The sequence below is a fragment of the Ceratotherium simum genome, chromosome 28 (assembly GCF_057802395.1).
Source record: "Ceratotherium simum simum isolate JZ-2026a chromosome 28, ASM5780239v1, whole genome shotgun sequence".
Classification (NCBI taxonomy): Eukaryota; Metazoa; Chordata; class Mammalia; order Perissodactyla; family Rhinocerotidae; genus Ceratotherium; species Ceratotherium simum.
In genome coordinates, this window is record NC_141927.1 from 657,024 (window position 1) to 1,730,022 (window position 1,072,999).

General features: G+C 45.8%; 4 protein-coding genes and 1 long non-coding RNA gene across 21 annotated transcripts; all 5 read left to right on the plus strand.

The window, feature by feature from the left end:
- Positions 1-11,595: 11,595 nt before the first annotated feature.
- On the plus strand, positions 11,596-771,091 carry DLGAP2 (DLG associated protein 2). Its single transcript, XM_087418643.1, has 15 exons — positions 11,596-11,709; positions 102,435-102,489; positions 400,499-400,531; positions 612,269-612,334; positions 659,343-660,412; positions 670,848-671,059; positions 709,713-709,860; positions 718,086-718,305; positions 744,169-744,518; positions 745,656-745,697; positions 752,477-752,562; positions 754,144-754,559; positions 762,993-763,084; positions 768,025-768,177; positions 770,873-771,091. The coding sequence occupies exons 1-15, from the start codon at positions 11,596-11,598 to the stop codon at positions 771,089-771,091; spliced, it is 3,276 nt and encodes a 1,091-aa protein (XP_087274769.1).
- Positions 771,092-800,716: 29,625 nt separating this feature from the next.
- CLN8 (CLN8 transmembrane ER and ERGIC protein) lies at positions 800,717-821,406 on the plus strand. 5 transcript variants are annotated; one of them, XM_004440598.3, is made up of 3 exons: positions 800,717-800,786; positions 807,718-808,387; positions 819,699-821,406. In XM_004440598.3, exons 2-3 carry the CDS (start codon positions 807,845-807,847, stop codon positions 820,008-820,010), a joined length of 855 nt encoding a protein of 284 aa, XP_004440655.1. In that variant the 5' UTR covers positions 800,717-800,786; positions 807,718-807,844; the 3' UTR covers positions 820,011-821,406. The 5 variants fall into 5 exon arrangements, with proteins under 5 accessions (XP_004440655.1, XP_087274413.1, XP_087274410.1 ...); XM_087418287.1 differs by lacking the exon at positions 800,717-800,786 and adding an exon at positions 800,876-800,957; XM_087418284.1 differs by lacking the exon at positions 800,717-800,786 and adding an exon at positions 800,898-801,016.
- A 28,892-nt stretch (positions 821,407-850,298) lies between these two features.
- Positions 850,299-981,680, plus strand: ARHGEF10 (Rho guanine nucleotide exchange factor 10). Of its 13 annotated transcripts, none has more exons than XM_087418274.1 (30): positions 850,299-850,320; positions 865,048-865,116; positions 880,320-880,628; positions 881,359-881,646; positions 885,264-885,330; positions 890,671-890,747; positions 892,637-892,693; positions 897,051-897,214; positions 899,615-899,731; positions 902,662-902,776; positions 905,163-905,276; positions 906,155-906,261; positions 910,669-910,746; positions 911,007-911,186; positions 913,248-913,364; positions 915,203-915,292; positions 920,077-920,247; positions 922,174-922,319; positions 925,683-925,864; positions 943,304-943,419; positions 943,805-943,932; positions 944,107-944,207; positions 945,899-946,020; positions 946,932-947,018; positions 948,685-948,908; positions 949,526-949,683; positions 954,863-955,005; positions 967,519-967,693; positions 976,924-977,046; positions 979,838-981,680. In XM_087418274.1, exons 2-30 carry the CDS (start codon positions 865,080-865,082, stop codon positions 980,347-980,349), a joined length of 4,305 nt encoding a protein of 1,434 aa, XP_087274400.1. In that variant the 5' UTR covers positions 850,299-850,320; positions 865,048-865,079; the 3' UTR covers positions 980,350-981,680. The 13 variants fall into 13 exon arrangements, with proteins under 13 accessions (XP_087274400.1, XP_087274399.1, XP_087274398.1 ...); XM_087418273.1 differs by having other exon boundaries at positions 911,010-911,186; positions 915,200-915,292; XM_087418272.1 differs by having other exon boundaries at positions 885,267-885,330; positions 915,200-915,292.
- A 20,310-nt stretch (positions 981,681-1,001,990) lies between these two features.
- On the plus strand, positions 1,001,991-1,028,950 carry KBTBD11 (kelch repeat and BTB domain containing 11). The gene is made up of 2 exons (XM_087418288.1): positions 1,001,991-1,002,111; positions 1,022,012-1,028,950. Exon 2 carries the CDS (start codon positions 1,022,866-1,022,868, stop codon positions 1,024,906-1,024,908), a length of 2,043 nt encoding a protein of 680 aa, XP_087274414.1. The 5' UTR covers positions 1,001,991-1,002,111; positions 1,022,012-1,022,865; the 3' UTR covers positions 1,024,909-1,028,950.
- Positions 1,028,951-1,043,755: 14,805 nt separating this feature from the next.
- On the plus strand, positions 1,043,756-1,046,533 carry LOC147913286 (uncharacterized). The gene is made up of 3 exons (XR_015548781.1): positions 1,043,756-1,044,650; positions 1,045,553-1,045,654; positions 1,046,138-1,046,533. It is a non-coding gene; the product is annotated as an uncharacterized LOC147913286 (long non-coding RNA).
- The last annotated feature ends 26,466 nt before the right edge of the window (positions 1,046,534-1,072,999 follow it).

The window sequence follows — 1,072,999 nt, forward strand, 5'->3', positions numbered from 1 at the left end:
AGAGATGCTTGACTGCCATGCTGTGTGAGTTGGGCTGGTGTAAGCCCAGGGTCCCCTGGAATGGAGGTGTCTAAGTGTACTGCATGCACGTATTAACCCTGGATCTCCTGCCTCGGACAGAGACCCTCAAACAGCTCTCCAGAATTTCAGCAGCTTCTTCAGATGTCAGATTCTTCATGAGTTCTTGTTTTTGGAGTTTTACTTCATGTGTGAGAGTCTTTGGTTACCTTGGGTTTTTCCCAATGTGCTGGTAGCACAAAATATTCATGTGTCTCGCTAAAGCCTGGACTCTCCTCTGGTCTGGCATGAAGGAAGATATTCTTTCTCTCTCTCTTTTGTGTTTTGCTTGTCAAAAGCCCAAGGAATGAGATTACAGTGGTAATATGTATATAAGTTTTCTGGGCAATCTCTGATTGCCTTTTCCTCATAACAAAAAGGCAGTTTTGGGTAAATATCTTCACTGTACCTCTTTTCCCTTTGAACTTCAAGCTCCTTTTGAAATGAGGAGGACGGCGGCTAACAGGAAGTTGAGGGGAGGAGGACTGGGGAGATAAGGGCAGGTGGCGAAGCTCAGAGGGGAACCAGGACCTGGGTTCTGTTCTAACATGAAATAGAGAGCAGATGGGTAACTTCCAGGCAACTTAGTGTCTTAAGTGACTGCATCTTGAGGTCAGAAGATCTGAGATGAAGTCCTGGCCTTGTCTCCTGTTCGTTGTCTCATTTTCTGCTAATCCATCTCAACTTTACCTGTCTGGTGGCGGACAGAATCCTGTCTCGTGGTTGTTGTGAAGCTTACAGAAGATAATGTGCTTTCTGTGTCATACGTGGACTCCTGCTGGCTGAATGTTCTATGTTGATGATGTGCTTGTGTGTGCATGTGTTGAGTGGGAGAAGGTGTGAGATCAGTGTCTGCATATAGATCTTAAGGGGAGGCCTGTGTGTGATGGGCAGATAGGTGATGTGTATTTCACTGGAAAAGGAGGAACCCGAAGTCTGAGATGTGCAGGTCATATTCATCTCCTTTGGTGACGAGATTATGTCCTGGGTCTGCTGAGACATAGGAAGGCCCTTTCACTCCCGAGAGGGGGAGCGAGCCCCTGGGAGGGTGCTTCACCTAAGAAGGGGATTCTAACACCAGGGAGGACTGGGGATGGGTCCGCTCTCCTTCCCAGAAGAAAACCATAGGGAGCTGCCGATTAGGACCTGGGCCTTCAGGGGCTGCCCAGGGAGAGGGAACTTGTGAGCTGCCTTCTGGTGCCATCCCCGGGTGTGTCAGTGGTCGCCACGTGAGCCTTCTGCCCACCCAGGAGAGTGATGGGTAAGAGATGGTGTTTCTCAGAGTGGAGGTGTACAGGCTCTCCCTGGGCCAACCTGCTGGTGGATGGTCCACCATTACATTGTCAGTAGATATTTACCCAACCCTAGATCTTTAAACAGCGGACTCACAGTTTCTCTTTGAGAGAAATACCTAATTTACCCAATAATAGCATTTGTACTTAATGCTTAGTTACTTAGTACCTTTCAAAATGGTACCTTTCAGATTCAATTAGAATTTCTTCTTTGCATTTTATTTATTCTTTCTATATCATCATGTGGGCCCATGTCCACCGGTTTACTGTTGAAATACCCTTAATCAAAGTGTGCCGGGAAACGTTTATAAACAGCTCTTTTCATCTAGGGCTCTTTCTCACGATTTGAAATTTTGCCCGGTAGTTTTTTGATTTGTTTTTGACTCTTTATTTTGGTCTAAATTTTTACTGCTGAGGAAACATCTGCATCAGTAACTTGCAGAGAGTAAGTGTATGGTCTCTCTCTTACACAGTTTTTGTTGTTACTGCTGAGACATAGGACATGTGGCCTATTTCATGTAGCCCAGGTATTTTAGGCACTTCCGGTTTCTCCCTTCACAGCATGATCCTGTCTAATTTAAGTGGTTACTTGATGGTATAACATTGGAAAAGAACATAGGATTACGATAAAATTTCTTCTTTTGTTGTGAGTTGGAATGTCTACCAATGTGAGTTAACTTGGCTGAAATCAGTAAAAAATCAAGTTATTTTTCGTGTGAGTATATCTGCTTAATATGAAATAACTGGCTGCCTGAATATGTCTTCCTCAGCTGGTCTCAGAGAAAGGGCACCACTGGAGGACAGAAACACCGTAATTCTTCAGGCGTGTGGGAGTGGTTATCTGGATTTTCTTTGACTATCATGTTTTGGTCTCTGCAGTAGGCTTTGTCCCAGGAAGTACTGTTCCGTTGTGCATCTGACTCGAACGCTGAGCCCTTGCACCAACTGCCTTTGGTTTGTGTGGCCCTGGACTGTGGTCAGGAGGCCTCTGTTCTGGGCTTCCACCTGCAACTGACCTTGTGGTAGAACTCTTCCTGGTGGTGGAGGTCCGTCCTTCAGTGACATTGGGGTTTGGCTTGATCCACTCGCAGATGCTTTCAAACGCATATATTCATGATCTGTCAGACTTCTCTGAGGTCCGTCCCGCCTTCTCCTCTCTCTGTGGAATGCGAGCACTCCCCACCGAGGATCTAATGCCCCCACTGTCTCCATCTCTAACCTCTGTCTTTTAATTCCTCCAGTTCACTGATTCTTGTAGCATGTGATAATTCAATATTGTTCAAAATGCATTTTGTACCGAAATGTTGTTTATTATCTTTTTAGTCATTAATTAAAATATCAAGCAAAATATAGAGTAACTTATCTGGTTCACACCATTACACATCCTATGCTAATGGCAGTACAATGATTATAAAATAGTTGCAAATATGAAGCTGTAAATGCCTAAAGGTCTGATAATTGGATTTCACACATAGCTCTTTGCCACCTATTGTTTTTGCTGTACATTCTATAAGTGAAGCCTCACTACACTGTAGATTACTTTTCTATAATCCTTATTTATGAATATGCCACATTGCAACTTTCCATAACCTTTGTTTACTAAACATATTTATTACTATTTTCAACATGATAATCAACTCTGAAAAGGTATAATTGAGTTTTCTTGTCCAATTTGTTTATTAATGATTTTTTAAGCTGAGGACAGAGGAAGAAGAAAATAGTTCCTGGCGATTTGTGAATCAGTTTCTGAATATTCTCCTGCAGTCGGTTGTCTCTCTAGGCCAGCCTATGCCAGCAGTCAGTTCCTGTTCGAAATGTTTCTAGTGTTGAATGATGCCTTTACGTTCCTCAGGGACACATGTTTAAATGTAATAGAGCTCGATTAGATGATCTTTTGTTAAGATAGTCGTGCATTGCTTAACGATGGGGATATGTTCTGCGAAATGCAGCATTAGGCAATTTCGTCATTGTGTGAACAACACAGAGTGTCCTTAAACCTAGACGGTATAGCCCCTTACACACCTAGGCTCCATGGTGCTGATCTTATGGGAACACTGTCATATATGCCATCGTTGACTGAAATGTTGTTATTAAGTGCATGGCTGTAATGACATCTAGAGGTAGCTGCAGAATTGGGTCTCCTCCTATAATATCTGTGGAAAAAGTAGAGCTTTATGGAGGAGGTGAACTTGAAGCTGTAAGCTTGGACAGCAACAGGATGCAAGATGTTGGGGTTATCACCCAAAATTCCATCTCTGCTTTCTTGATGAGGATGCTGATTTCTGTTTGAATGTCCACAGCACCACCACCACCCATCCGCTGGTGTCTCCATGCAGCCTAGGAACTTTGGAGGAAGCTGGAGCTCCGTCACCATGGATTTGCGTTTGGGGTGCACATGTAACCTGATTCAAGCCTTTGAAATTGGAGAAGGGGTTCTGAGAAAGAGGTTTCCTAATTAGCTTTAGGATAAAGCTGTGACCCTGGGCTACAAGGTGAAGAGATGGAAATAAACCAAGTACTGGGCATCACTGAGCCGGGGAATCAAAGCAGCTCTCAGGCTCTGGACTTTGCATCCATGTGAGCCAATAAGTCGCTTTTACCGCGAAGTGAGTTTGAGTTGGTTTTTCCATTACCTGCCACCAAACCCAATGTGATTGCTATGGGGTGGAGTTCTGAGAGGACGTGGAGAATGGTGCCTCCAGACTCCTACCAAAATGTGTACCAGTCAAGGGTCTCCAGAGAAACAGAACCAGTAGGAGGATATCTATAGCTATATCTCCACTGAGAGAAAGGTTGATTGGTTTATTGTGAGGAGTTGGCTCACTCGATCGTGGGGGCTGCAGGTCTGAAATCTGCAGACAGGCTGGCAGGCTGGAGACCCAGGGAAGACTTGCTGTGGCAGCTCAAGTCCGAAGGCCGTCTGGAGACGAAGCTCAGCCCTTCTGCATGACTTTGTGCCACATGGTGGTGTGTCTGCTTCTCCGATAGTGCATCAAATGTTGATGACTGCCCATGGAGGATGCTGGGGGATAACAGTAATATCTGTGTTCTGCCTCCTCCTCGCTGACTTCTTCCTCCTGCCTCGCCCTCTCCCTGCCCCATGGGTCTCACAGCGTTCCACTCAGCCTTTTCCTGCAGAGGAATGAGATGTTGGAGAAAGAGTAACTGAGTTCATGGTAGAAGGAATCAGTGTGAGAAACGAGCAAGAATCAGCTTGTGGCAGAGAAGATGCATTGTCATTAGAGAAGGGGGTTAGGGATGGTTTCTTTTGCTGATAATGAGAAGCTTGTGACATTTCAATTAAATCTATAATTATAGAGTGATATGTTATAAACAAATAGATAAAAACAGATGGAATTAAATCAACTCCACATCCTTGCATTTGGTGCTAAGGAGACTTCATCAAAGCGTTGATAAAGATGGGGATAACAGGTTGTCAATCAGAAGACATATGTGAATATGTGAACTGAGTTCCTAAACTGGGTTGAGAAATCAGATTGAAATTATGACCTTCAGCTTCGGAGTACAGGAAAGACTGAATTTAAGGCACAATAGTGATTATGCTAACATACCTAGAGTAAAATTTCTACTGAAAACATGATAATTAAACTTACTGGTGCTTTTGAGTATGTTTATGTATTTACAAACTTTATCAGAGGATCTCTTATTCTCTGAACACAGGAGCGTGCTGTTAAGTGAGGACCACCAATGCCGTGCCTGGAGAAGAAATAATAATACTGATCTGGACTGATAACGTGTTGAGTCAGTTATTTCAAACTGTCCATTTTTCTGTGCATGCTTTCTGGCGGGGTTTTTGGCATAAGTGTGTGATATTTGGCAGAATTACATCAGGTCAAGGTTTGTACACACCTCTAGGGACAGGTTCTACCTCCTGTGTCTGCGAACTCGGCAAAGTGGTGAATTCAGGCTCGTTGGAAGATAGGGATGGTGATGGCTTTGGCTGCAGGGATTAAGTGAGAGATGATTGATGTCTGTGTGTCATGCAAGTGACAAAATGAGATAAGTAGAATGCATGTGGAATTTTCGTTTATGCTTTGTCACCTCTTCTTAGCTATAATAGATGTTTTGTTTTTATATTACTTTAATCAAGATTACCTTTCAACCAACTACATAGAACTTGACATTTCTACATTTTCTCATCTTATTAAAGGATCAGGACAGCAAACATATTGTTCCTGTTATCACATAGATATCATAATGGTATATATTCCTTTTTAAAAGGTAAAAACAAAAAAAGCTGAGCTGTTTTGGGATGGTCAGTTAAAATATCTATGGATATCATAGATTAGACAGGGAATATTTGGTGTTTCTGTTCGTGTGTATATGATGTAATTGGGAAAATAGTATTTTGTGGTTTGGAAACTGGATTCCTATAATGTTATCTCCTTTTTATTAGGGAAAATACCCTAAGTAGAATGTAAATGTGAACCCTGCTCTGCTTGGCATTCTTGAAGCGTGTGTGTGTGTGTGTGTGTGTGTGTGTGTGTATGTTAGATTTCTTAAAACCTATTATTTCCTTTTCAGCACTGAGGAATAAAAATGGAAGGTTAAATTTATATTAAAGTTACGCAGTGTAGTTTTAAAGGAGATTGAGGGCCTAAAATACTCCTGGATACTGCTGATTGGACCCTCCTCAGGGGCTGGCTCCACTGCTGAGCACTTTCCCTCTGGGACCAGTCGCGGGGCTTGGAGGGTGGAGCAAACGGCTTTCTCACTCCCCAGCTCTGCATACTTGGAAAAGCCTAAGAATCTGAGAGTCCGCCTTCCTTCACCGATTGAGGGGTCCACGTTTTTCCAGCTGATGAGGTCTGAGGTGCCTGTCATCCTACTTAGCAGCTACCTGCCTCTCAACTTCCCCCCAGAAGCGGGACCCATGGCTGCCTTGAGTGTGAGGGATGAGGATGAAGATGTGATAAAAAATAGGCCGTCTAAAGGCAGTCGTCACTTGGAAGAGAAAATACACTGAGGAATGAAAGGTGACCTCCTATTAAAATAAATTATATGAGACACCATAAGAGACCTTAGAAAAAGACCTAATATGTCTTTGAAGGGAGATTTCAAATTTCATCTATAAAATAAGAGTGGAATGCCATGAAAAAGGCAGAATTTTAGAGTGAATTTAGTTTTGTTTCCCCTTAAAATCAATAGAGGCAGTGAAAAGGAGAATGGACGTTGCCAACACCTGGGTTAGTATAATTGAATTAAATAACTGGCACAGGGTGCAGGGTGCATAGGATCTGAACACAAGCATTTGGCTCCAGAGACCGTGTTTGTAACATTTGTTGAGCTCTTATGCTGTTTCCATCAATGTTCTGAGGACTTTACCTGAATAATTCACTTAATCCTTCCAATTACCTAATGGGGTAGGTCCCCTTAACACATTAGGATACAGGCGTGGAGAGGTTATGTAACTTAAGTTCTGGGGATGTGTTACTAGTAAATACTGGATCCTGGCTTCAGACCTCTGCTTCAGAGCCCATGTTTTTAACCAATGCTATGTGGAACACCTATAAAGCAAAAATAGAAAATTATATAAAAGGACCAATTAGAAATATAACAATTACAGCCCTGGAAATTAAAACTCAGTAGATGTTCACAGATCAGACATCAAAAAAATCAGAAATCAAAAAAACTAGTGGACTAGAAGATCAAGCACAAAAGGATAAACAGAGAACATGAGAACGCACAGTTAATTATGCAGTAGGTAGGTCTGAAAGGCAAAAAATGCGTCTAATAGAAGCCAAAGAAGGAGATAATAGAGACGAAGGTGGTGAATCAATATGTATGATAAAATGGCTGATAATTCCTCAAAATTGAGGAAAGTTTTTTTGAGATTAAAAAACTGTACTACCTGCTGGACAGAATAAAGACAAACGAGACGCCCGTCCTGGCCCGTCCTTGCAAAACACCGCGGCCTCCAGGGTAAAGACAGAGCCTGAAAGACAGTCAAGAAAACAGAAATTGCTTATAGGTTGATAAGTGTCTCAACAGTAACAGCAGGTGCCTGAAGATATCTGTTGTGTGTCTTGAATTCTGTACCTAGTCTATCATTCACTATTGAGAACAAAATGAAGACATTTCCAGACATACGAGGACTTGGAAAGTTTACCACTCAGAGACCGTGGTGAAAGAAAAACAAGAAGACTTTTTTGAGCACGAGGAAAAATGAACCCAGAAGGATGTTAGCAAAAGGATCAAAGACACATTTATAAGTTACAAGTATTGATTGTAGAATAATACATTTTTCCTTTGTTTAATAAGCAACCGTACCTGGTATCCACATAACAATAATATCAGAGCAGATGTGGTGTGGGGGATGGGAGTGTGAACTTGGAGGAAAATGAAAGTATACTAAAGTTCCTCTTTTGTTCAAGAGGATGCTAAAGATACTGATTAATTAATGGCTTTGCTAGAAAAACATGTATAATTGCATATGTTAAAACTTTTAAGGGAGAAATAAAAATATAGGCACTGAAGAAGTGGAAAATTGAAAATCCTGTATAAGATAGTAGAGCAGAAAGAAGGTACAAAGGAAGACATGTTAAATTAAACATAAACTATTGGGACAAAATAAGTTCCAGGTTATTCATAATCACAATAAACGTGAATGGGCAAAACTCAGACATTGAAAACAGACTCTCAGATTGGATTAACTACAGCATCGAATCCTGTGATATTTAAAAGAACGTGCAAAAAATGTACTGAGAATAGACAAACTTGTGGCAAGATCAATAAAGAAAATAAAGAGAAAACTCAAGAACATAAAGAATTAGGGATGAAAAATGTGAATGAGTCACCGATATAGAGTTAAAAGAACCATATGATAATCTGTAGGAATTTTTGCTGAGACATTTGAGAATCAAGATGAAATGGTTTGTTGTCTTGGTGAATATAAGTGACATAAATTGATTCAACAAAAGTTAGAAAATGTGAATAGACCAGTCAGTGACCATGGGAAAATTAAAAATTTTCATAGATGTACTTTTATGAAAGGCACCAGCTCAGTTGTTTTATAGGTAAATTCTACACAGACTTTTAGGAACTGATAATTCTATATTATCTAAACTATTTCAAAGTAAGGAACGTCCCTCTCTTTTGATGAATAATTTAAAAACTTGATAATATAGCAGAAAAATGCTAATTTAACTTAAGAATATAAATATAAATTTTCTAAACAAAATATTAGCAAATTGAATTTAGCTATATCTTACATATGACAAAGCAAGCTTTGTTCCATAAATGGAAGATTATTTCAATAATAGGATCTCTATTGCAGTAATGCATAAGATGAAGATGTTAAAAGAGAAAAAACACATATGGTTACATCAGTAGATACTGAAAGACCTTGAAACAATTAAGCAGCCATTTATGATAAAATTCTAAATGAACAAGTAGTGGAGGAAACTTCCTTAACATAGATAAAAATATAATCAGAAACCTCACAGCAGGCACAGCAGGAATTGGGGAGATACTAAAATACGGAACAAAGCAGCAATGCCAAAATGATCACTGTTAGTCCATATTATTCTGGGGTCTCTAGTTAAGGTTACATGGGAAAGTAAAAGAGATAAAATATTAGAAATTGAGACTTATTTTCAGTGGAAAATGGAAGAGACTATACAAAATCTATTTGATAGTAGGAACATTGATTATGTAGAACAAATACAAGATCAGTAAATAAAAATCAATAACTGTACTGTATGTGATGAAGTAATGGCAAAATAGGTCCATTCTCAGAAACAACAAACCCTACAGAATACCTTGGGGTAAAACAGGAATGTATAAGATCTATAGGAAAAAACTATAAATAATAGGAAAGGATATGAAACATTGCTAAGTACTTGGTGTGGAGAGACACTCAAATGGCATACTCAGTAATAAAACATGTCATTTCCCTTCAGGGGTGTGTGTGTGTGTGTATGCTCGTGCAATGTAATTTTACTCGGAATCCTGTTTGGGGGGCGGTGAAGGTGAGGAGAGGGGAGTTGATTAGGGGCTAATAAGATTAACCTAGAAAAATAAATTCAGAAGATTGTCTAATAAAAAGTTTTGAAGAAAATCTGAATGGTGGGAGTTCTGATCTACTAGAGACCTAATGTCATGGGAGGTAAAGAGGTCTGTAGAACAGACTTTTTCGTATGAGTGGCATTTTCAAGTTGGTGGAGAAAACATGGATAATTTGGCAAGTTTGCTGGGATAATTGGTTAGCCATTGGACAGAAAATAAAATTAATTTCTACTTTACAACTCAAAAAAGTTTCAAACACATTAAAAATAGTTATAGAAGTCCTGAAAGAAAATTTAATGGAATATTTTTCTAAAATATTGGAATTAGGAAGATCTTTGTAATTACAGAAGCTATTAAGGAAAGAATTGATAGATTTGGAAACATAAATAATATGAAACCCATCTAAATTGTTGAAAGACACCGTTGACCAAATTAACACATGAATGTCAGAGAAAGAAAACATTTGCAACCTATAGAGCAGACAAATGGCCTGGAATGTATAGAGAGATACTAGATAGTAATTAAAAATTTATCCTCCGAAAGAAGGAGGGTAGTCTATGAACAGGCAGTTTACACAGAAGTACATTTGATCAATAATCATGTTAAAAGATCCTCAAACTCTGTGAAAACAATGAGAAACTTTTTTCACCAGAGGCACAAACAAAAAATTGATAATATGGGATGTGTAAATTGGTACAAATGTTTTGGCAGCGTGATGGATGAATAATGTGCATATCCTTGATCTAGTAATTCTACTTCTAGAAGTCTATTCTGCATAAAGTCACTGCGAAGCATACAAAAATATGCAGAATCATTAGCAATTGGGAAAAATTGGAAACAACCCAAATGCCCAACAGTAGGGGATTTGTAGGGTCAATTGTGAGTCTTCAAGGCAAGGAAAAGTAATGAAGTAGTTCCATCTCCATTTATATGGAGAAATCTCCGTATAGTAAGTGAATGACACAAGCAGAAGAGCAGGATGTCGGTCTGGAAAGGCAGAGCATTTCAGCAGTAAATGCCTTGACATAAATACACAGTTTAGACTGACAATCACCGTAGATGTGCGTTAACTGGTTACTGGAAACCAAGGGTTGGTTTTCAGTTTGCATATTATTTTATAATCAATATTTGCTGAGTGTGCTTGCTAAAATAAAAATCAGCCGACTTTCATACCTTATTAGGATGTACCTTATTAGGATGTACATTTACGTACATGGCATTTAGTAATGTGATCAGACTGACGCTTGGTCAGAGATTTTGGTGAGAAAGTTTTCAGAAGATGGTGTACAGTATGAGCACTTCTGGCCTTCATGGACATTAATGCAGCTTGACCACGGTTTCTAAGAGCCACGTAAAGTGTGGGTACATGAGCCTTTAGTGGTCACACCAGCTCAGGAAGAAAAAAAGCACAGTGTATTTTTCCAGTGTGATGTTATAAACAAGTGTCCTTAAACATCTCTTGTTCCTGTTTCATCTGATTCATTTTTGGGGAGCAGTAGTCATTTCATGTATTGGCAAGCAATGAAAAAACGAGCAGAGAATTTTATAATTTATCAAAATACACGTACTAGCACTCCTTTTCTTAAAAATCTGCCACGTTCAGCTTTATCTAGGTAGAGCACTTTTTTTTTTTCTGGAAAGATAATGATCAATTATTAATCCTCCCTGGTTTTGCTCTTTTGTTTCCTGGAATCTGCCTGGCTCTTTGCAGAACTAGTTGAAGTTCACAAATCCTGTTTCTATTCTCAAGTTATGTGAGGAATCATAAGTCCTGATCTACAGTATGGTTCTATTTCTCTTTGGTTGAATATTTTGAAGTTGTGAAACTTATCATAATTTCAAACCCTGCTTGAAAATGGAAATATTTTTCATAATGTATACATGCTGTATGTACTTACACAGTCTGCTTTTTCACGGTCTTAGTTAAAAATACCTGGTGTTATTTTTTATATATGGTTTATCTGCCTACTTAGTCCTTGCCATATTGCTGTTCTCAATTGATTTAATTATTGCCTAGTGTCATGTTTTTTTTTACGTACATTCCATATGTTTTTTTTTTCCACGGGGGGAGGTTGTTTACCCTTTTTATCATATTTTCCCCATTTCTGTCCATTCCTCATCTTAGGCTTTCCCATCACCTGAGGCACGGCCGTGAGCACTGCCCGGTTTCCCAGCAGCTGCCGGTGAAGGCCCTCAGCCAGCACCCAGCTCAGCCATAATGGGGACGGCTCAGGTACTGTGCGATCTCCCTCTTCCTTCCTTCATTCAGTCGCTCGTGGGTCACTGCTCGGGGGCGAGGAGCCGGGGAGCCAAGAGTGGTAATGGGAGATGGGTAAGTATTCTCTGGGTGCGAGCACAGAAGGCTGCGGGAGCCTCCCGCGGCTTCGGGGGGATGTGTTTCCTGTTCACATGGAGAGTTGTGTCTGTACACTTCTCAGAAATGCAGTGTTTGTGTTATGTTGAAATTGAGAAAGTGGTGCGGGGACGCTGAGAATTCAGGAAGGTGAGAGTAACAGGAGGTCTACGAGGTGCAGTTGCTGATTTCACATTGCATGTGTGGTTAAATCTGTGCTCAGAGAAGGAAGTCTGTGCACTGTGCATGCAGGTGGTGACCATGAATTAAACTGAAACACTCCCAGAATGGAGCTTTTCTGGTAGTGGTCTGATTATTTTATAGTGGTTTTTAAAGGGCCTTCACATGGAATTGGTGGTGGTGGTTCTGCTTTTGTGTGCGTGGGGTGGGGGCTATGTGGGGACACCAGGAACAGGAGCAGGTCCACAGAGCTATGACTAGTGAAGCAGGGACACAGGTGTCCAGACCACAGCATGCTGACCTGCACTTTCCTAAAACACCCAAATGCTTGGTGTGTTCCCAGGAAATCTCCAGACTGCCACACTCATCACTGCCCATCTCCAGACACGTTTGGAGTATATGTGAGAGCAGGACTGTAACCTTCTGCCCTCCCCAATGCCAACGAATAAATACAAAAGTCAGTTGAAGCCTTCATTAATGGAGGCTTTTCATCTGATTTTTCAAAGGGAAGAGAGAGTAATGTCTAACGTATCTTATTTCTGACTCTGGAAGAGATTCATGCCATGAACAAAGTTAACATTTCAGGAGGACCCTTGTCACGACACTCCTGATAGTCTTCTTCCTCTCTCGTCTTTCGTCCCCCGGCTATCTCTCTTGGCGGTGGTCTCACACGTTCAGGACTCAGGATTCCAGCACCTTCTCTCACTGACTTGATGTCTCAGAAAATGATGTTGACTTTGGGCGTCAGTCTCCATAGCCAGGAACACAGTCACTCTTTGGTGGAACTTTGGGAATTTTGTGCAAGAGCCTTCTGAGGAGACGTAAGGCAAGCTTTTTTTAAATCTGCTCCCCACTCTGATTCAGCGAAGAGAATCCATTATGCATCTCGGGGCTCTTATGAGCTCTTCAGTCCAGCTCCCTGCAGCTAGCAACAGGCAGGTGCATATTTGTTCATGAATTAGGTGGAGTTCTAAATTGTAGAGAATAAAATTCACTCTGACTTATTTAAGCATAAAAAGAATTTATTAAAATGAGTATCAGGCACATCATAGACCTGTTGATGGGGCTAGATAAAGAGGGTCTAGGCTAGGCTGTCAGCCCCACTGCCAGGGACCCAGCATGATGAGGAGACAGCCCCCTGCCATCTGTGCACAGAGCCTCCTTTCCAGGAGGCTCATCCCCCAAGCAGGGGAGTGTTGGGCTGGCAGAATGTAGGTGCCATGCCTGCATCTGGCTCCCAGGAAGGTTGAAAAAAATTCTTTTGTTGTTGTTGTTGTTGATGTTTGTTTTCGTATCATACCTTGGGAAGGGGTCATTCACAACATGGGAATTATCAAAAGTGTAGGGAAGCTATTCGAAAATGTTGGGCAGCCCCAAATGGAAGCCATCTGCTAGAGTCTACCACTTGGCTGCCCATCTATCGACACCCTTCTTTCATCCTCATATTGTCAAATAAATATAGCAGCTCCCTTATAAGATGCAACTGTCCCATATAAAATGAAAACATACATACAACAACATATCCCCAAAAGGGGATCCCCAGGTCTCATTAATCACAAATCTAACTCCTAGTCAAGAATCTTGGAACCAGTTCAGCACAACCCCATCCTGATTTCTGTAACCTAGGTACTAGCTGGTACATATAAATGCAGCCAACACAGCCTAAAGGAAATTAGGCTACAGATTGGTTATTTTTCACATATAAATATATACATGACACAGCAAAGAAAAATCGTGGGTAGCTAATAAAGTTCTAGCTTCTGCAGTGGCTCAGGCATTTGGTATATGTGACTTCCTTTCTCCCCTATGTATTCCACATTCCTTGGCCCCTGGCCAGTGGCTCTGCTCATCTGGGATCTTAAGATGAATGATGATGCTTCATTCCTCAGGTGTCTGAGTTCTAGGTGGTTCTGCCTGTGTGGGGTCACTGCGATCTTCCCTGAGATTTACCAGTGGGTGTGGGAGTACCAGGAGGCTATTCCGAGGATCCCCTGGTTCCAGCCATCTGCCCTCATCAGTCGCAGAAACTCCGCGGCACCCTGGTGATGGAGCGCCATCACTCTGTGAGCAACTCAACTTCCAGTTGCGACTCACTGGAGCATCCCGACTTCTCCCCTGATGACTCATCCCCTGCTGGACTCTTCCTCCTGTGGGTGCCAAGATAGCGAAGGCAGCAGAGCTTAAGAGATGTGGGGACAGGAAGCAGAAATCTTGAGCAATGCCACCACAGTCTCCTCCATGGTGCCTGGAGCCATGTATTCTGGCCACAGGAGGGACATTACCGTGTGTTGGCTCCTGGTCCAGAACGGACACCACATCCTGCAGGAACAGGCTTCTAGGAACAATCCCCAAGACGCTACTGCAAACCTGGCCTGATGAGGGCGCTGCCACAGCTCTTACTGCCCCCCCTGAATGACCTCACAGAATTGCCTGTAGTGGTCCCTCTGCTGGTACTGCTTCTGCCATCAGAATGGATGCCTACACTGGTAGAGCAGTTGGCATGCCTTCAGTGTAGACACATAGTTGCTGAAAGAGGTGGTTTTGTTAGATTCTGTCTTTGCAGGGTGGAACTTTCACTGTGGGAAACTAGAAAAATGTAGGGATAATGTTTAAAAGGTATTTGTTACAATTATAGACGTTTTGGACCAGATGACTCTTTGTGGTGGGGGCTGTCCTGGGCATGGTAGGATGTTCACCATCCCAGACCTCCACCCATAGATGCCAGTGATCCCCTCCCTCCAGCTGTGAAAACCAAAAATGTCTCCAGCCATAGCCAAGAGTCCCTTGGGGGCAAAATCATCCCCCTCATTGAGAAGCACCATGAGTTCTCACATTCATTGGCATAAAGTTGGTCACAATTTCCTCTTATTATGCTTTTACTATCCGTAGACTCTGAAATGATATCATCTCTCTCATTCTGGATATTAATTTCAATCTTCTCTCCTTTTTTCTTCATCAGTCAGTTTATCAATTTTATGGATCTTCTCAATGAACCAGGTTTGGTTTACTGATTTTAATTGTTGTTTTATTATTCTCTTTTTCACTGAGGCCCAGTCTTCCTTAAGGCCTCATCTTTATTATTTCCCTTCTTCTGCTTACTTTGGTTTTAATTTGGTCTTCTTCGTTTTTTTTAAAGGTCAAAGCTGCAGTCAGTGACTGGAGACTTCTCTGACGTAGGCATTTAGTGTTGTAAATTTCCTGGTGAATATTATCTTGTTGGGTGCTGGAGATTTTCTGTTTCTAGAAATATTCTTGAAGCTGGTTAAATTACGTGCAAACAGTATCATCCTTCAAGTTTTGCCAGGTAGAATTTGTCAGAAGCCCTTCCTCCCTGCCCGTCTGTGGGATGCGCCCCCTGGACGCTGGGTCCCCCAGCTGCCCGCCTGTCTCATAGCCTCTCCGTCCACACTTCCGTGCTGGGTGTCACTCTTCACTCTGAGTCCATCTATTTTCTTCTTTTAGAATTTCCTTAATAATTTTTTTTCTTTTATTTTTATTGAGATATAATTGACATTAACGTTATATTAGTTTCAATTATATAACATTGATTCTATATATGTATTGATTTTGTTTTATAGATGGTATCTTCTTGTTTTCCAGCTATGTTTGGGGTTTATTATTATTTTTTCACCACTGTCATTTGTGTGGGTTTGGGGCAGGAGGGAGGTTAGTGGAGTCCTCATGTCCCCACGTCGGTCCCATCTTTGTCATGGCCTCACCGTTCTCTCTCAGAGGGTGTGTGTCAGATCCACGGAGGGCTGCTCCAAATTCCGTGGCAAGCCCTTCTGGCCCCCCTTATATCAGTCATTCTCAAATGGGCAGTTTTGCCCCATGGGACATTGGCAGTGTCCAGAGAGATTTTGGTTTTCACAGATGTGGGGAGAGCGCTACTGGCATCTAGCGGGTCGAGGCCGCAATGCTGCTGAACATCCTACAGTGCACAGGACAGCCCCCACAAGGAATGATCTAGTCCAAATGCCAAAAGAGGCAAGGTTGAGAAACTTTGCTTCAATTTGATGATCTAACCTGTAATACTTAGGTACCTTCGAGAGCCTGAATAAGAAAGATAAGGAGATAATCTTGATATAGATCCATTTCTCTTCAGTGTGAGAGTTTTGCATGGGGTCTCTTACAACATCGTATGGTAGCCAGTTTGCATGCAAATTCATTTAGATGGATTATATTTAAAGTGCACATTTGGACTTTTTGCGATAACCATAAAATATCTTTGAAACATCCTGTTGGAATTATTCAAATGGTTATCATTTCATTGATATAATGGTTCAGTGTGAGAATTGCATGCGTAACCCTCACATGGGTAATTATTGCACCTCTCACGCAGAATTCAGAACAGTATTTACATTTCTGTTGTCCTCCGACAAGGATAAGAACAGGCTGTTTTGTGAAATTTTGTCTTATTTAAAGTAACAGAAATTATAGAAAGGGCTCTTAGTAGTGGTTCCGGGTCAAGCCACAATGATTCTGAGTGTAGAAATCTGATTTATTTTGCAAAAGAAAATTCATTTTCCTCAAGGTAACTATGAATAGATCTACGTTGCTCAGAGACAAAGATTATGTAGAAAGAGAAACAAAATAGCACCCATTTATGATCCTAAATGTCTATATATAATAGATTCATGCATCAAGATATGGCCATCTATGGAAACATTATTCATTTTCATTGGACAAAGAGTCATTGGCTTTTATTTAGGGTTTTGGAATGCCCTGATTTTTTAAAATGTGTTTAACTTTGACAAAGCTAAATTTTTTCTTTATTTAGAATGCATGAGTCCAACTTAGTTTCACTGTTTACTAGGCTAAACCTGGTAGTGCTTTCTTCTGATTCTCCCTTATTAGCAAGAAAACCACTGAGGGCACAACCCTTTGTGTTGGTGGAGAATCCAGTTTCTAATGTTACGAAATGAAGTGGTGCCAGAATGTGTACAAGTAACCAGCATTTGTGTGTGTTATCAGAGGTTCGGGGATTCGATCGGAGACGTAAAAGACACTTTCCACTCCAAACAAATGGACCGAAGGTATATTTTATTATATAGAGGATAGTAAAGGCAACAGTCTGCAAACAGATCAAATAGGTCAAATATTAAGAGGAAAAAACATCAGCCCGACTGGAAAGGGAAAACACCCACATCGGCTGAAGAGAAATGACACAAATCAACCGGAAAGAGAAACACCAGGTTGACCGAAAAGAGAACACATCAAATCAATTACTTCACATCAAATCAGTTACTCACAACATCCACGCCCCACTGCCGGGAGAGCCCTGTCAATCGACGCGGCTGGGCAAGGATCACACGTCCTGGGCAAGGTGTCCCTTCCACAGGTGGAACTCTCTCTAGGTGGAACTCTCACCGGGGCTCAGTTTCCAGCAGTTTTTATACCATCAGTAATTTTCAGAGTAAGCAACTACAGAGTTTGCAGAGCAAGCATTTAGTGTTTCCATGCACAAAATGGTTATCAGTGGCGTATGTGCACTGAGCCCCCTGGCTAACGTCCCAGCCCAGTAGTTGTGTACGTGCATTGTTCTCTTTGGTTATCGTCCTAGCCCGGCACAGATGGCCAGTCTATCCCGTGCTACGGTGCTCCAAGAGCCTTGAAATGTTACAACTTGCAACTCTCTCTGTGGGGGAAGGGCCAGTTCCCACCACACAGAAAGCAGCTTGGTATTTCTGTTTGTGCTGGTGGCTGTAGGTCACTGGAGCGGCCAAACATGGCTGTACTCATGTCAAGACAGTGTGGTAGTTGGAAGCCTGGGTTCTAATTCAGATTTGTCGGTAACTCTTCTCTGGCTGTGGCAAAGTTTATTCATCTGCCTGTCCCATTTCGTCATCATGAAAGTGAGGGGTTTGGTTACAAGCCCCAGTGTCTTCTCAGATCTCATGGTAAGACCACATTCATCTACAAGGACTTCTGGGCAGGGGGTGATGAATAGTATCACTTTTGTAAATAAATAATTATAACTTTTTTTAGTTCAGTGGGTAAAAATTACATTAAAAATAAATTATAAATTACTTCTAAAAATACCTTCTATCTAGCTAATTCAGAGATTTTCTTGTAGAAATTGTGAACACTATAATTGTAAATCATTTTAGGATTTTTGTCTCTTCTCTTTTTAAAAACCATATAAGCAGCATATCTTACCATGGAAATATTAATATAAGCAAAAACAAAGATTCAGAGATGGTCATTGTTGACATTTTGCTTTATTTTCCTATATCCTTATTTATATATATGTCCACAATTTATATTGATAAAATGCCAATTGTTTCAATAACATATGTTTTAACAACTTAGTATATTATGGCAACTCTCCTTGTCAATAAAAGTATTTTAATAGCTATGAAGGATACCATTATATGGGCATGCCTCAGTTTATGTAGCCAGTCTCTCGTGTTGACAGTGATGTCCAGTTCAGTCATGTGAATAATGCTTGGACGAATGATCTCTATTCAGTTACTTAACTATTTCCTTAGAATAAATTTTAGACTTAAAATGTTTCAAAAGATATGAATATTAAGATTTTCAGTGTATATTTCAATATGGTTTCTAGAAAAATGCACCTGTGTTCCCTCCCTTCAAGACTGCACACTTAATATTTGCTTTTAAATTTTCTTATAATTACTGGTTTGACAGATGATACATGATTGCCAATTTCATTTACTTAGGTTAGTGGTTCTGTTGAATGTGTTTTTTCATTCTTTTCCCTCTTTTTTGTGTGTGAATTGCATGATTGGGTCATTTACTCATTTCAGTGTTGTTAGGATGTTTATTTCCTGTTTTGAAATCAAAACCATAAGGTATTAACTCTTTTCATGTATTTACAGTCCAAATATTTTTTCCTTCTCAGATTGCCATTTGAGTTTCAACTTTATAATTTTTTTATATGTAAGAAGTAAATTTTCACACAGTCATATCTATTGACGAGGAGATTGCTATAATATACTATATTAATTTGTTAAAACATTTGTTATTAAAATAATGGCCCAATCATTTTATTAATATAAATTGTGGACATATATATATGGATAGATAAGGACATAAGAAAATATGAATTCCTTTATGATTTCTGACTTTAGTGTCATGCTTAAAAAGCCTTCCTTTGTCAAAATTTGCATATGCATTCAACATTTTTACTTCATTTTTTACATTCATATCTTTAATTCTTCAGGATGTATTTTGGTTGATGTATAAAGGCTGTACTTCTGCCACTAATTGGCTAAGCAGCTCTTGTAATATCATTTACTGAGAAATGATACTCTTACATTTTCTGATATTGGGTTATCTTTGTATCTTTGGGAACATGCTAATCAGGGTCATGGTGTACCCTTGTGTCACTCTTCCTTTCCATTGTCTTTTTTGGTAAGCATTTATGTTAAAGCTTTTTTCTCTTCTTTTCGATGTGCCTGTTGGGGTAACAACAGCTATCGTGTCTGTGTGAGAATGTAAGCTGTCATTGATACAAGGTCTCCGATGATCCCTCAGATGGGAAAGTGCATGGCTTTCAGGGAAAACATTGCGTGTGATCAGTTAGGACGAAAGAAACGGCACAGGATGGGTGTTATAGTGATGGGGCTGTCCCTGCCCTGAGTCAGTCTTTGTGATGAAGTGACACCTACAACGCACCTGTTCACTCGGATTTTGTGTGTTAGCACCTTACTCTGACTTTCAGGTTTATGTAGACAGTCACAACCCAATGAGCATCTTTGTAGCACCGTCAGTTCCAGCGAGCAGGACTGGGGCTTGGACAGGCCTGTTTGCCTGCGCTTCTCACTGTGTGGTAGTGTGTTCTATTTTTTCTAGTGGTGCAGAGGTAATTAATGCACATATTTGAGAGAGATACCAGGTAGCAATGATGTTGCTAAATTGTTCATAGAATTTTCTAGGCAGGCATAATGTAAAGTGAACACTTTAGTGCCCTTATCCTGAGAGAATTCAGGTTTGTTTTCCTGTAACAAATTGCTATGAACTTGTTGGTTTAAATGAGACAAATTCATTGTCGTAGGTTCTGTAGGTTGGAAAGCCGACACGGGTTCCACTGGGCTGAGATCAAGACGTCCTCGGGGCTGGCCCCTCTGGGGGCTCTGGGAAGATCCGTTTCCTCATCTTCTCTAGTTCCAGAGGCTGCCCGTGAGCATCCCCTGGTTCCTAACCCCTGGCTCCATCTTCAGAGCCGGCGACAGTGCGAAACTCTCTGGCGCTGCCCTCTGTCTGGTCCTCTCTCTGCTTTTGAGTCCTGAGATTGTCTCCCCATCCCAGGATCAGTAACTCAGTCCCATCTGCAAGTCCCTTCTCCACCTGAGGTAGCATATTCACAAGTTCTGGGGATGTGGGGTGGATGTCTTTGGGGCCATCATTCTGCTGCCGCAATATTTATTTTTAATTTCCATCCATAGTTAGCTTTCATCTCTAGAGATTTTATTTCTATCATGGATTTGAACAAAATTTCTACATTTCCTGGAAAAATAATTGCAAAGTAAGTTTTTCATCTTTTATCTCTATTTAAGAACATATCAGATAAGGTTAGCTCCTTTACCATTTTTAAATTAATGAAAAAAATTATTTATTGAGGCTGATGGCTCCTCAGCAGCACCTGAATTTGTAATTTCACATCAGTGCAATGGGCTTACCCTCTTCTATGACATATATAAACATAACTAAGATGTTGCCCTGATTAAAAGTGAAATAACCAAAGGATGGGATTCATTACGGTGACAAGGGAAACCCAGGTTGAATTACTCGCCTCCAATAAATCAAAGTGACTGAGAACACTAAGATCCATCTCAGGATGTAATTAATTATATTTAATTTTGTAACTCTCCCCTCGAAGGAAAAAGTCTTGATTTGCATACAGGCTGACAAGTCATGATGTAGGAGCACGATTAGTGAGTGGGCGTCAGGCACTACCAGGCTGGTGTCTTGTCCCTCTGGTTCACAGACAGAGCTGCCGCGGCCTGGAGGTACAGCCGTCTTAGCTGTGGGCTTTAGTGCAGAAGTGGGAGCAGTGGACGAAAGACAAGCTGGGACGTTACAACCCGTTGCTGTTTTAGGAAGTCTGTAGTGGATTCTGAGCAAATACAGGCCGAGTGGGCTTTTCTTGCCTTTTTCTTAGTGACCTGAACGTATGATTCCGTACATTTTTGTTGAATAGAATGAGCAGATTTTAGTTTAAAAAATAATTGTAAATTTCATTGCTGTGCACCGCTTACCTGCATTTTAACTTGTGTTTTTTTAGAGTGGTTGGATCTTTTTGCATTAAAAAAATCTGTCTTCCTCTACTGAATGGGTGTAAAAAAAGAAAAGCTTGTCAGAAATCGAGCTTTTGGGTCTTGTCCTTGTTGTCATCTGTTTTCTCCCCCCAGCATGGTTTATAACAGTTATACTGACCGTTTTATTGTAGTTTCTTCCCAAATGTACTGCTTTATTTCTCAAAACATTGTTTAATCTACATTAAAGACTTTCAAGACAGAGACTTGGAACTCAAGCTCGGCTATCACGTTCAGTGTTACGTGTGTGCGTGTGTGTGTGTGTGTGTGTGTGTGTCTGTGTGTGTGTCTGTGTGTGTCTGTGCGTGCGTGCGCGTGTGGTGAGGAGGGGCGGCTCCCGGCTCGGCTGGAGGGGCATTAGCGCTCCTCCTCGGTGATACCGCACCCTGAATTGAGTTCATGCAACAACTGAGTAGTTATGTGACATAAGGAAGAAAACTTTATTTGAAATATTACTAACTATTTAAAATACTTAAATTTAAATATTTACATTTCTCTTTAAATCCTTAAAATGTTACCTACTTGTATTTAAACATTACCTACTTCTCCAATCTAGTAAGCCAATGTCTGGGGTTTGAAATGTCATTCTTCAGAGACATTTGGGAGAAATGAATTGAAAAATCAAAACAGTGTTAAAATATCACTCACTGGCCTTGTTTTACAAGCTGCCTGTTCTTCCCTGCAGCTTCCCAGAGCCTGTTCTCCTCCCCTGCCCGGCTTCTCTCTCCCCTCTCTCCCCCTCTCCCCCTCCCCCTTTCTGTGTCTCTCTCTCTCTCTCTCTCTCTCTCCCTCTCTCTCTCTCCCCCATCTCCTCCCCATCTCCCCCTTCCTCTCTCTGTCTCTCTGTCTCTCTCCCTCTTCCTCTCTCTGTCTCTCTGTCTCTCTCCCTCTTCCTCTCTCTGTCTCTCTGTCTCTGTCTCTCTCTCTGTCTCTCTGTGTCTGTCTCTGTCTCTCTCTCTGTCAAACTAAGTGACTGTATCTTAAGATCTTCATGATTTTTGTAGCCGTGTTGCAGTCAAACTTGCCTGCCCTCAGCGCTCCCATATCCGGCGGGCATTTTCCGGCTGGCCAAGCTAAGAGAGCAGTGACTCTTGTTCTTAGGGGTCATTCTGCAAGATTTTGAGGTATGCATGGAACAGGTTCTTTTCAAGAACTTCAGGTTTGCTACATGTGAACTTGGAATTATGATTTTTCCTCAACGCTAGGTTGAGCGACCAATTCTTGAAACACTTTGAGAATGATCGGGTAATAAGTATATTTATGACTGGGCCGTTCTTTCATGATTAATTGGTACTGTCACACTTTTCTTCCTGTTGGCTGGTCCCTGTGGTTTGTTGACCGCGTGTGGTTATTTCAGATATATCCTCGTATGTGGTGGTAACTCGCTGATGTGTACACATTTACTGCTTGAGTGTGTTGAATACAGACCTTTGTTTTGGGTCTGAGACACAGTCTTTCCTTTGAAGACTTTTTCTCTGAAGGGTGAATAGCTCTGTACTTAAATAACAAAGTAAACACTCCGTTTAAAGAGCTGTCTGCAGCACAGAACATGACAGTCACATGGCCGCTGTGTTGTTTTGACAGCTATTTTCTCTGGTCTTAAATTTAGACGCCTCTCCCTACAGACGCTCCTGGAGGAGAGTCGGCGCATAGTGGAGCCCGAGGAGGCTGTGGTTGATACAGCTGAGTTTTACAGCTAAATGCTGTGATTTCCTCGTTCTGGTCATTCTCATGGTTCCCTGAGTCCACAGAGTGATCGGCTCCTTGTTGCTTTTCCTTCCTGTAAAACTGCTGATGTGTGAAGTACCTGTCCTCATCCTGTTGTTCGTAATAAAACTATCAGTGTTCCAAGAGACACGTCTTCTTAGCTCTCACATTATTGGAAATTATAATAATTGTGAAGTTTCTACCTATAAAAATGTCTAGGCTTCAGTCAGTCCCAGTGAGTTGGTGTTTAAATAAGTAAACACATATGCTGGGGTGAGGTGGTTGGTTAGACTTTTTAAGGAGAGTTTAGGAATTTGCACTGAACGAACATTAACAATGTCTTTTCTGAAGCCTAGAGCAGAAATGCAGATGTGCAGATGTACAGAAATGCAGAAGTGCAGATGTGCAAGTGTGCAGATGCGCAGAAGTGCAGACATGCAGACGTGTAGAAACGCAGACGTGCAGAAATGCAGATGTGCAGACGTGTAGATATGCAGATATGCAGAAGTGCAGATGTGCAGACATGCAGATGTGAAGAAGTGCAGACATGAAGACGTGTAGAAATGCAGACGTGCAGAAGTGCAGACGTGTAGATGTGCAGACGTGCAGAAGTGCAGATGTACAGACAGGCAGGCATGCAGATGTGTAGAAATGCAGACATGCAGAAGTGCAGACGTGCAGACATGCGGACGTGCAGAAATGCAGACGTGCAGAAGTGCAGGCCACGTTTCCAGCCTCTCTTGTAAAGGAGTTCGCTGTAGTTTGGGAAAAAGAGACCCTGCAGGAGCCCTTACCTGGCCCTTACCTGCCTCCCCAGCTTCCCACTTGGTGGGCACTGAGGCCCATGCAGCAAGAACCGCTCCTTGGTGATGGCCACAGGATTCCTTTAGATCAGGTGGGGAGGAGTGGACCTACATGCAGCTCAGTTAGCTGGGTGATCTCATACCTGTGAGCCCCAGCTATCGCTCCCAAACCTGTTCCCGTGTCTGCCACTCAGCTCGGGCTGCCATCGTGAGGTGCCGCAGACTGGGGGCTTGAACAACTGGAACGTCACCTCAGCCCTGGAGGCTGGGGGTCTGAGATTGAGGTGCTGGCAGGTTGGTTTCCCTGAGGCCTCTCTCCCTGGATTGGAGACAGCGTCTCTTCCTGTGTGCTCACAGGTCGTCGCTCTGTGTGTGCATCCCTAGTGCCTCTGCCTCTTCTTACACAGACACCAGTCCTATCGGATCAAGGCCCCCCCTTACGACTGCATTTAACCCGAATCACTCCCTAAAGGCCCTGTGTCCAAATACGGTCATGTTGGGGGTTAGGGCTTCAACATAAGGATTTTGGGGGACATGGTTCAGTCTGTAACAGCGCCTCAGTGAATCCCACCTGGCCTGCTGCTCGTGCCCTGGGGCGTTCTTGATTCATCTCTTCCTCTCACATCACACAGCTGGTTCAGCACAATCCTGGGATCTCCGCCTGCAGGATGTGGCTACAGTCCAACCTCTGCGTCACCTCGATGCTCCACCTTGTTCCAAGCATCATAGTTTCCTGGGATCGCAATATTGCCCTGGCTTCCCAGGCAGTATTAGTGCTTCTGCCCGCTCCCACATGCACACCCCACCCTCCAGGGGTGTATTCTCAAATAGTAGCCCACGTGATCCTAGAAGTCAGATCGTGTCTCTTCCCGGAGTATGAACCCTCAAAACAATTTCCCATCATTCTGACTCGGCCCCTGTTTTACCTCTGACTCCAAATATTGTATATATTTTTAATTATCACTATATTATGATGTTTGAGATCTTAAAAACCCTTCCTGGCTGGGAGAGCCTGCCCCTCCCAGCTGGCCAGTCCTCAGGGACAGTAGAGCAGAAGTACACCTTCGACATGCCCACCAACCACCCAGAGCCAGGCCTCCTCCATCTGCCCTGCACCGGGAGGCGAGATTCCTGTGCCTTCAACTAGGACCATGCCTATCGCCCAAAGCCCAACAAAATTATTCAAATCAGCCAGTCCTAAGTGTTTACTCCACCCTGCCTGCCTTTCCTGTGGAAACCCCAGGAAAGGCCGTGGCCTGATTCTTCCCCTTCCTCCCGTCTTCTGTCTTCCGACCCCCCAGTGCTTCCTAGTGTGGCCCAGCGTGGTCCTGTCTCTGGGACCGTGAGCACAATAACTTTGATTCTGGAGCCTCTTCTCTCCTCTTGTGGCTGCACCCAACAGACCGTCTTATAAAACAGCCCGCTCTGTCTCCCTTCACTCTCCCTCCTTCCTGCTCCACCCAACCAGCCTCCTTGCTGGTGGCACTACCCTCAGGGCCTTAGTGGCTCCTGTTTCTGGAATGATCTCCAGCTGCACCCATGCTGTGCCCTCGATTCTCTCAGGTGTGGTTCACGACACGTCCAGTGAGTCCTCTCGTGGCCACCTGGCCAGACACGAACTGCCTTTCCCCACCCCGCAGGACCCCTCTCCCCGCTTTGTCTGTCCCTAGAACTCGTTACTGTCTCGCTTCATGTTTTACTGATTTGTCTTTTTATTTTCTGTCTCTCCGTTAGCTCGTGAGCTCCAGGTTGTTCAGTAATGCGTTCCCAGCACCGAGAACAGGGCACGGCCCATATTAAGGGATCAATACATCTTTTTGAATGAATGAATGAAAAAATTATCGTTTCAGGCCAGCCTGATGTCATTCACCTGTCTCTCCTCACTGAGGACCTATGAGACCATTAACCACAAGTGCTGAGGACGGGGTGCTGTTGGGGTTTCCCCACCCCTGTAAGAGAGCACCTGTGTGTGTTAAGTGCCTATTAGAGAGTTGTCATCGGAGAAGAGCCGGCAAATCAGATGGACCCTTCTCTGCTGATGGCTTGGTGTGGAGAGTGGCTGGCACTGTGAGGAGGTGGCGCTCGACTTTCCAGAGGCCGCCGTGAAGTTAAATTAGTTAGTAGTCGACAAGGAGAGTGTTCTGGTTTGGTAGATTGGGGGTTAGTAATCGTATAATAGAAGTGTCAGCATGGTTCAAACAGGCAGTGTCAGAAGATTTAGAGGGAAGAGACTGGAGATGGAGACACCAGTGAGAAAGCAGAACCCTGTGGAGGCAAGTCCTCTGAGCTGTGTTCAGAGTTTGAACAAGGGAGGGTTACACGATGGTGAAGAGGTGGGAGAGGAAGACAGAAGTGGCTGACTTGGTTGATCTTTGGGGGGTGTTAGGCAGGTTAGAATGTTTGTTTGGTGTGGTTGATATGCATTAGAGCTGGAAATATAAGTTAGGTCGATGTTTTTAAAGACTATTTTTTTAGAGCAGTTTTAGGTTCAAAAAATTTAGAAGATACAGAGATTTGCCATATACCCCCTACCCCCGCACATGCACAGCCTCCCCCACTATCGACGTGTCCCTCCAGATGGTGCATTTGTCACAACTGAGGCACCGACATTGATGCATCATCATCACCCAGAGTCCATAGTTTACATTAGGGTTCACTCTGGGTGTTGTATGTTCTGTGGGTTTGGACAAATGTAGAATGACATGTGTCCACCATTATAGAATCATACAGAGTAGTTTCACTCTCCTAAAAATCCTCTGTGCTCCACCTGTTCATCCCTCCCTCCTCCAACCCTTGAAAACTACTGATCGTGTTACTGTCTCCATAGTTTTGCATTTTCTGGAATGTCATACAGTTGGAATCACACAGTGTGTGGCCTTTTCGGATTGGCTTCTTTCACTTAGTCATATGCATTTAAGTTCCCCCATATCTTTTCATGGCTGATAGCTAATTTATTTTAATGCTGAAAAAGTTTGTTTGCTAAGAATGGCGTGGAGTTGGAAAGGATGAGCCCCCTTCAGGGAGGCCCTAGTGAGGAAAGGCCAGAGGCAACACAGAGACACCCAAAGGAGAGGGCAGAGGACGCAGACCTGGTGGGGAGGGTGGGAAGGTGCCCGGCAGGCCTGGGGTGACGTGCTCTCAGCAAAGCTCCAGTGGCCAGAGCCTGTGGCTCCAGATGCACGGTATCGACCAGGGGGGAGCCGACAGTTGGTTTATTTTTGCAAAGATCGAGTTGCTTCTGACACTTTATGGTCAACTCTAGGTACTGAGTGTGTTCAGGGAAGAACGACCAGGATGGAGATTTGGGTTGTCTCCTGGAGACGGCTGCGTGTGTTTTGTCTAGAGAAAAAAGAGTTGTGCGGGGCCCATGAGAAGGGCCGAAAATAAGTGAGGGTTTGTCAGGGAGAAGATGTGTTGAATTTGTTCAGTGTGTTCCTAGAGCTGGTTGCCAGACACTGGCCTACGGACCGGATCCAGCCAGCTGCCTGTCTTGGAGGTAAAGTTTCCTGGCACAGAGTCTCGCTCGCTCGTCGACGGATGGTCTGTGGCTGTTCTTGCACGACAGCAGAGTTGAGTGGTTATGACACAGACTGTGGTCCGCAAAGCCTAAAATATTTACTGTTTGGCCATTTACAGAAAAAGTTCACTGACTGCTCCCTACAGGTGACCAGCACAGATGGATAAATGTCTCAGGGAGTCATAGTTCAGTTTACGTAAGGGAACACTTTCAGTGGAGACAGTGACTTTCTTCTGACTCGAGATAATGGAGTGGTTTCTCAGAGATGGTGTCATGCATACATGTGACGCGTCCAGGTTGATACGTTCCAACCCCAAAATTCTATGAGGTTTTTGCTACTACGGAGGGATTTAGGGCAAACATAGAAAAGAGCTTCCCATAAATAAGGATGTTATAAATCTTTCAAATTCCCTGGAAGAGTTTAAAATTTATCCATCTTGTTTGTGTCATGGTGGTGCTGATGAGTGGGATTTGGAATGAAGATAATGTTCTGTGATTCTTGTGAAGCCATTTGGTGATCAGTTGGGGTTGGGCCACAGGAATCTAGTTCCCTTTGGTGTCTGGGAAATTTTCTGTTAAAGCAAATAATTTTCTAAGAGTATTTTAGAGAAACAATGTGAGAAATAATGTGTTACGTGTAACACATAGCTTAAGACCTAAAATACTAAAGAATGAAATAGAGTAGAAACAGTGTAAGAATTATGAATGGCCAGTATCATTTAATTGTTGGTCCAGGTCTGGGAAGTGGGGATAGGCTCATCTCAGTCCCGAGGTCTCGGCAGGAGGGTTCTCCAGGAGTCTTGCAGGGCGTCAGAGGGGCAGCGAGTCCAGCAGGTGCCCCAGGCCTGTCCACTGACAAGCATTGGATCAGGATTATACTCGGTCTCGAAGGTACACTCTCCCAGGAATGCAGGTCTCCTTGGTGCGCTCCTACAGAGCCTCGGTCACGGAGGTCCCTGTTGGGGTTATCCAGGCTCAGAGCAGCAGGAAGGTAAGGAAAAAGCAGAGGCCCCGTAAAAATGACCTGCTGGTGGATTTGTATCTCCGTAGAGTAAATCGTGACGCTAACAGAGTGGCATCTGGGGGAGAGAGTTCCGAGTCCCTCATTTGGTGGTCGTAAGCATCCCAGTGCCTAAATGGCAGTGTAGTTGACCCTGGAGGGACCTTGGAGAGAGGACATGCCTGGTGCCAGTGCTGCGTTGCTAAGGAGATGATGGCTTTTCAGATGAGTGCATGTTAACAAACTCCTTGTGTGAAGATGGCACCAACAGGAGCTCTTTTGTTTCTCTTCTCGCTTCCCCTTAAATGACAGTATCAGACTCTGCTCCTTCTCCCTTCATCCTCTAGTCCTTTCTGTCTCCTTCTTGAACGTCCATCTCTCTTCTTTCCCCCCTGCACACACACACACACACACACACACACACACGCAGGGCTGTCTTTGTTAGAATGTCCCGTCCTCAATATCCCCAGTTCCATCAGAGTACGAGAGCAACGTCCCTCTCTTCCGTGGAGGGGACGGCAGTGTTTCGAAGCACAGGTTCTGGAGCCGGATATCCTGGCGTCAGACTGCGTCTATGTCACCTACCCTGTCTGTGCCTCAGTGTTCTCATCCGTGAAATGGAGATGAGATTACCTACCCGGTAGGCGAGAGTTAAATTAATGTGTGGAAGCTGTTTAGAAGACTGCCTGCCCTATGTTAGTGCTGTAGAGCAGGAGCTGGTATTTCCAGTTGTGGATGACGGCTCTGGAGGCTGTGCCAGCTTGTGCCGAGGAATGCTCCTGATGCTCCTCTGGAAGCTGTGGTTCCCACGGAGTAAGAGGGGGATCCTTGAGGATAAGGGTTGGATTTGATTCGTCTTTCTGTTCTTGGCACTCTCCATGGTGCCTGACATGTAGTAAGTCTTGTTCATTGAATTTATTAAACACCAGTTTCGACCAGGACTGTAAACTCAAACTCAACAAGAATGCCAGAGAATGTAATATTTAAAAAAATTTCATCTCTGAGGGTTCTCCTTTTTAAACTGTATACAGAGTGTTTATCATCACTCCTCCTTTAGTAAATCATAGAATGTGACTGAGTTTTATTTGGTTGCTTGACTTAAGGTTGCCATTGAGAGCGTGCAGGACCTGTGGGAGCAGGGTGTATCCTCCTGGTTTATCGCAGCTTTCCCAACCTGGGACCCTGCCCGATGCATTTTGGAAATTCAGTATGTGTTTGTTGAACGAATATTAAATGAGTTTCCCTAATGTGGATACTGTAGTGTGGATGATGATGGAAATTGAATTAAATATATACAGACTCCTGAATATGTCCTAAATATACAAATAAAAACTAGGTTATATTCGTGGTGTGACATCTCCTTGTTTCTCCTCCCTCCCCCTCCCTGCTTCTCACTTCCTTCCATCCCTTTGTCCCTCCCTAACTAAAGTTTAGACCCCCGAAAATTGTCCGACTAACTAAAGCTTGCTATTAATTATGGTTATTTTTTTAATCAGTTGTTGATTTTTTTAAAAATGAAAAGTGGTCAGAATTCTTTCCTCTTTCAGTGTTAATGATACTTAACCCTCACCATATAGAGGGATCTCGTAGTGAGAATGGAAGAAAAGGCAGACCCTCCCCTCCTGTGGATTCTGACTCACTTGTTCTGAGCAGGGTCCAAGCATCAGGATTTTTTTAATACTTCCTCGCAAATTCTAGAGTACAGCAAGTGTTGTGAATCGTTGCTATGCATTAATAGATGCGGGTCTTTAGGAATTTCATTTAACCTGTAATATACAGTCTTTGGTAAACTTAAAGTAAAGAGAAATCTTCACCCATCAGGTGTATTTATCTTTCAGACTTGGGCAAGCACGCTCTAAGACCAGAAAAAGGAAAAGCAGATCTTGCTGTTCCTTTGTATGTTTTTCTCCTACAAAATTGTCATGTTACTGCAGTTAAACTTCTTTTATTGCAAATGTTACCGAGCAAGGGCTCGATCTGCTCGCCACAAGATAAAAGGGCCCAAGCAGGCAGTGGTGGAGAAAGAACTTTAATAAGCAATAAGCTCGCATACCGGAAGATGGTGGACTGTCATCCTAAGAAAGCCATCTTAAAGGGGAACTGATTTGGAAGTGACTTATATAAGGCAAATGGGGTTGGGGAGGGGGCTCAGATGTCAGATGATTGATGACGGCCCCAGGTTTGGTGCCTCTCCGTAGCGGACCTGCTGAGGGCGACATTCCTGAGGAATCTAAGAAACCTCAGTTACTTCCTCATCTGGGACAGAAGGAGCAGTTTGGGGAGAGGACATAAATTTTCTGCTAACAAGTTTTTCTTCCTACTGATTACTGGTTAGCTTGCCTGCATGCGGTTCTAAGCGTTTTTCCAAAGCACATTGTGAGAGTGAGATGGGGAGGGGAGCACGTAGCCTTAGGGGTGATGTTCTGAGTCGTCTGAGCAGGGGACACTATCTTTCATATTTCTTCGTGGGGCACATGTGTAAATTCGGGGGGTTCTATGTGTTGCATGTGGTGGATTTTTAGTCCATGACATCAAAGTTCACAGTCGGTCATTTTAGCTTCTCACTGCGAAAATGCGTGGTGCTTAGTCAGGCGGGGGGCTGTCAGCAAGCTACTCTCTTATCAGCGGTCCTGCTGTTCTGCAAGGCAAGCTCAGAAACAGGCAGTGACTTTGTTTTCCACGTTAGCCTTGTGGGTACAAGGCTGGGTTTCATCCTGATCCAGGGAAACTTGAACTCCTTCGTCCTCGGTTTCACAAACAAGGATCACTTAAAACCTGACACGTGTTATTGTCTCTCTTTTTGATTCTACCCATCAGAGTGGTTGTACAATGTATCTCATTGTGGTTTGATCTTCATTCCTCTGATGGCTAATGATGTTGAGCATCTTTACATATGCTTGTTGGCCATTCATATATCTCTTTGGGGAAATATCTTTTCAGATCCTTTGCCCATTTTTAAACTAGGTTGTCTATTATTGAGTTGTAAGAGGTCTTTATATATTCTAGATACATATTCTTATCAGATATATGATTTACAAATATTTTTTTCCTATTCTGTGGGTTGTCTTTTCACTTTCTTGATGGTATCCTTTGAAGCATCAACGTTTTTCATTTTGATGATGTCCAGTTTATCTATTTTTTCTTTTTTTGATTGTGTTTTTGGTGTCATACTTAAGAAAACATTGCCTGGTCAAGGTCGTGAAGATTAATACAGTTATACACCACATAACCACATTTCAGTTAATGATGGATTACATATATGACAGTGGTCCCATAGGATTAGTATCATATAGCCTAGGTGTGTAGTAGGCTATACCATCTAGGTTTGTGTAAGTACACTCTATGATGTTCGCAGAACAATGAAATTACCTAATGATGCATTTCTCAGAATGTATCTTTGTAGTTAAGTGATGCATGACTATCTGTGTTTTCTTTTAAGAGTTTTATATTTTTTGCTCTTGTATTTAGGTCTTTGATCCATTTTGAGTTAGTTTTTGTATATGGTATGAAGTAGGTGTCCAACTTCATTCATTTGCATCTGTCTGTCCAGTTGTCTCAGCACCATTTGTTGAAAAGACTGTTCTTTTGTCTTGGTGCCTTTGTTGAACATCAGTTGGCCATAGATGTAAGGGTATATTTCTGGACTCTCAGTTTTATTCTATTGATTTATAAGTCTGTCTCTATGCCAGCTTCACACTGTTGTGGGTACTTTGTGGAACTTGTAGCAAGTTTTGAAATTGGATATGTGTCTTCCAACTTTGTTCTCTTTCAAGATTGTTTCAGCTATTCAGAGTCACTTGCAATTCCATATGAATGTTAAGATCAGCTTATCAACTTCTGCAAAGAAGTCATCTGAGATTTCGATGGAGATGTTATTTAAAATGTAGATCAATTGTCATCTTATAAATATTAAGTCTTCTGATCTGTGAACATGAGATGCTTTTCCATTTATTTAGACCTTTACCTTCCTTCAACAATGTTTTGTAGTTTTCAGAGTATAAGTTTTACACTTCTTTTGTTAATTTTATTCCTAAAATGTTTTATTCTTTTAGATGCTATTGTAAATAGAATTGTTTTCTTAATTTTATTTTCATTTGTTCATTACAAGTGTATAGAAATACAATTGATTTTTGTATATTTATCTTATATCCTGCAACCTTACTGAACTCATTTATTCTAATGTTTTTAAAAATGGATTCCTTAGGATTTTCTTTATACAAAATCATATCATGTACTCACAGAGATAGTTTTACTTCTTCCTTTCTAATTTGTATACCTTTTATTTCTTTTTCTTGCTTAATTTTTCTGGCTAGAACTTCCAAAATAATGTTGAATAAAAATGGTGAGAGCAGAGGTACGTGTCCTGTTCCTGATCTTTGGGGGAAAGCATTCAGTCTTTTACTGTTAAGTATGATGTTAGCTGTGGATTTTTCATAACTGCTCTTTATCAGGTTGAGGGAATTACCTTCAGTGCCTAGTTTCTTGAGTGTTTTTAACATGAAGGGTGTTGAATTTTGTCAAATGCTTTTTGTGTGTCTGCTGAGGTGATCATGTGGTTTTTTGGTCCTTTATTCTATTGATATGGGTACATTAATTTAATTCTGGATGTTAAACCAACCTTGCATTCTTAGGCTCAATCTAGTATATATTCTCTTTTATTTGTTTTTCTCTCCCCTCAACATTTGTTTGTAGATTTATCTATGTTGCAGTAATTGTAGACTATTCATTATCATTGCTGTATAGTATTCTATTGTGTGACTTTTGGTTAATTTACGGGTTTTGCCTATTATGAGTAGTGCTGCTTTGAACATTCTTTTGTTTGTCCTATGGTGAACATATGTTTGCATTTCTTTGGTTATATACCTGGAATTGGAATTTATAGTTCATAGGTTTGCCTGTATTCAGATTGAATAGATATTTCCAAACAGTTTTCCACAGTGGTTTTACCAATGTCCACTTTTGTTGGCAGTGTTTGACAATTCCTTTTGCTCTTTGTTTTAGCCAACTCTTGGTATCTTCTATGTTTTTCATTTCAGTCATCCTGGGAAGTTTGTAACGGTATCCTATTGTAGTTTTAATTTGCATTCTCTGATGACTAATGAAATTAAGCACCTATATATATGTTTTTGGCTGTTTGGCTTATTTTCAAGATGCTTATTTAAATTTTCTACCCATTTTTCTAATGAGTTGTCTTCCCTGTACATTTTTTTAAAAATTATGTAGTAATAGTTTACATATTCTGGATATCCATCTTTGACTTCAATTATCTTTTTTAACTCTGTGATTGAGTTTCACTTTCTAAATGGTATATTTTCATTAACAGATGTTCTCAATTTTAATATAATTAAAGTTTTTTCTGTATGCTAGGATTATTTTTTACGTTATTTAATAAATCTTTTCCTATTCCAAGATCATAAGGGGATCTAGGTTTTCATTTCAAGTTTGTGGGATTTTTTCTTTTTTCTTTTTTTTTTTACTTTTCTCATTTATATTTGCTCTCAATCCGAAATTGACTTTGGTATATGATGTGTCAATTTACTTTGAAAAGTCATACTTTCAAGTTAGAAGCATTATTTTAACTAGTAGTGGAACTCGATGGTAATTGTGCCTGTATATTCTGTGCCATGGCGCTGTAGTAGACACATTATATGTATGTATGATTTATGCAACATTTTGCCAATTTTACAGATCAAGAAATTGACAATGAAGGAGATTCAGCAGATTGCCTTGAATCTCAGTGTCAGATTGACATTTGCTTTTATTTTTTTACAAGCTGATAAAGTAGCCTGTTACTGTGTCTTGGATGCTGGCAGAAGACATGATACTCCAGGGTCAGAGACAAAGGACTTTATTACTCACAGAACATCAAACACCCTGATTATTAACATGTTTGCGTCAGTTCCCCTTGCCCTACAGATCCCGTGGGGGAGATGCAAAGGGACCCTGATGGATGCTGCATATGCAGTGGGTTTGGGGTTCACCTGAGGAACACTGAACTTTGGGAACCCTCACTTTTATCCTGAGCAGTAAGGAATCTGTTCCCTGTCCTGGAGGAGGATATTACCTTAACACTCAAGATTGCTCTGCTGCAACGCAGTGTTTGGAAATGGCCCTGGAAAAGCATAATGAGAGCCTTGCATTCTTGGGTCACTCAGTACCTGTGGTGGTTTACCTCTCTAAATACGGATCTCCCTGACTCTGTAATCTTCATTTCTACTATACCAGTGTGAATAATGAATATGTTTTTTGCACGTTCAACCTCCACATTTTGCTAAGAATATAATGAAAAATATGTTTGTAAACATGCCAGTGACACAGTTAACAGTGCAGGCTATCTCTTGGCAAGGCTGGCTGTTAGGAGAGAAACAGAGGTGGCCAGGACTGGATCGAGGACAGTCTCACACTGTTCTTGTGTCCGACACTTTCTTCTTTTTTGCTAAATAAATATTTTGTCACGTTCTTTTAGTATCCTGAAATGAAGTTTGTAGTTAATATAACTTGCCTATACACATAATTAAATACTGATAAAATGCCCACTTCTAATATAAAGGTGAAATAAAAGGAAACGACTTATAATAAAATAATCCTTATTTTAGTAGGTATATGCTTAGACATCGATGACAATGAAAGAAGCAGATGCTCGCATGTACTTAAAATGAATGTGTTTGTTTTATGTTCAAGTGTTAATGACACATTTTATTTATAGTTGACTTTAAAAGATGAGGGCTACGAGGGCATATGTCCTTATGTCTAGAGAATCACCATAAATGCAACTGTTTGGCAACTCCAATACCATGTTAACATTTTGTCCTCTATAGAATAATTTTCCAAAATAGTAAAAAAATAAAAAAAGCAAAACGCTTTGTAAAGCTTCAAACAAAAGAAAGTACAGCCCTTCTTATATGCATGTGAGCCTGCATCAGAACATAGTAAGCATTTTTTTTCTCCTTTAATGCCAGAGCTAAGTTCTAGGCTCAGGTAATTATACACCAGATTGGCTGGCTTACATGAATGTCCGGTGAAACATTCCAAGTCATATCTGAGGCGGGACCATTTTTTGTTGTGCAAGAGTGTCCTGGGCATTATAGGCAATCTTACATCTCTGGTCCTGCTCTTTAAATGCCAGTAATAACCCCAGTAATTATAAAAATTAACACTAAAATGCTCTCTCAGGTTTGCCAGACTCCCTAAGCATCAGTCTCCCTCTGAGGACCCTGGCCCAGGGGCACTGACCATGTATTAAATGACCACCTCACACGAGGGCCCATCTCCAGATCGGCCAGGATGCAACAGCCAGCCATGGGCATTTTTCAGAATCACCAACGTAAAATCGTGCAATGCTGCACACCTGCTTTTTACTTTTATTTATTCTACTTAGGTCGAGTTCAGTCTGCCTAGACACAGCCTTCTTTCAACGTGGTTTTTCATGAAACTAGTTTAGAATTATGCTCTGAATACAGGCAGATTTCACAGGATCAACCATTCAGATGTTAATAATGTTTCCTGCTAGTGATGAATGATAAAAGAAGTTGGAATGGTGGAAACCTATTTCTTTCCCTCTAATTGATGGCAAACTGTGATTTAGGGGCTGACACAAGGTTTTTGGGTTGTAAGACATTTTTTGTAGTGGCAGTAGCATTCTTTTTCATTTTAAAAAATTGTTTTATGAAATATTGTGCAGCTATAAAATATTTCTAAAATATGTATGAAAGATAATGATACAGTAAAAATCCAGTTTAAGAAAAAACTGAGGCTTCATGATTTCCTTTGAAGTTCCCTCTGGGCGCCTCTTTGATCCTTTGAGCCTCAGACAGGTCATCTTGCCTTTTTTAAAAACGTTAAAAAATAGTTCTACTAAAAGTATTTCTATTCCCTCGACAAAATATTGCTTAGTTTTACAAGTATTTGCACTTTATATTAACAGAACCATAGTGTGTATTTTCCTCTCTGACTTACTCTTGTAGTTCAGCGTTTTGAGATTCGTCTATATTTTGCTTGTAGTTGAGCTCGTTCGTTAGCAATTTCCGTTGTGTGCAGATGCCACAGTCTATTTCTCTGTTCTTCTCTACAGGGACTTTGCATTGTTCCCGGTTTTGTTGTCACACAGGGCTGCTGTGAATGTGCTTGTCTGTGTCTCCTGGTGTACCTGTGTGTGCATCTCTCTATGCCCTGCCTCGTGAAAGGCCTGTTTTCATGTTTGTTAGATGATGCTAAGTTGTTTTCCAAAGTCACTGTCTCATTTACACTATCACTGGCCCTGTGTAAGGGCCTCGGTTTCTCGAAATCCTTGACGGTACTTGACATGGTCAGACTAAAAAAGGTTTTGCCAATCTTTTGGAGTAATGTGATAAGTCATTTAATTTGTATTTTTCTGATGACTAATACAACTGGATTTTTTTGTGTTTGTTGGCCATACATAGTTCCTATTGTGGTAAGTGCTTATTGAAAAATTTTGTCTATTTTTCTACTTGATTATCTTTTTATTGCTGACTTTTAGCAGTCCATGATATTTTGGAGGTATCAATTTTATGTGTTACAGGTTTATTTTCCCCATTTGTGCTTGTGATTCCATGTTCTTTTTAGCTTCTTTTCACAAACAGAAATACTTAATTTTAGTGGAGCACATTCATTAGTGTTTTTCAGTATGGTTAGCGGTTGTATCAGTGAGTCCTGCCAGGGACACAGATGCGCCCGGAAAAGAGGTGAGGGAGGAAGATTTGGGGAAGGGACTGTGGGAACATTTTGTGGCAGGTTTCCAGGAATCCGTTGCTGTCTCTGGTGGGAAGGAGCAGGGTCCAGGCGTCAGAAGGGAGCTGTCGGTGGAAGCTGCGATTTGTGAGTAGTATTTTTGGACAGTTCAGAATTTGTTTGGAACCCAGACGTTGCTGACCCGCTGACCATCAGGGAGGGCCCTGGGGAGTGACTGCCGCAGCCTCACTGTCCGTCTGTGTTTGACCTTCGTCGACTGGACGGGTCCAGCTGGAAGTCACAGGGGAAAGGTGGTGCGTGGACAGTCCCTGAAGTTCCACTTCCGGGGGTGGGTGGAGTGGGTCTGAGGCACATACACAGAGTATCCACATGTTCCTCTGTGGTATATTCTAGAAGCTTAGTCTTTTTGCCTTTTATCTTAGCTCTTTAATCCCCCCTGGAGTCTGTCTAATCCTTCAGCTTTCTGTTCATTTTTCTGACTTCAATGAAAAGGAGTGGTGTTGGGGGGCACATTTGTGTGGTTTCTCATCACCGTAAAATATTGTTTCCTTTTGGTTTATCGGGTTTGAAAGGTTCCCTTCTGTTCCCAATTTGCTGAGTCCTTTTGAAAATCGTGAATGGATGTTATATTTTCACAAATGCCTTTTCTTCCTCTGTTGAGATTATAATATAGTGTTTCCCCTTTAATCTGTTAATGTGGGGAATATTAATTTTTTAATTAATAAATAATAAATAAATAAATAATTAATTTTCTAATCTCAGGTTTGCATTGTGAGATATGGCTCGACTTGTACCATTTTTTTTACATTTTCGTACTTGGCTTGCTTTTATTTTGTGTGGGATTTTTTCATCCATGTTCTTGCGTGATCCTAGCCTGTGCATTCTGCTTCTCTGATTTCTGTTGATATGATTAACTTCATGCCAGACTCACACACTGAGTTGTAACTTGACACTTTTTGTTTACTTGGAATAGTTTCTGTACGATTGGAATTCTTTTATCTTAGGTATTTAGTAGAACTTGACGTTAAAACCACGTGGGCTGGTGTTTTCTTTGAGGGAAGATTTCACACCACTGACTCAGTAGCTGTAATGATTATAGGAATAGTCTGGTTTTCTGTTTCTTCTTGAGACAGTTCAGGAAGATTTTATCTAAATTTTTCAATGTCATTTTAGATTTCAAATTTATTGGCAAAAGGGTACAGTGCCTCTTACGATCTGTTTGGTCTTTGTGTTGGTTTTAGTTATGTTCTCCTTTTCATTGATATTGGTTTCATTGCTTTTTTATTTTTAATTAAAATTAAAACAATTCTAGGGGCTGGCCTGGTGGTGTAGTGGTTAAGTTCTCGCGCTCTGCTTTGGTGGCCCGGGGTTTGCAGGCTTGGGTCCCGGGCATGGACGGATGCACCACTCATCAAGCCATGCTGTGGCGGCGTCCCATATAAAATAGAGGAAGATGGGCCCGGATGTTAGCCCAGGGCCAGTCTTCCTCAGCAAAAAGAGGAGGATTGGCAACAGATGTTAGTTCAGGGCTAACCTTCCTCACAAAAAAAAAAACGAAAACAAAAACAAACCCAAAATTTAATAGCAGCTTAATTGGGATATAATTTATATACTTTCTTTTTGTCTATAAACTCTGGCCAGAATTTCTCAATGGACTAGCCTTTTTTTGGTGGTTGTGGGATCATCTCTGTTGTGTTCTTTTTTCTCTTTAGTTTTTATTAATTTCTACTCTCCCTTTACTATTCCTTCTCTTTACTTTCTGTGTTATATCCTGTGGTTCTTTTCTAGCTTTTTAGGTTGGATGCTTGGCTTGTTTATTTATTTATGTGGCTCTTTCTACTTAGTATGAATCTTTAAGGGGTGAGAACTTCCTTTAAGATATTACTTTAGCTGTGTTCCACGGGTTCTGGTGCACTGTTGTTCAGTTCTCAACACTTTGTACCTGCCCCCTCCCCCAGCGTCAGGCACCTGCCCATCTGCCCTCCATCCCTGAGCGTTGCTTTCCCAGAATGCCCTGTAAAGGGGCCCCACAGTGTGTAGGCTTTTGAGCTGCTGCTCTGACTTAGCACAATGCATCTGAGATTCATCCACGCTGCTGTGTGTGTCGATAGTTCATATTTAAATAGCTGAGTACTATTCCATTGTAGGCATGTGCCAGTTTCTGTATTGATTCCATCGTGGAAAGACGTTTGAGCTGTTTCCAGCTTCTGGCAATTATGAATAAAGCTGCTATGAATGTTCACGTGCAGGATTTTCTGTGAACATAGATTTTCATTTCACGTGGGTATTTCACTTCAGCACCTAGATGGGGATGGCTGCTCAAATGGTGTGTGTTTAACCTTGTAAGAAAATGCTGAGCTGTTGTCCTGAGAGCCTGCACGATTGTGTCCCCACCAGCAGCGCATGTGGGTTCCCGCAGCTCTGGGTCCTGCGGGCGCCTCGTGGGGTTCCGTGTAATTCCTCCCAGCTTTTCCAGTAGCGGGAAGTGGTGTCTCTGTCAAGGCTTTCATCGAATTTCTCTAAATACTAATGACATTGAGCCTATATTTATGTGCTTACTTTCCATCTTTGTTCCTTGATGAAGTGTCTATTAATATTTTACCCATTTTTTAAAAAATGAGTTGTTTGTATGTTAATGTTTAATTTTGCGATTTCCTTATGTATCTGGGTGCAAGTCTTTTGTCTCAGATACCTGATTTGCAAATATAGTTTCCCAGTCTGTGAGTTGTCTTTTCTTTTTCTTAACACTGTCTTTTGAGTGACAGAATATTTTAATTTTAATAGTGTGCAATTTGTCACTTTTTTTCTTTTATGGATTGTGCTTTTGAAGTTGTGTCTAAGGACTCTTTCCTATCCTGAGGCCACAAAGATTTTCTTCTATGATTTCTTCAAAAAGTTTTATAGTTTAGGTTTTATGTTTAAGTCTATGATCTACTTTTGACTAATTTTTGTGTGAGATGTGAGGAAATAGGTCGAGGTTTGTTTGTTTATTTATTGTATATGATACACTTGCTTTTTAAACTTTTAAAAAATATTTTTTTTCAGCTCATTTGTATATTTAAAAAGATTTTCACAATGATTTTATCCTGAATGTTTGTTTCCAATGTAGGTGTAATTAGAGTATCTAGCCAACCACACTCTTGGGAAGAGACACTTTGTTAATTCTTCATGGATTCTTTTGTTTTGCAGGGATTTTTTGAGAAGGAACTATGTACTCACTTTTTATGTTGTTTAATGCTCAACTAATTTTATGCATTTGTTAAATAATTTTTATTTAGCATTAAACAATCAACCTTTCCCCACATATTTGCACATTATATATGTGGTTAATTAATGCATTGTGGGTTTAACAAAGAAAAGTTTTTTGAACATTTAAATTCCAATTTAACGAGTTTTCCACCATTTGTAAACATTTAATTTAATTCTTGGTTCTCACATAGCAGATTCTCTTACACACCGTGTTCTGAACTTCTTGACAAATGCAGACAAAAATACCACAATGGTTATAAAACTGGTAAAAACCCCTATAATGTACTGTAAAATTTTATACTTTTGACTAACCATTTTAAGAAAATTCTTTCTTCCTCTAAGTAGTCTGTTTTATAACTTGTTATAATTTTGGAATTTACACTCCTGCAACTTTTACAAGGTTCAGGTTTTCGGTTTCACCAGCTGCCTTTGCAGGTCTTGGGCTGCAGAGTTTTAGTTAGTGAGGGACTTCCCTAGATCTGGGAGGTTCAGGCACAAACCACTGTTATTCAGTGGTTTTATGTAATCCAGTTACTGTTTGCTATGTCATTAGACACTTATGCCCCTATTTTTATGTGGTTTTAGATTTTTGGAGATTTTATTTCCACAAATGTATTTTTTTAAAGGTTTGTACATCCTGTATTTCTTATGGCATCTCAACCTGGTCTGTTATTATTACTAAAAATGTATGTATTCCTTTAAAAGCTTGCATTATAAATAGGAGGACTGTTTAGAGGTTTTGTCTCCTAGGAGACGAGGGCTGGGTCTTTGTGGTTAGCTCTTCTCTTAGGAGATTTGGCTAACGTATCGTTTTGGAATAAACCTTCTTTTGTGACAACTGGTACCCATTAAATTGTTTGGGCACTTTCCTTCGGTTAATTGTGATCCACTGATGGTTGATCCTTTCTGTTCTTGTATTGTCCCTGCTTTTTCAGAATCTGTTTGTCTCAAACTTTTATTCAGTTTTCTGCTTTCAAAGACAGAATTAAGAACATAATTATACTTTAGGAACAGACTAATGCTTATCAGAGGAAACAAAATATCACATACCTATTTGTTTCTATGTATTAAAATCAGTAGCAAGTAGATATTTAGTTATATTTTTCTTGGTATTTCAATTGTATTCTTCTTAAAACACTTTATATTAATTCTTCTCACCTGAATTTCATAATGAATTCTGGCTTTTTTACAGACTTAACTTGTTCCACTTGCTATTATTATTAATTATTATTAATTTTTGATCCAGTGGTCACAGCCTGCCCACGGAAACCCCTCTCCCTGCTTCACGTTGACTCTGTCATTTTGGCACAGAACCTGGCATCTTTGAGGTTATTCTTGCTTTTTGGTGAAAACAAGATGTTTCATGTGTATCCTGATTTTTTTCTTGTCTGAAGACATGAAATTGCTCTCTTCAAGGAGTTGCAGTGGAGAATAAAGTCCGAGTGCCAGAGGGAGGTGGTGGCAGGAACCAGCCCCACAGCTGCTGAGACATCTTAATTAAGAGAGAGCTGAAAAGCAAATTGTCAGGGTGTTCTGTTCCCATAAACTCTTCCCATTTCCCAGACCCATCGTGAGCCTGTACCTGACTTCTTCTAGTGCATAGTTTCATCCACCATAGGCCCTCCTCTGTATTTACCAGAGCAACGCCAGTGGTCTCTGAAGACAGCCATGAGATTTCCCAGAGAACGCGTGTGATTCTGCAGCAGGAATGGGGGGCAGGAGCTGGTGTCTGTCGCTCTCTAAGTGGCTCATAGCTGTGTGTCCGTTTGATGTTCCCTTGTACACACTCTCTTAGTACTCCACTTTGGGTTGGTTTCATGGGAAGAGGTGATGAAGAGTTTGGGCGAGCAATTTTTTGAACTTTTCATCTGTTGCTAGTAGAAGTAAGACGTTACCTCTGCCGTGTTGAAGGAATCACTTCGCCTGTGAGGAAATTGTATTTTCCAAGTTACAGTATTTTTTAGGAAAAAAAATTGCCATATTTTACTTTTCAGCATTTTTACTCTTTCACAGAAAGCTTAAGATAAACATTTAATAAGAATATTTTAGAATAGGGCAGCTAATACTTTAACAATTTGACATGTTATATATGTATATGTATGTTTATGGGTGTGTGCGTATATAAAATATGTTTGTTTTTTGTATAACCCAGGTAAATGTTGGCATGTTTTATTACAACTAAGTAATAACAGTAGACTCTAACAGAAGCCAATGTGTGCATTGTTGGGCTTTGTATATTTTATAGTTATTTTACAGTAAGACGAAATTTTGTGAAACTGTCTGGCTGCTATTACACTAATACTGAAAATACGCCCCAGTGTAATAATTTGGTGTGATTTAATGATAAACAAGTCCTGTCTCAGTGATACCAAAATGGTAGTTAAAGTGATTTTTTTCACTTTAAAGAATTTAGAGATACCAACGAAATTTGGTAATAGTTTTTCCTCATGCACTGTCATCTTTTACCCTGTCTGTTTTCATCCTTGAAATAACCAAGATTCGTACCATTAAGACATTTTTTGTGGGGCCAGCCCCGTGGCCAAGTGGTTAAGGTTCCGCATGCTCCACTTTGGTGGCCCGGGTTCATGGGTTCGGATCCTGGGCCTGGACCTACACCACTCATCAGCCATGCTGTGAGGGCATCCCACATACAAAGTAGAGGAAGACTGGCACAGATGTTAGCTCAGGGCTAGTCTGCCTTAAGCAAAAAAAAACTAAAAAAGAGGAAGATTGCCAGTGGATGTTAGCTCAGGGTGAATCTTCCTCACAAAAACAAAAACAAAAACAAAAAAACCCACAATTTTTTGTGAAGAGACCATTACAGAACCACATTCTTAAATATTAGGAGGTAAGAGCAGATGATGAAAGATACACTTTCTAGATTCCGGAAGGGGTTTTCTGTATCAAAACGACATTTTTTTAGTATACTGATTTATTTGTATCTCTGGCAGCAGATGTTTGCCTGTGAAGAAACTTCTAAAACTTCTCTCCTAATGTGTTTAAGCCCAAAGCGTTTTTATTTTTCTTCACGGACGGGTTTATAACTTTCCCCTCACTTGGTTCTCAGGACACATTTCTGGGACGTATGCTTATTACTTTTACTAACCCTTATCCTTGTCTTAATAAAAAAAAATAACATCACGTGGGTAGAAATTATCACCAGACCGTGGCTTCCCACTGCAGCCAGGTGTAAATGCGTATGTTAAAAATCATGTTGGTGACTGAGCCACGGTCTTTAATTTCAGAGCTGGAGAGAGTCCGTTGCTGACAGTTTTCCAGTGACCTTTATTCTGCTCCCTTGAGTGACTGGTTGAGTTGGACTCGTTTACCTTTCATAATCTGCAGCAGCACGGCACATTCGATGCCGCCTCGGTGAGGAGAGAACCTTCCAGTGCTTGTTAGGCTGGTGATCGCTCTTACAGAAATTGGATCAGCAGTCCCCCTCGGTAAACATCACGTCTGAAGATGTGACTATTGTCCTGCATAGTCTTTATGTGTTGGTTTCTGCCAGTGCCTTCTAGCAAACTTGGAAGTACTTTAAGAAGTGCTTTGCAGACCAGGTGATGTGAGATTTGTTCCTAATGCGCTGGTTCCCGTTTTCTTTTTGTTTACAGTGACATTCAGAGGAGCTGTTGGTTTTGCTAAATGTAGTCCATCCATGAAAGTCATCAAGACCCTTGGCAGGATAGGCAGTAATTTTTTTCTAAGGGACGTATCTTCCTTATTTATTTATTTTTTTTAAGTGGTCATGAGTTTGCTTCTCAACTTTCAGCATCACGCCACTTTCTTTTTTTTTTTTCTTTTTGTGAGGAAGATCAGCCCTGAGCTAACATCCGTGCTAATCCTCCTCTTTTTGCTGAGGAAGACCAGCTCTGAGCTAACATCTATTGCCAATCCTCCTCCTTTTCTTTTCCCCCCAAAGCCCCAGTAGATAGTTGTATGTCATAGTTGCACATCCTTCTAGTTGCTGTACGTGGGACGCGGCCTCAGCATGGCTGGAGAAGCGGTGCGTCGGTGCGCACCCGGGATCCGAACCTGGGCCGCCAGTAGCAGAGCACGCACACTTAACCGCTAAGCCACGGGGCCGGCCCATGCACAGACCTTTCTGAGTGGTTCTTTATCAGACTCCCCTCAAATCATCTAGATGGTATCAGTGATTTTGCTGGGACCCTGGCGGATACATACCGATATCATAATAATGTTGATAAAAAACCCTGTGACATTTGTGACACAAAACTGAGTCTTTACGTCCTGTGAAATGTCTTTAGGAAACAAAGACACTGGGTTTTAATTTAGAGCAGGGTTCTTAACTTGGGGTGCAGGGACCCCTCAAGGGGTTAGCGGGTAAGAACATGTGGCCCTGTGAGCTTGGATGGGAAACAAACTGTCTTTGTTTTCAGCAGCTTCTGATTGGAATTTATCATTCTCTTTAGTTATCAATGTAGGCAGCAAACCTCAGCACAGTTAATAGCACTGTCACCTGTCACCGAGAAAGACGGCAGATATTTTCATGGCACATCACTGTTGTTGCATTATCTGTGGGTGGTAAGTCCATCAGTGCTTTGAAATTAGTGTCAATACCTACTGCTACGTTATTTAAACTAATATGCTAATAAACCTCCTATATTATTACATCATGATTAAAAATACTTGATTTAGTCAATTTCAATATAACTGTTTTGTGTGTATATTATCACGTACATTTACAAACATTGTTCTGAAAATGTGTCTGTAGGCTTTTGTAGTAGCTCATGGCATTTGCTCATTCACCCACCTAACTGTTTGGATGGACTACCAGGAAGTGTGTAGACAGTTACCTGTTATCAGTGGCAATGGGTAGGAGGGCGTGTGGATTTCCCGTTCATTTAACAAAGTTTACTGGGCACCTTCTGTAGGCCACATGCCCCAGCAGATATGCACACTGTGCTGGGGGCTGCGATCTGTCACTGTTACGGGGGCTGCTTGTTTGCTGGGTGACAGGCAGTGCTAGTGGCCCCACGCATCTCTCTCTAAACTTTCCTTGTACCGGAGGTGTCTCTATTACTGTCCTTCTTTTATTATGGAGGACACTGAGCCTTAGAAAGATCCAATGACCTTCTCAAGGTCACTCAGCGGGTGAGTGGAGGAGCTGGGATACGGAGCCGGTTGGCTTTGGCTCCAAACGTAAGCTCCTACTGCTGTGCTGTGCTGTTCATGAGGTCAGCACACAAACACACTCTCTCCCAACCAGCCACAGGATTTTGCTTTGGAGTAAAGCCTACACTCAGCTGTCAATGTGTGTGTGCTGAGATTCTGGGAATCTACACACTTGAAGCTAAAATTGACACATTGCAATTTAAGGATTTGACTTGATGGGATAATAAAATTGCCTTTCTCTCCCACCTTACTCTCTGTCCCATTGAACACATCTACCTGTGTCTCAGAGATTGAGCAGAAGGAACTATTGATGGGACCTGGGCTTTGTCATCAGCTTCCTTTGCCTCTGTGCTGCATGTAACAAAGTCATTATCACTGTATAGTGAGGACATCATCAACTGTAATAAGGTCACCATCACCGTATAGTGAAGACACCATCACGATATAGTGAGGACACCATCCCCATACAGTGAAGTCACCATCACCCTATAGTGAAGACACCATCCCCATATAATGAAGACACGATCACAATATAGTGAGGACACCATCACCCTACAGTGAAGTCACCATCCCCGTACAGTGATGACAACGTCCCCATTACAGTGAAGACAACATCCCCATACAGTGATGACAACATCCCCATACAGTGACGAGACCATCACGATATAGTGAGGACGCCATAACCCTACAGTTAAGACACCATCCCCATATAACGAAGACACCATCACCCTACAGTGAAGATACCATCGCGATATAGTGAGGACACCATCACCATACAGTGAAGACACCATCCCCATATAATGAAGATACCATCGCGATATAGTGAGGACACCATCACCATACAGTGAAGACACCATCCCCATATAACGAAGACACTGTCACCGTCAGTGAAGATACCATCACCATACAGTGAAGACACCATCCCCATATAACGAAGACACCGTCACCCTCAGTGAAGACACCATCCCCATATAGTGAAGACACCATCACCCTACAGTGAAGACAACATCAGCAAGTGTAAAGTTACCATCGCCTCATGCCAGGAGTCTTGGATCAGCTTTTCTTGCCTGTTCTTGAGCCTCTAGCAGGAAGAAGGAAGAGCAATGGCAACTCCAGTCAAACCATCATGATACTTCTCTCTGTCTTCTCTCTGTTCACTGGCTGTAGATTTTAATGAATTGTCAGCTTCATTCTACTTAAGATTCCTTGTGTCAGTTTCATCTTTCTCCTGCCAACTTAATTGACTGGCTGCCTGTGATGAATAAGCAAATCAAAATCCTCAACTTCTTAGGCTCTAATATAAATTACAGACAGAACATTATGTTCTTGGAAACAGTGTTTGTACTGATTATATTACTACCGTCACGTTAGCAACTTTGCTAGTTCCACAGTTTCATAAAGGGTAAAATATCCACCAAAACCCAGTGTTGCTGTGTGTGCTCATGGGTTAGTGTTCCCTTGGGGGTACCGAAGTGACACACTTATTAATGTAGATCCACTGTTGCATTATGAAAGGGTTTCACTTCACTCTGTGATGTTTCCACCTATGAATCCACTGAGTGGTTCAAGTGTTTCCACCACAGATATTTGTGAAACTTGTTGAGTGTGTGGACTGGGTGCTGGGCACTGGGTCTTCAGACTCAGATAAGATGCAGTTGAAAAGTCTTTGGGGAGATGGGATTAATGGTGACACATTAAATAATTATACATAAGTGCTATAAAGAAGAAATTCAGCGCTTAGAGGTTTTGTCATAGCTGAGTGCTGAAGCTTGAGTACAACGCTTCATTCAGCGGTGTCTCGGGGTCCCCAGGAACACCCCCAGGTTCGGTGGTCCACTGGGAGGACTTGTAGGACTCAGCACATAGTGATACTCATGGCTACAATTTATTACAGCAAAGGGACATTCTCCGGTGGCTTAAGTGTTTGCCATGCTGTCACATTTCATGCTGCTCCCTCCTCCATGCCTGAGCACAGGCAGGCTTTCTGTTGTGTTGTGTTGTGTTGAGAGCAACAAGCCTGTTCTGGCCTCAGGGCTTTTGTGCTTTCTCACTCCTCTGCCTAGAATGACGTTCACCGCGTGTTTTAGTTTGTTGGGGCTGCTATAACAACATATGACACCCTGAATGGCCTCAAACATCAGAAATCTATTGTCTCACTGTTCTGAAGGCGTGAAGTCCAAGATCAGGGTGCCATCCGGGGTGGTTCCTCTTGAGGGCTGTGCGGGAGGGACCTCTCCTTTGCTTGTAGACAGCTGTCTTCTCTCTGTATCTCTTTACATCTTGTTCCCTCCGCACATGTCTGTCTCTGTGTCCAAATTTCCCCTTTTTATAAGGACTCCAGTCATATTGGATTAGAGTTCACCCTAATGACCTCATTTTAACTTGATTATCTCTGTGAAGACCCTATGTCCGAATAAGGTCACATTCAAGTATTAGGGGTTAAGACTTCAACGTACTTTAGGTGGGAGGAACACATGTCAACCCATAACACCACGTTTTGAGCATTGTCTTTAGAGTGCCTCTGTTCTGCGCTGACTTAGGTGCTCCACTAGCAGGATGTGTATGTTTTGGGCTGTACTATATGCCTAACACCTAACGCTGGGGCTCAAATCTAGTATGAACTCCAGAAATGTTTGTTGAATGAATGAATGACTAAAAAGGAGTGACCCAAGAGGTAGCAGGAGAACCGGGAGGTTGGCATATGAGGAAGCCAAGAGAAGAGAGCTTCAAGAAGGTAGAGAAGCATATCACTGCCTCATATTATAGACACATCAGGAAGGAGGATAATAAAATGTCTGTCAGATGGGTGCCATAGAGGTCATGGGGACATTTCAGGTGCCTGAGCGTAAAGACAGGTTTCATTTGGTTGGGTATGGAATGGGACATAAGTTACTAATTTTTGACACCTACAGAACAAGTTGGGGACTTATCCCAAGTATTGGAGGCTGGTTCTACATTTGAAAATCAATTACTCTAATCCATCATGTTAGCAGACCAAAGAAGAAAAGTCATATTATCCTATCAATAGTTGTGGAAAAAGCATTTGACAGAATCCGATATCTAATTATGAGAAAAACTCTGAGGAAACTGGGAATACAGGGGAACTTCCTCACTAGATAAAGAAAATCTACAAGGACCCCGCAACTGACATCATACTCAATGGTGACAAACTAGGTCCTTTTCCTCTAAGATCAAGAACAAGGGAAGGATGTCTCCTCTCTCTGCTCCTTTTCAACTCCACAATGGAATTCCTGGCTAATGCAGTACAACAAGGAAAGGCAATGAAAGGTATACAGATTGGGAAGGAAGAAATAAAACTGTCTTTGTTTGAGATGACATGTTTGTTTATGTAGAAAATCACAAAGAACCAACCAGAAAACCTCTCAGAACTAGTAAGCGCTTACAGCAAGGTTGCAGAATACAAGATTAATATATAAAAGTGAATTGCTTTCTTATATCCCAGAAATGAACAATTGGAATTTGAAATTAAAAAAAAAATTTATCTTAGCACCAAAAAATGAAATGCTTAGGTAAAAATCTAACAAAATATATACAAGATCTATATGAGGATAACTACAAAACTCTGATGAAAGATATCAAAGAACCAAATAAATGGAGAAATGTTCCATGTTCATGGATAGGAAGACTCAGTATTGTTAAGATGTCAGTTTTTCACAACTTGATCTACAGAGTCATTGCAGTTCCAGTCAAAATACACGCAAGTTATTTTATGAATATCAACAAACTGATTCTAAAGTTTATATGGAGAGGCAGAAGATGCAAAATAACCAACACAGTAATGAAGGAGAAGAACAAAGTCAGAGGACTGACACTATAGACCTTCAGGACTTACTATAACTACAGCTTCAGTGATCTAGAGAGTGGAGTGTTGGTGAAAGAATAGACAGATTGATGCAACAGAATAGAGAGCCCGGAAATGGACCTAGGTAAATATACTTAACTGATCTTTGGCAGAGTAGCAAAAGCAATACAATGGAGCAAAGCAAATGGTGCTGGAACAACTGGACGTCCACGTGCAAAAAAAAATGAATCAGACACATACTTACATCCTTCACAAAAACTAACTCAAAATGGACCACAGACCTAAAAGTAAAATGCAAAACTATACAACTCCTGGACGATAACATAGAAAATCTAGATGACTTGGGTATGGTGATGACTTTTTAGATTCAACACCAAAGGTGTGATCCATGAAAGGAAGAATTGAAAAGCTGGACTTGATTAAAATAAAAAAACTTCTGCTCTGTGAAAGACAATGTTAAGAGAACAAAAAGACAAGCCATAGAATGGGAGAAAATATTTGCAAAAGACATATCTGATAAATTATTAGTATCTAAAATATACAAAGAATTCTGAAAACTCAACAATAAAACAACAACTCAATTTAAAAATGAGCGAGGTACTTGAATGGATACCTCACCAAAGAAGAAATACATAGATAAAAATCTAAAAAATATCTGTATACAGATGGCAAATAGGTGTATGAAAAGAAGTTCAACATCATGTGTCATTAGGGAATTGCAAATTAAAAAACAGTGAGATACTACCACACACCTATTAGAATGGCCAAATCCAGAACACTGACAACACCAAATGATGGCAAGGGTGTGGAGCAACACACTCTCTCATTGCTACTGGGAATGCAAAATGGAACACTCGTTTTGGCAGTTGAACAGTTTCTTTAAAAACTCACCATCTTATCATTTGATCCAAAAAGCATGCTTCTTGGTATTTACCCAAATGAGTTGAAAACTTACCTCCACACAAACTTGCACACAGATGTTTATGGCAGTTTTCATTCATCATTACCAAGACTTGGAAGCAACCAAGATGTCCTTTAATAGATAAATGGATAAACAAACAAAGTCCATAGTAGATCTATACTATGGACTATATTGCTCAGTGCAAAAAAAAAAAAAAAAAAAAAGGGCTGTCAAGCCATGAAAAGTCCTACATATGTATGATTCCAACTATATGACTTTCTGGAAAAGGCAAAACTATGGAGACGGTAAAAAGATCAGTGGGTGCCAGGGGCTGGGGGTGCTTTTAAGTCAGTGAAACTATTCTGTATGGTACAATAATAGTGGATACAGGACATTGTAAGTTTATCAAAACCCACGTAGAACTCTATAACAAAAAGGGTGAACGTTAATGTGAACTGTGGACTGCAGTTAATAATGATATATCAATATTGGCTCAGCAGTTGTAACAAATGTTCCACACTGACACAAGATATTAATAAAGGGAAACTGGGAGGGGGAGGAAGGGGTTATATGTTAACTCTTGTACTTTCTTTTCAGTTTTTTGTAAGCCTAAGACTACTCTAAAAAATAAAATCTATTTATTTGAAAAATGAGTTTACACACTTATTTTATTGTCACCAAAAAACTGAGAGGTGGACAGACCTGTGTTTGGATGATAGTCAGTACCTTGCCTGTAGAGCTAATTAGTGGCAGGACTTGGGGTTTGAACAAAGGTCACCTGACTTCAGGTCTCAGTACATTTTCTACAACACAGAAATTAATTAGCTAATTGCCTCATGGCATGAGTGTTCTGGCTGAAAATTGCTTTCTTGGAAATGTAAGTCTTGTGATGCGTCTGCCGTCTTGGCATCAGCACACAGGACTGCCCTTAGTGAAGAGCTGCGTTGACAAAGGACTGAAACATTCTTAGAATTCTGGAGTTTCTCTGTGTTCGCTCTGGCGTACAGTTCTCATCCGGGGTCCAGTTATCCAAGTAGCGAGAGTGGCTTCATTCACAGCCCTATGTAGAGTGAGACGGATGACGGATGACGGATGCCTGTGTGGGAAGGATGCTGCGCTGCAGCTGAGATGGAAGACTTGGTTATGTTACAAACAAAACCCTGGAAAGAGGGGCTTCAAACAGCTTCTCATAGTACTTCTAATATTGAGGTTGTACTTTTTTTGCAGCTTTTTAGTGTTAATGGTGATTAAAAAAATAGATTAAAATTATTGTTAGCCAAGAGGGTTTCTTTACGTACTAAATTTGGTTTTTGTTTTATGTCAGTTCCCAATTAAAGTAGTAATTGGGAAATAAAGAAATAAAACCAAGGAGGATAAGTGTTTCTGGATTGTTGGTCTTTTTGTCCTTTTGCTGTGGATTCTATAATGGCTTGGAGGAGTTTTTCATTGTTCTTGTAGGAGCACTAACCACAACATTTCAAGTGTGACCTTTGTTATGTAGATTTTCAAATCCACTGGTTAGAAATTAGAGTGGAGTTCTGGGATGACTTCCCAGGTTTTGCAGGAAAATCACTTTAATTACCAATAACTCGTTGCTGCTGCCAACTCTACTGATATTATCAAACGGCAAATCTACTTGCCTGTTTGCTGCGGCTTAAAAATAAAGACAGTGCTGTACTTCAGATGCATCTCAGGACTCTCCGTCTATTTATCACCTTGTCTTTTCCATCCTGATGGAGTAAATATTCCTCGTCATGGACTGAATAGCTTCATAAGGCTCGTAGTGGGCCTGTAAAGGGTCTGTGTTTCTCAGGAAACCATTGACTCCTTCTGCTGAGACTCAGTGATTGAATTAAGGTAAATGAGTATGCCTTCTTTTTTTTTTCAATTCTTAACCTATCACCCTGTGTTTAAACCATTTTTCTCTTTTATTTCTTTGCAAAAATATAAACATGACGGATGTTCATTCACTCTTTTGTTCATTTACTCCACAAATATTTCTTTGTCACGTGAGGTCACGGGCATGCGTCTGGATGATACCCAGCAGGTCAATCTCTGCTTAAAGTCTAGTTGGTGAGAGAGACAAAGAATGAGTAAACGAATAATGATAGAATATTATGCACAATAGTGATTTCTATGAAGAAAATATAAAATAGGAGAGGGGGGAGAGTGTTGGGGCATTATCCTAGACAAGACGGCCTCTCTTGGGAGGTGATGTTGACGGGGACCTGGGTGAGGTGAGGAGAGAGCCTGGGATCTTTCGTGGTGGCTGAATATTCCAGACAACGGGAACCACAGGGGCAAAGACCCTGAGGTGGGATCCTGTGTGACATGGCCAAAGAGCAGTTAGAGCAAAGGGAGCAAGGGGGAGGTGGCCTGGGGGCCAGATGGGCAGAGGGAAAGACGCTGAGTCTTGTTCTCGTTTTAATGGGCAGCTGCTGGCAGTCTGTGGGCCAGGGGTGCAGTCTCATTCGAATTTGGCAGCATCCCTTGGTCTTTCTGTGGAGATTAGGGACTGTAGCAGAATGAGCAGGGGGGCCAGACAGCAGCCGTGGCCATGATCCGGGGGAGAGGCCGTGGTTTAGAGCAGGTGAGGGTGGGGAGGTGGTGGAGACAGGGTTCCGTTCTGGGTGCCTCTTGAATTTAGTGGTGAGTTAATAGGATGTGGATGTGGGAGGAAGAGCATGGTCAAGGGTGACTTCGGGGTGTTGGCCTGAGAACTGGGTAAATGGTGCACCACCCACTGGATTACCTTCATTTATGAGTTTCCTGTGTCACCTTCCGAGGGCTCCCATGTGAGAACCTGGGTTCCAGGTGGACAGCCCACCCTCCCTTCACCCCGCTTTGCACGTGGTGTCTCCTCTGCAGGCAGTGGTTGCTCCCCATCTTTCACTTGACAAATCTCGCCTCTTTTTTAAGGTTCAACTGAAAACTCATCTTTATAAGAGTGCCCTGATTCTGTTTATCTCCATCTTCTCCCTAACGGAACATCTGTTAGAGCATTTGTTTTAACCACTTAAGTCCCCCTCTCTGCACAGACCTCTAAGTGCCTGGAGGGCCAGGTGCCCTCGGTGCCCAGCAGACAACAGACCCCTGGCTGTTGAGAAACTCTTCCTTAACTGCAAAGTCAGGGTGTTGATGTTCTGACATCAGGTTTTATCTGAATAAAATGCTTTTATAAAGCATTCTTCTATTTATGTGCAGTTAATTCTTAAGCCGTTAATATTGATGTACTATTTTCTTCATTTTATTATGAACTATTTCAAGTGCACACTTACACATAGAGAACCATATAATGCTCACCACTCTGTCACTCCTCATGTTTATTAAATCTTAACATCATGCCAAATAAGCTTCATACATTCTTTTTCTAAGACATAGAGCGTTACGGATGCTATTCCTCGAGGATCCTTTATACTGTCCTCAGTTCCATACTCCTTTCCCACCCTGGAACTAGTCTCCATCATGCATCTGGTATCATTCTAGGCATGTTTTTTATCACAGGTGACATATTTTAGCATCCATAAATAATATGTAGGGTTGTTTGCACGTGTGTGCAGGTGGGATTTTATTCGTATGGATGCGTTGAGCCTTAAGTGTTAAACTGCTGCATGGTTATTGCAGTGTTGAGAATGACTCCATTTATCCTTCCTCAGGTTGATGGGGATTGAATTGAGGTTGCTTCCAGAGTGTTCAGGGTTAGAGCTGTGCTGCTATGAATAGTCCTGCATGTCTCCTCGGGTCAAAGAACAGTGTTTCACTTAGGCTGTGGTTCTCAAAGTGGGGTCCCAGGTCCAGCAGCATCAGCATCACCTGGGAGCTTGTTAGAAATAAGTTGGGCCCTGCTCCAGAGCTCCCAAATCAGAAACTTGGGTATTGAGGCCAGAAATCTGGGTTTTAACAAGACCCCAAGTGATTCTGATCCGAGCTTGAATTTGAGAACCTGCTCTAGCATATGTGTTGAGTGAAATCTCTGTGTTGTAGGCCAAGAGAATCTTCAACTTCACTTTATTTTCAATTTGATGTAAAATGTGGTATACCCTCGTTATCATTGTATGACGATTCCTTCTACTTCACATTCTCACTCAACAATTGCTACTGTCAGACTTTAATTTTTGGCATTCCGAAGGCCGTGGGATAGCCTCATTGTATTTTTCTGTTTGTTTGTTCACAAGTCCTTGATTACTAATGAGATTGCATGTATTTTTCTAAGGTTTGTTGACTCTTCATGTTTCCTTTTCTGTTAATTGCCTCTTTGTATCCTTGCTCATTTTTCTATTGTGTTGTTTGTCTTTTCCTAAGTAATTTGTAGATATTCTTTATATATTCAAGATACTAATCCTTTATCAGCTATGACTTGTTTTGTAATCTGTTTTACAGTGTCTTCTGTCTTGCATATGTTTGAAAATGTTAATTTTAGTTAAATTTTAAAATCTACTTTCTGTTCTGTAGTTTATGATTTTGATTTCACTTTAGAATGCCTTCTATACCTTGATATGATAAAGGTTGCCAATTATTTTCTTCCAAAGGTTTTAGAGTTTACATTTCATTTTTACATAATTTTTCACCTAGAATTGTTTTTTTTGGGTATGGAGTGAGATAGAAATCTAATTTTACTTTTATTTCTTTTACTTTTTTTTTTTTTTTGGTGAGGAAGGTTCGTCCTGAGCTAACATCTGTGCCCATCTTCCTCTATTTTGTGTGTGGGTCACCGTCACAGCATGGCTGATGAGTGGTGTAGGTCTGCTCCTGGGATCTGAAGCTGCGAACCCCAGGAAGCGGAGCACGCCGAACTCAGCCACTGTGCCACTGGGCGGGCCCCTCTAATTTTAGTTTTTAATATGGATAGTCTGTTTTTCCAATCAGTCAACTTCTCCTTAACCTGAAATATATCACTGTTATATGTCAAGTTTCCACACGAGTATGGGTCTATTCCAGAGCTCTCTGTTTTGTCTCCTTGGTGTATTTATTAAAACATTTGGCAATAATTCTCTTTATTAATTATTATGCCTTTAACACAAAATACCTGGTAGAGTATGTCTCCCCATCTTGTTCTTTTAAAAATTATTTTAATTATTGGAGGCCTTTTACTTTTCCACATGAAAACTGCTTATCAAGTTTCCCAGAACACTCATGAGATTTTGATTCAAATCAGTTTGAATTTATAGATTAATTAATGGAGAACTGATAGTTGTACCATATTTAGTTTTCTCTATTGCAAGCACAGTATCTCTTTCCATGTATTCAGGATTTCTTTGATGCTCTTAATAATGTTTTTTATTTTCTCCACTTGGATTTTGGATATCCTCGGTCAGGTTTATACTTAGAAAAGTGTCTTATTGTTTTAGCTCCTGTTGTGAATGGGATTATTTTCAATCTGTTGCCTATTCTCGTTGGCTCCTCCTCTTGTGTGTGTGCACTCTGGAGTTTCTATTATTGATTTAGTGCCCAGCAATCCTGGCAACTATCACAGTTTGTCAGTAGATTCTCTTGGATCTTCCATATGGCTTGTCATATTATCTGCGAAATAAATTTTATCTCTTTGTGTCCATATCTTTCTATTAACTTTGTAGTCTATTAATTTTTTTTGTTATCTAGAAGATTTTCTTTCTCATTTTTAGTTAATATATAGACAACTGAGAGGAAGAAATTGGCCACTTGCACTTATTTGTGTGTATGTGGACCAGGATTTCCGTGGTACTAAAGTTGTCTTGCTCCCTGGAGGCAACATTTATAACCAAAGTAATCTTTATGCTCAAAGTTAATTTATAAAGGAGCTGAAAAGGAAAGGAAAAATGAAATGCTGGCACTTAATTCATGACTCTTACTCATACCGTAGTTATAGGTTTGAACATAAATACTTCTCTAGTCACACTTGCAATAGAATTTCTAAATACTTGTGTAAGAAGTTTGAAGTTTTAACACTAAATCTGATTTGGACGTGTTTTTTTAAGAACAAGTATTTCTTGTATCCATAGCTCCTAGCGTAGTTCTTGATGCATAGCAGGTATTGTTGAATGAGAGAATAAATGAAGAAGGAGATTCAAAGATGGTTGATCTGCTTTTATTCTAAACAGAAATTTTGCAAACCTGGTACCTTTTAATATGAAATCAAATGTAGAATTCTAAACAAGCTGGAAAATTATTCAGAACAGTACAAGAACTGTATTTGACAGTTTTAACCATAGCAGTCATTTATTGAAAGTATCGACACAGCAAGCCTGATAAGTATTCCATTGATATTGGCTCAGAGATAGAGCAGCATTTGCTCATTATTTGTGTCATTGGAACAGTTGGACGCATCTGCCCTCCAACTGGAAATGTGTTTGCTGGTGGATGCTTTTCTGTTTTTGCCAAGAGATTATTCTCTGCTGATAATTCACATGCCGTTTTATTCCTCAGATAATACTTTGTGGCTCAGTGTAAATAAATGCAAATTATCTTTTTTGAAATCATCAGGAAATTATTTCAGAAGGCAGTTATGTATAAATTCTCATCCCACCAACTGTTTAGATTGGCAGACTTTTGAAAGAAATTCCATCCTTCTGCATCAATGTTTTCAACACCGTTTTCTGTAATTCTCCTGAAATATATGCAGAAACAATAATTTCATAGTTTCATGAACTTATCATGATTGTGGCTCTTCTAGTAGATCTAAATATAATTGAATTTGAAATAAATTAAAACCTATATTTTGAGTATTGCTTGAACTGTGGAATCTCTGACACATGGATGCTGAGGGGCAGAGCTGTTGAGAATCAACTAGCTCATTTCCACCGACAACCCGAGTATCAGCTGAGGACAAAGCATTGTCTTATGGGCTAGAGAAGATTCTACACCTAAGCTAGAGAAGAAATAAGCCAAAGGCAAGGTGTCACCCCTGTGGACATTCTGACCAAGGCCAGAAGCACTGTGTCCTTTGGCTGACTGGTCCTCTCTTGGGTGTCTTGGAGAGAGCACTGGACATCAGAAGCATTGGGCTCAAGTTTTGTTCCTGGAAATAACTGTGTGGCCCTGGGAAATTCACTTAATTCTTCCTCCTCCTCAGTTTCTTCATCTGTAAACTAAGTGACTTAGAATAGACCACGTCCAGGGTTGCTTCAAAATCCATATTTTTTGAGTCAAACATGGAAGCGATTGACTCTGAAGCCTCAGCTTTTCAAATGGTGATTTTTCAGTCCCCAGAAGCTGGTGTCAACACGCCCATATAGGACTGTGAGTGGTGTCTGGTCTCAACATTATTTGATATTCCACTTATCAGCGTAAATAGCTGATCAGCAAAATGGGGAAATTAGTCAGAGCACTGTTCCAGTTACACAGAGAACATGGGTCGTTTGAGCATCGGAGTCGGTGTGTAGATCCCTTCAGATCTAGAGGCGTGACTGTGGCAGCAGAACTGCCTTCAGGTGTGCGCTTCTGGATCTCGCTGTGCCTCGTTATTTATAAGTTGTGTGCACGCCATTACATTAGAATGTGTGAGTCCGCTGAGGTTTATTTGGGGTGTTGGACTCGTGTTGCTCACAGAACGGTTACGGGACCAGTGGAATTCATGAGCAGAGTGGTCTTGGGACCTGAGTGGCCATCAGGGTGTGGACTTGCCCTCCCTCTTTGGCAGGGGCCAGGGTTATCCAAGGATATATTTTAATACCCATGTATTTTAATAGTTTTCTCTCTGGCCCAGTTCTAACTAATCCCCACGTCGCTGACTGAGTGGTTGACTGTCACACACTACAGATAATGATTAAATCCCTGAGAGTTCAGATTCGATGACCTTCAGCTCACCATGAAGAGTAATTTCTTAGTTCTCCTTTTGGTGTAGACAGAGACTATATCGCATTGTATTTCAGCATTCAGCTGGTGTCCACGTCTCTCAGAAATAAAATCTCGGAGTTCTGGAAAACACATGAGGTTGATCTGGTGGTTGCAGGAAACTCTTCAACCATTTCTCAAGATGCTTTGATGCAATATTTTAACTTACTTTTTATTAAATTTATATATTTCCACTGATTGAGAGTTAGGAGCTATAAAATGTAGGATTCAAGGATGGCAGTCAAAGAATATTCCTTTCAATAAGTGTTTCACAATCATAAGATGGTGAGTGTTATCTGTGTTTTGGAAGCTCATGGCACTCACTGACAGCTAGCCGGGTCCTGCATAACACTGATAGTTTATTTATTTATTTATTTATTTATTTATTTTTTGTGAGGAAGATTAGCCCTGACCTAATATCTGTTGCCAATCCTCCTCTTTTTTTGCTGAGGAAGACTGGCCCTGGGCTAACATCCATGACCATCTTCCTCTACTTTATATGATACGCCACCACAGCATGGCTGGATGAGTGGTGCGTTGGTGTGCGCCAGGGATCCGAACCCTGGACCACTGCAGCAGAGCGCGTGCACCCGACTGCCACGCCACCGGGCCGGCCTCATGATAGTTATTTTTTTAAAAGGCATCATTTAAAATAGTAAGACTATTTTAGGGGCTGGCCCCATGGCCTAGTGGTTAAGTTCGGTGTGCTCCGCTTTGGCGGCCCAGGTTCAGTTCCCTGGGCGTGGACCTACACCACTTGGCGGCCATGCTGTGGCAGCGACCCACACACAAAATAGAGGAAGATTGGCACAGATGTTAGCTCAGGGTGAATTCTTCCTCAGCAAAAAAAAAAAATAGTAAGACATTTTAAAATAAAAATTGATATCTATATTAGTCAATATTCTTGTCATTTATGATGATAGGACAAATTATACACCTGCTTCTTTTAACATCTCTTTTCTTCTTTGAAATTTTAAGTTGCATGTATTCCCAGATACAGGAAAATTGGAAAATGGATTTAGGAATCTCAGATATAAACTTGTTGAAAATCTGAATCTTTTCTAGATGGAGTAACCTTGTATCCATTCTCAAATCTGGAAATGGTAGGTCTTCAATATTCAGTTAACAGGTGAGATCCCTCTCCATATATAATCTTATATATAACTGAAGGAACCACTTAAGGCATTAATGGGCTGGACCTGGCATACTGTGTGACCTCTTGGCCTCAGTTAATGGGCTGTCTCTAATCTCTTTGCTTCAGCTAAATTGGGGAATGGAAATTTCCCTTGGCGACCTCCCAGCTGTCACTGTTGGAGTCCAGTTAATACAGAGTGACATAGAGGAAAGTTATGGCCACTTCTAAATGCTGAGCCCATGTCTTGTGCTTTTATGTTAGCTTATGGCTGTTAAGATTGATTTTAAGATTGTGCTTTAAAGTTAGACTTTCTTCATTTGCACTATCAGTTCTACTTTCAGACTCCTGTTAAGCCTCGCACTTTTCCCTGTAGATCTGATGCTATTAATAGGTCTCAGGCCAAGTTTAGTGTGGATGCCATGTGTGCGTCCACACTCGATCATTCTCCATCGGACTCTTCATCCTTTACTTTCCAAATTGCTCACCTCTCTCCAGCGTGGGTTTTTATATGCTATTTACTTGTGGGAAAAGAGAAAGTTTATAGCTAAATGTGGCTTTAAGATCGTGGTGACAGCTTGCTTCCCTGAACAGTGTTCTCTTCTTTCTACAAAGCCTGCTGCTAATCTGCTTAGATGTGCATCTTTGAGCCGTTTTCCCCACGGCAGGGACGGGCTTTCTGTGGTGTCTCCACGTCCTCGGCTGGTCTGCCTGCCCCTGCACCTGTTCTCTTGAGGAGAGATGTGCAGTCTGTGTGCATGTGGTAGGTACAGCTGTCTACTGCATTCCCTTAAAATAAGAACATTCTTTTTCTTTCTGATCCTCTCTGTTCAATCTATAGTAAAAATAGGTTAAGGAGAATATTTAGCAGGGCACAATCTTCTAATCCATTGCTTTCATGAGTTTCTTCTTAATTTTCATGTAGAAGAAAAAATGTGATCTCAGGACAGTATTTTGGGGTATCTCATGTTTATTTAATTGCTCTATTTTAGGTCAAGGACATTGGTAGGACAGAGTCCATCCGGCCTCCAGCATTCTTAGCCTATGGCAGTCAGTCCCCTTAAATACTTCCAGCGACTTGAAACCAAGAGCCTGATAAGGCTTCTCGTCCCACGTTGTACCCAGATCTCTCTCACTGTATCTGTTCTGCCCGGTGGTGCTAATGCTGCTCTCTAGCGTTCCACACTTACTCCATTTCCTTTTCTCGTCATATATATCCAGGAAACATCTGTGGAGTGCCGACTGTGTGCTGGTGCCATGGGTAGGTATCACTGACTGTGGGGAGCTCAGGCCTTAGGAAGGATCTGGAAGGAGTTTGAGGACACCGTCTCCATCAGTCCTCCTCCTCTGGTTGAATACCCCAGTTTTTAATTCCTAGCCACATAAGATTGCTGCCCATCCTCCCCCCTTCTGGTAAACCCACCTCTCAAAGACCCAGTTTGTCAGTGAGTTCTAACAGGGCGTGTCTGGACAGGACCACAGCGCTGGGGGTGTCTCCTTTACAGCACAGGGACAACTGACTTCCGCTAACAACAGCCTGTCCACACAGACGTGCAGTCAGCCAGCTGTGGCTTATCCTTAGCGAGCCTGTCGTGGGTTCTGATGATCATGACAGTGGCGTCTAAGTATTTTTCCCAGACATTGTTAACTATGAGTGTCAAACTAATAAGTCCCATTCATCTCTGAAATCTACTGTTTCTTCCTTTCTATGAATCCACCTAGGATTTACCATTCTTATGTCTTCTGAATCTTTTCCTGTCCCTCGCGACTCTTCGGGAGAACCTGCTCAGAGGTGATTTTTCCTGTTGCTTCAGTGCACCACAGTTGAATTTGTGGGTCTTGAGAGTTTTCACAATCTCAACGATCTGGCGCTGTGACTTCTCCTTTACACATCGCTTGCTTCCGTCTCCAGCGTGGAGGTCTTCTCCCTACAGATGGGACTGATGCAAAGGAGGAGTTGGGACTTTCTGCCCTCTGCCCTCTGGTCATCTGTGAGTTGTCTAACTGTAACTCCAACTTGTGTACTGTTTATCTGCCGTCAGTACAGGTAAAGCGACCTTGAATGCTGGGTTCAAAGGCAGAACCTGCAAGTTACATTGTATCTCTGTCTCTCAGGAACTGGTTTGTTCCATGCAAGAGAAACACTGCGTTTTCTTTATGTCTTTCCCAGGCGCAAGCAGCATTTATTTATTTATTTTATTTTATTTTATTTTTTTTTAGTTTTATGTTGGAATGTGTTGAATTCAAGTATGTTTAATTATCTAAACTTTATGTCACTGATAGTTTTAATTAGCAAACAGAAACTCTTTGAGCTGTGATTTTCCTAATTTGCTGGGGGGAGGAGGAAGGTGTGAGGTTGTGTATGAGCTTCTGACAGGGGCTGGATCAGTGTTACTGACTTTCGATATCCGAGCTATTTGAGAGCAAAAGAAGGACGACATCGCTATAGCTACGTTATGTCCTATGGGCTTGCCTGTTTGTGTTCAGGCTGGACCTGATGATGGCAATCTTTAGTGCTACACACAAATCTCTGCAGAGTTTTAGGTCTCGGCTTTCATGATTATGAATGAATCACCCTGATATGGCTGTAGTTTAGTATTACTATTTAATGTAAGACATCAACCTTGTCATCTATACTGTGTGTTGGGGTGGCTGTCTCAGATTTCTCAGTGTAATCCCTGTTCCTGCTGGTTTCTAGTCGGGGAAATGGAGCTTTGAGTAATTATGTCTTGAATAAAATTCTAGGGCGTGAACCCAGCATTATTTAAGTAAGCAGTATATTTTGCATTCCACTCAAGCATTTATTCTGAACATATTTACTCAACTTTCTTGTGGCAGTTGTACCAATTTTATACTCATTTTGAAAAAGTTGAACATCTGAGGAGATAGTTCAACATTTTAAATTTTATTTTAAAAATTTCTCATCAGCTCCCTCAATCATGCATTCATTGCTTCGAATGTAAATACTTATAAATTATTTAAAGGTGTCAGTTTTCAAAATGGTTATAGGCTTTATTTTTAGCTAATTAAAAATGTTTTCACATTTGAAAACATTATTATTTATATTTAAGGGTATAATTAACCTTAAGGATACAATGAAAAAGGGCCTATAAGGGAAAAAGAATTGTTTTTATTTGTTCTTGTGACTCTTGTTTTTGTTTGCCATAAGGAATCATAATGTTATTGCGTAACTGTGTGGTTCTCACCCCTTAGGTGCAGATGAGTTCTGTCTCATATTAGAGTCACCGTTGGTCCCCCTCATTATTGGGACTGAATCTTTCATACATTGGTTCATTGTCTACCTGTGTATCCTTGTACTTGGAAGATCGTATATTCCTGTTCTGATTTTTGGTTCAGAAAATCTAGTAACTGTGAGTCCGTTAAGAGACTTATCTACGGAAAAGTGAGCCATCTTTGTCATCCTAATGAGCCATCTTTGTCATCTTATGAAACACACATGGAAATATCTCACTGTGAAGAGGCCACACTGTGGGGGGAACACATGCCTATGTCACAGCTCTGGGACCCACGCCACCTGGAGTTAACCTCAAATCAGGTCAGCTGGAGAGAATGAAGACTTGTCACCACTGTGGATGATCCAAAAAACGTGCTCTAGTTCCTGAAGAGGATTTTAAAGAGGGGTTCCAGATATATTTTAACAAATATCAGCCTCTTCGGAGTATTTGCTGTTCTCCTGAGGGTGTGGTTCTTTGAAGGAAGTGTGTGTATAGGTGTTGGTAGGTCTGAGACACATTCAGTCCCACCTTTTCATGGCTGTACACCCTACGGACAGTTTGTCCCTCTTCTGTCTAACGCCACCACAAATCAAGAAGCCCAGAGAGTAAATTACTGCAGACTGGAAGTGTCAGGCGGTCTAGACATGATGCTGAAGTGCAGGGTGGCACAGTTTTCTGTTGTTATGTCTCCTGGTATTTTTGGTTCTCCATGGTGAAGGTGACATAGAAGAATTTGAAGTAGTGAAGTTGCTCTCTTAGGAAAGCTTTGATTACTATTGGGTCTAAATTTAATCAACAGAAACGGATGCCCGGTCTCTCCACGGACGACCCCGTCAGCCATCTGAATATAAACTCTGAAGGTGAGTTCCCCACCAGCAGCACGTGCCCTTCCCTTCCCTACCCTCCCCGGCCCCCAACTTGCTCCTAGCATCGCTCACCTCCCCCCTTTAATGCCTTAACTCTTACCTCTCTTTTTTTTCACTTTATTTACATATGCAAAGCTTTGCATAATTTTAAGCCAATTGATTATTTTTCCCTTTGTTACCCATCAGCCGTCCCTAAACAGTTCCTGTGTGGTTGGGAGTCACTGTTTGAACCTTTCTCTTACTGTTGACTGTTCTGCCTTCAATGCCCATAGAGGACCACAGACGATGCACTGAATCAGGGTTACCTGTCCCAGTATGCCCACGCTCCTTCCACCGGAGAAGTGGAGCCCCCCATCCTGCGTCCCAGCGGATTCCTTCAGCAGTTCCTCCTCTCTAGCTGAGGCAGTGTGGCGCATTTTCTCTTTTAGCAAAAGAAAATTCTGTTTGTATTTGTACTCTGAGAGCTTGAATGTACAGTAATTAAGTAGACGTTTCTTAATTTTACTCTGTGGAAAGTGATGGCCAGTCACTGTGAATCACTAAAAAGAAGACGCATCTCAAGCACAGGCTGTTTAATTACCCAAGACCTCGTGTCTGTTCTCAGGCTGGTGGCTGGATAAAGCTAAACTTAAAAATCATAATGAGAAAAATAACAAGCTCGTTTGTCTTCATAATGAATACGCACATGTCATCTTGAGTCGTAGCTGGAACATTTAGGGACCAGGCTTTGTCTTCATAATGAATACGCACATGTCATCTTGAGTCATAGCTGGAACATTTAGGGACCAGGAACTGGTCAGTTTGAAAGAATGCTGCCTGGAATCTGGGTCATGCTGGATACAGTGGGGCATAATAGCGCTCGAGTGGGCCCCTGACGGGTGCCCTAGTGGGGGCGACATGTTCCCAACAGTTTGACTGCTTTCCGAAAGGGAACTAATGAAGGACTGCAGAATGAGGTTACGAAGGTTTCTTCAGGAACGCAGAAGGGGTTGGGACGAGCTGAGAAAGCTGTCATGCCTAATTTATAAAACAATGATTTGATGTCAAAAGTCAAATTCTAGGTCTTTTTTTCATTCTTCGTTATACACTTGACCATTTTGTACCTACAAAACTATTGCTCTCTTAAAACGTTCTCCCTGGCTTCTTTAATACAACATTACCCTGATTTTCCTTCTTCTACGGCTGTTTCTTTGTCATTTTCCCCCAAACGCGGACACTTTTCAAGGTTTTATAACCTGTGTTCTCCCTTGACAGGCTCCTGGAGCTGTCATCCCCTTTTATAACTTCAGTTATTCCTTCCATGCAGGTGATGCCTATAAATTGATGTCTTCCACTCTGACCTCTCTTCCAGTACCCGGCGTTCTCACGGGGGTGCCCTGACAGCACCTCAGATTCGACACGTCACCATCCCTCCTGCTGCCCTGAAAACGCAGCTCGCTTAAGACAGCCCGCTCGTGTTAATGGACCTCTCTCCCCTCCCTGCTCACTTCCTAGTCTGTCAACACTTTCTGTGGTTCATTCTTCTCAACACGTCTTCATTCCTTTCTTTTTCTTTTCTTTGTCATTGCCCTAATTCAGGCCCTTATCTGACATTTTGGCCTACTGCTTCTTGGTGAAAGATTTCCAGAAACATCCACAATGTTCCAGCACATTCTCTGATCCACTGGCATGGGATGTGAGTCTCCATGTATGTTCTTGCCGTGGTGCCTTCAAATGTTAGTGATGAGAGGCGGGAAGAAAAGAGACATGGCTGTAGGGTGGGCCTGGGGTCTGGAGTTGTGTTTCCCATGTAGCCGTGTGGGCAGAGCTCTGTGGATCTGAGAACTGCCGCATGGTGGGCCCAGTGGGTCCCAGTGACCATCTGTGGCTATTTCCCCAGTTCAGAAACACGTAATTGCAGCAGACATCAGCTCCCAGGCTCACCGTTTTCTTTCCTCTAATTCTTCAGAATAAATAGGAACAACCAAAGGACCCCGTTTATTCCCTTAAAATGTTCTATGGCAGGAAATATGGAGTCACCTGAAGCCTTTTCTTCTATTGGCGCCACGTTATAGGTATCTGCTTGTGATAATTTAAGTGATTTTTGCCACCCATGCTGTGGATTACTGGTATTCCTTTATCACAGAAACAGGGTCACTCTTGTCTTCAAATCTAATCAGATCACAGGACAGTTCCAGGATCCACTGTATTTTTCTTCCAATGGCTGTCCAATGGTCCATACCTAAATTAGTTGATTAGTCCATCTATTGTCCAGTTCTTAATCCAGTTTTAGATGGAACCTTTCTCGTGCACTGAATTCTCATGGTACTTTGGTTTATTGCTGGACTTTTCTTTTCTTCCATTGCTGTAGCAGCATCATATTGTTTTAAGAATAAGTTTTGTAATATCTGACAGGGTAATCCCCTGTTCATTTTCCGACACGTTTATTCATCCAGATAAACTTTAAAATCATCTTTCCAGTTTCCCAAGAATCATTTTGGAATTTTGAGGGGAATATTTTGGGTTTCCACGTAAAGTTAAGAAGCACTGACACTCGAGACTCTCCATCACACAGCTGTGTGCACTTCTCCATTTGTTTGAATATCTGTTAAGTCATCTTATTAGTATCAGAGTCTTCACGCCCTCACTTATCTTTGCCTGCTTGGTGTTCCCTGAGATGGCAGGTAGATGTTGTTTCCTGCTGTGTTTTTGTTGGTTTTCTTCTTATAGATTCTACAACTTTAGCTTTAGCCATTTCAGTACATTTGGATACACAACAGATAATGACTTTTGCTATTTATCCATTATGATATCTTCCTCTGATTCTTGACAGTTTTGCCCTGAACCCAGCCATGTTCCATAATAACATCTCAATTCTTGTCTACATCTGTCTTTTTTGGAGACTTTAGAGTTGGATTTTATTTTGACACAATCTGAGTCTTTCTCCTTCTGGGCAATTTTATCCTATTTAATATAACATATTTTGTGCTATTCTTGTTTAAGTTTATATCATTGCTTTTATTGCTTAAAACCTTTAAAAAAATGTGTGTACTTTGCTCTATGCTGTGCATGTTTTGTGTACTTTCTTCTCATTCTTCCCCAGAAATTTAGAAGGAATTTACTGTAGTGCTTAAATTTTATTTTAAATAATATACTGAAGTGTCTGTTTCTTGATTATTCAATTTCAAAGCAAGAGCTATTAGGAAAGGTGAAGAAACATACACTCACACTTTTAACTACACCCGGACTGTCCTTCCACCCAAGGAAAGTTTTTGTCTCATTTAAAAAATAGTTTTGTTGAGGTATAATTCACACACCACACAATTTATCCATTTAAAGTATATAATCCAATGATTTTTAGTACATACAGCCGTCACTACAGTCAATTTTAGAACATTTTCATCACCCTAAAAAGAAACCCTGTCCTCTTTAGCTGTCATCCCCCGTCATCCTGTCCCCCACCTCAGTCCCAGGCACCCCTATTCTACTTTGCGACTCTGTAGAGTTCCCTGTTCTGAACATTTCATGTGAATGGAATCATGAGATACTGGTCTTTGCTGATTGGATTTTTTTCACTTAGCATAATGTTTTAAAGGTTGAGTTCATCCATATTGTAGCATGTATCAGAACTTCATTCCTTTTAAAGTTTTCTATTTATTTTTTAAACTTTTAAAAATTTAAAATATTTATTGTGGAAAAATATACATCACATAAAATTTACCGTTTTGACCATTTTTAAGAGTACAGCTCAGTGACATTAAGTACATTCATGTTTTTGTACAACCATCACCGTCACCCCTCTGTAGACCTTTGTCATCATCATCAATTCATTGCCAAATCCAAAGTCATGAAATGTTACTACTGTGTTTTCCTCTGAGAATTCTATAGTCTTGGCTCTTATATATGCCTTTTGTCCATTTTGAGTTAATTTTTGTACGTGGTATGAGGTTAGGGTCCCACTTCATTCTTTTGCATGTGGCTCTCCAGTTGTTCCAGCACCATTTGTTGAGAAGTCTCTTCTTTCCCCATCCAGGGGTCTAGGCATGCGTGTTGAAAATCAGTTGATCATAAAATATATGGATTTATTTGGATTCTCATTTCTGTTACACTGATTTATTCTTGGACCAGCACCACACTGCCTTGGTTACTACTGCTTTGTAGTAAGTTTTGAAAACCAGATACGAATCTTTTAACTTTGTTGTCCTTTTTCAAGATTGTTTTCACTATTCTGGGTCTCTTGCAATTCCGTATGAATTTTAGAAGCCCTTGTTAATTTTTATAAAGAAGTTGGTTGGGTTTCTGGTAGGGATTGTGTTGAGTCTCAGGTCAGTTTGAGGAGTACTGCTGCCTTGACAAGTTTAGGTCCCCTGATCCATGAACATGGGATGTCTTTCCATTTGTTTAGATCTTTGATTTCTTTCAGCAATGTTTTGTAGTTTTCAGAGTGTGAGTTTTTCACTTCTTCTGTTAAAATTATTCCAAAATATCTTATTCTTTTTGATGCAGTTGTAAATTGAATTGTTTCCTTAGTTTTATTTTCAAATTGTTCATTTCAAGTGTATAGAATTATAATTGATTTTTTTATATTGATCTTGTATCCTTCAACCTTGCTGAACTCATTTATTAGTTCTAATAGTTTTTAATGAATTTCTTAGAATTTTTCATGTACAAGATCATGTCATCAGTAAACAGAGATAATTTCACTTCTTCCTTTCCAATCTGGATGCCTCTTCTTTCTTTTCATTGCCTGATTGCCTGGCTAGGACCCCCAGTATGACGATGAATAGGAGTGGTGAGAGTCCACATCCTTGTCTTGTCGCTGATCTGAGGGAGACGATGTTCAGTCCTTCATCATTAAGTGTGATGTTAGCTGTGGATGTTTTTGTAGATGCCCCTTATCAGATTGAGGAAGTTCTCTTCTAATCCTAGTTTGTTGAGTGTCTTTATCAAGAGTTTATAATTATTTTTATATGTTGCTGGATTAGTTTTAGTCCCAGGGCTTGTTGTTGTTATTTGCTTACTTGTTTGGTGACTGGCTGGACTATTTTGGTGAAGTCTGTTACTCCCCCCACCCCACCCCCAGTATTAACTGTTGGATGCTGCTTCCCAGGGAGGCGCAGCTGTGGGCATGCCCACATCACCTGGGAGGCAGTGGGTATGGCAGGACTCCCTCCTTCTCTTTCCCATGCACCTCCATCTGGTAAACTCCATGACTTGTGAGAACATTGTCCTTTGTTTTCAACTGGGCTCTGGGGTGTCTGTTGCTCTACAAATGAATCCTGTCAGATTTTGGCTCCTTGGACAGAGCAGTTTCTGGGTCCCTGTTGGTTATTGATCTGACCCTGAGTGGGCTTCTCCCAGCTCTTCTTCCCATTTCTCCCTGTGTCTCGAATCTCCTCTGCATTGCCTTTCACCGCAACCTCCACTGGTTTTGAGAGCTCCCTTGGGTTGCAAGTTCTCCATGCTCTGTTGCAAATGAAACAGTTGAAACTGTTGGCTTCTCCCCCAGAGCCAGGGCTCTGGAGCTGGGAGTGGGGACCATGGCAAGCTTCTCTCTGAGTGGCACCCCCACTCTAGGAGCTGAGCACTTGGTGGGGGGTGGGCAGCAGCCTGGATTTCTCTCAGCTTCCTGTCGTGGAGTGGAGCCACCACCACATCACGTGCTGGGCAGGGTGATGGGGGTCCCAGTGTTCTCTGCACTGCACCAGAGGTAGGGCCTGTGTGCCATGTGGGGCCTGAGTGGGTGAAGGGGCCTCTGACTCTCTACCACATTCACCGGGGCTCAGCCTCGGCCACCGGCCCCTGGGGACAGGACGTGAATCACTGAAGCCCCGCTCCCTCCCGGGAGAACAGCCCTCTGTCTGGGAGCTGGGGGCTGGGGGAGGGAGCCCTTGGCTGCAGCCGTCCTGAGTGCTGGGAGGGGGAGGGAGGGTCAGTTTTGGTTCAAATACCGTAGACTCTGGCCTTTCTTACAGAATTTTCATCGGTTTTCTTGAATAGATATTTCTTCGTGTGCTGTTTGCCTTACGACCATTTCCAGAGGCTGTAAATCGGTTTTATTTTTTGTTATAATTTCCACCACTTTCACAGGGGAATGGGCAGCGGACGCCCTTGTGCTGTCATGCCAGAAGTTGGTCTCGTTTTTTAATGATGGGAGAAATTTGAGGAGAGAAAGTCAGTGGTGAGGAGCAGCTCGAAGATATGACAGAGATGGGGAAGTCAACAGAAGCAAGTCGTTTAAGGAGAACGTGGGGTTGAGAACACAGTTGGAGGGTTCGGTTTCAGATACACGGGACACATCTCCAAATGAACAGAAATTAGAGAGGGCCCCTGGTCGGTTTAGTGGCGTGAATTTCAGGGAGTTCTTGCTGACAGCTTTGCACTTCCTTGTGAGGCTGGAGATCAGAGAGCACGGGGAGACATCACAGGGCTCATGTAGCTGCCGGGAAGAGAAAGAAAGCATTTACAGGAAAGTGTGTTAGGATTTATAGTTAGGACATATAGGGGAAGATTCCCATACATTGTAATTCTAGACTTATCAGCAAACAGTTGTGAGTAACTGGGCTCAGGATTCACACTCTTAATCTCATTATACTGATGGTGAATGGAGTCTAGGATTGACGGTGTATTGGTCTACAGCTGGATGGAGGAGGCTTCCATTTCTCCACATCCTCCTCAATGCTTGTCTTTGTGATGATAGCCATTCTGACAGGTGTGAGGTGATATCTCATTGTGCTTTTGATTGACATTTCCCTGATGATTAGTGATGGCGAACATCTTTTCATGTACCTGTCGGCCATCTGGATGTCTTCTTTGGAAAAATGTCTATTCCGGTCCTTTGCTTTTTAATCAGATTATTTGTTGGAACAAAGGAAACTTTTGTACACTGTTGGTGGGAATGTAAATTGGTACAGCCAGTATGGAAGTTCCTCAGAAAATTAAAAATAGATCTACCATATGATCCAGCAATCCCACTTCTGGGTGTTTATCCAAAGGAAATGACGTCAGTATCTTCAAAGAGATGTCTGCACCCCCATGTTCACTGGAGCATTAGTCACAACAGCCGAGACATGGAAACAGCCTAAGTGTCCATTGACGGATGAGTAAGGAAAATGTGAGATATATGTGTACATATAAAAGAAGGAAGTCCTGCCATTTGTGACAAAATGGATGAACCTGGGAGACATTATGCTAAGTGAAAAAAGGAGACAGAGAAGACAAATACCGTATGTTGTTGCTTATATGTGGAAACGTGGCATCTAAAAAAAAAAAGGCTTATGTCATAAAAACAGAATGGTGGTTGTCAGGGCCTGGGGGTGGGGGAAATGGGGAGATGTTGGCCAGAGGGCACAAATTTTCAGTTATAAGATGAATAAGTTCTGGAGATCAATGTACAGCATGGTGACTGTAGTTAACAATACTGGGTTGTATATGTGGAAGTTGCCAAGTTGAGATCCCACGTGTTCTCAGCACACACACACACACACACACACACACACACACACACACGAGTTAACTATGTGAGGGGATGGATGTGTTCATTAGCTTGATTGTGGTGATCATTTCACAGTGTATACGTGTATCAAATCATCACCTTGTACACTTTAAATATGACAGTTTTATTTGTCAATTATTCCTCAATAAACCTAAAATAAATATATTGAGGGGGCTTCCAGGGTCCTTACTGACCAAAGCTGGCTAGGTTGTGTGTTAAAAAACTCGATTACGGGGCCGGCCCGGTGGCGCAAGCGGTTAGGTGCGTGCACTCTGCTGCGGCGGCCCGGGGTTTGCCGATTTGGATCCCGGGTGCGCACCGATGCACTGGTTGGCAAGCCATGCTGTGGCGGCGTCCCATGTAAAGTGGAGGAAGATGGGCATGGATGTTAGCCCAGGGCCAGTCTTCCTCAGCAAAAAAAAAAAAAAAAGAAAGGAGGATGGGTAGATGTTAGCACAGGGCTGATCTCCCACACACACACACACACGCACACACAAACTTGATTATGTCTATTATTTTAATTGTTTGGTTTTTATATTGACACAGATACTATCTGAATAAGTTTTATCGGATCCCAGAGGGAATTTGAGTGTATTCACTGAGGGATGAGAACAAGTCCAAAGGACCGTAACCGTTTCCCCTGGCCACTGGGTGAAGAGAGCTCTCTGCGCTCCCAGCAGTAATCCGCACAGACCAGCTACCGACGTTGTTGTCAGCCTGTGGGGGGCTATTGTTCTGCTGTTGGAGCCTTCACCAAAAGGACGGGCTCTGCTCCAGGAGCAGGGCGCACACAGGCTGAGATCTAAGAGGGCGGCGGTGCCACTCACAGGCCTCGTGGTTTTCTCCATCAGCACCCTCCTGCCTCGTGGGGCTGCACCCCCGGTTTAGTGGGTCCTGGGAAGGCGTCTTCCTGCCCCAAGAACAGCCCTGGTTTGGAGACACTTCCTCTGTGATCCGGGACTCTGTCCTTGGGCGCCTGTGACTTCTTATTCTGCGTCCCGTCTTGTCTTCGGTGCTGTTCCTAAGGGGCCAGGCCCCGTGAATCTGTCTAGTTCTTCTGCCACTGCCTCCCCCAACCCTCCCTCCTCCCTAATCTGTCATTTTCCTACTTAGCCACATTCCCAGCATAGACCCATTTCTTAACTGATCTTCTCCACTCAACACTCAAGAGAGAGGATTGCTGCTGGGGAAAACCATGTCCCCGTGCAGTTGACGCTGATTAAAAAACAAGATGAAAACCCCCCCAAAACAATCTGAGTCCTCAGCAACCAGCAAGCTCTCTTATTTCACTAAAAAACACAGAGGTTGTCAGGAAACACTGTCCCCGCCTTCTCCTCCGCTCCTCCCAAATTTGTGTGACTCTGATTTTCTTTTTCCCTCCTTTGCTCTTTTTTGGGCGAGTGAGGGGAGGCATCCTTCCCTCTGTGGTTCTGCTGTTCACCTGTGTTCTGGCACCTCCTCCGTCCACTCCCTCTGACCTCGTCCCCCCAGGCTTGCTCCTTCTTCTCACTCCTTTTGAGCAGATTATTGCCACGTCCTCTTCACCCATCTCCCTGCTTCCGGTATCCTTCCCACCCAGCTCCTCATAGCTTCTGCTGCCAGACTCATCCTCCTCAGGTGTGGGTCTGGGACCCCATCGGTGTTTTGTGTAAGACCCTATCAGTGGTTCCCCGGACAGTGTCCAGACTCACACAAAGGACTGTCCTCGGTGACTGTCACAGCTGCATCCACCCCGCAGTCTTGGTGACACAGGCAGTGTGCTGCTGAGACCCTGCCCCCGGGGGGCCTCTGCTGAGAACAGTGTCTCCTCCCCTCGTCTGTTGGGCTCATCCTGCTCACTCATGGACTCAGCGCCAGTGCAATTTCCTCTGAGAAATTCCTCCCTCCTGACTAGGGTGGGCGGCTCTGAGCTCCGCTTCATAACAGTGTGTGCTGTGTTAGTTGATAGCTGGTAGCACCATTTCCTAATTGGACAAAACTTTTATCACCAGGACCTGCACAGTGGCTCTCGCTCGGCATGTGGTTTGATGAATGAGTAAGATCCACTTCCATTTTGCAGAGCTAAAGAGAGATTTGCAAGAACCTGCAAAAATTACATGCCATGTGACTTACAGTAATAAATGTAATCTTACATATTTTAAAGTAGAATATTTCTTTTTAAAACAATTCAGCAAAGTTATACAAGCTAGAAGAGGGATTTTTGCTTTTCAGAAAAGTAACAGACAACCTTTGAGCTATAAATCTCTCTCTGAGTGGTACTAAATCTTTGTGGACTTAGCCTGGCCACGAATCTCATTTATCCCTCAGTTTTATGTAAGACATTTGCCCCCTAATTTGGCTGGTTGTAGGATATTTTAGCAGAGAATCTGGTTCCTCTTTTGTTCCATATTTCTCGGATTATTATATTTTGAAAACAAGATTGTAATTGGAACAGTTTAATACATCAGGAGAAGTAAATTTGAAAGAACACATCATTTCTCCTCATCTCCCCTTTTATTGGTAACATGCAATCTGTCACTTTCATTCCCAGTGAATAAACTACGAAATGTAGCTAAAGAGATATTAGTCCCTAGCCCTCCCCAGGCTGAGTTTGTTCATTCAGGAATGTCTGAGTCCTCCCAGGCGCAGACTCATAGCAGTACAGGGAACGTGTCGCGTTTACAGGGAGACAAGTACTGATCTGCTGTTTGCCCGTCCTGGGCACTGACATCTTGATGTCAGTAGTCAGGGAATAGCCCCGAGTCCAGACGTTTTTCTGTAATGCTTGAAATGATTCCTTAACACAGAAGTTAATAAAGGCAGTGAAAGGTATTTTGAATGAGAAATATCTGCCTACATACAGTCATGTATGTGTTTATATACACACACGTGCATGCATATGCACACGTACATATATACTCATATATTTTTATCATACAGTTAACCTAAGTGTTACTGTGTGTGAATGAGACCATGGGGTTCATCAGTTCACTTGGCTCCTTACCAGACAATGTGGTCATCCCTGTGAGTGAGTATCGTCCTGGTCTTGCTTCCTTCTCTCCTTGCACTCCGAGTTTTCCCGGTGCCTCCGGCAGTTGTTATTTCTGGGTTGCTCCTCTGGGGTGTTGTTTTGCTCCATCGGTGTCTGTACATCGGTTTCCATATGAATAATTACTCAGAATTAATGCTGTGAGTTGAGTTTTGTAGATGACACTGCTAAGGTTTGCTCCCTCCTTTATACTGTTGTCCCTGGAATCCGCGGGGAATTGATACCAAAATCCACGGATGCTCACGTCCCTTAGTTGGCCCTTCATATCCGCGGGTTCCGTATCCACGAGTTCCGCATCCATGGATTCAACTAACCACAGATTATAAGCATAGTACATACGTGATCTGCGGTCGGTTGAATCCGCGTTTGGGGAACCCGTGGACGCGGAGACCGACTGTACTCTGCAGATGCATCGATTGTGTACCACTGTCTTCTTTAATCTCCGTGTCGTGTGTTGTTGCTGTGTTGTCAGCTGATTTTGTGAGCAGTGCCTACTGTGTTGATAGGATGGGTTAAATTCTGTTCCTTTTTGTAGAAGAATGCTTTCTGTCTGTGGTCTGAGCAGAGACCCTGTTTCCACCGTCTGGCAGCATCTGACAGCCACGCCCCTCCATGGAATGTCTGCTCTCTCCTCGCAGGCGCTCAGGGCCATTGCGTTTAACTTCCGCAGAGTCACTGTGGGTGGGTCGTCCTGGGTACTGTATGGGCGAGAAGAAGACGCGTTGCCCAGTGAGCTAAAGCTGGGCAGAGCCTGGCCTGGGGGCGGTTGTGAAGGTCATCTGGATTCCATCTCTTGGCCGCAGGGAAATTTAGAATACTTTAGGCATTTAGTTTCCAATAGAAACATTAAGAAAAGCAGTCTAAGTTTAACCCATAACAAAACACACACCCTGTATCAGAGCAGAATTTTTTTCTGTGGGGCTTTGTAGAGTCTTTAATATGTTAATTGTGATTGTCAGTCACCAAGATGAGGGTGTAATATTTAGTGTTTCCTCAACTTCTTTGACCATGGAACCCTTTCCCCCATAGGGATATAATTTGGGAAACACAGTTCCAGCCTAAAGGAAAATTAGAAATATGAGTCGTCTTAGTTTCTCTCCTGTCCTGTTTTTCTACTTAGCCTGTTTGTGATCATTTTTCTTCTCCAGGCCTCTTGAATGCATCTCCTCTTTTCCTTCACTGCCCTAAGTCAGTCTTTCATCATTCTCCTGACACACCACAGAAGTCTTGTAACTGGTGAAGTTTAAGTCTTCCCTTCTAATCTGTCCTCTGCACTCCTTTCAAAGTTACTGTTCTCAGGTGTGAATTTGATGGCGTCATCTCCCTGTGGATTTCTTCAGAGGTTCCCATCACCACGGGACGGAATGCAGACTCTCCAGCACAGCGTGCGTGGCCCTCCTAACCTGCCCTCCACGTGTCTCCCGGTGCTGGGCCGTCTGCTTTTTGTGAAGGCTCCACATGGCGCCCATACAGAACCTGTCTCCACCCCGAGTGTTTCCTCTCTCTTGCCTTCCGGCCGAGACTAGAGCGTGCTGTTCTTTCTGCTTGGCTGGTTCCTCTCAGCTGTTCTTCCTGAGACTGTCACTCTTGCTGCTCAGGGTGACCTCTGGGCGGTGTCCTGACCCACTGGGCAGGCACACTGCCCTGGGGCCGTTTGCTCCCTCCTCTTCCGTCCCCTCTTCCTCCTGGTGGTGTAGGCAGTGTCTGGGGTCTGCCTGTCTGTATCCCCTCCCCGGCCTCCCCGCAGTCCCCTCCCCGCGTGCCCTCCTGCAGGACCGGCTCTGGGGGTTTGCATCGCTCCCTCCACCTCGAAGGTGCCCTTCAGACTCTCAGTGATGAAGGGAGGGAGCTCCTCCTCCTCACGGCTTTACGGTGCTTGCTGTGAGGAAGACCCGTGTAAAAAGAGAGACAGTCACAGTCTGCAGGGGGGCTGCGTTCCAGTTAGGGGACATGATCTGGGGCACTGTGGTAGGTGACAGCTTTTGAACGTTAAAGGTGACCAAGACCCATGTGGCGTGAAAGTCAAGGAGGGTGTTTTATTTAAGCTTAATTTGGAAAAATGCTCGTTTTCAATGGACAGAAAAGAGGAAGAAAAGTCACTGGTGGGTGAGGGTTGAGAAACAGCGAGTGTCCGAAAGGTCAGGCCGTGTAAAGAATGTAAATGGGGCCATTAATCAGGTGCGTGCGAGTCAGAGAAACCTGCAGAACCTCCCTTCCTGTCTGCACTCTGCTCCTGGGCTGTCAGGGCAGCAGGCAGTGCAGGAAGATGGAAGCTTGAGAACACACTCCTCTCTTTCACTCCAAAGGCCAGCAGCTGCTGGGGCCCCTTATCCATGGGAGTCCTAGGAGGGGCCTCAGGCTCTTCTGTCTCCTGGCAGGCGTGGAGGCCGGTGTTGGAGCCTGGGGGGGCCTTCAGAAGGTGGCCGATTCGGGGAGCACGTAGTGGGTTGTGGAAGGCTGGGAACACCTAATATAAATGATAAATAAGGGTGCTTGAGATGGAAGAATTGTATTGCAAAGGGAATTCTGAAATATATTCTGGAATGACAAGTATCACACTGTTGTAGTCAGCCTAGGAGTTGGGGAAGGACCGTGGAAGCATCCGGAAGGTTCCACGATGGGGCCAGGTATGGAGAGTGGGGAGGGGACGTTCTAAAGCTCCCAGTTGACTGTGGCGTGGACTTGGTGGCGGGAGACGTGCCGTGCTTCCATGTAACGGCGTAAATGTGCGTTTGAGTGAGGTGCTGACAAAGGCTGCCTCACGCCCACGAGGACGGCTGCTGTCGAGAAACAGGAGAGAGGAAGTGCTGGCGAAGGTAGAGAAGTTGGGTCCCTTGTGCCCTGTTGCTGGGCATGTGACATGGTGCAGCCGTCGTGGAAGACAGTGCGGAGATTCCTCAAGAAATTAAAAATAGAACCATCACATGATCCAGGATTCCACTGCTGGGTCTACACCCCAAAGAATTCAAGGCAGGGACTCAGATGCTTGTGCAACCGTGTTCACAGCAGCATTATTCACAATAACCACAAAGTGTATTTATTATGAGGGATTGGCCCACACGATTACGGCGGCTGAGGGGCCTCTCTCTCCATGGATATATATGTACCTACATATACGTATACGTGTATACACACAGATACACACACGCACACACTGTATATATCCTCTTCTCCAGTTGGTTCTGTTTCTCTGGAGAACCCTCACTAACACAACATTTTCTCCGTTTGGTAGAAAGGCAGACAAGCACCTTGGACAGCCCTGAGGAAGAGTGGGGTCATGCGTTCTGACCTGTTAAATGAACACGCACTTGTGATTTATCTCATTACCTATGTCTGTGCACTCAGATTTTCTTACACTGCGAATATGTTTAATTAAATTTAATTAAGTAGATGGAACCAATGAGCGCCCTCCTTAGAATAGAAAAGCAGGAACAATGTCTTGTGAAAGAAGAGGTCCCAGTCCGTGGTCTTGGGCGAAGGCGTCCAGCCGGGTGTTGGCTCAGGGCCGAGCCCCAGCCCCGGGAGCCGCAGGCAGGATGCTTTCTTGTGAGTTTGGATCTTGCAGTGGACACTGCAGTTTCATGGTAGAGTCCAGCTGCCCTCGTGTCTGTGTGTCTGTCTGTGACTCTATTAACCTCCCTTCTTCTGGGAAGCGTTTACAGAGCCTGGCTCCGTGCAGGTGCTGGTCCAGCTCCCGGACCAGGCCCTTCCCTCCCGGATCTCCTTCCGGGGCACGAGGCCGCTATTGCCCGGCGGTGCTGGGCCCGCAGCACCCTCCCCCCCCAACTGCTCACCTGTCACCTGGGAATGTGGGCGCCAGGGAAACGTCAGGGGAATCAGCACGGGCAGACGCTGAGGAGCCAGGACTGAGTGCTCGCCCTCCCTCCCACGGCCGGCAGATCCCCAGACCTGGGGCCCTGTCCCCCGGCCCAGATGACGCTGAGTGAGCAAGAGACACGTTTCCGTGGTTTTGACCCCTGAGGTTGGGGATGGTTTGTCACGTACAGAATTCCTAACCACATTTCTGCCAGGTTGGCTTGCGGTCTGGCGGAGGAGAGCGCGGTTCCTGAAATCCATTCCTGGCTTTGCTCGGTACTTGCTGTGCGACCTTTAGCAAGTCATTTAACTGCTGGATGCCTCCTTCTCTTCACCTTTCAAGTCAGGAGATAACAGCATGCGTCCTGAAGCTGTTGTAGAGAGTAGATCAGACGATGAAAGTCGCGTACTCGGCACAACCGTCCTAGTCTGAGGCCGGCAGCCGGGCCGTGACAACCGTAGGTCCTTTATCTGAGGTGTCCACAGCTGACGGTACAGATCAGGCCTTCAGAGTCTACCTGAGGTGGGTCGTGTAAGGGCCCAGCGAGGTCTCCCAGGGCTGCAGGGGGCAGAGGGACTCATCCTCTGCACGTGGGACCCTGCACCTCTGACACAGCAGGTGCCTCCCGTCTGCTTTGTCTAGTGGGTTCTTCCGTGGATTGTGTTTGTTAAAAGGCCTGTAGGATCTACAGAAACATTTGAGAATCTCTCACCTATGTTTCAGTCTATTCATTACTTCAACAGACGTTTATTCAGGGCCTGTGACGTGCCAAGAACAGCTCTGGGGACAGGGGCACGACAGTGCACCTGACAGAGAGAGTCTGGCTCCACAGGGCTTCTGTTCCAGCTGGGAGGAGGGAGGACAGACCAGCAGGGTGTGCCATCAGGCCGTGTAAGTACCATGAGGGAGTATGCAAACGCAGGAGAGGGATGGGTGATAAGTTTGTCATTAATTGAGGGAAGCCTCTCTGACGAGGCGACCTGAGGCAAGGATCTGAAGACAGCTGTCTGTGAGCGTGTCCTGGAGACGAGCTTTCCAGCATGTGCCAAGGCCCTGGGGTGTGCTCAGTGGGTGGAAGGAGCAGGAAGGGGCTGGTGTAGCTGGAGCTTTGGAGTAAGGCTGTGGCAGTCGCTCGTGCCACATCATTTTGGGTCTTTGAGGACTAAGTGCTCTGGGGACTCATCAGAGCGTTTGGGCAGAAGAGTGCTATACTGCGACTTGTGATTTAAAAGCATCGTTTTGGTTGCTGTATGAAGACTAGATTATAAGCAGAGTGAGGATGGAAGCAGCGCGACCAGCCCGGAGGAGGCTGAACTAATCAAGGTGAGAGGTGCTGACTCGGGCCAGGTGGTGATGGGGGCGGCCAGATGTGGTCAGATTCTGACTTTGTTTTGAGGGTTTGCTGAGTGGCTGTGATGGAGCAAATGCAGGTTTGGAAGAGGAGTCCAGGACGACGCTGAGGGTTTTGCCCCAGGTGAATGCAGTGGTGATACTGGGGCACCTGGGCGTGGGGAGATCATTGGCTTTGGGGGCATGTTAATTTTGAGATGCCCGTTAGACATCCAAGTGGTGACAAGTAGGCATTTGCGTATGAGATTCTGAAACCCAGGAAGGAGAGAGCCCAGGGCTCAGATAGAGAATCTGAGCCGTCAGCACACAGGTGGTTTCCTGCCAGGGCCCAGAGAGGTGATCTGGACAAAGAATGCAGGCCGAGAGGACCCAGAGGCTACGTCCTGGGCACCCGGAACTGAGAGACGGGAGGAAGACTGCGGAGGAGGCTGAGGAGGAGCAGGGGCTAAGAAAGCAGGAGGAGCGAGGGGCCGGGCAGGGAGGGCTAACACCTCAGTGTGGGGAGGTGGCAGGCTGCAGACGGAGAGTTGATCACGGGGTTTCTTCAAAGGGAAAGTGCGATGGTGAACCTGAAAAGAGTGGTTTTCATGGGGTCCTGGCAAAGAAAATCCACATGCGTTGCTCAGAAGCTTGTGGAGAGGGGCGGTAACTAGACAGGGAAGTGGGTGAGTTACTTTACAGCATTAAACGTTGAATCTTTTTGAATCTTCAGAGAAGACAATTACCATTATTTTTACAAGAATAAAGGAGCTATTTGAAGCCCCCCAGAACACTTTTGAAATGTCAGTGGCCTCCACTTCCCTTTGTTTATGTTTATGAATTCTCCAGGAGGCCTAAGCGACCCCGCAGTCTAGAGGGATCGCCCATTAATGGTGATGCCAAGTGACCCATAGGCTAAGTAATCTTGTTCCTTTTCAATGATCTGTTAAAAAAAGTTAGAAGTGATGATTCTTATAATGTAAATTTTTATGTGTTTTCTAGTCTATTTATAGGAATGTAAGCTCTTAATTAGTTCTTAACTGCATCAATCAATAATTCCTGAAATTTAGAAAAAACAAATGCGAGCACCAGTGTTGTGAAACAGCCACTCTAAACTCATCATGTGCCAATTTCTGCTATTTTTATGCTCTGATAAATGTTCTGTAAAATTAAGTTAAATGGTCTCTTTTATAAGAATAGAAATATCTGCAGCTTGGCTTGGTCCTTTTCCGTTTGAAATGGGGATAATAATTTTGGACGAAGTGTGTGCGTGTTTTGAAAATTCCTGTATGTGACCTTCCCCCCAGCTGGCCAGAGGACAGAATACAAGAGTGTCCAGTATTGGGCTCTCAAAAATGGAGTGTTTGACCTCCCTTGAAAGTCACGCTGTTCTAAGGGGTTTAGTTTTCTAAATCCTGAAGACCCTGTTATCACACCAGGAGCCTAGAGTCACCTCTTCAGATCAAAGAGGTTTGTTCTGAGCCAACGTTAGAGGGAGGACATCACAGATTCTCCAGATTCTTCAGTGTCTTCGGATTCTCGCCTCCAGGAAGGAAAGACTCAGAGTGATGTTATGACAAGAGGTGCCCACCTCAGGTTTGCCTCAGCCAAGACACAGGAGCTCTGACGGAAGGTTCCAGAAGCCCCTACCCGGCCGTGCTGCCCTTGGGGAGAGGGATGGTGGGCCAAGTGCAGCGGCAGCTGCAGACCCTGCCCCATCCCAGTGCAGGGAGATCTGTTCAGCTCCCTCCTCTCACTCTTCCTTTTCAGCATGGACACCACTTTCGTTGGTGTCTCTGGTTTTATAAATCCACCCTGGCGTCTTGTTTCCATGTTTTCTTCCCCGACACGGCTGTCCTGCCATTTGTTTCCTCTTCCAGCCCTGGGTCCTTCTGGCAATCTCTCATGGTAAATGTGACCCGGGGCCGGTATTGCTCCTACAGGCAGGCAATCGTCTTCCAATAAAAATTTGGGAACAATCCAGAAGCCACATGTGCACACGACATGCACACTGCTGTCATGGCGGGCTGACCCCTCCCCATCCCCAGGCATGCTCCTTTCTCCCTTGTATCCTTGTGTTCCTTCATAGGAGTGAGCCCGGGACGAGCCCTCAGAACAGTGATCAGCACACCAATTGTGTTTTCTCTTAACACCACTGTGTGGAGTGTGCTGTGGTTTAAGGTGTGTGGACAAAGATGGACAGGATGCTCACTCCCCTGTAGGGGATGAAGCCCAGGACGCATCAGGGGTTTAGAAAAGCTCTAGGTGGTTCTTAACCCCGATGCACATGAGAATCACACAGGCCCATTGAGCCCAGTGTCACGTGTGGGCCCGGGCAGCTGATCAGGTGATTCTTATGACTGCAAGGCTGAGGAGCACTGTTCTCGGCCTCTGGACGCAGTCGAGTTTGACCTTTGTCAGGGGGTAATCAGCAAAGCCTCTTGTGTTAGGGCTCTAGAGAAACAGAACCAGGAGAATATATCTATACATCTACGTCCACACCCATCTGTCTGTCCGTCTGTGAAAGAAGATTTATTAGTAATTGGTTCACTTGATTATGGAGGCTGAGGTGCCCCACAGTCTGATGTTTGCAAGCTGGAGACCCAGGAAAGCCAGTGGCATCATTCAGTCCAAGTCCACAGGCCTGAGAACCAGGGGAACCAATGGTGTAACTGTCTGAGGGCAGGAGAAGATGAGGTGAGGTGTCCCAGCTCATCAGTGAGACAGGAGAAAAAAGGGGCAAATTCCTCCTTCCTCTGCCTTTTGTCCTATTCAGGCCCTCAAGGGATAGGATGATGCCCGCCCACATTGGGGAGGGCCGTCTGCTTTCCTGAGTCCACTGGTTCAAATGCTCATCTCATCCAGAAGCACCCTCAGACACACCAAGAAATGCTGTTTATACTGAGCACCTCATCGCCAGTCAAGTTGACGCAAAATTAACCATCGAACCAATGTGAACAGGTACAGGGGGGTTTCTGAGGAGAGGAAAAAGCACACACATGGGCCATGGGTACAGTCTGTTGGTGCAGGAGCAGGGCTGTGAGCTGGGCCTCTGAGGCTGAGTTCAGGTCTTCACCCCGAGACAGAGTGGTTTGCGGATGTCAGGGAGAAAAGATGATGTTTCTGACCGAAAAGTCATTCTCTACGTCCATTGCTTTACTTACTCAAGTTTCAAACACTGGTATGTGCCAGGCAGCAAGGTCTTTGCTGAAGGTGCAGAGACGATTACCTGAGTCCTTGCCCTCATTTCACGAAAGAGTTCTCTTAGGCTGGTCAGTGACCCGGGTCGTGCCGTTTGAAGTGGGCTGTTATAATTGAACGTGTACCACGTCCACAATACAGAATTATCCGTTGAAAACCACTCCTCAGTTAGAGGTGAGCTGAGTGATGCGAGCTGCAGGCTCCCTGGGGATGTGCACCACGCTGCGTGCGGGGTTTCCCGAGTTGCCTGCATTGGGCGTGAGGTTCTGCTGGGAATTGTGACCTCTCCCGGCATGTTGGGAACGCCGTTGCTTTGACGACAGCTGGGTTCTTAGTAAGGACAGCCTCCGTGGAATTTGGCTTGTCGGTGGTTTCAGTTCTGTGGCCCCATGGAACTGGAGGGGCATCTAGACCTCTTGGGCCATTTCAGCAAGAGATCTCGGCAGCTGAGAGACTTCGGGGTTTCCTCCTTTCCCCACGAATCGAGACAGAGGCTTCTTTGGCCTCAGTGTGGTGTCTGCACTGTAGCCTCGAGCACAGGTTGTTCCGATGGCATGACTCTCCAAGGATGATGGAGCTGTGCCCATGTGCCTTCCTTCCCTTATTCACGTCAGAACCACGTCTTTGTGGGCCACCTTCTCCATGCAGCTTCCTGCAAGAGCCCAGCCCTGGAAGAGCTCGGAGGGCAAAGGGTTTGGGGTGACTGTGGGTATGAGGGAGATGGAGGAGCTTCCCATGTGGCAGAGGCGGACGCCTCATGTGTGTGTGATCCTGAGTGACACATAGTGAACTGTCATCCTGACTGGGAGGACGGAACTGCTGGCTTTGCTTTGCACGTCCTTCCTGAGTGGTGTGGTCTATGCTTCTGTAGTTTGAAAGGCACGTCCAACATGGGTTTGTCGTTGTTGAATGCTATGGTGATGAAAAGGAGCTATTGATTCTGTCTGGTGAGTTGAGTTTTAATTTGTGTGTTGATATTTGTCTTTTTATTATACAACATAATATTAAATCATAAACTCTTTCAGTAGTGTGTCTATGAGTTTCTGCTTGTTTCGCAGAGTACTTCACAGATAGCATTTCACCCCGAGGGAAATGCATAAACCTTGCAAGAGATTTGGACAGTGAAGTCGTCGCAAGTCCTAAATCTGTGATAGATTATAAACAGTGTTTGCTCCGTTCCTGCCAAAAGATCAGAGACTAAGGCAGTCGGAGGAGGGGGGCAGGTGTCCAAGAGGGGCCAGCGTGCTGGCCCGGGTCAGGAAGCCTTACCTCCCTGCACTTTGTGTGACGGAGAGGGAGAGGGTGGGGGTGCGGCATGCCGATATCAGCAGTGGTGTTTCTGCTCACTTTATGATGAAACCTCTACTACCCAACCAGAAATGCTTGAATTTCATGTAAAATATAAGCATTTTTTAAAACATTATTCTTTTCAGAGCAGTTTTAGGTTCACAGCAAAATTAAGAAGGTACAGAGATTTCCCATATACCCCCCGCACCCACACATACACAGCCTCCTCCATTATCAACATACCCACCAGATGGTGCATTTGCCGCAATTGATAAACCTACATTGACATGTCATCATCACCCAGAGTCCAGAGTTTCCATTAAGGTTCACTCTGGGTGTTGTACATTCTATGGGTTCAGACAAATGTATAACGACATGAATCCTTCATTATTGAATAACACAGAGTTAGACTGCCCTAAAAATCCTCTGTGCTCCATCTATTCATCCTTCTAACCCCTGACAAACACTGATCTTTTTACTGTCTCCATAGTTTTGCCTTTTCCAGAATGTCATATAATTGGAATCATACAGTATGCAGTGTTTTCAGACTGGCTTTTTTCACTTAGTCATATGCATTTAAGTTTCCTCCATGTCTTTTCATGACTTGATAGCTCATTTATTTTAGCACTGAATAATATTCCATTGTTGATGGACCACAGTTTATTTATCCATCACCTACTGAAGGACATCTTGGTTGTTTCTAAGTTTTGGCAGTTATGAATAAAGCTGCTGTAAATATCCGTGTGCAGGTTTTCGTGTGGACATAAGTTCTCAGCTGCTTTGGGTAAATACTAAGGAGCAAAATTGCTGGATCCTGTGGTTAAGAGGATGTTTAATTTTGTAAGAAACAACAAACTGTCTTCCCAAGTGGCTGCACCATTTTACACTCCCACTAGCAATGAATGAGAGTTCCTGTTGCTCCACATCCTCGCCAACACTTGTTGTTGTCAGTGTTCCAGATTTTGGCCATTCTGATAGGTGTGTAGTGGCATCTCGTTGTTTTAGTTTGCATTTCCGTTATGACATATGATGTGGAACATCTTTTCATGTGCTTATTTTCCATCTGTATATCTTCATTGGTGAGGTGTCTGTTATGGTCTTTGGACCATTTTTAATCAAGTTGTTTCTTTTCTTATTGTTGAGTTTTAAGAGTTCTTTGTATTTTTTGGATAACAGTCTTTTATCAGATGTGTCTTTTGCAAATATTTTCTCCCAGTGTGTGGCTTGTCTTCTCTTTCTCTTGACAGTCTCTTTTGCAGGGCAGATGTCCAGCTTATCAATTATTTCTTTCATGTATTATGTGTCTAGTGTTATATCTAAAAGGCCTTTGGTATACCCAAGGTCATCTAGGTTTTCTCCTATGTTATTTTCTAGGAGATTTATAATTTTACCTTTTACATTTAATCTATGATCTATTTTGAGTTACTTTTTGTGAAGGGTATAAGGTCTGTGTCTAAGTTCATTTCTTTGCACGTAGATGTCCAGTTGTTCCGGCACCATTTGTTGAAGAGACTGTCTTTGCTCCATTGTATTGCCTTTGCTCCTTTGTCAAGATCAGTGACTGTGTTTATGTGCGTCCATATCTTGGCTCTCTCTTCTGTTCCATTGATCTTTTTGTCTGTTCTCGCACAATACCACACTGTCTTGAATACTGTCACTTAAATATAAGCATTTGACTTACCTCCTTATTTCATAGCTCTTGGTAAACATTGTATCATAAAGTGACTCTGAATTGGGCCAGAATTTGCTCAGATTTGTTCTAGCTCTTAATCCAGAGTTTGCTTTTATTTTGGGTTTAATGGACACGTGTTTTGAATAAGGAGACAAAGACTATGAGTTCAGATGTAGCTACATTGTAATGAGAAAGCTATAAAAATGTCTAGAAGTACTTTAATGCCAAATGGGTATCTTGGTCATTTTAAATTTTCTTAAGGACATATTAGTACTGCTTCCTCATAGTTGTAAAAATCATTGTGAAGACTTGCCATACGTTATTTTATGTGAGTTAATTTTAATTTCATTTAATTTATACGTGTGCATACTACAAAAAGTGAGGTAGTTTTAAGAAGCGTATGATGAAGAGCAGAGTCAGCTGCCTCACCCCCCACCACCAATCCTGCTTCCTTGAGACCTCCGTCTTTCATTCTTTTACCATCCCCCCTCCTAACTTCCCACCTGGCGAGTGGTGGATGGGGCCAGCTCTCCTCCAACACCTCCTTCCCCCCTCCCCAGGTGCTCAACATGGTTACGTCCTGTTTTTGGATAAATCAATAGTTAGTGCTTGTATCACCTTAAATTCTTAGGATTATGCCTCTTTTTTGTAGTATCTTTCATTCGTTGTTAATTGCTGTTTAAAAAAAAATAAGCTTGGCTTATTCTTTAATGTCTTCATCACATTCCCCTCGCTCTCTTCCGTATGTTCAACATCAGTCTGCTTTGTGCTCTGGAAGCCGTCCCTCCTGGAGCGCTCCGTCCTCCTCCAGGTGGCCGATGGCCCAGGTGCCATGTTGGGACGCCCTCCACCACCCTCCTGAGAACTCCCTTCACCTTCCGCACTGTGAGGTCCCTTGCTTCTAGAATCCCTTGGCTTTCTTAGTGGCAGTGGAGGTCATTCTCCTGCAGCTCCCTGTTAACTCTTAGGTGGGTGATTTTAGAAAGTAACTGGTTTTACTCTTTGCTCCTCTGATAGTGACTTCTTTTATTGATCGCTCATGTTGGGGTCATTTTTCCCTCAGAATTTCCAAAGCACAGTTCTTTTATTTTCTGGCTTTTAGTATTTTGTATTTTGGTTGTGTTTGGAACCTTCCTTTTATGCTGAATTTTCGCTGTAGTGAGTGTTAGACTGGCCATTTTGTATCGATTGTGCTGGGTGCTCAGAGGGCCTGTTGAATCTGAGTTATGTCATTCAGACATGTGGTTTCTGTTGGTTTGGTGGCACAGCGTCCCATCTGTCTCACGGATCTTTTATCTGGACCACCCGTTGATCAGATAGTGTATCTGCTTCAGGGACAGCCAAATAATTTCATGTTCCCTTCTTTTTCCCCTCAAGTCTTTGTGTTTTTTTCCTACTTTCTGGGATATTTCCTTGAATTTGTTTTTCAACTCTTTTATTATTTTTTTTAACTTGGTTTTCCTGTTCTCCATTTCCAAAAGCTCTTTCTTATCCTATGAATTTTCCTTTTATGAGCATAGCGTCCTTTTCTTGAGTCATGGACACAACATCTTCTCTATTTCTCTGAAACATTGATTAGCATTATTTTAAAATGTTCTCTTGTTTCCTGTAATGTTTCCGTTTCCTCTAATTTCGTTTTTCTGTCTGTTTTAGTGTCTCGGAGTGGGGGCTTTCTCTAAATGTATGATCACCCTCAGCTGTAAGTCTTCATTAAGTGTGGGCATTAGACATGTATAGGGGGTCTTTCTGGTGAATGAATGGGGCCCGTTGGCTGGGGAATCGACCTCCCACATCTGTTGGTAAGCTGGAGCTGTATTGAGGGTCTATGCTAGGAGGAGGTATTTTATTTTTCAGAGAAGAACATTCCAGTCTCTGGCTTTGGGTGGGTGAGGGATGGGATAGTGAAAGCCCAGCTGTTCTCATTCTGCAGGGAGGTGGGAGCAGGTCGGAGGGCAGCACTGTTAAGCACTGAAGTTGGTATTTAATTTTACTGTTTTTATCCCCAAAGCCTGTGTTGCTCTGGTTCCTCTGGCTCATTTCTCTGGCTGGGCGGGGCGGGCGGGGCTGCCTGTAGTGGGGGATCTGGAGACGCTCACTCTGGGAGGTCAGTCCCCTACCTTCTGAGACCCTGGTGCTTCCGGCCCTGAGGCGCTCCAGCCCCGTGCTCGGGGTCCTCGTTCAGATGCTGCTTTGGAGAAATCGGGCCCCCGATTTCCAGCTCTTCTAGGGGAGCCCCCGTCTGCTTCTTTGTCTTCAAAACCACGTTGAGCTCTGTCTCTCAGAAGCTTGCACGTCCTGTTCTCGTGCGTGAGTTTTTACCTCCGCTGCTCTGCCAGCTTAAAATCACGTCTGCCTGGGTGCCTTGAAGGGACGGTTTAGTTGGATATACTGCTGTGTGGACTCTAGCCACAACCTGTGTGCGGGGGGTTCTCAAAGTGTGTTCCCTGGCCCGGCAGCATCAGCATCACCCGGGTGCTTGTAGAAATGCAGATTCCGTGTGTGTGTGTGTGTGTGTGTGTGTGTGTGTGCGTGCTTAGAGTTGCCAGCAGAGGTTTATTGAAAATTTGCAGCAGAAATTTTCATTAACAGCTTTATTGAGGTATAATTTATATGCAAAAACCTGCGCATAACGTATACGATTCGATGAGTTTGGATATATGCCTACACCCAAGACACCATCACCTCAATCAAGGTAGTAAACACATCCGTCACCTCCAGAAGTGTCTCTGTGTCCCTCTTTCTGGTTGTGGTAAGAACACTTGACACGAGATCTGCCCTCAGCGAATCTCTGAGTGCACGATTCGGTGTTGACTGCAGGCTCGTGCTGTGCAGTGGATCTCTGGAGCTCTGTTGTCTAGTGCAACTGACAGCGTGGATGAACCTGGAGGTCACGCAGCTAGGAGGGTGCACATTTCTGGACCCCAGACCTCCTGAGTCAGACACCCCGGGGCTGCCCCAGCTTCTGTGTTTCACAAGCCGTCCCGTGATTCTGGGCAGGCAGAGCTCACACACGTTTGCTGTGCGTGAGTGCACTGGTTCACTCATTATAACACATGGAGCCTTTTTTGATCCTTGTGTTATTTCCTTTCTACAAGGAGGATACTGATGGCTGGAGGGTTTAAATGCCTCGCCCCAGAGCACAGGTCCTGACCCCTGGGTCCAGGCTCCGTGCCCTGGCTCCACCAAGATTCCTTGCATGAGCTTGTGTGCTGAAGGTTCTATGTAATAACAGCCTAAAATGTTAATAACAGTGACATCTCCAGCCCTTGAACACCCCTCTATCCAGTCCCCCCCTCCAAGTGTCTAACGTGTGTGAACTCATTTAATCCTCACACCTAACCTGGAGGTGTGTTCTCATCTGAGGGTGAGCTGAGGCACAGCGTGTAAGCAGCTGGCCGAGGATCGCAAGTGTGTAACACCCACCTTCCCCACCAGCTGCTGTTAGGGGCCTCAATGAACACATGACTCGACTCTTCAAAGCTAGCAATGCCGGGAATCCTTGCCCTATGTGAAGTGAGATGCAAGAGGTGCATTGAAACGCACGAGATAAATAGCTGGGCTGGGAGTCAGCAGACGAGAGTGCCAGTCCCAGCCCTTATCTGGCTGTGTACACTCCAGCAGGCACCTAATCTCCTAATTACTTTTAATACCACATGAGAGAGGGCAGGAGAGAAAGCATTATCCAGCAAATATGAAAGTCATTAAGTCCCGGCATTACAGAAGTGGAAGTGCCATTAAGTGTCATTTCATAAGAGGCCTGTGAGGCAGCCTCTTCTAGGAACAAACCTAAGGCGGTCTCTTCAAAGTTAAATTAGCCAGGAAGAATTAATTGAATGCTTATTAATGTTCTTGACACTCTAAAGAATGCATCTGGGTCTCAGAGGCTCGTGTGCTTTGAGGAGCACATTGAACTGTGTGGCGTTATTTCACATCCTTAAACAGCACAACTGTGTACTTGTGTGAATGACAGGAAGTGAGACTCGTGAAGCCAACTGAAATGATGACGCAGGAGGAAAAGGCGTCAGCCCAGAGAGACAGGGGATGGATGAAGACAAAAGAGCAACACTTTTAAAAACTTTATATTTGGAAGTAATTTCAGTTATAAAAGTTGCAAAAACAAAAACAGGACGCAGGGTGCCTTGTAGGTGGCAGGTGATGCTCTGTGTCGTGAGGTGTCTCTCCTGGAGGCCCGGCCCACTTCCTCTCAGTGAGGTGCTCATTTTGGTCACACAGCTCTCAGGTATAATGACTGTTCTTTCTCATCCATTGTGGCTCATAAGCAGTCTGGTGGAATTCTTGGAAACCACACAGATACCCTGCCCCTCATCAAAATACCCCGGGGGTGGGAATGCCTCAGCACCCGCTGATGTTCTTGCCTGATCCTACGTTTATGATGATGAGTGTGAAGTCATATTTAGGCCTTGGTCTTAAATATGGATGGATAAGCCAAGGAACATCAAATTTTTGCAAAATCCACCACCATGAAAAACAAATAGATAAGCAAATAAACAGAAAGATATCATTGGAATCAGAGACAATACAAGGAACAGAAGAAACCATAAACTATCATCTCGTCAGAGAGAGGAGTTGATCTTGTGTGTATAATCCAAGAATGGGCTGACATACAAAAGAAATGTTCATGGAAAGGAGATGCTCAGAGAAGGTAACAGTAGGACAGCAGAGGGTAAAAAATTCATTAGCAGGTTGGAATATAAAGTCAAGAGAATTTTCCAGAAAGTAGAATAAAAAGACAAATAGAAAACAAAAGTGAGAGAAGTCAAGATGGCGGCATAGGCAGACTCTGAACTCACCTCCTCCCCGGGACACAGCCAATTTACAACTACTCTTGGAACAGTTACCCCTGAGAGAAAACTGAAAACTGGATAAGAGGAACCCCGGCAACAAACAACAATCCTAATTGAGGTGGAAGAGGCAGAAACTCCCTCTGGAGAGAAAAAACACCACCTGCACAAGCCACAGTGCTTCATGGCTGCCTGGGAGCAGCCCAAAGGTATGCAGCCCTCCCTGGAGGAGTGGGGCCCTGAGCTGGGGAGTGCTCCTGCTATAGGCATTTTTTGGACCCAGCACAATCGAGATGAGTAGCATAATATCTGACTTTGCTCTCTACTAACAACCTTGGGAAGCACCCCCAGAAAAGCTGGTTCACAAAGAAATTAAAGCCGGCTCTTAAAGAGCCCACACACAAACTCACCCATTTCAGAAAGCAACCTAAAATCACCAGAAAGAAAGGTGCACAGTGCTTTGGTGAAAAGAGACTCACCTGATAGGCTCTGAGTGCATCTTGGTGAGAGGTGAGACCTCTCCAGGGACTGGGACATTGGTGGTGGCCATTGTTGTGTCCTGGTGTGGGTGTGCTGACACAGAGGCTGGCAGATGCCATTGGAGTTCTCCCTGCAGCCTGCTAGCCCAGCGTCTGCCCCACCCACTAGAGCACCGATTTAATCCAGCTCAGCCAGGGCAAGTAGCCTGCCTAGGGACTGGCCCCACCCAACAACAAGCCCTCAGGCAACTTGTGGGCCTGCTAAGTGAGCTGCCTGGATTCTCCACAGCCTGGCTAGTGGGTCCACCTCTGTGTGGCAGGGCGTGCACAAGGAGAGGGTGAAGAGTATGGGGCGGTGGTGGGGTGTGTGGGGCTCCTGCCTTGGAGAGACTGGGTCCACTTCAGGAGGTCGGGGCATGCACACAGGGCAGGATTGTGTTGACTGTGTGTGGACCTGTGGGTGGTGGGGCTTGCAGCTGCAGAAGACTTGTGTTTCTCAAAGACCCACATAGGGGGTTTGCCCCACCTTCCAAAGCCTGAAACCATTGGGTGCTCCTGTGCCTGAGGCCAGCCCCACCCAGCTGCAATCCTCAGAGAACTGACAAGAGACTTAAAGGCTGGAGGCTTATAGCAGTTGTAAGCCCCTGAGCCTAACAACCTGCCATGCTGGGGGCCTACTCACTTAATAGAAAAACTACAACAGGAGTGTGCTATTAGACCTTGCAGCCAACTGTGATGGGGTTCCCCACGCCTGATAAAGAGACTGAAGGGCCCACAACAACTACTTGCAGCTGAGCATTACAACCAGCTGCACAGGGGGACAGCTCAGCCTCCCTAGGCAGTTATGGGAAGAGCAACCCCGCCACAACAGAAGAACACACGTAGCCCACATAGGGGTCACTCCTGGAACATTGGGAACTGAGGGAAGCACATTGCAAGGCCTCATAAGGCATCACTTATATAAGGTCACCTATCCAAGAGCAGGAGACGTAGCTGACCTACCTAATACGTAGACACAAGCACAGGGAAAGAGGCAAAATGAGGAGGCAAAGGAATACGTTCCAAGTAAGGGAACAGGACAAAACCCCAGAAAAGGAACTAAATGAAACAGAAATGAGCAACCTACCTGACAGGGAGTTCAAACGAAGAGTGTTAAGGATGCTCACTGATCTTGGGAGAATAATGGATGAACTCAGTGAGAACGTCAACAAACAAATGGAAGATATAAAAAAGAACCAATCAGAAATGAAGAATACAATACTGGAAATGAAAAATTTACTAGAGGGACTCAAAAGCAGAGTAGAGGATAGAGAAGAATGGATCAGTGAGCTGGAGGAAAGACTAGAAGAAATCACCCAAGCTGAACAGATAAAAGAAAAAGAAATTAAAAAGACTGAAGACAGTCTAAAGGACCTCTGGGACAACATCAAGCACACTAACATCCATGTTATAGGGGTCCTAGAAGGGGAAGAGCAAGACAAAGGGGCAGAGAATCTATTTGAAGGAATAATAGCAGAAAACTTCCCTAACCTAAGGAAGGAAACAGACATCCAGGTACGGGAGGCACAGAGACCACCAAACAAGATAAACCCAGAGCCCCACAGCAACATACATCATAATTAAAATGTCTAAAATTAAAGATAAAGAGAGAATCCTAAAAGCCGCAAGAGAAAGACAAGTTACATACAAAGGAAACCCCATAGGCTATCAGCTGACTTCTCAGCAGAAACCTTACCGGCTAGAAGAGAGTGGCATGATATATTTAAAGTGCTAAAAAGAAAAAACCTACAGCCAAGAATACTCTACCCGGCAAGATTATCATTCAGAATGGAAGGAGAGATAAAAAGTTTCCCAGACAAGCAAAAATTAAAGGAGTTTGTCACCAAGAAACAAGTACTACAAGAAATGCTAAGGGGACTTATGTAAGGGGGAAAGAGAAGACCACAAATACGAAAAATTATCTATTTCCATGATAGGAGGGTAATAGATACAAATACACAAAAAAGAGGTTAGATATGATATCAAAAACATAAAATGTGGGAGTTAAAGAGTAGAGCTTTCAGATAGTGGTCAAACTAAAGAGACAGTCAACTTAATATAGATTGCAATATACGTAGGTTACTATATATGAACCCCATGGTAATCACAAACCAGAAACCTATAATAAATACACAAAAAACTAAGGGAAAGGAACCCAAACGTAATACTAAAGAAAGCCATCAAACTGCAAAGCAAGAGAGCAAGAAAAGAAGAAAGGAACAGAGAAGAACTACTAAAACACCGAGAAAAAAATAAGTTAAAAAATGGCAGTAAGTACATACTTATCAATTGCTACTTTAAACATCAGTGGACTAAATGTCCCAATTAAAAGGCATAGGGTGGCTGATTGGATAAAAAAACAAGGCCCATATATATGCTGCATACAAGAGACACACTTCAGACCTAAAGACACTCACAAACTGAAAATGAAGGGATGGAAAAAGATACTCCATGCTAATGGCAATGAAAGGAAAGCTGGGGTAGCAATACTCATATCAGACAAAATAGACTTTAAAACAAAAACTGTAACAAGAGACAAAGAAGGGTACTATGTAATGATCAAGGGAACAATCCAACAAGAGGATATAACATTTGTAAATATCTATGCACCCAACGTAGGAGCACCTAAATATATAAAGCAATTATTAACAGACATAAAAGGAGAAATAGACAGCAACACAATAATAGTAGGAGACTTTAACACTCCACTTACACCAACGGATAGATCATCCAAACAGAAGATCAATAAGGAAACATTGGCCTTAAATGACACACTAGAACAGATGGACCTAGTAGATATATACAGAACATTCCATCCAAAACCCGAAGAATACACATTCTTTTCAAATGCACATGGAACATTCTCCAGGATTGATCACATATTAGGCCACAAAACAAGTCTCCATAAATTTAAGAAGATTGAAATATTACCAAGCGTCTTTTCTGACCACAACGGTATGAAACTAGAAATCAACTATAGGAAGAAAATCAGAAAAGCCACAAATATGTGGAGATTAAACAAAATACTACTGAACAACGATTGGGTCAACGAAGAAATCAAAAGAGAAATCAAAAAATACCTGGAGACAAATGAAAATGAAAATACGACATGCCAGAATTTATGGGATACAGCAAAAGCGGTTCTAAGAGGGAAGTTTATAGCAATACAGGACTATCTCAACAAACAAGAAAAATCTCAAATAAACAATCTAACAATGCACCAAAAGGAACTGGAAAAAGAACAAACAAAGCCCCAAATCAGTAGAAGAAGAGAAATAATTAAGAGCAGAAATAAATGAAATAGAGACTAAAAAACAATAGAAAAAATTAATAAAACCAAGATCTGCTTCTTTGAAAAGATAAACAAAATTGACAAACCTTTAGCTAGACTCACCAAGAAAAAAAGAGAGAAGGCTCAAATAAGCAAAATCAGAAATGAAAGAGGAGAAATTACAACAGACACCTCAGAAATACAAAAGATTGTAAGAGAATATTATGAAAAGCTATATGCCAACAAATTGGACAATCTGGAAGAAATGGATAAATTCTTAGAATCATACAACCTTCCAAAACTGGATCAAGAAGAAGTAGAGAATTTGAATAGACCAATCACCACTAAGGAGATCTAAACAGTAATCAAAAACCTCCCCAAAAATAAAAGTCCAGGACCAGACAGCTTCCCTGGTGAATTCTACCAAACATTCAAAGAAGACTTAATACCTATCCTTCTCAAACTCTTTCAAAAAATTGAAGAGGAGGGGAAGCTCCCTAACTCATTTTACTAAGTCAACATTACCCTGATACCAAAACCAGACAAGGACAACACAAACAAAGAAAATTATAGGCCAATATCACTGATGAACATCGATGCAAAAATCCTCAACAAAATACTAGCAAATCACATACAACAATACATTAAAAACATTATACGCCATGATCAGGTGGGATTTATTCCAGGGATGCAGGGATGGTTCAGCATTCACAAATCAATCAATGTGATACACCACATTAATAAAATGAAGAATAAAAATCACATGATCATCTCAATAGATGCAGAGAAAGCATTTGACAAGATACAGCATCCATTTATGATAAAAACTGAATAAAATGGGTATAGAAGGAAAGTACTTCAACATAACAAAGACCGTATATGACAAACCCACAGCTAATATCATCCTCAATGGTGAAAAACTGAAAGCTATCCTTCTAAGAACAGGAACCAGACAAGGATGCCCACTCTCACCACTCCTATTTAACATAGTACTGGAAGTCCTAGCCAGAGCAATCAAGCAAGAAAAAGAAATAAAAGGGATCCAAATTGGAAAGGAAGAAGTGAAACCGTCACTATTTGCAGATGACATGATTTTATATGTAGAAAACCCTAAAGAATTCACCAAAAGACTTTAGAAGTAATAAACGAATACAGTAAAGTTGCAGGATACAAAATCAAGATACAAAAATCAGTTGCATTGCTATACACTAACAATGAAGTAGCAGAAAGAGAAATTAAGAATACAATTCCATTTACAATTGCAACAAAAAGAATAAAATACCTAGGAATCAACTTAACCAAAGAGATGAAATATCTGTACAGTGAAAACTATAAAACATTGCTGAAAGAAATTGAATAAGCCACAAAGAAATGGAAAGATATTCTGTGCTCTTGAATTGGAAGAATTAACATAGTTAAGATGTCCATGCTTCCTAAAGCAATCTATAGATTCAAGGCAATCCCTATCAAAGTTCCAACAACATTTTTCACAGAAATAGAACAAAGAATCCTAAAATTTATATGGAACAAGAAAAGACCCCGAATAGCCAAAGGAATCCTGAGAAAAAAGAACAAAGCTGGAGGTATCACACTCCCTGATTTCAAAATATACTACAAACCTACAGTAACCAAAACAGCATGGTACTGGCACAAAAACAGACACACAGATCAATGGAATAGAATCAAAAGCCCAGAAATAAATCCACACATCTATGGGCAGCTAATCTTCAACAAAGGAGCCAAGAATATACAATGGAGAAAAGAAAGTCTCTTCAACAAATGGTGTTGGGAAAACTGGACAGCCACATGCAAAAAAATGAAAGTAGACCATTGCCTTACACCATACACAAAAATTAACTCAAACTGGATTAGAGACTTGAATGTAAGACCTGAAACCATGAAACTTCTAGAAGAAAACATAGGCAGTACGCTCTTCGACATCAGTTTTAGCAACATATTTTCAAGCACCATGTCTGACTGGGCAAGAGAAAGAATAGAAAAAATACACAAATGGGACTACATCAAACTAAAAAGCTTCTGCACAGCAAAGGAAACCATCAACAAAATGAAAAGACAACCTAACAATTGGGAGAAGATATTTGCAAACCGTACATCTGATAAGGGGTTAATCTCCAAAGCATGTAAAGAACTCATACATCTCAACACCAAAAAGCCAACAACCCAATTAAAAATGGGCAAAAGATCTGAACAGACATTTCTCCAAAGAAGATATACAGATGGCCAACAGGCACCTGAAAAGATATTCAACATCATTACCTATCAGGGAAATGAAAATCAAAACTACAATGAGATATCACCTCATGCCCGTCAGAATGGCTATAATTAACAAGACAGGAAACAACATGTGTTGGAGAGGATGTGGAGAGAAGGGAACTCTCATACACTGCTGGTGGGAGTGCAAACTGGTGCAGCCACTATGGAAAACAGTATGGAGATTCCTCAAAAAATCAAGGATAGAACTACCATATGATCCAGCTATTCCACTGTTGGGTATTTATCCAAAGAACTTGAAAACACCAATTTGCAAAGGTACATGCACCCCTGTGTTCATTGCAGCCTTATTCACAATAGCCAAGACTTGGAAGCAACCTAAGTGCCCATCAAGGGACGAATGGATAAAGAAGCTGTGGTATATATACACAATGGAATACTACTCAGCCATAAGAAATGACGAAATCCAGCCATTTGTGACAACATGGATGGACATTGAGGGTATAATGCAAAGTGAAATAAGTCAGAGGGAGAAGGCCAAATACCGTATGATTTCCTTCATTAAGTAGTAGATAATAACAACAATAAAGAAACACATAGGGACAGAGATTGGATTGGTGGTTACCAGAGGGGAAGGGGAGGGGGAGGGTGAAAGGGATAATTCGGTACATGTGTGTGGTGATGGGTTGTAATTAGTATTTTGGTGGTGAACATGATGTAGTCCATGCAGAAATAGAAGTACAATGATGTACACCTGAAATTTTTGCAATGTTATAAACCAATGTTACTGCAATAAAAAAAAAAAATAAATAAATAAATAAATAAAAAAAAAAAAGAAGGAGTAAATAATGTTACTACTAATAACGCTACTTAGTGACTTGCTAGGCAACGGCATGGTTAAGAAGGACGCCAAGATATCCTGACTCGAATTCCCTAACTGCTGAGTTTTACTCTATGTTGTGGGTTGACTTGTGGACCCCCAAAAAGATATGTTGGAGTCCTCACCCACAGTACCTCAGAATGTGACCTTATTTGGAAATACGGTCTTTGCAGACTTAACCAAGATGAGGTCACTAGGGTGGGATTTAATGCAGTGAGACTAGCGTCCTTATAAAAAGGGGAAACTTGGATCTGGACACATATAGAAGGAAGCCCATGTGAAGATAGAGCAGACTGGAGTGACGCTGCCACAATCTGAGGAACGTCTGGGGCCACCAGAAGCTGGGAGAGACAAGGAAGGATCTTCCCAGCTCCTTCAGGGGGAGCATGGTACTGCTGACACCTTGATCCTGGACTTTGGCCTCCAGAACTGTGAGAAAACACATTTCTGTTGTTCTAAACCCCGCAGTCTGTGGTACTTGGTTACAGCAGCCACAGGAAACTCGTATACCATAGAATAGAATTTTTCCCAATTCAAAGTGGACTTCATACAGTAAACTTCCCATATTATCTAGTCAGTCCAGAGATGTGGAAGAGGCCAGCGGGCAAGGGAACTGAGCTGTTACTGAAGACATCAGTGAGGGTGAGGAGGCGAGCACACACAGTTGGTCCTTGTGTTTGTGTGCAGGCAGTTGGGACACAGTCCTCTGGGACATGAGAGAATAGGTAGGATTGTGCAGAGACAGGGCACTGTCTGGATGACCAGAGCCCTGAATTTGCCTCTGGGACCTTATTTTCTTCATGGGAAAAATAGTGCAAGTATTTGATGTCTGCACTGTCCAGTATGGTGGCCAACAGCCACACATGCGCCTGAATGTGGCCAGTGCAACCAGGGACCTGAATTTTAAATTTGAATGGATTTTCATTTGTTTAAATTTACGTTCCCCTGTGGCTGGTGACTGCCGTGTTGGGTGAGCAGGAGTTGATCTGAGGGTACTACACCTCCAGCACCATTGACCCGACGTATCAGATAAGGGAAACCCTGCTTAGGTTGGCACCACCAGAGAGGAATTAGGATTTAAGGTGGAGTGAAACCTTGAAATTGATATTTTGGGAGCAGGTCATCAGTTGGAAGAATCTGGATATCTGACACAGAGGACGTACAGAGGAATGGTTTTGTAAAGCACGTGATGTTGGTGTCACGTTGTGATTGCTTGGGCAGGCGTTGATGGAACACTCTGGCATCAGTTGAATATATTCTGCTCAACCCCAGCTGCTTGGGGCATGCAGAATGCCGTGTCTCCCAATTATTCTTAGCAGTTAAACGCTCTCATAGAACAGGCAGGTTGAGTGAAGTTGAACTTTTAAAAGTGCCTTTGGGCAAGAAGGATAATCTCATTCTCCTTTGCTGTCTTCTGTAAATCCTTCAGAGAGGAGGAAATAAACCTATTAGAGCCCTGCCTTCCTGTTCCCTGCAGCCCCGTCTGGGTGCGTGGCAGTGATGTGTGCTTAGCATTTTCAGAGGCTGCGGCTCCCTCTAAGATTTAACACAGGTGTCTCACCTGTGGCCATAGCTGGGAGGAACTTGTCAAGATTAGATATGAGTGCCATTTTTGAACACAAATTGTTTGCCCTTAGGAAAGTCAAAGTGAATTCTACCACGGACTGTTTGTGGTTTCTCCTGGATCCTTATATTTTCCTGTTTGGGGTCAAATGAAGAGCTACTTCGCATGTTCAGAAAAGACTGGTGGGGTGGTGGGTGGGAGTGTTGCTTCCATGGGACCTTGGATGGAGCAAGTGGCTGGTTGGTCAGTAGCAGCATGGGGCAGCTTCTAGGATGGTAGAGAGAATCTGAAAGCTGGAATTGGAAGAATCACCAGGGTCAGGCATATAGGGTCCGATGAAAATTACATCAGGTCATTTTATTTTTTTTTTTATATAAATTTTTTGTTTATTGCAGTAACATTGGTTTATAACATTGTAAAAATTTCAGGTGTACATCATTGTACTTCAATTTCTGCATGGACTACATCATGTTCACCACCAAAATACCAATTACAACCCATCACCACACATGTACTGAATTATCCCTTTCACCCTCCTCCCTCCCCCCTTCCCCTCTGGTAACCACCAATCCAATCTCTGTCCCTATGTGTTTCTTTATTGTTGTTATTATCTACTACTTAATGAAGGAAATCATACGGTATTTGACCTTCTCCCTCTGACTTATTTCACTTTGCATTATACCCTCAATGTCCATCCATGTTGTCACAAATGCCTGGATTTCGTCGTTTCTTATGGCTGAGTAGTATTCCATTGTGTATATATACCACAGCTTCTTTATCCATTCGTCCCTTGATGGGCACTTAGGTTGCTTCCAAGTCTTGGCTATTGTGAATAAGGCTGCAATGAACACAGGGGTGCATGTACCTTTGCAAATTGGTGTTTTCAAGTTCTTTGGATAAATACCCAACAGTGGAATAGCTGGATCATATGGTAGTTCTATCCTTGATTTTTTGAGGAATCTCCATACTGTTTTCCATAGTGGCTGCACCAGTTTGCACTCCCACCAGCAGTGTATGAGAGTTCCCTTCTCTCCACATCCTCTCCAACACATGTTGTTTCCTGTCTTGTTAATTATAGCCATTCTGACGGGCGTGAGGTGATATCTCATTGTAGTTTTGATTTGCATTTCCCTGGTAGTTAGTGATTTTGAACATCTTTTCATGTGTCTGTTGGCCATCTGTATATCTTCTTTGGAGAAATGTCTGTTCAGGTCTTTTGCCCATTTTTTAATTGGGTTGGTAGTTTTTTTGTTGTTGAGATGCATGAGTTCTTTATATATTTTGGAGATTAAGTCCTTATCAGATGTATGGTTTGCAAATATCTTCTCCCAATTGTTAGGTTGTCTTTTCGTTTTGTTGATGGTTTCCTTTGCTGTGCAGAAGCTTTTTAGTTTGATGTAGTCCCATTTGTTTATTTTTTCTATTGTTTCTCTTGCCCGGTCAGACGTGGTGTTTGAAAAGATGTTGCTAAGACCGATGTCGAAGAGCGTACTGCCTATGTTTTCTTCTAGAAGTTTCATAGTTTCAGGTCTTACATTCAAGTCTTTAATCCATTTGGAGTTAATTTTTGTGCATGGTGTAAGGTAAGGGTCTACTTTCATTTTTTTGCATGTGGCTGTCCAGTTTTCCCAACACCATTTGTTGAAGAGACTTTCTTTTCCCCATTGTATGTTCTTGGCTCCTTTCTCAAAGATTAGCTGTCCATAGATGAATCTAAGGGCAGCTGTGCCTGCGAGCAATTATGATTTCTTCTTAGAATCATCTGTCAAATAAGCTGACGTATTTGTTAGTTTAAATCAGCTCTTTCTTCCCTAACACAGCTTAGCTGTGTGACACAGACTCCACAGGAAGGACTCCCACTTCACCAGTGAAGTGTGATTGCCAGAGGCCTCAGAACCTCAGGGAAGAGGTGTCTGTAGTTCTGTGAACAGGCCCCCCGCCCCCCACAAGTGAGAATCACCAATGCTGAAGGAGCCCCATAGTATTACTTAGGTCTCTGCCAAGCGGTTCTGTGAATTGTCCAGAATCCTGGATCTAGAGGGTTTAATTGCTAGGGCTGCCACATTTGAGAAGGGAGTTATTGGGGAGGGAAGGTGCCTATGATGAGCTATTTAGGGCTAACCAGACACCAGCTTAGCATCCACATGCCACTTTCTCCCCCAGTGTGAATGCAGCATCCTGCCTCATCTCATACACACCTCCTGGTTACCATTTATGACCCTCTCCAAAGCTTTCATTGTCATTCTCGGTTCATTTTCACCTAGATAAAAATACTGCCAATGTTACGGTGGAGTAGCATTGGGGATGGTAGGTCTCATGCTGTGATCTGATAGATCCAACGTCTTCAAGGTGTATTTGTGGAATACAGTCAGCTGCATTAGTTTGGAGCTAAGGATTGGCACTAGAGAAGCACCTAGGATTCCATTCTGAACATTTTTGTGGTATATCTGTTGGCAGTAATTCCTTAGAAAAATTAACCTAGCAGCAGCATTTTCGATGATTTCGTTGGGGAGGAGTCTGCAGGTAGAGAGACCAATTAAGTGGCTTTTGCAATGGACTGGGTCAGCGTTTTCCCCTCTAGGGGTTAATGGATGGTGGGAACACAAAAGTAGTCTATGGTCAAATAGATTTAACTGCAGGACTTGTGAGAACTTTATTATGGTAACTTGTATTGTCATCCTCTAACTGGATCATATAGTACACAGCATTTTTCCGACTTACAGGATCATTTGTTTCTTTTGAGGGAGACTGTTTCTTAGGCCTGGTATTAACCTGTAAGGCCCTTCAGAAAGTGCTGGAAAAGATCAGTGAACATATGTGTTGGCTGTGGAATGAGAAGGAATGCAGATTCTCAAGGAGCTCAGGACTTGGGGTGTGTGTGCGTGTGTGTGTGTGTGTGTGTGTGTGTGTGTGTGTGTGTCTGACTGCGTAACTGGACATCGAGGGCTCCAGGTGGTTGAGGGAGAGAAGAGTGTCAGAAATGATCCTGCAGTTTCAGAGCTGGCTGTCTGGATGCCGTGTACACAAGGTAGAGTTGGGAGTTGACACTGTTCTTATCACAAAGTTTAGTGCTTAATTGGTCCCTGATTGTCCCACACTGTTGCTCTGTGTCCCAGCTAGTCAACTTCATAGAGTCAGAAACATGTTTTTGAACTTTTAATTCCACATTTTGTAGCATTTACTAGGTACTGATTTGATTATTGCTTTATTTTCTCTTAGATTTTTTCAGAGTCAGAAATTGGTAATACTGTCTTGTTTGCGATTGATTATGCTTGGGAGAGAATTATTCTTATCTCAACACATAGGGACAGTGGAGGGTGTGGAAGAGAAGGGAGTCGTTATTCCAGAGAACACCTTCTGTGTCTGTTGATCCTATTTGTTAGAACCCACTGTTTACTCAGCTGCACTATAAGTTGATCAAGGGCCAGCGTTAGGAGTGGTGTCCCTCTGCGACACCACATCTTCTCCCTCTCCACTGAGTGCATTGCTCCAGGATGAGTAATGCCGGCTTCTGGGCTGAGAACTTTGGGTGGTGGTAACCACGAGGGCTGAGGGATGGCTGCAGCTTCCTCGCTGGGGTATTTAAGATGAAGTTCAGCCTTTACTCTAATTGAGTTTAGAAAGCATAATCATCAGTTTCCCACAGAGATCTCTTCAGTTGCAAATTCTTTCATTCTGTGCATTGCAATTGCCTTCCATTGCTGAATTTTCTTGGGAAAGCCATTTTCTGTTATTTTCACCTTCCCTTCACTTATCAAATAAGATTTTTCCTTCACCACCAAACTGTGAAAATGTAAACACAGCCTTTTCTTTCACATTTCCCTTTGTGACTCATCCTTGATAAAAGCATCTCTGCTGAGATCCTAGAAGACGGACCCAGTCTACAGCCCCACAATCCTCCATTTTCAGGCTCTAATTGCATCTAATATTTTAAAAGCCATCACAGAAGTTGGTGGGCCATTTGCCTTATTGTAGGAGTCCCTTGAGTATAGCTTTCCAGAGAGTCTCAGGACCCATTAGGGGCATGCATTAGACAGAACTGTATTACCATCCCAGGAACAGCATGTATCATCAGCACACTCACCTGATTCACCTTTCTGATGAAAAATGTATGTCATCAGAATTTGCCTGTGCTGTTTAATTTGTTAGATTGTTCTGGGCGTGATGACTTGGTGCAACACTGAACGACCTTATTAGAAAAACACTTGCAACGGTTAATGAGATGTCTTTCTCTACCTGAGTGATGACCACATGTGTTTTATTTATTTGTTTTGAAACAGGTTTTGCCCGGCATTCTGCAGAAGCATTGCTGTATCTTACCGGACAGGAATACAGGTAAATACATTTTGTTCTTCTGAGTTGAGATTGTAGGTTTTATATCAGTGAAAAAATTGAGAAATGTGATTGCATAATTTAGGAATTTCAGGTTTTTTGGTGGTTGTTTCCGTGCAGGATTATATTGTTTGCTTTGAAATGAGCAAAAAAATGGCTTATTCAGTCCTACAGTGAGTTATAATCTGAGCTCAGAGATCTGTTTTTATTTGACAAAGGAAATGGATTTGGATGGTTGTCGTCTTGGATTTTTAAGGGAAACTGGTTGTCTTATAAAGTTGAATATATTATTTTCAAAGTTGTTTCTTTTGTTGATTATACTTATTTATTAAGGAAAATCACCATCATTGGCTAGCATGGAATGTATTTGGAGTCTGCAATCAAGGCTTTAGTTGCAAGCAGGGTAGGAACTGGCCAGACGTTATAATCTTGAAACCTTCAGGATTTAAGTGAATAAAACCCTAGAATGGATGTCTTGAAGTGGGAGATTGTGTAACCATGTCATTTCTCACAGACACATGTTGCTGCAGGTTGTAAGTGAGGTGGTTTGCATTACTTTTAAGGAAACATGATGGAGGGAAAGAAAGGTCTTAAAAAAAAACTTTGGAGTTTTTGTTTTGTAAAATTAAGAAATGAACAGAGAACCAATATGGAGTGTGTTATCCTATGCGTCTATGTGTGAAGTTACTCTCCTGTGCAGGGTTTCTAATTTAATGTATTTTCGTGAAAGAAATATCAAGTCCTGAGGAAAAGATAGAGAATGCTGCATCTTTTCTGCAGAAAGTTCTGCTAGAATTCAGTCACTCCTAGAGTCAGTTATGTCCTGTCAAATGGGCCTGTTTGCATCCCAGGATACTTTCGTTGGGTATGAAACAGAGGCCTGCTGACATTGCCGTGTGTTCTTTAGCTAAAACAAAACGAGTCATAATGGGCTCTCTGTGACAGTTAGACAAATTTAATCTGTTGGGATTCACTCTGCTTTTATTATAAATAGCGGATTAGCCAGCTAGTATGGTTACTGGGGTACCATTCTTAAGTGATCAATAAGTTATTGGTTTATATTATATATTCCAATGTAAAGCACCAAGTATTTCTGGAAAAATAGGATCTTCATTGTTTTTTACTTATGAACACAGAGAGATTACATCACTGGCCCTATTATTTTTCAAAAAAGTTAGTAGAACCATTGTTGTTTTGTTTGTTACCACCCATTCAAATATATCTTGGTTGTGAATTTGAGCGTATTTACTGCTTATGGGGAAGTTTGCTTAGAACATGGTTAGATATTTTTGGGGCCTCTTTCTATTTTCTGAAAGTCTTAGTTAGTAATGAAAATATATAAACAAGTCATATGTGAAGAAACAAATATTTTTTCAAACTGTGTCTATCAACAACAGTGAGTATAACACAATTTAAAGGAGGAATGAATTTTCCAGATTAGTTTATATCTTCCAGGTGAGTCATTACTCTGATCCTGAGAAGTATCAGAGATAATGATAAAATTAATTAAAAGTTAAGTACTGTTCTATAGGAATATAAGTGGATTTTTAGTATTGAAATGAGTTTTCTATGTTTTTAGACAGTTTATTATATAAGAAGTTTCAAGTTAATATGGGAAATATTAAAAAATAAAAAAAGAATTTGCATGTTTTATTTGCTTTTCATAAGAATCCAAGTTAATAACCTCTAGAACCAAAAAGCTGCCTTCCATTAAGACTAGAATGTTGAGGACATTTGCCAGGCAATTTCCTTAAAAATATCTCATATTGTAGAGCGTTTCACTTTGAAGTCGGTTCTAGAAGACCCGAGGCTGTGGCATTAGGTGTGGAGAAGGGAAGGAATTGTATCAAAAGGGAAGAAAGAGGAGTTGGCTGAAATTATAGCTCTTAAAACATGTAAGTTCATTCAGAATTGAAAGATTGGAGAATTCTAGTTACCTTAGAATTTGATCTGATGTGTCTGAAGCTGCTTAGTTATTTAGGTTGTTAGGAAATTTCTTCAGACTCAGACATGGTGGTTATTGCTTTTGCATTTTAGTGGCATATGCGGTCCTTATGGACTCGAGTGTAGTCTGTTCTTTCCTTGGTGGTTTTATAGAAGACTTGTTGGATTTTTGACTGAGAAGATCAACTGTGGAACGGGTAGAGAGTTTGTTTGGGAAGATGACAAACATTCCGGAGGTGAATGGTGGTGATGGTTGCACAACAATATGAATGTGCTTCATGCTACTGAACTGTGCACTGAAAAATGGTTACAGTGGAAAATTTTATATTATGTGTATTTTACTACAATTCAAAAAAAGATCAACTTTGGGGTGAATCATGGCTTTTGTTTTGTTTGCTTTTTTGATTTTTGCTTATTTTAGAAATGCTGTACACGCCATTAACTTATGTATATTGTACCTGAATATCTGGAAAAAGACACACCTGTTTTCAGGTGTTTTTCATTGTTGTAGAACTGATACCCTTAATAGAACTGGCGATGGAGTATGATGGGTAACATCAGACCATGGGTGTTTTTTGTGTGGGTATGTGAGGAAGTCCAGCCCTGAGCTAACATCCAATGCCAATCCTCCTCTTTTTGCTGAGGAAGATTGGTCCTGGGCTAACATTCGTGCCCATCTTCTTCTACTTTATATGGGACACCGCCACAGCATGGCTTGACAAGAGATGCATCAGTGCGCGCCTGGGATCCGAACCTGCGAACCCAGGGCCGCTGAAGTGGAGTGCACACACCTGACCGCTATACCACCAGGCCGGCCCAGATGATCCATTTTAAGTAGATATTCTCTGAGTTAAACATGGCTACTTTTGAGAGACAAATATGTCATTTTCTCTTGCTATTTTGAATACTAGTGATAATTCTGGTTAATGATATGAAAAGCTAGAGTGAATTCTGTCGATTACCTCTGTGTACTGCTTTATTTTTCATGTTTTTCTCAGGAAAACTGAGAGTTGGTCGGGTAAAACATGTTTATGTGGTGAAGGAGAAAGGCGGCCAAGGAACTCGTTTCCCACAAGCACGGGCACAGCACACACGTGGGCTTTTCAGCTTTTTACACATTTGTATTCATCTTTACCTCCAAGCTCTTCCCTTTTCTCCTTTGGGTGACTCTCGCCCTGTGCTTTGGGTTGGCCTCTCCCTGGACGGCCTGCTGTGGCCGTATGTGTGGACAAGTGCCCACATCAGAGGTGCACCCAGGGACAACCAGTGAGAAGGGGCCTTGCGTGGATGTCTGGGACTGTGGTGGCAGGCTCTGGCTTGAGTCCAGCCCCGACCTTGGTTAGAACGGCTGCTGAGATGATGTCCTTGGTCCTTCCTGCCTTCGCACCTGTTCTGGGTGAGCGGCCTCTGAAAGGCCTCAGGAACCCAGGGCAGGTCTCCTGGGCCATCTGCTCCTTCAGTGGACGGCTGGCTCCTTTGCCTCTGAATCCCAGCTGGCTGGTCTTCGCCGGGACTCAAGGACCCCATGCAGTTAAAAGAGTCCAAAATGGTGCTCATTCCTGTGTGGTTTAGAAACACTTTTTGAGCAATGACTTCTTCACAAACATCATTTTATGACTGGCTATTTTCTGGATGGAAGTTGACCTCTTTTTAAGTTTTTATGGGCAGTTTTTTCCCTCTAAGCAACAGAGACCCCCTGTAGTTGCTTTAATGCGTTTCGCTATTGAGTTGGTGGGAGGAGGAGCTTTGATTCCTTTGTGTGAAATCCAACACAGCATAAGTAATTAATCTTTCTGCTGCTATTCTGTGTTTCATAAGATCTGTACATAATTTATATATCACCAATATTACGTAACACATCAGTGGCAACCTTCCATGAAAGAAAATGTTGATTATGAAAACATATTTCCCTAACAATGAGAATTTGAGCAGTGAAGAGGCTGGGAGCTGTTTAGTTCTTGGATGGTCTGGCTTCCCTATCTTGATTATCAGTGGAGTTCCTTCAGAATGCATGTCATTTGGGAAAATCCAGCTTAGGCAGTGGTGAGCTTAATGAATTCTCTCTTATGTAGGCTGCGTGTGGGCTGGGATTCTGACTCTGAGCCTGGCTGCCTCCCAGCACTTATCCCTTGTCTATGAGGAGCAGCCTATTCAACTGCTACGAATAAGTAGAAGTTTCAAGAATGGATTGATTTTGTGTAAAGCAGCAGTACTTGCCTATGCGAACTTTGATAATAACAACTACATAATGAAACCTCAAACAGATGAAACATGGGGCAGTATTCGATTTTTGAGATACATTATATCTCTGCTTGACAGTGAATGCAAGATGATTGTGAAATAATTTGTATATAAAAATTGAGGTGGAAAGACTAAGTATTTTCCATATATTTTGTGGGACTGATTTTTGTGTTCTTGCAAATATGTAATGTGATGTTCACTGAAGACGTAGGTATTACGGACTCGGATATTGGGTTCCTGCCAGTGACATGCTAGTCGGGGTTTGACAGCCAACTCTTCTGTGCCTGGAGAGAGAGAGAGGTGGAAAGGCCTGTGTGTAGCGTTTGCCGATTCCTGAGGTGAAACTGCTCCCGCCGTGGATTTACTGGACGTGGATTCGGGAAGCGTTCTCACCAGTCATGTTTCTCCTGAGCTGGTGAGAGCGGGCCCCAGGACACCACTGGTTCTCACCTCTCCTTCTGGTGCATCCTCTGTGGTGTTTAATTCAAGAACTGTGGTCAGTGTGTGCTCTCTCCGTGGTGGCAGGTCGTTCACTTGTGTATTGGCCAAATAAAATCTTGGATTAAAATTTAATGTTTGTGGGGCCAGCCCTGTAGTGTAGGGGTTAAGTTCAGCACGCTCCACTTCGGTGGCCCAGATTTGCAGCCTGGATCCCGGGCACGGAGCTACACCACTTGTCAGCCATGATGTGGTGGCAACCCGTGTACAAAATAGAGGAAGATTGGCACAGATGTTAGCTCAGGGCAAATCTTCCTCAACAACAACAAAAAATTTAATGTTTGTAACAGGGTGTTAGTTTAAAAAAACCTACATGGGTTGAGCAAATATTTTTGTTATTCATATGTGGATGTTGCATTTATATGAACTATCACATAAGATTTGAGAAGCCCACAGGATTGTAGACCTAACTATACGTTATTGAGCTGTTCAAAGAGCAGGGATTGAAACACGGACAGCCGATGGGGCCATTTGCACTGGAGCTCAGAAAGGCAGAGGGGGCGTCCTTATTGAAATAGTGGGAAAGATGGTGTCTGCTCATCTAAATCCCTAAGTTTCTTTCGAGCTGAAGGTTTTAAAAAGCTTTTAATTTCATGATGGGCAAATAAGGGAAAATCAGTGTATAAGTTTGCTCTCTGTGCTCCAGACCCATCTAAAGAAGAAATGGTTTCAATAACTGGTGACAGTAAGATGTTGGCATTGAGTGTATGTGTGGAAGTAAAACTGTTTCCTTAATTTCACACCTAACTTGCCTGGATTCCTAAAGATATGTAGACAATGATGAACCTAGTGTCAAATTTAAGTTCTGACATGAATAGCGGACATTTGCACGTTGTATTTTTATAGTCTTTCTAGTTTATAAGGCTCTTTTATGTTAATTTTGGCTGGTCCTACAACTGTCTTGTGAGCTAGGCAATATTGCCCCGTTTTGCAGATGAAGAAGTATATCCAGGGGTACCGATGACTTGCCATCATCACATGGCTGCTAGGTATTTTGCCGTGACTCAAATACAGGCTTTCACTCTAAGTCAGTACGTGATACTGTAAGGACCCATAATAAGTCCTTAATTATCCCAGTGCAACTCTCCTGTGAAATACAGCGCAGAACCAAACGGTACCGACTGGGGACCCCAGTGCTGGAGCCAAAGGGAGAAGAGCCACCGGAACAGTCTCGGGAGGTCAGGACGTGAGATGGGCAAGCGTTTCAGATGGGGTTGTTGCTAAAAAGAGGTTCAGTGGAAAATTTACACACGAGGGATGCTTAACTTTTTTCAGAATGTGAGGTAATGGCGTTTTAACATGCTAGGTTAAAGATAAGATGCCACTTCTTTGAAGACCAAATACTTCAAGTAAGTTTCTTTTACCCAGTTACTGAAATTATTTATAATACCCTTTTCCTTTCCAAAAAGGATCGAGGTTGTGCAAACAGGACGCCATATGATATGATTCATAAACTAAGAATAACAAAGGCCTCGCCAGAGCTGGGCCAGATGAAGAAAGCAAACACATTAGCCGTGAAGGTGCTTCTTCTTCTCAACCCACATCTCAGTGACCCAGCACCACCCCGGAGTGAGCAGAGCGCGTGTGTTCTCGCCTGCCCTCTCCCTGTCTACTAGCGGAAGACAGAAAAAAATCCTCATACGCTTAAAAGGGCTTTATTTCATAAACTGAAAATGACCTTATTAGAAAACTAGTCGTGCTAATTACTGCCAGAATGGAAGGTTATGGGTCAATAGTTTTAAGGTCAAAACTGTTTTATTCCATGTGGCTTATTAACCCTGAGGGCTTACTTCTAGCCTAGACGGCATCTTTGTGCCAAGTGGAAAAATGTCACCCCTTTGGGAAAGTGAGACCCCTAATCAAAAGCTGGGTGTCAGCCCCCACTCACCCCCGGCAGGTGCCTTGGTGCAGAGCACAAATTGTATCGTCTCCACCCTGGGGCAGGGGAACATATTTATTTACTTAGGTTATGGTTTACTGCTCATTTAATGTGGAGACATAAGGAAATTCTGTGGCTCAAGACTGAACGTTCTGTGGATGCTTCTCTGATGAAGGTTTCATGGCTAAAGCTGACATTTGACTGCACCTGATTTAATCATACAGAAGCAGAAATTACTGGGCCCATCTTGTGTGGTGCGGGTCTCTGGGGCCGTGAGCTCTTTGTTCCCTGAATGCTGGGTGGACCTAATATTACTTGTTCAGCTTTGGGGAAGTCGGGAAGGTGGATTTCTATCATGTCTCCTCGTCTTTGCATCCCAAAGTCAGCTGGATGCCCATCCTCTGACTTGGCGTTTAACCAGCAACACAGAACCAACTCCGGGCACCTGGGAGGCTGCGTCCCACCAAGTTCACGTTGCTCGGGGTGTTTCAAAAGCCCGTGGAGAGACACAGGATCTATGAAGGAGAATCCTCTGAGGTGAGGGCAAGTCCCTCCACTTGGATGCTCTGAAGTCTGTTCCTAAATTGAGAGGGGGCTCTGTGGGTGGACTGTGCCATCTTGAATGCCTCCCCTCCGCCTCATCCCCCGTGGTCATTCACTGGCCTTAGTGGAGTGTCATCAGCCTCTTACGAAACTTGTTGCTGGGATGAGACTGTTGCTGAGGACCCAGTGGTCCTCCCCTACCTGCTGCGCCCCTGGAATTCCTGAACTATGTGACTGATCATGCGTTTGCAGTAGCTGCTGGAAAAATAAAGCCACGTGTGTGGCCAACTTGTGGTGTCTCCATGTCTGTCTATCGCTGTACTGGCCGTCTGTCCACCCCCCACCCCCAGCGTGTCCTTGGTCTGCAGTAACCTTAGTTCTGCTTCCTCTGTATTCTCTATCCTCATTTTCCTATCTGCCCCAGTTCTCTCACTCACTTATTTTGCGTTGTTGTAGTGTAATGAAAACTAGTTGAAGGGTATATATTTTTGTAAGGCACCTTAAATCCTTTCTAGTATAAGACAAGATCCACATGCATTCATACATCCATAAAATCCACAAAAATAAGGGTTGTAACCAATGCTGTGGTTGATCCTGAAACCCAATTTATACTTTTAGTCACCAAAACGGAAGAACGAAAGGCCTTAAATTACCTACCCCTTATTATTTCAGCATAAAATGCAGATTTCTTGGGGGAGTGGAAGGGAAAATGATAATCTAGCAACGAGGCTCTTTGCTTCTTGGTTTAGGATTTGGTTCTGGAAGTCAGGAATTAAGCTCCTAAATAATTGTATAAAGATGAAGGCTATACTTGGGTGACTCATGGGTCAGCACCCACCCCCCGGGCTCATATCTCCTGTAAGAACAGGTCCAGGCCACTGGCCTTCCCCTGGACCAGAGGGCACCGTTCTCTCTGGGTCTTGTCTGTTGTTGGGAAGAGATCAGTTACTGAGAGGGAGGTGTGAGATGCACGAAGCTGTGGAGTCACCAGCTTTTCTGTAGCTTGTCCTGCTTCTACGTAAAAAAGTATGAAACACATATCCATACATTTTCAGGAGTGAAGGGCTGAAAGTAGTAAAGCCATGTTTGTCATCCATTTTGTCTGTTTTCCCCACTGAGGATACTTAGGTTTGGACGTGGGCATTCTGTCCAAAGCTGCTGCTGCAGAAGGGTGGTCCAGGTGAGTCGAGGGGCAGGCAGAGGGAATGGGACGGGGATGGGGAGGGCCGAGGAATGTCTCTGGTTTTCCTGATACGTGCACAGCACTGCTTCTCCGAAGGAGCTTCAGCAACATTGTTTAAGCCCCTTCTGGCTGCCCTACAAAATATCACAGATTGAGGGGCTTAAATGACAGACATTTACTTCTCACAGTTCTGGAGGCTGGATGTCCAAGATCAAGGTGCCAGCAGGTTGGGTTCCTGGTGAGAGCCTGTTCCTGGCTTGTAGATGCTGTCTTCTTAGTATGTGCTCATATGGAGGGGAGACAGAGAACATCTCTCTAGTGTCTCTTCTTACAAGGGCACTAATCCCATCACTAAGGCCCCACCCCCATGACCCAATCCCCTCCCAAAAGCCCCGCCTCCTAGCACCATCACGTCCAGGCGTTAGGGCTTCCACCTCTGAATTTCAGAGGGACACAGACATTTAGTCCATAGCAACCCTGCTCTAATCTGCTGCACACCTAAACCTGACCAAATATGCTGTTCTTCTTTGAAACAGTTAATTCTGCCATTTAAACTGCCAGAAGGTTGGGTGGAGTCATTGGTTTCAGATGTCTTTCCAAGTGGGAGGAATCCAGTTACAGGTGAGAGGCGCTTTCTTGTGGGGTGAGGTGGGATGAAAACGTTCAGAATTCTTTGCAGCTCCTCGTGATGAGGCCAAGTCTATCTCCCGGCCCTTGAATCTGGGCTGGCCTGTGATTTGCTTTAACCTGTAGAATGATGCAGAAATAATACCATCCTCATACTGAACAAGGTTTCCCAATGTGGCCATTTAAAGGAGCCTGGGGTAGCCTTCTAGGGTATGAGTGACCACGGGGAGGGAGAGGCCATCGACCACCGCGTGTGTAAGTGAAGCCACCTCGCCTTCCCACCTGGGCCACTGGCCGTCCTACACAAGGGCACCCGAGCAGGACCAGCAGATGGACCACCCAACCGACCCCAGCCCAGACTTCTGATCTGCAGAAGTATGAGCAAATAAATGGTTGTTATTTTAAGCTACTGAATTTTGTGCTGTTACACATCAATGGATAAGTTTTACGTGAGGAATTAGTAGTAGCCACTGCAATCCACAGTGAGGCTACCTGGATGAGTGAAGAGGCAAATCACCACTTGCTGGGTGTCCCCTGTGTACCAAACACTTGTGCTAGTGGTTCTGACATCCTTCCGAGCACCGGAACCACCCAGCCAATTCCATGTTAAGAAAAGGTATTTCCCCAGGAAACATCCCTCCTCACCTTTATTCTTTGTCCTTATTATCATCATGTGACGGCATCTACAAGGTACATGTGTTCTCTTGTGAAGGAAAGTTCATCAAAATGAAAAAATAAAGTTAAATGACAGTGTGACTGTATCCTGTGACATCCCTCCATGGACATGTAGATGCAGAGACAAATCCTTGGGTGCATTTTATATCTAAAGCTATGGATGAGATGGATAGCTGAAGATGAGATATTTGATGCTGCCTCTTTGGAGTCAAGGATTTAAATCTAAATGAATTTTCTCAAGTTTCTTACTTTTCCAGATCTTGAATCTCAATCTCCTCTGAATTTTGCAAATGTTGTGTGTGCACGCACGTGTGTGTGTGTGTGCACGTGCTTTACTGGAAGGTCAAAAATTTTAGATTTAAGGCTCCTACTTAAAAATGTGCTCTGTCACTTGGCTGCAGCCAGTTAAGTTCCCTTCCACTGTTGCGTGTTAGAAGTGCTTTGTGAGCTCTAGTAGAAATCAGGGTTTACAGAGTTATCAGACGACACACGCCGACGGACAGGCTTTTGTGACACCTTGTGTTCAGTTCTCGACCATTTTCTGATGGTGCCTGTTGCTGATATATGAGTCCTTGTGGAAGAGGTGAGATCCGCTTTATCACGTCTCCAAGTCCAGTTGTGTCCGTGTGGGTCTTGGATGGAGGTTTATGCGGGATTCACTGCAGCCTTTGCATTGCTGTTCTTGGAACAAAGGACTGGATGATACTGTGCTGCTAATGTCTCAATTGCTGTAGATTTGTTTTCAGGAAGACAATTACATTAACCCACACAGTTGTCTGGTTTAACTTCTTAACTAAAGAAATATTGTTACATCCTTCTATTTTCTTTTCCTTTGTAGCTTTTTAGACATATAGGGATTTGAGTTAAGACAAACAAGTTTGAATTGAAGATAAACTGACATAATGTTTTTTATGAGTTATTGAAAATATCAAAGCATATTTAAAAAATACCTTTAAATCCATCTGTAGACTAAGCTTTAAAAGCAGTATTTTGAGAGTAAAAAGTGTTGATATCTAAAAACGCACTATTCTTTGATATTAAGATGTCAGGATTTGATATAGTCATTGAAATTGGCTTACTGTACATTCAGGGAATTGTCCAACGATCCTACGTGAACTGCCCTAGTGAGGGCTACAGGAATCTTGGACATGGCTACTGACCACGGTTCCAAAATGAGGCCTGCATGTGAGGACACTTAGGCTTTTCAGTGTATTTCAGAGTCTTGGTTCTTCCCCTGAATGACTAGGTGCTGGCTGGAGGCGGGGAGCAGAGAAGGGGAGCTTGCCAACTCCACCCCGACGAGCAGCCAGGGAAACGCAGGCACCGGCCCATCGCAGTTGTCCATTTCCTGTCACCACGCTCCAGAACTGGACTCATCCCGAGAAAGGAGTCATTGAGAGGCTTGAGAACCAGAGGAGACAGCCAGACAGGGCAAGAACGTGGTGGCATGTGGCTGCTGCCGTTGCTCCAGTAGGTCCTTCGTAGTTGGTTAGCTGTGCCCACTTGTCGTGCTGTCTCTTCTCTGCCCTACGCATGAGGCCCAGGATTTGGCTACGGTGTCTGTGGTTTGCCCAGAAACCCTCCTTCCCATTCTGCTTGTCACTGACCTCTTTCCCTTTACTGAGACGTGGTCTCAAATCAAAGTGTCTGTGACCTTGGGTGGCAGTTTTAGTAAACCCTCCATCCCCCAGTCTGTAAGTAGCCTCTGGGGTCCCCAAGACCCCTAGTTCAGTGACTCACGGGGAGGGCTCCCAGGACTCAGATGGCTAAGATGTGTTACAGCGAGGGGACACCCAGAAAAACCAGCAGAGGACAAGGCGGAGGAAGTGGTGTCTGGAGGAGACAGGCGCATCTTCTGGGAGTCTGTCCCCTGGAGTCTCACGGGACGCGCTGATTCCCCAGCAGTGAGTTGTGAGGCGCATGTGGAGTGTCGTCCACCAGGGAAGCTCATTAGAGGCCAGCGCCCGGGTTTTTCTGGGGGGCTGGTCACCTCGGCTCCCCCTGCCTGGCCGAACCAAAATCCCAGGCTCCAGGGGGAAAGCAGGCACTTAACACAAACTAGATGTTTGCACCAACATTTAGGCACAAGGAGCCCCCTTATCAGTTAGGGGGTGGTCCCCAAATCCAGTGTCCGCCTGGCCCCGAGCAGGGAGCCAGCAGGCCCCTGTAAGGTCACCGTCTGGCACCTGCTGTGTCACTCCTTCCTGCACATTAACTGTGAGTAAATCTAGATATCTGACGGCGCCTGTCTGTTCGTAAACGCTTTCCCAAGTGACATGCGGACGGTGGACCCTGTGTCTGATGGCCACGTTCACAGCGTGCTTTACGCTGAGCACATTGATAATTACCGTACTCACCGTCTTGTTCTGACACCATCTCGGGGTTTTTACTGCAGGTCCAGGCGTCCCCGTATCTTCTGGGAGACACTGCAGCTTCCTCTTCCTCAGCACGGGTTTTCTTCTCTCCTGTGACTTCCGGCCTGGTGCAGATTTAGTTAAGCTTTCTCTTTTTGGGGGGGTCCAGCATGCCCCTTCTTTAACTCCCCCGCCGTTTTCGTCTCATTCTATCGCGTTTCATCCCAGGCTAATCTTTCTGTTCCTGTCCCTAAGGAAGCAGTCATCCTTTCGTGCATTTTCTCAATAAGCAATTCTCAGTGTTTCTTGCCCCATTTCTGTAGCGCACACTTTCCCACGCTCAGAACTTGAACCTCGCTCAGAGCCACCCTTCACGTCACAGTGTTGTGTGTGGCGTGTGGGTCTGCAGGTGTCATCCGTGGTGTAGGCGTGTGAGTGTGTGTGCTGTCAGGCATGTTTTCACAGGAGCCACCTTGTTTTGTTTCTTCTCCTCACATATCCTGGAATAAGGAGAGATCTGCTTTCTCTGGTGTCTCCCAAAAGACAGAGCGTGTGGGATGGTCCTGTCCCACTGTCTGTCCACCTGGGAGAGGACCAGCCCATTACAGGTTGGTGTCCTGTGCCCCCACTCACTTCCTGTCTGCCGTCCTCCTCGCAGGGCTCTGCCCTTCAGGGGGCAGGTCTCCTCCTGCCTGTCCTGTGAGGTTGCCCGAGTCCGAGCCCGAGGGGCTGCCACCAGGCCTCTCCCTGCCCCAGCTGTGCTTGCGGAAGCTGCGCCTTCCGACATAAGGTGCACGCTTACTGCCACCAGCTCTGCTCTCCCTGTGAGTCTGTCATCCCCAAGAGGACGGGGGAAGTTTAGGGAGGAGAACGGACAGCTGCTCTGCCGTGACGCAGGTCCAGTTTTCAGGGTGGAAGTTGACTGTAGGCTGCGTTTCTGAGCAGAGTGAACACTTGCACAGGTGCACAGGATTTCATCAAGTTCCCTTTCAAGTCCAGCGAGGGCCGTGGGCGTCAGGGTCCGTGGACGTTGCCTCCCGGCTCTTGCGGGAAGGACCCCACCTGCCCTGTCTTCAGAGGTCGTGTGCGCGTCTCCTGTTTTCCTGTGTACTTGAGCGGAAGTTGGGCGAGGCTGTGTCAGAGCTGCTGAGCAGATACCTCCTGCTCTTCTCGGGCTAGTGACAGTGCTGCATCGTTGCCTGTGTTCTCAGGGCAGCCGCTGCGCCAGCAGAGGGATGCAGGCCTGACCTCCCGGGGTCAGAGGGAACCCTGAAGTTATGCAGGTCACGCCGAATTTCTTGTTTTGAGATTGAAGACAGTTTTAATTCTCCCAAAAATAATGTTTTAAAATAGTGCCAGGAAGTCATTTTATTATAAAAATACTCTGCATGCAAGGTAAAAGATTTTAAGAAATATAAATTTATTTCATCCTTGATGAAAACAATTATTTATCAGGTTTTAAAAACAAAGAATATTTCTAAGCACTGCTGAAATATATGGTCTGGGATGATTTTTGTGTGCCTTGTGCCTGAGAAGCTGTTATCATCTGCAACCATCAACACCAGAAGTAGTTTTGGTGTGTATTTAATACCCTCGCTCTGAAGTCCAGTGAAACATCAGATAAAGACATGATGGGTTTTTCTGACAACGGCTTATTTAGCTGTGCAATTTTGTTGCTAAACAGGTGCCCAGGTGGCACATGAATCGTGCTGAAAACACTGATTTACAGCAGCCGTTCTCTCAGCTGTGGGTTGGGGTTAATATGCAGGATGTTGAAGAGTGATGCGCAAATAAGGAAAGACAAGAAGATGCTTCTTGTGGGAAGACGAAGCTGGGATTTGGGCTGTGGGAGAGACAGCCGTGTGTGGTGAGTTGGAGCCCAGCTCTGCCACAGGCCAGGAACATGTCCCTTTGTGTCACGATGACGTGGTCTGTTAAGGGAGAAATCTCGTCTTCGTCAGTGGTGGCAAATAGGTTCTCTCCTTGTGTGCCAGGCCCGACGGTAGCATCTTTCTGGAGCCTCTGATGGCAGAATTGCTGTGATGGGTTCGTGACGTCCACCAGGGGTGTGATGTGGGCACTGACACTCAAGTAGGACCCCCCAGGGTCAGGATTGCAGCTTCCCGGCTGGGTGGCCCCTCTGCATGCGGCACACAGGGGCCACCATCAGAAGAACCGTTTTTACTTGAACCGAATTGAACATGTGCTTTCATCAGAGGACTGGTGCCCTGTTCCTCGAGACAGAACATGGGAGGAAGCATAGCTTGTTAGGGGAACGTGGCTTTACTGTAATTAAATAATCAGAGACGGCCAAAGCTCTCAACTTTATTAGACGTGTGCCCAGGTAATTCAGCAGCTGTGCAGCAGGGGAGAATGGCCTGCAGGTGATTTCATGGTCCGTTCAACAAATGTTATCTTCTAAAGAGACCGACCAGTTAAGTGTTCCTGTAATAAGTGAACGATGCTGTTAATACTGCTGTGAGTTTAATAGATACCAGTATATCTAAAACTATAGCATAAATCATGGATTGATGACTATATGAGAGAATATAAACATGAGAATGTGCACGTTTGGAAGGAGGGATTCGTAAAAACGTTCCCTAGTTTTCAGGTTATAGTAATACGTGAGAGTGTTTCCTTCGGGACTGGTGTTAGTGGATTTACTTGTGGCTGTCCGAGGAGTTTTATGTTCTGAAGGAGCAGTAACATTGATTCAGTCCTCCCATCACTGCTGGGCGCTTCACGGGGCTGTGAGCGGAGAAGACGATGAGATGCTCTCCATCCTCAAGGGGCTCCTTGTTACAGGCATGATATCAGTGCCGACCACAGGAGCAGCAGCTGATGGGCGCTCCAGGGAGATAGATGCCTGTGAGAGCCTGAGTCTGAGCACTGTGAGGGGATGGTCCGCGTGGCTTCCTGGAGGAGCAGGCTTGTGGCCGGTGTTAAAGAGGGGCTGTTGCTGGCCTGGGCACCGGTGCTGACCGTGCACCTGCAGGGGCATTGCAGAGACTCAAGAAGTGGACGCTACCTGCTTGTTCCTGGTCGTTCTTAGTTACTATTTAACTCCAGGCACTCTGAAGACCTCAGCTAGCTGGTGAAGTTCTTTTTTTTTTTTTTTATTTTTCCCCCAAAGCCCCAGTAGATAGCTGTATGTCATAGCTGCACATCCTTCCAGTCGCTGTATGTGGGACGCGGCCTCAGCATGGCTGGAGAAGCAGCGCGTCGGTGCGCGCCCGGGATCCGAACCCGGGCCGCTAGCAGCGGAGCGCGCGCACCCAACCGCTAAGCCACGGGGCCGGCCCTGGTGAAGTTCTAATTATGTTGATAATGATGATTCCATAGGAGGACGACGGGCATAGCCACTTGGAGGGCTGTGGGTGTATTTGGGGTTTTATATATCTCCTTTCTCTAGACTGAGGCGTGTTAGACAGGGCGAGGGAAGGGTGCTGCCCTGTGTGGGTGCTGGGAGAGGTGGCTCTGCAGGGGGCCCAGGACTCAGTAACCCCGGCCGCTTCATGGATGGATATGGGGAGAGCGCTGTTGGCACTCCTAGGTCATCCATGCGGTGGACAGGGTAACTCTGTGACCTTTGTCTCTAGATGTGGTTGTCAGGGTTCTCCAGAGAAACAGAACAATAGGATGTGTGCATGTATACGTATGTCTGTGTGTGTGTATATATATATATATATATATAGAGAGAGAGAGAGAGAGAGAGAGAGAGAAAGGGATCGAGATTTGTTATAAGGAATTTGGCTCATGCGATTGTGGAGGCTGACAAGTCTCAAGATCTACAGTTGGTAAGTTGGAGGTCCAGGAGAACCAATGGTGTAGTTCAGCTGAAGGCTGACAGCTTCAAGACCCAGGAAGAGCTGATGTTTCTATTCAAGTCCAAAGGCAAGAAAAAAGCCAGTGACCCAGTTTGAAGGCAGTCAGGCAGAGAAGTTCCCTGTTACTCAGCTTTTTGTTATATTCAGGCCTTCAACTGATTGGATGAGGCCCACCCACATCTGGGGAGGGCAATCTGCCTGACTCAGTCCCCTGATACTAATGTTAATCTCACCCAGAATCACGCTCACAGACACACCCAGAATAATGTTTGACCAGATATCTGGGCCCCCAGTGGCCCAGTCACATAGACACAGAAAATTCATGAGCCCCGACCTCAGGGCCGAGGTGGTCCTGAGGCAGGAACCTGGGAGGCAGCCTTTGAACGAGAGCAACCCCAGCTTCAGCAAGAAAGGCAGAGGCTCCTGGGCAGGGCGCCAGCCAGCCCTTCCTACACACCAGCTGGTGACCACTCGTGGTCAGCTGAGGCCAAGCTTCCCGCCCTTTCCTACGCTGACAGGGTTGTGTAAACCCCACCTATGCCCAGACGCCATCTAGAGAGCGATGAGAAGAGAGGAAATCAGGAGGCCGTGCCGTCCCAAGGCACTGCTACCTACAGGGTCTGTCCAAGCGCTTGGGTCTGACCGAGCTCACTATCTTGGGCTAAATTCAGGGTTTTTCCTCCTCCACCCAACGGGGCGGGCTCACAGGTGAGTGGATAAGTTAGGGACGATAAACATGTTCCCTTTATTCACCGAGCGCCGTGTGTGTCTGCAACCCCACGACACGTGGATCATCCTGTCGTCTCTCTATAGAATCTCTGAGAGCAGAGGTTTACTCGTCATACACGTACAGGAGAAACTGAGGTTCTGAGAGCTTCCCTGACCTGCCCCGGACTCCTGCTTCTTCCAACAGCGACCTAGGGAGAGCCCAGGGCTCCCGGGAGGAGGGGGGCACATCTGAAACACGTGTGGTCTCGCTGTAAGCCCACCTTAGCAGGAAAGAACCCGCGAGTCAAAGAAACGGGATGCTCCAGAGGAAGGAGCTGTCCTGCCCGCGTAGAATCAGGCCCACCTTGCAGAGGCCCTGGGCTCGGCTGCTCAGGGTGCGAAGGCCCGTGTATTAACCACGACTTCTGTTTTCTGTCTCTGATGCTGTGACATCCGGGGCCTTGTGGAGGCTGGAGGGACTGTGCCCCCAGGGCTAGCCAGCTCCTAGGGATGGCAAGTGACTGCTCTGAGAGGCACCTTTCAGATGCAAACCAGAAGATCCAGAGCCCACACCCCGACCCCCTCATCTGTTAGCTCTCACACTCGGGGACCCCCCCCCCCGCATCACCCAGGTCCCAGACAACCAGGGGCAGCCCCTGTGCCCTGGGGCTGCTGGAATCATTCACACTGGCCAGGCCTAAGCCTGCTCGCCCTGCCTCGCCTGTTCCTTCCAAGGAAACCACGCTAAAGGCTCCTGCCCACATTTCTCCTCTCCCTCAGCCTCCTGACTGACCCCAGTGCTTCCTCCTGTGGACCCCCGTGGCGTGCCAGGCCTCTTGTTTCTAGGAATCCGTGGGCATAAACTTCTTCCTTCACGGCAGTCACTTCTGTGTGCACGTGTCTTGGACCTGGTTAAAGAAACCCCAGCACCCTTACAACAAGCAGAGTCTGCCCCCACGGGCTCCCAGCCCCAGGTGGGCTCTGCTCCTGCTCGAAGAGCGGGCGCTGCTGGAGGGAGCGGGCAGGTGGGTGCGGCAGCTGTGGGAGGCGAGAGCGGCCGGGCGGCAGGAGGGGTGGCGGCCCTGCCTCACCGTCACATTAAGTCAGTTGTGGAGGAAGGATGAGAACGCTGTGCGTGGACCAGGCTGGAAGCAAGACAACGTCGGAGAAGGCGCACCCTCCTCCAGCCAGGACTCGGGCTGCGGGTCGTGTGCTAATCCCTCGCGAGGCTCCCAGACGCGGCCGAGGGAGCCCTGGACACACTGTCTGCTGTGAAGAAGTAAATGCCATTGAATTGTGGGGGTGGGATGATGTGGGGAAAGCTGTTCTATTTAAACCGAGTGAAAAAGAACCGAGGCCTAGAGGAGGCTCTGCCAAGTGAGGGAGAGAGGCTCAGACGGGATGCCGGAGAGGAGGTCGGCACAGGAGCGATTCCCGGCCGAGAAGCTGCTTCCCAGTGGCAGTATGGCCAATACTTCGAAACCAATGGATTGATCAGTTGATTAATCGTGTTAAAGGTAAAGCCAGTGAAGATGTGTCGAGATGCCAGGTATTCAGGAGAATCCTCAAAAGGGAAAATGCATTATTTACAGAAGAGCATCAATTAGGGGAAATTTGTACTGTCAGAAGTTAATAATGAAGGTGAGAGTTTTGTTGAAGCTTCTGCAGCGAATATTTTACTTGAATGTGTTGATCGAATGACGAAAAGTTACCGTGGCCCCAGCACTTGGTGGGGGGTGGGGTCGAGAACCATCCTGGTCCCCAAAGTTCTTCAAGTCTCCTTGATGCATGAAGTGTGCACTTAGGGGATGATGTGGACAGGGCAGAGGTGGCCACATCAGGACTGTACTTGAATCGAGTGGCCGGTTTTGAGGAACTTTACGTGCCAAGTCCTCCAGGCCCAGAGAACATGCTTCACCTCGCTGAGCCTCGGCCTCCTCCTTATGACTGAAACATAACAATAACCGTCCTCTTAGGAGGAATCGTGGGACCCACATACTGAGAGGAAGGCTTGGAAAGACCACGGGCTGTCGCACAGACGTGTTGTGATGAACACTCTGGGGAGGGTGCTGACTCCCCAAATGTGGGGGAAGCAGAGGTATTGGGAGCACGAGGCTTAGGTTTGGAGGTGCTATGACTTGTGGCACTTCTTAGAAGTCCCCAGGAAATAGACAACGAGGAAAGCAAGGCAGAGTTTGGAGAGTCTGACTTCAAGAAAACACGGGAAGGACCCGAGCACAGGTACGCAAAGCCGCTGGAAGGAGGCAGGGGGCAGTCAGGCTTGTAAGACGTCTCTGTGATGTATTGGAATATATCAGCGTAACTCAGGAGAGAGTGAGTCCGCTAGGAAGGGCCGTGGTCAGCCACGGAATCTGGGACACAAGCCGCAGAGGCCGACAGTGGCAGCACCCGAGGCTGAGGGTCCCACGGTCCCTCAGGGGGACAAGTGTGCTTGATGCCAACCACCCAGAGCGTTCCCAGTCCTGCTGTTGGATTATCCATAACACTGCCTTATGCCGGTGCTCCTGAGTTCTCTCTCTCTCTCTCTATGTCTCATATTCATAACATTCACCAAGTAACCTTCTAACTGTGGTCTAGCTGCAGGATGTTGGGTGCTGGTGATTAGGGCTGTGGATATTCGAGTCTTTGTGAGAGTCATTTGTTGTGGTAAAGTGAGGAATGAGTGTTGGATCTGGGATCCATTGGGGAATTCTGGACATTTCCTGAGACTACACCGTGGTCTCTGGCCGGCCCGGGGGCCCATGAACAGAGGTCAGATCTACTTGACCGTATTACTCCTCCGGATTTGTCTCTTACTCTCTCCCAAGGTTGGGGCCATTCGGAGGTTGGGTGTACATCTACTAGGGGTTGTGGACGCATCTACTAGGTCCTTGGCATGGCTCCGTTCAAGATAGGCTTCATGGGAGAGAAGTGAGGAGCAGTCCTGAGTCGGGTGTGTGGACGCTTATCTGCTCTGATGGTAATAAGGCAGGGTGACCTTGGGAGTAACTGGGTCCTATTCACCTGTGACATGGGCGTCTGGAAAGTGTGGGATACATCCAGAAAACAGCATGAGATTTGCAACTTGGAGGCATTAAAAAAAACCCAAAACCAAGAGAAGTTATTGGTGATAAGACTCGAAAAGTATTTCTTTTGTCTCTTTCTCAGCCAGCGTCTGGCTGAGTGTCTCCATGTGTATTGTGGAATAGAATGAGCTCTCCCTTTGATGGAGGTAAGATCTGAAAACCACAGAACACTAGAGTGGAAGGGGCCTTGAGTGATCTGTCTCCGAGCCTGGTTTCGTGGATGAGGAACCAGAAGCCCCGAGCCCACAGGCAGGTTTCCGGCTCACACACGGCAGTGGCTGGGGTGGGGCCAAGGCTCCAATCACGCTCTCTTTGCCTTCAACTCACCCCCTTCAGACGTGTCTGGAAGAAGGAAGACCCCTTTTCTTCTCATAAAAACCCACAGGTATCCTTCACACGTTCACTTTGCTTTACTGGGACCATGGGACGGTGGCGAGGGCTGTAGTCTAATTATAGGTGAAGGAGAATATTGATCTGGGCCTCCAGGATTTATGCTACCAGTCATTTCCACTCTCATTTGAGTTACCGGGAAAGCACATGTCAGTGTAAGCCTAATTGAAATGCACTGAGCGCTACAGAAATTACTTTTGTCTCTGTGGCTTTGTTTTCTCGTCTCAGAAACTTGTTATTGTTTTCCTTCTATCGCCATCCTGATTTTCCGTGTTATGTTCCAAGAAGGAATGCATTGGCCTGCCTTTGTGTCATGATTTTACTGTGTCTCTCTATCTGAGACAGGCCACACTGATGTATCGCGTGGGGTTGAAGGCTGAGAATTCTGAATCACACATGAAAATCCTGGTACCTTCTTTTTACAGCATTTATAGAAGTAACTAATTGCACAAATCAAAGCCACACCGCCCCTTACCTTCCTGAAAGGAATAAAGGAGCAGAGTCCAGTCCATTCCATTGACTGTCACATATTTACTGAATTTCTGCAGTGCTCCGCGGGCTCTGCTGGTTGCCATATATATAAAGGTGAATGAGGTGTTGTTTCTGCTCTGGGGGAAATTATAACGTTAGAGAGAGGGCTACATGAGTAACTAGTTACTATACTAGCATGTGCACCAAGAACTCTGGGCACATGGAGGAAAATGTGCCGACGCTGCACCAGGAGCCGGCGAGCCAGAGGGCGCTCTGTAGACAAGGTTTGCACAGGACACTTTGAAGCCGAGTCTTATACGAGAAGGAGATGGCCAGGCAAACATGGATATTCTAGGTCCTGGAGGAGCATGTGCAAAGGCATGGAGATATAAAAACAGAGCAGTGCATTTAGGGCTTACTGTCTGGTAGGGTGTACGGGGGAGACAGAAGCCCATGGATGTGAAGGAGGAGACGCCCAGAGCAGGCGCCACTGTGTTTGTGTAGGAGCAGAAGCCTGATGAGGATCTGGAGCTGTCAAGAGACTCGCACACTTGACGCTGTCTCTGAGAGCCATTCGGTGAAATAGAAATGAATCTGAGCATAGATTAAACCCATAGGGTATGGCAGAGAGACTGTCCTATTCATTGTAAAAACAAGAAAACTCAGATGTAGATCCAGTGGGTTATGTAACGGAAGGGAGAGGATCTTACTCATGGGAATTGCATATTAACTGGGAGGATTTTGCGGGTTGTTCTTGAGAGGGAGATGAGAGGGGAATGGAAGGGAGCGTGGGCTGAATTGGTGGGAGGGCGGAAGCCTTCCCAGTCTCCTTAAATCCCAGCACAGACTCCAACATCACAGAATTCTCTTGTGAAGGGATTTCAGGGGGAGGCGCAGTAATGGAGGGGAATTTTTGCAGCAGAACAAAAACGTGTGTGTGTGTGAGATACATGCGAGAAGTAAGCCCCTGCAGTGCATGGGATTGGGGGTGTGGCCGTGGACTTCCTGGACTGGATCGTCGGGACAAGCTGGACCGATCTCTGAGGGTGGAGGGCTGTGTGTGCAGCTGACACTTCCGCAAGGTGGTACCTGGTTATGTCAACAGCCTGGGGTCCGTGGGGACTCAGCCGTGACAAGGGACCGAAGAAAGCAGGGGGCTCCACACGAGCTTGAGAGGGGTCCCCCACTGCTCTCTGGCTGCTGGGAAAAGAATCAAGAACATCTTGTGATTTCTTGTCCAATCCCCAGGCTTCCCCAAGGTGCTGGGGTTCCTGAAGCTTCTGGTAAGGGCCCAGATGTTTCTGCTGCTCCTGAAGATGCTCTCCCTGCAGTTAGAACTCAGACCTTTGCTCCCCTGTCACCCAGGGTCCTTGCTTCCATTTGCTTTCGTTCCTTCTCTGGCACCTCTTACCTGCCCCTTTATTGAATTTCTGATTGAATGCCGTACCTGTTGTCACCACGATCTGGCCCCTCTGCTGACACACTATGGCCTGTGGCTACAGGAGAAATGACCACACTTGGCGTTTTTTTCTTTAATAATCTTTGTAATCCTGCTATACTTTCATTTCCATTTTTTAGGGATCTTGATTAAATTAGATAATGTATACAAAAACCTAGAATGTTGCTTCTCTACTCCAACTACCCAGAGTTTTAAGGCAGTGAGTCCATTCACTAGAATCCTTTTGGACTGTCTTCTCAAAGAGAAAAATTGAGGACTTCTGTTCGGTCCCTATGGGTGGAAATCGGGGGATTATGTACCTGGCACATATTTTATCTTGTAATCTTTCTTTTATTCTCTTATCAGAAGTGCCTTCCAGGAAATATTTTAGCAAAAACATACATTCCAAGACCTCCATGTCCTCAGTCACATGGACATGTGACACGGGAAGGGGAGCAAGTCTTCCTGATTTTTCTTTGTTGACAGACCCGCCCCACCTGTAGCTTCTCAGACACTTTATTGACCAAATTAGATAAACACAGCCTCTAATCCAGACCACCATATGCATTCTGGAATGGACAGGCTGAGGGAAATTCTCCTAAGTTCATAATCTTGGATTTTCATACACTTTGCAGGAGGGTCTTTCACACATGATTCCTTCTTATGTTTTTTTTTTTTTTTTTTTGCTTGAAGAAGATTGGCCCTGAGCTAACATCTGTGCCCATCTTCCTCTATTTTGTTTATGGGATGCTACCACAGCGTGGCTCGATGAGCGGTGTGTAGGTCCGCGCCTGGGATCTGAGCCTGTGAACCCCAGGCCACTGAAGTGGAGCATGCAAATTTAACCACTACAACACTGGGCCGGCCTCTCTTCTTATGATTTTTAAAGGGATAATTCCTCTGTGTAGAGAAAGAAAAACTGAGAAACAGTTCCAGGTTAAAGAAAACCTGAGATATGACAAATAAAGGCACCTTGTGATCTTGTACTAGAAATTTATTTTATTATAAAACACAGGAGTGGAACAATGGACAAAATTTGAATAAGGTGTGTGAATGAAACAATAGTATTGCATTGGTTTTATTTACTGATTTTGACAATTGTCCTGTGATTATAACAAAAATGCCCTTGTTTAGGAAACACACAGTGAATTACAAAGGGCTGTTACGTCTGCAACATAGTCAAGTGGGTCAGAAACAAAGGTTATGTGAAAGGGAAAGAAGGGTCAGCATGGTAAAACGCCCGTGTTCGGGAGATCCGGGTGAAGGGATGTGGGAATTCCAATCTGTGCTGTTTTTGCAACTTTTCTGTATGTCTGAAATTATTTAAAAATTAAAAGTTAAAAAACATTTCTTAAGATGAAGAAAATGTTGGTAACCAGTAAAGTGAAAGAAAATCAAGCAACATTTTGAGTTCTTTGTTCAAAGCAGCCTTTTTCCTGATGTTTTTGCAGGATCTTAGTTCATTTTGGGGAAGAGTAGAGAATATTGGAAATAGTATGGCTGGGTTTTATTCCCTCCCTGCAAAGATGTCGAGGAGGGACTGATATTTTCATTGAGTTCCTGTTTTCTAGACTCTCAGGGTATCTACCAAGATTGTCCACTTTAATTCTTGCCAAAGCCCGATGCAGTGGGGACGCTATCCCCTTTCTTCAGAGGAGGGAGCTGTGGCTCACGGGACTAGTTCACACGTGATCATAAACTGAGTGGTCAATTGTGATCCAAATTCAGGTCTGTCTGATGTCGGAGCCTTTTCACCATATCCTGTTGCTTCCTTGGCCTCCGGACTACACATCCTTATAATCCTGTGGGTTAGCGAGTCCTCAGTCCTGCCTGGGTATCATCGCTGGCCAGAGCTTGGAGGTGTAGGGAAAGAGAAGCCATACATGGCTTGTGTCCTGGTTGTTCCTTCTCCTCATCGCCTTGGCTGGAATGGTGGCCTGTTTGAATAGATCTGGTTAGAGCTCCATTGAGTGGGGCCTGCTTGAAATCAGCCACCTCATTGTGTTTCCCTTGGATTTCTGTCCATCTGCTGCTTGGAGTTGCTTCTGCTCAACTGTGCGGGCAACAAGGGGTGGAGAGGAAGCCAGTGCTTGGATGGGTTTGAGGGGTGCGGGGCGCCCTGGCTATTTCTGGCTTAGGGCAACCGAGAATAGAGACGGCAAGCGAGCGAGTGCCGGGAACAGATGTTCTGAATCAGGGGAGTCATCGTTACTTCACACTTATTCAGAATTACTCGTGGGAGCTTGGTGGTGGATAGAGCAACGATGTCAGCTCTCAGGAGACGCTGAGTGTCTGGGGAGCAAGAGCTCCCACCTTTTCCTCAGTTTGAGGCTATTTATGGATAAATAAGGGCAACCAGTCCGACACACAGGTATCTCCCTGGTACAGACGTCAAGAGTAATCTTCCGTCTCATGATGGTCCTTCCCTAGGGCCAGCTTGCCTCTTTGAAATCTAGAGTTTTCAACATTTTTAGTCACCTTTTCAAGCTTTCTCTCTCTTTAACGTTTCCAAGTTGCTTTTAGTGTAAGAATTTATAAGAATGTCTATTTACTATTGTCTTCTATGGAAACTGAGGAAGGGTTTTCTCACACGTGCTCTCGTGCTGCTCAGGTGTGACCTTCACCCCGACGCTTGTGGGAGGCGGACTCTGCAGCTCCCGCAGGCGAGTGAGGAGGACACTCCAGTTCCTCCGGGGCATTTGGAAACACTTCTGTCTCTAAGCCACCCCTGCCTGGAGGTCCGGGGTCTCCCCTCTCTCTGGGTCTGGGAATCAGAGGTCTCACGTGAGGGTTGGTTTGCATGGAGATCTTGATGACAGAATCACCTTGTGACTGAGGCTTCGTCGAGACGTGCACTTTGCTTTGTAAAGTCTCATTTCTCGGGACGCTGGCCATGCCGTCCAGCGTGGTGGCCACCAGCCACATGTGGCTGCTGAGCCCTCAACACGGCATTAGTCCACATTGAGATGTGCTCTCAGTGTAAAACACACACCACGTTCTGAAGACTTAGTATGAAAAAATGTAGAGTATCTCAGTATTTTTTATGTTGATTGTTGAAATGACGATATTTTAGATGTATTAGATTAAGTGAATGTATTAAAATTAGTCTCACCTATTTTTTTCTTTTTAAGTGTGGCTAATAAAACATTAAAATTCTACACGCGGCTCACACTGTAATTCTGTTGGACAGAGTGGCTCTTTAGTGGCTTATAGACTGTTTCACCCAATTATACGTTTTAGTACTTGCTGTGATTCTGCTGTGCTGTTCTATAGCTGATCATTTGTGTGTGTCTTCAAAAGAATTTTATATTCCGTGAGTCCAGGAACCGTGTTTTCTATTCCACTTTTGTTCCTTCTCCCAAAGCAGAGTGTCCTCACTTGCTGGACACCATTCTGGCTTAGCTTTTTTTTTAAGCGAGGATCGGCTTTTGTGTGCTTTTCTATGGTAATGTGAACATGTCTATAAATCATTGTTCATTTTAGCCTAATGAAAATAGGAGAGCTACACAAGAGTGGAGAGCATTTTAAAAAATTATTTCTAGTAAATTAGGAAGACTTTAAGGATCAGAGCTGGAAGTTTATTACAAGGACCTAGGACTCTGCCGGGTAGCACCGGTCTACAGCCCGGGGGAAACCAGCTAATGGACTCTGTTGAGGCTGGAGCAGGTGCCTCAGGAGCAGCCATTTTATTCTGAGAGGAGTGGGGGCGCCTGTCCGTGTGCGGCCGGGGTTTATGGCGGGTTACAGGAGAGGGCGCGGGGGAGAGTGAGCCCTCTCGTGCAGGACTCTATGCTCAGTGGGCAGAGAACGCAGGGTCAGATACAGCCAGAGTGACCGGCTTCTATCAGGAGACACCTCTGAGAACATTCCTGATCCTGGGAACATGTGCTTCTGTCCTAAGAACTTATTGGCTAAGAAGGGAGATGTGCCCGCCTACCTCTGTTGTTCACAAACCCAGACCTGGCTGGGGGCTGTGTGCAATGTCGTTACAGAAATATTTCTGGAGTGTTAAACACTCAGGGAACAGCGTGGTGGTGGGAGGGGAGCTGATCTTTAAATGAATATTTTGCTGATTCCTGGGGAAGAAAGTGAGAGAGAACATGGAATCAACTTTTCCACAGATTTTTCCACAAAACAGAGCCCTGACCACGAGACTGTTTCTAGCGGTGTCTGCGAGGGTTCTGATCCGTCATTCTCACTGTCTCGGGCCATTTTAACAAAGCGTTTAACATTTTCACATGATGCACTGTGCAGTCGATGCTGCTCTTTCTAAAGGCCTAGACTTATTTTTAAATTTTCTATTGGCCGTAGAGCTGGTGGTCACGCTTCTGTGACCGGGTAGTGAAGTCATTCTCTGTGGATGTCCCCAGGTATCCGTGCACACTTGCAGACATCTGTGGCACTTCCACCGTTGTGTTCTTGTTATGGCCTTCTCTTAAGGATGTTCTTCAAGCCTTTCACAGCTAGCCTGAGGTTGGTACTGTGGTTGTTTTCTTGTAAAACGTGTTATTCCTCAACAAGGTCTGGTTTATTGGAGCAGCTGTTCAAATGTAGATATGTTATACTTTTCCTATCATCACTTTGAGGAACACTTCTGCTGTGTGTCCTGAACACAGGTACGTTCATTGTTGGCCAATAGACAGTTTTATAAGTGATCTCTATCACGATATGTGCATGTTCTTTATTATTGACTCAAAAAAAATACACCTATTTAACCACAGCTGTATTGAGATGAAAGCAAGAATGAGGTTTAAGTCTTTCATCACCTTTATTATTTAAAAATCTTGTCTAATTATCATTCATTTTCTCCAAAAGTACCTTTCTCCATGACTACATAAGAGATGCCAGTTAATACAATTTGTTGGAATGTCACGTGCGTCACGAAACCCCAAGGGCTGTGCGGGAAGGGCGACCGGCTCCTTTGATAACAGAGATATGTATGGTGCAGAGTCGCCCTGTGGGGTTGCTGGGGTGGGGAGCCTGGGGGAGGCAGGACTCTCATCCCTGTCCACGCACCTTGGTCCTGATGGAGGCTTGGGGCACCTGGGTGGGGCGGACTTGTCTCCTCCATCCCCACGACGAAGGGAGCAGTGTTCTGTCTGGCTTTTACACTGTGTGACTTAGGGGCGTCTTTTCCTTTTCAGGGTCTCAATTTTCTCTTGTAGAAGGAGAGGGAGTTAGACCAGCCGACCTCTCAGGGCTCTTTCAGGTCTAACCCTCTGTATTTCAGTGATTCTGTGATTAGGCTGCAGGGGATTGGGGGTGTGAGGGACCGTCGTGCTAATCCTCGCTTTTCTGCAGTACTTATTCAGGGTAATAGTGAGGGCATCTTAGTATTTTCTACTCTCAAATTTTGACCCCCTCTATCCTTTGCATTCCAGACAACCATTCCTTCAACAGCATCGACTGGAGGCCTACTTTGTGCCGTGAATTGGGAGGGCTCACCCCTCTCTCTCTGTGCATCAGGTGTTCGCCATGTAGCTGTTTCCAGTGTGAGCCTGGGCACGCCAAGAAGCTCAGTGACGTGGCCCAGTTGTATTTTAAGTTGACCAGCTTAATCTGAGTGAGAGTAGCACTCTACTTTCAGTTTGGTAGACCCAGTTATTCTCAAAGAATATCGTAAAACTGGGTGATTACCTTTGGTTGATTCTACTTTATAGGAAAGTGCAAAGTAGATCATAGTTAGGACCACCGTGAGGTACAGATAATAGAAACAGCCTTCACTTGGTTTTGGGAGCAACCAGGATGTGATGAAGGAGAAGGAAGTGTGTGCTTGTGTGTGAAGCTCGATTCGTGTTAATACATCTATGTTGAGTTTTAATCATGTGTCTTGTGCTGTTCCAGCAGCTGGGAATGCAGATGACAGGGCAGCTTCTACTCTCAGAGAACTTAAAGCCCATCGGGGAGACAGAACATACGCAGCTCATAAAGTGAGATGAGCTCGTGTGGTGGGAGGATGTGGAGGTGCAAGGATGGTGTGATCATTTCTGCTTGGAACAGGCAAGGAGGCTTTCCCCAAAAGGGTCCAGCAGGTTTGAGGATGAGCACACGTTCTCTGGGGGGACAAGGTGGGAGGGGAGAAAATGAGTGTGGACAGAGGAAACTGTCCATGCAGAGGCCTGAAATCTAAAGCAAGATGTAGCCGAAAGGAAATCAGTTAGTGTGGGTCACGTGCTGGGGCCGGTTCCATCAGCTGGAACGGGCTCCGTCCCAGAGGGCCTCGGATGCCACATGCAGCAGCTCCTGCTTATTCAGCGGACTGCAAGAAAGAAGCTTGGGCAGCTAGTGCACCCAGTCTAGCTCAGAAGCTGCACGCCTGGCTTTGGGGTACCCCCCAGGGCTGAGGCCGTGGGTCTGTCCTGCTTTTATCCCATTCGGCCTCAGGCCCTTGGGGCTCTGAGAGGAGAAGAGTCCTACGTGGCCTCTATGTGTGTGAGCACGAGATGCAGCAGAGGCCAGAGGAAGAGCCAGGCCCTGCTCTCCTCCCATCTCGGGAGGCCAAGGAGAGGATTTGGAAGTTGGGAAGGAAACGCAGTGGAAACTCACAGGCCTTTACCTCAGACACTAAGGAAAAGTGTGAAACGGGACAGAGGCAAAGGACGTTTGTCCTGAGAAAATAAAATACTTATAGTCAGAAATCTCCAGAGTTAACCTGTGAAGAAGCAACAAAACAGCCAGTGTCAGGCCTGCAGAAAGGAAGATCCTGACCCTGCTGATAAGCACAGTGCCAGCGACAGACGGGGGCAGCTTTGCTATTGGGGTTCCAGTGTAAGGATGTCCCACCTTCACGGGCTGCTAATATGTGCACTGATTTATGAGCACACTCGCCAAGCCCCTTAACGACCAATAAAAGAAACCCAGGAATGTAAGGGAATCGTGATCTTCATCTTTAAAATTAAAAGTGCCTTTGGCTGGTAGTAAAGCAATAAGAATGCTTGGAATTTAAATGAAGGCACAAGAGCCGTGGAAAGACCACGGGACTTGGAGCCTGAAGACTGGGCTTAATGTTTGAGTTTTGCTACTTACTTTATGACTCTTTTGACATTTACTTAAATTCTCTGAGTTTCCATTTCACCTTTAAAGTTGGGATAATAATAATGGCCGCATCGAAAGATGGTTGAGTGACATGAATGGGAAACGCACGTAAAACACTTTGTGCTGTATGGTGCTATTTGGGGCTCCTGTGTGGTCCAGGAGCCAGGAACAGAAACAGAGCATGATGGAACCCAGTGTTTCAGACCCAGGTGGCCTGTGCTGTTTCACTCTGGGTAAGAAGTACCCTCACTGAGGGTAGATTCCTGATGGACAACGTGGAAGGCTTGGCCAGTTGGTCTCTGAGATGCCCTGCAGGCTCTAATGTTCCATCATCTATGCAGTATATGCTGTATACATGCAGCACACATATGCACCATGAGCATGTATGCACTGTGCAGTATAGAGCACATACATGGACCATGCACATATATGCACTGTGCAGTTCACAGCACACATATGCACCATGCACATGTATGCACTATTCACATATATGTACTATGCAGTATATAGCACAGATATGCACATATATACAATATGAAGTATATAGTAATATATGCATTATGCAGTATATAGCACAAATATGCATTGTGCAGTATATAGTGCATATATGCACTGTGCATCTATATACACTATGTAGTAATGGCATGGACATGCACTATGCACATATATACCCTGTGTAGTATGTAGCACATATATGCACTGTGCAGTATATAGTGCATATATGCACTGTGTCTATATACACTATGTAGTAATAGCACAGATATGCACTATGCACATATATACCCTATGCAGTATATAGCACATATATGCACTGTGCAGTATATAGTGCATGTGCACTGTGCATCTATATACACTGTGTAGTAATAGCACAGACATGCACTATGCACATGTATACCCTGTGCAGTATGTAGCACATATATGTACATGCATGCACTATGCAGTGTATAGCACGTACAGCATATGGCACACAAAGTTGGTGGTGGTGTCAGTAGACGCCTAATAATGATGGAAACAAATGCTTTCATACCATCAGATAATATCAGCTTCAAATCTCCAATCAGATGGATATGCTCACAGCCTTGGGTATTTCACTGTTTAGGAACAGTATTGTGAGGCGTTGATGAAATAGGGCACACGTGACTGTTTTAAAATAATTTTCAGAAGATCATTATTGAATGTGAAATGCTAAGAGGTTGCAGTCTACATGAGCCCTGTTTTCAACCAGGGTTAGTTATGCTGTAATGGAGAGAAAATGCTAATAAAAATAATAAAGATATTAAATCTCTGTTTTGTGCTTTTCTTTTTTTTTTGAGGACGATTGGCCCTAGCTAACATTGGTTGCCAATCTTCCTCCTTTTTTTTTTCCCTTTTTTCTCCTCAAAGCCCCAGTAGATAGTTGTATGCCATAGTTGTACATACTTCTAGTTCTTCTATGTGGGATGCCACCTCAGCATGGTTTGATGAGTGGTTCATAGGTCCATGCCCAGGATCCAAAACGGGGAACCCCGGGCCGCCAAAGCAGAGCACGTGAACTTAACTGCTACACCACTGGGCTGGCCCCTGTTTTGTGCTTTTAAAGGAACATAACTTTGGAATAAAACCTGGATTAAGATCTAACTTTTAGCCATGAGGGGTGGTTAGCTCTCTGACTCTGATTTTTTCAATTAAATAAATGGAATAATAACAACTACCACATTATGTAGCCCTTGTCACACATTAGGTGCTGTTCAGACAGCTCTCTGTGTGTGAGCTCTCCAACCTTACAACACACTGGGGAGAGAGCTGCCCATTTTCCCCTGTCTTATAGGTGAGGAAGTCTGTGGGGCTCGGAGATGAGGAGAGGTTAGTGACTTTCTGCACATGGCCTGCAGCCAGGAGGAGGGAGGGCTAGGCCTGCGCCGCAGAGCCTAGGTGCAGGGCAGAAGCAAGTGCAGATCTGGGGTGAGCTGCCTGTCATTTTAAAGTAGCTAGTGGTCATATCAAAGGCAAAAAAAGGTGAAAATTAATTTTAATAATGCAAGTTATTTATCAGAATGTATCCAGAATATCATTTCAAATGTGTGTCGGGGTCCCCAAGACTACCCCTGGGTTTGACGATGTGCCAGGAGGACTGCCTGGACTCAGCATCCGGTCCTGCTCAGGGAGATGATTTGTCACTGCGGAAGGACAGGAAGTGCTTTCAGCAAAGGGAAAGCATGCAGGGCGGAGTCTGAGGAAACCAGAGCCCCTCCCTGTGGAGTCGTTAATTAACTGTGATGGTTAATTCCTCCCGCAGCAAGTTGTGACTACATGTGGGGACGTCATCCACCAGGAACTCACCAAGCCTGGAGTCACCATTGTTTTTTTTTGCTGAGGAAGACTGGCTCTGAGCTAATGTCTGTGCCAGTCTTCTTCTACTTAATATATGGGTTGCGACCTCACCGTGGCTGATGAGTGGTGTAGGTCTGCACCGGGGATCCAAACCCGTGAACCTGGGCCGCCAAAGTGGAACATGCTGAACTTAACCACTACGCCATGGGGCCAGCCCCCTGGAGTCAGCATTTTTACACCCCCGGCCCCCGACGCCCCAGGACTGCAGACTCCCGGAAGGAAAGCTTGTGTTTATCATGCACCACGGTGTTGTCACAGGGTTTCGGCACAGTGAGCCGCCTTATCATTCAGAGGACATTTTATATCAGGGAAGGGAACTGTCTGCCTGTCACATTCCCAAACGCCAGCCCGGGGCAGCCGGGCAGGTAGGCCGCAGTGTTAACTCTCTTCTGCGCAGCTTGGAGTTAGCCAGTTGAGGGAAATCTCATTAACCGTAAAGGTCTGTCTTAGAAATCCAAGTGGCTGTATCCTTAGGTTTTTGCAGGAACCTCATTTGTTTGTTTGTTTTAACTGGCCTGAGGCACAGTGCAGGTGCAGCACAGCTCTGGCCGGTATGTTGTGTTAACCAGTGACACACACCAGCCGTCCAATCCCAGAGGGCACGCGTGGTGCCCTGGAAACCAAGTCTACAAGGTTAGGGCACCCTAAGCTGGGCGTGCATCAGCCTGACAGTCAGGCTGATGGGCCCCACGTGGCCTCCCTCCATGGGGCGTCCACCCCATCCAATCTGAATCGTCCAGTTCAGTCCTTGGCTGCAGAGGATGGCCTGAGGCATTGGTTCCACTTTTCCTTGTCCGTGATGCCAGTCCATCCGCTGCCTGAGAGTGGACCTCTGGAGGAGTCTTCATGGGAGGGGCAGGAGCTGGGCCAGCTCCACAGTCTGCGGTCACCTGGGGTGAGGCACACTCAGCAGTCACCTTGAATTTAGGGCTCTGCGAGCAGCTGGGACTGGCAGCACGGCATTTATTTATCTACTTTTGGGGCGGGGAGGGAACTCCTTCAGGAGCAGTTTTGAAAAACAAAGTTCATTAACAGCCCCCCTCCTCCCGCAGTTGTCTCTGGGTGCCAGGGTTTTTTATTTTTTTTCCGTTATTAAAAAATCAGGGTGCCCCATTCGGTAATCAGACCTGTGCATTTTTGCCCAGTTGTTTCCTATTCTCATGCAGATCTTCCGTCAGAAAGGATTGGGTGCAAGAGGAGGGACAGAAGAATTTTGATAAAATATGTTTTTAAATCATGTAGCCAGAAAGATACATCATGTTGGTCAGTCTGGGTGAAATCCTGAATTACTACAAAGATTTAAAATAGCTTTACACAGCCCCCTACTCCTCTTGTTGTGCTGTTTATCCCGTGAGCAGCCGGAAAAGCTCCGTCCCTTCTGAGAAGAGCCGTATTTAATCGTCACCCTGCCTGAATGAGGTGTGTGCCAGGAGGAGGTGCAGGAAGGGGGGTCGGGCTCTCGGAATGACCAGCACAGGTCAGCAGTGGTGAGGCATCCCCCGGGGGCTCTGCAGGCCCATCTGTCAGGAACAGGAGTGGGCAGAAGGACAACAGTGCCAGCCCCCAACTTTGGGGTTTGCAGGAATCACACATTAGGGATGCAGTCCCTGTCTGTGTCAGAGATGTGGGGCTGACCAGCAGTGTGATTTCCGATGGCCCCGTCAGGGAGCAAACCCTTTCTTGTGGGCATCTGTACGTGACCTAGGCCATCCAGCCAGCATCCAGGATGTTTTCATAGCTTATGGCCCACAGAACGGCATCCTGAATCTTCTAGTCCCTGAGTCTAAGTCATGTTTACTGAGCAGAGCGATTTCACCTGATTTTGGTTCAGTGTAGTGACAGTTCGGACTGAAACAGCTCACAGCACACGCTATCGGGTTTTAGCTTAGAGTGAGGTCTGGACAGCTAGTATCTGCAAATCCAGGATTAAAAAAAAGCCAGTGGCTTTTCTCAGGAGGCAGCACAGCTGAGATGTGGCTGGGGAGCCATGTTAGTCCAAGAGACAAGCCAGGCTTTCCTGAGCACTTTTGTTTTATTAGTCTTAGGGTCTCAATGACCCACTCAAAAATACGCACATCTGGCTGGAAAATCATCTGTCTCTAGGGGCAGGTATCTGATTTCACGAGCTCTCATTAACAAACTCAAAACTGCTTTTGAGAACTCCAGAAAATCTCCAAAAGTGTGTCCCCAACTGGAGATTGTCTCTTTTCCTGTTGTCTCCCCTTCCCACAAGCTCTGATAGGAAAAAAGTGATAGCAACTATCATCTGTTATGAGATTTGGTCTATTTCTAATAAAGTGTTTAAATTCCAACCTGCCGCCAGTGGCAAAAAGCAAGAAGTTGTTACCACTAACAGTTTCTTGCAGCTTTCCTTTATCGGGATGATCCCTCTAGTGAGCGTACAACATTTTACATCAGTTTTTATCGTATATTCTGATGCAATAATCACAAAATACGTTTTTCACCCCCCCACGCCCTGGGCCTTTCTTATTGAAAATTTGCCCAAATCCCCAGCATTAAATTCGGCATTTACAGGGTCAACATTACAGCTGCCTGGAGATCCTGGCTGGAGAGCCAGTGGGACTGCGGCAGCATCAGCTTGTGTGTTTTCTCTCCCTCTTTTTGTTCTGGTTTTTCTAAAGCCTTGCTCCAGCTCTGACCTGATTTAACCTTCATTCCTCCCACACGAAGGAGAGTGACACAAACTTTTAATAATTTTTGGCACATCCAAAGCTCACCTTATGGATGTTTGGGGACTTTGTCCTCCCACCTGGAAGAGAGAACAAAAAAAAAACAAAAGCATCACCTGGGCCGTGCTTTTCCACTAACATTAGCCAGAACAGCCAGATGCAGTCTGAGGATCCAGGGGACCAGCTCTCCTGGGGTTGGACCTATCTTTTTTAAATTTCATAGGTGATTTTTGCCTCTCCCAGACACTGATCTGCTTTCGTACCACGGATGACTCAGAAGTGAACCAGGCATGAAAGGTTTGTCATCTCCCACCCCTTCATCCTTCTTTTTCTAGACAACATTACACCATATTTCAGTGAGTCAGCGTCTGGCTAGCAAATCCCACTTCTGACACCAACTGTGTCAGGGGTCCCCAAGACCAACCCCAGGTTGGTGGTTTTCTAGAAGGACTCACAGGGCTCGGTGTGTAGTCTTACTCACAGATAAGATTTATTACAGCAAAAGGATACAAAGTAAAATCAGCAAAGAGAAAACATTCATGGGGTGAAGTCCGGAAGAAACTGGCTGCAGTTTTCTAAGAGTCTTCTTCCAGTGAAATCACACAGGACACATTTAATTCCTCCAGCAATGAGTTGTGACAACAGATGAAATGTTGTCTATCAGAGATGCTCACCTGAGCATAGGAGTCCAGGGTTTTATGGGGGTTGGCCACATAGTGCCTGCATGACTGACCACAGTCACTAAAATTCCAGACCCCCAGAAGGAAAGCAGGTGTCCAAAACACCACACTGTTTATGCAAAGAGTTCAGACACAGTGAGCCATTCTTATCCCTTAGGGGACGTTTTACATCAGTGTAGAGAGTAGGAAACTGTTGACTAGTCAAGTTCCCAGACACCAGCAAGGGTCAACTTTGCAAGCAGGCCTTTCTCAAGATAGCAGCCTCAGGCCTGCTATGTTAACTCTTTTCTGCACGGCACGTAATCACTACAAAAGTGTTTAAGGAGATGTTTTACCTCTTTTTGTGCTAAGTCTTTGAAATCTAGTGTGCATTTTCACTTGTGGGGTGTCTCAGGTGGCACTGGCCACGTTTCGAGTATGCAGTAGGTACATGCGGCTGGTGGCTCCTCTGTCGGACACGGCAGCTGTAGAGTGTGTGCTTCACGGCCAGGCTGTCCTACCTCATGAACAATGAGAGCCACTTTGTATAAGATTATGTGGAAGAACTAACAACACATTTGGAATTAAGATATTACTTAGTGAAAAATTATTTCTTGATTAGATTTAAAAAGTCAAAAGTTAGTGGAAATATTTGAACTCTCGAAGCTTGCTTCAATTTCTTGTCTTGAACTTCAGGATGTCAACCTTTGTCTCTATTTTCCTGTATTGAATACCAACGGTGAAATCATTGAAATCTCCCTGCAAATGATTAACCTTGAGATTTCAAATATAAATACAATACTGTTTTTACAAATCTGTGATTTGCTTGGACATAGATACCATTTGGCATTTAACTCTATTACATAATTTGCCCTAATTAGGAAGATAATATGTGTGACTGATCAGAAAATCAGAAAATATTTTGTTCTGATCTGCTGGGTGGTAACTAATCCTTCCTGGGTATTCGTCTGACACATTCTATGTTCTTGGATTTGACAAAATCAAGGACAAAGTCTTTTCTTTATCGCCCCCCGCCCCTTTTTCATTTTGTACAGTTTCTTTAGGGGGGTTTCCTTGACAGAAATCTATACTAGGGAGAAGTAGGATTTAGTGCACAAAATGCCCCCTCACAACCATGACTCCTGCTTGCTACTTTTCCGTTATCTGACTAATTTATAAAAAGTATGAACAATACTTCAAAGCCAAGCCGTCAACCACTGAGGCTCCTGCCCTTTACACCCTGTCTTTCCTCCTCCACACGTCGCTCATTTCTGTTCCCCCTTCTCTTGTGTTTGTGTCCACTGCCTCTCTCTTCATGCCTGGAAAATGTCTGTTTATTTTTCTCCGTATCCCTCACCGGGAAACATTCCTCAATTCTTGGTCATTGGCCTACAGAGAAAGAGTGAGTTCCTAGACCCTCCTTGAGAGTGAGTTCCTAGACCCTCCTTGAAACTGACGGCGTTTGCCCTAGAATAACACATGTAGCATTTTAGTGTTTATTGTTAGACTTTAAATTTTCCTAGTTTTCTGGTAGTGTGAAATATCCAACTCAGGAAAAAATGAGGTTTCGATTGCGCAGGGCTGTGGCTCCTCATTTTTTCTCTGTCGCCTCCCTTCATCTTCCTTTCTTCTTACTCAGCCCTCTGGAGGAGCTACAAATGCTAACATTTAAAGCACATTCATATCCGTGTAAGAATTTTTTTTTCCGAAAAACCTACTGGGCAGCACCTTGTGGGTTACAAATTTAAAGAAGGGAGATTGGAAGACATTTTTCTAGCAACATCTTTGTTGGGAAATTTTCGATTTTCTCCTTGTTCTCTCTCTCAAGTTTCATTGCACGAGAGTCCACACTCATGATGTTTTTTTCTGTAATATATGTAAGTTGAAATGCCCATGTTTCAGTTGAGGACATGGAAAGTGACTAGGAAGTAATGACACTAATTTGATCTTATGCCCTTTTTGGAAATCAGTTACTACGCTTTAATCTCTGGATGGTCTCGTCTCTTTCATCCTTCACTTGGCATAACTCAGCTCTCTTGTAAGGCCCATCACTGTCTCTTTCCCTCAGCATTCCCCTTCTGCACATGATGGGTGTAGTTGCCTTGAAAGCCTCCTGGGAAGCCAGCACAGCCACAGTAAGCGTGGAAACATGAGATGTTCCCGCCCGTGCACCTGCGCCCGCAGCTCACCCTGGCTGCAGCTTCTAGTGGGTGGAGGTACTCTGTTAGCATGACTGTTACTCACTTCCTTGGGGTCAGTGCCTGGCCGTGTCCTTCAGGAAAGGCCAGCAGGATGCCCTCCTCTGGCTGAACCTGTGACAAATTTATAATGTGCATGATCTCTTGAAACTTTTATGGGGCTTTGCCTGAATAATTTAATGGTTCTCTGAGAAGAATCCTATTTTTTTTTTTTTTTATCTCTCACACAGCATGTAAGACAATGAATGACTAGATAGGGTTTCTTTCTGTTTTTATTTTGAGGTCAGATGAAATTTTAAAATAGTAAGAGTAGAAAGACAAGTGGTTGAAAGGGTTGCAACTTCATAAGCTGTGTTATGATCAATAGAACTAAGCTTTGCAATAGTCTTTGAGAATTCTGTATTAACTCTGTGGGCTCCAGAGCCACTTTCTACTGCAGAAGAACATGCAGTCTCAGTGAGACACAGAAGTACAATCAGAACTTTAGATATTATATAGCCAATAATAACCATGATGTATTGAAAATTTGTGATGTCACATGCAATTTCCTAAATGGTCTACTCATGTTATTTGATGTAACTGTGAAAAAAATAAGAATGACTGGAGATTGGTGATTCTGAAGCAGGGTTTGTGAGCCTCAGCACTGTGGATCTGTCGCGTTTGGGGCTGGCTCAGTCTCTGTCGTGGGCCGTCCGTGTCCTGGGGGGTCTGGCAGCACTCCTGGCCTCCCCCGCTGGATGCCAGTACCACACGCCCTCCCGGTCACGGCCATCAGCGCTGTCTCCAGACACCGCCCCGCGTCCCCGTGTGGGGCAGGAGGGCTCGCCCCGACGGAGAGCCACCCCCGAGAAGAAGAAAAGGGCGGGGAAAGGAGAGGAAGACGGAGGTGGGGCCGCCGGCGGAAGCAGGAGCTTCTGTGGCCGAGGGTAAGCACGTGGTGACTTCCTGAAGCTGTGACGTGGGATTTGTAAAGACTGATGACTTTCTGCGAGTGTTCCCCAGATGGGACTGGCCCATTTCCAGTCATCAGTCGGCTTTGCTCTTTCAGTAACATTTGGGAGCCTAGTAAACCGAAAACAAATGAAAGCCAGGGCGCAGCGAGCAGGTGTCTCCTCCCCTTGCGTGGTGAGCATCTCCCCAGACTTGACCCGAGTCCCTGCGCCCGAGGGAAGAAGCGCGAGTCCAGGTGCAGCAGCTCCGCAGCCGAGCGCGTCTTCCGGACGACCGTCCTTCCGAGACGGCGATGCACTGGAGCCCTAAAGGCTCCATCCATGAGATGAAGAGGAGGCGGCAGCCCCGCTCGCCCAGGGCACGGAGTCTCAGCAGCGCGGGGTCCCCTCCGGAGACGGGAGCAGCAGCGCCACCTGGTGGGCGCGGGCGGCAGGCTGTGCGGCAGGTGCCTGGACTTGAGGGAGCCTCCACCTCCAGTGCCCTCCTGGCCTGAAGGAGACTCGGTCTCTAGAATGTCATCCTCGCCCCGAGATGAGCTCCTGCATCTGCCTAGAAGACATCTGTGTTTGCAGTGTGGCAATATTGAGGACCCGTGGCGGCGGGCAGCCCCACCTTATAATAAGAGAACCTCACCAGCCCTGGGGGAGAGCGCCCCTGAGACATTCTGCTGGGAGATGCTGTGGCTCTACCCATTGTATCAGGGACCTGCATGCCTTTTCTGTAAAGGGCCGGACACTAGTATGTTAGGCTTTGTCACAGAGGATGCAGGACCCCATGCTCAGAAGCCCCATGCAGGGCTTGAGGCTCTGCTGTCGCCATATTCAAATTCTTAATCTTTGGGGAAGGAGCCCTGCATTCTCATCTAGTCCCAGGCCCTGCCAGTGGTGAGCTGGGCCTGTCTGTCTCCACTGCCTGTTCTGCTCTTGTAGCACTAGAGGAGCCATAGGTAGCGTGCAAACAGGTGAGCATGGCTGCGTTCCAATAAAACTTTATTTATAAAAGCAGATGGTGGCTGCAGTTAGCCAACCTCTGATCCTGGAGACACTGGTGTCCATGCTGATGGAGTCAACACTTGCTGACAGGTCAGCACCAGGTCTTCAGAGTCCTAGAGGTGCTGGAGTCCATGCTGATGGGGTCAACACTCACTGACAGGTCAGCACCAGGTCTTCAGGGTCCTGGAGGTGCTGGAGTCCATGCTGATGGGGTCAATACTCACTGAGTGGCCAGCACCTGGTCATCAGGGACCTGGAGATGCTGGTGTCCATGCTGATGGGGTCAACACTCACTGAAGGGTCAGCACCTGGTCATCAGGTCCTGGAGATGCTGATGTCTATGCTGATGGGATCAACACTCACTGAGTGGCCAGCACCTGGTCATCATGGTCCTGGAGATGCTGGAGTCATGCTGATGAGGTTAACACTCACTGAAGGGCCAGCACCTGGTTGTCGGGTCCTGGAGACGCTGGTGTCCATGCTGATGGGGTCAACACTCACTGAAGGGCCAGCACCTGGTCGTCGGGTCCTGGAGACGCTGGTGTCCATGCTGATGGGGTCAACACTCACTGAAGGGCCAGCACCTGGTCATCAGGGTCCTGGAGATGCTGGAGTCCATGCTGATGGGGTCAACATTCACTGAAGGGCCAGCACCTGGTTGTCGGGTCCTGGAGACGCTGGTGTCCATGCTGATGGGCTCAACACTCACTGAAGGGCCAGCACCTGGTCATCGTGGTCCTGGAGATACCAGTGTGCAGCTTTATTGCAGTGTTCACACTCCTGGTTTTAATTATGTAGAGTATCGCCCTTGGGCAGGCTGGTCTTCTAGGAGATGACATTTAAACTGAGACTTGACCCAGGAACAAGGTGACAGCCATATGAAGAGCTGGACAGAGTATTCTAGGCTGAGGGGCTAGCAAATGTGGAGGGTAGAGCTTGCCAGTGGCCTCAGAGTCAGGTACAGGTGAGCCTGTAAAGAGCCCATGGGCCTTGGGGGTGTTTGGCTTTATATTGTGACCAGTGGTGACCACTGAAGGGCCTGTTAGGCACATGTGACTGTGTCTACACACTTCTGTGGAGAATGGAGCAGCCCAAATTCCCATTGGCAGCTCTGTGGGCGAAAGTAGCAGTGGAGGTCCATGGGGAACCTGTGGGGGGCACAGATGAGAGGGACCTCGACAAGGACACAGCAGTGGGAGCAAGGAGTATACCGGAGTGGCCTTGTTTTGGAGGAAGTACTTGTTGAGTGTGTGTGAGTCGGTGTGTTTGTATGAGCCAGGGTTGTATGTGTGTTAGGGGTGAATATGTGTGTTGAGGGTGAGTGTGTGAGCCAGGGTGTGTGCGTGACCTGAGGTGAGTGTGTGTGTGTTGGAATTGTGTGTGAGCTGGGGTGTGTGTGTGTGTGTTGGGGGTGAGTGTGCGTGTGCCAGGGTGAGTGTGTGTGAGCCGAGGTGAGACTGTGTGAGCGGGGATGAGTGTGTCTTAGTCAGGAGTGGGAAAGGGAGGAATCCTGTTTTCTGGGATTACCAGCAGGGACTAAAGAGTTTTACTTTGGACCTGCTAGCGTGAGATGCCCCGAGGCTCCCACGGTGCTGTGCCCTGCGGGATCTGGAGGGGAGGTGGGGGTGGGGGAGGAATGTCGTTGTCATCAGCCTGAGGTCCCAGGAGGGAGAGTGGAGAGAAGAGACGAGGACTCAACTCCCTGAGGACTGGTGACCTTAAGAGGCAAGGGCAGACATGGGTGTTGGAGCAAAGCCCCATTCCTTATCTTGTGTGATGGGCTGGCTCACCTGAGAAACCAAGGAGAGGCCGGGAGTCCCAGGGCTTACTCTACAGCACCGCCCAGCTCCTTAGACCGATGGTAAAGCCCCAGTGGTCCTCCACCCCAGCTGTCAGGCTGGGGAGCGGCCGGGAGAGAGGCTGTGGCTGGGGCTCGCTGGAGCCCACGCTCGCCAGGCAGCACTGACCAGCGGCTGGTGAGAGCAGGTGGGTCAGGGGAGGAAGTGGACCGCCACAATGCCTCAGCCTGCCCTCAGCCTGGCAGTGGGGTGACGGTCAGAAGTCCCAGCATCCTGACGTGGGGACCTGTCAGGACGGCCTTGCGTGCATGCTGGGGGAATAGTTGTTGAGTGTAGACAGGCACAGAGCTGGACGTGGGGCCCGCGTCTCATTCGGCTTTGCAGCCCCCTAGGTACTGACCACCTGGCGTGATCTCACTTCTTCGCGTTGAGTTTTCTCATTGGGTAAAAGCCTAGGGCTTCTAGTATCATTTAGTATGTGTGAAAGCATGGTGTAGACTGTAAAGGGGTGTACGTGTCGGTTATAATGATGAAAACCAGAAGAAAGAAATTGCTATTGAGACAGAGAATGCTCACCCAGGGTCATTGCAGGACAGGACAGAATCCACTCCAGCTCTGCTCGGGCGTGTGAGGGTGAAGAAGGCTGAGAGACGCTGAGAGTGTAACCTGGGAATTCTGCAGGGGTGTGGAGGCCTCGGGGTCCCCAGCGGGCCAGGAGAGCTGGGGCTGGAGGAGGGAGTCTCACGGAGCCTCCGTTCGTGGCAGATGGAGAGGTTCCTTGATTTCCCATGACCCTCACCATGAACAGGGGGATGCGGGGCGGGGTCTGAGCATCAGGGTGTGCTAGTCTTTGGGCGTGGGGTGCCTGTGGCTGGATGCTTGTGTAACCTTCTTCTTCTCATTTTATAATTGAAGTAAGACATACACACAGAAGAGGGTGAATTTTTAGAGATAAACGTATGTGAGTCACCAGCACCAGATAAAGACTCAGGAGTCGCAAGATGAGGGGCACTGGCTGGGAACCCGGCCTGCGGACTTTGCCCTCCGCCAGTAGAGGTGGTCCTGTGGGTAGGTGTGTGTGCGAGAGTGCTGTCTTCTCTGGGCCCTTGTGTAAATGAGGAAGTTGAGACATCTCAGCTCTGGGACTGCAGGAGGTGGGTGGACAAGCCCTAAGCGCACAGGACATGGTAAAGCCGAGGGGTGGCATGGGAGCCCAGGATGCCTGAGACACTGTCACCTCCACAGCTGTGTGCAGCTGGACTGCTCGCTCGAGGCGTCTATGCTCAGTGTGTGGCCAGAATACTGGTGAAGTGGGTGGCGTTACACTCCCATGAGCTGCTGCCCACCCTCCCCTGGAGAGGAGCTCAGATGATGCTCTGGATAAAATTGAGGTTATTTGGACCCAGAATGCAGATTTGGAGGGGGAAGGCTAGCAGACCCAGGATCTTGAAGATCTCTCCCAAGTGGCTGTCATGGTAGAAATTGGGAAATGTACGGCCAAGGAATCCAGTGCCTGTGGTGGCAGGAGGGCTCTGTTCACTGGGTCCTGGCTTGGGCTTGGCCATGCAGTAGCCATGAATCAGCCACGTTTCCTTCTGGACCTCAGTCTCCTCAACTGTCGAATGAAGGAATTGTACTGTTAGCACATGAGATGTCACATTTTCCTATTTGTATTTAAAATCAGATTTATCAGAAGCCCATCCTTTGTCTTTTTCTGCCTTCTCAGGTCCTGAGCAAACTAACATAACCTGAAATAGCCCATATAGTGCCATCTTATCCCACAGTGGCCCGTGTAGCCCTGTCTTGTCCACATGTGGCCCGTGTGGCCCTGTCTTGTCCACGTGTGGCCCGTGTAGCCCTGTCTTGTCCACGTGTGGCCCGTGTAGCCCTGTCTTGTCCCACTTGCGGCCTGTGTAGCCCTGTCTTGTCCACGTGCGGCCCGTGTAGCCCTGTCTTGTCCACGTGTGGCCCGTGTAGCCCTGTCTTGTCCACATGTGGCCCGTGTGGCCCTGTCTTGTCCACGTGTGGCCCGTGTAGCCCTGTCTTGTCCACGTGTGGCCTGTGTAGCCCTGTCTTGTCCACGTGTGGCCCGTGTACCCCTGTCTTGTCCACGTGTGGCCAGTGTAGCCCTGTCTTGTCCCACTTGCGGCCTGTGTAGCCCTGTCTTGTCCACGTGCGGCCTGTGTAGCCCTGTCTTGTCCCACATGCGGCCCGTGCAGCCCTGTCTTGTCCACGTGTGGCCCGTGTAGCCATGTCTTGTCCCACACTTAGCCCACTCATGTTTCCACACTCCTCTCCCTGCTTTGTCTCTGCCTCAGGGGAATTTGGGTCCCCAGTTCAATTATGCATCTGAGGGAGCACAGCCCAGCCTGTCCCCCACTTTGGCCTTCCCAGGGGGAGGTATAGTCTCTTGATAAATGAAACCATCAGTCATTTTCTCTCACACCTTATTGCTTGAAAAACTGAAAAGAAAAAAGAAGAAAAGAGAGGGATAATGACAGGGAGCTGCTAACTGCACCTTCACGGCTGGAAGGTTGAAGTTCTGTGCTTTCCGACCTCACCCTGCTGAGTGAGCTGTCGGAGGAGCCACTGTCCCTGCTTCGTAAGCATTTGCTTTATGATGAGCAGGGGCAGGGGCAGCAACAGGCCAGCGGTGCTGGGCCCGGCTCAGAGGCAGGAGCAGCCACAGTGGCGGATCATGCTGGCAGCAATCAGAGACCCAGTGTCTCCTCTTGAGCAAAGTGATGAAATCCCCAGAGGCCGTGAGCTGGAAAAGAGACAGCGCGTTCTGGAGGCAGGAGCCTGGGACACAGCAATAGAACTGCAGCCTCTTTGAATTGAAGGCTACAGATGCATCACTCAAACGTGCTGGCTCTGTGGTTCAGGGAACCGAGAGACAGAGAAGCTTGATGATTTGCCCAACGTCCTGTAACTCCTGGGTGCGGATTCTGCACTAAATCCAAGTCTACCCACTATGACATTTACTGTAGCACACTGAAGTTGTTTTCTGGTATGCTGTGTGTTCTGCCTGGTACCCCGTCCTTATCTTATGGAAGTTTGTATCTCCTGGAACTACTTACCCAGTGAATAGTTAGGGAGCACCTATGTGCCAGGGCTTGTCTGAGGTGCTGGGGAAAGAGCCTCAGCCCTGACAAGCCCCCTGGTCTTGTGGGGCTTACCTTCTGGTGGAGACCACACAAAACAAGCCACAGATGCATACATGATACATCAGAGAGTAATCAGTGCTAAGAAGGGAATATATCAGGGTATGGAGAGGAGAATTCAAGGACAGAGGGGGTGACAGGAGAGGGGGCTCTGGGAAGGCTCCTCTGAAGAGATGATGTTTAACAGAGATTCACATGAAGTGAGGGGCAGGATCTGCCGACCCCAGGTTCTCCAGGAAGGTGTAAGGGCAGTGAGTGAGCTGGGAGGGGTTGGAGAACGGGATCCCATGGAACAACGCAGGTCATGTTGAGGACTTTGACTTTATGATGAGTGATGTGGGGAGCACCTGAGGGTTCTGAACAAAGAAGTGTCTTGACCTGAATTGCACTTGAAAACCCCTCAGGAGACAGGTGGTGGGGGGGCAGGGGAGCAGGGAGGCCTGTAGGTAGCTACTGCAGTCATTGGGGTGAGAGGATGGTGAGTCGTTTGGGGTCATGGCCCTGGAGACGGTGGTAAGTGCCAGGTTGGTGACACATTGGAGATAGAGCTGCTGGTGGGATCTGCTGAGGGAAAGGATGTGTGGTCCAAGGAAAAGAAAGGTGTTAGGAATGAGTCAAGTTTCAGGCCCAAGCAGCTGAAAGCAGAGAGTTGCCATTTATCAAGAAAGTAAAGAAGAACACATCTGGGGTAGGAATCAAGAATTCAATTTTGGGCAATGCTACGTTCGAGTGACCTGTTAGATGTTCAAGCACGTATGTTGGACAGGCCATTGGATATAGATCTGGAATTCAGCACAGAGGCCATGCTGGAAAGGGACATGGGAGAGTTATGGGCATATAGATGGTATTTAGAGCCAGGGGTTGGATGAGACCCCCAGGGGGTGAATGTGGATAGAGAAGAGAAGGGAGGAGAAGAGAGAGGTCTGAAAAAATTAGCCCTGGGGATAAAATTCAGGATGATGGACAGAATGCAGCAAGAGAGACTGAGAGGGAGCCAACACCAAACGCGGTGCCTGCTCCAGGCAGGAGAAAATACATATGTGTGTGCAAGTGTGTATGTGTGCATGCATGCATGTGTGTGCGTGCATGTCTGTGTTTCCATGTGTGTGCAGGCATACATGTGTGTGTTTGTGTGTGTGCTTGCACAGATACACCGTCGGCACACACATACACATGTGTACGCATGTGCATGCACACAAGATGTTTTCTGATTCTGCATTCTCTGTCATCTGAGCTCACCCTTCTCTTAGTTTAATTCTTTCTGGCAAGTTCTCTCTCTTCTCCAATGGCCTTCCTCTCGGACTCCTCGCCCCCATCCCCAAGGAAAATACTTCAATGTCCGGAACTGTCTTCAGGTCACTTCGGGGACATGGACAGAGAGTCTACTGTAAATCTTGGGGCACAGGATTGAACTAAAGGGGGGGAGCTGGAAGCCCTGTTCTCTGAGGCACTAGGCTTTCCAGAGAGCACAGGTCACTCTAAGTAAGTGGTGTTGTCTCCTTGGAATCCGGAGCCCGCAGACCACCTGGCTTTCCACATGGGTGCAGATGAGTAAAAACAGTGCTGATTTTCTGCTAACAGGAAAATAGAAGCCACGGAAGAGATTTATCTGGGCATAGCAGCGTTTAATAATATTTTTTAACAAGGCACCAAAAATAAGACAGATGGAGCAGTCTCTGCAGCATATTCCCTCCTGACCTCTCCGCAGGACCACTTCATGATGTATCGTGTGCCCTCCGGCATCTGCTCTGAGCGCCTCGGACCTGACATTCAGTGACTCGGGCGAGGAAAATCATTCGGCAAGAGAGGTGGTCCAAAATGGTGATTCGGCACTGGGTTTCCAATCTCATGCCTGGCTGAAGTTAATTTTGTGATCTGAAGATGCGGCTTCTTGATACCGTGTTACCAAAATGAAGAAATACAATATGACCAATTTTGTTGTGTTTGTCTAATGTGATAGAATTTGATAGGGACACAGATTTACAAAGGAGCACTTTCCAGAGGAAAATAGTCAAAGCATTTTTTCCTCAACCTTTTAATTATACGAGTAATACATAAAAATACTACTATTTATTGAGCATTTCATTTGGATTATCTCGTGTAATTTTCACAACACCCTTTTAAGATAGGAGCATTTTCTCTGGTATAGAGGTGAGAAAACATGTTTAAAGGGAAATATAACACAGTTGGTAAATTGCAGACTGAGAGTAAATCTAACCTTGCTCTGTGCATTTGAGCATTACTGTATACATTCCTGGTAGAAAAATTAAGAGGTTAAATTAAGCCAAAGGAAAAACTTATCTACATCTTTTACCCAGAGAGAATCACTGTTATTATTTGGATTCTTATTTTATTCATGTTTTCTATACCTAGATTATGTAAATAGGAGAAGACTATGCATAGTGTTTTGTAATTTTTTTACTTAACATTGTATTGTAAATACCTTTCCATGTTTCTTTTTTCTAATGCATTATTTATAATATTCCATTGTGCGCCTATACCATAATTCAACTAATTTGTAGGATTTCTACCTCGTTTCTGATAATTTGCTGCTTAAAAAAGATACTGCAAGGAACATCTTTGTACATGTCTTTTCATACACTATCTGTGTCCTTAGGATAAATTGGTAGCAGTGTATTTTCTGTCCCAAAGGATAAGCACACTTTTATTACTTTTGATATTAATTGCATTCATGAACTTTGTCCCAAGTTATATTCATTATTTTCAATAATCCGACAGATGTTTACTGAGTGACAAGGCTGTGCCGGGAGCTGTCCAGGGTGCTACCTGCTGTCATGCGCACCGGTGTTCGGTGTTCAGACTCTCCTCACCTTGGGCATTGTACACTTCTTAGTAAGATGAGTCTTTTTTTTTTTTCTTTTTGTGAGGAAGATCAGCCCTGAGCTAACATCCATGCCAAACCTCCTCTTTTTGCTGAGGAAGACTGGCCCTGAGCTAACATCCATGCCAATCTTCCTCCACTTTATATGGGGCACCGCCATAGCATGGCCTGACAAGTGGTGCATTGGTGCGTGCCTGGGATCTGAGCCCGGGCCGCCAGCAGCGGAGCGCAAGCACTTAACCGCTGCACCACGGGGCCGGCCCCGGTAAGATGAGTCTTAAAGGAAGAGAGTGACTAATGACTTTAATGGCTAGAAATCATCTCAAATAAATGTTTTTCTCAGCCCCTCTTTCCACAACTTCTGTCTTTTTCTCACGAGGAAACAGTCCTTCAAGGTCCTAGTAAAATCACTGAAATGACTTGGAAGCAAGGTAACTTTCAGGAGTCAAGGAATTATTCTCAGGTGTCTAGTTCTACACTGGTTACTAGCTCTGGTGTGGTCATCTGCCCTTGTCTCTGCTCTCGCAGCTCTCTTCTGACCCATTGTCTTTTGTCTATCTTGCTCATCCTTCTTTCTCCCCAAGTGTGGAGGAATGCAAACACCCATGTGCTGCTCATGGAGTGTACAGTGATGCAACCATCGACGTAAAACCATTCAACACCATTCAATACAGCTGAAGATGCACCTGCCCTGTAACCCAACATTTCCACTCCAGAGCCTAGCTCTTGAACTTTTTGAGCTCAACACCTCTTTACATTATTACCAATGATTGAGAGTTTCCCAGAGCTTTTGTTTATTTTACTGACTGGAAATTAAAACTGAGAACACTTAAAATTATTTAGTACTTCATTTAAAAAATAATAAGCACATTTCATGTCAGCAAGAGCAGCATATATTATACAAAAGAACTATTTTTAAAGAGTGGCATTATTTTATGTTTCTTTCTCAAATCTCTAATTTTTTGACTTAATAGAAGCATCCCGTGTCACGTGTCTGCTTCCTCTTTGATCTGTTGTGATGTGTTGTTTTGGTTCAAGTATATGAAGAAAATGAGGTTTCAGCCATATTAATAAATATTTTGTCCTTTCTTACATAGTAGACCAAATCTGTTGGTCTGCTTTGCACTTTGAAGGATCTTTTACATAAATAACTTGGCAGCATCATGCATTGGTCATTTGGAAATTATTGGCTCACTGAGTTATGCAGTCTTCAAAATGTTGACACATCTTATTACACAATATCTAAAAATCTCATTTCTTAATATCACCACCAGTGTCACTAGAAAAGTCTTTACATTTTGGAAAGCTGTCAAGCTCACAATGGTAGATACACATTTTTCCAAGTTCTCATTTTTGCTTGAAAGCTCAAATCTGACCATTGGCAGCAAATACTGTAAATTATTTTCCTGAAAGTTGTAGGGTTTATTTTTATTCATTGTTTTGAGAAAATCTCTTCCATATAATCAAATCTGAATAACTGTAGTTTGTCTGTCAGTCCTCTTTTCAAGCAGAAATGGAGCTCCGTGAACACCAGGGGCTCAGTCATGTAGAAGTCAAGTGCATTTGTTTGATATGCAATGCAAGTGCTCCATGGGTGCTCTCTGTTAGGTCAGTCACCCAGAATATTAGAGACGTGTACTCAAGAGTTAAAATTTCATAAAATTAACAATTGTTAATGCTTTATCAAGGAAATTCTTGGTGAAATGAACTTTTTTTAACTGCCAGTGTTTGCTGGGGAGGGCACGTGAGCACTTGAACATGTCGGTGCTGCTGTAACTCAGGTTGAGACTCCAACACCTCACCCGCCAGTGCTCCTGCTCTCTCAGCAGGTGCCAGTGGAGCGAACAAGGCAAGTCTCATCTTACCGTGATTATGACAAGACTTTTAACCTCCTGCACCCCTCATGGCGTCAGCGGTTCCCCAGGGTCAGTGGCCTGCATGTTGAGAATCGCTGCCCTAGAGAAATTCTTGTCCAAGTGAATGACCAAGAAATATGTTCAGAAACGCTCATGGAAACAATATCTATAATAACAAGAACCACAATAAAATTTGAAAACAAACACAAATGTTTGTTGATAGGAGAATGGATACATTGTGGTATATTTGTATAATTGAATATTGTACAATGGTAAAAAATGAACTATAGTCACACACATCAACAAAGATGAATCTCAGAAACATCCATCGAGAATGAAAAGCAAATCACAAGAGAAGACATTCAATAGCATTAATTTAGAGAAAGTTTAAAAACTTGGAAAATAAGCAATGCACCGATCATGGTTCCACTGTGATAACAATGTAATGGAAAGCAAGGACAATTATGCAGAATGCAGTTGCGGGTGCTGGGGTGGGAGGCAGGGGCTGGGGGTCATGGACTTCAGGGTAGTGTCCTGTCCAGCCTCCATCTTATTACTCACACTTTGAACGTAAAGGTATTACTTTGTCAGGTCTAATATTTAACTAAAGAAATCAGAAAAATGTCATTGTTCTTCTGCCCAGTAAGGTGTCATTAGTTGTTCTCTTGCTTCCTTTAGAAGGATGAGGATTGTTTAGAAGATGAGCAAACAGGAGCAAGCGTTACACAGAACAGTTTCATTTTCGACAGAAAAACTTCCAGTGTGGGTGGTACTCATCAGCTTGTGTTTGGTCCATACTGATTTCTGTGCAAGGTCATAAGAATCCGAGAGGTTCGACGTTGACACTGAATCACCTCCTGGAAGGTCTTCACGCCCATGAGGGCTCCCCACATCTGTCATCTGAGAAGTTTCATCTTCATGTAGTTAAATCTGTGAGGACTTCTCTATTCTCTCTTTCAGGGCCACCCCAGTGCTCAGAGAGCCCTCCCTGTGTCAAGAGTAGGGAGTTACCTTTCAACCCACTTAGAACTCATTTTGGTCAATTTACCCCGTCTCTCCCCCATAGCCACTCATTGTCCCAGCAAAATGTTTTTAAAATAAATCTTTCTTTCTTCCTTTGTTGTTTCGTTTTAGGGTCTGTAACATACCAGGTCTGTCTTGGAGAGCTCCTAATTAGTTGGACTTTTTTGTTTGTCTGTTAGGGGCTGGTATACACTGATTATTATACATTAATTACGTGGGTTACTGTCTGGAATGGCAAGTGTCTCTTTATTTCTTTTCCCTCAAAACCTATACAGCTTTTTTCCACCTATTTATTCTTCCAGATAAACTTTTGAATTATTTTCCAACTAACTTAAACATCTCGTTTGGATGTTAAATGGGGTGGCATTGCAGTTATGCACTGATTTGGAGAGAATGGACACATTACAACATCTCATCTTGTCATCAACATCATGGCTTTGCCATTTCCGTCTCTCTGTTCTCATTTGTGCTTTTCCTGGAAAATCACGGTCCAAAGATGTTGAGTGGTGTTTGTTGTTCAGGGGTCAGAACTCAGTCCCTGGGCCCAGACCACCCAGATCTGAATCTTGGCCTTTTGCAGCTGTGTGACCTTGGGCAGCTCACTTAACCATTCTGTTCCTTCTCTCCCTCACCAGTAGAATCAGACCCCCCATCAGGCTATTTCGAGGCCAGCTGTTTCCATCACTTAGAGCACATTGTGTGAAGTAGGTTGTGGACTCTGATTAATTTGAATGTAGGTCCAGCACGTTTCTCGTTGGGTTTATTTATTCCTAGCCGGCTCCACTACCTGCGCTGTGACAAACGTGATGTTTGACTCTTCTCTGGTCTCAGCACACAGGCTGTGCTCCCCAGGAGCTCAGAGCTGCTTGAGGAACTCAGGCCGCCGTTCTGGAAAGCACATCTGGTGTGCCCCGAGACAATCACGATTAATTGGTAGATGAGTGGTATTGACGGCGATCACAATGACGGCTTCTAGGAGGGACGCAGATGCTCGCAGGCTGGCGTGGTCAGGGGCACTACGTGACACTGTCTTCTCTCCCTGAGAGGCAGTTTGTCCTCTGCGCATTCCCGACGCTGTGGGGCTGCAGCGCTCACTTCACTGGGGGCGGGAGGGGCCACGGGGAAGGCGGGAGCCTCAGAGCCGTGGTCATAGCATCAAAAGCAGACACTTTTCCTTAAAGCTGATATTTTAGACTCTTGTGTAGTTTATTTTTACACACACACACACACACGCCACTTATAAACCTAACAAATGTGCTTACAGAAATGCAAACATTGCAGAACTTACAATGATGTAAAGAAGGCGAGTCCTTCCTAGTCTCTCCTCTGAGGTATGACCATCAATAATAGTTTACTTTCTTTTTCTGATGCTTTAGTGTGCATCCATCACTATTTCAGTGTTACTTAATTAGGATGGGACTGTCTTCTGCGTGTGGTTCTGCAGCTTGCTTCTGTCACTTCTGTGGTTTTCAGTGTCTCTTTTAGGGGACGGGAGCTTGCAGCTGCTTACTCTGCCATTTTTCTGGAATTTTTTAAAAAATGGATCATATTATATAGACATTCCAGTGATTACATGTCATTAATTGTTGGAAATTAACATAGAGATTAAGAAAACTTCTTCAGAGATGTTAATGATGGGGAAGATCTAAAAAAATTAAGCCATGTACATGGAAGCATTTCCTACTTCTGTGTAATATTTAGGATATTTCTGTGTCTAACTTACCAAATCCTAACAAAGTTTTAGCAGTTTAGTTGAACCAAGCGTTAAGCTATTGAGCCAGGTTGTCAGAACTGAAGGAGGGTGTTGCTGGACATGGATAGGACCGTATTAGTAGGAGAGGCAGATATGACACTGGACAGGAGCAGTCGGATGCAGGGTTGCAGATGTGCAGGGCTTGGGGCCTGACAGAATCAGCACCGTCCTGTGAGAGATGCTACCCTAGAGGCAGTATTTCTCTATGGTATTAGACTTGGGAATGCCTTGGGGGACGTGTGCTGACTTATAAAATGACTCTGAGAAACTTGAAGATCATACTGTGCTTCTGTGCAAAGGAGCAGATGGGGGGCCAGAGGGAGCTGCACCTGCTGGCGTGAGGTGGGCTTCCCAATGGGGACTTAAATCCATCGGGCAGATCTCTCATTTCATTGAACTTGAGTGTCATCTCCTGGGAAACTGTCATGTGGTGGAGATTATGAGTTACATGAGAGTGTGAGGGGTCTTTGTAAGGTCTGGCTGGCTTAGAGCAAGTAACTTGTCCGTGTATAGTTCACTTTTATTTTGAACTCAAGAAGTGATATGTGAATATATTCTCATTTGTAAAAGTATAATCCTCAAATTGTGAAAACAATAGTTTCCATATTCATATATATATATACATATATAGACATGTGTCAGGGTTTCATTTTAATGAGGCAAACAGCAGAGTGAAGAGCTGGCTCCAAACGAGTTTAACTAGTTAGTGGGGAACAGAATACTGGAATAGGATTGCTCTGTTAAGTGTAAAGCTGGTTAAAGTCCTATAGAGCAGTGCAGTTAACATGTGAGATTGTCCTCTCTACTGGACAGAAAAATATCATCAACCTGTAGGAGTTTTCTACAGTTGGTCTCTAAAAAGTTGTAAATGTCTGGGCCCTAATAGTTCATTAGTCAAACAAAGTTACATTTCCAGAGGTGGTCCAGTGCCCCTCATACAGGCTCACCAGGAAATGTTCTCTCTGGCATTAAAATCCGACATCTTCTTGACTGATTTTAAGTTTTGGATAATTATTCCTGAGAAGTCTCTCCTGTGATCATAAATCTCTCTAATAGCTGTTCTTGATCATAAAGGGCTATCTCATTGTGTTTTCATAACAAGATCATTTACTGACTTTTGTTGTTTAGTCAGCTATTTACATATCTGATGGGTATTAGAAATTGGATGTAGGCTTAATTTATAGCATTTGCACATCATGATTTCCAAAAGCAATTGTACAGCCATCAATCTTATTCCACTTACCCAGTTTTCTATGTTGGGGAAGAGATTCTGAACAAAATCCCATGATGGCACTGATTCAGTGGTGGCTATTTTGTGTCAGGTATGAACCTGTGCCTTAATTTTGGATGTTCTATTAGGTTTCACCTGATCTGTTTACAAAGTGCACCAAAAAGTGTCGATTAGTGTACATCTGCCTCCTTATGTGGTCAGCAGAGCCACCGCCATACAAGATTAGGGCTAAAGACTTCCATGCTGTGGCTTCCTAAAGTTCCCAAAGTCATATTTGACCATCTGAGTCATACCAGAAATATGTGGTCAGAAAAATGAGTTCTGTGAGCTCGTTTATTCCCAGACTTGGAACCAAGAACCATCGTATCTGACTCCACCAAAGGTGCCTGCCTTTTGCAGAGGGTTTTACCTCCTCCCTGTTCACCAGTGTTCTGGTCTGAGGAAGTGACGTGCTCACCAATCTGAAAGTGTTTAACTTAAACCAAAATATAGGTACCAGTTCAGTTTCTTAGAGGGAGTTCTAGGTGTCATTTCTGTGTATGAAAGGCAGGCCTTGAGTGTACAATTGGGGCCTGCCATTTTATTAAATGGGATTCACCTTTACTTGTTTATATACAAGTATTTCTGTTTATATACAAGTATTTCTGTTTATTAATTAAGATATTAGAATTAATATACTTTTAAAGTAACATGATAATCATATTCTTAGGTTCTTTTAAAACTATCTTTTAAGACTTTTGTTTTAAACTCTCAAAACTATGGAACATTTGAAAGAGTAAATTAATTTTGATATTCTGGCATTAAGGGCAGATTCTTATTGAAATTATAAAAATAACTAAACTGTCATGAAAACTGATGGGACTTGGTAAAGACGCTTTGTATACTATTTGATCACTGTGATGAATGGTTGTGCTGATGAGGGCAATGTGTGTGATATTTTCTCCGCCATCATCATTTATGCCACAAGGGCTGCCATCTCCCTAGAGATTTGACTGTTTAGAGTTATATGGTAGTTAGAAGGACTAAAATTTAAATGTGAACATTAATGAGATTTGAAAAGTTAATATTTGTGAAAGCATTCCTTTAAGTTCTAATTATTATCTTCATCATCATCCCTATGTTTCCCCAATGGCTCATTATTTTAAAATTTGTTTTAAGATTTTTCACAGGATATTTTTACTGAATTGTGAGGGACTAGATGGAACAACTAGATACCAGTGGAGGAGTATTTCATTCCAGCTTGCAGAATTGTGATAAATAGAAGGTGAGGAATGGATGGAGAAGTGAGGAGAAGGGCTTCCTCATACGACCGTCAGAAAGGAGGAGGTTATGCTGAGTGAAATAAGGCAGACACGGAGAGACAAGGGCTGCATGATTCCACGTAGGTGAGGAATCTCAAATATTCTGACTCCTAGAAGCAGAGAGTGGAATGGTGGTGCCAGGGGGTGGAGGCGGGTGGGAGGGGACAGTCACAGGGTACAGTTTCAGTTGTACAAGATGAGTAAGTTCTGGGGACTCCTGTAGAGAGCGCGTAGTGCCTCTGGCTAACAGCGCTGTCCTGTGTACTTAAAATCTTCTCAGAAGGAGATCTTATGTTAAGTATTCCTAGCACACACATAATAGTAATAATAATAATAATAACAATAATAATAATAATAGTAATAATAATAATAATAATAATAATACGGGGGCAGGAGAACACTCTGGGAGGAGATGGATGTCTAGGCCTCAGTGGTAGGGATGGTTTCACGGTGTGTACTCTCCTCCAGCTCATCAAGCTGTAGACATTGAATATGTGCAGCTTCCCACATCTCAGGGGCTTTGGTCCTGCTCTTCCCTCACAGCGGAGCCTGACCCTTCCACAGGAGAGACCGTGCTTCCCTCCTGGAGGAAGTCTTCTCAGCTCAGCGGAGACAAGGTGCAATAGAAAGGCGTGGAGGCCTGAGAGCTCTCTCGTCCGCTGACTCCTTTTGTGGCTGTGTCTCCATCTCAGCTGAGTCCTGAGGGCAGAGCCCTGACGTGGCGTCTTCCCGATCTCGTCCCCAGCCTGCTATCCCCGTGCTTCATCAAGGACATGGGGGAGAGAACCCCTCAAACGCGTCGTGAGAGACAAGAGGACAGTCAACATTAATTTATAACAATCACAAAGGTGATTCCCTTTCTTGGGAAAGGATGTGAGCTGTGGGATTGGACAAGACTATACACCATCCCTCTGTGATATACATTGTCCCTCTGTGATATACATTGTCCCTCTGTGATATACATTGTCCCTCTGTGATATACACTGTCCCTCTGTGATATACACTGTCCCTCGGTGATATACATTGTCCCTCTGTGATATATACCGTCCCTCTGTGATATACACTGTCCTTCTGTGATGTACATCTTCCTTCTGTGATATACACTGTCCCTCTGTGATATACATGGTCCCTCTGTGATATATGCCATCCCTCTGTGATATACACCATCCCTCTGTGATATACATCTTCCTTCTGTGATATACGCTGTCCCTCGGTGAGATATGCCATCCCTCTGTGAGATACACCATCCCTCTGTGAGATACACTGTCCCTCTGTGACATACGCTGTCCCTCTGTGAGATACACCGTCCTTCTGTGAGATATGCCCTCCCTCTGTGAGATGCGCCACCCCTCTGTGATATACATCTTCCTTCTGTGATATACGCTGTCCCTCAGTGAGATACGCCGTCCCTCTGTGAGATACGCCATCCCTCTGTGAGATACACCATCCCTCTGTGAGATACACTGTCCCTCTGTGAGATACACCGTCCCTCTGTGATATACATCTTCCTTCTGTGTTATACACTGTTCCTCTGTGATATACAGGGTCCCTCTGTGACATACACTGTCCCTCTGTGATATACGCTGTCCCTCTGTGAGATACACTGTCCTTCTGTGAGATATGCCCTCCCTCAGTGAGATACGCCATCCCTCTGTGAGACACACTGTCTCCCTGTGAGGTACATTGTCCCCATGTGATTTACATCATCCCTCTGTGATACATGTTGTAGGCAAATTTCCCAATTATGCATCTATTTCATGCGTTTCAGGGGCTGCATGATATTGCAAGAATGTTGCCCCCAGTATTTTATTAGACATTGAGATTATTCCCCTTTTCAATGTGTGCTGGAATCCACTCCTTTGTATACGTATTCAGCTTTCTCAGACACACAGGTGCTTTAATGGGACAGGCTCCTAGGAGAGGTTCCTGGGTCAGTTTTCATTGCTGTTCTTATGGCCGTCCTGAGTTCTCAGAACCACCCCCATATTGGTGGGCAGCTGCGTTCTTTGCACCGTTAGTTTTTCTCAAAGTGCATTCTACCCTTAAGCAAACAGGAATGCTCCTGGCTCAAGGCCTATTCCGTTTTTAAAGTGAAGGTTCAGTTAATGCATAGGCTTGAGAAATTTGTGCCAATTGTTTGAGTCTTTGCGATTTTGAGAATAAGCAGATTTTTCTTACTCGTTTGAATCCAAGAAGGAGTAACTGTTGCTAAAGCTTATACATCTTCCTTCTGTGTCTTTAATTGGATACCTTCATGAATTTCAGGCTTATGCGTATTAAATAGCTGTATGTACAGATGCGGATAGGACTGCCGATAATTCAGTTTGAAATAGGAGGAGAGATTCAAAATTTGGCCGTGCAAAGCTACTTTAACATTTAAACGCACAATTGTTCCAGGTAAATTGTGGATTTTTTTCTTGGATGGGTTATGGCTGTGGATTTACTTCACCGGTATCACTGAGACAACTTTGTTGTGCTGCTTTATAAAATCTTGAGGATCTAAAAATGTATATTCAACATAGAGGTGGCTTTTCATGATGATTCTGATGGTATATTTCCTTTGCCTGGGCTTCCTTCGTCTGAGTTAGTCTGATCTCTCTGCAGACACACCTGTGTTTGCACACACACACACACACTTACACACCCATACACTTACACTCACACACCTACACATGGCTGCATACCTAGACACACATACACACCGACACACACACATCCACACACAAACACTCTCTCTGATATTCATTTGTTCTACTTTCTTTTTCTTTTGATATTCCCCGAGTGTCTAATTTTAATTTGGTCACTTCAGGCAGAGTCCGAATTGTGACTTTCATCTGTGTTGTAACTTAGGAAAATCTGGCATTTTCTTGAATGCGGTCCCTATATAAGCTGTAAAAACAAGAAGGGTGGTGTCAGCTGCAGTTCCTGAGTGCTCACCGCCTGCCAGGCACGGTTCTGATGGCTGTACTGTGTGGACTGACTTAATTCCATGGGAAGCTCCTGCGGTCGGTAGAATCCTTATTCCTCTGTGACGGCACAGGAGGGGGCACAGGGAGGGGGGCGTCCTGAGTCACTCAGTTAGAGACTGGGGACCTTGCAGTCCACCCAGGCGGAGGAGCTCCAGAGCCGAGTCTGCCCCATTGCACCTCTGCTTGTTCCTTTTAGGGTCTCTGGTGCTCGCTAGTGCACTTGACAAGGTGACGGGGCTCCGCTGGCTCTTGCTGTACCCGAGAGCTTCTCTGATTGACACCTGAGGCCGGACCCCGTGCCGGAGAGCGTGTCAGGACGGCCAGGCGGCGGGCTCGAGCAGCAGAACACTTTCCACCTTTCTTTTCTACCCTGTTTTACGTTTCCGTAGAACACGGGGCAGAGGAAAGAACATCCTTTTTAAGTACACCAGAGAATATTCACATAAACTAGCAACAGAGTTACGGTAGTGCACCCAGGCAGGGTCGTAGAGGGCCAGGCCCACTGGTGTGCTGGGTGGGCTCCGCCTGGCCTGTGGGAGCCCATCGTTCAATCTTCGGGAATTCTCTGTGCCAGGTTAAAATAGTACAGGGGTTAGAGCAGGTGGAGGGTGAATAGGTGAAGCACAGAGGATTTTTAGGGCAGTGGAACTACTCTGTATGATTCTATAATGGTGGATGCATGTCATTATCCATTTGTCCAAACCCATAGAATGTACAACACACAGAGTGAACCCTAATGTAAACTGTGGACTCTGGGTGATGATGACGTGTCAGTGTAGGTTCATCAGTTGTGACAAATGCACCATCTCGTGGGGATGTTGATAATGGGGGAGGCTGTGCATGAGCGGGGGCAGGGGACATACAGAAAAGCTCTGTACTTTCTGCTCAATTTTGCTGTGAACCTAAAATTGCTCTAAAAAATGAAGACTAAATGAGAAAACTTAGAATTAAGTGAATTATATTACAAACAATGATAATAAATATTCAAAACACATCACATCCTGATTATGTCACTGTATTTTACTATTATCTGTGCTCATGGGGGTCTCTGCTCCTGTTGTCTCTGTGGGGACACTGTGTAATGGTGTGTTTCTGCACGTCTCTCCTCGGTTCCCTGTTCAGTGACGTCACCCTGGAAGTTTGAGATCAACTGCGATAGGGGCTTCACGCCACAGAAGTGGGCACATTTCATATCGGGGCCTGATCTCCTGTTTCGTTGATTTGTGTAGACTTAAAATGCTGAAGGCTGTGCTATTAGTGCAGATTAAGGTCAAAAGCGTGTTGAGTCTACAGCTGTCATATTGTGAACAGGACAAAAATTGAGGAAATGTTCTTTGAATTCTCAAAGACCGTTTTCTGGCTCAGCAAAGAAATGGCTCACGTCGTTGACAGACGAGTGAGATGCTGACATATGTCTTCATTTTCTTCACTTTCATCTCGCTCATTAACCTAAACGTAAATGTCTGCCAGCATTCATGTTGGACCCACATCCATTTGTCAGTGACACCAGAGGCTTCTCTGCTGCATCAGATTGTAATCGAGCATTTCTTCACAGTCTCGTTTGGTGACACTATTGTTGATGATAGATGTGTGAACATTGATAGCGGTGGGTTTGCAGGGAATAGCAAGTCGCACTGAAGTTTTAGGGGTATTGAATTTACAATGAAAAGTATTGTATATTTTATTTTTTAAAAATTGTGTGCTATGCATTCTTTACATAGTAAATCTACAAAGATGCACACACGTTTTTTTCTCTCTAAGGACAGTTGCTAAACGTTTACCAGCTCACCACTGCTTAAGGACATGTGACATAATTCCTATTGTGAGTGTCACTGTCTCTTTGACCTAGGGTGAACTTCTTCTGTGATAGAAGGAGAACATGACTATTTTATGGATTGAAGTAAACATGTGTGATTGGATTAGATTTTGTAAGGATATTTGTTAGGAAAGCTACGCAAGGAAAAGTACATTGGTTTTCCAAACAAAGAAGAGCTTTCTCCTTGTAACTACCTAAGAAATGGAAGTGCGTGAATTTTATGTCCTTAGAAATGTGGATTACTTTAATAAAATGCTCCGAAAATTTAGTGTATGGCAAATGCTTTAATTATTCAATTAAATTGGTGATATTAAAAACTTGAGCTGTGCAAAGTTTCTCATATGTTATAGGGCCTTGATTTCAGGCTTAATAACACAGCCGAGAATTTCAGTGCACTTTCCATGCACATATCAGACCCCAGAGCCTCTTGACTTTGTTAATGTAATTAGAATCTTATAAGCAAGTATAAAATTTTAATGCTTAAACAATTTGCAACATTCTTTTAAGCTAGAATGCAAGTTAAATTTTTTAACCTTCTTTAAGTATGTTTAACGGTAAACTTGAGAGCAGACCCATCAGTAGTGTGGTCTTTCCTTGTACATCATGGTCTTGTTGTGGTCTTAAATGATGATTTGAGAACCTGGGAATGTGAATCGAGACTCAGGACTTATATAGATCATTGGACATTATCAAAGTTAAAAAACGTTTGTGCTTCCAAGATGGTGCACCATTGTGGACGGAAGAGACAACCCAGAGAGTGAAAGAAAACATTTGCAGACCAAATATTTGATAAGAGACATGTCTCCAGAACTGAGTTCAGTGGTGTTAAGTACATGCACAGTGTGGTACAGCCATCACCTCTGTCGTTTCCAGAACTTGCTCATCAGCCCAAATGGAAACTGCCCACTCAAGAGTGACACCTCATCCTCCTCCCTCAGCCTCTGGTAACCTCTATTCTATTTCCTGTCTCTATAAATTTGCCTATTCTAGGTATTTCATGGAAGTGAATCATACAATATTCGTCCTTTTGTGACTGGCTTGTTTCATCAAGCATAATGTCATCAAGGTTCTTCCACAGTGTGGCATGTGTCAGAACTTCATTCCTTTTTATGGCTGAATAATAGTTCGTTGTCTGTGTGCACTGTATTTTGTTTATCCATTCATCTATTGGTGGACACTTGAATTATTTCCACCTTTTGGCTTCTCCAAATGGTGGTGCAGTGCGCATGGGCAATATCTGAATCAATATCTGAATCCCTGCTTTCAGTTCCTTTGGCTATATACCTAAGAGTGGAAATGCTGGATCATGTGGTCATTCTCTGTTTAGCTTTCTAAGGAACAGCCAGATTGTTTTTCCACAGCAGCCGGAGCATTTTATATTCCTGCCAGCAGTGTATGAGGGTTCCAGTTTCTCCATGTCACTTGTTACTTTGTGTTTTTGGTAATAGCCATCCTAACGGATGTGAAGTGATATCATGGTGACTTTGATTTGCATTTCCCTGATGGCTGGTGATGCTGGGCATCTTTTCACATACTGACTGGCCATTTATGTATCTTCTCTGGAGAAATGTCTATTCAAGTCCATGGTCAATTTTTGAATTGCTTTGTTTGTTTTGGTTGACTTGTAGGAGTTCTTTGTATATTACAGATATTAATCTCTCCTCAGATGTATAATTTGAGAATATTTTCTCCCATTCTGGGGGTTGTCTTTTTATAAGGAGTTTGAATTTTAATGTTGAATAGAACTCTAGTAAGTCTTGGGGCCGGCCCGGTGGCGCAAGCAGTTAAGTCGCGCACTCCGCTGCGGCGGCCTGGGGTTCGCCGGTTTGGATCCCGGGTGCACACCGACGCACCGCTTGTCAAGCTGTGCTGTGGCGGCCTCTCATATACAATGGAGGAATATGGGCACGGATGTTAGCCCAGGGCCAGTCTTCCTCAGCAAAAAAAGAGGAGGATTTGCAGATGTTAGCACAGGGCCGATCTTCCTCACAAAAAAAAAAAAAAAGAACTATAGTAAGTCTTGATAGCTGAAGTTTCTTCTCTATTTCCTGCTGTATGCAGATAGATTAGACACGTGTTCCTACTTCAGAAAGTTGTCTCGAGGCAACGCTTGTCATTCTGTGCTTGGAAGTTAGCCGCCCCCCTCTCCAACGTCCCCTGTCTTATCTGACCACTTGTGTTCAGCAGGGTGTGAGGAATGAGTGGTCAAGAATGGACTCCACTGCCTGAGCCAGGTCCCCGTGCTGGTGCCCTCTAGTCATTTAACCCCACCACGCCTCAGTTTTCTGTCTACAGAGTAGGCGTGATAATGGTACTTCCCTCACAGGGCGAGTGCTCAGATTAAATTAATGGTTGAATGCGTGCAGAACCCTTGGAGCCCTGCTCGGCATGCAGGGAGCACTCCACATGTGTCGCTCTTTTTACTGTATTTTTTATATCCAACTGGCCTGAGGGAGGACTGATGTTCTTACTACCTTGCTCTTCTCTAGTTCTCTTTCCTTGGGTAGGAGAGAGAGTCACAGTCAGCCAGGGGTTTGAATGACTGCTCTGTGCCTGGTTCCATGGGAGCTTTTTTCAGGAAAGAGTTTATAAAGAATTTTTATGAAGTGATAGAAACTGTTTCTTTGTGGGAAGAGATATATAGCCCTATAAAGAAAACCAGCTGTACTGTTGTGGAAGGAAGGTGAGGAGGTTTAAGAAAAGGAGGATTCTTTGCTGTAAAGAGAAATTCTCTCAAGAGAAGTAAATGCCATAGGAGTATTTGCAAATCTGAGGATTTCTGAGTCTCAAGACCTATGTCGTGTGAATGCAGTGACCCACTGGCTATTTCTAACTGACTCAGCCATGCACACAGGACCCTGGGGTCATCCACAGCTTTATTCTATCTGTGATCTTCCAGCTCACAGTGGGTCCCGTTTACATACTGTCTGGTGGTTGAGATTTGCATCTACTTGTGATCTGCCCTAGCACGCTGTAGGAGGAGGGAACTGTCTTCCCCATCTCTGATTTCCTCATGGGCTTTGCACAGGGTACCTCCTTAAGAAAGATTTATTGAGTGAATATATGTGCTTTAATTTCATATTTCTATCTATGCCCTCTCTTTAAGATAGTAAGTTCTTCGGAAAACAAGAGCCGTTTTTCACTTTTAACATGGCCCAGGGCTGGGGCACGGTAGACCTAAGTGTTTGACTGACTAGTCTGGGCACACACAGCACAAGAGGGCGTTTAGATGTGGTCGCCTCAAAAACCAGAGCTTGGTGGACCGTAAATGTGCCCTTAGACCTGGAGCACAGGTGGGAAAGCACAGGTGTTGGGGCCAGACGGTCTTGGGTTCCAGTTCCCCCTCATCACCCGTGCCCTGGACCTGTCTCTTCACTTCTCTGAGACTCAGTTTCCTCCTTGTTAATCGGGTGACTATGAGGTGAGAAAAGGTAACTTTTAAAACGCGCAGCCCGACGCCTGGCACATGGGGGTGTTTTGGTTTTGGTGTCTCGCTGTCCCAGAGTTCCCACAGATGATGGTGCTAAATGTGAGGCCGTCAGAGCAACGGTCCATTTGGTGCTTTGAGCAGTTGCTTTGCACAGTGTCCAAAATATAGCTTTTGAGCATCTGTTCCTACGTTTAGTAGGAAATAACTTATAGGCATTCTCAAAAGTGTGTGCTTTAACAATCCCAGTGGAGAGAGCCCTGGACTGAGACTTACTCGTCTTGGGTTCTAGTCCATTTACCACCGTGGGGCCTCAGGCGAATCGCAGCCTGGTCTAACTACATCTCCTCAGACGTAAAGACAGGTGGATGGACGAGAGGCTCGACGCCTGCCACATGCTAACATCCACTGTCTCTGTGAAATCGGAAGGTGCCCCTGATTTCGTTTTCACTGTCAACAACGAAGAATGCCCTATCTTGTAAATGCTTTCTTTCCTGCAGCCCGAGAGCACTTGAAGCCCCTGCCCTGGATTCAGGGCTGGTTTGTTGTCAGAAGTCTTTTTTCTGGGGGCTCGGGCGTAGGTTAATCTGAACATGGCTCTAGTCCGTGGCCACAGACCAAGCTGCTGACCTTGGCCTGGCAGCTTGCCTACAGAGACTGGTCATAAGAAGGACCCAGAAGACTCGTGAGAACAGCACTTCACAATCTGTCACTGCGGCGGGAACAGGAGCGTGAAGTGCACGTCACCCCAGTCACTGTGCTGGCTTCACTCAGGAAGGAGAGATGGGATTAGGTACACGTGTTTAGATACAAGGCTACCGTTATTGCATCAGATTCTATGTCTTTAATTATTTAGCGTTTGGCTTACCAAGTATCATGTAAGTGATTGATAAAAAAAGTAAATGAAAGCAGCATAAACAAGTGTTCCCTGGTCATTAAATGACCTCTGCCTCTGTCAGCGTTGACCATCTTAGTAGGAAAGATCACCAAGATGCTGGGCCTTACCTCAAAATAATTGCTGCCTGTGTGTATTCATCATGTTAAGCTTAAACAGGACAGATGCTAAATGTCTCAGACATACTTCCAAATAAATCTTACAGGGAAAGTAAAAGCAAGTATTTATAAAGTGCCGTATAGTCTACATAATGTTTTCACATATTTCTGCCATGATGGTGACTACTGAAGCTGGTTCACTGTTCATCCATCTTTGGCTGAAGGTGGCATTGTGAGGTCTCCTTCTGATCAGCAGGAGGAGACGTCTCTGGAAATGGTTCAAGAGATAAGGTCAGAGGCCTGGGTTGACTGTCCACTCCTGTCTTAGTAACTGTGTGCCCTTAATAGTGTAGAGTGCTCATTATTGGTGTGGTCGGTACATGAGCTTCAGCATCAGACAGGGTTCTTGTCTCACATTGAACACTGTGGAGTCAAGTTACAAAATTCCTCAGAACCTTAATTTTTATACTTCACAAACAGAGGCAATAGCAACCACCTCACAGCGTTGTCAGGATTAAATAAAATAATGCACATGGTTAGCACATGGTGGTCTCAGAAACGTTAACTTTGCTGTCTGTTCACCAGTTGTTGAGCGCGTCAGGGTGATTAATGCAGAGAGAAGTCATGTTTTGAAGGAGAGCAGACCAATCAAATTTATATAGGATTTTTAAATGATGGTTCATAAAATGAAATTCTAATAAAGTTCAATATATATCAGAGAACCAAACATCCTGCAATGACAGAATTTGGTTAATTTCCCAGAAAATTGGCGATTTGTCAAGGGAAAGTATTTTAAGATAAGTCTATTTGGCTTTTTGATTTGTGCCTCCCAACGTGTGAACAAGGGGAGCGTGGTCATTGTTGGCAGGAGTCACATGGGTCAGTCACTGTGTTTACCCCACTGACCCCCTGACCAAGTGCCGGAGGGTTTGAGCAAACCCTCTTCACATCCTTTCCTCTCGGACTGTGGGAGATCAAGATTTGGCCACCCTGAAATCTATCTCTTTACCTTGGTTGTTTTCTCTAGGGACATTTGACCTCCCCCACTAACTGCCTAAAGAATTTGACATGGTAGCTCCTTCCTGGAACAGATCTATCATGATGGCTGTAAAGATAACGTAGGGTAAATGTTACAATAGGAAAGGCACCAACAAGCCCCTCTTATCAGAAGTTCTGTCTCTCTGGCCACATTCTCTGGATGACCCTGCGAAGAGTTGCCAGACAATCATTTACATTTATAAGGAAAATCTCCATTTGTAAAGGTATCTCCCTCTCTGTTTGGAGAAGAGAGGGGGATGAGCTCATTTCTAGTGACTTATCAGTGTGGAAGGTGAGGAGGCCTTGAGCTACATAATAAACCTTACTCTTGTTTACTGTGCTTTAGTGGTAATCTCCTGTAACTGACTCCCCCCACCCCCAAAATCCTCCTTTGTCGTTGGCTGAAAATGATATTTAAGATGAGAATTTCTGCTATTGTGTTGAGAAACGCAGTGTTCCTGCTTTCTCCCATGTATACATGTTATTAAACTTGGTATTATTTTCTCCTGCTAACCTGTCTTGTTGATTATTTGGCCAGCCAGAAGAACCTTAAGGGAAAGGGCAGAGGGAGAGTCTCTCTCTTCCCCCTACACGGATGATGCTCCTGGTGGAATAAAAAATATGCCAAGAAAATGCTTGCTGGAGGCCGTGTGGCTGGCTGGGAGGGGTCTGCTGGAAGGTCTTGTTGTCCAGAAGAGGGTCGGTGTCGAGCACAGGGAGCCAGATGAGACCTGTCGGCCCCTTAAATGGAAAGTCTTCTGTGGTGCATTTCCTTTAGGCTGACGGTTACGTGAAAACATTTAGATATTTTAGTACCTTAGTTTATGTGGCTTCCCAATTGTCCTCTAGTGTAAAATGCTGCATCAATTATAATTTCTTACTTAAAGGGAAAACTACAAGTCAGACTCTCTCCCAGATGCCGAGGACAGAGAAAGGGGCTCTATTCCTGCAGGATCGTGTATCCACCGGGCACCCACGTCTGTCAAACACTGTGTCAGGTGGTTTGCAAATGTGGCTCAATTTAATCCATGCCCCAAAGGAGGAAGTTTAAAATTGTGAGCAAATACCTGGTGGAATCAGGTTCAAATTCCGACTTTTTTTTCTGCCTCAACCAACCCTGTCTTTTTTACTGCGCGCCCTTGGGCATTCCCTGCTGTTCGAGATCCTCTCTGCGTCCCCCTGCTGGTGCGCAGGAGGTTGCTTGGTGGGCAGCATGCTCCGCTGGCAGTTGACTTCCATGGCATTGTGGGTCCTCGGGCAGAGGAAGGCGTGTGCACTCCCAATGCATTTTCTGAAGGACTGGGGGGCGAGGAGACATGCCCTCGGGGTCTAGCTCTGCAGGGCAACAGGGATCTTGTTGGAGGAGCGTCTCCACCTCCCTCCCCCTTATGCCTGTAAGGTTCCAATCATCAGTGACCACACAAGGAAGACGCACAGCTGCTGCCTGAAACCCGCCGAAGCCCTGACAGCCTCTCCGTCCTGCGCTTTCCAGCCTCTCTTGTGGAACTATCAGCTTTTGTGGTTGCCCTGGAAACTCAGCCAGCAAACAACCAGCACAAGCCCTCTATTTGTCAGGACATTTAGCTCCGTGGTCTTATTGTGGCTCGTGGGAATCTTGCTCTCTTCCCCTTAATGCTACCCCAGCTTTCCTGCTAGGAGTTGGAAATTAGTCCAACTGGACCATGAACCCATTTCCCTTGGCAAACATAGTTGCTCTTTAAATGGATCTCAGTTTTACTTCAAAGTGACTGCTGTTGGCTGGCTTCTAATATACGATAAGGAAATGATAAGCAGATCCACTTAATGTTTTAGCTGCTAATTTCCAACTCACCTGTGATTCTATGTTTCATGTATATAGTCAACAGTATGCTTAGTATTGAAGGACTTTTTGCTGGTCTGTGGCTTCGGCGATCCATTGGAAGATCTTCTGGTCCAGATACAGCTTCTAGAGCCGTGGAATTTTCACACGTAAGCTGGTGCAGAGCTATTGTATTGGAAAGGAGACCTTTCCAATACAGAAGCTTCTGGAACTGTTTGGCTCTCACAGACTCTGACATGAGCTGCACTTTCTCCTGTGGTCTTCACAATGCCATATATCGGAACTTAATCGTGTGGTTTTTTATTTTATTTTTTTTTGGGAGGAAGAGTAGCCCTGAGCTAACATCCGATGCCAATCCTCCTCTTTTTGCTGAGGAAGATTGGCCCTGGGCTAACATCCGTGCCCATCTTCCTCTACTTTATGTGGGACGCCGCCACAGCATGGCTTGATGAGTGATGTGTCAGTGCGCGCCCGGGATCCAAACCTGCGAACCCTGGGCCGCTGAAGCAGAGTGCGCGAACTTAACCACTGCACCACCGGGCCAGCCCCTAAATCATGTGGTTTTTACATGGAATATATTTTCTCTCTCTAAATATTCTTATCTACTTAGTGCCCTTTAGTACTCAGACCAAAGAAGGTACTGAATCACCCTCCACTGGAATTTTATAAATACGTGTATTTAAAAAGAAGATAGATTTTAGCTCCATGGTCACTGCAAAACGTAGAAGTACGATATCTCCCAACTGCGGCCCTGTAAGTCTCTTGGCGAAGTGCATTGTTCATTCTTTTCTCCGAGGCTTCGGCTGACGCTCAGCCTGAAATTCTTTTATTACTCGCCTAACTTAGTTTCCTCAGCTATTCATTTCACATGAAGGGCAAGAAATGTGATTTCTTCTTCTTAATTTAAAATTTCTTTGGCAATACAATAGATCGTCAAGAAATTTCTCACAAATCTCTCTTTTTTCAGCCCTGGTCTGGCTTGACCCTCTGTAGCATTTGACACCACAGCTGCCTCTGTCCCCTGGGCACCTCCCGCCTCCCCTCCTCCTGACCTTCAGATATGGAAGTGCCCAGGGCTCTGACCTTGACCCTTTGTGCTTTGCTGTGTGTGTCCACCCCTGAGGCCTCGAGGGTCATGGTCAGCCTCTCCCTCCTGGGTCCTGGCTAGACAGCCGGGCTTGTTTCTCAGGGCTAGATGGGTGTCTGCCTCCTTCTCCCCCATCCAGCTTCCCCGCTTCCTTTCCTGCCCAGGTTGATGGCATCCCTGTCTCCCAGTCTCCCAGCTCCAGCCTGGGGGTGTCCCTGATGCTTTTCTGTCTTCTGCCGTCCCCGTGCCTCCCCAGCACTGTGGGTGTGTGCCTCTGAGATGATGACTGTTGCTGTCCTGTCCATGCTGCTCTCCTGCTCAGCTCAGGTCTCGGTGGACCTGGTCTCTTGTTGGAAAGGCTGTCTGTGTTGGCCACGGGGCCTCCTTCTACCCCCACCCCCCACCAATTCACTGCGATGGCTGCCACCAGAATAGACTTATCTTAAAACACAGATCCTGTCTTGTCATTCTTCAGTTTAAAACCTTTTGGTGCCTCCACGTTGACAGAGCCCCACAGCCTGGCAGGTTGGCATCCCCAACCCTGCTTCCTCTCCCCCGACACATACACAGCCTGGACCGGGTCCTCAGAGACTGCCCAGCCTTGTCCTTGCTCACACCGGCTCACACCGCATCAGGGACAGCCAAGCAGACCAGGACTTCCCGTGAGTCCTCTCCGGGCTCTCGAGAAGGGAAGGGTTAATCTCTCCCTCCCCTCTCCTCCCTCCCAGTCCATCCCCCTTGCTTCCTCCCCATCCCTTCCCTCTTTGCCTTCCTCCCCATCCCCTCTCTCCCTCCCTGCGCATCCCTCCACCCCCTCCCTTCCCATTTTCCCCCTCCCTCCCCCAGCCCTTTCTCTTTCCCTCCCTCTCTGTTTCCCTCACCTCTATTCCACCTGCCTGTGGTTTGCTCTCCCAGAGCCTCAGAGTGGGGACTGTGTTGCTCACCTTTTTATCCAGACAGCTCGTCCAACGTAGACGTCCGAGTAATGTTTGTGCAGCTGACCTGGCTGCACCTGTTTTTCCTGCTCCCTCCTAGGTCCCTTGATGGCTTCCTTTGTCCTCGACTCCTGATTCCACCTGCAGTTGATGGGAGTATCAGAATTTTATGTGTCTGATGCCAACTTTCTTGAATTATCTGATGTGACATGATACAGCGAGACCCTCCTGCTTCAGAACCAGGCTCACAGCTGCGTCAAAATGCACACAATCCTAGGAAGCCTAACAGCGGACACGGTCTCCTCTGCCTAGAACATCGCAGAAGTGAATGAGTTAAACAATTGCTAATATTTTAAACTGCTCTTAGTTTAAAATTTCAAAATTAATCATATGAAATAGATTTCAGATTTAGTTTAATCATGTGAAATAGATAATATTGTTACTGTATTTTAGGATTCAGAAATTGAGGCCCGCCCACGGTGCCCCTGCCAATCCTCGGCAGAGTGGCTTTCCAGGAAATCTTTTACTGGCACCAAGAGGCTCTTTTCATTTTAAAAACTGATTTTTTTACCAATTGTTCTTCTAATGCTTTTAAAAATAACTGAATTATAATTTACGTGTAATAAAACATAGCTTTAACGGTACAGTTTGGTGAATTTTGAGGAGTGTGTTTACCATTTCTTCAGGAAGTTCCTTGTGTCCCCTTCCAGTGACTCTCCCCCCACCCCCCATCGCAGGCAAAGCGTTGTTCTAATTCGATTGTCATCGATTAGTTGTTCTTGTTGTGAATTTAATGTAAGTGGATCATCCACATGTAGAATTGAGTGTTTGCCTTCTCTCAGTCATCTTAGTGATTTGAGACTCATCCTTATTGTTCCTGGTACCAGTGGTCCATTCCTTGTTTGTGTTGAGGGGTATTCTTGGGTTTCGCCTGTTGTGTTTGCATCTCGATGTTGGCTCTCTGAGTGCCCAGGTCCTCCAGCCGTGGGAACTGATCTGAAGTGTTCATGAGGAGTTGTCTTGAAGCCACCCCATCCCACGTCCTGGGAGTCCCTGTTCATCACCTCGTGTTTCTCCTGGTCGTCTCTTGCTCAGATTTTTTTCTCCCATTGCTAATACGTGATATATATCCTTTCGTCTTATAGTTTCTTTTATTTTAATTTTTTCCAGCTTTATTGAAATATAATTGACCTATAACATTGTGTCAATTTAGGGTGTATAATGTGATAATTTGATACATGTATTTATTGCAAAGTGACTATCACAGTAAGGTTAGTTAACACATCCTTCACCTCACAGAATTACCTTTTGTGTGTATGTGGTGAGAACATGTAGGATCTACTCTCTCGGCAACTTTCAAGTATATAATGCAGTATTGTTGACTCTAGTCACCATGCTGTACATTCCATCCCAGAACTCACTCGTCTGACAGCTGGAGGTTTGTGCCCTCTGACCAATATCTCTCTGTCTCCCCTCCCCCAGCCCATGGCAGCCTTTTTCCTTTATTAAGGGCCTTCATGGAAGTTTCTGAAACTTGCCCATAGAGGCTATAAGTACACACTCGAAAGCCACTCGGGAGTGTTTGTATTTTAACGTAGCCAAAGGAACAATTCTCTACATGTGGAATTTCCAACACCAGCCCACTTTGATTGGCCATTTTCTCTCTTTGCTTTTGGCGCGAGGGCCTTTCTCGTGCCTTAGATGGCAGGGCACAACGTTTAGTCCTGTCATTCCAACTCCCTAGAGGCCAGCTCTGAACAGCGGATGCTGGCTGGTGATTTTCCCCTTGGGTATGTAATTTTGGAGTGTACTTGGTGTTGGGAATGAAAGCGTTGTTTCTTAGTACCTTTACTTCATACTGTGTCACACACTGGAACTCGGGAGGTGTTTTGTAGGTGGTTTTAGGATGAAACTGGTACCACTGAGCCACAGTGTCATTAACAATTATTACTGGAGACTTCTGGGAAGTCAACAGAAATTATTGTGAACTCACCTCCCTATAGTGATTTTTAATAATAGTGTGTGTCGGGAAGTTTTCTAAAAGACTCTGAGTTCTCAATGACACGACCTTATCTAACTTGTCCAATTCTGGCCCCTGTGTGACTTCCCAGTACAGAGCAGCTATATACAAATTTCAGGTGGATATACCTCACCTTTTAAGATCAATTCACACACCTGGGCTGACACTGTCTGTAAGAGACCACATACCCCGTCATCAGTGGTGGCTGGGGTGTTGGAGAGAGCCAGACTCGTCACAGCTGGGACGAGTTCACTCTGTGGTGGTGCAGCGAGTCCCCAAAGTGTAACCAAGTTACAGGTAACCACAGATGAAAGAAGCCATCCTATTCCAGTTTATAGACGCCAGTCTGTTCTGCATCTGAGTACATTTTGCTTTAGTGACAGGGAATAGAATGTCTAAAGCAAATCAGATGATGGTCTAGTGGGTTTCACACAGATTGTGTCATATATCTAGTACCTGAAATAAATACGTGTTAACTTGTCTATCAACATACTGAAATAGATTCTAATGCTGTTTTGTTCAATGCAATAATCTCAAAGTCCACAAACATGTCTGCAAATTATTGAATAAATGAAGAGGAATACATAAAATTAAAATAAAGTATTTTATTGCCTTAGACTCACTTTTATTTGGTTAATATGAAAAACCAGCTTTAACTGTATGAGACGACTGTTACGTGGGAGTAAGTAGATGGTACTGGAGGGTGAATTGCACTCGTGTGAAGAACTGTTGTTTTTCTGACACGTTAGTTTTTTGATTTTAAGAAGTTAAGATGCAGTTGTTTGATGGAAATATTTCTTGTTGAGTATCAAATACATTTTATAGTAATTCTGTAATTAAATATTTTTATCTCTTAAAAGACTTTTCAACTAATAATGATTTATGTTCTACAATGGGAAACCAGGTCTTCTTACAGTGTAATTAATAGTTTCTCTTTTATAGTTTGCATTGGTAGATTTTAGTATTTCTACTATGTTTACCTATAGTTCTTGCAAATAGAACTTATAATACAAATGCGAGCTAGCCATGCTCTGCTTAAATGATAGACATAATCCCCATTTTTTCCCCAAAGGAAATGGCTCACACTTGTTTCTATTTAAGGTCTAAGATTGCTGATATAACAAGAACCAATACTGGAAATGACTCAGCAGTAGCTATTTATAAACAGTAACTGTTTCCGTTAGAAAAATACTAAAATAACTTGAATTACTTTTATAGAAAGTCTGAGTAATTTATTGTAAACCAGGCTCACCCTGGTCTGATGAGGTAATGAGAAATCTTCAAGCCCTTGATTTTTCAGGGTAGTAACAACACAGATAGAAATGCTTTGGGAAGCGGTAAACAATACGTGTGTCTCCCTGGAGAGTCAAAGTTATTCCTCTAAGTGTGGGCTGAGGATACAGAAGGCATCGGGAAGATGGAGTTTTGTTCTCTCCTGCTGTCGTCCAGACAGGCACCAGCTAGGTTCTTAGCACCAACCGTCTCCTCCCTTTTCTAGGTCGTTATAAGTAGGCAGAGACAAGCCTATTGGTGGTTAAATCTCTGAAACCAGACTCAGAGAACAGGAGCTACATAGGCGGCCATCTGAGAAAGTCCCCCGCACCTGTCCCCAAGCTCTCAGGACTCCGTGAACCACTCGTCCTGCTCCTCTGCTCCCATGCTGACGGGGCACTGGTGGGAAGGAGGTGGATCTCAGGGTGACTGGTCTTCTTTGTGAGAGTAACTTCGTTCCCTTTGGCTTTGAGATGGAGGGCCGTAGGAAGTGACGCCTGTCAGTTCCTCCCCCAGAGCACCCCAAGCTGCCTCTAGGGGATCATCCATGCTGTTTGGAGAGGACAGAGCTCTTCTCAGGTGGCCCTGTCATCACCACGGTAACAGAGAAGAAATAGACTCTGACTGAGGTTTGAAATGCTGCTTCCTCAGTGTGAGTTTGTGAACAACAGCGTGCAGGGATTTGGATCATCTGCAATGTGCTGGCTCTGGTGCTGATGGAACATTCTGCAGGGATCTGAGTGTCAGGAACTACAGCTCTGTCCCTGAGAATTGGCTGTGTCCACGTTGATGAAATGCCTTCTGCCAGTGAATCCGTTTGTTCTCAGAAATTTCCCTAATGATAGAAAGACAAGTTTTGTTATCAACCTTTAAGTAGAGATGGATCTTTGCGGAAGGTTTAGTGCAGTCAATAGTGTTCTGAGAACACTTCCCGTGCATGACAAAATGACACCGTTTTACGTCATTTCCAGAATTTCTCTTTGGAGCTCTTCCTAGACCAGGTATCTATCCAAAGGTGATGATATTTGAAGTGGACAAGAATTTGTGCTCAGAGTTATTAATTGCTGTGTTCTTCAGCAGTGGAGAATGCTTACATCAGCTGTAACATACATGTGATGGACTGTTTTATTCATTGTATGAAAGTTCAGTGAAAAAAAACAGGACTCAGAATAGGATCCCAATTTTGTAAAAATATCTCACAACTTTTCTACTGGTTCAGCTCAGTTTCTGAGTAAAGTTGACTTAGAAGCATCATGCTTTGAGGGCTTTATTTTTCAAATTGAAAGATCAGTCCCCATCGGTTCATGTGAAAAATGAATCCAAATATGGAAATTAGTTCACGAAAATTACAAAACAAATTTAAAAATATTGTTTAAGTATCTGGATATTTTCACTTGGTATTTTTTCCTTTTTAGTTTATTTTTTTTAATGAACAGTAATAATGTTATAAGACATTGAGCCAATATAGAAAACTAAAAAAAGATAGCGGATGTTCATCAGAACTCCTGACACTCAGGAATAACTGTCATTAAACACCAAATCCATCAGTGCAAATTTTAGAAATACTTTTAATAAATTGGATCATATCTATGTGGTATTTTTTCATAAAAATATAAAATGTAACTATTTGATTTTAATAGAAGTAGTAAATCGATGTGAAACTGAAGTCATGGCTGTGCTTCACATAAATGTTTTTCATCCCAATAGACATAATTCCTTAAAAGGCCTTCTAAGTATACAAAAAGAAAAAATTGAAAAAAATTAAGAAGCTTTAAAAAATGAGAGTAGTGTTTTTACATTTTCTCTTGCATTCTCTCCTCTACCACAAGAATTTCAAAATATATGTGTGTGTGTGTGTATAGGTACACACACACATCCGTGTAGGCAGGTCTGCCGGTCTCGGTCTACATCACCTGCACCAGGTGACCCGTCCTCCGCAGAGACTTCCTTTCAGCCGGTTGACATGGCTTCCCCTCTCACCACCACTCCTTTGGTTGTGGCTTATCCTAGAGCTCTTTTACTTGTCACTGCATTTGAAAAAAGACAGTGCTGCACAAATGTGATTTTCTAGCTAGTTTTCAAAGCACATTTCCAATCCTTCCTCATGATCCTATGACCTCATGCTCTAATTAAGGGGAAAGAGATCTTATTGAGATAGTCACAGTTAACATGTTTAACTAAACCCTTGCTGAGAAAATTATGTACAAGAAATGAATGATTTGCTATTAACTACAGAGTCAAGCTTTAAAAGACCAGATTTTGTAGGGCACATGTTCAGTAAAAGATTATTCAACGATTGCTCTGGAATGGCTACTGTACACGTAGCATTGAGGTAGGTGCCTGGAGTGTCAGCAAGATTGGATTGATGGCAGCTGAGCATGTCTGATTTCCCTTCCTGGACACAGAAGTGTGGAAGGCTGTGGTCAGCTGTGTTGTCTGGGCTGTGAGCCCCATGGATGTGGCTGTGACTTGGGATGTGAAGCCTGAGTCCAATTACTAGTGGCAGCGTCCTCTTGATTCCTAAGTCAATTACCATTTCTAAAGGGACAAGAAAGAAGGACAAATCAAAATAAAGATGAGAAGTCGTGAGTGATGCAGGGAGGTTCAGTGTGGTTGACAGGAGGGAACAGCCTAGAGAGGCTCACCACACGTGAAGAGGGTGAAGTTTGCTATGGCTCCTGGTGGGAGAGGTCCCACCCCCACACATGCCCGGGACAAAGGCATACACGTACTGTACGTCTGCATGGCTGGAATGACAAATCAAGTTAACACGCCGTCGGATGAAGTGTGTTCTGTGCTCCCACAGTGGCACATGTACTCTTGTGGTAACCTGGAATACCAGCCTGAAATTAATGTTCTCTTACTCTCCAGAGGGAGGTACTAGCTCAGAACGTGGCAACATGGGTGAGCAGACCCAGTGCCTGAGCCCGCCCTCTGAGACCCACTGCTTCATCCCATATTGCAAGGGGCCTCATGAATACTCATGTGGACACCTGAAACCACACTCCCAAGCTGGACCCGTCCCTCCCAAACAGCCGCACGCACCTTCCAGGCAGAGGTGGTGTGGGATCAGGCCACAGCTGTGGGGAAGCACTTTCCAAAGGGTGGGTCTCAGGGCATCTTTGTTCACCCTAAATGTGATAATGGCTGTGGGTTCGTCATTAGAGCAAACAGTAGTTGTATACATGTATGAGCCAGGTGCATAAGATACGCACTGCCCTCACTTAATCTGCTCCTCCATCTTAGTCGCCACTGGACCTCACTTTTGGTGGGCATTTGTGGCTGCTAGTTTTGATAGCTGCCTGGAAAAGTCTGCAAAAAATTCATTTGTCACATCACTGATCAGCCCTAGGCTCAGTAAATCCTGTTACAGATGTCATAGTTTATAGGCTGCTAGACGGAGGACTCTAATATATCTGTAACCACTGGATGGAATGTTTCTTTGGCCAAATAATTTTCTAACAAATCCATCCCTTCTGGTTATCTATTGCTGCATAACAAACCACCTCAAAACTTAGTCACTGGAAACAACAACTGCCATTTATTATTCCTAGTGATTGAAGGTGAACTGGCTCAGCTGGTTCTTCTGCTCTTTGTGGTGTGACAGGGGTTGTCGCCTTCTGGAGCTTTGAGGATGGAAGGATCCAGACGCTCACTCACATGACTGGCAGTGGAGCTGGCCGTCAGCCAGCAGCTCATCGAGGGCTGTTGACTGGAGCACTCGGTTCCCTTCCGTGTGACCGCCAGCACCGCTTGGCTTTGCCAGCATGGTGGTTGGGTTCTAAGTGGGAATCGTTGAGTAATGATGACATGACATTCTGCCAAGAGATGATACCACAGACCATTGAAACTTTCCTCAGTTGTGCTTTTATAGCATGTTTTCATGGTACCACATGCCATGAAAACTTTTGTCATCATGTTTTATTGAAATTATCATTTTATTTTGGTGTGCTCCCCCCAGTATTATAAATTTTTCCAGTACCAGCAATATATTTATTTCAAATCTTTTATACCCATTTTTTGTTCCTGCGGTGGTGGTCCCTCGCGTGAAGTAAGTGCCTGATACACGTTAGAACAAAATTGACATTTACGTTGTTTCCAATATTTTGGCTTTTATAATATTAAAACAAAAACATAATTTCTAATTTTCCTGTATCCTAATAAAAATTTCCGTAGAATTGTTCCTGGAAATGGAAATACTGGCTCAAAGTGTATGCGTGTTCTAGACTCTTGAATCATATCCAAACTGCTTTCCCTAAGGGTCATACAAATTTATGTCACCACTGGCACAACAAGAGAACCCTTCATAGCAGCTTAACCAGCATTTGGTCATTTTAGTTTTCTCTTTTGTCTTCATAAATTGGATAAGCAAAAGCAACATTTCATTATTGGCTTAATTTGCATTTGGGATTATTGTTACTTGCAACATAAAGTAGGTTATCAAACAGAGGTGCCATTTTGGTTTTTACTTGGAGAGTTATGTTCAATATAGAGGTAACTAAATTGAGAACTAGAAGAGATCTAAGCAGATTCTAGAATCTAGAAGGGTACTTTTCAGCCTGCCTCATGGCACTTTTGAATTTTAGCCTGTCTGATAGCACCTATGGAGGGATCAGATTGTATCCACAGCTGTCCCACTAAACTTCTGGGTCTCTCATGGAGTAGAACTAATTACCAACCTGATTTCACCTTCTCATGGATGTATGAGCATGTGCCAGTAAATGCAGAATCTTTGGTGCCAGGTTGCCATTATACTAGCAAGTTGAACCCCATTCTACAATTGTACTGTACCTGACTTTGTAAGATCCCCTGGGTACAATATTGTATCTGAATCGTCATACTGTCAAAACATTGTTGTAATATTTTATATCCTCCAGTTGGATCAAAACATAAATATTACATAGTGATCAACATTCACTGGCACAGTGCAGAGGGGTGAGGGGTGACTGTAAAGGGACACACCAGGAAATGGGTCTGCATCTTGATTGGGGTGGTGGTTGCATAAATCTATGTGTGGTAAATTAAATAGAACTATCTACACACAAGGTGCCAAAGTCAGTTTCTGGGGTCTGGTGTTGCACCAAGGTTAAATAAGGTGTAAGTACTGGGGTCCCGTGTAAGCATACACGGGTCTGTTCTGTATTTCCTTGTATCTTCCTATGCATGTGTAACTGTTGCGGTTTAAAACAGTGTTGTTGGCACATGTGTGCAGAGTTCACAGGACACTGGTTGGAAAGGGCTGATGTCATGCCCAGGTAGGAATCCTTTCTGCTGGTTCCCTGATGGGCTGTTTGCTTGAACTCATGAGGGGACAGTTGTTGACTTGCATTGTGTGGGGTGAATCTGCCTTCCTATGACTTCCACTCAGGACTGATGTCTTCACAGAATGTCATAGAAAAGTCAGCCACCTCCTGTGTATGGCAACCCTTCAAATATTTGACACCTGTGTTGTCTCCTGTCTGGGCAAAGCATCCCTAAGTTTTAAACTCTGCCCTGTGGGGTAGGGATTGCAGACCCCACAGTTTTCATAATCGCTCTCGTCATACTTCTATCAAGTTTCTCTCTGGAAATTCAGTGTCCCAAATGATATTTTCTGGGAATGTGCTCCACGTGTCCTGCAACTGGCATCATTAGAACTTAGGTTTTGATGGAGAGTAGAGATCAAAGAAAAGCTGAGCCAAAAATTGATACTTGTTGTGCTGTGTTTCTAAAGAGACTCGTGCCTTCGTAATATCTGTTTTCCATCAGCCTCACGAGTCTGTGAGTCTCAGGACTTGTCAGTCACGTTTCCTGTTTTATTGTCTCCGTTGCTGTTGTAATGTTGGTGCTTTTGTAGGAGGACCCTGTAGTTAGCTGTCCTGAGCACCCCTGTCTCACTCACTACCTTTTGCTATGTGGTAACTGAGATGGGGTGAAGAGAAAGTACTGGCATTTTCCTGCTGCATTTTAATGTTGATAGATCATGATCAATTCTACTAGACACTTTACTCATGGGCAGGGTCAGGTGACCTATTTACATCTCAGAAGGGAAAATGTTTCCTTAATTAAATCCTGTGTCTAAGGACAAAAAGCCAGCTGATCTACTTGGAAGCCATGTGGTCAGCGTGGCTGTCACTTGTCTTGGGTGTTCCCATTAAGGTGAAGATGCTAGTGGTGTTCTTCCTCCGTGGGTATTTTGGGGTGGGGGAAGAAAACATTCTATGAGCTGCTGGCTCTGTCATCCATCTGTTTGGGTATCAGCAGTAGAAACGTCTGGCGGTGGTTACAGAGACCCTCCATATGGTAAGGCAGCTGATCTGGTCATGGAGTGAAATGTATTTTGTGTCTCAACTAAAATTGTGATTTTAGGAGCGGGGTTTTTGGTTAATTTTGAGCCCAGAAACACAAGAATTTATATTTCCCAGATTTTATAGAAGGGCATTTTAAAAGAGAAAATGTGCCATAATCAGGGAGGGGACGTACCCCTCCTTCGGTGCTCGGTTTTTGAAGAAGCGTCTCTCTGGTGAGGAAACGCCCTCCATCTGGGAGCTGACGTGATCTTTCACTGGGACGGATTGGAGAGGTGGGAGGACATGCTTTCAGGTTGTTAGTTGAAAATAACGTGTATTCTCCAGGCTAGAATGCGTTTTTAAGTATTTCCTACTCTTCATCCAAGTTGATTAGTGAAGCAGGATCCTGATCTGCCTTGCTATTGCATATATTTATTTTTGAAATTAGGAAATGATTTAAAAAATTCAGGGCCAAGATTTTGATAAAGAAGTAAATGTCAACAGTTATCACTTAGAACAAAAACCGTCACTTAAAACTAAAAAAAGATCATTTGACAATTTGGTTGCAATTAATTTTTATGAAGAATTTAAACTATTTCAGCTTTCTTTGACATTCATTTCTGTTACGAGTAGTATCTATTAATGATACAAGCCATGAAATGGTGATAAGTATACTGATTGCATTGTATGATTTTAATATAATGATAATCTTATTCTAGTAATATGTAATTCAACTTTTAAAGGAATTAATTGTTCTTGAAAAGTGAATATTTGTGTGTAAAATCATATTTTCTTATTGATTCATTATAATTTCACATGGCTGTTCCCACATGAGAAAAACTTTAGCACAGAAAAACATGATTTTAAGTCCTACCAAATGCTTAAAGCAGCATGCCCGTTGGTGGAAATGGCTTTCCTTGTGTCGTCCTCGTGGCGCCTTGAGTTAGTCTGTGAAGAGTCGTCCATGCTGACAAGAGGACTGTTTATTCATCATGAGCCGCCTGCCCGGCCCCCCTCAGTGAGCTGAGGGGAGAAACCCGCCCATCCATCAGCGCACAGTTGTTCTGCTACCAGGCTCCTTAGTGGGAGCCCAGTGAGGGGACTTGGCCTCCGCCATCCACTGCATTCCTCCCATGCAAGGATGCTGGTGACTAAGATGGGCGACACACTAGCCACGCACCAGCCCATTCCCACTCCAGGGCCCGAGAGGAGCAGGAGGTGGGTGGAGACAGAGGCCCCTAGAGTGCCCGAGGTCAGGGTCCCACAGCTCACATTCTGTCCCTGCCGCCTCCTCACAGCCCTCTTCCGACCAACCACCAGAGGCTCAGAGGTGCCGACTGCAACACAGACGGGTCTGCCTGTAACCACACGCTCATTCCTTATGGGAGATTTTGCTGTTACATGTCGTCGGCACGGTTGGGGCCTGGTGCAGGGCAGCCAGGAGTGACCTGCCTGGCCCGGCGTCCGTGGACCCTCTTCTGTCCTCTGTGCCTCCCTGTTTGGCGGTCTCCTCATAAGGACTTGGTCCTCCAAATTCACCAACTGCGCGGTTCTCTTTCTCCCTTCTTCCTCCCCTCCTTCAATAGGATAGACACACTCTCTGTTAATTAAGCCCACTCAAAATGTGTATCCAGAATATACCCAGGTCCCATTTTACTAGAAAACTTCATAGACTGTGTGAGGGAACTGTTCAATCAACAGCACTGGTTTTTTTTACAGTGGTTTATTTGACCTCAAGAACAAACAGTAGACCTTTTGAAGGAAGTTCCAATGACCGCGCATTCGATCGTCGTTCAGGGTTCATATCTAGAACAGACCTCTCTTGACATTCGCACTGACATTTTTTATGAGGGTGAATGATGAAGCAGAATTTCTAAATTCAAGTGAGGATATTAGCTGTACGCGTTGGCTTTTTCTCCAGCTTAAGTAGCCTGTAGAGGAGGTGGTTGGAGGGGGTAATTGTCCCCATGTCAGCAGAGAGCAGAGTCCGTCATCAAGGCTTAGCCTAGATGTTCCTTTGATTCTGTGAAGAATGTGTGTGACAGAGAACCAGAGCTTTAACCCTTCATTTCAACCCTCCCGGTGTGCAAAGTGGGCCATGTTCATTTGTGCTGAAGCGTCTGTCCTTGCTTACATAACCCTGGCTCTTTGCAAACGAAAGAGGTAGTCATTTTGGTGATTATTATCTAAACTAGAGAAATAATCAATAGCGAAGGTCCATTTGTCTTTTCAAAATAGCTTCATAGGAGACTGTACTTGACTGCGGCTTTTCACTGACAAGCCGCTAAGGTACTTGCAGTCTTGCATACCTGACTACGTGCAATTGAAGGATGATAGCATATTTCATCTTTCAAGAACAGTTTCTGAGAACTGCCTTAAGTTAAAAAGAATGCTATTTATTTATTTTTTTACCAATTCCCTAGCACATTTATTGTGGTTATTATTTACTTTGTTCTGTGCTCTAACACATACCCAGCATTGTACGAAGTAGGCAAAGACATAATCCTGGCTCTAAGTTACATAGCCCCATCCACAGAGATTTAGGAAAAAGAGTGGTATTCATTGCGCTTGCTATTATGGTCAGTATCAGTGAGCTAATTATTCATGTTCAACAAACTATTATTTTAAAAATATCTTTTAATTGGTTAGTCACCAGCTATTTGAGTATATAAACAAGCACACACACACACACACACACGTACACACACACGCTATCTGAAAAGTCGACAGTGGAGCTGTTTTACTGGTTGACAGCTCCTGCTCCGCTGAGGACGTCAGATGGAGCTCAATGAGATAAAATCTCTGAGTGAGGGCGTGTGGCTTTGCTAGCAGGTGGCCACCTCAGGGGTATGATTTGAGGGACCTCAGAAAAATTTCTCCCAAATTTCCTGCCATATGCTTGTTTTTTCTCCTTTAGACATTAATTCCAGAGGGAAGAGTCCCCAGTGAAACTTGAACCTCAGAAGTCTAAAATCTAGAGCATTGTGGGTTGTTTTCCCTTGGGGTTTAAGTACAGGCAGGACCCTCTAGAATGAGCCCCAGACAAGTGACCCCCAGGGTCTGAGGCACTGACAGAGGGATCAGGAGATGGGACCAGACGATTTTGCTCAGGCCTTTGTGTCCTTTGTCAGGGGAGTTCTTGTTCTCTCCTTTCACTCTGTGTGTGTAGATGGACAGTAAACACAGTCTCAATTCAAGACTGGTTCCTGGAGTGGCTCAAATCGAGAAGGACGGCTTGAAGAGAAGAAACGAGCTTTGGGCTATTTCATAGGCTCTGCCAACAGCTGCCAGGTCCTTAGCAAGTCACTTCGCCCCCTCTACCAGATTTCTCCAGACCCAGGGCCAGGCAGCTCCCCTGGGTGTGTGGTTGCCCCTCGAGGCTGTGCCCCAATCTCCGTCCTCACAGCCTGCACCCTGGACGGCTCCCACTCGCTTCCGTCTCACAGGCCTGCATCTCCTTCCCCACTTTCTTCTACAGTTCCCTCTCTTTCAGGAATTAAGAAAGAAATGCAGAGAGCGCTCTTGGAAACCTGTTTGAAAAACTGATGCTATCTTTTGCCAGAAAGTGCCGAAAACAGATGCTTCCTGGCTTAGAAGGCTGGTGCTTCCAGGAGGCTCTGTCTCGGTCTCCGTGGTTCTAGCTGTGCAGGGGCTTCCATTGCAGTGAATGAGCACTCTCAAACCAGCTGCCTCCCCTCATCACAGCAGGCTTGTCAGGGTCTACAGTAAGAACCATATCACACTCAGGGCTTATTATGTGCCTGACGATTTAAAATGCGTGTTTTTTTTTTTTTTTGTGAGGAAGATCAGCTCTGTGCTAACATCTGCCAATCCTCCTCTTTTTTTGCTGAAGAAGACTGGCCCTGGGCTAACATCCGTGCCCATCTTCCTCCACTTTATATGGGACGCTGCCACAGCATGGCTTGCCAAGCAGTGCATCGGTGCGCGCCCAGGATCCGAACCGGCAAACCCCAGCCGCCGCAATGGAGCGCACGCACTTAACCGCTTGCGCCACCAGGCCAGCCCCTAAAACACGTGTTCTTATTTAACCTCTCTACAACATGGGAGGTCCCTGCCAGTGTTATTCCAATTTCACATATGAATAAGTGGAGACTCTGGGCTAGTAAGGTATTTTCCCATCTTCCTGCAGCTAATAAATGCTGCAGTCACAATGACCCCCAGGTCCTTCTGGCTCCCAGACGCCTGTGTTCTCTCTGGTGCAACAGAATGATTACTCCCTGTCCCAGTTTTTTGTCATATTATTGAAAGACCCATGCTACTAATTCTTTTCATGAATATGAATAGTCGGGAGCTATCTGTATATATTTTGAACTTTTGAGCTAAATCATTGGTGTGAGAAGGTTGAGAAGCATGTGTTAAACTCTTCCTGTGTACTGGCCCCCATGTAGAATACAATAGAGCCTTTAGCCTCTCGTAAACTGATCAGAAAAAACATATGAACAGGTTAATGAACAGGAAAAGACAGTAGAGACTCATGGGCTGGTTAGTGTAGCTGAGAACATGATTCTGCAGGGTTCACGCTCAGCGAACTCACTGGAGGTGCTGCTGGCCCTGGGTCTTGAAGGAAATTTGGAATTAACTCAAGAGAGGAGGAACAGGGCTTTCCAAGAAGACAAAGCGTCTGAAGGGGTCTCATCGGGTGGGTGTGTGGTGTCACTGCACTGGAGGTCTCTGGCAGGGCTCCAGCCCACCCATCACAGAGCATGGGTGTCAGAGTGGCTGTGAGATGGACAGTGCTAGCATCTTCTTGCCTAGAAAATGGACAGATTCTGCTGTCACTTTGTGTGGTGACCAGGGGCCAGCAGGGACATGTCTCACTGTGTTCTGTAGGGTTTCCATACACCAGGCCTGCTAAGGAACTTTCCCAGAGACCCTGGAAGCAAGCAGCAGGACCTGACCTGACTCTGCGAGGGGTCTGCTGTGTGCTGGTGGACATTTCTCCTCAGTCTTCTCCCTGCCACCAGCTTCATCCCTGTCACAGGCCTCAGATAGCTTTTCAGGGCCAGGGAGCCACTGCCTCCCACTGGCTTTTTTCCTAAAGCAAGTTTTATTGGAACACAGCCACACCCACTGTTCTGTGTTGCCTATGGCTGCTTCCCTGCCGCAATGATAGTTGTGATAGAGAACGTGTTATCCTCGAAGCCTAAACTGTTTACTGCCTGGCCCTTTATGGAAAATGTTCACTGACCTCTGCCCAATGGTCCCTCTGTCCTTGTCATACTTTGCTCTGATCGGGTGGAGACATTCGCTCAAACTTTCACACAATTAGGACTTTGTTCTTTCAACATTGATTTAGATTGATGTTTGGTACATAAGTCAACTGGTCTATAGAGGAAGAATCCTGAGTAATTAATTTGACCACAGGGTATCTTCCTGTGAGTCTATTCTGCATTAAGTCAGGAAGTCTTCCTGCAAGCAAATCGCATTTAATATCTTATTAGTTGGCTCAGCAGCTCTAGGATGCCCTGTAAGCTGCATCCGCTGCCAGGTTCAGCCAGGCTCACCCTGCTGAGGTTGACCAACAGTCCCAACAGCAAAGAGCCTGGAGATGGCAGTGACGCACATCTTTTCTTGCTCTGCGCATACTGGGCTGTAAGCATACATTCCTCCTGGCAGAAATTAAAGTTAATTCCTCCTCGTAAAATCAAGTTGAACACTCCTAAATTAAGTAACTTGTGATATTTAAGCAACGTTCATAATTTTTACATTAATTTGCTATTTTATTGTACATCTTGTTCTTCCTCAACGGGAAATATTTTGTTAATTCAAAGGAAACACATTTCAACTGTTACGTCAACTGAAAAGTCATCGCTATGTGAGATTTCATCTTCCTGTCTGTTAAAGAACTGTTTGGCGCCTTATTTGTGTGGTTTACTTTTCAAACCCTCCAATCCGATACGTACAATGACAAGCTGATGCAGCCGAGATAGCTGTTAATGAAGAACAGTTAGAAGAGCAGTCACGGGCTTCTGGAGCTGAGATGGACACGTTTCCAGAGAGTGATGGCCACTTGTCCACTCGTCTGATATCCTCAAGTCATGGGAGGAAGCAACTGAGAAGGTCAGTCCCATAAAAATGTTCTTCAGCTCTTCTCTTGGGAAGAATCATTTAAGTGCATGCAACATGCCATCATTATTGTCATAACTGCTTGTTATCATATAAGCATTATCCTTTCATAGTGAATATGAACAGCTTTTTCCTTCCTGGGAAATACGCCCTATCACATGTTGCCTTTTTATGTGTATGTACAGGTGGCTTGTACACAGCTGTAATACATCTCACTGTTCGGAGCTCATGAACCTCTCTCCATCATGGTTTTTCGTCTTGAGGTCGTTCTACCAAGCTGAGAAGTATCAGGACCAGAGTATCACCAGCCCGTGATAACTCCACAAAGTAAGATTTTCACCAAGAATCTTATGTAAAAGAGACTTCTCTCTCTCTGTGTCTTGAGTATAACATTTTCCCCTCTATGGATAGGGGTCTCGAAGAGCTTGCTGTCCTCATCTGGTGCTGGAGACCATTTCTGGGTTTGAAGGTGAGTTATTCATGCCAGAATTTAGTAATCCCTGTGTCTGTGGGACTGTGGCTTATTTTGCTTTGGATTTTATGAATATTTTACAGAGTTTGCTTTGGTGTGATTATATTTATAGATGTGAGTTGCATTTTTGTTTTTGTCATCTTCTTTCACTTTCACTGCTGCTTCTGCCCAGCTGGGGGCAGGCGTAGGGTTGGTGATTCAGCCTTTGGCTCAGGGTAAAACAAACGCGGACACTGTGGGCTTGAGGCACAGCCACGGATCTCTTACAGGAGACAAAGTCAGGGAGAAAGCCACTGAAGCATCCGCCTTTCAGGACAGCCCATATGCATGAGCGTAGGGAGGGAGGGGAGGCAAAAGTCATTTCCCAGCAGTGCAATATAATTATTTGGTGACCTTCGTTTCAATATTTTAATTGTTAACAAATAAGAGACACGCCAGGAAGCAGACACAAATATTAATATTTGAGGGCTATAAAACTATTTCTGTAGAGCAAAGCATCATTTTCAAGTAAAAGATAAATTATACAATTATTCAAGTATTTGTATAGTGGAGCAACTTCTGGTGATTGTCTTGCAAGTAAAGTTAACTTATTTATTTGTTTGCTGTCCTGTTACTATGAAATTTTCGAGCTCCAGAGTAACCAATTTTGACATGAGACAGAGAGGTTTATTAGAAAGTGACCATTAATTGTTAGCAACCTGAAAGTACGTGTGTGCTCTAGTCCCTGTGTTTCTCAGTCTATGCTAAAGCCCATGCTGGCTTGAAGACAGACTACATTCATTCAACAAATGTTTGTTGATTTCTTCCTCTGAGTGAAGCCCTCTGTACTTACTCTAAATAGTAAGAGCTTGCACGTTACAGTCTGATGGTTTTCAGAAAGCTTTCACACATGTTATCTCACTTGATTTTATGCTGGATCAAAGAAGGGATGAGGTCCTAGGAATCATGACCATCTAATTTATTAACTGAATCAGGGCATGTTTGAGAGTTATTGACAATGTTATCAGGTCAGTAGGCATTAACTGGGATTGTACTGACCACACCAAGACATCTGATCACGCTGATTTTAGGAATCATTGAGTTTAAAGGAACCAAAACCCACTCCAATAATTAGGGAACAAAAATGAGAGGTGGATTATCTGGCTGTTGTGAGAGAACTTGCAGAACCCACTGGCGTTCCAGCTCTGGATCTGTGTGACCTAAGGGTCCACACTCCAAGACTGAACAGGATCTGTTTGCAGATTCAAGATTCCTAAGAGTGAATCTGTTTGGCTCAGCATCGGCCATGGTCCACCCTCTTTCCTCCCTCATTCACATGGCTGCTCATCAAGGTTCTTGGGAGCAGGCACAGTGATTCATTAATATCCCACTGCCGTGGGGCAAAGGATTATTATACACATTTCATAGATGAAGAAACGGGAGGGAAGAGATGGAAAATGATTTACCACAAGTCACCTTATAAGTAAGTAAGTGTCAGATCTAGAATGGAAAACCATATTGGTTTATCTTAGAATTTTGCTCCTGTGATTGTCATATGTGTTTACAGAATAATCAATATTAATTTCAGTATATTCCTGGGAATAAATAGTGCCAGTGAAGATGAAAAATCTTAAATATTAAGAAGATGTGGTTGCCCTTGACATTAGAAGCATAAGAGGGATACTGAGGCATGCATTTGCTGATTTTTCCCAGATGTAAAGATCATAAGCTGCCAGCCATAAAATACAATATATTTTGTATCTTCTGCATGTTCATGGAAGAATAATTGATATGACCCATTTCATTTCCTGGTGACGAGAAGGCTCTAGGAGATACACACAGAAGATTAGGGTGGTGTGTGGCATTTTTATTGTTTCATTTTCAGCAGACATTCATTATCTGCAGGGGTAGATGGCCACGGTGAGCTCAGCTAACGTCTCTGGCCCAGTGGTTAGAGTGGTTTCGCCTAATTATAGATCAACAAATTGTGGGCAGGCAGAGACATGTCTTTGCTGTCTTGATCTCAAGCAGTCAGAGGCCTGGAAAAACTATCTATTGCTATGATATTGAGTTAAGAAGCCAAAATAATTTGCTAAATTAATAAGAACTCAGCTAAAGACTCCCTAAGACTTAAGTTCAAATAATCTTACTGGGCCTTTATTTCCCTGGCGAGAAGGTCGGGGGTCCAGTGTCTGCTTACCCATGCTTCTCTTGTCCATCTGTCTGTAGTATGTCCAGCCACCGCGAGGTCAGGGTTATGAGCAGCTTTTCTCTTTGTGATGAGGTCAGTATGGACGTGTCGCTCTCTCTGTGCTTCTCGTCTCATCACCACTGTCTCCTCCACACTCAGCCTCTTGGGAACATCTCCTTCCTTGACATCAGTGCCATTTAGGGAGGGGCCCTGAGACCACTGTAGCCAAGTTGGACACGTGGAGGGATGAGTGGTACAAAGTCCTAGTGAGAGTGAATTGGTTGCCACTGACCAAGAGGTACAGGGAAGACTCCAAAACAATGCACAAAGGCTGCCTGAGCACCGTCCCCCCAACTGTCCCCCTCCACCCTCCACGGGAGTGGAGAATCGATTCAAAGTAGACGCTCCTTCCCTGTTGGTGTTAAAGGTGGCCAAGAAATGTCGCCTGTTCCCGCTGAAATTGGCAAACTTGAGACAGTGGCAGATTTAAACAACCTTGATCAGGATTTTAGAGGCTGTCGTTGTCAACATGCTTGCACCAACGACGTGGAGAATGTTCAGAGTGCACACATTTCTACATAGAGAGAGAACATGGCAGCTCCGCAGAGTCCCAGCCAGATGCAGGATGTTGATGCTGACACCGTGGCTGAGACAGTGGACTTCCTTCCCAGGCATCGGCATGACACTGATTTTCAAATTTTCAAAGGACACAGTCTTGCTAATAGAAATGTTCTGTTTTGTCTGGATGCCCAGGGACAAAGGGATGGAGGGTCTCTGATCAGAGTATCTGAGATGGGACAGTTCAGAAGTGGAACTGTCACATCCAGATGTTAACTTTTATAAGATATTGGATAAAGAGTTCTTTTAAATTCTGGTTGATTTTTTCCAAAAAAATTTCTTCTGATTCACTTCCAGACAGATCAGTATATTTTAAGATACAAAGTGGAATCTCGTTTGTTAAGAAGGTTTGGTAAAAGATGTTACTCCCTCACCTGCCCTGGGCTCTGTGGTTGCAACTGTCATGGGGTCGCTTCAGGCTGAGTACACTTTCTTCTCTGTAGTAATGTAGAGAAGAGGTCTTATTTAGACCCAACAAAATGATTTATTGAAAATGACTGAACCCACTCTAAAATGAGCAGTATTTTCTTGTGTGTCACTGTAAGTGTGCACGTCTGTTAGTGCAATGGTATTGGCGGGTTCAACTTCTCCCTACTTCAGGACCTGGTGAGGAGCATTGGAAGTGTGGCTGAAATATTGTTCACAGCCCTGGCTCCAAATCTGCAACTTTTCTCCTCCTCTTAACCCAGCTCTGCTGTCTTTAGGTGTGTTCCCCGTAAGGCCTGTCTCGCATGATTTTGCAGTAGGATAGAACAGTCCCACTTCAGTTGTCTGTCTTTACTGCTATTTTTGGATAGTCCTAGTCTTTCCGTGTGCAAGTGCTCAAGCTTTAAATATAGTTTTTGTGACGAGTTTGCTGTCCAAATGCTCTGCAAATTCCTGGCTGCCTGCTTTTTAGTCAATGGGAGTGGCTGCAGGCTGTCACCTCTCTTTCTCGTCTGACACCTCTTGTGACTGTGGGCCACCTGTGTTCTTTATGCCTCCACAAGTGCCACACGGAATGGCAGTGATGGTTCCTTCTGACCTGAGTTCTAAGTTGAAAATGAGCCCCCCACGGGAGATACTCGAACTCCTCCTGCTTCACCGAGTCCCCCTGGGTGACGGAAGCTTTGAGGCACAGCCGGTCCTCTGAGCACTCATGTGGTGTGGGCGCCTCACAGAATCCTCGTTCCCTCTGAATCGCATCGCTTTCTCTTGTGGAGTGGTGGGGGCCGAGGCAGAACTCGTTAGAGGAAATGACCTGTCCTTTTCTACCTTGATGGGAGAGGAGCGGTGGGATGGGTTTGTTCTATTTGCTTATAAAATTTGTGGAAGCTTTGTTCAGGATGGGTAAAGATACTGTGCAGTTTTTCAGAAGCAGAACTTGCCTGTGCAAGAAGATGAGTCTTATAAAGAGTTCCACATTTCAAGGGATTCAACTGGATAATCCCTCAAGTTCCCCGTTGTTGAGATTAAAGACCGACCCTGTTTCCTGCCTGAGGCCTTGGTCCTGGTGGGAAGGGGGAAGCTGGGGGCAGAATCCTGGAATGATAGTCTGAGACGACTGGACAGGTTATTTGAATTAACTGCGTGTGTGATGTAGGTCTTTACATTTCACGAAGTTTGCTGCTTTCCAGGTACATGGTGATTGCTTCTCTCTCTCTCTGTCTCTCTCTCTATCTATATACGCACCTCACACACACACACACACACACATCTACAGATAGAAGGAATCACTATATATGTATATGTATGTGTACTTATGCATATGTGTAGGTGTGTGTATACATATCTATCTACATATGTGTGTGTGGGGGGTGCATACCTGCATACATACAATCACCTAAAACTGTAAGAAGACCTGGGGTGATATCTTGATTTATGTGGGTTCTGTGTTCCTGGGAGAATCTCACCTCTGTCGAAATGTTTGCCCTAACCAACTGCAGTGCTTAGGTTCTCCTAGAACATTCTCAAATTACAGCCTGAGCCACTTGTAAACCAGTAACCCTTGTGCTCTCCCTCCGTGTCAGTTTCCGTGGCTCTCATTTCCATATCTAAACTTTACGTTAACGGTACAATTATAATGGCCTAGGACCCCGTGTCTGCGTGTTGTTTTTGATGCTCTCATCTCAGTTTCGTGTCTGTTTAGCAGATCTTCAGTCTACACTTCCTGTGAGCCCGGCAGCGGAATGGCAGAGATTCATAGCATATGGTCCTTTCCAGAGGAGCTCATTTTCTAGTTGGAAAAGGAACATCTAGAAAATAATCCTAATGTGATATAAACAAGGATATGAATAGAGACAGAGGCTGTCACAGTAGTTAGGAAATCTTTTTTGATTTAAGTGATTGGTAAGTCAGGAGATGTCAGAGAGCAAATGTGTGGGGTTCAGCCCTCGGGGCAATCTGCGGTGGATGAGAACCTCACCTCCCTTTGAGGCCTTGCTGCCTGTTTTGTGTTGTTAGGGAGGAGAAAGGGAAACACAGGGGAAGCGGGGGGCCAGGCTGGGGTGTGTGGCTGTCCTGAGAACGAGGGCCTTCTGAATTGGCAGTGGGAACACCACTTGGCCTTGAGGTTCTCTCAGCGTCTGTCAACCCCAGTAGCCTCTCTAGCTTTGAGCATCATGGCCCTGGCTGAGCGTCCATAGAGAAAAGATGATAAAAGAGGAAGAAACTGAATAGAACGGTTCTGTAGAGTTGGGACATAGCAGTAAGTGCCCAAGGGCACAGCCAGCTCTCCTTCTGGACTAGAAATCAAGTCCTGGGGGCGTGGAGACTCATCAGTTGGGGTGCTGTGCCGTCGAGGGGTCCCAGGTCCCCTGGGCCTCAGCCTCCCGCTTCATACCTGCCAGACGAGGAGAAGCATGTTGGCTGCCAGCGCTAGGACGTACTGTCAACGGAGCTGGTCCTGATTGCTCCAGAAACCGTGGTCAGCGTTTTGTCGTCAGAGGAAGAGCACAAAGATCGCAGCTGTCTTGTTTGTGGAAACATTTGGTGGCTGTCAGTTCTTAGCACCAGCACTTCTGAAATGACGAGCACACTGTCTTATTATCTGGCAGCTGTGTCATTCACATTTCTCCTCTGACAGCCCGTGGTGACTTCAGATGCTGTTAACATCAAAGCATTGATTGACGGTTAATATTTCACTGTTTGGTTTTGCAGATAACAGTGCCTGTTTCTGCGGATGCGTCCACGGGATGTGTTACAGCGGACTCTGCCCGTAAGTGCGTGCTCGCATCAGCTCATCTTAGAATCTAAACCACTGGCCACGCTGGGATCTCTTCTAATGCTTTTTTTCCTTTTCTTTGCAGGTCACTTATATTAGGACAATTTTCTTAATTTGTCACTGCATTCATCTCCACATCTGGAAACTGAAAAAATTCACAACGATAGCAGAAGAACACAAGAAGTTCTATTACTATTGAGATGTGTATTTTGTCAGTTTGAATAAAAAATATTGAAAACTGAAAGTAAACATATATAAAATATTTGGTATGACTCAGATTTCTTTTTTTTTAGCATTAGGTTTATTAAGGTATAATTGACATACATATAAAATTGTAAGATATGTAAGTATACATCATGATTATTTAATATGCACATACGTTGAGAAAGGATCCCTACCATCTAGTTAATGAACCTCACATATTTATCTTTTTTTGTTGTTGTTGGTGAGAACACTGAAGTTCTTACTCTCTTAGAAATTTCAATTATACAAAACAATGTTATCAACTGTAATCACCGTGGTATACATTAGATCCTCAGACCTTATTCATCTTCTGGCTGAAAGTCTGTACTCTTTTACCAACATTTCATATTTCCCCCACCCCCAGCCCCTGGCAACCACTTTTATACTCTCAGTTTTTATGAGTTTGACTTTTTTTTTTTTTAGATTCCACATATAAGTGAGATCATGCAGTATTTGTCTTTCTCTGTCTGACTTACCTCACTGAGCATAATGCCCTCAAGGTCCATCCATGTTGTTGCAAATGGCGGAATTTCCTTCTCTCTCATGGCTGACTAGTATTCCATTGTGTATATATACCACATCTTCTTTATCCATTCATCCATCGATGGACACTTAAGTTGTTCCTGTAATGACTCAGATTTCTTATTTAAGGAAAACATAACATTTATATATAAATCTTTGTTTATATATTTTTATATGAATTAACGATGTTAATCTAATCACTTTTATTTGTTCTAGTTATTTTATTTAGGTAGTATATTTATGAAAATACCCACAAGATCAATGACAAGTTTCAAAATGATATTGTAACTGCAATGAATGATATTCTCATTTCTCCCTATTTTTGGAATTCTAAAGATTATCACTGAACATTGGGAATGACTTCTCTCTTTTAGGTAGGTCCATTGTATAAATTATTAAAAATAATTCACATTATGTGCTTAAAAGTTAACCAAATAAGGATCATATTTGAGAGGTTGGACATGATTATCCACACTGTTTGGTGGCAGGTGAAATACACATCTACGATGGCCATGCCTCTTTATTTTCAGAATTTAGTTACGATTTCTTAAGTGAACTACTTCACAGGAAAGATACAAACACGGAGTAGGAACTGGAAGAATTCCCCATATTTCACAGTTACCTAATAACTTGTTATAAAACAGGATTATAACAAACTGCATATTTGTGAGTTATGCATTAATTAATTCAGCACGTATTCATCGAGGCCTGTTAGGTTCCAGGCAGGGCACGAGGCGTAGCTGTTTTAGGCAGCAAATGCAGCATGGACAGCAGAATGTGTTTCAGAAACCGTAGAAGTTCTCGTGGCTGGGGAGAAAAGAATTGGGGCGCCCGAGGTTAAGGTGGGTCGGGTCACAACACGCCTTGTCGACTGCAGTAGGGAATCTGAGGATTTGAAAGGCCAGGAGAAGTCCCTGATGGGTTTTTAAGCTGGGAGACTTTTGCTGAGATTTGCGTTTTGGGAAGCTCCCTAAGTCTGCAATACGGAGTATGGATCAGGGGTGTGGATGGGGGACAAAGAACGAGAGAGACCCCCTGACAACTCTCCCGGTGATCCTAGGGGAACGTGGTGGCTTGGAGTGAGTAGGGAGCAGAGAGTAGGAGAGCAGCAGACAGTCGTGTGAGGGTGGGTGTTGCCAGTGGAATCAATAGTGTTGACAATTAACTGGACTTGGATGTGAAAGAAGGAGGGATCCAGGATGACTCCCTGGGTCTTGCTGGGCAGGCGGGAGGGTTGATGACCTTCAAGAGCAGATCAGCACACGGGGCCGTGGGGTGGGCCCAGGTGTGATCTCCCAGTTCTTGTCCTGAGGTTGTGCTGACAGACCAGGAGGCACTTGCGTCCTGGAGGCGGCTAGATGGAGTCAACAGTCTGGGCTGCAGCTGCTTGGGAAGACCCATCAGCATCTGGGTGCCAGCTGGAGCTGGGAGAGCGGCTGAGTTGTCCGTGGAAAGGACTTAGGGTAAGGAAAGAGGAAGGCCTAGAACAAGACTCCAAGGAATGCCAGCACTTAAGGGTGGGCGGAGAGGAAGTGGGGGAAGTTGAGGAAGCATGGCGGAGGACGTAGAGGAAGCCAGGAGAGGGTGCCACGTCAAGGAAGTCCGTGGAAGGAATTGGGGTGTGGGGTCGACGGTGTCCCCCTGCTGAGAGGTACATGCATGCTTGGTTGCTGGTAGTGGGGTGGGGGCGAGGATGTGGGTTGAGAGTGAGTCAGAGTGAGTAGGAGGGGAGGGTGGAGCTGGTGAGTGTGGACACTGTCTTCACTGCAGGCCATTGTCTTTGACGATGAGGATGCTCTTAGAGCCATAGGTGGGAAGGATGGGGCCGGGGGAGAGGGCCACATTTGCTCCTGAGCTGGAAATGCAAGAACGTGCTTGAGTCCTTATAGAGAGCCACCGGCATAAAGGAGGAGACTGATGGACAGAAAAGAGGAGGATTGACGGAGGGAGATCCAGGGGGCAGGGTGAAGACTCATCGTCCTTTGTAACCGAGGGGAATGAGCACATTCGATGCTCTGATTACAGATTTCATTTTTACTTCAACTTCAGAATTTTAAAAAATCCATTAAGATTTTCTTCTTTTTTTTTTTTTTTTTTTTAAAGATTTTATTTATTTTATTTTTCCCCCCAAAGCCCCAGTGGATAGTTGTGTGTCGTAGCTGCACATCCTTCTAGTTGCTGTATGTGGGACTCGGCCTCAGGATGAACGGAGAAGTGGTGCCTCGATGCGCACCCGGGATCCGAACCCGGGCCACCAGCATCGCAGTGCGCGCACTTAACCACCAAGCCACAGGGCCGGCCCAAGATTTTCTTCTTAAAAGGGGTACTTTGACCGGGTGAAATCATCGTTTGTGTTATAGTTGCTCCTCCTCCTTCATGTGGTCAGTCCGTTAAATCCCCCATTGCTGACGGACTCACAGCCATAAGGACCCGAGAGCCAGCTGCCACTCCACCCTACCCTCCAAGTCCACGCCCCTGCGCTGCGGTCTGTTCACGCACAGTTTCCCAGCTGGTTTCAGCCCCTTTAAAAATAAAGAGTGACCAGCTATGTTTTGCCACAGTTTCTTCTCCAAAACTCTTCGTTTCTGCTGTGTTTTCTTCTTAAGGTGTCATGAAATGATTTATAGATGTATTTTCAAATGTGAGTCTGTTCAAAAGTACATTTGTTGATCAAAACATGCCAAGCCTTTTGAAACTTCAGTGCTGGCTGCAGGAAATAGGGTTCTAAGGTGAGGGTGGCTGGAATATGAGTTCACTTGTTGGGTTCCAAGATTTTCGTAGTCTTGCTTATAACATATTATGTGTTTTATTATTCCTTAAAATATTGAAAGAAGAGCTATTTTTCAAGCATTCAACATAAATACTCTCCCCAGCACATTTTTAATCTTCAGCACTCTGCACTTCTAGTGAATTAACTTATTGAGTCTGTCTGTAGAATAATGCAGAATGCATATTCTGAGTTTTGTTTTGGTTGCTTTGCAGTTTTAGTTTATATAAGCAACTGTACTGTTGACATCATCCAAGTGATAGAGAGTAAGATGCTATCTAGAGAGGTTACGTTATTGAGGCTTAGTTCAATGACCTAAGTTAACCCAGAGGCACCAAAACAGCCAGTGCGCCTGAATGCATCTTCCGTCTCCTGGAGGAGAAAAAAGTCCAAGAGAACGGAGTCAGACCTCAGTGGTCCAGGGCCTGAAGACAGATCCCAGAGAGGGCCCGAGGTCTGAGCATCACCCCTCCTCAGCTCCACATGACCTCCCAGAAAATGGTAAGTTGCTTTTGTTGTTTAAAAATAATGATAATAATTCTTAGAAAAAGTGATTTTCCCACACACTGCTCTTCTGCCTACTCGGTTTTTTCAGAGTCCTCTCGGCACCTGCCGGAGAGTCGTGCGTTGTTTTCTTAGAGATGCTGTTGTCACATTGAACAAGTTCTGTTTTCCAAGTTTTATTTATGTGTTGTGGTGCAGTCTCTGCCTCGATTAATGAATAGTATATTCAGTTTCCTTCGCAGAAGTCTGAGGAAATCAAGACAGCAAGGGCTTTTGTTTTCTGAAGCCGGGATCAGGAGGCCTGGTGACAGCTGGTGGGGACCGGGGAGGTGGATGTGCCAGGCTCTGGGGTCGCCCCTCGCTAAGGGCGTGTTAGTCACAGTCGTGGCCTCTGTCTGGTGAGCCCCACTGACCCACTGAGCATCCTCAAGTCGGGCATTCGGACCTCCTGCACTCTATAAGTGGTGGAACTAAATTAGATGTCCCTCTGAGATCATTTTCAGTGCAAAAATTCTACAGTCCCTTTCAAAAAGAGCATTATCACAGAAAGAGGGAAATGTTTTAATTAGCGTGTTTTTTATTAAGAATAATTTTACCAAAGAAAAAATCGTTATGATTCTTAGAAGATTTCTCCACTATGTTTAAAAACAATTGTTTTAAAATAGTCCGTTACAGTTAGAAATGAATTCACTGATGGCCATGATGCCTCAGACTGTGAGGGTGTTTTCCAAATCTGAGTCTTTAACCCAAAACAAGCAAGTTGGCCTGTCAACTTGGAGTCTGTGCTTACTCTGTGAGCCCCTAGGGATTTTCGGGGCTTCTTGCACATGAGCAGCACGGTCCGCTTGTGCTGATAAGTGATGATTTAAAGTCTCTCGGTCCAGCGTGTGATTCGAGTGACGTTTGTAAAAACGCCTGCATTTCTGAAAAGACCTCTTGGGGTATTTGGCTGCTTCAAAGGTCTGCGCCCTGAGTCGGCACAGACCAGGCATTTTATTTAGCTCGTTATTGAAAATGATGACAGGTGTGGCTTCCGTGAGCCTGTGGTGGGAGGGAAAACACCCGTGCATGTCTCCTCCTGCTCTGCAGTGGAAAGGCAGGTCCCCGGTCACAGAGGCCCCTGTCCCTTGGGACGCAGGCTGTTTGCCTGTTAGTGAATCCACTGGACTCATGTGCTCCGCATTTTCCTAACAGGGAGACATGTCTCCATCTTGAGCAAAGGCACAATGAAGACACATTTGGGCACCTGTGAATGATTCCAGCCCGGCAGGTAAAAATGACCTTGGCATACTGACATGTTGGAAGACGAGGAGTGTGAACTCGAGTGCTGTTTCCTTTTGTTGATTTAACCGTCTTCTGATCTGTACTTCCTTTCAGGTCCGCTGTGTGCTGAAGGATTTGCCGTGCCCTAAAAGTGAGACTTTGGAAGTGGCCAAGAACGAATGATTTCTGAGTATATGAGGCGGTTCCTCTTCATGTCAAACTGTTCTGGCTTCTCTTGTGCCCACAAATCACCACTGAAAGTGGAAGGAGCCTGTCTTTGTAGAATTGAGACACTTCTGTGTGCTTGTCACCAAAGTGTTGTAGTTCCGAGGAGCAGTGCAGAGTCATGGCGTGGGCATCCAAAGTAGAGGAAAGTGTTGTTTATGATGCTGTATTTCAAGATGGCGATTTCTGAGACAATTAAAATCCTCCTCTGCCTTCCTCTGCCGTCGTGTGTTCTTCCCGGCAGCTGTGTGCTGGTGTCCTTGTGACTCTGGAATGAGTTTGGGGGCATGACGTTGGGTGACAAGCACTTGGTGGATTTAGAAGGTGAGACGATGATGCTGTGGGTGGTGGCAGTCCTGTGGCCTTTGCACAGTGGGAATTCAGAGACCTGGCTGCTAGAAGATGCAGAGACCCTGTCTCAGAGAAGGGCCCCGGCTGTGTGCCCCCTCCTTGCACTCACACGGTGTGGCCGATCACGGCCTGCCAGCTCCGGTCTCCGCTCCCAGCGGAGCAGCTGTAACAGGAGTGACCTCTGGGCCCATGGCCATGGTCTAGAAAGTCTCTCGGACAGTTTGCTTCTCAGAGCAAACACGTGATTGGGGCTGCGGAGCCACGTGAGGGAAGGAGGAGGACGAGGTGGATGAAGACTAAAGACTTAGCTGAGGCCACACAACTGTCGACCCTGAAGTGGGGAATCAGAACTGAGCCTGTGCTCCTTCAGTACCAACCCACACTCACGTGTTTGTTAAGTAGGTTCCTAGACACTGTGCCGGACATGAGGAGAGTGGAGACGCCAGGACACATCCCCCTCCACCTGAGGCTGACCAGCAGACGGAGAGTGCGGTGCAGTGTGGAGCCGCCGTGCCCCGTGCTCCAGAACTCCACACCTGCTGGGGCCTCCAGGCTGGATAGGCTTGTGCAGGGGTGACCTTAGACGTGGTGTTGAGGGGTGACCATAAGTGAATCAGGTGGGAGTGGTGTGCGGGTTGGGAACTTTTCCTTGTTTTGTGGGGGGAAGATGACATCAGGGAATGCAAATGAGAGTGAGCGTCCTCTGTTTGGGGACCAACAGGTGGTTCTGGAAGGCTCTTTGTGGGGTGCCTGAGGAAGGGCCTGGCAGGTTAGTGGAGACCTGGGCGGTTGGTGTCATGGGAACCGTTCGCATGCTTGTTTTATTCAGGGTGGGAAGAGGTCAGGCTTGTGTTTTAGAAACATCACTCCGCCTGAGAGGGAGAGAGCAGACTGAAGGGGGACGTTCTGGAAGCTGGGACATTAGCCAGCAGGTCATTAAGGAAGATGGAAATAGGATGACATAAATAAAATATGCAATAAAGTAAAATAAGGCAATAATTTGTTCAAAACTTTAAGCACCATCAAAAATAATAGAAGGTGATTATTTACTCTTAATTACCTCTTGAAAAATAGGTAATTCCTTTTATTGGACGTCAGAATGTGTGCTTACCTTCTCCTGGGGCCACTTATGTGAGCATTCGTATCCTCATTTTCCTGATGAAGAAAGGGAGTCACAGGAGTTTCCTGAAAATGGAATGGAGGGGTCTAAAGATTTTTATTATGTGCTAGCTAGCCAGACATTAAAATGATGGAGAATTCTCTCATTGGAGTGTTCTTTTGGCTCCAGATAGCTGGACAGTGTAGACTCACTGTGTCTACCCTGGATTGTGACAGTAGAGAGCAGAGCCCACTGCCCACTCAGAGTCCCTGCCTCCTGTAGGTGAGGGACCTGGAGCTGCCTATGCTGTGCACTGAGCAGACTATCTTCCTCTGTGTCCTCTCCACCCATCATGCTGTTCCACTTGCCCTCATGCTGTTTCCTGTTTTTTATTGCCCTTTCACAACCCTACCTTCAAGCTTTCATCCAACCCAAACTACACCTTGTATTTCAAACCCTTTAGTAGAATGAACGTCCCATCGTTGGGGTCCAGCGTTTCCCCCACTCCTATCTGATTGTCAGGCTGTAGGGGAGCTCTCCCTCTGTGACCCCTGCACCCCCAGCACCAAGCAGAGGCCTGGCTCGTGTGGACTGAAGAAGAGGCGATATTCTCCTCAATGTCTTGGAGAGAGAATGCCGGTGGCTCCACTGTCTGCTGTTGGTCCTGGGGATCAAGTGCACATTATTCTCAAAGGGTTCACTGTTTGGAGCACTTCTGCACACCACAAAAAAGCCGTGTTTTTAAATGCCTGCAGTTATGGGAAGCTGCATGTGTTCCTTAGTGAGGAGCGGCTCTTCCCTGGGAGAGCTGTTATCCTGGAAGTGTAACCAAAGAGGAACATGCAAACCTGGCTCCTTTGTAGCCATCGAGGCCGTTAGAACACCAAGGAGGCTGATGCCCTCCTGCCGGGCTGACCAACACTGATGTTGTCAGCATCACGACAGCTTCTCATAACCCAGATCCCAGTGCTTCTGACTCAGTAGGTCTGGGGTGGGCCCAGGAGACTGCATTTCTGACGAGTTCCCAGGCGATGCGACGTTGCTGGTCCAGTGACCGCGGGCGAGAACCACTCGTCTAAACTGAGGGTTCACAGAGAGAAAGTGGTCGGATTCCAAAGTGCATAAGCAAGTGGGTTGATTCAGAGGCGAGAAAACCCGGTGTGGAGGCTGAACAGGCAACGTGACTCTGTGTTATTCATGTACTTACAAGTTGTAAGTATATCGTGTGAAGTATGCCATCTGTATGCGTTCATATGCACAGATTAGATACCCCCAGAGCAGCTACTCCCATGTTCTTTTTGAAGATGCAAAGGCAGAAAGCCTGTGTGCCTGGGGGCCTTCACCAGACACTTGAGTCTCTTCTCTTGTTGAAGGTCTTATAGCTCTTTGGATGACTATGCCAGGTAATTTTGTCCTCTGAGTACCGTTGGGGCTCAATTCTGGGCCGTTCTATTCAAGAATGACCATGGGTCCCTGGGTGCGATTTTCCATGCCAGGGAGCATCAAGTACCACTCGTGACCGCTCCCTAAGGCTGAGGAAGAGAAACGAGAAAAAGCCTGCAGCCTCCGATGAAATTGTGATGTTTGCATCCCCCAGAGCCTCTGTTAGACACCAAATTGGAAATCAAGTGGCAGAACGTGATAATTCTTAAATAACATTTTATGGGCAATAAATAAACATTAAAAGTTAGCAGTAATTCTCAAGAACTAACCCTGTTATATGTCTGCTAATTTGGATGAATTAAAAGCCCTCTCTGGTTAGTGGTTCAGTTTTACCACTTAATTCCCTGTGGTTTCTATTTCTGTAAGAGTATGAAATTTGGGCCTTGGAAGGAATAATAGAATTTCAACAAAGTCTGAAAATGGGTGAGGGTCAGAATTAACGTGTAGGTGGGAAGGACTGTGCAAGGAAATGTCATCTTACATTTGTTCATTGAAACCTCAGTGTTTCTCAGTCAGAAAATCAATCTGTTTGCAAGAACTTGGCCAGATCCCGTATCGTATAGTGTCAAAGATTTGCAGGTCTCCTGGGGCATCAGTCCATTTGAATGGGGCATGTTTGTTTCTCTCCAAGTTCTATCCAGTTCTTATGCCTTTAAGAGACTCAGCCTGGCAGAAAGATCTCAGGAGGCGGTCATCTTCCGTGACTTTTCAGAAATTCTGTTTCGGCCCCAGTGTCCTCATTTGTAAGTGGAAGCAGTAACACCGCGTTAGCGGACTCAACGGCAGTGCTTGCGTTGGGTGAGACCGTGTGAGGTAATCCACGTGGATGCACTTGATCAGCTCAGCTTGGAAGCCTCATGTATCAGGGACGTGACCCTCGGACCGTGAGATGGAAATCCAGCAGGACACGCTGAGTCGCGGGCCCTTCCTGACCAGAGGAAAGTCTTCAGCGCTGACTCCAAGACAAGCCTTTTCTTCCCAGGGTGTATTCTCCTTCCCGTAACGGCCCCTCATGATCCAGGCTGTGATTCAGGATCAGTGCACTTCTGACCTGCGAGGTGCAGGGTGTTTCCATAACTAAAATATGTGGACATGCCATCACCTCTCCTTCAGGTACTTTACATCAGTGACCTGGGAGGTGTCTTGGATGTTCGCGGAGTCTGGGGACGTGCAGAACGACTCTCCTCTCCTCTTTAGGGCAGATCCCGATCCCTGTTCCTGATATGGTTAATTTTAAATAAAATCTAAATGCAAAATATAACTGTAGGATCAATGTTAGCACCTCATTTACCTGATCATTCTAAAGAATGAAAGCCGCCTTTCATCAAATCATCAAACTCATCATATCAAAACCCATCTTGTTATTTTTTGTTCTGGAATTCAGGAGGGCCGGGGTCATCGTCTCGATAATCTCTGGGTCCACAGCGTGTGGCTCAGTGCCAGGCATTTGGGCTCTCAGCAACGCTGTGTGTGGGAATTTGTGAGAACCTTCCTCATGTGCCCCTGCCCCTCCCACCCACCAGGCTCTCCCAGACCGCTCAGCAGAGCTGGCGGCCAGCCTCAGACATAGAACTTGGAGTCGACGTCTGGCCTATCCTGCAAGTATCTTTTCCTTTAATACGGTGAAGCCATTCTTTCTTCCTCATTTGAAGAAGGACGCTGAGTCTCAGCGAGTTGAAACAACACCCCTCTGGCTGCAGAAGTGGTGGGGTGGCTGGCGTGGGGCTCCGCGGCCCTCTCTGGCTGCTACTCTTGGTGGCTTTCTGTCCGTTTTAGCTTCTGGCTGCCCCTCTCGCATTTCCATGTCGTATCTTGTTGCTGTCAGGATGCTGAGAGGTTCTCCCCTTTTAAAAAATTTGCTGCATTTTGTCTGCAGTGAACTAGGAAACCAGAGAGTGATGGTGATTTTAATGTTAACATAGGAATAAGTCATAACTAAACTAGTTCAACTGTGGATACGTGGAGATCGATCTTTCCACCCACTTTCTGTTGTTTCTTTTGGGTTGGGAGCTATGGCATCTGCATGTCCAAAGGCTGACTGGTCCTATTGTTGGGCCGTGTCCGGCGAGGAGAAGAGCCTGCTCAGAGAAGGCTGCAAGCTCGTGGGGAGAGGTGGCTCTGCCTCCCTCCCTGGAGGACTGTGGTATTTTCTGATGTCATTTGGGTCCTCCAATGCGAAGGGTCCTCCCAGGTCTTGCTGTAGGGGCAGCAGATGAGGAAGAATCTCAGATGACATCAACGCCTGATCCCGGAGTGACCACTCTCCCTCCTTGTCTAGTTAGGAACCTAAAGGTCTCCTCTGAGAGTTGACTGTTCAAGTATCAGTGTGGCCCCTAGATGGAGCCGTCCACCTGCCTGCCAGAGCACGTGGACCCAGCTGTGTCAGGCAGGTCCCTGTGGCCCCGTGTCCTCAGATGGCAGACTCTGGAGATCATGAGAAGGAAGACTGACCGCCACACGTCTGCACTAACTTGCTGTGGGGAGTCCAGTGTTCCCTGAGTGTGCATCACCCCACTCAGATGAAGTCTGTCCCTGTCCACTTTCCTCGAGGAACTTGCTCACCACTCGGGTCTGAGGGCCTCGTCTGACCACTCATCTGACCAGGGGGATGGTTATCAGCTGCCGTGTCCCTGAAGCAGGGGCGTCATGGAATGCAGTGCCAGTGTGGATCGCAACGTTCACCAGGGCCGTGACTCGTCTGATAGGAGACCAACAACTGACTCTTACAGGAGGCAGATCTCTGCTGGGGTCCTTAGAGGTTTTAGGAAAGTCTCTTATGACGCAGAGACTGCACAGGATCTAATTTCTGACCTTGACTCCCCGTCACATCGCTTATCTTGTAAAAGTGGACTCTCAGAGGAAAGCACTGGGCCTGGAGTCCTGTTTTGCACAAGGTGTGCATGGAAAATGGCAGAGAGGAAAGCCATGGAGTGCCATTCAGTAACGACCAGCTGGCATCTGTGGAGCACGTTTCCAGTGAAAACCCCCAGGTTACGCCTGAGGAGACAGGCAGTGGGGTCTCCTCCCCTAGGAAGTGCACGGTAGGTGGAGGATGGACATGCAGACGAGAATTCTACATCCTGATCACAGCTGCTGACAGGGTGCATCAGAAAATGCTGCTGGGAGACAGAAAAGAGACAGAGAATTCTGCTGGCGGGGTCAGAGGAAAGCACAAGGATGGACCATTTTCCTGGCATCTTGAAAGATGCCTCCAAGTTTCCTGGACTGAGGGAGGGAACCTGGCGTCAGGAGCCCCATCTTGAGACCTGAACGTGCTGCCTGTTGGGGAAGCTGAGTTCCGACGGGAACCTGGGACTGCCGGAGGGACAGGCTGAGATGCGTGAGCAGGCCGTCAGCAGTGGAGGGGTTTGGAGATGCTCGCATGGTGCTGGAGCTCCAGCGGGGACTTGTGTTGGGAAGGGAACTCCAGCTGTGGCGTGGACAGAGGATTCCCGGGGAGTGGCAGTCAGCTGAGGTGGTTTTGGTGAGAGATGACGAAGAGCAGAGGGAAAGCAGTGCCATAGGGCATGAAAAGGTGACACAGGGCATAAGGTATCTTCTCCAAGAGGTTGGTCCAAGTGGATTTGGACCAGGTGCGAGGGGAGGAGAGAATTTAAACACGCCACGTTATCAGGTGCTGATGCGCCGCATTTCTGTGCACTGGGTAATCACTCACAGGGGTTTCAGCTGCTGAGCGGGCGAGCGGTGCCTCATCTGCCCCACTCCTTTAGAAAGACAGATGGAGCCATGAAATATCGGAGAACAAGGCCACAGCTCACTAGGCGTGCTCTGTGACCCAGGATCTAAGAAGATGCGTCCAGAGAAGAGAAAACAGGGTCTTAGCTGGAGTAGATCAGTCTGTAATGACCTTGCCGAGCTGTTTGCTTCCCGTTTTCCTAGAAGCCCAGAGGGTAGAAAACGGACCTGTGGACATCCTGAGGAGCATGGTCCTCTTCTTATGCTGAATTACAGTTTATAGGTCGTAGGTCTCTCTCCGTCTAGGTTTTTAGCTTGAGAAGGTAGACTCTGCCCATCTCTCTGTTTCTCTTTCCCACTGGCACTTTGCTCAGAGTAGAGACACCATAAAGTTTTGTTGAGATGAATTGGTGATCATAAAACCTGAAATAGGGCAAACCGTTAAGTAATTGTCATTTAGTGTCATCTCAGATAAAGAGAGTATCTAAGATTGTGAAAGGACAGAAATGCCCGTGATTGCAGACTCTCCCTGGGCTGAACTGCCCATCTTTGGACTTGTCATATTCTCTTGGCAAAACCCCAGTCCTGTGAATTCGGCCTCATCTCCTCTGCACCTGCACCCATGCAGCCGTCAGGGCTGGAGGAAAACACAGCTGCGCTAATTGGTCCCACTTCATAGCGTGACCTCCAGCCTTAAATCCTTCCTGAGGGCCTGGCAGGAACTGCGTTTCTCTCGACCTTGCAACTGTTCACTCTCCACTCCAGATTCCCAAACACCAGAGTCCCAACAGTTCCTCCCTCCCGCTTATGAATCTTCAGTCTTTCCTCTTTACCACGTCCTCCCTATCAACGTGTGGTGATGTTGGCATTTTCTCCATCTTTGGGAATCTCCCTTGACCATACATCCTCATCTGCCTCCATCCCATTCTTTTGCCCCTTCAGGGAGTTCCCACCCTCCCCCTCCCCACCTCCTCCCTTTGTTTCTTACTCCTGTCCCTCCGCCCTGCCCCACCACTCCACCGACACTGCCCTGCCAGGTCCCTGGCACGTTGTTAAATCTCAGTTCTCAGGGTCCACTCCTCTCAGTGCCATCTGACACCGGCAGTGACTCCTGCTTCCCCTAAGGTCTCCCTCTCTGACTTCTGAAACATTCTGCTGCTCCTGGTCCTTCACCGGCCACTCCTTGCTGACCACTCTCCATCTCTCTGGGCTCTGACTGCCTCAGGCTCAGCACATGGATCTCTTTTCTACCCACTTTCTCACTTGGTGAGACTGTCCAGCTGTGTGGCTGTAAGTCTGGTCATAAAACGACCATTCCACCATGTTTTTCTCAGCCTGGCTGTCCTCCCTGACTCCTGTGCTCTCCCACATCCACATCCTCTCAACATGATGGAGAGGCCTCAATCTGCTGCTCCTGCTGTCTCACCACTAACTCTGGTGACTAACTAAGGTTCGCCTGGGAGTCTGACTCCTCCATCCCGTCCATCCAAACCCTGTTGGTCTGACTTCAGAATATGCCCAGCGTCCAAGTGCCACTCGCCTCCTCCTGCCATCCAGCTCCAAGCTGCCGTCACCACTCACGTGTCCCTGTGGTGGCCTCCTCCCTGGCTTCCCTGCCTTCCTTGGTTCACCATTCCAAGAGTTCCCAACCCAGCAGCCCAGGGATCCTCAAAGACGTGACAAGTTAAATGCTCCTTCGAATAAAACTGCAGTGGCTTCCAGTCTCGCTCACTGGAGACACCTGAGTCCATACCAGGCCCGCGGGGCTTGTGGGGTCTGCACCGCCAGCGTCTGACCTCTTTGCCTGCTCCCTTCTCCCGCTCACTCCGCCGCGCACCGTGGTCTCCATGCTGCTTCTCAGACACTTGTGCTGTGCCGGCCCCTCGCCCTGGGGGATGCTCCCGCAGGTGTTTGCCTGGCTCACCCTCAGCCCTGGCAGGTTCTCATGACCTACGTGAGGCGAGTCCAGGCCAGCCCACCTGCCCCTGTTGTCTCCTTCCTGCTTCACTTTTCTGTTGTTTTTGTCGCCATTTGACACATTATATCTAATGTGTCAAAGGCCCAACACTTATATCTCTTTTCTCCCCACAGTAAAGTAAATGATTTGTTTTGTTTGTTCTCCCCACTAGACCATCAGCTCTGAGGACAGGCTTTTTGTTTGTTTTGTCCACTCTTCTCTCCAGCACCTGGAGGAATGCCTGCCACATAGCAAGCACTCAGTAAATATTTGCTGATGGAGACTGCAGTGCTCGGAGACTCTCAGGGGAAGAGAGTCTGCCCTGGTCTACTAGACGGTGAATCCTCACCCCCCAGCTGCAGCTGTGGTCCAGGGTCCCAGCTCACGGCCCGGGGTCCAGGCATTCCACGTGGAGGGCTGCAAGAGGCAACCCTTCTTGACTTTGGGTGGTGAAGGAGGGAGTCGATGAGAGAATGCAAGAAATGTGCTCTTCAATTTTACTGAAGATTTTTCTATTAAAAATAATGAAAAGCAACCTAGCAGTGTAAAAGCTGTCCAGTTTCTAGTAAATTCATGGTAAACAGAATCAAGCCAGGCAGTTATTCACAGAAACGCTATTTTGAAGCATAATGCGAGTTTAATCACCTTTATTTCCCCGCTGTTTTCACTTTTGTTCTGCCTTTGAAGCACTCCCTAACTTGGCAGAATGGAATCTGTGCATTGTGAACACGTTTGCTCTGCTATTTTCCATCAAGGGTGTCAGAATGTGTATCTCACCAAGGTGCACATTCTCTTTTACCTCTAGGCTGGAGGTCCTTTCTTCTTTCAATTTGAATTTATGGCCTAATCTCCCACCCGGTTCCCTGGCTGCTCTGCATGTGTGACTTTGCAGGTGTGGATGTAGACATAAGTGGAGTTGGCCAATTGAAACATCTTCTGCTAAAAAAAAATAAACTAAGAGGGCCCGAGTAATAATACACTTACATGTGGGCATTTTGATGCTTTTCTTCAAGATGAGGGTGTGTTTTCTCCATCTCAATAGCCTAGAATCCCACATGAGATGTGTTTGCCCATGCTGCGTGGATGAATGAGTCGGCTCTCCACCTAACATCAGGATGTTGCCTGTGTAGCCTAAAGCACGTTTACAAATGTAGATGCAGTATAATCTTCATTCAGCTCTTGATGAACAGAAATGCTGGTAGAAGGTGGAATGTGTGGTTTGTTACATTTTCTGCTGACTTTGGAGTTCACCTGAAACTCCATGAGTTTCCGCCCCACCTTCCGTGTCAGTGTCTTGTCCACAGTTAGCGTTCAGTGATGGACTCGAGGTTGGGAAGCCCAAGATGCATCTGCTTTTCTGCTTGATTAAAGCAATATGTAAGTTTTCTTAAAACAGCTATACTAAGATGTAATTCACCTACCATAAGATTCACTCATTTCAGATACAATTCAGAGGATTTTAGCATACCCACAGAGTTGGCAACCATCACTGCTCTCTAATTCCAGAACATTTTTGATCACCCTCGAAAGAAACCTTGTACTCGTTAGCAGTCACTGCCCATTCTCTCTTCCCCCAGACTCTGGAAACCACTTCCCTACCTTCTGTCTCTGTGAATTAGCCTATTTGGGGCATTTCGTTTAGAAGGAATCATACACTATGTGGTCTTTGCTATGGCTTCTTTCACTTAGCAAGGCTTCAGGTTCATCTACATTTTAGGATGTATTAGTCGTTTTTATTGCCAAATAATATTTCACCATATGGATATACCATGTTTTACTTATCATTCATCAATTGATGGACATTTTATTGTTTCCAGTTTTTTGCTATTTTGGATAATTCTTCTATGAACAGTATCTATTTGGACATATGATTTCAGTTCTCTTGGGTATAAAACTAGGAGTGGGATTTGTGGGTCATATAGTAACTCTAACTTATTTAAAAACCCCAAACTGTTTTCCACAGTGGCTGCTCCATGTTACATTCCCACCAGCAGTGTGTGAGGTTCTGATTTCCTCACCAACACTTGTTATTATCTTTTTTATTATAGACATTCCATGAGTGTGAAGAGGTATCTTATTGTAGTTTGTAGTTTTAATTTGCATTTCCCTGATAACTGTCACGTTGAGTATCTTTTCATGTGCTCATTGGACATTTGTATGTCCTCTTTGCAGAAATATCTCTTCAGATCCTTTGCCTGTTTTAAAAATTGGGTTGTCTTTTTGTTATTGATTTGTAAGAATGATTGGTATAGTCTGGATATAAGTTTCTTATCAGTTCCTGATTTGCAAATATTTTTTCCCATTTTGTGGCTTATCTTTTGACTTTCTTGATGCTGTATTTGCAGGACAAGAGTTCTAAGTTTTGATGAAGTCCAATTCACCTATTTTTGTCTTTTGTTACATGTACCTTTTGTGTCACATCTAAGAAAACATTGCCAAATCTGTGCTCACAAAGAGTTACTCCTGTGTTTTATTCCAAGAGTTTTATAGTCGTGGTTCTTACATCTAGGTCTACAATCCTTTTTGAATTAGTTTTTACATATGGTGTGAGGTAGGGATCCAACTTCATTTTTTTGCATATGGAAATCTGGTTGTCCCAGCACCATTTGTTGAAAAGGCTGTTCTTTCCCCATTGAATGGTCTTGGTGTCCTTGTTGAAATTCACTTTTAATGGTTTATTTTTGGGCTCTCAGTTTTATTCTGTGGATTTCTGTGGCCCACTTGCCTGGGTTAGAGTTTCAGGTAGAAACTGTTTGGCCTTGGGAAGTTGTTCAACTACCTAAGCCTCAGGTTTTTAATCTACAAAGTACAACCTGCTTGATAGAATTGGCGTGACACGTAAATGAGAAAGTATGCATAACATACGCAAATTGCTCAGAAAATGTGCCTGGTGTGTGTTCTCATTTAATCCTCATTGTGTGAGGTTAGCATCTCCATTTTACAAAGGAGGACACGAAGGCTCACAGAAATTAAATAATTGTCCTGGATCATGCAGGAAGTAGAGAAGATGGGATTTGAACCCACTTCCATCTCCACAAAGCCATGTTCTCTCTGTTCTGCACTGGGCCTCTCCTGGTTATTGTAACTGCTGAATCTGAAACTCGCCACCTCGAGTTAACAAGGCTTGTCTGCTCAGTTACTCTCTGAAAGTGAAGAAGGACCCATGATTCTCCCTATGCAGCACCTGGTCACATGCACCAACATCCTACCTTTTCTACTTGAAATGACTTTTACCCAGCAGAGTACAATGATGCTTTGTTCATTTACTTGGGCCCCATACTTCAGATAAGTTGAGTACCAGCAGAATGCTTTGACTTGGGTGCTGGGATGCCGTCACAGCAGGAGGAGGAGATTTTGTATGGGATCCGAGATGGGACTGAGCGTCGGGCACTCTGGTTCTGTCCACAGTTCTGCTGCTGAAGCCGATAGTCCTGAGATGAACTCCTTCCCCTCATGAGTCTCACCTTTTTTTCTCTATAAAATGAGTAGCTTGAATAGACATCCTTCTAGTTACTCTCTGACTTTAAAATTCAATGTGCCTATAAATATGAATAAGTGATTTTCACAACTGTATTAAAACGACATGAACAGACTAAAAGGCAGAAAAATAGCAGTGATTTTGCTGTTTGAGTCACAATTGGAACTCAGTGTTTCAGGAAATACAATAAATTATAGAATTTTCACAATGAGATTGATAAGAAACTGACAAAGTTATTTGTCTGTCAGTGATAAGTTCTTCAGGAGGATAAAATATTTTGAAAGAGGAAAGATTTTGAGAAGGATGTCATCAATAATTTGTTAAAAGAGTGTCTCTCTCAGTTTTTATACCATAAGGATTTTATATTAGTTATGTCTGAAATTACTGGGAAAAAATTTGTAGTGACATTGTGAGTAGTATTAAAAATTCAAATGTTGAGTATGAAAGCCTTTTCTATCTCTATAATTTCAGTGTCTTCAAAGACATAGGCATATTCTTCCCCGTAGCTTGCTCCAAAGGGCTCCCCCGAATAATGCCGTCCCAATTAGGAGTACTCAGTCAGCAAGAAATGTTTGAATATCTCTTTCTAAACACCTTGTTTAATACCATGTGAGGGTAGAACGTACCCTTTTCTCCTTTACTTGTTAAAGTGAAATTTGTTATGTTTTTCTCTCTGGTTATATAAACAGTGTTTACTTTGGGAAACGTAGGACATATAGAAAAAGAAAATATTATGTTATTCCATATTCAACCACTCTGAAATAACCACTGTGGATACTTTGCTGCATTTATTTCCACGGCACACACACAAACATAGACGTACATCCATGGACACGGATATGTGAGTGTGCTAATGCAGGCACATGCACACACTGTACAGACCTTCAGAGAACAAACTTGAGTTTGTGGTAGCCAACTTTTAAACATTAATCATAAATTGTAAACATATAAATGTAAATATTTTGTGTTCTTCTGCTATATGAATTTAATAGCTAGATAGTATTCCATGTAAACGTAGTGATTTTCTTCAACCCAGTCCCCTATTCTTGATATTTAAATTGCTTCCAATTTTTCGCTGTTATACAGAACAACATCTAAGAACATGAATGCGTGGAAATGCCTCACTGTTTTCCCAGGACTAGTTTAAAGTGCAGGTTCTCAGAGACCTTGAATCAGTAGGTCCACAGGGGCATGAAAAGAGCCTGCATTTCTCACATGCTTCCCGACAGATTCTAATGCAGCAGCCTGTGAGGAACATGTGAGATCTGCTGCTTTAGAGAAAAAAGAACTGATGGGATCTGCCTCGGACGGGGGTGGGCAGAATGGGGGCAGTTTCCTCCCAAGTGATGTCTAAGACTGCCTCACAGCATACCTGGGCGGGCTGCCTGGATTACAGACTCCCTCTTTTTTCCAGTGCTCTCATCCCGGGAGAGTCCAGGCTTCTCTGGGTAACGTTGAGACAGCATTTTCAAGTGACACTTATCCAAAAGGAGCACTTGACCATGCTATTGTGGGTGCAGTTGCATTTTCTCTCAGCACAAGATTCTTTCAGACTCAGCTATAAAGGGATCAAATGCCATAGGCGTATGCAGAGGTATTGGTATAATTTTTGAAGTGTAGGCACAGATTTTATTAATTTTAATACCCTTCAGTATAAGGTGGCATACTAAGGATATTTTATTTAAGAGACACAGCAGAGAATTTATGTACGCTGTTTTCACAAGTAAAAATAGATTTGCTAGTGTACAGTTTATCCTAATACAACGTTTCCCGGAGTTAAGTGGACTGATATTTTGTGTAGACAATAACATCACGTCCAACCCGCCTCATAGCTTGGACTTGCCAGACTTAATCCTCTCGTGCAAATCCTGCCACACTCAACGCTATGGGCTGGGCAGAGGCTCTGGGAAACCTGGGTTCTGGCCCCACCTCTGCTCAGTCACTGGCAGCACCCATCTGAGCAAGCACGGAGCCTTGCTAAGCTGTGACTTACTCATCTCTGAACGGAAAAGAGTTGACTGGAAGGACTATTACAGTTTTGTTTTTTTTTAAAATTCTACAAACTCGTTTGTAGGATAGCATGATTATTCAGTCCAGTGTGTCTAACGGGCTCCTTTACTGTCAAGGACTCTCTCTCTTTTCCTTTTTCTTCCCTTTCCCTTCTTTCTTTCATTTCTTCGTTTCTTCCTTCTTTCCACAAATATTAAGGACTTATTGTACATAAGGTGCCATGTCAAGTGCTGAGGGATAAAGTTAAATAACCTGTAGTCCCTGACCTCAAAGGTAATAGGAGAGAAGTCATTTTTACAGGTAATTTTAATGCAGGGCAATGCAATATATACTGTTAATGGGAAAAGGTTGCACTAAGATTTAGAGGAGGGAATGGAGAGAGATGGGAGAATAATATTATGGGTGATTACTGTATCCCAGTTGTCATGTGGAGGGAGTAATTCTGGCTGGGATTCCCAGGGCAGAAGCTTTGCAGGAGATGGCATTTAGATTTGGCCTTGCAGGAGGGTTGGGGGGTCATTAGGCAGAGCTAAGGGCAATGGAGCGTTAGTAAATATTCATGTAAGAACAACCACTTGGATATTTAATTGGCCTAATTCGGGAGGTTTGCCTTTTCTGGTTGACCTGTTAACTTGTGTAACTCACCTGGTTAGTCACAGGGGGGGATTCTTTAGGGGCTTGGTTATATATAAGGACTTATTTATAATATTTTATAATAACAGTTACAGAAAGGCTGTTAGCATTTCTGAGAGATGTCCTGTAAAAACACTGAGTGATGACAGATTCCACGGGGAGACTAGAAATGCTTAATAATTTCAATATTAAAACTCATTATATTTCCTCAAATGTCTGTCTATACAGCAAACCAAGGCATGCCCAGGTTAAGCAAATATATGAACCTATTAAGAGAAATGTAAATGTGACATAATACATTTATTGATATTTCTTCTCATTGTAGAGTTAGTATGTAGTCAGGCTTAGCTTTAATTTATGTGTGTACATATTTACAGACACAAGGAAATATACATTATATGCATTGCTTTTTGCATTTTTGCAATGGTAAAGTGATGCTTTATGTTTTATTTTTGATTTTGGGTTATTCAAGAGGATCAAAACAGAACATGGATGATGTGAAATCACATTACATCTGATGTGGAATTCTTTCTCCTGTTGACAGCTGATCCCTTTGAGCAAGTTACTTAGTAATTTCTGACCTCAGGTTGTGACCTCAGGTTCCTATCTATAAAATGCCTTCCTGATACGACGCTTGTGAGGTTTGAGGTGACATATATAAATGCGTCGCACATACTTAATACCAGCGAGTTCATAAATCTGGAAAGGCGGAAGCTTGTGCAAGTCTGACCTCCCCAGGGGAAGAATCCAGGAGGGCAGGTGTGAGCCCTGAACGTTGTCCTGGTCCTAGCCACCCAGTGGTCCTTAGAGCCAGTCATGAGAAAATATAGGAAGTGAAATATTTTGATGTAACTCATGTGAATGATGAGGATTGTCTCAGAAAAACAGGAAGCAAAGAGACCCAATGACCATAAGAAATTTGGTTGATATATACTGCATCAGGAAACAGGACAATTCCTGCATTGAATTGTAAAGGGCCCACAATCTTTCTGCCTAACATATTGGGAACTAGCAGGATGTCGCCATAGCAACCAAATGAGTAACCGTAGCAGGTTGGCAAGCAGCAAAAAATCATTATAATACTTGAGAACCAAAACTTTAATATTTTACTTTCCATTGTCATCACTGTAGTTTCCCTTCTTAACAGAATGGATTTCTATTCTATTTATAGAAACTTGTTCTGCAATGGTTTTAGAGCAAGTGCTATTGGGTTTAAAACATTTTCCAAAAGATGACAAGGGTCCTTTTGAGAAATTTAACTTTTATTTGGGTCTTTCTGTGTAAAGAAATCTGTGGTTAGTGCTACAACAAATTTGCTGTTGCACTTGCTTCCTTTTCCTGGTTTCTGACTTAACATTTGACTACTGGGAGCTGTCCGTCATCAAAAGTGCTGAAATAGGAGGCTAATGGTTGGCTGCAAAGTGTTTCTTGGAAGGTTCCTTTATGTATGTGTTTATTTATTTTCTTTTCCCTGTGTGTGCACACACACATACAAACAGAGAGACATACAAAATCCATGCATAAAGATCCCCAGTAGTCGTGTATGTATTCAAGTGCAGTATGTAAAAATTATGTGGTGCTATTTTAGTGTCTGTATTAAATGACCGAGCTTTGTTCTCATACAAAAATCTTAGCTTTGTAGTTAGCTATTACTGTTAGGCTTTTTGGGCTTGTTTTACCAGCATATAAACATAAGTTTTTGGATCAAAGGTATCATTAAGGTAGTCTTACTCACTATATATTAGAATACATTATATTTCTGCAAATATTTACATTTTTCCATGGAATTCTGTAACAGTATAAAAATTAAATAAAACATACACAATAATTTTTTATCCTTCTCTTGGATTGCATGCCTAGAAATTATCAGATAATGAATCACTGTTTAATTTAAATAAAACAAAACAGCAGAAATGAATTTCTCAGCAGAAACTAAAATTATTTAGAACATTTGGGTTTATGGTTTTGCATTGTGTTTTGTTTTATTATACTGGTGAAGATTTTAAAACTCTTTTGAAGACTGAGAACAAACTCTTCCCAAATAATCAAATTTTGTAAAGAAAAACCATAACTTACCTAGAAAGATTTTTCATTATCAAGTGTTTTCATTAATGCCTTTTGTTTGTTTTATAAAAAGCACTAGAACAAAATAATAACAGCCTTCTTAGCCCATGACACACAAAAATAGTTTTTTCTTCACTAAGCGTTAAATTGCATATACAAAATTAGTCTGCTCCTACAGCAGCAAATGTTGAGATATCATGTGCTCAGAAAAACAGTTACATGTGTATTTCATACACATGTATTTCAGATGTTTATAAGGATCAACTTTCCAAAACATTTTACCAAGAATCAAATCTGTGGAACAGACATTTTTCTAAAGGAGGCTATTAATAGAATTTGTCATGAGACCACTTTCTTAAGTGTCTAATTATGTGATGAAACTATGACAATCTCAAAACATAAGGTGTTTTTTGCTAGTGGTTTAGGACTGATAAGATCTATTTTAGAGGAGGCAAAAGAAGACGAGTTAATTAAGGACTTTAGCTTCAACTTATTAAACTGACAAATTGATTTCTTTTTCATTTTAAACCATAAGAACAGTGATTTAGAATCATCTAAAATTCTTAAATCTATTATTCCTGCTCTAAGTATTATGTGATAAATGATCTAAGTTGTCTATCCATGGCTATGTTAGGGCTTTGTCTGGTTTAATGTTTGAGTCAGATAATATATTTTTCCACTTAAACTGTGTACTTGTTACTTAGATTCCATAATGCATTATTTAATAGTCCTGTTGGCAAACATTTCCCATCAAAAATCTAAAGCCAAATGCCTTTCCTTTCTCAATGCCAAATATTCCTCTACGACACTAGAAACAGCCCTGGTGGTTGTTCACCCTGTGGTTGGCTGTCATCCAGCTGCAGTATGAATCTGTGCTTCGCGTGGCTCCTACGTGGGAAATACATAACAGCTTGTTCCCCTGAGGAGGTTACCAGGGAGAGGAGGGCGCCAGAGTCTGACAGAACTGGGGTTGAACCCTAATTCTTACTTCATGGATTTGGGCCAAATATTTAATCTCTGGGGACCTCAGCTTCTTCATAGTTAAATGTAAGGGACAATAATACAAAAGAGTCATTGGGAAGACTGAACATGGTATAATCTTGGTGAACTATGAGAAGGTGTTGAAATGCAAGAAGTGGCATATCGTGGAGGGGAGGGCAGGGCGCTGAAGGCAAGTGAGTTCAGTACTTACCAGACAGAATTGTTTCATGACCAGGTAAGCCTCTGAAGGCTAGCTCTCTATTCCATTGCTCCCTAAGGCAACTCCTAATAACATTAGAGGGTTTTAAAAAATTATAATTCATGTTTTAGGAACACCTACCCATATGTTTCTCACTCTAACTTTTGACTAAGTGGCCTCAGTGAAATGTATTATGTGGAATCACTTTACAAGAGACCTGGCCATGTGGGTCACTCCACTCATGACAGCAGAGCGTGTTTCTCTCAAGTACGTATGGCTTCTTTAAGTCTACACGCTTCAGAGTTTTGTTTCACTGCACTGTTCTGTGCATATGGTGAAGGACTGGATTCTTGTAGCTCTACATATTTCTTTGTTCTAGTTCACTTCAGCTTTCTCCCATCATTCTCTCCTCTTTTTCCTGGTGTATTTATTTTTTGGTTTTAAATTTAGGGATTTTCCATGTTTAGAATATGTAGTTCAGGGAGTTATTCTTTGTTCTCTTGCTTGCTGTAGAGACAGTAAAGAAGAATTGCATTTTCCCCCTAAACCAGCAGACCCCAATTCATGAATTCCAATGTGTGTATAATGAAATGCGACTCCAGGTGAAAGTGTTCAGGAACACTAATTGACTTGTGCCAAAACGTGGATTTACTGATAGGAATCCTGTTAGCATTGTGCTGGGATCCACATTGACTTTGATGCCAGATAGTAGCCCCAGAAGGGACTTAATGTTGACGTATGTCAGACCAGCTGCTGTGAATATAAGCAATTATGCCCATGAAACTTCTAAAGTGCCTGATAGGAGCTCAATAAATAGTAATCCCCACTTAATCCTTTCTGCCTTCATTTTGTAGTAAATACAACCAAACTATGGAGGTAAAACGTCGTAAGGAGAAATCTCCTTGAAGAAACTAAAAACAGTGTTTCTTAAACCTGAGAACTCATGCACCAACAATGATAGTCCAGATCCTCAGTTTGATAAGCACTGTCATAAGGTATTACTTGTTGCCCTATAAAAATGACTTGAGTTGTGAAATTATTACTGCAAAGTTTCATCTTTAAAGCCTGTGCAAGTGTTCAACCAGATAATAATTTTAACGCTGGAACACACAGAGTCCCCGTTAGATATACATACGGTATATGATAAATTGTGATAAATTGAAATTAGCAGTTTGTATCAATATAGGTTATTAGGCAACATGAGTAAATTAAAATACATTCTAATTCAGGTAAATTTGGATGGCATACAGTTCATGTTAATCCAAAGATTTGAATGCTGCATGTATTTTCAATTTTGCTAAATTATTATCCATTGTGATAGTTGTGTAAACAAGGGCATAAATCATTAACTGACTAATCATTCTTCCCTTCTATAGATATAAATGGCATCACCCTAAGAATTCTACAGTCCATTTATTGTCTCTCTAGCATACTAGCTGGCCTGGCTCTGGATGTCTTATGTCTACCTCTGAAAGAAGATTAGGAATCTCTATTCTCAACACCAGCAGAATCCTTCTGGAGGTTATTAACAGGGGCCAAGCAAACAAGAGCCTCTGGTGTAATTTTCTCTGAATGAGATTTATTTGAGAACAGCTTGTAGCCTTTTATCATTAAGAATTGTGCCTGTGTTCATTGACACCAACACTAGAGGTTAAAAACGTGCTACCAAGAAAACAAAAATAAAGATAATCTTCCACTTAATGGTGCAAAACAAAGTACTTATTGAAGCTTTGATGCTTAAGACTGGAGAAATGAGAAAGGTGTTGAGATGCCAGCTCACTTATTCACCAATCCTTAAATCCTTCGTTCTGTATTAGGACTCAGACATAAAGCTGCATAAAACATGAAAACTTGTTTTCTTTTATTTATGGCTCTGCGTGAATCTATGATTATGAAAAAAATCTAGCGATCATGTGCTTCAGGTAAATGTAGCAGTTTTGAGAGGATAGATGTTACGTAGGTTTAATGTGTCCTTCAGATGAGGGCTGTGTGGAGTCACTGGATTTGGCGGTGGACTTCCTTTGGACATTTGCTCTAATTTACCAACAATGGGTCTCATTTTTGCCATTTTGCTGAAATCCCTCCTTTTGGAACTGAGGTGTTGCTTCACAAGATCGTTGCTTACTTTGTGCTGTAAGAATAAGCCTGAATTCCCATATGGACCCGTGGTGGTTAATTTTTTGTGTGTTTTAGACGGGGCTGCCCAGAGAGCTGGTAACATGTTATTTCTGGCTGTGTCTGTGAGGGTGTTTCCAGAAGAGATTAGTATTTGAATCTATAGACTGAGTAAAGCAAATGGCCCTCCCCAATGTGGGCAGCATCACCCAATCCATTGAGGCCTGAACAGAACAAAAAGGTGGAGAAGGGGAAGATTCACTCTTCCTGCTTGAGCTGGGCTCCGTCTTCTCCTGCCCTCGGACATCAGCGCTCCTGGTTCCTGGGGCCTTTGGACTCAGATTGAATTACACCACCAGCTTTCCTGGGTCTGTAGCTTGCTGATGCAGATTGTGGGACTTCTTGGCCTCCATAATCTGTGAGCCAGTTCCTCATAGTAAGTCTCATCTATCTATATCTATATCTATATCTATATCTATATCTATATCTATATCTACTGATTCTGTTTCTCTGGAGAACCCTGACTAATATAGGACCGACACCTAACCACATGTCAGAGAAGGACAGCCTGGTTGCAGTTGCCCAAATTAAGTTAGGAAGCACTATCAGACATCGAGTTCTAGAATCTGCACTGACCAGTAAAGCCCATAGATAGAATTCTGAGAGTGGCTTTCAAGTCTACTCGTGCAGCAGTTCTCAGATCTTGGGTGGTATTGTGAAAACCCAGACAGTTGTATGTGGTTCAACGAAGATGAGTCACGTGTTGCTGAAGAGGAGATCAGATTGGGAGATAGACTGGCTTATTAGGGTTAGTTAAAATCCAGTTTTATAGTCATCATTGGGGGGATATTTAATGTCTCATTGATGTGGTTCCTAATTTAGAGTTCCGTTAGTCACTTCTCACAAAGATTGGTGTTAGTATAGACAGGTTAGAAGTCGTATGTAAGGACCACTCCTCATAGCACAGGGTTGGGTGCAAGAGGCGGACTCCGACACGACTTTATGTAGGTGACCTGACACCTGTGAACATCCCTTGATGAGAATACCTGCCTGTGTCTACCTCAAAAAAAGCTAATAAAACTGGTGTTCAGAAGCTTGGAAAGTATAAATCCAATTCAGTGAACCCTTATTTAGCATCTGAGGATCACATACAAAGCAGCTTCTTCTGAGAAGACGCACACAGAACTCTTGTTCCGGACAAGAGTCAAGAAAACACCCCAGGGCTCCCACCATGGTCCATTAGTAAGAACTGAGAGAGGCCCCAGCTCCCAGCACCCCAGGAGGACCTTGAACCTGACTGAACCATTATCTGCCCTCTGATTCCCAGGACTGTCCCATCCCATCCTCCATGCCTGGGTATATCCATTGCTGGAGAAGATCCGTCACCGGCCATGCCCCATTCCCTATGCACTCACCCCATTGGTCCCAGCATCACCCAGTCCCAAGAGCTTCCCTGACCACCGCACCTGCTGCTGACTGCTCCCTGGCTCTCCTTGTGTTCTGCCCATGGAGGCACGATGGTGCATCAGTGAGGAGCATGGAGTCCATTCTTGGGCCAGACCGTGAGGGCTCCTCGCTCACCTCTGGCACTTACTGTGCCTTAGTCTTCACCTGTGAGTGGGGACATGCAGAGCACCAGCCTCTCAGGTTGAGGGGGGATTGAGTGAGTGAGGTGTATAGGATGGGCAGCACCACGTGAGCTCTTATTACTTGTCTGCTTGTTGTCATCTCTCCTCTGCCAGCTTCAGGGAGGCAGGATGTGTGTAGGTGTGTTTGGTCCCATTGTTCTCCCCTCAGCCCCCCAACTTCCCCAGCACATGATGTGTCCTTGTGACTGCCTGTCCGGTGGCTAGACTGCAATTCTGCGTCCTTGCACTGAGCGCCACGTGCTCTCCTGTGGGAAGGCCGACATGGGGGCATGAATCCTACCTCTGGGTCCAAACACCAGAGTGAGGTGACACTCCTGCATGGAAGGCACTCCAGGCCATGGAACAGCATGAGAAGGCTCAGAGGACTGAGCGTGTAGCAACAACATGGATTATTATTCCTCTGCTTGGCCCTAATAGCATAAATCACATTTATTAATAGGTGGAGATTTCGAGGTGCTTGTAGGCTCCGGGGTGCCAGATAAATGCTGGAGATGTCCAGACGGCAGACACACACTGTTAGGAGAACTTGGTGAGCTGGGAAGTTGAGTCCCAGGGCCCTGGGTCCATGCTTGAGGAGTTCTCATGATCGACATAAAATCATCATAAAACGTTGCAGGTATGGGAATCAAGCCACTGAATAGATACTTGGAAATGTTTCAAGACATACGTGGTTGTTATAGTTTCCTGTGGCTGCCATAACGAAGTACCACAGACTGGGGGGCTTACAACAACAAACATTTATTGTCTCACGGTTCTGGAGGCTGGAAGTCCACCATTAAGGCCTTGGCAGGGTCGGTTCCTTCTGGAGAACCAACTGCGGGGGAGTCTGTTCCGGGCCTCTTTCCCCACTTCTGGCTTGGCCGGCATCCTTGGTGTTCCTTGGCTTGTGGGCACATCACTCTGGTCTCTCCCTGTGGCTGCGTGGCCTTCTTCTCTGTGTGTCTCTGTGGCCTTCCCTCTCTTGTAAGGATGCCTGTCTTTGAATTTAGGGCCCACCCTAAATCCATGATGATCGCATCTCAAGATCTTTAAAGATTTTATTTATTTATTTATTTTCCCCCCAAAGCCCCGGTAGATAGTTGTATGTCACAGCTGCACATCCTTCTAGTTGCTGTATGTGGGACGTGGCCTCAGCATGGCGGGAGAAGCGGTGCGTCGGTGCACGCCCGGGATCCGAACCCGGGCCGCCAGCAGCGGAGCGCGCGCACTTAACCGCTAAGCCACGGGGCCGGCCCATCAAGATCTTTAATTAACTATGTCTGCAAAGACCCTATTTCCAAATAAGGTCACACTCTGAGGTTCCACGTAGATCCTGTTCAACCAACTGGTGGTAATGGTGACACCCCACAGGCAGCCTTCCCTCCTCCGAGAGGGGCTGTGAGCTCCCTGTCTAGGCCCCATAAGCCCCCTGAGATCGGGCCTAGGCAGCCAGACACAGTGGGGAAGCAGAGGAGACGGGGTTCGCTCACTGTGATGTCACTCTCTCAGGACAGGGGATGTGGCTTTCCCATCTCCCTGGACACGCCTACGTTGTGTCATAAATGCAGACATCGTGGGCTGTGTGTGGACTTCAGCTCGCAGGTGCTTCTCTGTGCTGGTCCTCAGCGGTTCCTCCCAGGGGGCACGGGCAGATCCACAGCAAGGCAGCCTCCTCTCCATCGGTGGAAACGTCAGCTGGGAATCGGTCAGATGAAAACTCGAGCCAGTAGAAACAGGTGACACTCAGAGTGTGCACAACTGATCCACAAGATGTGCTGTCCATAATATGCTAGTATCACCTAGGAAGCCTCCTGTCTCCACTCACTAACCAGTCTTAGGAATCGCGGGCACTTCCATGGAGACCCTGCCTTTTCCAAGTGAACTGTTGAGGTCACTGGAGTGGAGAGGACGTTTCAGATTTAGTTATGAAGATCTGCCTGAACACCTCCCTATTCTCTCCACGTGGCGACCCAACATCGGGCATCTTTCTTTTATACTGGATTCTCACCCTCTGCTTTCTTTGTGGGCACAGATGATGACGAAACTAAAGTGTATATAAATAATTTCAGCTCATTGGCTGTTCCAAACGTCCACTTAAAGAAACCTGCTCGGCTGGAAGTAAAACCCAGGTTTGATGACCACGTATCCATCTGTGAATCCTGGGGGGATCCCAGCCTCCCTTGGACATCACCTTTTCTGGTTTTGATCCCGCCCTCCAACCATGAGTTTTAGGGAGTGATTGTGTGCAGGCTCGGGTGAAGCAGGAGTGGGATCTCCGGGCTTTAAAGAGCAGCATCAACAAGGGCCCGAACCTCCGCTGTCAGGGGAAAGTATCCCCACTACTCTGTTGGGCCGTCCGAGGGAGTCGAGTGGAGGGTCAGGTGAGGGATGCCAGTGTGCTGGCTCCAAGCCCACCTCCCTCCCTCCCCTGTCTGGAGTTGGCACCCTCCCCTGGGAGGGGTTGTTTGGAGCTGAGTGGGTGGAGGGCTTTCCTCCCCGTCTGTAACTTTTCAGGCATGAGGGAGCAGTCTGCTTCATGAACAGAAGCTGCCCTGGGCGCACGGACCTCTGAGCGCCCTGCCCACTCCCTTTATACAGCCCCGTGGCGTCAGGGCCGTGACGCTCCCTAGGAAGTTGCCCATTTATGGCTACTAGAGCAAATGATATCATCACAATAGGTGGCTCCTGTCTAAATAGGGATCATTTGTGAAATAAGATTATAGACATTTATCTGAAAAAACAGGAGATAGAGCACCTGCTTTCTGTAATTGATATCCTGGGGGATCACACTGCATGATGATTAAGGCTTCCGTCTCCACGGCTAATTCTATTAGAAGAAAAGAGCCTCCCTTTTCTGCTCTGTACCCAGCATCCCCCACATCCACATGGAATCCACTCCAGATCCATGTTTTCTATTATGCTTGAATATATGGGACATGCATCGCAATCCTATGCCTGCCACCGTGCTGCAGTGCACTTGCCTGGCAGAGCCCTGTGGCCGGCTGGTCCACGCTGTGCCTACCCAGGTCCTTGGATACACACTTTGTCGTCTCTGGCCTTCTTCTGTTGCACTGATCTCAGACCTGCTCTGAGTGCACGTCTCCCCGTTTGCTGAGAAGACTGCTCCGTGCATTTGGATGCTGCAGGCTGTGCAGCAGGAGTCGTACCTCGGTAAGTCCAGGGTGACTCATTTCTTACTTTTCCTACCTTGGCTGTAGACTTCCACTAGTGTGGTGGCATCAGGCGGACAACAAGGAGCGGGTGGCACTGACTAGTCCACCTCCAGTGGCAGCTGTCCCTCTGTACTTTGCATCATGTTTTTCATCGTCCTCCCTCTAAGCCGTAGGTTGCACTGTCTTTATAAGTAAAATACTCATCTCTCGATAGACATTGTAAGAGCAGCCGGGGGACAGCGTTACTGCAATCGAGAGAGCATCTTAATTGCTATGGAGGATTTGGGGGGAGGGTCTTACACAGCAGTCTAGAAGCACACCGTTGTAAACCTAAGAAGACAAGTTCAGTCTCCAATTAACTGTTATTCCAATAATCCCTGAATACCGGAGCAATCTGTAATGCAAGAACTGTCGTGGCTCGCTCTGCATTTTCCACAGCAGAGATGCAGCAGCCGGCTGCTGGCTTCAGCATTCCTTTGGGAATGAGTGAATCCAGGGACCTGCAGTTATTAAAACCTGTGTTTTTCTATGCAAGCAGTGGAGAGACAGGCTGTGAAGACAGCTGTCTTTGTAATGCCGAGTGCAGTGAAAGAGCCAGAGCTTCTTGTCGGTGCAGGCAATAGGATCAAAGAAAAGGGGAAAGCCGGTCGAGATCCTGGGAAGTGTATTTATGCCGTGAAAACCAAAAACCTCTTCAGAAGCAGGAGGTTCCAGTATTTAGTGCCGACACGTAGCTGTCCTCTCTTTTGTCAGAGGCGACAGTGTTGGAAGTGTAGTGGGAATTGCTGAGGTTTTAGGTGAGCAGGCTTCAGAGCGCACACATTTTGTCAAGGGTCCCCGAGAACCCTGGGTCACTAGCTCAGACGTTCACGGAGGGCGTTATCAGCAGGAACTTTGTAGCAGCGACTGGCGGGTGCTGAACCGTGAAGAGGAGCTGTTTTGTGAGGGTGTTTCTTCTCATGCTTCTTGCCTTGCTATGCTGACGTGTTTTTTTTTTTTTTTTTTTTTGCTTTATCTTGTGCAAAAATATGCACTCCTCTAAATAGTGGTGGCCAGCCCGTTTCTAATGAAAGAGAATGTCAATAAAGGGGTTTATTATTAACTCAGGCATCTAGGTAATTGCTGGTTGTAAAAGTGACCACAATACCTTGTATGTAGACGCTATGCTCTCTACAGAACTGAGTATGTCCAAGAAAAAGATGTCATTGGTTTGTCCACATGTAGGTGAATATCGACTGTTCATTCATAATTTTATCCCTAATGCTCAGGTGCGTCTCCATAAAGAGGCTTTGTGGCAGAGTGGAATATTCTGTGGCCTTTGATTTATTCAGGAAATAGAACAGGCCAGTGGGACTCTCCCGGGCTTTGTGAATCACACATTTTACTCAGCAACAAGTGCTCACCAGGATCACTAATCACCACTGTCACTCATCTAAACGAGACTGTACGCAGACGGCACAGTTCCCCAAAAGAACAATTAGGGACTGGGCGCCTTTGATGCATTTGGAGCCCACGGCGGAGTTCCATTTAGAGGCACTGCATGTGAGGAGGGCTTGGGTCCCGGGTGTCAGCAGACTCCTCCCCGAGTAGCAGGTGTTTGTCTAAGTTTAATTCTCGTCCTCAATTTGCAGCACTTATGCAATAAGTATTTGCAAGTAAGGAATAGCACATATATATTTTTTTACCAACTGACTTCAATTTATTTATGGCTGAAACAAAAGTGGATAACCTGAAGATTAGAGACGTAGAGGGAGAGTGTGCAGACTGGAAGAGCATGACTGCGAGATGGACACACAGTTCTCTAAACGTGACAGGAGCAGGTCTCTTCCCCTCAGCCTGGAATGCCGTTGGAGGATGTTGAGCATTTGGAGGATGAACTTTGGCCCTCCACTCTGATTTTATTCACCCAGCATTAGCAACTTCAGAGCACTTTTTGTTGTCTAAAGCAGTACCACTTTTATTTAAATACTATGTAATTGGATAGCATTCTTTCTCTTAAATGAGCGAGTCTGCATTTGCCGATTAGACTGACATTCTTTAAAAAATGCAGGGTCAGGGCTAAAAAGGAACTCTCAACATGCTCACCGTGTAAAATTGAGCTCTGCCATTTATATGTGCAATTTTAAGAGGGTATCTCCTCTGTCCTTGTAGTCTACTGTTTGCTGCAATGGCACAAATGCTTATTAGGAAGAATAAAATGACCACACACACGCCCGCCCCATCGCACACCTCATGTAGGAATCTGTGTAGGGAGCAGCAAGGATGAATGTGGAGGAGCATTGCACGTATCCAGGGAGGTTTTACGGGAGCTGTGCATTTACAGTTTTCTTGGTGTGTGGGTCTTGAGATAGAACCAGACACCTCCACACAGCGTGTGTTTCCAGCCCAGTGTACAACATGTGCAGGGTATTTCTGAGTAAACACACCTCCACACTCTAATTGTGACTTCCCTTATTCACTGTCTCTCCATTTAAAATACAAAGTTATTCATCTTCCAGCGTCTGTGCACATAAGCCAGCATTCACAGAGGCTTGTGTCTACAACTCTGACTCAGTAAGTTATTTTCAAAGATGGAGCAGTTGCCAGAGATTTGATCATTGGGTCATCATTTTATTCATGATTATTTCAAGATGAGAACTGGTAGTAAAATTAGCCTTCTTTGTAGGACTAGCACCAGGAAAAAAAAGTCGTAACATTTTTATTTACAGAGTAGTTATTGTGAAATAGCTTTCCTGTGCACATATATTTGTTGAAAGCGCACTGCGTTGAGTAGGGATGGAAAGCGCCACGTGTAGGCAGGAATCTTCCGTTTCTGACATTTATCACACAGCACAAAGTGTTTTGCTTCTAGAGTTTGTGGATGGGGAGAAGAGCTTCCAAAGAGGCAGTTCCATCCCGTGAGAGCGCTCTTCTTACTAATGGTGAAATAGTTCACATGCACACATGTCCTCCCTTCCCTGAGGGAGCACGGGAAGCGCTTCGTGTCTGTCCTCTCTTCCCCGACACTCTCAGATGCCTCTTAGGTTGATTACATCTCCATTCTCCGTTTCCGGTTCTCCCTTTAAGTTCATGGCTGTTCATGGTGGGGCCATTCAGAGACAGAGTCTTAATTACTGAAGTCCCCAGACAATCCCACAGGATAGTCCATCTGAAGGGCTTAGGCTCCAAGTTCCAGGAGGGTCTTTGTGAGTGGCTTGTTACTCACACTCTTGGTCGGCGAGAGGAAGGAGCGGCCCTTCCTGCGTTCATTCTTGAGAGCGCTCAGAGGCAGAGGCGTCCACTGGGGTCTCAGGTCCACCTCCAGGGCTCTGTCCCGCGTGGCTCTCAGCGTGGTTGTGCTCACAGGTGGCGTTCATGGAGCGACTGTCGCTCAGGGACTGGGTCTGCTCGTCTGCTCCGTGTGCAGGGTCGGGGTAAAGAAGGGCACGCACCCCACCTGCATCCCTCCTTGTCCTCCGGCTATGCACGTGGCGTGTTGGGTCCCCGCTGCCAGGAGGGCTGGAGCTCAGCTGGTTTAGGGCAGCTTCTCCCACCGCAGGAGGAAGGTGACTGTCCCCTGATGGGTCCCGACTGGACCTTGGTGAGCTCTGCCCCGTCGGATGGGACATCCGCTTTGTTCTCAGATAACCCACAAAGGCTGTCGTCTTCCTTTATCTTGGAGCGCACTAGCTTCTCGGCAGTGAGCACTGTGGTGCCATCACTTCTGTGTCAGACCCCGGGCCACCCCACTCCCAGCCCTGTGCTGGCGTTGTGTTTGGTTTGGTCGCTAGGATGGGCTGGTCATGTCTCCCTCCTTGTCGTTTTTACACATCTAAGGTGGGGTGGACAGCTCTGAACAGGGCGTCTCCAGGGTGAGATTCTAGGAGGCGTCACCACCGTCCTCCACGTGTCCTCTGTCTGCAGGTCCAACCTTGAGCCCTGCCTGACGCTTCCTTCTAGGTCCTATAATGATAGGAATAGAGAGGGCGGAAGCCTCGATGCCCAATTGGGCTTTAAATTACAGAATCCGTCCTAGCCCTGTCAGGTTGGGACTTTCTGGTAGATTCTTTTCCAGAGTTGTCACAGGTGGGAGGTATTGGTGGAGGAAGGTGCCTGCCCAAGCTCCCTGGTGCAGAGAAGGGCAGTGGGGCCTTGAGCAGAGGCGGGAGGCAGGAGGCCCGTAGGAGGAGGGACCCGACTGGCATTGCCACGGTGGGCGAGAGCGTTGCAGTCACCATTGCTCTCGCACGGGTGCGAATACCTGAGCCCATGCACACGCATGCCCACTCGGTGGATGAGAAGACCGAGACTCGTGGGTTGAGTGACCGCAGGTGTCATCAGTGGATGGTGATGGTTCTCTCCTGGGTCCCGTGCTGGTTTTCCCTGCTGCTCGGGGAGGAAGTACACTAGAAGGAAGGGAAGAAAGAAAGCACAGGCGACACAGGTGAGGGAGGGCACAGGAAGCCAAGCAGTGCACGTGGGGACCATGGAGCCCTAGGGGCCCTGCGCAGGCTGGGCTGCCGCAGACCCCCCCCCCCCACCGCCCCAAGTGTGCTTGCCTCTGAGTGTCCCCAGTGGACCTCAGACACTTTCTGTATCACCTTCCCGCCCCCTGAGCTTGTCTTTCAGGATAATGCTCCCAGAAGGAGGGTTTAAAAGACGAAATGAAGGAACGAGACAGAGCAGCCCCAGTGCTTGGGGAGTGTGGAGACAGTCATGCCCCCGGCTGCCCCACGCCTTCCTGGTGATCCAGACCTTGCCAGAAACCCAAGGATGTGCCTGATGGAGATAAAGTTCTGGTAACAAAAACAAACACTACAAGTGCCCTGCCTCGATGACGGATAGCACTGCTCCCCGCTGGGGACACACACATTTGTCGCCGCTGAAGTGGTGACAGCGCTCTTCGCTGCTGGAGGGAATGATGTTGGCTAGACAAATATTTGTGGAGGAGTGATTGGTCCCCAAATCGTCTTTGCTAAGGCAGCTTCTTTAAGCTAAGAGCCTGGAACTGGAGGAGGGGAAGAGCAGGATTGTGGCCACGGGGCCCAGAGCTGGGGCCCGAGGGCGACATCGCGGGAGGGTGGGCTGCGACTTCCCCACAGCCAGAGTCTTCCTCTGTCCTCTCGGCCTTCAAGGCCACTACAACAGTCTAGAGTGATGTGGAAACACAAGGCAGAGCAAACCACAGCCTTGAATTTTCCTTATCTCGACTCTCGGTTTCCAGGGAGGAGGATCTAAGTATTTGAGACACGCTGGTCTCTACTCTGCTTTCAGTGTGGGGGCTGTCCCTCCCACCACGTCACTCTGTCTTTTGTTTAAAAGCAGCTCTATTCATGGACAATGATCCATCACATTATGAATATTATGTTCAACATGCTATTATAATACCATAAATATAATAAATATAGGAATGACCAGTTAGCCAGTCGTTGGTGCTTGCTCAGTGCCAGTGCTGGCCTAAAGTAAGCCGTCATCACTGCTGGTTTTTACAGCGAGATGAGGAACCGTGATGTGCATTGATGGAGGAGAAGCCTGGAGGGTGGGGCCGGCTCCCCAGGCCCGCAGGAGAGCTGGCGGCAGAGGGGTCCCGGCTGGCCTCTCCCGTGGGCGCCCTCTCGCCAGGCTGCACTCCTGCCCACGTGGTTATAGCAGTGGGAGGGAACTAAGGGCTTTCAAATCAAAGTACCATAAACACACAGTTAGCTGGGGAAAATGTTTTCTTCTTGTGCTTGAAAATATGTCTTTCTGAAGCTGTGCATGTTCCGGTATTCTTCCCAAATTATGAAGCTACTTCCCGAAAACCTGCACTTCAGGGAAATCTGAGCAGCTTGTGGGCTTCTGGCTCCATTCTTTGCTCTCTGCTGTTTGTGTTGAAACTGATTTGTCAACGAGACAGAGCCCTTCCCTTGGCCCTCCTCTCCTGCTTGGTTGTTTCCTTGCTTTGGGGGGAGGAGGTTATTCAACAGAGGGGGTTTCAGGGCTCCTGGGGAAAGAGACTGCATTTTTTTTCCTCCTTAACTGGCTGTAGATTCTTGGGAAAAGAGACAACACCACAAAAAAGGGGCTTAAAACAGAGAAGACCCACAAATGGAGTTACTGCCCAAGGAGAAGCTAACACCACGACTGGCTCACCAGGCCGGGCCCCGTTGTCCTGTGGTGAATGGGGAGGGTGTGGGTTTCACATACAGTCTCAGGAAGGACCTGGCCTCTGCCACCCATCCATCACCATGCACCCAGAAATCCCTGTGAAGAGACAGGACCAGCAGACTGTGACATGTGTCACAAAGGGCAGTCTGGGTTTTTGGTCTGTCCGGTGGTTACTCATATTCTGAACAGAAAGCCAATTTAAAAGGTGCAGGTTTCTTATATATTTTTTAAATTTCCCTCCATTCACAGAAAAGAAAATGGGAGCAAGTCAGCCTTTAAAACTTTTTCCCTCTCAGCTCATATTTGGGATGAAGGGAGGCATCTGTACCTCCAAAGAGGGACTGCACTGACCTCTCCAGGCAGGGAGAGCATCCCGCAGATTCCAGGCTGGGCCGTGATTGGTCTGACATCACTCCCGAAGACTGGAACCCACCGGTAATTGTTGAACTGCCCTGACCCTGGAATCCGGAGGCAGAGTAGAAGGCCCCTTTCAAGGTGCAGCTGATGCTCAGATGGATGCCTTTTAAAATCAGAAGAGACGTTTTAGCGAACAGCATATGGCAGATGAAAGTCAGGTCAGAACGTCACTGTATAGGATGGGGGTGGCCGTGGTCTGGACGCGAGGCACCGTTCCTTCTCGTGGGCTCCTCTGGCCGGGTGCACATTGCCTTCGTCCCCCACAGCCTGCAGTCTTGCTGCAGATCAGCGGGTAGAGGGGCTGTTATCAGTGGTGTTCTCCAGTTTTAGCTTTTGTGTGGCCATAAACTGTCCTTTTTTAGAGTAACCCAGCAGTAAGCTGGATCCACCCATCACCTTTTCCTTGTGGGTGATAGGCATAACCACCACTTTACTCGATGCCTGAAGAAACCCGGCACAAATAACCACTTCTGCTCGCTCCATGGCTCTTGAGTTTCCAGGGTGGCTTCTCTGGTGACACCCCCTTCCTCCTGCAGCAGGGAGCCTCCTTTATTACCGCTCTGAGTGATACACAGCTGCTCTTGGAGGCTGCAGGTATCGGCTGAGCACAGCTTTCCTAGGGTCCGATTCAGCAAAACCTTTGCTCCTGGACATCCGGGTGGCAGAAGCTATCCAGATTCCCTTTCATATTATTTGCCTTTCGCAAAATAGAGCCATAGTGCTCTCTTTCTCTTCTCTTTACTGTATCTAATCTTTCCCATTTCTCTTGTCCCACCTAGTTTTTCACCTATTTCAATTTTTAAAATTTATCTTTCTTGAAAGCATTTGTGAACATTATCAAACTTACAAAGACGGTCTATGGCATACAGGCTCCAGGTGTGTGTGTGTGTGTGTGTGTGCGTGTGTGTATGGCTTAGACTTATTTTCCTAACTCATTACTTATTTTCTTTATGTATTTTCCATATACATATATATACACACATATGTCCGTGAAATGAGCATCCTTAATCACCCACTTATTTAATAAGGAAGGAATTCTTTGAAGTGGTGTGCTTTTCTGATATGCTTCTAGAAGCCGAGTGAGACGACACACATGTGACTAAGAGGAACCTGCATCGACCTGGCTTGCAGGTGCGTTGCTGCTGTGCCGTTCCTCGCCGGTGTGCGGGCCATTGACCCATCCGTGCTACGTGGGCGTTGAAGGCAGAAATGGCTGCCAGAAGCCGCACAGATCAGAGATTGACTCTTCTTGTACTCTCTCTTTCACCATTTAAGTCTCAACCGTAGAGTTATTCCGACATCCGGCACCATTGCCACCACACAGGGAGGGCGTGCGGTATGTCCCCACCACGGAGAAGGTAGTGCGGACGGGGCGACAGCATCACGTGTTGGCCTCTCCTTGCTCCCTCTTCCTTCCGTTTCCTTGATGACTGTGGGAGGTCGTGTATCATTTTTGAAAGAGAACCCCCGCCCATTAATTCTTTGTCTATATAATCTGTAAATCTTCGTCTGTCGCCGTGAGCATCCCACCCAAGCCCCACGAGTGCTCGCTGGATTTATTGAAATCTTCATTTGTGTCCTTCAATGTAAGAATGCCCTGGAAGACTTGAGCTTCAGAGTCCTCGTAAGTGTTATTCTTGGGAACATGACGTTTGCTTAATTTGCTTCCAGAGTTTCTCCCACTAGACTCAAGCTCCTGGAGAGGAGGCCAGGCTCACGCTCGTCTCCGAGAGCCCTGTGCTCCATGTGTGTTGTCAACATGCTGGTGTGATCTGACCTGCTTCCCTTTCAGGAACACGTCAGATTGGGCAGATACACTCACCCTCACGCTCTCCTGGAGAAGCTGTGATTCTTATTAAAAGTAAATCAGAATGCACACACCATCCGCACAGGTTCTATTCAGAATGGAGAATTACGGTTTCTGACTTCACACATTTAAGGTCATGGACATTTGTCAGACATGTGCCGAAAGTGAAGGAAAATTGCCTGTATGTGGAAAACAGCCTGTACGCTACCCATTGGCTGAGAAAGTGCAGAGCTGTGTACACGCCGGTAAACAGAGAGCTGTCTTGGGAGTTTTCTCTGCTAACTAAAATTGTGATGATTTCCAGAGGAATGTGTATTTCTCTAGTAATTTAATTAGGGAGTTTCTATGTGACACATTATGATTTTTAATTTTGTCCCACTAATTATCACTCCCCCTCTGATCTTGTACCGTCAGGATCATTATAGAAAGGTGCTGACTTTACCTATGGAGAAAAATGTCCACAGTTGAAGCCAATCACATAGCCATTATTTTATTATTTTGAATTGAGGCAATATCCAATTTCAAGGGGTTTTCTATCTTCCAAAACAATTCTTGAATAGAAACTCTAGAAAAATATCTGAGATCATTTTTCTCTCCTGCCTTTGGAGTGTATCAATTTACATTCTCTTTTTTTATTTACCATAAATACTAAAATTTTAAAAAGTCATAATGGATATAAAAAAATAGCCAAATTATTTGCTTCATTCAATCGCATGGAACTATGAAGTTTTGTAGCAAGCATGATTAAGAAACAGTTGCTTTAAAGTGTCTTTCTCTTTAATGACCCTGGAGGCTGTGAGACCTTTGTCTATAGAAATTTCTGTAATAAAAATACTTTTATATCAGTGTTAAAAATATAGACAGCAATATGTAACTCAGAAAATTCTGAATACTAGCTCATATGCTTAGAATTTAAAGCAATGACACAACTGATCCAAAATAAATAGGATATATTCTTTCTCTCACTTTTCAAAAGATCTTTTTGTTTGTTTGCTCCAGAAAAACTGCTTTAGTATCTTAATTCCTTGAAAGAAATGGTAGAATATGGAACAGATGTGCGTGGAGGACGTGGGCCAGCACAGGGACTGGCCAGATGAGTCTAATCATCTAGGAATTTTGGGCTAGTTGGAACTTTCATTTGGCTGAATATACAAACATCTTGCATGCATGGGCTCCGGTGCAAGAAGTTAGTGATCCTGAGAGTGAACACTCTTTCCCTCAACTCTTTATCTTTTCTCACATGGAAGTTTTCCTCTTCTGCCATACCACGACAGAGCCCAATGGATTGAGTTCTAAGTTTTTTCACACGTTTACCCTTCAGAATGGAACTGAGCACACCTGGAGGCATGCTTAGGATGCACTATAAAAGGTGTACAGCACATCGTTTCTCTGCACTGAGCTGCTCGGTTCCAGGTTTGCCTGCAGTATGTCTAGGGAGCCTTAGACGGAGGAGAGAAACCCTTTCATGTGGGAACAGGAGTGAGGTGAGCTAATGTCGGGGTGGAGAGAACGCCTACCTTCCCTCGCTCCACGTCTTTCTTCCTTTTCCCTCGCACCTCAGGAAGCCTGGGTGGGTAGCAGCTCCTGAGATGTCCTTTGTTCAAAAGATTACTCTGCAGGCTGCCGTATTTTATCTGCTGGTGAACTGAAGTGGAAAATGGACTGTAGGTGTTAAACTTCTGGGAAAGGAGAAGGGAAGTTCCCACCACTTGTCTTTCCAGGAGCCAGAGGATCAGGGCATGGGGTGAGTTTTGAGATGTCATCTGGTTTATTCTTTGGAATTGTATACACTCGATGCAGTTCTACCTGAGAAAATTCAACGCTGTTTAGCAAAGGGCCCACCAGCCTGCAGGGGACTGTTGGGTTGTCACAGCAGGATCCTGTGTGGACTCAGATGGTGACACCATGATCTGCTCCATTGCGCCGGACAAGCCTGTGATGCGTCTCGCAGACCCACACTCCAGCTGGGTGAGCGGTGACCACAGAGGCCAACTGCATCCCCACTGGCTGTCCAGTAAACACTCTTCATGCCTCTGGCTCTCTGATGATGCCCTCAGACCTGAAAGAGGTCATCCCTTTAGGATGAGACCTAGGGTTCAACAGGCTGGTTCCTGCAAAGGCCGTGCATCCTAGCTGGGCACCGGGAAGAGAGAAGGGCCTTGAAATATTCTGGGGATCAATTTGATGACTTGTTCTCTCTGTCTTCCTCCCTCCATTCCTTCTTCTGTCTCTCTCCCTTCCCCCCCCCCACGACCTTTTTCATAACCAGAGAATGTTCCATTTGGGCCAAATGGAAAGCTCTTCCTTTTCAAATGAGTGGGGGCATGCAAAGCTTTGGGGGAATTTTCTGCCTAGCTTACCAGTCAGGTTGCCTTTAAAGTGTGGACCATCTTGCTTAAGTATTGGTGACAGAGAAGACGCGAGCAGGATGGTTCAGCAGGCGAGCACCGACGTTGACTGAGCTGGTGCACATGCCGTGTGCAGGTGGCCATGGGAGAACCGCCCTTGACATCCAGGCACTCTGGAGCAGTTTCCAGAGGGGCTTCCTTTCCAGCAGTGTGCCCCATCCTGAGGATTTCGTGGGGCCTGCAGTCCAGCCACACTTTCTCCTCCCCGTCCTTCTCCTCTGTAATTACCTTTACTTCTCTCAGAGGGGGGAGGGCAGAAGTTTGTTTAAATATCAGAAGCTCTGCACACAAGTGGAATTAGAGGGCAGCGTTCAATATAAAAGCACACTGGAGCTTGTGTTGATGGTCTTTATACGCGAAGACTGAACCCTTCAACCTGTCTGGGTCTTCACGTGCTTTATGGAGGCCGAGCCCAGGTGACCGTAGAAAACAGGCTGTTTCCTGGCCCCACAGCACTCTGCGTCTGACATTTACGTGGGGAATGTGTATGTGGTTCTTTGTTAAAGGAGCGGGATGAGGGTCTCCGCCAGAGGCCTTCATCTTGATGTGGGGTTATCCAAAGAGAGGGTGGTTTGAGGACACAGCTGAAGTGTGACTTTCCAAGAGAAAAAGTGATTCCTACAAGTAGCAAGAAATAGAAGGAATGTTTAACAGAAGTGTTCTCTTGAAAATCCACAAGTCGGGTGAAAAGCCTTGCCTGCCAGTCGCTGTGTAGACAGCACAAGCTGGGTCCCCCAAGAACGTGAGTTTGGGGTTCCAGGTCCCCAACAGCCACCTTCATGTGAGGGAGTGAATGACCACATCCGTGCATTCCTCACCGTCGTGTGAGGGAGTGAATGACCGTGTGCACGTGGTCCTGTCCTCGTGTGAAGGAGTGAATGACCGTGTGCACGTGGTCTTGTCCTCGTGTGAAGGAGTGAATGATTGTGTGCACCGGATCTTGTCCTTGTGTGAGGGAGTGAATGACCGTGTGCACGTGGTCCTGTCCTCGTGTGAAGGAGTGAATGACCGTGTGCACGTGGTCCTGTCCTCGTGTGAGGGAGTGAATGACCGTGTGCACGTGGTCCTGTCCTCGTGTGAGGGAGTGAATGACCGTGTGCACGTGGTCCTGTCCTCGTGTGAGGGAGTGAATGACCGTGTGCACGTGGTCCTGTCCTCGTGTGAGGGAGTGAATGACCGTGTGCACGTGGTCCTGTCCTCGTGTGAGGGAGTGAATGACCGTGTGCACGTGGTCCTGTCCTCGTGTGAGGGAGTGAATGACCGTGTGCACGTGGTCCTGTCCTCGTGTGAGGGAGTGAATGACCGTGTGCACGTGGTCCTGTCCTCGTGTGAGGGAGTGAATGACCAAGTGCACGTGGTCCTGTCCTCGTGTGAAGGAGTGAATGACCGTGTGCACGTGGTCCTGTCCTCGTGTGAGGGAGTGAATGACCGTGTGCACGTGGTCCTGTCCTCGTGTGAAGGAGTGAATGACCGTGTGCAGGTGGTCCTGTCCTCGTGTGAAGGAGTGAATGACCGTGTGCACGTGGTCTTGTCCTCGTGTGAAGGAGTGAATGACCATGTGCACGTGGTCTTGTCCTCGTGTGAAGGAGTGAATGACTATGTGTGTGGTCTTGTCCTCGTGTGAAGGAGTGAATGACCATGTGCACGTGGTCTTGTCCTCGTGTGAAGGAGTGAATGACTATGTGTGTGGTCTTGTCCTCGTGTGAAGGAGTGAATGACCGTGTGCACGTGGTCCTGTCCTCGTGTGAGGGAGTGAATGACCGTGTGCACATGGTCTTGTCCTCGTGTGAAGGAGTGAATGACTATGTGTGTGGTCTTGTCCTCGTGTGAAGGAGTGAATGACTGTGTACACCGGATCTTGTCCTCGTGTGAAGGAGTGAATGATTGTGTGCACGTGGTCTTGTCCTCGTGTGAAGGAGTGAATGACCGTGTGCACGTGGTCTTGTCCTCGTGTGAAGGAGTGAATGACCGTGTGCACCTGTCTTGTCCTCGTGTGAAGGAGTGAATGACCGTGTGCACCTGTCTTGTCCTCGTGTAAAGGACTGAATGACTGTGTGCACCTGTCTTGTCCTCATGTGAAGGAGTGAATGACCATGTGCACCTGTCTTGTCCTCGTGTGAAGGAGTGAATGACCACATCTGTGCCTTCCTTGTCCTTTTGTGAAGGAGTGAGTGACTGCGTGGTCCTTGTCCTCAACAGTCTCTGGTGCCCGCTGGTGAAGGGGTGTTGGAATCCTTGGTATCTGCACTCCTCCTTCCTAGCCACATGGAGATTTGGGAAATACAAAGGAGCGCCTCTTCACATTAAATACCATTAACGCTTACTGTGCTGACTTCCCAGGGCTGCCGTAACCAAGTACCACAGACCGGGGGCTTTGAAACAGAAATCTGTTGTCTCACAGTCTGGAGGCTGGAAGTCCGAGATCAAGGTGTCCGTGGGGTGGGCTCCTTCTGTGGCTCAGCGAGTCTGTTCCAGGCCTCTCTCCCAGCTCCTGTTGGTCTGCTGGCAGTCCTTGGCTTTCCTTGGTGTATCGATGTATCACCCTGATCTCTGCCTTCATCTTCTCAAGTCGCCCTCCCTGTGTGGGTCTGTGTCAAAATTTCCCTCTTTTTAAGGACGTGGTCATGTTAGATTAGGGGCCCCCTCTAGTGCAGTGTGACCTCATCTTAATTAATTGCATATACGATGACCTGTTTCCAAAGAAAGTCACATTCTGAGGTTGTGGGGGTTAGGACTCCAACATAGGAATTTGGGGGGCACTTGGTAAGAACTGGTCTGAGGAGACAGCCGTGCTGTTGCCTCCATGATTTTGGGGATCAGGATGAGAGTGGTGATGTTGGTGCCTCTGCTCTTAAAGTACATCGCTGTCTTGATTCTGATTGTCACTGAGAAATTGCACTTTTAGCAGAACATCTTTGGACCCAAATTCAGTTGTTGTCTCCACTGTTTACCAGGATTGCAGCAGTGGGTAAACACTTACTCCCTCACAGCCCTCCATGTGTTCCTCCAGAGAATAGTTGTAACTGTAACATGGACTCATGCTCACATGAGGTTGTGAGGGTGTGCACTCAGGATTTCTTAAACTGACGATTGCCATGCAACATTTATTGGGAAATCTGCCAGAATTCCACATCTAAGTTTTGTACTGAAATTGTCTCATGCAACCTTTACGATTTTTATTTTTTGCCCAACTGTCCCTGTGGGGAGGTTGGCCTCCCCACCACATCGTCTTGCTATGGTTTAATGTATCAAAGCAGCCCCCTTCCACAAGAGGTTGAACGCTTCAGGCATCCTTTCAGGTGGCTCTTCCCAGGTAGTGTAACTGGGCTCAGGGCTGTTTCCAGCACTCATCCTTGAGTTCGTACAGCCTCCCCACGCAACAGACTCATTTCTGAGCCTTGAGGGTGTCATCATGGTGCACTCTTTTTGATTGTTACCAACTCTGGAGGGTGAATATGCACTTGAAGTTTGGGGCCTAGATGGGCTTGAATCCCACTGGATCCTTGGGCAGATTATCCTCTGTCCGTCATTTTCCTGAACTTTGAAATGGGAATGATGCTGGATTCCCACCTTTCCCAGCTCCCTCCACAAGCTAGCTCACCAGAGGATTTTCTCCTGGTTCAGAACACCTATTCTTCTAGAGTAATATTAACAATAATAGTAAGAACAGTGGCTAGCACTATTTTTTTTAATTGATAGACTTTATTTTAAAGGGCAGTTTTAGGTTTATACAAAGATTGAGCAGAAAGTAGAGAATATCCACCTACCCCTCTCTCCCATATGCAATTTCCCCTATTTAACATCTTGCATTGGTGTGGTACATTTGTTACAATTGATGACCCAATATTGATACATTGTTATTGACAAAAGTCCCTAGTTTACATTAGGTTTCACTCTTTGTGTTGTACATTCTTTGGGGTTGAACAAATGCATAATGTCATGTATCCACCATTACAGTATCATACGGAATAAAATCTTCTGTGCTCCTCCTATTCATCCCTCCTCCCCCCAGCCCCTGGCCACCACTCCTCTTTTTACCGTCTCCATAGTTTTGCGTTTTCCAGAATGTCATATAGTTGGAATCATACAGCATGTAGCCCTTTCACATTGGCTTCCTTCATTAAGTAATAGGAATTTAAAGTTCCTCCATGTCTCTTCATGGCTTGATAGCTCATTTATTTTTAGTACTGAATAATATTCCATTGTCTGGATGGACCACAATTTATTTATTCATCCACCTACTGAAGGGCATCTTGGTTGCTTCCAAGTTTTGGCAATTATGAATAAAGCTGCTATAAACATTTGTGTGCAGGTTTTTGTGTGGATGTAAGTTTTTAGCTCCTTTGGGTAAATACCAAGGAGTGTGATTGCTGGATCCTATGGTAGAGGATGTTTATGTTTGTAAGAAACTGCCAGGCTGTCTTCCAAAGTGGCTGTATGTATGATGTTGGCATCTTTTCATGTGCTTATTTGCCATCTGTATACATTCTTTGGTGAGGTGTCTGTTCAGGTCTTCGGCACATTTTTAAATTGGTTTGTTTGTTTCTTGTTGAGTTTTAAGAATTCTTTGGATACCAGTCCTTTATCAGATATGTATTTGGCAAATATTTTTTCCTCAGTCTGTGATTCGTCTTTTCATTCTCTTAAGCACTATTTTAATGTAAATATAAATACACACACACACACACACACACACATATATCCTTAAGAAGTGTACTGCCTTAATTTGTTCTGGATTATTTTTTTGAAACTGTTACAAAAAAAATTTACAATCAGGTTAGCAGAGTTACTGATTGCCTGCTGAACAGATGGTATGTTAGGCACTCATGTGGCCTTTATATGCTACCTTATTCTGTTATTTGTGGTTTTTATTCATATAGCTAGGTTCCCCACAAGGGTGCAAGTTCTAATAGTGAAGCATTTTTTTTATGAACATTTTTTGACTATGAACCATGAATAGGAACTCTCCGTGCTGGAGATACAGAGACAATTAGAATACAATTCAGGTATTGAATGAGGTTATAATCCAGTTGGGAAGATGGTCATGCACATAAATAGCAGCAACACACAGCACGTGAGAAAGCTTTCACGAGAATGCCGTGAACACGGTGGATGGGACACAGGCCATGAAGTCAGCTTCATTTGGGTTCTGAAGGCTCAGTGATGGTTTCACAGAGGGAGGAGCTTTTGATTGGACTTTGAAGTGCAAGTGGCATTTTTATACCAGAATTGAGAGAAGTCATTTCAAGCTGAAGACAATGGGGAAGGCGTCCGGGAGCTGCCAGGGGTTGTGAGGGGCCAGGAGGCGGTTAAGTGACAGTTTAACAAATGCTTGAATGCGTGTCATCTCTAAGCTCATTTAGTGTGGGTCAGTATTACTGTTATTATTATATTGTAATGTTATTATTTCTGATTCTATAGATGGATAAACGGGGGCCTATGGGAGAGAGAGGCTGGCTAAGAACTTGCATTTTGGACTGGAGGGCATGGTTAATGGTGAGCGTGAACATGCTTCTGCACCTCACAGCAGTGTAGCCTTGACCAGGTCCTCATGGTGGGGCCGGCACTGGCATGGAGTATGTGTGGACTCCCACACTAGAACTTTTTGCGGCTTTATTTTCCACAAGATGCCTAGCTTGTGTCAGGTGCACAGTGGGCACTACATAAAGTCTCTTGACTGTGTGAGGCAAAGGCTCCTCTGAGTGCTGAGAGTTCTCCTTTTTCCTGGGGCTCATCTCCTTCCTCAAGTGCCCTGTACAGCTTGTATGGCCACTTTCCACGCAGGGCTCTCATGAAAGATGTCTTTTATGCAGGTGTAACTAGTCATGCTTAGAAAATAGCCATCTGCTCGTGGAGCTTTGTGCTCCTGAGTCTCAAGCAGAGTGAGGTAAATATTCAGGAAGTAGAATTCCTTGTTCTGTCTTATAAAGTGAATCCCAGGAGAAGGACCAGGCCCATCGAGCTCTGTCCTTGGTGCTGAACACATAATAGTCGCTCAATAAAGGCTCCTTGGAGTGGTGCCTGTTCACTTCACTTGGCATCTGATCCACAGTTCCCTCAGTTCTGGTTAGGAATCATGGATGCTAATACTACCAATTTTAAAGACTGACTCTTAAGTGGTAAATTTATACTGGGTCAAATCCACTTATATAGCACTCTGCACGATTGTCCAGTTTATTTTATTGTACTGGAAATTCATTGTCTTACATATTGCTATAAGGGAGTAATACATTGCCTGTAATTCTAAATACCTAGATCTAGAATGTTCTTGAAAAAGGAGAAGCCATGGATATCCTGATAGTTTAACAATATAAAATTATGTGTGTATTACTTCATTTGCAGACACAGGTATTATGTTTGGTATATTAAAATTTAAACTAAGGCTTTATTCAGGTGATGATTACAAAATCTAATTAAATTTGCATTAACATGTTGTTCTTGTTTTTTTTACAATTGGAATAATAAGGTTTGAATCTGCTGCATTTCTCAACACTTACTAGTTCCAGAAATAATAATAATGATATTAATAATAATAACAATCACATCTACCTTGCAGAGTTATAGATAATATTAAAAATGTTAATCCATGTGAACTACTTACAGGCTCCCTCACATAGTAAAATCTCAGTGATCGTTCTTAGTCATCGCTATTTTTGTTACTAAATTTCTGATTAATAATAGAGTAAATGAGAACTATTTTAAGAGAATATTATCAATAGTATGTTTCTTTTCTTACTAGTTCCATTCTATTCACTCACGGTTTATTGAGTCTTTCCTATGAGCAGGTTGCTCACCGTACTAGGAACTTGGTAAAACTGAAAACACCGTCACATATGAACTTACTGTCATCCACAGTGTCAAAGAGAGAATAGCAAGCAAAAATGTTCTGGTCTCTGCAGCAGTGAATGAATTCCTAGGCTGCTGTTGGTCTTTCCCTGGTCTTTTAAGCCCTAATCAGGATGACAGGAAAATGCCCACTCACTCTAGATTGAATCCAAAGAGAAGGCCCCAGAGAAAGGAAGACAGTGGGACCTTCTTTCTCCTCCTGTGAGAAGGGCAGGCACCCTACAGGCAGAAACATATCTTGCATTGGCAAGTCCCCTTCCTCTACGCTGGATGGTGTGTGCAATTTACGTAAACATCTTCCTGGTACTCTTTATTTTAATCCTTTGGAGATAGCACTGAAGTAGTGGGTTAAAAACCGTTCTTGAAGTGTGTGTTCTTAATTTGAAAACAATTTCATGGACTTTTTGCAAAACCAAGAAAAACATTTTTTCAAACTTATTTTTTTCTTTCCCTTCTTTGACTCTTTTTGTGTCTTCACATTTCTACATTCTCTTTATTTTTAAAAAGTGTCCTTTTTGGGGGTACTAGTATTGTCTGGATCTGTTAAGGGTGGAGCAGCAAATCAGTGCTACCAGTGGACAAAATATGATATGCACATCGAGAGATGCTGTGGCTCAGAGGCAGACTAATGACATGCTCATGGACAATTAAACTCAAAGGGGAAGCACATGCCTCTGCAACACGCTTGCCAAATAATCGACATTTGGCACACGTGAGGCTTGGCCAATGGCAGCTCCAAGCTGTGTCAATCTGTCTGCGTCCATGGGTCGTCTCCTAGAGAGAGAGCAACGTGGCTTCTCGGAGGACTGCACGGTAACCAGAGGTATTTGTCGTGCAAGAGGGGTGTGTACACTCTCTCTCCTTTTTGTGAGATTTTACCTAGATTAAAAAACCTGGTAGGAACAAAATGCCACTTTGTGGAAATAATCAGTGGTAGCTAATTTGATTTGTGAAAAGTAGAATTCGAGATGGGCTGTTCCTGAAACCATTTAAAATGGGGGTAGGGTAAAATTTAGGTCTTGTTTCCTAGTCTTTTTCATTTAAAATTTTTTATAAAACTTCTTTTTAAAAGAGTTGTTATGGGCTTATAATAAATTATATTGAAACGCTAAAATATACGTGAAAATTCATAAGAAAGGAAGAAGATCAATGTCGACCACAATTAATTACACAGTTATGAGATTTGACTCCAGGTTTCTATTAGTCAAGGCATAAGAGACATGGTCAATTATTTAATTCTCTCTTCCTCCACTTTTGGAGAAGACTCTGCTAAATTTTCAAAGGAATTTTCTACATAGGGTCTTATGGACACACAGGGGACACTGGGTGACACAAACATCAATTCCCCATCAAGGGCAGAAACCGTCTTCTCACAGCCTCTGGGGAGGGCTAGGGTGGGTGTGGCTCCTCCCTCCAATGATGATTCTTCAGAGGACTGGAACCCCAGCCCCTCTGACGGGTGGGGAGAGCAGTCATCCCTCGTTACTTGTGATTCCTCCTGGCTTGATTTTAGGAAATACCAGGTATTATGGGGGGTTTTGAAGTCATTTTAGCTCTTTCATGAAGTTGAAGTTTGTATTGACTTCATTACCCAAATTTATACCCTGAATATTTTGAATTGAGCCTAGTCATTTCATAAAGTATATATGTATTTTCATGTTTTATGAATATTTTCAGTATGAATTTAGAAATGGTCATTTCCCTCATAATTATGTTAACTGACATCATGAATTGTTGAGAGTCAGATTTTAATGGTTGACTGAGCTGGGAAAATTTATATGATATTTATTAGTCTTTTGTTAGGGCACCCATTTCTGAAGTAGATCATTAAAAAAGAGAATTTAAGAGCATTAATTTCCTGTGCAAGCACCTGTACACGACTCAGCAATTACATCGAGTTCCAAAAGTTAGAAGTCAGAACTATAAATGTACCTTAATGAAAAAGAGAAAGTCTTATTTTGCACCACAATGAATTTTTTCCTAATATAGAAAGTGACTCATGTATCTAAGTGGCTAATATAGGTGTGTGCTCTTGGCAAAATGCAAAATCATAACACTCTGAGATCTCTCAATCTTGCTGGGCATGATTTTAGTATATGGTGAAAGTATCTTATTTAGTTGTAAAATAAAGCCACATTTCTATTTCATGAAAGTCTCTCTGGAATCGGTAAGAACTTCCATATCTATTAAAAATCTATGGTTTCCAGCATGTTATATGTAGACCTTACTGATCATATCATTGATATAAAATTGTTTGAAAGGATGAACGCATTCTTCCCAGAGAGTGTACCGAGTGCCATGTTTTCTTCTGGAAAGCCATTCCCGCCTGCGTTGTCTGGGATCTCCGTCATCGATTACTCCGTCCTGGATTTTCACTCATGACTGCTCCACTCACTTCTCTCAATGTACCAACGTGCTCAAGAGCCACTGCTCTCAAATAGACGAGATTCTTGATTCTTCCCTCTCATCTGCTGTGCTCTCCATCCAACCCTCAGTCTTTCCTTCTTTTCCTTCCCCACATGAGGAGTGCAGCCTGGACCTGCCACCCTTCTCCTCCAGAGAGAGACTTATGTGTCCCACCACAGCTGCTTCTCAGAGGCCACGTGCACCTTCTGACTTTCTGAGACTCCTGCAGCGTTTGGCTGGATTACTGGTAATCTGAGGCATTCCCTTCAGTTATTACTCAGTCAACTGTGTGTACAGCTTTTCTTTCTCTTTTTACGCAGAGTGTAGGTATTTGTCAACATTCTCCCTGGTCCTCTTCATCTGTCATCTTCTCCCCTTTGGCTGTTCCATCTGATCTCGTTTCTCCAGCTGTCACCACCACAAGTTTGATCCCCAAAGGTGAGCGTTGGCCTTGACCTGTCTCCAGATCCTCAGAACCTTGTTCCAACCTCTACTGAATGTTGTCACCTTGAGGACCTATTATCACTCAAACACAGTCCATCCAGAACTGAATCTGCCTTATTTCGCCTCCTTCTGCCTTCTGTTCTGTTTCTCTTCGTGGCCCCACCATCTTCAAACACTCACTCAAAACCCTGGCATCGTTCCCATCTCTCCTCTGTCACTGCTTCCATGCTCTCACTGAGTCCCCTGGCCCTGACTCTGTGGTTTGTCATATGTGCTCTTCGGTCAGCTTCCTCTGTGCTACCCATGACCTTGTCATCTGGCCTGGACACAGCCATATGTTTGCTGACTGGTCTCGTGGCTGCTGGGCCTTCCGACTCCAGTTCTCCCTCAGCTGCTCCAGAATTGAGGAGTTACCTCTCAGGGCTGTGAGACCTTCCCTAGTTCCCTGTCACCAATGGGGACCACAGTGAGCAGCCATGGTCCAAGCAGCCTACCTTCCAACATTTCTTCCCACCGTTCTAAACTGGCCCTATAATGTTCTGTATCCATCCTTGTAGCTAATGCTCATCGTTTGCTTCTCTGAACTCTCGTGGCATTTAATTAATATACTTTGGATCTAGAGTAAAGACTTGCTCTGCATCCATCTGCCTTTCTGTCTGTCTGGTGGGGGAGGTTTGGGATGGCACTTTGGGCCAGTCGGGGCCATGTCACTCAAAACCTTCTAAACCAGATTCCCCCTCATCTGGGTGCCATTGGCATATTTCCACCTTCGACGGTGGTCGACCAGTGAGACTGCCGGAAACTCAGACAGCAGGTGGATGGCGAGTTGTTACGTGTCTCAGTCTTCTATGCCTGAGAAATGGGATGAAGTGGTGGAATGTCTGACCTGGGCACATCAATGCAGATTGTAAGAATTTAGTCCCAGCCTTTTCCTGGGTCTCTGGGGGGCAAAGAAGCAACGTTACTTGTTCCTCCACCCAACCCTCCTCCATCCCACAGGCTGTGCAATGGTCCTGGCCATCCTAGCTGGCAATAAAATAGAACCAAAGATCCTGAGACAGTCACCGGCCTTCTCTGGCTGCAGGTCTGTTGCTCTGCATGGGTTTGTCAGCCTGTGTAGCATCTCGTTATGAAAACAAATACCCCCTTTTCCCTTGCTCACGCCAGCTAGCACGCTGTCCCCCTGCAGAATGTTGCCCTCAGTAATAATCGTGGCCCCAGCTAGAGCTTGGTCACTTTTCCTCCACGTCAGGGGCTTATTGGCCCTGAGGTTGCTTCCCCTGCCTTCCTGGCATCCCTCCTGCTCCCCCCGGCCTCCGAGCAGCATGTTTCTGCAGTGTCCACGCACCCGCCCTCCTGGCAGTGCAACGAGAGTGCCCAGGGCCTTTTGCTCACTGTTTGGGTTGGAAGTAGGTGTTTTGCAAATGTGCTGAAAAATTATAGATTTGTACCGATTTCCAGGCCAAGTAGTGCTGCTCTTATTAACACTGAATTAGTTAATCTAACGAGGAAGAGGAGAGAGGACCCAGGAGAAAAAGAACTGTGCTGTGTTTAGGATTTTATCATTTATTTATCATTTACCATGGCCAATTGAAGAATATTTTCCAGAAAAAAAAGGAGGGCCCTTTCTGTCCGGAGCACACGGGAGAACATCCTACAGCATGCTGTCCATGCATTCATCCTGCAGGATTTACCGCGTTGTCATGAGCTCTGATTGCCTGCCAGACACCAGGGTTGGAGATGAACATGAGAGAGCCCACGGCCACTCCTCTGCCAACCCCACAGCGAGGCTGAGCCTGTCCCTGGGGAAGATCTCAGTGGTCAAGGAGGTGACCGAGGGAGAGAAAGGAGGTGACCAAGGGGGAGAAAGGAGGTGACTGAGGGGGAGAAAGCAGGGACGGTAGAGGAGGGGGAGAGAGACTTGTTCCAGCCCTGAGCCCAGGCTGCCTTTTTGCCCTCCCAAGCCGCGAGGCTGCCCGGCAGGTCTTCAGCCTATGGGACCAGCTTCCTCTGTACCCGCTGCCCAGGGCAGGCATAGGGCCTTAATGGATGCCTAGTGGCAGTTTGGAAATTTAGGACTAGAGAGGAAGGTTTGAGAATCTGCAGCCAGTTGTCCACCTGGAGGAAGGTTGGCCTCCTGGGGGCTCAGGCAGGGGCGGGTGGGCTGGGCCCTCTGGCTGCTCAGCATTGGCAGGGCGCAGGGAGGCGGCAGTGCAGATGGGAGTGAGGAGCTTCAGTTAAATGTCCCTTGACTCCAGGGCACCTGTGAGATGGATTTTTTGGTTCGTTGTTTCTAGTTTTTTGCCCTGAGGTAAGTTTATTTATTTTTTGTACCACAGCCAAACGTAGAGAAAATAATTTTCTCTTCATCCAGGGCTCTCGTTCCTGGAGATCTTGCGTGAAAGTCTGTTCACGCTCTTGTTGAAATCCTTTCCTGTCACTTCTGGATTTCCGTTTACAATCAGTCAGTGCGTGGCCCGGGTCCTTATCTAAACCTGCTGCTCGGAAGAATATTTCCCTCCTTTGGAGTTCCAAGGTCCATTTACCAAAACGTTGATTTCAGCCTCAGAACGAGATATTTATGAGGCTCCCCCTGTGAGGTGCAGAGCAGGGTCGGGGAGCGTTGAGAGTCTGAGTCATCCCGAGGAATGCAGATGGAGGAGACAGGCCCACAGACTCCGTGAGCCGGCTGGTTTGTTCCTGTCTTGTAAACACCACCTCTGGAAACACCGAGAGGACCAGAGGAGCTCTGGGGCATCCTGGGGATTCCAGAGTCAATTCCAGGGAGGCAGGGCTGTGAGGACAAGATCCAGGGACAGGTCGGCTGTAATGAGCTCAGGAACATCTTCAGAAGTGTCTGCTGGACCTGGAGTGGTTGGAGGCAATGGGAAGGCCTATTTTTAATGGAAGTAGCCTTGTTCCTTTGCTTGATTGTAATCAAAGCTAATTATTAAAAGATGTAACTAATGAGGAAAACCATAAGGAAAAATCATCTGTAATTCCCCCACCCAGAAGCCAACACTTGGATGCACAGTCTTCTTGTTTGCACACATACGTACACACGCTTATTTTTTAAGAAAAAATTGGAAAATTTGCCATCTCATTTTATAAGGTTTCTCTTTCCCTCCCTCCATCCTCGTCGTCTTCCGTGTTAAATGGAGATCTGCATCATAACATTTCACACCCTGGGAGATCCTGGCGTGTTGATCCGTTCTCGTCCATGGGCACCAGGTTGTGTCTCCTGGTCTTCCTTAGACAGTCGGGGTCTTGGCTCTGAGTCTTTCCCCCTTCTCCAGCCCCTCCCCTTCCTTCCACCCCTCCTCTTCCAGCCCCTCCTCCTTCTCCAGCACCTTCTCCTCCTCCTCCAGCCCCTCCCCCTCCTTCAGCCCCTCCCTCCTTGCTGGGGTCATCTGTTCGGGGCAGGCGCCCAGGCCCTGTGCTTGTCTTGGGCTCTGCTGTCACCATATTGAAATTCTTAGCAATTTTCCATCCAGGAGCCAGCATTTTCCTTTTGCCCAGGCCCCTGAAACCCTGTAGCCCAGTGCTGCAGACGTGTCTTCTGGTGTCCACGTGGAGGGGCGTCTGCTGTCCCTGCCGCGGGGCCTGTCAGTGACTGGAATTGGCTTGTCTGGCGGATGATTGGGTTTCACCCTTCTCTTGCTCGGGTGTGTTCTTGCAAAGGTCAGGGGTGAAAGTGCAGAAGTCTGAGGGCCGTGGCTCTGGTGAGGGAGGGTCCCTGCAGAAGGGAGGGATCTGTGGCCAGCCGCAGGTCCACGCTGCCCGGTCCATGGTGGACACGTCTTCAGAGACCAGAACCTCTGACCTGCCCCAGAGGCCAGGCTGCCTGAGCTGCTGCCAGAACCCTACCAGTGTCACACCGGCTCATGCTGAGCATTCAGGTCTCGATGCTGCAGAGGCCTGAAGACAGAGTGCTGGAGAAGGGGGATCTAAGGCCGCAGGGTGGCCTGGGAGCCTCGGTGTCACTCCCATGGCAATCCCGAAGCTGCTGAGGGTCCCTCCTGTTGCAGACAGACTCAAGGAGGGCTCCAGTCAGAATGAGATGGATTTTGTAGAGAAAAGAAGCATGGATCCAGGCGTCGCTTAATACAGAGTTTAGCCCAGATCAGCCCTCATTGTGTGACGTGGGGCACAGAACCGATAGGATGTGCCTGTGTGTACAGAGAGAGAGAGAGAAGGACAGAGAGAGACGGAGAGAGAGGGAAAGGGGGAGCTTTATTAAGGAATTTATTTTAAGGAATTGTGGGGCTGGCAATTCCAAATTCTGCAGGGCAGCCTGGCAGCTGGAAACCCAGGGAAGAGCTTATGCTGCAGCTCAAGTCCAAAGACAGTCTGGAGGCAGAATTCCCTCTTCCTCAAGGACCTCCGTCTTTTTCTATCAAGGCCTTCAACTGATTGGATGTGGCCCACCCACACTGTGGAGGGCAATCTGCTTTACTCAAAGTCTACCGATTTAAATGTCAATCCCATCTAAAAAATACTTTTACAGCAACATGGAGACTGGTTGTGACCAAACCTCTGGGTACCAAGGCCCAGCCAAGTTAACACATAAAACTAACCATCCCAGGCGGGCAGTTGCTCTGGTTCTTGGAGGATTCATGCCTGAAATGAGGCTCCGGGCCCATGGTACCTAAGGTAGATGTCTGCATTCACCGTTCAAAGTGCATTAGCCAAAGGGCCCTGAAATCGAGGAAGGAAGGGCCTGCAGTCCTTCCCTCCTTACCCACACCTGTCCGTGGGCAGATCTCGGCCTTATGGTGAGTTGAGGGCTGCTTGGCCTCCCAACCCAGTGGCTTCTCTGGGTGACGGTCCTGACTGGGGCAGGTCGACAGCGGCCCACGGTCCCAGGAGGTAGAAACTCAGTGCAAGCCGGGAGGGTGAGCACTTTCAACATGACTAAAGCTTTCTGCAACAGAAAGTTGAATAATTTCAGGTTTTCTAACTTTAATTATGCTCTAAAAGTGATTTCTTCCCCGTCCACCAGCAGAGTCTGAAAGTTGTAAGGTGGGTCCACAATGCATTGCAGGGACGGAGAGCCAAATATTTATGGTGAAACTGAACACTTCCAGTACAGAGAATGAATAATTAATTTTGGTTTTCAGGTTAAAAAAAAAATCCTTTAAGTACCTTTCTCTGTTTTCTGCTGAGCCTTAAATTTTTCGGTCCTTTGACGATATTGCGTCTTCCAATATGTCTTGTTTCTATGGAGACTCCAGTGAACAGCAGCTGGAATGCTTTGGCTCATCACAGTGTAAGGTTCCTCCAGGGTTTATCCAAAGCTATCAGAAATACTCTGTCTTTCGTGTGTTTGTTGAGTGTGGGGTGGGAACTCGGGGGGTCTGACGTGGTCCACGTCTGTACACGCTTCCTCTGCATGGAGTGGCTGTACCTCTTGTAGCGTGGGTGTGGCACAAGCGAGCTTATTTTAGCTTGGTGGAACTCGATAAATAGTACACAGAGGGTCATCCAGCCAAATTTTCTGACCCTTCAAATGAGCGTTTCTTTTGGGTGTTGCTTTGTGTGGGTTTTTGTTTTGAGCAGGAAAAGCTGAACCAAGAAGGAATTGAAGAATAGAATCACGCTTCAGATGTGACGCTCCAGTGGGGTTCTAGGGCCAGTCAGATCCCATTTCGACCCGTCTTCTGGTAGTGTATCTGTGCATTACTCCGCTAGTCCCTTCAGGTGCTCTAACAAAACACCGTAGGCTGGGAGGCTTACGAACAACAGACGCGTATTTCTCACAGTTCTGGAGGCTGGAGTCCAAGATCAAGGTTCCTGCAGATTCAGTGTCTGCTGAGGCCCTCCTCCTGGTTCGGGGACGGCTGACTTCTCGCTGTGTCCTCACATGGGGAAGGGCTGGGAGCTCTCTGGAGTCTCTTTTATAAGGGCACTCATCCCATCATGAGGTCTCCATCCTCATGACCTAATCTCCTCCCAAAGGCCCCACCTCCTAACACCATCTTGGGCGTTAGGTTACAGCATCTGGAGTTGGGTGACACAAACATTCAGTCCATGGTAATAACCTTGGCATTCATTCAGGAGAGAGATGAGATCCTCCCGTCCTCCTTTTCTTGGTGCTGTAAAAATGACGGGCACAAGAGCACAGGCATGGGGGCTGTGATGATTTTGGACCAAATTTAAGAAGGAACAGAGTCTTGCCAGCGAGTCCCCGTCTGGAGGGGAGGACCGATGTTTTCTTCTGTCCAGTCCCTCTGTGTGGACTCATTGACACACAGCCTGTCTCTAACTACTGGACTCCTGCCCTCCCTCATCCACCCAGACCCCGCACTCCCCACTCGCACACTTCTCACACTGCTGGGGCGTCTGCCAGGATCCCCCATCAGGGCTGCTAGTTTTGGTGTGGAGACTGTTCCTGGTTTTTGTTGTCCACACAGGGGTTATTGAATAAAATACGATTTGGAACTTATTTCTTGGTGACTTCTAAGAGTCTCATGTGCTTTAATTTTAATAATGGGATATGAATGCCCACCTTTCAAGATGGTTGTGATGGTCAGATATTCAAAGTAAAACCATTTAACCTAGTCCTAGGCACTTTGGTGCACAGCAAAACATAATGACTAGTGTTGTCATTGCCTTCATCAGGTCTCAGGTCTTCCCTGTGCCAAGGAGGAAACCCTGTGAGGCTGCACTCTTAACGTGTTCTTTTCCTCTTTCAGTATTAAAAAAAAAACTTTTATAATTCTAGAATCCAAAGTAAAAGGGTAATAAAGCAATTTCACACATTAATAAAAGTTAATTCACTTTTCAATGTGGATCTGAAGCTTGAGATATGTAAGAAATGCCTTTGAATGAACATTTGCTTGCCGTTCCCCAGAGAGATGCTCCAGCTGAATTCGACACCAAGAATACCTAATGATTTTAGAAAACTTTGCATATTTTGAAAAAAAAAATTAATGTTTATTTTTTAGCAATCAAGTTCTAGGTGTTAAATGAAGAAAATACTTAAGGTAAACATTTTTTAAAATGTAGGTTTGTTTAGAAATGATGTCGTCCTAGATCTTTTTCCTAATTATAGGAACACAAATATGCAGAAAGGGCTGTAGGCACGTCTGGATCATGATTGGGCCTGCTTTTGCACTCTGCATCGTGGCTGCTGGCAGACCGTAGATTGATTATTTTCCAAACTCATATCATAAGAAACACCTGGGATGCTTATTAAAAGATTAAAAGGTTTCCAAGCTCTGACTCAAACTCCTTCCATGGAAACTTGGACTTCACAGGTTTGGGCTGGGCTCAGAAATGCCAGTGTTTAAAGAGCATTCTGGGTCATGCACATCCTGAGGAGCTTTGGGGAACTGTGTAGATAGTAAAAAGGTGACAAAGAAACACTCACCAGCCATGTTTTGGAAAACGTCCTTCCAGCCTAGTGAAGCCCTCGTTATACAGAGTGGAAGCCAGCGCTGGCTGCCATATTGTTCTGTTGTTGACTGATGTGCTCGGCTCTTGGTGGGAATCCAACCACTTGGCCTTCCTTGTTTCTGCCTCTTCTGTCACCGTTTCACTAGTGTTGATCTGAGGAGAACCCCTGAGTGAGTTTCATTCCCTTTAGAATGTCTGACTTTCTCTTATTTTTTTTTTATTGATGTTTTAATGGTTTCTAACATTGTGAAATTTTGGGTTGTACATTTTTGTTTGTCCATCACCATATATATGTCTCCCTTCACCCCTTGTGCCCACCCACCACCCCCACTGCCCCTGGTAACCACAGTCCAGTTTTCTCTGTCGATGTGTTGGTTTATATTCCACATATGAGTGAGATCATACAGTGTTTGTCTTTCTCTTTCTGGCTTATTTCACTTAACATAATACGCTCCAGGCCCATTCATGTTGTTGCAAATGGGACGATTTTGTCTTTTTTTATGGCTGAGTAGTATTCCATTGTATATATATACCACATTTTCTTAATCCAATCGTCAGTCGAGGGACACTTAGGTTGCTTCCACTTCTTGGCTATGGTGAATAATGCTGCAATGAACATAGGGGTGCATAAGCCTCTTTGGATTGTTGATTTCAGGTGCGTTGGATAGATTCCCAGTAGTGGGATGGCTGGATCATAGGGCATCTCTATTTTTAATTCTTTGAGGAATCTCCATCCTGTTTTCCATAGAGGCTGCACCAGTTTGCATTCCCACCAGCTGTGTATGAGGGTTCCTGTTTCTCCACATCCTCTCCAACATTTGTTGTTTTTTGTCTTGGTGATTATAGCCATTCTAACAGGCGTGAGGTGGTATCTTAGTGTTGTTTTGATTTGCATTTCCCTGATGATTAGTGATGTTGAGCATCTTTTCATGTGCCTATTGGCCATCTGTATATCTTCCTTGGAGAAGTGTCTGTTCATTTCCTCTGCCCATTTTTTGATCGGGTTGTTTGTTTTTTTGTTCTTCAATTGTGTGAGTTCTTTATATATTATGGAGATCAACCCCTTGTCAGATGTATGCTTTGCAAATATTCTCTCCCAGCTGGTTGGTTGTCTGTTCATCTGATTCTGGTTTCATTTGTCTTATAAAAGCTCTTTAATCTGATAAAGTCCCACTTGTTTATTTTTTCTTTAGTTTCCCTAGTCTGGGTAGGCATGTCATCCGAAAAGATTCCTTTAAAATCAATGTCAAATAGTGTGTTGCCTATATTTTCTTCTATGAGTTTTATAGTTTCAGGTCTCACCTTCAGGTCTTTGATCCATTTTGAGTTAATTTTTGTGTATGGCGATAGCACGTGGTCCACTTTCATTCTTTTGCATGTGGCTGTCCAGTTTTCCCAACACCATTTATTGAAGAGACTTTCCTTCCTGCATTGTGTGTTCTTAGCTCCTTTGTCGAAAATTAGCTGTCCGTATATGTGTGGTTTTATTTCTGGGCTTTCAATTCTGTTCCATTGATCTGTGTGTCTGTTTTTGTACCAGTACCATGCTGTTTTGATTACTATTGCTTTGTAGTATGTTTTGAAGTCAGGGATTGTGATGCCTCCTGCTTTGTTCTTTTTCTTTAGGATTTCTTTAGCTATTCGGGGTCTTTTGTTGCCCCATATAAATTTTAGTATTCTTTTTTCTATTTCTGTAAAGAATGTCATTGGGATTCTGATTGGGATTGCATTGAATCTGTAGATTGCTTTAGGTAATATAGACATTTTAGCTATGTTTATTCTTCCAATCCACGTGCATGGGATATCTTTCCATTTCTTTATGTCATCATGGATTTCTTTCAATAATGTCTTGTAGTTCTCATTGTATAGGTCCTTCACCTCCTTGGTAAGATTTATTCCTAGGTATTTTATTCTTTTTGATGCAATTGTAAATGGTATTATCTTTTTGAGCTCTCTTTCTGTTAGTTCATTATTAGCATATAGAAATGCAATTGATTTTTGTAGATTGATTTTGTACCCTGCAACTTTGCTGTAGTTGTTGATTGTTTCTAATAGTTTTCCAACAGATTCTTTAGGGTTTTCTATATATACAATCATGTCATCTGCAAATAGTGAGAGTTTCACTTCTTCGTTACCTATTTGGATTCCTTTTATTCCTTTTTCTTGCCTAATTGCTCTGGCCAAAACCTCCAGTACTATGTTGAACAGGAGTGGTGAGAGTGGGCAGCCCTGCCTCGTTCCTGTTCTCTGAGGAATGGCTTTCAGTCTTTCCCCGTTGAGTATGATTGTGGCTGTGGGTTTGTCATATATGGCCTTTATTATGTTGAGGTACTTTCCTTCTATTCCCATTTTATTGAGAGTTTTTATCATAAATGGATGTTGTATCTTGTCAAATGCCTTCTGTGCGTCTATTGAGATGATCATGTGGTTTTTATTCTTTGTTTTGTTGATGTGATGTATCACGTTGATTGATTTGCGGATGTTGAACCATCCCTGCGTCCCTGGTATAAATCCCACTTGATCATGGTGTATGATCTTTTTAATGTATTGTTGTATTCGGTTTGCCAATATTTTGTTGAGGATTTTTGCATCGATGTTCATCAGCGATATTGTCCTGTAATTTTCTTTCTTTGTATTGTCTTTGTCTGGTTTTGGTATCAGGGTGATGTTGGCCTTGTAGAATGATTTAGGAAGTGTTCCATCTTCCTCTATTTTTTGGAATAGTTTGAGAAGGATGGGTATTAAATCTTCTTTGAATGTTTGGTAAAATTCACTGGAGAAGCCATCTGGTCCTGGACTTTTATTTTTTGGGAGGTTTTTGATTACTATTTCAATCTCTTTACCTGTTATTGGTCTATTCAGATTCTCCATTTCTTCTTGGTTCAATTTTGGGAGGTTGTATAAGTCTAAGAATTTATCCATTTCTTCTAGATTGTCCAATTTGTTGGCATATAATTTCTCATAGTATTCTCTTATAATCCTCTGTATTTCCATGGTATCCATTGTAATTTCTCCTCTTTCATTTCTAATTTTATTTACTTGAGCCTTTTCTCTTTTTTTCTTAGTAAGCCTGGCTAAGGGTTTGTTGATTTTGTTTATCTTCTCGAAGAACCAACTCTTTGTTTCATTAATCCTTTCTACTGTTTTTTTGGTCTCAATTTCATTTATTTCTGGTCTGATTTTTATTATTTCTCTCCTTCTGCTGGCTTTGGGCTTTGTTTGTTCTTCTTTTTCTAGTTCTGTTAGGTGTAATTTAAGGTTGCCTATTAGGGCTTTTTCTTGTTTGTTAAGGTGGGCTTGTATCACTATGAGTTTCCCTCTCAGGACTGCTTTTGCTGCATCCCATATGGTTTGATATGGCATGTTATCATTTTCGTTTGTTTCCAGATAGTTTTTGATTTCTCCTTTAATTTTGTCAATGATCCATTGGTTGTTCAGTAGCATGTTGTTTAATCTCCACATTTTTGTCACTTTCCCAGTTTGTTTTTTCATGGTTCATTTCCAGTTTCATAGCCTTATGGTCTGAAAAGATGCTTGTTATGACTTCAATCTTCTTAAACTTATTGAGGCTTGCTTTGTTTCCCAACATATGGTCTATCCTAGAGAATGTTCCATGTGCGCTTGAGAAGAATGTGTAGTCAGCTGTTTTTGGATGGAGTGCTCTGTATATGTCTACTAGGTCCATCTCGTCCAGTTTTTCATTTAAGTCTACTATTTCTTTATTAACTTTTTGTCTGGATGATCTATCCATTGCTGTAAGTGGGGTGTTAAGATCCCCTACTATTATTGTGTTGTTGTTGATTTCTCCTTTTAGGTTTGTTAATAGTTGCTTTATGTACATTGGTGCTCCTATGTTGGGTGCATATATATTTATAAGTGATATGTCTTCTTGATGGAGTGTCCCTTTTATCATTATATATTTCCCTTCTTTGTCTTTCTTAACCTGTTTTATCTTGAAGTCTACTTTGTCTGATATGAGTATGGCAACCCCTGCTTTCTTTTGTTTGCCATTAGCTTGGAGTATTGTCTTCCATCCTTTCACTCTGAGCCTGTGCTTGTCTTTAGTGCTAAGATGTGTTTCCTGAAGGCAGCATATTGTTGGGTCTTGCTTTTTAATCCATCCTGCCACTCTGTATCTTTTGATTGGAGAGGTCAATCCATTTACATTTAGGGTAATTATTGAAATATGAGGGCTGAATGTTGCTGTTTTGTCACTTATTTTCTGGTTCTTTTGCATTTCCTTTGTTTCTTGTCCCATTTGTTTTGGACTGCCAATTCAGTTTGGTTGTTCTGTCTTATGACTCTTCTAGTTTTCTCTTTGTTTATCATATGTGGTTTTGCTTTGATTATTTGTTTAGTGGTTACCTTGAGGTTTGGGCAAAAAATCTTGTGTATGAGATAGTCCATTATCTGATGGCCTCCTATTTCCTTATACTAAGTCAATTCAGTCACTTTCCTCTTCCCCTTCTAAGTTGCTCTTGTTATACCTTATTCTGTCTTGTGTTGTGGCTGTGTGTTTACAGTGATGAGGTTAAATTTATTTTTGGTGAATTTCTTCCTTTGATCTTTGCATTTAGTATTTAAGTGGTTGCTAACCTATTCTGGTAAAGATCTACTATTTTTCTGAGTTTGTCTACCTACTTTTCTCCTTCCTCCAAGCTTTGTGTTCCCTTTCTCTTCTTTTTTTCAGGCCTGAGGGCCTTCTTGAGTATTTCTTGTAGTGGGGGTCTCGTGGCCATGAACTCCCTTAGCTTTTGTTTATCTGGGAGAGTTACTATTTCTCCATCATATTTGAAGGATATTTTTGCTGGATAGAGTATTCTTGGCTGAAAGTTTTTGTCTTTCAGTATTTTGAATATATCATTCCAGTCTCTTCTAGCCTGTTGAGAAATTCGCTGAGAGCCTGATGGGAGCTCCTTTGTACGTTATTTTTTGTTTTTGTCTAGCTGCCCTTAATATTGTTTCTTTGTCGTTGACCCTGGCTAGCCTTACCACTAGGTGTCGTGGTGAAGGCCTTTGTCTGTTAATATATATAGGTGTCCTGTTGGCTTCGCTTACTCGTATTTCCTGCTCCTTCCCCAGATTTGGGAAATTCTCAGCTATTATTTCCTTGAGTAGGCTCTCTGTTCCTCTTTCCCTCTCCTCTCCCTCAGGAATACCTATAATTCTTATGTTACATTTTCTAATAGAGTCAGATATTTCTCGGAGTCTTTCTTCATTTCTTTTTAGTCTTAGTTCTCTCTCCCCTTCCATCTGGAGTATATCTGTATTCCTATTCTCTAAGGTGCTAATTCTTTCCTCCATATTGTCAGCTCTGTTCTTTAAAGATTCCAGATTCTCCTTTATCTCCTCCATTGTGTTCTTCATCTCCATCAGCACTGATTGGTTTTTCTTTATGATTTCAATCTCTTTTGTGAAGAAACTCCTAATCTCATTGAATTGTTTGTCTGTGTTTTCTCGTATTTCGTTGAGTGTTTTTATGATAGCTGTTTTGAAATCTCTGTCATTTAGTTTATGGATTTCTGTGTCTTCGGGGTTGATTTCTGGGTGCTTGTCATTTTGTTTCTGGTCTGGTGATTTCATATATTTTTGCATTGTGGTTCCTGTGTTGGTTTTGTTTTTCCTCATCCTGGAAATCTCTGGTTGCAATTTCCACCTGCCGCCACTGTCTGGTGGTAAAGGGCTGTGTAGTCTAAGCCCCCTGCGCTCTGCCCCGGTTTTTCTGATGCGATCCACAGTTTTGTTTTCTTTTTCCCACTGCGATCCACGGGTCCAGTCGTTTGATCAGGTCTGCCGCAGATCGCTTGGTCTGGTCTGTCGCGGATCACTTGGTCTGGTCTGCGGCGGATCGCTAGGTCTGGTCTGGTCAGTGGAGCTGCAGAGTCCGGTTTGCGGGGAGGGGGGAGCTCTCTCTTTTGCCCTCTGGGTCCCTGACATGGGAGGCTTCTCGTTTGCCCCTCTTTATCCGCTCTCTTGGGTGCTCAGATGTTGATGGTAGCCCTGTGGCTCCTCTGAGTCCTCTGTGCGGGAGTTTCCCACTGGCTGAGAGAGTCCGAAGAGGCACGGTTTCCCCCGCTGAGGGCCGCCCCTCCCCCCTCTCTGGGAGCCGCGCGGACCGGGATCGCTGATCTTATGGGGAGGGAGAGGAGTTCTCCTTACCTCTCCCCACTTCCTCCGGGGGCCCAGCACGTTCTGCTCTCAGATGTGCGGCAGTGTGGATCCCTCCGCTCTAGCTTTTCACTGTCTGGGATTCCGTTGTTGGTCTGTGACTGTTGCTTTTGTTGTATCTTGTCGGGGGAAGAGTTGACGGGAAAGCTCACTCCGCCATGATGCTGACGTCACTCCTAGAATGTCTGACTCTCTTTTAAGCCAGCAAACATCTGTGGAACATTCTAGATCCGCCTCCTTCCCTGGGAACACACAGGCCCTGGGTATGGTGGATGCCAGAGCTCTCTGCACTTACATCACGGAAACTCTTCCTCACACCAGTTTGTTTCCAAACTTATTTTTAAAATTTGGAAACTAAGTTGGAAATGAATCACATCAGATGTGAAGTAGTAAATAAGAAGCCAGCACAACGTACGTGTGCCTCCGACTCTAGGATGAACTGTTGGAGCATTAAGGTGTCTCTGAAGCGTGGCTGTGCTTAACCTTCCTTCTCAAAGGGTGTCTCGCACAGGCATGCTCCTTCACAGCCTTGTGGGCAAATCTGAGAATATTTGCCAAGCACAGAAACAGTCTGGAATACTGGCCTTTGTGGGGAACTGGAACCACCTGGCCCCACGTGCTGAGGCGGTCACCTGCAGATGCTGTTATCTGTCACCCATCTCTGGATATGGGTCCTTTTCCTTTTTCTCTTACTTTGGGCGTTACAGAAATCATAAACATGGCTTTAACGTGTTACTGTTTACCACATGCACCGCTAAGTGGTGCCTTCTAGGTGGGGTAGGGGTGCGTTTCAACTGCTTGTCCACTTGGGGTAGGGGAACGTTTCATGGCTTTCTCCTCTGGGGCTGATGTGCATTTTAGAAAACACTATTATTATGACATTTTTAAGAGATTCTTTGACGGCAAAAAGTAAAAAAGAAAGAACTAAGTTCTCAGCACGGCTGCCATTCCTGGCGTCTAGCTTTCTGAAGCTCTTACATGCCTTGACATTTTCGTTGGGTTTGCTCTTTCTTTTTAGCACCTGTAGTAACTGCTGTCAGTTCTTCCAGAGTCCTTCTGGGAATTAGTATTTTCTGTTAGCAGCTTGAAACACTTCACAACAATAAAAAGAACAGGGGGTAATTTGTGTGTTATGCAAAGACCCCCACGTGCAGAGTGGAGAGTTTGATCGTTTCTGAAACCACCTGTTGGCCTGACGTTTGCCGAGAGAGACACTGGAGGTGATGTTGGTAAGCGATTCAGAGCTGACCTCGGCCCTCATGGAACTTACAGTCGGCACTGCCACAGACACACGGTGACATCTCTTCCTTACAAGACAGACTTTGTCCCTTTAACAGAGGACACCAGAAGCGTAAGAAAGGAGAGATGGTTGAAATGCTTCCCTGTGAGATATTGAAGCCAGCTCCAGGGTGCAGAGCGTTTTCTCCTCCTGGGATTTCGACAGTGAAGCAGATAGCTTGTTTGAAATCAATTGGCTCACTTGCCAGAAGTAGCCTGACATTTAGACATTGATAATTCGTGTGCACAGTATTTAGAAATAGCTCAGGTCTTTTCTATTTACCTGTTCTTTGGCATTCTGAAGATAATTCACTTAAACTTAAAAAAGTCCTTCTTCATATGCATAGACATGCATTTAAGATCTTTATTTCAACAAAAATCTATGGATTATACTGTCATGAGGCTTATACAAGAAAATAAAGGTGCAGCAGAAGTCGAGAGGGTGTATTTCAGAGGATAATTCTCAGTTATCATGACTGACGAGGATGGTAAACCACCGTCAAGGTGGACTCAGCATTTCAGCTCCTTTTGGCTTCCTCCCCTCCAGGTGTGATAAGGTGAGCAGGGTAGAGCTGGGCAAGGAAGAGGTTCAGTTGAGGAATTATATGCTCTGCAGCGAGAGACTGAATTTGAAAAATGGGTTTAAAGTTCTTGTAGGTGATGGCATTTAGAAATCAATTTCTTGAAGAGACCCATTTTAACCAAAGCATTTCAACTGCTTTACAGCTGTCCATGTGAAATTTGCTTTAAAATTAAACAACACAAGTTATGTTTTATTTTACCCGAGTCATTTCCCGGGACGTGGCCAATGGGGTGAGGGTTTTCTGCGCTGGCTCTGCACTCAAGTGCAGCGAGCACGTGTGGCTCTTGAGGGCTGGAGGCACCAGAATGGTGCTCTCATTCTATATTCGCCATTTGAACCTGCCCCGATTTGGCGTGGCACAACGCAGACGTTACGTGAACTAAAGTCTGTGTGTGAGTGCGCCAACCTGGGAGTTATGGACAGCACCTCTTCCTGGGCCTGGGTAAAACAGCTCCTTCAAATGCAGCAGACTTGCCCACAAGCACAGGGCAGGAGTGTCTTAGGCCAGAACCAAGGGAGTCACACTGTCTGGGGCACATTATGCGCCTGCACTTGCTGAATGAATAGTGGGCAAGCTCTTCAGTTATCAAGAAATCCCTGATGATGAATACTTAAGACTTTCCTCCTCTTAAAGCTTCTTTAAAGTATTTTTACTGAACATTTAATGTTAATGACTTTCAAAAGTGGTTTCTGTTGTATTGGGGAAGAAAACGACATAGCCATGTCAATCAGACGGTATGAAAAGCCAGTCTTGACACACAGTGAAATAGTATGCAGCCTTGAAAAGGAAGGATCTTCTGACACATGCTTCAACATGCATGAACTTTGAGGAAATCATGCTCAGTGAAATAAGCCAGGCACAAAAGGACAAATACTGTAGGATTCCACTTATATGAGGGATCTAAGGTAGTCAAATCCATAGAGACAGGAAATGATGGTAGGTGCCAGGGCTGGGGGAGGGGATGGGGAGTTAGTGTTTAATGGAGACAGAGTTTCAGTTTGGAAAGATAAAAATGTTCCAAATATGGATGGTGATGATGACTACAACAATATGAATGCACTTAATGCCACTGAACTGTACACTTAAAAATGGTTTAAAATGGTGAATTTTATGTTATGTATATTGTACCACAAAAAAAGAAAAAATTATCATGAGCGAAAAATAAAAAAGGAGCCAGCATATATCATATCATAGGGGAAGATTTAATTCCATGGGAAATGTCCAAATAAAGAGAAAAAATTATATTATAAAATAATATATATAAAAATCATATTATAAAATTATATATTATAACCCTATATATTATAAAATGATGTGTATCATAAATCCCTCTCTCTACATATATATCAGTCTTAAATCACTCAGTGTGACTGGTGTGTGATCTATAAGATCAGGGAGAGGTAACTAAGTCAGCCCTTGAATGAGAGATGCAAGCCCTAAGTATAATTTCAGAGAGGGTGAATCATTTCTTTTAATATTATATTATTATTTGAAGCTTTTGTAGATATAGATGGTTTGTAGACATATGTTCTCCTGAAGAGTGAGCACAAGTTTTCTGTGAAATTCTGATGGAATCGTCAGGAAGTCAGTGCCAGGAGCTGTGTCGTATCATATCGTGTTATCATGCGTCTGTAGATTCTCCAGTGAAGACTCACGGCTGTGACCGGGCGTCTGAAATCTTGAGTCCTGGGGCCTCTGGTCTCAGTGCTTGTCTGTCCTCTTCCTCCCCTGTTCACGGGGAGGATTATTAGGGGTGTAAACTGGTGGACAGAGCTCGCCTGTATGGACAGGAGCTCAAAAGGAATCACAGGAACAAAACCACGCCAGCAAGAAAACAAGACTTCGGTCTTGGGTCTGTTATGCAGTCAGCCCTCTCTGATGGCCAGAAAGGGAAGCTCTGACCAGGCTCTCCCGTGACTCTTGGTGGGATTAAGAGAACTGGGGATGCGGAGGGTTCACACCCTCTGCAGCTCATCTGGGCACAAGGAACCTGTGGCGAACGCTGAGTTTAGGTTTGGAAGATGATTTCCTCACAGAATTCCCACGACATATCTAAGGCTGGTGACTTGGGGAGGAGAAAAGAGAGAGTGAAAACACAATTCTGGGGCAGTTCCCGGTGAGGACACGGTGCCAGGTCTCTGCCATTTCCTCGGGCCTGACTGTGATGGAGATGCGGAACGAACAGAGCCAGCGCATGGAGCCCTGGAGTCTATGTCGGCATTTCGTGCGTCCCTGTCTAACTGAGCCCACCTTGGCGGTGTCTGGGGACTTACAGGAGGAGGGGTCCTCTGGGTTTTGACCTGTGACTCTGATGGTGCAGGGTTTCTTGCACCTGTTCCCGAGCCCCGACCCTCGGCTGACGGTCCTTCCCAGGAATTGTGTGCCGTGACTCAGGAGGTGCAGGTGGCTGAATATTTATGAGGAGCACTCTCTGGGGTGGGGGTCCCAGCACCTATGCCAGGGAGGCCACGAAACGTGGTTTAGCGTGATCATGAGTGAGGATGAGACTGGATTGACTCCGCAGAGTGAGTCCTCCATAAACCGATCACGTTCTCTGGTCCCCTTAGTCGGGTGGCCGTCACCAGCACGAGGGTGTTTGGTTCGAGAGCACATGAGCTGGTCTGCTCACCACCGTGAACGATCCGCCACCACACAGTGTGCTGGGCGTTTCCTCAGTGCCACGTGCTTGCTTGGTGCGGGGAGACCAAGCCTGTGACAAGGGGCGGCCTGTGACAAGGACAGGCCTGGGAGATTCCAGAGCACGGACGGGGCACCCCTCTCCTGGTCCACCAGGGGGTTTCGAGGGGCTTCTGGAGAGTGAGGGGCATGACTGAATATGGAAAGAAGGGTGGATGTAGCCACGTACGGAGAGCCTGGAAGGGCTTCCAGTCAGTGAACCAGTGTGGGCTGAGTCATGGAAACCTTTCAGTCACGGAAGTCACGGTGAGTGTAGGAGGAGCGGATACTTCAGGGGTTTGTGCATTTTCAGAGAGACTCAAACTCGTTATTCGGTTGATCCTGAGCAAGACTGACAACGTGGACACACGCTCTAGACAAGCAAAGCATTGGACTCGGTCCAGTTCATCATGGAGACCACTCGGGACACAGTCCTCTGCAGCCCCACCTTACAGACGAAGAAACTCTCGCTTGAAGACGTCAGGGGGATCTCAAAGGTCCCAGTGCTGATGGGCCACACTGAGGGGTCCAGGGGACACTGGTCCCAAGCCCGTGGACGCTGTCCCTTCCACATCTCGCTACTGTGCGGCCCCGGGCTTGTCAGTGAGCGGCCTCAGGGACCACGCGCACCTGCTGCTAGGCTAATTACCCTTAATTAGGTTGCGTCCCTTTCCAGGGAGAGTGAGAGAGAGAAGTCAAGAGTGGCTCCTCCTCTGCGAAGTCTCCGAGGAGCGGTCAGCCCTCCCCCTCAGTGCAGAGAGCTCCTGCTGTCAACTCACCTGGGAGAAGCTGGAGGAGGAGGTGACAGGTGTGGCAGGGCAGCGGATCGGGTGGCGTCACAGCTGGAGGACTGCGTGGAGGGGCTGCGGCTGTGCGGGGGCTGGAGGGCATCACACTCCGTGCTCTAAGCAGTGTTTGATGCCGAGATTCGTGGGAGCCGATCCGCTCACCAGCTTAACCCCAGCTTTTCCCAGGGAGCCGTCCTACATGGGAATCATGCCTTAAAAATGATGACAGGGAGCCTGGGAATGAGGCGAGTCCTGAGCACGAGGAGTGCACCGCTGTCGGCATGATCTCAATGCCCTCAAACCATGGGTTTAGTGTTGCAGGGACCCTGCTCCCAATGGAGGGGACGACAGTTCCAGGCACCTGGTGGGGAACAAGAGAGAGAGGACATCGTCCTGCTCTCCTGAAGATGCTGAGTTCAGTTATGACGGAGAGGAGCTGATCGTGGGTGCACCAGACTGTGGGGGCCCCCGACGGTCCCCCACCTGGCGTGGGGCCTGCACGGGGGCTGCTTGTGCTCACAGAGTGAAACAAGTAAATTGTTTATTTGGTAAATGCCTTTAATGATATTTTTACAGTAAGTTAACCTTCTATATTTTATGAAGCAAGGGAAAATTTTCCCAATGTTTAAGACACAGCACAGACTTCAGTATATTGATGTTCCTGCAAGGCGCGAGGGTGACACCCCAGGGCCCCTGGGGCTGCACACTTCCTCCCCCTGCCAGACGGGCACTGGGAGCTGCTTTGGAAGCGCTGGAATCAGGAGACCCTGGTCCTGAGCCATCACCTGCCAAGACCGGTGGGCGGAGCTGGGGTGCACTCAGGGGCCACACCTCCAGGCCGCTGTGGCATCTCTGGAACCCAGCTCAGTGCCCCCCATGTGCAGATCTGCAGTAAAGATAGATGGGCAACCACGGGCACGTTGTGCAGTCCTGGGGGCCCAGGATTATCGTGTGACAAACTAGGGTAGTGACTCAGATAATTTCCAAGCCCCTTTCCAGGGACGGGGAACTGCATTGTAGCAACATAAGTAGCCGCAGCATCCCTGCCTAGTTCTAGGAGAAAATGATTCCCTAACTCTTGACAGGACTAAGAGAATTTTTTTTCTCTAGACGGAGAATAAGATTTAATTGAAAATAACCTAGTAAATCAAATCATTCCCCAGGGGTCAAAGTAGCTACTCTAATAATGCTCAGGGCATTTCTAATTCATCAGTGGTCTGGAAGTTTTATAGATCGCTCCAGTGGCCGCCCAGCAGGCATCCTTGGCGTCAGAACAGAGGAGCAGAGGCAGTGGGGCACACACCTGTGGTGCGTTCCCTCTCAGCTCCGGAGTTTTCAAAGTATTTTGATTTCAGAAAATTATCTTGTCCGTTGGCAAATGAATGGTCTGCTGTTGTTTGTTTTTTTGCAAACAGTGAGGAAGGTGCAGAGAGGTAGTTTCCACTCTTCAGCTGGGTTTGGAGAAGGAGGCCTGTGTGAGTGATCAGACAGAACGTTTCCTGCAGGCAAGCTGTGTTCTGTTGAAGGGAATCCTATAGGGTGAGGGTTCCTACCCTCTGTGAGGGATAGCTTGTGATGAACTGCCTTCACAGGGACACTTTAAAATGAGAATACAGCCATTTGGACTCCGTGGTGAATAAGATGCTGAGGGTCCTAGAAGCAGGTTTTCTTGAACCTCAGACGAATTTTCTTCTGGAAGAGTCTTGGCGAATGAGCAGAACGAGGGCAGCGGTCTACTAAACTAAGCCTGTTCGTGGCACGGAGAAGGCAGAGTTACATGCACCCAGAATGGATTTCCTCTCCTGATAACGTAACTCTGTGGGTTGTTCAGCTTGGGAATTATCACCCATCTGCAGAAACAAAATCCAGTGGGTGTGTTTGCAGCGCGGTGACTTCGAAGGACCAGAGGCCGTGTGGCTCATTCACTCTGTGGCTTTGGTTCTAGACTCAGTTTTTTCATCTGTGAAGTGGGGACAACACTGATGGGAGAGTTAGTGGTGAGGGGCCCTGAGAGGATTTTAGGTGCTGGTCACTGTGTGGGGCACAGGCTGGCCCTGAGCTGATAGCCCCCTGCATTGGAGAAGGGCTGACCAAGAGGAGGATCAGAGCTTCCGAATGGGGCCACCTGCCCTTGGGGACATGTGCCCTGGGCATCCAGGAGGCTGGGCCTGGGCAGTGTGTCTTCACTGCTGCTGAGACCCCTGGTGCTCAGATAGGCCCCCACTCGGAGGTCAGCCGAGGCCCTGGGGTGTCCGTGGCCAGTCGTCCCGGGCTGGTCACGTCTGAACTGGGGTTTGGAGAAGGCCGCAGCTCTGCACAGGGAAGGCTTCCTTGTTGCAGGAGCAGACCTTGTGTCTCCTTCGTGGAAAGTGGACTTCCAGGTGGGAACGCCAAGGCGGCTGATCGTGGCGCATCTGTCAACCAGCGAGCTTCCTGCGTAACGTGGTCACCTGTGCGGGTTTCCTGAGGTTCTAGTTTCCTCTTCTCTCCCTTGCTCTCTACCTAGTAGAGTCGATTTTATAAATCACACATATTATTTGCAACTTTTCACTCTAATTGTGTTTCAAGACCCCCTCTCCCTCCACCTCTCTAAGTGACAGCTCCTCCAGTCCCCACGCTGGGTTTGGGAGCAGCCTTCCGACCTGTCCTAGCCTTTGCTGAGGACAACCAGCCCTGAGGGGAGACCAGGGCCACGTGTCTGCCTGCAGGAAGACTTGCTGCTGCCTGTGTAAAGCTCTGCCTGTGGTTTACGGTCCACGAACTCAGAGCAGTCGACTCAGTCTCCTTCCCTGAACACGGATGTGCCACGGTTTGAACACTGAGTGAGTCCTGGCTTATCCTTCGAGTTTTCTGAAGAAGGTCGTAAAACCCAACTTGGCTTTCGTTTTGTTTTCACTGCTGTGTTTCGAAGAAACAGTCCTAATTTCAGGGCTTTCTTTCAACTTGTGTTAAAGGATGTAAGTTATACTCGTGTTTATAGCAGCGTTTTCCAGAGTAGCTAAAATATGGAGGCAACCCAGGTGTCCATGGACAGATGGACAGATCAGCACAATGTGGCCCATCCATACAATGGGCTGTAATTCAGCCTTAACAAGAGAGGAAATTCTGACACATGCTACAACGTGGATGAACCCTGAGGACATTATGGTAAGTGAAATAAGCCAGACACAAAAGGGCAAACACTGTAGATTCCACTTACATGAGGTCCCTAGAGGAGTCAAATCCAGAGACAGGAAGTAGGTGGTGGTGCCAGGGGCCGGGGGAGGGGACAGGGAGGGAGTGTTTAACGGGGACAGAGTTTCAGTTTGGGAAGATGGGAAAGTTCTGGAGATGGACGGTGGGGATGGTTGTACAAGTGTGAATGTATTTAATGCCACTGAACTGTACACTTAAAAATGGTTAAAATGGTAAATTTTGTGTGTATTTTACTACAATAAGAGAAATGGAAAAAAAAGGATGTAAGTGACAACTCTGACATTGTGTGCTAAGTGTTGAGATCTTGGGTAGGGAGAAGGATTGAAGAGTTTAAGGGAAAGCGAATTTGCTGTAATACTCAGTCTAATCCTTGCCTGTGTTTGGAGACTTTCCAGGGGGTGGTTCCCAAATTCCAGTACGTGGTGAGGGTTTTTCTAGTCTGTGGGGAATCGAGAATATGAAAGACAGTATAGTGAGTTTTTCCAAAAGTTAAACGTCTTCAATGTTTTAAAAAAAAATCCTGAGAGTAGTCTTTCACACTTGTTTGGCATTCCAGGGTTTTTTGTAATTGATGGCGAAATGTGAGGTAATTTTGTGAGAAAAAGGGTGTGTGCATGTCTGTAAAATGTCTTCATTTGACACACGAGAGACTGATGACACAGTGGTGTCCCTCAAATTAGGGGACAAAAATGACAATCCAAGCCCCCCTCACCACTCATTCCACAGCCCCTTAGTGATGGCTTTCTTGTGGACTGACTTCTTGGGTGGTGGCTAGCAACATTCATTTCTCAACTGCCTGATCCGTGCCTTTTACGTAAAGCCGACAGGTGCAACCACCCACAGGGGTCACACCACGCCGTCTGTGCTCGGGACTGGCCCAGGCGCACCCTTCCTCTCCAGCATTCCACCCTCACGGGTGCAGCTCCGGGGCGGTGAGGGTGAGAGGTGCACTGGCTTGTAATGTTGTACCAAGTAGGCCAGCAGAGAGGACTTCCACTGGAGCAGACTCTTCTCCTTGCTTGTTTGAGACATGTTCTGGAACACGGGCCTAGCATGTGCGTTTGAACACCACAGGCCAGCCCCTTCTGGAAGGGGAGCCCCTTGAACCAGGTGAGGTCTCTGCCCACATCTTCCTATGCCTCACGGGGCCCAGCTCCTTATCCATAGCAGGTGTTCAGGATGTAGAGATGACTGAATTATGGAAAATAATTTAAACATAGAGAAAACATGGACGGATTTGGCTCAGTTATGGTCCGATTTCCCATTAACTTCCTCAGAATAATAATGGAAACCATTTCCTTCAGCTCTCTGGAGAAACAGCACCATGTAGAACGAAGGGCATGGATTCTGGGGCCATACCACTGGGGTTCAAAGTCCAGTCACCATTTCCTTGCTGTGTGACTGCAGGCAATTTAACCTCTTGTGACTCCAATTTTTCATCTGAAAATTGGGGTAATAATTGTAACTGCCTGCTATAGACTGAATGTCTGTGTCCCCCAAAATCCATGTTGAAACCTAACCCCCAATGTGATGGTGTCAGGAGGTGGGGCCTCTGGGACGTGATTAGGTCATTTATGGACACTGATGGACGAGATTAGTGCTCTTGTAAAAGAGACCCCGCAGAGCTCCCTCACCCCATCAGCCATGTGAGGACACAGGAGCCTGTGACCTGGAAGAGGGCCCTCACCTGACCCTGTCAGCACCCTGATCTTGGACTTGCAACCGCCAGAACTGTGAGAAATAAATGTCTGTTGGTTATAAGCCACCCAGTCTGTGATATTTATAGCAGCCAGAACAGACTAAGACACTACCTTATAAGGTTTTCATGGGCATTAAATGAGTTTCTATCTGTAGAGTGCTTAAAACGGCACCTACCATATTGTAGATTCTATGTAAATTTTTGTAAAATGGTATAAACACAATGGAATTCTTAGGAATCCTTCTTCTGGACAGTGATAAAATCCAGCTAATTAAGAAACTGAAGTTGCAACTATGAAATATACGTGCTGCCAAGAATCCCCCCACAGTGAGACCACTGGCTGTACAAAATCGGGAACTCAAGTCAGTGATCAAGCTCAGCAACTGTAAGATATAAAAGTGACAAATTAAACAAATATGCCCTTATCGTTTTGTTTGGAAGAATCCAACCCATGCTCTTCTTCCAGTCAGTCATTTGGCCCCATCACCCGTGCGGGACTGTATGAGGTGCCTTGACATTTCTGTTTGCTCAGTGATACGATGTGATGAGTCTGAATTCCTCAGAAGACACGAGAGCTTCACTCACGGGCATCGATGCCCAGGATCCAGCACCATTGACAGCACCGTGACAGTCCCTCTGCTCGGTGTAGACACATCCCAACACAGTCAGTAGGGAGGATATACGGTGGTGCTTGGTGGTGCTGGAGATGCAGGTCCCGGTAGGGCTTCTTGGTGTCTGAGAGCGTGGCCTTGAGTTGGGGAGTCTGTTACTCATTGGATGTGACCAGCATCACCTAGTGGACACCAGCCTTGGCCTTAACTAGTGAGAAATGAGGAAAACAGTCCTGTTTATGAGTCCAGTAGATGCTATTTGTTGGGTTTGTAGAGTTGTTGAATGACTCAATGACAAGCTACATTCCATTTCCCTGACCTCAGGCTCCTCACTGTGGCCTCGCAGGCAGAGTGGAATGCCATGAAAGGACGTTGCTTTCTGAGGCACCGACCCATCGTGGTTGGCGGCAGTCTGGAGGAAGAGTGAAGGGTTTGCTCTGGGACGTATATGATGTGTATGTGTTCTTTAGTGCGCCCCGATGTCGGCAATCATTTGTGGATGAATTGCTCCTCACACAGCTTCTTCCCCTGTGCACCCCCACAATTCTCTTATTTCTGTGGAAGAGTCTAAGGTGTCATCTTAATAGTATTCAACTGTAGTTTGGGAGCGAGGAAGACTTGGAGTCAGGAAACCTGGGTTTGACTTTAAATTCTACGATTTGGGGGCTATGCAACCTTGCAGAAGGCACTGCCCATTTCCTTATTTCTTTATTTGTAAACCAGGGCAATAATACATACTCACCTCACAGTGAGAATGGGACAGAGAATGTATTTGAAAATACCCAGTACAATATCTGGGTCGTGGTAGGAAGTGAATAAAAATTAGTTGAATTTGAATCTGAACACAGTTGATGGGAAGACACAGAAACCAAAGCAAAAACTCATCAGCAGCCAACAGCTACTGGCTTAATCTGCAAAAGGGAAATCCCAGGGTTTCTTTTGCCAAAAGAAAGCTGAAAGATAAACCTGCTGTGCAGTCCTCAGATAAACCCAGAGCTTCTCCACAGAATCGCAAAGTTTTTATGGGGTTTTAAAAATTCACCACAACCATCTTACCTCCTTGATGCCTGTCATCAAGAAGAGATTTTGGAAAACCCAACGTCATCCCTCTGACCTGTTTTCTTGAAGTCGGCCTGTGAGCAAAGTACGGTACCAAAATGGTACTGCATGAATGTTCCCATTTCTGAAGCTACTGACATTACTCTTGAGCAGATAAGTGAAAATATCCTGAGATTTGGATATCTTGTTATAAGGCATGTTCTTCTCTGTGCCAAGAGATTGAAGTCGAAGGTGGGAAACATGTAAAACATTATAGATTATCAAGTGTCAGATTCAGAGAGAAGAAACATAGACACCTACATAGAAATACGGGTGAGAATTGGGAATACAGGCATGGACTGAGTGAGTAAGGAGTGAAGGAGGAATTGGTTTTCTGGATGGAGGCCATGTGGGAGGAGCTTGAACTCAGATGACTTGTTAATTCCTCCCTGGTGTGGTTGCCAGACTGAAGATGGGCATCAATGAGAACGAGTGAGGCCGGGTGTTCTTCAGGCTTGGAGCCTTTATAAGACGCTCCCCACGGATCGCCTGCAAGAGGGCAGGTGCACACGATCGTTACTGTGCACTCTTGGCACCAAGGTGGGCTCGTGGCCTCCCCGCTTCCCTAGTGGGCAGCATTTGTTCACAGTTAGATTTTTCAGATTATTTTTTAGAAAAGCAGATACAAATATCAATAATGCAAACATGGAAAAAACATTTTAAAATAAAGCCTAATGAGTACATACCTTTTTCCAGACGGAATAGACCCAATGAAATGATAAAGCAAATTCCCTAATCTTGATATACTTTGAGAAGTCTTATGGATTAATTTGATCTTGAGGGGTTTTGACCTGAGTGCTGAATCTCGGCTCCTCAAAGCGTTAAGGTTCAGCTGACCAAGGAGGGGGTTGGAGGGATTTAACCACAATTCAAAAGGGCTTTGCACCTTTTTCTGAAATTCGTTCATGACCCTTTGAGTTTGTGATGACTGTGGTTCTGGAGGAGAGAGTCCTTATGTCAGTATCTACTGACATAGCAGTAGATATGAAGCGGCCCCTGCGTCAGAGGTTGAGAGAACTTCATGTGTCTGTCTGGTGTGGTTCCAGCACCCACAGGTCTTGGCCCCTTGGGGTGAGGGTACTAGGCTGACTAGGGTCGAGATTCTCAGAACTGCATTAATTTTGTCTTCCATTTGGGTTTCTTCTGACTGTCGAATACAGTGAAAGGAACCCTACTGGCTCAAAGTGTTCATTCAGCTGCCAAAAGAAGCCCGATGCCTGCCTGGGACAAATGGCTTCATTATGATCCAACAGCAGCGTCAGGAAAAGAGACTAAATATGCAAATGGAAACAAATGGTGCAGTGCCTCTTCTTGCTTTTTCTTCAGTGGAAACGGAATTCTGAGGCTCCAACAGAAGTCTTCAAGGAACTGCAGAAGGGCGGCCTTACAAGATGCAGTTTGTCAGCCCTTAGAGCATCCTTCCAGGTGGTCACCCTCCGCTCCAGGAGCTTAAAGAGTTTTCTGAGGTGAACACGTGGGACTGTGTGACGAGACCCTTTTGAACCTAAACTAAATTAAGTGGTAGAAAAGCAGTCCTTGAGTGAGCTCATCGTGGCGTTGCTTCCTAAAATAATCAGATCTTTCAAAATAATTCGTTTCCTTGAAATACGCTGACATCTCCAGTAAGTTCGAGTTTACAGACGTGGTTCAGTTTTATTTAGCGAGGGGTAGAGTTACATTTACATAGAATAATTGTTTGAGTGGCGTTAAATAATCAGTTTACATGAGCATGAATACGGAGAACCATGTAAGTGACTGTGTGAGTGCTTAATAAACTCTTCGATGAGCTGTTTTCCTAACATTTTAAAACTGACTCCATTTTTAAAAATGATGTGTGATTGTTTTCATTTAAGTACTGATTGGCAAATTAAAAATGTTTGGCCTATATTATTTTGCACTAAGATGGCATAAATGCCATGTCCTTGCTGTGTTGAGGCATTTGATTTGCAGAATAGGACATACCCTTTAAGTAGGTAGGTCTCTAATCTTTTGTAGAAATAGTTCTATCTCAAGCCACAGTTGTTGAAATTATGTAAGGTTATTAATTCATCTGCAAAAATATTTTAATACCAGGAGTGCTTAACCAGAAAGAATCTTCACTCATCTGTCCGTGCACCTGGCGGCTGGTGCCTGGGCGTGCCTGTGCCCAGGTGTGCTGAACATGCGCTGGTTTTATTCCATGAAGTCAAGAACATTTCTTAGCCTTTGTACTCATCAGTTCTTAAGTCAACGGTAAACTGGCTGCTTATCATAATTCCACCCTCCTCTTCGTCTTCTAGCTGGTCGGGTGGGAAGGAGAGGTGGCAGGAGTCATGCAGGTAGGCTAACCTTCCCGGGCTGGAATGATGGACTCTGTTGGCAGACGTCATTGCTGCCATCACAGCACAGGCCAATCTGCTTTCTCTGTGACCAGCTGAGGCTTGAGTGACATTGAGAGGCGTATTGGCTCTACTTTGAATTCATGTCCCCCAGAAACTGTCAAATTTCCTGCCTCCTAAGGGAGACTCTGCCTTGAGGTTGAAGGGTCAGCACAATCTGTAGGAGTCACTGTTGGACCTTCTTTTACTGAAGACTATGGTGGCCCCAAGATTTTAACAAAATACAATGAAAATTGTAACTCCATGCCAGGAGAGCCTTGGTTGATCCAGGAGAGGTTATCACTGTTCCTGGTCCAGCCCCAACCTCTTCAGCATCAGGCTCCAGTGTCCTGTCCTTGGAGTTGGGAAGATCCTTTTCAGAAGGGCTCTGTGTGAAGGGGTGCAGGTGAGAAGGTGAGGGGCGTTGTTCTTAGAACAGCTGTGAAACGAGTCTGCTGCAGAGCACCACGTCAGGTGCCTGATTCTCAGCAGTAACAGGAACATGCCTGCGAAATCTCAGCCAGTTGGAGATTCAAAACGCCTTGGCAAGTCAGAGATGTCATGGCGGCTGTGACTAGCTGGCTCTGTGCATATGTGAGTCCCTCGTGAGAGTTAGATGAGGGTCTAACACCTGCCTTGCTGAGAGGCCGCACTTAGCCACCCTCCACTAGTCGAGGAGCTGTCCTTGGTAGCATTCTCATGTCGCTCCAGCAGACCTGTCGTGTCCGGCTGGACCCTGGGAAGCACAGACCACACTCACTGGTCATTTTCCCTTCATGGCAGCCACCGTGCTTCTGGCTAAACAGAACACGATGGGGCGTCCTTCAGAATCTGTTAACACCCATCCTTTAAGAAACATCTTTTTCCCTCTTATCCTAATCAGTTTAACCATAGTGCACGTTTCCCACTGGTGAATATATTCATGCACGTTTCTCCTGTTTTATACCCATATACTTCACAAAAATATATGTGGTTAGTTTTCACCTCAGGCCAAATTTGATACTCCTGTTGAAGAGTTTTTTAGTAGATAAAATATGGTGGAATCTCTCCTCCCTTCCTCTTTTTTTTTTTTTTTTTTGAGGAACTTTTAAGTATAATTCGGTTTTGAACATGGCACTTCCCTTGTGTCCGCTGACCAGCAGTTTCCCTCACGTTTGATAGCAAAGATTTGTCGGGCTCTCAATTGAATTGGACGAGCCCAGGGATGAGAGTAATACCTTCTATTGAGAACACGGTGCGCCTGGGGGTTTTCACGTAGGTCAGCGAGAAAGAGCGATCAGGAGGGACCAGTGAACTCAAGATCATTGTGAGCTGTAGAATCTTTTACACAGACTGGGTTGGAACCAGTTAATGTTCAGGTGTGTTTGATTAACTATGCAAAGTTCGCTGTATAAACTGTCTTACAGTGGGGAAAAAAGGTGTCAGCTCGGAAGCTTTGAATGAGCACTTTTGGCTGTTTTGTTAATTATGAACCAGAAGGCATCCCCGTTAATCTACTTTCACAGCAATTTCAATTAAAATTGTCTTTTGTATCCCAAAGTGTAAAGAAAAAAGTAACGAACAATGCTTTCCATTACTATAGATCTTACACAGTGGTTCTTTTATGTTTCATTTATCAGTTTCCATGGGGTGGATGACAGTATTTAAATTGACTAAAATAACACCTGAGATTTGATAGTGAAGCATCCTGCAGTCAGAGCCAGAAACCAGGGCCTGGTGAATAAAGCCCAGAACATTTTCTGGTTCACAGTGCAAGCTCCTCGTACAGTTCTCCGAGAGCACAGACCACAGGAGGTGCCTGTTGTTTTTGGCAATTTTAAAAGAAAACTATTAAATCCATATATATTTAGTCCATATATTTGGACTAAAATCTGGAAAATGATGCATCAGAAACCTGAGTGGGCCTTTCAGATAATTTATAAATTATCTTGTTTGTTCCCTAAAGAAAAAAAATAATAGAAATAGTACTATATTCATTCTCTTTCTCATGCCCCATCCCTCAATCCATCTCTCTCCCTCTCTCTGTTTCTCTCACTGTCTCTCTGTCTCTGTCCCTCTCTCTTTCTTTCTCTCTCCCCAACCCTTTTGGAATACAACCTAAGATGAGTCTCTCGTCAATACTTTGTCAATTTCTTGACATTCACTAGTAACAATGTTAAGGATCATCATCACCTTCTCTGTACACTGGTTCTATTCTCTCCCATTTGTGTAAAATTAATTTTATTCATAAGAAACTTCCTTCCGCTGAAACAAAGAATATGTGATGAGTAACCGTATGTTCTCAAGTGGCTCCCTAGAGCAGGGGAAGATGTTTTTCTTGCCTTTTTTTTTTGGAGTGAGAGACCATGACATTTGAAAAAAAAAGGTGTGCTTAACTTCCTGTGGCTGCTTAATAATCAGTCAGCACTGCCCAGTCACAGTGAACATTCCTAATCGTCCCCGTCACTGTTGCCTGAGTGTCTGGTACCCTGGACGTGCGTGTCTGCGACTGTTCTCAGTGGTGTCCGGGTGTTAACTTATTCAGTCCTCACGACAGGCAGAGGGAACGGGTGCTACTGTTATTTTCTTTCCGCGGCCAAAACAAATGAAAGGAGGCACCGTGCCTGCCGTGGCTTGTGGGACCTGCTGAGACTTGGGGCGAGGGGTGGCCGAGTGGGAGAAGCCGCAGGTGTCTGTCTGTCCTCACTGGACTCACCCCTCACGGACCACAGAGGCTCGTCCAGGCCCCGACACTTATTACCCAGGGATTCTCCCCAGAGTTCTTGGGGGACAGGCGTCTTCTACACTTTTTAAAAAGTTAGTCCTGTAAAGTTAGCTCCATGTACTCATCAATTATTAGTACATTTTTCTGTTTTTCATCATTCATCGTGTATAATTGTGAATTGGATCATCTCTCCATGTTACCACGAAGTTGATGAAACACCACAGAACCTTCCCTGACCGAACATCTTAGCTGGTCTGTCCTGTTACATACTGAGTGTGTGGTTTCGCCGTGTTCTGAAATATGGTAACATCCCATGGATTTCGTTGATATCCTCTGCAACGTCCACATACCGCTCCCACCTGATGTTTTCTTTCTTCTGGTCGAATTTTCTCAGTTTATGAGGTGGAGTTGGCCCTGTAGGGACGCTGAGCTGGGCTGAACCCCGAGGTGTGATTTCTATATCTCATTCCCAGGTACAGCAGCCATTCCTCCGTCTCTGAGGGTCTTGCTAGGGGTCATTTCTGGTCACTGTTTCCTTTCAGCACCCCCTCCTCTCTGACCTACATTCCAGCGCTCAAGTTGGTGTCTGGGTTCCTTGTTGTCTGCCCTGCTGGCACGCTGTGTCCGTTTTCCCAAGGCTGACTCTAAGTATTTTTCTGCTATGACATATAGTCAATGAGCCCAGAGCGAGCTCCCTTCCAGCCTCCCACCTCTTACTCCCATTGTGTTTACCAAGTCCCCCGACAGATACATAGATGTGCTTCTCTGCCTGGGACCGCGAGGCTCCAGAATATTACGGAAAGAGCTTTGGAACGGAAGTTGTACCACTTCCCTGATGAATTCTCAGCTCTCGATCACATGTCATCTCATGGGAATGAGTTTCTTCCATCACTGAAATGGAATTTCCTGCGATAGCATCGCACTTGCTCTCAGACCACTTGTAGGTACTACATTTGTAAGTCTTCATGTACTATGAACTGAATGACAACAAATAGCCCTAGATTCTGTCTGAATTAAGTGAAACCACTTATTTCCAATTATATCGTGCAAATAAAACCACCTTGACTCTTAAAAATATGGGCTGTTTCCTCTTGGGATCTTGTCTGATTCAAATCCAATATGAAGAAAGATCATTTATGTGTTTGTGTTTCATTAGGTAAAGATCATGGAAGAATGCCTATTTTATTACAAATGCACTTTGATTTGTGCATTTTAAACTCACAAGGTGTCACCTGTTTTACCTCATATGTAAGTTACTGAAATAGAGACTATTTGGAAATTTGAGAGCAGAACATTGCAGAGGAGTGGAAACTGCCCTCAGTTAGGCTGTGCAGCCCGGGTTCATGGGGCTGAGGCTGGGCAGGCGGGGGCGGGAGGTAAAACAGGAGGGGCAGCCCCACGTGGGCGCTGAGCGTGCTTCCTCCCACCACACACTTCTTTAAATGCCGCGCCCACTCCGTGGACTCCCCCAGCTCTAAAAGTGCATGGTTTTATTTTACACGTCTTAGGATAGGTAGGGAACAATGACTTGGATACACCGAGTTGGTGAGTTCTTGAACTGCGCGGTGCCGTGGGAGCTGCGTGTAGACGGATGAACCATCCACTCAGACATGCAGGCTATGGTGGGCTATGGATTTTCACTGGCATGTACCCTTCATTCTCAAAAATATATTTATTGTTAAAATATGAAAGTCTTTGGAAGTTTGCCCCATATATAAACACGTATTTATATTTAGCCTCCTAAACAGCAGGCACACGTAGAAAGAAAGGGTGGCAAGTCTCATATGCACCTCTGTGTATCTGTCGGTGGGCTTTGTAAACATGATGGGGGTTCATTGATGTCACATCTGCCTTGTTGTTTTATTTACTGACCCCGCCTCCTACTATGTCCTGACCTTATAATACATTGTTGTAATTTAGATCATTAGGACACTGTTCTAACACCTGCTACTGGATTAAGAAAACAAAACCAGAACCAAAGCATGTTGCAGCTGCATTCAGTACTACATCTGTGTGTTCATGGGCACCTTGAGGATTCAGAACCAGTGTTTTCAACTCAGGTCCACTGTGGACACCCCCTTATTCATTCATTCATTCATTCATTCTCTTAGCACATAAGTGAGGAGGCTCTGTTTTGTGTTGCTGAAACGTGTTTTTGTCCCTGGATGAGTGGAAGTCCGCAGGTGCCCAGCAGCTCTGTCTGTGCTATGGCATTCATCCCCAGTTCGGCCATAAACTCCGTTAAGCACCTCTGTGTTGTAGGCACTTGATCGGGCTACAGTCTCGTGCACAGAGCTTATGGTGTGGTGGGAGAGCTGGTCACTGGGCAGTGATCCTACTGAGGGGCATCTGCTTACAAACCAGGACAAGTGTTCTCAGGGGAGGCGTGCGACTCCATGTGTCACTGAGAAACGGGGTCTCACCTACACGGGGAGGACTGCAGAGCCCTCCCTGCACGGAGACACTGGGGCTGGGGCCTGGCAGGAGCCCAGGGAAGGGAGGAGGACACACATTCCCGGGGAGCCTGACCTGCAGAGGTCCTGGGACGGGGAGAGTGGTGCCTGTATGGAGGAATGAGAAGCCAGCAGGCGTGGAGCAAGACGCCCCAAGAAGTCAGGCTGGGGGTGACATGGGACCAGACGACGCTGGAGTCTGTAACGATGGGGGTTCCCAGTGAAGAAATGGAGAATGGCCTTGGGTCAGAGCGGAGAGCAGGAGTGAGCCAGGGAGGCAAGTCACTGGGATATGTGTGATGGAGGAATAGGGATGGAGAGACGGAGGGATGGAGAGAGAGAGAGACCAACTCAGAGAGAGAGAGAGACATAGACGGACAGAGAAGGAGGAAGAGAGTGACAGGGACAAAGAGAGGAGGGGAGAGACAGATAGAGAGGGAGGAGAGAGAGACAGACAGACAGACACAGGGGGAGGGGTCCCATCACTGGGGGTCCAGGTGAAAGGCAGCCGTGGGAGGACAGGTGAGGGTGCTCACGTACTGGGCTTAGAGCACTGGACTTCAGCCCGTAGATAGTGAGGTGCCCTTGAAGGGCTTCAAGTGAGAGCGTCTCTGGGTCGGGTTTTGTCACAATCTCTTAGGAAGAGGACTCTGTTGTCTCCGGGGAGGGGCTATGAGGGGACTCCGAGAGGTCAAGGAGGGAAGAGCGTTTTGGAAAGCAGAGCTCTCAGCCTTGGGACATCCCAGCTACCCCACCTGGAGCCCTGGCGGCTCTCGACCCCGACAGCTGGGTGGGTGGCAGGGCCCACATGGCCCGAGTCGGGAGGCCTCGCCTGGGTGGGTGACGGGGCCGGAGCCCCAGTCAGGCCCTCCTGGCCGTGAATGGCTCTGGACCACCTGCTTGACTTGGATTCTCTGCTGTGGTTGTGGCCTCGGACGCACCCCAGGGGCCTGGGGAGATGCCGGGTGTCTGCGCACAGCCAGTGTCCAGGGGGAGGTGGTGACTCCAGCTCTCTGCCCCACCTCTCCAGCCTCAGCGGATGATGGGAAGCCCTGGAGGAAAGTCCCGGTGGGTGTCAAAGGCAGAGAAGAGACTGCTGTCTCAGTGGTCCTCGAGTGCAGACGGTCCCTCTCATGCCACCCTAGAGCATCTGCGTGTTGTCTCCTGAGGACGCAGCTCCTCTCACAGGAGCCAGTCTGGGGCCTTATCACCCCTCTCCGCAGTGGGCTGCCCCGCTGGGCTGTCCAGCTGCAGGTGACAGAAATGGCTTCTTCCTTTGACTTGGCCCATGGTGAGGGGACACAGGACAAGGGGGAAGGTGTCCTCCAGGGTCCATTCATTTCCTTTTTCTGTGCAGGAACCCCAATAGTTATGGGGTTCTGAGGAGATAACGGTGAGCTTGTGCTGGCTTGCTATCAAACCTTGAAAACGGCAGCTTTCAGAAAAACACAGAAACCTGCCAGAGACCGCTTCCAGTGTCCTCGCCATCCTGTGACTGTGTGTGGTGGAGATGCTGCGGGTTACCTTGGGTCTCAGTTTCAATACTGGAAAAGTGGATTAATAGTTCAAGGAGGCTTCGCCTTGAGCCTGAGCTGAGTCAAAAGATGTGGATTCTTCTTTATGGATCATTCAATAATGAATAAACAATACAAAATATTTTATAATATCATCATTCTCCCATTTAAAAAACCAGTTTCTTTATTTTGATGTTTTTGCCTCTTTAAAAAGGAGTGCCCAAAAATCTTACTATTTAGCTACTTGCCATTGTATACACTTAGGAGCATGTGTCACAAGTCTTGGAACACTAGAATTTAGTAACTATTTCCTAGGGCTCCAAAATACTCAACATGCCCGAGTCATCCTCTGATGAGAGAGCATGAAGAGCTAATTATTTTTGGAGTCTGGAATCTCGTCTTTACGAGTTTTTGGTCAATCAGTATTGGAAATAAACCCTGAAAGCATAATGCAAGTTATACTTGGACAGAAGTGTCGGAACTGCAGTGAGGCCGGCTGGCCTGTGTGCAGCCGCGGTGAGGCCGACGCCCCCGTGCGACCCTCAGGCTCTGTGGTCACTGGTCGTGATGTGCTTTCAGTATCAGCAAATCCGAGCAAACTCAGAATTCCGTCTCACGGGCCTGTCTTGTCTTTGTGTATGGACGTGTTTTTAAGATCCAGAGTCATGTTTTTAAGATAGTCTTAAAAAAGTAAAATTGATTAAAAATTAAAGGCAATTTTATACTTTTTTAGAGCTCAGGAAAGTCCCATCACTGACATTTACAGCTATAATGTTCCTGACATTTCATAGCATATAGAGGGGAAATATCTCGTTAATATTACCACCGCGGAGGTCGCTTTCCTCGAGCCGGCCTTGCCTCATAGGTGCCGCGCCCTCGGTGCTCCGGGTGGACGGACACCTGTTCTGTGGATTACGCTTTTGCTTCATGTTCTCCAATCCACTAAACTGCTGTGTTTGTCACTGGGAACACAGTGAGACTTCGTTTCCGGTATTTGTTGTGTTTTCCGTGTGTGTGGGTGTGGGTGTGGGTCTACACACTTTCTCACATGATGACACTAATCCTGCCGTTTACATTAGGGAGGCAGCACTCTTTGTGGCAGACTGACATGCTTCGTTGGCGCAGTCTCGATTTATGGTAAAAGTGCTAATCCTGAAGTCAGCGGACCATAACCCTCTGACCCCAGACCCACGTCTGTAAAATCTCCCATGGTTGCTAATCGTAATCACAGCTAACATGTCTGCTTACCATGTGTAGAGTGCATCACAAGAGTTCAGTGAGACAGGACGGGGAGCAGTGTCTGGCACGGAGTAAACCTTCAGTTAATTAGCTGTAATTCATATTTATAATCAACAAATGCACCATCTCTCCCTTGATTTAAAAAGTTATTTGGACAAGCAGGTTGAGATGATGAGAATTTTAATGTTTTGTTTTGTTTCTATGTATATATGGCTCTAGGTATTTACTTATTTCTTAATCATTCCTTATTCAAAAAAATAGTAAGAGGCAACTCAGAGATATGACACCACACGTTCAAAGGGAAACAAAATTAAAAGATACAAGAGAATAGGAGTGACCTAACCATGTGACATACTGTGCTGGCTTGAGATGGGCCAAGCATGTAGATCTCAGTGTGAGCCACCGAATAAAACGGGGAGAGGGGATCAATGTCATGCTTTCTGTGTCCATTAAATGATAACAGACATTGGTGTTTGCTGAAGAACCACCGTACCTGGCCCTGAGGCCGGAGGGAATGTCTCCACTGGGTTTTCACTGGGAGCCATAAAGGGCTGCAGGGGCCAGACTGCACGTCAGCATCGCCATAACCATGGCAACCAACTGCCCAGAATCTCCTCCCAGTCGGTGTCCCATAGGCTGAGGGCGTCACATCAAGGCGCTGATGTCCAGTGCAGCCATCCCTGGGGAAGGCAGGGAGAGCACAATAGGCCAGATCCAGCCTGGAGACCAGAGATGGACTTTCCCTGGAGGAGAGTCAGCCGGGCATCCCTCAGGGGCCTCCCTGAGTGGTGGAGCCCTCGGCTCATGTGATGGCTGTAAGTCTGTGATGCGCCCTGCTCTGCACCAGAATGCAGCTTATTCAGAGCTCAAGGACCCTCACTCCACACATGTTTCCTTGGGCACTTGGTTTCTTGAAAAGGATGTGCCGTTATGTTCCTTAATTTTGAGAAAAAGTACATATTTATTGCTAATTACGTAAGAAATATAAAATGCATTCATATTACAAAAGAATAAAAGCAGTAATCCAATCTTTGTGGGGAAAATTAGAATATTTCATCTCCTTGCCCTGGATCTCAGAGGCCCCATCGGTAGCCGGGCCGCGAGTCAGGGGTAGTGTATATGTCTGTGTGTGTGTGTGTGTGTGTGTGTGTGTGTGTGTGTGTGTTTGTAGGGAAGTGAGTGACTTTCATGAGATGTTGCTGTCAGTGTTTCACGTTAAATATGAGCTTGCTGGGGGTTATGGTAAGATATCTTTATGTTAAAGACATTTCCTCTGATTTTTAGCTTGGAAAGGGTTTGTGTTAAGAATATATTTTGAATTTTCTGCTTCTTGGGGAACATCTGTGATAATAACCACGTTTTTTTGCCCCTTGATTTGTCAATTATGCTGTTACATTTTATAATGCTGAGTCATTCATCTACTTCTGGGATATACCCTACTGGAGGTGATTGATGAATATTTTATTTAGAATTTTTGCATATTTGTTCAGAAGTGAGATGTTATGAATTTGAGAGTTATCAGTTGTATCTTAAGCTTGGCCAGCTATTAAAGAATATCAGTTGCATTTAACTGTCAACATGGACTAAAACAAAAATAGTGAGGATGTTCTCAGATAGCGTTGAAAGGGTGGTACAGTGATCTCTTAAAATGAATAAGAGCTTTTTCATTACATGTGTTTATTGCAAAATCAACAAGTAGACACTGTTTGCCTTAGAATAGAAAGCTAAAGAGGTAAATTGTAGAAATAGAACGTGATGCTTTTGAAAATTCACTTTTAAATTCCATGGAGTCTTAATTTTCTTGGTGGTTTTTATCACAAAATTTCTTACATCATCAGCTTAATTTGTTGCTCATGAGAGAAACAAGACCTCCCGGACCAGAGTGTGGAACCCTGATGGGTGGACGAGGGACCAGCCAAACCCTCTGTTGAGTACTAGATTCCTGCACTGTTACAGTAAGTTAGCTGACTTTCCTGGTGGTTAAAGGAGTACAGGATTAATTATCAACCAAACAATTAAATGACCCTGGGCTTCGGCAATCAATACTGACTTGGTGGTTTTTCTTGGCAACACATTCATTTGCCATGACACGTATGTGTATACTGCTCTGTAGAATACCATGCTTAGAAGATTATAAACAAAGTCATCTTTCTGGAAAGCCAGGAATCTGAACTAGGTGATCGTAACATTCTCTATCTTATTGATAGAAGTCGTCATGAGAAACCTATGTTCATATGTAAACCAAAAGAAAAATCATGTGTTTATTTATTTATTTATTTATTTTACTTATTAGAGGGATTTAGTATGACACCTAATAGGTAATGATTTTCTGGGAAAAAAATTAAGTCCAACTCTATCAGAAATAGATATCTGGGACTTTGACTGTCTTGCCCAAATTATAAAGCTAATTTAGAATTAGGAAGGGCCTGCACCCAGTCCTTCCGACTGCCAAGTCGAGTGGTTTGTGTACACTTGGTATGTTATTCAGATTTTATTCCAGCATCAAACTCCAGTTCAGCCAGCTTGGCAAATGCTGGAAATTTACATTAATATTAACCACATGAGAGTTAGCAAGGTAAATGATAGCAATCTAAAGTGGGATCTTAAATCAAATGAAAGGAAAAGACTCTGATTAAACTTCGATTATGATTTTTAGGACCAAAGATCCTTCTGGTAAAATGACCCTGTTACTCTTCATTTTAATTTGATGCAAACCATCCGTTTTCTCCAGTGATGTTAGCGCCTTCACATATACAGCTTTCTTGGATGTCTCTTACGGTTTTATTCCTGCTATTGGTCACGTAAAATTAAAAGCCTAGGTGTGTAGTATAGACATAAAATGGAATACTATTCAGCCATAAAAAGAAGGAACTCCTGTCATCTGTGACAACATGGATGGACCTTGAGGGCATTATGCTCAGTGAGAAAAGTCAGACAGAGAAGGACAAATACTGCATGGTCTCACTTACATGTGGAATCTAAAAAAGCCAAATTTATAGAAACAGAGCAGAACAGTGGTTGCCAGAGATGGGGGAGGGGAGACGGGGAGATGTTGGTCAAAGGGCACAAACTTCCAGCTATAAGATGAATAAGTTGTGGGGGTCTTATGTACAGGATGGTGACTGTAGTTAACAATACTGGATTGTACAGTGGAAACTTGCTCAGAGAGTACATCTTAAGTGTTCTTACCACATACACAAAAAAGGTGATTGTGTGAGGTGATGGATGTGTTAATGAACTCGATTGTGGTGATCATTTCACAATGTGTATACATATTAAATCATCACATTTTACACTTTAAATACGTACAATTTTCATTTTCAAATATACCTCAATAAAACTGGGGAAAAAATTGAGCATAGGCACTTCCCCTAGGTAAAAGAGTGGGGTTTTTTTGTTTTGTTTTGTTTTTGTTTTTCAATGAAAAGACGTAAATTTTCTGGGGTACTAAGCGTAACCTTTAGCCCCAAAGCCAATTGCAAGAATTAAAAAGCTGCTACAGAACTCGGTTATGTGAAGAAAGAGTGAGCCTTGAACGACCTTAACATCTGTCAAAGGCGTGTTGTCTCAGGGCGACGAGCCTTTTAGGGCGAGTTGATGAGAAGTTTGAAGTGGCTTTTATGAGCCATGTAGAGATAATTACTTGCAAATTTCTCACTTTGGATTATGGAAGGGATTTTTTTTTTTTTTTGGCCCATTTCTTAAGAAGTGCAAGACTGTAAAAAAGAGCATGGAAGATGCTTCAAAAATGCGACACCACAGATGTAACGTGAGCCACATTCTGATATTGTTATTTCTTTCTGGCCACACTGGGACGTGCCAGGAAGCACAAGGCAACTTGGGGAGCGTCATTTTCATGAACTGCTTGTTAGATATTGAACCTTTAGAAGAGCCAAATTTCACCACGAGCATATGAGGTTCAGACACAAGAGATGGCCGCCACTTTCATTCACAATTTCAGTTGGTCGTATTTCTCGTAGAAAAACCCAGAAGGAGATGTTCGTGGAGAGGAAGCAGTTAACGAGGCTGGCCGCATCGGGTGCTGGGGATTGGTGAGCCTCAGAGCAGGAACGGTCAGTCCTTTAATCAGAAGCGATCAGTTTTCAATGTTAAGAATGGGATTAAAACTGTTTTACTGTTTGCCTGTTGCCACATACACGTCAAATCCATGAGCTACACCCTCCAAGAATCAAACCTTATTCAAGTCAAGAGTCTCATCCCCTTTCTGGACTCAAAACCAACCCTTTTCCGAAGCTGCTAATAAAACACCCACTGGAGTAATCTGAGGATCCCTCTGCCTTCCTCTTGTGTCCAGGGGAGGTTTCATTTATGAGCAATACGATCTCACACAGCAGACGAGGGACCCTGCCATCAAAGACCCTCTGGGTATCTCCCCTCAGAAACGGCGCTGGACTCTGGCAGGTCTGGCCTCAGCTTCTGGCCCCCACACTTCCCAGCTATTAGACCTCAGGCTCTTAAAAATCGTCACTGTCTTCAGTTACGCAGGGAAATTCATAAATCAGATGTCACATGATTCATTTTCTAGAACAGGGACTTGGGCAAGTGAAGGGGCATTACTGACAACCTCCCTGGGACTGAGCGTAGAGTAAGCCCTCCAGGACAGTCCAGGATGGACGTCCTCCACGTGGTCAGGGTGGCCTTGCAGAATCCAAGCATCCTTTGTGAGGATTGTGGGAGGGAAGGTGTGTAGCACCCAAGGCAGTCCCTGGCACGGAGTAGGCCCACAACTCTGAACAAAACATGGAGTTATCATCAATGAAGGCAATTTTCTCAATGTTCTGCAAATAGCCTATGGATTTCTCCAGCTCTCTGCCAGAAGGGCCTTGAGAAATCATCTGAAGCCAGCACTTGACACACGAAAACCGAGACCAGAGGGGAAAGTAAAGTTCTTGCCCAGAATGATGCAAAATGTGCAGATGACAATGGTGTCCCTAGAATGCACAAGGCCCAGCCTGCTCTATAGTAATGATATTTTTTCAGAATTTAGTTATCATAAACTTAAATAGCTTAATGATCAAAACAAACAATGCAAATATTTGATGGCACCGTCATGTTCTGGAGGGTTCCTCTTTTCTGCTCCTCTTCTCCTCCTCCTCCTTCTTCTTCATCTTTGTGTATATTTGAGTGACTGTAATTCTGCATTTGAAATGGAAGTTACTCACTTGTTAGTAACAACACACCACAGATGGGGGAGTTAGACAACAGACATTTATTTCTCACAGTTCTGGCAGCTAGAAATCCAAGATCAGGGTGTCCCAGGGCTGGCTCCTCCTGAAGCCTCTCTTTCTGGCTTGGAGAGGGCCACCTTCTCATTGTGTCCTCACATGGCCTTCCCTCTGTGTCTCCCTGGTGTCTCTCCCTCTTCTTTTAAGGACACCAGTCCTATAAGACTAGGGCCTACCCTATGACCTCATTTAACCTTAATCACCTCCCTCAAGACCCTGTCTGCAAATGCAGTCACGTTGGGGCGTAGAGCTTCAACATATGAATTTTGGGGGACATAATTCCGTCCATGGCACCATCAAACCATAGAGCTGACCAGGAACCAGGGCATCTTGTTACTGGTGAGGCCACAGGGCCTTCATCTAGCGAGGACCCCTCATTATCCCATCATTGTGTGGATCCTGTGATCTCAGGGCTGTCGCTGAGACCAGCCAGCCACACCTCTACCTTGTCCCATGCTAGAGCAAAAACCTCAAAATTATTGGTGGTTTTTAAAGTTCCATCTGATTAAATAAAAATGCTTTAGTAATACCCCAGTGTTTGAATGCTTCTGGTGCCAGAGTCCTGGATCACCTATCTTTCTATGATGCCTGAAGTCTGACGTAAAATCTCTGGCCTCAGCTGTCCACCAAGTGCTCATTCTCCTCTATGAACTTCCCTAATGAAAGGCATTTCCATAAAATGACAAAAACTGTCCATGTGTTTTTGGAGTGAGATTTATGACCTGGCCCCCGTGAGTGCAATGCCTCATTGTGTCAGTACAGTCCCATTGATGTTAGAATGGACAGTTCCCAATCTCAGATGTCATGAAATCAACACAAGGATTCATGGAATGGAGTTCAGATGAGACGTGATGTGCATAATTCCCAATGGCATCTCCCAACTCACGGATATCTAACTTTGGACAGTGCAGCTCCTTGGAGACTTTCTCTGAATTTCTGTGTGTCACCTATGAGAGTTTTGTGGACGTAGTAGGAGCCTGATGAACACCCGGTGTCTGCTAAGGGAATTCCATGGATCATGTATGGACCATGATGAACGCCCAGATCAGATCTGGGAGCTCTGCAAGTCCCATCCTCTGCCTGCCCCGTGCGTTCCTTCCCTCCTTATGGGATAGATTTCTTGCTGAAGTCTGATCCAAGGATCAATCTCGACTTCCAGCCTCACCGATCCCACTTTACACTGTGTTCAGTGGGGGGAGATGCAACAGGGCTTGTCCTGCCTCCCCTGAGCTCTCAGGTCCCATGGAGCCCCCAGAGGAGAGTCTGTGACTGGAGAAGTGGGTGGGCAGGGCCTGGCAGGAAGTGAAGAGATATTTGCAGCTGGGGTGGGCCACACTGGGTACACCTTTTGTGTATGATTGGAGATGCGATGATTTTCCCACTGCAGCCGGGCAGAAATGCCTCGCAGCCACGGAACAGCCAACCAGCCCATGTTATGAACGCACCATCATCAGGGCTGGACAGGTGTGTTTTGTCCTCCACCCAGCCCAGCTTATCTCCAAGGCTTAGGAGGCTGATCTGGGGCTCCTGTAAAGTAAAGAGGCAAGAAGGAAGGAATACTGATAATTTTAAAAGCACGTTAGAAACATAAAAGGAGACACCGGAAGTTTAACTCTATAGAGAACTGAGTAAGCTTTCTGAAGAATCCTGTCTTTAAATGGAAAGTCGCTGGTCCATTTTTCATGGTCTGGGAAGAAATCTTTCTTTTCTGAAACTAAGCTTAGCTCTTCAGTGAGGCTTTCTTTGCCTCTTTATTTTATTTGTCCGTTCTTTCCCAATTTGTTGATGAGGAATGTCGCTCTACCTCAGCCACCTGGTTAACTATTATTGTTTTATTTTAATGAACTGTTACAATTTCACTCTAGAGTCACCAGGTCGTAGCCTGTTGTCGTTGCTGCAGCATTTCCCAGGCTGACGACAGCCTTTCTGCTCCTTGCGAAGCCTTCGTCCGTCCATCCCTTAGCCCAAACCCCAGTCCCCGCCCTTGTCGGGGACTTCCCTCTGGGAGCCGCCTCCTGTGCGGTTTTGTGGGTCCTGGATGCTAAGGTGGGTCTGGAGGCAGAAGTTTGTGAAGATTGCTACATGGGCACATGAATCAGAACTCACAGATTCAAAGCACGCCAGTGTTGAGAAGAAAGTCTGTGTTATTAGAAAAAGAAAGGAAAGTCAATACAAATGATTGATGATATGGTCAGATGGGATCTTTCTTACATGATTAATGGGAATCCAATTAGCTATAATCTTTGTGAGAGATTGTACCAACTCTAGCGTATGTTTTCTGTGGATATAATCAAAGACATGACAGATATTTATCTATATTAGCAAATATTTGGAAACAACCTTAAAATTCTGAAATAGAGGAATGAGAAAATGAATTATGTACCAGAGCCTGGAGACTAAGCTCATATTTTTGAAGAATATTTCATAACATGAGTGAAATGCTCAAGGTATAAAGATAACTGAAAAATACGTGACTCAAGGCTGAATATAAATAATAAGAAAAGACTGATATCTGTGTTCAGATTTTAGATCATTTCTTTGTTTCTTTGTACTTTTTGAAATAGTACCTCAAATTTCCAAAATGTACTCATATTAAGTTTATAATTAGTAAACATCATATAAAAATTTTATATAGAAGAATTGATAAATAATTCACTTATTTTCATGTATTTAAAAAAATATTTGAAAAAAACATATCTTACAGTATTTTGTTATTTCATAGGGGATGTAGAAATTTCCAGTTTCTGCCTACATATAGAATTCTTTTGCCTTAGTATCACAATTAGACAATAGTCTTTCACAAGGAATCTTTTCAAAAATTTGGAATAATAGCTTTGGCTTTTTTATTTAAGGATCTGAAGATCTTTGAAGTTCTGGGAGGTTGCTATAGAGATTTTTTGTGTGTATTAACTGGATAATAAAATTAAGAATTATAAGGTGGTTCACCAGTAAATTGAAAGGTTATACAAAGGTTTCTTTCTTTTCTGAAGAAAAATGTGCAATAAATAAGCCATGGGCTCTGAGCAGTATATGCCTCATAATTTAAAATGTAATAAAAGATGAGTCAGTAGGCTTACTCAGCAATCCCTCGAACCTAGAGATTGATAAGAAAGCGACCAGACCAAGTATGCAAATATGAAGACAGATCAGAAGGAAAGCTGGTATTCTCCTACGACTTTGACAGATGGGTATTTATGAATTATTTTGGGCTAGCATAGAAGAACATTTTTTGCGAAAGTTCCCTAAGAAGATAAAGCCTGACATTTCTACCTCTAAGAACTGGAAAGGGCAAATATTTTAACATGCCTTTTTCTGAAAGCTCTGTAGTCAAATGGTTTTTGGATGGAATGCAGCCATTTAGGCATGAAATACATAACGCCCGTCCTGTCATCCATTGGAATTGCTTTAACCAGAGCAGTAAAGGGTCTTAAAAATCTTCACGTCAGGAAATGTCCAGGTGTGGGGAAACGTGTGTCGAGAGATTAGGAAACAGGAAGTTGAAAAGTTTGGAAGGCCAGACCTATTACCAGAGAAATGTGCCTACAAGTGAAGGTGCACGAGAAGAACGCAGGGGACGCTGTAGGCAGAAAGCCACTCCTCGATGGCAGTCATGTCTCCTCCTTTCCAAACTATTCGTCTCTTTCTTTTTTTTTTTTTTTTTTTCTCTGTCCCTATGTGTTTGTTTATTGTTGTTATTATCTACTACTTAATGAAGGAAATCATACGGTATTTGGCCTTCTCCCTCTGACTTATTTCACTTTGCATTATACCCTCAATGTCCATCCATGTTGTCACAAATGGCTGGATTTCGTCGTTTCTTATGGCTGAGTAGTATTCCATTGTGTATATATACCACAGCTTCTTTATCCATTCGTCCCTTGATGGGCACTTAGGTTGCTTCCAAGTCTTGGCTATTGTGAATAAGGCTGCAATGAACACAGGGGTGCATGTACCTTTGCAAATTGGTGTTTTCAAGTTCTTTGGATAAATACCCAACAGTGGAATAGCTGGATCATATGGTAGTTCTATCGTTGATTTTTTGAGGAATCTCCATACTGTTTTCCACAGTGGCTGCACCAGTTTGCACTCCCACCAGCAGTGTATGAGAGTTCCCTTCTCTCCACATCCTCTCCATCGTCTCTTTCTAATAGAGATTTTCTCAGAGAAAAGTGGAAAAACCTAAGAACGAAGGTTTTCCTGAGATTTGAATTGCAGCTCACTCGCGGACCTCACTGTCTGCAGGGACCTCTGCCCGTTGTGCCTGGGAACTGGGGGGGTGAGACTGCCGACCACATCTGTCACCACTCAGCCATTTGCTTTTAGTCAAATCACCACTTTCTGGGCCAATGTTTTCTCATTTGTAAATCAGGGGAAATAATCTCTCCTGTTTTCTGTTCCTGTACAAAGTTATTATCAGAATAACGTGGAAACGCTTGTGGAGGTGCCCGAAAGATAGGAGTTCTGTAAGACCGATGTGAGTTGTGCATTAAAACACAGCACCCGCAGCAGGAATTCCCTACGGGATGCGCTGTGATGAGAATGTGCTCCAGAATCTCTGCATTAACACTTTTAATTGACCATCTCACCACTGTGGTTCTTTCTGCTTAGTATCATTATCCCACTCTCATTTTTTTGTTTCACAATTTCTTTCCTACAAGCTATAAAAGGGACACTTACTGAGTTGCCACAGCACTATTGTCGTAGTCCGTTCAGCTGCTGTAACAAAATACCACAGGCTGGGGGCCTTGTAAACAACAGACATGTATTCCTTGCAGTTCCAGAGGCTGGAGGTCCAAGATCATGGCTCTGGCAGATTCCATGTCTGATGAGGCCCTCTTCCTGGTTCATAGACATGGGGAAGGGCAGGGAGCTCTCTGGGGTCTCTTTTATAAGGGCACTAATCCCATTCCTGGGGGCTCCACCCTCATGAGCTAATCACCTCCCAAAGGCCCCCCTCCTAACACCATCACATTGTGGAGTTAGGTTACAGCATATGGATTTTGGGGGGACACAGTCTACAGCAACTATGATTAAAGAATTGGAAAAAGAACCTAAGTATGCAGTTGATCTCAGCATGACCTCCCAAATTAAATGTCATTAGTCTTCTGAGTCCCTGGGTTCTCCATTCTGCCTGGAGTACAGTAGTAATTCCTCAGCATGGCATCCAAAGTGCTTCAGAACGTGGCCTGTTCCACCTCTTCATCCCCTCTCCCACCATTTCGTTGCGCGTACCCTACACTCCCTACAGTCACATTGAATTTCTCTGTGTCTTCCTCTCACCCTCTGTTCTTTCCAGCCCACCTGCCACCCAGTGAGCAGCCCCCTCCATGCCCTAGCATGGCTGGTTCACACCCTGTACAATGCTCGTGCCTCCTGAACCATCACTGAGCACACCTTGGTGGAGCTGTTGTGCAGATTCGGCTCTGTATTTCCAGGTCCTGGCTCAGTGACTAGCATAAAGTAGGACTAGATGCGTGTGTAGGGGAGGAGAAAATTCTTTTTCCTTCTACCCTCCAGCTGGGGCCCACAAATTAGACTGACAGAAGACAGATTGACAAGAGGAAAACAAACACATGCAAACTCAGGCTTATATAGCATCTTAATAAAGAAGAGTACATTTGTAGAGAAGTGACAAGACAAAGGAAAAGGACTTGGAGTTTCTAGGGTGGCAGATTGTGGGACGGCAAATATATGAAGAACCAATGATGCATAAGGGCTGGTTTAGCAAGGTTTGTTGTGTAGATTCCTCTGGTGCTGTCTCTGGCTGATAAGGGTCCAGAGTTGTCTCCGGTGATTAACTTCCGTCCTCTCTGTTAGAGAGGGGAGGAAACCTTCGTAAATTTACGTCCAGCTTTTAGGCAAATAGCGGGAGGGCAGAGAGCTATTCTTGTATCTGCTTCTTCTCAATGGCCTTCAGCTGAAAATGACACTTATGACAAAATGGCATATCTTGGAGTGGCATGTTCTGGTCCCATACACACGTTTTTTGTATGAACATCCTAACAGATAAGAGAAGGCAAGATAATCAGGTGGAATTTTAGAATACCTAGACTCAGGACAGTATTTCACACAAAGCATTTCTTAGAGCTGTCATTACTGTCAGCAGTGTTCATGCTTCTTCCTGGACATCCAGAGGGAGAGCAATTATATCAAGTAAATTAATGAGGGACGTCATGGAACAGTAAAGATGAGGCAAAAAGAGAAGAGGGGAAATGATTTCCAGTGGGGCCATTTTTAGGGCCATATGCTGGAGAGGCATTTATGAAGATAATGAATATAAACTTATACTCTCTGAAAACAGATAGAAAATGCAGTGGAGCATTAGAGTGGATGATTAAAGAGAAAAACAAATCAGGAGGTAAAATTACTGTTCATAGGGCCAGGGAGGCTGTCTAGTTGAGTTTAGTGGAATTGTGTGTGAGAGAGAATGCTGTAAGGAAATCGAGAAGGGATCGAGGGTAAAGATCAATAAACATTACGGGGAGCCCTCATGAGTTATTTTTTTCTTGGCTTCTAAGTGTTTCTCCTCAATCTGTGTATTACTTTGACTAGATGTTGCATGTCTTTTATCCATCAAAATAAAGGATTCTTGCCTCATCTGTCTTCATCCTCTTGGCCAACTCCAGATGTTATAGAAAATAGACCCCCTTCCTATTTTGTGTCCTTTTCCCCCCACAAATACAGAAAAATTAAGTCAAAAAGCTTTAATCTCCTCCACTTCTATTTTTCTTTCATTTCTGCTGTAAATACAGACGAGTCTGAAGGGCTTTTTCAAAGTATGATTTGAACCTCGGCAGTGTCTCTCCTGGAGGCTCCGTTCACCTGATTTCCCAGCCATGCCGTAGTTGCCAGAGGAGCGGAGAGTTCCAGTTCAGACGTCTGCAGCGTGTGTCAGGAGAGGATTCACGCTGACAGCTCACGGCTAGTCTGCTTTGAAGAGATGCAGCTTTTTCTATAGTACATTTTATTTGTCTCTAGTCTCAAACTGTCCAATAAAATGCACCTACAGAAGAATACACACATCCAGATTATGAGAGTAGGAGTTTTGGCAAAGTGAACACAGCCATGTGTACCACCCAAATCAAGAAACAGAACTTTATCAGCACTCCCCCATCCCTGTCCCCAAGGGTCACCACTATTTTCATTTCTCTCCCATCAGTTCGTCGCATCTGGCATAGTGGAACCCAGAGCATGGACTTGTGGGCTGCAGCTCCTTTCACTCCGTGTTTGGTGTGTGAGCCTTGTCTGTGTTGTGATGTTATGTAGCATGTTCACTGTCTGGTGTGGTGTGGCTAGACCACAATTCATTTATCCGTTGTAACGTCAATGGACACCTCTTCTTCTCCCCTCCTCCCATTCCTCCTTCTCCTCCTCCTTTTATTTCTAGTTTGGAACTCTTACAAATAGCACTGCTGCATATTTTTGGTGAGTCTGTGAATGCATCCGTGTGTGTATAGGTAGGACCAGAACGCTGGGTCATGGAGCATCCATGTGTCCAGCTCTAATGCATACTGCCGAGCAGTCTTCCAAAGTCACCGGGTGGTCCACACTCCTGCCAACAGATTAGGAGCATCCCTGCCCTCCACCCTCGCCAGCACTTGGTGATGTTAATCTTTTATTATGAACCACTCTAGATGGCATTCAATGGCATCTCACTGCGGTTTGATGTAAATTTCCCTGGTGACCAGTCACATTGAGCTTCTTTTCCTGTTGTCAGGGCCATTGGATGGCCTCTTTTAAGAAGTGCCTATGCACATCTCATGCCTACTTTTATAATATATTGTCTGTCTTTTTCTTATAGTCTGGATACGAGACCTTTGAAAGTACAGGTTTTACAAATGTCTTCTCCCACTCTATGGGTTGTCTTTCTATTCTCTTAACAGCATTTTTGATGGCCAGAGGTTCTTAAATGTAATGTAGCCCAGTATATCAATGTTGACCTCTGCAATGAGAACTACTGTTGTTTTCTGGAAACTTTATGGTTTAAATTTATGTGTAGATCTATAATATATCTGAAACTAAATTCTAACTAATAGTGTGTGTGTGTATATGGAGTGAGGTAGGGGTCTAGATTTATTCCTTTTCCAAATGGATATCCAACTGATCCACGTAGGAGAGGAAAACAATATTTTTCTTCTACCCATCTTAGGGTGGCATGTTCTGCCACTCTTCATCCAGCAGCTTTTACTGAAAGAACCGTGCATTCGCCCTGCACTGCAGTGCAACCTCTGCTCTGATCCAGGTCCCGTGGGTGCATGGGTCCGTTTCTGGGCTGCCTGTTGATGTCCTTGCTCTCTTTGTCAAACCTCGTGCCAATACCATGCTGCTGTGATTACCGTGGTTATTGTTTGCTAAGTCCTGCAGCTGAACTGTCACTCTTCAGGGCTGGCTTTGTGTTCCTGCTGCTCTGCATTTCCTTGTGAAATCTAAATCAGCACCTCAGCTTTTACAAAGAAGAATTCACTGGGACTTGATTGCCAACTTATCCGAGATATAGATTACACACAATTTTCTAATTGTTGCTGTTCTATAGAAGTAAAAGTGTTATTTACTTTTTTTCTAGTCATCTTGCTATGTTCAGATAAATTTATTTGAATTTATGTTTTCTTTAGATATTTTAGACTTTCTACATTCATGATAAGTTGGCTACAAATGTCAGGTTTTCTTCCCAGTTGTTTTACCCCTTTTTCTAGCTTTATCGCTCTGGTGGGACCACCAGGACCATGTTGAATAGAAGTGTGATCTTGGGCATCCAGCTTGTACTCGTAAATCCAATGAAGGGTCTGAAACCGCATATATTTCCGTATTACATCTGATGTTTACTATAGGATGTGTATATACGCTTCATCAGGGTAAGAAAATTTCTTTCCAGTTCTTATCTGCTTAAAATTTGTATCATAAACTGTATTTTATCTAAAACCTTTTCCTATCAAGACGATTATATAACTTTTATTCTTTATTCTTTTATAGGGTATTATAGTGATTGATTTTTGAATGATAAGCCAAATCTGCATTCCTGAAATAAACACCATATTTTTGTGTTGTTTTAATCCTTTTGAAATATTGCATAATATTTGCTAATATTTTGTTTAGTACTTTTGCGTGTATATTTACAACAGATTGCCTAATTTCTTTTTTTAATCCCTTTGATTTGGAATTCAGGTTAATCTGGCCTCAAAGCAAATATGGGAAGTGTTCTTTTTCTCTACTCTGAGGAGTTTGTGTCATTAGTGTTATTTATTCTCTAAAACGTTGGAAATATTCCTGGGGAAGCATCTGCTTCTGTTGCTTCTTTTATGCGAAGGTTTGTAATTCTAGATTTGATTTCTTTACTAGACGTAGGATTGTTCAGATTTTTTGTTTCTTCTTGTGGCAGTTATAAGTTGTGTTTTTCAGGGAATTTTTCCGTTTCAATTCATTTACAAAATTGTGATATGAAGTTGTTCACACTATCCTCTTAACATCTTGTAAAGTCTATTAGATCTGTAATGATTTTTTTCCATTTCTGATATTATTGCTGTAAGCCTTCTTTTGTTTCATCTGCTTAATTAAAGTTGATGAGGGTTTATGAATTTTAAAGAACAACAATTTTTTGGCTTTATTGATTTTTCTCAGCACTATTTTTTTGCTTAATTAATTTCTGCTTTTATCTTTATTATTTTTCATTTGGTTTTTGTTTTCTATTCCTATTCTAACTTCTGTGATGTAGAGTTAAATCATCGATGGTTAGCCTGTTATCTTTTCTAAAACATGCATTTAAGGCTGCAAATCTTTCTTATGTTCGGTCTTAGTTGCATCCTGCGAGTTTTGATATGTAATACTTTCAGGAGCTTCAGTTCAAAATATTTTCTAATTTCCATTTGGTTTCTCCTTTGACAAGGAATTTTTAGGAGTATATTACTTAATTTTGATATAACTGGCCATTTACTAATTATCTATTTTGTTATTCAGTTTAAATTCAATTCCACTGGAGTCAGAGAATAGACTCCAAAAGTCCAATAGACTCTTCAATCATTTGAGATTTGCTGAGATTTGCTTTAAGTTTTGGCATATGGCCAATTTTGGCAAATGTTCCGTGTGCACTTAATAGAATGGCATTATTTTATTCTTGGATTCATGGTCTGTACGTATCAATAGCTCAAGATGATTAATCCTCTTGTTCAGATCTTCCTAATCCTTACTGGTATTTTCTGATTAATCTATCAAATTTATCTAGGTTTATTTATTTTTTCTTTTAAATTTGTCAATTTTTGCTTCTTATATTATGAAGTCATAGTTAGACATATAAATTCAGGTAGTAATATCTTTCTAGAAAATTCACTTTTTATCATGAAATACCCTGTTTATCTTTCCAGTGCTTTTGGCTTTAAAATCTACTTTGTCTGATATTATTATGTATCAGCTTTCTTTGGGTTAATATTTACATAGCGTATCTTTTTCCATCATTTTACTTCCACACTTTCTCTGTTGCTATATTTAAGTTGTACTCCTTACACACACGGTTGTTTTTACTTTATCTAGTCAGACCATTTATAGTAAATGTAATTCCTGATATACTCGGATTTAAATCTATCATCTTACTAGTCATATTCTATTTGTAACACCCATTTTATGTTTTGTTGGTTCTCCTTTTTTGCCCTTCTGCTCTGTTAATCAATATTTATTTTTATTATTCCACCTTTTCCTCTCCTGACTTATTTACACATTCGACTACTGTTCTTCTAGTGGTTTCCCTGAGGATTAATTACCATGGTTGTCCTTAAGTTATTGGAAGCTAACATAAATGGAGTGTTCTCACCACTTTCCAGACCACGCTAAGACCTTAAAACATTTAACTCGTTTGGTCTCCTCCTGCTTTGTGTTATTTTAGTCACGAATTTAAATTTCACGCATATTTTGAAACTCAGCAAGACATTACTCTTATGGTTTTGTACAGTTGATATTAATTTATTTTTATTTGCCCATGTCTTTACCTGCATTCATTCATGTATTTCCTTGTTTTTGTCTAGGATCATTGACCTCCTCCCCAAATTTTGGCTTTGGTATGCATCTGTTGACAACAAATGCCCTCACGGTTTGCCTAGAAATGTCTTCATTTCGCTTTTCCTTTTAGAGAACATTTTCCCACGCTGTAGAATTGCAGATTGGCAGTGAGTTTCCTTCAGCTTTTTAAAGATTTCATCCCACCATCTTTATTCTGTGAGGGCTATACTGCAGAATCTTCTCTTGTACAATGCAGGGCTGTGTGGGGCTTGTCATTTATAGTTAAAATTCCCTTTGGGCCAGAGATAAGGATTGGTGGTCTTTCACTATTCCAGTTAACCTCCTGTGGCTTTCTGAAAATCTGAGGAGAGAGGGTATCCCTCAGTCTGTCTGCGCACGCGCAGGACTGGATGCTGCTCAATTTGCATGTTACTCCAATGTCAAGGAGAGAACAACACAATTAATGAATGTTATGCTTCATAAGAAATAGCAGTGAAACCATAGAAGTCAGAGTCTAATAGGGTAGGTGAGTATTTGCAACTATGACAAAAATCCATGAGAATCTGACAAACTAAATACCATGACTCTAAATGTATTATTTGAACATCACGTCAGATAAGTTTTTCTGACTTTAAAAATAATACAAACATGAAAAACATGTAATATTACGTTCTGAGATAATTTTTATCCATTTGATATAATTCCTTCTGTTTTCTTTGGTATATTTGCACTCGTGTGTGTAAAACACACACACACATGCACACATATGCAGCTGGCATTATGTCATGTATTTGACTTGGTAGTCTGCTTCCTTCATCCAACATCCTGTAGTTAACACTTTTATTTCATTAAATTATTTTCAATTCATCATAGGTAAAGACTGGCTTATATCCCATTAGGAATGGATTTTTATTTATCAAACACTAAAGTTGTTCCAGTTTTTAAAAACTACTATTAGTGCTGTTGCTATAAGCCTGTTTTTACACAAATCTTTGACTTCATTTCTGGTTATTTCATTAGAATAAACCATTAGAAGTAAAATTATAGGATAAATATTAGGAACGTTTTCAAGGTTCATAATATATAAAGGCAAGTTCTTTTCTGATTGTTTGAACAAATTTATCTTCTCATGAGAAGTTGATGAGTACTTTTCTCACCGCAGTCTCACCAGCATTAAATTATAGTTCATTTTTAATCTTTCCCAAATTAAAAGGCAACAACTGTATCTTATTTTAATTTGCACTCTTTGTTTCCTAGAAAGGCACGATACAGGTTCAAATATTTACTAGCTGGCTATGTTTCTTTTGTACATTTTTTTGGAGTGTTAGTGTTTTTTTTAGAATTCTTCTATAATGTCGATACTAACATTTTCTGTCATTTTTTGAAATATGTTTCCAGTTGGACTTTTGTCTTTTTATTATGTAAATACTATTTTTAACATATAGAAATTGTCACATCTTCCTGACTTTTCCCCTAGAACATACCATTCGTTTGCTGATTTCTTAGAATGCAGAGTTGAATGGATTGTCTTACCTCGAAGAAATGACATTAAATATTCAAATGGGATAAGATCAAGCCTCACAAGCTGTGAATAACTGATGATTTTTATGGCATTCTATTTTCTGGTTCTAGTGAAATAGAAGGGAAAATATGTATTCATTTTTTTCCCTTCTAGGGGAGGAAATATAATTTTCCTTCTCCCTTTCTGAGTTCTTGGCTGAGACCCCTGTGATAAAAAACAGATTGACAAGAGAAAAACAAACAGAAGTTTATTAACACGTGTACCTTGTGTGTAGGAGGGAGATAGTCGGGGAAAATGAGTACCTCCCAAGGTGGCTTAGAATCCGAGTTTAAATACCCTTTCAACAGGGATGGGTGGGGGATGAGGCCTCGCAGGGGAGAGGAAATAACTTTAGGGGAGATGAAAGGGCCCTTAGAACGGAGGGAGGTGTGACAGGTTGTGACAAAGTCTGTCTGGGCGTGGGGTCAGCTTCCAGTCTCCTCTCCTGTGACAAGAGTCGGTCCTGCTGATCAATGAAACTCCCCAGAAGGGATTGATACCAACTGGGTTTCCTATGTAGGATCTGACTTTAGGCAGATAAGGGGGTTCAGAGAAAGCCTCTCAAGGCCTTTGCTGTTTTTCAAGTGCCTTCAGCTCAGAATAGTCAACAGCCCACGTGGCACTATTTAGGCTGGCGTGTCTTGAACTTCTGCAGTCATGTTTTGGGTCAGCATCTTCTGCTACCCGTTGCCCTGGACACTATTCTATGAATGACACATAAAATACGAAGCAGTGAGGAAGGTAGCGGTTGATCAAATGAGGCTCGGAGGAGAGTGGATCTCCACCAGGAGGCGTTTTATGGTGGGGGACGAAGCTGAATGAGGTGGCCGGGGAGGACTGTCAGATCTGACCTTGTGGGCAGAGAGATCTGTCCTCCATCTCTTTGTGTCTTTGCAATCTTGAAGGGCTTACATGCAACCAGCTTCCTCCTAGATATACAAGTGAGTGGACACATCCAAGACCAGACAGGCCGAACCTACACCACGCTTCACCTCTCAGTGGCTCTGCCCCAAAGACCTTGCTGTGTTCTTCCACAAAACAGCCATTTATCTTACTCTTCGTTTGCTTTTGAAAGGACACTTAAGGGAATTAGTGTGTTTAAAAGTATGGAACCTTGCCCACTCAAACATTTTTCCTTGGTAATGTATTTGGCACTCATTAAAAATTCAAGCCATTCTAAACAAAGTTTAAAATGAAATTTACCTCCTTTACTCATTCTTAAACTTATTCTAAAAGAAGGAAAAGTTTAATTTCACGAGTGTTGCATTTGAGAAAATCCTTCCTTTCTCTGCTTTGAAGTTTTCTTCACATGGTTCCCCCTGTTTCCCCGGAGACAGGATCCCTCATTGTGTAGAGCCACTGATGTGCCAGGTTCCTCTTGGTCTAAGCAGGTGGTCGTCCTCTTAATTCAGTACATGTCCAGATGATTGTCATGTTTTTCAGAAGGACAAGTCGAGCTTTTGCCATTGACTATGTCTAAGTCAAAGCTTGTCTACCTGAAGAGCTATAAAAACAGTTGAGCCAGGCTTCAAAATAATGCGGTCATTCACTTAATTAGCATAGAACATTTCACAGCCTACCCTCTCAGTAGTGTGTACTGTAGTGCAATAGCAAAAAGCCTACCGGTTGTGTGGATTATTACACAAATCCTCTTCTGCCACCAATGAAATCCGCAGTTCTTGTTGAATTAAGTAACCTGTTTTTATTTTCTTTTCCTTTTTTGCTTTGGAATACAGTTTTTAAACAACATTCTGTGAAGGCCATAAACTGGTACCTTTGATTTAGCTTTTCGAAGGCATATTGAAATGTGAGCCTAATGAGAACCACTCCATCAAAATTAGGCTTTTCTTGTTTTGCAGACCATTAGTGTTGTTTTAACGTCATTAGCTCTGCTCGGTGGCCCACATTGGCAATCGCAATTATTAAGAAACATAGTGTAATGATTTTCAGACCCATTTCAATCATAAAATTCCACCTAGTCAGGTCTTGATAAGCACATTGAGGACTTTCCTTGGAAAAATATTAATGACACGAAAATATGTTCGGGGGTGGTAGACTGTATATAAGTTGCTCTGTCTTCTCCCTGCACATGGCTGGTTCCACGTTAGCAGCAATCCTGTTTCCTAGTAGTTTTCTTCCATGTTTTCCTTTTAAAAGTACATTTTGAAAAAGAAAGAAAGCAGAAAAGAAGGGAAAGAAACAAGCAAGCAGAAAAAAAGAGAAATTAGGAGAAAATAGAGTATTTTAGTCAGTTTTCTTCAGATAATTTTCTTTGTCTTGTCTTAGAATAAGGGCAATTCTTTTTTTTTTTTTTTTTTTTTTGCTGAGGAAGTTTCTCCCTGAGCTAACATCTGTGTCCATCGTCCTCTATTTTGTATGTGGGTCGCTGCCATGGCATGGCTGCTGACGAGTGGTGTGGGTCCGTGCCTGGGCAACCGAACCCAGGCCACTGAAGTGGAGCGCTCCAAACTTAACCACTAGCCCACAGGGCCAGCCCTAAGAATAAGGGCAGTTCTATATATTCAAGTATTCCACGTTAGAAGTGAGTCACACCTGCTACTCTGATCAGTTAGGACAGAGCGACGTGCAGAAAAAGACTGTTTTGGTAGATTTGTTTTGGGCAGATCCCCCACATCTCTTGGGCAGGTCTTGGTCACTCTGTTGTCTTGGGAAGTTGATAAACTCGGTCCCCAGTGCGCAGTAGTACCCATGAACCTAATATCACTGTCATTTGCTTTGTTGTGCATTTTATGTTTCACTTGAAGGACTTTGGAATCAGTTAAAATTACCCCTTATGTTACTTTGATGCATTCAGTCCTTAAAATCTCTGAGTGCAGCCTTCTGGTTAGATGTGGGTGTAGATTTGCAGTGTGTTTCTCATTCCAAGTTACCCTGAACTTGTATAAATGCACACGGCTGTTGTGGTTTTCATAAGTTTTTGTCTCCCTTTGTGATTGTGATTTTCTTCTTTTTAATGTGTAATAGCACATTGTCTTTCAAGTTGGGGGATCAAGAGTAATGGAATCTTAGCCATTGTTGGTATCCTTTAGAAGCTTCCAGTTTAAAGTGAAGCCTTACCATAAATCCTATTGCTGCGTCTTTGTTGTTCAGTTTTGAGTACATGCTGTTTTGTGTAAGAAAATCAATAGCTAGGTATCAGACTGACTGGGATCAGTGGAAAGTGGGTGTCGATCTGGGAAAGTGTGACAGAGTCGACTCCAGCTGCGTCAGACGACCAACCCAGATTTCTGGTTCCTCCGCTTCTCCAACAGCCCTCAGCCGAGGTGACCTCATGGCCTCCAGGGGCTGGGGGGTGATTTCCACCTCCCAATGCAGCTGGGGTAACGTCGCTGTGGGTCTTCGATCCTGGCTCTGCAGAGATGTTCACAGTAAAGCCACGGGCGCTTAGCTGTTGGGTACACCCTGGAGTTTGAATTTCTGCTGCCATTCTGCACGCTATTGGTATTGACTGTGATATGGCCTTGAGGGGTCCTCAGTAAATGAGCATGGTGATGTTGCTGTTTCTAACTAATCTCCATCTCTATGAAGTTTACATTTAATTCCTCTCCATGCCGTAGTCTTTTCCTTCTCTATATTAGTTTTCTTTCAATTTGCCTATTTCATGATGCTTCTTAAGGGCGAACGCCCCAAACTGCCAGGTGTTTCTCCTTCAGGAAGGTGGGAAATGTCCACATGTGAAGTTCTGTCCACCTACCTTTCCCCTCGATGGTTCTAGGAGGAAATGTCAGTGGGAGCTCAGGTGTGAACTGGAGAAAGATGTGTACAGGGCGCAGGAGGAAGATAAGGGTACACAGGTGTGTTCTGGATGTTTGGGTAGGAAGTGAAGAAGAGGTGAATGTATTGGGAAAAATAGATGGGTGAAGGAAGCAGGGTGAAATCAGAATTTTACCCTCTTGGTATGTAATGCTCAACACACTCAGGTGTTGGGGCCAATAAGTACAATTAAAATTTGTCCTAAGTTGAGGAAATATTTAGGACCCCAAATCTTGAGGATACGTGGCTCTTGCTGAACATAAGCTAAGTAAACAGACTCCTGTACAAAGAGAAGCTGCTTCTGTTCCTTGTCTGCCACTCCACCGTGTGAACAGGGATGACCACAGCTGGACTGGAACATGCTGGACCTCTTAGTAGACTTAGTTACTCTGATTTTGTGGCAATTAAGAGTGTAAGTGACTTTTTCTACTGCCAGTGGACTCCTTCAAAGGGTCTGCTATTTCAGCTGGTTCTCCATAGCTCTTGCTGTCAATGCTCTCACTTTGGGGCAGGATTAATCCGCCCGTATAGAGAGTTGAATCATTTTTATAAGTGGGGTGATGTTTAAGTCTTCAGATACACAATGTTTTTCTATCCATGGTGTTTAAGATGTGGAATACCATTCTCTGCGTAAAAGAACAGTTCTGTGACTGTTTCTGTTTTGTTACTGGGGATTTGGAAATTTAAGACCATGTGAAAGGAGGACTGAAGACTTGAATATATCTTGCCACAGAAAATCATGATCTTTCTTCTTTTCCCTGAAGGATTAGATGGGCATTTGTGGCCACATGCTTGTGAAAAGCTGTTGTGCAGGCGGGTGATGGTACCCTCCCAAAAGTCCGGGCGGTTGCCTGTGGTGTTAATCTTAAGCCGGTTTCCAAGTGTGTGTTGAGTGACATCCAGAGTCTTCAAGTCTCTCCTGGCTTTTTGACTTCAGTGAGTTGCCCTTTTATAAATTGAGCGTTTTTTACAATTGAATTTGATTTACTGTTTTGAAGGAATGACTCTCACCTCACCAAGATTCTGAGGTGAGCTCTTAGGGTGATTTCCATCCCTCCTCAGACCTGACTCTCCAAGCTCGGTGATGTAGCTCCCGTGTGGGTTAACAAGGAACGGGGAATTCATTACTCGCCATTCTGGGTAGAATGCATGCTGGCTGAGATCAAGACCACCCTGAGTCAGTGATGGTCTGGATGACAGTGGAGTGGACTAGAGGGTTTAGGTTAAAACAGCGGGAAGCCAGACCCCTACTGTCTCTGTTTTTTACAGCTGACTTATGTCACTGCAGACACGTGCACACACACACACTCACGCTCATACACTGTGGGCTGCTTTAATTTGTATGATTACACTACACAGATCTGCCAGGGAGGTGTTTACTGAGGGTCAGATCCTGGATCCCCTCATGTCTGCCTGGGACCCTGGTGTTCATTCCCCAACTGGAAGGCATTTTCAGAGAGTGTCTGACAGTATTCAGCAGATTGGATGTCAGTTCTGTGTATTCCTCAGCGTAGGAATAGGCATCATTTCTGTAACTCATGCTTGTTTGTTGTTGGGTTGTCATGAAGTCAAAGCTACTAAGCTAATATGCTTTTATTTGTGCCCTTGGGATCTTGGTGCACAGACATCAAATCAGGTGCAATTACCAGCTGAGTGTGATGGAAAGCTCATTTTAACTGTAGCTTCAGAAGTAAGGTTTTATACACACATGTGCACACACACAAATACACTCACACCCCAAGTCTGGGCCCCTGGCTGAGCATGTGAATTCTTTAAGTTGACACTGACCAGGTTGCCGCCCAGAGGGAACGGCCCTCGTCCACGTGGATTCAAACGGCTAGGATGTGGCCGAGCTGAGGTCACCACATCCATATTCCAGAAGGCACACCCCTTCCTCTGACACTTCCAGAACGTCTCACAGGCCACATGCTGCTTCTGTTTACACCCCAGTGGCTGGAACTTAGTCACATGGCCACACCTGCTGCCAGGGCACCTGGAAATGTCCTTTATTTTCTGGCACGTGAAGAGCTCATCTCCAGATCAGGGCTCTGTAGCTGAGGAGGAAGAGAGACAGGACACCGGGACAGTAAGGCATCTGTCGTTCACTGCCGCGTCTGGCCTCTGCCTCGCAGAGTCTCGCCGGCTTGGCCTCTATTGCTCTGAGTAGAGAGTCGGTCCTGTGGGGTCTGCTCTGGGTTCCTCTGCACTGTGCCAAGTGCGTTGTCTGAGGGCCGTGGTCGTGATCAGTCTCTCTGGAGGTAACCCCACGCTCGCATATTTACCTATGAGTCTCCCCTGGGCGCCACACGCTTACATAGTATCCTGATATTTCCTTGGCATTCTTGCCTGCTCACTGGCACCCCAAATGTACCGTGTTCCACGTCAAGCCCCTGATTCTTTCTACCTCCTCCACTCTCCCACCGCTGGCCCTCTCCCAGCATTTCCTGTCTTGTGGGATGGCAGCCTCCATCCAGCTTCAAGGTCACGAACCCAGAAGTCATCCTCAACACCTTCCCGTCTTTTGACCTGTAATCAGTGAATTGCTAAGTCTGTCAGCTTTAGCTTTACATTATCTCAACTGCGCTGCCAACACCTTAATCCAAGGTGTCTCCACCTCTGACCTGAGAACTTCTGTAGTCTCTCACCCAAGATGGCCTGCTCCCCCGCTAAGGAATTCCACTGGGCATCTCCCCCTCACCTGGGGCCCTGCAGAGAGCCACCGTAGGAGGTGGACAAACAGTGGCAGAGGGGAGCCTGTGTCAGGGCCGGTGTCCCTGGCCCTCACAGGCTGGCTGGGTCCAGGCGGGTGGAATGACATTCTCATGAGAGCCGAGGGGAAAGCGTGAGCGATGGGGCCCACGACTGGTCAGATCCTGGGGGCGCATCATGTGGAATTCCTCCTCAGGACAAGACTGGCTGATGGCAAGTGATGGTTCTGACCCTCCAGGGCCCTGGGGCGCTCAGACTGTCCTCCCTGTGGTCCTCCTCGTGATCCGGCATCTCCCGACATCAGGCCCCTCTCGGAGTGTCTCCACCCCTGGGGGCACTGGGGTTTGGGCAACACTGTTCTTTGATCCATTTCCTCCAGTCTCCCAGGGATTTCCTCCCCACACACCAGAAACGTCATGATGATAATAATAATAATAATAATAATAATAATTCTTCATCTTCCTCTTCTTTGTCTTCAGATGTCCCTGTAAGAGAAATCAGGAAAAATTTCCATCACCCATTAAAATAGAGCCCACATTATTAGCCTCAGAAAACTGGTTTCCCTTTTCTTACGGCTCAGAATGCTTCTTCTTCTTCAAGGTCTCTACACAGATGGGAGGGGAGAGCAGAGAAGGTGTTTTCATTACATTTAGGGGAAATTAGCTAACCTACCCAAAATGATCCATTTTTTAAATGGTGTTTTTTAAACAGTAAAGAGAGAGGCCAAAGCAGCTGGGCCCACGGCGGCCTTGGTGAGGGAAGGTCTCACGCAGCCATGAGAGCGCCATGCTCCTCGGTTTTCGACTCCTCAGTTGCCTCTTAGGCTCCTTGGGAGAATCTGGATCTTGGCGTGGCTGGGTGACCCCCGAAGCTCTCAGCTGTTGGGGGCCGCCTCCTTCCATCACCCTGTCCCTTTCTCACCCACTCTCGCTCTGCCGCAGTTTAGATCCAGCTTCTCCAGCGTGGCCTTCCCAAGCCCTGCGCCCACGTGCACCCCATTGGTGCGCACACTCACATAATCCTGTTCACTTCCCGTCAGCGGACGCATCAGCTCATGTGCGACAGTCTGATGTGGCTTCCTGTGAGGGCAGGGCAGCCCCGCTGTGGCGTGCAGTGTCTCCTCTGCCCAGCGCAGCGTCCGCGTACCAAACTTTCCACAAACATTTGTTGAATGAGTGGATGAGTACGTGCATGAATGAATCCTCCTCGCTTCTTTCCATTTCTTCATCTTGGCCCTGCTCCATCTTCCCGGAGGGCGTTGTTTCCACCTGCTCCCTTTGCCTCTCTTGAAGGTCGCAGGGCTCCTGCCCAGGTGAGGTCGGGTAAGGAAGAGTGACAGGTGGCCTCCCAGAGCTGTTCTTAGGGTGGGAACGGGGGGGGGGCACTGCTCCCTGCACTTCCTACAGTGCATCAGCACCCCATGTTGTCATTCAGCAACCTCAGGAAATTCATTCTAAAAATGTTCAGTGGAACTTTCAAAAAAAGCTTCTATTGCAGGAGGATATTTAAGGTAGCAGATTTGTGATGCAGTGTAGGCAGGTTGCTAGGCAACCCCCAGTCCTCCCGAATCTGGCTGTGATCTCCTTGAGCATCTGCAGTCAGCTAAGAAGGAAGGCAAGGGTGTGCACCTCGCGTGGGACTCGGCAGGGCACGGAGGCCCTTTTTCTGGCGTCCCTAGAACCTGGGGGGCTCTCGTACCGCTGACAGTAGAAAATCCTGTTGGGACTTGGTTCTCCAGGTCGTAAAATCTGTTACAAGCTAAATTTAAATTCAGGAATCCCTCCTAGTGTCCTCTGAGTTCCCAGCTTTTCAAAGAGCTGTACAAAGACTTCTGATCTGCGTGAAAGCCTCTGGGGTGCAGTCAACCATGGGCTCCGGGAAGGAGAGGCCCTGACTTTGCCAGTTTCCCCGGAGTAAATGCTCCACCATTGCTAGTTGCAGCCTGACCTCACAACGTCACTGAACACAGGCCGGGACAGAGATGAGCAGACACACTGTTGTGTAGTGGTTCCATCACATGGATGAAGTAGGAGTGAATAACCTCACGGTGTAGGTAGCAGTGAGATAAAGTAGAATAATTAGAGAGACATGAATTCTAGTGTTTATTACCTTTGTTTTCAATAGATGGAATTTATTTGATTGTAAGTTTATAAAATTTAGCTAGTAAGAATGGCTTTGTTTAACACCCAGCTTGTAAAGCTCTTGAGAATTCGACAATCGGCTCTCTCGAGCAAGGTGAGCTACTAACACGTGTCCCCTTGTTGTTGAGACCTTGTCACGTGAAAGAGATTTTCCCGGCCATGTGGAGTTGACATCTGCCCCAGGGAGCATCTTGCCACACCCAGGAGCACAGCTGGCTCTGTGGCAGGGCTGGGGGACCCTCACCCTTCACAGTGAAGGGCAGGAGACCCAATGGCTGGGAGACAAGGGCTGGGAGATGGGCTGTGGGACTCGGTGCAGGTGCCGCCTGCATGAAGGAAGAGGTGTGGAGGGGGATGAGGAGCAGGGAACAGCAGGGAGGGTCCCCGAGCTCCCCTACGTCACCTCTCTCCCGCCACCCCTCCTGTCCAACTCAGTTTCTCAGAGTTATCGTCTGACTACCACCTGGCCGCCTCTGTCGCTCATCAGAGCTGCTTCCTCTTGGCCGTCTGGGATATTCCAGCCATCCAAGACCTGTTCCTCTGCGTTCATCCCCTTAAATCGCTGTTTTTCTCTGACATTTCTGTTTCCTCTCTCCTCCTCCATCTGCTACCTGGACTTGTTCCCAGGGATATTTGTCCTGCCCCCTACTTCTTGTTCCCTTTTCTCCGTTGCCATCTCACCTGCTCTCGTGGTCCTCGTTCAGACGTGTCTCCAGCCTCAGTGCCTGGACTTCTATCCACCGCCTGCCCATGGCGCCAGATCACGGCCCAAGGACAGAGCCGACGCCCCGACTTGAGATTCAGGACACCCCCCTTCAGGCCACAGACTTCCCCCTGTGCTTTCTGAGTCACTTGCTTCTCCTTCTTTCTCTCGGCACTCCATGTTATCCACCATCTCAGGATAGCCCCCGCTCCTTTAATGGGGATGCTTTCTCTTGCGTTTCCACATGCTAAAATACTACCTACCCTTCAACACTCGTGCCGATTAGCTTCTTCATTGCACCGTCCTCAATCCCTGGCTTAGTCCGTTCAGGCTGCCGTAACAGACTTATGAATAACAGAAGTTTAATGCTCAGAGTTCTGGAAGCTGAAGTCCAAGATCAAGGCACCAGCAGGTTCAGTGTCTGGTGAGGCCATCCTCCCAGTTCATAGACGGCGTCTTCTCTCTGTGTCCTCACATGGGGGAAGGGGTGACGAAGCTCTCTGGGGTCCTTTTATAAGGGCACTAATCCCATCCTGGGGGCTCCACCCTCATGACCTAATCACCGCCCAAAGCCCCCGCCAAGCACCGTCACCTTTGGGGTCAGAATTTAACATATGAATTTTGGGGGACATGCACATTCAGTCCACAGTAACTGCCCTCACACTATAAGGCCCTGTTGGGAGGACAGGATCCTTTAGTTTTGCGTGTGGGGAGAGTGGACTGCGTAGAACGCCCCTTTGTGTGACGGCAGGGGGAGTGCTATGGGTCTTCTTGCCTTCATGTTCTTACTGAGCACACAGCCATGCTGCGTTTGAAGTCAGTCTTTGATGTTTCTACGTCCCAACTGGCTTTGCACCCAGGGAATCCAAGTGAATCGTGTGGGTCTTCCGTGTCTTGTATCTGCATCTCCGCATCTTCTCCATCCGCTCCTTCCCCACCATCACCTCTTCGGCAGGAACAAACTATTGTTTGCAGCTTTTGGACATTCCTTGCCTTTTCCTCTGTCTGTATCAGCACACTTGCTGTTCTTCGTTTTCTGGAAGACCTTCTTCCGCCCGAGAGCTTCCCGTTCCTGAAAGGCTGCCGAAGCATTGCCTCCCCAGGGTCCCCCAGCGTCCATCACCCTCAGGTGCACGTACGTCGCTTCCTCACGCCATTTCACCCTGGACCCAAATTGGCTCTTTAGTTCCCTGAATCCTGCTCGAGGCCGTGAGCGCTTTGAGAACTAGACCTTGTGTGCTATCTTTGTGCCTTGGCACCTCGAGCACATCTGGTTCACAGCAGAGGCTCAGTGAGTGTTTGTTGAGCGAATGAGTGATCAGATGAACGTATGAGGAGGACCAGTGTGGAGGAGCTCCATACCCGGAACAGGAGGAGGGGAAGCAGATGCTGAAAAGCTCGTGGGGGCTTGGGGTGGCCTACGGGAGACGTGTTGTAGAGGTCAACCTAGGTGTCCAATTCCTCACGCCTGCGCTGGCCTTCTGGCCACATCTCCATGGGAGAGTGACTTGGGAAAGCTCTTCTAAATGGACTTCCTAGTCCTGGTTTTGGAAGCTCATGCGGGCCCGGGGCTCTCTGCAGCTCCTGTTCCTTCTCTCCCGTCTGTGTCCCTGACGACTCTTTCCCTCCACTCAGTGAGTAATGCTCCTGAAATAGCAGAGCGCCATTTAAGGGAAGGCGGCTGTGCATGTGCGGGGCTGTCCTGTGGGGCTCGGCCTGGTGGACGGCATCCAGGAGGACTTCAGGGCTCAGCTGGCTCTTTGTCACAGTCATCAAAGGGCTGACTGTTCCCCTGATCTCACTCCCCTGGCACAAGCCCTGGGAGCTGGTTTTACCACATTCCTGCAAGAGACTGTTAATTAGCCTGAAATCCAGACCCGGGTGTGTGCTCTCCTTCCCCATTTGGCACAGTTTAAAAGAGGAGAGAAGGAAAGCTGCTCTGTGGGAGGTGATCCTGGGGTGCGGGGGCTGGGAGAGGTCTCAGGGAGGGGAGCTAGGGGAGGAAAGAGCTGGCCTCTGGAGGGGGCGTTGCCCTGGGTCAGGCAGTCTGCTGTGCATTTTGCAAACATTCCATTTCAGTCCTCACACTGTGCCAAGGACTGAGCTACAGGTTTACACCCTCACCTCCTCTGATCCTGAGATTGGCTCAGGGGTGCAGATGGTCTTTATTTCATAATTGGTGTAACAGAGGCTCAAAGCCGTGACTTTCCCAGAATTACAAGGCTGGTAAATGGCAGAGCCGGGGTCAAAGGCCGGTTTTCCAAATTCCTAAATGCTTTTCTTTTTTGCGTACTGCACAGTGGTAGAGATCCTCCAGTCCAAAGTCTTCATTAGAAAACATTGGCCCAAGTTCCCCGAAACCGGAGTCCTTGTGTTCAAGCTTCATGCTCTTGATCAATGATGGTAACACCCCTTCATCTGTCCCGCCTGCACGTCTCATTTCATTACCTTCCAGGAACCAGGGGGTGTTGGTAGAAGAGGTCTCCTTTCCGTTGTTCAGTTGGAGAGACGGACCCTCAGGAAGGTGACACCATTGGGTCAAAGTCCTAAGGTGGTTAGCTGTTCAGTGCATCCTCACTGCCCAACTTGATACTTCTCTCTCCCATTTTTCTCCCCCTGTCCCGACCCTGTCCAAGTCTGAATGTGGCCAGCACCCTAGTGCCACCATGGTATGTTCAGTAAGGATTCTCTGAGGAAGTGGTGGTGTCAGTTAATCGAGTAGTTTCTGACATGCATCGGTATATCCCCTGTCTTTCACGGCCTTTGGATTTACTGAAAACAGCAAGAATAAGGTCTTCTTGTGTTTTTTTGTGAATGGCCCGGACCATGAGGAGACAGGAGAAGCAGACGCATGGTTGACTGTCCACTGTGTGTTTACGTTGGTGCGTTCACGTAATTAACCAGATGAGTTAGACCGCATGGTCCTCATTTTAAGGTGAGGAAGTGAAGTTCAGAGCCTCATTCATCGGTGATTTGATAGACGCTCTGCTGGTTACTAGAGTGATCTCTTTCTGAGACGGTCAAGGAGTTCACGTTTACCTGGAGAAGGTAAATGTCATTTATAAGGACATGTGCTAGGAATGGTAGAATCGTGATTAGAAACCAAATTTCCCACTTTTTTGCTCATTCCTCTTAGATCTGAGGTTTCCGTTTCCACCTACTCCCAACCCCGTTGACCAATCTTAGTTTTAGACTACATCTTGTGGAAGTTGTGAAGAGCTTTCCTCAACCAGTGGAGCGAGACCGACATGCAATTACCGTGTTTGTCTTGGGCTCCTCTGGGTTATGGTTCCTCTTGGCAAATGTGCAAAGTAACACGGTTACAATACACGATAACATGATAGAGAATATCAGCTGCCAACATGTGCATGGCATTTCGTAATTAAATGGTTCTCTTAAAGCAGTTTCATATTTGGGTCAAAGAGAAGAGAAGATGGGGACCTCACATTCATTAGCAGACGGTGGGTCCCGGCCCTGTGTTGGGTGCTTCCTACGTTGCATCTCATTTAGTTTTCTGGGCACCCTGGTAAGTTAAACATTATTCTCCACACTTCTTTGCTTTCAATAATATCTGAACAACACAGGAGATAGATTCCAATTTTACAGATGAGGACACTGGGTACCAGAGAAATTAAATTACCCTGCGAGGTGACACAGCTGTGAAGTGGCAGAGCCATGATTCAGACAGATTCAGTCTGTGTGTTTTCTCTTTCTCATAGGTCATGCTGCTGTGTATTTATAGCTATTTATATAAAGCTCATGGAAATTAAACCATATTTGCTCAGTCTAATGTTGCCAGTTAAAATAAACTATAATTATTTTCTGGCCAACAAAACTTCTTGAAATTTAAAAAATGAGGCAGTGTAAAAACATGGACACTATTATGCGGCATTTCACTGAGAAATAAACAGACATCTTCTTATTAGATATATGTACATTTAAACATATGTATCCATTTACGTGTGTCTGTATACATATACATGTGATCTGTTATTTCCCTTAAAATACATGTGCTGAAATGTTTTATTTATTTATGTTTGAGAATGCCAATTTTACTTTATACTGGATTTACAGTTAATATCATTATACCCTGAATAATTCGGGTTATTAATCCATTTAGTATATAATTATACGTTTCAGGAATGTATATGGGTGACTTTATAAATATATTTTCATGTGCAGAAATCGCTCTTTTAATGACTTTGGGCAATAACGATGGAATGATGGGCTTTATGTAGAAGTTCTCCACTTTTACCAAGTTGTTTAAATGCACAGACCATCATTAGTGTTTTATATTTACCTATGTAATGGGCACATTGCCCGTTGTAGGCTGTACAGTGACCCCTGTAAAGGGCCGTGTTGATGCCAGTGGCTCAGTCATACAAGCCGTAGTGTCTGTTCGTGATTCTGTCCTCATCAACAACTGTCAAGTTTATTTTCTTGTGTATTAATCACTTTAGGGATCACTTTAGTGGAATCCTTACTTTCCATTTTCCAAAGGACATGAGTAGAAGGTCGGGCCTGACCCATGGAACTGAGACTGACTAAAATCAAAGGAAGCTTGCACGGACTGACGCTGTTCAAAGGTACGAACTTTCTATGAATTCTGCTCTCCTTTTCTCATGTTTCTGTGGAGATGAGAACACATATGTGTTGACATTGATGTGAATGGCTTATTTCTAAAGAGACGATGCTCGTCTATTACCCTTTATGAGGGAAGAAAGCAGACCTCGTCACTTTTTCTCTTTAAGGGATTTGTTTGACTTTTAAAAAGATATCTGGTATAAAAATACAGAAAATTTTGAGGTCCCTAAATTTCCTTCTGAAGCTATCGTAAATTTGAGGATTTTTTTTGTGTGTGGGTTCTTGTTCCATCTGTGAAATCAAATGACCTCTTTATATTTCTCAAGTGTTTCCTGTGCGTTCATCCTTTAAAGAAACTGTTGTAGTTAAACGTTGTGAGGAAAAGGTGTCAGGAATAATGAGTGTGATTTTGTAGAAAATCGTTTGCTTGCAGAATTGGTTTGTTCTGTGAGATTGACAGCATGTCAGAGCCCCGGTTCCTGAGCTGTGTCGCTTATGAACAAATCGGTCATCATGCAGTCACCTGAGGGTTAATTACACGCAGAGTGTTGCTCTTGGCTCATGCGAGACCCAGCATTTTTAGCTATTTTAGTTTTGGTAAACCACTCATAGACCAGCACCCTCTTTTGTGTATTTAATTTTCTCTCTAGATTTGCATGAGACAAATGAACTTCCTACGTTTATCTAAAGGACCTCAACGTGGGAATAGGAAGATACTTTGGCTGTTTTAAATATGTTTTCCTTCTACTCTTGGTCAGTACAGTTATATCAAACTTGTGGGTACATAATTTCAATCATAAATTGAAGAATTCTAGTGAAATGTTCGAGGAACAAGTGAAGACTTCCTCTGTGTTTACTGATTATCTTGGACGGGAGTTCGCGAAGCCCCAGCTCTGGTATTTATCTGCAGCAGTATCATTGTGCACGACAGGACCTCCAGTGCCACCCCCCTCCCTTCTGAAACATCACATGAAATTAGCACTGGGCGTCACCTTACGTACTCGGAACCTCGTGAAGCACGTCAGCGTATATAAAAGTGTGCAGTGTGAGGAGATGGTGTTGCCCTCGCATTATTTTTGTTAATGATAATAAAGCTGGGTCTGCTGTTGTGCTTGCCCATGAGAAAGCTTTCATATTCTGTGGCCTGGAGCTAACACAGCCGTGAGCTCTGTGTCATTGTCCCTCCACTGTGCACTACGTGGCAACAGAGAGTTTAGGCTGTGAGTTAGAAGTAGGCAGTTTATCGTAGAAAACACGCATATAAATATAGCGGTTTTTCAACTTGGAGGAAACCCTTCTGAACTTACCGCGATGGGTTCAGTCTGTGCTCCAGGCAGTTCGGTGACTTGCAGGTCCCCTGTCACCGGGTACCCTGAGCCCTTACTCTCTGCACAAATCAGACGACAGCCACCCCCCGGGGTCCAGGGCAAGGAGGAGCTGGTCCTTCAGGTTTTCTGGTGTGTGTGTGTGTGTATGTGAGTGATTTTCTCTGGCCTTGGAGATTTTTTTTCCAAGTTAAGGGAATCTTTTGTGATTATTTTTTTTAAATTGTAAAGCAAGAAGGATATAGTTCATATGTTTTTTGCTGTGATTTGTTATTTTCATTATCTTACCAGTTAGGGAGAAACCACTTGGTTCTTACACAGAGAGGTTCTGGAAGCAATGGTGGCTCTCCATCTGGCATTACCAGTTTTTCTTTGAATTTGTATGCTTAAGAAGGCTCACTCTAGGACCGTGAGGAGCATGAAGTCAGCATGGTACAAATGAAAAAGCACAAAGTTACAGGGAGCCTGGATCTTTTCGTGACAAACCCATCCAGGGAGCATTGCAGGCATCATTTTTTCCACCATCTTGAAGACCAGCGCTTAATTTTGTTTTCAATTTGATCGTGTTTGTTTTGAAACCTAATTCTAGCAACCAGGTAAGTAAGTGAAGAGTGCTAACACTCCAGGTTTTTCACTTTCTGAATTTTTATTTTTTTCCACAGAGTTATAGCAAAAATAGAAAATACACAACTGCATCAAGATCCTTGCTGAAAGTATTCTATAATTTTGTAGCATCTTAATGGATTTATTTATATCCCGTGTGTTCCTAATGGTATTTAAGAAGTGGTAGGACGTTGCACTTGGCCTAGGAGAGTAGCTTTAGTTTTATGGTGGTTATTATAAATGACCAGTAATAACAAATAAAATAAGGTCTTACATTTACAAACAGTTTGCATTCTGGCTATTTGTAAACACATCTGTCTCTCCCACCATACAGAGATGTGCTCATGGAGAGGACCATTAACTGACTTATAAATATATAAATTGACCATCACCAGCCCCTTGAAATGTCACAGGTGTTCACTAAATATTGTTGGAGAGTAGATGGTAGTTGGAGAGATGGGTTTAAATTTTTACAGGCAGAGTGAGAGATTTTACTGAGCTTCTCAACCTAATGATTAAAGATTCTCTCTGTAACAGAGATCAAAAAGCCAAATACCACCCAAGTCTAAGGAGACGGTGCACAGGGCCTTGGTGTGAGGGCAGAATACCATAGGGAGGGGCGGGGTCTGGGCAAGGGAGCATGACTCCCTCTGGGAATGCATTCACATTCCATGTTAAAAAGCCCACCGCCAACCCCGGGCTGACATAGGGCTGCTCGCTGGCAAACTCCACTCTGCAGAATGAGCCAAGTATTGATTCCTCATGGGCCTTGCGAGCACGCAGGGGTTCTAATGACTGTAAAGAAGTGAAGCCAGCTCTGCAGGTCATACTCAAGAATCCGGTGTCCCCGTTTTATGGCACTTACAATCTGATGGAGACAATTTTGTACAAACAAAACCCCTTACCGCAATGACTCACTCACAGGGTCCTGAGAGTGGCCCCGTGGGAATTTAGTGAGGCCACATCAGAGTTCCTCAGAATGACTTCCTCTGAATACCGGAGTGTGTGAATGTAAGAGGGACACACGTGTGAATGAGACACGTTTCCTGCCCTCCAGGGGCTTATGATTTAGGAAGGGAATAAACATGCAGAGTCACGTCGGCATCAGTCTCACCTTAGGGCCTCCTCTTTAAGATGCAGGTTCCTGGGTCCTTCCCAAGATGAACTAAGTCAGCAACCCAGGGGGAGGCCCAAGAATCTGCATTTGAAGCCAGTAACCTGGTTAATTCTTGTACATTAACGATTGTAAACTGGTGGGATAGAGTTTGGACAGGAGAAGATAGAGGCTAGAAAGCATTCGGAGTAGAAGGGACGGCACATGTGACAAGATCCAGCCTGGAGACGGGGGGAGACTGTAGTTCATCCATGTGGTAAAGGGTGTCGTCATCCACTCGTTCATTTACCCAGTGTTCGTATGGGCTTCACTGTGTGCCAGTGTCTGTGTAGGAAAGTGGTTTCTTTCAGCCGCTGTAAATGGAGCAACGGCTGGGATACAGCACATACTGATGATGGAGACCTTCAATGCAAGGAGAGGAACTTTGTTTTCAATAACGGAAAACAAATCAATTAGAGCAATCTACTTCCTGTTATTGAAGAAGAACATGCAACTCCCTGCCTTGTGTTATTAGGAATGGAGACCGTCAGTACAGGAAAAATTAAATGGGTTTTAAAATTGTCAGACTATGAACTACACAACAATCTAGTCATCGTACATGATATTTAGGAGAAAGAATCTGAAATGCGAACGTAACACATTGCAACTCCATATTAGGGCTTAGAAAGCTTACAGGACTTTTCCGCACGTCCCTCTTCTGCATTTCATGGTGTTGGAGCCGTGATGTGGGTTAGTCATCAGTGTCTGTATAGATTCGTCCAGGACAGGATTCAGGGATGAAGATCTGCGTTTGGTTATAAGAATTGCACTCTGGACACTGAATTATTGATAGTATTTATCAAAGTGAGGTCCACTGACTCTGTGTTCTGGTCACATGGGTGCTGTCACAGGCAGATGCTAGCCCCTGGCCCTGGAGTGTGGAAGGGAGGTGTGTGAAACAGTAATGATGACAGACTTGACTTAGATCAATGGTCTCATCTCCTCGGGTTCTAAGTGTGAGACATTCGACTTCTCCAATGGGATCATCGCAAGTACGTTGCTGCCTGTGTAAATGCTGCCAGCCTCACCCTCTGCGGAACTGCAGCCAAAGTGCCTGTCAGAACCGGGCCCCGGAGCTGTGGGCAAATGAGGGCCCATGTCCAGTGCCTGGGACCCTTCCCAGTGGAAAGGGAACTATAAGTGCAAGCGAGAATCATTTATTCCCTTAGACTACGAAGACTCGGGGAGCTGCAAGTTTCGGGATTACTTAACGTGTGGAAAGTGCTTTAGGTGCAGAGCGCTGTGTAAACAGAGTGTTGTTGCATAACCAACCCTGGCTCGGAGAGTGAACCCAGGAGAATGAGCAGCGTGGCCTGGGGAGCAGAGAAAGTGCCTTAGGGGCTGCCTACATTAACAGTGATTTGTGGAGGTGACTGGCTTCCTTAGAGGCAGAGCTGGTCAGCTGTTTCCTAAATGATGGTGGTGAGTAGAGGAAGGCCTTCCTTGGAATGAGCCCTGGACTGAAGGCTGGGAACTCCCGCATCCCTTGTGCCGTGTTTGTGGCTGTGCCCCTCCAGTACCCGCCGCTCCAGGACCTCAGCTCCCTCCCTGCGGGAGGTCGCGCTGGCTCCCCCAGGGCTTCCTCAGCTGTGATTAGTTCTGGTCCTCACAAGATGGATCCTTCATTTCTCCCAATGAGACTGACCCCGGGGACCACGTTCTCTGTGTGAGTGATAGGTTTTCTCTGAGCCGCCCACAGCTGCTCATTCGGTTTGTGTGGATCTGAATTCAGCCCGTGCAAAAGGCTGGAGGCTGGGCCTGGCTGTCCCTAAGGAATGTCTCTTCAGAGGAGCTGACCGGGGGGATGGAGGAGAGAGGTTTCCTCTCCCCATTGGATACCAGAGGTGTTGCCGAAGTGTTTGACGGACATCTTCTAGAGCCTAAATGTCAGAGACACCTAGAAGTTAGGATAAAGGGAGTGGAAACGACCAGGGCCTGCTTTGTCATGCCAAAGCCAAGACAGTTGTCTGGGTCTCCTTCATGCATTTTGCAAAGCTCATCATTCCGACCGGTTGAGGCCAGAAAAGAGTGAACTCCTGATGATGGGTTGGAGAATCAGCCTGCCCTCTGCTCTACATGCGTCTGTGACTCTCGTAGGATAAAGCTGCAAATCCTTAGCCTGGCAAACCTTTGGAATTACAGGTTTCATGGTAAAGAATACAGAGTTACCAAAAATAAGTTGGGCTGGGCTGATTCTGCTTGTGAGGGCATTTACGTTTCTCCCACAAGCTCACACTTCCTGAAGTCCTCCCTCTGCCTCTGCTGTCGGATGCGGGAAGGAGGCCTCGGCCATCAGGGACCCCAGAACCTTCCGGCCCCCTGGTGCCATAGAAGCCACACCTGGCTCAGGATTTAGAGCAGGCCCTTGTGGTCAGAGCCTGAATGTTCACAAGGTGTGCGTCTGTTCCCTTGTGTTTGGTGTGCACTGCATTGTGCTAATTAAATTAATCTACTGATTCGTTTGTCAGATATTTTTTGTCCCAGATGTTAGACTGTATCAGCAGAGGAAACAGAAGGTGACCCCTGCCCTCATGGAGTTAATCAGCTGCTGTACATTGCTTTTAAACATGACTTTCATTTTTAAAAGTTTTCATTTTTATTTGTTGAAATTGTGTCTCGAGCTCAATTATTTCCTTTGCAAATTTTACAAACAACATTATGAAGACGTGATTTTTCATTTTTTTTTTAAAAAAGCTAAATTTTCACAACTTGTAGCTCCTGTTACTTTGATTTTTCTTGTGTGAATTTCACTTCTAAAAAGCTTAATTTCCCCACGTTAAATTTTAGAAAGTTAACTTTTTTCAGGAAGATTTAACACTTCTGCTACTTTTTAGATAGTAACATACTTTACCGGGTGAGATTTTAACCATCGTCAAGTTTTCTGTGTTTTTTTCCTTGCAGTACCGCTTGGAGGAAATTTGACTAATTCTGAGAACATTCTGGAGAGCTTCCCTTAGGTAACCCATGAGTTTCCTCTTATCTGGGATTACTCTAATGAGCAGTTCCCCAGCTTTCTCTGTCAGGGGTCCCAGCTACGTAACTGCCAGGATGTGCGGCCCATCCTTCCTTGGACCTCTCTGGGATCTGTCGGTTTTGGGCATTTTTTGTTTTTTAAACAAAAGCCTGCACCACATCCTTCTTCCCCACACTCTGCCTGAGTTACTGCAGAGGGCCCGGCCAGAGGCTCAGGCAGCCCAGGTTTCTCCTCTACCATGCGCTTCCTGCAGCCACGCTCTTCCGCTGGGTCCCACGGGTCACAGAGTGGTGATGGAATTTGCCCTTGATTTGACCTCTGGTTGTTGGGGGTTTCTACCCTCTGTGAAGCTACAGTGAGAGGGGGAAAGCCTTTAGGGGAGAATGTCTGCATGATGGGGAGGGGCGGGCCATCGCCACTGCCCCTCGCTTCCTGGAGCATGACCCGGTTACGCTGATGTTCTATAGACGGGCAGGGCACTCGTGAGAAATGTCTCTGTGATTTGCTGGTGCTTGTTTTTCAATTCTTTATCCTTTCTGATGACATTAAGTCGCCTTAATGTCAACGCACACCAGTACACAGTCATTCTGCTGCTGTTCGTCTCCGGTTCCTCGCGTGTCCTGTGCCTGCAGTTTTCACTGTGGACCGGAGGAGTGCGCGTGCCCTGTTAGCGTGTCGCAGGGAGCTGCTCGGCAGGAGGAAGTTGGCCGGGAGAGGCGTCGGCCGGGCAGTAGATGCTGCTCGTCCGGCCGTCGGGCAGCAGGATTTTATGAATGTCAGACCGTGTGTTTCTATGTGAATGGACAGAATTACCGGATATTACAGCCCCGAGGCCTTCTCACCATGAAGTGCAAGCTCCTTTCCTGAGAATCCCATAATAAAGGACCCAGATTGAGTCAATACCTAAAACTATATTGAACATAATTTAAGCTTATTTTGGTAATTATGATAGTGAAATTCTTTAGGGCGGTGGGTGTGAAGTCAGTTATTATTGGTCTAGGGAGATCTGGAGCTGATGATCATAGAATGATGTTTGGCAGCAGCGACCATTCAGTTGACAGACTTCTGCTGAATATTTACTGTGCTGACCCTGAGGTAGCAGGTCAGGTATAAAGGACTCGTTCCTAGTCCTGGCAAGTGCTCAGCAGAGTGATGGAGACGAACAAGCTAGCGAGGGCTTAAACTGAGCATGGTGTTCGTGTTGGAGACGCACCTAGGCTGCTGCAGGGTCCATGTTGGGGCAATAAACGCTGACGGAGGGCTCGGGGTCAGGGGGACTCCGGAGGGGCCCTGAGCTGAATACTGAAGACTGGGTTAGGAATTAGATTTTCCTGAAATCTAGGAAGAAGGAAAAACAGGAGGGAAGGTGCTGTTCCTTAGGGGCTGTGACGAGTCCGAACACACACATCGCCGATGCCATGGCAGCCCCGTTTGTTTACCTCTGTTTGCACATCTGCAGGGAGGTGCTACTGGGCGAGGGGCGGGAGGCCAGCCACAAACGCAGGCGGGGGGGCTTCCAGAGGCCTTGCTGCTCATCCACCCTTCTTGTTACGGTCGTAACTACATTAATTTCTCTCTCTCTTCTCCCTTGGGAATGAAAATTAGATTCCTTTTCTCCACAAAAGGAGTCAGATAATAGTAGAGAAAGAGTTGGATTGAAGCACAAAAGTAAATTCAATTTTCTGATAAAATTAATCTAGGCTTCCCCCTCCCATACCCCAGTCGCCTCCTCATGTCTCCAGATCAGGGAGAGTTTATTTTGTTAAATGTGAAAATTTTTCTAATGACACTTACGCCATGGGCCATAAAATGACTTACTAGTAGCCCGCGGTGAGCACAGACATGTGGTCACATGCCTGGTGTTTCTAACCTGCAGAAGTAGTGTGGGACTCAGCCTGAGAGCAGGTGTCCTGAAGGAGAGCCATGCGTGTCTGGGGAGAGCTTGGTTTTCTGAGTCTCTGCGGCGCATCCACCCAAGATACCCTACATGAATATAGTAAGCTGTGGAAATCACATTAACATTATATTTGTGAGCTAAAAGAGCCTTCGTTTATGAAAAGGAAACTCCATTATCAAACCTTAATTTGATCACCTGATATGCTAATAAAAGTTGTTTATCATGCGTCATTTCCGGTCTCATTGAAAGTGAGAATGTAGTGTCCAGTTCTGTATGTGAGTCCATCGGTGCCGTGGGAACGTGAAGAAACACCACTATCTTTGAGAATCTAGAGAGTGTCGCAGTAAATGCATCTTTTGGGTTTTAAGGTGACTCGATTTTGTCAAAGTCTTGGAGACAATGTGTGTGGTCAATTATCAGCACCTTTAAGAACTCGACTCCAGATCCACTTTGAGTTAATGATGAGCTGGACGCATGCGTTCCTTCTGCACCTCGTCCTTAGTTACATCGTTAGGAACCTTAGTTACAGTTACTCGGCCACGGGGTGTAGCGGGAAGCACCTGGAGTGTGGACTTAAACAATCTGAGCCTCCGCCCTTGTTTCCCTCCTCTGTCTCCACCTAGATCACGTCCACATTAGTGATATGTAGCTTGGGTCTATCATGTGCCCTCGCCCAGTGTCTTGGCCGCTGTCTGTGAGTGAGGACCAGTGAATGCGCTCAGGTGGGAGCAACCCACATGGGCCCAGCACATGTTAGTGTCCCCCTAGAGGCTGATTTTGGCCCATCTTCCCAGAGCTTCTGTGAGCTTCTTAAGGTCTACACTCTGGACATTGACTCTGGTGTTTAAACAATATACAGAGGACGAATGGAGCAATGGAACACTGTAGCTGGAAGGGACAGTTCTGGAGATCCTGCCCCCTCAATTCTCCGTGATCGTAGCTGGTTCAGGGACAGAGTTAGAGCTCAGGCCCTGTATCTCAGGGCAGTGCCCCTCCTCTGTTCCTGCACTGTGTCTTCATGGGGATGGAAGGAAAGGAAGAAAGAGTGTGCAGGAAGCCAAGGGCGAGGAGGACAGCACAGCTGGAGGCTCTGACAGTGACACACCTGCAGAGCAGAGCAGGACAGACAGCAGGGGGTGCGTGACAGTCACCCCGGTCCTGTCAGGAGGGCCTCGAGGGCGGGCGGGCATGGCAGCCAGGCTCCTTTCGCATGCTTGTGAGATACAGAGGGAGGCAGAAACCAGACACGGTGCTGGATCTCACAGGACCAAGCATCCCCACGGCACGGAGTCAGAGCAGTCGCCAGAGAGTTCTTGGGACACAGTTACATCTTCATACGTGTGGTGTGACGGCTTTAGAAACTGGGGAAATCTCTAAGCCCCGGAGATCACGTCAGTATTGTATTAACGTTTTTAAAAATTATTCTTTTCTTGGTATATAACAATAGAGTCAACATAGTCTGATTATCTGTTTATATATAAATATATACACATATAGTTATATATAATATTTTACATATAAACTATATTTATATATAAAATACACAATTTTTACATATAATATATAATAGTTCTATATATAATTATATATGTATATATATTTTTTTCCTAAAAGCTCTAGTTCCCGTGAATGATCAGCCCTCAGTGAGTTAAGAACTTGAATGGGTGCATTTAGATCCTTTCCCAGGCTCAGCCACTTGGATGCCTTATGTCCCACAATTGCGCTTTATTTTGGATTCTTCGCCAAAGCCACATATTTATTTATCTTTCTCCGTATGTTCCTGGAGCATGTTTTGCTCAGGGGAGGAATGGTATCAGTGAGCCTCAGTGTTTTACCAAGTTCTCCAGATAGAATAACGTGTGGTCTCCTGGCCCGAGCGCCACCATCTGTCGTCACGAAGCGTCCTTGCTTCTCCGGTGGTGTTTGTGCAAACTGAAGTCGGCGCACACGTTGACCTGCTTCCGGACACATGGCATCGACGTCAAATATTAGCTGTTTTGGTGTCTTACTGTGTTGCTCTGTTTGTTTGTGTCTTTAATCTTAGCTGATGCTTATTTCCATTACATTTCAATCTCAGAGAAAACAGACAGAGCCCTGAGCAGCATAAATTGATGCTTCAGAGATTCATGTCCCAAAGGAAAGGTATAAAGTGAAGGGCTGTGACTGTGGCCAGTGTGGCGGCTCCCGCTCACCGCAGCCCATGGTGGCTGAGCCTGAGCTGAGGGACCAGTGAAGAGGGGAGTCTGGGTGGGGTCATTAAAGTAGGGGTCTCCTCGGGGAGAAACATTAGCCCCAGAGGACTGTCTGAAGGCAGTGAAAGGTGAATTCGAGGAAGACGCTAGTTTGCTGAAGTGTGTGTATGCAGGTCATTTCTGAGAGATGATTCACAAAGTTACACTTTGGCATTGGCTCTGAAGGTTTGCATGCCAGGGATTGCTCTTTTCTCATTTGGACAAAACCTGCATTTCCAAAAAGTAGCTGGTGGCCGGTGGTGGGTTTTCCTGAGGTTGTGAAATGAACTAAGTCAGAGATCAGACCCCCATCCACTGTCTGTCTATCATGCTTTTCCTATAATAATAGAAATCCTTATTAAAACAGCTAAACCCAGACATCAACTAATGTTAATGAGCATAGCGTGTGGTCTTATGCAGGGTTTAAAGAAAATAGCAAATATTTAGGTAAGGTTAAGTATTTCTCTTGCTATTTCTCAAGTGAACTTTTAACTACTGCTTGATTTCACCCTGATTCTAAAGCCTGAATGCAGGACAACTTTCAAACCGTCCTGGAATCGTTTTTTGGGAAAGGCACAAAATGCAGACGTTCTAGCCACCTCAGGAGTGTGGTTTTCTTTCACTTTGGGGAAGAATATCTGCAACTCTGCTCTGTTAATTGTGGGGAAGACCCGAGGTCACCTTGCCCTCCATCAGCATTCTGACCACTGTACCTTCTGTTTCTGTGGCCGCAAGAATGAGCAGAAGCCTTGTCTGCCCTGCGTTGGCCCGAGTGGTCCGTAGTCCCCCTCTGACCACTCTTAATTAGGAGGAGTGGTCTGCCCCTCCCTGCCTCCCTTACCGTCAGCGCTCAGAGCCTGTGCCCTCACAGGTGTGTCTGCACCTGCAGCACGTACCTGTGTGGTCCTAGGTCTCCATGTTACCTGCTTGAAGGCCCCACACGTTTATTTTGTGCCTCTGCTGTAAAACTCCCGGCTTATGTCAGCAGTTAAGTTTAAAGACACACACATGCACACACACTTAGGTTGGTTTAAAACAGAAACATGAAGTGACTTTTCTACACCTTTGTATGATACTAAAGAGCCTAGAGTGTTTTATGGACTTAATTTCTTTAATCCCTTCAGTGCCCTAAGAAAGTAAATGGCGATACGTATTGTTGTTCGCATTTTGTAATTTGGGAGAAATGATCACTTAATATTTCAGAGAAGCTAGATGCAGAGTCAGAAAGGGAGCTCAGCTTTCCAAAGAGCTCACCTCCCACCAGGCTTCGTCCCTGCACCATGGCCGGGCACCGGCCTGGAGGCCGGCGTGGTGAGGACACACACCCATAGCTTTCAGAGGGAGAAGTGGACTGCTGCTGAAATCGATGAGACGCTGTGTGCCCAGCTTTCCAGGGAGACTCAGCACCTTGTTCTCACACCTTCAGTTGAATCCAAATCGAGACTCTGCACGTCTTTGCTGCTGAATAACTGCACTGTGGCCTGACGGAATGAGTTCTAAAATTTATTATTTTGTTTATATTTATTTAATATTATTAATGCTGAAAATTAATATATTAAGTTTCTTTTTAGTTCAGGAAGGTAAAATAAATATGTACAGAGTAATTAAATTAACTCTCAAAGTTGCCTATGCATTGTCATTTTAAATAAATGTTTTACTCTGTGTGCTGCAATCATGATTTTTAAAAAAATATATTAAATGATACCAGAATATAAACTAGCACATTAATATACACTTACATAGAGTTGTAGTGTTTTTATAAAATGTAAGTGTGAGTACAGTTGTGTGTCGCTTAACAATAGGGATACGTTCTAAGAAATGCGTTGTTAGGTGATTCAACATTATGTGAAAATCACAGAGTGTACTTACACAAACCCAGCTGGTACAGCCCACTGCACACCTAGGCTCTATGGTACTGATCTTATTGGGACCACCGTCGTCCCTGTGGTCCATCAGTGGCCAAAACACTGTTATGCGGCACATGACTCTATAAAATTCTTGAACTAAACAGTGAAAATACTTGAGCCTAGTGTACTCTTGAATGTATACCCAATGATTGCCAAGAATAGATTGAAAAATATTCAGTATATAACACTAGCTGCAGTGCACAAATAATTATGTGAAAACAAAATGACTAGTAGATGGAAAATTAAAGTGTTCCCTTTAGAAATAAATATTGGACTCTTGTTTGAGTAAATGCAATTAAAACATTTGGTGTTTGATATTAGCAATTAAAGTGAAACGTAATCTCATTTGTTTTTATTTGTATGGAGAGACACTTGCAAACGGTTATAGACTGTTCATATTACGTTTCTGTCAATTCCGTGAAGTTGAATAAATAGATCAAAACAGATACACCTTCCCAGTGACATAAACTCCCTTTTTCCCCCCAAACTAATGGGGATACAAATTATAAATTATTTCTCTCATAAAGCCAGAGGTGTTCTTTTTTTATTGTTGTATAATTTACATACAGTGAAACGCCCAGATATTGGGTGTGCATATGCCCACGCAGCCTACACATCGGTCAAGACGTGGAACTCGTCCACACTCCAGAAAATTCCTCATGGTCCTTCCAGATAAGCCTCGGCCACCAGAAGTGGTCTTCTGATTGCTATCACTGTAGATTAACCAGTTGTAATTTAGCACAAGAACTTGTACTTATTGTATATATGGTGTGAAAGTCATTATATATTCTATGTCTCTTATGGTCTGTAGAGAAATCAAGGTTAAATTTGATCACATTATTCAATCCGTAAGAATGGAACGTAGTGTAATCATGCTGTATTGAGGGAAAGGAAGCCCACTGCCCCACGAGGAGGGGCCAAGGTTGGGATAGGAACGCCTCGGGAGGAAGCCAGCTGGTAGATGTTCCGATAACGGGGAGAGGGAGCCAGCCATGAGGGAAGTCCTGAGTTACACTGCATTCTCTTCTGCTTCCCACAACTCTCCACGGCAAATGACTTCAATATCTTCCGTGCAAATCCGTGACATATTTTTCCTGTTCCTTGCACGTAATTAGTTGATAGAAGTTCACATTTTAGGTGAACATAAATGCCGTGGGATAATCAAGGTTGAAGGTGAAGAGGGGGCTTTATGGGTGTAGTTTCATGAAACCCATCCTGGCAGCCTTCAGACTGCGGGAGGGGGAGTCGTCCTCTAGCAGGTTGTTCTGGCTGAGGAGCTGATCTTCAGCTCAGAAGCGTTTCCATTTAATACTCTCTGTGGGAGATGCTACGTTATGTGTTGGTGCCACCATGTTCACATGAATAGTCTCTCTGGTGTGTTCTGAGCACCGTGTAGACCTTTGCAAGTTCCCAGCTGGGTGGCTCACGGGCGACGACCACCTCCCTATTCTGGACACAGACGTGGGGGGAGGACAGGACATTATCACCCGAGTGCCCCTGACTGTTCAGGGCTGAATGAAACTGAGTCTTCTTCCCATAGGTGTGACATCTGTGTAGACTGCTGGTTACGAGATTCGGAATTGGTGCTTATGGCCCAACAGAATTGTATCAATAGGAAACAAGTTCTATTCGGCAGTCATCATTCCCCATTATTCTAACCATCACATGGCCAGTGGGGATTTCCTCCCCATAGGCCATTGCATCTGCCCTGCCCTTGGGGTCTTGCTGCCCTGGAAGGCAGAGCTCACAGGGAGGAGCAGAGCTGTCGAGTGCGCATCACAACCTCACAGCAGCCTCCACACCAGGCTGGCCTCCTCCTGGTGGGAAACGGAGATGAAGGGTCCTGACTGTCTTCCACCTGTCGAGATAAGGGCCCAGGACCGGAGACTGGCATTTCGAACTTTCAGCACTAACTCCCAGCTCACTTCCTGGTCTTCCTGAACTGTCCAACCAAATTGACACTGGGGGGAAAAGCAGAGGGGATGGGGGCAGAATGTTTTACCAACTGCAGCACGTATTTATTAAATGCCCGTAAGAATAAAGCAGGAGGACTCATTGTCTGTAGGACACAGTCCTTCCCCTTGAAGCTCACAGCAACTCTTCACTGCACAACTCTGTGTAGTGGCCCAGCTGGGCATGGGTAGGAGAGAGATGAAAGTGTGGTTTTGACCCTAGATCTCAGAACTGGTATGCAGGAGGGGGCCACTGAACAAATAATTATGGTAGAGTGGAATGCTTATGAGAATGGAAATACCTGCTAAGTCTTCTGGGTCTCACAGGAGGCATATTAGCCAGAGTTCTCCAGAGAAACAGAATCATAGGATGGGTGAGTGTACGTATATAAAGAGATGTATTATAAGGAATTGGCTTACATGATTGTGGAGGCAGGCAAGTCCCAAATCTGCAGAGTGAGTCAGTGAGCTGGAGACCCAGGAGAGCCAGTAGTGTAGTTTATTTGAAGGCTGGGAGGCCAGACACCCAGGAAGAGCTGATGTTTCATTTCAAGTCTGAAGGCAAGAAAAAACTGATGTCCCAGTTCAAAGGCTGTCAGGCAAGAAAAATTCTCTCTTACTATAGACAAGGTCAGCCTTTTTGTTCTATTCAGGCCTTCAACTGATTGGACAAGACCCACCCACATTAGGGAGATCAATCTGCTTTACTCTATCTACCTATTCAAATGTTAATCTCGTCTAAAAACACCCTCAGAGACACACCCACTATAATGTTTGATCAAATGTCTGGGTGCCCCATGGCCCAGCCAAGTTGACACATTCAGTTAACCATCACAGGAGGGAAAACTGAAAAGCTGGAAGCACTGTGTCATGTAGACGAAGTGGACTCTAAAGATAAACAGTAACACAGGGCTTACATGCACATAATTGCCAAATGCTCTGGCCGGATGATAAACGCTGAGGGCGTTTATTGGGAGAAGAGCTCAACCGTTGATGAAATGAATTCAGGTTTCCATTTTTGCTCTAGAAATGATTAACAGAATTATTAATACAAGAATGCTCATTGGAATGGGCCCAAATTAAAGTGTGTTGAATTAGAATACAGAAAAGGGTACCTGTGAAGCCGAGGTGCTGTGGGGGTTTAGCCACATACATGTCCCCACGTGTAAACAGGCAATGTCATGTGACATAACCACAGTGCGGCTAACTTCAGTCCAATAATACACATCCCATAATAATCTTTAAAATGGATTATTTTAAAGATAATTAAAATAATAGCTCATCGTTTTCCAGTATCCATGCAAGCTACCAGGTTGGGCTAATGACCCAACTTGTTCCCAGGTAGCCTATGATACCTCTTGTAGAATTTCCCAGGTAAATTGTCTTAATAAATTATTTGGGGGAAACAAATATTTTTGGGGCACTTTATATATATGACACTATTTTGTCCTTAAAGAAATTTTAAGGGACAAGTTCCTATCTTCCTGGATCTTATAATCTAGTTGGGAAAAATAATGTGTATAATCTTGAAAGCCAAATACGATAGAAATCAGTGGTAACAAGCCAAGGAGCGAGGAGCACATGATGAGCTTCCGGTGTGTGTCAGAGGCAGGAGAGGCTCCTACCTCCAAAGAGAGGCGACCTGAGCAGGGGTGGAAGTGAGGATGGCTTTGCAGACCGTGGGAACAGCATCTGCAAAGTAGGAGAGATCAGAGCTCCTAAATGTTCAGGATGTGGTGAATAGACAGACCTGCTCAGCAGGAGGGAAGCACTTGTCAAGGCGAGCTGTTGGAAGTCAGACTTCAGAGTAAATCGGGGACAGTTCGTGGACGTATGTAGATGTCAGTGTAAGGAAAGTGAGCTTTACTTAAGAATGGTGAGCAGGATCAGAGCATTTTTGATGAGGGCAGTGATGTCACAAAGAGCATTCTAGTTTGATTCCCTTGAAGTGACCTGTGGATATGGGTACAGACACGTTCAGAGTGTTGATGATGGAAAGCAAGGAGGTGCATTAGGATGGGGTAACTGAAATCTGGGAGGAAGTGAGAAGGGCCGTCTTAGGGCAGTGGCCGTGGGGCTGGAGGCGGGAGCACTCACCTGCAGGAAGAGGGGCAAGAGAGGAAGATTAGGGAAGGAAGGACTCCAAAATCATCTTAATTCACAGATTCAGCAACTGCCCTGAAAAAGACGCCCATGTGTGCTTAGCCCAGCGGTCACTCATTGTAGAGAATAGGTTTGGCAGTGCTCGGTGCGTGTGCAAGTGTGTTTCCTGATGTTCATATTTGGACTAATGAGTTGACATTACTGATCGGTAGCCTCACTACTACAAATATCTTATTTGCCCAGAGGGTTCCAAGCACTTGAGAATGTATTTACTGGTTTAACAATCATGGCAGCCTGTGAGATAGATACCGCTGACATCTGCATCTTGCAGATGGCAGACTGAGACGCAGGGAGGCTGAGTGGGTGGTGAGGCCCGTGCAGTTCCAAGTTGAGGGAAGTTCACGATGGGGGCGCTCGACTGCACGTGACACAGCGGGAAAAGCAAACTCCACTCCAGTACTTGTTCACGTTATCACGACCTACCCTCCCATGGTGTCTTCATTAACGGATTTACTCTCTGAATTATAATTCTAAATCAAGCAGCACAGAACAGGAGAAATTTTACAAGCCTTCAGGCATAGATTAAAATCCCACTTCTGCCATTTATTAACCTCGAGTACATTATTTAACATCTCTGAGCCTCCATTTATTTATTCGTAAAATAAGAATAAGAACATCGAATTCCTATCAATTTGTGAAAATTAAATGAAATACTGTATGTAAGGGATGATGACTGGCAGAAAGATTTCTATAGATTTTTACTGTTATTCATATCAATATTATGTGATGTGCGTAGAACCTAGATGGGTGAAAACCTTTGGAAAATCAATTATGTCTGCATTTTTTTAATCCATTTGATCTCTCCAAGTTGTTCGGGAGTCTTTATCGGGTGTCTATCACCCAGCATTCTAAAACTTTACTAGAATATACTATTTGAAATTTTAAAATTCAAGATGAACTAAAGATAACATCGCATGTTAAGATATGAAGCATTTGTGGTTTGTTATTTCAAGATGTGAAACATGATGAAAATGTGCACAGCTGCAGAATGGCGGGGAAGACGGGATAAATACAGAGCATGAAGGCTAGCTGGAAGCGTCATTATCCTTGAGCTCATTTCTTCCTTTACTCTTGAGGTGGTAATGTAGTGAGGGTATTTTATGTGTTAGATGCATAGGCATGTGAGGGATGAGGAAGACACGTCAGTGCAGTGAGACCATTCGTCCGTAGGAACCAGCGGGACACGCGGGAAGAAGTGTCTGTTCACTGGGTAGCTGGAGGGACATCATGAGTGAGCATTTCATAGAACAGGGCTTTGACCTGAGTCTTGAAAAATAAGTGGGTACTTGCCCGCGGGCCCTGAGCTAGGGTGGGACACACAGGCCATCTTCGCAGCAGATGCAGTTTGCGTGCAGTGAAATGCGGGGTGTGGTTAGGAGGCAGGAAGTCGTTCAGTAAGGGTGTGACATAGACGGCGTGAGGGACATCTGGGAGGTAGGTAGGGCCACACGGCTTTAAAAAGGTCCAGTGTTTAATGAGTGCTAGACAAGCTTCACGCCCCGTTCTAAGGGGATCTAAGAATCTGCATTTTAGAGAGGTGCGCACGGAGCTGGAAAGGTTACCTAACTTACCCCAAACTACAGAACCTAGTGTGGAAGAGGCAGACTTCAAGCCCAGGTTGTTCCCTCCGAATCCGAAACCACTGAACTTCTCCCTGCACCCCAGAGTCTCCCGTAGGAGTCACCCCCTCCCTGCAGATTACCAAGAACCACACACGCCCTGGAAAGGAGGTGAACTGCTGCTGCAGAGCCAGAGGCTGGGGCCCCGAAGCGCTTGACCCAGAGAGCTGTGGAATGGCTTATTTCCCAGGAGAAGATCAGGGACGGGCCATGCCTCACAGCGGCTCGTCTCCAGGTGCCTGTAGCAGAGGCCGTGGTGCTGATGATGATGGTAATGGCTGTGATTTGTTGGATATCTTCTTGAGCCATGTTATCTAGAGTTCTGCTCTATTATTTCATCGGTGGTTCTGCATAACTCTGTAAGAGAGTGGGTTTTCCCACATGGTGAGCCCCATACACTGGGGCCTCTGAGAGTCTATCTGCCATAGCTCAGGTTTGTTGTGCTGAAGTTCTTTTGGTGCCATTATCCTGAATCAGAGGATGATTCCAGGGTATTTCCAGCAGCACTCGGCCTCCGGCAGGCACAAGGTCACTCCTAAAGGACCGTTACATTCTCCACTAAGAGAAGATTAAGTGGTTCCATTAAGTGGAAGTAGGTCGGATACTTAAGTTAGCTCTGAGAAAGGATCTTTTGATATGGAGGGTTGTTTGATCAAGATTCTAGGAACTCTCATCCCAGGAAACATCCCAGGGTCTAATCGGTCACTCACTGGTCCCCTATTTCAAGAGCACAAAATGATAGAAGAAAAAGACCAAACCAAACCAAAAAGCAGTAGAACCCAAGATTGGTGGAAGAAAATCATAAACGAGCTTTTGAAGAAACATCGGGAGAACCAATGGATAGTTGTAAATATTCACAGTCAGACCTCCAGTGGTTCCAGGCGGGTAACTTATGCTCCAGCACTGTAAAGCAAGTTTTCTTGCTAATAAAGCCCGAATCCACCACCTGATGTCTCTAATCCACCCTCAGTCGTCTCCCTCCGGAAAGTTCGCATTAAGCACGGCACTTTCTTTTCCCGTTTCTCTATCTTCTGAATGATCTCAAGGTCGACCAGAGCGTGGTGGTCCAGATTTGGGACCCTGGAGGCCACGTGCCAGGTATGAGCTCTGCCTTGGCCAGTTCTCAGCTGGGCGACCTCGCCAGGTCACCACCGTCAGTGCCTCAGTTTCCTCATCTGTCAATGGAATGTTGTGTAAGGGCAATTTCATAGAGTTGGTGTCGAGATTAAAATGGATCAACGTGTCCAAGGCGTCGAGGGCAGTGCCTGGCTGTGGAGTAAGTGCCATGGCAAAGTAAACACGAGTTTCCATAATGATTGAGTCTCTGGAAAATGTGGGAGCTTTTGGGGTAGCAAGGGAGCCTTTGCACACCCTGTAAATAGGTAGGCTCACAAATTTATCTCCTCCTTCTAACTACGGTTGTCATAGAATCTGCCAGGTTGAGACTATGGAGCATAGAGAAATAGGTGGGGGTGTGATTCTCCGCTCTGCACGACCATGCAGATAACAGTGCGCCTGGCTACACGGACAGCCATCACTAATACTACATGTCAGGGCCCCATAGCAGCTTCCATATACCTCACCTTATTTGATCCTCATGATGACCCTGATAGGGAAGTACTATTACATCTTCCTTTTGAGGGGAGGAGGAACATCTGATCCTATAGAGACAATAAGTAGGGAGTTGTTTCATGAATACCTGTGGGGCATTTTGAAGGCTGCACTAGCCCTAACGGGGTCGATCTTGTCTGGGATCCTCTGGAGCAGCCTGTAAGGGCATCTAGATTGTGTTTGCCTTGTGTCTTCTTGTTACCAGGGCTTTCCTCATCCTCACGAGCCCCGGACCTGCCCTGCAACACCCACCCCGTAGCCCGTAGACAGGCATTTTTAAAGTTTGTCCCAAATGCTACATGGTATTTGGGAGACAGTGTGGGTCTTTCCTTCATTCGCATGATGTTCCTCCATCAAACAATAGAGGCTCAGGCTTCACTGAAAGGAACAGAAGTGGGTTCTCCTGGGCCCTGGACTCGGGGGGAGGAGAGTTATTCTGAGCAGCTGATCCAGATGCATCTGCAGGGGCAGCTCCTTAATACCTCTGGAGACGACATCATGTCACCAAAATAACACAGGCCACATGTTAACTATGGGGTAAAAATAGGGACCATAATAACACGGGGACCTCTGTGATGTTTTCCTCCTGAAATTTCAAGACACCTCCCAGCAGCACAGTGACTCACCCTACAAACAATCCCGAGGGAATTAAGTATATGTTGCTGCCCTTTTTGGCAAGCAGTGGGACCGTGATTCGTCGGTACAGTGTCTGAGCTGTCAGCATCTGGAAAGACGTTTCCCCCGTGCACACTGAAGAAAGGAAGTCCCCCTGCAACACCATCAGGAAGTGGCTTTCTTAGGAACCACTTACTTGTCACTCCAAACTGTTACACAAAACAAAAAGACTCCAAATATAGACGACACCTAATATTCTCTTACTCATCCAGATAGCCTTGCTTGTGTCACATTTCACGACATTTCAACTCTTTGAATTAATTTTACGTGGAATTCAAACCTGGGCAAGAGTTTCATCCAGTGTTGAAAGCAAGGGAAACACGTAATAAATGTTTGGAACCCAAGAGCCTACCGTGGAGGTTCAGACTTCCAGTGTGAAGATGGTAAAACTGGTTCTCAGCTAAAATTCAAGACATTGGGCTATTTAATGGGATGGTTAGCATATCAGAAATTTTTAGAAGATGAATGTTCATCACAAAACACAATAGATGGTGTTTTACATTCTGTGGGTCTGGACAAATATGTGATGGCTTGTACCCACCATTATGGTATCATGCAGAGTAGTTTCACTGCTTCCTCGATTTAAGAACGAGTTTGATAGAATAGTCTTTAATGCTGGGGTGTTTACGATGCTCGTTCTGTGCTCGGATAAGCAGACAGTCAAGAGGGACTTGCTCTCTGCAGGTCTCTCTTCCTCGAATTCCCATTTCTGCTCACCGTCCACCACACTCGTGGTCATTCCTTGCCTGCGTATATTTGCTGGACCGTGACTGTGACGCTTATTCTCTCTCACTCACATGCAGGGCCAAGAATCCTGGTTACTTTGTGTGGCTGGAGATCCATGGCCACTGCTGGTCCCCAGGGGCTCTCAGAGATGGATGGGAGACACATTGGCTCCCCTGCACCCTCAGGATGGCTTTTTCTTCTTCCCAGTGAAATTCATGACATCGTGGGCTGGGCCAGTGCTACGGTGGGTGGCTGTTGAAATGCTCCTGTTACTAACGATAAATCACGGCTACTGTCGTTAATAGAACAGACACTGGGGGAGCCAGGCTTAGCCCTGTACGAGGATCATCTCCTGGACTCTTCACGCCTCTCTGTAAGCTGGGCATTTCCAGCCTCATTCTGCCTGTGAGCCCTCGGAAAGCAGCGGGTACGTGACCTGCTGGAGGCGCAGATCCGAGAGCAGCTGCCTCCAGCGCCTCAGGCAGTAAGCGCCGTGCCACCCACCTTGCCAACAAAACGCCTCCATAATGGACTACTGTCGGTCTCCGTAATTCAAGTAGATTAGTGTTAGCCTGGTGAAAAGGACATTGTTATAGTTAAACCTCTGGTGACACTTCTCCTTGGCGTCATGAGGACAGAATCCACAGATTGTTTGACATCCCACTTAATGTAACGAATGTCCGCCAAGATACTACTATGTGTGAAGTGCGGAATTTGAAGCTATGGGAGACTAAAACAAATGAATAAAACACAACCCTGGCCCTTGAGGGGCAAAGGATTTCAAGGAAGAAAGCAGAGAGACTGAGGAGGTCACCCAGTTCCCAGCCAAACACGAGATGAGGACATCTGCTGGGGAGTATGAGGCAAGGCTCTGCGATTTTGGTAGCGAGTGGACCTTGGCAGCACCGAGCCCCCTGTGTGGAGAGAATATAAGTGCCCAGTGGGCCGTCAGCGGGGTCCCTTTTGTTCAGGGTGACCCACAGCTGGGGAAGTGGAGGGAGGAACCCCAAGGTGGGCGTCGCACGTTGGAAGGATGTGTCAGAGGAGCTGTGTTTCCAGGCCGCCTTCCAGGAGTGTTGTCGGAACCGTCTGACCATAGGGTCTGAGCTGGATCCGGAGCCCGAGGAAATCAGAGTGTCGCTCCACATTCTGGAGGGAGTCTGGGCCTGACAAAGGGCAGGTTTAACAGAAACAGGACAGGAAGAGAGATAGAAGGACAGGGGGTCTGTCAGGAAGGACCACTGATTGGTGAAGGCCGTGCAGTTCTGCACAATTGCCCCGTCTAGAGTAAGGCCAGGCCAGGTGGGGCTGGGGCTATGATGAGAGAAGAGCGGAGGTCATTGCAGCTGAAGGTGAGTGTCGAGAGCGTCAGAGTGTGGGGAAGAGAAGCAGCCCTCCCTCTGGCCTCGCAGGTCCTGCACTCGGGCCTGCATGTTACATGAGGAAAGATGAGCAGGAGGAGACAGATGAGTCTGCTCACACTTGCGTCACACACACACACAGGAGAGACTGTGATGAGTAGCTCAGGGTGGTCAGAACTCGGGCTCGTGTGGCATCTGAACAAGGAACAGCGAGTTTGTGGGGACGGGACAGGACAGGGGACGGGGTGCAGGCTCCAGGGCGGCTGGCTGTGGGGGGAGGCATATGGGAAACGAGTGGAGATGGGGGTGGTTCAGCAGGTGTGTCGTGTGCTCCTGTGCCTGGTCTGGGCTGAGGCGAGTCTGGAGCCGTCCTCCTCTTCCCGGCACAGGAGAAGGAGATGCTGGTACAGACGGGAGTTCACGTCCTGCTTTAGGGCAGATGAGGGGCAGACCTGCTGTTCCTCGGGTGTCTTCAGCTGAGAACAGTCCTCATGGCAGAGGGGCGCACGTGGGGGTGGTGTGTTGTGAGCCCACAGGCGTCATCCACAGAGAGGTAGTGACAATAGGGGTGTAGGGAGGACTTGGCAGAGGAGCCCGCAGTCGCCCAGGAGCCCAAGCCCGGAGGAGGCGGCCGGGCAGAAGGCTGGAAAGGGAGGAGAGGAGGTGTGCCGTGTGCTGAGGAGGAGGGGAGTGGACACAGCGGTGGGGCGTGGTCTGGTGGCCGCCAAGGAGAAGGCCTGTGAAACCTGAAGGCGCTAAGGCAGCGAGGGCGTCTGCCCAGGGCGGGGCCTGTGGCAGGCTGGCAGGTGTGTCCATGTGTGTCCACGGCTCTGGAGTCAGCCCCGGGCGGATCCGTCTGTGCCTCGCTGTGTGCGTGTCTGTGGAAGGGCATGGCCTCCTTACCTTATTGGATTATGAAGTAAGTGGATTAAGTGAAGTGATAACCTCAGGTGCTGTGACTGTGTGTTCCACACGGTTAGAATCTCCATCCGTGATGACCAGAAGGATACTGATGCGCGTTGTCGACAGAGGGGTCATTCGATCCACTGTCCCCTGGACTCAGACCCGTGTTTGAGGCTCGGCTGTGGCGTTTCCTCCTCGTGAGCCTGAGCCAGTCACTTCGTCTCTCCTGATCATAGCATTTCATCTGGAAAACAGAACAAGATGACTCACATCTAATTCGTTGTTAGACACCACGGCCATCCCTAAACCGTGGCTGTCTGTGAACTGTGAAACCTGAGTGACGGCAGGATCGTGCTGCCCTGTGAGTAGACACCACAGGAGCTCCGTCTGCCTTGGAGAGCCGGAGGCCCTGCGCCTGTGGGAACTGCTCTCACCAGACCCGAGAGCGGCTCCTTCAGGGCCCGGGTCCCCAGCGCTGCAGGCTGCGGGGTGCTGAGTTGACCACCAGTAAGTCCTCAGATTTTGTTTCTTTTTATTCAGAAATCCTGAGCTTCAGTTTGGAACAAATCAGTGATGAGCCCTGTGAGGATGCCTGACCCATTATCTCTTGGGGCAGAACTGAGAGGGATTTCTTCCAGATGCACCTCTGGATCCGAAGGTGCTGTGTTCCCCCTCAGCTACACTCTTAGGGTCCCCAGGGGTTCTACTCCCCTTGTGATGTGGAAACATTCTCTCTGTCATCTCGCCGGCTTCCAGAGATGAGTCAGAAATCCCGTGGGCGGGCACCACTTGTATTGCAGGGAAGGTTCTAGAAACCGAATCCCTTGCTGCCAGAAGTGTGTTTGTGCCGGCTTTTCGAGAAACTGCACCTGTCGCAGGGTTGGCTCTAGATCTGCTGGGTTCTCTGGGTAGCCCTGGATGGTCGCTGGCCTCGACGGGCCCACAACCTCCACCTTTGTAACAGTGGATGGGCTGAAGGGTCTTTGCGTCCCCTGCCCCCTTAGCTCAGAGGAGCAGCAGCTGGAGGAGAAGACGGAGGCCGTTGGGTTGTGAGGATCAAGTTGGGGCAGAGCGAGCTCGTCCCCTGGGTCAGGTGTGGGGCCTGCTCTCACGCAGGAGCCCCAAGACCAGCAATGCTACAGGTGGAGAGGGCCACCGCCTCTTCCCCAGCACCGATGCCAGTCCCCACTGGTGGGTTCTGGGAGCCCCCTGAGGGCATCGTCGTGTGCCTGTCGTCAGGAGCTGGGCTGGGCGGGCTACCTACTGGGGCAGAGCCAGCATCTGCTCAGCTCTGTGGCTCTGGGAGTTGCTTGGTTTTCCTGTGCCTGAGCGTCTGCATCTGTAACATGGGGTGATGGTGATGCTGAGGGTATTACTAGGCAGGAGGCTGTAAGGACTTGAAGTGGGAAATGAGTTAGTTGTGCGCTGGGCTTAGCACAGTGCCTTGGCCAGTGGTTGGTAAACATCTCCTCTTACAATTGGGATGGGGCGTCAGGACGCTTCCCAAATACTTCCTCTCACTCTGACCAGAGTCGGTCACAGAGCAGGTGACAAGTGAGGAATCAGACCCCAAATGTGAGCGGGCCTTAGAAATAAATGGAGGGGAAGGATTTATTGTTCTATCCTATTCTGTTAGTTGTTTTTTCAATACATAAAGATTGAGCTCATGAAACGGAGCCTAAAATCTATGCAGTCCTTTTCAGATGACTTAAGAAATGTAATTTCTTTGTCCTTTTAATAGAACTAAAATTCTAGAGTTCACAGAAATTAAATTTTTAAAAAACTAGAGTCAACCTAAAACCCCTACAAGCTCTTTTCCTGACTTGATGAGGCAGGGGCATCACTGTGACCAAGACACAAACCCCGCTTCCTGGAAACCGTGGTCGAGCAGGGACGACAGACACTTAAGGAAATTGGTCACAGCATCACACGGCGGGAGGGAGGGGGGACAGACACAGAGACTGAGAGAGGAGACTTTGTATGCAAGGTACCCGGGAGGATACAGTGGAGGCTGGAAAGGTCAAGGCAGTTTCCTGAAGGAGACACCATCTGCCTTGGCTTTGAATGGTGAGCGGTTACCCAGGAGGGCAGGGGAAGGGCGTGCCAGGCAGAGGACACAGCCTGTGCAGGGCAGGGAGAGGAGAAATGACACGGTGTCTGGGAACTGTGAGCTATGCCACTGGAACATTCTGTTGGAGGGAAAGTGGACGCTGTGAGCACAGAGCTGGAGCGTGAACTGGAGCTTCCTCATGGAGGGCCTCAGATGTTAAGAAGCAGGGACTTTATCCAATAAGAGGAAAATTACAAATTATATTTTTTTGATTCTTTGTGAAGCATTTTCAAACCAATTTTCTCTGTTGCATCACTGAGGAATAACCCTGTGATGAATGTTTGTCCCTCTTTTGCAAATATGGAGCTAAGAGAGGCTAATAACTTGATCGCAGCTGTACAGCCAGGGGGCCTGGGACTAGAATTTTCTGGTAGGTCCTCTGAATCACAACTGGGGACTCTTCCCTCTCTACTAGGAAGAAGAATATGTTCAAATTACATGCTAATTACAATAATGTATTGGTGCTGGCTGCCTGCTTTTCTGTGTTGAGAAGGATGCAGAGCCAGTGTTGTGACTTAGAGAGAAAGTGCAGGGAAGAACTCCAACTGGTCTGGGCAGCGGGCCTGGCAGCCCGTGACCCGGGGAGCTCACGGCAGGCCTTGTTGCCTCGATGTCCCCTTGTTGCCTCATCTACCCCACGAGATGCAAAACCCTGGAGGACAAGTTCAGGTCTTGCCCATAACTGGCGCCTGTGTATTTTGATTGAAAAAAACAAAACTTCTTGGGCCTAAGATTTAGATCCCCTTCTTCCTAAAGAATTCTCTTGTTGTAACTATTTTTCCCTTTCGGGTTTTAGTCCCCCTGAGACGTGTGTACGCCCCAGAGGTCCATTCCTCACGTGCACACGTTTAGAGGCCATGACACACCTTGTGTTTATTTACTCTTAGTGTTGACGTGAGGCTGTCAGCTGCCCAGATGTGAGGCTGACAGCTGCCCGTGCTGTCAGTCAAGGGCTGTCCCACGTGGGTGCTCAAAGCTGCCCCCTCCACTTTCAGGGCCTTCCTGTGTCCTCATTCTTGTGGAAAGTTGGAGAGGTCTTTGTCTGTGGAATTCCAGACACCTCTCTCTCCTTCCCACCTGTTACAGAGGAGCTCCATTGCGTTTGTGAGCCACCAAACTGTATCCAGAAACCTTAGCATCACTCACTACTTCGGCAGGCGGCCACTGACGTGCCCGTTGTAGCAAATGCATCAGAATAGTGAAGCCTGAAATGAAGAGTTCACTAGGAAGATTTCCCTCCTTTGCCCTGTGCTACGGAAATGTGTCTACTAACACGTGAAATGGGGCGGCCATGGCTCTCCTTTTAGCTGCCTGTAATGCACCAGATCAAATGAGCCTTCACTAAACCTTCAAGAGTGCGTTTGAGATAAAGTGTCTCTGTTGCGTATGAAGGCGTAGCGAAAATGTGTGCAATCACTTACAATTTAAGTGCAGAATCAGAGAATACAGATTTATATATTATTAATAAAAAGCATTGTGAAGTGTATTTTTAAAGGGAAGCCTTAATAAATACAGAGGCTGCACAGTATATATGGACAGAAAGACCATTTTAAAAAGTATCTTAGCAAGAAAGTAATTTTTTTTCTATTAGAAAAAATGCTTTCTACATATCTGTAGTCATCTGGTACCTTCTTAAGAAATAATTCTTTTTTATTAAGATATAATTGACATATAACATTATATTAGTTTCAGGTGTACAAAATGGTTCACTATTTGTATGTATTGTGAAATGATCACCACAAGAAGTCTAGGTAACATCTGTCACCATACAGAGTTACAAATTTCTTTTTCTTGTGATGAGAACTTTTAAGATCTGCTCTTAGCAGCTTTCAAATATATGATACAATATTATTAACTATACTCATCGTGCTGTATATTACATCTCCAGGACTTACTCATTTTATAACTAGAAGTTATTTCAAAAGAAGTAATTCTTATTGAGACATTTCTAGAAAACTATTTTTAAAATATCTTCCAAAGAATTGTGTTCTTTCTTTTTATGGACGTCTTCTCAGATGTTAGAGACAAGTATCTTTATTGCATTTCAGAACATTTGTGTACATTTTAATTCTATGGAACATTTACATCTGCATCTCCCAGCCAGTCCCTCGAGGACTGAACATGTGGGCTGTCCCTAGATTGTGAGGAGCTCCAGGGACCACTTCAGGGTTGAAGGGATGCATTTTTCAGTGAAAATGCTTCCAAATGAGGCACCTTGTCTGAACTGAAGCTTTCAGCATTTCTGATTCTCCCGTAAAGTACAAGAATATTTCATTCCAGGTTAATTAACATTTGCCTCCATTTCTGGATTTTTCCACTGTGCATTTAATAGGAATGTTAACAAACCTGATATAAAGAAGCATTAAGTAGAGAGTTCCATCTCTTTTCAAATATCTCTCAGAATAGACGGAAACTTGAAGGTGAGGCCACACCCTCAAAACACATTTTGTAAATTAGACGTCAGGACTGACTGGGGTAGGTCTTATCTCTTCTTCCTGCACAGGTTTCTGTGCTATTGACGGTACCTTTTAAATAGTGCGCTTCAATGTTACGTGTTTTGTGTTTTTGTAAATTATCTCAACTTCTTCTGTAAATAGATTATATTGTATTGTGAGTATATGTGTAAATACATCGGCACTGGGGAAAGTCTGTGCACGTGCACGCACACATGCATACACACATGCAGTCTGCAGTGATAACTGTTTCTAGAACACCATGAAATTCTCCTCTTAGGAGTCTCTAAATACAGGTTTTTCTCCCCACTTGTTTGCTCTGGAATGAATTTCGTGTCCGTCTTCTGATACCTGAATTGGTTGACCTCTGGGCACGTCCTCCATGCAGACTTCAATTTAAATAGCAAAGGTGGGCTTCTGAGAAGAGCATGCCCCCTGACATTCTGGAGGTCGCTGTGGTCTGCCACGGGGAGTCCCACTGCTGAAATCTCCGTGTCCCGGCCGTGGGCTGAGGGGCACTGCAGCCCGAGGGCAAAGGAGCGGCTTTTCCCTCACGGGTTTACAGGTACAGAGGTGGTTCCAGACGCAGCGGCAGGCGAGGACGTGGCTTTGTAGTTTGACTCTGAGTGTTGTGGTGGTGAAAACACTTTTCTGACAGGAAAGTGTCGTCCTCATCTCCTCGTTGACGGGATGTTTTCGCTCTTACCAGTGGGTCTCGACCCAGGCGCTGGAGCTCCCCCACCTCCTGAGACTGTGGTTCCCGTTCATTAAAGCAGTGGTTTTCATGAAGTCGTCATTCTAACAAAGGAAATAAATGTTAGAAGAATATAAAATATGAAGCCTAGAGATGCCAATGGTGCGACTAGAGAACAAGGGAAGGAAATGAAGGGAGGAGCAGGAGGGAGAAAGGGAGGGTCTTCCTTCTCTGCAATGCCCCCGTCTGGTCAGCTCAGCGGCCGTGGTGAGCCCACAGACGGGGCTTAAGTGACAGACATTTATCTCAGGTCCTGGAGGCTGGACGTCCAGGATCAAGGTATGGGCAGGGCTGGTTCTCCTGAGGCCTCTGTCCTCGGTGTATAGACGCCGTCCTCTCCTTGGTCCTCACACATGGTCCCTATATGTGTGTCTGTGTCCTTATTTCCTCTTGTAAGGACACCAGTCATATCGGATTACGGCCCGCCCTAGTGACCTCCTGTAACCTTAACCACCTCTGTAAAGGCCCTGCTTCCAAATACAATCGCATTCCTAGGTATTGGGGGTTAGGGCTTCAATGTATGAATCTGGGGGAACACACTGCAGCCTCCTGACTTCCACAGAGCTGGCCCTGTCTTCCGTGGTTCCTTGGCACCCAGCGCAACTAGGATCTGACGTGCGCCGCACTGTATTGTAATGATCCTCTTATTATTTATCATAATGATTCTCTCCGTCTGGAGGGGCCTCGGCTGTGTCTTCTTCACCCCTGAGTTTTGAGCACATAACGCAGTGTCTGTGTGTCCATAATGTGTGTGGAGTCAATGAGCAGATTTTATGAGCCTTTAAGAATCGCCGAGGAGATCGTCTGACTTTCCTGGTGGAGGTAGACTAGTACATCTCCTTGTGTGACATGGCAAGAAACAGGATGTGCCTCTTCATCTTTTGGTGCCTAAGTTTCCCTGTTGGACTGATTCATTCAGTAAAGGTTTATGGTGGATGTTCTATGGACAATAATACTTTGAGGATGATAGCAACGAGGATACTTAGAGACCCCACATCTGTAAACTGGGGGAGGAAATCTCTGTCCACGACCGGTAAATTCCACACATCAGGATGTGCTGGAGAATCAGGATGAGGGAGCGTTTATGAGAATGTGTTCTAAACTGGTGCAATTCTGTCAGATTTGGGGGAACTATGAGCCAACTGAAAACAAGGTGGGACTGCTCTCAGGGCAGTGCTGCAGCTGGATATATTTTGGGAGACAGGAGAGGCAAGAGGGGCGGGCAGCCTCATGCCAACGCCTTTCCCTGGGGACCTTCCTGTGATGACCCCAGAGGTAGAAAGTCTTCCGTGTGCTCATGGGGTGGGCTGTGCACAAGGGGTCTCTGCCTTTTCCTTCCTTACCTGCTGTATTTGACCCCTTTGCACGTGAAAGGCTCCTTCCACGCAGCCACTCTCTCCCCTCTTTGCCGGGAGGAGGTTTTCTGAGGAAGGAGCTGGGGTGACCTCTAAAAGATGTGGCTCTCCCGCAGCCTCGTCATCCATATCTTCCCTGCTCCCATCACAGAAGACTTCTAGTTGGCTGTGCGGTGTGCGCAGGTAGAAAACCTCACGTCCTTTGGGGCTTTCAGTGGTTGGCGCTTGCTCTGGGGGAGTGGCGCGTCTGGGCACAGCCCCTCGTCCTGTGGCTGACCCCTGGGCACGGGTGGGGTCCCCTTTGGGGTGATGGACAGCTTCCGTCAGAGAGCAGAGTCTCCGCTCCAGGGCTGGCTCTGGATGCAAAATGCTGACCTGGAGACGGAGTGAGAGCTGGAGCTTGTCTTCACGTCCTCTGAGAAGGTGGTGTCTGTTTTACACGGCTCAGTAGTCTGGCCTGAGTCACAGAGAAGCTAAACAGAAAGGCTCTTTTGGTTTCTTTTGTGAGCTCGTCAGTTTCAGAATCATCACAAGGCTCTTGGGTGAGGCCTAATTGTGCCTCAGATCTCTGTGGTGCATGGTTTAACTTCAGGGCTGACTTTCAAGCCATTAAAAGTCATGCTGCAAGACAAGTTTGGCTGAGTTGATTTGCTCCTCATTATGGAGCACATCCCTTGATGAGCTCTGATCTCTTAGAAGGCCCAGCAGGGGACGGCAGCTGCACTGGGGCCAACAGGACCTTCTAGAACCCCATACCAGGCGGGTCCCCTGCCCACGCATGGGATGACATGGAAACAAGGCAGCCTCCGTGAGAGCTCCAAAAGCATTCAGTGCATTTTGTCTCTGGAATTCACTGGAGTTTGAAGAAAAGTGTGGCAATGCTGGGCACTTCCAAACTCGCTCTCCCCATTTGCCTTCCCATGGCTTTCTCAATGCTGGTCAGTAAAAGACAGGGAAGGCGGGTGGGAGACACCACCGAGAGTCTGGACTGATTTTGCTCTTCTGCTGAATTTGACAATTCCTCTAACCCCAGAGGGAGAGGCCCCTCTTCTGTGTATATCTTGACTCATTGTTTATGGCTCATAAGGAGTTTATTCTAAAATACCTGATAGTGTGCAATGCGACCTTGGAAATCAAGATGCTTGGTCTCCAAGGGAGTCCTCAGACCGGCAGCGTCAGCATCTCCTGGGAGTTTGTTCCAAGGAGAGATTCAGAGTTCTACCCCAGACCTTCTGAACCTCCAGGAACCTGTGCCCAACAGTCTCCAGGTGATTCTGCCATAAAGTTTGAGATGCACTCATCAAGGCAACTGTAATTTGGAATTTCCAGACTTCTAGAACAGCTGAAGATGTGGAAATAGAGTAAACCAGACAACCAAAAACTAAAAAACAACAACAACCAGACTTTAAAACTTCCCAACCATTAAAGAAGCAGGGAGAGTTACGTCTGAAGCCTTGTGTCGATCATTGAGGTTAGCCTCGATTATATGTCAATAATATCTCAATAAATCTGGACAAAAAAAGAAGTTTAAATTATGTTCCATGGTCTCTGCTTACAGAGGAAGTTTGGTGAGAGGATCATTCAGGAAGATTTCCCCCACCTCGTGTTCTGGCACTCTCTATGTTAGCCCTCTGCTATCCAAAAAGTGAGTGCCATTTATTCTGGAGAATTCTGGGCAGCTGAGTTTCAGTGTGAGGTCTTGCATACTTGTCATTTCCACCACACACTTCTTTTCTTTTTTCCGCTTTGTTGAGGTATAGGATAGAAATATGTATATTTAAGGTGTATAATGTGATGATTTAACACATGTATACATTGTGAAATTATCACCACAATTGAGTTAATTAACACTTCCATCACCTCACATAGTTACCTTTTTATTTTTTGTGGTAAGAACCCTTAAGCTCTCCTCTCTCAGCAACTTTCAACCATACAGGACAGTGTTGCTAACTCCAGTCACCGTGCTGTGCACTCCATCCCAGAGCTTAGACCCCACGGTGTGGGGGTGAAGGTTGGCCCCTCATTCTCTCGTAGAGGTCGTTTTGGGCTGGGATGGTGCCACCTGCCCCTGATGCCTGTTTGAGCAGGTGGAGGGAGACAGAGAGGGAAGCCCAACGAGAAGGGCAGAGATGGCCTGTGTCCCAATACAGAGGCGATGATGCACCCGTCTCCCACCCAGTGGCTGCCCGTTGGAGGAGAGGATTCCAACAACAGGAAGCCAGGGTGTGTTGGGACACCGAGAGTGCATCCCCGCAGTGACCCACCAACGTGCAGACAGTTCCCATGGGCCTGAGGAGGGGACAGCACCAGATGCCACCTGCCACACGGAGGACGTGAGCACCCAGGAGGGGAGGCCTGCAGCAGGTGTCTCCTCCGCTCTTCTCCTGGAGGAGACAGGGAGCCTGTCTTTGCTCGTGCTGCTATAACAAAATACCACAAACTGGCCGGCTTATAAACACCAGAAATTTAATGCTCCGAGTTCTGGAAGCTGAAGTCCAAGATCGAGGCATCAGCAGATTCAGTGTCTGGTGAGGCCCACTTCCTGGTTCATAGATGGCTGACTTCTCTCTGTGTCCTCACTTGGTGGAAAGACAGCAAGAAAGCTCTCTGGGGTCTCTTTTATGAGGGGCACTAATTCCATCATGGGGGCTCCACCTAAGCCTCTCCCAAAGGCCCCACCTCCTAACACACTCACCGTGGGGTTAGGTTCATAACATGTCAATTTTGGGAGACACAGACGTTTGGGCCATAGCAGAGAAGCACGGAAGGGCGGGGGGGGGAGTTGCAGTGGGAAGAAATGCCCCGTCCCTCTCCAGACCACGAGGCTGAGACCTACCAGGGCTAGGGTGGAGAGGGCGTGACGTGAGATTCAACGTCATCACATGAAACTGGGGCTTCTTTATACCTGCAAGTGCCCAGAAAGTTATCTTCTACAGAATGGAACAAAGGGGTCAGACAGAGCATGTGTGAAGGTGTGGTGGGAGAAAAATCATGTCGTGTTTGCGCCACACCAGGAACCTGGCTGCTCCTGGCTGTCGTCTGCCCCACTTTCTGTGAAACCTGGTAGCTCCCTCGACATCCCCCTGTAGCTCTCAAACTGTCACCGTGTGTGTAAGCAGTATCTTGTTAGGCCAGGCCTCCTAGAAGTGTGTTCACTCAGGAAAAGCACAGCCGGTTTACTGTTGATTTTTGCAAAATAATTCTGATTAGAGGTCTGCCTTTTCCATCTGATAAAGCCAATCAATTAATCGACAAATAGATAAAATTTCTTATGAAAATCACTCTGGTGGACACTGTGGGGCTCTCCAAGGACTTTCTGTAGTTATTTATTTACAGGCGCCATCAGCCTGTTTAAAGAAATGACAGGAGCTCAAGGCAATTGAACTTAGAACACCGAAGCAGCATCTGTCTAGGCTCAAGGTTATCACTCTGCTCATCGGTGCTTGCCAAAGACTGTGGAACAGGTGCAGAGAATTACGTCTGTGGTTAAAGGATACGGTCCAGGTTTCAGATGGGTTTTGCCGTTGTTTTATTTTTATTCTGTTGTTTTTTAATTAAAAAATCCTTGCTAACAGCCTTAATTTTCCTCTTGGAGTGTTTGTTCCTGCTGCCATGGATGTGTTCTGGGCTTGGACACGGTGCCAAGTCCTTTGTATTGTTTCTCCTTTAACCCTCCCTCGTACCTCGTCTGGTAGATACTGTGATCTCTGCTTTCTGCTGAGGAAGGTGAGGCTCAGAGGATGGAATTAGCTTATTTAAGGCGCGTGGCAGTCAATGGCAAATATGGCTTTGGATCCATGGTTTAAACGCGGAGCAAAACAGACCTGCATTCCGCTATGCGACCGTGGGCAGTGTACTCCACATCTCCAAGCTTGTTGCTCTTACATCACACACAGATGGTGGGATCATGCCTGTGTCCTGCAGTGGTCTGAGGAGTTAGATGAGTAACCGGCCCCCAGTTAATATGACGTCCATCTCCTTCTTTCTCTGGACGTTGAACTGCAGAAAGAGAGGCTGGCATACTGGTGGTTCTCAGCGCTTCAGCTGCTTTGAATATCGAAGTCGATATTTGGACCCAGAAGCTTTTTATATGCGTAGTATCACTGTAAAGAGCCTGTGCCTAATCTGGACTCATCGTCAGAGCTGAGTTTCAGATTTGCTCCCTAAACTTTTACCAGCAGATTAGAGGATAGAATAAAGATGATGTTCTAGTTTTTCAGATTGTTCAGTTTAGAAAAATTTTGTCATCTGAAATAGTAAGACTCTCATCTGAAATAATTACAGAAAATTTAAAGATGTACATGCACACACACAAACACACACACACAAACGATAGTCTGAATTACTGAAAAGAATTCTGGACTATTGAGTAATTTTATAGAAATGAAATTTTAATGTCTTCACTCTAAGTGGGAATAATTAAAAGCATGGCTGAATTGATATCTTTTAGGAACCTGCTTTAATAAATAAATAAGCATATTGCAGTATTTGAGCGAGTTAAGCTTTTCCCTTGTAATATATTTTGGCTATTTGTGTAGTAATTTCGTTTTTTCCTAGTTAGTAGAAAAATAGATTTCAGGACTGTGAAAGAGAGCACACATTACAAATTAGTAGACATTATATTAAAATTTTGGATAAACATAGATTATGAGAATGCAATAAAGATATACGCACAGGGAGTCAAGGTAAAGAAAGATCTGGAAAGTCTTCGGATCAACAGCTACTTCTCAGTCCTCTAGGTCAGCAGACTCAAATGTTGGCTTCAGAAAAGTAATGAGATCTTGGGAAAACAATCTTAATGACCCAAACTCACTTCGATCAGATTAGTGCCAGAAAGTGGGTTCCGTCCTTTGTGGTGAAGAATAATGCTTTCGGGTGGAGAGTCGTTCCCACGTACGTGCTCAATGGCCCCACCCCAGGTAAGTGTTTGGATCTAGGACACTTTGGCACCAAACACTCCGCATGATAAAAGTATGTGTAAACGTTAAGGTGGAGTAAGTGTTGTTGGGCTCAGATTGGTGACAACAGTGAGTCTTGGAAAATTCAAGTGATCTGCCCCAAGTCCGACAGCTCGACGGCCAGCAGACCCCAGACTCCTTTATCCTTTGTGATGTGTGATCTCTATGGACCGAAAGACCCCAGGGGAGGCTCTTTTCATCTGGTTAGTGTTAGTTCATATACTCACTTTATAGAAGCAATGTGGGAAGTTAGGGATAATCAGAGAACAGGAATCTCATGGATAGATGTAGCACAATTGGCCCCATTACGGAGGGCTGAGGAGTTGGGGTCTGGGGTGCAGTGGGACCCACACTGCTGAGCAGGCTGTCTGGCATGCTGGTGGAAACCCCGTTTTAATGGTCGTCGCTCTGTTCCCTGTGACAGCTCCTGGTTTTACTTTCCTTTTCATATTTCCTGGTGTCTCTCCTCTGTACGCTGTGGTTTCCAGCAAGGATTTTTTTTGCCCATTCCTGGCCTCTGGCTCCAGACTGGTGTTTGTCCTTTTATCGTTGAGCACAGCCCCGCAGCCTCTGGCTTTCCCTCCTGATTTATCTCCGCTCCTTGTTAAAGCGATGCTGTCTTTCTGTTTCCTCAAGGACGATCACTAGCAGTTGTTCAGAATGATTCATAGTGTTTCCATTCATACCGGGATGCTTGTTCATCATAAAACTCTCCTTCTGGATTCTTGTTCCTCGGGGGCCCATATGGCTGGAACGACGCAATGGTTCTCTAGTCTGGCTTGCTGAGTTCTTCAAGCCACTGACCCTCTCGGGACCCTGAAGGAGTTGCCCACCGTGAGCTCCCCACCACCCACATCTGTAGAGCCACCAAAGCTTCCACCTTCAGTGAGACCGTGGACGGCAAGGGTAGGGTTGGAGAGTGCCTCAGGGAAGTGCACCATCCTGACCTTCAAAAACTGGATTCTGTTTAAAGACACACTGAAATCCGGGAGGCTGGACTTGGATTTACAGTGCTTTTATTTGTAGAACACGTTTCCTGACTTTGCTGGACTGAGGCTCAGGGAGGACTCAGAGACAGCTATGCCTTTAGCTTTCTTTTCTGTTCACACGTGTTTGTTGCCGTTGAAGGACATATGGACTGTTGGCTCTCCAGCAACAGTGATATTACCTTCTGCTCTAATCCATGCCATCCGCAGTCCGGCTCAGTAGAGTGTTTGAGCTCTAGGCACTGTGCTGACCGTCGGGGAGAGCAGGTGAGTGTACCTGCTGGGTCCTCTCCAGAGATGGACTTCAGGGCAGGAGAACGGAGGAGGGGTGCTGACATCCAGAGATGAGCAGCCGGGAGAGGCACGGGGAGGAGAGATGGTGTCACGGGAGCTCAGTGGATGCTGGAGCCGGCGAGGAGAGGCCACTTGGATTGGTCGGGGCTCTCCAGAGAAACAGAACCAATGGGAGATTTTATAGGTTCATAAAATAAGGAATTGGCTCGAGTGATTAGGGAGGCTGGCAAGTCCAAAATCTGCAGAGCCAGCATCCCAGTCTGGGTCCAAAGGCCAGCAGGCTGAGGGAGAACCAGGATGTCCCAGTTCAGAGCCCATCAGGCAGAATTCTCTCTGACTCGGGGGAGGTTCATTATTCATTCTGTTCAGGCCTTCACTTGATTGGACGAGGCCCACCCACATTAAGGAGAGGAATCTGCTTTACTCAAAGCCCACTGACTTAAATGCTAATGTCATCCAGAATCACCCTCACAGACACTCCCAGAGTAATGCTTGACCAAATGTCTGGGCACCCCATGGCCCAGTCTTGTTGACAGATAAAATTAACCCTCTCACCCCCAACAAAGCTCTCATCATGGAGAGACCCAGGCTGGGCCAGGAGCCCCATCCTTGGGCACTGGGAGGGTGGGGACTGCACCTTCAGCTCTCTCTCCTCCCAGCCCCCCACCTCCATCCTCCTGTTGGCCCAGCCCAGTTGAAAATCAGCTGGAAGAAGACTCTGAGGGATTGTGTCAGGGCCGAGAAGGACAGAGGGTGGGGGCAGCTGGGGCAGAGGAATGAAAGGCCACAGGCTGGAGAAGAGAATGTTTGCAGCACACATCTGTGCTGACAGAGTACAGGCGACTCTCGTCATTTGAGGCAGTTATGTTGTATGGAGTTGCCAAGAACACTGAATTAGCGGATGCTGAACCACCACTCCCAGGAAAACAGGGTCGGGTTCCCGCGAGCCTCTGGTAATGTTTTTGTCAACCAATCAACACACCACCTGGTTTTATGTGTGTTCTGTTTAAAGACCCCTTATTTAATGTATACTATAATATATGTACTCATTCATATTGAACTCATGGCCACCAGCACTTAACTCCCTCCCAGATGAAGCTCATCTAACGTGTATTTTCTCCGTACGGCGCACAGCAGCCTTCTTGTGCTCAGAAATACTAGGCAGCCCCTCGGCATGTGCTTCTGGCCATTTTAAGTAGCAAAACCACCAATGGGAAGCACAGAATTGCAGAGAATGAGGCACTAAATGGACCACCAAAAGGACACTTGTTACAGTGAGAGCTGGAACAGAAGGCAGAGCGTTGCCTGTTCCGCCTCCGCTGGGGACGTGTGCATCGGAAAGCACATATCTTTCACACTCTGTGCACATCCACAAATGACCATGAGAGCACCCTGGGTATTGATTGGGGCTATAAATAAATTTTAGTGAGCAGGCAAATTCGCAAACGTGGAATCCACGAGTGATGAGGATCAACGGCAGGATGCAGTGAGAGGGTTGAGGGCGATCCATGTCGGCACCCAGACAGGATGCGGGATCTGGGCCCGGGAGGATGCGCAGGCAGAAGGGGGTGAGCATTAGGACCAAGTGCCCTGAGACATAAATGCAACAACAGCAGGGGGTAAAGCCCTTCCCTGGGATCCAGGAAGGAGACGTGGTTTCGGGGTCGTCCTCAGCCGGGCTGTGGAGGTACAGCCTGCTCTGCTGAGGTGTCGGTTACTTTGTGGGCTCTGCGGTGGACCTCTGATTCTGGAAGGGGTAGGCTCTGTAAGGACTGTGGGCTTGGTTCCAGCGTGCACACATATTGGACGCTCAGCATCACCATCTACGGTGGCTGTGGACAATAAGTGATTCCTGGAATAAAAACGCCACCGTCCACGCACCAGGCACGTAGAGCTATCACATTTCTCTGTATTATGCAGTCAGTTGGCTCTGGAACTGGCCTGGCAGACTCTTGGAGACCCCTGTGCTCTCTGGTCCTGCCTCCCAGCAGTGGCCTGGGTCTCAGTGCTGGATGAGGCAGGGGGGACATGCTGGCTCATCTGTGGCCAGCATGCCCCGCTCACCGGTGGCATGGCCATTGTCTTAACCACCATCCATCCCTTTGGCTACATGCTGTGCCTCCTCCAGGAAAGCTTGGAGCTCCTCTCTGGGGAGGGAGAAACCTGAGCTTCTGCATATGCGTACTTCTCCTCCAGAGTCTTACGCCTCCGTGGAGTGGCCAATTGGAGGAGACCCTGTCCCGGAAGACTGTAGGACGGCAGACCCCGCCTCTGAGCCCTAGGCTCCCCCTCCACCCTGCTGTGTGGTGCCCAGCACAGGCAAGCACTCAGCATCATCCCTCAGTAGAAGCATGAGCTCCTCCGGGGCAGCCTGCACAGCAGCCAGAGACGCCTGCTGATCTTCGGTTTCTTCTGTGTGTGGCCTCAGTGGAATCCTGGAGACCAGATGACAAGGGCCTGCCCCCTGCTTCAAATGGAGCAGAGTCGGGTGGGAGGAAGGGAAATTACAGGGAGAGTGGGGCAAGGTAGTATTTTGACAACCTCCTTCTAGGGGTGGCTGTGAGCATCTCTTACACTGTAGGTCACGTCTGGTGTAGGGTAGGGTGACGGCCCCAAAGACGTCTGCACTCTAAGACCCCCAAACCTGTGGATCTGTTATGTTATAGGGCAAAAGAGAATTAGGGTTCCAGGTGGAATTGAGGTTGGTAATCAGCTGACTTTAGGAAAGGGAGAGCGTCCGGGTGGCCCAGTGCAATCACAAGGGTCCTTATAAGTAGAGGAGGGAATCAGGAGAGAAGGCGGAGAGTGGAGGGCAGGCAGGTGAGAAAGAATCGGCCAAGCAGCTGGCTTTGAGGAGGAAGAGGGTTCAGGAGCCAGGGGTGCAGCAGCCTCTGGAGGAAGGAAACTCAGGGGACGATTCTCGCCTGGAGCCCCCAGAGAGAAACAGCCCGGTGACAGCCTATTTCAGCCCAGCGAGACCCACTGTGGACTTCTAACCTCCGGAACTGAAAGATAATGAATTTGTGTTGTTTTAAGCCACCAAGTGTGTGGTAGTTTGTTGTGGCAGTGACGGAAAACTGGTACACATCCTACAAGAATTTACATGAGTTCAGTGATTGATTCAGCGACTCTGAAATATCCATGATATGACTCAGCCCCCACAACCCACTATGCCTCACTCCCAAGTGAGTTTAGGGAGTGGTTTATATGATTGTCTCAAGTCTCCCTCAGCACTAGATGGTGATTATGGACACAGTATGTGCATGTGTGTGTGCATGCGTGTGTCAGTGTGTGTGCATATGTGTGCCTGCCTCTGTGTCCCTGTGCCCACGTGTGCATGTGTGCGTGCACTTGGGGTGGAGTCTGAGCCGGAGCACACAGGTGCTCTTATTGCCTAGTTTCCCGCTAGTTTATCAGCCGAACGTCCTGGGTGGTAGCACCGGCCCCGCTGTCCACACTCGTGAGGCCGCCGGGCGTCGCTAGGGGCCTTGGGGTCCTGGCCGGGCACAGCATGGTTATGGGGGATGTACTCCTCCTTCCTCGCCCTATACACGCCCGCCCCTCACTCACCGCCACATCCCCAGGGCCTGCCCTCCAAATGTCACCTGGCAGAACTCTGGCACAAAGTGGCCAACTCTTAATCCACGGAGTCACAGTTCACTGGAAGAGCGAGCTTCCTGACGGAACTCCGGGCAGAGCCACATCCTTCACGTCCCGTCCTGCCTGCTGGGGGATCCTGAGGAGATACCGAAGAACAGGCAGATGCAGGGACACGACTTTGTTGGCAGTGAAGTTGAGAGCTCCTGCTGGAAATTAGTGGAAGGCATTTGTAAGCGCGTGGAAGGCCCCGCATGGGGAGACCAGCCTGTATCTGTCCTCGCTGACTTGTGCCCTCGATGCCTCAGAATGGAATTCTGGTGGGAGTGGGTGTGAAGCCGTGTGAGAAATAGCCAAAAACCTGCTCCCTGGATCATTTTTGGAGCACGTGTTGCCGTAGCTGTAGAATGTAAAGAAGTTGATAGAAGGGTCTTCGCTTTACGGGGGGAGATGGTTCAAAGCAAACCATCCTCTGGGGTCTCTTCTCCTCAATTAGCAACAACTGTAAGTGAGAGCCAGTTGAAGCCAAATGCCAGAACAGCCTCTGTGAGGGGACCTGGGAAAGGCGTCGAGACAGGGCGGGTGGGGGCTTCTTTTAAGAGCCCACTGCCCACAGGGGGTGCAGCTGTCCCTGCCCTCACGTCCTGGCTCTGCTGTGGCTTCCTCTTCTCCTGCTGAGACACTGGCTCAGCCCCCTGATGGCGTCAGGGTTTCTGGTTTCTTCCTCATCCTCTAGCCCCACACCCTGAATTCCACCTCCAGGGCTAAGTCCAGACCTGGGGCAGAGCCCTGCAGGTCCTGCCCTCGGCCCTGCCAGCCCACCCCTGTACCCCTTGGTCTGCACTCCCCACTGCCCTGCTCAGCTTCTCTTCACCCTCCTTCCTCTGGATAAAGATCCCGGAGACCGCAGGCCTTCTGGGTCCGTTCAGGTGCCAAGTCCAGTACAAGGTCTTCAGATCCTCCGCTGTGAGGGCTCCTCCCTCTGTCTCCTCGTTGCGTCCTCACCCTCGGTCGATTCCTGGATCGTTGCGCTCTGCACCTCTGACTTACCATTGGGTGTCCTGCCCCCATCTCTCCTGCTGCCTGAGGTGGGAGCTGTGCCCAGGACAGTGAGCGACAATTTTAATTGAATGCTGCTGACCCAGAAATGTGCCTATTGCTATGTAGACATTGACTTTTTCATCCGTAAGTGTATAATTTAATCTCCAATCCTAAATTATGATTTAATTTTAAGACACATGGCATTGGGGGTGTTCTGTGATAGGTGATAGCTGATTATAGTGTTGTGACCATTAACTCTCCCGCCTCCTGCAGCTCATGAGCTTTATATATCGTGTCCTCACTGATCACGGCCAGGGCACATCAGCTAATTGTCTGAAGGGGAAACCGAGGCTGCTTCGCTGGGGCGGCACATGGGTCCTACTCAAGGTTTCGGAGCAGGAGGCGCTCTGTTCTGAAGGAGAGACAGCGAGGACCCCGGGACACTGAGACAAAGGCAGGATCAGCTGAGTACATGATATTAGGGCCTGAATTTATTCTGACAGTTAAAATGATAAAGAAGAGTATTTCCATCATTTTATGATAATCTAAGACACCGCACATGCGCCATGGTAACCCTAAGAAGCATTTCATCCTGGTAAAACACCAAGAAAAGAGAAGACAACTGGCTACCTTGATCCTGGGATCCGGCGAGGGTGTCGTGGGCCATAGGGAACAGCGTTATTATTTCCCTGAGAACCATCATTATCGAGGTGCAGGGAACCCCGACTGCGTCTGGCCCTGCCCATTGGTGACCTTCAAGGATGTGCATTTATTCTCTCTCACCTCGGTGAAGCCGGGCCCCTTCTCGTCCAGGCTGTTCCAGCGTGTCCAGGCCATTTGTGATGTCGTCGTTGAACACTCAGGGCACGAGGCTTCTGGCTCCTCGGTCTCCAGCCGCTGGAGGAAGAAAGGAATAAGAGCTGTGTTCCCTGGCCTCCTCCATTTCCACCAAGAACTCGTGGCAATAACACGCATGGCCGAGATGACAGTGGGTGGGTTACGTTCCCCTGGGAGCATCCCGCCCAGCATGGAAGGCAGCAGGCTTGTCACGGCCGTCTGGGAAGTCGTTTCCTGGACCCTGACAACGGCTTTCTTTTTTGGCTGAGCACCTTCCTAGCTCTGGGTAGTGAGGAGTCTGTGACTTTTGCTCCTAACTTAGCAAAAACAGACCAAAATATAACCATCACCACTGCCCTCTCAGCTCTGACTGCAGATCGATGGGAGGGGAGGCCCAGGGGCTGCTGTGGGGGGCAGGGAGGCTGCCAAGGTCCCGTGGTCAAAGGGAAGAGGCGTTTGTTCAAACCCAGTATGACCGTTTCACCCTTGTGCTGAAACCCACAGTAAGTGGTTCCCATTCTCTACTAAGTTCGCCTTCCTTGTCCTTCCAGCGTGATGTGGGATTTAGAAAGTTTCATCAGCTGAGCTTCCTAAATACCCGGACTTCACACTTGCCTGGTCCCTGCTCCTTCTCTGGCCTGGAACCTTTGCTTCTCTGGGATCTGTCTCTCCCCGTCCCCCTAGGGGAGGTCAGCTCTCTCCGTGCCCACTGCACTCTCTGGCACCGGGACGTTTTCCCTCCTCTGTAGTAGACGCTGTTGTGCACTAGTCTCGCTCACGGCTGCGGGGCCAGTGCTTGTGACACTCAGATACTTGTTTAACAAAGAACCAGGAGGTCTTAATGGTGCAAGTAAAGACATGAATCCTGGAGCCCCATAACTGTTAGGCACGCTTTGGATGTAATAAACCTTTTTTATTTTCAAATAATTGAAATAAAGCCTCGCTTTCTGCTGTGGGGAGTAAATGGGAGCGAGAAGCCCAAGGCTTCGGCTGACCTGGCTGCAGCATGAGGACCTGCGGATGGTCTTCAAAATGTTGTACAGGCAGTGGAAGGATTCTCTTTCCAGAAAAGCAGGTGGTTCCAGGCGTTACTGCACCCAGTCCCTCACAAGTTCACTCCAGAGGAGACTTGAGGCAGGTGCCACCGTGGAGCTGGCAGCAGAGTGGAGACCCTGGGCTGTGTTCCCAGCTCCACCAGTCCCCGGGGCTGAGGGAAAGTGACTCCCCTCCTGCTTGGCTCAGTGTCCTCGTCAGAACAAGAGAAGGGTTTGATGAGATGATTTCTGATGTTTCTTCCAGTCTTAAAAAAATTGTTGCATTTCTTAAAGACTTCATTTTTTAGAGCAGTTTTAGGTTCAAAAAATTAAGAAGAAGGTACAGAGAGGTCCCATATACCCTCTGTCCCCATAGAGGCACAGCCTCCCCCATTATCAACACTCTCCACCAGATGGTCCATTTGTCACAACTGATGAACCTACATTGACAAGTCATCACCACCCAGAGTCCATAGTTTACATTAGGGTTCCCTCTTGGTGTTGTACATTCTATGGGTTTGGGCAAATGTACAATGATACGTGTCCACCATTATAATATCATACAGAGTAGTTTCACTGTCCTAAAAATCCTCTGTGCTCCATCTATCCCTCCGTCCCCCAACACCTGGCAACCACTGATCTTTTTACTGTCTCCATAGTTTTGTCTCTTCCAGAATGTCATATAGTTGGAATCATACAGTGTGTGGCCTTTTGAGATTGGCTTCTTTCACTTAGTCATATGCATTTAAGGTTCCTCCATGTCTTCATGACTTGATAGCTCCTTTATTTTTAGCGCTGAATAATCTTCCATTGTCTGGATGGACCGCAGTTTATTTATCCATCCACCTACTGAAGGGCATCTTGGTTGCTTCCAAGTTTTGGCAATTATGAATAAAGCTGCTATAAACATCCATGTGCAGGTTTTCGTGTGGACGTAAGTTTTCAGCTCCTTTGAGTAAATACCAAGGAGCATAATTGCTGGATCATATGGTAAAAGGATGTTTAGTTTTGTAAGAAACCAGCAAAGTGTCTTCCAGAGTGGCTGCACCATTCTGCATTCCCACCAGCAGTGGTGAGAGTTCCTGTTGCTCTGCATCCTTACCAGCGTTTGCTGTCATATGCATTTTTCATCCTGGGAATTGCATCCCCGAAGGCCAGGAAAAAACCAGGATTCCCCGGTGGCTTGACCTGTGGGAATTTGGCCCTCTGTGAGCGTGTCCTTGAGGTGCTGTCTGACCCGTAGGAGGGGGCACGTTTCTACCCTGTGGTGGACGCACTCACAGACCTCCATGAGCAGGAGGAAAGGCAGCTCCCTACGTCCCTATCACCACGGCCCTCACTCACTTCTCAGCTAAGGTCACCGAAGGGGCCCTCCCTTTATTCTCTGCAGCCTGTCCTGTGTACACTCACAGGCTCGTGGCTGTGAAAGCTCCAGAGAGGTGTTTAACCTTCAGGAATTAGGACCCCAGTGGGGAGACAGATGTACCCACAGAGAGTGATTGACAGCCCGAGGAAGGAAGCAGTGGTGGGTGCCAGGCCGGGCAGGCGAGGGATCACGGGGAGAGGACACCTGAACCCGAGGTCGGGGAAGAGTGGGCTTTGAGCAGATGGAAGGCAGGGAGAACTAGACTAGTGAAGTCTGGGGGTGGGGCATGTGTGGCAAAATGTAAGCCAAAATGCTTGGATTTGGGTTTACTGGTAATAGGGAGTCATTAAGTTTTTTCAAAGGGAGAAGGAGATGCAGACATACAAAATGTTTTTTTTAGGAAATTTATTCCAATTCTTCTACTGATTTAACATATAGGAATTCCTGGGAGATGGGAAACGTGGAGGTGCTGAGGAAGCCGCCAGATGGAGGTTATTCTTTTTTTTTTTTTTATTGCAGTAACATTGGTTTATAACATTGCAAAAATTTCAGGTGTACATCATTGTACTTCTATTTCTGCATGGACTACATCATGTTCACCACCAAAATACTAATTACAACCCATCACCACACACATGTACCGAATTATCCCTTTCACCCTCCACCCTCCCCCCTTCCCCTCTGGTAACCACCAATCCAATCTCTGTCCCTATGTGTTTGTTTATTGTTGTTATTATCTACTACTTAATGAAGGAAATCATACGGTATTTGACCTTCTCCCTCTGACTTATTTCACTTTGCATTATATATACACAATGGAATACTACTCAGCCATAAGAAACGACGAAATCCAGCCATTTGTGACAACATGGATGGACATTGAGGGTATAATGCAAAGTGAAATAAGTCAGATGGAGGTTATTCTGAGCCATGGCTGTGGGAGGAGGTGAGGGTCCCGGGCGAGGCCCCTCTGGCTTTCACGGTGGAGTGACCGGCACTGATGCCCCAGGATAGTAACGGCATTGATGGTCCCTCTCGCATCAGTTCGCCCCCACTCCTTGTCCCCTGTGAGTGCTGAGTCCCGAAGATCCACCCAAACGCTAGTAGGCCAGGTCACTGGACATGTGTCGTCAGCTACAGTTCTAGGTGAAAACACTGGGCCCTGTGTGAAACTTTTAATGAGCTGGCCTCTGCTGATGGCTGCTTCTTCAGATGTGTCCATTATTCTCTAACACACGCCGGTGCGCACTCCTGACAAGCTTACACAGCACCGTAGCTTCCGTTGACTCCGGCAATTCCAGCCGCCGCCCTTCCAGAGCCCCTGCCCCTCCATCTGCCCACCACCTGTGTCCTCACAGCTCTCTGACTCTTGCTCGGGCTCTCCCGGGTGGGCTTCCTTGCCCTTCCTCTTAGGGCTTTACGTCTGCTGTCCTTTCACCAAACATGAGTCATCTGCCCAGAACCAGATGCTCTTCCTCCCGTCTCGGTGGCCCCTCAGCAGAGTCCCGCAGGCCGGGCGTGATGCCTTTTCAGGTGGACACAGTCCCCTTGGTCCTGGAACAGGTAGATGGCCCATCTTTCTTCCTGGTGCCTCAAGTCAGGGGAAGGCTGGGGGCCAACCCCGGAACTCCCAGATCCTGTTACCAAGGGGCCTCCTTCTGGACGGATGGCCTTCCCATCCTGTCAGTGCAGCACATCGTGGATTTAGCCATCCTTTGAGTGGATTTCAGGCAAAGGGGAAATTCGGTTCCCATTAGTGCAAAAGCCACAGGGCTGAGCCTACAGAGGCCATTTCCCACCGAGATTGGATAGGAAGGCTGAGAATAATAGAGAAAAGCGTTGCAGGAGTTTGGAAGCCAGGGACTTGTCATCAAAGCAGCGTGTGCACTTCACAGAGCCCACGTTGGAAGACCCGGCGCCCGGGCCGGCTTTGATGGTGGCGGCAGGAGGGGAGGGGAGGGCAGGGTCCCCTTCAGCACGGCTGCCCTGATGCCCTGCACTTTGTTGCTCCTGTGCTATCCCCACCACACATTGTGTCTGGAGAGAAACAGAAGCAGCAGGTGCCATCACATCTCAGTCGTTTTCCTGTTGTGTGTGGACACACACACCTTCCTGGAGCCCTCTGCAGCTACTGTTGTCCTGCTGTTTAGGTCAGCAATAAAGGACACGCTCGGGCATCCACACTGTGCGGTGTGGGGTACACGGTGTGGAGAGACTCCGTGAGTTTCCTAGAGACTTTGTTGAACCCATCAGGCTGACGAGATATCAGGGAATGTGGCCGGGAGGAACCCAGATCAATAGGGGATGATCACTGATCCCTTAGGACCATAGGTTTAGCTTAAACTTTGAAATTACTTCCCTGTGTGTGTGTCATTTAGTGGTACAGCTGTCCGAAACTTAGTTTTATGATCCACGAGATTTATCGTCCCCAGAGCTTAAGCTTCCAAGGAAAAAGACCTTTCCAAGGCACCTCTTCTGTTGGTGTTCACGTGTCCTGAGTGGGGACACTTCCTAGTGATGTGACCTTCCAAGAAGCATCTAGAGGTTGTCTGTTATCAAGGATGTTCTCTGCTCTCCTGTAGCTTTCATTATCTCATTGGAACGAACTTCCTGCCTTTACAAAGAGTTGTCATTATGTCAAACAAGGAATGGGGAACAGAGCCGAGAGCTAAGATAAAGCCCTTCATCCTCATCCCGTTCCCAACGACATCTACAAACTATTCCTATTGTTCCCCCTTCACTGTGATGAAATATCATTGTTATTTTTGCCTAGCCAGCATCACCCAGAAGTTATCTTCTCTGTTCTGATGTCCTACCTGCTCAGTGGGTGAGTTAACCACAGGCAGGCCCTTTATGCGTCACTCATCTGTGTAAGGAGTGATCTGTGTGTAATAGGGGTGTGCGTGCCTGCCAGGGAGTATGTGTGTTGCAAGTGTCAAAAAAATTGGTCAGCTCTAAAAAGGCTTTATTTTAACTGAGAATATAGGCTAAATGAGTGCTTCTCAAACATCTATTCACTTATGAATCACCTCGGGGTCTCATTCAAGTGCAGATCTGATTCAGTAGGTCTGAGGTGGGACCCACCGCATTTCTCAAGCGATGATGCAAATTCTGCATTTCTGAAATGTCTTCCAGTTGATGGGGATGCTGCTGGTGCAGGGGCCAGAGTTTGAGCAGTGAGGGGCTGGATAACACTTATTACAGAAGATACCAGCATGTTTTGATCAGTTTTTCCTGTGTGCCCTGCACGTGTCAGGTACAGTGAGCGATTAAAACTAAGTCATATAGTGCAGAGTCTAATCATCTTCCTGAGCTCAGAGCTACACGGAGAGAACAGTTACAGAGCTGTTGTGTGGAGGGATTGGGGTGTTTGGGGAATTAAAGAGCGGATAGCAATGTTGGTAGCCATTGAAACAAGGTTGAAGCTCATGGGTTGTAGAATGAGGTAGACCCTGGCTCGGATCCAGGTGGAACCACTCAATGGTCACAAGCAACGTTGAGCAAGTGAATTCACCTCTGGTGAAACAGGACAAAGAATACATACATATGTATGTCTGCATGTGTATATATACTATGAATGTATATGTATGTATATATACTATAGATATACTACATGTATGCATGTATACTATGTATTTGCATACATTCATAACATATCACATGTAGTATATCTCTCTGTATGCATAGTTTTGAGTCCTGAGGTCATGAGGGACATGCCCAGCACACAGTGTATGCCTAATGATATGAGCCCCTTAGAAGGCACTTAATTTCCCCCATCTTTGGAGGAGAACCTTGACACTCACTTGGAAATATGGGAGGGACATGCATGGATGAGGAGAGGGGAGGGGAGAAGACAGCCCAGGAGGGAGGACAAGTGAGAACAGAGACTCATGTGGACAGTAGAGTGGAAAGAGAGGTAAGTTTAGATTTATGAGGCTGCACTGAGTTATAAATGGCCTTGAACACCAGCCGTCTCCCAGTTTGGACCTGGTCCCGGAGCTGCTCAGGGCTGTGTTTGCCCAGAACAGGGAGCAACAGATGAAAGTGGTCCTCCAGCAGGATTAATTCAGTACGTTGACAGTTCCATTGTGACGTCTGGTCATTTGTTTGTGAAACAAAACCGTAATTGCAGCCATTAGAGTCCGTCAGTGCATCGTCCGTGTCACCATGTAGCTGGAGCTCATGTATTTTCCTGTCCATCAAGGACAGGCCAAATCAGTACTTTCACTTGCTGATACCCCTAGTCCTGGGAAAAGGCCTTCTTAATCCATCACAGTATTAGTGCCCCTAAGAGGAATACTTTCTCTTCTTTCTTTTAACTGGTGAGTGAGAAGCCTTGTCAGAGTACTTCCATCAACAAGGGGTCCCTTCACAGCTGGTGTCAGGGTTCATCCACACCAGAGCAGAGAGGGGCTACCTCTGCGATTGACGGCGTGGTTATTACTGTCTCCACTGTCTGAGGAAAGGATGGATCCCAGAGCGCAGAATCTGCCTGAAGAGGCTCTAAAACACGTCAGGTCGTGGACCTGAAGGGCTGGGGAGGAGGATCCAGGGAGGTGACAGGAAGACCCTCTGCAGCCACCGGTCTCCTCCTGGATGCCCGGCAGGGTCTGTTCTTAGGAAAAGCCCCGAGAACTGCCCACGGGGAGCAGAGGAGCCTCTTCTCACCATTTCCTCGGAAAGGCCGGGTGAGAGGTCTGTGTGGCTGGTAGCCTTTGATTTTGAACAGGTTTTCAATGTTCCCACTTTCAAACTGAGTCCTTTTGACTGAAATTTATGGACTTCCCAGGAGAGCTTTACTCAACCTAAGAAGGATAGATGAAATCTTAGGGAGACTCTTTTCCACTAAAAGGTGAAGGGTAACCTTGAGGATTTTGTTAGCAAATTAGACAAGAAGTTCATCAGCCGTCTCAATTAGGGTAGTAGGAGAGCCTTAAAAATCCTGTAAACTGCCATAGACGCAAAGTGGTGCTCACTTGAGAACTGTGATGACCAGGAGAGTTTGAATGGAGGGTACCGTGGGAAGGTTGGATGTACAGTGTTGGAGGACCACGGTTTACGGGTGAACATCACTGGCCAGTGAGGGATATGTCACTGTGTGATGCGGGGGTTCCCACCCCGAGTAATGGTCCTGGTTTCCCTCCAGGGCATCTCTAGCCAGCCTGCCGGCCCCTCCCTGCCTGCCCACTGCCCCTGCTCCTGTGGTCGCTCCTCCAGGCTCTGCCCCCGTGGTCTCCTTTGCCCCTTAAGCACTGTGAGCTCTTTCCCACGGCGGCTTCTCACATGCCTCTGTCCCTCCCCGACAGCCTGCCCCTATCTACACACCTCCTCCCTCTTGTCCACTTGGGTGCCTCAGCCACCACATCAGTGAGGGCTGACCACCCTCCCTAAGTGGACACCCGTCCCCAGTTCACCCCAACGTCACTGTCACTGCTTCCAGTGTTTTCTTCATAGCGTTACTGGAACCTGTAATCCTTGTTCCTTGTGCATTGGCCGCTTCCATCCCTAAACTTAAACTTCGGAAAGACGGGGAGCAGGTCTGTTATTCATCAGGGCTGTCTAATACCTGGTTCGTGCTTGGCACACAGTGTACATTAGGTGTCTGGTTAGTTAATATTCTTGAGTGAGTTTTTTTTAGTAAATTCAATTAATTAATCAATTTCTGTACTACCAAATATTATAGATATTTTTAAGTTTATTTTATTGAGGTAACATTGATTTATAATGTTATATAAATTCCAGGTGTACGTCACTATATTTCAGTTTCTGTGTAGACTACATCATGTTCACCACCCAAAGACTAATTACCATCCGTCATTGTACCCATGTGCCCAGTTACCCCTTTTGCCCTCCCCCTTCCCCCTTCCCCTCTGGTAACCACCAATCTAAAATATTACATTTTTTAAGTTTTGAAAGTTAAACCTTCCCCTTGCCTATTGCTGTTGTCTGTACCATATTGGTTTAAAGCCCTTTATAAACTCTAAATTGCTACATAAATGTTTGGTTTAGAGTATTTACGACAGTAATATTAGTATCTAGTGTTATTACAAACATTCTAGCTTTGTGAAAATGTGCCTTCCAGTTCTGGAGGTAATGCTGATGCTATGAAAGTGTCACAGTTTAGCTACAGGGAGCTGCGTCTGGTCCTGGGGAGGCCAGCTGTCCTCCAGGAGAGCTCCAGACCGAGCCCCCTGCCCGTTTCTGAGGGAGGAGGGCAGGGGCCATGCTGTCACGCCCCAGGTAAAAGCAAGGAACGGTGATCTTGTCCTGAGTCGCAGGGAAGCTTCGGTTAATGCATGGAATTTTCTCCATTACATCTTTTTCCTGTTGTCAGTGTGCCTCTACCCCTTGGCTCTGCGCTCATTGAAATTAGTAGATGGAAAGAAATGGTTGAGTCGCCAACCGTTACTACAGAATAAGTAGAAATCACCAGAGATGCTTAGTCTAAAAGTTTGCTTTTTAATTATAGGAGTCACTCTGGCTATAATTTCATAAATATGACAAAGCAGGATTTCCTTCTAATGAGAGCGTCCCCGGTTCCTTGTGAACTGGAGTGAGTGCTGTTTTTCTGGACACTCAAAGGTCCCTGTCAGCCCAGGACTCCACGTCCTGGTCTGTGGGCGAGGAGGGGACTGGTGTTCAGAGACGGGTGGGCATTGTCCTGTCGGCATGACCTTTCCTAATCCTTGAGGGAGCTGTGATGGTTTCACAGATGAGACCCCCGAGTCCAGAGAGGTAAGCAGCCTACCCTGCATTGCAGGGTTGGGGCCCAAACCCCAGATGTTTGCACCAAACTCATGTCCTTTCCACTCTGCTCTGACTGCAGCCCTGCTAAGGGCCACCAATGCAGAGAGAAGTAAGTGGATCTGGAAAGTGAGGCTTAGTCTTCCATGCTGAATAAAAAGATGAAAGAATAAACAGTGACCTTTCAAAACGGTGAGCAGACAGGGGCTGGCCCTGTGTCGTGGTGGTTGAGTCTGGTGCCCACCGCTTCAGTGACCCAGGTTCACAGGTTCAGATCCCGGGCGCAGACCTACAGCACTCATCAGCCAGGCTGTGGCAGCGTCCCACATACAAAATAGAGGAAGATTGGCACAGATGTAACTCAGGGACAGTCTTCCTCACAGAAACAAACAAAACAAAAGGTGAGCAGACAAATGGCCCAAGCCCTGGCGACTGTGCCATCTCCCGGGGCCTCACTGACCTGAGCTGTTGGATCTGAAAGGTCAGAGATGATCCCCGTGTCCCGTCCTGTTCTCCTTTATATTTCTCACTAAAAGAGGACAAGGTCTTATTTCCCCGTCCGTGAGTGTGAACCCTGAAAGGAAGGCCAGCCCGTGGTTGTAGTTCCTTTCCCGATGAGAACAGCTAGGAGGAGGCAGGGCTGCAGATGGCAGCTCACACCAACCGCCCCCTCCGGGTGGATGATCAAGTACTTCCCCACTTGGCAGGGGGACCCCAGCAAACACTTCCGTGTGATCACGACATTCTCTTCACTTTATCAACCCGAGCGATGCAAACGTACGTCAAAACTGCCCAGTAGTTGGGGCGTATTTTCTATAACAGGCAGGGACCAAAATTCACTTGGGAATTGTGAGAGGCCAAATCGGGGAAGCTGAAATTCCTAAAAGCTTATATCCTCTCCGCACACTTGCCAACCCAAATTTTGTTTTCAAGGAAAGGCTTTGTAGATAATTTGGATGGATGACATAGTGTCTCCAATTTCTATGCTATTATTTCTACTATTAAGCAGATAACCCTTAAAACAGTGGCATTTATTTTTATCTGAGTCAGCCGGAAGCAATGTAGAAATCTGAAAAGTAGCTAATATGTATATTCCATTTAAAAAATTACATGAACAGCATTATAGCAATAATCCACAATTCTAAATCAAGAAGAAAAATAATCAGCATCAATCCCTCTGACCCCAGCCATCCAACTCTTCATTTGTATTGTTTATCTGGACGCATCGTCATTGTCACTGTTCTAATCATCGCTGTCCTCATAGCTGTGTGTGTATTAGTCGTCATGGTTGCATGCTGTGCATTCGGGCCGCATCTCTCCATGTCGCCTCGTCATCTCCGCGTCTCCTCCCCTCAGTGAGGCATCCATAGCTTTCGGTTTTGTCGTAGCTAATCCCTCATCATTGGACATGTAGGTTATCATCAGACACGTTACAGTTCCTGATCCTCAACATTTTAAGTAATACTCCAGGGAACATTTTTATTTATAGATCACTTTGGCATGAGGAAGGGGGCGTTCCCGAGAGCACCTGCAGAAGCCCCATCCTTGGGTCGGCGCACGCGCACAGCCGTGCGGGCGCGGATGCGCGTGTGAATGCGCCTGCGCACACCCCTGCAGGTACGGGCGCAGGTGTGGATGCGCGTGCGCACAGCTGTGCGGAGGTGAGCGCGGGCCGGCGTGCTGGTTCGTGTCTTGAATGCTTCAGGTACTGCCTGCTGAAGGGACAGGGCCAGCTCCCGTGTGTCATCTCCTCTTGTACACTCGCACCCTGGAATGTAGAGTATTACCGTGTTAGTTAAGAGAGACATTCATAGAAGGAGTTAGAGTGTTTTGTTTGCAGAGTTGGGGACCCTGTGTTGAGAAAACAGCGGTGACTTCTAACTCAGACGTGGTCGGGCTCCGGGTCCCTTCTCTGCGTCTCACGCCTGTGTGATCGTGGGCACGTCACTGATGCTCCTCCAGCTTTCTCCTCTCCTGGAGGAGTGGAGTTACTAAAACCCACCCCCATGGCGGTGTGAAGGTTAGTGCCTGTGAAAGCCCTTCACACACCCGTGATATGGGGTGGACCTGTTGTAAATGCTAGTTTTGTTATATCCTACATGGAAGCTTTATATTTTATTTATTTTTTTGTGAGAAAGACTAGCCCTGAGCTAACATCCATGCTAATCCTCCTCTTTTTGCTGAGGAAGACCGGCCCTGAGCTAACATCTATTGCCAGTCCTCCTCCTTTTTTTTCTTCCTCCCCAAAGCCCCGGCAGATAGTTGTATGTGGTAGTTGCACGTCTTGCTGGTTGCTGTATGTGGGACGCTGCCTCAGCACGGCCAGACAAGCGGTGCGTCGGTGCTGCCCAGGCCGCCAGTAGCGGAGCGCACGCACTTAACCGCTAATCCACAGGGCCGGCCCCGAAAGCATTTAAAAAATATTAAAGTACATGAAACAATGAGGGACAATAATTCAAAATATTTAACTGTGAGGGTGCTACAGGCACCAGCGGGTCTTAGGCATGCAACCACAGCTCTGGGGCAGGACTCCCCTTTGGTTTCTCGGTCACGGAGCCATCGAGGGGCAGCTGGGGCCTAGATGGGCCTGAGTGGTACAGGTGGGGCATTTGGGGGTTCAAGGAAGCAGCTTTCTACAAACAACAGGTGTTAAAATGTTCCTATTTTACCTATTGAGAGTTGGTCCTGTTAGTAATTATGAGAACGTGGGAGACATGGCCGGTGATTGTGGTTGGGATGTTCTGTCAGGGATCAGCACCCTCTCCAAAGTGGGGTGCCAAGCTGTCACGTGTTCACTTGGAGGACAGAGTGTCGGGCAGTGGACCCTGCAGAGAGAGGGCAAGCTCACCTTTTAGGTCGCCAGGTTGAATGCAGGATGGTGGTTAAATTTGAATTTCAGATAGACAAATCATATTTTAGTATAAGTATGTTCCAAATATTGCGTGGGAAGTATTTATACTACAGTTATTTGTTGTTTATCAGAAATTCAGATTTAACTAGGCATCCTGAATTTTATTTGCTAAATCTGCCTTCTTTATAGTGAGGGAAATGCTTCCCAAATTTCCAGTCAGTAGCCTTGTGGGGCTACACTTTGCGTCTCTAAGACTGTTTCATTCCTCGTCTGCCTCTTGAGCCTGTATAACAGCCCCAGGAGTGACTTTGGACCCATCCATTAATTTCCCCATTTTGACCCAACTGGGTGCACTGCAGTTCAGTTCTGGCACTAACCTCCTGGAGTTACTGCAGACCCTACAGGTTAAAGGGCAGGGTCCCCAGCAAGACTGCCACACTCGGGGGTCCCCAGGCCATCCACACATCTGACCAACTGTCTACAAATGTGGAGGTTCCCACGACACCCTCAGATTTGATAATTCGCTAGAACAGCTAACTCATGGAATTCAGGAAAGAGCTCATATTCATGATTACAGTTTTATTATGAAGGATTCACATAGGGTGAGGTTGGGGAGGGTCCTGAATGCAGAGTTCTATGCCCTGTCCCCACGGAGTCACTGAGCTCAGTGATGAGAGATTTTATTGGGGTTTCATTAAGTAGGCATGATCAATGGTTGATTAAATCGTTGGGTATGTGACTGAAATCAGTCTCCAGCCCCCTCCCCCCTGTAGTTTGGCTCAGAGCCCCCACCCTCTAATCACGGGGTTGGTCTTTTTGGTGACCAGCCCCGTCCTGAAGCTATCAAGGGGCCCACCCTGAGTCGCCTCGTTATCATAAGGAGACACTCAAATGACTCAAGAAATCCCCTGAGTCAGCTCAGGCTTCCATGACAAAATGCCACAGGTAGGGCGGCTTAAACAACAACATTTATTTCCCACAGTTCTGGAGGCTGAAGTCCTAGGTCAAGGTGTCAGCAGGGCTGGTACCTCCTGAGGCCTCTCTTCCTGGATTGGAGACGGCCACCTTCTCGCTGTGTCCTCACGTGCCTTTCCTCTGTGCGCTTGCATCCCTGGTGTCTCTTCCTCTTATAAGGACACCAGTCCTATTGGAGAAGGGCCCACCTATGGCCTCATGTAACCTTAATCACCTCCTTAAAGGCCCTATTTCCAAATAGTCACATTGGGAGTTGGGGCTTCAGCCTATGACCTTTGGGGGCCACAAATCAGTCCACGACACCAGGACTTTTAGAACCTCTATGCCAGGAACCCAGGTCAAAAACCAGACAAATGATTATACAACAAATAATATCCATCTTCCAGGTTAGCGCACCCACATTCTCTGTCTCTTTCCCCCTCAATCACTCTTCCTCTTGCTTCTTTCTCATCCTGCCCCTTTTCACACGCACTGCTCTCTCCTCCCCTGAATTCTTGACTCTTCAGGGAAACGTCGGGACCTTCTGGCTCCTTTCCCCCATAGTCCACTCTGGCTTCCCTTCCTCATCTTCTCACATCTCCACTGTCTGGGGGACCCCCTCTCTCCTGCCCCTCAGTGAGGAGCTGATGAAGATCTTGTCATGTAGGAGCTCCATGGGCACCAGCAGAGGTGGCGTCTGTCACATGCTGAGCTTAGGTGACGTTAGGAAGGGGACAGGTAGTTAGGCCCACAGAGTGGAGGCCAGGAGAACAGAGAGGACGCTGACAGGAGACCTGGTGGCCTCTCAAGCCAGTGGCCAAATTTGTCTTGGCAGACACACACATGTCCACCCCCAGCTGCCAGGCCACAGCAGGTCGCCTCATGTGTCCCTCTGGCTCCCTTTAGGTTGCCAACCCCAGAGAGAAGCTTCACTCTGCATCATTCACATTAACGTCTAGCAGAGCCTCTCAATACTTATTTTCTATTCTCGCCCACACTTAATGTAATTTAATATCTTTGTTTCTTGAACGACAGCTGTGCACTGTAGGGAGATATCTGTTAGGATACCCTTGGGACAAGAATTAGATCCAGTGTAACATAGGGTCTTCATTAAGGATTTGGAAACTGTAGGGGGACATACGTTAATTGAATTTGTAGATGATACAGACCTAGGAGGTGATGCTAACACTGGCGTGCACTGATAAATAATAGGATGTTCAGGGAGCTCCGCGTGACAGCATCAGGAGCTGTGTGTGCCACCCCAGTGCCAGTCATAAAGAACAGAAACAATGAATTAGGATAATAACAGATTAAATACTAAGACAGAACTAAGACCAAGGCGTTCTACATTAAGGGACATTTTCTAATTAACCCTCAGTGGGGGAGGGAGTGGATATAATCTCACATGGAGCTTATTCAAGGGGGGTGTAAAAAGCTTTGAAGGCAACATTGCAGGGAAAGCTCTCAGGTTTGCATGGAGACCAAGTTGAAATCGAGTGTACACGTTAAGATGAAGCAGGATTCTGTGCCTTCGCCCTGACTGCTGCAGATCCGGGGGTGGTGATTTCTGGAGGTTGCCTGCACTGCCCCGCCACCCTCCTCCTGACGAGGTAGACCTGCGTTGCATATGCACGCGGTGCCTCCTATGGTGCTGAACTCACTAGCTCCCCGTGCATGTTCACACCCTGGATCGGTTAGACCCGTCTGCAATTGCCCTGCAGCTAGGCAAAAGCTGCCATTACTAATGGTGCAAAATGGTTGGCCGCCTTGAGTGTTGCCTCAGCAATAACCCAGCTCCTCTCTGCATCTGTGGTCCTGAACCCCTCAACGCCCCATGAGGATGCAGAAGCATGCTGTGAAACTCCCTAAAGGAAAAGTAGAGATCCTGCCCCCTCCAGTGGACCAGAGAAGGCCATCTTAAATATTTAGGGTGAAGACCAGGCTTTGAGCATGATGTAAAAACTTCTGGTGCTATTTCTCTGGATTTACTTTCCCTGCTGCCCATTTGGCAATCCGTATGCAGCTGCCTGTCGTGCCCAGTATGCACCAAATTATTTTCACACCTCTGTGCTTTGGCCTCATTTATTTTTCAGGCCTGGAAAACTTCTTGTATTCTTTGGGAAGCTAATTGCCTCTCATCCTTTGACATTTAGCTGAGGCATAATCTGGAGAGATTAAATGGGGACCCACAATATCGTATGTGCCACATGTCCACAGCTGTTACTGGATTGTGTTGGAATGATCTCACTATGTGGCTGGCTCCTTTACTACCACACAAGACCCTCAGAGGGTGGGGGCAAGTCTTACTCTCAGTGCCCAGCACCGTGCCTGAAATCCCGTGTGGCCCCCAGTGCATGTCCACTGATGTGAATGGAGTCCACTTCCCACCTGCTCTCCCTTTCCTGAGCAGACACATGGCTGAAGACCTACTCTTCCATCTCATGTCACAGGGAGCTGGATGTGGTATTGCATTTTGATCGGAAAAAATGGAAAAAAAGAAGAGTCGCCTTCTCTCCAGACTGTTGGTCACCTGAGCAATTGAGAAATAGAATCTATCCTTTAAGGGCTGAGTCGGGACTGTGTGAAATGGGAATGGCCCTGTGGAGTTATGTCTGCTCTGCTCACCCCTCTCAACACCATGACCCCATAAAGAGTGGGGGGTCTTCTTGTCCCCCAGCCAGGTGTGTGTGCACTGCTGTGCTATGCAGTGGGAACGGGCTGAGGGGCCAATTTCTACAGCACTGTATTGTCTGCATTTGTTACAGTTAATATGAATTGCTTTTGTAATTAAGGAGAAAGTTGAAAAATATTTATCCAGGAATTAGTTATTTGGTGAGTTTATTTTGCACAACTTTATAGTCTGTTTCTTTCTTGTGTCCATCCTGACTTTTTACATTTCACTGAGGTAAATTAGGACTCTTCATAGAGGAAGTAGATTTATTTTTCATGTAGCCACTCGGAAACCCTCCTATGCAAGACCCAACCCTCTCCTAATTACACTTCCCTCCCCAACAAATGGGGAAGTCATCATTGCATTTGACCATTTTCTACTGGAGAAATTTCTATCTTCCCAACTACTCAAATATTATGTCACTTTCATAATCGCGACTATTTCAGTGTCTTCAATGATACAAGATAATCCATTGGCCTAATATCATCCTCTTCCTGTTTTAGGAGCCTGCCACGGGTCTTAATTCTAAGAAAGGTAGGCGCTGGGTCATGCTGTGGTTTTTAGGTCTGACAGCTCATGGGTGGCAGGGCTCCGTTTAGCCTCTTCTGGTTCCTGGGCTGGCTGAATGGGGCCAGCAGCAGTGCAGGGTCCTGCTGTGGCAGCGTGACAAGGACCTAATCCAGCCCCGGGGCTCGGGGTGGCCTTCCCGAGGAAGGAGGATTAACTGCGTGGAATCTCAAGTATGCCTAGGAGTTAGCTGATGAGGCTGGAGGAGGAGTTCTCAGCTCAGATGGAGAGTGTGTGTGACACCCGGTGTAAGTGGACTTGGTCTTTAAGATGCTCACAGCAGCCTGCAGCCTGGGGGAGAAGGGTTTGAGAGGCAGAATGGAGGGAACAATGGAGGTAGATCACGGTGAAGAATTTTCATGTTACCCAGTGGACAAGAGGAGTGCGTGGAGGGGCGGGGTGTTCGAGCGGTGAATTAGGACAGGAAGCTTTGCTGAAACATAAGCGCTCTTCACCTGTGAGCTTGGAACGGTGGCGTCTGTCTGTGGACTGTGCCCGTGGAGGAGTTTCCTGGGGGCCAAGGTGTGGCACTCAGTCATGTTCCCTCTGTGCCAGGTTCTGTGTATAACCTGCCATCTGGCAATGACTACCGCTTTTTAGAACACCATAAGGAGGTGAGCATGGAGTCACCTGTGGGCAAGGAGGGAAACTGGCAAATGAACCAACTCAATAGCTCCTTACCCTGTTGCGCAAGGTGTGTCCCCTCCCCTGCATGACTAGACCCACTCCCATAGACTCACCTGTGCCCCAGCCTGGATGGCTTTGCCATTTGGGAGACTTGGTTTTCATAAGATTGTTCCCCGTAGGCTGCCATCCTGCCCAAATCCTCTGCTACATGGACAGCTCCCGGGGTCGCCCTCAGCAATGTCACTCTCAGTGTCGCCTTTCTCTATCAAACAGCACCATTTCCCACTGGATTCAGGGACTCATTTCTCCTGTGAACATGCCAGTGCTCATGGGCCTGCCCTGGGGCGTTGCCAGTGAGCCCTGGCGTCAGCTCAGCTGCTGCCCTGAGAGGAGGTGCAGCCCCCGGGAGGACCTCAGAGCAAGTGAGCATGAGCTGTGGATTGAGTGTTCCCAACCTTCTTTAGAAGACTTTCCCATGGTTTGTGATCCTGTATGAACAGATCTCAATGCGACAGCAGCCAATGGGCAGGTCTTCTCTCATCCTCAGTGGCCTTTCCCCTTTAGGGCACACATAGGGTGTGAGTTGGGACAACAGTGTCAAAAGTGAAAAAATCTAATCAGTGGAACATGCCAAGGGGCTTTCCAGCAGTGATAGATACCATACAGTGAACTATTTTGTTTTTTTATAAAATACGTGGATAGAAAAACAACCACTTTAAGTGTACCTCAATAGAGCTGAAGAAAAAAAAAAAAAAGAAACAACAGTAACACAAAAAGCTCTTTGGTATTACAAAAAAGAATTTTACTTTATAACCTGGAGCTGTTAGGTTCTGAATCAAACATAAAATTCATTAAAATTTCTGTAACCTCAATATAAATTACTTTAATTATATCCAAAATTGCTGTTTTAAGATTACATACACAAGTTATATGATGTGGTTATTATAAAGTTACCCTATCAGTTCATCAATATGCATTTATTTCAATAAGTTGGCACTAATCATAGCTCTACTTGATTCTGTGGTTGTTCAGATGCTAGCCTAGTTTGCTCTGTGAGAATATAGTGCTCTGGATCCCAGGTTCCACACCTGATTCAGAGCCCTGAAGCAGATACCAGAGTTGGCACACAATTATTTTTTGTAGAAATAAAAATGTTTGGGCCGGGGATGTGTAATGAGTAACAGTCTGTATGCAAGAATGAAGGGAATGAAATGAACAGGAAAGTGACAAGCTCGAAATTCAGAACAGCATTGCTTTAATGACAAGTCTTCTAGACACTTAGAAATCATTCCACCACTGGGTGTCCATCACACCGTCAGAAAAGAAGGGGTTCAACTTACAGCTGCCTTCAGCTCCAATGGAAGATAACGTTGGGAAATGTTGCTCGGTCTCCAAAGCAATACCCCTTCCTTTCTGGTTGAGACTCATGGAGCATTAAAAAATATATTTCAGATTATGGTGCAGATAATACCATCCTTCAAGTTTTTTAAATCATTCATTCATTCATTTAACAAAGATTTATTTAGTGTCTAGTTAGTCTGTATCACACATTTTTGGGACCGAGTACTGGCCATAAAGAGATGAAATCTCTGCACCCCAGTGCTTCACAGTGTAGTTTAGAGACAGACGTATAAGCAAACTACAATCTGGAATGAGGAGGCAGAAGTTGGCTATCGTGGAAGGCTGCCTGGAGGAAGTCACTTCCGTCTGGGTTTTGAAGGATTAATGCTAGCAAATAATGTCACACTTGATTGCATTTGTTTTAAGAAACTTTCTTACATATTTATTTTTCCAGTATAATTCCATCAAGATCTAACTTTCTCTTGTAATTGGAATTTTGATTGAATTAGGGTTCTTAAATTGAGGATATTTGATAAGAATGACCACATATGTAATATTTACTCTTCTTCTTGCAAAATGTCTCATATTCTTACTCAACTCTTCATTTGAAACCATTGAAAAATGTTAGCATTCCTCATGGAGATCATAAACATTGCTTATTAGGTTTACTCCTATTATATATTATTGTTGCTCTTATGATAGAAATATTTTTCATGAAATCCTCTCATTTGGTTTATGATGAGAGTTAGGGAAACTACTGAATAGTGTGTATCCACCACCTAATAAACTAATCATTTTTTCTAAGATCTCTTAGTTTTTCTAGAAAGAAAAATCATATCATCTGTGAGTAATGATATTGCTCCCATTTTTTATTGAAAGGTATTAACTATTTTACTGACGGAACACTTAACTGTCTTGTCTGTTATTTAAATGGGGTCACATCTACGTGTCAACATCAGGCTTAATGGTGACCATTGACATGGGATTATATCTACAAGTCAACATCAGGCTTCATGATAACTATTGAAACAGAGTCATATCTACATGTCAGCATCAAGCTTAGTGATGACCAGTGAAATAGAGTCATATCCACATCAGGCTTAATGGTGACCACTGACATGGGGCCTGTCAACATCAGGCCTAATGGTGACCATTGAAATAAAGTGTACATGTGTACATGTGTACATATCAACATCAGGCCTAATGGTGACCATTGAAATAAAGTCATGTTTACATATCAGCATCAGGCTTAACGATGACCATTGAAATGAAATCGTACCTACATGTCCACATCAGGCTTAAAGATGACCATTGAAATGGGGTTATATGTATATATCAACGTCAGATTTAATGGTCACCATTATTTTATATAGATCTTTAAAGTAGCTTAAGGAAGTCCACATCTGTTTGCTTTTTCTAAAATTTTTGATCTAATTTTGCAAGTTAAATTTTGTCAAATGTTTTTTTCACTATATAGAACAATGATACTCTGCTATATATCTATTAGCTTAGGGAAATAACTGATTATATTAATCATTTTCCTAATATTATAGCTTCCTTAATTTTCCAGAGTAAATCTTCATTGTATTTGTTGCATTATTAATTTTATTATTGCTGAATTTCTATTACTCATATTTTAGTTAGGAATTTCCATCTGTATCTGTAAGTAAGATGTTTATGTAGGTTTTTTGTGATGTCTTTCTCAGGTTTTGATAGCAGTGGTAAGCTAGCTTCATAAATTAGAGAGCTTTTCTTTTTTCGCTGTGTTCTCATCCAGTTTAAATGGTATAGGAATTATGTCTTCCCTGATATTTGAGAGCACTATACCGTAAAAATGTCTGTGGCCATCAGCGTTTGATGAGGTGATTTTGGACAGCAATGTCAGTCATTTCCATGGCGCTCGGTTGGCTAAGCTGTCTGTCTCTTCCTGAGTCCATCTGGAGATCCTCGCTTGCCTGGAGGAGGAGCTTGGTCCGTTACTGCCGCCACACTTCTCCTCCTGCCCTGCCCAGTGCATTTCCCACAGGGTGCCCAGAGGAATCGCAGCATCCCTCTTTAGCATCCTGCAGAGACCTACCGTGGCTCTTAGGATACAATTAGAGACCAACTGTGGCCTCTTTCCCTTGTTACCTTCAGGACCACCTGCCCCTTGTCCCCCTCGCTGTAGCCACACTGGCTCCCCCAGTTCTGGAGCATGTGCACTCGTTCCCTCAGGGGCCCTCCATCTTTATGTAGTTTCTTCCACACTCTCCCTCCTCCTACTTCCTTCCTCACCACTGCTTCCCTCAAACCCTGCTCCACCCAGATGCCTCCGTTTTATTCCTCAAGGCTTGTTGCAGATATCCTGGAAAGGCCTTTCCTGACCAACCCAAATTAAAGTGGCGGTAGTAATAATAGTAGCAGTAACCACCACAAAGGCTCAAGCTGACCAAGTGGGTGACATGTGCCAGCCCCGTAGGCAGGGTGGTCACGTGTCCTATCTCCCAGACCGGGATGCTCTCAGGAGGGAACAGGTGCTCTTAGTAATCACACTGCGGCAACGCGTACCTGGGACTATCGATGGCACACTGGGTGGTATGGTCATCTCAAATATAAGATGGATTCTGTCATTACCACTGCGTTACAAAGAGGAAACTGAGGCAAAGGGGAGTGGTGAAGGTGCGACTCCAACCCGGGGTCTGATTCCAGGAGCGTGAGCTATTCTCCTACGCGGCTGCCTCGTCACTCGGTTTGTGGCTTTTCCTTGACTTTCTGTTAATTGTAGGACCGTCAGTTTCCTTCTCATTGTCGGCACCTGCAGTCAGCCCTGAACTCCGTGTTAACAAGGACCATGCATCTTTTCATTCAACATCTGAACCTAGTTTTTACCACGTGCACAGTAGGCATTCAATAAATCTATGTAGGTAGAGTGAATGAACACATAAATATTTGCTATTCTTGCTACCATCAAGATTTTCTAATTAACCCTGAGTTATACATAATATTCCTAATGAATTGAAAACCATCTGCCTCTGTTGTTTCCGTGAGCGTGGCCGTCACCTGCACTTAACTGGGGCATATGCGACCTCCTCTGACTCAAGCTCACCAGGAGCTACATTTGAAAATGCAGTACAATCCCATTTCTAGATACAATCTGTGCTCTTATATTCTGCTGCCCACTTCTCTCTGAAAGTTTCATGGAAATAGTCAAAAAATCAAAAGGGAAATAACCTATATCCACATAGGAAAGAGTGGACACCATCATCAAGGGAAGAACTTTGGGACGTTAATGAAACTGTGATGTAAAGGGGAGAGAGTGGAAGGAGTCATTAATTGAGTATCGCATTTGGAGAAAGGAAAACAAAACCACAACATCTAACTGGGAGTTAAGATAAAGCACTTGTGAGTAGGAGAGGAGAAGTTCAAATTAAAGGAATGTGTTTATTAACTGTCCTCTTGGCAGGTCGATGCTCCAGGACAGGACTATAGAGGATTAACATTTGTACATTAGTAGGTTAATTTGTGTGGAGCACCATGGAAACGCATGCTTCTGATGCCAGTGCCCTGGAAGGAGGCTGTATTGTATGTCTGCGGTGTTGCTTAGTTCAAAGGCTGATTTCCTTCTAATTTATGAAAGGAGTTTCTTCTGTTTTTAAGGAGCGTGTATAGACCAGGAGCGTATGTCTGCAGAGTTCACGTCCCTCTACGGGGGACTGACGGTGTGTGCTTAGCCGTGGCAGATTTGGGTTTTCAGGTGTTACATGAAAAAGACTCAGTTACCCTAAATGACAAGTAATAATTATAAGCAGCCATGTCTCTGCTTCAGACTGGAAGCGTTGGCATTCCAGAAAGATACATCACTACTTAAGTGGATTAGGCTTCTGTCTTAATTGTTTTGGAACCACCGATACATTTTTTAATTTAATTTTCTCCTTAAACGGCACTATATAATCCCACACTACTCAGCTATCACATTCTCTCTCATAAATGTCCGTGTATCATCCTCTCTTCCCTCACCAAAAAGCTCATATTTTCCCAGAATTGGATATAAAGTAAACAGTATGAAATAAACAGTAGTAACATAATTAGGGGATGAATTCTGTTCTGTCTTAGTTGATGGAAAGTAGTGAAAACTCAAGGTAAAGAGGAGACATTTATTCAACATAACAGTGCTGTTTGTCATTTTATGGTGAGACAGAACAAGGCGATCGCTCTGCATTTTGTAACCAGCGACACTGTACAGGATGAGAAGAAGAAGAATGACTTTGAACCAATTAGTGGGTGGACGACATTTCTCTTTCCTCTACAAAATGTTAAAGAAAAAATATGGTTGCATAAGAGGCGCTGCCTGAAAGCCATTGTTTGGCCAGAATTACTGATCTTTGCTCCTCTTTCTTCTCTGCAAGTGAGAGAAGAGAAATCCGAGTTCAAACAGTGTGTTTATTAGCCCTCTTATTGATAGGCTGATATTGTAAAATACAATTTACTAAATATTATATGCGGCTCAAACACCAAAGACGTGTGCGTAGAGACAGGGCACTGACTTACTGGAGTTCCCACAATAAGATTTTTTAAAAAGAGGAACAAGCATTGTGTTGCCCAGAGAGCCCGAATGGTTACATTATCCCCTACGGTCATTATGGAGGGTTTGTGATGACTGTTCAGTTCTCCCCAAGTGGGGTAGGACAATGACTGTTGGAATTCTCAGAATAAAATCGATTGAACAATAGGCAGAGATTTATCGAGCACCAACTATATGCTCTATTCTCCAGCAAGCCAGGTATGAGATGGAAAAGCAGCAGGTATGGTCCTTGTCATTAAAACCACTCAGGAGATTTTCTTGACCTCAACTGTATTATTTTATCAGCTTTGATTTCTTCTATTTTGTGTGTTGCCTTCATATGAATTAATATGAAGGCAGATTCAAGTTAATCAATTGATCAAAATGGTAGTTTTAGGGCAACCAGTGTGTTTGAGGCATCATGGTAGGCAGAATTTAAACTACAAGGGGGATTAAGATAGGGCTTCTACTCTCAAAGAGCTTACCATCTAAGAGGAGTTCAGGAAAATGACAGATAATAAAAATATCCTACTCTCCTTTAGCATTTATGAGACATTCATGGAGGATTTACTATCAACCAGGAAGAAGGAATAGGAAGATGAGTAAGGCACAGTTCTTCTACAGAAGGAATACAAGTCAGTATGCATATTTGCACGTGCCGCCATCTGCAATAAATTTTCACTGCCATATCCTGGCACCCAGAACCGAATCTGCCTGGTAGATAGAAAGTATCCAATAAATAGTTATTGAATTAATAGATATTTATATACAAGTTTATTTTTAAAGGTCCTTTCAAATTCAGGGTTTTATTTCACCCTTGCTACTACCCTGTGTAAGAATAGAGCAAAAGTTAATGGAATATAGAATAGAAAACAATAGATAAAAATCAATTAAACCAAGACTTGGTTCTTTGAAAAGACCAACAAAATTCTCAAGCCTTTAGCTAACCAATGAAGAAAAAAAGACAGATGACTCAAATTACTAAAATCCAGAATGAAAGAAGAGACATTATTACCAACTTTACAGAAATAAAAAGAATTATATGTTCCAGAATATATGAAGAACTCGTACAATTCAAAAACAAAAATTATAACCTATTTAAAAATGGGAAAAGGACTTAAATAGACAATTCTCCAAAGAATATACACAAATAGCCAATAAGCACATAAGACATTAAATATCATTAGTCATTAGGGAATTGCAAGTCAAAACCACAATGAGATAACACTTCATACCCTCTTAAGATAATTATAATAAAAAAATTAAAAATCCAGATAATAACTATTGTTGGTGAGGATATGGAGAAATTAAAACTTTGTAATTAGTATTTTGGTGGTGAACATGATGTAGTCCATGCAGAAATTGAAGTACAATGATGTACACCTGAAATTTTTACAATGTTATAAACCAATGTTACTGCAATAAACAAAAAATATATTAAAAAAAAAAAAAACTTTTGTACATTGCTGGTGGGAATGTAAAATGGCTTAGTTGTTGTGGAAAACACTTTGGTTGTCCACAAAAAGTTGAACATAGAACTACCATATGACCCAGCAATTCCATTTCCAAGTATACACCCAAAAGAATTGAAAACAGGTACTCAAAAAAGTACATGTACACACTTGTTCATAGCAGCCCTATACACAAGAGCCGAAAGGTGGAAACAGCTCAAATGTCTATGAACTGGTGAATCGATAAATAAACTGTCGTATATACATACAATGGAAGATTATTCAGCCATAAAAAGGAATGAAGTATTGATACATGCTACAGTGGAGAACCTTGAAAGTGTTGTAAGTGAAAGAAGCCAGACACAAAAGGTCACCTACTGTATGATTTCACTTACATTAAATATCTAGAATTGGTAAATTTGTAGAGACAGAACACAGATAGGTGGTTACCAGTGCCAAAGGGGAGACAGAAGTGGGGAGTAACTCCCTAACGAGTACATAGTTTCATTTTGGTGTGACAAAAATGTTCTGGAACTAGATATAGGCAGTGGTCGTACAACATTGTGAATCTACTAAATGCCAATGGATTATTGACTTTAAAATAGTTAATTTTATGTTATGTGAATTTCACTTCAATAAGAAAAGTTAAAAAAAAAAAAAAAGAGTTATAAGGGAGTACTATGAACAATTGTAAGCCAATAAATTAAGTGCCTTAGATGAAATGGACAAGTTCCTGGAAGACACAAACTGTCAAAACTAACTCAAGAAAAAATAGAAAATCTGAATAGACCTATAAGAAAGAAAAAGATTGAATTAGTAATTAAAAAAAAAAAATTACCTGCAAAGTAAAGCCCAGGTCCAGATGGCTTCACTGGTAAATTCTACTAAACATTTAAAGAATTAATGCTAATCCTTCACAAATGGAAGAGGAGGGAACCCTCACTTGTTTTATGAGGCCAGTATTCCTCCAATACCAAAACCATACAATGACATCAGAAGAAAAAAACTACAGACCAATATATCTTATGAATATAGACACAAAAATCCTTTATAAAATACTGGCAAACTGAATCCGGCAACATATATATAAAATATTATACACCATATTCAGTTGGGGTCTCCCCAGGAATGTAAGGTTGGTTTGATATGTAATGCACTGTATTAATAGAATAAAAGGAAAAAAATAACATGATCAACTCAATAGTTGCAGAAAAAGTATTTGACAAAATCCAGCACCCCTTCATGATAAAAATACTCAACAAACTCGGAATAGAAGGGAAATCCTCAACCTGATAAAGGGCATCTATGAAAAACCCATAGGTAACCTCAAACTTAATGGTGAAAGACTTTAAATCTGCCTTAAAGATCAGGAGCAAGACAAGGATATCTGTCCTCACATCTATTCGACATTGCCCTGGGGGTTCTAGCCAGGGCAGTCAGACAAGAAAAAGAACAAAAGGCATTCGGATTGGAAAGTAAGAAGTAAAACAACGTCTGTTTTCAGACAACGTGAAATTGTTTAGAAAATACAAAGGAATCCACTAAAGAAATTATTAGAAGTAATGACTGAATTCAGCAAGGTTATAAGATACAAAATCAACATACAAAAATTAATTGCATTTATGTACATATCCAATGAACTATCAAAAATGAACAAAATGTAACAGAAATATAGAATTTATACTCTGAAAACCATAAAATATTGTTGAAAGAAATTAAAGATTAAATAATGGAAAGACATCTCTACCCAGATCAGAAGACTTAATATTATTAAGCTGGCAATAGTCCCCAAATTGATATAGACATCTAACAAATGCCCATCAGGATCCCAGCTGATTTTTTCCCCAGAAATTGACATGCTGATCCTAAAATTCGTATGGAAATTCAAGGGACTCCAAACAGCCAAAATAGTCTTAAGAAAGAAGAACTTGTAAGTTCTCAGACTTCCTGATTTCAAAACTTATTACAAAGCTACAGTAATCAAGCCAGTATAGTACTGGCATAAGTATTGACACATATATCAATGGAATAGAACTGACAGCCCAGAAAAACCATCAGAATTATGATCAGTTGGTTTTCAACAAGGGTGCCACGACAATTCAATGGAGAAAGAATAGTGTTTTCAACAAATAGTGCTTGGACAACTGGATATCCCCATGCAAAATAATGAAGCTGGATATCTACTTCACACCATATATAAAAATTAATAACTCAAAATGGATCAAAGCTTTAAATTTAATAACTAACACTGTTAGAATTAAACAGAGGTAAATCTTAACCTTGGACTAGGCAATGTTTTCTTCAATATGACACCAAAGGCACAATCAACAACAAAAAAAGTAGATAAATTGGCATTCATCAAAAATTTTTAAAACGTATGCTTCAAAGGATACCATTAAGAAAATGAAAAGACAACCCACAGCATGAGGGGAAATATTTGCACATCATATATCTAATAAGGGACTTACATCTAGAATATATAAAGATCTTCTCCAATTCAATTTAAAAAATATGAATAAGGCAGTAAAAAAAGGCGGGGAGGCAAAGGATTTAAGTAGCCGTTTCTCCAAAGGAGATATACAAATGGCCAATAAGCACATGAAAAGATGCTCAACATCATTAGTCACCAGGAAAATGCAAATCAAAACCACAATGAAATACCACTTCACACCCACTAAGATGTCTACAATAAAAAATAGAAATAACAAGTGTTGGCAAGGATGTGGAGAAACAGAACCCTCATAAAGTGTTGGTGGGAATGTAAAATGGTGCAGCCATGTGGAAAACACTGTAGCAGTTCCTCAAATGACTAACCATAGAGTTATCGTATGGCCCAGCAATTCCACTCATAGGTATATACCCAAGAGAAATGAAAACTTATGCCCATATGAGAACCTTATACCCAAATGTTCATTGCAGCGTGACTCATAATAGCCAAAAAGGAGAAACAACCCAAATTTCCGTCAACTGAGGAGTGGATTAATAAATTGTGGTATGTTAGACAATGGAATATCATTCACCAAGATAAAGAATGAAATACTGAAACATGCTGCAACATGCATGAATCTTGAAAACATGCTCAGTGAAAGAAGCTACACACAGAAACCACATATTTTAGGATTCCGTTTATATGAAACGTCCAGAATAGGCAAATCTTCACAGAAAGTAGATTGGTGGTTGTCTAGAGTTGAGAGGATGAGGAAGTGGTGGAGGTGTGTCTGCTCGAGGGTGTGGGTGTGATGAAAATGTCGTAAAGTTGATTGTAGTGATGGTTCCACAGTTCTGTAAATATACCAGGAACCACTGAATTGTACACTTTCAGTGGGTAAATTGTATGGTACGTGATTATATCTCAGTAAAACTATTTTAGAAACAAACCCCTGCTTTGTGAGATGTAATTACCACTGCCTTTATTTGAAAGATAAGGGTTCTGTGACTCAGTGTGTTGCAGACTCGGTCATAATCATAGAGCTGCTGGGGTAGCTAAAGGGGGACATGAGGTCCAGTCTTTGATCCCAAGCCTAATTCTGTTTCTATTCTGCATTTTATATAAAAGAATTGCTGTCAGAATTTGTAAGTATCTGTACAAGCAGTGAATCAAAATTTTGAATTCCTTTTTTTACTTCAATTAGAAGAAGAGTCTGAGATGTTTACTCAGGGAGTTTATAATTCAGCATTGTCACTTTTATGTTTGGATGGAGGCTGACCAATTCAGCCAACTAAACAATGAGGCAGCCTATTTAAACATCTGCCGGGGGCGCTATCAGCCTTCAGGTGGCTGTCCACTAAAGTGAGGAGCTGGTGTTGAGGAATGGCTGTTCCAGTTGGAGCTTGGCAGTGTGGACACTAAGCTGGGATGTCTTTTGTCTGCCTTACAGGCTTCAAGGAGCCAAACTTGAAGGGCCAGGTGTGTGCTCTCCTTTGTCCCTCTGTCTCAGTCTCCATTCCTGTGCCTTTGTCCAGCCCCCTCGTCGTGGTGACCACCAGACTGAGTGGTGGTGAAGAGGAAAGTGTTGTCTTTCAGCTTGCCTCCCCCAGGCCTACCAACCTCGCACCAACTCGTCTCGTCTCTTGAATAACATCTGGTGGGCTGGATTGTTAATGGGCCAGCACGAGGCTCAGTGAGGCAGGGCTGCCCATGTATAGGGATAATTTAATCCTTCAAAATTGATTATAGATGTTGGTATTTGTTGAGTGTTTAATTTACAAGGTGTTGTCATATACAACATTTCCTTTATCCTCACAAAATCTTTGTGAAGTAGATATTATCGCTCTCAGAGAAAAAAGTTATGCATATGCTCAGTAACTTGCCTGAGGCCTCTCACTCATTCACTCATTCATATTTTCCAGAAACTTTTTAAAAATATCTTTATCGAGATAAAATTTAAAAATCCTATAATTTACCCTTTTAAAGTGTACAATTCAATGGACTTGAGTGTATTTACAGGGTTGTAAAACCATCACCAGATCTAATTTTAGAACATGTTTGCCCTCCACAGAGAAACCCTATGCCCATTAACAGTCACTCCCAATTCCAAGTCCACCCCCCCACCCCCAGCCCTGGACAACCACTCCTGTACTTTCTGTCTCTATAGATTTTTCCATTCTGGACATTTCATATAAATGGAATTGAACAATATTGGTGGTCTTTTATGACTGGCTCACTTCACTTAGCATGATGTTTTCAAGGTCCATCTATGTTGTAGCATGTATCAGAACTTCGTTCCTTTTATGGCTGAATAATATTCCATTGTATGGATATAGTCTATTTTACTTATCCATTTGTCAATTGATGGACATTTGATTTGTTTCTACCTTTTGGCTATGACGAGTAATGCTGTTATGAAATTCGTGTGCATGTTTTGTGTGTTCCACTAACTTTTATTGAAGGTTTGCCTGATCCTGTGCCATGTGGTATATGTACAGAGGTGAATCTGGTCTTGGCTCTGCTCTAAAGAGCCCTTAATTTAATAGCAGAAGATTAAGCATACCCCTATGAGAACAGGAACTGTGACTGTCTCATTAACTGTTGCGAATGTCATGCCTAACATAATGCCTGATGTATGGTAAATCCTGCATGGTGGGTCCGTGGGCTGAGCACAGAGGGTATGAAAGGGCAGGATGGAGAGTGGCTGGATCATGAAGAATTTGGATAGCATTTAAAAGAACCTGAAGCTAGTAAGTGTCAAGGTGGGTCACTGCTCCCTAAGTTTTGCTCACGTTTATAGTTATTGGTAGATCATCTTGGTCAATAAGAATTTGGTGGGTACCTGTCAGTTGACTTTCTAAGCAACACAACGAAATATAAATATGTAAAATACAAAGCTTCCTCAAGGAGCTCAATCTTTACTTGAAAACACAAAACTTACCTAAGTATAAAAGCCTTGAAAAGGGCTAGTTAACCCATAGGACTGTAGCATAGGCTACACGCACCATGTTCTGTACATGACAGCATCCTATAGATGTATGTGGATTGTAATAATTACAATAATGTCAGCGATACAAAGGACTTCATATATAATAGGAGGGGTTTGACTAGATCATCAAGAGGGTCTCCCTGGGGAAGATTCCATGAAAGTCCTAAATGAATATTTAAATATTTTTAAAGATAAAATGTCAAAGAGAAGTTCTTTGTTCCTATAGTCTATTACTATAGAGAAAAGTTAAGTCAGAAGAGGCTCTTCTTGTACTCCTTCCTAAGGGGAAGTCCTGTAGGACTATGGTCGTAAGGTGGTGTATTTGCTTCCTGGGGCCGCCCTAACAAAGTACCACAAACTGAGGGGCTTAACTAACAGAAACTTACTGTCTCGGTTCTGGAGGCTGGATGTCTGAGATCAAGGTGTCGGCAGGATGGATCCTTCTGAGGCTGAGAGGGAAGGGTCTGATCCAGGCTTCTTTCCTAATTTCTGATGGTTCCTGGCCTGTGGCAGCAAAACTCCTGTCTTCACATGGTGTTCTCCCTGTGTGTCTCTGTGTCTAAATTTCTCCTTTTTATAAGGACACAAGACATATTGGATTAGGGGCCCATGCTACTTAGATGAGTTGACCTCATCTTAACTAATTACATCAGCAATAACCCTATTTCCAAATAAGGTCATATTCTGAGGTCCTGGGGGTTAGGACTTTAACGTGTGAATTTGGGGGCTCACAATTCAACCCGTAACAGTTTGTTTCAGTCCTAAAATGATCCTGTGTCAGAGAACAGTTGAAAACAAGGCTTAAAATTATATTAAGCGGTCTGAGTTCGACTTTGGGACTGCTAAGGAATTGGGTTTTAGGACATATCTTAGATGGTGAGAATTAATTTATAACTTGGGATTAACAGATCATTTGGTTGGGGCTCTGTATGTGCTCTGAGATGAGTTAGTAAACGATGTTTATAGCAAGTGTGGTACAGACGTTTTTTAATGCTGGATTATGATAGTACTGGGTTCAGGAATTCTCTCATATCTCAACACAGTATTTGGTTCTTCCTTGGAGTTACTGCAGTTTGTCCCTGCAGATGCTTAGCTATGTGAATACTAGAGGAAGAGGAATGTGGTTCATTTGGGGTCCTCTGATGTGGTTCTCTCCTGGGCAGGAACCAGTCTGTTTTTGAGTTCTTTCTCTCTGCATTGGGCTTACTCACTTGTGATGTGCTCCATTTTCACTAAGAGAAATGATTTCGGTTAACTGTATAATTGTAATTTTTCAGAGCGAGAGTGCAGTTTAGATTTCAACTAGCAAAAAATATGTAAGCAGTGAAAGAGTAATCAATTCTGGAAACATTAGATTCGCCTTGTTTAGTTTTAAAGTTTCTTACATTCTTAAATCTGATGATTTAATTTTCACGACATAGAAATACAGAGAAAAATAGAGCTGTCACACTCTTCAAATGACTTTTCTAATAAATCTTTTTGAAGTTTTAATGTGATAATGTACATCAATTATGAGCATTACCTCTATTTTACATATTTCTTTATGGTATGAGATTATGTCTGAGGGTTCTGCAGGGAAAGGCATGCATTTAAGACTTGTTTTGATGATTGGCATTCCAGTATAATTTGGTATAATGGGATTTAATTTGTTTGTAGATAAACTTACCTAAAGGGACCATCACGAGAACAGAAATCTCGTAGCTTACATAAACAACGGAAAATTAATTAACATGGAAGCACTAATTAGTTTATCCAATTTGCTGGCAGAGCTCTGGGTACTGAGGGACTGAGCAAGGGGCTGGTACACTTGCGTGAGGAGGATGGGGGGAAGGAGGGAGAAAGGAGTTAGTTTCAGGGACCTAGAGAGTAGAGGTGGTGGGGGCGGGAGGAGGGAAGGTGCAGGGGGCCCGTAAAGTCAGCACTGCCTCCTCCGACCTAGAGAGGAGCTGGAGCAGAAGAGAAAACGCCTGGACCTGGGGGTCACCTGCTAGTGTCGTGGCCCCGTCTGTCGTTAGCCATAGGATCCTGGTTACCTACATAATTTCTCTGAGACTCTCCCATCTGTAAAATGGGGAAACACCTACATGGCTGACTTCATTTGCTTCTTATAAAATGTTCCGTCTTTCTGGAATGCCTCCCCATCCTGTTTCCTCTTAACTGTCTCTCAAGCTCATTTCTCGGGGAAAGCTCCCTGGCTTACAGAGTCGGATCATCTTCTTATATGGGCCCTGTGCACCTTGCCTAGGGACCACTGGTCACAGCTGATGTGTTATATTTATTCCTGCGATTCCTTGATTAATACATGCCTCTCTCACTTGACAGTAAGCCACGAGAGGGAGGAGCCCACAATGAAAGAATGAAAACTTCCCCTGATGCTGCAAATATTCTCTCAGGCATTCTCTCCTCTGAGGACCATTCCTGACCCCCAGGAAACTCAGTGTTCCTTCCCCATTTTTCACTTCCGTTTATTGTCATATTGTTTTGCTTGCGTGTCTGTCTCTCTGTGGGATGATGCTCCCAGGCATGGGGCCTGCAGCCTCGCGAATGCTCAGAACGTTTGTGTTAAATGCGTACAGGAGAGGAATAATGAGAGAGAGCAGGCCGTAACCTCTGAAGCTGCTGCCAACACCTGCTTCTCGCATGTTGGGTTTCCCAAGGTGTGGAACCTGGTCCCCAGCAGAGCTTACGTGGGGAGGAAATGCAATTCCATCAGGTCGTGGCATCCGCATATTTACTAAAACTGTGATGTATCCCTTTGTTTGTACACACACCTGTAAACCCAAACACTTGTGAACTGTGGTCATTTCTTAGGCTGAGTAGCCCAGGATTCTGCATTAAGTCGTGAGGTGTGAGGGGCTGTAATTGTGTAAGGCAGGGGATCCAAGCAGGGTCCACTGTTAGGAGCACCGGCTTTGGGGAAAAGCAGACTGGGGGTCAAGCCCCAATTTGGACACTTGCTAGCCATGTGATTTTTGAGAAAGTTCTTAAATGTTTTGTCCCTTAAAGGAGGTCAGTGTGGTGGGAGGGCTGGCTGGGCTGCGTGGACTTGGCTGGCACAGGACTCAGCCGACCCATCCTATGGGTCTCCAGAGGGGATGGCACTGTGCCCGTGAGGCGCGTACGTTCTGATTTGCTTGTTCATTTGCTTGAAGAGATATGTTGACTTGGTTGTCTTGTTATTCATTGATTTTTTACCTGAAGCCTTGATCTCCTCCAGAATGGTGGTTCTATTGTTATTATTTAGTGTTATTCATTCTCATTTCCTTTGCTTTTTCTTCTCATGACAAACTGTGAAATCATGTATTTTGTATTTTCCTCCTGTTATTTAGAGAAGCAGAGTAACTGAATAGCTCTTCAGATTTTCCCTTATGGCCCCCACTGTTTTCCTAATGGGATTTCAAAAAACAAATTCAGGCATTATTTTGCCCGTATCTCACAGTCCGCCTGCCGTGGAGCCTCTCCCTCCCATGGCCTTGGCCTCGATCACGCCCTGATCTTCTGTGAATCTCCTAAACAATCAGTCACCTTACCTCTGGTCCCCTTTCCGTCAGGGACATCATCCACGCTGCCGCCAGAGAAATCTTTCTGAAACTTCAATTTATTTATGTAACTCCTTTGCTTAAAGCCCCTAAATAGCTTCACTGTCCTACATGATTAAGTCCAACTCTTCAACGTTTATTCTTTTATGAAACAAATTGATCAAGGCCTTAGAATGTGACCTGGCCTACCTTCCTCACCTCAAGCCCCCTCACTCCACCACAAATATTTTGAGCTTCAGGTGTGCCCAGATGTTTGGACTCCTCTGTATGGGGGAGGTTCTTTCATGCCTCTGAGAGTGTGATGCGGTTATAGATGTATTTATATGTGCACATGATTGTCTTTCTTCCAGACAACTGGACTTTGTACTCCAATTCCTAGCCTGGCGTTGGACACACTAGATAGGTGCTCAAATAACTGCTGAATAAATGATGCATTTAAACCATTTTTACTCAAAATCACACGGTATTGACTGAGCATGTTCACTAAAGGCTGTAGGGATATAGAAACATAATCTCCTGAGGGAGAAAGACAAATAATTATAATTATTAAAGTATTATAAAAGAGATGCTACAGAAACATAGAGGAGGGGCCAATTAATTCATTATTGAGAAGTTACAACTGACTTCCTAAAAGGATTGATATTTAAAATAAATCTTAAAGAATGAAGAGGGTTTCAACAGATGGTGCTGGAACAACTGAATATCCACATGCAAAAAAATGAAGTTGGGCCCCTACCTCACAGCATATATAAAAATTAACTCAAAATGTATCAAAGACCTAAATGTAAAGGCTAAAGTTATCAAACAACATAAGCATAAATATTTGTGATCTTAGATTAATTAATGGTTTCTTAGAAATGACACCAAAAGCACAGGCAATAAAGGAAAACAAAGACTAATTGAATTTCCTTGAAATTAAAAATGTTTGTGTTTCAGAGGTCACCATCAAGAAACTGAAAAGAAAACCCATAGAATGGGGAAAATTTTTGCAAATCATATATACACTAAAGGCTTGTATCTATAAATTACAAAGAACCCCTACAACTCAATAATAAAAAATCAAATAAAGCAATAAAAGAATGAGCAAAGCACTTGAATAGACATTTCTCCAAATAAGACATACAAATAACCAATCAGCACAGGAAAAGATGCTCACCATCATTAGACATCAGAGAAATGCAAATCAAAACCACAATGGGACGCCAGTTCACACCCATTAGGGAGGCTATAAACAAAAAGAAAGACAACAAATGTTGGCAAGATTGTGGAGAAATCGGAACCCTCATACACTACTGTTGGGAATGAAAAAGGGTGCAGCCACTTTGTAAAACAGCTTGGTATTTCCTGAAAATGTTAAACCGAGAGTCACCATATGACCAGAAATTCCATGCCTTGGTGTATGTCCATTCAAAGACACGTACACGAATGTTTATAGAGGCATCATTCATAGTAGCCACAAATGCAAACAACCCAAGTATCTGACAACCTAGGAATGGATAAATGAATTGTGATCTATCCATAAAGTGGAATATTATTTGACAATCAAAAGGAAGGGAGTACTGACACAAGCTACAGCGGGGGTGAACCTTAAAAACATTTTGCTGAGTGAAGCAAGTCACATATTACAACCACATATTATGGGATTCCATTTACATGAAATGTGCAGAATAGGCAAATCTATACAGAAATTAGGTTAGTGGTTGCCAGGGGTTTGGGAGTTGACGGATGGGAGGTTGACTGCTAAAGAGTACAGGATAAAAATATTTTAAAATTGATTGTGATGATGGTTGCACAATTCTGAATATACTAAACACCATGGTATTGTACACTTTAAATGGGTGGATTGCATGATATGTAAATGACATCTGAATAGAGCTGTTAGTTAAAAGAAAAGAATGAGTAGTTTGCCATACAAAGAAGAGCAGAAGGACATACTTCGTGCATAATAGCATGTGCAAAGACCCAGGGGTACTAAAGAGCCTGGCTTGGTGTGAGATCACTGAGTGGTCAGTTGTGGTTCTAGTGTAACCTAGGGGAGGTAAGAAGAGGTGCCTCTATTCCTTGCTAAGAAGTCAAGGCTCTGTCATTTAGGAAATGGACACGTTGCAAGATCAGGGCAGGGGTGTAATGACACTTTTAACTTCCACATTGAAACTTTATGTTGAAATTTGTTCCTGTTATTTATATATTATCAATGACTAACCTTTCAATTCAAATGAACACATTTGGCTTCCTAAATATCTTAAATGTGTTATGAATAGGAATCCTATATGTGTCTTCTAAACACTTCATAATCACCCTATAATGTTTGGTCACTTTAATGTTCAGGATGTGGATAATTGGCCCAAATATTAAGGAGAGAAACTAACCTAAAAATGAAGAGTTCTAGAAACTTTCAGTCAAATATGGAAATATATTAATGATTTACCTACTAATCACAGTTATATTCAGGGAAACTAAAAGTTGACATGATGGTGCTTTCAGATACATTAAAAGCTTTTCAAATTTTCATCCCTCATCCTTTCCTCTGATATTTCTTGTCCGTGGCTGCTGGAACCTCAGTCAACTTCTTAGCCGTGTTTCTCCTCAGCCCCTTTCACTGAGGGAACCTTGCATGTCTTCTGAATTTGGGGATCACTCAGGCTCATCTTCATCAGGCTGCAAAATTAAATATGGTTTTGGGAGCTCATATTTTAAACAATTTTTGGGTTCTCAGAATTGGAAACAAGACTTCCACTGTAGCTATGTTTGGCTCCAATTTAGAGGAATATTTTGTATAGTTTAAACTATCATGAGATTTATTGTCTTTGAAAAATAAATTCAGATAAATTTTAAAACATTTCTTAAGACCATGTATACTTTTTCAGGTAGGTTTAACTGCCTTTCAAATTCATGCACTGCCTACAAGTGACAGAGATGGAAAAAAATTGGTTATGATGGGTCAAAAAATAGAAAATACAAAGTAAAATTAAAGTGTGACAGCCACCACCTAGTGAATATTGCCCTAAGTTGCACGGTGGAGTTCTTTCTGTACAGCAGCGTGAGTCATGAGCCCAGACTTGACAAAGAAATAACAACCTCTGTCCGTGGTGCTGAACAGCGCCTGGCTTATCAACTCTTGTGAATCCTGCTTTAATAAATGAATACCTTGCCAGGAACAAAGAGAGAGGCTTAAAAATAAGTGATATTTTGCTGACACTTTTGGAACAAACTAAGGACACACTGGTGTCAGGAAAGGATATTTGATACAAAAGGTTCTAGTGGAAATATTTATGGCTTAGGGAACTGAAAATAATCCTGGAGCAATCTTGGGCCTGTCATTCTCCATGGGGCTCACGATAAGGCAGGTGTCCTAGGTCTGACTGTATCATCGCATATTGTAGACTGTTTCATACCTTTTGTGTTTCATACAAACGTCCTTTATTTTGACTATGGTAAATTAGGTCGAGTCACCCGAGGCTAATATTTATTTTCTGTGTGCAGTTATCAGAAATAGGTGTGGAATATGACTGAGCATCTATTTTTAAAAACATTAATAAACATTTATGAGCACCTATAAACATGCCATTCTACACTGGAAGGATACTCGCTGCATACCATACATACTATGTGTCTGTGTGTCCATCTCTATCTTTGTGCTGATGTGTGTATGTAAGGCATATAGATAGTAGAAGCATGTCCATAATTATATATATGTATTTATATATTATGTATTTATACATAATATACATATTCATACATGTACTTATGTATGTATATATATGAATGTGTGTGTGTATATATATATTTCTACAATTAGATCCCTATGGAACTATTAGTCAGGTGAATGAATAAATATTCATGTGAATGCTGTTGGTATGGCACAAAATACATAAAGAATGTCAACACTGCAACATTAGCTTGGTACATAGGAATTAATCATAGTACAATGTAAATCTTGGCGAGATTTCCTCTTCAGAGGGAAATGGAATCTTCATTTTCAAAGACTACTCTAATGCTGAAAGCTACCTGGGCACAAGTGCCAGGGAAGGCCCAGCATTGGCCTCAGGACACCCCCAATCCAGAGGGGAGAAGCCCATCTGCACCACTGGCTGAAATATAAAGAACCTCATGCCCCAAAGGGAGAAGTAGTAACTGGCTCTGCCTGGGCGCTGTGGGAGCTGGTCAGTCAGGGGTGCATCACTGGTCCTCAAGAGGGACTTCAGTACAAGGCGTTAGGGAGGGCAGAGGTGACAGCGTGAACAGCGTGGCATATTTGGGTTCCTAAGCTTTCAGATGTAGGCCAGGTTGCATGCTCTCTCAAATGACCCAGCCCATTCCTATCTGTACCCGGCACTGGTCCGTTGCCAAGTCTGTTTTCCAACATTTCCCTGTTCTCTCACTTCACCTGGTGCCAGTGTCCAATGTATTCCTCTAATATGGGACATAGCAGGTACCTGTGTCCTGCCTGGCTGAGGTACTGCAAAATGCACCACCTTTACTGTCAGCTGATGGATCCTGGTATTTATAATTATGTACGTTTTGTGCATTTGGGTGGTGAAAATCCTTATGGTGATAAGAATCTTGAGCATTCTGGATTTGTTTAACACACGTTCATTGAGTGTCTCTCGCGTGCCAGGAACTGTTTCAAATCTAGTGATAGAGAAGGGAACGTGATCAACAAGATCTAGGCTCTCATTATGTTTGTGTTCTATTTGATGGGGAAGAGATGAAGGGCAAGCCTTTAACCAAATGCACACATAAGTCAGTCATGAGTTTTAGGCTGGACGTGAAAGAGGGTGACAGGAGAGACCAGCAAGGAGGGGTTTGTTCAGGATGAATTTCTCATTGCAGATAAAGCCGCCTCCGTGTTAAGATTTGGAGGAAGAATGTTCTGGAGAGAGAAGAGCAGATCCAAGTCCTGTCCCCTTAGAGCATGTAGGGAGTGAGCCTGGTGACAGGTACTGAGATAAGTCAGGAGGAGCTTGGGTCTAAGGGTGTGGAGCCCTGTAGGCGTCATTGAGGACTTTGGCTTTTTCTCCTAAATGTGAAGGGAAGCCCCCAGAGGGGCATGGTATGGTCTGATTTATGCATTAAAATTCCCACATAGGATGCTGGAGTGGAAACTAGGAGAAGCCAGGGGGCTCTGACCACAGTGGGGGTGATGTTTGGTAGCTCTCGTGCAAGGGGTTGGCAGTGGAGATGGAGAGTGGTGAGTGGATTCGTGGTAGATTTTAGAGCTACACTTTGAGAGGACCAGCTGATTAACTGAGTGCAGGAGGTGTGGGAAAGAAAATAATCAGAAATTCCTCCTGTATTTTAGCCTTGATCAACTTGTGGATCAAGATGAGATGGTGGAGGCTTAAGATATTGACTACTAGAGCCCCTAAACATAGCATCCAAATTGAGTGAAAACCAATGCATCCAGATTTTTAGGGCAGTGAAACTACTCCATGTGATACTATAATGGTGGATACATGTCATTACACATTTGTCCAAACCCACAGAATGCACAACACAGAGTGTACTCTAATGTAAATTAGGGACTTTGGGTGATTATGATGTGTCAATGTAGGTTCATCAGTTGTAACTAATGGACCATCTAGTGGAAGATGTTGATAATGGGGGAGGTTGTGCATGTGTAGGGGCAGGAGGTATATAGGAAATCTCTGTACCTTCCTCTCAATTTGGCTGTGAACCTAAAAATGCTCTAAAAAATAAAGTCTGTACAAAACAAAACAAAATGAAAAACCAGTCCATCTGTCTTCACACTTTAAAGATTTAATTGATATGATTTGGATGACTCTTAGAGATTGGGCTTGAGCCACTGAGTGGGTCAGTATGGCATTGTCAGGCAAGGGAAGTCACTAACGTGTTATCATATCTGTGACATAATCGTACGTGCACTTTTGATGGCTCACTTTAGTGGCAATATAGAGGACCGTCTTAGTCAGCTTGGGCTGCTGTAACAAACTACCAGAAGCCGGGTGGCTTATAAACAACAGACACTTATTTTTCTCAGTTCTGGAGGCTGGAAGTCTGAGCTCAGGGTGCCCCCATGGTTGGTTCCTGGGGAGGGCCCTCTTCCAGGTTGCAGATGGCCACCTTCTCCTTGTGTCCTCACGTGGCAGAAAGAAGGAAGTAGGCTCTCTCAGAGTCTCTTTTATAAGGCATGAATTCCATGATGAGGGCTCCATCCTCATGACCTAATCACCCCCCAAAGGCCCCACGGCCTAACACCATCACATTGGAGGTTAAGATTTCAACATATGAATTTGGAGGGGGGGATATGGACATTCAGTCCATAGCACATATGATCTAGTAATCCCACTTCTGAGAATATACCCAAAGAAATGAAAGCAGGGACTCTAACAGATACTTGTACACCCATGTTCATTACAGCATTACTCACAATAGCCAAAGGGTGGAGGCAACTCAAGTATCCATGGATGAATGGATAGAGAAAATGCAGTATATACATATGATGGAATATTATGCAGCCTTAAAAAGGAAGGAAATTCTGAAACATGCTACAACATGGGTGGACGTTAAAGACATTATGCTAAGTGAAATAACCTTGGGGATTAGGATTTCAACATATGAATTTTGGGGCATACAAACGTTCAGTGCATTCCAAGGACGGCTTTGAAGACCTTCGGGAATGGTACATCAGGAGGCCGCACTGTCCTGGGCAAGAACGAGAACTCAAAGAACAAGGGAAGTGGTTCTGTGCATGGAAAAGAGGGACTGCAAATGCTCTGGGGTGAAAGTAGAGGGTGTGGTTGAAAACAGGGAGAAAGGCAAAGACAGGAGACTGTGCGAAATGGTGTCTTTGCTGGGATGATGGCTGTCAGGTGTCAGTGGCCCTTAAGGCGTCAACAGCCCTATGGATCTGAGCTTGGGGATTGTCATCAGCATAAAAGAGTGGTAGTTAAAGCTGTGAGGTTGAATGAACTCACCCGAGGAGACCATGAAAAGTGCGATCATCAATGGGCCGAGAACAGGACCCCGGGGATATCATGTTTTTAGAAGAGAGGTCCGTTATGTCGGCTTGTGATATTGAAGAGACTGAACTGGGGCAGAGCCTTGGAAAACCAGAAATTAAGTTTAGCACAAGCTTCTTTCATGCCATTTCTGTGAGAATGGCTGACTTAATGGGAAAGGACCACTGTGCCCTTGCTCATTTTGTTGATGGTGGGGAAGGACACAGCAAGAACGCCAGAATTTCAGAATTCCTGAGTCTCTTGAAGGCATCTGGGGAGCAGCTTGGCATGCCCAGAAATCAGTTGCTGGTCCTGACCGCTGACTTCCTATATGGCTGACCACAGGCAAAGACTTCATGTTCTTGGGCATCTCTTTTCCTGACTGAATGAAAGAAATGATGCTGGTTATTTACATAGAGTTGTCATGGGAGTTAATAAGATTGGAGTCACGAGCAACATTGAATTTCATAGATAGAAATGTCATAAAATAGAGTAACCTATCAATTATTCAATGGTAAGCCATTTACTTTTTGGCTAACTTTTAATCCCAGGCGCATTTCTGCCTGGCAGAGAACATGTATTTGGTTTGAATAATAACGGGACCCTGTTTTCCCTCACAGATTCCAATAAATTATTTAACTTCCTTAGTCAAGCTTACTCTGAAGGTAGATCAGCTCCCCGGAAACATTCCAAAGTCAAATATGACATTTTTGGATTTGACAGCTGGGAAGGGGAGGAGCTGAGATGTGAACTCACAGGTAACATGGCTCCGGAGCAGCTCAAGCGCTTCGTCTACACTGTGTGCCTGCTCCAACCATAGACACGGAAGGGTCTCCAGAGCACAGAGATGTTTTTCTGTTTTGATCACAACTGTGTCCCCAGCACACAGATGACACTGGGGACACGGCAGATTTCAGCCAGTACTTATTGAAGGAAGGGAGGAAAGAAAGGGTTCTCTGAGATGCTTGAGCATCCGTGTGTTAGCATCGATCACGAAAATCCCATTGTGTGTGTTATTATGGATCCTGAGGACATGTCCATGACCAGCAAACTGTGACTCCCAGGCAAGAGAAGACAACATCCTCTCGTCTATTCGTCCATGGATTTTATATTTTCTTCCCTATGCCTCATTGCTTTATTAAAGCTATTGATTTCTGGGTTTGTCTTTGCATTTTTAAATTTTATTAAAAGAAACTCATTAGAATTCTGTTTGCATGCAATTATTTGATTGAATGAACTGTCCTACGCTCTCTGCGTCAATTAACAGTGGAGCACACTTACCATCAGCATGTTTCCTAACTGCTTAGTTTCTGATGTGGTTTCTCCATGTGCTTCTTAAGTATTGAAGAACCTAAAGACAACACTCTACTCTTTTGCTGCTATTGTGTATTTCTGACGTGTACATTGAAACGTAGGAAAGAGATTGCACATAATGACCTGCTGGATGAAATATTTTGAAAATGACTAGAAACAAAACTTGCATAATTTCTTCCCCAGACCTTTAAGCTAATTCCTTTCCCAAAGGGCCATTCCCCATCTAGACAACTCCTACCCCTCCTTCAAAGCCCAGGTCACTCCCACTGACCCTGTAGGTACCCAGCTTCATCAGGGCCACATGGGCTTCTAGAACACACTTCGTCTCTCTCAGACACAGCTCTTACTGTTTTGTAATTGGTTCTTCTCATAAGTGTCTGCCCATATGAGGTGACTCTTACCTTTATAGTTTAATAATCAGTGAAAATTCTTTTTAAATGGCTAACATTTGGTGATTGATCAGTGTGCTAGGTTTGGGGATAAGGCATTTACATGATTGTCTCATTTACTTTTGAAACAATCCTACGTGTAGAATCTGTTAGTCTCCCCCAGATAGTAAAATTGTGTCCTGTTTATTTTGAAATTCGAACAAAGACAAACTCAGATGATGGTAATATTAAAAGCTAATATTTAAGGACTTACTTTGTACCAGAAATATTTTTTTCCTTTATACTTAATCTATTTGCATTTTTAAAATGCTTTTCATATTGGAAATGAGCATTTGTCGACTGAGAGTTGCACTCATATTCTTCTCTCCCTACCTAACCATACAACCACTACTCCTGTAATCACACTTCCTTCCTTACAAGTAACTTCTGATACAAATCTTCTGTCTATCATTCCAGGCTTTCCTATGCATTTATAAATATGCAGCACAAGTATATCATAAAATAATATTATCAGTGCATATCACCGAGCATCATGCCTGGCACACAATAGACTTTCTATAAATATTTATTGAATAAATATTAAAGAGTACACTTTCAAAAGTGGAAATGAGATACAATATTCTACCCTTTGCTCTCTCTCTATTTTTGAATGTTTGATATTTTTCCATTTTAGCACATAAGATTTCATAGTATCAACAAATTTCATAATCAACAAATTATGATTTATTTAAGCATTCCTTGGTTGATGAACAGTCACGTTACTTGAGCTGTTATATCAAGTGATATTCTCATACAGTCGTGTTGTTGTATAGTCGTGTCTGCATATAGCCGTGCTGTGATATGTCATGTATTCTCATATAGTCAAGTGGTCCTATAGTCATGTTATCGTAAAGTGTGTTACCATATAGTCATGTTGTCATATAGTCATATTTGTACACAGTAACTTTCATATAATCATGCTGTCCTATAGTTGTGTTGTCTTATAGTTATGTTGTCATATGTCATATAGTTGTCCTATGGTTGTGTTGTCATGTCATATATTGTCATATGTCATATTGTCCTATAGCCATGTTGTCCTATAGTGATGTTGACATATGTCATATTGTCATATAGTCCTGTTGTCTTATAGTTCTGTTGTCATGTCATGTATTGTCATATAGTCATATTGTCTTACAGTTGTTTTGTCACATTGTCATATAGTCATGGTCTATAGTAGTGTTATCCCATGGTCATGTTGTCAAATGTCATATATAATCACATAGTCATGTTATCATATAGTCATGTTGTCATGTAGTCATGCTATCATGTGTCATGTATTGTCATGTGTCATGTATTGTCATGCTGTCATGTGTCATGTATTGTCATGCAGTCATGTTGTCACATCATGTCTTGTCATGCAGTTATGTTGTCATATGTCATATATTGTCATATATTCGTGTTGTCATATGTCATGTCTTGTCATAAAGTCAACTTGTCATCCAGTCCTGTTGTATTGCATCCAGTGCTTGGGTGAGAGAATGCCTGCTCACGTGATCTTTGCAGAGGGTTGTATTTTCATGCTCTTTGCTTGGTTGAGATGTGCTAACAGTTGCAGTGGTGCCTTGGTCCCATGGTGTCCAGCAAGTCTGAGCAGCTCTCCACCTCCCATTCAAAGGGTGGCTTGATGTGTCGCCTCCAGTGGCTCTTAAAATGGAGCATTTCTAGGTGATGAGCACAAGGAAGCATCCTGTGGCTTGCTTTGAGAGTCAGGAGAGGAAGGACGTAAGTGGTATTCTCCGGCCCCCGATTAGTCACTGCCCCAGCTGGAGGGAGGCAGAGGAGGACATGGGAAGTGGCAAATTAGTGCACTTGGCACAGCAGCCCAACACCGGGCCTTCCAAACCCAGTCACCCCGGCCAGCCTCCCAGCTCCCAGCCTCCCCTGCTGCCCCTTTCTCTGTCCGCACTGCCCAGCCCACAGCAAATGCCTCTCACACTCAGTGCCCGTCCCAGCCAGCAGCCTGCTCAGAGCCAAGCGAGCCTGTCTCTGCTTCCTGCAGAATGAGCGCTGATGCTTTTCGCCTTCAGGAAAGTGGTGTCCTGTTCTCAGTGATCTTGAAATTGGCCTTGCCAGGAGTTTTGGCAGCATTAGCACGGTCTGTGTCTGTGTCAGCCGAGCTGCCAGAGCTTCTGTGTGCAAGTCGGCTGTTTCCTCCCAGGGGCTTCCTGGAGGGCTGCCACAGTGGCTTCTGCATCTCCTGCAGCTGCATCAACTTCACCCCACCCTCCGTGGGTCGCACAGGCTGGAGGGAGGGGGCGTCACCATGCTCAAACAGGAGAGGGGATGAGAGAGAGACACTGTGTGTGTGTTGCTTCACATACAGGCTGAAAGCCGCCTCTCTAAAAATATGTGCATAAATTTAGAGGAACCTCCGTAGACAGAATGCTTCATGGATTCACACCGGTGATGCCGCAGTTCCCTCTTGCTGGAAGATTAAAATAGGCTGCACACCTCAGGCCAGAGAGAGTGCGGGTGGCTCTCACCGTTCGTGTTTTGGAGCTTGGGGAACAAGCTGGTTCTCGTGAGGCTGCATCTGGTGCAGGTATAGACTATATGTACACAAAATCATCAGGCAGATTTCTCTATCTCGTGTCAATTAGCATAAATGAGTGTAGTCTTCTCCTAATTTAAATGAGACTCCGCACTAATGATGATGAATCCACGGTGTATCAAGTTTAATTCCCTTCTACCTTGTGAACATTTCTATAATGAGTGTTCCTGGGGGAAGAAAGCGATAGCGTAGATCAGATGTTGTCACGCCGGGTTCCGCAAGAAGCGCACCTTTCCTTGTAATGCAATTCCACAGACATGAGTAAGGCTGGCGCCGAGGCTGGAGAGGCCATTGGGGGCCATGAAGGCAGGAGTGGGTTTCTCCTGACTTAGAAACACAGGGCTGGTAGGGACCAGAACTATCGTTGACTGAACCCAGCTCAGTGCCAGGCACCATGAGTGCTAAATATGCTTAATTTCACTTATTACCAGCAACAACTCAACTTCCCGTTTGAGATGAGGGTTTGATGGGAAGCCAAGGCTCAGAGGGTTAAGTGCCTTCCAATGGCTAGGCCTCCGCAAGGCCACCACAAGCCAGGACGGAACCCCTTATGTGAAGGGCAGCGTCTTCCCTCCTCAGGGCGATAAGCTTTCCACGCCGTGTGAACTAGTCACTTCTATAGTAAGTCATGAGTGAAGCACCACCAGCTGCCCAGTTTCTCCCACCAGGGTCTTCGCCTCACATAAGCGAGTTAAGACCTGGAAAGAGCCCAGAACAGGGCTCAAGGAAAGGGCTTCCCTCAGTAGACTCCACCCAGTCTTGCTGATTTCGTGGCGTCATCATCATCGTCGTCCTCAGCATCTTCCCTCTCACTGAGGCCCTGCCTTCATCGTCACAAGACCACGCTGTTGTCCTCTCGCTGTCCACTCCCCTCCTCCATCTCCATGGCCACCATCTGACTGAGATGCTTTGTCATCAGGGACCAGTGACTCTGTGTCTCTTTGCCTGGTCCCTCCCTGCTGTGAGCCAAGCTCTATGGAGGGAAATGACTATCACAGCATCCCCTGGATTACCCGCATGCACTGACGGCCACTTACCTTTCAGGAGAAGTGACCCCCAAAAGGCCTTCCACGACCCGCGCCTTGTCACCTGCAGCCCATCCCTCGCCACCATGCAAACCCCGTGTTCTGTTCCCTCCAGCTCCTGGCCACTCCTGGTGGTCCCCACATCAGTGCCTCCTGACTCCTGACTTTGTGCCTGTGTCGCCCTCCCAGGGAGGCACCGGCCCCTCCCCTATGGAGAAAACCCCGATGATACTCCTCCATCCCGCTCATATCACACTCCTGTGAAGCTCTCGCAGTTGCCCGGCTGTTCCTTTTTTCTGAGTCTGTGCTGCTTCTTAATTTAATATACCTTCATTCCAGCCGTTGTCATATGTAACTACGGGCTCCTCTTTCAGAAGCCGCCTTCTGCTTTACCAGTTTTCTAAACCCAAGAATGGTGTCTTTCACATATGTCTATTCACACGACCTAGCACAGTACTGGGAATATAACTGAGGTTCAAAACATTCTTATTGAATGAAAGGGAATTTTAAGTGACATGTTAACTCAATGGCATGTTTGAGCATCAATATTTGTGCACAGCATTGCGCGTAGTCTTTGACACAATGCAAAGATTCAGGGAAGATACTTTCCTGGGCTTAGCATTCTTCTTCAAAGCAATTTGTGTTTTCATGACTGTGGCTTCTTTCCTGGGAGCCTCTGGCCGGTAGCCCTTCTTAGGAAGAGGAAGAATCTCTTTCAAATTTCTGGTGGAAAAGTCTGGTGGCCGAGTGGGCGCATAGTGCTATCTGTTTGGGGTCTCAGCTCCACCATCCTGCACCCCGCAAAGCCCACCTCCTGTGTTTCCCCTGTGGGTCCTCGGGGCTCTTTCCTCCCTGGGAATCAGTTCCTGTCGGTCGTGTATCACGCTCTGTTCTTCCCCGTCACAGGCTCTGCTCCCACGGGGGTGTGTTTTGGGGGCACAGAGACCATGCTGTGCCTTCTGCCCCAGATTAGGGCAAGGAGCCTGGCCTTTGAAGCTCACGGGAGGCTGCCTCGCACATCACTCTGTACCTGGCGAGAGGCCTGTCTTTCTCATTTCCTACAGATTCTCAGGAGGGAGTGGTGTGTGTGTTCCTAGTCAACTCTGCACCTGGGAGCCAGCTGCGGCTAAGACAGTTGCCAGGGTGGATAGCCTCCTGCCTATGCAGCCACCCAGGACCCCGACTCCCCGGACCTCACTCCCACGAGGCATGACTGTGTGTTTGCAGACTTTGCTCATGGGCGGTGTCAGAAAAGAGTGAAACCCCTATGTGCCTGGCCATTGTCTCTCCTCTTTAAGACTCTGGGCTCTCTCGCTTCTGGATCCCCCGTCTTGTTGTGCAGAGTCATTTAGCTCTGGGCTCAGAGCTGTGCACATCAGAAGGTACAGACAGTGCGGGTCCACCCTTCAACAGCACAAGAGGCAGAGCCTTGGAGACGTGACCTTGTCTTGGGTCCCTCCCCCTTCCAGCTACTTCCATGAAGGGCAGGAAGCAGTCCAGAGACTCATTACCCCTGGTAGGAATCGTTCCATCTCCCAGAAGTCAGAGTTCAGAGTCAGTTTCAGTTTGAAGAACAATGTTTCTTTCTCTGGCTCTTCTATCAGAACCCCGCCCACCCATCCACCTCTGCCCCTCCTACCCACACACTTTCCCAGTCCAGGGAGTTGTGTGGACTGCACTGGCTTCCTCTCTGCCCTCTGCCTTTGGCCTGTCCCCACCCCATCCATCCCATCCTAGGCCACCACGTGATCCTCCTGAAGAAGGATCAACACACTGCCACTTTCCATCTCAAAAGCCATTGTTGCCTCCTAATTTTTATCGATAAAAACCCTCAACCCCTTTTATGATGTGCAGTTCCCTTCTCAAATTGTCCTCAGTGTATCTTCCTGGCCTTCTCTGATATCAGTCCCCTTCTCCAGCCCTGTCCTCCAGCCAGACTCTTCCTTGGTCACCCTGCCCCTCTGCCTCTACTCAAGCCTGTCCATTGACTTGGTTGTCCCATACTTCTGTCTGTTGAAATCCTGCTGACTTATCCTTCATTCAGCCCAGGTAACATCTCCTCTATGAACCCTGTGCTGCCCCCACAGACAGAAGTGTGTGCGTGCCTCTTTGAAGCCGGCGTAGAAGGAAGCCAGTGTTTTTCCGAGTGGTCTGTACATGCTTGCCCTGTGCCAGCTACTGTAACGCATTGGCCCCCCCATCCCCACATGGGGGGGATGTCGTTGTCCCCATATTAGACCTGAAAGGGAAAGTCAGTTGTCCAAAGTTACTCAGGAAAGTGGACAATGGCTGACTTTGGTCTACCTGACCCCAAAGTCTGAATTCTTTCCCACGAGGAACACGGATCTTAGAGTAATTTGCACTTGTATTCATTGTGTGTGTGTTGTGATTTTCTGATGTGATTACAAATGCCATGATCCCTAAGCATCTTGGTCTATTCTGTTCAGGGCCTATTACAAAGTCCTGGGCCTGCTTACTGGGGACTCGGTCAGTACTTGCAGGTTTTAATGTTTTTACTGAAATATAATATTAGACTTTTGCTCATAATTGTTTGTGTCTGAAAGAAGATATAACAGAGTTGTAATTAAAGTAAAGATTTGGATGTTAAAATTAAGTGATAAAATATATCATTCTTATCTCAGCTAAGTAATTTGTCCATGTTGAGTCATAGACAGTTATGAAAATATATGTAATGTGTTCATATGCATATGACAAAGAGAGATTGTTATCTTAATAAAAGGTAATATGTGAAATATTTGACAATGGTGGTTTTTTAAAAATAAATTTGCTTAGGTGCAAGGTCAGAACTGGCTTTGTTTATTGAGATGCTGTCACTCTGGTGCAGCTGAATCTTGTCATCAATCCTTCAAGCCACAGTTCTGTTGTTGATGAATCTCTAACTGTATAACCGGGTACCTGGGAGTAACGCTTCTCTCTGTCTCTTCTCTGTTGCAGAGTCGCAGTGCACCCTCTGCGGGGAGCCAGAAGGTGAGTGTGTTCTCACTTACTCGCACTTGCCCCAGGTGGGCACGGGGGGGTACCATGATGGCACATGTGTCATATTTGATGGTGACAGACTGCTGTGCAGCACATCAGAGAGTGCATTAAAAATTGAAATCATATTCTTTGTGGTGTTTGATGGAAAAAGTGAATAAAGTGGTCAGAACGGTGCCCAGGATGAGCATTAGGCTGAGGAGTTACTCTCTAAAGGAAAATTGGCATCACAACCAAATTGCGATCTTTCTCTTTTTTTGTTTTGGATTTAGAAATTTTAGTTTTCTCCCGATAATAAATGCCAGTATTAGAAATACGTATTTATTGGCTTTAAATATTTTAGCCAAAAATGCTGATGAGCCTCAGGTGAAATAAAATCTCACAAAACTATTCCTTATTATTAACGATAAAGCTGAGAGGGACAGGTGTGAAACTTTGTTAAACAGTACATTATCATTTGCATTTCAGCTGAAGTTTCATATCTCTAAAATACTTGAAAAGTGAAGCCCCTGAGCAAATTATTTGTTAACTATGTTCCAAAATAGAGAAAGCCAGAATGTGTGTCATACTTTTCGTTGTTGTAATGAGAAAGATCAAAGAAATGTGGTAAACAGCTAACCCCTATTAGTGGGGACTCTAAATTAACCAGAGTTTTGATTTTGCAATCTGCTTTTAGCAGAAAGAGGCAAGCTGGCTAGAAAACCAGTCAGCCTCAGGGAACTGGGGAGACAGGCCGACCCCGGAATGTGCTCAAGTCAGAGCAGCCCGCCTAGTTCTCGTCTCAGCACCGTGAGGGACGATGGACCTCAAGACTCCCAGAGCACGTGAATATAAAAGACTCTAATGTACGCACAGCGCGAGCTTAATCACATCCCAGGAAAGATTTTTACCCACAAGTTAAAAAAAAAGAAGTGAGTATAGGGTTAGCTTGGAAATTCCATCAAACACTGCTACCTCAATTTTGTGGTTAATGGAGATATGATGACCAAGTTCGGAGTTGTTCCCATATTGTCTAAGGAATACACAATGCATAGATGTGGCTATGATAAGGTCATTAACTTGTATTTAAAGTCTTAAGCTTCACCATGATGTAAGACGTCAGAAAAATGTGTTTTATAGTCATTGGGGACGGCTGTTCCAGGGGACCACTGAGCGAGATCTCGTGGCGCTGCCTCGCCGGGCGGACACCCACAGGTCCTCGTGGTCTGGGGATGGTGCGGTGGCTGGTCAGGTTCTCCAGCGTGTCTTGTGTCTGTCAGGCATTTGGAAATTTTATGATTTCTTCTCATACCTTTTTGTTGTCGTGCCACACTGGGAACATGCATATGGTGCTTGGCCTCCTGTTTAGTTCTCTTTGTCCCCCCTACACACACACTTTTTGTGGGAAGTTTTCAGTGTGCTACGTATACAGAGAATCGTGAAGTGTAAACGTCTCGTACGTTGTGGCTTGTGCAAATTGCATCACGTTTTCCTCGTCTACTCGTTCTATTGAAATGTCTGTTTTCTGCGAAGGCCGTGTGGACCGTGTGGAGGGTGGTCTTCAGCTGTTTGCTGCTCCGTGCTCATAAAAGGGCAGGTTTTGTTCCAACAAATCAACACCACTCGTGCTGTGAGGTGAGGTGGGGCTGAATCAAGGCTGGGAGTCCCCTCAGGAGCGATCACTCAGGGGTGCTGTGTCTGTTTCTGTGATGTCCACGGTGGTGGGGTGGACTCGGGAGTGGACCCGATATCTCCCAGGCTGACCTCGATGGCCTTGGCAGCCTTCGACACAGCGAGCAAGAGGACAGGTCATCCCACCCCCGAGGGCCCAAGCCCCATGTTGGAGCCTTTTGGCCCCACCACCCTCAGATGGCAGACCAGAGTCTGCCCGTTCTGGCCAGTCTCAGGGGTGTTCTCCCTCCAGTGGCCTGTCTTGTTCAACTTCCACATCACAGATATGGTCAACCCACCCCAAAGGTGCAAGGAAGTGTCCAGGAGAACCTCACGCTGAGGCCGGTGATCGTCGTGGAGTGTGGCGATGGGGCAGTGCTGGGACTAACCGCTGTCCCCTTTCCCCACTCCATTGCGATCTATGCTCTGCAGCCATTTCAGGTTTCAGATCTGCACGTGGACATGATCCAAATCAGGGAAGGGAGGAAAGAGTTGATGGCATGGTCTCAGCTGTGCTTTATTTTTGAAAAGCACTATCCCATGAATATTCATACATTTTTAAATCATTTAAGTAATTAGTCTAAGTGAGCGCTGGCTGGGTGCAGTGAGCGGAATCTGAAATCAGCCTTTTTGTTCAGTAATTTCTTCAGCAGCTTCTATCAGTTAACTTGTCAACGCCGTTGCACAGAAGGGATCAGAGCCAGAGGCTGGCGACAGAGTGTGCACCTCAGATCCGGGTGCCTTGTGCTCAAGACATCCAGCAGGTTACGGCATCAACTCATCCAGCTCCTCTCTTTCTTGTCAGAAAGCTGTTAGCAGTCTTTCACTAAACCAGTGAAGTGGGAAACACCTATTTGCATGTTAATGATTAGTTCTCTGGGAGCGAGCTGGTTCTTTAGATACAGAGTGAATAATTAGCATTATCTCAGATGATAATATCTGTCAAGCCAAAGAGACTAGGAACCGAATTTACAGGATGCTAAAGATCTCAGAATTCAGCCATTGCGGACCCCTATAATGGTGTGGCCTGTTTTTCGGAGAACTTAAATTTTTAATTGTATATAAAACGTAGGTCACAATTTCAATATGCAAATTGCTTACACTTTCTACAGCACAGGGTTTCTGAAATTTGGATGGCTATGTTTTTATGAGATGAAAACGTTTAATGGAGTTTATTGTTATTTATCAGTGTCTTTCTTCTTACCAAAATATACAAACAGTTCAACTCTGCATGCTTGAAAGAGAGGGCTGCCTGGAGGTGGAGGAGCCTTTAAATTAATCAGATTCATCATGCCGTTGGCCATAGTGTCTTGCCATTCTAGAGACATATTCTAAAAAATAAAAAGGAGTTTAAAATTTACTAAGAACAATGCCATTTGTTAAAATAATTTGCAGTAATAATTTAATAGTAAGACTGTCTCAATTTGTACCATTTTCCTAGTGGTTCCTGTTTAGACACTGGGAGTAACTGGATATTATATAGCAAGAAGATAACTTTGTTAGTTTATCTTGACAGGGCAAGTATCCCTGAAGGTTTTGTATGATATAACCCATCAATTTAATATAGGAAAATAAGAGTATATGATCCCTTCCAAACTGTATTGACAGATACATGATACCACTTGCTTTTTAACAAGACCACAGGGAAAATTATGGACATTGGGTGGGACCACAGATGTTAATTCATGGATTTGTCTGTTGGTTTACATTTTTGTGGTTCGATTTGCTCTCCTGACAAATAGATTTTCTGATGTGGGAAGATGGATATTGATGCCTGGCAGAGTTTAGGAGAACTTATTTGAAATCCACTACAATGTAATAGCAATGTCTTAGATCTATGTTATTTAACCCAATTAAAGTTAAGAAATAAAATAAGCTATTATGATATAACTTTGGTATGAAGGAATATGCTTCAAAAATGTTAGGATAGATTTTAGCATGAAAGATTTTTTAGTAACAGAGGCCTTAAGATTATGACTTCAAAAACAGTGGACCATTTGTGGTGACATAAATATACATTAGATTATTTGGAAGATGTTATTTGTAGAAATTCCAGTCCAAAAGCAAAATTTCTAAATCTGTTTTTTTTTTTTTTCACTTTGATCATTTAAAGACACAAATTGCATACTGCTCTTGGAATTTTGGATAGACATTCAGACTCATATTTTACTACAAATAGAAGGAACTGAGACTACCTCTTCTTCATAACTCAGGAGTAAAAAAGTGGAGAATTTTTTCCTCTATTTAGTAGCCTTATGTTATTGATTTTTTAATACAAATATTCAAGATTTTCCCTACAAATGACTCTAAACAATGGAAAATTTCCACACTATTTTTGTACCTTAATTGGATATGTGTCATCCTGAGATTTTAAGATCTCTCCACAACTGGGAGGAAATACTAAGGTTGTTTTTGGAAATTGGGCTTTGAAGGGTTTAGAAAGAAGCATCTCTATCCCACCTCCCAGCTCTCATCACTATCCCTGTTCATGGAAGTGGAGGGTGCCACCTTTTCAGATACAACTGCTGCCCCTCTCGTTTTGAGATCATGCCTCTTTAATTGTATACTTTCAATAAAAAAAGGTCTTTTCTGATTGCTATTCTTGGATGGTTAGTGGAAGATAACCAGCATTTATTAAGTTCTCAACATGTGCCAGGCTCTCTAGAAAAAATTAGTGTTGCTTAGGAATTAAAGAACTCGGCTAATTTTTGAGAGAAAACAGAACTCTGCTCCAGCCAATCTGTCTTCTTGGACCTTAAAACGGTTAGCGTTTTAGTGGAAATCAGAAAATATGGTCTAGGGTAAGAGAGAGGGTACTGTTTCATGTAGAAGTCTGTGATGGGGGATATCAGAAAGCATGGAGGACCAAGGTGATACAGACACTGCCCCATCCCCATGACAAACACATAACTTGCCGTCTTAGATATATCAAATTTTGTTTTTAGTGTACAGTTGAGCTTGAATGAAAGAAAGAAAGGGCATCTCCTGGGTCCCCAGAATTTTAACCAGAGGATAAGCATGAGTCGAGGCTGCAATAGCCCCTAAGAAATACAGCCCAGAGGGGAGGGGAGGATGTGGTGGGGCTCTAACATGGGCAGATGAGAGATGTGGCTGGACCTGAACCCCGGAATGAAACCTAAATCTCAACCACTTACCCTATTTGTGAGGAAAGGGTGAGAAAAACACTGGCACCCAAAAAAATAAAGCAAGCTTACCATATTTCCAGGGTCATGGGTGGAATATACAGTTACCAACAAGAAATACACACTCCAGGCTTGGATGTGAGATCTGAATTTCTATCACCTGTGTGTTGCAGAAGGACCACGTGGTGAAATTAATGTCAAAATTGTTCCAGAATCAGTTATGATTTTGTCAGAACCTGAGGGCTGTGGCAGAATCAAAATCACAAATTATCTACAGAATCTTGGACAACACAGGACTCATGGTACTCCTCCACTAAAATAACCAATCCCCACTTTAGAAAAACATACAATAAAAGATTATAACCCATATAGAGAAACTTCAGGGGGGTGAGAAGATATGCTAGAAGGATGAGCATCTGAAGTGAAGAAATTACAGACTGGTATAGATATTGGGTGTGTTTAAATTTAAAATTATTACATGGATTTTCAAAAGGAAAAGGACCTGTAATAAAAGAACTATCTAGTATGAAAAAAGACAGATTGAAAAACAAACAGAATGTCTAGGAACAAGAAATGTCATTTAAATTCACTACTGTCTCCATATGGTATAAAGTGGATTAGACAGAGCTGGAAAGAGAATGAGCAAACTAGAAAATAGATACGAGGATATCACGTAGAATGTTGAGTAAAAATATAAAGGGAAACATGAAGCAAGAGATAGGATGCAGGGGAGATGGCCTGAGAAACACAAACACATGTCTGGAATTAAATGAGAAATTAGAGAGAATGAAGAGAGTGGAGGAGAGGCTTTACTGAAAGAAATAAAGGCTGGGATTTTCCCAGAACTGAAGAAATTTGTTGTGCCTCTTTGATCTAAGGATTCCCAGTACTGAAACTAAATACATAAAAACATATCCACATCTTATAAAGCGAAACTTCAGAATATAAGAGACAAATAAATAATCTTAAATATAGTCAAAGAGAATGTACAGATTACTTACAGTGCAGTGACTTCCAGGAGGCTGTCATCATCAACATTGATGCTGGGTGGCTTTGGAATAATATCAAAAAATTACCAAGAAAATAAAGGGAGTAAGCAAAATACCACACGTTTAATGTAAAGTGGAATAGAAGGGAAGGAGAGAGAGAGAAGAGGAGGAGGAGGAAAAAGGTTCAGATAACACAAAATACATGCTAGAAATGACTTAAGTATTTCTATAGACAAATAAAATCATTATTTAATGATAAAGGAATACTGCTCCAAGCTAAAGAATCATCTACTTTAGATTAGACTCAAAATACGCAAAGGAAAGACAAAGATTACAAGGAGAAACTGACAAATCCAAAATTCTGATGGGAGACTCCCTTATCTCAGCACACAGAATCTTGCTGGAGGGAGCTGTTCACACTGATGAGAACAGATGAGCTCACAAAGGAGTTTCCTTCCCCCCACCCACCTCGTGTCCCTTAAAGGAGCACTGCCTACTGTCTGCTGAGGGAAGTTCTTGCCAAGTTCACAAAGTTTAATTTTTTGGTTGACTCAGTCCTGTTATACTTGTGGCTTAAGTGGCATTTCAGCAAGTGCTTGCCCAGATGACCCATGCTTTCATTGGAAATATTTGCAGACATCCAGGACCCTCCTGGTTTCAAGATGAACACAGGTTCACCTGAACCACATTTTCTTGGGGGGCAGGGTGTGAAGCACGAAGCAGCGTCTCTGCTTTCCCTTCCTGGGGTCTTCAGAAGCTTCCCCGCTTCCAGTTGCTCCCGTCTTAACAGCAGCTGTAAATATCTATTCCTGAAGTATAGGTCAGATCATTTTCTTCCTCAAATGAGGTCAACGTTCTTCCTTGTCTATAGGATGAATTCCACATTCAAGGTCTTCCATAAACTTGCCTTTCCAACCCCATTTAGCCACACATAACACATCCACCATCTGTACTCTGGTCACCACATACTAACTTATGGTCCCTGAGTGCACTCTGGACTTCGAAGGATTTACTGCGATGGGCAGAGAAAGGAGGAGTGAGCACTGCCTGGGGACAGTGTGTGGGTGTGTGTGTGTGTGTGTGTTGTGAGCAAAGAGAAGGGCATCTGGGGATGCACAAGGAGTGGTTTGCGTTCGTTATCTCAGCAGAGGTTAGGGTTTCCATGGACGGGGGAGAGGAGACTTGTCATATTTTTGTGTTAAGAATGGAAGAGTCTAGGAGAAGCCTTCAAGGGTCTCCTCAAACACCCTCTCCCTGAGGAAACCTTCCGCACCATCTCCATCAGAAGTTTGCACTCGTCCCTCTCATGCATTCCTTGTTGTCCTTTGTTTTGGCATTCCTCCCATTTTTCTTCCTCCCCAGATATCTGCTGGAGCACAATGTGTGTCAGACATGGAGCTGAGCCTGGTTTTGTAAGCACTTTGAGCAGAGGAACTATGTCATTGCATCTTTATACACCCACAGTGCCCTTTGCACTTCATGGTTCTGTTTTTTTGAATCAAATGCATAGAGCTGACCTTGAGGCTATCTGGTCTTATTACCTACCAAGGCAGTTTTGTGAACTACACTTAGAATCTGAGGTGAAGCCACAGCTATTAAATATGATAAAATAGAGTGAAGATGGGCATGAATTTCATATACCATCTGGTGTCTGAGACTGTCACAATTATGCATGTACACAGAATCATATAAAATGCACAAATGAACCCTAATTTGCAAATTTCTATTTTTTTTTTTTAGATTATGCAATATCTGAGATTGAGGCATTCAGCTGGCATTGAAACAATTTTACCTCATTAATTTGCTCAAGGAATAAATAAATATTTTATTTTTCTGGTCACTGAGTAATTTAAATATCAGGTTTCAGGTTTAGAATGTTTAGATAAAGTATTGTCTGTTTCTTCTTGCTAAACTTTGCCTATTTGTTGTATTTTGAAACATTTGAGAGATGAAAATACATAGAGAATGTATGCAATTGAATGCTGAGGAAAAGTCAAATTAGAGTTATTCTTAGTAATCCATAGTAAACTTTTTTACAATATTGAAAAAAATGGCTAAAGAGAGAAATTTAACATAAGGATGGAGTCTGACATTTGTCTTCCATGTTAGAAGGTAACCACTTTGAAAACAAGAACTTTGTTTTAAAATTTGAATATCATCCATGCCATCTCACAATATATGCATAAAATACCCCAAATTTAGTGGCTTTCAGTTGATCTGCTGAGAGTTAAGTATCCTTCAGAGAATGCTTATGATCTTCTTAAGCTCCAGGAATACAAAGAAGTTGAGTGCTTCTGTTTCCTGAGAACGAAGTGTCTACGCAGAAGTTACATTATCTCAACTTACTACTTGCTTCCCTGTAACTTTCTTTAGTTCCCTGTAACTTTATGCTAACACTGACAAATATGGTGAGAATTCTTTTGGGAGTCTCATGCTGACACGACAGGTACCAGACGTTTTCAGAGACAAAGAAGCACTTCTCGGCCCTGGACCTTCCTGATGAGTTAGCTTCGTGGCACAATTCTGTACCCAGGATTGGCTAGCAGGCTGTGTAAACCCTGTCTTTTCCAGTCAGTTCTGTAGAGCAGCAGCATGGCGCTGCCCATCAGTCTGAGACAGATCTTGGAGGTAGATCAGAGATGGAAAGAAAGCCCTGATTAAACAATGGGGCTCATTGATTTGAATATAATCAGGCTAAGTATATGGGGCTTCTGAGCAACTGCAGGCTCTCTCTGCCCTTCTCCTGTCCTGATGACATTTGCTACAGCTTCCTTCCTGCCTTTCTCCACGATCTCCTCCTTTTCCTGCCTGCATTTCACCAGCATTCAGGGAGTCCCAGGACACTGTACTGGGTGGTGGGAAGAAGAGCCAGAGGGGGTTCCAACCTGGAAGGAGCTCACAGCCCAGACGGAGTTCCAACCTGGAAGGAGCTCACAGCCCAGGCGGTGCTCGAGAACATGCTGGAAAGACCATCCATCGTGGGGCGGATCATCTGTCATAAGCGGTTCACAGAGGAGGTGACGTGAACCCAAGGTCAAACTGTCGACCTTTCTCTAATCCTTGCTCCAGTGTTTTGTTTATAAGTGTGGGCGAAGTTTTAGATATTATTCGTCTTTTTAAGTGACTGTGAGAAATGAGAAACGCTCCTTGCTGATCCCTTGTTACTATTAATGACATGTATTCATAATTTTGCTTTTCTCTCTGATTGTTACATCTCATTAGCAATGTTATGAATAACAAATGATTGAGATTTTTACAACATCTATCTTTATAGAGTGACCTTGGGAGGAAAATATTCCAGAAGAGAATTACTGTGTGTCCTCCCCTCAACCAATCTTGTGATCAAATGACCTGGTACTCGAGCTGTGCACCTAGAAGTAAGCAAAAACGATTTGCAAGTATTTGCAGATACAGATGTCGTGTTGTTAAAAGAGGAGAATTGCTTTGGAATAATGGAAGACCAGTGGTCTTAGAACCAAAAAGAGTGAACTGGTTGTAGGACTCACTTTTCTAACAAAATTGCACTAAAATTGTTCTCTCTTCGTGGGATTGTTGCAAGGCTCCTGTGAGATAATATGTATGCAAGGAATTGTGAGTCTTAAAGTCCATGTTTTCCTGGTCTGGGGAGAGTTTTCAGGAAAGGGCTTACCTGCAAACATACTATCGAAAATGGACTTTTTCCCACTTCTCTTTATTTTTCTTACAGTTTTCTCATTAGAAATGCCCCTTACCTGCTCGCTATAGACATACCGTTTTACCTTCAGAGCTCAGCTCACAGTTGACCATAACACAAAGCTTCCCCTGTGGACCGTGGGTTGTTTTGGCTTTTGAAGATTGCGTGGGCCCGAGATGGGAAACCATGCACAGGCTGGGGTCTGTGTTAGTACAGGATTAGGAGGGTAATTTATCCTGTTGACTATATATCCTGAAGGGGCTTGAGTCAGGGGAGCAGCCAAGTCTGGAAGCTTGTTGGTACCTATTTCTCTGAGACTGGAAATGGAAAGCAAAGTAGAAAATACGATGTGGGTGAGGAAGAGCCGTTCAACAGATGTGATTATTGATCGTCACTTTGTTGACTAATAGAAACCAAACCATTGGCTTTGCTTTAAAAAACAGTTTTTGAAGTACATGTCTTCTGTTTTGACTCCTACCTTATATCCAAGATTATCGACTTTCCTGGGGAGAAATACAGGCTCTGAGTCTAGTGGAAAGAGAGTCAGGCCAGGAATCAGAAGCCAGTGTCCCAGCTTCTTGGCCAGTAATTAGAAGTGTGGGCTTCCATGAGAATCTAACCTCTCTGAACCTGATGTTCTCATTCTAAAATTTCCATGCCTTGAAACTGTGTGTCTACACATATGCATGTCTCCAGAATGAAGTATTTGCTTTAAGTGTCTGGGTTTCATTTTCCAGATATTCTGTGCAGGCATAAATTTGGTTTCCATGACTTTCTGCATCATTGATCTGCTATTTAGTGAAACTCTGTGTCTTAGCATTAGACATGGGGCAAAGAAAGCAGATGGGAACCAACTTTTCAAAGTTGTGGTGAGAGGCGACCCATTTCCTGTCATTCAGATCTATTCTCCCCGCACCCTCGTGAAATCCCTGGTAGTTAATTTGGGCAGGTTAACCAATAATAAAAATAATAGACTAAATAATAATTTTTTAATTAAATTCATGGTAAGTGCACAGAGAATAAAATGTGTGAAAAAAAGAAAAGAAATTAGAAATATAAGATCGGAAGTAAACAGGTTTTGGTGCAAATCCAGCTTTCTCCCCTTAGAACCTGTATAAATTTCTCCCCTTAGACCTTGACCAAATTGTGTAACTTCACTGCATCTGCAGTCTTCATCCACAAAATGGGTAAAGTAATACCTAAATTTTGAGGCAATTTTGAAAATTAAGGTGGTTAGCATCATGCCTGGTACCCATTAGGGACTCTGTGACTTATGTGTTTATCTCGTTATTTACTTCTTTGTTCAGTTGTGATGATTCCATTTCTGTGTTTTTATTCAATGTCTCTTTGTCAGGCGTTATTCCAGGTTTTGGGGAATAGCAGTTGTGCATCTGAAGGAAATCTAAGAATTAGAGCAATAGTTATAATAAATAGCTATAAACCACTAGTTGTGTTGTAAGGATGATTATTTTTAATCTGTTGTTTTATAAAAAGTGGTTCCCAAGTGGAGGAAACTTGGGCATACGAGTGATTTCTAGAGGGGGCTGGCTTGTAGGTGACAAGGCACAAGGGGTAAGGTAGAGAGGCAGGTGGGAGGTGGAGAGAGAGACTTTTTTTTTTTCTTGGACCTGTGAGAAGTAGCTATAAAAACCTGTCACTCTGTCTGCAGAACATTTCTCTTCCTGGACAGACAATAGAAGAGACCACATCCGGGGGATGCGTCACTGTGCCTCCAGCACCTGTGTTAGTGTCTGGCGCCCAGTAGGAGTGCAATAGATATTTGTTGACTCACTGTTGACCCACCAACAGACGCAATAGGGAATTGCACCAAGCAGAAGTTTTCCATATTTGTTACCTGACTGTGAAAGGCTGGAGAGAACAGCAGAGCATCTTCACATACAAATGGGCCTTCGTCATTCCTTCCACACCTTGCCTTCGCAGCATTCCAGCAGGGAGAGGTACAAGGTGTGCGGTGGGAGAGGTATGGAAGAAGGAGACGCAGGGCTATGGTTTGCTTAAAAAAATGCTCAGTGACTCCCGAGTCAAATGTAGTTTTCATTTGGGTCTTTCTGGGAATGATCAGTTGGGAATTCTTTGGACTCTAACTTACGAGCAATCCTTAGAGGAAGAAGCTGAATCAACATGGAGGGAGGAAGCACAGCTTTGATATCGATTCCACATCACCACTGAGCAGTTAGACTGGATTATGTACAGAAAGCTGACCTGATGTCACTCTCTTAACGGGCATGCTCGTTATTGTTTTTGAATAATAAAATTAGAATTTCAGTATGCTCCATTTTCTCAAATTCTAAAATAATTACTTAGGTATTGAGAAGCAAAAATGAGAAGGTTAATGTAGTCACATTTCAGAAGCAATTGGAATATCCTCATTTTAGGTAAAACATAAGATAAATGGAATTTGAATTCATATCTCCTCAATTTGCATTTGTTTTTAGTTTTTGGTTAGTGCCATTGAAACACTAAGTTCACCTGAGTCTCTGTGAATGTAGAGACAGAGTCTGCGATGTGTAATAAGGGAATAGAGCTGGGTGACAAGGATTTTCAGACAAATAACATCTAGTGGGGAGAAAGGCATATTCATCATATAAATTCCATAACGTTTTTAACTTTGTGTTATGGTAGTGCCAAAGAAGAAGCAAAGAAGGTCGACTGTGGGAAGGAATAATCCAGTGTTGAGCGTTGGATGCAGGAGAGGCATCTGAAATAAATGATGAGCTGGACCCTAAAGTAAGACAAAGGCTTAGGAACCATGGTGTTGGGGTTTGAGGGGTCTATCGGACTCAATCGTGGGCAGCTTTTCATATCAAGTATAGCGCTTTCAGGGAGTCCACGAGCCACAGGTCTGTGAATACCCTAAGATGTATGCAAAACTTCTGGAAGTGTCTACATATGCTTTGGGGACAAAGGGCACATAGTTTTCATCAGATTCTCATAGAGATTTATGACCACAAAATGGTGAACAACAATGCCTATGCCATGGGTCGTGGGGAACCTGGAAGGGGACACTCAGTTTATAATATTTCAGGCTGTGAGGGTCCATCTCTGCCTTGGCTATCTCTGACAAATTCCACTGGACCACTGGGAATTGATCTTGGTCCAGCTCCTGAATTCCTGCTTCGTTTGGGCCAATCTTTATGATAACAATGAGTAAATAACTCCAAATTGCTGCTGAGAGCTCTCCCTGGAAGGCATTTTTTGTGAGTCTGGACGGATATGGTTGGGTCAGTTTAGAGACAGGCCTTCCCCCAACCACAATCCTTATTCACCCCGGTTCCAGGTAACTGGGCATGGGATCGCACAGGAGCAGTGGGAAGCTCCTCCACTTGTGCCAGTCGGGAGACTTCAGTTGTCACCAACCTGCCAAGGATTTGCTTGGGGAGCGTAAGGCACAGCTTCGGTGGTTCTGTGTTACCTACGGTCCCAAGGCTTGCAACAAAGCGCAAGATCCAGGATGCTAACGCACACTGCTCCTCTGATAGCTTTTAATGATTGGTATCACTTGACTGAATTTACACTCAAGAGGGATGATCAGGAAGACTAAGCTGCCGTGGGTGTGAGTGTGCACGGGGGCAGGGGTGTGGGTGTAAGTGCACACAGGGGCAGAGACGTGGGCTATTGTTGGTTTAGATGCTGCGGTGCAGCTCAATGATGCGCAAACACAGCTCTGTCTTTTCTAGACGGCTTCCCGGCTCTCCACAGATCCTTGGAGTTTACTGCATAAAAGCACTAGTTTGAATTTGAATTTAATCCAAATTCTCCAGCCAGTATCAATGCTTCAACTCAGAAGCTGTTTTTAATGAACTAGGATATATACTGCATGTTAAATTAAGATAAACTTGTTGTAGAATTCCCAGTGAGGTAAATGGGATTCTGTTCAGAGTGAGGCTAGAATGACATTGATGTATAATTCCAAATGGGAAACTTTAAATGAATTTTCTCCAGTTTAATATCTTTGTATGTAGCCAGGAATCTGCTGTGATACTGGGCAACTGGCTGTATACTTATTAACACTCCTTCTGATTTTGAAATTAGTTCAAAACCTGAGTCATTCAATAACCATTTTTCATATATGAAAGTCTTGTCAATTTAAACAATAGCTTTGCAATAAAATCATTATAATGCTATGCTGTCTCAGCATAATAGCGCTATCACTTCTTGATTTGCATTATCACATTTTTTTACATTTATGGAGAATGCATTTTTCAACTATATTTTAATGTATTTAAGAGATAAAATTATTTAAAATAGTGAACTCTTCTTTCCCCAATGTAAGTGTACTGGAATGAATACATACACACACACACACGTGAACGTAAGAATAGGTTAACATATATAAGAATATAAAACATAAAATGAGTGTTTTTGGATTCATTTTCTGGGGTAGTTGGTTTTATTTCTCTCTTTGTTTTCGTAGTGGTCGAGCTCAATTAAAACTAAGAATGATATACCCAGGCTTCAGGCTGGTGACAAGAGGAGAGAAGACCTCCTCTGCTCTTAATTTACTGATTTAACAATGCTCTGCATTTCTTTAATTCCTTCATTAGGAAACTTGTATTAAATGTTGCTCATAGATCCTTCCTGATGCAGCAGTAATACCTGTAGCGAAAATGACTGCATGTTCACTGTGTGCCGCACTGTGTTCAGTATTTTACATCTGTCTGATCTGCTTCTCTCTGTTTACTTCTTAAACTGTGATAAATAGAGCAGTAAATTTGCCTGCCCAGTCTTGTACAATACATGAGAACCTGGATCTGAACTTAGAGTCATCTGACTACAAGGCTAGGTTCTAAGGTCTTCCCGAATTACACAGAAGCAGCTTTGGTGTTACATATATATAATTTGGTCATAATATTAAGGATGGGGGGTAAAACTTTAAAGATCACACAGTCCAAATCCCTCGGTTTGCGGGTCAGTAGATGGAGGCTCAGAAAGGCAAAGCACTGACCAAATTCCACAGCCTTCGTTCCTGGAGCAGATGGAACCAAACATACTTCCCAGTTTGTGCGGAGAATTTGGAGTAAGAACAGTGAAGCACAGTGAAGGATTTGTGCCCCGCACGCCAAGGGGAAGTTACGTATAGCACATTGACTGAGATGCCTTGGACGGTGAGCGAAGCTCACTGGTGATGGGTTCATTCTCTCAGACGTCAGCCTTAAGTTCCATGTGCAGCTGAGACTCATACGAGCATCATTTCATGTGGAGGGAATTACTTTCCCTTCTCAGATCTTTATGTAGACACCAAGACAAAAGGGGAATACAAAACCTCCACTTCTAATAAGTTTATAGGAAAAGGGCCGAAGTAAGTAATTGTTATAAGGGGCTTCTGGAGCTTTGCCCCCATCCAAAAAGAGAAAAATACCTGAAACTTCGTGTAAAATCAGGATTTTAGAAGAACTCTAAAAGGACTAAAATAAAATATGCTTTTTGTAAAAAATCAATATTACTCTTTTTAGAAACATTCATTCATTTAGATTTGCCATATGTAATACTGTTCTTTATTTTCCTAATCATTTTATTTTGACCTTATTACAAAGAGAACAGTCATAAAATGTAACTAAGGAGAATGAAAACAGAAATCATCCATCATCCTGCTGCCCCAGGAGATCTGATGTCGTGTAGCCTTCTGCTCTGTGTGTTTGCCGACTTCTTGCTTTAAAACTCTGATTAACAACCACTCACCATAGCGGCTCTTGAAATATTGTATCTCTTTTTAACAACTTTTTAAAAAATCATTAAAACTACTTTTTTACCCCAAAACCCTTATGAGAAGTGATATTTCAAAATTAGAGTTTGAGTTGACACATCCATTCACCGGGAACTGATTCTGATCAGACAGTCTCATCTGGAGGAAATGTGGATCGCAGCCATGCTTCATAAGCCCACAGTGCTGCACTTTAGGGGTGTCCCAAGAAGGAGGGATGCTGAGGCCGCGTCTCCCGTGACTCGTCACTTTGCTGTGTGTGTGTTTGTTATTGAGACGTGTATCCTTTATTGTGCCCTGAACATGTTTTTCTTGCTGTAATTTTAAGTGCAGTTTGAGTGCTGGTAACTAGGCATCCCAACGATTGTGTGTTTGATAGTCCATTCTGTGACTTTCCATCACCTTCCAAAGAGGCACTCGGCACACCCTCCCCATCCCTCTCTGCAAATCTACTTTGTTGATTATAACAAACCATTATTACTTACATTTTATGGCCCAATTTTGCTGGTGTACAAAGATAAGCTTGCTTGCATTGTTTAAGTATATTTTTCTATTGGTGAAAATGATTTGTGTATCTTGGATTGGAAGGAGATGTTACCATTTTCTCATTAAAATGAATAAGATTAAAGTTTTCATTTTATGGCTTTTCACTTCATAGCAGATTTTTCAGGAAAGTCGTAAGGAATAGATATATTTGTTTATTGAATCATACCACTTGTCTTCCCTCATTATCTACATTTTCATTTGCCTGTGAATTGTGAACTCTATTCCATAGTATTAAATATGCTTCTGAATATCATTTTTAGTGGTTACATATTATTCCGTTGTGTTGGTCCACTGTGGTTTATTGAATGAATCCCCTTTTAATGGAAATTTAAGCTGTTTCTAATCTTTTTACTAATATAAATTATCTGTATATTCATTCATGATTATTTCCTTAGGGTAAATTCTAGAAATCCTAGAAACACAATTGTTATTTCAAAGTGTGGTTACTTTATTAATGAATTTTTGGAACACAGTAGTGATCTAGAACATACGCTTCCTTCCCATCCTGAAGGGGAGAACGTATCCGTGCAAATATGGCCACTCCACCAAATATTTGGAAGCTCTATTTTTATCATTATTATTATTTCACAGGTACCTGGGCAACCTGTTTTTACTGGGCTCCATACTAAGCACTAGAGATGCAGAAAGTAATAGAGCAGGGAGCTGTTGTCGGGCGAAACACATCAAGAAGTAGAGAAAACAAGAAGTATGTGCTGTGATGGAGGCAGCGTCCAAAGGCAATGGCCAGTTTAACCAGGAGGCAGGTGGATTACGAAAAATGATTATAGAAGAGATGGTTCTTGAACTTAGTGGTGAAGAGTGTCCGAGTGTTAGCCAGGCAGATAGACAGTGTGGGGACCTTCCAGCAGGGCGCGGCTGCACAAAGCTCAGACCCAGGAACCAGCAGTGCTCACTCAATGGGTTACGTCAGATCAGTGCTGGAGTCAGCTTCTCCCAGCCTTGATCCTTCTCTGAAATCCATTTAAGGTGCCCACCTTCCCAAGCTGCTGGGGCAAATAATGTACAGGGAACATTAAGTAGATGTGTCCTATGAATGGTAAAACTTGGGATGGAAAAATTCTCTTGAATCTAGTTAATTTAACGTAGTTCTGGACTGAGTTTTGGGAGGAAGTTTGTAGGGATGGGAGCTCGTCAAACTGCTTAAAGATCAAACTGGCTGTTGTCCTTAATTGGCATTAGTCAACAGTAATTTTTTGGTGGTCTCTTCCAATTCCAACATTCAGGAGACATGGTCTTTCTGTTTCCCATTTATTCAGATGAATACCAACACCAGATCAGATCCAGGAGCCGGGCTCAGGCAGGGCAGACACTTGGCAGTGAGAAGAGCTGATTCTAGCTCTTTCTCTGCTACCAAAGAGCTGGAAGACTTTGGACAAGCAGCTTAATCCCTGGATTCTCCATTTATTTACATAAAACAGTAAAAAAGAAAATCTATTTACTTTCTAAGATCCCTTCCAGTTCTAAAACCCAGTGATTAAGAGAATAGAATCTGAGGCCTGATCCTTGACTCTAAGGAGCCTCAACTCTTGAGACTTTAGTCTCCACGTCATTTGCATAATCTCGAGCATGGTCAATACTCAATTACTTTTCTTGTTGGCCAAAGGAATAGATGCCAGGAAGAATAAATGAATTCCAATGCAATTAAATCCTTATACTAACTTTAAAAAAAGACTTTATACAATTTTATTTGCTTACTGTCAGTAGCTTGATGAATCTTTAAAATTCAGGTTTTAAGAAAAGTCAGGTTTTAATAAAAATGGTATATTTCTTTAGTCAAACTCCAGGTTTATTGAAGAGAAGAGATCCCTATGAGGCTGATTGTATTCAGGGAAAAAATGCTTCGTCTTTACTCTCTACCAAATCAGTGGTGTCACCATCCTCTTTATGTTTTATGCATATGTGGTTATAACTTTTGGTAAATGAATCATGTGGTGAAGATCCCTTTGACAATGAGGGGCTTAAAGCCATAAAAATACCCAGTCTTTCATTTGATTAAAACGTGAGCACTCCTCAGTCTCCAAGAAGAGGAGACTATAGGAGATATTTATGCAGAAATGTCCTGCACATGGATAAACCCATGACCGTTGTACAGAAGGGGTTTCTTCCAGTGCAGACTGGGAGAAAGAACACACAGAAAATTAACAATAATGGGGGGAAATGAACCTTGGTTCACCCCAGGGAATCAATTTTAACTGCATAAATTTGCAAAACAAGCAACAAAAGCAAACATAAACAAGTGGGACAACATCCAACTGAAGAACTTCTGCACAGCAAGGAACCATCAACACAAGGAAAAGGCAGCCTCCCGAGTGGGAGAAGATACCTGCAAATCATAGATATGACAAGGAGTTAGCATGCAAAATGTGTAAGGAACTCCTACAACTCAGTAGCAAATGATCGAACAACTTGATTAGAAAATAGGTAAAAAAAAATTACAATGTCACATGTTGTACTTCACAAAAACTTTTCTAATATAAGCATAGTACATTCTCAATGTAAAAAAATAAATAAATGATCAAATTTAAAAAATGGGTGAAGGACCAGAATAGACATTTTTCCAAAAAAGACATCCAGACTGCCGACAGGTACAGGAAAAGGTACTCAACATCACTAATCATCAGGGAAATGCCAATCAAAACCACAGTGAGATATCACCTCACACCTGCTAGAATGGCTATCATCAAAAAGACAAGAAATAACAAGTGTTGGTGAGGATGTGGAGTAAAGGGAACCCTTGTGCACTGTTGGTGGGAATGTAAATTGGTGGAGCCACTATGGAAACCAGTATGGAGGTTCCTCAAAAAATTAAAAATAGAACTGCCATATGATCCAGCAATCCCACTATTGGATATATATCCGAAGGAAATGAAATTAGGATGTCAAATAGATATCTACATCCTCATGTTCACTGCAGCATTATTCACAAAAGCCAAGACATAGAAGCACCATTAAGTGTCCGTCAGTGGATTAATGGATAAAGAAAATGTGGTATATATATACGTGTATATATATATATATATATATATATATATATATATATATATATATATATATATAAACTATACAATGGAATATTCAGCCATGAGAAAGAAGGAAATCTTGGCATTTGTGACAACATGGGTGGACCTTGAGGGCATTACGCTCAGTGAGGTAAGTAAGACAGAGAAAGACAAATACTACATGATCTTGCTTGTAGGTAGAATCTAAAAAAAACTGAACTCACAATAAAGAGTAGAATGGGTGAATGTGGTCAAAGGGTATGAACTTCCAGTTATAAGATGAACAAGTTCTGATGATTATACCTAATAATAAATTACTGTATTATACACTTGAAAGTTGCTAACAGAATAGATCTTAAATGTTCTCACCACAAAATAAACAAATGAATCATGGTAATTATGTGAAGGATGGAGGTGTTAACTAACCTTATTGTGGTGATCATTTCACAATATTTTTGTATGTCAAATCCTTACACTGTACACCTTAATATTACACAGTATTATATGTCAATCATCTTAATAAAGCTGAAAAAAAAGAGCAAACCAGTAGTTTTCTGAATGAGGCTCGTGTGAAATTGCAGACGAGAGGTGTCCCTAGTGTGGTTTGATAGTCGTGCAATAGTGATTTTAATTTAGAAGGTCTCAATCTCAAAAGCCCATTGTAAAAACAACTCTAAAGTTAGTAAGAATCCTTTGATTATTTTGATATTAGTGTTAGTAGTCCATTCATTTTATGCTCTAAAATGTCAATTTCAATTCTATCAAATTTTATAATACGTGGTGCAGATGAGGCTGTTTTGCGCTTTAGTTTCTGTGAACACGTGGACGAATAAACATGAGGCCTTTCCTAACTGAATTTATCAAGAAGCAGGAAAGACATGTTCAAAACTATGACTGAGGACAGAAGAAGGTGTCCTACTCCATATGCAAAGGACATGCCGTGGAGGGAAATTGGAATTCTAGCCATATTAGATTTTTATTGCTGCAGAACAAATTACCACAAAGTTAGCAGCTTAAAATGACACACAGTGATTATGTCACGGTTTCTGGGGGTCAGGAGTCAGGGCCTGGCTTAGCTGGATCTTTGGACCACAACTCAGGTGTTAGCCAGGGCTGCATTCTCACCTGTCAGCCTGGCTGAGTTGGTGCCTGCTCCAAGTTCACTCGGTGTGCTGGTTGGGTTCATTCCCTTGTGGTGTAGGATTCATGGCAGCTCGCTTCCTCAGAGCCGGCAACGGAGCCAGAGAACCTAGGGCATCCGCCGGCAGGATGGAGTCTTCCACCGCCATGTTACTCACATGGGTAACCCATTGTGTAACCCATGTGACATCCATGATCTTGGCCATCCCCTGTTGACCACAGGCCCTGCCCACACTCAAGGGGAGGGGACCCCACAGAGGCATGAACACCAAGAGGTGGGGATCCCCACGGCCACCTAGCATCTGCACCAGGGTTAAGAAACCCCCCATGTCAGGAGGCTGAGAAACCCCCCACGTCAGGAGGCTGAGAATCTAGTAGCACATTGACGGGCAACCACTTAGGGTTTGGCGTTCCTGGTTCTCCCCCACGTGACTCTTCTCTTTGACTCTGCTTTGATACTCATTCGTGGCCTCGCTGGCTGCGTAGTTGCTCTTGCTCAGCCATGATAGTTGCTTACTAGCTGGTTTAGACATCTCTGAGGTTTCCCCTCTGTTGGCAAGTTTTGTTGATCAAATCCCAGTGAGTCCTGTGGCTAACGATTTAAACCACTGGTGGACTTAGGTTACTATCTGGTTACACTCCCATCACTTCCCATCTATTTCCTTGAGATTGAGTGACCCATGAATATTTAACTGAGGAAAATCAAAACACCCACTTGGTTCGCAATATTTATTTATTTATATCCATTTAATTAATACACATCTATTGATTTTCCCTGTATCAGGAAGACAGACCCCACTCTAGGTGTTTAGACAGGAAAGAATTTAATAGGAGGAATTAAGAGCAGGTGATGTTTGGGGATTATATAAAGGAAGGATTAATTCTGGCTTAAGATGAAAAGAAACTTCACGGGAGAAGTGGTATTGGATGTGTGTGTTGAGGAGGAGGAGGATTTTGTTTGGCAGAGAAGGGGAAGGGAACCACGCGAGTTAATTCATGCATCGTGGACATGGAGGAGACATGAGATGAGAGAACTGGGCGCAGCCCTTCACCTGGACGGAGGGGCTTATGGGCGACGAGGCTGGAAAGGGAGCTTGGGGTCAAGTTGCTGTGCCGTCCTCACGTTTGCAAGAGTTACGTGCAATGCAGATCCTCAAGTGGGACCCGTGAGGGCATGCCTGGGGCTCAGGGTGTCTTAAAGTCTACCCCTGAAATTACATTCAGAATTTGTGTGCAGTGTTCTGGGGAACAAGCCTATTGCTTTTATGTCAGAAGCTGTCAGGGGAGCTTGGGTTTGGAGCCAGCTGGACATGGCAGGGAGTGTTAGAGATAGCTCTGTGACCTTGGGCAAGAAATGGCCGTGCTAAGCTTTCTCTGCAGAAATGGGATCATGACAGTGCCCAGCTCAGAGTGGGTTGACAAGTTTAAGTGAGATTATGTGTGTAAAGTTCTTATCATGATGCCTGACACTCAGTAATAGTTCAACTGATATACGTGTACATATAGAAAGATACATAGATATAGAGACATATATCGTGGGTTTTTTAATTAGTCTTTATCCTTTAAGTGGCGAAGCAGTGCCGACCCAGCAACCCCAAAAAGCACACACTTGCCAGGTTTTCGATTTGGGTTTTGAGCCAAGTGTCTCTGTCCCCTAGTGTCGGGTGAAGGCAGTTTGAACATTGGCTTTTCCTTGATAGGGTTCCTTGTCCTTTAGACTCCCCAAATGGCTTAAGGCTCAGTGCTCAGTAACTGGGAGGCCCAATTCCTGCCTCCCAGCCCTCCTGTGCCCTGGGCACAGGCCGTCACGTGTCAGCCCCCCAGGCAGCCCGTAGGACTAAGCCATCAAAGAACAGAAGCGCCTTCTAGGGTTGACCAGTTCTGAGCACTTCATTGTTTTCACACACAGGCAAGACTACAGCACCACGTGTTTATCATTTGATCCAACTCCCCAGACCCATAAGGATGGGCTGACCTGAGAGAGGCAGAAGCTCCTCCCTCCTCCTAAAGCTTCCCCAGGATTCTGGTCGTGTCAAATGATGGTGGAGGTATAGGAGGGACTCTGTTTCCGTCATACTTTTCTTTGATCTGCTCTGGGAGAACGTTTGGATGGACAGCAGAGTGTCGTCGTACGAGGGTGTAGATGACAGTTAGTGAGTGCACTCTCCAGGATGGGCAGCAGTGGAGCGTGCATCTGATCTGAACAGGCTCCTGGATTTGTCACTGCTCCATTTCCCGCCAGTGTCCCAGACCTTCCATTTTATCAAAGAAAAAGCATGATTCTTTGGATATAACGTGTGTTTTAATTTATTGAATACAGGTTATTTTAAAATAAAATATAAACGTATCTTCGTCTGCGCCACTGAAAAGATGAATTACTTCAGTGGCTGCAAAGGGCAGTTTATTTCAGCCGTGATGCTCAGTTTTGCTTTGTTCTAATTTCTAGTTTTCTGTTTGGCATTTTTTTTAACTCCAGAAAATAATAGTGGTGATACTGATGAAGATTTTATTGAATATTCAACTTGCGTTTACTAAAAATTCTCTTTGCCACCTAACAAGCATCTTGGAAATGTCCATGTACTGTGGCCTTATAATTCTAGTTCTGGTAACTCTATCCATGAACATAAGTCAATATGCAGAAAAAGCTTTAATACCAGCATGTTTATTGCAATTTTGTTCATAAAGCAAACAACTGGAAACCACCTTTGATCTGGTAGTAAGAGGATGCTGCTAAACTATGTATCTTCCGTGCAATAAAATCACATGTAGCCCTGCAGTGTGGTGCTTTGTAGCACGTGTAAAAATGTGGGAAATGCTATGGTGTACATCTGTTTTAAATAGCATCACAAAATTATCCACAGATAAACTATAATGATTTAAAGAGTGATTGTCTATAAAATAGAACCCTAGCTTCCTGTGTTTTCTTCCTCCTTTTCCATATATTCTAGATTTTCTATAACCATTTTGTGGCTTTTTTTGATCATGGGAAATATTGTTTAAAAGTTGCTGTTCCTTCATCCTGAGACCAGCAGGAAAGAGACACAACACGCATTCTGAATTGTACGACTTTTCCATGCAAGTAGCTAAGTGCACCGATTTCTAGGACAAGTGGTTTGTGGTTGCTAGTGGTCGTTTATGCAGTCCATTGTGGGCTTGTGTTTCCAGTACAGATTTTCTAAATTGCTTCAAAGAAACCCATGAAAATGATCCTAGCAGTATAATTGAAGCTCAACATGGAAGAAGACAGCAAGAGAATGCAGGCTTAGCCATCTCGGTACTGTTTCCAACATCAATACAAGGAATGAGGATTTGCTCCAAAACAAAATGACGATCCTAATGTGAGAAGAATTGTCACTCCCCCCTTCTTAGTGTCTGCCCATTTCTCTGTTCTTTTGATTGTTCTCTGTGGATCCAGAAAACTCCTTTCCTCTTCGTGCTTGACCTTCCACGCTTCTGTTAGTCTCTTCTTGCCTGCCCATCTCTGCACCAAATTCGCAGGGCTCAACGACCTGCAAATTGCCTCATTTACCTTGCATTTGCTGTTTCACCAGAATTTAACACAATTATGCCTGCACTATTTAACAGGTTATATGCTATATAAATTTTACCAGATAAGGTAGTTTCCACATGAAATTTAGTGACGAGAACTTACACTTCATCATAGATTTCTGTATTCTGCTTCGTTGATCACATTCTCAATGGTTTCCATAGTGGAATAAGAATATAAATAGATGGAAAAACTATTTTTAGTTAAAACATCTTGATATCTACCATATGAATGGCTAGTCTCAGTATCCATTGTTTGAAAAACAGTTTATACTTTTCTTTCTAAAAGATGTCTTGTGATTCATTTTTCTCAGTCAGCTCAGTCATATTTCAAAAAAGACGCTAACAAATGAATGAAACGTTGTGCATTTAGATTAGCTTTAGAAGATATTTGAAAAGAAGGTGCTTGTAAATAGAAATTGTCCTAGAGATGATATAAGACATGCTTTGGCTTCGCTACATAAATATCTGGTATCTCAGTATTGTAGGCTAATCATAGCCTACCGTCCAGTTACACAGACAATGAGACATCTTTCTGAGGAAACAAATCTGCTGATTCATACAAAAAGTATGGCTTTTTTAAGCAGAGAAAAATAGCTTGTAAACAAGGGATTTTATGAAGTGAGACACCATAAATGTACCTGAAATTTGCTTTTTCACTTGTCGCTCGCATTTGTCTTTTATAATATACCAACAAATACAATATGTGGAAATCAAAGTGAAAAAGGTTTTAGGAAGGAGCTCTGGGTTCAAAAGCAGATCCTCCAGTTATCGGCTGAGAGCGGGACTCATCCTTAGTTCCCTCGTTTATAAAATGGCGACAATGACATATCCGAAGGGCCTGGGAGTGTGATTGGAAGAATGCAGGAGCCCAGCAATCACCACCAGCCTTCCTATTCCCGTATCCATACCCCCGTGCCTTTCTACTGATGAAGTTCTACATGCCCTTCAGCCTGTGTTCATGTTCATAATGGGCCATACACGCCCTCGTTCAGTCCTATGGGGACCTGATCCTGTTTCAGAGGCATGAAGTGGAGAGACTGGAATTTTAATCCACATCCGTCTTCAAGGTGTGTCCTCTGTGCGCTGTTCTATATGGTACCTCCCCCAGTGTCTCTGAATTCAAGTCACCTTCATGGAGGAAATAGGGTGCTTTAGACAATATGAGAAAAGTGCCTTGATTTACACAAACATATTCTAGAAGAACACCAGCCTTGAGTATGATGAGAATGTTCAATACTCTAGAGTGAGGCTGATGTATAAATTAACTCACAGTAAGTTATTTTAGACAATTATTAGCCTCTGTAAATTATTTTTAGAAAGAGTCAGTTATATAATGTGACCTAACCGCCTGACACAGTGTTTGTTTGGCTATGTTTGGGTTCAGTTTGTGTGTGCGTGTCTGTGCATATGTGTGCGTATGTGTGTGTGCACGTGTGTGTGTACATATGACTCTGTTCATTTAGGAAGGAGAAATATTGCAAGCTATTCACTGCTCCTTAACTTCCAAATGATTTTGATTGCTTGTTGGTTTCCTTTGTAGAAAATCATGTAAGATTTCCAACATGAGGCTTAGGACTTTAAAAATTCTAGTCATCTATGGATTAGAGTTGCTGAGTTTAAAACAAGCTCTAAGGAAAACAAAATCCCTTTGGATCTATTCTCTCTCTGACATTGACATACAGAACAGTCCTTGCTTCTCCCTGGTACAATGACATAAATGCCCTTGGTGAGGGGCCCTGAAGTGAGACCCTGGACTGTTCCTGGCCTAGAGAAAGTTCATTTCTGGATTTAAGTGTTTATGTCTTAGCAATCAGTATTAGGAGTGAAGGATTGTTGGAAAGCATGTGAAGACTGGATGAGTCAACCAAGCAGCAAGTTTGTTATAGAATTGCTAAGAAATGGAAGCATCGACTTTTTCTAATGGAGGAAATAAAAATCATTAGTATATTATAACATGTGGGAGGCACATTTTAACAAATGCTGATTTTTAGTTTGAGACTCAGTTGCCATTTTAATTCTGCTATTAGGTCTCGAGGGTTGATACTGTCTATTTTGCAAAGTTGCCCTCTCTATACCTTTTAAGCTCCTCTGCATACTAGACAGTATTAAATATATATATCTGTATATATACATATATATATAGTAGAGCTGTATGTGTTCATACCTTGCTGTTTTTATTCCTGTGGACTTGAAGTCACAGGGTGTGTCCAATGTCAACCTTTGTTGTGTCACCCAGTTCCTGGTGCACCCCTGGGAATAACTGCTCATGGGATTTGCCTAGACTGGTGTTTATATAGTTTCTCCTGCGGCCTTTGAGATAGACTTCCAAGTCTCCATCCTGCAGCATTCATACAAAAGTACCCACCTGAGCTAAAATTTCACAAGATCATGCAACCCCAGCAGAGCGCGGCCTCCCTGGTGAATTCGGTACATCATGGCAGTCTTGCAGGATTTCCTCTGCTGTGTGCTAACAAAGGATGATGAGGGAGAACATTCTCAAGATCTCCGAGTCAGTATTCAGATTTCAGTGTCAAATATAACTTGAGAGGATCTCTCCTAAGATCACTTAAGAAAGTTCTAAAGTGGTTTTATTCAATTCAGTATTTCTTGACCGCCTATGATACTCAAGAAAGATAAAATGGTAGCTTCTAGGGGAGAGAAGATATGACGTAATAAAAGAAATTGAGCCCAAATGGGGTGTGGGGGGTGGCCATTGGAAAGGGCTCTGTGACCCAAGTGTAAAACTAACCAGTTTTAGGGTCCAAACCGTAATATTTCAGTGACATGGTTAGTGGTAGGAATTTATTCCTACTGGGCTACAGGTGTTGGGGGTAGACTCAGAGCCCATTATATAACTTGGATAGTTACATATCTTCCTGGAGCAGATTTGTTAGCTAAAGTCAAGTGAAATGGAGACATGAAGATAACAAAGCTGGAGAAAGTATGAGAAAAGAAGAATGTTTACTGGGCATCTGTGTGCCAAGCAGTGTGTTCAGTTTCATTTAAGTCTCATTGAGCCTAAGTGGTGTCCTATGGCCAAGAATGTGGTCTGTCCTGGTCAGTGTTCCCTATGACCTTGAGAAGAAGGTGTCTTCTGCTGCTGTTGGATGAAGTGGTCTGTAGATGTCCATTAGATCCAGCTGATTGATGGTGTTGTTGAGTTCACCTAGGTCCTTACCGATGTTCTGCCTGCTGGATCTACCCATTTCAGATAGAAGAGTGTTGATGTCTCCAATGACGATCGTGGATTCTTCTAGTTCTCTTTATGGTTCTACTAGTTTTTGCCTCACAATGTATGATGCTCTGTTGTTAGTCACATACATGTTAAGAACCGTTATGTCTTCTTGGAGAATTGACCCCTTTACCATTGGGTAATGCCCCTCTTTGTCCCTGATGACCTCCCTTGCTTCGAAGGCTGCTCTGCCTGAAATTAATAGAGCTTCCTCTGCTTTCTTTAGATTAGTGATCATGTTTTGCTCCATCCATTTACTTTTTTTTTGCTGAGGAAGATTCGCCCTGAGCTACCATCTGTGCCAGTCTTCCTCTCTTTTGTATGTGGGTTGCCGCCACAGCATGGCTGATGAGTGGTGTAGGTTTTGTGCGCAGGAACCAAACCCAGGCTGCCGAAGTGGAGCGCACCAAACTTGACCACTAGGACACGGGCTGGCCCCCTCCATCCATTTACTTTTGATCTATACATGTCTTTATATTTACAGTGGGTTTCTTGCAGACACATATAGTTGCATCTTGTTTTCTGATCTACTTTGACAACCTCTGTCTTGTCATTGGTGCGTTTGGACCACTGACATCCAGAGCGATTACTGATGTGGTTGGACCAACATCCACCATGTTCATTACTGTTTTCTATTTGTTGCCCTTGCTCTCTGTTCCAATTTTTCTCGTCCTTAGTTCTCACTTGAAAACACGCCACTAGATAAATAGTATTATCCCCAATTTATGGATGAGGGGAGTGAGGCCCAGGGGCACTTAGCGTCTCCCTGACCATACACGTTCAGTCACTAGTGATGATGGGGTTGAGACTCAGGGCCATCCGACTAGCAATCTGTGCTCCTTCCGTCAAATAGAACTGCTTCTAGGCCTTCCTTCTATTTTAGTCTTCAATTCCTGTTAGTGGATAATGAACATGTAAGGCTCTAAACCCTTTGTAATGGTTCCACATTTGGTTGTTATGGGTGGAGGAAAGTCACCCTGCAGCCAGCTCTACACACAGGTGCTTCTGTGGGAGAGGGACCCAGGCTCCGAGCCAGGAGGAGAGACCCCAGGCAGGCTGGGCCGCCCATGGATTTCTCCTTTGTGCTTTCCTGTGTCTTCTGGGACTTTTTCAGGCTACGTAAGCATTTTACCTTCAATAGAACATGTGGTTTAAACACTAAATGGCTGCAAAGACACAAAATTCCAGCCCTCCTGAGCTCAGGCTCAGGCCTGGATGGCTTGGAGCTATCCACATGTACAAAATTGAGGTGAGGTTTCAAAGAAATGGCACTGCTTTTCTTATTGTAGCAAAATATACAAAACATAAAATTTACCATTTTAACTATTTTTCAGTGTGCAATTCAGTGTCATTAGAAACATTTACAATGTTGTGCAACCATCACCACCACCATCTCCAGAACTTTTTCATTGGCATTGATCTTTGAAACAATATTTTCTACGTCTGGGAGTGAATTGTTGGTCAGAGGGAAGGTGTCACATGGTGGGCTAAGAATGAAATCCATGTGGTGGCTTCCTTCCTGTCACATTCCCCCTGGGGACAGGGAAATGCATCTTCATGAGGAGCTGGCTTCTGTAATGTATTCTAGGCCCGCCATTTCTGATCAGGGCTGTGATCCTGGGTAAGCATCCATTTCCTTATCTTTAAAATTAGGGGTTCAGACTAAGTGATGCCTAACTCTCTTCCAGATTAAAAATCTACAATTCTGTGAATAGATGTTCAAAGAGACCTCATCCTCCTCAAACTAGTCTCTTCAGTGTGCTCAGAACCTCATGTCACTCCAAAAACCCAAGGCTCCTCATGACCAGTTTGGGTTGTCCAAGAAAACCAGTCTCACCACTGTCCAGACACACCTTATTTTGCACCCCAAATCATATTGCTCGGTGTAATCACCCAATTTATTCACCAGGCTTGACCTTGACTTCCTTTTGGCTGTTACAAAATATCTACTCTCAAAAGACTCTGAAAAACAAAATCCACAGGGCCAAGAGCGTCAGCCACATGAGAAGCTGTCAGGGAGGATGTGGAGACAGATGTTTGTAGCTGGAATGTTTAAAGATGTAACGTCATTAAGGAAAATTCAGAACATCAGGCTCTGAAAGCAGAAGAGTCATGCGGTGTCATGCTGAACCTGCATCGCTTAGAAGAAACTCAAAAACCTCGACAAACTCTGCTATGGTCTGAATGTTTGTGTCTCCACAAAATCCATATGTTGAAACCCTAATTCCCAAGGTGATGGTGTTAGGAGGGGGGCCTTTGGGAGGTGATCAGGTCAGGAGGGTGGAGACCCCATCATGGGATTAATGCCCCTATAAGAAGAGACCACAGAGAACTCCCTGACCTTCCCGCATGTGAGGACACAGAAAGCAGGGCCAGCGGAACTTTAACCACCCAGCCACAGGGCTGGCCTCCTTCAACTCAACTTTTGCTCCAGTTGGTTTGGTAGACCCCAAAACGTACACTGAGCACCCACCTACTCATCATGCATCCATGCTGCCGAAGGAAAAGTGGCAACATGCATATTGCCCGACGAGAGGGAGCTCTTCCCTTGCTGGGTGAGATGGGCCATTTTCAGTGGTTTACACACTCTGAAGTGGTCTGTAGAATGTTAGAGGACTCGCTACGGTCCCCTCCTCATGCTGCCCCTCCTCATTACCTCTGTCAGAAGGATCCAAGGCAGAGGGAATTCAAATGCGTTCACTGTTCATGAGCATAAAGTTACACAGCTGACTTTCTAAACTAACAGAGCAGAATGGACACATGTAAATCATGTATTCCCCATCCAAGCGATACTTTTGGAGGCTGTCTTAATCCATTCAGACTGCTATAACAAAACTATCAGACATTAGGTGGCTTAAACAAAAGACATTTATTTCTCACCATTCTGGAGGCTGGAAGTCCAAGATCAAGGCACTGGCAGATTTGGTGTCTACTAAGGACTCTCTTCCTGGTCCATGGATGGCCATCTTCATGGGCGGCCCAGGCTGGCAGGTTCATCAACCGTGCTGTGGCAGGCGTCCCACATACAAAGTAGAGGAAGATTGGCACAGATGTTAGCTCAGGGACCATCTTCCTAAAGCAAAAAAAAAAAGAGGAAGATTGCAGATGGATGTTAGCTCAGGGTGAATCTTCCTCACACATACACAAAAAAGTTGAATTGAGCAAGTCAGCCTTATCCAAACTGTGGGAAAAAAGAGACCCCCGTGAGCAGAATCCCCATTTTCAGTTCCTCTCTGTCAATCTCTCTCTCTGCCTCTCTCTTTGATTCTCTGTCTCTCTGTGTCTCTGTCTGTCTGTCTCACACACGCACACGCACACACACGCACGCCCCTTCCCCTCTTCCTAGTACAATGAAGGGGATGGCGCCCTCGGCCCTGGCGGGTGACACAGGCAGCTCTCTCTCCGGCCGGTTTCCCTTCCTTGCCCCTCTTCCTTCTGCATCTTGTGCAGTTTATCTTGGCAGGATTAATGCTACAGGAAATTTTCCCATTATCTTCCTTTGGTTCTGGAATTTTTCCTGAAATAATCTGTGTATTTCTCCAGTTCATCCTGTGCTGAAATTTATTTGTTGCATGCTCTACTGCTAACTCCTAATTTGAACAGAAACACATGTCTCATGTCTGCTCTCTGTAGGATTTCTCTGGAGCCAGAGAACCAGGGACCAACCCCTGCCCCTACCCTTATATTAATACAAAAAAACAAATAAGCATTAACATTTTGGAACAGATATGATGTAGATCCCAGGGTCTCTTTCTCCAATTCTTGACAATTTTCTTTTTATTAGATATTGCTGCTATTTCCGTCTGGCTTTGGTATTGATCAACATATTTTTGTTTTTAATAATTTTATTTATTTATTTTTCCCCCAAAGCCCCGGTAGATAGTTGTATGTCATAGTTGCACATCCTTCTAGTTGCTGTATGTGGGACGCGGCCTCAGCATGGCCAGAGAAGCGGTGCGTCAGTGTGCGCCCGGGATCCAAACCCAGGCCGCCAGCAGCGGAGCGCGCACTTAACTGCTAAGCCACGGGGCTGGCCCCAACATATTTTTTAATAGTTTATTTTCTTCAGAAGCAGGGACTCTGAGGCCCTATGTTGGGTTGATTTTGATGCAAAACAAATATCAGGCTGAGGGGATGTTGCACCACATTGGAAAGAAAGGTCACGGCCTTTCTGGAGGGCTCTGAATCCCCGCAGGAGGGCAGCTCAGATAATCCCGGAGCTGCCCTGCCTGGAAAAGAGGGGAATTGACTGATTCATCATTGCTCCAAGGAATCCAGACAGAATAATGGGGAGACGTCAGTCAGCCCATAGGTCAATGCTTTCACCTCCCATGTTCCACGCCCCCCAACCAATCCACATTGTGGATGGAGTGGCTTATGGGTCGTTCACCAGAACTGAGTTTTCTTGATCACGTCACACTGGAGTTAGTGAACATTGTCTTGGCAGAAAATATCATTTTTACATCAGTGTATCATAGAGACCAGATTGTGATTCATGTTCTCCTTTGTTGTCTAAAAGTGGCTGGTGATGTTGTTATAGGGTCTCCTTTTTCAGAACTATTTTCCCCATTTTTCTGATGAATCACTGAGGCCACGTGGAAACTCTCACTTGTCGCATGCTAACTGTAAATGCGATCAGCGAGGAGCGTACATCTCCCCCTCTGCGTGTGCGGCTCTTACAGCAAGGGCTGCGTTATCCCGTCCACTGTGCCCGGGGCCAAGCATGACCCCTGGAACGTGGAAGCCACCGGATCAATGTTGAGTTGATTTTTAAAATTAAGAGAGTAAACAAGCTGTTTGCTATTCATTACCAAATTTTCAAAGTACGAAGCCACCTCCTGAAGCAATTTTGTGTGTATGTGTGTGTGTGATAATAAAAGTTTATTTTTGTTTTGTCACCAAGTTTTGGGGTAATTTGTTATGCAGTATTTTGTAATTTATACATTGAACATGATATAAGTTGAGATTTTGCCATGAGATGGTTAACTTAATTCACTTAAGAAAAAAGGAGCCAAATACTCACAGTCAATTAGAAGGAGATGTTGGTAAGCAGAATGAAGAAAATAATTGGAAAAGGAAACATCAACAGGAAATTAACTGTAACCAGGTCCCATGTTGTGGCAAAGACTGGCTATCTGGTCACCAAACAATTTCTTCTTCTGCCTGGATAGACCAGCCGCCCCTGCGGTTCAATGTGGCAATGAGATTGAGCACCAAGCCGACTGAAGGTGTAGACTTCCCGTGAGCCCTCCATTCTGTCTCGTTTCTATCTGCCAGCTAGATATTGGCACGCAGGGTGATCTTGGAAACCACGTGATGAAGATGACAGAGCCTCCATCAGTCTTAGTTCCTGACTAGCCATGGAGCAGACAGCCCCCAACCCAGGCCCCTGGAGCATCTGCCATCCTCAGTGTGACCTCGAAGCCATTCTCAGGCAGCTTCCTCAGCCACCACATTGGAGAGAAGGAGTAAAGGCGAGCTGGTTCCTAGCCACTTCAGCAAGGACGCGACACACGTCATTGCCCCGTCCATTGGTGCACATTAGTGGTTTGGCCCCAGTGGAATGGAAAGGAGCTGGGAGATGTAGTCTCTGGGTGAGCCGCTACTCTCCAGCATGTCTCTACACAGAGGTAATGGGGAGTGGATTTCTGGGGCCTGTGCCACTGTCTACCCTTCTCCTTACACACAAACACACTAGACCCAGGGAGACAGCCGACACACCCACCCAGATGTCACCTCCAACTCCACATCCAGAACTCCAGGCTGTGTGGGCATCTTCATAAGGTCTGCATGTCTATGAGGCACCCTCTCTGTACCAGGGGATTTTGCAGAAGATATTTTAGTGTGCAGAATCGCTTGCAATCTTTTGTATTGGTGAGCTGTAGAAAACCTATTTTCTTTCCAGTTATTAAAAATGGTGGAAGAAGTTGTCATTGCATTTAATTAAATACCTGAGTTAAAGAGTTTGTTACCCCTGGGTATGTTCTAATATACACCCAGAATAAGGCTCTGGCGTTTTCTTGAGGATTATAGTGCAGACCGTATATATTTTGTTTTGCCTGTTTTACCATCTTTAAAAGTGACCTTTCTATAGATATATTTATGTGTGTGTGTACCCTAGATAGATAGATAGATACAGATACATATATATACACATATACATACATATGTATAATACACACAAGCACACATATATATATTTGTTTATATCTATATCTATCCTAAAGGAGTGAAATGTTTTTGTAAAAGGCAATTAGGATCCTTTGACAAAATCAGAGAAGAAACCCTTCTCACGGCTCTACACCTTCACGTTGGCGCAGGCATCCATCCAATGGCGGGTGACTCTGCAAAGGAGCTGTCCTGGGACATCTGGGTGGGAATCTGTTTATTCCAAGGAAAGGAAGAGAGATGTGCTGTTTCGCTTAAAGCAGAATTCATCATTTACACAACCTCTCCACACACCCACGTGGGACTTTGAAATCATTTTAGGAACCTTAATTAATGAAGCATCACCACATGCCTATGGGCTAGATGAGAAATATTATCCCACTTTTGCTGGGAGGCAGGCTGGCGCAGGAGTGTGAGCAAGCTTTTGAAGGTCACCTGGTGAGTTAATGAAACCCCTGCAAATACATCTGTCAGCAGCCCTTTTTTCTGTCTGCTGTTAGCCCACTGGTTTTAAACCTTTCCCCTGAGTATTGGTTTTCCAAAGGATTCTTCTGGGACGTGGGTTATGGTGGATAAAATGCTGGCCACTGGACTCTGGCTTCCATCCTTCCTGCAGGTGGGCTGGGATCCTCAACGACTGAGAGTTTCAGGATAAATGTACATAAGATCTGACACTTCTCTTGAATATATATTATCCTTGTAGTCTTGAGCTACCTTGAGTTCTGTCTCAGAACCTCAGTTATAACTTTATAAATAAATTCCAACGTGGGCTTTAAAGAGATTTTCAAGGTGCCTTTCATCTCACATGGAATTCTGGTTGCATATGCTTCATAACTTCCAAAAAAACATTTTCATAATAATAGTCAAGATCAAATGAAGGTGTTATCATTGGATATTTCTCAGCCCTCCATTTACGTGTGTGTCTTTAGGAAGGAGAGTGGCAGCACCCATGCTGATCTTTGTTGTGTCCTGTCTCGCAGAGCATTTTATTAAATTCTTTTTGAGATTCTGCATGAATAAACATACGCCTGGAGCAGCATAAAGGCTGGGTTCGTAGTCTGTGTGAAGTCTTACTGAATTTTGAATTTTGACGAATCCTGTGAACAATGCACACAGCCTTTGTACTCTACTTTAAAAAGAAGACACTGAAAGGATCCAAAACCTCTTGGATTCATTCAGAGGAACTGTGTCCCTTTAGTCCAATGAACCTCACAGTGTTAGGTGGATGGTGTGGGGGTGCAAAGGGCGAAGGGGGAGTGCCCCCCGTGCCACCCACAGGCAGTGCAGTGTGTAGGATGCTCAGGAGCATGGGGCCCAGAGGGGCTTTGCTTCAGGTCTTGGCTCTCCTATCAGCACATGACATTGGGAGCGCCATTTAATGCCTGAGCCAGAGGTTAGTTCTCTGCATAGTTAGAGAGCACTACGACCTTGAGTGGTTGTGGTGAGGACAAAATGAAAGGAAGTGTACAAGAAACCTAGGATTATGCCTGGCACAGAGTATGTACTCTGCAAACCTTGTTCCTTTTCTCTCTCTGATGCGTGGTTTCCATGAAATCGAGGAGAATAAAAATGGCTTTCTAGAGTGCATGACAGTTATAATGACACAGAAATTCAAATAATGAGGAGCTCATTATAGGTATTCAGAGAAAGATACATATTTACCTCTATAAATAAATGTTAATATTCGTGTATATAAACATATGTTAGAAAAACACACATCTCCCCTTGCATTTAGGATGAAGATGTTCTAGAGGTTGTCAGCTCTCTCTCTCTGAGAACTGGAGCTTCAGTTAGGAGCTTTAAGTTGTACATTTCACTGATGAGAGATTTGGTATGCATAAATGGATGCCAGAGACAAATAGAACATAATTGGCAATGAGGATCGTTGGGGATAATTTTATTTCAAAATCTGTATAAATGATTGGTAGAAGTAATAGAATCTAAATCCTCTAAATCTGTATACCAAGCTCATTCATTTCCTCATTCATTCATCCATCCATCCATCCGTCCATCCATCCATCCGTCCTACAGTGGTTGAGCACTGCTGTGTGCTATACACTATACTGGACACTGTCACAATGCAGCCGTGGGGACATGCAGGAGGCCCTAATTCAGACTGTGGTAAATTCTGTAAGTGAGGCATAAATAAAGCTTTATGGGGTCGCAGCGGAGGGAACTGAGTGCCATGTGATCCTGTGGCCCCAGAGAACAGCAGGAGGCAGCACACCTTCCGGCGTGTAGTTGCAGGTGAACATAAGGAAGACTCTCAGAACACCTTAGGCAGAAACCAGGCTGCAAGTCCTTTCATAATTACAGCAGACGTGCAACCTATCAGGACAAGGGACCTCTCACTTCGGAGAGCAGTACCTGAAATTATTAAAAGGGCAAAAGGGCTTCTTTATAGGGATCTTAACAATAAAACCTTTATTTGCAAAGATAATCTTGAGAGGCACTACAATTCTAACTGTGGCTGGCTCATGAAAAAGTGGTGGTAGTTTAAGTGTACCAGCTAGATCCCATGGGCATGAGCACACTTCCTGGAAGCCTGAAGCAGGAGTGAGGAGGACCACTTCCCCGGGGCTGGTGGCCGAGCTGAGGAACTCAGGTCCCTCTCTGTGCCGTGGGCCGGAGACCCCAAAGGGGTCCAAGAAGAGAGAGGTTCTTAAGAATGTCAGAGATGTCTGTCTAGACCAGCACAGTCAGTAGACAGAGAACGTGAGCCCTGTGTTTGTTTGTTTATTTATTTATTTATTTATTTATTTATTTATTTATTTTTATTTTTTTGTGAGGAAGATCAGCCCTGAGCTAACATCCATGCTAATCCTCCTCTTTTTGCTGAGGAAGACCGGCTCTGAGCTAACGTCTATTGCCAACCCTCCTCCTTTTTTTCCCCCCAAAGCCCCACTAGATAGTTGTATGTCATAGTTGCGCATCCTAGTTGCTGTATGTGGGGCGCGGCCTCAGCACGGCCGGAGAAGCGGTGCGTCGGTGCACGCCCGGGATCCGAACCCAGTCGGCCAGTAGTGGAGCGCGTGCACTTAACTGCTAAGCCACTGGGCCGGCCCGAACCCTGTGTTTAATTTCAATTTTCTAGTAGCCGCAGTTAAAAAGAGTCCAAAGGAACAGGCAGATTAAGTCCAGTTTGGACCAGTCACATTTAAGCACTGGGAGTGGCCAGTGGCACCGTATCGGATGGCACAGCTCTAGGCTTCGAAGCGGCTGCTGTGGGAAGCAGACCACCGTGTGCCCCCAGACCGCTCGGAGACCACTGTTCCAGGCAGCTGCCAGGACTTGGTGGGTCATGTGTCCACCTGGCTGGGTTTTCCCATTGTGCTACCTGATAAACGGAGACACGCGTATGAAATCTGGAAACGGCTTCTCATTATCCTTTTGCACACAGGGATTTCATCTAATGTTTTACTGTTAAATTACAATGATGTTTAATAATAATTTCCCTGTAATAATCTTAGGGACACAAAGTTGCACACATTTAACATGAAAGCATGTGAAGAAAGTGTTCTGTAGAACACAAACACTGTTTTAAGAATTAGATGTTACCTTTGGCTCAATAACTAACAGATGAGTTCATACGAGAATATTCACTGTAAAAACCTGTCTTCCGATGTTGGTTGCAGATTAGGAGTAATAATGCTATTCCTTACCTGACATTTTTAAATTATTTTTTTTAAGTGCTGTGAGCTCTTCAGAAGAAAAGTGTATAAAACCAAATTGGTATCATAATTATCATCACCTACAATTCCCTCTGGACAGCACTGTTACAGTAGGTCAGGAATTGGTCTGGAGAGACTTTCTCGTGTAAGTAAAAATGTGAAGACAACTCAAGTAATGACTTCTATCTTAGTCAGCTCTGGCTGCCATAACAGGATACCACTGACTGGGGGCTTAAACAGCAGACATGCATTTCTCAGAGTTGTGGAAGCCAGACATCTAAGATCCAGGAGGCTGGATTCAGCTCCTGGTGGGGACCCTCTTCCTGGTTTGCAGAGGGCTGTCGTGTTCTGTCCTCACCCGGTGGAGAGAGAGAGACCCCTTGTGCTTCTTCCTGTAAGGGCACTAATCCTATCTGACTAGGACCCCACCCTCATGACCTCATTTAACCCTAATCACCTCCCAAAGGCCCCATCTCCAAGTACAGTCACCTTGGGGGTTAGGCTTCAATATATGAATTGGGAAGGATGGGGCAGACACAATTCAGTCCATAGCAGCTTTCAAAACCAATTCCACCATAATATATATATGAGCTGGCCCCTGGTGTGGGCAATATCAGACCCTTGAGGGAAGGTCGAGCAGAAGTTGTGAAAAGGGACCATGCATTGACTTTTGTCACTAAGAGTCTCCCTCTCTCCACTGGCGTTTGCTAAAACACGGCTCTGCGTTGATCAGATATGAACACAATTTTGACTACATCTTGCCTCTACTGAATGTCTGGAAAACATAGAGCCATATTTCAACTACATCACATACTGACTGTACAGGTGGAGGGACATCTATCTTGTTCAGCCTGGCACGTTGTCAGCACGCAACAAATATTTGTTTAATAAATCAAAGAGTTGGAGATCAGCTGCAATATTTTGTAAGAAAACAGAGTTGGACTCTGCAGCAGCTCTGCCTGGCACCCAGACTGCAGCTTCCTGGGCACTGACCCAGGGATGCAAGAAAGGTGACTGTCCCTTATTTATGAAACAAGTATTTACTCAATGCTGACTGGGTGCCAGGCTGCACCACAGACAAGACAGGCCCTCGAATTTAGGGAAACAGAAAATAAACAACTGGAGTGCCCCCACAACTAGTGGGTCAAATATGTGTGCTTTTCTTCGTTTCCCACATATGATTTCATCTTTGTCGTGAGCTAATATTTCCCCCCTCGAGATGCCTCCTGGCTGTGCCCCTCTGGGTGCTGGAGGAGACCTACCACCCTCACGGCGTGGGGGTGGCCCTGGCTGGCCCTGCCTGGCTCCTGGCTCCAGGCCATGCACCTCGTGGATGTGCAGCCTTCCGGCTCCTTCCATGAAGATTCCTGCCCCGTCCCCGCTCTCAACTGGATGGCCTCTGCATTTCTTCCCTAAGCAGACGGTTCCTACCTGTGTTTCCTGCCATGAGTCCTCGGTACCCGTGACTTATAGGAAAACGTGTTCCCTTCTCCATGCTCTGCCCGCCAGACATACAGACAAGGAAGCTCTGGAATTCAGAAACTCCTCCCCATTTTTTCTCAACAAAGCTTTCTCTGCAGGTGACTAGCTCAGACGGGTCTCTAGAGCCACTGTGGAAGTCCCGTGCTTGACACACGGCTTGCTTTCTCTTTGCACTCCTGTGACAATGATCCCAGATCTGCCCATGCTCCGGGCACCTCCGCCTGATGCCAGGGAGCATGTGAAGTGTCAGCGAGGACCCAAATAATTTTCTCGTATCGCAAATAAACAAAGGAAAAGAAAATTGCAGGCAGTGCTGAGTGCTGCAGAGGAGGTCACAGGTCGTCTGGTTGAGGTGTGGGCTGTACTGGTTTTGGTTTTGCTCATCTCCTCCCCATCTCAGGCGGAGAGCCAGGACTCAGGCTCCTCTTTCTCACCCAGGGGCCTGCCTGGGGGAGGCGGTGGCAGGAAGCCGCTCTTCTAAAGCACCTGCTTACCTAAATGGGCGGGGTCAGCGGGGAAGGAGGGGAAAGGGTGTTTCAGAGAAGCCTCACACGTATTAGTTAAAACGATTTTTGGTGATTATTAAATCCACAGTTTGGGATGAATTAATAACAACTAAAAGTGGCTGCAGGGGCTGGGGGAGGGGGGAGGGGAGTTGTTGCTCAGCGGGTTCGAAGTTCTGTTATGCGGGGTGAGTGTGCTCTAGAGCTCTGCCCGCGGTCAACACTGCCGTACTGTGCACATCAAAATGTTCTGATAGGGTAGATCGCACGTTAGGTGTTCTTCACACACACCCACAAAACAACAGAAGGAAGATTTTTTTGAGGCGACGGATATGTTTAGTACCCTGATTGAGGCGCTGGTGTCACAGGTGTTTGCGTATGTCCAAATCCATCAGGATGTATGCATTGCACTTGTGCAGTGTTTGTGTATCAGTTATACCCCAATAAAGCTAAAAAAAAGAAAGTAAAGAAATAACAGCTAAGTATTCTTTTCTTAAAAAGTGTTTTCCAGGACTTACATGTATGTGTATTAGGGGGAAGTGGGTGAGTATGGAGGGGGGAAGATAGGGAAGGAAAACCACCATAATTTGTGGAGCAGTCGCCGCAAACTGCGTGAAACACGTTACGTAAGCAAGCTCCCCTGTTTGGTCCTCAGACAGCCCTACAAAAATATCCAACAGTGTTACCCCATTTTGCTGATGATGGAGAGGAAGGCACTTGCCCCAGCCTGCAGCTGTGGGTCTGGGGACCCCGCACAGGTCTCTCTGCAAGGTCTGCCCTCTCTTTGTCCACACCCCGGGGCTGCCCACCGGAAACTCCACGGGAATAAATTCTGCTGCAGTCGGTAGATCTTTATTATTTGCTTTCTAAAACCTCCTGACTGTAGTTCTTCTGCTTCTTCCATGTTTTTAGTAAACTCAAAGTGAAGCATCCATTTGCTTCGAGTTCAGTCATTTTGGGGACAGTTTCTTAGGTGTCTGTATTCTCTGCTGTGAGAATGTAGCTCTCATAGCTGTGTGGCTGGCTGGCTGCTCTTGGACTCCACCTCCCGTGGGGAGAGAACTTTCTGGAAGAGGAAAAAGCCAAAGGAATAAACAGGAGGAAGGTCCATGGGGGCATTTTTGCTCCGAGATTTCACATGTAATGGGAGGGACCTGGGATCCTGAAGCACAAACTGTGTCTGTAAGACGGATCCTCTGGGTACTGAGCTACAGTGCTCAGCCCCTGATGTCACCCACTAGCTTTAGTGATTCATTTTTCCTTTCCAAAGGCCAACTTTTTGTTAATGGAGAATCAGTGAAGTTCCTGTGTCCGTGCTTTTAGACATCAACACCCAGGCAGCCGCTCTCCTTCAGCACCACCACTCCTACCACACGGACGGACGCTCCAGAATCAGCAGAAGGCCTAACGGAGGAGAGACTCCGGGGACGGGAAGGGTCGGGTGTCTGGCGGTGTCTCCCCGCCAGGCCCCTCTTCTCCCTCCTCTGATCTGAGGTTGGGGATTATGTTTCTCACACGGACTAATTAAGTCCTGCGTCTGGTTCCTCCCCAGAGCTTCCTCACGGTCTGCGCTGTCCTGCTAGGCACACTCTGTTGATGCATCCCAGCATCCTCTCTCTCTCCCTGGAATCACGTATGAAGTACAGAGAGAGGGGATCCTAAAGTGTGTTTATCTCCCTAGTAAATGGAGCAGCTAATGCACTCTGAAAGTAAAGAGAAATGGTCATTACCCCCTCTGTGAGGAGAGGGAGGAGGCCCAGAAGAAGGCTTAACCACCCAGACTTCCAGCCAACTTATTTCTCCAATTGCAAAGGTCAGTTGGTGGAATCGGGGGAGAGTTTTATTGCATTTTCCAATGCAGAGGCCATTTTAATATTCATGAAATTGCAACCTAAGCCGAAAGAAAGGTTACATCAATAGCCAATCAGTGTGTCCTTGAAAGGGAACTAAAGTATATCTAGGAATTTCTGTGTTAGCAACTGGATTCCACCTAAAGGAGCAGTAGGGCTGGAGAGTGGCGGAGTGCCCAGCGTGGGTCACCTTGAGCCCCAGGTGCAACATGGCAGGCGGGCGTGGGAACTGAGTGCGGCGGGTGAGGCTGCTGGTCAATAATGGCAGACAAGACACAGGCTCGCTTATGTAGGGAAGCCTCTGTACATGCTTGAACAGGGGAGAAGTTTGAGGTTCCCAGGCTTCTACTTATGAACAAAGTAGTAAACGAGATTTTTAAAATAGTGATAACACACTTGCACCACAACAAGCAATAAAAAGCTTATAACGAAAGTAGAATATCTAAGGAAAATGGCAACAACGATAGTCGATTAACAACTGAGAATATTAATGCATTTTTTTTAAAGAAGAAAACAGAGCAAGAAAAGAGACAAGTGGCAATTGTTCTTAATCCAATAAAGTAAATTAAATTTATATGACTGTACTTTAAAAATAAGTAAAATTTTAAAATACTTCTAATAGAGCTTCAGGAAAGATAATGAAGCAAGATGTTACATAAATGCAAGGAAAATAATTTATCAAGTACACTTGCTGCGTGAACATTCTGGGGCACTGTCCCTGCAGATCAGTATTATGTGGATCACCGTTATTATTAGTTAACGTACTCTAACACCCTCTGGCACTACGAGAATAAGTTGAAAAGGCATGTATCTGAAGTCACATTTGATATAATCAAGTGTCATTCATGCAGAGATGGATCACAACGTAATAATCGTAGGCACACCCAGCTGAAATAAGACCGGTGCGAGCTGGACAATTATGACTAAGAATAATTACGTATGAGGTGTCCTAAGTGGTTTCATCCATGTCAGTGGTGAAACTGAGGGTAACACGTGGCAGGTGCCCTTCTTTAGAGGTGAGCCGGAGGGTGGACAGTGTCCTTCCAGGTCCCGTCCAGGCCGACACCATGGGCTACACAGCAAGGTCGGCTTGCCTGGACTTTGGAGCCACAGGGGGCTGGGCTTAAAGCTTGCTCCAGCTCTTCCCATTCTGTGACCGTGGCTGGTGACTTAATGACTCTGAGTTTGGTTTCTTTCATTAAATATGAGCATAGAATCGCTCTATCTTAGAGAGTTGTGGCAATGAGAAAGAGCACATGTGAAGTGCCTGGTCCTCGGGGGGTCTGCATTTCTCTGTAGCTGCCATTTCTCTGGCTTCATGGGGCTTCTGAAGCTATAGATCTTCAGTGTGGCCCCATTTGATGTGGATAAATCACATGTTTATTTTACATTTTGCTTAAAATAATGAGCCCTCACAACTTTCATGAGATGTAAACCTATCACTCGATTGTATAACTTTGTTTGAAACAGTGGCCTGGGCCTTCAGGAGAACTAGTTAAAATGCTGGCTCTGCCCTTGACAAGTTCTGTTGTACTTATGCTCCGTAGGCCTCAGTTTCCCCTTCAGAAAATGAGCAACCCTACAAGGTTTGCGTGAGAGAATGCCGTGTAGTGTCTGGTGCATAACAGAACCATGATAACTGGCAGTACACACTGTCATCGTCACGGTTGCTCTCTACACGCATGTCTCTGATAATATGTGTATTCCTTTGAGGAAAGTGTGTTCTTTTTCTTCAGTATTCCTCACAGATCCTGACAAAGCAATACACGATTATTTGGTGTTCAAACTATTTTATTAATATATTTCTTAATTCTACAGTCAGTTTCCTGGATTATAATCAACAAGCCAGCAGTTGATTTTAGTGAATTTAGTGCTCTTTCCTGACTCAGTGATTACTTTACGTGTCTTTTTGTTTATATAGCCAATCGCTGCTGTTTCACTGGGGACGGTCATTAGCTCAGCTGTTTGTTTGGACCTTACACAGTGAGTCATTTCACCAGGGTTGACTATTTAACTCCCGAGGATAACTGCAGTTTTAAAGCACTCGTTTAACTGGCTTCAAGCCCTTAGTGACAGGAGCAATGTGCAAACACGACCAGGACACTTTGCTGCAGCCTACGAGTCTAGAGAAATGAGCTGACATTGACAGTCAAAGGCCAGAAGCTCAGTCTGCCACAGAACTAGCAGCCTGTGCTCTGAGTGCCGGTCCCCCTGCTGTCTGTGTCGCATACGGAGACCTTCCTTTCTTTCCCTGGCCTCTGGAAGAAGGACACTCTCCTTGCCTCGTTTTAGTGAAGGACGTCTGCTATCCTTCACCGTGATTCTTTTTTTTTTTTTTTAATTTTTAGAGTAATTTATTATGCAACACCTAACTGATACACCATCCAGGGATAAATTTAGGAAGACTCGAAGTGGAAGGGATACAGAAATCTCTTCTGCTGAGTCTCTCAGGGCTGCCAGAGGCTTACCAAAAAAGTTTAAGGGGAAGGTCACTATATTAAAACTGTCCTAATAAATGATCTATGAATATCAAGAATTCAATTATAGCATTCAGGCAAAACTCCAGGTAAATGTTGATTGCACTTTGAAAACATCCATCGAAATGCTTGTATTGTTAAGGACACAGTGGTATGCATGGCGTCTATAAAGGGACCTATCTGAAGCCAAGGAAATGGAATGTTCTCTGTCCTTGGAAGGATGAGATGGGGAATGTGTTTCTGCATCTCTTGAGTGGTAGGTGTGTGCCTGTAGCAGAGTGGGCTTCGTCTGGCTGTGAACTTGATTGTGTGATCGAGGTCACCCCCTTTCTCTCCTTGCTCTGTTTCCCTTCCATCAAACAACCCTTGGATTATAATTGGCTTTCTGTCTATACTTGTTCACAGGAGAGAACACGCTTATCCATAAACACTGACATTTCATCTACTTAATAGTTACATTTCTCATTGTAAATTAATGAATTGGGCTTGTCTGTTTTATAGATCATCTCTGTAAGCTTGATTAATGCATTTGTTGTGCTACCAGTGTGATTTCAAACCTATAAGTCTAGGGTGCAGAGAATGGTGAATTCACCAAACACAGGCTCTTTTTCCTTGAGTTCCAGCTGGGCACCTCGACTGGCAGTACTTGACCTCATTTGTACCTTTGCTTCAAACAGGTCCCCTGATGCCCAGACAGATGCTCTTTTCACTTATCCATGAGGTTAATTGTAATACTAGCTAATGTTCTTGAGGGCTCAGTAGGTGCCAGGCATTGATTTTCTTCACCATAATCCTTGACTAGAGTGGTAGGATGGTCGCAACATTGGCCACAGTGAGTTGTATCTGCTTCTAAATATCTTTTTGAATTTCTGGTGAAAGAAGTCAGTAAAAGTCAGATGAAATAGAGCGGAAAGAACTTGTGGTAAACAGTAAGTCTGAATCACACTCAATGTTCATAGGCCCAGGTTGTGCCCATTTTGATGTCCCCACATCTGTGAAGCTTCCCCAGTTCTGTGTGATGTGCTCTCTACACTTACAATGCCCCTCATCCTCCTGCGTCCGTCCTGTACTGCCCGTCTACATCCTATTTTGAGTTAGAGTCACATGTGATCATGTCTTAAATCGCTTACTGAACTAGGCACCGTTATTCATCTTTGTATATTTACTACATTTAACTAGATTGCTGAATAGTGCATATTTCATTGTATAAATATGTAATAATGATTTCTAGACATATGAAAGATGCTCAGGCTTTTTAATGATGAAATGAAAATTTTTTGATGAAGTGTTTTATTTTTTCTCATCATATTGGCAAAGATCAAAACATTTCTTAATGCACTACACTGGTGAAGGCCTTGGATGCTCCTTCCTATGACTGATGCAACTTCTTTCAGGGGAATTTAAGATGCATAGGAGTGACATCGGCAAAGGGTGGAGTAGGCAGCTCCAAGTGCCAGTCCACCCACAGAAACATCAAGAAACAAGCAGAAACAGTCAGAAACGACCTTGTCGGGACACTGGAAAATAGTCAGAAGTTTACAGCAATCAAGCAAATGGTAATCAAGAAAAAGGCAACTTGTAAAAGATAAGAAAGCTCTGTGGAATTTTTATTTGCCCCAGCCCTACTCACTCACCAAATTTTATGCTATGTATATTTTACCACAATAAAAAAAAAAAAAACAAGAAACCCTTTTTGCATGGGAGAATTTAGAAAGCCACACACATACACAGTATACATGTTCAGGAAAGACCTGAGAAGCCTCTAGGCTTTCACTTCAGGCTGATCCTAGGTGCGTTGCAAACCTGCCTAAGTGTTGCAGGGATGCCTCGGCACAGAGAAAATCTACAAAGACTGGGGAAAAGTGTTTTTGTATGTTTGTTCTTCTTTTTGTTTGCTTTTAGCTCCTGGCATTTAAGGAAATCTCTGTCAAAACACAAGCTGGACACAAGCTCAGAAACAGAGACTTTGGTGACCACATACTACAAAGAATATAGTCTTTGTAAAAATAAAGTTTGGATTACTGTCGCCTTTAACAGTCAAAAAACAGCCAACCCTGGTGAATGTTTCCAGAGTCACCACATTATAATCTTTAATGTCCAATTTTCAATAAAAAAATCAAAAGGCATACAAAGAAACAGGAAAGTCTAGCCCTTTCAAAGCAACAAAGTAAATTTAAAGAAGCCATCCCTGAGGAAGTCCAGACATGGAACTTAATAGACAAAGATTTTTAACACAATTGTCTTAAATATGCTAAAAGCACTAAAGGAAATTGGGAAAACAATGTATGAACAAAATGAGAATAGAATTAGATAGAAATTTTAAAAACCAAACAGAAATTCTGGAGAAGAAAAGTACAATAACTGAAATGAAAAATTTACTACAGAGATTCAACAGCAGATCTGAGCATACCAAAGAAAGAATCCACGAAATTTAATGCAGGACAACTAAAATTATAGTCTGAGGAACAGAAAGAAAAAATCATGAAGAAAAATGAAGAGAGCATACAGGATCTGTGGGAGGGACATCAACAAGCAGACAATATACATATTATGGGAGTCCCAGAAGGAGAAGAGGGAAAGAAAGGAGCAGAAATAAGATTTGAAGAAATTATAGCCAAAAACTTCCAAAAATTTTAGGAAGGACATGAATTTACAAACCTAAGAAGCTTAATGAACTTCAGGTAGGCTAAACACAAATATAATTTTACAAGGACACATATAATTAAACCGTTGAGTGAAAAAAAAAAAATAGAAATCTTGAAAGCGGCAAGAGAGAAGCGACTCATCACTTGCAAGGGACTCTTAAAATGTTGTCACTTGATTTCTCATCAGAAACCATGGTGGCTAGAAGACAGTAGGATGGTATTTAAAGTGCTGGAAGAAAACTGTCCCAAAGGAAGTCTCTATCCACTCAACCTGTCTTTCAAAATGAAGGTGAAATGAAGACATTACCATACAAACAAAAAGTGAGGGAGTTCGACACGACTAGACCTGCTGTACAGGAAGTGATAAAAGGCGTCGTTCAGGTTGAAATAAAAGGACGGTAGATGGTAACTCAAAGTTGTATGAAGAAAAACATGTTCATTAAATGTAAATATATGAGCAGATATGAAAGCTAACATAAGTGTACTTACGGTTTATAACTCCACTTTTTATTTTCTACAGTAATTAAAAGACAAGTGCATAAAATGGAATTATAAATCTGTGTTATTGAGCACACCATGTATAAAGGTGTAACTTGTGAAAAGTGATAGGAGGAATGGAGCTGTGTAGGAGCAGATTTTTTGTATGCCATTGAAGTTAATTTTGTATCATCAATTTAAACCAGACTGTTATAAATTTAGGATAATAAGTGTAAACCTAACATCCTAAATTTATCCACAAAGAAAATGTCTAAAAATATATATACAAAAGGAAATTAAAGGGAAATCAAAATTTTTATCTACAAAAAAAATCAACTAAACAGAAAAGGCGGTAATGGAAGAAATGAGGGACAAATGGACATTTATATGTTGATAAAAGTATCAATTCATTGAGAAAATATAACAATTTTAAATATATATGCACCAAGCAGAGTCCTACCATAGATGAAGCAAACATTGACAGAATTGAAGAAAGGAATAGATGACAACAATAATAGTTGGAGACTTGAATGCACTTTCAATAATGGATGGGATGTCTAAAAAAAGATCAATAAAAAAATACAGGACTTGAACAACGCTATAAACCAACTAGGTTTAGTAGCTATATATAGAACATGCCACCCAACAAGGGCAAAATACACATTCTTCTCAAGTGTACATGGAGCATTCTCCATGATAGACAATATGTCAGGCTACAAAACAAGTCTCAATACATTTAAAAAGATTGAAATCATACAAAGTATCTTTTTGACTACAGTGGAATAAAGCTAGAAATCAATAACAGAGGAAAACTACAAAATTTACAAGTATGTGGAAATTAAACAAGACACTATTAAATAACCAGTGAGCCAAAGAAGAAATCAGAAGGTAAATTAGAAGATACTTAGAGATGAATGAAATGAAAATAGAACATACTAAAACTTATGGAATGTTGCAAAGGCTGTGCTCAGAGGGAAATGAATAGCTGCAAATGCCTACATTAAAAAAGAAGAAAGGTCTCAAATCAATAACCTAACTTTACACTTTGAGAAACTAGAGAAAGTCAAAGCTAGCAGAAGCAAGGAAATAACCAATAGTAAAGTAGAGATAATTAAAATAAAGAATAGAAAAACAGTAGAGAGTATCAACTTAAATGAACATTGATTCTTTGAAAAGATCAAAAATTCACAAACCTTTAATTAGACTGACAAAGAAAAAAGAGAGAAGACATAAACAACTGAAATAAGAAAGTGGAGAATTACTACAGACTATATAGAAATAAAAAGGATTATAAGAGAATCCTATGAACAATTGTACACCAACAAATTAGATAACCTAGATGAAATGAACAAATTCCTACAAAAATGCAGTTACCTAAACTGACTGGAAGAAATGGAAAATCTCAACAGACCTATAACAACTTAAGGGGTCAAATCAGTAATAAAAAAACCTCCCAGGAAAGAAACGTCCAGGATCAGATGGCTTCACTGTGAATTCTGTGAAACGCATACAGAAGAATTAACACAGGTCCTTCTCAAACTCTTCCAAAACATAGAAGAAGGAGCACTTCCTAACATACTTCTTGAGGCCAGCATTACCTTGATACCAAAGCTGGATAAAGAGATCACAAGTAAAGAAAATTGCAGACCAATATCCCTTATCAATATACATGCAAAAATGCTCAACAAAATAACAGCAAACCTAATCCAACAGCATATTAAAAGGATTAGACAGGTGACCAAGTGGGATTTATTCAAAGAATGCAAATCAATTACATCTCAATAATGGTGGGAGGGAAGAAAACTCTGAAAACAAACCCGAGGCGTGCAAAGGTGGTTCAACAGAAGAAGAGCAATCAATTAACACTATATTGAAAGAAGGAAAAAACCACCTGAACATCTCAATTGACTCCGAAAAGGCATTTGACATAATCTTGTAAGTTTTCATGATTAAAAACTCTCATAAAATTAGGAATAGAAGGGAACTTCCTCAACATGATAAAGGGCACTTCTGAGAAACCCACAGCTGAGACTTCCGGTTTCTGGTCCAGCATTTCCTAATGATAAAGGGGTCAATTCTCCAAAAAGACATAACAATTCTTAACATGTATGCACCTAGCCAGGGAGTGTCAAAATACATGAGACAAATACTGATAGAACTGCAAGGAGAAATACAAGAATCCACTATTGTAGTTGGAGACTTCAACACCCCACTGTCAGCAACTGACGGACCCAGCAGGCAGAAAATCAGTCAGGACATCATTGAACTGAACAACTATGGATCTAATCGACATCTGTAAACTACTTCATCCAACAACAGCAGATGTACCTTCTTCTCAAGGTCATGCAGAACATCCACCAAGGTAGACCATATTCTGGGCCAAAAATCTAGACTTGGATCTCACACCTTTCACAAAAATTAACTCAAAATAGATCGTAGACATAAATGTAAAATGCAAATACACAGAAGTTAACATAGGAGAAAATCCAGGTTGTCTTGGGTCTGGCAATGACTTTTCAGATACAACACTAGAGAACAGTCCATGGAAGAAAAAAATGATCAATCGGGCTTCATTAAAAAAGACACTGTTAGGAGGAAGAAATGACAAATCACAGATTTGACAAAATCTCTGCAACACACATATCCAATAAAGGACTGGTATTCAAAACATACAAAGAACTATTAAAGCTCAATAATAAGAAAACCAAGAGAGAGACAGAAAGTATATTAGAAGATACTAGGGGTTGCAGGAAGGGAGAATGGGGAATTATGGCTAAATGGTTACAGAGTTTCTATTTGGGGTGATGAAAAGTTTTCGGAATATATAGTGATGACAATTGCACAACATTGTGAATGTATTTAATGCCATTGATAGTTCACTTAAAAATGGTTTAAAACGGTAATTTTTCTGTTATATATATTTTACCACAATAAAAAATAGTCACAAAAAGCAAAATGTAACACCTTTTGACTCAATTATTAAATTGGAGTTCATTGCATAGAAATATGCACACAATCACATGAATAGAGGTAGGGCTGTTTATTGCAGCAGGGTTTACAGGATGAAAGACTGGAAATGAATGTAATTGTCCATCAATAAGAAAATGGTCACGGGGCTGGCCCCGTGGCTTAGCAGTTAAGTGCACGCGCTCTGCTACTGGTGGCCCAGGTTCAGATCCCAGGCGCTCACCAATGCACCGCTTCTCCGGCCATGCTGAGGCCACGTCCCACATACAGCAACTAGAGGGATGTGCAGCTATGACATACAACTATCTACTGGGGCTTTGGGGGATTAAAAAAAAGGAGGAGGATTGGCAATAGATGTTAGCTAAGAGCCGGTCTTCCTCAGCAAAAAGAGGAGGATTAGCACGGATGTTAGCTCAGGGCTGATCTTCCTCACAAAAAAAGAAAATGGTCACTTGACTGTGCATCTCTGTAATGGAATTCTGTGGAGCCAGTCAAATGAGGGAAGTCGAGCCCTGTGTACAATATAAGCTGATTTCAAAGATATTGTTTCATAAAGAAAACAAGTAAGATTCGGAACGACGTGGGTCTTGTGCTTCATTAAGTAGAAACAGGCTGAGGTCAGAACTGAAGCCAGCGCACACCAGTGTCTATGCTGGTTGGTGGTGCTGAGCCATACCAGGTGCTAAATATTTGGATGTTATCCCTCAGGGGGATAGTTACATATGCATGCTTGTATACACATAGCATATGTCTGAAAAAAATACCCGTAAACCTGGTGGCAAAAGTTGCCTGTAAAACGAACAACGAGTTCCCACTTGATAATAGTTGGAATGTTTATCTTTACCATGTGCATGCGCCATATATGTATTATGTATATTAGTGTTGATTTAACAATATATATAAAATATATTTAATATTATATAATATATGATACATTCATGTTATACCTGATTTAATAATATATATATTAGTGTTGATTTAATAGGTAAATGAAGAAATCATCACTTTAGAATAAAAGTAATTGATCTTCTTCACTCCTTGCATTTTTCAGGGCTCCATGAATATTTAAAAATACAATTGCCCTGGTTCTCTGCAGACGGCAGCACTGTTCACCTGTACTCTAGGCCATGATTATGGTGAATCATAAATTCCAAAGTTTTGATAAAATCTTCTTAAAAGACTCAGGAATGAACAAGCAGTAGTGAGGACAGAGTCCCCATGAAAGCTTTTCTTCTTCTCTCCCAGTAAGCGTGATGCTGAGTAGACAATCTGGGTTCAGTTGAGAAAATTTGGTGGTAAATACAAATATCCTGTTGTGAAGGTTGCTGGGGGCTCGTCTACACCGGCGTCTGTCCTGCTCTCCAGTGATTCGGTCCCAGCTGGCCAGTCAGGTAAAAGGCAAAATATTTTCCCATCAGAGGATGAGAAAAGGTTCAAATTAAAATATACATACCAAAGAAAAAAGACTGAACCATGTGTGTGGGGGAAGCACAGAGGGAGCAAGGCCCTGGGTCAGTGGGGGCTGAAGTTGACCCTGAGTAATTACTTCTTCCCTCAGATCCGTTAGTTTCTTCAAAGACTAAGGCGCCTAATTCACATCATTTCCAGAAACTGCCCAAAAGTAGCTTTCCTACATAAGATGATAAAACTGGACTATTTGTGTATAGATTTTAAAGATTAAATATCCCATGAAAATGTATTATAAGAAACATACACGTTCATTTGCTTTAGATTTTATAGCAATACAACCTTTTCAGTTATCTACTGTACATTCATTACTATTAAGTTAAACATGTGAGATATTTTTGGTAAATTACCCTTAGAAAATGGAGATTTTCTTCTCACTCTGAAGGCCCAGTTCATTTCATAGCTAATTGAAGTGACTTCGTCCAGGCACTGTGCCTTAAAAGCGCATTACATTTCATAGTGGTGAGAGAATTAGGGGTCACACAATATATTGCTTAATCCGCTTAAATCATTGTACTGTAGATCTGTCTGTTGTTTGGTAAGATATTTTGGGAATTCTCCATCAAAAGACAACATTGTAACATGTTAGGAAGACCCTGGTCGAGTTCCTCTTGGGTCATAACTGTACCTCTCTGACTTCGGTCTTCTCTGATCCCCTCCAGGTTTGTTCTGTGTTGAGGGAGATGGTGGGATTATTTAAAGCACTTGGCATAGGTCATGGGCACAGCAGACACTCAGTGGTCAGTGTCCTTCCTGCCTTTGCCCAGGGTCTCCCCACTACCTGCCCCTGCTCTTTGTCCCCTGGAGTCACCCCTCCTCTGCCCTGAGGTCAGGATCTCTCCTTGGCCTCACCCACCATTGCTCTCTCTTCCCTGATTGCCTGCAGAAGTTTCCGTTTGTTCCATGTGGAATATCCAGGGAACTGGACCTGTCACCAGCTCCTAGCTGTTTTCCCTCAACTTCTCCAGGTAAATTCCAGACCTTCTGTAGAAAAAGACAGTGTGTTTCCTTCTAGATCTCCCATGCACCGTACCGAGTACAACACAAGACGTTGACTGAAAGGTGAAATTAACTTGGAAGCTATAAGCAGCAATTAATTTTTCTGAATTATTATTATGACTTCTAGAATATCACTTCATTGCAATATTTTCCTAATACTTTCACTAGAGAGTTGTTTTCAGAAAATGACCCATTTAATGGGTAACATTTTGAGAAGAGTAAAACTTCCTGAAGGAGGTCAATAAATAATGGGGGCAATTCCCAGTTATTGTTGTTGAGTGGAGAAAGTCAACAACTTAATAGAACTTGTGTAGGTCCAGAATCTCTTCTACAGTCATCTAGAAATGGCATTCCGTCCTTCCTTTCAGTTTCACTTCCTTGGGCTTGTTTTCAATAACACTTCAGTATTTTATTTCTACAATGCTGTTATCCACTGCACATATCTAGTACACTAAAATTATAGTGACCTTTGTTTCTTTGTGGCCAGCGGATGCCATTCAGCAAAATGGCAGCCTTTAGCGCCTTTGATTTTGTGAAAGGCCATTTCTGACTGAAGTTTAGGCCTCCACATGAGGCCCATTCTCCCTGCACGACTGACTCGTCACCTAATGTGGGTGACGGGTTACCTCAGTGGATGAGGAAAGCAGCTCTCTCAGATCACCAAAGTCGAGTCTGAAGCTATAAATTAAATACTATCAAGCCATATATTTATTTTAGATGAAGATCAATTGGCTCGTATTAAAATTTAATATAATTTTACTCCATTTTAATTGTCTGTGCAAACACACAGACTGGAAGCCCAGGCAACTGGAAAGCTAATAACATATCATTTACTTTTGTATGCTTAGAAGTATTCCAGGTTAAATTTTCTAATTATATTTATCTCCAGCTAAATATAGTTTTGGGTCTCCGTTGACACATATTGACAGCCACAGAGTCATGGTGGAGGAAGCTCACACAGGATTAAAAACCTGTTGTGTCTAAACCAAAAATATACACCTTCCACTTCACTAGAAGCTGTGACCCTCAGAGGGCAGGGCGCCTCCACCTCGCAGTCGTGCCGGACTTTCCTCAGTAATGGAAGGAGTTTCATCTACGGGAGGGGGTGTTATATACTGTCCTGTGGCCATGCCTGTCCTGGCGGGTGGGCAGGTCGAATCATTCATTCATTCTGTCACTCATACAGCCAACTTGTATTAAATGCTTTCCCTGTGCCCAAACCTAGGTTAGGATTTCGGGGACATTGCAGGAATAAAAAGATTTTTTTTAAAGTGTGTAATCTGAAGAAGTCTGTGGTTTAGAAAAAGAGAAGGAGGAGAGGAAGTTAGGAAGGAATGTGGTAGACCCGTACAATGGAGTATTATTCAGTCATAAAAAGGAGTGAAATGCTGATACATGCTACAATGTGGATGAACCTTGAAAACATTATGCTGAGTGAAAGAAGGCACAAAAGTTTACATATTGTATGATTCCACTTATGTGAAATATCCATAGTAGGCAAATCCATAGAGATAGAAAGCAGACTGGTGGTTGCCAGGAGCTGGGTGGAGGTGGGAATGGGGAGTGACTGCTAATGGGTATCGGGTTTCCTTTTAGGTGATGAAATGTTCTGGAACTAGATAGTGGGGCTCTTTGCACAACATTGTAACTGTACTAAAAACCACTGAATTGTACAGTTTAGAGTGGTGAATGTTGTGGTGTGTGAATTATATCTCAATTTTAAAAATGGCCTTAGGAACTGGTGAGGGCCACCAGAGAATTTGCTAGGCTTCCACAATCCACAACTGATAACTGGAAAAATGCAACTTTCTCTATTTAAAAAACAAAGAGCCAAAGAGGAAGAGCCGTCCTCTCCTTGGGCTGGGCTCTGTGGGTGCCCTGTGAGCCCTGGGGCTCTGCTCGAAGACACCAGTGTGGGGGGTGGTAGGAAGACTGAAAGAGCCTGATGTTGGCTTCAAGTTTAAGTGGAGTAGCCCTACATTTGGGCTTCTTGGAATGTGGGATAATATGTTGCTCTATTCTTTAAGCAAAAAAAAAAAGAAAAGAAGGAAGGAAGGAAGGGAGGGATGGGGGCAGGGAGGAAGGGAGGAAAAAGGGAAGGAAGATAGGAAAGAAGGAAGGAAGGAGGGAGGGAATCATGTTACGTGGCATTCAGCCTGAGTGGCTACCAGGATCATTATGAATCCAAATGTTTTAAGATGTTTAGATTTATTCTGGTCAAAAGGTAACCTGAGATTATATTTTATCTGTGATGAGTACTGTTACAGGGTGAACTGTGTCTCTCCAACATTCATATGTTGGAGTCCTAACGCCCAGGACCTCAGAATCTTACCTTATTTGGAAGTAGTGTCCTTGCAGATGTGACTGGTTAGGATGAGGTCTTACTGGCGGAGGGTGGGCCCCTAATCATGCACATCTTGGTGTCCTTACAAGAAGGGTAAATGTGGACACACCCGCGCACAGGCAGATGCCTCGTGAAGATGGAGGCAGAGATTGGGGTGATGCTTCTACACGCCAAGGAACCCCAAGGACTGCCAGCGCCTGCCTGAGCTGGGAGAGAGACTGGAACAGACTCTCCCTACAGCCTCAGAATGGGGCTCGGACCTCTTAATCTCAGCCTTCTGGCCTCCAGAACTGTAGAGAGTAAACTTCTCTGTTTACCCAGTGGGTAGTATTTTGTTTTGGCAACTTCTAGCAAACTAACATGAGTACTTTAACACAAGTACTTTTTAAAATCATTTGTTACAGTTACTTTAAGCTTCTTCAATTTGCAATCAGTTTTATTGTTTTAGCTGATAGATTATTCTGGTCTGTGTACAAGGACAAGATTTTCCTAATCGTTTGCTTCAACTTTACTAAAGCTGGGGCAGTTAGCTTTACTTTTGCATGAGTTAGTGAGTGAGTAAATGGATTAATCCTGCAGGCAAGCAGCTAACCCACCAGCCAGAAAAGCAGCCAGGAGAGCATCTGAAGGTACCGCAGTCAGTCAGTTTGATCACCTGACTGAATATTGGTCGCTGGCAAAGGTTATTTTTCTCGCAATCTATGACTCATGATTAAGTCATACACTGTGCAGGTACAAAAATGTTTTGGAGTCTCTGGTTTTAATAATCTACATAGGGATGTCATTTTCTCAATCAGAGTTGCTAACAAATATATTCACCTTGATTCAACGACACTAACCATGTAAGCCCAACACCCCCATTTTTCTTCCAGTATCACAAACCTGAGTTGTTACAATATGCATGAAATCGTTAGGGAGCTATTACAGAGCAATGAATAAACAGTAATGGAAGATTATGGTGGGAAGCCATCTATAGGAGCGAGGTTAATATTAGCTTTAGCTTTGCAAGCTCCCACATATAAGACTATATTTTTTTTCAAAGGTCTGTGAAGATGTTTTCATCAGACGAGTATTGGTCCCTGGTTTTGGCAATAGCTTCCCATTCGTATAATGTGACTGAATATCGAGAAATGAACACACGCATGGATTTAATTATGGTTTTCTTTCATTGTGAAATAGCTCATTATCAGGTTAGCAAAAAATAATCGTCATTCATTTTGTGTATGAGGATAAAAGTGTGTAGGTCAAGACTTGAGTCCACTTGGATGTCTCTCTAACTAATGTCCATTGTTAGCAATCAGCCCCCTTACTCTCCTAGCCCCCGGTGTCTCCAATTTGTGCTGCAACAGCTGCTAGAGAAATCTTTCTAAAATGCAAAATTAATTATGTCCTTTTACCACTTGTAAGTGTTCAGTGGGTGTCCATAGATTTTAGGATGAAGTCAAAACTCGGCATAGATTTTTCTCACCCATAAGGTTGGAATCAATGTATCTCCTTTGTGGTTTTTCAGGAGATTTAGATGGTGTATCAGTGAGGGCTCCTTTGTAAACAATAAGCTCCCCATTTGCTAGTTTAAGTGGAAAGGGGATGTGGAGGGATTGGAGGCATGTGATGAGGGTGTTTCTGGGACTGGAGGGGCAGGCTCAGGCTAGCTCCCTGGGCTCTCTCTACCTCTGCAGTGACTGGGAAACCTCGCGGCCTCTGTCTTCTGAGGATCCCTGGTCAGGGGCTCCAGTGAACTGCTCAGTCATGAACTCATCTCCCTGGAATCACTACTACCATCTCTGCCACAATTTGTGCTAGTAAAATGGATTCCCTGAAACCTGAAACTGACCTCCTCTGACTTAAATTCAAATCAGAGACCCATGCAACAGCAGCTAATTGGTGGAACAGAAATCATGTTTGGAACCTTCCTTACAAGGACTCTAGGAAATGCATCTATCTATCTATCTATCTGTCTATCTATCTATCATATCTATCTATCTATTTATCCATCATCTATCACCTATCTATCTATCATATCTATCTATCATATCTATCTATCTATCCATCATCTATCACCTATCATATCTATTTATCTATCTATTATCTACCCATCATCTATCACCTATCTATCTATCATATCTATCTATCTATCATATCTATCTATCTATCCATCATCTATCACCTATCATATCTATCTATTTATCTATCTATCTATTATCTATCCATCATCTATCACCTATCTATCTATCATATCTATCTATCTATCTATCTATCTATCTATCTGTCTGTCTGTCTATCTATCCTTCCAGCCTCTGCACTCTAGACAGGTTGGAATGGATATAGAGTAAGCCAATACAGATATCCAACAATATATTCATTCATTATAGGAATATAGCAGTAAAAAAAGTCTAAATCACTGATTTCATGGAGCTTGCATTCTGCCGGGGAAGGTGGGCATTTAATAAGTTATCATATCAACAAACAATATCAGTTGTGATGAGATAAGAAAACAGGTGATTGGAGAAGGGAGATTATTTTAGATAGGGCATTAGACCTATCTGAGGAATGGCCTGTGAGTAGACATCAGAAGGATGGGAAGAAGCAAGACTTTGGGAGCTTTGAAGGAGGAACATTCCGGGCAGTGAAATATCAAGTGTAAGGGGCCAGAAACAGGAAGGAGATCTGGATCATAAGAAACACCCAGAAGGCCAGTGTTGCTGGAATGGCGAGATCAAGGTGGAAACCCACAGTGGATGAAGTCAGAGGGAGGGGAGAGACAGACATCCGGGGTCTTTAAAGCATACTGTGGAGTTAGCTCTTACTCTGAGTGAGGGATAAAGCCACTGGAGGTGCTGACTGCTGCTTGGAGTAACCGAGGGGCTCCAAGAATGGACAAACTGGGAGACTATTGCACATCAATAATGTTCCACTCAGCTGGAACATGGAGTTAAGAAGTGCAGAAGTGGTTGGATTCTGGAGTATTTGAAGGGAAAGCCTATAAGGTTTTGTGTTGGATTTACTGTGAGGTGAGAGAGAAAAAGAAGAATCAAAGATGACTGCTTCATTTTGACCCGAGCATCTGAATGGTTTAGTAATGGTGGTGTCATTGACTGAAGAGAGAACACTAAGGGAGGAACAGATTTACAGGGGAAATCACAGGTTCTCTTGGAGCCACTGAGTATAGTGAAGACCCAAGCAGAGACATTGAGTATGTAGTTAACTGTAGAGGTCTGGAACCCAGAAAAGCGGTCAGGACCCGAGATAACCATTTGAGCATCAACACGCAGATGGAGTTTCTCTGGGAAACCTCGTGGAGTTTCTCTGGGACTCAGTTTCCTTGTCTATAAAATCTAAAATTTAGTTGTTCTCTGACTTTAGAATTCTGGAAGAAATAAAGCAGAATTAGTTCTGCTTGGGATTATTTGGATTCTGGATAAATAGGAGTTCTTTTACTTTTAATTTGTAGAATCAATTTTCTTAGACCCATTGTTTAGCTTCCAAAATAACTAAGCAAACCGACACAATAAATATGAGCGTTTTAATCTCATCTCGTGATATAAAATCTAGTGTAAACCCTGAACCACATTCTAATTCTATAAATTAACATGTATAACAGCTCTAATCTCTGATGGATTTCATCTTGTGAATCAATCTTCAGGTTAGCAGACACCCTGGATAATACTGAACTAACGATAAAAAGACATTAGGTGAACATTTAATTTTGAATTAGTAAAAGAGCCCTTAACTATTTCAGATGTACACAATTTAACAGAGGTTTAGCATGTTTCATGTTTTATAAAATAAATTTCAGTTAAAAGCAAGCATATTGAAAGTGTTGAAATGCCACACCTAAAATCTTCATTCTTTACTACGTTAAATACAAGTGAGGCAGATCAGAAGATTTAATAATGAAGAAATGTCCCGTGGAAATGCATTCAGCAGTGTGGCCTGCTGTTTTGTGCCCCTGTGACTTGACACATGCTATTTCTTCAGCCTGAAATGATTTCCCCACATTTTCTATCCTGGAAAACTCCTTTTCTTCACTAAAAGCATAGATCAGATATTACCTCCTATAGTAGGATCTTCTCTGATAAGCTGAGAGCTAATCATCCCTCTTTAGCTTCCTCTATTTCTAGATTTATATGTTTTATTTATCACAATGTATAATAATTATTATTTGTTATTATTTTACATGTCTGTCTCACTTTCTAGACTATGAACTCCTTGAAGGTAGGGTTCTTTCTTAAAAAAAAATCACGTTGTGTATATATACCACAGCTTCTTTATCCATTCGTCCCTTGATGGGCACTTAGGTTGCTTCCAAGTCTTGGCTATTGTGAATAACGCTGCAATGAACACAGGGGTGCATGTACCTTTGCAAATTGGTGTTTTCAAGTTCTTTGGATAAATACCCAACAGTGGAATAGCTGAATCATATGGTAGTTCTATCCTTGATTTTTTGAGGAATCTCCATACTGTTTTCCATAGTGGCTGGACCAGTTTGCACTCCCACCAGCAGTGTATGAGAGTTCCCTTCTCTCCACATCCTCTCCAACACATGTTGTTTCCTGTCTTGTTAATTATAGCCATTCTGACGGGCGTGAGGTGATATCTCATTGTAGTTTTGATTTGCATTTCCCTGATAGTTAGTGATTTTGAACATCTTTTCATGTGTCTGTTGGTCATCTGTATATCTTCTTTGGAGAAATGTCTGTTCAGGTCTTTTGCCCATTTTTTAATAAGAAACGATGAAATCCAGCCATTTGTGACAACATGGATGGACATTGAGGGTATAATGCAAAGTGAAATAAGTCAGAGGGAGAAGGTCAAATACCGTATGATTTGCCTCATTAAGTAGTAGATAACAACAACAATAAACAAACACATAGGGACAGAGATTGGATTGGTGGTTACCAGAGGGGAAGGGGGGAGGGAGGAGGGTGAAAGGGATAATTCGGCACATGTGTGTGGTGATGGGTTGTAATTAGTATTTGGGTGGTGAACATGATGTAATCTATGCAGAAATAGAAGTACAATGATGTACACCTGAAACTTTTACAATGTTATAAACCAATGTTACTGCAATAAACAAAAAATTAAAAAAAAAAAAATCACGTTGTCCCCTCCAGGCCTGACAAAGCAGGTACTTTATAAATGTTGGTTGTGTTACATTAAACTGAAAACCTTTTAGACTCCTTATAAGCGACCATGACACAGCTTCATCCCCGCGGGAGAGACAGTTAGACCTGTGCTGGCCGTGGGGTCTGGGTGGTCACGGCACAGTTACAAGGAGAAGGGGAGGCTTCATCGCCTCCTCACTCACACACAGGCGGGCGATTCCTGTGGGGCAGAGGTGCAGTGTGGGATGGAGGCAGTGATCCTGTCCTGCCACTCTGATGTCACTAGCCAAAATTGTCTCTACAGTGCCGTATTCTAGAACAATCACAAACTTGTCCCTGAAACCCAGCATACTGCCTCTGCTCAGATGATCAAGTTGCTGCCTGTGGAACCTAGCACAGCTTTTTATTAACATTTGGGAGAAAAAAGCTTCATGTGATGTTTCAATTTCTCATCATGCCTGTCTTTAGGAGACAGCTTTTCATGGTTCTTAGTTATTTGTTTATTATCTACACCCTGCCTCTTTCCAAAATGCCCAGTTGTTGTTTCGTAGGATTAGTGTGTGTGTGTGTGGATAGTTTGAAGACTGAAGAACTTGCCGTGTCTTTACACTGTGTGAATTCAATTTTATTTGTCAGCTAAAGCATGTGTCTGCCATAACATCCCTTAGGAGAGGTCAGAAGTGATGTCCAGTCTTCAGGATCCTTGGGCTTAGTCAATAAGAAGGTTAATTGAGGGAGACAGAACACCACTCCTGTCTCTGTATTTTGGATATAGACTGTTTGCTGTTCTACTGCTTATGAGCATTATTTAACCTTTTCTAAATGGGGACAAACCACTGTCTGGGCCCAATAACAACAGATCAATGCCTGTAAGTCAATAACAATGGGGTTTCAGTTGGGCGACAGCCCGCTGGTACCAAGACCACATTCACACTTGCATCGACTGCAAACCTAGCCCTGCTTTGACTTCACAGAAGTGTAAGAGAATTGGGTTGATGGTCCGGTTGCCCTTTTAAAACTGAATAGGATTTTATGTCTGCCTCATTGTCTGTTCTTCTGATATCATCTTAAGGCATTAACATATTGCTCCAAATGTAAAATTACCCAAGGCCCAATATTATATCCACTTTCTATAAAAGATTTTTCCAAATTTTATGGTATGGGAAACAAAAAGTATTATCCTAGCAAAAATGCCTTTTGACCAAGATTAATTCGTGCTTCCTTAAGCTGCGTCCTTTTTAGCCATTTATTAACCCTTTAATTATTGAGAACTAATATATACAAGACCCTTGGGCAGGTAGATTTCTCTTTTCCTGTCCTTCTTCCTAAAATACCAGTGAAGAGAAAGTAGGAATTATAACACCTACAACAAAACTTTTCTTGACAGCCCAATGAAGTAAGGCGCTGAGTGACTTCCTTTCTCCAAAGAGCAGGGACATGGAGGGGCCTCTGATCCCTTAACCGAGGCTGTGCCCAAACAGCTTCCAGAGAGAGCCCATTCTGTATCCGGCCTTCCTGAAGTGGACAAGCTCCAACCTCTAGCAAGACTGGTCCTTGGAGCCGGCCCTGCCACACAGACCACAGCCAAGCTGCCGTAGGAAATGTCGGAGCTCTCTCTTATTTAAGGGAGCTTTTATTATCTTCCGTGGTTTCAAGATTTGAGATGCTCGATGAGTTTATTTTTTTACAGACTTCATATGCATAAATTGCTAGCTCAGCCCAAATTAAACCTTATTAACATTCTCTTCTCTTTATTTGGGATACGGTAGGGATCTCTCCCTCAATGGATTAAGAAGACGTGTATTATAAAGAGCCGAAACAGAGGAGCCCCAAGCCTGGTTTGCACATGTTGGTCATTGTCCCCGTGGGCAGGTGTCGTCTAGAAAGTCTAGCAACTCTGGTTGGTACTTTGTGGGTAAGGAAAACTGGCCCAACTCAGATCTGTGTTCTTGAGAAAGATAAATGTTAAATGACTGTGTCAGGGGTTATCCCAATCTCCTTCTGGAGTTTTTCTGGAGGATCCTCCTAGACTCAGCTTCCCAGACATATTCCATCATAGAAGCCCAGTCCTACCATTTTATAATACTTACCGCAGTTTAAATTACAGATGTTACCACGTCTCCCCCACTGAGCTGTAAGCCCATGGGAAAGTGAACTTCTGTATCTGGACCAGCTCCCTAACTTGCAGGGCCCATTGCAAAATGAAAATATGGGGACACTTGTTCAATAAGCAGGAAAAAGTGCCATTAAAAGTACTAAAATATCAAGCTTTTCATTTCTTCTGCAGTCTCTCGTCAAGGGATTTTTTTATTTGCTCTTTAATGCTTTCTAAGTAAAGAAAAATTTAAAATTTTAATTATTAGCATGAATTTTACCATTCATCTTATACTATGCAATCCCAATTTTAAATAAAAATAAGACAGTATTTAACTTGTATGCAGAATCACAGAAATTATACAATTTGTAGTTCACCACTGGTACGCACAGGTGTATGGTGTTCTTGACGGAACAGTGGAAATGCTGCACAAAACTGACTCAACTCCTTTAATTTCACAGAGTGACATGTCACATCCAACAAGAATCCTCTATTTGTGCCCAAGTCGTTGTTTCCTCTCTTCCCTTGTCTTGTCAGTTAACGTTAGTAACACCTGATTCCTTTGATTATTATTAGCTTATTGTTTGTGAAAAATCGATCTAGAGAAGTTGAACTTGACGTTCTTGAAAAATTTAAATCTTTTGGGGGCGTAAATAAATGTAGTGGAAGACAACGCAAGGAGAGCATTTGCCAGAGCTGACTGTTCCTAAGGCCCACTAGAAAGGCCATTTATGTACATATGACACAAACTAGTCTGTCTGAGGCAGGTTGGTGAGCAGGTGTGTGACCCTGATGCCGACACTCAGTTGGCCGATGGCCTGTGTGCCACATCAGACACTCCCCTCTGGGAGATGTTTCCATCCTACATATCGAAAGTGGTTCTGGAGAGATTTTGTGGGTAGACACACACCATCATTGAAGTGTTGTGTAAGGTATTTGGAAGTTGGTGGGACAACGTAGACTTTAGATCAGCAGTATTTGTCTGTTGACTCAGAGGAAAAAAAAAATCTTGAAGCACTGGTATCAGTCCATTCTGGCTGCTATAACAAACTACCACAGGCTGGGCGGCTTATAAACAGCAGACATTTATTCCTCACAGTTCTGGAGGCTGGAAGTCCAAGATCAAGGCGCCTGCAGATTCGGTGTCTGGTGAGGACCCGCTTCCTGGCTCGTGGATGGCTGTCTTCACGCCATGTCCTCACATGGGGGAAGGGGTGAGGGAGTTCTCTTGGGTCCTTTCTATAAGGGCACAAATCTCATTCATGGGGGCCCCACCCTCATGCCCTCATCACCTCCCAAAGGCCCCACCTCCTAACACCGTCATATTGGGGTTAGGTTACAACATGTGAATTTCAGGAACACAAACACTCCGTCCATAGCACCTGGAAATAATTGGCCACAAATACAAGAAAAATAATGGTAAATGATGTCCCATAACTTACAAGCAATGCTGGAGAAGCAGACTTTGAACGTGTGTTTCAGAAAATTCTGGGAAATAAAAAGCAAACCAAACATATGATCAAGTTGAATGATTGCTACACAATAGCTTTAGGCAAAGCTAATTGATCAGTGAAAAACATAGAAAATAAAAAGACAAAACACAATGAACTAGAATGACCGTGTTTGTGAGGTAGCTATATTACATACTTGTAGGAGATGAAATATTTCAGTATAAACTGCTTACATCATGCACGCAGAAAAATAGTAATTTGGCTCCTGAAGGGACTGTTCTGCTCTTGCTTGAAATAAAAGCCGATATTTCCCTCACTATGGGAACATGATGAGCTATAGACAAGTCCCTGAATTCCAGGAGAAACTAGCTTGAACCTTATTTGAAAGCCGTATGTTGAGCATAGATTAGAACTAGTAATAAATTTATATCATTTTAGTCGGTAGAATAGCATAAAGTTTACCTCTGACCAGCCTAACGGCTCTGGCTTGATAATTCTGAGTGAAGACTGCCCTCGGAGGCGGAGTTCACGGCTCTGCTGTGGAGTCTGGGCTGCTGTGCCCTGGGGTAGCATGCCCCCCCACCCCCCAGGACACAGTCCTCGATCCCCCAGGACACTGGCCCAAGGTGCTTAGCCTGCCGTCAGTGTGGTGGGCCCCACACTCAGAAGGGACTCTCGCTTGGTTTAATGCTCTGCTGTTGCTGCTTGAAATTCTTAATAATTTTTGAACAAGAGGAGCTGCATTTTCATTTTGCACTTAGCCCTGCAAATTATAGTCCTGGTGGCGGAGGTGCATGCTGTGCAGGGTAATTTTTTATAGTTATTTTTTCTTTCTGAGGGGAAACATTTTCTATTCATGCCTATTTGCATGAGTATAAGATTTTTAAGAACTCTATTTAGTTCTTAAAATTGCAAACTTGTATTGTAAACAGATCTACCCTCCAGATTTTCATTTATTCTGGCTGATCTTTCTTAGATTGTACGGAAGGATAGGATTCCCGGCCCGGGAAATGTGTAGCTGTGAGTCGGGGTAGTCTACAGCGGAGCCTTTCAGGTTTCGTGGGTGAATGTGAGACTGTCTCTTTTAGGATGATCTTTGTACAATTAATATAGTTCCTTCCTAAATTCAATGATCACTATTATTCAGTCTTCTTAAAAACTGTTAGTAAAGACAGTACAACAACAAAATAAACAGAACGCCCCGTAATAATGGAAGGCAGGTGGAAATGTCAGGATGCTACTTAAATATTTGGATTTTCCTGTTCTGGAGCTGTGTTTCTGAGAAGCGTAGAAAATAGATGTTTGCCATGAACACTTCAGTGATTTGCACTTTGGCTGAGAAACATGCTGGAGGCTTTCGGAAATTGGATGTAATAAAGAATGCAGTGCCTGATTATCTACAGCATTAACACTTGGAGTAGGTTATGGTGTGGATTTGCATGAAAGACGCCTCTCAACCTTAAAGAGAGCTGGAGTCAGACAGAGCCGTCGATTCCAAAGGGAGAATCATGTGCACTATATTCATGGTGACATGGCTGAATAGACAAGCAAGAAGGCAGGAAGAAAAATCCTGGGAAGGTTGACAAAATAAGACACGTGGCGCTACAGTGAAGCTGGATTACAATCTGTAGTCCAAACTGGGTCCAGATCAGCCATTGAGTAGTTGACAGACTTGAAGAAAACTTTGTAGATTAAAAAAAAAAAAGACGTTTCTTCTAGTCAATCTTTAATGGTACTTTTAATTTCTTGAATTCTCTTATGACAGAACATTAACTCGCAACTAATCAGAGTATGCCAGAATGCTCTAGTCTCCAAAAATTCTTGCCAATTGAGATTAAATGGTATTTCACTTTAGAATCAATGCCCCCTTTTCAATGTTTTATTAATTGGTTAAATTAGGCCAGATCTATTTTTGTAAGGTCATTTTAGACCAAAATATAATGATTTTTGAAATTTTACTTTTCTATCTTTTCTTCCTAAAGGTGTTTCATTTCATGTGTATGCATGTGCTTGTGTTTAAAGTTAGTAGATTCTATTTTGAAGTTTTGAGGAAATTCAATTCAGTAAGTATTTATTGAACGTCTACTATATTCCAGCTCTGTGCTGGGTCCTGGGGACTCCACGATGAATAAGGAGATGATGCTGTACCTGACGTCACATTCTAACTACAGAGAGCATCTCTGGGGGACACGGGCAGTAGCAGAGCGGTCGCTGGCACCTCCTGAAACCCGAGTTTGCGCTCGTGTGAGCCGTTCAATTGTGGGTGTTTTTTCTCCCGTGTCTCTCGTACCACATAGGCCTGGAAGATGCCAGAATCTTCCAGAATATTGCACCTCTTCTTAAAAACACACAAACACCACCAACACAAACCCCCCGCTCTTCTGAGCCAGGACCTCTCTCAGTCTGGCTGAGTCCCTTGCTGGGTTCCCAGGCCCTCTCCCTCCTCCTTGAAGATTTTAGCACGAGGCATGCTGTTTTTTTCTCTCCAGCATTACTTCTGTTCCTTCTGACACCTTAGTCTCTCAATTCTTTATCTCTTCTCTGCTGATAACCTTGTCTTTCACCTCATCTCAGTCCTCTAGTCCCAGGGTCAAAATCTAGTCCTTAAGATCACCAGTAACTGCACACCCACCATCATCTCAATTTCAAGAGCCCCCCAACGTGCGACTATTTCCTTTCTTTCCACCTCACTCCCCCTTATCCTACAATCCTGACAGTTCTCTCACCCACTGAAACCACCAACCCACTGACCCTAATGCATTCCACCACCCCTCATGCTCATCCTTCCCTCGCCTACATTCTACATGTCATAAATCCCATTAGTATAACAGCTCTGTGTCATACACCCTCACTCCTGTGAGCAAAGGCCCCATTGTGGATGAACCCAGTCCTCCGCCCTCACCACGTCTGCACCGAGTAGCTGGACAAAGGCACCCACCTTGCTGACTGTCTGTACTCCACACCACGCCACTCACTTCTGTGGACATTACCTGTCTCCGGACAATGGCCGTGCATTTCTCTAAGCAGTTTGCTTTGGAGCCCTACCAGCTGATCTTCTCACACCTTCTGTTGTGCAAACCTCCACCACTTCTCCTTCCTCTCAGCTGACGATCTTCCTTCTCCTGGTGCTGAGAAAATTCATGCCATCAGAGAACTTCCACACATCCAACCACAGACTCCCCCCACGCCTGCATCTGCACCCACATCCTTGCCCTCCTGTGAACAGGTGGACTGCCGTGCTCCTCTCTGAGGCCACCCCCAGGTGTAGGGAGCCCTGTTTCCTGTGCCTCCTAGCCCTGGCTCTGCACCGTCGGTGGTCATCTTCTCCGCTGAAGTATTTCCTTCAGCTCACAGTGTGTAGCATGGCCCCTCTTCAGAGAAAAACGTCTTCTCTTGATCTTGTGTCTGCTTCCAATCACATCACATTTCTCTGCTTTCCTTCAGAGAAAACTCAGGAGGACTTTTACACACTCTCCACTCCTCTCTCCCTGCTTTCTCTCACATGCCCTCCACTCGAGCTGTCATCCTCCCAACCAACAAGAACTCCTCTGTCATTGTCACCAGGGCCCGAAAACGCCACTGACTGGGCGTGTTGGCATTGTTGATCATCTGCTTTCTTAAAACAATTCCTTCAGCTGGCCTCTGAGACACGTCTCTCTTCCCTTCCCTTCCTTCCTTTTTCTCTCCATCTCCCTTTCCCTCACACTCCTTCTCCGTCTCTCTCTCTCTTCCCTTTCTCCCTCGCTCACACGCTCTTGCTCTCCATTCTCCTCTCTCATCACTGGCTGCTTACTCTTAGTGGCCTTTTCTGGTTCCTCTTTGTCCAGCTTCTAAATGCTTTGGTGCCCTGGGGCTCAACCCTTGGACCTTTTCTCTTTTCAGTTTATATTTATCGTCCAAGTCATCTCATCCTTCTCATGGCCTTAAATGCCATCTGTTTATTGATGATTCTCTAATTGATACATCCAACTTGAATATCTCCTCAGAACCCCACACTTGTGTATCCTGCAGTTCACCCCAAGTCTTGACTCAGTGTCTGATAGACATCCCAAATCTTACATGTTTAAAAGCAAACCATATCCAAAAACCCAACAACACCAAATGCTGGCGAGGATGTGGAGCAACAGGAACTCTCACTCGTTGCTGTCGGAATGCAGAATGGTGCAACCACTTTGGACGACAGTTTGGCAGTTTCTTACAAAGCTAAACATAGGCTTATCATCCACACAATTCAGCAGTCATGCTCCTTGGTATTTACCCAAATGAGTTGAAAATTTATGTCCACACAAAAACTAGCACATGGATGTTTATACTAGCTTTATTCATAATCACCAAAACTTGGAAGCAACCAAGATGTCCTTCCGTAGGTAGATGGATAAATAAATTGTGTTCCATCCGGAGAATGGAATATTAGTCAGTGCTAAAGGGAAATGAGCTAATAAGCCATGAAGACGTGGAGGAACGTTAAATGTATATGACTAAGTACAAGAAGCCAACCTGAAAAGTCTACAAACTGTATGCTCCCAACTATAAAACATTCTGGAAAAGACAAAACTATACACACAGTAAAAAGATCAGTGGTTTTCAGGGATTGGGGGTGGGAGAGATGAATAGATGGAGCACAGAGAATTTTTAGGGCAGTGAAACTACTCTGTGTGGATACTATAGTAGTGGATACATGTCATTATACATTTGTCAAAAGCCATAGAATGTAAAGCTCAAGAGTTGTACATATGAACTGTGGACTCAGTTAATAATAATGTATTAATATTGGTACATCAGCTACAATAAATATACCACTCTAATGCAAAATGTTACCAATAGAGGAAACTGACAGCATGAAAGAGGGGTACATGGGAACTCCGTACTGTCTGATCAATTTTTCCATAACCTAAAACTGATCTAAAAATAAAGTCTATTAATTAAAAGAAAACAACAACACCGGGGCTGGCCCCATGGTGTAGTGGTTAAGTTCAGTGTGCCCCACTTCAGCGACCTGGGTTCGCAGGTTCAGATCCCAGGCACGAACCTACACCACTCGTCAGCCATGCTATAGTGGCATCCCACATACAAAATAGAGGAGGACTGGTGCAGATATTTGCTTGAGGCTAATCTTCCTCAGGCAAAAAAAAAGAGGAAGTTTGGCAATAGATGTTAGCTTAGGGCCAATGTTCCTCAGCAAAAATAAAAATTAAAAAACATCAACACTGCTTCTCCATCCATTCCCACCATGCTGCTTCTCCTACAGCCCCCTATTTCAGTGGTGATTCCATTCTGCTTGTTGCTGAGCCCAAAGCAGTGGGGTCTTCCTGGGATCCTCTTACATGCCCCTACATCCAATCCAATGGCAGTTCCTTCGTGCCCCCCTTCAGAACACGTCCGGGATCTCACCAGCTCCATAGCTACCACCTGGTCCCAGCCGGCATCATTTTGGTCAAGATTACTTCAATAGCTTCCTAACTGACCCCTCTGCACTAGCTGTGTCCACTGTCTGTGACCCCTCTGTTCTCCTTCGAAGGCTTCTCCTTCGAGGTCTTATATAATTATTCCACTGACCAGAACCCTCCAAGGCTGCTGACCTCCAAGAAAGGGAAATCCCACCTCCTTGAGTGTTTCACAGGAGCTGCTATCACAGGATGTGCCTCAAAATCCCAATACCTTAGAAAAACAGAAAATCATTTCTAGCTCACCAGTCCACTTGTTGGGGAGCCCAGGGCAGGGAAGGAGTGTGGTGCCACTCAGCACCCATTCACGTTCCCAGGCTGAAAGAGGCTTTGCCATCTTCAGTATGTGGCTTCTGTGGCCACTTGGCGTGTTGACAGCAAACTGGCAGATGAGGGGATGGAGAGTGTGCAGGACGGGAGCCAGGCTGTGGATTCCGTTCACATCTCAGTGGCCAGAGCGCATTACATGGCCTGACTTAGGTAAAGAGGGAGTTGTAAATGTAATCCATAGCTGGGCAGCGGCTCTCCGCGACAGCTCTACACCATGGGAAGGAACCTGAGTCTCTGATGGAGAACTTGTGGTCTCCACCAAATGTGGCCAATCCCTGCAGCCTCTGTAATCCCATTTCCTACTGGAGCCCTCCCAGCTCACTTCTCCATGGCCGTACAGACCTCCTGGCTATTCCTTTCTGTAAGGCTGTAACGGGGCCAGCGTGTGCATGGGATCTGCACCTACCGTCCCTGCCTCTATCCATATAGACACCTGTGTAGCTCACACTCTGACTTCCTTCAGATCTCTGCTCAAAGTCACCTCATCAGAGAAGACCTCCCTGACCACCGCATAAGCATCCTGCCCACTCTCTCTCCCCTTCCCCTGCTTTATTCACCTTTGTAGAATGATTTGGTTTTGCAAATACACACATGCACGTGCATACACACACACACACACAAATATAAGCGGATGAATTAGCTAATTTTCTGTATTTCCCATTGGAATGTTGGTTCCGGGGGAAGAACAGATGTTGCTTTATTCACTGCTCTTCTCAGTACCCAGAACAATGCCTAGAACTTAGTAGACGCCCCAAAAATATGCGCCTAAAGAATGCAGACTTGTTGACTCATTCATCATTGTTTTCTTCTGGCTTATAATACTCTATGAGTAAAATGTCTTTGTCCTTCAGGAATGTTTTCTAACGCAACATGAGAGAAGAGCCAATCTTGCTCTAGAATGTCACCACCTCCTTCTTGGTCTAATCCATTTGGTTGTCTGATTGGGGCTGCGATTAAGTGAACCATGGTGCCCGTCCATGGACAGAACAGGTTCCATTACAGCAACTTTATTCCGCACCACGTGGTCATGTCAGTCATTTGTGGCTGAGGTCTATTTGTGAAGTGATTTGTCTCCGGCGGGAGATGTTGTCTGATGAGTTAGGGGGCTGGTCATCAGCAGCGGCCAGCAGGTACAGGTGCGTGCTGGCCACGATGCCGACATCTGGGACTAGAAATCAAGACGTGAGCCCTGTTGTCAAGGAGTGCACGGTGGAGTGGCTGGTCCTACTCATGTGTGGCTACCACTTGGAGGTAATCACAAACACCCCTTTGTTTGTTGATAATCCAGTGACCATCATAGAACACAAGGGAAAATGGATGCTGAATTCATAATCAACAGGTAAAAATGCAACAGCTTGGCAATTGATGCGCCAAAGTTATGTTCACGCGCCATAAAGAGGAGCATGAATGCCCACAACAGTGTCTCAAGGGTGAAATAATCGTAGAATTCATGATTTTCCAAGGTATTCACTGGCTTCAGGTGGCTGACCCACGTTATCTCTTCACGTACCCAGCTCCACCCGCCCCCAGGCTGTGCTTTTGTTCTGCTTACAACCTGGAATGCGTTTACTCCTCCCTCCCCACATATAAACCTGCCCTCCTTCCTGAAAACTGTGTCTGGACGTTATCAGGACTTGCGACCCCTCTTTCCCCAGGAAGCCTTTCTGATGACTTGGAATGTGGGTGATCGCGACATTTTTCATGAACTCTTTGCATTTAACGTCTTTGCTCTCATGCCACCTTAGTACTTGATAATATAATCTGTCTTGTATTGTGTTCTGAATATTTCTTTTGTGTTCATGTTGTTTCTTTGACACCATCTTGGGCATATGACAAATATGGTGAAATTTCCTCAACCATGTGAAGGATGATTCCACTTACTAAAGGGTCCTTTTGACATTTAAGATTTTTTTGTGGCACCTTGCATTCACGACCTCGTTTGTTTCTCAGATATTCTTAAACACATTTATCAAGGAGGGAATTAAGACGAGGCAGCGGGTAGAGGGAGAGTCCACAGGGTCCTCTGTTCTCAGGCCTGCTCCCCTCCAGCTAGACCACGTGCCTTCCAGCTCCACCTGGTTGGTGGACTCCACCTGTTAGCACACAGGCCCCTTAAAGAAGCCACTTCCATGGTCCCCTGGAGGGTAGGGAACCGGCCACCTCCTGCCAGCTCACTGAAAGCTCCAGGCCAATGAGGGCGGAGAATGAATGAAGGCACTTGGTTGCTTTTGCTGGAGAACCAGCTGGGAGAGCACGGCTGCTATGAGGGAGCATCCTAAAGTAAGACCCAATCCCTCCCCTCCACTCCACACAGAACTGCCTTCCCTCGCCCCAGCCAGACAGTGTCCCGGTATAAAAAAGGTGTGTGTGTGTGTGTTTGTGTGATTGTATGCGTGTGAGTGTGTATGTGTGTGAGAACGTAACATATCTGTATATGAGAGTGTCTGTGTGTCAGTGTGTGTGCGTACACCCTGCAGACACATATACACACGCACACTCGTACACGCGCTTCTCTTTCCTTGTGGCCATCCCACATTCTCCAAGCGGCACCATCATCCCTGCTACTGGACAGTGGAGTCCGCCCCAAGTGCCTTTGGCCTCCAGGCTCAGCGCCAGCCTGAGCCACAGGGAATGATCAGAATTCACCTCCCGAGTCAGTAGTGACCTCGTGCTCACCTCTCACGCCCTGAACGGTTTAGAGCCATTCATGGCTCCAGGTATCTTCCTACAATCCCTGACTATTAACAGACAAGCATAAAACCCGAGCCTGCTAGAATGAGGCTGGCAGTAACACACGGCTGACATGATTCAGCTGCACAGCAAATAGCTGGTGTTGGAGAGACCACTGGACGCATGAGAGACCAGAGCCGCCTTGTGGGTGTTTTCCCGAGAGAACCCCAGCAGCGCACTGCCTTCCAAACGCATCTGATCACCCGGGAGCAACACCCACTGCCTCTCGAAAGGTGTCAAGTACAATTACAGGACTTCAAAGGCGGTTATGTAACATCTCGCAAGTTGTTTCAAAGAGGCAGCCTCTCAGCTCCCTCTACGTCATGCTCTGATGCAGACAAGACCTCTGGAAGGAGTGGGGTGATGCTCCTCCTAACCAGACTGCGTCCCCGTCTGCAGGAGTGAGCATGAGAAAATAAGTCAAGGAATGTTCAGGAATCCCCCCGGATCACCTCCTGGCATGTTTCAGAGACATGGAGGGCTAGAGGCGAGGAGACGGTCACTGTCCTGCGGCCGCATTCACGGTGTCCAGTTCAGCACTCGAGCTGGAAAAGGTCCCCCCTGCTTGGCCCCAAGGTGCTGCTGTGTTTTCTTGGAGCCTTTTACTTCGCTGTATATTTTGGAGGCAGCTTCTTCGGTGCAGCCCTGAGCTCATCCTGGGCAGCTCTTGCCCACATTCCTGATTCTCCCGAGCTAGAGAAGCAGGGTGCAGCCCGGCCCAGGTTCTAGACGCCCGTCTCCTCTCACGCAGCTTTTCCAGGGCTCACTGTCAACGGCCCCGCTCTGAGCTGGCGTGTGACCTGATCTGGATGCCATAAACCAGGTCTGGACATTATCAGGGAACACGAAGACCCTAGGAAGCTGGAGTGTCCCTCACGCAGCACGAATCTGCCCTGGAGCCCTGCGGTGCAGCCCGCGCCTGCAGCCGACACTCCGTGTTGTGCGCTTGAAACTTGCCAGCAGGGCAGATCTCGTGTTAGTGCCCTTACCACAGCCAAACGAAGAAGCCAAGGGGCACAAAAACTCCTAGGGATGACAGACATGTTTATTACCTGGATTATGGTGGTGGTTTCACAGCATATGCAGGTGTCCAAATTCGTCACATTGTGTACATTAAACATGCACAGTGTTTTGTCCATCAGGTATCCCTCAATAAGTGATTTTTTAAAAAAAACTCTAGTAGGTTGGGTTAGGACATATGAAGATGAAGAGTTAAAATCAACTTTGTGAATACATTGAGATTTCTTTTTTTGGATTAAATTGATTGAACTCAGTGAAATTGCTTGGAAATAAGAAACAAAGGAGCATAGAGTCAAAAATCATTCCGGCCCTCGTGTCTGAGAAGAGGAAGGTTGTGCTCTGACAGGTGGGAGGAGGGGGCCTGGCTCCTGCTGAGTCCCGACGATTGGTAGGCACCTGCAAATGCTCAGCGATGTGGGGCCACATTTCACTGGGTGAGCAAGGCTTCTGAAAATGCTTGTATAGAGTCTGAGGAGCACTTGACTTAAGCTGAGAGTTGAAGCCTGAATAATTCCTGACTTTTCCAAATAAAGAAAAGACAAGACCGACTACGGGTTGACTCTTGGGAACAACACCCACTTTGGCCTGGGGAGAAAGATACAGATCACTGAAGGAGATGGGAGAGAGAGATGGGAGACTCTCATTAAACCTATTAAGGGAAGATTCTGATGTTAGAACTCTTGCCCGCAGGCCGAGACCAGCCTGTGCGTACCTCTACCAGCAGGTCAGATGTTCCTGTTGGTGTCCGTGATGAGGGCTGAAGCGGGATGAGCAGACATCCTTCCAGCTCACCCTGTTGCTTTCCTGGACTTGCCTGGGGTCCCGCAGGCTGCTTGCCCCAGTTCACGGCTGACAGCAAGGATGTTCTATCTTTCCTAAGACCTTACAGTATGCCAGACATTCAGCTCTTATAATGCGTTTAGTTCTTTGAATAGTCCTAAGTTTCCCTCAGCTCAAGAAACCGGGGCTCAGAGAAGTTAGAACCCACTCAGCTCACACAGTCGGCCACCTTAGGGCAGGATGCAGACCCTGGTTCATCTCTTGCCCCCAGGGCCTCCACTGGGCTGGTGCCCTGCGGGAACTCTCAGTCCCTTCCTGGAACCAGCTCCTCACATTCCACGGAACAGGACAACAGCTCCAGGTGCTCATCCTTCAAAGGCGAGCATCAGAGAAGTCAGTAGTGCGAGAGCCACGTGGCCGATCGTGCACAGTGGTGGGTAGTGTCAGTGCAGCCACGGGAAGAGTGGGATTGAGGTAGTGGGTCTTCCCTTCCCCCTGGGTGAGCTGTGGGAAGAAGAAGCAGAGGCTGTAAGAAGCCGTCAGTGCCTGCACTCACGTCTTCATCTGTCCAAATTCTGCCCTTCAAGGCCCCGCTCGAGTCACCTTGAAGCATAAACGGTGACCCCAGCTCCCCAGGCCTCTCCTGTCTACCGTCCAATTGTCCCCATGCCTATGTCTTATGAGCCCTTCCACAGACGGAGTAATGATGATGAAGAGCCTGCACTGGGGGCCCACAGGCCTGAGCTCGGCGGTTCCTAGGCCCACCCTCATCCTCCGCGGGGTCTGTGAGTGACTGGACTCACGTCCACGTGTCTCACCCAAGTGTGCAGACAGCAGCGCCTTCCTCACTGCTGTGTTTTGGAGACTGAAGAACCAGAGGGCTTTTTAAAGCATTTAGCACTATTCATGGGAGATGAATAATTCATTCATCCAACAAATATCTGAGTACTTATGTGTGCCACGCAGTGGTCTATGCACACAGTGGGGCCTCTGTGGTGAGAAAAGCAGCGGAATCTCTGAACTGAAGCTTGTGTTCTAGTGGGGAACAAACATATCTATATATACACACACACGTACATATATGTGTGCATGCATGGACGCATATATGTATATACATAGGTATATGAAACGCAGTGAGTTAGATGAAAAATAAGTGGAGGGACAATTTAAGCAGGGTGGGCAGGGAAGGTCCTGCTGGGAGGGGATTTGCAGGAAGTCCTGAAGGAGGTGGGGAAGAGCCACGGGCGTGTCTGGAGTGAGTGTTCTAGGCAGAGGGCCGGCGAGTGTGAAGCCCCTCAGACGGGAGCGGGTCCAGCGTCTTCACTCACTGAAATTGCACGCTCCCCACCGCTGCTAGAGGAAGCAGGCTGCGTGTATTGGGGTCAGGGCAGAAGGAAGAGCTGGGGTTGGGAGGTGAGACTGTGAACCCCTTGTGAAGATGGGGCTTTGCTCCAGGTGAGATGGGAAGCGTGGATGGTTTGGAGAAGAGGAAGGACACGGTTGATTTTAAAAGACTTGTCTGGGAGGGCCGGGGCCCCAGGGTGGAGGCAGGAAGACTGTACAGGAGGCTGTGAGGGGATCCAGGAGAAGATGGGGGCCTGGACCAGGTGTTCACAGGGAAGGTCGTCAGCATCTCCCATTCTAAGAGACGGGTCATCTGCACCACTCTCCTTAGCATCTCATTAGTCACAGTCTTCCCCAGCAGTTGCACCCTGGGTACACGTGACCTCCCCCAGGAATGGGAGCTCCTCCTGGCCGTGCATCACCTTCTGCTTCAGGTCTTCACACCACTCAGGGCTCTGGTGCCGGGGAAGCCGTGGTGACTGAGTGACTGCTGTGGGATTCCAGGTGCTCTCCTCGGCCTTCCGGGTTTTGTATTTCTCTGGGGAGGTGAGTCCCGCCTGCTCCGTGTCTCCTGACAGCTAATAGCCTTCCCAGATCAAAGACGTGTGGGAGAGAAAGGTGAGGGACAGGTGGGACGCCCAGGGCAGCTCTGATCTGTGCAGAGACCCCTGTGTGCAGTCAACGCCGAGCCTCGGAGCCTCGCGGAGTTCTCAGTCGGTGGGCAGGGCCTCAGCAGTCGCCTCCGCCACTACACAGGGGGAGCCTGATTACTCTCTGACTCACACAAACGCATCACCTCGGTGTTCCTGAGATAAAAGCGTCAGAAGAGCAGGGGTCTCCAGCGGGCCCTGTGCTCGTTAGCAGTCTGGTGACATTAAAGGAGCGAATTACTAGACAGAGAGCTGAAATGATTTCCATTCCCCGCGTGGGTTTATTCGGGTCAGTGGGAAGTTAGGCAGCTGATGAGCCTTTCATGACCCTTGGCTGGACTGGGAAAGGTCCTGAGCCTTCAGCAGGTGGTAGCAGTAAGCAAAAGCGGATCCATCCCCCAGTTCTCAGTCTGGGCTCCTTCATCTCCAACCTACGACTGACTGCGAATGTGGGCACTCCTTCTTTCCAGCCGTCTCCTGATCTTGGTGTGTCTCTCATGCTGGGAGCTGACTTCCTGACGTCCAGTTGTTTAAGCACCATGGACAATCGCTCTTGGGAAAGCAGATGTACCTTTCATGTTATATTTGGGGGAGCACTGGAGCACTCCCCAGCTGCACGGTGGCACCTGTCACTCACCAGCGTCCTGCCTGCGTCAAGTCTGTCAAAGCTCTTTGTTGAAGGCGTGGAAGAGAGGACAGACCATGCCTGACAGCACATCACAGGAAAGCACTGGGGTGGAGGGAGCTCCATTTTTTATGTAAAAAGTTGTGACCTTGAGTGTCGCTGACATTACTGAATGAGCTGTAGGAGGTTCTGTCTGAGACACCAAGGAAGTGAGACGGTGAGGAATCCTGGAGCTGGAGACGAACCTCAGGCTCATCCGCTCTCTCATCCGTGGCCCCTGAGGGTCCACACGTGATGTGGCAGAAGCAGACGCAGCGCTCAAGGCACGCGGGACCACTCGCCTCCCGGGTCGCATGCAGAGGGGGACACCCAGCTCTGGGCTGACAGGCGTTGTGAGTGGGTGCCGACCACGGCACTTGGAGAAGCTGTGTCATCACTGTATTTCCATACAGTTGGTGAGTGTATTTTTAAAGATAACAAGGTCGTGTGACGGCAACCTCTGTATTTTCCGTGGTGACTCCCGAGGCCTGCGGTCCGCGGTGGTGTGGGGAGGAGCAGGGGTTCGTGCCCCGGTGCCGCGGTCTCTGTACAGCGCTAACGAGCAGGTAGCAGTAACTGGGCTCCTCCTGCGCCGGGTGCTGGAATGAGCATTTTCACCCCACCACAGAGCAAACGCATCCTGTGAGTCCTGAGGACTCAGCGGGAAGGGGACCAGCCCTGGCCTGTCCCCAGGGGGGCTTCCACCTGTGGGGTACAGCGGGCCTTCATCCAGATTCCCACCAGGGAGCATGTCCAGGTAAGGAAAGTCTCAGAGGAAAGCAGCGACTTTGTGAGAGGGACAAAAGCCTGATCTGATGGGGGCCGTCAGGAAGGCGCCCTCAGAACACGCCCCACGGCCCATGTGAGAGGGACAGATGGGACTGACTGTGCTGCGGGGCAGGGACAAGGGACATTCCAGGTGGAGGGCAGGGGGCGGAGGCTGGGGTGGGAGGGGACGTGTGGGAGACTGGGGGCTCTGACCACAGTGCAGGGCCTGGAGGCTGCAGGAGGGCACTGTGGTCCCACTGAAGAGGCAACACATCCACGGGGTCTGAAAACCAGACTCTACACAGACCAGGCCAGGCACGTCTGCTCCTGCCTCCTGCCTCCCCCTGAAACTAGGACCCCCTAAGAGCTGCTTAGAGGTGCTTGGAGGTGGACCAGCAGGAGCTGGAATGGGTCACATGATTGGATTTGTGTTTGGAACAAACATTTGTCTAATCTCATAGGGCAAAGGTGTCTTTAAACTAAGAAATGCGCAGATGCATGTTGATGGATCTCTGGAATAGGGGTGCGCCTGGCCTTGGGATCTCTACAGGCCTGGGGTCCTGGTATGCAATCCACTTCAGAGCCGGGTATGGTCTCTGAAGAGGTTCCTGGCTCATCTGCAGGCCACAGTGCACCTCTCTCACCCTCTAGAACTGCCTGGCTCAGGCAAAAAAACCTTCCAGGCAAGTGGACTCATGTTGTTATTACTAGAGGACTTTCATGAGGCAGGAACGTGCCGGAAGCTCCCTCTCCCTGCTGAGGTCTCTGGGCCACATTCTCAGCTTATGGACTGGAGCACCCAACAAAAAGAGGTGCTGGGTTAGGGAGCACAGTCCTCAGCTAGAAAATACAAATAAAAGACAGATTTGGGGTCAGGAGAAAGGATGTTGGTGCTTTTGAGTGAGGACAAAGAAAAGGCCGTGAGCCCGGAGCTGTCCCGACGTCGTAGGAAAGAACTGCTGTGGAAGCAACAGTAGAGCCCCCAGCGGATGAGAGGACTGTGACATCAGCGATTATTCCGTCTCAGAAGAGAGCAAGTCTTCCCTGGGGGGTGCGCGGTCAGCAGAGTTTCCCACGGGTGGATAGATATGAAGCTACGGAGACACGTGTGTGAACAAGTTCACGTATGAATGCGTGAGCGTGTCCATCCGTACCCTCACGTAAACACACACACGGTCAGGTTTTTCGGTTTCTCTGGAAAAACAAAGCCTGATTAACATTTCGTAATCAGGGCCATGAGCTGCACCTTTGCTGCCTGGCCCCGTTCTCTGTAGGAGCCAGACTCACGGATTCCTGTTACTCTCAAGGTTGAGTGGGATCATGGGGTCTCTGAAAGTGCAGGCCTGAGGCCAGGGCGTCTTCAGAGTCACCCGGAGTGCTTCCCTCCTACCTTGTCCTCCGCCCCGCTCTGGCCCCACCCTGAGCACCACCGTTCCTCCCTGAATGTGCGATGTCTCACCTCCATTGAGATCTATCTGTGGGCGGGATTTATTTCATGAGCCTCATCATGTGAACTTCCATGGGGCCAGTGTCCTGATATCCTGTAACAGGCAGGAGGCAGGACTGTGGATCAGACAGGTGTGGGCCCATTGACTTCAGTTTCCATCTCCAATGGTACTCCACGCAGGTCTGAACCTGCTTGGGTGGGACATGGCTTAAAGTCAATTCCGGGTGATCCCCACCTATAAGACTCAGTGTTGAGCTGGGGGCTTCCTTTCAGCGTAGGTGAGACCAGAGTGATGGGTTATCCCAACGTTAACCCAGACTCTGATAGCAACTGAGGCAGCACAGAAGTTCAAGTTCTGGGTGTCTTTGCCTCCCAGTCTCTGAATTTGACCCACTCGGGCTGTTGAGGTTGCAGATGAGATGGTGGGTGGGGATGGACGTCACAAAGGCTGACATGCTCTCCAGTGGGAGGGGTGTTACAACAAATGGAGGTGGTTCCTTGCATGAAGACCATAGATTCAAGACACACCTGGGAGACACTCATGCCTCCAGGACTGTTGTGCACAGAGCCCCCCTCAGAGGCACCTTGAGACCTGTGCCAGGTGGGGAGGGTGACATGTGGGTGACGGATTGGGTGGGTGATGTCAGAGAAGCCGGGGTCAGGGGCAGAGTGCCCCTTGGTGCTATTCTGGAAACTCTGACAGGCTGCCTTGCTAGCAACCAAGTTGAGAGCAAAGGAAAAGTTTGAGTGTAATGAAAATTGACAGCTTTCCAGCTGCAAACCTGAGCTATTTAAGCAAAGAAAGCCATGGGGGCCGGGAGCAGGCTGCTGGGGCAGCGGACACCCACATGGGACTCAACGTTCTGGGCTGGCTTTCCGGGCATTGATCCTTCATCTCCCTGTCCCTAGACGACATCTCCAGAACCCTCTGCCTCTGAGCGGTGGAGACTTCCAAGGGGTTGAATCGAATTTTCTCTGAGCGCGTGGTGCGGAAGCAAGCTGTGAATTTCTCGTTTTTACTTTATTGTTCCACTCAATCTTCTTGAACAGCCACCGGTACAGCTCAGACAGCAGCTTCCAATTAAGAAACCGGGCAGACATGATGTATGTGGGGCAGGTGGGTCCCCCTCCTGCCTCTGCTCCCAGTACAGAGGGGAGCATGCTGTCTGCTGTGTGTTGGGTCCAAAGAATAATCCACGTAGCCTGCAACCTGGCATTTCTGGCTCTCCACAACAGAGGTTTCCACAGCAACCTCGCCTCCTGCCTTTTATAGTTCTCACCACGGTTCTCTCCTTACCTCTCCGGGACCAGGTGTAAAGGGAGGAATGTCTGGACAGGTGGTAGTCAAAAAGGGGCACCAAGTCGCCCCATGAACACCCACCCCTTCTTGCTTCTCTCACCTCTTCTCTGATCTTCCCTTCTCTTCTGTCCCCTCCTGTCCCCTCCTGTCCCCTCTCGTCCCCTCCTGTCCCTTCTTATCCCCTCCTGTCCTCTTCTATCTCCTTGTGCCCCTCCTGTCCTTCCCATCCCGCATCTCCTTTTTCTCCTACTGTCCCCCTCTGTCTCCTGTCCCCCCGTCTCCCCTCTGTCTCCTCCTGTCCCCTCCTATCCCCCATCCTCTCCTGTCCCCACCTGTCCCCTCCATCCCCACCTGCGCCTCAGCTTTCCTCCTTCCCATTTTCTGCTAGGGTATTGCTTTGCCATCCCCCCATCAGATAATCAGATGGAGTCCCAGGACTCAGACCTCGCAGGGGCTTCAATAAATCTTGGAAAATGCAAAAATCCTGTAAGCATCCAGGTAAATTGGCTAGTGCTGAGCTGTCTGCAAATGTGAAGGAACATTCACGCCTAGGGACCTTGGGATGACTTATCTGTGGATAGAAACCCCTCACCTAGACAGCTTCTGGGTTTCTCAGGCAGGAAGAGACTGTCGTAGAACAGAGCATAGCCCTGCTGATCCATCTTAACTGGAAACCTCAGGAGGTTTTGAAGCTACTGTGCTGGGCTGGTGTTTGGAAACCTGGACTGTCTGGGATGGCTGCCTACATGGGACGGTGCTGAAGAAACAACCTTCAGCTGGCCACTTTTGGATAATGAGTGTGGAAAATTGAGTGAAGTTTGGATTACGTTTGCACCCTAAGGCTCTGCTACTGTAACTCTCAACAGTACATATGAGCATCTTCCAGGATCCGGGTGTCATGCTCCGTCCTGGAGACCCAGAGCCGAGAGGGGCAGTGTGCCTCATCTGGAGGGACAGATGGCACGTCAGTCATCCTGATGCAACGTGAAACCTGATGTCCCAGGGAATCGAACCAGGTGCTGTAAGAATCCGGAGTGGGGAGGACTGATCTGTGGGGGACAGAAGGTTTCACGGAGCGAGGAACTTCTGAACTGGTCTCCATGGGGAAGCAGGAGTTTGACAGGTGAAGAAAGAGCTGAGAGCAACCGGGAAGAAGACGGAGTGTTGTAAGGGACATGCGAACCCTGGGTGTCTTTTATATATTTTGTTGCTGTGTTTATTTGTGTCCTGCCTTGTTCCAAAAAGGATTTATCAGGGAACAATAAAACAGGTTTCAAATAAATCAGAAAAATCAAGCAAAAGAAAGTGCCGGAAGGAAATGAGTGAGAGCCCCGGATGTGAGCGCGGAACACAGGGCATCCGTGCCCCTCTAGAGCAAGGGCTCCCTCTCTCCCTCCAGTCTTATCTTGGACACCCAAGGGAAGCCTGGAACATGATAAATACATGTAGAATGACGTAAATCCTGTGCACTTGCTACGGATGGGGCTAAGTGTCCTGGAGAAGAGAGCACAGTTTATTATAGGATTTAGAATACTTAAGTGGTAGAAACAAAGAATTGCTCAGGAAAAAAAAAGAAAACTATGTATTCCTGATAATCGAACATGACACACAGAAGAACAGTTTCTCACGTGGGGCCTCCCACAAAGGAAGGGAATTGCGAGTAATCTGATGCATCTGGAGTGGGGTCGAGGACAGAAAGGTGGCTGACCAAGAACCCCGCATATCTGCAGCACTGTCACCAAAGCATATGAGAGTCTGATGTGCACAACTGTGTGCACAGCTGTATGGTGCACATCCCTGGTGAACTGTCTTTAGCTCTAGATTAATAACCGTAGAGAGAAACCTCCCTTGACACCAGCAGAGGCTGATCGTGGCTGGAGGGTGCAGCCTGTCTCCTCTGGTATCTGGGCACTGGTCCGAGAGCAGCCTAACCCTCCCTGCCTCCGTGCCCTGTGGGTAAGTGGGCCAATCTCACTCCTCCTTGGGTTGTTCTGAGCACTAGATGATGTGTTCAGCCAATGTTTGCTGTCATTGCTATTTTTATTACCCAGATTGATTTTGAAGACGCCGACTTAGCGCTAGCAGGGAGTCAGTGAAACAGCTCTGAGATCTGAGGGGCATTGAGGTTCTGGGAGAAAGTGTGGAAGCAAAGGAGAGGGAGGAGAGTTGGGAGCAAGGAAGGAAGGGTCAGGGAGGAGAGGGCAAGGTACCAGGAGCACAGGGTCTTCCGCTGACAGGGGGCAGAGGCCTGGTTCTTCCTACCCTTCATCAGTACAGACCTCTGTTCTGTAGACCATTCCCTATTTGCACTTCAATACCAGGCAACTTTGTTCTGGAATCTTTCCCCAGGGCAAGAATGGGCAAGAAGGGGAGGTTGGGCTTGGTTCAGCGTGTTCTGTCACCAGCCGACTATTCCCATGGGGGCCTCGTGCATCCAGAAGCCCCAGCAGCGCCAATGGCTTCTCCACCTCCAACAAGTCTGGAGCAGGCCCAGGGCCCTATGGGTAGAAGACCGAAACATCGGGGTCTGACCCCTTAAATGAGGTGAATGGACTCGATGACCCCTCAGCTAACCATGGAAAGCAATGGGCTCTCCTCCATAGTTATAAACTACTCAGGAGGTGGTGTTCACTTCTAAACATAGACTTTTTTTTCCTTATCTTTCCAGCAAGATAAAAATTTGTACTACCATTAAAAAGTATAGATTCTGCAGTCAGAAAAACATGCTTTTAACTAGAAAAATGACCTTGAGCAACCTGCTCAAACTTTCTAAACTCGAATTATGTCATCCTAAAATGGAGATATTACAGACCTTCAGGACTGATGAGAGGGGGCAATGAGGTACAGTATGAGAACGTTTCTAGAGTAGTCATTGGTGGTCAGTGTATAGTAACTAGTGACAACTGTGGATAATATGATGAAGAAGAAGGAGGAGAGAAGAAGAATGAGAAGAGGAGGAAGAAGGGAGATGGAAGAAGAAGACATGATGATGATGATGGAGGAGGAGGAATAGGAAGAAAGAGAGGATGATGAAGATGATTATGATGATGATGACGATGATAGAAGAAGGAGGAGGAGGAAGAAGAGAGCGATGATGATGATGATGATGATGGTGGTGGTGATGATGGTGGTGGTGATGATGATGGTGATGATGACGATGATGGTGATGATGATGGTGATGATGATGGTGATGATGACGATGATGGTGATGATGATGGTGATGTTGATGGAGGAGAAGGAGGACCAGGAGGAGGAAGAAAGAAATGATGACAACAGTGATGATAACAATGATCATAGAGGAGGAGGAGGAGGAAGAAAGAGATGATGATGATGGTGATGATGATGGAGGAGAAGTACAGGGAGGAGGAGAAAGAAAGAGATGATGATTGATGATGATGATGGAGAAAAAGGAGGAGGACGCAGAGGAGGAGGAAAGGGGAGAGGGAAGAAGAAAGAGATGATGATAACAAAGAAAGAGGAGGAGGAGGAAGAAAGAAATGATGACGGTGGTGGTGGGGGCGCATTTCCTGAGTCTTTGGGTTATGGTTTATAGGACTGGTATAAAGTGCTCTGAGACCCCTGAGCACTAAGTACTTCTTCTACTCCCTGAACCCTCTGGGATAGATGAATGTGGTGGCGTAGGAAATGCAATGTAACTAGATATTCAAAGCTTTTCTCTCAAATCTGTAAAATACGATTTTTGCCACAAGAGTCTCCTGGACAAAAATAAAAGTGAATGTCTAAACAGCTACCCCCTGCCTAGAAAATAGAGGGGCGTGCATGAGATGAAAAGGCCTAGTGGGGCCTGGGGGCGATGCACTGGGCTGTGTGACGACTGTGTGCAAGGCTTTCTGACACGTGTCTGCGCTGAGCCAGAAGCACACTGCGCCCTCCAGTCCGGGGAACGAGGAAAACACGAGCGTATGACCACTAGTGTTCCTCATTGCTTCCTTTCCTCTTTTTTTCTTTTTGGTTTGTTTTCCATTCTGCACTAACCTCCTTGCTTAGTTAGTTCGATAATCTCAGAGGAAAGTGGGGAAAACAGCACAGCCTTTTCTGGCTGGCATTGTGAACAAAATTTGCTCTTTCATTTAATAAATTATTTGCACTTAAACCTCTCCTGGAGAACAGTGTTTTTCAGAAACTACCATATTGTCATTTTATGCCTAATGTTATTTAGGGGGCCTGTGTGACAAAGGGCAGTGACCTGAGACAGAGAGCTGCTCGTCACAACCCTGGGGTAGGAAGTGGGAGACCACTGTCTACTTCTGATGTAGACACCAGACACTGGAAGAATTGATCCAGAGGCAAAGAGGCATGTTGAGTTCCTCATCTATTCACTCATTCATCCGTCCAAATAAAAACAATGAATTGAGGATGTTTTTGGTGTAAGGCTCTGGGCTGCAGTCAGGACAGATCCCCGGGGATGCTGGAGTGGAGGGTGGCTGTGTCAGTGGAGCCCAGGGCGCACGCAGCGAGGGCAAGGAGAGGTGTCATGTCAGTGGGATGGATGCCAAGAATCCCTGTGGCTTTCTGAGGGTCACATCCCACGAATGCAGACTCGAAAGGGGCACACTGCTGCTTACCGTCATTTCACGTCCATCGTTCATCACATTTGCCGCTTTAGGAAGCTTGTTTGTGCTGCACCCTCTGACCATCCTACTTGGAGGAAGTCTCCCTGGGTTGCAGTTTCAAGTGCATTTTCTGTTTCACAGACAAACTGAAAAAGCGCCTTTTGCTTGTTCCTTGGAAGAGAATAAACAATTAAACCGAAATAGTGCTGACATAAAACAGCGGAGATGCCAATCCAGAGGTATAAATATGCATTAACAGTAGTTCTTTCAGGATCCTCAAAGGGAATCCCTTCCAGGACGAGATGCCTCCTGACCCTTGTCCTCAAGGTCTCCACCTCTAACTACACTGAGTACCTGTGCTTTCTCCTGTGAGGCCCCTTCCCAATACTCATTAGCATTCAGGGGTGTTCAGTGTGTTTGTGGAGTACCTTCCATGCTCCTGCACTGGGCCCCCACGTGTGAGCATGCTGATGCCCATCGCACACCTCCAGGGCTGTGCACAAGGACTGTGATGTGACTGGTACCCACTGCAGGGCTGAGTTGCCCGCCGAGCACACAGCACCATCCTGTGCATCCCTGGCATTTGAACTAGTGGGTCTTACATTTCTTTTTTCTGCTAAGTCTGCTCACTGGGAGAAGTCTCGATGCCTTTGAATCCCATCACTGTAATGAATGAGATTTTCCCCAGCTCCTGGAGTGAGGTTGCCAGCAGTCATCCTCAGCTTTAAGACTTCGGGATTTGACAAGGAGATGGTGAGGACTGAGCGAAAGGTCAGCCTTTTGTTCCTGTCATTGTTTCTAGAGATGCTGGGGTATATTCCATTATGGTATAGGGAAAATAATTCTGCTTCTCAAAACTTCACTTTCGTTTGGAAAATGGAAATGATATCACCTCCTTTGAGGGTGTTAGTGAGGGCTGAATTAAAAGAGAAAACCTCTTCTGTCAAGAACTATTGAATGTGTAGTTACTGGTGGCTCACTTATGGGTGGGCTTACAGGGAGGGATGCAATGATGCAGCAATGATAAATCTGAATACACATAGTTTCTGTTCTAAATTCTCCAAAACCTAAATTACTTAAGATATTTAAAACATATCACAGATTTAATAAATGTGGACCCTGTACTTCTTTATGCTTTTGTGCATGTAAACATTTATTCAACAAATAAGAACAAGAAACCCCAATCTGCCAGCCCCGTATGAAGTATTGTTAGGCATATAGAAGGAAAGGGGCCCTATCACACTGTATCCAAAAATGAACTTAAAATGGATCAAAGACCTACATGGAAGAGATAAAACTGTAAAACTCTTAGGAGAAAACGTAAGTGTAAATGTTTGTGACCTTGGATTAGCCAATAGTTTATTCGATATGACACACAAAAAGCACGGGAAACACAAGAAAAAATTAGATAAATTGGACTTTATCAAAATTAAAATTTTTTGTGCTTCAAAGGACACAATCAAGAAAGTGAAAAGACAACCCACAGAATGGTAGAAATATTTGCAAAACATATATCTGATGAGAGCCTAGTATCCAGCCTATATAAAGTACTCTTACAACTCAACAACAAAAAAGACAACCTAATTTAACAATGGGCAAAGGATTTGAGTAGAGATTTCTCCAAAGAAGATACACGAATGACCAACAAGCACATGAAAACATGTTCAACATCATTAGTTATTAGAGAAATGCAAACTAAAACCCCAATTAGATACAATTGCATATCCAACTAGGCTGGCTGTAATCAAAAAGACAGATAATGACAAGTGTTGATGAGGATGCAGGGAAATTGGAACCTTCATTCTCTGCTAGTGGGAAAGTAAAATGAGGCAGCTACTTTGAAAAACATTTTGGCAATTCCTCAAAAAGTCAAGTATAGAGTTATCATATGACCCAGCAACTCCACTTCTAGATGTATACTCAGGAGAACTGAAAACATATGTCCACACAAAAGCTTGAACACAAATGTTCATAGAAGTATTATTTATAATAGTCCCAATGTGGAAACCATCCAAATGGGCATCAGCTGATCAATGGATAAACAAAATGAGGTCTGTCCATGCAATGGAATATTATTTAGCCATCAAAAGAATAAAGTACTGATTTATGCATGGATGAACCTTGAAAATATTACCCTAAGTGAAAGAAGCCAGACTCAAAAGTCCACATATTGTTTGACTCCATTGAGAGGAAACAGGCACATCCATGGAGACAGGAAGTACACTAGTGGTTGTCAGGGTCTGGGGAGGTGGGGGTGAGGAGTAACTCGTGATGAGGACAGTTTCTTTATAGGATGGTTACATAGTGGTGATGTTAGCACAGCTTGTGAATGTACTAAAACCACTGAATTGCACTCCTTGAAAGAGTGAATCTGATGACGTTTTAATTATATCTTGATTTAAGAAATCTCAACAAACAAACCAATCAAAGGCAAAGCAAGTGGGGTAAAATCCGTGCAGCATCCAGAGCGTCCAGTCCAGGATGGGGGGGGAGGGTAAGGTCATGGAACACCCCAGAATAGGACCATTCTATGAAAACATTATGAGGGAAGAACTATGGAGTCAAGAGAGGAGGCATTACATCCACTCTGGAGACGCAGGGAGGTTTCACTGAGAAGGCGTTACCTGAGATGGGCCTCCAGGAATGGGAAGATTTGATACAGTAGATGGCGGCCATGCAAGGGCTCTCCCAGGGGGACCAGTTCTAGAATGGCAGCACTGTCTACTGAAGCTCCCAATCTTTAGATGGGGTAATCTTTAGATGAGCTCAATATGTGTAATTTTGTCTGTTTTACTGATGTTGAAACTGTAACAGGAGCTTCACACATGTTGTCTCATGTAATGCTTGGCGTGATCGTCGGAGGCAGACAGTATTACCTTCGTATAGTGGGTGATAACCCGAGTCTCGGAGAGACCTAGTGATGGAGAAGGTTTGAACACGGCAGATCTGAGCTCAGAGCTGTCTTCCCTGCTACTCTGTTCCTCTTTGGTATGAAACTTAAAAAAATATGGAAGTTAATCTCTCAGCTGGAGGGAATTCTGTAGAAGAACTCCAGATAATAGATAAAAAGTAGAACTTACTCTTTTATCTCTGCGATCCCACGATTCACTGACAAAATATATATCTACAGGAAGCTGTGCAAACAGTGTCGTGTTACCTTGTTTAACAGGTAGACAGGAAGGCATCCAGACCCCTTCTGTGTAGACACTGTAACATCCAGGGGCATATACAAAATCAGTTTTCAAACATTCTCCTTTTTGTTTAAAAAAATTAAATGTATTTTACCCACCAGCATTTTCCAGTGGAGCTATGTTTAATTCTTTTGGCACATTCTTTTTACCATACATTTAATTTTGTTAGAGAGTTCTTATGCAGAAATACTTGATAGCCAAACTGTTATTGAAGATGATCTTCATAAATCACTCCTCTCTGAAGCACACACAGGTGTAGTTAACAGAGTACTTCTGTCAGCAGTTCTGCTGTGTGGGCCTGATGTGTTGGTTCGAGTGGGGTCTCGGCAAAGTCCAAGTCAGAAGGAAATGAGCAGGGCTGACCTCGTACATAAATGAGTGCTGTGGGTTTCTTTCCAGAAGTCTCACAGGTAAATATGAACTTGCAGGCCATCTGCTAGCCCAGGCTTGACCAGAGGGTTCCTAGAGAAGCAAAGATGAGGTACAGTGGCCCTCGGTGGCTCATCTTATCACCCACTGCGTGGGGTCATGGACGAGGTGTGCTAACCAGGAGCCATTTAGGAGCCACACTATGAATGTGGGCTTGTTCACCATGGTGGTCCCGGGTATTTCAGATGTCATGGGCTCAGAACATAGGCGTCTGATAGACTCCAAATCATTGGTGGTGGAGCGAAGATCAGTAGGCTCCCCATAGGATCCTAGCCTGCAGACAAGGCAGCCGAGGCCAGGAGGTAATGAGTGACTTGCACCAGGTAAATCCAAGACTGGCTGGCCATGTTAGAGTGTGCTTTTCACCAACTCTGTGAATGGCTGGGTACCACAAATGGTGGATTTAATTTGTGATATTATGGAGGATCTCCTGATTTTGTTTAGTTTGAGTTAAACAATTACATATTATGTATAATATTTGAACCACTCTGCAGTGATAAAATGATGTGGAATGCAGGTCAGCAAACTTTTTCTGCAAATGGCTGGATAGTTAACATTTTAGTATTGTGGGCCACGTGGGCTCTTCACAACTGCTCAACTCTTCTGATGGAGTGTGAAAAGAGTCAGAGACAATACATAAATGAATACCATGTTCCAATAAAGCTTTATTTTTAAAAACAGACCATGGGCCCGATTTGGTGCACCAGTCTCCTCTGGTATAGGAGACTTAATGGTATATAGTGTATTTATATTCTTTATATATTCTTTGTGTATTCTTAGTTTTTTCTTTATTGTTAAATTATAAATATATTTGTTGTGATGTGTTATACAGTAAGGGCTAAAAATGTAACACTTCTTTAACTATTTCCTGCCCGTTAAAATCATCTATAGAAAGGAAACAGTCCTTCGGTAGGCAGCTTTGGGTTTCACTTTTGATACAGTTAGTAGGAGAAACCACAAGGAGAATTTCTAGTTTAAGCTCAAATGTGTATTTTATGGATGAACTAGTATAATCTAGTTATTAGTAATAATCACATCAATGAAACCTTCACACTTTCTTATCTTCCACCTCAATCTGTTAAAAATGCCTTTTAAACTCTTATCATGATTAAGTGCCCACTTGCCCATCAGGTGCTTTCTGAAAACCACGTTACCCACCCACCAACATGTTATGGGTTTAGCATACATTGGCTGAGAGCCCAGCCTGAGCACGCTGTCCTCAGCACAGGAAACAGAGAAAAGATGTGTCCTCAGCCCCCAGGAAGGACGGGAAGAGAGAAATGCAAACGCCCGCACCCAGCGGGATGAGGAATGCGGGGGAGGATGCACGGGTCACGGGATAGCTAATGAGCAGCTTGTGCACATCCAGCCAGGGTTCCAGCCAAGCATCCGATGGTGACTGGTCAGGCGAGGGTCCTGGCCTCGTGGAACTCATGTTTTAGGAAGAGAGACACATAACAGATGCAAAGTCAAACAAGTAGCTACAACAGCTGTAGATTTGGAAATCATGACAAAGGCAACAAGCCGGGGGCCGGGAGTGGGATGATTGCTCGGGGCAGTGCTGTAGATGGGGTCTCGGGTAAGGCCTCGCTGAGGATGGAGATTGACAGGGTGAAGATCCTCCTGCAGAAGTGCACACTGTGCCAGGAAATCAGAGACGCAAAAGGAGAAAGGCGTGGGTCACCTGGGAGTTGGGGATGAGCAAGGGTTGCCCCTGTCTACTTGAGGGAGCCGTGGGAAATTGCAGGCTGGAGGGTCCGCTTGTGAGAGGGTGTGTTTGTGGTCTTTATCCTGTAAGTGGTGGGAGGCAGGGAAGGCTTTTAAGCAGAGCAGATATTTTTCGGCTGGCATCTCTGGTAAGAGGCCACTTCATTGTATGAACAAGAGATACCCCGAGTCTGGACTAAGGAAAAGATGATACAGGATGACCTCAGACACCTTCAGGCCATTTGGGAGGTGGGGGCTCATGATGACAATGTTGAAATAATAGTATGCTATGCAGTTTTACGAGCACTTACTCAAAACCAGATCGATGCTTAAACTGTATTTTGCAAGTTAATTAATATTCATTTCAAAGCTCTGTGTAGTCCTACTCAGTCACTTCATTGACTATGAAAGGGTCATGAAGTTACAAAGGAGAGGCCTCAGCAGAAAATTCAGCCTTCGTAAGTGATGAAGAACTTGCCTCAATTCTAGCACAGCCTGCAAATACCTTTTGTTTTCCTTCCTGGTTTGAATGTATCAGATCATGTTGAGTGAGGCAGGAACACGAGAGGACCACACACACATTTAATAACCTCGCCTTGAAGGAGCCCCGGGAATAATTAGTCAGAGAGGAGTGAGGGGGAACTTAGCCATTCTTTCACAACATCCCGAGACCCCTTTGCAGGAAAGAAGCCTGCTCTTTGCACGGTGGCTCATTCACAAGGAGAGAGGCCCGCACGCCCATCACACCTGGCTGCCGGCATCTAATTAGCCATCAGAGCAGAGGAGATGCCATCATTAGGAAGATCCTTTTTACAATTAGTATTTAGACAAGGCATCTGCAAAATCATCCTTTTATCATTAAGTATCTTTACCCCAAAGGTTCAAAGTATTGGAAGTAACAACTTCTTGCCTATTTAGCCAAAAAGCAAACTGGGTGCTCTGAGAGAAAGAGCCCGATGGGATTTTGTTAACAGAGACAATTGAAATGGAGGCGGGATCTAGGGTCAAGAAGAACAAACAGAATCACCAGGCACAGGGAGAGACAGGGGTCACATCCCTCAAGGGCAGAGGAAACACAGGGACCAGGATTTGGGAAAAGCAGGCACAGTCCCATGACAGAGGCCTGACGGGAGGAGGGCAGAGGAGTGAGGGCGAGAGGCCAGACCTCACGCTCAGGGGTTGATTTAGGGCAGCTGGGGAAAGCCAGTGGGGACAAGGGCAGAGACAGCTCCACTCTACCTACTGGGATTTCCTCCTTTCCCACTACAAACTTCAAAAATTAGGTGCGCACCCACCTAGTTATATGGCTTTCCATCAGGGTCCTGATCTCTCTCAGACGTTGACAGGATGAGCTTGAGGCCGTGGGAGAAGGATTTTCCCTGTGTCCCCAAAGCGCAGAATAGCACCTGGCAGGTGGAAGATCCCGAGTGACTATTCATTGGACAAGTGTGTGACTCTGCTGTGCAGCCACTCGGCTCCTCAGAAAACTCCACACATCAACACGTGGTTGGGCTAATGGATCCAACAACCGTTCGGTGCTCGCCACAGCAGCCCTTCATCTGTAGACTGGGAATTGACCAATGATGAGAGGACACAGATACTTCCCTGGAGCATCCTAGCATCACTTACCTTTTCCGAAGTAATTCCATATGCACACTAAGTGGATTTCTTTCTAAAGGTGAACAAACCTTAGCCCTCTCTACTCTTTTGAAGAAGTCTCTAATCATGAAAGTGCTGTTAGATAATGTCTTATCTGTATTTTATGGTTATCACATTCCCCAAAGTTCAGCATCAGTAACCCCTGCCCCACCCCCACAAGCTCCCTGCATTTCCTGAGACTCTCTAAAATCCAGAATATATTTCTTCCCCTTAAGTATTTCTTCAAACTCCTTTTGAGCCAATTAGTGTGATCTTTCTCAAATGCAAATGTGCTCCTTCATGAGCTTCCTGTTGAGTTCGGGAGAAAACCCAAGCCTTTGAGCATAATCTTCATTATCAGGCACTTTTCTCTTTCCAGCAGCATTTCTCATCACCGAGGATGTTTTCTAAACTCAGGAAGGTTGATCACATAGCTGTGCTCTGGCTCCACTCCTCTCCTCACACATCCAACAAGCTCTTATTAAACACCTGCTGTGTGTCAGGCTTTATGTTCAACAGAAAGAAGACAAGACATTTCCTCTGCTCAGGTAGCTGATGGCCCAGGGGGGCCGTGCAGACATGGTGGGGGCTGTGCCACGTGCAGGGGGGCAGAGGTCTCACCCGAGCACCCCTGAGCACCAGGGAGCCCTTGACAAATGAGATACAGGTGAGCCAAGGTGCCAGCGAGCGCATAAGAGGGAAACAAGAATCACGTGGCTCTGGGTGTGCTAGGAGCTGTGCAGGCTAGAGAGGACAGGCATTGGAGGAAGGCATGTGCCTCTCCCCCCTCCTGCAGGATCTGTCATGAGTGTCCGCTCTCCAGGTGGCTGCCGCTTCTCGGTCGTCTCCTGGTGGGGACTGAGAATAGCTTCAGGTAGAGACTCTCTATCCCTCTGTGTACCCAAGCTGCCTGATACGGATGCAGCACAATAACAACACAGTGCACTCAGTGGGTGCTCAATAAGTATTGGGATGAGGGACCAAGAAGAGGAAAAGTGTCTGTCTAATGACTTAAGAATAGTCCTGCTTGAGCATTATTCACAATAGTCAAGATAAGGAAACAACCTAAGTGTCCATGGATGGATGAATGGATAAAGACAATGTGGGATATGTATATACAATGGAATATTATTCAGTCTTAAAAAACAAGGCGGTCCTGCCGTTTTCGATAACATGGATGAACCTGGAGGGCATTATGCTCAGTAATAAACCAGACACAGAAAGAAAGAAACTACAAGCTGTCACTTATATCTGGAACCTAAAAACGTTGACTACATAGAAGCAGAGAGCACATGGTGGTGCCCAGGGGTGGGGAGGTGGGGAAACGTGAAGACGCTGGTGAACAGGCACGGAGGTGCGGTTGTGGAGGATGAGTCACTCCAGAGATCTCAGGAGCACAGGTTAATAATCCTGTGCTGAGGATAGGAACTGGCCGAGATGGTGGATCTCAGGGGCTCTTACCCCACACAACGGTAACTACGTGCCAGGGTTGAAATGGTAATTAGCTTGGCTGTAGTAATCATTTCACTGTGTATATGGATATCAAAACATCATGTTCTGCACTTTACGTATAAACAATTCTTATTTAAGAATAAAATTTTTAAAAAAAGAATAGTCTTGCCTGAAAGTTTGGACTATAACTGGGGATCACATACCTGCCATATGATTTTCTGGGCATTAATGGGTGAAACTCGTGGGTTCCTAAGAAATTGAATTTACAGGGTCTTTATGGTTTGTTTGTGTTGTTGTTGCTTTTGTTTTGTTTTTTCAGATAGGCTTGGCGTGTTTCAGGTCTTCAGCATTAAGCTTCGGTTCCTGACACATACAAGTGCAAAGAGATGCATTTACAAGCTGGGCTGGAGTTTCAGCAAGCGCTTTATCATTTATGAATGCTGAATTTTCTGATGAGTTTCTTCACCTCCAACTTTATATCCCCCTCTTAACATTAATTGGAAGTGACTAAACAGATCTTTAAAATGAAAATTACCAAGCTTGTAAAATATGGCATCTTTGTCGAAATGCCAGGTAGTGTCATCTGCTCTGTATTTGGCATTTCTTCCCCATCGATTAAGTTAAAGCGATATTTTAAAATGCCACTCCCAGTTCTTGCCCTTCCCTTCTGCATTTATCCTACACTGCTTTCTCAGCGTCGCCTTAGCTGCGAAACTGAAATAGTAAAACAGGTGCCGAGGGTCCAGCTGTTTCTTCATTTTCTTTAAATGTTAGGTTTTGCCATAAGCTCACCCATGGGGGTGGGGGGCTAGGGAGCCACAGATTGTTGAGAAATCTGTTCCTGCCACGTTCATTTTTCTACTTGTTTCTTGTATTTCCTTGACCTGAGACACACACATTGACCAGTTCTTAGTAAATGATGATGTATTGTTCACCACTTGTGTCCCCAAGACCACCCTCAGGCTCAACGTTGCGACGGGAGGGGGAGGGGTGCTCAGAAAGCTGTTAAGCTTGTGGTTCTGGTTTATCACAGCCTAAGGATAACAGTAAGAATCAGAGGCCCGTAGGGCAGAGTCCGGGAGACACCAGGCACGGGATCCCAGTGGAGGCACAGACAGGCTTCATTCTCTAACAGCACCGTGTGGTGAGACATATGAGCACTGCCCAGGGGGAAGCTCCCCCAGCCTGGTGTACAGAGTTCTACTGGGGTCGGTCGCTTAGGCCTGGAGCACCCACATGACTGAGCTGAGATACTCAGTCTCCAGCACCCCCAGAGGTCAAACAGATACCACATGGCCAGGGCCCCAGGCAAACAAAAACAGGCTGTTCACTGTAAATCACATCCTCAGCATGAGTTATCTGGCGTGGCCCAACCCCCTGGTAGACAAAGATGCTCTTACCAGGCAGGACATCCTCAGGGCTCAGAGTCATCTCCCTGGACTTCAAGAGCTGGTCCTTTCTATGGAGGGTGCAGGGTGTGAAAGTCCAGACCTGCTGAGTTAACCCTTTATTGTGCACCAACCACATCAAGGCTTGTTTATCCTTGATAAGAATAAGGAAATGGCTTCTGCACAGTCTATTTTTCATGAGTGATTGGTACATGAAGAGGGATATTGGATGCTCTGGTAGGCAAGAGGAAGTGTTAGTGATGGGGCATTAGAAACACTCAGGTTGAATGTCGGGTGCTGTTAACAGCTACAGAAAGAAAAGAAAAAGGGAATTAATTGAGATTAATTAATCTCTGCACATTTATTTATTTTACGTAACTACATCAGTTTTATAGGGCTGCCAATAACAAAATACTACAGTACTATGGACTGAATGTCTGTGTCCTTCCCAAAATTCATATGGTGAATCCTAACCCCCAGTATGATGGTATTTGGAGGCGCAGTCTTTGGGAGTTGATTAGATCATAAGGGTGGAGCCCCCATGAGTGGTGGGATTAGTGCCCATATAAGGGAGACCCCACAGAGTTCCCTTGACCCTTCCCCCATGTGAGGACACAGCAAGAAGGTGCCGTCTGTGAACCAGGAAGAGGGCCTCACCAGACGCCATATCTGCCAGCACCCTGATCTTGGACTTCCAGCTTTCAGAACTGTGAGAAACAAATGTCTGTTGTTTATAAGCCACCCAGCCTATGGTATTTTGTTGTAGCAGCCTGAACTGACTAAGACACAGGGACTGGGGTTTAAACAACAATATGTATTTTCTCATAGTTCTGGAGGTGGAAGTCCGAGGTCCAGATGTGGGCAGGACTGATTCTCCTGAGGCCTCTCTCCTTGGCTTGTAGACGCCGTCTTCTCACTGTGTCCTCACGTGGTCCTCCCTTTGTCCACAGGTACCCTTGGTGTCTCCTAGTGTGTCTGAAATTTCTCTTCTTATAAGGACACCAGTCAGACTGGATGAGGGCCACCCTAACAGCCTCCTTTTATCTTAAACGTCGCTTTAAAGGACCCATCTCCAAATAGGGTCGTGTTCTGAGGTCCTGAGGTTTAGAGCTTCAACACATGAATTTGGGGAGACGTAATTCAGCCCGTAACAATAATCTGTTTTTGCTAAACCCGTTAGTACCTTGTAAAACCCACTTACAGCAGCGGGTTCCAAGCTCCAGCTCAAGAAGTAAGGCCAGCCTGTGAAAACATTTCCACTGGGCTGCAGCAAATGAAAACACATAGGGACATTGTGGTGAGATTTTTTTTAAAAACTACATGTATTTAAGTTAAAGGACTCTTTTTTATTCTGAGATTACGTGCTTCCTATATTTTCGTATTCTTTTATATTATCATCGTGAAAATGAATGTTTTTATTTTCTTATTTATGAAATAAGATGTCGGCGGTCATACATTGGCTGCCATTCTTTAGGGGATTTGCGTGGGCTCATGAAACATCCAGATCTGCCTTGTCTCCCCCCCAGCTTCCTCTCGCTCTCTCTGGGGGCCCTGATGTTCTGAATAACCCGCCCGTCCCTGCGTTCAGCGGGTCTCAGACCCCAGGGCTCAGTTTGGGATATCCACTCTCCTGTTGCCAGCCCGCATTCCCTCACATCGTGTGAATGTCTGGCGCACAGCCGTATGTCCTTCAGAGAGCTCCAGCATCCCCTTCTGGGGGACGATCTTCCTGTCACTGCTGAGCTGAGCCCATGCTCTGTGCTGGGTGCCAGTGTGGCTGCAAGTCTGCAGGCTGGACTCAGACTTCCAGGATCCACCAACTGCTCGACCTTGGGCAAGTTACTGAGACTCTGTGTGCCTCAGTTTCTTCATCTGTAGGGTGGGAATATCCACGTTTCTTCATTGGGTGGTCATGAGGATGCAGGGGTTCGATACATGTTGTAGACTGAGAGAGTCTCTGTCCACGTCATGCTCAGTGTAGTTTGGGGCCTCTTCTGCCCTCTGCACTTGTCACTGTTGCTGGACTCTGTTACACGTGTTCCTCCCGAGGGGGAGAGGCATCTCGTGCCTCTGTGCTCGATTCGAATGTGCTTGGTTCAAAGCACGTGCAGCACAAACACTTGCTGAGGGAATGAAGGAGACCAAAGTGTGAAGACAGGCCCTCTATTGGGATAAATGTTGCCACTTACAATCGGGGATGTGCTCTTGCTTCAGATAGCTCAGCACGGCAGACATCCTAAGAGGGCTCGCCCTCCAATTCATCACTTTCAGCTGCTTCCAAATTTGATATTGAGACAATTGATAATTCAGAGGAACAATTTAGAGACACATGTTATCTGGCTCTTTACAAAGATCGTCACTATGGAGCAATTAGCTGCCCATGCAAATGGCATGACTGAGTTCTGATGCGGTGTTGAGATCAAGGGAACTTACTGGGGTTCAGTGTATTTTATACAGAATAGAGTTTTGCAGAATGCTCTGGTGTCTTGACTTGAAGATGCAGGCTCAGTTCCTCTCAGGGCAGACTGTCAGTGTGTTCTGGTTTTCTTCTCCACATAAACTAATAAGTTTGTCTAACAAGATTTCTTTAATCAGTTCTTGAGAACTACATGGTTGCCCCCATTTTGTCTTGGCTGCTAAAATCTACAGACTTCAAATTTAGTTCAAAATTATAAAAACTATTTCACCCCAGGTCCCAGATAAAAGCCTCTCTCCCTTCCTTGAAAATCATTTCTAATATTACTTCCATTTTTTTTACATGAACTCTCATGTTTTACACATTTCAATATGATAAGTCATCTCGATTATTTTAAGAAAATAGACAGGTTATAAACTGCAAAATAATTGGGTTAAAAATGCATGCCTTCCGGGACCGGCCCGGTGGCACAAGCGGTTAAGTGCGCATGCTCCACTGTGGTGGCCCTGGGTTCGCCGATTCAGATCCTGGGCGTGCAACGACGCACCGCTTGTCAGGCCATGCTGTGACGGCGTCCCATATAAAGTGGAGGAAGATGGGCATGGATGTTAGCCCAGGGCCAATCTTCCTCACAAAAAAAAAAAAATGCAGGCCTTCCTTTAGCAATAGAATTATACATAAAATATAACACTCTGCCTTTATGTAATTCTGTGGTTTTCCCAGCTCTTTGTGTGTATTAACTCATCTGATCTGTGCACCATAATCCTGGGATGTAGAATGGACAGGTAATAATTTCCATTTCATAAAGAGGCAAGTAGTATTGTGGTTAGGGGCATAGGCTTCGGAAGCAGACAGAGGCTTCAAAGGCAAATTATTTAACTTTTCTGAGCTTTTTTGTGTGTGTGTCTGTGTAATGATGTTTGTGACACCTTTGTCGAGTCGTTGTAGAATTAAACGGGCGTGTTTATGGAGTGGTCATGGTCACTATTGCTGGTGGCAGCCCTCTGGGATGAAAGCACAGTACAGAGAGGTGCTGTGACTCAGCGAGGCTGGAAAGAACGGGACCAGCTCCTGCCCTCCACGCCCGTGTGCACGCTGCCTCTGTGTCGTTCCTGGTGAGCAGTGTCCTGCAGATGGGCCAGGCTTCAGCCGTCCGCAGTGCATCCACAATGGCTGTGTGGGGACCTGAGCCCTTCACATGTGGCTGGAGCATTTGGCTGGATTCCACCTCACGTGCACCTGCCTGTACCTCCTCCACCATGTATCTGCTGGCTTCCCCCGGCCCTGATCCTTCTTGTGCTTTTAGGATCCGTGGAGTCAGCGCAGGGTGGGTTTTGGATGTGTCTTGAATTATCCCGGAAAATGACCACCAAGGTCTGCCACTTGCTTAGAGATATTAAATATAAAATACTATGGGTATTCATTTACTCTTTCTGGAATTCATAGTGAGGTATTAACTGGAGGGTAATGATTTGGTAATTTGCTCTTCGAGTTCCACTCAAGGAGGCCCTACATAGAGAGAGCTGCCATTTTTAAGAGCCGATGGACCCGGTAGCACTCTTCTTTCCCAGTAACTTACACAGAATAGTGTTATAAAATGCAATGATGTTGTACATGTAACATTAAATATTAAAATTTAATAGGAAAATAGTTGAGATGCATAAACTAGATATTAGAGAACAGAGCTGCTCTGAGAACCAGGCAGTCAGCTCTTGCCCACATTCACAGTCACAAAAGAAGGACGGTGGTACCTCACACTGTCCTACAGGTGGCTTTAAAGAGAAACGTAAGCTCACGACACACCCTGAATTACTTTAAAACTTTGTATTGCTGTATCATAAATTCTGTAGACCAGTTAAATTGCACATTCTATACATATTTGTTTAATCTTCGAGACAAACACATTTGCCTGTATCTCCATGCAAATTCTTAGTAATATGCTGTATTTATAGATGTCCCATTTTTTTCCCAGCAACCGAAACCAACAAATATAACCTTAAAACTAATATTAACAGAAGAAAAATATGGCTTTCATATTGAACATGTTCCTTTAAAAGGTGGCAATAATTTCTTTGTATTTGTACAATTAGCTGATTATTGAAATACCCAGGAAGAAATGAATGGCCTCACTGTGTGCTTCGTGCTCTTGTGACGCAGAAATGCCGTCCAGACCAGGATTGCAGAGGAAGGCGCTGAGGGGCAGATCCCCACCTCAGCTCCTGACGGGTTATGCTTGTGCTGTAAGCACTTATCTCAAGGAGGGCATCTTCTGTCAGTCCCTCTCTGTTTGGGTTCCACAGTTCCCGGCTCTCCTGGTGCAGCCCCTTCCTGCCCACGTGCCTTGATTCTCACCCAAAACTGTAAGCTCTTCGATGAGCCATTTGTTGAGGGTTTATGAGGGTTGAATGGAGAGGGTGATCATCCCTGTCCGTCGCCATCCCACCTCTTCCTTGCCCGCCTTCAGCCCTGGGACCAGGGTTGGCTGGACACTCATCTCCCATCAGAGCTGTTGGGGTGACATCCCAGGAACATGGCTTTCTTTGTGACACGTACTTTCACAATAGAGAAATGAGTAAGAAAACAAACGGAAAATTCTCAGAAGAAGTGCAAAGGCCAGTAAGCCCCAAGCACCCACGATTCTCACGCTACCTGGAGCGGTCTTCTCTACCTCGTTAGACCCCAGGGGGGATGACTCTCCCTGGGGCCTCCCCAGGGTCTTTCTTCCCCATGGCCACCCCTAGTCTCAGCTCTTATCACTTCCTAATTCTTCTCCCCACCCCCAATGGGTCCCTGTAACTCCACCATTATATTAATGTTCTTAAATGTTCATTGTAATATCTTTACCTTCATGCACATTTGTGATCATTAATTAGTGATTATGTCACTCCCTGGAACATCAGAGCTTCCGTTGTTCCCTGGTCTCCACTGAACCTTGAACCTGGCCCCCTGGTCTTTGCACATTCCCTCTTCCTGCTGGACATCTCTGGGGAGTCTGTTGTCCACTTGCTGGGCCCTGGAAATGCATTTCCCTGCACCCTCATACTTGGTGTATTTCCAGCATAAAATGCCACCACCCGTCTACCTATTCAAAGTCTACCCACCCCTTAAGAACCAATTCCAGGAGAGGTGAAGAGGATCTCAGGGGAGGAGGAGAGATGGGGGGCTGTCATGTTCCAAGGATGGGGTCTCAGTATGGCAGCAGGAATGGTGTTCTGTCTCCCAGTCCAGCCTTCCATCAGGGTTTAAAGATCCTGATTGTTCAGGAGCTCCGACCCTGCACCAACATGTGGAAATCATCAGGAAGCAGATTACGACTCCCTTGAAGGGACAGCTTCCTGAGGTTTGCTGCTGTCCCATTCTGTGTGCGCTGCCCTGGAAGGTGTGGTGCTGCGGAATGACCACCTGTCATAGATGACAGAGGGGGATTTTATAGTCCCCTGGTTGTGTCTCAGCTTCACGCATCTGCCTGGATTGTCAGTTCTGGGGGGCAGATGAGGATACGGTTATCTCTTATCTTTGACACACATAGGAGGTTTTCATTAGGTACATGGACAGAAGTACTATGATAAACTGAGATGACTCTTAGGGTGGGAAGCCTTTATAAGCATGCCATCAAATGCAGGAGTATTAATAAAAAATAATTGACTCATTAAGAATCAAATTTCTATAGGTCAAAAAACATCGTAAAAAAATTAAAAGGCAGAAACACATCAGGAAAAATATTTGCAACAACTTGACACAGAAATTTTAATATAGGAAAGAACATCTCAAATCAATGTAGGAAACATAAGTTAACATTCCTAGAGGGAAAAAAATCAACAAAAGAAATGACAGGTATTTCACAAAGTACAAACTCAATAAGCACGTGAAAAGAATCCCAATATTACCAGCAATGAAATAAGTGGAAATTGGGGGGAAAAAAATCTAAGTCCTCTTTCTACTTAATATTGTTATTTTCTTTTTTAATGACAATGGCTGTTGCCATTTATGAGAGGGCAAATAAATGCAGCCTTCTGGGGGATAATTATTTATCAGAAGTCTTAAAAAGTTCACTTGCTTTGACCTAAAAATTCTAGTTCTAGAAATTTACTGTAAAGGATGTTTTATCAGCATGAAAAGTTGAAAACTACCTAATGTTCAACAGTGGTAGATTATTTAAGTAAAAGAAAATATTTGTGTAATGAAATACTATGCAGCCACCAGGATGACATTGCAGATGAATGTGGAATGGATGGAAATGTGCACAGAATGTCTTAAGTGGATGAGGCAACATGACAGTGTGATCACATTTGTGTAAAAAGGCATATGGTACAGGCAGAGAGAGCCCATGTTAAGGCATCGAGTGTCTAAATCATGACCGTTTATTCACACTCAAATCACGCAACGCGTCAGATACATAACCTTCCAAGGATGTGTGGGACGGTACTTCAGCCAGCCAACCTTATTCAGGTGTTCCTATTATTTTCCTCTTTTTCCCACCTTCCCAAAAACCCACTTGTACAACCTTGATGGCAGGGCCAGTGTCACCGGTCACTGTAGCCTGACGCTGTGCTCCTTGATCAGGGCGGCCCCACTGGAGGTGGTGTTGTGTCCACCAGGCACGGCTTGCTCACCACGCGTCTGCACCTCTGCAGCCCTCTCTCTCTCGAGGGACATGCTTCTCCACAGAGGAACAAGCCCTGGGGAGTCACTGCTCAGAAATTCACCTGCTGTCACTCGTTTGACTTTGTAGCTGATGCAGGCATGTTATCCGCTCGCCTCACAGAGACAGCGTGGGTGTTCACATCCAGAAACAAACTGTGCAGGGTTGGCAGAGCACAGGGAAAAAGAGAAAACAGCGAGGTGTCAGGAACTGTGGACATCAGTGAACTATGATAATATAAGGAGACGATATATAATATAATATAATATAATATAGTATAGTATAATATAATATAATATAGTATAACATAGTATAATATAGTATAGTATAATATAATATAATATAATATAATATAATATAATATAATATAATATAGTATAGTATAATATAATATAATATAGTATAGTATCATCCAAAGGCCATACCAATGAAAACACACCTGAATGTTTTAGAGCCTACCCACCTCACCTCAGTGGGGATTGGGTTGCAGTTCCCCGGGTGGTTCTGCCCATTGGCTATTAAAGCTCACCGCCCACCCAGTCAGCAGGGGAGCGAGCGCCTCTGCGGTCTCTTTACGTGTCACCTGGGGCAGATGCTCCAGGAGACGGAGAACAGATGGATGCAGTCACCAGAATCCTAACCCTTTCCGGGAGGAAGTTCACAAAGAAATAGCAGAGACCACAAAATAAGGGAGGAAAGAAAGCACGCGTGCACACGCGCACGCTCAGACGGGAGTTCAGCGAGCATGCATGAGTGCCTCCTCTGAGCCAGGCCCCTCGTCACGTGCTGCGGTCCATCAGTGAACAGTCTGGACAGCCCTGGCCCGTGGAGCTGATATTCTGGTGGTGGGAGGACCACAGAAAAGCAAATGAGAGATTATGAGTCTGTCAAAGGTAACGGATACTGAGGAGTTGCACTGGAGAGTCAGGGCAGGTTCCATCAAAACAGACCACTTGACCAGGAGGAGGATGTGGAGGAGCCGGGAGATCCAGCGGGTGGATGGGGGGCGGGTATCGGTGTGTCCGGGCCAGTGTGGCTGGGGGGGGGGGGGTGAGCAGAGTGAGGAGAAACCAGGGATGTGGTGGGGGCGGGGAGGGCCAGACGATGCTGCTCCCTGTAAGACTTTGACTTTGGTTGCTGATGACACAGAGGACGGAGAAACATCACGATCCGCTCGTGTTATAAAAGGACGGCTCCAGCTGGCTGCTTGCCGAGGGCCGACTGCGGGCAGCGAGGCTGGGAGCGACAAGACCAGAGGGGCCTGGGAGCCAACCCAAGGGGAGGCCTGGAAAAGGTTCACTTTCCAGATACGTTTTGAGGTGGACCCAGCAGGGGAGGAGAGAGAAAAGAGTCAAGGTGAATCCTAGGAGTTAGGTGTAAGCCAGGGAGGGATGGAGCCATTCTCGGCCATTCCTGGAGGGAAATCAGGGTTCAAGTTCTGATCCATCAAGTGTGGAAGTTTACAGACCTCCACGTGGAGATATCCAGGCAGCAGTGGAACATATATGTCTGAGCCCCTGCAGAGGGCTCTGCCTGGAGATCGCCAGCATCTAGGTCACACAAGCTGGCAGATGGAAAAAGATCATGGGGGCTGAGTGGACCCATGGCAGAGCGTGGGGCCACCCAACATTAGGAGGTCAGGAAGGAGAGGCTGAGTAGTTGCACATGGTGAAGAGGAGAGCAAGGGTCAGATGAGGGTCGGAGAGGGGGTGCTGGAGGTTCCCGGGCGAAGGGAAGTCGTGACATTGGACAGCGAGGCAGCATGAGTCTGTGGGTAGCTTTCCGGGAGCCTTGCAGCCCGGCAGGGAATTTAAAGGGAAGCCAGAGAGCCAGGCCTGGCTCCAGGCTGTCCTCACCCACAGCTGGTGCTGCTCCTAGTGGTAGATACTACCGTCTCCAGGCGTCTCCATCAGGAGGGTGACCTCGGTGATCTCCTCCTGTTTATGATTCCCCTGGAGAGTCGTTTACAGACGCTGGGTCTGCTGGTTTCTTCCTCCGGAGGGAGTGGGGCAGAGAGCCGCTGTCTGTCTCGAATGCCCTGGACCACAGAGCCAGGTCCCGCCACACGTGCTTCCACCCTTCTCGATGGCAATGCACACGTTCTCGCGGGCCATGAGGTGTGCACACGGCTGCCCCCGTTCCTACTCCGTGTGGAGATGAGGCTGGTTCTCCTCGCAGCTTCAGAGTTAATTTCTGTCATGACTTCCTGTTACCTTGCAAGCCTGGCACGCTTGCTGTCTGGACCCACCAGACACAGAAACGTCTTCTCGTGCTCCTCATTGGTCACGTGTGTTTGAGATACACCTGCCGTGTCTACAAGGGAGGTGGGCGATCGCAATAACAAAGTCACCAGATTAGAAATGTCACCCTGAGACCGGGAAGGAGACTCTGATCCTCTCCCTTCAGGCACTGTGTGACTGCCTGAGCTCGGGGCCAGAACCCAGTTAATACTATTAATGGAACAGACAGGTTAAAATGACTGTTGCTGGAACCACCCTCGGGGACTCGCTAAGCAAGATGCATGACCGTGATTCAGCGGCTATGCGGCCACTTTCTTCCCTGAGTCACCGTCCTGAAGGACAGCGGGCCCGGGTCTCTGGGTCAGCATTTCATGGGTCAAATTCTCCCCCAGAAAAGGCTTCGGAGGATTGAGCCTTGACCTAATTCATAGTTTTTACTTCAGATTACATTTAGAGGACAAGGATTTATCTTTCTTAATAATTTATAAAAATGAAAACAAATGGAAATGTATGTGTTGCCTTCAGAAATTATTTTTATCTCCATCGGTTTTTTCCTCTTGTTGTCCTCGGGATTAACTTGAGTGCACTGCGGATGCTTCGAGACGTATGAACGTTTCTCCAGCTTCTTTGGGGTCATCACTGTTTTTGGTAGATGGTATTCAATGAGTTGCTGCTTGGCTGACATTCTTGACTCTAGTTTAGATGGACCCAGAACTCAGTCCAGAGGCCCACCTGTATCTGATTATTAGATTTCTCTATTTAACCAATAGGCGTTCAGCATCTTCTCTGTGCACATTTCTGTGCCGTCCTCTCTCCTTTGAGGAGGAACCGAGCTATACGAAAGAAAACAACAAGTTGGTTGGCTATGCAGTTTGTACAAAAATATCTAATGCATGACAGAAGATTCTTCCAGAATTTGCCCCCTTTAACAAAATTCTTAAATGAAAAGTGCATGTATTATTTCAAGGAGAAATTTCTTTCTGAAAACCTGAGTGTGGAGGTCGATCTGGAGGCAGGTAACCATTACTTTTACTTTTCGGAGATTTCTTATTTCTCCTGCCGACCTAAAGCTCACTCTGTTCTCTTCCTTGTTGGGACAGAGAAGCAAGAGCGGGTGGAAGGAAGATGGGCCAGTTCCTCCCTGCGTAAGTGGACGAGTTGAGTTTCCCAGAGCTGACGTTGGGGAGAGTTCGGGAGAAGACCCAGAGGAAGGCGCAGTTGGGATCTGGGAGTTAAAACCCACTTGCAACCAAATTGCGCATTTTGACCTTTCTCAGTTATCCAAAGAGCAGCCTGAGGACCGGCCAGGAAGCTGCGTGTGGGAAAGCCCCATGCAGGACCTGCATGCGTCTCCTCCATGGGGGATCTGCAGCGTCCTCGGTGCCTCCGCTCTGAGCCGGGAGACATAAAATGGTCAAGTCCTGGATTTTAAGGAAGTGACCTGCGTTTGGCCCCCGACCTTGCCGTTTATACCGTGTGACCTCAAGGGAGCCACAGCGCCTCTCTGAGCTTCCGTTTTCTCACAGCGCAAATGCAGACGGTACTTCTGCCCTCATGGGATTCTGTAGGAAGGAGCGTCTGCACACGGGACCTGCTCAGTCATATTCCCTCATTGCCCCCCAATTACGGTCTGATTCCCTTAAGCCGTGGTTTCCACACTAATAATAGTCAATCATGAAGCTCTTTCATATGGTCACCATGTGGTGGGGGTCTCTCCGTAACGTCAACCTTGACATGAGCGCTGCCATCAGCTTTCTGGGAAATATAACGGCGCTGCCCATCATTGAAATCATTCAGATCTATTTTCTTCTTATTTATTTTTTAATTCATGAAGCCAAAACCTTAGTTTTGAATGACACACTGACTTCTAATAACACTCATTTTAGGTTAAGAAACGTGACCTCATGACTCTCGGAACTTCTCTTAGGTCATTTAGTAGGAAATTTCAAAGCGTATAACTGGTTTCCCTTGTCTTTTTCCCTTTTCTTCTAATCTTTTCAATCTTTCTTTGTCACACTGCTTTTTTGCCTTTAGGGGTGGCAACCCGAAGACTGCAGGGGCCTGGCAGGCAGCATAGGGGACACGGGGCAGGTGAGACCTGCGGGCTGGTGCACACCATCTAGGAGGGACCGGCTTACCCCACCGACTGCTGCCCCACCGGACACGGGCCCAGCGCTGCTGGATCCTCTGAGCTTTAAAGAGAAGCACAAATCTGTTTTCTATCTGAAATCTCATTTTTAAGTGTTGACAAGTAATTCACTTAAAAAAAGTACCTTGTGTGCCAAACGGAATCCATCTGCAGGTAGAGTTGGCTGCCAGCCCGAAAGTTTTCACCTTCTTTTACAGGAAGGGAAAGAAAATCCAAATGAAAGGGCAGGTGCACGTGGGCCCAACTAGAAACACCGTCCACCCTCCCCAGGACATTGAGTCTCTTGTCCCCCATGGCCACATTCTCTGAACCCATGAAGAGGCTGGGGCCACGCGGGATGAGCGAGCACCCCCCCGCCCAGATATTTCCCCCTCTGCCACTCAGGGACGCCTCTTTTCACAGAAAATGTCATAACAGGAGATCTGAGTGGGATTTACTCCAGGGGGTTGTGGGCTTAAGAGCGTTTCCTGAGGAACTCTGTACTCACCGTCCTCTGCCCACCCCTGGGGAAGCAGCCCTGGGCATCCAGATGGGACCAGCTCCTGGGCCCCAGCTGCCAGAGCGCGGGCTATGGTTGAACGTCTCTGAGCTGGACTTCCTTGTGTGCGTAACAGTTGTAATACTGTCCCCTGGAGTTGTTCAGTCAGCTACACACATGCATCACATCCAAGCAAACATTGCACAGGCCACAACTAGACAGAGCAGGAAGCATTCGTGCAGCATCGGGGTGGGAACTGAACTCGACTCTGCTGAGACAGCAGGGTCGTTTTTAAGAGCTGGAGGGAAACCACAGGCCACCAGTGTTTGCTAATTGGCTTTACCTAAAGGACCTTTACCCTCTCTTGTCTTTGTGACGGGGGTAGTTTTACATTTCTGGGCCAGCGCCACTGAAGTCAGGCTCCTCACCTCCCACAGAGACTGGGGGTGGGGCTCCATCTCCCTGTTGGTGACATTTCAGAGTGGGGGCTCCTGGGTCCTTGACAAAAACGGTCCTGGGGGGCAACACAGGCCGGAGTCTTTTCAAAAGACTTACATCCATCTCAGTGAGGCAGAGGAAGGATGGACAATGACAAGTTTTCTAAAGGAAATGCCGTAAGAGAGGGAGGGCAGAGAGAAGCGTCAGGGGGAGGCTGTTGAGGTTTAGGCTGAGAGGAGGAGCATCGAGGCCGTCCTGGTCAGTCCCATCTGGTCCACAACCTGAAGCCTTGAAGATGAGACCCTCTCTGTCCCAGCACGGAGCTCCGTGGACACAGCGAAGTTCCTGCTCCTTCCTTCGGGCACTGAGCCCTGGAGGGGACAATGAGGTGAGAGAGAGCATGTGTCTGTGCCAGGGGTCCCCAGTGTGGGGAGACAGAGCACACAGAGAATTCACACACGAGTGCATCGATCCCCTGCGTGTCCGAGGGCTTGTTGCTCTGTCCGGTGGATCAGGAGGGAGTCCACGTGCTTCTCTCATTGTAAAGGAGAAAGTGCACCTCACTGAGCCGAGGCTCCCTGAGAGTCTGGGGGGCTCCTTCAGGAAGCTTGCTCACCCCAATAAAATAATTCCTGCTAAACTAAGAGCTACTGCCAGAACATCCTCGAGCTACAAATGGCGTTGACCTGTCTCGAAAGCCAAGTCTGCCAGCACACCGAGACGAGCATAATCAATCTGGGGTCCCGGCAGACGGAGCCTCTGCAGCACGTCTCCCCAGGACGGGGGCCACAACGAGGGGGAAGCGCCATGGAAGGGCGGACAGGACAGGAGCATGCTCTGCATCAGTGCCCGGGAAGCGGACGCCAGACATAGGGGACCTCAGATATAGATGTCCTGTCCCTTCCTCTCACAGCCCAGAATAAATGTTTGCCCAGGAGGAAAAACAGTTGGCGGCAGGGGCCACGCGTGCCTGTGGCTGAAGGATGAGTGCTGTGTGTCTGGTGCATTAGAGAAACTGTTCAACAGCATTTGTCCTTGTAGAAACCGTCCCCTTGCCGTGCTGTCAGAGCTGGTTGCTGCCACAGAGGCACCAGCCCCATAAATTTAAACCTGCCTCAGGGCTGGTCTGACTTATAGCTGTGCGTCCAGACTGTCAGGTCCTATGTTGGGAATTCAGGAAGTTTCAGTGTTTAAAGGTGTCCTGTTTTCTTTCTTCTTTCCCTTTTTGCCTCTCTTTTTAAAATGAATTCTAATGAGTCATTTTCTGAATTGTCAATACTCTTGTGTTTATTTCTTCATAAAATAAATATTTATCACCTAACTTGTACCAGACTCAGTGCCAAGGGCTAGAGATGTAGATAGATAAGATATGTGTCCCGTCCTCAAGGAATTCAGTCTGGGGTGGGGGGCTGCCCGCCCAGTGGCTGGTTATTACACCTCTTCAAGGGCATATTGTGATAGAACTACACCCACTGTGTTCCCAAAGGAGAGAGAACAGACATCCGACCCAGCCCAGAGGAGGGGCAGTCAGGGAGGACTTTCTGGAGGAGGTGGTGCCTAAGCTGAGGCTTCAGGGATGAAGGGGGAGGGCCAGTGAAAAGGGCAGAGGTGTGTGGGGAGGGGACAGAGATGCTCCAGGGAGAGGACAATGCAGGAGTTGTGACTCTGAGCAAGAAGCCTGATGGTGTGGGTAGGGGGTCAGGACCCTCTTGACAGGGCCGAAGCATGATGGAAGAGGAGGGTGGTGTGAAGCCCTAGAGCCCTGAGATGCTGCAGAGCAGACGGTCACCTCAAGGTCCACATTTTCTAAAGCGTTCCTGCAGCACCTTTTCTCAGAATAACGAGGTCTGTGTTCAGTGAGTTTTTGAGAGATATGAGGCATTCTGCAGTATGCAGCTGTGATGGAATTTGCACAATTTCATCCCCCGTGCCCCCCACACACACTTGCTTGACCACAGAACCCAATTACCAGTGGGATTTATTAACTGCGAATCACGTTTTGAGAAACGATTTCTCTAAGGAATGAGGGGGGTGTTGCTGAACCAGAATGTAAGGATTCTGGCTGCTGCTAGGTTATCATCTCTGAGACTCACCAGGTAATGTGACTCAGAAGATATCAACCCAAAAATTCTCCTCTACCAATTGAAGTCTAAAGACTACTTTTTTGATTTCTCTTTTGGATCCCAAACCTCTTTAAGAATCGGGTGAAAATGTGTTCCTGTCTCTGGCAGAATTCGCAGATCAGCACGCACACAAAAATTAGTGTGCATGCTGTGGGCTCCGTGAGCCCAGCCCAGCGGAAGCCCTGAGAGTTCAGGCCTGCCCTGCTGGGGGTGCAGAGGAAAGTGGAAGCCTCTTCCCTCCCCTCCAGAGCTGTTGTGCTCTTCTACAAAGTCAAGAAAGGCGTAACACACATCACTGATAAAAAGCATTCAGAAGGTGATGTTGGTTGCTGTGCTTGGAAACTGTGCTATATTTTAGTCTTGTAGCCAAGAGCATTTAATGCACGTCTCATTGAGCACTGCTTTTTAAAAAAATATGTGCTATTTACGTGTGCACTTTACTGCGATTCAGAAAATTGCTCTGTTGTGCAAGTATTTACAATGTATTTGTATTAAATGTCAGGTTTTGATCAGAAATATCAGCTTGTTTGGCCTATGTCCAGACGTAAATTATATATAAACTGTTAAGAGAGGGAAGAGGGAGCAGAGAAGCCAGATGCACAAAAAATATTCGGCTGTCCTGATGCACTCCAGTATCTTCTGTGAAGAGTATGAATGGGCTGCCACTGTGCAGAATCCCCTCTCCCTGCTCTGCCCCAGGGTTGGTGCAGAGGTGGTGGTGGTGGGGGAGTGTTTTATTATATTGTAGTGCATCGTATTGATATTGACTTTCCCTCACTCTCTAATGTGCAGACAGATCTCCACAGGCTCCGGTTAAATTGCAGATTCTAATTCCGCAGGTTTGGGGTGGGGGTGGAGTTTCTAGCAAGCTTCAGGTGCTCCCAGGGCTGCAGGTCTGTCAACCACACAGGCCTTGTGAGCGCTGAGACGCATGCTCCTTCTCCCGTGCTCTCTCGTGGTGTTCTCTGTGAACAACCAAGAAATATGGAGACAATTGTCACAGTAAATGTTTATGAAAGATATTGACCTCCATATATTAAGCATGGGCCTACTTTTGGAGGATTAATGATTGAAAATAGATAAATGCAAATCTTTTGAGATGACTGAGATGTTTATTAGTGTGTTCATCTCTCTTGTAAGTTTACATATATATATATATTTAATGTTGGGTAAACCATGTGATAAGCTATGGAGTTAACTTATTTGATGATTCCAAAAATATAGTCATGGCAGCCTGTGCAGCTCCGTCAAACTCTGGGGCCCGAGGCACCTTTACCGCGTTTGGATACACTGTTCCTGAGGACTCCCCTCTTCCTGTGTACATTCCTCCAGTACAAAGGCTGCTTGCCTTTCGTGGCTCCAAGCCTTTTGTGGCTCCATGACACTCTCCCTTTAACATGGTCTGTACAGATGTTTTATCCACTGGTTTCCCAGATCCTGGCCATTTTCCACATGCCAGGGGCTGTACCGAACACTAGGCCACATGTGCACAGTACCCAGCATTGCAGGGACCAAGTGGGCTCCTGGACACGCAGCCCCCCTGCCTGCATGGAGCTTACAATCCCGTGGAGAGTGCGGGAGGCTCGTAGGTGATGTTAGAATTCCACCTTTCAACAGCAATAAATGTAGCTTTTCATCAGAGTGTTCGAGTTTGGCGTGTTAGTTTGCTCGAGCTGCTGTAACAAAATGCCACAGACCAGGTGGCTTGACAAACAGACATTTATTTCTTAGTCCTGGAGGCGGGATGTCCAGATCAAGGTATGGGCAGGGCTGGTTCTCCTGAGGCCTCTCTCCTTGACGCCGCCTGTTCCCTGTGTCCTCACATGGTTGTCCTCTATGTGCGTCTGTGTCCTGATCGCCTCTTCTTATAAGGAACCAGTCTGATTGGATCAGGGCCACCCTGGTGACCTCATCATACCTTAAACACCTCTTGAAAGGCCCCATCTCCAAACACAGTCGTCCTCAGGTGCTGCAGGTTAGGGCTTCCACGTATGAATTTGGAGGACACAATTCAGCCCAGAACAGTTGGTTTTGCACCACAAAAATGCCCCCGTGCCTTTTCTTTCCCTTACTCTATGTTGTCTCTATTTACTTCATTTGGCATCAAATTTAAATTCCAGAAGCACCTGCATTCCACAGGGGCTTATCCTACTGGCACATCTTCTTAAGTGGAATGTGTGGAGTGCCCTGTACTCTTGTCTAAATCCTACCCTCCCTCAGCCCAGTTCCCCTCTGCACGCCATTATAAAGCCTTTCCCAGTCTATCCTGGGCCACACTAAGAAGTTCAGTGCATGCTCTGAACTTAACACTTGATATCTATAGGAATCACGTGGCAGTGATATAGGAACATACCTTGGTTGTCCAGACGTCTTCAAGTATCCACAATGGATAACTGGAGGTGGTTTCAGACTCGACCTGGCCAGGGACTCAGTCCCTAAGGCCACAGACCTGCTGCACATGGGTCTGAGGAGTGTGCTGGATGCACCGTGTCCATTTAACCCTGTTTACTGAGTGTCCAGCACGCATAGGGCACCACGCCACATGCCCAGAGGATTCTGTGCCGAAGAGAAGGTGAGAGATCTGACTGCCTGGTGGCATCTATGAAGGATCAGTCTGTTCTGCCCAAAGTGAGGAAGCAAGAGAGAAACAGACAAGATGGAGTTGAAATAGTAAAGCAAAACGAAAAAGAGAAAAGTCCACGTACACATCGGAGACCAAAAATGATAAAAATAGGTGTGAAAGAATGGACAGGACATGGAGACTTTGGGGATCCTGAATGCTCAGAATGGAAGGGCATCTTAAAGTGTTCTCTGTCCAATTTCCCTCAGGTTTGTCAGTGTGGCGACATGCTTTCCAGACGTGGTCCAGCCCTTGGCCATCTCCAGGGTGACAGACACAGTCCTGGAGTGGCTGCTCTACCACTATCTTTGGACTCTTCTGGTGGGTGAGATGTTCTCCCCGCAGTGGAGACCTAACCTTCCCCTAATAATTTCCACCCGGGTTCTTAGTACCACCCTGCTGAGCCGTGAACGGCAAGTTCAGTCCCCCTTCCATAAAACGGACAAGGCATTTAGCCATGCCTGGCCCTGAATGGTCCTCGGTGAGTCCCCAAAGGTAACAGGGTCACATGGTCACTCCAGCCAAACACTACTCTCTTGGGCTAGGTGGGATCTCCCACCCGGTCACCGTCCTCTCCACCCATCTGGCCTCGACGAGCCCTCCTCTCTGTAGATGTCACTCTTCATATGCTCTCAAAACAAACCTAGAGTGGGGCGAGGAATTCTGCCTGTCCTTTACCTTCTGTTCACGTCAGACTATCTTTACTCCAGTAATAAACATATTTATTCCTGTTTCCTTTACTTAAAATGAAAAGGGTAAAGAGTAAATTTAAAACGAGGAGCAGCTTTCTTCCATCGCCTCCAGGTGCCCTGAGTGCAGGGAGCAGGCACGTGGGGCGAGGAAAGCAGCCGGCTAATGTGCATCCCTCCCTGGGGTTGTTCGCACAAACGCCTCCGTCTGCTGTGTCTCTTTGTCTCCTTCATCGGCATAAGATCGGCGCAGACCTCGCTCCCCACGCTCTGCCAGCACCCGCTGTTTGGCCTTGGGCCAGTACTGAAATCCTCTCTTCTTCAGTTTCCCCATCTTTAAAATGGGGATAAGATGGGCAACCTAGGACATAGGACTGTTCTGAGCATTAAGTAAATTAATCTATATATTTAAGTGCTTAGAACATTTTTAAACTGTTAATAGCAAGCATTTTATGTTAGCTACTTCTATTACGATTATTCTTGCAATAATTGTCATCTGAAGTAAAATTGGTTTATATTCTGTTTTATTTTATTCCTCTATTTGTTTCCTGTGCATTTCTTATCTCCCTAATACACGTGTCAGCTCCTTGAGGGAGAGGAAAGCTTATTTCTCGTTTGCTGTCTGCCCCACAGCCGGCGGCCGTGCCTGCACCTAAGAGGCAATCTTTAGCTAGGCACGGAAAGGAGCTAACATAATATTCTCTTTTGCAATGACCCTTTAATGCAGCTGATATTTGTGGTTACTCGTCACCTTCCTGTCGTGCACCTCAAATGCTGGTTGGGTCCCGTGTCCAGTTTGCACGGCAGAGATGAGCCTTGGTGCCTTTGTCAGCCTGACCAAAGTCAGGTGCATTTCCTGACTCCCGACAGGAAGAACGGACAGCACAGATGAAGTGGTTCAGGCTGATGTTCTCCCAAAATGTTCGCTGCCTGGCCTCTGAAGGATTAGTATTCAGCGTAGCTTGTGGCTTCCGTGATTGGAAGTCTCTTCAGCTGAACTCTATTATTCTCTTGCTTCCCGCGGCTTGATTGGAAAAGGAGGGATTTAAAGAGCTTTTGTGTTTTCTTAAATTTGATGGTAATGAAACTGGATGTTGAAATTTGAGGTGAATAAATCATCACTAACAGGATATCTCTGGGCTCGAAGCAGAATGAATAGAATTGTGGTCGGAGTGTTTAGCTGGTGTGTCGCTGCCAGTTTAGGAAGGGGAGGGCCTATTCATGTATTTTTCCTATATTCGCAGTGTTTTCTTTGGGGTCCTGGAATCATCACACTAACCCTGTGAGATGGGCTTTATACTGTTCTACATTTCCAGATGGGAAACTGAGCCCCACAGAAGCACACGGCTTAGGGAGAGAGTGGAATGCTCTTTTGAATATGCCACTTAGCTCTGACAAAGGAAGCAAGGAGAATAGGCAAGAATTTCTTACAAAGACTTGGCATTTTAATGCTATGAGTAAGCTAAATGGAGCAGCCTCTTGACTCTGCAGAAGAGGCACTGAGACCCCCGCTGGGGAAGGGACCTGCCCAGGTGACTGGCCCGCAGGTGCTAAGACCTCCAGGACCCGGCCCTCACACACAGCCCCGGCTTTTCCTTCTTCCCACACTGCCTCTAGCAAATTATATTCTGTAATCCATCATTTCTGCAATTGAAAAATATTATCATAACCATCTGATAGGGCTCATTTGCTGTGGGTTTCCTAAATACTTCAGGTGAGTGGCATTTTTAAATAATTTTTGTTCAAACTAGATCATGAATAAATATAAGCTGCTGAATAGGAAACACCACTTGACTGAATTTGACATTTATTAAAACTTCTTTCCTCCTTCCTTCCCTCCATCCTTTCCTTCCTTCTTTCCTTCCATCCCCGAGATCAAGACTCAGGAAGAGCATCATGTCCATGTCTATGTCTGTATCTGTATCTGTATCTATGTATCTGTGTCTAAATCTCTACTTACTATGTGTGTGTGTCTATGTGTGTATCTAAATTATAAGGATACTATGTGTCGAATACCAGAATAGAGGACTTAGAAAAGTAATTTTGACTCCAGGCAATTTTTCTTTATGCCTTCACTTAAGAATATAAAACCAGGGCAAAATAGAAGAATTTAGAAGAAAGAGCAATAGTTTTGGGGGATGTCTCTTTAAAGAAGGGTAAGGGTTCCCTAAGGAGAAGAAACAAGGTGATTTCAGACAGAGAGAACAGCAAAGGCGTAGTTAGAGGAGGGAAGATCGTGGTGCCTTTGGGAAACCTCAGGTGGCAGAGCCCCAGATGGCAGAGCAAATGTCAGGAATCAAGGAGTGACGGGCGAGGAGACTGAAGACATCAAGTAGGCCAATCGTGAAGTCTAGAACTTACCTCTAGGCCAGAGGTCCTCAGACTTCCGTGAGCATCAGAATCACCAGATGGGCTTTTACAACACACACTCTGGGTCCCAGCGCGGGTGTGATCTGGAGTTCCAGGGTGCGAGCCGAGAAACGGCGCATCCTGGAGGTGTCCGGCTGGTGCTGATGTGGCTGGTCCAGGGACCATGCTTTGCTAACCGGCGCTCTAAGCAAGAAGCAACCCTCGAGGCGTGTTCAGTAGCAGAGTGATGGGAACAGTTACGCACTTGAAGAAAGAAACCTATTTTCAGTGTTGAAGACAAATTTCTCAGAGAGAAACTCTGGGCAGAGGGACTGGTTGGGAAGCTCTTGATCATTATGTAAATATTTATTGGGTGCCAACTCTGCAGGTGAACAAAGCAGGCAGGCCCCTGCCCTCGCGTGCTTCCCGCTCAGATAGTGAGGAAGACTGACGTGGGCAGTTCCAATCTAGAACAGGGCTTCGCAGTGTGGTGCGTTGGCATAAGTCACTGCATAATGCTTGTTGTGGGGCCGCCTGGGCATTGTGCATGTCTAGGAGCCTCCTCGGCCTCTGCCCATTACACACCAACAGCACTTTGTAATAAAATTACAGAGAAGTTACGCAGCTTTCCACAGTTACAGAGCTGCTAATGGAGAGCTGGTATTCAGACCCAGATCTCTTTAACTTCAAAGTTGATGATGTGAACTCTTTTGGAGTAAGATGGATGGGGTGGCTTGGTGGAAGATTGAGGAGGAGAGATGTGGAATTACATTCTATTTCTTATGTTTATGATTAAGTTCTTATTTATTGTATTGCTATGAAGACGGTACATTGTGCCAAGTGAACATAGAGTTAGAATCAACCAAATCAGAATTTATCCCAATGCAAGAATTCCCTAATGTGTGTTTTGTTCTTTGGCTTGGAACCGTAGGAGTTTAAATATTCATCCCAGATATTCTGAGTGTGCTATTAAATGTTTCCGTGAAAGGAGCATGGGGTTACACGTGGACTTAAGTGGTAATGTTTACAAGATAATAGTGTGGTTCATATTTTAGTTGTACTTTAGGACCAAGCTTGTGTTTGTCCTCATCATTTGTCCTAGAGGTCTGGGACTCTGAGCCACGGGGCGGGACCCCCATGAAGGCGTTCACGTCGTGGGAGGTGGTCTGCACACAGGACCTGGGGTACATCTCTGAGAATAAAATTCAGTTTGGTCATTTGAATGTTTGCAGTTACTTCAGTTGGCTGAACAATTGCGCAGTCTGAGTGTATCCCCCGGGGCGAGCGTGGGGTAGTGAAGGCAGCATGTGGGGGAAGCTGGGTTGGCTTAAGTGCTTCTAGGGAGGTCCGTGCATCTACAGGTCTGCGGGTTGTATGGTGCTGGATTTGGACCACCCGCAGCTCGTGTCTCCCGGGCTTCCCGCCTGGCAGGGAAGAGCATCCGCTGTCTCGGGGCCAGGCGGGGACTTGTCTGTGGAGACCCAAGTAGGGGACCAGGTGCAACCTGTGTGTCAGTGGCAGGTTTGTGCTTCCTGCAGAGACACATCTTCCCACCAAAGGCAGCAGAGGGAGACTGTTCCAATTATCAAGATGCAATTTTTGTCAATATTTAGTGACATTATTTATTATAGACTGAATGTTGTGTCCCCCCAGATTGTTAAGTTGAAGCCCTAACCGCCTCCCCCCATGTGTTGGTGTTAGGAGGTAGGACCTTTGGGGTGATTAGGCCATGAGGGTGGGACCCCCGTGATGGAATTAGCACCCTTATAAGAGTCACAAGAGGGCTCACTTCCTGCCTCTGCTCTGAGACGTGTGAGGACAGGGAGCAGTCTGCAGTCTGCGACCCAGAAGATGCCATCACCAGAACCCGGCCTCACGGGCTCCCGGACCTCGGGCTTCCAGCCTCTAGAACTGTTGACATACATTTTTGCTGGTTATAGGCTGCCCGGCCTGTGGTGTTCTGTCAGAGCCGCGGGAGTGGACTGAGACATAATTTCACAGGCCACAGGGCCTCCGCCCTGCTGTCTTCATCCAGACCGCACCTCTTCTGCTGCATGGCACTTGCAGTGATACATCCACGGGTGTTCACTGATGAGGAGTTCATCAGCTCCAGCCCCCCGACAGCTGCCCCCCGCCTCGCCTTCCAGTCGCCTCTGCACAGACCAGAGCTCCTTCCAGGTCAGCTCAGTGTGCCGGCTCCGTGGTGCTCACGGGGAGGGTCGTGTGTGTGTGACAGAGGCACAAAGACTGTTTTAAACAACGGATAAATCACTGTGTAAAAGGAGTGAGGGTAACGGGCGTTCTCCGTTAGGAAACAATCATTCCAGTCGGAAGGTCAGTTGTTTCTCCTCATCACAACCCAGGAGCTCACAGAATGGGGCCTGAGACTGAAGATGAGGGCTGGGAACCTGTACGGGGGACGACAGTGAGCCACTTCCCAGCATTGTCACCTCACCGGTGACCAGCTTTACCTCCCGACCCAGGCCCCGTCCCATCTACCTCCCTGAAGCACACGTTGGTCCAGGCAGGGGGACAAGCAGGGCCGTGGCTCTCCTGCGGAGGGTCAACTGGTGTTCTTGGGCCAATTCCTGTTTTGTCCCCTGTTTAGGATGACCGAGCAAAAGGTTACAAGAGTCACTTTGAAAACCGTGGGAATTTTGAAGGCTTCTATTTACTCCAATTTACTTATCAAAGAACATCTGGGAGGGATTTGTTCTTGCTGCGCTTAATGGTATCTCTGAAAATGAAGAGTTCTTTCCATCGTGTAACTGTGTGGCAGGGGGAATATTTGCATCCGTTTGGGCGTAGAGATTTGAACTCTAAGTTCATCTCTGAGCTGTTATGGTTCGGTAATTATTCATCTTGTTTAACTTCATTAGCTTTACTTTGTGTTATCAAAACATTGTGGTATGAAAGTGATGATTAGTTTGTGAACTCACCGCAGAATACTTCGCTCTCTAATTTCACAGCCCGGCAGTCGGGATGGTATGAGGACATTAGCCGTGTGGTATAGGCACAATCTGCCGGGTGCCTCTTGTGTGCCCAGCACTAAGTCGGTCTGCTGTATTCCCTGATGTGTTTATTTATGAATGGGGATCTGAAGGCTGATGTGGCCTCTGGGGCTGTCTCCTCACCCCTGTGAACCTCATTATGATGCTCCAGAAAATGTTTCTTAAAGTCACTTCGCCCTGATAGCAGAATTATGCCCAGACCTCCTATATTCGGGGTCAGCATTTTTCAAACAAGATGACATCACCATAAAGGGAACTTGAATAAGGTCGTAACCCCTGAGTCAGTCGGTGACACGCAAGCTTTGGTGACAGATCGCTGCAGGACTGTTTCTGTTGTGCAGACATGGTGGCGGGCAGGCTCCTGCATAGACTAACGGGCTCTCCGTGCCCTGTCCTCTCCCTCTATCAGCCAGCTCTTTGGAGCTGCAGTTCCTCCAAACAGAACGTCAGGCCCTGGGGAAAGAGGTGCCTCCTTTGACAAGCCTTCCAGGTGTGGCCGCCCCGACTGTCCACAGGTAAATCACCCTGGAAGTGGGGCTGACCCGGACGCTTCAGAACTCAGCTCTGACTGCGCATGAAGCGTGACTGGTGACATCGAGGTGCCTTCATCAGAAGAGACGCCCCTTAGAACCTGCTCTCCCGCTGCTGCCCGGTGGGAGGAGCGACATGTACAGTGAGGGGATGGGCGGAGCCAGTGGGCAGGACGGTCCGCGCTGCCGAGACCTCGGCTCAGAACAATCTCAGTGGGACGTGCAGGCGGCTGATGGGCCTCCTTTGTGCTGCTGGAGTTGCATCTGCAGGAGAGCAAACTCCATAGCAAGGAAGGGTCCTCAGTAAGACCAAGGCAGAGAAGGGACGTGGGCATCTCACGGCCCCTTTTGGAGACACGGTTTTAGAAGGGTGGGACTTGATTTGGTTTCTGATCATAGCATGGAATTAAACTTCTTCAGACTGCCAGTGTCAGCCTCCGTGAAAGTGGTTCCCTGCTACAAAAGGAGGGGTGATCAGGCTGTGACCACTTCCGCCCCCAGCTCCCCAGCGGACTCTGTGGACATCGCCAGTGTGTACACCCCGGAAGGTGCAGTGCTCAGGGGCGAGGCCCAGCCCCGTCGGTCAGCACTGTGCAGCCTTAGCGTACCAGAGGAGGTGCAGCTCAGCAGGGGTGGGGGGGCAGCAGGGAGTGTCTGGGCCCCCAGGAGGAGGGCTTGCTAATGCACCAGTCTTCATGTCACAGGTAGGGTTAGCCTGCCAGGTGGAAAGTTCATCCCAGCCTGTCGAGTCCTCAATGAGACCATCCCTGGGATCAAGGGCGAGGGCACCGAGCTTCTGTTGGGATTCCTTGTCCCAGAGAAACTAGCTGGGAATCCTCTCCTCACCCGACTCTACAGCATCAGTTCTTCTAGTGATTCTTCACAAATACAGTTTCTTAATCGTCTTGACTTCTGTGATATTGTAAGACTAAAATTTCATGAAAAGCCCAAGTTCCTAAAGATGAGACCTGGATCCTGCGTCTTCTCAGCTGAACTTTGTCTTGTTTCACTTCACCCCAAAGGGCCCAGAAACGTTCCAGTAGAGTGCGTCCATCTCTGTGCCAACACACACACACACCCGTGCTGTGTCTCTGCACACCTCTGGCTCTCATCTCCAGGCCCTCTGCAGCCCCACTTGGGGCCCCGTCCATCTCAGCCTTGCCTCAGTCACTCACCTGGGCCCTGAGACTCACCCTTGCTCTCCCGTTGCTCTGGGTGGAATCATTCCTGACACCTGTACTCAGCGTCCAGCCAGGCCCCTACCCGTGCTCAGCGTCCAGCCAGGCCCCACCCGTGCTCAGCGCCCAGTTCTGGCCCCACCCGTGCTCAGCGCCCAGCTTGGCCCCTACCCGTGCTCAGCGCCCAGCCCGGGCCCCACCCGTGCTCAGCACCCAGTTCTGGCCCCACCCGTGCTCAGCGCCCAGCTCGGCCCCTACCCGTGCTCAGCGCCCAGCCCGGGCCCCACCCGTGCTCAGCGCCCAGCCCAGCCCCCACCCGTGCTCAGCTCCCAGCCAGGGCCCCACCCGTGCTCAGCGCCCAGCTCTGGTCCTACCCGTGCTCAGCGCCCAGTTCTGGCCCCACCTGTGCTCAGCACCCAGCTCGGCCCCTACCTGTGCTCAGCTCTCCAGGCAACTACCCTGGGACTTCTGGGCCCTGCTCCTGAGCGTGGAGACCCGACAGGCTGGTGTCCCCTGCCAATCCTGGCTCCTGCACAGACCGCGGCAGCTCCAGGCTTTGTACCCTCTGTGCTTACGCCACATACCCTCCTGACACTCCTATTTCCATTCGCACTTTTTAATCCTTTCTTTGCATAGCTTCTCCCATTTCCTCGATTTCCCAGTCACTTTGAGTTTTGACTCTTTTCTCCGAGGAGTCGGCTCTCCCATTCTGTGGGGTGCTGCCAGCCCGTCTAACAACCGTGCTCTGTCCTTCAGCATCCAAGTCATTAGAAAAATTCACTAACATCCAGCTCAGGCTATCCCTCTGGGACTCACCAGAGCATTTGTTCTTTTGGGCTGGCATTGAGCTATGGATAACTCTTCTTTTTGGATTAAAAAATGAAAAAAAGATCAATTTCTTTCCCAAAAAAGTTTAGTTGGTTTCCACGGCTACAAGACCGTGCAGTGTGATGTGTAAGTCATGAGACGAGGCTCCTTATTATCTGACCCCGCCTGGATTACCGGGGTCACCACGCTGGGTTCCCTACGTGCCACCTGCCTGGACCACATGGTTTATGTCTGGTGCCTGTGCTCTGTTTCTGCTCACAGTTACGGGGTGCTAACGTGTGCCGGGCGCGAGGCTAAGGCTTTGTCCTCGTTAACTTGTCTCATTGGCACAGCCACCCTATGCGGCAGTTTCATTTCTTATTCCTGATTAGAAAGATGGGGAAACAGGCAGAGAAGTTAAATATATCACCGGATTCAAACCAGGCGGTCTGTCTCCCGAGTCTTCTCTCTCACCGTTTTCCTCTTACCATTTCATTCATTCATTCATTCAGCCAACCACTTTTTTTTTTTTAAAGATTTTATTTATTTTTATTTTTTCCCCCCAAAGCCCCAGTAGATAGTTGTATGCCATAGCTGCACATCCCTCTAGTTGCTGTATGTGGGACTCGGCCTCAGGATGGACGGAGAAGTGGTGCCTCGATGCGCACCCGGGATCCGAACCCGGGCCACCAGCATTGCAGCGCGCGCACTTAACCACCAAGCCACAGGGCCGGCCCCAGCCAACCACTTTTAAGGCACAAATGTGTGGCTTTTTCTTGATCTTCTCTTCCTATGATAATAGTAACCACTATTATTATTATTAACCAAGTCTTTGCAATATAGAGATGGAGAAAAGAGGTTATTTTCTAATTAGGGAGGTAGAGGCACAGCACTTAAAAGAAGGTGAGAGAGGTGTTCGAGGTGGGTGTGATGGGAGCCACCTAACCCGGTCTCACCAGCTTGGCAGAGGACAAGGCAGGACATGATACGGAGCAACCCTAAGATGCTCTGTCCTCAGCGCCTCGAAGCTTGGTGAAGACCTCCTCACTTTGGAGACGAGCTCCCCTCTCAGAGCCTCTTCTGAGCACAGCTCCATCCGGCACTTACACCCCACCGTGTGTGAGCTCCTGGGGGCAGGTACACAGTCTCCTTCCGTTCATTCTTCCTGCTATTCCTGGCCTTGCCAAGCAGCTGGGTTCACAGTAGTTCAGTAGATACTTTTAAATGAATATGCATAAAAATCTGTCAAAAGAGTTCTGCAATGCACGAAGGTATCTCCCGGCATTTCCAACTGCAGAGCGTCTGCAAGGACCGTGAACAGAAGTGTTAGCAATGCAAACGATGAGCTCTGGGTGTAGCCTGGGATTTCAGCCCTGTTGCTTTCTGCACTGCAAATCAGCCACACCTGGGCGATGGTCGCAGCCAGCTCTCCAGAAATTATGAAATGAAATTGTAGGTTACCTCAGAAGACTTTCAAACACCATTACTGAGCTGAACGAAGCAGTCGTCTGGAAAAACACAACTCAGTGCACAAAACTCATCCATAGGGTTGAAAAAGATAGTCTGCTGCACAGAAGACGTGAACAGGCTTTCCTCTGAGACAGCGTCCTGACCTTCTCCATTTCACCTGATTGCACGGTGACATGAAGTGACATGCAGTGTGAAACAGTGACATAAACTTGCAGGTGCAGGTCACTGACTCACGTCTCAAACTCAGAGGTCACGAGGTGTCTGGATTCAAGCGGGGACTCGGCATAGAGCTTGCAGCCTTTTGTGTCCTGGAGCAACTTTAAAAATTCTTTGGTTACCCATTCCACTCAAGTGGTAACTATAGGCTATTAAATGGGACAAAGGGATGGCTATTTGGGAAAAATGGACTTTGGATTCCTACCTAACATCTTAACTTAAATCCCAGGGGACTGAAAGTTCAAACAGCATAAAGAAGCTATAAAAAGACAGCGTAAAGAAAAAAGGCTATTGTATCTGATTTCATGAACCGTACTAAGGAAATCCTTTTTAAATCAAAATTAGACTTAAAAGGCAGATTAAAAATAGAGGAATCACTAGCAGATATTGAGAAGGTGGTAATATTCTTAACACATTAGGAAGCTTTATAAGATATTGTATAAGGATGGACCAGGGATAAGAACAGGCCGTTCAGGAAGACACTCAGAAAATAAGCACATATGGTCAAAAGGCACTCACTTCACACTAGTGACAAGGTCAGGTTAAATGAGAGGCCATCGTTTGCCTATCAAATTGGCAAAGATTAATAATAGCCGATCTTAGCAAATTAGCCAAGATGTGGGCAAACAGGCTCTCATTTATGTGTACTATACATCTACGTCTAAAACATTTCCAGTGGTAAGTTGGGCGATTTAAAGTGAGCGTACCCCTTGAGACAGGACTTCTCCTTCTGCAAATTTATGTTAAGGAAATGTAAAATGTAAATTTCTTGTTCACCTATAAGCCACAGCACCTAGAATAGCAAAATACACAGAAAACTTTAAATATATATTTGTGGAATCTTGAAAAATAACACAAATACACATAGATGTGTGTGCATGAATATGTATAGTTTATATTTATAATAGCGTGTAATTAGAAGCCACAGTGAATGTTCCGTCAAAGAGGACTGGGTAAATAAACTTTAGTACATCCACATAAGTGGAGCTCTGTGAGCAATTAAAATTATGGAGGGGATGTGTGTGTATGATGAATGTGTGTATGTGTCTGTGTATGTGTGTATGTAGAGACAGAGACTGCAATCAATAAGAAATTATACCTATGATATTGTGTTAAGTAAGCTGATAAAAATAGCATATGTGGTGTCATCTTATTTTGTAAAACATGAACCTAAGCATCTATGTACACATAGAAAATACTCAGAAGAAGGATGTCAATCAAAACATGAACATTGCCATATTTGTATTGTAGGATTGGGGTGGTAATCTCCTTTATATATTTTAGCAAATATTTTTTATCATGTATATTCATTAATTTTACAACCAGAATAGTAGGCTATTTTCATTTTTTAAAAAATGAGTCCTTTCTGAGTAGTTTAGGGTATAAAGTATTTAAAATTCTCAGATATGGAAAAGGTGTCTAAAAAATAGTGCTGCTACGACCCACTTTGTGCTATGTGCTGTAAAACATAAAAAGATGGGCAACACTACAAGATAAAAAGATAGAGACAGTCTCCAAGTGTACAGGAGGATCCTGTAGGGTGGTGTCTACCATGTACGCCTGCACTTTGCAGACGGGAAACTGGGGTCTGCAGAGTTGACTGACCAACTCAAGGAGGGAAACAATAGTGACACAAGGACGTTGGTGAGGCTCCCTGTCTGAGAAGACTTCTGCTTTCCGGCTGTTGTCTTATTTTGGGGAAGCACAACAGCTCTTTAAGGAGTCGCTGAATCTCTATGCTGTTTATCCTCGACTGCATATCCTCCCTTCGAATATGGGATGACGGCGGGGCTCTGCCTTCCCCAGAACCCTGAGATTCACAGCTTCTCTCTCTTTAAGGACAGTGAACACATCTCAGTGTTAGAATGGCCACATCACAGCCTGCATTAGCTTTATGGTGACAGGAAGTATGAATTAAATTCCCGGTCAGATGACCACTGGCAGTTCCCAGCAAGCATTTTCCGGCTGAGTAAACTAATAAATCTATTTATTCTTCATGGATGACAGAGCCCATTAGCTGCAGATGCCTTTGGCAATAGATTCTGATGGACAGAAGGTCATTCTGCTTTCAGTCTCTTCCCTTCAGATGTAATATGTTCGTAAAGGAAGACTCACACAGCCTGTCTCAAGAATCAGTGTCTGTAGTTAGTGATGAAATATGTGAACCTAAGTATAAAGGGGTTTTCATTATTCAGTAGCTCTTTCAGGTCTTAGAAAAGAATATGCTCTGATTTAAGTATCAGTTAATGAAAGTACTGGATCAGATTTCATTAAGTTAGCATTCCAAGTCTATATTTGTGAAAATGGACACATTATGTTGGTTACCACGACCTTGAATAAATTCGATTCTGAGCTTTCCGGCCATCAGGGCACAAAAAAGGAACCATGCTTAATTGCAAAATGTTTATAGTCCCTTATCATAAAGAGCATGCCAGTTCTTCAGAAGAAATAAAGATTTTCTTAACTCTTATGTATAAAGAAATTTGCATCGTAGAATTCATATAAGAGATATAGCAACATGTTTTAAGAAATGTCCTTCACCTGGTTTTAAAATAAACACGGTAGCTGGTTTATGGGCAGTTTCTGCAGCCTGCCCCTCAATCTGGCCCAGAGCTGAATGTCCAAATGCAACTCATCAAAAGCATTTTTTGCAGGAGGCCATGTCAGTGGGGTTAAACAGGGAACAAAGTCAACAATAACTAAAAAATCATCTGTTCATTCAGAAAAACATCTGTTGAGGCTCACTCTGCATTCGACACAATGTTAGAAATTGGAAACGCCAAACACTAAGTGCTCTCCCCCTCTGCCCAGTCTCCACCCTCCTGCTTGTCCAGGAGCCGTGAGTCTCCTGAAGGACTTCTTAGAGAAATAAGAGGAAAATGCCCACTTTAGCTCAGGATAGAAGTGTCCCTACGGCACTGTGGGACATCAACAGGGAGTTCCAAACTGGACAGAGGTTCAGGGAAAGTTTCCCAGGAGGAGACATTTGAGCTGGGTTTAAGGGGCAAGTAGGAGAGAGTGGCTCACAAAAGGATGGAGAGAAGAGAGCAAAGAATTCCATGGAGGACAAGGGCAGGGGCTGAGCCTCAGAGGAGTAGAACGATGCCCATGCTGGTTGTTGCACACAGCAGGAAACAGGGGGATGCAGGAGAGGGCTTGGTGGGAATCCTGGGGAAGTGGGCAGGGAGCAGATTGTGGAGGGAGTTTCAGTTGTATCCTGAAAACTATGGGCAGTTTTTAGACAGTTCTGAAACAGAAAATGAGAAGATCTTTGATTTGTACTTTAAGTAGACCAATGAGAAAAATGACTTGGGAAGGGGAGTTGAACTGTCCAGAACAATGAACAAAATACAGACCCATGCCCCTGGGAGATTTCCATGCACTGGGTGTAAACAGAGGAGCCCACAAGCTTTCAGAGAGAAGACAGGTCAAGAAACAAAATGGTAATGTGCTTCTCAATAGCAACACTGGCAGCTAGAAGAATATGCAGAATTACCTTCAAAATTCTGAGGAAAAGGAGGTCCAGAGTCCTATACCCAAACCAGCTTCCTGTCTAGTGTAAGAACAGAATAAAAGGGTCAGTCACGCAAAGCTTTCCAGAATTTATCTTCCCATATACAGTTGCTCAGGAAGATTTGGAGGATGTGGTCGTCCAAAACTGAGAGAGGAAAGCAATAAAGAGACAGATCTGGGGATCCAGGACAGAATTCAGCACAGGTGAGAGCAAAGGTGATGCTCGGGATGACGAAGGAAAGTCCACACAACAGCTGATGCAGAATGGGGCAGGAGGGTGGGATCTAAAGGAAAAGTCTAGTAGATTTTTGGATGGGTTTGACCATATTCATAGAAGACAATGTTATGATTATGTTGATAATTTTGGACTATTTTAATAATAGGAACCTACAAATTATGCACATTAAAAAGTAATTAAGGCGCCAGCCCAGAGGCATAGTGGTTAAGTTTGTGCACTCAGCTTCAGCGGCCCAGGGTTTGCAGGTTCAGATCCCGGGCACAGACCTACACACTGCTCATCAAGCCATGTCATGGCAGGCGTCCCACGTATAAAGTAGAGGAAGATGGGCACGGATGTTAGCTCAAGGCCAATCTTCCTCAGCAAAAAGAGGAAGATGGGCAGAGATGTTAGCTCAAGGCCAATCTTCCTCAGCAAAAAATAAAAAATAATAGCCTTCCTTTTAAAAAAAGTAATTAATAACTCCAGGGAAAACAAAAAGTTGCACAAGAAAGGAAATATAATATTAAATTATTACATGGATTTTCAGTGAATAATATTTACCTAGAAAGAATTTTAATGCTAAATATTGGTTTTAACAAATGCTATGATATTGGAAAGATGGACAAGAGAGGAAGTAGGGATAAGCTTGTATTGCAGATGTAGCTTAAAGGCTAAAATTTCAATATACCAAAATAGCAGTCTAATCATGATCATTATAAATAAGGAGGATAATGCTAAAGAAAACACCTGGGAGAGTTGAAAGTGGCTGCCTTTGAGGAGGGGTATTCAAGATGAAGAAAGGGGCCGAGACCCAGGGTTGCTGATTTTCTTAACAAGCTTTGTGGTATTCGATTTTTGTAAAAGTTTGCACATGCAAAATGTTATAGAGCTGAAATTTTTAACTAAAAAAAAAGAATGAAGTTTGAAGAGAGTGGAAACACCTGAACTTAGGCAGTGGTGATGGGCCTAGAATGAGGGGTGGATTTCAGATATCTGGAAGATATGCATTAGAAGATTGATATCGGATGTCTGATTTAATAGGTTTGATGTTTCAATCAGGGAAGATGAAAAAGTTCTGGAGATGGATGGTGGTGATGGTTGCACAACATTGTGAATGTAATCAACGCCACTGAACTGCACACATAAAAATGATAAAATGGTAAATTTTACCAGAATTAAAAAAAAAAAAAGATTAGGTGTCTGGTTGAAAGTTGGAAGTAACAAAGAAAGGGAGCTAAGCTTGGTGCTGGGTCTTCCCTTGGCTTAGTTGGTGAGTGGCTGGTGGAGGAGTGGGGGGGAGGGTGGAGTGAGGAATGGTGTCCGGGTTTTACCTGGCAAACTGGGTGGAGGGTCTTACCTTTCACTGCGATAAGAACCAAGCAAAGGAGCAAGCTTGTTGGGGAAGCAACTGATGTCAGTTTAAGACATATTGAATGTCAGGGGTACGTCCATGCCGATTCAGGCACATCCAAGCAGAGATGTGCTGTGAGCTGTTTTGATGTGGAGTCTGGAGCTCAGCAAAGTTAGGCACGTAGATGATGAGGAATATGGAGTGGAGCCTGCCAGCCTACAAACAATGTTGGAGGTTATAGGGCTAGGTGAAGATGCTTACCTTCTTGACATGTGAGCACGCTCCAGGGGAGCAGGGGGAGATGGAGGCCAGATGGCAGTGGTTTCCGGAGTGCTGGGTTGCGGAGAAGTTGAGGCGAGGTGCTGCATGAGATCTCTTGTTGTAATACGGAGTAAGGGTATATGAAAGGAGATGATTTCTTCATGGTGGGAGACACTTGAACATTTTTATTAGGAAAAAGCCATTAGAAAGGAAAAGAAATGGCAGGAGATGGGACTTGGGGGAAGGACGATGGTAAGGAGATGTGGCTTCCTCCCAGACAGGAGGCAGGCAAAAGAGGGGCATCTGTAGGATGCAAGTGGGGAGGATGGTGCTGCAAAATCTCAGCGAAGTCAGAAGGATCTACAGAGAGAAGATGGTAAAAGGAAAAGGTAAACGTTTCGAATACGGAGTAAGAGAGGAGAGGTGACTGAGTAGGAGACGCAGATGGATGGGAGACAGCGTTGAAGGCACAGCCTTGCTGTGCAGAGACCACAGGTTTTCAGTGACCTGAATCTGCATGGTTCATGATCTTTATTCAAGCCGTGCTCAGCAGCCTGGATGGGAAAAGTTGAACGATTACATTTTTCCAGGCCTAAGATTTTGCAGAAGAGGTGCAACAGAAAGACAAGAACTGCTTGTCCATCAAAATATTCTTCATGGACACCAGTTTTCTAACCCTTCCTTTAGATAAAGTTGAGTAGCAAGGAAATCTATGGTTACAACGCAGGCAGAGATCTGGGATGAGTATTCCCTTAGGAGATGAAAAGCAGATCCACTCACAGAGTGACACCATGTTATGAAAATCTGGAAGCCTAGCCATAATCGTCCAAACAGCTAACCCACTCTCCACACAGAGAGAGACTAAGGGAGCCCACACACAATATGGACAAGTCTTTCTAATACATTAACAAAAAGTCCACAAAATTCTAGTCTGTAAGGATGGATCCAGACTAATTTGCCTGAAAATGCTTCAAATCAGGAACGAGTAGGCAGACATTTTCATCTGTTGACGGGGCTCCTGGTGCCCTTTGGGGAGTATCTAGCTTAAAGGAAAAGCTATCCCAAAATCAATAATTGGGCTATTGAGATGCAAGGCGATTGAATCTGGAACGATCTCTGCTGTAAGTAATAATGTTGGTGGCCACCAGATGCCTTTTATCTGGGTTTCTCAGTAGATGTAGAAAACTCTTCTGTCGCCTACACGGTGTTACACAGGCTCGTTTCCTTTATCGAACTCTTAAGCGTAATTTATTTTTATCTATTTATATAATAATTCTGTTTTTCTTCCTCCTTATCCTTTTTGCTGGAGAAAATGAATCTATTTTTGTGGAGGCTTAAAAGGAAACAGCTGGCTGTGAACGTTGAGTGTCAGGGTTGTTTCTGGGGTGCACCTCCAAACGCTTCTGCTCATTCTGAGACCTCTGCGACCTGCACTGCAATTAGAAAATTATTATTTGTCTGAACTGTGTGCTCCTTCCGTGCGGGCATCTGGACTCATGATGTCTCTTGCTCACCGTGAGGACTGGATTTCTGCCCTTTAATTGCAGTCCTGCCCACCTTCTCACCGCCTTTCAATCACCAGGCTCCGCATCCGAGCCTCTTGTTTGAATGTGGTGAGCAGGGATGTTTTCGCTTGGCTGAGGGGTCTGCCTTAGAACACTAAAGGTAGATTTAAGCCCTAATCTTTTTGATAAACCTGTTATTCAAATCTATCAGCCGACAGATTGAACCCACAATAAGTGTAAACGTACCATGCTATGTGGGATATACAGAATCATAAGGCAACCTCGCTGCCTTCATAAATGACTAGGGTGAGGAGGGACCTAGGGAATAGATGTCAACAAAACTAACAAAGCAGGTTGCAAATAGTAAGACCGAGGGAGGTGGACTGGCAGGAAATGTTTTGAGAGAGTACAGAAGGCACCAGTTACTCCAAACTGGGGTTATTTGGAGTAATGCCCATGGATCAATTAAACTAGACTTTGTAAAATGAGTTGGACTAAGCATTTTGAGGAGAAAGGAGAAGACATTGCGAGAGTAGGAAGCAACTTTAGGGTAGGAACGTCTGGGGACAATGAGAAACTCCATTGACTAGACTGGAGGGTTCGTGTTGGGGAACTGGGAGAGATGAACTCAGAACTGTCCATGAGATCCAACTGTCCAGGACTGTGAACCCAAGGCTATACACTCTGAGCTTCAAAGTTAGGCAATGGGATCCTATTAAAGGTTTTCAAGCGAGAGAGTGAACGGCCTGAGAAAAGCGTTTTTTGGCATGGCACTGACCACAGAAGGTGTTGGAGGTGGTGTGAGTCTAGAGGTAGGAGGCCAGTTTCTATGTGAGCAGAGATAAGTGTTTCATCTAGAATTCCAAGGGTGGGAATATAAATGAAGACATCATGAGGGGATAACTAGGGATAACTAGGAAGATGAAGGGCAACAAAGACAACAAAGGTGGTTGGCGTTTGACCCTGGTCATCAGAGAAGCAGTAGTGTTTTGGGTGGTCAGAGCTTGCCCAGCACAGTCCACGTGGAGTCCATTGCAGAGCTAGTCCTGTCCAGAGGTCTAGAAAGAGTGCGGGATGAGAAGCTACATGGGGGAAAGATAAAAAGTTCATGAAAGGTGTCTGGGGTGGATTCTGCTGTACATTTTCTGTTCTTCCTTTTACCCCATTATTGAAGGAGCTGACATCAGTTGAGGAATTCCTTTGTCCAGATTTAAATGAAGACCTTTCCTCAAGCCAGCTGACCTTCTTTGGAAGTAAATTTTCATTCAGCTGATGCAGTAGCTCGATTGCTGCATTGTCAAGTCTTCAGTGTCTGCTCATCCCTCCTCATGATCGCACATCCGCCTTGAAGGAGCTGTGAGGGATCACAGTGTAGCCTGGGTATTTGTGAGAAAAATGGCTAACAGATTGTTCCAATACTGTGAAATCTTTCAGAAAAATCTGGATCATAGGATTGAGAGCATGAACAGCTAGGCAAATAATTTTACCTCACCCTCTGATTTTTCAGAGGAGAAACACTGAATGCCAGAGGCTTAGAAGGGACTAGAAAGCAAGACTCCTGACTCCCGAGCCAGGATGCTCCCCGCCCACTGTTGAAATACCTGGCTTACTGTTGGGGTGACCTAAAAAGTGGGCAAATTGAATCATGCACTCCTCAATCAGATCGAGATCGGGTCTGTATAGATACAAGGCTGTGGAGGTTGCCTGTTACCTGTATTCTCAGGAGGAAAATTTCACTGCCTCCCCACGAGCCCACAGTACTCACAAAACCTTTTGGGTCCAGTCTACCTGGTTTTGTAACAGGAGTCCAGACTCAATCTGCTGACTCTAACTCTGCACGGCAGTTCTTTTAGTGTCACTATCCTGCTGTGCTTTACTGCCCCGTGTAAGGATTCAGTGGAGTGAAAGCAAATAACCCTTGTCTGAAAGGGCCTAAAATAGACTGGTTATTTTCATATTAACTTTGAATTTTAATTGTGACCTTACATGGTGTGGAAGCCAGCTGAGAGTCACACAGGCCTGCTAATGGACTGTTAAGTTTTCTCTGCGGCTCTGGAGGCTCAGCAAGTCCCTCAGTCAGCATTTCCCCATTTTAGCAAACCTGCTGGGTTTGGGCTCGGTAATCATACAGCCGCCGAGCCTCGTGCTCTGTATTGTGGATAACTGTGATATGACTTTGCCAAAGCAGACACATGTGTGTGTCTGAATGAGGTTTGCATCTCCATTAAATGTGACTCTTTTTTCCCACAACCATTCCCCCAAAATGCAGAGAGACCAGTTTGCTTATAAATATGTAACAAAGGCTTCAGGAACACATTTGTGTTGATCAGCATTTCATAGTACCATTGTCATCCCCAATTATTGATCAAGTGCTTACTGGGTACTGAACAGTCTACTTCAGGGTTTCTCAACAGCGGTGCCATTAACGTTTTGAACCATATAATTCTTTGTCAGGGGAAGGGCTGTCCTGCCCATTGTAGGATATTTGACAGCGTCCCTGGACTCTACCCTCTAGATACCAGTCATGGCAATAAAAATGTCTCCAGATATTGCCAAATACCCCTGGGGGATAAAGCCATCCCCAGTGGACTGGCTGGTCTTTATTGTCGTCTGACCACTTCTTCTCCAATTCTCCCTTTCTTTCCAGAGCTGACAGGTAAAGCTTTTGTGCAGGAATCTTTGTGTTCTTATAGACTCTGCCTCACTCATCCAACACATTTTCAATTTTCCTTAATGTGCTTTGCAGAGGTATCTCTTCCTCCTGATAATCAGGATGTGTTCCTTCCTTCTTAAGAACTTCTGATGGTTTCCATTTGCTCTCCAGAACATATCCATGTTTTTTTCTGGTAATAAACCTATCCTAGACTCTCAGCTTACCTCTGTTCTCCAAGAGTGTCATTTTCCCATCTAACCTTTCAGCTAGTCTGGGGGACCTGGTATAATAAAGAAGGGTCTCAGTGGGTACTGTCATCTAGTCATGGAGTCCTGGTGGGACTTCTCTCATGGTGATCCTGAAGAATGACCTTGTTCTTGCTTCCAGATGATTAAGATGCTGCTTTCCACTGTAATACCAATGTTGTCAGGCACAGATATCTACAGTTTTGACTGTTCAGCAATTCAAATTCTTAAACCTGTTGTCTGGAGGAGCCAACATTTTATCATTTATAACTTGGAAAATGCACCTCAGACCCTTGATGACTTCCCAGGATGTTTATGTTATAAGCTTCCACATGAAAGGGCTGAGAGTTTGCTGCTGAAATCAAAACCAGGGAATGCTGGTGAATTCTTCATACATCTACACTGAAAGACCATTCATCTGTACTTTCATTGTGTTATTTAGAAGATTTGATTACCATTTTAATATTAAGATTTTAAGGGCACAGAGAGTAGAATGCCAAGCAGAATGTAGAGTTCACAGTGCTGATTCTGAGGACCTGTTGGGCTCATGGAATCCACAGATGTATTGAAGAAGATGGATATTTTGTCTATGTCTTTTGGTGAAGCATCTGCTAATTCCATGAACGATGAATCCACATATGAAAAAGGGGGCCACGGGACGGGCCCCGTGGCTTAGTGGTTAAGTGCACGTGCTCCGCTGCTGGCAGCCCAGGTTCCGATCCTGGGCGCACACCGACACACCACTTGTCCGGCTGTGCTGAGGCAGCATCCCACATGCAATAACTAGAAGGAAGTGCAACTATGACATACAACTATCTACTGGGGCTTTGGGGAGAAAAAGGGAAAAAATGGAGGAAGATTGGCAATAGATGTTAGCTCAGGGCCAGTGTTCCTCAGCAGAAAGAGGAGGATTGGCATGGATGTTAGCGCAGGGCTGAGCTTCCTCACACACACAAAAAAAAAAGTAAAAGGGGGCCACAAAGTCTTGGTTCCAGAATTCAGTCTACCTCTAGAATACTACTCAGGAGCTCAGAATCCTTCCCTGTCCCATGCCGATCACTGCAAGTGTGTGGACCCTTGGCTAACTAAGAAATCTGTCTCATCTGTAAGCCAAACAGCGCTACTTCCGGGGCGATTCAGACTCTGACACACACGGTGGACAAGAGAACACAGCCTTCTATCTAGACCTTAAGCTTCTCCCAGTGCCCAGTCATGCGGGGTTGTCAGAGTCTCGCTTGCATCAGCATGGGACAGAATCCTTGGACTTTGAGGAAAATGGCAATGAAGACACGAATAGCAGTGACACAGAAAACAAAGTTTGTGAGCATGGCATTGTGGTCCCACCAGCCTCCTGGTGAAAGAGGTTATAACAAAGCCAATACAGTGTGAGCTATAAATGTTGACCAACTTTTATCCCTTAAAAATACTCATTTAGGTGAATCATTTTTATTTTAATGTCCTACAGTTTAACAGGGTGACTTCCTTCAGGTGCTTATCTGCAGGGGATACTTCATTTCACGAACAGCTTGGGTTAGAAGGGGCTACAAGTCAGGCATCAAATCAGCTCTCTTCTTGTAATGAAGGGGGCCACGTCATGTTTGTAAATCTCCGGTATAGCTTGTAAATAAGAAGAGGTCACAGTACACACATGTCACACACATCAGTGTCACCACCACCATAGGTGTCTGTGCAAACCCCCTGTAACTTTAGCCAAGTCACTTTCACCTCTCCAAGCCCAGGTACACTGGGCTGTAAAATAGAGTAATAAACCTATATGCCAGTAGACTGTTGGGAGGATGAAACAAGGTGACCGGAATGCCAACACCCGGCCTGTGGGAGACCTGGGAGGTCCTCCTTCATCCTCCTGGTCTTGTCCACTCCTCTCCCTTTCTCTCCTGCTTTGAACTGTCTGTTAAACTTCAAACAATGCCTACAACATACATCTCACAAGCTCACAAAGCTGTTTCTACCATCATTTCAGTAGCTTCCAAAATTATTTTCATGAACTTTCCAAAACTCAAATTTACAGAAAGCTAAGCATTAAGTCCCTATGCCTAAAGATCATTTTCTCCTAATCGACTTTGCCCTCAAAGCCTGTTAGATGCGCTTCTCTAACGTGTTACCAGTTCCAATTTGTCCCCATCATTGGGGCACCAGCGTGTGGAGTGTGTGCAGCCACGTCAGTATTATCTACTTTCAGTCAAATACACAACGAGGGCTCTGGAAGAGATGCAGAAACTGTGGGTCAATGGGCCGTGCCTTCCTGTTGCAGCAAGCTGATGGGAAGCATTCCGGCACAATCTTGTCTCTTCTGAGAAATGGCTCTTCCTCTGTCCCTGCCACCAAGCGTCTCTCAAGGGTGGCCTGTGCTCCCTGCCTCTTCTCTCTCACCTGCATTCACTCTTAAACCCCTGCCTTCTATGGAACCTGCACCTCCATCAAGGGACCTTGTAATTGGCAGGAACGTCCTTCAGCTACCTCCTGCTCTGCTGCCTGGACCTTGTTTCTCCCTCCAGCCGCATCTTCCCTTGCTACCTACACCATTTTCTCTCTCTTAGTCTTCCCTCTTTCATTGGCTCTTCTTCCTCCATCTTTCTTATAGATGTGCAGGTTCTGGAGGATTCTGGAAATCTCTCCCACTTCTATGGCTCTCAGTCTGCTTTCTACCAACTGATTTGTTACGTTGCCCTTGCATTTATGTAATCACACAACTTCAGTGCTCAGAAATCTCCAATGCTCCTCCTTGACCTAGAGAATAAAGGAAACATTTCTTGTGTTGGCCCTGTGCATCCTCAACAATCTTAGACGAGCTCTGAGTAAGCTCCTTACCCTCTCTCTGCCTCAGAGTCCTAATCAGAAATGGTAACAATAATTGCATCTTCCTCATGGGGCTCTTTGTGAAGATCAGGTGAGTTCACATGTGTAATTATTGAGTCCTTGGTGCCGTTCTTGGGCACATGGCAAGAACTCGATAGGTTTAAGGCAACTGTTAGCTGTTATTGCCACCCTGGTCCTAATAGATCCTTCCCACTTCACAACGCTCTCTATCCCCTAGCCTACGTTCAAACGCACAGGACTGCGTGCCACTTCCTGAACGTGCAATGCCTTTGCACATGCTGCTCCCTTTCCACCAATTCCCTCTCCCCAGCAGGAAGAAACCCTCCAACACCCAACTCAAACGCTGCCCTTCTGTGGAGGCTCTTGCCTTCCTGTGCGGTTGGCTGCTGTCTCCTTGGCTTTCACTGTACTTGCAAATCTCTGCTGGAGCGTTGATGACGTTGTATCTACTTGCCCATCTGTCTTCCTCGCTGGACTGTGGCTCCTTCAGGGTAATGTCACGTCTTCTTTCTCTTGTACCCTTTTGCCTGGTTCAATATCTCTATTATTAGCTACTCACTAATAGTATCTTTTATAGTATAAAAAGAGAAAGATGTGTAGAAGAATGGATAAATGGGTGGATATAAATGAGAACAGATGAAGCAATGAATGACTGACTATTGTAATATAAATGAGCTTAACCTATTAGAGGAAGGGAAATATAGTTTCCATGCTGAAACTGCACAAAAATAAAAGCATTTTTTAAGATGAGTCAAATAAATTTAAGGAGAAGCAAAAATAACTTGCATATTTTATTTAGATTCTCAAAAAGCTGTTGACTATTTTGCACTAAATCTGTCAAATACAGTTATAATGGAAATGAAAAAATGGTTATCACAGAAAAACATTGTCTTAAAGTCGGGAAATATGAGCTGTTTGAAGCCCTTCTCTGGATGGAGAAATAATATAAAAGGGAATCAACTCCTCAGTGATCAGTGATTGGATTTGTTATTTATCTTTTCTAAATCATCTTGAATTAGGAGGGCACCAGAAGGTCTTCAACTCTGTAGTTGTTTTGAATAGTGCAGTGATAGATGATGGAGATGGATTGTGTGAGATTCTCACATGGCTACGCAAGTGGGCAGACGTGTGTCAGATGGGCCTCCGTAAGGAAATGCACTCACAGATACATAATATCAACAATATACTTACTAAGCAATGAGTTCTTGTTTATCATTTTTTTCCAAAAAGAACCTTGAAGTCATAGTAAACCATTCCCTGAAGGCACCAACCAATAGGATGCTGTGACTTAAAGCAAATATTCAAAAAGCCCAACTAAATACGGACATCCTCAAGTGAAAACTTCATGACGTATCTGGAAACATCGCCTTATCTTCTTGTTGGGAAGAGATGTTGTGTTGGGAGGAGATGTTTTTTCAAGGTTCTGTAAAGTCAGAGTTAGAGCTGGTCAAGAGAAAGATAACTGAAATATTCAGGGTTGGAGAGAGTTGTCTGTTGAGAGACGACTAGGAGAAATGGAGTTGTGTTAGTAAAGATGGATTCTGAGAAAAAAGAGGGAAAATGGTGTGGATGGGGTGTTATGTAACCTTTCGGTGGGATTGAAGTGGTGTGGTTTGTGCCCAGGGACAGTATCCTTGAGCATGCAATGGAGGCTGGTCTTTCTTCAGTGGTAAACATTATGGATGGTCAGGGGGACCAGTGCAGTTGAAGCCTGCAGCCAAGAAGAGGCACCGAGGACCACTTCAGGGCAAGCCAGAAGTTGCAGCTCCAAGGTGAGAGTCAGGTCAAGAACCCACGGAGCCTGCCAAGTTTGGGAGACAAGAAGCACATCGAATGCTAGGTGCAAGTCGGGCCAGGAGACAGAGGGTGGTCAGGAGTTCAGAGTAGAAGTCCAGTGGGCTGGGGCTTGGACGCCCCAATGAACTGTGTTGTGTGGTTAGCTGCCTTCTCAGGATTTTCGTTGTCCATTCAAGACCAGGTGGCGTTTGCCCTCAACACATCTTGACTTAAAGGCAGCATACGCATTGTGAAATAAGTGTATAAGAGCCTTGGTCACTGCATTCCATGCATTCAGTCTTTGGCCGTGGTTGCCTGTGCGTGTGTGTGTGCACGCACACTTACACACAGGCAACTGTACTAGGACTCTCTGCATCTCATCTATATCTTATCTTCAGTCTGTGAACTTATTCCAGGAAAACATGAAAAGGTTTTATGATACTAAACTTTCATTTCTAATTCTCTCCTTATGGCTTTCTACTATTCCTTTAGATTCTAAGAGGATAATTTCATGACTGAAGTATAGTTTTTAAAATAAGGATTGGGGAAGAGTGATGGGTGGTAGAACTGACTACCCCTGCAAAGGTGATAAAGGTCAAAACTAAAACTAACTTCCAGAGTTTGATATGTTTTTAGATGATAGAAATAGCAATGGACATTTCATAATGTAAGCTAGAGGGACTATTAATCCTTTTCAAAATATTTTTTGTGTGTGTGAGGAAGATGAGCCCTGAGCTAACATCCATGCCAATCCTCCTCTTTTTTGCTGAGGAAAACTGGCCCTGGACTAACATCTGTGCACATCTTCCTCTATTTTATGTGGGACACCGCCACAGCATGGCCTGACAAGCGGTGCATCAGTGCGCACCCAGGTGCGCGCCGGGATCCAAACCCGGGCCACCAGCAGTGGAGCGTGTGCACTTAACTGCTACACCACAGGGCTGGCCCCTAAAAATATTTTAAATGCTCACTTTGAAAGTCAACCATGCTGTGCTCAAATTATTCTTCTATGCCAATGTTAAATACACAGTGTTTATTAACTTGACCTAGCGTGACACTTCCTGGGTTCTTATCATGATCTTCACGGATTACTCTTCAATGATTAGTGGAGCATCTGAAATTTTAACATACTACATGCTTTTTTATGTCAGTGGGGTTTCAGAAATCTTCAATGCAGTGATCTTATGATTTATGGTTTGTATGGTGTATTACATGTTTTCATGAACGTGTCTGGTCCTCATGGGAGGTAGTAGAATTAGGTTATGTTACTTCTAGTCTATGGATGAGGAGATGGAGCCCCAACAACACTGAATGACCTACCCAAGGTCAAAGAGCTGGTGGAGGGAAGCCGTGGGAGGCCCTGGTCTCCTTCTCAGCCCTTTCTGTGCAATGTCACCAGAGAGAACAACAGCACGGCAATTGAGCCAAGGCATCGATCAGGCAGCTTAGCAAGTGAAAAAGGAATTAAAAACTTGGTAGCCTCGCAGTTGGGCGTTTGTGTAAAAGCAATATTTCTGGCAGCTGAATTTTTTCCGTGAACGTCCTGCACTAGCCTTTCTTTCTGCACGTCCTATTTCTCTCTAGGTGTTTGTTCCAAAGTATGAACAGAAATCCATTCTCTGCATAAAACCTATTAGTGTAAACGCTTATTGAAGTTATAAAGAATGTGCTTTTGTTCCAAGTAATAGGTTTACTTGGTTAGAAAGCGCTGAGTCACTGAGGCTGTGGGACTCCGGGGACTGCGATCCTAAGTGCTGCTGTCGGAGTAGAGAGTCATGATCAACGCCGTTTATGCAGCAGAAAACGTTCTTCTCCAGGGTGCTCAGTGGAAGAAAAAGGAGGAGCAGGGAAAGACTGGCATCCCCCTTCAGCACCCGTCTTCTGCTGAGTGCAGGCACTGGAGACCTTCTCACTCAGTGTTTACAGAACCCTTGAGGCAAACATCACCATCACTGCGTTTATGCAGATACAGAGCACTGAGGCTCAGGTAGTTTAAGCAAAATGTGTTTCTCTCTGACTTCGTGTCTTTTTGTCCTTCTGCCCTGAAGGTTCAGTATCATAGATGTGGTTTTAGCCAGGCTCTTGTGTGGTCCCTTCACCACGGTCAGTGTGATAGATAAATTACAGATGAAAACACCCAGAGGAAATGAGAAGCCTGAAGGAAGGAGGGGAGGAAGGAAGAGAGGGAGACAGGAGGAAAGGAGGAAAGAAATGCAGAGTGGATGAAACAGCAGGGATGTTGGCTCGGTGGTTCACTTCCATGCGCTCGGTGGGGCAGCCCTGCCTCCCGCGTTCACTTGGCAATGTCTGTGTAGAGAAGCCCAGGAGGTCTTTGAACAGAGCACTGAGGGTCCTGGAATGATTTCAGGGAAACTGATCAATGTCTACGCAAATGCAGCTAATGTATTTGGGGAATTCAGTGACTGCCTCGTCCTCCCTGGCAGGAATTCAGAGATTCACCACATGTAAGCTGTAGCACCAGGAGTCTTTCGTTGTCCTGAAATATTACATTTTCAGAATGTAGCTACCACTCACATTCATGAAGAAAAGAAAGAAATATCTGAGCACGTGTTTGAGGAATGGAGCCTGTGTCTTCAGTCATGTTCTCAACATGAGAAGTGGAGACTCAGATGCCCTCAAGAATGTTGTGACTTCATTAGCAGGAAAAATCTAAATCCTGTTCCATCATTGAATGAAGTATCTCCAGGCATGCAGTGTTGTCACATGTACTGCATTCTTCTTGAAATCCATTTTCAAAGATCTTGATCTTGGTTGGCCAAAAAGAATTACTGTGTCATAGTGTCCACCATTGAACATTGAAGAGATGGATTTCAGTATCTTATAACTAAGTCATTCATTAAACTATATGGTCTAAAAAAAATTATATGACCTCACTTTAAATGGTCTGAAGCCTAAAAACTATTAAATTTTGGAAAATATCCTCAAGTCACTAAAAAATTTCTAGACTTAATTCTGGCACGTTTTAGAAAAGTAATTATTTTTCCAGTCAGCCTGAATCACAATCTTGTTGACTTCCTTTTGTCTCTTAAGCCCCAAATCCAATGAGTTAAGTCTACTTATAATGTTTTAAGTAAATGAACTTCAAAATAAATCTATTACTATCAACATTTTTGAAATCATTCCTCTCCTTCATTGCTATGTTAGCATCCCAATCCATCTCACCATTTTGAATTTCTTCCCATTCCAGTTCATCCTATATAAAATTTCCTGAACTACAACTTATGCACCTCACTAGCCTACTCAAAAATGTTTAAGACATCCATAGTGTATCCCAAATATGTAAAAAGTATTATATTCTGTGTTTAGCATATGTGTCTTAGCCTGGACATCAAGGCCCACACTATCTGGGCCCAATCTCTCATTCCAACTGCCTTCCTTCCCTCCAAAATGCCCTCTATTCCAACCAAATGCAATCCTTGCTGTTCCCCACTATCACGTACTCACCTGCTTCGGTTCTTTGTTAACCTTGCTAACAGTGTCCTCCCCACATTGACCTTGATTGAAATCCTGTAATCCTCTAGGTTTAGACCTGTTGGTACCATTTCCACAGCGCACACCAGTCTGCTCAGTCCTGTTTGGTCCCTTTGCTGCCCGGACCCCCTCAGCACTGGCAGAGAACTTTCCCATCTTGGATTTTAGCAGCTCCAGTGGCGTGCAAGCTTCCCAAGGGAAAGAGCCTTTTCTTACGGGTTATGGTTCTACCAAGGAGGTTATGAGTTGTCTTGTGATCTTTTCAACTCGGAATAATACTCTAGAGAAAATTTAAGCCGCTCCAAAGAGTGACAAGTAGAACATGGTAAGATAACTTATCCAAAGCATGCCTTTCAGACATTCGGATTTTGTGGTTTATAAACAGGAAGCCTAGTTCATTTTCCCTGGAAGAGAGCTTCCACATCGAGCTCCTTTATGTCACGTGATGAGAGCTGTGATAATCTGTGAACACAGCCTGCACTGGCTCCTCTTTGCAAATGCTTTATTCCAGTGCTTTTTAAAGGGAAAAACACGCGTATATGTTGTGCATATATTAGAATCTGCCAGCTGTGTTTTGAATAAAGTTTTGACTACAATTCATCAATCAACATCAAATTGAGGCTCCCAGAATAATAACACTTGAACAATCCACACAGCATTAATATATAGGCCAACAAAGCTTGAAAAGACGGAATCAGATTTCTGTTATATGCTCAGTCTTATTATAATACTGTCATATTCCACTGGGGGAGAGTAAAACTTCAGTTATTTTATTAAAGTTGGGAATATTATGAAAGTTATATTTCCATATCTTGAAGAGATCAAAGGTAGCAAGACACCAGAATAGAGATTAATGCTGATCAAGAAGCAAACATATATATTTAGTATTGATAATGAAAGTGGCATGTAAATATATTAGCAACCATAGTAGCTGATATTCACTGAGCACCTAATCCGTGCCAGGCTTTGAGGGTAAGGCATTATTCCATTTCATCCTCAGAACACCCCTACAAGGTGAGGAGGATTCCACCCCCATTGTAGAGGTGGCATAGCTGAGGCTTGATGGAATTGATGGCATGTCCTAATGTCACAGAGCCACTAGGTAGGAGAGACACCCCAGCTGAAGGTAGCCGCATCCTATAGTTCCAACAGCCTATCTCAGTCACTCCACAGCCAGTGGCACCAACGTCTGCTGAGGCTGCCAGGCCCGATGCTGCTGCTCTGTCCTCAGCGGGCACAGGGGCCCCTGCTGTGAGTGGAGGCCTGCATGAGCCCATCTCGGGCTCTGCTCTCTGAAGCCCGTGGGCCAGAGCCACTCCCTGCTCACTGACCAGGTGAAAGAGAGCTCTCTCTGCGTTCTGTGTTACACCTTCAGCCAAAGTGTGCTTGCGCGTGGCTCTCTCTGCTTTCCTTGTGTCCTTCTTTCCCAGGGTTCATGGGTGGAATTCCCGGGTGCTACATCCAAGGTGCAGTCATACAGACACACAGAGCCCTGTGGTCACAGCCCTCACTCAGCCTCCGCCCCACCCCACCCCAGGCTCTATGGGCCCCAATGCTTGACATTGGTGCCCATGACTTGTTTCCCTGACGGCTTCTGGGTCTTTCCTGGAAACGAACTTTCAGCAGAACCACCCCATGTACCTAAGACAGACCGGAGAGACTTGAATCACAGTGGTAACAAAGACGAGGTTTCAGCGAGGACCTCTGCTGACGCAGTGCGATCAGACCCAAGAAGACAAGAGTCTGAGCTGCTGCTCTTGCTAATGGCCGCCAGAGAGAAAGCTGATCAACTCATAGCCTCTTTTGAATCCGTTTCCTCTGTCAAGAAGAGTCATCCTCTGATAGAAAGGGTAGAACACATATTTGTGGTGAGAACTGAAGCTTGAGATAGGTGAGGGGATTATATGAGAACATAATTGTGCTAAAATAATTTAAATTTGCAGCTGAATTCATCCCAGATGAATTCCATCCAGGAAACTGAAGGAGCCTGTAGATATGATCACTAACATGCTGACAGTAATTTTTGAGGAGTTACAAAAAACGGAAAAGATGCCAGAAGGCCTGGGGCAGAAAAATACCGTTCTGGTTTTCAGATGTGGGTTCCAACAATCAGTTATGTACTGGCGAAATTTGCATTTACTGCAGGCAGAGTTATACAACCAGACTTTTAAAGACCCAGTTTGTGAATATTTAGAAAGAAAAGCAGGGATGTCTGTGATGGAGCCTGGATTCACTGAGATCAAATAATGCCAGAGAAACCTCATTTCTGTTTTTATGGACTCACCACACATGTGTATCTTGATTCCATGAAGGCAGAAGAGTGTTGGGAAAAGACTTTCTTTGGGAAAAAAGGGGATGTTGGTGGACTGGACAACAGAGAGTTAGGTAAACTGGAGGACTTGACTTACTGTCCATCAGCTGGAAGCAGGCAGGCACCGGCTGGCGTGTGGTCAGTGCACACATGCGGGGTATACAGCAAGTGTTCATTACGTTTTCAGGGACACAGGAAGCTGCGAATTGCTAGAATCGTGGGAGGATGTATTTCATTGTCAATTGAGGAAAGTCTAAAGAAACAGGGCGTGTTTGAGCCCAGAAATTGTCTTCAATATTAGGAATGCTGGGGGATTAAATGTGTGTTGCGTTGTCTTAGAAATCGAGTGATTGAGAGGTTTGAGTAATCGGATGTTGGACAATATGGCACGAGCTCCTTGAAAACAGAGTGAGCTGCTCAGGATGTAGAGGAATCCTTGTTGCTGGAGCTGTTCAGCGGAGGAGAGGCATGGCTTCTCGGGAAGCTGAAGAGAAGCGTCATGCTCTGGGGGCAGGTGGGCCGGCTTCTCTTGTCCACTGAACATTCACTCATTGATGTCCCTCTGGGTACCAGACAAGGGCCGGTCCTGGATGGAGTCTCTGCCCTGGGAGTTCATCATCTAGTGCGCTTCTGGGAAGGAAATGGGCAGTTGGATCGCAGTGGATAAACGTTCCTGGGGGAAGCACCTATCACTAGGGATTCACCAGAGAGGGCTGGCCACCCAACGCTTGTGAAGTCAGGGGAGGCTCCCTGGAGGAAGCAATTTGTAAATTAATTCTGTGAGTTCACCTGCCAAGAATTAGGGGAAAGGAGTCCAAAGTTGAGGAGAATGAAGAAGGTTTGTGATAACTGCTGTAGGAAAGGAGAGAGAGAGCAACGAAAGGAGACAGGAAGGATCTTCAAGGAGAGGATAGACCTGCAGAGGTTGCCTGGGGACCCATGAGGAAGGCCAGGGGGCAGGGGGAGGGACCTTCCACATGACACTCAATGTTTATCTGAGTGGAGACTCTGCCAACAGGAGCAACAGCAGCGAGCAAGGCCATGACGTTTGAGGGTGTTTGTATGAAAACGGTTAAGATTATCATCCTCAGAATTGAAGCCAGATGGGAAGGAAATGAAACCAGGAGAGGCCCCTGAATAGAGATAATATGGTGTCCCCAACCAGGATGTCAAGGAGGCTGTGAACAGATAGAGGAGGGAGGTGAGTGTTTCTAAGGAATCTTCCCTTGCTGAGAATTTTGCCCCAAGTTTTTCTTACGAAAATATACTAACATTCAGCAAAGTTGAAGGAATGAACATCTGTATGCTCATCACTTAGATTCAGTATTTTGCTATATTTTTTGTTATTTTTCTTTACATATTTTGCTGTATTGCTTCCTCTCTCTGTCTCACATATACAGTCACACACACACACACACACCCCTGAACATTTGAAAGAAGGTCGTATATGTCAACTAAATTCTAAATTCTTCATCATGAATCTTCTACAGATAAGGACATCTTCCTACATAAATACACATTTACACTGAGGATAATTAGCAATAATTCTCTAGTATTATATAATATTCTGTCAGTAGTACAATTTCCCCCAATTCTTCCAAAAATGTCTTTTATAGATTTTTCAGTTTTTATAGCTTTTACTTCGTTTTTCAAACCAGGAATTACTCAAGGTTTCTGTGTTTGCATTTGGTTACTTTATCACATTCATCTTTAAATGTTAGACTTTTTGTCATAAGGTTGTCTTTTTAAAGAGCCCAAGCCCGTTTGTAATTTGTTTCTTCTTCCTCTGTATTTCCTCCATACAGAAAAATATGCCTGGATTAGATTCAGGTTAAACGATTTTGCAGGCACATCTCCTCAGGGATTCCATGTCCTTCACCTCACATCACATTGTGTGCCCGTAATGGCACGTGGTTCCAGCATCAGTGTGATACGTTGTGTCCCTCAGTTAGGGTGGGGAGTGACAGCTCTCTCCATTGTAAAGTGTGTTTCCCCATCTTCAAGTAGTAAATAATTTATGAGGTGATAGTTCAACTCTACACAAATATCCTGTTGCCCAACAACCATCACACAAGTCCTTGCCTGATTCAGTTATTACATTGGTTTTAGAAAATGGTAATTTCCTAACTGAACCATTCCTTCTAGATTTATTAGCTAGCCTCCAACTGGCAAGAAGAATTTTCCTTTATTTTCTTCTTTCTCTTTTTTTTGAGTATTATTATAGACTCAAAGATTTTGAATCCTGAATTTTTTGATTCCTTGACTTAAAGTATTTGCTTCATTCATATGGTAAAGTCCCGTGTAAGAAATATCTCTTTTCCTGATAATGTAGCTAAAAGTACTGCTAAGATAAGAAATGTGGAGATCTCATTCTACTATAAAGTAGTGGAGTTAATAAGAAGCTAAGAGGATACATGGGCATGTAGACTCTCCCACCGGGGGTGAACAAGACATTCCAAGCTCTCGGAAGAGAAGTGAATGGAGGAAATTGGATGAAACATCTGGGCACAAGCAGTGCAGGTCGAGAAAATGGAACTCAGCCGCCCGTGTCCTCCCCTCATTCCATCTCAGCTGCCCCTGCCACCCTGGACCTGCCACGTCTGGAGTCTGGGGGTGGTCCCTGCACACTGCATTGTGTGTGTAACTATGGTTACGTTGTAGCACATCGAAACAAATGATGCTCATATAATGGCTTAGACACCAAAATGAGGTGAAATGTTTAGACTACCCTAACAATGTAGACTCATGTATATCTTTTAGAGGGAAAATCTACTTTTAAAATACGAATGAATAAATAAATCTCAGCAGCCAATGCAGAGGTGGCAGGTGGTGGTTTCACGCATATTTTTAAATTCCATTAGGGGAGAGTTGACATTTTAACGTAAAGAGGCATGTGGAGCTTGTAAACCCCGGTTGGTCCTGATTCTGTCGCCCCCGTTTCCAGCGTTTCTCAGTAACCAGAGACAGATCTGCATGGGAATGGTGTGGGGAGCTTACGTGGGTGCAGATTCCCAGGACCACCGTGGGGACCACCCCCAGAGGTACTGACTCAGCAGGGGTGGGGTGTGGAGTAGAATCTGCATTTTCTGCCGCACCGTGCAGCCAGTCCTGTACCCACTGAAGTCTGATGACCGTGCCCTGCTGTCCGACAGCTGACCGCTCAGACCTTCCTTGACCAGCTCGTCAATCCTCAAGGCATTTGTTTCCCAGCACTGGCTCCAGAATAGTCTTGAAGTGTTAGCCGTCAGCTGTTTCTAAACACCACCGTTAGAGCTGACTGAACGGGACTTCAGGCAGCTGAGGTTGGCGGCACCTGGTTCTTTCTGCCTTGTTGAACTCTCACAGAGATGGCTCGAGAGGCGTAAGAGGCTGGCAGCGCGCCGACATGTGATACACAGTGCCTATTAATATTATCAGCAAAGTGTGCAGGAAGCTGGAGGCGGGAGGGTGGGGGCGGGCAAGGTTGCATGTGATTGGCGGCAGGAGCAAGTAGCCACGTTGCTTGAGCCACTCCTGGTTACTGAATAAATTCACGCAGGTTAATCTTTCCTTAAAAATTACAGTGCATATACGCGATCATTCCCCGGACGGGAACGTTAGGAGAGCAGAAATATAACGTATTCAAAGTAGCCTGAAAGGACCAAGCAGTGTTGAAAAATAGACATACTCTTACTGTAAGCAACACGATTTGAATGAGTTCAGCAAAAATAACAGCCAAATAATTCAAAGCTCACATTAGGTGGCTAGTTGGACTGAGATTTTCCTTTCTGATTATGTGCTCTAAGGTAGCAACAGATGATGTTCTCATGAGTGTCCTTCTTAACTGGAACGGAGTCCACATGGGTGGTGGGTGACCTGAAGCACCTCGAGAGGAAACACAGGGCAGCGTCCACCCAAATTTAGAGACGTGTGGACATTTCCCTAGTCTTAGGCTGATCATTTAGTGTAGGTAAGACGTATGTTACAGCTGAAGGAGGCCCGTTCTTTAGTCTGCATTCCAATTCTTAAATTTAAAGGAGACTTAAGTAAATTTTTATTAAAACATAGATATTGAGTACCTACTAGTGTTTTGGGCCTCATTAGACACTTAACTCATTTTCCTTCAGCCAGAGCGTATTGATACTTCAGGATATGGGGTGGTTGTGATTTTCTAATGAAATAATGAAAATAAAAATGTTCGGTTCTTTATATCCATACAATGGAATATTATTCAGCCTCAAAAAGGTAGGAAATTCTGACACAGGCTACAACAGGGGTGGACACTGAGGATGTTATGCCGAGTGAAATAGGCTGATCACAGAAGGACAAACATTATAAGATTCCATTTATGTGAGGCACCTGGAATGATCAAACTCATAGAGAAAGAAAGTAGGGCCAGCCCAGTGGCTTAGCAGTTAAGTGCGCGCACTCTGCTACTGGCGGCCCGGGTTCGGATCCCGGGCATGCACCAACGCACCGCTTCTCCGGCCATGCTGAGGTCGTGTTCCACGTACAGCAACTAGAAGGATGTGCAACTATATATATATATATATGACATTCAGCTATCTACTGGGGCTTTGGGGAAGAAAAAAAGGAGGAGGAGTGGCAATAGATGTTAGCTCAGGGCCGTTCTTCCTCAGCAAAAAGAGGAAGATTAGCACGGATGTTTGCTCAGGGCTGATCTCCCTCACAAAAAAAAAAAGCAAGTAGATGGTGGTGTCAGGGGCTGGGGGAGGGGGAGGGGGAGTTAGTGTTTAACAACGACAGAGTTTCAGTTTTGCAAGATTAAGAGTTCTGGAGATGGACTGTGGTGATGGTTGTGTAACAAAGGGAATACTTAACACTACTGAACTGCATGCGTAAAAATGGATAAGATGGTAAATGTTTTATGTAGTTTACCACAATTAAAACAATTTAAATGTTCATTTCTTAGTAAATTGTATAGCACGTTGAAAACTGAGGCATTTATTTTTTTAATTATGTTTCAGCACTGAGCAATATAACGGTTTTTAAATTTATAAATTATACCTAATTACATAGCTTCAGACATGAAAACATTGTAAATTCAGCCTTTGAACTGACTTCGATGAAAGCTCATATATATATATATATATTAAAGAATGTGAATGACTTAACCAGGCCCACTAGCAGTGGAAGATGAGTAGATCCTGTCCCCTGAGAGGTGAGAGTGTGACCTTGTGTTAACTATCCAGCTCTCGTCTCCTGTAAATGTGATAGGAGTAATAACGTTAGCTGTGTTCCTAGGCAGCATTGCCAACGGTAACAGTGACCCTGGCTGGTGAATTGAGTTGGGACCGAGGGAAGGCTAAGCATCTGATGGGGACGCCACACATCATCCCTGAGTGGGATGACTGAGAGCTGGGCATGTCCCTCTAGAGACCCAGGACGTTGTGGCTGTGCAGTTGTATTGGGGAGTATTTGCCTCTCCTGATCCAAGCAGCCCCTGCACATGCCTAGTGGGATGTGTCCTTACGTGGGAACCCAGCACCTGAACACCTGGGGCTGCCCAGACGGCAAGCTGGGGTTCCTGTCCTGTATCAGGGTGTGGCTGTGTGGGCTAGTGAGTCAGGATAGGTATCTCCACGTACCATTAAAAGGGTAAACCCACAATGCAATAACTGTGGCTGCTGAGGCTATGGGGCTTCAGGGCTCTAGACCCAAAAGCAATCAGAGACAGCCAGAAGGTCAGTGCCTGAGAGGGAGCATGGATGTGAGCTACGGGGCCAACGCAGACTCAGTGCCTGAAACCAGGAGAGAACGGAGACTAGGGAAACAAGACAAGACAAAGCAGCCACTACCTGAGGCGGGTACCTGCAGGAGAGTGGGCAGGAAACACCTGGCCTCCAACCTGGATGCCTGGGTGTCAATGGCCTTACCATGACAGCAAGACAGAGCTCTGAGTCACACTGAGGGAAGACCTGCCTGGACCGAGTGTCCCAGGAGGAAGCATGTGGAGGCACAGGATGAGGAGAGGGAAAGACAGATGTGCCGACTGGAAGACAAATTCACTGCCAATGCAGTGCAAGTAGCAGAACAATCATAAGATGGTTTTAAAATCAGTCTGGTTAAGATCTACACTGAAATAAAGGAGAGAAGAGTAACATCCATCCTAAACAAATTCAAAATTATGAGAGAAAAAGAAGGTAGGAATCAAGAACAGATACAAAAAATGTGGAGACCAAATAATTTAAAAATATAATCACTAAATTTAAAAATAATGCACTAGACAGGATAAAGTCTACACTGGATGTACTCAAAGTCTTTCTGGGAAGAAAAGTCTGACTTATTCACCAGAATATAGCTGAGAAACACAAAGAAATGCAAAGTATGAAACAGAAGAGAGAGAGAGGAAAACATTAGAGATGCCAACATGTGTCTAGTAAGAATTTCAGAAGAAAAGATTCCAGGGAATGACAAGGAAGCAGTAGCCAGAGAATAGTAGCTGCGAATTAACCAGAAGGACATCATCCATCACTAGACTGAAAATGTTCAGCTACAGCCTGCAAGGAACAAACTGCAAACCTGAACAGATTGTAGGTAAACTGAGACCATCCATGATCAAGAGAAACTCTTACTACTGTCAGCTAGAAATACAGACAATCACGAAGGGAACAAGGATTAGACCCACAATAGATTCCTCATTAGCAACAATCATGCAAGAGGATGGTCAAATTATAGCTTCTAAGTACCAGAGAAATATAACTTCCCATCTAAACTTTTATGTCTAGGTAAAAAATTAGTTATTGTAGCATAATGTACAGTCATGCATTGCTTAATGATGGGAATATGTTCTCAAAAGTGTATCATTAGGCAATTTCATTATTATGTGATCATAGAGTTTACTTACACGAACCTAGATGGTACAGTCTACTACACACCTATGTACTAATCTTATGGGACCACCGTCATATATGCGGTCCATCATTGACTGAAACATTGTTATGCAGCATGTGACTGTAGTGTCAGATGTACAAAAATTCAACCTTTCATTATACTTGAAATATTGCTAAAATGCATATTTAAGAAAGAAAAAATAACACAGATGAAAGGTTTGGGATACAAGCAATAACAGTGAGCAGAAAAACCAATAAAAATATTTTGTAGGTTTAATTAAATATTGAGGATTAAAAATAACCTTTTAATTCTTATTTGAATAATTTAAAGAAATGACTTCATCAGGTAAAAGGGTGTTAAGATTCTTCTCTCTCTTAGGAAATAACTTTAGTGAAGGCAGAATGCATAAAAAGGATGATAAGAAAAACTGCACAGGGTTACAGATACATCCAACCAAGACATATAATAAGCATGAGCCAACATGCTCCTCACAACATAGCATTAAATTCTATAAAATAAAAAGGAGAAATTGACAAATCTATAATTGTAGTAGATTTTAATATATTTTCTAGAAACAAGCAGCTCAAGCCAATAAAAAAATGTAATGAGGATATAGATGGTTTGAACAACACAGTGACAAACGTAATATAATTATATATCAACAAATATAGAATAAAACATGATTTTCAAGCACACATGAAACATTTACAAAAATCAACTGCAAAAACTTCAAAGAATACGTATGATGAAGCTACTTCCTCTAAACATAATGCAATTAAATTAGAAACCATAATATGAACAAACATATCTCTACATTTGGAAACAATCATATGCTAAAAGGAAATAGTCTTCTCTGTAGTTCATGACTTAATGATACCACAATGAATATCAGAAAATATTTGGAATTAAACAACATCAAATAAACTAATATCAATACTTGTGGGAATACAGCTAAAATGTTACTTAGATTGTCATTTTAAAAATCCATAGATGCATTTATTGAAAAATGAAAAGGATCATGGAAAATAAATGAGTTAAATAAATAGCAAAATGAGCTAGAAGAAAGAGCAGAGTGCACCAAATAAAGAGAAAGAAGATGATCAAGATAAAGGAAAAATGAACCAGAATGGAAAGGAGAAAAGGCTAGTTCCTTGAAAGCAGAAAATCCTCTATCAAAACTGATCAAGAAAAATCAGAAAGTTTTTTAAAGTCACAGTAGAATTGTTACAAATCAGAATATAACACAATGAGCAATTTCATGGTAAATTTTAAAATTTAGATAAAAAGGACAAATTAAAAAAAAAATAAAATTGGCTGAAGAATAAATGGAGAACCCAAATAAACCAATTACTAGTAAATAAAACCATAATAAAAAATCTGAATCTCCACTCTTCTTAGAGAGAGAGAGGGAGGCAAAGAAGGAAGGAAGAGAAGGGATGTTATAAATAGAAAAGGGTACCCAGAGAATATCAGTCAATACTGTGAATAGTATCTTCTTGGTACCAAAACAGGCCAGGACGGTACAAGGAAAGAAAATTACAAGTCAGTTTTACTTGTGACTGCAGGTGGAAAACACCAAATAAGATGTTAGAAAATGACAGGTATATAATAAATATAAATATGTATATACAATAAATATGCACAGACTCTTAATGTTAATACAGTGATTTCTCTTGACCGAGTAAGCTTTATCTCGGGAATGAGAAGATGGTTGACTCTCAGAAGATGCATCAGACCAAAGGTTTATAAAGAACAGGAGGCAAATAGGTGCTCGTGTCAGGTGCATCTTCACCCCAATGGGCAGACACACGGTTGTCTCCTTCAGAAGCTGCCCAACAAGACCCTAACTCTTCCCACTTACAGGGCTTCCTCCTCAGTGCCTGGCTCATCTCCCTAGCGTGGCGCCTCCCTTGTTTTACTGAGATCTGGGCATTTCTGTGATGGTCTCTGTCACCATTGTGAGTTCATGGGGTCCAAGACTGTGTCTGGTCCATTTTTGTGATTTCGGTGCTGCATGAAGTACTGCAGATATAGGAGGTGCTCAATGAACGTCTAGAGAATGACAGACCGGATTAATTCATTGCTAATGCGCAAGCCGAAAATTACTCAGCAACGCTAAAGGCTGCCCTTCTGTGAAACGTTCTTACAGTGAGAACTTACTAAAAAATAATTCCTAAAGATGATGGTCTGCAACCACAGAAATGATTGGAGGAAAACGCACTAACACACAGTATATCAGCATGATTAAATGCATAGTTAGTATGCAACAGGCAGGTAGCGTGATATTCAAAGTGGAGGCAGAGTTCTCTTCCTGAGCTGGTTTCTCCTGAGCAGTTTAAATCTCTTGGCATGTTCCATCCATATATAGAGGATGCACCTTTTCCTCTAAGGCGGAAAAGCAGTATTTTTGTGTTCGTTAAAAAGAAAAAAGATTCAGGTAATAATCATCTGCCTCACCCAACATGATTGGGCCATAGATTGTGGGGTCCGAAGTATATGCTCAGAATACATTTTAGATTCATTATATATGTCCTTCTAGATAATTTTTAGATGCATGCCAGATAGTATTGTGCGTAAGCACAATTAGAAGGTGGAGTGACAATGTATATATGAAAATATGGTTCATTTGTAATGAGAATGGTTGTGTTACAGTGTGGTAGAATAAACCACTGCAATAGAATTTGCCTTTTATGATAATTTTTTGGCTCATTAGTAGGTTTCAGTACACATTTGAGAGATGACATTCTCTGCAAAAAGATTTTAATTCCTCTGTCATCAGTGATCTGTGATTCCTTTGGCTAGATATCTATTTAATTTGGATTTTAAATAAGCATTAGAAATTGTCCTTGCTAAAAATAGGAAGAAATAACAAAATGGTTTAAATATTAAGAGGCTTCATTACTTTTAATAGAAGAACTACTTGGCGTGTTTATGTTGTGTGTGCGCTTTCTCGAATACAAAGAAGTCGTGCTGATGGTTCTTGCAAGGCCAGCTGTATGGAGCCACAGAAGGCAGACAGCTCTTTTAACCTGGTGGGAGGCCTTCTGGTGGAAGGAGCCTGGGATTAGTGATGTTCAGAAAATCTGAATCTCATGCTCTGGGGCTGTGGTGCCTCCAGCAAACCCAGAACACCTCCAGGCCTCGGGGTCTGGGTATTTAAAATGAGGATTGGACTATAGATCTCAGTACGTGCTCGCTCTTCTGTAGGATCAAGTAGTTTATGACCTGCCGCCCGTACTTTGTTGAAGAAAAATCAAAGTTAATCACCTGAAGTATTTTTCCCTATCACAGTTTGCATCCATTCAGAAATAGCTTTAAACTGCAGGAGCCAAAAAAGCAAAAAAATGAAATTGTGTTAAAAGGCAATTGATTAGTCTTTAAAATGAAAGACAGGGCCGGCCCGGTGGGTGGCGCAAGCAGTAAAGTGCACGCACTCCGCTGCAGCGGCCTGGGGTTCACCGGTTCGGATCCGGGTGCGCACCGACGTAGCGCTTGTCGAGCCATGCCGTGGCAGCATCCCAGATAAGGTAGAGGAAGATGGGCATGGATGTTAGCCCAGGGCCAGTCTTCCTCAGGAAAAAAAGGAGGATTGGCAGATGTTGGCTCAGGGCCGATCTTCCTCACAAAAATAAAAATAAAATAAAATAAAAATAAAATGAAAGACAATATTGACACATCCAACCAAGAATGGAACGGCAACTTCTTAAATATTAGGCATCAGAAATCATGAACGAATAGTGGAAAGAGCTGACTTCTAATCCTGGCTCCACTGCCTCTACCTTTGGGGCATCGGGCTCGCCCTCACTGTCTCTGTACCTCGGGTCATTCATTCGCAAAATGAGGCGAACGCAGCTGCCCTTCTCACTGTGCGGAGGAAAGGAAATATTTGTACGTAAAGATAAACATGAACCTGTAAACTGTAAAAGGCTAAGTGAAGGTGGCTATTATCACCACTAGTAAAGTTCAGTTTACAGAACTGGGGAAGGAAAATACTTGCTATTCAAGTGTAAATCACTAAACTGACATGTCTTTTGTACACGTTACAGGCCATGCATAAAAATTACATCCTGTGTCAATCTGACACATGATTAGAATCATCATGCTTAAGCCCTGATTCAAATTTTTTGGATTTTTTTAAAGGCTGAAAATCAGTAAATTTAACTTTTTAGCAATTAGTAGGGTAAGAGTTTTGTTTATTTATTCATTGATTGTGTGCCTAATGGGTGTGAACCACCAACTGGGCGTCAAACGCTATGCTAATCTCAGTCCCATCTGCTCCCAGGCAGGTTCTGCCCATGAGAGAATAGTGACACATAGAGTCAGAAGCAGCGTTAACAAGAAAAAAAGGAAGAGTCCGCACCCTCTCCAGGGGATAGACACCTTCACAGACAGAGGGAGGGCTGGTAATGTTCCTCCACCTGAATGCAAAGTCAAGTGAGCTCTCCAGGATCACGCTGCTCGCTGGCAGACGTGGAGGAGACGGAGCTGGGGACTTGGAGTGTAGATTGCAGTCTAGGGGCCTAAGTGACTTTCGTCTCCCTGCTTACTCTCTTTGGGAAACTGGGCAACTCGCTCACCCGCTTTTCTTCGCTTGGGAGTTTCCATCTCTAAAATGGAGTCACTAACATACCTCTTTCATGGACCGTTTTGATGCATGGTGAAGCCCCGAGACTCTGGCTGGCACCAAGCCCCCCGTGCTGGCCGGTCACCATTACAACCGTCACCTGGAGCTTGAACACGGGCATCTGTTCATCTGTGCCATTTCCACCACACACACTCATTGTGGGAACAGGTGTTTCTCTTTCTTTTTTCTCCGTATTCCACGGGCGTAGACAATTTGTAAAGGCCAGTTGCCAAGATCAAGATTATAGCACTTAAAAATTCTTCATTGATTTGCTTTGCCTTCTCTACAAAAGCAGCTGCCAAATTTAATCTGAGAAACTGCTTTTACTTTCAAGAAATACTCCGTGCCTTAAAAAAAGAGGTGAAGGAAGAAACCTCAACTTAATTTAAAGGGATTGGAGCCAAGGGATGAGTCCCACCAAAGAAACCACAGTTTTGCCTGAATGTTTATTTTTAATTGTCCCATAAAGATTCGTGGGACATATTCTCCTGATATTGCCACTGAAATTGGTGACAAGAGGGAGGGAGGGCAAAGTAAGATGAGATAGAGAAGAAAGAGTACTGGGTGTTGAATTTATGAAACTTTATCTCTTTTTATTTTTGTTTCTAGAAAGTCTTGGCCATTTTTCATTAATAATAAGAACACATTTGCAATTCCACATGGAAAGCACTTACGCCAAGCTGTTCTTTTCTACATCCGTTATATTTGGCATGCTATGAGTTTTCGGAAATAAGATGACAGGGCAGCAATAGCTTGTCCATGGCCTGTTGGCCTGGCAAGCATGTTTAATACCCCTCAAAGTGTGCTTGGGTTAAGCTGGGTTGTCTGGTCCAAGTCAATGTTGGGGCCCTGGGGCATCAGGGTCCTGAAGCACGCGTTCCCCAGGCTGAGGCGGGGGAGCATAGGGGAAGACAATGTGAAGGGAGAGACATTTTAGACATGGGAACAAGAGCTCACTTGCAAAAATTCATGGAAGATTCCAGAATGCAATGGGTCCTAGTCCCAGCCATTCCATTGACCACTCATGGCTTACAGGAGACTGTACTCCCTGGACCTCTGGACCTGCTGAGTAGATGATCCCACAGCCCTCTCTCTTCTTGATTCAGGCGAGTTTTAGTCCGAAAACTTTTAATAGCATACTTTGGGGCTGCCTTGGCTGGACCATGTGTTCCGTATGTGATGCTTTCGAGTCCAGCAGATAAAGGGCAGTTGGAACACCAGGTTCACATCTCCTCTGGAAAATTTGCTGAGCTTGCATTCCACAAACTCTCAAAGGAGTTTGCCTTGAACATAAATCACTGAAGACACTTCCTGTATCTTTGGCGACAGAACCCACCTAGGAGTCTTCTCTTAGTGTTCGGAAACTACTCTTGTGCTAGCCACCTATCACTGTGGGTGAAGCAGAATTGGTCATAGAATGCATGTAATCCATGATGGAGCATAAACACTGGATAACCTGGTGCTGCCAGCCTTCTAGAGGCACAGACGGCCAAGGCTGAGCCTTGAGTAACATGTTATAGAAATAAATCTTTGCAAAAGGACATGTTACTGAACTTTTAAGATTGCTTTGGATAACACTGGTTTGGTTGTTGGAGTGGACAAATTGCACCTACTGTTTGATGAGCCAACCCAGGAAAGCCTTTCAGATGGATGGCATGTTGGAGGCACACTCGTATCAATATGGCGGCAAAAGCAGCAGACTGACTGATTTGGGAATGTTTTGTGTGTCCACAAACGTATATTCTGCAAACCACTGAGCTCCCATTAGGTGCCTAGAACTGTGTCAGATACTGAAGATAAACGAATAGATGAATGAATCTTAGGGGGATTCAGATATTGGGATGATAGTGAGCAGAGCAGGTCGTATTTGCAGAAATCCAGATTTTATCAAACTCTGCAAACATCTGTTTACTTGTTGTAACTCTTTCTCTGCTGTGCATATGTAATCTAGAATAATAAATGTTCTCTTCAGTCCCTGGGGGGCTTTAAACTCTCAAAAACAGAGAGAATAATACCTCTCTGAAAACCACAAGCCAAGATTCTGTATGTAAATATTATTAGAAATAAAGAAATGAGGAAATCACTAAGCCCATCCATTCCCCCCAAATAAACATTTTGCAGACAATCAAGAACCGGCACCTAATTAAGACTCTACCCTGTCGGGATGGGCGGATCTGCAGGCCAAGCATGGAGAGGGCCCCATATCAGGTTACATCTTCGCCATTAGAGATTAACCATCACTGTCAGCAGCTCAGTTATACTCTCTCTTCACGTAGGTTTTCTCTTGGTAAACATGGAACGTTCTCGGAGTGACCCCAAGGAAATCGCGTTTAGCTTCCGCAGCAAATTATCAGATTCTGCGGAGATGGGGTCGTGGAATTGCCGGGATGGGTGATAGGAGAAACCAGACGAGATGCCAGAAGAGCTACAGTGAAAGGAGCTTCGCGGTCAGCAGCCAGCTCTTCAGTCTACCCAAGTGTCTGTCTCTGTCCATGAGAGAGTTCAGAACACTTTCCCCACATCAATCACAGGGCTGTTGAAAATACAGCACGGTAAATTAAAGTGGAGACATTGTGAAAAATAGAAAATGCTATATAAACATGAGTTGTATCGTTGATGGTGGTCATCCAGCGGATTCTAACCTGCGAATGAGTTTGACCCATCAACACTTTGTGTGCCACTGGGAACACGGTCTTGATGTTGTCTATCTAGACGCACACACGTCACGTATCCTCTCTTTTTTCTTTCTAAACCTTCGGTTTTGCCAGCGTGTTACCAGCCATGTCAACACCATCTTCCTGACTGTTGTGCTATGTTCGGCTATTTCTGATATAGAGACCCAGTGCCGTTTAAACCTAATCTCTTATTTAGTAGACAGGCATCATTTAGGGTCAGGATATTTGAGCTTAAGCCCCAGATTTTCCACGTTAGCTGTGTGACTTGATCAAGTTACATCTGGGGGCTGGGCATCTATTTCTACGCCATGGTGGAACAAGGCATGATGCCTACCTCCTAGGGATGTCTGTGTAGTTAATGAGGTGATAAGGATGCAAGTGTTTTGTAATCTCCAAATGGCATTGATACGAATTACTTCTAGTGATAGGAGGTGGGACCCCCATTGGCTTATGGCATGAGAACATGGTTCCAGGGAAGCACTGTTGTACCAAATTTCTGAGTGGGTTCTGAGATGGCCCTACCTGACTGGAGTTCCCTGGATCAGGGGAGTGGTTGCGCATGCTTCCTCCACCCCTGATGGCTGTGTGGAGCACAGGGAACTCCTCCTCAGGTAGTGGCTGAATTCCCGTTGCTGGTTCCTGACTGCGAGCAAAGATTCCTTCACCTCCATCAACTTTTTCAGTAAATACTCACCCAGCTTACACATTAAAAATGAATCTTTTTTTTCAGAGCTGGCCCGGTGGTGTAGTGGTTAAGTTCACGCGCTCCATTTCGGCGGCTGGGGGTTCACGGGTTCTGATCCTTGGTGTGGACCTACACACCACTCATCAAGCCATGCTATGGTGGCATCCCACATACAAAATAGAGGAAGATGGGCACAGATGTTAGCTCAGCAAGAATCTTCCTCAAGCAAAAAGAGGAATATTGGCAACAGATGTTAGCTCAGGGCCAATCTTCCTCAGCAAAAAAAAAAAAAAAAAGAATATTTTTGCCAAAAGTAGAGAAAGAAGCTTAAGTTAAAATACTTATTTTGTGCAAAGGATTTGCCAAATTATGGGCTAAGTGTTTCCACTTTAAAAAAACTTGTTTTATCCTCAAAGGTCACTCTTTCCTTCCTCCTGGCGCTTTGCAGAGCTGCCGCCTTTTTTTCTATATTTTAGACTTTATCGTCTTTCCCTCTCTTCCACTGTCTGGGGATGGGGGACAGGGTAGTGCTCCGTACTTGCAAACATGCACGCTTTGGAATCAGAGGGGCCTCAGTCTGAATCCCACTCAGCAACGTAATGACTGTGCAACTTTGATAAAGGGCCTGAAACACCCGAGTCCCTTTCCTGGGTTCAAGGAAGAGTGCAGGCCTTTCCATTACTGAGAATTAAAGCCATGAGACTAATGACAAGTGGCTTAATGTGTCATCTCACCGATCCTCTGCTTAAATTAGGAGGCTGTCTTCATGGATTGTTAAGGGGGCTTTTCTGAAGAATAAAATTGGTAATCTAACTTAATATCAAGACCCAAAGAGCTGTGGTTTGTTAAGAAACCCCACTGCACACATGTAAGTGGTGGCTCACCACTCGCTTTCAACTAAGCAGGTTTTCTTTTTAAAATGAATTATGTTGAAGATATTTTAGTGAAACTAGCAATGAAGGAGGAAATGAGAAATATTTTGTATGGGGAGCAGAAACAGGGCAATACTACACAAAGACTTTTCTCGAGGGTGGTATTTGATCTCTCACAATACGAGCTCCTTCAGAAAATCACTTCTGCATGTGTAGACGGAAGACAATGAGGGTCCTAGGATGGGAAGCAGCAGCGTTCGCTAAAAATACGTTGCTCGTTGCTATGGAAACTAGTTCACAAACGTGTCGTGAGCAGAATCTAGCTGGAATTTGAATGAGTCGAATACGGATATCCTAATGTTAATCAATATTCTTTATTAGAAGTAACATCATTTTCACAATTGGTCGATATAAACCTGAAAATAGGAACGTTACGTTAAAATACGGTTGGCCATTTATTTACTTCATAACCAAAGTAGTTCTTGGTTATAAAGAGATAACAGCCTAGGTTTAGATCTAGATCGTACAGAAGGGAGAAATGGGAAATACTGATCTGTGCTAGTCAGAGACTCAGCAGCTTTGTCCTAAATAATAATTTGTTGAGTCCAGGTAGAGCATGTTTGGGTACCAAGAGTAAAAAAATAAAGCATGAGCCGCATAGACTCTGCCGTGAGAGTTGAGTTCAGCTGGAGAGCCGGCCATGTGCTCCACACTGCAGAGCAGTCGGGGTACCTGTGCCCCGAGGTGGAGGGACCAGCAGGGCGTGTGCAGAGGATTCAGGGAGGGAGCGAGCACTGAGAGGTCACCAGGGGCTCTGAGGATGAACACCACTGGCTGGCCCTCACTATGTACCTAGTACAGACACAAGCCAGGCGCTTTCCGTATTCTGGGTCTACTCTTCACGACAACCCAGGCAGCTGGGTGTCGATGTCCCCCTTTGGCTGACGGGGAAACTGAGGCTCAGAGGGTGTCATGCACTTTTTCAACGTCGCACAGTCATTATGCTGCCGAGCTCGGATTCAAATTGAGGCCCATCGAGTCCAAACCTGCGTGTTTTCGGGTCCGCTGGCCTCCTTGCTTTTCTAGACAAATGGCGAGGACATTGCAGGCAGAGGAAGGAGTGAGCAGAGGGGCAGAAGAAGGGAAATAAAACTGCAGTATAAGCGGCGGTTTCCCAATGTCAAACTCTGTTTATTCTCTGGGTTCAATGGCGGCGACCCCATGTGTGCACACACGCTGTTTGTTCGCACACAGACACTCCAGGCAGCATGAGGTGGGCTCCGGAAGACACGCTGTGCTCAGGGGAGGTTTGAGGAGACTTCTGAGGCTGGGGGCCTGTGACACTTGTCCGTCGTTGGACAGGGAACTGGAATCCCGCTTTTATTGAGGTGACAGAACATTTTGGAATTTGAGCATCTGCTGTGTTCACGCCAGTGCTTGGAGTGCTTCCTGGACTTGAACCCGTTTAGTACCTGTAATCCCTCCCGAAGCTGTTCCCATTTCAGGTGGGGAAACTGAGGCAGCCCTGTTGCGAAAGGCAGGCGCACCACTTGAGAGTGATGGACCTGGGACCAAGACAGGTGGTCTGTCCTCAGCCCTGCAGCTAAACCGCCTCTTGCATCCCGCTGTCTTAGGAAGTAGAAATGTTGGACTTCACTCCTCTTACAGAAGAAAAAAGAAGTTGCTTAAAGTAAGAGGAAAAAAGATCCAGGTACAACTCCCACCAAACATAAAATGTAGAGATAGCCCCAAATTGCGATATAAATTGGGTACCTCTTCTGAGTTAAATTCCTAAAAAATTCTATGCTTTATGGTCTGTTGAATCTAAATTTAAAATGGACTGACTGGAGAAAATATTTTATGCACTGAACTTTGCATTAAAGCTAACTTTTCAAAAATATGTATAAAAACCAGCTACAGGGCACGTGGGTACACTCGCCTACACCTGGGCCTGCCCGCCTGGCCCACATGCAAAGTCCCAGAGGCTCTTCATCCAGCAGAAAGGAGAAGGGAAGTTGGAAGAGACTCGTTAGCTGTACAAATGTAACATGGTGTGCATTTGCTATGAGCGTAATTTAAAGCTAAAGGGGGAAAAGGCAGAAATTAAGGGAGACTGTGGGCCATTCTGAATAAAGTCATGGCTGAGCTAGGGTGAACTTGACATAGGGACTGTCTATTCTGCTCCTACGGTGAATCGACGGTTCTCATAGCCTGAGTGGCTCTCACTGTCTCTTCACACCTGCTCACACGGGAAATAATCCGTCCGTTCACAAGAGGAGGGCAATATTGGCGATGAACTGGTTTCTATAGATTAAGTATCTCTTGATTTATCGTGATGACTAGCTCTTTTTACATTTATAACTTTGGAATTCACTGGAGTGCTCAGTTCTATTTTATAGCACAGATTTTAATAACCATTCACTTAATTACACATTTTAAGCTGCTACTTTTGTGCCCAGGTTGGAGGACCACCTTCAGAAATGTCTTTTATAAAAGAACCTGGTATAAAAGCACCTGCGTCTGCATGATGACCTTTACCCTGAGAGTTCTCGCCAAGCGGTCGGGGCTGATGTAGAAAAATGAAATACAAAGTGGTTACAGTTTGAGCATATAAAAGCCATTGAAGGGAAAATTCTATGTTAGAAATGTAATCTGAGAATAAAAATCAAGCCCTGAAAAAAGCAATTCCGAGGAAGTAATGTTTGAAGGAAGACGTGTGTTAGTATAATTGATGTGCAGTATTTATTTAGTGCTAATCTCTTCATTAAAATGCATTCTGAGTTTTTGTAAATGCTGGAGGTTTAATTATGGATATACTATTTATCATTGTATTGTAAAATTGCATAAAATTACTACCTTTCTGATGTCTGTGCTTGTTAAATGATATAGATGTCTTCAAGCCTCTGGTTTTGTCAAGTGTCTGCTATTTCAGAGATTTGTTAGCTTAAAGTCCCACATAAAGTAAAACTCAAGGGAATTTGGAATCATGTTCTAACTGAAATTTGTTTCCCAAGTTTATAACAAACAGCCAAAGTGGGCTTTCACGAATTTGACCAGTTTCTGTGGGGAACTGTTCACATGCCACAGAGGACTTTCGTAAACCCTTGGGCTGACGAGTGGACGTATGGCTTTTCCTCAACCTGATGTAGAGGTGATTTATCAATACCTAGACCCTGGGTGCTGTTAAGCGACCAGTACCCCAGATTATCCTGCATCTAGTTGTTTTTATTTATTTATATAGACAAATGAGAGTTTTGAAAACAAGCACATACGTTGGTGGAAGTTATTCTTCTAATTGTGATTTCAATTAACTTAATTGATCATTCATTTAATATTGAGTGCATTTCTCTTTCTAGACAACCATTAATTATATTATCATTTTGATACTGCAAATCATACTGAATTGATACTGAGTACCTCTAATGTATACTTAAAAAATAAAGCTTTTTTCGTGTTGCAAAAGTAATTCATAATGATTATAGAAAATTTAGAAAATGAAGATGAGCGTGAAAAGACAATAAACCATAATCCCACCACCCAAAGATGATCATGGCTAACATCTGGATATTTATATTTCCAATCCTCCCTCCTGCACATATGTTTAATTATAGTATCCAACATCATTCTTTATTTCTGCTATCACCTAATGTTTTAGGAATGTCTTTTCATATCATTGAATCTTTTTCTGTAACACAGAAATAACATGGCTAAAATGTTCAGAGTCATATTACTTGGAAGTAGAACTGATGAAAAATAAAGACCTATCTTGATTTTTAAAAATTGCAATCAGCCCTGTAACAAAACGAATAGAGCTGTGGCTTAAGCTTCATAATTGACATACTTCTGCCAACGCTATGATCTTTTCAATGTTTGTGATCGTTCTGCCCGCAGTGACTTAGCCCACACTGCCCTCCCTCTACGATAAGCCCAATGTCTTCTTGGAGTTTCAGCATCACCTCCAACAAGATGACTGAGACACAGTTCATTTAACCAAGCCCATATTAATGGACGCTTACACCATATTAAAGTTTTTAACTATTAACTACCACACTATCAAATCTTCAAATTGTTACTTAAAAGGAAAATTGTGTGGGGGGGTTCCTATTTCTGAAGATCAAGGTCTCAAATATTTCCATATTTAATGCCTTCCCTTGTGTTGTTTTGTTGACATCTTTCGTCTGCCATCATTTCTATGCTGGAACTCTGCAATCATTACTGATTTAAACAAGGAAGACCCCTCATGGAACATGTTGGGAATGTTCTCACATCATCAGTGGAACCCTCCCTCCAACCCTTCCTCCATCGTCACTCTTTTAGGGTCTTTTCATTGCCAAGCTTATAATCCCATAATTTTAGTTACAGTTTCTCTATCAACAATCTCTTCTTTTCTCGCATGCTTACTCCTGATGAGCCTTTGGAGTCATTGCATAATCACATCTCCAGCCAGTTGGTGCTCATGTACTCACATAAATGCTTCAGCTCAAAGAGAATATGACTAAATAAACTTAACACTTCTGAGCAACTGTCTTGAAAACTTTGATATTTCTTTGCTGTTCTTTGTACATCTGTTTTTCACATGGAGACTCAACTTTCTCGTTTAGCATTACTGTTCTCGTCACTACCTTTAAAATCAGTGCATTGCATTGATAACCCTGATACTGGAGTGGGAAGATGGTGGAGGAAAGAGGCAAGCCTGGCTTCCTCTCTTGACCCCGACTCTTAATAGTGTGTCACCTTCTGTGCACTGTCAAATGTCTTTTGAGTGTCCACTGAACATCTGGCATTACAGTGGATGCTGGGCATTCAAAGATCATTACAGCAGGCTCTGTGCCCTTGCTCTGTGCCCTTCTGAAGCTCACAGTCTGGCTCAGGAGCTGATCCGTATCCTGAACACAGTACAATAATCTCATGAGGCTTAGCATAGATGGGGTTGCCCAGCACCCCAGGACAGTCTATCTCTGCCTGTTGTCCTGGCACAGTCTTTGTTACTGCTCCCTTTCCCTCCCGAGCTTGCCCTGAATGGGAAAGTAAATTACATGTCACCCTAACCCTACAGCATAGCTCTCAGCCCAGGCTGAGCCTTAGCATCCCCTGGGGAGATTTCACACGTTCCAAGGTTCAGTCCTAACCCCAGTGATTCCAGTATACTTGGTCTCAGATGAGTCAGGCCAGAGATAGTGTTCAAAGCTCCCCAGGTAATTCTCATGGCAGCCAGTGCTGGGAACCAATGTAATGAGCAAGTGTACATGAAGCAATGTAATGAGCAAAGTGTGACAGGGGGCGTAGGCAGGCAGGATTAGCTCAGCCTGAGCGGATCCAAGAATTCTTCACAAAGCTGATGTAGAAGCTGACCTTCCAGAGCAACTCGAAATTGACAAAGCCACTGCAGAGCTCAGCATTTCAGGAAGAAAAGCCTGGAAGGGCAGCCACGGAAAGCACATCATGTGCGTGGATCTGGAGTGAGTCCATGTGTTTAGAGCAGAGCTTCTCAGACTTCCCTGCATACACAAGTGCCCCAGGCTCTTGTCAACATGCAGAGTCTGGTTCTCAAGCTCTGGGATGGGCTTAGGAGTCTGGATTTCTAACAAGCTCCCTGGTAATGCTGAGGCTGCTGGTCCTGGAACCACACTTTGAAAGGCAAAGGTTTTTGGCATAAGTGGAAACAGGGAACACTCAGATCTGTAATCAGAAACCAGGCTCAGGTTTTACTGTGAAAGACCCAGGATCTTAAGGTAAGGAGTCCTCAGCCCGGCTCTCATGTTAAAACTGCAAGAAAAGATCGGTTTCTTGAAGCGATTGTCATGAAGATCTAAAAGCACAATTGAAAGTGTGCTGGTGCTGGACAGATCCAGCATAAGTAGAGAACTGTTAGGGCTGTTATTACTCTCCTTTATGTTAACTGAAGCCACCTGGGGGCACTTGGGGGCACTTCCTCATGTCCATCCTCATCAGGACCATCCAGGAGCACTCCTTCATGCCTATCCTCATCAAGGCCATCTGGAAGCACTTCCTCATGTCCATCTTCATCAGGACCATCCAGGACCACTTCTTCATCTCCATCCCCATCAAGTCCATTGGGAAGGCTTCTCCACGTCCATCCTCATCAAGGCCATCCAGAAGCCCTTCCTCATATCTGTCTTCACTGAGGCCATTCAGGAGCACTTTCTCATGTCCATCCCCATCAGGACCATTCAGGAGCACTTCTCCACGTCCATCCTCAGCAAGGCCGTTGAGATGGCTTCCTCATGTCCATCCTCACTGAGGCCATTTTGGAGAACTTCCCCATGTCCATCCTCATCGGGACCATCCAGGAGCACTTCCTCATGCCCATGCTCGTTGGGGCCATCCGAGAGCACTTCCTCATGCCCATCCTCATTGCAGTGCCTATTTTCCTTTCCAAACTTCATCTTTTTCCTGCTGGTTCTCTCTCACTGTAATTATTTGACATTGCAGTTCTAAATAATAGATGTGCCAAGTGTTCTGGGATGAGAAGAATGCTACAAAATGAAGTTGTGTGAGGATGCCAGCTGTCACTGCAGCTGAATGATGAAGAAAAATTTCTCCTCATCTGATGTTTGTGTCTCTTTTTGCTCACATGTTCAAAAGCCTGAGAGACAGAAAAAATGCTATTTGGACAAATATTTAGGAGAGAGAAAGAGAGTTAGAACTAATAAGGTACAAAAATTTTTTTATTTTAAAAGAAGCACTGTAATGAGCAGTGCTTTAAAAATTGCTTACTAAAACATTTTCTTGTGATTTTTAAGTTAAAGCACTGATTTATATTTGTATAATTACTTTCTTTATTTGAAAACTCATCATACCTTCAAACTGTAAAGTTTTCAAAGTCCAGTTGTCATGAATTCCAGACTGTTTACTTCTCGATGGTCTCCATGGCAGTTTTTAAAATTACATGAGTAACACAGGTCCTATTTACTATAAAAAAAGAAAAATACTCACCAGAGTCCCATCACCCAGAGATAATCAATGTTAATATTTTGCTAAATCTCCACCTTTGTCTATACATATGTGTAAACATTCTGTACTATTTGTCATTTAGTCAGTAAATATATGTTGGTTTGCAAAAGATAACCTTTCTATGTCACTAACGATCTTAATACCCAACACTCATTGAACATTTCGTACATGGCACTTATGTGCATTATTTCATTTAATGTTTTCAGTCACCCAGCAGGGTAAGTATAATGATGATTACCATTTTATATGTGAAGAAACTGAAGCTCAGAGAGGTAACTGTTCGAGATTAGAGGGTTAGTGAATGGATGAGCTGTCAGTTCAATTCATGTCTGACTCAAAGGTCATGCTCTTAATCACTGCACTATCCAAGCCTTTCGACTCTACCAGCTGTTGTCTGAGGACATTGTGCCAAGTGGTGTGTGCTGGGAAAGTTGGCTGACGTGTGAAAACTCAGTCAGTCTAGTTGTTCAGACATCTGAAGAGCAGCAAGTGGAAGCTGATGTTTCTGAGTTCCTGTTTGAAGAGCTGAGTCCGTTAGCCATTCTTTCTGCTGTACGTAGAGCTAGCCTCATGTTGCCTTCTTTCCTTCTCGCACGTCTGAGGTCATTCAGGTGAGAATGGCCCATGGACAGTGGCTCCCCTTGCATTTTACATTTTCCTCAGTGCTTGGCAGGCTTTACACTTAAGGGCATGCCTTGTACACAAGTACAAATGCCAAATAGAAATGGGCATCCTCACCTCCCCTCACCACCACCTTCCAGCTCCCACGAAGTATTTCAAAGTATGAGAATAAGCATATTGTTAAAAAGAGTTCTCCAGAAAATGAAGTGCTCTTTTACTTTTCTTTCTTCGATGGCCAGAGATGACTGGAGAGAATGGAATTGGCATTAGGAATCCGGTAAACTCTGCATTATTTCTGAAATCCAGAGTCTGTGCTAAGTTGGAGGTGGTCACAGTGAGTCTGGCTTCAGGTCTTGCTTTCACGTGGGTTGTGTCTTCGTTTGAGCTGCTATAACCAAGTACCACAGATTGGGTGGCTTATAAACAACAGACATTTCTAACATCTCTGGAGGCTGAAGTCCTAGGTCAGGGTGCCAGCATGGTCAGGTTCTAGGGAGAACGCTCTTCTGGGTTGCAGATGGCCATCTTCTCACTGTGTCCTCACATGGTGGAAGGGACTGGGAGCTCTCTGGGGTCTCTTTTATAAGGGCAGTAATCCCATCATGGGATTCCACCTTCATGAGCTAATCACCTCCCAAAGGCTCCATCTCCTAACACCATCACCTTGGGGATCAGGATATAACGTATGAATTTTGGGGGGACACAGACATTCAGTCTATAGCAGGTTGGCTCTCTCCAGAGTTTCTGTGAACACCTTGGAGCACTCAGCCAGCTAAAGCTGAGTACATCAGCACAAGATCCATACTATTGAGTTCCATGAGTGGGCTCAAGAAGATCTACAATGCCATTAGTATTTGAGGGTGCATGCATTTTTCTGGTGGGTCAAGAACCACTCTGCCAAGTCAACAATTTGATTTCAGCTGTCTTTCTATTTTCGGAAGTACCTATATCACTGTGAACTCTTGCTAAGTTTTCAGGGAGGAAAGAAAGAAGATAGAAACTATGCATTGAAAGATTATAGTCTGTGGGTCTTGAGAGCAAAACTCAAGAGAAGAAATGAAAGAGAAGGGCAAATGCAGAGATCGAAATGGGCAGAAATGGTGCATCAATAGCAAAGGCTTCTTCTTTTATGCCAATACCTGACCCTTCCCTCCCCATGCCCTAGCACAACCAAGCTAAGCCTGCAGGAAGGGAGAAGCCCACATGAGTGGGCGCAGAGTGCCTGGGGTCTAATATCAGCAGCTACATCTTTTATGTGGCTCCCGATGTTCTATCCCACTAAGCTGGACTGGTCCAAGTGAAGTGGACAGTCTCCTCTCCCTCACCTGCTGCCCTGGTCTTCAGTGTGGGCACCAGTCCTGCATGCCATTCCCCAGAGATGGGCTCTTCTTTCTCCGTGAAGACAAGGGACAGGATGTACAAACTAAACATCTCCAGGTGGCTCTCAACTTCACCACCTCCCTCAGCCTCACACCCCCCCACACACACGTTACATTAATAAAAAGAGAGGACCTAGGGCATTTTCTTGCCTAGTTTGAAATGTTGAATCATTTCAGAGGATGGAGAATGTGTTGTTTACACAGAGGAATGATAAGTTGGGGATGCACTGCACTGCTCATTATTTTAACAGTGTTGTTTATTCAAATTCAGGTAAACAAAGCCGGTAGATGTCCTCTTATTCTTAGATTAAGTGCTGTTAAACTCTTTATTTAATCCATCACACACAAATAAGAAGGACTTCAACAGAATCGGAATTATTCATTTGAAGGACTCAAGAACAAGTAGATCATCTTTTTTTTTAAATCTCACATGAGAAATAACTGAGGAAAGTTGGGAATTCATTGGCTTCACAGCCAGAGGATGACTGTGCCTCCACAAAGCACTGGCGGACGTCTGCGTTTCCACACCCCAAACTCTACCTGTGAGAGTTTGTCCTGACGCCGCCCCCGCAGTCCTGCTTTCTGCCTGTTGTCCTTGCCTTTTAGGGCAGAGCTGAGTTTGATCTGGTTCCATCACTTACCACCTGGGTGAATTGATGAACATTGCATAATCTTTCAGTCCTAAATTCAGTGAAACAGGAATAAGAATTGGAGCAACTGCTGTGATTACTCTGAGGATTAAATGGAATAAAATATGTGTACTCAGTACAGTGTCTGGGAAATAAAAGTTCAGGGTATACCAGTTGTTATTCTGAGGCCTGGATCCTTATTGTCTGAAGTGAAAATATTAAAACATGATTTTGTATAAATTTTGAGCCCTTTCTGGGTTATATTTTTCTGGATTAGTAATACTGAGACTTCCTTAATCCCAGTCAAGGAGAAAACCAAGATTTTGGCATTAACTCTGGAACTGTCCCTCCCTTCTGGGTGAATATGACAGACCCCCAGAGACACCTGGCCAGAGTGAGTGGCCATCTATCTCTGGGCCCCTCCATGACAGCAGCCAGGCCTCTTGAAGTAATCATTCCAGCCTCCTGGTCTGGTGCACCCTCTGCCTTTAGATCCCTGGTGTTGGAACACATTTACCTGATTTAGAAGGAATCAGCCCACACTGTCTATAATCCAGTCTCGTTTATTTCTCACCGTGGTGTAAGCCGAGATGACAGATATCTGAAACCCTGCAGCATTGACATTCATAGTGATGGAAAGATCTGAGTTTCACACTTGCTGTGTTCTGGTTATGTATGAAGGCTCATCCTCTCAACATTGGAGAGCCTCAGCACGTCCACGCCCTTATTGGGAGACCTCCTTGGAGGTCTCGAAGGTCTTATCAGGCAAGCTCAACTCAACTCAAACCTGAGTCAGCCTCCGCCAGGGCCAGGAAGCATGAGCACCTCAAGGCTGCACAGACAGGAAGTACATCAACTTTGCAATCAGACTCGGCTTAACCCAAGTCCCGCCTTTACACAGCATGTTAGTTGCTTACACACCCTGAGCCTCAGTTTCCTTATTTGTCACCCAGGACTGCAATAAAGGCTCAGCCAGAGAAGGGAGGCTGGTACCAGCTTGATGTGGGTCTCAGATAAGCCCTCCACAGATGGAGGCTTTATTTAAACCACCTCCATTAGGACTCAGCCTGGCAACGTGCAGAATCTGGAGTTAGTTTTGCTGCTATAGACCCTGCATCTGGCGTGTGGAGAGAGAATGAGGGGCACTTGTGTGCTCACAGATTCATAGCCAGTAACTATTTGCTAGATAATTGGGTCTGTGCATCTGGCCCCGGCTCAGAGCCTCTCAACCTTTATTGTGCATATGAGTCACCTGGGAAACTATAAAACACACATCCTTCTGTGTAATGTAAAACATACATTGCAGGCTTCTGACACGCTCCAGCCGATGCCAGCGTGGATGCCACAGACCAGATTTTGAGTGTAGTTCCTTCCCCTGTAGCCGACCAGCTACCCAACTAAACCCGCCTAGCCCCTCCCGGCTCAGCCCTGGGAGAGAAGGCCACAGTTCTTCAAACGTTGTTGGTGGCCGCTCTGAGTGAGTCCTCGTACACAAGCTCAGGGTTTGTCTGACACCTTTCACCACCTCCACCATCCCCAACAGGCTGAAACCACTTCACAGTCGTTGCTCTTCAACCGGTCACCAGCACAGTGTCCCTGTCTGTTTTCTGTCATCTTCCTCCGTGACGTCTGTACCGCATTTACCTCCTCAAACCTAAATGTTCTATTCCACTGCTAGGACCCTCGTCTCCTGGCTTCCCTCCATCTCTGACTCTTCATTACCCTCTGTGACCTCCTCTTCTCCTTCTCCCACCCCTCGAAGTCGGAGTCCCCACAGCTGTCTTCTCCAGCCTCGTCTAGTCTCAGCTGCTCTCTCCTTTTGGGAGCTTCCTCCACTCCTCCGACTTCCGTCAACACTTACAATTTCAACCTCTTCTTAACCCCAAGATAATTCTCTGGGCTTCCTATAGAAAGCTGGACCTGAATGCCCTGCCGTCACTATAAACGCAGTTAGACATGTCCTCTTCCCTCCACCGGCGTGTGCAGGACCCACATCACACTGCCCATGCTTTCGCTGTGTGCCACGCCCTCAGCTGATCCATCTAGTTTAGAGAAACTGAATTATAGTTTGTTTGGTTTTTCTCTCTTTATTTCAGCGCTGAACCCAAACCTTAGAGTAACACTTGGCAGACCCTCAACGTTAGTTGAAAGATGAGTTGAGCTTCCACTGCCCTGGGGGAGGCATTCGCCGCCCCTGGCGTGGACAACCATGGCGACCTTGCAGCTGATAGCTGCCCTCTCTCCGTGCTCTCCATGTGGCTTCCAGAGTCATATTTTTAAAGACCGGGAGCCTGTCATTTCCTGCTTTCCATTGGCAGAGGAGCGAAATGGTGATGCCTGTGGGACCTGGAGCTTGAACACCTGGGGTCCGGTCTCCACTCTACTGCTCACTCGTCACGTGCTCCCTGATCTCAGTTTCTTATTTGTCAAATGGGGTAAAATGACCTACCTCTCAGGGCTTTGTGAGGGTTAAGTGGCTAAATGAGTCATAGAGCACTTAGGGTGGTGCCTGATGTTAGCTGCCATCACTTAGGGACCTCTGGATCTCTCCATGTCCTGAAGTATCCAGACCCCATGCTGGCTGATCACAACTCTCTAAATCTGATCTCTGACCACCCTCCACCACGCATCTCAACTCTCAGCCACACTGCCATCTCAGTCACTGAACACCGGTCTTTTCTTGCCTCTTTCGACTATCGCTTTACCCATGGAGTTTGCTCTTCCTGATATACCCTTCTTCCACAGGCATCGCTGCTGCCAGCCGCACACTGCTCCTTCTCCCAGGCCCTGCCGCACTGGCCCTTCTCTCTGAAGCCCTCCCTCCAGACCCCGGTCAGCCCCCAGGAGAACCCACACCTGCCCCTGTGCCCCTGCCTCTGCCCCTTGGCCACAGAGCACTTCCCACATCTTGTCACGGTCACATCGCGGTTGGCCTGTGTCCTCTCCCACAGTCTTCTTAGAGGGAGATAAGACATGAGGAGCTCTGAAGAGATGTGAGTGCGAGGTTTCCTGTAGCCTTAAACAGGCCATTCTTACTCTTTCCATTGCAATGAAAACTCACGGAAATCAAGAACAGCAGCAGTTGAGTATATAGGCTTCTGTAAGTGACAAACAGAGGAAATTGCCAGGATAAACACAGACAGGAAGGGGAGCCAAAGAGGAAGGAAGGAAGGACCATGAGACGTGGAGCAGAGCGAGGGAGAGACGTTCTTGCTTGCACCGTCCGGGTGACTGTCTATGCTCCACTCACTGGGGGTGCTGGGGTCAGGGCGCTGGGAGAGGTGCCAGCCACCTGACTCGCCCAGAGTTGAGTTATGAATCAGGAAGAGGATTATTTGCTCCCTGGTTTGTTCTCATTTCTCTCCGCAGACATAGAAGCAGACTTGTCTTGGCAGGAGGCATTGTTGAGATGATGGTGAATTCGGGATAGCTCTCCGCAGAGTTCTCATGAGCATTATCTTTAATTTAAATCTCACAGTAAGTCTTTGAATCAGGTATTCTCATCATCATTTTCCAGAGAAGGAAACCGAAGCTTAGCTGGGCTAAAGAATGTATTCAGTTCAGATGCCCAAGAAATGACAAAACCATGCTGAGTAAAAATCCCAGCGCCCCTCCCCTCTGCCCTGCTTCCCGCCAGCACTCTGTGCCCAGGCCACACCACGGAATGTCACCAGAGCTCCTCCGATTATTGAATTTGCCACAGGCACCATTGTGGCAAACATACGCTCACCGAGACCGTATTTCCAAGCCATCTTGTCAAGAAGCCCTGCCTCATTTTGCAGTATATCCCTGTCACGGTGGATGGTCCATGAAAGGACTCGGGCCCCATGTCCTCCACGCAACGGACGGCGTCCACCAGACAAAGGTGTCTGTGAGAAACAGGACGAGACATGGACACTGAGTGGAGGCTACTGAGTGTATGAGAGATTCATCAGCCCCAAACGAGAAAAGAAAGTCAGGACAAGTCGTCTGTCCTTTAGGTGCCAGGAGACATGAAACAGGCTCCAAACCCCAGTTCCACACACTCACATGTGAGTGTGACATGTGACATTTGCAGGGGGGATGGAGGCCAGGCTGTACGTCTCGAATCCCTGATGACAGGGGCCGAGGCAGGACACAGGGAAGAGGACGATGGAGAATTCTGGAGGCAAACAGACCAGTCTGGAAGGCAGGAGAAGGGGGAAACTCTTAGCAAAGGCACTTTCTGCAGACTCAGGCTAGGAAGCAAAGCTGCTGTCACCACAATGGCTGGTCCAGGTCCCAGTTTAGATCAGGAGTTCTCAAAGTGTGGCCCTTGGATCAGCAACTCTGTGTCACCCATGAGCTTCTGAGAAGTGCAAATTCATGGGCCCTCCCCCATGCTACTGAATCAGATTCTCTAAGGATGGGGACCATTCAGGCTTGAGACCCACTCTTTGGGTCCGAGAGGATGGCTGGATGTGTTATCAATGGACGCATGCCATGGGCTGTAGAGATTCAAAGTCAGCCAGGCAGCGTGCTTGGGCACAGGTTACAAAGGTGAATGAGGCACAGGAAACCCACAGCTTGGAAAGAAGGAACAGCTTGCAGTGACGTATTTGGAGTGTTAGGAGTGCACATGGGGCCCAAGGGACAGAAATGAGAGGAGGAGGAAAGTCCTTACCTGGGAGGTTAATCCTTGAGTTGCCGCAGGGGGTGGATAGATGTTCTCAGGTATTTGAAGTGAGGACTTTAGGGAATGAATTGGATGCCCAGCTAAGCTCAGGGAACTGAGGGCACTCATTAGTCACATTGGGCTGGAGCTCAGACATGTGAGAGCTCCGTTGGCCTCAGATCAGCACAACTGGAGAGATGGAGATGGGGCCATGGGGAGATTACATGAGCATCAGCCACGTGTGGGAACATGTTTTTCCTCCATCATAGTTATCTCTGAGCCTGACAGTCTTTCTCGTGTGTTTCCTACAGATATCTCCAAAAGCAACACAGACCATAATGAAATTTACTTTTCTAACTGGGTTATGGTTGGGGTCAATCTAATTCCTCTACAACTTGAGTGACGAAATTGAGTGTATGCCAGAGTGTATGTGTGATTGCTTTGAAAATCATTATGTATTCTGAACGAAAGACCCAGAAATTAAGTGGATTATTCTGGAGTGGAGTCATTTGCAAACTGCGTTTGGTGACATCTTACACAACCTCTCTTGGGGTCCCTTGAAAGAAGCAGGTATAATTTAATCCATGCCTGTGGCACCATGTCGACCAAGCCTAACACTTTGTCCAGGCCCGAGAAGGAATAGAGAAAGCTTCCTCCAAGCCCCAAAAGTTTTGAAACCACCACCTTCCTGTGTAATCAGAGCATTTGTGAGGGTGAGTGAGGGGCACAGTGATGAAAATTAGCTGTCATCCACTATTCTCATTAGAATACACGATTGCATATTAGCAAAATGTGTTTGGAATAATAACAGGCTCACAGGCATTTCGACATACTCCAAAGCTGTAAAGCATCAGGCTGGAATTTATTTAAAAAAAAAAAAATCTCTCATTAGACGGTTCACTTTGATTTCAGTCTCCATAGAAACTGCATATTCAGATGCGTTAAGATATTTTTGTCTTTGGAGGTTTTGTGTGTGTTGGAATTTGGACGTGTGCATAGACAAAAAGCCAGATGTAACGGACGGTATGAGAGGCGTAGACTAGAGAAGTCTCGTGCCGGTCAGTGAAATTCATCCGGAAATCAGAACCAGAAATGGCCACTGTTGAATGGCAGAGTCAGAAGTTCAGTCCCAGGAATGACAAAACCGTGGAAACTTCATAAGAATAGAGCGCTCTGACATTTCCTGGCCTGGAGGAGATAGGGTCTTCTTCACGAACCAACTGTCAACACGTGTGTAGGTGGGTGTGTGTGTGAAAAGCGTGTCATCAAAGGGCTTTCCTCAGGAGATCAGGTCTCATCAACAGTGTCCCTGCCATGGAGAACTGGAAATCTGTGGCCTGGCTTCCCGCCTCCTGAACGGCATCATCTATGACAAATTGGGCTTGAGTGAGGTTTTGCTTCCAGTGTAAAATTTTGATTTTCTTTAGATTATAATGAAGCCTCCTCTTCTTAAATGTATTTGAAGGCAAGGGAAACCGTTGCCTTCAAAATACAAATTCCTCAATTGAGGATGGTGGCCGGCTAATTCACACACAGGAGGGATGGTCTTGCAAGTACAGCAACATCAGTTGGGAGGTGAACCAAAAATACCACCTTGGGCAGGAGCAACAGCCTCGGAGCATTGCTTGCTTGGTGTGGGCACAGATTTGCTGAGGTGAGTGTTCATTTCAAGGAAAACAGATTCTTCTCAAATAAAATGCCTGCACATTTTTGAGCTCCATTGCGTGGAACGTTTCCACATGTGTGATATGCTACTGTTACATCACTTTTTCTCTAAGTGTGCTCCTGTTGGGGTTGACGAGTTTCTTCTCTTCTGTGATCCAAAGTCAGGAATCGCCCGCAGTCGTGGCGAAGGCAGGGCAGAAACAGTGAGAAGACCCGAGGGGAGCACAGTCGGAATGCGACTCCCGCTTTGTTCTAGCACTGGCTCATGGTGTTGCCCTGTCTGCACAGCGGGCTCAGGACCCCTGAGACCCTTCCCAGCCCTGAACACCGAAACCACGTGTTCGCCTCCTTACCCCAAAGCTGCAGCCAGGTCAACCAGGAGCATTGCTGCCTCCAAGCTTCCATGCTGCAGAGCTCTCAACTTCTCCCACATCTGCCAGTTGGGTAAAGCGCAGCCATCAATGAGTATTTTCAGCTAAATCTTGCGAATCTGGGGAGCGGTATCGTGCGGGGAAGGTTCTGAACAGGGCAGTCAGAGAGTCATGCCTTGAGATGCAGCCTGAAGGTGTGTAATGTGCGCATCGCACCAGGGAACCTGGTGACTTTGATTTTCTGGTTGAGGAGAGATGCTGCCCTGGGAGCATCTGTCTGGCCCGGCAGTGAGCTCTGGGGTGACTCTGGTGAGAGCTCCATGTCGCTGTGCTCCACTCTCTTCCTGGCACTGGGCCTGGTCAGAAGCAGATGGATCGATTTGCATCCTGGGGGGACTAATTTTAGTGATCTGGAGGCGGAGGGGCCGATGCTCGCAGAGCTGCCTGGCATCAGGCCCGGCGTGCAGAGGGCTGGTTTTCAACAGCCTGGGCTGAGTCCAACCCCACAGGGGACAGAGGTGCTGCAGACCAAGAACCGAGCTTATTGCGATGTCCCACGGGGCCCCCAAACCCGTAGCTATCAAGGCTCCAGATTTCGGGCAAAGAGCTGATAAAAAGATGTGAGTATGTGGACAGAATGAACCAAAATGCATTTTTTCCTAGTCCTGCCTGTGCCTGATTCACAAGAGGCCAAAGAACTGAGTGCTGAATTCTACCCTCAAGTCCTTCTCCAAGAGAGGGACACCCGCTACAACCTCTCCATCTTCCCCTGGGCTCTACCAGGGCAGAAGGAACTACCTAGTTCTTTGACTATCCCCTGCTCTCCTTCTCAGGGCCTTCAGTGGGCCATCCCACCCCGAGGGGCACAGAAGCCCATTCCTTCTTGGATTAAATGTCTCTTGCTCGGGGAAGCACTTCTCCACACCGAGCCTAAGCTAAATCACATGACTAAGTAAGTGTGCAAGATAGGCTGCATTCTCCTTTCAGTAAAACTCATCTTACTCGTGATCTCCTGTCCAGTGTAGGTGATCCAGGTAGACCATAACATCATGAGGGCAGGTAGTGGTCTGTCCTATTCACCATTCCAGCCTTAGTACGGCCTGAGATCAGTATGTACGGTAGACAGGTTTAGAGACCTCCAGATCCTGTTCAGATCTGTTACAGGTCATCTCACTGCGAAAAAGAACCAACTCACTGTGCTGGATATGAACCCAATATTAACTCATTGATTTTATTCTGAGAAACTGGTTGTTGACTGACTTGTAGATTCTTTCTAGCAATTTTCCATGGATAAAGTTCTACCATTTTCCATCTCATTCGAAAGCGACCTTCTCAACGGCTTTTGGGACAACCTCTTTCCTAAGAAGCTATAGATTCTGCAATATTTTGCAAATAGGAAGCTTTCTCATCTTTTTGCAGAAACACCATGTGTGAGGCACTCCCCTTACCCCGAAGGATGTGTCTTTTAATCATAGACAGTGTTGCAGCTTATAAAGAAACATTTCCATATGCGGCTCCCGCCAAGCTGCCAATGCTGCTAATGTTCATTTTGCCCTTTTAAATATGATTGAAATTCTGTCAGTCTTACTAAATGAATAACATCATGTGGGTGTTACAGCAGAGTGTTTTCAAGGCAATCACATAACTGTTCAAAATTGACTTTGGTGTCTATTTTGTTGCTTGCAAATAAGGGACTTTTGGGATTGTTATAAAGTAGTCTCAGAAATGACCAATTTAATAGTAAAAACTGGTTTTTAAACATTACTATCAGAAGTGTCACCTCTTTGCAGCAAACTAAGCTTTTAAATAAAAAAAAACAAAGGCCCGCCAGAGAAACTCAAACCACATTCATTAAAAAATAAAAATGAGACACATTGTTGATGAATTATCTCAAAGGCTTGGTGCTTTCTAATTGCCAAATATTGAGTGTCTCTGTAATTGAACTTCAGCGGTCTGTGCGTTAGTGGGATGGTTTCTGAAAAGGATCCCTGAATACAGCTGATGAGCACAGTGTTCTGCAGTCAGATCTGAGAAGCCCAGGTGGCACAGAGCACAGTGGATTGATGAGGTCCGCGCCCAGGCCTGCAATTAGCCTCTTTGAGCTCAGAGTTCTGTTCTCTCCGAGGCCTGCAGATCACAGCTTTAGGTAAACTGTTGTCTCTGTTCTCTCTGAGCCTCAGGTGACTTGGTAAATGACTCCTATGTCAGTGGAGTTGCAAGATTAAGGGTATCCTATACTCAAGCAGATTAAATATGCTAGATTGGACATTTCTGTGTATTCTTTTCATCCCATTTTATTCATGTTGCTTATTTACAATTTTTTTAAAAGATCTAAATCCAAAGGGTTGTTCTCAAGTTATAGTCATAATCCATAAAAATGGTCATTGGTTGTCGTCCATAAAAATCATTGCAGAGAGAAAACCAGGGAGTTGATCTGTTCATTGTTCTTCTGGAGGGTGATCCGAGTCCTCGCAGAGGCTGTGTAAACCATAAGAAAAACTGTGATGAGAAATGCATGCCAGCCTCTTCATCTATACTGTCTCCTAGAAACATAGGCTTGTAGCCTTAATTAGTAGCTTAAAGATCCATTTTGAATGCTAATAGGACAAGCTGATGGCACCATATCAAAGCCTCAACTCTGATAAGACAGATGGCTCCTTGAAAATATAGTTTCGACCAGCTTCATTTTGAAATAAACTGATATCTGATATTTACTAAAAATGGCATCTTTCCTACAGGTGCTTTCTCTTCATTTTAGGTTACTTGCCATATTTCTCTTCTGTAATGCAAAGTTTAGCTTTCTTCGTGAAGAGCCAAATATCCCAGCCCCCGTCCTCAGCACCCCATCCCTTCGTCTTCTTCCAAGGATGTCTTTGTGACAGCAATACGTAGCTGATGTCTGCAAAGTCGGCAGGTTCCACTAATTGTGATTTTCCTCATTAATCCTATTTCCGAGAGCACGCTCATTTCTATAACTCATACAATTTCTTTCAACTGTGATGCAGAGAAATGATCAATGTGCCACTCTTGTAATCGTATCTGTTCTCTGGTCTTAATGAGACCCACGTGTTCTTCCTGCACTGTGTTCGGATGTATATACAATTTTTAATTTTTAGTACTTAGTCATTTAGGTTAGGTTAGTGTTCTGAATAACTGAACATTTTCCCACAGTAAGGATAAAACTTTTACTATATTCTATAACTTCAGGTAGAAGTTATTCTAATATGTATTATACCTTTCCTTTTATTATGTTAAGCCAGATGGGATGACTAACGTTTTACTGTTTTTGACCTTCCCAAATGGCGTTTCCTATGGTTCAATCTAGTATATTTAGAGGAATATTGTTGGCTGGCATCATGAATAATGGTCAGGCTTCCGGGAGTTAATGAAACCCTAAAAATTTCTGCAAAATGGTGTGCACATGTGTCTGTGACCATGGGTCAGTCTGCAAGCAATCTCTGCCTCTCCAACAGCACGCACGTGAACGCAGCTTTAGGTTGTTGCAAGGGCTCCAGAACACAGTGCATCTCCACGGGGAAGCAGAGATTTCACTCAGCGTTAAGGATGTGGCGATGATGTGCGGGCTTAGCAAGAGGACATGGAGGGTATATTCAGCACCCCAGGGTGCAGAGAGGAACGGGAAGGGGAGCTGGGAAGGGAATTCCAGGACAAAGAGGAGGGCAGGGGCTGCTCAAGTAGTGAAGTGCTCCTGGGCTCTATGTATCCATGTGACTTCCCAACCGTCTCTCCTGCCTCCTTCCCAGACCAAAGTATGGACTGGAAAAACCCCCAACCAGTACAGACACGTGCACATGAGGGGTCACTATATTCTGGGCATTTTGATGTTTTAAGTACTGTGTTGAGAGATTGTCACTTGTCACATATATCTCATTTCTCTTTTGAAATCATGGTATTCATTATCCACAATTAATATTGCAACTGAGGGATCCTTGAAAGATGTTCCGTTCTGAGCATGCTTGTTTATCACTGTCAGGAAAACTTGAAATGGGCTTGGGCTCAATTTCTTCCTCAAATTAGCTGCAATACCAAGCATGTGTAATTTGTAAAATTGATTAATTGGGTGTACACGTGAAATATGAGCCGGCCCAGCACGCTGACAGGATCTGTCGGTTTCATTTAGTGCCTCTCTTTCCACATTTTCAATTCTATTGTTTTCTTAATGGGGAACAAAAAGTGCTGAGAAAGGTTTAGTACCTTGAGACTTGTTTGCTTTTAATGGGATGAAGTTAATGAAGGTTCATTTCCTGGTTGTGACAGAACGAGTCTGATAGTAACTAGACAAGAGTTACTAGGCAAAAATGTGTGCAAGACCACCTAGAACAATTTAACACGACTTAAAGTGGCTCCTAAATTCTAGGTGTCTGCCCCAGTCATTTTCCCTCTGAAACAGCAGTTACATAGGCTTAAGAACTGAGTCTGCCAATTTAAAATTATTTTATGTTCAAGACCACTTTCCCAAACACACCATAACAATTAGCCCCATGTCCAAGTGGCTTGTTATTGAACTTGCATCTTGTGACTAACTGTTCGGTTTAGCTGTGAAGAGACCAAACCATTAACTCTGATTTTCTTTTTCTTTTTTTTTAAAGGGCAAGGTTTATTTTATTTATTTTTTCCCCCAAAGCCCCAGTAGATAGTTGTATGTCATAGCTGCGCATCCTTCTAGCTGCTGCATGTGGGACGCGGCCTCAGCATGGCCGGAGAAGCAGTGTGTCGGTGCGCGCCCGGGATCTGAACCCCGGGCCACCAGCAGCGGAGCGCACGCACTTAACCACTAAGCCACGGGGCCGGCCCCTGATTTTCTAAACAAATATTAATGGACTTTTTAATTTTTTAAAAAAGTTTTTAAACAAATATTTATTCAGACACTTGCTAGGGCTTTTTTCATTTTATTTCACGTCATCCTCACAACAACCCCTTGAGGGTTAAGATGATATCATTTGACGGATGAAGCAAATAAGTCCCCAAAAGTTAATTGACTCCCCAGGTTATACAACTGAGTTTCAGGACGGGAGAGAAACGCATTCTCCCCCACTCTCTCACGGCTGCCTCACCTTCAGATAGCTGGGGATCACGTCCACACCATTGTGACCTGAGAGTCATTCTGTTCGTGGTTTTTGTGATGTGTTTTTAATTCATAGGACTGGCAAATTTGATTCTTTTATATATAGAGAGAGACTCTGTAGATACTTTTTGTGCATTTTATTATACATTGGATCAGAGCAACATTTTATCAACTTTAAAGAGATGAAATCTCTTGGGCCGGCCCTGTGGTTTAGCGGTTAAGTGCTCGCGCTCAGCTACTGGTGGCCCAGGTTTGGATCCTGGGCGCACACTGACGTACCACTTCTCCGGCCATGCTGAGGCTGCGTCCCACATACAGCAACTAGAAAGATGTGCAGCTATGACATACAACTATCTACTGGGGCTTTGGGGAAAAAAAGGAGGAGCATTGGCAATGGATGTTAGCTCAGAGCCAGTCTTCCTCAGCAAATAGAGGAGGATTAGCATGGATGTTAGCTCAGGGCTGATCTTCCTCACAAAAAAAAAAAAGAGAGAGGTGAAATCTCATAACCTATTTTGTGGTGCAGTCTCTTTGGAGAATTTGAGGTAGAATCAAGAGTAAAAAACATTTTTTTTTAGATCAGAGAATATACTCTATGGGTGAAGACTGCAATATCATACATAGAAACTGTAGGCATCTGTATAACCAGTGTGTTTTCTTATTCAATATAATTTCCACACAAGTCTTTGGTTTTGTAGGAACAGAGAAAACACTCTCTAGAGAACATAAACAACAAGGGAAAATTTGGGAAGAATTGAAATTGGAAAATCTAGTCTAGGTTTCCTGTATCCATAAACCAAAATAAGTGAGCCCCTCGGTAAGCTTGGTGTAAGAACTGATTCTGGGGAAGGAAGAAGAAGGAGAGGGACTGGCTGAGCTCATGTTGAAAAGAACACACTGTTCTCTCCGGATTGTTGTTGCATCAGGCAGATACAAATTAATTTAATTCCTCTTCTGTTCTGTCAGTCCGCTGTAATTCAGCCTTCAGGACTCGGGCTACACGGTCTGGGTTGCCTGGCAACAGGTGCCCGTGGGAGGGTGAGGGAGCCAGGACTGAGCAAGTCCCAGGGCAGGCGAGGAGACTGGGGCCACTTTCTGAAGAAGGATTATCTCTGTGAAACACACCAGTCCCCCAGCCCCCGCAGGCATTGCAGAATATGATTTATAGGGTCCATTTTATTTTGAAAGGACTGGTTCAAGAAGAAAATGCTACCTTCTGGCAAATGACTCAAACAAATGTTGCTCTCATCCCATCACACGAGAAATTTTGAGCAACAATAGAAATCAAGGAAGGCACTGACTAACTGAGTGGCCCCCAACTTGTTGATGTCTTCATTAATGATAACACATGGTACAGAACTACTATGTTGTGTATATTGTAAAACATACAATAAGCAACTGAAAGAGATAAAAACAATATGTAAAGAGAAACACCAAAATAGTTCTTCGGCATTCCAGTGGATCACCTGTGGCCCCAGGAATCCTTTTGGAGTCAATGTGCTGGTTCACCATCCAAATGTGATGTTGGCCGGTCTGTCCTGTGACTTTTACTTAAGTTCTGGCTAGCTCTAATGATGCTTCTGCCCCCAGTGACCAACTGGTCTAGGCGGCCCCTTGAGGGGATCCCAGTTAGCTCCAGTCCTAGAACTGGGCCAATGGGGCATGACATCAGGGATACCCAAATGTTGCTTGCACTTCCAGCAAACATTCATGTGAGTAGATTCACCAACCAGGTTCTGGCCAAGTTTATCATGGTGTGAGCACCCAGGCCATCAAGCCGAAGTTCAAGAGAGGCCTCCGTGAAGGGTGGACCTGGACTACGGGGACGGGAAAACAGGCAGAAACAAGAGGGGTATCTTGAATAATGGATCTAACAGCAAAACTTGAGCTGTTTCACTAAGTTCTTGTGTTTTTTTTCTTTCCGTTTTGTGACCTGGGAATTCCAGGGGAACTGCTGTGACTCCTGGGGCGGGGGGTCCTTTCAGTAGTTATTGTGAGGGAATAAAAAAAATTGTTCAGGCTGCATAATAATTGAAAAGAGACAAAACCCAGAGGAAAAAGACCCAAGGTGTCATATAGGAAAAAAATGAGTCAGTATATATGCCACTGAGTATCTCTGAAAGCCGCCCTTCTCAGAGCAATCACTGAGTCCCCACTGTATGTGGAACTGTCCCCAAAGACTGAGGAGGGGACATGGGAGTGGTAGGTTCCAGGCAGGGCTGATGGCAGTGGTTTCCCAAAAGAGCACTTTCCACCAACTCTTCTGCTTTCAGTCTGAATATGTTCACACCACGACTTAAACTTCGGATCCTGAAAACAGAGCTTGCTACGTAAGCCGCCTTTCTTGGCCTTTAGTGGAGGCAGTAACGCATAGTGAAAGAAATAGCAAGTAGCAGGAAAATGGTAATTATAGTATCAAAAGTTGATCTGTTTTAAACAGGAATTTCAAGGGAGGATATTGGAGCACTCAAAAAAAATTACAGTATCCTTACGCTCTGTGGCTTAAGTTGCATTTCCAGTAATAACCCACATGTGTTTTAGGGTGTTTAGGTTTAAGCTAGAGCACGTTCTCTGAGTTATATGGAAAACCAGTCATAGAAGTCAAACCGGATAGTAAAAAAATAAATTGGAATTTTTACTAATTCAAAGAATGGCCTTTACTTCCCAGAAAGTTTTATCATTTTGACTTAAATAGTTTAAAATAATAATCTGGCACCACACAATGCAAGCAGAACCAAAGTAGAGAAAAGAAGTGTGCCTGATCTTCATCTACCGCATCCCAATGCTGTGACCACTGAGGAAACATTGTTTCTCTTCCTTTCCTCTTTTGGATTCTGCCCGCTGGAAACAAGTGTGCAGTGACGGTTCAAAGATGCAGTGGTTCAAAAGGGAACTGTTTTCCTGGCACAATTTATCATAGACCAGGGAATGACTCTGTCAAACATCTCAAAAGTTGGGGGTTTTGTGTACCTAATATGTGATAAAAATTTAATTCCAACACTTTCAAGGACCTTTGGGTTCATGGTATTTATCAAAATTCAGAATGATAACATTTTGAATTATTGAGCCACTATTATTTCTACTCACTTGTGTTTCTTTGTTAAATATAGAAGTTATGTGGCATAAACATACCAGTGAAAGGAAGGAAATCTTCAATATCTCACAGAAGATCGTACATTTTGATTAAGTTGGACATTTGTGGTGATTACTATTTTCTATGAAGTGACCAGAATCTAGAACACAGAGCTAATACACTGCTAATATCAGTAGAAATTATTGTTTTTAAACTACAGTCTAACAATACTTTTAGAAATTAGTTTAAAATAGAGCTAATTATGGAACTGAGTTTTAGAGCTTTTCCCCTTTCATTGAGATATAATTGACAAATTAAAATTGTATATATTCACGGTGTATAACGTGATATTTTGATATATGTATACATTGTGAAATGATGACCACAGTCAAGCCAATTAACATATCATCACCTCACATAGTTATTATTTTTGTGTGTGTGATAGAGCACTGAAGATATACTCTCTTGGCAAATTTTAAGTAAACAACACAGTGTTATTAACTATAGTCACCATGCTGTACACTGATCTCCAGAACTTATTTATCTTATAACTGGAAGTTTGTGCCCTTTGACCAACATCTCCCCATTTCCTCCACCCCTCATCTCCTGGAAACCACCATTCTACTCTCTGATTCTACGAGTTTGACTATTTTAGATTTCATATATTCGTCAAGTCATGTAATATCTGTTATTCGTGTCTGACTTATTTCACTTAGCATAATGCCCTCAAGGTCCATCCATGTTGTTCCAAATGGCAGGATTTCCTTCTTTTTTAAAGCTGAATAATATTCCATTGTATATGCATACCACATCTTCTTTATTCATTTGTCCATTGATGGACAATTATGTTGTTTCCGTGTCCTGGCTATTGTGAATAATGCTGATATGAACATGGGGAGCAGACATCTTTTTGATATCCTGATTCCAGTTTCATTGGATATATACCCATAAGTGGGATTTCTGGATGATATGGTAGTTCTATTTCTTTTTTTTATTTTTGAGGAACCTCCATACTGTTTTCCATAGTGGCTGCACCAATAAACATTCCCACTAATTTTTTTTTTAAGATAACTAAAAGTCTAAACATTTTGAAGCTTAAATAAACTGGGGGAAAGTTGGGCTAATCTAATCTCTGCAGGATGAAGAAATGAATGACTAATGGGCCCTGGATTTGGAGGGGAAGAGAATCAGGAGATGCAGCCAAATGGAGGAGAAAGGGAATCTAGAGGCCAAGGATGGGCACTGACTGGCAGTGTGGAGGGGGCTGCTGAGAGGTCTCCAACCTCTTGCTTTGGGCGAAGGAGACCTTATAGTGTGTGTCTGGAATTTCTCCTTTCATTGTTGAACTTGCCTCCACACTCAGTTGTGATCTTAGCATCCACCAGGTCCCCATCTGCAGCCTCTTCTCCATAGCCACACGCTGTTGGCTCATCACTCAGAACTGTCCCCTCCTTGCAGGCTCCTGCTCCTGAGATCCCAAATCTCTGGATGCTTTCCTGTACCTTCCGCCCACAGTCCTCCACTGTCTCTACCCCAAGAATGCAGTCTCTACCCCAAGAACCCAATCTCCACCCCAAGAACCCACTCTCCACCCCAAGAAACCAGTCTCTAACCCAAGAACCCAGTCTCTACCCCAAGAACCCAGTTCCACTGGCCCCTCCTCTGGGATGCCTCACAGGAGCTCCAGACAGATGTGGGGGCCTCCTCCTTTTATTCCATTCGTTCAGGGTCGCCTTGGTTCACAAACATGCCCCCTCCCCAGACAACCTCGAGTGCAGGGATTCTGTCCACTGGTCCTGGGTGCCCAGCACTCAGCATAGAATGCCACACATGCAAACGCTCCCTGACGTTTGCTGAATTCGAGAAAGAATGGGAGCGTGTGAAGAAAACACTGAGGAAGTATCAAGGAGCATTTGTATCAACTGGAAAGTGCTCCTCCCTGTCCACGTTCTAAAATCCCTCTACAATTCAACCCTCAAGCACCGAAGTCAGCACACCCGCAGGGATTAAAGGGAGCATGGCGTGGCTGCTCGGTGTAGCTCACCCCTGCCAATAAGAGAGGCAGAAGGGAGGAAATCCATAGTGGTTCTCAAACTGTGTTCCACAGGGCCCTAGGGTTCTGTACTGTCAGAAGCAGACTGGGCTCAGAGACCGCAGGTCCACTTCAGTCAGAAGAGCACCATGCTTACATATTTCATCGTACGAGTTTATCTGACCAAAATAAATTTAGCTTCTAAAAATTTGTGAAACTCATTATCCAGCTAGAGCAATGCTAATTTTCCAGTTCTCCCATTCTGAGAGAGAATTTATTACCCGCGTGCTTCTTTGCACTGCTAAATGGTGGGAACTTTGGCTTGCCTCTTGACTCCTCGATGGAGCCACCTTCAGAAATACTTTGCCGGAGACGTAGACCGGGGTCAGAACGGCAGATACATCAGGGCTGGTCCCATGTTTCTCTGGGAGTCTGGCTTGGTTCTGAGAATCACCATATCTGTTCAAATGGTGTAGATTTTAGGCCTCAGGCATCTAGTCCCTCCAGGTCAGGACCCTAGGGTGGTCTCCATCCTGAGAAGGAACCCCAAAAGACCTGTGTTTTGGGGAAGATGCCTTCCTGGCTGGATTTGTTTCCTAGGGCTGCCATAACAAGTGGTCTCTAACTGGGTGGCTTAAAGCAACAGAAATTTATTCTCTCCTAATATGGAAGCTAGAAGTCCAAAATCAAGGTGTTGGCAGGGCCATGCTTCCTCTAAAGGTTCTAAGGAAGAAACCTTCCCTTCCTCTTCCAGCTTTTTGTGGTTGCTGGCCATCCTTGGCGTTCCTTGGCTTATAGATGCATCACTCCCATCTCTGCCTCTGTGGTCACTTGGCCATCTTCCCTGTGTCTCTATACAAATCTCTCTCTCCTTAGAAGGACACTGGTCGTTGGATTTAGGGCCAGCCCTCATCCAGTATGACCTCATCTGAACGTGATTACATCTGCAAAGAGCAAGGTCATATTCACAGGTACTGGAGGTTGGGATTTCAACATATCTTTTTGGGCGGACACCTAAAGTAGTTGCCACATTCGTTCTGTGAAAGAAATACCCACTGCACATGTTCTGCACATCAGGCTCTGGGATATGATGACTAAGCATGAGTCGTACCCTCACGGAGCTTTGGAGGAAGATCCGGTGGGTTTAGATCTTTATCCCTCAATCTGGCTCCTGCATAGGAAAGAGAACTGTGGCCAGCAGGCAGCTGCCCATTGACAGCCAACAGCTTCCCCAGCTCCAGTGAAACAGTCTGCCAGCGTCGGCCCTCTGCTGCATCCTGCCAAGAGAGAAGACTGGCCAAGAGTGAAGGATGTTTTACTTTGGTTCCTACCAGCCAGACTGTGGTACCGGCCACCATCCCCTCAGGAGACACGTGAGCACTGGCCACCCCCATGCAGCAGACTTGTGGATTTTGCTCTACCATTTCTGTTCAGGAGATGTTTTTTCAGAACCTCATGGAGAGTAGCCTAGAGAGAAATGCCTACGATTGAGGTTCTCACCTGCCCTCTTGTTGTCAAGATTTACCTTCCTCAGAAGATCGCTGACTATTTTTCCTAGACGTTCTCCAGGAACATGGACTTGCTAAAGCATAACCTTCATGCTCTGCTGTTACCCCCAGATTATTTTCAAGGTCAGAAGCACCTCTTCTGCATTTACCCAGGAATTCATTATTGTACTAAATTTACTATTTCTTGCTCTAGATAAAACTACCCCCAACAACAGCCCTCATTGGAGTGTTTCCATTGCCTAAGAGGAGTTAACTAAAAGAAATCCCTCTGTGACGCCCTCAGTGAGAGACGGCGCATGATGACGTCCCCAGGAGTTGCAGACAGTAGGGAATCCTGTAAAATTCAATCACGGCTAGTTACTCAAAGGCAGAAATCATGCCTGCGTGAGGGCTGTGTGGCCTCTGCTGTGTGCTGGGTCTTCCTGCTGTGATTGTTGTGCTAGGTCCTTGGGGTTGGGTGGTCAATCAACGCTTCCCTCAAATCCTGGGGGCTGTCATTCAGCCAGTCTGCCCCGAGATGGCCTCCTGGGTTCCTACGACCAGCGTCACCCCAGTGGGGGCTGGAATTCATTCTCAACGGTCGGTGCTGTGACATAACAGTTGATAAATATCTTTAATATCACCTCTGCTGAGATATAGTATTTTGTCAAGATGCCCTTCTTTATACCCTCACAGAATAGTTCAGATATGACCAAACCAGTGGAGTGGGAACAAGCAGACGCACACATTGGTAACTTATTCTGTTTTCTCTTCAATATTTGATGCTTGACTAAATCCTCGAGCGATCGAATAAATAGTTTAACAGAATAAAAGTGAGAGTGAGTAATCTTCCAGCACCATCCCACTGTTCTGTGAGCTTTTCCTTCCACGCTGGCATTCTGACATAAAAGGCGTCGCCAACCATCTCTCCCCTCCTGTGACGCCCCCACCACTCCCATCTGACTGCTGGCCTCAGCACCCCGTCACCCAAGGGCTCTCCATCAAGTTGCTCAGCCATTGCCTCTGACTCCCGGGGACCTTTCTCAGGCCACGTCCTCTCTTTCAGCAGCATTGATACCCTGTCACTCTCACCTCCGTGAAGTACTCCCCTCCCAGCCACCCCTGCCTCCTCTCCCCTCGGCATCCTCGGCCAGCCTGTTATGTATTAGGGGCCCTAATACACCCCCACACACCCCCGTCACAGTCTCACTTAGCCTTCCAGGGTCCAGGGCCTATTCACAAGAAGTGTCTCTTCTGGACCACGAAGGGCTTCACACGGAGCAGCAGGATGTGACAAGTGACACACTGTAGGGAAAGCCAGCGGCTTCAGGTTACTTTCATGGGCTTCTCATCAACATCATTTGGATTCAAATTCCACGTTTGTGGTTGAAAGCCAGGTAACTGCAGGCAGACCCATCTCCCCAAGCCTCAGTTTCTTCCTCCTCCTCCTAAGCTGGGGTGACAGTTAGGTGAGATTCTGAATGTGGGTCACCGTTTTAACCACTCTTTGTGTCCAGAGTAGCATCATCAATACATTAATTAACCCTGCATTTAATAAACATGAAATTAGCAACCAACTCTGTGCCAGAAACTGTTTTAAGGGCAAGTAAGTGAACAAAAGATGGAAAACATTCCCTGCTTTCATAGAGTGACAGTTTAGGACAGGAGTCAGACAGACAAGGTGAGTAAATATATGCAGGATCTGTGACCTTGGGAAGTGAAAGGAGAAACCAAAAGGCTAAGAGGGACTGCAGGTTAGGTGGTGACCAGGCGCCCAGGCGCCCAAGGGAAGGTGACGTTTGGGTAAAGATGTGACAAGCAGCCTCATGGAGATCGAGATCATGGGGAGGAGATCCAGGGAGAGGGCACCAACCCTATGGTGAGGGGGCAGTGGGGAGAGCTCAGGGATGAGACATGAGAGGTAACAGATGCAGAAGGCACACGTCCCTCTAGGCCCTTGTGACTCTGAGTGAGGTGTGTCGTCCTTAGGAGCCATTTTGGATTTTTGGTGGTTTATTGGTTTTGTTTTTTCTTAGCAAGGAATGATATTTTATCAGAATCCCTCCAACTTTATTGTGTTTTTTTAGAGTAAACTCAACAAGGGTAAGGATAGAGGCAAGGAGGCCTGTCACTGCCATCCCCTCGGCAGAAATGGTGGAGTCTTGGACCCATGGGGCTGGTGGCAGTGGGGCTGAGAAGTGATCAGATGAGGGATGGTGAGAGAATGCATAATTTAAACAGTTACTTACTTGCATAAGATTTCAGAATTTTTAGGCTCAACAAGTATTTTCTCTGAACGAGGCAGAGACACAGTCGAGAGCCAGCCCAGTGCTCTCTGCAGAAATTCGTGCACAGGCTCCGAGCATCCCCAGGACAGGGGCCAGGTTACCATTGGCTTCTCCAGCAGCCACTCCAGGAGCAGAAGGTGGGGATCGGTGCCTGCGTGGAGATCAGCGACTAATTAACCGGCCTATCCTCTGTCCACACCACAACCACCAGTCATGGTTGAATTCATCAGGACAGCAGAGACGTGTCTGTTTTCATTGCTCTGTGATCCTCAAGGCCTACAGCCTGACATGCGGTAAACCCTCAGTGCATAATTGACAAAGAAGGAACAGAAGTTCTGCACTTGGCTGTTACTATTGAGCAGCTTCCCCCAGAGGAGGTCTAGGGTCCTGCAATCACGTGATTGATGTCGGGGCCGATCTGATTATTGTCATCTTGATGTATGCATGTACAGTTCTGTGTCTGTAAGAAAGTTCCAGAAACGAGAGCTGAGAGCTGAGCACTCACCTTATGCACGGATAACATCAGGAAAACGTGGGACACCAGTGACTCTGTCTTTCAAATCCATCTGAAACGTGTTTGACATTTTTAGATTTTCCTTTAAAATGCAATTATTCTACAGACCTGTTGGGATGACTAAATTAAGAAAACAGACACTACCAAGTGCTGGCAGGGATGTGGAGCGGGTTGCACTCTCACAACGCAAAATGGAACGGCTGCTTTAGAAAACGGTTTGGCAATTTCTTAAAAGCTAAGCGCATCCTTTTCAGACAGCCCAGCAGTCCCATTCCTAGGTACTTACCTAAAATAAATGGGAACTTGCACCCACACAACATCCTTTACGCAAATGTTCATAACAGCTTTATTCATAATCCCCAAAGGCTAGAGACCACCCAAATGACCTCCAGTGGGTGAATGGATAACAAAATATGGTCTGTCCAAACAACGTAATATTATTCAGCCATAAAAGGAACGGACCACTGATACATGGGACAGTGTGGATGAATCTCAAATGCATCAACGTGGCTGCCATTGAACAAGTTTAAAAGCGGCTGGTGTGGTGAAAGAAGCCAGACTAGAGGGTTATGTACCGCACGATCCTATTTGTGTGACGTTCTTGAAAATTCGAAACTAAAGGAAGAGCCCCAGGTCTGTGGTTTCCACAGGCTCAGACGGGCGGGGCCAGGGGACTTCTTGGGGTGACAGAACGTGCTCCATCTTAACTGTGGTGTGGGTTACACAACTGTGTGCAATTGTCGAAATTCAAACACACTGCACCTAATAAAGATGAGCTGTACTGTGTGGAAATTAGGCCTAGACAAATCCGACTTACAGGAAATTGCATTATTCCTCTGATAATTTCCTCACAGATCCGGGGAACGTATAACTAACTTTACTCCTGGACAGGAAAACAGAGGAGCTATTCATGTCGGAGTAGGGACACATTAAAGCAGAGATAGGACTGGGGGCAGGCAAGAGGAAAGGACACAGTTTGGGGTCAGTTTGCCTTCAGGCTCTCCGCTTATAGTGTGTGACCATGTCTTAGTTACTTACTCCTGTCTCTAGACTTCAAGTCTCTTCCTTGGTCAAGCGGGGTCATAGCTACATCTAAGAGTTATAATGGACTTGATTTGTACAAGTCGTTCGAATGGTAAGTGTTTTTGTTCCAGGAACTGGGCTTAGCGATGTCTGCTCCCTCGTGGTCTCCACGTACTGGCCACAGGGCCTCTGACCCGTGCTGGGAGGCAGCACTACCAATGGCCCTCATTCTCTGGGCGCACTGCCTGGGCACCTGGCCTGTGCCCTCGGAGCCCCAGCTTCCTCGCCTGTGACCTGGGGCTAAGAGAACACGTGTGTTAGAGGGTGACTGTATGGGTTAAATGAGAAAGTGCACATGAAACTCGTCTCACTACCAAGGGCTTTATACGTGCTCCCCAGATGTTTGTATCACGCTCATGACTGCAGAGGAGGGTCTGTCAGGAGCTGAGTGTGGAAGGAAAGAGTGGGTATTAGAGGAGTGAAGGACCACAGAGCAGCATCTTAGGACTTCTCTTGGGGCCATCCTGATGGCTCTGTCTTACGGCTTCGCTACTTCTGGTTCCCTGCGTGGGGACGTGGACATGATTCTGAAAACCACGGCAGAACTGGTGCTGAGTTCCGCGAAATCGTTTGTGGCCTTCTTCTCATCAACTGTCAGGGATCGTTTCCTTCCTCTCAGGCTTAAGAGTTCAGACCTTAAGCAGTAATCTGCCAAGTTGTGTGCGTTCTTCTTAGAGGAGAGTCCTTAGACTTTATAAGATCCTTAAAGGAATCTGTGATCCCCAAAAATCTAAGAACCATTTTACTAGACCAACTTTAAATGTTTACTATATCCTAAAGACATGAATGTTGCCCTTAAAGATAGGGAAGTTGCTTCCCCCCATATTGGCATTTCTTTAAGGATAAGCATCTCTTCCTGGAAACTAAGGATTAATTACCAACCTGCTGTGCTCACCCTGTGACCACTGACCTGCTGACCACTGATCTGCTGTGCCAGCAAAGCAATCTCATGACTATTGTAAAAGGGACATTCCTGTCATATGTGATGTATGCTCTTTGTTCCAAAATGGTATATAACCACTCTGTACACCCCACTTCTTTGGTGCCCTTCCTTCCTTGGGGAAGGAAGCCCCAGGGCTATAGTCCTCAGACTTGGCTCATATGATAAACTCACCCAATTTTGATTTATACATTGATTATGAATTATTTGCATCAAGAGAGCTTAGTCACAAATTCTGTCAGTTGCATGGAGCCAGTCAAACCTGTTTACTTGGTGACATGCCCTGTTGTCCTGCAGTTTTTTCCTTCTTTGTAACATTTCTCTCAAAGCAGTTATGACAGACCACCTTAGATCAGAGTTGTTACCATCCTGCTCTGGTCTCCTCCACTGCACTGTAATCTCTCTGAGTACAAGATTGGTCTGTTCATCTACCAGGGCCCATCTTCCCTGTGTTCACTTTGTTTTTAATAAATGGTAGCGTCATGGCGGGTGAGAACATTTAACTGAGGAAGTAGGTTTCCGCTATAATTCTAGTGGCATCTACTGAGAAATCAAACAGAGCAGCCTCAAGTCTTTTCATCCTCCGTCAGTATCCTGTGTGTGCAAAGTAAAGCCTTGGGTCAAATGAGAAGACTTGTTACTCCAGCGTTTTGTTTTGGAGGAACCCCACTGATTCATTGCTGGGTATTTTAGGAGGATGGATGAAGGTCGTGGATTAATTACCTCCTGCGTTGCGGCTGCCTCAAGCCACCACCCCCAGCCGTACAAGTCATGACCTCACAGGCCTCCTGAGCACCACCTGCTGTCTCTGGACGCCACTGCAGGCCCAGGGCGGAGATGCGTCTAGTGAGCTCCCATTGTCTGCTGCCATTGGGAGTCAAGGAAATGTTTGCCAAGTAGAATTATTTTTCACCAACTAGAAAAAGTGTGATTTATGAATCTTTTACTCTTGCTAACCAAATGGAAAGCTTCAATTTTCGGGTTCCTTTTTTTTATCTCTGAAAAATCTCAGAAGCGCCTTTTCTTCATTAAAAAGAAAAACATTTTCTGTAGTTACTCTTCCAAAGTTTGATCTTGCAGTAGACAGAGCTGGCCCATATTCCTTTAGAATAATGAAACACTGGGGCCCAAAGCCTGTTCAAAGGGGGTGTCACTGCTCTGTCGGGATTGTAGGGGGGGCTACAGTGAATGGTATTTGAAGAACAAAAACCACACAACAAGATCACCCATTATGTGGGATTCAAGACACATAGTGACTGTCTCTAACTTCATGATTAAAAATCCTCTTGCCTTTGTGTGTCTCTTAGCATAAAATGCTTTTGTTGTGTTTTAATAAGTTTTTGAAGAGGCGTTCAAATGCTTTTTAAAAATCCTTCTGAAGCCTTATTTACATATACATCTATGTGAGAAAAACAATGCAATCCTAATAATGTTCCTATAGTGCACCATATTAAAAAATAAATCTAGTTTTATGATGCTAATAATTTTCCTTCTTTCCTCTGTGCTCCTGAGGATGTCACTCGATCCCCTGTCCTATGGTCTCTCTAATTTTTCTTGGTTTAGCTGAGCGCAGCATGTGTATTTCTAGCTGAGTCAAGCTAATTTCCGCTGAGACCAGCTTGGGTATTTTGATCACACACTTCCTCTTGATTCCTCCCTCAATGCACATTTTAGTGGTGTTATCATCTGAGTGACCTTCCTAAGGGGTCAGTCTTCGTCTCAATGACTTGCCTTGAGTAAGACCCCCTCATGATGTTGTATGTTCTCATCCAACTTATTGGTCCATTTCTGCTAAGTAAAACTATGCATTGAAATCTCTGTGCTTCATCTGACACTCGGAAATATCAATAAACGCAAAGACAGGCTTATTCTTAGGTGATTCATGCAGAACAGAGCATCTTCTGTATGCAGGATTTATCATTTTACTCCTGCATGCACTAGACAGACAGCCATTCCTTCCAGAGGATTTGGTTCATTCCATTGGGAATAATCCATGACGCTGTGTAGCAGAGCTGTGGATGGACTGAAGAAAGCAGTGTTCCTAGATCTTCCTGCCCTCGGGGCAGGAAGGATGCATGTTTTCCCCACAGGAGCCAAGATCTGAGACCCCACCCTGTTTGCCTGTTCAGGTCTTTGGATAAGGGCTGAAAGATACAAATCATAACATAAAATATGGAGACAGATGTAGTAGAAATGTCATTCCCATGAACTGAGTTTGTGGTGAACACTGCATAAGGGGGATATCCTGGCAGGAGCCATCCCACATGAATGCCTGCTCTATGTCCTACATACGTTCTTGCCTCTTGGAATATTCTCCCTCCTCATCTCCAGAAATCTCTGTTTTACCATCTCCTATGGCCCAATTCAAGTGAACACCCTCCACTCAGTCTTCATTGTGAGGAATCGCGCTCTTTTATTGAAATTCTGGCTCAGAAATGAGCCAGGCTTTAAAGCTTAAGGGCCTTTGGCCACGTCAGTCATCGTCGGAGCGTCTGTCTGATCTGGTATCTAATTGCTCACAATTCACCTGTGTATGGCAAGGATAAACAGCATTCTTCTACCCATCTGCTCAGAGGAATGTGGATCCAAAATAGCTAGCTTATTTACTTCCCTGACATTTATTTTCTCATGTTTAAACATATGGATTATTATGGGTTCACAGACTCAGAGCTGACAAAAAATCAGATTATGTGGCCCAGAATAATTTGAAAGATAGGAAAGAAAAAAATGATACCTGATGAAATTATAACTCACACCAATACAGACCTGGTTCAAGACACAGTCATGGGAATGAAAGAGTGAGTCCTCGCTCACTTTGCACTGGTGGCAGAGTCGATGGGTCTGGCCAGTCAAAAATGCATTTTTGGTGGTGGGAGGTGTGGGGTTTTTGTATAGCACTCTCTGTAAGTTTGGTTTAATTCTTTTCATTCTTTGTGTGTAAGGGGTTAATGTGACCTTCAGAAATCATCCACCTTCCCTTTTCCCCAATCATCACTTTTTACTATAATCACTGCATCTTAACCCATCAATTAAAACGGCCGTGGCATTTGCATTTGACCCTAGTCACCAGTGACAGGACCATCGCCATCTGACAGCTGTCAGGAGGCTGTACCAACTGGGCTCGTGGTTCCAGCCCAGTTTCCACCTGAAATCTGTTTGGGTTATTATGCAGATTTGACCGAACAGGCAGTTGTGCCTAAGTAATTCAGCATTAAATTTCCAAGAAGCCATCTTTGCTGACAATATCTGAGCTATTGCTCATATGCCCTTAAATGCCATTAATTAAATATCCTCTCTTGTTTCAGCCTTAGCAGTCTGTTCATTTTCTTGCATTTCTCCTACAAAAGAGCCTGTTTGCTGTCATTGTTTGTTTCTTCTTCTGCTGAGACATCAGGTGACCTCCTGTGACCTGTTTCCAGGCTTCAGGCTGCCCTCCTTCACACTGCCAATTTGTCCCCTGGAGGACACAAATGGGTGTTAGGGAGTTATGAGAACCTCCTCAACTCATGTGAAAAATGTAGTGTGTAGACATAGCATATTTTCTCAGGGAGTCCGTCTGTGGTTTCCATAAGATTTTCATAAGGTTCCCCAAAATATTAAGACCACAGCTTTAAATCCTAGCTTTCATCAGTGAGCCCATAGCTATCCATAATTCCTGGCCACTCTTCCTTCTCAAGAGCACACTCATCATATTTCTCTCTCCATTAATACTGTGTCCTGTTCAATTAGGTAGCGCCTCAGTGTCAGAGCTGGGCGTTATTTTGTCTGGTAGTCCAGGAAGCCTTGTAATGGAGGAATTATCATTCCATCTTATTCCTTAGTGAAGACTAATCATTAGCCAGGTGCAAGCGAAGGAGGGAATGGCTTCAGACAAGGTGTGAAATTGAGGGAGAAACTGAAGGTCAGCGTGCATCATTAGCCAAATACGATTCATGGAATATAATCTCCAGAAAAATGTTAAATTATTAACATCCCGTAAATGATGCTGACACAGTTAAATTTAGCAACCTCTTCAGGTCCCATAACACCACGCGATGTCATCAAGAATTCCAAGGGACAGCCAGACTAGCGGTATTCACAACGATAAGGCACAGGTGAGCAGTAGAATTTTTTCCAGTGACCTGGGTGACTGTGGGTGGGTCTCCAAGTCAATCGAGTCTAAAGTGATGTTCCATTTCAAAAATTGAGGAGACTTCCTAAACTTTGCTCAGCTACCAAACAATGCAAACAGGAATTGTAAGGGGCACATATAATAAGCTGATCAGAGTGATAATTAGCATCTGCTCAGAGCACTCATCCTCGGTTGCTTTTAGGACAAAAATGACCTCTGTTTATTTTTGCATGAGGAAGTTTGCCCTGAGAGGTGGGTAGGACTTACTGCCCACATGCTAAAACACTGTGGTGTGTTTATCCATTAATGAATTGTACATGGGTATCTGGAAATTGGACCCATTGGTAAAGGGGGTGGAGATGGAGGCATTTACTCAGCAGAAGACCTGATTCAAGAAGCCAAAGAAAGGATTGTCCATTTCACTTCCACTCGCGTATTGATTCTTGAACTCGATGAATGGTACTGTTCTCTGTTTCATTTTGGTAAGTCATTGATTTCTGTTTCCTTTCTACAACCCCTTTATACATTCCTATTATACAAAGGGGTTGGCCAACCCTAAGATGGAGAAAATAGTTGATTTTTCAGTAGTCTCTTCCTTGTTCCTCATCAAAAGCCCCCGAGGTCCAGGCTGGCTGTTAATTTTTGGTATCTGTGCTCCACGGTGCTTTGCAATAAAGTAAAATGAACAGCAAACAAAACTTTAGTGTGGAAACCTTGGTTAGGATGGAAGATTTGCATGCTGCAATCGTTTACCTGGTAGGATTTATTGTGAAAGAATCTCAGTTGCATATCTAAATTGGGTTGTGCTGGTGTGTTTCCTTTTTTTTTTTTTTTCAATAGAAGCCGAGTCCGTGTTCTAAAAGTTTTCCATACATTGATCCATTTAATCCTCACAAGAAGCCATATGACAGGACAATTATTGTCTCTACTTAAAAAGGGAGAACTGGTGCCCAGAGAGACAAGAATTTCCCAAGAGCACCCTGGGGTGGGGCAGACACAACAACCACACAAAACTGCCCCTCTCCTCCTGCCTGACTTCTGATAATGCAAGAAACACCAGGTGGCTGGGTAAGGGTTTAGGAGTCTCCAAAAGTAGGGTTTCACTTTTGTGGCTCTTTAGAGCCCACGGGTGAATGAGGCTGCCTCTGCATTTTCTTGAAAGATGGAAAGAATGGGAGATAGGGAACAATTTCAGGGCTGATTCAAAGTCTTTCTTCCGTTCTGTTCAGCATCACATTATTATTAAGCAGCAACCATGTGCAAAGAAGGGCAGGGCGGGCGCACACACACATTTTGCTTTAAAACAACTTAAACCAAGAAAGAAGATAGTTATTTGAGCAAATACACAGGACAGCTGATCCTTCACTGGCCCATTACACCGTTTATAAATGATTTGCCAAATAAAGAGGGTTTATGTTAACAAAATCAAATAAGAGAAGAACAAAAATAAAAGAAAGCTGAACAGTGTGTTTAACACTCTCCTGGGGTCCAGTTTTCATGTGCTTCCCACATGGTCAGTGTGAACAACATAAGCACAGAAAAAGTGTGATGACCGATCAGGGAGACATTCCCAGATCCGCCCTGAGGCATTACAGGAAATACCCTTTTCTTTCCAAAGGCAAAAGCTTTTTTCCAAAAAAAGTTAGGAAGAAAAGTCAAAGTTAGATGACATTTTATTGGATTTTATTTTCTAAGGCACTAAACTCTTGGAAATGAATAAAAAAAATCTCCGACTCCTCAGCTAACCCAGAAAGTTAAACTCACCTTAGGGCACCCCCGTGCGCTGAGCATTATCTGGACTCAAGCTTCCAATCCTCCCTAGCTGATCTGGCCATGGTCACCTTGCCGCATCACCAGCTGGTCACGAATGACCAGCTGGAAGGAGATTCTAGGGACTGGCCCCTGAACCCCACGCCCCACTCCCAACCCTCCGCACTGCCGTTGGGGCCAAGTCTATGTCCCTCGAGAGAAAGCTGGCAACATCTCCATGGCAGGGCGGGAGGTAGCCATGCTTGCAGAAAAAAAGAGACGTCCCAACGGTTGTGTGACATCTGTCACCCTAGTGTCATGCTTCCGTGACAGTATGGGGAAATCTGCATATTGTCATATCACATTTCGTGTGCTTCAGAATATGTGGGTTTTAAAGATATTTTTAAATTCAGAACAATTGCTTTTCCAAGTCATTGTTTTTCTTTTAAAAGAAATGCGAAAAGCCATTTGATCTACTTTTTGATACCTAGACAGGACAGAAACTGAGATCTATTATTAAGATCTATTATTAATCCACCACTGGGCTTGCTTTACAGGGTATTTGTGGTTCTCTACCCTCTGTTTTTCATGCTTAGTTTATGTAAGTTTTTATGTCTGAAATATAGTTTAGCATTTGATGACATTCATTGCATTATTCTTAAAGAATTTACAGAAATCATAGTAGTTAGAGTTTATTGAATATCTGCTCTGTTAAGCAATTTATGTACAGTTTTTTTTATGATGCTCACAATAGCCCTGTCAAATATCTTGCAGTTAATCAGAAAGACTCCATGAGATTAATCACTTACCCATGTTTACTCTGACAGACTAGTTGTTTGGTGATCTGCTTGCCCTGCCCCACGATTCCTTCCAGCTCCCCACTGGTCCTGGAAGACACAGCCCCACGTTCTCCCAGCCGCACTCCCTCTGGCCTAAAGGATGAAACTGGGGACGGACATCTGACCTGGAAGCCCTCACCCCTAAGCAGCTGAGCCATCCAAGTCTCTGTCATGAATATTGAACTGAAAAAGGAGAACGTAGTCACTGAGAGTGGCCCTTGGTCTGGGTGTGGCGACTGGGCTGGGACGGTCATTGGGGCATTGGCTGGAGGAGTCAGCGGGAGGGCAGGAGCCTGCAAAACAGCAGACACAGAGGGAAGCAAAGACATCAGCGATGCAAAACCACCAAGCAAAGGAGCGAGGGCAGCCTGGGAGCTTCTCTGCCCCTCAGCCCACGAGTGGCCAGCTGTCCGCAGGTTATTCCCACCACAGAGGCCTCCCTCCTCTGGAGCTAGGTGGAGTGGGTCTCCAGGACTTGCAAGCAGAGGGCTTGACGGAACTGTTGCATGGCCAGCAGACAGAGGCCAGGCTCAGTAACCAGCAGGTTTCTCTATGGGGAATCTCAGAAGGTTTTCACGAGGAAGTGGTCCAGGTGGAGCTTTATAAAGTGTCACTATCAGTCCGCTCCACCGCGTGGGGAAGGGACCACAGTGGGCAGAGACCCAATTAGGCGGGCGTGTTGCCACTTGTACATTTTCAGAATTTAGAACTGCTACACAGAGATGATGTGCACCTGGTGTCCGCTTTATTGCTCCTGGAGGCTTAACCGCTGTGAAAAATGGCTGAGGGAGACAGGTCTGCAGGAGGAGAGAGAGGAGGAGGAGAGGCAGGGATCAGGACGTGGTGAGCCGCCCCTCAAAGTCAGTAGAGAAGGCAAGTACTGAGTTTCCAGGAGCCATCACAGAGCGGGAGTTGTTTTTGTGAGAGTCTGGAAACTGTCATGTGCTCAAGATTGTTAATTGATTAGGGCCTGTTAGATTCAGAAATAGCAATAGTAATAGTGATCAGAATTGAAATCCTTTTTTTAAAAAAAGGTAAGTGTCTCATGTGGTTGTCTACAGGGTTGGCATGACTTGGGGAACAGGATGTTGTGTCCATTTCTAAAGCTGCCGTGGCCTGGAGGGGGCAGCTGGAATGGAGAAAAGACAAAGGTGGCTGGGCTCCTTGGAGCAGCTGGAGTGAAGGACTGATGACATGGGAGAGAGACCAAACGTAGAAAGACCCTGATTCACTCCGTGAATTTGTAATCAACTATTAACTAGCTTATTATCATATTGACTGTTATAATTTTTGGAGTGCTCTTCCTCAGCAGTCAGACTGGTATCGTTGCCCTGGTCCAGCAGAATAAATGGTCATGAATTCCAGAATTCAACATTTCTGACTTGAAAAAGAAACTCCAATGGTGGTTATTTTAAGACGCTAGGATGAGTTCTGTAGATCCTCATTGCCCAGAGACACTGGAAAGAGAAAAATTCTAAACCTGGTGGCTTAGACCTACACGTGGAAGGTTCTGTCCCAGAGAAATGCTAGATGACCCACGTGTACTTCACGGCGCACTCATTTTTCATCATGAGCGATGTTGTTTGGTGATAGTGCAAAAGGATCCAGAAACTCCAAGGAGATTCAGATTGATTTGGAACCATCAGGGTCCTTCCTGCTCCAGCTGGTAAAACTAATGGAGACTCGAGTTACGAGCTGTATGGGAATTTCTGTTCAAAATGGCTGTGGCATTTGATGCAAAAATATTCCTGTTTTTAGTTCATAAACTTTTATGGGAGATCTATGGAAAGTTAGAGCAACCCTAACTGACCATGAGATTCGAGGAATGGGGCAGTAATAGGTCATTCTATGGTTTCTGAGATTCCTCCACTTATTCTCAAACTGAGTCATCAGACTGTATTGAAATATTTCCCAGCAGCAGAAAACTTGATTTATCCCTTTAGCAATTCATCGTATTTTCCTCCCTGATGTCTCTGCTCTTTTCCTCGCTAACATCTGCCCTGTTGGAATTTTATTTTGCCACTGTGGCTGCCGTGTCAATAAGGAGCTGTTATCTTAAATTTTGATGAGAATGAATAAATTGAGGGTGAAAATCATACATTAACATCAGGCATTTCCACGGTCTCTTTTACAGAGCTGTAGAGAATTATGTGCACACTGAAGAATATGCCTTGACAGGAAGTTTCAGAAATGAGTTTGGAAATTGGGAGGATTTTAAAGCAGCTTCCCTGTCATTTTTCTGTAAAAGATGTATTTTTGTTTTCCTTTTCTCTCTTCTTGCCAGATAATTATGATAAGCTTTTATAGTATAATTTAGATTAGGTCGATTAGCTAGATCTGCTCTACACTATAAACGCAGCTAATGAATTGCAGATTTTTTCTATGGTTTTTCCACCTTAAAGCAGAGGCTTTAAGGGACTTAAGGACTTATCTATTATGCAAATACAGAAAATGTTTTTAAAACCATCCATGCATATTCAAAATTCATGGAAAACCAGTTTAGGGATATGACGGCCATGAAGCTTTATGTGAGAAAGAGGGGGAAAAGCACATATTTAAGTAATACATTCAATGCCTGGATATCTTTATTGTAGAGACAGTTGTTGAAATCTGGAAGAGGCTGTGTCCAAGTTCAGTGTTAGGATATTCAGTGGAGCTGGTCCTCCTTGAGAGTGCCCAGACTCAACTGCTGACGGATGGGTGGTCTGAAGTCTTGAGCCCATTGATGGACAAAGTGAGCAGGTAAAGGACTCAGGTGGATCATCAATAACTAATATCAGTCAATCAATCAACATGCTTATCTTCAGGATCTCCATTCCACGACTGTGTCCTTCTTCCAGATTTCACCCTTCTCCTGGCCCTCATTACCTTCCTAAGTTGCTCACCTTCCACGTTGGAAGGGAAGCGATGAGGGAGAAGCAACTTCCAAGAGCTGTGTGGATTTTCACGGAGAACTCAGGAAGGGAGAAAGGAGACTCACGCTGAGGGTGTGTTTGTGCCAGATGCTCTGCTGAGGGACGTCATGTAGGTTTTTCTTGCTTCATCTTTAAACCACCCTTGGACATTCATGCATGTTGTTGTCCCATTTTCAGATGAGAAAGTCAGGCTAAAGTTCCCTGCCCGGATCATACATGCTAGAAGGCGGGTCTGCCTGGATTTGAGCAGAGGAGGGTGATGGGAGGCTGTGTGGTCCGTGTGCTCACAGGGGGTTGTGAGACAGCCAAGCTAAGGCAGGTGGAGCCAGGAAGTCTGCTGGAGGAGATGGGAAATCTGGGCTCCTGGAGGCTCTCGGAGCTGCGCAGTCTCTCTGAGACTTAGGAAGGGCTGCCCGCATGGTTATGTGTATGAGTCCGTCGTGTTCCAGATAGTTTTGAGAGTGGTTTGCTTTAGAGGGGGAAAGATCCTCCAGGGAAGGCCGTCTGCTCTGCTGGTTCCAAGACAAGGCGGAGAGGGAGGGGTGCGTTACCCTAGGAACAGGGGCTCGGAAGCCACGCAGGCAGCAGCACCGCTGATCCAGTGGTAGTCATCTCTCCATGCTCTTCCAATTCTGAATGATATCAAAGAGCCTCATGCCAAACAGGATGACATTGCCAGGGCTCTTCATTATAAAAAACATAAATTGCTGGAGGCAAGCATACTGCCTGCGACCCGGATGTGAGAATCGTGCGTCCGTGTCACGAACATAGCGTTAAAATGCATGCGTTTGTGCGGCTGCTGACGGCGCGAAGCACCGCCAGATGGGAAAACTGGAGCCGTCTCTGTTTTGAATGTGTCTCCACTTGCCTCGTGTCGCCCGGTCGCCCGCGAGGCCAGCCGTTTCGGTGGATTGAAACAATATTGAGGCAACCAGGCTGCACAGCCTGGCGCCGTCGTTTTTTGCTTGGCTTTCAGGGCAAGGACTACATAATTCGTTAAACCAAAATCGATCCAGAATCCGAGGGCTTTCAAAATGAGTTGCAATCCAGGTGCTGCCACAAAACCTTGTACTTATTCTGTCTCCTGTGAGTGAGCTTGATGTGTGATATACTTTTGAAAAGAACGATGCCTTAGGCGTGATTTGGCGATGAATAATAGGTAACCAGTTTCACCTGTCATTTTTTTAACAAATGTTATTCACTTTTGTTAATATCCAAAGTGGAATAAATGAGTAATGACTAGGCTTGGGGCTATTGATCAAAATTCAGTTTTATGGCTAAGTGTACTAAAAGTGGGTGTTTACAAAGACTCGGGATCTGAAACAACCAACCACAAATCAAACTCTTGAAGTGGCTTTCTTTTAGGAAATAAGACTGAGCATAGTATTTTGGCTATGAAATATTTTAATATATAGATTTATATAATGAGTTTTATATATAATTGAGTTTATTCAAGTCTGTGTAACAACTGAATGTAAAACATTTTAAATAGAGTTACTGGAATTAAAAATGTACTTTTTAATTAGCTTGCCCTATTATGGAGTCCTTGATGGAATCTTTGCAACAACATGAAAGGCTCTCGTTGGTACGTCGTCCATTAATGAACTTACGTCATTGTACAGTAATTATTTGTTTATGGGTAATTTTCCTTCCAGACTGTGGGCCCCTAGCATGTAACACAGCGCCCAAAACTTAGTGTCAATCAACAAGTGTTTGTTGAAAGAGCAGTTAATGGAATTTCAGGTACTGAGTGTCAGCAGGCATTGACGGTAGCATTTGTGCATAACTAAAAGAACCATGGCGCTGAGAGAGCCAGGAGCTGCTCTGCCGCTCTCTTCAAATAGTCTCTCTCAACTTCCATTTCCAGGAAATGCCAGATTCAGTGAAATAGTAAATGTAGAAATATTATCTTTTCAATGATACTTGTAGGAAGGAATTTTAATAATTTAAGACTAGTCCATGTTGCAGTCACAGTTATTTAGTTCCTCGGGCAGGTCCACGCTCTAGAAGATCCTTCAGGATTTCCCGACAAGCCCACTCCTGGCACAGCTGCAGGGAGTTCCGGTGGAAGACTCGAGGCCCCTCCTTTCACACTCTCCTCCCCCAAAATTGCAGACTCCTTCACAGTGTACACGTGAAGCCTCGTCTCTCTGAGCATGGACACGGTTCCTGGAACTGGCCACAGCAGAAGGACGGAATTTGACACAGAGCTGGGACTCAGTGAAGGCTTATCAGTATCCATTTGCACTTTAGTATGAATGAGTTTGGCATATCTCTTTTCTAAGCCCAGATTTTGATGCTGGAAGAGGAGTGTTTTAAAGAGGAAATTGGAAAAGAGAGTGGGCATGTGAACCTAAGCAAGACACTGAACGCCAACTTAAAGTAGTGCCGGATACACATGTTATCTCCTCACTATTTTTCCAAAAACCAATCCTAATCAGCTACACCAGAGTAAGCTAAGATTGGTTGCAGTAGATCAGGCAAACAGATGAGCAGTTAATGCCAATGTGCAGCACAGGAAAAGATGTGGACTTTGGAGCCAGAGAGAAATTTAGGACCCAGGTTCTAATCTCAGTTCTTCCACTGAGTAGTCACAGGATTTTTTTTTTTTTGAGGTATAATTGACACAGCATGGTGACAATAGTCAATAACACTGTATTGCATATTTGAAAGTTGCTAAGAGAATCAATCTTAAAAGCTCTCATCACAAGAAAAAGAAATGTAACTATATGTGGTGACGATGGTAACAAGACTTATGGGGGGATCATTTCGCAGACTATACAAACATTGAATCATTATGTTATACACCCGAACTAATATGATATTAAATGTCAATTATACCTCATGGGATTTTAGGTTAATTACTTAACGTCTCTGAAGCTCACTTTCCTCATTTGCAAAATGGGTGTAATAATGTTTTATCTTAGGTATTCAGATAGCGAGTCCCCTCTCCGAGGTAAGGTAATTGCAGTCAGTGAATGAATGCCCAGAGAGAACAATAGGCTGACTCTTTTGGACCCAGAAGAGAGGGACGTAGAGGGGGCCTGAGGGCCTGAATGCGCGGGGAGTCGGTGCACGGGGGCGTATCATTTCCATAGCTACTACTTCACATCTTTCTTCTGGAGGAGTTCACGGGGAGATGCTTGACAGAACTCGTAGACTGAATTGACACACAGTGTCACTCGTCTCTGCTTTTAACTTTTTCACCATCCTCAATTTCTGTAAGAAACTAAAGTGTTGCGGTGCTCAGAATTATCCTCAAAAGTTGCCTTTTCGATGCCCAAGAAGCCCTTCGTGTGTTACAGATAGAGGGTAAGAGAACCCAAAAAAATTCTTCCCTCTTCATATTCTTGTAGACTGTACAAGTCTAGAAACCAATGGTCCATGCTGAAATTTGAGCTGCTTGCATAGGCTACTCGTGTGCTTCTGGTATAACCAAGGTGGATTTCAAAGAAAAACAGGACTACAAGCCGTGTGAGGGCAGGAACCATCCCCCATCCCTGTCCTTTCCCTCAGTGTTTACTGAGTTCCCGACGTACCGTCCCACAGAAGGTTCTCAGAGACCCACTGGCTGAATGAATGAATGAATGGCTTGCTCTTTATGAGTTTCTTTCTACATCTCAATTCTACCATTATATGCGTGAAGGAAAACGGCGATAAATACTGGTCTGTAACAGAGGGGGATTGAAGCTATACATTTGTACCACTATCCATTTCATTCCAGGCTAATTCCAATAAGAAAATTCAGATTTTGGCTTTACTGAAGACTATTGAACACCAAGTATTTTTATAATTTCTGCTTATAAAACACAGACAGGCTGGTTGGAGAAAATCTGGAAAGCGCGAAAAGTTTAAAGAGGAAAATAAAATGGAGCTGTAATTCCTCCCATCAGCCCCAATCACTGTGCATCTTGGTAAATTGCCTGCAGTCTTTTTTTCAGAGCAAAACGAGCACATGAAGGGCAGAGTTTGCATATTGCTTTTCTCGGGTAGCGTTACACTGGGAATCTCTAAGACTGTTAAAAGCTCTGTCAGTCTGGGCTGCGACTATCTGTAATTTATTTAACCAGTCTGCTTTAACTGGATGTTTGAAAACCAAGACTTGCCAGTTTTTTTAAAGGGAAGATAAGTGGAGCTCCTGACCCTCAAGTCGTTTACACAAAACCCAGGAAAAGGCACAATAATAACGGAGCTCTTGTGGCTCCTGCGTGTGGAAGCACCTTGCACGGGGGCGGAAGTCGTCCCTGCAGAGAAGGAAGAGGCAAAGCCGGATGCTGGAAATTCCTCAAAATTAACGCAGTTTCAAACAAGGAATTTAAGAGTGTGTAAAAGTTAACATTGTGGCTTTCCTTACGTTAAAATGCCTAAAAACTCCTCTCCAGAGAGCAGGTGGTGTGACAGACCTTGAGAGGGACAGCAGGCAGGGAATTCCACTCCTTGTCTTCACAGAAAGTCAGGAACTCGGAGAGACCGCACAGAGTCCGCTACTGGGCGTCCCGCGGCCCGAGGATCACTGGCCACAGCTGGCTCCAGGGGCCGGTAGATGGTCAGGGCTCCTGGTTTTAGTTGCCGGGGGAGAGGGGGGCCTTTAATAAATTACTTTTCTTCGGTCCACTAAGTTGGTGGTTCTCAACCCTGGCTGCCCAATAGATTCAACTCTGGAGCTGTGAAATGATACTGACCCTGGGCCACCCCCGAGAGCTGAGCCAAGATCTCTGGGAGTGCAGAGACATGAGCATCTCATCCTTCTAAAAGCTCCCCAGGGGCACCGAGGCAAGATGAGCAAATAGAAATTGGATGCCTGGTAAATTTGAATTTCAAGGAAACAACAGATATTGGATGGGATGCACTAAAATATTATTCTTTGTTTATCTGAAATTCAAATCGAAGTGGATGTGCTGTGTGTTATCTGGCTACCCTACCCAGGGCCATCAAACACAGGAGGGCTTAGAACCACCCTCAGAGACAAACAGCCTGTTTAGTTTCAGATTGTTCCTTCTGATCTTGGAGATGTTTACATAAGGATGGTAAGGGCAGCAGTAACCTAAGAGACGAAGGCCGGGTTTTTCTAAGCTTTGTAAAATGCCCTTTACTCTGTTGTGAAAATAGCATTTCTAGTTTAAACACGCTGGACATCTCTTCAAGCAAACTTTGATATAAAAACCTTATTAAATACAGAAGGTAGCGCAAAGGATTTAACACTGCATTCATTTGGAATTTAAATTTAAAACATATTATATAAAATATAATTAATGTCACTTTTGAAGTGAATGATGTTCAAGTTTAACAGCAGACAGATACAATGTCATCTTGAAGCTTTCAGATATTTAAATAAGAAACAGTCTGCTTTTTACTTCAGCATTTTTTAATCCTTTTACTGAGTCCAGAGAAATGCAAAATTAAGTGTATGTTGCTCTTAGTCATAACTGAATTCCTCCAGGAGATGATTTTGTAATTTATTTGAATGCATGGTGGTGGTTAACTTAACTTGATAAGGCCCTCAAAGCTTGGAAACAAGAGATGGGGAGGTGATTCACACTCGTCTTCTGTGAGATGAATGCTAAGACCTCGCTGTCCTGAGTTTTAGCTGCCACCTGTTCTGAGAGCCATTTAATTGTCATCCCTAGTTGAGTGGGGTTGCTTCATCAGTGACTTTGAGTTTTCCTTTTAGCCTGGTTTAAGTGACATCTAACTATTAGTGAAAATTCTGCAGCCTTTCGGGGCAGCTTCTGGTGAGACTTGATCTTTGGTCCAAAATAAAATTATGAGCATTTCTGTGGCTTTCAAAGAAAAGCCATTAGTCGTCATTACAGCAGCAACTGAAAGCAGTCTGGTGGCACAGCTGTGAATGAAATGAAGGGGAAGCAAACATTAAAACCAATCAATGCCTTTGTCCTAACAGAGCAGAAATGAATCCTTAATTTAAGCAGCCTTCAAATCCTGTCATCAGGGAAACGGCTGAAATGTAGACTTGCGTATGCTTTCTTCAAAAGTAAACTTTTAAAGATTGAAAAGAATCCAGAAACTTGGCAAACTGTCAGATCACCGAACTTGGTGAGTTACTCTTTCAGCAGTGAATTCACTGAGTGTCTCTTGTGCGAGTCCCAGAAGCAGCTTCCGTCGGTCGTGCCTGGAGCCTGGGACTGTGCTCCACGGTGCTTTGGACATGTCGTCATCCTACCCACACTAATAACACGAATAACCGCGAGCTCCTGTGCCCTCTCTATCCATGAGGAGCAGTTTCCTGTCGTGGTCGCACAGTTGGGAAACATTTTCACAGGGAACAGTTTTAACCTGCCCACCTCCCTCCTCCTCCATCTCCACCCTCTAAGTAGATGATGGGTGGAGTTCACGGGAGGAGACTGAACACAAGTGCTCACCCAGACAAGAGGCAGTCCCAGGTCTGAAGGGGCAGCTGCGGCCTAGCAGAGAGTCAGCCGTGAGGTTGAGAGGGACCTAAGCAGGGCCAGAGGGAGAGTGAATGTGAAGCATGCAGGCAGACAGATGGATTAGCTGTCACAGGAACTGGAGGGGAAGAGGCGAAGTAGACAGAGCCCCGGTGACTTGAGGAATGCCTTTGTGAGCTGGAACGGATCCCCTGAAGGAAAAGGAACAGACACACCGTTAGAGGGACCAATCCCAAGGGAAGATCCAGAGATACAGCTGGGCACAGGGTGGGAATGACGAATGGCCTTTGGTATGTCGGTCAGACTTCGAAACCTTGATTTCATAGCAAAAGCTTCCCATCCAATGAAAACATATTGTCCCAGCAATAGAAGGAGTGAATGTCCTCTTCAGAAAAGAAGAGGAAGTGACTCCTGGAGGCTCCCTGGGCAGGCACGTGTTCCTTGCAGCTCTGGGGTTCTGCAGAGAACCTTCGAGGAGTGCTAGGGAAGGATGGAGGTGGACACCACCACCTCATTCACTTCCTCTCCCGATTCTCCAGAGCTGTGCCAATAGCATCCTTTGTAGTTTGTGGCTCTGTGTAGATTTTATTTGCAAAAAAAGGATTGTGCTACTAAAAACACAGTGTGGAAATCACAGTTCTGGTGAGAACTTGGGCAAATCACTTACCCACTGTGGGCCTTGGCAGCTGTCAAGAAGGACAAATGGTCTCTGCCCTGCCATTACCCACGGGGATAAACAGATTAAGCACATAAATAAAAACGCTGTGCGGAGCAGGCAATGCTGCGGAGTCCCAAGCACAGTGGATAAAAGCCTCTCATTCCATTTTCTTGGGGTTTGTGTGTTAATAAGACTATTGTATTCCTTTACACCAAGAAATCAAATATTTTCTGAGCAGTTTCCCTTTTCGTGTGTAAAGATTGTTTTTCCTTCTACCTGCTGTTTTGAAGTCTTAACTGTTTCTTATTATTCCTTCCAAGTTAGCATGATTTGGAGACTTTTCCTCCTCAGAAGATGTAATTTGTACTTATACTTAAGAGGGCTTAACAATCCAGAGAGTGAAGTCTGCATTTCCTCTGCTTCTCTGAGCCTTGTGGTAGGCATGCGGAGGTCAGAAATGGAAGCGTCTGAGAAATGAAGGGTCCTTGTGTCTGATGCCCCCACACTGTGGAGTGATAGGGTCCTGAACTTCAGAGACCAGGCTTGGCGTCACAGGACTCTGTCCCTTATGTGACTTCAGAGAAGATCCTTAACCTCCCGAGGTCTTGACTTCTGCATCCATCATCCTAGAGATGGCCATTCCTGCCCTAAATGCGTGGTGGTTGGGGCAATGAAATGAAGTAATGGAGCCATGAGTATTTGCAAATGCACATAAATTATTATGCACGTTACTTTTCTTCACTGCTTCTCCAAAATAAGGCATTAGGAAGAACCACACAGCAAGTGGATCCATCAGAGCTGTCTGCTGGTCTTGGTGCCAATCCCTACTTTCCAGGACTGAAAAAGGAGCCAACTTCAATACCAGTCGCGTCCTGCAGATTGTATCCAGCGGGAGAAAGAAGAAAGTAAGACAGGTGGGACAACATGCTGGACGCAGTGATGTGCAGGGGCTGCCTTAGATGCTGGCTTGCTGGGAAGGAAGGCGTGGTCTCCACTGCTAGATGGGGAAACAGAGCTGAGAAGTTAACTCTCTCCTGTTACACGGCTGACGTGGGAGCCCCAGCTCCTCCCTTTCCATTCAACTGTGCTGCCTCAAAATCACGGACTTGATGATTCCCCATCACCTTGGCTCACAGGAACTAGCTGGGTAGTTGAAATGACCAATGACCCCAATGACAGTTCCCGAAGGACTCTTCTTGATGAGGCACTGAGACATTCCCATGAGTGGGTAGTAACTGGCCACATGAGTTCGGCATGATAAAGCCAAATCTTGTTCAATAGCTGTGCTGACATCACATATTTGGATCTGACCCCTCTTGGGGTTGACCCCTCCTTGACGGAGGTCCCTGGCTCTGGTCTGCAGCCGTATTGAAGTGGGTGCCTTTGCGTCTCCAGACAGCAGATCACGGCCTCTTCTGCTTTTCTAGGCCCAGCTGTTTGCTCTTGTATCCATGGTGCTCATTTCTGTGCCCGCAGGGCCACCTCCCGGCATGCTGAGTGTCTCTAGTGATGACCACAAATGGATGTTGCAATTCACTAATTATTTGAATTCAGCTCAGTTAATTGAGCTAGTCTTGGGTGTTAAATAGCTCATAGGTGTGTCAGCAAAGCACATGACAGGCCCCATGGCCGCTGAGCACCCTGTGCTCAGCGCACCCTGCACGTCCGTTCCGAGAGGCCTCTGAGAGCAAAGTGTAGGTCTGGTGTGCTGCCTGGCAGGAAAGAGAATGTGAGTCACCACACTCAGGACTGTTTACAGAAGGTGATCGATCAGAGCCCCGGCACCATCCTCCTTAGATGGATCCTGGAACTTGAGCCGGCCTTATAAATAGAGGTAAAATGTCCACCGATTTCCGTGATAGTGGATTTCTTCTTGGAAGTCAGTCTACCTGGGGAGTCATCTGGCCCATCTGTCGCTCAGCTGCCTAAGTCATTTCTCTCATCTCTTCTGTCTCTTTATTTGGGGGATTTTTAACTTATTCCATTATCAGTCCCAAAACACCCTATTGAGGAAGGTCAGTGCAGAATCTCATATAAATCAGATACTGTGGTTGCAGGGAAGCGTCGTACAGACTCGGAGCAACAACAGAGAAGATGGAGCCAGCCAGGTCTGCCTGTGACTGTGTGTCCTCAGATGACGGACTCAACCTCCCTGGTCCTCGTTTTCCTCAGTGGAAAATGTCGATGCTGCAGTCGCCTGGAACTCTCTCGTGAGGACTGACTGTGAGGAAACACTGCCCCAGTCTCCCTTTGCGGGAACTCAAGTGGCTTCCAGCAACTCCTCCTGTGACAAGTGAAGGCAGAAACGGTGTACTCCTATGGAATGGCAGTGATGCCCTGTATTTAGTCATGTGTTGTCACAACTTGTCTGAGATATCTTCATGAACTCCTGGGGTACAGGGAGCAGGCTGGCCCTCTCTTTGGCCCTCTCACCTGCAGTTTGCAGGTGATTGCAGAGACGCTAGAGAAGGTGCCCCATGTTACGTTTGTTAATGGCCGATCTGTACTCTTTGGGCCACACCAACTGCACTCAGACGTGTTTTGTGGCTGCGGCCATACCTGCAGAAGCACTTTGCACACCTAGGATTAGGTGTTGACTCTGAAGAAGTGTGATGATGACACAGAACCACATAAAGGCCTAATTGCGATCCACCCCGAGGTGGTTACAGCAGCACTGTCGTGTGTCAGGGAGCAATGCTGTCATCAAGTTTCGGTACATAAGAAAAACATAGCTCTCAAAGTGACTTCAGCTGGAGAGTATGGTAAGTGTGCAGTGTGGCGTGAGGAGGGTCCCATTAAGAGTTATAACAGCGAAGGACTGGGTTTCTCTGGTGAAGACCAACACTCCTTAGGTGCACTCAAATGTGTCAGAGGGTGATTTCCAAGATTGTTCATTCTATGGCACATTTCTATTTTTGCTAAGGAAACACGATAGAAATTTGAGCATGATGTCAGATGAAGGTGCTCTTAATCTTACAACCCTGAGTAATCTCACACGTATCATCTGTATGTTGCTACCCCTCCTGGCTGTGATGAGTTTAGTGTGGACAGTGGAAAATAAAGGCACAAAGAAAGGTGCTTACAGTCACCTGATTTCAGAAGGTCTGGGCACAGAGCTAACAGAGCAGTTGCTCCACCACACCAGCCAAGTTTTGCTTCTTAGGTCAGACTGCTTGTCCTGACAATACTGGTGGAGCAAGTGGTTCCTTTCCTTAATAGGAGTCGGGGCAGGAGAGAGAAGTCTGGAAGAAAGGGTTTTCATGTATCTCTGTAAGCCTAGATGGGGGCAGACGTGGGGGCCCTGTGTCATTGAGATGGTCATGTAATGTGAGAGCTGTCACAGGAAGAAGCCGAGCCTTGGGCATCCTCCGCGTTTCATTCATTCCGCTCGTCCCTCAAACATTCATTGGCACCCACTGTAGACGCTGTGACATCAGGGTGACTAGCACGCAGACCCCGCCTGCGCAGTTCCCTGGGTGAGTCCTCTGGGCTGTGAGCAGGTGTATGGTGGAGACACAACATTGAAGCTGCAGAGACAAAGCGTGGTTGGATACGGCAGGACTACAGCCGCTCGTTATACCAACACACACTTTCAGTGAAGCTTTATCAGCTAAGAGGTAACCCAGAACAGAAACTCTGAATGCATTTGCCCTCAACCCATGTCGTGCTTTTTCACTGTGACAGGTTTTGCCTGAGTTAAGTTGTTCCAGGCCTCACTGTATCTTGATCTAATAAAGGACAGGCGCAGAGGTAAAATTTGCGGGAATCATTTTTACCCTTACAATTCAGGGCTGACCTTCAGAGAGACTCACGATCATCCTTGGAGTATTGTTCTCAGATTAATGAGCTGCAGTCCCTGTGTAAAGCTGTGGGTGGGTGACACTGCATTTGTGCTCTATGTGAAATGCACAGCTTTGTACATTCAGTGTGGGCATGCTGTCTCTTGTCCTCGTGTGCTGGGCATTTCTGTTAGCTGAGTGCTCATTCTTGTAATTTCAACAATGTAATGTGAACTCGTCCTTCAAACTCACTCCCTTAAAGCTTGTCTTTTTTTTTCCGTGTAAATGTGTGTTTACACCAAGGAGAACCAGTGAGATCTGAAATTGGAGATTTGTTGTTTGGTTTATTCTCCTAACTCCATTGTAACCCAACTGATGAGCACTGTTTTCAAGTTAACAACACTGAGCACGTGACTGTAGTCTCCATGGCAACCGTATTTAATTAGAACAGTGCACTTTATTGCATTATATTTCTAAACACATGAAAACATAGCCATCTTTGGTTTCATATGATATTTAATGTGCTCAGCTGACTGATGAGCTTTGTAGTAGACAGCTCATTAGCAGGAAACACCACTTAAAGTGTGCAAAAAGTGCTGTTGGCAGTGAAAAAATGGGCACAGTTGAATTATGTTAAATGGTTTGAATAACTGTCTTATAAAATACTTAACCCAATTCGGACAGTTATTATACCTATATAAAAGTATAATATATATATCTATTAAAAAGCAGTGACTGGGAGATCCTGTAAAATGAAATGCTACTACAAATTTACATGAGAAGCGGCCCTAGCTTCCTCAGCCTCTGCCACTGCCAAACCTCCCATCCTCCTTTCTTTCGTTCTGTGAACTCACTGAAAATGGCAGATGCCCAGTTGCTACATTGAAGATGGTGATGACGTAACTGGGTTTGATCACAATGTACTAAAATGAATCCTTTTGCAGACTATACCATGGCTCACTGTATTTAATATGACTAACAGGATATAGATGTAGAATATTTGCCTCAAAGCCTATTCATGAATGTTGGAAGCCTACATATCCACGTGTAGAGTCTGAATATATAATCATATTCATAATTATATTTATGAAATATGTTTCAAAATGATGACACATATGTTACGTATATAATGTATCATGGAAAGAGCCCTGATCTGGAACTCCTGTCTCCATATGGAGATGGCTGTCTACACCCCTCACTTCTGATTCCGTGTCGGTTAGAGAATCCCTGGGCACCGAGGTACATCTGAACCTCCCTCCAGTGCCTGCAGAATCCACAGCAGCCTCAGAGGAAGGCACCTGGCTTGCTGGGCAGAGCACAGGACGGAAGGCCGGGGGCAGCTGGAGGAAGAACCAGTCCCTTCCTCTCCTGGCCTCTCTTGCCCCTCTAGGAAGAGGGAACAGTGCTGCAGATGACCCCCTGAGACCTTTTACACCCACGCGATGATGTCACTCTGAGAAAGTGATGTCTGCTTTCTTTGCAATATACAGAGCGAACAGTTGAGAATCAATGCCAGTGACCTGAAGCGTTCTCCCAACAGAGGGAAACATGATTCGAGTTTTGGACAAAACTGACCTAAGATGAACTAATATTAAACATTAAAGCAGTAACTGCAGGCTTTGAACATTGCTGAATGAGGCCTCAGATAGTATAAAGTTTCCAGATAGTAGAGGAGGTCTTCACGGGCGGCGCAGGGCTCATATGGGGTTCAGCCAGCTGGAAGTAGCCAGAGAAAGTAACAGTGGGCTGATGGTACAGAATTCCGTTCTAATGCAGACAAGGTCCGATAAATCTGAAGGTAAATCAGAAATGAACCCGAGAATCACTGGACGTACCATAAGTCGGTACCTACACGAGGCAATTTTCACAGCACTGTTTTCACAGAAAAGTTGGTGGTTCTGAGGTTTCAGCATAAAACGCCTGCTCTGAGCAGGGACATTGGAACGAGTATGAAAGTGTCTTTCGTCTGTGAACATCTGTGGTGACGGGTGTTGGAGATGCACTGTGGATGACTACAGTCCACCGAGACCACTATTAAATGGTGACTCTGTTTCTCTCTTTGCAGAGGAAGAGGGCGGGGACCTCGCCCAGCCGGGCATCAGCTTTCCAGGGCCGGCAGAGGAGGACCTAGGTAGAGTACGATTATCAGCCTGGGTACTGCAGAGAGTGGTCATAACCAGACACGCTCGGGCGGGGTGACCGTCTGCACATCAGGAGCTGGGGAACCTTTCCACAAAAACATTTCCAGCAAATGTCTGACTTTTAGAGTGTCCGAATAAGAACTAAATAAGATGTGGTAAAAATTTTTTTAAAAATTGTACTTTATAAGCATTATGGGAGCTATAGGTAAGAACACGCTTGCTCCAGAACATCACAGATTAATTAAGGCAGTTAATTATTTTTATTAATTAAGGCAGTTATTAACATAATTGCCCCACATCTACGAACGTAAAAGGACCCCTCTCCCCTTTTCTCCTTCATGACGACAACCTTCTCTAAGTAAGTGTGAGGGACAGAAAGCTCTTTTATTTGCATTTTTTCAAGTAACTCTATTACTTGAAATGAAACAGCTGATTTCCCTAGGCGAGCGCAGAAAACCCTGTGGTGTGGACGCTGAGGACAGTGATGTGCTTTCTTTCAAGGGAGCTCTGATTACTGTCAAATTATATTTTCCCCAGTGCTAGTTAAAATCATGTGGAAGTTTTATTTTTATGCTGCCACAGACACAATCAAGCTGGTGCTGTATTTGGCCATCCTCGTTTGACATGGAGTCATGCTTACATAAAACAGAGCAAACACTTCTGTTAGAAATGTGAGTGTTGAATAAATTCAACGTCAGACAGTCAGTGAAAAAATAAACCCTCCCACTGGCTCTGGGTCCTTGGCCCTCCCCCTGACACGGTTATTCTCAAGCCTGGACGATCGCCAGCTCCCCGTCTCAGGTCACTCCTGGCCACGTGCTATCACAACACTCAGGGCTGTGTTCTCGATCCTAAGTTCGATTTATATTTAAATTTGAATTTTTCTTAATTTGTTTCAGATCTTCAGCCAATGAATCTGTTGCCCATTTGTTTGGCTTAAAGAATCATATTGAAAATGGAGGGACTCCATTTGTATAAAGCTCTGATTTCTTTTAAAGAAAATTAAGAGCCAAAAAAAGTTCGCTTTTCAATTTCTAAAAGAATGACGGTATATTATCCACTGTGGTCGAGTTCAAAATGTATTTGTAACTTGCCATTCTAAGCAAGGCCTTCTTCACTTGGAATTATGCCAGTGGAATTTTTTTACTTATTAGAAAAGAGCACTGGCTATCTCATTTTGAATAAGTTTTTTTTAAAAAAGGTTAATTATTTTTGTTTCACTCTGTAAAGCTCTCTATCACTACAAATTTTCCCCTGTAAACAGGTCTAAAGAGGCTTCCAAAGAATGTGTGACTCATTTCACTTTTGTTTCATTGAGACTTGGAAAGTGGCTCACCTGCGTTTTGTACCGTGTCTGAATTTTACTATCGCTATTGTGTCTGTAGTGCCCGTTCTCTTCTGTGACAGTCTGAGAGTGAGGGGGACATGCCAAAGTAAATGAGGAATGTGCGTCTTTAAGCCACGTTTTTGTGGCAGGCAGGAGTTTGAGGCTGACACCTTCACCCTGTAGAAGGATCGGGAGAGAGCGGAGGCCAGCTGGGGCCGTCCACCTCGGGGAGAGGCCTTTCTCATTGGAGGTTGCCTGTCTCAGCAACGCTGGGGTTGACTCACTTAGGGCGACACGAACGGAAGAGTGCAGGGCACAAAGCTGAGATGAGGTCATGGGGTCACGGGAAGCTCAGGTTTTGCCGTGTTCGTACCCCAGAGTCCCAGATTAGGAGTTTAAATTTGTTCCATAGCCACATGGGCTGAGCACCAACGGGGTGAAGACAGGGGCTTGAGGGGTCAGAGGTCTCATGGCTGGCCTTGTGCTGGCTGGGTTGTATTCTTTCTTATTGTGGTAAAACATGCATAACATAAAATATACTGTTTTGGCTATTTTTAAGTGCACATGCAGCGGCATGAAATACGTTCACATTCTTGTGCAACCACTGCCACCAGCCATCTCCAGAACTCTTTCTCCCCAGCTGAAGCCCCGTTCCCAGTGAACACATCTCCCCGTTCCCCACCCCCACCCCGGCAACCACCAAGCGTCCTCTCTCGGCCCCTGTGAGTTTGACTATTTCAGATATCTGAGATGAGTGGGGTCGTGCTACCTCGCCCTTCTGTGGCTGGCTTATTTCACTTAGGACGACGTCCTCAAGGTTCATCCGTGTAGTAGCATGTGTCTGAATTTCCTCCTTTTCAAGGCTGAGTAATATCCTGTTGTGTGGATGGACCACATTTTGTTTATCTGTTCCTCTGTTGATGGACACTTGGGTTGCTTCCACCTCTTGGCTACCGTAAATTTTGCTGCTGGGAATATGAGTGTGCAAATATCTCTTCAGGACCTTACTTTTAATTCTTTGGGGTATATACCCAGAAGTAGAATTTCTGGACCATATGGTAATTCTATTTTTAACTTTTTTTTGAGGAACCACATACTGTTTAAGGATAGAAGGTATTTAGTGAGCTGTTTTTACAGTCTGGCCATGCAGTGATAGTGGGTGATTATAAGAATGAGAAGGAACAGTCAGATTTTAGAGATTTGGAAGGAAAGAAACAAGAGGATTTGGTAACTGTTGGCTGTGAGGAGCTCTCGACCGTGTTGCCCAGCTTTCCTACTTGGAGTAGAGGGAGCGGGCCGGGATGCATCGTGGTGGAGGGACTCGACATTAGCCCTCCAGTGATGCAGGACAGGCTGACACAGACAACTGCAGATACCCAGTGACCACCCCTGGTTCTCACTTGTCAGTGCCACTTGGGGAGCGTTTAGAAATACTGACCCTGGACCCCATGCCCACACATCTGTGCAGTTCCTCTGGAGTGGGCATGGGCGTTATCATCCTTAAAAGTCCCCTATGTGATTCTAACGTGCACCCAGGGTAGAGGGCACTGCTGTAAAGTGTAGGAAAGGATCATTAATGGAAAGGGAAAAAAAGAAAGAAAGGAGGGAGAGAGGGAGGAGAAAAGGTCTGAGTTCTATTCCCAAGTTATTATAATAAGCAATCGGGATCAAATATCATAATTTTAGACATTTATTTTTCCAAATTGAGTTTTCCCGTATTCTCATCTCCAAATTGAAGGGGTTAAACTAGATGGATTTTCATAGGCTCTTCCAAGTCCCGGATTTATGGATCTATAATTCTACTGCACAACTTAAAAATAAAAACTCTTTATAATGATGTTAATGCTATTATAGTGGAGTGAGTAGGTACCATTTCCAAAACACTGCAGGACATTTCATAGCATGGTGTAGGTTAAAGTCATAAAACAATGAAGAAATATTTGCTTCTGGTCCCATTCAAAATACCAATCATTTTTTTTTTTCAACTGGCCTCAGTTTCTAAAAGGTCCAGGGAAAAGTGAATGAGGTTGACTGAAAAACCTAAAATTTTCTTTAGTGACAGATAAATGAGTAAAGTCATCTTTTTACAAATACGAGTATCACACCTCATGTCCACACTATTTACCCATCACATTTTAAGGGCACCTGCATCCTCCGAGCTCATATAAGGTAATGTATGACAAGTAATTTTATGATGAGGAAATGGCCATGGGATATAGGAAGATAAAGGAGGTTTCTATAAAATTAACCTAAAGTCAGTGATAAAAGTAGATTAATGTAACACATTCAAAACAACCACAATGGAAGAGTAAAATGTACTTTTTCCAGAAGAAATGTTTTGAGGGAAGACCTTCAGACACACTAAAATTAAATTGCTCTACCAGTAATTTTGTGACATTGGCTCATTATAGAAGGTGTTATTTCTAAGGATGGCTTCTCTTCATTCTCTTGAATATTATATTTAAAGCACTTGAAAAGAGCTGGTGATTTATGAGCATTTATGAGGACTGTCATATTGAACCAAATTTTGGAATGGTAAATCAATTGCAAAATGAAATGAAAAAAATGCAGATTAAATGACCAATCAAAGAATATTAGGCACATATCATATGGGGCACAGTACTGAGAAAAGGGATGCACATGCAAATTTAAAAGTGCTTGACTATTAAAATAGTACCTGCCAATCCTTAGAGCCTTCGGTGGGGAGGCACATATGTTGTGAACATATATTTATGTAGTAGGACATTACCTGGCATCATTTTAAGGTCTGCACGCCATTTAACTGCATGCATGTCTCCTAGTAATTATGATACATAACTTACTTAAAACAAACCCCCCTTTTAGGAATTTCTTTTTTGTGTCCTTTTACAAACACCCCTGGCCATCTTGTAGACGTGGAACTTTATAGGCATCCTCACTTATTTCCTTCAGGGAAATTTCTGGAAGTTTCCAGAAATAGTGGAAACAGTGCTGTGCTGTTTCTGTCTAGACATAACAATGTATCCATTTACTACATCCTCAGCAGCCCGGAGCCCCTCCCTCCATTCCTCCCCACCCTGCCTCTCTCCAGCGCTCTCCCCTGGTCCTGCAGCACCTCAAAGTCGCCTCAAGATGTTTGCGCTCTCTTTCCCCACTGCGGTGGGAATTCAGACACCACAGGGGAGGGCGTGTACCATTAACAAAGTTACTATCCCTATCCCGCGCTGCAGAAAAGGGGGAGAGTCTGGAGCCCAGGGAAGGTTAGATGTCAATCAAGGGAGCATGCCAAAAGAAGTATTTTATTTGACACTTTCATGTTAAAACTTTACCTCTGTACAAGCAAATTAAATTCAGTTTTAAAGTTACTAATGTTTATATTTCTGGAAATGAGGATATTGGGATGTTCCATCTAAATTTCTGGAATGCACTCCCAAGCTTTCCTCCTAAATATCAGTTTTTAGCTTGCACAGTTTCCAAGCCTGGTCGCTGCCAAACGAATTATAGAACCTTTTCCCTGGGTTGATTCCCTTCCTCAAACAGTAAGTCCTTGTAGATTCACTCATGCCTGCATGTGTGCGTGGCTGCTATAATGCAATACCATAGATGGGGTGGTTTATAAACTACAGACATTTGTTTCTCATAGTGCTGGAGGTTGAAAGTCCAAGACCAAGGCCCGGCAGATTCCGTGTCTGGTGAGGCCCTCATAGCCGGCGTGTTCTCACTGTGTCCTCATGGTGGAAGGGGCTGGGAGCTCTCTGTGGTCTCTTTTATAAGGGCACTGATTCCTCATGACCTGATCACCTCCCAAAGGCCTCCCCTCCTAATGGCATCACCTTGGGGGTTAGGTCTCAACACGTGAATTCTGGGGGGGCACAGACTTTCATCCTCAGCGGACTTCTTTCATTCCAACAACACTTCCTGAGTGTTTCTCTTCTGGGGGATGCACCAGCATGAGTGACCAGCGAGCTCCCTGATGTAGCAGCTCCGCGTAGTGGAGGAGTCAGGAAGAAAAAACCAAACACAAAACTGCTGTGTATACAAGAGAAAGTGAATTCAGTGCAGTTAGAGGGGCATTGACAATATTCTCTAAAGATGCAGCCCAAAATCAAATTAGTACAGACTAGGGAACCAGAGAACGTGGCGAAGAAGGCGGCACGGGCTCGGGTTCAGAGGGTGAGCAGGCTTTCCAGAGACAAGAGGAGCGGTGAGGCCATTCCCACTGCCAAACACCTGAGCACCGAGAGGCACACGTGTGGGGACGGGTCCCTTTCCCACCAGACGGGGCTGGGTGGGACGGGGCTGGGAGGAGACCAGCTGCATTGTGGGGAGAGCCCACCTAATTTGGGGAGGGCTGTGTGAGCATCGTGTCGCTCTTGAACCCCACTGAGAAATCCCAACAGCAGCTCTCAGTGCGTCAGTCGTGTCAGTGTGTGAACCCGGACATTAATGCACTCAGAAAAAATATGACTGATTATGGAACCAAGTGCTGGCTGTGCAGTATTGCCTCTGGAAGGTGAGAGTTGGTGCAATGGCTGGATAAGGTTGTGGGTCCCTCAGGGAGCTCTGGGCTGAAAGGCAGTATGTGTGTGACTGCGGGCTGGAGCAGGCTCGCTGGTGTTTTCATCCTGCCCTGATGGAGACAGTCTGGGCTAGAGGAGGTGCATGATGTGTAAATACTGCCTGACCATGAGAAAGACACTGTCCCCATCCCTCGGGTCCTACAGACTAGGAGAGAAAAACCAGCTCCACTTAAGGGAGACTTTGAGAAGATGCGTGCGTGTGGCTCTCCACAGGGCACAAGCTGAGTGCTTCCTGAGTACAGAGGAAGGGATCAACATGTTCAGTTAGCAGAATGCACAAGCTTCACAGAGGAGGAGACAAATGAGTTAGACCTTGAAGGGAAATAAGAATCAAGGAGAAAGATGTTTCAAGGTGAGGCTCATTTGGTGCTTTCCATTCCGTTAGCTCCGGACCAGGGTTTCTCGGCCTCGGACTCTTGACGCTGGGGCGGGATGATTGACAGAGCCCGCTCTGTCCCACAGCATCTCTGGCCTCTGCGCAGAAGACCCGGGGAGCACCCCCAAACCCCACAGGGTGACAATCAAAGATGTCTGCAAACATCACCACGTGTCCCCTCGGGGCAAAGCCACCCTCCCTCACTGAGAACCACTGTTCTAGATCCTCCCCCTGAACGGCACTAAAATTGAGGTGTTTCTGTAAAAAAATAATAAGTACGGAAAGCAAAAAAACCTTAACTCGCAAGATTCTATTTTAGCTTTGAAATCATTAGAAAAGCCTCAAAGTACTAATCAAAAAGTAGCTAGATGGGGGTCGGCCCGGTGGCGCAAGCGGTTGGGTGCACGCGCTCCGCTGCGGCGGCCCGGGGTTCGCTGGTTCGGATCCCGGGCGCGCACCGACGCACTGCTTGGCAAGCCATGCTGTGGCCGCGTCCCATATAAAGTGGAGGAAGATGGGCACAGATGTTAGCCCAGGGCCGTCTTCCTCAGCAAAAAAAGAGGAGGATTGGTGGATGTTAGCACAGGGCTGATCTCCTCACAAAAAAAAAAAAAAAAGTAGCTAGATGAACCCCTCCTGAATAAAATAAGCGTTTACACGTGGGACGAGTGGCAACGTAAAACCACGCTGGGTTTGGAGCTTGTTTGAGAACTCAGTCGAAGCTGGACCTGGGATCTGGGGGAAGACGTGTAGATGTCACAAGGGAACCCTGATATGCGGGGGGAGCAGACGCCACGGACGCGGTGAGAGGAGGCTGAGTCTGTCTATCGGCAGAAGATACGGAGACTGTTCCTTCAGTGAAGGAAGCCCCTCTCAGACGGTGTGCAGCCCCCAGCCCCACGTTCCTCTTGCTGCTGGAGCCCCAAGCAGACACGTGAGGGTCTTCCCAGCCACCACGTGTGGGGGCCAGCTCCCACCTTCCACCTCCCACCCAGATGTGTTTGCGTCTCTGCAACGCACCGGCTCACTGGGTCCATTCCTACCCAAAATCCGTTGATCTTAAAGGAAGCAAGATATTTCCACTCGTGTGTCTGGATACACACGCACACACGTATGCAAATTTGAATAACAGCACATAAAAGCCTTTATTTCACCTTTCAAAGCTGTTCCTTTGAAATGACACTTTTATTGCAATAGTGACTCAAGCCAGCAACTTCTAAAGTAAGTAAATGATGGTTTTTGCACAAGGTAAAGTGGTCTTGAGTGGAAAGAGATAGAGGAGGGAAGGAAATAAGGTTGATAGACATGTTGTTTAATAATAGAAGATACAGTTCATTTAACCAACCCCTTCCTGAGTCAGTAAGTGATTTTCATTTCATTTTTCTAGTCGTTTATATTTACATGACACTGATTTTTAAACTATGGGTTGTAGCTCACTAATGAGCCATGAATTCAAGTTAATGGTTCTCTTACCAGCAATTTTTTAAAAGAAAAAAAAGAACAGGAATGTATAGAATGTGTAGATTAGAAAATGTCAAAGTACATCACACATAATAAGGGCAAGTATTGTTGAAGGAAACTGTGCATGTGTGTATGTATGTGTGAGTGTGTATATATGTGTGTATACACATGTGTATGCCTGTGTGTGCATGTGTGTATGTGCATGTGTGTGTGTATTAGGTTCCAATGTAAAACATATTGCATATTGTGTAACATAATCAGAAAAGTCCAGAAGCCACTGGCAGGGCAGTGCCTTGTGGAAACAGGGGTGATAGAATGGGAGGAAGTTACCTCTGTGCTGCCTGCAGTGTTGGGTCGGGAGCAGTGTGTGTTGGGGACCCCAGTGTGTGCTGACCCCAGCAACTGCTTGGGAACCTGGGCAATTCACATAATCTCCCTGTGCCTCTGATTTCTTGTTTATTAAAAGGAAGGGGAGGATACTAAGACTCCTTCCTCCCTCATAGGATTATTAAGATGATTAAATCTAATAATATAAGAACTTGGCGGTTTTATCACAACGTGTTGGATATATGTTAGCTTTCATCGTGATTCCCATTATTGTGATGATCATGACTATTGTGCTGTCACCAGACGACTTTCACTCATCCGGGTATGAGAGAGTGAATGCCAGAGGTTGTAGGATGTGAGCGTAGACAACGTGTATGGGAAGATGGGCATGATGCTCCCTGACAGACACCTGGCTCTCCTTAGTGCCATTCTAGAACATGATTTCCATGACTGCTAAATTCATGTGCAAATTGCAATAACTGAAAACATAGACTTCCAAGATTATTTTTAGATTCTGAAGATGTTTTTGTGTGTAAGGGTCTGCCTCTTCAACTGCATTTGACTCAGAGGCAAATGTGCCTTAAAAAATGAATCAGAAGCAATTCATAGGAGGTGTTTGTCGTACAGATGGAGAATTAAGTAGACACCGGAGGCTTGCTCTCGAGGAGAGTGGAACACTTGCTGATTCATTTGGATGTTAGCCTGTGGTTGTGGAGTACGGCTTCTGGGACACAGTAAACGAAAGGTCAGCTGTCAGGGGATGAAACCAGGATTATCTGACCAAATGTTAGGCTTCTAGAGCAACTTTGTAGTTTGTGAAAAATGAAGAGTAGCAGATGCGCTGAGGTTTTGAGGAATTTTACCAATTCTCAATGGTAGTACCACTCCACCTTTATTTTTGGCATCAAGAATGAGAGGTTCCGGTTGCTTGGCAATACAAGGGACCGAGCAGAATGACAGAGGGACAGGAAAAGGAACTGACCGTCTCTGAGGACCCATTACATGTGCTCCCTACATTCTCCTGGGCACCTTCATCCAATAAGTGTAATCCCACAACAAGCGTACGCGGCAAATGTGATTATCATTCTCACTGTGCAGGTGAGGGACCGGAAAGAGATTCAGTGATTTGTCCAAGGTTACTCGTGAATTAGCAGCCACTCCAAGCCCAGCGGGATCTTTCAACCACTCAGATCTTCCTTCCGTAGGGAAACCAACATATCGTGTGTCTGGTCCAGTATAGCTAATCTATAAACAAAAGGCAAACATTGTGTTTAACACCTGAAATTGAATTGTGTTATGTAATGAATAATAAATTGCTTCTAGGCTACACATAGAACGAACATGCATATGTACACTAACTATGTTTACTTGCTTCATTGATGGGGCACACCTTCCTGATCTCAGGAACGGGACCTCTCCCTATAAACCCATCAGGAGGCATCTCTGTACTTGTTTTGTCTTCTCAATCAGCAATTGTTCTCCCCAGGCCTGAGTTAATTCAGCTTAAAGCCTTTTTTACCTACAAGCATCCCCATCTTCACCACAATATGGAGCTGAAAAATACGTTTCCATTATGGATGACAGTCTTCTGTGGGAATGATGGCCATATAGTCTATTGCAGTCAATGTGTCCCATGAGCAAGGTTGAACCCCAAAATCTGTTTAGTAATTGAAAAGAGAAATGTTATGCTCCAAGTCTTATCAGAGTAGGATAAAAAGTATGCATATTTTATCTCAATTTTAGCTCTACCAAATCATAAATTTGATATAAAATGAAGGCTAGCTGTAATTAGCATAAACATTTAACTCAGACTCTTGTAGAAGGCTCCGTGGATCAGTGCCCCTCAAACCTGCACAGTGCCAGCCCACGTGGGCAGGGCAAAGGCTCCAATGGGAAAGCCCGGAGTAGAGACCGAAGTGGAATTCATTGTGCATGTTGCAGAAAGCCTGATGCTAGCAGACAGACGCCAGACACTTAGTGACATTATAGGAGAAGAATATGCACTTACACACACAAACTGTAAATAAAATAACACCCTGTAAACTTAAAAATAACCCAGGAATTGTATTGTACTTACCCTGACAATACAATCAGTTATTTATTTCACATAATTTCCTAAGCAGAACAGCACCAATTAAATATCACTGTTCCTGCAAATTGTGGATAAATTACCAGAGGTATTAGGCATGGGGGTTAAAGCATATTTGCTTCAGCTGCGAGTGTATGGTGAATGGTGATTCCCTCTTGAACCTTAATGCGTTTCTGCTTTCAAATCTAGGATTGGAACATTACAGCCCAAAAACCCTCGGGTTCCACACGTGCCTTACTACGTGCCCGTAAGTGAAGCCAACAGCTCGTGACAACCAAGCATGACAACAGAACCCCCATGCTGAAGGTTATTAATGATTATAAGCAAATGACAGAGGAATTGGCTAATCAAGCAGTTCTTCTTGCTGAAAATTCTGGAACCTCCAGCTGATTGCAGATGCCCATATACACTAACTCACTGCCATGTCCATGAAGTAGAGAACTCAGCAAGCTCTAACGTCTTTTACTTATTAATCTGAAGATTAATTAGACAAATTGTGTGACTATCACTGACGTTTTCTAAGAAAAGTCTCAATCCAGGCTTTAAGCTGGCTTCCCAGTGACCTGATTCTGGCCTGGGACGTGAACACGCAACCCTGCTTTCTCTCTAAGTGCATATGTTGGCACCTCAGGGGCATGGCGGAGGGGTGCAGGGTGGTCCTCATGGCCCCAGGCCCAGCCCATGAGGAGGCATTACGCAGAGCAAGTCTCTGCAGTTTCCAGCCCCACTGCAATAGTCGGAGGGAGGGAGGTATAAACACGTTGGGTTGTTGTGGGGGCCGGTTGCCATCACCAACACCAGCAATCTGTACACACTAGCCTCTCGTCAGTTGGCATATGTCAGCCTCCAAGAGGCATGTAGAGGCTGAAAACTCATGAGACTGAATTTCTGACCCAAAAATGGAGGCGAGATTTTGCTAAGCTCATCAGGCCATGTAAGCCCTCTTGGAGCTACAGGCTTCCTCAGTTAAAGCTCCCTAATTACACTCCATTCCTCAAGACTAGAAGGAACAATTTTTAATAAATAGAGTCATCGGAAGTTACAAAAATGATACCAAGAGGTCCTGTTTCCTTCACCCAGTTTCTCCTGATGATGACACAGTAGTAAATATAACACAGTGCCTAGCACTGCAGACGGTCACTACAGAGCTCAAGACCCATCTGCTCATTTCACTCGTTCATCCATCCATTCACTCATTCCAGTGTTTATTGAAACCTTGCTATGTACAAAACGCTCTTTAGATGTTGAACCGACGATACAAATAACTGTAGGTATTCTCTCAAAATCCTCTGTTCTTTTAGGCCACGCAGGACACTTAGATTTGCTTTAACAAATGCATTCTAGCGTCCCCATGCAGAGGAGAGCTAGGCAGGCATTCGCTGGCATGTGGACACTGCTGAGGCCTGGCGCCTAATTAGACAGTGAAGACGGAGGAGGACGGTGGAACTGGGGGTGGCAGAGGTGTCCGTAATTCGTCAGAAGTAAGATTCTCTATCCCGGACAGATGTCTTCCCCCTGCCCGATTCTACGTTAAACTCGCACTGTTTGCCCTGCACCGTCTTCCCAGAAGGCCGTCTACCTCCTACTAAGTGAGGTTAATTCCAGGCAGCCCAGGTTTTTAAATATCTTGTGTGTGTTTTCTGCCGTCTATTACTCGTAGTACAGATTCTGTGAGTACATTTTAAACTCCGTTTTTAAACCTCAATGAAATTGTATAAACTTTAGTTTGGGTGCAACTGTATCAAGAGAACAGTGTGAAAACAATTTACACTGGATAGGAGAAGGTAACAGGATATCATAGTATTTGCATTAATATTTAAGTAAATAGTAAAATTGTGGGTCAGGTGGCAACGTGAGGAACTTCCGTCTACCATCTCATGGGCAGGTCTGATGTTCCTCTTTAAAGCACTGTCCTTGTACTGACTGATTTAATTTGTCCTCTCCAAGGCCCTGTGGTAAGTAGTGTTGTTATCATCCCATTTTAAAAGTGGCAATACGGTGTTAAGACCGAGGTCGCACAGCCAGTGGGTGTAGGAACAGGGTTCTGTATGTAGCCGGCCCATCTCCAGGGCCCAAGCTCCTTAGCCACAGATGCCACAGGATTCCCCTACAGGGTAGCCAGGGATGGACGGACCCGAGACACGTGCACTGGTAACACAGCCTGGGTGTGTCTGATCAGGAGGGACATCAAGGAATGTGGATCACCTGCGGAGGTCACATATAGTCTGGAATCACGGAGGAAGGAGACACAGAGAATGCAAACGAGGTCTGAAACACGGTGAGGGAATCTAGCAAAAGAGAGAGTGAGGAAGCATTAGAGGTCGTAGGGGTCATTATTGTGTGGATGAGGACTGAACCCACCTTAGAACCTTACGTCTTTGTGGTTCAAGGTGTCTTCCTTTCGTTTAATATGAAAAAGATCTTGGCATGAGTGACCGGAGAGGATGGCTTCCCTGGAGAGTCACACACATGCACACACACCCATACATGCACAGTCACACACATGTGCACACGCATGCACACTTGCACAGGCATACACGCAAGCGCACACACACACATGCGCAGTCACACGCGTATGCACAACCACACTTGCACAGGCACAGATGCAAGCACGCGCACACACATGCGCAGTCACACGCGTATGCACAACCACACTTGCACAGGCACAGATGCAAGCACGCGCACACACATGCGCAGTCACACGCGTATGCACAACCACACTTGCACAGGCACAGATGCAAGCACGCGCACACACATGCGCGCACACACACCTACAACAGTCACACCTGGGGCCCAGAAGGAGCAGCTGCAGACACGGGCAAGCAGTGACGCTGTCCGTGACAGCACGAGGACGCAGAGTCAGGCAGAGCAGAGTGCACCGGCCGACCGCAGCCTGGGGCAGGGTGAGAAGGGAGGCCCCGTCTGTGGTCCCGGGAGACCACACGTGTTAGCAGTGGGTCTAAAGAACAAGTGCCGGAGGAGGGGGAGCCCTGACGGAGGGCGTCTCCACCCTGAGAACAGGAAAGGTGAGCATCTGGAAGTGACAGCAGCACCTGTGGCCCCTTCTGAGGTCCTGTCCTACTGAAAGGGGGAGAGAAGACTCAGGGAGGTCCACATGCAGTCACTCCAGCAAAGGGAGCAGTGCACGTTCCTTCGTTTTCCAATTCCTGGCGATTAGAGTGAGCCTGCAGATTGGACGGGCGCCACCCAGAGACAGGCCACCAGGCTCGTCTGGTTATTACAGGAAAAGTCTTCTTAGGAGTGCGAATCCCCTGCAGCTACGAGTTGATGAGTGGATCTGTTCTGTTTGCTTTCAAAAAAATGTCTTACACGTGGTCTCACAAAGGGAGAGCCTGACAGTGGCTTCCAGCCCCCGCCACTGAGGTGGTGAGAAAGACTGTGACACCAGAGCAGTAGGGACCAGAGCAGCCCCGTAGAATCGTCACATTGTAAGTGGAGGAAGTCTAAAAGCTAATTCCCTCCAACTCTCATTTGTAGAATGAAGAAAGTGGGTCTGAGGCTTCGCAAGGCTGTGGGTGGCTGGAGCGGTCACACTCAGGTGTCCTGACTCCAAGACCAGCCCCCACACGTATTCAACAGAGAGGAGCGTCTTATTCCTGTCTTGTGCGAATGGGAATCATGGGCACTCGCTGTGAGCCAGGTACCATGCTGGCCCAGGGAGAAAGATGGAGAAAGGTCCAGGACATGCTTCTGCCCACCAGGCGCTCAGCTGCCCAGAGCAGCCATCCTGTAGAACCTTCCAAGATGACGGACAGGTTCTTGATCTGCAATGCCCAGTACGGTCACCATCAGCCATGTGTGGCTTGGGGCACTTGAACTGTGGCTGGTGTGACTAAGGAACTCTATCGATTCAAATTTCAGTTTAATCTCCCCATGTGGCATGTGGTGGCCGTATTGGCCCACAAAGGTCTACTAGAGGGAACATGGAACTAAGACAAGTGAGGGATGAGAGGGTGCTGTGGGTAAGATGGACAACAGGAGAGCTGATGTGGCAGTGGCCAAGCCCACACTGAAACATGAAGAGTACAAGGCCACCAGAGAATGAAAATGCCTGGATAAGTGGAACTGGGCTGAGAGAGAGCACGGCCCTCCCAGGGTGAGTGTCCATCAGATTCTTGGGAGGAGAGTGAGGGAAGGGTGAGCTAAGAGGTAGGCAGACTCCACACACACAGCGCTGGGTCCCATCTGAGGGGCATTCATAGGAGAGGGATGCTGGGAGCAAGACGCCATCTCCAGAGGGTTCATCATGCAGAGAGGGTGAGAGACGGGTAGTAAAGCCCTAACGGCAGGAAGTGACGTGATTAGTGGAAGAACTAAGAAGAGAGCTCCTTTCTGTGTTCCTTAGTGTTGCCCCCATGGAGGGACTAATTGTGGGCCTGATGTTCTAGAGGCCTTCAAAGCTGTGTTGGCACCATTGGTCCCAGGGCTGTAGTCAGGAATCATGACCCAGGGCTCGCAGGAAGGGAGGGATGCAGAGCATTTGAGGTCCTTCCCTGTGAATAGAGCGGGGCTTCCATCTGCGTCGGAGAGTGAGACTCCGGACATATGAGCAGTTGACCTTTGAGAAAAAGGATTCGTAGCCAGCCATGTTTGAGAATTGCTGGTCTTGACAGAGTTTAGGGATTGGCAATTTGATGGCTCCATGTGGCCTCTGATGTATTCTGTGTGACGCACATGATGTTCTTTAACCCAACTGAGCAAACAAAAAAGTGGGAGAATTTCCTTTATAGACCAGATTTCGGGTTTCATTAGAATGACGAGAAGAGTTGGCACCACCAGAAAGCATTTCCACAAGACAGCCACTCCCACACTCCACTCTTGGGGTTAACATACCAGCCCTCTTCACTCAAGAACATTCCCAGTGCCACCCATGGGCGAGGGAAGGCGTGAGCTGGGTGGGTTGCCTGGGAGGGCTGTGAAGGAAGCCACAGGAGGTTGGATGGACAACCAGCTTGTGTAGGTCTTCTACGCATGGAAGATGATGGAACCATGAAAGTTGTGTTGCCTTTGTCTTTTAGGAGAGGCATGAGGTTAGAGAATTCTGGCAGCCATGTGGAGGAAATCAGGACCCCAGGTGTCTTAGTCTGCTCGGGCTGATATCAGAATACCGTAGACTGGGGGTCTTAAACAACAGACATTTATTGCTTACAGTTCTGGAGGTGAGAAGTCCAGGATCAGGGCACTGGCAGATTCAATGTCTGGTGAGGCCCTCTTCCTAGTTCATAGACGGTATCTTCTCACTCTGTCTTCACGTGGTGGAAGGAGAGGGAGCTCTCTGGGGTCCTTTTATAAGAGCACTCATCCCACCATGGGGGCTCCACCCTCAGGACCTCATCCTTTCCAAAGGCCCCCCTCCTAACACCATCACCTTGGGAGTTAGGTTTCAACATATGAATTTGGGGGAGACACAAACATTCAGTCTAGAGCAGTAGGCAAGGGAGAAGTTGAAGCATCTGTGGAGTCTGAAAATGAGAAAAGAACAGGAGGGGCATATCTGGAGTGGTCAGACCATGGCAGTGATGGAAGAAAGACAGTGAGGATACCCTGGGTGAGCCCAGAGGCCGCAGTGATGGGGAGGGGTGCAAAGTGGAGCCTGCACCCCCTCCCCACCCCCAATGCACACGCCCCCTTACCCACCTGATGTTCCGAAATACTCGCACACCCCCTTGTCTCCGCCACATGCGACACTGACAGCACCGCCTCCCTTCTCTGCCAAGCCTGTGTGATCTCAAGGAAACAGAAAGTGCAAGAGTTGCTCCTCTTTGCAAAAATATTAAGGGGCTCTTCTCTGAGTAAATGTCCTCTTTAGGCCACTATCAAGAGACCCTCCTCAGACCGAAGGCAGGTGCACACCTGCGAAAATAAACCGTGCACTCAGACGGGTGGTTATGTGTCTCTGGACATCACTGTCCTCATTGTGGAGGGAGGTAGCATTCACAAGACTTGCTTTGCGGCTACACTTGGATTTTTGGTGTCATGCGAATCTGCGAGAAGGCAGTACCCATCTACTTGTTGCATTAGGAGCCACAAATCTGTGTTTATTTTTCAAAAATAAGACCTCAGCATTGTAATGTGGCCCTGCGCTAGTAATGGGATATAGATGGAGAATCAGGAAGCAGTGCATAAAGTGACCATTCCATGGTGTGGCTTTTGCCCCTGGGAAATTGCCGAAATGAACGCTCATCGCTGATAACGACACACTAACTGAATTTCACTCGAGGCAGATTTATAGACTGTGTTGTTGAAATGGCATCTGTAGAAAAATTTAGACGTGATTAAAACTTATAGCCACTGCGAGCTTAGGGGACTGCTGTATCTCAGACAGCACTTACTGGGAGCAGTCCCGTGGGTATGTCCAGAATGTTGAGGGTTACATCCTCGTGTTGTGTGACTTAACGAACCACTTAGTCTTGCAGTTTGGCACAAAATCAGGTTTGCTAGTGCTCAGTCTGAACCAGAATGGCTGCTGTTCCCAAATTACGTTCTGCTCATAACGAGATTTATCTGCTTCATCCTCATTTACCAGGACAGAGTGCATTAGCTCTTGTGTTTTTTGTTTGTTTTTGTCTTCAAATTGTCCATTCTCTGGCTGTGGCAGACTGACTTTAAGTTAAAAGTGGACTTCTAAGTACACATTATAAACAGAAAAAGCAAATTATAGAACACACGTTTTGGTGGTATATACATAGGGCACATGGAGTAGAGCAAACCGACTTACATAACATTGGAGCTTCACGACAGAACGGTTCTGGTTAGGACCCTGCTTTCCGATAAAGAAATTGAGTCTCTAAGGGTCCAGTTACCTGTCACACCGCTGATCAGCTGACAAATAGTGGAGCCTTGTGTGGACCCAGGACTTCCAGCAGCTTCTGTGTCTCTAGTGGTTGTGGAGTCAGAAAACAGAAATTTGATTTCTCTCTGCCAGTTACTATGGATTTAAGTAAGTTATTTAATATCCGAGCCTTATTTTTCTTAGTTTCCAAATATTGTCATAGTAATATGTAAATTGTATAGTGTAGTGGTTCTGAGAATCCAGCTGGGCCAATGGGAGGCATTTCTGTTCTAGTCACCTTTTTTGACTACTGGGAAGTAATTTTTATTCATTATCTGTATTAATCATATGTATGGACATACATAAATCTGTGTGTGTGCGTACACACATACACACACACATGCACACACGTTATGTAAGTATACGGTTAGACATATATGCGTAAAAGTGCTGGGTGGTCACTAAATATTGAGCAGAATGAATTGTCGCTCCAGTGCCCTGGCCTTCCCACTGCATCCCTCAGATAAGACTAGCTGTGGCTTGGAAGGTCGCCTCTCAAGGCCATCCAATCCTGTGTTCTCTAGTTAATTGTGAAAATCTCAGAACCTGTTACATACCAGACACTCGGGCCATGAGCATCTGAGACGTTTCTGCTTTGACGGGGCCCAAGTCCAGGGAAGGGATACGGACGTTTAAGTTGTGAGACCGAACGCAGCACGTGTCAGAAGTAGGCTATATCAACTGTTACACGTTGAAAACGGAGAGTGTCACCCATAAATTAAGGAGCACAGAAATCAGCTCAGCCTTACGCTGTGGCGGGTTCCATCCTACGCCTGAAAACAAAAATGGATGAACAGCATCCTTGTCTGTATGGAAATCTTTTGTTAAAAAAATCAAAGCACATACTTTGTAAGCCAAACAACAACGCCAGGTTTACGTGCTGTCTAAAGGTCGGTGTTTTCCATAACGAGGTTTATTAACCCGATTTCTGGAGCAGGCAAGGTGGGCTTGAGATTTGGGGATGCTGAGAGAGTCTTTGGAGAAAATTCGTTGAAGGCTTTCTTTTCGCCTTGATATATTATTTCGTCCTCAACAAGAGCCTGTGTTTGGAAAGGCACAGCCTGAACCCTCCTGTGTCGGAGAACAGACCTGACTCCCCTGGTTTCCCCTCTTCTGTGTCCTGAGCCTCGCCTCTCTCCTCAGTTACCCTTCTGCGTTCCCTGTCTCTTCACGCTCCACTTCTTCCCGGCATAGAGTCACTGTTTCAGACCCAAAAGAAAAGTCAAAAGGTTCAGTGTGGGTTTGGGTTGCTAAATGCGCTTGCCGGCCCCTAAAAAGCCAGGCGCACAAGGTTCTGGTTCCTGGCCACCCCGGCCACGGCTCTCCTTGCCAGGCCTGTTAGAGGTCGTTCCTCTGAAAGCTGGGAGGGATGAGCAGGGGCGGGCTGGGCTGGAGACCCCAGACTCCAGAGTTGGGTGCTCGTGTCTGGACCTATCCCACCATGCCCTGCCTGTGTGATGTCTCTGTTCTAAGCCTTGGTTTCCAGTCCATGGAGGGAGGATAAAACCAGCCGCCCGGTAGGGTAGCCTGAGGCGTCACTGCCCGCTGTTGGCTCTTTCTGAAGGAACGGGGCTTCTCCGTGGTGAGCCCTGTCCTGTGCCTGTGCTCTGTGCAGACCCTCTCTGCCTGCTCTGCTCTTCATCTGTGCGTCCATCAGGACACAGGGAAAGGGTCTGGTTCTCCTGTCCCTGATTTTCTCAGACGCGCAGTGAGCCTGGCCGTGACGTCTTATGAACGTGGATAGTAATTACGTGAGGAACTCCTTTGGCCGACTCTGTGCACAGCAATAATTCACCACCTACTAATTAGTCATCTACTGTGGCCAAGCGAGATGAAGCAGGGCCAGACCCCGACTCAGAACTCGAGGTAGAGGGAGGGAATGAACATGCAAGAGACAGAATTGTAGCACACGGAGGTGAGTGCTGTGGTCAAGGAGTGCAGGAAGTGGGGACAAGAAGACTGCGTTGGTAGTGTGAAGGGTGGGTGGTCGGCGGTGTAACAGGCCCCCAAGATGTCACTGTCCTGATCCTGGCACCTTGAAGGTGTTAGGACACATGGAAGGGGAATGAAGGGTGCCAGTCAGCTGACCTTAAAATAAGGGGATCATCCTGGACTCTCGGGTCAGACCAGTGCAGTCACAGGGGTCCTTCAGGGGCACAGAGGAGAGTGAGGTCACGTGAGAAGGACTCAACGGTGCTATGGGCTCTGAAGATGGAGGAGGGGCTGTGAGTCAGGAATGTGGGGCTGAAGAAGCTGGAAAAGGCAGGGACAGGTTCTCCCCAGAGTCGCTGGAAAGAAATGCAGCCCTGCTGAGATCTTCGTCCAGTGAAATCTATTTCAGGCTTCTGAGCGCCACAACATGAAGATAACCACGTGCAGAGTTGCATATTTTGGTTCTTTATTTTGTTTTGCTTTTTATTAACAGACTTTATCATTTTGAGCAGTTTTAAGAGTACAGAAAAATTGAGCAGAAAATATAAAATTCCCATATATTCCCTCACACCCCCCTCCCAGTTTTCCCTGTTATTAAATCTGGCATTGCGGGGATAAACTTATTATAGTTAATGAGCTAATGTGGATCCACTATTATTAGCTCGAGTCCACGGTTTACATTAGTGCTCACTCTTGGTGGTGTACATTTTGTGTGTTTTGACAAATGTGTAATGTCATGTATCCACCATTACAGTATCATACAGAGTAGTTTCACTGCCCTAAAAACCTTTTGTGCTCCACCTGTTCAACCCCCCACCCCAAACCCTAACAACCACTGATCTTTTTGCTGTCTCTATAAGTTTTGCCTTTTCCAAAATGTCATATAATTGGAATCATATAGCATGTAGCCTTCTTTTGCTTAGTAATATGCATTTATGTTCCTCCATTGTTTTGTGACTTGATAGCTCGTTTCTTTTTATCACTGAATAATATTCCATTGTCTGGACATACCATATTTTGTTTACCCATTCAGCTGCTGAAGGTTATCCAAGTTTGGAGAATTATGAAATTTTTTTTTTTGTAGGAAGATTGGCCCTGAGCTAACATCTGTTGCCAATCTTCCTCTTTTTTTTCTTTTTTCTCGCCAAAGCCCCGGTACATAGTTATATATCCTAGTTGTAGGTCCCTCCAGTTCCTCTATGTGGGCACTGCCTCACCATGGCTTGATGATCAGTGAGTAGCTCCGCACTCAGAATCCGAACTGGTGAACCCCGGGCCGCCAAAGCAGAACATGGGAACTTAACCACTACGCCACTGGGCCAGCCCCTGAATGTTTTTAATTTTAATTAAATCTACCTGATCAATTTTCTCTTTCATGGATTTTGGTATTGTATTTAAAAACTCATTGTCAAATACAAGGACAACTAGTTAATTGCTACGTTATCTTCTAAGTGCTATGTGTTACACTTTACATTTAGGCCTGTAGTCCAGTTTTAGTTAATTTTTGTGAAAAGTGCAAGGTCTGTCTCCAGATTCACCTTTTTTTATTATATGTGCATGTCTAGTTACTCCAGCACCACTTAAAAAAACAAAAGACTATCCTTGCTCCATTGAATTGCCTGTTCTCTATTGTCAAAGATTAATTGACTATATTTTTGTAAATCTACTTTTGGGCTCTCTATTCTGTTCCATTGATCTCTTCATCTATTCTTTCACCCGTACCACACTGTCTTGATTACCGTAGCTTCATAGTAAGACCTGAAGTCAGTGTCAGTCTTCCAACTGTGTTCTTCTCCTCCAGTGTTGTGTCGGCTGTTCTGGGTCTGTTGCCTTGCCACATAAACTTTAAAATCGGTTTGTCAATATCCATGAAACAGCTTGCTGGAATTTTCATTAGGAGTTCACTGAATCTATAGATCAAGTAGGGAAGAACTGACATATTGACAATATTGAGTGTCCCAACCCATGAACATGAAATATCTCTTCATTTTTAGATCTTCTTTGCTTTCTTTCATCGGAGTTTTATAATTTTCCTCATATAGATCTTGTACATATTGTATTAGATTTATACCTAACTATTTCAGTTTTTTTGGTGCCAGTGTAAATGGCTTTGTGTTTTTAATTTCAAAATCCAATTGCTATTGCTGGTTTATAAGAAAGCAGTTAGCTTTTATATGTTGACCTTGCATCGCGCAACCTTGCTATAATCACATATTATTTACAGGAATTTTTTCATTGATTCTTTGTGATTTTCTGTGTAAAAAATCATGTCATCTGTGAACAACAAGAGCTTTACTTCTCCCTAATATCTATGCAAATAATCCATAATCAATCTATAAATCAAAATTGGGGTGAATTTATTATGAGCCAGATATGAGGACTAGCCTAGGGCCTTCCTTCCCCAAGGAAGGAAGGGCACCAAAGAAGTGAGGTGTAGAGAATGCTTATATACTGTCTTGGAACAAAGAGCATACTTCAGGGCCAGCCCCGATGCTTAGCGGTTAATTGCGCTCACTCCGCTACTGGCGGCCCGGGTTCGGATCCCAGGCGCACACCGATGCACCACTTGTCAGGCCATGCTGAGGTGGCATCCCACATACAGCAACTAGCAGGATGTGCAGGTACCACGTACAACTGTCTACTGAGGCTCTGGGGAGAGATAAAAGGAGAAAAAAAGGAGGAGGATTGGCAATAGGTTGGCTCAGGGCCGGTCTTCCTCAGCAAAAGGAGGAGGATTGGCAAGGATGTTAGCTCAGGGCTAATCTTCCTCACAAAAGAAAAAAAAAAAGAGCATACTTCACATATGGTAGGAATGTCCCTTTTACAACTGTCACAAGATGCCTAGCTGGCACAGTGATTCACACAGCAATTGATGAACACAGCAGGTAGCAGGTCTGTGGTCTCGAGCTGTGTGGTAACAGCAAGTCAGCAATAAATCCCTAGCCTAGGGAGAGATGCTTATCCTTAAGGAAATGCTGATGTGGAGGAAGTTACATATTTCTTTATCTTAAAGGGCATTGTTCTTGTCTTTGGGACATAGTAAGTACTTAAAGCAGATATACAATGCATGCTCAATGGCCACATCAGGCCCTTTTGGAAAAACAAGGTCAGGCCAAATTAGTTTTACACCAAATGGCTTCATCATATACCCCAATATATCCTATTGCTTGCCATTTATTTATCACTTCCCAATCTGTATACCTGTTACTTCCTTTTCTTGTCTTATTGCATTAGCTAGGACTTACAGCAAGATGTTGAGTAGGAGTGATAAGAGGGGACATCCTTGCCTTGTTCCTAATCTTAACTGGAAAACATCTAGTTCATCACCATTAAGTACAATGTTAACTGTAGGGTTTTGGTCAATTTTTTAATCAAATTGTGGAAGTTCGCTTCTATTCCTAGTTTGCTTCAAGTTTTTGTCATAAATTGTTGTTGGATTTTGTCAAGTGCTTTTTCTGCATCTATTGATATGATCATATGACTTTTCTTCTTTAGCCTGTTGAATTGATGAATTATATTAATTGATTTTCAAATTTTGAATCTATCCTGCATACCTAGAATCAGTGCCACTTGGTCATGGTGTATAAATCTTTTTATACATTGTTGGGTTCAATTTGGTGATATTTTGTTGATCTATGTTCATGAGAGATAGCGGTCTGTAGTTTTCCTTTCTTGTAATGTATTTGTCTGGTTTTGGTATTAGACTAATGCAGGCCTCACAGAAAGCATATGGGAGTATACCCTCTGATTCTGTATTTTTGGAGGTGATTGTAGAGAATTGGTATAATTTCTTCCTTAAACGTTTGGTAGAATTCACCAGTGAACCCATCTGACTTGGTGCTTTCTGTTTTGGCAGGTTATTAATTATTGATTTAATTTTTTTAGTAGATATAGATCCAGCCTTTTTCTTTTTGTGTAAGTTTTGGTAGATTATGGCTTTGAAGGAATTGGCCCATTTTATCTAGGTTATCAAATTTGTGGGTTTAAAGTTGTTCGTAATATTCCTTTTCTATTCTTTTAATGTCCATGGGATCAGTAGTGATGACCCCACTTTTATTTCTGATGTTATCAATTTGTGTATTCTCTCTTTTTCTCTTAACCAGGCTAGAATTTTATCAATTTTATTGATCTTTCAAAGAATCAGCTTTTGGTTTCATGGATTTTCTCTTTTGATTTCCTGTTTTTGTTTTCATTTATCTATGCTCTAACTTTTTTTCTTCAGCTCACATTAGATTTAATTTGCTCTTCTTTTTTTAGTTTCCTAAAGTAGAAGCTTAGATTATTGACTTTAGGTCTTACTTTTTTTCTAATACACACACTCAATGCTATGAATTTTCCTCTAAAGACTGCTTTCACTGCAGCCCATAAATTTTGATAAGTTACATTTTTATTTATTTCAAAATATTTGTAAAATTCTTTTGAGATTTCTTTTTTGACTCGTGTTATTTAGAAGTGTACTGTATAATATCTGAGTATTTCCCAGTTATCTTTCTGTTATTGATTTCTAGTTTAATTCCCTTGTTGTCTGAGGTTATACTTTGTATGATATCTATCCTTTTAAATTTGTTAAGATGGGTTTTATGGCTCCGAATATGGTCTATCTTGGTGAATGTTCTGTTTGAGCTTGAGAAGGATATGTATTCTGCTGTTGTTAGGTGAATTAATCTACAGATGTCAATTAGATCCAGTTGATTGATAGTTCTGTTAAGTTCAACTATGTCCTTATGATTTTTTGCCTTCTGGATCTCCCCATTTCTGATAGACGGGTGTCTCTAACTGTAGTAGTAGACTCATCTATTTCTCCTTGCAGTTCTATCAGTTTTTGTCTTGTGTATTTTGAATCCTCTCTTGTTAGGCACGTACACATTAAGGATTGTTACATCTTCTTGGAGAATTGCCTCCTTTTTCATTAGGTAATGCCCCTCATTATCTCTGACAATTTACTGTGCTCTGAAGTCTGCTTTGTCTGAAATTAATACAGCTACTCCTGCTTTGTTTTGACTCATGTCAGCATAACATATCTTTCTCTGTCCTTTTACTTTTAATCTATCTGTCTTTATATTTACAGGGGGGTTCTTGTAGACAATATACTGTTGGGTCTTGTTTTTTATCCACTCTGACAATCTGAGTCTTTTATTTAGTCTATTTATACCATTGATATTTAAAGTGATTATTGGTATAGTTAGATTAATATCTACCATATTTGTTACTGTTATCTATTATTCACCCTTGTTCTTTGTTTCCTTTTTTATCTTCCACTCTTTTTCTGCCTTCTCTGGTTTTAACTAAGCATTTTATATGATTCCATTTTCTCTTCTTTCTTAATATATAAATTTTACTTCTTTTCTTACTGTTTTAAGAGTTTGCAATGTACATTTACAACTAATCAAGTTCTCTTTCAAATAACACTATACTACTCACAGGTTGTGCAAATACCTTTTAATAGAGGATTCCCAATTCCCCTGTCTTATCCCTTATAACAATGCTGTCATTCATTTCACTTATCTATAAGCTGTAATCACTGAATACTTTGTTGCTGTTATTATTTTGAACAAATGTTGTCTGATAGATCAATCAAGAATTTAAAAAATGATTTTATTTTACCTTTATTTACTCATTTTCTAATGATTTTCCATTGTTAGATAGAATGAGTTTCTGACCTAGGTCATTTTCCTTCATTTTGAAAGATTTCTTTTAAAAATTCTTGCAAGGCAGGTCTACTGGCAGTAGACACAATTTTTGTTTGTCTGAGAAATTGATTTCCACAATTTTTGTTTGTCTGAGAAAGCCCTTATTTCTCCTTTACTTTAGAAGGATATTTTTACTGATTATAGAATTATAGATTGGTGAGGTTCTCTTTTTTTTTTTTTCCTTTCAACATTTTAAATATCTTGCTCCACTCCCCTCTTGCTTGCATGGTTTCTGAAGAAGAGTCCAGTGTAATTCTCACCCTTGCTCCTCTATAGGTAAGGTGTTTTCTACTGTGACTTCTTTCAAATGTTCTCTTTGTCTTTGATTTTCAGTGTTTGAATATGATATGGCTATGTGTAGATTTTTAGTATTTATCCTGCTTGTTGTTCTCTGAGCTTCCTGGATCTGAGGTTGGGTATATATCGTTAATTTCAGGAAATTCTCAGTCATTATCGCTTCAAATATTTCTTCAGTTCTTTTCTCTCTTTCTTCTCCTCTGCTGTTACCATTATGAGTATGTTATATCTTTATAATTGTCCCACAGTTCTTGGATATTCTGTTCTGCCTTCTAAATTATTCTTTTCTCCTTGCATTTTAATTCTGGAAGAAGTTTCTATTCACATTCCTTGAAGCTTGCTTTTTCTTTCTTCCATTCTGTTCAGTTTTTTGATCAGCCCGTCAAAGCATTCCTAATTTCTGTTACAGTGTTTTTGATTTCTGGCATTTCCTTTTGAATCTTTCTTAGAGCTTCCATCTCTCTGCTTACATCACCCATCTGTTCTTCCATGTTGCCCACTTTTCCCACTGGAGACCTTAACATAATAATCATAGTTGTTTAAATTCCTGGTGTGATAATTCCAACGTTCCTGCCGTATCCCACTCTGGTTCTGATGCTCGTTCTGTCTCCACAAACTGTTTTTTTCTCTTAGCATGCCTTGTGATTCTTTGGTGAAAGCTGGACATGGTGTACTTGGTACAAGGAACTGAGGTCTTTAGTTTCATGTTTTTCTTTCTAGGAGTTGGGCTCTGTTCTCTGCTGGAGCTGTGGGTATCATAGGCTCAGACTTCCTGCAGGGTGTTGGTTTTGTCTCCCCTGATATACAGGAGCCCTGTTGATGTGGAGGAGGGGAGGCATGCTACAGTCCATGATTTGGTCTTGGTCTTTCAGTGAGCCTGTGCCCTGGGCTGTGACCTTCACAAGTGCTTGTTTTGTTATTTTGGTTTTTTCCCCAGTTAGGTGACACAGGAAGGCTAGAAGGAGGCTGGAGTTGGTATTTCCCTTCCTCAGGGTTGGTTAGGCTCTGGTAAAACTCCAGCAGGTCAGGCTCTAGTAAAATAGTTTCCCTTGAGGGCAGGCCTTGTTGGGAAGAGCAGAGTGCTCTGGCTACTCTTCCCCTCCCCCTGCCAGAACTACAAAGAGATTTTTCTCAGAGCTTCACTGTGAGAACCTGGTCGAGCTCTGGAGGTAAATCTCACAAAAGTGTGGGGGACCCTGAGACTGGGTCCCCTGGAGTTCTTAACTCTCAGACTTGTCCCACTGAACCTCCAGCGATTTCTCAATTACAGTTTACGTTTTTCTACCCCAGCACCATTTCTGCTCTGGGTGTTGTGATTCTCTGTATCCATCTCTCTGTGTCTCCAGTTTGGGAGCAGTGGTTTGCCCTGGGACCTTAGTTCTCTGGGGCATCTAAGGAGAGTCGTTGATTTTCAGTTTGTTCAGCTTGTTACTCATTATGAGGATGGGAATGGTGACTTCCCAGCTCCTTACCTGCCGTACCAGAAACTAGAAGTCTGATGAGTGTTGTTTTAAGCCCCTGAGTTTGTGGTGATTTGTTACAGCATCCATAGGAAACTAATACAGGGGAAGGACTCGGACATACAGAAATGGTGGGAGGTGGGGATAGGGAATAAGAAGATACTGTAGACAGAAGGAAGAGTGTGAGTGTCACCAGCAGTTTAGGACACCATGGGCCCAGCCTGCAGAGGAGCTGATGTTTAGGCTGAACTGAAGGAGATCATAGCTCATGAAGGAGAAACCTGGGAAATAAGGTGGAAAGTCCTTTTAGGACAGACTACAAAGGACCTTGCCTGTCTGGAGAGTTTGGATTTAATACTGAAGCAATTCAGAGACCTTGGGGTTTGTTTAAAGAGGAGCAGCAATATTGGAGCTATGCTTTTGGAAGAGAAAACTGGTAGTGATGCCCACCATGGACCAGAGGGGTAGGGCGGCTGCTGGCAGTGGGCATACAAGAAGGAGCTATTGGAGGGTCCACGTGAGAGGAGCAAGGACCTGCATTTGGACAGAGGCAGGGTGTTGGGGAAAAATGCAGACACAATACAGAGAACACAAGACTTCTGGAGCCATGGATCTGCTTTAAATTTCACAATGATAGCTCAGGTAGAATTTAATGAACGTAGAGCACTTCGTCATGGAGCACCACTAACAGTTCGTGGAGCAGTTTCTTGCTGGCCAGAACTGCAAGCCATCTGTAGTGCACTCCCCGTGTTTCTTCTTGACTCCTCCTACGGTAAAGAATTTTGCTAGCATGGTATCTCTGGTGACAGGTAGGTTTCCTCTTCTCCATGAGACGCTGTTCTAAAATTACAATCCTTCAGTATGTCCACGTTCCCCCCAGGGTGACTTGGATCAGCTGAGCACATGAGAAAGCTGGCCACCGTCTGTCGGTGGGCACAGAAGCAGGTCAGAACTCATGGCAGTTGTGGCTTGAAGACCTTCCATTGGTTCTGTTAGTAAATATTTATGGAGCTCGTGCTGGACGTCAAGAACACATATCAAAGCCCCACCCCACAGATCCTGGGTTCAGATTTGGTGCCCATGATTTGAGGGCCATGTGGCCATCAGCAAATCTCTTATCCCCTTTATGCCTTAGTTTTCTCGTCATGAGGATGGGGATGTGAAAGACTTCCTAGAATAGCTATCCTAAGGACCGAAGGTCACATTCGTAATGTAGCCAGCGAAACATGGGAGCTTAATGCAGGAGCTTCTGTTTTGGCAGAAAGAAGAAAAATGAGCAAGCAGAAATTAGGAGATGGAAATTACTTATTTTGGACGATAATTCAAAAATACTTTTAAATTATATGGCACCAAATGTCTCCTAAACAAATAAATCAGGTTAACTAGCAAACAACGGCCATTTATTCTTTTTAGTACTCTCATGTGAAAAAATGTGATGTCACAAATTTTGGAACAAAAATTAGGGAATAGCTCTGCATACTAAAAAGGACACGGCTTTACATTCTCTCATTTGTTCTTCACAATAACCATATCAAGACAGGCGAGGATGCTAAGAAGACCATTGATGGAGGAACGATCAGCACTGGTGTCCAGTCTGGCTAGGCCAGAAACCAGCAGGATGACCTTGAGGGTGTGACCTCACCTTATGGCCCCTAGGTCTTTTTTACAGAAAATAAGTCGGGGAGGGGCAGTGAGTAAAAGGGCACCAGTTCCTCCCTCCTAGTGCTCAGATTCTGTGGTCCTGCCTGGGAGCACCATGGGGCATTAAGACATAATCCTACAGTAAAACACTTAAAGTGGAATTCGCTTCTCCTCTGGTTTTCCATCCATGGAGAGAGCCGCGAACCAGTGCAGGAACGGACTGTAGGTGCCCCGGTTGTAAACAGCGTCACTGGCCTGCAGTCTAAGTTTCCAGCCTCCGTCTAAGTCCTTTCCTTGCCTCACAACATCAAGATGGGGATTTGCTGACCGCCCCCCATGCTGAACCACACCCTAGACACAGGGGGTCCTGGGGTCTTTGGGCCATCCTGGAAATTCCACAACAGATCTGCAATGGGGCTGTGGAGCTGTCGTTCAGAAAATGGAAAGGACTCCTCGGTACTGCCCAGCTCTATACTCTCCCAGGGCAGAATCCGAATTTTATTCAGACTATGACTGCTCCAAATTCTGGAGGCATCCAGATCTTCGAGGGCAGGACTTGGGCAGTCTATGAATACTCACTAAACCTCTTTATTTCGTATTTTTCTGTTACGGCACTAATAGCACCCTTATATCAGAGCACTCATGTACATCTCTTCTCATTGACATGGTGTGGCCTAAAAGACAAGCCCCCTGAGGGCTCATCCATCTTGGCATCTCTCGCCAGTTCTTGTACATAATAGGGATTTAAGAGAAATCTATTGAATGAATTGACTGGATAAAACAATTCAGTGTAACAAATTCAATAACTGGATTGAATTTCACTTGTGAATCGAGAAGAATCACAACTTAAATCAGGGCCCCTGAAAGTCATACGCCATTACATTGTTGAGAAAATGAATTCATGCATGAACATAAGAATTGGCCTCCCATAGGACTCTGTGGTTTGAGAGACTGCCAAACGTTCGGGGTCTGAAATATCAGAAGTCAAGCTGTGTGTGCTTCAGAAAATTATTTCTCATCTTTAGAAACATTCATTTGATTTAATAGTTTGGTAGTGTCTCTATTCTGGATTGCAGAACTGATCCAAAAACTGTGCTGACCCTGTCTTTCCAGCAGAAGTCAGAGTGAGCTTTTAAAGGACAGGGTCATATTCATATCCCAAAGCCCGTCACAGAGTCTGAGATGCAGTGAGTGATCCATAATTGTTCCATGTTGACTGGAGTCTTTGTAAGGCAGTGGGGACAAGCAAGAACGCATTGCTTGGTTCATGCTGTTGGGTACAAGGAGAAGGAGCTGGTTCTGAGCATTCTGGGACACGTTTGATGGTTTGCAGAACTGGATTGCTCTTGTCTTAGTCTGCTCAGGCCACCATAGCAAAGTACCACAAACTGGGTGCCCTAAATTTATTTTCTCACTATTCTGGAGAATAGAAGTCTAATATTGAGGTGTCTGCAGGGTTGGTCTCTCCTGGGGCCTCTCTCCTTGGACTGTCGATGGCTGTCTCCTCCCTGTCTTCACATGGTTGTCCCTCTACACGTGTCTATGTCCTAATCTTCTCTTCTTATAAAGACCCCAGTCTTGTTGGATCAGGGCCCACCCTAATGACCTCATTTTGCCTCCATCACCTCTTTAAAGACCCCACCTCCAAGTATAGCCACACTGGGAGCTACTGGGGGTTAGGACTCCAACATCGGAATTTTGGGCGACACACTTCAGCCCATAATGTGGAGGAAGATGGAATGAGAGAACAGTGCATTCTTTTGAACATCTCCCGCATCCTCCCTCATGAGGATGTGTTCTTTTCTCCTACATTGTAGCCTGGGTCATTGCCCCATCAGGACTGCTCATGGCTGTGGCCTCAGAGCATCCCTCCCTCAATCCCCCTACCATTCTTTCTCCCTTTCCCAGTCCCTCCCCAAGAGGAAGAGGAAATCAGGCAATGACTGAGCCCTAGTCTGGGGACTTGGTGCCACTTCTCATCACCCTAATCCTGGCCACGTCCTCTCCTGCGACTGGAGGGGGTGCCGGAGTTGGCATTCAGTTCCCTGTCATCTTTTCCTAACTCCATCTTCTGTATAAATCTATAATAATATCTTCTTTCTCATGCCTCGTTTTTAAAACATTTTACTTCTCAACCCAACAGTCCAATCTTTTCAATGAGAACTCATTTTGTCACCAAAGAGCCTGTTCAGAGATGACAGGGCATCGTCACCATCCTCAAATCAATCCAGGAGGTGGCAGGGTGGGGGACACAGAAGTGGGCAGAGAGCAGGGGTGGGAACTTCGTGCAAACAGGAGAGGGCCGCTGTGCCGGGAGACGCTCGTGCAGCAGGATACCGCACCTCACATGGCTCTGCCCATGGCACACGGCACCTGAGGGTGCATTGGCCCTGTATCGAAGATAAACAAGGCCAGACGCTAGGTAAGCAGTGGATGGACTGAATCAGTAATAACTATGGCAAGAGGGAAGAGTATAGCGAGAACTGGACTCAACTCTGATTTGTGCAGAGGAGACTGGGGGCTTTCAAGGGAGAATGAGGGAGGAGGATGGGGGCTCAGGAGAGTCAGGGAATGAAAATTATAAAAATCGCAGAGAGGTTGGTCCCTGTGACACCATCTGGGTTTGCAGACTGGCGTTCTTGGAAGTCGGGCTCCTACCCACACAGAGGCTGGGACACAGGGGCCCGTCTCCAGGCGTTGCTGGAACACACAGAGAATTCTTCTGGCAGCCATGAGTTTTCTCAGGAAAACACTTTAAGGAGGGCTGGGGTCTCCCAGGAATGCAGCCTTGAGCTTGTAGAAACTCCGTTAGTGTTTGTTCAAGTCTTTGCAGGCCAGGGTTGAGGCCACATGGGGCAGAGGGTGCAGAGGAGCCTGGCTGGGGTCTGGTCAAGGAGAGTCTTTGTCACGGGCGCTCCCGTCCTGATGAAGAGTACAGTCTAGCAGGGCGGTGGGTATTAATCAAACAATCACCTAAACCGACACAGAATTACAGTAGCAGGCTGGTACGGGTCATGGTAGACAAGGCACCTACATCCTTCAGGTTTTGTTTCTTTCAAAAAGTCTACACTGAAATAAATACTGCAAACCGATGAAAACCATCAGAATACTTGTTACAAGTCTAGGAAGAAGAGACGTGTGGAGATTGCCCAGCTTTCTCAGAGGCCTGGTCAGAGAGGTCAGCAAGGCTGCCCTGGGGAAGAGCCACCATTTCTTACCAGAGGTGGGAGGACGGTGGGAGGTGACTGAGCCAGGAGGGCAGGGAAGAATCTTCCGGATGATGGGAGGAGCTTGTGTTGAGTCCTTGTGGAAGGCAGGAGGCCTAGGGAGAGGCCCAAGAGGCGGTGAGGGAGGCTGAGGCAGCGGGACAGGGAGAGGAAGGGAGGGGACCACCAGACCTGCCTCCAGGCTCGCTCCATCCTCGGAGCAGCAGGGAGCCCCACAGGGTCCAGGGTCCGAGCAGGTGAGTGGGGTGATGAGGGAGCCTCCTGGAGGCGGGAGCATCTCTGACTTCCTGTTTAGATGTAGGAGAAGGAGCCAAGAAGAGACAGAGAAACAGAAAAGCAAGAAGGGGAGTGTCCTGCAGTCTACAGGAAGAAGGCAGGATTTAGTCGCCATTAAGAAATCAGACAGACGTCTAGAAATTACCGAGCACCCTTAGCAATAAATAAATACTGTCTGACCACTTTCTGGTGCATAGCATGGATTTTAAATTAAAATATTTATACCAGAGATTGTAATATGAGTTTTCATCATCTAAAAACTTAAAATTAATTTGTCATTAAAAACATTCAAGTTTATAAAATGAGAAAGTCATCAAAACTACCTTAAAAATTACTATGAATTCCTATTTCAGTTATATTTGCTTATGAAATAACTCTCAAAAATAAAATATTTTAAAGCCAGCCTTCTTTTGCTGGAATCTGATACATACATTTAGGAATCAGCAATGAACATTTCTGACAGGTTATAAGTTTTTGTCAAAGCAAAAATATAAAATAATCATCAAAAACCATGTAAAAGGTAAGAGAGAAAGGTTCATTGATTTAAATTAAGGAGCTTCTCTGATTTATCCTGGTATCAAAGGAAATTCAGGAGAAAGAGGTTTTGAAAACAATTATAATTGCCCCCTGTAAAGCTAAACTTGTATTTCACAAGGCAAATTTTGTAATACAGAAAGTATTAGAAATGACTTTTTGGCCTTATGAGTAATGAGATGAGGGTTACAACTGATAGCAATTTTCTTTCGTGCTTTGGAAACCATTGTTTTTGAGTGATAGACTAAAGATCTGTTTAAAAGCTATTTATTTAGCCCATAAATAAGAAGTCATTTGGTAGTTAAGTGCAATTAAGTTGCAAATGTGCTCACCATAAATGCCTAATCGAAAATAGAATGAAATTCTGAAAAGGAGCTGAAGAGTTGTAGACCGGAGTTTAGAATCACAAAACTCCTCGTGTTAGCCTTACACTATCAAAAGACATTTATGTGCAATTTTTCTTTTAAATTAGCACTTTGATATATGCAGAATCGGAGTAAGAAAGAAAAAAGCTACTTGTATATCTTACAAATTATTGATCGTGCTATTGAAACTGCCAATCAAAGAACCATGTTAAATCACTAGGGTCTTTTTTGTTTTGTGTGTGAAATTGGCGGTAGGGATAGTCCACCTTGGAACGCATTCTAAGAGATAATAAATCCTAAGTATCAGTTGAGGTTATGGTTGAGTGGATGAAATTTTCCTTCTGGTCAATTCCATTTCCACGCCGTCCGTTTGACTCCGTTTCCCTAAGCATGCAGTTTTTGTTCCCCAAGTGTTCGTTTATTAAGCTCCTCTGGTTGCAAGCAGCTGAGGCCTGAGTCACCTTCAGGAGGACGGTTTGCTGGAGAGGTCCAGGAGGAGTTTAGGGAGGCGGGAGCCTGTCAGCATTTCCCCAGCTGCTGCTCACGGAGGACCAGAGCACCCTTCCAGGGAGAGCGGTCTCCTCGTAATGACCTGCAGGTGGGGTGACTGCAGCTTTGGTCATCATGTCATCTGTCCTGGGCACCCCTTTGGCAGCTGAGATGTCCCTGCTTTGCTGCTACTGCACTAATAAACTCTGTCTCTGAATGGCTGGGTTTCATATCCCCTGGGAAAGAGGATGTGATTTATTCTCTCCATCACCAGTGCACGTGGAATGCACTTGCTTGGCCTCGCCCCATGATGGGTCAGGACCCGTCCCTCAATCCCCCATCCCCTGGATGGCCAGAGTAGCAGGGTTGATGGTGCAGGTTAGATGACATGTGCGAAGGTCCCTAGGGATCAGGTGGGTGTGTCTGCCGGGCACCCACGTTGTCTTGAACTCTTGTCCAAATGTGCATAGCTAGACGAATATGTGATGGGTTTGGCTTTACTAAAAAGAGTGAACTTGGGGTTATTTTTAAGGCGTGCTTCATACACCATTCCTTAGCGTGATTTTACGAGACACGGTTGTTTTATCACCTCGAGAAGACAGTCACAGTGTTGCGGGAGGAGCTGAGTTCTGAGGATCTTGTGCCGTTCCACCCAGTTGACTGTGTTTGAGCACCGATGAGTGCCAGACGCTTGCACAGTCTGGAGGTAGCAAATGGCTGACCCAGTCCCTGTCTGCAGGGGGCTCCAAGTTTAGACGATTGTTGAATAGATGGAGGTTGGCTGGGAGGTGAGGGGTTCGTCCCTGAGGTGGAGAAGCGTGAAGAGAACCGAGGCGGGCTGGGGACAAGAGCGGCTGTGGTCCTTGCTCCCCTGCGTTCTGGACACGTGCCATCCTCCACGTGTGTACACTGAGAAGGCTGCTGTCCCTGCTAGAATGCGTCGAATTCGTGACACCTGGGTAGCTTCACCCCGGTTCATTCATTTAAGGAATTCAACCTTTAGTGAGAGTCAATTCAGTGGAGCAGGAAAAAGCTCTGCAGGATCCCCAACACCTAGAGCGGGTGGGGGGGGTTCAGTAAGTACTCAATAAAATTGCTGATGGACTGAATGAAATAGATTGAAGTCAGGGGACTGGGGTTCCAGCCGAAACTTGGGCTCTTATGAGCTGTTTTAACTTGGGAAAGTCACCGGCGTAGAGCAATGGTTTTGTCGTCTGTAAGTCGTGGGTAATAAATCGGATCGCCTCCCCATTCCTCCTTGCCTGCCCCGTCCCTCTCACCCTGACTCACACCTGCACCGCACAGACCTCTCTGTCCACAGAAGGCGCACCACTGCGCGATGCCTTACGTGCTCAGTTCTCCTACTCGACTATGTGTTTCAGACCTTGCTTCTTTAGAACGGGGCCTGTCTCGTTCACCTTTCTATCCCCAACACCTGACATGAGCATGGTGCAGTGTAGATGCTGAGCATACGGCTTTTTGGGTGCAAGGATGAATGAATGCATGTATGAATGAATGAATGAATATGATAAACGTCAGAGGAAAGGTACAGCTAAAACATTCTATTAATGTTCAGAGAAGGGGGAGATTGAATTTAGGTGGGAGAGTTTAGGACAACACTCGTGGGAGGAGAAAGCACTTGCGGGGGTCTTCCAGACTCGGCGGGGTTTCAGCAAATGAGGACACTAATACATGGAAAGCGCTCAGTGGGAACGGGGACGTTCGAGGGAAGAGAGCCCTGTTTGCTTGGGTTGGGACTTGGAATCATGAATCCAGGCAGCTGTAGCTTACCGTGGAGTGCCTCAGGGTCAAGGCTGAGAACTGGAACTCCAGGAGTGGGCAAATGCGGTCCATAAAGGCTCCTCGCAAAGAGGTACCATCATTATTGCCTGCAGACGCACTTCATTGCTTCCAATGGCCTCACGTGCACCCGTCGCCTCTCTCCCTCTCCTCTTCTCTCTTCCTTGCCCCTTTCTTCCTTTTCTCTGCCATTTTCATGCTCAATTCTCTCTTCTTTTTATCCCCATCTAAATCCACCCAAAATATAATTCTTAACTAAAATCCCTACAGAGCATTCATGACTCTCTTATATTGGTGGTATTCTGACCTCCGGTCTCTTCTTCCCCGTTCCATTTGCCTCAGAAAGGCTGTGCCCTCATTTTCACCACCAAATTTCCTCTCTCCACAAATACAGAATTACCTGAAAACCGACCAGAATTGAACAGGGAGGAAATGAAAAGCATATTAAACTCCTTTTAGATCCCTTGGCTGATTTCTCTAAGGGTCAACGCACCAGCTAGATGATAAGATGAAACGTTTTGTAAAAAGATGAGATCTTCTCCTTGGCGACCCTGGCATCGTGCAGGTGCGCTGTAAGATAGAACGGTGACGTGATATTCCTCCTCCCGGACGGTGAAAGGTGGGTCACGGCTCATCTTCTGCCGAGATTGTTCCAGATGCTGCGGCTCCTTTTCTGGGAATTGGATTTTATTGTCAGAACTCTGTCATCTGAGATGGAGGCCCATGGTATATTCCCCTTGAGAACGTGAGTGACAACCACCCAGAACTTTCAAAAGAACCAAGTTCAGGACGTCTCTGTGGCCCGGTAGGACAGTGATCCCAGGTTTCCCAACTCTGGCACGTTCCCTCCAGTATGGACGAGTCACTCATCGTTTCTTTCAACATACCCTAGGATGTGATCTGACATGTATTGTTTGTTTGTGTGGGTATCAAACAGCATGTGTGTCGGAAGGGACCTAAGAGAGCTGAAACAATGCATGACGTAGTTTCCACCTGCTCCCTTCTCCTCCCCAAGTGGCCCTCTCGCTCCTGCTCTTGGAGCCTGGAGACAGCGAGCCCCTCCTCAGGGTCTCTTCACCAGGCCTCTGCCCACAGGAGACCTTCCCCGACAAGCCTTGGAGCGGGAACTCTCGCGTTTGTTAGCCCCTCACCCTGGGTGATTCCCACCCGTAGCGTTCCTCACCATCTGACCAGCCTGCTTGCCTATTCATTCATTTACTGTGGGTCTCGCGGGAAGGACGGCCAGGGAGCAGCAGTTTGGTCTCATTTGCTGCAGTTCTCTCACTGCCCGGTCAGGTCGCTGTGTCTGCTTCATAGCGGGGGCTTCTACGTTCTCTCTAAACGGCTGAACTGTGCAGTTCATGGGAGAGAGGAGGAGAGAGTAGAGAGAGGAAGAAAGACACTTTCACAGCTGTTGGGGCACACTGGCAGGGAGCTCTCTCTGCAGCCTCCCTGCATCTGTGGCCCTGTGACCTACGAGAGAGAAAACAATGGCCCCTGGTGGTGGGACCCACATGGAGCTCCTCCAGGCGCCCTCCAGTCAGAAGAGCAGCCTGACTGCTTCGGTTGCCGTCACGGACAGCGTGGGGGGCACCAAGGGAGCTGACACGTTAGTGCGTACAGCCGCAGGGAGGAGAGTCGGGGTGGGGGGGCAGGTGCCTGCCGCCACGCCTCCCCCCGGGCCGCCCTCTGCAGCTCTCAGAAAAGCGAGATGCAGCAACCCTGGAACCACTGGAGGATGACAGCTGTTCCTTTGAAAATGGTTTGAAACCACACAAACTGGGCCGGTTTCGTCCATTGGGGGCCATGATTTTCTAACAGTAGAATGTTTTTTAAAAGCATTTAAAGAAAAAAGTGCAGGGAAGAGCTGAATGCTTAGCAGCAGAATCGTTTCAGCTGAACTCAACTCAGGGCGTCACAGTTTGGAAACTGGCAGGGGTCTCATACAGAGCCTGTGCTTCAAAAGGGCTGAATGCGCTGGAAAATATTAGCTGTTTATTATTCTGAGCAATTCCGGCCTTAGGACTCGGTGGAGGACATAGATGTTGCCTAAGAACGTGGCGAGACCGTCAAGCAGATCCTGCCCCAGGTAAACCCCTGGTGCACACGTCCATCTTATGAAGTTTGACTCGTTCATGTATTCATTTGGTTACCGGACGTTAACTGGGACTCACGATGGTGGGTCAAGGAACTCTACCAAGTAGAGAGAGTGACTCAGAGATTAAAGAGGTAGTTGGGAGACACGATGCCACATACAAAAATCAACACAAGACGGCAATTCGGAACATGAAACCGAGGGCAGCTCGTGGTATTCACAGGTGGATGGGCCACGTCCCCAGAGATAAAGTCCCACTGTGTCTGCGTTAAGGCCCAGGAATTTGCCCTTGAAATGCTTCCCAGGTGATTCTGCTGTATAGCCTGGGTTTGAAGACCTTTGAACTATTGGGAAATAAAGGCAAAACCTCAAATAGATAAAGAAATACAAGATATTAGAGAGCCAGATCTTGGATAACATTGGTGAGAAATGTTCACCAAGGCACCGGGTTCCAGACCTCCGTCCCGCTCAGCCAGACTGCTGTGCACTTTCCTCAACGGTGACCCAGGGGGTGATTAAACAGCTACCAACCATTAACTGTGTGACTTGAACTAATGTCATCGGATCCAATTGGTGCAAGTTTATTTATTTACTAATTTATACTTCATCTCGTTTTATAAGAATATGAAGCAGTGAATAACAGAAACGTGTAAAATACGCTGATGAAATAGAAATCTGAATGCAAAATCCTGATGCAGGGACTTTAGATCAGAATGAAGGGACAAAGGAAGACGCGTGTCAGTGACGTAAGGACCTTTAAGTGTAACCCAAATTTGCCTCTGAGCCATGTGACAATCAGAGCAAAACTGCAGACGGCTCCAACCATGTATGTCGTGCCAAGAGACGGAGAGAGGAAGTTTAGAAGCAAACAAGCCTGCTGCTTTCAGAAATCTTGCTAAAACACAGGAAATATTTTTTTTTAATTTTTTGTTTATTGCAGTAACAGTGGTCTATAACATTGTATAAATTTCAGGTGTACATCATTGTACTTCTATTTCTGCATAGATTATATCATGTTCACCACCCAAATACTAATTACAACCCATCACCACACACATGTGCCGAATTATCCCTTTCGCCCTCGTCCCTCCCCCCTTCCCCTCTGGTAACCAGCAATCCAATCTCTGTCTCTATGTGATTGTTTATTGCCGTTGTTATCTACTACTTAATGAAGGACATCATACGGTATTTGACCTTCTCCCTCTGACTTATTTCGCTTTGCATAATACCCGAAATGTCCATCCATGTTGTCACAAATGGCTGGATTTCATCGTTTCTTATGGCTGAGTAGTATTAAAGTTTGTACATATTCAATTTTGTGTTTTTGTTTATGTCTTCTCTCATCACATATATTTATTCATTTATAAGAGCTTTATGAGGATATAATTCACATACTATACAATTTACCTATTAAAATGTACAATTCAGTGGTGTTTAGCATATTTACAGGTATAACCGTCACTACAATCAATTTTAGAACATTTTTATCATCCCATTAGCAGTCACTCCCCATTACCCCTCCCCCAGCCCCTGGCAGTCGACAATCTACTTTCTGTCTCCATGAATTTGCCCGTTCTAGATGCTTCATATAAATGGAATCATATAATATGTGGTCCTTTGTGACTGGCTTCTGTTTCACAGCATATTTGGAAGGTCCATCCATGCTGTAGCATATTTCCGTACTTAGTTGGTTTTCATTGCCAAACAACATTCCACTGAATGGATATAATCACTTCTGTTGATCCACTCATCAGTTGATGGACATTTGGGTTGCTTCCACCCTTTGGCTATTACGAATAATACTGCTATGAACGTTCATGTACATGTTTTTGTGTGGACATTCCCTTTAATTTCTCTTGGGCATATACCTAGGAGTTATTTAACCTTTTGAAGAACTTCCGTACTATTTTCCAAAGCGACTACACCATTTTACATTTCCCCCCACCCTCCAGCAGTGTATGAGGTTCCACTTTCTCTGTGTCCTCATCAACTCTTGTTACTTTCTGTCTCTTTTATTGTAGACATCATAGTAGGTGTGAAGTGGTATCTCTATTGTGGTTTCAATTGCATTTCCCTGATGGTTAATAATGTTGAGCATTTTTTCATGTGCTTATTGGCCATTTGTATATCTTCTTTGGAAAAATGTCTGTTCAGCTCCTTTGCTCATTTTTATTTGAATTATTTGCCTTTTTATAATTGAGTTCTAGGAGTTCTTTGTATACTCTAGATACAATTTCCTCATCAGATACATCATTTGCAGAAATTTTTCCCATTCTGTGAGTTGTCTTTTCACTTTCTTAGTGGTGTCCTTAAAAGTACAAAAGTTTTTAATTTTAGGGAGTCCATTTTATCTTTTTTTTCTTTTTTTTCTGTGCTTTTGATGACATGTCTAAGAAACCATTACCTAATCCACAATCACAGAGAAACACACGTATGTTTTCTTCTAAGAGTTTTATACTTTTATCTCTTACTTTTAGGTCTTTGATCTATTTTGAGTTGATTTTTGCATATAGTGTGAGGTAGGAGGTACAACTTCAATCTTTTGCATGTGGAAATCTGGTTGTCCTAGTACATTTGTAGAAGAGACTGTTCTTTCCCCATTTAATGGTCTTGGCACCCTTATGAAAAATGAATTGGCCATAGATGTATGCATTTATTTCTGGACACTCAATTCCATTCCATTGATCTATGTGTGTGCTTGTCCTAGTTCCACACTGTTTTGATGACTATAGCTTTGTAATAAGTTTTGGAATCAAGAAGTGTGAGTCTCCCAACTTCTTTCTTCTTTTTCAAGATTGTTTTGGCTATTTGGGATCCATTGCATTTCCATATAAATTTGAGGATTGGTTTTTCCACTTCTGCAAAAAAGCCAGCTGGAATTTTGATAAAGATTGTGTTGACTCTGTAGGTCACTTTAGGTAGTATTGAAATCTTCAAAATATTGAGTCTTCCATTCCATGAACACAAGCCGTCTTTCCATTTAAAGTCTTTAATTTCTTTCCACACTGTTTCCTAGTTCTCAAAATACAAATCTTTCGCCCCCTTGGTGAAATGTAGTCCTCAGTATTTTATTCTCTTAGATGTTATTGTAAATGCAATTGCTTCCCTAATTTCATTTTTGGATTGTTCATTCCTAGTATATATAGAGACCCAACTAATTTTTGTGTTTTGATCTTGTAACTTGTAACTTTGCTGAATTTGTTTATTAGCTGAAATTGCTTTCTGTGGATTCTTTGGTATTTTCTTTATATAGGAATATGTCATCTGCAAATAGAGATAGACATTTCTCCCTTTCCAATTTAGATACCTTTTATTTCTTTTCCTTGTCTGATTGCTCTGGCTAGACCCTCCAGTTCAGTGTTGAATAGCAGCAGCAAAAGCAGGCAACCCTGGGGCCGGCCCGGTGATGCTACCGGTTGGGTGCATGCGCTCCGCTGTGGCAGCCCGGGGTTCACCAGTTCGGATCCCGGATGTGCACCGATGCACTGCTTGTTAAGCCATGCTGTGGCAGGTGTCCCATATAAAGTAGAGGAAGATGGGCATGGATGTTAGCCCAGGGCCAATCTTCCTTAGCAAAAAAAGAGGAGGATTGGCATTGGATGTTAGCTCAGGGCTGGTCCTCCTCACCAAAAAAAAAAAGCGGGCAACCTTGTCTTATGCTATTCTTAGGGCAAAAGCTTTCCATGTTTCACCATTGAGTAGGATGTTAGCTGTGGGTTTTTCACAAGTGCCTTTATCATGTTGAGGAAGGTTTCTTTTATTCCTAGTTTTCTGAGTGTTTTTATCATGAAATGGTGTTGAATTTTGTCAGATGCTATTTCTGCATCAATTGAGATCATCAAGTGTTTTTTCCCCTTCATTCTAGTAATACGTTGTAATACATTGATTGATTGATTTTTGTCCTTTTGAACCACCCTTGCATTCCTGGGGTAAATTCCACCGGGTCGTGGTGTATAATTCTTTTAGTATGCTTCTGGATTAGGTTTGCTAGTATTTTGTTGAGGATTTTTGCATTTGTATTCATAATGGATAATGGTGTGTGACTTTCTTTTCTTGTGATGTCTGTATCTGGCTTCCATATCAGGATAATGCTGGCCTCATAGAGTGAGCTAGGAAGTGTTCCCTCCTCTTCTATGTTTTGTTGGAGTTTGAGAAGAATTGGTGCTAATTCTTCTTTAAATATTTGGAAGAATTCACCAGAAAGCCAGATAGTTCTGGACATTTCTTTGTTGGAAGGTTTTTGATTACTGATTCAACCTCCCTGTTTGTTACAGTTCTGTTGAGAAATTTTCTATTTCTTCTCAAAGTAATTTGGATGTTTCTATGAATTTGTCCATTTCATCTAGGTTATCTAATTTGCTGACATACAATTGTTCATATTATTCTCTTATAATCATTTTTATTTATATAAGATAAGTAGTAATCCTCCACTTTTATTTCTAATTTTAGTAATTTTAGCATTCTCTCATTTTTTCTTTTCAGTCTGACTAAAGGTTTGTCAATTTTATTGATCTTTTCAAAGAACCAACTTTTGATTTCATTGATTCTCTCTATTATTTCTTTTCTCTATTTCATTTATCTCTGCTCTAAGCTGTATTATTTCCTTCCTTCCGCTAGCTTTAGATTTAATTTTCTTTTTCTAGCCATGTGAATTTTAAGATCGGCTTTTGAATTTCTACAAAGAAGCCAGCTGCAATTTTGATAGGGATTGTGATGAGTCTGTAGATAAATTTGGGGAGTATTTCCATCCTAACTATATTAAGTCTTCCAATCCATGAATGTGGGATATCTTTCCATTTATTTAGAGCATCACTAATTTCTTTCAACAATGTTTTGTAGTTGTCAGCATACAAGTCTTGTACTTTTTTCTTAAATTTTTGAGGAAACATTTTTTTTAATGGAACTTCAGACAGGTTCCTTTTGACCTATGGTGGGCCACATCTTTCATACCCTCACATGGTAAATACAGGAATAGATTCACACGGCTGTTTCTTATCCTGTTCCCTGACCTGCACTTGTGTGGCAGGGTCCTGACAAGACGGTGAGGTGGACCACAGGGCTTGTAAGAGAAGGCAGCTGAGCAGGTGCTGCACTGGGGGGTGGCCGGAAGGATGAAGAAGTGGGTACAAGGACGTGGGTAGCAGACAAAGGGAGCCAGGGTGATTCCAGGGACGAACCAGGGCTATCTCAGTTTTGCACAAGGCCCAACTGAAACTTCTGAGGAAATATTGGTAAGTTTAACTAGCTTGGGAAAAAATGCTTTATAGGAGAATATATCATTTTTTATTTAGCAAGCAACTCCACGGTCCACTTTATAAGGTTTCTGTTGTTCCTTTTTGTCTTGTTGGGTTTGTTCTTTACCTTTAGTTCAGTTGGCTTCCACCTCTAGTGGGGGACTTTCCATTTAAGGTGGATGGCAAGACCAGATGACACAAGTGGAGGGTCTGTCCCTCCCCCTTGGTGGGCAGATGAAATCAGATGATTGCAGGCAGGCAGGTAACTTGGGTTAAGGGAGCTTCAGGCAGAGGGAGACAACACTGGCTTCCTCACTGGGAGGGACCTCCAAATGCCTACGGCAGAGAGGGCTGGCCGGTTGCTATCCCTGCACTGTCCCTCTCCCCAGGGGTGGAGTGGAGGTGCATGCTCTATGCTGTCCCAAAAATCCTGAGGCCTGCGCCTGTCACCACAGTGTGCACGCAGCCTGGTTGGCTCAGGCTAATGCTTTGTGTGGAACTACTAGCCTGGTTTAACCAGAAAGGGCGCATGGGGCCCTCCACCACCCTCCCCCACCCTCAGCAGCCTGTTGTTGGCATCTGACCACCTGGGGCTGGATACCTTGGTTGCAGAGCAGCTCTGATGCTGCGTGTGTATGTTCACATGTGTGTCTGTGTGTCTGTGTGCATGCTTGACCTCAGGAACCTCGCCCCACCTGCCCTGCTAGCCTTGGTTTCCTTAGCTGGTGGTGGGGATGGGTACCACCTCCCTGCAGGGTGGTGAGGAGGGTAAAGCCTGTGACACAGTGCCCACACATAACGAGCACTCCACACACACCAGCGTGTCAGAAACGTTTTATTACACTCAGAATACACTCATTAGAATGGGTAGGCCAACAGTCTCGTGAAATCCAACAGTAAAACATGCCTTAACATTCGAGTTTGGATTTGAGGAGACAGTTAATAGATAATGACGGTAATTGCTGTTTTCTCTTTCTTAATAACAAAAAATGGTGTCCTGAATAGCTGGAAATTAGGAAGCTAAGACGCCCTCCACATTTTTGTTTGTTACCTCACTGTCACAAAAAGAAACTGCCAGCCCCTTAGTATCTATTAAATGTTATGTGACTTATAAAAATAACTATCGTCTAAAAGTATTGCCGTTATTTACAGTACATTGCTATCTCGTTTGTTGTCACTTTCGTATTGTTTTCGAGGGGTGATGTGTAAGTTTCCAGGCCTACGTCAGGGAATTCAGTCCTGTACAGTGGAAATGAGAATGTGTTATCAACGTGTCACATAATCAAATTTAATTCAGTTCAGTTAAACTTTTATCTTTTATGCTTTTCTTTTATGTAGCCGCATTCATAACACAGCTTCCAGGCTAAACATTAGGCAGAAATAGGATATGCGAGTGGAGCGATAATGGGCTCACTTTTTAATATGGAGGAAGATTAGAATTGTATTAAATTACGTGTTAATGGAAAAATAAAGCAAAAGATAATAGGATGACAACTTTATGCTGCTGTAAAGTCTAGATCACAGCACATGGTTTTGCTATTTATGAGTTGAATATTGAATTTCCTTTGAAAACTTGCCTTTAATTATATTAAAATATAATATGATCTAAAATATCCCCTCCTAATATATTAAAGTGTTCTAGTGATAATTTGGCTTTTGAGAAAGGAAGGACTGAGTAGGTATTATGGGATAGCCACTGCGATGAGCCAGTGAATTACCTTGAATTGTGATAAAGTGAGGCTACCTTTGGAGATAAAGGATTCATTGATCCTTGACTTGGAGAACATGCAGAAGAGACCCTGTGCTGCCCTTGGTATGAGAGGCAGCCCCACTCCTGCTCCGAGTCCATTGGGATTCCTCAAAGAATGTTCACTTCCTCTGCTGCTGTCAATCACTCCGGGTGTGACAGGTCTGGCCTCTAACTTCTTACAGATCCGTGACATGATGTCCCTTCCTTATGAGATATCTCCATGTCTGAGCTGGTGTGGACAGGGGCAGTCTCAGAGCCCGAAAATGGGCATTTGAACCCATACCTTGCTCTGGTCGTCTGGCAAATATTCTCACAGGTGATGGTGGTTCCTTACGTGGACGACCAAGAGAGTTGGGTAGAAATAATCGGAGGGAGCCTGGAGTCTCAGCTTTCTCTCCCGTTTCCCACGGTCACCCTAGGTATTCATATAGAGTCTGCTGTGGGGGGTCAGGGTGGGTGGCTCTATGAGTTCTAGGTGTCACTAACACAGGATTGCTGGTGCTATCTCTCAGGCAAGGGGACATTAGTGAGGAGTAGGTGGGAGAGACGCCCTCTGTGGTGGAGGACAGGTGGGGCAGGCTTAGTTACAGGACTTGGACTGAGGGGTGCATTGGCCCTGGGGAGGAGTGTTGGACCAGTGCGGGTGAGGGGGGCAGGACTCGGATAGCTTCCTGCCAGATGCACTAGCATCTTGAGGATGTCCACTTCTCATTCCTGTCTGGACCTTCACCTTGAGGACAGCGCGCAGTAGGCACTCTCTAGGCATTGTCTGAAGGGAGGTTGAATTGCACTGGAGCTGGGTCTTGGAAATGAACACAGGAGAAGACGGATGTGTGCAATGAGGGGCTGAACGAGGGGCTCCGGCCAGCTCACCCGGTCATGACATAGATTCGAGCAGGTGCTCTGCACCTGGCACATGCTGGGGCTGGCCTAGAGCCATCACAAAGCAAAGCCCAGCCCTCATGGAGCCTGCCATCCTAGAGGTAGCCCTTGGTCACAGTGGAGAAGCTGGGACTTGTGGGTAAGCTGGTGAGCTCTTGGGCAGGGAACCAACTGGTGGGGGTGTGCTTGGGGAAGCACAGGCCTGCAGCAATGTTTGGGTGGCTGTGGACAAAGGAAGAGCAGTCGGGAGGCTATTGCTGTGGCCCTGTGACAAGCACTAAGAGTCTGAGCCAGGGCAGGGCCTTGGAATGAAGGAGGTGGGCGCAGGGAGTGAAGGGTGAGCTGAGAGCTAGGGTGGGGCAGAGGAGGAAGGCGAGGGTGAGTAGAGGGGCGAGTTGGGAGGCAGAGAAAGGGAGAAAGCCAACAGGTCCTCCTTCTCCCGAGGGTTGTCGGGGCACCTGGCAGCCATTCCGGAGACAGACAGAGAGAGGAAGCTGTATCAAGTGTCGTGAAGCAGGCTCTGCTGAGTCATAACGGCGTCCTCAGGGCTCCCCACAATTCAGAGCAAGCTTGTCAGTGGGCTCACAGCAGGGCACATGCGGGGCGGGGGGAGGCGGGACATAAGTGCACAGCCTTCTCCTTGTGCGGGAAGGTGGGAGGGGCTGTGGAGAGGGAGACGGGGCCCTGGTCAGGAGAGCCAGCTGTCTCCACTGTCCCAAGAACAGAAGGCTGGCTGTGCAGTGCCAGTGGGATGACGCTGCTGGGGCCATCAGACCCTCGCTGGGCTCAACCCACAGGCCATTCCTGGGCACTCAGCCTCATGGGTTCTTCCCACCAGTTTTCCTGCTGGAATCAGCTTCTCAAGTCTGTATTTCCTGCATATATCATATTACATGCATGTTATAGATGGATATATGCATTATATACACATACTATATATACATAATATATGTGCATATTATATATGGATATATGAATTATATATACATACTATATATGCATATTATGTACTAGAATAGAATCTGTATTTTCTGCATATATTATATTATGTGCATATTATATACTATATACGCATATTATACATGGATATATGCATTATATATACACACTATATATGCATATTATATACTATAATAAAGTCTGTATTTCCTGCATATGTCATTATACGCGTATTATATACCATAAATGCATATATGTATTGCATATGTATGTATATTATATACTAGAACAGAGTCTGTATTTCCTGCATCTGTTTGGCCACCAGTTGGAAGCAAGCCCTGACTTGGGACTGAAACAGAAACACTGGGACAGCAAGAAGCAGAGGTGAAGGAAGGGGCTTTTCTAGCGAATCCTGGAATCCAATCACTTAGGTTTAATTAACCCTGAACTTTAAAAATGCCAACCCAAAAGGACTTCAAATGATAACAATGACAATAATAATAGCATAGGTAATAAATGTTGAGGGTGTCTTCCTCCCGGAACTCTGCCTGTCGCATTGCCAGTGTCTTGTGTCCCTTGCCCACAACTAAGAAACAGAAGCCTAGAAAGCTCAGGTCACCCGCCTGGAGCCACACACCTGGTGGTGGCAGGACCAGGGCCCTCACCTGACCAGTCCATCTCCAGACGCCAGCATTTCAACCACTGCACCCAACCACCTCCATAACAAGAAGTCCAGGGGACGGTCCACAGCCAGCGGCTGCAAACCCAGCATCCTCTGAGAGGTCGACTCCTGAGGGTTTGATTACCCGTGTATAATATTGCAGGTCACATAATCAAACCATTGTTTTCTTTACAGCAGCTTACAGTTCAAAACCGAATATCTGAAATGGAATGTCAGAACGTCCTGGTTTAGTCCTCGTTTTGCCACATTGACAGCCCTGAGAAACCCTCCTCCGCTCCTTACCTGCATGGCAAGGATGTGGCCTTAAACAATCTCATGATTAATACATTAGAGTGCAGCACATTAGTTTACCAGGCAATATCACTGATTAAATAGCAGATGTTGTTTTTAAACTTGTTAAACTGAACCACAATAAACAAATCTAATTGAAATGTAACTCATTTTTCCCTCAAGTTGTTTATTTGTTTAATACATTTGGGAATATTTGGAAATATCAAAGTTTACTCTCCTTGATGTTCTCATACTTTTGAGCAATTGATGTGGTATAAAAAAGCAGTTGCCCACTTGAATGCCCAGACCAAAAGTGACCACTGACCACTGGATAAAAATAGTTCCTGCGTGGGGCGTCAAATATTTTACTTCTCCAACACGTAAGGTTTTTTGTTGATATTCCCACAAAGTCTTAAATGGCATTTCTGTTGCTTCCTCCACAGATCAGCAGTATTCATGGTCGCCAACTCAGCACTTCGATGAAGAAAGATACTCGCCTGCTCCAAGGAATATGAAAGGATTATCTGGGAGTCGAAATCAACCACAGTTGTGTTCTGGTCATACGTGTGGCTTAACCCCGCCTGACGATTGTGAGCATGCCCACGACCACATCCACCATGGGCAGGACTCTCGGCAGCCCTACCTGCTCAGCCCGGCGGAGAGCTGCCCCATGGACCACCACCGCTGCTCCCCGAGGAGCTCCATCCACTCCGAGTGCGTGATGATGCCCGTGATGCTGGGCGACCACATGTCCAGTAGCACTTTCCCCAGGATGCACTACAGCTCCCACTACGACACGAGAGACGACTGTGCCATGTCTCACGCCAGCGCCAAAATCAACCGGATTCCGGCCAATCTTTTGGACCAGTTTGAGAAGCAGCTCCCCCTGCACAGGGATGGGTTCCACACGCTGCAATACCAGAGGACTTCCACCGCCGCAGAGCAGCGCAGCGAGAGCCCGGGGAGGATACGACACCTCGTCCACTCCGTCCAAAAACTCTTCACCAAGTCCCATTCCTTGGAAGGCTCTTCCAAGAGCAACGCCAACGGGACCAAGGGTGACGGCCGGGTGGATGACCACCACCACGGCCACCACATTAAACACAGTAAACGGAATAAAAGCAAGGAGCGGAAGCCCGAGAGCAAGCATAAGTCGGGCCTGAGCAGCTGGTGGAGCTCCGACGACAACCTGGACAGCGACAGCACGTACCGAACATCCAGCGTGGTCAACAGGCACCACCTGGATCACGTCTCCCACTGCTACCCCGAGGCGCTGCAGGGCCCCTTCGGGGACCTCTCCCTGAAAACCTCCAAGAGCCACAACGACGTCAAGTGCTCGGCCTGCGAGGGCCTGGCCATGACACCCGAGGCCAAGTACATGAAGCGGAGCTCCTGGTCCACGCTCACCGTGAGCCAGGCCAAGGAGGCCTATCGTAAGAGCTCCCTGAATTTGGACAAGCCCCTGGTCCACCCGGAGATCAAGCCCACCTTGAGGCCGTGCCACTACCTTCAGGTAAGGAGTCTGGAGGCCTGACTGGGGCTGCCCGTCACCGTCTTTACGGCAAACCATCGCAGGTGGCGTGGGCTCTGGGAAAGCCGTGGGGCATCCTAATTCTGCCTTTAAACCACAGCCCTGAGTAGGAAGGGCTGTTCCTTGAACGCCTCTAAGGCTGGAGGATTTAGCATCAGCAACAAAATGTACTAGCCCATGGTCATGTTTTCTCACTTGAAAGTGGCTGGTTTGGCCCACTGGAAATTGGCTTGAATGAGTTCACTGACCGTACCTGAGAATAGCATCTTTAAGCTTCAAAATACCAATGAGCATGATTATGGGAAATGCAGCTGCTCCTCTGGGGTGTGGATTAAATGAGTTTACCAAAGGCGAGAACAAATTAAAGACAGTGGATGGCTAGAGGGGGCATATTGTAGAATTCTCTTTTCTGTAATTTCCCTCTCATCTCTGCCTCCTAATCATGCCATCACTGAGTCTGTGGGTACCCCAGGGGAAGCGTCAGCCCCTGAGAGGCACCCCCTCTTTTAAGGATGCCTCTGCCGTTACTTGTATCGGCTAACAGTGCTATTAGCAAAACTTGAAAGTCTGAAGTTTCCTTTAATATACACATAATTTGCATTCCGGTTCACCATCACTTCTACTTGCCTGACAGCAGTTGCTGCAGGCTATGCATTGGCTTAGAGAAATCTTCCCACAATGAATAATAGAGCTGAATGCTGGCTGAGTCACCCGGCAGTCAATTAATGGCACAAACAACCATGAATCTTTTTAGGAGTCAGGTGGTTGCAGATCATTTCAGCAACTCCAATTGCCATCCTGGTGCCTGATCCAAAACCCACTGGTTCTGTTTTAAAGGGAAATGCTAACCCAATTGCTTTTACAGGCAGATTTATTCAGAGACAAATAGGTAGTTGGATAAAATACCATTTGTATGGCAATGAGAGAGACTGAAATTCTGCTTGTAGTTAGCAAACCACAAAAATATACAAATATAAAATTTTTACCTGTACATATCTAAAGGAATATGATGAATAGACTCAGGGTTCACTCTAGTTATTATTCAAGAAGCAAAACTCTCTTGTCTTTCTCTGCGTTCGTACCTGGGAAATCTCTGATGCAAAGTCCCCTGAACACTAGGACGATGCCACAACTGTGGTTTTTGGCCACTTGGGCCTGACTCCAGACCCACCTTCTTCCAGGACACTTCCCCTGGCCACCCCTTCTCTGCAGTCCCCATACCCTAGAATCTGCCCTCCCCTGAAGCTATCCACTGTCCCCTTTACTAACCATCCTTTTCTCTGGCCTCCAACAGCTCCTTTTAGTTTGTTTTAATTATGGAAAATATTAAACCTATACAAAGATAAGAGCATAACATAATGAACACCTGTACACTCATCACCCAGCTTCAAAAACAATCCATTCGTGGCCAATTTTGTCCCATCAGTACCTCACCCACCTGCCCATTCAGGTTGTGTTGAAACAAATCCCATACATCCTAGGTAACTATTTCTGTATTTATCTCTGAAAGTCCACCTGGGAATTTTCGGACTCTTTCTTTTGAAACATAACTGCAATACTGTTATCAGACGTTAAGAAATAATAATAATTCTGTACTATTTTCAAATATCCAGTCAATATTCAACTTTCCATGATTTCTCACAATCTCTTTTTAACAAGAAAAAAGAATTCTTTGTTCGTATCCGGATCCAGATAAGGGGCCACATGGAAGTGGGTTGATCTGTCTCTTAAAAATCCACAGGTTTCTCCTCTGTCTCCTTTCTCTCTCCTTCCCTCGCATTCCTCCCATTTCTACAATAAGCGTTTGGAAGGACTCTCAGAATTTATGAGCACTGGCCATTTGCTTCCACACGATTCAGAAGCAAGAGTTAAGTTTTAACCAGGAGCTGAGAGGTGTCATCTCTGAAGACCACAGCATCTCCGACATCCTGTCTCTAGTGGCCACCCGGCTTGTTTTGGTCCTGTCTTCCCCTCCTCCCCACAGTATCTACTTGGGTCTTTATTGATCTGTTCAGCCATCTGTGATCTGTCTCCCCCATTGAGATTCAGGCCTGGAGAGCATTACACCCTCATCACTGCGTTAGCTCTGCATCTGGCTGGGGGTCGGACACGTTATAAAGCTCTAAATGAAGGAATGAGGAGGCACCTCCAAGTGTCCTCCTGTTTGGAGGACACTTGGAAGCAATGAAAGAAGCCGCTCAAGTGTCACTTCAACAAAGAAGAGTCTCTCCAGGCCCTGGAGGCGTGTGGGTGGTTCTAGAACCAGGGTGATGAGGAGGGTGGATGAGCGCCTGGCCCCTTCTGCTCTCACAGGCTTCCTACATCTTCAGGAGGCCGAGTCAGGGCTTGTAGGGACTGTCCAGCTCCAGAAAACCAATAGTTCTGACAAGCTTCTCAGGAAACTTTTCAGTATTAGTCCTTTAGAGGCAAAAGATGAGAAACATGATTGTTGTAATCAGGTTCACATCCGTAGTGACAGCAATGCTTTACAGCATGAAAAAACTCCAGCCGACCTCATTCTCCTCCACTCTAAATGCATGCCTGCAATCCGAAAGAAAGATGTTTGCGTTGAAATCGCTCCTGGTCTTAGATCTTGGCCAGGGACTGACAGAGCACGTGGTTACAGTGGCTTTCAGGCGTCTGTCTCCCTTCCAGACCCACAATGAGACATCCAGCCCAGGAAGCATTTCTGAGGTCCCTTTGAAACCACCGTGGACGTGAACTTACAGCCGTGCCCTCCTCTCTTCAGCTCTTTGTGGTTCTTGGTCTATATCCAGCTGTCCCAACTGTCGGCTCTCTGTCCTAAAAGTGCCTCCTGTAAGATGGAAATGGTGATCTCCCCGTTGAGGGTTAGAGGAGGTGTGTCCATCTCCCAATCTCCAAATTTCCCCATCACCTTTCTCAGGGACTTGAGTTTCCTGATGGCCCATCCTGTCTCCCCCCAGGCCTCTTAGTGTGAGAAGCAATCACTGAGAGCTCCTGGATCTTGTTGACACCCATGGAGCTCCTTTATCTCCCCAGGACCAGTCTACAGAAACTTCAGGATCTGTGTCTGTGGACTTGGAGTCTGGGATCACATGACCCACTCATCTACCCAGTTACAGGCCTCCCCAGCCCGCGTGGCTGTCCTCAGTGACTTATCACCACTGGGAATGGCTTGGCATCGAGGCCACTTAGAGAGTTCACTGGTCTGTCTGTCAGCTGGGTTACTTCCCAGACTCGCTCAGACTGGGATCCCTGTTGACGTTACTCTATGATTGTGTCTCTTGTCCCTTGAGTCCCATGGAAAGCACTGGTTCCTCTTTCAGGCACTTCTCATAATCTGCCTTATACGGTGTTTCTCTGTGTATTCTTGGCCCATTTCATCAAAATGTAAGATATCCTCATATTGTGTAGCATTTTGTGATCTCTGTGGCACGGTCACATTTATTGTTCTATTGTTCAGTGTCTTTCGTGACCGTAGAGTGGGGAGTCCTGGAGAGCAATGGTATCCCCTACAAAGGGTTTACCTGAAAGAGTTTATAAAGGAACTAGTGACAGAGCAGTGGGAGGGATGTTAACCACACAGGTACCAGGAACACTGGAAAACCATTGCTGGCCTAGGCCTGTGGGCAGGATCTGGTGAGAGGGAGGAGCATGGGAGTGAGGCTCCCAGGATGGGGAGTGCTGGTTGGATGCAGGTCCTTCCAGACGATGGACCCAAAGCAGGAGAGAGCTATGGAAGATGTGCCACAACCTTTCTCTCTTCCCTACCTCATGTCAGCCATTGGCCGAACCCACCAGAACCAGAGAATAAGGGACGCAGTTGATGCAGAGTCTCCCTCGGGGTGAGGGCAGGAGCAGGGCAGGGATGAGAGGAGAATGGATAGGGGAGGAGATAACAGAGGGAGAGTGACCAGCACACGAGAAAGTGACCAGCACATGAGACAGTGACCAACACATGGGGACAGTGACCGGCACACAGGACAGTGACCGGCACATGGGGACAGTCACCAGCACACGGGACAGCGACCAGCACATGGGACAGTCACTGGCATACTGCGTCCCATTCCAGTGCCTCATCTGGGGGACCTGGCATAGTCTCGCACCTGTGATGTGCATTCAAGAAACACTTGTTGAAATAAATTCTCTGTGGAAAGATGTGGGGGCTTCATGAGTCTGGTCAACCTTGTACCTCACTGATCTGTATACATCGGAGTTTGTGGTTAGATTCAGACAGTGTAATAGCACTTTGAACATCATAAATTGTTATATAAACCTGCAGTATTGTGTGGGTAAGTATTTTGTTTTACCCAAGTTTACAGTTAAGAATGAGATGAGTGACTGAAACGGTCATTAGGAAGGTTTAGGATCAGAAGTCACAGATCGGTTGTGGTGACTGGGAAGCCCTGGGATCTGTTGGGTTCCTTTCATTCGGAGATCTCAAGATTCTGAGAGATCATCCTCATCCATACAGTAAGTGTTGACTGAGTGTCCACTGTGTCCTAGGCACACGTCCTCATTTGTGTAGCCCAGTTGGGGGCCTCACTTATCAGGGCAGCCCCCCGATTTTTGTGCAGGGCAGTAGCGATCTCTCTGTTCTGCTTCTCCCACTCCGCATAACGAACTCCCCTGGCCTGGGGCAGTCTCTTCCCCATAACTGTGTGTCTTCAGCCCGGTGGATCTGTTGGTGGTCTGCACACGAAGCTAGGTCATTGAGTGGCCGTGGGGGGCCTGACCCCAGCCCCCAGGGCAGCGTGATTACAGGCTGGGCTGGACATGCTGTGTGTGGAGCCCCGGACCGCTGGCCTACAGTTCCAGGTCGTCCTGTGTGTCTGCTCCAGGGTCTGTCATGGTTTAAGGAGTGGCATGGAAGCAGATGTGGCCTTGAGAAAATGAAGTCAGCAACTGACCAGTGGCTCTAAGGAAAAACCAAACCAGAAATTAATAAACAAAAAAGAACTTCCCCAACCATGCTAATTAGACTTGGGATTCAGGAGTTGACTTGAGCAGCATTATCATGAAATCATCTGCTAAGACACAGACAAACCAGCAGGAACCACCGAGGAATCCAGCGTTTCCCCACTCGGCACTGTTGACATTTGGGTGGACGGGTCTCTCTCGTGGGGGATGTCGAGCTGCATCCCTGGCCTCTACCTGCTAGCTGCCGATAGCACCCGCATTTTGGAGACGACCAAACCTGTGTCCAGATATTGCCAGATGTCCCCAGGGCGCAGAATTCCCCACAGCTGAGAACCACTGGTGTCATCCAAGGAGCATGTGGTTTAGCACCAGGAATCGGGCTCATCAGAAGCCCGCGCGCTCCCTGGGCTGATGAGCAAGCACGGCATCCGCCAGCACCACCTCCGTGCCCTGCGTCCGCCGGCACCACCTCCCTGCCCTGCGTCCCCATCCCCATCACCGCCCACCTTCCAGGTGCACCAAGGTCAGCTTCTCATGGGAAGTCTCCTCAGGTCCTGTGAGATTTGCATGGTCACCCTACCATGCGCTCTCCAAACTCCTTGCATTTATGACATATCCATGTAATTGTTTAAAGAACTTTCCTGTCCATAACTGTGGCTCGTAAACTTGTCAAACCAAGTGTCCCACTTGTAACAAAAACTTCACAATGTCTCCCGGACTATTCTAAAATGAAATTTATGTATGACTGACTTACACACACTGTTTTGGTTGTATATGTATATATATATTGATTATAAATAAATGTTATTTATTTATATAACGTGCCCAAACTCTAACATAACAGAGAAATAAAAGAAAGGTAACTATTAACTAGAAACATGAATTTTAATATAACTATGTCTGGGCACAATGACAGATGTGTACAGAATGAAGTATCCGGAAGCTCATTTCTGGATGAAGACTCACCGTAATTTGGAGCTACCAATTACACGGATAGAGGAGCGTTGTAATGATTCATTTGCCACCAGTGGATTCGCCGACCTGATGGGATTTTGGAAGTGGTAAACAATTCTTGGTAAAGCAGCAAACCAAACAAAGCTCTCTCTTCCCTCGATTTACATGGTTAGTTGCATTCCTGAAAAATTTATTGTTCATGAAAACTGCACAAAAAAACAAAAAACCTTTGGCTTACACACAAAGCAGAGTTAGATTCAAGGCTCACGCAATTATAGACAGGAAAACAGACATTCAAATTCATACGAGACATGAGCCAGTTCTTCACTGGGTGGGCTTGCTTCATGCTTCCCCAAAACTAGCATCTCTGGACCCCCAGATTCTCCTAATGCTCCACAAGTATGTGACAGCCACAACTGCCCCAGATAGAGTTCTGTGATGTCCCCAAGAGGCTGCCCTCATTTAGAACCATTGTCCTTTGCTGTAAAATCTGGAATTCAGAAGCCCAGCTGTCTTGCTCTCCGTTATCTCCCCAGTGGCTGGAGTACCTGGCATTCATTTAAAACAAAAAAACTTGTTGAATGAATGAAGAAGACAGTTCCCTAGGGGAGACACAGCGTTCGATGTTATTTTCCTCCTTGGTTTCAACTCCTGAAAGAGAATATTATGACGAAACCCTGGTTCTTTACCCCTGTTCCTGCTGCTTGAAAAATGGGAAAGATCTTTTAACATACAGTATCTTTAAAGCAAGAAACCAGAGATACCAAATGTCCACTAAGGTCACCCTTAGGAAAACGCCTGTTTAGAAATTATAGATACCACTCACCACTGTGTGCACACAGGTATTTAGGGTAATTAATTGTCCTTAAGCACAGCAAAGACTGCAAATGGGATTTGCACAGGTTGGTGGCTCTTGTGGAGGGAAATTCATCATCATTCATTCATGGGAAACTGTAAAGCCACTTAGTGTTCTGGGACGGACATTGGGCCACTCATGCACTGGGCCGCAGGGCTCTGACACGGTAGGAGCCCCCAGGAAGATTTATGCACTGAGGCGCGGGGGCGTATGGTACCGCTCTTTTGTACTTTCGAGAGTCTGGAGACACATGCTCTGGATGGGATTCATACCCTGCACTCGACTCTAGTTTACACTCCCTCTGTATTGAAATTTCTTCTGTCACAGACTGCAAAAGTGGCTTTCTAAATCAGAAACGGAAAAATACAAGCTGGTCTCGTTTGTTAGTTAATTCACAGGCTGCTGGGGAAAAAAAACAAAAACCTTTCTTTTTTATGGAAACATGCTTTTAATTCACAAAAACTCCTTAAAGCTGCCAACGGGGGTGTACCATTCATGGCATGTGGCTCTCCTCCATCTGCCCCCGGCCAGCATCCCAGCCTCCCTCCCTGGAGCTCCCGTGCAGCTGGCCGCGCCTCTTTCCTCAGCGCGGGGAATGGGAGCCTGTGCCTTTGTCTGTTTCTTCTGCCTGTGCCTTTCTGCTGGTCAAATGCAAATTAGTTAGGACCCCAGGCCTCACCTCCAGGAAGCCTTCCCAGATCACCTCCTCTGTCCACAGCTTCATTGACCCCTTCTCCATTTCCCCTCTGCACTTGCATCTTGTGCCCTAGTTAAACCATAATTCATGTCTTTTTATTTCTGTCTCTTCTACTGAAATGTACTGTCATTGAGGACTGACTTTTCTTAAATTAAAAATACGTTTGTGTGTTATTGCAATAGCAATATATGGTCCATGTAGAAAATTTAGAAAATATAAGTATAAAGAAAAATAATTGAGAATCCCATAATCAATATCTCCTGGTGATGACCCCTGTTCCACATCCTTCCAGCCATCTTTCTATGCAGTGGCCCCATAAGATCTGTACCACAGAGCCTGGGTATGTAGTAGGGTATACCAGCTAGGTTTGTAATTACGCTCTGTGATGTTCACACAACAACGAGCTCACCTAACACATTTCTCAGAAAGTATCCCTGTCGTTAAGTGACGCATGGCTGCATAAAAAAAACATTGACTGTATACTGTGCTTTTTAAAAATTGCTTGCCCCCTCATGAACATCTTTATTCTTGCATGGCTACATATATATTCTCCTGCACTATAATTTTTGAGGGCAGAATGGTAACCACTGTACGGTTGTGATAAATATTTCAAGCCATCTCCTCTAGGAGATTATCGGCATTTCCTCGTTCATCCTGATGAACAATTCACCAGTCCCTGGCACCGAATCCTCCTGTCTGAGGACGCCTTCGCAGAAGTGACGCTGTGTGTCGAGGGCGTCAACAGTCTGAAGTCTTCTGATGTGTTGCCATAAAGATTGGACCCACGTTACCACGTGGCATGATATTGTGTGGAAATGCCTGTTTCCTGCATCTTTCTCCATCCTGGCGATTGTTTTTCTAAGTGTGGAAAACCGGCTATTAGTAAGAAGACACACGGATAAGAATTGTTAAATGCCCAGAGCAATTAATCCTTCATTCTTCATTAGCCATTTCTTTCCAGGGCTCAAAAATCCGAAGTGTCAGGACATCTTCGACATGCATTTATGCCTATTTTCTCAGTTGCCAGTTGTCTTCTGAAAGAGCCCTCTGTGTGTCCCAGAGCGTTATTTCATTCTCCCTGTGTCCTGACCACTCTGCACTGCAGTCTGTACGCCCCGCCAGCCCGGGTCTTCAGCATTCACAGTGCCCTTCCACGTGGTCGTATTCTTCTTTCAACCTGTGTGGAGCCCGGCACAAAGAGCTTAGGGATGCCCAGCTGAGCAGGGCTGTAGATGCCACACCCGACCTCTGTTCTGTGGTTGAGGAGATGGGGCTGTGTGAGTTCCCCCAATCCACACAGCTTCTTGGGGTCAGAGTTTAATGAGAACCTGGAATTTTCCATTCTGTTAAACCCTCTCCTCATCCCGGTGTCTGGATCTACTTCACTGCGCATTGCTGGGGTGTTTCCATGCGCTTCCCATGGACCGAAGCCGGCTCAGGGATGTGCTGTTTTAAAAACACAAACCCTGCAGATAGGATCCATCTAAATCATCACCGCCGGCGCCTTGAGGGGCTTGTTGCTGTCTGGACGTTCGTGCCTTTCCACGCTGAGTGAGGCGCAAGGCGAGTCCTCCCCGTCCTGGCCAGAACTGCAGGCCGTACCAGTAACCCCAATAAGCAGCGCTTTCCCGCCCTCGGTGTCCTGTCCTGGGCTTTACGTGGAAGACGTCTGATCTGCCAAAGCAACGTGACACTCGTGTTTAAGGAAATGAATACAAGTGCTTTCGGCTGGAAGCTCTGCCTTCCTCCCAGGCAGCAGGTCCCTGGGGGGTGCTTGATGCACGGGCTCCCTGGGAACATCAAAACTGGAAAGAGCAGGATTCTTTTTAGGGTGATTTAAAGAATATGCATGAGTATCTACGTATTTTACAATAGGAAAAACACCAACTTGGAACACACTTTAAAAATGGAATTTTATCATTTTCTTCCTCCATAAACAGCGAGTGGGAGATCACTCCTCCCGCATGAAGAACACCTGAGTTAGGTCCTCTGATGCAGAACCGTATGCAATTGTATGGGTGTGCTGTGCCAAATCGTGGAATCTCTGCCCTCAGCTGCCGCACACTGTGGGTTTTGCTTTCATAAATGTGAGTTGACTATGGGGTCAACTTCATCCAGAGCCTCCGGGTGGCTGTGCAAAGCTAGTGGAGTACCCTGAAAGGAGCACTCTACCCCGAGCGGCACAGAACAGGTGCACACTGGTGGAAACATCATCTTAGAAAGTTCCGTGGTTTCTGTTTGTGGTGGTGTGAGGAGCTTGAGTTTCATGTGCGGTGGGCGAATACCGAGATACTGCCCTGCTCTATCATCTTTCTGGCTTGGCCTGCCTCAGAGGAAACTTGACAGCAAGTGCTGAGCGGGTTACCTGTGGGCCTCTGCCGGGAGTGCACAACACGGACGGTCGTTCGGTCCTGCACCGAGGAAGCGGGCGATGTGTCCAGGGCAGCAGCCTTTCTCCCTCGGGGGCGGGGATTGCGTGTATGATAAAACTCAACTTCTGGCGTCAAGCCCGCTCCTTTGTCAGCTGCACTGAAGGGGTAAATTTCCAGTCTTTTGGGCCCTGTCTTCTTGCTCTGCACTGCTTCGTTGCCCCTCTGTTTTTCCTTCCTTCTTCTCCACACTGGGTAACTTTTCTTCCCCCAGTTTCCGTTTCGTTTTATACCAAAAGGAAATAAATCTGAATGTTATCGGTGGTTTTGTCTAGGTCCTGAGATTACAAGTTGGGTTTTTTTCTCCTTCTACGTTCATGACATTTTCTCACTTTTTCTGTAATATTTATCTATCACTTTTATAATGGGCAAAAAACAATAGTTTTATATTAATGTCCTTCTAGGATTTGAATGACAGAACACTAAGAAGCATCTATCTTGATGCACATGACTTTCCATGGTAAATGACCATACAGAGCTAGGTCCTCAGGGAATCGTGGAGAATTTCTTCCCCCAGAAGAGCCAGAAACAGGATTCTAGTGACAAGTTTGATGCATGTTGTGTGTCTCTTCTCTCTAGGTGCCTCAGGACGAGTGGGGAGGGTACCCTACCGGGGGCAAGGACGAGGAGATACCCTGCAGGAGGATGAGGAGTGGGAGTTACATCAAAGCCATGGGCGACGAGGAGAGCGGAGAGTCAGACTCCAGCCCCAAGACGTCACCCCAGGTGGCCATCCGGCCAGAGCCATTGCTCAAGTCCATGGGTCAGAGGCCACTAGGAGACCTGCAAACGTAAGACCGCTGACTTTCTTCTCTTCTGAACCCTCCTCTGTTGTTTCAGAACCCTTCTCTCTTCCAAACTGGCTAACCTCTGGCCTGTTGTCGTCAACTTAAAAATAATTCCTGAGTCGCAAATATTAGACTTTATGGCCATCAATTTCAAGTCCTTTAAAAACAAATCATACTTTTGGTTATTTGTTTATTACATAGTAATTGAGGAAATATACTTGGGCAATTTCTATTTCAAATATTACTTTTGAAGCAATTATCATAGCCAACGTGGTCCATCAGTATCTTTTCAGATCATTCCAGTTATTTTCATCAGGGGCATATTTATGTGTGTGTGTGTGAATATCATAGTGGGGAATTTTTTGTTTGCTACAACTTTATAAGTGCATTTGTAGGCAACAGGCTTTTTGCAGGATTGGGGCAGAAAATGGATTAGTTTTACAAATATAACAGCATATGCTTTATATCTTGGTCTGAAGGTGTATTATTAATAAATTTAACTAATTTCCAAAATATGAACAGAGAAAACTATTTGGGAAATTACCTATTCATATGAACTATGAAAATATGATTCTTGTTCTTAACAGTCACATTGTTGTGTATATTTGGTCCTACCAGTTAAGGTTGGATGTAAATGCAAAGAACTGTCTGTTTTTTTCCCACTGCAAGCTGTCAGTTGTCCCATGTGAAGGTTCAACAGCAGGGTGAAACAGCTTCCTGGTGCTTTTCCAGTGTTGCATGCTGCGTTGTTCGTTGTAACACAAGTGACATTGCATGCTGAATTGTTCATTGTGATCCATAAGTGAGACTGGGAAGCTCCAGACCGAGGTCTGTCTTTGTGTCATTCCCTCCAGTGCCTGACGCACACAGTGATGAGGAGGATGGTGCAATTTCTCCCAATAAATCCAGTCGTCGGTTAATGTTAGCTTGCAGGATGCAAAATAAAAATTTTGAATTGCAACTGGGTCTACGCTTAACAAACGTGAGCCATATCTTTATTCCCTAGGTCAATTGAATTCCACAGTGATGGTGTTGGGAGTGGCAGACAGGGAGTAGGGTGAGGCTGCCTCGTTCCATAGTGTCTCCACTCTGCCTTACACAGAGAAGATGGTCAGGGAAGGTTTGTTAAGGAATGACTGGGAAGAAAGCCAGAGACTCGCCCTGGAGAAGCGCATAGATTTGGTGGAGGGAAAATGGGGAGGGAGTTGCGTGTGAGCAAAGAAACTCCAGGGAAGCAGTTATGATAGGAAGGTTGTGCTGGGAACGGAAAGCAGGGAGTGAGAGCCCAGAGGCGGTCCCCTGGCCTAACCACCCCCACAGTCCAGGGTTGGACTAGACATCGGTCTCCCCATCTTTATTTGGGGGTGCTAGGAGACACATGTGAGGATTATGAATTATCTGAAACCTCTCCCTGGGCAACAGTTGTGCTTAGCAGGTTTGGGGGGGTCATAGCCGCTGGCGCCCACCCTCTGCCTGGGGTTCTGAAGCACTGGGTGGGTGGCCACCGACATCACTTTTCATTTTGAAAGTTTGTGATTCATTTAATGATTATACACATTAACAGCAAACCATGAAAAAGAAAAAAAAAAGCAGCCAGTGTTTCTCCCATGGGCAGGGGTCAGGAATTTTTAAGAACTATGCACTGTATTTTCGTGTTAACAAGGTTCCTCCTCCTGTGCCTGCTAAGCCCACCAACCCACGCTCCGAGGCATCCCGTCTCCCCATCCTCGAGCTCTCCTCGTGGTACTGCAATTACCACCTTCTTCAGCAGTTAGAGACCAGGTCTCGTCCCTCCCCTCACCTCAGGGACTCACTCGGATCTTGTACAGGCACCAATACTGACAGTGTTCACAAGATAGTGATAGGAGTTTCCATCATTACCCAATAGAGTAACAGTTCCCTCAAAAACCCAAGAGTGATGAAGAGACCAAGGCCACTCAACAGCGAAATCTAAATATTGACTTAACCTTTCGTCCAAGTATGGAAACCAAGCTGGGAGTTCCTCCATGGATGGTTCCTAATACCTGAACAGAACACATACTGTGCTTCAAACCAGGTAAAATTGGGGAAAATAAATAAAATATGCTGCCTGCAGCTGCTCCTATTCTAAATTCAAATTTACTTCTGCTTTTGGCCTCTCGCACCACTATCCACTCTATCTGCAGAGATAACCCACCAGTTGGGTCCATTCTTCCCTTTACTCTGTAATTTATCACTCTGATCATCCATCCAACAAATGTTGGGGTGCTGTGCTAAGTTCTGTTTATAAGTGTGCAAACTATTCTTTTCTCCCAAATCTGGCACTGTGATGGAGATAACAGAATGGAGAGCTCAGGGCTCTGTGATACATCCAGATGGCGCCATGACCCACAGGGCTCCTCTGCCAATTTGCCAAGTCCATTAAAATCCCATGATAAGTCACTCTTTGGGGTTAATTTGAAATTTCTGTTAGAAAATAAGTTGTTACTGGGAGGTACATCAATTAAATTATTATTGCCTATTAGCCTCTTAGCACATCTTACATTTGTTTAGAATTTTTTTAGATTTAAATGTAATTTCATCTATTTTCATTTTAAATGCCATCACAAAAGCTCAACTATTTACTCGGGGAGGTTAGGACTGTGCCCATTTTGTGGAACAGAACCCTGACTCAGAGAAGTAAGGTGCTGAGGGTCACATAAGTGACCAAGAGCGTGAAAGAAAAATGATTGTTTTAATCTCATGCCCAGTGAAAAGTATTTCACCTTCAAATAGCAGGAGCACACTCCTGGGGGCCAGCATCATAGTCAAGGGAAAGGAAATTAATATTTTATAATAATATCACTATGGGAATATTACTACGGAATAAAAGGAACACGTGGGAACCTAAGAAGGAGCCGGCGGGGATTCCCGGGTTAGCAAACCCATGTCTTGGAGAAGAGACAAGTAGAGCGGTCAAACTTAACCTTTAGTCAGCTCACCTCCTGTCCCCGCTGGTCCCACAGCCTCCGCCTCTGGTCCCTCTGAGGAGCTGCCATGAGCACTAACTGGGCCGATCATGGCTGCTGTGAGGCAAGAAGGTATGGAAATCATTTAAATTAGCTTCATCTGATATTTTGCCAGTAAATTACATAAGTCGACCATCTTCATTCTAGGGTTTATTTTGTACCCAAAGACTGTTTTAAGCAAAATTCATAGTTCTAAAGTTGTATTTAAAGTATCGTGGAAAGTAATCAGATTTAATAGTGCACTGAACGTGTTTCCCCTTTTATACCATGGATCTTTACCAGCAGGAGCTGAGTGACAAAATGTTTTATGATGGCGGAGTGATTCCAATGATAAAAATAAGAATTAACATTTGCTAAGCTCCTTTAGGTTTTTAGTCTCCTCCTGGTGCACACAGCAGCTTCTATTTAACAGTATTTAAGAATGCAAATAAAATGACAAGATGAACCTAGTAATTATACTTTAGTTTTAGTTTGATAGGTGTGGATTTGTGTTCTTGTCATTGAATTATCCTATTGGCACGCTAAAACCTTAAGAATTTTATGCACCTCCCACTTCACGATAAGCATTCATATAAAATGGACTGTACCGGCAGTACTTTTTCAATCTGCCAGCTAACTTGGAAGAAGATTGGGTCTTTAATTGGCTGTTACCAGCCCTTTTGAGCTGTGTAATATAAAACCCCTTCTGTGAAGGCTGCAGATCTTCAAAATGCTTGACCTCTTGGAACAGTGATTCTGTTGAACACTGTCTTGTCTTCCTGCTGTTAAACCGAGAAAAAAGTCAGTCCCCTCATTACTAATTGAACACGTGTCCTTATTGTACCTACGGGGATCTTTGCTTTCACCTTCTGTGTTCTCTAGAACAGCCCAAGGTAAGGGAAAGTCTTCACTCTCGAAATAAAAATGAAACAAAGCAAACAACAGACACCTGTCCCCCCGTCTCAGTGCACGAATCTCAACAGTTGTGTTGACTGATTAGGAAGGTCGATCCCGGGGTCGAGACAGACCCTGGCCACCATGGGTTGGACCCTGCCCAAATGCGGACACCATTTAGAATTGTTATAAGTGAAATGCAAATTTCAAGCTACTGCTGAATCCAATTTACTGGATTTTTAAGTTAGCTTTTGTATTAGTATTTGTGATACTAGATTTAGAGAGTTCGATTTTGATAATTACAAAATGGAGACCAACTAATTTAATTTTGGGGCCTTGAGGAAGGTGTTCTGCTTAGTTGAATTGAAAAGTCAGAGCTCTAATAATGTTGAACATCTCTGAGTCATCCTTTCAGGAAGGTCACGTTGTAAATTCATAGAGAAAGGAGGGCTTATTTCAAGAGCTACTTCATATGTAAAGGTAAACTCAGGTTGATTAAAGAGATAAGCATAAGAATCACACTGGAATGTATGTGTATATATGCACATGTGTGTATATATAGATGTATGTGTGTGTATATCTGCATGGATGTGTATATACACGTGTGTGTGTATATATATAGATGTGTGTGTGTATATCTGCATGAGTGTATATATACACATGTGTGTGTATATGACTATTTCATAATCCTGGGATGGAGAAGACATATCCAAACAAGATTCCACAGTGAGAAACTGCAAGATATTGATCGATTTTAATTCATGAAATTAATAACTTATTTATGTAAAAGCAAACTAACAAACTAAAAGTGCTGTCACCATGTCACCAAAGTGAAACAGTGATAAAAGCCTGGAAAATGTCTCACAATATAAGTGACATGTGTTCACATTCTTAGTACACAGAGATGCCTTACAAATCCGTACAGAAAAGATAAACACTATAATATAAAAATGGAAAAAGGCCATAAAAGACTGTTCATATACCTTATCAATAATTAAAACTTCCTGGAGGGTGTTTGAGCATACGATTTTTTTGTGTGTGTGTGAGGAAGATCGGCCCTAAGCTAACATCTGCCAATCCTCCTCTTTTTTGCTGAAAAAGACTGGCCCTGGGCTAACATCCATGCCCATCTTCCTCTACTTTATATGGGATGCCTCCACAGCATGGCTTGCCAAGTGGTGCGTCGTTTCCCCCCACCGGAATCCGAACTGGCGAACCCCGGGCTGCCACAGCGGAGTGTGCGCGCTTAACCGCTTGTGCCACCGAGCCAGCCCCTAGCATATGATTTAAAACTAAAAACCTAAAATCTTATTCTAAAGAAATTCCTGAAAAACATGCAACTATGTACAAAAATACAGTGACGTTCACTATTTCGTTGTATGTCATTGTAAGAAATTGTAAATCACCTAAATGCCCATCAGCAGGGATTGGGGGAATCTATACTCTGGACACACCTGTACCTGTAAGCAGTGGCACAGGTAAAATGTTATTCACTGCAACATTGGGGTAAGAGCAAAAGTTTAAAGTAACTCAAAGTCCACCATTGTAGGACTTATTGAATAATAGATATACATGTATTAAAATAGTATCATATTATTAATAGAATTTACTGGAACACTATGCAGCTCTAAGGAATGAGAAAGACTTCTATGTACTGATATGGAGAGATCCAGATCATATTAATTTTAAAAAGCAAAGTATAGAACATTAGCATGCCACATTTTATATAATAAAGATGGGAAATAAGAAAAAAATTCATATCAGTTTGTATTACATAAAGAAACAATAGAAGAATAAATAAGAAACTAGTAAGAAATGTTTACCTCTAAGGAGAGAGGAGGAAGGAAGTAGATGCAACAGGGGTGGGACGAGGACATCTCAATATATACCTTTTATATATATATTTATATATATATATAGTTAACACTTTATGCAAATGTGCTATCTATTCAAAAATGTAATGAAATGAAACTTAAATAAAAATAGAAAATATATTAAATAAATTATGATTCATCCACATGGTAGAATACTAGGTAGCCATTAAGTATAATGAGATGTCTTTACAAATGGGCATAGAATGATGTCCAGTAAATTGTTCAGTTTAAAAAGTGGTTTACAAATAGTAGGAATTCCACTTCCACCTAGGATGTAGAAACCTGGGAAGGCCATCTTTCCCACCCTAACATGGGAGAAGAAGCTGGGTAACTGCAAAGCCACGATGCAGCAGAGAGCTGAGATGGCAGAGCAGCTCAGTCAGCTGGATCACAAGGAGGGACAGACCCCTCCACGAAGGAACAGGATGAGGACTGCCTTACATATAGCAGAGTGTGGGTGAGGAGCGGCCAGCTGCCGCACAAGTGCGGAAGAAGAAATCAGCCTAAGTCATAACAAACTGCTAAAGGCAGTCCCTTCTCCACACCCTCTACTGGGTGCTCACAAGGAAGATTGGGAACAGGGCTGGAGACTGGAGAGAGCGCCTCATCCCACCCTGGAAGAATGAGTGTACAGGAAGGGATGGGTCAGCCCTGCAGGAGAGTCATGGAAGCACATGACCCCTGCCTGGACCATGCTTTCATATGCAGCAAAAGCCTTCAGATGCTGGAGGGGGCACAGGTAAAGACTGCTGGGGGAAGGAGAGAAGAAAAATAAAAACCCTCCCCCCTGGTCTTGGGCTCACAAATCTAAATCAATACCAGAATAGTTCTTCCACTGGGGAGGGGCAGGAAAAGTCTCCCACACAAGACCTGATGCAAATACAAAGTGGAGTGTGACTGCCATGGGGAAGAGGTGGGAGCACTGAATAAGGCTCCTCTCTCTGTGGCTAGACACACAAGGCCTGCCAAAAAGCTGACTATTCCAGGACAGTGAACGTCTTTTGCCACCACTACAAGATAGCAAATGCCAAGACACAGAGACTGGGAGAGAGGAAAGAATGTGGATAGAAATCTCCTTACTAGCCCAGGCATGTGGTGATGGCATAAAGCTGAGGATGCAGTGGGAACACTAAGGATGAACTCCAGCCATCACCCTAAGCAAAAGGCAACTTAGGAGGAATCTAAGTCTTTAGAACACTGAAGGTAACCATAGGAACACAAACTGTGACCCAGCTCAACTCCTGATGAGACTGTCTGGACCCCTACACAAAAAGCCTGACAGAATAAGAGGCGAGTCCCCTGCCAAGCGTGAATACTATTTACCTCCATCTCTATGATCTCTATGGTTCTATACACAATGACTAGCATTCTGCCAGAACTTAGAAGACACAAGAAAAGAAAAGAAAGCCCACTCTCAAGAGACAGAGCAACCGAGAGAAGATTTAGAGATGACACTTATGGTGGAACTACCAGAGAGAACTTTAAAATAACTGATTAACATGATAAAGGAGCTAGTGGAAAACATGGACGACTTGCACACACAAATGGGGAATTAGCAAAGAGATAAAAATTAAGAAAGAGGCAGATAGAAATACTACAAATAAAAATCATGGTGTTAGAAATAAAGAATTTTATTGCTGAACTCATTAGTGGACTCAACATAACTGAGTAATAAATCAGTGAACTTGGTGATAGGTCCATAGAAATTACCAAACTTAAGCTCAGAGAAAAAAAGAGTGGGAAATAAAAAGCAGAAAAGAGCATTCAAGAGCTGTGGGAAAATATCAAATGGTCCAACACACATATAAATGGAATCTCAGGAGGAAACGAGAAAGGGGAGCAGAACAGAAGAAATGTTTGAAGATATAATGCCTGAGAATTCCTAAAAATAATGAAAGACATTACATCACAGATTGAAGAATCTCAGAAAATTTCAAGAAAGATAAATACCAAAAACAAAAAAAACCAGAAACAAAACAAAACCCCACACAAATATACACACATCATATCCAAACTACCAGAAACCAAGGATAAAGAGAAAATCTTGAAGAAAGCTGGAGAAAAATAAAAGACACATTATATACAGAGGAAAAAAAATTTTAACAGATTTTTTGTCATAAACTATTCAAGCCAGAAAACAATGCAGTGACATCTTTAAGTATTGAAAGAAAAACCTATTAACCCAGAATTCTAGACTTGAAGAAAATATCTTTCATAAATGAAAGTGAAATAAAGACCTTCTTACCAAAACAAAAGCTGGGGAAATCATTGCCAACAGATCTGTACTACAAGAAATACTGCAGGAAGCTCTTTAAGCATGGATGTGAAACAACATGATGAGACAGACATTAGGAACTATGCAAAGAGAGGAACAGCTCCGTATCTTGATTGTGATGGTGGCTACATGACCTTATGCATCTGCCAGAATTCACAGAGCTGTGCACAAAGTGAGAGATACTGACAGATTCAGCAACTGAACCAGAACTGGCAAGAACAAATCTTGCAACACCAAAAGACAGAGGACAGCAAAATGGAATCTGTCCTCTGTGGTGAGAAATAAACTTTATTCTGGGACAGGAAAAGGAGGAACATAACGTCAGCCTCACTTCCCTTTTTTGATGTATTCGTATCCTGACACTTTAAGACATGAGATGGGTACAGGCACCTTCTTCCCCGTCTTGGCCATGGGTGAGGTGGTTGAATGAGTGACAGTAGAGAACCCTGCCTATCAGGTGACCTACCTGAGAAGAGCTCCAGAAGATGGCTCAGATGTTCCTTCTGGTTCATCCACCTGCCCTGGGAAAAGCGAGCTCCCTTTTGCTCCAAACATGGAATAGCATAGTGATTTAGGTAAACTGGGTAATTGCTCTATGAATCTCCTGGAATCCACTGGTCTGTGGCAAATGGTCATGCTACTTGGCTACTAGGTAGGAGTCAGGTCTACTTGAGACATAGTGGAGTGAACCTGAGAAACCTTTGAAAGAAGTCACAGGGCATTCAGAACCCATCTAGAAAGATTAATTGAAGATCCCTCAAATCCACTTTCCTCACTGCTAGTGCCATCAATCTTGACTTTTTTTCTGTTTCCTGATGTTGGGACTCCATTTTGAATTTGGGCTCTCAAAATTTCCTTCAGACCACTCAGCTCCTAGCATCTCTCAAATACCGACCCCAAACCCTGCTTCTCCTATCACAGGCTAATCTCCCTTCTCAGCTTTCTACTTCTGACCATCCATGCACCCAGCTCACTGAGCTGAGTCCCATGGCAGAGGCTTCATGATCTAGCCCTTGACAACCTGTCAAACCTTAGTTCTTATGTTCCCCAAGCGTGAGATCTGCCTTCCAGTCCTGCTGAACTACTTGCAGTGTCCTGAATGCACCATAGTCTCCATCCCTTCCATGCTCTTGCTCATCCTTCAATACCGAGCTCAGGATTACCTCCTCCTGGAAGTCTCCCTTGAGTTAGCTGCCCCTGCATTGTGCTTCCTTAGTACCCTGTGCTTACCTCCACCATCCGCTTGTTTGCTTTCCCCAATAGCCTGTACACTCTTTGAGGGCAAAGGATGTCTTAATATCATTGCCATTGTATCTTCACTGTGTAGCATATTATATGTGCTCCATTCACACTGCATGAATGAGTAAAACTAGCTTCTTGTGAACCCCTTGTCATTGCTAATCAGCTTAATAAATGAACTACAATTAAAGGCACCAGTAAAATAATCATTTTTAAAGATTCTAAAAGTAAAGATCATCAATTTAAAAGATGTGTGTAAAGCTGATTCACATTCACCCGATTTCTTAAACTCTTTTATGTTAGTGGAAAAAGGACCAGATGCTAGCCTCCCTGAAGATATCACACACCTTAAATGTGCAATCCTTCAATTAATAGGAAACCATATGCTCCCATGGAGAAGGTATCCTCTGTCACATTTCCACTATCCCTATGGGCTGGTGACTTCCAAATCTCTCATTTCAGCTGGAGGAAACCAGGGGGGAGTTTTTCTGTACCAGGCTGTGTTGAAGCTGCTGCCAGCACTAAGAGTGTGTATTTACAGCTCTAGGGAGTCCAACCTCCTGAATTCCCAGGGAGCTGAAAGTGTCTCTCCTCAAAGGTGCTCCATCTGAACAGGAGGTGGGACCGAGCAGTAGGAATGGTGCCTGGCGCTGTGCCCCATGCGTCTCCACCCACGGGAGAAGCAATCCCACTGCGAGCTTTGCAAACTCAGCAGGCGTCTGTCCACAAAGGAAGATGGCCCTGCTCAGCTTGGTTGCCTCTATCTGTGTCTTTGTTTCATGGATATTCAAAGATCTCACCCCCACACCTCTTCATGTGTTTTAATTGTTTCTCTAGTAAATTCTTAACTTTTTACCTGATTTTGTTTCTTGTCTTTTTAAACATGCATATGAACTCCAGTTTTATTCTAATTCTTTTCCTGTTGTTTTGATGTTTTTAAAGTCAATAACTAAGTAAAAGGAAAGGCAAATTAAAAACCCCTGTTTTAAAATTTATGTTTTATTTATTCTTTTCTACTCTTTCTCTACTTCTGGTGTTTTACTTCACTATCTAGTGTTTAGCCTGCTGTAACTGGTGCCTGTCCTGTGAAGACCAGGGAAGCAGGGCGGTGCTTCTGTAGTTCATTAATCCTCATTAGGGCCGTCTGCCCGCTGGGCTGCCGCAGGGTGCTCGTCGCTGACTGCGCGACGCCTTTATGGGGGACCACACACTTTAGTCCATAATCCACGAAACGTATCATTTTTTAACCAACTATGCCACCACAGATGCAGGCAAGAAATGTGGCTCTGGGAGGTTCTACGCAGTGAGAAGTTTTCCCAGTGAGGAGTCTCTTGGGAAAACTGGTAACACTGAGCCCTCACAACCCAGCCCTGAATGTGTCTGTGCAGTATTGTGGCCAGCCTCACGACACTCCACCAGTCCATTAATTAACTTCATTATTAAATTGATTTTTTTAATTGCAAAATGATTTATATTCACTGTAAAAAGCTAACACAATACAGAATTATATAAAGTAGAACATTCCTCTCTCTCTCGAACATTCTCATGCCCGCAGGAGTATCCACTGCTGACAGTTTTGCCGTCTAGACTTTTTTATGTGTATAAAATGTAATATGTACCTATTTTTAAAACAAAAATGAAATCATACGGTGCATATTACTGTACAATTTCTTTTTATTCTCTCAACTATTTTATTAGTTTTTATTGCTATCATAACGATACAATAAGACAGATTTGTCATCTGAAAGCCTCGTAGGTCAGGAGTCCGACACAGGTCTTGTTGGGCTAAATCAAGGTGTCGGCAGAGCTGCATTCCTTCTGAGAGCGCTGGGTGGGGGGATTTGTTCCTTGCACATTCAGGTTGTTACATTTGTAGGACTAAGGCCTGCATGTGCTTTCTAGCTGTCAGCTGAGGGCAGTTCCCGTTTCTAGAAGCCACCTACGTGCGTGTCTTGGCTCATGGCCCCTACCCCCAGTCAAGGAGTAGGGTCCTTCCTGCTCTTCAAACCTCTCCTCATCTCTGGCTCACTCTATTTTCATCTCCTTTCAAGGGTTCATATGACAACACTAAGTTCACCTCGATAATCCAGGATACTCTCCCTGCCTTAAGGTCAGCTGATGAGCAACCTCAATTCCATCTGCAACCTTAATTCCCTTTTGTCACATAACATAACACACTCACAGGTGTCATACCACAGGTTGAAGATGATGCGCATCAAAATCTTGCCTACACAACTATCATGTGATCCTCCTATGACACACCTACAGACCTATTGCGTCCTTTTCATGCCTGCCTAGGTGTCAATAAATAGAGATACTATAATTTATTATCTGTTACTTTAGTGTTGGGGAATTGCCTCTAAGTTTTCATGATTGCATATAATGTTGCAAAGAAAATATTTCTTTGTGAATGTGCAGCCACCAATTCTACTTATTGCCAGGATATTTCTTCTCAGCAGCATCATGGGGGAATTCTCTTGGGATGTTGTTGCCTCTGAGCCTTTATCCTCATCAGTGAGGCTAAGAAGAATCTGACTAGAATGGAGGTAACTCCAAATTGGCAGTTTTTTAATGAGTTCGTTTGTACCCTTGATCCATGAATAGTTTAACCCTCCACCTCTGCAAAGTCCTTTGGGGTAAGGATTCTCCTGAGACTGGCCTATTTCCCATTTCCCTAAAAATGTAACAAGACACCATCTTGGAAAGATCATACTTCTGTAGAATAGCTTGAGAATATCCTTATTTTGGACAGTGTAGCCTTGTCCCAAATATTGGTCCCTTTGCAGAAATCCATTGTCAATCCATTCATCTTTAGAAACCATTCAACTTCAGGAAATAAGGTTCTTAGAATATTCTTATGGATTGGCTTGTAAGGGAAAATAGCTTAGGCTGCAGTTTTCTGTCAACTTTAGGGGGTTGTCTTGAGAAATGAAGGTGGGGTCTGGGGTGAAGCTGGAGAGCATTGTAAGTGCCAGATGTGGAATCAGCTCTTGCATTGATTTATCAATTTTCTATTGTTTTCCTGTTTTCTAATTCATTAATTTATGCTTTTATTGTTATTTGTCCTTTTTATTTCCTTATATCTATTTTGTTATTTCTCTCATTCTTCAGCTGAATGCTTATGTAGTAATGAAAGTGTTTAAGACTATGAATGTTCCTAAGAGTGTATCTTTAGCTACATCACGCATATCTTCATACGTGATGCTTTTGTCTTCACTACTTTCCAGATATTCTGCAATTTTGTTTTGAATTCCACTTTGATCAAAGTTTGAATGAATTAACTGAAAGAAAGATAGTCTTATTGGATAAATATAGCCACTATTAATTATTTTTCTTCCTTTTAATTACTTTTTCAAACTTTCATAATGTGTTAAGTTGTTTAAGACTGGCCACTTTTCCTTTTCAGCTCTTTTGGTGGGGAGCTAGACTTAGAGATATGGATAAAATATCATTTTTCCCATTTCTGGTTATATGAGCTCTCAATTTCCAAAAAAAAGTCAAGTCATTCCTGGTAACTCTTACAGCCACAGAATGCATTTACTCACTCTTCAGTCATCAGTGAGGCTTTTTTGTGCTTTTTTGCTACTGTTCATCTAACCATGGTAAGTAATTTCCTGCCCAGACACTGAGGGCATTGTCTACATTCATTCACAACTGCTGACAGTTCTGATAACATAATGGGCTGAGAATTTTTCACATATGAACAATGAAGAGTGTTGAAAGCACTCATTCTGTAAACAGTCACCTCTTTACTTTTGTGGACTTCACAGTGTCTAACAGCAGTGGCACAGATGGATCAGCTAAATACTTTCATAAAAGTCAGACGGGGCTTTCTGTTGATGAATCAGAATCCATTGGCTGCTGAAGGACAGACTATGTTTCCAGAGAGTGCATTGAAGAAAGAGACTAGAGCAAAAAGAGGCAAATCTGTAAGATTTGGGGGCACAATTAAATAAAATTAAATATAATACTAAACTTGAAGCAGCAGTGAGTTTTACTAAACAAGTCATATTATACATAATTCTCCCAAATGTGTAAAGATTATTTATTCTGTTGAATTCATTGTCTTCTTTGATGTATGATACCTAATATATGAATATATTTATTTAGTCAAATGAATAAATAAATAAGCCAATAAATAAGTATGTGTTAAGGACTGAGTATATAAATAAGATAATCTTCAAGTAAATAAATGAATAAATAAATGTACAGATTGCCAGGATATTAACTAGGCACCTAAAACTTAAGTAGTTAGTAAAAGTTACAGAAGTCATTTTCACAGAGTTAAAAAAGTGGGGTTTTAATGAACTAAATTGCTTTTGAAGTAACAATTTTCATAAGGATAAAAATGTTTTTAAAATCTCTTTCATTGAGAAATTTGGTAATATATATCAAAAACATTTATATTAATTCCATTTGTGGGATCCTAAGGAGATAGTCAGATTTCAGTAAAAGGTTTAATCAAAAAAAAAAAAAAAGATAGCCACTCTATGTTCTAGCCTAAGAGGGCTCCACTCTCACAATCACTGTTTGAGACTGTAGATCTCTATCCCTTTACATCATTATTTAAGCCATCCAGGCAGCTGTCCTAGATGGTGTTAAAGGATCAAGCAAAAGATATATGATTCTAGTCTTGAGATAATTAAAGGATCCTCAAAACATTGGGATATAAGTATGAAAATGTTTTATACAGTCTTGCCCTCCTATGCTTGGGAACCACGCATCCCATCCCTGCAGGAGTGGGCTCGCTAAGGCTACCTTAGGTTGGTTCCCTAAAGATACAGGCACTAAACACCATCCAGACAACCTTGATTCTTTGCAAACTTCTGCCCCTTATTCGATTCACAGCTGTTTCCTTCCCTTCCCTCTATGAAGGCTAGGCATGCAGCACTAGGAGCTTATAGGGAAAGGAAGGTCAGGGCATGGGGGTCTACTCTCACACAAAGTCCCCTCCCCATCACTCTTCCCAATGCTGGCTCCTTCAGCATTGGAGTGGGAAGGCAGGGGGAGCAGAAAGAAGGTTCTTTAATTGACCCCTCAGGATGGAAGGGCTCTCTCTGTTGCTGGTCACCACTGCTCTGACAGCTGGCCTGTTGACTGATGCATCTTTCAGTTCTTTTGAGCATCCTGAGACTGTCTTCTTGTTCCTAGCATGGGAGGGATGACTCAGTTTCCCCTCTCCCTGCCACTACCATAGGTAGTTCACTCCCACAGCATCATTGGATCCTGTACTATAGGGCTTCTTGCTTTGGGGAGCAGGAAGGGTAAAATGGCTCAAAACCAGACTCTTTCAGAGTGTCCACTTGAACTACGGGGTATATGCATGGGATGGCTCTACCAAAAGGTAGAAATTCAGCCCAGTGCTCCACCTGCCACCTCTCTCTGGCCCTGCATCACGCCCCAGCAGCACCCTGGCTCATCAGGAAGAGGAGAGACACTCCTCAGTCGCCAACCAAAGGGAGAGACTGTTTATTCACTTTGTAAATATCTGTTGTTGATTCTGGGGCTAATGCTTTTTGCCTCTACATGAATAATTCTAATGCAAACTAGAAAGTTGCAATATGAGGTGAAAGTGTCCAGAGAGGATACAGTCGAGAGCTTCAGACTCTCACAGAAGGTCCTCCCACCTAGACAGGTGGAGGGAAAGATGTCACGCATATGGGCCTGGAAATCCAACATCTCCCCTCCTGGGTAGTCCTCCAGCTTTGTCCCCCTGGTTGTCTGATCAGCTGTGAACCGGAACACTGCAAGTCCACTGTATCCGTTCTTCTCATCCTCAGCTCTTACCTGTGCCCAGACACTCCTGGCATCCAGCTGCAATGGCTATACGGCGGCATGCTCTTAGCACCCTCCCAGCCAACCTCACAATGGCAGCGGTGTCCTGGTCATACCTCTCTGGTTGTCCCCAACTGCCTGTGCAGTCGCATCCACACTTATGAAGGTTCTCCACAGAATTCTCCCTCATCTGTGGCTTCTCATTGCCCTAAGGTTGACTATGTGCAGTAAAAATCTCTACTCTCATCATGCAAACTCTGAGTAATCTTCATATGCTATTTTTCACCACCTTCTCAAATCTTAAGGTATTAATGATTGACCTGAAAAGCACTTCTCTTCCCTCTCCCAGATCACGTGTGTCTTCTGATTTCACCCCTACTTTATCCACTCAAGAAAATCCTCCTTGAAATGTGAATTTGGTCACATTGCACTTTTGTCTCATAAAGATCTGTCCTGGGGTCTCAAAATCCCATCGAGGTGTGAGCTGGAAGGAGCCCTCAACATCCTTCTAGACAATCAAGGGCTTCCCCACACAGATGTCCCTTCTGGGGCCCCATTTCATTATTGGATAACTTCCAACTCCTGGAAAGTTCCCATAGTGAGAGTTTTCCATTTGTCATTTTCCTGCACATTTAGTGTCATAATTATTATTTTTTATCTTTTGTGTTTTTCTCTACTTCCTGACTAAGTTATGACCTCCTCAAATGGAAGGACAGTGAACACTCATTTCTTTTTACTATCCCACAGTAATTGTCATGCAGTGAATGTTCCACAAACATTGTTAGCTGATGAGGACACCATTTATGATCTTTTACATGATACAGTTGCACTGTTATTTTAATTTCCAGTGGATGCACATTTAGTGATTACCTTCAATCACAACAGGATGGTAGATTTTACTGTCTATTGATTTTTACATTTATCTCATGGAGTATTCAAATATTTATTAAATTCAGCATTTATCATTAAACATTGCAATAGTAAAATAAGTCTTTCTTCTTAAGCAGCATGTACCTCTCATTTTATATAGTGGTAGGTAATCAAATATTTAATCTATAAAATCAACAGTCAAAAAATATGATGGAGGTGGAAGACATGGAGACACATATTTAACTGCTGCAGTGATATTTAACTTCAAGTTCTAACTGAGAAAGTAATTGTAACTCAGTGGCTGTTCTAGGATAGAATAGAAGGCATTCTCTAGCACATGCCTCTTCCTCAGCACCTACCATGTAACATTGAACTTGTCTGGTTTTCCATCTGTCTCACCCACTAGACTTCACTCTGTGTCCCTTGAGGGCAGAGAACATGTCTTAGTTATCCTGACACAGAGGAGGTGCCTAATAATGTTTGTTGGACTGATTTGCTTATAAGGAAATTTTAACTGGGGCCAATTATGTGGAGTTATTACTGGTAATGCTTGGGAGCTCTTGCTAAAGTGCTATTTTTACTATAACTTTGTATTCCAGTAATCATTTGTTAGACTAATAATTTTCTTAAAATTTTTTCCTGAGGTCACTGAAGGTCATACAGAGCCACTGGAGAATTTCGAGTAGACTAGCAGATTTCTATTTTAGAAAGATTGATTGGACTGAGTGGACACAATTAAGTGTCTTTCAAGAAATGCAGGTGAGATATAAGGGACTGCATTAGCTGTGGCAGTGGGGATGAGAAAAAGGGCAATACCAGAGATGTTAAAGGATAGACTTCAACGAGACTTGGTGAATGTGAAAAGTTGCCAAAGGAGCAGGCAAAGGATGGCCCCCAAGACTGTGTGTTGGGCAACATTGGTGGTAAGATTCAATGAAACGGGAAGACAGAGGAGGAGCAGATGTAGGGAAATGTGCCGAGTCCAGCTCTGAGCACATTGAGTTGAAATGGCTGAGAGGAGTAGCTTCCATAATCCTGATGATGAGGTACGAGAGCCCCAGCAGGACGGTCATCTTGGCCCGCGGAGGATCGAGACCTACCAGGTCCCATGCTGCCCACTGAACCCCTGCTGCTCTCTGCCGCTGGGCTGGGGAGGATGGCACTGTTTTGCCCCCGTGGCTAAGCGGGCCGTGTGACTGAGTTATGGCCATGAGTTTTGAGTGAAAGTGATGTCTCTCATGTCTGGGACGAACATTTAATTGCCAGTGTGTGAGACCCTCTAGAACTTTCTTTCCCTCTGCCATGGCGACCAGTAATTTCTGAGTAGTGGCACTTCCATCAGCCTGTGTCCCAGAGTGAGGACAAATAGATCAGAGTCCCCAAATGGCTCACAGTGGGCACGTGGCATTGAGTGAAAATAAACCTTTTTATTTGGAGCCAATATTTCGCAAGTTTTGTGGCTGCAGCACAACATAGCCCATCCTGATGGACACGACCAGACACCTCTGTTGGGAAATTATTAAGAAAAGAGCTACGTGGATGCAGTTATGTGAGGGGATGTGCAGGGGGAATATGCAAAGCAGAGAAAAGAGAAAATTGCCTCCCCAGGAGTGTCCAAAAAGACAGGAGTGGGCGGTATCCCTGGAGCCAAAGGAGGAGGAAGATTCATTGAGGAGAGCGGTCAGAAGTGTGGAAGCACAGGGAGATGAAACAAGTACAGGTTGAAAAAAATGGATTTAGCCAGAAGGAAGGAATGGGTGACCCTACATAGAGCAGTGATGTCAGCAGGGACAGGTGGCAGTGGGTTGTGGAGGACATTGAAGCAGAGAGCCTGAGTTCCGTCAGCCCCTTCCAGAAGCTCTCCAGGGAAGGATGGGTGTTTAGGTAACAGCTGAAGGAAATCAGGGACAAGGAAACATGTTTAATGTGTTGTGTTTTCTCAAGTAAAGAATATTCCAGCTTCCTACTGTTTTGTTCATTGATGAAAGAAGCACATGTGACTTAGAGGCTCATCTTGGAATTCTGCTCCCTTGGTCTCCACCAGCCACCTCCTCCCAGCCTCCCTCCCTAAGTGCTTCTCAGCCTCCCTGAAGGTCTTCCTCAAGGTTTTACTATCCATTGAGGTTTTATTTTCTCTTTATACTTGCACTGGAAATTTTCTCTGATGTCTCATTTTTGCATAACCACCCTACTCCACACAAATAAAACCTCCAGCTTGAATGATGCTGATGTACATCCTAGTGACCTGGTTTGTTTTCCACCTGTTTCTCCTGCTTGACCTCTAAATACGGGATGCCCCAGGGCTCTGTCAGTACCTCTTTCCCTGATCTCTGTCTCTAATCTTCCTGCATGACCGTATCCATTTGCACGGACATAAACACCATCTTTGGGCTGATGACTCCCAAATTTTCATATCGATCTCTCATTTCTTTCTGGAATTCTAGACTTGTACATGAAATTGCCTGTCGATGGTTCCGTAAAGATGTCAATAAGCATCTCAACTCCACTTGGCCCCAACCTTGATCTGCTACAACCTGTCTCCACAAGCAACTACTGGTCTTTTAAACACAGATTAGATGATGTCGCTGCTCTGCTGAAAACCCTATAACTGATGCTCATCACATTTAGCGTGAAAGGGAGCATCTCAAACTTGGCTCACAACCGTCTACGTTATCAAGCCCTGCCGATCTGCCACTCTGACCTTTAGTTCCCTCAGACATGGAAGCCTTTCCTAGCTTAGAGTCTGCGAACTAGCTGTTTCTTTTGCCTAAATGGCTCCACTCAATCTTTGCATTACTAATTTGACATCGAGATAGGTATCAGCTTATATAGCACCTATTCAGAGAGACTTTCCCTAATCCCCAAGCTAAAGTACCTACTTAGTCGCTTTTATCATAAAACCTGATTTTATTTGTCTTTGCTAATTTTCACTGCTTGCAAATTTCTTGTTTGTTGATGGTCTGTTTCTCCCTTACAAGCCCCTGTCGGTCATAGTCCCTGCGACATCCCTCACACCTGGAATAATGCAGGCTACGCAGAAACATTCGGTAAACGTTTGTTGAATAAGCAAGTAAGTGAATATACTTTTAGTACCTAGCATAGTTTCTAATACATATTAGATGATCAACAAATGTTTGTTGAATGGGCCAATACAACATAAGGAGCAACATATTGTTTTATTAGAAAGCATCAGATAAGAAAAAGATAGGGTGAGAAGTGGTCAGATTCTGGGTCTATTTTGAAAGCAGAGATGGCTTAGCTGGGGGTGTGAGAAAACGAGAGGATTCCATGAGGCCTCATGGTTTGGACATGAGAAATGGAGAAAGGGGATCAGCACTAACTGAGATGGAGAAGCTGGAGGGGTTGGGTGGAGGAGGGTGGACACCAGGAGGGTGTCTATGCTGAATGCCTGTGAAGACGAGCTCCAAGGAGGGGCAGGCGATGAGTCGATGCTATTAAGGGGTCAGTGAGATAAGGACACAGAATCATGGTGTGTGACTCCAGAGCTTCAGTGGAGTGGTGGATGTGAAACCCCCAGAATTGTTCACTAAAGAAGGGAGGAGTGGATTCGGGAACAGCAGGTATAGACAGCTCCTTCAGGGGGTGGCCATGAAGGGGAGTGGTGAGATGGGGCTGCATGGAATGTCAGGAGAAGTCAGCTCAAGAGAGGACGTGTTTAAGATGAGTGTCTTTATGCTGCTGAGAATGATCCAGCAGAAAGGGGGCAACTGGTCCTGTGGGAGACGGGAGAACTCCTGGAGTGACATTCATGAGTGGGCCAGAGGGTGGGACCCAGTGCTCAGCACGGGGCTGATTTGCACAGGAGCCTACGAGGTCTGTCTGGAGTAAGGGAAGACAGAGTATTGGGCCCAGATCCCAACGGGTGAGCACATGGGGTGATGGGTGCCATGGGAGTTCCTCCCTGACTGCGTCAGTTTCTTCTCAGTGAGGTAGGTTGTGTAAGAGCAGGGACTGGATGAAATAGCGGTTATGGAAAGGAGGCCAGGGTGAATGAACAGGAGTGATGGCGAGATTGCAGGTGACTTTAGGAACCCACTGTGGTTCATGACCACGAGTCTAAGATGAGACCAGTTGGTGGCGTGGCTGTGTTGCTCTCCAGCCACATTCAGCTGCATAGCTGGAGGCCCTGAGTGGGTGGAGGACCAATGTTAGCCAGGATTGACCTTGACCAGGCTGGTTGACCCACCTGGGTCACATAACCATCCTTGCTTACCACTCTGGATAATCGTTCAGAGGACGCTGAACACATAATGCTGTAATCCCAGGAGAACAGATGACTTCCCAGTTGGCTAACCCCGCTCATCACAGGGGAATTCTTTGGGTTTTCCATTATCTTCAAAGTTTCCATTATCTTTCTTCTCTTTTCCAACTGCATGATGAAGGAGTAATTGAACATGGATTCTTTGATCTTCACAATCTGAAACTATTCAGTTACTTTCATTGTTATTCTTTATATACTGTTTCTCTCCCCCTGGAGATGTAGGCTCCGTGGACATTTGGCTGTGTGGACGCTTGGCTATGTTGTTTCTCTTCTGTGCCTGGCGCAGTGGCTCACACATGGTTGTTGCTCAATACGTACTGGTTAAATAAGTGGGTAACGAGTTAATGAGTCAATGGTAATGTATTCATTAAATGTACTAATTGATGTGTTAGTATAATTAACTCATTAATGTATCCAATATTACTTATAAGCCATATAAGTTGGTTAGCCTGCCCAGCAATATTCTTTTTGTCCAGTTTGTTAGACTAGACATTCTTCTGAATGTTTGAGTTATTTTTCAGGGACAGAAAACCAGTCGCTGGAATGCACAGCCTGTTCAGATAGCCTCTGAGAACACGTTTCCCTGAGGGTGTGGGCCTCTCTGACTCCCCATACCCTGACTTCCTGGCCTGTTGGTGAAACTGGAGACTGACGACTGCCTTGGGCACAGCAATGACATTAAGATTGGGCACGGCATTAATATTCCGTTGTGTGTCTGTTGTCATGTTCCCCACGCTGGAACGAGAGCAGAGACCCTGTCTACCCTGCTCCCTGGTGCTGTTTCCCCACTCGGATGGGGCACAGAGCCCAGCTCTAAGCTGAGCGGTCAGTATTTCCTGATGTCCTTATTATTTGTCTGAGGGACTGGGCCCAGGGAGGATTTGGATGCTCTAAGCCAGCCTGCTATTCCCTCAGTGTTCTCTGGGCAGGAAACTGCTGTTCGATATTTGACCACTTAATATTTGATGAGATCCAGTGCAAATGATTAAACTCAAGTCACCTCAATGGGAAGTATTCCTGATCCTGCCTCTGTGTCTACCACATGGAATATCCAGGGCCACCCCCATTTCTGCATCTCCACCTCACTGATGTTGGGGATTATAGTTACACGTTTCCATTCTCAGTGCCTCAAACAACGTTGGTTCAGAAGAAATGCCTAAAGATGCTTAAACTCATGACCCCACAGATGAATGACTGAAGCACTGTTCTTGGCTCTGCAAACACTGTAGACTCTGGTCACACTTGACCAGTATCCACGTGGGCTCAGGCTTATCATTTTCCAGGAAACATGGCTCTACAACTGGGGGCCAGAGGGACCCTGCTATAAATGCATTATAGCTGGCTGATAATGCAGATATAAACCCTGTCTGCCAACACCAGAGGAAAGATGTTTCACTAGTGTGTTTGTCATTATTTGTGGATGAAATGGATGAAAATCCAGATTCTCTAAAAGGTCCCTCAGTGGGGCCCCCATCCCTCTATCTGCGTAAATCTGCATTTCTCAGAGTGTGGTGTGGTCCACCTGCAATGGAATCACCTAGAGTGTTTATTAAAATGTGGATTTGAGGCTGACCCCACCCTTTAAATCCATCTCTGGAGAAATGATCCAGGAATCCACATTATTTGCAGGCACAGGGGATTTCGATACAGGTAAGCATTTGTGAAACCATCGAATGGATGCTTTCCTGTGCCCCAACACTGGCCTCTAAATATGAACCTATGACTGTCAGAAATTTTTGTAAAGAGAAAAGCTATTTACTTGGTTTAAAAAATCTCAAACATAGAAGAAGGCTTAGACATAAGTAATGATGAAGGGGTCTTAGGGAAAAGAGCCGTTCCCCTGGGGTGGGGCCAATATGAATAGTCACAGAGCTCACTGTTTGCCATCACTGCTGAAGAGAGGTCTCAGAATCACTTTATCTGAAGTACTTGTGATGCAGACAAGATGAATATACTGCAGCCACCTCTGTCTAGTAACAGAAGCACCAGTAACAAAAGCAGAAGGAGTTGCTGACCCGGCTGCGGGCTTCACTGCTCTGCACTATTCAAAGGCATCTGCCTTTGCCTGGATCCCCTGGACTCTCAGAACAACCCCCTGAAGTGAGCAGGACAGGTGGAATCGTTGCTTTCGTTGTCAAAAGGAAGAAACCTTGGCTCGAGAGCATTAGTGACTTGCTAGCTTCAGACTGTGAGGTTGGACAGAACTGAAATTCAAACAACAAACCCAGGTCTTCTGACTTCAAATCTCTTGCTCTTCTCAACATTCATCCCTTCCCTCTTAGGGCAGCTGAATAATTGAGGGGAAGCTGGTGGAAACTCTTCATTTGCATTCCTGTCACCTTTCAGGTGGATGATGACCTATAGTTCCTCTCAGAGGATAAGATTTATCAGATCCTTGAGAAGCAAGGCAATTTCCATATTCTCCTGAGTTTTTTTGTTCACCACTGAAAGCAGATGATAGCAAGGATCTCTCCTGAATGCACAAATCATGATCTACTGAGACCAGCCCACACTCTCTGCATTAGCCTTAGAAACTTGCTCCATCCTTGTTTGCCTAAAATGCCTGTTTAGGATGAGATTTTCTCATTTAGCAATTAAGACTTTGGTGCCCTGCTCATTGCAATGGCCCTCCCTTCCTGCAAACCCATGACCCTGGCTGGCTTTGTCTTCTCTATTCCAGGGGAGAAAATGGAGTATGAGGCCCTTTGATAACTCTCCGAGGTGCCTGGGTCAGTGATGGCGCTAGAACCAAAGCTGTTCTGAGGAGTATTCCATGGTTTTGTGTTCATCTGAACTATTAATTTATCATACAGTTGTAATAATCCATTTCACATTTTTTAAACATGTATATGATGCTAAAGTAACACATGCAGACTTTGGCATTAGAGCTCTGTGTGCCTGAATCTCACCCACATCGCATGCTCTGGGACCGTTGGGCCCTGTCACCTCTCAGTTAAGACTGTCTTGCCTTCATGAAACAAGGTTAATTATCACACCTTCCTCAGAGAAGCAAAACCAGCATCAAATGAGATGAAGACAATGGAGGTTTTTATGGAGGATTTGTTATTATTGTTAACGTGGTGCATCAGCTCCTTCAGTCTTCTGTGGTGCCCAAGAGACTCTGAACCCAAGGCTCCAAGGGAACCCCAGTTTGTTCTTGAAAATTCCTTCCAAATATGCTTTGTGAACATACATTTCACTTCAATTAACAAATGATGTGGGCCGACCCCGTGGCTTAGCGGTTAAGTGTGCGCACTCCGCTGCTGGCGGCCCGGGTTCGGATCCCGGGTACGCACCGACGCACAGCTTCTCCGGCCATGCTGAGGCCGTGTCCCACATACAGCAACTAGAAGGATGTGCAACTATGACATACAACTATCTACTGGGGCTTTGGGGGAAAAATAAATAAATAAAATTATAAAAAAAAAAAAACAAATGATGTAAATATAGACTTTTCATATCTATAGAAAATATCATATAGTCTATAGAAAAATATAGACTTTTCATATTGGATTTCTCACAGCTTTATTAAAATATAATTGATATACTATGCGATTCATCCATTTGACGTATACAATTCAATGGCTTTTAGTATATTCACAGAGTTGTGCAACCTTCATTGTGATCAACTTTAGAACACTTTCTTCACACCAAAAAGAAACCCCGTACCCATTGGCAGTCACTCCCCATTTCCCCCCCAGCTCCTCCCCCCTAGCCCCTGGCTAATTAGTTAGTTTCTGTTAGTGACAGAAAACACTAACCTGCTTTCTGTCTCTATGGATCTGCCTGTTCTGGATGTTTCATATAAATGGAATCCTGCAATATGTGTCCTGTTGTGTCTGGCTCCTGTCACTTAGCATAATGTTTTTACAGTTCATTCATATGGTTGCATATGTCATACTTCTTCTCTTTTCATGGCTGAATAATATTCCATTGCATGGGATGACCACCATTTATTTATCCATCAATCACTTCGTGGACATTTAGGTTGTTTCCACTTTGGGGCTCTCATGAATAATTCTGCTATGAACATTCTTACACAGTTTTTGTGTGAACTCATGTTTTCATTTCTCTTAGATGAATACAGGGGAGTGGACTTGCTGGGTCATTGAATGATTCTACATTTAAGCTCCTTTTGAGGCACTCTCAGACTGTTTTTAAAGTGGCTGTACGTCTTATACTATTTAATAATATAAATTTTCAATGTATTCTATTCTCTATTGTGCTGTATGTATAAATGTACATATATTTATAAAATTTATCCCTCATTTTTAAAATTTATTTTCTTATTTATATCCATTGCTTTAATCTCTAAAATTTTGTAGATGCATAATTTTGTATAAGAGCAGGTTTTTTCATCCATCTTGCTGTATTATCTGTTGATATTGATATATTAACATCCATAACATGGAAGATAAATAATTGGAGGCTTTCCTGAAAACCCATCATTCTTTCTGATTGTTTAATCTCTACTTTCATTAAAGTGGAATCTAATTCATTCTCCTCCACACGATATTGTCACCTTTTCCTTAAAATGCATTTCAGCGCTTGAGCTATAAAGCAATTTGAATGGGAGAAAAAGAGGATTTTTAGAAAGATATTGGGTCTCTTAAATGTATCCTTCAGAAAATCGAATTCTATTAAAATTTATGTCCTGCAGAGCACACCCTTCAGGACAAGGGCAACGATTCAATCATCTTTGTCTCTGTCATCAGTGCCCAATAAATGTTTGTTAGATGAATGACTCATTTTGCTGGATAAACATGTTTGGGGAGAGCATCTTAACACAAAAAAAATTTCTTAGAGACCCTGTTCTGCATTGGTCCTAACTGATGTTGGTCTCCATGTCTCTGAATTCCTCCCTTTATGTACAGGTCACTAATACTGGCCTCTATTTTGTGTCTCTTTGCAAAAATAAATTATAGGGAAATTTGTTAGCAAATTGAATTGAAAAAATAAACCTCAGAAGTGTTGAATGTCAAAGGATTAAATTGATACCTTCTATTCTGTGGTCCGGTCAGGGAAGCACACCACCCATCTCTCGGTTGTCATACTGTGGCAGCTGTATGTTGCTGTGATGCTGAAGCTATGCCACTGGGATTTTAAATACCAGCAGAGTCACCCACAGTGGACAGGTTTCAGTAGAGCTTCCAGACTAGACAGACGAGGAAGAAGGACCTGACCACATACTTCCAAAAAAATTGGCCATGAAAACCCTATGAATAGCAGTGGAGAATTGTCTAATAGAGCACTGGAAGGTGAGAGGATGGTTGAAAAGACTGGGCAGGGTTCTGCTCTGCTGTCCACAGGGTCGCTAGGAGTTGAAATCGATTTGATGGCACTAACAACAGCAATTCTGGTTATACTCAACAATTCCTAGTACAAATATTGGTAGTAAGACCAATTTTTGTGATGTGTGACTTAAAAGGTCTTGGGATCAACAATGTTTTCAGTAAAAATAGACCTAAGGGAGCCTTTTAGCAGAGCCAGATGGACCTTAGAAGATACTGTCCACTGTAAATTCATGTCATGGCTTCAACTGTCACCTTGAGCACTTAGAGTTCAGGAAACACAGTTTCGTCATCGCACAGAATACTTATAGGATCATGTGCAAACTCTCTCAATACTCTTAAATAACTCAAAATAGACTTTTTAAATAAGCAGAAAGGAAATTTATGAAAAGAATGTGGGATATCTCTGAGAATCTCCAGTAGGGAAGGAGAGCATATTTGAAGGCTCTGCAGCTGGAGGTATAAACCGCACCTCAGAACTAGTTTAGTGAAGGCAGTAATTGCCAAGCCTGTTGTGCAAAGACCTCGCAGGTTGACCCCACCAGGCTAGCAGGGGGTGCTGACGTCTGAACTACTGCATGGCTACCTTATAAACAGGACACAACCGCTGCCACAGATGCCATGACAGCACGGATTCTGCTCTGTGTTACTGTCCCCTCAAGCCTGGGGAAAGGCATCTTTTTGGAGGAACGTAGGTCATAATCCCACACCTTAGCTTTAAGGGAGTCTGCCAGAGGAAATATCTAACATGTTTAGTCCTACAGCAGGAGTCAGTCTCTGCCTCTCACAGTGGTGAATCCCCGAAACAAACAACAACAAGGAGGAAATTGAGCTGTCGGTGAGCCAAACACAAGACAAATGCCACCATGACAGCATAATTTAAAAAAATAAATTGTAATGGGTAGGAGTTTAGGAGTTCTGGAGAACTAACTCTCCTACAGAAAACAATCCAAAACTCTGGAATATATTGCGTAGTACTTAGAAATATATTTTATGTATGTGTGTGTGTGTGTGTATATATATATATATATATGTCTGTTTGAGATACATCTGTTTGTGATACGTGACTTAAAAGGTTTTGGGATCAATAGTGTTTTCAGTAAAAATTCTTTTTCAGTAAAAACAATGTTTTCATATATATATATGTATATATAAAAGAAGTAGACATATATATGTCTAACATACACACATACACACACACACACATATATATACACTCACGCATATATATGTATATGTGTGTGTATGTATATGAAAGAACTGGACAGCAAACAAAAGCAGACAGGAAGTGGAGGATAGTCCAACATTGAAAGAAGGAACCACACTCACTCAGTGAAACCCACATTTATACAAATTTCCTCTGAGCCCTTTCTCTGCTCCTTGAAGTATGGGACAGTATGAACTTAAGCTGAGAGCTGCAGTCATGAATTTAGATGTTAAAAGATGGGATTTGGGGCCTCCAGAGTGGCAGGAAGTACTGGGGTTGGGGACAGTGCAGAAAGGAGGGAGCCAGAGAAGGGAAACCCCAAACTCTGTGTAAAAATTGTTGATGTCTGAACTGAGTTTAGTTTTTAGCTGCTGCCCACTGAAGATTAAAAAAAAAGAAGTGGGGATTGAAGCCCACCAAGTTATGGTCTCCCAAAAGCAGTGAGATATCCAGAACTTGGTGAAGACAAAATTCTGTAAACACTTGGAGCTTTGCACGGACCCACCCTGTCAAAGCATAAACCCTCACAGCCACAAGTCCAGGATGACCCGCCAGACCAAAAATCAGTACTCTTCAGAGGAAGGTAACAGGATCCGGAGTCTCTACCGACAATGTCCATTATACCAAAGAGAAAAGAAAAAAACATGCAAAGTTGTAGCAAAGTGAAACTCCTAAGCAAGAAAAAAATGAAGATAAAAACAAAACTTTAAGATGACCCAGATGTTAACCCAAAAGAACTTTAAAGCAGCTGTTATAAGGTCTTATATGTAATATAAAAATGATTGTAAGGTTCAAGTTGAAGGAAAGATGGTCTTGATGAGTGACTAGATTGGAAAACTCAGTGGAGAAATGAAAGTTCTAAGAAAGAGCCATTTGACAAAGAAAAGTACAATATCTGAGAATGGGAAAGTCACAAGATGGGTTTAAGAGCAGATTGAGATATCAGGGAAAAAAGTGTTAGTAATTTGAAAATAAATCAATAGATATTATCAAATCTGAAGAAAGAAGAGGTAAGATATTGAATAAAAAAGGACAGAGCCTCAGTAACACATGGAATAATAAAAAGTAAATTGACATACATGTAACTAGAGGACCAGAGGATAAAAAAGGGAGAATATGGCAGAAGAGTATTTGAAGAAACAATGGGCAAATTTTTCACAAAATTGTTAAAAAAAAAAAAATAAGAAAAACCTACAGACCCCAAATGCTCAGTGAACACTAAGGAGAATAAATAGAAAGAAAATCCACCTAGGTACAATAATATAAACTTCCAAAAAGCAGAGAGAAAGAGAAAAAGCAACTGGGGAAGAGGAGATAGTAAAAACAGAGCGAGAAGTGTAAAATTATAGTTGATTTTTTTTCCCAGAAGCACTGAAATCCAGAAGACTCTGGAACAATGTCTTTAAAGTAATGTTTTTATAGATCTATCAATCCAGAATTTTATATTCAGCAAAGATATTTTTCAAAAGTGAGGGCAAAATAAAGACTTTTTCAGATAAATAAAAGCAAATAGAATCTATTTTTAATTTGAATTTCTGTTCCCACACGTGACTATTATCTACCACAATGGATGATGCAGCGCTAGAGCAGCCGCTAGAATACCTACACTGTGCAGTACAGCCACCTGCAGTACAGTTAAAATTCAATATGGAAAATGTTTGTTTAACCCAAAAGAAAGCAGGAAAAGAGGAATAGAGGAAGAAAAAATAGACTGGAAATGTAGAAAACTAACAGCAAAATGGTAGGTTTAAACCCCACTCTAATAATAATTACACTAACTATAAAGGGAATAAATAAGCAAAAGGCAGACGTTCTAACCCTGGGGAAAAAAATTAAAACTCATATATTTGCTGTCCACAAGGGATAGACTTTAAATATAGAAACAGATGATGGATGTGAAAGGGTGGAAAAGATGTGCAAACTGGAAGCAAAGGGGAGCTGGTGGGGCTGTATGGGTACCAATTATTTAGGACAATTAATATGACCGGAGGGACAAAGAAGAGCGTTTCATAGTTATAAAAGGGTAGGTTTGTCATAAATACCCAAAAATTAGGTGCATAAATCTATATGCACCTAATAACAGAGCTGCAAAATGCAAGAAGGAAAAACTGACTAAAACTGACACATGGAAAATAGACAAATCACAACTGTAGTTTGAGACCCTAACATCCCCTTCTCAGCCACTCATAGAACAGCTAGACAAAAAATGGTATACTGTTACCTACATCGTGCTAACTGATATTAATAGGACCCCAGACTGCAAAATACACGTTTTTTCAGGCACACATGGAACATTCACCAAAAAAGACAACATGTTGAACAGAGAATCAAATCTTAATAAATTTAAAAAGATTGAAATTTTACAGAGTGTGGTCTCTTAAAAACAATAAGGTATCTTAAAAAAGCCCATATCACACTTCGTGATAAATCATGTATCAAAGAAAAAATCAGAAGGAAAATTGGAAATTGTTTAGAACTGAATGACAATGAAAACCCAGCATGTAAGGATTTGTGGGTGCAGCTCACGCACTATTTATAGCATTCAATGCTTGTATTGAAAAAGGAAGGGGGCTGGCCCCATGGCCTAGTGGTTAAGATCAGTGCGCTCTGCTTCAGTGGCCCGGGTTCAGTTCCCGGGTGTGGACCTACACCGCTCATCATCAGCAAGGCTGTGGCAGCGACCCACATACAAAATAGAGGAAGATGGACACAGATGTTAGCTCAGGGAGAATCTTCCTCAAACAAAAAGAGGAAGATTGGCAACACATGTTAGCTCAGGGTGAATCTTCCTCAGCAAAAAAAAAAAAAAGAAAAGAAAAAGAAAAGAACGACAATCTAAGTTACAAGCTTAAAAAGCTAGGAAAGGAAGAGCAAATTAACTCCAAATCAAAAGAAGGACAGAAATAATAAAGAGTAGAAATCAGTAAAATATAAAATAAACAATAGAAAAAATTGCAAAACCAAATATTGGTTCTCTGAAAAGATTAATAAAATTGATAAACCCCTCGCAAGATTGATCACAAAAAGGAAAGAAAACACATATTATAAATATTAAGAATGGAAAAGGGGAATCATTGTAGATCCAACAGATATTATGAGGAAAATAAGGGACAACTAGAAACAAATTCATGCCAATAAATTCTACAGCTTATCTGAATTGGACAAATTCTTTCAAAAACACATCTACCAAAATTGATACAAGAAGAAATAGAAAATCTGCTTAGCTCTATTATGTATTAAAAAGATTTAATTCATTATTAAAAACATTCCTAAGAAGAAAACTCCTAGCCACAATGGTTTTACTGGTAAATTCCATTCAACACTAAAGAAAGAAATAACACAAATAGTACACAAATTCAGAAAATAGAGGGTGAGGTAATACAACACTTTCCAACTCATTTTATGAAGCCTGCATAACTCTGATACCAAAAATGTTACCAAAAAAGAAATTACTGACCAATATTTTTTTAAATTATTTTTTTGAGGAAGAGTGGCCCTGTGCTAACATCTGTTGCCAATCTTGCTTTTTTTCTTTTTTCTCCCCAAAGCCCCAGTACATAGTTGTGTATCATAGCTGTAGAGTTGTAGCTCTTCTATGTGGGTCAGCACCTCAGCATGGCTTGATGAGTGGTGAGTAGGTCCACGCCCGGAATCCGAACCGGCAAACCCCAGGCTGCCGAAGTGGAACGTGCAAACTTAACCACTGCGCCACCGGGCTGGCCCCTGACCAATATTTTTTTAATTTACAAATATTACAATCCAGGGGCCGGCCCGGCGGTGTAGTGGTTAAGTTCGCGTGTTCCACTTTGGCAGCCCGGGGTTCACGGGTTTGGATCCCGGGCACAGACCTACTCACCACTCATCAAGCCATGCTGTGGCAGCAACCCATATACAAAATAGAGGAAGACTGGCGCAGTTGTGAGCTCAGGGACAATCTTCCTTACCAAAAAAAATAAATAAATAAAATAAAATATTACAATCCAAATCCAATAATATATATACAGGACTAAGTATAATTTATTCATGGCCAAATAGGATTTATTCCAGGAATGCAAGATTGACTTAACATTCAAAAATCAATCAAGGGATATACCGCATTAGTAAACAAAGAAGAAAAATTTATGGTCATACCAAGATATGAGAAAAAGTTTTTGACAATCACTCATTTGTAATAAAAACAAAAAAAAACTCTCAGCACACTAGGAATAAAAGGAACTTCTTCAATTGGATAAAGGGCATTTACATAAAATGTAGAGCCAATATAAATATTAATATTATCCAAGATTAGGTAAAAAACAGGACGTCAACTCTCACTATTTCTACTTGACATTAGAGTGAAGGTCGTTGCCAGTAATAAGGCAAGAGAAGCAGAGCATCAAGATTAAAAAGGAAAAAGTTTATTCTATTTATTCTCAGACCACAAGATTGTTTACACAGAAAAACTAAGGAAACTACAAAACAAATACTAGAGCAGATCATGGCATTTCCGAAGGCCAGGCACCAGTGAAATACATAAAAATCAGCTGTAGTTCTCTAGACCATCAGCAAACAATTGGAAAATGTAAATGGGTTTTAAACATCTCAATGGCATGATAGATTCTCTACACCAAGAACTACAAATATTGACCCAAGTAATTAAAGACCAACGTAAACAGAGAGAGATACTGTGATGGAAACCTCAATATTGTGAGGATGTTAAATCTCCCCAGATTGAGGTATAGTTTCAAAGTAACTTCAGTCAAAACCAGTAAACTCAAAGCAACCTTAGTTTTTAGAGAAACTGACAAGAAGATTCTGAAATGTATGTGAAAATGCAGAGGACCTTAGAAGAGCCAAAACCATCTTGACAAAGAAGAACGTTGGACAATTCACACTGTCGGATTTTAAGACAGTGTGATATTACTGTAAGAACTGACCTGGGCCGCTCAGCCTCAGCACTACTGATATTTGGGGCCAGACAATTCTTTTTTATTGGGGGCTCTCTGTGCCCTGTAGGATTTTGAGCAGCATCTCTGGCCTCCACCCACTAGATGATAGCAGCACCCTCCCCCAAGAGTGACAACCCAACATGTCTCCACACGTGGCCAGATGTCCCCTGGGAGGCAGAATTTCCCAGGTTAGGGACCACTCAGAAAGACAGAATAAATCAGTGTGACAGGAGAGTAACTCTAACCATCAGAATTTAAAACTTCTGCTCATCAAAAGATACCACAAGAAAATGAAAAGGCAAGCACAGAGTGAAGGAAAATACTTGAAATACGTATCTGACAAAGGATTTGAATACAGAATACATAACGGACTCCTACAAAACAGAAATATAAAGAACCTAATAAAAATAGGAGAAAAAGTGGAAAAGTCACTTCACAAAAGAGGATATATGAATAACCAATAATTATGTCATTAGTCATCCAGGAAATGAAAAGTAACCTTTAATGAGATAGACTTCCCTTCCACTACAGTGGCTTAAATTCAGAGGACTGACAGCAGAGAGTGCCAACGAGGACGTGGGTAGAGGTTACAAAAACTGAACATCTGTCAAAACTCATTGAACTGTACATTTGAGATCCGTGCATGTCACTGCATATCAGTTTTGTCTCAATTAATAAAAATGTAATGGGTATTTATTTTTCTGTTCCATGATTTCTATTTTAGAAAAAAAATTCATTTTCTTTTTGATGACTTCACCTAGGTTTGTTCTTTTCAAAACAAAATTAAACAGTTGAAATGTTTTATTTGGACATAATCTCACATGGAAAAGTGGGGACCCCATCTGGTCAGCCCCTCGCTATTGGCTTCCCCCAGATGTGTCCTGAGACAGCTCTACTGAACTCCACAGCACAGAACCAGTCCCCCATCCCCCAGTCCAGGTCCTCTGAGGACAAATTGAATATGTTTGTTCAAATTAACCAAGTGCTACTATCTGCTGGGCGCCCATCTGAATGTCTTCTGTATAACGTCCCTGTTCAGTATTCACTAGACTCTGTGAGTTAAGTCCTGTTACCATCATCCTCATTTTGCAGATTCTCAGAGAGACGACGTAATTTATCCAGAGTGACACACGAGCGGGTAGTTGAGCCAGTGTTTGAACACGGGCCAACTTCACACACGTGCTTGGCCCCAAGCACAGATGGCCTCTGTGGCTGTGACATTTCCTCCCTCTGATGGCGAGGGCGCGGCCAACGCAGGGGCAGCGTCTTGTCCAGGGAAACTGAACCTGCTCGCCTTCTCTCTCTCCAACGTGTCTTGTTATCACTTTCTAAAAATAAATGCTCACATTGACTCATCCTCCCCCAAAAAGACTCACAGCCTTTCTCAAATTACCTCTGCACTCTCTCCTCTTCCCTGACAAATTGGACAAATTGCTCAAAATTGTCAGTTTTACTGCTATTTTCTGACCTTCACTTCCTGCAATCTGGTTTTGGCCCCAAATCCACCCAAACCATTTCTCCAACGGTCTCTCATGACCCCTCATTGCCCCATCTGGGTGACACTCACACCTCCGCCTCATCTACACGTCTACACCTTCGCGTTCTCATCAGCACATTTGCCCTAAGCACATTCTTCCTAAGTCCCTTAAAACCAGCAGGTCCAAATCAAACTCACGTTCAGTCTCCAAAACTCATTTCCCTTCCAGGAGCGTGTTCTATCTCTGTTAAGAAAAATCTGGAAGCCTTGGAATCGTCTCAGTTATCTCTTTCTCCCTCAGGGCTACATCCTATCCCTTCCTGACTGCCCTCGATCCTTCCATCTTTAACGTGGAACTCCCCCCAGCCCGGGTTTGCGTTGCTTCTCACCGAGTCTGTCTGGACAGTGGCCTTTGGCTTCGCTCTCCCAGCCTCTGAGCCCACAGACCGAGAGCTTCCTGAGCTGCCAGCTCAGGAACCCCTGGTCAAGTGCTCGTGGTGCTTTCCTGTTGCATATGGCGGAAATTTCAGACTCCTCAGAGTGGTCTGTCTTTGCAAACTTCTCTCCCAGCACATGTTCCCCAGCACCGACCACGGCCCAGCCGCGCCAGGCAGCCCCGCCACCTCCGTGCTGGCCTGTCTGCACACCTCATGTATGCGTCCCCAACACAGGGAAAGAGAACGTGCCTCATTCGTAGCGTTGCCAGATTTAAGAAATAAACACATGGGATGCCCAGTTAAATTTGAATTTCAGGTAAACAGTGCATTTTTTAGCATAAGTATGTGCCATGTGGGACATATTTGGACAATATTGGGAGCATACTGATACTAAAGAAGTACTTGTTGTTCATCTGAAATTCGAACTTAGCTAGGTGTCCTGTGTTTCATCTGGCAGCCGTGTTCATCCGTCTTGTTGTCTTCCAGCCTCTAGCTCTGTTCCTGGCACACTGCTCAAGAAAGATCTGCAGAGTTAATGGGATGGTGCGAATGCCTTTCCACGGAGGGGTTGCTGTTCAGTGAAATCATAAACACGTGAGGAGCAGAGGAAGGAAAACAGAGCATTGAAAGGAGGCACAAAAGGGGCAGTGCAGGGAGTGAGGAGAAACCCCGTCAGTGGACAGAAAATTCAGGGACTCTGCTAATGCCCTGTGGACACGAGCCGTGTCTGCCCCGAGTGCATCCACATATGTGGAGCGAGGTGATTCTTCCAAGACCCTCCTAGCCTTGCAGCGAGGTGCAAGAGCCCTGATTCAGAGCCTATGTATGTTACCTGTTCTGTCTGCAAAGCCTCCATACAGGGCGGGAAGTTCCGCATTGTCCCCAGGGAGAGGGTCTACACTCGGTCCCTGTGTGCCCAGTCCTCCGTGTGACTTCAGGGTCTGAGTGTGCGTATTATCACCAGCTGACACCCAGCTCAGGGTGAACGCCTGAGGCCTTGCTGTCACACTGTGGGTGTCACACTGAAGGTGAGGGGTTTGTCCTGACCTCAGACCCCTGCTCCAGGACCTCATGGCAGCACGCCTGTGAGCCCTGTGGGGTCCCTTTCCTGATCTGGGGAGAGATATGTACGTGTCAAGGTGCTCAAGGCAAGTGACAGAGCCTGGTCCAGGGTGAACTATGTTAGTGCTTCTATGACTGCGTTCTGAAAAAGGTCTCCCAGCACTTTCTAGCACCCAGCTTACTGAGCACATGCCCCTTATCCACTGCTTTCTCCTTGTGTTGCATTTAGGAAGCTCTTGGTGGCACGTCACTGTCGTCCTGCCTGGCACTGGCTCAGAGCAAAGGCGGTGCAGAGTGTGAAGGAGCAGATCCCAGAGGACGGAGTCTCAGCTGGTGCGGTCCTCAGGGAAGGGACGTGGGGACACCCAGCAATGTCCTCTACCTGCAGTTAGGTGTTGACATGGTTTTCCACTCAAAACATGTGACTAGGGAACAAGCTTGTTTTCATCTCCTGTGAATGTACTTATAGCTTAGCGGACATTTTTAGTCTAAATATGGGAAAAATCTGGAAAAAAAAGCCATTTTCTGAATTCAGGAAATTAATTGAGAGATTATGTGAAATGTGTACTGAAATACATTAGACTAGCTTCCATTTTGTAGGAGGAATATTACACACACACACACACACACACACACACACACAGAGCATCTCTCAATCCCCAATGTAGTTTAGAATGTTCCCTTTTCCACTTAATGCCGTGGAGGAAAGACAGTTTCTCATATATGTAGCTATTCCTGTCAGATTCCGTTTAGAGAAATGGAAAGATGCCCCCAGTATTTGGAATGAACACGTTTAGTATGAAAAAATTGTTTTCTTATATTTGTTCTTCATATAACCTGCATAAAATCTTCACCACTTTTCTAAGGTGATGAAGATAAAAGGATGGTTTATTTTGTCTAGATTTTCAAGTTATTTATGTAGATCTGAACACCTTAATGCAGAGGCCCAGGGAGGCACATATTTTGTTATGTAAATTTGATTTTACAATGACCTGAAGTCACAGAAGACGTTTGTGAGCCTACGATTCAGCAAACAACTCTGGAACAATTTTCAGATAGAAAGGAAAAAGGAAAATACTAGGAAACCTGTTATTCTCTTTTGTACAACTACTTTTTCACTCTCCTAGCATTCCAAAATAGATGTCCAGTCTCATTCATGCATATATGGCTGTCCAATGAGGGCATCACTGGAAAGGGAAAAAACTAGAAAAAGATATTTCTCTGTTATTCTAGAAAATTTTGTATGGTTTCCTTTTACAGTTTTCTGGGCTACCAGCTAGTCTATACATGAGAATATGTTTCCATCCCTGACAACTGGGTGCCAACGTAGGAATTATCATGCTGAGGGAATAACTAAGAGGCTTAAAGGGAATTTAAAATGATGTGGGAATCCCAAGGACGGGTTTCTGAGGAAGAGCAAGGAAGCATCCCGGAGCGAGGTGCCTGGGTCCGGGGCCAGAGTTCTGCGGGAGGAGGCAGCCCTGCCCTCACGCTGCTGGCCTTGATGGCGTCTCCCAGTGTCAGGGTCTGATTTTCAGTCTCCAGCTCTGTGATTTATGAGGATAGCTGGCCTTGGACACTATACTATAAAATGCTAAACCATTGTAATAAAAAAAAAATCTATTAAGTCTAATGAGGCTGAAGATGGGGGTGTTTTTTAACTATTTAAAATAGACAGTAACAGAGGATGGGGACCTTTTGGGCTCTTTGCGTCTGTGACTCAGCAGCTGTGATCTTGGGGCCAAAAGCATGAATTCTGGAGCCAGACATCCTGGGCCCAGAGTCTGGCTCTGCCCTTTGCTCTGTGTGAGCCTGGGAGAGTGACTCAGCACTGCTATGCCTCAGTCTCCCCGTTTGCACAGTGCGATTATGAATGGCCCTACCTTATGGGATTCCCATGAAGAATGAATGGGTTAGTACAACATAAAATGCTTACAAGGTACCCAGCACAACAGTATGCAGCAAATGTCAACTATTGTGAGTCTGTTTTTAAAGAAAAAAAAATGTTATTCGCTTTCTACAATGGCAACTTTTCTTTACGTGGCATACTCAATTTTGGAATAAAGAGAATCATTGGGCCTTAGAATAGATAGTTTAAACATAGAATCACAAAATATACTAAATCACATGTGAATTCCATCCAACAGCACCAAAAGGGTCATTTGCCATGTTCTGAGGATGTCCAGGCACGGGGCTAACAATGGTGGGGATACAGAGATGAAGAAGACACAGGGCCTTCTTGGAGGGACTCTCAGCCTGGGAGGCACCTTCCATGTGAGAATATTAAATGATGCAATGGCAGTATTAATCAGAAAGAGAGCTATATTGGAAGAAAATAAGAGGTCAGTACTAACTTGTAGAAATGCAAAGTGTGAAACCAGCGATTTCAAGGAAACATAGAAGGACAGGGGAGATGCAGAAAGTTTAGGTTTTTGCAAAGACAGAAGTGAGGCCACGCATCTGAGGGTCAGGGCAGCCACCTGAGGCTGCGACGCTCATGCCCTGCACGTGGGGCTGGATTGAACACACACACAAACACTCGTGCAAGTGGGGCAGACTGTGTCACATGCAGGGTCTGCTTACCAGGCCAACGTGAGCCCCAACACACGACAGTCTCAGGTGTTGGTGGCATCATCCACTCCCGTTGGACCCCTCCAGTTCTATGTGGGACAACCTGGTGGCCGTGTGTGGGTGTTTGCTAACCTGTCTTGCTGTCTTGCTGGCGGTCAGCCCTGGGATCCACGGAGGAGCAGAAGGGACAGCGCCCACTGCTGGTGCCGTGCAGGCCACATCCCAGGCCTGAAGCTGCGAGCAAAGAATGAGGAGTCAGGGCCAAGGTTCTTCATACTTCTTTCCATGCCAAGATTAGAGCCGGCCTAAAGCTCATTTCTTCCCCGTTTTCTTTTGTCTGTTTTGAGTGGGAGGAAGGGAATTAGGAGCTGGAATGTATTACACACCTGGTCTTAAAACAAAAATTATCATGACATTTTATAATATAAATTATATTCCATTAATATATAAAATATATTAATTATTAATTTTAGCAGGAATAATGACTTCAGATCTATGAGAAGTGGGCTTTACTTAACCAGAACTTATATTGAGCTCATTTTTTTCTCTGCGCTCCCATTTTTAAAAAAAGAAGTAAATCACCGAGAAAACAATTTACATCAAGAGTTTACTTTGAAAATTGGGAACTCTCTTAACCAGCTGACCCAGGAGTCGAATCAGCAGCCAAATATTTACAGACATTTTTATGTACAGGCCAGTGCAGCGATCCTCTGTAATGGTCCCATTGTGATCCAAAATGGGAAAAAAGAGTAAGTAATCCTTTCTGTCCCTATCACTCCAGTTTTTGATCAAATAAAATGAATTCTTACTAGATTGTGGAAAGATTGTCACCAAAATTTGACAGGAAAGAGTTCAAGTAGCAAGAAATTTGAGCAAGCTGAGCCTCTGTCTGCCAGACTTCCCCCATATGTTAACATGTCACAAAGTAGCAAGAAGGGAAACCAGAGGACACTGATTTTCAGGGAAGTTTGGAAGAAAAAGATCATCGTGATAACGAGTGGATTTGATTTCTCAGTCTGCTCATTCCGTCTGCCTCTATTGCATAATCTAGACAACTCTGCGTAAATTAAAACTGAGGGCAAGCCTTTATTTTTTCTCCTGTTTTTCTGAGTGGGTCAAGTTGCCAAAAGCTAACGTGAGCTTTGTGAGACTCTCCCAGGTTTTTGGCTTGAATTCGGGAGCCGGGTTTGCTATGATGCCTTGTGAGTTACCAGGCTTTCAGCACTTTTTTTTTTTAATGTGCAATGATCCTAATTCCACTACCTGGCCATAAAAAGTCAGGTTTCAAAGCAATTTTCCAAAAAGCCTCCCCATTACTGTGATGAAATTCACATTTGTAACTGTGAACCTCAAGAGTATTTACGTGAGGCCAGGGATTCGTCAAAAGACAAACATTAGCGGGACATTTGATGACAGCCTCTTGGCATTGGCTCGAGTAACTCTCGCACCTTTGCCCTTCAGTGGATGTTCACAGGACGCCTTTTCTCTTCGTTTCTTTTCTCTTACAGCCAGAGCTACCTGCAAGCAGCAGGGGACGTGCCCACTGGCCACAGCCTGGACCCATCTGCCAACTACAACTCCCCGAAGTTTCGCTCCCGGAACCAGAGCTACATGAGAGCCGTCAGCACCCTGAGCCAGGCCAGCTGTGTGAGCCAGGTCGGGAATTCTCTCCTCCCTCTTGCCTGGGGTCCAGCCTTTAAACCATGTCCTCACAGACGTCTCCCTGCTAGGGAGGCGGTGGCCCAGCATATTTTAGGGGAGGGCCATGAGCAGACGTGAAATTCCTGCCTGGAAGTATTGGGCTGATTACAAACCCGTGAACTTTATAAGATTAATTTTTCTGACATTTGTAACTACGTCTTCCCTACACTGATCTCCTCTCGGTGAGGAATGACTGATCCGCTGGCCACCTCAGCCTCCTTTGTTGATTAGCTCAGGCTGTCTTCCTTTTCCCAGGAGGTTTTCCCAATAAAAGGGGGCCAGGGGGACAGCTCGATGGTGACCAGGCTCTGACTGCAGTGGCTTTCCATCATGTCCTCCCAACTGAACCTCTGAAGGTCAGTGAGAAGAGTTGGAAGTACACTGTGGAGCCTGGTGTCACTCAGAGAACTGTGTTTGTCAGGCTCACAAGGCTTATTTCTCTCTAGGCAGTGTGGCCCCAGGTGGGATCTGGGGTCCCCACGTGAATGGCAGTGTCTTAATCAGGCCCAAAGGCATGGCTGACTGGAAGAAGGAGGAGCCCAGCATGCGTTCCCCACCCCCCGTTTTGAACTGTTGAGAATACACCACAGCAAAATGAGCAGTAGCTGGTACCTCTAATCACCATATGTTGGAGGATAAATATGAATTGAATTTTTTAAATTTTAATTAAACAGGTTGCTTACTAATTTTAACTGCCTTTAAAAAATAGTGCTTTAGCTACCCTTGAGTTTTTCAGGCTTGCACTTAATGCTTTCTCCCACTTATTGGAGAGTAGCTGCTCTCAGCCAGAGACCTGGGCTCAGGTCTGCCTGAGCCCCTCTGCCCCTCTGCCTCTGACGCCCTGTTAGCCTGTGAAATTCCTTAACCAGCGTGAACTTTTCTTTCCTCATCAATGGAGAGGGATACCTGCTGTGTGGCATTGTAAGAAGAAATGATGTAACACGTGCAATGGATAGCAGAGTGACAGAATAGCTGTCTAATGAATTTTGGATATTATTATGTAAAGAGTTCAGCAAATAGTAAGCACTCAATAAATGATAGCCATTATTATTGCTAGTAGTACATAATTCTGAGTACTAAACACCCACCCGGTTACAGAAGCACTATGAAGTTTTGGTAGCTTGCTAGAGGTTAAATAAGCTGAAGTCTCTTGTGCCACAGGCTTTAAATTCCTTTTAAACAATAGTCTGCTCATTTTACAGTTTTTTCTCATCAGAAAGTTGTACTCTGGACTTTTTCTACTAAACTGTCTGGGTTTTTCCTGTTTCACAGCTCAAGCAAGATACGACCTCTTTAATTGATCAGATGCTATTTTTCTTTTAAAAATAGGATTAAGTTTACATCTGCAGCAAAGAGAATTCCATTGACTCTTTTATTCCAAGGACAAGAACAGACCATTCCTAACCCTGCACACCAGGGCCATCCCGGCTTAGCACCGAAACCCCCCAGCCCTGGGCAAATGGGGACCCTTGGTCACCCTACAGTCCAAACTCGAATGCCCCCCTGCAAATCATAATATGAACAACAACAGTAGCAACAACAGATCATCAGCAACTAGACATTGTAACTGTTGAATTAACTGAGGACCATTCTATCTCAGCAGAGAGGAAGTCCAAGATGGTTTTAGGAGAAAGTAAGTAACAGAGAAACTGAAGACAATACATTTTAACTACTCTCTCCAGCGCCTGGAGAAGGACCTTCAAGGTAGACTTCCTTCTCTTAAAGATGCCAGCTTCTCTTCCAGTTTATATCACCTCGTTTACCAAAATACAACTTCTAAAATCAGAGGTAACCCAGTCAGGGTTTTCAATAGAGGGGCAGAGAGATTTTACCATAGCTGTGAGCGGTTTCTCTGTGTCTTTCATTTGCTCTCAACAAATGAGTTTCAATTAAATGTGTTCCACACCTCTTCCAACGCTCTTAAGAAAGCTTCAGAGGTTCTCTGGGGTTCATCATCATTATTTTGAGGAAACATAAGCCACATACTAGTATCCTCAACCTCATGCTTTTGGTGAACCTGAGCTGGGATCTCCGAAAATAAGTCAGTAAGAATAACTGTTCTCATGTCTTTTTCTATCTGAAAATATTCATCATTGTAAATAATAGCAAAGCAGACAAGTTGGGTGTTTGGGGGTTTCATTTATTTTAATAACTTTGACATTTGGAATTCTAAGTCATTCCTATAGCTGAGTTCTATGATACGACTTTAAATTGAACTCAACTTTTAATTCTGAAAATATACATATATAGTTACTTAAAATAGTCCTGGAACCTTGACAGTGGGTTGGGCCGTTTCACACCGGGAAACAAACTTGTAGTAATTCAGTATCGGACCCTGCCCATTGTGACCTGCCAATTCCAGGAGGAGGAGGGCAGTTCCCAGGGACAGAGGATGATGCAGTTGGGGGGACACACCTCCTTGAGACACTTGAATTTGGTAGCTGAAACTGTTAAAATTACACATTTTATCTTTAATACTCAATTTTTTCTCATGTGCAAAAATGAAATTAAAAGTCTAACTGGGGTCTTGTGAGATTTCCTTATCTCTAAGCCATTTCTTGATTTGAACTTCGTTAGTTTTGGTTTCTTTGAGCTCATGAACCTGGAAAGAATACGTTTAGGTGATTTAAGTGTTCTGGCTGATGTCGTGGGATTTGCCAACAGTGAACATTCAGGATGGCACGTGGAACTAGCACCTGGAGTTTGAAAAGCACGCATGAAATTACAAGTTCTTACTGACCAGCCAGAGGAATTGGTTTTGTTCATTTACCATAAAATTTCTTACCTGGGGGAATCTCACTGAAAATGCTAGAACTCACTTTAAAACTATTGCTATTCCGGAACCATCGGCAGATGCCTCAGCAGCTCTGTAGCCCCTATTTCAGCAGGTGGTACGTCTAGAGCCCTCTGGGCCACCTAGTCATTGCTGGCCTTTCTCAGAGCACTCTGGGATTTACCAATTTGTCAGTTCATCCAACAGGACCGTACATGTCGTTTTTATTCTCAGAACGATGTTCCCTCAAGTTTCAGAGGACGCAGCTGCGTTTTTCTTGTGACTTATGCTGCGGCATCTTGCTCATAGTGTGGCGCTCTGTTAATGTCTATACAGCTAAGTCTACGCCTCAGATGGAGTGGTGCCCACATGCTGCATCTCCCTTAAACGCACTCAGGACAGTAGACTGTAAGATGCTGTAATCTTCCCCTTGTTTGGTAAATAACGAGGTAACAGTGGTATGGTCCGCAGAGGCCTATAGTCTGTCAGTTACTGTCATCAGGAGCCACCCAGGGGGCGTGACCGGCCTTGTCCCACCCGCAGACGTGACACTCAGTGTGTTTACTGGAGCCCCTTCTGGGCTGTGCTGGAACTTGGGGATGGAGTGGACTGGGACACACAAACAGCAGCCGTGAAGGAACCAAGACTCAGAGCAGTGACCTGTCTGCCACCACACAGGGGCAGAGTGGGGATTCATGTCCCCGCCCCGGCAGACCCCAAGGTTACCCACAGAGAGAGCAGGTGGCACCAGCATCCCGCTGCTTCCTGCCGGCCTCATGCCCCTCCACACCGAGCAGCTTCCTTTCCTGCGTCGCGTTCCCACTCCCCACATGGAGGGTCTGAGTCCTACCCCAAAGGGTCACACAAGTGCCAGCTGCCCAAATTCACTGGTGTTTCTGGGGACAGACACTAATCAGCTCCAGGCCTCTCCAGGCAAGCCGGCAAGAACACACCTCCCTTATTCTTTTAGGATGCAAGGTGGCAGGTGTGTCCAAAAACTAGTTTCGCTGTCCCCAGACCTTCCACTGCCTTCTTACTGCAGGAAGGGGATGGAGGCCCGAGAGGGGAGAGACTGTACGGGGACCCAGTGAGGAGGCCCCGGCCATGTTCCTACAGAGCGTTGCCCTGACCCTTTTCCCCCATTAGGATGTATTTCTCGTCACCCATTCAAACCCTGATTATCATTCTCTACGCCTCCACACCTGAGTTTCTGTAACCTAATGAACCTGTAGTGTTAATTGGATTTTTTTTTACTCCCATATTTGGATTCACAGTGTGGCCATTGTGACTAACATGTGCAAGAACCTGCGACGTGGTCGCTGTGACAGCTCACGGGATGAAAAACGAAATCGTTCCAGAGGCCAAGTGCAGAACGTGAAGCTGCGCTTCTGGTCCCTGCTGTTATCTTCCTGAGCACGGCGTCTCCCACCTTTCCCAAGGCTCAGCCCTGCGAATCCTTCTAGGTCACCGTCGCTGTGACAGGCTCTGTGTTTACTTTATTTCTGTTCATCCACAATTGGGGTAATTCCGACCACCTGCTCCGTTTCCCCGGGAGCCAGGAGAGCTCAGGGACGCCGCAGACTTTTGATGTGTGGGTGGGTGGCGGTGCTGGAGAACCCAGTACGGGGGCCACTCTCTGCATCCTCGTCTCAGGAAAGACGTTCACCTTCCTCAGTTTCAGATCATGCCATTGTCTCATTCTCTTCCTTTCTCTTTCTCTTTAAAAAGCTGTTTCAGCATGATCATAGCCTCTTTTTCTGTGATGCATCCTTTTTTTTAACGTTATAGTAAAATATACATAACATAAAATTTGCCATCTTAACCATTTTTAAGCATACAGTTCGGTAGTGTTAAGTACATTCACATTGTTGTGCAACCATCGCCCCCATCCATCTCCAGAACTTTTCCATCTTCCCAAACTGAAACTCTGTCCCATTAAACACTCACTCCCCATCCCCCTCCCCGAGCCCCTGGCACCCACCACCTACTTCCTGTCTCTGGATTTGACTCCTCTAGCTCCCTCATGAGTGGAATCCTACAGTATTTGTCCTTTTGTGTCTGGCTTATTTCACTTAGCATAATGTCTTCAAGGTTCATCCATATTGGAGCATGTGTCAGAATTTTCTTCCTTTTTAAAACTAATATTCCATTGTATGTATCTACCACATTTTGCTTATCCATTCACCTGTTGATGGACACTTGGGGTGTTTCCACCTTTTAGTGATTGTGAATTACGCTGCTATGAACATGGTGTACGAATATCTGTTCATGTCCCTGCTTCCAATTTTTGTGAATAAATACCCAGAAGGGGCATTGCTGGATCATAGGATAATTCTATGTTTAACCTTTTGAGGAACCACCACACTGTTTTCCACAGTGACTGCACGATTTTGCATTCGCACCAGCTGTGCACAAGGGTTCCGGTGTTTCCACATCGTCACCATGCCGTGCTTGCTCTGTAAATGTCATCTGTCGTGACCTCAGAGAAGCGCACTCTCGGCTGTACATAGAGCTCTCTGCCACAAGCAGGACGGTCACTCTTCCCCTCCTGTGATCCTCATCATTTCCCCAGTTTTCTCTGCTGTGCTCCCTTGGCGTCCACGTTCTCTAGAAGTGGTCCAAGTTGCATTTCTGAGTTGACAGTTCACGAAAGACGAGGTAGGATGCTTCACGCCACACTGATTGTTTCCATAACCTACCCCGTTGGCTTAATGTCCCTGTGGGACATCTCCAGGGGACTGAGCCGCGATGTGAGTGCCGACGTGATATTATATCCACTTTTCCAAATCTCCCTCAGGCTCGTGAACAAATCAGCTCTCGGAAAGCAGATTGTTTCAATTCCTTTCTAGACCAATTTGAGATCCTTCTCAACTACTTTTTATTTGTTTGGGAAAAGTCACCTTCATTTCTAGAACCTCACTGATAAGTTTGTGTTGCCAGAAGCACTAGCCAAATGGTCCTTGCCGAAATTTTAATCCTTTGTTTGTAAAATGCACGTACAAGTTTAATAGCTTCTCTTCTTAAAGGAGAGAGCGCCTGGACCCAGGGTGGGTTTGCAGAAGGGTCTGCACTGGAACCCCGCATCTGGGTGCTGGCAGACGCCCACGACATCGCTCAGATATGGGCCTTCTCAAGTTGTCTAACGTGGATCTTTGACATAAATGACAAAACGATATGAGACTTTTTGACATAATTCCACATAAGGGGAAACTTAGGTTGAAAGGAATCTGTAGTCCAGAAAATGTCATATTTCCAGTGTTTCTGATATGTTTCACTCACGAGGTACCTGAGGGTCTCATGATGGGAGCGCATGGTTTGTCTTCGCTCTGAATTTGTCTGTCTCTGCCCAACATCAGGAACCCTCAAACCATCCAGACGAATGCAGTGCCCATTCATTTTTCTCTGGTCTTTTTTGCCCGCACAACCTAAAGGTTCTCTTTCTTACACTGTGGCTTCGGGCAAGCAGCCCTGCCTTTCGGTCCCCTCAGCATCGTCCTCCATCACCTCCAGAATAGTGACTGGGTTATGCTCGCTTGGATTTGTCGAGTGAAGGAGCCATTCTTCCAGCATGTAAACCATCTCCGGAAAACTGAGAGAAGCCACGTAAATTATCTCAGGAAAACCAGAGAAACCATGTGCAGGTCCATTAGGCATTTAGAGAGGGCAGAGGGTACCATGTTTTGTTTTCCCTATTAAAGAGGAAATCAGATTATTTTACCTGCTTTTACTCTGTGAACAATTAGAGGAAAAGAACTAATCTATTTATCTATCAACATAATCCAGGTGTTGAGGAAGTTGTCAGTGACATTTTAGGCAGTGGAATGGTACAATCCGACGTGCCAGCCTGAGACAGAGACGGGGTCATGAGAGCCAGGGGAATGTGGTGGGAAGAGTGACTCAGTGCCCAATAGCAGCAGGGGAATTTGGAGTGGAGAATCCATCTGATTGTGGAGATGAGTCCAGGTTTCGGGGCTGGGCTCCTCTGTCAGCCCAGGCGGGAGGGACGGGCCACAGAGACAAGGTGGAAGGAAAGAGGAGGCCTCCTGCACTCCATGGGCACCGTGCCCTGCCACGTCCCCTCAGCTCTGACGTTGCTTCACATGCCTTCCCTCCACCAGCCTCTGCCCTTGCTTATCAGTCTCACTAACAAGCATCCCGGATCTGCTGACATGTTAACATACATAAGATGCACTCAAGGGACATACCCAAATGTGGCAGTTCTGGAGGAGGGTCATTTATCAGTCTCACAGGCGTAAATCACCCCCTGGAACCGCTGACTGATGCCCAAGAACCGGTGGGCCCCTCGTCCTCAGGCCCGTGGGCAGCTACATGTTACCCGCCCAGTTTCAGCTTTTCATCCTTAAAATTTTCATTTCTCCTCCCACCCTGTTCTCTTCGACCTTGTATTAGCACTGTATTTCACTTCACTGGATTTCCGTTTGAAACCTCTAGATTTGGCTCATGGGAAATACCTGAGTATTTCCATCTAGAAACCTCAGGGAAAGTGGGTCCCCCCCAGGTCATCGACCCCGCGCAAAGGCCCTTCCACTCACCTGGCGGTCAAGCCTGTGTGTGCAGGTCACTTGAGATCCCCCGGTATCCGAAGCCTTGATAATTTTTTTTTAAATATAATTGGAACTTTTAGGTTCCCAAGTTGACTCTATACCTGGAAATTAAATCGCAAGCTTGAAAATAATTGCTTTACCTGCTAAACTATCAAATGAAGTGAATGCACTAATAACCCAGGCTGAAGAAGAAAAAGAACAAAACTGGAATGTAGGTGATGCAACTTGTTGTGTGTGGACAGAAACACCCGTCCAGCCATTTCTCTCTCATCTGGACCTGGGATTATGCTGCTTCCTGGGGAGAAGGATATGGCTTATTGACACATTTGTGGTTAGTTTCCAGGGCAATGAGTAGAAACGGACTAGAGTACCTTCTACTACTTCAGTGTGTGTTCACGCACTCCCTCAACCCCCAGAGCTGCCTGGCTGTACGCAGCCTGGGAAGGTGAAGGAGGCTTTTGGAAAACACGGGAAGAGGGAAGGACTAACATTTTGAACACTTACTTTGTACTAGGTACGGTGCTCAACTTTTAAACACATTGTCTCTCTTAACCTTAGTCGTAACTGCCAGCTGTCCTTTAAAGCTTTGCCTTGGGGGGATCCATAGGATTTCAAGGGCATCTTGGAATTGGCAGTTTACCTTAGTGTTTTGTTAAGTAGTAACCTAATAAGCTATTTTGCAAGCTTGGCAGATTCCCAATGCTGATTCAATCTAACTGTGCTGAAAATATAAGACTGTAAGTGAAGATCGGGGTGAATTTTGTCCTCTCTCATTCTATCGTAACATGGCCGTGATCACACTGGCTGGATCCTGCCATCAACTGTGCTGTTGGTTGTTCTAGATGAGTGAAGCCGAGATCAACGGGCAGTTCGAGTCGGTGTGTGAATCGGTCTTTAGTGAGGTCGAATCTCAGGCCATGGACGCCCTGGACCTCCCCGGCTGCTTCCGGACGAGGAGTCACAGTTACCTTCGAGCCATTCAAGCTGGTTACTCCCAAGATGATGAATGCATTCCCGCGATGACGCCCTCCGACATCACCTCCACCATCAGATCCACAGCAGGTAAGGGAACGCCCCCTCTGACCTTCCCAGTGGAAAACGTGCAGGTGTGCGTGAATCTTCATCCTAGAAGGAGCGGGGCGCACCTTTACCACAGGTACAATTTACTCTCCAGACATTTGTAACTTTACCAAATTGTGTTTCTTACATTGTCATATTTTGCAGTGATGTTTTGAAACATTTCTTTCATAATCTTTCTTTTTCTTAGAATGAAATCTACTACTTATAAGTTTCTTTAAAATAATCAAGTATAACTTTTGTATAGGAAAAAAAATTTAAGTGCTGACATTGGAAAGGTGATTGTGTTTTAAATTATCCAAGTTTAGTAGATTGTGGTAAAGCTTCAGCTAGCTAGCATTGACGCTTAGGCTCCTTTGTAGCAGTGTCCAGCCTGACTCTGTGTTGCTTGGTAAGCAGATCCATAAACGTGATTCATTGCTGCAAAGCAGATCGATCGTTAAGGTAAATTCACTAATCATCTTCTCACTCTGCAGATTCAATGTCACAGCTTCCTTCAGTTCTTATGGAAAACCATATTCACCCCTTTGAAAATTTACCACCTAAACTAAATACCACTGCCTAATATATCAGTGCAACGTTATTATTTATGTAACACAGTGAATATACATGGTCTGGAGAAACCCATAAAACACAGCAAGCGATAAAAGCTGCCTAGCTCCGTAGAAGGGCAGAGCAGAGAAGCTTGGACACCAGCGCTGCTGAGCGAGGTGGTCTGAGTATTATCAAATTTGGATGCTGTGGACGTATCAGAGATATTAAGGGACCATTCTGAGAAGAAACAGAAAGAACGTGGTTCCTGATAAGTAGCACTTGGAACAGAAGGCGAGGAGAGACAGTGGACGTTCAGAGAGGAGTGCATCCCCATTCCATAGACAGAGCTTGGTTTGTTCGAAGCTAAAGCATTAGCAAGAATTTGGGGAGATTACAAGTAATTACAGGTTGCAGAACTCGTGTGCTGTCGTGGCACTCTGGGGGGAAAACATGTCATGGTGTAGCCCATAGATGTGAGAGGATGCGCTGGGTTCAAACCCTGATCCATCACGTCCACGCTTGAGATCTTAGCTGTGTTAACCTTCCTGATTCCCGGTTTTCTGAGGTGTTCAAAAGAAGCACTAGCTGTGAAACTGTGTCAAGGAAGCCTCGTGATTGGTTTCCAGAGAGAGCTGTGGGTCCTCGTGATCTTTTTCTGTTGCTTTGTGCACCCGGGCGGAGGTTCTTTGCTACTCTGGGGCTAAGCCTTGGTGGGGGGGCCTCGGGTGAAATGCCCCGGATCTGGGCACTCTGTTCTCAGCACAGTTCTGTGGGAGCAGAGAGGGCAGTGCTGCACCTGTTCCCTGGGACACCGCGGGGCTGCCAGTCTCATCCAGGTGCCACCGTGGGGCAGTTTGTGGGGGGCGGGCTCAGCCTCTGGCGCTCCCTTCAGCTGTCCTGTCTCGTTTGCTCCCTCCCCTCGGCGAAGTCATGGACCACCTCTCATGCTGTGCCCTTGGTGAAGAAGAAATGTGAAAAACGAGCAAATCTGAAACTTCAAGAAGTAACGAGCTTTACCATCATCGTGTTTTAAAAAACACTTTCAGAGATCATTGCTGATCAATTCTCCAACATTTGTTGAGTATCTCTTATGAGCGAGTGACAATTAAGCAGTTGCACAGGCTTCAGAAATGCTTCGGAACAATAATTACTTCGTAGAAAATGACTTTATTGTTTGTAGAGCTGTCATTATAGGGAGAATAAAAAGAAACGGAATTCATAGAGATAATACAAGAACCAGTGCCAAATTCAGACAACAGTTCTAATTTATGTACGTATTTTACCAAGCGCATTTTTGTATTCCCAAAACGTCTGCACCAAATAAATTACAAAAAATGTTTCTCTTCAAAGTTTCTACTGGATCTTGGCCTAGTTATTGAGGACAAATTTCCTCTAGACTATTGGGGGGGCAGACTTAGGGAACAGTCTGAGAGTCAGATGAGAGAAGAAATGGAGGACAGGGGTTACTCAGCCCTGTCGGGGGCAAGCGCCGTTTTGAAGAAATGCAAGTGCAGGTGGTTCATTAATTCCTCCCTTCCCCTGTTTCACTCTGAGCATCGCACATTAAACGTTTATAATCTTTGTTTCCTAAACAGAACTGAGATGTCATGCAGCAATAGTCTACTTGATAAGATCGTGAGAAATACCAAAGAGATGAAAAGCCTCTATCTGGAAAAATATAGAAAAAAACAAAAGTATGGAGAAAAACTCTCCACGTATCCGGGCTGTGAACGCCCACTTATTATCAGAGCTGACCTTCCCGTTCAATTCAGAGCCTCCTGTCGGTGAGGCAAAACGGGATTTTCATAATTTTGTATCAAAATACTTGGAAGATCATAAACTAACACTAACATTTAATAACTGTCCCTTGTTGATGTGTGTGTGTGCACGCGTGCACAGAGAGAGAGAGATGATTTTGACAAATCGATTTCCTTTCTGTTTCTAAAACTAGCTCTTGAAAATAATTCCAAAAAAGTTATTTTCAAAGACATTCACAGTGATGTGGAAGAATAAGATTTATTTAAATATGGGGATTTTTTTTGCATACTTGAAAAATAGAAGGTGGTGTTATTAAGTTGTCTCACCTTGTATAAATGCAAACATATAATTTTAATATTCATATAGTAATAATTAAATATCAAATAAATGCATGAAAGGTTTGTTAAGAATTTTAAGATATGTATTAGGCATTCTGGTTTAACCTGGACAGGTTGATGCTGCAGTGAAGGTTTTGCTTGTCTGGGGAACCTGAGCCCACTGGTTTTTCCCTCAGCCCTTAAAGGCATGTGGGGATTCAGCTGAAACAGGCCCTCTTACTCTAATCTCCAGGGAACTCAACAGGACGAGAATACACTGCCAGGCAGGATGACCCCCGACCATAAACGTTTCTCCCTCCCGCTGTTTCTTTCATTATGAGGAACACCACATATTGATTAGGGTCCTCTCCTCAAGTGAAGTGGTTCTGAAAACATCTAACTTTCATTTCACACATGGTTTCTTTCTCATCTGTGAAATGATTTATCGGATAGATTTACTTGTCTCAATATGCATTTCACCCGATTTTTCTAGGGAGGGAATGTTACTGATATCGTGGAGGAAAATGCTATAAAATTAGATTATAATGATTTTCCTCTGGGTCAAAAATTTTCTCAGCATATGTCACAACTGATTCTAGAAGTCATTAAAACAAAGGGAAAATCCATACAAACCCTGACAGAGGAAACAGCCATAAACTTATTTTTATTTTATTGTTCATATTTCTATAGTACCTTGTTTCTCAAGGGTACATAATAATTTCCAGTTCCCAAGATAGACTCAAGTTTCTAGAGTCTGGCTGCCTTCCTAAGCTCCCGGCCGCACGACTCTGACTGTTCCCCTCGTCACGTCTCCTCTGACTCTGACCCTCCTGCCTTTCTCATATGGGGACGCTGGTGCTTATACTGGGCCCACGTCATAATCCGGGGTAATGTCTGCATCTCAGGAATCTGGACTTAATTACACCTGCAAAGGGCCTTTTGCCATGCAGGATGACATAGTTACAGGTTCCAGGGATTAGGACATGGAAATTTGGGCGGGGGGGGGGGCATTATTCTGTCTACTGTAATCGGATTTCAATAAATACTGGCTGAGTGCATGAATGAATAAATGAGTGAGTGAAAGAATTAGGTCTTCTCTGAAACTGGGCCCAGTATAAACGTTGATATACTCTCAGACAGACAGAAGAACGGGGACCCTATTGCTCTTCCTGGCCTGTTAAGCTACTCCTTGTGGTAAATTCAAGTTAGTGCTGATGCTGTGAAACAAGTGCAGCGAGGCTGCCAGGCAGGAGTCTGGTGAGACCTCACCCTTGGCAGGGTGGGAGCCCGCATGAGAAAGTGGAGGGTTTCCTCCAAGCTTTCTCAGTATCAGACTTACTGCCAAAGGCGTGTCTCTGTCCTGCTCACCACATAAATCTATGCTGTGATTCAGGAAACCAGAAAATGATGACACCATGCGGCGGTCAGCCAGGAAGTGTTCTAGCGAATGTCCAAGCAGTCCAAGATGTCCCTGTGGTTGTCATGGTCACCTAGAGGACTTCTCAGAAAATGCCGACGACAGTGGTTTCCATGAGCCCCTGAGCAGCCTCCCCCAAAGCTATATATCCTGACATGGAGCCCAGGTCACATCTTCAAAGTACCCCATTCCCTGCATCTGAGGTTTAGAGAAATGTATTCAAAACTAGCGCATGTGCCTCTTTATGAGTCTGACTGCAGCGCCAAGCTTTCTGGAAGTTGGGAAGAGGTCTTTGCAGAAGTCCTCCTTGGTGATTCTCCTTTGCATGCAGACTTGCATTCTAGAAGAAGTCAATATATGCTGCCTAAACATCTAAAAGGTGAAAAATAGTGTGTGTGATTTTAATTGCCCATGATTTCTTTCAACTATAATCAAAGAATCATCTATTACTTTAGCCGTCTATGATATAGACCTTCAGGATAAGTGAATGAAAGACAGTCTCGGCCCTCAGGACCAGTGAGAGAAGCTACACAGAAAGTAACCTGAGCCTAGGGGAGCAAGACCTAAATTTACCTGGCTGGAGGCTGGAGCCCCAGGAGTGATGGGGCCAGTGTGGGGGCTGGGGCAGGAGACACCTGGACTGAGGGTAAAGAAGGAGTAGGAGTGAGCCAGTGTCCAGTGGCGATTTCCAAGGGTAAAATATATAATATATCCTTCTAGAACAAACATGATGGGATTAAACATGAGCTTCCCAATTCTCAGAGAGAACAAACTATGCAGAAAATAGTCATTTGTACAAAGAAATCCACATGTAAGATGGAATTGTCGGGTAAAAACAAATGTATTCAAAAGATTCTCCCCAGGTATGCAACCTGCCCTTTCCTTCAAAATCACCTGTTTTCATGTAATTCATGTCCCTCTCTTACATAGAATGGGAGAACAGTGTAAATGCTGGTATGAACTGCTACAGTCGTGAGGTTTCCAGTCTATTCTGTCGCTGTCCAGGTGAACTTGTCAAGATCAATTCATCATAATAGGATTGAAACTAGAACCACAGATTCCTGACTCATAGTCCAGGATTCTTGTGCTTGACAATTATCTGCAGCTTGTCCTGTAACTCGAGCTCTCACCTCAAATAGGAGTGCAGTTAGAGGATACAGGTGGGTGGAGATTTAGTCAGAGATCCATGCAGGAAATTCTGTATTGTCATCAAGAGAGCAGTGGTGATCGGTTACTATAAGAAATAATTGTTTAACTTATGGATAAGTAAACAAGTCAAATTGGTCATTTAACATCCTGTAACCTGAATAACCAGTGACTAAATAAACGCGTGCACGCGTGCATACATGAATGGATGAGGGAATGAGTCATCTCCCAGATTTTAAGATGCTGCAGAGATACAAGTCCTGTCGCATCTACCTTTCACGCCCCCTCAATCAGTCATCCCTCGCCTGCATCACCCCTCTTTGCTACAAACACAAGTCATCCTCACCTGGATCTCTGCTTGGCCTTGCAACTGGTCCCCTAACTGGACTTCTCATCCTTCAAAACCACTCTCCATCCCGCTCTACACAGCCTCCGAATTCCTTCCTAAAAATGCAGCCTGATCCAAACACTGCCCGCCGGGCACCCTCTCTCAGTTTCCTGTTACCAGTGAGACCAGCTGCATTGTCTGTGTGACTGTGCACACCCTAGATGACCTGACCCGGCGAGGGCTCCGCCGCCCTCTCACTGCCCCCACTGGCACTCACTATTCCGGAAATTCTCTCCCTTCTGTGCCGTTGCAGACGCTGTCTGCTCAGCCCAGAATTTGCTTCCTTGGGTTTCTTGCCTAATGCCTAGCTATCCTTTAAGACTCAGCTCAGGAATCATTTCTTCCAGGAAGCCTTCCCTGATTTGCTCTTCACCAATTAGTTTAGGTGCCAACATACATTCCTTCCCTCCCCACTCCCTGATCCGACAGATTCCAACAAAAGAACATATGTATTAAAACAAAAAAAAAAAATCCTAATTTTCATTTATTTTTAAAATGTACTTCCCTTTTAAAGACATAGAGATATGAGATGCCAAAAAATTTAAGCTACAGTAGAGAATTGTACTTACTATTTGTGTATAGCTACATTGTCTCATAAATATGTTTGAAAACCATTGACAGCATGGCTTTTATTCCTCACAATATGTTCGTTTAAAATGCATTAAATTAAAACAAGTTATTTAAATTCATGAAATTATAAAAATATTCTGAGAACATGGAAAAGAAAATACTTTTACTCTCAGAAAAAAAATACTGTAACAATGCTTTTAAATTCAGTCTCTCAATGTCAGGACTCAGTTTTCTTTCCTTGGAATGATGTGGAACGTGAATTAGCATTACAAATGAAAGGTATGTGACCATCCAGTCCTGGAGGTACATTTGAGTTTATTGATTATCTGGACTTAATAATTTCACATATACTGTCTTTAAAATGTACTAAAAAATTATAATTCATCTGTTACTTTTGTAACTTCCAATTTTCCTTCTTTGCTATGGGTTCCAAGAAACACTTAGACAATTTAATGTGCCAATATTTGACTTATACAGAATGGTTTATTTCTAAATTATTTAATTATTTGTAAATTATTTCTGAATTCTGGGGAATTAGCCTTTTTAAAAAATTACCTTTGAAGCATCATACAGAAATGGAAGAGAAGTAGACTTGTTGCTACCTGCACGTCTTATGCCTTCACTGTCTTTCCCGTCCTGTTTGCTGGTTGTCGGTTGATTTGTGCTTTGGACTGGTGGTTGAGGGCAAAGGTATTGCTACTCTGAGGACTGTTGGAAAATTATATATATGATAGCTGTGATGGTTAATTTTATGTGTTAGCTTGACTGGGCCAGATATTTGGTCAAACATTATCCTGGGTATTTCTGTGAGGGTGTTTTGATGAGTTCACATGTGACTCCGTAGACTGAGTAAAGGAGATTGCTCTCCCTAATGTGAGTGAGCCACATCCAAGCAATTGAAGGCCTGAATAGAACAAAAAGCTGACCCTCCCATGAATAGGAGGGAATGCCTCCTGCCTGACTGTCTTCAAATTGGGAAATCAGCTTTTTCCTGCCTTTTAACTTGAACTGAAATATTGGCTTTTCCTGGGTCTTGAGCCTGTCAACCTTCAGACTGGAACTACGTACAGCATCAGCTCCCCTGAGTCTCCAGCTTGCTGACTCTCCCTGCAGATCATGGGTCTTGTCAGCCTCCAGTATTGTGTGAGCCAAGTCCTTATAGTACATCTCTTTCTATGTGTATATATACGTTCTGTCGGTTCTGTTTCTTTGGACAGTCCTGATTATACACTATATTCAAAGAGTATTTCTTCAGGTTCTATATTTAAAATGGTCAGACTATTTACTCAGAGAATTTTCACCAGCAGCCCTTTACTCTGGCAAACAACTTGGACATTAAAAGGATAGATCAGAAACTTTAGTCCTTAAGGCTAGGGGTGAGGGAGAGTTCATTAAAATAAAAGATGTTGTCACTTTTGTAAAACAATCCATCAAGTATCTAAAAGTAAAAAAAAAAACACCATTATTTTCAGAAAGTGGTTGCCGAATATCCAAGTTACAGATCGTGTGCCCTCCAGGACAGTGGGCTCCCTGCAAGATGTGTGGCAGAGGCTCAGACCCAAGGCAGCAAATCCCACGTACCTTCCAGGGACCACGCCCTCCTCTCTGGGCCAGGGACATCAGAGAAGTGAAGCCAGCCTGACTGCTGGGATCAGTCCTTGAGATGGAGTCCCAGCTGGCGGGACTGGGTAGGCCCTGGATGGTGACCAGTTAACCTGGTCTGTGGAAAGTGAATGGAGGCAGAGAGCAAATGAAATTCTGGTCTAGAAAGGAGAACTAAGCGTGAGAGCTGGAAAAGCCAGCATCCATCACTGTGGAGACAAGCAAGAGGTCAAAAGCAAAAGCAACCTGAGAGGTAATTAGCTGGCTGAGGGAGGACCCGAGACCAGCAGGAACAGAGCTTCAGGGTTCGGAGCTCATCTTGATTGCTGGCTGTCAGGAGCAGGAAGGTCTGCTGGGGTCAGGGGTGTGTGGTCCAGGGACAAAGGTTCCGACCTCACCTGGACGGGCCCATGGCTGATGCCCTGCAGGAGACCGTAATGAGGAAAGTGGAGACATTCTCTCAGCAGAGGCACTTGCTCTAGAATTGAGGTCCCCATCCTGGACTCCACAGGCCCGTAGGGGAAGCTCAATATATTCAAGAGTTCAGGGTTTCGTGAACTTAGATGGGATAAAAAATGGATCTTTATTTTACTAACTTCTACCTTTAAAATTTCCTTCAGTTATGAACATAGACAACAAGACACATTCGCCTTAGCCATGTCCATGACTCATCAGATAGAACTCGGGATGGTTTCTCGTCCCTCTGAGGTTCTTGCCAAGGTTTCAAGACCGTGTTCATGCTCATCATCCATCGAAATTAGAGTAGTTATTAGTCCCACTGCCAGATCTCATTATTTACTGCATTGATATGCATATTTATCACAAAAATCTGTCACATTTTGATAACTGTATTTCAATATAATTTTTTTCATCGTCTGCGTTTTATTCTTTGGATTTAAACCATTATTTTGAGAAGGAGGTTGTAGGCGTCACCAAACTGCAAAAGGGGTCATCACACAAAAAGGGTTAAGAAGCCCTGCTCTGGGGTCACACAACCAGCCTCGGGCATCGCGGGAAGATTTCTCTCCCCTGGAGCAGCAAGGGAATACAGTATTCACATTGTTAGGTTTTCTCACAGATAGTTGATATCGGTGTCAGAAATTAGGCGAATTTACTTACCTGTTTATTGTCTTCCTCCACCAGAATGTAAGCGCCCTGAGAGCAGGCACCTGGTCGGAGTTGCTAACCATTCTATCGGAAACTTCTAGAACAGTGTCTGCACATAGTAGGGGCTTGAATTCCTCACACATGAATTGCCTTTTTGTCCTTTTGCTGAAGGGACTCAGGACTCACCAGTCATACTCAGGGAATAGCTTTATTAGCATCAAAGGACACAGTACATGATGGCAGGGGGACAAAGGCATCCAGAGGGGTCCAGAGGTCTCAGGGGCGGTTTCTTTGTCTCCCCACTGCCAGTCACACAGAATATGCCTGGTCTCCAGGTCTCGAATCTCCACCAGCATGCATGCCAAGCACCATGGTACCAGGAAGCCAAAGCCTGCTGGTGGAGGGAGTCTTTTATGGTGAGCTAGTCCATAGGCACCCTCAGCTACATGACCAGTCTGAACCCAGCAGGCTCCAGTGAAACCAGTCAGAAATCACAAATCTCATTACTATTACTAAACAATGCTGGTACTCACAGACAGGCACATCCTGCCCCAAAACAAGTCACAAACCCACAGGTACAGGACATCATTTATCTTCAGTTGATGTATTTCATAGTATTGACCTGGGGTCACAACTGTGCTCAAGGCACTTTCGGATATACTCCAGATGGGTTTAGGTTTGCCTAATCTCCTAATCTGTACACCCATACTCTACAGGACTCAACAAATATGTGTGTATGAATGATTGACTTGAGAACTTACAGTTATATAAAATATTTAAACCCATTTACATTAACAGTTTGCACGAGCTTAATATTTAAAATTCAATGTTTAAACTTCCACCGTGTTGGCCATTATCTCAAACATCTGGTTGAGTTTTTTCTCCTAGAGTTTCTTTCTTTGGACAGTTGCAATTCATGAGTACCCACTGCATTCTTTGTCAGGTCTTCTATGTGACATACGATTTGATCATCTACAACTTACATGCGCAAGAAATTACACGTTAATTTGTTTTCTTTAAGTCAATTTAGTTCCAATTCCGAATGCCCCATGCCTCCTGCTTGATATACTAGGAAATTCAGCCTCAGTCATTTGGGGTGAACCCGGGGCATGACCAACACCAGGACTCCCACATGGCATCAAAGGATCCAGGAACCTCCTGCTCTTGGACGTTGGCTGCCCTAAGGTCTCCGTGTCCCCTTCTGCACGGGCCCCTTCAAGTTTGTTGGGTCTTCACTGGGGCATTGTCAGGACTCCAGCTGCTCTGAGACCACAGATTCCTGTTCCTGGCTGCCGTGCTTCTCTGCAGGCTTCTGTTCCCTTCCCTCCGCCCTGACCTCCGGGCGATCTCTCACTCAAGTTCAGGCTTTCATGAAAGTCAAGTTGAGATTATCCTGGAGTTGGCTTCCCCCAACAAAATCTCTGAGGAGAGAAACCCCAGAGCTGGCTTGAAATGGGAAGGATTGTGAGAAAAATACAAATAATACCCCAAAGATTTATTCTGTGGCATAGGTCAGGTGCAGAGGTTTCCCACGGATGGTATCTGAATGCACTTCTGAAAAGGAGGTCCTTAGTGGCCCACTAATTGCAATACCATTGTGATCCTTCACAATTTAATTTTGATTCTCTGGGACGGTAAGGACTGTTCAGGCATATAAACTGAATTTGAGGGAGATGCTTTTCTCTAAAATTCAAGATGTCCAAAAGCTAAATATATGTATCTCAAAAATATTTCTTAAGTGAGGAAAAAACTCCGTCACTAACTTCCTTTTGCCTTTACAAAGACACCAGAGCTATTCAAAACCCAAACTTAGTTAGTAGGAGCTATTTAACACTTATCTTCAGTAGAGGTGTTAGGCTGAAACAGAATTTTGTTTAGTCCATTTAATGTTTGGAGGAAGAGATTGAATGAGATTAATTACTCTGAGACTCATCTTTCAACCCTTTTTCAAACACCAAAAATGTGGAGTGCTGGCTACACACATATATGATGAGCTGGGTCATGGTTTTAGGAGTATGGGTTGTAAATTTGTATCTCTGCTGAGACTCTCGAATGGCGAGTAGGTGGCAGTAAAATGTAGTGAGGAAATAGTGACATAGAATGGAAACTTATATTCCCACATGTAAAACATTTCTCTTTAAAATATTTAATTACAGTGGATTGATGCCATCCTAGCATAGCCATTAAGATATAGGACCTCACTGTGCTTTTTAAACACAAGTAATGGGAGAGCTTTGAAAATCCCAGTGGATTTATCATGGGGAATAATTATAGCTCGGTTTATCCATTTATTATTTTTTGGATGCCAAGGAGGAAAGAGAGAAGGAAGAATGAAATGACTGATCACATCAAATGTTACCGTGAGTGTAAGTAAGATAAAAAGGAAAAGATTCATTAGCTCAGGCAACTAAAAGCTCATTGTGGGCAGAGACAACTGCATGTTCACTGAATTCCTGGGGGGAAATCTCGCCTGGTAAATACGAGGCAAGGCTCCATTTTCAGTCCTGTAATCGTCTGTCTGTGCCTTCATCTCCTTCTCCAGTAGAAACTTGGTGTTTTCTTTATCAGTTTATTGGTTTATACCAGGTCATTCCTTCGCTACCATTCTGATCAATCACATAATCAATTGAATCAAATCCACAAATATTTATTTTGTGACTAATGTCTGTAAAATACTAGAGAGATGCTTCATAAAAATGAAAGGAAACAGAATTTGAAATAGATTTAGAAGCTCAGGACGTATATGCAAATAGATAAATAATCATCATGTTCACAAGTTCTCTACTAAGACTTGCTAGTTACCATTTAATCCCTTCTTCTAATTAACATTGAGTTTTTACAAAATGTTCTATGATTCATAAAATAGTCAAAGGGCTTTTTTCTTCTGAATATTTGCAGCATGCACTTAGGTCTTAGGTCTTAATTCTAAGGACACAGAAGTTTCTCCTACGTGTTCTTTCTTGCAGACTAGGTTTAATGGTCTCTGTGAGGATATTCTAAAAGACCTACTATCTGGAAAATGGTACTAAAGAAATTAATTACTTTGGCATTTTGGGTTATTCAGGGGCAGATACTGTGTGCTTTTCAAAAGACACTCAGAGAGTCTACATCTGCATTTCTTGGACTTAAAGGATAGAGGCATGGGAGCAGATTCTCTGAAGCGGAGATACTGGGGACAGTGTAGATACTGGAACTAGTACTGTTGCTTCAAATGTATGTCTCCAATATCCAAGACCAAAAAAATCCCACTCAGCATAATTTTGGTGGGGAGTATTTTAGGGAATAGTGCTAACAAAGAAATGCATTCACTTTCTCAAACTTGGAGCCGAGGTCCACGTTCTGAAGATAATAGCGTTGGCCAACTTGCTGCAAACACTCAGATCCCATCTTTTTCTTCCCCAACTTGCTCCACAGAAAGGCCAGAATTGAAGCCAGAGGTGCCCAGGACGCAAGTATGTGGCTGAAATACTTGGAACCTGTTAGTTTCTGTGTGACAGGTCTTCACTGGGCGGCCCTCAGGCCAACAGAAATGAGTAGGACCATGTCAGCAGAAGAGGGAGTCACTCGGCAGTTCAGAATCCTCGGCGTCAGGCCGAGAGCAGCTTTCAGCTCAGTTCGAGCTCTTGGTCAGGGAACCCAGCTCCCCAAGTTATCAGTCAGGCCTCAGCTCCGTCATCAGAGACAAGTGAAGCCCCAGTTTACAACGTAGGCTAGGAATCCCCCATGGGGCTGCTTATCCACCAGGTGGAGGCAGCAGAAGTAGCCACAACCCTTGGCAGGTGGGACATCCCTTCCCCTTGAAAATGGTCTGCCATGGCTGTTCCCCCTCCTGCCTCGGGGTTCCTGGCCTCCCGCTGCTTCGATGTGTAGCTTTCTTGTCTCCATTCACTGCATCCTTCTGCAGAGCTGTCAGGGGACGTGCAGCCTTCTACTAAGAGGTAACTAGTATGCAAAGATGCAGAAGAGTTTCTGTTTTATTCCCAGGATTTCTGCCCATCTGGATTTGTGCCCATCAGAAGCAGATTTGAAAAAAAATTGAAAAACAAAAGATGGACACTGTCTTCCATGTGTGAACACCCCACGACCATCTCCCACCTACACTCTGGGCAGACTTTGATTAGCCTCTAAACTTTGTATAAGAAGCATTTCCAGAATACCTGCTCACGGAACCCAGCCAAGCATTTAAAGGCCCCACCTTGCAGGTCCATCATACCAACGTTTGTTGTTAATTTTTTCAAGCCCCATTTGCCTAATAATTCTTTCTCTTTTCCCTTGAGGGTTAAGTTGGCCTTTTTTCCTAGGCCTACATTCATTAACATGCAGGTGTGAAATTTAGAGATATTTGTGTTTTGTTTTGTTTTTTAATAATTCCACTAACCTGGTGCTAACTGACCCTAGGAGTAGGCAGAAAAGCAGAGTGGGTCTTATACAGATTGTGGTACTTCTCAAAACATTTTAGTGAAGTTGCACTTGGAGTCTGTCTGAGCCTTCTCAGGTCTGTCCTCTTAGAATATAAGGTGCATTTTCATAGTTGATTTGGTTCAGTGTCTCTCTACCTGCCCAGGAGGAGACAAGCACCAGGCAGGCAGGGAGTTCTCACTGCCGAATCCTCGGTGCCTAGAATCGTGCTTGCTGTGTAGTAGACAGTAAATAAATACTTCTCAATTTTTTAAAATGAAAACAATAAAAAATGAATGAATTAATGAAAAGCATTTATCTCTCTCTCTCTCTCTGAACTACCATAAAATGTTAGTTCTGTTGCTAGCTTGTAGATGGTTTTAATTCTGTGGATGATTTGTCTGAGTTTAGAGGTGAGGAGAGAATAAAACTTTCTATGCAATGTCGATGACACCAAGCACGCTGCAGGAGATAGATGGACATTTGGGGACTCGTAAATTGATGAATCAGTCCTTTCTGTAGACTTATGGTAGAATTTCTTTGTAGTTCATTACAGAATTTGCATCATTCGTTTCTCTAACTCCAGAAGTCAGGGTCAGATTGTTTTTTAATAAAGAATAACATTCGAGGTAGGACACAGTAATGGGAGTCAGCTGGCAAACCAAAATGTTATGAGCAGTTTCTGAAAAGCACAGTAAATTGCCGCCTTGGTCCATGTATCATCTCTAACGTGTTCTGTCTCAAGGCCGAGCTACAGGATGATTCATCCTGCAATTTTCATGGCAACCTTTTCTCTCGATGTGCCCTTGGCCTCAGGCCAGCGAGGGACACAATTTCCTGGAGACTATAGGGGGCTGCAGGGAGCTGTTTCCATTGTGTTAGGAGCTCTTGGTCTTCAGGGTACCGTTACTAATGGGGAATTGGAGCAGATACATTTCAGTGGACAAAGCAGGCGTTTCCAGGTCGCCCCGTGTTTGCTTAGTATCTGTTCCCTGCGCCGCGTCTAGGAGTCGTGTTAGGAAGCGGTGATCTGCTGTTTTCTGCAGAAGGTCAAGGAGTGCCAGAAGCCCCTGGCTCCTCATGGTGGTGCCAGAATAGAGCCCAGGTCTCATGGCATCCAGGCACAGCCACCGCCCCAACCTCACTTCCCCAGTGGTCACCGGCTTTCTGGCCACACAAGTTGTTCATGCTCGGCTAGCTCACACTGTTGGTGCTCGTTGATTCAAGCAGGCTCTGAAAGTCCACCAGGAAGCCTCTGGTCGAGGGAGCACAGATTTATCACCATGACTGACATCAGCCATCTGACTGCTCACTCTCAACAAGATGCGCACAGAAGGCGATTCTAAATGCTGGGCCTCTGTTTCAGGGGATCAATGACTGTATTTTCCTTTCTATTACAGTCGCCTTGGGATTATGACTATGTCATCCATAGTATAGGTTTGGGGACCTTCCAACTTTCTCATGGAACTTTGTAGAGATGTAGACAGTGTTTAGGCTGATCCATTTGACTCTGAGCGTCAGTAAGTGTAAATAAGACAAGTTATGTATTGTTTTCACCCTTCCCACTAGCATTTGCCGTATCGTTTTATGAATTTTTCATGGAAGGTCACTTTCTTTTCCTTGAATAAAGAGAAGTAGTAACTCTAGATGTATTATTAATTTATGTGAGTCAACCACCATACCCTCCCGGTTTGCCATATGCAGAAGTGAAAAGCAATGATTTCATCATGCAACAAAACACCACCTAAGAATTACTCCCTCCTCCTCCAAATTTTGATAGTAAAAATACAATTCTGGTACAACTTTAACATACATAAACTTCATTCCCAATTACCTATCCCAAGTGAAACCAAGCACACACACACGTATCGATTGTGAAGACATTTGACAAGTGCCATCTGCTATACAATTTGCAACTTCTCAAAGAACAGATTAATCAGAGTCACCCGATTGTGTCTCTGTTATTGGTCTGTCAACTTTTCTACTGAAAAAATCATTCTTTTCAAAACTGTTTTTCATCTAAGTTTAAAGCTTCCTGTTCTCAAAGACTCGGGACATAATTGTGTCCTAAGTTACTCCGGGAGGGAAGCAGACTGTGCTGCTGATGCGATTGTGTTGTTTCATCTTGTTATCTGATCATCATAAGGTTCAGTGCGTGCCATCACTGTTAATAAATTCCCTGTTTGTGTTATCATTTTGTTTACTGCCTGGCCCTTTGAACCTTCAGAATTCTGTACTTAGAAACTTATGTGATGCACATCATTAAAAGTTGGTTCATTCTCAGTTTTTCTTCAGAAAATCCAAGTTCTTATTGTGTAATGTGATTTTTAAATATTTAAAATGAAAGCATAATGTGTCTTGAACAGTGAAACAGCTGTCATCACTTTATTTTATTGTCTATAAGATGTTAAATGCTGGTTAGACTATAATTTCTTGCTAATTAGCACATTTGAAATAGATGTCTCTGCTGCTAACCTGTCAGTGTTGCGCCAGAACTTGGTGGCCACATCATTTTTTGTAACTTTAGGGAGACCATTGTGTGCATGCCTGTGGGATGTGATTTCTGTGTTCTGTTTGATTTGCACTTGTGTCTGGAGACTAACATTAATTAAAGTGTCAAAATAGCTTTAATCTTTTACGTTGAGTCTTTTGCCTCCAAAGTTTGCTTTCTCCAATATCCAGACTCTCATTTAGACATTTGTGGCTTGATTACCGTAATTCCTTTTATGCTGTTATCTTTGAAGTTCTAATTAAGAGAGTGCAGTGAATTTAAGTGTGACTGTTACGTTCAAATAGAATGGCCATGCTTGCTGTTTGAAATATATTTTATCTTGATTATGTATTTGTGCTTTATACAATAAAATGCTAACTTTTAAATTTCCTTTTTGGCTTGCAAGTGACTTGCAAGGAATGTATTCAGAAATGGTGTCCAGATTTCTAGGTGTAGATGGATAATTAGGCGTGTATTTAAAGTAACGATGTGTTCACATTTAAGATTACTCAGAGTCATGTAAAAGTGTAGACTGGGCAGCAGTTTATTTCATCTCATTCAAGTTAGCTTCTCTCAAAATGTGTTTCTCCAAATTCTCTTTCAATCACTTTGCTAACCCAACACTTTGAAGACCCAAAGGAAAGTCCTTATGATCAATTTCTTGTGCTCTATGTCACCTATTGATGGATACTGACTTCGCATATTGGCTTCGCATGGCGAAAAATGTTCTAGACCAGCACTGTCCAGTATGAGAAGGTTCTATAACTGTGCTGTCCAGTTCAGGAGCCATTCACTATATGTGACTGTCGAGCAGTGGACATGCAGCTAGTGTTACAGAGGAAGTGATTTTTTATTGTAGTTTAGATATTTAGATATTTTAGAGTTTAAGTCATTTAAATTTGGCTAGTGGCTATGCTATCGGACAATGCAGTCTAGAACATAGCCTTTCTCATAGGATCAAGATGAGTCTATGAGTTTTGAGGGGCGGTTTTAGTGGGATGAGTCTGCCATCCCTCCCTTTTCTCTGCCAGCAGCATCAGCAGCTACAGCCTCCTCCCAGTTTCCCGCCTAACAGTCATTTGGACTCAGAGCTTTGAGCAATTTCTTCAGAAAGAGTTTCCAAATGAGATTAACTCAATCCCAGATATATCTGGGAAAGTGATTTTTACATGTCTCTTCTACGCCTCATTTATTCAGCTCTAGCAAGGAAGAACTAATCCACCTGAGCAAGATTTCCTTTCAGCATCACTACTCCTGGTTTAATACAATTTTTATAGAAATCTTGCTAGAATGTAATATACGCATGGCTCCTTCCATTTTAAATAGTGTAATTAACCTTTTCTCGATGGCACAAAGACTTACACTGGTGTCGATATTCTCACGAGAGAAGGCGCTTTACAGAGCTGCTCCTTTCCCTCACCCCCCTTATTTTCGGGGTGACTCTCACCAATTTATCTGATCTCTGAGACATAAGCAAAATCCACACTAACTCCGTAATTGGATTACAAAACACAGGTACATTTTAATCTTTCTCCCTCTAGTTTTGAAGCCACTTGAAAAACCACCAGGGATTTTCATAGTAGTATACCCATGGTAAAAGAAATCAGTGATGGGCTTTTAAAACCAGAAGGATGTTCCTGCCTGGACTCAATTAAAATGGAATAGTCAGGTCTTCAGACACCTTCAGATATTAAGTAATCATTTCATTGCTTTATTTCAAAATTCGTATTTGATCACTTATATGTAAATAAATCTTATGTGATTATTTAGAAATCTCTCTATTGACTCATCTGCTTTTTGAAGATATACATACTTCAATAGAATTATATTGCTAAATTAAATTTAAATTTTTAAGTTGTATTTAATGTTTGCCTGACTTGCATGTAGAAAATGAGAAATAACACAGCCTGTGACTAATAATTATTAGCTCTGATGAGTATATTCTAATTGTGTATTCACATACACAGAATTAAGACAGTTATTATTGCCCAAGCTATCCAACTGAAATCGAATGTTTTTCTTGAATGTGTAAAATAATTTATTTAATTGTTTATTTTAATTCATGGCAGCAAATTAACACAATCACATGATCAATTTAATTCTTTTCTATATTTCCAGCTTCTAATTCTAACTATAATGAGTCATTTGGGAACATACAATTCTATCCCACAGATGAGAAATTGTTTGATTTACCAAAAATATTTTATATACTATATAATGTCAAGACTGACAACTGATTCTTAGTTTTTAAATTGTAAAATTCAAAAAATGTTCAATTACCCAGGAATATAAAAGTGATTTCTTGTTCTTCTATATACAGCCCCATTCAGAAACATGTAAGGAATCGTATCATATGCATATAGGACAACCATGGTGAGAGTGGCCCAAGGGGCATTCAAAATACGTACTAGGGGGCCAGCCCGGTGGTGTAGCGGTTAAGTTTGCACACTCTGCTTTGGCGGCCGGGGTTTGCAGGTTCAGATTCCGGGCGCGGACCTTCGCACCACTTATCAAGCCATGCTGTGGCGGCGTCCCAGATATAAAATAGAGGAAGATGGGCACAGATGTTAGCTCAGGGCCAATCTTCCTCAGCAAAAAGAGGAGAACTGGCAACGGAGGTTAGCTCAGGGCTAATCTTCCTCACCAAAACAAAATATATACATATGTATTAGATGCTGTCCCACCTCTTCAGACACAAACCCCATTTTGTCTTCTATAATAACAAGAAAAAATAAGTCTGGTATCTGGGTACCTGGAAGTTTTTGTGTGTATTTCTAAATCTGTTTCTTTCCTTAGCTTGTATAAAATGTATTGTTTTCGAAACATTAGGTATCAATTATTTATTTCTATTAAATCTGTGTTGGATTTTCCATAGCCCCATTACAAAGGGAACCACACGGAAAAGTAACAAATATATTCATGGCTTAAAAATGTCCTACCAGGGGGCTGAGCTGGTGGCGTAGCAGTTAAGTTCACGAGCTCCACTTCGGCGGCCCGGGGTTCGAAGGTTCGGATCCCGGGCGCACACTGACGCACCACTTATCAAGCCATGCTGTGGCGGCGTCCCGTATAAAGTAGAGGAAGATAGACATAGATCTTAGCCCAGGGCCAGTCTTCCTCAGCAAAAAGAGGCGGATTGGCAACAGATATTAGCTCAGAGCTAATCTTCCTCACAAAAAAAAGTCTCGCCAGGGCAAATATTTCCCACCCTCAAGTTGTTGACAGGTTGGATCCTGTGGGTGGGAAATCCTCAAATGTTCTACCAGAACTTTCCCTGGGCCCCTTTGCTGAACATCCTGAATGTTCTCGAGAGCACCTGGAGGTCTGAGAGGGCGTCACAGTGGGAATTTCCCTAGAACAGGTCACAGGCACAGAGCAGGCACCGTCAGACCTCAGCTAAGAGTGCGACTTCAGCAGCAAGGTGCTGGGATCCACTTCTTTCACGCACTCAGTGTAGGACCGGGAGAAAACTGCTTAACCCGTTTCTCTTTCACAGGATTGGGGAAGAGTAAATGCAGTGATCCATGTCAAAAACAACACGGTGGTGGGCACTTGGCGTTCATCAAGTGTTAACTATTTCCAAGGAAACGTTGTATAAATAGAACTCCTTTTCATATTCATTCAAGAATTTTTTTCCCATTCAATTCGAGCACCAAGAGAACACCAGCGATCTGAGCTCGCTGGGCCTGGCACCTGCTGCCACAGCTGTGTAACTGGGTCACGTGCTAATAGAGTGACAGTGTCTCCTCTGCTCCCTTTTCTGTCTGCAGATGGCTGGTCAGTGCTGAGAAGGGATAGTGATTTAACATCACTCTTATTCAGCTAAAACAGAGAACAAAAACTTCCTATGCAAAGTTTTATAATTCAGGATGCAAAACTTGTGTGCTCTGCCAGAACGCTGATTGGCTGGGGGGAAGAAATACTTCCTATTCCTGTGCTTCTTCAGTATCGTAAAGTAGAATGCAGATGCTTTGAAAATCGCTGGATCCCATAGGAGCTTTCTATAAACCAGGGAATATATCATTCGGAGAGTAAGCAAGTATTAGAAGACCTTTTTCCTCAAAATAATTTTTATTGGTTTCTATCATTTAAGGAATTGAGAGTTAATTACAATTAATTTCCTCTTCTTGGTCTTAAGCCCATGAGTTAATAGTCCCTTCAAACAATTTGGGTCATCGAGTAAGAGCACAATCTAAAATTTTTTCTGCCACCAAATATATTTTGATTTCCTTTTTTTAGAAAACCTGGAACTGATAAAATTTAGAGGAAAGCCTTGCTAAAACAAGTGATTTTCCCATTTAACTTTGCGTCGGGCAAGGATCCCAATGTGCTTCTGATCACGGTTCTGGAACCTGTCTCTTACAAGAGAATAAAGTCAGATCAGGCTGTGAGCAGTAAGACTGAGCTACATACTGGTCTGAGAAAGAACAAAGGAATCACTGTAGTCAACACTGGACGGGAGCCTGAATCCCAGCCCTGCCACTGGTTTGCTGGCTGACCTCAGGAAAATGTGTAAACCCATTTGAACCTGCATATTCTCATCTGGAAAGTGGAAATACAAATGCTATCTACCTGGCAATGTTGTTCAGAATCTTACTTGAGGAATGAAGAAGAGAGTGTTCAGCATGGTGCCTGGCACACAGCACTCACCCAGTTGTGTCTGTGTGTGTGTGTGTGTGTGTGTGCTCCTGGGAGAATTTCTTTCTTGTAACTATATCTTATAAATATACATATGGTAACTTAGTAACAATCTCCAAAGAAATGAAGGGGTGGTGCCAAGTTTGTGGTTACTGTTGGTATTTGTTCTCTCTGTTCCTTGAGAATGGAGACAATGAGCCGTTTTAAATCACCAGCGTTGTGATGGGCACCCATCCTGAGCACTGGCTTCTGCTTGCCCCTTCATGTGCTTTATTCCCAATCCTCACGACAACAGATAAAGTGATATTATGAGTGTTTCCTTCTACAGATGAGCAAACTGAGACCGAGAGAAGATAATTTCTCTAAGATCACACAATTTCATCATTTTATGTCTAAAAGAAGGAAGATTTAGTTTAGCTCTAACAGAACCAGAAAAGAAACGTGTGAAATTTCTCTTTCTAAAGATTTTGGTGGAAGGGATCTAAGAGCATCCTTGTCTGCGAGTCCTAAGATGCTGTAATTATAGGTCAACTGTAGTGAGTTTAAGATATGGAACAATAAGCATCATGTTCAAGTTGAACAATTGCAATAACAGATCAAGATATTAAAGTACTAAAATGTATCAAAGCAAGAGTTTGAACATTAGAGCATATTTTTCCATTGTGGGGAAGAGAGAACAGTAGAATGGTAATTTGATGTTTCCCCCACAAAGTAAAAAATTTGAAGAAAATTCTTAACATTTATAAGGAAAGGAGGTGGTAGCCTGCATCCCTGAAAAACTAATGTAGCTAGTCAACTTAGCCCCCAAATGAGAGCTTCCAGACCACTGGGGAAAAGTCAAATTAAATTTTAGAGTATCTTTTAAATGAGAGAAGCGTCTTTTTATCAGTAACTGCTGACCCACTGACTCTGAATCCCTTTTCCACTCAGTGCCGTGTTTCTAGCATCAGGCACCGTGAGTGCACGCATACTTGGATCCACTCATGGAGTGGACAAGCTGTGTCTTTTGCACTTGTCCTTTCCCACAAGGCCGGCTGGGTCCATCCTCCAAGACTCAGCCCAAGGCCCGTCTCCTCCAGGAAGCCTCCCTTTAACTCCTATGTCATCCTTTTCTCAGGCTTTTCCTAGACTCCGATGCCTACTCGGTTACTTTGCCCACCTCTTCAATTTGATTGTGAGCACACTGGAGCCAGTCCCTTAGGCTCCAGATAAATGAGTACTGAAACCAAAGAATCTTACAATATTATAGCACCAAATGATGCCTGAAAGGCAAGTGACATTGGTCCCACATGGAAGAAGCTGCAAGATCTCTTTGGTCTCCATCAGCTGCAGGCTTTGGAATGTCCATAGTAACAGCATCCATAGCAACACCTCACATTGAACTATGTGTCTTTATAAAATCTCCATCAATGGTTGGACAGTGAAAATTAATGATTAGATGACTTCAATGCCAGTAAGCAGTTGATTTTTTTAAGCAGTAAAAAAGCATATATTTGCACGTACTTTCTAAAATGTTTGTTAGGAGAATACAGTAGCCTAGGTAACTACTTCAACATCTGGGCTTTGCTGAGATGGTAAAGAATATTACTCTTCCAGAAAAGTTCGGACTATAACTTTTACCAATTAAACCAATCAGTAATAGTCTCTATGAGCTGCTATGAAATTGGTTCCACCAACATTGTACCGTCCGTGCCGCTCTGGACAAACGGTACAGCAAATCCATCAAATCATGTTTCCATATAGTGGTCCCAAGAGCAGGCCTACTGGCATTTGGACACAGGTTTGAAAACAGCATAATCTCTCTCTCGTCACTCAGGGAAAATGCCTGTTTCACCTTCCCCGGCTTGGATAAAGTCAGTTCGAGAGACGATTGCCCCTTTTTAATTAATTTGTTATGAAAGTTTGTTGTCCAACTACATTTTTACAAGGAAATCAACTTAAAAATTCATATTATCACGCTATGGCAAACACATTATAAGGTGAGAAGATGTGATATTAGATTTCCTGTGATCGTGGAGATAAATCATAACACTGTATTTTTTTTTTTTTATTTACAAGATATCCATACAGGGAGAAAGTTTTAGTTGTTTTGTCAAGTTTTCTGACTCTTTAAATTGTACTAAATACATTTGGTAAGATTTATGGTTTTGAACGGGAGTGAAGGGAAACCTTTGAGAATAACCATGAAATAGTTAGTGAGCCAAACTGCGAATGAATTTTGCTGAGCGCGTTTGCTTCAATTTCCGGAGGGATCTTTCCATTGTGCGTGCCCGTGAGGTGGTGTCATGGTGCCCGTGCATATGTCATCATCGCTGGTGACATGAGCACAGCTGGGAAAACCAGCCAGTAGAGCAGGCTTATTATAACATTTCTTCTCATCTCAACACTGTAAAGAGAAACAGACTGAGATAGACATAGCTTTCTCGTCTACATTCCTGTATTTCTCTCGCCCTCTCTCTCATCATCATTACCACTGTTGCTGGGACATGAAATTTCTTCAGAATCGATGTTTCTGCTTAAGAGAACCAAAGCAGAATTAACTCTGTGGTGTGAGGTTTTATCAAGAGCGTCTAGACACGGTTATTCTGCAGAGCATGGAGGATGGCGGGGCTTCCTTTCTGCTGGATTGGTAGCATCTGGAGACATGTCGTTAAAGGATAAAGACTCTCTTTTCCATAAATGAACCACGACGATGGGTTGCCATGAAAACAACCACTTCGTTTCCAATGTTGTCATATGAAAAACTCTATTGACGAGCTTCCTTCCCACTTTACCTACCATTTCTCCTATTCATGTGTGTTGTAACACTTAATACCCTTGATATATCAACATTATGAGATATATTAAGGAACCCTTGATAAAAAGGAAATTTTCAGTGGACCACCACTGTCAAGGAGAGATTAATGCACTCTAACCAGTAATCCTTATACCAGATTGGGAAGAAGAGGGAATCACCAAAGCTGATAGCCAAACAGAAGGGAAGTTATGGGATGATCTGCCCACACATGTGTCCCTTTATTGCATACGGGCAAATGAGTCCCACCCAGAAAGATGAAATGATCTGTCTAACCTCAATTTCTCAGCCTTGGCGCTACTGACAGTTCTGAGCTGGATAGTTCTTCGTGGTGGAGGCTGACTGTGCTCTGGAGGATGGTTAGCAGCCTCGACCCACTAGATGCCAAGGTACCACCCACCCCAGTTGTGACAGCCAAGAACATCCCCAGACATTGCTAAGAGTCCCCTGGGAGAGAGAGGAGACAAGATCACCCCAGTGGAGCACTACTGGCTGACACTATAGGAGGATCTAATGGGAGAATGTGAGAGAGAGCTTAGCAGGGGAGGTGGAATTGTAGGTTTGTGAGGGGGAGGTGAAGAGGCTGACGACGCGTAGGGAAAAGGTTTAAAATTCAATAAAGGGTCTGGCTGTCTCTGAAGTTTAGTGAGAGGGAAGACATGGGAGTGAGAGAGGATGAGAAGGAAGAGATGAGGGCGGGAGAGCACAGCACGGCAGGAGTGAACATCTTCCTCAAATGAACTCAAGGCTCAGAGGGTGAACACGTTTGTGATCTACTGAAATCAGATGGAGACAAAGGTCTTCAACCGACCAAAATATTTTAGCCACTTTGACACCAAGGGTAGGATGGGTCCTGGATGAGGATGTTCAAGCCGCCCTGGTGAAGGCAGGAATTCAGGTAGAAGGGAGCTGGAGTTTGGATGGTGGTGGGGAGGAGAAGGATGAGAGAGGCATTCCAGGAGAGAAGGACCATGCCCGGGGGCTGGAGAAGGCCGCCTGTTCCTACTGGCCACAAGCAGCCTCCGGTCAAGGAGGCACCACATCTACATTTAAAATGTCAACCAGTTCATAAGCGTCAGAGGTTGAGAACCAGATCTTACATGTCTCTGAATCTCCTGGAATAATGCCTTGAATATAGTCAGTTTTCAATAATTTTCCTTTGGAGGTTGATTAACACTGGAAAAAAGTCTTTAAAATAAAAAAGAGGTGATTGTAGATGTTTCTCTGATGTAGACAGAGCTCTAAGCCCACTTCTCCAACAGCCATCTTCCTCCATCTGTTTTCTGCGAGTCTTTTTCTGATGCGTTCTTCTAAAAATTGTCCTAAGTTTTCACGTGCAATGTTTATTCCTTAAAACTCAGGTCGTCCTGACATGACAAGTTCATTTGTTGTTATTTGCTCGTGTTCATTTGGGATGGCATTTGAGGTTTTATTTATTAGGAAAGTCCATTCACACAGATTAAAAATAACTGGAGGCGAGGGTAAGCCGTAGGAGGTATGATGAAATCCCCCGGAACAGAACAGCAGAAACGACCAATTCCCACGAGCAGCCGCAGGTCAGTCATTCTCAGACACAGTTTCTGAAAGTCTTTAAAGGAAACTGTTGCTCAGTCTGTCCTCACAGATGTTGCTAAGGCCCCTCCAGGAGATGCTCGTGTGCATGTCTGGTCGCGGAGCGCACACCCTTCACACGTCTGCAGACTCTGCGGGCGCGGCTGCTTTGCGTGGTGATGAAGGGCACACGAGTTCCCTTCAGAAGCGCTTCTGTGGATTCTTCCCTTCCAGATAAAGAAAAATAGTCACCAGTAATGGAACACCCATCTGTATCCACATGGAGCACCGGGAATGGTTCATCCTTGCTGTAAAAATAAGTAACACCCTGAGCCCGGCAAATATGTCTAATGAGTTTTGGGTTGCTTCTAAGAGAAATTTAACCTAATTTCACGTCCAGATGCATTTATTTTTGTCGGGTGGATTTATGTATAGCCAGTGAGTGTAGAACTCAAGTGTGCCCTGCAGGGCTAGGAGGCAGTGCAGTGGCTGTAATGGGCAGAAAGGTGGAGGATCCTTGGGCCGGGAGAGACCTGGAGACCCGCTGCCCTTCTGCTTGACCCCTCCAGTTTAGACCCAGTAATGTGCAGCAAACAGTCTTCTGGTAGTGTGTGTTTTCTCCATTGTAAGCATTTTTAGAATGCACAGAGAAGTGGAAGAGAAAACAATCCCCCATATTGTCCTGAATGGTGACTGTGACTTACATTTTTACGTGCTTCTGATCTTTTTTCATACACAGGTTTTCTTTACAAATATATTACATCTTAGCCTGGATGTAATTTAGTATATCCTGCTTTTTAACTTAGCATTATAAAATGAGCGTTTCTCCATGATGCCGTGGCTGGCATGAAATTATGGTGTGGCTGCCTCTGTCCTGCTGAGTCAGAAATTACTTAATCCTGTCGCCATTGCTGGGTTTTTTGGTGCTTTTATAACTTTTCACTGTTATAAATGTACCCGTGTAGACTATCTCTGAGCACACAGCGCTTTCTCCTGTTTTGTGTTGTTTTCTGAGGCTGTCCGTCAGGAACAGACTTGCTTGATGGTCATAGGGAATGAACATGTGGATGTTGTAGACCAGATGTCCGTGCGGGGAAATATGCTTTTGTTGACCTGGGACATTGATTTTTCTTACAGCTGTCTCATATACAAATTATAAAAAAACACCGCCCCCCGTACCCCCTCGGACCACCTCCAAGCCTCTGATTTCGGTGACGGCGCAGAGCAGCACCGAGTCCACCCAGGATGCCTACCAGGACAGCCGCGCCCAGAGGATGTCCCCGTGGCCCCAGGACAGCCGCGGCCTCTACAACTCCACAGACAGTCTGGACAGCAACAAGGCCATGAACCTCGCCCTAGAGACGGCCGCCGCCCAGCGCCTCGTCTCCGAGGGCCAGACCAGCTCCACGCGGACCAGCGACAAGGCCGTGCTCATGTCCAAGGCCGAGGAGTTCCTCAAGAGCCGGCGCTCCTCCATCGGGATCCAGGTACTCTCTCTGCCGCGGCCCTGGCGCTTGCTCCGCCCAGCTCTGCAAATAGCATAGACTAAGGCACAAGCGAGCCCTGGCCCTGGCTCCTTATCGGTAAGCGTGAGCCTCGCAGGCCGTGAGACGCCCAGGAAGGTCTTCAGTTCCCGTTGTCTGCAAGTGCAGCAGCTGGGCCACCGCCCAGGGCAGCTCAGGTCCCAGGCCTGGTGCCCATCCTGCCACCAGAAGTCCCCCACCCACCCCACCCCACCCCAGGGCATTTCTAGGGGCCACTAGCTACTTAGAGAGCATGGATGTAGGTTATTTTGATGCTTAAGAAGGATGGTTTTTTTGAAACCAGATTTTTCAAAAGGTTTTCAGTCTTGCAGCCAAACAGTTGAGTGGGGAGACAAGGGCATTGATAACAAAGAGGGGAAGAAAGACCTGTTTGGTACAAACAAGGGATGATGCTCACGGGTACCCAGGCGGGGCAGCCGGAAGGTGCTTCTGCACCAGCCGCAGGAGGCTCTTGGGTGGTAGCTGTGGTCACAGACGCCGCATCCATGGTTTCAGACCACCGAGGGCTAACCCACATCCCCTGAGGCCCCAGCATCTGCCCAAGATGCAGACCTGGCGGTGCCCTTCCTCCGGCTGTCCTCCCTCCTACCCTCTGCCCTGCGTCCACTCCTAACTCCGCTCAGCACGTCCACCCCGAGTGCAGGGAGGGGAAGGCTCTGAGCTGAGAAACAGGAGCCGCCTTCCAGCTCACTTCCCACCCAGGGACCGCACAGGACACTCCTCACACTGACGAATTCCCCTGTGACTTATCTGGTTGGCTCTCCCCTGAGGCTGTGTAGACGGGGCGAGGCAGGGTTCTTACCGGGTCCTTCACAGACACGGTTCACCTGGTGCTTCCTGTCGCTCCTCAATTCAGCCTGTGCCCAGCCAGCAGCTATAAAAATCAGAGGGCTTCATTGCTGCCAGGGAGGAGGGCGAGCGGCACTCTGGCTGAGAGCCATGGGTGCTTGGCACTGGTGTGAGCGGGGTAGCGCCATCCTGGGCGTCACGGGGACACGGGAGAGCAGGCTGGGGAGGCTGCCCGCTTGTCTAGGTCCTCTGAACCAGGTCTCCACACTGTGGCTTCATTGTTTTGTTTAGGATTCTGAATTCCCAGAGCATCAGCCATACCCAAGGTCAGATGTAAGTACCAAACATACTGCAAAGCCAAGTACGCATGAATTTCATTTTATCTCCCTTTTCGGGATTATCCATACAACTGCTCTTGTCACCTCTCTCTGTCCTGAGTCTATATGCCAGGCACTATGCTAGGTGCTCCCATAGGATCGCAGGGAAACTTGCACCCCCGATGATGTATAATTAGCCCCTCTTTGATGAGGACAATGATGGGGCACAAAACGGGCAAGCAACTTGCTGCAGTCAATGGTCGTGCTGGGGCCACAGGGCTGGGACATGGGACAGCCAGGTTCCTGCGCCCATCGCTCTGGCTCTGAAGTCATGTCTCCAGGGAAGACTTGTGAGGTGCCCAAATTAGGGAGGCCAACTTCACATCCTCTGGCTTTCGCACCTGCCCCCTTCCACAGGCTTTCTCTCAGCTGCCCACCCAAACAAGGGTGGGGGGGTGTCAATTTCTGAACACATGGAGCTGCTGACTTTATCTGAAAATAGTGGGAACAGGCTGCCAGAAACCCGTCAAATTAGATACCAGGCTGGTAAAGGATGCCACCACTTCCTGCCTCCACTCCACCCTCAGAAGCCCCTGACACCCCTGACTCACCTCGTAGCCCACTCTGCTTCTAGCAGCCATGCCTCTCCTTCTGCAAGAATGTCCTTCCTCTCTACTCCACCCCCTGCTCGCCTGCCTACACTCAGTTCACGTGTTAACTCCCCCGGAAGCCACTTCTGACACTGTCCCCCCAAACCACCTGTTCTGTGCAGGCTGAGGCTCTGCCTCCCGCCTCTTGATAACCCAGCACCCAGCACAGTGCCTGGCAGATAGCAAGTGCTCCGTAAGTGTTGGGTGCGCGAGTGGCGGGTGAGTCCACGGATGAGTGTTGGTGAAAATAAGTGTGAACACAAGGATGCACGTGTCTAACAGATCCAACTGTCGTTCACGGCGGTAAAAAAAATGCACAATGTTACATGAGCTTGTAGCCTTGCGGTTGTCAAATTGAAGTGAATTGAAAAGTCAAGAGAAAACATAGTCACAGAAACGCAAGTATTAAGATAAATAAGAGTCAAAAAAATGAAAGATGGGTGAGTGTAGGAAGCCCAGTCAAAGAGCCAAGAACGAAGGAACAGAAAGAAATGGCAATGTAAGCAGATGGAAAGACCGGGCGTAGATTCCCCGAAGGTGCTAGAAGAACAGCCGAGGACAGCGTCAATGTTGTCACAGCGTAAAGTAAAAATCATCATGGTAACGAGTAAAAGAGCAAGCTGTGGACACGTCGCCGTGCCCCCGGCTCTTCCCAAATGCTCGCTCGATCCTCGTAGTAACACTGGTGCCAGTTGGTCTCACGTCCAAATTACAGACGGGGAAACTGAGGCTGGGGGGTAAATGACTTGCCTACGGGTACATAGCAATAGTGTCAAAGCTGAGATTGAAGCCGAGTGGCTGGAATTCCAGAGCCCGCAGTCCGCCCTCCTTCCCGAAGAGGAGAAGTGAGAGGATGGGGATGCAGGGCCTCCCTGAGCCTAGTGCATCCACTGCCAGCCTGTGCAGAGGACAGCGGTCTGTCCCTGGCTCTGGACACTGAGAGTAGGGTCACTCTGTCCTGCCCCTTGTAGAGAAAGGTGCTGGCATTCTCCGCCCTCAACCGGCACTCAATGGGGTGGACTCCCCCCCTGACCGCTGCCTGACTGCCCAGAACCACAGCTGACCAGGGAAACGGGGGAGAGGATTTTCAGTTCACAAGCACTGTTCTCTCTGCTGACTTGAGTCATCCTGCTGCACGCACCTTCCGTGGCGCTCAGGCCCTCCAACCTCCCTGGGGTTCGGGCCCTGACTCCCTCGGCTCACAGGGCATTCTCCCAGCAGTTCCTGCAGGGTTGGGGTTGTGACCGTGGGCCTTTCTAATGATGTCCAGAGAGCGTCTGTCACCCGACCCGAATCCCTGACCCCGCCCGACTTCCCTTCTCCTCCTCACAATGGTGGCTTCTAACTGTTCTCTGTGTGTTCGTTTTTCTGTTTTTATGTGATTTGTCTATTATTGCAGAGTTTTCACTTTTCGTGTGTGTGTGTGTGTGTGTGTGTATGTGTGTGTGAACTCTGTTGAGAATGGTTCGTGTTCCAAGATGCTGTGGTCTGGTTAACACTCAGGAATAGCCCCATCTTTACAATGGGACAGTCTCCACGCTGTTATGTCACCGGTTGTGGGACTAAACGATGGCAACCCTGAAAACCTGTGTTCCTGTTCCATCGAAGTGTCCTCCCTAAACAACACTGGTTTACCCACAGACCCAGAGTCCCTCCTCGCCAGTCTGTGCCCTTCGACGTTCCAGCCGTGCCTTCCCCACCTGCTCTCACAACTGCTAACGCAAGAGCTGTAGGCATCTCAGGCAGCAGGGTTGGCAAATCGTCTTCAACTCTGGACTTATAATAGGTCCCCGAGGGAAATACAATGACTTTGTATCAGACGCAATGGATTTGCCTTGCTACGTGTGGAGTTTTGAAGGCAGAGCGTAAAATGACCTGAGTTTAGGGAGCAAACACTGGAGATCAGAGCTCCACCCGACTACTTCTGGTGATGGCTCCCAGCCCGGATTCCTTCTCCTGGGTCCTGGATCCCTTCCCCTGGGTCCCGGATCAGCCTTGATGTCCCACAAACCTGGCCACGTGCAAGATGGGGACCAGCACACGGGAGCCTGCCTCCTCCCCAGCTCACGCCTCTCAATATGCACGCTCACTCGCACACGTGCGGGCATACTCACACACACATATGCACACTCTCGCACGTGTGCACACTCTTACACATGTGCATACACTTGTGCTCAGTGCATGCTCACACATGTGCACACTTGCATGTCTGCACTCACATGGATGTGCACACTTACGGGTGCACGTTTGCATGCTCGCACTGTGAACACACTCACCTACTCATGCACACTCTCACATGTGTGTGCTCACATATGCATGTGTACTAAGGTGTGCACACTCATGCATGTGCACACTCGCACACGTGTGCATGCTCACACATATGCATACACTCGCACATGTGCACGATTACACACATGAATGCACACTCATACATGTGCACACTCACATGTGCATACTAACATGAGCATGCACAGTCACAGGTGCATGCTCACACATGTGCACACACTCACTCACACACACCAGCTGCACCAAACTCCTTGCTTCTTAAACAGATCACGTTTAGGAATGTCCTCCCTCTCCCCGTCATGGTGTGCAGCCCAGCATAAATCCCTCTGACATTGCCCAGGGACATGGTGGGCAGGGTTCTGGATTCCACAGGGCCAAATACTCTCCTGTGAAGGGCCCCGGCTCACTGCAGTGACTAGGTGGATGTCTGACCCCCGTTCATCAGCGAGCCCCTCAAATACAGCATATGCTTCAAACAGGGTTCACTCAAAATACAGTGTTTTGCTGATTCATCTTTCTCCTCAATACCTAGAACACAGTGGATCTTGTAAAAATGAACACATGCATATATTCCTCAAAAATTTTAAAATCCATTTACGCTTCTAGCCAGAGTGTCCTCTTGGGAAATGATTCCTTTGACTTCCCTTCCACCACACAAAATAGTAATTCCTTTTCTTTGTCCTAAATTTTCTGGGTTTTTTCTATCTGCATAAAGCTGTCTCCTCCCAGGATTTCTGAAATTGGCAAATATTTAGCTCATTCTGGCCGTATATGACTTTCTCAGATCCCCCTCGGCCTTTACCTGCTGAAAATAGAGATACCTTCATTCTTTTTAGAAAAGTTCTCATAACAACCACTGTAAAATCTGTTAAATCCATTACACATGTATTCCTTGAATTTAATATCCATATCCTCGTTTACCAGATGATCTTGAAAGTCGAGGGGAAAGGACAGAGCAATAATATTTGCAGTGGATGAACTTACCTGAACCTGACTTCATACGGAGTTTTACGTCAATCAGATGAGGTGGTCCATGTTCCCTCATTTTTGAGATTAATAAGAAAGGACTTAACAAAATTTGAGAGACTTGCCTGAGAGTCACACGGCCAGAAAGTCACAGAATCTGACTGGCTCCAAAAGCTCTCTTTTTCTCATTCACTATAGAAATAAGAGAATTATAGTAGAGAAAATGTGGAGACTGGAGAAAGGAAGAGGAAAACCCTTCTGCTGTATTTTGGTTGTATTTGTGAGTCATTGTGTAGTACGTTTATGTATCTGTGGGTACGTGTCTGTTTTACGTGTGTACACGCGTCCTGTGATTTTATTGTTCCTGCCACCAGCTGTTGTCCGTTCCCCAGTCCACGTTGTGTCGTAAGCACCTGTCGTGTTGTAATCCTTATACCACTGTCTGGTGACTGCATGGTGCTCTGTGTCTTGAATACATCATCTTTGACTGTGTGTTACCATCCTACCTCACTACCCTCGTTTTCCTCGTGTTTCACCTTATAAATGATGCTCTGATGAAGACCTCACACTCTGGTCAGAATTTAATGTAATTTCTTTAGACTAGAATCCTAAAAGTGGACTAAGTGAGGCAAATATTCTGAACATAATTATGATAAAAATTAGTACTCTTTCCATGACGAAAGTCTCTCTAAAAGTATACATATGAATTGATTTCACCCATATCGTGCATCTATCAAATTCAACAATATCTACCAAAGTTGTAATATCTAATACCTTTGACCCAGAGACCACATATGCTATGAATATGTTCACAAAAGTTTGCACATTTAGGGGCCAGCCCAGTGGCATAGTGGTTAAGTTCATGTGCTCTGCCTTGGCGGCACGGGGTTTGTAGGTTCGAATCCCAGGCGTGGATCTATGCACCGCTTATCAAGGCATGCTGTGGCAGGCGTCCCATATAAAGTAGAGGAAGATGGGCACGAATGTTAGGCCAGGGTCAATCTTCCTCAGCAAAAAGAGGAAGATTGGCAACAGATGTTAGCTCAGGGCTAATCTTCCTCACACAGAAAGGAAAAGTTCACAAATTTATACATGTGCAGACATATATTTACAATGGCAGAAAACTAGAAATAACCAAATTATCCCTCTGTTGAAGACTGATTAAATAAATTAGGTTATATGCATAAGATGAAATCGCATGCAGTTAAAACACAAGGCTGCCCTATTTGCAGGGACATGGGGCAACATTTTAAATATATTGATTTTTATGTGATCCTTTTGTGTAAAATAATAATAACAACAATCTCCATGTCTAGCAAGGTAAAATTTGATAAAACTGTGACCCACCTAAAACTAGAAGGAGAAATGGTGATTAACACCAAGGTTAGGATTTTCATTCAGGAATGTTCTTCCTCCTGTCATCAATTTCCTCTTCCAGCTGTCCAAACATACAACACAAATGAGGTACGACTTCTATGCATGTTTTCAGAATTATTCCAATAAAAAACGGGGTGTACCCGGCCATTCTGCACGGCTCAGTAACCAACCAGGAGCTCCAGGGTCTTCATGTGGCTATACTTATTCTGACCACAGAGGAGCAGTGCAGAGCATGGCTCTGCAGTCAGAGAGATTCCAGGCGTGAATCCTGGCTCTGCTCCCAACAAGCTGTGCACCCCTAGGCAAGTTACTCACCTTCTCTGATTCCTCATATGGTCAATGTGGCTAGAAACCATGGCAGGGGTATCGTGTAGACTATGTGCCATAATGCTTGTTATGCTGTAGCACAGCACCTGGTGCATGGTAAGCATAAAATAAATATCAGCTATTATTGTCATTACTTCTATTCACTGCAGATTGAGTCAGCCCTTGATGGCATAGGCTTCACTTAGGGCAATCACAAATTACAATCGCAGTTGTAAAGTACACCTTCTCTTTCGTAACTCACAGAAGAGTGTGTCATAATTATTTGTTTAATGGTTTATAGGTTACCCCTGTAGCGATCATTAATATTTTAAAGAAAAGATGTGTTTTACAACCTAGTTATGACATTTTGGATTGGGGTCAGAAGTCCTATTAATACAATAGATGATGTTTTTTGTGAAAAGGAAAGGGCTGGTTGAGCATCTGGGATAATATTTATGATGAAACTAACCTTTGGTTTCACAGCCTTTTTCTACTGAGAGTTGGGGGTTTTTTAGAAAATGTGCTGTGTTAGAATTCCCTCATGGGTTAACTTAACACTGCTGACGATCATGGAAGTGCTTCGTGGGTTTGGGGAGACCTTTTGGCAAATATGGCCCCAATAAGGATTCTGTGCAGAATACATGATACCTGTTCTGCTCGGACCTTGCCCAGCTGGGCACGGTCCTGTTAGCAAATGTGAGACAGCTCTGTGTAGGAACAGATGGAGAGGTTGCTTCAGTGTTCCTGGTAAACGCTTCAGTTCCTTTCTGTGTCTGTATGTGGATGCAGCCATCGGTATAATTCTATTAAATTGCTTATTTGTTGTCCTTAGCACTATCTGGTTCATGCTGTCCTTCCCTTCTTCACTGTAGGGTATGATAAGAGCTTTTCCGTCCTATAATAACACACTGCAACAAAGACTATTTTTTTCCTGAGCTGAACTAAGCAATTTTATTTGCACACATTTAAACGACTGAAGTGCAGCACTGAGTTCAAGTAGTTACACAAAACGGGATGAGACACAGTAGCAGCATCACGACAGCAATATGAATGCCTCCCCTCTTTGTGATTTTGCTGGGTCAAGTGCTTCTCGGCATTGATTACACAAATGCGTAGTTAATTACAGCAAATGAACACACAGGCACACAAATAGTCCCTTGCCCAGGTCCCATATCTCAGTTCTAAAATAAGATGTTCTGTGTTGAATTAGGTGGAAACAGCTACAGATTCCGACACGGAGAGCCGAGGCCTACGGGAGTACCACTCAGTTGGCGTGCAGGTGGAAGATGAAAAGCGGTAACTCAGCCCCCTGGAGATAGATGCTGTTTCCCTGGCTGGAGCTATTTGTTAAAACCTGATTGCAAGCTTCTAGATCATGCTGACCATCAATAATTCATGCCATTTGTGGAAACAGGGTCATATATTTATACTTTTCAATTTATATCGTTCAAGTATGAATTAACATCTGCCTGTGTCTTGTTTTTGCGAGAGGCGGGGGAATGATTCTTTCTAAAGTAATTTACCACCTATGAGAGCAGAGTGGCTGACAGCTCTGAAAGTCAAAGTCCTTTATCCAAAGGAAAAAAATAGGCTGAGGGTGAAGTCAATGCAGGTTTTCTCACCTTATAACGTTAAAAGTGGAAAGAGAGACGAGAGAGAGGGTGAAGGAAGTTTAAGACCTTAGCTGTACCATGATCGTTTCACTTCAAAAGAACTGACTCAAACTGTAAAATACAGGCATGTCCATTAGGGTAGTCTTGTTTTTGTAACAAGGGCAGGATGATTGTTTAATTTTATACTTAAAATAGCATATCTTGTAAATTTCATAAAGTCAAATTTTAATGAGCGCATTACATCTTGAACTTTCATTACATCTAGTTAGTAAATTCCTGGGTGACATCGCTCATAGCAGAGGGGTTTAGGACTCAACCTATACAGATTTTGATTGCAAAGAAATTCAGACCACAAACTATTGGCTTCCTCAGGTTCCCAGTATACCTCTTAGAACCTGGACACCTTCTGCTCCTGGGGATCTGGGCTGCATTTGGTCCCATTGGTGGCTCCTTCTCATCTCCTTTGCCTCTGGCAAAGGAAATAAGTGGCAAATTCATTAACGAGCTGCATTCACAGCTGTGTGCCATCTGTGGGTGCAGTTGATGAGGAGCCAAATGCACAATAGGGTAAAGTTTGGCTGTGCAGACACATGCACACACATTCACACACACACACACTCCTCATGCTGCAATATCTGGACTCCAATTATAAGTTCATTCCTGCCAATCATTTCAGTAATTGGCCGTGCAGAAATGGGTGACATTCAAACACATACAATGAAAATATTTTTAAAACGCCTGCTGATGTCAGAATTTGGATTCATTACTTTGCATAAAAGACTTCATGGGGATTGATATTAACGTTATTCAGATAGGAGAAGAAACTCATGCCCTGAAATGTGACATGAATAGTCACCAAAACTCAGGAGGATACAGATGTTATTTACAAACAAGAAGCAACACAGGGCTGGTTTTACATACATACAACATGTGGAAGTTGTGTAAACTTGTAGCATCTTTCTGAAAGGAAGGTAACAGTTCTGAGATAGCGGTTTCATGGGTACGTTAACCCTCATTGTATCTTAGTGGGCATGGTTTAGACATTGAGACTTAGGTAGATGTTAGAGGTTAATTATTTGCGAAACCAAATCTTCTTTCATAGATGAAACACCAAAATATTAATAATAAAGATGAAAACATTCATCCTTTCCTTGAGACGTTACATCGCTGTGGTCCAGGCGTGTTCTTTATAAGCTATGTTTAGGTTTTGTTGCACAAAGTCATCTCAGAAAGGCTTCCATCTGTCTTCCTTCCTCCTCTGCAGACACGGGCGTTTTAAGCGTTCGAACAGCGTGACGGCCGGCGTCCAGGCAGACCTGGAGCTCGAAGGCTTTCCGGGACACATCACCATGGAGGACAAAGGCCTCCAGTTCGGCTCGTCCTTCCAGCGGCATTCGGAACCGAGCACGCCCACCCAGTACGGGGCGGTGAGAACTGTCCGGACCCAGGGACTCTTCAGTTACAGAGAAGACTATAGGACCCCAGTGGACACTGCAAACCTGCCCCCGCCCGACCCCTGGCTGGAGCCGTCCATGGAGACGGTAGAAACGGGAAGGATGTCTCCGTGCCGCAGGGACGGCTCCTGGTTTTTGAAGCTGCTGCACACAGAGACCAAGAGGATGGAAGGCTGGTGTAAAGAGATGGAAAGGGAAGCAGAGGAAAACGACCTCTCAGAAGAAAGTAAGGGCGCAGGTCTCCCCTGCGGCTTTTAGACAAGCAAGTGGCAATATTAATGGGGGCAAGTTCTTTTATACTCGCGTAAATTAAGATAAATGTGCTTCCTACCACATCCCACTCAATTCTAAGAAAAGATGGAAGTAAATGGACAGAAAAGCCATCGCTAAAGCACTGAAGGGCATCCTTGCGTTTGCTTCCTTAGGTAGCGAGAGAGACTGGGCTAAGTGTTCTTGGTAGCATAGCTTATCCAGCAGTATTCCAGCAGTAACCAGATTTGGAGCATTTCAGCCATTTTCTAGAATCATTGCCATCCCATCTTTATAGGAGATTGCTTTGAAGGGCCAGCCCAGTGGCTTAGTGGTTAAGTTCACGTGCTCTACTTCGGTGGCCCAGGGTTCACAGGTTGGGATCCCGAGTGCCAACCTACACACCACTCATCCAGCCATGCTGTGGCAGCATCCCATATATAAAGTAGAGGAAGATGGGCATGGACGTTAGCCCAGGGCCAATCTTCCTCAGCAAAAAGAGGAGGGTTGGCAATGGATGTTAGTTTAGGGCTAATCTTCCTCACCAAAAAAAAAAGAAAAAAGGAATTGCTTTGGCTTTATGCCAAAGAAAAGTTGAAGAAAAGTAAAAGATTCACTGGTCAGCGATGTGACGGTGCGCTCCCAGCTCTCCCGTCACAGGGCTGAGTGGCGATCTGTGTGATTCCCTGACCACGTGTCAGTGGTGCAGATCTGCTCCAATCCTGGGTCCCTGCCTCCCTCTGTAGAGAGAGACAGCATCCCTTATTCTCCACCTGCCTCCCATTGACCTGAGGACCCCACCATGGGGCTTGTCCAGAAGCAGCATCCTTCATGAATTGCTGTATGTGCTTTCTAAACAAACACTACGTGTCCTTGTTTATAGACCAAGAATACCATGAGAATACTTGCAGCACCCTTAGAACTAACCCTTGTCTTTACCAAAATGCAATTTCACAAAGGAATTTCTGAATCTCTTGACTTGACAAATCATTCTCCCTTTAATGTCTTTTTTTCTTTTTCCATAAATTCCTTCGTACTTTGGCCAGATCACTATAAATTTTGAATTCAGGAGGATCGCTGATGTCCTTGGGAATTTCGCTCTGACCTTGGACTTCTGGATGACTGCTGTAATAGGATGTGTCAGGAATCCTAGAAGTGAAAGTGCAATGATACAGGGATATGGACCGTAACTTATAGCACAGTGGCCCTGGAATTGAAGAAGTCTGCTGAAATCATTGGTGTTGATCTTTAGTTGTTAGAACTTATGGTGTTAACCCATGAAGAAAGGGAGAGATGGGCTTTAACTTACTAATTATGTTCTCCTGCATCTCTCTCTTAGTCATGATCCCAGATATCCTTTTCTTGAGTTGATATTAGACAGAGTCTTTTGGAGGAAGTGTTGCCATGGTGAAGCGTTGACCCCCCCGCCCCCCCCCCGCTGCCTGTTCCTGTATTGCTGCCGTGCAGCATTGTGCTGCATTGTGGCTGACGAATGTCAGTGTAACAGTATCCAAACTGTTCCCATGCATTTGTCTAAATTTATCATCCGTTTAGGGTACATTTAATGGGATGATTGCTCACAATTCAGATATTTAAAAATCACTCGTTTCCTGCAGCATTTTTTCATTTGTTGGTCTGTGCTTCAACTTGGCAAGATTGTTTTAATTGTAACAGGGAGTTGTAATCTTTATCACAGAAAAGAAACACAGAAAAACTAAATTGCCTGGGTCGACACAAACCTCTAGTTAGAGTGTCAGCTCCAGGTGGGTGAGCACTGACCTGTACAGCCTGGGGTTGGTACACATCTGTCAGGGCTTGGAACTCGGGAGGTGAGTGTTGAGCAGTTAAGACGTATCTTCTATCTCCCGTGGCTCCTCAGTGAAACATCTCTGAAGAGGCGCAGATAGGAAGAAGTTCAGGAAGGGGTGATATTTGTCAGCTCTTAGCCCCATAATGTGTCTATGAAACTTTCTTCTACAATCACTTAAATTTACACCATTTCAGACCCATCTGCAAGTTCTGGTCTCCCTTTGTGTGTAGAAGAAAAGGAGATGTCAGTCATTGCTGCATTTGTAAGATAACGCAGAACAATTCTTACCTCATCATCATTTCCCATATTTATTCATTGTTTTTTCAAAGATTATAGTTGGAAAAAAAGATATATATTTTTTTTTAAAAGACATCTCTAAGCCGGCACGTTCTGAACATTTATGACCTGCCGACTCCTATGTTAAGTGGCTTACACACCTCGTTAGATGCTCACCGTACTGTGATGGGTAGATGGTAGTGTCACCATTAGCAAAATAAAGAAACCGAGGCTCAGAGAGGTTAATACCTTGCCCCAGATTCCATAGAGCGTAGCGATGGGATGAGGACTCAAAATTATAGCTGTCTGCTGTCGAAAGCACTGCTTTTCCACTACGCAGTCTGAAGTGATTACATCAAAATGTTCCTTTACTGGAAACTTCCTCCCGATGTTGCTTTCTTCCTCTTTGTATTCTTATGCACTGCCTCTTCTGCTATTTTAGAAAATGTGGAGTCCCTATTCCTGGCCATTTACTTCATTCTGATCCACGGTAGCTGTGACACCCATTATGGTCCAGAGAGAATCCCTGAGCCGATAAAATAGATACTGAGGTCATCGAGCCATAGCCATTGGAAATTCAGAGGTGCAAGTTTAAAGGAGGCACCTTCTTGCTCAAGCTAATCATGAAAGATCTAACAACAGGCTTCAGCGCTAAAGCATTGTCATTCTAAGTCATGATTTTCTTGTCACTGGGGGCATTCAAGAAAATTCTAAGAATAATGCCATAAGTGCTCTGTATATGAAATTCAATTTAATGACCTACAATGACCCAAATAAGATATACAGTATTTAATTCAATACAATAAGATATACAGTATTTAAATTTCAGTTGCCTTATTATTAGGCATCTGGAGAATAAGTTTTTCTTTGAGAGCAGAAAGTGATTTCTGCTGCCCCTCAATTGTATTTCCCTAAACAAGTTTTTTAAACCCTTTTTTGAACCTTTGGGATCTTCTTCTGGTCTCTTTCATTACTGTGAACATCCAACAGATACTTGTTGAATAGGTACCATGATCCAGCTACTGTCCAATAGACTGGAGATTGATGCAAAAATGAACAAGATACAGTCCAGACACTGACTGCAGTAACTAAGAGGGGTGAAGTAAGGCCAGAGCAAGACTGCGCGTGGCGAGTGGGAAATATGAAGCGTAATTAGAGAAGTGCAGCCAAAGTGCTTTAAAACCTCAGAGATGTGAGATGTGCTTTCAACGAGGAAAATTCGGAGAAGGCTTCGTGGTGAAGGCGGCGTTGTGCTGGCCCGTGAAGGGGAGCAGGATTTGGTCGGGCAGGTGGGGCAAGAGGAGAGAAAGGAGCTTCGAGGGCACAAGCCCAGGCAAAGAAGTGGAGCCCGGAGCCCCTGTCTAAGAGGACCCTCATTTAATCTGGACCTCCCGCTGGCCTCGGGGAGAGGCTGGGCTGCTGACCTCTCCGTCCCTTGGCTCTGCTGTCCTCCACTCCCTTAGGGATGTGCGTTTCTCAAAGGATGGGACAGCCTTGTGTTTTCTCAAAGCTCTGCCCCTCTGCTGTCATTTGAGATCTAGGATCCCTGAATGCAGGGGTGGCATTTGATGCACTTATGCCTGGTACAAAACCCTCTCCTCTGCATGGAGAATTAGGAGGAGGGAAGAGATGGGCAGTCTTAATAAACAGGGTATTCACACTCCTACTCACACCTACCTAAAAGCATAGCATTGAGAATCCCAGCAAATCCTTCACTCGCCCTCATTTAGGGGCTGGGAGTGTCCTGTGCCCTCCCCGTTCTGTAGATACCAGTTAAATAATTTTGATTTGACGTGGGTTTTGCCACCGCTATTTCATAACTATATGTTACTGCATTGCTGTGAGCCTTGGACATAAGGAACAGAGAATAGACCCCATTTGATCCTTTTGTGATTTTCCTCATTTCTTTTCTAAAGTTGCCCAGATATCTTGATCTTTTTGTGGACAAAGATGGCAAAACACTTAGTATGTATCTCCTCTGTGTGCCTCGCACCATATTAATCACATTTAGATTTTTCCCTAATAACTTTTAAAAGGTAAGGTAACCTTCTATTCTAGTCCTAATTTTAAGAACAGATATACAGGGTTATTGGCTTCAGCACTTTTAAAAGTAAAGATTAAATTAAATGGCTTGTTAAATCAAAGCTCTGAGCACAAATATTGAAATTTCCATTACGTAAAATTATTTTTTCCCAAACTGTAATTTTATAATAACAGTTCACTGAACTGATTGAAGGAATTTAGATTCATTCAATCCTCTGTGGTTAATAAAAACTGTTGTGAGCCCACATAAATACTGGTGTAGGTTAAGTCATATTAATATAGGCTTCCTATTGTTAGTACATAAATAGTTATATTCTGTAGGGATTGTAAACCATTACTAGACTAGTGTTTGGGGATTTTTGTATTAATTATGTTTAACCAAACAGGTAAATGGCATAGAGTGAAATGAAAAAATAGTATGTTTTCTGAAACAAAAGAAATTGTTCCAAAGCTACAAAGATCTTATTCAATAAGTTCATAGAGAATGAATCACATGATGAACTTGACAATGGGGTCTTTTGAAAGGTGTTGAGAAGTTCTCTTGCCCCAAAACAACTCTGCCCAAAATGGCTAATGTTAAATATCAGCTGGTCAGATACACCGAACCAGACTCACAGAGCCAGGGGGGCTTTAGGATTTCCTCGTCTAAGGGACTCCTTTTACACAGTGAGTGACGGACCCACAGGTTCACAGACCATACTACACAAGAGTTAGGATTAGATGTATGGCATTGGGTCTCCCAGACCTTCATCCATGCTGAGGTGCCATGATCTCCGGAGTAGGGAGATGTCTAGCTGCAGTCAGCACAGGGAAGAGGAAATGACAGATAGCTCAGAGTGACCTGAGAATGCATGGACCACATCCTAATGCAGGGGGATGAGGAGGTCATGACCAGAGAGAAGCTGCAGCTATGTCTGCAGTTTGCCCAGGATGTCTCAGATCAACAGAGCAGAGAACAAATTGGAGAATCAGAAATAATGACGATCATTCTGAGCAGAAGAGATGCTACGGGCACTTGGTTATAGGAGCCTCAGGGATCCAACGTATTGTATAGCTTGATAGAGCAGCCACTGCTTCCAGACTTCTGATAGCAGACACAAACCAGGGATTGTGCCCAGGTTCTTGCTAAATATGTGGTAAGTGCCCTATGGAGATGTCCCCACACGTCCCAACCACCAAATGACCATGGGGAAACAGGAGCATAAAAAGAAAAGTGTGCTCGATAAATAGGAAAATGGTCAAGCTTGAGATCTGGAAGGGAGGAGAGTCGTGGAAGCAGCAATTTCTCCACACCTGCTCTACGACATTAGTCACGAAGGAATCCTAGGAGATCAGGAGGTAATAAATATTCAAATGATCATTTCCAACGATCTGCAAAGTCTACAAAAATCCACTTCAAATTTTAGAAGAAAAGGATAGTGTAAATGTTGTCCTGGCGTTTCATAGCAAATTTAGGTAGAACTGGAAATTGTAGAAGACGTGTGAAGAATAAATTAAAGGAGCAAGTAAGTTAATCAAATTTCTTTGTACATCAAAGGCGAGGGTTGTATCAGGGTCTTTGTAAATCTGCATTCTGATGAGCATTAGTCCTTATCTGCAGCTCTTGAAAGAAAAAGTGTCTAAACTATGACAAAATTAGGGAGGTATAATGGAAAAAAATGAATTGAATTTTCACTTTGAATTCTTTGCAATTATCGGAAGCTGTTTACATGATAGGTTTCAGATAGAGTCATCCCCGTTCCGTGAACAGCAAAATCCTCCTGCCATTAGCCATCACATCATTAGCTACACTCTTCGACATTCATGATCTCTCCCAGCAATAATCAATTTCTACCCTTTATAATAACCCTTCACTACATTCAATCAACACCAAGATAGTGCCCATCTATCCGTGTGGTGCTAAAGATTATAAAGTGAAGGACTTTATGTGAATGTTTCCGTTGAATTACATTTTAAGAAGAATATGAAAATTAGGGATTAAAACTTCAAATTGTATAAAACTGATTGACTTTTTAATTGCCATTTGAGGAAGCATAGACTCGGTAAAAAGAAGCACATTTATTCGTCACTCCTATATATTCCTGCAGGGACAGCTTGATTAAGACGAGTCTCTTTACATGTTTTCATCAGTCATGCAGGTAATGGGGTTTACAATGGAAATTCAACATTTCAAAACCAAAGGTAGATCCTCCACACGGAGCAGTGAGACCAGAGCTGCAGAAACGTGTTCAGTTTAGGGATCAAAATGTGGACAAAGTTTGAAGGACTTTCACCCCTTCTAGGAAATGCTCCAATCCCACTGCCTTCCTCCACTGCATGTTAAATCCTGAACTGAGCCCATCCCTTACTCTGCACCCTGCGCCACCTTCAGGGGCTCCTGCTTCCTTCCTGTGTGTGTGTCACTCCCCTCCCCGCTGCCAGACGCTGACAAATCAGATCAAGGAGGTGGGCAGGATGGGTGGGGTGGGGTGGTGTGCAAGCCCCTCATGAAGTGGATTTGTAAAAGACAGAGGGCCAGGTATCACCATGCCTGACGATGTACCATTTTTTCTTTTTTTGAGTCTAAAAGGATGCCAAAGTATGATCTAACAGTCACTTTTATTAAAAGTTACATTTTTTAAACTCTTTTTTAATATCCTAGATGCCATCTAGAATTAGATGCTATTAGGGATTTATTAACTTCTTAGGCATGATAATGACGTTGGGCTTGTACAGGACGATGGCAGGGACGTGCTGGCTCCAGCTCATCTTCAGGTGGTTCAGAGAAATCAACCTGCTCGTGTGGCAGGGTGCTAACTGCTGATTCTAAGTGACAGGACAGAGGTGCTTGTGAGACTTTTCTCTCGAATTTTCTGTACGTGTGACATTTTTCGTAAGAAAACTTTGGGGAACAACAATCTGAGTTCATTACAGAAGATAAGAAAATACAGACAAATGAAGACGTTTCTAAGTCCATTATCTTACGCAGGAGAAGATCACTTTTCAGAACGCGTTATATGTAGTGCCAGACCCTCGTTTTTAGAAAATGAATGCTGTGCTGTACCTGCTGTTTTGGGATTGACTTATTTACATTACAGCTTGTCTTAAGCATCTTTTCACACTAGTAGGTTTATTTCTGGGACATCAGTTTCAATAGCCTCATAGCATTTCTTTATGTGGATATTAAGGCGCTTTCCAACCACCGTCTGTGATTATTCCTTTTCCCCCGGAGTGAGGCCAAGGAAAGGGAACACAGCGGCAGCGTGGCTTGGCTGTCAAGACATCAGAATCTTTAATGCCACATTCTAACACACATTGAATGAGCCTGACAAATAATTGGTTTGGAGACTGCCCGTTAAAATTACTAATGTTTGTGGAAATTATGGGAGAAAGCTCATGGAATTGAGTTTACTTCTCTGGACCTCAGTTTCCGCCTCTGTGGACAATCCCTACAGCTTCGATAGTCAAGGGTGCCCCGTGGACCAGCACGGGCAGCCCTGGTGCTTGTGAGAAATGCACAGTATCAGGCCACACCCCAGACCTACTGAGTCAGAATCGACCTCGTAACAAGACCCCCAGGAGACTCATGTGCTTGCTGTTTGGGTCTTTGAGCTCTACTCGCTGTCTTCTCTAGATGAAACCTTGAGTACGTGAATGTTCCACCCTGAAGTAGATAAACCATAAGCACACAAATATCATGTGAGTGGCGATGGTTCTCTCACCTCTGCTCTCGTGAACGACAGATCTCCTTAACCATTCCCGCCCAGCGTTGGCAGATACAAGCTGGCCATGGCTCTCTTCATGTGAAAGCCAGAGTCGATGGACTGAACTAGTCACTAGCAGGTATCTGAGTTTGAAAGTGGCTGGTCTGGTTAGTTGTTATCTGTGTGCTGCAAACAGTCTTGAGGGACCCCCAACAGAGAAGACGAAATTGAGCAGGTGGGAATAATCCACTTCTGGCTGTAAGAGCTAGATGTGGTGTCAAGTCTATGAATAACTTTTAAATTGTTGCTTAGGCAATAACACTTATCTGAGATAAACAGGCCCGGGGTATAGTGGTAAGCAATGTATTCCAACAGATTCCTAAGTGCTTTTGAGAATCACGTGAGTTGGGATCTACCAAAGCTATTATCGTGAATCAGGAATGAGCAGAGTGAAAGAAAATCCAGTCGTGGACGTGTCCCCACAATGAATGCAAAGCTGTGACCCCAGCAGAGGAGACGATAGCTGCACTCCCAGTGAAATGCTTATCTTTGGTTTTTTGACTGACCCAGTTTTAAACCTGTTTGTGTCTTTGCACAGTTCTCGGTAAGATCAGGAGTGCTGTGGGGAGTGCCCAGCTTCTGATGTCCCAGAAATTCCAGCAGTTTTATTGGCTTTGCCAACAGAATATGGTAAGTGAGTCCTCAGGTCACCTCAGGTCCTATAACCAAGCTGAACGCGCTCTCTTTACCTTCTCGCTCCTTTCCTGTTTAAGACGCCTGTAAGACTATTGAATGAAGAGAGGGTGCTTCTGGGTTCTGGGGACGCTTAAACATGGCCCCAGGCAAAGAGGCTGCAGGAGTGTTGGGGGAAGAGGGAGCAGGGCTGGGTGGGAAGACAGAAATGTCCCCTGTGCTGTGAGATGTTCTTGGCAGCTGGGTTTCCACTGAGAACTTAGCAAAGGAAATGAAAATTAAGGTCACAAATAAAGACAGTAATATGAAGTGGCTTGAATAAAACACAAACAACTACATTTACAGACATTTTAGAAATAATTTGTGCTTCATATTTTATAGTCAGGAGTGAAATGAGTATTCCATTAACTAGGTTATTAATATAGTTGGCATTAAGCTTGGTTCTGATCTTCCTGAAAATCAAAGGAAAGAAAACCATGTATATATAAACATATTTATATATATGTTCAATATACTTGCATATACATATGTGAACATATATATACACACACTATATCTATGTATGAATATGTGTGTGTTTGTATTTATCTTATCTTACTAAACAAAGTATTCACTTAATTTTATTCAGAGAAATTGCTAAATAGTATACATATTACTTTATAGGCTATTTTATAATCTATGCATTGATTTCCTTCAGACCAAACATTTTCATTAAAATGCAAATAGGTCCCTCTAGGCCTCGTGCACGTAGCAACAGTGCTGAGTGATTTGATTTTGTCTTGTTTTGCTTTTTAATTTGCGAGGAGACACGTGAACCTATAGGATGTTCTTCTACATCAAAGGAAGCACAGGACATCAGAGTTGCCAGTTCACCCCTTTTAATTGGGTTTGTTAAAAAGTATGTTTTCTCTAATATTCTCCAATTAACTCCATTAAAGTTCATCATGAAATTTAAAGAGTTACGAACATGTCCATATGACATGAAGTGATAATCATCATTTGAAAAGCGAGAACAGAAGGAGACATAGAGCTGTGGAGACATTCAGTTATCATGCTTACCAGGCGTGTTCTCCTCCGTAAATAGCCTCTTCCGTAATATCTATTTAATTATCATCTTTAAAGTACTGATTTAGGCCACTAAAGAGCTTGCGCCGTGTCTCACTGAGTCGGTAAGCACAGGTGGTCACCGTCTTTAGGAAATGGTCGTCTACAGTGCCCGTCCTGTGAGTAGCAGAGGTACGTCATTCAGGCCCACAAAATGTTCACATCCTCTCTGCCAGATGCAGCTAATATTAGACTTAAAGTTTATCCATCCCAATACTTTTGATGCCTCTTATATATGTCAGATTGCACTTCATGTTAACCTTAAAAAAAATGCTTTTGAATTTTGAAATATTTGACATGTCTACTTCCTTTTATTTTGGCTTCTATCTAGGATTAGACCAAAAAAAACTTTGAAGCATTTGTTGGAGAAGGGTGGGGGTTGTCTAAGACAGGCCTGGCAGGGGAGGGATGCTGGAAGGATAAGCAGATGTCTTGCTTATCAAAGCCAAATTGCCCACAATTAAAAGCAGCATTGCTGGTTGCTGGAAGCTTTAGGTTGGTAAATAAATTTCAAGTCAAAGGAATGACTCTGAAAAATAAGTCAGAACCTGCCTGGACATTTAAGGTAGACTTCACAGAGCAGACACTCTTCAAGGTAAGGACGTATGGGTGACTCATCACATAACCAGCATGCAGACGACACTGGAGAGGGTCTGCCCTTGAGCTTGTAGGTTGATGCTTGTGCTTCCTGGACCAGCAGTGCAGCATCCGCAGCAAGCTTAGTAGAAATGCAGAATCGCATTCGCTCCTGTGGGTCGACTCTGCGTTTGAACAAGATCCACAAGGCGTGTGTTCGGTCTTCTCAGCCATTCTCTGTATACCACCGGCATGCAAGGAAACGCTCCAGAGCCTGGGAGCATCAGGGGCCATATCACAGGGACCCTAGGTGTCGGAGCCAGGGTGCAAAGTGAATTCTACATGACCGCAGTTTAACAAGAATTTCGAGTGCTGTGTCACTTTGCTGGGAGAGCGTGGCATGATACACCAGTGACATTTAAGAAAAATTTATAAACATATCAGGGTATCTGAATGTCCAGTGGATACAGATGCAACCACCTCCCCCAGAAAAGAATAGAGGCCGTGGGACCAGCTCCTGGCTGTACTTCCAGGGGAGCCCAGAGGCCGCTCTGTCAGCCTCATGGAGTGACGGTGAGGACAAACGTCGACGGGAGCCTTGACCTCCGCCGCCCAGATGCTTCTTTAGATTTTCTCTTTGAGGACGTGACCAGACCCCAGCAGTCCGACCTTTGGGACTTGACAGGAGCAGCCACTCTGCTTCCTTCCCACACATCAGGCACCATGACGCCTGAACCTAAAAAAGAAAGTTCGCCATATTTGTGAAGTCTTCCAGAAGAAGGAAACACAAACCTCACTTAGAAACTCAAATTGGGACCCAACGATGCGTCCTTTGGTGTGAGAAGTCCTCTTCCCACCAACGTGACCCTGCCCCGACCGTGGAGCCCTCGGGCTCCTTGTTCTGTCCTCACGCAGGACGCGGCCCCAACACAAGAGTTTGTTTTCTTGTTCTTCACAAGCAGAGGTTGAGTTCAGATTCATACACAAAGTGAAAAACCCGAAGCCCAGTGGGCTCTCTTGTCTCTGGGCCAGAGCTGCCCGCTCGGCGTGGCCTGGTCCTGTGAAACCCTCGCTGGACCTGGGAGGCCTCTGCTCCTGGGGATCTGCACGGCTGAGGTGGCCCTCTTGTGGCTCAACAGAAGAACGAGCTTCAACAGAGCAGAAAGCCGCCCGGAATTGCAATTCTCACTTCTGAGGATGAGGAGGTGAGGGCGTTTTCTGCAATCGCTTCGGGTGGCAGTTCTTACCCTCCGACCCTTTCTGTTAGCACTGGCCACCATCTGGTTGCGTACTCAGAATGAGATTGGGATCAAAAGCAATCATTTTGATATGGATGTCAACCTGGGTTGCTATAGACTGAATGTGTGTGTCCCCCCAAAATCACATGTTGAAATCCTAACCTCCAAGGTGATGGTGTTAGGAGGGGGCACTCTGGGAGGAGATTGGGTCATGAGGGTGGAGTCCTCACGAATGGGATTAGTGCCTTTATAAAAGGACCCCAGAGAGCTCCCAGCCCCTTCCCCGATGTGAGGACACAGAGAAGATGTTGTCTATGAACCAGGAAGCGGGCCTCACCAGACACAGAATCTGCTGACACCTTGATCTTGGACTTCCAACCTCCAGAACCCTGAGAAGCAAATTTCTGTTGTTCACAAGCCCCCCAGTGATATTCTTGTCATAGCAGCCTGAATAGGCTAAGACATAGGTTAAAGGAAGCTTAAACCAAACCAAATAGAAGTTTGTGTTGTACTTAATGTGAACAACTTATGAGTAAACTGAAAATTGCACATTTTAAGCAAATTTAGATAAATGCTTATCCACCAGAAATGTCTCTGCCTGTTTAATCTGAGACAGCCTCCCACTGAATCAAAGGAACCACATGCAGAAAAATCCATACCCTTAACCCATGGTTGCAAACTCACATGCCTGCAGGCAGGTGAAGGGACGGAGAGAAGCCAGCCTGCATCAGACGGAGGACGTGGGGCTGAGGTACCAGAGAGGTGCCCGCCGGGCTGCGGTCACTCCGCCAGTGTTGTGTGATGTGGGAATGGGCTGGGCGGCCAGCGCTCTGATATTGTGATCACCCAACTTTAAATGCAGACAGCTCGTTGAAACTGTGCAATGTGCAGAGAAACAGAACACATCTTTGGGCCACATTTGGCCCACGAGCTGCCAGTCTGTGGCTCTGTGGCATCACCTGTACCTTCTGAGTTCGGGGAAGCTGTCTATGAGACTGTTTTGTTCCTTCATACGATGACGTGTCTATCCTCCCTCCACATGGGAGCAAAGCAAATACATGGTGCATGTGTAGGCTGTCCCTGACAGTCAGAATTAGAGCTGGGACCCATCAGAGAACAATCAGAAGGAAATAGGAGTAGTCCAAGCCCATTATCATCACAGCCCCACCACTGCCAACACCGCAGCAGACCCTCGTAATCCCTGTCCTGAGCACCAGGCTTCTGAATGATCCAACAGGTGATCAAAAACGCAGGCCCCTATTGCTTTTATGAACTGTGACGCTTTTAAAAACTTTAATATTTACCACCATTCCCAGGTTCTAAGAAAGCATTTTCAAAATGAAACAATGAATGAATGTACTACATATATATACATTTAATAGACTTTTTTTAGAGCAGTTTTAGCTTCACAGCAAAATTGAGCAGAAGGTACAGAGATTTCCCATATGCCCCCGGCCCCCAACACATGCACAGCCTCTCCCACTATCAACATCCCCACCAGCTGGTACATTTGTCACAACTGATGAACCTACATGGACATGTCATCATCACCCAGAGTCCCCAGTTTACATTAGGGTCACTCTGGGTGTTGTACACTCCATGGGTTTGGACAAATGGATAATGACATGTGTCCACCACTGTAGAATCATACAGAGTAGTTCCACTGCCCTAAAAATCCTCATGCTCTGCCTGTTCATCCCTCCCTCCCCCTTAATCCCCGGCAACAATTGGTCTTTTTACTGTCTCCATGGTTTTGCCTTTTCCAGAATGTCTTAAAGTTGGAATCATACAGGACATAGCCTTTTCATGTTTTTAAACTGTTAGCAAATACTTGTGTAAAGTAAACCGTTATTGAATCATCCTGGGCGCTCCTGAATATTTGCATCAGAATTGGGATTAGTCAGGCTTCTCCCTAATCCGATCCCTTGAAAGGCACATGTGGGAGAGAGCAGCCACCCCAAGCCCTCTCCCAGCTGGAGACTGTCGTGGCTCTAAATTCCATTCCACGTGTGTTCTCAGGACCCCAGCGCCATGCCGAGACCAACGTCCCAGGACCTTGCAGGGTACTGGGACATGCTGCAGCTTTCCATCGAGGACGTCAGCATGAAGTTCGATGAGCTGCACCAGCTGAAGCTCAACGACTGGAAGATCATAGAGTCTCCTGAAAGGAAGGTAATTATGCCCACGCCACGTGGTTTCCTGGCACGCCGCTGTAGTTGGCCTCCTGGGAGCTAATCCAGTTGCAGAAATGGTCTGCTCCAAACACTACATTATAAGGTGGTCCCCGGTCTTTGGTTAGCAATACAGGATCACATTTTCATATCTGTATATCTATGTGTGTTCATAAACTTGGATGGAGTTAAGTCATTGGCCATGTGGAGGAAATAGTTTCTCTATTGCTGTGTCTCTTGGCCATAGACAATTCAGAGAAGACACTACCCAAAAATCACATGTAAATCTCTAGTCTCACGTCTCTTAGGGATCTGTCCTCTGAATTATTTTCATCAAACCTCTGTTTGGATTGTAGGAAGATGATTTCCGACAGGGAAGTTTCAGGTCTGGGTACAATGACTGTCTTCCACTCAGGTCAACTTTCTAGTTGCATAGCTGCAGTTGAAGACAAGAAGACATTGTGAACTTTACTGAACAGTTTGATGATGTAAACTTCCTGTAGATCTGTCAGCCTTGGCCCTGAACATAGGTTTAAAATTTCCATTAAATTTGAACCCTATGATTTCACTTCTTCCCTGAAGATATCATCTTCATGGGGCTAACAGATAGGTCTGAATTAGCAATAAATGTCTTAATTTCCTAACACATTTTAGAGAAGTTCTAAGTAATTATAATCTGACTTTTCTAGACAGATGTTATCAATTAAAATAAAATGTTAAAGAAAATTAATCCAACATACTTTTGGGCAGTGGTGTTTAATATATAGCTGAGCATGTATACCTAGATCATTGGAATGAAAGCCACCATCGTTATCATCTACTCTTCCCCAAAAGGTGTCGTTGAAGGTCTTAGTGGAGTTCCAGGCTAGATGCCATAGATGCCATCGTGGATGACTGACAAAGTCCCTCTTACCACAGATAACAGGGGCAGGGGGTGTGCGAGTACATAGATTGTACGTGAGCCATAAATGGTACGTAAGCATGTCCAGGTGGTCTATGGTTTGGTTTTAAAGTGAAGGAGAGCCTAAGTAATGGTTCCGAATGAAACAGTTATTCTAATAAAATATTAAGCATAGAACTTACTAAACTAACCTAAAGATATGCAATAATCCTTCCTATTTTTCATTCTTCAGTAATTGATAGCTACCCTTCTACCTAAGCTATACGTAGAGAATGGTCCTCAAAATGAAACGGTTTCTTACTGAGGATATAGCCCCCCCAGTCCAGATAATGAGCAGCTCTTTAACACCACTGAGGCCCCATGCCGTATCCTTCAGACACACTTCTTGCCACTACTCCTTGGATCCACAAGACACCTGCTCAACTCTCTCCTACCGCAGGACGCCTGGAGGGTGTGAGCCCCCTTAAAAAGGAGACTCTCTCGAGGATTGTTAGTGTGCTTTTCTTACAGCCCCATATTTCAGAGGCCACCAAGAGAGGAGGAAAGAGGTAAATACAGTCATGTGCTAATGCAAGAATTAACTTTGGGAGGAGCTGAGAGGCTTAATGAATTACCTACCCCATTGTTGGGACGCATACCAGAAAGTCCAGAGAGACTCATTGCTTCTGGTCCAAGTCTTTTTAAAATAAGCCAGGGGAACAAAGTTGCAGACACCAAAACAATCTTCCTGCCAAAAACCATATTACACAACATTGGGATCTGCCTCATGTGTCCCCCCTGAACTCGCATGGCTGCTGCTTCCTTCCCCCAGCGTCCAAGCACCCCTGGCCCCCTTTGGATTTTTGTGGAAGCTGAAGGGAAAAAGACACAGTGGTGGGTTTGTGCCCCTCCTCCCCAACAGCTAGATATCTGCTTAGAAAAGGAAGGTTTCTGGCTCCTTACATAGTATACCCATTCCTGGGAAGGAGAGAATTGTCTCGGCAGAGTTCCTGCCCTCCATCCATTAGGAAGGAGGGTCGGTGGTAGGTCCTACTCTGTTAGTTTGGATGAACACGACATAACACAACACAGTTTGGGACACAGACCTTTCCCCAGAATGGTTGCAAGCATAATGTGTTGCATTTGCTGCCGAATTGTAGAATTTATCTTTCTGAAAACAGCATACACCTATTTTGGTGTGACTTGTTTGAGAACATGAGGTAAGGGTCAGAAATAATTATTTCCATCTTTTTACCAAGCAGGAGAAAACTCATTATATATATAAATATTGTTAATGTCAGAGGTTTTAGGCCCACAATAGAAAATTTGGCCAATGGTTCCCTAGGACACCCATGTACGATGGTTCTCATGAGCATCCTTGGAATTCCAGAGTTTGTTGAACAGACTATAGCCCATGACAGGGATGTCAAGGGGCATCTCAAGAGCTTGGAATTGTGGGTATTTGCCAATGCTCAGCGATGACATGGTAAGTGTTAATCTAGCAACAACGTCAAACTAAATCTAAGAAGAAGGAGATGTTAAATGTTAATGTGTGGAGTGTATTTCCTTGTTTGTAACCCCTTTGCCAGACTCCTCCCCTGACCTTGAAGAATTTGAGGGAAGTTACAGAAAGTATGTACCATGCAGAAGGCAAGCTGTGATTGTGGGAGTCGGGAGAAGGGCAGATTTGCGTAGATGGGTAATGTCAGGGCAGCTCACCCTCTGAGGGCACTCCCCACCCCGTGGGACCGAGTCTGTGCACTGGTGCTGCTCTCCTCTGACTCTCCCCCCAATTTTGGCTTGTGCTGCTTTTCAGGAAGAAAGAAAGGTCCCCCCTCCGATACCAAAGAAGCCCCCTAAAGGGAAATTTCCCATCACGAGAGAAAAGTCCCTGGACCTGCCCGACAGACAGCGTCAAGAGGCCCGACGACGGCTCATGGCTGCCAAGAGGGCCGCCTCCTTCCGACAGAATTCTGCCACGGAGCGGGCCGACAGCATCGAGATCTACATCCCGGAGGCCCAGACCCGGCTCTAGGGACCGACAGCGGCAACTCTCCCCTGCTGTCTTTTCTTCTGTTTTCCACAAAACGCTTGTACAGTTTCTCCCCACCTGGTCATTTCTGTGTCGTCTCTCCACCAAATACGCCCTCGCTGTCGTGTTCTTTGTGCCATAAACACACTGGAAGGCTTTTGATTTCCGCAGTTTGCCGAGCTCCCGGCCAGAACGACTCCTTTTTTCCCACCGGATGGTCTGACTTGCAGTCGGCGATGATGGATGGGCGTGGGGACACCTGACTTATCCGCTCTGTTCTCAGAGGATAACGAGAAACACCTCTTGAGATGGAACCCAGCTTACATTTTGTTATTTATATTTTTATAAATTGTGAGATAATTAGAGGCAAGAATAACAAATAACTATAAATGGGTGCATCTCACCACTCACTAGAGGCATTAGATACCCCAAGTGGAAGGTGCTACAGCGTGAAGTGCAGGAGAGAAAGACCCCCACCCCCTCTAACCAGGATTACTGTTCCCTGAATCCAGTCGACCTGTCACTAGGTTCCCTGTGCCAAGTTTATGGTGTGAGAAGGGAACTTACAGCCACCAAACTCCCCACCATGTGGTTGTCCTGAAACGCGGGGGTGTACAAGTCTGAACCCTTTAAAAAAAAAACCCAGAATCTGCACAATCAAAACTAAGCTGAATATTCATTCACACCAGGGAGTGACAGATGAGAGGAGATCGGAGCTTTCAGAAAAGCTAGCTCTTCTGTAGCAGGAGTAGAAAGAAAAAAAAAATGTGCTCACTCTGTTGAAAGAGTCATTGTATTTTTTATTCCTTTGTAACTTAAAACATCACACACGGTTTGTCTTTAAGTTTCACCATTCATGTGACACGTGGTTTTTTGTAGATGTATATATATTCTCAAACTGCTCTATCAGTTGACTTTCCAGGGTATCCTTAAAAAAAAAAAAAAAACTTTGCTTGTTTAAAACGACAGTTGTGATGTTGTAAAAAGTTTAAGAAATATGAATGTGAGTGGTAAGTATATCTCAGTTTAAATGGTAAAGAAGAAATGTAGTTTACATTTGTATTTTTCCAGAATTCTTTTGTCCTATGCAGTATTGCTCAAGTCAAGAATATATTTCTTGCCTGTTTTAGACATGACAAAAAAAAAAGGTCACATATTGTGATTTCCAGCTGCAGACTTTAAGTAATTAGTTTTCATGATTCTGATTGGCGCCAGAGAAAACCAGGAAGGACTCTAACGAGAAGGCTCTCCGTTTGTCTAATTAAATTTAGACGCAGGCAGTGACCATCGCTCCAACACGACTTGTGTATTGCTATGCAGACACGTCTTCAAAGGAAGAGCCTATCAAATTTATCCATTTGGTCCCAAATCAGAGTTCTCACTGTAACTCAAGGTCAAAGCAGGATTGCATGGAAGACAGATGTTTCCACCCAAACCCCAGGTCTTCCTCCCGCTGCTTCCGGAGTACCGTGTACTCGGCCACGGGCAGGAAGGCTGATGACCTGTAGCACTTTGTCCTCACCTGACTCGCACTTTAAAATGCACCCAGCTTCTCTGCAGCGTGATAATGTTATCAAGAGCATCCAGCACGGTAATTACACAATTGGGGCATTCTTTAAGCCCACCGTTTTTCGTTTTCCTCATATTCTCCATTCCATGAAGCATGGGGTTCATTGGAGCACAGTTGATATTAAAGCATGTTTAGCTTCAAAGTTTTAGTTTTTTAAAGCTGAATAGTTAAGAATTCCCTGTAAGAACAAAACCCTGTAAATTGAGCCTCATATCTGGTATATATTTTACCAAACAGCCTTAAAATATATTTGGAAGCAAAAATCAGTACGAATGTATATCCTTGAAAAATGCAAAAAAGAAAAATTTCCCTGAAATATTCTTCTATAAGTGAAACTTAGTTCCCCAGAGTGTTCAAAGCATTTTTTCTACCTAAATAAATACCTAAATCCTGAGTAGTGTACAATAATGATGCTTCTTCCTGTATTCACTGAAGTATGTTAAAAACAAATGTATTTGCAAATATTGGCATTTTAGACTTTACAAATGATGTATTATTTAAGATGAACTGCTCTTAGGATTAACCACAGGAAAGCAAAGTTGGTGTATACTCCTTGGGAAGAAGAGATGTGACACACACACGTGCACGCCAACCTATCACACGTGTATATCTACTGGCAGCTGATGTGTTCTATCCCATTTGCTTCAACTTGTGCAAAACATATAACAACAAATGATAAATTTGGACAATAATTATCCATTTCAGATCCCAGATTCTCTGATCCTGACATGAACAAAAGTATTCACTGGATTTGGATTAATTTTTCATATGTTTTGTATACTTATTTTTATCTTAAAACCCCCAAGAATCTTGGCCTAAACCATCCCTAGGTGAGCAAATTAACCCACACTGATTGGAAGTGGGAACAGTATGAACTCCTGTTTGGTCCTCCGTGTTCCAAAGAAGGTTCTGTCATGTGGAGCAGGTGCCTGCTGCTGGATCTGATGGAGTGTTACCTGTTTACGCTACATGACTAAGTGCAATATATTCAGTTTTCATGCAGATGACATTCCATCCCGAAATGCAGAAGACAAGCCATGTTTACATATTGTACATGTGAAGAAAAATAAAACGGTTTATAATACTTGTGTTAATCATGCTAACTTATTTCAGTCACTTCTAGCCAATACATAATACAGAGCTATAGTGCCATCATTTCACCACATTATGAATATAATTTTAATAAAAGATTATGTATAAATTTGAGAATATGGTTGAAAATGATAACGCACCATGTTCTATGAACATTATCATGAAAAACAGTACAATGTGGTCTATGATCGCCTACCTGTATTCCCGAAAGATCCAGCGATAGCTGTTGAAACTCAAGTGTTACTTTAGAAATTGTTTTCCTCCCAGCCAACAAGTTGATCTTGCCATGCTGAAGGCTTTAGTTAACTTTTGAAATCAAAACACAAGTATAATAAACGGGATCCTAATGTTGAACAAAACCCAGAAAAGGCGAATGTCCCTTGTGAATGAGAGTGCTTTCAATGTAATTCATCTCACACATCTTCATCGATCATTGTGTTTAATGTAAAAGTAGGTGTTAGTGACAATTGTTGCCATTTTTTTCCTCAGAAAATTTATATAATGACCCTAGAATGGTATATAGAGAATCAAACTGTTGTATGATACCAAAAAATTACATTTTTGTTTAAAAGGAAATGTTGTTGATGTTTTCACCTCAAGATCAATACTAAAGACTTCCAGCATTAAATAGAAAGTGTATTATTAGGAAAAAAACAAATTACATTTAAGGCTCCCTCTTTAAAAAAAGAAATAGCCACAAAATCAGTGACCCGAAAACTAGAAGGACTCTCCCTGCTGGCTCCTATGGAAGTGGCTGGATTATGACTGGAAGACAACACAGGCCCAGAGCACCCAGACGTGTTCAGTTTGACCATTTCTTTGGGGTCTCTGTTGCATTTGCCCTGTGTTGATTTCTGCCTTTCTCAGGACCACATTGAGCCGCCACTCTTTCCATCACTTTAATTGAAAGATCCTGCGTTGTGTGTTCGCTCATCTCCACTGCTTTGGGCCAGCCCTTAGAGGCTCTCCCCACCCCATCCCAATCCCAATCCCAGATGGAATCTCACTGGGAAGAACAGTCCTATTGCAGAGATTTGGTCAAAGGGCCTGTGGTGACCATGGAATTTGTGCTTTCAGAACAGCTCTCTGGTTTGGGCCAAACCTTTTGGTGGCAAGTAGGGAGTGGGAGAAAGGGATGATAGTCTTCACCAGGAAGTCTTTTTCCATTGGCAGTAACTCCATCAAATCAGACAGGACCTCATGTGGCCCTAGGGATGTGGCAGCCAGTGGAGCCTTTTCAGGGAGATGCAGACAATATTTGAGCTGCTTTTTGCTAGGAAGAGCGATCAGCCTCACTCAGAATTGTGACGGGTTCCCAGAACCTTCAAATGGACAGATGGTCCCATGTGCCATGTCTGAATAGCTTAGGAATATGTGAGTCCCCAGGCTGACCAGAGTCTCCAGCGCCATGGTTCATGGGTGGAGACCTCCGTGAATCTCCGTGGGGGAGGCAGCAGGAAACGAGGGCCACATGTCCCACCGTGAATGTAAAGGTGTTGTCCCAACAGTACCAGTTTGGGGAGTGCACCCAGATACTGCGTCTGGCCCACACTTCTCAAAAGTGGAGCATTCCTGCCCAAGAGCATAGAGTCAAGTCTCCCCGAAACAGGCCTAAATGGCTAAATTCTACATACCTCATGTGCACTCATTCCAGCCATCTCCTTTCTTCTCAAGCCTTGAACCTCCAAATTTTTTCTTTTTCCTGCAGATTTAATGTACTAATCAGGTAGCTGAAGACATGGTTTCAAACCTTACCCTTGGAACTTCCTGAGGGTTCAGTTGGTTTTTATCAGCATCTTGGTTTACGCTTGTGTGAAACTTTGGGTTGAATACAGGGTTCCAAAATTTGAAAATAAAATAGAAAACCACAAGTGTAAGAGATCCAGAATAGATTCAGCTGCTGATTAGTGAGCATGTGTAACCACGGGCTGGAGCAATGGAAATGGCTTCGCTCAGCACTCAGCACTCCTGCACCATTTGTCATAAAATGCATCACGTAAGTTCAAATCAGATCCCTGTGCCTTCACGGCAAGAGGCCCATCTTGTCACTTTTACTGTGTTGATAGTTGCAATAAATTGGGGGCAGTGAAGAGAATGCTGGAGGGAAGGTGCACTTTTACACGTTAAGCTAAATGTCTCTCAGCACAGAGTGGCTGCAGAATGTTTTGGAAACGAATGAGAAGCTCAGAAATCTCTAGCCGGCTTAGTCGGGCAACCAAGTTCACCTTAGCTTAACTTCACGTCTCAGTTTCTTCCCATCCTTTGTCTCCCGCACAGACACACCATGAAGATTAATGACTTGCTGGCTCTATAGTCCCGTGAGCTCCTTGGGAACAGGTGGTAAAAGTGTCAGTTATTGTCAAAGGTAAAGTGCCATGGTCCTCTTCTCAGTTGTCCTCCCAGCTGTGTGTGGGATGCTTGCAGAAGTCAAGTCAGATCATAAATATCTCAGAGTAGATCAGGACCACCAGACGCAGGGGTCCTTTCTTTGGAATACTGTCGTGGGTAGGCAGGAGACTGCCAACGAGCTTCTTGAAGGTTTGGAAATGGAGAAATAACTACAAGGGGGCATTTCTCTGTTTATTCTGGCTTTGATTTCAAGTGTTTCTACATGTTTCCATGAACAAAAACCAGGCACCCACCAGAATTAGGTGATATTTTCACCGTCACTTAAGCTCAGCTGCACCTGAGATAAAAGGAAGAGATACTAAACTAAATATTAAAGTGATGAAGAAAAAAATTATTTGGAAGCAGAAAACTAAGCACGTGAAAGAACGCCAAGAGCGGAATCAGACACACTGACCAAACTGCTAAAGCTCGTGAAGTCTACCCTCTAATTCCAGCTTTTTGTAATTGCTCTATTTCACACTTCAGAGAATGCAGAAGTGGTCCATGGGGACGCTCCAAGAAATAACCATCTTCTCATCCTTGCAACATTGAGAAATGTCCATAGTTTTATGAATTGCTGTCCTAACCCTGCCATTTTTATCCAGCGTTAAAAGAAATTGTTTCGAGTTTCACTCTAAACTCTTGACAGATGACTTCTTTGCAGAGGAAATGTTAGTTACCTACTATAAAACTACTTTTTAAAAGATTTTGTATATACGCAAACTAAGGTAACAGAGGTTTACCTCCCTACTTTCTTAGATTTTATGTGACTCTTCATCATGGGTGCTTATTCCGAACCTGAAGGTCTGGGAGTCCGGGCTTCCGTGGACTCGATGGAGGAGAGGCGAAGATGAAAGGAAAGATTTATGCCAGGCTTCATGTACAAATTTATCTCTTCCAAGTAGACCATAGAGAGTATATTGGGTTTTGTCTGCTAACATAGATGAAGGAAGCTCTAAGGCTGTTCGTAGAACCTTCTGGATGCCACTCACCCACTCTTTGATTGACCCCCTAACTCACCGCCATGACGCAGCCCCGGTCATTTCAATATTACAGTCATATCACTCTAAAAGGGCTCTCCCTCCACTTTGTAACTGGTTTGCTGAATTCAAAAGGGTTTCCCCTCATGAGTAGTAAATCCTAGGCTACTTTTGAACTCTTATTTCCAAATGCTAAACCACTTTCCTCTTGTACGGGTCCCTCCTGTGCTGAGACCGATCCATACACCCACCCCACCCCCCCATTACATACCAAAATACCCAGGTGTGGCCTGGGGACTGAATTAAATGCCTCCTATAGAAATTCAAGGAATGTTAGAACCAGGAAACTAGCTGTTTAGTTAAAGTTTTAAAAAAAAAGTATATAAATATATATATATATAAATATATATACATATGAAATCATATCAACAATGAGGATGAACAGAGTGCCAAATATTCTACATCTGTACAAAGTTACACCTCACTGGAATTCAACGATTTTATGTAATTCTCTTTCTCATGCTTTTATGGTTCTTTTGATAAATTCTCTTTAGTAGCATGCAGGATACCTACTCTGAATGTATAGTATGCTATTCGTCACCACAGTTCCTTGCTTCTTGTTAATAACTTCTTATCAGAATGTTGGTCATTACTTTAAGGCATTTAAGGATTGCGTTATTTGAGTTCTTGTCTTTCCATGACTTTTTTCCACTCTCTGCTGATTATAAGAAAAATGTGCTCACCATTTTCTCCATAACTCGTCCATGCTAATGCGTCTGATTTGATTTCTGTAATGCTGATGTTCACCTCTTGTAAATAGTTCTGCAATTAAATTTTTTGAGAAAAGTAATGTTTACTTTTTATTGGAGTGAATTCTCGCGTTATTTTAAACTCGGAAAAATTATATAGACCAAAGAGTTTTATCCAGAAAACAATCGCACCCTTCATCCCTTATGTATTTCATTGTTGAACTATCCTCAATTTCTCTATCTGCTAAGAAGAAATGGACATTTATTAAGGCTACAGATTTCCTGTGTGTGCAAAAATGGCATAGATGAAAATGAGTTAAAATGAATAAATACTGCGGTATTTAGTTAATGGTTGTTTTAGACTGTCTTGAGTGGTGATGAGAAGAGACACTTGTGAGGTCGCTGTTGAGTCTACAGACCCGGGCTGAAGTGGACAGGGGTGTGTGTAGTCTCAGCAGTCACACCAGGCCCCTCGTGGGGGAGGGGCTCCAGCTCCCACCGCCCCTGGAGCTGCAGCAGCACTGAGTCCCCTCCTGGGGTGGGCATGGGCTGTCCCTGCTCCGGTCAGGCCCTGATCCCTTGCTATCAATGTGGTCAGTTGTGCCTGCACCCCCTTCTCTTGCCTGTCGCCTTCCAGTCTTGCCACCTTAGTTGGGAACCTCCACGTTCCCGGGCCTCCACTGCCTTCTTTCCACCTGTCCCTTAGCTCTGGCAGGACGTCACTGTAGGTGGCTCCCTTTTTGAGTCTCTCTCCCTCCACCCCGCCAAGGAAGCGTGGGCAGAGGTCTTGAGGGAGGGCACCTTGTTCTCACAGCACCAGGTTCTCAGGCGTTGTGCTTCGTGCGTGTTCCCGATGCTTCCTTCCCTCCACCTGCTTCGGGCTCGGTGAGGTTTTGAGGTGCATTGACGGAGTGGCAAGGTGAAGGAAGAGTCTTGAGTGAATGTGAGCACTGGTGGGACTATTTCCTGATTTCTTCCCAGTGAGTTCTGTGCAGTCAGTTGAGAATTCCGCTGACGTTCACGAACACCAGCGTAATAGGACCGTTCAGGAAACTGAATCCGTGTGCAAATCCTTTCCATTTAACCCACATTATAACCGTCATGATGTATAAAAATGTTCAGTTAAGAGAAACCACTTCTAAATAAATTGAGAACATGTCTGCTATCTTAGTCTTCCGCTTAGCCCATTGCTTTCTACAACACACAACAAGCAGAGAAAGCTTTACGTATTTTCCTGGTTTTAATCCTATAATCCTTCAAAAAAAGTTTTAATTTACTTGGTATTTCATTGAAAACTTTATCCTTTTATCCACATATGGTCTAACACTATTTTCCCAGGGGTCAGTAAAAGTGCAAAGAAAGTTATAGGATATTCATTTTAAATGTGTTAATATTGGCTCATCAGCTGTAACAAATGTACCACAGTAATGCGAGATGTTAATAACAGGGTCACTGGGGTCGGGGGGAGAGGTATGTGGGAACTCAGTACTGTCGCGGCAAATAATCAATAGCCAATCTGTAGATAAGGGAGATATTTAATGAGCTAATGTGAGGACTAGCCCAGAAGTGTTCTCTTCCCCAGGGAAGAAAGCACCCGGGGAAGCGTGGTTTACAGCATAGTTATATATCATTTCAGAACAACATACATCAAGCATGACGAGAATACAACTTTTTTCCCAAAAGCACAGGGAGATGTTCTGCTGCAGTTTAGCACATACACAGCAGGTCAACTTGACCTTGGTTCTCCAGGAAGAGAAGCTTATCTTCAAAGAAGTACTGGTATCGGCATCAGAAAAACAGAGCCATTTCTCCCTGTCTTTAAAGAGCGTATTCTTTGCTTTGGGGAAATATTTGAAGCAGAGCTACAGGGCATGTTTGGTAGGCCATAAGTCAGGCTTCTCTGGGAAAAACAAGTTTTAGGCCAAATCAGGATTAGACAGGAATCGCTTCCCCATATACCTCAATATGTGAGAACTACTTATTATTCTTAGTATTTTCGTCAGTACTTTCTGCTCAATTTGTCTATAAACCAAAATGCTCCCCCAAAATAGTCTATTAATTAAAAACAACAACATTGAAACAAGAAGCAATGATTAGAAAAAGTCAGGTGCAACAATCTGGATGTTTTCAGCTTTCTTTTCATTATTTGAAATTTTAAATGAGTTGCCTTCTGAAAATTAGGACATTGGAAAGATTTCTGCTCCTTATTTTTGTTTATTTTTATTTTGCGAGCTCTGAAGTTAGCATCACTTAATCTGTTCCGAGAATTGTTGCTTCTTAATTAGGGCGAAGAGCAGCACACAGATGTCACGTCAGGGAAGAAGCAAGGATTTTAGAAGACACTACTTCAGGCCGGCCCCGTGGCTTAGCGGTTAAGTGCGCGCACTCCGCTGCTGGTGGCCCAGGTTCGGATCCCGGGCACGCACCAATGTACTGCTTCTCCAGCCATGCTGAGGCCACGTCCCACATACAGCAACTGGAAGGATGTGCAACTATGACATACAGGTATCTACAGGGGCTTTGGGGAGAAAAAAATAATAAATAAATAAAAAATAATTTAAAAAATAAAAAGAAGACACTACTTCAAGCCTTGACATCCAGCCAAATAACACCACCTTGAATTCTCGGGAGTGCGCCATACAACTTCCATTGTAGTTTAAAATTGGCTAGATGGATTTTCCCTGAAAAATTAGAGTCTAGTGCCAATGAAAATCCATTTCCAAATGATCTCATTACACCGCTATGGTCTTTTACAATTTAGAATGTGAAAAATTTAATTTTATACCAACAACACACTTTGCAAAGCCATGATTCAGTGATGATGCCGACCACGTTCAGAACACACACACCTCGGTGTGTTTTCTGGGCCGGGCTCTCGCCCCCTCCTCAGCCTTGGTGACAGACTCTGCAGGCTGCTGAGAAGCCCTGAGGGGAACAGTGCTGTTAGCAGCCACCTCCCCCGGAGGTCCCTTCAGTCCTTCCTGCCCCGTTCTCCAGCGTCCACCTGCTGCCCCTTCCTCCATCTCTCCACAACAAAGCCCCCTAGCCTGAAGTGCTGGGTCTCTTTGGGACCGAGACCCTGCCTTTGGTGTGGGCACTTGCAGCACTGGCAGCTAATGTCCATTCCTCTCTCTCCTGGTTATCTCCCTTGTCACAATCAATCATATGGTCCTCCAGGATCCTCTCTCCTTGTGCTCACAAAACATCAACTTTCCATTGGGCTTATCCCTATACTGCCAAAATGCCATTTCTAAAATTCAGATCCCCGAATGGCTGCTCCTGATTAAAATGTTCAATGGCTCCTCACTCATAAGACTCTTCGTCATCTGAACCCATTCCCGTCTCCAACTGAGTCTCCTTCCACACCTACTGTGCCCCAGAATTCCCAGCTGTAACAAATCAAATCACCAGCAGATCCCAAATTCATGCATTGTTCAGTCTCACAGCTCTGCCCTAGTACCTGCCACTCACTCGGATGGAAACGCCTTTCCCCTCACCTCACCACCACGCGCTTAGCAAACTCCTGCCAAGCTTTAAAGTTACCCCAACCATCACCTCCCTTGTCGTTCCCAAATGAACTGATCACTTTCTTCTTTCTTCTCCCAAAATGATGCTCAACTTGAAATCTATTACAATATGTCACACTAAGCAGAGTGTATTTGTTAACTGGTTTGGAATCAGATTGTGAGCTTTTTGAGCACCAGAAATATATTGAATTCCTCTTTATATCTCTGGTTCCCAATGAAGCGTGTGACACAATATACATTCACAATATTCTGGTCACCAACTGGATCAAGGAATGGATCCAACTCCTCTGTGTCTCTATCGGTCATTCAGTGATTCATTAAATACTGATTGAACAACACTTACGTACTGGGCACCGTGCTGGAGATACTGCAGTTAAAAAAAGAGAGCAAGTCATGGATCTTGCATTTATATTCAACAACCAGATAGAATATTTTCTCCAAAATAATGTTGGATCTGTGAAGGGTCACAGAATTTCTTTTACTTTACTTACGAGCTAATAAGCTAGCCTGTTACTGTTTCGTTGACGCTGGTCAAAGATGCGAAACCTGTGGATCAGGAAACCTTACCACTCACCACACAGGAAACGGCGTGAGCCTCAGCATGCGGTTTCCTTCCCTGACATCCGAGGGGACCGCGTGAGGGAGCAGGATGGATGCTGTGTCACAGCTGAGGAACACTGAATTTGGGGACCTGCTGTTTTGCAGTCAAAGGTAAGGAGGCCTGCTCTTGGTCCCAGAGGGAGACATGGCCTCACCCCTCAAGGTTACCGACAGCAAGCTCGGCCCTGAGAAATGGCACAGGGAATAGCAGCCAGGGCACGGCCTTCTTGACACACCTACCAAAGGATCGGGGACGATCCCAGAGGGCATCTTCCCCAGGAGCTGTAAGTTTTTGTTCTGAAACTGCAAAGGTATAGGTGCCCATGAGTGAGAGATCATCCGGGTGACAGTTTTTTTTAACCTCTGTCTCCACGCTGCTTTTTTCTGTTTCAAACCCCACTGCTCCTTGCGATTGTTTTACTGCAGTCACTGCCAGCTTCGAGTCCCTTGGTGCTACTCTGATCTGAGCCACACGGAGGAAGGCCTGACCTTTGGACGAAGCTGGGTCAGCTGGCCAGGAGCAGCAAGCCCCCCCACCGCCCCACCCCAGGAGAGAGAGGCTCCGGGGTGGAGCACCTGTTAGTGGCAGGTGATTCTCCTTGATTAACACTAGGATCTCCTCCTAATGAATCTTTGACCCTCTCCAGCGCTCCCTAAATTCTGCCCACTAGGCTTGCTAGTGATCTCGTGCTCACAAAAGATGTTTGACCTGTAATTTTGTGAAAACCTATGAAATAGTTCAAACGTTTAGCTCTAATAAGAGCTTGTTTTAACTGTATTCAAAGAAGTGGTTTCATAAGACACTCCAAACAAACCAAAATTCTGGAGACCTCTGCGTCCCTAATTTCGATTAAGCAATTTCCCTATGAAATGTCCTCAGGTCATCTCTATTTGAAACGTGACTAATTGAAGCTTCCAGAGATGAGATCAGATTTGGCTTTCGAGTTTAACAATTCCCTGCGCATCTTCAATTCTGAAGCGCCAGCCTGCTTTCACCATAATAACCATGAAGAAATTGAACAGGGAGTCTTCATTTGAATTAAGTAATTGACACCCAGCAAATCTGTTTTACGGATTTATGCATTAATAAGGCGCTGCCCCAACACACTTTGGAAACAACTTTGTTTCTAAAGTAAAACATATTTTATTATCGTTGCCTAGGGATATTTTTGGCTTCGGGCAAATGAAATTAGATTCACCAGCTTAGATGCAGCATGAAGAGCGTTGCAGCTTTAAAAGTCTTCCACCAGAGGGCAGCACGTTAGCATTCGAAAGTGGAGGTCTCTGCTCTCATGGGAAGTGACAACTATAAACACTCATTAAACGCTGAATTTTAAGTTAACAAACACATAAAGTCAATGTTATTTTTCATTCAAGTTTTGCTCAAGGATGTTGAATAAACAGGGATGGGTAAAACAACACTGTATTTCAAAGTATGAGCAATTTGATACAAGCTGTCACACAGTTACAGTTGCCCTGGTAAACAGGAAATAATTATTATATTCTGTAACTAGCAAGTCTCCTCTGAACTAACGGGACATGACTCAGAAAGTAAACTCTATGTTGGATTAATAAGGAAATTAACATGATACATAGAGTATGAAGTGACAAATCTTTTATTTCAATCTTTAGTCAAAATCAACCAATAACTGTTGCCTCTAACAGCTATTTCTCATGTGCAAAATACTCATCAACTGACACTGGCCAGTGGACAGATGAGTGTCTACCCACCACGGGGCCTCTCTGTGAACTGTCAACCCCAAGCAACGAGAAATGACAGAGCATCTCTGAGAAGGCTGTGTGTTGGGCAGTGTAGAACATAAAGATAACTCAGGCACGGATACTGTCCAAATCTAGCTGGGGAGCTTTCCACAATAGCTTATGGGTGATATAATTTACAGGTTTAATTCTTGTTTTAACTCATAAACTATTTCATTATTTGGAGTCTGATTTTATGTTTCAAACATTGTAATCATTCCACACATCAGGGAAGAAAGGAAAGAAAAAGAGAGAGAGAGAGGGAGACCGGAGGGAGAGAGGGAGGAAGACCAGTTTATGTAGGTGCTGTGCACAAAATGGAAAAAGTGGACCTAACTCTTATTTCCCATCTTACCCTAGCCCATGCTTGGTCTCCAGGCAGGAGATTAGCAAAGACTATTCCCCATTTTAATTTGGTCAGTGTGTCCTTGTAAAAGAAGAAAAAAATAAAACTCATAAGGAATTGTGCGGGGCCTTGAAATGACGTCTGTGACAAAGCTCCTTCCTGCAGGTCCTCCTCCCGGCCACGTCCCCCCCTCACCAAAACCTTCTTCACAGCCAAAGCCCCCTGCTGTCCCCAACCCAGGACTCGGACATCAGAGCTGGGGCTTATTTTTCACTGACTTATTTGCTGCTGTAGTTTGAGAATGTTAAGCTTTGAACTCACATTTCTCTAGTCAGGTTGAGCCAAGCAGTACAAAGTAATTTCTAATTCATGCTTCTAAACACAAAACATATTCACCATCTGATTTAGTAGCAGGTTAAAAAATACTCTGAAACCCAACCCCCAGTTGGCTCAGTCCTAGACTGGATTAAAATAGTTTGTCCCACCCACGTGCCAGCCAGGAGTAAAAGAAAACGCAGCGTGAAGATAAGACATGCAGATCCTCAAATTCTCTCTACAGTTCTTCATATGCAATAATCAACATTCAATCAAAAATTATCTGGTAGAGATAATATAAGAAAAAATTACCAAAAACCAAAAGATAAAAGCAGGCAATAGAAGCCGATCCGTGGGAATCCAGAGGTTATGAGATATGTTCTTTTAAAACATATGTGATTGCTCTATTCACGTACTGAATGAGCAGGTGGAGATTTCACCAGAAAAGTGAAAATTATAAATGCATATAAAATGAAGTGGAAGTTCCAGAAAGGAAAGTGTACTGACTGAAAATGAGACTCTGAAGCAGATCAGAGCAACCGAGAGCATGAGGGGCTGGGGCTCGGAAGAACTTACGTGGACTGAGACACAGAGAGAGGAGGCTATAAACAGAGTGGGGACCGTGAGAGACAGCTGGGCACACACGATGAGGTGAACAGGTCCAACACGCATGTCACTGGAGTCCCGGAAGAGGGGAAGGAGAAAATGGGGCAGGAAATCTTGGAGGAGATCATGGCCCATGACCACTCTTAAAAACCGTCAGAGACAGGATGCCATGCTGCCAGGAGCACCAAAAACACCGAGTGGGCAGATGGGGAAATCACACCTGGGCAACCTTAGCACAACCGCTGAACACGGAAGGCAAAGAGGAAAGCCCTAAATGCAGCCAGAGAAAAAGGGTGTGTGTTATCTTCCAGGGCACAAATAACAGGGTGGAGAGCTGTCTACACAGGAACAATGGAAGCCAGAGATATTTAAGGGGCAGGAGAGGAGGAGGCGGACCCCACTTATTTGTGCCTCCCTCCTCTCCTCCTCCCCTCCTCATCCCCTCTCCTGGGGCCCAGCTCCTGGTCCCCAAGTGTCCCTGCAGCATGGGGCCGTTGCATTAGTGGCGGAGCTGACACCAGAGCAGCCTGTCTGAGGGCCTCCGGACCTCTTTCCTGTCCCCTTGTCGGGATGAGCTCGGGCGGCTCTTCCAGCTGGGGAGGCTGGCAGGTGAGGGCCTGCTCGAGGCTGGCACGCCTGGTGGCAAGGCGGGAGTGGACGGCTTCTCAGCAGTGGCGCTTTCTGAATAAGTGGCCCTTCCTCCTTCCCTTCCACACAATTTTGCCTGGTGCTTCTGGCTGAGGGAGTGGGGAGGGGCGGCATGTCCAGCCGTTTGGTTACCTATAGGGGACTGAGCAGAAATACATTAAGTTTATTTGGTTAGCAGGGCCTGGGGTGGGCGTGGGGAGTTAGTCTTTCATGGGGACAGAGTTTCAGTTTGGGAAGATGAGAAAGTTCAGGAGATGGCGAGTGGTGATGGTTGCACAACAGTGTGAATGTACTTACTACCCCTGAACTTAAAAACAGTTAAAATGGTAAATTATATGTTATGTGTATTTTACCACAATAAAAAAATACACCTAGGTTAATGCGAGTCAGTTTTGTTACTGTTGAAGAAGAGAATTGCAAATATGGGGAAGGCTAGAAAAAAACCTGTGGTATTGGGTTGGAATGGAAGAAATCAGTGTCACCTTGTGGTAGATTAGATGGATGATGATAGATAGATGATGATGATGATGATGATGATGATGATGATGATGATGATGATAGATAGATAGATAGATAGGTAGATAGATGATGGAGAGTTGGATGGATGGGTAGATAGATGGGTAGGTAAACAGATTGATAGATGCTAGATAGATGGATGGACAGGTAGATGATAGATGGATTGATGGATGGATGCATGGATGGGTAGATAGATGGGTAGGTAAATAGATTGATAGATGATAGATAGATGGATGGACGGGTAGATGATAGACGGATGGATGGATGGATGCATGGATGGATGGACAGACGGATGGGTAGGTAAATAGCTAGATAGACAACTAGATTATGGATGGGTGAATGGATAAACAGATAGATAGATTGAGTTATCTAGACGTGCCTCTGCCGCCAAGAAGAGCCCACTGATCTGCAGTAGTTACGCACCAGCCATCCCAGGGCCTGGCAGCTACTCCGACCTACACAGTAGAGAAGATGGCTACCCCGGATGAGGCAAATAATCCCATTGTGGGAGGAAGATCCCACTGGACAAGAAATGGTTTTATGCAGCCTGGCCTTTGGGCTGGCACCTGCCCAGGACCCAATCTCCTTCTTCTATTTCTTACTATTTTCATAGCTTCTTCTCCTTCTCTGCTCTGAACCAACAGGCACCCTAAAAATGGAAACTGTAAAGCTCTTCCATAAAGGATCTCACAGCCGTGGCAGGCGTGGGGAGGGCTGTACATGGGAAAGGGATGAGTAGGGCTTGGTGTTCCCCAGTACGCGTGGTAATAATAGAGTCTGCCCAAAATGGGGGCTCTTTGGCTTCCGCCTTCCAAAGTTGATGCAAAGTTCCCTCCCCTCCAACAGGAACTTGGGACCAGCCAGGGAAGGGAGCTCTGAGAGACGAGGCTCCAGCTTAGCTAAGTTGACACAGTACAACGTCACCACAGAGAGAAAACAAATGAGTGAAATCATAATGAAGAACCACAAGTGATGTGGCCGAGAATGGAGAGCGGCCTAAAAGGGCCGTGAGAACCCCACTGAGGGAGGTGTGCCTGGCCGGATGGGGAAAGAGAGTGGTTCCTCAAGGATGACAGACAGCAAAAGTGGAAGTGGCAGCCCCGTACACTGGGTCTTGATGGTGAGCAGGGACCCTGGGAAAGACAGCAGCGTGAGCAAACGCCCACAGGGGAAGGTCAAACACAGGGGGGAAGGTCAACAGCGAGATCAGGAAACACAGGCCCACCTGGCGTGGCAGGAGCGGAGGTGTCGCGGGAGAAGGTGCAGGAGGCAGAAGCAGGGACACGGGGGAGGCTTGGAAACACTGTCAGCATTAAATTGTGTGTATGCCGAGTGACGCGTCCTTGTGATCCTCAGCACCTAACACAGGGCTCAGCACAAAATGAGCAAAGTGCAGACGTGCCCTGGAGCGTAAAAATCTTACCTGACGAGTCACAAGGAAAAATCTCAAAAGTCAAACAGCCTCACGTGTCACGTGCGCACAGGAAGCACCTGGTAAACACCGAATTAGGGACTTGATGGCTCAGAAAATGACGCTCACCCCTTCTTCCTCTCCAGGATGGAAACATTTCCCCATACAGACCTATGCATTGAGATGGGCAGGAGGGGATGGAAACATGTTCAAGCACTGAGTCTGATCCTTACATCTGAGGCTGCTTACACAGAGACACAACCACAAAGACACACAGCTGTTAGGAAATTAACGTGGTGGATGAAACTCTCCTTCCCCTGAATTCTTATTTTTTTATTGAGATATAGTTGACCTATAACATAATATTAGTTTCAGGTATACAATATAATGACTAGTACTTGTATATATTGTGAAATGATCACCACAATATTCCTAGTTAACATCTGTCACCTCACGTAGTTACAAATATTTTTTCTTGTGATGAGAATTTTCAAGATATTCTCTCTTAGAGACCTTCAAATATATAATACAGTGTTATTAACTCTAGTCTTCATGCTGTACGTGACATCCAGGACTCATTTATTTTATACCTGGAAGGTCGTAGCCTGAATTCTTAATATTGTTCACTTCTGAACGGTACGTTGTGTGACAGAACTCTGAGGCGGCGGTCGCAATGTGTAGCCTGTGGCTGCCTGTCCTTGCTCTGTTGTGCATTGTCTTGATGCAGGAAAATGTTTAAATCTTAAGTCTCTGGTGGTTTACATTTTGTAATGTGAGAACGTTACAAAGAACTCCCTCCAACCTGATGCTTTCTGCAAAACAAAACAAGGTCCGCCCTGCCTGGCTGCCGTATCTACAGGGGTGACTACTGACTGCGACCATAGTTGTGGCCTTAGCTGTCATCCTCAGAATTCTGGGTTGTCCCCACGGTCAGGCCGTGACTCGCTCCCTCCTTGATCTCAGTGTAGGCTGCCTTGCTATCTTAAGCTGAGTTCCCACGAGACTTTTGTCTTTGGTAGGCCTGTCACAGCACCAGAGGCCAATGAGTAATGAGGCACACCGCAGAGGACAGACTCCATCCGCTAGAATTTAAGCTTGACCAATGGGTAGCCTATGCCCTTCCTATACTGAGCTTCCTGTGACATCCCTAACGTTCTCGGCCGCCTGGGATAAGAGGCTCCTCTTACCTCCTAATCAAGTCCAAGCACCGCCTTAAACGACACGTCCTGAGGCCTGAGGTACTGATGTGACACTATTCCCATTAAAGTTCTATTCGTGCACTTTCTCTTCTCATTTTTGCTTTCACCGACCCTAACCTTTTCCCTCATGTTTCACCCCAAATGAAAAGAAATATCAAGAAAATAAGGCTATTCAGGCGAATATGGAGGCAAGCAGGACAGCTCAAAGACGCCTACTGTGTCCCCAAGGTTACTGGAGGTTGTACGAAGACAAGTTCTCTTGTCTCCCTTCCCGTGACTTATTATGAAGTCTCCCTGCCTGAACCTGTAGGAGCTACCAGCCGGCCCTCCCCTGCCCCCAGCAATAATTCCACGTACAGGGGATCCGAGAGGCCCTCACCATGTTCGGGCCCGGCACCAGAGCACCAGGTTCTCTCCAGAAGCACCACCCCAGGCTTGTGACCCTGAGTCATTCACCTCTGCTGACTCCATCTTATCATGTGGAGGGACCACCCACTTCCTGCCTGGCCCCGTCACAGAGCTGTCGCTGGACTTCGGTCCAGGAAAGCACGCTGAGAACCCTACCACGCCATGCGAACACCACATATTGCTGTATTGTAGGCCCTCGTGTCAGAACCACTATCAATGCATTACCTAGCAAATACATTTTATATAAAATATAAATTCCACAGATACTTGGAAGTTATTTAAATTTATGTAAATTCTGTTTATTCCAAGGATGGTGGTTAAACATCTTGAAGGTGAAATCACAAAATTGAAACACAGTCATGATGCTTCTAAAGTTTGCCGAATGTGTGCAACTCTGGAAATTCAGTGGGAAAGCTGCTGCCCTGGATGAGAATCCTTTGCTCTGGCATCCTCTAGTGACGAGTCAGTGGAATGAGGCATTAAGAGACGGATGTGGACTCAGAGGCATCCCTGGGTTTCAGTGATACGTTATAGGTTGAAGTGTGCCACACCCTCGGAAAATAGATATGTTGGAGTCCTAACCCCCAGCACCTCAGAATGAGACTGTTTCTGGAAACAGGGTCTTGACAGAGGTAATCAAGTTAAAATGAGGTCATTAGGGTGGGTCCAGGCCCATCAGATGGGCATCCTTATAAAGAGGGGAGTCTGGACACAGCACACGGGGAGACCCTGTGTGAAGACCGGGCTTCCGCTGACACAAGCCCGGAGCTGCAGAAGCTGGGAGCGAGCCCCAGAACAGACCCATCCCAGTGCCTTTGGAGGGTCACGGCCCTGCCGACCCCCTCATCTTGGACTTCTGGGCTCCAGAACCGTGAGAAACAAATTCCTGTTGTTCTAAGTCGCCCAGTGTGTGGTACTTTGTTACGGCAGCCCCAAAGGGAGACACCTGCAGAGACTTCATTCCAGCCGGACTCCTACTGGCTGTGTAAACACGTAACATCCCTGAGCTTATTTCCTTATTTAAATACATATATAATACATACACATTATAGGTATAAACATAGACACAGATACAGATATATGACTGGTGCACCTGAGTCTTAGTCCACTCGGGCTGCTGCAACAAACTACCACATGCAGACTGTGTGTCTTACACAACATGCATTGATTTCTCACAGTTCTGGAGGCTGGAAGTCCGAGACTGAGGTGCCACCAGACCTGATGTCTGGTGAGGCCCCTCTTCCTGGTTTGTACACAGCCGTCTTCTCGCTGTGTCCTCACAGGGCAGAGAGCAGAGAGAGGAAGCAAGCTCTCTCATGTCTTCTTGTAAGGGCACTAGCCCCATCATGGGGGCTCCACCCTCAGGACCTAATCACCTCCCAAAGGCCCCCCCTCCTAACACTGTCACCTTGGGGATTAGGTTTCAACATATGAATTTTAGGGGGATGCAAATATTTGGTCTATAGAAACCCACCTGGGATAACATGGGTAAAGGTGCCTCTTCTCTTTTCTCCTGGACTGGGAGCTCTCCGAGGGCAGCAAAGAAGATGTCACATCATTTCATATCTCCACTCCGGTGATGGCTTCACATAGGCGCATGTGGACACTCAGTGAGTGCTTGTTAAACAGACACATGGGGCCCCGGGACCTTGGCACACACCCTTTAATCCTCATGCTGGCTCCTCCAACCTCAGGCGTGGGCAAACCTTCCAGGAGCACCTCCACAGGCCCCAGGGATGCAGTGCCTTCAGGGACGGCCCCCATCGCACGGTGGTTCTCTGGCCCTCCAGACTTTTCTATATACAGACTTACAATTTAGCGTTTAAATTCTTCAGTGCTTGCCTCACATGATTGAGTTCAAAGTGATTAACCTCGAATAGAAGGAGTCCTCGACTATGAATCCCTGCAGTTCCCTCCTGCCCTCCCCTGACCACCCCCCAGACTCCCCGTGCTTCAGATGAGTCACGTCCCCCTCTCCTCTCCCAGCTGTACCCCAACTCCAGGTCCCCATCTTGTGCTCCACAAGTCTCCTAAGGGGTTCCTGCATAACACCCTTGATAATTTAATGCCTGTTACCAAAATCGTCACTAAGAAGTGGTGCCCGGATTTGAAATTGGTAGTGACAGCTTCTACTTAGCATCCATGTCCCAGATCCACTTGATTAACCTGTAGATCATTTGTATACAGGCTTTAATTTACAACAAGAACTTTCAAGGTAGCCCGACTTGAATCTACAAGTAATATTACAGCATGAGGCACAAAGACATGGACCTCTTGCAGACCTTATCTAGTCTTCTTTTCAATTAATTTTTCATTATGCACTTCAGTTTAGAACTTAATTACTTCCACATTAACCTTCAGTCTGCTCTTTTAACATAAAACAAACAAAGACTGTGCTTCCAATCTTCTGTAAAAATACAAGGCTTACTAATAATAGCAAACACTCATGGAGCACTCCTTAGGTGGCAGCCTCAGCTCTAAGTGCTTCTCTCATTGAATATATTAACTCGACGAATTCCTGCAAGAATCCTGTGAGATAAACAGGGGCAATACTCAAAATATTTAGCAACCAGTTCAGTTCAGCAACCTCCATTACTGGATCATGGGGACAGCTAGGGGATCCTGGGAACCAGCTCTTTACCAGCCAGTTTGGAAGTATTTAAATATTTAACACCCAAGATAGCCACACTGGCGTGTGCGGCCCAAATGCCAACCAGTGGCAGGTACAATTATTAGCCCTGTTTTCAAGAAAAGGAAACCGAGACACAGAGAAATTAAGTAACATCCCCAGGAGCTCACAGATGGCGTGAGCACACAGATGGAGCCGTGTAGCCTGGTTTCCCCAGCGGAGCCCATGACCTCTGCGCTGTGCTGTCTTTATTCTGGCACTGGAAATGGACTGGGTAGATGGGTCGGAATATTGTTTTGTGATCAAATACATTTTCCCACTTATTGTGAGCATTTTTAAATTCTCAGAAAATGTTTTTTTAAAAGCAAGATGAACGCTCATGTACCAAACACCAGATTCAACAATTATTCATGTTTAGTCACATTTACTTCATCACACACACACACCCACACACACATGCAGCCACACACACTCGCAGCACTCACACATATACACACATTCATACAATACACTCATATACTCACATACAACACTCACACCCAATTACACACATCCAGTCACACACACATACACGTTGACACACACTCACGCACACACACACTCACACACATTGCTGAGCTACCTCAAAGTAAACCCAGACGTCAGCACTCTTGACTCCAGCACTGCAGCACATTTCGCTTAAAAATAAGCGTAATCATCTCCATCATCATGACACCTTTTAGCCCGTTTAGGAAAATCGACAGTAATTCCCTAACGTTATCTAATACTCAATTCATATTGAAACTTCCCCATTGTCCCCAAAGATGCATCTCACACGTTTGTTTGAAACAGCCTCCAATCTGGGTTCATGTAGCACATTTGGTTGTTAAGTCTCTTCGGCTATTTTAACCCAGAATCGACCCTGGCACACGTACATTTTTTTTTTTTTTTTTAGTCTTAGCATGCTGAATTGTTGAGGAGACCAGGCCAGTCGTCCCACAGAACGTCCCACATTCTGGCTTTGTCTGGCTGTTTCTCTACGGCTTCATTTAAGTTGTTCTGTGGACTGTCCCTCTGCGGCCTGGATGGCCTGCAACACGGGCTGTTGGTCTACGGCCTCTACTGGCCAGATACTTCATAGGTGGTACCAAGACTTGCAGCCTCGAGTGGGACTGGGCGGGCAGGGGGAACAGCTTTGGGATTTGGGAGTTTGAATTCTTTCAGTGGGCCCTGGGTGTAGGGGCTGCCCCAGGACCCAACACCGGGTCCTGGGCAATTGTGGGAGGTTAGTGTCTCACAGTATAAGAGCCAGATAAGGCAGGTGGGTGGGGTGGGCTGTGGACTCTGGATGGTTTCCATGTGGTTGGCAACCCCTGACCATGGGGAGGGGGTGGGGAGGACTGCCCCTCCCCAGTCAGCCAGGCCCAAGATATCAAAGCATCATAAATATAGAAAATAAAAAACAAGCTTAATAAATAGACAAACATAACATAAACATAATGCTTTAAACCAAGATTTATTTTCTCAATTGACAATACATTCTATTTTACAGCAATATCTCTTCTCCTTTTGGAATGCACGAAGGTTAACTGAAGTGGCCACGTTTACCTAGTTACTGTAATATTCTTTGAGCACATACTGAAATAAAATAATGTTTATGAAACATACTTTATAAACTAAAGCATGATACACATGGGTTTCATTGTTTTCTACAACATAGTAACAACCTTAAGATTAATCTATCTCTTTTCTTGGTATTTGTAAACACAAGCACAAACCACTTTGTCACTTTCTTTAGGTAAACTGTGTACGAACAAAAATTTTGCTACTAGATGCCTGGAGGTCAGAAGCTAATTGATTTTCATGGTTATTGGTAGAAAAGAACAAAAGGACTTACTGCCAGTGTGCAGAAATAAAGCAACCCCGTTTGCGCTTTTGTTGATCAGCGTGATGGCAACGTCATCCCACTGTGGCCGGGTTTTACCTGGTTGACAGCTTGCTCATGCCAGAGCCTCAAGTGAGGCTGTACCCTAAGTCTTGTTGTCTCTCTTACCTTGCAACGACTTACACAATAACAGGTTTGCCAACACGGTGCCGTCTCACCCAGCCTCACATCAAGGCAATGACGGACGTCACAGAGCTCGTGGGGAGTTCTGTGGACATGGAGTTACGCCTTGCCTTCATGTCGAGTGACTCAGACCTCGTCTGGGATGCGCCGCGTGTCTGCCGAGTAATTATTAAGATCAGACCAAGCTCTGCCTTGCTCTTCCTGAGTGGTCGGGGTCATGAGGAGACTGGGATGGTCTGATTATTGGTGACCTTCCAACCGTGGCTGGCTGGAGAACCTTTGGAGTCCAGCTCCTTCACCGCTGTCTTGATGTGGTCACTTTAAAGAAGAGGGACAAAACGAGACTTGGAAGTGTGTTTCCTCATTACTGTTTGTGGTTTCTGGTCAGCTGATCTGAAGTCTCACATCCTTATCTCTACATCTACACGCGATGCAGCTGCTGCGGAGGAAAATTGGAAGAAAACTCTGAGGTAAGCTTTCATTGTTGGGCAGTTTCACAAATCTACCAGCTCAATGCGTGACTCTGGATTTGCCCACCTTGTAACATTCTACCTGACATTTTAAAAACACTAAATTTTATTTTCTTTCCTATGCCTATGTATTTGATTTATGTATCACGTTATACTTTGCATTGGGGGAGGAGGGTGAGTTTTGAGCCTGTAAATTTGTTCCTAAAATAGTAACTGAGGTGAAAAATCAGAGGCATTTTATCTCTGTGGATAGGTATTAGGCATTTCCCAAAGTTGCACCCAATTCTTCAGGTCACCTGAATAGCATCTGAGAGCACCCCAAGAGATGGAACTGGACAGGCCTGTTTGGGGTGGGGAGAGCCGACTTAGAACACAGCTCAGTTCTCTGCAGTTCTAGTTTGTAATTGGAGGCGTTTGCCTTTCATAGACGAGGGTTTTTCCTGGCAGTAGTGACATTTCTTTGCTGTGGGCACTGTACTGTGCATCGTAGGACATCTAGCAGCATCTTCAGCCCTTCCTCACTAGATGCCAGGAGCACCTCCGCCCCACCCCCACCAGCTGTGAAAACCAAGTGTCCAGACTTGGCCAGATTTCCCCTTGGAGGGGAAGGGGGTGTCCAGATGATGCTGTGCTTCAGCAACCCCCCAAGAACGACTGGCTTGGTAGCCCTCGAACCAACATAATTTTATCAAGGCATTTTTTAAATCACTGGTTGTTATGGTGATGGGTTTGACCAGCCGAGATTTAAGGATTCTTTGTTTGCAAGATAATTATAGCCATTAGCTTCAAGGTCACCCTTTTCTACAGAGAGGACCCTGCCCTAGTTTAGCTGACACTCATGTAGCAGAAGCCTTGATGTTGGGAGAGACTGTAGACCAATCTCATCGTCTTACATTTGTGGCTCAGAGGGGTGAATCCATCCTTCCCAGGTCACAAAGCCAGTGGAGGTAAAACCCTGGCAAGAGAGTGTCAAGACCCAAATTCAGAGCCCTTTACTGCAATCTGCGTGTTTTGGATCCAGGCCATAGGCACCATGGTCTGTGGCTCAAAAATACACTTTTCAGAAAAAGAAACGGACACAAATACTCATATAAGCAGGAATGATTCTAAGGTACATTTTTCTATGACAAATGTTTTTTTCGTTCTAAGAAGCTTTCATTTTGCCACAGTTGTTAAAGAAAATACTATTCATGACACTTGTTAAAGAAGGGTAAGCCAGATTCTATTCAGGGGACTGTCCTGATAAGCGTAGGGGCCACAGCAGTGGGGTTTTGGAGCTGGGGAGAGAGATTTATAGGCTCCACTCTGAACACAATAAGGACCAGTGGGGATTTATAGCCCAGGAGCAGGGCATGTTTTGGGTGGCCGTGGATGGGAAGTTACTGGGAGGAAACACAAGGCTGGGAGCATCCTTGCTGGACCAACTCAACGGGATTTCTGCTAAAGGCAGGCCAAGCTGACAACATCGAGGGTAGGGGATTTTTGCTAAAACTGAACAAAACATGCAGAGACAGATCCCGAATTTGGGGGCTTGAGGCTTAGATGGGCCCGACTAGAGCTGGGTCAGGGAGAGTCTTCATCACAGCTGGCCTGAGAACCTGGTCACCTGAATTGCAGAAATCTAGAGAATCACCTTGTTTCTGACCCATTGCCACAGATCGTGAACTTGGGTTCCGATGCTCTACAAGGTTGTCTGGAAGCATGCTATGTGGAATGTCTCTCCCACAGAGCTAACTGTGGTCTCTGGCGTGTAACGCTCGGATTTAACATGGGGGGCATTCTCTCCTCCCTCCCTTGTCCTCTGAGGACTCAGTCATTTCACTTAGTTCTTAGAAAGAAAGAGGCAGAAGAGGAGAAACTCTCACCACGCCTCTGCTAATGTCTTTTTTAAATTTTTTTATAATTTATTTATTTATTTATTTTCCCCCCAAAGCCCCAGTAGATAGTTGTATGTCATAGCTGCACATCCGTCTAGTTGCTGTACGTGGGACGCGGCATCAGCATGGCCGGCGAAGCAGTGTGTCGGTGCGCGCCCGGGATTCGAACCCGGGCCACCAGCAGCGGAGCGCGTGCACTTAACCGCTAAGCCATGGGGCCAGCCCTGCTAATGTCTTTTAAAAATTTCTTTTTCTTAATTAAACAATGAGCATGTATTGCTTGTATGATCAGCCAGAAAAGGATAATGTTAAAACTGCCCCTTGCCACCTCCTCTAAAAAGTCCATTTTGATCTTCTCCAAAAACCTCGTGGTGTCATGTTTCAAAATATAGCTGCATCTTTGAGCAGTTGTGGGGAGCTGGACAAGTTACTTAACTTTGCCCTCAGTGAACCTTGGTTTTCTTGTCTACAAAATATGGATAAGAATGCCTGAAAATGTGCCAGACAAATGTGAGGTCTGATTGAGCCATTCGGCATCAGCGCTCAGCAAGGTGCCCGCCGCACACAGTAAACTTGCTGCTGTTGTTACGTCCAGAGGAGGGAGGAGACTAGCGACCGGGTTGGAGACACAGGTGTCTCATCTCAGACGAGAGTCACATGAGTCCTGTGTGAGCAGGAATCAGGCCACATTTCATTCCAAGTCATCGCAAGTCCACCTGAATATTTATCACCAGGTATACCTGTAATTTTTTTTAAACGATTGTATCTATCACTGTGCTTTAAAGATGGCAGGGAAGGGCCGGCCCCGTGGCTTAGTGGTTAAGTGCACGCGCTCCGCTACTGGCGGCCCAGGTTCGGATCCAGGGGGCGCACCGACACACCGCTTCTCCAGCCATGCTGAGGCCGCGTCCCACATACAGCAACTGGAAGGATGTGCAACTATGACATACAACCATCTACTGGGGCTTTGGGGAAAAAAAAAGGAAGAGGATTGGCAATAGATGTTAGCTCAGAGCTGGTTTTCCTCAGAAAAAAGAGGAGGATTAGCACGGATGTTAGCTCAGGGCTGATCTTCCTCACAAAAAAATAAAAAAATAAAAAAAATAAAGATGGCAGAGTGGAAAGACACCATCTTTGAACATTTAAATCCAAGCTGAGGAATTTACCGCCTATATGACTAGGCCAGTTATTACTTTGTCTTTCTCAGCCTCAGTTCCTTATTTGTAAGGCAGGCCTGATAATACCACCCACACGGAGGGTGACGAGAATGAATGGAAGGAATCCGGGAAGGCTGTGGCTGGGGATCCCACACACAGTCAGCATCCTGCAGATATTTTTCTACAATACTTAGGACTCAGGGTTTAACTTAAAGCTAGATGAGATATCAGAAAAATAGCTAATCTTGAATAAGAAGAATACCTTCTTCTTAATATGCTGTAGAGATATAATAATTTTATGATACTGTATTTTCAAAGAGCATTCATAATTTAAATGTATTTTACCCCCAAAAGTCCTGAGAGGTAGATAAGGCCGTGGTCATCTTGACCATGTCACAGCAAAGGGAAAACAACAGAACAAAAGCTTGTGTCACAGGGTCCATCATATTTTTAATTCAATTCAGTACATTTCTGAGTGCCTCTCATAGAGTCGGCCCAGGGGTGGTACCGGCAGGGTGGATAAAGATTACTTCACTTCAGATGCTTTTCATTGGTTACCTCATTTGTTCTCTTAACACACACGTATTGGTCACCAATATGTGCCAGGTACTTTTCCAAGTGCTGGGGATGAAAGACTGAACAAGGCCAAGACCTGTTCTCACGCAGCTGACATTATAGTCAGAAGACACAGAAAATGAACACATCACTAGAACAAACCCATAAAATAAAAAACGTCCAGTGGACAAGCGCAGAAAAGAAAAGGCTTCGGGTGAGATTCTTGGGACAGGGCTCTGCTGTGTGGTGACGTATGAGCAGTCCCAGGCCAGCGGGGCATCTGCACCCTGTCAGGGAAAAGGGAGAATTCCCCTCCACACTTTCCCTTAAGGTTCTTATGGCTGGCAAAATAATTAAAAGACAGGTTAGCAGGAGAAAATAATACCAAGTTTAATAACATGTATACATGGGAGAAAACCAGAGAAACTGAGTTTCTCAACACAATAGTGGCGATTCTTGTCTTAAATACCATCTTCAGCTAAAGACAAAGGAGGATGTTGGGGGTGGGGAGAGAGACAGAAGGGAGACAGAAATTACAGTAATCAAGGGTACGCAGAATTAAGGCCTTGTCCTCCACACTGATAAGTTTCTAGAGAGGCCATCCCCTCTTCCCCCCAGCACAGAGAGGGAGATACCTTTACAAATGGAGATTTCCCTTATAAATTTAAATGTTTGACTGGCAACTCCTTGCAGGGCCACCTAGAGAATGTGGCCTGGGAGAGACAGAATTTTTGATAAGAGGGACTTGTTGGTGCCTTTCCTATTGTAACATCTATTTTGCATTATATAACAGCCATTGTATGATAGTAACTCCTTCCTGGCACAGGTCTTCTATGTTAAATTCTTTTTTTTTTTTTTTGAAGATTTTCTTTATTTATTTTCCCCCCAAAGCCCCAGTAGATTGTTGTATGTCATAGCTGCACATCCTTCTAGTTGCTGCATGTGGGACGCGGCCTCAGCAGCGGTGCGTCGGTGCGCGCCCGGGATCCGAACCCGGGCCGCCAGCAGCAGAGCGCACGCACTTAACCGCTAAGCCACGGGGCCGGCCCTTCTATGTTAAATTCTTTAGGCAGTTTGGGGGAGGTCAAATGTCCGTCAGAGAAAATAATCAAGGTAAAGAGCTATATTTCAGGGTGGCCAATTTTGATCTCTCACAACCCCAATGGGTGAGCACCCCAGGAAATCTCAGAGCACCCTGCCAGGTGGTGCTTCCACATTTCACAACTGAGGCCGCACCGCGGAAGTCCAGCAGATGCACCCCAACTTCTCACGGCTGGTGGCTCTGGAGCCCAGGTCCATCTGACTTCAAAGCCACATTCTTCACGCAAGGCGAGGTTGTTCCTGGCTCTCCAAAGCCTGGCGATCTACGCTCAAAAACAGAACCCCCAGTTCTAGGTGACTCGGCTCCATCTTCTATGGGCCAGCCCATGGACAGGTCCTTCCACAGAATGCTCCCACTCCAGAGGCCTCCTCATCCGGAATGTGCACACAACACCACCTCACTCTTGAAACCCAGTTCACCGTTCACGAAGCTGATTCACAGGCATGATCTCACAATTACTTTGTTTATTCAGTAACGTGTGCTGAATGCTAATACAATGCCAGCTGCCGTTCCAGGTCATAACATCTAGTTCTCTCCGCAGTATTGAGTGGCACTGGATATTTTCCATCTTACAGATGCAGATCCTGAGGGCTAGGGGAGCAGGGTGGGCTGACTGCGTTGAATACAAAATGAGACCACCCACCCTGAAGTGCTCTGAAAGCCATACCCCAGTACAAATGTGTTTAACCTCCTTTTCCAGGGTCCTGGGAAGATTAAAGGGACTGCTTGAGAGAGAAGGACTCCCCAGGAAATATTAGTAACTGCTGTCTCTCCATCATTTTGCAGTGTTCAGGGAGCTTTACCCCATCAGGACTGACAGCCTGCTGACAGCTGGGTCGGAAAGATTTACTGGCTTTGCAGAACCAGAACCTAGAAACTGGGGGTGGGAGAAGTTAGGTCATTTGCCTAAGGCCCAGGGTAGTTTGGGAAGTGAAACTATACATTCGACACTCCGCATTTCCACAGCCTTGGCGACCTATCTTATTTTTACAAGGGGCTCGGGTTCGGAGAGCTGAGTCACCGTGATCGGTCACTGCGAGGGGCTGGGGCAGCCCGGCCTGCAGCTGGGCCTTCACAGGCTGGGCGTCCATGCGCTTCTGTGGGGTCTTAGCAGGGGCCCCTTGGGTCCTCCCTGGGATCTCATTGATCTGCATTGGTCCTCTGTGGGGTTTCAGTGGGGGCTCTACGGGGGCCCCCTGGGGTCTCATTGGGAGCTCCAAGGAGACTCCCTGGGGGCTCCGTGGGATCTCATTGGGAGCTCAGTGGGGGCTCATTGGGGGCTCCACAGGGGCTCCGTGGGGTCTCAGTGGGGACTCCATAAGATCTCCGTGGGGTCGTCTCCGCGGGGCTCGGGCCCTTGCTGGGGTCGGTGGCCACAGAGGCTTTGCGGGCCCCAGGACCCCTAGGACTCTGGGGTCCGCTCAGACGACCCCTTCCTTGCACAGCCTGGTATTCTCCAGGGGTCAGCTGGGGTGTGACGTGTGCGTCCCGGGCCGGCGCTCTTCGCAGAGAGCCGGAGGGGCGGGGTTGAAGCGGCAGACCTCGGGGTCCGCGGACACCCCGCCCCGCTTCCCTCCTGCTGGGCGCCGCCGTCCCGCCCGCAGCACCGCACCCGGCGCCGGTGGTTCCGCCCGCGCGCCTTCACCCCCGCGCCCGTGGTCCCGCCCGGCGGCCGCGCGCAGGCCCCGCCCACCGAAGGTGCGCATGCGCGGCGGCGTTTGCGGCGGGGTCGTGGCAGCTGACGTGCGGTGGGTGAGGGCTGGGCGGACGCGGGCTGGGGTGAGGGGTGAGGGGTGAGGGGTGAGGGGCCGGGCCGTGGCGGCAGCCATGCGTGGGCGACTGCCGGGAGGGGCGCGAGCGTCTGGCGGGGGCGGGGTCCGAGGTCCTGCCGGGCCTCCGGTCCCGCCCCGTGCGCCCCGGTGAGCGCCGGGCGCGGGCGGTGTGTGTGCGACGCCCGCGGCGTGGACCCCGGCGGACTGTGAGCCTCGGGGCCGGGGTGGGAGGCAGAGAGGCAGGGACGGGGACGGGCGCCCTCCGCACGGGCAGCAGGGAGCCGCCGGCCGGGCCGCCCCGCCTCCCCCGGACTGTGCGGGCCGCGGGGTCCCCCCGGGGCCCGAGCCCTGAGATGAGGGCCGCGGGGACAGGCCCCTGCAGCTCGGGGGACGGACGGCGGGCACCCTCTGCGGGTCAGGGCACGGGGACCTCGGGGAGGGGGGGAGGATGCACCGGGAGACGCAGGCCTGGACCGCGGGAGGAAGGAGCGGCCGCAGATGCCTGCGTCCCTTTTCACGCAAAAGTCAGTTTATATTTAGTAAAACGAGTGACCCGGCAGACACCCAGCGTGGTAATAGTGCTTAGAGCTCACGGGAGGATTACCGGGTTTGCTTCTGTGTGTTTATGCTTGTTTGTATTTTCTGAATTTTGCTCCTTGAGCCTGTATTTCTTTTGATTTTGGAAAAAAACGTTTTTGCAAACTGTCAAAGTATAATTCTCAAAATATGAGGAACATAATTTTCATGCAAGCAGTGAGCACACCCGAGGTTACATTTAACTCCTTGGTGAAGGACCCAGCAGGATGACAAAGCCGTTCAAAAGAGAGCTGTGAAAGGAATGCGGAGATAAGATAGGTTCTAGGTTAGATACAACATTGGGGAACATCCTGCCTTGCAATGAAACCACAGCTTTTTGGATTCTCTCTTCTCCCGGGTGGCAAGGAAAATTATTGCTCCTTATCAGTGTTGTATAGGTTAACCTTGAACTTCACAGAGGGTGAAAGCCTGGGCCCCTATCCCTGGTAAAGAGTAACTCCCAGTTATCTGCCCTAGAAAGTCAAGTGATCCACAGGGGGCTGTTAAGCAGTAATGCAGCATGACATAAAAAAGCATGCGAGCTTTTTTCCTCTTTTTGACTTCATTTCCAAGTTTTGGATCCTTTATCTTATCCAAACACAAAAATGCTGGTCTCTGGAGCAGTTTAGCCCCCAGTGAACAGAAGGAACTCATAGATGCATGTCAGGCAGAGCTGAAAGGGTCCTGGGCGCCACTGAGTCCCATCCTGGAGACATGGCAGCCTGGTCGCACTGCAGCACTGGAACTAACACTCTTGTTAATGTTTTTAAAATACCTGGTCCAGTGCAGTAGAACAGCATAAACCACCAAATCTTATAAAGGAAAGAACAAGATGAGGTTTGTAGATGGATTTTTCCCCAAAAATATGAAGGCTTGCAAAGAGTCAGAGATGAGACTTTCGGCCCCTGCAGGAGTCGCTTTCCTCCTGGCTGCAGTTCCTGGACCGCTGAGATGAAGGGCTGGTGTGCGTGGGCTTCGAAGCCTTCTGGATTGAAAGAACAGGATGAGTCCGTGCTATCGGCCTCTGGTTGTACGGAGGGAAAGGAGCAGAGACTTGCATTTAGGCTTCAGGCAACGTGAAGAAGCCCTTAAGTTGGGCTTGAGGAGAGGCAGGCACAAGGCAGTGGCACGGCAGTGACCCCAGTGTCCCATCTAAGGTAAGAGGGATGTGGTCAGGGCGAGCAGGCCAGCGAGAGGCAGAAGGAGAACTGGAGCTCCCCCCAACCCACGTTTGCACTGCCTTTCCAGAACGGGGCCTGGCTGTCCTGCTGTGGGATGTGGACTGGCACAAAGGGTGAGCCTTAGCGCTGTAGCCGTTCCCGTGTGGTGTGGGTTCAGGTAACGCTGTGACGTCATAGAGCGGCAGCATTGCCTCTGTGGGGTTCCAGGGAAGGCTGCGTGGCTGCCCGGACTGGGTCCCTGCAGATGCCCACAACCCAGGACCTGGCCTTGTTCCCTCCTGGTGGTTCACCTCATTCATGCATTCCTGAGCGGGGATGCTGATTGGTGCTAACCACACCCCGAGAAACCCAGGGTGGCAGGTTAGACCGGCCCAGCCCCAGCGTACCCGGAAATGCTGTGCACGTAGCCCTGTGGGAACAGGTGTAATGAAGAGGTTTTGAGCAAGGATCAGGCGGGGGAGTGGTCATGGGATTTGAAGGGGAACAGGTACTGGGTTTTTATAGTGAGTTGCTTCCATTTCTCTAATTGACACCAGCCCTGTGACTGCTGAGAGAGTTTGCCCAGACTCAGCCCTGCGTCTCCTGTTTCTTTGTTTCAGTGTCCACCTTAGCCTGTCTGCAGTTCCTTCTTTACCTATGACACTTTAGCTATTCTTCAGAAAGGTTGTCTAGAAGCCTTGAGGACCTGGAAGCCAGTCTCAGGTTTGAAAGGACAGTGTTTTTTTCTGGATGTCTGGGTCCTTGGAGCCAGTTTCCTGTTACCCACCTGGAGTGCTTGCACCATCCCTTGCCCACCGTCATGGGCCCTTTTTACTTGCGCCTCATCGCTGTACCTTTGCCTCCCATCCTCCCCTCAAGTCGTCTCACTGTCAGGCTGTCAGGCACATGGTTCAGAAACATGCAGAGCCGGAAACTGGGGTCCGTGTTCTAGCCTCTTCCCAACTGGTGAGTGGCTCCTGGTCTTGTAGCCTCCGCTTTTCCATTTTCCCTCATCCGGGCCATCCACGGCTCAACCCTGGAGGCACACTTAGGCCTTCCCCTCCCAGACCTCCGCTCCACCCCTCAGGACCCCACTTCTCCTTGTGCTGCTTGATGGGGAGCAGGGACGTTGGAGGAGAAGGAGGGATTCATGGCGGTGCATTTTCAGGGTTTCTCTCCAGGATAATGTATCTAGCTCACATTTAAAACCACCTAAAGCACGCAGGAAGACCCTTCCATGCTGTCTTTCAGTAATACTAGCCTGGTTTGGAAGAAGGAAGACACTAAGCCATCCCACCTCAGAGCCATAGGATTTGACAACCAGGAGAGGACTGGAGACCATGCCAGGTCAATGGTTTTGCATCTGCCCTAGGGCACCTAGGCACCTAAAAGATACCCCAGCCTGGCCGCCACTCCAGGGCAATGAAGTCAGATTCTCTAGGGGTGGGCCCAGGTGTGGGCGTACTCCATAGATATGAAACAAAAACAACATCAAAGCTCTGCAGGGGATTTAATGTGTCCCAGGGCCAGAAGTCTGAGGTCCTCCCCATCAGGGTCCAGTCGGATTTGAAGCCAATAACAGCCTGGGCTCTTTTATGTAAATTGGAAACATACTATTACCTATTTAGAAAGATTAAGTGACCTAGTTGAATGTGCCTGGCACATGGTAGATGCTTCATGTTAGTAACGAATATGCTGCGCTCTTGTATTGACGTGAATTTTTTATTCCCATAGTCAGACCCTGGGTCCAATGTGGTTAAGGAACTGGACCACAGTTTCAGCTTCTCTAGTTCCTTTTGCTTAACTCCTCAATAGCTGAACCAAGATCAGAACCCACTAAGCCTGACTGTTCTTGATTGTTTGGTCCTAGTGCCCTGGAGGCCCTCACAGCCCGACCCGGACCCTCCTGGGATAGCACCTGCGCTAACCACTTCCACGGGGGTGAACTTGAGTCGTTGCTTTAGTCAGAGCTTTGCAGAGTCACGGGGACCCTCCCATTTCAAGCAAAGGTTCCTCAGAAGTTGGGTGGCTTGGCCGAGAGCATGGTGATGCAATCGTGGGAAATGGGAACTGTAACCCGGATCTCATGACTGACTTGCCGAAGAATACAGGAAGAAATTTTAGGAGGAGCTCGTATTTAGCAGAGTTTACAGTTTTGTGCAGGGCAACCCTTGTGATGGGTTATCATTAAGTTCTTGATAGTGAGGCTTCCTTTTTACCCGGCACTGAAGATCTGTCTCCCTTCCCAGCGTTAACTTCACTAGTTGATCTGTACCTGTAAACTCCATACTGCCCCACCCTGTGGGGTTAGAAAGTGACTTGCTGCAGAGCTAGATTGTTTTGGATTCTTTTATGAGACAGTCAGTCAGGTAGACTGCAAGAGGAGACACAGGAGAGGCTCAGGAAAAAACAGTTTGTTGTGCTCACTATCCCAGAGCCAGGACCACACTGGGCCGCATGAGGAAGCACCCAGGTGGGGCGGGGGGGCCGTTGGGAGACAGAAGACAGGAGGGAGGGGAAGAATTAGGCCATGGCCTTTCCTGGGGTTTCCACAGGAAAGTCAGGTAGGGTGGAGTAAACACTTAGGACTGGCTGGTTTGAATGATTTCCTTGGGCTTTGGGCAAAAGGCATGGTCCTAGTTGAAGGCAGAGGAATCTCGCCTCCCGGGTGCAGGGCAGATGGAGGAGGCCTGGCTCTGGGTGGTTGGTGGGCGTATCGAAGGTGCGCTCCTGCTCTGCTGTCCCTGAGGACTGGCCAGCTGGGAGGGGCAGGCTCTCCCAGCCAGGAAGAGTTTTTTAAGATGTCAGAACATCATAATGCACAGAAAAAAATGAACACAGCTGCACTCATAGCTACTCAACGCAAGTGCTCTTGCCAGCCCTAATCTCGTGTTAAACTTGATCTGTGTGCAGACTGACTCTTCAGTGTGCTTTGAGATGTGTAAGTAAACTGGAGTCTTGGCATGACTCGCGCAGAGAACCCGTCCATGTCATGGTCAGAGCAGCTCCTCGGGTCAGAGCACTCCTGTGTGCAGAACACGCAGCGGGGGCGAAACCACAGGAGCTGTGAGAATTCTAGGTAGAAACGGGGGGAAATTCTTGTCTCGCCTGACAGATTCCTGTTCACACAGAGCTAGCCCGTGTAGAGCTGGAGATTTAACTGAGAAACAGAGAGCAAACAACCACTTCTGTGAAGTGTGTCCTGAGCGTCTCCTCTGCGCCAGGCCCTGCGTCAAGTGTTGGGGTACGGTGATGGGGATGGACGGCTGCCTGTCAGAGAGCTGCTGGTCCAGTGGAGGTCAGGATTAATTAGCAGCTGGAGCGTGTTCTTAGAGACTATGATGGAGAAAGCAGGGTGCAGTATGAGCAGGTAGCAATCGTACCTGACCTCGCTGGTGGCACATCCTCTGGTCTGGGAGGATCTCTGGAGAGAGTGACGTTGAATCCAGGACCCAAGCGTCAGAGGGGCTAACGCGTGGGTCGGGGTGAGGAAGGACTCCTGTAGGTGGAGGGCCCACGGGAACAGAGGCCCAGAGGTGCGGGAGGCTGTGCTGCAGCATGGAGTGAGCTGAGGGGTGGTGAGAGCTGACCCTAAGGAGGTGGACGGGTCGGATCCCAAGGGGCTTCGAGTTCAGGCTTTAACATGGATGCACGTGGACACTGGGAGCACGGGTAAATTTTATGACCTTCTTGTGGAGGTAACTCCACTGCGTTCTGTAGTGCTAACTAGTGTGAAACAAGCACATGACAGGAAGGGAAGTTCTTAAGTATATTGGAAATAAAACTTGAAACCTATTTTACATGACCTCCAAGTTTTGTCAAGCCTAAATTAGAATAAGAAATGGGTTGGTTGTGAATAGCAGAAATGTAAAAAGGGCAATGAAAGAATGACAACGTTGTACATTGTTGCAGAGAAAAGTTACTGACTTACTTTAATTGAACTTATTTCTTGAATAGGTAAATATGCTCACAATATTTTCCCTGCCTGTAGGCAACCACCATTAGTAAGAGAAATGAATTTTTGAAACAGGGTACTGATAAATGATAAACTATACCCATGACCCTTGGTTAAGTCATCGTTTCTGTACTTAGTTTAGGGGATTTTTTTCATGGTTAGAATTAGAAGAATTACCACCTTGAATCTGAGAGCTAGAGAGTGCCGTTAAGATGATCTAGTCCAGGGTGGGAAATGGGTTTCCTTCGGCAGAGCCTTGCCATAGGCTAGTGAGAGCTGTTTGGAGCTGGTGGGGGAAAGGAGCTCAGTGCATCTGACAAACGAGCCCTTGAGTGACTCATGGGGTCTGTCCTCCTTGTCTGAAGGTGGGCACGGCGGGGCACGCATGGCCTCACCCTTCTCAGGTCTAATCCAGTGCGCTGGATCCTGTCAATCAGGTGGGACACTGAGGACAGAGAGCTTGCACTGTTTGCAAGTTAACAGACTAGAACTGAGGACTGATTTTTTCCTACTGTTTGTAAAGGCGTCTGAATGGCAGTAAGTGGTGATAATGGTAATATAAAACATATGAATACCTAGACATTGCTTTAGTTCCTTTGCATCCATCGCCTCCTCTAGTCCCACAGCAGTGCTTTCTGTGTGAGCTGAGCCTCAGTGGAGTCCGAAGCCAGGACGTGGTACAGCAGGGATTTGAACTCAGGCGTGCCCAGCCCCGTGTCTGTGTTCTGTGGACTGTGGTTGAAATGTGGTAACGTTCATAGACAGCTTTGCCACAGAGATTGTGTAGCGCTGGGGCAATGTTCTTGTCTGGGGCTCTAGAAGTAAAATGCTTTAACAAAGTGTCTTCTGGTGTAATTATCTCAGTGTGTTTTATCCTGTGGACTCTGAATTGTGTGACTGACTAACAGACCTGGTGAAGGCTGGAGCCTGGTTTGTGGCGTATCTGTAGGAAGAGTCTAGGACTGTGTGTTCCTGTTAGCAGTGTTCCTGCCTCCTGTTCATGGCTGATCTCTCCAGCTTTAATTTTATTTTCTTTTGTTCTCCCATACTGCCAGTGGATATTTTCCTACTGAGTTTATATATCTTCAAACATGCATAAGAATAAGATAAAGAATTTTTTAAAATATTTTTTATTATGTTTTTGTGGTACCGGAGTAATGTTGTGTCCTAGCTTCTGTTTAGTCAACGTGAAGTGAATTACCTCTTCTTTCTTCAGATTGAAGACGGATACATGAGGATCCTAGAGACCATTGCACTGACTTCATTTTCTTGGACAAGACGCAGTGTGGGGCCCCAGTGCCCTGTGTTGGCCCCGGGACGCATTTGATAGAAAATTTAGGACCATGAATCTCGAGAGTGATGGAGGGACATCTGAGAGCATCTTTGACCTGGACTACGCGTCGTGGAAGATTCGCTCAACGCTGGCTGTCGCAGGCTTTGTCTTTTACCTGGGCGTCTTTGTGGTCTGCCACCAGCTGTCGTCCTCCCTGAACGCCACCTACCGCTCTCTGATGGCCAAAGAGAAGGTCTTCTGGAACCTGGCGGCCACTCGCGCCGTCTTTGGTGTTCAGAGCACGACTGCGGGTCTGTGGGCGTTGCTGGTGGACCCTGTACTTCAAGCTGATAAAGCGCGTGGCCAGCAGAACTGGTGCTGGTTTCACGTGGCAACGGCAACTGGATTCTTCTTCTTTGAAAATGTAGCCGTTCACCTGTCCAACTTGTTCTTCCGGACCTTCGACTTGTTCTTAGTTGTCCACCACCTCTTTGCCTTCCTTGGATTTCTTGGCTCAGTGGTCAATCTCGAAGCTGGCCACTATCTAGCCATGACCACGTTGCTCCTGGAGATGAGCACCCCCTTCACCTGCATTTCCTGGATGCTCTTGAAGGTGAGTGTTTCCTGTAAGATGAGGGTCGGTCTGCAGCTCCTGCACTCTGCGCAGGAGCTGAAGAGCTGAGACGAGCACCTTACCATAGATGCCTGTGCTCCTGGTTCATTGTTGACCGTGCTGTACGATCATCAGCACACTAAATTATAGCACACAAAATCAGTCATAAGCTCGTTTTGGTTGAATTCCGTTTCATTAATTTTAAACAAACCTTTCAGGCTTCCAGCTCCCTAACAAAAGAAGACTCAGTGGATCTTAAGACCCAATAGATAGTATTTGTGACGTGATTTTTTCGTTTTTTTCAAGTGCTTTTTTTAAAAATTGAAGTAATATATGTCTACATACAAATCTTTTAAAAACTGTATTTCATGTGATGTTATTTTATGCTTAACGTGAGACCTACCCTCTTTAGATATTTTTGAGTGTGCAATACAGTCTTGCTAACTGTAGGTATAACATTGTCCAGCAGGCTCTGGGACTTGTTCATCTTGTCTCCGTGATTAGTAACCCACTGTTTCCCTCTGCCTCTGGCCCCTGGCAACCACCGTCCCACACTTATTTCACCTGGCATAACGTCCCCAAGGTTCATGTGTTGTTGCATATTGAAGAATTTCCTCCTTTGTTCGGGCTGAATAGTTTTCCGTGATTGGTATACACCACATTTTCTTTGTCCATTCAGCTGTCTCTGGACACTTAGGTAGTTTATACATCTTAGCTGTTGTAAATAGTGCTGCAGTGAACATGGGAGTGCTAATAATTCTTCAAGATCCTGATGTCAGTTCTTTTGGATGAATACCCAGAAATGGGATTACTGGATCATATGGTAGTTCTGTTGTTAGAAAATAAAACCTGCATACTCTTTTCCATAGCGGCTGCACTGTTGTGTTCTCACCAACTGTGTGCAGGGATTCCAGTTTCTCCCCATCCTCGCCAACACTTATCATCTTGTGTTTTTTTGGTACTAGGCATTCTGACAGGTGTGAGGTGAGAGCTCATTGTGCTTTTGACTTGCATTTCCCTAATGACTAGTGACAGTAAACATCTTTTCATATATCTGTTGGCTGTTTGTATGTCTTCTTTAGAAAACTGTCTATTCAAGTCCGTAGCCCATTTTTTAATCAGATTGTTTGTTTTTTGACTATTGAGTTGTTGTTCTTCATGTATGTTGGAGATAGTCTCTTGTTAGATGGATGGTCTGCAGATATTTTCTCCTGTGTTATAGGTTGCCTTTTCATTCTATTGTTTCCTTTCCTGTGCAGAAGCTTTTTGGTTTGATGTTGTCTCAGTTGTTTATTTTTATTTCTGTTGCCTGTGTTCTTGGTGTCATATCTGTGAAATCATTGCCAAATCCAATACCATGAGGCTTTTTCCCTATGTTTTCTTCTTGGTTTTTTATAGTTTTGGGTCTTACATTTAAGCCTTCAATCCATTCTGAGTTGATTTTTGTGTGTGGTATAAGATAAGGGTTCGGTTTTATTCTTTGTATGTAGACATCCAGTTTTCCCAGTACCATTAATTGAAGAGACTGTCCTTTCCCTACCCTGTATTCTTCGCACCCTTGTTGAAGATCAGTTGTGCATGGGTGTGTTTCTGGGCCCTCAGTTCTGTCCCATTGGTCTATATGTCTCTCTATGTCAGTATCACACTGTTTTGACTACTCTAGCTTTGTGATACAGTTTGAAATCAGGAAGTGATGCCTCCAGCTTTGTTCTTCTTTCTCGAGATTGCTTTGGCTATTTGTGGTCTTTTGTGGTTTCATATGAATTTTAGAATTGTTTTTTCTATTTCTGTAAAAAGTGCTGTAGGGATTTTGATAGGGATTGCATTGAATCTGTAGCTCACTTTGGTGACCCTTTGTAGTGAATTTTTCAGTTCAGTTATTGTGTTCTTCAGCTCCTTGAATTCCGTTTGGTACTTTTTTCACTTTTTTTGTCTCTCTATTGAAATTCTCACTTTGTTCATGCTTTGTACTCTTGACTTCAATGAGCATCTTTATGACAGTTATTTTTAACTGTCTATCGGGTAAATCATGTAATTTTATTTCATTAGGATCTGTTTCTAGAGATTTATTTTGTTCCTTTCTTGGAATGTCTTTGCCTGATTCTTCATTTACCTTGACTCTGTGTTGGTGCCCTGCATTAGACAAAGCTGACACCCCTCCCAGTCTTCACCGACTGACCTCGCACAGGAGAAGATCTCACCAGTCAACCCAGCCAGAGATTCTGGAGGTCTCTGTCAACTTTTGGATCCCCAGGGAAAAGCAGGCCGCTGTGGCTTTTTTCTGCTCACTGTATGCTGAGCAGGGATGGGGGCAGGAGCTGTGGTGTCCACCAGCCCGAGCCACTACCTCCATTCTCCCTTGGTCAGCTAGACTCTGTCTGACCCGTCAGAGCTCCAGGACTGCCAAGACAGAAGCCAGTCCTCTGGGAGCCCCTCAGAAAGTTGGGGTGCTGGACATGTAAACCAGTGCCTCCCTCTTCTGTGTGGAGCTGGGAGCTGGGAGTTCTGTTCCAGATCCTATGGTGCTGCACTGGGGCAGAGACTCGGCCAGAGAGTGCTGCAGATCTCCCCACCAGCTTCAGGGAGTCTGGCTGCACACTCTCCTTGGTGCAGGAGCCTTTCGATTAGTTTCTGATTTTGCACAAAGAGAATTTGTATGTGAATTGTTGCTGAATCAGTGTGTTTGTGGGAGAAGAGGATCCAGGCTTCCTGCCCTGCCGTCTTGCTGATGTCTGTCACTCATCATGTTTGCATTTTTATTTTTTGTTTTTGGATAGGTTTTACTAGTGATTAGAAGTGTTGGGACCAGCATTATTAGTTGTTTCCTTTTTGTTTTTAAAAGTGTATTTTTTTTAAATGTATGTCTTCTGTATACAATCTTGATTCTCATTTTGATGTCAAAGTGTTCTTCATGTTAAACTCTTTAAAATTATTTTTTAGCACAGATTCTTGCCATTTTTTGTGACACATTGTCCCCATTTTATATGAAACTTGAAATACTGCTTTTGTTGTTGTACTTAATGTGGTCACCACAATGGGTCATATATTGAGTGCTTCTGTTGTGCAAAACGCTGTGTGAGCTTTGGGAGGAAACAGATAAGTATAAATATATTCCTGCCTTCAGGGTGCAGTTGGATAGATGGTGTAAGTACATCAGAAGTGAATTCCCCATATAAATGGTGCCGACTCTTCACCCAGAGCAAACCTCTGTCGACTCTAACTGCAACACTAGTCGTGTGTCAGGTACTGTGCTAGGACCTGGCAGGTCAAAGAGAAGCGTTCCTGCTGTCCCCAGGGGTGCCCCCGTCTGATGCCAGATAGGACGTGTGAGCACAGGGACAGATTTGTGCTGAGAGCAGCGAGGCCCATGTGGCCCTGGAGGAGCAGGGCGAAGGTGACGTGAGTCCTGGCCGATGAACAAGGGCGAGCTGGCTCAGTCGTCACCCGTAAAAGGCCTCCCAGCAACCCTAGACGCCATCACGGATGTGGGGTGTGAGGTCCTGGAGTGGGAGGGATTTGGGAAGGAGGCTGGGAACGTGTTGTTTAACCCCGTTGAGCTCTGAGTGACGGCTGAAGCTGCTGGTCTAGGTGAGGGTCACTTTAGAGAAGATGCTGTGACTTGGGAGCCCGTCGGCATCTTGTGTGCATCTCGTGGACTGCCCATGCCACACGCTCTTTCGGTGCTCTCCTCTGGGTATCCCTCACAACGGCGGAGGCTTCCTGAGGACGGAGGGCAGGGGCTGAGTTCCCTTTGTTCTCAGCTGTGAGCAGAGACGCAGTGTTGTTGGAGCCTGTGTGGAGTGGAGTGTGTGCTGAGAGGCGGGCTGTGGCCCGGCTTCCCTGTCTTGTCTGTTCCTCTTACACGTGAGAGCAGTAGGCTTTGACAATAGCATGGCTGTGGCAGAAAATAATAATTCTGAAGGGAAAGCAGGGGAGCCCGCCCACTTCAGTGTGCTAAACAGCCGTGGTTGACAGTGACCTAGACCAGCACCCACAATATGGATGTGCTCGGGCTGTGATTCATGTGTTTTGAGGAAATAAGTTGTTAGTTATCTTGAACTTTTGTAGGAAGCTTTTTAGAAAAAAGAAATGAAAATGTTTCGTGTCTCTCTTTCCAGTCCTCAGGGGTGATCGGGGTTGAATAGCTCCACGTGTATTTTTGCAGACTCTTGTCTGTGCTCCTCCTGGGGCCAGGCGTGGGGACAGCGCCTCCTGCAGGGCCCGCCGACTCCGAGTAGGAGGAGCAGGGCTGTGGGTGTCTCCAGAAGCTCTTCTTCCTTAGGTGTGGTGCTGAGGCCAGCCTCCTCGAGTCCTCAGCACCCTAAGGAAGGAGACAGACTCCAGCAGTGGGGTGACCTCCAGAGAGAGACTTGTTTGGGGTTTTTCTGTTTCCTCTGAAGTCTGTTAGGATGCCGTTTGTGCAGGATGGAAAAAGAGTTATCCACGTATTTGCTTATTGCACCACTCATTATATTGTGAGCCAGCACATGCCACCATCAAATTGGACCCTAAATTAACATAGCTTAGAGTCAATATGTCGGGATACTTTTATTTCTTGTTTTAATTCACATACTTCTAAATGTTGTAAGTAAATGCTGCCTAAAACATTTAAATCCTTTTAAGCTTTAATAAAGCTGCCAGGTTCTTGCATAGTTGGACATCAGGATCCAATAGTCATCCCACCATCGAGGTCTGATGTGATGAGATACCAAAGGATATAAATCAAGACAAAACATTACCACTAATTTAAGATAGGTTTATGCCTCAGAAACAGTGCTTGTTCTTAGCATTTTCTTCTTGAGTCTGATTCTGAAAGGTTGTTTAGAATTAATAATAAATGAATTACACAGGACTCCAACATCTAAATATGCACAAGAAGACTAGTCCATAATGTAAATGAGATGAAATAAAAGTGAATTTACATACGTATACTATTATGTATATATACTATTATATATATATGATCTTATATATACACTACTATTGCATATATATATGCTGTGCGCACTAATCACTGGGGTCCAGAGCTGTTCAGGGTAATCTTTGCATGTGTTGTGTCACAGATTTTGTCACTGTACCCCAGCTTTTCTCAAAGCATTTGGTAACATTGAATATAAAAATTTTAGTGCCTGAGGGAGACCACAGAATGCTCGATTCTCAAGATTTAAGTTATCTAAACTTAATATAATTACTCTGTGAGTAAAAATTTGTTTCTGATGTGAATATTAATAACTTAAGAAGACCACTTTTAGTAAGTGAAGAAAAGAATGGAGAGACTCCTTTGTTTTGTGAATTTTGGAGGGAATGGCAAAGAGAAATGCAGACTAAGCTTGTTAGCATTGGTGCCTGTTCAATTGAACAAGATGGAGAGGTGGTGGTGGGGAGTGTCCCCAAGGCACGCTGAGCTGACTTCAGACTCTTAGTTTCATTTAGGCTAGTACAAAGGGCGAATCTTTCCCATGAGGAATCTGATGTTGAAAACTTCAAACCTTACAAATTTTGGGGGTTGAGAAACATTTTTTTTTTGTCTAATTGTACAGTTCAATAAATGATAATGCTCCTCTGAGTAGTAATTGAGCTGTGTCACCTAGCTACTGGCTGGCATCTTGGAACTAAACTTGGATGAAGGACTGTCCTCTGGAAGCTGGAATCTGGTGGGGGGCAGATAGGTGTGAGGCCGTGCTCCAGTACACAGCATGGTGACAGAGGATTCTGGAAGCTGGAATCTGGTAGGGGCAGATGCGCCGTGGGGTATTGCTCAGGTACACAGCATGGTGACAGAAGGTTCTGGAAGCCGGAATCTGGTAGGGGCAGATGCGCCGTGGGGTATTGCTCAGGTACACAGCATGGTGACAGAGGGTTCTGGAAGCTGGAATCGGGTGGGGGCAGATGCGCTGTGGGGTATTGCTCAGGTACACAGCATGGTGACAGAGGGTTCTGGAAGCTAGAATTGGGTCAGGGCAGATGCACAGTGGAGTATTGCTCAGGTACACAGCATGGTGACAGAGGGTTCTGGAAGCTAGAATTGGGTCGGGGCAGATGCGCAGTGGGGTATTGCTCAGGTACACAGCATGGTGACAGAGGGTTCTAGAAGCTGGAATCTGATGGGACAGATGCGTTGTATGGTATTACTCAGGTACACAGCATGGTGACAGGAAGCTGGAATCTGATGGGACAGATGCACGGTATGGTATTGCTCAGGTACACAGCATGGTGACAGCTAGCACTGCCTTTTTGCCGGTTTTTCTTGGCTGTTTGGTTTATTGAATAAATGTTTGAGTCCTTCAATTTGGTCACAGTGGAGAATAAAACACGCTCACCAGAAGTAGGTGTGTACCTGCCGGGAATATGCCCACATGTTCATTGGAACACGCCATTGCTGCCCCGTTCGTGTGGCCCCAGACTGGAATCTGCCCAGGGACGCGTCAGCAGTGAGGAGCATGTGGGCTGCGGTTCATCCACACGGTGGAGGGATGGGCAGCAGCTGGGATGGTTTCCACAAACACGTTGTTAAGTGAAAGGAGCCAGACACACAAGAGTGCACACTGTGTGAGTCCTCTTGGTATCCGGTGCACAGACAGGCAGAGCTAATCTGTTCTCTTCAAGCCAGGGGAGTGGTCACCCTCGTGTCAGGGTGAGTGTAGATGGCTAGTCCTGGAGAGGAGCACACTTCTGCATGTATGTTCTACTTCAATGAGAGAGAAAACAGACCAGGACAGTCAGTCAGCCCCTGCTAGCGTGGAGCTCGTGGCTGCTGACATGGGGACGTGTGTCTCAAATGATTACCGATTTGATGAGTGGCTTGAGGGAAGTATACACCATATTATGTGAATATGTAATGCAGACATTACTTGATACGGAGGCTAAATTCGTCCTTGAAGTTACTCATCATTTCTGCTGAGTCCATTTCGGGCATGTAGTGGATCATCTTGTGACTGAATCATTGACCCTTAGTTAACTAAGAGTCAGTTAACTGAGACTCGGTCAACTGGCCCTTAGTCGGTTAACTAAGAGTGTGGTGCTTTCTTTGGAAGAAATGAGCTGTGTGCGCTGGGGTGACGGCAGAGGCCTCAGTGGATCTGTGGTCGGGTCCCAGTCCACCCTGCCTGCTGTGTGATCTCAGGCAAGTTACCTAATAGCCTGGTCTGTGTCTCCCTGTCAGAAATTGGCAGTGTTGTGAAGAGTAAATGAGTCATGTGCACACATGTGTAAGCACAGGGGCTTAGCCATGCTGCTCCAAATTAAAAAAAAAACAAAACACTGTTTGTACTTTCTTTTTTTTCTTCTCTCTCTTTTTTTTTTTTTTGCTGACAAAGATTTGCCCTGAGCTAACATCTGCTGCCAGTGTTCCTCTTTTTGTATGTGGGCCCCCACCACAGCATGGCCATTGGCAGACAAGTGGTGTGGGTCCGCGTCCAGAGAGCTGAACCCAGGCCACCAAACCACAGCGCGCTGAACTTAACCACTAGGCCACCAGGGCTGGCCCTGTACTGTTCTCTTGATTCAAGCATGCTGTTGATCGCGTGGTGGTACTAACCGTGATGACAGCTTTGTGAGGAAGGAGAGTGCACTGCCCAGTGTGGGAGAGGGGCACCCACCTGCGGTGATAATGGTGTGACGTTGGCTCTCTTGGTTTCCCGGGCTCCTGGAGGTGAGGCCCGGTGCTGGGTCAGGAGTTCACTGCCTCGGTCCTCAGGGAGAGCCTGCAACTGACAACCGAATTCGGAGATAAATTGTGGTTCCAATTAAAAAGTACTGTTAACTTTCTATTTTTATAATGAATGTTTTCTCCATAAGAAAATAATGTTTAAATGATAACTGCTTTGTTAACCTACACTTATTGGGAAAAAGGTAAATAGTACGGCGTGCAGAGTAGTAAGGAAAAGTCAGATTCCCCCCCCCCCGCACCCCCCAACGATGACCATGCACGTGCTATTATCAAGCTTTTTAATTGTTGCCAACCTAAGTCAAACAGCGAATTTTGAATTTTCATCTGTTTGATCGCTGGTGAGCCTCTCCTGTTTCACGTTCATGTCTGTTTTATAAGTTGCTTTGCTTGTGCTTGACTCCTTGACTTTCACCCATTTTTTTTTTCTATTGGAGGTTGGCTTTTTTTTTTTGGATTATTTGTAAAAACGTCAGAAATAGTCTTTGTCACATATTTTGCCATGCATTCTTTTAACTTTTTTTTTTTTTTATCATTCAGACATTGTTTACGTAGTCAGATCTATCAGTTTTTACTTGCAGGAGTCATGATTCTAACATCATGTTTAGAAACCCCTTTCCCACACAATTATTATAAAACGATGTCCCTGTGTTTTTTCCTAGTACTTTTATGGTTTTCTTTTTCCTTTAAACATTGGTATTTAATCCCTTTGAAAATTATTTTTATGTGAGATAGGAAGTCAGGTCCAACTCGATATCCCCCAACCCCAGGGCTGGCCAAGTGTCCTAATGTAATTGCATTATCCATCCTTCAACTAGTGATTTGAGATGCCGCCCAGTATCAATTTTCCATATGTTTTCACTTATTTCTGCATTTTGTATTATTTATCTATTTTTGCAATGGCACCGCTTCTTTTCTTTCTGAAGCTTTAAATCTTTCATTATTTAGGGAGGCACGTTCAGGCCTCCTGCTCTTCAAACCTTTCTGGACTGTTCATGCACATTTACTCCACCAGGTGAGCTTTCAAATTACTTTCTTAAGTTGGTAAAAATACTAATGTATTGGACTAAATCTTGATAGATCCGAGGAGGGGAGATGGAGTGTCTTTTTCATGTTTTCCCATTCGAGAACATACTCTGCTCTTTTTAGTCAGGACTTCCTTCAAGTTCCTCTGCGTTAGAGATGTCGCTCACACAAGCACTAGAAGTGCATATAACAAGACTGAGGAAGTGAAACACCCCGGCATTACTTGCTCCCTTGCCTTGTGGACCTCCGGCTCGCTCTTATATAACACCAGGGCATGCAGAGCTTAAACCTCACCGCATCAGTGACTGCGTTCCACGGGGACTCGGAGCCCGCCCGGTGCTGGGGTTCAGCTGCCGAGACAACTGTCGCTCGGTCCAGAGGAGCCTGCACGAAGGAGCAGAGCCCAGCGCAGCTGGAGATGCAGTTGTCTTCGGTCCGCTAGTCCAGGCGTCGCCTGTGCTGCGGGGGTGTGTCTGGGGGAGGGGAGATGGAGAGTGTGCATGGCCCGGGGCTCCGGACTCGCCATCGCCACCATTGGACCTGGTGACTGGGGCCAGCTGGCAGTGAACATCTACTTGTCACCCAACCTGGGGCGCTTCTGAGGGTGGAAGGGGACACCAGGGACCATGGCAGGCTGACTGGGGTATACGGTCCCCAATGAGCACTGACTGCATTTGTGACGTGACTTGAGACGCCCGAGACCTTCCTGACCTCTGATTCTCTAGGTGAGGAGACAGTCACAGCACGGCTCCTCACATTTGGTTTGAATCTCCCGTGACCACACCATCAGATGACAAGTGCACATTCTGCTCCCCCATGTCTCTGCCCCCTCTCCTTTGGGGGAGCTGTGCTGGTATGGCTCTGCCTCCTGGGCTCTCACTGCTGTGTTGATCCACGTCAGCAGTGGGGGGTCCCCGAGAAGCGTGTGCTTACCATCTACCTTGAGTTGGCACCAAACACAGGCTTGTAGTGTTTTATTTGCACCCGGATTGGGGCACACGAAGTGCTTGATGTCTTTGTGAAAAGCCACCCAAGTGATGTGAAGGTGGCGTGTGTGAGAAAGAGCAGTTGCTTGAAGGCTGTAGGCCTAGTGTGGCGCCGTTGCCTGCAGGAGCCCGAGGGCCACGCGGAGGCCTCAACATCACTTGCCGCAGAGCTGTGGTCCACCCCCGGGCCTCTGCACCCCGCTGCTCTGTCAGTCTTGCCCTGTTCTCTTGCTTCTACTTCTCTTCACATTCGTTTTCTCCTCCAGGTTTAGTGAGAGCTAGTAGAACTGGAATTTGTAATATTTAAAACTGTGCCAGAATAAAGAGTTAAAGTTAGAATGTTTCTTTTGGGTATTATTTACAAATAACTTAATTATCACTAGTACTAGACAGGGGCATGGATGTCTGTGATCTAAAAATGGTAGGCAATTCAAAGGTTTTATGAAGTTGTTTTTGGGCAAGTTCACAGTATTTCAAACAACAGGTCAGTTCCTTGGTTTTCTGTCCATTTTTCATGTACATTTTTAAGGCAGTCCCTAAGTCATTGATTCTCATTTTTCCTGGTCAGAGCTGTGTGGAGACATTCTTATGACATCAGGAGGTTAGGATTCCTTTCTTTCTTTTTTAAATTTAGTCACTCTCCGAGGTTGGTTTGCTGGGTCCCCTTAAGGGTTCTTCAAGGTTGGTCAGGTGTAGCTGGATGAAGCCCGTCCCCTTTCCTGGGATCTCGGTCGGCCTGCTGCCTGACGTGCACCAGCCCCACCCTTCGCCTTCCTGACCTCGGGGCTGCCCCTGCGTTCCTGTGCCTCTCTCCCTAACTACTGGGTTTCTTCCTGCAAATGCGAGACAGTGTCCCCATCCCAGGAATGGGGTGCCCTGGCATGGACTGCTGAGGGAGATTCTGCAGCTTGGGTTTGGCAGAGAGGAGGTGAGAGAGGCTGGTGTGTGGAAGCTCACTGGTCTGAGGTGTGCTGGACTGTCCTGGCCCTGGACTGTGTCCTGGTGCCCACTGTCCAGGTGCTGACGAGGTCTCGCCATGAGGTCCCACCCTCGTTTCCACTGTCTGATGCGTGCCATCTTCAAGTTCCCTGTTCAGTTTTAGCTACAACTCTTAGAAACCAGTTTTAGTGTACATTTGGAATGATTTTAAGGCAAGTCCATTCTGGCTTGTCTCCAAGGGCTACTGGGGTCAAAGTATCAAAAACAGCTAACCAGTAAAGATACCTCACCCCAAACTCACCTCCTCTGAGAGGTCGTCCTCCCAGGTCTGGGGCTTGGTCTAACAAGGCTGCCTGTGTCTTCGGATTTTACCAAACAAGTGTTGCTCATTTACTCAATACTTGCGAATTCAAGGTAAAAAAAAAAAGATTGAATCTGCTCTGGGGAGCAAAAAATCAAGAAGAGCAGACGGTCAAGTGAGCAAGAGGCAAGGCTCAGGCCTCCTGCTGGCCGGGCACCCTACGGAGAGGAGGGCTCCTTCCAGAATTAAGCCCAAGGAGAGAGAGCCTTGGCCAGAAGACTGTTGTTTTGAACATGGTGTGCTCAGTGAAATGAGGCCGCCGGTACCTTTGACACGCGGAGAGTGAGTTGTGACAGGTGTGTGCTGACTCCTGCGTTTGCTTTGTCCCCGCAGGCTGGCTGGTCCGACTCTGTGCTCTGGAAGCTGAACCAGTGGCTGATGATCCACATGTTCCACTGCCGCATGGTTCTGACCTACCACATGTGGTGGGTGTGCTTCTGGTACTGGGACAGCCTGCTCAGCAGCCTCTCCCTGCCTCACTTCACCCTCTTCCTCGTTGGACTGAGCCTCCTCACACTAGTACTTAATCCGTATTGGACCCATAAGAAGACGCAGCAGCTTCTCAATCCAGTGGATTGGAACTTTGCACAGCCGGAACCCAAGAGCAGGGCCAATGGCCAGGTCCTCCAGAAGAAGGCGCGGTAGCTGCTGGGAACCCGGGGACCCGGGGAAGCAGCGGCTGGCGGGTGGACCTGAGGGTCCTGCAGTAGTGACTGTGTTGCAGTGAAGTAGCAAGGCTCTGCGTCTAGTGCTGTTTCTACGTGAGACTAACTCGTGTTTCTTTAGCATTAATTTCCAAGTAGCCACAAAGTATTTTTAAAACCTTGATTTGCTTTCAGGAGCAGATTTTTGCATCGTAATTTCGTTGCCTGTTATGAGTGTACCATGTGGGGCCGTGTTTATCCTCAAGGAAGGGTCCGTGGCTAGAGGGTGGGCTTTGTTTGAACACGTGAGGAGACTTCATACTAGAAGTGGCATGTGGTAGGGGGTCAGGTCAGCGTCGATTCTTTCTAGTCACATGTTCCACGCTGTGTGTTTCTTACTCAAAAGTCGTGTTCTGCTTAGTTGGAAAGAATTGCCCTAAAATAGAAAATAACACCATTTGTTACCCTTGTTAAAATTTCCCGGGGAATGTGTGCGGCAGTGCCATCTAGTGGCAGAACGGTGTACAGAGCCCGGCCTCGTGTGTACCCACCTGATGTGAATGTGGGCAGTGAGATGACGTCGTGAGATTTTCTTTTTTTATCAAGGACGCTACATTAAAACAAGAATTTTGTATTCACATTGTATTGCACAATTGACAAAATAAGGTAGATATTGAGTAATCAGACTCGTCTAGATTTCAGGCTGTTTTTAGTTGACCAACAGGTGCCCCAACAAGACTGTAACTCCTTGGTTGGTGTTTCTCTGTAGATTTCCAGACAGGGTAGTGGTCACTTTTCCCTGCGAGCTGTCGGGTCGACCTTGCCCGCAGAGATGCTTGGCTGCAGGGTCTGAGGTCCCAGAACGTCGGAGGCAGACCTCCAGGCAGGCGTCAGAGCCGCCTTCCTCAGCTGTCTGAGGATGGTCCCCAGGTACCTTGTTTCACTGTGTTCACAGTGCCGGGATAGAATTCATACCCAACCTGGCAATTTTACTGGCAGATATACAGACATTCTTGCTGTAAGTGTACATTAAAATTAAAAGTTTATTTTTATCGAAAGCACCTTTGAAGTGTTTATGAAAAATGCATCATGTTTATTGGTTGTAAAAATCGTGTGACTTGTGCTTGTTATGTAACACAGAACTCGCAGAATACTGTATTTTGATTACTGGTACTTTGACTATATCAATTATGCTTGGGTCATATGTATTACCTATTTATCTCATTTTAAAAAGTAATGTAAATCTCAGAAATGTCCAGCAAATCGTGTCTCTGCTAGACTACTAACTGAGAGCCCGTGGCTCCCTGCCGGCCTGCACTCGTGCCCCTTCTCGTGGAAGCAGACGGGGCTGTCTTCCAACCACGTAGAAGTTTAATAAAGCGACTGATGTTTACAGAGCCTAGAGGATGTCAATTCTTGTTTCCCAACACTGTTCGTATCGCTGTGAATGTTTTCTGTCTCAGAGATACAAAGTGTGATGATAAATCTTTGTGTGTTCAAAATTCAGTTTAAGGTTTGAAATATTTAGCTTAATTTTTATCTCACCTTCGCTAGGCCTTTGACCTCCCCAGGGTTTACCATTTACATCTCATATCTCGATGAAGATGCAGTTTGGAGATGTACCATAGAACACATGAGCTGGCCTCCACCCACATGTTGGTGCTCCATTCTGACCGGGGACTCCTCGTGCAGAACACGGAGGCAAGGGTGTTTGGGTGGAAAAGGCTTTTTGAACCCTTATGATCCAGGACCCGTGCACCTTTATCACCCAGGGACTGGTAATGCCTTCCAGTTTGTACAGTGCTTTCCAGACTCTTCACCAGGCCCAGGGCACCCCACCCCAGCCATGTGTGTGGATGAGGGCTACGGATGAGGGGATAGCGACACCAGCACATTGAAGTGACGCTTTAGAGCCACAGCTCGTACGTGCAGAGTTGGGGCGTGCGCCTGCCCGGCCAGCCCGGGTGCCGGCACTGCAGCCTGCCAGCTGCACGTGCTCTGTGTGCCTCACGCATTGTCTGTCAAGAGTTATAGCAGATGCTGAACTGGGAGAGTTCACATAACAATCAGAAATTCTGGAGTCTCTTGAAAAACGGGAAGATCTGGGGTGTCAGCTTGAGTCTCCTCTGGATTACAGGTGTCCGAGGTGGAGACCAGCTCTGCCCTTGCCAGCCGTGCGCTCTCCAGCTTGACCTTGACGTGGAGGTTAGAGGTCATCATTATCACTTGGCACTGCACCATCGTTTTGGTAGAGAAATATTTCTCTCTTTTTTTCTTTCTCAAAATGGGAAAACAAAACAGGCCAAGGAGGTAGAGCGAGTCAGGGAAGGGGCAGAGTGCACTTTGTGGAGGGGAGGACCACTTCTACCCCGCTCCTCTGCGTTCCTGTGGACCCTGGAGGCGGTGGACGGAGCCTGGGCCCCCTTCGGGTCTCAGATCCCACGGTCACCTCACAGTCCTCCTGGACTCTAGGCACTGTGCTAAATAACCTACGATTTCTCGTGTTCTTCACACAGACGACCTCTGAGGTAGGCTCCGTTGATTCCATTCCCAGTTAGGACCCTGAGGCTCAGAGAGGTGGAGACTGGCTAGTAGGTGGCACGGCTGGAGCGAGGCCAGACTTGTATTTGGACTTGCTCTTGGGTTTCAAAACAGGCTCGTAGATGTGCGTCTAGCCCAGAATGCGGTAGAGCCCTGACTGATCATTGCCAGCTGGCAGAGCTGCTTCCTGTGCATGTGGACTCCAGGCTCTGTGAGAGGAGGGGCTCATGTCTGTCTGTCTGTCCGCCGGCTCACCCATGTCCTGGCAGTCCTGGCTTGGCGCAGCTGCAGCAACAACTGGTGGGTGAATGAATGAACAAATGAAAGGCCGCCCTGTGTCCCTCGAGCAGGCTCCATCAGAGAACAGGTGGCAGACTCACGGGGTTCTTGAAGAACTTGTACTGCACGGTATTTACGAAGAGATGGGCAGGGTTGTATAGGAAGCAGCCCCACCCTCGCTCAAGGGCATCCGGCAAGGTGTTGGCCGTAGGTGACCTTGGTGGAGAACTGGAGTCACTGCAGACTGGTCGGGAGAGTCTCCAGCCTCCGGCAGCAGGCGGGAGGTAGGGTGGCGTCTGTCAGGATCCGCGAGCCTCTTCTTTGCACCATAGGTGTCGACATCGGTGTGTCTGTCGGGTTATTGATGGTGCACTGAGATTTCCCTTAGTCGTGTCTGAGTGCTTCACAAAGAGAGACCTTCCTTTTCCTCTCATGTGAACACCCACAGACAGACAGACGCAAAATGCAGGAACCCGTCTTATTCTGCCTCTGTGCAGTCGACCGTGAGGACGCCCACTGCCTCAGACTGCCAGGTGTGCCCTTGGGTCCTTTTCCTCCTTGGTCAGCACAGCGGCGCAGGGTGTAGCTCGCAACCTCCTGCTCAGACAGCGCCCAGGGTAGGTAGCACCAGTTAGGATGCTTCCAGATGCACACATCCCCCCCGCCCCCCACTGTGGCTTCAGCAATAAGGACCTAGAATGCTTTCAGGGAGCTAGAGCTGCTGGTGGTGGGACCGGCTTGGCCCAGCCCCCGAGGGGGGATCTACCCTCTGGGGTCAGAATAGAGGGAGGTCAGCTGCAGCTGTCGCCCCTGCGGGGTCCTCCACCCTTGGGGTCCCCAAACCAGGCTGCCAGCTTCAGGCTCGCACCCTCATCTGTCCCTTCAGAAGTGAGTTCACTTGAGCTTGTGTGACGGACATGGGCTCTGGGAAGGAGGAAGAGGATGGGGTGCTGTGAGCCGGTGCGCCGCACTGCGCAGACACATTTCTAGTCTGAGAGTGAGGGTTTCAACTCACGTACAAGGACATCAACATAAGTGATCCCCAAACTTCCGTGGGTGCCTATTGACGCTTTCAGTGCACCTCTGTACTCAAGTTCCTTCTGTTTGCTCTGATGGGAGAGCTTATTCATTCAATATTTCTCTTTTTAAGTGAATCTTCCCTTTTTTCAGTAACTGTAATATACTATGGTAGGTATTGTCTTGCCTGATCATGTTTAGAATACAGTGATGTGAAAAGTTCAGAAATCTCCATTTTCTTTCTCCTGATGACTCAGAACCCAAGTGTTCTGGAATGGACTGCAGCGTGTGCAGGGCCTGGTGATCTTCCCTGAGCACCGCCTGTGCGCCAGCCGTGGGGAGGAACAAGAAACCACACCCTTCCTTCCCAGGACACAGCCAAGAGTCCTGGACACAGGCGCCCGCTTCCCAGGGACACAGTCCTACGTGACACACACGGGGACAGAACTCTCAACTTTCTACGCCGGGAGCCGTACCACGTGAACCCACTCCTTTCTCACTGTATACATGTTCCTTTTACTCCCGTGTTATTTTACATTTGACATTTTCAGTGTTACGCTCCTTTCTGTGGAAAGCCTTGCTGTCATGGACTGCGTGTCTGTGTCCCCCCGAAATTCACATGTTGAATCCTAACCCCCCGTGTGATGGTGTTGGGGGGGGCCACTGGGAGGAGATGAGGTCATGAGAGTGGAGCCCCCATGATGGGATTAGTGTCCTTGTAAGAAGAGACAGGAGGGCTTCCTCCCTTCCCCCGCCCCCCTCCCCCTCTCTCCCCCCTCCCCCTCTCCCCCTCCCCCTCTTCCCCCTCTCCTCTCCCCTCTTCCCCCCTCTCCCCCTCCCCTCTTCCCCCTCTCCCCTCCCCTCTTCCCCCTCTCCCCTCCCCCTCTTCCCCCTCTCCCCTCCCCTCTTCCCCCTCTCCCCCTCCCCTCTTCCCCCTCTCCCCTCCCCTCTTCCCCTCTCCCTCCCCCTCTTCCCCCTCTCCCCTCCCCCTCTTCCCCCTCCCCCTCCCCCTCCCCCTCCCCTCCCCTCTTCCCCCTCCCCTCTCCCCCCTCTCCCTCCTGTCTCTCCCCCTCCCTCTTCCCTCCTTCCCTCTCCCCAGGTGAGGCTACAAGGTGAGGCTACAAGGAGAGGACAGCCATCTACAAACCAGAAAGCGGCCTCGTCGGACACCGAATCTGCTGGCACCTTGATCTTGGACTCCAGCCTCTCAATTATGGTAACTCGTTAAACCAGCCAGAGCTAGGACACCTGGCTTTCCCATTACTTCAGTGTTTTATACCTTCAGCCCCAAACCAGTCCAAAGACTCCAAAAATTAACCCAGAGTTAGAATCCTCAAGAAAGTTATTAAATATCAGCTCTTTCAATCTGAAAATTCCCTATTGATTTGAATTAAAATTTTTGAATTTGCATTGAAATTTTACATAGAAGGCTTTTACTTTGTAACTTTTACTTTGTGACTTTCACAATGCTCACCTTGTTGAGTTTCAAAAATAATACATAAACTACAAAACCACAATTGGAAGACGGCACATTTCAGCCACAATTTCTTTTGTTTATGCTGAGATAACCCTTGGTTCCTTCCCAAGAAATTCCCAAGCCTATTTGGTCCACTCCAGAGATTTTATTTCTGCACAAAGCACACATAGCACAGAATGTTAGAGCCGTAGAAACTTTTTGTGCAGGTAGCCAAGGTTTAGAAAGTTCAAGACCTGCCATGACAATACTTCTGTTTTGCATCTTCTGGTAATTACATGATTATCTCAAATATAAAACATGTAGTCACTTAAGAAAGTAAAGCTCAGAAAAATACCTCACTCACGAAAAATGATCTTCTACATTGTAATTTGGAGCCAGTTACCAGGACTGTGGGTTGGCCCAGTCAACGTGACATTCATCGGTTCATCCTTTATCCTTTGCCAGCTTGGTCCTATGTCTCCCTTGCCCCTCGGGGTGCCCAGGTATCACAGTGCTGTCTGATGAGCACAGGGTAGGGTAGGCGGGTGGGGGCGGGCACAGTCCCTTTGCAGGAGAAGACAAGCCCAGAGAGCAGAAGACCTTTGCCTTTCCTGCCTGCTTTCTACCTGAGATGCAGTCCTGGTGCCTGCAGGTGCAGCTGCTCTCGCCACCCAGGGGACAGGCATGGGGGCCTGGATGTCAGGGAGCAGACAGGCCCTGGGGGCATCACCGAGCTGCCACACAGCCCTGGGCCAGCCCCCTGATCTTCCTGATCCGTTGTCAGGTGAGAGAAACAAGCTGTGTTCCAGCGCTGGAGTTGCCATCCTGAGAGCTCCCTTAGAGAAATGCTCAGTTAAAAAGGTTAACATTTAGCGTTTTCATCCCATGTGTGTTTACCATCTTGCACTTGGGGGTCAAGTGAACAGGTTGTAACAATTAGCTCTCAATAGAACAACGGAAGAGTCACTTTCAACTCCTTTAACTGTTTCTCCTGACACAATCCCTCCTTTTATCAAAGTAACTTTACTGGAGTTGCCTTCTCTGCATCTGTTATGGGTCGTGAGTCTTGGGTTTGCAGCACCCCCTCTGCCCGAGCTCCCAGCGGAGCTGATCCCAGTTCCGGGTAGCCGAGGAGTCCGTATGGACCACGTTCTGCCCTGTGAGCCACAGGACACTGCCGTCACCTCGCCCCCGAAAGCTCCTCTCTCTCCTGCAGTTCACAGGATGCTCTGTGCTCTCCCTCTCCCTCCGGAAGGAACTGATGAATTTTCTATGGCCCCATCACTCCTCCGACCCCCAATTCCCCACAGGAGTATAGAGCCCTCCTCCACACCTTCAAACACCGAGTCCCATCTCCGTACTTCACCTCTTGTGAGAGCAGTCCTCTGGGCCCCCTAGGGCCAGTCCTCCGGGCTCCTCTGGGCTCCGGGTGGGGCAGTGGCCTGCGCTTCTGGGTGTGAGAGGTCTGTGGCTGATACACTGTCAAGAACCAGGCCGTCTTCAGCCTCGCCTGCCCCCAGGTACCTGGGGCCTCGGGTTCCGGAGCCTGTAGGGTATCCCATGGGCCTGAGCTTCCCCCGGAGTCCTTCCCTGGGGGCTCCTCCTAGCCTTCCTCTGTCCATCGGTCTGTCCGTGTGCTTCCCAGCTCCCAGACTTTGCTCTTGCCCTCCTCTCACTCTTTGTCTGGAACGTTTATCCTCTCTCCCCACTTTAAACAAAGAAGTCATTTTAGCTGGGTTTTAAGGGGAAGTGGAAGTAAATTGGCGTTCAGTCTGCCGTATTTAACCAGAACTCCTTGAATCCCTCTGTTAGTCTTTCTGCTGTATTTTATCTTATTGATTAAACTGACATCGCAACTCCAACATCTGGTATTCTCGTCACAGATAACTGTGATGGCTTCACTACAGAATTACCTAACTGTTCTGAGCAGTGCCTGTATTTGTAACCCCAGTTTGTCAATAAAATATGATTTTTTAGGAGCTGGATTGATGGGCTTATGAGGAAACTTCTGCTGGATTAAGTCAAGAACAGACCTGGAAAATAAGTTAAGTCATCTCAGCAACGGAAAACATTTTGAATTTGGGCTGTAAAGAATTTCCTATAAAAATAGTTGAGCAGATCAGTCTCCTCTCTTTCTGGGGCTTTCTCGGAATAGGAGGCAAGGTTGTGGGTTAGCTTGCAAATAAAACTAGTTTCCAGGGGGGGAGAAGGGGGCTGGGATCAGAATGGGACCCCCGGCGACTTCTGCGTTGCCGCCAATGTTCTAATTTTTGATCTGGTTACACAGGTGTTTCATGATTTATGAATTTTTCTGTATGTATGTTTTATTTCACAATAAAATGTCAATTTTTTAAAATAGCTAAGCAAAAGTAAGAACAATACAGTGTAATTTCCTTGGAAAATTTTTCAAGCGTTCTTTATGTAGGCCAGTAGAAAATTGTTATTTTTTATTCATACTGTTTCTGAATATCATAAAAATGCTGTGTGCTGGATCATGCAGTAAATGAAAGTGTTTAGCTAGGGGCTGCCATTTATTTCCCCTGATAAGGCATATTCTCCCCAGATCTGGAAGCAGCCTGGCACACCTAACGACTGGTGTTTCGGTGAATTAATGGTATTTACATGCCTAAAATGGGCAAGTGTAAAACCACAAAAATCACAGGTTTAAAAAATACTTTGACTTCAGGTCTTAAAGATAATTCAGTGTTTAGTCTCTGCATTTTGCGTCCAGCTGTTTTGCGTGTGGTGCTTGTCTTCTGTCTCTCATGGCAGAGTTTATGGAGGAACTGGGGACAGAAACACAAGACGAAGAAAAAGCGCTGGTCTGGAACGGCTCCAGCGTTTGCTGCTCTGAGCAGATTAATCCTTTTAGCCGCATGTGTAAGATTCCACAAGAGCAAGACTTGTTTCTAGCAAATTGGAAATGGGGGGAAATCACTGTAATAGCGTTGGGCACCGAGGCTGATGTCTGGAGGAGTGCTGGGGCGGGCGGGAGTCAGGACTGGACGGTCTGGGCCACACAGTGCTTCCCTCCCTGGGAAAGGGGCTGGGAGAACCCCAGCAGTGGTTCCCAGCCTTCCCTGTGTGTCAGAGAATATCACCGCAGAGAATACCAGAGTACACCTACTGGGGCCCTCTGGGCCGGCACACCCTGTGGGAACACTGTGTGAACAACACTTTGAATGAGAAGCACCACGTGAGTAAACAACCTGGCCTGTAGGAGTTCTGAGAAAGAAGAAAGCGCTAGGCTGAGGGAAGGCTACAAAGAGGAGATAAGACCCAAGTCAGGTGGGAGCGCTGAGGGGCACAGCTCTCCCATGTCTGGATGTGTGGGTTGTTGACTCCACTAGGGGACTTGTGGGGCTAAAATCCAAGAGCTCTACTCACCAAGCCCCCTGCTCCCACTTTGTGCACTTGAGAGAGAAGGACAGTGATAGCCTGCTCAGGGGAGAAAAATCTGTTAGTGTGGGGTTAGGAAAGGACTGAAACACCTCCCAAGAAACTGAGACTTCATGGAGGGGAGGAGTGAGAAGATGGAGAAGTAGATGGGGGGCCAGTTTCAGCAAGAGGGGAAGTAAGAGTCTGCCTGCTTCCGTGGAACATCATCTCAGCGTCCCTGGATGCAATTAACAGTAATGCAAGTAGTCATCGCCACCCCCACTTTTCCCCCGTGTCATAAAAGGCTTTATTACATTTACAAGGAAATTTGGACTTGACCATTACCCGATTTTTTCCCAGTTTTATTGTGATACGAGTAACATAGAACATTGTCTTAGTTTTAGATGTACAACATGATGATTTGATATATGTATATATTATGAAATGGTCACCACAGTAAATTTGGTTAACACTCATCATCACACATTGTTACAAAGTTTTTTCGTGAGATAAGATCTTTTAAGATCGATTCTCTTAGCAACTTTCAAATATACAATACAGTATTGTTAACTTTAGTCCCTGTGCTGTACATAACATGCCAGGACTTATAACTAGTGGTTTGTACCTTTTCACCACCTTCACCCATTTTACCCACCCTCCACCTCCTCTGGCAACCACCAATCTGTTCTCTGATTCTATGAGTTTAGTTTTTTTTAGATTCCACATGTAAGTGAGATCATATAGTATTTGTCTTTCTCTGTTTGACGTATTTCACTTAGCGTAATGCCTTCAAGGTCCATCCAGTTATTGCAAATGGCGAGATTTCCTTTCTTGTGGCTGAATAATATTCCATTGTATATGTACACCACATCTTCTTCATCCATTCATCTGTCAGTGGACGCTTAGATTGTTTCCATATCTTGGCTGTTGTGAATAATGCTGCAGTGAACATGTGGTGCAGACATCATTTTTGAGATAGTGATTTTGTTTTCTCTGGATAAATACTGAGAAGTGGAATTGGTAGGTCATATGGCAGTAGTATTTTTAATCTTTTGAGGAACCTCCATACTGTTTTCCAAAGTGGCTGCACCAATTTACACTCCCACCAACAGTGCATAAGGGTTCCCTTTTCTCCACATCCTCACCAACACTTATTTATTGGCTTTTTTATGGTAACCATTCTAACAGGTGTGAGGTGACATCTTGTTGTGGCTTTGATTTGCATTTCCCTGATGATTAGTGATGTCGAGCACCTTTTCCTGTACCTGTTGGCCATCTGAATGTCTTCTTTGGAAAAATGTCTGTTCAGATCCTCTGCCCATTTTTAAATCAGATTTTTTTTTTTGCATTGAATTGTATGAATTGATGAGCAGTGCATAGGTCCACCCCCGGGATCCGAACCTGTGAACTCCGGGCCGCCAGAAGCAGAGTGCGCAAACTCAACCACTAAGCCACCAGGCCGGCCCCTGCAGAAGCTTTTTAGTTTGATGTAGTCCCCCTTGTCTATTTTTGCTTTTATTGCCTTTCTTTTGGTGTCACATCCAAAAAATCATCACCAAGACCCATGTTAAGGAGCTTACCACCTATGTTTTCTTCTAGGAATTTTATGGTTTCAGGTCTTTCATCCACTTTGAGTTAATTTTTGTGTATGGCATAAGATAGTGGTCCAGTTTCATTCTTTTGCCTGTGGCTGTTCAGTTTTCCCAACACCATTTATTGAAGAGACTGTCCTTTCCCCATTGTGTATTCTTGGCTCCTTAGTCATAAATTAATTGACCATATATACGTGGGTTTATTTCTGGCCTCTCTATTCTGTTCCATTGAGCTATGTGCCTGTTTTAATGCCAGTACCGTACTGTTTTATTACTCTACATTTGTAATATAGCTTGAAATCAGGGAGCATGATGCCTCCAGCCTTGTTCTTCTTTCTCAAGATTGCTTTGGGTATTTGGGGTCTTTTGTGGTTCCATACAAATTTTAGGATTGTTTTTTCTATTTCTGTGAAAAATGCCATTGGAATTCTGATAGAGCTTGCATTGAATCTGTAGATTGCTTTGGGTAGTTTGGACATTTTGACAATAAGTAATTCTTCTAATCCATGAGCATGGAATATCTTTTCATTTATGTGTGTCATCTTCAATTTCTTTCATCAGTGTCTTATAGTTTTCAGTGGATAGATCTTTCTCCTTCTTGGTTAAATTTATTCCTAGGTATTTTATTCTTTTTGACACAATTGTAAATAGGATTGTTTTCTTCATTTCTCTTTCTGAGAATGAAACACTTTAAAAGCATTTTAAACATCTATTGACATAATGTACCATAAAGCAAATATCAGAGAAAATGTTTTATATCATCATATTCTCTGAGTGTGCATCAATTAACTTAGAAATCGTCAAAGGTAATTTTAAAAAACATGTTTATAGAAATATTAAAAATATAGTTGTCGGGGGGCCAGCCCGGTGGCGCAAGCTGTTAAGTGTGTGTGCTCCGCTGCGGCGGCCCGGGGTTCGCCGGTTCGCATCCCAGGCGGGCACCGACGCACTGCTTGTCAAGCCATGCTGTGGCGGCGTCCCACATAAAGTGGAGGAAGATGGGCACGGATGTTAGCCCAGAGCCAGTCGTCCTCAGCAAAAAGAGGAGGATTGGCAGATGTTAGCTCAGGACCGATCTTCCTCACACACACACACACAAAAATAGTTGTCAAGGGCCGGCCCGGTGGCATAATGGTTAAGTTCGTGTGCTCTGCTTCAGCAGCCTGGGATTCACAGGTTCGGGTCCCAGGTGCAGACCTATGCACTGCTCAGCAAGCCATGCTGTGGCGGCATTCCGTATACAAAATAGAGGAAGATGGGCACAGGTGTTAGCTCAGCAACAATCTTCCTCACCAAAAAAAAATATATATAGTTGTTAAAAATAGTCGAAGAAAAAAAATGGCCACAGGTCAAAGAATAAATCATTCTTTGAAATTAGATTATCCTTAGAAGTGAAGGCTAATAAAAAGAGTGTGAAATGCAGTTAAAGCAGTACTTCAGGGACATTTATAAGTTTACATGCTATTATTAGAAAAGAAAACTGGCTCAGGATCATTGGGTCTACACCTTAGGAAATTAGAAATAGAAAAAGAGCAAACCAAAAGTAGATAGAAGGGAGAAAATAAAAATGATAAGGGCAGAAATTAGTAAAGTGGAAAATAATAATACCATAGAGACAAAATACTAAATGGATTTTGCAAAGACTGAAAAATTGAAACTCTCTGGCAAAATTCATCAAAGGAAAAAAGAAAGAGAGAGAGAGGGCATAAATAAATAATGTTAGACATTGTGGCCACAAAATAATGGTCCCCCCCAGTGTCTACGCCTTAATCCCAGAACCGGTGAACCTGTGACCTTCCCTGGCAAAAGGGACTCTGCAGATGTGATGAGGGCAGGACAATGAGACGGAGCGATATCCTGGATTCTTCACGTGGGTCCAGTGTATTCACAAGTCCGTAAAAGTGGACAAGGGAGGCAGGAGAGTTAAGAGTTAGGTGATGTGATAAGGGCGCTCTCCACTGTGGTTGGCTGTACAAACAAAGGAAGGGGCCACAGCCAAGGAATGTGGACGGCCTCTAAACCTGCAAAATGTGAGGAGTGGATTCTCCCTGGAGCCTCTGGAAAGGAGTACAGCCCTGCCAACATGTTGGTTTTAGCTCAGGGAGACCATGTTGGACTCTGACCTGCAGAACTAAAGATAATAAATTTTTATTGTTTCAGGTAAGTTTGTGGTTTGTCACGGGAGCTGTAGGAGGGTCATACAGGCATGGAAGGGGCTTATGCCTATGCACGCAGCAGGGGTTCCAACAGGAATGGGATCATCCCACGGAAAGCATGTGGCAATAAGCTGCACCTTAGGCTTAGTGGAGAAATTTCGAGAAAAATGTAACTTATCAATACTGACTGAAGAAAACTGAAGACCTGAAAGTCCATTAACATTATAAAAATCAAGTAAATAAAAATTTCCCAACAAGAAACAAGAAGCTCCAGGTGGTTTTGTGGACTAGTTCTACCACAAGTTCAAGGAGGAGGGCACTGAACACTTAAACTGACCCTCCCACAGGGGGGAAAGAACTCTACACATTTGGTGAGGTTGCGTAGGGCGGATAAGAACGGTGTGAGACAAGGAAATTGCAGACAATCTCACTCATGAACACAGATGAAAGAAATCCTTCAAAAAATTAGCCGATCAAATCCAGCAGTGCTTTAAAAGGATGAGAGATCTTAGCAAGCCAGGATTGTGTAAATTTAGGAAATCTATTACTTTTGAATCCCCACAGTACCATCTAAGGTAGAAATGTTCACTCAGTAACTGCAGAAAAGGGGTTTGATACAATGCAAACCCGTTAATAGTACAACCTCCCAGCACACTGTAAATGGAAGAGAACTTCCTTAATCTGATAAAGGGTATTTACACTCGTATCAGGGAGGCAAAAACATTAACTCGGAATGCTCATCACGGCTGGTAGGAGTTGAACTGTTCCACTCTTTGGAAAGCAGTTGGTGTCATCTAGTGAACGTGGAGATGTTCGAACCCCATGCCCTGGCAATCCCACCCCTGGAGGTTCACCTTGTGGAATGCAGAGGTCCCTATGAATCATACATGAGAGCGTTCACAGAAGTGTGTTATAGCAGCACCGACCTGGAAGTGACCTACAGTCCATGAGCCAGAGAAGGTATAAGTAATGCTTGGTCTATCCATAACTTCATTACTACAGGGAAGTGGCAATGAGTGAACTGAACGTTGAACAGCAGAGAAGGTCACAGAAAAATACATATGGCATGATACCATTTATATAAAGTATCAGGAACATGCAGATCTAAACATTATATGAGAGGTGGAGATGGAGAAGGAGCGAGATGGGGAGATTGAGAGCCAGCAAGTGAGAAGGGGGCCGAGTAAGCAATAAACTAAAGCAGAGGATGATAAACACAGGATGCCTGATATCCCAGTTACCACAGGGGATGGAGGAAGGGGATACAAATGGGAATGTTGGTGGATTCTCCTGACATTCTGTTTCTTAACCGGGTGGGAGGTAAATGGGTGTTGGTTATATTATTGTTCATGTCCATGTATGCACTACATGTATTATTTTGAGGTGTGGAATATGTCATAAATTCTCATGAAATGCTGACACAACGTGAGAGGAGACACTGGATGGTGGGGAGGTTGAGTCAACTGCGTGGTGCCTCATGTGGATGAATGAGAACCCAGCAGCACGTCTTCTCTGAGATAAAGCCTTGCCTTCCTGCGTAACTGTGTGCTGGGTGCAGTCATCTCTCCCAGCTCACAGGCTGGGGAAGTTAAATACTTATCCAGTCACTCAACGAGTTGAAGTGTTGCTGAGATGGAGACATTCATCTTTTTATTTTCAGCCAAATGCACTTTTTATTACCACAGGACGTGGCTTCCCATGAATAGTATTTCCTTGGCCTGTCGTTTCAATCAAGATACCCAGGCCTGTTTTCAGAAGAGGAAATGCTTAGGAGAGTTTAGAAGATGGCGCCATTTCCCCCTCAAATTCGTTTATTGCTGTTGTTCATCTTCCGCAACATAGAATTGTCCACGTTTTCTTTGGGAAGGAAAGGAGAGGGATTTAAACAACAGTCTTGTGAACAGTCTGAGTCATGGCCGACCTACAGCTGCATTCAGATCTGGGCTGGGTCCAGCCCTGCAGGGCCAACTTTCTAGAACCAGCAAGGGCGGGGCTGCCTGGTTTAGAGAAGAGCTTCTTGATACTAGTCTGCTTGTTAATTACAGTAATTCAATCAGAATTAAGTTTGGGGACAATTAGGTGAAAATTGAAAAAAGTGAAAAGTGATACAAGTTAATTAAAATGTCTAATTTTGGATGTAATTGGAAAACTGAATATATTGATACTAAGAGCCTGTTCATAGTAGTGGGGCCTTATGGGGCAAGGTCCAGTGCACTGAACGCCCCTAACCTGAAGGTGGCTTGTGACACAGGACTTCACACTTTGATTGTTAGCGTGCAGTTAGTGTCCCATGACAATATTGCTGCAATTGTTGTTCTGTACCCAGACAAACACACAAAACCTGATAAAGCTGCCGGACTGTGCATTTGGAATGATGAGTGATGTAAAACAATACTGTTGCTATACACATAAGTAAACCATAGAGAAAAATAATAGAAAATAATAGATTTGAACATGAAATTATTTAAAATTTATATTAAATGTTGATGCTTAAAAAGAAGTAAGTTTAATTAGAGAGGAGTGGAGGAGAAAGACGTGAGAATCTGAAAGCAGGAACGATAAAGAAACCTTAAAACTCAAACTGTTTCTTAATTATATTAAAATTCACTTCAAATTCTACCTCTTCTCTTTACCTTGATATCCAACTCACTTTAAAAAATTAACTCTTTTGGGCCGGCCCGGTGGCTTAGCGGTTAAGTGCGCGCGCTCCGCTACTAGCAGCCTGGGTTCAGATCCTGGGCGCGCACCAACGCACCGCTTCTCCAGCCATGCTGAGGCCGAGTCCCACATACAGCAACTAGAAGGATGTGCAACTGTGACATACAACTATCTACTGGGGCTTTGGGGAAAAAAAAGGAGGAGGACTGGCAATAGATGCTAGCTCAGAGCCCGTCTTGCTCAGCAAAAAGAGGAGGATTGGCGTGGATGTTAGCTCAGGGCTGATCTCCCTCACAAAAAAAAAAAAAAAATTAACTCTTTTGAGGTACAATCTACATACTATAAAATGAATGTACCCATTTTCAATGAACAGTTAGATGAGTCCATTGTGTAACCAGCACCCCAGCTGAAATGTACAACATCCCCACCACCCCAGCATTTCCTTGTCCCCTCCCAGGCAATGTACTCACCCTAGGCAACCATGTAGATAATTTTTTGCCTGTTCTAGAACTTCATATAAGTGGGAATACATAGTCCTGTGTGTCTGACTTTTTCTACTTGGCATAATGTTTGGAGATTTCTCAATATTGTTCTTTTTTGTTACTGAGTGGCATCCCACTGTATGACTATAGCAGGATTTGCTAATCTATTCACTTACTGGTGGGTTGTCTCCAGTAAGTGGGGGCTATTTTAAGTAAAGCTGCTGAGAACATTCTTGTACCAGTCTTTTTGTGGACAGGCATTTAGTTGGGGTAAATACCTAGGAGTGGAATTGCTGGCTCAGATGGTAAGTATCTGCTTATAATTAAGACTGCAGGCTTTTTCCAGGTAGAACGTCCTATTTTACACTCCCACGAGCAGCGTATGAGAACTCCAGTTGCCCCACAGCCTTGCCAGCACTTAGTATTGTCAGACTTTTCAGCTTTCTCATTCTAGTGGATGAACACCTCATTTTAAATAAATTAAGAGTAGGGTCATTTTTGGAGGATCACAAACAGAATGAAGAGAGGGACACACAAAATTAGACAGTCCTTGAGGTAACTGGGGAAAAATAAGAGATGCTCGAGGAAAATTACGCTCCTCATGGACACGTTGTCCCTTTGGGGGAAGCTGTGAGGTGGTGGTCACATGGTCCTTTACTGTCCCTTTGCCATCATTGTAGGTAGGAGCGTTGGCCCCGGGGAGCTGGAACTCTGTGGAGCCAGTGAGATGAGAGAACTGAGGGAGAGAGTGACATGCTGACCAGTTGTGTGGGAATCCACTGGGATGTGGGGCCTCATTTAATTAACCACTGGCCTTTCTACTCTGTAATTGCCCACATTCTAGAAATCTGAGGGAAATACATATTTTTACGTAAAATCTTTGAGTAATTACAACCCTTAAAATATAGTGTGATGTGCTCCCAGGATCTAGTGGAGAAGGTAGAAATAAATGATTATGTAACTCAGGTTTTCCTTGTTCTCTGCAGATGCAGGAAAATCTGGAGACGGAGGGGCAGCAACAAGCCCCCCCACTTGTCTCTGCACTGTCTGCTCCCCTAACCTCGCGTTTCTATGAGGTAGAGTCTCGGGCCTGGTCCTGCGGGAGGTAGGGAGGTTTCTGAGATCCCAGTGACCTTCGGATTTGCTTTTTGTGGAGTCCAGCAGCAGGTGTAGAGGCTGGACTGAGGAGGGGGACACCTAAAAAGGGGAGCAGACTCCTGAGGTGGTCCAGGCACGTGCTCTTAAGGGCAGGAGGGAGCACGGGGTGAGTAGGAAAGGACAGATCTAAGAACACGACACTGTCCCGGCTAAGGGACAAGCGGCCCCAAGCAGAGGAGCTTCATGGTGTGAGGTGCAGAGCCAGGGAGGCAGGCCCTGACCACTGCCTGCTGGCAGTGCCTCTGGCCTCCAGCAATGTCCTTAGCGAGATGTCCCAGCAGAGAGATGGTGAAAGAAGAAACTTCCTACTCCACTCTGCTCACAGCACTGACACCAGATGTGTGGGTTTCTTCCCGCACCAACCAAGTCTCTGACACCAGCTGGCCGTCCTGCAGTCAATCAGTTCTGATGCCACCTGCCAGGAGTTAGCGTCACATCCCACAGGCTCAGGGCAGTGCCACAGACTGCCCACTCCACATGCCAGTTGCACGTCCAGGCCTCTCGGGCTTCTGACCAACGGGGCTGTGAATCGGGATTCCCACAACCCCCTCCTCGTGATCAGTAGTTTGCTCTAGCGGCTCACAGAACTCAGGGAAACGCTCCTCACGTTTACCGGTTTATTATACAGTAAAGGTTGTGGTAAAGGATACAGATGGACAGCCAGGTGAAGAGGTGCACAGGGCAAGGCCCGGGGGTGGGGGGTCCTGAGCACAGGAGCCTCTGTCCTGTGGAGTTGGGGTGCATCACCCTCCTGGAAGCCCTCAGAGCCCCTCAGTGTATGGATGTTTATGGAGGCTGCATCACATGGGCACACCGTCGACCATTAACTCAATCACCAGCCCCTCTCTCCTCCTCGGAGGATGGGTTGGGGCTGAAAGTTCCTAGCTTCTGATTCCAGCTCCTTCTTTCTGGCGAACAGCCCCATCCAGGAGCCTCCTCATTAGGACAAACATGATCCTATCATGCAGGAAATTCCAAGGGATTGAGGGGCTCAGCGTCAGGAACTGGGAGCAGATAAATAGGTGTTCTTATTATGTCACAGAAGGCAGGTGGGGAAGGTGCAGGAGCAGACAGGGAGGTTGGAATTAGAGTGTGAGCATCTCTGGTGGGGTTCTGCAGACACAGAATTCACGTGGGGGGTCCTCGGGAATGGAGGCGGCGCCTCGCCTTCACTCACGGCAGTGGGGGTCTGCAAGCGTGAGTGGGGGCCTGCGGGGGCTCGGGAGGAGCCAGCTTTGGCTCTTGAAATACAGACAGACTGGAAGGCTGCACTGTGGAGTAGTCAGACGGCCTTGAGCAGGAGCGGGGTCACTTCGTCCCCAGATCGGCGCAAAGGACCGCTTGTTGGTCTGGGTGCGGACGGGGAGTGGACAGAGCAAGGCCAGCCTACAGCCTTGGCCTCGGCATTTCTGGATACAATGGGAGCCAGTGTAGTGCTGAGAAGGAGAGGGAAGTTGCTGACATCAGCCCCCGTGGGACTGGTCAAGGTCAGAATAATCACCGAGGGGAGTGAAAATGAACCTGAGCAGGGGAACACTGTGGATTGGTGGGTGGCGCAGCTACAGAAACGGGCAGTGAAGTGCAGGCAGAATCGTTGCTCAGGGAGTGGACTGCCACAGTCGCCACTGGTCTTGGCCTGTCTGCTCACTTGTAACCTCCTCTCTCTCCGCTGCTCGGACCTCCTGGATTCCCAGAATTCCCAGAGCCCACCCTGTGTGCCCCCATCCACATCTCCCCCTTCCCTCAGGTCCCCTGGAGCCCCCCTCTCCCATGCTCCTCCAGTGGTCCTCAGAGGGTCAGGGATCGTGGTTGACAGCTGAATTGTTGGGTGTCTAGACTCCAACATCATGGCTGGGGCTCAGACGCCCTACTTCTCACTAACGGAGAACCTCAGGCCAAGGGGACAGAAAAACATGTGTCTACACCGCGGGTTTGGGGTGCGGGGCGCTCCCTCCGTGTTCCTCCAGTCCTGGCACGTTCCTGGCTGTGAGTCTTGCTGGGCATTGATGACTCCCATGCTGGCCAGCACGGAGAATCAGAGCTTGTTCTGGGCAGACCAGGGCTCTCCAAGCAGGAAAGAACCTTCTAGATCACCCACAAGAGTCCTGTCCGTCTGTCTCTTCTCCGACATCCCTTCCCAGCTCCAGCCACACAAACTTTGAACTGTTCTGCCAGAGGCTTGTATAGAGAGGAGGAGGGGAGGAAGGTGGAGGGGTGGGAGGAGGGAAGGAGGACAAAGGGAGGAGGGACGGTGGAGGAGGGTGGGGAGGAGGAATGGAGGAGGGAGGGAGGGAGAGGGAAAGGAGATGGCTGTGCGGTCCTGCCTGTGTGAAGAGGGATGCAGCCCTTCTGACAGCCCTCATGACCTCTGACCTCCACGTGTCAGCCTGCTGGACCCCAAAGGAGCCTCCATGCAAATCCGAGGCATTTAAATGGAGGCATTTCCTCCATCCTCCCTCCCCTGCGTTTGCGAGGCTGGTCCTTGGGAGCCGCTTTCCCTTCTTAGAACTCCACCCCCCACCTCTCCCCCCACTGGAGATGGAGCAAAGCAAGAAAACAGCTTTGTCGTTGTTACAAGTGCTCTGGAAACAAAAAGCCCCTGTTTCCCGCCTGGAACAATGCCTCCTTCTCCGCCCCCAGACTCGAGCTCCATCTGAAATGGCAGCAGGGTCACCGCTTTATCTTCACCTGGTCCCTGGTCCTCCTCCCTGGCTCCTCTCTGTTCTGCTGTCCCTGTGGCCCATCGAGGGGGCATGGACGGGGTGGGTGGGAGAGGAAACGTCCCAGGCGAGCAGTGGCAAGGGCTGTGTGGGAGAGCGGGCCCTCTGTGCGGGGGCACCGGGGGAATGATTGCCTCTCACTGCTTTCCCGGGATCGTCTTCCACTGGCCAGCAGCATTTCTCGCTCAGTGGCTGGATCTTGGGCCGAGGTGACTCGTCCACAGACACACCGCCCTGGTCACTTATGGAGAGAAGGACACACAGTTGGGGGCCCAGACTTGCCATCAGGTCTTCTTCTGCTGAGATGCAGTGCCCGTGGGCACCAGCGCTAGGGGAAATTATCCCAGGAGGCTCATGATGGGCTAGATGTCCCTTAGCTTGGAATCAAAGCGGGGTGACTGTCACATTTTACCAGCCTCTCCATTTTCCCACCTTTCACGTCTGTCTTCCTGGTGGTACCTGCCCACTGTTTTCTCCACTGAAATTTTTGCAAACATGTTCTAAAGGCAGCGGAAATGCGACGTCAGTTCATGAGGCTGGGAAAATCAGCACCCACGAGGTAGCTTCCTTGAGCAAAAGCAGAAGTTCCCAGTAGGAACTCAAGTCCCCACCAGGGAGGACTGTGGAAGGTGGTGGTGGATGTCCTGCTATCAACATGGAGCATTTCGCAGGTAGAGGCCAGGGATGCTCCACTTCCTGCAATACATGGACTCATGGCGTGTCCTGGCTGGTGGGCACTTGTCCACACCCTGCACTGCTGACCACTGTCCCACTGGACAGTCACGTAACTGTCAGACCCTGGAACCTCACTCTGTCTCGCACATGAGCACGTGAACCAGCGTTCCCTGAGCACAACCGGGGAAATCAAGAGCAGACTGCTTTACGTTCTGTGTGAAACCATCCCAGGTGGCTCACCAGTGGTTTCAGAAGTTACTGCCCCATGGGCCGGCTGCTCGTGGCCTCCGTTTATTCATTTTTAACAGCTTTGTTGAGGTATAATTGACATACGATAAAGTACGTGTAGTTGAAGGGTACGGTTTAGTGAGCTTGGACGTCTGTATACACTTGTGAAACATCACCACAGTCAAGAGAGTGCGCACACCTCCCTCCCCCACTTAGGACCGCCCAGCCCTTCAGAAGCCAGTCCTGACTGGTTCCTGGACGGCGTTTATGTCAACGTAGCTGCTTGCTTTTGTTTTATTTTAGAACTTCATAAAGACACACAATGATCAGGTGAGTAGGAAGGCGCTCACACCACGAAATGAAGTGTGAGTGGTTTGCAAAGTGGTCGGCCTCAGTGTGTGTCTGGAACCTTCTGTCCTCAGGCAGCAGATGTGCTTCGCCAGGCATGGCTGTCCCAAGTCCGCCTGCAGCGTCCTCTTGTCAGCCGAGCGCAGCCCTTGCTGGCCCACACCTGGCGCACTGTCCCCTGGTGAGTGCCGTGGCCCCACCGTGTGCCAGGCCTGGCAGCAAAGCTGTGGTGAGTGTGGGCCGCTGTGGGGGCCGTGTTCACCCTGCAGGCTGCGGGGGCGCAGGGCCTGCTGGGGAGAGGGCGGTCAGGGGCAACCTGCTGAGGAAGGCTGGTGGGCCTGCCAGCACGAGGGAGGGAGGTGGGGCTGCAGGAGGACAGGACCTGAGGCAGATAAGACATTAGTTATTGTTCCGCCCTCACCCAGCACCTTCCGTCTGTCTGGCCCCACATTCGGGGTTGGACAGGTGCAGACGAAGCTTTGGGGCCCCACGGCTGAGAGCTTGGGGAAGCAAGAGCTGAACACATGAGCAGTGTGGCCCCGCTGATTCCGGAGTTCTAGAAGCACAACAAGGGGCACCTGAGGGAGATTTACAGCTTCCTTAAACCAGCATATACGCCCTTGTGTTTGCCCAAGTCCTCTGCCTCTCCACCTGAAGCCCGGGCACTCTGTTGTGACTTCCCTGGAGCAATGTCCCCCCAGCTCCAGGCTTCACTTGGGCACTGAAGTGAGATCCCCCTTGTTGACTGTTCTCTCATCACAACACCTTGACAGTCACTTGACCGCTGACATAATATTTAGCAAACACTAGAACTGTTAGCTCTGGGCAGAGTGCTAGGCAGGTGTGTGCCCACGGGCACATTAGTCCTCCACCAAGGACCTCCTGAGCTGAGGCCCGTACATAACCCTGCTTACATGTGAGAACACGAGGCTTAGTGAAATCAGGTCACTTGTCCAAGGTCGCCCAGCTGGGAGGTTAGCAGAGACCGGAACCCCGAGGACCCGTTCCAAAGCCTGTTCTGACCTCCCGCTTGGAACAATACCTACTGATGTCTGTGGAGTTTACACATTAATGTGCCAGTGCTCTACGTCTAGGCTGTGAGGAAGGCGGGCTGTAAGGAAGGGAGGCTGTGAGGAATGTGAGCTTTGAGGAAGGGCTGGCAGAGGGAAGACAAGCAGTGAGGAAGGCGAGGCTGTGAAGAAGGGGGGCTGTCAGGATGGGGGTGCGTGAGGAAGTGCAGGCTGTGAGGAAGGGGGCTGTGAGGAAGGGGGCTTTGAGGAAAGGGGGCTGTGAGGAAGGGGGTGTAAGGAAGGGGGCTGTGTGGAAGGCGGGCTATGAGGAAGGGGAGCTATGAGAAAGGGCTGTGAGGAAGGGAGGCTGTGAGGAAGAGGGGTTATGAGGAAGGGATGCTATGATGAAGGGGGGCTGTAAGGAATGTGGGCTTTGAGGAAGGGCAGGCTCTCTGCAATGGGGACTGTGAGGACGGGGGCTCTGAGGAAAGGAGGTTGCAAAGAATGCAGGCTGTGAGGAAGGCAGGCTGTGAGGAAGAGCAGGCTATGAGGAATGCTGGCTATGAGGAAGGGAGGCTGTGAGTAAGGTGGGCTGTGAGGAAGGGAGCCTGTGAGGAAGTAGGGCTGTGAGGATGGCAGGCTGTGAGGAAAGGAGGCTGTGAGGAAGGGGGACTGTGAGGAGGGTGGGCTGTGAGGAAGGTGGGCTGTAACGATGGGGGTCTGTGAGGAAGGGCTGGCAGAGGGAAGACGGGCAGTGAGGAAGGGAGGCTGTGAAAAAGGGGGCTGTCAGGAAGGGGATTGTGAGGAAGGGTGGCTGTGAGGAAGGGAGCCTGTGAGGAAGGTGGGCTGTGAGGAGGGTGGGCTGTGAAGAAAGTGGGCTGAGGAAAGGGGACTTTGAGGAAGTAGGGCTGTGAGGATGGCGGACAGTGAGGCAGGGCAGGCTGTGAGGAATGTGGACTGTGAGGAAGGAAGGCTGTGAAGAAGGTGGGCTGTGAGAAAGAGGGTCTGTGAGGAAGAGCCAGCTGAGAGAAAGCGGGGCTGTGAGGGAGAGCAGGCTATGTGGAAGGGTGGCTGTGAGGAGAGTGGGCTGTGAGTAAAGTGGGCTGTGAGGAAGGGGAACTGGAAGGAAGTAGGGCTGTGAGGATGGCGGGCTGTGAGGATGGTGGGCTGTGAGGAAGGGAGGCGGTGAGGAAAGGAGGCTGTGAGGAAGGGGGACTGCGAGGAGGGTGAGCTGTGAGGAAAGGGGGCTGTGAGGAAGGTGGGATGTGAGGAAGGGCTGCTATGAGGAATGGGGTCTTTGAGGAAGAGGGCTGTGAGGAAGGGAGGCTGTGAGGAAGGGGGGCTGTCAGGAAGGGAGGCTGTCGGGAAGGTGGGTTCTGAGGAAAGGAAGCTGTGAGGAAGAGGTCTGTGAGGAAGGGTGGCTGTGAGGAAGGGGGCTGTCAGGAAGGGAGGCTGTCAGGAAGGCGTGTTGTGAGGAAAGGAGGCTGTGAGGAAGAGGTCTGTGAGGAAGGAGGGCTGCGAGGAAGGGTGGCTGTGAGGAAGGGGGGCTGTGAGGAAAGGGGGCTGTGAGGAAGGGCGGCTGTGAGGAAGAGGTCTGTGAGGAAGGAGGGATGCGAGGAAGGGGGGCTGTGAGGAAAGAGGGCTGTGAGGAAGGGCGGCTGTGAGGAAGAGGTCTGTGAGGAAGGAGGGCTGCGAGGAAGGGCGGCTGTGAGGAAGAGGTCTGTGAGGAAGGAGGGATGCGAGGAAGGGGGGCTGTGAGGAAAGGAGGCTGTGAGGAAGAGCGGCTCTGAGGAAAGGAAGCATTGAGGAAGGGCGGCTGTGAGGAAGGGCGGCTGTGAGGAAGGGCTGTGAGGATGGGAGGCTGTCAGGAAGGCGGGGTCTGAGGAAAGGAGGCTGTGAGGAAGAGGTCTGTGAGGAAGGAGGGCTGTGAGGAAGGGTAGCTGTGAGGAAGAGGTCTGTGAGGAAGGGTGGCTGTGAGGAAGGGGGCTGTGAGGATGGGAGGCTGTGAGGAAGGGGGGCTGTGAGGAAGGGCAGCTGTGAGGAAGGGGGGCTGTGAGGAAAGTGGGCTGTGAGAGGGTGGGCTGTGAGGAGGGTAGGCTGTGAGTAAAGTGGGCTGTGAGGAATGGGAACTGGAAGGAAGTAGGGCTGTGAGGATGGCGGGCTGTGAGGAAGGGAGGCTGTGAGGAAAGGAGGCTGTGAGGAAGGCTGACTGTGAGGAAGGGAGGCTGTGAGGAAAGGGGGCTGTGAGGAAGGTGGGATGTGAGGAAGGGCTGCTATGAGGAATGGGGTCTTTGAGGAAGAGGGCTGTGAGGAAGGGAGGCTGTCAGGAAGGCGTGTTCTGAGGAAAGGAGGCTGTGAGGAAGGGAGACTGTGGGGCAGGGGGGCTGGCAGGAAGCGGGGCTGTGAGGAAGGGAGGCTGTGTTGAAGGCAGCCTAGACCTCTCAGTCACGAGTGAAGCTGCCTTCCACAAGCAAAGTTCTTTTTCAACTAAAACGTGTTTTTTGAGGGGTTGAATCAGATGTACCCAGGTTACCTAGAGTAATCTCCTTTACTTAAAGTCCATTGGTGATAGGCTTTAACCACATCTACAACATCCTTCCACAGCAACGCCTAGGTTCAGGTTTGATTGAGTAACTGGGAATGATAGCCTAGCCAAGTGATGTATAAACGTGACCATGGCAGGAGGTACTAATGTCACCCTGTTTTTATGGGAAGAAACTGAGGCACAGCAATTAGAACTGCTGCAGATCAACGTGTAGCCAATACGTGAGGTCCTGGGATCAGAGCCCCAAGTGCGCCCAGACCAATACAGCCCCGTCCTTAGGTCATGCCTCTGGCTCCTCCCAGTGTCCTTAGCTTCAGGCACCCTGATAACGGTCTGCACCCGCTAAAGCATTTGTCTTCAGCACTGCCTCAGGGGTAGCTCTCACTCCTGTTGTCAGTGAGGAAATTGGGGTGTGGGACATTAAATAACCAGCCTAAGTTCACTCAGCCAGTGGCAGAAGAGGCAGAAATGACCCCAGGTCTGTCTGATTACAGAGCCCAAGCCCTTAGCCCCCAGCCACTGCCCTCCTCACCTTCTCTGGCCCAGAGTGGATCTCATGTCTCTCCTCTGCCTGGGGGCAAGGAGATGCCCGTAGAGTGGAGGCCAGATCCAGAGCCAGCGAGACTGCCCTCATCATTTCTCTCCTTCTCAATGCTGTGCACGGAGTGTCTGTGCCCCCCTAAATTCATACGTTGCTGTCTTAACCCTGAGGTGATGGTATTTGCAGAGAGGAGCCTTTGGGAGGTGATTAGGTCCTGAGGATGGAGCACTCATGAATGGGTTAATGCCCTTATTAAAAAGACCCCAGAGAGCTCCCTCGCCCCTTCCCCATGTGAGGACACAGGGAGAAGATGTGGTCTGTGAAACAGGAAGAGGTTCTCAGCAGACACCAAATCTGGCAGTGCCAAGATCCTCGACTTCCAGCCTCCAGAACTGTGAGAAATATATTTCTATTGTTTAAGCCACCCAGTTTGCGGTATTTGTTATAGCAGCCCAAACAGACTAAGACACGGAGTATGCTAAATAGGGTATAAATTACCTCCTGCCCTGTGCATGGATCTTGGAATTTACTTAATTTGCAATTAATAAGGGTATATTTTATATCCAATTAATAAAGGGAATAGTTATATTTTTTAAAAGACTTTATTTTTGTAGAGCAGTTTTAGGTTCACAATAAAATTGGGGGGAAGGTGCAGAGATTTCCCATATACCCCCTGCCCTCACACATACACAGCCTTCTCCACTATCAACATCCCCACCAGATGGTACATTTGTCACTATTGATGAACCTACATTGACACGTCATCATCACCCAGAGTCCACAGTTTACATTAGGGTCACTCTGGGTATTGTACATTCTATGAGTTTGGACAAATGTATAATGACATGTATCCACCATTATAGAATCATACAGAGTAGTTTCACTGCCCTAAAAATCCTCTGTGCTCCACCTGTTATCCCTCCCGCCCCATCATTTCTTTAAAAAGTGTCAGTGAGCCTTTAATACCTTTTTTCTTGACATATAACATATATTCCATTAAGTACATTAATCTTGTGTTCAGTTTGGTAAAATTTTACAAGGTGAACACATCCATATGTCTACGTCTCCAATCAAGACACATTCAACATTTTCATCCACCCCAAGTTCCTTTATGTCCTTTCCCAGTCTATCCCCGCAAAAGCACCCACTGTTCTGATTCCCATCGTCATAGATTAGCCTTTCTTGAATTTCATAAGAAGGGAATCATACTGTATTTAGCCTTCTGTCTGATTTTTCATACCACATACCATTTTTGAGATTCATCTCTGCTACTGAGCGCACCATCAGTTTATTCCTTTTCGTGGCTGAGTAGTGTTCTATTGTATGAGTATACCATACTTTGTTTATACAGTCACTCTTGGATGGAATTTGTGTTGTTTCCAGTTTTGAACTATTTGTACTGTTTTGAACAGTTCAAAGTGTTATGAACAAAGAATTCTTGTAAAAGTCTTTTTAGGGGCTATATTTTCATTTACCTCGGATAAATCCCTAAGAGTGGGATTGCTATGGCTATCCCCCGAGAAACTGCAAAACTATTTTTCTAAGTGGTTGTGCCATTTTGCACTCCCATGAACAATGTAGAGTTGTGATGGTTAACGTTAATGTTCAACTGGTGCTCATATTGAACACTATTTCTGGGTGTGTTTGAGGGTGTTTCTGGACGAGGTGAGCATTTGAATCAGTAGACTCAATAAAGCAGATGGCCCTCCCCAGTGTGGGTGGGTATCATCCAGTCCACTGAGGGCCTGAATAGGACCAAAGGTGGAGGAAGGAGGAATTCACCCCTTCTTTCTGCTTCACCAGTGAGCTGGGACATCACACTCATCTTCTCTCTCCTCAGATGGGATTTACACCATTGGCTCCATGGTTCTCAGACTGAATGTCACCACCAGCTTTCTTGGGTCAGACCATGGGACTTCTCAGCCTCCATAATTGTGTGAGCCAATTCCTCATAAGAAGTCAGTCTCTCTCTCTCTCTCTCTCCATATATATATATATATATATATATATATATATATATATATATCTCCTATTGGTTCTGTTTCTATGGAGAACTTGGGCTAATATAATAGTAGTTCCAGTTGCTCCACATCCTTACCAACACTTGTTATTGTCAGTCTTTAATTTTAGCCATTCATGTATGGATATAATGGTATCTTATTGTGGTTTTAATTTTGATTTTCTTGAAAGTAATAATATTGAGCACTCTTCTTATTGGGCATCAGTAAATCTTTTGTAAAGTATTTAAGTCTTTGCTCATTTTTAAATGGACCTTTTATAGTTGATTTCTAGGAGTTCTTTATTTACAAGTATTTGGCCAGATATATGTATTGCAAATATTTACTCCCAGTCTGTGGCTTGCCTTTTCATTTTCTTAATGGTGTCATGAGATAAGCAGAAATTTAAAATTTTGATGAAGTCCAATTTAATCATTTTAAATGGTTAGTACATTTTGTACTAAAAGTTAGTACATTCCTACCCCAAGATCAATATTCTCCTATATTTTCTTCTAGAAACTTTATAAAGTTTATGATCCATCTCAAATTCCTAAATTCCATTTTTAATTCTAATAGTTTATTTGTAGATTATTTTGTATTTTCTATCTACACAATCATGTTGTCTGTGAATAATCACAGTTTTTTTTTTCTAAATCCTTATACTTTTTGTTTTTCTTGCCTTGTAACACTAGTTAGATGCTCCAGTACAATGTCGAATAGAGTAGCAATGTTTGAAGATTTTAATACACCTTTTTCAGTATCTGATAGAACAAGCAGACAAAAAAAATTGGAAACAAATATGACCTAATTGACATATATAGAACATCACATCCACAGGTGCAGAATTTTCAAGTGCTCATGGAACATTTACCCAAGTAGACAGTATCTTGGCCCAGGAAGCAAGTCTCTACAAATTTTAAAAGATTGAAATCATATAGATTATATTCTTAGACGATAGGAGAATTAAGCCTTAGTCGTAATGAAAAGAAAACCAGAAAGTCCCTAAGCGTTTGAAAAATTAAACCTAATTTTTCTAACTATCCCATGGGTCAAAGAGGGGATCACAATGGCAATTCCCAACATTTTCCACAGCAGGGTTTACAGAAAGTGGTGATGTATCTCTGAAGAACACCAGAATAAATTAGACAGAATTCCAGCCTTAAATCAGAGTTTTTTCTGCCCAGACCCACCTCGTGGCATTGCCCTGTGGTCCTACCCTACTGCCCTCCCTGGTGGCCCTGAGCGCTTAGGGCATCCGTACAGCTGTTGCGGAACTGTGGAAGCTCTACTCTACACTTCTAGTAATGGTGGCGCTCCTGTGTTGTCCCCACAGGTCCACAAAGCACGATTTCTGAGTGAAAAATGATGACACAACAGCAGCTTCTTGAATTTGCTTAAGTTTTCGAAAACAACTCGTGAGCCATTTATTACAAATATTGATTTAATATGTTTTGTTTCTTCTGGGGAAAAAAAAAAGGTGGACCTAAATAATTATTATGGGTAACCAGGCACCTAGTCTTGCCAGACCTCACACTGGGTTCTTTGTACAGTTCTCCCTTTCAGATGTCTTATCTATGATGTAGACACTATTAGTCACATTTTCTGGATGGTTAGACAGAAGCTCAGAGATTGTATAATTCACACAGGATTTTATACTGGGATCCCCGAATGAACTCCGAATCCCTTGTTCATTCCATACATGTACTATTTTCCTTTGATCTCTGGTCTACTTGATCAGAAAACATAAGAGGTGTCAGGGTTTTCTTGTTGTGTGGCAAACTAGAACTAATTCACTTGCCCCTTTACCTCTGTTGACCATGACCATTATGATAATTATCTGGGTAGAAGACCTTAGAATAAGATAGTCAAAGAACCCTGGGAATAGAGACCTGAAATAATTTTCCTGATATTAAAGTCACTGAGAGGAAAAATCTTTTTCAATTGATTCAGGCTCTTGTATCTTCACAGTGTGCTGTAAGATATGGCTGAAATAGTATTTAAAAATAACTCAGTCTATTTCCATAAAATTAGCAAATGCTAGTGACAAACATTGCTAAAGTATTTCCTTACCTAGTATTATTTATTTCCTAACCATTGTAGTCTATGTTAGCCATGATTTACGTTAGTCAAAATTCGCAGGGAAAGAACTTTTACAGAGCATCTATGAAGGTGTCTTAAGTCACCCTTAAGGGACTTAATGTTTAAATTAGTTTTATGACATTTAGCTACTTTGTATTTATTCTTTAAGCCAAGTGAATGGGACTAGAGCTCTCTAAGATGTCGGGCAATTCTGAAATTCTGGTTTTTAAATTACTTCTGAGATTCAGAGATTTGGGCAGAAGGGAGAGGAGTCTAGCTTCTGTTAACACACCTGTTGACTGTGTTGACCAGGTAACAGGTAACATTCTTCAGGTGTCATTTTGGTTTTTCGTATTTTTGTTAAAGATTTCTGTCTCACGTTTCTCCCTTTAGTAGTACTTGTAACAATAATTTTTCTCTTTTAAATGATAGAAGAGGGCCGGCCCTGTGGCTTGGTGGTTAAGTGCGCGCGCTGCGATGCTGGCGGCCCAGGTTCGGATCCCGGGTGCGCATCGAGGCACCACTTCTCTGCCCATCCTGGGGCCGAGTCCCACATACAGCAACTAGAAGGGTGTGCAGCAGTGACATACAACTATCTACTGGGGCTTTGGGGGCAAAAAATAAAATAAATAAAATCTTTAAAAAAAAAATGATAGAAGAAACAAATGCTCCCGGTAAACAATCCCAACAGCTTGCAAGAGCCACACTCTTGCCGATGCTAGGACGATGCCGTGCAGAACCAAACATACGCATATATTTTTAACCACAAAGGCGCTCGTAGTATGATGATGTCTTTAAGGCTAAGAAGCACCATCCATTTCAAGGGTGAACTCAGGTGAAGCTCTGCCCTCTTACATAAGACATCACTTTTTGGCTCTCACAAGATACGGAATTCCAGAACTAGGAACCACGGAAAGGTACTTGGGAAAAGTGAGCGCTTCTCGGGAAGAGGCAAGCTTTCAAACGTGCGTCGGAGCCGTGTGGAGCCCGGCCCCTGCACACGCCCGGGACCCGGCGGGTCCGAGCTCAGCTGACCTCGCGCGGGGCCCGGAACGCCCTGCTCAGGGCCGGCTCCCGGGGGAGGGGAGGGGCGGACGCTCGGGGGTGGTCCGCAGCCCGAGGGGCCGCAGGAAGGGAGCGTGCAGGGGCTGGGGGAGGTCTGCGCTCGCCCTGCCCACGCGCGCGCATCCGGGCGGGGCGTTGGGCCGAGGGCCGGGGGACTTGGGCGGCCACGTGGCCTCGCAGGAATGCGCGGGCGCGAGGGCGGGGCGCGGCCGAGGAACGGGCAGGCAGGCCAGCCAATGGGTTCCTGGATAGGCCCCGGGCCGGCCAATCAGGGCGTGGGGGTGGAGCGGCCCCCCCCGTGGGCGGGGCCAGGGTGCATCCCCGGGCGGCGGACGCGGGGCGGGAAGAGGGGCGCTTGGAGGGACGGCGGGCGGGGTCCGGGCAAGGTGAGTGGGGTCCGGGGTCGGGGGTCCGGGCGGGGTGAGTGGGTCCGGGGTGGGGCGGGGGTCGTTGAAGGGCGCGTCCCGCGAGCCTTTCGCCCGGGGACTCGGAGTTTTCCTTTTCTTTGAAAGTTGCTCTTTCAAAAGTTTCCCCCAACTAAGCAAATCCCACCGCTCGGTGGACTCCGGCGCCCGCCCACCCCGGAGGCTTTGCCGCGCCGGGCGAGGACAACTCGGGGTGGCTTCTGTCCCCGGGCACAGACGGTGCATGTAACGGCCGCGAGGAGCCCCCCAACTTCAGGGGGTGGTCCCTGTCCCCCCAGACAGTGCAGGTAAAGGGCTGTGAGCAGCACCGCCCAACTTCAGCGGGGTGGCCCTGTCCCCCAGACAGTGCAGATAAAGGCCCATGAGCAGCCCCCCAACTTCAGCGGGGTGGCCCTGTCCCCCAGACAGTGCAGGTAAAAGGCCCATGAGCAGCCCCCCCCCACTTCAGTGGGGTTGTCCCTGTCCCCCCAGACAGTGCAGGTAAAGGCCCATGAGCAGCCCTCCAACTTCAGCGGGGTGCCCCCTGATCCCCGCAATGGTAATGAGCCTCAGGAATGTGCAGGAGGGACCCCCCTGCCCCTGGCCTGGAGTAAACCGGACCCCGCTGAATTTGCCTGAGGAATGAAGAGTTGAGGTGTTCGCGTGGGGAACAGTAGTTTATATTTTCACCTGGGGGCCCACTTTAGGGTGAAGGTAGTTACTACTTAAAAGCCTGTCTGTTCCCCTCGCCCCGTCTACCACTGCTCTGGAAGCTGAAGTTGGGGTGCACACGTGGTCCGCAGGTGCCTCCTGATCCCCACCTGGCAACACTCCTCCCCTCTGTGAGACCCTAAGTTTTGAGAGTGAAAACCTGGGTAAATGTCTCAGCTTTTAGTAGGACGTCTGTGTTCCGAGAAAGCAGCAGCATATTTGGTGCCATGTCACGTTCATTTCAGTTACTAATTTTCAGAGAGGTAAAAATTCTCGTTAACTCAAAATGCAGTGGGCTGTTATCTTCTCTCTAGTTGAGCCACAAAGTAGAAGTTAAGTAGCTCTCAATATTCTGGATTTTGTGCAAGAGTTACTTAATTTCCCTCCAGGTAGAACATTGCAAGGATAGCATTTTCACTGTTCATTTATTGCTTAAGAGATGTATTTTCAACACCTGTTTTATAGGAAATAACTTTCATTAGAAGGGAAGATGAGATCTTCTCTTTGTGTAATTTTCCCTTAAGCCCTCACAGCGTTTACTCGATTGGCCCTAGGGTCTGATTTCATGGTCAACGCCTGGTGTTAGGTCCACAGTGACTTTATGGTCAGAAGCAGACTTGCATGGTTTCCTGTCAGTAAGAAAAGTTGTTTGTTGAAGGTGCTGTTTCATGATTGATGAGTCTCTCCATACAGGCCAGGTATCATCAAAGGAGTTACAGACAATTAGGGAATGGTAAAATTCAAAGTTACTCTAAGTGGGTTTTTTGATGTGCAGCATTTTCTCTGTGCTTTTTTGTGGTGAAGTTAGAAGAAAACTCTTTGGGAATTCTAGGTGGAGGCATTCTGGAGGCGTGAAGGGGCTTGGCTTTAGGCACCCTGGGTTGAGTTCTGGGCTGCTCACCTGACCCTGGGTGAGTCGGGTCACCCACAGAACTTAACTCACGTATGAAATTGCTGGAAGCCAGTCATATGAAGATGCTTTTTAAACAAAAAATGTTCTGCATAAGTTAGAGCAGAAGAAAAATGGGATGATTTTGGCTGTATTACTCTGTAAATGATAGTTTAAAAAAACCCTGTCATGGGACGTTATTCTTTTATTGCACAAGGGGTAACAGAAAGATGGCAATGCAAAATTCAGATCTCGAGATGCTCAGAGCGTATTAATGTTTAATTCGTACGCTCTTCATAGTGTTTGCAGGTAGAAAGGAAGGTGGAGGGGGGTGAGACAGAAGGGAGTGTGGGTGTCAGACGTTTGTGAGGTAGGATTACAGCTCTCAGTTAAGCCTCTGGGAAGTGTGATTTTGGAAGAATGAGGGGGACCTTCTGGGAGCCTTGCAGTGGAGGATGGGGGTCCAAGCACTTGAGCGGGGCTGGGAGATGAGGCCAGGCTTGTGTTCTGCAGGAGTGCGTGGGGCAGGGCCAGCTCTAGGGGGTGGCTGCGGGTCTCCCGTGTGACAGGTGAGGCACAGGTGCAGAGCTGGCAGAGTCCCCCACCCTCCATTATCTCTCCTTCCCAACCCCCAGTCAGGCTTTGCAAAGCTGCCCGGCCTAGAAGGTTTTTGCTTCTTCCTTTGGTTTTGTGTGTGAGTTTTCAAAACTTTGATCGTAAAAAGGACCTGTCATTGGCAGGAGCGTTGTTCTTCCATCTCCTGCCCTTCTTCATCTGCCAGTAGAACGGGCTGTCTGGGGGTTGTTGATGTGTTCTAGTCTTACTAGACAGTGTTACAAAGATTTTTAAAAATATGTAAAAAATGTTTTTCTTTTGGTGAGGAAGATCAGCCCTGAGCTAACATCTGTCGCCAATCCTCCTCTTTTTGCTGAGGAAGACTGGCCCTGGGCTAACATCCATGCCCATCTTCCTCCACTTTATATGGGACGCCGCCATAGCAGCATGGCCTGACAAGCAGTGCGTTGGTGCGCCCAGGATCCGAGCCGGCGAACCCTGGGCCCTGCAGCGGAGCGCGCGCACTTAACCGCTGCACTACCGGGCCAGCCCCTAAAAGAAGTTTTTAAATGTTTTTCTCTTCCATGAGCCACCTTCTGATACTAGAAATTATTTGTTCAAGTAAGGTAAGTGTCAAAGCTGTAACCGCCTTGTGGTGCCCCTTGTGAAAGGCGTGTACGAAATCGTTCAGAGTGCAGTCGGCTGCATCGCGCTCCCTCGTGGAATCCAGCTGCGCTGAGTTCGCTTTCCGCAAGGGGCCTGGTACCTGGTGGCGCATTCCAGGCTCCAAAATCGTGACTCGTCACTTGGGACTCCTCATTTGAGGAATTTATGAGGAAAACAGGGAATGTTTGAGGGTGCCTGAATACTCCACTGAGCACTGCACGAGGAAAGAACTTGTCACACGCGGAGCACGTGGGAGCCGTGAGGGCGTGGGCTCTGCTCTTTCTTCTGATCCTGGACGGAGGCGTGCTGTCGGGCTGTGGGGACAGACCGTCACCCCTGTGCGTCTTTATTTTTTTTTTAAGAATGCAACGTGGATGTTCAAACTCCAAAGTCAAATATATACATGGTTTTCAAACCTCTCTTCTCCCTCATTCGTTTGGACCATGAAGAGCTGACCAAACAAGATGGGCCAAGGAATTGTATTTTGATAAAACCATGCTATGCACACTTGGTATTCTAGTCTCTTATTTTTTTTATTTTTCTGGAAAGGAGCTAGAGTGGTGGCTTCAGCTTGGTTTCTGGTTTTAAGGAACATGAGACAAGTGAATTGAAAGAGCACTATTTCTGCCAATGCGTGCTCAATGCCCGTTTGAGCATAAGTTTCCAGCTGGGGGTTGGAAGGCCTTAGTCTTTGGGAAGGGAATAGTCAAGCCCCTTGGCTGGTCTGCCTGATTGGGCAGGGCTCTGCCTCCTTCGGTGTAGCTTGAAAGTGGCTTGAAACCGTAGGGTGTTGGCCGAGCGGTTGGATGGGATCCCTATGTGGGCCAGTGTAGACACGGCCCGGGGAGTCCCAGAGTTCGGGATGATCACGCTCCCGAGGCTAGAGTAGGCTTCTGTGTGAGAAGCGCCGAGCGCTGGCGGAATTTGGTGTGTCTTTTACCTGTTGTGCGTGAGCCTGGTGGGTCGGCCGGATCACACAGCTGGGATGTTGTGAGGCCGTGCATGGGCTGTCGCTCTGTGTGGGGCAGGCTGCCTGCTGCCTCCCGAGCACACGACTCCCTCGGCTTCTCGCCCTGCAGAAGTGATGAGAAGACTGATTCACGTTTTGTTCTCCAGCGCTTGACTCAGCAGGCGGTGGGAAGCAGCCCACGCGGGCAGCATCGTTTCACGTCCAGCCTGCCGCCTGCTCCGTCAGAGAAGCTTTGGCCCAGTGTCGTTTGCATGGGTTCTGTGAATTCAGCCACAGAAGCTTCTGTAACAGACCCGTGTTGGAGGGAAATTCCTCTTTCTAAAAGTTGCTGCCCTGTGTGACGTAGAGTAGGTCGCTTTTCAGTTGGCACTAAAATCGGAACACATGCCCTTAGGTTCCAGGGACTGTGAAGGACGTGGTTCTCCGTTCCTGGTCCAGCGTTCAGGGCTGCAGCGGGAGGCTGAGGCGGAGCTGGAAGCCTGCTGCAGGCCCTCCGTGCCTTGAGAAATGTTCAGACCTGCACTCAATGATTTAATAGGAAAGAATGAAAGGTGCAGCGTTTGCCAGATGACACAGATATTTCGGAGACAAATCATAGGTAGTTGTACAAGGAGGAGAGACTTGTGTGTCTCAGAGTGCGCCGTCTCTGCGGTCCCTGCCCCCGGGAGGAGGTTTGGAACTGGGAATGCGATTTTCACTTGCTCTGAAGAGCCGCTTCTCTTCCGTCCTGCATTATGTTTTGTAGAAGAAAGAATGAGAACCCCCGGGGAAGGAGGGGACGTTGTGTGGCTTACCTGTAACCGAGGAAGGTGTCTTGTTTCAGACACAAGCGTATTTCTCGGGTGGCTCGTTCTGATGGTGCTCAGGGGTGAGTTGGTGGGCATCTCTTCCCTGGGTGCCTGCTGTGGAAAGGCCCCTGGCACCTGTTCTCAAAGCTTTGGGCCAGAGAGCCTGATGGGCTCAACTGTGAATCCATCGTTTTAGGCCTCAGTTTCTCCTCTGCTGTAATGGATTTAGTGTCGTTTTGTTCTCATATGTTATTTTATTTTATTTTTTTTTGGTGAGGAAGAGCACCCTTGAGCTAACATCCGTCGCCAATCCTCCTTTTTTTGCCGAGAAAGATTGGCCATGGGCTAACACCCTTGCCCATCTTCCTCTACTTTATATGGGACCCTGCCAGAGCATGGCTTGATGAGTAGTGCATAGGTCTGTGCCCGGGATCTGAGCCTGCAAATCCTGGGCCACTGACGCGGAGTGTGTGAACTTAACCACCACCCCACTGGGCCAGCCCCTCTCATATGTTTTTTAAATCAAGTTCTCATACTTCTAAAAAAAGGACCAACCTCGTTACAGATGGGAAACTATATATGTGGTCCCGTGTGACAAGCAGTGATATGGCGCTGACAGATCTGTAAATGACTGATTCCATGGATGTTTAGTGAGCACCTGCTGGGTGCTAAGTACTAAGTACTAAGCACTCTGAGAGCCAGGACCAGGCAGCGAACAGTGTAGACTGAGTCTTGTTCTTGCAGACCCGCATCCTGGGGTCTGGGAGAGATGATGGATGAGAACAACAGACAAACCTCAGATGATGCTCAGTGCAGGGGCCGGGGGTCCTAGGGTGCTGTTCACACAGGGGGCCTGGGGAGGCCTCGCTGAGGGGATATTTGAGTGAAGACCTAAAGAGGGGAGTGATGTCTGGGCAACAGCCTTCGGGGCAGAGTGGACAGCAGGTGCGGAGGCCCTGGGGCAGCAGCAGCCTGTGGGCAGTCCAGGAGCAGAAGGCTGGGTCTGGAGAGCTGGGTGTGAAGGGGGCTGGGGAGTGACAGGAAGCCATTGCCCTCTCCCGGAGTGAGCAGATCCGTGAGCAGATCCGACTCCTTTAATCGGGCTAGTCCAGGCTTCTGTTTAGAACAGACTGTGGAGGGGGCAGGGTCAGAGGGAGGGAGGCCAGGCACCGGGGTGTGGACCAGGCAGGTGGCCGGGGAGGGAGGGAGAGATGGTTGATGCGGTTCTGGATATGTTTTGAAGGTGGAGCTGACAGGCTTTGCTGAGGGTTAGACATTGGGACTGAGAGAGGGGAGGAGTTGAGGACGACTCCCCTGTCGTCATTTTGCCCTGGGCTAGTGGAAGGAGGAGGTTTCTGGCGGGATGACTACTCAGTCCCATGTGTTGCCTGTGAGGTGCCTCGCGGCTGAGCTGGTGATGGGAAGCAGGCAGCGGATAGGAGTGGAGCCTTCCAGGAGCTTCACAGGTGTCCAGGGCACATTAAAGGCTGCGAGGCTGGATGAGGTCGCCAGGGGAGGAGCAGAGCCAGGCCTGGGGTGTGGGCAGCCTGGAGAGTGGACAGCAGGAGGGCTGTGTCCCGGGAGCCAGCGAAGAAAGCGGCTGCAGGAGCGGGAATCATGCTGGTGAAGGTTGAACCGAGGCTGCGCAAACGGCCCTCTGGATGTGGCTTCCTGTGAGGCAGGGGAGGGGACATGGGTGGGAAGGCTCGGGGGCTGCCCCTTCCCTTCTCTGAGTCTGCTTTCTGCTCAGCACCCAGCTGCCGCAGGCCTAGGCTGACAGCTCCTTGTCCCTGCCCGAGCCACCGTCTGAGGCCCAAGGAGGCCTGGTGACCAGCATGCGGCCTGGGGAACGTCACCGAAGACCAGGGCTCCTTCCTCCCTGAAGGAGGTGAACAGCGGTGGCTGGGCCTCCACGGGCCGCAGAGCCTGGTACCTGCTGCCTACAGACGATGGGCTGGCTTGGAAAGGCCGGTGGAGGCACCAGCCTGGCGTGGGGGCTGGCCTCCAGGGCCGGCCGTGTGCCGTCTCGCTCACGGTCACTCTCTGGCATTTGTGCTGTCACCCCTGCAGCCTTGGGCCGTTCCCACAGTCTGGTGACCAGGTGTGGAAGGAGGGATGTGTGCCCAGGGGACCCCACAGGGAGGGCCCCAGAGCAGAGGCTGTGCGTGCCACCACCTGGTCAGGCTGGTCGGGTCACGCCAACGGGCTGAGGGGGCGTGGCGGGCGTTTCATCCGGGCGGGCTGACCGATTGCCCCGTGTGGGCAGAGGGGCCTGGGGGACTCACTGGGGCCTCCCCTGGAGCTGCTTTGTCCGGTGGTCACTATGTGTGGACAGCTGTAGAAACCTGGATCCAAACAGGGCAGAGCAGCCAAGGGCCCAGCTGGCCGCGGCTGGTAGATGGAAACCATGTGTGTGCGTCTAAAGACGCGCGTGAGTTAGTGCAGGAGCTGCGGACAAGGACACGTGGCACAACTTAGAAATAACACGGACGGCAAGCTGCTGTGGAGTCCGCACGGCCGGCTGGCTCCGCAGAGGGCTTTGGTTGATTTCTTGCCCAGCTGCCGGGTGTGGACCCGTCTGTGGTTGCCGCTCAACCTGATTTGACGAGAGGAGTTAGGTCCCGATCTGCTTCCCGCAAGAAGATTTGTGGTCGTTTAACCCCGTATGTGATCTGCTGTTTGACTAGTTCTCATTTGTAATTAGATGGACTTCCTGACGTTCATAGTGGTGAGTCTGATGCCTGGGCTGTCTGCAGGGCAGGATGGGCACACCTCAGCCATGGGGACGAAGGTCTGCCTGAGGGACACCTGGGCGGGGGAGGGACGTGCCATGGTCGGTTATGGCGATGAGATGGTCACAGCTGTAGGGACCTCGCTTGTTCCGTCTGCTGTTGTGTGTCTGCCATTGTGCCCTCCTCCTTGTCGGAGTTGCGCGGCTTACCCCTTGGGGGCTGTGTTGGGCTGGACTCCACGTATATCTGAAATCAGGGAGAAGTGTGGTGGGGCGCTCCCGGGAGGATGGCCAGAGGCTGACACCGCCAAGGGATGCGGCGGTCGCCGGGAATGGATGTGCGGAGATTGGGGGGGAGGCAGGGAGAAATGAGAAGACCCCTACTCTACCTTAAGACTCAGCAGGCTTGGGAGAGGATGCCCTCCACGTTGGAGGGCTGCAGGAAGCAGCCCTTAGGGGCGGACTGGAACCAGAACGCAAAGGAAGGGTTGAGATAGAAGGTTGGGTGTATGGGCACAGAGGAGGGTCTTGTGGGGGGGCATGGTTAACGGTCGTTAGAAATGCTGAGTCCTGTTGTGCAGGCTGTGCGCTGCACACTCCTGGCACCATTCACCCTGTGGTCCTGGTGGATTTGTATTTTATTGTGACCGCTGTCTAACAGGTGGCGGGCTGGCCTTTTCTAATTCCGACACAGGTGCCATATGGGCTAGCGGCCCCGGGTCAGAAACCAGGATGTACAGCCCATGGGATCAGAATCGGGGCTTCCTGTGGGAGCTAACATAGGCGGGGATGAAGGATGTGGTGAGCTTCGTTCAGTGGTTGATGGTCCCAAGGACCCTGTTGAGTGTTGGGGTGGGTGGAGTAGGGGTGTCTTCCCAGTAGCCTGCAGAGTTGGGGGCTCCCTCCTAACTTTGTTGTTAGGAGGAGTGGAGACTGGGAGGGAGTGGCCTCAACCCAGGCAGGAGGGTCCCACTGGACCCTTGATGGCGGCCTCCAGAGGGGCAGCGTGGGGGTGACCCTGCGTGTCGATTCACATGGACACTGACCGAGAGCAGGGGAAAGGAGGGCGGTAGCCCCTTGTCCTGGGCTGTGGTGAGGACGGCTCTGGGAGCCCGAGGGCCAGCCCAGCCCTGGCACGGAGGCCGCAGTGACCACTGCGCCTTCTCCACCTCCTCCTCTTCATCACCACCGTGGGCACCTCCTGGGGCCACCCTCCTCCCCTGATGCCGGAACACCTTTTAAAAAGGCAGCTCTTGGGCTGGCCTGGTGGTGTAGCGGTTAAGTGTGTGCCCTCCGCTTCGGCAGCTTGGGGTTCGCAGGTTCGGCTCCTGGGCAAGGACCTATGCACCACTTGTCAAGCCATGCTGTGGCAGCATCCTCTATAAAGTGGAGGAAGATGGGCATGGATGTTAGCCCAGGGCCAGTCTTCCTCAGCAAAAACAGGAGGATAGGCAATGTTACCTCAGGGCTAATCTTCCTCACCAAAAAAAAAAACCAAAAAAAAAGGCAGCTCTGGCCACGTCAGCGCCCTGATCAGGCACCTTGCTGGATCTGCTCTGAGCCCAGGACAGGCCCCTGCCCTGGACGCCGCCTCTGTCCAGCCTGGCCCACCCTCCCCTCCCTCTCCCTCCCTCAGTCTTCCCCAGGAAAGCGCTCCCTGCTCCTGAAGCGGAGGCTGTCCTCCTCCTCCCGTCCTGGGCTGTCTTAGCGGCCCACCTCCGCCCCCCTGCAGCAGGAGCAGCTGTGGGGGAGAAGTGACTGCCTGTATCATGTGGACACCACCCTCCTCCTCCCCTGTGGTCGAGCCCTCCGGCCCAGCACCTGACCATATCCATGGCTTCCCTCTCCTGTGAGCTGAGGCTCCGTTCCCTCAGACCGTCAACCTAACCAAAGCCCCTAGCAGCTGTCTCTCCTCCGCTTATACAGCTGTGATCTTACCGTGTCATTCTCAGCCCTGCCCCGCCCCCCCCGATCCCCCAGGGTCCACCTCCCCTTGTCCCTGCTGGCTGCCTTGTGGCTGCCCCTCCATCCCAGGATGCCCCAGGATTCTGCCTCCTTGGGCCCACCAGTTGTGGCCTGTTCTTGTTCAGGATTTTTTCGTGGTGATATTCGTGGTGATAGTTCATTTCACCAAGCCCGGGCATTGTTGTTTTCATAGGGACAGGCTTTTGAGGAAGAGGGACATCTTTTTCTTATGGCGGGAGCAGAAAGGGAGCATGTGCAGAGGGCAGGCAGTCATGAGAGGGAGGTAGAGAGACAGAGAGAGGGAGAGAAGGGGGAGACAGGCACAGAGAGAGGGAGAGAAGGGGGAGACAGAGAGACACAGAGAGGGAGAGACGGGGAGAGGGAGACAGAGAGGACACAGGAGTGGTTTGCAGGTGCAAAAGTTCCGGAAGGGGTGTCTGTGGGAGAGAGTGGTTTATACAGATTTGCAGCAAAGGCTTGGGGCTAAGTAAGTGGCTGGTGTGAAGACTGTGGGGTGTGAGGTGCTAAGAGCAGATGGGACGCGCCATCCTGGGCTCGGTCAAGGCGAGTGCACCTGACTCCCTCCCTCCGTGGTTCTGGTGGATTCCGTGACGGTGGGCTGTTGGAAGAGAGCTGGTTAACAGCTGGTGGCTGACTTTTTTCCTAATAGCTGGTTGTTAGTTGGAGTAAACTTGCTTCTCTTAGTTTTCTTCTTTTGGGGAGGGTGAGGGGAGGGGGTTTCATGGGGTTGGCCTCAGTCTGACATGAATGGTATCGTGCAGTCAGAACTATGAGGCCAGTGACACACACAGCGTGGCCTTAGAGAAATGATCGCTTGGCCGCCCCTGATCCTTGGTGGAAAATCCAGACATGAGGGGGCCAGCCTTGCGGCTCCTTGGCTCTGTTGGGTCTCACGTGGAGTCCTGAGCCAGCCTCTTGTGCTGGTGCTTGCAGGTTGTTGGTTCTGGCACAGTCTCTGGTGCAGGACTGGACGCGTGGAGCTGGGCCTGGCTCAGCCCGCCGCCTCCCCACCCTTATGAGACCCTAACACCGTGGAGGCTGGCGGGGCGGATGTGGGAGAACCTGCCTCCCTCCATGCCCGCTGTGCGTGAGGTGTCGTGCTCAGCAGACTGAGCGATGAGGAAGCAGAGCGTGGACCGGCTGTGCCCAGCCTCACTCGGAGCTCCCATGGTCATGAATATAGGCTCTGAGAGGCACCCGCTCTCCCATCCCTCAGGGCGTTCTGCGTATCTCCTTTGGCGCCGTCCTTGCAAATCTGCACAGATGGCCAGGAAGGTGAAAATGTCACTGGAGTAAAGATGCGGGTCTGTTCCATGGTGTTGCAAAAAGGAAAGTGACCTGTGGAGTTGGTAGCCGCCCTGGCCCCCGAAACCCTTCTGTGACATGGAGCCGCATGGCCCCCAGACGCCGCCCTCGGACCGTCCTGCAGTGCTGTCTCTGGGCTGCTGCTTGGGCTGGATGTGTCATCTTTTTGTTTAAAACCACAATCCGAGGGCTCGATGAAATCTTTCATTAGGAAGCTTAAATTGGAAAATGACGGCAACAATACACACGGACCCACTGCCTGGACTGGAATTATCTCGTGCTGCTCGTCCGTCGGAGGAGGAGAGTGTTGTGGGAGAGAGCATCGTCCTTTGTCCCGGGGTCAGTCTTGGGGAGAGCGGGCTCCACCCAGCCCCGCCCCGCAGAACGCTGTCTGCAGACCCAGGCTGACCAGGGAGGGCGTCAGGTGTCAGGTGCACAGGTGGTGCCGCCAGGAGACGGTGCAGAGAAGGACCAGGTTCTGAACCCGCCTGGCTCCAGGGGAAGGAGGGTTTTCTGGTGTCACCTGAAGGTCTCAGGGTGCAGAACACTTTGGTGGTGGGTGAGCAAGCTGTAGGAGGGGGTGTACACGTGTGTGCAGAATGTGGCGCTTGGACACACACCCGTGGACTCGTGTGTTTGCGAGTCAGCATGTTAGAAAGGTTCCTTTCCAGGAACGCAGTTCCTCTGGATGCTGATTTTGGAGGAAGACAGTCCCAGAGCATGGTATCATGTGCCTGAGATCATATATGGTCAGGCGCACAGGCCAGGGTGCCAGAGGCCTGGGTTCCCATCCCAGCCTTGCCACGTGGGGAGGTGAGCTCTGAGCCTGCCCGGAACCTCCCTGGGCCTGCTCATCCGTCGGGTAGGACTCGCCTATGTGTGGATCGGTTCACAGAGCGGCCCTGGCCCACAGCAGGTGCTCTGAGTGTCTGTGGATGTTTAGTAGGATCGGGCCTCGGCAAAGAAACCTCGAGCAAATTCTTACATCTTGTCCCAGTATTGTCAGTGTGGAACTGACTTCTGGTCAGTTTGACTATTTTTATGCATTTTAAGTAGAAACAAATAGCGTTAATGAGGCGCGTACAGTGTAGTTGAAAAGAAGGTTTGAGGGGGCCAGCCCAGTGGCATAGTGGTTGAGCTCACGCGCTCTGCTTTGGCAGCCCAGGGTTCACAGGTTCGCATCCCAGGTGCGGACCAATGCCCCGCTCATCAAGCCGTGTTGTGGTGGCATCCCATATGAAGTGGAGGAAGATGGGCACACACGCAAAAATAAATAAGGAAGGTTTGAAAATGCGTAAATGATAGGATCGAACAAACAGAATTCTGTTTAGACACAAAAAGCCATGTGGCTGTCAGATCAGCGTGCCGCTATGTCTAAGCTTATTCTGGACAAATTCCAGGCAGACATGTGCCCAGCAGTGTCTCCTGACAGGAAGGATATCTTTTTCTGGCTGTGCCTCCAGCCCACCCTGCGTGCAAGCAGGACGTGGTCATCCTGAGCGAGCGCAGGGGTAAGGTTGGCTTTGCCCAAAGCCCAGAACCCGTCTGGCTGCTCCGGGTCTGTTCCTTACTGGCCCTTGCCTCTTCACAGCCGAGGGAATGCAGTGTCTGTGTCACGGCCGTGCTCAGGATCTGAGGTCATAGGGACACTGCTGCTCACCTCTCGAGATGGCCATGAGGATCAGCTTCCTTTCTTCTCTTCACTTCCTCTCAGGACTGTGGGACTCCATTGTTTTCTCTCCTTCCTGCGGATATGGTTGTCTCTCCTGGGGGGTCTTGGCACACAGGGAGGGCCGGAGAGCGCTGAGACCCTGAGACCGGAAGAATGCCCACTAGCCCCGTCGGTGTTTCCTTCTCTGACTGGCGTCAACATTATTGGTATGTTAAGCGTATTTTTCGATGTGTCACTGCTTGCCTGGCTCCAGGTGAAATGGACGTAAACGCTCACGGGGTGTATAAATACGCACTCGAGCGTTTTGGTTCACTTCCTTGGGAGATGACACAGCAGCAGGAGGCGCCCCCTGTCAGAGTACTTCTGAGGCCCCTGGACTGCTCCAGCGCGGCTCACATCCCATCCCTCCTGCTGCCTCCCCACGCCTCACCCCATGCCCCCCTGCCCTGGGAGAAGCTGGAGGATCTGTCCTTCCTGTGTCTGCACCATGGCAGTCCATAGCTCATTAAGCACAGTGTGTGCATATATGTGTGCGCATGTTCGTGTGTGTGTGCACGGGCTCCTCCATCTTGACTTCCTTCAGACCAGGGCATGTGTGTTTCCTCACGGGAAGAACCTGCAGCTTGTGGGCAGGCACACGTTGGTTGAATATTTGTCGACTGAATGGGAGCAGTTGTTGGTTTCATTGTTGGCTCTGTGGAGCTGGGCTCCCTCCTCCCGTCGGGTCAGGTGGTTGGAAGCGTTGGCGCCTGCTCATGCCGTGTGTACCTGCTCTTTGGGCTCGCTCGCCTGCCTCGCGTCCTCCGTGGACCGCTGTAGTCTGGGCACGTCTGCCTTAAATTCTGTGGGAATGAACCTGCGGTTTTCTGTCCAAGAGGTTAAACTGCTCCACCCTGTGTGGACACCGCTGAGGGTCCCTCCTCTGATGTTTCTGTGGAGGGTGGGCTGGGGTGACCACAGTGATGGCTCCTGCTGCCACCTGAGTGTTTACTGTGTGCAGGGCCCATTCAGATCACCTCTGCTCAGATGTGTCCCGCCTGCGAAGCCCTGAGACAGAGACTGGTACCGTCCACGTGTCCCAGGGCAGGGAACAGGGCAGAGACACGAAATGTGCTGGATCTCCAGCCGGCTGGCTGCAGAGGCATGGAGACTCCAAGCAAGCCCAAGTGTGCATCCAGTGTGGGGGCCTCAACCTCTGGCAGGACAGCTGCCCTGGGGGCTCAGCCGGGGTGGGTTTCTTAAGGCCTCTGAGCCCTAGTTCTTCATTTGGAAATGAGGAGTGCCTGCCTCACAGGGTTGTGATGGAGATGCTGAGGTTGTGATGGAGATGATGATGTGAGCGGATGAGGCAGCACACAGGTGAGGCAGCATGCAGCAGACCTGGGGCACAGCGGCTGCTCAAGGCAAATACCCAGGTCTTTGTGAGCTGTTTGTGCATGTGGGGCCGACGTCAGTGTGAAACTTAGGAACTGAGAGGACAAGGTGCTCAATGACAGGGGCCAGGTGAGTGGCCCAGCACGGTGAGTGGGAGGTTCTGTACTGACGGGTGCACCGGGGATTCACTGCGATGGGTTGGCTGAGGAGAGACGGTGGAGACTTGGCACTCTTGCCCCGGGCAAGGGGCCCGTGGAGGATGAGGGCCACGGCGTCCTTGTTTCTCTGCCGTCCTTTTGTGCTTTTCCTTGACGTGTGGGAGTCTGAAATGTTCCAGGCAGAGCCTCCCGGGGCCTGTGGGATCACTGGGGAAGTGGGAGGGTTGCTTCTGCAAAGTGCGGCTTGTCACCGGATCGTTCCGGTCGAAGTGGGCGGGCGTCTGATGGGTAAACCCTCATAAACAGGGATGTGGCTAAGAGGACGGCCTCCAGGTGATTTAGCTGCTATCGTGCTGATTCTCACATTCAGTCTTTCGGATAACAAGTAGGGAACAGGAAAGGCAGAAGAGAAAAAGAAAATAAAACCAGAGGTGCAGAGATCTGGCCTGGACCCGTGAGTTTGTGGCGTGCTCACTGTGAAGGGCTTACAGAAATGTCGGCCTGGTCCTCAATCCTGGGCGGTGAATTCTTCATTCAAAACTGTTAACGGTTCAGTTGGAGGAAGAGGAGGGAAGAAGCATTTGACTTCGTGTTCGTTTCCTCCCCAGAGCGCTGTGTGAAATTAGGCAGAGAGGATCAGGGGGCGTTGGGCCCGGAGGGTCCAGCTGCTGAATCCCAGCTGCAAGAATAACGTCCTGGCTGCGTCTCGCGGTGAAGTCAGGCACATGGGATGAGACCTGCTTTATTTTCTCTGGTGTTATTTCGGGGAGATTTACAAGTCCTTTTGACCAGTAGGCTGTGGACGGACATCCGCCTTTTCCTCGTTGTGGGGTTCTTAGAGCCCTGTGGAGCTGAGGGACGTCCCTCCGCCTGCACCCTGACCGCACTGTCTCCCTTCTTGCAGGGTCCTGGGAGTGAGGCCTCTGCAGCTGCAGCATGGACCAGCGAGGGCCGCCTGCTCCCGCTCCGGAAGGTGAGGGGACCGCGCTGCAGGGCGGGCATCTGAGGGGTCCTGGTGGATTGGGGCTCTCACGAGGACGCCGTACTCTGGGAATCACTGAATTGCTGGTGACTGGGTGTGACGTGGGCTGGGCACTCCTCGGGGAGAGAGAGGGGTCTGAGCATAGACACTGAGGGGTGGAGCCTGGAGCCCCCATCCAGTGCCCATCCTCCCCGGGGGTCCTGGCTGAACGCCCCACCCCTCAGGGTGCCCCTGCAGTGTGCACACCAGCACTAGAATCCTGGGAGATTCCTCAGCCTGATCCATTGGAACCCCAATTGGGGGGATGATAAGGAGTGGAGGACTGGCTGTTTTGGAGACTGAATTTGGGCTGAGCCCCAGCTGGCCTGACATTGGTGCCCTGCGGCCTCTCCAGTCACCTGCAGCTCGAACTTTCCCTCTGTGCTCCCTCCGGTGTGGGCTCGCTCAGGGAAGACGTGGACCTTCCTTGTCCAGCTGCCCCCTGAGTAATGACTGTGGGGGAGGGGCTGCAAATTAGCATTTCCCTCTGCTGTCCCCTCCCCAGAGGGTCACTCTCAGTGAGTCACCGAGAGCCCGAGGTGGGGCCACAGGCACAGGCTGGTGGAAACAAGGGCTGGGTGTGTGGTCACTGCCCAGGGCCTCACAGCAGGGCCTCCTCAGGGTCTGCTGCCACCCGAGGCAGACAGGCCACCGTCCCCTGCAGACCTGGAGGCTGTGGGAGGGAGGGGCTGAGTCATGAGGTGATGAGGCCACAGAAGCCTAGAATGAACCCACGCATCCCGTCTCTGCAAGTGTGGGCCCGCGAGGAGTCCACTCCGGGTTGGTCCTGCCTGTTCTGTTCCCTCTTCTCCCCCTGAGTGTGCCCTGGGCCCTCGGAGGTGATATCTGGGACAGACAGAAGGCAGCCGGTGAGGAGAGCTGTTCCTCAGGTACATCAGGGGCCGGGAGACGCCATCTCCTGCTGGGAGGTGAGTCCCCAGGGATGATGGACTGTAGGGTGAGGACCCTGTGCTCAGGGGCCGTTCCAGGAAGAGCTAGGGACACTGGATCTGTGTTCAGAAGGGTCTCCTGCACGTCATGGACCCGAGTCTGTGTCTGGTGTGAGATGAGATGCAGACGTCCACCCTCCAGAGTCTCCTGGAGCCCTAGACGCGGGGTGAGTGTGGCATGCTGCAGCAACCCCAGAATCGCGAGTCTAGGGCTCTGCGTCCGTTTCTGCTTCTGCAGGCGCCTTCCGGCCGCTCAGCTCACCCTTTGGGGTCATGGCCTGCGGGAATGGCCGGGAGGGTCCAGGGCGCGTTCTCATCAGGTTCATCCACGTATAAGGTGCTGGCTTTTCGGGTCTTCCAGGCTAGGTACTCCTTTGATTGTTTTAATTGAACGCAAGACAGAGACCAGTCACCCCTCTGCGTCCCCATCAAACAGGGTGACCCCCAGGCAACACCTGGGGAGCGTGTCCTCCTGTGGCCTCGCCGGGTGGGGGGACTTCCCCAAACCGCAGCTCTGTGTTCGGGGCCTGCCTTGCCCTTTATGAGTGAGCTCGCGCACCTGTGGGCTTCTCAGAACGTGTGGGGTGAAGGCCGCAGTGCTGTCGGGGCAGCCGTCGTGAAGGGTGGTGTTTCAGTTCTGCATCGGGGGCCTCTGTGCTGGGTACAGTCCTGTGCTGTCTGCCCTCCGTATAATACTTGCGGAGTGAGTGCTCCGTGGCTCCAGAGATGAGGAGGAGATGCTCCCTGCTCCAGAGCCAGCTGGCTGGGGACGGAGAGTACCATCCCCCTGACGGGTCTGGGGCCGTGACGGAGGACGCTGCATGGAGCATGGACGGGGCGCCCTGGGTATGGGCTCTGCTGGAGCCAGCTGTCTCCTAGGGCGCCCTCCTGCCCTCTTCCTTTCTGGCATTTCACTAAAAAAAGCAGTCGGCTGTACTATTTTCCTGTTCTGGGTGGTGGGGGAGGGGGGACCAGTCATGTGACCTTACAGTGTCTTCGTCTCGCCCCCACCCCCACCCCCGCACACACAGAGGATGGGGCGCTGTGGTGCTCTGAGCGCCAGCAGGTCATTAATCACTGGGGAGAAATCAAAAAATAAAAGAGGGCCCTAGAAGCCCTATCTGCTCCTGAGTTTCAGGACCGTGGGTGATGCGCGACTACTCAAACTCCGATGGAGATGCATGTTCTTCCACCACGCTTTGTCTCTTGTTCTCAAAGGTGGTTAGAACCTGCCATTCTTGATTAAACGTGTCCCGGCGTTTGCTGACAGCGTTGTCTAGTGTGCCCGCCTCCTGTCCCTGAGTGACTCGGCCGTAACACCGACTCCGCCTGGATCTGCCGAGATGCCCGTCGCCCTCAGCCCTCACCGGCAGATGCGCCTCTGCGCTTGGTCTCGGGAAGGAAAGGGACCAGCAGGCAGCGCTGCGTTTTAGGGGGTGTTCTCGTGAGCCCCAGGGGAAAGACTGTAGGAGTGGCGGTCATTGCGGGCGCCCAGGACACCAGGAGTCGGAGCCGGCCCGCGCACAGGTCTGCTCAGCAGGAGGGGGGCGTCCGAGGTCTCGCAGGCAGCAGTGTGACTGCGGTTAGTGATAAATGCCGTCTGCTTTGCGTTTGCTAAGAGATAGATGTTACATGTTCTCACCCCAAAATAGAGAAGAGAGAGGGAGGAGCCGTGCGGGCATGGGTGTTACCTCGCTGATCGTTGTGGTCGTTTAACAGTGTGCACATGGACCAGGTGATTGAGTCTGCACCTTCAATACACACAGTTCTTGTCGCTCATATCTCAGTGAAGACGGAAAACAAGAACACGTGCAGAGAATGAAGGGTCCCTCGGAGACGGGGCTGGAGGCTGGTTAAGGTCCCAGCAGAGGTCGTTGCGTTTCCCTGCGGGCAAGCCCTGTTCCTGTTCCTCTTTGCCTCGGCGGCCCGCTTCCCCGCCGTCCACCCATTCCTCCTCTGACACCCAGCGCCGATCTCGCCTTGCCTGCGTTTGCATTCACAGGCAGGTCTGACCAGCTGGCCCATCGCTCTTGGGACGCAGCTGGTCTCGCCAGGCCGTCCACGGACCAGATGTCCCAGTCCGGTCCCCAGGCAGGGCCCTCCTAGCTGGGACCTGACCCTGGGCAACAAGAACGTGGAAGCCCTCCGTGGGACCAGCACTCTGAATTCCCTGGAAGCATCTCTGGGGAGTCTGGGAGCGTTGAGGATGCCGCTGCGGGCCGTCCTCGCAGGATGGAGACCGGTCTCCGTTCCCTGGGGCAGATGGCTCTTCCTTGACGACCATGGCATGGCTTTTGACTTTGGTGTGGGTTGAAGACCACGATTTGAAAAGGATAACACCACACTTCAAAAATTCTAACGCTACACTTACATGATCTTCTAGGTAAGCACCTTTTGTGACAATTAGCTTTGGGGATAATGGCCTGGCGTCATTTTTGATGATTCAGTGATGCTTTAATTAGAATTTCCCCCGTTATTAAACTAAAACTATCCGCTTACAAATGCCCTTGCGCGCAGCGAGGGACGGCTCCCCCAGGCCGTCCTCGGCGCTGCTGGGACAGCGTTGGAGCTTGTGCATGCTCGCCAGTTCTCTGCTGTCTGCCTTTTACGTCTTTTCTGCGTAATCGCAGATATTGAATATACATTTTTTTTTCTCGTTGAGTATACATTTTTATGTCGTGCTTTGAAATTTTTACTTTACAAGTATATTCTATGTTACCACCTAGTTTCCACAACTATCGTTTTGACGACTCTACGATATTCTGTGCACCATGCCATTACGTGTTCAGGTGATGTGACTATCCCATGTCCGTCCCTTACTTTTCGTCAGGCACCTGTGCCTTTCTGGAATCTTCCTTGGCAGCAGGTCAGATCTTCCCCAGGTAGAGTGGTATCAGGGAGGCAGGGTGGTGTAGCAGAGAGGCGAGTGGGCTCCGTAGCTCTGCTGCTGGGGTTTCAGTGTTGACCCGCTGTGTCTGGGTGACGGCCGAGAACAGGTGTGTGCCCTCTCAGGCCTTGGTTTCCATTGTCTGTAGGATAACAGACCCAGGGCACCTCAGTCTCACCAGCTTGTGTGAGGACTTGATGAGTTAACCTTGTGGCTGGCCTGGAGGCACTTAGTGAGTCAATTTAGAAGGTGTGCTGGGACTTCAAAAGCACATTGGAAGATGCCCCGGGATATTTGAGTGTAAAACTCAACAGTTTTATGATTTTAAAGTCATACCACCAGCAAAAGCCTTTCTGTAATTAATAGCCAAATTCTAACGTGAGTTGTGTTAGGGAAGAAGAATTCAGTAGTGTCGCCACATTAACATCAATTCACGAGCAGTCAGTCGTCAAATGCCTGCAAACCACGTAGTGAGCGCAGACAAACGCGAAGAGAGCGGTGGGCCAGCCCTGGAGGTGTGCGCAGCGCGGAGCGGGGAGCTGGCCTCTGAGGGGGCGTTGTTCTGGGGGACTCCGCTGTTGGGCACATGCAGCTGTGGCCACAGTGACGTCTAGAGCTAAGAGGAGGCCGGGGAGGCTGTGAATAGCCCCTTGTTGGTGGAGCTGTTTGCAGCCTGCTGCTTCTTAGAGCACTCTCTTCTTCTTCTTCTTCTTCTTCTTCTTCTTCTTCTTCTTCTTCTTCTTCTTCTAACAACATAAAGAATTAAAAAACAAGTAGACTTCATTTGAAGTAAGAGAAACATCATATCTTGGGTTAAGCTTTCATGTTATAATCAAATATGGTCTTTCAAGCCCCAGGAAAAAAAATGCATAGCTTTTATCTCTGAACTTAAAAATAAATAGTCCTTTATTGTTTTTCTGAACACGCTAATCCGAGGCCTGTCTTTAAAAGCTGTTAATGGGTTTTCAGCAGTCCTGGAGGGTTGTCTGCTCACAGAGGGAGGGATGACCCCGGAGCGGACAGCCTTCCTCCCTGCTTCCTCATCCCTCGTCCCTGAGGCCTGCCGCCGGCTCTCTCCCCCCAGGAGCTGAGGGACGAGAGCCAGCCCGTCTGGTTCCCAGGGCCCTGGGTCAATGGTGTGGACGGTGGGCTTTTGGTCCTAACGCCTGCCAGGAGCTGTGCGCAGCTGGGACGGGCTGGGGGCAGATGGATTTCTCCCTCCCTCCCCTGCACTGGCGTCCTCCCCCTCTGCCTCCTCCTCCTCCATCCCTCTGCCTTAGCCTGGAGTTCTAACAGACATTTGCATTGGTGGGACCGGGACACATAACATTTTAACTTGTAGTCACTTATGTTGTACTGGCAGTAGACTGAGAAGCTAAAACTTTTTTATCACTAAGGTATCTGACACAAATTCTCTTTTCCTTGGCGACCATGCTGGCCATGCCGGCTTGATAGCAGCAGTGTGGTTGTTGCTAGACTAACGCGGCGCTGTCCTTGAGTGTCGAAAGGGAGTGTGGAGTGCAGCCCGAGGAGGCAGGAGGCCCTCGGGTGAGGCTGCAGCCCTGGTACCCTGTTTGGTGGACGAGATCAGGTTTTAGTGGGCCTTGATAGACCGAGCGTGTCCAGAAAAGAGCAGTAGTTTGGCGAGGGGTCTGGATCATATGGCCGGGGCTCCTTTATGCTGAGGACCAGGCGTGTGGCTGTGTATGGAGTCGTGGGCACACTCGCCAACAGACGGGTGGCGGCGTCCCCTCCTTTGTGGGAGACAGACCACGACCAAGCAGGTGCAGGGCTGGGAAGGGGAGCTCCAGGGAGCTCGGGGACACGGGGCCACCCTGTCCAGGCTCGGGGGCTCTCCAGGGGGTCAGCGACGCCCTTACCTGAGGTCTCAAGGCGGCGGAAGGACTGAGAGCAGTCGGGCCCGGAGCTCGAGCTGAGAGTCTGTGAGACCGGAGCATGCAGCATGTAAACCCGCGGACGCAGTGGCTGATTCGTGCTGCAGGAATGTCGCCCTCGTCCTGGTGTGGATGACGGCTGGGGCGAGCCAGACGGGGAGCAGGGCGCAGAGCTGGTGGGTGCAGCAGCACTGCAGGCTGCGAGGCGATCCCCAGGAACACTGCCGAGGAGAAATGGGGAGAGTCTCGGGTGTTTGAAGAAGGGGACTTGGTGGAGGGCTGGATTCCTGGTGAGGGGGGCAGCGGAGTCCAGGAGTCCCCAGGTTCCTGACTGAGGGACTGAACACCCTTGTACCCTGAGAGAATAGACTGGACTGGGAGGGCTGCAGACAGGGCTGGTTTGGGGTGAGCTGAATGGGAAGGACCCCGTGGAGCCTTTGTGGAGGGTGTTGGATGTGAGTCCTCAGCTCCCGAGGGAGGTCGGGGTTTAAACTGACGGGACTTTGTGTGGATGAGGACCGAGGCCTTGGGCATGCTTGGCCTCTTGAGGGGAGATTGTCTGGACTGGAACTAACTTTATGGGGGCAGAGGCACAGGGGCCCGTCAAGGTGACCGTCAGCCAGCTCAGTCTGCTGTAAAAAGTACCATGGACGGGAGCTTTAAACCACAGACGTTTATCCTCTCACAGTCCTGGAGGCTGGACGTCCGGCATCAAGGTGTGGGCAAGGCTGGTTCTCCTGAGGCCTCTCTCCTTGGCTGGTAGACGCTGTCCTCTCCCTCTGTCCTCACCTGGCCGTCCTCTGTGTGTGTGTCCTGATCTCCTCTTGTCATAAGGACATCAGTCCTATTGGATAGAGCCCACTCTAATGACCTCATTATAGTTTAATCACCCCTTTAAAGGCCCCATCTCCAAACCCAGACACATTCTGAGGTCCTGGGGGGTCAGGGCTTCAACCTATGATTTTGGGGGACACACTCCAGCCCACAGCAGGTACTGAAAGGAGCAGCCAGCTGGGTGGGAGGAAGCCAGGAGAGATCGTTGTCAGCAGTGCCGGGGAAACTGTCCAGGAAGGGACAGTGAGGGGCAGGCCAGTCTGCAGGGATGATGTTGGCATTGGGACAAGTCACCCATGACCCGTGAAGCCAGTTCACCAGCTGGTGGGGGGCACCAGGTGGAGACAGCGTGTGATGACTGTGAAGGTGCCCCTCCCCCACGGATGCTGGCCGGGTGGAGCGACTCCGGGAGGGTCTCTGAGAGGGTGGGAGGGCTCAGCCTTCCACCCCGGGGGATGCTTCAACGCCATCGCCGTCTCCCAAGAGGGAACAGAGAGGGAGGCTTCTCCTTGGTGACGGGACGTTGAGGGCATTTCTTCAGGCAGCATCTTGGTCACGAGGGAGGTGAGGGGAAGTGGGGTGCTGAAGGTTGGGGGGAGGAGAGAAGGTTTGAAATAGCTGTGTGGACGGGGCTGGGGCTGACTGGCCCCCGGCCCCCATGAGGACAGCTGAGCAGCACGGAGGACCCGGTGGAGGTGGGGGGCGGACAGGGTGGGTCCCGCTGGCCCTCGGGGTTCTGATTCATTCTCCTGCGGCGGGGCCTCGTAGCCCATGGTGCTCATTCAAAGCTGGTGGGAATGCAAAATGGTGCAGCCACTTGGGAAGGCAACGTGGGGGTTTCTTACAAAACTAAACACACTCTTACCATACAATCTAGCAGTTGCGTCTCTTGATATTTACGCAAAGGAGTTGAGAACTTAGGTCCACACAGAAACCTGCACATGGATGTTTATAGCAGCTTTATTCATAATTGCCAAAACTTGGAAGCAACCAAGATGCCCTTCAGTAGGTGGATGGATAAATAAACTGTGGTCCATCCAGACAAAATAATATTATGCAGTGCTAAAAATAAAGGAGGTATCAAGTCATGAAACATGGAGGAATCTTAAATGCCTATTACTAAGAGAAAGAAGCCAATCGGAAAAGGCCACATACTGTGTGATTCCAACTATGTGACATTCTGGAAAAGACAAAAGTATGGGGACAGCAGAAAGATCAGTGGTTGCCAGGGGTTAGGGAAGGAGGGATGAATAGGTGGAGCACAGAGGATTTTTAGGACAGGGAAACTACTCTGTGTGGTTCTACAATGGTGGACACATGTCATTATCCATTTGTCCAAACACACAGAATGTACAACACACAGAGTGACTCTAGTGTAAACTGTGGACTCTGGGTGATGATGGTGTGTCAGTGTAGGTTGATCGATTGTGACAAATGCACCATCTGGTGGGGGATGTTGATAATGGGGGAGGCTGTGTGTGTGGGGGCATATGGGAAATCTCTGTACCTTCTCAATTTTGCTATGAATCTAAAACTGCTCTAAAAAATAAAGTCCATTGAAAAAAAAGAACAGCTAAATTTGAGTCTCACCTCCGGACCCTGTCAACACAGGCACGGCTGGGAGAGCCTCGTGGAGCATGTGGACCATTCACGGGGTCAGCTTCCCTCTTCAGTAGCCGGCGATTCAGGCCTGCGTCGTCCAGTGTGGAAGCCTCTAGGCACAGGAGTCTGTGTAAACGAGAATTAATTTAAATTAAATAGCAGGAACTAGTCAGCTCCTTGGTCACAGTGGCCACTCTCAAGTGCTTGGAGCTGCATGTGGCTCATGGCTGTTGCACTGGGCAGCACAGAACGTTTCTGTCATCCCGGAAAGTTCTACCGGACACTCCTGTTGCCAACAAAAGTATCTTAACAACTGGATTCTCAGGTAATTTACTCTTTCCTTCTTGCATATAGGCATAGACTAAAATGTGCATGGTCATATTGTTGTGATAAATAGAAATGTAACAGTTCTTAAAATGTTCTGTCTCATAAGTTGTTCTAGACATTTGTGCTTAAATTGGTGATCACGCAGACTACCGCTTACTGACCAGTGTAAAGGGTCAGATTGGTTAGCAATCAGGTGGTTCAGCCAAGGGGTCCTGCCCGTAAAGGACCCTCAGCCTGAGCCCTGAGAGCACGTGGCGTCTGTAGAGGGAGGGTTGGGGGCATCCTGCTGATGACTGGTTAGCTGCGGTGACTAACAGGGGGTGGCTCTTGAGTGCAGTGGAGTCTGAGTGGGTTTTCCTGGTAAGCGTGGGCCGTGGCCAATGGGACAGTCTCCTGAGAGGCTCCTCGGCCCTGGGCAGGTGCAGGGGGAGGGCTGTGCTCATGAGCTGGACACCAGCTTTGATTTGGGCTGAGCGCCAGAGTGAGCGGCAGGGCGGGTAGTGAACCTGGGTGCTCTGTGGCCTTTGTGCTTGGCCATCTGGGCTGGTCGGCCCCGGAGGTGGCGCCGAGCAGCCTCCACGCCCCACAGCCCCGATTCTGTGGTCTGTTCCTCCCGTGCTCAGGTGGTGACCTTGGTGGTTTGCCTGTGGCTGCCTCCTCCCACAGCTGGCTCCCAGCCCAGCTCCTGGATCGAGGCAGGGCCTTCCCCTTGTCTGTGCATCATCTCCTTTGTGTCACACGCTGTGCCTAGCCACTTCTGCTCTTTCATACGTGTGATTGGGAGGCAAGCCAATTCACAGAGGATCCATTTGCCAGATCACCGGTCCAGCTAGTGACCATTGAATTACAGATTTTCCAAAAGCTTTTTGAAAGAAATTAACGTCATCTATAATTTATAGTAGCCAGCCCTCATGGTAAGATTTGAAGCTCTCACTGCCCAGACCCAGGTTCATTTCCCGGGCAGGGAACCACACCACCCGCCTGTCGGTCGTCATACTGTAGCGGCTGCGTGTTGCTGTGATGCTGAAAGCTATGCCACAGGTATTTCAAATACCAGCAGGGTCACCCGTGCTGGACAGGTGTCAGCAGAGCTTCCAGACTAGACAGACTAGGAAGAAGGACCTGGCCACCCCTTGCGGAAAAACCCCGGCCATGAAAACCCTGTGAATAGCAGCCAAGCATTGTCTGATATGGCACCAGAAGGTGAGAGGATGGCACAAAAAGACCGGGCAGGGTTCCACTCTGCTGTGCACGGGGTCGCTAGGAGTGGAATCCCGTCCGGGGCACTAACAACATAATTTATAGCAGAGGCCATGCTCCCGCTGTGACTCTGGGTGGACTCCCTCCTTGCCTCTCCCGTCTGTGATGGGGCTGTCACCCTGGGTGTTCCTTGGCTGTGGAAGCATCGTCTCTGCCTCTGTCATCATGCGATGTTCTCCTCTGTGTGTTTTTTCTCCTTCTCGCAAGGACACAGTCATGTGGAATTAGGGCCCACCACTCCAGTATGACCTCATCTTAACGAATTACATCTGCGGTGAAATAGTTCCAGATAAGGTTACATTCTGGAGTACCGGGGTCAGGACATAGGAATTGTGGAGGACACAGTTCAGCCTGTCACAGCTGGTGTGGGAGCTAAACTCAAGGCCCTGAAGTTCAAGTTTCTCAAACACACTCCACATCCCTCTTCACCAAGGGGCCCTGCCCTGGCCGCACTGGACCGGAAGGTTCCACAGGGCAGTCTGTAGGCTCCACGGGGTCAGGGATTTCCAGGACTCCCCACGGACCCAGAACAGCATCTGGGACAGAGGAAGTGCTCAGTACACACTTGCTGTATAAAGTTCAGGGTCACGACGCTGTGTGAGAGCAGTGACGTCTGGGTGTCTCATTGAGGCGCACACGGAGACCTGTGGGGACTCCCGGCCGGGGGAGCAGGGGCGGCCCTGCTCAGGGGAGAGGGCCCCTTGTGCTGACGGATCCAGGGGCGGTCACCGTGGAGCACTGCTTACTCTGGGTTCTTGCCGCCAGGACAGAAATGCAGACAGGCCATTTCTTCCCCTACGACTAAGTTCTGGGAGGAAGCTGTGGTGTCCATCACTCTGTGAGGTATTTAACATGCGGTGGAAATACTTTCGTCGCAACGTTGGGAGAAGATGGAGGAGGCGCTCTCACAGCGATTTCGCGTGTTTCTCTCCATGGACACGGGTCAATCATCCAGCATCTCAGGGTGTCTGAGTTTTCAGAGGTGCTGCAAGTGATATAGGGTTTTAGATTAAGAAGCTTTAAACCCGCGGAGGAATTTCTTTGTTGCTTTTATTCCATTTCGTTGACTGGGATTCTACTTACAGTTTTGTTAGGGAAAAAGGAGTGTTTTTGGCAAAAAAAGAGGAAACGCACTCATCTGTCCATCACTCGTTCATTCATTCCCACAAGCACGCATTGAACAGTTAGGGTGGCAGGTTTTGTGCTGAGGGCCGTGCAGTGATGGTGAGCAGGACACCAGGCCTGTCCTCAAGGAGCCTGTGGCTTGTCCCGGTGTGTGTTAGGCAAGCGAAGATGTGCATTCTCTCGGAGATTCCCACACGCCTGTAGGAATGGGCATCATCACCCCATTCTGCAGCCCAGGGAGCCCAGTGTGGTAGGGTCTCACTGCACAGACCATGCTCCTTGCTGCCTGAAGACGTTCAACAGGAATGACTTTCCTCCTTTACGGGGCAGAGCCTATGTTTCAGGTCCATGGTTTGTGTTGTAAGTGTTTTGTTCCTTAAGAAAATATTTAAGAGCCTGTTTTGTGCCAGACAGTGTCAAGCTTTTTTTTAAATAATTTTTATAAAATCACTCTTAGGTGCATTTTATCTAATTCTCAAAGTTCAGCAGTAGTAAAGTAAAATTTCCAAAGAGGAGTGTTGACAAAAGAAAAAGCTGGCCTGTGCTGAGTCCCTGCCCCGATGGACCTGGACGTGTGCCTGGCGTGGTTTATTACGTTGCTGAGTCAGAGCAAGGGCTGTTTTTCCCCATTATTTTTGTCAGGGTGTTTAATTGGCATCACTTCCCTGTCATATTTATCTGGCAAAAAATAATTTAAGGAGGTGATAACAATTGTATTTGGAAAACGTTCTGGAAATTTTAGTTTTTCTGTGAAAGAGATTTATTGCTCGATGATGTGTTCACCAGTTTATTTCAGTGAATAAACTGACCACTTGAGGATACAGCAAAGAAACCTCCTGAAACACGCATTGTTTTCCTATCTATTGGGACGCGATTGGAGCTGGTACAGACCGAAGGGATGGAGACAGTGGTTCCCCCACTTCCAGTTCTCGTCCACGGTTCATTGTCTTACTGGGTTAGAAATCCACTCTTCTAACTTCTAGGAAATGGGCGAGTTTTACATTTAAGTATGAACGTCATAGCATTAACATGCTTCACAAGGATTAGACTACCGAGTGGAAACGTGCTCTTAAACCAAAACCACAGCAGTGAAACAGGCAAGAAGTGTATTTGTCGTAGAACATTTGCCAACTGTTGGAAAGCACACAGAAGAAAACACCGCTCATTTGCCGCAGCCCAGAGATAGCTGCTGTTAATATTTGGTCTGTGTGTGTGTGAAGAGAGGGATTAAATGAGCAATGACAAGGTTTTGTTTTTATTGCAGTAAAATATACATAACATGACGTTTACCCTCCTAACCATATTAAAGTTTGGAGTTAGTAACATTAAGCACATTCACATTGTTGTGCAGCCACCACCGTCAGCACCACCCATCTCCAGAACTCCTCAACTTCCCAGACTGAAACTCTGTCCCCATTAAACGTACACCCCCCACCCCCTGCACCCACCATCTACTTCCTGACTCTGTGCAGTGGACTCTTCTAGGGACCTCATATGAGTGGAATCTACAGTGTTGGTCCTTTTGTGTGGGACGGCCACTGCCTAGCCTCACCCCACGCCCACCCTGACCGGCAGGGAGGCGACCCCCTTCCTGCCCTCTCCCGTGGCCCCACGCTGCCTCTGCTGCCTCCCCACAGGGGCCGGTGTAGGGGGGCGGGGTCCCCGATCTCTCCACCACAAAGCACCACCTCCCCCAAGGCCGGCCTCTGATCCAGCGTTTATTCAGTTCTGAGATAACTGCGTTTCAAATGCACACGTTCCCCAAAGGCTCCTCGTAACGTACGGAAGGCACGCGTGACTTGGTTGTTTTTGCTGGTGTGTCTGGTGGAGTGGTCGTGAAGGGAGCAGGCGTGGATGCAGTGGGCGCCTGTCTCAGCAGGTCCCTCCACAGCCTCAGAGCTGGAGCTTCTGTGACTGCGGGGATGCCAGCTGCCCCCTCGCAGGTAGAGCAGATGCACCTCTGAAACAGTGGGGGAGTCGCTGCCCCCGCGTCACCCTGGAGCAGGCTGGTGAGGGCATCCGTCTTCAGGAGGTCGTTTCCCCTTCTCTCTCCCTGTGCTCACACCTTCGTCTCTTCCTGAGGAAGTCTCTGTGGACACCCCCTGAGGGTCCGGGCTTTCTGTGTTCTGCGAGAGAGAGAGACCGTTCTGTGAGGGCAGGAACGTGACTCGGCTCACACAGAGCTTCTCCTTGGGAACATGACCAATCTCCTGTGGTTTGTCTGGAGCGCCCATTCAGCGTGGCGCTGGAGATACAGGGGAGTTGTCCAAGTTCCAGTCTTTCTGCCGCCAGCGTTAGGGACGTGAAGCAGAAGGGGCTCCCTGCCCGCTGCTGCCCCTCGCAGCTGGGCTCTGCCACCTGCCTGCAGCACGCTGGCCTCGGGTGTCACCTGGGCGCTGTGAGTGTGCCAGGGGGCGGCATCCTGTCCCCCAGGACGGTACACGGCGTCCGTCCGTCTGCCCTTGGTGGGCAGAGGATTTGAGGGTGCGGGATCTGTCCCTGTGGATAAGTCCCCAAGATGGCCCGTCTCAAATGCCCTCTGAATGCCGACCTGAAGTCACTCCGGTAGTGTGCTCCCCTCTCAGAGCACTCTTCACCTGCGCTGCACCGGTTCTCACCCAGGAAAGCGGGGACAGGACGGGGTGGTTCCAGGGACGGACTGGGGACGGGACCGGGAGGTTCCGGGAGAAAGGGCCTGGCTTGGACAGGGGTTGGTTGGGTCCCCCCACGCTCTGGGTGGGGAAGTATTTTGCAGGTGACACAGAGGAATGAACCCCAGGGAGGTGGGGTTGCTAGGGGCTTGAGCAAAAGACATTAAGTGTTTAAGTTGATTGAACTCCTTTCTCCTGCAGGCTCCTTTTTTCTTAATTTTTCCTTTCCCTTTTATCCCTGGCCACCCAGATATTCTTCGACCCTAAGCGAGCATTTCTCCCGTTCATCCAGTGAGAAGTTTCAGGTCCCTGTAATGTTTCACGGTGACTTCTTTTCATAGACTCACAGGGCATGTGCATCTCTCTGACAGAGGTACCCACCACAGCTCTCACTTCATATTTTTTATTTATTTATTGTCCAGTGTAATATTACAGAGGAAGAAATAGAGTAAAATTGTTTTTTTGTTTGTTGTCTTCCTGAGGAAGATTGGCCCTGAGCTAACATCTGTTGCCAATCTTCCTCTTTTTGCTTGAGGAAGATTCTCCCTGAGCTAACATCTGTGCCAGTCTTCCTCTTATTTTGTATGTGGGTTGCTGCCACAGCATGGCCACCAACGAGTGGTGTAGGTCCACGCCTGGAAACTGAACCCAGGCCGCTGAAGCAGAGTGTGCCAAACTTAACCACTAGGCCGCTGGACCGGCCCCAAAATTGTTTTTTTTTTTTTTAACGGCGTCACCATGCTGCGCACTGCATCCCAGGACTTATAACTGTAAGTTGGTACCTTTTGACCATCTTCACCCATGTATTTTTAAACAAAATATTTATAAACATAATTTATTTAGTGTTTCTATATATAATATACACAAAACACAGGTAGACATAGAGGATTTTAATGCCATTTCACAACATTTTAATTTCAGTTTTGTTTTTCCCTGAAAAAATTTTTTAAAGAAAGTCACTGTCTGTTGACTTGAGGTGACAGCAAATACAGAATTCTGGTCCTTAAAAAGTGAATTCAGCTGACTTTTTTTTTCTTTTAGAAGTCTGCATGAAAAATCTTATTGTTTGTGATGTGAAAGCCCTCATGTCAGCGAATCTTTGTGTCCCCTCCCTCCCTTCCCAGAGAAGAGCAGTCTGAGAAGGAATTCTCATGACTGGGTGACATGGGGAACTCACAGCCTAGATTGTACGTAGGGTCGGCCTGCGGCCTGCCAGGTGGGTAGTAATGTGGATGAAGCCATTATATGAACGAACAGGGACGGCCGTGTACGTGTCCCCCCTCTCCCAGGGGTCAGACTCACCACCACACGTTGATTTTTCCTGGTGGATTTCTGAGTCGGTGGTGGAAGTATTTAAGATGTGGACAGCACTGCTTTTTCCTTCCTTCCCTTTCCAGACTGAGTTGTAGGCCCTGTAGAAGGAAACCAAAGCCACTGACCCAAAAGCCTGACGACATGCATTATTTTTTCCCAGAACAAAGGCCCACTGGCCGCACAGTAGAGGCGACTCGGTCAGCGTCCAGCTGCCCAGCCTTGGCCTTTCACGGCTTCTGTCCAGGGATGTGAAGATCGTTTTGCTGGTAGTAAACATTAACACTGTAATTTGTGTTATCTTAACTTCTAGAAAGTGAGGTAAAATACGACACTAACAACAATGAAGAGGAGGAAGGTGAACAATTCGATTTTGACAGTGGAGATGAAATTCCAGAAGCAGACAGACGAGCCCCAGATGCCCCCGTGGAGAGTAACGCAGGAGCCACCCCCGACGCCACTGCCGCTGCCGACCCCACTGCCACTGCCGAGGCCACTGCCACAGCTGACCCCAAGGCCACTGCCGAGGCCACTGCCACTGCTGACCCCAAGGCCACTGCTGAGGCCACTGCCGACGCCAGTGTCACTGCTGAGGCCAGTGCCACCACCGACGCCGGCTCAGGTGAGTCCTCGGGTCGCCACCCGGGGCCCAGGCAGCTCCCTGAATTCCTGCCTCTCACTGGTTGGACCATCCTGGGGAGAGTGGGTGTCCAGGAGCGAGAGATCTGTGATGTTTCTGTGATGCCCTGTGAACTGAAGTGACCTATTTAAATTGGACCAAATTTCTTTGTACTATTTTCCATGATCTTCGGTCTCGTCGACCTGCCTTTCTGTTTATGTTTTGGAGGGAACAGGTATTGCTATTTTCTAATAAAAATGGCCTCATCAGTGTATCACTATATTACATGAAATACTGGTTAAAATAATGCTGTTTGAGGTGAATTAAAGTTTGGAGATGGAGTTGGCTGCTTTCATTCACTGACCAGATGAGCTGGTGTGGACCAACCCTGCATTTCTTTGTCTATAACATAAGCCTTTCCGCATAACGATTCCTCTACTTCTGGTGGCTTCTACCCCAACTTGTCTCATTGGCCAAGCTGTCCTGGGAGCTGCCGATCCATGTGCACCACCTGCCCCTAGAGGTCGCACTGACCGCAGCCGTGCCCCAAAGTTTCTCCATCCCCCAAAGGAAGGTGCTCCCAGCACAGCACACCCACTCCAGGGCCCACGGGATCTGGCGTGTCTGGGAAGCCCTGGTGTTGCACAGGGCCTGGGGGGCTCACCACTTTCTTGTTGGCTCTGCCCCAGGAGAGCACGTGGGCCACCCCTTGATAGCGTGTGTTTGCCTCCAGGAGGTGAAAACAGGTCAGGAGCAGACACGGCTGCACCGGCGGAACCCACTAAACTTGTGGCCCCAACCAGAGTCAACCCCTACTCTGTCATCGACATCACGCCCTTCCAGGAAGACCAGCCCCTGCCCCCAGACCCGGAGGCCGAGGAGGAGGGTGTGAGCCTGCACGTGCCCAGCGGGTACTCGGTGCCCGTCCCCTGCGGCTACGCGGTGCCCTGCAGCCTGCCCCTGCTCCTGCCGGCCTACTCCAGCCCCGTCATCATCCGTGCCACGTCGCTGGATGAAGAAGGTAGTGCTCCTCGTCTCTCCGCACCATGGCGAGTGCCCCCTTGGCCTCGTCAAGACTGTGCCTCCTCTCTTCTCCTGTCCTCCCCAGGTCATTAGATGTTTGTTTTCAAAGTTGGAAAATGAACCCCAAATTCATTTTCTTCTGTGACAGGAGCTCAACTAAGAAAAGTATCAGAGTTTTTTGTTTGCAGTGATGTCTGGTGTGGAATGTGTTATCACATCTTGTCAGGAAGATATGTGTGAATGTCACCCCAAAGCCCAGCCTCCCGACCCCCAAGTGTTCCCAAACCTTGTGTGTTTTGGGAGAGGGCATTTGTCACACTTTGTTCTAAATCATAGTTATGTGTGTATCTGCTCCTGCGTTGTTCACTGGTCCACGAGCTGCAGGCTCTTTGAGGTCGGCCTGTCTATCTGGGGTCTTCGTTCACGGGAACAGGGGACGCAACCAGAAGGCTCTCCCTCTCTCCCGTGATGCTTTTCCTCCTTGAGAGCAGAGACCTGGGAGATGTGTATTGAGGACATTGAGAAACCGTGCGTGGAGGCAGAAGTCCACGAGAATCAGGAGATTTTTCGGGAAACCAGCTGCACGTGGTGGGGGGAGGTGCAGGGAGTTTTGTTGGCCTCACGACACGATAGCATGTCCCCCCACTGCTGCCCTGCCCCTGCGAGGGCATCAGAAGGAGCTCCTGTCCTGGAGCCGGGAGCACCAAGGGCGCTCTGAGCCTGGACCCTGGTGCCCTTGGCTGCGTCTGCGGCCTTGTGACGGGCTATGGCCCTAACGAGTCACTGCCTTCCCTCTGCTTAGTGAGAAAGGGGCCGACGTGCAGCTTAGAACCACATGGTTTAGAAAGCCTGCTCTCTGTCATCTTTACGGATGACACTTGGCTGAATTTTCAGTGTCAGCTATTTTTGCAAAACTTATATTTTTTTTAGGTTTGAAAGGAGAGTGCTGTGGTCTGAATGTGTGTGTCCCCCAAATTCCTATGTTGAAACCTAACCCCCAACATGCTAAGAGAGGGGCCCTTTGGGAGGAGATGAGGTCATGAGGGTGGAGCCCCCACGATGGGATTAGTGCCCCCATAAGTGGAGACTCGCCGCTGTTCCCCCATGTGAGGACACAGCGAGAAGACGCTGTCCATGAACCAGGAATAGGGCCTCAATGGAAGGTGACCGCGCTGGCACCTTGATCTCAGATCTCAAGCCTCCAGAACTCTGAGCGATACGTGTCTGTGGTTTCCTGTTAGAGCAGCTGGCATGGACGAAGACAGAGTGTGCAAGTCCAGTGTTCTCCAGGGTCAGGCCGTGGGCACCTGCCAGCACCCCCTGCAGGTCCCAGTGCCAAGAGGGGGACCGACAGTATGAGCCAGTCCCTCCCTTGGCAGAGTATAGTGGGTCCTGTTCCTAGTGGGCCCAGTGAAGGCCTCTTGGCTGAGTTTGTCCTGCTCTCCCCTAAATCTGTTTCTCTGTCCCAGGACACCCGGTACGAGATGTTCTCGTGGACCAGAGTCGCACCTGAGGGCACAGCTCTCAGATACAGCATCCTAATTTATATTTGCATGAGATTTCAGTAAAAGGGTCTCTCCTTCCCAGTTAATAACAATTGAGAAAAAGAATCTTCTTTAAAGAAAAACTTGGTTTTATATTTTGGAAACCACAGAGGTTTTTAGGGCAGATGTTTTCCTGTCGTAATTGGCAGTGATCCTGGGAATTTACCGTGATCAACAATACTGTTCTTATTCTGTAGCTGTAAAGAGTGAGGACAATCAAAACTAAGGAAGTGTGGATTAAGGAGATTGTGTGCTTAGGAAAATATAATGATTTTAAAATAATTTGGTTATTTTAAAATAACCAAATAATTGAACTTTATTTGAGTCATTTATTTAAGAATAATTTAGCATTATTTTAAAATCATTTGCTTGTTTTTGTGCCATCAACCCAGATAAGACTCTGTCATACTAAACCCTATTGTATGTCCCCAGATCAGGAACAAGTGTGTCTGCGATTGTCTTTGATCCTTTAAAGAGAGGCGAGGGTACCGACTCTTTCCCGAGGCCGTGGGGAAAAGCATGGGTTTTGGCGGGAGGCCAGGTGCAGAGCCTGGACCTGCCCTGCGGCCTGCACACAGGGCTGCGGGCCGTGGTGGGCACACATCCCAGCACAGGCTCCCCCACAGAGGGCACCCCTCGCAAACACGAGCCTGGACATATGGGAGCAGTCGGAACCTGTTATTCTCCCCACTGCCCAAAACCAATTCTGAAAAATGGCTTCTGAGGTCCTGCTTCTTTTCACTATAACGGAATGTCCAATGGCTGGAAACCCAGGGTGCTCTGCTTTTAATTGGGGGAGCTTCCGGTTCCTTCTAGAACAATGAGAGATGAGCAGTTTATGTGGCCGGTGGGAGCACTTCCTAGCGAGTATGCCCATCTTGTGACCTCTCCTTGTCAAAGGTCTCATGTGTTAGCAGACAGTAGATCCAGGCCCAGGGTGGGCGGGCGGCGTGAGAAGGCGTGTGTGGTGTGCATTTGGGGACGGGAGGCCCTTGACACGGGTCCAGGGAGAACAGTTCACTGTGTGAAGTGTGCTTGCTGCCAATCAGCAGGTCCCTTCTTCATCGACTTGGTGCAATATTCTCGTCTTTTGGGGTCATGCGAGTTTTCTGTGGGGCAGTGTAGTATGGTGGAACAGCAGTCTGTGGAGCGGGCAGGTGTTAGTTCAGATCCCGGTGCTGCCTCTGACCTGACTCGGTCCTTGGGCAGATCCCTAACTCACAGGGCCCCTGAGAACTACACAGGTCAATGCGGGTACAGTTCCTGGTGTGCTGTCTGCCGATCCCGGCTTCTGAGCCACCTGTGTCTGTTATGATCTGGAGACCGTTCCTATGGGTGAAATCTCCAAGCTAATTACACTGAGTCCAGTTTTCCTTAACCTTGAGTTAACCGTTGAGTAGTTGGAAAGTGGTCAAGAACGGTTGCTTGACATAAAATAAATTCTCTAAGAGGCTTCTTATGGACAGCTTTGCCAGTGTAGCAGTCACAGCCAGTCATTGAAGAGCACTTTTGTCCTGAGCTCATCACTCCTCTTGGTCAAGCACACCCAGAGGTGGGAGAGCAGCAACCAGACTGGACGTGAGACATGGACTCTGTGTGTGTGTGCATATATGTGTGTGTGTCTAAGTGTGCGTGCATTTGTGTGTGCGTGTGAGTGGGCAGAAGTTTGGTTGTCAAATATCACAAACTTAACTGTTTCTCCTTTGAAAATCTTTTGAGATTACCACATAGACACACTTTCAAATAAATCACAATTGTAAATTTGTATGAAAATTTAAGAAACAGGCGAGAATGTGATGTTTCTTTTTAACTCTAACTTGATGTGTTTGGGGACCGTTTTATTTCTGGCTGTTTCTTAAGACCTTTGGATTTTACTCCTTATTGTGATCCTGTTTTGAATACGTTTTATCTAAAAGCTAAAATCCCTTAAATCTACCAGTTAATCATCTTTATGCTAAGATAAGCCTGTCCTTGATAAGAAAGGAAAATGTGAAACCATTTTAAGGATAAAAATCAGGTTCCTAACCACTTTAACAGGCATCAAACAGTATGAATTTTTTCTCTTTCCCAGCAGAGACACAGGAAGCAGCAGAAGACAGCCAGTTTAATTCTTTAAGTTCCGAGGACCCTCCAAACAGGTATCTTTATTGATTTTACATTCTACTCTGAACTCGTGACTTTTCCCTGAAGTATCGAGTGTGGTGATTCCTCGGTGCTCTCCTGCCCTCCCTCACTGCTCTGAGCTGTTACTGCCCAGGCCTGTCCCTGGCCTCACGCCCCTCCCGGCCCCTTGGCCTTTCTGTGTTCCGTGCACTCTGCCCTCTCAACCAGGGCCCCGAAAATCGGGTTCTCCCCAACACTAGGACTCTGCAAGGCATTAACATTGTTCTGTGTGGGCAAAGAGAAGCTGTGAGTTCACGATCAGACAGAAATGGAAGATGCGTCTCCCTCCTGGAGACACTCATTATGCCTTAGCATCGAAAACATTCTCAGGATCCTTCCGTTGGATAAAAAAAAGATTTTTAATTTCATCTAACCCAGCTTTCATCCAGAGTCCCCCAACTAATTTGATCATCGGCCTTTCTTTCGTGCTTCTTGCCTTCACAAATGCTATTTCATCTGCCTGACATGCCCAGGAAAATCCCATTCCCCAGGCAAACTCCTACTTACCCTTCAAAATCCAGCTTAAATGTCTCATTCCATAAAATCTGCTCATTCGTGCTTCTGGAGCTGTGTGCGCGCCTGTGTTATAACTGATTGCTTTGTGCTCTCACCCTGCTTTCCTGTGTCCCTTTCTGCTACTAGACTAAGAATTCTTCAAAGACAGAGACCAGGTTTTACCAAGTCTTAGAGCATCTGCCACCTGCCATGGCAGTGGGCTCGGTGCCTGGGAGTGTGTTTCTTTTTGTTTGTAAGCAGCCTTATTGAGATGTAATTCACATATCATACATTTCACGTATTTAAAGTGTACTGTTTTATGGTTTTTGGTATATTGCATTATTCATTTTAAAATTGTAAAAAATGTATAAGTAAAATTTGCCATTTTAACCATTTTTAAGTGTAAAATTCAGTGACGTTAAATACATTTACAGTGTTGTGCAACCATCACCACTATCTGTGTTTGAAACTTTTTCATCTTCCCAATAGAAACTCTACCCGTTATCTAGTCACCCACCATTCCCCCTCCCCCAGGCCCTGGTCATCTCTATTATGCATTCTGTCTCTATGATTGCCTCTTCTAGGCAACTCATATAACTGGAATCATACAATATTTGTCCTTTTGTGACTGGCTTAATTAACTTAGCCTAATGTCCTCAGGGTTCATCCATGTTGTATAGCATGTGTCAGAATTTCCTTCCTTTTTAAGGCTGAATAATATTCCATTGTATGTGTATACCACATTATTTATCCATTCATCTGTTTATGTACACGTGGATGGTTTCTGCCTTTTGGCTGTCATGAATAATGCTACTTTGAACATTGGTGTACAAGTATCTGTTCAAGTCCATGCTCTCAGTTCCTTTAGCTGTATACGTAGGAGTGGAATTGCTGGGTCATATGATAGTTCTATGTTTAACTTTTTGAGGAACAGACAAACTTTTCGACAGTGACAGCACCGTTTACATTCCCACCAGTAATGGGAATGTAAATGGGTTCCAGTTTCTCCACAAGCTCGCCAAACTTATTTTTGGTTTTTGAAAATCACTGTAGCCGTCCTAGTGAGTGTGGAACGGTATCTCCTGGTGGTTTGATTTGCTTTTCCTTGATGACTAATGATGTTGAGCACCTTTCCTGTGCTTGTTGGTGGTTTGTATATCTTCTTCGGAGAAATGTTTCTCAAGTCCTTTGCCCATTTTTGAATTGGGTTTTTTTTGTTGTTGTTGTTGAGTTGTAGGCGTTCTTTATCTAGTCTCAATATTAATTTCTTATCAGATACCTGAGTTGTGAATATTTTCTTCCATTCTGTGGGTTGTCTTTTTACTCTCTTGATAGTGTCCTTTGACGCACAAAAGATTTTAATTTTGATGAAGTCCAGTTTATCTGTTTTTTTCTTTCATTGCCTTTGCTTTTGGTGTCATATCCAATAAATCATTGACAAATCCAGTGTCATGAAGCTTTTTTGCTGTGTTCTTCTAAGAGTTTTATGGTTTTAGCTCTTAGGTTGGGTGGCGTGTCCTGTGTGTCTCTTAGGTCTAGTTGGTCTACAGTGCGTTCAGGTCCTTGGCTTCCTCATTAATCTCTGCCTGCTTATTCTGTCCATTGTTGAAAGTACTATATTGAAGTCTGCAACTATTTGTGGAAAGCTGTCTATTTCTCTTTTCGATTCTGTCCATTTTTGCTTTATCTGTTTTAGGGCCTCTGTTAGTTGCATGTATGTTTATAAGTGTTATATCTTCCTGCTGCGTTGAACCTTTTATCAATATATAATGTTGTTCTTTGTGTTTTGTAACCTTTTTTGATTTAAAGTCTATTTTGTCTGACTGAGTGTTACCAGGTCTTAGAATATTTACCACCCAGCATGGCAGTGCATTACTGCATGGCGGGTGTGTTTATTATTTTTTTTCATTTACCTAACATTTATTGAGTGCCTACCACATGCTGGACGTGAGGAATAGGATAGTGAGTCAGCCAGTCTTGGTTCCATATTCTTCTGACAGCACCAGTGGGGCAGAGAGAGATTCATCAGATGGGTGATCACCTCCAGGGATTATTATTCTGAAAGAAGGGAATGTGGTTCCATGAGCGCCTGTAACGAAAAGACCTGCCCTAGGCTGAAAGGTCAGGTTATCTCAGTTTCTCAGGAATAAATGAATGAGTGAATGGATTTACCTAGAACGTTAATTTATCGTCCTTTTTCTTACCACTCTCCCTGAGCAAACCTTCCTGTCTGGCCTCCCCTCCTGTGCCTCCCTCGCAAGGGTCCCCTGGCCCTGAGCGCTCTTTGCCGCTGCTCTTCTATCTGTCCAGATTGACATCTCCCTAATCTGTCACCTGTGGTATTTCAAAGCAGGACCCAGATTCTCCCCCAGGTGTGGGATCCTGTCTGTGCAGTACAGACAGAGGCGGTGACCCTGCCGCTCTGCAGGAGGGAGGTGCTAGCTTTCCTGTGCGCAGTGTGGCTGCAGGACTGATGGCATTGCCCCTGCAGCCTCGATGAAGACCTCAGCCGGGGTGGTGTGGGCCGTGTCGCCCTGAGGGCTCACGCCAGCTCCTGCACATCCGAGAGAGCCTGCATCCTCCCCAGCGCGGTGGTAGCGGTGTTCCCCTTCATACGCGGCCGTCAGCCAGAGCAGCTTGTGAGGATGAGGACCAAGTCCTCAATCAGGCACTGGGATTGCCGGCCACGAGTCCTTGCCCGGCTGTTGCTTCCACGCTCACTCAGCTTTCCCCTTCAGTCGTTAAGGCCGGCCTGTGACAGTGTTATCATCCCCTTATGTGCACTCCTCTAAGAAACGTGCAGGCTCTCTGGGGAAAAGGCACTCAGCAGGCCTTTTCTACCTGTTTACCTACAGAATGATGTCACAAAGTAGATGTACCCGAGACCCCTTATTAGAAATCAAAAGTCTGTCTGTAATTAAAGATGAGTGGGCGGCATGTTATATCATTGGTAATTCAAACTTATTGTGAAAAATATATCCTTCGAAAGGATGATTTTTTTTTTTAGAAGAAAAACAATACGGAATGAAGTGAGGACCCAGATGGTAACCTCAAATGATTTGATGGTAACCTCAAATGATTTCCAAAAATATGACATTTTTTTAAACATTTGGAAACATTCAGGAATAATTTAGAATACTATTCCTATTTGCTTCAGATTTTCTCTTCCTTTTTTGGGTAACTTTTAATTTTGATATAATTTCCGACTTAAAAAGTGCAACAATATACTTTTCTTTAACATGATAAATTCCTTCACTAAGTAAAGAGACTAACTAGCTTGTTTTGTTATGCACATGGGAAACATAGCATGTCCTGTAGCACATCCTTGAATAGCAGAAGTGTCTGAAATCTGGACGGTTTCAAGACCTTTGCTCTCCCTGAAATCTTGCAGATATTTCACTGCTCATGAGAACTTTTAGCAAAAAAAAAAATAATAATAGAGAGAGACCGTCCACTGCCATGACACCCTCTATCTGTATCACTTACTCTGAAATGTTGCCTTGTGCTGCCACATAACTTGATATTAATGATTCTTTTTTTTAATATGTGCATCTTCCCGTGTGTATCTCTAGATGCTTACCCAATTCCTGTCTCTTCCTTCCAATTAAGTTTTTTACACTGCTGCTCAGTTTTTCCTTATAAAGTGCTCCCTTAGATGGCCCACCTCCTGAGGTCTTACTCACCTCTGTTCATGTTGTCAGCAGCTGTGCCTCTCACAGAGGCAATGCTCCGTTTGTTGAATGAATCTGATTTCGTCATTCTTCCCAGTAAGCATTCTGGTGGCTGCCCCTTGCCTGCAGGGAACATCCAGATCCCCGTTTGGGGCAATTCTGTGACTTGGCCCCCTGGTGGTCGCACTGTGAGCATACTCACAGTTAGCCGGTTGAGTCATGAGCACTTTTATTTCAGGTGGTCTTATGTCTCTCCCACTACCTGTCACTGGAGGCCGAGAAGGCCCGTCTCTCACTCGGGTGTGTCTCTGCAGCGCGGCATCGTGTGGCACATAATAGGCCCTGAACAAGGTCTGGTGAAAAATGGGAAGACCGGTCAGGCCTTTGGAGCAGGGACTGGGTGTCTCTACTTTCCTCTTGTGACAGATACAGTGCTGTGCATATGGTGGGCGTTCAAAAGCACTTCTTTATGATTAGTTATGAATGAAAATTTGGACTTGATATGTGTTGAGAAGCTGGAGCTGGTGTATTGAAGTAACAATATACAGATCATGACCTGAATGAGGGGGCACACCCCACCCACATGGGGTCTGCAGGTAGTCCCTCGGCATCTGAGCGCCCACTTTGGGGAAGTGAAGCCCACAGGGTTGTTTGATTGAAGGCGCAGTTTCAATACAGTCACAGAAAGGAAGTGGAGCCACCAGATTCATTACTTACAGATCCCAGAAGGAGGGGTGGTGACAGTGAGCCGGGGGAAGGGCAGTCCTCCATCCCAGGTCACCAGCAAGCAGGAGAGAGAGCAGGGGAGCCCGCACCTGTTACTTATGAGGTGGTTGGGGCTGAGGTCACTCACTTGTTAGAGGCTTGGCTCTCACAGGTGATTTTTACAAGGTGTGGCGGGAACGTGGGGCAGGCATCCTCAGCTCAGGTCCTTATCTCCGTGTCCAGACTCTAGGTGTGAGCAGGGTTGTCACGCTGTGAGATGCTGAGGCAGCAACTCAGAAAACGAAAGTTGTTTTTCTCATCGCAATATCCGGAAAAATGCAGTATTTGAACGCGTAGCAGCATATATACACTTTGGGGGCATTCAGCAACCTAGTGACTGGAAGGATTCTCCATGTTCTGATGTTATGGTTTGTTTTCTTAAAGTGAAGATCGAGTCCACAAAGAAGACAGTGCCCTCGCCCGGTGGGTTGCAGATCCAGCCAATACAGCGTGGATGGAGAGTACGTACCACGGACCGCCAGGACCTGGCGAGCCGGTCCCCGGGTCCTCGCCGAGCTCAGTGCAGCCATCGTCCCCAGAGGGACAGCGTGTTTTTCTCAGGCTCTGCTAATTATTCCTATGTCCTGTATCAGATCTATAACTTTTACAATATGTTCATTTACCTGGAGGATTAACCAGAGCTGACCGTGGAGGTACTGCCCCGAGGCTCCCTCCCCATCTCTCAGGTTATTTCAGCTCCCTGTATCCCAGGACATACCTCTTCCTGATGGGTTCTTTCTAGTACAGATTCTGGGTGTTGTCGTATCAGTTGTAGATTTGGGGAACTGATACTTTGACCCCAGCCCACCATCAGCAGGTCACCGCTGAGGTGATGACAGAGTGTTCTTCCTTGTGGTTCCCCAGGGAGATGCTTCTTCCTGGCACCATTTTTGAAGAGGGAGTGAGTGAGTGGTTAAGGCGACCCACTCATCAGGTGGCATGCCAGACCTTCTATTCCACGTGTGGTTTAGAAAGCTGGACTAGTTCTACCTAGACTTGTTTTTTTTTTTTAATTTTTAAAGGAAAAGTAAAGATTGCTTCTCTAATTATCTCTTTATTATCCACTGGCTCACTAATTTCCGTGTAATTGTTTTATATGATTGACTTACAAGGTAGAACCACCTTAGCTATCTCCTGATTATTAAATTATCTCCTGGAGTGTTTCATTCTGGTTGTAATTATGACATTGTCAAAAAAAGAACTTAGCATAATTAGATGATTCTGCTAGGGGGCATTAAATCAGGATCATTACAGGATTAAATTATTGTCTTGCTGTTCTCTAGCAATTTTATTTCCAAGGTAGAATCTGTCTGAATTTCTCCCATTACTCATCTTTATTACCCAGGTGACAGTTAATTAGAATAACTGTATTTGAAAGTAAGCTCTGTAAACTAGCAGCCCTTCAACGTTATCTACAGGGGTAGAAATACTGTGGTTGCAGTTAATACATATTATTACAAAGAAGCAAGCATGTGTCATGTGAGAGCTTGACAGCAGCAAGAGTAGAAGACTCTCCCTGAATGTGCATTTCCCCTGGGGGAGGGTGGTGGTGACCATGGCTCATGTCAGAGGAGGAGTGAGCTGTGTTTGTCTCCCTTTCTCTGTCGTGTTGCCTGGTGACCGGCCACCTTTGTGGTTTTCGTGGTAGGACTTGTAGTTCGGTTGACTCCATGTAAAGCGGGGACTCGCACACGTTTAAGTGAATTTCGTTTTGGTTGCCGCCCTCCCACACCGTCTCCTAACACAGTGTGCTCAAGGGTTTTGCCTGTGGAGGACTCCCCACTTTTTTTTAGTAAAACTTGTTACAATTTCATAGGACACTCGTGTTCCACATAATACAGAGAGTTGTCCTAGAGGTTCAAGGTCTTTATGCTTGCATGTGCCTGCTTTCCATACCCAGTGGTGAGAACATTCCAGAGTCATCAGTTCAATGGTTTCCCACTTACGTAGCACCAGCTGAGCCATCCCTTTATTTCTGAAATGTTGTGCACCACCTTTGTATTTCTTGTATATCGGAATACATTAACTTTATACACTTAAAAATGTTTGTAAACGAGCGGTATAGAGATGTATAAGTGAACACAAAATAATGGAATAAATTGGCCTGGAAACCATCAGGCGTCCCGTTGGAGATAATTCACAGCTGGTCCGTTTAGGGTGACAGCCTCCAATCCCAGGAAAATGACTGGCCTAAAAATAATGCTTGTGCTTTGGTAAGGTGCCATTAATCCCCCTTATGACTAACTGTTTGAATAATTGTAACATTGTAGGAGACTGTGGCCCTATAAGATGGAAATTGCACTCTCTTGGTCTTGGTCAGTTTTTAAAGTTTCTCCTCCTTTTATTCCAGATCCGGAAGAAGCTATTTATGACGATGTGCCAAGAGAGAATTCAGACTCTGAACCAGGTTTGATTTTGTCTGGAATTGAGGTTTGGGAGATTTCTGTTTAGTGTTCTTCCTTCTGGATGTAAAAATGACTAGTTTCTGAAGACATAATCCCTAGATACACAGCACACTTTTTTTTTTTTTTTTTTAAATGGGTAATTTTTACTTTATTCCTTTATCTATTTTCTAGGGTTTCTACCATGAACAGGAATTGTTATTATAATAAGAAAAAGGTACAAAAGAACAAAGGAAAAATAAAAATGAACAAAAACACATTTTGGGGTCTTACGTATCCCCAAGCCTCACCCAGTTATGTTTTAAAATTCAGAGCAGCTTGATGTGTAGAGATCACCATGATACGCTTGAGAAATGGAATCATGAGATTGTTTTATTTCCCTGTTTTATGATTAAGCCCATATGTTTTTGTATGTTTTATGGTGTCTCACTGATAGTATGTGGTAGAACACTGGTGCGTGCACATACGTGTGTGCACTTATGTGACAACACTTGAAATAGGGTAATTTAAAGAAGCAGAAAGACTTAGAGATAGGAAAAGATAAGAAGCATGGAGGCTAGGAGTGCCAGTGTATAGCTAATAAATGATATAAATGAGAACTCAGAAGAAGGAATTACTAAGAATTTTCTAGAGTTAAAGAAAAACTTCAGTTCTCGGGTTGTAGAACCACAAATTCAGAGCAGGGTCGACCCTGGGTCCACACCCAGGCGTGTACAGTGGAAACTGCTGAGCACCAGATCCACAGTGAATGTCTTAAAAGCAACAGGAGAGAAAGCACGACTATCCACTAAGACACCGTAATTTGGAAAGAACAGCAGACTTCTCAGTGGGCTGGGAGACAGCAGGAAATATTCCTAAAGTGCTGACCGGCTATTTTGATCTAGATTTCCATATCCAGCCAAAGAATAATCCTTTAAAAAGAGAGACACAAAGGCAATATCAGACAAAGATTGGGGATTTACCACTCATAGACTCTAAAGAAATATTTCATGTGTACCAGGGAGAAGGATACTGAACCTACTGGGAAGCAAGAAGGAATAGTGAGCACACAAATGATGAATGTGTGAGTGAATCTAAAAAGCGTCAATTAGGACAGCTCTGGAAGTGTTGTTTTGTGCTGAGAGCATACCTACAGGAGTAGCTGAAGCACGAGGCAATGGTGACTGCGAATTTACAATTTGGGGCGGGGGTGGCTGACCCTGAGCATTCTGAAGTCTGTGCATTTTTCAGGAGGAGGGTATAGATAGTAATTTTTTTTCTTGCTGTGGTAGGTCAGGTCTGCATTTTATGGGAAACCAGTAAGAGAAAAGAAATAGACTATTTAACTTCCAAACCAGTAGAGCAAAATGTAATCTGGTAGAAAGAAAGAAAATGTAAAATAAAAAAGCATGGCAAAGTGTGTGAAAAAGATGGCAAAATTAGTTCAAATGTATTGGTACTTACAGTAGGTATAAATTGGATCCAGTTGCCACTAAAAGAAATTCTCAGGTTGGATAAAATAGCAAAGCTATCCCTGTATTCTAATGAGAGATGAAGAAGGATACAGAACACTTGTAAATAAGTGGATGGAAAAAGATATACAAGGCCGATTCCAACCAAAATATAGCCAGCCTAAGTATAATAATATATTAAATGTTAGGCCATAAAATTTTATCGGGTGTAGAGTCCTTCATAAAAGAGATATATAATAGTTCTAAACTTGCATGGACCTAACAACATAGCCTCAAAACATATAAAGCAAATTATAGCCAAGATATAATCAGAAGTAGTTAAATACGTCATTGGACTGGGAGATTTTAAGAAAGCTCTCCCCACTATTATGGATCCTGGGTACAAAATTAGTCCACTAATTATATGGTGAACCTAAAGGACACATAGAACCCTGAAGCTAAGAGTTTCAGAATGCACATTTTTTTCAAACACATGGAATATTTCTAAAAATTATATAGTATTCCCCAAAGCAAATATTAACAAATGCCAAAGAATCGGTATTTAGGCCTCATTTCTTGATTAAAAAAAAATAAAATCAATAAAAATATTAATACAAACATTTTAAAATTAAAAATAATACTGCTGGGCCGGCCCCGTGGCTTAGCGGTTAAGTGCGCGCGCTGCACTACTGGCGGTCCGGGTTCGGATCCCGGGCGCGCACCCACGCACCACTTCTCCGGCCATACTGAGGCCGTGTCCCACTTACAGCAACGAGAAGGATGTGCAACTATGACATACAACTATCTACTGGGGCTTTGGGGAAAAAAAAGGAGGAGGATTGGCAATAAATGTTAGCTCAGAGCTGGTCTTCCTCAGCAAAAAGAGGAGGATTAGCATGGATGTTAGCTCAGGGCTGATCTTCCTCACCAAAAAAAAAAAATAATAACACTGCTACCTAACTCATGGCCAAGGATAAAAACAAAATGGAAATTAGAAAACATTCTGATTTGAATAATAAAACATTACATAAAAACTTATGGGGTAGATTTAAAATAATAAAGATTTACAGACATAACATCTGTTAAAAAAAAAAGATTGAAAAATAATGAACTCAGCGTCCAACTCAGTTTTATAAAAGACGAGCAGAGTAAATGCAGAGAAGGCAGGGGAAGTAAATGATAAGAGCAAACATGGCAAAACAGAAAATAAACAATAGAAGGAATCAGCAAAACCAAAGAACAGTTCTCTGAAAAGAATACAGCAATAGAAAAAAGAATACAAAAATTTCCTCTGGTACTATGAGGAAGAAAGAATACTGTTAGAGACAGGGAAGATTGATCAGGAGGATGTAACTGCCTTAAGAAGGTTCTGTGAACAGCTTTATATCAATAAAACAGACAAAATTTAAAATTTCCTTTACAAGTCTACTGTGTCTGAGATAGAAAAAAAGCGTTAACAAATCTATAATGATTCAAGGTATTGAATTAGTTGCTTAACTGATCTTCCCAGCAGCCCGCTAGGACCAGTGTCGTCATATCAGAGACACTAAACTGCCTGGGAAGACACAGTTGAAGAGAGGTGCTCTGCAGCCCACTTTAGGATGTCAGTATAAACTTATAACCTCCTTCGCTTGAAAGGTGTGATGCTCAAGATCCCAAATAAAATGTTAGGAAACCAAATCCAGCAACATCCCGATGAACAAGCAAAAGCTCATCTTAACCCTTAGATTCATCTCAGGAGTTCATGGATCCTTCAACATGAGTAGGTTCTTTTAGTGTGGTTTCCACAGAAACAGACTGAGGGCCGTAAACCATGTGCTTAAAACGCACTTGTGGAAATTCAGTGGCCACTCAGTGTTAAAAACTCATAGTAGAAGAAAACTTTCTCAGCCTAATGAAGGGCTTGTTCTTCAGATCCACAGTAAACTTACTAAATGGTGAAGAGTTAAAAGCATGTATTAATTAATTCATTCCACAAACACTTTTGGATGCGGTGACGTCCTGAGCACTGGGCTCAGCTGACGGGGTCATCCTGCTCTCAGCATTCCTGCACTGGGGGAGCAAACACTTACATTTGGGCCTCTTTATAAATAAAGCTCCCAGGTGCCTATGAATAACATGCTCCTAGGTAGTTATTTAAATATATGTCGCAAATGAACTGAGGACTAAGGCTAGTTTCCATAAAAACAAGGTTGAAATTCATGTTCGGGTAATTTATCCTACCAGGTAGGCCTTTCCCAACACACAAGGGATGATCTGGGGCCTCAGAAACCAAACACCAGTGGAAGGTCTACCAGTAGTCCACCTGGCAACAGGGACAGCAGTTCTGTAAGGACCCCACCTTTGTCATTGTATTTGGTGGCATAAACATGATGTGTTCTTCGTGTGTGTGAAGCCATTTAAATACAGTAATAGATAGTTCATAAGTTTTTTTAGGCCATTTTTAGTGCAAAAGCAAAATTTATAGTTTATGGTGAGCTTCACTTGTGTTCATATTTGAATATCTCTATCATCTCTCTATCATCTCTCTCTATATATCTATATCTCCTCTCTGTCTATCTATCTGTCTATCATCTGTCTGTCTTTCCATCTAATCTGTTTATATTCCATACATTTATCTCAAGAAAAATTTTCCTTCATGGAAAGTTCTCAATGGCCAAAAAGTTATTTGGAATAATTTTGATAGATCCTTATAGACCAGTGGTCCTCAGGATACAGATGGGCTGAGGATTTATTAGAGCTTTGTCAGACCCTGCACCTCACTGCCAGCATCCTGGAGGTTCTACCTAACGCCTTTCCAGAGGGCACGCCGGAGGCTGCACTGTGCTGCCACCACCCAGCTGTTGACAATATGGTGAAATGACCAACAAGCCTAAAACAGTAGCTGGTGAATTCTCTGTTTTTAATTTCATTTTGGCATTTATGCATTCAGATGAATTGATTTATGATGATGTTGAGAATGGAGATGAAGGTGGAAACAGCTCTTTGGAATACGGATGGAGTTCAAGTGAATTTGAGAGTTACGAAGAGCAGAGTGACTCGGAGTGCAAGAACGGGGTTCCCAGGTCCTTCTTGCGCAGCAACCACAAAAAGCAAGTATGTATCCAGTCTGTTTGTTCAAGAGACAGAATGTTCTTACGTTAACATGTGAACGGGACTGTAAAATAGAATTTTCATTCACATAGTGTTCACATAATTATTTTTTAAGATGTTAATACCTAGTTTGAGGAAAGCATAAGATACTGGCAAAAGAAAAAGCATCCCATATTTCAGATAGTAAAATCACGGAAGTATGGGAAATTAAATTTTTATAGATGAAATCACTCCAAAGGTCCTAAGCAAGCTTGCTATCTTGAATATTTTAAAAAAGTAAATATTCTTAGAATTATTTGTGTTGTGTGCACATAATACTGTTTGTGCACAACAGTTACTGCTTGCTCTGGACACTGACTCGATTGAATTGGGTCTACCTAAGACACGGTACAACCCTGCTTTCCCTTAAGGGGTGTTTTGAACTTCACCGCTTTCAACACGAACAGGAAGATATAAAACAGAATATGTTAGAAAATGATGTTAAAGAACAAAAGATCCAAAGCTGCCCCACGATGATCCTTCGTTAAAGGGAATTTGTGTGTGTGTGTGTGTGTGTGTGTGTGTGTGTGAAACACGCAGATGAGGGTGTGAGGAGAAATGTCAGAGATGGAAAGCGTGAATTCTAGAATTTAGTGGTTGCAAGGTGAGGGCCTGGGAGCTGTTTGTTGAGGCGAATCAGCCAGGTGAGGTTTCTGGTTCTCGGTGGTGCCTGGCTGTGCCACGTGCTCTTTTTATTGTTGGCTTTTGACTGATTGTAAAAGGTTGATTTGCAGTCATGTCTACGCCACGTCAGTGTACTTGGGTACTTTCTGTGTGAGGTTGAGATGCCACATGCAGATGGAGGCTGCTGGTCTGACTTTGCCATCGATGTAGACTGTGACCTGATGCCTCACCATCACGACAGAATTGGTAAATAAACAGCTCTACTCTGCCCACACCCGATAACCAGACCAATGCGCTCTTGGATGTAGCCCCCATGTACATATGGCTTAGAGGTTATTACGGGTTGTTTACATTTCTCATATTCTGTACACTTAGTTCATGAAATTCAAGAAGAATCTGCCAGTTTGTGGTGGTCAGCTCAATTACTCAATATTATTACACGCTTTTTCCAGAATTTCTGGAATATTCATCAGAATTGTTACAACTGAGACTTAGCCAATGAATGAAGCTTCAGTTGTACTTGACCTGATACATACAGCCAAGGAGAAATGTCAGAGGTTGAAAGCGTGAATTCTAGAATTGAGTCTCTAGAATTCTAGATGCTCTGGGTTTAAATTGAGATTTAAAAGGAATGTGTTGGAGTCCAGTTTCAGCAGGATGGAGTGTCCAGTGGGTGCCTTGGAAGAGTGGTTAAAACACCCTTAAATTTCATTTCAGTCAGTCTGGTTGGTTATAGTATAAACTGGGCTAGGTCAGGGTTGGACCCCCTATGAGCCGTTAGCCTAATTATTGAACAAAGACTCTGCCTCCTTGCCGTCCGAATGGACCTGAGTTCCCAGACAAACCCTCTGAAATGCCAAGTGAGAAATTCGGGTGGTTCAGCAGCCTCTCACTGCCAGGAGAAGGAGCGAATGGAAGGCCAGCACGCGCTGGCTCGTGAGTGCAGAATGATTACTAACTTGCATGTTGCCAGGGCAACACCCTGGGTCAGGGATGGGAATACCAGGTGGTGAAGATGGAAGTCTCAAGAAGTACAAAGTTTTCTAGTTTAAGGAGTCGTATTTTAAAAACTGCCAAAATAATACTAAGTTGATGAAGAGTTGTCTCAAAAACGTTCTCAGATTTTTATCAAAAATTGCTTCAAGTGTCCTTGTCTCAGTGGGCATGGCAGTCATTCACTAGAGGAGCAGTGGGGCCTCGGTCTGCATATCTGAGATGTTTGTGATCATGTGAAGAATGATTTACAAGATTCACCCCATCTCTACCAGTTGGAGAAAAGTTACGTCAGTTTGGAGACTATTAAAAATCTATGCTGGGCGTCCCTAAATTATGCCACCCTTCAAGACAACCTTGAACTCAAGTATCTTTTGCTTTGGTGACAGAAAAGAATTATATACATATTTTATCGTTTTAATTTCATCAAAATGTTAAATGAATGATCTTATGCATATTTTTTTGGTGCATTTATTTGCTCTTGCTTGGCATAGAAAAGTCTCCAGTCTGGCTCATCTGAAATCACGTCTCTTTGATGATTTGTTTTACTTACGTATTTATTTCTCAAGAGTTGGTGGGCTAGGGCTAGGGTGCCCCGGGGTGTGTGGTTCCCGGGAGCCCCTCACAGGAGGAGCTTGGCACGTGAGCCCCGATCACCAGATGCTGCCGAAGTCTTTTCAATGTAAGATTGTCTCAAAGTACCAAAAAGAGCGTTTTTGTGAAAGATTGTATCTCTTTATGCTGTAGCTTTCCCATGACCTAGGCCGTTTAAAGGAGCACTATGAAAAAAAGATGAGAGATTTGATGGCAAACACGGTGGGAGCCGTAGAGATCCAGCAGCTAAAGCAAAAACATGAACTGAAGGTAGTGTGGTTCACTTCTCGACCAGCTACGCCGAACGCGCTTATTCAAAAACAGACCATACTTGCCAAAGAAACATGATGGCAACTAAGTCGGACATTTTTGTTGAAACAGTGGTTCTCAAAGTGTGGTCTGGGGGTTCCAGGCGTCAGCAGGGCACTCTTAGCAGGTTCGTGTTAGTTCTGAGAGGTTATTTACCTCTTGCCTCTCCTTTCCCGTGTACACGGAGGAATTGTCCAGAGGCCCCGCCACATGCGTGGTGTCACGTCTGACTGAAGGCAGCATCCGTCTGTCTCCAAGCCAGACGCTAGAGAGATTGCCAAAATGAAAAACAGTGCCACCAATTTTTTTGTTTTGGAAAATGAGTCATTTTATAAACCTATTATCTAAGATAACATGTAATGAGTTTATCATTTTTAAATGAATATTAGTAAAATACGGTTAAAATTTTTCTCAGGTTTAACTCCTCATCCAGTAAATACAGGTAAATAAAACCCAGATAACCAAAGTTCATTGGGGTTCTTGATAATTTTTACACGTGTGAAGGGCTCCTGAGACCAACAAGTTTGAGAACTGCTGGGTTTGAATACAGTGATGGTCAGTTCTTTGAGATGAGTTTTAAAAGGGCACTGTCAAGTAATTGTACTTCAATTTTTTGTGTATTTGTGATTTTTTGTGATTTGTTCATGTGTGTTGAATGCACTTAACTGAAAATAGATACTCACTTAGAAATGCCTTTTCTATGAGTCAACTGCTTTATCTCAGAGCATTTTTGTGCTGCAGGCTTTTCAATTAGGAGCAAGGCCCTAGGAATCCTGTCGTTTGTCCAGTTCAGGGTCTGGCGGGTTCCCGTGCAGGCAGTGGGTCAGTCACATGTGTGATCTAGGGTCTCCTGGGATTCTCCAGGGGACCCAGAGCTCAGTCATCCAGGGGAGATGTGTGGAGGCGGCCAGCTTAGCTGGGGGAGTTTGGAAACATGCGCAGATGTAGGGAGCGACAGGGAGAGGCACGTGTTGGAAGCAGTGAGAAATATGATGGGAAAATAATTCAGGACTGGCCCCAGCAGGCTCCCTTCATCTCGTAAGAAATAGAACTGTGGGAAGAGTCAGGAGACCTGGCTTCTGTCACCTGCCCAGCAGTGTGATCTTGGGCAGTCGCTCCACCTTCCTGGAACCCAGTGTCTTCATGGCTTCACATGGAGACGGGCTTTTGTGACCGTGCAGGCTCTCTTCCATCCGTCTGTTCGCAATTCTCTGATTCTCATTGGAGGGAACGTGAACGGGGTCAGGCTGAAGACCGCGGCTGAGCAGTCCAGCTCCGGGATAAGGAAGTGGGATCTGGAAGGACTGTGTCAGGAAGGAAACAAGCCAGAGGTGCCTTGTAGCCCAACAAGCACAGGGCCTACGGGGCAGAGTGCAGGCCAGCCGTGGTAGGGGAGGGGAGATGGCGGGTGTTGAGAAGGAGTGTCCACAGGATGAGGTTGGCTTGGGTTGAAGGGATATGGGAGCCGGAGGAGCCAAGAGTGGCTTTGACGCGTTTGACGTGGTAGAATAGACTGGTGGTGCGGCTGATGGGAACCAGAGTTGGGGTCCTGGCTAGGGAGCAAGACCGTGGTGTGGTTTCAGTGATGTGCCCCAAGGCTGTGGAAATAAAGGACTCGCAGAGATGGTTGGGCTGGAGTTACAAGTGTCAGACGTCAGGCTGGAAGCTGCTCGAGTCTGGATGCTCCCGAGGGGAGTGATGGAGAGGGAATAGTGGACAGCCCGAGCCCGCAGGGCACAGCGACAGCATTTGGGGCTGAGTGTGAATTTGGAGCCGAGTTTCCAGCCGACTGCACGTCAGGCTGGACTACTTGGCCGGCAGAGCGCGGCCGAGCTTCAGCACCTGCTGCCCCTCAGCCGGGCGACGCTTTGTCCAAATGCACAGTCGGACTGCATCCCTCAAGGGCTGGTCCTGAGGTGCACTGCGGGAGAAAGCAGGCCCGAGGAGGGAGGTGAAGACGAAGGTGAGCACACAGTGGTGTTGAAATCTTTGCTCTGTCAGAATTTTCAGGAGGATGAGGATGGCAAGCAGTGTAGACAGGTCACTTTGAAAGGATGTTGGTTTGTCTGTAAGACACCATCGGGGTTTTCTCTAAAAGAAGAATCCCTTCGTGTCCAACGGCCAATACATCAGATGTTAGATTTTTAAAGAATAAGAAATGTAAATGAAATACCAAAGCATGTCGCTGGACGCTTGTGAGCGCTCATGGCCGATGTATTACGTCAGGACTCAGGCGTGAGGGAGTCACTGAACTCCTCTCCGACGGGAAGTGGTGGTTGTGACTTAAATCTCTGCAGAGGAGTGGAGGCCCACTCAGTCCTCACATGGGCTGTCCGTCTGCCCACTCACTTCACTCCATCTTGCCATTCGAGTGGGCGCACGTGGCTCTCCATGTTGTGGGTGGGGCCCGTGTGACACTGGACTGCCCCTGGAGCTGAGGAAGGCCGGTGGGGAGTCCCCGATGTCTCCGGGTAGTTGTCCTGCTGTTTCCTGTGATGTGCATGGTCACCTGGGCCAGCTGTTTAATGCCTGTGGGCCTCGCTTCTCCACCTACGACTTCCACAAAGCTCTTTGTGTTTGTAAGTGGTTGTAATAAAAATAAGGATGGACTCTTGAACATAGCAGGAAACTTTTTAACCGAGTCAGGGAAGGGCTCTGTCTTTAAAGTTTGCTTTTCCTTTTTGTTTTAAAAACCAAAACCAAAACCAAACAGCCCCAAACCAGAGACACGCTCACAGCAACCATGAGAGCTCTCCCATATCAAGAAGCCAATTTCAGATGAAGTTTCAAGACCAAACTACTTGACAGTATTCTTTTAAAATAAATCAAAAGCAGCAAGTAGATTCTCACTCCCCTGTCCCACCTCTCACACGTCCTCCCTTCTTTCCCAGATGCAAAAGCTCGTGAAGGCTGCAAGGGAGGGCACCAAAGATGGGCTCGAGAAGACCAGAGCCGCCGTGAAGAGAGGCCGCTCCTTCATCAGGACCAAGTCTTTCATTTCTCAAGGTCGGTGGCCCCGGGTGGCAGGCGGATGACCCAGCTTTGTGGGTGCCCCTGTCACAGAGCGTGTTCTGGTGCAGCCGGAGCAGTTCCTGCTCATCCTCCGGAGCGTCATTGGTCCGTCGCTAGGGTTTGCCCGCTGGCCCGGTTTCTCCATCCACGGGAGGGTTGGCTCTCTTAGGCTGAGGGCACGTGAGCTGTGGACTGGGTGGCAGACTTTGTCAAGGGGCACACACAACAAGCAGCAGCAGATGACTTGCATTCTCGTAGGTGGTGGACTTCCCTTCTCTTGTCATTGTCTCCTCCAGCAGGTGCCCCCCTGCCTTGAGGGGGGCTTCATTCTCCCTTCTCCCTCCTGACATCCCCTCGGGAATCCAGGGACCTCCATGACTCTGGATTCTCAGCGAGTTTGTTCATAACAAAACAACAATGAGCGATGTGGATGACGTGTTTACAGTGCTTTAGCTCTCGTAGGTCTGTTTACTGTCCTGCAAGGACTGAAGTCCTAAACTAAGAAGGTTATGTTCTAAGCAGGGATCTTAGGAACTCTTTTGGTGGTGTGGGAGGATTTGGGATAATTCCAGAATTTTCAGGTTTTCTGAAAAATCTCACTAAGGGGGTAGTAGCCTGTGCTATTTGTATGTCAAAAAGACAGATGGCGTCTTGGCATGTTCCATGTTGGCAGCAGGGTACAGCCGAGGATGATTCGATGTTTGAGAACGTGTCCATGCACGGATTTATTACAGAATATCTAGTTATGTGGGAGGATAGTGGAGAGTTTACTTTTCCAGCATGGGCATTGTGACTCCGACTTGCTTCTTTTAAGAACACGTTTCTTTGTTGTTTCTACGGGCATTCTAATATGCGAATCCACTGCTGGGTGGAGTGTAGCATTTGCTAATAACTGTATTTGGAAAGGACTTTAAAATCATGTGTTTCCTCAAGGAAAGGCCTAGGAAGACTGTATGTAATTGGAGTTAAAACTAACTAGACTTTTTAAAAAAATTTTAGTTCTGATGAAGTCTTCACCATCTCAAAACAAGACAGAGAAAAGATGTTAGGATCCCCAAGGGGTTAACTTGACGAAGGAGATGGGTATTGAATTCTAATAAAATGTGTGCCCTGATGAAGAGCTGGCAGCATGCTGGGAGCCCCAGAGGAGGACCACCTTCATGGGGAGACCACGCACATTGCTCCCTAAAGCATGGGCAGACTCGGAGAGGCGCAGAGCTGGGCTTGGGGCCCAGGTTCTGGGAGCTGGTCAGAAATGCCGACTCCGGCCCTATTGCAGACCTGTGAGTCGGGATCTGCAGGCTAACGAGGTCCCCCAGAACCGCACACACAGAGCAGGCTGGAAGCCCCAATCGAGGCCAGGGCGAGAGGAGAGGAGTCTAACATGGTTGTCTCTGGGTTAGGGGAGGAGCCCTGTGGGGGATCAGTTGGGGGATGTAGCAGTTCCTTGGGTGCATCCTTAAGCCCTCCGACCTCAGTTTCCTAAGCTGTAAAATGGGGCTAAATTAGTATTTTACAGTCTTGGAGGTACAAAAGAATGAACTGGGAGCTTTTAAGAAATACCATGTGCCCAGGCCCACTGCCCTTTGGACCCATCCATGAGTCTCCCAGGGAGGGGTCTGGAAGGTTCTGTTCTGTTTTTTTTTAAGAGAAGCTTTAGTTTATGACAAAATTGAGCAGAAAGTGCAGAGATTTCCCCATATACTCCTTGCCCCTACTTGTGCCCGTTATCAACATCCCCACCAAATGGTGCATTTGTCATAACTGTTGAACCTACATTGACACGTCATCATCACCCAGAGTCCACAGTTTACGTTAGGGTTCATTCTTGGTGGTGTACATTCTCTGGGTTTGGACAAATGTAGAATGACATGTATCCACCATTATAGAATCACACAGAGTAGTTTCACTGTCCTAAAAATCCTCTGTGCTCCATCTATTCATCCCTCTCTCCCTCCCTAACCCGCTAACCACCACTGATCTCTTTACTGTCTCCATAGTTTTCCCTTTCCCAGAATGTCATATAGTTGGAATCACACAGTATGTGGCCATTTCAGATTGAATTCTTTCACTTAGTCATGTACATTTAAGGTTCCTCCAGGTCTTCATGGCTTGACAGCTCATTTCCTGTTAGCACTGAATAACCTTCCATTGTCTGGATGGACCACAGTTTATTTATCCATCCATCTACTGAAGGGCATCTTGGTTACTCCCATGTTTTGGCAATTATGAATAATGCTGCTATAAACATTTGAGTGAAGATTTTTGTGTGGAAATAAGTTTTTAACTCCTTTTAGTAAATACCAAGGAGCGTGATTGCTAGAATGTATAGTAAGAGGATGTTTAGTGTTGTAAGAAACTGCCAAACTGTCTTCCAAAGTGGCTGCACCATTTTGCATTCCCACCGGCAGTGACGAGAGTTCCTGTTGCTCCGCACCCTCGCCAGCATGTGGTGTTCTGGATTTCGGCCGTTCTCATAGGTGTGCAGACACTGGTAGGTTTTTAAAGCTCAGATACCTTTCCTGTGCAGCCAGGGTCTTGGATCTTTGAATTAGATCATCTCCAGGCTCCCGTTACCTAAAAATTCCTGTGCTTTTCTGGTTTCCAGCCGTTTTGTGGGTTTTTAAATTTATTTAGCTGCATCTAAATTTTTAAAACTGAATTTAGTTTTGGTCTAAACTTTCTGACACGGGAAAGCCATGCTTTTTTAGACTTGCAGTGAGAAGGGTAGACAGAGTCGAGAAGTACACGCCCCCTTAGTGTTCGTTGGTTTACTAAGTGTTGGTTCCCAGCCATCTGTCTTTGTTTCTGATTGTGATATTTTGTAGGTTAAGAAATGGGAATAATTAGGGGCCGGCCCCGTGGCGTAGCGGTTAAGTGCGCGCGCTCCGCTGCTGGCAGCCCGGGTTCGGATCCCAGGCGCGCACCGATGCACCGCTTGTCGGGCCATGCTGTGGCGGTGTCCCATATAAAGTGGAGGAAGATGGGCACAGATGTTAGCCCAGGGCCAGTCTTCCTCGGCAAAAAGAGGAGGATTGGCTTGGATGTTAGCTCACGGCTGATCTTCCTCACAAAAAAAGAAATGGGAATATTTATTTCTGCTTTACCATCTAGGTATTCAGATGACACTGCTGCCTTTTGAAGTTAAACTTCAAGTATTGAAAATTTCAAATATGGACAAATATTCCTCTTATGGGAAGGATATTTTCTTGGGTTTGTTAAAATTTCAATTTAATTGTCACTGGGTGGAAAATAAACATGGAAAATTGAAGTGTCTACCCAAACATCGATTTGAGAGCTTGTTTCCCTGTGCTGTAATGTTGTGAATATGTCATTTCAGTGTCAAACTAGTGTGTTCTGGCTTTCTTTAAGATCACAGATCCTGTCTTGAAGAAGAGCAGAATCTCTTTATTGATGTGGACTGCAGGCACCCGGAAGCTGTCTTGACCCCAATGCCTGAAGGTTTATCTCAGCAGCAGGTAGGATGGGCTGGGCTAGTGGGTGCTGTTTTCCAGTACAGCTGTGCTGCCTGTTAAAATGTGTGAATGTTTACATGGCTGGTAAACACCTGTGTCCCGAACTCCCAGCCTGTCTGTCCACTCAGGCCCCTCCACTGGCCTCTCCTGGTCCAGCAGTGAAAGGTTAGCGTGGGGAACAGCAGGGGCCTTGGGGGACCCTGGTCAGCAGCTGTGGCCTGGGCTCGGGCTTTCCAGTGCTTATATATTTTGAATGTCACCCCCAGAGTAAGTGTGAGAAATGTCTGGAGCTTACATTCTCTGTGAGTTACTTCTACTAATGCATATGGGCAGGACATCTTTACAGAGAGACAGTGTGTGGGGGTGTGTGTAAACTGTGTGACTCAGATTGCATAGATTTCCAACAACTAATGAAATTACCTGAATATGAATGAATTTCTTAATCTCTGAATATAGGTAGCAGAGGGAAGAAAATTCAGTGGTTTCCATTAGATTATCTTTGGGTAAAAGGAAAAGAAAATTCAGGAACAAGAGCACACCACAGAGTTCAGGGCCTTCAGGGGAGAGAGCGGTGATGTTGGGTGGGATCTGAGTTCTTTCCCATATGGACACCATGATGTAAATTGTGGAAACTGAAGTAGGTAGGTAGGTAGATAGAGAGAGAGACAGACAGATAGATATAGAGAGAGGTAGATGGATAGATGGATGATGTAGATAGGTGATAGATAGATGGATGGATGATAGATGATGTAGAGAGATAGATGATAGATGTAGATAGGTACACACACCTATATACAACATGTATACATAGATATGGAACAGATCAATAAAAGGAAAACAACATAAAAATGCTTAATGGTAAGATCAGAGTCTAAAAAAGATGAAGGGCTAAATTGAAAAGGTTGCTGTTAATAATCGTCAGGCCAAAATAGGAATCTTACCCTTCATTTGAGTTGAAGGAGGAACCAAGAGAGCAGGGTTGAAATGAATGAGAGAAAAGCAGAGATGCGTGCGGTGGTTTGATTTGCTGGCGTATTGGAGAGAGAGAAGGACGGCTTGCTCTGCACGTGGATGTGCTGGCACACAGGCTTAATAACTACCACCCGTGGGCCCACTCTCTGCACTGGCCCTGGACTGAGTTGTTGATACACTTCATCTCATTCAACCCTTGCACGTCTCCTCCGTGTCAGCATACGTTTCACAAAGGAGGACACGGAGGCTCCGAGGAGGTTAATAATCAGATGGCATCCTGCAGGTGGGGTCTGATTTCTGATCTAAACCTCTGACCCAGAGCTCGCGTTCTCAGCCCTCTTGTGCTCCCTGGGGGAACCCGGGCTGCGATGCTGGGGAGAAGGGTCGGTGACAGTTTTTGCAGAGACAGAGACGCTGGCACTTTCTGCCCGCTGTACCCCTGCCTGCTGCCTGAGTTTATGGCTCACCTGCCTCACTTTAGCTTCAGGAGTTTGAAAAAGGAAATTGATTGCTTGAAAACATTCTTGACGTTCCCGTGAGTCTCTGATTGGGGTAGCTCATGACCGTCCTTTGCTGTTTGGGGCTCTGATCTCTTATGGGGTCTCCCTCCTTGTTCCTGGGGAGACGCAGTCTGCCCTGGACTTGGGTCCCCTTCTCTGGTGACTCGGGGTCGTGGTGGGAGTGTGAGAGCAGAGCACTCCCAGGAAAGGTGGCAAGTGTGGGGGAGATGCTGTGGGCGCAGCAGGAGGGTGGCGCACCGAGGACGTGGGGCTGGGTGGGCTGAGGCAGGGTGCCGCGTGGGGCAGTGCGTGTGGGCTACGAGGGTCTGTTAGGAGACAGGACTGGAAACATGTCTGAAGCCTAGAGGGTCGTCACAGACGCACACACCTGCCGGTCTGTTTTGTCCACTCTGAGTCAGAGTGGTGCCAGCAAGGGGGTCTGTGGTGTGGAAAGAGCACTTCAGAAGGGCGGCCCACAGGTCCGGTTCCCACCCCAGCCCCTCCGCTGTCCTTAGCTGGGGGGTGTGGTTCAGTTAGTTACTATCTCTTTGAGCCCCCCTTTCCTTCTCCGAGATGGGTTCTTCCTCCCTGTCTCTGTCCACCTTACGAGGTGACAGTGCAGATTCAGTGACACGACACAGTGGAGGGCTGCGCATGGCGTCCTGAGTGGCGCTGTCAGCAGGGCACATGCGATGGCTGGGCCGTGTGGAGGATCTCTGTTTTCCCACGCAGCTCGTACTGTCCTGATTCACATGGGTTATTTTTCCCGCTGACAGCTGTGTGTGTTCTCCATGAGGTTTCTCTTGAAAGGTCAAACCAGGGGTGTTGATGCTCTTTCATTCTTTTTTCTCCCCAAATTGAAATAAGGTAACACAACTATAACTAAAAATGCTACATATCAGGCATTCTTTTTGTGCCCTATTTGGGGGAAAAATAATAGAAAGCCCTGTTTTATTTCATGGGTTGTTGTTCACTTGAAATGTGCCCTTGATGCTGAAGGACAGAGCCCCCAGTCCCGCACCCTCCCAGTGATGCCACGCCGGGACAGCCAGCTTCTGCCCTGGAGCCTCTCCTGGTCCAGGCGCAGGGAGAGGCTGCTGCCCTCTCAGCCGGGCGTCCTGCAGCAGCTGTGACCTTCACGCTAATCACCGCCTCCTGGGCGCCTCTCATGGGGGTTCACCTGCCTTTGCAGGAAAGCTCATTTCAGGGCTGACTCCTCTGCAGCCCTGGTGTTGGGGTTCTTAGGAAGACTGAGGACCCTGGACCTCACTGCTCCCGTCCCACGCTGGGTATGCCAGTCCATATGTTGAATTTAACTCCTGAAAGGGCTAACCTGACCTGCAGGAGCTGTGAAACCTGGCGGACTTTTTTGGTTTTGTACAGTATTTTTAAACTGTCTTACACTAATTCCAGGTCCTTTGACCTGATACATTAGTATCATCTCAGGACTTTAAAAGATATGTATATAATGCCTAGGTTTGACCCCAAATATTCTGACTCAGGAGACACAAGCAGTGTCTGGGAATCTGAATTTTAGGGAAAACGATGGCCTAGATTTGGCCCTCTGCAGTTTGGGGTCGACCCCTTGTTGTAGAGTGGAGGGTCTGTGCCCAGCCTGTACCTGCGAATCAGCGAGGTGGCGTGGGGCGCCGGGCTCACCGCGAGGTGTCCTGGGCAGGACGTGTGGTGCCCAGCTCGCGATGAGGCGCCCTGGCGTTCGGGTCTCTGTGCTTGTGTTTTACTCGCAGACACATCTGTACTTATTTTTTCAGTACATCACTTTCTTCTTTAAGTGTCCCAGAAGGGTCGATTTTTGTCTTAATTTTGTGAATTGAGTAGTCCTTTTTGTAAAGAAAAGAGTCACTCCCTTGTCAATAGTGTTCTGTAAGTCTTAGTTGCCCCGGAATGTTCTTAACTGGAGGAATTTCCTTTGTGGAAAACACTGTGTTGACCACTAGGTGGCATCGTGCTTCTGTAAAAGCCCCCTCTGCGCTGGGGGCTGCCTGGACCTGGGACCTGTTCCAGGTTGTGTGTGTGTGTCTATGTCTGTGTGTGCGCGTGTGTCTGTGTGTGTATGTGCGCGTGCCTGCATGTTCGCGTGTGTGTGTGTATGTGTCTGTGTATGTGTGGTTTAGAAGCGCCCTTACTGTAATTTTGTGCTCTGTTTTCCATTTTTTGACAAAAATAACTTGCCAGAATGTGTTGAGGCTCCTTGATGAAAGTGCCAAGCGTGGCCATTGGCCTTTAGCAGGCATCTTAACGGCCAGAAATTCGTACTTGTGTGCACTTCAGTGGTGAGAAACTAAACTGAAAATTGATGTCAGTGTTGACGTACGAGTAACTCAGATTGTAGGGGGGTTTGCCCCGCAAAGTGACGTCAGTAGTTTACTCCCTGTGTTCTTAGCCTCGCAGCTGTATCTTTGCGTTGTCAGAAAAGTCTCTTCCTCCACCTTCCAAAAGATTTTTCTTCTTCTATAACTTTGGAATAATTTTTTTATTAGATAAGTGTTGCTAATAGCCTTCTTTGAGTCAAGACTGGAACTGTTTGATTAATACCTACTTTATATGTGAAACGTCATGTCAACTCAGTGCTGGGCACGTGAGACGCAACCAGTTAATTCAGTCCACGAGTGTGGCGTAAGGGCATGAACTTGTTATTAGTGCTGTAATTTTACTTGTCCCGCTGTAGTTATAGTTTATAATTTGAGGTTCAAAAAACAATATAATTATCGCGATGGGGGAAGTCTGTTTTGTCCCTCTAATGCTAGTTAGTTAACACACCATGCAAGATATTTTGAGGCCTTTGGAGGTTTCATTTACCGACTATTTTGAAAACAAAAAAATCTCTTATATCAATAAGCCTCAACATAGAAGTAAAATTTATCTGTTATGTTTACTGAAGCAATTTCCTCTCATTGCATGTTCAAATTCCCAACAGGTCGTAAGAAGATATATTCTGGGTTCCGTTGTCGACAGTGAAAAGAGCTACGTAGATGCTCTTAAGAGGATTTTGGAGGTACCTAAGTGTCATGTTATAGAAGATATGCGTATTTTATTAGCCTTTTTTACATATTATGTTTTTGTTACATGTGTACATTTATGAATATATATGAATGGTAAGATAGCAAAATTCTTAAAAGAATTAAGTATGGTCTGTATATTGACATCAGCAGTCATGTGGTCTGTTTCGACATAAACGTAGCTTTCCTCAGTGAATGTCTCCCTCTTCTTGTATCTGCCCCTGAACGGCCTGTGCCCCACTTGTGTCTTCGTTAGCAGTATGAGAAGCCTCTGTCTGAGATGGAGCCGAAGATCCTGAGCGAGAGGAAGCTGAAGACGGTGTTCTACCGGGTCAAGGAGGTCCTGCAGTGCCACTGCCTGTTCCAGATCGCGCTGGCCAGCCGCGTGGCCGAGTGGGATGCTGTAGAGACGATCGGAGACGTCTTCGTCGCCTCGGTGAGTCCTCCGGGTGCCCGACTCTGCAGAGCTCTCCTGTGCCCCAGGGCCCTCTTCCCTTCTTGGGGGGGCGTCTCACCGCATCAGTGCCTTAGCCATGAGCCACGCTGCTTCCCAAGACGACCAGCAAGGGGACTCTCCAGGGCCCGTATGAGGTCAGAGTGCTCTGCTCAGAGTGCATCCACGGGGCACAGGATCAAATGGACATCCAGGAAGACCGAGAGAAACATCCGGAGGCTCAGGGGAAGGAGGTATCTGGAACGTTTCAGAGTGTGAACTGTACCATGCTCCGGATGCGTACTCAGGCACCTGTTGATGCTTTCCGTGGTGGAGCCAGGGCTCGGCTTGTGTAGAGCTGTCATGAGGTTGTCCCTTTAAGCCTCTGACATGCGTTCACTCCCCCCACGTGGGCCTCACTCTGCACCTGCCTGCGGACGATGGAAAACATGTGGTGGGAAAATGTCCGTGTTTTCCTCAGCCTGTGCTCTTTGACCTGGAGTTTTGTTGTGCAGACACAGTCCTCAGGCCTCCAGGACACAGCATGCACGGGGCGCAGCCAGTGCGGCAGCTGTGTTCCCATTTCCTGGCAGGAGACACATCAGCTGCCTGGAGACCAGCGGTGCTCAGTTTCTGCATTGGGCGGTCTGAGTAGTTTTATCTCTGGTCCATTTATGAGTTATACATACTGTATATTGGTTAGTTTTCTGTCTAGATGAGGGAGGTTGTGGATAAAACAGAATCCATTCGCTGATTGACTTAAGACAATAATGTTGTCAAAGAGATAGAAGCTTGCGAGTTTTTTAAGTGTTCATATACTTAAATGAATGCCATAATAATAAGAAACCTTTTCCTTTTTTCTATATAATTTGTAATGTGTGCTTGATGAAGTATATAAATTATAGGATGCTTTGAACATAGTATGGAAACAAAGTTCTCACTATAATCCCCCTCGGGGATCTTTATGAAAAACAGAAAAGAAATATTGGACATTTACTTTGTTATTACATTTTCTGGCTATTTTATACGTTACGTCAACTTTTACTCGGTCCTTCTTCTTAAAATATTTACCTTGGGAACGTTTTTTTAAAAGGATGAAAATCTTTTATTTTAACATAGTTTAGATGAAAGCGTCCCTTCTGTAAGTGGGTAGGCGTGCCAGACGTCTACTCATGGATGTTCTGTTCATCCTCGAGAATATGTGGAATCTTAGAAGAATTACAGAGTGGGGCAAAGGTTCCTGCCTCTGGAAACCTCTGTGTTTCTAGGATGAGAGGAAATGAACCTACCTGGCATTGCCCCACAGCCTGGAGAGGCAGGGCTGGGTCATTTTCCCCCTTCCGAACCCTGCATTTCCAGGGAATGGTTAGTACCCACTGGTCAGGATATTGGGATCTCCTCCAGGATACTGGGGCCTCCTCGTCAGGATACTGGGAACTCCTTGTCAGGGTATCGGGGCCTCCTTGTCAGGGTATCGGGGCCTCCTTATCAGGATACTGGGAACTCCTTGTCAGGGTATCGGGGCCTCCTTGTCAGGGTATCGGGGCCTCCTCATCAGGATACTGGGAACTCCTTGTCAGGGTATCGGGGCCCCTCGTCAGGATACTGGGAACTCCTTGTCAGGGTATCGGGGCCTCCTCGTCAGGATACTGGGACCTCCTTGTCCTCATATACTGGGTGACAGGACATTCTTTCCTGGAGGTGAAATCCACAGCGTGATTTTGTCAGGGACTGAAGGAAGCACGTCTGTCATGGTCATCTTTGTACATCTGTGGTCAGGAGCATTTCTTAACTGAAACCCAGATGGGCACGGTTTTGAACGAGTTGCCTCAGAGTGCACTGGGTCAGCAGAGTAAGATCCACCAGCCGTTTGGACAATTCCTAACAGGTTTGCTTGAACTAGGAGAAATCACACGCAGTCATCGCACAGTTTATCCCATGAAAACACGGCAGCGATCGGGAGGTTGTTTAGGGCGGGTTTCAGATGGTTTCCTACCCCCTGGAACAGGGGACATTTGTACTCCATGCACTATTTCTGTTTCTCAATTTCCTCCTGTATTGCAGTTTTCCAAATCCATGGTGCTGGACGCATACAGTGAGTACGTGAATAATTTTAGCACAGCTGTGGCAATCCTCAAGAAGACGTGTGCAACAAAGCCTGCGTTTCTTGAATTTTTAAAGGTAAGCAGTTTTCTTTTTTCATTTTGGGTTTTAACACCCTCTGATAACAGGTTTCATGTCAAAATACTTCGTAATGAAATTTTATCCAACCTTGCCTCTAAATGTATAGTTATTTATTATAGAGATTTTGGTTCAGTAGTGCCTTCCATATTGGATTAATACTAGAAATAAAGATGAACTTTTAGCTGTCACATAGCTTTCTGAAAATAACCTTTATCTGCACATCTTTAAAAGTGTGTGGAGAGAGAGCGATAGACAGACAGAAAGATCAGATCCCAGAGAAAGTTGCCTTTGGCTTCCGGTCCTCCAGCATAGTCTTAGGAACCCCAGAAACATCACCTGTAGAATCTGGTTGGAAGAAGCCCTCTCTGAGTCTGAGCCATGAGCAGGCCCTGGAGGACGGGCCCCACGGTGGGACACAGCGGCTTGTTCCTCCTCTGGGGTCAGGTGGAGGGGCTGCCCGCCCTCAGTGGTGTCTGACTCAGTCGTTGTGGAGAGTTCCCCTAACGGTGTTGACATGTGATGTGTAATCAGCGGCAGGGTGTCCCCAGTCAGTAGATGCCTGTCACCGGCTGTGACGTAAATGTGAGAAGAGAGCTCCCTGCACGTGGAACCAAATTAAAATTCCCTTCAAACCCTTGTGGCCCTCCACCAGGGCCCAGAGGCTCATTTGCATGAGGCCCAATGTGCATTGTAAAACCTGGGACCAAAGTTTGTTTCTGTTCTTGAGCTGTAATATTCTTGGACACTCCTGCTTCCTGTGGTGAGTGAACACAGGGACACCTTCCTGCCAAGGACAAGGTTTTATTTAAGGAGAAGTGTTTTTCCCCGGCTCCTTTCTTATTAATGCAGTGGCTCCTGCTGCTGCAGGAACGTGGAGATGGGGCCCAAGGCTTGCTGAGTGACTAAAGCAGCCCTCCCTTGGAGAGCCCTGGGACTCTGCGGCCCTTGGATGTCACAGCATTTCTTTCTCTTGGGAGAAAGAAACGGGATGATCTTTAAATTTGTTTCTTGTGAGGAGTTTGTTACGGTCTTGCTGGTGCTGACAGTACGGGAGATGGAAATAGCAGGAGGCGATCGCAGCCCACTCGTCACCTCACCACCTGCTCAGTCCCATGTCACACCCGGGACCTGGGCGTCAGGGAGGCTGAGACGCCTCGGTGGCCAGGCTAGGCCTGTGCTCTGCCTTCCCACCACGCAGGTCCCTTCCTTGGAGACCCTGCCCAGCTCGTGAATGACCACCTGTTGGAGCACCTCCTCCCACCCTCAGGGGACAGGGGCCCTCGGCCCCGGGACTTCTTCTGCCACAGCCTCTCCTGGGGGCACCTCGGCCAGAAGACAGACACCAGGGGCACCTGGACACCCCACACCCCGCTCCTTGAATCCTCCACACCCAGAACTAAAGTTGGAGCTTTACCCCTTCCCAGGACGAGCAAGGATAGCCACAGGGAATTCGCCCCAGATGCCCGAGGTCAGCTGCCTTTAAAAGGCGCCTTGCAACTCCAGTTAGGGATTCTGGGAATTTTTTTGTGGTAACTGCATCTTCATGTGGTTGTAGGATCTCGGAAACTCACTCAGTCCTTAGAGGACTGAAATTAATTCACAAATGGACAAACACTGCCTGGCACTCAGAGTAATCTCTTGAAACATCGAATAAAAACAAGATGACAGATTCCAATTCAGAAACCAGCCACAACTCACTATAATTTAAAGAAGTGTGTATTTGAGATGATATCAGGTGTAGAAACTATTTTGAATCAAATCTGAGTGAACCGTGGTGAGAGGGAGGGCCCTGCCGCCTGGGCCTGTGAGTGACCTCGGCTGTCTCCCTGCAGCAGTGCGAGGAGTCGAGCCCCGACCGCACCACCCTCTACAGCCTCATGATGAAGCCCATCCAGAGGTTCCCGCACTTCATCCTGCTGCTCCAGGTAAACAGCTCCTCTCGGTTCCATTCAGCCAGTCGCCCGTTCCCACCATCTGTGTGAAAACGCGTCTGCTCTCGTGGGCCGCAGGCTCTCAGGCCTCCTCATCTCCCCTGAGTTACAGAAGGTCAGGGCCGGGGCGGGGGCTCTTCTGGGAGTCGGACTTGCTGATGTGGTGGGGGACCTCCACCAGCCAGGGGTCCTCAGTTCGGTTCAGTCTGATGCTAACGACCGGGAGTAACATCAGACCCCACAAGTTTAAGGGCTCAGTCCCACAAGACGGCCCCCACCTCAGACACCCCGGTTACCCACACTTCTGTCTGACTTGGCTACCAAGTCGGGGTTCCCTCAGGTTCAGTAGTTTGCTAGAGCAGCTCACAGAACTCAGGAAGGCACTTGACTTGCTAGACTGCTGCTTTATTATAAAGGGTGCGACTCAGGAACGTCCAGATGGAGGAGATGCATGGAGCGAGGTGTGTGCAAAGGGCACGGAGCCTCCACGTGTTCACCAACCCGGAAGCTCTCCGGACCATCCTTTTGAGTTTTCGTGGAAGGTCCATTACCTGGGCACAATTGGTCAAATCCAGGCCACTAGTGATTGAACTCAGCCCCTCGCCCGTCTCCCCTCCCCAGTGGTGGGGGTGGGGCTGAAAGTTCCAACCCGCCAATCACGTAGGTGGATCCCCTGCCCACCAGCCCCCATCTTCCGAGAGTCACCCTGTTAGCATCAGCTCAGGCGTGGTGGAAAGGGGCTCCTGTATGACTAAGGAAATTCTAAGGGTTTGAGAACCCTTAGAATTCGGCACCTGAACTGGGACAGAGACCCAGTCTGTTGTTCTCCTGTCTACAGCATCCGCCTGGCTGTGCTCATGTGCTAGGGTGGCTGGCTGGACTCAGGGTACTGGCCGGCACGTAGATAACAGCCACCTTGGATTATCCAGGTCCTGGTCTGGAGTCAGGTGCCCAGAGGGGAGGAGAAGGCACAGAAAACTGAGACTAGAGTTAAACAAACTATGCCAGTCGTTAACTCAGTCACAAACTGTCCCAGGAACGGGAGGCACAGCGTGGAGAAGGGATTTTCCAGTGGATCCTATCTTTTTTTTTAAACTAAGAATTCTCAATTAGATACATTTGCTGTTATGAGCAGTAGACCTGGTCTTTGAGTGCAGATACAAAACATCACATCCTGTGTGATGTGGTGTGAGTCTTCCCCTCATTTGAAGACCTCTCATCTGCCCCAAAACTGCAGATTGCACCCTCGCCTGACTGACGTGAATGGCAGGCTGGTTGAAAATGGTGTTTCGCAGGCGAGTCCGCCCTGGCCTCTCCTGTGTCCGTTTCTCAGTGATCACTTGGCTTGCTTTTCTAGTTAAATCAGATGACTTTGCTGCCTGCTTATTAAAATTGATCAAAGATTTATAGTGAAATCATCCCAAGAAATAAACTGGTACTTGGGAAATATTGCGAAGTGCCCTTCCCTTGAGATTTAGTTTTTCTTTTTTAACCACCCAAATCTGTGTGAAACATGTACTTTTTAAATAAAGTAGTCACAAAGTATGAAAAAAGGATACACAGTAAAATATTAATGTTGGCCATTTCTCTGGTAAGCTTATAGGTCATTTTCATTTCATTCTCCTTACATATTTTCTAACATTTGTCCAGTTAACGTGTATTAGAGTATTAATAACAAAAGCTGTTTTTCCCCCTAAAATCAAAATATCTAGAAAGTGTGTTTTATTCCTTCCTCTGAACACGTGCAGGACACTGTCAGCTTCTAGAGAAGCACAGACGACGGGAAGGACAGGACTCCATCATGGAGGCCGTCGTTTGGTGAGGACGAGAGATGTCAGGAAACCAATTAGACAGTCAGTCCTTTAACTACACTTGGGCTAAGTCTCACAGGACAAGCTGTGGGGTGCTGAGAGATTTCATCACCCTCGGACCGAGAGCACAAACAGAACTGCCTTGTACACTGCACAGTGTGAGTTCACACTCAGGGCCGCCTGTTGGTAGTAACGTGTTGGTGAATGCCCTCGTTCTCACGGGGACCACGGCTGCCGTAAGCGCTGACCGTAAGAACGCAGACGTTGTTGGGCTTACGTGTCTTCCCGGAGTAGTTTTTTATTTTTAGTTTATTTAGATGGGATATGATTTTCAATCTAGCTTGTTAGCTTTTGATTAAATGTTAATAAATAATGCAAAACTTTGGCCCAGGTTTTTTCCAAGAAAAGGTTTTTTCAGACAGACAGGGCGGAAGGGCTGTCGGAAAGAGGAGAGGAGCAAGTGAGAGCAGCAGGGAAAGCCCGTGGCCCCGGTTAGTCCCTGAGGGTGGGTCAGGAGAGCGAGGACCCCCCCCCCGTGGCATCTCTGTGGCTCTGACGGCGCACGCAGCTCGTTGATGACGTGGTTCTGGTCTGGAAGGAGGTGGTGGTTCCCTTTTCGTGCGTAGGCGGCTGAGGTCACGGGAGCTCCTGGTCTGTCTGAGGCGACGCCCTGGAGGGAGGTGCTGCCGTCCTCACTTGGTCTCCCCCAATCGGCCTCCTCTGCCCAGCCCCCGAGGGCGCCGGCAGGTCCCTGGGACAGCAGGGACGTGGAGGAAAGAGGTGTGGGGATGCACATCGCCTGTCAATACCTCGTTCAAGACTTCAAAGCTTCGTTCTTGTGAGAATCTTACACTCTTTCCTTCTTTCTTTCTTTATTTTTACTTACCTCTAAATACTTTAATTCACGGAGGAGGATTAGATAAAAATTCTTAAACTCCGAATTCCAGGTACAATAGACTCAGGAATTCTGGTTTAAGGACACTTCCACCTAAAAGATGCAGCGTGTTCCTCCCCCTGTTCCTCTTGGGGTTCCCGGGTCAGTTCCTGCATGGCTCTTCCTCTCCCTCCTGCCCCACCTGGACGCCTTCCCCAGACTCCGGAGAGTTCCCTGCACGGGCCGCATCGCCCCCGAAGCAGAAAACCGTCTTAGCTTGACCCGATGGTGCAGCCCAGACACCAAGCTGCTGGCCCCAGATCGTGTGAGCCGGTGTCTCTCCTGGGCGCGCCTCTAGTCCTTAGGCGTTTTTGGCCACGTACAGTTTATTGCGGGGGTGGCTCACACAGAGTGGGTCCGAGTTACCTCATTCCTTTGGAAAATGTGTAATTGGAGGCAGAGACGGTGCAGTTCCTATGTCTGAGGTAATTGTGTGGCTGTGCCCAGGGACCCTGCCTCCAGGCTAAAGATGCTACAGCAGAGGGGCCAGGCTGGATGATATGGGCAAGCACTCACCCTCCCTCCTGAGTTCTGCTACAGTCCGTGCACCCCTGAGGGTGGTGGTGGAGGGGGGATGCACAGAGGGGCCAGCGTGCCCTTCCTTCCTTTGACCCGTCAGGCACTCCCCTGTCTCCTTGGCTCCGCTCTCTGGTCCTAACTGCACCTGATCCTGGTTGGCTCTCCTGGGGCCCTGTTATAGTTGCTATGACCCAATAGTCGTCCCGCACAACTTGAGATAAAGCTGACTTGCCCTTGGCCTTTCTGGGCCTGCTGGTTTCTAACACATGGACAGAAACTGTTGTCTTACGTTATCCCAACCACCATTGTCTCTTGCGTGCTGTGCCAAAGTAAGCGACAGTCTGGTAACAAGGACAGCAAATTTCCATTTTCTTGCTCTGCGACTTTCTCCTGGTGTCTGGTGGCTCCCGCAGCTCTGCTCAGATGCTTAGCTTTCGGGTGTGCGAGGCTTGTCCCGTTGATAGTGGTCCAATGTCTACATGGGCACTGCCAGTATGCAGCGTTGGGGCCAGCATTTGCTTTAAGGTTATTCATGTTTGCCTTAATAGGATTTGATGTGATTCGTAGGGAAACAAATGTATAGAACGGTATGTACTGTTCATTCAAACTGGAAACATTTCATCATCTGTGCAGTGTTTGTTTCTGATCAAAAAGAACAACAGGTTTAAAAAGAGGAGGGTGCCGTCGAATTCCAGTGCCACTTAAGCTCCGGTGAGGATGGGTAGGCAGGATGGAGACCAATTAGCTCTGAGCAGGGGTGTTTCACAGCCCTCCTTCAGCACACGTCAGCACGTGGTCTGCCTGAGCAAGGTGAAAACCTAAGGCCCTGTGCAGAATCAAGGGGACGAAAGTCATGCCTGTCACTTAGATGTCACTGTTGAAAGTTTGTCAGTGTTTGATGAACGTGATGTCATTTTATTGGTGGTGACCATATTGTCACTCTGGGCCGTGCAACCTCCCTGCACCCCCTCAGGCCTTCATGACCCTTCAGAGACTCGAGGAGGGGTGTCTGGGGTGGGCGCATCACACAGAGATCCTGCTGCGTGAACTGAAGCCGTGGGGGCAGCAGCCGGCCCAGCACACGTCCCCCACGTTATCTGTTGAAAGACTAGCTGGGCCCACCCCTGGGGCCCGGGTCCATGAGTCTGACTCACGCTGAGAAAAACAGTCTAGTCGTTATCTTGAACACAGTTACAGAGAGCAAAACATTTCAGGATCGTGGCATGTTGGTGTTTGTATGTCCTTTGTTGGAAACGCTATTTCTTTTCCATTAGCAGTGCCATTTCATACGTCAGTTTTGTTTTTGCAAAGGAGCTGTTCAAATGTTCAGCCAAATCGTGATTTCCAAGTGCTCATGTTCTTCCTCCCCAGAAGTAGCTGATGTCACCGCCGTCCCCACTCGCCAGCTCGGGGGGGATGCTGTTGAGTTGAATTGGAAGCGTGGTTGTGACGACCACCCACTTCCCCCAACACCAGCGGTCAGTCATCTCCTGTTGTATGTGTTTCCCCAAAAGGACATGTTGAAGAATACATCCAAAGGACATCCTGACAGGCTGCCCCTTCAGATGGCGCTGACGGAGCTGGAGACGTTAGCAGAGAAATTAAATGAAAGGAAAAGAGACGCTGATCAACGCTGTGAAATTAAACAAATAGCGAAAGCCATCAATGAGAGATACCTGAACAAGGTGGGGACAGATTGTATCAGCTCTGCGCTGACACTGCTTTTGCTTTGTGCTAATACTTTTGTCCACTCATTACTAGTCTTTCAGAACCTTTAGAATAACCCCCTTGGCGCACGGTTCCTGACTGGCTGGTGATGAGGAGCTTCGGGCAGATCTCGAACACCGGGAATTATACGCAAACCTCCAGAGTCAGTCTGTGTGTGCGTTTTCTCAGGAAAGGGGGTCACTGATCCGTTAGGTCCTCAGATGGAACCAGGACCCCAAAAAGGTTGAGAGCTACTCTTTCAGCTTAATTTTACTTTCAAAATGCAATATTTCACTTTAGATAGTCGTAAAGCGTAAAATATTTATTTACGTTTTTATTTGTAACCATTTATGCATGGATTAAGCTGTATTTATCATGAAAAAGTGATACAAAATACAGCATGAAAGCAAGCAGTTCCTTTGCAAAGCTGTATTTCAGCTTTACACTTACAAAATCATTTTCCCGCAGCGATAATCTGATTCTGTATAGACTTTACCATATTTATTTAAGGCCCTGGCCCACAGGAAGAGGTTAATTGATATGAGCTGTGTCAAATAATTACATATATCCGTTGTTGCTAAAATCACCTTTTGTTTCTGTCAATAGAGATAATTTGCTACTATGTAGTGATATTCGGTAATTTAACTACAAGAACTTTGTAGTAATAATATCTTAAACAGCAGATTTTCCCTGATTGTCCATATGATTTGTATAGGAATTTTTTTTCTTTTTTTTTTTTGTGAGGAAGATCAGCCCTGAGCTAACATCCATTGCCAATCCTCCTCTTTTTGCTGAGGAAGACTGGCCCTGGGCTAACATCCGTGCCCATCTTCCTCCCCTTTATATGGGACGCCACCACAGCATGGCTTGACAAGCGGTGGGCAGGTCCGTGCCTGGGATCCGGACCTTGGAACCCGGGCTGCCAAAGTGGAGCGTGCGAACCTAACCACTACGCCACCTGGCCAGCCCCTATATGGGAATTTTTATAAGCAGAAAATTGCATTAAATGATATTCTAGACAGGGTCCATGTTGTTTAAAATCGTGCTTCCCTGTGGAACTTGAGTGTTTGAAAGCCGGTGTGGTCCGGTAAGCTTGGGGGCATAGAAAGAGGTGGTGATCTTACTGTGACATCATGGTATGTCACGTGGAAATGTGCATGCGGCCTGCTTACTCCCGTGAGCACGTCCAGCAAAGGTCAGCGGTGAGGTCGGCCAGCCGGCGTAGGTTTAGAGTCAGAGGCGGTAGAGACCACCTGGGCTGTATATAAATTGTTGTAGGTCTGACTTCTATATGACTTACATCATTTTACGAATTAAAACAAAGCATCTTTCCAAAGAACCCTGGGTATTTTGTTTGGCTCAGTGAAATAAAATAGGTCATACCCTAAGAAGTTAAGACGTTTACTTAATTATGCGATCCTTTGGGGAAAGGGAAAGTAAAATTATGAAATAATTACTTTCACTTACAAACATCCCAAGTTGATAGTGTTAGAAATCACACAATGGCTGGGCGGTGGGAGGACAGTCTGCAAGGGGTGGAGTGTATTCAGAGAAGTCACTGAAGGAGAAGGAATGGGTTGCGTGACGGGTCAGAGCAGGGGAAGCCCGCCCTCGCTGAACCAACCGCTCTTGGCTGTGGGGTTGTGCTTATGAGGGGACGTTAGCTCCCTTGCACTGTTTAAGATGTAACTGCAAATGCTGTAAAAGTTTAGTTTTTAAGTCACTGTCTGAACTGTACAGTACGTGCATGAAGTGCGAGTTGGGAGTATATGGGTTCTCTTCAAAGGAAAAAATCTGTAAAGCGTTGACGCTATATGCTCATATATTTTGCAAGACTTTTTCCTCGTCCTTTTTCTGATAAACTTGATGGTGTAACTGTGTCAAGTGTCACTTTGAATATTCAGCTTCTCAGCAGTGGAAATCGATACCTCGTTCGATCTGACGATATGATAGAAACAGTTTACAACGACAGGGGAGAAGTTGTTAAAACCAAAGAGCGCCGGCTCTTCATGCTGAACGACGTGCTGATGTGCGCCACGGTCAGTGCCCGGTAAGGACGTGTCTGTTCACCTGCCCCGCTTTGGGAGTATGTGCACTCTGTGTCACAGATGAGCCCAGTGACTGTGTTCATTTTCTCATTCACATGAGCTGATCTGTGTGCAGAACTTAGTCTCCCGATCCCACGATTAAGTGACACCTTATACTAACCAAGCTCATTCTTCAATGGGTTCAGTGTTAAGTTGCCAAGTCCCTGCTGGTGGAAATTAGGGACGTGTAGGTATATTTTCTCTTTAAGCAAGGCTGATGTTGGAACTAGAAGCTGAATTGAGTTTCTTTTATAACCCTCCTAAATCATTCTACAGTTTTTGTTTTTATCATTGTTCCAATTCTTTCTCTTTAGCTACTTCTCTATAAATATATTTTTGAAAAATTTTTTCTTACATAATTAAATTGGGTATATTCATATGCAGTGTATACCAAGAAAATAAGTAAATAGCACTTTATCAGTTGTTACACTTAAAATCGCTTTACATCACAATTGTTCTCCAATACATAGAGTGTTGTAGTTGGTTGAGGACATTTGAGAAGTTAAAAGGTCTTCAAATAGAGGTTGATTGTAAGGGAATTGATATAAAATTGAATATAATGCTCTTGGTGCTAAATAAAGTAGCAGATGCTGAGGTGATGTCCTGGAGCCAGCTCCTCGTGGCTGCGAGGGTCAGTAGTTAAGTTTGCAGGAGTTTTGAGAGCTGGTTGCTAAACCGTTGGTAGCTTGAAATGATCCACAGTGGGAGTGTTACACCACGGAAACTGGCCAACGGGACAAATCAGGCTCCTCTCCTCCAGTGGGAGCTTGTTGACTAGTTACCAGCACAGCACTAACTATAATGTAGTGTCCAGGCCTGTCATCCTCACTGACCAGCTCCCGCGTGGATGTGGCACCCTCCTCACGGCCACATTGGAGTCCCAGCAGAGGCCGAGTGGATGGATGTGTGAGGCCTCACACCGAGCAGCCCGACTTCTTACAGCCGAGGTCCAGCTCCACCCTCTCATAACTCAGTCTCTCTAAACCTCAGACTCCTCATCTGTGAAGTAGGGGTGATGATCATAAAGTGGTGCCGATGACGATTCAGGGGGCTCCCGTGAGGGCGGAGGCGAGGACGAGCGTGAGAGCTGCGGGCACAGTGTCCGGCACGGAGCACTGCCCGGTAACTGTCGGTCTTATTGTTCCTCGTCACCCTCGCTCACTTGGTGGCAGCTACAAGTTAAGTCTGAAAAATACACCAAAATTAACGACACCCCCGTTTGTAAAGAATCCTGTTTGATTCTTGTCAGTAGCTTGGCCTTTATCGTTGATTTGCCATTGTCACACTTTGAGCTCTGGATCCAGCCGTGCAGGCCCGTTTCGCGCACGCTGCGGTTGCCCACGTGTAGAAGTAGAAGCCAGTTGCCTTCTTGCTTTAGAGGCGAGCTGACTCGGTGAGACTGTACAGGACCTGACATCAGGTGTACTGACGTGGACGGCTGTAGGGAGGTTTCTGGAATAAGTATCGGGAATAAGACCTTTCTGTTCCTGTTTCTCCCGTGTTATGAGATGCTTCATGCAGTGTGGAAACTAACAACATTACTTAGCACAGTGGTTTCCAGGCTTAACTGTCCAAGAAACTGCCCCATTCCTGTCAGTTCTCCCTGCACTGGTGCTGGGCGATGCCCCATCAGCCCGCGTTCCCCGACCGGCCTCGGGAAACACAGAAGACGAGACCGTGTGTGTTCATTTCAGTGACTGAGTAGACAGAGAAGCACTATGCACTGTAGGAGTTTCTTGTCCAACATTTTTCCCATTTGTGATCAACCTTTGTCTGAATGTAGTGGGAGGACTGACCACTGCCCAGGTCACTGCCGTGTCTGGGCAGGCAGCCTATGTACGTGCTCCACCAGAGGGCCCCTGTCTGAAGCATGGCCGTGTTAGCTTGGTTCTTCTAAAATTTCACTTAGATCTAGAATTCTCAAGCTGATAGAGAAATGATATACTCTCAAGATGGACACAGATTGATAACTTAAAATTCAGTTACCTGTGTTTATCATGGGAGTCTTCCTTAAAATAATGCCCCGCCCTCTGGGGTGGGTCCCATGTTCTGACAACTTTTTTACGAAGTGCAGTGAAGAGGAGCAGTCCATTCCATTCCCACCGATGTGTTATCAGCCTGAGATTTTCACCGACGCTCCCTGAAGCCGATAAAGTGAGTGGTTTTAGGCCAAAATGTTAAAAATAGCCCCCAAAGACCCCTGTGTAGCCTCTGAGGACATCAAGGTCCCAAACGCCTATAGGAATGAAGATTTTAGATCCAAACAGGAGAATAGAAATTTTGGTACAAATTCGTGAGCCTCTCCTTTTTGTTTTTTAATTTAAGGCACAGTCTAGTTCACAGAATACACAACCAATTTTACTTCTTATTCAGTGTCTACATTGTGCTTCCTCCTCCTCTTCTTCCCGTGTGGATTAGAGGTTGAAATGGAAAGTGAAATTCTGTAATATTGGGGGGAAGCTGAACAGCTTGGGTACAAATTGGCTCCCAACGAGTCAGGTATTTCAGTGTAAAGCATAGCATCTGGCATTTCGGTTATTCCTGTCTGCATTTTGACTTTTAAAAATATATCTTGAAGGAAAGCAAAATGTGATTATCACCTGAAGTGAGAATAATGATTGCTTCTGGAGGGGTGGGGTTTTCCTGGGCGCGTGGAGGACTCGGGGTGCTGTTGACCCCAGAGCCTTGGCCTGGGTGGTGGTCTAGCATTTTTTTGCTCTAGCATTTCCCACCTGACTGGTACAGGTGTGTTCGGTGTGTTTCTCTGCATGTATGTGCCATTTTATGACAAAAGAAGAAAGTCTGTATAGGTCACGGGGTTTTTCCTTTAATTTCTACATACTCAATAAGTATTTTAATCATGGAGTATAATGGTGTGGTTTAACTTTATTAAAGTGGTTTTGCTATAACCAAGAGTACAGAAGGAATTTTAGAGGTAACTCATATGAAACACTCAGAGACTATCTCTGCCCACATGGGAGATTTTCCCTGTTGATAGTATTCACCAGAACACTTGAGCATCTTTGCTTGGAGCCATCAGGAAGCGTCCAGCTTGTTCCCTCTAAGCTGTTACGGAAACCTTAACGCTTTCTGGGAGGTGTGCATGTCACATTCTCCCCTGTGTTTTCTGCATTAGACAATGAAGAGTCCTACCCTCTCATCTAATTGGAGGCCTCATTATGGAACCAAATGGTAGCTATTAGCAAGAAAGTCAGAAGCACTAAGATTCGACAGTTCAGATGTTTCTCACTTGAACGTAAGGGCTAAAAAGTATCGTCACTTATTCATGTAATTGTTCATAAAATAATAACTTCTGGTTGTTTCAGCACCTCGCACGACAGCAATGCTCTAATATCAACCAGCCAAAGGTATTTATTAAAGTGGAGTGTTCCTCTTGGACACGTAGACGTCATCGAGTATGGCAGTAAGGACGGCGCAGGAGAAAACAGCAGGTGTGTGCCGGTCCACCCGCCCGAGAGCCTGGCTGTGGTGGCCAACGCTAAGCCAAGTAAGTGACACCTTTGTTATGTGCTTGCAAGTCGTGGGGTGGCGTGAGCTCTGATGTAACTTGATTCCCATTCCTCAGTGTCACTGCTAGAGGAGACAGAGGCAGAAAGGTGGATCTGTCGGATAGCACAGGCTTCAGCGTCTGTGTTTTATGATGGCTGGGAAACGTAGACAGATGTGCCACATCGGTTGCTGATCTTTGAACTTGTCCCCTTGGTTGGTGTGCATTCTCTGGGTTTGTAGGGAAGCCCTCCTGCCGTGTGGGTGTGTTCAGTCCTCCCAGTCCTGGTTTCTGCTCCGCATCTCCTGGGAAGCAGTTAGGACGCTGGCTCTCCTCTTTCTCGAGTGCACGTTGAGTTGCTGCAGAGGAAGTTCTCGAGAGCGTGGCCCGGGGTTGTGGGCTCAGCTCTGCTACGGAGCCGTTTCTCTCTTCTTCAGTCTCCCCGAGGGGGAGAGACTTGTCTGTGCACCTCACAGGGTGAAATGAGAGAAAGGTGTCAAGACACTTTGGAAATGCTTCAAGAGTCACCTAAGAGTTACGGTTATTATTGCTAAACAGTCTTCAGACTCTAGGTTTTGAACTTAGTGTAGTGAGCATTTCTTTCTCAGTCTCTTTTTTTTTTTTAATCCAAATAAGGCCTGGCTAATTTTATTCACTCTCTGGCTTCTGCCCCTGAATTGTGGAACGCATGAAATACAGTGAATGGGAACTTTCAGCAAAGCTTTTTATGTATTAAATGAACCTTTATAATGAAGTGTTGATAATGTTATGTATAAATATGTTCAGTAACCTTTCAGATTATTTTATTTCTGACATGTTCAGAAGAAGGCAGATCTTAAAACATTTAACTTTTTAAACTGAATATGCACATTTATTTGGATTTACAGGAGCACGACATAATGAATATTAGGCCTAATTTAGTATGAGGTCTCTTTTATTCTTATTCACGTTTAAAAGTCATTCAGTTTGGTAATCTGCCTAGTAAACTAACTCCTCAAGCGTGTTGTTACAGGTCCTATACTCTTGAATTGCTGGCTACTAAATCATACTCCTGTTTAAAGTAATGTGCATACCGTCTCCACTAATAATCAGAGTACCAAACTATATCACAGATTTCCAAAAGGAGGAACAACTGTGAGGAGAAGTATGGAGCGGGGAGGAGAGGGAGAAAGGGGAGGAGGGAGAAATGGTTTTCCAAATTGACACGATTCATTAAAATTTTACTCAAGAGCAACTTAAAGGTTTCATTTGTTAAAATTTCTTAAAAATCCATTTGAATTATTTGGAGGTATTCATTGCAAATCATATTTATGTCTTGATTTTGTGAACCAAGAAATGCCTTTGTGTGTTTTATAATGGTAGCCGTCTTCAGTGTTATCCTGTTGTATACTGTTGTAATTAAGATCGCGTCATTGTGCTAATCACTAAAGATGGCTTTGATCCATAAAACAGATACTGTGTGTTACAGGCAATGCTACATTTTCTTACTCATCTTTTTATTTATGGCTTATACTGAACTAACTTAGGATAAGATTTGAATCAGTTAGCAGTATTAAAAAGCATAAAGCAAGATGACTAAATTTTTTAAATATTACGTGGAAGATAGAACTTGGAATAAGTCCACTACTGCCTGTGAGCCCTAAATGCTGCCAGGAGCTTTCCAGCAGCTATGGCAAATGGAGATGCATGGTTCCCGTTGTCTTTTATTATTATTATTATTTTTTGTGTGTGAGGAAGATCAGCCCTAACATCCATGCTAATCCTCCTCTTTTTGCTGAGGAAGACCGGCTCTGAGCTAACATCTATTGCCAATTCTCCTCCTTTTTTTCCCCCAAAGCCCCAGCAGATAGTTGTATGTCATAGTTGCACATCCTTCTAGTTGTTGTATGTGGGACACGGCCTCAGCATGGCCGGAGAAGCGGTGCGTCAGTGCGCGCCCGGGATCCAAACCCCGGGCTGCCAGTAGCGGAGCGCGCGCACTTAACCGCTAAGCCACCGGGCCGGCCCCTCCCATTGTCTTTTAAAAGAAAATGTGTCACTTTGTAGAGTCAGTCTTTTTCTTCATTGTGAATTTAAGGAGAACTTTGTTGTCGTATCCTAGGTTAAGGGGACTTTTGAAAACATTTGTGATTGTGTTTTGCAGACTTGCCGTGATTTCATATATCATGTCTCTACGAAAAAGTGAGGACAGAACCTCAGTGAGAGCAGTTTTTCAGGGAGCATCTTTTTGCACATTGTCTTAAACAGAGAAGTTAAGTGAAAAACTTGTTCTGCCGTCAGCAGACTTGTGTTCTACTCCATGGTCCGGGTGGAAACCACACCCTGGGCAAGGACGTATTTAATCTTATCTGTCATTGCCTCTGATGGTGGAGTGCCCCGCCTGTCAGATGACTTGTTAGTATAATGACTTGAAGAAATTAAGGTACTTAATAGTAACTTAATGAGTGTATGAAGGACTTTGTCTGACGTTAGTTAATTCTTCTCTTGCTGATCTTGCCAGAGATGGTTTCCCTCCAGGCTTTATAGCTGGGTATGCAGTAGGTGCTCAATAAATATTTGCTGAATGAATGAAAAAAGAAATGGAATCACCAATCACTGTTAAATTTGTAGTTAAACTGTCTTTCTACCTATCCATTTATGGAAGGCCTGTTGTAAACCCAGCGCCATGTCCTGATAATCCCCGGACGCGTAAGGCGTAGACCAGGCCTCCCGAAGCTCAGGGTCTAGACAGGTATATTAACACGAGTACAACACAACCCAATACATTCCCTAATAGAGTCATCGGCAGGATACTTTGGGAGTTCAGAAGTAGGTGGTTTTCTCTGAGAAGATGCCTGTGAAGTTAGGTTTTAAAGAAGGAGTGGGATTTCAGTAGATTGAGGGTGGGGGTATATTGATCGATTGACTCATTCTTTCAGCTGATTGACCAGCTAGCCACAGCTGACACCTGCCCTGGGGACGTACGAAGGAGCATGTGTGTCCAGGGAGTGGCGAGTGGTTGGTAACTAGAACCTTCACAGCCTGTGGCCGTCCATCCAGATCTGGGGGTCCCATGGCTATTCATGGGATCTGGTTCCATCCACAGGAATATAAAACCGAAGGAAGCTTCTAGGTTGTCCTCTGATTGTGTGAGACAGACGTTCAGCTCTGGCTTCACACTTGGCGATGTTGCTGAGCCTTCAGAGGAAGGCCTCTGAGACCTTGAGTGTAGCTGTACAGACTTCAGAACCTGAGACCTTGCTTTAGAGACGGGGGGGCCTCCTTCCATCTTCAGCTCATGATCCTCTTACGCTTATGGTTTCAATTACACGCGTGGTCGGTCGCCAGGAGAACAAAGCCTAGAGTCAGAGAAAGAAAAGAAAAGAATTGCTCATAACTTAGTAAATATCTGTCTCTTGGAATCAAGAAGAGCAGAATGAAGGTCTTTATTAATGTTTGGGTAACACTAGCTTCTCGAGGAGAAAGAATTCACTTGCCTCTTCATCCAGGAAGGGATCTCACGTTAACAGATTGTGACAGGAAGAGTTTGACTGGACATGGTCTTGATGCAGCTTCCAGATGGGGCGGCCCCCAGGGAAGTGGTGTTCTCAGTCCAGATGTCCTGGGAAGAGCACTTCATAGAGACCCTGCCCATTCTGGTGTTCAGGTTTCCTGAAACTATCATTTAGTAACCTTAGTTCTGTGTTAGACGTGTTACTATTTTTTAAGTGTTTATTTTTTTTATTACGGTATTACTGTACAATACAACTCACCCATTTTAAGTGTATGGTGGCGTGTTACCTTGGAGGTGCCAGTTGGATGAACAGTGCCGGGGGCCAGGAGACTGTTGGGTACTGAGTCTGGAGTTCAGGATCGATACTGATGTGGAGTCCTCTGCACACAGACGCAGTCAGGGCCACGGGAGCAGGTGTTCCTGGGCTCCTGGGTTAGTGGTGCAGCACTCGCTGTGTGGACATCAGCACCCTAGTTTTCTTATCCATAAAGTGGGTTTAATTTTTAGCCCTGAAAGAAGGGTGTGGAGTAAAGGGTCTTTAAAATGCCTTCTAGATTTAAAAAATTTTTTTAAATAAATTAGTTAAAATTTACTGATTCTGTATGTGTTGGAAGACTGAACTCAAGTCAGAATTCTCTGGGGCTTCTTCAGACATCTGGTAATAGAGGCTGATGCTAGCTTGCAGTTATAGAGATGCTGGAAATGATCAGCATATTCATTAGCATGTTTAGAGCACTGGTAAAAGATTTATCCTGATCTGTCCAGATTGATCCAGGATAGAGGAACAGTCTGTTGTTGGGGGCAGATAATGAGCTGGTCTGTGTGGTATCAAGTCCACAATATTGATCTCATCAGCACCAGGCTGCAGCCGATGAGTTCCTTGTTGTTTTTGCAGATGAAGCCGGGTCCATCCATGAGTCACGGTGTGGCTGGGCTGTCTCAGATCTCAGAGTGGTTATGGAATAGCTCCAGATTTGTCCCCAGTGCTTTTGTTTCTTCTGATTCTCTTGCATTTGTCATCTCTGAATTATTTTGAGAAGCTAAGTTAGAAATTCTTGTTCTCAGTTGATATTCGTATGACTTTTCAGCTGTTTGAATGACTCTGTTCTGAAGGTCGGTGTTGGAAAATTTGGTCTGCTATTCAGTGTTGAAGACAGTGTGGGCGTCACTGCCTAGCAACCACTGACTGCAGGGGACAGCGTGGCTGCCATCAGAGGGACCCACAGGCAGCCGCACGTGGGAGGCTCCTCATCCCCCAGAAAAGCACCATGTGGAACGTGCTTTTGCTTTGCACTTAGTCTCCTTGAGTTATGACATTTTATCAGCATTGAACTTTTCTGTCTGGCGCAGGGGCTCGCAAGCTGGTGTCTGTGGATCTGTCCGTGGATCCTCTGGGGACCCACAGATTAGTTTAAGCTTACATACTTTGTGGAGTTATTTTGCAAAATTCTCTGCATTTTCCTGGGGTGATTGAAAAGTTTCACCAACTTCCTGAATTGGGGCTGGTGGTGGGGAAGAGGAAGACTCTGAACCATCCGTTGCTTCCGTCTAGGGCGGTAGATTTACTTGGCGCAGTTTGTGGAGTTGTCTCTCGATTCTCAGTTTCCGTGTGCTGTCTGAGGAGGTCGTTTATGAGAAAATAAGTTTCCCTTTGGCCAGAAATAAGGTGACTCTGTAGAGTGTTTTCTTCGTGCGGGATCCTTATAACCTCAACTCAGTTTCAACAACTAGACCCTAATGCACTTCCGATTTGCCAGGAATGGTGCTAAGCGGGAGCTGTGGAGGGTATGAGGTCTCCTGCTCTGCGGGGCCTTCAGTGGAGGAGGTGGGCTGCATTGCCCCAGTCAGGCTGGGACCCTCGAGTCACGTTACAGAAGATGGTGGCCAGAGACCCATCAACACTGATTTTTTTCTTTTTATTTTTTGAGGAAGATCAGCCCTGAGCTAACATCTGATGCCAATCGTCCTCTTTTTTTTTTTTTTTTTTTTGCTGAGGAAGATTGGCCCTGAGCTAGCATCCGTGCCCATCTTCCTCCACTTTATATGGGACGCCGCCACAGCATGGCCTGACAAGCAGTGTGTCGGTGCGCACCCAGGATCCGAACCTGTGAACCCTGGGCCACCGAAGCAGAGCGCGTGCACCTAACTGCTGTGCCACTGGGCCGGCCCCAACACCGATCTTTTAAACTCTTCCCAAGGAGAAGTTCTTTAAATGTTTCAAGAAAGGAGAGTACACGCTGATTATATTTTGAAGGGGAGCATTTGTTTTGATGTGCAAATACTGATACTTGTAATTTTGTAAAAATCAGTCACATTACTTTCTGGTTACTTAATCCTTAAAATTGATAGTGAAAGTCAGATGCGTGGCTGTACTTCTTTGTCATAAGTAAGGCACACTTAGAGAACAGGGTCAGCCCTGGTTCTGTCCGGCTCTGGTTGTTGGACCAGCGTCCAGGTCAAAGTTGTGGGGTTTTGTTTCATGGAGTGATAACGAAGACTCTACAAGTGAAAACTGCGCTGGCTAAGGACACATCTCAGGGGCGTTCTGCCTTGTCCTGGGGCCGTTTGCTGGGAAGGGTTGGCAGCTCCAGGAAGCCAGCTGCCCTGTTTGGAAACAGCGCTCTTGTTTGCCATTGGGAACTTGGCAGGGAGAGTGGAAGGCCAGCCAGACAGCCCGGTCTGACCACTGTCACCTCCATCCCCAGAGCATTTACTGAGTGTCTGCCATATGCTGACATCTTCTGGAAGCGCCCAGATCTCCTTCTGCAGTCTGTCTGTGAAGGGGGGGCTATGGCGGTAGGACAGGGAGGTTAAAAATAAGCTGGAGGAGACCTGATCCTCCTTAAGTTCTGAGGAGGAGCATGCAGGAGGGAGATCCTGGGAAGGAGGGGGCTTCCTGTTGAGAAAAGCCTGGGGCGGGGGAAGGGTGAAAGTGGAGGGAGCTCCCATTAACCTTAAGACCAAAAACAGTTAACATAACTAAAGACAAAACAAAGCTTGAATAAATAAAAAACAAATGGCCAAGGGGGAGGAGGGAGGCTTTGTTTGTGGTTTTTAATAGAAGTGAACCTGCTTGAGGGCGGCCTTAGCAGTTGCACATAAAACCCAACTCTGACTCTTCTAAAAGGAAGGCAGAGAGAAAAACGATGGTTGTACTTTTGAAAATACCAAACCACTCCTCAGAAGACCGTGGCGTGTGACGGCCTGGGGAGGAGAGCCAGAGGCTCGCCCCGCGGAGGCGAGGCCGGCTCGTGGCCAGCCGCGCGGCTTCCCGGCGTCTGTTGGATGCTGAGACCAGATGCTGGGGGCTCCAGGGTGATGGCTCATCCAGATGCTCCCTCTCCGTCTCTGCGGGGCTTGGACAGCAGGGCCACAGGTCGCCCCCAGTCGGGGGCAGCGCTGTGTCTCTGTCGCGGCCTCTTCCAGAGCGCGGCCCCTGTTGAAGCCTCGCTGTCCTCGCTCCCTGAGTGCCCAGGCGTCTTTGAACTTTGTCTTGCAGACCGGAGGACAGGCCTGAAGCCTGCTATGGTCAGACTCTAGTGATTTGAAAGACGCAGGGTGTGCTTTAAAGTGGAAGAGACTCGGAATGGCCTGGCAAGAGAAGCCCTGCACCACCGGTCTAGAGTTGTGCCGTTAGAGTAGTGCGCAGGGGCCGCTCTCCTAGGTAAGACACGAGTGTCCGGGTCTTTCCCAGGAGGCATGAGGACTTGAAAGAGTCGTTCAAATTCTTGGATGAATCTTGAGGCAAACACGACTTGGCCAGTCCACTTCCGTTCCAGGAGGTGGACGTTCTGTGAAAGGGCTTAAAGCATCTTTCGTTAGTTTCCTATAGAGCAGAGTGAGCTGTGGTGGCTGCTCATGTAAGGTGTGAGCTTCTGAAGGCCCCGCCTGCTGAAGATAACCCCTGAGAGGGGGTCTCTGATGGGGAGACTGAAGCACTTGTACTTTGGGAACAACCGTTATGTCTCGCAGCAACTGCCCCGTCAGGAGGCTGTGTGTGGGAGGAAGTGGAGCCGCCCTTCCGAGAGAACTTGGGAGGTGGCTCCGTGTGTAATTTCCAGAAAGGCGCTTCCCTTGGGCTGACAGGACCAGTGTGGCATCGTCCGTACTCTGATCTTCTTGGGCATGGTTGTTAGTCCGCCTCGGTGAGGGCCGCTCCTGAGACAATACACGTATCCCGAGAACCACCTCCAAACCTGCCTGGTGAATAAAACCACAAAAGCGCGGGAGTGTAGTCCCTGTTTGGGAATCAAGCTTGTCCTGGTGGAGGGGGAAGGGGAGGAGGTGATGGGGGGAGGTGGTCGTATCTTCACATGCTGTTTCTCTTGGTAAAAGTGACATCTGAAGCAAATACGGCAAAACGCTAACATCTGCGGATTCTGGGCAGTGGGTAAAAGTGTGACCATGTATTATTTTCTCTATTTTTCTGCATTTTTAAAAATACTCATGCTTTAACACAACGAGAGGCCTTGGAAGAAAGCCTAGAGGCAAAGCAGTGGGGAGTGGTGGGGGGTGATGGGGACTCCTCTGCGTCTTCCGCCCAAGGCTGTGTCCACCCCAGACAGCTGTTCAGAGCCCCTCATCAGGCCCCTCTGTCTGTGGGGCGGGAGTGGTGGCAGCAGTGACAGAGTGGGACAGAAAGCAGGAGCTCATGGGGACAGCCCTGCACATAGGTTCACAGGGCTGGTGTTGCCACAAAACTGAAAACTCTGCTTGCAGAAGGATTGCCCCCTTCTCCTTGGCCCTGTTTGTTTTTGCCTCTTGTTTCCTGGGGGGCAAATGGTGGTGTGAATTTTCTGGGTGTCAGTAGCATATGCCTCAAACTCTACTGTCTTCTTTAGGAATGCAACGGGGCAAATGGGGGTTGTTCTGCACAAAGAAGGAAATACCTGTCTTCTGTGTGTGACACACGTTATTCTGCACAACGTGCGGATGCTGAAACCTTCCTAATAGCCCACGTAGCTGATCCTCGAACGAACACTCAGATATGTGCTTGGAGGAGTGGCTGTCAGTCACAGGAAATGTGACTTTCCCCCGAAACCTTCCACTCAGGCCGTGGTCTTGTTCCAGGGCCTGACGTCCAGCCTTTTAGTGCAAAGGTGATGGTTTATCCACTACAGATGATATGCCAGATAAAGTGTGTGTTTGCACATTTGTATATTAATCATTTCCTTATGTTTGGATAGAGAAGACTCGCCAGAAAAGGTATGCACTGTAATATAAAGGTGAATTAAGTGTGTGTTTGCAAGTGTGGATTGCTGAACATGGGAACGGGGGAGTGTGGGAGCGTGCAAGTGTCTGAGTGTCCATGGGCAGTGTACCTGTATTGGTACATCATACGCATATCCCTGTCCACATAGACACATACGAGTTACATGTCGAGCAAATTAGTATTATATCTGGGGTTTTAGACACCTCCTCAACTATAGGGATAGTTTTCTTTGATCAGTGCACTCGAATTTGAGGCATGGTCTATATCTTCATGAGTATGTTATTTTCATGTTATAAAATGCTTAGCTTTTATTAGAACTCTAAAAGCCAAACAACTTGAATCACGGTGGAAGGCTCTTACTGTTCTTTGTAACTTTAATGCCATGGTTGCAGCCTCTAGACTTGGTCTCTCACCCCTCAAAGTTGCCAGGCCTGGGGTTGGGAGCGCAGGGCTGCCCGGGAGGAGGAGGAGTCGGGGTTTGGGAGCGATGGAGATGGGATTCGTTCACCTGAGCTGTAACAGGGTCACCACTGATTTAGAACCAAGATTTTTCCACACTTTCCACATCAAAGCACAATTTGCTGGTAGAGAAACTGAATTTATACCTCTATACCTTGGGTTTATATATGACACTATTAAAAAAATTGCTTTCTCCTGGGAATTAGTTCTTGCTCTGTTGAAAAGAGTAAAAACATTAACAGAGACAAGGATCACCTGTCATTCCAAGTCTAGAGACTAACACATCGTCTGTTTCTTCCCGTCTCGTCCTGAGCCACAGGTGGACGGACCCCGTGTCCTGCTGGTGATGTGTTTTCATTTACTGTGTGTGATCGCCCGTTTCTCATGTCAACAATTCTGAACATGTACCGGAAATTTAAACTCACCACATGACATTCTCGCATGGTTGTACCATAGTTTGCATATTTAAAATGCTACAGTTTTGCCATTATGGCGAGTTGAACATATGGACCTTTTTGCATATAAACCAGTCTGTTAATTTCCTTAGAAGCAGAATCCCCACATCAAAGGGTAGAACATTTTTAGACTCTTTTAGACTCTTGATGTGTTTTGCAAATTGTTTTCCACGAAGTTTTTTCTCAGTTTGTCTTCCCATCATCTATGCGTGACTGTGATCACAAAATGCAACTTTGTTGATTTTTTAAAAAGTTTTTTAAATTTGCTTTAATTTAAGCAAATGGCTGTTTATGGCTGTTTAATGGCTGTTTTAATTTGCTCTCCTTTGATTACTAGTGGAATGAACCCTTTAATGTGTTTAATTTAGCTGTCTGTATTTCTTCTGGGAATTGCTCATTTTATTATTGGGGTTTTCCAAAATTATTACATTTTTATGTACTTTATGTGTAATCTTCATAGAAAACAATTTCCCATTTTTATGTGGTTGTAAATTTTGTTTATGTCTACAAGTTTATAGAAGCTAGAGCTTTTGCTTTTTGTGTAGTCAGACCTGTCACTTCCTCTGGTTCTTCTGTTCACATTCGTAGTTACTCCTGAGCCGTCCAAAGGCTGGAAGATGCCCGCCTTGTTTTATATATCTGCTTTTAAGTTCAATCCTGCAGGCATTTATTTTGATCTGTGAGGTGCGGTATCAGAACGCATCGCCCACCACCCGTCATAGCTGCCGTCTGGTGTCATGTCCTGAACACCCCGTCGTCTCCATTTCTCCGTGCTGTTCCCTCCCTCACGCCTGAGTCCTGTTGTCCTCGGGCTTATTCCGTCGTTCTGACCCCGTCCGTCTTGCTGTCCTTCTTGCTCCAGCAGCGGGTCCCTTAGGTTATTCGACTTAACAGCTCTCAGTCGGCCCTTCCTAGCCTCTTATTTAACACCTTTCCTAGCCGTTCTCCCCTGTTCAGAGACTGTTTTCCAGGAAATAAAAAAGCCTAAGATGCGGACAGGTGTTTGCTTTTTCGTTTTTCTTGTCATTCCTTAATTTTCTCTTTATCCCTCGCTCCTTAGGGCACTAGAGCCCTGGGCAGTGGTTAGATTTCAGCCTTCTGGCTGGATAGTAAACATTAAAGATTGGAAGATTCGGCTCTGAAGGTCAGCATAGTTTGGCCCCTCTCTCCAGTTTCCTGGGTGCAGGGTCCCTGTTCCCTGCTCTCTGTGCAGCAGATGAAGGAGAGTCCCACTCTCCTCTTGTTTCCGAAACAACCCAGCCACTGGGCCGATGGGAGGGCGGGCCTCCTGCCTCCGTCAGCCTTCCTCCTGGAAACCGGCTAGACACGGGCAGGTAAACTCACGCGCTTGTGTCTGAGTGCTTCGTGTTAGTAAATAACATGCAGCAGTTACCGAGATGGCATCAAACACAGCCTCAGACCGAAGGCCTTTCACAGCCTAGCCTTTGGAACAGAATAAAACTGATTTCATTATAATCCCAGACTGCATTGTGCTCTTAAAATTTGTTAAGAGCACTAATGAATGATATGTAGACTGTAAATTCGAACTTTATTTCCAGCTGTAAGGGAAATGCGACTTTTGGTCAATTTCGTTCTAAAAGGAGGAGCATAGTTTGCCGTTGAATGTAGTTTCCTGTGTAGGCACCAGCCTTGCCACTGGAGAGAGCACAGGGGCATGTCATTCTCGACTTGGATGCCACCTGCAGGAGGTGGAAGTGGGGCCGTTCCTCCCTGGGGGTGTGGGCACAGGGGCACGAGACGGAGGAACCTGGAGGGAGAAGGTGCTGGAGGACGGTGGGCGGGCAGAGACCACCCCCGGCTCTGAGGAGGAGGAGACGAGAAAGACTCATCAGACTTACATATATGTCACATCATCAAATTGTACTCCAAATACATACAGTTTTTTTTTTTTTAATAATTTTATATATTTATTTATTTTTTCCCCAAAGCCCCAGTAGATAGTTGTATGTCATAGTTGCACAGCCTTCTAGTTGCTGTATGTGGGACGCGGCCTCGGCATGGCCAGAAAAGCAGTGCGTCGGTGCGTGCCCGGGATCCGAACCAGGGCCGCCAGCAGCGGAGCGCGCCCACTTAACCGCTAAGCCACGGGGCCGGCCCCCAAATACATACAGTTTTAACTGTCAATTCTACCTCAATAAAAAAATTAGTCCTTGATTTTTAAGATATCAAACTTTTCTAAATTAAAAAAAAGACGTTCTGGCAGGAATGCTTCTCCCGAGGGCTGGAGACCTGGTTGGTGGGCAGATCCGCCTCTCTGGTTCCTAGTTGGGCTCCTTACATTCCCCCCCGGCTCCGGGACCCCCTAGCCACCCTCGGGGCGTGCTCACCAGTCCCTCAATTCCCTCCATACCGTCCACAGGGCTCCCGTGTGCCAATCTCCTCCTCCTTCTCCTCCTCCTCCACTTGGGCTCTCTCCCATGACCCGGGGTGCCCCGTGTGATAAAGTGGGGTGCCGCTGTCTCAGGAGCCCCGAGTTCACCACCAAGAGCCTCCAGGTAGAGTTGCCATTTGTACGGCCGCGTGGCGCTTCCCTGTTTGCCACAGGAGATTCCACTGGGCTCACAAACCCCACGTTCTCAGGCCAGTGGTGGGGATTTCCGTGGAGACGGGAGCCAGATGAGAGAGGACTGGATGTCTTCCTGCAGCAGGGGCGGTTGTGCACTGGTGCAGCCGCAGAGCTCTCCCCCCGGGGCTCAGAAGACAGACACGGGGGCTGCATGCTGCAAATCCCTCTCACAGAAGCGCGGATCTGCAGATTTGTTGTTTCTATAAATTGGGCCAGAAAAAGAAACTCTTTCCTAAACTGAGAGTAACATGTGTGAGAACTCACTGCCCTGCGTTCTGGTTGGTTTGGTGGAGACGCTCTGTTTTTGGCATGGAGCGTCCTTGTTCGCTGGGGCGTCCCAGGCTGCTGCTCTGTGTTCCCTTGCGTCCCCAACCTGCTACTCATGAAGCGTGTCTGATGCTCAGGCACAGACGTGAACTGCATTGTTGTCATGTATTAGGTGAAGGTCTCAGTGTGGCAGATGCTCTAATCCACCAGGGACAACGTTTTCTCATCCCTCTCCTTATAGGGTGACCTTGGTGACAGCATTTGTGTTATCCCTATGAGATGTAAGACAGACTGACGGGCATCGGTAACGCGGCTTGTAGGCAGAACCACATCCATGGCCACCCCTGCTCACTTCCCTCTGAAGCAGCAGAAGCAGAAGTGGCTAGAATTCGGGGTGGCCAGCGGCTTGTCTTCATCCACGTTCCCTGGAGAGAAGGACTCCAGACTCGGGTGAAAGCCGCAAAGGGCCCTAGTCTTGATCCCCCTTTTCTCGTCCTCCTCTCCATCTCCTGGGTCTCCCTGCTCAAGAACTGTCCTGCGCGTCTCCGTCCCCTGCTCAGCAGGCCGCCCCCGCGCTCGCTCTGCCATCCCCTCTGCTACCTGTCCTGTGATTCCTCTCCCCACCCCCTGGAGCGCTGGGTTCCTTCCAGCCTTGTTCCCTCTCCTGGCCCATCTCCCGGTGCATTCGCCCTCTGGTTAGACAGATGGGGCCTGGTGGATGCTTGCAGCAGGACCAGCGGACCCTGCAGGCCCGGCTGCCCAGGCAGGGACGCAAGCTTTTCAGTAGGCATTTGGCAGCGAGACTCCGGTGGCAGCCAGGCCCGCTGACCGAGGAGCTCTGAATGCGGGGTTGCCTGGGAGCAGCCTGAGCCTTCTCCTTTTTACCCCACAGGCGCCTGCCCCGCCTCTGCGTGTCCTCGCCTGTTCAGGAGGCTCACTAAGAGGGGTCTGCTTGTTTCTTTCTTTCAGTTCAGCCGCCTGTCTGAACTTTCCACTTTACTTCCTCCTGGTAGAGTAAGGTCCACTCTAGAGACTTTAAAAATACTATTCGTTTAAAAGCCTCTTAATTTTAGAAACAGAAGTCAGAGTCCTAAGTGAATTCTCAGTCTCTGAACTGTCCCTCCATGGTGGTCACAAAAGACTTCCAAATTATTCCACTGGTCACACAAGTGTTAGCTGAAGTGTGTGTAAATTCACTATTTATCCACTTCACTCACCCAGTAGCTTCAAAACTTTGTGTGTGCTATTTGCCTAGTTTTCCCCAAAACTTAGATCATTTGATTAAGACTAAAACAGCTCAGATCCATTAACTGATAACTTTTGTAAGTAAAGGCTGGCTAACTGCTGAGGCCCGGCTGAATTCTGGTGATGCCTGTGGAGAGAAGAGTGGCCTTCAGTGGGATTCTCACGTGGGGCTACTTCTGTCTGCCCAGAGGCGGCTGCCCACTGTGGTTTTTGCAGTCACATGTATCGTGAACCCCCAGAGTTCCCCGATTTAAAATATCACCCACCTCGCCTTTCCTGTCAGGCAGTGGGAAGTGCGTTATTTCTTAACAGACAAGGGAAAAGAAAATCCCTTAACTCTGGAGGAGGGGAACGTGGCAGGGTGTGCTTTGATGGAAAAAACAGAAAAATATGAACTGGCCAGGCCAGCAGTGGTCCAAATACAGGAAGAACCTGAATGGGTGCATGGGCCTCTGGAAGGAAGACAAGTGATGAAATGAACAGGCCCTTATATTTATGTTACAAGAAATTTCTGTGTTTCTGTAACATAGGTAACAGATGTGTTAGTTCACAGAGTTCTTTACATGCGTCGTCTCATTTGACCCTCAAGGCCGGACTGTGAGGTGGTCAGGGCAGTGTTATATGTTGTCCCCTCTCTATAGCTTAGGAGACCGAGGAGGAAGAGGTTTAAATGTTTTCCTGGGAGTTCTCGTGAGTCCCAGATGGTGAAACCCGACCAGGAAAATACAACATTGCCGCTGAGTCATTTCTAACTCAACTTTCCAACTTGGGTTTCTCTGCTTGAGATGCTTGTTTAAATATGAAAGTGTTTCTGTTTTAACGTGTGGCTTCTCACCGGGAAGTCTAGTAGGAGGAAGAAACACGTGCTTTCCAAATTCTAGCACAAATGTCAGGTCCGTGGCATGCTCCAGTGCTGGCCCCCCCTCACGTGTCCACATCGCACTTCAGAGGCGGACCACGAGTAACTTGGAGCGGCGGCTGTCAGCTGCTCGTGGTGCAGCCTGTTTCTACTGCGTGTGCATAAGCCCGCAGTGGTTTCTCATGGTCTTCCTGACTGAAGGAATGAAACCATGGTTCGAGTTAGACATTTGTCCTACCAAACTAAGGGATTTCTTCTAACGAAGGGCAAGTCAGTCGAATACCTATAGAAATATAGGTATACTATTTATGTGTTAAAAAAAAATAAACATGTGATGCTGCATGAACTCGTACATCCAACATTCTTGAAAAGACAAAAGTAAAACGATGGAGAACAGACAAGTGGTTGCCAGGGGCGAGGGTGGGACGGCGTGGCTCTGAAGGGCAGGTGACAGGGACTTTGGTGAGAAGGAGGTGTTCTGTGGGCCAGACGGTGGGTGGGTTACACATCTGCCCACGTGCCAAGATTTGTAGAGCCGAGCACCCAAAGTGAAAGGGTCAGTTTTACTATGTGATAATTTTAAAAATAAAAAATAGACAAATTAGTAAAGTTAATGTAGGACTTATTTCATCATCAGAAGGCTGTGTTCGTTGACTTTGTCATCACAAGTTTATAAATGAAAGCAAATATGTCTGTTATTAGCTAAAAATGTTTTAAATTATAGACGTACTGTTAAGGAAAAATAAAGTTGATATAAATAACCATTGGAATAGTTTGCTCCCTTTTTTGGTGACACTTCATGAAAATACTTGAGATGCAATTAATCAATAGAATTTGTCTAGATAGGTAATAGACATCAGGCCTACTGTATGTATAAATATCCACAGAATCGTGTCTCTAACGTGAAGTGCCCAGTGCAGAATGAAAACACAGGGTCCCTTGTTCACAATTACTAAGAATGTCAAGACGTCGACAGCAGAGCCTTCCCCACGAGGCTCAGTTTCTTCTGAGTGGGAGGCCCTGGGCGCCTGCAAAACTATCCCAATGGTTGTATATATCAACTTTATTTAAATTTTTCCTTAACAGTGTGTTTATAATTTAAAATATTTTTAGCTAATAACGCACATACTTGCTTTCATTTATGAACTTTTGATGACAAACCCAACACCACCTTGTGATGAAATTATCAGTGCTACGTTACTTTGTAAATGCACAGCTTGCACACCCGTGAAGCTGGTCCTGCAGAAACACAGATTTCAAGAAACTGATACTTATTCAGCCCAGATGAATCTCCTGTTCTTCCTGGATTTGAATTCCCTCTCCATCCCTTACTGGCTAGGTGGCCTCAGGCAATGTATTTATAAGGAAATAGAAAAGAGACCAGGCTGTTGCTGCATACTGGTTTAAAGGATGGGCTTTGATGGCAACTTGAGTTCAAATCCCACCCGTCGTGTGTGATCTTAGGCAGCGTCCTCATCAGTAAGATGGGAGGTGGGGAATCTGTTCTGTGTCCGTGGTGCTCTTGAGAAGATACTGGAAATGATCTGCAGTGGCCCACAGCTGGCCTTGGGTCAGAGGTGGGAGCTGTCCTCATCTGGGCACTTAGGGTGAGTCCACTCACCTAGCTCATGGCAATCCTCATGTTTCCTATTTTTTTAAACTATAGAGAAGGATCACTGGGGACCTCATTTTGATGTTGGATGACCCCAGTTATTGGAAATTTGGTTCAGATTAAATGTCATTTCTAGATATTTCTCACTAATAGTAATTGTATTGATACTGGCTCAAGACAAGGTTGATATAAGGAAAACCATATTGTAGAAAAGAAGTCCTATTGTAACTGAATGACCTCTGACAAACTAACCCAGCTGGATGCGCACCCTCCAGGAGATCTACCTGCTCTGTAGATTTTACGACCCCTGCTTGTGTATGTACCTCCCAGCTGCGATAAGATGATAACTTTGTTTTTTTGAGTTCCTTAGGAATGTGATGACCCCCGAATAGAGAATCTGTGCTGATAGCCATCATCAATGAAAACTGAAAGATCTGGTGTGGCCACTCCCAGTCTGTACCACCAGAAGTTCAACATTCCTGATGCCCTCCCCAATAACCCAATGGCCTATATAACTGCTGTACGATTTTGTGACCCCTTACGATGGTTCTTTTGGACATGAGTTGGCCATCTTCCCTCTTGCTAGCAAGCTGTAATGAAAAAGTCCTTTTTCTCCTACCACCTTGCTTCTTGGCTATTGGCATGTCTTGTGGCTAGCAGAAGGCCCCATGTTGGGCAGTAACAATATCAACGACGATTAAAACATACTAAAAGTGACAAAATGTCAGTCATACCCAAATTGTGAGACATTCGGTAAAACAACTCACCACCGTCCTTCAAAAATGTCAAGGTCTTGAAAGACCAGGGATGCCTCAGGAACTGACCTCGGCTGGAGGAGATTTAGGAGCTGTGACAGCTCAGTGTGATGTGGGCCTGGATTGGCGCCAGGACCAGAGAGGTGACGTCAGCGGGGAAGCCGCTGAAATGTGGATGGGTCTGCGGATGAGTTACTAGTGTTGTCGTTGTGACTCCTGGTTTGATGACGGTGCTGTGGTTCTGTAAGACTTTAACATCCCAGAGAGGGTGAGGAACATACAGGAGGAGACTACCTCTGCTATTTTTGCAACTTTTCTGTGAGTCTAAATTATTTCAAAATAAAATGTTAGAAAAGGAAAAGCTACTAAGTGCTTAAAAATATCCACTTTTTAAAAATTCTAAATTAACTAGAATTTATATTAGTGTTTTCTTCCCTCGAGCTTTGAAGTGAACACGGCTTCAGATTTGTCCTCTTTTGGTTGCTTATTTTGCAGACAGAGTTTACATGGGGCCGGGACAGCTGTATCAGGATTTACAAAACCTGCTGCACGACTTGAATGTGGTTGGTCAGATCGCTCAACTGGTCGGAAACCTGAAAGGCAACTATCAGGTAATGGTCGAAGCCGTTTGATTCAAAATCCTCTTTTTACTTCTAATCGTCGTAAGTATGTGCTTGTATCTGCGGGTTCTGCCAGAAGTGACAACCGATGCTCGCTTTAAGCGTCAGTGTGGTTGCACGTTTCCTCCTGTTGTGGATAAGGTCAAACTCTTCAGCGTGACTGCCCTGCATTTTGCAGTAGGCTTGAGTATCAGTTCTCTTAGAAACGGCTCAGCCAGGCGCTCACGGGACCTGACTCCCAGGGTTTCTTTCTTGCCATCAGATATGAGTGTTGCTGTTCTCCGAGTTTCTCATGTTACAACATTGCTTGTTCTCCTCTGTAGGATGGTCCTATCTCATTAAGCTTCTAAAATGTGGTTGTCTGTTTCCTTCGTAGAACTTAAACCAGTCAGTAGCCCATGATTGGACGTCAGGTTTACAAAGGCTGATTTTGAAGAAAGAGGAGGAGATAAGGGCCGCCGACTGCTGTCGAATTCAGCTGCAGCTCCCGGGGAAGCAGGACAAGTCAGTGGGAACTTCACAGCGGAGCTTTCTCGGGCAGTGCGGAGAAACACTTCTTGTCATGATGTGCATGTCCTCCTGGTCCGGAGATGATCTGGGACAGGCGTGATGTGTACTTTAACCTCACGGGTTGGAGCACATTCTGTGAAGTGAGTGCTTCTCTCTCCTTTCTGGCAGGTCTGGGCGGCCTACTTTCTTCACAGCTGTGTTCAATACGTTCACCCCCGCCATCAAAGAGTCTTGGGTCAACAACTTGCAGATGGCCAAGCTTGCCCTTGGTAAGATTTGGTTGATTTAATCTAAATGAGGCATGTTCAGACAAGAGACGACGTACACGTCTTAGTCCTCTAGCATTTGCTACATTATGATGACATGCAGACCTGGGAGGATAAAGTCATGGTCGAGAAGTTAGCCTAACAGTAGGTTCATCCATTCATCAGAAGGAACGTTTTTAAACGGGAAAAAATAACCCCAGCACAAATGATTTTTAAGACATTTATATTGTAATTTAGGGGTTGTAGGAAAAAAAGCCCTCGCTTTTACTGTAAAAAAACGTTAACATCAGTTGAGATTGTCAGCACAGTGAAAGGCCTGTGAGTCAGGAGTCCCAGCCCTGTGTCCAGTCTTCGTCCGGTCGGCGTCTGGCTGCACGTGGCAGGGGAGTCGGGTTCATCTCAGTCTGTTCCCTCATCCCTCGCCCGTAAAATAAAATATGGTATCGGACTGAATTGTCACTGAAGACCCTCCCAGCACAGAAAAGAAGTCCTGCCGTGCTCTCCTAGATGGGAGTGGCTTTGTGGTTATTTTCTTGTTCCTTTGCCCCTTGAGCCTTCCTTTCATCTTTGGGTCAGACAGACACATGTATAGTGATATGTTGACATGTGTGTATATGTACTTCATACACACAGATCTGGTACTCAGAACACACTAGAATGTCCTGTGTGTGTGTAAAATCTTCATTCGGATGCAGACAATCTGAAGTGTTAACTGACGTAAACTACAGTGAGAGGTGTGCAGTGGAGCCGTGTCCACCCCCAGTGCCCTGGGATTAGTGGAGGGAGGCACCTTTCTCCTGCTGGGGAATCTTCTTGATTCCCCTTCTTGCTTGTGCTCAGCAGGAGGGGAGCAGAGACCCGGCTCCTTCTCTGTCCGTGAATAATTCAGTGGTTTATCAAGCCAGGTTCAAAGGGACTCAGCACATGAGGAAATAGCCCACTCTCCGAAGAGAATAAGTTGACCCTGAAAATAAGCTCCTTTTTTGTCATTAGATGAATTAAACATTTAGAACCAAGGTTGACAACTTGCTTTGGTGGTAAAATGTTTCTTCATTTCGTTGTTCTTTTTATCCCATAGTATTATACCGCATTAAAAAACAACTCAGGGTCCGGCCCCGTGGCGTAATGGTTAAGTTCGGCACACTCTGCTTTGGCAGCCTGGGTTCGGGGGTTCAGATCCCGGGTGCGGATCTACACCACTCGTCAGCCATGCTGTGGCGGTGTCCCACATACAAAATAGAGGAGGATCGGCACAGATGTTAGTTCAGGGTGAATCTTCCTCAGCAAAAATACCCAAAAAAACAAAACAAAAAAAAAACTTCTCAGTATATCCCTGGCATTTGAATCTAAACATCTCAGTTGCTTTGGGGAAAACAAATGAAAAAAGATAAGGAAAAATAGACCTAGATGGTTTATGCAGCGAGGTTTCTCAGACCTGTGCCTCATCGCATTTGGGAGGAGCAGACGGGGTGGTGTGGTTGCTGAGATGTGGGCCGGAGTGCTGTCTAAAATAAAGCAGTGGACATACAGCCTTTCCTTAAGAAAAGATGGTCCTGTTTCCACAAATCACTCAGTTCTCCAGTCTTATACGAGACAGAGCACCTTCTCCCCACGCAGCCCCACTGGAGATGCAGGCTTGTCACGTGCACGCTCTGTGCCGTCCTTGCTCATTTTCCCTTCTGATGTGACCACAGAAGAGGAGAACCACATGGGCTGGTTCTGCGTGGAAGATGACGGGAATCAGATTAAGAAGGAAAGACACCCCCTCCTCGTGGGACACATGCCGGTGACGGTGGCCAAGCAGCAGGAGTTCAAGGTGACGGGCGGGTGGGCCCAGAGCTTGGGGAGTCACCAGTGAGGGCCAGAGTCCCAGCATCGTCTCCCAGGGCAGCCATGGTCACTGCTTCTCCAGGGGTGGTTTATTTAGAAAGCACTCGGGATGGTTGTGGTTTGAGGACAAACACCTGCTTTCCCGCTCAGCGGTTGTCTTGGAGCCTGGTACGGGGGCTTCCTCGCTGCAGCACAGCGTTCCAGGCGTCACTGGTTGAGAAGGGCACGTCTCCACTCTGTGCCCTTTGGTTGGTGGTGTTCAGTTTCCGCAGCGGGTCATAATTAGAGGCCCCGTGTTGGCGTGAGTTGTGGTGTCCACTCTTTGCTAAGGCGGCCCCATCTCCAGGGTGGCATTTTATTAACGTCCCTGTGCTGTCATTGAAGCAGGCCAGCCAGCGCTGCGAGAGCCTTCAGGGCCTGTGGGTGTGTCTCTTAAGCGAACAAGACAGACACCATTTCTCACTTCTGGTCTCTGGCCCACACTCACACCTGGAGCCTGGGTTTCCTGTAGCTCCCACAGCTGAGGGGGTCCACTGCCCATGGCAGCTCACAGCCTGTTCCCTGGGAGAGGTGGATGGGCAGGAAAGGAGAAGGCAAGGCCCCCCCAGGGAGGAGGGGGCCGCCTGTGTGACGTGCTCCCTGACATGTTTCCAGTGGGTGCTGGGGTCTCAAGAAGGAAGTACTAAAGACGGAAGCCTCTTCCTTAGGTGTTTGCTTCTGAAAAGCTCATTTGTGAGACTCATACTTGAGTCCTTTCCTATTTTAATCTTTGATGAGTAATAACCAGGACTGTCTGTGGTTAAATGTCAGAACTCTGTCGTCCGTCTAAGACTTGGCATCGTCCAGATGCCTCCTGGTCCCATGTTACATGTGGGCGTTTGGTTTTATTCCCGTTAGATCGAATGTGCTGCCTACAATCCCGAGCCTTACCTGAGTAATGAGGGTCAGCCAGATGCGTCGTCCACGGCTCACGGTTTCCTGTGGGTAAGACGGCCGAGTCTCTTTCTAACACGAGTTCACGAGTCAATGTCCATGGTTAACGTGATGGGAAGTTACAGATTTGATGGTTCAGTAGGATGTAGTCAGCTGCCAACGTGTCCTGGGTTATATTTATAAACACGAGAGTCACGGAACATGAAAGGGAGCTGAGCGCTTTTGGAAAAGGTGTAGAATTCTTAGGAATTCAAGTGTTTCTCTCTTTTCTTTTTCATCTAAAACTTTGCCAGATTAAATTCAGTCCAAAGACAACTAACAACTAATACAAGAATAATTTAAACATTTCTTCAATTTTGGAGGTTAAATTACATGATTATTTTTCCCTTCCAAGGCATTGCTGGCTTTTTACACTGGATACTTAGCAGTTAAAAATTAATTTGTTCCAAATGAAATACTGAATTTGAATTATGCTGCATTGCAGTGGACATGTCTGCTTTGTGCAAACCAGAGGAATTCCCCAGGCAGTGCGTTTTGAGGTCCCCTGGTGCCCCCCTCCCCATGAACCCCCAGCCTCCTCCGAGGTGGCTGCTCTGCTGTTCCCAAGCCCTCACCCTGACTATCTCCCCGGATATCCTATACCCAGTTAACTTCTCTGCCCCCGCGCACCCCCCAACAGAGCTCCTGCTTGCTCAGTCTCCTAGTTGAGTCTTGAAAAAAAGAGCAACCTGATTAGCTGATGATTCTTCACAGTCAGCTAGGAGTGTGATTAATTCCCTCAGGGTTCTACAATTTAAAAGAGAAGTTCTTTCCAGCCCAGCGGACCTGTAACTGGTGCCTCCTTCCCCTCCTGGGCCACCCCCGGGGCCACAGCAGGCTTGGCAGTGTGGCAGCCTTTCCCTGAAAGGCTGTCAGAGCAGGATGCTTATCTGTGATGTGGAAAAAATACAGTAGGTATAAGGAGCACGTCACAACATTTCCAAAATTGGCGGAAAGGAGAAGGGATCTGTGAAGAGCAAACCCCACCCTAGACCAGGCCAGCTTTCTCTTCGAAGGCCAGGCACACTCTCCCCTGTTTTCTCGTTTGCTGTTAACAAGATCTGACTCTTTCCCACTTAAAAAGCAGTACATTTAAGTTTAAATCTCGAAACGAACTTTGCTGAGCCTTGCTAAGGGATGCAGCCAATAGGAGGTTCATACATGCCGTCACGGCAATGCTAGTTTTAGAAAAGGGACGACACTTTTATATGTCATTAATATGTGACTACATTTCATGTCAGGTGCTAGTGATCCGCTATGAGATGCATTTTTATTACTTTTTTTCTTTTATAAGTTCTTGTTCTCTTAGGTAAGGTCTGTTAAACATTAGTGTTAAATTGTTTAAAATTGATATTAACCTGCTTTTTCAGATTTTAAGTTGTGTATGGATAGGGCTTTACTATTGTCTAGTGCTGGGTATGTGATTTTTAAAGGATATAAATGTGATTTTAAAAAAATCAAAACTGTGTTCTTGTTATTAAAATTAAAAGCTAATTAAGCATGTTGGAAAGGAAGAGCGGGCTCCCTTAGCAGACTGTTTAAATATTATTTGAGTCTTCTAAGCTTGTTGGTTCTCATGTGAAAATTGATTCTTGTCGTTGCCATTACGTGTCAGGTTTCTTCTTGTTGCGAAAGCATCCGTGCCTTCATTATTTTCCCTCCCAAACCCCTGATTCAGATTGGAAGTTGCACCAGTCAGATGGGGCAAATTGCCATCGTCTCGTTTCAAAGTTCCAACCCCAAAGTCATCGAGTGCTTCAACGTGGAGTCTCGCATCCTGTGTATGGTGTACATCCCCGTGGAGGAGAAGCCCAGGGAGCCCGGCACAGCCTCGGAGCCCGAGGCCTCGGCTGTGAGGGCGTCAGGTGTCCCCACCATCTGCCTGGGGACGGAAGAAGGAAGGTAGAGTCCACTCACTCTGTTACAGACGGTCACCATCGCTGTTCCGTCACGAGTACAGCCGCGAGGAACCAGGGTGGACAGTTACTTACCCCAGTGTGTTAGGAATTTTGCGATACAAGTGGAAATTGTTAGGGTCGGCACACTTTGAAAGAGCCGATGAGTGAGGCCCATGGAAATCAGTCCAGGAAACTCCCAAAGAGAAGGGCTGACTCTTTACAGGGGAGAAGTCTTAGTTCTACCAGGCTGTTGGCCGCTGACACTTTTCATTCCTTTTCATGCTTTTAAAAGTACATCACACCCTATATTCTGGACTAAAACAGAGCATGTTCTATGTTATAATCATATTGAACATCAACACAGTTTAGAGGAAAGTTAAAATAATTTTCCTGAAGTTCCAAGATCTGTAGGAAGAACTCTGTTTATAACCCAGAATTTCTCTTTTAAAAGATCCAAGTGGTGGCAATCTTTAAAATATAGCCCAGTGTTTCTAGGAGTAGGAGGATGCAGGAGGGACAGGGAGGCATGGTGATGGAATGTTGGCATGTTCCTGTCAGTAGGCACTGTTGCTTTTTCCATTATGAGCAGATGTGTTTATTAGCTCTGTTTTTCTTTTAAAGCATTTCCATTTACAAAAGCAGTCAAGGCTCCAAGAAAGTGCGACTGCAGCACTTTTTCACCCCCGAGAAGTCCACGGTCATGAGCCTGGCCTGCACGCCTCAGCGCCTGTACGCCGGCCTCGTCAACGGGACCGTGGCCATCTACGCAAAAGCAGAAGGTAACTGTGTCACACTGGCGAGTCCGCACGGCAGACTGCATAGTTCCAAGGGGGTTGACTCAGGCCTGAGCTTCCTGGTTCAGTCTCATGACCCGTTAGCCTTGTTCACCCCCTGCCCCAAGGCACATAGATCTTCCCCACTTCCAAAAGGATGATGGGAAAACAGGATGCTACCAGCTGAACACACAGGAGGTTGTTTCAAAGGTCTGTCTCCAGGCTGGCTCCTCTGTCATGACTTCAGTGCGAATCCTTCTTATTAAGTCTCGATTCTGTGCCCTCACGCTGTCTCTGCCCTCACTCCAGGCCCGTGAGGTTTTCTCTTCTTGGGTAGAGAGAATGGCAGCTTCCCTCGGTGTGTTATGGCTGTCACCCGTCTTCGCCAGCCCAAGGACCAGAGACTCTCTAGCTGTCGTCCATCCTCCTCAGGTTCCTCCCTCTCTCGCCCCTCCCTGGCTTCTTCCTTCTTTCTGTTCCTTTTTGTCGGAGACTTCACTCAAAGTTCTGGTGGGTTCCAGTGACCCAGAGAGGAGCAGGGCTCAGGTCTGTAGCCCTTCAGCTGCACCTCCTTGGACGAGTTGGCGTCTTCTGGTGCCCCAAGTGCACACAGCTCCGTGAGCACCCCGTTCTGTCCCCTGATCCTCACGCAGCTCCCAGAGGTGGAGGCAGGCACTCTCCAGGTGCTGTGCCTTGTTCCCACCCCAGCTTCTGGAGCGTGCCTGTGACTCGTGGCCGCTCTGCTTTGGTGAACTTCACCATCGCCACTTGATGGAAACTCTTGTTTCAAAGAGGTTTCCTTCTTGCCTCCTTGGTGGCAGGCTGGTCTCCCTCCTGCTCCTCTCGCGTTCAGCGGTTGGGGGAGGAAGTGCCGCATTCACGCCTGGGGTCCCTGCTCTTCCTTCTGAGCGTCTCTCTTAAGAGATCTCCTCCAGCCTCAGCTCCTGTCTTGGTCAGCGTGGGCGGCCATAACAAACGCCACAGACGAGGGCTTACCCAACAGGCATTCTCATGCTTCTGGAGGCTGACAGTCCAAGATCAGGGTGCCAGCCAAGTCAGCTCCTGGTGAGGACCTGCTTCCTGGCTGCAGATGGCCACCTCTCCCGTGTCCTCACGTGACAGAGAGAGAGAGAGCTCTTGGTGTCTCCTCCTCTTCTTGCAAGGGTGCTGATTCCATCATGGAGGCCCCACCCTCAGGACCTCATCTAACCCTTATCATCTCCCCAAGGCCCCACCCTCTGATACCTTCCCATTGGGGTTAGGGCTTCAACCTAGGAATTTGGGGGGACACAGTTCAGTCCATGGCACACCGTGACCCCCAAATTCACATAACTGGCAGTGACCTCACCGTCATACTCGGGGCTCACATATCCAACTGCCTTTTTGGTATCTCCACCTGAATATCTTAACAGAACCTCAGTGTTGCCATTTCCAAAATTGAATATGTAGGGTTTTTTCTCCACCACCAGCTGCTCTCAACACCATCCTCTCCCATCTCAGTCAGTGACCGTTGTGCCCACTAGGCCTTCTGCATTCCGGTCTGTAACTGCCCCTCCCACAGTCCATTCACCAGCAAATTCTTATCCACTCCTCTGGAACTGGTCCCCATCACCCCCAGCTCCATCACAATGCCCTGGTCCCTCGCCGAGTGTGCATAGAGTGGAATTCCAGCTCCTGTCCCCCTACGAGCATTTTGTATGGCACCCACCCACGCCCCAGACTCACCTGCCCCTCGTTCCAAGTTACGTCCATTTCTTCCAGTGCTATGAATTTATTCAGCATTTATTTTTATTTATTTAATTGTGGGGGGATTAAACTTTTTTTTTCAGCTTTATTGAGATACAGTTGACATAACATTGTGTAAGTTTCAGGTGTGCAAAGTATTGATTTGATACATTTATTTGTACATTGCAAAATGATTAACACTGTAGTGTTAACTAACACCTCCATCACCTCACGTAATTACCATTCCTTTTTTGTGGTGAGAACATTTAAGATCTACTCTCTTAGCAACTTCCAAGTATACAATCCAGTGTTAACTATAGTCACCATGCTGTACCTTAGATCCCCAGAACTTACTCATCTTATAACTGAAACTTTATACCCTTTGACCAACATCTCCTCATTTCCCCCTCCCCAGCCCTTGACAACCACCATTCTAATCTCTTTTTCTATGAGTTTGGCTTTTTTAGATTCCACATATAAGTGAGATCATACAGTATTTGTCTTTCTCTGTCTTATTTCACTTAGCATAATGTTTTCAAGGTCCATCCATGTAAATGGCAAGATTTCCTTCTTTCTCATGGCTGAATAATATTCCATTGTTTGTGTATACATATGTGTATATATATATATATATATATATATATATATACGTATGTACACATACACACACCACATTTTCTTCATGCATCATCCATTGGTGGACACTTAGATTGTTTCCATGTGTTGGCTATTGTAAATAATGCTGCAGTGAACGTAGAGGTGTAGATATCTTTTCAAGTTAGTGTTTTTGTTTCCTTTTGATAAATACCCAGGAGTGAAATTTCTGGATCATATGGTAGTTTCTATTTTTAATTTTTTGAGGAACCTCCATACTGTTTTCTGTAGTGGCTGCACCAATTTACACTCCCACCAACAGTGCACAAGGATTCCCTTTCCTCCACATCGTCGCCAACGCTTGTTATTTCTTGTCTTTTTGCTGACAGCCATTCTAACAGGTGTGAGGTGATAGCTCACTGTGGTTTTGATTTGCGTTTCCCTGGTGATTAGTGATGTTGAGCCTCTTTTCATGTACCTGTTGGCCGTCTGTTTGTCTTCTTTGGACAAATGTCTATTCGCTGTCGTTTTGTTCTTGGAGGTGGGAGGCCGTGGCTGGCTGCAGACCTTGGCCCTTCCAGAGGGAGAAAGGCTGCTTCTCAGGCACACACTGTTGCAAGTCTTTGACTTTTTAAGGAGTTGGAAATCTGAAATTCTTTGGGAAATTTCCGGATTTTAAGTGTTGGCTCTAAATGTAATTAGCATGTGTTTGAGAACTTGGGCCTGGAGTGAAATCCCCAGAAAGAAGTTATCCTGAGACAGGCAGTCTGCGGCTCAAATTCACACCCACGTCCTGGTGACCGATGTTGCACTCTTCACACCTTCCCGATTTTGTGGGAGCACACAAGGGCACAGTATCTGTAGAAAGAATAACCTAGATGCTCGGAAAACAAAGTTCAGCTGTTGGAAGGTAATCCTTAAGGGAAGTAGGATGTGTGGAGCACATAATCCTGTCTGTGATCTTCGAGTTTTGCTTCAGAGGAGTCGTCAGCATCAGGGTGACAGCAGACGGCCGTCCCAGGATGGGAACCCCAGGAGGTAGATGAGGCGGACCTAGGATTCAGAAACCCTGCCTTTGCAGTCCCGTAGGAGTCCACAGAGTCCACTCTGAACCTCTGTTTTCCCACCCGAAGTGGAGATTGTGGTGCTTCAAAGGGTTGCGAGTCCCGGATGAGAGGACCCGTGAGTGCGTGTGCGTGCACAGGTGTGTGCATGTGTGTGCGTGCGTGTGATACACAATGATACCCTGGCTTCAGTGCAGGTTTTACAAATAAAGGCAGGTTAACATCCACTGGGGCGAGTTATTGTCCTGCACCATCTTTTTGCCTAATTGCGACATAAAGGCGTTTCCATTAAAGTTGAATTATAACTTAAAAGTGTGCCACAAAATTCAGAACCCGCCTGGTGCCTCTTAGTGTTGGCTCAGCTCAGCTCAAGACAGTTGTTCTTGAACAGGTTTTGTGTTAAAAGGTCAGTGCTTCACATACAAAGAGGCGAGAACTCAATTTGGAACCAAGACCTGGTTCTCGCCCTTGAGCAAAGCGTTTTTATTTGATTAGGACGGTAAGGGCATTAATGGATTAGCCATTGAGTTAGGTTTTTAGGCATGATGGCTTCATTAATGGTTAGTGTGAAAATTGAAGAATGTATTTTAATTATTCACAGGACAATTGCATCGGTCACTTTTAAGCTGTGTTAAATCTTTCTTTAAATAATTTTTTATTGCTATCCATGTTGTCTTATAAAGTGTGACAAGCCTCATCAGTAGATCTTTGAAAATATCTTCAAACCAAAATGTTTTATCACTCCCTGTGCTTCAGGAATGGAGCAAGTTCATCAAAACAGGATGCCTTTTACCTCAATTTTGGTTGTTTTTTTTTTAATTCATTGAAGATATGGTGTCTCCTCATAATACAGTATATATCAAGGGGTGTTTTAAACTAAGAGCAGGTAATGGGGAAATTTGAACATTTGCACTTATTATTTATTAGTTATAAGATTAAATATAAATATATATGTTATTAATATATAAAATTATATATTAATTATTTATTATTCCATTATATAAATTATTTTGGATGCAGTTCCTTTTAATGATGACTGAATCATTTTATATATTATTGTAAATAATAGTATGTATTGAACACCTATCTGCCGGGTACTGTGCTGAGGTTTATAATTGCATTATCACATTTTAAATTCTCACAACAGCCTTTGACGCCAGTGGCAATACTGTCCCCATTTTACAGACAAGAAAACTGAGACTTGGGGTGCATAATTTGTCCAGAACACATAATTTGGGGTATCTGGGCTGGGATCAGAACAGAGGCCTGCTTACTGCACTTGCTGAGCCTAGTTGCTGTGTTAGATTGCTTTATGGTAATGGTGCTGATTCTTGGAACTGTAGACACACCCAGAGTCAAGCATTAAAGTTACAAATGGTGGGCCGGCCCCATGGCTTAGCGGTTAAGTGCGCGCGCTCCGCTACTGGCGGCCCAGGGTTCGGATCCCCAGCGCGCACCGACGCACCGCTTCTCCGGCCATGCTGAGGCCGGGTCCCACATACGGCAACTAGAGGATGTGCAACTATGACATACAGCTATCTACTGGGGCTTCAGGGGAAAAAAAAAAGGAGGAGGATTAGCAATAGATGTTAGCTCAGAGCCGGTCTTCCTCAGCAAAAAGAGGAGGGTTAGCATGGATGTTAGCTCAGGGCTGATCTTCCTCACAAAAAAAAAAGATGGGGGCAAAGTTACAAATGGTATTTTGGTGGTGGTTCTGTTATTTAAGATGATCTGTGATCCTTTTCCCCAGTCCCTGTGCACAGATAACTGAATTTGAATGCAATTATATATTTTCTTTTAAGATGGATCCTGGAATTCTGAACCTCAAAAAGTGATAAAATTAGGCGTCCTGCCAGTGAGAAGTCTACTAATGATGGAAGACACATTATGGGCGGCGTCTGGAGGTCAAGTTTTTATAATCAGTGTTGAGACTCATGCTATAGAGGTAAGTCGTTTTAGTGACTCCACAGTGTGGGAAAGGTGCGTTTCAGAACTAGTCCTAATTAACATCCAATGCTGGAGGTCAGAGAGCCTCTCGCACGTAGAAAACTCGGGCAGCCCCTTGCCTGAGGCCCTGCACTGGAAGAAAATTCCTCCTAGATTTGGCTCAGAAAGATGGGATTAACTAGAAAATGCAACTAACCGTTCTCTAGCCACTTATCCATGGAGTAACTGTTCACTGTTTGCCTGCACGATAAATGGATTATTCAGTAAGGATGGTGAGGTAGCTGGCCAGCCGTCTGGAGAGCAAACAGGCTGCATCTGAGGTCCCAGCTCTTCATCCTCCTAAGTGTGCAGATGGGGGTAATGCTGAAGTGTAAACAGAACCGTAAACTTACGGGGATAAAAAGCAGCACTGTGTTTTCATTACTTTCCAAGCATGTCCCATACCTAGAAGTTTCCGTAATAAAGAAAATGACAAATTGGGTAAAGTTTTAGAACCTTTTATCACGTCTAATATGTGTGTGTGTGTGTATCGAAATTTTTGTAAATGAAAAATTGGGAAAGCATTTGCTGCATCTACAACCAAGAGTTAATGTTCTTAATATAAAGAGAATTCTTACTAAACTTTAGGAAAAAGAAACCAAGCTAATAGAAAATGTTCAAAGGACATGAACAGGCAGCTCACAGGAAAAGAAATACAAGTAGGCAATATGCTCACAAATATACACAGGTGCAGATATGTGTATATTTGTATATACATCTGTAGTATACTCACAAATATGTATGTGCTTATGTACACAAATAAGTATATACATACATGCATGTGTGTGTATACGTATATATATGTGTGACACACCTTAGTCTCACTAATAACTAAAAGTTGCTTATTAAAACAAGGGCCCATTTCAGAGTGGCACGTTCAGTGCTCTCCAGCGTTGGCAAGTGTGGGTACAGGGCTCCAGGACTTGGCCTGGAAGGATGCCTTAGCACAGCATCTCTAGAAGGGAGTCCTGTGTACCGATCAGCATTCCACGAGCTTGTCACCGTTTCCTGGCAAAGCCATCGCTGGACATTCAGTCTACAGATGAGCTTGCACAAGCACACATCAGGATATGCACTGCAGTGTTGTTCGGTCTTACAAATAAGTGGGAATATGCAAATAAGCATCAATGGGAGGAAGTGGTTACACAACGGGGACTCTGCAACAAGGAAAGAGAATGAGTGGGCAGCGAAGGGAGGTATGTGTTAAGTGGAGAAAGGCACATTATGTGAACGTACGTGTACAGAGGGGAGCCTGCAGCTCTCAGTAAGCACTGTACGCGTAAGCCCTTACTGATAACTGTACAACGTGTGTGTATGTGTGTGTGCATGCTTGTGTGCTTGCAATGGTACAGAAATTTCTAAAAAGATATACAAAAGCTGTCACTTTCCAGTAGGGAAGCAGGGATGGGAGGGAGAAAGAATTTTACTTTTCATGGTATCTTTCAAATTTTTCAGCCCTGTCATATGTCCCTTTCATCATCAAACAGTTGCACCTACCCCAGTATTTCCAGTCTGTTCATCGTCTCCTACCTGTGCTCTTCCCTAAGGAAACTCCCACAACACACGTATTTTTTGAGCCAATGAAATGAACCGCCTCACGAATAACAATTCCTTGGACCCTCACAGGAAAGGTAATAGAGAGAGAAATGTGTTCAGGTGGGGCACCAGCGTCACGTCTGCAAGGGCTCCAAGCACGTCGGATGACGGCTCTGAGTGTCCACAGATTGAGTGAGAAACATGAGTCATTGTGGACTTGTAAGAGTACTTGTTTAGACCCTCCTTAGCAGGGATTGTCAGTTCAGTAGGGTGGGGACTTGAAACTGTTTGGCTGGCATTTCATGAGACGAGTTTTAAGACACTCAGGGAACCTATTTCAGGACAGTTCTGGTGGTGTGTCCTGTAGTCTCAGAAAGTGGACCGTCAGCCTCCCACGCTGAGAGCCCCTTTACATCATAGGGCGGGCGCTGACCGTGGTCAGGGGAGCAGGGAGTTCCAGACGTGGGTGGACCTGGTCTGAGACCGGGGAAGACCCTGAGGGCGGCGCCGGGGAGCAGGGCCTCGTGTGGAGCCACAAGGTCCCACAGCTGGGGGCACAGATGCAACTAGCAGCTGGGTCCCGGACCGACTGCAGGTCATGCTCTTTCTGCTGGACCACAAAGAGCTCTTCTGTACCTGTGTTTTGTTTTTGATGTCACCTCCCCAGTGTCCTGTGAGACCCTGCCTCCTACAGCTGACAGCTGAACAGTGGTTCTGGCCACGCTGGACAGGTGGTAGGAGGAGAGGAAACAGGACTTTGATGTCAGGAATAAGAGACAGGGTAGAAACATTGTAAGTTATTTTTGTCCAGTGTTTGTATAGTAACTTTCTGTGTCTACTTCTATCCATCTGATACTTTTTATTTCATGCACCTTAGAGTAAGAAACCTTCAGGCAAGCCGGAAGCCAACCATCACCAAGGCCGCTGTGCGCACACACTTTCATAGGTGCTGTAAAGGTGTCTGGATTTTTTCTGCCCTTGCATACTATCCCTGTCATCTTAGTGGTTATGTATTAAGAGTCAGAGATCAAATCCTAACTCAACTGTATACTGTAGGCTGATGTTGGGTAACCCACTGACCCCAGTTATCTGATCTGTCAGTTGGGGATAAACCTTCTTTCTCAGGCTGTTTTGTGGGTAAAATGAGATAGAAAAGTACCTAACAAAGAGCGCTTCTATTATTATTAGAATAAATATAATATGCAAGAGCTATAAATAACATTTGGTTATTCTATATTTGGGTTTCTTTATATAGAGAAGAATATAATAACCTATTTAAAAAACATTTCTCCAAAAACAGTGCATTAATTTTGCCATAACTTTATACCAAAAAGCTGGAATGATAGTTTCTGTAGCTACCACCAGGGCACTTCTAGCTAACATGGGCACTTATAGCTAACATAACATTAAAGTATGACCTTATTATAATCAAAATATTATTTCCTTGTATTCCAAAGAATTTATATGCTGTAAATCTTGAAGACTCAGAAGTAATATATTTGGGTCCAAATAAAAGTCCTTTTTCTGTGCATTTTTAGTACCAAAATGAGTAAGTGCATTTATAGAGAGAGAAGCAAAAATCTGCTCTCTTCTGAAAAAATGAAATCCATCATGTAGTTCCTCTTGTGCAGGGAGACCACAGCTGAGATGTTGGCGCAGCTCTCAAGATCTGGAATCACGATGAGTCTCCACCTGTGGGGATGGGGATCTGCTAAAATGAAAGTTCCGGAATGTTCCTTGTGTCTAGGACCACTTCAGGCTTGGGCTGAGCAGGATGCAAGGTGCAAGGTTCTTTGGGAAGATAAGGCTCAGAGGCTCAAATGTCTTGAGTAACTTCAGTGCCGTAGTTGGTGCCATCACAGGTGGGGTGGCGGGGCTGTGTGCCAGCTCTGTCTCATAATTGGGCAGCGCTGGGTGTGTCACCCAGAGATGCTGACCCCTTGGGTTCTGGTGTCCACAGGGCAGGAGTCAGACTCTCCGCTTCCCAGCAGATCGCTAAGGGCTGACGGGAAAACACGTCGAAATGCTAAGTTGCCGCACAGTGGAAGCTGTCGTCACCTGGAGCTTTGGGTGGGAGGGGTCTTCTTTATTCTTTCCCAGCTACGTATGGCTTTCTACCTTGGGTTTATTTAATGCCTTTCTTAAAACAAAATTTAGAGAGTTGGAAGCACTGATGCAGTTCTGAGCAATTCGACATGTAGGAACAGGCTGATGATCCTGGTTCCTGGCAGGTGTTAACTTCGCAGGTTTGTTCCCGAGAACCACGGATTTCACAGGCAGTTTCAGCTTAATTACTAGAGCTGCTTGAAGTTGAAACCTGTCGTTCCTTACTCTGGGTTTCCTGCAATATGCAGTGCTCCTGACTGCAGAAAGAAGAAAGGAAAGAAAGAGAAGAAAAAGATTTTTTTTCTAACCATCCCCCGTCCCCCCACATTGAAGGGAAAAGTAGAAAGGATGACGTAGATATTAAAGGTGACATAGTGGCAGAGTAATTTTCTGAGTCAATGCATTTTTTCTGATAAGAGTTAAGTTCTTGTCATTCTTTAGAAGGACAAACGCAGAGGGCAGGGAAACAGGCCCTAGCAGCAGACGGGGTTCTTAGAGACTGGCACACTGGTCTATGGCCTGCTTTCTTCCAGAGACCTCAGTCACACGATTCTCACGGTGGCAGGAGACTGAGAGATCCTGTTGCCCAAGGTTCCAATTTCCAGACAGAAAACCAAGGCTCTGAGAAAGTAGGAGACACGCCCAACATCACAGAGTTAAATTATTATTCATGTCATCTCTCATCCAGCAGGAACCTCATGCATTTTCTAAGTTCCAGACGCTGTGCAAAAAAAACCAAAGATGAGAAAAAGCTCACAGATGAGCTGGGGTGTGGGAATAGGTGAGGGGGACACCAGCCTACCAGGGCCATTGGGGTTTGTGTGGGGTCAGGACTGGCTACGTGATCTGCCAGGCCCCATGTTCAACAATTATTACGAATTTCAAGACGGCAGCAGCAGAGCATCAAACCACGTGTGGGGCCCTCTGAGTGCCAGCCCTGGGCAGCCACACGTGTTGCATACCCATGAAGCCACCCTATCCAAGAAGAGTGGGAATTCACCAGAAGGAAAAAAAGCAGAACATCTCAGAGAGAGGGAGTGATGTGTGTCAGGATGTGAGAAAGCAGGTTCCTGGAGAAGCTGCAAATACTTCCCTGGGCCTGAAATAGCGGGTGAGTCTGAGCGCGAGGCAGGAGGTGAGGTTGGCACAGGTGTAGTCAACGGATCTCTTACCTAATACGGAGGAGCTGGGGTCCGTCTCCTCAGTTCCCTGCGTTTTAGACTCTGTTCCTTTAAGTGCTCAGAGGAGGCCCCTCCGGGCCACCTCCCAGCTCAAAGGCCCGGGGGCAGTGCTGGACGGGTCCCGTGACCGCTGCAGGCAGCCGCGTTTGGCTCTCTTTCTTGGCGCAGATTTGTGTGTGATTTTCTTCCGAACACCACCGTGCTGTGCGCAATGGTGAGCTGTTGACAGATTTTAAGTACGGAACAGATGTTATGAAATTTGTGTTCCCAGAAGATTATTTTGCCACGAGTTTAAAGAGGGGTGAGATTGGTGACCAGAAGATGAATTGAGAAGGTTGTCCCAGAACTCCATCAGGAAAATGAAGACTCCCCAAGTGGAGAAGAGAGAAGACTGGAAGGATTTAAGAGGGAGACTTGGCAGGACACGGGGACCTGCAGAGTAAGGTAGTTACGTAAAGAAAAACAACCAGTTATTCTGATATGCGGAAGGCACGTAAGCAGAGAAGTGGGGAACAAAGCACCGACATCGGCAGTGGAAACGTTCACATGGTGTTTGGGAAGCCCCGTGGAGGAGGTGTGTGACGTGACTGAGCCAGTAGATAAAGGAAGCTGAATTAACAGGAAGAGATGAATAAATTAAGTCGCCTTAAAGCAGTAAAGGGGTGACCGAGGACCAGCAGCAGCAGCATCTCCTGGGAACATTCCAGAACTGCTAATGCCGGGCCCCACCTCAGACTCACTGAATTAGAAGCTGGGATTGAGGATCAGCAAACTGTGTTTTTAGCATCCTTCCGGAGGAAGTGTTAATAATAATTGTGAAATAGTCCCCCTCCTGAAAGAGAGAAAGTAGCTTTGCCCTTTATTCTCAAGTAACACTGAATTTCCCGGACACATGGGGCTGTTTTCTTTCTTTTTAACCTCTGTGGAAGTCACCTTCCTCTGCCCAAGACAGCTTTCCAAGGAGTGGTCACCACTTTGCGGTGAACGGACGAGGGACCAGCTGTGATGGGTCTTGTGCTTAAAATGGGGTCGTTAGCTTTCCCTGTTCAGGGTGTGGATACTGGAGGGTGATCTGCAGAAGTATGGGTGACGGGTGGCTTGCCCCATTCCTTCCAACCAGCCCCTCTTCTGCCGCTGAATCCTTACCATGAACAAGGCGGTGGGGTGGAAGTGCCCCTCCCCATTCCTCCCACCCTAGTCTTGGCAGTGGGATTCCCTGAGGGAAATCTGTACTGGCTTCCAGTAGATCAAAAGGGAAACCTTTTTCCCCAAGAAGCCAGACAGATGGGGAAAGCGTTGTCTGTCCCCATGATGACGGTGCTGTGGTGCGGTCCAAGCCACCTCTCGAAGCTGTGGTCCTCCTGGCCCCATGGGGTCCCTGCTCCCCGGCATGGGGTCTTGGGGGCATGGCCTCTGCCCATGCTCCCTGAGGCCTGCCTGTGCTCGAGGACTCCTCACGTGGAAGTGTCTCGGCTCCCGGGCCTGTGATGCTCACTTCTGCAGTCTGAGTCACAGATGCCACGTGGGAGGCCGCTGCTGTTTCACCATCTAAGTAAAAGTCACAGCGCACACACTTTTTGTGCTGGTGCAAACTGTGCTTTAATGAGCCCCCTGAAGTTTGAGACCCACTGCCTTCAAGTCATTCAGGAGGCACGAGGTGGTGCCTCCCAGGTGCAAACCCAGAGTCACCAGTTCAGGAGTCCTCAAGCTGGAGCGCACGATGGAATCCCCGAGGACCTGAGGGTGCCACCCTGAGGTCCACCCGCGTGACGTGAGAGCATCTCGGGGGAATGGGGCTGGGCATCGGCACTGTTGAACATCCCACACGATTTCAGTGTGTAGCCGGAGGTGGAGGCCATTGGTCTGGTTCTAAGGCTTGTGCTCCTCCTCTCCCTCCCTCCCTCCCCGTGGAGAAGGGTGAAGACACCTGAAGCCTCGGTCTGCCGCCTGTGCGCCTGCTTAGGTGTGGGACTGTTGACTGTCACAAGATGGGGTCACGGGGAAGAGCAGGCTGGCCGTGTGGGGCGGCCGTGAGCGGTGCTCACCGGGCGCGCTAGTTGGGGTGTACCTGAGAGGTCCGGGAGGAGGTACTCATCGGGCGGTTGACTGTAAAGCTGTGCCGCAGGTGGTTGTGTAAGCCGTGGGGGTGGACAGGCTTGTGCTGGGGGGTGAGGCCTGACACAGTGGCATTTAAAGGTAAGGGGAGAGAGCTGAGCCCTGAGGAGCATCTGAGTAGGGGTAGCTGGAGGAGGTTAGAGGCCAGGAGGGTGCAGCGTTACAGGAACCGATGGAGGAGTGTCTTAGAGTCCAGTGTCCAAGACCAATGGGGAAGGTTCAGAGATATCCAGAGACTGAGCAAGAGAAAAGAGAAGATGCCAGGTGCTGATATCAGGACTGAAGGAGACGTTATAAGATTATAAGGGAGTACTGTGAACGGTTGTGTGCCAACAAATTAGGTAACTGAGATGAAACGTGAAATAGTCAATTTGTAGAAAAGGCACAAACCACCAAGACTGAGTCATGAAGAAACAGCTAATCTAACAAAGCTTTAGCTCAACTAAGAAAGAAAAGAGGCTCAAATAAATATGACCATAAATAAAACAGCAGACCTTATAATTAGTACCGCAGAAATAGGATCATTAGAGACAACTGTGAACAATGATAAGCCAACAAATTGGGCAACCTAGAAGAAATGGGTAAATTCCCAGAAACATACAACTTAGCAAGACTGAATCAGAAAGAAATAGAAAATGTGAACAGACCAGTAACGGGTAAGAAGTTTGAATCAATAATCAAAAATCTCCCAACAAAGAAAAGCCCAGGATCAGATGGCTTTGCTGTTCTACCAAACATTTAAAGAGAATAAGCACCAATCCTTCTCAAACTCTTCCAAAGAATTGAAATAGACCACTTCCTAACTCTTTCTGTAACGTCAGCATTAGCCTGATACCAAAGCCAGACAAGGATACTGCAAGAAAAGGCAGATACAGACCAATATCCTTATGAATATTGGTAACAAAAATCCTCAACAAAATCCTAGCAAACCAAATTCAACAGCGTATTAAAAGAATTTCGTACCCAGAGCAATTAGACAAGAAAAAAGGAGGGGGGAGGGGAATGCAGATTGAGAGGAAGAAGTAAAATTACCTCTGTTTACATATGACGTGATCTCATAGGCAGAAAATCCTGAGGAATCTAAACAAAAGTTATTAGGACTAATAAGTTCAGCAAAGTCACAGGATACAAGATCAATACACAAAAATCCATTTAATTTCTGTACACTAGCAGCCAACAATCTGAACATGAGATAAGAAAACACCTTCATTTACAATGACATCAAAGAGAATAAAATAGTTAAATTTAACAAAAGAGGTGCAATAGTTGTACGCTGAAAACTACAAAACATTGTTGAAAGAAATTAAAGAAGACCTAAATAAATGGAAAGACAGCCCATGTGTGTGGATTGGAAGACATAGTATTGTTAAGATGGAAATAGTCCCCAAATTGATCTGCAGGTTCAACACAACCTCTATCAAAGTCCCAAGTGCCTTTTTCTTTAACAAAACCTGACAGGCAGATACTGAACTTCATATGGAAATGCAAGAGACTCACAACAGCCAAAACAGTCTTGAAAAAGAAGAACATTGGAGGATTCACACTTCCCCATTTCGCATTTTAGTGCACAGCTGCAGAAACCACGCCAGGGTGGTGCAGGCACAGGGGTAGACACACAGACCAGTGTGAGACAGAACTGAAAGACCAGACATAAACCACGTGGCTGATTTCCAACAGGGCGCCAAAAGAGTTGAATGGAGAAGATTCTTGTCTTTTCAACTAATGGTGCTGGGACAGCTGGATCTCCACACGCAAAGGAATGGAGTCAGACCCTTACCTCACACCATATACAAACATTAACTCAGAGTGCATCCAAGACCTACATGTAAGAGCTAAAACTGTAAACGTCTTAGAAGAAAACACGGGTAAATCTTTGTCACCGTGGACCAGGCAATGGTTTCTTAGGTGTGACACCTAAAAGTACAAGCAACCAACAGAAAAAAACCAGGTAAATCGGATTCATTGAAATTGAAACCTTCTGTGCCCCAAAGGACACTGTCAGGAAGGGGAAAAGGCAACCCAGAGAATGGGAGAAAATATTTACAAATCACTCATCTGTTAAGAATATATAACAAACTTTTACAACTCAACAGTAAAAAGAAAAATAACCCAATTAAAACAGGACCTGAATTGACATTTCTGCAAAGAATATGCACAATTGGCCAGTACACACGTGAAAAGATTTTCAACAGCATGAGTCATCAGGGAGATGCAAATCAGAGCTAGAGTGAGATACCACTTCACACCCAGTGGGATGACAGTAATTTAAAAAACAGACATTAATAGGCAGTGGAGAGGATGTGGAGAAATTGGAAGCCTCATATATTGCTGGTGGGAATGTGAAATGTGACCGACTGTCGGGAAACAGTTTGTTCCTCAAAAAGTAAAACTTGGAACCACCATACAACCCAGCATTTCCAACCATAGGTGTATACTCAAGAGGACTGAATATATGTGTTTACACAAAAACTTGTATGTGAATGTTCAGGGCAGCATTATTTTATAATAGTCAAAGGTGGAGATAACCCAAGTGTCCATTAACTGATGCATGGATAAACATGATATGGTCCATCTATGCAGTGGAATATTTTCCTGTCGTGAAAAGGAATGAGGTCTTGATCCATGCGTGCTACAACATGGATGAACCATGCGAACTTTATGCTTAGTGAGAGAAGTCAGACACAAATGGCCACGTATCGTATGAACCCTTTTATATGAAATGCCCAAGATAGGCAAATCTGTAGACAGAAAGTAGATTAGTGAACTTTTTTAGGGGATGAGAGGAGGGGAGAATAAGGAGTGACTGTTAATTGGTGTTGAAATGTTCTGGAATTAGACGGTGGCGATGCTTGCACAGCTTTGTGAACATACTAAAATCCACTGAGTTATACACGTTAAAATGGTGAATTTCATGGCATGTGGATTATATCTCAATTTTTTGAAAAACGGAATGTCTGTTGGATTTGACAGTTTTGGAGATCTCTGGGACCTTAGCGGGTGAGGCTGTGGGATAGGTGTAGCCTGAGGTTGAAGAGACTGTGAGAAATAGGGGTGAGGACAGCGCCCAGGGACAACCGTTAGAAGACACCTGACGGTGACGGGAAGGAGAGAGCGGGGACACAGCTAGAAGCAATTAGAAGGCTTTTCTTTCTTTCCTTTTCCCTCATTTTTCTTCTTTTTAATTTAAGGTGCGAGACTGGCACGTGTTTGGGTGAATGAGAGAAGTCAGTGGAGAAAGGGCCCCGAGCAGGAGGCCTGGAGGGGCAGGGCCCGTTCGTGTTGGGGAGGGAGTTCCCTGAGATGGGAGGAGGAGGTGGGCCTGCCCTGGTTGTGGGGATGTGGGGAAGTGCCGGTGGAAGAGGGCGCGCTGAGGGGTGGGTGTCTGCGGGCCTCTCTGTGAAGCAGGAGCAGAGTCGGGGGCAGAGGCCAGTGGGGGCCTGAGGAGGAGGAAGGACGGGGGGGATCAAAAGTAGGCCAGAGCCAGGATGATCTGGAACCTGAACCCAAGTGCCCAGCTCCCAGGCGCGTACTCCGTCCTGCGCTGCCGGGCCTGGTGTCCAGAGTGTGGACATCCTGTTAAACCACTCGTAAACCTGCTTCTGCTCCTGGTGCCTTATGACCCGTGTTCTGGTGGGGAACGGAAGTACTTCTGTGTGTCAGAACCGAGCCCGTGACTTGGAATCTTCATAACTGTGGACAGTGCCTCATTTCTAGTGACAAATATTTGAATTAAACTTGTGATGATTGGAGTGACTTTAGAGGCAGGAATCACATGTGTGTGATAAGATGTATTTGCAAGAGTGAGTGTAGTGCGGGTGTGTCAGAATGGGGCGGTCCTTGAAGAAACAGCAGCTCCTCTTCCCGGCCGGAGGAGGGGGCAGAGCCAGCCCCAGAGAACAGGGTCCTGATCTTTACTCAGGAGTCTGCTGCTCAGCCGGAGGCCCCGCGTTCCCTCCCTCAAGGATGCAGGCACTCAGGAGGGAACTCTTGGCTCCAGGGCACAGAGACAGATGTGGAGTCGGCTCCAGGCACGGGGTGTCAGGTCTCGGCCGCACAGGCAGTCCCCAGAGTGAGCTGTCTCCGGAATCCCGATGCTGGCCCAGGGGGCTCCGGCTTCAGGCCAGCCCCCATGCTGTTCCTCTCCTGGGCTCTGCAGACTCATGTACAGGCCCGTGATGCCAGCCTGTCCCGGTGCAATCTTCAATTGAGACAATAGTGGGGCCATCGACTGTGGAATCTTTGGTCAGACGTGGAATCGCCCATCTGACTAAAATCGAGATGCATGCACCACCAGTTTAACTCCTCAAGAGTGGGCAGTGTGTGGGTGGAATGTGAAGGGTTTAACTCAGCCAAGCCTTTCTGTGCAGGGTGGGCGTACAAGGATGGGCAACCACCCTCATCAGAGCATAGTGGGTCGTAACAGCCTCTCCCCTGTTCTCAGACGGTGCAGAACAGCCCTGAGGACAGAGATGTAAGCCGTGTGTTTTCCTGTGGGGGTTTAAGTTATGTAATTTCGATTTAGAGAGTTGTGAGGGGTTGTGATCTGCCATAGACTTGGAGGACTTTGAGGATGCAGGTTCTTCGTGTCTCTGTGCTTCACCCCCACCCTGCCCTCCTCCAGTCCCTAATAGGCGGTGAGCCAGCTGCCCGGCACCAGCATGCATCTGGGGGCCGAGTTGCAGAAGTTCCCTCTCGTGGGTCCCTGAAGAGCAGGGTTGTCAGGATGGAGACAGAGGCAGAGCTCAGCTCAGAAGCTTGGGAAGGGCCTGCTCACGTGGAGAAGCAGCAGTGGTCATCCAGGGACCGGGCCGGGAGTGGGTGCAAACTCAGAGACTACGGGGGAGCCCGAGAGCACTCAGAGCAGTGGGTCAGGCCGGCCTTCGCAGGTCTCACCACAGGAAGGGTGGGGCCCTCCCTCCTGCTCAGCAGTGTAGGGAGGGGACTGGTGGTTCCGCACCTGGGGCCGGGGGGGGGGGGGGGGGGGGGGGGGGGAGGCATTGGTTGGCCTCTCCGGCAGTTACGGCTCTGCATTTCCTGGTGTTCCCTCTGCTCGCTCCCATTTTCCTCCCGTTTTCCCACCCACCAAGGGGGCCCGTGCTCATGTTGGGACACTGTCCTTTAGTGACCCTCCTCGGTGGGGTTCGGCCCTCCAGCAGGCTTCCAAGGGCTGGTGTTTGAAGTGGCAGCTTTCCCAGCCCACGAGGGTGCCCTGGTAACTGGAGGGTACAGTGAAGTTCTGGAAAGCACTCTGATCTGCTCGGGGAAATAAAAAGAATGGGAGCAGTTTGACTGGAAACCTGTTTCCCACCTGTACGAGGCGTCTGTGGTCCTGGAGTGCTGGTCCCCTTGCTGGGGGTCACTGAGGGTGCACGGTGAGTAGCTGGGGGCTCTAAGTGGACCCGTCATGGGCAGGACAATTGCACACGCAGAATGTAATGTGCAGTTCACGGGGCCGGTTTCAGTGCCTGTGACACAGCAGCATAGCTGTGAGCGCACCCCAATGCCCCTCCATCTCCTCTCCTTGGTTTCCCCAGAACCAGCTCGAGGCCCACCAAGAAGAGGGCATGGTGGTCTCGCACATGGCTGTTGCTGGCGTGGGCATTTGGATCGCCTTCACTTCCGGGTCCACGCTACGCCTCTTCCACACGGAGACCCTCAAACATCTCCAAGACATCAACATCGCCACCCCCGTCCACCACATGTTACCAGGTAACGGGGTCTGGACGGGGGTCCTGGAGGCGGGGTGCTGGGGCGTGGGGTGCCCGCTTGGCCTGTGTCACAGTTCCCATGTGCCCTCCAGGGCCAGGACAGTGTTTGTGAAGTGACTGTGTGTACTAGCTCGGAACCGAATTAGAGGGCCATGTCTGTGGGTCAGAAGCCCTTGATCATAGGTGGTTTCTCGCTGTCAAACCTAACAGGGCTACACGTGGGGGGCGGGCAGGGACCTGAAGGTAAAGAACAGAGCAAAGGAGGAGATTCCCTGGGATGGGGAGGGCCCTCGGGAGCCAGAGGCAGTGTCCCGGCTGGGGTTCCACCAGGCTCAGAGGGAGGGTATCCCCAGCAGAGAGCAGGGCTGGGGGTGTGGGGACAGCAGGTAGCTAGTGTGTATATGCATGTTGCTAGCGTGTGGATGCATGTGGCTGGCATGTATGAGCATGTAGCCAGCATATATGATTGTATCTTGTGTGTATAAACATGAAGCTAGCATGTATAACATGCAGCTAATCTGTGTAAGCATGTAGCTGGTATATACCCATGTATCTGGTGTGTGTGAGCATGTGGCTAGTGTGTATATATGTGTGAACATGTAGGTAATGTGTATGAACATGCACTTGGTATGTATAAGCAGGTAGCTGAAATATGTAAGCATGTAGCTGGTGTGTATAAGCATATAGTTGGTATGTATGAGCATGTAACTGGTATGTGTGAGCATGTAGTAAGTATGTGTGTAAGCATGTGGCTGGCATGTATGAGCACGTAGCTAGTGTGTATAAGCATGCAGATAGTGTATGTGTACGTGTGTAGCTGGCATGTATGAGCATGAGGGGCAGAATGGAAGAAGAGATCAGAAAGGCGAGGTGAGTGGGTTGTGTGTGGCTGTGAATGCCGTGATGCTGATGGGGAGTCAGGATTTGAACAGGGCACAGTATGTTCCAAGTTGAGTTTTGGGAAGGGCATCCTGGCAACAGCGTGTGGAGAGAGAGGAAGGAAGGAGGGGCTGTGGGCATTCCTGTGGTCAGAGGACCTGCCCTGGCACGTAACAGTGAGAATGCCTGGGAGAGACTCACTCGAGAGTCACCCTGAGGTGTTGACTGATTGGTTAGGGAGAGGAAGGGCCGGAAGATACTGGGATTTGGGGCCTGGGTTACTGGAAAGATAGTCAAGTCATCCACCAACATGGGGTCACGAAAGCCTAGTTTTAGGGGAGAATGGTGCATTTCATTTGGTTTTGCTGAGGCGAGAAGCCCAGAGGGAAATTGGAAAGGAGGTCTGGCATGTGGATGAGGAGTCAGGAAAGGGGACGCAGTTTGGGAGTTTGTCCCCACTGGTGAGTGAGGAGGGACGGGGGACAGGGAGGGGGAGGTGTACAGGGAGAAAGTGTCAGGCACAGAGAGTTGCTCTTAGGAATGCAGAAGGAGAAGGGGGTCAGAGGAGAGAACTCGGGGGGAGCCGAGTAGGTGGGGGAAGCTGCAGCACAAGGTGGGAGGGGTGGGGAGGAAGAGGAGGGCACGCAGGTGGGGAGCTGGGGGGAGCTGTAGTGGGGCTGGCACCGGACCCCTGAGGGTGTGGCGAAACACTGCGGTGAACAGCCACAGACTTCGTCTGGGAGCTATGTGTGTGCAAGAGTATGTGTGTGCACACCTGTATGTGTGCGTGTCGGCGGGAGAGGAAGAGGAGAGAGGAGCCTCACGCAAGAGTTTGGAGGGAACCGGGGAAGTGGAGAGACTGAACTTAGACTTCACTCTGAACAAGTTCATGGTCAAAGGCTGAGCAAGATCCGAGAATCCCAATCAAGTTGCCTCCTGATTGACTTTGTGTGTCTGACAGTATTTAAGTTACGCGAGTCAGTGAGCGTGGAGAAGTCCTCTTAGAAGCTAACTGGGTCTCCTGTCTGTGTAGGCAGTGAAGTAAATTTATCAAAATTATTTACAAATGCAGGAAACTTACATTCAGACCAGGGACCAGGTGTGTGTGTATCTGTTTACTTAGTTATTTGTGTAACCGTCTTTCAGTGGTAGCCACTGATGGGCGGGACTGATGGGAGGTCTTTTGTTTTGGCTGTTGGTTGATAACAGTGTTGAGGAGTCTGTAGCGTAAGCAGAAGGTGCGAGAGGAAAGGTTGCCATTTACGATGCATTGAGAAACATAGACTAATTTAGGGTCACGTTCTATAAATGCCAGAAGGTTCTAGAGAGGGTGACCTTTGACACGGGGAAGAACATTGGTCCTGGGAGGGATGAGGCCAATGGGGAGATGAGGAGGGAGAGGATGTGGAGGGTGGTGGGCAGCCCGGGCCTCCACCCCCAGGGAGTGAACATGTTGGGGGCTCAGTGGGTGAGTGAGGGCTATTTTGTTTCTTTTTTTAACACTGTATCGGGATGTCTTTGACATGTAAAATGGTGTGTATATAAGGTGTACAATGTGACGTTTGGGTGTATGTATGCATTGTGAAGGGTTCGCCACAATCAAGCTGAATAACGCATCGCCGCTCCTGGTTACCGAGTGTGCGTGCACATGCGTGTACACTGAGGAGATTCAACCTATGGAGCTAGCTCTGCACAAATCCTGTTTTAAATGTTGCGGGGTAGTTTTGTTTGGTGAGGAAGATGCAGGCTTATGTAACGCACCGGGTTATATTTAGGAGAGCACAGTGGCTGTCAGCCTCCCCCTCTGACAGCACACCTGCGCTGTGCCGGGGACTTGGTGTCATGTTCCTTTTGTGCACAGGCTGGTGGAACAAATGTTTGCGGTTGGGATCTGCTATGTCGTCGGGATGAAGCCAAGTCAAATTCATAAATTGCCAGAACACGCACTCATTCTGCCATTGAGTGGCCATGTGCTCAAAGGTCCGTCCAGAGTCCGTCCGGGGGGAAGGTGATGTGGGTGCTGCGATACAGCGGCCTTCCCAGCCCCCAGAGTCCTGACCCGCTGCCCTCTGGCCTCACCAGCCCTGGGGCTGGCTGCCATCACCACTTCCTTCCCTGAGGTCGCCAGGTTCCAGAATTCTGACACTGGCCACAAAAGTGCCACGGGGCCACGACCCTCGTAGGGTCTGCTCCACCCAGCCCCTCCCCGTCAGCCCTGCTGGCCCTCACCTCCACGTTGCTTTTAAAAAGCCACGCTGGGGTGGCATTTCCTTCAGTTTTTATGACAGTTTTCACGACTTTTACACCCTCTGGATAATGACTCCCTTGTTTTGTTCCGTTCGTGTGGCTTTCCATCGATCACGGTCCACCTGGGCTGTCTGCAGACCAGGAGACTGTGCAATCAGATGCTCGGGCCTGCGTCACCTCGTACACTCCCTCGGCCTCTCTCCTCTTTATTTATTCCTGTGCAAAGAATTAGGTCTCTAGGGGCTGGCCCGGTGGCATAGTGGTTAAGTTTGCCTGCTCCGGCGGCCAGGGGTTCACTGGTTTGGATCCCGGGCATGGACCTACGCACCGCTTATCAAGCCGTGCTGTGGTGGCATCCCATATAAAGTGGAAGAAGATGGGCACGGATGTTAGCTCAGGGCCAATCTTCCTCACCAAAAAAAGAAAAAAAAAATCAGGTCTGTTTTCCAGAGCTGTGTGAAAGCGCAGCGTGCACCCAGCCCAGAATGGAGCGGAAAGCCTGCAGTTGGCCTGTGTTCTCCGGGTCTGTGTACTGTATTTGTGGTACCTGCTGGTTCCTGACCTCCCGGGGGCATTTTGCACTTTATCTGCATCTCATAGTCTCCTTCCAGGTTCTGTTGCCACCCTGGCCTGGTGGCCTGCAGAGAGGTGGGTGGTCTAGAGCAGGATTCAGTAGCACTCAGAATGAGATCCCGTTTGTTCCACCTCTGACAGTGGTTCTTGAGTACAGTCCTTGGGAACGTTAGCCCGAAATTGGTCTGACTTTCATGCATTTTGTGATTTAGAGAAAGTAAGGAAGCCAAGAGGCACTTCTTCCCTTGTCCCTTTTCAAGTCCTCTTACCCCTAGGCCAGCGTGCCATGGTAGTAAGCATCGTTATTTTATTCTGTTTTACATTTAGATGTTTCCGTAAGTGTGTGTTTGCACACTATACGTGAGCAAATTGAGTTGGAGGCCTTGGGCTCTGCTCATCCTCTGGACCCTCCTGTTCATGAATCCTGCAGGTGCCCTGAGCTCACACGTATATAAGACCTCCATTCTAGAATTGTGTTCATGAGGTTGCCCAAATGCGTTTTGTTGTGTACGTATGGCAATAATACAAAAAATTATCCTTTTGTGATCTCACTAGAGTATAAAATTCCAATAGGTTCTAGAGATGAAGACTTCCCAAGCCAGAAAGAACAAAATTTTGGGAAAAAAAATTATTATACTGTAACTCCCACCTTCTTTGTAAGTTAACAAAACTTGATAAAGTCTGTGTGCTCCCTAGGTCTCAGCCTGCTTCACCTGTGGAATATATGACAGTATCCAGTATCCAGTGAGCTGGGTCTCCTTGTATTTGGCATTCAGCTCTGAAAACTGTTAAGCTCCAGCTCTGTGACATAAACCACATCAACCTAACGCAGTCAAACAATTGGTGGTGAAACCGTCTGTAGTGAGCACACAGTTTTCAGAGCAGGAGGTCAGACTTCTCGGTTGTAAAGGAGAGTTTGCAGCAGCCAGTGGGGAGGGGCTTCCTCTGGTATAGGTGACCAGCAAGCACAAGTCACATCAAGATGCAGATGCTTCCTGCCTCGTCCAGAATATTCGAAGGAGGATGTCCTTAACAGAAAAGTGCGAGACCTCGTGTGAAATTAGCCTTTCCTTGTTCCCGCTGAAGGAATACGTCACCTTCCAAGGATGATGTAACCAAATAAAGTGTCCAAAGTTTCTATTTTTAAAAAAACAGTGTCACTTTTCTAAATACTGTTGACCACATCGTAAAGGAATTCAGCAAATTAAACCAGGCTGGAGACTATTTATGAATTAGGGAACAAGGCAGAGCACTGGGGTTCTGAGTGCCGTCCTGGATTAACCAGCAGCTGAGGAACCAGCGGTTCAGCCTGGATTAACCAGCCACTCGGACCTGCCTGTTTCCTTTGCTCTCTGTTGTGGGGGAGAGCAGAGAGAGCATTCTAGCTGTAGCATTTCCTGCCACACTTGGAAGCCTTGTTTCTCCTTTTATTCAGTCCCTCTGTCTGTGTGTTTATTGTGAACATTTGAATAAACCTGGACAGTATTCTTTAATGCCCCCCAGCCCTCAGGGGCCGCCCTCCTCATCTAGGGCTTCCCGTTTCTCTCTTTGCGTCTGGTGTAAGAAGACTGCTAGGCTCTCGAAACAGCGGCTAACGTGTCGACAGTCCCCTCTTCATATTTATGACTCATTTTAAAGCCTCCTGTGCAACTTGCACCCTTTGTCAGCGAGTCAGCGTCTCTGCCTCCACCCCCGCCCACCCCGCCTCCCCCTTGACAGTGAGGTGAGTGGGTGGCCCCTCGCAGCTCGGCCAACTCAGCCCCTTCCCAGGGGCCTCCCTGCCGTCCCCCTCTGAGGGCCGCTGCTCGTGCTTCTTGCAGGTAACGTCCAGGACAGCTCTCTGTCAGCACTGTCCACAGCTCCTCCTGAAGCGCAGAATTACCGCGTTCCCTAATTACTATTTCAGTTAAACCTTCATATGTAAAATTAGAAGTGACGAATCATAGACCATTTTGAACGTGGAATAAACCATCATTCTCTGGAACTTACTGTCTTACTCAGTTTCTGAAAGCTTTCAAACCAGTTAGAAAGAAAAATGAACATCTGGATTTTACCTGCTTTGACCTTCTTTCTGATGAAATCAGAGTCTGGGCTGGTCTTCCCCGGAGCTCCTCCAGGAAGCCCCGTGGTTATGTCGGTTGGTCTTTCCTGATGGATATGCAGGATCTTCCTCTTCTCGTGCTGTGAGGTTCCTTCTCCCATCCCAGCGCCACCCCGGGCTCCTGGGCCTTTGAGTTGCTCTGTGCTTTCTCTTTAGAAAGACCCACTTCTGAAGAAAGGAGTGCCTTACACAGACTACGGAAAGTTTCCCGGAGCATTAGGACACGTAAGAGAACACAGATGTGAAAGCTGGCACAGGAGGAAGAGTCCGTGCTCCTAACGCACTATTCACATGGGAAGAAGTGGAGAATCCGTAAGGAACGAAAGATTGCTTTCAAAATGTGTTTCTGAATAAAAATAAACAGTAAAGTTTTATCTTTCGTAATTTGAAGGTAAATTCTTTTGTATGTTTATTTTTTTTATTTATTTTTTTAAATTTTTTGGTGAGGAAGACTGGCCCTGGGCTAACATCTGTGCCCATCTTCCTCTGCTTTATGTGGGACGCCGCCCCAGCGTGGCTTGACAGGCGGTGCTTAGGTCTGCGCCCGGGATCTGAACCTGGGAACCCCGGGCTGAAGAAACAGAGCAGCGAATTTAATGACTATACCTCTGAGGTGGCCCCCTCTTTTTTATGTTTCATTAGCAGTTGGAAATATTTACACATCATATTTTAGGAAGATCCGTTTGCAGTATAAAGGTGTAACCCACCCTCATTGTGGAGACGGTCTGTTTGAAATCCCCATTTTCCTCATCAATTGTCTTTAAAGCCATGTGGTTTATAGAGTAAAGGTATTTCAAATGCTTCTTTAATGGCCCTAAGCCAATCTTTTAAAAATTAAAAATTCTCTGTGAAAGAAAATTTAACTCATTAATTCCTTTTTTGGAGAAAAATTAAATGAAACTCAGTTCCCCATACCAAAATATTTCAGGATGTTCAGGTAAATCATGAAAACAACATTTAACTTATTCACGCACATGGTTTTCATTTGTATTGAGGACTGACAACCAGAATGAGAGTCTAAGTGGAGTTACGTGATGTAATGGTCCCCTTGCCCACCTCTAGACAAAGCCCCCGAAACCGGGATACGATGATTGGTGAGAAGTCGTAAGAGTCCATTTGTTTTTATTGTTTCCAATACTTTTGTATTTTAAAAGGTAAATTTATTCAAATTCAGGACAGCAGGCATGTCCACTGCCCAGTTTATACATTCCTCCCACAAGCAGCAGCTCAGAAACACGGCTGCGGAAAGTGAGACGCCCAGCCATGTCTTCTGGCTCCAGGAGTGAGGTCCATCCCACGGGTCAGGAGATTCCCGCCCAGCAGCGGTTCTCTGCGGCCCATTTCTGTCAATGTTGTGAATTAATTCTTCACTTGGAAAGCTTTCAATGGGAAACGGTATGTCACTCCTGTGCAGCAGGCGTAGTGGGGGACGCTGAGTTTTATCTAAACAAAACAGAAAGCCCAGAGCAGCGAACCAGTTCCAAATGTCGCCCTCCACCAGCGGCTTCGTGGACTTTTCCACCAAAGGCTTCCAGGAGGCTGGGAGAGGGTGGTCTCAGGTCGCATCCTCAACGTGAGTGCAGGTTGGCTTCCGCCTCGTAAGACAGTCGTGTTTAACCTTGACGATACTTAGCGTTGAGTGAGGTTGATGCTCCGGGGAAAGGCAGCTGTGTTTGCTCGCACGCTCCCCGGCTCGCGGGGCTTGCCTCCTGAGGTGCTGCCTGACGACATGGCCAAGGGCCAATCAATAGTAGGAGTTGCGAATCGTGCTGAGCGACACACTTTCAAACCACTTCAGCGTTTCTCATTAGCTTCTGAAAATGACAGCACCTTGCCTCCTTATGGGATAGTGTCGTAGCTTGACGTGTGGCTCTCAGGCTTCTCTACAACTTGAGTCCTTTGAACAGGCAAGCGCTCAGAATTCCTGGGAACATAATACTATTCACTTTTTAGAAGTAATGTAAGTCTATATGTGGATGAAACCGAATCTTTGTTTTTTGTAGTTTTGTTTTTTTTGTGGGTTTTGTTTTTTTTTTTTTTTTGCTATTGCCTAAATAATTCATGAAAATGACTTCTTTAGGCATGTTAATCTACCTCTGGCTCTGGCATTAGACCACTTGCTTTTTTTGTGTGTTTTTTTTTTTTTTTGTGAGGAAGATCAGCCCTGAGCTAACATCTGTTGCCAATCCTCCTCTTTTTGCTGAGGAAGACTGGCCCTGGGCTAACATCCGTGCCCACCTTCCTCTACTTTATATGGGATGCCGCCACAGCATGGCCTGACAAGCGGTGCACCGGTGCATGCCCAGGATCCGAATCTTCGAACCCCGGGCCAGCGAAGTGGAGCGTGCGCACTTAACTGCTACGCCACCGGGCCAGCTCCTAGACCACTTGCTTTTCGTGCTCTTTGTCTAAGATGAACTTCAGGTCAAATGCAGAGACATTGAAGATAACTTATTTCTATAGAAAAGAAGCATCAAATGGTTTCTAAGTGTTCATCATTGCTTCTCGCGAGCCAACTAAATTGTTCTCTGCTCATCAGCTTTAGAGCTAAACAGAGAGATGCCAGGAGGTACGTTAAATCTCCCCTTGGAAGCAGTGATGCTGGCGATGGTGTCAGCGCAGAGGTAGATTTAGGCGCACGTCTAGTCTCCAGTTAGGATTCGAGTAGTCAGGAGAGGTTTGCGGCAGCGCAAGGCTCTGACCGGCTCTGACTTCCACTCCGTGGCCCTGTCCACGCAGAGCAGAGGTTTGATTGCTCTGGGCCTCAGAGCTTTGGCTGCAAAACAAAACCAACAAAAGCTCCAAAGGCCCCCCTGACTCCAGTGTTTTCTGTCTGCATTTTCCACTCTTCCTCACTCCGGGTCCACCAGATGCTATTCTCCTTCCCAACAGGCCATCAGGGGGTCTCACGGCGTCTCCCACCGTGGTACTTGGTGCAGGTTGCGCCACAAGTCCGTCCTGCCTGTTAGATCTGTCAGATCGTGAAGGGCGGCTCAGTGCTCGCTCAGAACCGCAGTGTGACGTGTGTGTGCCTGTGACATGTGCGTGCGTGTGACATGTGCATGCATGTGCACGCGTGTGTGCCTCAGGGCTCGTTGCTACACTGACTAGAAGGAAGTGGTTTACAAGGACGACTCTAGGGAATTCTATTTGCCTCTGAAAGCGCCAGCCCGAGCAGTGGAGAGTGCGGACGTGAGATCCAGCCGTGCGTGTGGCCCACTGCAGGGCAGGATCTTTTTCGTTCTCGTCCAGTTGAAGCAAGCACAGTAGGTAGTTTCAGAGCTCTGGGGACACCTGCTGCCGCAGGAGGGGTTGATTCTGGCGCAGTGAGCTCTCTGGCGCGAGGTCTGTGTTGTTTCCAGACCGTCCCCTGAGCGCCTGCCCCGACGTGGCGCCCTGCAGAGACCAGACTCCTCTCTCTCTCCGTCCAGGGCCCCAGCGGCTGTCTGTGACCAGCCTGCTCGTCTGCCATGGCTTGCTGATGGTTGGCACCAGCCTGGGCATCGTGGTGGCCCTGCCTGTCCCACGTCTGCAGGGGATTCCCAAAGTGACCGGTGAGTAGACACTTCCGCACGCATTTGCCCCTGGGGCCTTTGTCCCGTCTGTAAACTCTTGAAGCCCCTTGGTCTGTGTCGTGCTTTATCATCCCGGGAAGTGGTTAAACAATTTAAATTATTTGGGTGTATTTTTTTGTTGTTTTTTTTAATGTACTGTAAAGATTAGGTCTATTAATTTGAATCATCAATTCATACTTTTGCTTTCCTATTTCTTATGTTAGTGGCCCCGGGAGAATCATAGCCCGAAAACATGTTTTCTTGCTACCTTTATTGCCACCTCTTAGTTTCTATCATTACATACAGTTTTGATCAATGAAAATGGATGCTTTTTATATTACAGACAAGGAAGCCCAGCATCTCAAAAGGCTTGGTCGTGCTTTGTTGCCCTGTTGGTAGGCATTAAATGGGTACAGCCTTTTTGGAAAGCAGTTTGGCATTATGGACCATGAGCCTGAAAATGCTTGTATGTCTGGAATCAGGATTTCCAATTCCGGAACCTGTCTTGGGAAGCAGCCAAAGCTATGAACAAAGCATGATGCAAAAAGATATTTGCAACAGCATTTAAATTTTAATAGCACAAAACAGGAGACAACCTAAATATTCAAAATGAGGGGTAGGGAGATGTTTAAGAAAAAGGTCGCATAAGAATGTAATGCAGGGGCCGGCCCGGTGGCGCAAGCGGTTAAGTGCGCGCGCTCCGCTGCGGCGGCCCGGGATTCGCTGGTTCGGATCCCGGGCGCGCACTGACGCACTGCTTGGCAAGCCATGCTGTGGCGGCGTCCCATATAAAGTGGAGGAAGATGGGCACAGATGTTAGCCCAGGGCCGTCTTCCTCAGCAAAAAAAGAGGAGGATTGGCGGATGTTAGCACAGGGCTGATCTCCTCACAAAAAAAAAAAAAAAAAAAAACTCACACTACAGAATTAAAAAAAAACACACACACACACACACAAAAAAAATGTAATGCAGCCAGTAAAAGTGATGTTGGTGGAGAGCTTTGAATGATAACTGTTAATTCTATAAGTTAAGTAAAACCAAGATCTTAAATTTTATGTTGATTATATATCAGCTATGTGAAAAAAAACTCTCAGAGAAAAAGATTTGTAGAAAACTCATCAAAATGTTAGCAAAGATTCTGTTTCTATAGTTTCTTCCTAATGTCAACACTGGAATATTTCACTGTAACTTCAGACACCCCTTCCTTGCTTCAGCAAGATTTGATGCATCTAAATAGGTCTGTGGTTTAGACACATTCATATTTTATCATGATCCACCTATTAGCATTAAGGAATTCCAATTTTGTTCATTCATTTCTTAATTTCTCTTTTTATTACGACCTGTATATTATACTGACAAGAAATTGTGTATAGTGAACACGTACAGTTTAAGTGGCACTGACAAGAAGGTCGCCCTCCACCGGCACAGGCAGGAGGATGTTACCTAGACGTTGGGGCCCCTGGGGGCCCTCCCCTGCAGCCATCCATAACTCTTCTCCTGAGTTTTACGTCATCATTCCATTCATTTTCTCTGTAGTTTTGCCAATTTGTACCTTGAAAAGCTACATTTTTAATTTAGCTGTTTTTGCATTTTCTATAACTGTCTCACATCGTAGGTATTCCTCTGTAATAATTGCAACCTGATTTCTGAGATGCATGCTCGCTGGTGGTTTTGGCTGTGGCTCACTCACACTGACTGCTGTAGCGTGGCCTGTGTTCACCGCGTGTCTCCTAGGGGATCTTCAGTTATCCCCAGTGTTCTGTGTTATGTGCAGGGCCTCTGCGTGCTCATCTGGCTGCTGCTGCGTCATGGGACAAGTCCCTCTGGGGCTTGTGTCTGGGCGTGGAGCCGCTGCTGTGTGCGGATCACACATGTTCACTGCCACTGGGTGATGCTGAGGTTGTCTTCCCAGGTTGTCATGTCGGATGACACCTCCATCATCAGCATCTGACGGTCTTGTCCCTCTGTGTTCCCACCGGCACCACTGTTGGTGGCGTCCTTCATTTGCTGTCTGTTCACTGAGGGAGGGCCTCTCACTGTGGCTCAGGATCTGTGATTGCTCTGCTGTGGCCACGTGGGGTGCGGGGGAGGGACAGGGCCTGGTTTAGCCTTAGAGCGTTCGGTGGAGAGGGCACTTATTTCCTGCATCTGTGTCACGTCACCTGTGAAGTGCTTAGACGATAAGGTTCGGGGTATTGGGGGACCTGTGTTTCATAGAAAGACCTAGAGTTTCTGTCGTGTGCTCTTGGGTCAGATGATGATTTTAAGATTCAGTCCACATCACCTTTAAACTGAAAAGTCCCCATTTTAGTTAAATCCATAGAACTAACTCATTCTAAACCACAGGACCTTTACTAGTGAAAAATGGCGGGAAGCTACTGCTGGTTTAGGCATCTTTTTCCTAAAACTGACACATTTCAGGAGTTTAATTTTTTTAAGAAGACTTACAAAAGGTAAATATGTTTTCTTAGAGTAAGAGAGAAGGCACTTATGCAGAGAACAGGAAAATAGCTGTTTTGTTACCCTAAAAGTACAACACGAGTATTAGAGATACTGTGGATGAAAACCCAAGGGTGTGTTTTAGACCCTCATTTTGAAAGCTTTCTTGGAATTCACTAAGAATCCATGAGAATGTGATGTGGAAGCTGTTTTCATCTTGCCTGTCATTCAGGCGTTAGAGCGACTGCAAGATTCTGTCACTTGGATGGGAGGGGCAGTGGGCTGAACCGTGTGGCTGTGGCTCCTCTGTAACACCGTCCATTGTACGAGTGCTGAACCGTTTCTCCTTTCAGGAAGGGGCATGGTCTCCTACCACGCGCACAACGGGCCTGTCAAGTTCCTGGTCGTGGCCACAGCCGCCCTCAAGACAGACAAGGACAAGCCCAGAGATAGCCCGCCCCCTGGCGCAGACGCCCAGGATGAAGACCAGAAGGAGGCGCTCCCCAGCGAGGGGGCTGAGCCCAGCATGGCTCAGAGCAGCCCCGACGCTGTGTGGCTGGGGGGCTCGCTGGGCTCCGTGACCCACAGAAGCGATTTCTCGTCCTCGTCCGGGTCCCTGACTCCGTCCCAGGGCTCCGGCTCCCTGGAGCCCAGGTCTGAGGAGAGCATCATCTACGACCTCCTGCGGCACCCCAACGTCTCGCCGAGCAGAGGGCGGCGGGCCAGGAAGGCGAGAGCCAGCTCCGTGCTGGTGGCGTGTGGAGGCCAGGGCCACCGGCGGGTGAGCAGGAAGGCCAGGCAGCAGCGCTCGGAGGAGCTGGCCTCCTCCGTCATGGTCTGGCAGATCCCCCTGCTACACGTGTGAGCCGAGCGCTGCTCTCTGGTGTCGGGACCTGCAGTCAAGGGTGGCTTGTCAGCCAAGTCAGGCGACCTGAGTGGTTTCAGCCGTGTCTACACTGGTTGGGGATAATTAAAAACCGTCTTTGGGGAAGAAACGTGCAATATCATAATGGCGGCATTTTACTGCCAATGTGTTCCTTCTCTTACAGCAGCAGAACTGAGCACAAACACTTCTGAAGACGGCAGAAGATCAACACTAAGTTTGAGTAATTGGAAGTTCTGGGAACACACATTCTTTGTGACGGCTGTAGTCCTTATATATGAAGATGAAATGCTCCAGATCTATCCTGTTACTTAGAGTATTTGCAAACTAAGACCTTATGGGAACATACAGCATATTCAGTAGTGTAGGAATTTATTAACAATTCTTAAAGTAATTTTACTTGATTCAGATTCACTACTTTTATTTATATTGTATATCTTTTAATTTCAGAATAGAATTTGTAACAATGAAGAAAGCCAGGTAACATAGACCAGTCCAGGAGGTGTTATTTGCTTTCTGAAGTAAGCTGGGTTTTCCAAAGTGGTCTAATGTGTGTATTGTATATTTTAACAAAGTAGTATTTTTATATTGCATTTTTCTATTAAAAATTAACAGTTAATATTTTAGTCAGTAAATTATCTGTAACATTACACAAATAATGTTTGCTTTGAACCAAAAGCTCACTTCCCATCAACATCTAGACTGAAGCATCAATGCCAAAATGTTCTTCCCTCCTCCTATTAAATAGTATTAATATCCATGTTAGAAATAGGTATGTTGAGCATTGCAGGAACTGTACAGAAAGCGTCTCAGTCGATTATTTCATGCTGTTTCTCGCACCTGTTGACCTAGGACGCTGTGTCTGTTGTTGAGTATGCTGTCTGAACAACGTGTGGTGCTAGTCAGTGTGGGTGTGCCATTGCTGGTGGTGGGACACAGGCCAGGACAGGTGGCACTCCGGTCAACCGACCTATCGTTTAGATGTCTCTGCAAGTGCTCAGGTTTGCACTCTCCAGTCGTAGAGCCAGCTGCGTGTGTCAAGGTGCTTGAGTGAGTGATGAGTTCCATTACGCTGAAAGTGCATTTATATCAGTGTTCTACTTAACAGACAGTTAAAAAAAAAAACTAATGCAGGCATTCACCTGAAGTAAATTTCTCAGCACTTTACAGATGACTAAAAATGCTAATTTTATGACTTAGCCAAATATTTCCCAAGGTGCATATATGTCCCCATGTAAAAGTAATATCTCCCCAAGCTTTCTTAACTGTTAGCTGCTATCCTTATTTCATAAATAAAAGTCTTTTTATTTAAACATACAGTATTACGAGTTGCCTTTTTCCCCTATAGAACACAAAGGGTGTGTACGTTCTGGACAGTAAAGGGATGGTCTGACAGGCCCTTTCAGATTTGGTGTCACTGCCTGCTGGTTTGGGGTTTACGTATAAATTCCAGAGCCTCACAGCGTACCAGGACAGAATGCTCTGGATTTGCAGTAGGTGCTGAGAAACTTCTAAGAGACACATGTACATGCCAGTTTTTGAGTGACACCGTGAGTTGGGTTTAATATAGAACATAAAGAGAGGTTTCGAAAGCGGACTAAGCTCCAAATTTTTTTTTTTTTTTTGTGAGGAAGATCAGCCCTGAGCTAACATCTGTTGCCAATCCTCTTTTTGCTGAGGAAGACTGGCCCTGGGCTAACATCTGTGCCCATCTTCCTCCACTTTATCTGGGACGCCACCCCCAGCATGGCTCGACAAGTGATATGTCGGTGTGCTCCTGGGATCTGAACTTATGAACCCCGGGCCACTGAAACGGAGTGTGTGCACTTAACTGCCACACCACCAGGCGGGCCCCAAAGCTCCATAATATTTATACGGATTAAAACAAGAAAGTTTCTGGGCCGGCCCCGTGGCTTAGCAGTTAAGTGCACGCGCTCTGCTGCTGGTGGCCCGGGTTCAGATCCCGGGCGCGCACCGACGCACTGCTTCTCCAGCCATGCTGAGGCCGCGTCCCACATACAGCAACTAGAAGGATGTGCAGCTATGACGTACAACTATCTACTGGGGCTTTGGGGGAAAAAATAAATAAATTATTAAAAAAAAAAAAGTTTCTCCGTCTTCTCACTGGCCAAATAAGACAGGCGTACTTTGATAGGCCTCTTATTTAAACCATGATACGCAGAAGGTTTTGGGTCTTCGTCAATATCTCAGAAAACTGAACTTAAAACCACCAAATTCTTATGCATAAATCAGTAAAAACAAAAGCTGTACCAGGCAAGATTTCCATTTACGACGTAACTGGACAGTGTGTCTAGAAGAACATCACCGCAATGCCACACATCTGTCACTCGACATAGTGTCCTCTGCAGCCGTATGTTAGAGCTTTAATATCGACTTATTCCTATCTTTTAATTAAAACTAACAGTCTTCCTTTTTAAAACTCAAACTTACAGATAAGCTCCTGAAGAGTTCCCTCCATGGAGACCTTGTATATTCTTAATCCCATAAGAAAATGTATTTGAAGTACACGGAAATACTGGCAATTGTCACACACACAAAAGTTAACGCTTACACTTCTCAGCAATTTCGAATAGTTCTTTCTTTTTTTTTTTTTTAAAGATTTTATTTATTTATTTTCCCCCAAAGCCCCAGTAGATAGTTGTCTGTCATAGCTGCACATCCTTCTAGTTGCTGTACGTGGGACGCGGCCTCAGCATGGCCGGAGGAGCAGTGCGTTGGTTCACACCCGGGATCCGAACCCGGGCTGCTGGCAGCCGAGCGCACGCACTTAACCGTTAAGCCACGGGGCCAGCCCTCGAATAGTTCTTTCTGATGACTCCTGAACATCACAGCGCATCTCTTGGTTCCTGGATGTGTTGTGTAATTAGTATGTTGTTGTGTTAGTCACTTAACCACTTTACTGAGTGTGATGAGTGGCACGTGTCTCATAAATCATCGGCGGACTGGCTAAATGGCGCTAATTGTCTTTCTGGAGGTCAAGTTATTTGTACATGAGAGCGCCAGTTTTGATGCATAGTAAGATCCTGAATGTCAGGTGTCAAATATGTATTAGGATGCCTAAACTGATCCTAAATTTCAGGAAAACAGGACACTGAGATCTCTCATTTTTAATGCTACCTGGACATACTATAGAAAAGTTGATAGTTTTGTATTTCAGGCCAGAAAACCATGTAAACGGATGAATTTAGGGAAAGAGCATCTAGAGAACTCATCCATTCGAACAAACGATCTAGAGGGAGCCCCTAGGAGCCCAGGAAGCTGGGCTGGGCACCTGAGGGATGGGCTATCACATGGGTCCTGCCCACCAGGGCGGCGGGAGGCCCTGGGAGGAGGCTGAGAGATGGCCATGCCCGTGTTCTGTGAGGGTCTCCATTAATGACGGCCTACTCCATAAACCTGTGCACATAATAGCGCTTTCCAATAATATGCAGTTCCAGAAACTCACAGGGCAGACACCCAGGCTCGTCCTGGGATGTTCTGTAAGCTCTACGCAGAGTTACAAACAGCATGTTAACCTGTAGTTCCATTCGTCACGTGACTGCCTGTGAACAGCTACTGCGTCGCTTAAATGAGGTGAGTTTTTAGCAATCACTGAGCGAATGCAAGCAGGGGTGTGTGTGTGATGATGTGAGTGTGTGGTTGGTGGTGTGTGTGTGATGAGTGTGTTGATGTGTGTGGTGGTATGTGGTGGGTGTGGTGTGTGTGTGATGGTGTGTGTCAGATGGTGTCTGTGTGGTGTGTGAGATGGTGTGTGTGGTGTGTCAGATGGTGTGTGTGGTGGTGTGTGATGAATGTGTGTGTGATGGTGTGTGTATAGTGGTGGTGTGTGTGTGTGTGTGAGACGGTGTGTGGTGGTGGGGGTTCTGTCTTCGCCTTTACCTCTTGACTGATGCTCAGAGCTGTGTTCCCTGTCACAGCTGTTCCTGTCTGTGATCTGGTTCCATTTCGTGGAGCCTCGTCTGACTTGGCCCTCTGACCACCCCGCCTGCCTCCCTGCACACCCCTGCACACCTCGCACCCCCTGAGAGCAGAACCTCACATCAGTGCCCTCTCTGTCCTGGCCCGTTGCTGTTACGTGCGTCTGTAATCTGAAGACTCGGGTCTCTGCATTTCTGGAGAACCTCGGCTGCCGTCTCTCCTATGACGACTTCCTGTCCCACCTGCCGTCTCACCCTGGGCCTCCTGCCGTGTGTGCTTCCTTCTCCTGTTCTCTTTTCCTTCATCTCCCTGTTACGTTCTGGGACCTTCCTTCTTGTGTATCTTCATCGTCCCTGGTTCTCTTTCCAGCTGTGTCTGCTCTACTGGGTATGCTGTCTATGGAGGTTTTCTTACATACTTTTTTTTTTTTTTAAGATTTTATTTATTTATTTCCCCCCCGCAAAGCCCCAGTAGATAGTTGTGTGTCATAGCTGCACATCCTTCTAGTTGCTGCATGTGGGACGCGGCCCCAGCATGGCCGGAGAAGCGGTGCGTCAGTGCGCGCCCGGGATCCGAACCCGGGCCGCCAGCAGCGGAGCGCACGCACTTAACTGCTAAGCCACGGGGCCGGCCCCTTGACATACTTTCACTGGCTATGGTTTTCAGGTCTAAGATTCCTACCTGCTTTGTGTATCTGCGTTCCTCCCGTGCCTCCCCTATGGCGCTGTTTCCTCCCTCTGACTTCTAAACGTGCATATTTTAAGGTCCCTCTGAGGCTGCCCTTCAGTGTGAGTGGTCCTATTTAAGTCTGCAGCCTGTTTGTCATGGCACAAACTTCAGCGTGTGTTTTGTGATTTTGTTTGTGAGCTCCTGTTTCAGGAGGATTAGCTGCACAGAGTTTCTGTCCCATGTGTGCCCTGGGTTCTGAGGACTCCTGATGGGGCAGCTGTGCCTCTGCAGGCCCTCGGGGCCAGCGCCCGTGACAGAGGGCTGGGTTAGAACATCCACTCAGCAATGGTGTGTGTGTAGACAGCACGGAGCCAGCCCTCGCGTCCTCACTGGCCAGGCCGGGGTCTGGGCTCAGGAGAGACAGTTTCTATCCACTACCGAGGGCAGGGGACTTGCCCCAGGTCCCCTGTCGTGGACACTCAGTGGTCCAGGCTCAGGGTTTCACACAAGGAGCCCACGTCCAGCTTCCACCGTGCATAGGCTGCACTCTGGCCCACAGGCCCATGTGAGCACTAACCCCGTCCTCTCGGGGCACAGCCGCAGGGGGCCTCACCCCCCGGCTCTTTCTCACACCTGCAATCCCTTCTCCGTTTCTGGCATTGGGAGAATTCTTGCTTCCTAATGGGTTGCTGTTACTTAAACTTTTGTCCAGAAGTTGTATATTTTGCTGGTTGGAGGGGGTGTTTTGTGAGCTCTCTATCCACCCTGATCCGGAATGAATGGTTTAGTTCTATATTCTCCTTCTGTTCCAAAAAAAACACAACAGTGCACCACACTGAGCAGACCCTCAGCCCACATGTGTTTTGAAATGAAGGAATGAATGTCCGTGTTTTTATGGATGATTTACCAGGCCAGGGCCGACTTCCTGTACAGACAGATGAAATAGATGCACGCGGTTAATTTGCTGGGACCAAAGGGCTAATGGCCAGAAATATCTCCACGATGTTATATTGAGGTCAATGGCACGATTGTGTGGGCTGTTCCTGGAGTGAAGTTTCTGTGACAAACGCACGACCTCTCCCGGCCTCTGTCAGGAGAGACCAGAGATCCTGAGAAAGCAGACACGGATGAGGAGCTTTGATGGAGGGGACCTGGGGCAGGAATGTCTCCCACGTGAAGACACAGGTTCCTGCTGTGACGGGCCAGGTTAGTGAGGACAATACACACTGAAGGGGGCAGTATATAAAAGGAACTGCATCGAATAGACAACTGAGCACCGCGTGTTAGAAGTTGGGCCAAGCTCTGTCAGGCTCTGCGTGGGAAAGAGCGTCTCTCCAGGGCTGCAACTGTCTCTTCATGCATCCGCTCCCTCTGCAGAGCCTCAGGATCTTCCTGGGGCAGCTATAAGCTCCAGTGACAGCCACATACGTGGGACCCAGGCCACGTTTATGCCTCTGCCATCTGCCTGTGGGCTCAGAGACTGCGGCCCACCCTCCTGCTGTGGGGCGAGGCCAGGCTGGGCCCCTCACACCCCCTGGGGCGGCAGCCACAGCCGCTCCAGGCCCAGGCCTGAGCTGCTGGGGCCACGCAGGTGCTGGTTCCTTCTACCACTTCAGACTCGTGAATGCCCTGACGTGGGGCTGGCACCTGGCGCCCCAGCAGGAGCCTGGAACAGAAGAGGTCAAAACCACAGGTGTGGGTAAGTTTGGGCCAGTGCTATGGACTGACTGTGTCCCCCCCAAATTCCTGTGTTGAAACCTAACTCCCAGTGTGATGGTGTTAGGAGTGGGGGCGCCTTTGATTAGGTCATGAGGGTGGAGCCCCCATGATGGGATTAGTGCTCTTATTAAAGGACCCCAGAGAGCTCCCAGCCCCTTGCCCCACGTGAGGACACAGAGGGAAGATGTCTATGAAGCAGGAAGCGGGCTGTCACCAGACACAGAATCTGCTGGCCCCTTGATCTTGGACTTCCAGCCTCCTAAGGGTGAAAGCAGGAGTCAGCCCCTCTGACCTCACTCGGGGAATGTGTGTGTCTGTCTCTGCGAACTTGATCACTGCCGGAATGCAGGTCTCGTTTCCCAAGGGGAAGGAAACCTTCCACCCGGGGACATAGAGTCACACCAGACTAGAAGATGTGACTGCCCCCTGGCCACTGGGCTCTTCCTGGCAATGGCCAGCAGTCAGGGGAAGGCATTCCTGCCCTGACTGGTCATTGACTCATCACCAGGAGAGGCAAGGGTTCCCCTCCACAGAGGGGGCGGCAGGAACGGAGGACTCTCAGAGGAGCCTCCTCATGCTCCCGTGCCCGGTGACAAATAACCAGCTGCAGTCACCACAGCCCCACGGGCTTCAGCACCCGGAGGTTGGGTCTAGCTCGTCCCACCAAGCCAGCCAGAGTGCCGGGTATGGGAGAGGGAGATCTGGAACGGGTGGTGCAGGAGGGAGGTGAGGAGGGGCTGAGTTGCCCACCCAGAAATGTGGAGACCTATCATCCTTTGGGTCATTATTTAACCAGTGAGATGGGGGCTGGCAGGCCTGGTCTTACAGCTCTTGTTCAGGGAAAAAGTAAAGGCATCTTCTTATAGAAAGGTAAGGCCCCATATAGGATGAGAGCTGGCTGTCACAGGCGAGTGGACGCTGACCTGCAATCTAAGTGATCTCGCTGGTGTCCTCTATCAGGTCACTGTACGTGCCTCCCCAGGTCTGTCTGGCCCTCCCCAGCAGGATTCTCAGCTGTCTGCCCCATGGAGGGCCCTGGAGGTCTGTCTCCCCCGGTGAGAAGCTCCAATGCCTGCACCCAACCTGGTGGAGAGATTTGCTCCAGCAGTGGCCCGAGGGGCTGAGCGGCCACCGTAGAAGCTCAGAGGTGTTCATGGTCCATGGGGAAAACTTAGCCTGAGAGACAGAGATGGGAGTGGGGAGAGCAGACAGACTCCTCTCCCTTCCTCCAGGAGACTGGTCTGACGATGGTCTGTCCACCCAACCGGAGATGTCCCATGTGAACAAGAGACGGATGGTTTCCACAGAGCTGCGGTCAGGGGGCAGGGCACGGCTGTCACGTGTGTTCCCTCCTCCACGACCTCACCATCCCTCTTCCACCACTCCGCCGCCCTGCCGTCGCACCTCCTTGTCAGTAAAGCAAGGGCAATCTCTCCCAGGCTCTCCTTCTAGGGGACCTGGACCAAGACGGGAGAGGTCCCAGCCGGGCCACCAGGCCACGAGGGAGTCAGCTGGTGACTGAACTGACTCCTGGAAAGTAAGAGGGAACAAGATAGAAAGAGAAGAGGCCTGTCCGGATGCAGACCCTGAGGAAACCACATCAGGAGAACCGTGATGGCGGGAGAGGGTCGGAGTATCCGAGACGGGAGATGCACAGACCGTCCTGAGGGTCGGGGGGCCCTTCAGATCTAGCGGGCCCACTGGGAGAGCACCATGGAGGTGGGCGCCCTGATCCCTGATGCCCTGTGGATGGGAACACGCCCGAGGCTGGGGTGAGAAGAGGAGGGAGTCCTGGAGGCCAGGCTGCGCCTCCTACAGCCTTTCTCTGCTGCTTCTGTTCCCACCACCCCCTGACCCCTCCTGGTCAGAGGCACCTCACCAGCCCCTGACCCCTCCTGGTCAGGGGCACCCGACCACCCCCTGACCCTCCTGGACAGGGGCACCCCCCCACCCCCAGCCCCCCTCCTGTTCAGGGGCACCCCACCACCCCCTGCCCCCCTCCTGGTCAGGGGCACCACACCACCCCCTGCCCACCTCCTGGTCAGGGGCACCACACCACCCCCTGCCGCCCTCCTGGTCAGGGGCACCGCACCACCCCCTGCCCACCTCCTGGTCAGGGGCACCACACCACTCCCTGCCGCCCTCCTGGTCAGGGGCACCCCACCACCCCCAGGCCCCTCCTCGTCAGGAGCACCCCACCACCTCGAGCCGCCCTCCTGGTCAGGGGCACCCCCAACACCCCCTGCCCCCCTCCTGGTCAGGGGCACCCCACCATCTTCAGCCCCCCTCCTGGTTAGGGGCACCCCCACCACCCCCTGCGCCCCTCCTGGTCAGAGGCACCTCACCAGCCCCTGACCCCTCCTGGACAGGGGCACCCCACCACCCCCTGCCCACCTCCTGGTCAGGAGCACCCCACCACCCCCTGCCCACCTCCTGGTCCGGGGCACCCCACCCCCCCCCGCCCCCCTCCTGGTCCGGGGCCCCACACCAGCCCCTGCCCCCCTGCTGGTCAGGGGCACCCCACCAGCCCCTGGCCCCCTCCTGGTCAGGGGCACCCCACCACCCCCTGCCCCTCTCCTGGTCAGGGGCACCCCACCACTCCCTGCCCACCTCCTGGTCCGGGGCACCACACCAGCCCCTGCCCCCCTCCTGGTCAGGGGCACCCCACCACCCCCTGTCCACCTCCTGGTCCGGGGCACCACACCAGCCCCTGCCCACCTCCTGGTCCGGGGCACCACACCACCCCCTGCCCCCCTCCTGGTCAGGGGCACCACACCACCCCCTGCCGCCCTCCTGGTCAGGGGCACCACCCCCACCCCCTGCCGCCCTCCTGGTCAGGGGCACCCCCACCACTCCCTGCCCCCCTCCTGGTCAGGGGCACCCGACCACCCCCTGACCCTCCTGGACAGGGGCACCCCCACCCCCAGCCCCCCTCCTGTTCAGGGGCACCCCACCACCCCCTGCCCCCCTCCTGGTCAGGGGCACCGCACCACCCCCTGCCCACCTCCTGGTCAGGGGCACCACACCACCCCTGCCGCCCTCCTGGTCAGGGGCACCGCACCCCCCCCTGCCCACCTCCTGGTCAGGAGCGCCCTACCATCTTCAGCCCCCCTCCTGGTTAGGGGCACCCCCACCACCCCCTGCGCCCCTCCTGGTCAGGAGCACCCCACCACCCCCTGCCCCCCCCCTGGTCAGGAGCGCCCCACCATCTTCAGCCCCCCTCCTGGTTAGGGGTACCCCCACCACCCCCTGCCGCCCTACTGGTCAGGGGCACCCAACCACCCCGTGCCCCCCTCCTGGTCAGGAATGGCTAGGAGGGCTGGGTCAGAACCCTCTCTTCCTCTCTCTGGGCTGAAGTCCAGATGTTCCATTCCAGAGCCCCCGTGGGGATCCAGTTCTGACTTGATCCCTTTGGAGTCCTCCAGCACCACCTTCTGCTTCCTCCTTTTTGGCTGGGAGCACAGTCTTTACTGCGATTTGAGCCTTCAGGGACACGTGTTTCCAAGATGATCTGTTTCCTCTGCAGCAGTTGCTCTGAAACTGGGGCCAGCTGAGACGCAGGAGAGAGAGGACTGTTCTAGAGAGCCACAGTGAGGGTGTGTCCCTGCCTGGTCCAGAGGCCACAGGGAGGGTGTGTCCCTGCCTGGTCCAGAGGCCACAGTGAGGGTGTGTCCCTGGCTGATCCAGAGGCCACAGTGAGGGTGTGTCCCTGCACACTGGACACCGAGGCCTGTAAGCCTGCAGACCTTCAGAGCATGAGCCGTGGGTGCCACAAGACTGAAGACGAGTCCTTCAAAACCGGACCATTTCTTCTTTGTGATGTGAGCTCTGGGCCTGACAGCCTGCGTCTCAGGAGAACTCGGCTTGCGCTTTCCTACAGCTCAGCTGCACTACATGGAAGGAGGCTCCTTGATAGACACCTGTGACTTCACTCCCTGGGGGTGTTCTGACCATCCGAATGGAAACCGGATTTTGGAAATGGAGTTGTCTCATTTGATTTCCTAAATCACGTCTAAAAGTATCTTGTGCTGTAAATCAATATTTTTGTAAACTGGATTCAATAAGAATGTCCTAGATCCTGGGCAAAGAGAGAGAATTTTTAGCTACAGTTTTCTCATCTATAAAATGGACATAATTTAAGCCCCAGAGACCACAGTGTTTTGGCAGCTTGTAGATTTTATACGCCTGAAAATGCTTCATAAAAGTGGATTTTTTAATGAATAAAGCATTTCAAAGTAGTAGGAACATTGCTGTTGACATAGAACATTCCATTAGACACCAAAATTGAAGTTTCACTGAGGGAAGCAACGTGTGTGGAGACTGTAGCCATTTCACTTATTTTCTTTAAAAAAAAAACAACTGAGTGAATGTCATAATAAAAAAGAGTAAATGATTCTAGAGCCTTCTTTGGACGGTTTCTGGCACTTTGCTGACTCCCACAGTAACTGCCCCTCCACACCCAGTGTGTCGGTTCTAATTTAGGGCACAGGGTGCTCCTGCTTCCTCTCGGAAACCACTTCTCCTTTCACACTCTCCCCTACTCCTGCACACACGCACAGGCACGTGCACACACACACACACACGCGCGCACGCTCGCACACTCTCCTCCATGCTCGCCGCCCGCTCTCCTGCAAGGGGCTGTTTGGACAATGTTTATTCGAGTGGAAAGAGAGAGGAGACAGCTGGCCAGGGCCGCCCCTGCCTGGGTCTGGCTTCCTCTGCTCCAAAGAGCTCAGAAAGAATTAACCCTTGAGAAGCGGGTTAGGGCATTGTTTGGTCTCTGACAGCCTTTGTTGGGTTGAAGGCACAGAGGTATTTCTGCAGCCTCTTCATGGGCTGAAAAACCATCCAGGTCCTTCTAGGCTGGTTCATGGTGCCTCCCTCACCTTCCGGGCCTGTGTCGGGCACCAGTTCTGCTGGTTTCTAATTGGAACATGCCACGTCCTGTGTTCTCAGTCAGAAAGTGGCCGAGTCGGGGCTGGAAATGGGTGACCTGGCAAACTCAGCTCCCTTCAGTTTCTCGCCTGGACGATGAGGGCCACAGCCCCTGCCTCCTGTGCAGTGACCGTGAACATCGATGGGGCCAGCGACAGTGGTTGGTCCATCCTGGACACCCTGCTGCTCTGGAACACTTTCTTCACACAGCTCAGGGCCGTGTCCAAGTCCGACTCGGCTGCAATGATACCTCTTTGTGCCTCTTGTTGCCAGACACGCTGTAGAAATGTCTACCTGGATTTTTAAGGCAACCACCCGGTGAGGTGGATGTTCTCATGTTCCCATTGCGCAGATGAGAGCACTGTGGCTCTGAGGGGGTAGGAATCTTCCTAAAGGTGACTCGGCCAGGGAGCAGCTGAAGCCGGCTGTTGGGTGCCCCGAACGTTGGGGGCTGTGCCAGAAAGAGGAGTGGGAGTCAGTCCACGTTCATTACCAGAATTAGCGTGATGGGGTTGGAATCACAGAGCAGGCTGCTGGGAGGCTCCGGGCCCGGCCAGGATTGTATAACTGTGCTGGCTGGAGCCCGGCCAGGCCACGAAACAAACAGAAGGGCTGCAAGCAGAAAGCTCACAAAAACTGCCCACAGAAACCAGTGATTTAGGCAATCTAGGAGCTTTTCCCTCAGTGTTTATTGTAAATCGCCAGGGATAATTAAGCGCCCATCAGAGTGGCTTACTGGCTGGAAATTTCATACCAGATTGCTTCCTTTTAAGATCTAGGGGGTTCTGTGAGTTCTGGTTCAAACAGACCACCCTGCATGGGGTCACACAGACGAGCATCGTAGAACTTCCTTTGGTGAGGACAACTGAGAGACATCACCTTTCCGTGGGGTTCTAGAAGGCAAGAGCCTGGTGGTGGTGAGTGTGTGCGGGAGGAGGGCACGTCCGAGATCCAGCTGGAGGAAGTGGTGTGCATCCCTGCCCTCGTCCCCGCGCGCCCTCCTCGGGTCTCTGTGGGTGCAACCTCTGAGTGCAGAGCCGGGCAGCCCCAGGACCGGGTGGGACAGAGTCTGAGAAGCAGCCAAGAAGGCTCTTCCCTGGCCGTCAGCAGGTGAATTCTCGGAGGCCCTGACACCCGGAAGAGCTGACTCGGGGCCGGGGCAAGAAATGGAACAGAGAAGGCGATGCGTGCACCACTCTAGTTAGGTAAGTCATAGACGAGTTTTTATTTTGTTCTGTTCATTAAAAAATAACTGCTTTTTTTTTGGTGCTAACATACGGGATTCTTGTTCTGTCTTTAGTTCAGTGGTTCTCAACCAGGGGTGATTTGCCCTCCCCCAGGGACATTTGGCAACATCTGGGGACATTTTATTGTCACCACTTGTGTTGGGGAGAGGTGTGTGGAGGCCACAGAGCACAGGACGGCCCCCATGTCAACAGTGCTGGGCTGAAACCCCAGGTCGAGTTACTGAGTAAGGCAGGATTCGTGGTTTTCTTCCACTTCATTGAAAACCAACAGCTTGATTTCTTTTTTGGGTGTGAACATATGGGGTTCCTGCTCTGTTCTCAAGTCTCTCAACAACTTACTGTGTCTTCTGGTTTCAGCACTGCTATTCTGATTTGAATATAAAACTGTCTCGTTTAGGTCATGAAATGCACTTGTCATATGGACAAACAGGTGTGAACAGTGGCTGTGAGCCCACATTCAAACACTGTTATGTTTATCTTTAAGCAAGATGTAATATAATGGTGAATTTATGACCTGTAGGGGATTCGGATTCCTAGTCAGCCGAGAGAGAAAGAAATCTCCTCCTGGCAGGAGACACTTGAATACACCGTATTTTAGGCAAGTTCAACATATGCAGGTCCGGATTTACACAAATGGTGAATTTGGGTTTGGTCTTCCACGTATTCAAAGACCCACAACAGACTCTGCCATTGAATTCCTTGAAGGACAGAATCTCTTTAGACAGGATTTGTGGCCTAGATTTCCTGGAGCCATAGGGTCCATGGTTGACCACCAGGGGCTGTGAACTTCCAGAAAGAACAAGCCAACTGCTGTGCTGTGGGTGCTGCTGCATTTCCTCCAGGCAGAAGGCTCAAACTTCATCCCACCATCAAAACTGGTGACCAGAAGCTCATGTGAAGCCACCCTCTTGGTGCATGAAGTTTGTGTTTGCGTTCTAAAATTTTATTTCATTTAGCTTTCCAGAAACACAGATAAGGGGTTTAGAACAGAAGGTTTGAAATCCAAGTTTTAGCTTTATCACTTATGTATACTGGACATCCAACTTTGGGCTAATTGCTTCTCTGAGCGTTAGTTTTCTCATCTGTAAAACAGAGTTAATAGGAACTACCTCACAAGGTTGGTAGAAGATTTAAATGAAATAATGGCTGGGAAGGTCTTAATTCAGTGCCTGGCTTATTGTTGGTGTTCTAGAGGTGGCAGCTGTTCCTAATCAATGCTGTTTCCCTCTGGACCTGGGTCTCAAGCACGCAGTCCTACAATCCAGGATTGCTCCGATTATCCCATAATTTTCTCACTTCTTATTTAGATATTTTCATTCTTCCAACAATCTGTGTGGCTTGCCTGCAGTGGCCAGGCCTGAGTCGGGTGTTGGAGGTGCAGAAGGGAGCGTGCCCGAGGTACCTCTCATCCTGTGACACAGTCTCCTCGATGCTGCTCAGCCTCCTTCTCCAACATTCCCCAGCTCGGCAACTTCTTGTGCAGGCTGAATAACGCCCCCAAAGATGTCCACGTCCTAGTTCTCGGATACTGTGAATATGTGACCTGAGGAGGAGAAAGAGACTTTGTGGATGTGACTAAGGATCTTGAGATGAGAAGATGATCCTGGATGATCTGGGCTGGCCCAAGATCATCAAAAGTGTCCTTATAAGACAGAGGCGGGAGGTTCAGGGTCAGAGAAGGAGACGTGATGATGGAAGCAGAGGTCAGAGAGAGACATGCAGGTGCTGTGCTGCTGAGGAAGGCACGACAAGCCCAGGAACGCGGGCTCCTCCAGAAGCTGGAAAAGCCAGGAAACCGATTCTCCCCTGGAATCTCCAGAGGGAACCGGCCCCGCCAACGTCTTGATTTCAGCTCAGTGAGACCCACGTTGGGTTTCTAACTTTCAGAACTGTGAGAAATACATTTGTGTTGTGCTAAGCCACTGATTTTATGATAATTTGTCACAGCAGCCATAGGGAACGCATACGGTCTTGTAGATTGGAACGATGATTTATTATTTCCACAGGAATAGGCCGCACATAGGAGAGTCAGCTGGGCTGCTGCACCGGGTGGGCGTCCAAGGAATCTGGAGAAGATTGTAATCCTCTGTTTCACACTGTCACTGACCATAAAAGCTGACGAGGTGAAGGGGAGGTCTCTGACCAGAGAAAGAAGAGTCTAGAATGGCCTTTGTAGGACTGGGTGGAGGACATGAGGAGGAAATGAGAGTGCTGCCTCTCTGATGGGGGCTTCCCTCAGGCCGACAGGGCCGAGGGGACTCAGCTGGTGCCTTGCACCCACGTCCCCATGTCCCCATGTCCCCAGGACTCCACTCCAGTTCCTTCAGCTGCTGCTCTCTGTTTAAAAGTCACCTGTGTGCCACCTAACCCAGCAGGGCTCACCTGTCCCCGCCATGGTCTCCAGAGGGTCCAGCCTCTAAGGCAGGGCCATGGAAAGGGGCCGACTTCTCCAGGTTTGGGATTCGCTCCCTAACTTGCTGTTTTCTGTAATGTCTGGTCTGCACGCAGCCGGGCAGGTGGTGGGGGGAGACCAGGGAGGGGCCTGAGGTCAGCGGGGAGCTCTGAGCGAGTCCAGCCCCCCCCAGGTCCACCCACAGCCCACCTGTGAGGACCCAGCTCAGGGAAGGGCAAGGCCAGAACCAAAACTCAGACCCTGGACCCAGGCCAGAGGCCTCGATGGCCCGTCCCGTCACGGTTCTCTAAGGCAGGTAAGGTGTGATTTGGGGAGCTCACCCCAGTCTCCTGAATCCCCCAGCCTGCCTCAGCCACTGGAGTTCACCTGCCGCTTCTTATCTGCAGGGAGACCCCGTCGACACGCAAAGAGCCCTGCCAGCAAGGGCAGTACCTCCCCGGGAGCTGGGCAGTTTCCTCAGAACGAGTCCATCTCTAGGACACTCTCCACTTCCCATGGAGGCCTGGGGCCCAGTGGGAGAGGCCTCGCTTGGCAACAGGAGAGGAGAAAGTTCCTAAAAGGGTGAGGGGGGATTTGGGAACAGGGCGAAGTGACAGGAGAGAGACTGGATGCTCAACAAAGTGTCTGTGCAGCTAGTTCTCTAGACTTGTCAAAAAATAATCACATTTATTTTTCTTTCCACTCATAAAAGCAAAACAATATCCTCTCAAGGGGAAACAAAGAAAAGGGACAAAGAACAAAATAAGCAAGCAGAACGAAACAACTCTGGGTGGGGGGACAGCAAAGAGGAAGTTGCCCCGGGCCACCCCCAACCACCCGCAGCTGTACCCACGTCCCCTTCCTCCTGCAGACGCAGCCGGGCAATGTCCCAGGGGTTCAGCAACAGAAGCTGGGAGCGCGAGGGAAACGGCAGCACAATAATCAGTCCAGCATCTCTGGAAACACAAATCGAGAGCGTCCCCACATGCTGCGAGGCTGGTTTCAAACAGAGAGGCTGTGCACATCTGTGAGTGTTTTCCTGGCACCCATTCGAGTCCCAGAGAGCAGCAGGAAGGAGATCCGTCTGGTGGAAGATGTGCCTGGCAGGCTGGGAGACTTCCGCATATATTTATCGGAAATAGCTTAGAGCCCATTTTCAAACTTCTTACCCATCCCCCAAACTAATTCTTCACAAGTGCACATTGGCTGATTCCACAATGAGACAGTGTTTGGAAAGACAGGGGAGAGGGAAATTCCAGCGGTGACCCCCTCCCCGTGTGCTGGGCTCTTCGCAAGGTCGAGCCACCCTTCTGTTCCTCAGCAGACAGGCTGAGGCTTGGGGCTGGGCCGCTGCCCTCTCGCAGGCCCTCGCCGGCACTAAAATGGAGAGCGTGTGTAGGAACTCGGAGAACAGTTTGCAGAATGACTGTATACCTGTTTAACTTAAGACTAAGGCAATGGCTTTGTATTTTGTATGTCATTTTTTAAATTCTCTTTTTCTAGCAATTCATTGTTACTATATTTTGAAAAGGTCAGTCCCTAATGGATTGAAAATAAGAGAAAAATTGCCTGATTCCTCACAACAGACAGTTGGAAAAGCACCGTTTATATAGAGAAGACACAAAACGTTTGCATTCGTTTCCCAGGGCTGCCGTAACCAAGTACCACGAACTGGGGGCTGAAGACAACAGAAGTTTATTCTCTCACGGTTCTGGAGGTCAGACTGGGGTCAAGGTGCCTGCAGGGCCACGCGCCCGCCGAGGGCTCCAGGGGAGGCTCCCGCCCGCCTCTTCCAGGTGAGGGTATTTGCCCATCCTTGGCTCGTGGCCACGTCACTCCAGTCTTGTCTTCATCTTCACCTGGCTTCTCCTTGTGTCTTCACACGGCTTCCCTCTGTGCGTGTCCATATCTGTCCCGAGTCTCCTCTTCTCATGAGGACACTGGTCATGTGGAGTAGGGCCCATCCTAATGGCCCCACTTTGACTTGGTCACCTTCACACAGACCCCATCTCCACATCAGGTCACATTCTGCGGTCCTGGGGGTCAGGTCTCCAACATATTTCTTTTGAGGAGGACACAATGCAGCCCATAAGAACCTTTTAATTAGAGTTAACCAGAATATACTATGGGATAAAGGGCCCTTATTTAGCTTCCACCTTTGAGGACTTACTATGTAGATCTTCACTGTGTAAAGATGACTGGAAAAATTGGATATTTTTTTGCGGTCACTGCCTTGTCACTGGTGAGGTCAGTAACAGCGGGGACATTTTGATTTGGGTTTTCATCTCATTTAACCTTGCACAGCATCAAAGCCATTGCTAGCATTCTTTGTTTAGTGACAGCAATGTGATTTAGAACAGAGTGACTAGACAACAAGATGTATCCCAGCCCCAGGGACCCGCCCTGCTGGCACGACAGTAAAGGCCTGCCCAGGCCCCGGTTCCTCGGCTGCACGGGCTCCAGCCTGTTCAGCTGGGGCATCTTTGTCCCGCTCTTTTCCCTACCAGAGTTATGCGCAAGCATCGTGAGTTTCCTGTCTGGAAACTTCCTCCAGGTTCACTGTCTGAAGTAGGAGTCTTGAGCAGAATGATTTTGAGGGCGGGACTCTTCCTGAGAAGCATAACCAACACCCACCCCTTGTCCCTACCCCTGCTCTCAGGCGACTCAAACCGTGGCGAGAGGTAGGGCTCTCTGGACAGGTTAAGCTCAAGGGTTAACCTTTAACTCATAGCACAAGATATTTCCAGGATTGGAGAGGAAATCGATGTGGGAAAATGAAGCCCTGAGATGTACTAGGACTCCGGCTGTGTTCTTACCACACTGATTCCCGTCCCGTGAAATCTGGGTATGTGCTCACGAGCCTTCTTGACGTGCACCCTGAAGCACGGCTGCATTCGTTCCCTTGGAAAGACCGTGTTTCCCCGTGGACGTGAACAAGGGCTTCAGGGTTAGACGGTATGAGAACTCCTGCCCCACCCGACGTGAAATGGAAGAGTGACACTAAACTCTCTGAGAGCTGAATTCCCTCGGCTGTAAATGGAAACAGTCCTCACCTCCTGGAGTCACGCTTGTGTGTGTGTGTGTGTCTATACCTCATATTCTACAGAACTACACATACACTTACATGTAGATAGACTGTATAGATTGATTGATGTGAAATCATTTAATTGCAGATAACTTGTGCTAACATTATGAACACATACCTTGAAAATATTTTTAAATAACTACTAAATGTTCATTTCTTTTCCAAAAGAAGGTTTACTAGGATCAACACCAATACACTTCATGGCCATTTAGTGTTTGCAATATTGATTCACTTGATGAGAATTGATTGCCTCCCGGTAGCTTGCCGTCTCCGGAAGGTAGGTGCGGCCACAGTCCTGGCCTACCACAATACAAGACAACAGAGCGAGGCCTTCGGTCCACTTAGGCGTCATTCGTTCATTGACTCAACAACTGTGAGCATTCCTTCAGCCCATCGCAGTGCTGGCCTGGGGCAGAAGGCTAACAAGACAGGTCTCTGTTGTCATATTCAAATCAGGACCACCGAGGCATCGTCCCGAACCAGGGACTGTGTGTAATACACAATGTCTGCAGTGATGCCACGAGTACACGGTGCATATAAATAGTCAATCGTCAACAATTTTCCCAGTACTTAGAGGCATACTCTCTTCTGAGCATCAGACTCTCAGGCCCTGGCTTATGAGATACTTGGGAAAACTCAGACGGGAGGTAAAGAGCCTCACCATGGTTAAGAAGTGGCTTACAAACAGGGCAGGTGCCCCCACAGTGATCCTAGCTGAGGGGGTAGCCAAGTGGAGAAGGGGAATCTAAGGGAAGGCCATGGAGAAGATGGTTCTCCTTTTATACAATATGGATAGAATTTTAGAATGAAACATTGAATATTGTTTCCCCTCCAACACACAGATAGTCAGTCTAATTAATTTTTCATGCCAAGAGACTCAATTTGTAGCAATTGGATCAATTCCTGACAGCTACTGGAATTTAACTGCTTTTTCTTTTTGCAAGGCTTAGGGGGAGTGCATGAACTCTTATGGGCTGTTAAAAGCTTTGGGGAAATGATCTGTTATCTGGTATTAGCGGATGCAGGAAAACAGTATCGAGCATCCTAACGGCTCAGGACCAGCGCCTGATCTTCCAGCCACCCGCCTCTTCTGCATCTAAGCACCCGACCTGTATGATGAGAATTATACGGGGAGCACAGAACTGGAGAAGCTAAAATATTTGCTGACAATCACCCAGAGGGGCAGTGACAGAACTAGAAGTGACGAGTGAGAGCTGTCTTCCCCAGGATAAGGATCCACTGCACCAAGTGCACTGCATGCATCATCTTGGTTAGTCCCCCTGGGGAGGGCACAGTCATGTCCCCAAACTACAGAAGAAGACAGTGGACCACAGAGAGGGTAAGTGTCCGTCCAGAATGCACAAGCCTTGCAAATGGGGAAAGGGTGTCTGAACTCCCATCTGAGGAATCCAAAGCTGTGCTCTTGCCACTGCTCTGTGCAGCTTCCAGGGGGCTCAGAGTCCCTGAGCCTGGAACCCAGGTCACTGGGCTCCAGCATCTGGGGTTGTGAACCAACCATCACACCCAGAAGACTTCTAGGAGCTTCCTTTATATTTTTCAGGCACAGTTTTGCATGGTGATATATCTGTACACTTCTTCAGGTCTACCGTGTGTGATTAGGCTCCTCCTGAGCAGCGGAAAATTTAAATAGTAAAATATTATTATTCTTGAAATAGATGTTATTTAATATTTAAGATAGGTCCTCCTTCTTCTTGACATTATTATACCCAGATTCAGGAACTCGAGAGGTCCCTGTTTTTCGAATGAACTAATTAAATGCATGGAATGTTCCTCTGCCATTTCCATTTACCATGCTGGGGCCACAGGGCATTTTTTAAAATAAAACATCTGAAGTCTGAAAATAGATGGAGTTCCCCACACTCCTTATCTACTAGACAGTGTAGGGGTTGGGTGGATGTTTTAAGTTAATTCATTTATTTGTTCATTCATATGGCAAGCACTGTAAAATCCAGGGGGAAGAAAAGTTAAATAAGACATAGTACCTGATGTCTGGAAGCTTGCAGAATGGGACCAGCACCTATGATTGGGGAAAGCTGAGTGTCCACTGGAGGGTTGTCCACAAGGTGGGTGGGGAAGCCAGATGAAGCTATGAAGCTGTGGGTCAACCTCAAGTTTCTCTTGGAAAGAATGGAGGTGCTGAAGGCATTGCTGGGGAAATGAATTTAAACTCACTCCAGACATCTTTAAGTCAGTGGTGTGGGGTGACTATCGACATGCAGTCTCTATGTAAAGGTCAACAGGGATGCTCAAAAAAGATCCCAGGAGGGGCCGCCCCGTGGCATAGCAGTTAAGTGCGCGAGCTCCGCTGCCAGCAGCCCAGGTTCGGATTCCGGGAGCGAACCGATGCACTGCTTGTCAGGGCATGCTGTGGTGGCCTGCCACATAAAGTGGAGGAAGATCAGCACGGATGTTAGCTCAGGGCCAGTCTTCCTCAGCAAAAAAGAGAAGGATTGGCATGGATGTTAGCTCAGGGCTGATCTTCCTCACACACACACAAAAAAGATCCCAGGAGATTTTGAAATATATTTGGAGTAGATTGAACAAAATAAAAATGGAGCATGATGGGAACTATTTCAGCCCCCAAAGGTCTTTTTCTGCTCAAGTTAACTGATAATTTTTAAAAATTATATCCCAATAGTTTGCTCAGTTCAGTTTCTGCCTCCCTCAATCCAAATCCTGATGTCAAGTATTCTGCTTGCTAACTGAATGAACATGTTTTTCAAGGATGTTCTCAGGGTACCAGCTCTGGTGCTGAGATCCCAAGTGCTCATAACATATATTGAACTGGCAGAGACTGCCGAAAGCAAAATTTAAGAGAAGAAAAGAAAGTAGGAAAGGCTCAGGCTCTCCGTGCCTGCGGAAATCTAATCATCATTTTGCACAAAACTTTTAAAAATAGCATTTACCATCAGGGGTCCAGTCTTAATTAGAACTGAACCTGGCGGGAAGCAGCTGTGTGCAGCAATGAAAAGCAGCCTGGTTCAGAGGAGACTTGGCCTTCTGCACCGGCGGGTCTTTGGGGAGCCTGGCCCTCACTCTCACGTGGGGTTCGGAGGGTCCACCGTCGCTCTGCGGCCTGTCTGCAGCTGGAGGAGCCAGAGGTGGCGGAAGCCGCATTTCTGGACACAAGAACAACTTTCGACGTTTCGTCGACTTGAGTGTTGTGGATGGTTTTCTTTTTTATTCTGGAATCTATAAGGAGGAAGGCAATAGGTTTCTAACCACTAAATGTCAACAACGCATCGTGCCTCATTTTACAAAAATATATCAACACTAAATTCCAGCATTCCATGGTTTTGCATGGGATGAGGGGTGGCAGTAGGACAGAAAGGAGCGAGGCCTGTGGCAGGGAGCCGAGCGCGCCGGCGGGAGCCGTGGGTTTCCTCGCGGGATGGTTGGGGGACTCAAACTCCGCGCTGCGGAGGTGCGGCCCGGTGGGGACGGCGCGTGTACAGGCGACGTGCCGCCAGGGGGCGCCGCTCTCCCCGTCTCGAGCCGCGTTGCTGGGGGAACTCCGCGGCCTGGGAAGGGTTCAGCGAGCGGGTGGACGGTGCGCTGGCCAGGCGCGCCGAGGGGCAGCCCCGCGCGGACCCCCGCCTCTCCGCGGCCCGGGCCCCGCGGCCGCGCCGGCGCGCTCCAGCGCGGAGCCTGCGCGCCGTGTGCACGCGCCGCCCGCCCCGCCCCGCCGCTGCAGCCTGGGCGCGCTCCTCGGAGCGGCGGGGCCTCCGCGGACGCGGGTGAGTGCCGGGCGGGCCGGGCCGACCCCCGGCGGGCTGGGGGAGCGCGCTTCCCGGGGGCGGGGCGCAGCGGGGACTCGCCCGGCCGGGCCTGGCCGCGCTCACAGGCGCGCGGGCAGGAGCCGGAGGGCCCCCGGGCGCTCCCAGGCGCGCGGGAAGATGCTCGGGAACCCGCCGGGCGCTCGCACAGGTGCGCAGAAGGCGGCCGCCCCACCCCGGGCGCTCGCACAGGTGCGCGGGAAGAGGCCCGCGCGCATGCGCGCCGGAGACCACCGGCGTGGGCTCCGCGTCCCGGGCTCGGGTGGGCGCCGGGGTGGAGGGCGAGGCGCCGAGCGGCGAGGTAGGGGTGGGCCCTGACGGGAAGGCAGCGGCGAGACGCCTCCAGAGGCGGAGGATAAGGGAAGCGGGGGTGGAGGGGACCGGGGTGGGCGCTGATCGGGGTGGGGTGGCCGCCGAGTCCGGGGAAGTGGCCGCGGGGGCGAGGGAGGCGGCCGCGGGGTGGCCCTGCTCGCGGTGGGGGTGGGGTAATGGGGTGGGCGGGCCTCCGTCCCGTTCCGGGCGCCCGCGTGGAGCGTGGGGGGCCGGCCCGCAGGGATCCCCCAGCGCCTCCTCCGGGAAGCGAGTGGCGAGGGGGACGGGCTACCGCGCTGGGTCTCGGAGGACGACGAGCCCCGCGCTGCGCCCGCGGGCACCGCCTCGGAGGACGCAGCCCCCGGCCCCGCCGGAGCCCAGCCGGAGCCCGCGGGGAGGAGCCAGGCCCTCGGCCGCCGCGCCCCGGCTACCTAGGCCGAGCGTTCCCTGGGGGGCGGCCCGGGCGCCGTGGCCACGTTTGCGGCTGGCGGGGGTCGGCCGGTCCCCCTCCTTCCCAGTCTGGCCTGGGCCTGTGCTCTGCGCCGGCTGGGACCCGGGGGAGGGGAGGGACGTGCTGGAGGTTTGGGCAGAGACCGGGCCGCGTGTCCGCTGGCACCGCACCGTTTCTCCTCCATCGCCCCTTCTGTGTGCCCTGCGGCCGTCGGCCGGGACCCCCAGGGCCCGCCCCGGATTGCTCGGGGCTTGTGTGTGTGCGTGTGTGGGGTCTGGGCTAGTGCATACAGAACGGTTTCTTTTCACCCAGCCTGCACCCCCTGACTGAGCCGCCCCCCGCCATCGCCAGTGCCGTCGTCTGTGTTTGAACGTGCCTGACATCAGGATGGGGGTGGGGAGGGGGTATAAAAAGGAGCAGTATTTAAATAAAGACCGCGCGTGACTAGCTCACCCCCCACCATCGACTTAAAGATGAGTGGAGTTTAAATTCATTTCCCATCAAGGCCTCCAGCCCCTGCCCCCCGCCGCCCCCAGCGCTCCCGCGCTGGTGTGGGCGGGGGTTCCGCGGGGTCCCGTAACAGTACATAAGAAGGGTTTTAAAAAATTCCGCCACCTCTTAGATTCCTACAGAACCATGTTCTCTCTCTCCACGCCCCCCTATCTATTCTAAGGGAAAAGAAAAAGAACAAACCAGTGTGAGACGCTTCGTTTCTATTCAAACCACTCAAGGCCCGTTACCCTCAGATTTCAAATTCCTGCGCATCCCCTCCAGCGCCGAGGGAGCCAAGAGTTCACTGTGTTCCCGGCCTGTTCTCCGCGCCTCCCTCCATTTCTCATTAAACAGCAGTTTCTCAGACTCTAATTAGGAACCCCTAATGGATGCGGGGTTGCCCTTGAACCTTGCATCCTGAGCTAATGGCGACCTCTTCTTAGAAAACTCTCCACGCCCTGGAGCCGCAGAAGCTGCTTCCATTGCCCCCTGATGAGCGCCAGGGACAGCCCGTGTCTGCAGAGTCATGGTAACTGGCCTCCCGTCTCTCCCTTCTGGGTATAAATAAGCAAAAATTTTAATGAGATAAAAAGTCTTTTGAACTTTTAATGGCAATTTCACAGGTATTGGTAATATAATTAGAATGAAAATGAAAAACAGAATGAAAATAGTTAAAAGATTTTGCTTGCAGTATTTAAGGCAATCTTGGGCTGGGGAGGAGAGAAAAAAGAGTTAAATGTGGTGATCTTAGAACAGGACTAAATGCATCCCCAGGCAGCACAACTGGGTATGTCCTCATCTTGCCTTCCTAGTGCCCCAGCCTTCATGTAGGGACGGCCCTACTCTGACGACCCTCAGAGTACTTTGCCTGTTACTGGGAGGTGGAAGAATCTGGAATTGTGGTGGTGAGACCACACTGCATCTCTGAACATCTTTTTAGACAGTCCCCATCGCTCCATATGTTCCCATACAAGAGTCAAGATTGGCAACGAGAGAGAAAAGGTCTCTTTTAAGCTTAAAATATACTTTTGGAGTCTTGGTCCCTATTCTGAGACACAGAGGCTCTCCAGGCTCTGAACGCCTCCATCTGGGATCATGTTTCAGTTTTCTAAATACCAGCGGCATAAATTGCTCAGTAATAATAGCTTTGCAGGGCATCTGGACTTCCTGAGGCAGCCGTAATGCCCCTCGGCCTCCCTGCATCTCAGGCTTTGTGACCCAGGAGGACCACGGCTGGATGGGCTTCAGAGGGGCCCGGAGAGGCAGCTGATTTGCAGAGCAGGAACCAGCCGTGGCATCTGGCACGTCTTCCCCTGGTGACCCAGGGTGGTATCTGCCCTTCTCTGGAGTTCAAGGGATGATGGTCTCTGTTGTAGCCTGATTTGGGTTTTTCTCTTGCAATTATTGTAATTATGCCAGAATTATAGTGTTGGTACCCAGCACATATTTTTGAAATTGTTAACAATGAGCAGTGACTTTTAGAATATGATAAAAACTTCTAGCAGTTTACCTTTTGCCAAAACCCAACTTCTGCCAGAAGGGACAGTAAAATAATATAAACAATGCCTTGGAAATTGAAACCATTGCATGTCCTGTGCAATGTTTGATGAATTAAAAATTAATTTCTCTCTTTCAAAAATATTTATTGAATGCCTACCATGCGTCAGGCGGTATTCTGGGTGCTGTGAATACGATGGAAAGGGAAATAGACCCTGTCCCCTGCCCCTTGCAGCCTAGACTCTAGTAAGGTAAATGGCATTAATTATATAATCATGTTGATTCATGTGTGATAACAAACCGAGACAAGAGCTGTGAAGGAAAGGAAACAATTGTGAAAGCATCTGAAGGATGAGAAAAGAGATCATGTGCAAAGGCCCTGTGGTGAAGCATAGGGCCCATTGGGTAATGTAAGGGAGGCCAGCCAGGAGCACTAGTGCAGAGTGTCGTATTTGTCACTTCATATAATTTTATTGCCAAATTAATTGTGGTTATGATGTTAATATGTTATTGATGGGGCTTTACACTTTAGGGCTTGATGGGGTAGGACGTGGATTAATTCTACAGAACTGAGATCTACTGAATCATAAAGGGAAATCATTAAATAGGATGATGTAGACAAATGTTTCCTCAGCTGATAGCCACTGTGCCAATGGTAGACGCTATTCTTACTGTTTTGTTATGGAGTCCTAGAGTCGTGGGGCCTCTGAGTGTACGGATACCAAATCTGCTGCCCTTGTCGGAGCCACCACCGTCTCCCGCTTTTACTGGTGCGGAAGCGTCCCATCTGGGCTCTGCACAGCACTCTTTCCCCTCCGGTCAGTTTCTCACACAGAGTGGTCATTTACAAACACAAATCTCACTAGGTTGGACCATCGGTAGCTTCCCCCTGCTGTAGGCTGTAGCCCGCAGTCCCTGTGTCGGTAACGAGACTCTTGTTCCACTTAACATGGTTGTTCAACAAACCACCCCTCACGCTTGGTGGCTGCCACAGACTGAAAGTTTGTGTCCCTCCCACGAAAATTCATGTGTTAAATCCTAACCCCCAATGTGGTGGTGTTAGGAGGTGGGATCTTAGGGGGTGATGAGGTCATGAGGGAGGAGCCCACGTGCGAGGGATTAGTGCCCTGATAAAACAGACAGGAGTGAGCTTGCTGCCTCTCGACTCAGCCCTGTGAGGACGCAGCTAGAGGTCTGCGGCCTGGAAGAGGGCCCTCACCCACCCACACTGGCACCCTGATCTCGGACTCCCCAGCCCAGAGCTGTGAGGAATAAATATCTGTTCTTTTTAAGCCAACTAGTCTCTGGCATTTTTGTGATAGCCGCCTGAACAGACTAAGATAGTGGCTTAAAACAATAACGTTTATTTTGCTTACAGGTCTGCAGTCTGAGGTGGGGGGTGACAGCTCGCCTCTGTGCCCCTAGCATGAGATGGGGCAGGTTGAAGGCTAAGAGCTGGAATCCCTGCAGGGCTCACTAACTCTCTCTGAGGTGTAGGCCGGGCTGATTCAAACAGGTGGGCTGGAGCGGCTGAGGCCCCGGAACACCCCTCTCTCTGATCTCTCCGTGAGCTCTCTCCAGCGGCAGCTTCAGAGCAGCTGGACTTGTACGTGTGGAGTCACGGTTACTAAGGACTGTGTCCTGAGCAAACAGGGCCAGGTGGACGCTGCACCACCTCTCCTAACTGGCCTTAGAAGTCACACTGTGTCACGTCCACTGCAGTCACAGGCCTGCCCGGATTCCAGCGGAGGGAACATGGACCCTAGCTCTCAGTGGAGGAGTGTCATCTCACCTGCTGAGAAGATCATCCAAGGGGCCATCTTTGCAAAATATAATTTGCCACAGTCTGCCCTCTGGCTGATAAATTCACATCCCTTCCATGTGCAATGATAAGATCCCTTGCATCGAGATCCCCTGCATCTATCTCATCCTACTGTGGTGTCAGTTTTGGGCTCCAGGTTTAGGATATGTAGCCGTACACCAAAGAGATGAGATATCTGCCTCAGACACCCAACATGCCATGATGGGAAGGCATAGGATAAATGCTGTAGACCCTTGTGTTAGTCAGAACCAATAGGACATGCATATGTATACAGGGAGAGAGAGAGAGATTTATATTAAGGTATTGGCTCATGCGATTGTGGGAGCTGGCCAGTCTGCAATTGGCAGGGTAGGCGGCCAGGCAGGAGACCCAGGAGAGAGCTGAAGCTGCAACTCGAGTCCTAAGGCCGTCTGGAAATCTCTCTTCCTGGGGGCACCTCAGTCTTTTCTCTTAAGACCGGATGAGGCCCACCCGCATTAGGGAGGGTAATCTGCTTTACTCCACGTCTACCAATTTAAATGTTAACACCGTCTGAAAAATACCTTCGCAATAACATGCAGACTGGCATTTGGCTACCATGGCCCAGCCAGGCTGACATACACACGTACTCATCACAACCCTCCTGTTCAGAAGGGGGAAGTGGAAGGCACGCAGTGGTCTCTGGCCCCTGGCAACCCTGACTTCCAGTCGGGCTCAAGTTGGCAGTCCCTTGATAGGGCTGGGCTGTAATTCCTGGGAATGACTTTCCATTGTTCTTGGCTCTGCCTTCTGGATTCTTGGATCTGCTCTCTGCATCATCCTTCCTTTTCTCTAAGAAATGCCTGGTGTTTGCAGCTGAGTGGTTTTCTCAGCCGGTTTCCTGTTTTCATTTTGTGCTCTATCTCTGCCATTTAGTCCAAGTTGGCAGTGTTTCTTCCTATATAATTATCTTAAAAGTGTTGTGGGTTTTCTATAGATCTGTTGGGATTCGTGCCATTAGACAAAAGCTACGTCCACAAATCTCGTTAACATAAGTGCTTTCTCTACTTCGGACTTCCTGCAAGGCTGCTGTGAAAAAATGTCCTTAAATTCCTAAGGTTCTATTGTTTACCGAAGAGCATCTGCCAGGCGTGCCCTTAAGATCTCTAGTGGGCCTTTTGTCTGGCGGTACTCTGCAGCACCCCGTCAGGTATTTATGAAGTCTTAACAGGGGATCTGATGGTGCCATCTGGATTTGATCTTTGCTCTGAAGCCCTTGCTTAATTTGACAATCGTGGAGAGGCTGGGAGAAAGAACCAGTTTTAATTTTGAACCCAGCAAGGCCTGGTTCCTTTATATTTGCTCCACATCTCACTTGAGAATTGAACGATTCCTTCTTCAGATCTTCTCTCTCCTCTCTCATTTTACCAAATCACCAAGAAAAGGCTCGGCAGGATCACCAAGACCCTGCCTGGAAATCTCCGCTGGATCCAGTCCACCGAGTCCGTTTGTGTTCTCTGCGTTCCTGCAGGGCCCAGTGCTGCCAGGCTCTCTGCCGCTCCCTAACGAGGGTGGGGCACACTGTCCTGGCTTCCCTCTCAGCCTCGCTGATGACAGCTTGAGAGCCACGAGGTGTCTGTCACCAACTCTTCAAGGCCCTTCTGACTGTGCCCACTGTCCAGCTGGGGGGGCCACTGCACTTGCAGGTTTCCATGATGTAGCACCTCACTTCCAGGTGGGGTGCATAACCAGCCATTCCAAAACATGCTGGCTTAAAACAGCAGAGTTTATTTTGGCCACAAATCTGCAGTCTGGGCTGGTTTTGCAGGGACAGTCACTCAGAGTCAGTTGAGAAGAGCTCAGATGAATTCTCTGAGGGCACACGCTCTTCTGAAACCTGGGCTGGACACCCAAACAGTGGGGCGTCGCTCGTCGCCTCTGTGGTCTCTCCAGCTGGGCCCTCAGGGTCACCCGATTTCGTACGTGTTGGCACAGGGAATCTGAGCCACGGGTCCTAACACTGGAGGAGGGCCAGGAGGAGGCTGCATTGCCATCTTCCATGTGGCCTTGCTTCACCGTAGCCGCAGGCCGCCTGGTTCAAGAGGACAGGACATACGTCCCCCCACCCGGGGGAGTGAACATCGCCTGTGAGAAGAGCAGGGGGTCAGGCTGGACCAGTGGGGCCACGTCAGAAACGACCTTGAGCCATGGCCCTGCACGACCCGGTCCCCCCACCCCCAGTTCCTGCTCCTCCTCGCTGTCGACCAGCCAGCGGGAACTGTAGCAGCTCCTGCAACGCACTGTGCAGTTTCCGCCCTCCGGCTGTTGTGTGCGGCCCTCGGCACGGTCTGCTGCCTCCTCCGGTCAAGAAGTCCTGCTCGTCCTCTTCATCCCTGCAGACGCTTTGCTTCCCTGGGAAGCTTCCCTTCTGGTGCCAGGGTCACTGGCCTGTTGTACTCCCACCTGGCACCTTCCCCAGCATCTTCCACATCTGTGGTCATTCACTCAACACGAGTAACAGGGGTGAAGCCTGTCGTTGTCTTCGCCAGACCAGCATCTCCACGGAGGCAGGTTCTGCGCTTGTCTCGTGCGCAGGGCATCTCGGTGTCTGGCATGGTGCTTGCGCATGGAGCATTTGTGGGGGCCGGTGGCTGATTTATTAAGAAAACTTCTGATTACAGCACTTCCTACGAAAGGTAGGCATCCCCACTGTGCAGCCCCGTACCTCCAGGGTTCTTCATGTTCCACTCGCTGTTGTCCCCTTGGTCTGGAAGTGTCCTGGCACATGGTGGGCTCTCGTTACGTGTTTGTTGAATGACTGAATAAGTTAATGAATGAGACAGAAGCCCATACTGGTAAAGGGCTCTAGACATTTATCTAGACATCTAGACATTATCTAGACCTAGATAAGGGGCTGAGTTCTAGAGGCTGTGTCTACCAGAAGCACTGGGGCTTCCGAGTTCTAAGTGGATGGAGATTTTGTGGCATCAGGGGGTCTCAGCTCCCTGATCCTCTGGCCGTGGAGGGCAGATCTTAGTGTGGAATTAGTGTGGAGGCGGAGTGACAGATTTGCTCATCAGTTTGAGTCACAGCTTTGCTGTTTGTTCATTCGGTCACTTTGCACTAGTCACGCCCCTGTGCAAACTCCCGCTCTTCAAAGAGTCGAAGGAAATCACTCTGATTGAATAAGGAAATAAGATTAAATGTTTTTAGCCATATCTAATCATTTTGATATAGAAGTCAAGATATAAAATAAAAAACAATATCTTCATTTCTCTTATGTCAAACAGACAGCACCCTGTTTGCTTTTAATGCGAGCATTCCTACCATTTATTGTATTAATGAGACCTGATGTAAGGGTTTGCTATTTTGAGGAGAAACGTTGAGATAAAGATACAGGCCCAGTTTGTGTACCACCCCCAATGATGTCAGATACCAATGGGAACCTTTTTTTATTTTTACTTTTTTGCTGAGGAAGATTCGCCCTGAGCTAACGTCTGTGCCAGTCTTCCTCTATTTTGTATGTGGGTCACAGCCACAGCATGGCCGCCGACAAGTGTGGGTCCACACCCAGGAACTGAACCCAGGCTGCTGAAGCAGAGCGCACCAATCTTAACCACTACGCCATGGGGCCGGCCCCTCAGTGGGAAGCTTTTTCAGTGAACTTTGGCAGCTACGGCCTCCTGCTCACATGACGGTGCCCCCGAGGTGGTCCCAGGGCTTCTTGGGGAGGTTGCAGTCCCGCAATCTCACGCTGCTTCCGCGTGGCCCCAGGGTGTGGGTTTGTGGTGGCCCTGGGGCCTCGTAACACGTCTGTGTGAACTGAGAGGCACTTGTCGCTGCCCGTGGGGGCCCCGACAACCAGGAGTGGCACGTGGCAGCAAACAGGATGAGGCGCGAAGGCACGGGCAGCATCTCTCCGTGAGTTGTGCATATGGCCGTTTCTCTGCGGCATCAGCAGTAGCAGGTACACATCTGAGAGCTTTCGGCGTGATGTCAATAGTCTACCCAACCGAAACTGCATCTGCAGTGTCATGGAATTTGTATATATTCATGCACATGTATGTGTGTGTATCCAACAATTTTAAAAATCGTTGGATCTTAGATTTGTGGTTCGTTTGTTTCACGTTTCTGGAATTGAGGTAGCGCAGTGTAGTAAAAAGGGCCCACCAGGATCTTGGTTCTAAGTAAGTGCCAGCACTAATTAGCTGTGTAACCTTGAGCAGGTCGCTTAACCTCTCTGGGTCTCAATTTCTTCCTGTTTTCGTGACAGGCAGGGGAAGCACGCGCTCTCCAGTCTCTTTCATCTCCAACATTCTGAGTTTGGGGAAGGATTCCGGGGCTGGTCAAACCTGAGACTATGGGCATACCGAGATACAGCAGGTTTTGAACGTCAACACTGTTTTCTTCAAACCTATAACTGAAATCAGGCCCAGGATTTAGCAAAATCTGATTTTTAAAATTCATACTTCATTTTCAGGACTCCGTGCCTAGAAGCCTGGAGATGATGAGAGTGAGCCTTGGTTTTACCATATTTTTCTACTGAGCACTCCTCTTTTTGGGGCTCAACTAAACCTTGTGTTGCTTTATTTTATACAGAAACACACATGCCTGCACATACATGCACACAAGTGAATGTACATATACACACACATACATGTGCATGAATATATACACATATACACCTGGAGAGAGATGTGTATGTGTGTATATAAGTAATTTTTCTGATTATTAAAGTAGTACATGTTGAATATAGACAATTGGAAGATACTAAAATTATGAAAAAAGAAATCACTCATATTTCACTATTGACATGTCTTTTAAATTGTTTGGTATTTTTCTCAATGTCTTTTTTTCACGTTTTCCCCTGTGAGTGTGTACTTACACACACATGTAAGTACTCTCTCTCTCTATGTATAGTTTTAAATGGCATATGCTATTTTGTGACCTGGTCTTTGAATTTAACATTGTGGTGGAAGCCTTTTCACACATCTGTAGAAACATCGAGAATGTGGTTTTTAATGGCTGCATGTGAATATAATGTAATTTATTGATCAAGCGCCTTGTTCATTATCCCAGCATGTTGCAAATAAGAATGCTCTGAAAAGCACCCTTGTCCTTGAGTCTCAGGAGGCATCCCTGGTTTTCCAGGAGGGGAACTTCGGTCCAAGTTACCGAACAGTTGAGGCTCTGGACGAGGCTGGGTTTTGACAGGGTGATCTGATTGTCTGATCAACGTGCCATCCGAGAACTTGCGTGTGCAAAGTGCTCCTGGGGAGTTTTGGGACCCCCTTCAGCACTCTTAGAGGATCCCAGCCTTTTGAGTTAAGGTGGCCTGGGAGGTGCAATTGGATAAAGCGCTGCATTCTCGTGCTCTGAATGGTATCCGGAGTGGTCCTAGTGTCTACGGAAGCTTGCGTAAAAATCAAAGCCCTGGTAGGAGCTCCTGTTGCCAAGGGCTGAGCTGTGAGGGGCAGGGCTGCTTGCCAGAGACCCCCAAAGGGAAGGGGGCTGACTGGCAAAAGCAGGCTACCTGGCAAGAGGAGGCCGAGCACTTATCGCGGGAACGCCCTTCGTGTGGCCTGTGGTCCTCAGTGAGGTGTCCATCTGCCTCGGTGAGGATGGGCTGTCAGCAGCTCCTGGGGACGGAAGACGAAGCTGTGCTGAGATTCTGTGCAGAGACAGGGGACCAGGCCTGCTGGACACCGTCACTGCCTGGTTTCACTGCTTCAGAACTGCCTCATGCGCTCAGGGAGCTCCCGCCGCTTCATGAAATTTCAAACGCTGGACAGACTGCCCTGGCGATGGTGTCCACGTGCCTTGCCATCCCACACAGAAGTCACCGTCTGCCCAGAGTCTTAACTCAGATGACTGACTGTGAGATTTGCCAAAGTAGGAGCGTTGTTTTCCAAAATAATCATCCTTGTGAGACTGAACTCACCGCAGCCATTAACTTCTAACCCACAGTTTAGGGAAACAATGCAATAAAAATCAATATGTTGGTCACCTTCATCTATAAACCATATTTTGTCAGATGTTAAAAGAGTTTGCAAAGACAGCAAATAATAACACAAAGGCTCCTGGGATTTAGTCTCAAGATATAGTTATAAACATTTAGTTTTGTATCCATGCTCATACTTGGCTGTTTCCGGACCCTTCTGGCTCACATTTGTGAGCTCAGACTTGTCAGACCATTTGTCTTGATTTCTGCTTCAAAATTAATGGCTAAAATAACAACACCAATAACAGATCAGTTATCATTTCATCTACCCTCCTTTCCCCTTCAGTCACCCTCATCGGTTTGAGAACAGACCACCAGGAGCTGAGTTTGGATAAATTCCATCATCTTTCTCTGTAGTCTCTCCAGCAGCCTCTCTGTCACCTCTGCCAGGCACCTCCTCTCCGGGCGTCCAAACAGAAAGTGCAGTTCTGCGTGGCTGTCATTATATGAACCAGGCCTCAGGTTTTCCCCGGGACCTGAAGTGGTTCATGCTCGTTGTTCGGTAACTGCTGAGCTTGAAGAGGAAATACACATCCTATTAAGTTAAACAACATCCTGTTTTTGAGAACCATGCTGACGTTGTGATAATGCAGGTTCAGTGGAGAGGAAAGATGGGACTCTTCATTAAGTCTTAACCAAACCAAAACTGAACAGAAGTCGGAGAGAAGGGTCTCTACAATATTTTCAATTTATACCAACAATGGTAAATATACTAGATTAATGGAGAAGACACTGGGTTGGGAATCTGCTTAGGTTCTAATTCAGTCAGTAAGTGGTATGTGATCTTGGACAAGTCTCTCTTTTATAAAAGCAAGATCTTGTAACTTTAAAAATTACAAAATGTGAGTTTTTATGTAAAATTCCCATATTTCAGTCTGACTGGACCTTTAAGCATCCTGAATAAGTTACTCAAATACCCCAGCACTAAGAATAAAGTAACTGAAGAGTATGATTACCTAGTGATTAACTCCACGTATTTATGTTCAAGGTTGTTTGGCTTCCGTTAGTTTTCAGTAGTCAGCCAGATTAATTGTTTAGCTATTTAAACTTATAGAATGATATTTTAAATTGTAAACTGTGAAATATTTCAAACAACATAAACCATGTAATAAAAGAAATGCTCATATATCCCAATAAGATTTAATACCTGTCATCATTTTGCCATTTATGCTTAAATCCTTAAGAAACCAAATGATACAGAACCAGTGGAAGCCGCCATCATTTCCTTCCTTCCTTCCTCAGAAGCAACTTCTATACCAGAATTCATGCTTGTCCTTTTCACACTTCTATAAACATAGAGTATTTTTTTTCATGTTTAAAAGGTACATAAATGGTCTTATACAGTATCTTTCTGCAAACTGCAAACCTTCAAAAATTCAAAATTGTGTCTTTGAAATGTATTCATATTGATACATGTGGATCTAGCTCATTCATTTTAACATGTGTAGTAGTTTGGGCAGTGATACAAAATCAGTCTAAAAGTAGTTTAATCAATGCTTTTTGTACAAAAGGACACAAGACTGATCACATTACCGCCCTGTCATCATCACAAGCCATGAGTGGATTCCCATTGTAATTAAGATGACGAGACTCCGTGGGCGTGGCCCCAGGTCCTGCTGACCCCACAGGGCTCCTGAGTCCATCCAGCCTCTTTCAGTTTCTGGAACTGGTCAAGCTTGTTCCCATGCAAGGACTTCCTCCTGCTGTCTCTTCTACCCCCGTTATCTGGCTGACTCCCTCTCTTCTCTCGGGTTTCAGCATACGTTCGTATTCTCAGAGGAGTCTTACCTGGTCCCAGAGTAGAAATCAGGTCCGTCCATCATCATCTCTCTGAATCTGGCTCATGTCTCCTTCATGGCATTCACCACGCTTTATAATCCACTAGAATTTGTGTCATGGCTTAAGGTTTGCCTTTGTCTCTAGACAAACTCGGTGGGGCTGGGACCAAGTCTGTTTGGTTTCTTGCTCCCTTCTACTACCTAGCACACTTCCTGGTACATTGTAGGTGTTGATATATATCCACACAATAAATGAGAAAATGAGTCAATATTGCCAATTATTTATCAACATTGAAGTATCAATGGGAATTTAACAGATTGAACGATTGCGAAAAGTTGTGGGATTTCATTGGCCCAGGCAGTCTCTCATTTCTGACTTTAGCTTTCCTTCACTGGTAGGACACTCAGCTTTGATTTCAATGGATCCCCAAAACAGATTTATTTTAAAAGAGTCGAGTTTACCCAAATATTGCTCAGAACTGGATCTTATATCTAGAACTTTCAGGATAGTTTGCAACTCATGTGTCTCTTTCCAGAGTCTCAGTGATTCCATGTATAGTCTTAGTGTTCACACTTTATGTTTGGCTAAATCATTAATTCTTGACTCTTGAGCCACAAGGAAAGGGACTTGCTTCCTATTTCAGAATATTTTGAGCTTGCACCCAGAAGGTGCTTCCAGAAGCCTAGAATGTAATTTGCACTCATCTAATTTGGAGACTCTCTTCTGAAGGAAGACACAGATTTATTCTTATCCATTTTCCTTTCAGTTCTTCAGGGTCTGTGATTGCAGTGGGCACAGGACCGTGTGGTAACTAGAAACAAGGCTGCACCAGTTAGTGGCTGTCTGTGTGACCTCGCTTTAGATGGCGTCTGAAGGCACAGCACTTCCACGAGCACATCAGCAATGGTCTTACGTTCCTCCTCTACTTTCAAATGTAGTTCCTTCAGGTATATTATTACGTCACCCACAGGGGAACATCTGGTGAGCCTCAGAGCTCTAACACCGTGGGTATCTCAGAACTCTTGAATTAAAAAAAAATCGATGACCTGGTGAAGGAAGCAGAATACTAAATCTGTTCAACCAATTTCATGACCTAGTTGTCCAACTGGATTCATGTAAATTTAATCTCTCTACGCTGTGCTTCAGTTATCTCCACAGAGCTCGTAACTGGTGATGGCTCAGGGTGCAGGCACAGAGACCCTCATAACTGCCACCACCCCTCCATCACAGCACACAGCAAAGCTGACCACAGAGTGGGGAGCCCACACTCCCAGAGTGTGAGACTTGGGGATGGAATCCAAGGCTGCCACCAAATTTCCTAAATTCCTGACAGCAGGAGTCCATCCCTGTGAACTCATTGGCCAGCTAATTTAGGGAATAGGTACAACAGTCCCAGGCACTGTTTCCGAGGCCACCTCTGAAATGCTCCAGAGACGGGAAAGAGGAGAAAATGAGTTTGGTTTTGGTCTGTTGCTAATTTTGTTTGGTCTTTTGAGACCAGTCACTTCCTATTTATGGGCATCAAGCATTTTCTTGTCTATTGAATGACGATCGTCGTACTTCTTCTTCCTCCTCATATATGAGAGGTGACAATGAAATGTGAGAGCTTGTCTGGACGCAGGCTGTGGGATTGTTGGTGCCGCTCCTATCCCATTAGGGGGTCTCGGTGACTGGGAACTGCATTATTCTCCAGGTGGGAACTCTCACGTGTGCATGCTCACTAGGGGCCAGGACCTGTGCTGTGCTAAGCTCTTTATAAACATCCCATCTAATCCCCAGGGCAGCCCAGTGAGGTAGGTATTTGTTTTTGGTCAGAATTATTTAGTTTCCAGGAACAGGAATCCCACTCACGTTAGCTTAAGTCAGAAAGGACTCACTAGCTCACATGCCTGAAAGACCACAGTGAAGCTGGTGGTGGGCATGACTCAGTCTGGGGATCTCCCCCGAGATTTTTGCTGAGTGTTGGCTATCTTTTCTCTTACTGAAGACCAGCTTTCCCTGAGTCCAGCTCCATGACTCAAGAGGCAAGGCCCTTTCTCCTTCTGCATCAACCCGAAGGCTGATGTGTCTGAGGCCGCACCCTCCTGGACCATGCACTGCGAGAGTGGGGGATGTTGCTGGGCTGGGCCTGGAGCAACCCTATAACTTATGATTACAAAAGCAGCATATATTTATTTTAGAAAATAAAGAAACTCGGCATAGTTACATTGAAGATGATAAAAGCTATCTCTACTCCAACATCCAGAGGTAAGCACCGATCCCTTTTGAAGAACGTTTTTGTGAGCGATATCCTATATCAGTGATGATACCTTAATGTGTGCATCCTTGGTACAGTTTAAGAACTTGCTTTTATACAGTGTTTTAATCTGGATGTTTGCACAGTTGTTTTTTGTAGTTTCCCTGCTTCACGTTCATTCATTCATTCATTCATTCATTCGTCAATCTTTACTGAAGGCCCTTGCAGAACCTATCCCTGAGCGAAGGAAAAGAATTAATGCAATCTTCCTGTCGTGGATTTCACGTTCTCATGGGAAAGGATGACACACACACGTATAACGAATGATACTGTGTGTGGTGCTAAAATAGGACATTCTGTGCAGACAGAGAGTCACCGACGCTGGACATAAGGGAGGCTTGTAGAGAAGGCGCCACAGGAGCTTAAGTTGAGAATGAGCAGGATTGTGTGGCAGAGACATCAATACACACCCGTGTATGTCTATGCATGATCCCTAAGGGAGACGGGCAGTTCTGTGTCTCCTGCGGTAGGATGGAGGGGTGGTTCCCACAGCCTGGGTGAGGGATGAGGGTGGGAGTGAGTTCAGAGCAGATGGCTCAGGGCCTCACTTACTAGCCCAAGAGTTTGGACAGTGAGAATAGCCATTACATAAAAGCTTTTCTTTGGGAAATTCTCAATTATTTTACTTCTTCCAATTAAGTCCTGCCAGATAATTCAACCCAGTGTTATTCCCCTAAACAACTCCCACACAGGCGTGCTGAGTAGGTGCTTGCATGGCTGGTGTGAGCCTGTCCCCTACACAATGTGCTTCCCGCTGCCTCTGCCTGCTTCATTCTCAGAACTGGGGGGCGTGCAGAGTTACTAGATTTCTGCTGACAGGATGCACTAGGCAACCAACTAGACATCGGAAGATTTTGTGGGCTTCGATCAACGCAGTGCACGGAGGCAGCGGGCGGTGGCTCCTTCATGGTTGGCACTGGTAGCAATAACTTCAGAGGCACCGGGAGTGAGGCTTCACAATCCTGGGTAGTGGTTGGATTCCTGGCTCTGCCACTCCTAACTGCATGGCTGGTTACCTGTATGAAGCTGGTGAAATCGCTTCATAGCTCATGTCCTCTCCTATAAAACAAAGCTGATAAAAACAATGAGCTCACAGAATCGTTGCGAGGGTCATGCGTGTTTGCATGATGTAACACACATGAGAACAGCGCCTGGCAAAGACGACACTAGCTATTACATTCTTATTATTACTAGTGTGTAGTCAGTTATGTTACAGTTCATCTAGTCTTTTAGGAATGTCCTTCATAAAAAATAAATTAAAAATTATAGAATGTAGTCTGGTGGAATAGACTCTGCTTCATGTCGCTCGATCTATTGAAAAACATCCACTCATTCACTTATTTACTCAACAGATGAGACTGCTTCCTAGACACCCTGTCCGTTTCTAAATGGCACAGGGCATAGCACATAAGCGTGGTGAGTGTCTCCTTGCCTGAAGCATGTTACAGAAGTCTTGGAGACAGAGATGCGGGTGTTCCACTTTTCACGACTTCCCAGAGTCCGCACTGCACTTTGTTTTTAGCAGCCCGACAGCAGAGTTAATGGAATGCATTTTGAAATGAAAAACTTATTTATGAACGATGCTTCCTTGTGGCTAGCTGTGGACTCTGTGATGATGCACATGTTGTTTTGATGGTCCTAAATCTATATTCTGTCCCATGAAGAGTCCCGAGAACATGTGACTCAGGGAGAGGCGGGAAGATCTTAGCTTCGTAGAACTTGTGCAGTCAGCCTGCAGCCTGGGCTGGCTTCCCTCCCCCCCACTTACTCGAGGCCACCGCTGCCCACTGGCAGTCCTCCATGCCTAGAAACTGCCAACTCCCTTTAAATGGGGCCCAAAGAAGAAATAACCTTGAAAAACTATACTTGTATGAACAGCTGAAGCAAATCAACACATTCTGTGATCAAATAGAAATCCTGAGATTCCCTACAAGTTTCTAAACTTTTATAATTTTTCTTATTAAACCTCACAATTTATTGGCTGTTTGCTGTGTGAAGGGCATCTTTCTGGTGTGGAAGGCATGCAGTGGGCACAGGTGCTGTTCCCAGCGACCCTGGTCTGACAGGTGTGTGGCCGGGAGATGTACCTGAAAAACACAACAGGCCTGAGGGGGAAGACACCAAGAAGGAGTTCGTTAGAAGCAATACATATCACAGAAGTTTCAATAAGCTTCCTAAGTCTACTAACAAATATTTTTTAAAAATTAAGCTGACTATAATTATTTGAAAGGAAGATTCTTTTTAGCAACTTGTGTTATTATAATGAAGCATATTTAATTTTATATAAACTAATATCCACATTAAATACATAAAATGTCCACATTAGGAAATCATACACAATATTTTATTTTTTTACAACTTGATATTAAAAGTAAAGAAATTAATGGAAAGAAACTAAAAAATTTCTGTTTCTTGGTCCTATTAAAACATTTTCTGCAGGCAAGAAGGAAACCTGTTTACTCCCACCCCACACCTGGACCCTGACACATCACTTCAACTAACATGCTGTGCCAGGATTCTGTTCATCATCTGTGTAGCAGGCCCCAGAAGTGGTGCTCGGGGAAATACTTAATGATAATCGCCCAGGAAAGAAGTCTTTCCTAATGCCCCATCAGGAGGGAAGTTTTCAGTTATTGCACAATTACCAGGATGGGTGCTCTGCACAGAATCCTCAAGGAGCCTCTGAGTGGAATTCTGGTTCTAGAGCCAACCACAGAATGGGGGAAAAATCCCTTTGGAAATCTCTGATTTCCAGTCCAAAGAAATCTGGCACTGTCTTAGCAGAGTTGCTGATGTCTCAGGGGGCTGTTAGATGCAAAATAGGCTGCCTCCTCCCTATCTATTTTAAGGCGAAATCATAGTAATGGGTCATTCTGGGGAAAAAAAAAGATGCAGCTATTAATGTTGAGTTTCTTGAACACCATCAGAAAAGGAAATAGCCCGTTTGCTGAATGTCATTTCTCCTGTGGAATCTGATCGTCTGTTCTGCAAGGTGGTGGGAGAGACTCTGAAGCAGCCAGATACCTGTGATGCTGTGGAATGGTCTTTCAGAAAGCTGCCTGGTAGCTTCCGTGGAGGAGGGACTTCCGTGGAGGCTGGGGTGTCCTCTTTGCACGTGGAATTCAGCATCACCACCGCCTGACGTCATAGTGATGGATGGTCTTCTAACAACATTTGTGTGTCTGGCACCTCCTTTGCTGACTGTACGGTGAACAGGGACCCCTGACTTGGTCACTGGGTGCAGAGCCGGTTGTGTTGGTGAGTGGTTGGTAAGAGGCTCTCATGGTTCCATCACTGTGAGATTGCGTAGCTGTGCCATGGTCTCCAACCACCTGGGCTCTGCTACCCTGCTCTGTAATCCATGCCAGGGGTGGACAGGTTGATAGAACAGTGTAAAACCACACCTCTCCTGGAAGCGTCCCTCAAAAGGACACAATTTCATAACTTTTGTGTGTTGGGGAGTAAAAGTGATATAGTTAAGAACTCACGAGTCATGATTTGCAAGATAACTGAGTTTTATTCCTTCTCAGCTTGGCTGGAATAAGAATCAGGGTTCTATCTCGTGCAGGTGACCAGATAGCTTCGGCCAGTTGATGACTTCAGACTGTATTTGTTTCATCATGGAAGTGTAGCTCTGCTTAATTGTAGTTACAACAAATTGTAGACTTGGTCTGGTTCTGTAGGGCGTTTCAAACATAAGAGTTCCAAACTTCAGCTTTTAAAATGTGTCCTATTCCAGGCCCCTGCTTCCAGTCTGTGGTGATCTCCACAAAGAGAACTCTCAGGGCTTAGGCTGCTGCACATTCTGATGAGAGTCTAGCCAGAGAAAGAACTCGGAAGTTCTGGGACCCTCTTCCAGGCCAAAAAATATATATAAAATAAAATACTATGTTAGTTGTCTAAGGTCCTTCATATTGTACAGAAGTGTTAATGAGCCAAATAAGAGCCAGTTCTCTGACTTTATTTCAGACATTGAGGTCCATTTGTATATTTGGATAAGATGTGTAAGTCTTTCTTAGTTTTTATCTAACTTTCCCCGGAATGACTCAGCGGGCTGAGAAAGCACCTCTGGAGTCTTGGGAAAATACCAGTGAACTTTGCTTATAAAATCTCTGCAGGTTTCCAGTTTGTCATCACATTCCGGTCGCTGTGGGCCGAGCTCATTTCCATTTCACTGGTCATCACGCCTTGTGGAAGCAGGATGGAGAGCGCTGAGCTAGCATCATGTCGGGGCTGGGGCACAGCTGAGTAAACACGTCAGCGCCTTCTGTCCCGCTCAGCATCGTCCGGGACCCACACACCTGAACTCAGAGTGTCAGCTCACTCTCTACATTTCTTCACACTGCGTTTCCAGGTGTCCCAGGACAGTGCCCTGCACATAGAGAAGACGCCAGAAAGTTATTGTTAAAGATTTCTGGAAAAGAGAGAGAGAGAGAGGAAAGATAGAACACAGTCTGGCTCTCCCCTTCCATTCATTCTAAGACCTTTTCAGGCTAGGGAGTCTCCATGAAGGTGTTGCCAATTTAGGAAAGCTACTTTATTACATTATTTTATAATTCATCTGCAGCTGCTCATGTCTGCCTTCCAAGTACTTCAGGGGTTTTTTGTTTTTTTTCCCCTGGATTTGGCTTTTCTTTGCTGCACGTGGGCTATTTGGAGAATTGCTTCTCTGAGGTTTTTCAGAGACGTAATTCCAAGAATAAGCAGTTAAACAGATTTCGGAGTTGAAGCCTCTGAGGCCAACTCCAGAGAAGTGTCCTCAGCACCTTTCTCCAAATATCAGTTGTAACTGAATTTGAGATAACTGACTGGGAAAGACTGCAGGAAACCTGTCCCATGTTAATAAAATTAATAAGATTGCATAGGCCAGCCATGCTTTCTCACTAAAAGTTCTTAATTTTACACATACATCTCATTAGGTTGAACACTCGAAACTGTTGACATTTGATGCTTTTGACCCACAAATGCAGCAATTTTGTAGGGTTCAATCCAATGTATTTAAAGGCCATTGCCTCAATTGGCCTGTCCTTCATAGGCCTCAAAATCAGGGGAGGAACTGTTTAAGTACCTAAATAACTCTGTATATCCTATTCACCAGACTCTCCAGCAGTCAAAAGTCACAATCCCCCTTCCCATCAAATCTGAATTCTAGAACCTGAAAGTTGTGGAGGGAAGTGGTGGACTCCACTGACACAAAATAACCCTATTGAAAAATGCACATTCCAACATCCTCTCTCTTTCTCCCATAAACAGGAACAAGAAGAGTATGGTGAAATGATATGGAAACACCTGACATTCCGGCAAAGGAAGTTGCAGAGGAAGGCTCTTGACTGATAAATGAGGCAGGCTCCTAACGTGGGCAGTCACTGTGTTTTTCTAACACACACCTGGCACGTGAACTATGGACTCCCCCCCAGGTGAACAGTGTGGATGCAGATACATCAGGAAAGCTGCTGATGCCAGGACACAGACCAATGTTCTCCAGCTGACCATTCATAAAGCTTAACTGCAAACAGAGAGTCACACAAAAAAGGAAAGCTCCCTGGGGTGGCTCTTTACAAAAAACGGAGTTAAAATCAAGGTTCTCGCGTTGTGACCGCAGCCTGGCTCAGATTTGTTGCTCCTCGGCAGCAGTGATGTGACGGAATGTAAATTGATAAACACTGACTCGCAGAAAGAAAGGGCATGCCTGGGTTTGGTGGAGGTACCCGATAGCTCAGTTCTGCAGAGAGGGAAGGACAGATAAAGCGGCAGCGGTGGCTCCAGGACTGACCTGTGCATTGACTAAAGCATCACCACCCGGCATGGGGACTAAGCCACAAAGACGTGGGCACGCAGCTAGCCGCTGGTAACGTTACTGCGGTTCAGAAGTTCAGAGGAGAGCGCATCGGGAGTTCACACCCTTCTTTGCAGGAGGGGAGAGTGGGAAGGGCGAGCGGGGAGCGGCGCGTGAACAAAAGCAGTGTGGACCCAGAAGTGAAATCTGATCGCGCGCCAGGAAAAACCCCAGAGGAAAGATCGACCTTGAGCGGCCGAGTCAGGGCGAAGTCATGGTGGGCTGCTGAGCGGGAGGCAGGCGCGGGGCGGCGGCGAGAGGAAGCGCTCCCATGGAGAACTCCGTGCCCCCCTGCGTCCTCTACCCAGGGGACGACCACGGCCGCGGAGCTGAGCCCGGGGATGCCTTTGCACATGGAGTGTGCGGCCAGGCCGGGGACCGGAGCGGCGCTCCCGAGGCTCCGGGAGAGGGCAGCCTGCAGCTGCCGGACGCGGCCGGGGGGGAGGGCGCCGCGTCCCCGGCGCAGACACCCTGCAGTCTCAGCGCGTCCCTGTGCTTCAGCTCCGGGGACGAGTCCCCGCCGCAGTCTCGCGCCTCAGCGGCGGAGGGCGCAGCGGCCTCCCCGCCCTCGTGTCGCAGCGGCCAGCGGGTGGTGGAGAGGCAGTGGGAGGTCAGTAGCGCGGGTGCCGGGTCCCCCGCGGAGTGCGCGTCCCCCGAAGAGCCCGTGTCCCCCGAGGAGCCCGCATCCCCGGAAGAGTCTGTCTCCCTGGAAGAGCCACAAGAGACCGTATCCCCCGAGGAGCGCGCGTCCCTGGAAGAGCCCGCGTTCCCCGAGGAGCGCGCATCACCGGAGGAGCCCGGCGACCCCGCGCCTGTCCCTCCCGGCGTAGGGCCCGAGCACGGGGAGCCCGACCTGGTCATCGAAGTGTCGGGCCGCCGGCTGCGGGCGCACAAGGCGGTGCTGGCGGCGCGCAGCGACTACTTCCGCGCGCGCGCGTCGCGGGACGTGCTGCGGGTGCAGGGCGTGGGCTGGGCGGCGCTGCGGCTGCTGCTGGCCTACGCGTACAGCGGGCGCATGGCGGGCGTGCGGCCCGACAACGTGGCCGAGGTGGTGGCCGGCGCGCGCCGCCTGCAGCTGCCCTGCGCCGCGCAGCGCGCCACCGACGCCGTGGCGCCGCAGCTGAGCCTGGCCAACTGCTACGAGGTGTTGAGCGCGGCCAAGCGGCAGCGGCTGGCCGAGCTGCGCGAGGCCGCCTACCGCTTCATGAGCGACCACTACCTGGAGGTGCTGCGCGAGCCCGCCGTCTTCGGGCGCCTGTCGGGGTCCGAGCGCGACCTGCTGCTGCGCCGCCGCCTGCGCGCCGGCCGGGCCCGCCTGCTGGCCGCCGCGCTCGGGCCGGCCGGGGAGCGCGCGGGCAGCCGCCCGCAGAGCCCGTCGGGGGACGCGGAGGCCCGCGGCGAGGCCGCCGTCTACTGCCTCCAGGAAGCGGCCGGCGAGTGGCGCGAGCTGACGCGGCTGCCCGAGGGCGCGCCGGCGCGGGGCTGCGGCCTGTGCGTGCTCTACAACTATCTCTTCGTGGCGGGCGGCGTGGGGCCCGCGGGGCCCGACGGCCGCGCGCGCCCGTCCGACCAGGTCTTCTGCTACAACCCGGCCACCGACAGCTGGAGCGCCGTGCGGCCGCTGCGCCAGGCGCGCTCGCAGCTGCAGCTGCTGGCCCTGGACGGCCACCTGTACGCCGTGGGCGGCGAGTGCCTGCTCAGCGTGGAGCGCTACGACCCGCGCGCCGACCGCTGGGCCTCCGTGGCCCCGCTGCCCCGGGGTGCCTTCGCCGTAGCGCACGAGGCCACCACCTGCAACGGCGAGATCTACGTGTCCGGGGGCTCGCTCTTCTACCGCCTGCTCAAGTACGACCCGCGGCGCGACGAGTGGCAGGAGTGCCCGTGCAGCAGCAGCCGCGAGCGCTCGGCCGACATGGTGGCCCTGGACGGCTTCATCTACCGCTTCGACCTCTGTGGGGCCCGCGGCGACGCGCAGGCGGCGGCCGGGTCCGGAGGGGTCAGCGTGCTCCGCTACCACTGCCTGGCCAAGCAGTGGAGCCGCTGCGCCTCGCACCTGAGGCCCCCGGGCGCGCCGTCGGGCCTACAGCCCTTCCGCTGCGCGGCCCTGGACGGCACCATCTACTGCGTGGGCCGCGCTGGCACCTGGCGCTTCGTGCCGCCCCAGGATGGCGAGCCCGGCGGGGACGCAGACGCCGGCGGCAGCTTCGAGCCCGAGTCCCTCCGAACCCCCTGGGATGCCCGGGGCGTGCTCTTCCCCTTCGTCCTCAACTTGCCTGAGGAGAAGCCCGACAGAGGCGAGGAGGGCGCCGCCTAGGGCGGGCCAGGGTCACCTGGGCGTCTCCTCGGGCAGCCCTGGGACGAGGAGCGCCCCGTGGGCTGAGGTCCCAGCTGGGAAGGGGGCGAAGGGAGCGGAGGAGGGGAGGGAGAGAGTCGTGGGTGGGCCGCTGGCCACCGGGATCCGTTAAATGCTTTGAGGTTGGAAGCTTGTCGTGGGCCTTGAAGACTTTCTGCAATGCTGTTTTAAGGTCTGCTTCCCTATTCTGCATTCCTTTTTGCTTCGCTTTGCTTAATGGGGTCGATGGTGTAAGATGTAGGATATGTGCAAATAGATAACTTTGCAGATAAGATACAGGATACCCGAGGGAGTAGGGCAATGGAATCAAAAGATTAAGCTTCAAGGTACAGTGGGTGGGTCCCAGAGTGAACCCAGGGGGTACCCAAGATGTATTCAGGATGTACCTAGGGTTTACTGGGGTGTGCTCAGGGCGTGCTAGGGTGCACTCACGCTCCGGTGTGGAGTGGAGTGGCGAAGAGCCCAGGCTTGACCTCTGGCAGAACCGCAGCATACTGTGTGATGAGAAGGTGCCGCAGGCACCTCGGGCTGCTGCGCCAGAGTCGAGACCCTAAAGTAGGCCAACTCGAACTCTATTAGTGGAACCACTGAAAGAAGGTCATAGTTTTTTGGCTTGAGGTTTAGAATTATAACTAATAAGTTAAGCTCTTAAAACCGTTCTAACTCAGTTTAAAAGTTCATGCCACCAGGTGTTCAAGTTTGGTTGGCTCAATTCCAAATTCAATAAGCATTAAAGGCAAAATCTTTGATTACCAATATGATCTCCCGTCCAGTACACATTGGAAGTATTTCCTCTACTGTGCCATAGATACCATGAATGGGGTCTCACACACACACACCCCTCAAGAGCAGTTCCATCTCACTGTTGAACTGGGATGGGTTTACATTTTCAAGTTAAAGGATGTTAATAATTATATTCAATGGTAGAGTAATGATTTACTATTATTTGAATTTTAAGTCTTTGGTGACTAAGTGTTTACCAAAGAGCATGTCATGAATAGGAAAAGCTGACCAGCAAGGGAGCTTGTCTATTTTAAAAGGAACCTTTGATAGCGATTGTATATGCTCAACCACTTCCATATTTTATAATAGGCTGAAAGAGAGTATTATTCCAAAAAAAAAAAAAGGTTAAAATAATTTTTTTGACAGTCCTAAAGACTTGTCCTAAAGACAAGCATGCAGACACATTCTGAACCCATGACTTATGATGTTTTAAATATGTATTATGTAATTCTGCTGAGAGAAATTAATTTTTAAAAGCATCATTCTAAGAAAATGTGGCAGAGTGACAATGAGCATATTGACATAAAGGGAAATAACATATAGTTATAATGTAGTTTAGCAAGTAAACTACATTTTTCTAATTGTGAATTCCAAAGTGCCCTAATAGAATTAACATGAAACTTATTACTTTGACAGGCCACAAGGATTGAAAACAAATCAATTAGTCTTCCCTCATTTGTTATGACATTTTACTTTCCAAATATATATAGACAGGGTTCACTATATATTAAGAGTTTAAGGATAAAATATATGCTCACAACTACAGGAAAGCTGATTTGGATTCTGAATCTAATCCATTTCTTGATTACAATAGGAAAAGTATACATTGAAAGTTACTGGAACATAATTAGATGAAATCATGCATACCTTACTGTTATTTAGTTGTTAACCCAGTGGTAGGAGTTGACATCTCTGTAGCAATCGGTGGGTAATTTGGAAATAGGTTATGCTTTTTGAAGAGTCTGTGGTTATGACAGTTGTCAGATAAGTATGTTTAGAAATGATCGGCTTGAATCTTATGCATGTGCCAGAGGAATGGCATTCACGGCTTCAGTTGGAGTATATTCTGGGGACTTGTGTGCTTGCTCTGACTGCTCATGAACTGAGGGATATCTTGGCACCCTGGTTAATCATCTTAGGAAAGAAAAACAGACTTCATAGTGCCTGACGTGATTGGCCTTTTATAGCAGTAGACAGGGAAATGGTGGTAGAGAAAGAACTTATAGCAAAAGGAAACAAATCATGTTCTTTTAAAAAAATGTACATTTCGTGTTGTAGTACATTTTTCTCTAGAACTTTATGCCACAACTTTTATATGAACTAGAACCAGGCTAATATTTTCATTCCTTAAATATCAAATTCATGAACTAGTATCACTGTGATTTACTTGAGGAATCATTCCTATGATGTTTACCGTTTAAAATGCTGAAAGTGGGTTTCCAGAGTAAAATGGTTCCCTTAAGAGAATATGAGAAATATTGATGTCAGGTGTGGACAGCCACACACTAGCACGCCCAACTGGAGTTTTTGTATATTATTTTTTCATTTAATTTGATAAAGGAATGCCTGTGCCAGACATAGCATCACTTCCTGTGGGAACTGGGCTCCGAATCCCAGGGATTTGTCAAATGAAATACACAGGAAACCTCAGGATAAGTGAAAGGATATAGACTATTAGGTATTGTATTTCTAAGGAGTAAGATCACATAAAAACAAATACTAGAGGACCTGGCATGCCACGAGGACCACTTTATTTTGCTTTTTGGGGCCAGTACCTGGATCGTGGAGCCACAAGGGTTTGCACCAATGAAAAAGAAAAGCCACCCCCTCCACCATAGTTGATTTGGAGGACTGCTGGGTGGGGAGGGGAGAGTGGGCTGTCATTGCTGAGACTGGCCCCTGAAGGTCTGATGTTCCAAGGAAGGGTCTTTACATATTCAGTATGAGGTTCTAAGTCTGATACTATTTAGAAAAACAGTTGGTGCAAAATATTCCTGATCGTCAATCAGCCAAGAGTCAAATGAAGCTAATGCATTTATGACATCCATCCATAATTCTCAAAAAATTAAGCAACCCACACACACTGACATTTCCAAATATTTGAAAGAGCAGTGGCATTTTAAGAGGAAACTGGTATACACGAAAGCTTGATCTTTTGGTTAGTTGACAAGCAATGACTTTTGTATTGTCAATCAAGGTCCATTTGGAACCCAAAGGAAGGGGCTTAAGATGTCTTCATTTTCTTTCTATTTTTATTTCTGGTCTTGGAAACAACCCCCATGCTAGTGTTGACTCTTGGCAGCTTTATGGAGCTGGATTTGGAAGTTGCTGATGTGATTTCTGCGTCTATGGTGGCACCTTTTCCTTTAAGAGAACCAATGCTGTGGAAATTCTTTTGCTACTTAGTTAAACCTCTTACCTGTATCTGTTTTGCTACAAATAAGTAAGAAATGAATCATCTGCTCCATTTCTGTTAACTTCTGGTGTCACTTTAGTAATTCTGGTGGCAGCTGTTTAATCTGTGGGTCTCTTGGGTAACTTCCTGTAAAAGATTTTGAAATGGAATGTTTCTGAGGTCTTTGCTTTTTCCTAAAGTCAAGACAGTTTGAGGACGCAATCTGTTGTAACAGCTTCGTGGGTCGAATGTAAACAAAAGTGGTATTTTGTATTCTGTCTTATTTTAGATGCTTTCCTAGCTTACAAAATGTTTCATTTTGGTGTTTAAAAAATCAAAGTTCTTATTTTCCCCTTTCCTCTGCAATATTATTCATATGAGAAGATAAAGAGCTAAAAATGGAGATGTGCAAGTGTTTTGGTTGCTTCTGAATTTATGTCAGCAGCTGCCTTCTCCACCTTTTCCACATGCAGGAGGATGCCTGGACCACTCGGCCCCTGCTCTCAGCACAGGAGCTGGCAATGGCAGGCTCTTTCTCCATGCTTAGTGAATTGGTTTGAAATGAATTGAAATAAAAGGCTAGATGTGTCCTCGTGTGAGATTAAAGCTCCTCCAAAGCGTTTTAAAGCTCTAAACCTTACTGCAGTGTTGCCATTTGTTAAAGACCAACCTGACTGTTTAAGGCACAGTCTGGGCCACTGATGCTTGTCTGTGTGGTTAATGTATTTATTAATGCTTCAGGTTTTAAGTCCCAGGCACAAATACTGTAAAACCTCATATGTCTGTCTGTTTATGCCAAGATGAAATAAATCATTGGAAGTGCCAGTGATCCTGGAATCTGTCCAGCGGCTGCTCGTCTTTCCCCCTCTCTGCAGCGGAGCACCAGGCAGGCGTCCTCTCGGAAATGTGCTCACAGGGGCTGGGGAGGTTCCAGCACTGCCCACGAGGCCAGGGTGGGTGGCCCATCTGCAAATGAGGAGTTTGATGACTCCTGAGGGTCCCTCCAGCTATGAGTTCTGAGGCAGGCGGTCCCTTCCTCCTCATAGGGTGTGTATCAATGCCTCTGCCCTCTCCCTGCCTGTCACCTGTCCCCTCGCCAGCAGGTAGTGGTGCCGCTGGCTGACTATGCTGCTTCCTGGAGAGGCCGGTGCTCTAAGCATGAACTTGTGGACACGGCCCAGTGTAGTTGGTGTGGTCACAGGAGGAGATGAGAACACAGCTGGGAAAGAGGAAGTTGATTCTATTCTCAAGTCCTGGAGCGGTCAGCTCACACCAGGCAGGGCTGCAAGGGAAGTGCCAGGCTTCGGTCAGGGACACAGAAGCAGGACCAGGGGACAGTCAGGCCTGCGCCTTTGTTGGGGTTTCCATGGTGAACAGCCTGGCTTTGGCTGCTGTGAATGGTTCTGGGGGGCTTCAGGCTGTCGGGGCGCTGTCCTGGGGTGAGTTAGGCGGGGATGGTGGTGGCTGGTATATGAGGTTAAGCTCTAGGGCGTGAGGGGGCTCTAGGCTGCGCATGGGTTGGGTTTGTTTGAGGGATGTGCTCTAAGCCCTTTGCCATCTCTGAGGAAGTCCTATCCCTGGGAGAGGCAGCCTCTCCTGAGCCTGTAAACTTCTTAAGATGTCAGAACATCATACTCTAGAGCCAGTTCTGATGGCTTAGTGGTTCAAGTTTGGCGCGCTCTCTGATTTGGTGGCCCGGGTTCATTTCCCGGTCACAGAACCGCACCACCCATCTGTCAGTAGCCATGCAGTGGCAGCAGCTCATATAGAAGAGCTAGAAGGACTTACAACTGGATTTACAACCATGCACTGGGGCTTTGGGGAGAAAAAAAAAAGAGGAAAATTGGCAACAGATGTTGGCTCAGGGCAAATCTTCCCCAGCCAAAAAAAAAAAAAAAAAAAATCATATGCCAGAGAAAATGAAAAACGTGATTAACACAGCTGTCAATCCCACTGCCAGTCTCCCCCTGGAGAGGGTTTGGGGGACCGAAGGGCATGTCAAGTGAAAGTTTCAGAGCACATTCACTATGCTTTCCTGGTGCTCCTTCCCTCTCTCATGAGCAACACCTCATTCCACTAAAATCCAGAAGTGCGTGCAATTGGGGCCTGAGGAGCTAATACCCATTTCCCCCTGTTCCCTCGCGCCACCCAACAGTTCAGAATAAATCAGGAAATAGGCTCAGTCATCAGACAGACACTGAGGTGCCCTCTCATCCCCAGCACAGGAAGGGTAGAAAGTGGGGTTTGGGGTGATTGCTAGGAGGGCTTGTGCACGCCACCTGAAGCTGGTCACAGGTGATATCACCCTCTGCGGGCCTCTCCCGAGGATGCCGACCCTGCAAATCCACATGTGTGGGTGTGTTGTGTGTATTTTTATTTTCTGTATATTATGATGTTTGACATCTTAAAACCCTTTCTGGATGGGAGAGACTGCCCTTCCCAGCTGGCCAATCCTTAGAGGCAGCAAAGGGCCCAGGCTTTGACATGCCCACCAACCCCCCAGAGCCAGGCCTGCTCTGTCTGCTGTGTAGCTGGGAGGTGAGATTCCTCTGCCTTCAACTAGGACCACACGTATCACCCAAAGCCCAAGGAAGTCATTCAAACCAGCCAGTCCTGAGTGTTCACCCAGCCCTGCCTGCCTTTCCCGTGGAAACCCAGGAAAGGCCATGGCCTAGGCCCTCCCCGGCTCCCGTCTTCTGTCTCCTGACCAAACCGGGGGGTCTCTCGTCCCCCAGCCCCTCACCCCTGGCCCTGCATGGCGAGCTGTGCCTCTTGTTTCTAGGGGAACTCAGAGTAACATAAAACTTCTCTTTCGGTGGCATTGACTTCTCAGTCACCTTTATAAATTAGGACCTGGCATAGTACAGTGGGCACAGAGGAATGCCTGCTCCTTGCAGGGGCAGATCCCAAAGAGAGAACCGGAGTGTGCAGGGAGGGGCTCGTCCCAAATCCACCACTCAATTCTTTGCCCTCCTCCTCTTGGGCGATGGGGTGGGGTGGGGGGTTGTGCAGAGAGGACCAGAAATATACCCCTCGGAAATTCCCTCTCCATGGGGACCAGAGGAGTGGAGACCACGCGTCTGTCCTCTGGTGCAGCGGCAGACTCTGCTTCCTGTGTGAACCTGGGAAGTTCAGAGGCTGTAGAGTGGAAGGGGGGATCTTATTTAGATTGTCTGCTGTGCTCTGTGTTTAGATTTGGGGTTGGGGTTTGCCCGAGTGTGTTAAACTCGGGTCATTGCAGATAAGGTTTCCCGTGGTCCTCGCTCTGATCCGCTGCCTCATGCAGAATCTCCAGCTGCAGCTGCCTTCTGGGAGGGGCGTGCATGGGTCTGAGATGCAATAGGGCAGCGAGGCAGTGGGTTACAGCCCCAGCACCAGTGCTGGGAAAGCAGTTCAGAGCACCCAGCTCCTCCAGACTGAACAGGTCTAATGCACACGATGGAGAGATGGCCGGAAACCCTGGAGAGAAACGGTTCTGTGACGATGGGGCAAGGTGTGGCCCTGATGGTGGTAAGGTGGATGGTAATCTTGACTGGACGTGCTTTGAGTCTGGACCACTCAGCCAACACAGCGAGGAGAGGGCATGCTCTCTCGGGCAACACGTTCTTCACACACTCAGAAACGCTATGATCCCATCACACTCGGCCCTCCTCTGAGTTTCAGACTCAGCCTCCTGCGAATGGAATGTTGGAGTAAACATTTGTAGACCCAAACATTTGTTTTTGCAGTTTGCACTCGACATGAGTATGGCCTCAAGTGTTACTGTTAATTTGTAAGGATTCTTTAAAAAATTATTTTTTCCCTCTTAAAAATCTTTATTTTTTCATAGGAGGTGGGGAAAGAATGTTGCTAACAGAGTATTCTTAAGCAAAGAGTGGAGATAGAAGCTCCCCAACCTGAACTTGCTGTCTTTTGAGGTTTCTTTCGTAGCATTTTCTTCTGCAAAAATATAATTAAATCTGAACTTTCCCACAGTTGCAACTTTTTTCCCTGTTGAGTTTTGGGATTTTGATAATAAACTGGAATGATTTTCTTGGCCTTTGGCTTCTTTTAAATTAGATATAATGGCACAAAACACATGGGCTTTTCCAACTGATGAATCTTACAACAAAAATTGAAGCAAATGAAGGATGTGGGAAAAATTCACAGAAGTCTAGTATTCTTGCCCAGTGAGAAAGGAGGATTTTTTAAAACTTCTTCAGACAAATGAAATTAATCTGTTTTTATAAAGAAGAGCTCACTGTGCTCAATCCTTTGGAGATCATCAATAAGGCATGAAGGACCTTCCTTCGGGATGCCACTCTGCTGGTGGCTGGTGTCCCCAACCTGTGGCACGAACACAAGGGTAATTTGGGCATTGCTGGGCGCGTGCCTGACAACTGCCTCAGGAGGATTTATAGGTCTTGGAAAATGCCTCCAAACATTCCAGCTACAGAAATTAAGCACTTGAGTGTGCACAGCCATATCCCGAAGAATTCACTCAATGAGCATGTTATGGGAGTGTTTCAGAGGGTGGGATCGGTAATTGATAACTGGTCATCAATGACTTAAATTCCATAAAGCTGTCCTCCAGTGGTGGTTGGAACTCGGCAGAACAGAGTGCTGGAGTGGGGTCCTTTGCGACCCGTTCGGAATTGCAGTCTGTCTCCTGCTAGCTGTGTAGTCCAGGACACACTACTGAGCATCATTAACAGTCATGTTTCCTTATTTGTAAAGTATGGGTTACAACACCCTTGAGAGCGTTTACGAGATCAGGCTTGTGCAAATACATGTCTGATTGGGTCCACGCTTCTCAGAGTCCAGGAGAATCACTTTGGGAACTTCGTAAAAATATGAATTCCCCATATGAGAGATTCTCATGTAATAGGTCTGAGGTGGAGTTTGCATTTTTGACAAACACCACAGTAATTCAGAGGCTAGCCATCATGTTCCCAGTCAGTTAAAACGCCCCTCGTGGGGCCTCAGCCCTGTCTCAGACTGTGGGCTCTCAGAGGCCAGCTGGTCCTCTCTGCTGACCCGTTTCCACTTGCTTACCCCTATCCTGGGGCCTATCATGCAGGACAGGTTAGTAAATGTGGATTACCCCAAAGAGGTGGTGTTTGTCACAAATCACATGCAGGAAGAAGGAAGACTCTTAAGAAGAGATTTTTCTTATAACCCACTTGTAGTGGGAAGCCTGAACAGTTCCCAAGACTTGTCAAAATCCAGTGACACTGGGCTGAGAAATCGGAGAGAATCTGCTACACCTGAGGACAGCAGGTAACCTTCCTGGCAGGTATAATATGGTGCTGCTTCTGGCCATGGAGATAGCACCGAACTGGGTGGTCCTTTACACCCCCTGCTCCCCCTCCCATGTACAGCCTCCCCCGTTATCAACATCCCCACCAGATGGTACCTTTGTTACAATCGATGAACCTCCATTGACACATCATCATCACTCAAAGTCCATAGTTTACATTAGGGTTCACTCCGTGTGTTGTACATCCTATGGGTTTGGACAAATGGATAATGACATGTATCCACCATTATAGAATCACACAGAGTAGTTTCACTGCCCTAAAAATTCTCTGTGCTCCATCTATTCATCCCTCCCATCCCCCCAACCCCTGGCAACCACTGATCTTTTTACTGTTTTCGTAGTTTGCCTTTTCCAGAATGTCATATAGTTGGAATTATACACCATGTAGCCTTTTCAGATTGGTTTCTTTGACTTAGTCATATGCATTTAAGGTTCCTCCACGTCTTTTCATGGCTTGATAGCTCCTTTATTTTTAGTGCTGAATAATATTGCATTGCCTGGATGGACCCCGGTTTATTTATCCGTCCACCTACTAAAGGACACCTTGGTTGCTTCCGAGTTTTGACAATTACAGATAAAGTGTGCAGGTTTGTGTGTGAGCGTAAGTTTTCAATTTATGTGTTAAGATCAACTTTATTAAGATGCAATTTACATACAATAAAATACACTTATTTTCAATTCAATGACTTCTGACAAAATACATGCATATGTGGTTATAGATGTCCATGGAATTACATTACAATCAAAATACAGAACAACTTTTTAGCCCCAAACTTCCCCGTATTCCTTTGCAAGGTCAAACCCCACCACCCTGGGCCCGGGCAGTTACCATCTTGCCTTCGTCACTATAGATTAGTTTTGCCTACTCTTGAATCGCAAAGAAATGGTAACATATAGCATTTTCTTTTTTGTGTCTACCTTCTTTCACTCAGCGTAGTGTTTTTGAGATCCATCCAAGTTGTTGTGTGTATCAGTAGTTTGGCTTTTTGTAACTCAGTTTTGAAAGGTTATTGTTCAAAATGGATACAGTGTTTAATGTTTTATAGCTGACAGGGATAACTGAGGGACTAGGAGACACTGGTTAGTTACAGTGGCATCCTCTGAGGGCTGGAGAGCAGAGTTTCCCCATCTGAATTCTTGTCAGATGATGATAAACGACAACGTCGGTATTCGTGTCCCCCTAGGATCTTGTGAGCTTCTCGTACCAAGAATACCTAAATTCTTTCCATCAGTTTGTCAGATTTTAGCTCCCAAAAGGTGTTAACTGTGTAACTGAGTAGATTTCCCTTTTCGTTTTGCTAGAAAGTTCTCAGCCAAATTTGTGCTATTCACTAGATAGTGGGCGGGCCTCATTGTTGGCACTGACCTAATTCCTGGTCCTGCCTTGTCCTCTCATTGCTTCCTTTCTGCTGCCTTGAGTGTAACTCGTGACATTTTTTCATATTTTAGGTATTAAAAGGCACATGAAAATCATCCTGTAATAAAAAGAGGGCATAATCCAGCTGACAAATAGACTCGATAACTAGAACCGAGATGACCTTCTCCCCAGAACACACAGCAGCTGCTACATTTATGCCACATTGTCTCTGAGAAGCACATTACCAGGCATTTAAAAAGCATTTAAGGGTCCGGCCCTGTGGCTGAGTGGTTGAAGTTCCACGTGCCCCACTTTGGTAGCCCAGGTTTCCAGGTTCAGATTCCAGGCGTGGACCTACACCACTTGTCAACCATGCTGTGGTGGTGACCCACATACAAAGTAGAGGAGGATGGGCACAGGTGTTAGCTCAGTGACCATCTTCCTCAAGCAAAAAATGAGGAGGATTGGCAGCGGGTGTTAGCTCAGAGCCAATCTTCCTCATCAAAAAATAAAAAAATAAAAAGCATTATAAACACAATGATTGAATGCTTTCCTATTGAAATGAATCGCTTTAAGAACACTAGCTTTCACTGGCTGGACATCCACGTCAGATGCCACATTAGGCTTCACACACATTGTCTTGTTCAAGCCTCTCAGACAGACGTTTTGCAGGGCAGGTAGTTAATGTCCCCAAAGTGAAACTCAGCGTGATGAGGTAATTTCAGAGCCACTGCCTTTTGCAAATTGGTAAAAATGCCCTCTCCTCTGGGGGGCATTGAGCTTGGGCTGGCTCTTGGCCCCCACTTGCCCCCAGCAGATGCCCCTGCCCAGGACAAGCCGCACCTGCACGCGACAGCTTCCCTGGCTCAGGGCCACGTTGAGGAGGCGGCTGTGCTCTGATCCGGATGAGTGACTCCAGAGCTGTGGGCAGCCCCGTGCGCAGTAGACTTTGTCCCCTAGTGACCCAGGGGATGAGACTCACCTTCCGAGTGCCTTGAAACCGTCTCCAAGTGGTGACCGACTCGTGCATTCACTCGACAAACGTGACTGAGTACCTACCAAGTGCCAGGTGCTGCCCTAGGTGTGGGGGCTGCCCTTTCTAGCACAGCCCATGGCCCTCCTCGAGCAGTTCCTCATGGACAGAGGGGACATGCCACCTTCACCACTGGGAGGCCAACGTGTTCTCCTTCCCCGGGTGTGACCCAGCAGCCATCCATCGTCCACCCCTGCGGTCACAGGCTTGTTGCACGTCCAGGAATAAGTCATGAAGAGTCCTTTACACTCAGCCAGGGAGCAGTAGGCAGACCCCAGGGCCAGCAGGCAAACTAGAAGGTTATCTACCGTGTGGTTATTACTCACGGGCTGAGCAATCTCGTCTGAGAGGCCAGACAGCCCTCGGGCTAAAGGCCTGTCAGGGGGACTGTGTATAGATGACTCAGTCCTCTCCATGGCTCGGTTTCCCTGACTGCAACACCAGGAAACTAACAGTAGTCCATCATCTAAACGTGGATTAGAAAGTGCTCTCCAGGGGTGTTACCTGCTATGGTTATGGCACATTACACAAGCAGGAATTGTTCACCAATCACAAATGAAAGTCTGACTCTCCAGAAATCTCTGGATTTTCAAACTTCATTCACAGATTATGATAGTAAAGATGATAACATTAAACAGAGTTTACAGTGACTTCTCTTTTGTCTCACAAGGCGTCAGAAAGGCCCAGGAGAACAAAAGGAACTGTTGTTGAGCTGTCTGCCCCTGTCTATGTGGTAAGGGTTGGGGTAGGAGTCTTTGTTGGACTCAGTGGAGCTTTGTTGATCATTCAGTCATTCAACAACCACTTCTGTATCTCCTGAGTGTCAGCCCTGAGCTCTGGGCTGCCCCGGCTGCCCCTCTGTTAACACAGAGCGAAGGGACCGCAAGCAAGGGCCCCAGAGTCAGATAGGACACAGGGGCGCAGGTCTGGGCCTTTCTTCTTCTGAGCCCCATAGGACCCCCTTGTCTTCCTCTCCACGAGGACTCCATTCTCCCTCCTCACTCTGGGGCTCATCTGAGGCCCTTCTGTCCTGGGCGCGGCCCCTCTCTTCTGGCCTGGAGACATTTCCTCCTCTCGGGGTGGCCAGCCTGTGCTCCCCGGAGGTGCCATCCGACCCCTGGGCCGAATCAAGCCTGGCTGTGCGGACAGGAGACCGTCTCCCTTCTTCTCGGGGGCTGCGGCTCCCTGGCTAACACCTGGGAGATCAGCTCTGGCCCCTTCCGGGCACTCACACTGAATGTCATTCTAGGAGGAGATAGTAAGTATAAACAGTTTCCTGGCTTTAGAACTTAACTGGCACAAACCCCAAAGGCTAAATAAACTAGCGTGCATTTAAAATCAGTGGAGAGGATCCGACACAAATCTCACCCTCGGGCTTTGCCATTACCCTGAGCGCGTGGCCTGAGAGGCGGGACGACCCCATTACTGGCATGTGCTGGGGGGATGTGTCACTCCCCCATCCAGACTCTTGCTAACACGCCCTGGGAGAGGTCCTGCCCTCAGGGCTCTGCCATCCAGCCTCTGTCACCCTCTGCACTTGGTCTCCACGGTCCCCCCACCTGCACTCTTCCCCAGGTGTTCTGGCTGTCCTGCTGTTCCTCCCGTGGGCCAAGCTTGTGCCTGCCTCACAGCCTTTGCGCTGGAGTCCCCTCTGCCTGGGCACCCTGTCCCCAGGTCTCCCCAGCTCCCTGCCTCCTGTTACCCACTTCCTACCCAGAAGACGGCCTTCCGACATCAACCCTCCACCCTCCACCCCTCCATCCCGGCCACTATCTGTTCACTCAGCATGTTTTGTTGTTCTTAATGGCTCTTGTTCATATCTCGTTAAATCATGTCTTTACTATTAATACCCATTATATCATGTCTTTGTTATTAATATACGGTTAGAGCATGTCTTTATTGTTATCATCCAGTTATGTCAGGACCTTGTTATTCATATCCATTTAGACCATGGCCTTGTTGTTAATGACCACCATATCATGTCTTTATTATTATTATCCAGTATATCAGGTCTTTATTATTAATGTGCAGTATATCATGTCTTTATCGGCTTGTGGCTGTGGTCTGTACTCCTCACCAGAACCGAGCTCCGTGAAGATCTGGGCCATGTCTGATCCACCCCTGTGTCCCCAGATTCTTGGTCGGTGCCTGCAACGTGGCAGGCACTCAGCATGCATTTGTGGAATTACTTAAGCCACAGATGAATGAATGAGATTCTCTGCAGGAGGGTGCATTTGGGAATTCCCCAGTGCCCGGCGTGAAATAACAGAGAGGTACTTAGCGAGGAAGACTAGTGTTCGGTCCCTGCCCTGACAGAGGATACAGATATTGCTGCTCCAACAAGACGGACACATCACTTATGGAGCCATTTTATGTTTATCTATGAAAATCTATTTCCAGAACAATCTTTTAAAAGGCACCTGAGCAGTTAGAGTACGTTATTTTAGTAAACAGGTTCCCAGTCTTTTTCTAGGAGAATCTGCCACAAACCAAACCTTGTCAAACAGGCGTGCTCTGTCTTTTGTTTCTTCTTGTTTGCTCTTTCTTTACCTCCCATTTCTCCATTTCCATATTCCTCTGCCTGTTGTTCTGCAGCATCCTGAACAGAGCAGGTACACCTCTGAGAAGCACAAAGGATGAACACGCCTGCCCCACATGCACAAGTTCAAGGAACAATCTTCATGGCGCAGCCTCATGCGGCCAGCTAGGGATGAGCTGGTCTCCAGAATGGCTTTTCTAGATAAGCTTACTTCCTAGACAGCCATACATTTTTTAAAATCCCTCTCTCTCTCTCTTTTTTTCTTTTTCGGTGAGGAAGATTGGCCCTGACATAACATCCGATGCCAGTCCTCCTCTTTTTTGCTGAGGAAGATTGGCCCTGGGCTAACATCCATGCCCATCTTCCTCTACTTTATTTGGGACGCCGCTGCAACATGGCTTGATAAGTGGTGTGTAGATCCACACCCGGGATCTGAACCTCTGAACCCCGGGCTGCCGAAGTGGAGCTCGTGGACTTAACCACTACGCAACCAGGCTGGCTCCTAAACATCTCTTCTTTAAAGAGATTATTCCTGGTCAGTGTTTCCTATGCTCATTGGTGTATACTTTGCTTAGATGTGATTACATGTAATAACATAGAGTTATATGAATGGAAACTTTCTAAAATATAATGCTGCAAAATATTAAATTTTCTCTAAAAGCTCAAATTTATGGTGCCTGGCAGGAAAGTACTACTTTTTAAATGTACATGATGTAAAAGTATCAAGTATAGGGAAAGAGAAATGGGCGTGAATTAGTTTAATCTCTGCAACTACACAGTAAGTCAGTTGTTTATTATAAAGGAAACTTTTTAAAGACCATGTAGCAATTGGCTGGGGATTGGCTGACGGCCACAGAGCGAGGATCCGGGGGAGGGGTGGGGAGCTGTGCTCCCCCTGAGGGAATGCTTCCCAAGAAAATGAGTCCTTTTATCATGTTCAAGGATATGAAATGAATATTAAAAACATTGAATGCAAACTTAAAATCCATCAGAATATAGCGTATTTCCTTACACTGACATATCGCCTCAAAAAACATTTTCATGGATCACACAGAACAGGACACACTCTCTGTGCAATGCGTGGGCTGGAAATGACAGCATTCCCCCAAAAGCCTGTAGAACGAACCCAGTTTTTAGACTCAGAATTGGGCATTTTAATAAAACTTAGGTGAAGTATAAACTGTCATCGACAGAGGGAGACTAAGAATAACTCGCAGCCTCCACAGCTATGATGTCGGACTAAGCATTTGGCAGGCATAGGTGTGAAGAATTATCACGTAGATTCCAGATCAAGAATGCCATTTGCCTGAAGACAGGCGTCCAATCCTTACACACGAGTACCCTCATTGCTCACCTGTAGTCTTACACACGCGTCTAGAAGACATCCTGGGAGCCACCATCCCTCCCACCCTGTCAAAGGCTTGGGTGTGAGTGTGAGAGTTTCCTGGCCTTTGAAACGTGTCAGAGACGAACGCAGCTGGACATCAGTCAAAGCAGTGACAACGGATTTTATTGGGTCACCTCTGACAGTGGGGAAGGAGCGGAGCTCCCCTCTTGATTGTGCAGAGGTGGCGAGAGATTTAAAGGCAGAAGGAGGGAGCAGGGACGGGGAAAGCGGAGGACAGGTGAGAAACTGCAGAGTCCGTCAGTATGGATGCGCTGAGGCCGCTGGGTCTGCCGCAATGATCAGAGTTCGGACTCCACCCTCTAGAGAGACTGGGAGACACAGGCCATCCTTCCTGACGGTTCCATTTCAAAGGAACGGCTCTCATGTCCTTGAGAAGGACACTCCTGGGTTTAGGAGGTACACACACATCTCTCAGGGACAGAGAAAGGATTGTAAGTCCTTCTAGTAGATCTTCTAAGAAAGGGCAGGGGCCGGTGGCCAGGTGTTGGCTGAACCAAGAGTGAGTTCTCCTGGTAGCGCCGAGCTCTCTCAGGCCGGCATTTTAATGGGGTCTGGGGTCCTCCTGGGACACAGGCTCCCGGGGCAGCAGCCGGGCTAGAGTTCAGTCAATGTCCTAGTGCCGGGTTTGGACTGAATCGTCAGGTGCTGAAGGTTCTGCAGACTGAGTAGCTCGATTTGGGGAGATGCTCAGAGACCAGTGAGATTAAATCTAAATGCAGTGGTTTTTTTGAAAATTTGACATTAACCTTTCTAATGCATTCTGAAAACATTTTCTTCTGCTTCGATGATGTCACTTGGACACTCTAAAATTTGAGCAATAATGGTATAATTGGGCTTACGTAGACAGTGACTGAAGAAAAACATCAATATTTCAAAAATACACGTCACGTCCTCCAGCACAATTTCAGTATCCTACAGTCAGTCAAATATGTTGCATAGACCAAAACAGGCTGCCATATTTTCTCCCGGGTTTTAGACATCCGGGCCCTCTGGAATAATCTATGAGTAACTGGATATAAAATCTGTTACGTTAAAAGTGCAGTTTTCCTTTGGACCGCTTTCCTGGGAATTATGAGGTCAAGAGTTAGGTTCTACTTCCAGCTCAGCAGCCGCGCAACGGCTGTTGCTCTGTAGAAAATGTTTACTCTTAAATATGGGGTGTGACTTTGTGATTCCAGTGGTCACTGGGTTTGCCTCACAGACCGAGGGGTCACGTCAGTGCTCCACATCAGCCTGCTTCACGCCTGTGGGACGCACCGTGAGACGGCATCGCTGTGTGTCTTTTCAACCATCCCCCACCCAGCCAGAAGGATTGCTACAGAGTCATCTAGAAAGATGGTAACGAATCGTAAGATGTGGTCTTCATAGTTTCCATAAGCGCAGCAAAGTTCTGGAATCTCCTTTAGCGCAGGCTCGTCAGCAATAGGAAGCAGTCTGCAGATGTTCAGAGGGAGTTGACACAAAGTAACAGCTCCTCGGACTGCCTGGGGACACGCGCCTTGCAGTTTCCACTTCTTCCTTCCTATACTTTTCTGCTCTTCTGTCTTCCGTTTCCTTTCCTTCCAAGGACTTTGATAAACGGTGCCACTGATTTCCCAGGCAGGATTCTGTACACAAGATGCTTTCTTCCTTTCCATCTTGCTTGTCACAGATCACCCTTTGTAAATCTTGAGACTCAGAAAAACAGGAGGGATAGGCGTCTATTGTCTTTCTTTGTGTGTGTGTGAAAGTGACTGTGGGAATTCAGGCTGCTAGCCGCAGACAAAGGCTCTTTCTGCCCGCTGGCCTCCATCTGAATTTCCTCTCTGTTTCCTCGCTTCCAGCGGGAGGGCGTCCAGGGAACAAATGGGAAAACTCTTAGTGGCTCTGCTGCTTAAAGAGGTCATTGCAGCAGAGAAAAGAACATTTATTTGTTAATTCCTTACACTTTTTAACAATGAAAGGGTTTTCTTTGATGTTGCTTACTGTATCTTTTCAGAAGACGGTGAAGGTAACTAGCGTCACGGAGGTCATTCTTTGACCCTTGGTCCTGAAGAATGGACAATCCTCTCTGTCTCTCTTTCCCTCCCATTCTCTCTTTTCTCTGTCTCTGTCTCTCTCTTTCTGTGTCTCTCTGTCTAGTTACTAATCATTTATTTGGCACAGTTCAAATGCCCCTCTGTTGGGGTTTAATGCATCAGAGTTTTGAATTCTAGGAAGGGACGGATAACATAAAAGCGTTAGACGTTGTTACTTCAACTGATGTTGAGTTCTGACTGCGTGCTGGAGGAGTGGAGATGAATAAGATGAAGACCCGCAGCCCGGGGATGGGGGGGTGGGTGCAGAGGTGGGGACGACCCCAGGCAGTGAGCAGGCTGATCACAGAGCTGTGTCTGGGCTGCGGCATGACTGAGGGTGGTGAGGATCAGGGAAGGCTTCCTGGAGAATGTGGTACCTAGCCAGGTGGAGGAGGGACGCCGGGATACCGGGACCCTGGGTGCTTGGGGGGGCTGCTGCCAAGGTCCGAGCCTGGCAGGTGTGGGGACCGGCCCATGGCTAAGGACGGCCAGCTGTGGGCTTGGTGTGTTTCTGGGGAGAGTGTGAGGGGCGAGCCAGACAAGGAGGTGTAGACCAGGTCATGCCGAGACAATGGGCCCAGCTCTATAGCAGGATCAGCCTTTAGAAAGATGATTCACTTGGGAAGCTGGTGGGGGGGGAGGAGGAGAGGGGGTGGAGCTGGGGGGGCTGTGCTCAGCGCCTCAATGACCCACGAAGGTTAGAAACCAGGAGAACACCACCATCGCAGGGCTGACCACGGCCTGGACTAAACACGCCCCAGCTCAGATCTGGCGCCTTGATTCTTACCTCCTCGATACCTGTTTGGTGAGGTTCTTTCCTGGAGGCTGTGTTAATACCAGGGCGTGACCACAGCGGGAGGAGGCGTGGGCGTGAGGCGTTGTGCACAGGTGCCCTGCTGGTCTGGGGAAGGGCTGTCCTCAGAGCGGAGGCCCCCAGAGTCAAGGGCTGGTGGGGTTTCAGGTGCAGAGACCCAGAAGAGGAAGGGTCCGCTGGGTGTTCCCTGGACGACGAGGGGGCTGGCGAGCTCTAGTTTCTGGGGAAGAAGCAGACTTTCAGTTACCGTGATGTCGTGAGAGACCAGAGACCCAAGTTTCCCCGCTGTTCCAGCGTCCCTTTCCTCCACTCCCCATAAAACCCTGAGCGCAGAACAGCCTGTGCGTCCGTCCTCAGGGCAGCAGAGAAGCGGAAGCTGGGAGACTGCGTTCCACCCGGAGAGCAGCTTGGGGAACGGTGACCTCGGCATGACCAGGAGCCCTGGAATGTCCCCTGCCTCTACCTCAGCCACCACTTGCAAAGCCCACCCACCTTGTCCGGGTCAGAAACTGTGGCACCTCAGACGCCGAGTCAGTGTCTGTCTCTGGATCAGCCCTTCCTATTTCTTCCAGCTCTTTGCCCAGGAACCCCCAGTACATTACATTCCAGCTCCGCTGGAACCCGCAGTCCATCGACACTGCCATGTCTCCTTTTCCACCGGCCTCTCCAGGCTTCACCCCTGTTCTTGTCAGCTTGGGGTGTGGTCCGTCAGCACGATTTCTGATTTCCACCTTCCTCACACGCCGCACTACCTCGCTTCTCTTTTCTCCCATCTTCTATTGTAAAATCCACAAATCCGACATCACCTCCTCTCTGTCTCCCACCAAGAAGCTGAACGTGCCTGGAGAACATCGCCCGACAGAACTGATTTTAAATTCGTCATTTCAAACGTCAAGAGGGTGCTGACCTTTGCTTTTCCTCTCCGGTCCGTGCCGGGTCTTAATTTATGAAGGTGACTGAGCTATGACATGGGGAGGTCAATGCCACCGAAAGAAAGGTCCATGTCACTGAGATCCTCTAGAAACAAAAGGCACAGATGCCGTGCTGGGCCACATGGGGCAGCACCAGGGGGTCGGGGGACAGAAGACAGGAGGGAGGGGAAGAATTAGGCCATGGCCTTTCCTGGGGTTTCCACGGGTGGGGTGAACACTCAGGACTGGCTGGTTTGAATGATTTCCTTGGGCTTTGGGCAATAGGCATGGTCCTGGTTGAAGGCAGAGGAATCTTGCCTCCTGGGTGCAGGGCAGATGGAGGAGGCCTGGCTCTGGGTGGTTGGTGGGCGTATCGACGACAGGCCCCCAACTGGGCCCTTTGCTGTCTCTGAGGATTCGCTAGCTCGGAGGGGCAGTGTCTCCCCAGCCAGGAAGGTTTCTAAGAGGTGAAAACAGCATAATATACAGAACAACATAAAAACCACGATTCGTATTCTCTCTCTGAGAACAGTGTTTTATGCCTTCTTTTTTCTCAGCTCTGGCTTAGCAAACACGGCCTCTATCTCCTGCCGTATTTCATGGAGAAAACAGTGATGCTTCATCTTCCTAACGCCAGACTGGCAACATCCCCGCAGAGGCCTCCTCCTCCTTGCCTCCCATTCTGTCTGAGGACAACTTGTTCCTCTTTTGCCCACGTACTGCTCTGGATGGACCCCAGTCGCCGTCCCAAGGCTTCCTCTCTGAGGGGCCTCTCCTCTTGGATTTCAACAATGAACCCTTCTGTTCTCCTGCATAGCACTTGTCACAGCTTGTCATTGTCCTATTTAATTATTTATAATCAAAACCAATGATTAGAAACACATTTAATTGTTAATAAAATTGATCACTACTCAATAAAGCACATGTGAACCCATCAATTTATTATTTATTTTTAGCCCGTCCTACTTAACCCGCAAGTTCCTTGAGGACGCAAACCAACTCTGAGGTTTTCATGTTTGGTTCCTGGTGCTTTCATGGGGCTGGTGGATCAGCTATGATGTGGGTTCAGCTGCGCCTGACAGACTGCCATCAACAGAGCTTCAGCAGGTTAGAAGTTTCCGTCCCTTTCACGTGACGAGGTAGATGCAGCTTCACATTCTGAGTTACAGGATGGAGGGAGAGGGTGGAGGGCAGAATCCTCCCTTTAAGGACCCGTGATCTGGGCCCCGCACGTCCTGCCTGCAATGACAGCGCAGTGTCAGGGCTGCACCAGCTGAAGGGCAGGGGCGGCGCTAAGCTCAACATAACACAGAAGATGGAGAGGTGATGGCGGGCAAGGCTCTCAGGCTCTGCTACAAAAGTCACCGTGTGCGTCTTGAATGAATGAATGCAGGCAGAGGTGCACGGGGTTGTCAGACGGACTCCAAGGCTGCTGCTGTAAACGCATGCAGCAGCCCCACCAGGGGAAATGGTGAGAGCCCTTTGTTCCTGCACTTTCTGCCTGTCGACGCCCGTCCACTCTCCTCCTCCTCTCCTATTCCTAAGATGCTTGGCACCAAATCCAGCATTCAATCCAGTATTCATTATTTCTGGTTAGAAAAGGTGGAGGCTGTCCTAGTCAAGGGTTTTCCGGAGAAACAGTACCAACAGGAGATATATATCTAGAAAGAGATTTATTACAAGGTGTTTGCTCACACGATTATGGGGCTGGGAAGCCCCATGCTCTGCCTTCTGCAAGCTGGAGAACCAGGAAAGCCGGTGGTGTAGTTCAAAGGCCTGAGAGCTAGCGGGCTCGTGGTGTAGACGCCAGTCCGAGTCTGAAGGCTGAGAACCGGGAGGGCAAGGGCAGAAGACCGATGTCCCAGGTCAAGCAGAGAGAGCGCATCCTCCCTTCCTCGGCCGGTTTGTTCGGTTTGGTCCCTTGATGGATTGATTGGGTGATGCTGCCCACACTGGGGAGGGTTGTCTGCTTTACTCAGTCTACAGATTCCAACACTAATCTCTTCCAGAAACATTCTCAGAGACACACCCAGAAATGCTGTGTTCCCAGCTCTCTGGGCAGCACGTGGCTCAGTGAAGTCGACACATGAAATCAGCCATCACAGAGGCAGGTATGTTGAACAGGATGAAAGTGGCCACTGAGACACGGTGAGTGCACCCAGGCAGGGACAGCCTGGTGGACGGCGCCCCGCCTGGGAGCCGGCTGGTCCCACTCAGCCAGGGGCTTCCTCCCGCCTGCTGCTGCTCTATTTTAAAAGTACTTGCGGGCTGGCCCCGTGGCTTAGCGGTTAAGTGCGCGCGCTCCGCTGCTGGCGACCCGGGTTCGGATCCCGGGCGCGCACCGACGCACCGCTTCTCCGGCCATGCTGAGGCCGTGTCCCACGTACAGCAACTAGAAGGATGTGCAGCTAAGACATACAACTATCTACTGGGGCTTTGGGGGAAAAAAATAAATAAATAAAAGTACTTGCTATCTTTTTCCTTTTGAATTCCACATGAAGTCTCGAGATAAATCTGCACATCCTCGGTACCTCACCCAATTTTAAGTGGGCATAAGAAGAGTTTTGTTTTGTTTCCTTCTCTTTTGGTCACAGTTCAAACGACCCTGACTCCTTTCCCACCCCCGCGTTTCTGGGTCTGGATTCTCACCGTAGAGCCAGCACGATTGATGAAACGCTCAGCAGCGGCTCTGCTGGCTGTGAAATGACGTGACTCCTGTCTTCTCCACGATCTGCCTGGAACCGTGGAGCCCACCCTCAGGCCTGTGACGCGCAGAGCGTCATCCGATACCACCCTCTGCTGGGGACACAGAGCATTACACCTGTCAGCCAAAAGGGAAGAAAATACTCAGCACATGGGATTAGGGAAATATCAAAATATTTTAAATGACATCACAGCTACTATAAAATAAATGGGGCATGTCAGTTATTTTCAAAACCTTATGCACATTTAATATTATTTAAAGAGCATATACACAATAAATACTTGTTAACTGGAGAATTGAAATGCATTTTTATTTTCAGATGTAATGCGTGTCATATGATGAGCTGAATCCTATAATGACACATCTGTGTTAATAATGTAACACACTATAGGCCCCTTCCATGGGTGCCCACTGTGATGTATTGAAAGTCACTCCAACCAGTGAAGATAAGTGGATTCCTCCAACCAACAGGGACTTACAGACTTCTAGAAAATCCCAAATATCAGCCCAGAGTTATTAAAGAGGCCCGAAACGTGATAGCTAGCATTTATAATATAAGACATCAGCAACCCGAGAAGGAGACTATATGAAATGTTAATATTCACCAACCACAGCATCAGCTCCTGTTGGGGAAGCGATGCCTGTAACTACTTTAGACCAAAGCCCCGTGCGTCCTTTCACCAGTGTCACCTCCTCCAGGAGGCCTCCTCCTCTATCGCCTTGTCTGAAATTGCAACCCCAGCCGGGCCCCCAGGCCCTTCCCTGCTCTGTCCCCCATAGCGCCCATCACCAGCCAGGGGCCATTTCTGGGAACGACCTTGGGGACTGTCTTGTTGTGACCTCTGCGAAGGCAGGGGGCTTTTCCGAGCGTGAACAGCTCTGGCACAGAGTAGGTCAGAACAGCAGCTCATTGAGTGAACAGGTGTGGGTTTCGAAAGGCCCCATGTGGTCTCTAGAGGCCAAGTGAGACCCAGGTCCTCCTTATTACACTGCCCATCTCTGGCCCTGGCTGTCAATTTTTCAGAAATACGGATAATATTTTATCAGAAACGGCTAATACCCAGCAGAAGGCCTGGTCCACACACACACCTGACTTTGTTAACCCATGTTAAGCCAACACCTTTCTCTTTAAAATTTTGAATCATGTTGAAAACTAAGTAGGGGAACCTTTCCATTGGTATATTTCTGGAGCATCCTTCCCCCTTGGGGAAAATGTTTACCCATGGCGGCCATCCTTTAATTTAAAAGGCAACTCGCAGACATGGAGGAGGCAGGCGGTTGTCAAGTGAAGACTCAGGAAATAATCTGGCCTGAGAAGCTGGCACATAGCCCCTTGGGGTCTCCTGGAAGCTGAACCAGATGGTAACAGGGAGTCTGGGGCAGAGATGTGGGTGCCGAGGGCCCGGTGTGAACTGGAGTCGTTACTGTGGACGTCAGCTTCCTCATCTGTGCAAGGAACGGGGGGGAGGACTAAATCCTTACAGTCATGTTCTCTTTCTGGGATTTTACGAAACCTACGCTAGAGAGACGAGTAGATTTTGAAAATGTCATTGCCTTTACATGAGCATAGTTACGTTTTTCTTTAAAAAAAATTCATGTGGTGTTTTTGTAGCACTAACCGGTATGGGTCAACTATTTCAACAGAGAATTTTGCTGCTGGGAAAATCTAGTGAACAAGCCAGCTTTCTTCTTTGTTTGCAAGAATAAATAGGCACTAAGATATCACCACTGTGCTCTCTAGGGTGCAAGGCAGCTCCTAGGACCGTTGGAAATAAGCAGAATAAATAAGATGAACGTCAGGGATTATTCTAAGCTGATTATACTGAAACACCAAGCTAATGTTCTTCCTGTAGATATCCCTATATCCGTCTACATCTCATCTATTTCTATATCTACACATGATGTTGAAAATTAGATTTCTTGGTAGAGTAATAAAAAACGAGTTGAATTGAAATTCTGGAGAGAAGAAGGAAGAATTAGATCTTTCTTCCCTACTAGTGCCTGGTATATGTTGTTTTCCTCAGGCAAAGACGATGTGAAATGGCTGATGGGATCATGTGGTACGAGTCGACTGACCAATTAAGGAGCCGGTGCTGATTTGGCACTGGAAAAGTGATGTCCAAAATTTGCTTACAAAGTTACTATGTATATATGTTACACTATACTGTACTATACTATACATATATGCATAGTTCATACTGCGTTCTTGTCTCTTTTTCAAATGATTTAGAAGCGTTTACCTCTAAAACATTTCATTTGTGATTTTCACACGTAAATTCGTACCTACCAATCCTGTTCTGTCATCCAGACTTCATTGTTTTTCAGATTTATTTTGAGAAGAAACTCACTTTGGTTGGGTAGACCTCAGCAATTCACATGGCCTTACACTCCACACTTTGTTTAGGAGAGGTGAGAGCATTCCTCCGGAACCTGCACACATGCACTGCGCTTCCAGGCTTTGCTTGATTGCACGGTAAACTTTGTGTCAAGTTGCAGGCTTACTGAGGATTTGAAAGCTGTGCTCTCCAAGCAGGAGCGCAGGAAGGCCTTAGGCGGACAGTAAGACAGACCAGCAACAGGGAAGCTTCTTACCAGACAGGGGTCAGGAGCCTTCTAGAGCCGGGGCTTTGTACGCAAGTTTTGGAACAGAGAAATCAGCATCGGCTCCTGGGTTTAATTTGTCAGTCGACTCCTACCACATACCCCCGTCACTCATGCACATTGTCTTTGCCTGAGGAAAGCAAGCTGCTCTCCTAATTAAAAACTTTTTGCACCTAAGACAGAAAAGAAAAAAACCCTTACCATCCTATAATGTCGATCATCTAGACCAGTGGGCCAGAGAGGAAACACTTGCGGTTTGATGGACTTCCTGCCCTCGTCACATGTTCTTGGTTCTTTGTCCTGACAACCCTTTAAAAACATAACAGCCGTTGTGGTTCTGGGCTGCTATGGAAACAGCCTCTGGGCGGGATTTGGCCCCAAGTAACACACCTGACCCTGTGTGCGTTCCCAGAACAGCTTCCCTTTATTTTTCTAAAATAAATATGTCCTGCAAACGAGGCTAATTCCAATGATGTGGGCCATTATAAATACCTCATTAGGATGTCATGAAAGTCGTAAAAATTCACCCCAATTAAAAAAAGTTTTCTATGAATTTATGAACATACATTTATATAGAATTGGGATCATTTGTCACTTTCCTTGTTCTTTACTTTTTATTGTAGACTTTCCATCTGGGTCATTTTCCTTCTGTCTGAATTACATCCTTTAGCTTTGCTGGTGGCAAAACCTCTCAGTTTCTGTTTGTGTGAAAAGTTATGTACATTGCCTTTCTTTCCGAAAGATTGTCTCTCTGGTTGTAGAAATTTAAGTTGGCAGTGTTTTCTTTCGGTCCCTGTGGGGGTCATTCTAGAATTTCCTGTTCTCCGTTGCAGCTGTTGAGAAGTCAGTTGTCACTCTCAACTGTCATTATTTTAGGGAAATCTCTTAGTTTCCTTTGCCTTCTGTTAAGATTTTTTTTTTGTTTCTTGTTTTCTGCAGTTTCTTTGTGATCAATTTAGGTGTGAATTTTTTATTTATTCTCCTGGGAATTTGTTAGTATTCTGGAATCTGTGGTTGGTATTTTTCATCAATTCTGGAAAAATTTCATTTTGTCTTCGTATTTTGCCTTTGTTGCTCTCGTTTTCTTCTGGGATGTTAATAAAGTGTATGTAAATAAACATTTTACGTTCTATTTTTTATAACTCTTACATTTTTCTCTTTATTTTTAGTATTTTATCTCTGGATAATTTATTCTGATTTATATTCCAGTTCTTAAGCTGTGCCAAATCTGCACTTGAATTCATCCATTGTGTTTTTGATTTTGGTTATTTTGGATTTAATTTTTATTTCTAAAACCTCTAGTTATTTTTAAAATCTGATATGTTCCTTTTTATGGTTTCCTGTTATGTTAGATATCTTCAGGATTGTCTTTTATTTATTTCAACATTTTAACTTATTTTTTCACTCTATAAATAGCTTTATTGAGATATAATTCACATACCATACAATTCACCCATTTAAAGTGTACAATTCAATGGTTTTTATATATTCACAGGGTGTGCAACCACAATCACAGTCAATTTTAGAACACCTTCATCACCCATAAAGAAACCCTGTACCACTTTCCCTGAATCTTTCAGCCCTAGACAGCCACTAATCTACTTTCAGCCCCTATGGATTTGCCCATTCTGGACATTTCACAAAATGGCATCACACGTGGTCTTTGTGACTGGATAGCACATTTTATTTTATCCATTGATCAGTTGTTGGACATTTGGGTTGTGTCCACTTTTGGGATATTATGAGTCATGCTTCTATGAATGTTGATGTACAAGTCCTTGTGTGGACACCTTTTCATTTCTCTGGAGTATTCACCAGGAGTGGAATTGATGGATCATATGGTAACTCTATGTTTGATATTTGGAGAAACTACCAGGCTGTTTTCCAAAGTGGATGCATTATTTGAAAACCCCACCAGCAAGGTGTGAGGGTTCCAATCTCTTCAGGTCCTCTCAACACTTGTTATTATTTGTCTTTTGATCATAGCCACGAGTGGGTGTGAAGTGGTATCTTGTTGTGGTTTTAATTCACATTTCCCTGATGGCTAATGCTGTAAGCATACCTATTTTGTGATTTGCCCAATAATGGCAATAATGAAAGTCTCTGTGGGTCTGTTTTTGTTGTCTGTTGTTTCTCATTTATTGAGTAGTTTTCATGTATGTTTCCTTATCTTTGACAACATACTAGTCATTGCATTTGACAAATTATTGATAGGAATAATTTTTCCCTGTCGGTGAAGTACCTTTTCCAGATTTTATTTACATTTACTTCTGCCAGGCATCTAGTGGGTGGGTCGGGATCATTAATCTGGGACTCCCTTAAACCAAGGCTTAAGGTTCTCTTGATGGTACTGGAGAGTTGACCCAAGGCTGTAATTTTGCTCCTGGCTGTATCCTCATCCTGAGGGCGCACCTTAGGGAGTTCCTGGGGGATGTCCACAACTGGATTCTCACCTTCTCAGCCCTGGGACTTTTATTTCTACTTTCCTAAGTGAGGCTGTCAAATGAAAGTTTTTTGCTGAGTAGCTAAAGCCGTCAAGGAAAAAAGTCTCCATATTCCCTTCTGTTTCAGGCTGGTACTCCTTATGGAATTCCTTGTCAGTCTTGTGTGTGTGTGTGTGTGTGTGTGTTAGTCAGGGTTCTCCAGAGAAACAGAACCAATAGGATGTAAAACATAAACCCAAACATGAAAACCACACTTAGATAGGTTTATTGTAAGGAATTGGCTCACATGATTGTGGAGGCTTGGCAAATCCAAAATCTGCAGGGTAGATAGCAGGCTGGAGACCCAGGGAAGAGTTGCAGTTTGAGTCCAGAGGTGGTCTGCTGGAAGAATTCCCTCTTTTTCTGGGGAGGTCACTCTTTTTCTATCAAGGCCTTCATGATTGGATGAAGCCCATTCACATCATGGAGGGCAATCTGCTTTACTCAAAGTCTTCAGATTTAAATGTTAATCCCATCTAAAAAATACCTTCACAGAAACATCTAGACTGCTGTGTGACCAACCATCTGAGCACTGTGGCCCAGCCAAGTTGACACATAAAAGTAACCATCACAGTGTGTACACAGACACACACACACACACGTTCAGATTTTTTAAAATCTTTCCAGTGTAAAGTTGTTACAAATAACTAACTTGTCATTACTCAACTTGAAGTTTTTTTTACACCGATATGTTTTTGGTTAGATACAATTAATATTACTATGACTAGCTAGAGCCAAGTAAGGATTAATACAATTTTTTTTCAAAATTACAAAAGATTAATGGTAATAAAATTATTTAAATTAGTTTATAATGTTTTTTTCTCTCTCCTATAAATTGTTTTTGAATTTCTTTTTAAAGGAATTGATATTAATGGAAGATTTTTTCCCCCTTAGAAGGACAAAGATGGTTCTGATGGTTTGGTGCTCCATCTAGTGGATGTAAGTTGAATACTCAGTTTGGCAAGATTTCCAAGGCCTGGAAGTTTCAAAACTTCAGAAGAAACTAAAGTGGCACTTCTCAAAGTGTGGTCCAGAGTCTCCTGGAGATCTCTAATATCTCCTAGGGAGTCTAGGAGTCGAAATTATTTTCGTAATACTAACGAGACTGGTGGCTGTATTAACAATGTGAGTTTTTGCTACTGTGGAATTTGGTAATGGAATTTGGAAGATTTGCGTAATTCAATGAACTATTATTTTCCAAATGGCCAACTCAGATGTCACAAAATCATGCATGGGTAAAAGATCCATCCAATGTGCTAGAGAGATCAAAAGATTTTAATGCGACAGGGTGTGAGAACGTTGTTGGTGTGGTTTCAGATGCCACCTTGCAACAAATCTTTAAGAAATTACCATACAGCGTTTGAGTGTAGTGAAAGAGAAGACTATTCACAATGATCTGAAAAGCCTATTAAGATTGCTCTTGCTTCTCCAATTCTGTGTTTACTTGAGACTGAATTTTTTTCACATATTTCAACCAAAAATTGGACTCCAACAAATTGAATGCAGAAACACACACTCAGCTTCTTTTCTTAAGCCACACATTGAAGAGATTTGCAAAAATATAAAAGAGTGCCACTCTATTTTTCAGTTTTCAACAATATAGTTATTTTTCATAAGTGTTATTTATATTAACATATAATGGGTTAGTTTTTGTTACTTTAAAATGAATAAATAAATAGTATAAAAATTTCTCATTTAAATTTCCAATGTGGCAAATATAGATAGAGATGACCCACATAAATAAAAACTGTTTGGGATATTTTTATGGGTGCATAAGGGCTCCAAAAAGTTTGAGAACTTTTGGGCTAAAGGAATAGTGCTTAATAATCTGTAGATAATAATAAAATGTAACCGTGAACTCAAAAACTGGAATGATTTGAGTCATATAATAATAAATGTTTATATATTGTTGATTTTTGATACTTTAACATCATTTCAATTGTACATCAAAGAAGTTCATAGTTGATACTTATTTCTTTACTTTTCATAGTGTGAAAGCAAGTGTCATTCCTGACTTGACCACATCTCTTAACTCAGTTCATTTTATTTTCTTTTAAACCACCAAATCAGGGAATATTTATTGAGTATCCATTATATGCCAGCTCCAAGAATAGTTGTTAACAATAAAAAGAGAATAAGTCATGATTTCTGCCTCTCCTGGGATAGAATAATAATAACTCTTATGTACATTTTGAAAATACTTTGCTCAAATTTCTAAAATTACTCCCAAATTTAACTCAGGAAGGTCATCTTTTAGATTATGAATAATTGAGTACTTTTAGGCCCTAGGCATAATGGTCTGTAGTTTTACACATAACTGGGTGGAATTAGAATTTTATGTAAATAACCTTTCCATTAACTTAGGATATTTTACCACTGGGGTCTTGTCTGCACATTTTTTCTCAGAGTCTCTGTGAGTAAAAACGTCTGTGATAACAAAGGAAATGCTTTTAAAGAAGAAAGACGACATAAAGCCTGAGTTTAGTGAGATGATTCTGTGAGAGCTCCACATAAATATAAAAGAAAATAACTAAGTACAGATTTCATGGGAAAAACAGGCAAAACTATGTGGACTCAGCTTTCCATCAGACCAGAAGAAAAAATAATAGTCTTTTGGAGAAAAAAATCATCATCACAGAGAGAGAGTGCCTCTCATATATTTCAGTTTTTATGACATAGGTCTAGGCTCCTAAAATGGTATAACTCTCCAAAATGTAAAGTGACAATTGCTTTCGCGTTCTTGGATGCTTATCTTATGTTGATAATAATTAGGGTGTGTATTAGTCAGGGTCTTCCAGAGAAACAGAAGCAATAGGACAGATCAACTGATCGATCAACTGATAGATAGGTATGAGATTTATTATGGGAGTTGACTCACGTGATTATGGAGGCCGAGAAGTCTCACCATCTACCATCTGCAAGTTGGAGACCCAGGAAAGCTGGTGGTGTGATTCAGTCCGTGCCCAAAGGCCTGAGAACCAGGAGCTCTGGTGTCTGAGGGCAGGAGAAGACGGACGTCCCAGCTCAAGGAGAGAGAGACAGAGCGTGCTCTTCCTCTGCCTTTCCGTTCCCTTCAGGCCCTCAGAGGACTGGGGGATGACAGCCCACGGTGGTGAGGGTGGGTCTTTTTACTCCGTCTACAGATTCTAATGCTAATCTCTTCTGGAGGCACCCTCACAGACTCACCCAGGAATAGTGTTTTACTAGCTCTCTGGGCATCCTTTAGCCCCATCAAGTTAACACAAAATTAGCCATCACAGGGTGACAATAGGTATATGCTTCTTGTCACAGAGTGTTTGTTCATAGGCCCTCCTGTCACTCTTCCGATGGCCCCAGTGTGGATGATAAGATGTATGGTCCCCTAATTATGACAGAATCGTGAGCATTGGGAGGGGTCCCTTTGTCCACCTAATTCATTTTCACTCCCTTTAATTTATTAGGAAGCTGCATTTCTGCCTTATCCAAAGTCACAGAGCTAGTGAATGACAACGTCAAGGAAACAAGCCTTGCATGTCTGTCCTGTTCCAAATATATGGCCACTTACCTGGCATTATTACCTGATTGTTTTAGTCAATTTGCCTATTGATTCATAGGTGCATTTGGAATAATGGCAGTGGGCCCAGAACCACTAGGTAGGTGCTTATGCAAGTTGCTGTAAATTCCTTGGGGGAAGAAACACCATGACAGCAGGTTCCAGTAGACTACGCAGATTTGAAGGAGCACAGTTACTGAGAAAGGCTGGTGAGCGGGCCCCTCAGGAGCTGGGCTGGCCTCATTCTGAACCAGAGGGGAGTTCAAAGCTTAGATGTTAAAGATGATGGTGAGTGTTGTCTTGACCTTAGCTTAACCCTGAGAAGAAAAATTCGTCCATCCTGCACTTCATGTTGGCTGCAAAGCCGTGATTCTTCATTGTGTTTCGGGAACTGGGACAGCTGTTAATGGCACGCGTAACCTTAAGGCTTTCCAGGAAACCCAAGGAAAACAAACACAAGCGTCTTCTTGATTTCAAGTAAACACGGAATTTAAGGTCCTGGGGAGCTCATTGTTGTTTCCCCTGCCTTGTTCAAACACCCGGGTACTGGCGGAGTGAGTCTCTGGGCCCAGATCTCATCACTCTCGTCCCCACCATCTCATGCTCTTAGGAGCGAGGAGGAGGTGACACGACTGTTCCTAGAGATGCGAGCGAAGCAACCCTGGATTCTAGTGACCGTTTCTGACTTCCACGTACTTAAAAAGAATTTGGCCCCAGAGCCCATTTTCGGATGCATCCCATCGAGCCCAGCGTCTCAGCAGACTTGAGATGTGCGCTTGGAGACCACCCAATAACTCACCCTGGCCGTGGCCCCTCTGAGTCACATGCTGAGCTGGATGGTGGCCTTCACCTTGACCTTGACCTGGCTTCATACATCTGCAGTGGAAGCCAGCCCCTCCCTGGAGGCGAAATCATGAGGGCCTAGAAATAAAGATGGTTGAATTTTAGTTCAAACCCACTGCAGAGCATGTGACCCTGGCCAATTTCTTTTTTCATTTCCTCTTTGGGTCTGAATTTTCCCATTTGTAGGGACCAGTGAGGGGGCTGGGTGGGACGGTAGCCAGTCTTCTGTCCAGTTCTGAGAATCCTCCACAGGCTGGCCTTTGTCCTATCTTGGTTTTCACACCGCGCCCATCCTCTCCCGGATCCCAGGGGCACGCGGTTTGTCTCCTGCTGTGCACAGGACAGGCCGCCCCTGCCAGCTGAGTGCACTCTTATGCCTTCCATCCATTTTTATTTTATTACAACCACTATTCTTGTAAGCACACGGCTTGGTTGCGTTGTTGGTAATCTGTAAGCCATTAAGCTCTTTCAGAATGGAATCCTCTGGCACGGCTGGCTTGGGCTCTGGTTCCTGTTTCCTGGATCCTATCCTGAGCCAGGCAGCTGGTGACCCTGTTCATGTGTGGTAACGCCCCCTTCCCTGGGCATGATCATTTGGGATTGAAATCGTAGTGTATTGGGGCTTAAACAAGGATCATCTAATCCAATTCTCACTTTACAGATGGGGAAGCCAAGCCCCGGGCAGTGGAAGAGAGTCTGCCTAGGTCACGAAGCTTCGGCAACAGATTAACAAACGGAAAAACCAGGCCTGGAGCCAGTGCCCTTGACAACCAGCTCAGGGCTCTGGGGCCAGATCTCAGCTCTTCTAGCCTTGTTGTGATTGCTTAATGACATCGTGGAGATAAACTTCCTGTTAATTGAGGGCCATATCTGTAAATAGAAACCTGTAAATAGAATCTGCAGGATAAAAGCTGTGCTTTCACCTTTAATAAAAAGTGTATTTATTGAGTTCTATGCTGTGTAAGGCACTATTCAGTCAAATCTAAACCAACTACCAGCGCTAAACCCATCTTTGGTCGTTGGGTACAGTTAGTTTAGAAGAAAGGCATATTATGGTACAGTTCTAGCTCAGTTCTCATAGTTTTAAAACATCTCATAGTTTTAAAACATAAATATAAATATTACATTAAGGATCACGTTGTAATCTTGAATTTTATTGGGATGTAGAAATTGGTGGTTGCCCATACAAACTATACATGACCTCAGTCTCAGACGGTCTCTTCATACCTGGGTCTTCATATCCTCTTTGGGTTTCCTATCTGCTAAGAAAATTTTAATCCTCTAACTGGTCCAGATGAACCTTAGGAGTAACCACTGTGTAAGGTGGGCTGCAAGTCCCCCCGGCCCTTGGCACATAGCTCCCGACACCCCCATCTCATTGATGACCATGATGGAGGTCATGCTAACCAGAATGCTCATGTAATACCTGCAGGTACATAGCTGGGCTCTGTTGCCAAGTTTCCTAGGATATGTTTTGATTTACAAAATATGGAAAAACCTTGGGGTCCATTACAGAGATGTTGAGCAATGCCCAGACACCAAGCAACCTAGCTGCTGTGATGTTTGGGAAGAACACAGTTTTATCACCACTCAATTTCCTGCTGATATTAAAGGAGGCACGTTAGCTAATTTATTTGGTTTATTCATTTAGTAAGCAAATATTCGTTGGGACTGTTTTGCCTGCCGGGTTTTGAGCCGTGTCCCTGGACTTCCACGGTCAACAAGACACCAAGAGCTCACAGTCCGGCTGGTGAGATGGGCCAGCCAGCCAATCACCAGAATAAGCGTGTGGTTACAAATCAAGATGAGGGCTCTAAGGGGAAGAAACCTGGCTCCTGGGAATATGTCACAAAGGCATCTAACTTAAATTGGGGTCAGAAGAGGAGCTTGAAAAATTGGTGCTTGAGATGAAGTCAAAATAGGGGTTAACTGAGAGAAAGGAGAGAGAGTGTGGTGCAGACAGCATTCCAGCCCGATGGATGCTGCAGTGAATAGTGGTGGGCCAGGCAGGGCTTACACGTTAGGTCTGTTGGTCTTTATTTTAAGACATGGATGGCTTGAGGGGTGTGGGGTGACTTGCTCAGATCTGTATCCTGAGACATTTATTTGGGACTTAGTTTGGGGAATGCATGGCAGAGGAGCCAGAGACAGTGTGGGGAGAGAGGCGATTGCAGTAGTTCGGGTGAGAGGTCCTCCCAGCTTGGACTGGGGTGATGGCAGTGGAGACGGAGAGAAGTGGGCAGATTTGAGGGGCGTCAAGGAGAAAGAGTGCTCAGATCTCTGTGGGGCCTGAGGGGGGTGTCCACGACTGCTGGCTTGTGCCCCTTATGGGGTAGGGGACGCTGGACAAAGGGACCAGATGGGGAGAAGAGGGAAGAGCCTGAGGTTTGCCTTTGACTTGTTGGTTGAGTTTAAGTTTGTGTTTAATCTTCACAAGGAAGTAGGAGAGGCAGCTTGACACAAAAGCCTAGCTTTCCTCTGGAAGGCATCTGCTTCTCCCTGGGGCCCCCGCAGCGTACGATGAGGCTGTTTGGTGGGGAGTACTGAATGGGAAGAGAAGAGTGCTTTGAACAACGCTGTGGTGAGGAGCTTCCGCATTTAATGGTGGGCTGAAGGAGAGAGAGCCAGCAGAGGACAGAGAAGAGAAAAAGCCAGAGACATAGACACACAGGCAATGGGGAGAGCATGGAATCAGAGGCCACAGGATGCAGGAAGGAGGGTGGTCAGCTGGGTCAATGATGGTGAGAGGTCGCGTAACCCGAGAGCAGAGCGTGTCCTTCAGATGTGGTGACACGGAGGTCATGGGTGACTTGGAGCTATTTTGGTGAGTGATGTGGTAGGAGTGGAAGGTAGATTGGACCAGGTGGAAGCGTTGGTGGAAAGTGAATAAATGGAAAAATGTGACTATACTCAACTCTTTCAAAAGTCTGGCTGGGAAAGAGAGGTCAGTAGCTAGAGCAGAATGTGGGACTGAGAAAGGAGTTTTTGTTTTTTGTTTTTTGATTTAGGAGAGAGTTGAAGAATGTTTGAACGATGACGGGAGAGGGTCCAGGGGAGCAATTGAGAAGCAGTGATGGAGCCCATGGGTTAGGAACCAACAGCAGGAGCATCCTGAGCAGGCCTGAGTGACAGTGGGCCTGGGGGGAGAGGAGAAAGGAAACAGAGGAAGGTGGTCTGTTGGTTCTGATCATGAGAGCTGAGGGAGGTCCCGTATTTTGACTTTAGTTGACTTTGTGGAGTAGGAGATGACGTTATTTGCGTAAAATAAGAGGGAGTGATTTGGGGTTGAAACCCGGTCATTTTGGAGATTATGTTATGGGACTCTGACTCTTCTTTAGATCACCTGCTTTAGCAGACCTTCTCTGATACTGTGCCGGCAGAAGAGAAGGGGTGCTGTCTGGTTAGTGCCCTGTGGGGGTGGGAGTCCAGGTTGCCCACTGAGCTGACACCCTAGGGGGTGCGTGTGTGGTGCCTCCTTAATGTTGGGGTCCCCACCAGATCCCAACTCACACCCCAGTTACGTGGATGTTAGTCTGCTTCAAGTGGTCCTACAGCTCTCTGATGCTCTTTTCATTTTCTCCCATCTTTTTTGTCTTAGTATTTTATTTTGTCTGTTTTCTATTGTAATATCTTCAATACATTCACCGGTCTTTGCTACTGAAATAATATGCTGTCAATACTGTCAGTGCCTTACAAAACATCTCAGACATGCTATTTTTCATCTGTAAAAGTTTTACTTGGATCTTTTAAATATCTTCTGTGTTTTTTTTAGCATGTTCAATCCATTCTCTACCTTCACGAGCTTATGGAGGTGTGGAGCAGCCTTTATCAGAGGGCTAATTTTGATCCACTATGGAGTCCTTTTGAGTGCTCCATCAGATGTCCCACAGACTACGAGATCTTCCTTTCTGGCTGATGGGCACATTAAGTATTCCAGACCCTATTTGAGCTCTGAGATTATTCTGCGCCAGGTGATGGGATCCTCAGCACAGGGGACATAATGGCCTTAGGGAGAGAGGGAGAGAAAGGGAGTATTGCTAAAACTCTTTATTAAGTTCTTAGTTTCATTAGTTGTATTTTTCAGTTCTAGCATTTTCATTTTATTCTTTTAAAAAATAAATCCTAGGAGAAAATTTAGATGACTTTGAGTATGATGATGACTTTCTAGATACAACACCAAAGACATGATCCATGTAAGAAATAATTGATCAGCAGGACTTTATTAAAATTAAAAACTTATCTTCTGTGAAGGACACTGTCAAGAGAATGAGCAGACAAGTCACAGACTGGGAGAAATATCTGCAAAAGACACATCTGATTAAGGACTATTATCCAAAATATACAAAGAACTCTTAAAACTCAACAATAACACAAGGAAAAACCTAATTAAAAAATAGGCAAATGACTTAAATGGACACTTCACCAAAAAAGATATACAGATGGCAAGTAAACATATGAAAAGATGCTCAACATTATATGTCATCAGAGAATTGCAAGTTAAAACAACTGTGAGCTACCACTACACACCTATTGGAATGGCCAAAATCCAAAATACTGACAACATCAAATGCTGGCTACGATGTGGAGCAACAGGAACTGTCACTCATTGCTGGTGGGAATCCAAAATGGTGCAGCCACTTTGGAAGACACTTCAGCAGTTTCTTACAAAACTAAACCTACTCTTACCATATAATCCAGCAACAGTGCTGGATGAGTTGAAAAACTCATGAAAATAAGTTTCATGAGTTGAAAATTTATGTCCACACAAAAACCTGCACATGGATGTTTATAGCAGCTTTATTCATAATTGTCAAAAGCTGGAAGCAACCAAGATGTCCTTCAGTAGGTGAAAGGATAAAAAAACTGTGGTACAAGGAGACAATGGAAGATTATTCAGCACTTAAAAGAAATGAGCTATTAAGCCACGAAAAAACGTGGAGGAAACTTAAATGCATATTACTCAGTGAAAGAAGCCAATCTGAAAAGCTACATACTATATGATTCCAACTATATGACATTCTGGAAAAGGCAAAACTATGGAGACAGAAAAAGATCATTGGTTGCCAGGGGTTGGGGGGAGGGAGGGATGAACAGACGGAGCACAGAGGATTTCTAGGGCAGTGAAACTACTCTGTATGATATCATAATCGTGGATACATGTCATTGTACTTTTGTCCAAACCCACAGAATGTACAAGACCCAGAGTGAACCCTAATGTAAACTATGGACTCTGGGTGATGATGACGTGTCAGTGTGGGTTCATCCATTGTAACAAAGGTCCCACTCTGGTGTGGAATGTTGATAGCGGGGGAGGTTGTGCATATGTGGGGACTATGGGCAAATGGGGACTCTCTGTACTTTCCACTCAGTTTTCCTGTGAACCCTAAACTGATATAAAAAATAAAGTCTATTTAAAAAAAAGAATAAGGCATAAATTCCAAAAAATGTCTACATTATTCTTCAAAAAAAGTTTCAGGTCTCTGATGAAATTTTCCATCCTCTAGTCTTTTTTCTTGAATATATTAATCACAGATATAGTAAAATGTATATGATAACTCCAATGACTTGGAAACCTGAGATCTTTTCATATTGTTTTTTCTGTTGGTCTTTGTACTAGGTTGAATAGTGCCCCCCTCCCCTATTCATGTCCATTAGAACCTCACAATGCGACCTTATTTGGAAATAGAGTCTTTGCAGATGTAATTAGTTAAGAATTGTGCTGAGATCACACTGGATGATGGTGGACCCTAAACGGACAGAAAAGGACACACAGAAACAGAGAAGAAGGTGGTGTGAAGATGGCGGCCAACACTGGAGTACTGTGTCCACAGCCAGTGACTGACAGGAGCCACCAGAAGCTGGAAGGGGTGAGAAAGAATTCCTTCCTGGAGCTCTCAGAGGCAGCACAGGCCCATGGGCACCTTGATTTCTGGCTTCCGGCCTCCAGAACTGAGAGGGACTAAATTCCTGCTGTTTTAAGACACCAAATCTGTGATGTTACAGCAGCCCAGGAAACGAATACAGTCTAATTGCTTAGTAAAGTTGTGCTTGAATGTGTCTCACAGAATGGACTCACCTGTCCTCTGAAAGGCAGCAGGGACTTCCGTCCACGAGGGCCTGGGTATCTTCAGAGCTGGTTGGGGATTAGGAAGGCCCCATCTGCATCAGTTTGCTCCCTCCTCCTGCCCTGAGGGTGGTTCCTTTAGGAGTCCCAGTGGAGACTCTGGGTTGTTTAATATGGCCCTACCTCTTTGGTGGGTCCTAAACTCCACTATTTGTCTCACTAGCACCATGAGCCCCCCAGAAACTCTGCTTTGCTTGCTCACTGCTTCTTTTTGCTTTCTGCTCTTGCAGTGCTTTGAGGTGACACCCGGTGCTGAGAATTGGGCTCAAGTCTTTGGGCCTCTCCTCTCTCCTGGACCCTGGCCTCTCAAATCCTGGATGCATTGTCAGACTCCGACTCTGACTCCAATTTTTATCTCCCTAGCCCCGTGATATTGCTGAAAGCTGTGCTGTTCTCTCTGCTTCTCAGCAGTGGCTCTCTATCTTCCCTGTCTCTCAACTCAGCCAAGAGTAGAAAGTGCCAAAGATGTGAAGTGGTGTGCAGAAAAAGTGTCCTTTCTGGGACCTTTGCCCCTCAAGTGCTGGCTGATCAATCTATCTATTATCTATCTATCTATCTATCTATCTATCTATCTATCTATCTATCTATCTATCTATCTATCTATCTATTTATCTATCTATCTATCATCTATCTATCTCATCTATCTATCTATCTATCTATCTATCTATCTATCTATCTATCTATCTATCTATCTATCATCTATCTATCTCATCTATCTATCTATCTATCTATCTATCTATCTATCTATCTATCTATCACCTATCCTTCCTTCTATCTATCACCTATCTATGTACCTACCTATCATCTATCTATATCTATCTATTCTCTCTTTCTCTCATCTCTATCTCTATTTGCATTTTATCTGGACTTTTAGTTGTTCTGGGTAAGAGTCTTATCCTACCGGAAGCAATTTTATTTTGGGTAGAAGTAGAATAGAGCTACTTCATCAGGAGAGAAGTGTAAGTCTACTCCAGACATCTTATATCTTATATATTGCCCACTATCATAGAGTTAGTGAGAGTATTAAAACATACAGATATAATGAGACATAGTACATGCTCAGTAAATATTAATTTAAATATTTTTAAAGTATATATATTATCTATCTATCTATATCTATTAAGTCGAGGCAAAGAATTACTAAATACGGCCTAGCTTTGTCAACTCTGGATATTGACAGAGCTGAGAAAATTCTGATAGTCATTTGGAGCAGCTGAGAATACGGACAAGAAGTCGGATGTGTGAGCTGTGTTTAAACCCTGGGCTCTGTTATTGACAGTGGTGTTGTCTTGGGCATATTGTTTATTGAACTCCATTGGGACTTGATTTCCTCACGGCACGAGCCTCGAGGGATGGTCGTGGGAATAACGGGTGCCATGCGCTAGCACAGAGCCAGCTGAGGAAACCTCAGTACACAGCGTCTATCGCTGGATCTGCTATTGTTTTACCATTCATGCGAATAAATGTTAGGAGATGCCGACACAACAGGTGACAAGAACTAGGGCTGAGTGAAGAGGAGGAAGGTGGCAGTGGAGCAGCGGAGGAAAGGAAGAGAAATTAGGATAGAGCTGGTGACTCAGGTGTTCCGTGGGAAATGCCTTTGGGCTGAGTTCACCTGAGATCCAGACGTCCGGGGAAAAGACGTGGAAATCCTTCTCTGTCAGATTTTCACCACGTGTTTAAACCTGACTCTCCCTCTTGGTGTAAGGACAATAAAATGTCAAAAATGACTACAATTGGGCCGACCCCGTGGCTTAGCGGTTAAGTGCACGCGCTCCACTACTGGTGGCCCGGGTTCGGATCCCGGGCGCGCACCGAGGCACCGCTTCTCTGGCCATGCTGAGGCCGCGTCCCACATACAGCAACTAGAAGGATGTGCAGCTATGACATACAACTATCTACTGGGGCTTTGGGGGAAAAATAAATAAATAAAATAAAAAAAAATGACTACAATCGAACAATACCAAGATATGCAAAATCAAGAAGATACCACATGCTGTGTAACCAAGACTTTTGCTAACTGCCTGACCTTAGTTCAGTCATTTAACTCCCAGGAGGCTCAATTTCTTCACAGGATTGTTACGATGATGACCTGTGCTGCTGTAAATGCGGAGCATGGTGTTTGGTATATGGTAAGCCCTGGGGGAGTATAGTTAATAAAACTGCATCTTGTAAACACCCTGTAGACCTATCGATGTATTCATGGCTGGGGAAGCCATGGATTATCACACTACTACAGGTAGTAGAACTTTTTTTTTATTGTGGTAAAAAAACATATAACATGTAATCTATCCTCTTAAATTTTTAAGTGTACAGTACAATATTGTTAATTGTATGCTCATCGTTGTACAGCAAATCTCTAGAACGTTTTCATCTTGCACAACTGAAACTCAATTCCTACTGTACAGCAGCTCCCCATTTCCCTCTACTCCCCCAGAACCTGGAAACCACCCATCTACTTCCTGCTCCTATGAATTTGACTACTTGAGAGTTCTCCTGTAAGTGGGATCACACAGTATTTGTCCCTCTGTGACTGGCTTGGTTCACTTAGCATGATGTCCTTAAGGTTCAGTCATGTAGCATATGATGGGATTTCCTTCTTTTTTAAGGTTGAATAGTATACATGCCACATTTTCTTTATTGATTCCCCCATTGATGGACATTTCGGTTTTTCCACATCTTGGCTATTGGGTATAATACTGCAGTGAACATAGGAGTGCAGAGATCTCTTCAAGATCCTGCTTTCAGTTCTTTTGCATAAATATCCAAAACTGGGGGGTTCTGGATCATCCAGTAGTTCTATTTTTAATTTTTTGAGGAATCTCCATACTGTTTTTCATAGTGGCTGCACCAATTTACGTTCCACCAACAGCGCACTAGGGTTCCCTTTTCTCAACATCCTCCCCAACACTTATTATCTGTTTTTTTTCTTTTGTTGTTGTTGTCTTTTTGATAGTAGCCATCCTAACAGGTATGAAGTGATATCTGAGTGTGGTTTTGATTTGCATTTCCCTGATGGTTAGTGATGTTGAGCATCTTTTCATGTACCTGTTGGCCGTCTGTATGTCCTCTTCGGAGAAATGTCCATTCAAGTTCTCTGCCCATTTTTCAATGGAATTATTTGTTTTTGGTGGTAGAACTTTTTATTTAAGAAACTTAAAGCAGAACTTCAATATTTTAAGCAGATGAAAATGAGATTGAAGCAGAGACAGCCATATGGCACTTTGGAGAATTTCTATTAGAGTTTTACCACTGCAGATCTGATCTGTGAAGCTGACTGTGGGTGGGCAGGCTCCAGGTAGGCAGGCTTAGGCCCTACGTGCATGCAGTCCAGGCAGCTGAAGGGAGTGAGATCCTCAGGGAGGGGTGCCCCTGTGAGGCCTGTTTAGACAGCATCACCTGGAACACTGCTGAACAAAGCCAATGAGCTGAGTTGGGTAGGGCCCACGTTCCAGCCTATAGGCTTGGGATCGGGTAGTCTAGGGGGCTGGCTCCGTCAAACTCCGGCAAGAAGGTTAAGATCAATTTCTTTGGGAGAAGTGAAAACCCTCAGCCACAGAGAGATAAACAGTCTAGAGAAGGACTTGGGGTACTTTGGGGCAAGGCTCAGCAGGCCGGCACTCAAGGCCTTCTCAAGGCAGCTGTTTATCAGAGTCTGATAAACGTTTACTGCACACTGTCTCATCTCATCCTTCTACAGTAGGCAACACTGGGGCACCCACTTGAGAGATGGGGAAAGGAGACCAACATTCCCAAGGCCACGCAGCTAACAGGTGGCAGAGCTTGAGTTAAAGTTTTGGAACATTGACCTGCAACGTCAGCCACTAATTCCACCATGATGTGCTTCTGGCCGCCATGATGTGCGGCCTCAGGTCTGTGCTCTCGCTGAAAATCGGAAGATCCTTTGTGGGGAGCCTTCATCCTTTCTAACGTAAAACGGCTATGAATATCTGGCCAGTTGGGTAGAAATTTTCTAAAATACATTAGACCATTTCTTTTGTTGCTTTCTAAGACAGAATATATGGAAGTGATCAAAATATCTTAAGAATAATTTTGCTTTTTTCAAATACATTTTTCTGAATTGAACGTTGATTTTGGCCCTGTGCTACAATTTAGTGAAATCCTTAGTCCTTAACTTTGCCCCATAAGCTATATAAACTCAGAAGTTTCCATGATTAAAAACATTTCCGATGCCACTTTTTAGCACTTGGTTTCCTTTTTTGTGTCATCTGACAATTCTCATTGATGTTGATTTTTTTTTTTCGGTTAATACGTTACAAATTCCAGCTGTGGATTTGGACGTGAAATCACTGATCTTTTTCTTTACATCAGTTAGAATTCTTTCAGTCACACATGATGGAAACCCAACTCCAAGCAGCTTCAGCAAAGAAGGAATTTGTGGGTCCGTATTGGGAAGCCTAGTGGAGCGTGGTGCATCTCGTGTCTCTGATCACGTTGTCTGGGTTTCATCTCTGCTTGGTTCCAGTCTGTGTGCAGGCTCACCTCACATATGGAACATCAATGCCATCATCTTAGGGAGAATGGTGAAGGGCTGGATGAGAGAGATGGGGTCTTACAGGGAGCGAGGGGGAGGGTCTTACTCCCCAATGGAAGGCGACACTCTCTTCCTGTTGGAGACCCGCTCTGTCCCAAGTCTGCTTCTCTGAGTAAGACCTGGCTGAGACATTCAGGATTTCTCAGATGTAGCATGCTAGGAAATGAGTTTCCTCTATTACAGGAGGGGGAACAAAGCAATTCTGGAATTTAAAACGAGGATGAGGAGCTGGTAGATCTCTGGGTCCCTTCAGGAGACTGTCCCTCCCTGGGAGTGAGATTGTCTCATCAGAGGCTAGGACTGGGACCCGAACAATTGAGATGCCATTTGATAGGAGACAGAATTATAATCATCCTGTCTCATTATGGGGCCACACTGTGGGCCGGGGAGCAGAGTACCAGGATGGGAAGTCTGATAGGACCTTGCGGAAGAGGGCAAGATTGGTTTCCCCAAGGGAGGGACTCTGATAACCAGAAATGACACATCAGCTCCCTGTGTTTATTTCTTACCCACTCAACAAACAATAAATTAAGTGCTGGGCCATTGGAGTACTCAAAAGGAATAAGACACAAAATAAAAATTTATAGTCCTAATTAAGTATGCAAAGGACTGTCATATGAGTAAAGTAAATGACTTTTACTCTGTGTCTTTCTAATATTTAATTTGTGCAATCATTGACTTGCTTTGCTGGTCCTTGGCTATGTTCCTTATAAACCAGATGTGGGAACATGGAGTTTTTCAAGGCTCCCAGGCCCTTCCCATATACTATTTTCTCTAATTTCTGCAAACTTAAAAGATAGTTATTATTATACACATTTTAAATATGGGGAAAACAGAGCCCCAGAGAGGTTGACCAGCTGGCTGAAGTTCACCAGCCTCTTCCTGGACTCTGAGATGGAGCCTTCCCCATGCGGCCCCTCCTCTTGGTGATATGTGCCAAGTTACAGCCCATGGTTGTGCCAGTTGTGTTATTTATATTTGGACACATGCTGTGCAAAAAGACGAACACCCTGAATTATCTGGGCTGTCTAGAGGCAGCGGACATCTGTGGTAATCACTATAAATAAGATGTAACTTGCCGACTAGGCACGGCTCCTCCTTTAGGTCGGCAGTTCTTGCTAAATTAACCCCGGGATGAGACTAAGTGAAAGCTTGAGTCGTCTCTGAAATTAAAAAAACAAACAAACACAAATCACACAAAAAACTCACAGAGGCCACCTTCCCTTCATGCAGGGCTAACAGCCCTCTTGAAGTTCAGTGCCCTGGCTGACAAATGGTAACAATGCTTATTGAAATTCAAGTAGTTACCAAAGACTCTCTGGAAGTATCAATTTATGTGCCAGGGAAGCTGCAGCTCAAAAGGATTGAAAATAAGTCTGAGACTTTATGTTTAAGAGTTAAAATGAGTGGGAGGAGAGCCAAGCAGAGACTGTCAATGCCCTGCCCTCTTTTCCTGCCTTGGTCGCTGAATTGTCGCACAGTTTCCTGGGGAAAGAAAAGTGCACTTTGTGACTCAGGATGGATATTTTTCCCTCTTCAATTTAGATTTTCCCAACTTGAATATGACTTTCTTTCTGCTGAGATCAGACTGATGATTTATGATGCAGGTACCAATTTGGGGCGAGGCAGTCCCCTGTGTCTATATATAGCATCTCCTCAGTCCATAAATGGGAGGAGGGACAGGGCTTTGGAGGGAGAAATCAGCTTTGCTTTCTTCAGCCAGAGCCTGGAGGCTCAGTGAGCTGCGCAAGGCGGAGCCCTCTCCTGTTTGCAGAGCCCTCTCCTGTTTGCCATTTTTCCTTCTCTCTGGGTAAGTTTCTTTTTCTTCTTAGCTTTTCTGATTTGAGGCATTGGAGGAAGGAAGTATAACTTGTGCAAAAGCTGTTTGCAATCAAATAAGTGGACCTATTTCAGGGTAAAGAAATATGAACCAGTTGACTCCATTCTATACAGAAAAAAATAGCAGATAATTAGGTCTGAGGTCTGTATTTCTTTGGCTAGATTTTATTATTTTCTTTATTTCCCATAGTCACGGTCTTTACTGTTATAATATTCTAACATCCCTTCAGAGTACTTTGCATCTTAAAAAAACCTTAAGATTTTGGCAACGTTTCCCTTAAGGCCCCTGAGTCATTGATTGCTACCTGCAATTTTCATGAGCATCTCAGAAATGTGAGGAGAGTGCAGATTTGAAAAGGTGTGAAATAAAATGGGATACTTTCTTAAGAAAAAAAAGAAAATCGTTTAACTTGGACCTAGACTATGTTATCCAGGGAATGGGAAAGAAAACAATACTTCTTGTTAGTATTTCCAAGTTTTCACCTCAAAACGACAGTTTCTTGTGGTTGTTTTCTGCTTTGTGATGTTAGGATCCTGCAGGATTTTTCAGCTCAGTTCCAGTGATAGAGCCTATGCTTTCTCCAGTCATGTTCTTGGAGCTCTGCCTGCCAAAAAAGATAGTGAAGTGGGATCCCTGCCCTCAGAAGGCCAGCGGGGGGAGGCAGCGAGGAAGGAGAGTGGGGGTCGCCATGGTTGGAAATGCTCGACCTCCCCTCCCTCCTGGTTTCACAGTCCTTTCTTACTGAGCAGAAGCAAAACAGGCATCCAACAGCAAGTGGAACAAAGACAATTTCAAGGGCTGTGTAATTAACTGAGTCTGGCTTATATTTGTAGTGAATTTGCATGAAACTGACATTGAATTAAGACCTTCATCTGCGTGCCAGGTCTTTACAAAAACAAGGAGGATCTGTGGGTAACTTTAACTTTTATAACTGTTGATTTGTTTTTAATTCTCTCAGTTTGTGGAAAACATGGCAACTATCTGGGTTGCTGGAAAATTCTCCTGTCCGGGAAGCTGCACATTATCTCATTTCTCGATTGAATTTGATCCTGCCTAGGCATTAGGGCGGAATGAATCAGGGTCCTTGGAAGCCAAAGAATCTTGAAGGAGAGCAAACCAGTTGAAGAAACTTCTAAGTCATTCATGTCATGGTCCTAAAAGGTTATTTAGGGAAACACTTGAGAATGTAGCTGCCAGAAATTAGACATCAAACCGTATTGGATTTATCATTGGTGATGATTTTGAGAATTATTTTGTGCACAATTATCTTTACTTTTGGTGCCCAGCAATTTGGAGAAACCTTTGAGGGAAGAAGTTCCCAATGTGAATGGGCTCACATAAAACTTGCCTTTGGAACCCAGGGCTTAGTTACTGGGGTGGATAAGCCAACTGTAGGTGCCAACTATCCTTTTTGTGCCTTTAGAAAAGATTTCATTTGGTATGTTCATTAACTGACATTTTTAGCTTCGCAAACGACCATTTCTTTTATTAAATGGAAGTAAATGCATTGTAGTCGAAACATTTTCACAAATTAAAACCCCTCTTGGTGACATGAAAGATGAGTTCCAAATATTCTTCGCAGGAAGGGATTAGGACCAAGCGTGTCACAGACACACAGTCCTCTGAACTTGAGGACGGGCTCACGTTTCATTCTGGTGTCATAATTCCCAAACGTGTCAGGAGCATTCCGCGAGTGGCGGGGGGTGATGGTGGAAAGTGGGCGGGGTGCAGAGTCAGAAGTCCAGGATGGAACGTTGGCTCTGCCACAGACGAACCAGTGACCTGGGCAAGTTATTTTCACCATCTGAACCTCAGCTTTCTCATGGGCAAGGTTGAGATTGAAACCAGGACAGAATGAGCTCACACATGTCCAGTTGTGTAAATTCAGTCACAGCTTGCTGTAAAAACCCAAACCGGTGTGTTTAGAATACCTTCACCTCTGCATCTTCCCTTACTCTCCATCTTCAGTATTGAGGATGGTCAGTGCTAACAGTGGTGTGTTGCCTCCAATATTTTTTAAACCTGGCCATAGATTCACGCACGGCTAGAATTTGAAGAAATATTAGCTGCCACCTACTTCAGCCTCCTCGTTTCTCAGTGAAACAGACTGAAGCCCCAAGAGCTGGATGGGTCCCCGATCACTGCTGGAATCCGGTCCTCCCAAAGCCTCTTTACCCCAGGGGACTCTCATCAAAAACTGTGCTTGAGGAGGGGCCAGCCCCGTGGCGTAGCAGTTAACTGCAGGTGCTCTGTCACTGGCGGCCCGGGTTCGGATCCTGGGCGCGCACCGACGCACCGCTTGTCAGGCCATGCTGTGGTGGCGTCCCACATAAGGTGGAGGAAGATCGGCACAGATGTTAGCCCAGGGCTAGTCTTCCTCAGCAAAAAGAGCAGGATTGGCATGATGTTAGCTCAGGGCTGATCTTCCTCACACACACACACACAAAAACCAACTGTGCTTGAGGAAAGGCAATTTTCATTGTGTTTTGAGGTGTGTGAGTTGGGGGAGGACATTTAACATGCACCAGAGGCAGTTTTCTTAGAAAGGAGAATGGCTTTCCATGGAGAAAGTGAAGGGAAATCTGGCTGCCGGTCGGCCCCCTTACTTCCCTCTACTTTATCGTGTCATCTGAGTACAGCAGGTTTGGTTGAGTTCTCTCTGTGGTTCCTCGTAAATGCCTTGCGACTCCAAGGCTGTGGCTATGGAAAACGTGCTGAGCCTGCAAGGAACGAGCTTCCAAGAGATCTCGTCACTCCCAGTCTGGAGGCGGTCAAGGACACTGGGAAGTTCTGAAATATGAGGTCCACTGGGGAGTGGAGAGATTGGAGCAGAGCACAAATTAAGTGGCTGGAAGCCTGAGGATGTGTGGTGGTCCTGCTGGTATGTCCGGGTTGGGCATGAACTGACAGAAGTCAGCATAGGCAGGTGGAGTTGAGGGCGCATTGGTACAGGAGTCAGATGCACAGATGTGAGCTTGCTACTGTCCCCGGGGCAAAGCAACTCTGAGATGTTCCCATCCTTGAGAATCAGTGATTCCATGATTCAGGCTTGGCTGGCACAAACGTTTGTGGAATGAAGAATGGGTAGACCTGCAGATAATTGCATTTGCAGAGCCTTTGAAGCCGCCTGATTTTGATGGCCGTCAGCACGATGCTTCATTAAGTGAGCAGAGAATGAATATGGGACTACATGCAGTAAGTGTTCTCTTACTACCTGGTCTACAGTTGTCTTGGGGGGGGAGACAGGTACATTAAGTCTACAAATCAGAGCAAAGAACACAGGAACCACCCATACTTGACTCCATCTTCACGTCACTAATCACTACAAAGTGTATGCTCCTCCCAGGGGAGTGTTGAGGACATCCAGGCCACACCGCCACACGCCAAGTTAAGCCAGTGATATATTGAGTGCTGACTGTGCACGGAGCAGTGGGCAGGACACTGCAAACTAGTGAAAGGAGAGTGAGTCATTGGCTACGAGCGACGCTGACCTTTCCCAGTCATTTCACATTCAAAACAAGAGCATGGGTCCCACCGAGTGTGGATTACTGTCTTTAGGGGGTGCTAGCTGCCACAATTTAAACATTTCAAAATAGCTTATCCTCTCTTATCACCTGGGCCAGTGTTGGACTCTTTCTTTTGCCAAGAAATACAAACAAATTTGAAGGTTAACTCAACATAAATGTAAATAAATATCCTGAAGGGACATGACCACCTGGTGTAATAGCACCGACAAGGAATCTTCTTGATTTCTGCTGGAGCAGGATTTTCCTCCATTAGTGCAGGTGTGATCGGAGAAGAAGTCTTGAACAGGAAACTGGCTCAAAGTGGTGAAACATGTCCTCCAACACTGGTCTGCCTTCAAATTAGTGAGCTTTCCCCAGCACACGATGGACTCCAGAGGCAGTAAATTGAATGTATGTGATCATGGGCAGGCAGATTTTCTTGAAGATCCACCTTGACGAAGGCGTTGGAAAATCCCATGGAGAGGTGGTTGAGGACATTTCAGATATTAAAGTGATAAATGCATTTTTTAGATACCTTTTCCTAACTACAGAATTCACCTTAACAGCAACAAACAACAATAGCTATGAATTTGGTTGTTTGTGCCTCTATGCAGAGCACTGTGCCAAGTCAGTCTGGAATGTCAGAGTTAGATAAAGGGGAAATTAGCCCAAGGCCACAGCAAAGGGCTGGAGTCAGCATTCGATCCCAGGTCTATCAGGTGTCTGTGCCCTTGACCTGGACATTTCAATACCTCTTTCAAAACCGGGGCGGGATGGAGGGGGTGTGTTTTTATTGTGTTCCATTGGATGCAACATTCTATTATACATTTATAACCAAATTTATGCAAAACACATGCTGGACCCTCAATGGATATGTGGTGGTTGGTGAATTAGTTGATTTTTAAGAGGAAATATGGAGGTAAGTTGGTGTGACAAAGTACAAATGGCCCAGAAACAGAAGTCTGATGACTCTGGATGGGCTAGCCCTTTCAATATGTTTTTGGGGAAATATCTCTCCTCTCTGGCCATCGTATCCCCTGACCTTTCCCCACAGAATAGGGGTTTGGATAATCCTAAGTATCTTTCTAAGCTCTATAATTCTGTGATTCTAGGAAATCACAGTCTAAAAAGAATTGATCATGAGGAGTATGCTTGGAGCAAACTGTGTGCTTCGGTAGGTTTTCTACCATATACCCAAAGATCTGAACAGTGTGCAGAGTGAAGGTGAAGACTATTCCATCTCAGAGGTGGACCTGGGCATTTTCCAC

Bases quoted from the DNA above. Each gene is read 5' to 3' on its own strand.
- DLGAP2 (XM_087418643.1), top strand. From the start codon at position 11,596: ATGGGGACGGCTCAGGTACTGTGCGATCTCCCTCTTCCTTCCTTCATT. The intron at 671,060-709,712 runs GTAAGACCGCTG...TTTCTCTTACAG, and splicing joins CCACTAGGAGACCTGCAAAC to CCAGAGCTACCTGCAAGCAG. The intron at 744,519-745,655 runs GTACTCTCTCTG...TGTTTTGTTTAG, and splicing joins GCTCCTCCATCGGGATCCAG to GATTCTGAATTCCCAGAGCA.
- CLN8 (XM_004440598.3), top strand. From the start codon at position 807,845: ATGAATCTCGAGAGTGATGGAGGGACATCTGAGAGCATCTTTGACCTG. The intron at 808,388-819,698 runs GTGAGTGTTTCC...TTGTCCCCGCAG, and splicing joins TTTCCTGGATGCTCTTGAAG to GCTGGCTGGTCCGACTCTGT.
- ARHGEF10 (XM_087418271.1), top strand. From the start codon at position 865,080: ATGGACCAGCGAGGGCCGCCTGCTCCCGCTCCGGAAG. The intron at 922,320-925,682 runs GTAAGGACGTGT...TGGTTGTTTCAG, and splicing joins TGCGCCACGGTCAGTGCCCG to CACCTCGCACGACAGCAATG. The intron at 949,684-954,862 runs GTAACTGTGTCA...TTTTCTTTTAAG, and splicing joins CATCTACGCAAAAGCAGAAG to ATGGATCCTGGAATTCTGAA.
- KBTBD11 (XM_087418288.1), top strand. From the start codon at position 1,022,866: ATGGAGAACTCCGTGCCCCCCTGCGTCCTCTACCCAGGGGACGACCAC.